At 48.0% G+C, this 1070907-nt stretch overlaps 26 protein-coding genes, 3 long non-coding RNA genes and 1 other non-coding gene across 115 annotated transcripts; 17 read left to right on the top strand and 13 right to left on the bottom strand.

The window, feature by feature from the left end:
* Positions 1 to 32101: 32101 nt before the first annotated feature.
* On the bottom strand, positions 32102 to 34224 carry HCAR2 (hydroxycarboxylic acid receptor 2). Its single transcript, XM_015063799.3, has one exon. It carries the CDS (start codon positions 34085 to 34087, stop codon positions 32996 to 32998), a length of 1092 nt encoding a protein of 363 aa, XP_014919285.1. The 5' UTR covers positions 34088 to 34224; the 3' UTR covers positions 32102 to 32995.
* A 9615-nt stretch (positions 34225 to 43839) lies between these two features.
* HCAR1 (hydroxycarboxylic acid receptor 1) lies at positions 43840 to 48928 on the bottom strand. Its single transcript, XM_015063800.3, has one exon. The coding sequence runs from the start codon at positions 48140 to 48142 to the stop codon at positions 47111 to 47113; it is 1032 nt and encodes a 343-aa protein (XP_014919286.1). The 5' UTR covers positions 48143 to 48928; the 3' UTR covers positions 43840 to 47110.
* Positions 48929 to 68645: 19717 nt separating this feature from the next.
* DENR (density regulated re-initiation and release factor) lies at positions 68646 to 80964 on the top strand. 3 transcript variants are annotated; one of them, XM_015063807.3, is made up of 8 exons: positions 68646 to 68795; positions 69625 to 69739; positions 74525 to 74544; positions 75251 to 75335; positions 77074 to 77157; positions 79407 to 79523; positions 80425 to 80564; positions 80672 to 80964. In XM_015063807.3, the coding sequence occupies exons 2-8, from the start codon at positions 69634 to 69636 to the stop codon at positions 80714 to 80716; spliced, it is 597 nt and encodes a 198-aa protein (XP_014919293.1). In that variant the 5' UTR covers positions 68646 to 68795; positions 69625 to 69633; the 3' UTR covers positions 80717 to 80964. The 3 variants fall into 3 exon arrangements, with proteins under 3 accessions (XP_014919293.1, XP_014919292.1, XP_014919294.1); XM_015063806.3 differs by having other exon boundaries at positions 68686 to 68839; XM_015063808.3 differs by lacking the exon at positions 68646 to 68795 and adding an exon at positions 73381 to 73442 and having other exon boundaries at positions 69659 to 69739.
* A 3588-nt stretch (positions 80965 to 84552) lies between these two features.
* On the top strand, positions 84553 to 130031 carry CCDC62 (coiled-coil domain containing 62). 10 transcript variants are annotated; one of them, XM_053206488.1, is made up of 14 exons: positions 84817 to 85138; positions 86839 to 87031; positions 89351 to 89515; positions 90683 to 90849; positions 92878 to 92979; positions 94686 to 94857; positions 97895 to 97996; positions 102188 to 102276; positions 102618 to 102733; positions 104840 to 105568; positions 108950 to 109106; positions 113321 to 113446; positions 128115 to 128208; positions 129204 to 130030. In XM_053206488.1, the coding sequence occupies exons 3-13, from the start codon at positions 89422 to 89424 to the stop codon at positions 128166 to 128168; spliced, it is 1908 nt and encodes a 635-aa protein (XP_053062463.1). In that variant the 5' UTR covers positions 84817 to 85138; positions 86839 to 87031; positions 89351 to 89421; the 3' UTR covers positions 128169 to 128208; positions 129204 to 130030. The 10 variants fall into 10 exon arrangements, with proteins under 10 accessions (XP_026899713.1, XP_026899708.1, XP_026899707.1 ...); XM_027043904.2 differs by lacking the exons at positions 84817 to 85138; positions 89351 to 89515 and adding an exon at positions 84555 to 84776 and having other exon boundaries at positions 86839 to 87097; XM_015063803.3 differs by lacking the exons at positions 84817 to 85138; positions 89351 to 89515 and adding an exon at positions 84556 to 84776 and having other exon boundaries at positions 129204 to 130029.
* Positions 130032 to 133688: 3657 nt separating this feature from the next.
* HIP1R (huntingtin interacting protein 1 related) lies at positions 133689 to 162154 on the top strand. Of its 2 annotated transcripts, XM_027044288.2 has the most exons (32): positions 133690 to 133894; positions 148536 to 148599; positions 149141 to 149283; positions 149516 to 149572; positions 150812 to 150892; positions 151293 to 151369; positions 151695 to 151756; positions 153502 to 153642; positions 154670 to 154727; positions 154825 to 154900; positions 155067 to 155207; positions 155308 to 155369; positions 155454 to 155526; positions 155621 to 155804; positions 155891 to 155979; positions 156067 to 156183; positions 156280 to 156381; positions 156655 to 156849; positions 158044 to 158191; positions 158308 to 158394; positions 158752 to 158859; positions 158994 to 159130; positions 159372 to 159482; positions 159693 to 159751; positions 159982 to 160012; positions 160096 to 160158; positions 160467 to 160567; positions 160690 to 160795; positions 160896 to 161019; positions 161095 to 161156; positions 161270 to 161476; positions 161685 to 162154. In XM_027044288.2, exons 1-32 carry the CDS (start codon positions 133802 to 133804, stop codon positions 161730 to 161732), a joined length of 3207 nt encoding a protein of 1068 aa, XP_026900089.2. In that variant the 5' UTR covers positions 133690 to 133801; the 3' UTR covers positions 161733 to 162154. The 2 variants fall into 2 exon arrangements, 1 of the variants encoding a protein (XP_026900089.2); XR_008291847.1 differs by lacking the exons at positions 161270 to 161476; positions 161685 to 162154 and having other exon boundaries at positions 133689 to 133894; positions 160467 to 160581; positions 161095 to 161110.
* Positions 162155 to 162165: 11 nt separating this feature from the next.
* Positions 162166 to 164712, top strand: LOC113595167 (uncharacterized). The gene is made up of 2 exons (XR_008291848.1): positions 162166 to 162968; positions 163470 to 164712. It is a non-coding gene; the product is annotated as an uncharacterized LOC113595167 (long non-coding RNA).
* VPS37B (VPS37B subunit of ESCRT-I) lies at positions 164705 to 192250 on the bottom strand. Of its 2 annotated transcripts, none has more exons than XM_027044289.2 (4): positions 192073 to 192250; positions 169632 to 169803; positions 167563 to 167645; positions 164705 to 166740 (listed from the first exon to the last, which is right to left on the bottom strand). In XM_027044289.2, the coding sequence occupies exons 1-4, from the start codon at positions 192181 to 192183 to the stop codon at positions 166243 to 166245; spliced, it is 864 nt and encodes a 287-aa protein (XP_026900090.1). In that variant the 5' UTR covers positions 192184 to 192250; the 3' UTR covers positions 164705 to 166242. The 2 variants fall into 2 exon arrangements, with proteins under 2 accessions (XP_026900090.1, XP_026900091.1); XM_027044290.2 differs by lacking the exon at positions 192073 to 192250 and adding an exon at positions 170614 to 170885.
* A 25574-nt stretch (positions 192251 to 217824) lies between these two features.
* ABCB9 (ATP binding cassette subfamily B member 9) lies at positions 217825 to 253699 on the bottom strand. 4 transcript variants are annotated; one of them, XM_027043868.2, is made up of 13 exons: positions 253286 to 253699; positions 249412 to 249493; positions 240425 to 241109; positions 235207 to 235321; positions 234603 to 234733; positions 233521 to 233726; positions 230955 to 231152; positions 229627 to 229755; positions 226667 to 226855; positions 226007 to 226180; positions 223985 to 224144; positions 222130 to 222266; positions 217825 to 219486 (listed from the first exon to the last, which is right to left on the bottom strand). In XM_027043868.2, the coding sequence occupies exons 3-13, from the start codon at positions 241023 to 241025 to the stop codon at positions 219223 to 219225; spliced, it is 2304 nt and encodes a 767-aa protein (XP_026899669.1). In that variant the 5' UTR covers positions 241026 to 241109; positions 249412 to 249493; positions 253286 to 253699; the 3' UTR covers positions 217825 to 219222. The 4 variants fall into 4 exon arrangements, with proteins under 4 accessions (XP_026899669.1, XP_026899667.1, XP_026899668.1 ...); XM_027043866.2 differs by lacking the exon at positions 249412 to 249493; XM_027043867.2 differs by lacking the exons at positions 249412 to 249493; positions 253286 to 253699 and adding an exon at positions 246646 to 246846.
* An 80-nt stretch (positions 253700 to 253779) lies between these two features.
* Positions 253780 to 259230, top strand: OGFOD2 (2-oxoglutarate and iron dependent oxygenase domain containing 2). The gene is made up of 7 exons (XM_027043869.2): positions 253780 to 254487; positions 254938 to 254994; positions 255710 to 255823; positions 255911 to 256010; positions 257479 to 257606; positions 257868 to 258125; positions 258200 to 259230. Exons 1-7 carry the CDS (start codon positions 254356 to 254358, stop codon positions 258461 to 258463), a joined length of 1053 nt encoding a protein of 350 aa, XP_026899670.1. The 5' UTR covers positions 253780 to 254355; the 3' UTR covers positions 258464 to 259230.
* Positions 259231 to 259841: 611 nt separating this feature from the next.
* Positions 259842 to 262280, top strand: ARL6IP4 (ADP ribosylation factor like GTPase 6 interacting protein 4). 6 transcript variants are annotated; one of them, XM_053206145.1, is made up of 6 exons: positions 259842 to 260130; positions 260345 to 260518; positions 260944 to 261258; positions 261342 to 261459; positions 261859 to 261928; positions 262008 to 262280. In XM_053206145.1, exons 2-6 carry the CDS (start codon positions 260356 to 260358, stop codon positions 262062 to 262064), a joined length of 723 nt encoding a protein of 240 aa, XP_053062120.1. In that variant the 5' UTR covers positions 259842 to 260130; positions 260345 to 260355; the 3' UTR covers positions 262065 to 262280. The 6 variants fall into 6 exon arrangements, with proteins under 6 accessions (XP_053062120.1, XP_026899672.1, XP_026899673.1 ...); XM_027043871.2 differs by having other exon boundaries at positions 259842 to 260163; XM_027043872.2 differs by having other exon boundaries at positions 259842 to 260183.
* A 628-nt stretch (positions 262281 to 262908) lies between these two features.
* PITPNM2 (phosphatidylinositol transfer protein membrane associated 2) lies at positions 262909 to 406311 on the bottom strand. Of its 12 annotated transcripts, none has more exons than XM_053206133.1 (28): positions 406173 to 406311; positions 372360 to 372466; positions 297793 to 297965; positions 288725 to 288939; positions 287540 to 287661; positions 284774 to 285001; positions 282205 to 282522; positions 281475 to 281534; positions 281110 to 281205; positions 278599 to 278703; positions 278312 to 278382; positions 275322 to 275569; positions 274732 to 274921; positions 274488 to 274607; positions 273681 to 273898; positions 273048 to 273226; positions 271784 to 271954; positions 271102 to 271251; positions 269882 to 270046; positions 269043 to 269204; positions 268079 to 268227; positions 267650 to 267766; positions 267219 to 267335; positions 266969 to 267117; positions 266726 to 266875; positions 266179 to 266362; positions 265955 to 266083; positions 262909 to 265863 (listed from the first exon to the last, which is right to left on the bottom strand). In XM_053206133.1, exons 3-28 carry the CDS (start codon positions 297868 to 297870, stop codon positions 265540 to 265542), a joined length of 4215 nt encoding a protein of 1404 aa, XP_053062108.1. In that variant the 5' UTR covers positions 297871 to 297965; positions 372360 to 372466; positions 406173 to 406311; the 3' UTR covers positions 262909 to 265539. The 12 variants fall into 12 exon arrangements, with proteins under 12 accessions (XP_053062108.1, XP_053062110.1, XP_053062109.1 ...); XM_053206135.1 differs by having other exon boundaries at positions 268079 to 268221; XM_053206134.1 differs by lacking the exon at positions 406173 to 406311 and adding an exon at positions 372797 to 373089.
* Positions 406312 to 411342: 5031 nt separating this feature from the next.
* On the bottom strand, positions 411343 to 467739 carry MPHOSPH9 (M-phase phosphoprotein 9). 10 transcript variants are annotated; one of them, XM_015063814.3, is made up of 24 exons: positions 467422 to 467561; positions 464477 to 464741; positions 461819 to 461972; positions 456045 to 456134; positions 455321 to 455841; positions 454545 to 454668; positions 452389 to 452479; positions 450490 to 450593; positions 446824 to 446949; positions 446203 to 446660; positions 445716 to 445871; positions 441527 to 441614; positions 438819 to 439034; positions 430059 to 430106; positions 429045 to 429109; positions 427501 to 427602; positions 420148 to 420282; positions 419095 to 419270; positions 418206 to 418352; positions 417306 to 417426; positions 416437 to 416540; positions 415450 to 415697; positions 415066 to 415134; positions 411343 to 411861 (listed from the first exon to the last, which is right to left on the bottom strand). In XM_015063814.3, the coding sequence occupies exons 2-24, from the start codon at positions 464581 to 464583 to the stop codon at positions 411760 to 411762; spliced, it is 3552 nt and encodes a 1183-aa protein (XP_014919300.1). In that variant the 5' UTR covers positions 464584 to 464741; positions 467422 to 467561; the 3' UTR covers positions 411343 to 411759. The 10 variants fall into 10 exon arrangements, with proteins under 10 accessions (XP_014919300.1, XP_026900132.1, XP_053061441.1 ...); XM_027044331.2 differs by having other exon boundaries at positions 461819 to 461928; XM_053205466.1 differs by lacking the exon at positions 467422 to 467561 and adding an exon at positions 466389 to 466627.
* On the top strand, positions 467513 to 481339 carry MTRFR (mitochondrial translation release factor in rescue). Of its 4 annotated transcripts, none has more exons than XM_027044333.2 (4): positions 467741 to 467878; positions 476550 to 476780; positions 478367 to 478677; positions 480375 to 481339. In XM_027044333.2, the coding sequence occupies exons 3-4, from the start codon at positions 478393 to 478395 to the stop codon at positions 480591 to 480593; spliced, it is 504 nt and encodes a 167-aa protein (XP_026900134.1). In that variant the 5' UTR covers positions 467741 to 467878; positions 476550 to 476780; positions 478367 to 478392; the 3' UTR covers positions 480594 to 481339. The 4 variants fall into 4 exon arrangements, with proteins under 4 accessions (XP_053061448.1, XP_014919304.3, XP_026900134.1 ...); XM_027044332.2 differs by lacking the exon at positions 467741 to 467878 and adding an exon at positions 475138 to 475585; XM_053205473.1 differs by lacking the exons at positions 467741 to 467878; positions 476550 to 476780 and adding an exon at positions 467513 to 467733.
* Positions 481340 to 483767: 2428 nt separating this feature from the next.
* On the bottom strand, positions 483768 to 494305 carry CDK2AP1 (cyclin dependent kinase 2 associated protein 1). Of its 3 annotated transcripts, none has more exons than XM_053205883.1 (4): positions 493950 to 494305; positions 489261 to 489358; positions 487622 to 487748; positions 483768 to 484532 (listed from the first exon to the last, which is right to left on the bottom strand). In XM_053205883.1, exons 1-4 carry the CDS (start codon positions 494002 to 494004, stop codon positions 484465 to 484467), a joined length of 348 nt encoding a protein of 115 aa, XP_053061858.1. In that variant the 5' UTR covers positions 494005 to 494305; the 3' UTR covers positions 483768 to 484464. The 3 variants fall into 3 exon arrangements, with proteins under 3 accessions (XP_053061858.1, XP_026899760.1, XP_053061857.1); XM_027043959.2 differs by lacking the exon at positions 493950 to 494305 and adding an exon at positions 489764 to 489899; XM_053205882.1 differs by lacking the exons at positions 489261 to 489358; positions 493950 to 494305 and adding an exon at positions 488317 to 488932.
* Positions 494306 to 506904: 12599 nt separating this feature from the next.
* SBNO1 (strawberry notch homolog 1) lies at positions 506905 to 564602 on the bottom strand. 5 transcript variants are annotated; one of them, XM_027044291.2, is made up of 32 exons: positions 564334 to 564602; positions 556079 to 556210; positions 555253 to 555357; positions 552984 to 553296; positions 549244 to 549344; positions 545050 to 545146; positions 542568 to 542728; positions 541459 to 541592; positions 541166 to 541256; positions 539548 to 539709; positions 538536 to 538671; positions 538350 to 538455; positions 538061 to 538214; positions 536901 to 537083; positions 536286 to 536383; positions 535037 to 535188; positions 532873 to 533070; positions 532293 to 532460; positions 532007 to 532182; positions 531407 to 531538; positions 529432 to 529567; positions 528447 to 528559; positions 528284 to 528355; positions 527686 to 527785; positions 523742 to 523816; positions 522688 to 522834; positions 522507 to 522601; positions 522317 to 522409; positions 516953 to 517090; positions 516265 to 516341; positions 514446 to 514639; positions 506905 to 513242 (listed from the first exon to the last, which is right to left on the bottom strand). In XM_027044291.2, exons 2-32 carry the CDS (start codon positions 556208 to 556210, stop codon positions 513100 to 513102), a joined length of 4182 nt encoding a protein of 1393 aa, XP_026900092.1. In that variant the 5' UTR covers positions 564334 to 564602; the 3' UTR covers positions 506905 to 513099. The 5 variants fall into 5 exon arrangements, with proteins under 5 accessions (XP_026900092.1, XP_026900094.1, XP_026900093.1 ...); XM_027044293.2 differs by having other exon boundaries at positions 552984 to 553293; XM_027044292.2 differs by having other exon boundaries at positions 545050 to 545143; positions 564334 to 564601.
* Positions 564603 to 575908: 11306 nt separating this feature from the next.
* On the top strand, positions 575909 to 595579 carry KMT5A (lysine methyltransferase 5A). Of its 4 annotated transcripts, none has more exons than XM_027043841.2 (8): positions 575909 to 576046; positions 581683 to 581804; positions 582971 to 583127; positions 586814 to 587033; positions 587380 to 587467; positions 591873 to 591932; positions 592706 to 592896; positions 593661 to 595579. In XM_027043841.2, exons 1-8 carry the CDS (start codon positions 576037 to 576039, stop codon positions 593869 to 593871), a joined length of 1059 nt encoding a protein of 352 aa, XP_026899642.1. In that variant the 5' UTR covers positions 575909 to 576036; the 3' UTR covers positions 593872 to 595579. The 4 variants fall into 4 exon arrangements, with proteins under 4 accessions (XP_026899642.1, XP_053062295.1, XP_053062296.1 ...); XM_053206322.1 differs by lacking the exon at positions 575909 to 576046 and adding an exon at positions 581270 to 581414; XM_053206320.1 differs by lacking the exons at positions 575909 to 576046; positions 581683 to 581804 and adding an exon at positions 581056 to 581414.
* A 3946-nt stretch (positions 595580 to 599525) lies between these two features.
* Positions 599526 to 634929, bottom strand: RILPL2 (Rab interacting lysosomal protein like 2). Of its 4 annotated transcripts, none has more exons than XM_027044375.2 (6): positions 634646 to 634929; positions 627364 to 627545; positions 615587 to 616775; positions 608253 to 608404; positions 602977 to 603090; positions 599526 to 600059 (listed from the first exon to the last, which is right to left on the bottom strand). In XM_027044375.2, the coding sequence occupies exons 3-6, from the start codon at positions 615926 to 615928 to the stop codon at positions 600035 to 600037; spliced, it is 633 nt and encodes a 210-aa protein (XP_026900176.1). In that variant the 5' UTR covers positions 615929 to 616775; positions 627364 to 627545; positions 634646 to 634929; the 3' UTR covers positions 599526 to 600034. The 4 variants fall into 4 exon arrangements, with proteins under 4 accessions (XP_026900176.1, XP_014919310.1, XP_026900177.1 ...); XM_015063824.3 differs by having other exon boundaries at positions 615587 to 616385; XM_027044376.2 differs by lacking the exons at positions 627364 to 627545; positions 634646 to 634929 and adding an exon at positions 617930 to 618072.
* Positions 634930 to 635351: 422 nt separating this feature from the next.
* SNRNP35 (small nuclear ribonucleoprotein U11/U12 subunit 35) lies at positions 635352 to 639608 on the top strand. Its single transcript, XM_015063825.3, has 2 exons — positions 635352 to 635594; positions 638752 to 639608. The coding sequence occupies exons 1-2, from the start codon at positions 635502 to 635504 to the stop codon at positions 639493 to 639495; spliced, it is 837 nt and encodes a 278-aa protein (XP_014919311.1). The 5' UTR covers positions 635352 to 635501; the 3' UTR covers positions 639496 to 639608.
* Positions 639609 to 642455: 2847 nt separating this feature from the next.
* On the bottom strand, positions 642456 to 681673 carry RILPL1 (Rab interacting lysosomal protein like 1). Of its 8 annotated transcripts, XR_003415632.2 has the most exons (9): positions 680762 to 681670; positions 673397 to 673547; positions 662366 to 662484; positions 661546 to 661767; positions 653276 to 653448; positions 651509 to 651601; positions 645137 to 645160; positions 644830 to 644952; positions 643173 to 643312 (listed from the first exon to the last, which is right to left on the bottom strand). XR_003415632.2 is itself a non-coding variant. In XM_027044267.2 (8 exons), exons 1-8 carry the CDS (start codon positions 681068 to 681070, stop codon positions 643168 to 643170), a joined length of 1236 nt encoding a protein of 411 aa, XP_026900068.2. In that variant the 5' UTR covers positions 681071 to 681669; the 3' UTR covers positions 642456 to 643167. The 8 variants fall into 8 exon arrangements, 6 of the variants coding, with proteins under 6 accessions (XP_026900068.2, XP_026900069.2, XP_026900070.2 ...); XM_027044267.2 differs by lacking the exon at positions 644830 to 644952 and having other exon boundaries at positions 642456 to 643312; positions 680762 to 681669; XR_003415633.2 differs by lacking the exon at positions 645137 to 645160 and having other exon boundaries at positions 680762 to 681669.
* A 12445-nt stretch (positions 681674 to 694118) lies between these two features.
* Positions 694119 to 716939, bottom strand: LOC106967582 (uncharacterized). The gene is made up of 5 exons (XR_008291852.1): positions 716800 to 716939; positions 705311 to 706510; positions 699106 to 703199; positions 698820 to 698937; positions 694119 to 696220 (listed from the first exon to the last, which is right to left on the bottom strand). It is a non-coding gene; the product is annotated as an uncharacterized LOC106967582 (long non-coding RNA).
* On the top strand, positions 705717 to 715071 carry TMED2 (transmembrane p24 trafficking protein 2). 2 transcript variants are annotated; one of them, XM_027044191.1, is made up of 5 exons: positions 705717 to 705896; positions 707363 to 707555; positions 707964 to 707984; positions 710574 to 710681; positions 713548 to 715071. In XM_027044191.1, the coding sequence occupies exons 1-5, from the start codon at positions 705717 to 705719 to the stop codon at positions 713670 to 713672; spliced, it is 627 nt and encodes a 208-aa protein (XP_026899992.1). In that variant the 3' UTR covers positions 713673 to 715071. The 2 variants fall into 2 exon arrangements, with proteins under 2 accessions (XP_026899992.1, XP_026899993.1); XM_027044192.2 differs by lacking the exon at positions 707964 to 707984.
* On the top strand, positions 716024 to 730916 carry DDX55 (DEAD-box helicase 55). 2 transcript variants are annotated; one of them, XM_027044184.2, is made up of 14 exons: positions 716384 to 717341; positions 720088 to 720138; positions 720233 to 720319; positions 721153 to 721244; positions 721324 to 721386; positions 723572 to 723721; positions 724245 to 724434; positions 726016 to 726098; positions 726835 to 726966; positions 727712 to 727804; positions 728427 to 728541; positions 729007 to 729175; positions 729984 to 730276; positions 730469 to 730916. In XM_027044184.2, the coding sequence occupies exons 1-14, from the start codon at positions 716703 to 716705 to the stop codon at positions 730643 to 730645; spliced, it is 2334 nt and encodes a 777-aa protein (XP_026899985.2). In that variant the 5' UTR covers positions 716384 to 716702; the 3' UTR covers positions 730646 to 730916. The 2 variants fall into 2 exon arrangements, with proteins under 2 accessions (XP_053062467.1, XP_026899985.2); XM_053206492.1 differs by lacking the exon at positions 730469 to 730916 and having other exon boundaries at positions 716024 to 717341; positions 730000 to 730165.
* EIF2B1 (eukaryotic translation initiation factor 2B subunit alpha) lies at positions 718377 to 741325 on the bottom strand. Of its 5 annotated transcripts, none has more exons than XM_053206497.1 (10): positions 741166 to 741325; positions 740025 to 740126; positions 738571 to 738707; positions 738353 to 738469; positions 736584 to 736700; positions 735766 to 735830; positions 734488 to 734563; positions 733092 to 733217; positions 732123 to 732333; positions 718377 to 718854 (listed from the first exon to the last, which is right to left on the bottom strand). In XM_053206497.1, the coding sequence occupies exons 1-9, from the start codon at positions 741176 to 741178 to the stop codon at positions 732169 to 732171; spliced, it is 918 nt and encodes a 305-aa protein (XP_053062472.1). In that variant the 5' UTR covers positions 741179 to 741325; the 3' UTR covers positions 718377 to 718854; positions 732123 to 732168. The 5 variants fall into 5 exon arrangements, with proteins under 5 accessions (XP_053062472.1, XP_053062471.1, XP_053062468.1 ...); XM_053206496.1 differs by lacking the exon at positions 718377 to 718854 and adding an exon at positions 725994 to 726262; XM_053206493.1 differs by lacking the exon at positions 718377 to 718854 and adding an exon at positions 731309 to 731828.
* Positions 741326 to 741336: 11 nt separating this feature from the next.
* Positions 741337 to 766160, top strand: GTF2H3 (general transcription factor IIH subunit 3). Of its 3 annotated transcripts, none has more exons than XM_015076023.3 (13): positions 741338 to 741469; positions 744619 to 744698; positions 751655 to 751761; positions 753436 to 753602; positions 756019 to 756081; positions 756969 to 756998; positions 757146 to 757174; positions 759467 to 759541; positions 760595 to 760648; positions 763754 to 763822; positions 764219 to 764354; positions 764468 to 764504; positions 764591 to 766160. In XM_015076023.3, exons 1-13 carry the CDS (start codon positions 741457 to 741459, stop codon positions 764658 to 764660), a joined length of 930 nt encoding a protein of 309 aa, XP_014931509.1. In that variant the 5' UTR covers positions 741338 to 741456; the 3' UTR covers positions 764661 to 766160. The 3 variants fall into 3 exon arrangements, with proteins under 3 accessions (XP_026899986.1, XP_014931509.1, XP_026899989.1); XM_027044188.2 differs by having other exon boundaries at positions 741428 to 741539; XM_027044185.2 differs by lacking the exon at positions 763754 to 763822 and having other exon boundaries at positions 741337 to 741469.
* A 4035-nt stretch (positions 766161 to 770195) lies between these two features.
* TCTN2 (tectonic family member 2) lies at positions 770196 to 798895 on the top strand. Of its 7 annotated transcripts, XM_027044247.2 has the most exons (18): positions 770197 to 770400; positions 770531 to 770638; positions 771114 to 771190; positions 772032 to 772227; positions 775509 to 775609; positions 780283 to 780479; positions 780912 to 781038; positions 782069 to 782210; positions 783715 to 783780; positions 785480 to 785614; positions 786099 to 786176; positions 790037 to 790117; positions 790663 to 790774; positions 794031 to 794137; positions 797013 to 797172; positions 797932 to 798057; positions 798207 to 798295; positions 798692 to 798895. In XM_027044247.2, exons 1-18 carry the CDS (start codon positions 770319 to 770321, stop codon positions 798793 to 798795), a joined length of 2088 nt encoding a protein of 695 aa, XP_026900048.1. In that variant the 5' UTR covers positions 770197 to 770318; the 3' UTR covers positions 798796 to 798895. The 7 variants fall into 7 exon arrangements, with proteins under 7 accessions (XP_053061957.1, XP_026900048.1, XP_053061955.1 ...); XM_053205982.1 differs by lacking the exon at positions 785480 to 785614 and having other exon boundaries at positions 770196 to 770400; XM_027044249.2 differs by lacking the exons at positions 770197 to 770400; positions 770531 to 770638; positions 771114 to 771190; positions 772032 to 772227 and adding exons at positions 772946 to 773370; positions 774273 to 774341 and having other exon boundaries at positions 780283 to 780524.
* A 2478-nt stretch (positions 798896 to 801373) lies between these two features.
* On the top strand, positions 801374 to 843878 carry ATP6V0A2 (ATPase H+ transporting V0 subunit a2). Of its 2 annotated transcripts, none has more exons than XM_027044240.2 (20): positions 801374 to 801724; positions 807346 to 807424; positions 810448 to 810545; positions 812523 to 812660; positions 813375 to 813463; positions 814244 to 814370; positions 820787 to 820869; positions 822611 to 822704; positions 823388 to 823600; positions 830252 to 830402; positions 830620 to 830756; positions 830999 to 831186; positions 831289 to 831379; positions 833595 to 833713; positions 834859 to 835069; positions 837391 to 837510; positions 838733 to 838852; positions 840609 to 840726; positions 841246 to 841315; positions 841839 to 843878. In XM_027044240.2, exons 1-20 carry the CDS (start codon positions 801608 to 801610, stop codon positions 841936 to 841938), a joined length of 2463 nt encoding a protein of 820 aa, XP_026900041.1. In that variant the 5' UTR covers positions 801374 to 801607; the 3' UTR covers positions 841939 to 843878. The 2 variants fall into 2 exon arrangements, with proteins under 2 accessions (XP_026900041.1, XP_014931503.1); XM_015076017.3 differs by having other exon boundaries at positions 801375 to 801724; positions 841144 to 841315.
* A 2009-nt stretch (positions 843879 to 845887) lies between these two features.
* On the top strand, positions 845888 to 987404 carry DNAH10 (dynein axonemal heavy chain 10). 5 transcript variants are annotated; one of them, XM_027044238.2, is made up of 79 exons: positions 845892 to 846241; positions 849013 to 849084; positions 852246 to 852346; positions 853446 to 853554; positions 856586 to 856701; positions 860079 to 860289; positions 863541 to 863698; positions 864441 to 864671; positions 866929 to 867119; positions 869092 to 869290; positions 878839 to 879033; positions 882412 to 882582; positions 885220 to 885396; positions 886137 to 886262; positions 887130 to 887302; positions 887738 to 887889; positions 892491 to 892655; positions 893292 to 893499; positions 895277 to 895433; positions 897456 to 897932; positions 898035 to 898193; positions 900089 to 900205; positions 900290 to 900392; positions 901065 to 901243; positions 905146 to 905357; positions 907847 to 908000; positions 909430 to 909663; positions 911931 to 912053; positions 913664 to 913897; positions 916615 to 916838; positions 919125 to 919394; positions 919493 to 919676; positions 920986 to 921120; positions 921753 to 921905; positions 923855 to 924043; positions 924523 to 924669; positions 925229 to 925420; positions 927003 to 927121; positions 929241 to 929399; positions 930259 to 930394; positions 931571 to 931693; positions 933206 to 933340; positions 933624 to 933840; positions 936537 to 936656; positions 937680 to 937825; positions 940772 to 940924; positions 942453 to 942713; positions 944472 to 944644; positions 945652 to 945745; positions 946051 to 946218; positions 946768 to 946956; positions 950377 to 950548; positions 955033 to 955236; positions 955884 to 955964; positions 958751 to 958948; positions 959469 to 959630; positions 961305 to 961479; positions 966848 to 967029; positions 968009 to 968145; positions 969294 to 969511; positions 970549 to 970770; positions 971021 to 971168; positions 972922 to 973201; positions 973871 to 974100; positions 975549 to 975822; positions 977150 to 977254; positions 977616 to 977770; positions 978250 to 978404; positions 979489 to 979672; positions 980212 to 980412; positions 981103 to 981312; positions 981495 to 981590; positions 982266 to 982437; positions 982909 to 983040; positions 983223 to 983434; positions 983525 to 983692; positions 985138 to 985318; positions 986316 to 986461; positions 987051 to 987404. In XM_027044238.2, the coding sequence occupies exons 1-79, from the start codon at positions 846028 to 846030 to the stop codon at positions 987195 to 987197; spliced, it is 13752 nt and encodes a 4583-aa protein (XP_026900039.2). In that variant the 5' UTR covers positions 845892 to 846027; the 3' UTR covers positions 987198 to 987404. The 5 variants fall into 5 exon arrangements, 4 of the variants coding, with proteins under 4 accessions (XP_053061952.1, XP_026900039.2, XP_053061951.1 ...); XR_008291630.1 differs by lacking the exons at positions 983223 to 983434; positions 986316 to 986461; positions 987051 to 987404 and having other exon boundaries at positions 845888 to 846241; positions 985138 to 985278; XM_053205977.1 differs by lacking the exons at positions 983223 to 983434; positions 985138 to 985318; positions 986316 to 986461; positions 987051 to 987404 and having other exon boundaries at positions 845888 to 846241; positions 983525 to 983711.
* Positions 987405 to 988147: 743 nt separating this feature from the next.
* CCDC92 (coiled-coil domain containing 92) lies at positions 988148 to 1017682 on the bottom strand. 3 transcript variants are annotated; one of them, XM_027044252.2, is made up of 4 exons: positions 1017461 to 1017682; positions 992866 to 993012; positions 992255 to 992296; positions 988148 to 989566 (listed from the first exon to the last, which is right to left on the bottom strand). In XM_027044252.2, exons 2-4 carry the CDS (start codon positions 992993 to 992995, stop codon positions 988791 to 988793), a joined length of 948 nt encoding a protein of 315 aa, XP_026900053.1. In that variant the 5' UTR covers positions 992996 to 993012; positions 1017461 to 1017682; the 3' UTR covers positions 988148 to 988790. The 3 variants fall into 3 exon arrangements, with proteins under 3 accessions (XP_026900053.1, XP_053061958.1, XP_026900054.1); XM_053205983.1 differs by lacking the exon at positions 1017461 to 1017682 and adding an exon at positions 1005880 to 1006433; XM_027044253.2 differs by lacking the exon at positions 1017461 to 1017682 and adding an exon at positions 1002455 to 1002629.
* LOC128312385 (uncharacterized) lies at positions 1004515 to 1005128 on the top strand. The gene is made up of 2 exons (XR_008291633.1): positions 1004515 to 1004642; positions 1004736 to 1005128. It is a non-coding gene; the product is annotated as an uncharacterized LOC128312385 (long non-coding RNA).
* A 430-nt stretch (positions 1017683 to 1018112) lies between the features above and the next one.
* On the top strand, positions 1018113 to 1059205 carry LOC106978341 (uncharacterized). 2 transcript variants are annotated; one of them, XR_008291632.1, is made up of 5 exons: positions 1018113 to 1018307; positions 1018921 to 1019060; positions 1019317 to 1019389; positions 1057879 to 1057944; positions 1058048 to 1059205. It is a non-coding gene; the product is annotated as an uncharacterized LOC106978341 (transcript). The 2 variants fall into 2 exon arrangements; XR_008291631.1 differs by lacking the exon at positions 1019317 to 1019389 and having other exon boundaries at positions 1018128 to 1018307.
* The last annotated feature ends 11702 nt before the right edge of the window (positions 1059206 to 1070907 follow it).

Genomic DNA, 1070907 nt, shown 5'->3' with positions numbered 1-1070907 from the left:
TCACTCTCTCTGTCTCTCTTTCTCTCTCAAAAATAAACATTAAAAATTTTTTAATGAGAAGAAAAAAATATTTTCTATACATTATAGTCAAGGTATCATAGATTAAAAACTTGGGTTTTGGGGTAAAAATAGTCTAGATTCGAATCCTGGCCCTGTCACATACTAGCTGTGTGATACTGGACAAGTTATAGAACTTCTCAAAGCCTTAGTTCCCTTATTTGTAAAACCTCCTAAGGAGGTGTAAATGGGCCTCTACTTACTCTATTCTGGACATTTAGACCACACCAGTATTTTTCATAAAACTTCTTCCATATTTGGAGTCATTTCCTTAAGATACATTCCCAGGAACAGATTGACCACATCAAAGGGAATGAAGAAGATCTTAAAAGCTCTAAATGTACGTTGCCAACCTGCATGCGTTTCAAAAGTTTTTGTTTTCTTTCCAAGATTTTATTTAAATTCAAGTTAGTTAACATATGGTGTGGTATTGGTTCCAGGAGTAGAATTTAGTGATTCATCACTTACATATAACACCCAGTGCTCATCCCAACAAGTGCCCTCCTTAATACCCTTCACCTGTTTAGCCCACCCCCCACCCACTTCCCCTCAAAAGATCTTTTTCACAAACTCCTGTCCCTACCAGCAAGAGGCATGTCTGCTTTACTTCTTCCCAACATGGACCAATCTGACTTTTAAAAACTTTTGGCTAATATGATAGGTGAAAATAATATCTCACTACTTACATCTGTATTTCTTTGATATTTATGTAATTGAACCTTAAGAAAACCCTCTGGCTGCACCTGAAAGCGGAACCTGGAATGGTCTTGAGCATAAATGTGCAAGGAATGGAAGGGGTCAAGTGGTGGCACCAGAAGGTAACAAATGGAAAATGACTCTGCATGCCTGATGGATTCACACTGAGCTGAAGGATTCTTTCCCAATCTCAACACTGGTTTCATTGTTCAGAATAAAGTCCTGACATGCAAAGGGTTAGCTTTAGGTATACCAGAGAAGTAATTTTTTAAAACATAAAATATATTTAAGTTTACTTTTTTAAGTTTATTTGAAGTTCAAATATACAGTTAGCCAGGATCCTTGTTACATTTATTATATTTTCATTAGCCTTGATTGTTTTCCACTCTTGTCTCCATACAGCCATTCTCCATACTGTTTATCCCTAAAACAAGCCAGATCTTGACTTTGCCCTGCCTCACACTTTTCACTGGCTTCCAGTTTCACTTTAGCACAAGACCCAAGTTGCCAACTGAGGCACACAGGCATCTTTGTTCAAATTAGAAACAGAATCCATTCTGGGAGAACAGATTATAAAGGGCTCTCCTTTTGGTAGATCGACTGCAAAAAGGCAGTCCCTGGAGACAGTCACATTTGTAGGAAGCACTGGATTGAAAGCTGGATTTCAGTTACAACTCCATGCTACCTGCCCATCCATATGGTGGCTTACAAGGTCCTACATGATTTAGTCCCCATCCACCTTTCCAGCCTCCGTACCTACCACTTTCTCTTTTTCACCAGCCTTCCCCGACAGCCCAACTCAAGTTGCCTCCCCGCTGACCCCCACCTCAGTCACTAGCTATTGCAAGCGCCTTCTCAATACAATCCAAAGCTGTCATGGCGTGTTTATTGAGTGTCTCACTACTCATGTTGTCCCCAAACCCTAGAACAGCATCTCATGTAATAGGCTCTTAAAAATTTATATATATAAAGGGGGGCACCTGGGTGACTCAGTTGGTTAAGCATCCAACTCTTGATTTCAGCTCAGGTCGTGATCTCATGGTTCATGAGTTTGAGCCCCACATTGGGCTCTGTGCTGACAATGCAGAGCCTACTTGGGATTCTCTCCCCCTCTTTCTCTCTGTCCCTCCCCTGCTCGCACTCTGTCAAACAAAAATTTTTTTTAAATATGTGTGAAATAAATTAGCCTTAGCTACCCATTTTCAGGGTAAAATTCCTTCTTTGAATGTGTCATGATCATGTGAACACATGACAGCACCTCATTACAAAGGGGGAAGTTAGCAACAACTGAGTAAAGGCCCTACTGTATTTAATTCTCATGACTCATGCCCATTCTTTCACCATCTCCTGCCTTGAATGAGGTGGCTTAATTTTCATTACTTTGACAACTTGGAGTAGAGAATTTTATTAGTGGATTGCTTTCCTTCCACTGCCTTCTTGATAGAAAACCTGGACTGACAAAACATAGAATATTCAGTCTTCCTTCTACTGTGTTTGCTGGGGCTCAGATTTGAAACCTGTTTGCAGTGTTTATGTTAATACATTGGATCCCTTGAAACAAGTCTAAATGTGAACTCAAAACAGCTAAGTCTTACCATAAACTCTACAAAAGATTAGAGAAGGATGATGTGGTGGTGGTGGTATTTTCTGGCACTCTACATATTTGAAAATAACCATAAAATAAGAGATGTGTTTCTAGACCAGCCGAAGCTGAATGTTTTCTAAATGGAAAAAAAATTTCAAGAGCAATTCATTTTGAATTCTTCCAACAGTCATTGGTCTCAAGAATGTGGCCTCTCAACTGACTTTCCCTTGGTAACTAGTATAGATTTTTTTTTTAATTAATTAAAAAAAATTTTTAATGTTTATTTTGGAGAGACAGAGACAGAGAGAAAGCACAAGCAGGGGAGGGGCAGAGAGAGAGGGAGACACAGAATCCAAAGCAGGCTCCAGGCTCTGAGCTGAGCTGTCAACACAGAACTGGATGCAGGGCTTGAACCCATGAACTGTGAGATCATAACCTGAGCCAAGGTCAGATGCTTAATTGACTGAGCCATCCAGGCTCCCATTCATATATATATGTGTGTGTGTGTGTGTGTGTGTGTGTGTGTGTGTGTGTGTGTGTGTGTGTATACACATATATATACATATATATACACATACACACATATATACACATATATATGTATATATACACTTTTTTTTTTTTTAAGTTTATTTTGAGAGAGAGGGAGTGAGCGAGAGTGGGGCAGAGAGCTTGGGAGAGAGAATCCCAAGCAGGCTCTGCACTGTCAGCACAGAGCCCAAATGGGGGCTCAAACCCACAAAGCCACGAGATGGTGACCTGAGCCAAAACCAAGAGCCAGACACTTAGCCGACTGAGCCACCCAGGCGCCCCTTAAATAAATATTTTTAAAATACAATAAAATTAAATTGAAGAGTCTTAACCAAGCATATTCTTCAACATTTAGTTCAATTGTTCATAAATGTGCTATATGGAAGTAAGAATTCTGCATAGTAATGGATTAGTGGGTCACCTTTTCTCAGGAAGTTACATGCTTTTGGTTTAATCTGGATTGCTGGTGAGGATTTTTCTATATTTTCATTTTCTGGGCTTGGAGGAGGAAAAGCAAAATTGACAGGATGAAAAAATGTAAGTGATGAGGGTCCTAAGGAAGATGAGATCTTTGGAGTGAAGGAAAAAAGACCCCGAAGGATGCAAGCCAGAAACCAAGCCATCCTCTTGCCAAGTTTTCTAATGTTCACCTCCTTTGTGAGGTCTCTTGAAAGGCGAGGTAAAAAAAAAACGTTTCTCCCCAGTTTGCCCCCAATGTCTCTTGCTTTCCAGGGCTGCTGTAACAAATTACCATTAACTGAGAGTCTTAAAATGACAGGAATTTGGGGCACCTGGCTGATTCAGTCCTAGAGCCTGTGACTCTTGATCTCGGGGTTGTGAGTTTCAGCTTTATGTTGGGCTAGGAGCCTACTTAAACCCAGGAAGGGGCGCCTGGGTGGTTCAGTTGGTTAAGTGTCTGACTTGGGCTCAGGGCATGATCTCGTGGTTGTGAATTTGAGCCCCATGTTGGGCTCTGTGCTGACAGCCCAGAGTCTGGAGTCTGCTTCAGATTCTGTGTCTCCCTCTCTCTGCCCCTACGCTGCTCACATGCTGTCTCTCAAAAATAAATAAACATTAAACAACAACAACAACAACCAGGAATTTATTCTCTCACAGTTCTGGAGGCCAAAAGTCTAAAATCAAGGCATCAGCAGGGCTGTCCTCCCTCCAAAGGCTCTAAGGGAAAATCCTTCCTTGTCTCTTCTGGCTTCTGGTGGCTCCAGATGTCCTTGGTTGGTGGCCATCTCACTCCAGCCTCTGCCTCCATCATCACATGGCTTTCTCCATGTGTCTCTGTATGTCCTTTTCTGTCTCTTACAAGGACACTTGTCATTGGATTTAGGACCCACCCTAACCCTGTGTGATCTCATCTTAATCTTTACCCTAATTATATATGCAGAGACACTATTCCAGATGGTCATGAATCTTGGAGTGGACACTGTTCAACCCACTACAAGCTTGTTCCTCAAAGTCGGCTTCTGCCTTTGGGTGAAGTATATTCTCCTTTAAATGACAGTGAGCTCTCTACCTAGCTATTGATCAGAAACAATCATCTTATAATAGTAAATTAACATACAGAAAAGTACAGAAATCATAATGGGATCTGCACAAAGTCTACATACCCATGTAAGAAGCCCCCAAATCAAGACTCCTATAGATTAGGAGCCATATCCTCTCCTTTTTTCCATAAAATTTAAGGAGAATTTTTAATTGTGGTAAATGCACATAACAAAATTTACCATCTTAACCATTTGTAAGTAAACAGTTTAGTGGCATTAAGTACATTTACATTGCAGAGTAACCACTGATGTGGAGAACGATGGCAAAAGAAATGTGCATAAAATCAAATCTAACAACCTGTAGCCCATTGACAAATACTTTTGGCAGGTAGAGTGTGACATTCCTCAAAGAACTCAGAACTGCCTTAAAGTTAATGCTTTGCTAGAGGCAAAAAGTAACCTTAGCCTGATGTTAGCTGGACATCCAGGATCTTGTAAGTCTTCTTTAACTATAAAAATCCCTTTGGAAACTTCCTTTATCTCTACCCTCCAAGATGTATGTTAGCAATCACCCATCAAACATATGGCCCACTGATATACATCTGAAGAGTCTCATTGATGTGGGGAACCGAGGGAGAGAGAAGGAAATGTAGATAAAATTAAATTTCCTTCTAACCTGCAGCCTATTGACAAATATTTGAGGCAGGCTGAGTGTCTTAATGTTAATGCTTTGCTAGAGGGAAAAACAACCTTAGTTTGACAATAGCTAGGCTTCTGGGATCTTGTGAGCCTCCTTCTTTAGCATGTGAAAGTCCTTCTGGAAACTTCCCTTTGTCTTTACCTCCCCCAACTCCAAAGTATGTAAAGGTCACTCCTCACAATACTGGGGCAGCTCTTCCTGTCTATGGGTCCGGTCCCCATGCTTTAATAAAATCTGCTTTTTGCACCAAAGACAGCTCAAGAATTCTTTCTTGGCCGTCGGCTCTGAACCGCACCACTTCAAACCACATCATGATGACTAAGGTTTTACTAGACAGTAGTAAATGACATTATCTTAACAGCAGCTAGCCCCTCAAGGTCCTGGAAAACTTGCTTCCAAATTCCTTAGAGACTTACACTCTCCCTAACCCCCACTAACTAAAAAGTATATGATCAGTCATCCCTCACAACCCTAGTGCAGCTTTGTCTGCCCTTGGTTCCTGTTCCCGTGCTTTAATAAAACCATCATTTTTGCACCAAAGATGTCTCGAGAATTCTTTCTTGACCGTTTGGTCCTAGACTCCAACATTTCACATCAGGAGCCACCACTTTACTTTTTCTGTTTCAGTCAATTTGACTACACGAGGGACTTCATATAAGTGCAGTCATACTCTACGTGTCCTTTTGTGACTGGCTTCTTTGACTCAGCACAATGTTCTCCAGGCTCATCCATGTTGGGGCAGGTGTCAGAATCTCCTTCCTTTTTAGGGCTGAACAATACAGGAACCATATTCTTTTGAAAGGTGGTCACAACCTCCTTTGGATTTCTATGACTAAATCTTTCCTTATTTTCACCCCTGATTCTAATTAATCAACAATGCATGTTTCTTTAGCCTTTTCCTCCTTGATTACAGATTTTGGGTTTTCATTTTATCCCACCAGGTCTACAGGAAAGCTAAGGAATCAACAGGTTTCAAAAGTGGGTAAGAGTAGCCAGAAGGGCAATTCTCAAAGAACAATTTATTTCTCTATCCTCTTTTCTCTGAAGCTGGCTCCCAGGCTAATCCCCCAGGACGTCAGCAATAGTTTAGATTTAACTCAAAGTCGTCAGGCTGGCAGCTCACTGGAAGTCAGCAAGATTTTGTGTTTTGTTTCCTTTTATTTTAGCATACTTACCCATTGTTTTGTAAATACCTTGCATTCCAGGCAATTCAAGACTTCTTGAATAAATAACTCACCTCTTTATAGACCAGACCCATTGACTATCTGAATTCCTAGCTGAATAAACAAAACAAAACACCACAATGTGGAAACAGGGAGGAATGTAATTCCATATCTGTATCAACTATTCTCAGAGGGATAACAATTCATTTTCATCGTGGCTAATTCCCTGCCACCTTTATATACAAATGTAGCACCATCATCGACACAGGCAAAGGACCTGTTTCCTTTAATCCATCAGCTGTGAAACAGGTTTTTATGGTCGGCAACTTAAGTCATTTATTTTCATAGTTTACACATTACACAATGACTTGGGACTGGGTGCCAAGAAATAGAGAAGAGCCGGATCAAATCCAACAACACTTCAAATATTAATCCCTAATATTAGCCCTTAAATGCCTTTAGAAGAACCTCCCCAGCTACATTATCCTTTTTCTGAAATCTTCCTATGTGTGGAATACAGCAGGAAGCATCTAAGGTAGCAATGCCAGGACTTTCCAAAACCATGGGAAAGTGGGGGAAAGGAGGTGGAGAAAAGACTACTTATCTCCCTCTCTGTGCTTTCCCATCACAGCCTGGTGATGCAGAAAAGTCAACTTGCCTTTGAAAAGGGATGCGCTCACCTTCACCGCATAGATTTGACGGAGAAAGCCTGAGTTTTCTGTGTTTGGTCACATTTCAGTGTTGGATGCTAAGCTCTCAAATCCCAAGAGAAGCCACACAAACTCTGTGGCTAGAGATTCCACCTCTCCTGTAGGACTCAGAGCTGACAGCTCCATAATTATTTCACGATCGCACCTGAAGCTAGTCCGCCCTGTTTTTGTAATACTAAAACAGGGAGGATGAGACCTGTGTTCATCTTGAGGAGTACACACACACACACACACACACACACACACACACTCAGTCTAACCCTGAGAATTAACTGTTCTCCAAAACTTGTCATCACTTTCTGTTTACCTACAAGCTGAAGAGGTGTGTTTCTTTCACCTCAGGGAGCAATGCATTATGTAGTCTCCGGTCTCCCATGCGACACACCTAAAGTGGGTGAAGGTGGCTACTGTTGGCTTTGTGATTCTTGCTCCCATTTGGATAAAATTAATGGCTTGGCCTTGTTTTTTCAGAACCTTGATGTCTATACTGGCTTTGGCTGCAAGTCATAGAAAACCCAGCTAGGGGTGGCTTTAAGCAAAGAGGGCATTTCTATCTTGCATAATCAGAAGTCTAGAGACCAAGTTCCCCCAACTTGCCGATGACATAATCAAGGACCCAGATTCTTTCCATCTTTCCACTTGGCCACCCTTTACTGTGCTGGCTTGTCCTTAGTTTGTCTCCTTACAATGCAAAAGGGCTCAGCAGCTCCAAGCATTACATTCCTAGATAAGAATTTCCAAAAGTCCTTAGTTTTATTTTTTACTTATTTACTTTTTAATTTTAGAGAGAGAGCACAAGCCAGGGAGAGGGGCAGAGAGGGAAAGAGAGAGAATCTTAAATTAAGCAGGCTCCACCATGTTCAGCACACAGTCCAAGGCAGGGCTCAGTCCCACGACCCTGGGATCATGACCTGAGCTAAAATCAATCGAGAGTCGGCCGCTCAACTGACTGAGACACCCAGGCGCCCCATCCTTTTTATGATATTCTATTGTATGGATTCAGCACACACACTTTATCGATGCAACAATCGATGGATGTTTGGGTTGTTTCTGCTTTTTGGCTCTTAGGAATAATGTTGTCACGAACATGCTTGTGCTTGTATTTGTTTGAGTAACTGGTTTTCAATTCTTTAGGGGCACATACCTAGCAATGACATTGCTGGGAAATTTTCTGAAAAGCGTCCCTAGAAGACTGCACCTCACATCGTACTAGTCAGAACTGTGTCCTAGCCCTGCGCCTACAGCAAGGTCTTGGCAAGGAGAGTAAGACCACCCACCACGATCGGCTTAAACTCACAAGATTCACACCCTGTGGCTGGTTTGAACCCCATCACCTCTGAAGGACACAGATACTCAGAGGAGAGCCATTTGCAGAAGGCAGTGACCGTGAGCACAAACACAGTGACGCAGGTAGGCAAATTCTCTGTCAACCACCCCTCTCAATATTAGAGCAATATGTAACCTGTTCAAGGGTGTGAGCTGCTCAGTTCCAGCTACCAACCAACCTTCCCTTTAGGGATTGTCTATTCTATAAACATGTGTCTTAATGAAGAAGTGTGTGTGTGGGTACCAGAGTCATAACAAACAGCATGCCAGAGGATCAAGGCCATATGAAGTAGAAGTCCTTAAAAAATAGTCCCTAGGGGCGCCTGGGTGGCGCAGTCGGTTAAGCGTCTGACTTCAGCCAGGTCACGATCTCGCGGTCCGGGAGTTCGAGCCCCGTGTCGGGCTCTGGGCTGATGGCTCAGAGTCTGGAGCCTGTTTCCGATTCTGTGTCTCCCTCTCTCTCTGCCCCTCCCCCGTTCATGCTCTGTCTCTCTCTGTCCCAAAAATAAATAAACGTTGAAAAAAAAATTAAAAAAAAATAGTCCCTAAAAAATAGTCCTTAAAAAATAGTCCTTAAAAAAAAGGTAGTAGAAGTCCTTAAAAAATAAAATCCACCTTGGTGGATCCTGGGGGTGCTCTCCCTCCAGCACTCTTACAGAGACCCTGGGAATGTGCTTCATTTATTTGTCTTCCAGATTTTGGTTTGCAGACCCAGATTTCCCTTTGTCTCTGCCACCAAGCGACGTGCAAGTCATTCTTTCATTTTTTCTACAAATATTTATTTTTTAATGTTTATTTATTTATTTATTTATTTTGAGAGAGAGAGAGAGAGCAGGGGAGGGGCGGAGAGAGAGGGAGACACAGAATCTGAAGCAGGCTCCAGGCTCTGAGCTGTCAGCACAGAGACCGACACGGGGCTTGAACCCATGAACAATGAGATCATGACCTGAGCCAAAGTTGGATGCTTAACTGACCGAGCCACGCAGGTGCCCCAGAAGTAATGAATTATTTAAAACCATTATTTATAGTAATTTTCTTCGGATGTGTGGGATTATAACTGTTTTGTTTTCTTTGTTTTGCTTGTTTTAATTTTATGGAATGAACATTTATTATTCTTTTTTTTTTTTAATGTTTATTTATTTTTGAGACAGAGACAGAGCATGAACAGGGGAGGGGCAGAGAGAGAGGGAGACACAGAATCAGAAGCAGGCTCCAGGCTCTGAGCTGTCAGCACAGAGCCCGACACGGGGCTTGATCCCATGAACCATGAGATCATGACCTGAGCAGAGATCAGGAGTTTTACCCTTAACCCGCTGAGCCACCCAGAGGCCCCTCCACAAGTACTTATTGTGAACCTGCTACGTATCAGCTATTGCGCCTGGGTGGCTCAGTCGGTTGAGCGTCCAACTTCGGCTCAGGTCATGATCTCACAGTCCGTGAGTTTGAGCCCTGTGTCAGGCTCTGTGCTGACAGCTCAGAGCCTGGAGCCTATTTCGGATTCTGTGTCTCCCTCTCTCTCTGACCCTCCCCTGTTCATGCTCTGTCTGTCTCTGTCTCAAAAATAAATAAACATTAAAAACAATTAAAAAACAAAAAAAACACATGTAATTGTGTCGATAATTATTTAATTCACATTGCGATAAACGCTGTGAAGAAGAAGCAGCCCAGTGAACTCTGAAAATGTAGAAGACAGGAAGGATTCTGATCAGACCCTCCCTGACAACAGCCGGGTTAGAGAGGTTACAAGTGATCCTCTAATGTGCAGGTTCTGGGAAAGTGGTTACAGCAAGGAAATGTCAAGGAACTCCCTCAATACACCAGCAAGGCCAAGGGCAGACTCCAAGGATACTACCTGGAGCATAATGGAGATCTATTTGTTTTCAACTTAATGTTCAAGAGAAAAATCAAACTAAGTTTGAAGACAAATTATTGTTTTATAAAGGCCAGAGCAGGGAAGTTTTTAAAAACTGAATTGCAGGGCACCTGGGTGACTCAGTTGGTTAAGCATCTGACGTCGGCTCGGGTCATGATCTCACATTTCATGGGTTCAAGCCCTGCGTGGAGCTCTGTGCTGACAGCTCGGAGCCTGGAGCCTGCTTCGGCTTCTGTCTCCCTGTCTCTCTGCCCCTCCCCCACTAGCACTCTGTCTCTCTCTTCCTCAAAATAAATAAACATTGAGAAAAACAAACAAAATAAAAAAAAAACCCACAAAAAACCTGAATTGCTGTCCCTCATATCACTCTCCCTGTGCTATGCTGGAAGAGAAGTCTATGGCTCAAACGCCATGTGATGCCACATTCTGGCTTCAACTGACTAAAACAGGTATTGGTGCTCATGGCCCAGGGATCACCCATAGGCTGACCGGCAGCTGGTATGTAAGTTTTGCTCAAAAAAGGACTCTATTCTGGCATATTCCTTTCCTAGGGCTACTGTAAAAAATTATTATGCACTTGGTGGCTTAGAACAACACAATTTATTCTCTCACAGTTCTAGAAGTCAGAAATCTGAAATCCAGGTGTTGGCGGGTCATACTCCTTCCAAAGACTTGAAGGAAAATTCCTTCCCTGCCTCTTCCAGCTTCTGGTGGCTTCCAGCGTTCCTTGGCTTCTGGCCGACTCACTCTAGTCTCCGCCTCTGTCTTCACATGACCCTTTCTCTGTCTCTCCTCTCTGTGTGTTTCCTAGAAGGACCCTGTGATTGGATTGAGGACCCATTCAGAGAATCCAGCACGATTTCGTGTTGGTATCCTAAATTTAATTACATCTGCAAAGACCCTCTTTCCAAATAGGTCACACTCATCAATAAAGTACCTGGGGTTAGGCTGGGAACATATCTTTTTGGGGGTCACCATTCAACCCACTGCAATTGGATAGTGACTATTAAACCCAACCACATCCTCTGCCCATTAGGGATGGTGCTGGACAGTGACAACAATCCAGTCAAGTCTTCCCTTTGTGGAAGTTTGAACACAAGACCAGTAAGATGTTGACACCTTCACGGGAGTCATGCAGAAGCAAAGAGATCCAGAAGGAGACAGTTGGCAGAGCTGACATGAGGTAGAAAGAAGAGCAACCAGAAGTCAGAGCCACAACTACGTGAAGCAGCCTCATGAGAATGGTGACATTCTAGAGCTTCTCTTTCCTGGCATACCATTGTCATCAAAGTAAGTGAAAATATATGTATTTCCCCGTGCCCCCACATTTTAGTATCCTGGAGTATGTCTAACAATAGATTAGCTATTGCTTCTAGTGAAGTAGTGGTATTGAAGTGATTGACATTGCCGACAATTGGGTGACCAGTTGAGACCAAGAGACACAGAATGGGTGTCAATGGTTGGAGAAGCCAGTGGTGTAATCATTTCACTCTTGAGAACCCAAAGGCTGGAGAGGCAGGGCAAGAATTGGACATGTTTAGCAACCTTCCCATAGAAGGAGTCAAAAGGAGGCTCCCTCACTGAGTTGGCATAAGAATTCAGTGCTTGTGGCTCTTAAGTCTTTCAAGAAAAGAGCACATGGCTCAGTCGGTTGAGTGTCCGACTTCGGCTCAGGTCGTGATCTTGCGGTTCGTGGGTTTGAGCCCTGCATCGGGCTCTATGCTGACAGCATAGAGCGTGGAGCCTGCTTCGAATTCTGTGTCTCCCTCTCTCTCTGCTCCTCCCCAGCTCATGCTCTGTCTCTCTCTCTCTCCTTCAAAAATAAATTAAAAAACATTTTAAAAAATTTAAAAAAAAAGGGCACAGAGGATGACAGTGGGTGAAAAACACAGATCGCGATGTGAGTGTGTTGAAAAGTAATGAAAAGAGTCAGATTCGAAACACAAAGACATCGTAGGATACCTTAATCAACTCATTTCAACTTACCTACTTTTTATATATGCACAAGAATGATACAGGAAATAAAAAATTAACACCTGAGACTAAAAGTATCAAATGAAGTGATAAGAAAGAAGGATGGCGTAACTTAACTGCACATCATTTCCCTTTGATCCTGGTCCATAAAATAAGCATACGCCTTCTAACAGATGGCATTTTGGACTGAAGACAGTATGTTCTAATTCTCCGTGAGGCTTGACAGCTTCCAGAGCGTTCTCACTTTGCTCAGATTGCTTACATACATTTTGTTACCTTAGGTAACCTGAGTGTGCACTTGATTTCTTACAGCCTAGAAGATCCCAAGAAGCACAGAGTCAGACACAAGTTGGACAGGAAACAGTGATTATACTCAAAGCTTTATGAGCTGTGAAAAAACACATCCCAAATCTTGGATTAGAAGAGAAAGGCGGGGGGGGGGGGGGGTGGCCTATTTCAGGAACCACCATGAACCCTCACTGTTTAAAAAGATTATTTAGGGATGTGAGGGTGACCTGGCTCTGACCTGTCACCCCATCCATCACTAGGGCTGATCTGACCGATCTGGCTGGATAAGCCAGTGTCCCCTTCCTCCCTTACAGCTCAGTGTGCGTCCCTCCCTAGGCTGTGTCCTCAGTTCAAGAGGACTACCTTCCCTGCGAGAGAAGGACCATTCTTGGGTCAAGAGTACAGGAGTAGCTGCTCTCCAGTGCTAGAATGTCTCATCGTCCTTCTGCAGGAAGCTTAGGGTAGTCGTTTCCAAGACTCCAGACACATCCAAATGAGGCACTGCATGTATGTGGTAGTCTGCCTTTCTTTAAAGAAAACAAAATTAAATAAAAATAATTTATAAAAATAAAATAAAATAAGGGGCACCTGGGTGACTCAGTCGGTTGAGCATCAGACTTCGGCTCAAGTCATGACCTCATGGTTCGTGAGTTCGAGCCCCGCATCAGGCTCTATGCTGACAGCTCAGAGCCTGGAGCCTGCTTTGGATTCTGTGTCTCCCTCTCTCTCTGCCCCTTCCCCGCTGTGTGCGCACGCTCTCTCTCTCTCTCTCTCTCAAAAATAAACATTAAAAATTGTAAAAATAATAAAAATTAAAAAACAAAATAAAACAAAAATAACTTAGGTATTTGCTTTAAGGGTGACAATTTGTAACACGCCGAGATGCAGGGGCACCTGCGTGGCTCAGTCAGTTAAGCTTCTGACTCTTGATCTCAGCTCAGGTCATGATCTCACGGTTCAGAAGTTCAAGCCCCACCTCAGGCTACATGCTGGCAGTGTGGAGCGTGCTTGGGATTCTCTCTCTCTCTCTCTCTCTCTCTCTCTCTCTCTCTCTCTCTCTCCTGTCTCTCTGCCTCTGCCCTGCTCGCTCTCTCTCTCTCTCAAAATAAATAAACTTAAAAAAAAGTCAAGATGCAGATTAGTCTTTATTCTGGTATGTCTCAACCCTTTTTTCCCATTATCCCTCCTTCCCAAGTTGCCTTTTAGGCATTTTCTTTCCTAATTGTCCCCCTCCATGAATTTTCTTATTGTAATAAAATACACATAACATAAAATCCACCACGTTTGCCATTTTTAAGTGGTATTAAGCACATTCACCATGGTGTGCAGCATTGCACCCTCTCCAGTTCCAGAACGTTTTTGTCATCCCCACAGAAACTCTCTACCCACTGAACAGTCACTCGCCTCGTGCCCTCCCCAAGCCTCTAGCGACCCCTAATCAGCTTTCTATCTATATGGCTTTGCCTGTTCCAAACATTTCCTATAAATGGAACCATATGAAATGTATCCTTTTGTGTCTGGGCTCTTTCATCCAGCATTGCGTTTTCCAGGTGCATCCACATTGTGGCAGGGGTCAGTGCCTCACTCCTTTTTATGGCTGAATTGTATCCCGTTGTGTGGACGGATCTCGGACATCTGTTTACCCATTCATCGTTTGACGGGTATTGGAGTTGTTTTCACCTTTTGGCTCTTGTGAATAGTAGTGGTGTGGATATTGTGTTCAAGTTTTTGTTTGAAAACCTGTTTTCAATTCTTTTGGATGTGTTCGTAGGAGTGGCACTGCTGGGGCGTATGGTTCCTTTATGTTGAGCCCGTTGAGGAATTCCCAAACCGTTTTCCACAGCGGCTGCACCATCGTTCATCCTGCTAGCAACACAGGAGAGCTCCAGTCTCTCCACATCCTTGCCAGCACTCCCCCACCATGAAATGCTAATACCACACGTACGCCGTGTATTTGTTTATGTACCGTGGCCTCACGCAGGGCAGGCTCTGTGTCTAATGGAAATATTTGCAGGGGGTCACAGACTCAGAAGCCTGCAGGAATTTATGAAAACACTGCTGGCCCACAGAGAACACATCTGCCAGTCCTTTGGGCCAGCGGGGTGCCACGTGGAAGACCCTGATTGATTTTATTAAAATGTGTATAGAATCAAAGTAGAGTAATTCTTGCAATAGATCCCCTTTTCCTTTAAAAGAAAAAAATGTTTTAATGTTTATGTATCTTTGAAACAGAGAGAGATCATGAACAGGGGTGGGCAGAGAGAGAGAGAGAGAGAGAGGGAGACACAGAATCTGAAACAGGCTCCAGGCTCCTCGCCGTCAGCACAGAGCCTGACGCAGGGATTGAACTCACAAACCATGAGATTGTGACCTGAGCCAAAGTCAGACGCTTAACCGACTGAGCCACTCAGGCGCACTGATCCCCTTTTCCTTTTGAATTTTTTTTTTTAACGATTATTCATTTTTGAGAGAGAGAGACAGAGTGTGAGTGGGGGAGGGGCAGAGAGAGAGGGAGACACAGAATCCGAAACAGGCTCCAGGCTCCGCGCTGTCAGCACAGAGCCCAATGTAGGGCTCGAACTCACAAACCATGAGATCATGACCTGAACCGAAGTCGGTCACTCAACCGAATGAGCCTCTCAGGCGCCGCCCCTTTTCCTTTTAATGGGGACTCACTTGGTGACAGGTTTTCTGCCACAAAAAATAATGCTCCAATAAACATCCTTGTCCTTAAGTATTAGTGGTTTTATTTCTTTGGGCCAGATTCCCAGGAGTGGAATTAATGGGTGAAAGGGTATGTTTAGTTTTAATTTTAACAGATGTTGCCGGAGAGCTTTCCCAAATGGCTGTAAGCTTCACATGTAGGACAGTGCCCTTTCCTCCACACTCCTGCCAGCGTTTGACAAGATCTCGCTTCTCGCTCTGCGTCATTCCGATGTCTTGTTGCCTCTTGAATTTTTATTTTTCTGACCACTGGTGAAGTTGAGGGTGTTTTTATACATTCCCTGGCCATTTGGTTTTGCTCTTCTGTAAAGTCTATTTATAATCTAAGTCTGTTTCTGTAATGGTTGCTTGTCATATTCAAGTCAGTTTGTAAAGCTCTTTATATAGCATCCATTTGGCCATTGTTCTCGGGGAGGGCTGCCAAGGGTCACATGTGAACTGGCCATGTGACCTCGGCAAGTTGTTCAACCTTGTTTTGCCTCAGTTTACTCATCAATAAAGTAGTGACCATCATTATCCTCATCATCCCTGCCTTATAGCATTGTTCTAGACACAGATGAGTCCACGCACGTAGAGTCAACAGAATGGTGCCAGGCACAAAATAAGTCAACACCAGTTTGGTGACAGTTATTTCTATTACAAATATTTTTCCAGCTCCATTTCTTGAACTGGCTGTATTTATGGTATCCTTTGTCATACAAAACATTTTAATGTTTGCAGAGTCAAATACATCCATCTTTTCTTTCCTTGCTTCTGTGTTCCCAGGCTGGGTTAAGATCTCCCTCTTTCTCTCGTGACGAATTTCCCTGCTCTGATAATCAGAGGCACATAACTAACCATTTCCTTGATCTATTTCCTCCCCTTCTCCCTCACCCAGGAGGATGAGACCTTTAGAACACTTTCATTTCTTCATCTTTCCTCCCCCTCATTCCCTGCTGAGACCCATGAAAATTTTATTCCCCACCCGGCTCTCTGAGGTCTGGCTGAGAGCATCTAGTATTTGTTACAAGTCCCTTAGGGGATGTCTGGTTCCAAGAGTCCTTCCCTCTTCTACAAGTCCCAGTCTGTGCTGTACCATTTAGATGTAAAATGTCACAGGCCTACCTTCTTAATGCTGTTTTCTCTCTCTTTCTTATTTCTCCCCCCTCAGTTTTCTTTGCAAGTTTCCTCGGGGTCTGTCTAGGCTTTCCTCAGCTGGTTTCCCCGGATGGAGCACTGGCGATTACATTCTCTGAATTCTTGGGTATCCTTCACTGTCTTCTTTTGCCTCAGTAGATGCAGATATTTGGGCAGCTGGAGAGAGTCTTGGGGTGCGATGTCAGCTGTCCTCTCTATAATACTACTCCACTGTCGTCCACCACCGTCCGTGAACAACCAGGTGCACTTTGGATATTCCATTTCTTTGTGGGTGTTTTCTGCTTTCCACTTGACACTTGTTAAGATTGTTACAGAATATGCTAACATAGAATCTTCTCTCGTGGGGCCTGCCTAGAATTTAGCCAGCCCTTGGAGCTGGAATCTTCGTGTTTGTTACTTTCAGGGAACTCTGCTTCTATTATTTGTTTCATTATCTGGTGCATCCTCTCATTTTGGAACTCCTCCTATGTGAGTGTTTATTCTTCAGGAGCTCTCTTCCACCTTTCTAGCTTTCCCCACAGATTTCCATTTCTGCATCATTTCGCTCTGGGCTTTGAGACGTTTCTTGCTTTTGATCTCCCGGACTACTAACTTGGATCCGGGGAGAGACCCTGCTCACTTTTAAATCATAACACGAGTTTCTTAATTGCAAAAATCATGTATTTCAGGGGTGCCTGGGTGGCTCAGTCGGTTAAGGATCTGACTCTTAATTTCAGCTCAGATTGTGATCTCAGGGTTTGTGAGTTCGAGCCCTGCATCGGGCTCTGCGATAAAAGCTCGGAGACTGGGATTCTCTAACTCTCTATTTGCCCCTCCCCTGCTCTCTCTCTCTCTCTCTTAGAATAAATAAATAACATTAAAAAATAAAATAATCTGTAAGATTATGGATGTTAAAGTATCTCATAAACTGTATGAATGTAGTCCAAATAGTAGGTGATTTGAATTTTCAAAAACTAATGTATGATACAGATATATTTATACATATATTATCCATGAGCAGCTTCATGAGAGATCGTTCCTTAAAGATAATGATTTCTTTTTTTTTTTTAATGTTTGTTTATTTTTGAGAAGGAGAGAGAGCAAGCAGGGGAGGGGCAGAGAGAGGGGAACAGAGGATCTGAAGTGGGCTCTGCACCGACAGCAGAGAGCCCGATGTGGGGCTTGAACTCACGGAGCGTGAGGTCTCGACCTGAGCCAAAGTCAGACACTCGACCCACTGAGCCACCCAGGTGCCCCAAAGATAATGATTTCTTGAACTTACAGACCACCAGATCACTTTCTAGTTTCATTAAAAGAGTTTGTTTGCATGGAAACATGTAGACAGTGAAGCCTATGGAAAAACTGGATACACAGTAAGGGTACGCAGGAGATGATATACCCACTAGTTGAAGCCCCTTGGGTTTTGGACCCTCCTCTCGGTAGCCTGGAGAGAGGAAAATGGCAACGAGGCTGTCTGCTCTGCAAGCACATATTGGTACCATTCTAGTGTGTCCGGAGAGAGATGAGCTCACTCACCTTCATCTCTGGGATGCCAGCAAGGCTCAGGATGCCCATCGGAAGCCAAAGGAACCTTCCTCCGGGAGAATCCACAGCCATGCAGGCTCTTCCCAGAACCCGCTGTTTTCTGCCTGCCATATGTATCTCTTGCTATGTGACAAATTACCCCCAAAACAAAAACAATTATTTATTGTTTGGAAACTCTGACAGTTTCCATGAGCCAGGGATTCAGATGCGGAATAGCTTGTCTGGATGGAAGGACCCAAAGGCTGGGGCTGCAGTCATCTGAAGGCTCCTTCTCACACGCGTCTGGCTGTTGGAGTGGTGTACATAATGTGCAGGCCCCAGTGCACAGTGAAAAGTCATTAAGGACCGACTGGGGTGGGGATGGAGTGTTGTGCAGGAGTGTGGTGATGGTCGCAGGCTTCTGTGAATACGCCAAAAACCATTGGAATGTACACTTTACATTTACATAGTTTTTATTTTATTCTATTTTACTTCTTTTAAGATTTAATTAAAAAACACTTTTTAAAATCTATTTATTTATTTTGAGAGAGAGCACGAGTGAGCAGGAGCAGGGGAAGGGGGAGAGAGAGAGGGAGAGAGAGAGTCCCAAGCAGCCTCTTAGCTGTCGGCTCAGAGTCCGAGGCAGGGCTCCATCCCAGAAACCGCGAGCTCTTGACCTGAGCTGAAATCAAGAGTCGGATGCTCAGGTGACTGAGCCACCCAGGAGCCCTAGACTGTACCCTTTAAATGGATGAATTTTCTATTATATAAATCACATCTCGATAAACTTTATTTATTTATTTGTTTGTTTATTTAGGTCCCCCACTTTTTTTTTTAAGAGAGAGAGAGTGTGTGAGCAGGAGACAGAGAGAGAGAGAGATTGAGAGAGAATCTCAGGGTGGCTCCACCCCCCATGGAGCCCAACACGGGGCTCAATGCTACAACCCTGGGATCATGACCTGAGTCAGAATTAAGAGTCAGACGTTCAACTGACTGAGCCACCCAGGCACCCCTCAATAAGCTGTTTTAAAAACTGTTAAGAATTTCAAGGTGCTTAGGCGCCTGGCTGGCTAAGTCGGTAGAATATGCCAACTCTTAATTTCGGCGTTGTGAGTTTAAGCCCCATGTAGGGAATAGAGATTACTTAAAGAAAAAAAAAAAGAATTTCAAGGTGCTGATGACAGAGCATTAAAATAAACCCTGGGTCCTTCTTACCATGAGACCCTGAACTAAGTGCCCAGGTCACATATTCATAAAGGTGGCCCTGCTGTGGATCCTGGCTGTCAGCTCAGGGTCTGGTTGGAAGCATCAGCCAGAGCAGTCCCACATGGCTTCTGCATGTGGCCTGCACTTCCTCCCAATATGGTGCACCAGACAGAGATAGAGAGAAAGAGAGAGTGAAAGAGAGAGAGAGAGAGAGGCAGAAGCTATATCCTTTGAATGCCTGGTTTTGGAAGTCACATAGCATCACTTTGACCACATTCTATTTATTAAAAGAAAGTCACTAAGTCTGACCCACACTCAAGCAGAGGAAGGTTAGGCCCCATCTTTTGAAAGGAGAGTGTCAAAGCATTTGTGGACATAGTTTAACCATCATCGTGATCTTTATACGTAAGCTGAGTGCCATTTTCTGGTCTCCTGACCAGCACATAGACAGGAGAGAAAGCCCCTCGTGGGTTTTGCTGCCAACACCCCAGCAGAACCCAAGGCCTCATTTCCACCTGTTGGACCCAACCCAGAAGAACAGGCACCTAAACCAGGATGGGAAGGGAAGTCTTGATTAAGGTATTTTCCCCTCTAAATCCTCCTCACCCGATTTTTCTAACCCTGTTATGGCATTTCTTCATTTTTTAAAAGGCAACCCTACAGTCAACATGGGGCTCAAACAACCCCAAGATCAAGAGTCATGCTCCACCGAATGAGCCAGCCAGGCTCCCTGGCATTTCTTCATTTTTAAAAATGTATCATAGCTGGGGGCACCTGGGTGGCTCTGTCAGTTAAGTGTCTGACTTTCACTCAGGTCATGATCTCGTGGTTTGTGAGTTCGAGCCCTGCATCAGGTTCTGTGCTGACAGCTCAGAGCCTGGAGCCTGTTTCGAATTGTGTCCCCCTACCCCCCACCCCTCCCCCGCTCATTCTCTCTCTCTCTCTCTTTCTCTCTCTCTCTCTCTCCCTCTCTCTCTCAAAAATAAATAATAAACATTAAAAAAATATGTCATCACCGGGGGTGCCTGGGTGGCTCAGTCGGTTGAGCATCCGACCTCCGTTCAGGTCATGATCTCATGGTTCACGAGTTCAAACCCTGCATCAGGCTTGCTGCTGGCAACGAGGAACCTGCATTAGATCTCTGCCCCGCCCCCTGCCCCTTCTCCGTTCATGCTCTCCTTCTCAAAAATAAAGAAAACATCAAAAAATACATATATCATGAGGTGCCTGGGTGACTCAGCATCCAACTCTGGCTCAGGTCATGATCTCATGGTTCGTGGGTTTGAGTCCTGAACTGGGCTCTGTGCTGACAGCTCGGAGCCCGGAACCTGCTTTGGATTCTGTGTCTCCCTTTTTCTGTCTGCCCTTCCACCACTCATGATCTGTCCCTCTCTGTCTTTCAAAAAAATAAATGTTAAAAAATTTTTAAATAAATTAAAATTAATAAAAAATTAAAAAAATATATATCATAATCATAAAAACAGAAGGTAGACTGGTGTTTGCCAGAGGCTGCAGGAACTCTACAGGACTGCTAATGGGCCCAGGGCTCCTTTCTGGGTGACAAAGAAGTTCTGGAATCAGAGGGAATAACCGCACAACACTGTGAATATACTAAAACTCACCAAATTGTACACTTTACAAGGGCAGATTTATCATTTCCCGGCTTTTTTGGCTAAGATCAAGTGCAAGGATGTATTCGGTAGGCGTCCTGGGCTGGAATGAGGTTGAGAACTTGATGCTGAGGCCCTTGGGAATTGCATACTGGTTTGCATGGCATACTGGTTTCTTGAAAAATGGCTCAGGTGGCTGGGAACCCAGCTGATGTCTGGAAGCCAGCCCGGACCAAGGACACCTGGCCACACGCCGGGGACTTGCCTATGGCTGCCAGAATCAGCAAGACTGTCTCTCTCAGGCTCTCCTCTGCCGGTTGGTTGGTTCTCCTCGATCCCATCTTTATTTCTCTCTATCAGTGATAAAGGATGGGCCACTGGGCTGTTGAGAAGTGCAGGAAAGCGGTGGCTGAACCCTCAGTGGGAAAGACAAGGACGGGCATAGATGTAAATTGAAATTTGTGTGCCCTGCCTGTCCTGACCCTCTCAGCCCTTCTAGGCACGCGTTGAATGTAAAAAAGTATCTGGCACGAGATAGCCAACAAAGTAAGTAGGCTTAAGGAAAACAGGATGAATTTTATAGGATGTGAACTGTATCTCAGTAAGAAATAAATCAGGAGCATCAAAAGCTGGAAAGATCCTAGACCTCTTTCATTCTCTTCTTCCCAGGCACCTGAGCGGTGGGTGGTAAAGCTGGAATTTTGTCCCAGGAACGTCTGATTCCAAAGGCCATTCTCTTTCACTTCCCCCCATACCAGGCTGGTTCCAGGTAGCCTGGCAGGGAAATGCCATCCATGCTGAGTTTTATTCCGTTGATAACTGAAGTTTCTGAAGTAGGACAAGAGATACATTGCAATTTTTGTTTTAGAAAAAATTACTATTAGGAGCTTTCTGTGAATATTCTTTATTAGACATAATAATAGTAGATAAGAATATTGAGGAAGATTTTTTTCATGGGTTGACTATAATACTTTTAGTAGGTTTTTTTTTTTTCATGTTTATTTATTTATTTTGAGAGAGAGAGGGAGAAAGTCAGGGAGGGGCAGAGAGAGAGGAGGAGAGAGGATCCCAAGGCAGTCTCCACGCTGTCAACGCAGAGCCAGATGCAGGGCTCAATCTCACAAGTGTGAGATCATGACTTGAGCTAAAATCAAGAGTCAGATGCTTAGCTGATCGAGCCGCCCAGGAGCCCCGTTTTGCTTTTTTTTTTTTTAAGTTTATTTATTTATTTTGAGAGAGAGAGAGCGCGTGTGCGTGCACAAGCAGGGGAGGGGCAGGGAGAGAGGGAGAGATTGAGAATCCCAAGCAGGTTCCATGCTGTCAGCACAGAGCCTGACTCGGGGCTGTCTTCTGAGAGCCCTGGGATCGTGACCTGAGCCGAAATCAAGAGTAGGATGCTTAACCAACTCAGCTCAGGTCATGATCTCACAGTTTGTGAGTTCAGCCTTTGTGTGGGGCTCTGCAGTGACAGCTCGGAGCCTGCCTGGGATTCTCTCTCTCCGTCCCTCCCCTGGTTATGCGCTCTCTCTCTCTCTCTCAAAATAAATACATAAAACATGTTTAAATAGATATAGATATAGATATATAGATATATATGGGTTTCTTTAAGATTTTATTTTTTTAAGTGTTTTCAAATTTTTATTTAAATTTCAGTTAGTTTACATACAGGAGAGATTTTGTTTTTCAGCGAACTCTACATCCAATGTAGGATTCAAACTTACAATCCAGAGATCAAGAGTTGTGTGATTTACTGACTGAGCCAGCTAGGTGGCCCCTATATTTTTTTCTTTTAATATAAGCTCTACTCCCACTGTGGAGTTTGAACTCACGACCCCATGCATGATCAAGAGTCACATACTTTACCGACTGAGCAGCCAGGCGCCCCCAAGATACATTTTTTTAAAATCATGAGTGACACAGTTTGTGGGTTCGAATCCTGTATCAGGCTCTCTGCTGTCAGTGCAGAGCCCACTTTGGGTCCTCTGTCCCCTTCTCTCTCTCTGCCCCTTCCCCTCTCGTTCTCTCTCAGAAGTAAATAAACCTAAAAAATAACAATAATAATAAAATAAAATCATGAGTGAAATGTCAGCCTCTACAGGAACTCTAGAGCGCTAACTAATTTTTATCCCTCATTCCATTTTTTAAAAATATGCACTTTAATACACTCTGAGATGGGTTTCCATCGTTGCACAAAAGGTAGATGAAGAGAGAGAAGAAGCAGTTGGGCAATGTTTGCCTATGAAAAGTCCACCTGTCCTTAGTGTTATTCTGCTTTTTCTGAAGTTGAATTTCTCTGCTGTGTAGCACAGCAGGACTTGTGTCAAATTCTCTTCACATTTATAGGTGATAAGTGGTTTCAAATAAACAGATAGGGCATTCCAGCTGAGCCCTGGAACCAGTGGCTGACGGAGGCACATAAGAAGAATGATCAGACCCTGTCAATTGGCTAGGGCCACCATGACAAAGGTCCACAGACTGGGGGCTTAAACAGCAGGAATTTATTTCTCACAGTTCTGGAGGCCAGAAGTCTAAGGTCACCGAGTCCGTGGGGTCATTTCTTCTGGGGCCTCTCTTCTTGGTTTGACAACAGCCATCTTCTCCCTGTGTCTTCACATAGACCTCCCTCTGTGTGTGTCTGTGTCCTAACCTCCTCCTCTTCTTTTTTTAAAAAGTTTATTTATGTTTGAGAGAGAGAGAGAGAGAGGGAGAGAGAGAATCCCAAGCAGGCTCTGTGCTGTCAGCACAGAGCCTGACGTGGGGTTCGATCTCACGAACTGTGAGATCATTACTTGAGCTGAAATCAAGAGTCAGACCATTAACCAGCTGACCCTTCCGGGTGCCCCCTAACCTCCTCTTCTTATAAGGACACCAGCTCTGTTGGATTCGGGCCATCCTAATGACCTCATTTTAACTTAATTACCTCTTTGAAGAACCTCTCTCCAAATACAGTTCCAGTCTAAAGTCCTGGGGGTTAGGACTTCAACAAAGGAATTCAGTCAAACAGACACTCTGGCTCCATGTCTGGCTCCAAGGAGTAAGGAAAACGTTTACATGAGAATTACCCAATTAATCGAGGGGTTACCAGCACCACAGCAGACACTGGCCGATAGTTAAAATGCCACCCAAACTCTACCTTCACCGGCCCTGGGGAAGAGAGAACTTGCCTGATGCGGGACAGGACTGGGGACAGAGGAAGAGTGTGGGGTAGGAAGGAGGATGAGCTGGAGACAGGGTCAGTTACTCTACAGATTCTGCTCACAAGTGGTTTTTGTTTGTTTTAATCAAGTGAAATTCACATAACATAAAATGAACCATTTTAAAGTGAACAATTTAGTGGCAATAATAACATTGTTATTATTTTTTTTTCAATGCTTATTTATTTTTGAGAGAGAGAGTAAGTGGGGGAGGGACAGAGAGAGAGGATCCGAAGCAGGTTCTTCAATGACAGTGGAGAACCCGATGAGGGTCTTGAACCCATGAACTGTGAGATCATGACCTGAGCCAAAATCAAAAGTCAGATGCTTAACTGACTGAGCCACCCAGGTGCCTCATACATTCACAATATTGTACAACCACCACTTCTATATTTATCACCCCAAAAGGAGACCCCATACCCATTAGCAGTCGCTCCCTATTCTCCCTCCCCAGTTCCTGGCAGCTACTAATTGACCTTCTGTCTCTCTGGATTTACCTGTTCTGGACAATTCCATATCAGTGGGATCATACAATGTGTGGCCTTTTGTGTCTGACCTCTTTCACTCAGCATGAAGTTTTCCATGGTCATTTTGTAAGAGTTTTTAATCTTAGTTTTTTATAAACATGCTTATTTGTAGTTACCTTTTATCTGTTTCCTACTCAACATGTCTCTGGAGGCAAGGGAAACAAAAGCAAAAATGAACTACTGGGACCTCATGAAAATAAAAAGCTTCTGCACAGCGAAGGAAACAATCAGCAAAACTAAAAGGCAAGCGACGGAATGGGAGAAGGTACTTGCAAATGACATATCAGATAAAGGGTTAGTATCCAAAATCTACAAAGAACTTATCAAACTCAACACCCAAAAAACAAATAATCCAGTGAAGAAATGGGCAAAAGACATGAACAGACACTTCTTCAAAGAAGACATCCAGATGGCCAACTGACACATGAAAAAATGCCCAACATCACTCATCATCAGGGAAAGACAAATCAAAACCACAATGAGATACCACCTTACGCCTGTCAGAATGGCTCACATTGACAACTCAGGCAACAACAGATGTTGGCGAGGATGCGGAGCGAGAGGATCTCTTTTGCATTGTTGGCGGGAACGCAAGCTGGTGCAGCCACTCTGGAAAACAGTATGGAGGTTCCTTAAAAAACTAAAAATAGAACTACCCTACGACCCAGCAATAGGCATTTATCCAAGGGATACAGGTGTGCTGTTTCGAAGGGACACATGCACCCCCATGTTGATAGCAGCACTATCAACAATAGCCAAAGTAGGGAAAGAGCCCAAATCCATCCATAGATGAATGGATAAAGAAAATGTGGTATATATATACAATGGAGTATTACTCGGCAATCAAAAGAATGAACTCTTGCCATTTGCAACTATGTGGATGGAACTGGAGGGTATTATGCTAAGTGAAATGAGTCAGTCAGAGAAAGACAAAAGTCATATGACTTCACTCATATGAGGACTTTAAGAGACAAAACAGATGAACATAAGGGAAGGGAAACAAAAATAATATAAAAACAGGGAGGGGGACAAAACAAAAGAGACTCATAAATATGGAAAACAAACTGAGGGTGGCTGGAGGGGTTGTGGGAGGGGGGATGGGCTAAATGGGGAAGGGGCATTAAGGAACCTACTGAAATCATTGCTTCACTATATACTAACTAATTTGGATGTAAAATTTTAAAAAATAAAAAATAAAGTTAAAAAAATATATAAAGGGCATCTGTTGGCATTTGGGTGGCGGGAAGGAAAAAGAAGGTGGAGGTTAAGCTGAATCAGACAAATGAGGCCTCATCAACAGAATGGGTGGTAATGTCAGCCCCAAAGTCCTTCCAGGTAACCCATGAACATGCATGTGTGTGTGGGGGGGGAGGGGGTGTACATACACCCTAAATTCTCATAAAGAATAAAAATTCATAAAACACTCAGATTCCTACTGCTGAGATTTAACAAATGTTAACAGTTGGTTATAGTTACTTCAGAACCTTTTTATTTTTTAACATTTTTTTTAAATTATAGACCCACAAATTTACAAAAATAGTACAATGAGGTCCCACCCTCCCATCACTCAGCTTCCCTCAACGATGACACCTTCCATAACTGTACTAGATTATCAACATCAGAAAATTGATATTTGCCCGGTAGAATTAACTAGTCTACAGACATCATTCGGATTTCACCAATTTTTCCACATATTCTTTCTTTTTCTTCCTCCTTTCCTTTCCCTTCCTTCCTCCCTTTCCCTCTGCTTCTTCTTTTACGTCTTTGTTGTAATTCTACGACATTTCATTATATACATAGACTCTGTATCTCCACCATCACAGTCAAGATACAAATGGTCCTCACTCGGGGCACCTGGGTGGCTTAGTCACTTAAGCATCCTACTCTTGATTTGGGCTCAGGTCGTGATCTCACCATTTGTGAGATCTAGCCCCGCATCAGGATTGCTTGGGATTCTCTCTCTCTCCTTCCCCCATGCTCTCTGTCTCTCAAAATAGGTAAACTTAAAAAAAAAAAATGGTTCTCACCCGAAACAAACATCCTCATGCTATATACCATGCCTGTCCCCCCCTTCCCTAACTCCTTGCAACCACTGATCTACATTCTTCTTTATAATATAATCATTTCAAGAAGGTCGCAGAAATGAGTTGTACAGTATGCAACTTTTTAAGATTGGCCCTTTTTTTTCCTCCTCAGCATAATGTCCTTGAGAGCCGTCCAAATTGATGCACCAATAGTCTGTTCTTTTTATTGCTAAGTAACATTCCACGGCATGGATGTACCACACTTTGTTTAACCATTTACTCACTGAGGGACATTTGCAGATCCTTTTTTTTTTTTTTTTTTTAGTTTATTTATTTATTTTGAGAGAGAGAGAGCACAAGCAGGGGAGGGGCAGAGAGAAGGAGAGACAGAATCCCAAGCAGGCTCTGCTCCATCAGCACAGAGCCCGATGCAGGGGTCCAACCAAGAACCTCAAGATCATGACCTGAGCTGAGATCAAGAGTTAGATGCTTAACAAACTGAACCACCCAGGCACCTCAGATCTTTTTTTTTTAAGTTTATGTATTTCTTTTTGAGAGAGAGAAAGAGAGAGAGAGAAGAGTGCATACAAGTGGGGGAGGGGCAGAGAGAGGGGGGAGACAGAGAATCCTAAGCAAGCTCCATGCTGTCAGCACAGAGCCTGACCCGGGGCTCAATCTCATGACCTGCGAGATCATGACCTGAGCCGAAGTTGGATGCTTAACTGACTCAGTCACCCAGGCGCCCCTGCGGATCTTTCTTTTAAAATGAAGTAAAAGCAGGGCACCTGGGTGGCACCAGTCTGTTAGGTGTCTGACTCTTGATCTCAGCTCAGGTCTTGGTCTCGGGGTCATGAGTTCAAGTCCCGCATTGGGCATAAAGTCTACTTTAAAAAAGAAATGAAGTAAAGCATTACAGATATAGTTGAGGCCTCCCTTCCATGCCATCTCCCTCCCTCCGCAAAGCGATCTCTATCCTGTAGTTACTGTGCTTCCTTCTCAGCTGCAATTTTTGTTTTATTATATAGTGATGCTTCCGAAAGCCATGTTATATTGTTTAGCATGTTTTAAACATTTACATAAATGTGATCCTATGGAATATATCTTTTGACAACTTGCTTTTTGCTCTAGATTTGGTCCTATTGACACAATTAGCTTTGGTTCCTTTTTTCACTGCTATATAGTGTTCCATTGGGAGCCTGTGTCACTATGTATCCATTCTGTTACTAGTGGACACGGTTGTCTCCTGTTTTTCACTCTTACAAAGAAAGACGAAAGGGGTCCATCACCAGTTAGCTTGGGAGGTGCCTGGGGGCCTAAATTGTTGGGCAGCCTGGAAAGTGCGGAGAACGTTGAGCCCAAATGGATCAAAGTATTCGCCTACCTTTTGCATTGAGGTTGCTCATCTCTCACTTTGCATTTTTTCAGAACTTTAAAGGCAAAGACTCTGGAGTCAGACTGCTTGCCTTTGATCCCCTGGTCCCTCCCTTTTTCATCAGTTTTTGGCCTCAGGAAAACTAATTACTCAAACTCTCTGGGCCTCATTTCTCTTATCTGTGAAATGGAAATAGCCCCTCCCCTATGAAGTTATTGAGAGGATAAGGTGAGATCGCCTGTATAAAACACTTAGCTCAGTGTCTGACAGGTAGCAGAGAGCAAATCTTAGCTATGATACTTGGTAGACATTAAATGATGATGATGAAGAAAGTAGTGTCTCTGATTGTGAGTCTGTCTCTGTCTCATGTTGCATATTTATGAAAACCAAAAGCAGGGGTGCCTGGCTGGCTCAGTCAGCAGACCATGAGACTTTTGATCTCAGGGTTGTGAGTTCGAGCCTCATGTTAGATGTAGAGGTTATATATTAAAAAAAAAAAATTTTTTTTTTTTCAACGTTTATTTATTTTTGGGACAGAGAGAGACAGAGCATGAACGGGGGAGGGGCAGAGAGAGAGGGAGACACAGAATCGGAAAGAGGCTCCAGGCTCTGAACCATCAGCCCAGAGCCTGACGCGGGGCTCGAACTCCCGGACCGCGAGATCGTGACCTGGCTGAAGTCGGACGCTTAAGCGACCAAGCCACCCAGGCGCCCCGAGGTTATATATTTTTTAAGACTCTTCTCTTTTTAATGTTTTCATTTATTTTTGAGAGACAGTGCCTGCGAGTGGGGGAGGCGGAGAGAGAGGGAGAGAGAGTATCTGAAGCAGGCTCTGTGCTGACAGCAAAGAGCCTGATGTGGGGCTCAAACTCACAAACGAGGAGATCATGACCTGAGCTGAAATCAAGAGTCAGGTGCTTAACCGACTGAGCCACCCAGGTTTCCTGGGTGTGGAGATTACTTTTAACTTAAAAAAAAAAAAAAGAAGAAGAAGAAGAAGCAGATCATTAATACCATTTTCCTACTGAACTATCATAATCAAGAGAAAGGATATTTTGTAAGCATTCTGGAGAGAAACCCAGTTTTTCAACCTGATGACATCAGTGGTTCGATTCATTTTCTCTCATTTTCGAAAGTCATGTACCCCGATTCCTGTTGATGGCCGTAAATCCCTCTGTGGGTGCGGCCCGAACACTGAGTTTATCAATATTTGCCAAGAGCCTAGAAGTGCTTGCTTTTCATTTGCCCGGGCCGTGGGATTGTGGACGATAGGTCAGCCCTGACGTTTGTGATGCCACACGCAAACCCCTTCTCTCTGAAGAGTCAAGGTGGCCAAATCTTAAATTTGAGCTCCAGGAGAATGACAACATTGCCGCAGAAGACACAGAACCTCGTGAACACAGCGTCATGGCCAGGTGTTCCCTGGCCAAAGAGTATTTCTAAGCCCCGAGTTTATGAAGCAAAACATAAAATAATGAAGAATTTAATTCTCCAGGAAGGTCTTCTGAGGGGCTCTAGAACTCGCATCTGGAGGTCCCCATCTGAATGGAGATGGGTGTGTGAATTGTGTTGCTTCCAAAGGTTGACTGATTGCTTCTCCATTCTCTGGGACCACCATCTTAAAACATGGCAGATATTTGGGCAGCAAGAGAATTGAGATCCACCTAAAGTCCAAATGCGCTATGTATGAGTGACATGGAAGGTGGATCTGGAATGTTATATGAGGAACACCTGGCAGAGAGCATGTCTTTACCCAAACAGTAATTTTAAAATACCCCTTGTGGGAGCATCTGGGTGGCTCAGTAGGTTAAGCGACCAACTCCTGATTTCAGCTCAAGTCATGATCTCACGGTTTGTGAGTTTGAGCCCCACATCAGGCTCTGCACTGACAGAGCCTGCTTGGGATTCTCTCTCTCTGCCCCTCCTCTGCTCATGCTCACTCTTGCTCTCTCGCTCTCTCTCAAAATAAATAAATAAACTTTAAAAAATAGATAAAATAAAATACCCTTTGCACAGCTGCTCTGTGACTTGTTTTCATGACTCTTTTATAGAGAATGGTTTGGGACCAGTCAAATTCTCTCATGTGAGAATCTGACTGGAGAGACAGAGGTATGGAAGGGTTGAGTCAAGTTCATGGTTAAGAGTTGGGGCGAAGGGCTGTGAGCTGGTCTCCTGGAGCTGCCCAACCCTGGTTTAACTCTCTCTCTCTCTCAGTTTCTGTGAGATATGCTAGCATCTTTCCTCTCTTTTTATTTTTCATTTTTTACTTAAGCTAATTTGAAGTGTGATTCAGTTACTTGCATTTATGAGGCCCCTGAGTTACACAATTATAATAAGGCATCATCCCACTACAATGAGGAAAAAAAAAGGAATTTCCTTCTCAGGAGCTTAGCCGGTAATACAAACAGCCCAGCCTCAACCGTCAAAGAATTTCATCAAAAGTTCAGTTCTAGGGATGGCTTGGTGGCTCAGTAGGTTAAGCGTCTGACTATTTTTTTTTTTTAATGTTTATTTCTTTTTTGAGAGAGAGAGAGAGAGAGAGCGAGCACATGTGTGAGCAGGGGAGGGGCAGAGAGAGAAGGGGACAGAGGATGCAAAGTGGGCTCTGCACTGACAGCAGAGATCCTGACACAGGGCTCGAACTCATGAACCTTGAGATCATGACCTGAGCCAAAACCAAGCGTTGGACACTTAACCAGCTAAGCCACCCAGGCGCCCCACATTTTTGTTGTTTTAAACTCCCAGATTGGTACTTTGCTATGGTGGCCCCAGGACACAAGTACATTCACACACACCAACTGAGTCTCACCTCGGGGCCTTTGTGGTTACCGTCACCGCTGGCTAGAGTGTCCTTCCCCCAGAGTTTTGCACATTTTGCCGATTTCTGCTCTGCCTTGTCATCTATGGCTCAGGTCAAGGTTGCTTCTTCATAGAGACCTTCCTGGTCATCCCAGACCCCTCCCTTTTAAGCCCGTCACCCTGCTTTGCTTTCATAATACTCCCAACTGTCCCCAATTCCTTTTCCAGTCACTGTTTCACTTTTCTGTTGTCTCCCCACCCCGAAGGTGAGTCCTGTGAGAGCAAGGTCTTGGGTACCTTGTCCCTTGTACTATTTCCACCAACCACCCAGCACCGCATTGGGCACATAGTTGGTGCTGATACCTGAGAGCTGATGGAGGGGTGCCTGGCTGGCTCAGGCAGTAAAGCAGGCAGCTCTTAATCTCAGGGTCGTGAGTTCAAGCCCCACACTGGGCGTGGAGCCTATTTAAAAAAAAAAAAAAAAAAAAAAAGCTGATGGAACTCATGAACAAATGAAATGAATGTGAATTGATTCTAAACAGGTCAGTTTCACAGCCGGGCTCCCTGCTGACTCATGCGTTTGAGGCCGGGGAACTACTCCTTCCCTCTGAGTTCATGTCTGCCAACACTTCTTCTTTATAAGAAGGTGATTTCTGCTTTAACTTTCTACTTCTAGGAATGGACTGGAGAACCGGGCAAGCAAAGTGTTCTCAAAACACCTCACCATGAGAACGTCTATGTCTATTCATTTACTGCCATTCAACTATGGCTAGGAGTCTGAGTATCCACCTTTCTTATCTGTTTCTGAGTCAGGATGTCAAAGCAAGCCTCATCTTGCTAAAGAATCAAGGAGTGACAAGCTGGGAATGAAAGCGTAACAGAAACTTGGACGGATCACACACAGGCTCAAACCAGTACGTCTCCTTTCCATCCAGAACTGGGAACCACAATAATTCCATAGGAAATTCTTTCTTCCCCCTCCTGTGCAAGCACCCCAGTCTGTCCCCATTCTTTTTTTTTTTTTTCCAACACATCATTTTGTTTAACCACCATGCTTTATTATTTATTTATTTTAAAGTTTATTTATGTATCTTGAGAGAGAGAGAGAGTACGTGAGAGCAGGGCAGGGGCAGAGACAGAGGGAGAGACAGAAAATCCCAAGCAGGCTCTGAGTCAGCACAGAGCCGACTGCGGGGCTCTATCTCGAACTGTGAAATGGTGACCGGAGCAGAAACCAAGTCAGACCCTTAACCAGCTGAGCCACCCAGGAGTCCCCGATTCCTTTTTTTAACACACAAATAGTAACATCAATATTCACCAAACTCTAAGTAAAATGTGCAGTGCTCTTGCAACCCTGTCTGCACCTCCCTTCCCAATTAAATGGTTTTTTATTTATTCCCAGCCCTTTCTCGTCCTTGTCCTAATGCAGGTGTAATTTTCACTTAACTGTCTCTTGGTGCAGTTCAGCGTCCACATCCTTTTCTTACTTTACAGTATTCAGTATTTTTCTACTAGGACACAGTTGACAGCCCATAAAAGTCTCTGCTTAAGTAAGAAGTCCGTTTCTGTGAACCATCATCCGGACACATGCAACACCAGACAGTGTGTCTCACATCCAAGTTTATTGACATGGTAGATTTCCCATAAGGATAGAAACACGAGCAAAGGAACCAGGAGGCACCTTCTCCCTCGGATTGCTGCACAGCATCTCCCTTTTAATGACAAAAGCAAACAGAGGTGGGAAGCGGCTATCTTCTCCAAAGTCTCTAACTGCTCAGCCTTCAAATTAGTGTCAACAAGAAAGGAACGGATTAGCCGAGGGTCGCAACACACACGCCTTTCCTTTTTCTTAGTAAGACTCTTTTGCTCCGTCCCTCCCTGGCTAATCCCTCTCTTCCCACTACTGGAAACTCAGATATTAACCAAAGCTGTGAGTCTCTTTGCCTAGTGCTTTTCTGCTAAAGCTTGGCTGAGAGATGAATCCATGGAATGTAAGTGACCTACTGGCTCGGTTAATGACGCCTGGCCTCCCTTCCGGGGCAATAACTTCCCTCCAGTCACTTAGCTCTGCTTGTCTCAGCTGGAGTCCACCAACAGGCTGGATACCCACTCCCTCCCCAGGACTGAGAACCATCCACATCTCAGGCAAGGGAGGGAAAGAGGTCAGTGAATCACAGGTGCTGATGGGCGTCTCTGTGGCTCCAACTCTACTCAGCAGAAGGTGAGGACAGTTTTGCCGTCTTCGGTCCTGTGAGTGTCAGAGATTGAGCAGAAGTTTCAGAGGCTTTACTCTCTGTTCCCCCCAAGATTCCTCTGCTGACGTTCTGCAACCAGGCAGCCCACTCTGCCACACCACTTCTCTAAGTCTGATTCTCTGAATCTGGAAGTTCCAGGAAACCACAGGCCGGGTCTAACGATGGTACTCTGTGCACCTAGCCAAACCGTTTCTCCAGAGACCTTGGTTCTTGGTAACAATCTCTCTTCTTGGCTCGATTATTTAGCGAGAAGCTGGGGCTGGATAAGATGGGTTCCACGGCTCACTGGGGTTGGCCATTAAAGTGTCTGGAACACTCCTGGTTGTACTCAGATCCCCCGTGAGCTCCATGCTTGTGCTCTGGTTGTTATCTGGCCCTTGTGGTGTCTTCTTCCGCAGGCAGCGGTTGATCAGGGTGGAGAAGAAGTTGGGAAAAGATGGGCTGGAGAAGTAGTACACCAAAGGGTCCAGCATGCTGTTCATGTAGGTGAAGCTGAGGGTGATGAAAAACGCCAGGTCAACCGAGCGATAGACATCACAGTTCTTCGTACCCGTGGTGTGCAAGAGCCAGAAAATGCGTATGCGCACAGCCACGCTGGGCAGGAAGCAGATGATGAAGACAATGGCCACCACCATGATGAAGTTGATGGCCCTCTTGATCTTGGCGTGTCTGTCCATTTGCCTCTGGCGCAGGCTGCAGATGATTCTGGCCGAGCAGAACAGGATGATGCCCAGGGGCAGGATGAACTCCAGGAGGAACATGGCATCGTGCCACCTGAAGGTATGGCAGATGCTAAAGCTGCTGCACAAATTCGCATCTCGATTCCTGATCAACATCTTTTTGTGCAGGAGGTGACCCGTCAGGCCGATGGTGACACCCCACAAGAGGCAGGAAATGATGGCCGCCGTCCGATTGGAGATCTTGTTCAGTGCGTGGTGGGGATGGACCACCCGGAAATACCTGTCCACGGCCACCACGGTGAGGAAGATGATGCTGCCCTGGCGGTTCATGGCCAGCATAAAGAGCATCAGCCTGCAAGGGATGTCCCCAAACTTCCAGTCCCACTTCCTCACGTAGTTGTCCGTCAAGAATGGCAGGCAGATGATCAGGAGAAAGTCGGCCACGGCCAAGTTGAACAGGAAAATCCGGCTGGATTTCCAGGACTTGAGGTGGAAGCAGAAAATCCACAGGGCAAGGCCATTGCCCAGGAGCCCGAACACAAACTCCAGCCCCAGCACTGGTGGCAGCACATTGGCAATGAAGTCATCCCGGAACACACAGCAGTTCTTCTTGTCTATTTCCAGAAAATGCTTCTGCTGCTGGTGCAGGTTCATGAGTGGAGCGAGTCAGTCCTAGGGAGCGCCTCACCTAGCGAATGCCCAAGGAAAGAGGTGTGTGTCTGAGTGGCGAATGTGAGGCTCAGCTCCCGCCTTTATGTCATGTCAGGGTGTTGAAATAGATGACTGAATGGTTACCAGGAAGCTACGAAATCGTTTAAAAAAAAAAAAAAAAAAAAAAGCCAGCAAGGCTCTTATGCAATCTGCTGTTTGCATAAACAAGTAATAAAAATCCCCTGGGCAGACAGGAACCCACAGCTTCCTAAATGTAAAGGATAAGTTTAGGCAAGCCAACTGCCATTTGTGAATTACTGAAACGTGGAAGGCATCCCTTTGGAAGGCTGTGTGCCTACATACTGAGTACTTAACATTAGAGAATTAAATCACTGGCAGCTTGTTGGCTTACATAATGAACAAAACAACAATGGCAATAATAATTTCCTGTGCTAAGCAGCATGGTTTTCCAGAAACGTTAAGAATGAGTACGGGGGTGCCTGGGTGGCTCAGTCGGTTGGGCGTCCAACTTTGGCTCAGGTGATGATCTCTCAGTTTGTGAGTTCGAGCCCTGTTTCAGGCTCTGTGCTGATAGCTCAGAGCCTGGAGCCTGCTTCCGATTCTGTGTTTCCCTCTCTCTCTGACTTGTGCTCTGTCTCTCTCTCTCTCAAAAATAAACATTAAAAAAAAGAATGAGTATGAAGCTTTAGCATGTATATGATTTAAGAAACAGTATCATGCTGGGGTGCCTGGGTGGCTCAGTCGGGTAAGGGTCCAACTCTTGATTTTGGTTCAGGTGATGATCTCATGACTCGTGGGTTCAAGCCCCACATCAGGCTCTGTGCTCAGAGCCTGCTTGGGATGCTCTCTCTGCCCCTCCCCTGCTCCCCTGCTCCATGTGTGTCTCTCTGTCTCTCAAAATAAATAAAGTAAAAAAGAAGAGAAAAGAAAAGAAAGGAAAGAGAAGAAAAGAAAAGAAAGGAAAGGAAAGGAAAGGAAAGGAAAGAAAAGAAAAGAAAAAGAAAAGAAAAAAGAAAAGAAAACAGTAGCATGCATATAATTTCTTTGGAAATACCAAGAAGACAGTAATTATCTATTTTACAAAGACCGATGTGTTGCTTTTCATGTTTCCCTGCCACCTTCTCTGCAGAAACACGGATTGCTTTTCCACACCAGAACTTTGCAATTAATCTCTAGTTGGGAAGTGAAGGGGGGCGGAGGGGAAAGATACTTGAGAACAGCATACAATTTCATAAGATGTTTGAAAACTTGAACCTAGTTTGGATTGCCAGCGATATGTTACAATAAAGCTGGGGTGTTTGTTTGTGTTGGATTTTGATAGGCTTCTGTGCTTGAATAAGTGATTTATTTTTAAGTACATGATTTTTAAAAATCAGTAAGTTATTTTTTAGAGTTTTGGATTCATAGCAAAATTGAGCAGAAGGTACAGAGAGTTCCTGTGTCTCTCTGTCCCTACACACTCACAGCCTCCCCCTACTAAGTGCATGATATTTGAAAAGCCTCCATTTTTGGAAAATTAAATGTACAGCAATGGGACCTACGAGGACTTTGAACCCTGCCTCATAGCGGGTCACTATTTCACACATCATTTCTTTGCTTTTTAGTCTAATTGAGTGAAGCCCCACAGAACATTTCTACCCTTTTTAAAAAAACTTTCTACCCTTTAATATTTTAGTTATGATTCTTGCTGTGCAAGAGGTTCCAAACTGTGCTCCTTCTACTTTGAGTTAAAAATAGGAAATACACGGGGCACCTGGGTGGCTCAGTCAGTTGAGTGTCCGACTTCAGCTCAAGTCATGATCTCGAGGTTCATGGGTTTGAACCTCGTGTTGGGCTCTGTGCTGACAGCTCAGAGCCTGGAGCCTGCTTCAGATTCTGCGTCTCCTTCTCTCTCTGCCCCTCCCCTGCTCATGATCTTTCTTTCTCTCTCAAAAAAATAAATAATCATTAAAAAATAGGAAATTCGCTTCCTTAGATGCATACCTAGTTTCAATAAAAGGGATCTGTGGACTCTTCACAGTAAATTGGAGTCAGGATGCTCTAATATTAGATTCCCATAGGAACCAGAGGACTTGATGATGATGATAATGATGAAGATGATGTTGGCTACACTAATAACGAACTATCCGAAAGAGAAATTAAGAAAACAATCTTATTTACAATCATACTCAAAAAGAATAAAATACCCTAGGATAAATTTAACCAAGAAGGTGAAATACCTATACACCAAAAACTAAGACGTTGATGAAAGACATCGACAAAGACTCAAATAAATGGAAAGATATATTGCATGTTCATGGATTGCAAGAATTAATATTGTTAAAATGTCTATACCCCCCAAGGAGATCTACCGATTTAATGCCATCCCTATCAAAATGCCAATAGCATTTTTTGCAAAAATAGAACAGATAATTCCAAAATGTGTATTGAACCACAAAAGGCCCCAAATAACCAAAACGATGTTTTTAAAAAAGTTTTTATTTATTTATTTTGAGAGAGACAAAGACAGTGCAAGTTCGGGGAGGGGCAGAGACAAAGAGAATCCCAAGTGGACTCTGCACTGCCAGCACAGGCAGAGCCTGATGCGAGGCTCAAACCCACGAAACCATGAGATCGTGACCTAAGGCGAAACCAAGAGTCGGATGCTTAACTGACTGAGCCATCCAGGCTCCTCAGCAATCTTTTCTTTTTTTTTAAGTTTATTTATTTATTTTGAGAGAGAGAGAGTGAGGAAGGGGCACAGAGGGAGAAGGAGAGAATCCCAAGCAGGTTCCACGCTGTGAGCACCGAGCCCAGTTCAGGGCTTGAACCCACAAACTGTGAAATAATGACCTGAGCTGAGATCAAAAGTCAGATGCTTGACTGACTAAGCCACCCAGGAGGCCCAAAACAATCTTGAGAAAAAGAACAAAGCTAGAGTGTTTTCACTCCTGATTTCAAACTATATAACAAAGCTAGAGTAATCAAAACTGTATGGTATTGGCATAAAAACAGACACATAAATCAGTGGAATAGAATAGAGAGCCCAGAAATAAACCCATGAAAATACGGTCAGTTTATTTATGACAAAGGAGCCAAGAATATATAATGGGGAAAGGACAACCTCTTCAATAAATGGTGTTGGGAAGACTGGACAGCCACATCAAAAGAATGAAACACACAAAAATTAACTTAAAACGGATTAAAGACTTGAATGTATGACCTGAAACCATAAAACTCCTGGGCACCTGGGTGCCTCAGTCAGTTGAGTGTTTGACCCTTGATTTTGGCTCAGATCATGATCTCACAGTTGTGGGATTGAGCCCCGAGTCCAGTTCTGCACTGAGCATGAAGCCTACCTGAGATTCTCTCTCTCTCTGTCTCTCTCTCTCTCTCTGCCCCTCCCCACTTACTCTCTAAATGAATAAATGAATGAATGAATGAATGAATAAATAGATGATAGAGGCTCTGAATAGACATTTTCCTAAAGAAGAACGACGAATGACAAACGGGTACATGAAAAGATGTTCAACATTACTAATTAGCAGGGAAATGTAAATCCATACCACGATGAGATATCACCTCACACCTGTTAGAATGGCTATTATCAAGAGAAGAAGACAAGAAATGCAGAGAAAAGGGACCCCTTGTGCACTGTTGGTGGGATGTAGGTTGGTGCAGCCACCATGGAAAACAGTATGGAAGTTTCACAAAAATTAGGAAAAGAAATACTATACAATCCGGCACTTCCACTTCTGGGTATTTATCCAAAGAAAACGAAAACACTAACTTGAAAAGATATCTGCATGCCCATATTCATTGTGGCGTTATTCACAATAGCCAACGTATGGAAAAAAAACCCTGAGTGTTCATAGACGGATGAATGGATAAAAAAAAAGCATGTGTGTAAAAATGGAATATTATTCACCCATAAAAGAGAAGGAAATCTTGGCGTTTGAGGCAACATAGATAGACTTGACAGTATTATGCTAAGGGAAATAAGACAGAAAAAGGCAAATACTGTATGATCTCTCTTGATGAGGAGTCGTTAAAAAAAAAAAGCTCATAGATACAGAGAATAGATTGGTGGTTGCCGGAGGTGGGGCAAAATGTGTGAAGGGAACCAAAAAGTACAACCTCCTGTTATAAAATAAATAAGTCCTGGGATTATAATGTACATTATGGCAACTGTAGCTGATAATACTGTATTGCGTAGTTGAGAGTTGCTTAGAGAGTAAATCTTTTTTTTTTAATTAAAAAAATTTTTAATGTTTATTTATTCTTGAGAGAGAAAGAGACAGAATGAGAGCAGGGAGGGGCAGAGAGATAGAGATAGAGGGAGACAAAATCCAAAGCAGGCTCCGGGCTCCAAGCTGTCAGCACAGAGCCCTACATGGAGTTTGAACTCACAAACCATGATATCATGACCTGAGCTGAAGTTGGACGCTTAACTGATTGAGCCACCCAAGCACCCCAGTAAATCAGTAAATCTTCAAAAAAAAATAATTTTTTTAAAATTTTATTTACTTTGAGAGAGAGAGAGAGAAAGAGCAAGTAAGAGTGAGTGGGGGAGGGGCAGAGAGAGAGGAAGAGAAAATTCCAAGCAGGCTTCGTGCTGACACAGCACAGAGCCCGACGCAGGGCTCAAACTTGTGAAGTATGAGATCATGACCCGAGCCAAAGTCAAGAGTTGGGCGCTTAACCAACTGAGCCACTCAGCCACCCCTAGATAGTAAATCTTAAAAGTCCTCATCACAAGAAAAAAATTCCATCACTACGTATGATGACAGGTTACTGGATTCCTCGTGGTGATCATTTTGCAATATACACAAATATTGAATGATTGATTATGTTGTATGCCTGAAGCCAATATAGGGTTTTATGTTATTTATTCCTCAATTAAAAAAGCAAGAACAAAAAAGGAAAGGTGATGATGTTGGTATCCATATTACAGAGAGCTTCCAATATATACCGGATCCCACGTGCAATGCTTCAAATACACGATGGTGTTTTCCCGTGACTGCAGTCCACAGAGTAGGGACCATTGCTGATTCTGATTTCCAAATGAGGACAGTGAAACTCACAGAGGTTGGAAATGTTTAAGGCTACCCCAGCTAATAAGAGCAGAGCTTTGGGTTTGAATCTGGCACTGGCTTCAAAGCCTGTGTCCCCAACCATGAAACTACACTGCCTCTTATTATATTATTGCCTCGTTTGTAAGGCTGCATTGGATTGAGGTCATATTACGTGGGTGTGTTAAGGCTCCAGTGAAATGGCTGGTATTTACTTCCTGTCCTTGCCGCCTGTGAGTCTCCTGCTTCCTTCTGGGATGAACGTAGATTTGTCGGTGATATTCATAAAGAACCTTGATTAACTTTCTTCACTAAAAGCCAGAAACACCAACTATTGACAATAGTTATCTATTTCTGGGAGCTGAAATTTACTAGGTACCTTCTCTTCCTAAGTTTTACAATTGTACAATATTTGTGGTTTTGGGGACGACTGGGTGGTTCAGTCAGTTGAGCTTCTGGTTCTTGGTTTTGGCTCAGGGCATTGATCTCACTGTCGTGGGATCCGGCCCCATGGCAGGCTTTATGCTGACAGTGTGCAGCCTGCTTGGAATTCTCTCTCTCTCTCTGCCCCTCCTCCCTCTTTCTCTCTCAACAATAAACATTAAAAAAATAATAGTTATGTTTAAAAAAACCAACAGTCATGGATAAAATTATGAGAGAGCAATAAATATTGTTAAGTTTGAAAGAAGAGAAAAGCTGGAGGCCTGGATGCTTGGTCTGGCGTTATCATCAACTACCATGAACCCTCTTACCCTCTGAGTTTCTTCATATATAAATTGAGGGATCAGACAATCTTCCAGCTCATTCTCTGATTGTAACACAAAGTTCACAACGACTCAGACTGAACATAAATTCCGGCCTCCCTGGATTCGGGTGGAATTTCCGGTCTTTCTGCTGTGCCGTGGGCATGTGTCGTCGTGTTTGTGTTCTTCTTTTATGTATTTCTGTTTTTTCTTACTAGCCCATGAGTTGTACAGAAACTTGCTATAATGAATCACTTCACCAGCTAAGGCAGTGATTCCACTGAGTTTTGTGGAAACTCCACTTAAAATCTATGGCTCTCAGAATTGAATCTTTATTCCTAGTTGTCTTATCACAGCTTGGATGAGGGCCGTTGAACTGGACTGAACTTTTTTTTTTTTTAAGTGAAAATGATAATAGCAAGGGGCTTGATCTTGGGCTTGTAAATTCAAGCCCCATGTTGGGTGTAGAGATCGCTTAAAAATAAAATCTTTAAAAAAAATTGCTATCGTTTATCAACTGCCTCCTCTGTGCCAGGCATAGTGCTGAGAGATTCGTGATCTCACTTAATCCTCATGAAAACCCTGTGAATGATGTGTTGTGATTGTCACCATCAGCTCCATATTACAGATTAGGAAACCAAGGCTTAGATTAAGTACCCCACTGTTTGTCTTCAGATTTAGCTGGCATTTCTGTTTTAGTTATCTACTGCTGTGTAGCAAACGACCACAAAATTCAGGGGCTTAAAGCAACCACTGTTGTATTATCTCTCCGGGTCCTGAGTTGACTGGACTCAGCTGGCTAGTTCTTGCGTGGGGGGCAGCTAGGCTCAAGCAGAGCCCTGGGACCCCTGGCCTTCCCTCCCTCTCCATCGAGTCTTGTATCTCCCTACATGGCATCTCCACATGGCCTCTTCGCGTGTTCTTTCCATGGGGTAGGCTGGACTTCTTACGACGCTACTCAAGGCTTCCAAAGAGCAGACGTGCAGACCTTTCTATTGCCTGGCTCGGAAATCTCAGAACATCACCAACCCCACATTTTGGGGGTTAAAGCGTGTCACGGGGGCCGGTCTATATTCCACTGGGAGGGGTCACATGCGGGTGGGACTACAGGAAGCATAGCTCATCGGGGACATTGTGGGAGATGTCCCCCCTCAGATGGTAAATAGCGCTGAGCTGGGACACTTGGCTGGTGGGAAACGAGAGACGCCTGGACCACTAAGGAAGATGAAGGCGAAATTGAGAAGTAGCAAAGAGATAGAGAGGAAGCTGGCCATACTGGCTGACAGAGACATATAAAAAGAAAAAAGAAGAATATTGCAGGGTTTTCAAACATGGTGTTCAATTTCATGTAAAAAAAAAAAAAAAAAAAACCTAAGGGCAAATCAGAATAATCAAATAATCTTGAAAAAGAAGACAAAAGTTGAACTCACACTTCCCAATTCAAATACTTTACAGTCATCAAGACAATGAGTGCTTCTGGCGTAAGAATAGACATGTAGATCAGTGGGGCATGATTGAGGGCCCAGAGATAAGCTTTTGCAATTATGGTCAGCTGATTTTCAACAAGAGTTCTACGATAAATCAGCGGGGAAATGAATAGCCTTTTCAAGAGGTTCTGCTGGGACAACTGAAGAGCCACATGCAGATGAATGAAGTCGGATCCCTTCTTTGCCCGGGACGCAAAAATTAACTCAAAATGGATGACAGACCGAAATGTAAGACAAAAACTCTTAGAAGAAAACCTAAGAGTGAGTCTTCATGATCTTGTCTTAGGCAAAGCCTTCCTCAGTGCAACACCAAACATACCAGCACCAACAACAACATTGATGATTAGACTTCATGGCTTTAAAATTTTTTTTTTTAACATTTATTTATTTTTGAGACAGAGAGACAGAGCATGAACGGGGGAGGGTCAGAGAGAGGGAGACACAGAATCTGAAACAGGCTCCAGGCCCTGAGCTGTCAGCACAGAGCCCGAAGCGGGGCTTGAACTCACAGACCGTGAGATCATGACCTGAGCCAAAGTCGGCCGCTTAACCGACTGAGCCACCCAGGCGCCCCTAGACTTCATGGCTTTAAAAGAGTAAGCCTTGGGGCACCTGGGTGGCTCAGTTGGGTGCCTGGGAGACTTGGGGCTCAGGTCACGATCTCACGGTTCATGAGCCCCACATCCGGCTCTCTGAGCAGAGCCTGCTTCAGAGCCTCTGTCCCCCCACCTCTGCCCCTGCCACACTCACACACTCTCTCTCTCTTAAAAACAAATAAATAAACTTAAAAAAAAAAAAAAACAACAAAAAACAAAGAATGACTGGCATGCTCAACATTTGAAAAAAAATAATAAATAAAAGAGTAAGCCTTGGGATACCTGGGTGGGTTAATCACTGCAGCTTGTGAGTCTTGATCTCTAGGTTGTGAGTTCAAGCTCCACACTGGGTATAGAGATTACTTAAAAATAATAACAGATAAAAATGAAAATAGTAAAAGATCGCTTGGGTGGCTCAGTCGGTTGAACATCTGACTTCAGCTCAGGTCATGATCCCAGGGCTCATGGGTTCGAGCCCCGCCCCCCCCTTGGGCTCTGTGTTGACAGCTGGGAGCCTGGAGCCTGTTTCAGATTCTGGGTCTCTCCCTCTCTCTCTGCCCCTCCCTCACTAGTGCTCTGTCTGTCTCTCAAAAATAAATAAACATTTAAAAACTTTTTTTTTAATAATAAAAGATCTTTAAAAAAAAAAGGCTTGGGGTACCCGGGTGGCTCAGTTGGTTAAGCGTTCGGCTTCGGCTCAGGTCATGATCTCATGGTTCATGGGTCCCAGCCCCGTGTTGGGCTCTGTGCTGACAGCTCAGAGCCTGGAGCCTGCTTCACATTCTGTCTCCCTCCCCTCCCCTGCTTGCACTCTGTCTCTGTCTCTCAAAAATAAACAAACATTAAAACATTTTAAAATAAATAAATAAATTTTTAAAAGGCTTACTCCCTCATCTTTTTCTTAAGATATTTTAATTTTTATTTTTAAGTAATCTCTGCATCCAACATGGGGCTGGAACTCACAACCCTGAGAAGAAGAGTCACATGCTAGGCGCCCCTGTTTGTGTTCCTTAGGAAACAAAAGGCTCTTTTTTTTTTTTTTTTTTTTTTTTAACAAGCAAAGATAAAAATGTTTATTAAACAAACAAAGGCCTGTTGGCAAGAATGTGGAGGAAGGCTTTGTCGGTGGGAATGCAATCTGGTTCAACTTTGTGTTGGGCAATCTGGTGATATCTATCAAGATTATAATGAAAACTCATATAAAAAGAGCTAATGCCAGATAATAGCCAAGAGCTAACGGACAGAGTGTTTGCTCTTCTGTCAGGCACTATTCTGCATGCATTATACATCAAACTCAGTATTCAAAACAACCCTACAGGGCAGGTACAACTCTTATCCCTATCTAATGGGCAAGGAAAGTAAAGCATTGAGACATTAAGTAACTTGTCCGAGGCCACACAGCTAGTAAGTGAAGGAGATAAGATCTGAACCCAGGTCGTCCAGCTCTAGGGTCTATGCTGTGAGCCACGATGTGCATTGTCTCACCCAGTATGCCTGTCCTTTGATCCAATACTTCCCCTGTCTCAGAATCTTCTTCCGAAAACTCTAGCACATGTGCCCAAAGATACATCATTCAGAATATTTACCATAGCATGGTGGCAATAGGGGAAAATTGGAAAGCACTTAAATGTCCATTAAAAGGCCATTGGTTAAATAATCCTTATGTGGTTTGTTTATACAATGAAATGGAGTTAAAAGTGAGATTGATCTCTGTTCTGATGTAGGAAGCTATTCATGACAAAAATAACTTGTAGATCTATTTGTGTATCATGCTTCAGCAAAACAAAACAAGATTTGTTATTTGTGGGCAAGTGTGTTTTTACCCCAAATATTAGTCATCACCTCTAGGAAACGAGATTAAGGGGGACAACAGAAGGAAGACTTTTATTTCTCACTTGATATATTTGTTTTGAATTTTGAACAAAAACATATGTACTTTCAATAATTACAGAGATTTTAATTCTTTTTTTTTTTTTTAAAAGAAAAGACTCTGAGAGGCTATTCAAGAATATTCCATCAGGAAAAGTTGTGAATGGGGGCTCCTGGGTGACTCCATTGGTTAAGCGTCCGACTCTTGGTTTCCACTCAGGTCATGATCTCTCGGTTCGTGTTAATGAATTCGAACTCCATGTGGGGCTTTTTGCTGTCATTGTGGAGTCTGCTTGGGATTCTCTCTCTCTCTCTCTCTCTCTCTCTCTCTCTCTCTCTCTCTCTCTCCCCCTCTCTCTCTCCCTGCCCTTCCCCGGCTCGTGCTCTCCCGTTCTTTCTCTCTCTCTCTCTCTCTTAGATGAATAAATAAACTTAAAAAAAAAAAAAAGCAGAGTTATGAACAGACCTTCTTTCTCTCTCTCCGCAGTGGATCTCATGGCTTGATCTCTCCCAAGGGGCTGCAGTCCCTCTCCCCACCCCCAGGACCTTTCATTCCGGTCCTGTGGACCTTTCCGAAGCTCCCTAACAAGCTGCTTCCTCACCATGCCCCTCTCGCTGGGATACCTTTTCCCACTGAGTCACCTGCCTGCCTCTTTTGCATCCTTCAGGGCTAAGTTCAGAGTGATTTTCTCTGAGAAGCCCTCTCCAACCCCCATGGCCAGGATGAAGGCCCCTGGGCTCTGCCGCAGGGCCTTGTGCTTACCACTTTCACACGGTTACCCCCAAATGGTTGTTTGATTCTTTCCCCTGGATTCTACAATAGAACCCACAGGGGCAGGGGCTATGTTTTCCATTCGTGTTTCTACTGTGCCTCGTCCGGAGCCAGTGCCTAAAAAATGTTCCTTGAAAGGGAATGAATGAGTGAGTGAGTGAATGAATGAGTGAATCTTTACAAGGGACAAAATATTAACTCCTTCCCACTCCTACCGTATCATCACTGGAAGGTGAGTATAGTTAGGTCCATGCGTGAGCCCAACTGTCTGTTCTACTCCATGTCAACCTGTGTATATGTTTATAAATGCATATATAAAATTTAGGGCCCCAGCTTCATGGATGAGCTCAAAAGGGTCCTGTGTTTACTCAAACAAAGCTATACTCCTCTTCCTCACAATTTCTGAAGAACACCTGATAAGATTTCTTTTTCATCACATTCTGTGAATTTAAAAAGGGCAGTAAAATCCGAGTCGAGACTGTGTTTGGGTTTTTTCATTTTCCTTTCTTTTTGTGTGTTATTGCTGCTTTTTTAGTGAAAACCTCTGCCTACCGTGAACTTCTGGATTGTTTAGGCTTTTTTCCTGGGAGGGTAAAGTCTTACGAGTCTTTTAACTAATATAGGCTCACACCCAGGATGCGGACTTTCTTTTGGAACCGTTTTTATGGAGAGGAAGCAACAAAGGGGCAGTCCAGGGAAGAATTCTAAGTAGGGTTAGAATGGAAAGCAGAAGTGTGGGCTTTCCCAGATTTCTTTCAGGAGGATGTAAGGTTCTCTGAAGATGGTAAGAATCCTGTTTTCACTCCCCCCCCCCACCCACCCTCTGCCAGGCAGCTGGGGAGGGCGGGGGCGGGAATTCAGGTAGTGACAATACAGCAACTTAGGAGTTCTGAACCCCGTGGGAAATTGCTTTTGCGCCTCAATATCTTGGTGCGTAAAATGTGTTAATGTCGTAAGTCACAATATTGAGTACTCCCTGCCAAACACTGTTTAATGCTTCACAGGCACTTATTCATTCAAATATTTATTAAGCACCTACTATGTGCAGCCAGTCTCCTGAGCACTGGGGATATAACAGCGAACAAAATCTAGTGAGTGGTTGAGCTAGGATTCCAATTTAAGGTTCATCTGACTTTCCAGAGCCCTTACTTTTCGGCACTGAGCTGTGCAGTGTCTCTGCAGAAGGAAATAATAAAGACAGCTGATAGGAGTGTTTCGAGGCCAGAGAACGAAAAGCTGGAAAGGTCATCTAGTGCAGAGAGCACCCTGAACATTTGAGAAAGTGTAAATAAAAGAGCCAAGAATGACTTTCACCACTTTGTGGCTTGAGAACAGAGTTAAGGTTGGCTTTGAATCTTTCCCCCTAATCCAGAGCAAGGACAGTCGGTCATTCCGCAGAACCATCTAGTTTTGAGGGCTCCAGGTACATATGTGGGAAATTCATGTACATAAGGGACATCACCCTTTCCACCCTTCAGTGTTTGTTCAGAATCCCGCAATAGGAGGAATACATTGATGTTTGCACAGAACAGGTCTAGAAACTATATTCAGTGAGAGGGTGAGGGTATTAACCTCTCTGTTTGCTCCCCACCCCCAACCCCACCAAAATACTTTGGTGTCACACAGGAATTGACTAATGACCCTCCAGGTAAAAGGGATAGTAGCACAGTGCCTTGCACAAAATATGAATTCAGTAAGTACTTGCAGAAGGAATGAATAAATGATTTCAACTCACAGTCACATAACAAGCAGTCAAAAGCGATCACATTGCACGCAGCCCATCCCAAAGGCCAACCGAGTTTTTTCACGCACTCAGCTCCCACTGGAAAGATCAGGGGAGGCAAACCTATCCCTCAGCATCTTCTTTGAAATGCAACGACTTGCGGAAACATGTGGAACTTCAAGAAGGTCAGAGCAGACTGTTTTGCTGTCCTTCTTCTTGGGCTACTGAGAAATCAGAAACATACCCAGGCACCCTGTGGAGATGAAAATCGTCAGGATCTGGACGTCCCCATAAAGATGTCACTCAGCCCGAAATAAAGGTATTGACTCACTCAGGTTTCTAGTTTCTAAAACGATGACTTAAGAGAGGATAGCAAATACTGCCAAGTCATGAAGTTCACGACCTCCCCCAGACAGGGAACGTGACTCCTTCAAACATCGGTGCCTGTTCACCCAGCCGATTAAAACTACACAGGGGTCGAGCTCTTCTTAATTAACGTCCCTCCTTTTTAACACACACGTGCCCTTCTCCACGCACATATTGTCCCGTCATTGCAATCGGGGCATAGAAAGGCAAGTGACTCACTTGTCAACCACAACCTTCCAAAAAGGCATAGTAACCTGAATTTCATTTCCAACAGAGTGAGGATCCAGTTAAGAAAGGGTGGCCTTTTCAATAGACTCTCACCCCTTAGCATGAAACATCCTAAGTCGCCGGTCTGTCTGTCCTCCTTGGCATTGTCTGTCTGTCTGTTTCACTGCCATTCAACACATTTGGAGATCCCACTGCACGTCGGATTGGCTCTGGAAACTGTTTGCCACACTGGCACAACTCTTGCGACACAGGTTGGAAACTGGCATCTCTTCTGACCTCCGGGTCTTGGAGCGTCCCGGATTCTTAGGTCTCAAACTGCGCATTTTGAGCTTGGTGTAGAATTTGGGGAACGAGGGACTCGAAAAATAATACACCAGCGGGTCCAGCATGCTGTTCATGTAGGTGAAGCTGAGGGTCACGTGCAGGGCTACGTGGACGGAGGGGTCACAGGCACTCGAGGGCACCGTCCAGAGGAAATACAGCCTGGCCGACACGCTGGGCAGATAGCACGTGACGAACACAACCGCCACCACCATGATGAACCGGATGGCCTTCTTCATCCGAGTCTGCCTGGCCAGCTGCTGCCTCTGCTTCAGGCTCCAAATAATCTTGCAGGAGCAAAACAGGATGACACCGAGGGGCAGGAAGAACTCCAGCTGGAACATGATGTCGTGCCAGCCGTTGGCCGACTCCATGATGAAGCTCTCGCAAGATATGGTGTCTTCGTGCACACACAGATGGTTCTCCATCAAAAGGTAGAGGGTCCCCAGGATGACAACGGTCCAAAGGGCAGACACGATGCCGGCGGCAGCCCGGTTGGAGATGGCGTTCACCAGGTGGTGGGGGTGGACCACCTTGAAGTACCTGTCCACCGCCACCACCGTGAGGAAGACGATGCTCCCGGCCCTGTTCATGGCCAGCATGAAGAGGGCCACCCGACAGGGAATGTCCTCAAAGGCCCACTGCCTCTGTCTCCAGTAGTAGTCCGTCCGGAAGGGCAGGCAGATCATGAGAAGGAAGTCGGCCACGGCCAGGTTGAAAAGGTAAATGGTGCTCGGCTTCCAGGTCTTCATGCAGAAGCAGAAACCGCACAGGGCGACGCCGTTGCCCAGGGCGCCAAGCACGAAGGCCACGATCAGCAGCGGGGGCATCACCTGAGCGATGGGGTCCCCCTCGATGAGGCAGCACGACCCGTTGTCCATGGTGGACGGAGGACAGGGGTTCTGCGTGCTGGGCGGCCCCGGGAGTCCCCACAAAGACAGGTGCCGATCGGAACGCTACCTCTCACCGGGCTGCTGGTTTTCTACCTTCTTCACCCCGGGATGCGGGCGGACGCGGACTGCAGGTGCGGGTGGATGCGGCCGCCGCCAGGAGGCCAGGAACGTCAGCCGGGAAAGGAGAGGCTCGGGGAGGTCCGTTCGTCTCTGGCTGTCCCAGGCCGGGAGAAGCGGGTGGCACCGCGAGGCTTTGAGGCGCAGGCGGTCACTTCTGGGAAGCGGTGGGCAGGTCCAGAAGGATTCATGCTGCGGCGCCGGCCCCGCGGTGAGTTTTCTCTGCAGCCTCACTCTGCTCTTCAGACTCCTGTGCTGGAGAGCATGCAGGGCCGCCCAGAAGGCACGAGAAAAGCTTGTTTGTCCTCCCTCCGGGTGGAGAAATACAAACATTTCCTGGAGCCGTTCTGGGCCCCTGCCTTTGCTTTCCTCCCCTAACCTTTGCCTGACTGCCCCGTCCGCCCCGCATCCCATGGGGCGCTCCCAGGCGGTGCCAGAGGGGGAGGCCTTGCTCCGCAGCTCCTCAGAGCCATTTCCTGTGCCCACACCCAAAAATAAGGCATGCAGAAGTCAGAAGCGTCAGGGGAGGAAAAAAGCTCTAAAACCAGCACTCACCGGCTGTCATTAGAAAAGCTCCGTGAAGCGTGACATCTTTCCTTCCCTCCGTTGGTACCTCCTGCCCTTTGCATCCTTCCCTGGACCCAAGTGACCTGTTGCACAATGAGCAGGACCACGCAATGGACGTGAAGCCACCTCTCATGTGCCTGTCCCCACGCAGCAGCCTCTCGGGGAGTCAGTTCCTCCCTCAGCCGTTTGCAAAAGAGGATTTGGCTCGGAGTTTCCCCGCTGGCCGAAAACCATGATAGATATGCTTTTAATTTTAACTCTCGGCTGCGCCCGTTGGTGGGGGGAGTGAGGGCCGGGCAGTTGGTCAGAGAGCCTATCTCTAAAATAATCACGGGTAAAATTAGACTGCACCCAAGACTGGAGTCTTTGCTAAAATTTCCTACCCTTCGGTTTTCTAGATGATCCACCTGCCCCTGTGCCTTTCAGCTCCCAGCTTAGGAAGGGGGTGCAGGGGAGGGAAACGCATTGAAAGGAGGCATATACGCCTTCTTCCAGATGCTGATTAAAGCGAAGCTCTTCCCACTGAATCCTGGATCCAGGTCAGTCCCACGACTTCCCCCCCAACCCCACCATGATCGCTGTCACCTCCCACCTGGGGGAAATATTGAGAGATTTTCCTGAGTGGTTTCCTTTCCTCTAACCTATTCCCTGTAATCCCCCCCCCCCCGCCCCGTACCACAGTGTGATTTTTCTAAAGCACAGATGTGATCACATCCTTTTTTTTTTTTTTTTTTAACTTAACCTTCATTTGCTCACTTCAAGCTGCCAAGGTGATTGCTATATGACTCGTGAGCTGTATCTGGTTCTAAAGCCAGTTGGATTCGGGCCACATGTTTGTTTCTTTGTTTTTTTAGATTTTTTTTTTTTTAATTTGAAAGCGAGAGAGCAAGCAGGGGAGAGGGACAGAGGAGAGAGAGAGAGAGAGAGAGAGAGAGAGAGAGAATCTTAAGCAGGCTTAATGCTCAGCTCCGACGGGCCATATGTTTTAAAGAGCTAGGACTGGGGCACCTGGGTGGCTCAGTCGGTTAAGCCTCTGACTTTGGCTCAGGTCATGATCTTGCAGTTTGGGAGTTCGAGCCCTGTACTGGGCTCTGTGCTGATAGCTCAGAGCCTGGAGCCTTTTTAGGATTTTGTGTCTCCCTCTATCTCTATCTCTCTGCCCCTCCCCTGCTCTCTCTCTCTCTCTCTCAAAAGTAAAATAAAAACATTTTTAAAAATTAAAAAAAAAAATTTTTTTTTTTAATTTTTTTTAAAAATCTAGGACTGCCCTATAAAACCCTGGATTTCCAGAGCGTCTCGGAAAACTGGAAGACCTGGCTGCTCTGGGCCAACAGTCCCACATCGTCACAATCAGCTGGAGCCAAGAGTAGCTGCTCCCCTGAGACAGAGTAAGACTTTCCCACTTTGCCCCAGTCCTTACCACTCCCTATTACCTGGGCAGCTTCACTCATTCACATGCCTGGTATCTGTGGGATTCTAAGTTTGCACCTCTGCTCTGGGCTAAAGGTCACATTCCTCAGATTGGTATACAAGGCCCTTCACGGATGGTTCTCCGACTACCTTTCCAATGTCCTTCTGCTACTTTTTCTCCTCATCCTCACTTGTCTCATAACTTCTAATAAATAAGTGTCCATCAAACATGCCTATTTAGCTGCCCCACTCATCCCAGAGGCCCTTGGAGACAAAATCCATGTTCTTGGTGAATACCTTAATGTGGTCGGGCTGGAATTTTCAACAAGTGGAAAATGGTCCTCATCTGTGTAAGCAGATGCTGTCAAGGTTCTTGTAAACACGAGTGCTTCCCTTTTCTCAAATGACAAACACCTACCTTTCTTTTTCACATTGTTTGTCTTGCCAAATCACCTTCTCTTTCTCTTTGACTGCGGAATTCACTGGAAGGGAGAGGGTTAGGAAGATGTAGGTTTCCATTTCTCTGAAAGTCTGCTGTTGGTAACAAGGGAGGCTGGGCCTACGTGGGGCTTGGGGTATATGGGAAGTCTCTGTACCTTCCCCTCAATTTTGCTGTGAATGTAAAACTGCTCTTAAAAAAAAGGGTCTTAAAGGAAACACATAACAAATTAATTGCTTTGAGAAGAAACAAACAGGGCAAAGAAAAAAATAAAAAAAATAAAAAATAAATTTAAATAAATTTTAAAAAGAGCCTTAAAAAGTTTAAACCAAATTTTATTGCTGACCGTATTTTCGCTCCTAGCTACTAATCACAGTGCCTGGTGCAAAGCAGAGGCTTTATTGATGTCAGAATGCTTAGTCAACGAACCTCTGAGGTGTTTTTACTAGATGCTTCCCCCAGATAAGAAAGGTATTATTCGCTGTCTGGAGCTGAATGTTTAGTAGGGGAAATGAGACAAGTCCATAAATAACAATTTAACAAAGCACATTGAATAAGCCTATTTTTCAAGTTGTAGTGGACACAGCACAGATCATCTGTGAGATTATTGTGGATGATACAGAGTCATATTCATTTGTATTTTGACTTTGTAGCTACGACTTTCATATGTGTTTGAAAAAAAATACAACTGGTCCATCGGAGTTTTGAGAATGAGGGGAGTGAAAGAGAGCTGTTAAAATTTCTCAGGGACAGAAACGGAAGGAACAGACATTCCAGACCAAACGAAGAGTGTGGAAGAAGTAAGGCTGGAGAGGCGTTTGAGGGGCTTGGAATCTGGAGTCTCCGTCACAGAACCGTGAGGATAAAACAGCCCACGCTGAGCGGGGCTGTCTTCCGTGGGCGTTTGGACTCAGTAGGGGCGGGGAGCCACTTTGGAGTGAGCAGCATGGCGAGGGATGGGGGGAATCGTTGAAAGAGAGAAAAGGGAAGCCACGGGCTTTTGTTGCCCACCCCCTTCTTTTGTCTGCTCTGGAGTCACAGAGCTTCCTGTTTTTTGCCCCCAGGTATCCTGCAGACTCCAACCCACATGTCCTTTCTAGTGTGTTCTGTGGTAAGCCACAGAGCAGGTATTATTGAGGAACGAGGGCCTCCAGACAACTGAAGCCCCTTCCCTTAAGTACTAACGCTGAAAAAAAAAAAAAAGTTTCTTTTCCTCTTCCTCAGATTCCACCTCAGACAAGGGGAACAGTCTGCACCATCCATTTAGCCACAAGCCATCAGCTTGGTTCCCTCTTCTCCACTCACCACAATCCCCAATCTGTCAACCACATGCCCCAAATGTCTCTCCACCCTATTGCTATCACTTTGACTAATCCAAGGTTCTGGAGGAACACAACCATCTCATCTCCTCCTGTCTTGTTCCTCCTTCAATCCATTTCCAAAACTCAAATCTGTTGACGTGATTCATCTGGATGAATGTTCCAGCAGCTTCCCTGTTGTCCTTAGCAGGGAGTTCAAGATGGCTGACAAGGCACCGTAGGAACTGACCTGGACACCTCCCATAGAAGCTTTACTCTGTCTAGTATCCAAAAGCTGTCTTTTTTTTTCAAATGTTTATTTATTTTGAGGGAGGGGGGAGGGACAGAGAGAGACAGAGAATCCCAAGCAGGTTCCACATCCAGCGCAGAGCCTGATCTCAGGACCCTGAGATCACTACCTGAGCTGAAAGCAAGAGTCAGATGCTTAACTGACTGAGTCCCCCAGGCACCCCCCAAAGGCTGTCTTCTAGGAACTGCTGGGGACATACTTCCTTCCCTCTTAGTCTTGGATAACTCCTCCTTTGTCAGCCTCAGCCTAGACTAGCATCTTCCAACAGAAGATACCACAACGATGGACATGCTCCGTGAGGTTCACGTAACTATGAAGGAATTGAAATGGGGCCAGTAGAACCTGAATTTTCAATATTATTTAATTAATTTGCCGTTGAAAAGCCACATGTGGTTTGCGGCGATCACACTTCCTACAACTGCCAGGCCTTCTGTGAACCTTGCTCTCCAGTCTGGGTTAGGCTGTCTTCCTTGTGCCGCTTCTGGCACACATACACTTACCACACATTCTTGTAATGGTTTACTCGTGTGTCCCCCGCAGCCTCTGTCCCGAGGAGGACAAACACTGGATCTGATTCAGCTTTGCAAGCCCAGAACATAACCCCATGCCTGACCCCACAGGGACACTTGGTAAGTCAGTCCTGAATAAATGAACTAATGAACACATGATCCCAGACTTCTGGAGTTTACTTCTTTTTTTTTTTTTTTAAAGTTTATTTATTTATTTGAGAGAGAGAGACAGCAGGGGAGAGGCAGAGAGAGAGAGAGAGAGAGAGAGGAAGAGAGAGAATCCCAAGCAGGCTCCACGCTGTCTGCACAGAGTCCGACACGGGGCTCGAACTCACAAACCGTGATATCGTGACCTGAGCCAAAATCAAGAGTCAGATGCTTAACCGACGTAGCCACCCCCCCAGCCAGCCACCACCCCCCTCCCCCCAGGTGCCTCTCTGCAGTTTATTCCCCTCCTGGCTGTGAGGAGACACCACCGAACAGGAAACATGGGTTAAAAAACTTGAGAATACACCTGCCAGACTGATTTGGAGCTCTTGGGCCCTGCGTGCCCCCTCCTCCAGTGTTTTCCAAGATGGCATTTCACTTTATGGACATTCCTGTGGGGCTGCCTAGCAAGTGTCAGGAGGAGGAACTGGGTGGTAGTGTATTCGAAAGACATACGCCCCGCCGTGCGTTCCTCCCTTACTCCCACACTCCGGCCACCTTCACTCTGCCAGACGTGTGCCATTTTGTTTCCACATCTAGCAAGGTTCTGTGTCACCAGCCGGGTGTCCTACGATTCAACTCAAGTGCAGACCCCACTGGTTAGAGGCTCACTGCCCCCCAGGGAGATGCCAATCACCAGTTGTAGGTTCCCAGGTTCCCCACAATTTTTGTCTGACTTGGTGACAACTTGAGGTTGCCATGACCCCTCTCTCCGGATTCTGTCATATACTGAAACAGCCACTGGAGCTCAGGAAACACACGTATGTGTGTTTACCAGTTTATTATGTAAGAAAGCACGTGGTAAAGGATATAGATGAGCAGCTAGATGAAGAGGTATATAGGGTGAGGTCTGGAAGGGTTCCAAGTGCAGGAACTCCTCATGGAGTTGGGCTGTGTCACCCTCCTGGTTCATGGAAGCTCACCAGCCCAGAAGCCCCCAAATCCCATTCAACTGGGATTTTTATGGAGGCTTCATCATATAGACAGGATAGATTATTAACTCCATTTCCAATCTCTCTCCCCTCTCTAGAGGAATCAGGGCGGGTAGGGTTGAAAATTCCAAGCTTTTAATCGTGGCTGGATCTTTTTGGTGACCAGCCTTCAACGAGGAGCTCAGGCGCTCCCCAAGAATCACCTCATTAGAGCAAAAGACACTCCAGGAAATTCCAAGCGACACAGGAGCTCAGTGTCAGATGCTCCTACCACTCAGGAAATCCCAAGAGATTGAGGAGCTTTGTGTCAGGAATGAGGGGCAGAGAAGCCATATATATATTTCTTATTATTTCACAGGTAGAAATCCAGGGCCCCCGCTTCCCCCACAAGCCAGGGCCCCCGCTTCCCCCACAAGCCCAGAGTATGTGGCTGTATTAGCTTCCTGGGACGGCTGCAATAAATTATCCTAAGCTGGGAGGCTTCAAACAACAGAAATGTATTCCCCTGCAGTTCTGGAGACTAGAAGGTGTCAGCAGGCTGTGCTCCTACCAAAGGCTCTAGGGGGTAGCTGGCTCCTTGCCTCTTCCAGATGATGGTGGCTATCTGTCTGCCCTCCTTGGCCTGTGGCCCCATGGTTCCACTCTCTGGCTCCAGGGTCATGTGGTCTTCTCTGTGTGCCTTTTTTTTTTTTAATATAAAATTTAGTGTCAAATTGGTTTCCATACAACACCCAGTGTTCGTCCCAACAGGTGTCCTCCTCAGTGCCCATCACCCACTTTCCCCTCCCTCCCACCCCGCATCAGCCCTCAGTTTATTCTCAGTTTTTAAGTGTCTCTTGTGGTTTGCCTCCTCCCTCTCTAACCTTTTTTTTCCCTTCCCCTCCCCCACGGTCTGCTGTTAAGTTTCTCAGGATCCACATAAGAGTGAAAACACACGGTATCTGTCTTTTTCTGTATGACTTATTTCACTTAGCCTCACACTCTCCAGTTCCGTCCACGTTGCTACAAAGGGCCATATTTCGTTCTTTCTCATTGCCACGTAGTACTCCATTGTGTATATAAACCACGATTTTTTAATCCATTCATCCGTTGATGGACATTTAGGCTCTTTCCATAATTTGGCTATTGTTGAGAGTGCTGCTATAAACACTGGGGTACAAGTGCCCCTATGCATCGTACTCCTGTATCCCTTGGGTAAATTCCTAGCAGTGCTACTGCTGGGTCACAGGGTAGGTCTATTTTTAATTTTTTGAGGAACCTCCACACTGTTTTCCAGCGCGGCTGCACCAGTTTGCATTCCCACCAACAGTGCAAGAGGGCTCCCGTTTCTCCACATCCTCGCCAGCATCTATAGTCTCCTGATTTGTTCATTTTGGCCACTCTGACTGGCGTGAGGTGATATCTCAGTGTGCTTTTGATTTGTATTTCCCTGATAAGGAGTGACGTTGAGCATCTTTTCATGTGCCTTTTGGCCATCTGGGTGCCTCTTATAAGGACACTTGTCATTGGATTTAGGGCCCAGATAATCCAGAATGATCTCATCTCAGGGTCATTTGCTTAATTACATCTGCAAAACTCCTTTTCCAAATAAAGTCATGTTCACAGTTTTCAGGGGTGAGGATGCAGACATATCTTTTGTGGGGGTGGAAACCATTCAACCCACAGCTACAACCCACTGCCCAACCCACCACAACCATTGACCTTTCCAGTGTAAATGTGTGCGTCCTTGAATTCCTGTCTCTATCCAACTATTTCAAAATGCCCTCTCTGGAAGGGAGAAGAAATTACTGACAGAATTTAAGGACTGACTGATTTACATTATGTTTTGTTTGTTGTGCTCTGTAGCCCTGCAGCCCAGGGGAAAACTGGGGGCCCAACAGTTAGGCAGAGGGGCAGTGTAATGGGGTTGGTGAGGGGTTTACCCTGACCTGACACAAGGTCTAACAGGAACTTCCTTGCCGTTTCAAAATGAGTCTTAAAAATTGTGAGCAATGAGTTTTTTTCCAACATACAAAGTGTAAGAGAAATTAAAGAGAGGAGAGGGGCGCCTGCGTGGCTCAGTCGGTTAAACATCCAACTTCGTCTCCGGTCATGATCTCGCGGTTTGTGGGTTCAAGCCCCGCGTCAGGCTCTGTGCTGACAGCTCAGAGCCTGGATCCTGCTTCGGATTCTGTGTCTCCCTCTCTCTCTGCCCTTCCTCTGCCTGTGCTCTGTGTTACTCTCTCTGTCTCTCAAAAATAAATAAACATTTAAAAATTTAAAAAGAGAGAGAGGGAGAAACTATAGATTCAAAGAGGTTTAAGAGATATATTAACCAAGTTTTTGGACTCTGGCTCAATTCCAAGGGTCAAAAAGTATGAGACAGTTGGGGAAATCTGAACACTGATTGGCTAATTCAAGAATGATTGCTAACTGTTGTCAGTATGATAATGGTATTTCAGTTGTGTTTAAAGAAATATTTCCTTATCTTTTAGAAATAATATGTGCAGATGAACTGATACGATATTTAGGATGTGCAGGAGAGGTGCAGAAATACAAAAGGAGAGGTTATGAGTTTTTCTATTGTTGTAGCTACATTGAGGAGGCATGGACATTCATTATCTATTCCCCCGCTTGTATATATTTTCCATAACAAAAGGTAAAAAAAGTTGAAAGCAACTTAAATCTTTATCAATATGGAATGGGATAGGGGCGCCTAGGTGGCGCAGTCGGTTAAGCGTCTGACTTTGGCTCAGGTCACGATCTCGTGGTCCGTGAGTTCGAGCCCCGCGTCGGGCTCTGGGCTGATGGCTCGGAGCCTGGAGCCTGTTTCCGCTTCTGTGTCTCCCTCTGTCTCTGCCCCTCCCCCGTTCATGCTCTGTCTCTCTCTGTCCCAAAAATAAATAAACGTTGAAAAAAAAATTTAATATGGAATGGGATAAATTATAGTGACTTCACTCAATATAGCACTGTGTACTTATTTAAAAAAAAAAAAAAAAAAGGTAGCATTCATTTGTATAACAATCCCTTGGGCCAGGCCCTGTTCTAAGCATCTCTGCTATCCATACGGAATGAGACTGAATTATAAGTACTGACCCAGAAAGATGCCCAAGATAGATTGTTAAGTGTAAAACAAAAACAAAACACACACAAAAATGCACCTGAATTTGTGTAGCATACTCCCATTTTTGGATGTTAAAAACATAATAGACCAGCCCTTAGATGCTCCTGAAGGGCATGGAAAATGGTTCAGCGGCTGTGAGAAACAATTTAGCGATTCCTCAAAAAATTAACCATAGAGTTGGCATATGACCCAGAAATTCCACTCCTAGGTATATACTCCAAAGAACTGAAAACAGGACTGAAAAACTACTTGTGCATGGATGCTCATGGCAGCACCAATCACAATAGCCAAAAGGTGGTGTGATAGTTTCTTTTATATGCCAACTTGGGTGTACCTGAATATTTGGCCAAATATTTTAGATGTTCCTGTGAAGGTGTCTTTTGGATGAGATTAACACTTATTTATTCCTTTATTTTAAAATGTTTTAAGTTTTTATTTATTTTAAGAGAAAGAGAGAGAGAGACACAGAGAGAGAGAGAGAGAGAGAGAGCACATTTGGAAGACCAGAGACAGAGGGAAAGAAAGAGAATCCCAAGTTGGCTCTGCATTGTCAGTGCAGAGCCCAATATGGGGCTTGAACTCACAAACTATGAGCTCATGACCTGAGTCAGAGACAACCGACTGGGCCACCCACATGCCTGGATGAGGTTAACATTTGAATTGGTGAACTTAAAAAAATTTTTTTTAATCTTGATTTATTTATTTTGAGGGGGAGGTGGGGCAGAGAGAGAGGGAGAGAGAATCCTAAGCCGTCTCCACACAGTCAGGGCAGAGCCCAATGTGGGGCTTGATGTGGGGCTCACTCCCACGAACCGTGAGAACATGACGTGAGCTAAAATCAAGAGTCGGATACTCAACCGACTAAGCCATCCAGATGCCCCTAAATTGGTGAACTTTTTAAAAAAGCAGACTGCTGTCTATAATGTGGGTGAGCCTCATCCAATCAGTTGAAGGGCTTACTAGAACAAAGACTGACCTTCCCAAGCAAAAAGGAATTCTGCCAGCAGATGGCCTTCTTTGCAGAGTTGACTGCAATGTCAGCTCTTCCCTGGGTATCCAAACTGCCAGCCTATCCTGCAGATTTTGAACTTGCCAGTCTCCATAACTCGCATAAGCCAATTCCTTAAAATAAACCTCTCCGAATATATACACATCCTATTTGTTCGGTGTCTCTGAAGAACAATGACTAATATAGGTGGAAACAATCCAAATGTTCATTAGCAGATGGGCAGATAAACAAATCGTGGTATATGCTTACAAAGGAATACATTCCACCATAAAAAGGAATAGAGTACTGATTCATGCTACAAAGTATGTGAACCTGGAAAACATTCTAAATGGAACAAGCCAGACACCAAAAGTAACATATGGGATGATTCCATTTATTTTACTTTTATTTTTTTTTAATGTTTATTTATTTTTGAAGGAGAGAGAGACAGAGTGTGAGTGGGGGAGGGGCAGAGAGAGAGGGAGACACAGAATCGGAAGCAGGCTCCGGGCTCTGAGCTGTCAGCACAGAGCCCGATGTGGGGCTCGAACCCACAAACCGCAAGATCATGACCTGAGCTGCAGTCGGACCCTCAACCGACTGAGCCACCCAGGCGCCCTGGGATGATTCCATTTAAACAGAACATTCAGATTGGGTAAATCCTAGAGTCAAAAAGTAGGTTAGTGTTTACCGGGGGCTGGGTATGGGGGAGAACGGGAAGTGACTGCTTCACGGGTACAGAGATTTTTTTTGGTGGGGGTGGGGGGGTGATGAAAATGCTTTGGGACTAGATAGAGGTGATGTTTGCACAACGTACTAAATGCTACTGAATTGTACACTTTAAGTGGTTAATTTTATTTGAACTGCAACTCAAAAAAATGTATCTACATTTTTAAAATCTGGAATAATACGTACTCTGAAGTTAGACTGGCTGGGTTTAAAGTTGATTCTCTCACTGTTTGGCTGTGACATCTTTAGGCAAGCTATTTCACTTTCTTTAAAGCTCAATTTCCTCCTTGTGTAAGATGGAAACAATGTTACCCACATCCTTCCCTCTCTCTCTTTTTTTTTTTTGCTCTTATTTATTTTATTAAAAAAATTTTTTTTAATGTTTCTTTATTTTTGAGAGAGAAAGAGGGAGATACAGAATCAGAAGTGGGTTCCAGGCTCTGAGATGTCAGCACAGAGCCTGACACGGGGCTCGAACCCACGAACTGTGAGGTCATGTCCTGAGCCGAAGTCGGATGCTTAACCAGCTGAGCCCAACCAGGCGCCCGTCTGTCTTTCTTTCTTTCTTTCTTTCTTTCTTTCTTTCTTTCTTTCTTTCTTCCTTTTTTCTTTCAAGAGAGAGCATGCAAGCGGGGAGGGGGACAGAGGGAGGTAGAAAATCTTTTTTTAATGTTTATTTTTATTTTTGAGGGGGGGAGGGTTAGAGAGAGAGAGAGAGAGAGAGGACAGAGGATCCTCTGTGCTGACAGCACAGAGCTGGGTGTGGAGCTTGAACCCAGGAGTCATGAGATCATGACATGAACAAAAGTGTGACTTGCAACCAACTGAGCCACTCAGGTGCCCTGAGAAATAGACAATCTTAAGCTGGCTCCATGCTTCGTGTGGAGCCGATGCCATCATGGGATCATGGGATTATGACCTGGGATGAAATCAAGAGTCAGACCCTCGGGGCGCCTGGGTGGCTCAGTCGGTTAAGCGTCTGAGTTCAGCTCAGGTCATGATCTCACAGTTTGTGAGTTTAAGCCCTGCGGAGGGCTCTGAGTTGACAGCTCGAATCCTGGAACTTGCTTCGGATTCTGTGTCTCCCTTTCTCTCTGCCCCTCCCCTACTCGTGCTCTGTCTGTCTCTAAATAAATAAATAAATAAATAAATGTCAGACACTCAACCAACTGAGCCACCTAGACCCCAACCCCCCATTGTTCTAATATGAAGGCAAAATGAGTTACTCTATGTAAAGTGCTTAGAACGGTGAACAACACAGTGTGTATGCTATTTATAGTTTAGCTAATATTCCTAGTATTTTTGTTAACTTAAAAACATTTTTTTAAATCTCTTTTTTTTAATTTTTATTTATTTTTGAGACAGAGAGAGACAGAGCATGAACGGGGGAGGGGCAGAGAGAGAGGGAGGCACAGAATCGGAAGCAGGCTCCAGGCTCTGAACCATCAGCCCAGAGCCGGACGCGGGGCTCGAACTCGCGGACCGCGAGATCGTGACCTGAGGTGAAGTCGGACGCTTAACCGACTGAGCCACCCAGGCGCCCCTTAAAAACATTTTTTTAATTAATTCATTTATTTTGAGAGAGACAGATACAGAGTGAGTAGGGGCGGGGCAAGAGAGAGAGAGGGAGAGAGAGAGAATTCCGAGCAGGCTCCACATTGCCAGAACAGAGCCCAATGCGGGGCTTGAACTCATGAAACCGTGAGATCATGACCTGAGCTGAAACTGAGAGTCAGATGCTTAATTGACTGAGTCACCCAGGCGCCCCTTGTTATTGTTATTATTATTATTATATGCACCAAACTATCAATAGCACCCCGGAGAGGGGGAAACTTTCATTTTCCACTGTACACACTTCTGTATTATTCAAATATTCTGTAGTATTTTTATAATCAAAGAGAGATATATGTACATGTATTGTAACACAACTCTCGGTAAGTCAGAGAGATTTGGGGCCCTTACACGAGGGAGGGGGCGTCTCCGGTTAGACTAAGCAAAGACGGGTTTCACCACAAGTGGAAAGTGCCGCCCGTGGTGATAAAAGTGTATCATCTTTGTAAACTAGCTTTCCTCTACGTTGAATATTTATGGATCTCTTGCGGCAGAACTGGTCGTGTTCCTTATCAGCCCTGCTTTGCAAGAAGAACAAATGAGCTTATGAAACGGCTGCTTTTTGGAGAAGCAGGACAAGTGGGTCTTCTTAACCTCTGTCATGCCTCCTCCTTGCCTATTATCCCAGTCCCCTGTCCCTCTCCCTTTGAGCAGGGCTTCTGGGATCAAGACCTCATATGATGGGGTTCTTGTATGCTGCTTTTGTCTTCCCAGTATCTGCTCTCTTTTGGCATTATTATCCTCGTTTCCTTTGGTGACCCATCCATCCCTGAGATTTGACCATTTCTGGTGAGGTTCTGGAAGATTTGGTTCCATCCTTTGGCTCAAGGAATGGGCATGTGCCCTGGCCTGGCGAATCAGATCATTTCATCCCGGTGGGCACAGGACTTGAAAGGTTAATGTTTCACTGTCTTAGTCCTTTCGGGTTGTTGTAGCAAAATACCATAGACTGTGGTTTATAAACAACAGAAATTTATTTCTCACAGCTCTGGAGGCTGGGAAGTCCAAGATCAGTGTGCCAGGAGAGTCACTTTCGGGGGAGGGTCTGCTTCCTGGTTCACTGATGGCTGTCTTCCCTCTCTGTCCTCACAGGGCAGAAGGGTGAAGGGAAACTCTCTCGGTCTCTTTGACAAAAGCACTAATCTCATCATAAAGGCTCCCAGCCCTCATGACCTAATCACCTCCCCAAAGGTCCTGCCTCCTATTACCATCACACTGGGGCTAGGATTTCAACATACGAATTTGAATTTTCAGAGGACACAAACATTCAGTCTCTGGCGGATACTAACTTGAGTTATTTACTAGAACTATTGGAGAAGATGATCTCTCTTCGGGGATTGATAAACGAGTAGAAACGAACCTAAGTATTTAGGGAACATGAAGAAAGCATAGGGAAGGAGCCAAGAGATGAAAAGAGACAGTTTCATTTTTAAAAACTTTTAAATTTGAAATAATTTGAAAGTTACAGAAAAGCTGCAAGCCTAGTACAAAGTAACTCCCGCACACATTTACCCAGAACTACCAAGCATAGGCACTTTACACATTTGCTTTTATTGTTCTCTGAGAGAAGAGAGATTCGTGAATATGTTCTTTTATCTCTAGGATCCAGCCATGCCTGAAATTGGAATCCATTCCTGGATTCTGAACCAGTTTGTGCCTCAAAGATCCAAGAGAAAGGCATCATCTTGCTCTTGAGAGAATAGTTCTTTTTTTTTTCTTCAATTTTTAAAAGTTTGTTTATTTTAAGAGAGGGAGAGAGTGAGCAGGGCCAGAGTAGAGACAGATAGTTTCAAGCAGGCTCCGCATTGTCAATGCAGAGTGCTACATGGGGCTTGAACTCCTGAACTGTGAGATCATGACCTGAGCTGAACCCAAGAGCTGGACAGTTAACCGACTGAGCCACCCAGGAGCCCCGAGAGAACAATTCTTTTTCTTTTTTTCTCTCTTTTTGAAAAAAATTTTAATATTTATTTTTGAGAGAGAGATAGAGAGAGGGAGAAAGAGACACAGTACGAGCAGGGGAGGGGCAGAGAGAGACACACAGAATCTGAAGCAGGCTCCAGGCTCTGAGCTGTCAGTCAGCACAGAGCCTGACACAGGGCTCAAACTCACAAGTCTCAAGATCATGACCTGAGCCAAAGTCAGATGCTTAACTGACTGAGCCACCCAGGCACCCCTATTTTTTCTGAGAGAACAATTCTGGAAAGATATCCAACCTTTAGGGTGAGAAAGATGACAAAAACTCTCTTTTCCATATGACTTCAGTCATAGGAGGACTTTAAGACACAGAACAGATGAACACAAGCGAAGAGAAGCAAAAATAATACAAAAACAGGGAGGGGAACAAAACAGAAGAGACTCTTAAATATGGAGAACAGAGGGTTACTGGAGGGGGTGTGGGAGGGGGGACAGGCTAAATGGGTAAGGGACACTAAGAAATCTACTCCTGAAATCATTGTTGTACTATATGCCGACTAATTTGGATGTAAATTAAAAAAATAAAATTAAAATTAAAAACAGGGGCACCTGGGTGGCTCAGTCGGTTGAGCGTCCGACTTTGGCTCAGGTCATGATCTCACGGTCCATGAGTTCAAGCCCTGTGTCAGGCTCTGTGCTGACAGCTCGGAGCCTGGAGCCTGCTTTGGATTCTGTGTCTCCCTCTCTCTCTGCCCCTCCCCTGCTCATGCTCTGTCTCTCTCTGTCTCAAAAATAAATAAAAATATTAAAAACAAAATTAAAAAAAATTAAAATTAAAAACAAAACAAAAACAAACAAAAAAACCCAAAAACTCTCTTTTCAGGAAAAAATGAATTTTTTTCAATTTAGATAGGGGCTAACAGGTGAAGAATTTATTAGTTTTGAAGGTAGCTCATATGGCTTGAGAATAAACTAAGCCTGATTCACTAAGCAGCTCTCATCCATGGTCATCTCTATCTACTGGGATGTTGGATTCAGATGTATGTATGGCATGTGTCTGCTAATTTATTGCTAACAGGTGTGAAAGTATTAGAGTTTGAAACTTTATTTATCTAAATGAATGAGCCAGATTGAAGGTTAAGTCTACAGTGTTTCTCTGTGGGCCAGCCCTTGCTCTAAGAACTCTAAAACACCTTCTTGAGTAGAAGAGAAAAAAATCAAGTGACAGCTCATTGAATCTGCCGTAGTTCATAGCATGTATCGTAAGTAATTGTGAAAGTTATAAATTATTTTATTTATTATTATTATTATAATGTTTATTTATTTTGAGAGAAAGAGAGAGAGTGCACATGCATGTGAGCGGGAGCTGGGAAGGGCAGAGAGAGAGGGAGAGAGAGAATCTTAAGCAGGCTCCGTGCTGTCAGCGCACAGAAATCAAGAGTCAGAGACTCAGGGTCACCTGGGTGGCTCAGTCGGTGAAGCATCCAACTTCAGCTCAGGTCATGATCTCATGGTTCGTGGGTTGGAGCCCCGCATTGGGCCCTGTGCTGACGGCTCAGAGCCTGGAGCCTGCTTCGGATTCTGTGTCTCCCTCTCTCTCTGACCTTCCCCCAAGCATGAGCTCTATCTCTCTCTTTCTCTCTCTCTCTCTAAAAAATAAATAAACTTAGAAAAAAAAAAGAGTCAGATACTCAACCAACTGAGCCACCCAGGCGACCCAGTTATAAATTATTTTAATGCTTTACATCTTTGCAGTTATTTAGGGCTTTCATCAAAACGTAGATTTTTTTTTTTTTTAACAAGATTATGCTCTACAAGGGCATAAAATCTATTGTGTGTGTCAGAGCGGGAAAAAATGTTGGGAAACATTAGGCTAGAACAAGTCTTAATAAACCCTGTAAGGGCTGCCCTAGCCCCAAACCTATGTGTTCATCAGAACTAATTTGAAAGTGACACTCCAATTCGAACTGGCCCAAGCAGAAATGGGAATTTGTTAGCTTTTACAACTGGCAGGTCCAGGTTTAGAGCTGACCTCAAATGTGACCGGAATCAGGGGCCAAACATTTTCCATCTCTCAGCTCTGCTCTCCTTCATATGGACTTCAATTCTCAGGCCACATAGTGGCAAGATGGCTGCCAGTAATTCTATTGTGCATCTTCTGAGACTCAGGTCCAGTGGGAAGGAGAGAGATTCTTTTCTAGAAGCTTCCTCAAAAAGGTGCTGGAATTCACTCCAATCAGTCCACCTTTGAATTATTTAATCATCGTTTCTAACAGGATACCACGTGCTGATTGCCTTAGACCTGGGTCACATGCTCCATCTCTGGATGGGGGGTTGTGAAGGTCTAATTGGACCACATGGGTATAGTATGCAGGATAGACAAACCCTTCCAAACTAAGGTGGGTCTATTACAGAGAGTGGATGCTAGAAAGACAATCAACAAATATCCACTCCACCCGAGGTGGAAAATGCCCAGAAGGAACCAAGTGGTAGTAAATGTCTGGCTAAGGGCCAAGCTAGCCCCAAGAAGGGAAAAATAGAACCCATGACTTCTTGAGAAAATTGGTGATCTCCTAAAAAGGTGTCACATATGGTAAGAAATCCCTCCTTCTTCAAGAAGCCCAGGGCAAACTCTTTCCTTTTCTTTGCTAGAGGAGTTCTCAGAAAGTTGCGTGTCAGAATGCCCCTCCGTCCATGGTTCCTCTGAATGACTGGTCTTGCAACAATATTATTTCCCCATCACCTTCAGTCAGGGCTCAGCTTTGTTCTTTTTTTCAGTCATGCTTTGCTTGACCACAGGTTTCCCTCTTGTGTTAAAGGAAGTATCTGGTCTTTCTTTCTTTCTTTCTTTCTTTCTTTCTTTCTCTCTCTCTTTCTTTCTTTCTTTCTTTCTTTCTTTCTTTCTTTCTTTCTTTCTTTCTTTCTTTCTTTCTTCATTCCTTCCCTTCTTTCCCTTCTTTATTTTCTGGGTTTCTGATAGTATAATTTAGGAATGCATTCTGCAATATAATAGAAAACCCTACTGCTTTGGTTTAAACAGATGGGGGGGTGGGGAGCAGGGAGTTTTCACAATAGAAAGCCCCAGAAGGGAGGCAGTCAAGGACTGATACCATGACTCAACAATGCTATCCGGAACATAGGCTTTTTATCTATTTCCAGTCCCAAATTCTTGATACAGTACCTTCGTTCTCAAGCTAGACCCTCATGGTTGCAAGATGGCTCATGTTTCATGTTCTCATGGTCTGAATGAAGAGAGGAAGGTCAAGGCTTTGTTTTCTTTCTTTAAACATGAGGTCTTGCTTTTTTACTTGAGAAGCATTAAATGATGAATTTCTAAAAGAATAAAAGCATGACTCTCATTTAATCATAAAATAAACATGTGCCAAATATTTTATTTCACTTGTTAACTAATAAGGAAATCAGTATAAGATGTTAAAACCAATTCAAAGGAGAATTCTTGAAAATATTCCCACGTCGGCAATCAGGAATGAAGCAGTGACTTTACAAATAGATGGAAAACTAGCCAACAGAGAAATAATCCACTGCAGCTCCTCCAGACACGACTCATTTGCATTTCTATGGACAAGAGCCAACTGTATTTCTATCAGTTTTCTACAACTTACAAAATTGTAAAATAGCTCAAAGATTGTGAAAGATGGTGATGACACCAAAGAGAATGCGATATTTCGGTCCATTTAGAAATCTTTCACAGAGTTTCCTGACAGAAGGGATGCCCCCCCTTACCAGCTGCTGTATCTCATTGACCGGAGCTGTGTCAGTGATAGATGGCCTCTTGGTTTTGGCTGAGGTCATGATATCAGGGTTTGAGGGATTGAGCCCAGCGTTGGGCTCTGTGCTGGCAGTGCAGAGTCTCCTTGGGATTTCTCTCTCTCTCTCTCTCTGCCCCTACCCCCCGCTATAAATAAACAAACAAACAAACAAACATTAACAAAAAAAGATTGCTGGGGCGCCTGGGTGGCTCAGTGGGTTAAACGTCCAAGTTCACTTCAGGTCGCGAACTCACAGTTTGCGAGTTCGAGCCCCTCGTTGGGCTCTGTGTTGACAGCTCAGAGCCTGGAGCCTGCTTCGGATTGTCTCTTTCTCTCTCTGCCCCTCCCCCACTTGTGCGAGCTCTCAATCTCTCTCTCTCTCTCTCTCTCTCAAAAATAAATGTAACACATTTTTTAAAAAGATTGCCTTTTCCTGTAATTTACTAAGACATTTGTAAACTGATGGCGACTCATGTCCTGAATGACTGTGATCTCTATCAGTTATTTGTTTTTCCCTTTCCTTTGTTCTTGGGCAGCCAGGAGTGCCTGAGGAATGTCACACATGTCCCACCTGGGGTTGGGGGTAGGTGTTAACTTGTGCTTTGTCCTCAGTTTGCCTTTGGCTCCCTCATCAATACGAGATATTAAAATGTGAAAAAATGTGCATCTTAAGATCAATGAAAGATTGCATTAGCTGTGTGATCTTACCTTTTTTTTTAAATTTTTTTAACGTTTATTTATTTTTGAGACAGGGAGAGACAGAGCATGAACAGGGGAGGGTCAGAGAGAGGGAGACAACAGAATCTGAAGCAGGCTCCAGGCTCTGAGCTGTCAGCACAGAGCCCGACGCGGGGCTCGAACTCCCGGACCATGAGATCGTGACCTGAGCCGAAGTCGGACGCTTAACCGACTGAGCCACCCAGGCGCCCCAGCTGTGTGATCTTAAACACATGTGAACTGAATTTATTTCCACGCTTGAGCTTTGATTTTACCATCTGGAAATTAAAGGTAATACCTACCTCACAGGGTTTTTGCAAGGATTAAGTCAGCTAACACTGTTAAGACTGCTAAATTTAGCAAGAGTAGGGACTTTGTCCCTTGTTCACTGTACCCCCACTTCCTAGCACAGTACTTGGTGCATAACAGAGAGGTGGTTTGAAATGGTGGGGTTCAGAGCCCACGGCTAAGAATTCTTGTGACATCTTTGGTGCAAAAGAGTGGTTTTATTAAAGCACAGGGACAGCACCGTGGGCAGAAAGAGCTGCACTGGGGCTGTGAGGTGTGACTGATGACACACTTTGAAGTTGGGGGTGGGGGTGGGATAAAGACAAAGGGAAGTTTCCAAAGGGACTTTCATATGCTAAAGAAGACTCCCAGGATCCTGGAGGCCATCTATTGTCAAGCTAAGGTGGTTTTAGCCTCTAGCAAAGTATTAACATTAAGACAGTAGGGAGTTCAATTGCTCGTCCTTATTATACTTGTCGATACTTATACAATTATTCTTGTCAAATATTATATTTGCCAATGGGCTGCAGGTTATAAGGAAATTTAATTTTATCTATATTTCCTTTCGCATTTGTTCTCCACATCAAGAAAATTTTGTGAAATGAATCCACCTGGACTCTGTATCCCCAAATGAGCAGGTTGTTGGCACATAGTAGAAGGTGGGTGTCAGTAAATGGAAGTTATTATGGGAATCGAATGCTATTGGGGCCTCTTATTTAGAAAATGATGTCAGAGTGGAGACCACAGCCTGGTGGAAAAGATTACGCCAGATGGCTTTGTGCACAAAGTAAATTGTAAGCAGAAAATTTAAGGGTGGTGGTGGCCAATGAAGTTGGCCGGGAAGGAGGGGAATGAGGCACAGGGCAGAACAAAATACGAAAGAGCAACCTCCACCAGCTACAAAGCACTTTTTGGTTATCGTTTTCCTAACCCTCATGACTCTACAAGCACCGTAGTATTATTACTCCCATTTCACAAACGGGGTTCAGGTGGAGTACGGTTAGGGATTTTCCCAAATGAGACAACTGTATGGAAGCAAAGCAAACACGCCCCATGTGTGGTTATGTCTACCAGGTTTCCGGCTGCTTGGGAGAGAGCCTGAGAGGGGAGAGATTAATTCCAACTTGCAGCACATATAAGGATAGGTAAACACGAGGAAGGTGATGAAAATCGTTGTTAGGATGGTGAGATTATGGGCGATGAGAACGATCTAAATAATGTTGATAACTATCTTTTCAAGAATAATTCAGCCAATGTAGGGAAAGGTGTTGAAACGAAATGCCTTTTCCAGCTGCCATTTCCCCGCGGAGGAGTGACTTATCCAACAGGCTGGGGGGGGTTAGTCAGGACTCCAGGATGCACCCCAGACGGGGGATAACATTCCCCAGCTCATTAACAAGGAGTCACTGATGACTTAGGCGCACGTTCCCGCTTTCCCATCAGCGTTCGCTTCCGCTCGCGGACCGCCCACCTCCAGTTCTCTCCCGCGGGTAGCGAGCACCGCCTACTGGCTGTCCGCCGCTTGGAGGCCTGGCCCCGCCCCCGAGCAAAACGCGCATGCTCTCCAATTCCTCTCCGCCTCCGCCTCCAGGCGTCTCGCGACAGCCGCCCAGCGGCGGCCTGAATCTCGCGATAAAGGCTTATTGTCTCGCGGGACCGCGGCTGGCAGACGGGCTTTCAGGCGGCCCTGGCCGGGGAAGAGGAGTTGCATGTGTCGCTTCAGCTGGCGGTAGTGGCGGGAGCGGAGGCGGCGGGGGTTGTGCGACCGCCTGGGTAACGATCCCTCGTGCCTCTCCCTCTTCCGAGAAGCTCGTAGAGAGCGTGGGGGGAAGCCGAGGTGCTGCCCGGCGGAAGGGGGCCGGGCCGAGCGTCTCCACACCCCCGCCCACATGGGCCCCTCTGGTGTCCCCGGGATTGCCCCTTCGCCTCACGTCTTCTCCTAACACCTGGCCGTCCTTGTCGCCTCAGTGCTCTTACATTCTGCCTCTTCCTGATTCTTCTGCCCCCATTTTCTCTCTTCAGATTCTGGTCTCCCCGCCCCCTCCCACTTCCAACCCCTTTCCCGATTCCTGTGTCCCTCCCTTGGCGTTTAGCTGCCCCCACACCCTGTATGGGGGGCACCTCCAGTCACCCGCCCCTTCTTCGTAGGCTCTTCCAGCCTCTTTTCGTCCAGCTGCTTTGTGGCCTTTATTGCTGCAGTTTGCATCCCTTCCAGAGCACCCCCAGACCTTTTGCCCCGTCACTACGGATCCTTCTCCCCATCCTGTTATCCCACTGTTTCCTCTTTCACTCGTGTCCCTTTCCCCCATCCTTCACAGTCCTCTAGCTCCGGTCACTTGCTTCCCTGTAGACCTGTGGAGCTGGTAATGGTGCACCCAGGATTGCTCATATTTTATGAATCCTAATGGAGCTTGTATCCTTCATTTGGGAACAGAACTGAAACAGATGTAGGGTTGAGGTATTTCTCGTGGGAGGAGGAGGTGAGACTACGTTTGAACACTGCTTCTCTGGGGTCTTGGTCCAAAAGAGTGAAAATGTGTTATTTTCCTTGCTTCCAGGTTTGTGAGATGGCTGCTGATATTTCTGAATCCGGTGGACACGATTGCAAAGGAGAGCCGAGGGGCAATACCAAGTTAGATGCAGACTACCCACTTCGAGTCCTCTACTGTGGAGGCAAGTGTTACAAAGCAGAAAGTGGCTTTTACTCTTTTGATTTTTATGCATTGTCATAGTAGTTTCTCATTGGATTCTAGTAATCCTTTTCTCATCTTTGCTATTTGGTAAATCCTTACCTGGGGGTGGGGAGGGTGGGTAATGGTGAAGAGGGGGCATGGTTTAATAGATTTTCCCAACCTGTGCGACTTGTGTCTTGCTACTTGGCCTGGAGAAGCTTACGGTCCAGTAGGACTAGAGACGTGCAAATAAATTATTTCAGCCTAATGTTACTTGCTCATTTGGCTATGAAAGGAGGACGTCTTGGAAGACATGGAGTCTTAAGAGATGACAAGGACTGGATGAGGACTCGGGGAAGGGCGTCCCAGATGAAGTGAACAGCTGTGCAAGAAAAGGCTTGATGCATGTCTCTGGAGAAATGAGCAGCTTTGTATTAGCACAGAGTATAGTATAGGGCGGGTGTCAGTAGGGAATGGAAGATGATGAGGTTGGGGTGATGGGTAGTAGGACAGTCTAAGGAAAGTGTTCTTGGTTTGACTAATAATCTACATGTTAGCTCAAACCAGGATTCTCCGAGTGCTTTTCCTCATTTTCAATATAGAACATCCATGAGTTCGAAATGCCCTAATTTTATTAGCATTTTAGAAGGTTTCAGAAAAATTTGAAGGTACAAGATAGCAAAAGGGCAGGTAAATATTAATTTTTTCAGGAAATATATTTTTTTAATGTCTGTTTTTGAGAGGGAGAGAGCGTATGTGTGCATGAGTGGGGGAGGGACAGAGAGAGAGAGAGAGAGCGCGCGAGACAGAGGATCCCAAGCAGGCTCTGTGCTGACAGTGCAGAGCCAGATGTGGGGCTCGAACTCACGAACCCGTGAGATCATGACCTGAGATGAAATCGGACACTTACTGAGCCACCCAGGCGCCCCAGGAAATGTTTTTGGCCATTTACTGTGTGCCTAGCAATGTTTTAGGTGCTGGGGACTGAGTAGTGAATAAGTAGTGAAAAGTTCCATGGTTTTGGAGTATAATAGAGTGATGTCACTCTAAAAGAGGTGATGTCACTGAGTTAAAATTTCATCAATTTGTTATTTAGTGTCAATGACATTTGACAATGACATTTAGTGTCAATAAATTGATAGAATTATTATTATTACTTTGATAGTAAAAATTATTGTAGAATACCTTAGTAAGAATATAGGAATTCAGTAAGTGTAAGGAATTCAGTAAGTGTAAGTTCTCCTGAACTTTTTGTAGGGTTGATTGAGTTTTGTTATGATACTGATCCTATTTGGTGATAACTGTTTGCCTTTGGAGTCACAGACCAAAGTTTGCATCCTGACTCCAGCATTACCAGCTATGTGACCTTGGGCAAGTTACCTAATTCAGTAAAGGATTGGAGGTCTGTTTCTTAAGGTCTGTACAATGAAAATGATGATTATATCCTAAGTCAAGTGATTTGTATAAAGGTCCTGGTATAGCAACTAACATGAGAATGTAGTACAATAAATGTTATTATTAGAGGAGTGTACTAGTTTAGTATGTTTTATTTATCTCGGTCAGATGTAGTTAAGAGCTGTTGTTCTTTGTACTCTTTCATCTAAGGCTCCATATTTTATAAGCTTCACCATTATTTTATGTTCCACCAGGAAGAAAAAAAAGCTGTCAGACTGACCTGTCATAATTATAAGTTGCATCCCTATAAAAATGAAAAAAAATTTAGAACTGATGAAATACAGTATACGAACACCATCCTGTTAAATTGTTTATGTCACTGCTAAGGTGACTTTTGAACAATTCCATTAAATATGCAAGCACCCAAGTAATAATTTGTGTTGACCAGAAGTTCCTAATGTTTTTAAGAGAGGTTTATTTTCATTTTCCTCCTTAGTTTGTATTGATATTCCTGGCACTAGGCTGGGGACAGGGTTACTTCTTCAATGAGTTTATGGTCCGCTTGTAGGAGAAGCACTTAAATACTAAATTCTAAATTAGAGGATACTGATAATAACTGAGTTAGGAGTTCAGGAAAAGGCGGGATCTTTGTTCAGAGGGAAATAGGGAACTTTCCAAGGAAATGGGAGGCCTTAGAGAATGGGTAGAATTCTAAGGAAAAGCGAAGGAATTCATAAGAACAGTATGGTGGTAAGATTTAATATGATTTCCTCAGGGGAGAGGAAAAGAGAGGGCTAATTGGAGAGGTGCTTGGGTGGCTTTGTTAAGCGCCTGACTCTTGATTTCAGCTCAGGTCATGACCTCATGGTTCTGTGGGATTGTTCTTGAGATCAAGCCCTGTGTTGGGCTCTGTGATGACCATGCAGAGCCTGCTTGGGATTCTTTTTCTCCCTCTCTCTCTGTGCCTCTCCCCCACGCATGCAGGCATGTTCTCTCTCTCTCTCAAAATAAATAAACATGATAAAAAGTTAAAAAAAAAAAAAAGAAAGAAAAGAAAGGGCTGATTGGAGTAGAGTGCTGGTTGGTGTAGAGTGAGGAACAAGGCTAGGTAGGATGAGGTCATTTCTCGGGAGACATTGTGTCTTCAGGGTTGTGACTTCAGTATCTGAAGTCCATCAGAGTTTGAATCCCAGCTCAGCCATTTACTCACTTGGTCAGTTCCCTTATCCATTAAAAAGCCTACTTCAGAGGGCTGTTGAGAAGAATGAATAATACTCCACAAGGCTCCACTTCCTAATACCATCACGTTGGATTTCAACGTACTGATTCTGAGGGGACACAAACATTCAGACCATACAGAAGGTCTCATGGATGATGATGCTTTGTTCTTCGTGTTTTTCAGTATTAGTGATGTGAAGTTTGATGGTAACTGCTAGCGCTTTGTGTTGAAAAGCTACAGTTTGCAAAAAGAGATACTGACTTTATTATTATTTTTTTGATGTTTACTTATTTTTGAGAGAGAGAGAGAGAGCCAGAGCATGAGTCGGGGAGGGGCTGAGAGAGAGATGGAGACACAGAATCCAAAACAGGCTCTAGGCTCTGAGCTGTCAGCACAGAGCCCGACACGGGGCCTGAACCCACAAGCTGTAAGATCGTGACCTGAGCCGAAGTCAGACGTTTAACCGACTGAGCCACCCAGGCGCCCCAAAATTGACTTTGAAAGCAAGTAACAGTGAACCCGGAAGACTTGTCCAAATTTTTACATTAGAATTTTGTTGAACTGAATAGTCTTTGAAATGGCGTACAAAGTTATATAGCTTTCATATTTGCTGTAATGGCATTTAACCTATAATTATATCCTGAACTGTGGCTGGATATCTGTACCTACTGGTATTTGAACTTTCAGATCTCTAGCTAATAACCAGGGAGTGCTTTGGTGGAAGGAACTCTACACTTGCAATAAAGAGGTGCTAGATTGCTGGTTTCTTCTGCCACATACCACCTTTGTCATTGGCTGAGCTATTTAACCTGTTTTGAGAGCTTCATCTATAAAATAGTGAGGTGAGGAGAAGGCATACCTCTGTCACGAGTCTGGCACACAGCTGCACTACCTGTGTGTGTCATGTAATCCGATTCAGTGCTTAAGAGCGTGAGCTTCAGAAACAGACCAGGGTTCAAATCCTGTTTTACTAACCAGATGCAGTGGGTTACTTACTTGAAGTCTCCTCTTTCTCTTCGGTAATACAGGTGTGATTACTCCAGGGTTGTGATGATGACACACAATAATGGACATAAAGATAATTGCTGTTGTGAGTAATGGCGCACCACCCCTCTTCTCCCTCACCGATCTCAAGATCTTGGACACACTGAACTACTCCATTCATCACCTTAGAAATAAAAACAAAATAAGCAATTGACCCAGTAACAGAATTATATTTAAAATTAGGAAACCTTTTGAGTTCTTCTAGTGCGTTAGCCTGTACAACAATGAGCTTGAACCAGCATTCCCTGTAGCTTTACAGTTGCATAATCTTGTGTAGCATAATATGAAAAAGAAAAAGAAATACTAACTGCAAAGAGGTGGTAGCAAAAGTGCTATTGAAGTCTATAAATGTGTTAGTATGAATGAAAACTAGTAGCTATTGTGGTAAAGCTATCAAAAGAAATAACAATTGTCAGGCGTGCCTGGGTGGTTCCGTTGGTTGACTCTTGATTTTGACTCAGGTTGTGATCCCAGGATCATGGGATCAAGCCCAATGTGGCTTTGTGCTGTGAGTAAAGCCTGTTTAAGATTCTCTGTCAAAAAATTAAAAAAAAAAAAAAAAATAACCAGTTTCATTCAAGCATTACTTGTTCTCAGCTTAGCTTCAGACCCATTGAAGCGTTTCTGGAAAACCTTAAGATATACAGGATAGTATAGTTTGATGCTCCATCAGCTGAGGGATAGAATCTTGTTTAGATAAAAAATAAAATTTGGTGCACCTGGGTAGCTCAGTTGGTTAAGCGTTCAACTCTTGATTTCAGCTCAGGTCATGATCTCACAGTGAGTGACTTTGAGCCCCGCCTTGGGCTCTGTGCTGACAGTGCTGAGCCTGCTTGGAATTCTGTCTCCCTCTGTCTCTGCCCCTCCCCTGCTCATGCCTGCGGGAGTGCTCTCTTTCTTTCAAATTAAAAAAAAAAAAAAATATCAAGATAATACTTTTATTAATCATGTGCCTTTTACCTCAAAAAAAAAAAAAAAAGCATGGGTGGTATTCAAAAAGTGGTTCAGAATTACAGGAAAAAGTAGAAATGAAGCATTTTGTCAAATTTAAAATAAAAGTTACGATGCGCCCTGTGTGTTTATATATATTTAAATTTTCTAATCTTTCTTTTCTCTGCATTTCCCCAGTCTGCTCATTACCAACAGAGGTAAGTTCTTTTAAAATTCTTTTGTTTCTTTAACTTCTGCATTTGAGGTTATTGACTTTAGAGCTAGCCTGAGAGCTTTTTTTAATTTTTCATTTTCTATCATTTAATTGTAGAGTTTCAGCTTTTTGTAGAGAACTGAATGATTTTATGGTCTTACAAATTGTTTTCTTTAGACTTTGAATCATATGTGTACATCCCTTGCACTTGACTAGACAGTTTGGACTTTTGCATGGAACTCATGAATCGTTAGCTAATAAAGCAAGGGTAGCCTTAAAGCCAGAATCTAATGTCTAAGCGGAGGAGAGCATAAATTAAATTATGTATAAGATTTTCTGTTAGTAAGTTTCTGAGTCAGGCTCTGTGGGCAAGTCACAGAAATAGTGAGACACCTGTGTGCCCAAAGCAAAAATAAGCATGCTTGTTTTTGTCTGTTTGCTCCTTTTTCTAATGGCCCTTCTGTTTGATGGAGAGAAAATAAAGTACCGCAGTGAGGAGGTGCCTAATCCTTTTTAAATTCTAATTTCTTACGGGGCATTTCCTGGTGGAACACCGAATTCCTGTGGATAAGATGTCAGGTGGGAGTAGTTAGTTTCATCCTTCTTAATATAGCAACTTTAGGAAATGACTTTTAATTAAAATGTACTGGTTGACTGAAAATGTTCTGTTGTGACTCAGTTTGTTCTCCTCCCCTCCCTGCCTCCCTCAGTACTGTGAATATATGCCTGATGTCGCTAAATGTCGACAGTGGTTAGAGAAGAATTTTCCAAATGAGTTTGCAAAACTTACTGTAGGTATGAGCATTTTTTTCTTTCATCAAAACTTCTGTACCTGAAACAAATGCACTTAAGGCATTATTATAAAGATATGAACGAGCTCCTTTAGTAGGAGATTACAAAATTGCATTTATAGCTATTGGCTTTAAAACCACTTTACATTCTTGGGTTAAAATTTCTTATATAGAATCACACACTGCTTCATGTGTCTTATCTCTCACAGATAGCTTAGAACAACTTTCTTATAACAAGAGTAATAGTTTAGGGGCATATGTATTTTCACTCCTTCATTTAACAAATTATTTCTTGTGAGCATACTATATACTACACATTGTCTAGATGCTGAGGATAAAGCAGTAAACAAAAGCTTTACTCTTTGGAAATGATATTCTAGAAGGGTAAAACAAGACAAAATAAGTATGTTAAATAGTGATAAGTAGGGAATGGGGAGATAAGAATTGTTGGGAAGGGAATCTGAAATTTTAGGTGGGGGCAGAGAAGATTTTGCTGAAAAGACGGCATTTGAACAAAGACCTAAAGGAAGGGAGGGAGTGAGTCATTTGGATATCCGGGAGAACATTCCAGGTGCAGTGCAAGTGCAAAGTCCCTAAGGCAAGAGCTTACCTGTCATATTCAGGAAACATCAAGGAGCTTATGTCTTGTCTGGAGCTTATGGAAGGAGGGGAAGGAGGGTCAGAGATGAAGTCAGAGAAGTAATGGAGGACCACACCTTCGACGCCAAGTCTTGGCTTTCATTGAGAATCAGATGAGCTATTGGAGAGATCTGAACGGAAGAGCAGTAAGGTCTAACTTTTGTTCAGCGTCGTCTCTTAGGCTGCTGTGCTAAAGAATAGACTGAAGAGGGCACAGGCAGGTAAGAGGCCGTGGCAATGATCAGGTCGGGAGACCATGACGACCTGACCAGAATGGTAGTGGTGGAGGTGGTGAAAAGTGGTCAGATTCTCGATATGTTTTGGAGGTAGAGCTGACAGGGTTTTTTGATGTGTTACATGTGGGATGTGAGAAAAGGAGGCATCCAGGGTTTTGGCAACTAGAAAAATGGGAGTTGCTGTTGCCAGAGGAAAGGAAGCCTGCAGAGGAACAGATTTCTTCATTTTGTTCAAATGTTGGCTTCTGTTACAGGATTGCTGGAAATGAAGGCAGTGGCAGGAAGAAGGGAAAGCCTGGGCTGGGAACAGGCCTATCAGATGTACTGACGTTATTCCATTGTTTGCTGTTTTGATTTTCCGATTGTTTCCAAGACGCACAATCCCTAAGGCCCTTTTGGATAGTAGCTACATAGTCATTGTCCGTGGTTGGAGAAGAACCCTAAAGTTGGTTGTTACAGTCAGTCTCCATGGTCATGGTCAGCCCTGGACATGAGCTGTGTAGGTCATGATATGACCTGAGGAGGGAGTCGTCTTACTCAGGATCAGACTTGCTGTTACCTAGATAGTATGTTTAGATGCTGAACACTCCTGCAGGGTCTGAGTGTTTTACGCTGCTTTCATGTGGCTAAAAGGATCCTAATCCTCTCACGTCCAAGACTTTATTTTGTCTTCTATCACCATACACTTTACCATAATGACCAGAGTTAGACTCGATAAGAAGTTAGCAGTATAATCATTTGCTTTATAAATGACATGCTCAGTTGTTGGCAAGATGCCTTAATTGTATAAGAAGTTGCTCAGAGTTGATGTTTTAAGGTTATTTTAAAGTGATTGTTAATCCTTTTGGATTTAATTGTTAAATCTAGAAAATTCGCCCAAACAAGAATCTGGAATTAGTGAGGGTCAAGGCACAGCAGGGGAAGAAGAAGAGAAGAAAAAGCAGAAGAGAGGTAAGGCCTAAATCTGTGGCGTGATTTATATAAACACACCTTTCCTCTACCAGAGGAAATACGAAATGAAGACAGTCCCAAAGGCAGCAATACCTACCTGCTATTTTAGTTCCATATGTATACCCTACAGAATGAGACAGAATCATATTCTCAAGATTACTGGATGTCATATGATTTGGGCTTTATCAGTAAATTGGACCTACGAAAACATGCTTTATTTGCTGCGTACATATGTAAAAAGCAATCAACCACTTTGTTTATGACTTGAAAACTTTGTTACCTTTGTATTCTATTTAGTTGGAGTGAGGATGTTTATAAAAGATTTTATTCTCTCATGTCAGCTCAGTTGAATTAAAAAAAATTCTTTTTAATGTTTATTTATCTTGAGAAAGAGAGACAGTGTGTGAGTGGGGGAGGGGCAGAGAGGGAGACACAGAATCTGAAGCAGGGTCCAGGCTCCTAACTGTCAGCACAGAGCCCTACACAGGGCTTGAACTCACAAACTGTGAGATCATGACCTGAGCCGAAGTCTGACGCTTAACTGACTGAACCACCTAGGCGCCCCTGAATTTTTTTTAAAACAACTGTTGCATATACTTATTTCTCCTCCTTGTAAAATGAATTCCTGTACTCTGGATCTTGTCCCTGCCTGTTTCTTCTTCCTTAATTATTCTCCCCTGTGACTAAAATTAGCTTATTAATAAGGACTTTGCATCTTTCAAGAAAAATTCCCTCAAAAGTCCATGCCTTTACCTTATTCCTTGCCCTGCCCTTCTTAGCCAGACTTCTTTAGTAAGACTGGACTCACATCCTTGCTCTTCTGTCCCTCATTGTTCATGCCTCATTCCATCCTAAGCTGACTGTCACGCTGCTGAAATTCCTCTAACAGGGGTCATCAGTGGCTCAGTAATTGCTAACCAAAAAGAGTGTTCGAGCACACACTTCTTGAAATGCTGTATGTACTGCCTTGGTTTTTGTGATAGACTTCCTTCTTCATTCTCCCTGTCACTCCTCTTTGGTCTTCTATACAGACTTCTTATCTGTCCCTAAAGAGCTGTATTTCCCGGGATCCTGTCCTCGGCCCTCATACCTTCTCATTCTGCAGCTTTCTCCCTGAGTGATTCTTTCACATCCCTCACTGCTGACACCACTCCCCACTTGAAATTCCTGTACCTCTGTCTCTAGACTGGCAATGTGCATGGTCCCACAGGCATCTCAAAAGCAGTATGCCAAAAAACCTTACTAAGTCCCAAATCTATGTGTTTTGGTTAATGACAGCATACTGTATCCAGTCATCCGAGCCAGAAACCTGAGACTCCTCTTGGGTCCTCTTGACTCCTTTTAGTCATTTCTAAATTCTGTTGTGTTTCTTCTTCTTACTCTTTATCCTGTGCCTAGTCACCATTGCTGTTATCACTACTTTGTTAGATTTTGATTAATTTTCATTTGAACTAATGTAGGAGCCTCTAGTGGCCTCCCTGTCAGCCTTACTCTTCAGACGCTCACGCTCCACACTGTAGATTGATCTCATAAAACCTAAATCTGGTAATTTGACTCCTCTATAGTTGTTCAGTGGCTTTTCTTCTGCTTCGATATAAAGTCTAGTAACAGCTTCTTGCACTAGTCCTTTAATGACCAGTAGGTTATCTTTTGCTTTTCTGGCTTTATCTGCAACACGTTCGTAAGCATCCTTCATCAGGACAATCGTAGTTCTCAAATATAATGCCTTCTCTTATCTTTGTACTTGCTCCTTTCTTCTGGGGTTCCTTTTTTACTGTGTCTCTCCAGCCCTTCTCCTTTCATCTGGACAGTTCTTATTCTATAAGAATTAAATGCCATTTCTTCTCAGAAACCATTTCTGTCCTCTGGAAGCATAGTAAGCCATTCCTCTGCAAAGCTACGGTAGTGCAGTATTCATGGATCCTATTATAGTATATATCAGGTTGCAGTACTTATTAAGCTTTTTTTGTCTCCCTTCACTAGACTGAGAGTCCCTGGAGGGCAGGGACTGTGTTTTCTTCTGTTCATCTTTGTGTTCTCAGCCCTTAATACAGTGCTTGGCTGGCACATATTAATTAGTTAGTATTTATTGGATGAATACTCATGCATGTATTTATTAGTTTTGTATTAGAAGAAGAAACTTTAGAAATTAATATTTGGTATCTTTTGAAAATTAACAAACTTAGAGACAGTATTCTGTATGTTAAACACGAAACAATTAATGCTGAGCTCTTTTTTAATAAATAAAGGTGGAAGGGGTCAAATAAAGCAAAAAAAGAAGACTGTACCACAAAAGGTTACGATAGCCAAAATTCCCAGAGCAAAGAAGAAATATGTAACAAGAGTATGTGGCCTTGCAACTTTTGGTGAGTTAAGTATGTTTAAGATGTGTGAACTATCTTCTCTCTTGCTCTCTGCCTCCTTCCCTCCCTCTCCCTGTCTTTATCTTGCTCTTTCTGTCTCTTTCTCTGTTACCATCCGACATCATGAAAATTTCACAGATCTATTTTTTGCTAAGAAGATACAAAATGAGATTTTGCATTTCTAACTATAGCTCCAAAATCAAATTTTGAAGAAATTTAAAAATCTTTTGCAGAGGGGACTAGTTTAACTTTTTCCTTCCCAGAATTCCTGCTTGGGCACATTTTATGTGGAATGAGAAGGGCTAGGTAGGATATCTTTTGAAGCCTATCAGTATTGCGCCTCTGTCCCTGCAGGCTTGGATGGCAAAGAGTAGCAAAATGGCTCGTGCCCTCTGGGAATGACAGTAGAGGGTGAGGGAAGGTGGATATTGGCCCAGTGTCCTGCTTCAGAGCTTCTTGTGGAGGCCTTGAATGAACAGCAAAATTGTAAACCAGAGTCCCTTCTTGCGACAGCGCAGGTTAAAAAACAATCATGAGATAGTAGGTTTGTTTCCCTGCTGTAAATTTTTGTCTTGTAAAAAGGGATAAACAAAGGAACTTTGTTGTACTTGGAAATGTACGTATAATGCTTGGAATCAATGTGTTCCTGGATTTATTTGGGTCTTACTATATGAGTTACGAAAAATGCTGTTTTTATGTACTGAAGCTTTATTTGACCTTGAAAATAATGAGTTGAGTTGTTAGGACCACTGCCTATGGTAGTTTGTAATTCTGAAAGGAATACAAAACCCATCAAGGTGATCTGTTTTATGAATTTAAGATGAAGATTAAATTTAAAAATGGAAAAATGTCTTTGATACGATTCCAATTATAGTCTTGCTATTTCTTTTTTTATAAATAACAGAAATTGATCTAAAAGAAGCACAAAGATTTTTTGCTCAAAAATTCTCCTGTGGTGCCTCAGTGACAGGAGAGGATGAAATCATCATTCAGGGAGACTTTACAGATGACATAATTGATGTCATTCAGGAAAAATGGCCAGAGGTGAGTAGGTAGAATGTGTGCATCTGTGGAAATAAGTTTTTAAAGCAAGATTCTTCCGTGTTATTTGATACCACAATTCACGAGATGTAATTATTTGTGTTTTATAGGTGGATGATGATAGCATCGAAGATCTTGGAGAAGTAAAGAAGTGATTTTGAAAATTTGTCTCTATTTAATGATTTGAACTGAGAGTTGATATGGCCAAAGGGAGAGAGGCCTTTTAAAAATATATATATTTATCCTACAGTAAAACTGTAGACTACCCTCACCCTTGGCATTTTCACTGTTCTGTATAAGGCTGCTTGTTTTTTTTATTGCCAAAGTCTAATAAACAGGGGAGACTGTCATGCTTATGCATGAAATAGAATTTAGTCAAATAAAAATTTTTGGTCATTTGGTACTGACTTTTCTCTTTCTCTTTTTAACTTTTTATTTTTGGAAAAACACTAGATTTTTTGTGCAAAGCTTTTGTTTCTTATCTTAAAATAATCATGATTTAATGAGTTAATTTTCTTAAAAATAGTCGTGATTTAATTAAATCATGATTTAAAGCCGCGTAATGTTTTAAAGAATTTGAATTTTGGCCTCATCACCATTAATGATTGTCTCCTTGCTTCTTTGGTGTGATAGTTTTGAGATGCTTGGGCATCAAATAGATTTGTGGTTGAATTTGCTTCATTGTTACCAATGTTACCAAGAGTTACCAAGTCCACTCTGTGGTCACATTAACTTAATGTTGGTAGGAGTTGTTCAGTTCTGGAGATTATTTGGTAAAGTATACTAAAGCCTTAAAACCATCTGCAGTCTGACCCAGTAAGCCACTTAGTTGACATTATCCTAAAGATAGAATCATTCTTGCTTAGAACTGTGGGTGAGGGTGTTCATTGCAATGTTACTCATAGAAAAATTGCAACTGATATAAATGAACAATTGGGAAATGGTTAGAGAATGAAGGTGCACCATATGGTAGAATTTTCATATATTTTTAAATATTTTCCAAGAATACTTCGGAAACATGTTTGGTGATGTTAAGTAGGGGGTCAGATCCCAAATCCATTTTATACATGATCACCATTGTTTGGAGTGAAAGACCATTCAGAGATGCTGCAAGTTCTTGTTCTAGCTATAAATTCTGAGAATAAAATTCTACCCAATTAAAAAGAATATACACCCATGCTCTCTCTATATATATACGTAGTCTGGGAAATAACAATTGAAATGAGTCTTTCTCAAGAGAAACAGTGACAACGAATTTTAATGAATGCACTAAATGAATTTAAACTTTGTTTTTATAAAGGTCTTAAGTCAGGTGCTACAAATTGAAAAGAAGACTCCTGGTATTTTAAATTGCTATGGACACCTTTAAGAAATTTAGAACCCATTGTTTATTGTCCTGCAAATTACAACTTTGAATGAATGAGTGGGTTTTTTTAAATAATTAAAATCTCAGAAAAAATATGTAATAAAGATGCAAATTAAGAAAATGAAATTCTGCATTAACTGTGAATTTTACTAAATATGAGTATCTGATGAAGCAAATTTATCCATCAAGACCATTTGGTATGTGTTGTGTATGCTGTTGGTGCTGGAAGACGTCTATGTGCCTGTATCAACCATGTGACTTCATGTAAAGATTCTCAATGTTCACAGTTCTTGGCAAATGCAGTTTTAATCCATATAAAGCCAGCAGTGGATGTTACTGCAGGATAATGGAGGATTAAAATTGTCCTTGTGTATAACATGTGTGAATCTTTTCCTTCAACCAGAAATTTAAAATGCAGCATTAGTTTACTCTCTGGTTAAAATATACTGAGTTCAAGGATTGACTTTGATTCATTCTCTTTATGTATTATGTAAATGTTTTCACTGTCTAGTATTTTTAGAAAAAAGAATACTAACCTTTAAACAGCCTTATGTTATAATTGTAAAAGACTTAAACCACAATTAAGCTGGCAGTTTAAATGCAAACCCAGCTTTGATATATAGTATTTTATTCATTAAAAAAAGCATAGATGCTGGCAATAAGTGATGTTTACATTGTTTTAGTTATCTCATAGAAGCCTCAGTAAATCAGCTGTTGCTTAAGATAAAATACATGGTAGCTTTCTCACTGATAGTTAAAAAGTTGATAAATTACTGTTTTAAAGATGAATTCTAGTTTTTAGATCTTGTTTCTTCTAAATTACTTAGGATATCTGGTAGGGAGACTGGAATGAGTCTGTTTAGTTCATCAGTTAGAATTAGACTGAGTATAAAATCAGATGCAGTGTAATTCTTGGAGCTTTCATAAAACGTCATTTTTTAAAAATTCTATCCTCAAAGGTCTTTTCTGTTTTAAAGAAAACCTATGGGAGTAAACTTAAAATATTGAGATTTTTGATGTGCAACTAGTCACCATACTCCTCTCACCACAATGAATTTATTTACTAATCTCAAGGTGAGCCTCATTTTTTTCTCCTTTATGTACATAACCTTTTTTTTTTTTTTTTTTTTTTTAAGATTTTATTTCTTTAGAGCACGTGAATGGGGAAGAGGGAGAGAATCTTGAGCAGGCTCTATGCTCAGTGGAACCCAATGCGGGGCTCAATCCCACAACCCTGGGATCATGACCTGAGCCAAAATCAAGAGTTAGACACTTAACTAATTGAGCCAACCAGGTGTCCCTTAAGATTTTATTTTTAAGTAATCTCTGCACCCAATGTGGGGCCCAAACTCACAACCCCAAGATCAAGAGTTGCATGCTCTTGTCAACTTAGCCAGGTGCCCCTGTACACATACTTTTACAGTGACGGTTAGGCATGTGGTTGCCTGGTAGAAAAACACATTTTAATAATAGTAAAATTTGGGAACCATGAATTGAAATCCTCAACTGAAAATTGACATTCAACCACATTCCTTTTTATCTTTCCTCATTCCACCAAGATTTAACTGTACAGTCATCTATTGATAGTATGTTTTTAACTAGTCAGAATTTGTTTTCCTGACTTTATTTTTAGTGTTTTGTTTATATTTGAGAGACAGAGTGAACAGGGGAGGGACAGAGAGAGAGGGAGACACAATCTGAAGCAGGCTCCAGGCTCTGAGCTGTCAGCACAGAACCCAATGCAGGGCTTGAACCCACGAACAGATCATGACCTGAGCCGAAGTCAGTCACTCAACCGACTGAGCCATCCGGGTGCCCCTGGTTTTCCCGACTTTAAATCTTAGACCTTGTCTTGCTGGTTCTCTTAAATGATCCTATGTATCCTAGGGAGGCAGGTGCCACCTAAATCAGTAGAGCTTCAAAGCAAGAATTTTAAATTTTTCCCATTTTCAGGTTGTCTTTTATGACAAGAACATGCTTTGCTCATTCATAGTCAATCAAAAAGTAAAGTTGAAATAGCGTAATACTGTATTTGGTAATTTTGCCACTCATGCCATGTTATGGGTTAAACAATAGGGGATGAGCGGCCAGGGGTTTAATATAATCCAGTTCCTGTGTAAAAAGAGTAAAAGGGAGAAGGATGGCTGAGATAACACGTGAAAAAACTTAAAAGTCGCCCCAGGATGGCAGATTTTGTCATGACCGACTGCCAAAGTTCTCATTGTTACTCAAGAGCTTCATCAAGAGTCAAAAAAACGTGTTTTGCTTTATTGTGTTTTCCTCTCAATCTGTCATTCTTAGTTTCCAACAGTCTACTAGGCTGGCCAAGCAGCTGCTAACCACCAAGGCTGGCGTCCGCCTCCATCCAGGCATTGGCGCCAACGGGCAGGGACCCTCCGCAGTGCCCCGTGTACACAACAGCTTTCAAAAACGGGTGACGGGGGCACAAGCAGCCTTTAATTTGCTTCCCCGTTCGCTGGGTAATCGTAAAGAACCGGTTGTCTACGAACCGTGGGGAGTGGACCTGACGTTCGCGGATAAACCTTCCTAGAGCCCGGAGGCCCCCGGGAGGCTCGAGAGCAGGAGCACAGCCGCCGAGGTCTCGCGAGAGCCGGGGTGGCCCTTAGGCGACGCCGTAGGCGGGGTCGGTGGGCGCGTTCCCCTGGGCGGGCGGTTTGGGTGCTCGCTTGGGCCGGCCGTGGGCGCGGGGCTCCGGGGTTCGGGGCTCGCCCCCGCTCCGGGCAGGCGTGCCTATGGCCTTTCTCAGGTGACGCTGCGCTCCCCGACTTTCTCCGGGGGCGGAGGAAACACCCATGAACCCTTCGGCGACCTTATTCGCCGGGCGTCAGGTGAGCGGCCGCCGCGGGCTCACCGTTTCCGCCGCTGCGTCCAGCTGCGAGTGGACAGCGAACCTCAGGGGACGGGGAGCACTCCGGCCCAGCTTGGGTGGTTTTTAAGGAACGTTTCTGCTTAAAATGTGAAACGATACACAGTACGAAGAGAAACGGAGTGTCGCATCTGTTTCCTTTCCTTCGTAAAAGCGATCTTGAGCCCAGGCGCGGAGCAGTAGGTGCTCACTTTTTAACGACAGCTGGGCGTTTGGAGAGCTGCCCTAGGCCACCTCGCTTCCTGTCCTTAATTTCCTTAGAAGTGTTGAAAGCGAGCTTTGCATTTATGAGTGTACGATGAAAAGTGAGCTTTGCATTCATAGGTACGATGAAATGAGCTTTTTTGCATGCTTGGCGTATTGCCTATTTTCCTACACCAGAATTTGTGCGCCTTGCCGGCGCGCTCAGCCACGTGACGTTCAGTAAATATTTGTTGAACGGATTAATGAATTAATGAATGGTTACCGACGACCCGAATTCGGATCTTGTGATTTGGAATCGCTTGATCCAAATTCCGTTTTCTGTGTTTAGTTACTAGTAAGTAACTAGAACTCGTTCGTCTTTATTTATTTATGAATCTTATTTTTCAGAAAGCAGTGATGGTACACGTGGGCCTCTGGTGATCTTTTATTTTATTTTTTAAAAAATTTTTTTTTAACGTTTATTTATTTTTGAGACAGAGAGAGACAAAGCATGAACGGGGGAGGGGCAGAGAGAGAGGGAGACACAGAATCGGAAACAGGCTCCGAGCCATCAGCCCAGACCCCGACGCGGGGCTCAAACTCACAGACCGCGAGATCCGTGACCTGGCTGAAGTCGGACGCTTAACCGACTGCGCCACCCAGGCGCCCCTCTGGTGACCTTTTAAAGTAACACTTTTAGTTCATAGGTAGCGGGCAGTACCATATTTCAAAAATGTGGTTTACCATCTTAATAATAGCTAATGTTTGGAAAAGCTACACTTCCCTTTCACATGTTGAAGTTGGTATCTAAAATTTTTCCTTGGGAAAAAAATGAGAAAGCTAATGTTTGCTGAATGCCTACCCTGTGCCCAGTAATGTGGAGTGCTTTGCAGTTTATCTTCCTTAATACACACAACTCTAAGAAGTTTAACTGTTATTACCATTTTACAGGTTCCTCAGGAAACCAAGGCTTAGGGAGGTTAAGTAACTTGTGCAAGGTTATAGAGCCACTAAAACGGTTCATTCTGGTTTCACACTCATGTCAGACCAACTTCATGCACCAGACTTAAAAATGACGTATGCTTAAAGGGTAGTGTAGATAATTTTGTTAGGTATGAAGTGGCATCGTGGTTATATAAAAAAAAAGTTTCATTTTTAGAGATGCATACCAAAATACGTAAGAATGAAATACATACACATATTTTATCAACAACAAAAAGAGAAAGGAATATTGCAACTTGATGATGGTAGGACGTAGGCACTGAGCATGAGAGAGTTTTTCGTACAGTTCCCTTGGTACCATATGCGTTTGAAATTTTTCCCTTACAAAATGTGTTTATAAACAGGCGTGTTGATTTTGGACCAATCACAACATTAAATTGTTCTTGGTAGATGGAGTATATGTGCTAGATGTTACGAGAATTATTTTCATTTAAACACTAATATTTCACGGTTTCCTTTACTTGATTGGCCCCGAATTGTTGGGCCAAAGTGTGGTATAATACTGTTAATTGATACAAGGAATAGGTTGACAGCAAAGACACAAAAATACCGAAATGAGTTTATTTGAGATTAGCTAACGAAGGTGGGACAAGTGGTCCCACTTTTTAAGAACAGTGTGTGTGGTGGTATGAGAAAATTATAGAGTTCATGCACAGTAGCATGAACTTATTTAAATATATGTAACGTTGATGCCATATAATAACCAGTGCATAAAAAATAATTTAACTGCCTTGAATTGGCAGCAAAAGAAGATACAGTTATTTGGAAAATATGCTTTGGCTGATTTATTTATTGATTAGTTTGTTTGTTTTTTATATAAAACTACTTTCTGTGTTTAGAACATCGGGTCGGAAGTTGAGATTTCCACTATCGAGAAACAGCGGAAGGAGCTGCAGCTGCTCATTGGAGAATTAAAAGATCGAGATAAAGAGCTCAATGATATGGTTGCAGTACATCAGAGACAACTTCTTTCATGGGAAGAGGATCGGCAGAAAGTGTTGACTTTGGAAGAACGTTGCAGCAAATTAGAGGGTCAGAAACACATTAGCAGTATCTCTTCCACACTTCTGTATGCCAGCATATTAAAAGGACTCACGGGTTAGACACAACCGCTATTTAAATGTTAAATACATTTCAAAAAAGGAGTGGAGGGGGGCGCCTGGGTGGCTCAGTTGGTTGGGCAACTGACTTCGGCTCAGGTCATGCTCTCACAGTTGGTGAGTTTGAGCCCCGCGTGGGGCTCTGTGCTGACAGCTCGGAGCCTGGAGCCTGCTTCGGATTCTGTGTCTCCCTCTCTCTCTGCCCCTCCCCTGCTCACGCTCTGTGTCTCTCTGTCTCTCAATGATAAATAAACATTAAAAAAAATGAAAAAAAAAAAAACCAACAAAAAAGGAGTGGAGGGTGGGTTCATGGGAAAGATAAGAGAAGGAATATCTCAACACAATACCTGCTGTCCTGGAGTTCAGTTTACTTGAAGATAGGAGGCCTTTATGAACACTCACAAGCGAACAGACACAATGTGAATTAAAGTAGGACAGACAACTTAAATGTAGAAAGGATGATGGATAGAGCTCCAATTTTTTTTTTTAAGGTTTATTTATTTTGAGAGAGAGAGCATGAGCAGGGGAGGGGCACAGGGAGGGAGGGAGAGAGGGTGAGAGAATCCCAAGCAGGCCCTGTACTGTCAGTGCCTGATATGGGGCTCGAACTCACAAACGGTGAGATCATGACCTGAGCCGAAATCAGGAGTCAGATGCTTAACCAACTCAGCAACTCAGGTGCCCCTGGATAGAGCTCCAATTAAAAAAAAAAATTTTTTTTAATGTTTATTTTTGAGGGAAAGAGAGAGAGACAGAAGGTGAGCAGGGGAGGGGCAGAGAGAGAGGGAGACACAGAATCCGAAGCAGGTTAGAGTTCCAATTTTTAAAAAAAAAATTTAATGTTTATTTATATTTGAGAGATACACAGAGAGCACGAGCAGGGGACAGGCAGAGAGACAGAGACAGAATCCAAAGCAGACTCCAGGGTTCTGAGCTGTGAGCTGTCAGCACAGAGCCTGATGTGGGGCTCCAACTCACAAGGAATGAGATCATGAACTGAGCCAAGGTCAGACGCTCAACTGACTGAGCCACCCAGGTAGCCCAGAATTCCAATTTTTAGGCTGCAGTGTTGAGAGTGAATCTGAGGGAAATTAGTTTTGAGCTAGAATATGAATATAGATTCTATCAGACCAGCCATTTCTGTTGAACTGAAAGATTTTATAAACTTTTGGTATTGAACTTAATCTGAAGTACCTAAAACAATCATCTTTTAAAATTTATTTTTATTTTTTTAGACTTTATTTTATTTTTTTAATGTTTATTTCTAAGAGAGAGAGACAGAGCACGAGCGGAGGAGGGGCAGAGAGAGAGGGAGACGCAGAATCTGAAGCAGGCTCCAGGCTGTCAGCACAGAGCCTGATGCGGGGCTGAACCCACGAACTCAGATCATGACCTGAGCCAAAGTCAGACGCTGAACTGAACGAGCCACCCAGGCGCCCCCAGTCATCTTTTTAACAATATAGCAGTCTCAAAAATGGCTTGGGAACAATGTTCTTTTGTACCATATTTTAATTCTGTCATCCTTTCGTGCTGCCCTAAAGTCTGAATGTTCTAGTGACACTACGTTAATGTTAGACGGTATTAGAAAGGAAAACACTAGATCTCCTTAATAGAAAGATAACCATATAGCACCTCCTTTTTTACTTCCCTTACACAAAGGATTCTGTAGACATGACCATCTAAATATGAGTAATTTTCCATTTCTTTGATGACCATTTGATTTTACTCTGACTATACCCATCCACACATGTATACACATAAACAGTGTTTCATTAGACGTAATATATCTTAAACAAATATGTTAAAGAATGAAGATAACAAGTAGCCATCAGTATCTGATTTTAAAATAAGAAATGTTAATTGGCATTTCATGGAAAACTGGTCAGTAAATATGTAAAAAAGACAATCATTCTCATTACTAATTAGGGAAATGCAAATTAAAACTGTAATGAGATAGATACCCTTTACATTTCTCAGACTGGTAGTAGTTATCAGGTGTTGGTAAAGGTGTGGAGTCAAAGGAAGACTCCTTCACTGCAGGTGGGAGCGTCGGTGCAACTACTTTGGAAAATCATTTAACAGTATCTAGTAAAGTTGAAGATAAACATGGCTCATGGCCCCAGCATTTCCACTTCTAGGAATATACCTACAGTTCGGAGGACACATGAATTACCTAAAGATCTTGTTAAAATGTAGATTCTGATACAATAGGTCTGGCACCTAAGAGTCTGCATTTCTAACAAATTCCCAGGTGATGTCAGCGCTGGTGGCTCAGGGACCCCATTTGAGTACTAGGATGGCTCCAGAGAAATTCGTGCAAAAATGCACCAAGATACATGTATAAGAATATTCAGAACAACCTTGTTCATAGTCCGCTGCAAAGTGGAAGCAACCCAAGTGACCACCAATAGAATGGGTAAATAAATTTTGGCATAATCATATAATGGGATATTATGTAGCAACAACAGTGCCCAAACACCAGTTAACCACAACAATGTGGATAGATCTTAGGATCATAATCTTAAGTGAAAAAAAACAAACAAGAACTCAGAGTATAATTCTAATTATATATGGTTCAAATCAAACCGTATTTTTAGGGATGTGGTCATAGGTGGTAAAACTATAATTAAAAAGCAAAGAAATGATTAAGTTAAGGATAATGTTTGGGAAAGTGGAAACTGGAGAGATTGTGCTTAGGAAGTGCTATCCAGGGGGCTTCTGGGTTGCCGACAGTGTTCTATTTCTTGAATATGGTATCGTGTGTTTCATAATAAACTTTTTATTTTTATTTTTAAAAAATTTTTTTAATGTTTATTTTTTAGGAGAGAGAGAGACAGTGCAAGCAGGGGAGGTGCAGAGAGAGCGGGAGACACAAAATCCAAAGGAGGCTCCAGGCTCTGAGCTGTTAGCACAGGGCCCGACATGGGGCTCAAACCCACAGACCATGATGTCATGACCTGAGCCGAAGTTGGACACTTAACCGACTGAGCCACCCAGGCGCCCCCATAATAAACTCTTTAAAAAGAGTTATCCTTTAAAAAATTCTTTAGCATGCTTACCTTTTATTTTTATTTAAAAAAATTTAAAGGTTATTTATTTTTGAGAGAGAGAGAGACAGAGTACGAACAGGGGAGGGGCAGAGAGAGAGAGGGAGACACAGAATCTGAAACAGGCTCCAGGCTCTGAGCTGTCAGCACAGAGCCCGACGGGCTTGAACCCACAAACCGTGAGATGATGACCTGGGCCGAAGTTGGACACAACTGACTGAGCCATCCAGGCACGCCTATTTTTTTTTTTAAGTTTATTTATTTTGAGAGAGAGAGTGTGCAAGCGGGGGGCGGGGGGGCAGAGAGAGAGAGAATCCCAAGTAGGCTCTGCACTGTCAGCACAGAGCCCAGTGTGGGGCTCGATCTCACCCACCAAAAGATTATGACCTGCGCCAAGACCAAGAGTCCGATGCTTAACCAACTGAGCCACTTATGCACCCCATAGCACACTTACCTTTTTAATTTTGTGTTTGAATATGATGCATTTTAAGCTTCAGTTCTGGTCACAAGTTAGTTATTGATGAAATTTCCCTCAGGTGAACTACACAAAAGAACTGAAATAATCCGGTCACTCACGAAGAAGGTAAAAACCCTTGAATCTAATCAAACTGAATACCAGGCAGCTCTTCAGAAGACTCAACTACAGCTTCAGGAAATGGCTCAAAAGGCAACCCATTCCTCTCTCCTTTCTGAAGACCTTGAGGTTGGTTTTATTTTGTGATGAGTTTCACTTGCCCAAATTCTGTTTGTGTTTCAGTTACTGAGAAATTGGATTTAAATGCTTCCATGAAAATGCATGCCTGTGTATGAAATCTGTCCTTCCCTCCACTGCCATGGTTTTGTGTCCACTGTGTGGCTTTGGTTGGCTGCACAGAGCTGTGCCGTCTTGGAGATGAACTTCATTACCACTTTTGCTCTCAGGCCATTGGGTCTAGGAGCATCTGTCATTTCATCAGTAACGGGTTATTTTAGAAGCCTTTCTCAGAGTCTGAGATGAGTAAGTTTTGGTTGGAAGTTTTGGTAGCTTCCAACTAGGCTTTCTCATGCCTTATATGATAATGATAAACAATGATAAACATGATAAACATGTTTTATCATGATAAACATGATAAAAATGATATAAACAATGATAAACATAACATCTATGTCATGTTAGTGGCCCATTGGGAATAAAATCGGTAAGACTGATTTTCCAGTTTTGAGCTCTGGTCATCAAGATATTTTTTGAACTCCTGTTTTATGAGAGGCATGGAGAGAGCACCATATTTTTGTTTCATAATAATCATGCCTTTTTTATTTTTTCAGATTATTCTGTAGTTTCTAGGTAGAAGATAAGTAAAAACTATTCTAGAATCCAGTGATATGTTGCATGAAAAAATGGAAATGTAGGGGTGCCTGACTGGCTCAGTTAGTGAAGCATGCAAATCTTGATCTTAGGGTCATGAGTTCAAGCCCCACATTGGGCATAGAGCTTACTTTAAAAAAAAAAAAAAAAAGGAAATACATGAGAGAGGGAACGAGCAAGATCTCTGGTGTCTTTTCTTATAAGGATACTAATCCCATTGTGAGGGCCCCACTCTCGTGACCTCTTTTATACCTGATTATCTCTCAAAGGAGCATCTCCAGATAACATCATATTGGAGGTTAGGACTTCAACATGCGTGTTTTGGGAGGGATGCAATGTAGTTTGTGGCATCAAGACTTTTTTTTTAATTAATAAGCTTTATTTTTTTAGAGCAATTTCATGTTAAAATCAAAATCAAGTGGAAGGTACAAAAATTTCTCCCATGCCCCCTGTTTCCACCACCAAACACAGTCTCCCCAGCTGTGGACATTCTGCACCCACCGTAGTACCTTGGTTATACTCAGTGAATCTACACTGACACATCATTATCCCCCAAAGTCCACGGTTTACATTAGGGTTCACTCGTGGTGGTGTGTGTGCTGTGGGTTTTGACAAATGTGTAATGACATGTACCCGCCACCGTAGTATTGTACAGAATAGTTTCACTGCCCTAAAAAGCCTGTGCTCCATTCCTGTCTCCGCTAACCCCTGGCAACTGCTGACCTTTTTTACTCTCTTCGTAGTTGTGTCTTTTCCAGAATGTCGTATAGTTGGAATATAATAAGTAGCTTTTTCAGATTGGCTTCTTTCACTTAGTAACATGCATTTAAGTTTCCTTCACGAAGATACTGTTTAAAAAGCCTCATTATTCTTTTTTTTCCCAACCAAATACATCATGTAGTTTGTATTTCCAAATATATCATGTAGTTCTGTGGTTCAGTTCTGTGGTTAAGGGGGAAAAAAAACCCTGATAAGTGGGAATACCCCAATATGAAGTGAAGTTCTTTCAACATAGAGTAAGAAATACAAATGCACAGAAGTTCACTAATGCTACTTGACTTCAGCGAAGGGAATCTCTTTACCAATCTGGTTTTCATTTGTTTATTTTCTTTTCTGCCAACCTAGAATTATACATGGAAGAGGTTGGGAAATAGACATTTATAAGCATAACCAGTATGATTCAGTAGGGCAAACATAAGTATTGGGAGGACGCTAGAGGTAATGGACAGATATTTGTATTCCTTTTTGATTGACTTGGCCTACTTTGTTACTAAATAAAAGGTACAGAAAAAACAAAACGGAACACTGAGCACAGATTGCGGCTAATGATAGTAATGAAAGCTTTTAAATGATTCAATTAGTATTTTATGTGTTGTTTTCTTGTAGGCTAGAAATGAAAACCTCAGCAACACTTTAGTGGAACTTTCTGCTCAGGTAGGACAATTACAAGCTCGAGAACAGGCTCTCACTACAATGATAAAGCTAAAGGTAATTCAAATAATAATACCTCCATCTGCCAGAGCACTTTGAACTTGATAAAGTGTCGTCACGTACATTATCTTACTTAAGTCCCATTGCAAATCGGATGGTAGAGCTACCTACCAATGTTGCTCTGTCTTTTAAAATTCTCATTTTAGGGGCATCTGGCTGGCTTAGTCAGTGGAGCATACAACTCTTGATCTCCAGGTTGTAGGTTCAAGCCTCAGGTTGTGTGTAGAGATTACTTATACATAAAAAAAATTAAAAAAAAATTCTCAGAAAAGAGGGAAACAAGTTTAAAATGGTGTCTCTAAGGAGGCACCTGGGTGGCTCAGTCGGTTGAGTGTCCGATTTTGGCTCAGGTTTGACGGTTTGTGAGTTCGAGCCCCACGTTGGCTCGCTGCAGTCAGCCTCAAGCACAGAGCCTGCTTCTGATCCTCTGTCCCCCTCTCTCTGCCCCTCCCCCGTTTGCACTCTCTCAAAAATAAATAAAAACAACAACAACAACAATGATGCCCCTAAGGCCTTGAGAGAGGAGGCAGGACTCCACTTTTGGTCTCTGTCTCCAAGGTTTGTTCCATGGTTTAGCATGTCTGGATTAACTTGTTTTCTTCTGAGGTATCCAATGTTATGTCTCATAAAGTCATTGCCAGTTAGATTGCTTGTTAAGTTTTTTTTAATGGAGAGAAAAACTATTAGCAATCAAGTAGTTGATAGAGCCACTAACATGCCATGATCAGTGATTGGCAGTCTCTTCTGCTGTCACATATGTTTGGCAGCTGGAGAATAAGAGAGTGATTTAGGTATAATGGGACGCTCCTGGTAATTCATGTGTGATTTCCCCCAGCAGTTTACTGTTTTAAAGTGGTCATGGGCAAGCTTTCTTAACAGGGCCACCTGGGTGGCTCAGTTGGTTAAGTGTCCGACTTCAGCTTAGGTGACAGTCTCAGAGTTCACGAGTTCAAGCCCCACATTGGGCTCTGTGCTGGCAGTGCTGAGCCTGCTTGGGATTCTCTCTGCCCCTCCCCTGATCATGCTCTGTCTCTCTCAAATTTTTTTCTAAAATTTTCTAAATTTTTCTAAATTTTAAAAAAATGTTTATTCATTTTTGAGAGAGAGAGAAAGAAAGAGAGTGCAAGCAGGGGAGGGGCAGAGAGAGAGAGGGAGACACAGAATCTGAAGCAGGCGCCAGGCTCCAAGCTGTCAGCACAGAGCCTGACATGGGGCTCGAACTCACAATCATGACCTGAGCTGAAGTCGTACGCGTAACCAACTGAGCCGCCCAGGCACCCCTGGAGTCTGCCATTTTAACAAGCTGAAAAGAAGGGAAGAGAGAGGCCCATGGGATTTATCTGTAGTGCAGAGAGTAAGGCCCGTTCCAGCGGCCAACAGCTCTCCTATTGCACGATCGCACTGTGGTTATAAACTTTCTGAGACCACAGGCTGTGGTGGTTCATGCATGGTTGCCGGGGCAGCTAACTAGGTGCAAATTGGAGCTCCATCTCTGACTAGTTGCGTAACCTTGGACTTTTTACCGTTGACTCCTCGTCTGTCACCAGCCGATAAAGGTAGTACCTACCTCAGAGAGCCCCTGTGGAGATTACGTGAGTTAGCAGTGAAGTGCCTAGAATGGAACCTGGCTCATAGCGAGATCTTATCCTGATTAGTTGGAACTTAAAAAATCTTACAGAACAGTCTTCACATTTGGTTTTTAGGACAAAGATATTATCGAGGCCGTCAATCACATTGCAGACTGCTCAGGAAAATTTAAATTGTTAGAGCATGCCTTGCGTGACGCTAAGATGGTGGAGACTTGTATTGTGAAGGAGAAACAAGATTACAAGCAGAAATTGAAGGCACTGAAAATTGAAGTCAGTAAACTAAAAGGTAAGGAAGAGATATCAACTCAAGCATTTTACCTCGGGCACATATTTCTTCATGTGGGTTCACTTCATCTTGTGATTGAGGGTAGGTCTGGCCTTAGGTCCTACCATGAAATGTTCATTGCACTTGTATATAATTATGCTACAGGGTTTTTTTTTTTTTTTTTAAACATTTCTTTATTATTAAGAGACAGAGAGAGACAGAGCATGAGCAGGGGAGGGGCAGAGAGAGGAGGAGACACAGAATCCGAAACAGGCTCCAGGCTCCGAGCTGTCAGCACAGAGCCCGACGCGGGGCTTGAACTCACAAACCGAGAGATCATGACCGTAGCCGAAGTCGGATGCTTAACCGACTGAGCCACCCAGGCGCCCCTATGCTACGGTTTTTGTGTTACAAAATAAATAACAGACTTGGGGGAAAGTGCATAATGCATTATATTTTCAAAATACTCTTGCCTTTGCTGGACCAGTTAGCTCTTGTTAATTTATGCTTTGTAACAACCAGTGACTATATCTCAGTGGCGTGCAACCGTAAGCATGTGATAAGTTCATGTATCAGCCTGATGGGAATTGGCTTATGTTGCTTGGGCCCAGCCGAGCTGCTCCTCTGGGGGCTTTATGAGTCTCACTTCTCCCTGCTGGTAGGCTGGCCTGGGCACTTTTCCCCACCCAGGGACGACTGGCTGGCTCAGTCAGGAGAGCATGTGGCTCTTGATCTCAGGGTCATGAGTTCAAGCCCCACGTTGGGCATAGAGCTTACTTTGTAAGTAAGGAAAGAGAGAAAGAGAGAAAGAAAGAAAGAAAGAAAGAAAGAGAAAGAAAGAAAGAGGGAGGGAGGGAGGGAGGGAGGAAGGAAAGAAGGAAGGAAAGACGAAGAAGCAGAGACACATGAGGACCCGACATACCCTCACTCTGTTGGCCAAAGCATCATGTGGCTAAACCCAAAGTCCAGCAGTGGAGAAAGATCTGTCCCTCCCCGGGAGGAGCACAGGGCGGGGCTGAGGAATTGCCACAACACACCTGCCAGAGCGGCTTTTTGGCGCATGTTTTATTTTTTGAAAATTCCTGTTGTGTTCTCATTTTCTATTTTTGTTCTCGGAGTAACTCATTCATTTCCTTCTGAGTAATATTACTTGAAGCTTTATAGCGAAATGGAGGCTAGGTGTACCAAATGGGTTAGTCCTATTTACGTGAGTGTGGATGTAGGTGATGGAGTAAAAGCTTACCTTTTCCTACAGAGAGCATGGAGGTAGGCCCACTTTTCTTTCCCTTTCTCTCTCTCTCTCTCTCTCTCTCTTTCTTTCTTTCTCTTTCTTTCTTTCTCTCTTTCTCTCTTTCTTTCTTTCTTTCTTTCTTTCTTTCTTTCTTTCTTTCTTTCCTTTTTAATGTTTCATTTATTTTTGAGAGAGTGCAAGTAGGGGAGGGGTGGAGAGGGGGACAGAGGATCTGAAGCAGGTTTTGTGCTGACAGGAGCCAGCCCCATATGGGGCTTGAACTCACCAACTGTGAGATCATGACCTGAGCTGAAGTCGGATGCTCAATCGACTGAGCCACCCAGGCGCCCCGGTAGGCCCACTTTTCTCTGGCCATTCCCCACCCTGGGGCAGAGTAAATGGTCATCGAGCTACACGTGAGCATAGGCTCTCACCATGGAACAAGCAACCTTAGAATAACAAAGCTGTATTTTGGTGGAAGTTACTCTGGCCTCTGTCCTTAGTGGAGTGCCTCGTTGTTAGAAGGTAGAGGAAAGTAAAGTATCTTCCAGACTGAGAAGGCACTTTGAGAGGGAAAGATGAAGCAAGCCATTCCATACCATTCACATGGAGTTTTAGTCAGGGTCGCTTAGTGACAGGGGGATCGGGTGGCCCATGATCCTGGTGCTACATGAGCTACTCTCCACGAAATCCCGACTTTAATCCATAGCCTTTGTGGAGTGAGGGGCATTGTGGTGAGGTCAAGGGTAGTTGTCTAAAGTGGTGCCATCTGTGCACCAGAGGGACGATCAGAATAAGCCGTTCTGAATTCCACGTAGGGCGTGCGGTAACCTCCAAGGGGCCTGGAGCACACAGGCCCGAGGTCATGGTGCTGACATGAACCAGACGGAGTCGGCATTTTCAGTTCTCCTGCACCCCTGAGCCAGTGAGTCGCTGTTGAAGCTGTGCAAGTTTCTTGTGGTCGATTTAACTTAAAAGACTCAGCCTTCTAACATCTTGTTCTGGTGATGCTTTGGCTTGGGCCAAATCATAGGCTTTGTCTCCATTTGTAGCTTCAGCTAAAACCATAATCACACTGTAAGCCCCTTGACAGCAGGCACGGACTCTGCCATCTCTTTAAAGGATGACAGGGCAATGGGCAGTGGACTAGAGAGCGAGGGCAACGAACTCAGTCCGGGTGGACTGGGAAGGCGGCTTTGAGGAGGACATCTGAGCAGAAGCTTGGATGGCGAGGAAAGAAGCCATGTGAGGATCTGGGCCCAGAGCCTTCCAGGCAGAAGGAACAGCAAATACAAAAGCCCTAGGCTGGGTTTTGAGCTTGGGCCACGTCCAAGGAACAGAACAAAGAATGGGGAGAGTGACAGCCAGGGCCATGCAAGGCTTAGGGTAGTGAGTTTAGATTTCATCCTAAGTGTGGTAGAGCTTTTAGCGGAGAAGTCACATGAAGAGTTTTACTTTTAAAAGATTACCCTGCGGGTCCTGGTTGGCTCAGTCAGGAGAGCATGTGATTCTTGATCTTGGGGTTGTGAGTCTGAGCCCCACATTGGGGGTAGAGTTTACTTAAAAAAAAAAAAAAAGAATAAGATTACCCTGGTTGTTCTTTGGATTCTAGGCTGTAAAAGAGAAGCCGGTCAGGGATATGGAAGCCTGACAAGGGTCACTGCCAGGGATGCAGTGAGATTCAAATACGAGGCATATTTTGGTTGTAGCTCCAACAGGATTTCACATGGATTGGAAAGGGTGCCGAGGGCATGAGGTATTCAGTGTATATAGCCTTCTAGGAACTAGTATTTATTTGAGGACTTTTGTTTTCTTCTATTTGTGAAGAGGATCTAAATGAAAAGACAACAGAAAATAACGAACAACGAGAAGAGATCATTCGCCTCAAGCAAGAGAAAAGTTGCCTGCATGATGAATTGGTTTTTACTGGTAAAAATAGAAATTAATTTAAGCGATTGAATAGTTATATATTTGTAACCTAAACTTTCTATGGTACGACCACAACAGACTGAAGGAATTACACCTCTCTCAAAATAGTAGTTTTTTGTGTTTTGGTTTTTTTAACAGCCTTTAAGGGACAGGGAAGGACCAGTCAGGGAATATTAAAGTCGTTAAAAAAAAAAAAAAAAAAAAAAAAGGGCGGGTGCCTGCGTGACTCAGTTGAGCGTCAGAGTTGGTTTTGGCTCAAGTCATGATCTCACGGTTCATGAGTTCGAGTCTCAGGTCGGGCTCTGGGCTGGCAGTGTGGAGCCTGCTTGGGATTCTTTCTCTCTCCTTCTCTGCCCCTCCCCTGCTCTCTTTCGCTCTCTCTCTCTCTCCCAAAAATAAATAAACAAATTTTATTTTATTTTTTTGAAATGTTTATTTTTGAATGGGGGGAAGGGCACAGAGAGAGAGAGAATCTCAAACGAGCTCCTTGCTGCCAGCACAGAGCCCAGTGTACAGGCTCAAACCCATGAACCATGAGATCATGACCTGAGCTGAAATCAAGAGTCAGACACCCAGCCGACTGAACCACCCAGACGCCCCCTAAATAAGGAAACTTAAAAAAAAAAAAAAAAAAGCAAATTTATCACTAGTTTAACTTAGGTCCCCTCAAGATAGATATAAATATTGCATTCCACCCACCCTCCACCACATTCTCCCACACTGCCCACTGTATATACCCCACTAGTTTCCACTAGTTCAGACCTCTCCCTCTCCACTTCCAGTCGAGAACCACTGATGTACAGATCTTCTCTCTGTCCTTGCCAGCCAAATTTTATTAGGCTTTCATTCTGGTAGTTTGTATGAGGAAAATCATAGAATTGGAGGTGAAGTTTCAAACAGAATTAATTAAATTGACATATTTGGGGTTTATTTATACACACCCTTAATGCCCTTCCTTCTAGGAGAATAAATTTCTTAAAGGGCAAAATGCATTATTAATATTTTTTCACATAAAATGAAATTCTTAATTTTAAGGTCATGTGATTAAAGATTGGGGAAAATGCAGTTTTCTACCAGTAGAGGTCACTGTTTTCATTATTTCTAGGATTGCTGTCTCAAAGTAGTCTATTAAAAATGTATGTGTAAATGAGATATACATGTATCCTAAAGTCATATATGTATATATATAGCTTTACAGTTGAATTCAAACAATCTTTGGGTCAGCTTTTGTGTGCCAGGCACTCTGCTAGTTGCTATGAAGCTCATAGGCCCACAGAAAATCTAGTACTATACAGATGTGAACACAATGCTGTGGGAGGTCGGAGGAAGGAAGATATTTACAGTATATTTTAACCGTCTCCCTTTGTTTTGATTTGGCAATTTTTACTCCTACATCCTATTGTGTATTACTAGGATGTATTACAGATTATGGAATTTGTTAGATAATACTATAATAAATCCATTTTGTGAATAATTTTATTATTTTTTATGTTGATTTATTTTTAAATGTTTATTTTGTGCGGGGCGGGGAGGGAGGACATGAGTGGGGGAGGGGCAGAGAGAGGAGGAGAGAGAGAATCCCAAGCAGGCTCCATGCTGTCAGTGCAAAGCCTGATATGGGGCTTGATCTCATGAACTGTGAGATCATGATCTGAGCCCAAATCAAGAGTCAGACACTTAATCAACAGAGCCACCCAGGCACCCCTCCTAAGCTTATCTCTTAAATACCTTTTCTTTCTTTTTTTTTTTTTGTTTATTTATTTATTTTTGAGAGAGAGAGAGAGAGAATGAGAGAGAACACAAGCAGGGGAGGGGCAGAGAGAGAGGGAGACAGAGAATCCCAAGCGGGCTCCATGTCACTGGCGCAGAGCCTGATGCGGGGCTGGAACTCACGAACTGTGAGATCATGACCTGAGCCAAAATCAAGAGTCAGATGCTCAACTGACTGAGCCACCCAGTTTCCCCTCTTAAACACCTTTTCTAGTCATACCACTGTCTCAAACAATTTTTGTGTGTTTAAATTATAAAAGTGAAGGAAGCCTAAAATAATTTTAAAAGGCTTAATATGGTAATATCCTGTCAAATGCTATAACTGAAAATGAACACATTTTATTTGAAGCTAGAAGATGTCTTAAGACATCTTAAGATGTCTGTTAAGTTCAAAACTTTTTTTTCTCTCGTTGAAGATGAAGTGCTTCACATAGATGATGTGTTTCTTTGTTTTGTACATAACTGCTTATAAGAAGTTTGCAAATAAAGTGATGATACTAGTTCATATTTCTGGGGTCCTGACTGTCCTGTAAACGAAGCCCCGTGGCATTGAGTGATTGATTGCCTAAGGTCTCCTGGTCAGTAAAAGGCAGAGCCTTGACCGGATGTGGTGGGTGCAGACTACCAGGGTCCTTTCCCCTCTGGTGTCTTTCTTAGGCTGCTCGCTCAGGCAGCTACCAGCAGAGTCCGACATCTCTTTGTTTTCTGTGACCACAGAAAGAGTGGTCCCACCGCTTTGATCTCTCAGCTAAACCCCGCCATGTAGAAAAGTATCTGACCGAGCGAAACACCGATATTTACAGTAGAGTTGCCTCTTATGCACTAGTAGATTATTCTAAAGTCCGAGATTAAGGCAAAGTTCACATATATTTAAAATTACCCGTGAACTCCAAATATGGCTTTTGGTCAGGGGCCGTACTGTATCCAGAGTATCTCGAGTATCTCAAAATACTAGGAATTACACCCGGCGTGTCACAGTGCTGCTAATAACGAGAGGCAAGCGGAACTGAGCCCAGCAGAGAGAGTCACAGATCCACTGTGGGCATTACTTCCAGTTAAACTAGCTGCCATTCCTTTTTTAGTTTTTTCTTTGTGCTTATAATTGAATTCACATAAACTGAATGCAACTCTGCATAAATAGTGCAGGCGCACTGCATTTATATGCTCTCATGATGGTGTTGACGCCTATAATGCAAAGAAATAAATTCAGAACGGAGTAGAAAAGACGTGATAGTTTCAAGCTGACAACGTGGCTTTCACTGAACTTCTCTTCACGTTTTCCATCTTGTGCACGCGGATTACCTTTCAAAGGTGAGATGATGCTGCAGACCCATGTTGGAAGGGCTGAGCATGAGCCACGCTGGGGAGACTGGGCGGCTGTGCACAGACCTGTCTGGCTCCTTCCTGCAGCTGGTGCCCTGACCCCCAGAGCGGCTGTCCAGTGGAGTTACAGTCCGCAGCAAAGCACGGGCCTGTGTCCTCACGTGGTCTTTGCGATGTCCAGATGGAAAGTGACGATAAAAACTTTTGTCCTTTTTCATGTAAAATGAAAACGTAGAAAAATGACATGTAGAAGGTGTTTTATGAAAGAACCATAGATAGAAGTTACACATTTTTATTGAGATTGTCTCCGATTTACTTCGAATTCAATTCATGTAGTTACAGGGTCATTTTATACATTTAGTTTGAACTTCTTATAAAGTTACTGATTTTTTCTGAAGTGAAGCATTTATTGTTGATTTCTGATTTCTGTGTGAGTCACTTTATTTCTCCTTTAGTGTAATATTAACGTGTTTTTTTTTTTTTTCTGGTACTAGTCTTTGTATAGCACTTCAGATTCTTTTCTTCCTATGGGTTCTCAATTTACCAAGTTCTGAAACCGTTTTATCTATTTATTCATTCATTCATCCATTCACTCATTCATTCTGTTGATAAAGGTAATATGTTGTTTGGGTTTTTGCAATGAAAATGCATTCATAAGTTAGTCATGTAATGTGAACAAATTTTTAAAAATTAAAGTAATACATATTTTATCATGCCCCCTCCCCCAAAAAAGAGAGAAAAATAATTGTTATTAGTCCTCCCATCCAAAAAAGCTTATTTTAATATTTAATGTACTTGTTCTCAGATTTTTTATCTTTGTGTCCGTGTATATAAACGCACAGTGTGATTTGATCATACAGTTGATACAATTCTGGATCTTTTCTTTGACTCAGCATTAATTACACTGTGAAAATTTTCAAGTTTGGTGAAAGATCTAGTCAGAATCACAGAAAAAGCTCTTCCCAGCCATGCATTTTGCAAATTTTAAGTTCAGGAACAGGAGGAAAATGTCACTGGAACATTAAATTTTTGGAAATGAAGAGGTTTGTGTTGATATGGCTGATGAAAAATATTTGAATAACATTTGTTGTTAAATAGCACAGAGAGAAAAAAGGAAAGATGAGTTACTTGATATTGCCAAGTCAAAGCAAGAACGTACAGACGCAGAACTACGTAATCTGAGACAGGTACGTCCCCGGTTCCCCTGCCCTTACTGTTAGGTGGGACACGTTTATAAACAAACATCAAATTAGGAAAAGCGTGTGTCTGCCGATTTTTGCTTATGGTGCTTTTAGTGTCCTAAGTACATTAAAGGTATGTCACCTTTAGCATAATCAGTAGGGTTTGGCTTATGGTAACGAAAGGTTAGGAAACCAGTTATACTAACAAATCTCAGTGCTAACATAGGAAAAATTAAAGCAAACATATTTAGCATATGTCTCTAGTCACCATCTGATGTGTTGTAACATTTGAATGTTGACTCAATACAGTTTTATTGTCACAACTTACTTATCAATATTTATGGCAGATTTATGTAAAACAACAGAGTGATCTGCAGTTTCTTAATTTTAATGTGGAAAATTCTCAGGAATTATTACAGATATATGACTCAAAGATGGAGGAATCAAAGGTTCTGGAATCCAGGTAACCTTAGTAAGATGCTGTTAGTATGATCTTGTATATTATTTTATCGTTCAGTGTGCTTATTAAGTACTTACTGTAGACCGGTATTGACCGTCATTCCCTAAGGGATAGGGAATAAATATATATGAGCTAGTAATTACCATTATAATCCTGTGTTGTAATGAGACCTGATCTGAGAATTTTAGGTACGATCCTGATTTAGCCACTTGATGAAAGAAATTCATTAGCATTATCTGTGTGTCTGTTGTGTACAGGGCTTTGAGCTCAAGTGGAAACCGCAGAGGTGAATCATGTCCTCTTTCAGGCGCACTTAGTGTGTAGTGTTTAGCACTCACGGGGCTGGGTGTGGGCAAAATAAAGACACCTAGGACATAGCACTTGCCTAAAAGAAATAACGCCAGCGAATGGTATACATAACTGGAGTAGGAGTTCAGCTAGCTGAGGGTGATCTCTGATTTTAGCTGGATTTTCCTGTTTTCCTTGTTAACAGAAGGAGACACCTTTTCATACCTCTAACAAGCAGTGTAGTGTATGAATTAAATCGGTCTCTGTAAGGTTAAAATACAAATATATGAGGTGTGGTTTAATTTAACAGGCATACAGCTGCCCCCACAGTTACATTTAGTCTACTTTTCCAAGCACCAGTGTTACGTGGGAGTCATGACCGGGCACAGGAATGAGGGCAGGTCCCCACCGCTGGGGGGGGGGGTGAGGGGGGGTGTAACCGCGCAGGTGTGGAGGCCGCCCTGCGCTCCCAGCAGCCCCTTTGCTGGTGGTTAGCAGTTGCAGCGGTGGACGTGGGGAGCGACTGTCCCTCCGGACAGTGTGACTGCTGTGCTTTACTTTTCTTTTGAGGCCTTCTGCTGGGGGGGCAGGGGGGTAGTTACATTTGGCTTTGTGTCCCAGCTGTTGCTGCTGCTGCTGCTGCTACTTACCACACCAGCCCAGAGTTCTCTTGCAGGCAAGAGCCCCCATCACACTGGCTTTTGCCTTGTTTGGACCTCATTGCCCGTGGGAGGCACTTGGGCGAGATGCATGAAGTTACTCTCTAAGAGCGTGAAATGGCCTGTGCCATTCTAGAAACGTGGGGGTTGAGTTGTCTGAGGGGTCAGAACTCTACAGATCAGAATACCTGAATACATGTGACATGAAGACAGTTTAGTTAATGGTGTATCCTGTTGTATAGCGTTCTTAATCTTCATTTTATGCACACATGCCTTTCTTACTTTAGACCAGCTTTCAGTATATCGCTGTGTAAATATCCAGCAGATAAATGGGTCGGTCATGAATGCAGTATGGTAAACACATTTGGCACTTTCCACTGTATCTCTGTCCCTTGAATCTCTGTCCCCTTTCAGTCCTGGCTTTACTTCTGTTTACTGTGACACTAATAGGAAGGGGAATAACAGACCAATGAACAGGCATTTACGGACTACCTAAAGTATGTCAAGGGCTGTCCTGAAGTGCCAGGAGGACTAAAGAGGCCTATACATTAAGAAATTTGCAAGTCGGGGCTCCTGGGTGGCTCAGTCCGTTAAGCGTCCGACTCCGGCCGGGGTCATGATCTCACAGTTCGTGGATTTAAGCCCTACATCCGGCTCTGTGCTGACAGCTCGGAGCCTGGAGCCTGCTTTGGATTCTGTGTCTCCCTCTCTCTCTGCCCCTCCCCACCCCTGCTCTGCTCGTGCTCTGTCTCTCAAAAATACGTAAACATTAAAAAAAAAAAAAAGAAAAAAACTTATGAGTCTACTGAAAAGACAAGATATATACATGAAAGTTGGTGAACAATATAGTTATAATAGGAAGTTTGCTGCATGATTAGAGAATACATACAGTAAAGCAGTAACCGCAGTATAGGCAGTAAGCACGGGGGAGTGGAAGGCAGGAAGGGAAAGTAAGCGTGTGGGCTTGCTGGTCAGAAAGACTTCCTTGAAGTCAGGTGGAAATCGGGCTCTGAAGAAAGAATACATATTCTACCTTACCTTTTCATTTCATACAAATGGGTCTTAATAGGATTTAGCTCAACTAATGGGGTTTGAGTGAAATATTTAGAATGACGGTATTAAGTGTATCTTATAACTTACGTTTTTTGTAATGCCACCATAGCAGAGACATGTGTTTGTCAGACCTTGAGAATAACCGCCCAAAAGTCGATATTAAGAGAGAGAAAAATCAGAAGTCACTGGTTAAAGACCCAAAATTTGAGACCACGTTGGTTCAGCAAAATAGGTCAGACAAGAGCCCTTGTGATGTATGCAAAGAGAAGAGACTACAGGTTAATACTTCATTTGGGGGGAAAAGTGTAATTGCTGTCTCATCTCTATTTACAAAAGACTTGCTGGAGAAGCAAAAGTCTTGGTCTCTGGGAGGAAAAATGCCGATGGAAGCCGAAAACAAAAGTACATTTTGCAAGATCCATGCAAAGTCACCAAAAGGGAACGGGATAGAGATTCAGAATGAAGAGAAACAACTCTTGGAAACATCAATGTCCTTATCTGATGAGAAACAGTGGCATGATGTTAACGTGTACCTGGGCCTGGCCAGCTGTTCTGGGGCAAAACAACCGGAAAAGCTGAATGTTGAACGTCAAGATGACATGGAAAGGTCTGGAGTCTCCTGTTGCCATAAAAATGAAGCCTGTTTGGGGGAAAGTGACATATGGGAATCCAAGTGCTGCCACCCGAGTAACTTCATAATCGAGGCACCAGGCCACATGTCTGACGTGGAATGGATGAGTATTTTCAAGCCTTCCAAAGTGCAAAGAATCGTTCGCCACAAATCCGTGTGTACTTGTGCAGAAAGTGCCAGCGGACGGAAATACAACTCCTCCACGAGGTTAGTGATGTTGGCATTGTTAACCCCCGGGGACCCCACATGCTGTGCTTGGAAATGGAAAGGGCATTAGCCACTCGGCGCTCACTGGGAAGCAGAGAGCAGTGTTTGCGAACAGAAATCACGTCTGGGGCCAAACGGTTACTCTCTTCATCACCACATAGTCGAGTTTCTGATTGTGCAAAGAGACTCTATTAGATTCCAGTGAAAAGTTTGTACCTAGGACTGCTTCTGAGGCAAAGGTTTTGTTTGAAAACAAAGCCAGTTGTCATGAGTTGGGCAAATTTTTTTTTTTTTTTTTTTTTAAAGCTAACAGGTCACTTTACGGAGCAGAATGCCGCTCTGGAGCATTCCTCACCCCGGATCCCGTGTGAATCGATAAGCTGTTTTTCTGCAGAGATTACATTCCCTAGACCACAGATAAGAATTTCGCCTCCACCTGCCCCCCCAACCCCCCAGTGACATATTTCCGTATCCAACTGCTTCTGCCCTTGTGTTCATTTTACATTTCCCAAACCTTCTCACCTTTTGAATTCATGCAAGAAAAATAATATTTGTACATAACAAGCTGAGAAAGGTTAATGTTTTTTTTAAGAGAAGAAAATGGATTAGCCATTAGCATATGCTGCATTATTCAGGCTCATCTTATCGTTAGACTTGCTGAATCTTGGGGCGCCTGGGTGGCTCAGTTGGTTAAGCATCCAACTTCGGCTCAGGTCATGATCTTGCGGTTCCTGGGTACAAGCCCTGCATCAGGCTCTGTGCTGGCAGCTAAGAGCCTGCTTTGGATTCTCTGTGCCACCCTCTATCTCTCTCTGTGCCCCTCCCCAGCTTGTGCTCTCTCCCTCAAAAACAGAGAAACATAAAAAAAAAACTTGCAGAATCTTGTGGCTGAGGGGCGCTATAATAATGTCTGAAATTTAAAAAAACTTTTTTGGGGGGAGGGGTAGGAGGGAGAGAGGGGGGAGAGAGAGAGAGAGAGAGAGAGGAGAGAGAGAGAATCCCAAGTAGACTCCATGCTCAGTATGGAGCCTGATGCAGGGCTTGATCCCGTGACCCTGAGATACGACCTGTGCTGAAGTTGAGAGGTGGACCCTCCATCGACTGAGCCACTCAGGTGCCCCAATGTGTGCAATTAAAAAAAATTTTCAGTGTTTATTTATTTTTGGGAGAGAGAGAGACAGAGCATGAGCAGGTGAAGGGCAGAGAGAGAGGGAGACACACAATCTGAAGCAGGCTCCAGGCTCTGAACTGTCAGCACAGAGCCCAAAGTGGGGCTTGAACCCATGAACCATGAGATCATGACCTGAGCTGAAGTCAGACACTCAACCAACTGAGCCACCCAGGCACCCCTGCAATTTTTAAATAAAACCTAGCTCTTTGTTCTTAAATTACAGAAAGAATGAAGTTTCTATATTGAGAGCCTTATTTCAGTCGTCACGCTGACTTTCATAGGACTTTATGATTAAAATTTCTTTCTGGTAATTTCATTATTTGGATTTTTCTTTGGCCCTTTTAGAAGCCTAAGTCATTTAAAAATCACACATGAGGTTCTGGGTGGCTCAGTTGGTTAAGCATATGGCTCTTGACTTCAGTTCAGGTCGTGATCTTATGGTTCATGGGTTCAAGCCCCATGTCGGGCTCTGCCCTGGCAGTGTGGAGCCTGCTTGGGATTCTCTCTCTCCCTCCCTCTCTCTATCCCTCTGTCTGTCCCTCTCCCTCTTGCGTGCTCTGTCTCTCTCTCTCTCTCTCTCTCTCAAAATAAATAAACTTAAAAAAAATCATACAGATAGTTATTGCCTGTTGTGAAATTTTAAAGTAAAATGGTGGTGCCACTCAAAGTTATCTATTTGTATTTGTTTTTAACAGATTTTCTTTAAATAATTGCAAGTTATCAGTAGAGCACAGCTGCGCATTTTCACTGCTGAGCGAAGAATACACATAGATTACGGGGAAAGTTTATGGTAGTTTTTTTTTAATGTTTGTTGAGTGCATGGTTTAACAACATTATTTAAAAAATTTTTTTTAAGTTTATTTATTTATTTTGGGTGGAGGGAGAGAGAGCATGTGTGTGCACACAAAAGGGGAGGGGCAGAGAGAGGGAGAGCCAGAATCCCAAGCAGGCTCCGCACTGTCAGCATAGAGCCTAGTGCGAGGCTCGAACCCACAAACTGTGGGATCATGACCTGAGCCAAATCAAGAGTCAGACACTTACCCCATCAAGCCACCCAGGTGCTCCTTCTTTTTTTTTTTTTTTTTTGAGAGAGAGAGCGTGAGCAGGGGAGAGTGGCAGAGGGAGAGAGAATCCTATTTAGGCTCTGTGCTCAGCCCCTATGTTAGGTTTAAGAGCGCAGTGGACATATATAAAATTTAACATAGGAAAGAAATTCAAATTTACATTCGGAGTTTTCTTTCAAGACCCTTTTGACCTCCCTGGTTTGAAATACTTGACAGGACTCGTGCTGCCAGCAGAGGGGCGGTGCCCACACGTCACCTGACAAATGCGTGGCTAAACACAGAAGATAATTATGTTCTCCCTTAGAGTATAAGCACTTACTGTGTACCTACTTTATTATCGGGCTGAATGCTCCCGTTTGTTCCACCATCCCATGCCAGCCAGACCACGGGGGGGTTACCTGTGGAGGGAGAAGCCACGGGCAGCCTGCTCCCCTTCAGTTACAGGGCACGTGGGAGGAAGGGGTGCCAGCTTTTGCCATTCATTCTGCTTTGAGCCCAAATATCCTACCCCGAAGCTTGGCTACACAGCTCTGTTCTCCGATACCGACGGCCTGCAGAAGAATGAAGAGCCACACGGTGCTGTCCGAATCTCACAAAAGGGTTGGACTTTTAAAAACCATTAACAAAAATCAACTTCACAAACCAAAAACCCAAAATTTTCACAAGTTTAACCTGTGTTAATTTTTCCCCTCCCTTTTGGATGATTTTCCTTCATTTTCTTTTCTTTTCTTTTCTTTTCTTTTCCTTTTCTTTTCTTTTCTTTTCTTTTCTTTTTTCTTTTCTCTTCTTTTCTTTTCTTTTCTTCTTTTTTCTTTTTTCTTTCCCTTCCCTTCCCTTCCCTTCCCTTCCCTTCCCTTCCCTTCCCTTCCCTTCTTTCTTTTTGGAAGGGGGATGGAAATTCCCTATTCTGTTGTTACCCTCTAAGAATTCTGTTTTAATTCTGACTGCAAAGGGTATGCATTAATTGATAATATTCTACTCAATTATTCTCTTCAAATCTCTAATGTTCTACTCAAACTTGAGCTTCTTCATTAAAAAGAAAAACAACATTTTTCCTGTTGAGATAGTTTGAAGTGTAAGAGTATTGGTGACGCATGTTTGCCAGCACTTTAAGATGTCTGTCCCGTTTGGTTTTATCGTTTGTAGTGAGCTGTTTGCCATCCAGCATTCCCACTGTTTGGGTGCTTCAAAATCTGCGGCACGAGAGGATGAGAGATTGATAGAGACAGGGCCCTCTCCTGATACAAAGAACTCACCTAAGATTTTGTTATTCAACAAAGAGGCACCATTGTCCAATGAGAAGGTTTGTATTTTGCTTAGAGATACCCAGCTCATTCAAGCGAGACTCCTCCCCAGCATGCTTTTAATTCTCCTGTAGTACTGTGGTTCGTGTGCTTAATTTTGATCATTCTTCAGGGTTGTTTTTTTTTTTTTTTCCCCTAAACTATGGGACTTTAATTATATCATTTAACTGAAGTCACAGTTACTCACCTTCTATTTCCTTTAAATATTAGTCTATAGGGATGCCTCTGTGGCTCAGTTGGTTAAGTGTATGACTCTTGGTTTTGGCTCAGGTCATGATCTCACCGTTCATGAGTTCAAGCCCCACAACAGACTCATGCTGACAGTGTGGAGCCTGCTTGGGATTTTCTCTCTCTCTCTGTCTCTCTGTCTCGTCTCTCTCTGCTCCTCCCACGCTCACACATGTGCTCTCTCTCTCTCTCTCAAAATAAATTTTAAAAAACATAAAAAATAAATGTTATTCTATAGAGTTAACTCCAGGCCAGATGTCCCTCAGGCCCTCCTGGTGACTGATAGATACATACATACTACATATATATGTGCATACACATATTTTAAATATAACAAAAAAGACTGTAACAAGCAATTGTGCACCTACATTCAGATTTAACATGTTTACCTTTGTCACATTTGTTTTATTTTTCTTGTTCAAGAAATGAAATACTCCAGATAAAGTGTGGGTCCCACGTGCCTTCTCCCCTCGCCCACTCCCCCCACCAGTTATCACTATCCTGAAGTTGCAGTCATGCTTTTTCTTATGCTTTTACTACTTAAAAACATATATTTAAACATTACATAATGTTTTGTGTGTATTTAAAATGTGCGTAAGTGGTAAAAGACTGTCTCTATCCTTTTGCGATTTTTCCAACTGTGTGAATATTTTGTGACATTTATCCATGCTGATACTTGAAGACTTAGTCCCTTCATTTTGACTGCTGATCAATATGTAGTCTATTGATTGAATAAATCAGTTTGTTCATGCCCCTCCTGATGGTCAGTGAGGTTGTTACTGCACTGTCACTGTCACACATGAGCCGGTGCCTTCACCATAAATGGGATCCGCATTACAGCTCTGTCAGAGTGAAAATAAAGTTGAAGTGAACTTAATTTTTTTTTTCAACTTTTTTTTTTTTTTTTTTTTTTGGGACAGAGAGAGACAGAGCATGAACGGGGAAGGGGCAGAGAGAGAGGGAGACACAGAATCGGAAACAGGCTCCAGGCTCTGAGCCATCAGCCCAGAGCCCGACACGGGGCTCGAACTCACGGACCGCGAGATCGTGACCTGGCTGAAGTCGGACGCTTAACCGACTGCGCCACCCAGGCGCCCCATGAAGTGAACTTAATTACTTCTGGCTTTACTTGGGGAAGATAACAGGCTATGAAACTGATCTGGGTTCACATCCTTGTTTTGCTTTGTCTTAGCTCAATGACCTCAGTAAAGTTATTTACTTTCTTTGAGCCTCAGTTTCTTCATTTGCAAATATGCAATAATAACATTACACTTGCTTGGTCTAAATGAGATACTTTAGGGCCTGGCCCCTAATGGGTATTTGATGGGTGTTCTCTTTGTTAAAACTTGACCATACTAAGTGTTGACTAGAATCTGGAGCAACTGGGACTTTCATTCACTGGTGGTGGGAAAAGAAAATTCACTTTGAAGAGCACTTGGGTAGTTTCTTAAAAAATTAAATATACATGTACCATATGACCCAGCTATTCCACTAGAGCAATGGAAACACGTCCATACAAAGACTTGCACGTGAATACTCAAGCAGCTTTATTTGTATTAACTGAAAAACTGGAAACAACCCAAATATACATCAGTAGGTGAATAGACAAAATGATGCCTGCATGCAGTGAGGTACTTCTCAGGAGTACAAAGGCATAAACTACTTACGATACACAGCACAGGTGAATCTCAAGATGATTATGCTGAATGAAAGATGCCACATAGACAAAAATATGAATGTGTTTATATAAAATTCCAGAAAAGGCAAACTAGTCTCTGGTGACAGAAGACAGATCAGTGTTGGCTGGGAATGGGTGGACGGACTCCAGCAGGAATTCCCAGGGGGCATAGGTTTGCTTCCCTGTCCGTTGTGGGTGTGGTGTCAGTCAGGGCTGTGTACATAGGTAAAACTCAGCATATTATGTAGCTTAATTGTATAGTTAAAAAAATTTTTTTTTTCAACGTTTATTTATTTTTGGGACAGAGAGAGACAGAGCATGAACGGGGGAGGGGCAGAGAGAGAGGGAGACACAGAATTGGAAACAGGCTCCAGGCTCTGAGCCATCAGCCCAGAGCCTGATGCGGGGCTCGAACTCACGGACCGCGAGATCGTGACCTGGCTGAAGTCGGACGCTTAACCGACTGCGCCACCCAGGCGCCCCAATATAGTTTTTTAAAACATTTATTTTTGAGACAGAGACAGAACGCGAGTGGGGGAGGGGCAGGGAGAAAGGGAGACCAAATCTGAAGCAGGCTTCAGGCTCTGAGCTGTCAGCACAGGCAGGGGCTTGAACTCACAAGCCACAAGATTATGACCTGTGCTGAAGTCGGACACCCAACCGACTGAACCACCTAGATACCCCAACTTAATTGTGTAGTTAATTATATGTTGATTATACCTCAAAGTTGTTAATTTTTAAACATTTGTTTAAATGTTTATTTTTGAGATAGAAACAGCACAAGTAGGGGAGAGGCAGAGAGAGACAGAGACACAGAATCCGAAGCAGGCTCCAGGCTCTGAGCTGTCAGCACAGAGCCCAATGCAGGGCTTCAACTCATGAGATCATGACCTGAGCTGAAGTCAGACACTTAACCGACTGAGGCCCCCAGGTGCCCCTCAGAGATGTTAATTTTTTTAAAGCTGTTAGTATGAGAGGAAATGTTAGTTACTACCTTTTCAGTTCTTGTGAGACCTTTTTTCAGGGTTGGTACCTATTTTTTGAGGCAGTATATATATTACATGCTTATGTTGTCCATATATATGTATATATTTGTGTGTGTGTGTGTGTATGTGTGTGCACACGCACGTGCTCACACACACAGATATATTCACTCAGCAGGTATTTATTAAATGTCTTCTAAATCCAGGTCAGTAGTGATCATCTTTGTTCCTGGAACATTAGACTTCACTTTTCTTAGCAAAAAATAGTCTAGGTACTTTCAAGAGTGGTTGTCATGCTAAAACTTTAGATCCCAAAGTTGAAAATTAAACAAGAACAAATTAAGGCACATATCCACATATTTTTATATTATTTGTTTAAAAATTTTTAATGTTTATTTATTTTTGAGAGAGAGAGAGAGAGACTGAGCACCAGCAGGGGAGGGGCAGACAGAGAGGGAGACACAGAATCTGAAGCAGCCTCCAGGCTCTGAGCTGTAAGCACAGATCCCGACTCGGGGCTCAAACTCACAAACAGTGAGATCATGACCTGAGCTCGTAAGCTTAACTGACTGAGCCACCCAGGTGCCCCTTAAAAGCTTACAAGCGTTTAATGTTAAAATTACATTTTGCAAGTATTTTGAAATACTAATTAGCATGATAATTATGACTTTGGAAAGTTAATTTAGGAGAGTTAATGCCTAGGATTTTTGTTTTTTTAAAGATTTTATCTTTAAGTAATCTCTACACCCAGTGTGGGGCTCGAACTTACAACCCCAAGATCAAGAGTTGCACGCTCTACCTACTGAGACGGCCAGGGGCCCCAGCCTAGGATTCTTTTTATTGCATGGATGTTACTTAATTAGTTGTAAGGTCTGTTGAAGTCAAATTATTTAGCAAAGTAGGTTCTTTTTTTTTTTTTTTTTCAACGTTTATTTATTTTTTGGGACAGAGAGAGACAGAGCATGAACGGGGGAGGGGCAGAGAGAGAGGGAGACACAGAATCGGAAAGAGGCTCCAGGCTCTGAGCCATCAGCCCAGAGCCTGACGCGGGGCTCGAACTCACGGACCGCGAGATCGTGACCTGGCTGAAGTCGGACGCTTAACCGACTGCGCCACCCAGGCGCCCCAGCAAAGTAGGTTCTAAGAAATAAATGAAATTTGGTTCTTCTAGTATTTCATGTCCAGCTTTGATATGTAATGCCTAAAGTCAAATAAACATTAGTGGGTGGTTAACATTTGTGTTTATCACACTGTGCTTGTAAACATAAACATTTCAAAAACGCTTCTTGATTTCTTGAATGCTTACGTTGTGTTGTCTTCCCAGGACGACTTTTCGCCCACAAGCAAGCTCCAGCGTTTGCTGGCAGAGTCTCGGCAGATGGTTACGGACCTGGAGTTGAGTACCCTGCTCCCCATCAGCTCTGAGAGTTTCAGCAGCAGTGCCAATAATGTATGTGTTTACTTTTCCTTTGACCCCCTCTGTGTATCCGAATACTCCACTGAGTACTCTCGCGCAGATGTCACTGGTCGGGCATCCCTTTCTGCTAGAAGGAAAGTTCCTGTATGTCTCTGAGACAGAGAGGTAGCACACTGGCTTCGAGGACGAGGGAAAAATCACACAAAAAAGTCACTGTGCCCCAACTTCCTCTTTCTAATTACCTGGGCGTATGAATATAAATTCTTGGGATATAAGATTACATATTTTACTATAGAAAACTTCAAATACAGAAGTAGGAAGAATATTAAAATCACAGACCTTCAACGTTCTGCCATTTTTGTTTTATCTTCCCCTATCCGTACATGTTTTCTTAGCATTTTGAAGCAAATCCTAGACATCATATCACTTCACTCATAAAAACTTCATTATGTGGGGTACCTGGGTGGCTCAGTCAGTTAAGCGTCTGACTTCGGCTCAGGTCATGATCACGGTTCATGAGTTCGAGCCCCGCATTGGGCTCTCTGCCGTCAGCGCAGAGCCTGCTTCGGATCCTTTGTCTACCTCTCTCTCTGCCCCTACCCTACTCGCACTCTCCCTCTATCTCAAAAGTAAATGAACATTAAAAACAACAACAACAAGAGAAAACAAACAAAAATAATAACTCAGGGACACCTGGGTGGCTCAGTAGGTTAGGCATCCAACTTCGGCTCAGGTCATGATCTCACAGTTTGTGGGTTCAAGTCCTGCATCAGGCTCTGTCCTGACAGCTCAGAGCCTGGAGCCTTCTTTGGATTCTGTGTCTCCCTCTTTCTCTGGCCCTCTCCCGCTGTATCTTTCTCTCTCTTTCAAAAATAAACATTAAAAAAATTTTTTAAAAACTTTATTATGTATCTTTCACAGATAAGCATTTAAAAAAATAGTTTTTTTTTTAATTTTTTTTTTCAACGTTTATTTATTTTTGGGACAGAGAGAGAGAGACAGAGCATGAACGGGGGAGGGGCAGAGAGAGAGGGAGACACAGAATCGGAAAGAGGCTCCAGGCTCTGAGCCATCAGCCCAGAGCCTGACGCGGGGCTCGAACTCACGGACCGCGAGATTGTGACCTGGCTGAAGTCGGACGCTTAACCGACTGCGCCACCCAGGCGCCCCTAAAAAAAATAGTTTTAACACTGTCATACCCAGCCAAGTTAACAATAACTTGTTAATATCAACCTAATGACTAGACCATGTTAAGTTTTCCCCATTAATCTAAAAAATGCCTTTTTACTCTTTATTTAAATCAACCAAGGTCCATACTTGGCATTTGGATATGTCCTTTAAAGTCTGTCTTGGGGGCGCCTGGGTGGCTCAGTCGGTTGAGCGTCCGACTTCGCTCAGGTCACGATCTCACGGTCCGTGAGTTCGAGCCCTGCATCGGGCTCTGTGCCGATGGCTCAGAGCCTGGAGCCTGCTTCAGATTCTGTGTCTCCCTCTCTCTCTGGCCCTCCCCCCATTCATGCTCTGTCTCTCTCTGTCTCAAAAATAAATAAATGTTAAAAAAAAATTTTTTTTTAAGTCTGTCTTGGGGCGCCTGGGTGGCTCAGTCAGTTAGGAGTCCGACTTCAGCCCAGGTCACGATCTCGCGGTCCATGAGTTCAAGCCCCGCATCGGGCTCTGGGCTGATGGCTCAGAACCTGGAGCCTGCTTCCGATTCTGTATCTCCCTCTCTCTCTGCCCCTCCCCCGTTCATGCTCTGTCTCAAAAATAAATAAACGTTAAAAAAAAAAAAAAGACTTAAAAAAAAAAAGTCTGTCTTAAGGGGCATCTGTCTGGTTCAGTCAAAAGAGCACACTACTCCTGATCTCAGGCTCATGAGTTCGAGCCCCACATTGGGTGTAGAGTTTACTAAATAAATAAATAAATAAATAAATAAATAAATAAATAAATAGAAATAAAGTCTCAATCACTGTCAGGTCCTTCACCGTCTTCCTTCCTCCTTTTTCTTCTTCCTCTTTCTTCTTCTTCTCCCTTTGTTTTTTGTTGTTTTTTTTTCTTTCTTGCCATTTAGTTGTGGAAGAAACACTGGGTGATTTGTCCTGTAGAATTTCCCACGTTCTGGATCTTGCTAATTGTCCTCATTGTTATTTAACACATTCCTGTGTCCTCCATGATTCCTAAGAACTGGTATTTAGATCTAGTGACTTGGTTAGACTTGGGATCAATTTGGCGTTTTCCTTTTGGCATCACTGCCTCACTGGCGATGCTGTCTCTGCCTATCCATCACATCAGGAGGACCCGGATCTCTCTCTGGTTGTGCCACCTGTGGATGTAAAGGTTCATTGGAAGTTCAAGAGTTGGTCAGCCTGAGCTTTTATATTTATAAAGTTCACTTAATGATTTTAGCATTCTTTGATTACTGTTACTTAGAGCTATTATTTCACTAGCAATTACAACATACTCATTCTAAATCTGTCATTCTTTTGGGGGAGTGTTTTACATGTTAATTTTAACTGCTTTTTCTGAGCCCAGTAACATTTCAGTAGCAATGATGTAAGTTGCTTTGTGGATTTTATAGCCTTCATATAAATAGTGAAAAGAGCATTGAACTTGAAATCGGGATACTGGGGTTCCAGTTTCCTAATCTCTAAAATAAGAGCTTAGAACTGAGGCTTTAGATTTAAGATTCCAGGTACATTACTTGGGTGTGCTGTGTGCATAAAGATATATGAAAGCCACAGAGTTAAACTTCTTTGTGTCCCTGACCAAAAAACTAAAATAAAAAAAGGTCTGTACGAACACTGAAATACTTCTTTTAAAATCGGCTTTGTACGAGGTAAAAGATCTATACGCTGAAAACCATAGAAAGATTATGAAAGAAACTGAAGAAGACACAAAGAAATGGAAAAACATTCCATGCTTATGGATTGGAAGAACAAAGATTGTTAAAATGTTGATACTACCCTAAGCATCTACACGTCCAACGCAATCCCTATCAAAATGATACCAGCATTCTTCACAGAGTTAGAACAAACAATCCTAAAATTTGTATGGCACCACAAATGACCCTGAATAGCTAAAGTAATGTTGGAAAAGAAAACCAAAGCTGGAGGCATCACAATTCTGGACTTCAAGATGTATTACAAAGCTGTACTCATCAAGACACTATGGTACTGGCACAAAAACAGACACGTAGATCAATGGAAAAGAATAGAGAACCCAGAAATGGACCCATAAATATATGGCCAACTAGGCTTCGACAAAGCAGGAAAGAGTATCTAATGGAAGAAAGACAGTCTCTTTAGCAAATGGTGCTGGGAGAACTGGACAGCAACATGCAGAAGAATGAAACTGGCACCAAGAACCATAAAATATCTAGGAATAAACCTAACCAAAGAGGCGAAAAATCTACACACTGAAAACCATAGAAAGCTTATGAAAGAAATTAAAGAAGACACACAAAAAATGGAAAAATATTCCATGCTCATGGATTGGAAGAACTTATATTGTTAAAATGTCAATACTGCCCAAAGCAATCTACATATTCAACGCAATCCCTATCAAAATAACATTGGCATTCTTCACAGAGCTAGAACAAACAATCCTAAAACTTGTATGGAACCAGAAAAGACTCCGAATAACCAAAGCAATCTTGAAAAAGATAACTGAAGCTGGAGGCATCACAATCCTGGACTTCAAGCTATACTACAAAGCTGTCATCATCAAGACAGTATGGTACTGGTGCAAAAACACTCAGATCAATGGAACAGAATAGAGAACCCAGAAATGGACCTACAAATGTATGGCCAACTAATCTTTGACAAAGCAGGAAAGACTATCCAACAGAATAAAGACAGTCTCTTTAGCAAGTGGTGCTGGGAAAACTGGGCAGCGACATGCAGAAGAATGAACCTGAACCACTTTCTTACACCATACACAAAAATAAACTCAAAATGGATGAAATACTTAAATGTAGACAGGAAACCATCAAAATCTTATAGGAGAAAATAGGCAGCAACCTCTTTGATTTAGGCCACAGCAACTTCTTACTTGACATGTCTCCAGAGGCAAGAGAAATAAAAACAAAAATGGCCTCACTTCTGCACAGCAAAGGAAACCATCAACAAAGCTAAAAGGCAACTGACAGAGGGGCGCCTGGGTGGCTCGGTTGGTTAAGTTTCTGACTTCCGCTCAGGTCATGATCTTGTGGTTTGTGAGTTTGACCCCTGCATCCGGCTCTTTGCTGTAAGCACAGAGCCTGCTTTGGATCCCTCCCCTGCCCTGTCCTTCTATTCTCTTTCAAAAATAAATAAACATTAAAAAAAAAATAGGCAACCAATGGAATGGGAGAAGATATTTGCAAATGACATAATGGATAAGGGTTAGTATCCAAAATCTATAAAGAACCCACCAAACTCAATACCCCAAAAACAAATAATCCAGTGAAGAAATGGGCAGAAGACATGAATAGACACTTTTCCAAAGAAGACATCCGGATGGCTAACAGACACATGAAAAGATGCTCAACATCACTCATCATCATGGAAATACAAATCAAAACTACAATGACATACATCCTCACACCTGTCAGAGTGGTTAAAATTAACAATTCAGGAAACAACAGATGTTGGTGAGGAACCTTTTGCACTGTTGGTGGGAATGCAAACTGGTGCAGCCACTCTGGAAAACAGTATGAAGTTTCCTCAGAAAATTAAAAATAGAACTACCATACAACTCAGCAACTGCACTACTAGGATTTTATCCAAAGTATACAAAAGTATATAAAAATGCTGATTTGAAGGGGCACATGCACCCCAATGTTTATAGCAGCGCTATCAACAATAGCCAAATTATTTATGGAAAGAGCCCAAATATCCATTGACTGATGAATGGGTAAAGAAGATGTGGTATGTATACACACACACACGCGTGCGCGCATGTGCACAAGCGCATGATGGAACATTACTTGGCAATGAAAAAGAATGAAATCCTGCCATTTACAACAATGTGGATGGAAATGGAGGGTATTATGCCAAGTGAAATAAGTCAGAAAAAGACATATCATATGATTTTGCTCATATGTAGAATTTGAGAAACTCAACAGATGAACATAGCAGAAGGGAACATAGCAGAAGGAAAGGAAAAATAAGATAAAACAGAGAGGGAGGCAAACCATAAGAGACTCCTAAATACAGAGGACAAACTGAGGGTTGCTGGAAGTTGTGGGGGGATGGGTTAAATGGGTGAGGGGCATGAAGGAGGGCACTTTTCGGGATGAGCACTGGGTATTACATGTAAGAGATGAATCACTGGATTCTACTCCTTAGCCAACTGAGCCACCCAGGCGCCCCTCACTGGATTCTACTCCTGAAGCCAAGACTACCCTGTATGTTAACTAACTTGAATTAAAAAAATGAAATAAAATAAGATCAACTTTGTAGACTTTAATGCCTAAGTACTTATTCCTTAATGAAAACCAACACAGATCGTTAGTTCAGTAAGTTTAGATAAATGTATATACACTCATTTAACCAATATCCCAGTCAAGATATAGAACATTTCCATCACCCCAGAAAGTTCCCTCATGTTCTTTGGCGTGGACTCCCCCTTTCCCCTACTCCAGGGAGCTACTGCTCTGATTTTGATCATGGAAGAATAGTTGGCCTATTCTAGAACTTCGTATAAATGCAGTCATATGATATGTACTCTTTGTCTAGGTTCTTTCAATAGAACTATTTTGAGATTTGTCCATGTTGTTGTGTATACTGGTACTTCACTCCTTTTTATTGCCGATCAGTATTCCATTGTATGACGAGACCACAGTTTGTTTATTCACCTGTTGATGGGACACGTGGGTTGTTTGCAGTTTGGGGCTATAATGAATAAAGCTGCTATGAACATTTTTTATATAAACCTTTTGTAAAATGGAAATATGTTTTTATTTCTCGAAGGAAAATACCTAAAAATAGAATCACTAGTTATAGGACAGGTGCATGCTTAACTTTTTAATAAACTGCCAAAGTGTTTTTCAGGGTGGTTTGTACCATTTGCATCCCTGCCAGCAGTGTATGAACATTCCAGGTGCTCCACATCCTCACCAGTGCTTGGTTTTGTCAGTTTGATTTGATTTGATTTGATTTTTTTTTTTAACGTTTATCTATTTTTGAGACAGAGAGAGACAGAGCGTGAATGGGGAGGGGCAGAGAGGGAGACACAGAATCGGAAGCAGGCTCCAGGCTCTGAGCCATCAGCCCAGAGCCCGACGCGGGGCTCAAACTCATGGACCGCGAGATCGTGACCTGAGCCGAAGTCGGACGCCCAGCCGACTGAGTCACCCAGGCACCCCTTGTCAGTTTGATTTTAGCCATCCTGATAAATGTGAAGTGGCATCTGGTTGCCATTTATTATTTTGTTGTTTTTTGACAGTGTGAGTGGGAGAGGGGCAGACAGAGGATCTGAAGCGGGCTCCCCGATGACAGCAGAGAGCCCAGTGTGGGGCAGGGGCCCCGGAACTCACAATGGACTGAGCCACCCAGGTGCCCTCATGTGGTTGCCATTTAATTTCCATTTTCCTGATAACCTAATGATGTGCATCTTTTTGTGTGCTTATTGGCTCTTTATATGCTTTTGTGAAGTGTCTGTTCAAGTCTTTTGCCCATTTTAAGTTTGAGTTGTTTCCTTTATTATATTCGGTTGTAAGGGTTCTTAATATACTCTGCACACAAGGCCTCTGTCTTTTGTCAGATATGTTGCAAATATTTTCTCCCACTTTGTGGTTTGCCTTTTTATTTTAAGTGTCTTTTGAAGAGCAGAAATATAAAATGTTGATGAAGTCCAGTTTATCAAATTTTTTTTTAAGTGGCAGTTTTTGTGTCCTGAGAAATCTGCCCCAAGGTTGTAAATATGGTCTCCTCCTGAAAGTTCTAAGGTTCTGTTTAGGTCTATGGTTTATCTCAATTTAATTTTTGCAGATGGTATGAAGTGAGGATCTGGTTCATTTTTCTTCACATAGGTATCCAGTTCCAGCACCATTTGGTGGCAAGACTGCCCTTCCCAATTGAATTACTTTTGGCAACTCTGTTGAAACTCAGTTGACCGTATATGCAAGGGTCTGTTTTTGGAGTCTCCAATTAGTTCTGTTGATCTGGTAGCTCCCCTTATGCCACGCTGTGTTGATTATATAACTGTGGAGGGTCTTGAAATCAGGTAGTATACATGCTCTGCTTCTTTTTTTGCAAAATTGCTTTGTCTACTCTAGATCTCTTGCAGGTCTGGGAGTTGTAGAGTCAACTTGTCAATTTTTACAAAGATACAGTTGGATATTGTGATTTCATTGAATTTATAGATCACTTGGGGAAGAATTGACATTTGTGAACAGAGTATATCTCCATATAGTTTGTTTGTTTGTTTGTTTATAGACCTAAATAAAAGGCCTTCTTTCATTTCTCTTATTTTGTAGTTTTCGTAGGCGTCTTGCTTTTGTTAAATGTATTGCTAATATTTTGTTTATTGCTGCTATTATACATGGCACTTTAAATTTCACTAATTGCTGATGGTATAAAGAACTGCAGTTGACTTTTTTTGTAAATTGCCCCTATCTAAATTCACCTATGCTGGTAGGTTTTCTATAGATGGTTAGGGATTTCTACATGGACAATCATGTCATTTGTGAACAAAGAATATCTTTTTCTGATCTGTATGCCCTATGTCTTTTTCTTACCTTATCGCTCTGGCTAAGACCTCCAGATCAGTGATGGACAGAAAAGTGAGGGCAGACGTCCTTGCCTTGTTCCATGAAATACTCTCTGGGGGCACTGCTTGCTTGGTTCCTCATCACATTGGTGTTTTGGTAGATTCAGAGTTCCATGGAGTGGTTTCCATGTGACACAGATGATCTGAAACTAAAACATTATCCATTTTATTTTATTGCTTTTTTTTAAGGATTTTATTTTTAAGTAATCTCTACACCCAATATGGGGCTCGAACTCACAACCCTGAAACCAAGTCTCACACTTCACTGACTGAGAGTACCAGGCACCCCAAGACCATTAACCATTTTAGAATCAACATGCTCATTGCCATGAGCTTCAACAGGTAGTCACAAAGATTGCCTGAAAGAATAATGGGCTCCAGGGCACCTGGGGGGCTCAGTCGGTTAAACGTCCAACTCTTGATTTCAGCTCAGGTTATGATCTCATAACCTTGAGTTCAAGCCCTGCCTCGGCTCTGTGCTCACAGCGCAGAGCCTGCTTGGGATATTCTCTCTCTCTCCTCTCTCTCTGTCCCTCTCCCGCTCATGCACGCTCTCTCTCTCAAAATAGATAAACAAACATTAAAAAAAAGAAGAATGGGCTCCAAAAAAAGTGATTTTTAAAAGAATATCTACCATGTATCCCACATAAGCTTTTCAAAGTAGACACCTTAATGGACTTTGTGGTGTTTTCTGGGAAGAAAGATTTTTTTTCTTGACAGATTCTTTGAAGCATTAGTGAAGGAATTTATTTTACATTGGGGCAGAAAGTATTTTTAAGTATTCGTAAGGGTTTTTTTAAACAACTTTACTGAGATATAATGTATATACCATCACGTTCTTCTATGTGAAGTGTACAATCCAGTGGTTTTAGTGTATTTTACAAAGTATGCGACTGTCACCATAATCTAACTTTGAACATTTTCATCATCCCCAAAGAAAGCCCGTACCCATTAGCAGTCCCTCCCCCTTCCCTCTCCCCTAGCCCCTGGCGGCTAATTATCGATCTCCCTTTTTTCTCTATGGATTTGTTAGGCAGAGATTTTTAACTAGAGTTTGTTGAATAGAATTCAGGGGATCCATAAACTTTGATGTGAATAAAAAACACACATAAGCTTATTTTAATTAACCTCTGATTGAAATTTAGCACTTCCTTCAATTCTGGATATAGGAAACAAGTCATAGGAGTACATAATACCTATGACTTTGTTCCTAGTAGAGATCACAGATGGTTTCAGATCACATTACAGTCATTACAGGTATCTTGAGATACCCTTTATACTCAGCACTGACTCAGAATTACAGAATATTAGGCCTGCTACTAGCTCGTATCATTTAATCCTTTACTATAGAAAAGGGGTGCCTGGATTCCTGATCTTGGGGTTGTGAGTTCAAGCCCCATATTGGGCCTAGAGCTTACTTCAAAAAAAAAAAAAAAAAAAAAGAGTCTTGGGGCACCTGGCTGGCTCATTTGGAAGAACCTGAGACTCTTGATCTTGGGTTGTGAGTTCGAGCCCTTCGTTGGGTATAGACATTATTTAAATGAAACTTAAAAAATAAAGAGTACATATATTTAAAAAAATTTTTAATGTTTATTTTAATTTTTGAGAGGGAGAGAGAGAGAGAGACAGAGCATGAGCAGGGGAGGGGCAGAGAGAGACAGAGACAGAATCTGAAGCAGGCTCCAGGCTCCGAGCTGTCAGCACAGAGCCCGATGTGGGGCTTGAACCCACAAACCACGAAATCATGACCTGAGCTGAAGTCAGACGCTTAACTGACTGAGCCACCCAGGCACCCCAGTAGGACAGTTTTTATACAGTTATATAACTGTATACAGTTATATACAGGACAGTTTTTATACAGTGTATACAGTTTTATACACCCCAGTAGGACAGTTTTTATACAAGTCATTAAGAAATAGATAAGTCCTGTAAGCAATATGGCACTTTATCTTGAGAAAGACCTGAAGTTTGCATGTGGAATTGGGTGTTGGGGAGGTGGCAGCTTATGATTCACTGGGATGAGGGAAGAAGGTAATTGGCTGGGAAGTTATAGCAGCAGATGTGGATGGGGTGGCTTTTAACACACACGGGGAAACTGGGGGAGGGCAGTGGATGTTTGAGGGGTGCAGGTGTGTGTCTGTATTCTGGCATGCCATGGCTCAGGCAACTGGGCACAATTTACCTAGCGTTTCTCGTGGACAAAATTGCAGGTAAATAAATGCAAACTTCACATTAGGCCCAAATTGCTCCCTAATATATCAGCTGTGTTGGAACAAATTCATGTTTTCAAAACAAGTGTTCGAGCAGAACTGTCTTTCAGTATAATCTACCTGGCCGACTCCTAGTCATTCTCATGGCCTCAGGCTCCTAACCTCTTCTGTAGGGTTGTTGTTGTTTTTTTTAAGTTTATTTATTTTGAGACAGAGAGAGAGAGTGAGTGAGCAGGCAAAGAGAGAAGGGGAGAGAGAGAGAGAGAAAGAGAGAGAGAGAATCCCAAGTAGGCCCCACACTGCCAGCATGGAGCCTGACGTGGGACTCGAACCCATGAACTGTGAGATCATGACCTGAGCCAAAACCAAGAGTCAGACGCTTAAGTAACTGAGCCACGCAGGTGCCCCTCTTCTGGAGGGTTTTATGTCAAATTCCTATCTAAGATATAATCGATAGCTCCCTCACTTTTGTCCTCATAGCAGGGCTTTGTATGTATGTGTCCATATATGTATCTCCATGAGAGCACAGGTCACAGTGCAGGATAGCAGATTACATACATGTCCTCCCCTCCTCTGTGAGCACCTTCAGGAGCCCCTCATACTCATTTGGGCATTCCTAGTTGTAGCACACACAGTACCTGCTACAGGACGCTCAGTAAATAAATACCTGGAACGGACATGATCAGAAAAAAGACAAAACAGGGGTACGTGGGTGGCTCAGTCGGTCAAGTGTCTGACTTCGGCTCAGGTCATGATCTCACAGCTCATGAGTTCGAGCCCTGTGTTGACAGCTCAGAGCCTGGAGCCTGCTTCAGATTCTGTGTCCCCCTCTCTCTCTCTGCTCCTTCCCCAGTTGTGCTGTCTCTCTCTCTCTCTCAAAAATAATAAATGTTAAAAAATTCAAAAAAAAGAAAAAGACAAAACAGTAACCTCAGCTAGAGAATTAAAAAAATGCTAAAGCCGCTTGAGGTTGGTGAAAACTTGGTTTAAGAGAATTTTGGAGCTAGAAAGACCTAGAAGAGGATGTAATCTCAACCTTTCATCTTACAGGTGAGGAAAAGTGATTAATTCTCTCACTTAACATTCCATAGCTAGAATCAGATAATCGTTTGGAATTAGTTGGAAAAAGTATTGCCCTCAGATGTAAAAAATTTTCTGGAAGATTATTAACTAATTCTGGAAACATTGAAAAAACAATGTAATTCACAGAAATATACTTGGCAACATGCTTTACAAATTCCGTCCCTCTGGTCCTTGGAACTGGATAGTTATAGAAAAAAGCAAATGATTTGTAAAAATTCTTTTTTTTTTAATTAATTTTAGAGAATGTGTGAGCGGGGGAGAGGGCAGAGGGACAGAGAAAGAGAATCTTTTAAGTTTATTGGTTTTGAGAGAGAGAGAGAGAGAGAGAGAGAGAGAGAGAGAGAGAGAGAGAGGCAGAGAGAGAATCCCAAGTGGGCTCCGAGCTGGCAGCTTGGAGCCCGACTCAGAGCTCAACCCCATGACCTGAGTGGAAATCAAGAGTCGGATGCCCAACTGACTGAGCCACCCAGGCTCCCCAATTTGTAAAAAGTCTTAATTTTTGCAATAAGGAAGCAGGGTAAAATTCTGAGCAGCCTGTCTGCGTCACCATTTTTGGGCATCTGTTGCAGAGAACAAGGGTCTTATTTCAAAGCCTTTTTCTCAAACACATTCTTAGACATTTCTGGGGGAGCACAGAGTGATTCAAACCTTGTGGCAGGGAACTTGGCACCATTTACTCAAAATTGCAGAACTGAGCCTTTGACACAGTAGTGTTGCTTTGGGAATCTCTCCTACCAGTATATCCACATGTGTATAAAGTGGCCTATGTACAAGTTTTACATTACAGCACTGCTTTTTTTTTTTTTTTTTTTAAGTTCATTTATCTTGGGGTGCCTGGGTGGCTCAGTCGGTTGAGTGTCCAACCTCGGCTCAGGTCATGATCTCACGGTCTGTGAGTTCGAGCCCCGCGTCAGGCTCTGTGCCGACAGCTCGGAGCCTGGAGCCTGCTTCGGATTCTGTGTCTCCCTCTCTCTCTGACCCTCCCCCGCTCATGCTCTGTCCCTCTCTGTCTCAAGAATAAATAAACATTAAAATAAAAAAAAATTTAAAGTTCATTTATCTTGAGAGAGAGAGAGTGCACACAAGCGGGAGAGGGGCAAGGAAAGAGGGAGAGAGAGAGAATTCCAAGCAGGCTCTGCACTGTTGGCACAGAGCCTGGCACGGAGCCCCCCTTGGGGCTTGAACCCGTGCAGCGTGAGATCATGACCTGAGCCAAAATCGAGAGTTGGACACTTAACCGACGGAGCCACCCAGACACCCCTGCAGCATTGCTTTGTAATAGCAAAAGTTTGGAAACAATCCCGAGTGTCCAGCAAAAAGGAACTCAGGGAGTAGCGATGGTGTGTCCACACTGGAATATTGCTTAGCCATAAAACAGAGTGAGGAAGAGCTCAGATGTGGACATACTTATGGGATATATTATTAAGTGAAAAGAAGCAAGATACTGAAAGGCTCATATGTTATTCTTCACATGTACCCAAAGGGATGGGGATAAGAATATATATTATTTTGGGGGCGCCTGGGTGGCTCAGTTGAGCATCCGACTCTTGGTTTGGCATAGGTCACGATCTCATGGTTCATGAGTTCGAGCCCTGGGGCAGGCTCTGGGCTGGCAGTATGGAACCTGCTTGGGATTCTCTCTCTGCCCCTCCCTTGCCCACGTGTGCGCTCTGTCTCTCCCTCTCTCTCCCTCTCTCAAAAATAAACATTAAAAAAAAAGAATATATATTCTTTTTATCGTATTTGAATGTGTATTAACTATTTTTTATTTTTATTTATTTATTTATTTATTTACTTACTTACTTACTTACTTATTTATTTATTTTTATTTATTTATTTTTGAGACAGAGAGAGACAGACCATGAACAGGGGAGGAGCAGAGAGAGAGAGGGAAACACAGAATCCAAAGCAGGCTCCAGGCTCTGAGCTGTCGGCACAGAGCCCGACGCGGGGCTCGAACTCACGGACCGTGAGATCGCGGCCTGAGCCGAAGTCGGATGCTCAACCGACTGAGCCACCCAGGGGCCCCTATTAACTATTTTTTAAAGCCCCAATGATTTAAAGAGAGAGAAAAGAAAGAGTAAAACACAGCATAGCTGACCACATCACCTTGCCCCACAGCCGGCTTCCTACTTAGTTGAGGGGTGGAAACAGGGAGGGACTCAGCCTGAAACTGAATTTGGACTTGTGCCGAGCACAGGGGACCCGACATCCTCATTGCTAGCTCGAGACTGTCGGTCCTGTCGGGGTTCTTGACCTGTTTTCGTGGCAGGCTGGGAAAGCTTACAGCTCCCTTGCAGAAGAATGTTTTTAAAGGAATGAAATAAAATACATCAGATGGTAGAATACATAGGAAGGCTGTTTGAGCAGAGAGGAAGTGGGATGATTAAAGCCCGGAGGTCTGGGAGCGCTGAGAAGAGCCTCAGCCTGGCTCAAATGTGGGCCCCCTGGGGAGGAGGAAGAGGCTGAGGAGGCAGGCTTTCCCTGCACCCTGAAGTCCACCAGCTGTGTCTACCGCTGTCTTTCCAGGTATCATCCTTCTCTTTCCTTCTTTTTCGCCTTTTTAAAAATTGATCTCCCAGGGGCGCCTGGGTGGCTCAGTCGATCAAGCATCCAACTCGATTTCAGTTCTGGTTCAGGAGATAGAGCCCCGCATCGGGCTCTGCACTGACGTGAAGCCTGCTTGGGATTCTCTTTCTCTTCTGTCTCTGCCCCTCTCCCACTCGTGTGCACATGCTCTCTTTCTCTCTCTCAAAATAAACAAGGGGCACCTGGATGGCTCAGTCAGTTAAGCATCTGACTTCGGCTCAGGTCAGGATCTCACAGTCCGTGAGTTCGAGCCCCGCGTCGGGCTCTGTGCTGACAGCTCGGAGCCTGGAGCCTGCTTCGGATCCTGTGTCTCCCTCTCTCTCTGCCCCTCCCCTGCTCATAGTCTGTCTCTCTCTCTCAGAAATGAATAAACATTAAAAATAAATACATAAAGGGGCGCCTGGGTGGCGCAGTCGGTTGAGCGTCCGACTTCAGCCAGGTCACGATCTCGCGGTCCGTGAGTTCGAGCCCCGCGTCAGGCTCTGGGCTGATGGCTCAGAGCCTGGAGCCTGTTTCCGATTCTGTGTCTCCCTTTCTCTCTGCCCCTCCCCCGTTCATGCTCTGTCTCTCTCTGTCCCAAAAATAAATAAAAACGTTGAAAAAATAAATAAATACATAAATAATAAACATTAAAAAAAAAATCTCCAGAACACCTAATAATGCTAACTAACCAAGCCCTCAGTAAGTACTTATAATTAACAGTGGCACTTACAATTGTCGATTCTTATTGATGACCCTTGTCATCATTAGGGGCTCATGACATAGTCCATATTAAGGCTGAGAAAGAGACAGTTATATCTGGGTATTAGCTGATTGCCAGAGTTTAAGGCATAACATACATGGTAAAGCAAACAGAGCCTTCCAACTAGGCAATTAGAGACGAAAGGGCCCCACACATGAATAGGACATCAGTACCTCTTTGCTGGATGGATGCTTGTTGTTTGAAATTACTTCATTGTATTTCATTAATTCCTTAGGTCTTTTAAAGGCATTTCTGCTATATTTGTGTATTGTCTTAAGTACTGTCCAGTTTTTCTCTCCTGGGTACTAATTTAGAAGTTGTTTTATAGAACTTAGAAGTCTCAGAAGAGTCAGCTCAAAAAAATACCCTCCTTACTAACTGAAGAAAACAAAAGTCAACTTCAGTATTCACTGTGGTCAGAGGTAAGTCACTTTTGTTTATCTCCCTTTATATCTCAATTGATATTTAATAAGTAACTTGGGAACGTTGATAATGTAGAGTCAAGGCCATGCATTTGTTTGACCTGTAATCCTTTCTCTTGTTTGACCTATTTGTACATACCTTCTAAATTTAATCAGTAAAATGTCAGTTATTTGTATGAGAAATGCAGATCAAAAAGTTCTTGTTCTCAATACCTAGAATTTTAAATATAAGGAAATGAATACAGATAGCTTTCAAAATCAGAATCTAAATTAACATTTCAGCCTTTCATCTGGATATCTGTCCGGAAAGAAATCTTTTCATAGGGTTTCAATTTTATAAAAACGTTCATTGACTGGAGCACCTAGCTGGCTCAGGCCATGGAGTGTACATTCGTGATCTCGGGGTTGTGAGTTCAAGCCGCATGTTGGTTGTAGAGACGACTTAAAAATAAAATCTTCAGGGGTGCCTGGGTGGCTCATCAGTTAAGTGTCCAACTCTTGGTTTCACGCAGGTCATGATCTTATGGTTCATGAGTCCCAGTGCCTCATCAGGGTGCAGAGTCTGCTTGGGATTGTCTGTCTCTCAAAATAAATAAATAAACAAAAAAATAAATAAAAAGAAAAAATCCTGGGAAAAAAGGCTAATTGGTGTAGTTTGCACTTTCTTGATTTGTTTCCTTCTGTTAAACCTACATTTCATAAGCAAAGTTTCTTCAGAATCCAGTCTGAGAAGTTAAAAGACATAATCATTTCAGATGCTTTCAGTGTAAGCAAGAACTCTGTGAAAGCAGTCAACGCAGGTAGCTATTCCCTGTCTCCTGTTCTCTTTCTCTCTCTTTGCTGAGAAGCTGTAAGACTTATGGTATTTTGCACGACCTTAGGTAGACAAAAATCAGCATGTATATAGTTAATTTTTTAGAGACTGTGAATTAGAACACACTGCCCACCGCTCTCCTTGACTTGATTTTATTCACTCTGTTGTTTCCTTCCTGCAGAAGCCGATTTTCCAACTTTGGAAGGCAGGAAGCAGACATCAATACCTAATGCTTAACCTTGAAAACAAAAAGAGGATTGTAATCCTTTGTAAGCAACACTTAATACCAAAGGGAAGCAGAAACTGAAAGTTAGTTTTTCAACATCTGTATTTTATTGCTTTTCAAGTTGACCGTTTTCATGTTGAAGAAATATTGTTTTATGTGTAAGCAATTAGACCTTATTGTGTATTGTCTGTATACACAATTATGTATATTATGCTCACAGAGAAAAAGACTTCTCTGTAAAGATGCAGACTAGAATTAAGTACTAGAGAAGCTCTTTAAAAGTGTGAACATCAAATCGAGAACCCCTGCATATAAAGTGCTATTTTCACTCTCTGATTTTTAAAAAACCTGTGCATGCATTTAAACTACAACCAACAGCTTATCAGAGACAGCTGTAAATATATGAGAAATAGTCTCCTCCTCTTTCGTGGCTTTTGCTCTGGACTTCGCTGTGTAAAATGGACATAAAATGATATGACAGAACATATTTTTAACTGGAAAGTATCTCATCAGTTACTGACAATCGAGGCCCGTCTGTCCCCGAGCTGAACAGAGCCCCATCGTGTCTGGGTCTGTAGTAAGTCCCATCTACTCATACAAACAAAGGCTCGCTGGAAGATCAAGTTTTATATGCGTTTTTTTTCTTTATCATTAAAGACTAAAAACACTTCCCTTTTAACTTGTAATTTAATTTTTTAAAGAATATACTAATGTGCATTTCTATCCCTTCTAAAGAAGAGAATCGATCAGCTTCAGCCAATAAAAAATATTTTTAATAAGAAAAATAACTCTCTTGGGTTTCTTTGTATTATACAGGAGTGGAATAAGGAAGGGTAGTCGCTTAAAACCCAGCCTGGCAAGTGAATTTCCTCGGGAGTGGGAATGTAGTTTTCTTAAGCATTGCAGTTATCAAGGTTCCGTTGTGCTGTATAAATGCCCCTTTGTTGAAAGGTTTCAGTGCTACTTCAGAGATGATTTTTGTGAGAGTGGAGGAGCCACCCCACGTAGCCTTTTTAATTAGGGTGCTGAAAAGAGAAATTGGGTGAGGTTCTGCCGAAGTTCTTTATAAATGCTTGCTTTCTCCTGCAGGCATGGCCGGCCGGTCTGTGCAGAGCGAGTCTGAGAAAGGTACAGTTGATTCTGAGCTGTTGGAAACCTAAAATGTCCCCGGGGAGGCTGATTTCCAGCCTGAGAAACAAAATATGAAAATTTCTCCTTCTCTTAGCGCTAGGTTCATGGCTACACGTCACTTGCCCAGTGAAAAGAGAAAGAGAACACTGGCGAGATGCTAGTAAGTAGGAAGATTTCAGGGAACTATAGAATTTGAAGAAAAAAAAAGTCAAAACTTATTCTGTGGCTAAATGTACTTGAGCTCCTAGGGTTATAATATCTACAGTTCCTATCTTACCCCACCACATTATTGTGAATTACAGCACGTATAACCCCAAAATGGGAAATCTTAATATTATCATCTACTTCTCTGTCTCAACCTAAGTTACTTAGATATGTGAGCAGTTTCTGTTAGGGAGACTCAGCCTCAGTATGTTTGAAAGAGTTGTGAGATCAAACCAGATTTGAGCATCCTGATTTTGTCATCAACATTCTATCATCTTAAGAGGAGGGAAATAAATGGTAATACAGTTTGCCTGCCAGAAGTTATCTCAGCCTTCTATCAGAAGAGACTGGTGTGGGGGCCCCTGGTGGCTAGTGGGTTAAGCATCCAGCTCTTGAATTTAAGTCATGATCTCACAGCTTGTGAGTTCGAGCCACACATTGGGGTGGGGGGGGGGGGTCCTGTGCTGACGGCGTGGAGCCTGCTTGGGATTCTCTTTCTCCCTCCCTCTCTGCCCCTCTGCCACTCGTGCTTGCTCTGGCTCTCTCTCAAAAATAAATAAAAATCTGAAAAAAGAAAAAGAGACTGGTGTAAGGGTACTTTTAGAATTTGTGGGCAGATCTAAACAAAAATAGAAATACCCCAAAAGAAAGTCTGATTCAAGATAATACGTAAACACTAATAACAGTTTTACCTAAAAAGTTGTAGTAGAAAAGCATGGAATTGAGAGGCTCCGTGGGGTAAGGTTGGTCCAGACTAAGAAACCAGACACATTAATCACAGCAGGCAAGGTAGGTTAAAAACCAGAGTGGTCTTTGAGAGGAGTTTATCAAATGAGGAGGGCACATTAATCAGTCCTGTAAAGGATGATTTCTGGGTTCTCAGCCAAATGCACACTTAGGACATCTAACAAAACAAAATAATTTGAGCACACAGTAAACACTGCTTTGCTGGCCGCTGGGGAGACAACAGTGAGCAAAGCAGACTGAATCCTTGTTTACAGTGGAGGAGACAGACCTTAATTAATCACAAATAGGTCATAAAAACTGGTAAGTGCTATAAAATAAAGCTTTGAGCTACTGTGACAGCATATATCAGGGACACATGTTAAGGGTGGAGGCTTCAGTTCTTACCTGAACTAAGAGCTGAAAGATAAGTAGATGCTAGCCAGCAAACAGGAAGAGGAAGAACATTCCTGACCATGGTAACAGCATGTGCAAAGGCCCTGAGGTGGAAAGGAGCGTGATGCATTTTCAGACCTGATGAACTAGGATGGTGCAAGACGAAGCTGGACCGAGAGGCTGGGGCCAGATCATACACACGTGTCATTGAGGCAGTGTGGGGATTACAGCCTCGTCATTTCAGTAAGCCCAATGATGTAATCTCTACTGTTCATCTTCCTGGGGCTTCCTTGAAATGAGGTCTCATACATATCCCAAATCCTTTGCCTTTGTAATAGCCTCCAGAAAGCATTACACAGCCCTGGAGACACAGCAAAATGGCACCCTCATGCCGATGACAAGGAGAATTTCAGCCAACCAGTGACAGGGGCCAGTACTAGAACCAGATCTGCTGCCTGAAGGTGTTACCCGAGATGCACTTCAACAAATTCAGAGTGGGGAAGCTTCTATCCTTGTGTCCCAGGCTGCTCGTTTTAGAAAATTAAGCCATATGTTGAAGCGTACCAAATTATGGGGGGTTATTCAAGTCACCTTTTCAGCCCTTGATTTCACACACATTTATTGGACATCGCTAATGTGCCAGGCACTCTGCTGAGGTTATCAAGTGGAGTCAGATGGGTGGTCCTTGCCCTCCAGGAGCTCAAAAGCTTCCATACAGGCAGACAAATTATAATTCATTAGAGATATTTTAGGAAAGTGCTCTTGGATCCCAGTAACAAACGATTCTTAAAGAGAGGTAGCTGGTTGCTGATGTTACGCAACTGTGGCAGATGTTTCCAGACCCAGGGGGGTTGCTGTCTGTTTGAAAGAAGATGCTGTGTTAAGTAGGAAGTTCACAGGATAACTTGATCTTGTTCAATGTGGAAAACGGAGTGTGAGAAACAGCTGGTCTGGAGCCAGCACGCCCCTTTGCTGTGGTCTTTATCAGACCACAGCTGTTGACTAGAGTGCTGGGGATTGAAAACGAAATAGTGCGTGTAAAGGATTTAGCTCAATGCCTGGCAAATAATAAGCATTCGATAAATATTAGCCGTTGTTATTTTGGTGAAGACGCTGTTCAGGGATTGGAATTGGGTAAAAGCACGGTTAATTCCTCTTTGGTGGAGTCAGAGGAGCCTTGTCACACACAGTTTTAAGTGCCCCGTATCAGCTGTGGGGCAGGCAGAGAGCCATCAGTGAAGTTCCAGAAAGGGAGACCACCTTCGGGGTTCTGTAGGCATCACTCTCCGGCTTCAAGGGGAGTCCTGTATCGGGTGACTTCACACCTACATTCTGAGAGCAAAACTGAGGACAGCAGAAACAAAATGACCATCTGATAAGCATACACTTGGGAGAACTGTGGGGTTTATGTTTTGTTTTTGTTTTTGTTTTTACTTCAGTCTTGTGATCGATCATTTAAAAAGCAAACAAATAACAACAGGGTTTTTTAAAGTCTCACACGACCTCGGGTGGCATGCCCTTTGATGGCCCCGCGCTGTGCGGTGTTCAGATCCGTCCGCAGGCTGTCCCAGCCCTGCCTGTCCTCTTCCCCTTGCAGTTCCTCGGCTCTGGCAAGGTGTCCGATGCGGAGCCTGCAATCTCCGAAGATTCGTCCCACAGCCCCGCGTTGAGACGCACAGAGCGGGGAGAGCTTACTTGTGTGCATTCTGACACATAAATTAATATAAGACTAAAAAGGGGGGGAAATGCCTAGTTGTGCTTCCGTTGGTCAGATTCGTTGAGGCCAAGTTTTCTCCAGTGAGCCAGATCCTGCTCCGGTGTAGACGGGACTTACTAAGTGCGGAGCGGAGGTTGCGGGGAAGGGACTGGACCCAGGGGGGGAGGCTGAGGTGTGGAGGGGCCGGGGGGGGGGGGGGGGGGGGGGGCTTGGCCTGGGCTCCGCCTGGCGAGGGGGCGGGGCCGGGGGCGGGGCGCAGGGGCGGGGCGGCCGGGCGCCGTGCGGCGGCCTCGCGGTGCCTAGGCTGGGGCGGGCGGCGGTGACGCGCTCAGTCGCGCGGAGCGGGAGCCGGGCCGGGAGCGCGGGCGGCGACGGCGGCAGGATGAACAGCATCAAGAGCGTGCCGGCGCGGGTGCTGAGCCGCAGGCCGGGCCACAGCCTGGAGGCCGAGCGCGAGCAGTTCGACAAGACCCAGGCGAGCGTCGGGGCCGCGGGCGGGGGTGGGGGTGGGGTGGGTGCCCTTTTCCCCGTCCCCTCGCGCGCGCCCCTCAAGGCCTGGCCGGGCTCGGGCTGCCCCCGCCACCTTGCGCCCCAGCCTCCGCCCCCCCCCCCCCCCCCCGAGCCGCCCTGCGCGCAGGTGAACCGGAAGCGCGCGCCGGCGCCGGGGCCGAGGGGACCGGGGCGCAAGAGGCCGCCTGGGGACTGAGGTGGCTCGGGGGGGGGGGGGGGGGCGGGAGCGCCGGGAGGCCCGGGAAGCGAGGTGGGGGGCGACCCGGGCGGAGGGGGGCCGGCGGACCCGGGGAGCAAGGTGGCGGGCGACCCAGGTGCGGGGCGGGGGAGGATGCGGCGGTGAGCCAGGTGGGGTCAGGTGTGCCCGGGCCTTGGTGTGCCTCCCGGCGGGGCCTGCCTGGATTTTGCGCCCTGGTCGTGCCGCCCCTCCCCAGCGGGCTCCTGCCACCCTCTTCCAGGCCGCGGGAAAAAGCCCCCAGCTCGGGGAGGCAGAGCATTTCCTTGAAGGAAACTCCCAGTTTCCTCCTCGCCCGAGCTGTTTTCCAGGGCCGCACAATATCTTATTATATGTCGGGCGAAAAGTTTCACGTATGTAGCCAGACTTGTTTGCCTGAGCGCTGGCCCACATATAAATAGGTTCACACCCCCTTATTAAATACCGGCGCCTGACAGACAGAAACTTCCTAGGGCTCCCTTCCTGCACTTCCCACGCGCCTATCCTGGGAAGGTTATTTTCAAAATTCAGCAATGGCGCGGGTGTGTGTTTGTACATGTGTTCCCGCTGAGAACACAAAACGCAGTCGCTGCTGTGCTTCTGGCTTTCTGTTCCTTTTTATTTTACAAATACTGAGGTGGTGTTCTGCCTGGGGGAGGGGAGAGCACACTTATTTGCCAGAATAAGTCAACCAAGACTGAAATAGCAGAGAAATTTTACTTTAGAAATAAAGGAAGCCGAAGAGACCCCTCCTGACCCTTTCTGAAGCGGTGTGGTGACATTTGTGGCTGCTGTAGCAAGTTCCTTCCCACCTGTCCCTGCCCATAGCAGTGACTTCCGCAGTTGCTTTCAAATCAAGTTTATCTACATGCAGTCTACAACAGCTTTCATTTTGAAATAAGGAAAACTCAGGGGGACCGTCCAACCTTTGTGCTTATGATTAACAATGAAAACGATAATAAAATTTGGGGACACCAAGGCTTTATGAAAGCTGTTCCATTAGCTGGAACCCGCCTGCCCCCAAATTATTAATTTATCCTTGTGATCATCATCATCATCTGGCCTCTTTTCATCGGGGGCAGCCCATCATAAAAACAGATGTGGCATTTAATTTAAAGTCATTAATACGTAATTAATTGTGTCAGGAGCATGTGCAAGGACGGAGAGGAAAATTTAATTGGCAGATAGAATCTGGGGTTTGTCAGAAGCTTTATTTACGCACTGATTTTTAGATTTTTCTCCCCATGCTTTTGAGGAGGTATAAGGAGGTCTGACTGCTTCATAGAGGAGATGGAATTTAAAGGGCCAGTTTCACTAATCTTACCCTTTAAGTTATAAATCAAGGGCAACTTAAAAAAAATTTTTTTTTAATGTTTATTTATTTTTGAGAGAGAGCATGAATGGGGGAGGGAGAGAGAGAGAGGGAGGCACAGAATCCGAAGCAGGCTCCAGGCTCCAGGCTCCGAGTTGTCAGCACAGAGCCCAATGCGGGGCTCGAATCCACAAACTGTGAGATCATGACCTGAGCCAAAGTCAGCCGCTTAACCGACTGAGCCACCCAGGCGTCCCAAGGGCAACCTTCTTTAATGTCAAAGAGAAAGAATCTCTGATACTGGTCCGTACATTTTAGTGGTTGGTTCGATAAACAAGAAAGTGTTTTGTTTTGTTTTCGCTAGTTGGGTTTTTCTTAGGAGCTGAGAGGGTTACTTAATAATAAATAAGTTTGTAATGGCCGAATCTGATAGGATTTACCCTTTCCTGATCTTTTTTTTCCTGGAATGATCGAGTTTGGGTTCAGCGTCTAAATCCCTTTCCTGATCTTTTTTTTCCTGGAAAGATCGAGTTTGGGTTCAGCGTCTAGGTTTGCTGGTCTTCAGAGTGACTTATTGAGGGATGTAGGATAAAGGTTTTTTGCATGGTTAATATTTAATTAGCTCGGTCCCAGAAATATCTCGTGAGCTGCCAGCCGGCCCCATTGGCGGAAAGGACCCAGAAAGCTGAGGTTGCTGCTTACATGTCTCCTTGTGGACAGAAAATAGCACATGCAGTTCACGGACTCACCTTCCCTTTGGAATACACTGCCTCTGTCTTCCTGTTGAGCACAGGGCCCTGTGTTCCGGGGGAGCACTTTAGCTTGCTTGGAATTTGTCGTTACCATCTGCCAGCCTCACCTTTGTTCTTGGACTCCTGGATCAGGAGTAGGAAAAATGCTTCCATATTAGTTTTCCTGACAGGCCACACCCTGTTTTGCACAACAGGGTCCCTTCCCTGCCCCAGTCAGGAGTGTTAGAGCAGTCGTGCTTCCTTTGTGTGGCTGGTGCTTGTGATCGTTGCCTGGTGTGTGTGTGAGTGTGTGTGTGTGTGTGTGTGTGTGTGTGTGTGTGTGTGTGTGTATGTATGAATGATCCCAGGGGAGCATCCAGAAAGCTGGTCGATTCTTCCCCACGACTTTAGCCCTCTTGGTGATAAAACCCCTTTTCAAAATGGAGACGACGCTGTAGTAATGGCTTTTCGTTGTTGTAACATTCTCAATACAGAGTACTGTATGCCTGCACTCCGAACCTGAAAATAGCCTGTGGCGTTACAAAGGTGGCATGTCATGGAAAGCACTGACAGACGGTATCCCTGGGCAAGCTGCTTAACTCTTGAATCTGTCTCCTCATCTGTATGGAGATAATTCCACCTGTCTCCTATGGCTGTGTTAAGGCATAGAGAAACACTGTGGTAGGCCGCCCCTCGAAGGTGGCCACATCCTAATTCCTGGAAGCCGTGAATCTGTTACAGTACTTGGTGAGAAAATGCTCATCAGCTGACCTTAAAATAGGCTCACTAGCCTGGGTTTAGCCAGGTGGGCCCAGAGCCTTTAAATGTGGGAGAGGGAGGCAGGAGAGGAGGTGGCAGGGAGGGTCTGCAGAGAGGAGTACTGGCTGGCTTTGAGATGGAAGAAGGGGCCCCTAGCCGAGGACGGTGGGTGTCTTGGAGAAGCTGGAGAAGGCGAGGAGTGGAGTCGCGTACAGAGCCTCCAGAAAGAAATACAGCACTGCTGGCACCTTGATCTTAGCTCCAGAAGACCTGTTTTGGGCTTCTGGCCTTCGGAACTGTAAGGTGATAAACATTTGTGTTGTTTGAAGGCACTGAGTTTGTGGCGATTTGTTACAGCGGTTAACAGGCTGCTAATACACCCAGAATGCAAAACGCATGGTGCAGTGCTCTGCAAATAGCCAGCTGTCTTCCTCCCTTCCCCACCCCCCCCCCAAAAAAAAGCTTTAACATTTGAGAACTAGTTCAGAACTTCCACTAGAGAGGAAACCTGTCTTTGAGGCGTATCATGGATGAGGACTCAGCAGATAGGAAATGCTAAACTTCAGATTTGCTTATTCCTTGTCTGTGAGTCCCTGTGCTGCTCTGTGGCTAAAGCCTCTGCAAGATCACTGAGGTCAGGACAGCGAGGGGCCACCCTGCTCAGTGAGCCAAGCCTGGTGGGGGAGTGTTAAGTGGGGGGCTAAGACTATCCCGGTGCTGGGGGTTTTCTAGTTGTGAGGGCAGTGTGTGGGGGGGACGGGAGTGGGGGGAAAGCAGGCAGAAAACAGTTCTTAGGGCCTGTCTTCCAGGTCAGTGACCCATCCCCTCAGCAGCTCCCAGGGGAATCAAAATCTTGTGAAGAGTAACGTTTTTGACCTTCAGGACTCGTGGGCCCTGGATCATGTTAGAGCAGCGGCGCCCAGTAGCAACAGAACACGAATCTCACATGTCTTGTTAGATTTCCTTTAGCCACGTTGGAAAGTAAACAGAAACAGGTGAAATTCATCTTAATCGTGTATTTTATTTAACCCGATGTATCCAAAATGGAACCATTTCACAGTGTAATCACTGTAAGACTTATGAATGGGATATTTTACATTCTTTTCCTCTTTTTTTTTTTTTTTTTAAATGTTTTACTATTTTTGAGACTTCGAGAGACAGCACAAGCAGGGGAGGGGCAGAGAGAGAGGGAGACACAGAGTCTGAAGCAGGTTCCAGGCTCTCAGCTGTCAGTACAGAGCCCGACGTGGGGCTGGAACTCACGAACTGCGAGATCATGACCTGAGCCAAAGTTGGATGCTTAACCGACTGAGCCACCCAGGCGCCCCTCCTTCTTTTTTTTTTTTAATTTAAAATTTATTTATATTTGAGACAGGGCAAGAGAGAGAGAGAGAGAGGCATGCACGACAGGGGAGGAGCAGAGAGAGAGAATCCCAAGCAAGGCTAGGAGCACCCAGCCCAGAGCCCAATGTGGGGCTTGAACTCATGAACTGTGAGATCGTGATCTGAGCCGAAATCATGAGTCAGATGCTCAACTGTGACTGAGCCACCCAGGCGCTCACCCCTCTTCTAAATCTTCCTTCTAAGTCTTCAAAATCTGTTGTGTGTTGGACACAGCACATCAGTTTGGGCTCACAACTTCAGGTGCTCAGTTAACCACACATGGCCAGAGACCACCTGTTAGGGCTGCCCAGTGTTAGAGTCACTTGGGGGTGTCTTTAAAATGTCAGTATGAAAGTGCTGGATAAGCCCCAGGCATTGGTCTTTTTCTTTTTCTTTTTTTAAAGTCCCCTAACCAGGAATTCTTTAGAGTCTCCTTCTTTTTTTTAATTAAAAAAAAATTTTTTTTAATGTTTATCCATTTTTGAGAGTGAGACAGAGTGTGAGTGGGGGAGGGGCAGAGAGAGACCAACAGAATCCGAAGCAGGCTCCAGGCTCTGGGTGGTCATCACAGAGCCTGATGTGGGGCTGGAACCCACGAACCATGAGATCATGACCTGAGCCGAAGTCGGATGCTTAACCCACTGAGCCACCCAGGCTCCCAGAATCTCCTTCTTTAGAATCTCCACTTGAGTTGGAGTTTGAGGGCCATTCCCAAATACGGAATATTGTTTCCGACTCCCATACTGCACAAGTTGGTCTCTCTGCCCTGACCTCCTGTCCTACGTGTGCCCATCACCCCCTCTGTGGAGTTTCCTCTGACTGGCAGGCAGTTAAGCACATACACTTTCGTGTCTTTTTTTATTCCTTATGAACGTTGTGGTGTTTAACATTTTTTTTTAATGTTTATTTATTTTTGAGAGAAAGAGTGCAAGTGGGGGAAGGGCAGAGAGTGTGGGAGACAGAATCCGAAGCAGGCTCCAGGCTCTGAGCTATCAGCGCAGAGCCTGATGTGGGGCTTGAACCCACAAGCTGGGAGATCATGACCTGAGCCTAAGTTGGGCACTTAACCGACCAAGCCACCCAGGTGCCCCTCTTTTTTTTTTTTTTTTTAAAGTTTATTTATTTATTTTTAGAGAGAGGGAGGGGCAGAGAGAGAGAATCCCAAGCAGGCTCCATACTGTCAGTGCAGAGCCTGTAGCGGGGCTTGAACTCACGAGCCAGGAGACCATGACCTGAGCCAAAACCAAGAGGCGGACACTTAACCGACTGAGCCACCCAGGCGCCCCTAAACACTGGTATTCTAACACTCTAAGTCACTAACCCCTTTTTGGGCCTCATTTAAATGTTTACCAAAAAAATGTCCCCTGGCCTGTGAATTTGGGAAGGAGTCTAAACCATGTGGGGGACAGCCAGGACTCTCCCATTTCGGTCCCCCCACCGTCGTGGGGGGCATGAGGTGCCCACATGTGGGCACAGGGCCTGGCATCTGGTGCAGACAGATCGAATGGCTGAAGAACGGAGGTGAGCCAAGGCATTCTGAAAAGGAGGGAAAGAGACAGGCACACAGCCCACCTAGGGTGCTGCCCCCTCACCAGAGTCCCGAGTCAGCTGGGGTGGGTCATGGGTGGTGAGCTATGCCCTTCCTGCCACGTGCACAGCTGTCTCACACCCACATGCCCTCCCCTTGGTGATGCTCAGGCAGGCAGCTGACTTCCTGACTCCCTGGACTGCCAGAATCCTCCAGAATCTCCCTGTGCTCTCGGGGTGTCATGTGACCTGTTGGTCCAAGCTGAGGTGGGGATGGGGCTGCTGGTCCTTCCCTTTCCCCTTCCTCTTGTGGACGGCCATTTGTCCCCGTGGCACGTCGGTGAGGACCATTGGCTGTGTGGCTTATGCCTGGTGCCTTGGGTGTGCCACAGGGAGGCAAAGGCCGCCTGTGTCCTCTCCTGGAGCTTTTGTCTCCGTGCAGGAGGTGGGAGAAGTGCGAGGAGGACGGGTGTGCTTTGGCGGAGCGGCTCAGAGCAGGACTTCCCTGCAGAATGGAGATAGAATCCTGCACACGTCCCAGAGCGGCGGGGGCACTTGGGACTTCACGGTGCAGGACTGCCTGGTGCAGAGGAAATGCCGTGTGGTAGCGGTTTTGCTGTAGACAAAAGCAGAAATAAAACCCAGTGTCCCTGTAGGGTCCTGTCCCTGGGCCCCTAGTGTAGCCATCTATAAAGGGAGAGCGAGGGCTGTTGGGAAGAGAGGCCGATCTGCTGCAGGGGTGGGCGGACACGGGAAGGTGGGGAACAGCCTCTTCCTGGGAGAATGAGCCTGCAAGTGCCCACACTCCAGAAGCACTTCCCCTTCTCCGGGAGGAGGCCCCGAGGTTGGGGGCAGCCAGCACCTTGCCCCCAGGCCAGCATCCCAGCCTGCCCCAGGCCGGACCCATTTGTGAATGAAACCCAACTGGGCACTGGTTTGCTCAGTCCCACGGCTGCGGTGGAAACTCGGGAGTCGGAGCCGGTTTGGCCGAGGGTCAGGGAAACCCAGTCTGTTAACCTGAGACGCTTGGCGCAAAGAGTGGGGATGCCTTTGCCAGCCGGGCTGCGCTGCTGGCCTTCCTCCTCCCTTGATCTCAGGGCGGACTCAAATATGCCCTCGTTGGTGAAGCCGTCAGCCGCTTAACCCCCCTGCACAAGCCTTGCTATGCTCCCCCGGTCCTCCTGACCTAAACGCCGTCTCCCTGTGTCCCTGTCCCCCTGTCCCCCTGTCCGTGGCTGCTGTGAGGGTGGGCGTGTGTTCCGGTCCACAGGAGCAGGGATCGCATTGCTTTCCCCTCTGAGCCCCTGAGTACTACCTGCTGAACCCCGAGATCCTCAGGCAGGACCTGTTGGCTCCTCCTCCGTCCTAGCGCTGAGGAGACACGCTTGCTGTGTGTGGCTGAACCGAGGCCACGGGGCCAGCAGGTCTCCCTTCTTTGATGCTGTCACTTGGTGAGACCTAAGCCACCCAAGGCACCCACCCCAGGGAAGGACTGAGCCCGTGGAGAAAAGTTGAGTCCAGGCAGGATTTTGTTTCCTCTGGTTGAAATAAACACACTCCTCAAACTGTAGTGGGTTCCCCTGCCAGGGGGTAGTGACTCAGCCCCCTGGCTTGTGGGACAGACAGGTCTGTGGACTGATATCACCAGGGCCCGAGGAAGGAAGCCGCCCAGGCTGGCTCCCTGTCCATTCAGAAGCAGCCTACGGAGGCGGGACTCGAAGCTGCGTCATCCTCCTCTTTGCCTGTCACCTGCAGGGCCCTGGGGAGAAGTGGCATTGGTCCAGCTGCCACTTGTTAGCTGCGTCCCAGTGACAGGGAAGCTCCCGCCGGCCGTCAGGAGGGGTAGGTGTCAACAGGGCCCTGCAGTTTCCTAAACTGGGTGATCGCAGGGCCAGGACTGAGCGGGGACTGGGGCATGTGAATGACGAGAGATGCCAGTTGAGCGGTTGAAGGAATCAGGGTAGGACAGTGTTGCGTCACTGACTTCCCATCTGCCAGAATTAGCAAGCTGCCGGGCGCCTCCCTGCTCTGCATGTGACCACATCCCAGCGCCGCCCCAGCTGCAGAAATCCTGTGTTTGCGTGCGGCAGTGGCCTTTGAGATGGCCTTTGAGAAGGCAAACGCTTTTGAATGAGGTCTCGAGGTCTTGCTGTCCTTCAAACAACTCTTCGGAGAGCAACCCACCTCTCTGCCTGTCCCCGTGCCTTGGCTCTTTGAAGGACGTTTTTGTGCCCCACTGAGTGCCTCTGTGAAGTGTCGTGATAACGGCACAAGGAGGCTTGAGTCTGATTCATTTCAGGACCGATTTTAAGAATAGAAATTGTTTTATAGTTGCTTTTACTACTTAACTAGAGGTTAAATTATTAGCTGGAGAAAGACACTCACTCGCTGCCTTGAATTTAACCAGAAAGTACATGTGAAGGAGCTTTTGTTCATTCAAGTGTTCACTCTGACTCATCCAATAAAGATTTATTGACCGCCAGGCACGGGTTTGGGGACTGGGGATACAGCAGGGAGCGGGACTCACAGAGTCCCTTGTGCCGTGGACATCTGTTTGGGGGTCAGAGGTAAAAGCTGAGACTAAGTGGTAAACAAGACGGTTTCGGGTAATAAATGTCCTCAGGGAAGTGAATGGGAGGCTGCTCTCCGGAGAGGATGGTTGGGGAATATCCTCCGGGAAGAAGCATTTTAGTGGAGAGCTGGGTGAGGGGAGATGCGCCTGGAGGCTGGGACCTGGTTGGCCCTGTGAGGAAGAAAAGGGGGAAGTGTGTGGCTGCGACAAAGCAAGGTGTTCGGACAGGCTTTGTGCATGTTTGCATCCTAGAAGACCCAGGGGTTTTCATTCCTGCTTCCCAGATGGGGAAGCCTCCATCTGGAAAGGGAAAGTTTCCGAAGCGAAGGCTCCCCAGTGAGATGGGATGATGTGAGTGTGTGTGCGGGCCGGGGTGCAGCAGCATCACCGGTGGGGCCGGTGAGAAGACCTGTCTTTGTCCCCTGGCGAAGGGGTCTTTAGGATGTCTGACCTCACAGAGGACAGCCAGGGCTGCGTCCTCTGCAGCCACTTAGCCCCTTGCTGAGTGAGGGCTGGGGGTTTGCAGAACAGGGTAACTGGGGGCGCCTGGGTGGCTCAGTCGGTTGAGTGTCCGACTTCGGCTCAGGTCACGATCTCACTGTTTGTGAGTTCCAGCCCTGCATCCGGCTCTGTGCTGACAGCTCGGAGCCTGGAGCCTGCTTCGGGTTCTGCGTCTCCCTACCTCTCTGCCCCTCCTCTGCTCATGCTGTCTCTCTCTCTCAAAAAATAAATAATAAAAAAAATTTTTAAAACAATCATAGTGTAACTGACGTTGGTGAATGTCGGGCTGAGGAGCTGTGGCTCTGTGAGCTGCCCACACTCTTGCTCTGTCCTCAGTGACTCTCCTCCCCACTACCCTCCTTGGCTGTGTGGCTCTCCCCAAACTTCCTGGGGTCCCCTTTGCTCTTTGTGAAGCCCCACAGCTGATGGGGCAGGGACTGGGTTGCTGTGAGCAGCTACTGAGTGGGGTTTCCAAGTTTGGTCCTCTCGCTTCACTGACCACATCCACGCCTCAAGGCCTTGCTTCCGTCTGGAGTCCACAGCAGGTACCGAGCCTCTCAGGTACCACCTGCTGTGGCTCCGGTCCTGGCCTGGCCACCTCGAGGGTTTCCTCCTTCCCGAACCAGCACCTGCTGGGATGTTTCCTGGTGAGTGTCCCTGCCAGTTGCTCATCCAGGGACGGGCGCCATTGGCCGCTCTCTCCGGCCTGGTCCTTGGATTGCGTCCCCAGGCTTCGCTTGTCCTGGCTGCAGGACAGAAGTTGCCCTGGGAGGGAGCCAGAGTAAGCGGAGATGAAGGTCAGAGCCCAGAGTCAGATGCCCTTGCTCACAGGAGTGGGGAGCCATGGGGGCCCGTGAGCTTCTCGGTGCCGCCCCGATGCTTGAACGAATCCCTGATGCAGAGTGTGTGTTCTGCCTTGGAGTCGGGCCAGGTCCTCCCTGAGCGGTAGTGGCCAGGGGGTGCAGGGTTCCTGTGGCGGGACAAAGAAGGACGTCTGTTGACGCACTGCTTCCTTGGCTCAGCCTCCCTCCTCCAGGACCCAGTGGTGGAGTGGTGGCCGAGAGGACAGTTTCCAGAGCCGGGCAGCCTGGGTCTAGTCCTGCAGATTCTCTCTCCGTGTGAATGGGGGAGGGAGGGCTGTGTGAGGGTCAAGTCAATATGCAAAGCACTTAGAACAGTGCCTGGTAGGGCAAAAGCACTTGGTCAACGTTTCATTATTGTGACCTTGGGCAAGTGATTACCTTCTTTAAGCCTCGATTTTCCTCATCTGCCTCCTCCTAGGTTACTTAGGAGATTAAATGAGGTAATACTGGTAAAGTGCTCAGCACGCAGCTTGGCCCATGGCCGAACTTGATAAAAATCATTTTATTATTAAGTTAGTCTAGTTTGCTGTCGTTGTGGCATGAAATACACCTTTTACCAGCTTCCCGGTGAAAGCGATTTTGCTTCTGTCTCCAGAGCATGCCGGAGCCTTCCCATCCCTTAGCCTGTACCCGCCTTGTACCCGCCTCTGCCCCTCGGAAGGTCCAGCCGCTCACCATCCAGACACTGGGTGGAGCAAGTGGAGGGTTGCAGGCGAGGTGGCTGCCCAGGGCCTCGAATGTGGACTTGTTGGCTTTTTCCAGCACAGAAAGGGCAGCAGTGGCCTGAATGCCCATAAAACCGTTCACTGTCTCCTGCTCCCCGGTCTAAGAAACCTGTCTCTGCAGACCGTCCAGCTCCCACCGAAGTCCCCCTGAGCATTTCTGGGGTCTCACGGCTGCCCCGGAATTCCCCACTATTGTTCTTGTCCTGATTTCCTGCAGTGGGAGAACCACTCCCTGGCCCCCCCATCCCAACCACTGAAAGGTCAAGGGAACTGTTCCCTCTTTTCCCCAGGAGTCAGATAAGCAGACAGATCCCCAGACAGTCACCACCTGTCCTCCCTCCCACCCCAGGACCCTTCTCTCCAGCTCTGGGTTTTCCACCCAGGCATCAGGGCCTCTGATCAATCCATTCCACTCCAAGCTGTTTCTCTCCATGGCAATTGATCCCGCCAGCCGTGAGGGATTAAATTTGCTGTTGTCAGAGCTGCCGGGGTAGTTCTGGCCTAGGTGGCTGTACCAGGGCCAGAAGAAGCCTATTTTTCAGGCCGGCAGGCTGGAGAGAACCCACATGGCAGTGCTGGGTTCCCCTCTGAATTTCCCCCCAGCCACCTGGCAGGCTATTGTGAGGATACCCCGCTGTGTGGAGCCGCCTTGAGACTGTAAACCCTAGAAGCTGAGCTGTGTCGCAGTCGCCCCGCGTAGATTCCGACGCTACGGAGAAGAACCCTGAAGCTCTTCCCACCCCTGCAGCCCACTCAGGACCGGCCAGGGAGGCAGACGGGGTCCCCGGAGCCTGACATCCCCTCCCGGGACGAGGCTTGGCTGCTGTGCCTGGTAGGAAAAGCGAGGCCCTGTGAAGTGTGCACAGACTCCCTCTGTGTGAACACTGTGCCTCCTTGTGAGGCTTCCCGACCCACACATCTGCTGCCCTGCACACAACGGGGCCGTGTTCCCACCCCGGGAGGGACCCTGCTCCTGCCGCCAGCACTGGGAGGGCGGGTGGGGGAGAGAGGAGGAGCCTGATGGCCAGATCCTGCCGTGTGCCCAAGACACCACATCTCACCGGGGCTCCCGCTTTGGGAGATCTTCCATGTGCCGGCCACCATCTAGGGGCTGGGGGTAGCCGGAGAGGCAGAAACACTTCCCTCATGGCGTTCACCTTCAGATAATAGACAAATAAGGAAGACATCCTTGTCAGGGGGTGCTGAGTAGCTGAGTACATGGAAAAGCATTAATCAGGGGAGACACATAGGGTGGCAGCAGGAATGGGACTGGTGAGCAGAGACCCAAAAGGGGTGGTGGTGGGGGTGGTCTTTCGAGGGGTCCAGTGCCCAGCAGTGAGCGGGTGCTCAGTATACATTTGGACCATCGGTGAAGTACAGGCTGTGTTGAGTGACCCGGGGGACGACTGGGAGGCGGGACTGCCTCACCCTGGCGCCCCACCTTGGCTCAGCCACGCACTGCTGGCTCCTGCTGCGTACGGCTTCCTCCCTGCCTCCTCCCTGCTCGGAGGAAAGGGCTGCCCGCCCCACCACTCCCCTCCCTTGCTGGGCCCTAGCCAGCCTGTCCCTTTAGGGTGCGTCTCTGCCTCTGCTCTCCAGCTGCAGACCCCAGGAGGAGAAAGCACTGGCCTTCAGGAGGGAGAGCAGTTACTGTGGGCGCCCCTTCAGCTTGCTCTGACTTGGGGTTGCGTCTCTGCATCCACAGCCTCCTCCTGGGCCTGTTCAGCATGTGTCGCTTCGGCTCTGCTTTTGCCCCGAATCTTCCGGATCAGGCTAGACCAGGTGGCAGTCGTCAGAAGAGCCAGCTCAGGTGTCAGGGCAGCTGGGGGATGGAGTTACACACCCCCAGAGACCGGACACTCCCGGCTTATGAGCTGGCAGCTGCGTGCTGCTGGGGGAGGTGTGGCCCTACGCCCTTGCCCTGTGCACGGCCACCCCTGCCTGCCCCTTCCCAGCTCTGTGCCCGTATGGGAGGGAGGAGCCTGGGACGCTGTATGGCAGAGTCGCTAAGGACACAACAGGCAGCCGGACCTGGCTTTGTCCTTAGTAGCTGTACAGAGAGGACACCTAACCTCTCTATACTTCAGTTTTCTCATCAGGAAGATGGGCTCATGCCCACTTCCTAAGGCTGTTGCTGGAGGTGTCGCCTGTTCCCTGAACAGTGTAATCACCCAGGAGACGGCAGTTGGTGATCATCAGTGTCGCCACCACTGTGGTGGACAGAGTTCTGCCTGGGTGGGGTGTGGTGGTTATGTGGGGCCGGGAGAAGTAGGGGCTGGGCTCGACTTCTCTCCCGGCGGCTGCTCAGTGATGCTTGTTGAACAAAGCCAGGCGCTGAGGCCTCAGGGAGGCTGTGCTGGCGGAGGTTGGGCACACAGATGGCCAAGGGAGCCTTCCAGGTCTGGCTCGCCGCAGCTTTGGGAATAAGAGAAGCCAGAGCCTGTCTGGGTTTCCGTTGGGACCCTGGGATGGGACACCAGGAGAGTGGCCCCTGAGAGGCCCAGTGTGGGGTCGGCACTCCTGCGTCCCGTGAGTGGGGTCACAGTGGGCTCTGGGGGGGGTGGGCGGGGGGGGGCGGGGGCTGGGCCGGTTTCAGCAGCTGCGTGCCTGATGGGAGAGGCCTGGCTCTGCTCCTGTGGGGTTGCTTTTCTTACCGACAGAGGAAATCTCACAGCCTTGCCAAGTAGGCCCAAAGTCGGTTCGTGGTGGACGTGTGCAGGGGTGAACCGCCTCCTGGCCAGGCTGGGCAGTTACGCTCTGAGGATGCTGGAGGTGGATGGCGTGGCGGCCTCTGGGCTAAGAGGAAAACAAGTGTCGGGGCTGCCCTGTGGGGCTCCCTCTGCCCTATCCCCTCCCCACTCCTGTCTGAGTCAGGCCACCACACAAACGTGTCCTATTGACAAGGCCTTGACCTACCGGCATGGGTCCCGGGCTGCAGGGTGAGGGCACATGGCAGCCCCAACCCTTGCTCAGCCATTGCAGATCCTGCATGGCCTGTGGGGCAGGCTGCCGTGAGGCCTGGGGAGGGACCAGTGGTGGACGGAAGGATCGCGTCTGTAGGTTTGCCGGGCACCTGCCTGTCGCTCCCACCAGGGGACATAGGCGGCTCTTCTCCAGCCACAAACATTGATGTCCCCAGCTCAGTGCTGGGCAGCTGGACAGAGGCCTGTAGAACCTGCCTGCAGGTAGAGGAATAAAACATCCCCTCGAGGAAAGCTGGGACCGGCGTTAAGTGCTGGGGCCCTTTGCTGAGGGAGCAGTCCCATCCAGGAGGCCTCGGGCTGTGGAGGCTCTGACCTAAGGGGGAGGAGACAGGACCCCAGCAGGTGGACATGGGTGAGGACCTCTGCCCACAAGTGACATGGCTGCTTGCTCAGTGCCCAAGTGGCAGCAGCAGGTATGCTGAGCGGATCCCCCCACTTCCCACTGCTCCCAGTAGGGGCCACGGTCACCATCTGCTTCAGTGAGGGTAGGCACCGAGTCAGGACTTGTCCCCATCCAGGAGGGAGGCGGCCTGCGTGGCAGACGGGCCACAGGACCTGGGTTTGTCCCGTGTTTCCGTGTAGTGGCCGTGTGGCCTTGCCCCACAGTAATGTGGGTGGGGGGTGACACACGTGTCTTCACGAGGGCTCAGGAGGGATAGGGCGGAGGATGCCACGTTGTTGCAAGTGGCCGCTCCCGCTGGGGCCCAGGGGGCCTCCCCTTCTGGGGTGAACTAAGCACACACAGGTGTCTGCCCAGAGGTGGGGTCCTGCAGCTACCAGCCAGCCTCTGTCCTTATATCCTAGCCCCTAGAAGGCTCCCAGGGGCTTTTTGGCATCGGGTATTAACTCATTTTGAGCTGTATGAGTCAAATAAAAGAAAAGTCTTCAGAGCTCTGGTTCGCTTAGGTTGAGAGAACTTCCTTTTCCTCTGCGTCTCTACACCTTCCTTTGGCTGACGGGAAGAATCCATCCTGTGTCTTCTGGAGAAGTCTGCCTGGTGAGTTTCTGAACTCTGCCTCCTCTCTTCCCTCCCAGGCCATCAGCATCAGCAAAGCCATCAACACCCAGGAGGCCCCCGTGAAGGAGAAGCATGCCCGGCGTATCCTTCCCTTCCCTGCTTCGGGCAGGCCGGACGCTGTCCCTCTTGGTCTCTGGGGGGAGGCAGGGAGAGTGAGAGGAGGGTGTGGGCCTGCCCTGCGTTATTATCTCTGACTGTGGACTTGGTGGGAAGTGAATTGGGGGGCGGGGAACAGTGCAGGTGGCTGGCCACCAGAGCTTTGTGAAGCGTGCCCTCGACAAGACAGAGGCCCGAGAAGGCGCATGCTCGTGTGGCCCCGGGCCAGCCGGGTCTCCTGCCTTGCTCTGCTGCTTTTACATTCTCAGTCCCATCTGGGCAACACCATCTGTAGTCTTGGGCTGTCGGTCCCGGTTAAATCTGTGAGGATTGACCTTGGCAGAAAACCATCGCTTTCGGTGAACTCCTGCAGACGTGGTGGGAGAGGGGTGTCGGGAGAAGGTGCTGGGTGGCTGTGGGTGAGGGGCCAGCCTTCTCCCTGCGTCACTCAGCTGCACTCGCTGAGCACCCCAGCCTTCCCTACACTTGAGTCTCTGCCTCTTGCACTTGGCCTTGACCCTGGTAGGCATCATTCTGGGCACTCACCATGAGAAGGGGGCCTTCACCTTCTGGTCCTACGCCATTGGTCTGCCCCTTCCCAGCAGCTCTATCCTCAGCTGGAAGTTCTGCCACGTGCTCCACAAGGTCCTCCGAGATGGGCACCCGAATGTGAGTCGCCACTCTCCACTGGTGCTGACAGGGGCGGGGCTCTCGGGCCCTCCACCTGCTGCTGCCTGAGCAGGCCAGCACCCCAGGGAGGCAGAGCAGTGTCCCTGTCCCCACCCCTCTCTGCCCTCGGTGTGCCAGCCAGCATGGGCGGTGCATACGCTGGGACCCCGCCCGCGTGAGTCCGGGTTCTTCATACCTCCCCTCCCCCCCCCCCCCCCTGCTGCCACTGCAGGTGCTACATGACTGCCAACGCCATCGGAGCAACATTCGGGAGATCGGAGATCTGTGGGTAAGTGCAGGGAGCAAGCATGGCGGCCTTAGAACCTTGCAGAGGGAATCGTCCAGAAAGCCCAGCCACGGTCCCGCTTGGCGTCCTGACCCCCAGCTCGTGGGGCCGAGTGAATGGGAGCTCCTTGCAGATGGGTGTCTTTTCCCTCCTTTCCCTCAGAGTAGAAGTCACAATGTTATCTGGGGAGACATTGGGGGCAGACGGACGTCAGTAAATGAAACCTCAACCTTGCTTTTAAGGTCTTGTCTGGGAAGCTCCAAATGCATAACTAACGGGCCCCCTAGCTCCAGAAACTCAGCAGCCCTGTGGTCCCTGTGAGCTGGGAAATGTGGCGACACCTCAGTCTGAGTGTCTGACTGGCGGTTACAGCCAATGTGAGGGGTACGGACTCCTTGCCCGCCACCACCCACCCCCCCCCCCCCTGACTGGGGCTGCTTTAGAATCTCAGGATTGGAAACTGGGTTCAAAAAACTTCCAGAAGATTCTTATCCATAATAAAGTTTGGAAGCCCCAAAAGCTTGTATTCTAGATCTACTCTAAGACCTCAGGGAATATGGGGGTGGGGACAGGACCTCTGGCCTTATTTGTCACCTGGGAGTACTGCTGGGACCTCATGGGGTAGGCCGGGGTCGGGGCAGGCCTCGGAGCTGGGCTGTAGAGGGAGGCCCTGCTGGCGTAGACACGAACTGCTGTGTCTCACAGATGTCCCTTGAAGTCAAGAAAATAGTGCCCGTGGTGGTGTTTGCGGACACAGGCCCAGTTGGCGTGCTTGCAGGGGCCACGGTGTTTGGAGGTGACCGGGGAGGCAGCTGGGAGGATGTGTACACGGACCCGGCAGAATGTGCCTCCTCGGCTGCCACCAGCATTTTAATGAAGCGTCCCAACTCTGAGCTGGCCTGTTGCCCTGGACAAAGAGCCTTCTTCTCGCAAGAGTTTCTTTGGCAAGAAGGACTAGGAGTAAAATTAAAAAAAAACAAACAAACAACAAAGAGCCGTAGACAAAGCGTAGGGCTGGCAGAGGCCCTTAGGAGGGATGTGTTGGCGGCCTCTGGAGGGCTGAGCGGTATTTGTACGTGAACGTCTGTCCGTGTGGCAGGTGGGGGAGGGACACTCAGCTGGCGTCCTGCACCTTCCCACCTCTGCTGTCTTGTTGGCCCCAAAGCGTGAACAGGTCCTGTAGGATTTGTGGGCATGTTCCTGGGGCGGGAGACCCTCATCCCAGCGCTCCTTTCTCCACAGGGACATTTGCATGACCGCTACGGACAGCTGGTGAATGTTTATACCAAACTCTTGCTGACCAAAATCTCCTTCCATCTCAAGGTAGTTTCCTTGGGCGTCATGGGGCTGGGGGTGGAGGACCTGGGCTTTTCTCTCTGTGATATCCTGGGAAGCCGGGTGGTGGCATCTACTGTGTCCCAACCTTGACCTGAGGGGAAACCAGAGGTGCCCAGGGTGCCTTGAGAGTCAGGGCAACTTGAGACGTTTTCCTCTAATGCCGGGGGGAGTGTCTGCTCTGCCCTTGGCTCCAGGCAGCCTCTTGCCCTGGTTGGACGTCCCCTCCTCCCTGTCCCCCATCTGTCCCGTCACCTGCAGCCCCCTCTGCCAGTGCCCGGGGCAGATAGAGGCATCCCCAGCATCTCTTCCTTTCCTCAGAAGCTAGAACCCGTTCTGGGCCGGGGCCAGCATGGGCCTCAGCTGAGTGGGGGTGTCCTCTCCACAGCACCCCCAGTTTCCTGCGGGCCTGGAAGTGACGGACGAAGTGTTGGAGAAAACTGCTGGGACCGACGTCAACAATATGTGAGTCCCTCAGGACAGTGTGGCTGCCTGGCGCCACCTCCTTTCTCCCTCAGTTTCCCCGGTGGCTCCCTCAGCGTTCCACACTCTGGGTCCATGAGGCCAGGTGCTCATCAGCGGCTGGCTGGGGCAGAGGGTCCCGTTCCCAGGAAATGAGGCTGAAGTTCAAGGGCTGGGGTTTATTTGGAATCTGGCCTCTTTGGCTGAAAGATGGCTGTCCGGCGCAGAGGCTCTTGGATGAACCGTGTTCCCTCTTCCCGCCTGGGGGGCGGGTCTCGTGCGGTGAGTCCCCTGCCCCTCTGCTCAGCCCTCCGCCTTCCCCTTGTAGCTTCCAGCTCACCGTGGAGATGTTTGATTACATGGACTGTGAGCTGAGGCTTTCTGAATCAGGTAAGCCAAGCAAGGAGGAGGCCCGGCCCCCTTGGGTTCTGCGTGGTTCCTCAGGGCCCAGAGCTGGATGAGAAGTTAGCCCCACCAGCTTATTCTGCCCCCGGTGTCCATGCCCCTGCTAGGAGGGGGTGAGGGGGCCTCCAGGTGCCCCCAGGACATGGGGAGAGGTGTCCACTGCTCCTGCAGGGCGCCAGGCCTCAGAGGTGTCCAGGCAGCGGCGCCCCCTCCTGACTCGGCTCCCCCTGCGTCGGGCATCTGCAGAGCCCTCCCAGGAGAGAGTTGGTTTGGGTCATCTTGCGTGTTTCCTGCTGTAAAAGGCCTGTGAGTCATGGACTTCACAGCCCAGGGACCCAGCAGCTGCTGGACAGGAAATCTCAGAGGGCTCGAGCTCTCGGGGCCGCAGAGGGGATTGTTCTGGGCGGCAGCTTCAGGATGTCTTGTTGGGTGACTCAGTGCTCTTTGTAGGAGAACGAATAGCAAATGCCTTTTTAAGGGAAAATCGGGATTTGAGTGAGGTGGGTCTGGGCAGCCTCCTGGCACTCCTGGATCTGGACTCTGAGCTGTACCCAGAGGAGCCCAGACCCCACTGGGGAGCGTGGCCGCCGGCCTGTGACTGGCAGGGACGAGACGTGCTTCTCACAGCGGCCCCCACGAGGGAAGATAGAGAAAACCCACAGTTGGGCGCCCCGCCCCTTGCAACACTCACCTCTTGATGAAGCACAAAGAAGGGGCAGCCTAGCGGTCCACAGGCCGGCGTCTCCCTGGAGAACCATCCTGAATGCCCCTCAGTGGAGAAATGGTTTTGCCTCGTATCAAACCCCAAATAGTATTTTATGTGTGTTTCAGTTTTTATAGGAAGATGTACTGGATGTGACATGTAATTGAATGTTAAGATTTAGAGGGTGAAGGACCATGTTTAGCTGCGTCTTGCTCCTCCTGGGCTTGGAGGTTTGCAAACGGTCCCACCCTAGGCCAGGTGAGGACAGGGCCCCAGGGCTTGTCCTGGCATCTGTGTCGTGCATGGGCCACCCTGGCATGCGGTCTGCCCGTTGTCCTTTCTCTCTGTGCCCTAGATAAGAGGCCGGCTATGGTGGGGGCAGCCTCGTGTTTGTCCCTGGCCCTCCTACTTGGCTGATCTCACGAAAGGCTTGATTGTCAGGGACAGGGGAGATTGACCCTGGGTGCAAGTGAGGTTTTGGGGTCACTTGGGGCTTTCAGAACCAGGTCCCGATCTGGCTGCCTTGTGGCTCTCATCACAGTTGTAAGATGAGGCACTTGGCTACACTGCTTTGAGCCTCCTTCTTCCCTCGAAGACTGAGGATGAGCTCAAGGCCCACGGGTACAGGACCTTCGAAGTCACCCTATCCCTCCAGCCCCTCATTCCGGGTGCACTGCGTGGTGGCTCTTGGAAACCCTTGCTGAGCTGACCTGTATTCTCTTTGCCCCGACCCTGCTGTTGCCCTAGTTTGTGAGGGCTCTCGGGTCCATCTGGGGCAGCCAAAGCACAGGGGCTCCTGTCCTAGCAGTTTGGAGCATGTTTGTGTCCAAGGACCTGGGACAGAGTTGTCCTGGCCTGGCTAGAACCAGCAAGGCAGGTCCCCAGGCCGCTGCCTCCCAGGGTTGCTCTGCCGATGCCCTGAGATGAGGGCGTGGGGCCCACCCTCTGCACTGTTCTCACGAGCCTGTCACCGAGGCCACATCCCAGCTTCCCATGCGCACGCTGTTCCCTCCACCTCTGTTTGCAGTTTTCCGGCAGCTCAACACAGCCATCGCTGTGTCCCAGATGTCCTCGGGCCAGTGCCGCCTGGCTCCCCTCATCCAGGTCATCCAGGACTGCAGCCACCTCTACCATTACACAGTCAAGCTCATGTTCAAGCTGCACGCCTGTAAGTCCCCCCGGCCCCCTGCTGCCCTGCCTCGGGCCCCCTGAGGTTCAGCCGGAGCCACAGAGGGCTGTGTTTAGGTGGCTTACGTTGACAGATATTGGCTGTATCAGAAATGAAGATCAAGACATTTAAAAAAGTTATTTTTTAAAAAATGTTTATTTTTGAGAGGTGGGGGGAGGGGGAGAGACAGAGAGAGAGAAAATCCCAAGCAGGCTCTGTCCACGCTGTCTGCACAGAGCCCGATGTGGGGCTCCAACCCATCAACCGCAAGATCATGACCTGAGCTGAAGACGGACGCTTAACCGACTGCGCCACCCAGGCGCCCCTAAAAACGACTTCTCAGTTAAATGTGACGTAGTACACTAGCCTTAACATAACCACCACAGTTGCGGTGGAAAAGCACTGCTCTCCAACACAAGGGTCTAGTGAGAAGAGGGGTGTGGTTTTACACGTTTGCAGTTCCCTGAAGTCCCTGGTCTTGAAGGAGGGATTGCCCTCTGAGGGCAGCCCACTGGGGCGCCTCGCATCCCGCAGGCTGGCGTGACACATCCAAAGAGGCGCACGTCACTTGCTCCCCGTTCACAGAGGGTTTGGCCCCGGTCGACCCTCTGAAGAGGTCTTGGTCCCTACGCCCCACCCTGAGAACCAGGAGCCTGGGGTGAATGAGCTGTTGCAATGCTATCAGCCCAAGCTGGAGTCCAGAAGCGATTTCACAGCGCCCCCTACAGGCATGCACCGATCAGGCTTGCTGTGGTCAAGATGCTGACTTTGGAGCGCCCACCCCCCCACCCCTTCTCAGAGTCGAGAGCCGCCACACCCCTGTAGGGGTCTCCCCTCACCTCACAACCCCTCACCTCACTCTCCCAGTTGGTGGGGGGCCTGGCCAGGCAGCAGGTGCTCTCTCCTCTACGATGGTTTCTAGAATGTGGTGGAGCAGAGTGGGAACGGGAGGGAGGGAAGGTTAAGTCTTTGCAGGTCACAGAGCAGGGGGCAGAGGGGAAGTCCTGTCCAACATCCCTGCCCTCAGGTCTCCCAGCTGACACCCTGCAAGGCCACAGGGACCGGTTCCACGAGCAGTTTCACAGGTATGGCCCGGGCAGGGAGGAGGCTCTGCGGCCTGGTGAGCTGGGCTTCCTGTCCAGGTCCGGCCCCTCTGTGACCTCCCCTCATCTGCCTCTGCAGCCTCAGGAATTTCTTCCGGAGAGCCTCTGACATGCTCTACTTTAAGCGGCTCATCCAGATCCCCCGGCTGCCTGAGGTACCTGTGATATTCCCCAGGCTGCCCCTGGGCTGCAGCCTTGTTCCTACTCTGGGCGCGTGGGGGACCCTGGGTGCCTGCTGGGGCCCCACTTGGGCGCTGGGGACGACTGAGAGGGTCTTCCCCCGGGGCCGTGAGCAGCTCCCACTCATTGCCCCTCCCCCAGGGACCTCCCAACTTCCTGCGGGCCTCAGCGCTGGCCGAGCACATCAAGCCTGTGGTGGTGATCCCCGAGGAGGCCCCTGAGGACGAGGAGCCCGAGAACCTCATTGAGATCAGCACAGGGCCCCCAGCTGGGGAACCAGCGGTGAGGTTCCCCCTTTTGGTGGGGTGTCCTTCTGCCCGCGCCCTGCCCTGGCCTGCAGGGCCCGGGGGCGTGGCCCTGGGTCACCGTGCTTGTGTGGCAGGTGGTGGCCGACCTCTTTGAGCAGACGTTCGGACCCCCCAATGGATCCTTGAAGGATGACAGGTGAGGCGAGGTGAGGGCCGGGGGCCGCCTGTGGCGGGGACTGTGCGGTGGTCAGGACTGACCTTGAAGGCCATCTGTCCCCAGGGACGTGCAGATCGAGACCCTGAAGAGAGAGGTGGAGACGCTCCGCGCAGAGCTGGAGAAGATCAGGCTGGAGGTGAGGGCGGGGTCGCGGGGCCGGGCTGTGTGGCGCACCCCCACCGGCGCACACGCGCACGGGGTCCCCATACCACCGTCCTCGGGCCGCACAGGCCCAGCGCTACGTCTCGCAGCTGAAGGGCCAGGTGAACGCGCTGGAGGCCGAGCTGGAGGAGCAGCGGAAGCAGAAGCAGAAGGCGCTGGTGGACAACGAGCAGCTGCGCCACGAGCTGACCCAGCTGCGGGCCGCCCAGCGGGAAGGCGAGCGGAACCAGGGCCTGCGCGAGGAGGCCGAGAGTGCGTGAGCGGCGCGGGGCCGGGGCGGGGGGCGGCCGGCGGGCGGGCGGGCAGCTGGGGACCACCGCCTCCCCTGCCCCCTGCAGAGAGGGCGAGCGCCACTGAGGCGCGCTACCAGAAGCTCAAGGAGAAGCACAGCGAGCTCATCAGCACACACGCCGAGCTGCTCAGGAAGGTAGGTGGAGGCACGGGCGTGACGGGCGGACGCTGAGTGGGGCCCCCTGGCGGTAGCGGAGCGTGAGCCTGTGCCTCACCTGCGCAGAACGCGGACACGGCCAAGCAGCTGACGGTGACCCAGCAGAGCCAGGAGGAGGTGGCGCGGGTGAAGGAGCAGCTGGCCTTCCAGATGGAGCAAGAGAGACGGGAGTCCGAGCTGAAGGTGCGTCCCGGGCATGCGTGGGCCCCCGTGGCCCCGACTCTGGTGTCCCTTCCCCCACCTCCACCCTGCCCGCCGTGACACGCTGTCCTGTCCCAGCTGGAGGAGCAGACTGACCTGCTGGAGAAGCTCAAGAGGGAGCTGGAGGCCAAGGCGGGAGAGCTGGTGCGCACGCGGGAGGCCCTGAGCCGCACGGAGCAGGTATGGCCGCTGCATGTGGGGTGGCCTCCGGGAGCCGGCCGGGCAGGAGTTAGGGTCCTCTTTCCCGTGAGCGGGGCCATGCCCGGATGCCAGTAGCTTGGTTCAGTCCTGGGGTGCAGCTCTGACCCAGGGGACACGGGAAGGGGGCCCTGGCCTTCGGGAAGTTCTCTAAGGGGAGATTAAGGAGAACGTGGCTCTCGGGGGTGGTCCGTGAACCTGGGTGGGGACGGGGTGCGGGCAAGGCCACCCTGCTCACGTGCCGGGTGTTTGCAGAGCGGCTCGGAGCTGAGCTCCAGGCTGGACGCACTGAGCGCAGAGAAGGCCGAGCTGAGCAGTGCGGTGCTGCGACAGGAGGCGGACCTGCTGGCGGCCCAGGGCCTGGTGCGGGAGAAGGAGGCGGCGTTGAGCCAGGAGCAGCAGCGCGGCTCTCGGGAGACGGCTGAGCTGCAGAGGCAGCTGGCGGACAAGGTGACGCCCCGGCTCCCCCCTCCCCCCCCACAGCAACAGCTGCGTCGAGACCCGGCCTGCTTCCCGATCGACCGAAGGGTTGCGCGTCCGCCCTGTACTTCCAGAATATTTTTACCACTCCAAAAAGAAACTCTTCACCCACGAAGGAGTTAATCCCCACGCCCCTCTGACAGCCCCAGCCCCTGGCAACCTCTCCCCTCTGGATCGACCTATTGCAGACATTGCAGGTGGACGGGACCTCACGATAGGACTGGTTTCTCTCACCGAGCAGTGTTGGCCGGGTTCATCCAAGTGTCGTGGCCCAGTAGTGTCCCACGGCCAGAATGCGTTGTGTGTACTTGTTCATCAGTTGGTGGGTGTTTTCACTTTGGCAGTTGGGGGTAACGCCATGAACCAGAGGGGCTGTGCCGTTTCTGTTCCCGCCAGGAACGTATGCAGTTGTCCATTTCTGGGGAACCTTTTTTTTTTTTTTTAAGTTTACTTTGAGAAAAAGCGAACCGGCCGGGGTGGAGGGGCAGAGAAACAGAGGACAGAGGGTCTGAGGCAGGCTCTGTGGGGCTCGAACTCACGAACTGTGAGATCACGGCCTGAGCCAAAGTCAGACAAACACTTAACCGCTGCCCCAATTTCCCTACAACCTTAACAGCACTTGTTACTGTCTGTGGTCGTTTTAGCCACCCTAGCGGGTGTGAGATGGTATCTCCTTGTGGTTTTTTTGTCTCGCATTTCCCTAAGGGTTTATGGTGTTGAATGTCTTTTGTGTGTGTTCATTGCCTTTTGTGTATTTGGGGAGAAATGTTTGTTCAGATATTTTGTCTGCTTTTTAACTTGGTTGTCTTTTGTTTTTTGGAGATAGGGTGGGGGAGGGGCAGAGGAGGGTGGACAGAGGATCCAAAGCAGGCTCTTTGCTGACAGCAGAGAGCCCAACGCAGAGCTCGAATTCACGAACTGTTGAGATGGTGACCTGAGCCAAAGTTGGACGCTCAACTGACTGAGCCGCCCAGGCGCCCCATCGGTTGTCGTTATTGCCGAGCTGCCCGCGGGCTCGTGATGGAGCAGTCCAAGCAGGGGGTCGGTGCGGGGCCTCTCCTCAGACCTCCCTCCCCAGCGAGGGTCCCAGCTGACCGCCTGCCTGGCTGCCACGGCGCTGACCCCCGGTTGGGATGTCCAAGCCGCCTCTCCCCTTCCCCCCAGGAGTCTCAGGAGCAAGAACTGAGGCGTAGGCTTGTGGACGAGCAGTTTGCAGTGCTCCAGGCCACTGCCACCGAGGCCCAGCGCATCCTGCAGGACGCCGTGGCCAAGCTGGATGACCCCCTGCACGTGCGCTGCACCAGCTCGCCGGGTAGGGCCTTTCCTTCCCTGCCCGGTGGGGTGCTCAGCCCGCCCTGAGAGGAGGGGCAGAAGGCGATGAGGCCTCAGGCAGGCTCCGCCCCTGACCGCCTCTCCCTGTGCCCACAGACTACTTGGTGAGCAGGGCCCAGGCAGCCCTGGACGCCGTGAGCGCCCTGGAGAAGGGCCATGCCCAGTACCTGGTGTCCGGGTCAGGTGAGCACGGCGGCGGGGTGCCCATTCCGCCGGCCATGGCTGCCTCCTGCCACTGGGGAGCTTCCCAGAGCTGTGCCCCCTGCACACGCCCACCGGGAGCCCATGCCTGCCTGCCAGGGAGCCTGGGATCACCCAGACCTAGCTTTGTTCCCGGCTTGGCTGCTGTCTAGCCGCTTGACATGGTGTAGGCTCTTCTTCCCCGTGACCTTCCTCTTCTCCGCCCCCCACCTCCCATCCCCCGAGCCTGCTTCTCCAGGCCCTGGTGCCCGTTAGGCTTGTGGGCAGAGGACGTGAGCAGCCTGCCCGGCCTCGCCCTGTGGCAGTGGCGTGAGGGTTCCGTTTCTCCTTCCCCCACAGACGCCTCTGTGCTGGTGGCAGCCCTGACCCACTTCTCCCACGTGGCCGCAGACACCATCGTCAACGGCGGTGCCACCTCCCACCTGGCACCCACCGACCCTGCCGACCGTAAGTGGGCCCCAGGCTTGACTCCCACCTGGGACCCGTGTGGACCCAGGGAAGGCGGGGGCCTACACACCTGGCGCGGGGGCATCTTCCGGGGCTCCCGGGTGACGGCCCCTGACGGACCTCTCCCCGCCCAGGCCTGATCGACACGTGCCGGGAGTGCGGGGCCCGGGCTCTGGAGCTCGTGGGGCAGCTGCAGCAGCAGCAGACCCTGCAGCAGGCCCAGCCCGGCCTGGTGCGGACCCCGCTGCGGGGCATCCTTCAGCTGGGCCAGGTGAGGTGTGCGGCCGCGGCGCCGGGTGGGGGTCCGCAGGGGTGAGGACGCTGGGGTGAGGCTCCGGGCCCCAACTTCCCCACACCCGCCTTTACTTCGGGCCGAACCGGTGCTCATTTGTGGCACTGGCAGCTGGAGGACACGGCGCAGGGACAGAGCGCCGCTCCAGCCTCTCCCAGGCTCCCCGGGGTTGCTGGGACTCCAGTCCGCCCCGCCTGACTCCTAGATGCCTCTTCCCCAGGAGCTGAAGCCCAAGAGCCTGGACGTGCGTCAGGAGGAGCTCGGGGCCGTGGTGGACAAGGAGATGGCGGCCACGTCCGCGGCCATCGAAGACGCCGTGCGGAGGATCGAGGTGAGGCCTGGGGTGCGGGGGCTCCTTCGGTTTCTGCCGGAGCCCCGGAGGCTGCGCTGGGCTGAGTGCAGGCTCTGCCCGCCTCTGCGCTCCCGTGCACGGGGCGGACGGCTCCGTGGCCGTTTGGGGGGCGGGGGGCTGGTCCGGCACCGCATCCCCCTTCCTCTCACACCGCCCTCTCAGCCCGCTGACCTCTGTCACTGGCTGTAGGACATGATGAACCAGGCCCGCCATGCCAGCTCCGGGGTGAAGCTAGAGGTGAACGAGAGGTGAGCCCCACTTCACCACTCCCGAGCCCCCCAGACCCCGGGGTGTTCTGTCCTGCCTGCCTAGCTCTCCACAAGGGACCGGGAACAAGTGCAGCCCGGCCTGCTGAACAGCCGTGTCGGGCCCCGTGGTGGTCCACGCGGAGGGCAGGCTCTCCAGGGTCATGCTGTAGATTCCTCTCTCTTTCTCTCTCTCTCCCGCCCCTGCCCCTGCACCTCCCTGCTTGCCTCAGGATCCTCAATTCGTGCACAGACCTGATGAAGGTGAGTGGCTGACTGCGACCCCAGGGTGGGCTGCGTGCCTGGGAAGACCACCCCAAGAGTGACATGTGTTTTGGTCTTGGCAGGCCATCCGGCTCTTGGTGACGACGTCCACCAGCCTGCAGAAGGAAATCGTGGAGGGCGGCAGGGTGAGCGGGCCCGATTCCCGAAGGGGGCGTGAGCTCAGAGCCCTCCGGATCACTCCACCCTGGGCTTCAGCTGACCTCAGGGCTCCTTCAGGCACGAGCTTCCCGGAGCGTGCAGTGATCCGACACCCTCCCCCCACCCAGTGATGCACACGGTGCGCCCGGGGTTCACGCCTGAATCCCGCCGCGGCCCAGGGACGTACCCTCGTGGCTGAGGTGAAGGCAGAGGGGCCCCATGTGGGGCTCCGTTTCCACCTGCACCGTCACTGACTGGTCCCCCCCGCCCTGCCTTGCCCTCCTGTTGTCGCTAGGGGGCAGCCACGCAGCAGGAATTTTATGCCAAGAACTCCAGGTGGACTGAAGGCCTCATCTCCGCTTCCAAGGCCGTGGGCTGGGGAGCCACGCAGCTGGTGTATGTCGCCCCAGGTGGGGGGCGGCAGGGTGTTCGGTGCTCAGGGTCTGGGGAGGGAGCGTGGAGGCGGCCCGGGGTCCAGAGGGTCGGAGACCCAGGCCCCAACCCGGCTCTGCCCGCAGGGAGTCGGCCGACAGGGTGGTGCTCCACACGGGCAAGTACGAAGAGCTCATCGTCTGTTCGCACGAGATCGCAGCCAGCACGGCCCAGCTGGTGGCGGCCTCCAAGGTGAGGCTTCACGCGCAGCGGCCTCTCAGGTCTGGGCTGTGGCAGACGGGCCCCACGTGCTAGGGGTGTGGCTGACCTGCCCCCGCGCCCCCCCCCCCAGGTGAAGGCAGACAAACACAGCCCGCACCTGAGCCGCCTGCAGGAGTGCTCCCGCACCGTCAACGAGATGGCCGCCAACGTGGTGGCCTCCACCAGATCAGGCCAGGAGCAGATCGAAGAAAGAGGTGAGCCCGGGCGCTGGCCGCAGCCGGGGTGGGGGCGGGCGCAGAGGCACTAACCTTGTCCCGTTCTGGCTACAGACACCATGGACTTCTCCGGCCTGTCCCTCATCAAGCTGAAGAAGCAGGAGATGGAGACCCAGGTGGGTGCCTGCGGCTGGCCTCCGTGCCTCCCGCTCCTCCTCGAGGGCCCAGCTCTGGGAGGGCGGGCAGGGTGGGCCACACGGCCGTGCTGAGCGGGCACGTGGGGCTGCAGGTTCGTGTCCTGGAGCTGGAGAAGACGCTGGAGGCGGAGCGTATGCGGCTGGGGGAGCTGCGGAAGCAGCACTACGTGCTGGCTGGCGGCGTGGGGACACTGAGCGAGGAGGAGCCCAGCCGACCCAGTGCTGCCCCCCGTGGTGGGACCTCCAGGAAGCCACCCCTAGCCCAGAAGCCCAGTGTGGCAGCCCAGCAGGACCAGCAGGTGCTGAGCGTCGGCACTGGGGCAGGGAGGGGCCCCGGGGGTGCCGTCCCTGTCTCTGCTCCCCAGTCTGCGGGACTCGGGGCAGAAATGCTGCTTCAGCAACACGGGGAGGATGGTGGGGGTGGGAAGGCTGCAGGGGGCCGAGGGGAGGTAGGGTGTGTGGGGGCCCAGCCATGTTCGCTGAGCCCCTCAACTTTGACTCCTGCAGCTGGACAAGAAGGGTGGCATCTACCCGGCTCAGCTCGTGAACTACTAGGCTCCCGAGGGGGCCAGCAGGCAGGCCTGGGCCTTGGGTGGCCGCCCCATCTCGGCTGCGGAGCCTCCACGGGGTGTGGTCCCCCACCCCACGGACCGGATCAGTGTCCCCGAGGTCCCCAGCCCTCGCTGAACCCAAAGGATCAGGGGCCGGTTCTCCGTCTGCAACAGGCACTCGTGAGCGCAGCCAGGATCTAGCAGGCCCGAGCCACAACGTCTTCAGGAAACACATGGAACATTTGTAATATTCTGAGTTCAAGCTTTCCTTTGTGAGTTTGTATTCACCCTGAGAAGCAGGGCCCCAGGAGCGGGACTTTGGGTAGGACCTCCCCTGCCTTTTGAACTCAAGGTCTGAGGTTAGCGATGAACGGTCAGTCCATGCTGGCTGTTGGGGACATAGGCAAGATGTGGTAGCTACTTGTAGCTTTCACCTACTTGTAGCTTTCGGGCACTGAGTCCATGGCGATGGGGCTGGGGTGGCCTCAAGCAAAGCAGACTGCTCCAGAGCGGCCTAGCATTGCCCTTTGTCCTTGGGCCTCGCTCCAAGGCATCGGGGACGGGAGTGCGGAGGTCAGGACCTTTGGGGAGATGCGGGCCCGGCGGGCACAGGTGCTGTGCGGTCACTCCAGGAGTTTGTTCCGCCGGAATCTATGGTGACCCTCCTGTGTCCTGTCCTTCATGACCCTGATCTGGCTGCTCCTGCCCTGGAGGCCCCGTTCTGCCTGTTCCCCTTTGCCGCCCCCACCTCCCCCCTGCCTCCTTCCCTCCCCTCCTCATGAGGTGATGGCCAGACCTCTCGAAGGCCTCCCCAGCTCAGCCACAAAAAGCCCAAGAACTAGGACGCCTGCCTGCCGTCCTCCAGATCAAGGGCACCTTTGTGCCCGGCAGCCTGGCCGCAGCCCCGCTCCACCGTGGGCCTGCCCTGCCCCCACTGGGAGGAGGATTTGCAAGAACGTGTGTTCCTTGGGCCCCCCGCCCCGGGAGTGCTTGGGAGGAAAGGACCGGCAGCTCCCCCCGCCCGCAGGGTGCTCCGGTACCAGCCACGGTCTGGACATGAGCACAAGGAACCAGCTCTTCTGCTTTGCCTTTAGTCTTTCCTTGTGTTGAAGAGTCAGACTGGCAATAAAATGCACTTGGACTGTCGTCACTGCCCTACCATGAGGGGCCGCGCCTGGGCTGTCATTTCTCCAGGGCCGGGACGTGCACCGCAGGGCAGGGACCCACTTAGTTGCTGCAGGTAACAGGGCACTTGGAACTACGGAAGAGCTTGCACAGCTGCTTCTGGTTCCGCCTGGCTCGTTTCCTGGGAAGTCTGTGACTTGCGGCCGTAGGACGGACACCTCCGTGGTGAGTCGCGGCTTGGGTCTTTCCTCCCTGGCCTCTACTGCCACCCCAAGTCCCCTGGGTTCTTGTCCACACACACCCCCTCCCCCTCCCCCAGCCCTGTCAGAAGCCACGCTTCTTTGGGAAGGGGGAGGAGTGACCACTGAGTCGCTGCAGTTAAGAACGGCCCACACCGGGGCTTGGCGGTGGGCACGCGGACTCCTATCTGGTCTGGACTGAACCGGCGTGGCTACACACAGCCTTGTATTAAGAGAGCCTAACAGGCCTCTGGGTTCCCAAGAGCACAGCTGGCTGTGCAGACACCCGCTTTCTGCGGGGGCGCCCCCGCCAAGGGCTCCCGGCCAGGCGGCCTTGCCTTGGCACGCTGCCCACAGCGCGCCCCCTTCCCCCGCAGGCCACCGGCATTGGTGGAACAAAGACCATGCAGGTCAGGGCAGAGAAAGATCAACTTGGGTGGCTTCCACCGCATGTGGCCTCAGAGGAGAGTCTCACTCCCTGTGCCCGGGGTTTCCCAGAGCATGAAGTGGGGCCCTGTCCCCCTCCGGACCAGTATGCGGTGTGGGTGGGGTGAAGTGCTTTGAAAACTTCATAAACAGGGCGATGGAACCGGGGCCTGGTTCTCGTTTCTAAGGGAAACCAGCTTCAGGAAAGACTTTCAAGCAGACGACTGGCTCCACCACATGCAACCAGTGAAAACTGGCACGAGTCCACTTACTCGAGACACAGAAAGGTTAGCTGGTTCTGAAAGCATGTCCTCAGTGAGCAAATCTTTTAACTGGAGACCCCAAACAAGAAGCCCCGCATCTGATCTCATCACGCCCCCTACCACCGGGCCTGCCTCCCTGACGACCTCACAAGCACGGGGGGCCCGGAGAAGGGAGCCAGTGTCCTCACCAAGTGTGGCTGTAAGCTCTCTGCCACAAATTCTCAAACGAGCACACGGATTTCTCCAGAAAGGCTTTCCTCCTCGTCCCGGGAAAGCCCCAGCGGTGCCTCGGGCGCATCCTCCCCGTGCAGTGATGTGCAGGGAATGGCATCCCGTAGGAGGGCTTCACGGGGCTGTTCTCCGTGCTCGCCTTCCGACCAGTGCAACGAGGAAGGTCCTTCCCAGATGCCCAGGCCCTGGCACACGGTCCAACCCAGGGGGTACAGAGGGAACCGGCAGGGTCTCTCCAGCCTCGAGAGGGGAGCAGCAAGTAAGTCTGGGGTGGTGGGAGGGGTCCTCTTCTCCAGGACGAAATGTCACCCACTCAGTTCGATCACTTATTTGCAACAAGCCAAGAATGTCCGTCACTTCCCTCGGCGATGCAGTCTGTGCCGGCGACCGTGCGGTCAGGGCCAGGGCGAGACCAAGGCCAGAGGGCAACCACGGCCGCAGTGTAGCCACACTGTGACACAGGAGCAGTGTACTACCTTTTCGTGAACACGAGTGAAGGGCAGGAGGTGGGAAACAAGAGAGCCTTTTATCCTGTCCGTGCCAGGGACCTTGGTCAAGGCAGACGCTTCAAGGATGGTGGGTGGCTTTTTAACTTCGACGCACAAGGCAGCTTCGCGGTCGGAATTCTGATCAGTGATACTCTAGAACCACACATATCATGAACATCCCGGGATAAATAAAGGACAGAACTCGTTGTTAATCCTGTTTATTAAAAAGGGTCCTACAGCTTTACAACCCCAGCTCAGGCCTGGCCCTGGAGTGAGGCCAGCCCTTCACCACATCGACACCAAGCTCACGCCCTTGGCTCCACCCCGTGTGGGCTTGTGGGTGTCCCCCCACCGACCTCGGGGTAGGCAGCAGAGGTACTGGGGAGGGGCGGGGCGGGCCCTGATCTCCAGATTCGCAAAACAGGGCAGGCACGCCCATCCCATTCGGCTGTGACAGTCCAGGAGAACCATATGCTAACTGAGACAACGGGTTGGTGGCCTCGCCTCTGGCCTGCTGTGACAGACGCCGTTTGAGCACTGCCTCCAGTCTGTCACTAGGGCAGGCGAGAACCCAGAGGGCCAGGAGGAGCCAGGGGTGTTCCCAGGGCGTCTGCCGATCCTGGTGCTGGCTTTCTCCAAAGCATGACGCCATGCTGCCGGACTCCCTCTGTCCCCCTCCCACCCTGAGGCCCAATCAGAGGCAGAGAATATTGGCTACGAGTATCCTGGCTCAAGACGGGACAGAATTCTTCCACCTGCAACACGACGACCTTGGACAAGCCCCTCTGGGAACACAGAGCCAGTAGTGAGAGCTACCCTTCGGCCTGCCCAGCCTGTGGGCCTGCAGGGGAGCCATGGACGGCCCCTCATTGGCACCAGGGGAAACTAAGGCACAGCACAGGCACCCACAGGTGTGACCATACACTGCTTGTAAGAAAGGAAATTGCATTCGCTTCTGCACCTCAATCTGTTCAAAACAAGATGTGCATTTTTATAAAGTTTCCCTGAATGGTCTTGTGTCAAAAAAGTTTTCTTTCCCAATATAAAACAGGAAAATTACAGACATAGTAAAAATACTGGGGGGAGTATTTCTTCGTAGAAACCGTCAGGGGCTGGCCCGAGGTGGGGGAGAGAGGAGGAGCCGAGGACGTGGTCTGCTGTGCAAAGTCCGGCTCGGACCAACCTTCCCCGGCCCGGCTGCAACGTGCCCAGCCTCCGGACCTGGCAGGGGGCCGAGTGCAAACCCTGCATGTGGCTTTGAAGCATCCAGGTTCGGGGGGAGGGACGATTGGCCACCCCAGCCCACCGATTCAGTAAGCACCTTCCAGGCAAGCCCACCTGACAGACCCTCACCAGGGACAGCGGCGGGCAGGGCCACACAGCACTGTCTTTTGTGCACAAAGCAGGAACGATGATGCAGCTTATTAAAGCTGCAACGGGAGGAACACGATTTTAAGTGAGAAGGGAGGGAGGCTTTCCCCCCCCGACTTAGGAGTCCATCAACACTATGAGACTTAGAAATCATACTGAGAACACAAACCGGTGCGGCCGCGGGGATGCCAGGCTGAGGCCCTGCACGCACAACCACCTGGGTGCAAAACCGGGGTCTACGTCTACTTACCACTGACCTACAGTTCTACAAACGGGGGCGCTGGCGCAGGGCCACAGCCCCCCGGTCCTCGCAGCCTGTGTGTGCCGAGCCCTGGCCAGCAGGTGCAGGCTCCCCGGAGGGACGGGGTCACTCACTGGAGGATGAAGCCCGGCTGGTGTGGAGGCAGCCGGGGCGGGGGTCTCTGGGGGAGAGCGGGCGGGTACGGAGACATGAACTGTGCGGAGAATCCTTGCTGGCTGGGGAGGCCCACGCGGGGGGGCAGGGGAGGACACTGCGATCCAGGGTACGGGAAGGCCTGTCCTGAGCCCATGGCAGCGGTGAACGGTGTGGCCAAGCGTCCTGCAGGCACCGGGGGAGGCGGCGGGGGGATGCGCCGAGGTAGCACAGAGGGGGGCCCGCTGGCTTCTGAGGTAGGGTAGGGCAGGGGGGCAGCGGGCACTGGCTCGGGCACCCTGGGTGGCAGCGGGGCGGGAACCGAGGCCTGTGGCAGTCTCTGTCCCTTCAGCACCAGCTCCTGGAGCTTCTCGATTTTCACTCTTCGTGTGTGGGCCAGTTTCCGCTTGCTCTGATAGACATCGATGAAGGAGTCCAGAGGAAGCTCTCCATCGAGAAACTTCTCTGCCATGTTCTGAAAGGAGGAGGAGAAACTCGTTAAAGGACGGTTCAGCCCTTGGGGAAGGAGCTCCCTTCACCACCACCCCCACCCAGCTTCCATCACCTGTACCCCTCCCCCTCGATCCCATCTGCCACGTGCTCCACGGGGCAGACCCTGGCTGACCTCCAAGGAGCCCCCCAAGCTCCCACAGAGAGAAGGGGACAGAGGTGGGCTGGCCCTGACCACCCGCCCCACCCCACAAGCTGGACGGCCTTAGGGAGAGCCAGCCTCAGATCAAGGGGGCCTCTCAGCAGCCCTGAGCTGTGGGTTCGCCTGGCGCGGAGGAAGCCACCATACCCACTTGCCCCCTTCCCACTAAGCCGGCCGGAGTCCCTTCCTTCCACTGGTTGCGCCCTGACAGACACACCCCCTACAGGGGCAGCAGGACAGAGACGTGCTCACGCCCACCCGGGCCCCCACCCAAGAAACCCAGGGGTTACTCCCGCCCCGCCCCCCCCGGGTGGCCTAACTTGGCAACCTGCCACCCGCCCCAGCTTGCTACTACACAGCACGACTTCTGACCCTGACTCATCACCTTATCACTTAGGGAGGCCCAGGCCTCCGGTGCTCGACTGGCTACATCTCCCAGGCTCTGCCCTGCCCCCCGATTCAAAGCCACCGGCGGCCGTGGCGCAGACTCCCCATAGGGTGTGCACCCCTGGCCTGAGAACCAGACTCTCCTGGCCATGGAGGTGTGGCACTCGCCGCCCCCTGGAAGAACTGGCCCCCCGGTCACCACGCCCCGGGGCACTGCCCCCCCCCCCCCCCATCCACCCGGCACCAGCTGGCTCTTACCTCCGTGTCTTCCTCAACCTTGGCTCCTTCTGCCTGAAGAAGCGCCAACAGGGTCTCCAAGGAAGCGCTGCTCGACTGTTTATCTGGAAGAAGCAAGAGGTGTGAGAGCAGGGACAGCCAGCCACTCACACCCCCCCAGACTCCTTGCCACCCGCCTGCCAAACAGCGAGCACTTTAACTGGAAAGGCACTGGGAGAGTCACACGCCGAGAACTCGCTTTCCAGGAAGCTCAAAGTCAAAGCCTTAAAATCCAAGAGGAGGAGCACACAGGACAAAAGCAGGGGGAAACTGGGGGCCACGCCATTCATCCTCCTCCGCACCCCGCGTGTCCCCATCCCGACCACAGGGGGCCCTGACCCAGCAACATGACGCACCACTTCGTCACCCCACGCAGATTTCCTTTGAGTGTTTGAGTGAGAACTTACACGGTATATGTAACTGAAGCGTGTGACCTGCGCTTTTACAAACGCATAAACCCCACCTACCACCCAGATCAGGACGTAGAACATCCACAAAGGCTCCAGGGGCCCAGTCCCAGAGCCTGCCCCGAGGCGGCCCCGCTGCGGAATCTCGGCCTGGCTGGGAGCCTCACGTACGCAGGTCACACGCGTGCCGGTCCCTCCCACTCCGCACCGTGTCTCTGACATCCACCGCCCGCCCCTTTCGGCGTCCACTGTGTGGACCTGACTTACTCTCCCTTCATTCTGGACACAGGAATTCAGATGGCTCCCAAATTCAGCTACTACAAATAAAGCCACACACAGACACTCTCGTCCCCGTGGACAGACACGTGGACAGACACGAAGGTCCGCCACTGCCGGGGCGGCCCCAGGGGCTGAGACAGGCTGTGTCCCAGAGTGAGCACGCATTGCGTTCAGGCAGGTTTTGCCCAACAACTCTCCCCCCAAGGTGGTTTTAACCCATCTACATTCCTCCCGGCAAGGGAAGGGCTCCCAGGCAGCGCTGGATGTCACCAGGACTGGCTCTGGAGGGTGAGCAGACTGTTGCTGCACTTGTGCAGACAGTGCGAGTCTCACCACCTCACAGAAGGGCTGCGTTTTTAACCTTTTCTTCATCTCCGCCCCCTCGAAAGCCACCTCAAGCCCTAGGACTTGACACTGAGTTCCTACCGCTCTTTGTAATGACTGTCGGTGTAAGCGCGACATTAAAATGAAATGTTCCGGGGCGTCTGGGCGGCTCAGTCGGTTGAGCGTCCGACTTTGGCTCAGGTCATGATCGCGCGGTCCGTGAGTTTGAGCCCCGCATTGGGCTCTGGGCTGACAGCTCAGAGCCTGGAGCCTGCTTCAGATTCTGTGTCTCGCTCTCTCTCTGACCCTCCCCTGCTCATGCTCTGTCTCGCTCTCAAAAATGAACACTAACAAAAAAAAATTTTTTTAATGAAATGTTCCTGGGGTGCCTGGGTGGCTCAGTTAAGTGTCTGACTTTGGCTCAGGTCATGATCTCACGGTTTCGTGGGTTCAAGCCCCACTCTCTGCCCCTCCCCCGGTCACCTTTTGATTCTCTCTTAAAAATAAACATTAAAAAAAAAAGTTCCCATGATGGATATTTGTCAACACTATCTTTGAGCACCTAACTCCACAGGATAAAACGTTTGTTGAATAAGAAAGTTACCCTTTTCTGCACTGTTTGGAGAAGGTGAAATTTTGTTTAAAAAGTGGTTACATCTCGGGGCACCTGGTGGCTCAGTTAAGCCTCCAAATTCAGCTCAGGTCATGATCTCACAGTGTATGAGTTGAAGCCCTGTGTCAGGCTCTCTGTGCTGACAGGTCAGAGCTTCGAGCCTGCTTCAGATTCTTCGTCTTCCTCTGCCCCTCCTCTAATCATACTCTCTCAAAAATAAACATTAAAAAAATGAATTTTTAAGTGGTTAAGTCTCTTTTCTAAATAGGTGAAATGATTCCATACATAAACTTTTTCTTTGTGGCATTAACCATGGTCTTAATCTGAAACTTTTCCATAATAATATTTCTTTCCTGGTAATCTAACGGCTTGAAAATGTGTCCTTCCCTCAACTCTTTATTCTTGGAGGATCACCCTGAAAAAGTTACCTAATTTGGTCTTCTTTATCTGATAGGCTTCAAAGAGAACCTGGAGTTCCTGGTATTTCTGGGTCAAACGTGCTTTCAGGGCGTCCAGCTGAGGCTGGTACAGAAGGTTTCCTTCTGCCAGGCTCCGGTTGCTGGCGAGCGTCATTTCTTTGTTAAGCTGAACATTCTGCGTCTGCAAGGAACACAGGATGGTGAGAAGCAAGTATTAGTTCCCGGACCAGTCCCCCGAGGTTCCTGTGCCCCACCCTCAGCAGCCACCACATCTGCTTCCGTCTGGCTGGTCACCAGGCTGGGACCACATGCGGGGCCGCTCCCAGCCCAGACTCCAGCCCCTCTGGGTTTCTAGTTTGGACACAGCTCCCTGTTCTTAAAGAGCAAAGCCACTTCCTTTCCAACGATTTGCAGACAGGCTTTGTCTTGTGACTTGTCAAGGCCTTTTGCTTCAATAGCCGTGCTGTGACTGGAATCCCTTACTGCCGCCATTGTGCTTCCAAGAATAAACAGCTGTAAAGATTTAGGGCTAGATTTGTTCAAAACCTGTTTCTGCTGCTCCAGCGGAAGTTAAAGAATCACTTTTAACAGAGGAGGACCAGCTGGCATGGGGTCAATTCAGGCTCAGTCGTCAGGCTTAGGGATCAAACACGAAAGCCCGACACCCCTGGGAAAGAATTCTGTTTGCCATGACCCTGTTCTCTCTCCCACGCCCACCTCCTGCTCCTCCTCGACTGAGGGGAAGGCCAGAGTCCTCCCAGCCCCCAGCTCCAGACCCAAAGCTGGGCCAAGGCGCCATTTGGGAGGTAGAGAAGCCCACGTGCCCAGACCCCAGGGCTGATGAGGAGATGGAAGGCCTGAGGATAAAGAGCTCCCAGGAAGACTTAGCAAAGCCACGTTATTTAAAGGAAACCCCCAAACCCACACCCATGGGGCACCACTGGGACTGGCAAGTGACACGCCTCGGCCGCCGCCACCTGCCCACAGCAACCTGCCTGGAGCTGGAGTTCCCGCAGGGCAGAGTCCTTCCCCATCGAGCCGCGTTTTTGTTTTCTCGCAGCTCTGCTGAGACACGACTCCACGTATCTCGTTTTCCCCTTGATATTTGCTGCTACCCCACCCAGGCTATTTTCGCCGCACTTCTGCACTTCCTTCCTGTTGAGAGTCTGGGTGCAGATTTCCCACTGGGCTGCCTCCGTCCTGGCCATGCCCAGCCAAGGCGCCAGTCCAGCTCAGCGAGGCACGTGCACCCCCCTCCGTGAAGGTGAAGGTGAAGGTGAAGGTGACAGGAGAGAACACAGCGGCAGCCCTGGACCCGGGCCGGGGGGCTCCCTACAGCAGACACAGAATCCGGATCTCCCGCACCCAGGAGCTGCGCCCAGGGGCCCTAAAGATTCCTCTCAGCTTAAGATGGAATTTAAATTAAGATAGAAAATTGAGCCTCTAGCTCAACACTGCAAAATCAGTGCAGCACCAATACTCTCATCTCTTGCTGCTGGAGAGTTTGGGGCCCTGGTGTAAACGGGGTTCCGGAAGGGCCGCCACCTCCCGCCACACAGCAGCTCCCTGCCCTGTGCAGTTGTATCCCGATCCTGTAGAAGAGTCTTTTCGATTGTTAAGCCACTGGAAAGAACACACACACACAAACCACTGTATGGCCACTCTGGAAAAGAGCTCAGCAATTTCTTTTAAAGCTAAACATGCAACGACGACACGACCCAGAAATTGTACTCCTGGGCATTCGCCCCGGGGAAATGAAAACATGTTCACACAAAGCCCGCACGTGAACGTTCAAAATGGCTTTATCTGGAACAGCCGAGGACACAAGGCAACGCAGCTGTCGCTCCGCGGTGGGTGGCTGCACAAAGTGCACAGCGTCCAGGCCACAGAACATTCAGCCTTAACAAGGACAAAGCCTGACACGCGTGGCAACTTGGATGAGGCTCCAGGGAATCACGCTGAGCCCAAAGGGTCGGACACTCTAGGATTCGGGGTACACGTCACTTCGAAACGCCAGAGTCACAGAGACGGAGACAGGTGAGTGGCTGGGGGATGGCCGTGGGAAGGGGGCTCATGGGGATGGGTGCTCCCACTGGGGGGAGTGGGTGAGGGACACAGAGGATCTCTGTTCCTTCTGACAACCGCTTGTGAATCTACAGTTACCTCAAGATTCAATGTTTAGTTGTAAGTCAACAAACTGCTGGGGAGTTTCTTTACACCCCACCCCCCAACCCATCTCATCTGCCAGCTGAGAACCGGCAGGTGTTCAAGGCCATGGTCAGGGACCTCTGGCTCCCTGCCCGCTGGCCATCATTCTGACTCAGTCTTAATTCTTTGTTCAATAAACATTTACTGAGCAACTATTATCTGCCGGGCCCAGAGTTAGGTCTGGAGAACGGAGACGAGAGGAGCACTTGTATCGTCACATAAACCCAGGTGACGTAAATGGAACAGAATGGAGCATGCCCTGACTACGGTGGGGGGCCTGGTCCCCCCACCTGTCTTCCCGGGCAGTTCCAAGAGCACCCCCAGCCCTTCCTTCCACCACCTCTGGAGCTCAGGTCTGCTTTTCCCACCGGCTCCTCACGGGGAGGCTGGGTCGGCGCTACGTCCTCAGTCGCAGCACCCATCTCTTCCCTGCTACAAGCTGCAGTCAGCAAGTATCGTTTCCCTGTCCACAGCCTCCCCCACTGGAATACTAACACAGAAGGGACCCTGTCGTCTCTAGCGTGCCAAGCACCTAGCACACGTGGGCCACCAGTCCAAGGCTGCTGACGGCACCAGAGATCCTTCCCACCCCCCAAAAGCCAGTCTCTTGAGGCCAGGCCCAGCAAATAAGATGGGTAACAAAATATGGAGGGGATTAAAAAAAAAAAAAAAGCTGTGTACATTAAGCAACAAATGCCCCACATCCTTTTTGGAGACAGGCTCCCTCGATGAAGTCCTTTGAGACAGCATCTGTGGGGGTCTCACGCCAGATCAGAGGCTTATGCCGAAGCAGGATTTCCGTCCTCACCCAAGGCACCGCTGTGGGCACAGGTCTGCAAAGGGACCCCTGGAAAGGCACTGGTGTCCAATGAGGCACGTAATTCTAGCGTGCCGTTGAAGGATCATGACTTCGGCCGGACCTGACAGTCCTGAGGGAGGGGGTGTCGATGTGTACAGTGCCCAGACCAATTCTGGACCAGCCGAACCCTCCAGGAGGGGCCCGGGCGTGTTTTCCCAAGCTCTCCGGGGGTTCCAGCATACAGCTAAGTGCCACCGTTTCCATCTCAGCGTAAAGCAGATCTAAAGAAATCTTACTCTCCTAGGGTCTAAATCAGGTAGAAATCACTTCTCCTGCATGTTAGAAAGTCCCAGAAGAGAGCAGCACAGGCTATAATCCAAAGGTGGCTTGCACGGGATGCATACGGGCAAAGTTTAAGCTACCAGCCACCGAAACAGCCAACTAAAGCTGGGACAGCGACTGACAGCCATCAAAAACGGCTTGTGATTTTGTATATCCTTTGGGGATTCAGCTGTTTTTACATCAGGAAGTACTGGTAAGTTCTAAGTGGCCACCCAGGGCACACCTACAGCACTCTCCAGTGGACAGTGGTGGTGGGGACAACGGCCTGGATTCCAACACTTCTGTGCCTCCCGGAACACACCTCTGATGCTGCATTAGATGCCGAAAAAGACGCTTTCCTCCTTAATATTCCTTTCCATGGCGCCAACTGAAAACGGGAGGGGAAACGGCCAGTCCTGTTCCATCATTTGCAAAGCAGAGGAGAACAGGGAGAGCTGGCCAGAATAGGCCCAGGGGCCCTCTCCATGGGGACGTGCACACCACGCTTAGCAGGCCCAAGTGGCAGTCACTCTGGACGACACATGGCCCAGCTCTCCAGGTCCCGTAAGACTGACTCCAGCCTCAGCGCCTGTGGCTGAATCTGAACCGGAACTCGGAGAATGCTCGCAGGGGCCTAGACACCTGAAACTGAAAACACTACTGCCGACCTCTTGATGGTTCTCACGATCCTTTTTCTTAACCATAGAGAGATCTTTTCAGGAAATAATCGGTCTGCGGTAAGGGAACATTTTTAAGTACGTACTCAGTGTTACTTCAGTTTCTTTTTCTGCTCATAATCCACGAGAGGTGAGATGCAGGATTGGAGCATTTAGAGCAGGACCCCATTTATACAGCTCTTTCTGCCCATCTGTCTACCCAAGAGCCGCCTGAAAGGATGTTCACCCTAAATTGACAACAGCAACTTGCGAATGTTTTTAACTTTCCTCTTTCTACTTGGACATAGTGCTTGATTTACTACAAGCATATATAAGTTTACAAAAAAGGGTTAATCTAATACAGGCTGTTAGATATTAGAACTGGAAGAGCAGAGGCTCTAGAAAATTAAGCTGTTTCAAGACTAGGAGAAGGGGATTAGGAGATACAAACTTCCAGTTGTAAAATAAGTCAGTCACAGAGATGAGAAATACAGCATAGGGAACAGAGTCAACAATATCGTAACAACGTGGTGTGGGGACAGACGGGGACTATGCTAATCGTATAGATTATTCACTGGCCATCACAAGTGTCAAATCACTACATGGCACACTGGAAACTAACATGACATGATGTGTCAGCTATACTTCAATAATAAAAAATTTTTAAAAAGGACCATCAACCCCACACACACACGCGCGCACACACACAAAGAAAACAAGGTATTTTATACATGCTTTGTTCAGGAAGAAATGTAAAGACCCCTTTATCTTTTTTTTTTTTTTAAAGGTTTTATTATTTTTTTTTTTAACGTTTATTTATTTTTGAGACAGAGACAGAGCATGAACGGGGGAGGGTCAGAGAGAGGGAGACACAGAATCTGAAACAGGCTCCAGGCTCTGAGCTGTCAGCACAGAGCCCGACGCGGGGCTCGAACTCACAGACCGTGAGATCATGACCTGAGCCGAAGTCAGACGCTTAACCGACTGAGCCACCCAGGCGCCCCAAGACCCCTTTATCTCTTGCGATGCTCACATAATACATGAAGTTCTCTTGTAGCACGCACGTGCTACCTCAAATGCATGCTATTATTATTTGGGGAGAGCGAAAGAGGGAGGGAGAGAGGGGGGAAGAGGGGAGAGGGGGGAAGAGGGGAGGGGGAGGGGGGAGAAGGGGGAGAGGGGGGAGAGGGGGGAGAGGGGGGAGAGGGGGGAGGGGGGAGGGGGAGGGGGAGAGGGGGGAGGGGGAGGGGGAGGGGGAGAGGGGGAGAGGGGGAGAGGGGAGAGGGGGAGAGGGGGAGAGGGGGAGAGGGGGAGAGGGGGAGAGGGGGAGAGGGGGAGAGGGGGAGAGGGGGAGAGGGGAGAGGGGGAGAGGGGGAGAGGGGGAGAGGGGGAGAGGGGGAGAGGGGGAGAGGGGGAGAGGGGGAGAGGGGGAGAGGGGGAGAGGGGGAGAGGGGGAGAGGGGGAGAGGGGGAGAGGGGGAGAGGGGGAGAGGGGGAGAGGGGGAGAGGGGGAGAGGGGGAGAGGATGAATCCCAAGCAGGCTCTGTGCTGAGCGCAGAGGTTCGATCCCACAAACCATGAGATCATCATGAGCTGAGCTGAAATCAGGAGTCAGATACTTAACCGACTGAGCCACCCAGGTGCCCCTGACCATTATTTCTTAATTTGGGTTGGTAAGTGTGGTAGAAAATAAAGTCGGTTTAGAAGAAAACAGATATAAACTCCCCTCTGGGTGACATACGCAATGGTCACGAACGAGAGGCACCGAACGAGGACAGGAGACTGCCAGTGCCCTGCCAGCCAGCGTTAGGTCAAAGTTTTGAGTTTTCAGTGGATGTTTTCCAAAGCAGGCACTTCTATAGGGTACAGTGGAAAACCTCAGATTGCTCTGAAGCAAAACCACCCCTCACTGCAGAGAGATACGCAACACACATGGAGACATGTTAGAGACAGACAGGCTTCACACAACTCCTTCCTCTTCAGCTGAGATTCAGCCCTCTTCCTCTTGGACAGCATGTCAGAATGTGAGGGGGGGCCCAGTGTCACGACAGGACAGCCCTGAAGCCACTAGAATTTACATGTCTATTTTTAAAAAACACTCAAACTTCAGTACCTCGAGTATAGCTCCTAACAGCCACAACGAAATGCTCCAACACGATGGCTGGTTGGTTGGTTGAGTGGTTCGTTCGTTCATTCATTCATTTGTTCATTCATTCATTCATTCAAGAAATACTCATGAAGCACCTCTATTGAGGGGTTCTGGGGAGACAGTAACCAGAACAGTCTGTCCCCATGACCCCAAGTGTAGGCAGGCCTTGTCAGTATCACACTGCCCAACTTCAGGGGGCGCCAGGCCCCTTGTACTGCAGCCCTGAACAGAGACCATAGTTGCTCTTCAAATAAGAAGGCTTAAGAGCGAAAAAGAAAAAAAAAAAAAAAAAAAAGAAAAAGAAAATATAAATCCCAATATAGGTGAACTTGAAGATACTGGTGATGTGAAACCACTCTGTCAGCACCCTGCATGTTTCAACAGTACTTACTAACATTTATGGAGCACTTACTGCACGCTTGGCATCATGCCACCTTCTCTCCATGCATTATCTCCATTTAATCCTCCAACTGGGGTGGGGGGGGGGATTTGCCCCCATTTTACTCGGGAAAGAAATACCATCTCGGGGAGGTTTAAGAGACCACCAGAGTCTTGAGAGGGTCAGTAACTGCAGAGCCATGAGGTTAAGGGTCAGGATATTCTGTCTCCCAAGTGTGTTTTCTACAGGATTATGCCCTGAATTATGCCATAGCATCTGTCCACTGCATAGAACTGGTCTATCATTTCTCCATTTTCAAGTACCAGGAGTCATCTAGATTTCTATTATTGTTTACCTTTTTACCGAGGATATTTTCAAACACAAAGGAAAAGGAGAGAGAGAATAAAGAATCCATGCACATTCTCCAGGGTTCAACAATTAGTGACATTTGTCAATCCTGCTTCGAGATATTCCTCACTTTTTTTTCCTGAAGTTTCTTCTTCCCCTGAAGTATTTTAAAGTAAATTTCAGGCATCCTACCATTTCACCCTTAAAAGCTTTAATATGTATCTTTAATGGGGAAGAACTTTACAACTTAACTACGATGCCATCATCACCCTTACTAAAATTAACAATATTCTAATTTAAGCACCCTTACTAAAATTAACAATATTCTAATTTCAACTTCTGCATGTGTTGGCTTGAATTCCTCTTATAATGAGCTTCTGCCTTTCTGGCTGAGTATCTGAAATCGTTTATAACTGTTTCCACCATCCCCCACCCCTGCTTTAAGCCCAACTTTGACAAGACTGAATTAATGCCCAAGCAACCTCTGAAAATGACTAAAAAGCTTTTTGGGGGAGCATGATCATTATGTAACAGATTTAGTTTTTTTTTAAGTTTGTTTATGGGGGGGGGCAGAGACAGAGAGAGAGCAGGGGAAGGGCAGAGAAGGAAGAGAGAATCCCAAGGAAGCGCCACAATGCCAGTGCAGAGCCCGACACACGGGGCTCAGATTCACGAACTGTGAGATCATGACCTAAGTTGAAATCAAGAGTCGGACGCCCACCCAAGATGCTCAACATCACTCATCATCATGGAAATACAAATCAAAACCACAAGGAGATACCACCTCACAACTACCAGAATGGCTAAAATAAACAACGCAGGAAACAACAAATATTGGCGAGGACATGGAGAAAACCTTTTGGCACTGCTGGTGGGAATGCAAACTGGTGCAGCCACTCTGGAAAACAGTATGAAAATTAAAAATAGAACTATCCTACAACCCAGCAATTTACACTAGAAATTTATCCAAATTCTTTTCCAAAAACTGCTGATTTGAAGGGGTACATGCACCCCAGTGTTTATGGCAGCACTATCAACAATAGCAAAAGTATGGAAAGAGCTTAAATGTCCATTGACAGATGAATGGATTAAGAAGATGTGGTGTATGGGGCGCCTGGGTGGCTCAGTCGGTTAGGCATCCGGCTTCGGCTCAGGTCATGATCTCGCGGTCCGTGAGTTCAAGCCCCGCGTCAGGCTCTGTGCTGACAGCTCAGAGCCTGGAGCCTGTTTCAGATTCTGTGTCTCCCTCTCTCTGACCCTCCCCCGTTCATGCTGTGTCTCTCCCTGTCTCAAAAATAAATAAACGTTAAAAAAAAATTAAAAATTAAAAAATAAATAAATAAATAAATAAAGAAGATGTGGTGTATATACACAATGGATTACTACTTGGCGATGAAAAAAATGAAATCTTGTCATTTACAACACCCTGGATGGAACTGGAGGGTATTATGCTAAACGAAATAAGTCAAAGACATATCGTATGATTTCACCTGTATGTGGAATTTGAGAAATGCAACAGATGAACATGGGGAAGGGAAGGAAAAACAAGATAAAAACAGAGAGACAGACAAACCCTAAGGGACTCTTTTTGTTTGTTTTTATTTATTTTTGAGAGAGAAAAGGACAGACAGAGCCCAAGTGGGAGAGAGGCAGAGAGAGAGGGAGACGCAGAATCCCAAGCAGGCTCCAGGCTCCAAGCTGTCAGCACAGAGCCCAACGCAAGGCTTGAACCCACAAACTGTGAGACCATGACCTGAGCCAAAGTCAGACACACAACCGACTGAGCCACCCAGGCACCCCAATAAGAGACTCTCAAGCACAGAGAACTAAGGGTTGTGGGGGGGGGTGGTAAATGGGTGACAGGCATTAAGGGATTAAGGCACTTTTCAGGATGAGCACTGGGTGTCATAGGTAAGAGATTAATCACTGGGTTCTACCCCTGAAACCAAGACTACACTGTATGTTAACTAGCTTGAATGTAAAAAAGAAAAGAATCAGACGCCGAACCCACTGAGCCACCCAGGCGCCCCCAGGATTTGTATTTTTTGTGTGTTTCAATCAACTGCAGTTTGTAATCTTCCTGATGATCAAAGTGTCCATGGCTGGTGGGAGACACTTCGGGCTGGGTCTCAAGCTGACATACCCCAGAGGACTGCCAGCCGCCCCCGCTCCCCCCGCCGCCCAGCCCTCCTGTAGAACAAGGGGTCCCAGACCCATCTGCACATTTGCTGCCCCTGATCTGGACCAGCCCTTCTTGAAGAAATGCTGGCTGCTTTTGGTGGGAAATTCATTTCGATTTTTATATTTTCCTCTCCAGATAAAATTAAATTGAAAGCTGTCCATAATATAAAGACGAAGAACAAAATAAATCTCAGCTCCTGTACCTTCCTACCAGTAGAAAACATTAGACTGCCTTCAGACTCTAAATACACAAGCTTATGGATCAGACGACCAAAAGGTTGGCACGTATTCAGCCAGGTTAATCTCTCCTTTTATTGAGTACAATATCTTGATCTAGCTCACCGATTAATTTTAGGACAAGTATCACCAAGGTCACATGCAATTTAAGCCTAGGGTTTAATATCAACAGCTATTAGAAAGCTCAAATTCATCTTCCATTCAGTGAAGACCTTGCCAGTGACAAATTCCTCTTTCTGCAGTCTTCCCACTAAATGCAGGCTTTCAGGGAAGCCTGCAATCCAAGCCCACAATATCCCAGAGGTGTGCTGCAGAGGTGGCTTAATTCAACCCCAAAATGAAAAAATAAAAAAACTTAACAGCTGCAGAGTTGGACTGCGTAACATGTTCACAAAATTAAAGATCTGAAAACTCAAAAATACAGTGAAAGAACTGTGGAGCATTATGAAACTGTTCTAAAATGTAACCACCTCGTGGGTTGTGTGTCTCCAAGGCGACAGCCCACACGGGAAAAGAAATTTACCAGATGCTTATCAAATGTTCCCCCAAAACAACCCACTCAACAGAGACAGCATATTAGATTAATAAAGACTGCTATTTTTGATTGAAGATCTCAAAATCCTTGTTGAGATGAATCTTGCTGCACTCAAAGTAGCACGCAATGGGATATAGACGAACGATTCCTTCCCACACCGAGCTGGCTTGCACCTTAGAAATCGGTATGACATTCACTTTAAGTGCAACTAACCACAGACGTGCAAAGAGCTACTACGTTTGAAAATAAATGGACTCGTCCCAGAGAAGAATTAAATGGTCTCAAAGAAACACAATTTGATAATCTTCTAGTTCTCGAGGTACCAGGGTGCTTTGTTTCCCCCTACCCCTTGGAGGAGTGCTTCCTAATATTTGCGGGGGCGGGGGGGACCTCCCACTTTGTGGATAATGATGTCAATAATAAAGAAATATAATAGGTGTGATGGGTTGTGACAACTCTCACGTGTTAGAAAATGTTACTTTCCTAGTATATCACTGACCTTACAATTCCTGAGGACTCCAGGGAGAGGAGGGAGGAACAGAAGGCAGGACAGGACCCCCAAACTGATGACAACATTAACTGCTTTTGTCCCTAGTCTCCTCAAAGGGCTTGTTACACTTGATCCTACGGAATCAGAGTCTCAGCAGGTGAGTCAGGGAAGCTATCGAGAAGCCCTCACTCCACATTATCAGAACCACTTAGCTGGTCAGCTGAGCAGTTCAGTTAAAGCAATAAATCACTAAACACACAAAAGTTTAAAGATATACATCCGTCCATTTCTTCATGTAAGGCAAAGGTCTTTTCTTAGACAAAGGGTCCACTAGCTCAAGTTCCAAAAGTTCTTTTTCATCCAGACCTCATCCTGTGATGGGGAGGGTTTCAAGACACTGGACAAGTGAGCTGAGAGCAGAATCCTGGAATTCTTCTGTTTTCCCCCAGCCTGAAACACACCTCACTGGCTAACAAGTCTGTTTCTAGCACACCACCTTCTATTAACTCTTTCCAAAGCAAGCAGCTCAGTTTTCCCTCCAGGTAGTTTCCCCTCACGGTCCTTTCGCTTACAGCTTTTGCCACAGTATTTTAATGAAATAAGTTAATTACTATAACAAAGAAACCAGAATGGCCAGGTCCTGGACTCAACCGCACTGGGAGCAGAAATGTCCAGAAACCTGATCACGAACATAGGGGTGGTGTCGTCAATCGCTGTATCCGATGGTGGGAATCGCCAATTACTGGAGCACTCTGCTCTGGTGAAGTGGAGGGAGGTCAATTAATAGCTTCTGCTGTGATTTTTAAATCCAGATCACTCCTCCCTTCCTCAAAAAGAAAGAGCCTTATGGAAGAGAGAAAATTTATAAACTCTGCTTTTCTTTTTTTTTTTTCTTTTTTTTTCTTTTTTTTTCAACGTTTATTTTTTTTGGGGGGGGGACAAAGAGAGACAGAGCATGAACGGGGGAGGGGCAGAGAGAGAGGGAGACACAGAATCGGAAACAGGTTCCAGGCTCCGAGCCATCAGCCCAGAGCCTGACCCGGGACTCGAACTCACGGACCACGAGATCGTGACCTGGCTGAAGTCGGACGCTTAACCGACTGCGCCACCCAGGCGCCCCTAAACTCTGCTTTTCTTATTAGCAGTTCCTGGCCAGGACAAACCACCAAAGCAATCGTTTGTTTAGTAAGAGCACAGGGTTTGGTTTTGTTTTTTCTTCTTCCTCTTTTCTATTTCCTTTTACCCCCAATTTACAAGTGCATGTATGAGAATTTTCTAGGACAGTCTTTACACAGATGCAAAATAAGAAAACGCCTAACCAGGTGGATCCTGAATTATGTGAAGACTACATTTTTGACAATTTTGCTTTTACATTTGAAATGCATCATGACATAAACTTTCCAACCCCTGACTCATGAATTCAGTTTAATAGATACAATTTACTGTCACATGATTTAAATTATTCATCTTCTTATGAGAAAATGCTATTCTAATAGTGGGATACTTTTAGTCTGTGGGTAGAGAAAGGGATTAGTCAAAGAATAATCAGTTACCCCTAAATTATTCTACTTATATTCATAACAAAAAATACCTGCAACTTTATCTGGTGTAGGGAATTTGATGTTCTAACTAAAATCAAAACAAAACAAAAAACCTGCCTAGATACTTAAGACTTAATCATTTTAAAATTTTTTGGGGGGCGCCTGGGTGGCTCAGTCGGTTAAGCGTCCGACTTCGGCTCCGGTCATGATCTCACGGTCCGTGAGTTCGAGCCCCGCGTCGGGCTCTGTGCTGACAGCTCAGAGCCTGGATCCTGTTTCAGATTCTGTGTCTCCCTCTCCCTGACCCTCCCCCCGTTCATGCTTTGTCTCTGTCTCAAAAATGAATAAACGTTAAAAAAAAAAAAAATTAAAAAAATAAAAATAAATTTTTTTTGATGTTTTAATAGATTTAAATTTAAAGATGTTAATTTCAATACAATTTATGATAGCAATGAAATATCCAATGAGGGAATGGTCACAAAAATGATATTTATCATAACTTATAAAAGATCATGCAGCCACTAAAAATACTGCCACATAAGAATATTCTTTTCTTTTTGTTTTATGTATGTATGTATGGATGTACTTATTTACTTATTTATTTAGAGAGAACACACACCTGAGCAGGAGAGAGAGGATCCCAAGCAGACTCTATGCTGCCAGCAGAGCCCGATGTAGGGCTCGAACTCATGAACGGTGAGATCATGACCTGAGCCGAAACCAAGAGTCAGAGGATTAACCAACTGAGCCACCCAGACGCCCCCATATAAGAATATTCTGATAGAAAATAAGAAAATCAGGGCACCTAGATGGCTCAGTTGGTAGAACATGAGACTCTCGATCTTAAAGTCATAAATTCAAGCCCCACACTGGGTGAAGAGATTACTTAAAAAGAAAAAATGACATAAAAATAAGAAAATGCCCAGAGCATAACTTTAGGTTAACACATACATACATACATACACACACACACACACACACACACACACACACACACACACACACCCTCTATATACAGAATGATCCCAGTGGGGGAAAAACATGGAAAAAAAAAAAACCCATAAAATGTTAATAAGGGTTTATGTCCGGGTGCTGGTATCACATGTGATTATGTTTTTCTTCATTTCTGAATTTTTCTCTAATAAACATGTAAAAATATTTTTAAAGATTAGTTGGAATCCGAAACTGAAATACCATATACTCAAAACAAATGAAATACTATATATTCCCCGTGTTCTTAAACGGAGTATGTGAATGCAGGGCAGCCTTTGATGACCAAGAACTGGCATCATGAATATCAAGTAACTACCATGCTGTCTGTGAAACACCAGTACCCGTGGGCTATGGAAGCAGATGGCACATTTATCCCCTGAATAAGCATTTGCCAAAGCATGCCCCAGGGAAGCTAGTCCCACGAGTTCTGGGACCAAGAACGGGACACGCTCAGTGTCCGCCCTCTGGAGCTTTAACCACACGCCCTGCCCTACCAGTAAGAACCAAACAAGGCAAAACAACAAAAATCCCTTTTAACCACTGGTTTCCCAAACTTATTTACCATGGAGATCCTTTTAATGTAATCACTGTTGACAGAAGCAGGGCCCCAGGACAACTAAGGGAAATGCAACCCTAAACCAAACAGCCCCGACCACTTTATTAAAACTGCCGTTATTTCCATTACTGCCAGTTATTTCCATTACTGCCACGGTGCCCTGTTCATCAGTTTACGATCATCACCTTGTTTAGCCTTCAGAACGACCTGTCAAGGCCATTGTTATAATATGACCATTTTAAAGATAAGGAAACTGATATTTAGAAAGGGTAATGGTGCCCAAGGTTTCCCAGGAACCCAAACCCCATTTTTTTTTTTTTTTTTTAAAGAAAGAGAGCGAGTGGGCTCGGATCCCAAGACCCTGGATTGTGACTTGGGTGAGCAGAAACCGAGAATCGGATGCTCAACTGACTGAGTCACCAGGTGTCCTCCAAATCCCACCTTTAACCACTATGCCTAAGAGCTGACCTTACATTTTTTGTGAAGCTTTTTATCACTTTTGCTTCCTCTTTCTCTATCATTTATTTCCGGACGGTGTTACTGGCTCTGTTCATCTTTCCCTACACCCTTTGAAAATCTGCCACGGACACACAAACCATATGACCTGGCGTGTCTCCATCTGAACGGTGTACGAGACAAGACTCAACAAGCCCTGCGAGGAGCCTGGTGTGAGCTTCCAAGTCAGCCATTTCGGCTGCCCAAAGATCTTTTTTTAATCAAGCATCTTTTCCAGGCTTCCGATGGATCTCCCTGCTTTCTGGTCTCATCTCCTCAAATCCATCCCCCAACCCCTGGGGCTGGCTGAACCCCCCATTTAAGTCACAACTGTGAACACAGCACTCCCAGGTGGCTCCCTCTGCCGAGAGATCAAGCCATCTGGTCTCTGCCTGCCTCTCAGGCCTCTTCCCCCACCAAGCCCCGCCCTCATCCCTCCGGCAAGGCTAGAATATCCCTTTGCACCTCTCTCTCTAGGCTTTTCCTGTGTAGGTTCCTGCTGTCCACCCCCATGGCTGGAAGCCCTTCTCCCTCGTTACCTGGTTAACTCCTCCTCCGAATCACAGCACATTAGTCATCTCCTCAAGGAAACATTCTCCGTGGATCTCCCCCAGCCCCGCAGAGGCTTGCTGCGTCCCCTCCCGCTAGGGCGTCCCCACCACCGCTGTTTCACACCTCCGACATCTGTAACTGACTTTTGTGTACCTGCGCAATCCTAGAAGATGAAAACTATGTGGTTTCATATCCCCAAAGTGCTCCATAAAAGTTGAGTAATGAATAACCTTGCTCGACCTCAGCTGTGTTCACGCTAATGAAAGCTGCTGTCTGATGGCAAACACTAATTAGCACTTCCTCTGTCCCTCTGCCAACCGGGGCACCAGGCAACGGATATGGACATAACCTCCAGGTGCCACTCCTCGTGGCTCCACCTCTGGTGATAATGAAAGATCTAATTTGGAAGAAACATTAACTATGACACTGCCTGTAACAGAACGAGCTACTCAAGTATCTGCTTTTGACAAGAACTCTTCGGCACAGTAGTGGACAATATTCCTCCTAATTCCATGAGAAACGATTTCAAAAGCTTTCTTTCTCTTGACATACTGCAACATAACCCATGACAACAAAGCTACATCTTCCTCTCCGCTTGCATTCTTCCCTAGGAAGAAATTCTGCAAAGGACTTTCCTTTGCCTTTCTACCACTGGGTAAGATAAGTTTTTCTTGAATAAGGTAGTTTTTGTGGAATCCAAAAACTCCATAGAGCAGAGGGAGGAAGTAAGCCAACCAGAATTCCTGTCTCGGCACGTTCTGAGAGCCAGCCATTACATACATCAACAGTGGCCGACACACGAGTCGTTACAGAAAACCCTGAACTGCACACCTACGGGGCTCATCCCCACAGCAAACATTCCGCTACAAATACGGTGATAAAAGCCAAATACAGATCTTCATTTACAATGGGGTTACGTCCCAAAAAACCATCATAAAGAGGTGCCTGGTTAAGCATCCAACTTTGTGATCTCATAGTTGGGGGGTTCGAGCCCCGCATCGGGCTCCGGGCAGACGGCTCGGATTTGGACGCTGCTTCGGATTCTGTGTCTCCCAATCTCTCTGCCCCTCCCCCGCTCATGCTCGGTCTCTCTCAAAAACGAAAACCTTAAAAAAAAATTTTTTTTAAATATCCCTAAGTCAAAAATGTATTTAGTACACCTAACCTAGCAAACATCATAGCTTAGCCTGGCCCACCTTAGACGCTCAGAACACGGACATAAGCCTCCAATTGGGCAAAATCCTCTACCACAGATTTTTTTTTCATTGTAACTAGGCTCCATGCCCAACATGGGGCTTGAACTCACAACCCTGAGATTAAGAGTCCCATGCTCTACTGCCTAAGCCAACCAGATGCCCCCACACCAAGCCCGTTTTATAACGAGGTGTTGACTATCTCATGTCATTGACTACTGTACTGAAAGTGACAAATGGAGCGGACACTGGTGCAGGTGGCTGTCCGCGTTCAGCTCTGTCAACCCTCCTGACCGCATGGCTGACCGCGGCCATGACCCAGCATCATCACGAGAGGATGGGACCGCCGATTGCTAACCTGGGACAAGACAAATCCAAAATTCCAAGCGCAGTTTCTACTGAATGTGTATCATTTTTGCGCTTTGCACCATCACGAAGTCAAACGGTCATAATCCGAACCATCAGAAGTCAGGACCTTCTATAAACAACAAAGTTGGCTTAGCTCAAGAGCACATCAGTTGTGGACAGGACAACATGATGCTCCAACAGTTCAGTCTAAATCCGGGTTCCTCTTTCGACCAGTCTGATACAGTACAAGCACTGTAACAGGATGTCCACTTGTCTGGAAAATACCAGACTCGTTTCTCCCTGTGCTTCGATGGTACCTCTTTCTTCCTCCCAACCCACGAATTACTCCTAGCCGCCTTTCAAACTTTTATTTTCTTCTTGAAGGAAGTTGGCCCCCAGACTTGTATCTCAGCTGACTGGTCCCCTGAGCTCCAGAACCGGGTTTCCACCTGCCTGCCTCCGCCCACCCGGTCCCTCACTCTTGGGCTGGCAGGCAGGGTCTGGGTGAGCCCTCTCCCCTCCCCCCCCGACTCTTACGCATCTCCACTTGAAGCCAGTGAACTGCACTCAGCAGTACCTACGTGCCAAGGACACAAAGACAAAAGTGACAAAATGGGGCCACAAGGAAATGAATGACTTACAAAATGTGTGACAAGTACCACAGAAGAGGTCCCAAAAGATACCGTGTGCCCGTGATGCAGGAGGCAGGGCGAGCATGTGGAAGGCAAAGCTGAGGAGGCTGGAGACCCCGCTCCCAGAAACCCAGCTGAAACCCCAGCTTCTCCTCACCTGGGTTTCCACTCCCACCCTGGCCGTTCCTGAACCTTCCCGCACCCACGCGGCCCCTACTCTGTGGCCAACTTAACCGTACTGAAGAGCACTTCTGATCATACTGTTCTTCCGCTCCAGAAAGTCACGGAAACTCACCGCTACCAAACTCACAGCCTTCCGCGCGCACACGGCACACCAGCCTCCCTCCCCATCACTGCCGTCACTTCCCTGCTCACGCGCAGATCCAATCCGGCTCAAGTAGCTGGTAACCCGCCAGTCAGAAAGCCTGTCCCATGCTTTCCTGCTCTGGGACTGCACCCTCGCTGTCACTTCTTCCTGACTGCCCATGCTTAGCTCTCAAAATCCTACTCAGAATAAATATCTAACTCAAGGCAGTGGCTGGGGGTGGAGTGGGTGTCGGGCCCAGGATGGAACACAAAGAGGGCTTTTCACTGGGTTGACAGTGTTTACTTCCGAAGCCGCGTGGCAGGTAGACACATGTTCCTTACGTTACTCTAAACCCTTTCAGAGGCATTATTGTATCTGATCCTTTACCTTCTTAACTCTTACCCACCTATCAAAGTCCATCTCTTGCACTAGGACCTAACTAATCTCGCCAGAGCCTCTCTTCATCTGACCTTCGATGTCATTTACAATTCACATGCAGCCTCCTTATTCTCTATTTTAAAAAATTGTGATAAAACATACATAAGAAGATGCCATTTTCAAGAGCCACGGTGAAGTACGTCCACACTGCTGCATAGCCAGCACCACCACCCATCCTCCACACGTCGCTCGTCTTCCCAAACTCGAACTCTCTACCTCTTACTCGCTCTTGGGCTGTAAAGGTCTGTGTGCGTGGTTTCTTCCCCAAATTATAATACGGGGTTTATGCCCTATTCGTGTTTCCATCCTTAAAACGTCTTGCACAGTTAGTGCTCCATAGCTGTGAAACTGAGATGGAATCTTCTTGAAACGGCAGCCAGGATATGATGCCTTTTAGTTTTAGCAATACTAGCCAATAATAACAATTTCCCGAGTGCTCACTGTGCTAGGTACCAGGGTAAGCATCCTATGTACTTATCACATTTAATCCACCCAAACCCTATGAAGTAGGTTACCGCTGTCACCCCCTTTGTTTTCAAGGAGGAAACTGCAACTGGGAAGACAAGAGTGCTTGCCAAAGGTCCGCGGGTTGTATCGAAAGGAGGTTCTGTACTACACCACACCCACCACACTTTTAATCAATGCAAGTAGAGAGCAAGTAATCAGATTTCACCTAGGCCAGCCAGTCTAACAATTCCGAAAATCTCTTACGAGAGGGGGCTAGCCTCTGTTGAAGCCCCCTCTGTGCCAAAGTACTGCCTGCCTTCACCTGCTATTCCACTGAGCCTCACAAGAACCCTCAAAGGCAGGTGTGGTGACCACCCTCACTTTACAGTGGAGGAACCAAAGCACAGAGAGTTTAAGTAACTGAAATAAGGTCACACAAGTCTCGGCTATGCTCCTTACATTATCAAAAAAAAAAAAAAAAAAAATTATCTATGTACGTAAGCTCTATGCCCAACGTGGGACTTGAATTCATGACCCCGACATCAAGAGTCACATGCTCTACTGACTTGGGCCAGCCAGGCACCCCTTTTCATGAATCTTAATGCCTCCTTAAAAAATAGAATCAGGGGCGCCTGGGTGGCTCAGTCAGTTAAGCGTCCAACTCTTGGTTTTGGCTCAGGTCATGATCTCTCAGTTCGTGGTTCGAGCCTTATGTCGGGCTCTGCACTGACAGCATGGAGCCTGCTTGGGATTCTGTATCCTTCTCTCTCTCTCTCTCAAACCAAATAAACAAACTTAAAAAAAAAATAAAATCAGATAAAACTGAATTTCAGGAAATATTCCCAGGCACAGTAAGTTTTTACTCAAGAGTTAAAACAGTAAGTCCACAGAAGAGAATACTGAAACCTATAAGTTTGAAGCCTCTGCATACACAATGACTGCACAATGTGAGCAGAAACAAACTCCAGTTAACAGACTCTCAAAGCGTTTAAACTTTAACTTCGAAAAACCAGTCCCACCAGCACTCAGCTGGTGTTGAGGAAACAGTCCCTGGGTTTAAAGCAAGGTCAGTACGTTTCAATGAGCCATTATGATTCACGCAGTAGCTCTGCAGCCCCAAACCAATCACACCAGAACACGCCTTAGGGAAACAGCGTCTCCCAGACCAGACTCTTTCCACAAAACAATCTGTTTTTCAGACCCTCGGTGTTTCTGCACGTGGGCACTCTCACTTGCCAAAGGAACAGAGATCCTGAATTTGAATCCTTAGTTGGGTGGAATTATCCGTTAGCAACAACCAACCAACCGACATTCCCTCCGGAAGCACACACGGGGAGACAGGACCCAAGACGTGCGGTTTAGCTGCCTAATCCCCTAAGCGACAGTTCCTTTTAAGGGAGTGCCCAGTAAGTCCACCGGGGTTACGTGGACGGATAGAAGAAGGCGCATTCCACTGCCATGTAAAAATAACTTTAAATAAAAATAAAATGTGTGCATATGAAACGTTAGCCCGCAGCGAAAGCAAAGAGCAAAGATCACCAGGGAGGGTACTGCATTTAGGGAACTGCACAGTGGACCGGACCAACAGGAAAAGAGAAACACGGGGGCACCGAAAAAAGAGAAGAGCTCCAGCTCCAGCACGATTTCAATGTCTTGAGCTGCACCAAAGCTCACACACCACAATTAAAACAATGTAAGTGAAGCAGAATACACGGCTGTATTTAAACCTAACAGTGAATGCCTTCAAAACCTAGCCACGCTTTCCAGCCGCCACAAAATATCCCCTCAGGCTTGAAGAAGTCTTACTCTACAATTTAAAACACTTCCTTCTGCCAATTTAAAAAAAAAACCTTTGGTTCAGATTAAGAGATTCTATGCTGGGAAAGGCCTGTTCCGTTTACAATCTCATCCTCGGACCTGCTGAGATACATACTCATTTGGACCACAGAAAGGTAAGATGTTTCTTAAGCTAATGGTAAATAAAAATTTACTTAACATTCTTGAAATAAGACGCTATGAACTTGTCAGGATGGCCTGGTATTGATGACTGGCAGTAAACTTCCTAAAAAGAACTAGGTGATTATTAGTAATTGCAATTACTCTTTATTGAGCACTAATTACACGCTGTGTTAACCCGCGCTATCTCACATAATCCCCGTATCAACTCTATGAAATAAACATGTTAGCCTTCTCTAACAGATGCTCAGAGAGGTGGATTAACTTCCTTGAAATCACACAGCTGCGAAATGGCCAAGTCCGGCCTGGAGTGTAGGCGTCCAAAGTCTGAAAGTTCCACCTGGTTCAGAGTGGACAGTTGACAGAATATTTTCTCCTGTGTCTCCCAACTGCCCCGAAATAAACCAATGCCTAACATTAACAGCTGAGTCAAAGGACCATGGCCACAATTTTAATTGTTCATGTTATACCCATTCCTACAGAAACATGCCACATGTGACTGGGGGAACAGGATTTGCTAAGTGACTACTGCTTGTTGAGGTGCCTGGCTAGGGTATTTTGGTCTTCTCATTCGGTTTCCTTGTTTTAACAGCACTACGCCCTGAAGTACTGCTGAGTAATTTAACTTGAATTATGTGGCCTAATCAATACGTCAGTCGTCAGCATTTGTATAGGGGACTCTGGTATGACGGTCACCTTCGCTAAAGAAAAAAAAAAAAAAAAAAAAACAGTTCTGCTAGATTTATCTGCCTTTCCCTTCATGTAATAATCTCCAGTTTCTTAGGTAGAGGAAACAAGCTGTCCCTAATAGCCTCAGACTTGAGAGAATCACCTCTTTCTACAATCTTCCCTCCACTAAAAAGCAGCTTATTTCTATTACTGTAGAATATAATCGGTATAACTACGCCAATATAAATACAGTATCCTGTTCTAACAAACAGAACAGTCGTACAGCAAAATAACTTGTAGGTGGGATCACACGTCAGGAAAAAATACCTGTCATTTTATCATTAAAGCACAAGGATGCCTGCCGACACACAACAAAAGGTCTCCCGGCAACTGAAAAGCAGAGAAACGAAGCAAAGATTTTATTTCTTTAGAGACATGAGACTCTTTCAGTCAAGAAAGATGGATTTTGTCACTTATTATTCTCGGAGATGGAAAGTGCCACATGGAGACCATAAATGAGGGAAACTGCATCTCGGAGCAACGTGCTATGTGCCAAGTTACAAAGCCCGTGAATACAAGGGGTGTATTAATGGAAAGACTGATACCATCTCACTACAGTGGCCTCTCTGTAGCTCAGGACAATAATCTGTTGAGGGTTTTCCAGTGATTTTGAATGTGCAACCTCCACACAAGCCCCCTTTTAAGGAAGCTGGCTCAGGGCTGAACAATCCCTCTTCGGAAAGAGAGCCAAGAGCCCCCACTCAGGCTTCTGGGGCAGAGGCTCAGCCCTGTAGGCGTGGGAAGGCTCAGACTTTGGAGACAAAGAGGCAGGAGTGGTAAACGGGCTGGGAAGAGCTGGGATCAGCGTGGGTCCACCTGCCTGGAGGAGACCCCAGGCCCAGAGGACGGGCGGCTCAGAGAAAAGAGCCCAAAAGGGTTGGGAAGAGAAGAGACAATTCACAGCACAAATGCAAGCGTGAAGTCAGTTACCGCAGAGAGCAAAGCAGGTCACAAGAGACGGAGTGACACAACCAGGAACACAGTGGGCATATGCCTCCCAGAGGCTGGGCAGGCCCTCAACTATGGAAGATGTGTGCGGACTGGCCACCAGTCCCCCCATCCCTGGCTTATCTTCTCCCCCAAAACAGCTCCAGGAATTCTCACTTTGCCCCACGGTGACGCAAAGCCACCGGATTCCCAGATTCCCTTCTTCCACAAAAGGGGGCAACTTTACGGGGAAAGGGATTCCTGCTCCCACCCCAAGACCAGGGAGAAGCCCCTAGGATGGCCCTACTAAGGCCTCTTCCAAATGAAGGCAGCCCCAACAGGGCCCCTCTAACCCTCGTGGGAACGCTCACATACACAGACCCCTCCAACCCTAACGTGGCCAAGTCCGGGGCCTCCTGCCCCTCAACCTCAGAGACCCTGCCCAAGGCTAAAGTCCATTTCAGTACGACCGCCCAGAGTCAGCTACAGACACCCAGGCCCCTACAAACTCACCCTGGAAATAGGAAACCCTAGGACTCTCGTCCAGCTCGTCCACCTAGCCCCTGAAAACCTATTCGAAGACTCCAGTTACTTCCTCAGTCCGCCTGTACCGCTCGACCCTCTCCTCAAGCCCCCCCCCACCCACCCCCCGCCCAACCCCTGGCTGACTCAGTCCGGTCTGTCACCCCCCAATTCTCCACTGCAATCCCCCCTACCTTCTCCACCCTAATCCCATCCCCCTATTCTCTCCTCGTCCCACCCGACCCAGCCCCAGCCCCCGAGGTCCCCAAATGCCCGTTCCAGGCTCTCGGATCCGGGCTTCATTCCCAGCCTCGGCGTCTCACAGCCTCGCCTCGAGCCCGCTCAGCCCCCGAGCCCGGTCTCAGGGGGCTTCCCCCCCGGCTCAGCCCCAGTCTCGGTCTCCCCAACCCCAGCTAGAGGCACCGCGATCGCCGGCGCCTCGGGCCACCTCCAGCCCGCCGAGGGCCCCCTCTCGAGGCCCCGCCGCCACCGCGCGCCCCCGCTCGGCCCACCTCCTCCATCTTCTGCACCATTTCCGTCAGCTGCCCCTCGTCCTCCAGCAGCTCGTTGAGCTGCACCAGCGACAGCCCGGCAAACCGGGCTTCGCTCCCGGCGCCCGCCATCCCCGCGTTTCAGCCACCGCCGCCGCTCTGCCCGCCAGGCTCCGCCGACCGGAAGCGCCGCCCTCAAAGCCCGCCCCCCGGAGTGGGGGGGCACGTGACGCCAGCCCTGGTGCATGACGTCATCGCCGCGCGGGCGGGCGGACGTGACGTAGCGGGGTGGGCCCGGGGGGCCAGACGCGTGGAGGCGCTGCCTCCGGGAAAGGTAGGGGCTGGTAGGGAAAAGGAAAGGTGCTGCGGATGGACTTGTGACGCGACAAGCAGCAGCAATGAGGTTACTGCGGCACCGGAGCATGTGTTGTGAGGTCATAACAGCCTTTTTCCTCAAGGAAAAGAAATGTGGAGATCCAAAGAAAGCAGGCAGTGAAGTTACTGCAGCCTAAGCCCAGCCTGGCCCGGGGAATTCCAAAGAAGGGTATTTACGGGGAAACAACTTTAGATGCCTTGGGCGCCTCGGAATTGTAGAGCTGCCAAGGCATTCGTTTAACAAATATTGAGACCTGCTTTGTGGACCAAACATTGGGCGTACAGTCCTGAACAAAACCAAAAGGACCCCCTAGCTAGGGGAGCTAACGGACTGACAGGGGGAGCAAACAAGAAACAAGTAAAAGGGCTACAACCTGGGAGAGCACAAAGAAGGAAATGGGTGCTGAAAGAAGAGACCACCTTTGGAAAGTGTAAAACACGGCCCCCTCAGAGAAGGGGAGAGGTAAAGAGATCCAAAGGACAAGAAAGGAGGAACCAACCACCATTCCTCTAGGAAGCCCAAGGCAGCCAAGCAAGCATGTGCAGAGTCCCGGAGTCAGGACTAGCTTGGGACACTCATGAAATGGGCAGAGCATTCCGCCAGGATGGCCAGAGCATCACGAGCAGAGACCATGCATAGGACCCCTTTGCACCAACTCCGGGGAAGTTACCTAGGCCTCCAGGTGAGCCACACTGTGCTCTTTCAGAAACATGATTTGGGGTGCAATTATTCAGTTGCCCCAGGTATCTAGAAGTCTCTCGAGATCCAGGAACCTGTGAACTCATCCTGCTTTGGAATCTGCAACAGTTCTAGTTAGATTTCTTCCAAGGGCTGAGGTTAACTACCACAGCCTAGTTTTACACATAAAGAAACTGAGGAGGAGACCTGGGAGGAGGAAATTTTGGTTTTTTCCCCCGCCAAATCGAGTGATTGGCAGGTCTCCTGGCTCCCAGTCTGGCATTCGGGAGGCTGGCATCATACCACATTGACCTTGTACATAACTCAGTACCGAACACAGTCGAGGCATTCACTGAATGCTTATTGGCCAACTGACGAGCTTTGTGTATGAAGATGATGCTTCTGCTCCAACATCCGTGGAACAGAAGGTCTGAATTGTCCACCCATACATTAGGCTGGGTTCCACTGACCCTGTTCTCACTCTCCTTCCAGCCCCTTGTGACTAAGGGCACACACCTGCAGAAAAGTTACAAGTATTTCATAATATCTGTAAGCAAAACATTTTATGGAGTTTGGAAGGAGCTCACAATAGTTTTCTTCTTTTAAACTTACTATACTTGGTCCCAAAAGGTGGCCTTGAGGAGGAAAGTCCACAATAAAGAGGAAGGGGATGTCAAAAGTCAAGTTGATGGTCAGAGTACTAGCTCAGTGTTTTTCTTTTCTCTCCAGGAAAAGAATAGACCTGCCAAATTAGGAATAGTCACTAGATTTCCAGGAAATTCTACTTACCCGTGAGGCTTAAGAGGTTATCCAGAAATTTCTCACAGTCCCCTTAATAAGGTTAGGGGTCAGAGCACTCCAGAATATAGAGGGATGAAGTGACTCAGTCAAGAACACGCCTGGTTCTGAAGGTTGCTCTGTATACTCTGACCACTAAAATGCTCAGCTGCAATGTTGACCTCTCAGCACCTTGCCTCACTCGTTATAGAGCTCTTCTCAACCCTGTTTTCGGTCACAGACCTGTTTGAGTCAAAAACCATTTCCTTTGCCAAAAGGGCAAACCAGACAAATATCTCCTTTTCTGCGGCTCTAAAAACTCCGTGCTGCTCTTAAAAGTGGTTGAAAGAAGACCAGGAACATCAGAAAATCCTTACATCGGGGTCAAACCTGTCAACTTAATGTGTGGGTGGACTTGCTCATTTTCCTCCTTTTGGTTGACTGATGTTTGGGTTTCTCGACCCACCTACGTCTGCCTGTGGGTTAACTAAGATTTTGCTCTGGCAGACCAAGGGCAGTGTATGCGTGTGCCAGGGCCGCGCTCTCAACGGGCTCATTGTTACCGCTGGAGAAGTAAATCTCCTGTTACACAACATCAGGAATCATTTGGACAACATACTTAGAACACCGACAGCCTGGTTGAACCTCAATATCTGCTAGCCTTGAGTTTAGACCTCTTTCTCTTCAACACAAGTCAGTAGAATTCTTCATACATATTTTTGGTTTGAAGAGCTGGGAGAAAATGTGTCGACCTAATGACGAGGTACCCATAGCATAGGCTACGCAGCTATGTGTGGGCAGGGGCGGAATTATTCCCCAAGGCAACAGGTGAAGTGGTCATGTTCCTCTCAGGCTGCACTGCCTGATGTCACCATCGTCTACTAATAACTAAATGCCTAACGTGACCTAAGCACCAGTCATCGAGAAGGAAAAAACTCTTAGACACAGCCTCTGCTACGGTGAGAGAAGATCTAAAGATATAGAGCAGTAGTGTTGAAATTACATTTAGGATGGTGGTTTTTGTGTGTTATAAAGGTAGGGAGGAAAGGAAGGCTGGTCGTTTTGATGGTTTGGCTCTTTTGGTATTCATTTTTTTAATTTTTTGCTCCCATGTGGAGTTGGGGCTTTTGTTTGTTTTTTGAGAAAGAGAGCACAAGCATAAGTGGAGGGGGGGCAGAGAGAGAGAATACTAAGCAGGCTCCACAGTCAGTGCAGAGCCCAATGTGGGGCTCGAGCCCATGAACCCGGAAATCATGACCTGAACGGAAATCACGAGTCACATGCTCAACTGACTGAGCCACCCAGGTGCCCCCCTGCCCCCCTGAGTTTAATAAACATTTAAGGCACCAAAATGAACACAAAGAGAAAAAGGGAGAGAGAATAAAACAAACATTCATAATGACCAGGTTAAGGAATAGACATCATGGACACAATTGAAACCCCTGTGTATCATTTCTCTTCAATCCCATTTACTTCCCCCCGCCCGCTCCAGAGGGTAGCTACTGTTTTATTATTTTACCTTATATATCCATGAACTTAATAAAAAATATGTTTACATACAGACATGCAGGTATCTTTCTGCTACTTGTTTTTAAGTCAGCATTAAGTTTGAGATGTAGCCTTGCTAGATTACATACTTTGAAACATTTTTTCACAACTGTATGGTGTCCTATTACATACATTTATGACAATTTTTGAAATCCTTCTGCATTTTTGGAGGGGTCATAAGGTATTCACACCTTCAATTTTACTAAATGTTGCCAGATTGTTCTCCAAAGTGGTTTTTTAAAAAGGTTCTTGGGGTGCCTGGGTGGCTCAGTCGGTTAAGCCTCCGACTTCGGCTCAGGTCATGATCTCACGGTCCGTGAGTTCAAGCCCCGCATCAGGCTCTGTGCTGACGGCTCAGAGCCTGGAGCCTGTTTCAGATTCTGTGTCTCCCTCTCTCTCTGCCCCTCCCCCGTTCATGTTCTGTCTCTCTCTGTCTCAAAAATAAATAACGGTTAAAAAAAAATTAAAAAAAAAAGTTCTTAATTGTGATAAAATACACATAATGTAAACTTTATCATTCTAACCATTTTTAACTGTGCAGTGTCATTAAGTACGTTTGTGCAATCATCACCACCATCCATCTCCAGGATTGAAGACACGAACTCATTAAGCGAGAACTCTCATTTCCCTCCCTTTCCAGCCCCCGGCAACCACTGTTCTACTTTCTAGCTCTGTGGACTTGACCACTCTGGGTACCTCACGTAACTTGAATTGTACGATAGTGGTCCTTTTGTGGCTGGTTTATTTCACTCCCCTTAAGGTCTTCAAGGTTCATCCAGGTCCTAGGAGTAAGATTCTGAGACCTGCTTTTTAAGGCTGAATAATATTCCATTGTATGTACGTACCATATTTTGTTTACCTGCTCATCTGTTGATGGACTGGGCGGTTTCCACCTTCTGGCTCTTGTGAGTAATGCTGCCGTGAACGTGGGTGTACAGGTATCTGAGTCACTGCTTTCAATTCTTTTGGGTATATACTCAGAAGTGGAATTGCTGGATTGTATGGTATTTAACTTTTCAAGGAACTGCCAGGCCTTTTCACAGTGATTGCATCCTTTTACGTTCCTCCCCGGAGACATGCGCAAGCGTTCCAGTTTTTTCATATCCACACCAAATTTGTTTTGTTTTTTTGATAATAGCCATCCTGGGTTTTTTTGGTTGATGTTTATTTTTGAGAGAGCATGAGTGGGGGGGGAGGGGTGGGGAGGGGCAGAGAGAGAGAGAGAGAGAGAGAGAGAGAGAGAGAGAGGCAGGCGGGGGACAGAATCCAAACAAGGCTCCAGATGCTATCAGCACAGAACCTGGCCTGGGGCTTGAACCCACAAACCACAAGGCCAGGTCCTGAGCTGAAGTTGGACCCTTAACTGACTGAGCCACCCAGGTGCCCATTTTTTTTTTTGTTTTTTGTTTTTAATGTTTATTCATTTTAGAGACAGAGAGAGACAGAGCATGAATGGGGGAAGGTCAGAGAGAGAGGGAGACACAGAATCTGAAACAGGCTCCAGGCTCTGAGCTTGTCAGCACAGAGCCCGATGCGGGGCTCGAACTCACAGACCGCGAGATCGTGATCCAAGCCAAAGTCGGTCGCCCAACGGACTGAGCCACCCAGGCACCCCTGTTTGTTTTTTAATTAGGGTTTCTTATGGCAAGAGAATAAGCTTTAAAAGATACACATCACTTCATTTCTGACTCTGTACAGGTCAGATGCAGGTCTGAAAAGTTCCAGAAACCAGTAATGACTAAGAGAACTTAGCTTTCTTTATGCCTAGAATCCAGGAAGATAGAGTTTGGGATGCACAGAGAAACAGATGTTTCTGTACATAAGGGATGTGACTAATTGTTCCTACAACAAAGGTCTTCTTAGCTTAAGACCCCAGAACATGGGGGTGGCTCAGTTGGTTGAACATGCAGTGCTTGATTTGGGCTCAGATCATGAGGTCATGGTTTTGAGATCAAGCCCCGCACGGATTGTGGAACCTGCTTAAGATTCTCTGTCTCTTCCTCTGCCCACCCCTCTGCACTCACACACGTGCTCACAGAATAAAAAATTTTAAGAAGACCCAGAATATGAAAGCAAAGGAAGAAAGGAATGGGAAGCAGATGGCCAGAAGGTCAGATAGGCACCTGTGGCAGCCAGGCTCCTGATACTCACATCCTCGAGTGGCCCTCTCTTAGATGGTCCTAGGGTTGGTCTGTGTGATCAACAGACTATGGCAGAAGGGAGGACATGTCACCTCTGAGAATAAGTTTCCAGTTTTCCCCTCATGCTCGCTCTAACGTGGCTAGCTCTGGGGAAGCTGGCTGTCCCACCATGCAGACGTTGAAGCAGCCTATGCAGAAGAGTGCATGAACTGGAGTACATCTCCGGTCGAGCTTAGCTGACCTCAGCCCTGGTCAACAGCTTGCCTGAAACCTCCCGAGAGGCCCCGAGCCAGAACCACCCAGCCAAGCTGCTCCCATATTCCTGACACCCAAAACTAGGGGAGATAACACAACTGCCAAGTTTGGGTGTAATTTGTTACACGGCAACAGGTAACTAATGCATCACCTATAGAGTGCTCATAGGAGGGAGGGATGAGTAAGTGACCATTATTAGGGTCATTTAAATGACTAACACCAAGGGAACGGTTAAGTAAATTGTGGTAAACCCAACCCATGGTATATTTTCCAGTCGTTAAAAGAAAAGACTTTGAAGCGACATGGAAAATCCAGTATGAATTAATACTGAGGTACCAAAGTAAAACATAGATGTGTGCATCTACTGTGATTACCACCGTGAACAAGCCAGGTTTGTCTAGGAACATAGAAACAAAGTCTTTAAGTTGTTGATGGACAGCAGAGAACAGAATTTTAAAAAGTTTGCAACAGAGAGGGGCCTCAATAGTTAAGATGTTCCATTTGCTTTTTGTAGCTCTCCTCAAAAATGGGTGTTTTGTACCATTATTTTCAGTAAGAGGCAAGAAGATGTGTGTGTGTTTTAACCTCTTTTGTTCTTCCCTGTGGGTTTGGTGGTGCATCTTTAAGACTACTTAACTTCTGCTTTGCTGAAGAGCCCTTCACAGGTCACTGCTGGAGAGGACCCAAAGGGTTTCAAATCCTGGAAGTTTGTTTTCCTCACCAAAATGGCCTTTAGAAAATGATCCTTCAGTATCTTGGCCTGTCTTGCCTTGGTGCGGCATTCCAGCCGCAGAGGCTGTTCTGTGCATACGTTGCAAGAAACTTGACTCCCTCGAGAATATAGGTTCATGCACCAAGAAATTCAGCTATCGATGTCACTTGCAGCCCTGACGAGATTTGAAGAACTTAACACGTAGGAAGTGGTTAGGACCCTCGAGTTGTTTTACACTTTAGGTAGGACTAGAGAGACAGGATTTCCAGGCACTGGGCTTTCAAACTCTCTAGGGAGAAACTGAAACTCTCTTAAGGTGGTATTTAAATGGGAACCTTTACAGGCCTGGGGGTTTTTTTGTTTCGTTTTTAGTCACAAGTATTTGCATCTTTCATTTCTTGGCTGGATCTTATCCTTGATCCCTTTTGGCCAATCTAGAGTATTTCACAAGAATACATACAAATTAACATTCAAATACTTAAATATTCGTTTGTTGTTAAAACTGTCCAAACATTAAAGACGTAAAGTAAAACGTTAAAGACAGAACGGGTCCAATTGACTTCCCATCCGAGGTAACCACAACAAACAAGTATGAGTTTCTCTTCCTAAAATTTTTCTAAGCCTAGAAAAACACACACATACAGAACTTTTCATTTAGCAGAAGTGGGGCCTTGCTACTCTACAACTGCAAGTCCATTTTAGCCAAACCCCCGTCTCTAACTGCTGGGGGGGGTGGGGGGCGGTATTCCAGAGTCCCCGTCTCGAGCATTTAGGGGCCTTCTTGTCACTCAGTACGATGCGATGAACACTTTTGTGGACACATCTTTGTGTACCTCTGTGAACATATACCTAGGAGAATTTCTTAGGAAGTGAATTGAACCACTTTTTAATCTTTTAGAATGGTTTTGGATTTACAGAAAAATCGAGTAGTTCGGAAAGGTGCATATGCCCCAATTAGCGAACCGATATTGAGACTTTAGTTGATAATCAAGTCCCAATTCTCAGGTTTCCTTGGTTTTTCCCTTAATGTCCTTTTTCAGCCCCCCCCCACCCAGGACACTGCATTTGCATTACATTTAGTTCTCATGTCTCCTTAGGCTCCTCCTCCGGGACTGTGGCAATTACTCAGGCTTTCCTGGGTTTTGAGGACCTGGACCATTCTGGGGGGTACAGGCAGGTTGTGCTCTATTGGAATCTGAGGTTTTCCTCATGATTCGAATGTGGGTTTGGGGGAGGAAGATGCAGAGGCAACAACATGATTGCTCACCATTGATGTTAACCTTGATCACCTGTGGGGGACTGTTTATCAGGTTTCTCCCCGTGAAGAGACTCTTGTCTCCCCTCCCCCACCCCTTGCTTTTCCATGCTGTGCTCTCTGGAAAGAAGTCACTCAACACAGCCCATGCCTAAGGAGTGGGGAGATATACTCCCCTCGCTTTACTTTCTAACTTTCACAAGTCACAAAATGGTATAAAATCAAATTCAAACGATAGATAAAGGGGTAGAACACACACCATTGTTAACAGCTTTGCGTTTCCTTCCAATTTTTTTCCATGCGTATTTAAGCCACTTTGTTCATCTCGACCCTGCCACCCATTCCCTTTAAGTGTTTTTAATGTTTATTTTTGAGAGAGAGAGAGAGAGCGCACCCAAGCAGAGGAGGGGCAGAGAGAGAGGGAGACAGAATCCCAAGCAGGCTCCGTGCTGTCAGCACAGAGCCTGATGCGGGGCTCGAACCCACAAACCGTGAGATCATGACCTGAGCTGAAACCAAGAGTCAGACGCTTAACGACTGAGCCACCCAGGTGCCCCACCTGTTTTTTTAAAGGGGAAGCACATTCAACTTCCATGGAATTGGCCATTAAATTTTTTTTTTTTAATATTTCCGAGAGAGTGATCAAGCAAGCCAGGGAGGGGCAGAGAGGGAGAATCTTAAACTGACAGCACAGAGCCCAACGTGGGGATTGATCCCACAAACCGTAGGATTGTGACCTGAGCCGAAATCAAGATACGGACACTTAACCGATTGAGTCACCAGGGGCCCCTGAAATCTGTCATTTTGAAGTCGTGTTGCTAAAAAAGGTGAACAAACGCGACCCCTGAATGTTATCGGACCCTCGGATAATTCCAAAAGCACATGAACTCCCTCAAGAGCTGCTGTTCAAGTTCCCATCGCCTCTGTTGGTACCGACACAGGCGGAGCGGTTTTATTCTTTTAATTCTGTGCATTTTTAAAGTGAGGATTCTTCTTGGCAGGAGGTGTTAATTCAGGCACTAAATCTGGACCTTTCTGAGCACTGTGAAATTTTGCAAGTCAGATCGTAGGCAGAAGAATGTGTGAAGATGCGAGTTTATTTCGAGAACACCTTTAGTTCCCCGGGCGGTTCTGACACGCTCATCCCATCGCCTGCCGACACCCCCCCCTTTCAGGCAGCTCTCAACGCCGTACCCCGCGTACCCGGCGGTTCCAGAAGCCCACCGAGTTCACAGTTCACTCCTCTTCAGAGGGGCTGCCTTTCCTACCTGATCCACCCCAAACCTGCTCTCTCCTCCTGGGTCTCTCGTCTTTTATCTGTAGGCTTCCCATCACGTTTAACTGCCCAAGGAACGTACCAACCCACCGGCATTAACAAACCACCACCAACTCAACACAAATTTATCCTCTTACAGTTCTGAAGCTCGGGAATCTGGAGTCAAGAAGTCCCAAAGCGAAGGTGTTGGCAGATAGGGTTCCTTCCGGAGGCGGAAGGGAGAAGCTGTTTCCCGGCCTTCCTCCTAGCTTCTAGAGGCCGCCTGCATTCCTTGGCCAGTGGCCGTCTTCGTCCTTCAAAGCACATCTCTGCTGCGAACTCTGCTTCTGCTCTCGCATAAATCCCCTGACACTGACCCTTCTGCCTCCTCCCGTATAAGCACCTGTGGTTCTGTCGGCCACCTGGATAACCCACCCCACCGTCTCTAGCTGAGCCACACCTGCCAAGCCCCTTTGCAACACTGACAGGTGCTGAGGATTAGGATGCGGATTTCCTGGGGGCGGAGGGGAGAGCGGTGCTCAGCCTGCCGTGCTATCCTCCTTTAAGAACAAATAAATTAAGACCTAAGAGCCCCTTTGACACCTAGCTCTAGTCAACAGCCTTTCCCGCGGGAGTGATGACTATTAACTCTACGGGGTGCGTTTTTCCATTTTTATGCTCTAATGTGTGTACGTACAAATACATAGCATATTTATTTAGTATTGGTTTGGGTGGATTTTTTTAAAGCTGATTTATTTATTTTGGGAGAGAGAGAGAGAGAGAGAGAAAACACATGGGGAAGGGGCAGAGAGAGAGAATCCCAAGCAGGCTCCACGCTGCCAGCATGGAGCCCGGTGAGGGACTTTAAACTCACGAACCATGAGATCGTGACCTGAGCCGAGTGGAGAGTCAGCTGCTTAACCGACTGAACCACCCAGGTGCCGGTGGATTTTTTTTGTAAACAAAAACAAAAAAAAAAAACCAAACCCAAATGGCGTCATATTATGTGGTATGCTTCTTTCTCTGATCTAGGAACCATCTCTAGTAACACAGAACAAATTCAGCTACCACTTTTTTTTTTTAACATTTATTTATTTTTGAGACAGAGAGCATGAACAGGGGAGGGTCAGAGAAAGAGGGAGACACAGAATCTGAAACAGGCTCCAGGCTCTGAGCTGTCAGCACAGAGCCCGACGCGGGGCTTGAACCCACGGACTGCGAGATCATGACCTGAGCCGAAGTCGGACGCTCAACCGACTGAGCCACCCAGGCGCCCCTCAGCTACCACTTTTTAAAAATGTTTGTGTATTGTGCAAAACGTACATAAGATAAAATTTACCATCAACCGTTTTTCAAACCCACCGTTCGGTGCCATTAAGCACATTCACATTCCTGTACAACCATCACCACTCTCTCTCTCCAGAGCTTTTTCGAACGGAGACTGTCCCCCCTCCTCCACTCTCTGGCAACTTCTGTTCCACTTTGTGTCTCTGTGAATTTGCCTGTTGTAGGTATTTCACGTAAGTGGGATCGTTCAGTATTTGTGCTCTCGTATCTAACTTCTTTAACTTCGCATAATTTTTCAGTTGCTCCACGCTGTGCCGTGTTATCAGGATTTCATTTGGCAACCTGCACGACTTCCATTTGCGCTCTATCGATCTGTACGTGTTTGCGTTCTCTCTTGTAAACAGACCGAAGCCTTTTCCACCTGCATTTGATCTGTCCTTGCCAATGAACTGATCCACTTTCCTAGGATCGGGGAAAGTGGACGGCTGTCCCCCACAGAGTCTGGCAGCCTGCCTTGGAATGACAAGAACTTGATTCATGGCGGTAGGTGACCATGTACAGTTTCAACGAGAAGAAGCAGTCTGGTCTGGCCGACCAGAGACACTGGGTTCTGGCAATTGAAAAGACGAGCAGATTACTTTGCTTCTTGGACCTCAGTTTCCCCTTCTGGAAAACAGGGCTAATTCCTGTCTCAGCTCCTTCAGCACAAAAACAAGGCGTTATATTTATAGAAAAGCAGGCAGGCATGGGGCCAGTTATGCTGCTTTAACAAATCGGCCCCCACCCCCGCAGCCCTGCCCAGGTGGCGTGCAATTCCCCGATGCCTGGTGGGGGCTCAACAGAGGGATCGAAAACTACCTGAACGTGTTCTCACCCTTCCCCCCCTTCCTCGTTCAGCTGGGAAGCTACCCTTCTCTGGGTTCCACATATTTCCCTTTGTTCCAGGAGAAAAAGACGGCTAAGCGGGTTTCAATGTTCCTCTTCCCCGAGGGGAAAGTTTAGAGAATCTCTGGGGTTGTCAGCTGGGCGACATTCCTCTCCCTGCCTGTCTGTCTTAACCCACACGGACAAGCAGGGAGGCGAGGCAAGACAACAAAGGCGGAACAGTGGGTGAAGGACATCTGGCACGAAAGGCTGGCAGGAGGCTGACAGACTTTCAATTACGTGGATCGGCTCCCACTGGGTGCAAAGTTTGGGGAACGAGTGCTGGGGCTTCCCACGCACTGCAGCTCCCACTGGAAGGGGAAGGAGGGGGCAGGGCATGCTCACCAAGGGATCTTTCGTTCACTTATTCACTCACTCAACAAATATTTGGCCTTTTCAGATCTGTAAGTTGACATGTTTTCATCCGTTCTGGATAATTCCCAGTCATTATCTCTTAAAAAGATTCCTTGCCCATCCTCTCTCGCCTGTCTCTGAAACTCCAAATGGATAACAAAACCTCTCACAGAATCTGCACATCCTCTCGTTTTCTCTCTTTGGTATTTCTTTTTTTTTGGGGGGGGGGTCCTCTGTTTTGCATTCTGGATCATTTCTTCTGATACCTCATTAATTCTGCTATGTCCTATCTTCTATCAAATACAATTGAATTTATTTTTTTTAAATATTTCTACTTCTTTAAAAAAATTTCTTAACGTTTATTTACTTTTAAGAGAGAGAGAGACAGAGAGCGAGTGGGGGAGGGGCGAGAGAGAGGGAGACACAGAATTGGAAGCAGGCTCCAGGCTCTGAGCCGTCAGCACAGAGCCCGACGCAGGGCTCGAACTCACGAACCGTGAGATCATGACCTGAACTGAAGTCGGAAGCTTGACCGACTGAGCCACCCAGGTGCCCCTCTAGTTCTGTTTTGTTTCCTACCATATCTACTGTGCCCCTTTCTGTAGGCTTCTGTTGCTTGTAAACATTCTCAGCTTGGTGATTGCTTCCTTCAACTGGGTAAGCAGCACTGTTTTTGAATCTGTGTTGGAGAATTCCAGTATCTGAGGTCTACGTGGATCTTGTTTCTGCCGCCTCTTGTTTCTGTCGGTTCTCACTCGTGGTGATTTGTTTCCTTGTGGGCCACATTCCCTTCACCCACATGTTGGTCAGTGCCCTTGGAAAATTATTTGCAGGGATTCTGCGAGGCCCAGAATGAATGAGCCGTGCTCTGAATCGTGCTTGTTTCTGCCACCCGCCCAGGCCACCACCGGGCAGGGTCATTTCCGCTCGGGCGCCCAGCCTCAGTGCCCTGTGCACCCAGCTGAGACGTATCTGTGGGTGAGCCATGACAGCTTCTCAGGAATTATTTTCTCTCCCTGTTCTTTTTTCTTCTTCCGGTTTGCTCAGCATCCAGACAAACTTCTCGACCATCCCCTGGGGTTGGGGTCAGTGAAGTCTGTCAGTGGTGGTGTCTGGGTAAATGTGTAGCAATCGGGGGAAAAAAAAGCCCTGATCTGTAGCACTGAATGCTTTCCATGATAAATACTCACACCATGGTCCATTTCAAGCAGCCGGTGTGAAGTCATGATCGTGAAGTGTGGGAGACACGACCCTAACAGACCCTCACAAGGCTACACGCTTGTAGAGCTCTCACACATTTCTTTTTTAATTTTTTAAAATATTTATTTTTGAGACAGAGCATATTTGGGGGAGGGGCAGAGAGCAAGAAGGAGACGCAGAATCCGAAGCAGCTCCAGGCTCTGAGCTGTCAGCACAGAGCCAGATGCAGGGGTCAAACTCACGAGCAGTGAGATCATGACCTGAGCCCAAGTCGGACGCTTAACCGACTGAGCCACCCAGGCGCCCCATCTCACACATTTCTAGTTTGGTTCCTGTTTGTCTTGGTGGCTCCCTCTACAAGGCCACTTGCACTGAAGTCTGAGTGCATGGGGTGGCCTAGGGCCTCGAGCAAGAAAGCCTTTTTTCTTAATGTTTATTTATTTGAGAGTGGGAGAGAGAGGGAGAGCACGGGAGCAGGAGTGAGCAGGAGCAGGGGAGAGGCAGTGAGAGAGGGAGACAGAAAATCCCAAGCAGGCGCTGCTGTCGGCGTAGAGCCCGATGTAGGGCTCGAACCCACGAACCATGAGATCATGACCTGAGCTGAAATCAAGCGTCAGACACTGAGCCACCCAGGCAGGTGAGCCCTGATAGGGCTCAGGGTTTCCCCCAGGATTTGCCTGGATCCCTCAGGGGGGGTGACATTTGAGCTGACAGAGGCCTGAATGAGGAGGGAGCCAGCCAGGAAGGGACTGGGGGGAAGGGGATGCCAACAGAGGGAAGGGCCTCACACAGGCCCAGAGGTGGGGACAAAGTTGGCACTTTGAGGAAAGAAAGGGGCCAGCGTGGCTGGAATGGAATGTGGAGTGGTGAGTACAGGTGGTGACAGAGATGAGGCTGGGGCAGGGCAGGGCCAGGCCACCCAGGGCGGAGCCGGGGGTGGGGGTGGGCTTTATTCCAAGAACAGGAGACCTCTTCCCAGGGTTTGAGCCCGAGGAGTAAGGACTAAGAGGCTAGATTGAGTTTTAATGATCTCGATGACTCCCATTCCTTAGTGTGGGCTGTGCTTAGCGACTTCCTTCCAAAGAACACAGTATGGGGACGCCTGGCTGGCTCAGTTTGTTGGTAAAGCGTGCAACTCTTGATCTCAGGGTTGTGGGTTCAAGCCCACACTGGGTGTAGAGATTACTCAAAAATAAAATCTTCAAAAAAACAAAACAGAGGGATGCCTGGGTGGCTCAGTTGGTTGAACGTCCGACTTCAGCTCAGGTCACGATCTCACAGTTCGTGAGTTCGAGCCCCACGTTGGGCTCTGTGCTGACAGCTCAGAGCCTGGAGCTGCTTCGGATTCTGTGTCTCCCTCGCCCTCTGACCCTCCCCCACTCCCCCCCCAAAATAAATAAACATTAAAAAAATTAAAAATAAATGAAAATAAAAAACAAAGAGCACGGTATGGAAAAGGGGGAAAAGAGTCCCTTCCCAGGCAGAGAAACCTGACAAACGCAATCTCTGCAGGTGATCAAGGTTAACATCAGTGGTGATCAGTCATGTTTGGCGGAGACTTGAGATCTGATGACAATGCCACGTTGCCCCTGTGTCTTCCTCTTCAAACCCATAATCACAGTCCAGCCATGGGAAGAACCTCAGACAAATCTCAAGAGAGGACAATCTACAAAGTCTGTGACAGGTCACCAAACACAAGGAAAGACTGAGAAACTGTCACAGCCCGGAAGAGCCTAAGGAGACGTGAGGACTGTATACACCATGGTGCCCTGCACAGGATCCGGGATGGAAGAAAGACATTTAAGAAAGCTAAAGAGGGGCGCCTGGGTGGCGCAGTCGGTTAAGTGTCCGACATCAGCCAGGTCACGATCTCGAGGTCTGTGAGTTCGAGTCCCGCGTCAGGCTCTGGGCTGATGGCTGGGAGCCTGGAGCCTGTTTCCGATTCTGTGTCTCCCTCTCTCTCTGCCCCTCCCCCGTTCATGCTCTGTCTCTCTCTGTCCCAAAAATAAATAAAAAACGTTGAAAAAAAATTAAAAAAAAAAAAAAAAAAGAAAGCTAAAGAAATTAGAGGGGCACCTGGGTGGCTCAGCTGGTTGAGCGTCTGATTTCAGCTCAGGTCATGATCTCATGGCTCGTGAGTTTGAGCCCCGAGTCGGGCTCTGTGCTGACAGCTCGGAGCCTGGAGCCTGCTTTGGATTTTGTGTCTCCCTCTCTGCCCCTCCCCTGCTCATACTCTGTCTCTGTCCTCTGTCTCAGTCTCTGTCTCTCTCTCTCTCTCTCTCTCTCAAAAATAAAGAACATTCAAATTAAAAAAATTAAAAAAAAAAATTAAACAAATCTAAATAAAGTATGGACTTCAGTTAGTAATAATGTATCAATATGGGTTCATTAACTGGGGCCAATGGACCATACTAATGTAAGATATTAATAATGGGAAACTGGTGAGCGGGTTATGGGAATTCTCCATACTACTGTTGCACTTTTTCTGTAAAACCTAAAACTGTTCTAAAAAAATAAAGTCTGTTTATAAAAAAGTTAGATCTGGCTGGTGACTGCGGGGAGAATGGGGTTGTAAGGGGTGAGGCAACGTGGGAGTCGGAAATGGATATTTTTGCAGCCCGCAGGTGAGATGTGGCTTGGGTGTCGGTGGGAGACAGAGGAGGAGAATTCGACTCAGGGGGCCGAGCTGACGGTCTGGCAGGCCTCCCCAAGAGCTGAATTGTAGGGGACAGAGAAAGGGAAGAGTCAGGTATGTGACGCCCAGAGTTTGAGCCAGTGGCAGAGGGCGTCATGAACTAAGATGGAGTTGACTGTGAGGAAAATGTGTTTGGGAGGAAAGCCTGAGGCTGCATTTCCACCATGATGAGTCTGAGGGGCCCCTGGGACATGGGAGAAGAGACATGAGTGGACGGGGAGATAGAAGAGTTCGTCCAGTGGTGAGGGTTAGAGCACCTACTGTGAGCAAGGAACACACCTACTGTGTGGGGGATCCAGGTGTGAAAGGGCTTTAAGAAGCTTCCAGTATGTTCAAAGAGCAAGCAAAATGCCAGGGAAGGCTTGACCGGCCGACTCAGTGAGAACGGAGGAGACCAGTTGGGGTGGTGGGCAACCAGGAGATGGCCCAAAGGTGGTAGGGAAAAACGGATGTCAGCCATCTTCCTGCTCTGGAAAAGCCCGTCCTTGACCGGAGTCAGCACACATCAGGCCTGGCTTCAGGCCCGTCTCCCTTTTGGAAAAAGCCTTCCCTTTCTCTAGGCCGATGTCCAGAATAGCCAGATAATTGAGGGTCAGAGGTCAGGGAACTCACATCTGGCAGCAGACCAGGCCTGTCAACTGCAGGGCTTACGTAGCTGCCAAGAGTCATGGGGGGCGGGGGGTGGGGGTGAGTCACAGAGTCTCTAATAGTCTCTGGGCGTATGCTGTATTGATCTGGGGCCAGGAAAGGTGAAGGGCGTCTATTGTGTATCCACCTAAAGCAGCCCCAGGGCCTTAGCTGACCACCAGCTTTGATTTTTGTGTTTGTCGTAGGTAGGGCAGAAAATTCTACACGGCCCTGGCCCCTTCGGTTATAAGTAATGGCAGGATGTCCTGAGTAAGGGTCATCTCCAAGGCGAGAGAGTGGGCTGAGCCCAGGCCTGGCTGCCCGGGGTGGGGAGGTGGGGTGCCTGCTGCCTCTCTTGGGCCCCATCCAGTCCAGTATGTTCTCCACACAGAGCCAGAAGGATCAGTCACGCCCTGATCAAAACCCTCCAGCACTCTCCGTCTTTGCAGAGTAGGTCAACCACCTCCCAGAAGCCTCAGGATCCAGCCCTGAGCTTCCTCCCTTTACCTTCTCCATGCTTCCCTCTCACTCCTCATTTCCTGCTCCCCCAGTTCTTCCTGCCTTGTGGTCTTTAAACTTGCCATTCCTGGGGTGCCTGGGTGACTCGGTCTGTTGAGCTTCGGAGCTCAGCTCGGGTCATGATCCCGCGGTTCAGGAGTTCGAGCCCACGTTGGGCTCTGTGCTCAGCGCCTAGAACCTGCTTTGGATTCTGGGTCTCCCTCTCCCTCTGCCCCTCCCCTGCTTGTGCTCTGTCTCTGTCTCTCTCTCAAGAATAAATAAACATTAAAAAAAATTTAAGCTTGCCATTCCTTATTCCTTTGCCCAGATCAATCTTTTCCTGCCCCTCCACCTTTTTTTTAGTAAGGTGAAATTCATATCACATGCAATTAATGCATGTACATTTTCAAGTGTGCAAGTTCATTGGTATTAGTGTATTCACAGTGCTATGCAACCACTGGGTCTCGGATGCTTCAAAACTTTCTCATCAACCAAGAAGGACACCTCATACCCAGTCACTCCCCATTGCCCCCACCTCTGTGCCCTGGTAACCTCTAACCTGCTTTCTGAACATAGATTTGCCTCTTCTGAATATGCCACACAGAAGGAATCCTACAGGGGTGCCTGGCTGGCTCAGTCGGTTAAACGTCCGGCTCTTGGTTTCGGCTCAGGTCATGATCTCATGGTTTGTGAGTTCGAGCCCCACGTCAGGCTCCTTGCTGACTGTGCGGAGCCTGCTTGACATTCTCTCTTTCCCTTGCTCTCAGTCCCTCCCCCACTCTCTCTCTCTCTTCCCTTCTCTCTCTCAAAAATAAATAAATAAACTTAAAAAGAAGCAGCAGAAGGAATCCTACACTAGGTGGCTTTTGTGACTGGCTGCTTTCATTGCATGATGTTTCAGAGGCTCATGTACTTTATAGCAGGTGTCATAAAAGGTGGTTCCCTTTTATGGTGGAATCATATTCCACCGTATGCATTTACCACCATTTGTTTACCCGTTCATTAGTTTACGCACAATCGGGCTGTTTCCACCTTTTGGCTTTTGTGAATAGAACTTTTATGTACAAGTTTCTGGGTGGACATGTCTCCATTTCTTATGGGTCTCCACCTAGGGGTGGAATTGCTGGGTCATAGGGTTACTCCACGTTCAACGTACTGAGGACTCACCGGACTGTTGTCGGCTCATTCTTTCCCCCAGATACCTGTGGCTGGCCCCTCGCCTCACTCAGCTCAGATGTCCCGTCCTCAGACGACCCTGACTCAAACAACAACACCCTCCCCCAAATCACCCTCTTGTCTTTTCACTCTTTGGGTTCGTGATCCATGAGAACGTAGGCGACCTCATACCTCTTAGGTTCTGAGGGGACCCACTGCCTAGCACAGTGACTGGTACACAGTAGGCACTTGATACATAATAATCATTGCTGAATGACTGGTCTCAGGTTGTCAAAGGTAAGGAACTGCAACACTGTGAGGCCTGTCTTTGTCATCAGAGGTTGCCGTTGGGCCCGCCCAGGAGTGACTCAGCTGTTTAAATGGACGACTTCCTCTTACCCTGAGGAAGGGACAAAAACCAGTGGAAGGAAATACTGGTTATGCTCTGTTTCTTCATCCTTCCCTGTTAGTGACTCAGCACAGACATCTCTCCAGCATTTCCCAGTCCTTGCGCTGGAACAAGTTACTCTTAGTGACTTATTGCAAAGGTTTAAAAAAAAAAAAAAAAAAGCCACAAAGATGGAAGAGAGTTTGGGTGGGGAATTGGCTACACGAACAAGGCTGTGGTCAGCCTGGTATGCTGGTTAAGGGCTCCAGCTTGGGGTTCAGGTGTTCAGGCTGCCTGGGTCAGGTCCCAGCTTTGTCACTTAGCTCTATGATTTGTTGTAGATTACTTAATCTCATTTTTCTTGTTTGGAAAAACACGGTTAATAGTACCAGATCCCTCAGAGGCTTGTTGTGAGGAGTAAAAGAATTAGCATCATACAAAGTGCTTGGTCCAGCATTGGTGTATTGAAATGTTACCAACCAGGGTGCCTGGGTGGCTCAGTTGGTCAAGCGTCCGACTTCTGCTCAGATCAGGATCTTGTGGTCCATGAGTTCGAGCCCCGTGTTGGGCTCCGTGCTGACAGCTCAGAGCCTGGAACCTGTTTCAGATTCTGTGTCTCCCTCTCTCTCTCTCTGCCCTTCCCCCACTCATGCTCTGTCTCTCAAAAATGAATAAACGCTAAAAAAAAAAAAAAATTAGAAAAAAAAAGGTATATGGGTATTTAAAAAAAAAAAAAAGCAACGTTATCTACTGGAATAGTCGCTGCCCTCCCAGGATCATCTGCCCCATCTTGGTGCTGATATCTACAGGCTGGCCATTCAGATGAAAGGAGATAATAGTGTTTTTAAAAAGTTATAGGAGGGGAGCCTGACTGGCTCAGTCGGAAGAGCATGGGACTCTTGATCTCGGGGGTTGTGGGTTTGAGCCCCACGTTGGGTGTAGAGAAGACTTAAAACCTTAAAAAAAAAGAAAGAAATGTGCATGGAACAATGTAACACACGTGACCAACACTCAGAACTGACCATTGTTAATGTTTTCTTCTATTTGCTTTGAATTTACTTTTATTCTTAACAAAAGGGCAAAGCACTGCATATATTGTTTTCCCTCTGTCTCTAATCACCAGAGACAAACTCTAACACGAATGCAGTGTAAAGGCTCTCAGCCTATTTATTTATTTATTTATTTATTTATTTTCATGTTTATTTGAGTGAATGAGGGAGGGGCCAAGAGAGAGGGAGACACAGAATCGGAAGCAGGCTCCAGGCTCCGAGCTGTCAGCACAGAGCCCGACGCAGGGCTCGAACCCACGAACCGTGAGATCATGATCTGAGCCGAAGTCGGCTGCTCAATCGATGAGCCGCCCAGGTGCCCCTATTTATTTATTTTTAAGATTTTATTTAAGTAATCTCTACACCCAATGTGGAGCTCAAACTTACAACCCCAAGATCAAGAGTCACAAGCTCCACCGACTGAGTCAGCCAGGCTCACTTCAGCCTATTTTTTTAAACTTTACACACATGGGGAGGGGTGGGGGGAGGGGGGTACAGGTGCTGGGGATTTAGGAGCTCTTGTCATGATGAGCACTGGGTGATGTATGGACTTGTTGAATCACTATATTATACACCTGAAACTAATGTAACACTATGTTAACTAATTGGAATTAAAATAAAACACTTAGTAAACTTTACACACATATTTATATATGCAAAAAATATCGTTGGTACTGCTTGTTGTGTATTAATTAACATAAATAAATTAACTATACCTAATATGTTATCCCGCAGTGTGCTTTGTGGCTTGTTTTTATGTTTTTGAGATCTATCCAAGTTAACATGCAGAGATCCAATTTATGCCTATTCCTCCCACATAATAGTCCACCATATGTCCTACAGCATACTTTTTTCAACCAAATTAAAGACATGGACGTTGTTTCTAGTATTTGCAAATGCAAACCAGGCTGCCGCAAGCATCCTTGGGCGGATTGCTCCAAAGCCGTGTTTTTCAATCTGCCGGAGGCATTAGTGGGTCACAAAATCCCTTTTTTCCCTTAAGTGACATAGGACAGAATAGTTTGTAATAAGTATTTCAATATCCTTTGGTGAAGCTTTTGTTTTGTGTTTGCATGTGTGTGTGTGTACTTGATAGGGAGGTAAAGTGTTTTTCTTACTGGGGATCGCGGTGAAAACAAGGTTTCAAAAACATTCCTCCCCCAGCAATTCTACCCAAGAGAATTGAAAATGTACGTCCAGGGACGCCTGGGTGGCTCAGTTGGTTGAGCATAGGACTCTTGATTTCTGCTCAGGTCGTGAGCTTGTGGTTCATGGGATCAAGCCCCGTGTCGGGCTCTGTGCTGACAGCTTGGAGTGTGCTTGGGATTCTCTCTCTCCCTCTCTGCCCCCTCCCCTGCCCGTGTGCTCTTTCTGTCTCAAAATAAATAAACTCAAAAAAAACAACAACAGAAAATGTATGTCCACGTGAAAACATGGCGTCCACAAGTGTTCACAGCAGCCAAAAGGTGGAAACAACCCACATGTTCAGCCACACATGAATGGATAACCAAAATGTGGTGCTTCCAGACAATCGAATATGACTCCACCACAACAAAGAAGGTACTGACTGATACACGTTCCAACGTAGAGGAGCCTTGAAAACACGATGAAGAGCGAAAAAGGCCAGACACCAAAGGCCACGTATTGTACGATCCCGTTTAAGTGCCGCAACAGGCAAATCCGTAGAGAAGGAAAGCAGATTAGTGGTTGCCAGGGGCTGGCGGAGAGGGGACGTGGGGAGAGCCTGCTTAATGGATATGGATTTCCTTTTGGAGTGATGAGAACGTTCTGGAACTAGATAGCGATGATAGTTTCACAACATTATGAATTTACAAAAAGCCACTGAATTCTATGCTTTAAAAAATGGCTTAAGGGGCACCTGGGTGGCTCGGTCGGTTAAGCGTCCAGCTCTTGACTTTGACTCAGGTCGTGATCTCATGATTTCGTGGGTTTGAGCCCTGCATGGGGCTCTGCACTGACAATGTGGAGTCTGCTTGGGATTCTCTCTCCCTCCCTCCCTCCCTCCCGCCTCTCTCTCTGCCCCTCCCCCACTCATGTGCTCTGTTTGTCTGTCTCTCTCAAAATAAACTTAAAAATAAAGGTTTCAATGATGAATTTTATGTTCTGTAAATTTTACCTCAATTAAAAGTGCTTAGGGGCGCCTGGGTGGCTCAGTGGGTTAAATGTCAACTTCAGCTCAGGTCACATCTCACGGTTCGTGGGTTCGAGTCCCACATCAAGCTCACTGCTGTCAGCTCAGAGCCAGCTTTGGATCCTCTGTCTCCCTCTCTCTCTCTCTCTCTGCCCCTCCCCTGCTCATGCTCTCTCTCTCTCAAAAATAAATAAACATTTAAAAAAAATGCTTAAAGCCACTCCTCTAAACTAAGGGCAGAATTGTGGGCTAGCACAGTTTGCTCATTTCACCTTTTTTACTACATGTGGGGAAATTGCCCTCCAAAGTTGTTGTCCTGAGCTGTAGTCAGTGAATGAGAACTTCTACCCGACACCCCCCCCACACACACACACACATACACACTTGGTACCCAAGAGAAAAATAGCCAAGAGAATAACTCAGGCATTAACTGGGTATAAACCAGAGGTGACAATCTAGAGTCCCAATGACTTGCTTTGTTTGGCCAGTTTGTATTTTTAAAGTTTGAAGCTGGTGCCCATAGCTAAAATCCGGGGATTACGGACTGTGACTCAGCCCCACACAGCACATATTTCCTTGTAGTGACCCTTAGCGGAGCTGAGCAGCCCGTGCCCCCTTCAAAGGAGTGGGCTCTCTCATTCACTGCGGCCTCCACATTACGTGACACCTTACAGCCGGTCCCCATACTCGCTTGTGTTCCCCCGTGGCCCAGGGACTCTGAGCGCACTCACACCTGGTATAAAGTTCAGAGCACTATATGGGTGTGAATGGGGCTCACTCTCACAGCTGAGCATCTTTGTGCAGGTCACAACCTGCACAACTGTTCCAGGCGGCCCTGGTGAAGAGGACAGATGGAATTCTGAGCCCCTTGGTTATGGAAGTTTGCTGAGATAGGGGAGGTCTCAGACGTGGGGAGAAAAGCAGATTTGGGAACTGAAGAGAAAAGTGGGGCCAGAGCCCTGGCATTGCCATTGGGCAACGTATAGAAGAACATACCGTCCCATCGTTCCTACTATCCAGGTGAGGCCGCTCAGCCCCGAAGAGCTCACCTTCGGCGTCCTCTCCAGCTGTAGCTGATGAACACCATCTTGAGGTGCTGGGTTTCTGTGTCTGGCACTTTCAGCTCTGACTGTGACCCCAAATCGGATTAACAGCCCCCTCCCGACACGTACGCTCTGGATCAGAGTCTGCCGAGACCAGCCATTTGGAAGAGCCCATCTGCCGCCTGCTGCACTAATTCGGCTTCAGGGACCAGCTTGGAAGAGAGAGGGGGCAGGAGGAGGGGAGGTGCGATCTGCGGCAGGGGCCTGAGAGGTGAGAAATACACGGCTTAATTAAAAAAAAAAAAAAAAAAAAGGCGCCCTCCGCCAGACGCCAGAGATGCAGCTGTGGAGAGAGGCTTCCCCGACTCCTGCCTCCAGCTGGGACCACTTCCCAAGACGAGCTGCAGAATCTGCAGGGGCTGGTGCAGAAGGAAAATGCAGGGCCGCCTGTTCCAAAATTTCAACACAGGATGCACGCCCATGTGAGGCCGGCCCTGCCTCTGTCTTCCTCCCGCCCCTGGGTCCTTACACCAGGATTAAACCTGCTCTGGGGCCCCACAGCCCCTGTGCCCGTGTCCCTTGAGTCCCATCCTTTATTTCCTCGCCTGCCTGTGTCCCCAGCAGACCGTGCATTCCCTGAGGGCCTGACCGCAATGATTTTCCCTGATGGCCCAGCACAGTCCCTGGGGCAGAAGAAAGCAGCCGTATTTGCTCAATCACAAAAGAGAAAAAGTCTACTTCAAAAACCATGGCTCTCCACTTTAGATCCACCAGCTTGACTGTAATTTAAAATGTAAATAAACGGGGGCACCTGGGTGATTCAGTCCGTTAAGCCTCCGACTTCGGCTCAGGTCGTGATCTTGCCGATTGTGGGTTTGAGCCCTGCGTCGGGCTCTGTGCTGACAGCTCGGAGCCTGGAACCTGCTTCAGACTCTGTGTCTCCCTCTCTCTCTGACCCTCCCCTGCTCACGCGCGCTCTCTCTCAAAAATAAATAAAACATTAAACATTTTTTAAAAAATAAAATGTAAATAAATAAAGGCAGAAAATAGCAAGTGTTGGTGAGGACGTGGACAAACTGGAACCCTAATACTTTGCTGGTAGGAAGGTACGATGGTGCAGCCACTGTGGAAGCAGTTTGGTAGGTGGTTCCTCAAGTTAAGCGGAGAGTGGCCATGTGACACAGCAATTCTGGTCCTAAGCATATACCCAAGAGATTATGTCCACACAAAAACATGAATGTTCACAGCAGCACTATCCAGCACAGCCCAAAGGCAGAGACAACCCAAGTGCCCATCAATGGATGAAGGGATTAGCAAAACGTGGTCCATCCACACACTGGAATAGGATTCAGCCGTAAAAAGGAATGAGATGCTGACACCTGCCACTCTATGGATGACCCTCGGAGACATGATGCTGAGTGATAGAAGACAGACACAAAAGGCCACATAAAGGTATGGTTCCACCGATATGAAATGTCCCAAAGAGGCAAATCTAGAGACAGAAAGCGGACTGGTGGGTGCCAGGGGCTGGGGGGAGGGGCGAACAGGGAGGGACTATGAATGGGATGGGTTTTTTTTGGAGGGAAAGGATGAAAATGTCCTGGAACTAGGAGATGCTGACGGTTGCACCAACATTGTGAAGGCACTAAATGTTATTAATGGTAAATTTTATGTTAGGTGTGTTTTACTACAATAAAAACAACTCAAAAACTATCTTTAAATGCAATGCGGTGCTCTGAATTGGATCCTGGAACAGAAAAAAAAAAAAAAAAAAACCCAAAAACCCACATGAGCAGAAAATTGGTGAAAAGGAAAAAAAAAAAAAGCTTGGAGTTTCACTGACAGTGATGCGTCAGTGCTGTTTTCTTAGGACAAGTTATCGCCACGATTGCACGAGACGATAATGTGAGAGGAAGCTGGCTGAGGGCTGTGCAAGGACTCCCTCTATTTCACTGCAACCTCCCTGAAATGCTAAAATTATCCCACAACAAAATATTTATTTAAAAAATCGTATCTGCCACGGCACCCGAGTGGCTTGGTTGGTTGAGTGCCCGACACTTGGTTTTGACCTAGGTCGTCATTTCACGGTTCGTGAGATCAAGCCCCACCCCTCGATCTGCTCTGACAGTGTGGAGCCTGCTTGGGATTCTCTCTCTGTCCCTCTCTCTTTACCCCTCCCCAGCTCGTTCTCTCTCTTTCTCAAAACAAATACACATTAAAAAATAAATAAATAAAAAATAATATATGCTTTCTAGAAAACAGCTAGCTTGGTCTCTGGAAGGTTCTTTTGTCTGCCTAGGGCCTGCTTTTGGGTTTAGGTTTGCCAACCAGGGAACCAGAGCATGGGAAAGCAGGAAGCATCTGGGGTTCCCAGCCTGGGGATTTTGAGGGGGGAGGTGAGGCAATGAGGCAAAGAGATGGGCGGCGGGGAGGGGGCTGGGCTGGGGGCCCCCCATGGCAGGGGAAATCTCCTTGATGGGGAAGCTCCAAGGACTTTGGAGAACAAGAATGTCCAGCAGAGAGGATGCAAACTGGTGACCCACAGGTTGAAGACTGACTCGAGATGTGTCTATTGGCCCTGGGTTTTGTAAAAACAATTTGAGCCAATCTATAAAAAGCCATCAATCCTACACTAAAACTGGAATCTCCAGCTTCTCTGAAAATATCTGCAGATCTGCTGACTCAAGGCCACCTTCCTGCATGGCCTCAAGAGGCCGAGGCCAAGTCCCAGCCATCGCCGTTAAATGAGATACAAAGCCTCGGTTGCCATTTATTCTCAGGCTTGCATCATATTCTATTTTTAATGGAACAGAAAGATTTCCCCGCGCCGTGTCAAAAGTGGAAAAGCAGAAAAGAAACCAAGAGCGTTGACTGATTTTTCTAACACCTGGCTGCTTTCACACACTTATGATACCTACCCGGTTCCTGGAGGCACTTATGTTTGAGAACCAACATTTGATCTGTAGCATTTGGTGCAATGTCAATATGCTCTCCAACCTGCGCCCTTAAATCTTTACTCTCACGGGCGTTCTGTGGTTGGGGTCAAACATACACACATACTTCTTGGGGGTGAATCCCAGCTCTACCCCTTACTAGCTGGTGGCCTTGAGCAAGTTGCTTAACCTCTCTGTATCTCAGTTTCCTTGAGCCCCTGAGGTGAAGCAGGAGACTCAGCTGGTCACGGCCTGGGTCAGCTTATTTGGCAAGAGAGTGGGTACATGGCTGACACAGAGCTGATACATGCAGCGTGACCGCCCCAGTAGTTACAATATCAAAATACTTTTCTACCAGTTTGGTAAATCGCCACTGCCCCAGCCCCCTCCCGGGAGCCCCAGACTCCCTTACAATCCTGCAAGTATGAATGACCCCCCCCGGACGTCTTCAGTCTCTTCTGACTGAGCTGTTAGGTAATATGTCTCAGCTCCGTGGGGCGGAGTGGGCGTGAGGTGCCCGGTCCCTGACGGGAAAGAACAGGTGGCATTTGCTGGGCCTCGGCTTTCCTGGGAGTCACAGAAGTCCCGCAGATTTAGAGGAGACGGGTCTCCGTTACCCTGCACAAGCCGCACGGAGATAGACAGACAGACATGAATGTTTGTGCTGGAGATCCTGGGGACATGAAGAGGACAGAAGGGAGGCTCCAAGATCCTGGGGGGAGGCCCTGTACCACCCAGAGTCTCTCCCACAACTACACCGGGCAGGGCTGGGAGGAGAGCTGAGTTTGATGGAAAAACCTAACCAGGTGATGGGGCAGAGGGCCCAGGAAGAGGTCAGAGGTCAGGGGTCAGAGGTAGTACACTTTATTGGCCGGGTTCTTCTAACATCCTGCAACGCCCCTCTCACCCCCCCCCCCCCCCCCCGCCGCAAAGCCAGAGCCTGAGCTTTGCCACTGTCCCATCCCCATCCACCAGACACGGAAGAGAATGCGTCTGCCAAACATCCAACATGCCAAAGGCCTCCGAAGAGCAGGGCAGCAGGGGCGGGTGTGGGGGAGAGGGCTGCAGGGGTGGGGGTGGGGGACAGGAGAAGGGGATGAGGCAGGGCCGAGGGGCTTGAGCTGGGTGCAGGGCTGGGGACACCCTGAGTCTCTGCCAGGCCTGGCCAGCCCCTCACTCCCCCAGTTAAGGTCAGTAGTAGTGGTTCACAGTGAGACTGGCTTCGATTTGGCAGGGCGGCAGGGACGATGGGCAGACAGGTGCCTTCCACTGCCCCTGCTGACCTTGGCCTGACTCATGAAGCTGGGAAGAGTGAGAGAGGAAGTCCCCTCCTCTGTGTCCCCCTTCTGGGACAGGGAAGTCCCTTCTCTCGAGGGGTGAAGGGGCAGAGGCCTGGTTCTCCCCTGACATCCCCCAGGCTATTAGGAAAGATCATTCACTCCTGGCTCAGAAGTTTCTAGAACATCTCAGCGACCTTGCCCATTGTTACTCCCAATGAAAAAACTGTTTTTGAAATCTAGGAGTTGACTGGGGCCCATCAAACCAAGCAGTAAAAAAAACCTGGGAAGATCTTGGTTTAAAAAGGTAGCTCTACCTTCGCTTAGAAGCCTTGGGAGGCCAGATGGAGAGATCAGACGTGTCTCCGCTGCCCCGACTGGAGGCGGTGGCTCGTGGCAGCAGGGGAGGGCTGGTGGTGGCCCAGGCGACGGGGCAGGAATCGGGGGCAAGATGCAGGAAGTGGTGACACGTGGGACATGGCAGGTGGCCCTCCGGTGCTGTGGGCCTGGGCTCAGAGGGCAGCGGGGGGCGGGGGGGGAGCCCCCACGGGTACATCTGCCAGGCGAGGCGCCAGGGCCTCCGCCCCACCGGTCAGGCCTTGTGACCGCCGCCGCTGCCCGGCGGCTCCTTGTGGCCGGCTGAGTAGTCGGAGGCGGGCTCGAGCCCCAGCATCTGCCGCTGTACCAGCTTGGCATAGAGGCCGCCCTGGGCCAGCAGCTGCTGGTGAGTACCCTGCTGCACCACGCGGCCCTTGTCCAGCACCACGATGAGGTGCGCACGCTCCACCGTGCTCAGCCGGTGCGCGATGATGAGCACCGTGTGCTTCTGCGGGTGGCCGTGGATGGCCTGCTGGATCTGGAGAGACAGTGGGGGGGGTGTGGGGGGTGGCTGCAAGTCCACCCGGGGCCTGGCTCGGCTCCCAGGTCCGCTGCGTCCCAGTCACCCTTAACCGCTCTGAGACTCGGTTCCTCGTTTGTAAAGCTGGGGCCTGCACGCAACCTGTTTTTGGTTCACGGAGGGCACAGCTCTGTGCCCGGCACCAGGGAGGTGCTTGGGTGGCGACAGGTGAACCCTAACCTGGTCTCCTCCGGTCTTCCTGCTCCTGCTCCCTCCTCTAACCTTCGCCCTGGTTAATGGTCTCACCTCAGCCCCAAAGCTCAAGCCAACGAGACCATCGTCCTCAATTCCTCATCCTTTGCTCACTGTCCAAATCCAGCTGCTGAGCGAACCCTGCAGGTGCTGTCTCCCCAGGTTATCTCACCCTTTCCTTCCTTCCACCACGATCTTCTCGCTGGAATGCCTGCAACCCCCCACCCCCGCCCCCCGGGATTTAATGTTTCCATCAGTTCCTGTTGAATTCCTGCTCCAAGCCCTTCAACAAAGAATAAAATCCAGACTCCACATTAGCATTCTGCACTTGTCAAGGTCAAGAGTGCACAACACGAAGGGGGACCCCTAATGTAAACTATGCACTTTAGTTAGCAATAACGCGTTAAAGCTGGTTCATCACTTGGAACGAATTCACTGCATCAAGATGTTAATAATAAGAGAAACTTACTATTAATAAGATATTAGTAATAAGAATGGGGTGAAAAGGACATATAAGGGAGCTCTCTGCACTTTTTTGCTCAACCTTCTTTAAACCTAAAACTTTTCTGTTAATTAAAAAAAAAAAAAAAAAATCTGAACTCTAGAACTAGGGCCTGAGTTGCCTGTGTCTCCTTAGAACTCTGTCCTCACCTTGTTGGACCCCCCCAGCCTGACACACTGACCTTCGGGCTTGTCTATGAACTTGCTCCAGGCCTCTGCATATGCTGCCCTCTCTTCCTCAGATGCTCTTACCTCACAACTGCCCTCCACTGGCTCCTTTCCTCTTGGGTCTCAGCTCAAATGGTACCCGGAGACCCTGCTTCTATCAGTGAGATGGCCACACTCCAGCAGGGCTTTGACAGTGTAAGGCCTTGTCCCTGGGATGACCCAGCCCCACTGAATGCTCAGCACTGCCACGAGAATCGACTGTTTTGGCCAATGCCTGACAGTAGACTCCTGACCTCCCTTTCTTCGAGCGTTTAATACAAAGGGCTTATAACCGGAGGGCCTGGGTGGCTTAGTCGGCTAAGTGTCCAACTTCAGCTCAGGTCACGATCTCACAGTTCATGAGTTCAAGCCCCACATCGAGCTCTGTGTTGACAGCTCAGAGCCCGGAGCCTGCTTCGGATTCTGTATCTCCCTCTCTCTCTGCCCCTCCCCTGCTCGCGCTATCTCTCAAAAATAAGTAAACATAACGGGCGCCTGGGTGGCTCAGTCGGTTAAGCATCCAAATTCGGCTCAGGTCATGATCTCACAGTTCATGAATTCAAGCCCTGTATCGGGCTCTGTGCCGACAGCTCAGAGTCTGGGGCCTGCTCAGATCCTATGTCTCCCTCTCTCTCTCTGTGTCTCCTCCACTTGTGCCCTCTCTCTCTCAAAATTAAATGAACATAAAAATTTTTGAATAAATAAATAAACATCAAAAAATTTTTAAAAAGGGCTTATAATTATAAACCCTTCCTCTGTCCCTTTGAGATATATATATATGAATCTCCTGTAAGTCAAGAGTGTCTTTCTCAGGGACCTAAAGGCCTTTCCTCTTCAATGGAATTGCTAGGAAGGACAGGGCCTCAGTCTCCCATTCTCCACGGGAGGACAGAATTCTGGCCGACAGTTGCCAGCCAGCAGACACGGCCGGCTAATCGCATCCACACTGCCCAGCCCTTCCTAGGCCTTCCCTGGAGCTCGCCTCCTTATGCCTTCATTCTCCTTTGAAACGCCTGTCACCACTCTCACCTCTGCACAAACCAGAGTGGAGCTCAGCTCTTTCCCCTACTGTCAGTAGTTACTGAATAAAATCTGGGTTTTTTTTCCAGCTTTAATGTCTGGCCGTGTTTCTCTTTGGCACTGGTGACCTCTCTCGATCTCTCTCTCTCAAATGACAGTTTCATTTTCTACGTGGCACGGCCACAGGTTGAACTCATGCTTGTTCTTCCCCTGGAATGGAAACATGGAAACACAGCAGGGACGGGGCCTTTGTCTGTCTGTTCAGCCAGCCCTTGCAACCTCAGAGTCTGGGACGGTGCCCAGTGGCCAGGAGGAGCTCAGTGAATGCCTGTGTAATTAACGATTCAACCCACGGAGAGGCCGAGGTAGCTAGTCAGTGACAAATACCCTGTTGGACCCTCTTTACCAATGATAGTGGGCCTCAGAGAGCGGAAGACACTGGCTCAAGTGATGAGCTGAGGGCGGGGCCTCAACTCCAAACTGAATCATATGATTTCACGTCTGCCAGGAGCCAGTTGGCTGGTCCAGCCCTGGGTCTCCTCTCCCCTGGTTCCCTACCCTCAGCCCTGAACACCCCAGTCCAGGAAACTGACGGCTGGGGAGGGCTCCATAGAGTCTCCAAACCCTTCCCAGCTCCTGGCTCCATTGTCTGGCATCACCCCGCCATCCCCTGCAACTCACCAGGTACTCGCTCTCTGCATCCAGGGCGCTGGTGGCTTCATCCAGGATGAGGACGGGTGGGTTCCGCACCAGAGCCCGAGCCATGGCCACCCGCTGCTTCTGGCCGCCCGACAGCTGGGCACCCTTCTCCCCAGTCTCTGTGTGACAAAGGGACAGGGGCGAGTGAGCAGAGGGTGAGGCCGGGGCAGCCCTGGGGAAGAGAGAAAAGTCCCCTCCTCTGTCTTTCCTGCCTTTCCCTGCTGCCATAGGAGCCGTGCTCTCCAGGAAAAGGTGTGGTTCAAAGGGCCACCGGCCGGGACAACCACCAGCTCCAAAACACGAAAGGATGCTCTCCCCCCCCCCCCCCCCCGTTCGTGCAAATCGTGACTACAGTCACCGGTCGTAGGGTACCAATTTTTACTTATTCATTTGGCAAAAATCCAAATGCTTGATAGTACACTGTGCTGTGGGGAACCAGGCACTCCCCCACCTTCCTGGGGCTGCACACACCTCTGTGTCTGTCATTTTGTACCGTGCAAGCCTGTGATCACAAGGACAAATGCACGACCCCTGCATGTCCGTCAGTAGGAAACTGAGCGGCTTATTTAAATAAATTATCATAAAGCCCATACACTGGTATACAATCCAACTGTTTAAAAAAGGAGCAAGGCAGGGGTGCCTGGGTGGCCCCGTCGGCTAGGCGTCCGACTTCGGCTCAGGTCACGATCTCACGGTTCGCGAGTTAGAGTCCCGCGTCGGGCTCTGTGCTGACAGCCCGGAGCCTGGAGCCTGCTTTGGATTCTGTGTCTCCCTCTCTCTCTGCCCCTCCCCAGCATGCTCTCTGTCTCTCTCTCAAAAAATAAATAAATAAAATAAAGATAAAATATACATCCACATTTGCATAAAGAAACTCCAAAAGTACACGTAAGAAGCTCATGAAAGAGGCTTTGTTGGGACAGGAGGAAAAAGGGGTAGAGACAGGGATAGAATAAAACTTTTCATTATGTATCATTATATGTATATATTTTTAGTTCTGAACCATGTGAATAGCCCCTTTACAAGGGTTAAAATTTTAAAGTATATTAAACACAATAAAATATATAATATAAATCAATATTGCTAAATCTGTTATATTAAAATATTAATTTATTAACATAAAATTAAGTTGTCATTAATATAATACATATATTATTTTAAATAATGCTTTACTTATTTATATTCTAATTTTTTTTTTGAGAGAGAGAGAGTGCAAGTGAGCAAGGGGCAGGGAGAGGGAGAGAGAGAGAGAGAGAGAGAGAGGGGCTCATTTGACGCAGGGCTTGTGTTTTACCCAAAGTGGAGCTCGGGCTCACCTGAGTTCAAGTGGGACTTGAATTCATGAACCATGACATCATGGCCTGAGCCAAAGTCAGATGCTTAATGACTGAGCCACCCAGGAGCCCCTATTTATTTTTAATTTGAGAGACAGAGAGAGAATGCGTGCATGTAGGGGACAAGGGCAGAGAGAGAGAGAGAGAGAGAGAGAGAGAGAGACAATCTTAAGCAAGCTCCATGCTGAGCATGGAGCCTGATGTGGGGCTTGATCCCTCAACCCGGGACCATGACCTGAGCTGAAATCAAGAGTTGGATGCTCAACCGACTGAGTCACACAGGCACCCCTAAAATAATAATCTTTTAAAACTCAACAGAGGTGACGGTTGTTGCCTGTTACTGTGAATGTCCTTAAACACCACTGAAGTGCTCACTTTCAAAGGGTTAAGTGAATTTCACCTGAAATAATAAAGAGCAGCTGGCAGAGGGCAATGCTCAACTCAGAGGGTCACATCCCTGAAGGTGGACCTTCAGGCACAGCGGAGGTGATGCTCCTGGGCTGTACCTGTGTTGTAGCCGTCCTGGAGCTCCATGATGAAGCCGTGGGCATTTGCCTTCTGTGCAGCCTCCACCACCATCTCGAAGGGCACGGTGGACAGGCCGTAGGAGATGTTGTCCGTGATAGAGCGGGCAAATAGCACTGGCTCCTGGCTCACCAGGGAGATCTGTGCAGGAGAAAGGATGGGGCATGAGAGGCCTGGAGCTCATCCGTCCAGCTGTCACCGGGAACCTTGCCAGCCCCAGGCCTGCCTGACGCCAGGGGTCTTGGGTCTGAAATCTGATCAGGGCCTGTGCCTGGCTGGTAACATCAGCTGCCTCTCTTCTTCCAAAACAACAGAGTCCACTTTCTGTACAAGCCCTCAGCTCCCCCGACCAAAAATCTGGGGCCTGCTAAGCTAGCTGCTTGGAGCTAAGCCGAGTTCCCTGACCTCCAAGACAGCTCGCTGGGAAAGAGTATAGAATGTAAGTCTGTTCACGTCAGAAGACAAGAGGCCACAGCAGGCCCCCGGGCCATAAAGACCTCCCCGGTACCCCGTCCCTCCAAAGAGAATAATTTAAAGAAGCTGTTGTCCCCCGATTCCAGTTTTAGGAATGTAGCCTACAAAAATGAGAGTATGGAGGGTATCACTGCAACACTGTAAATAGAGAAAAAAAATCAATTTCATAAATTGGGAATTGGCTAATAATCACAGTGTATCCATAAAATCAAATTTGTATATATATGTGTGTGTATCTGTATATACACATATACAGATACACATACCGAGTATGATTCTGTTTTTGTTAAAAAAAAACTTACATGTGTGCCTTTGTATATCAATATACTTACATAAAGATAGGAAACAGGTTAGAAAGGACATTTACTAAACTGCTAATAGCAGTCACCACCGTGGGGTGGAATTTTAAAAAGTGAGGCGGAGGGGAACTCTTATGTCTTAGTTACAAAATTCTCTGAATATATGGGAATGTGGTTAGATTGTTGAATTTTACTGTTTTGGGTTTACGAAAATTGGAAAAAAATTAATTTAAACTAAAGAGAAGGGATTCACAAAAGAGGAAATCCAAGTAGTGAACCATATGGAAAGGTACTTGATATGTTTAGTCATCAGTAAAATGCAAAAGACCGCAGTGAAACACCTCCACACGTGCACTCACCCGCTGGCCAAAAATCAGGACAATATTAACAGGCTAAGAACAGTATGTGTCTGAGCGTATCAGCTGTTGCAAAGCCTTGACAGCTCTGCCTAAGGGCCGCTTCCGGAACTCTGGTGGGCAGCAGCCTTGTCCTTATACACCTGAGACCACTGCTCAGCCATCTACCCCCTGGTTATAAGCAGATGGGCGGGCAAATAATCACAATTCACAATCTGTGGCTTCTGCCACCATCTAGAACTTGTCTGGGAGTTCTGGAATCCCTGTGCCAACCCTCAGGCTCTCCTATAATGTATGTGGATGATGCAATGGTGCCTTCTTCATAGTTGGTGTTTCTCGTATTGTATGCAACCCGAACAACCATCCAGGGCATCCCTGCTTTTATGCCAGCACAGGCCCAGGTGTTGAGGAACCTTCTCTGAAATGATTGCCAAAAACTGTAGGGTCAGGAACAGCCTCCTTTAAGTACTAGAGATGCCTTAGATTCAGCAATGAAAATGAATGAACTACAACCAGAGCCTCAACCTGGATGATTCACAGACAACTGCTGAGTGGAAGAAGCAAGATGCGATGAATGCATGCTTTAGGATTCCAGCCAGATCAAGTTCAAAAGTAGGCAAAACGCAGCTTTGCTGTTTGAGAGGCACAAAGAGATGGTAAGACTAAAGAAGGAGACGATCATAAAAGTCAGGGAGACGTGGCCTCCAGGGGGAAGAGAAGGGACACACGAGGTGCAGCACTCTCTTGACCGGGGTGGCGGTCTCTGAGCTGTACGTTTACCTACAACACTCTTCTCTGCATCTCTGTTGCGGCTCATGAGGGTGAAGCCAGAAAAAGAGAGCGCACAGAGGCAAACAAAGGCCCTTCCACCTACCACTCGGTGCAGGTACTTGTGGTCATAGGCGCTGACGGGCTTCCCGTCCAGCAGCACGCAGCCCCCCTCCAGAGGGTAGAAGTTCTCCAGGATGTTGACACAGGAACTCTTCCCACTGCCTGAGGGCCCCACGAGCGCGGTCACCTTTCCCGGGGACAGGCTGAAGGAGACATTCTGCAAGGACACGTAGCACATAGCAGGGTGTGGGGCCACGGGCTCTGAAGCTCCAGCCTCGGGCACAGGCAGGCACCCTTCCCCACCCGCTCACGCCCCTTTGGGCTGGACACTGCCAGCCCCCGGAATGCTCTCCTTTCTAGGATCTGGCAGTAACTTTATGCTCATTTCTACTCCCTGGGTGCCTCCTCTCCCTGTTCAGGATCCAGCCCAAATGTCCTCTCCTCCGAGAAGCCCTCCTTGACTGTTAACACCATCCCTGTAGACGGCCCCTGTCATACCACCCTGACTTGTTGCCTTCCTAGCACTTACTATTTGGACTCCTCTGTCAGTGATCTGCCTTCCTTGACTACAGCCCAAATTCCAGAACAAGGACTCTGCCTTGCGCAATCCCGGCTACACTGCCATGGCCTGGCTTCTAGGAGGCGCGCAAGACACGGGATGAAGGAGGGGGCGATCTGGGAGGGCCTCGAGCACCCTTCTCACCTGCAGGACTTGGGTGTGGGGCCGAGTGCGGTAGGTGAAGGTCACATTCTCAAAGTCCACCCGGCCCTCCAGGTGGTCAGGGGCCAAGCTGCCATCATGCGCCATGGTTGGCTGCCGGTCAATGAACTCGAACACCTTCTCGGCGGCCCCCACTCCCTGCATCAGGCCACTGTAGACAGAGCCCACGGACTGTGGGCGGAGGAGACACGTGTTCCTGTCCCGCTGACACCCCGATGCTGGGAGCCCTCCCCCCCGCCATGGTGCCAGAGAGATGAAGGGGGTGTGGGAGAGTGGGGACCACAGCAGCAGTTCTGGGGGGGTGCAGGATGCTGCTGGTGCCCCCCACTAGTCCAGCAGATAACGACAATAATGAAAACCAAGGGCAGTAACAAAAAATACCAATGCCTTTTGTCAGAACACATTGGAACCAGTGCCTTGGGGCCATTCTAGCTAAGCATCCTGCGCAGGGGCATTATCACCCCCCAGAGGAGGAAACGGAAGGGCAGGGAAGTTAACTGAACCAGCCAGATGTGGCAGGACAGGAATCAAACCTTCCCCTCTCGGCTGCCACAGCAGTTTTTTCAAATTTCGGTTTTAAAACCTTACTTTCTGCCATAGTTCTCCTCGCGTAAAAATATACAACGTATAAATGTGAGTAAGAATGATGACTCACTTCATCAAACACTTTGTATGTGTTACGAGGTAGCTTCTATCATTATTTCCCTTTTGCTGATGGGGAAACGGAGGCACAGAGAGTTCATGTAACTTCCTCCACGTCACACGGCTGGGAAGTGGCAGAGGTGGGACTTGAACCCAGGCACGGCTGGTTCCTGAGTTCAGGCCCTTCTGTGCTAGGACTGGGTGCCCTGGTTGGGGAAGCGGGAGTGACCTTAGTACCAGCATCATTGTTCCACGGAAACACTGTTCGGCACTTGGTAGGCCCTCAACACAGCGCAGCTGCAGGGGGGTGGGGGTGGGGGGCACCTGGGGCTCAGTCGGTTAAGTGTCCGACTCTTGGTTTTGGCTCAGGTGGTGACGATCTCAGCCACGCATCGGGCTCTGCGCTGTAGTGTGGAGCCTGCTTGGGACTGTCTCTCTCTCCATCTCCTCTCTCTCTCTCAAATAAACTTAAAAAATACAGCACAGCCGGGACCGTTACCACAAATATCAAGATATTATCATTCCTATTAAGATACAAGCGTTACATGGCCACGGTCCTCCACACCTCCTCCCACAGCCCTGGGTAGCCGCGTCCTATATCTTTCCAGTCCTTCCTCCGGGCGTTTCCAAACACACGCACATATATGCTAAATAATTCTGACATTTAAAAACTACGCCAGTGGGATCAGACCCTTCCTGTTGCTTTGGGATTCGCCTTTTCACTTCACGCTAGGTCTCGGGGTCCTTTCCATACTAATACACACAGAGGCACCCCATTTCTGTGGCTGTTGCCTAGTTTTTATAATGCAGGCATACTGCTTCTGGAACACAGACGGGCCCTATTGGCCCAATCCCTGACCGGTGGGCGTTGGAGGAGGCTTTAAGTTTTCGCTATTAGAAGCAATGCTTCCTTCACTCAGTGTCCACACACCTTTGGCCACTGGTGTGGGTGTTTCTGCAGCCCGGGTTCCCAGAGGCAGAATTGCTGTGTCAAGTGACATACAGGTATGACTGTCGCCAATGCAAAGTGTCATCTCCTGCAGAGGCTAACACCCTCTCCCCCGTGCACGCCCCCAGCTTTATCAGTGGAGGACACAAAGGCCCACCCTCGGTGCCAGGGGATTAACGCCCGTACTCCAAGCATCCTTCAGCAGTGACCAACGGGCGCTGGGACGTGAGCACCCCAGCTCCCTGTCTCAGGGTCTGCTCCTGGGGGAACCCAAATTAAGGGAATCTAAAACAACCCCTGTTTGTTCTGTGGTGCTACTCTTTTTTTTTTTTTTTTTAAGTTTATTTATTTTGAGGGGATTTGAGGGTCAGAGAGAAAGGGAGAGAGAGAATCCCAAGCAGGCTCTGCTGTTAGCACAGAGCCTGACGCGGGGCTCCAACTCATGAACCGTGAGCTCATGACCTGAGCCGAAATCAAGAGTCAGATGCCTAACCAGCTGAGCCACCCAGGCGCCCTGTGGTGCCTACTCTTTAAAGTGGGTTAACGGGTGCCTGGGTGGCTCAGTCGGTTAAGCGGCCGACTTCGGCTCAGGTCATGATCTCGAGGTCCATGAGTTCGAGCCCCGCGTCGGGCTCTGTGCTGACCGCTCAGAGCCTGGAGCCTGTTTCAGTTCTGCGTCTCCCTCTCCCTGACCCTCCCCCGTTCATGCTCTGTCTCTCTCTGTCTCAAAAATAAATAAACGTTAAAAAAAAAAAAATTAAAAAAAAAATAAAGTGGGTTAAAACAGGGGCGCCTGGGTGGCTCAGTTGATTGGGCATCCGAGTTGGCTCAGGTCACGATCTCACGGTTCGGGGGTTCGAGCCCCGCATCGGGCTCTGCGCTGACCGCTCAGAGCCTGCTTCATACTCTGTACCTCTCTCTCTGCCCCTCCCACACTTGTGCTCCTTCTCTCTCTCTCAAAAATAAATTAAAAAAAAATTACAAAGTGGGTTAAAATAAAGTCAGACCCATCTGGCTTTGAACCTGGTCCCCCCACAAACGCGGTGGGCAAGTCACTTAACCTGAGCCTTAGCTTCTTTTTCTGAGAACTGGGAAGTAGAATAGTACTAAGACCCCTCACGGTATTCTTAGGAGCCTTTCCTGAAGTGACCTTTGTCCCTGTCATTTTGCTCAACAAACACAGCTGCTGCCACTTGGTAGTATTATTGTCATGCTTGGTATTATGTTCTCTCCCCCACCTACTGAGAAATACCCCGTCTGTCCGTCACCTGGAGCATTCCCTCCCCCATTCAGACCCCTCTGCCGCATCCCTCCTGCTCCCCAGGACCCCCTCCCCGAGCCGGCCCCTCACCTCCATACAGTCTCCCAGGACAAACTCGTAGATGATGAAGGAGATGAGGTTGCCGCTGGTCATCTGCCCGGAGATGACGAGGTGGCCCCCGTAGTAGAGGATGCTGACCTGGACTACCAGAAGGGTGAGCTGCGGGCAGAGGGCAAGGGGGCCCGGGTCACAGGGGTCTCGGCTCAGACCCCCCCCCCACGCCCCCCATTCCCTCCCCCCTCCCCCCAGCCACAGACCGAGACTCCGGCCGGGCGGGGGTGTCCTCCCACACGCTGGTGGCCGGCTGTCACACGTGCCCTCCCGCTCCCGGGCCCCGGACTTCTTCCCTGCGAAGGCCCCCAGCTGGAGGGAGCCGCAGGCCTGGCAGAGAACAAGGCCTCCTTTGTAAGGCCCTGGCCCGCACACGCAGCCCAAGCGCCTCAGCCAGGCCAAGCGGGAGCTGTGTCTTCCTCCTCGCTGCAAAGAGCGTGGCTCAGGGAGGTTCGGTCCGCAGGCTAAGGTCGCACAGCAAGCCAGACGGAGGGGGACGATGGGAAGTGTCTCCTCGCCCCACCGGCTTCCCTGAAGGAGGGGCTGCATCCGGGACGCTCTTGTCTCCCTCCACCTCCAGCGCCTGGCAGGTGGGACAGGAGCGGAACCCGAACACCCATGACAGGCCAGGGTTGCTCGCTGCCTCTCCCCGCCCCGAACCCCCAGCTGGGTTAGAGCTAGGTCAGCACCTTTGTGCAGGGGGCAAAAGGCATCCTTGTCGGCGGGCAGATGGCTGGGCGGCTTGGCTAGCTGAGCTGGATTTCTGGGCCCCTTCTCCTCTCTGGCTGGGCAGCCTGCCCTGCGCCCTGGGATCACACTCCTTCTCCCCCCTAAACTCCAAACCCTCCTCATACCTACCCCCGCTGTGCCCACCTCCCTCCCAGATGTGGCCAACGGACAGCAACGGGCTCCAAGAGCTCCCCGTCCTCCAGGGAGGGGCCCTGACTCACCCCCAGGGAGTGAGCCAGACACTCCAGTGGGGGGCTGTGGGGTTGTGACCTAGGACCTGCCAGACGGCAGCCTCGGGGTGACTCCCTTCCTGGGCGAGGATGTTCCCTAGCAAGCCCATGCCCAGGTGAGAGGGAATGAGGAGATGCCCTGTGAAGACATCTACTGGGAGGCTGCATTCTTTTCCAGAAAGATCTGCCCCAGGGACCAGCAGAAAGAAAGGTGGGACAGAGCGAAGCCAAGGGCAACCAGCCCGACACGGAGACGCAGGGCCCCAGGCTCGCGCCCTGACGGAGGGATCTCCCCATCTTGGTGTCCCATCCCGCACCCCCACCGACAGTCGGACCTGCCCCACATACCCCACTGCCCCAGACGTAGTACGTGTAGGCTGCCGCCTCCTTCCTGTTCAGCTTGTACACCTGCTGCAGCTTCCTCGAGTACACCTCGGCCTCCTCCTCCTCGTTGGCAAAGCTCCGCACTGTCTTCATGGCGCTAATGGTCTCCTCGGCCGTGCTGCTGGCCCTCGCCAGGGCGTTCTGGACCTCTTTGGAGAGCCTCTATGGGCAGGAGTGGGGACAAGAAGGAGGAGACCCCCAAACAGACAGTCTTACCATCCAACAGCCTCTATGCCTCTCTGGGTTTTTCCTACCCTTAGTTGGTGCCAGGCCTATGCAGGGAGTTCCAGGGACAAGAGGATAAGACCGAGATCCCCACTGTCTCCCTTCTCCTTCTAGCTCAATTTGACAGACTCAGAGAATAGACTCCAGCTGGGTTCTTGGGATGAGGTCCTGAGGTTCCAGCTCCTGAGGGATGGGGAGCTGATTATTAAGTCATGTGCAGTACCAAATGGAGGTTATTCACCATCACAGGCTCAGTTTTTGGTAATCCTCTCAGAAAAGAAGCCTCAACACCTGATCCTGTGCTAGTGTAAGACAGGGATGCTCTGGATGGTTCTTCAGGTTGTACACTATCCAAGAAACACCAACTATGAAGGGGGTGCTGTTCATATTATCAACATACACTAAATTATGGTAGAGCCTGAGGGTTGGCACAGAGATTCCAGAACTCCTAGCTGAGTTCTAGATGGTGGCAGAAGGCTGTGAAATCCGCCTGCGTTGTGTACATGACTGGGTATGGATAGCTGAGAGGTAGTCCCAAGTGTAGGACTACCCGACTACCGCCCACCAGAGTTCTGGAAGCAGCCCCTGGGCAGAGCTGTTTAGGCCTTGTAGTAGGTAAGATGCTTATATCGTCAAGCCATAGAGGAAGGCTGCTGGAGAGGCCAGGCTAGGATCGTGCAGGGGCATGTCCCACGAGGCCGTTGGAAGCATGCAGTGTGTTGTGGCATCTTGGGTGGAGCCATGCCATGCCCTGAGTCATGTCTGGCTGTGGACAGTGCACATGTAGCTTGTGGCGATGACTCAGTGGCTAGATTCAACACTTTGAGGTACAAGTAGGAGACCTACGTTGAGCTTCCTTTAGCCCCACCCAACAGAACTTGCTGGTGGGGCCCGAGGTGTGCACGGGCAGATGGGGGGAGGCTCTGGGCTTCCTGCCCCGTCCCAGGGGCTGGCAGGGAGGCAGGAAGGGTGGGGCGGGAGCAGAGGAAGGGAAATGGCACCAGTTCCAACTCATATATTTACTTTCTCTACTCGGAGAGAGGAAAACAGAGACCCGTGATCCGGAACCATGGGGGAGAGGGCCCTCCCGGGCGGTCGACTCTGCCAGGAGGCGACGCAATGGTTGTGGGGAGTGGATGTATTTTGGGGCTGGCCTAAGGTCACGGGCACCAAAGGTTCTAATGAGCCTGGGACGCTGAGCCAATCACGTGTCAAAGCCTGTCGCTCCGGCCTGGGTCACTGGGGAAAGAGCCGCTCGCGCCTGTCTAACCCCGGCCTCAGTCCCTTCTGGCTCTGGAGCACCCCCCAGTGTGGGGAGCAGGAGGAGGGTGAGGTGGGGGGCTAGCTCACGGGCCAACCTGCCTGGCGGAGGCTGCCCCAAGGAGTGGCCAGAAGCAGCTGCAGCCACCCACAGCTGCGTGGTGGCTGAGGGCCGCCCTCGCGGGGCCCGAGCCTCCCCCACACGAACGAACGTACCCTCTGCGGAAAGCCAGGCCCGCTGTGCTCAGAGCATCAACCGAAGTTCTCACAAAGGCCCACAGCCCGACCCTCATCACCTCCCTTGCTCACGCCCTGGCATCACCCGCCTCCCTGAGGCTCCTCAGACATACGGGCACGTCCCACCGCAAGGCCTTTGCACCAGCTCTGAACACGCTTCCCCGAGCTGTCCACCTCTTTCCTCGGATGTCACCTCCTCAGGAAGACCAGTTAAACATGTTTTTTAACGTTTATTCATTTTTGAGAGAGGGAGAGACACAGAGTACGAGTGGGGGAGGGTCAGAGAGAGAGAGGGCGACACAGAATCCGAGGCGGGCTCCATCCAGGCTCTGAGCCGTCAGCACGGATCCTAACATGGGGCTTGAGCTCACGAACCGTGAGATCGTGACCTGAGCCCCAGTTGGACGCTTTGCCGACAGAGCCGCCCAGGCGCCCCAGAAAGATCGATTTAAAAGGGCAGCCCCCCCAGAGTTCCCCATCTCTCTCTCTCTCTCTCTCTTTCCTTTTCCTCCTTAGCACTCACCATCTTGCATCATATTACACATTGTTGCTATTATTATTGTTGCTATCGTCTGCGTCTTCCGCAAGAACATAAACCCCTTGAGGGCAGAAGCTTTTCTGTCTCACTGATGCATCCCGGGGCCTGTACTCCTTGAATGAGTGAACGCACAGTGAATGGATGTACGGAGCGCACCCGCTCGGGCTGAGTCCTTCGCCAGCCCCCGGTGGTGCCCCCGAGCCCCTCCTGGGGCGCCTCCCTCCCTCCGGAGCGGCTCACAGACCCCGGCGGGAAGCAGGCGGGACCTACCTTGTAGTACTTGCCATAAATGTCGGACACCATCATGATGATGGGGAAGCCCATGAAAGTGACCAAGGACAGCTGCCATGAGAGGCTGAACATGAAGACCACCACGCCTGTGACCTTGACCGTGTTCCGCAGGAAGATGTTGATGTTCTGGGAGACCAGGTCGCTGACCATGGTGGTGTCGGAGGTGAGGCGGGAGATGAGGTCCCCTGGAACACAGGCAGGCTCAGTCCCCACTGTGGCAACGGGCCCACTGCGGGTGGGGGCAGGAGACACTGGGGGGTTTCCAAGACAGGCACCAGGGAGCTCAGGCGTCCCCCACCTTCTGGGTGGGGACGGGAGGGAAGAGAAGACACCCCCCGGAGGGCTGCTCTGAGCCCAGCCCTCCTCGCGAGTATCTTGTGACGTCACATCCCACGGTACAGAGGAGGCAGCCGAGGCTCAGAAAGGGAAAGGGTCACTTGGTGCCACGTGGCTTGTCCCTGACTGAGCCAGAACCAAGCCCGTATCTCCTCCCTGTCACTGGCAGAGGGGACAGAAATAATAATCTGGGCTGGTGGGGAGGAGAAACTTTGAGTACTTGCCGGGCCAAGAGCTTCACAGCAAGCCCGTGGTAGCTCCTACCATTGTCCCCATTTTAGAGATGGGGAAACAGAGGCTCAGAGAGGTTAAGTTAGCGAGTGGTGGAACCAGGGCTTGCACCCAGGCTGTTCTATCTCAGAGCCTGGGATCTAGGCCGGATACTATTACTGCCTTGCCTGTTCTGTCCCGCACCCCAACCCTCTCGTCCCCTTGGAGCTGAGCCTCTCGGGCCACCGCCCTGGTGCTTCCCAGAGAACAGCGGAAGGCAAGGCCTTGGCTCCTGCAGGAGTGGCCTGGCCAGGGTCCCCCTGCAGTGGCCACAGCTCATACCAAAACCTCAGCCAGCAGGCCAGCTTCCCGGCCTCAGGCAGGGCCCCCGGGGGTGTTTCTATCCCGAACAGGATAGCAGGAAAAGTCATCCATTTAATCCTTCCACGGGAGGCCAGCCCACCCTGGCTGGGCCCCAGGCCGCCGAGGTTACCCCAGGCCACAGGAGGACCAACCTGTGCGATTCTCGTCAAAGAAGCTCATCTCCTGAGACACCAGCGAGCGGAACAGACGGTTTCGAAGGCGAATGTTCAGTCTGGCAAATATGAGTGTAAAAATGCCTCCCCGAATACCTGCGGCAAATGAGCTAATTGCAGATAAGAGATGTTATATATAGCACGACGTCCTTGCGACAACCAGCAACCATAACCCAGCTGCCCCCTCCCACTGCTGGCAGGCGGGGGCCACTCTGCAGGGGGGAGGCAGGGAGGGACCCAACCTTGAGCGAGCCCCTTTGCAGGGCTGCTGCCACCGCACGGTCTCCCCTGTTCCCTGCCTGGAGTCCCCCAAGGTGAGGGCTGTGAGGGGACTGTGTTCACTGGGCACAAGGATCCAGCTTTTCCAGAAGGACACTTGGAGAATAGCCAGGGAGGGTGAAAGGGGAACCCTCAGGGACCGAAGCCAATTTTAGGGACAAGAGGAGGTGGTTGGAAGCCAGTTTCGTTGTTGGTCACCACGGTGACCGGCCCACCAGGGCACAGCCCTCTCAGGCGCTGGCCTCTGACCTCCCTCCCCTGCTGCGGTCCTAGAGGGCAGGGCGTGGGGGTGAGAGCAGGCTACCTGCCGATAGCCAGCAGGCACATGACAATGACAGCCGTGCTGAACTGCTCCATGCTCTTCTGGATGACGATGCCGTCGATGGCCCGGCCGGTGTAGTAGGGAAGGAAGGTCTCTCCTGCGGGGAGACATGGTGGGCTCAGGGGGCATCTGCAGCCCGGGAAGCCTGTACCCTCCCCCACTGAGCCTCCAGAAGCCCGCACACCGCCTGTTCGGCTCACTCCACCGATGGATGGGGTGCTCTCTCTTGGCAAACTCCTGCTTCTCACCTTGGCGGGAGGCGGGGCAGGGGCCCGCACTGCTTAATGCCCCCCTCTTTTCAGGGAACAGGAACACAGGAAACACGGGTGACTCGGCCTATACAGACTGGGTCAGTACCGCTCATAATGGCTACGAGGCCCGAGCGCACGGTGTCATGGGACTCCTGGGCGCTGCTCGGTTCCCTCTGCACAAACTCTGTGGGTGGGCCTGCCACCATCCCCATTGGACAGGTGAGCAGGAGAGTGGAACCGAGAGATGAGACGACGCTCAGCAGGCCACACGGCCCAAGTTCACTTCCTTCTTCTCACTGGCGGAGGGCCCTGGAGTCCAAATTCCAGAAGCTCCCAGCCTCAGGAGATGTAGGTATTTGGTTCCAACGATGCTGGAAACGGCCACCCAGCCCCTCTCGGTGGCACACTTCACAGTTTGCCATGTCACTGTGCACCCACTTATTGTACCCACCTTCAGAACAACGCCGGGCAGGGTGGTGAGAGGGGGCTAGTGGGACGCCACCCCCATGTCATGGCACAGAGGTGAACGGGAGACTCAGGGGCTGAGTCATTTGCCTGAGGTCACACGGCACGGGGCAGTTAAGAGGCAGGGCCAGGACGCAAACCCAAACTGGCCTCCCATCTGGGGGCTCTTTGCTATCCCTTCCCTCCCAATAACCCGGAAGGCCCGCTCTCATCTTGTGCAGATGATGGACTCAGGACTGAAGGTGCTTGGACCAGGCTGTGTCCTCGCTGTCACTGCAGTGCTTTCGAAGGGCACAGCCTGGCATGGGCCTGGGCATACGGTAGGTACTTGGTAAAGTTCAGCGAACGAATCCTGGGCTGGGCTTGACACCCTTTCCCTGGCCAGCTCTGTGGGACCGGCTTGGCCCGGACAGTGAGGCCTTCTGTGGGGTTCTGCTGCCCTCTGCTGGTCTTGGCACAGGGACCACAAGGTGGCAACCTAGAGGGCCTCCCTCCCCACGGTCCTCCCCTCGGTGGGGTCTCCAGGCACCGCTGTGGAGTCCACCTAAACTGGAGGTCGGCCTCAGTTTACCCACAGGGAAGAAAAGGGCATCAGCGAGCTCCAAGAAACACCAATGATAATATTAAGCACAATGGACACTTACTGAGCCCTTACTGGGTACGAGGCACCGTGCTAAGCTAGGCGACTTGCTCTTGTCAAATCTGCACAGGAATCACACGAAACTCTCCAATCCACTGACGAATCCTATGCCTCCACCTTCAAAATACAGGTGACCCTTGGGGCGCCTGGGTGGCTCAGTCGGTTGAGTGACTGACTCTTGATCATGTGGCTCAGGTCATGATCTCACAGTCTGTGAGATCGAGCCCTGTGTCGGGCTCTGCGTTGATAGCACGGAGCCTGCTTGGGATGCTCTCTCTCCCTCTCTCTCTGCCCCTCCCCCGCTTGCATTCATTCTCTGTCTCTCTCTCTCTCTCAAAATAAATAAATAAATAACTTAAAAAAAAACCACGGGGGACCTTTGAACAACACGGGTCTGATCTGCTCAGGCTCACTTACACGCAGATTTTTCCCATAAATAACAGTACAAGACTGTAAACGTATTTTCCTTATGGTTTCTTAAGAAGGCTGTCTTTTCTGTAGCTTATTTCATCATAAGAATACACTACTTTGTTGCAATAATTGAATACACAAAATATGTGCTATTCAACTGTTTATATTATCAAGAAGGCTTCTGGTCCACAGGAGTCTCTTCATAAGTTAAGCTCTTGGGGAGTCAAAAGATATGCATGTGTTTCAACCAACTCTCGTGTTGTTCAAGAGTCAACATTTCTAGGGGCGCCTGGGTGGCTCAGTAGGTTAAGTGACTGATTTCAGCTCAGGTCATGAACTCGCGGTTCGTGGGTTTGAGCCCCGTGTCGGGCTCTGTGCTGACAGCTCGGAGCCTGGAGCCTGCTTCGGATTCTGTGTCTCCCTTGCTCTCTCCCCATCCCCAGCTCACACTCTCTCACTCTTTCTTAAAAATAAATATTAAAAAAAAAAAAAAAAAGAGTCAACATTTCTAGAATCCAGTCTCTTTCACTGTCCCCACCTGGGTCCAACCTCCCTTGGACTTTCGCAGACAACTCCTGGTCCTCCCAGCTGCCACCCTTGTCCCTGCCACTCTGTTCTCCACCCTGCACACAGTGGGGTCCTATGAAAGCCAAGTCAGACCTTATCCGCCTTCAGGCTTTCACCTCATTCTGGGTAAAAGTCAAAGTCCTTATAGCGGTCAATGGCGCCCTCCATGATCAGGCACCTGCCAGTGCCCTGGCTTCATCTTCTACTCTCCCGCCCCCAACCCCAACCCCACCTACAGCTCCAGCTACCCGGGCCTCTTTGCTTTTCCTTTCACAACCAGGCATGTTCCTGCCTCAGGACCTTTGCACGGGCCATTCCCTCTGCTTGGAGCATTGTCACACTGGATATCTGCTCTCCCATCTCTTTCAAGTCTCAAACGCCCCCCCGTAATCCCATAGGTGTGGTATTATCATTATTCCCATTTTACAGATGAGGAAACCAAGGTTCAGAGAGGCTAAGTCACTTGCCCAAGGTTTTCTTTGGGTTGGTGTGAAGTCCATATTAAAGAATTTCAGTTGGATAGGAGATGCTCCACCCTAAAATTCGCCGTTTTTCCCCACAATGGGCAGTTTTTCTTTCAGATTATAAGGTTTCAGAAAAAGCTGGCCCCTACTGGGCGCTTGTTGATCGAGAATAATTATCAGTAGCCCCTGTCCCTAACCTGTGTGAAGTACTTCCTTTTGCAAGCACCGTGCCCCAGCTCACCCAATTCTCACAAGCCCAACGAAACCCCACTTCCAGGATGAGAAACAGCCTTGGCCAAGTTCAATAACCTTGCCTCAAGTTACCAGGACAGGTGGGGGCCTGATCTCAAGTCTAAGCCCTTCACCTCGACACAACCCTGCAGGCTGGCAGAATCTGCTCAGCTGTATTTCAGGACATCTGTAGTCCCCGAGCGCAGGCAGCTGACCACAGGGCCCTGGCAGGAGGGGGAAACGAGGTCATGGGTGACAGCTGCCCACACGGGCACGCTGGTCGGTCATCTGTTCATTCATTCGGCGAGCCTGCTTCTGTGCCAGGATTTGGGGCGGGGTGGGGGGGACCCGGGGTGAGGCAGACCTGGCCCCTACCCCCCCAAGGGGCTCAAAACCTGGTCGGGGAGGCAGGACAGTGGATGTGTGATTTTCATGACACCATAGCTACAACTGAGGTGGAGATAAAGGTGGAGATCAAGTCACTGGAATTCGAGGAGGCTTCTCTGATAAGGGGACATTTGGACCTTGAAACATGAGCAGGAGACACTATCTGGTTAAATGGAAAGGGGTCATCCCAATACTCACAGCCACTACAATTTCTCGGCAGCCTTCTGTGTGGCAGGAGTTGTCTGCAGTGTCGTACTCATATTAACGTCCCGCACCTCCTCAGCCCTTGTTGCGATGGGTACTGTTATTATGCCCATTTTACAGATGAGGGGACTGAGACTCAGAGGCGTTAAGTGACTTGCATAAAGTTGCACAGCGGTCAAGGGGCTGGGACTGAGAGGGCAGAGGGTGGACCGTGAGAGGAAAGGGGTCAGCCCCGGGGCTTGCCTGTCCTCTTTGAGAACACTCTGGCTTTGTGCCCACTCCCAGACACTGTCTTAAACGTGTAACAACGCCTAACGGCTAACGTTCCTGAGAGCTTACCATATTGTACCAAGCTCCGTACTTGTCTTTCTCCTGTTTCTCCAAGCTTTACAACATCGTGAAACACGGAGAATGCCAACAATCCCCATTTCACAGAAGTGAGGTTCTGAAAGGTCCGCTAACTTGCCCACAGGCACACAGCCAGGCGAGGACCAGGCCTTACCGCACCCCGGAACCCACGGACTTTTGACCCTGAGATGTCACCTTCCTACCCACGTTGTTTGAGCAGTGCTTTCAAACTGTTTGGACCAGGGGCGCCCGGGTGGCTCAGCTGGTTAAGCGTCTAACTCTTTATTTCAGTTCGGGTCATGATCTCACAGTGCCTGAGTTCGAGCCCCCTGTCCGGGTCCATGCTGACAGCTCAGAGTCTGCTTGGGATTCTCTCTCCCCCACTAAAGCTCACGCTCTCTCTTTCTCTCAAGTAAATACATAAGCTTAAAAAAAAAATTTAAAAACAAACTGTTCAGACCAGAACCGCGGTAACAAATTCATTTTACATGACAAACCAGAACACGTTTACATATAGGCACACGTGACTAAGATAAATGTTTCCCCAAACGATACTTATTCTTATCACAGACAGCATATTCTGAGGCTCTCTCGTACATTCTGCTTCGTTACCAGAAAAATGCTTTGACCCAGTGATCCACTTCCGGGAAATGTAGCCTACAGATATACCCCCATTTATATGAAACGTGTATGAACAAGGTTATTTACTGTAAGAGAAAAGACTCAAAACAACTCGAGGGTCCGACCGCAAGACGCCAACTGTACAATCTCTGCTACGGCCACACAGCGGACTACTATTATGCAGCCAAATAAAAGGACGAGGTGCTGATTGGAAATTTCCAAAAATATATCGTTAAGTAAGAAGAGCAAGGCACGAAATAGCAAGGTAGCGTGTGAGAGGTGGTTAAGAGTACCATGGTTTTTTTTTTTTTTTTTTTTTTGCTTGTAGCTCTGTAAGGAAACACTGCAAGAACATACAAGAAACGAAAGAAAGTGGTTTCCCACCCACCTGGAAGCTTCTAGAACATTTTGCTGTAGTTAGCCCTAGGCAGGGAGATCAGGGTAGTCAGGCAGAATTAGGAATGAAACTCTCCGTGTTCACCTTCCCGTATCAAAATGCTGTTTGGACCACGTGAGAAAAATGTCAAACGTTTAAGAGGAAAGAACAGGCGGCTGTAACCCCCTCGAGTGCTTTGGCGGGTGCCTGCCAGGCCCCCCGGGGCCTCACTTACCCAGAGCTGCCACGATGAGGAAGAAGGAGGCCGCCACGAGGAAGGCCACGTCAGGCTTGGTGTAGGACAGCAGCTTTTGTAGCGTAGCCCCAGACGCCTGCTCACGCGGGGGCCGGTCCTCCCCAGGGAAGCCCTCGGCCTCGGCTTCGGCCCCCCGCTCGAGGGCCTTGGCGTCCGGCCGCACCGTGGACAGCAGCCACCAGAGGAGGAAGGAAGCGGCAAGCGAGACGTAAGTCCACACGAACAGGGCCCAGAACCACGGGTCCCGGACTGGCTTGCGCACCTCGGAGAAGAGCAACAGCTTCACCATGGCGTAAACGCCCACAAAGAGGCACACGAGGGCGATGACCGTCCAGGAGGCCCGAAGCCGCCGCGGCCCGAGGGCGCTGTTCTTGGCCACGCCAATGGTGGCTCCCAGCAGCAGGCAGCTGCGGTACAGGCAGGCCGCCCAGAGGTCCAGCACCGAGTCAAAGATGTTGAAATGGCGGATGTCCTCCAGCAGGCTGCGATCCAGGTGGCTGAGGATGTAGATGGCCGTGGTCATGCCGACGTCCATGCTCATGAAGGCCAGGGTCACCACCACCGCCTTCCACAGCTGCATCCTGCTGGCTGGCGAGGGGCAGGTGCCGAGGGGCGGGCTCTAGCTCACGGGGGCAAGGCCATTGTCCGTGGGGTGAGGCCAGACCTGTAGGGGCGACAGGGCAAGGAGGTCAGGTTTGCCGCTTGTTGGCTGTGTGACTTCGGGCAAGTCGCTTGACATCTCTACGCCTCGGTTCCCTCATCCGCAAGATGGCAGTGACAAGCATTCTGATTTCCCAGGAGTTTCGTGAAGATTCCATTCATTTAAGGAATGTTTACCGAACACCAAGGTTTATTGAGTGGGCCAGACTCTGTTCTTTGTGTTGGGATTTAACGACGAACAAAAACAAAGATCCCTGATTCTGTGGAGATGGTACACGCGGGTCAGAGACGGAGAAACACAATGAGGAAACGATACGGTTAAGAGATAGGGCTAGGGGGGAAAGAATGGGGTGTAGGGGATGGGGGGCAATGGGGACAGTTCTAAATAGGGGGGTCCAGGAAATGGTGAGGGCAATTTTTTTTTATCTGTTTACTTATTTATTTATTAAAGTTTATTTATTTTGAGTGAGAGAGAGTGCAAGTGGCGAGGGGGCAGAGAGAGGGAGAGACAGAATCCCCAGCAGAGACCGACGTGGGGCCTGAACTCACGAACCGTGAGGTCATGACCTGAGCCGAGGTCAAGAGTCAGACGTTTAACCGACTGGGCCACCCAGGTGCCCTGAGGGCAATTTGAAGCAGGGGGTCCAGGAAAGACCTCGCTAGGAAGGTAACACTTGAGCAAGATCGAGAAGAGGTGAGGGGGTCCACCATGCGGCTATCTAGGGGAAAAGCACTTTCTGCTGGAATAGTCAGCGCCACAGCCCCGAGGTAGGAGTGTGCCGATGTGCTTGAGGGAGGCAAGGACACTCCACGTGGCCTGGGGGGTGAGGGTGCAGGGGATCTGGAGGACTCTGCAGACAAAACTGAGATCAGCTTTAAAACAGCATGAGGTTCGATGCATGAGCATCAGTTCTGGCCACAGTGCCTAGCATGTAATAATTGCTGCTGATTGTTACCACTGTATACAGTGGGTGCTTAATAAATAAATGTTTGCTTAGTTCTCTCCTCGCCAAATCAGGCCTTTCGTCTCCCCAAATAAAACTTTACTTTCTTAGACCAAGAGTGGGTGACCGCAGGTCCTAGGAGCAACCCAGGGACTTCCACATCCGCCTGGAAGTTTCCAGAGTCTTTTCCTCCAGCCCAGGTTGCCCTTCACCTCCTGACTTGGGCCCTTTTGGCTTTCTGGAGCTTAATGTCTGCTTTGTCCAAAGCACCCCCATATTGGGTCCCCCGGGACTGAGCCAGTGCCTGGGAGAGCCCGGGACCTGCAGGGACACTGCAGGATGTGGGCCCGGTGGTGACTTTAGAAGTGGGGCTTGTCCAGGGCAGGACTGGGACTAGGCTGGGCATGTGCCTCTGAGTGCTGCCTCTTGACTTGGCTCCATCCCTTTTCATCCTGGGGACTTTATCGTCCCATCTGCAAAATGGACAAAGTTCTGGAGTCCCCAAGTGAAAAGGAGAGGCACGGAACACCGGGAGGGGTCACTCTGAGTGAGCAGTGACTGGAAAGGGGGCCACCTCAAGAGACCTCCTCCCCAACAGCTCTGGTGCACAAAGTCTCTTGGCTCATATTCTGGAGTGCTAGAAATTTACACAACCCCATGAGGCGGCTGCTTCCACACCCCATATATAGTTGGAGAAACTGAGGCACAGAGAGGCAAAGCATGTGCCCTGCATCACTCTGCAACAAAGGGCCAAGCCAGGACTTGAGCCAGTATGTGAAGGATCCCGGCACCTAACTCTGAACCTTTGTGCCTGGTGCACAGCAGCTGCCCAGTAAGTACAAGCAAATATGGGGTGCCTGGGGGGGCTCAGTTGGCGAAGCATCTGACTCTTGGTTTCAGCTCAGGTCATAATCTCACGGTTTGAGAGTTTGAGCCCCATGTCAAGCTCTGTGCTGATAGCGCAGAGCCTGCTTGGGATTCTCTCCCTCCCTCTCTCTCTCTGCCCTTCCCCTGCTCATGCTCACTCTCTCGCTCTCAAATAAACTTAAAAACATTTTTTTAAGTACAAGCAGTTATGTAAACACAACCCTTCCTGTGGGCCTGGCATTACATATACATATACATACACATATACATATACATATACATATACATATACATATACATATATACATATATATATATATTTTTATTTCTTAATAGGATTTTATTTTATTTTTCTTTTTAAGTAGGCTCCATGCCCAAAGTGGGGCTTGAACTCAGGACCCCAAGATCAAGAGCCTCACGCTCCACTGACTGAGCCAGCCAGGCACCTCAGGCCCAGCCTTTTATATAGGCCATGCACTTCATATGTGTTTGCTTATTTAATCCTCACAACTTGTGAGATTTGTACTTTCACCATCCCCTTTTAACAGATGGAGAAATTGAGGCCCAGAGAAGTTAAGAACTTGCACAAGATCACACAGCTGGTGAGTAGCAGAGCTGGGATTTGAACCCAGAGCTACCTGGCTCCAGAATCTGGGCTCTACACTGTTAAGCTAAAACACTTGTCAATATAACAAGTGCTAACAGGGAGTATTTGTCAAAGGAAAATAGAGTCTGCACAAGAGGGGGCTCAGCCAAGAGGCAGAGCCAATGGCACCTATGATGAGAACAGTGACAACGGTACCGACAGCTAATGCTGATTGACGTAAATGTGTGTCTGACACTGTTCTAAGTGCTTTAAATACATTAATCTTCACAAGAATCCTGTGAGGTAGGTTCTATTATTATCCCTATTTTATAGTCAAGAAAATCGAGGCACAGAGAGGTTAAGTGAGCTGTCCCAGATCACACAGCTAGGAAGTAAGTGGCTGAGCTGGAAGGTGAACCCAGGCCACGGAGTTCTAAAATCTGGGCTCTCAACTCCAAAGCCCTAATGCTCCAAAACAGCCTCTTCAGGGGGTAGGCAAGACCCCTAATGATGCTCAGGAGGGGTCTCAGATGCAGAAAGAACCCAGGGGTGTGACAGTCCCTGAGCCTGGGCCCCACGGAGAGTCCAGCACTTCTGACTAGACTCAGATCAGTCCCAGAGAAGGCTACCTTGTCAGCAGCTGTATCTCCTAAGGAAGGCAGGGCTGAATGGCACCAGGGGCAGGGGAGGGGGCAGGAGTAGGGATGGTGGGGACAGACACCCCCTGCCCAGTCCCTTGCTCCACCCCAAGTCCCAGCTGGGCTGCCGGCAAAGGCTCTCGTCTGCTGCAATGCAGAGGCCTCGGGGAGCCAGCAAGTGGGCGAGCGTGAGTCGGAGCCCGGGGAGGGACGCTCCTGGCCCGGTGCCGCGCCAGGCCTCCTGGCCAAGCCACCGCCGGCTACCCAGGCCCTGCCAGCCACCTTGGCTGTTGCTCACCTCTTGGTGGGCACAAGGAGTTCCTTGGCCCCGGAAAGCAGCTGGGGTTCAGAAGTGGGACAGGAGGCGTATCTGCCAGAGACCTGCCGAGGGACGTAGCCGGCTCTTCCTGCCCCCAACCCCAGTCACTGGGGGAGTTCCTTCCCAACACCCCTCCGCTTGGGGTTATGGCAACCCCGTTGGACAGCCACCCACACGGGGACCCCAGCTGTTCATCTGCACCGGGAAAAGCAAAGTTTCACACTCCAGCATCATGGACTATGTGAAGCACGTGAAGCACAGGAAACTGAGGCACAGAGAATAAGGGGTGAGGCCTGTCTAGGGTCACCCAGTGGCCTGGGGACAGAGCAGCTATAGCACCATGGTCCCATACTCCCAAGTGCTGAGTCCTTGTATCCAGGCCCTGATGGAGCAGAATCCAACTCGGGTCAGGTTACAGCCCTCGGTGGGGACAGGCTACTCTGTTATTTTTAAAGTTACTGAGTAGGAGGGTGAAGGGGACAAGACCACCAGCCAAGACTGTGAGGAGGGAAGAAGGGGGACCGTGGGGCTGCCTGGAGGCACATCCCTGCCCTCCAGCTGCCTGATCTGGAGGATACAGCTGAGCTCAGCCGGGTGGAGCTGGAGGGCAAGCTCTGGGCACATGGGTGCCGAGTGTGGCCCAAGGGACAAGGACAAGGTGGTGGCCAGAGGCCAGAGCAGGCACTGCCCAGGTTGTGATATGGCCCAAGAAGACAGGGGCAACTTGCCTTGCCCCCAAATGCCAAGGAACGGCACAGGCTTAGCAAGTGACCCCACGTCCACAGGGGGTCCTGCCAAACGGTGGATGGGGCATTTCCAGCCGTCAGCTGCACAAAAGGAAAGTCTGCAACAGCCAGGAGATCAGAAGCAATTATTACAATCACAACGGCTGCCGTGTGTGGAGGGCCACTACCTGCCAGACAATGACCTCCCAGTTCAGCTCATCCTCACTCCTCTCCTGGGAGGTCCTCATGCAATCATGCCCACTGTACAGACGGGGAAATGGAGGCCAGGGTAAGTTAAGTGGCACGCAGAGAACAGGCAAAGGCAGGACTGAAACTCAACACTTGCTTCTCTGGGTGGGACGTGCCCAGACTACTCAGGGACTCAGGGACCACGACAAAAGGGTCCTGAAGGACCTGGGTGGCCCAAGCAGCTCGGTCCACTCCTAACTTGGTGAACTTTTCACCCCAAAGTTGTCATGGCCCATTCACTGCTCAGCAAACACTGGCTAACGGAGGCTGGTGTTATCACAGGGTTTCCGGATGCAGGGCCAGGACTGGGCCAGGTCCACTTTCTTCCATCCTGAGTCCAGTCCTGCTGAACCCACCACATCTCATGCTGGGACTGGTCCTCTCGCAGAGACTTGGGAAAGTTGTTTCAGGTAACTCCTGGCCCTGGGCAAGGCAAACTGGGGAGCTGCTGTGGGCCTTCCTACAACCGTCCTCTTGTCACCTGTCACCTGCCCCTCTGAAGCAGGGGAATGGAGGCCAGTCTATCTCCAGGGGGTGGGGCAGAGGATGGTGAACCCTGTCAGACCAGCTTAAGGCTCTCTTAAACAACATTAGGTCTGGGGAGGAGGCACCTCGTTTTAACACAGACCCACAGACCCACAAACAAGGGAGGAGGCCCGGGGAACCCATAGGCCTAACTGCCAGGGTGGATGCGCTGGAAGGTCAGCCCATGGGCCAGCGGGGGATACTGAGGGAAAAGGTTTGCCAAGATCAGCAGGCCCAGGTCGCCCCCCCCCCCCCCTCCGCTCCCGGGCTTCTGCTACAGCCAGGGCGCTCAGGATCCGTGGGCAGGCACCGCTGTAGAACGTGGGGAGCCCTGGGAAGTCACGCCAGTCCGATCCTTGGGGGAGAACAGCCATCCCAAGATTCTCCCCAGAAGGCGCCCCCACCGTTTTCCAAGAGGCAGCAGCGCCAGAGGAGTTAAAAAAAAAAAAAGCAACATTCACCCTGCGGGCGTGGAAAGGATGCTGCCGCAGGGGTGGGGGGCTGGGCCAGCGGCCGCGGGCGCCTGGGGACAGGGGCGGGGGCCAGAAAGGCTCCCAAAAGGCTGCCACCTTCAACCGTGATGTCTACCTCTGGGGCAAGGGGACCCAGACGCCCCCAGCCTGTGTGGAGCTTGGCACCCCAGCCTGGGAAGGACCTGTTCGGGGGTCCTGGACGCCGCGCTCTTACCTGTTACCTTACCTGACACCAGGTGAGCCGTGGGGAGGGGGCGCAGAGGGCTCGGGTCTTCAGGGGCGCGGGTTCCGCAGCTCATTGGAGGCTGCGCCCGGCGCTGCGCTCGCTCCGCTCCTCCCGCTGATCCTCCCCGCCTCCCACCCCCGCGGCGCCGCGGCAAGGTCGGAGCAGAGCGGGGCGGGCGCCCAGGCCAGCTGACGAGTGGGGCGGGGCCTCCCCGGCGGGGCGGGGCCCGAGCTAGCCGCCCGCCCACCTGCGACGAGCCCCGCCCCCTCCCCCCAAGCCAGGCCCTCCAGCCCCGCACTTCTGGTCTGGAGGCTCCAGGGCCAATGTGGGCACACAGAGATGTCTTGACCTGGTGGGGGCGCCACCTCTTTCATGGGTCTTTTCCTCTGGAGGGACTGTCTGCCAGCCCCGGAGGGTGGGCGTTATGATCCTCTTTTTTTCCTTAGTTCCTTCCTCCTCCCTTCCCTTCCTTCCATCCTCTTTGTCTTTCTCCCTGTCTCTCCCTCTCTTTCTTTCAACAAATATTTGTCCAGCACCTACAATGTGCCTTACAAGCCCATTCTGGGCTTTTGAGATGCAACAGTGAAGAAAACAGGATCCTTGTCTGCTGGAGCTGACATGCTAGTGAGGGAGTCAGGCAATACATATAATAAATAAGTAAAGTATATCTGGTGGCAGGGAATACATTTTATGGAGAAAAATAGAGCAGGGTAGTAGGGATTGGGAGAGGGGAAACAGCAATACATACCGAGTGACTGCTAGGTGCTGGGTGCTAGGAATATGGCTGAGTGCGAAAAAAGGAAAACAACCATTTATTTTTGAGAGAGAGAGAGAGAGAGAGAGAGCGAGCGCAGGGGAGGGGCAGAGAGAGAGGGAGACACAGAATCCGACGCAGACTCCAGGCTCTGAGCTGTCAGCACAGAGCCCAACGCGGGGCTAGAACTCACCAACCTCGAGATTGTGACCTGAGCCGAAGTCGGACGCTTAACTGACTGAGTCACCCAGGCGCCCCAAAGGACTCTGAATTTAAAACAGCCTCTGCTACTACAAGGCACAGCCTCCTTCAAGGGGAAATTTGGCAAAGTTCAGAATGTAAAAAGCACTTTTTGGGGGCCCACTGGGAATTTCTTCTATAGAGAAGACTTGTGGAGGGGAGCAAAGATACCAGTTTTCAGATAGTAACTGTAGTACCAAAAATCTGGAAATAACCTAAATACCCTTCTATGGGGAATTGGTCAACTCATGGCTCACAGAACACTATGGCAGGGGAAAAATAATGTATGTATGTATCTATATACAAAAGTTCTATAAAGGTGTGGAATGACCTCCTGCATGTATTGAGTGAAAACAAGGGACATAGGGGCGCCTTGGTGGCTCAGGTGGTTGACGGTCTGACTCTTGATTTTGGCTCAGGTCATGATCTCACAGTTCATGCCCGCATCATGTCCCTCGCTGACAATGTGGAGCCTGCTTGGGATCCTCTCTCTCTGCCCCTCCTCTGCTTACATACTCTTTCTCAAAATAATAAATAAACCTCAAAAAAAAAAAAGGGGGGGGGAACAGAATAAAGTTGAAGTCTCTTAATGTTTGTGCAAAAACAAAAGCAAATATATGATTATACTTGAAGAAAGCATTCTGGATGGGCTATCCAAAAGTCAGAATGACTCAGAGTTGGGTCGAGATCCAGGCTCTGTCATTTCTGCTGTGTGAAAACATCCAACGCAGTACTGAAGGAGAAGAACAGAGTCGGAGGACTGACACTCCCCGACTTCAAGACTTACTATAAAGCTACCATAATAAGACAGTGTGGTTTGGATCAAAGAAGAGACACACAGATCAATGGAACAGTATAGAGAGTCCAGAAATAGACCCGTATAAATATAGTCAACTGATCTGTAACGAAGGAGCAAAGGTGGATAATGCAGCAAACATTGTCTTTTCAACAAATGGTATGGGGACGACTGGGCACCCACATGCCAAAAAAAAAAAAAAAAAATCTAGACTCAGACCTTACACTCTTCACGAAAATTAACTCAAAATGGACACAGACCTAAATGTAAAGTGCAAAACTATACAAGTCTTAGAAGATAACATAGGACAATATCTAGGTTCTCTTGGGTATGAAGATGCTTTTTGGATACACCATCAAAGGCATGATTCATGAAAGAATTGATAAGTGGAACTTCATTACAGTTAAAAACTTCTACTCTGCAAAAGATACTGTCAAGAGAGTGAGAAGACAAGGCACAGACTGGGAGGAAATACTTGCAAAAAATATATCTGATAAAGCCAAATGTCTTCTTATCCAAAACTATACATAAATCTCAACAACAACAACAACAAAACAACCACAAATAGCCCAATTTTAAAAAGAGGCAAAAGGGGCATCTGGGTGGCAGAGTCGGTGAAGCGGCCAACTCTTGATCACGGCTCAGCTCCTGATCTCACAGTTTGTGAGCTCAAGCCCCGCAAGGGCTCTGCGTTGATGGCGTGAAGGCTGCTTGGGATTCTGTCTCTCCTTCTCTCTGCCTCTCCCCCGCTTGTGCTTGCGCGCTCTCTGTCTCTCTCTCTCTCCCCCCAAATAAATAAATATATAAACTTAAAACAACAACCAAAAAAAATAGAGGCAAAAGACTTGAACAGACACCTCACCAAAGAAGATATACAGATGGCAAATAAACATATGAAATGACGCTCCAAATCATGTCATTAGGAAATTGCAAATTAAAACAACAATGCGATACCATTACCTACCTAACAGAATTGCTAAACTCCAAAACACTGACAACACCAAATGCTGGTGAAGATGTGGAGCCACAGGAACTTTCATTCATTGCTGGTGGGAATGCAAAACAGTAGTTACTTTTGAAGAGTTTGGTGGTTTCTTATAAAACTAAACATACGCTTACTGTATGATTCAGCAAACGTGCCCCTAGGTATTTACCCAAATGAATTGAAAACTCATGTCCACATAAAAGCCCGCAAATGGATGTTTATAGCAGCTTTATTCGTAATTGCCAAAGCTTGGAAGCAAGCAAAATGTCCTTCAGTAGGTGGATGGATGACCGTGGTACATCCAGATAATACAGTATCGTTCCGTTCTCAAGCTATGGAAAGACATGGAGGGAACATAAACGTCTATTACTAAGTGAAAGAAGCCAATCTGAAAAGGCATAACGTTCCGGAAAAGACAAAACGATGGAGACAGTAAAAGGATCAGTGGTTGCCAGGGGCTAGGGAGTGGGGAGGGCTGAACAGCAGAGCACAGAGGATTCTGAGGGTGGTGAAACTATTCTGTATGATACCATGATGGTAGATACGTGTTGTTATACATTGTCAATAGCCATAGATGTACAATTTCAAGAGTGAACCCTAACATAAACTATGGGCTTTGGGTAACAATACCGTGTCAGTGTGACTTAGTCTATTGTAACAAATGTACCACTCTGGTGAGGGGTGCTGACACTGGGGGATACGCTGGGGGGACATGGGGCACATGGCAAATCTCTGTACTTTCCACTCAATTTTGCTGTGATCCTAAAAGTGCTCTAAAAACTAAGGTCTACTAAAAGATGGTTAACATGGTAAATTTTATGTCATGTATATTTTACTGCAATGAAAAAATTTACAGTGTTCGTAGCGCCTTTATTCATGACATCTCCAAACTGGAAACAATACAAATGTCCCTCGACTGCAGAATGGCTCAATGGATGGAGGGGTCACCCTGTGGAATATTAAGGAGCCACAAAAAAGCATAAACTGTCTCCGGCTACACACAACACCCATGAATCTCAAGAACAGAATGCTGAGTGAGAGGGGCACCTGGGGGGTTCAGTCGGTTAAGTGTCTCACTCTCGATTTCAGCTCAGGTCATGATCTCATGGTTTGTGGGATTGAACCCCGCATCGGGGTTGGCACTAATAGCACAGAGCCTGCTTGGGATTCTCTCTGTCTCTCTCTCTCTCTCTCTCTCTCTCTTTCCCTCCCTCCCCTGTGCCTGTGCCCGTACTCTCTGTCTCAAAATAAACAAACTTTTAAAAATTAAAAAAAAAGAAGAATGCCAAGTGAGAGAAGCACTATACAAAATAATACATACTACATGATTTTATTTGTATCAAATTCAGCAACAGGCAAGACTAATCTTTTCTTAGGAGTCAGGGTGATGATTAGTCCGGACTGAGCAGGGATATGGTGGGAGCTTCTGCAGGCTGGAATGTTCTGTCGTTGGGTCTGGATGCTGGTTACCTGTGTGTGTCTAGTTTGTAAAAATTTACCAAATGGTACACTTAAGATGTGCCTTTTTTTTTATAGTATGCTCTCTATGAATTCAAAAGAACGTGCACAGACACATACATATATACATATGTGCAACATGCATATATACATGTGCATATACATATGTACACAACTCCACACACAAACACACTCTGGAATCAGAGGGAAGGATGGGTGCTGAAATTCTGCCGCTTACTAGGCTTACTAGGCTTACTAGGCTTATGATCCTAGACAGGCCCCTGTACTTCACTGAGCCTCATCGGTACGATACATGTCCCAATACCTCACACAGACATCAGTGCTGGTTGAAAGCACATGATCCAGTATTTACTATTAATATTCTTGCTGTTCCCTTTGGTGACTGAGCCCGGGCTGGGGCAGGGTGGGGGCAGGGACACTGCTTCCGAGGAGGAGGGGGGCCACTGGGAGGGCCAGTCTAAACCGATAAGCAAAAGATGCTCATCTTGCAAAATGTTGCAAAGGGAGGAATCTGAGCAGGTGCACTGGTGGGAAGATGCCTGTGCAGGGCCTGCCCTGGGCCTCTGGGAGAGGAAGGCAGTTAGGGGGGTTAATGAATGCAGAGCTGGGGAAATAGATCCTTTCCTGGAGAGCAGGGCCTTCCACTATTGCTGGGCAATCAAGACACCCGTGAAAGTTTAAATACCTTCTCAGGCCACACAGCTCTGGCCTGGGGAGCTTCATCCTTGAGGGGGAAGCAGACCCCCAGGGGGATTTCCCCCTTGGGGAAGCCTAGTACCTTCAGGAGGCTTGGGCTGGGTCCTCGGATCCTCGAGGCCCAGTGACCTAGATTTCATGCCTGAGGAGGGGAAAGGCAGACCTGGCCATACGTTTAGGAACAATCTGGCAGGATCAGACTCCTGTTCCATTCCAGACCCTACAACTGATGAACTGTGTCACCTTGAATGACCTTGGGTCATTTAACCTCTCTGACCTTCGTTTTCCACTTCTGTACAATGCGGATAATTTCTGCCTCATAAGGTTGGTTGCAAGGATTAAGCAGCTTCCCTTTGCGTGTAGAGTAAAATCCAAAGTGTTAACAGTGGTATCTTACGCCCAGTAATTTGGCCCGAATGCCACCCTGGCCTCATTCCGTATGACTTGCCCTCTTCTATGCCTTGCTGTTCTCCCAACATGGCAAGTTCATCTCACGGGAGGGGATTTACATTTTTAGCCCCCCTGCCTAGAACCCTTTCCTGCCAGATCTCGCTGCAGCAGTTGGGGCTCGGCTAAAATGTCACTCTTAGGGAGGTGTTCTCGGCCTCCCTGTGTAAAGCGGTCACCTCCAGGCGCTCTCCATCCCATCACCTAGCTTGTCTTCCTTGCACTTACGGCTGGATGAAAATACCTTGACCATGTATTTGTTTCTTTGCTTGCTCCTGTTCCTCCCCCCCCCCCCCCCTCCTTGACTGAGTTTCAGAAGGGCAGGGACCTTATCTGTCAGTCAAAACACACTTCCTGACACAGGCCAACCTCCCACACTTGGGGGGGTCCTGCCCGCCCCCGGCCCTGGCCAGCCAGTGTGAAAACCAATCAGGCTGTTGCCCTGAGAGCAGAAGCCTTCTCCCAGCCCCCCAAGGTGCTGGCTGGAGCCCTGGACCCCCGAACATGCTGCTGGACACGGCCGGGGAAGGCAGCCTGGCACCATACCACAGCACGTGAACTCCTCCCGTCTCCCTTGGTAGGAGCTTCGGTAGGAGCCACTGGCAGGCATCGGGGGTCGATTTGCCACAGAGCTGAGAGGAACCAGGGACTGTGCTGTCTGTGAGTGTGAGTGAGCGTGCCGGATGTGTGAGTGTGCGGCTGTGACCGTATGTGAGGTGTTTTGTGTGTGTGAGTGAGGGTGAGTGGATGTGTGAGCGTGTCACTGGTACAAGCGTATTTGTGACGGTGTGTGAATGTGTGTTAGCATATGTGAGCATGTAAGGGTGTGCCTGAGTGTGTACGTGTGTCACTGCCAGTGTGAGTGCGTGGGTGTAAACCCGACTCTACATCTGAAGGAAAGGAAAGCATCAAGAAAATAAATGATGGGGCACCTGGGCGGCTCAGGTCACGATCTCCCGAGTTGTGAGCTGGAGCCTGCTTCAGATCCTCTGTCCTTTTCTCTCTCTGTTCCTTCCCAGCTTGTGCGTGCACTCTCTTTCACAAATAAACATTTAAGATAAGAGAAAAGAAAAGAGAAAAGAAAGAAAAGAAATGCCAACAAGCACAAAGAGAAAATCGGAAATCCTTCAGAAACCAACCACTCGGAGGACTCCCATTGTGAACCCTGGGGCAGATCACCGCCCCTCTCTGAGCCTCAGTTTCCCCATCTGTAACAATGGTAAGACAGTACCTCGCTCAAAGGTTTGCCGTAGGGATGGAAGCAGGTAAGGTGGAGGCTCGGCCAACAGGAGTTATCGTTTGTGGTCATCTGCGTATCTGGGGTAAGGGCTGGAGTCTTGAGGCCCAGGCCTCCCCACACCACGCTGAGCCAGGGAGGGAACTCTAGGACAGGGGACGAGATCTGTTGCAGGGGACACGACTTCCTCCCCCAGTCACAGGGCTGCCATCCAAGCTTCTTCCCGGGGCTTTGCGGCTCTGGATTTGGGGGGTGAACCGAGGACCAAGATGGGGGTCCCCCATACAAGTACGTAGGAGCTACGATGGGTGTCCCCGAGGTAGGGGCGCACACTCCAAAAGAAAAACACACTCATCTCACACAGCAGCAGTGCACAGCACAACTGGGAGCCGGTCGTGCGGGGTGTGGCCGCCAGCCGACCACACCCCGTTCCCCGCCCACACCGGTATCCCTAGGAGGAGCCACCGGAAGTCACGCCGGACGGAGCGCTTTCGAGAAAACACATCCCGGGGCCGTCAGCAGCGAATCTGGAGACCGTGGCGGAGGCTCGAGGAGTGCCGGGTAGGGACCCGGGCAGAATGCTAAACCCGAGTTCAGACGCACAGAACTGGATAGTTGGGAGAGAACGAGACCGGACCCCAGAACTCCTGTCCTCCTGGCGTTGGCCGCCTCTTCAAAAGCTCCGAGCAGAAAAGGAAGGCAGCGTTGAAGCAAAACGTCTTGCGGTTCCAAGTCCCGACTTGTCCCCGGCCTGTGAAGGTGCGGCTCAGTTTGCCTATCTGTAAAGTGGGGTGATTAATCCCCACGTCGTGGATGGGGGAACTGTGAGGCGGAACGAGAAGACCACACGCTCTGTCCGCCGAGGCTGCTCGCCCCAGTCCGGCCCCGGAGCGTCTTTCCCCATTGCAGACCCGTTTTCTGGGGCGGAGTCTTCGTCCTCTTCTGCGCTTGCGAACTCAGAACGGACCCTTGCCTCCCGTTCCACGGCCGCGTTCCCACCCCCGTCGGGGGCGTGCCGGAAGTGCCCCTACGGAACCCTGCGGGGCGACGCTCGCCTCTTCACCATGGCGACGGGTGGGGTCCCGAGGCGCTTCTGCCGCTGCGCCTGCTTCTGCTCGGAGAACTTGTACGTGGCGCGCTACCGGCTCCACGTGCGCTTCCGGGGCGAGGAGCAGCTTCGCCGGGACTACGGCCCGGTGAGTGGCCCCCAGTGGCTCTGCGGAGAAATGGGCGGGGCGGGGTGATGGGGGAGGGGTGGCGGAGGAGGGACCTCTGTCCCCCAGGTCTTGTGCTTTGCCCGGGTGTTCAGATGTGACAACAAGAATGACTTAATCTCTGGGTGCCTCGCTTTCTTCACCTTAAAGGGGGATAACAGTGTCTCTTTAGTGAGGTTGTCGTAAGGAATGAATGAATGAATGAATGAATGAATGAATGAAACATACAGGTAAAGTGCTGAGGGCAGGGCCAGGCTCGGCGCGCTCTCGGTGTTGTCTGTTTTGCGTGCTTATCGAATTTCATCCTCACAATGATCCTGTGAGGTCCAGGCTCTCGTATGCATCTTAACCTGGGGAAACTGAGGCTCAGAGGCGTTAAGTGACTTACTCACAAGGTCACACAGTTGAGCTCCCTGGACCTTCTGCTCTCAGATCCTGCGCAGCCGAGGATGTGTCAGCCCCCAAGACTTCCAGCAGCTATTAGCAGAGGTAACACTCCCCACCCTCGCGGACCCCCTCCACACCCAGCCTAGCCCTTCCTCTTTAGGTTGTGTCAGCAGTTTGGGGGGGGGGGGTGTCCTTCCCGTGTCCACTCACCGCAGTATCTGTGTCCTGACACCAGAAAAGAGAAAGTGGCAAATGCCAGGTCGTCTACCCCACGCCCTCCCGAGACGAGACACTTTTGCTTAAAGAGGGAATTACTGGCTCGAAGTGTCACAGCAGGTGGAGTTGAGATCCCACCCGGGACCGCCCGGCTCTGGCTCCCAGCTCTTCGTCTGTCCACCCACCCCCTTTGGCTGGTGCCAGGGCTGCTCCATCTTCCACCTCCTCCTCCATCGGACGGTTAGTAACGGGAAACTTCCTAGGCGAGCCCTCCGCAGCCTCTGGAACACAGGACTGGCTGGGATTCCATTCCCCTCCCTCGGGGGCCCAGCTGGCTGAGGTATGGGGAGGGGCTCTCATCCTTGCCAGGCCCTGAGTGGTGCAACCCCGAGCGGCATGGGCCCCTACTAGAAGGAGTTGCGTTCAGCCAGCAGCTTGGCACCTGCAGTTTACCCTGATCGAGTCAGGCGTGTAGGGAGACTGGGCTGTCAGCCCAGGTCCTGCTCTGGCCTTCCTGAGCCTCAGTTTCCTCATCTGTACAATGACCTTGGGGGGTGATGGGCGGCCCCATCTGAATGACCAGGCCCTGTGCCATCCCCAGCTCGAGAAGGAGGTGGAACGGCGGCAGCGGCTGGGGCAGGAGGCGGCTGCCAGGAAAGCCCTCATCGCAAGCTCCTACCACCCGGTGCGGCCTCACATCTACAACACGCTGCAGGTACCTGGTCGGGGCAGGTTACTGGAAGGAGGTGGAGGCAGCCGGCACCGGAGGCCGTCTGCCCCACAGCCGGTGTTTTGCCCCCAGGATGAGGCCCTGGCCCCTGAGTTTTTGGCCGCAGCTGAGTACAGCACATCGCCGGGTGCAGACCTTGAAGGCCTTCTCCAGCGGCTGGAGACAGTGTCTGGTGAGACCTTGGCCCCATCACCCGGTAGGACTAGGACTAAGGGGTGGGGTCCCTCCACCTACCATGTCTGCCTCCAGAATCTAAGCCAGCAGGAGCTAGAAGGGCTGGTGGGACCCGCCGGGAGCAGGGCATCTGTATTCACTTACTCACTTGCCCACCTGCCTGTGTTAGGTATGAGCCAGCTGGCACACTCGAATGGGGGTGACTGAAGAACTTAACGAAGGGACAACTGACACAGGACCACCCCCCTCCCCCCTCTCCCTGGGGGTGAGGGGGGTGGGGAGCAGACAGTTCCTTATCCCTAGACCTGGAGAAGTGGGCAAGAGTGAGTGTCTTGAGCCCGCCACGACCTGGAGCTGTGGGAGAGGGGCGGGAAGCAGCTGCCAGGAAGCAGCTGTGGCCTCGAGCAGAAGCACAAAGCCATGCCAAACTCAGAAATGCCGCATCTCTCCGGCCTTTGAGTCTCCTGCTGGGATCTCCCATGGGCTAGCCGTAGCAGGAAGTCTGGCCCTTCCGAGTTCCTTAAGTCCTCTGCCTCAGTTTCATCATCTGTGAAACGGGAGCAATAGTAATACCCATCTGCTAAAGTGTGATTAAGTGAGGTGACATGCCTAAAGGGCTGGTTGCATAGCATCTAGAGGTTTCCTCAGTCTTACGGTTACGGTTATTCCTAGGCCTAGGGGATACTTTGGGGAGATAGGTGCAAGGTGTTGCTCCCCTTATCAAGCCCGTGCTCTGTTGTGAGGCACAGGGTGGAGTGTGAATGAAACATGCCCTCCCAGCCCGGGGGCATCCCTCCTCATTCCCATCCACTCCCCAACAGCGGAGATCGTGTAACGGTTGTCTGGGTGAAGGCTGTCGGCTGTGAGTTGGCCAAAAGTGTGGGGGCACACCAGCCGTGCACCCCAGGGTGTTGGTGCATCTGCCAAGAAATGTTTACATTTCCGTTCGCAGCCCGGCCTCTCCCTACCAGGACCCGGCAAGAAAGAGCAGCCCCCCTCAGCCTTCCTGTGTGGGGAACAGAGGCTCCCGTAGGCGCTTCAGTTGGGGTTCAAGTGTTGGTGGCTCATGGGGTGGGGTGCAGAGAAAGCTTGGCGCTGGCCCTGTGATCCCTGCTGGGCTCCATCACTGGCCTGCTGGGGGTCATTGGGCTAATCCCTTCCCACCTCTGGGTCTCAGCAGAACCCACATCTGAGTCTGGTGGCTAGGCTGTGGACACCTGCGGCAGCAGGAGGAGAGGCTCCAGGGACAAATAAGGGGACCCGAGAATAGGCCCCTCTGCTGCCCACACATTATGTCATTAATGGTCACAACAGCCCTGAGAAGTGAGTACCTGTGTTATCCCCGTTGTACAGATGAGGAAACTGAGGCTGAGGGAAGTGAAAAGACGTGCCCAGGCTCACAGCTCGCAAGGAGACTGAAACCCACACGGAAGCTCCCAGCCAACAGACTGTCCCTCCTTCCGCAGGGGAGCAGCGTATCTACCGGCTGCCGGTCTTTACAGCGCCATTCTGCCAGGCCCTGCTGGAGGAGCTGGAGCACTTCGAGCACTCGGACATGCCCAAGGGAAGACCCAACACCATGAACAACTATGGGGTAGGTGAGGCTCCCTCCGGGGGGCCTGAGGCAGCAGGGAGCCGGGGCTGGGGAGCCGTAGCTGCAGTGCGAGAGAAGAGCTGCTGGGTCCCATTGGTCTTGGTCTCCCAGTCTGTAAGATGAGGTCACGGTCGGGTTATTTTGAAGTGAAGCCCATCGATATCTGCAAAGCGCTGCTGTCCTTAGGAAGAGACTCCCCGCAGGGACCCAGGGTGAGGCCCCCACCAGTTTCCCTGCTGACTCCCAGGATCCCCCTCCCAGGTGTTGCTGCACGAGCTAGGCCTGGATGAGCCGCTGGTGACTCCGCTGCGGGAACGCTTCCTGCAGCCACTGATGGCCCTGCTGTACCCAGACTGCGGTGGGGGCTGGCTCGACAGCCACCGTGCCTTTGTGGTCAAATATGCACCGGGCCAGGACCGTGAGCTAGGCTGCCACTATGATAATGCCGAACTCACCCTCAACGTGGCCCTTGGCAAGGCCTTCACGGGGGGCGCCCTGTACTTCGGGGACCTCTTCCAGGTTAGTGTGTGTGACCCGGGGGGCAGGGCCTGGGGCAGCCAGGAGTGCCCAGGCCTGAGCTCCGCTGTCTGCAGGCACCTTCAGCCCTGGCCAGGCCCCTGGAGGTGGAACACGTGGTGGGCCAGGGCATCCTGCACCGGGGTGGCCAGCTGCACGGGGCCCGGCCCCTAGGCACTGGCGAGCGCTGGAACCTTGTCGTCTGGCTCCGGGCCTCTGCTGTGCGCAACCGCCTGTGCCCCATGTGCTGCCGGAAACCTGAGCTGGTGGACGACGATGGCTTTGGCGACGGCTTCACTCGCGAGGAGCCCACCATGGTGGATGTGTGCGCACTGACCTGAGTCTGGTTGGGGCCAGTGTCGGGGTGGCATGGCAGGGCTCTGCCACCTTGGGTTGGGCAGGGCAAGAATAAACTCCCTGCAGCCCTCAGGCACTTCTTGGTTCAAAAGGACACACAAGCCTCGGAGTCATTCTTTCAGCAGACAGGTTGGTTTAGGTCAGGTGTGTGTGTGTTAGAACCAGAGCCTGAGATGAGGATTCCTGTGCAGGTGGTTTGTTGAGGGAATACCTTCTGGAGAAGGGCGTGAGGGAAGGACAGGACAGGAAGGAGCTGGGCCAAGATGTGGTTTCAGAGGGCACCTAGCTTCAGCCCAATCCCTCCAAGTGCTCTAGAGCATGAATGTAGCAGTTTGCCCCCTGCATCGGTTATTGGCTCACAGGTGTGTCAAGGCCGGGCTGGCGGGGTGGGTGGGGAGGTGGTGGTTCCCAGTGGCCCAGGGAACCTTCCAGAGAAGAGTACAGGTATGAGTTAGGAGACACCACAGCCTGGGTGAGTGCATCTGTCTATGAAGGGGATCTGGGTGAGCCATCGATAGCAACTTCTAGTTGGTGTCGGGTGCTTTCCACAGAGGGGTTAAGAGCAGGGGCTCTGGAGCCAGACTGCCGGGGTTCAAATTCTGATTCTGCTGCTTCCAGCTGTGTGGCTGCAAGTAAGCCCCTTGACCTCTTTGTGCTTTAGTTTTCCTTATCTGGGAAGTACCTATCTCCGAAAGCTGTTGTGAGAGTGAAACGATTTAATGTATATAAAGTGCTTTATAACAGCCCTCTATGTTTGCTGTTGTTCTTGAAAAACTTGCAACTTGGCCGCCCCCAAGTTGGATGAAGAGTGCAGCTGTGATGGGTTTGGGCTGTACACCTGAAAACCCAGGGGTTCCCATATCGAAATCTTGAGTTCCGGCCTCGCGGGGAAGGTGGGAAGGTCTGGAACACCAGGCCCCAGCCCACACTGGAGACATCAGCTGGAGCAGAGCCTCCGCTGCTGCTCACGCTGGACAGGCTTGTGGCGCATTCCCTCACAGGGGTCCCTTCCTGGCTCACTGTCATGATCTCTCCGGCCCCTATGGCTATTTGTTCGCGACCTCTATTACCAGGTGGGGACGCTGGAATGACTAAGGTGTCCCCCGGCCTGCCAGGGTGGACAGGGCGGCAGGCATCTCAAGGAGGAAAGAGGCGCACGGTCGGGTCGCCTCCTTCCCTGGGTCTTCAGGGAGGCTGGAGAAGGGCGGTCTGAGAAGAGCGGGGAGCACGGCCGAAGCCTGGATCCCCTGCTTCCCTCTTCCGGAGGTGGGCGAGCCACACCGTTTCTCCCGCAGCCCTGGAAGCGGAACCTGGGGCTTCGGGACTAAAGGAGGCAGCGCCTCGCTTCCCAGCCGGACGGCCTCTGGGAGCACTGCCCAGGCCGGAAGTCGCCTCGCCGCCGCTTCCTCACGCGAAGGCGTGGCGCGGGTCGGGTGGTCCCGCCCGATGGGCGGTTGAGGAAGGAACGGAGCAGCTGCGGGGACCTTCCCCAAGGCTGCGAGGCGGCGGAGGCCGCGCGGGTGGAGGACAGGAGCGCGCGGGGAGGGATTCGGGACGCACCTGGCAGCCGGGGACCGCGGCCGCTCCTAGGGGCGCCAGAGCGCCGGTGCGCAGGCGTGGAGCGGCCGGGCGGGGGCGAGCCCTTAAAGGGGTAGAGGATCCGGGAGTCGGCGCAGGACCTGAGGTCCCCGGGGGTCGGGGTGGGTGAGGATCGTGCGGTGGCCGCGGACCCCCTCAAGTCCCTGCCCCGGGTGGTGATGGGTAGTGGGCCCTCGAGAGCCAGGCCCCGAGAAGAGTCGCCCGTGGAGCCCAGTCTGGGGATCGGCTCGGTGAGCCTCAGTTTGAGCGTGTCTCCCCGTCTCCAGCCCGCGGCGCTATGGCTCACGTCAGCTCTCGCAAGCGCTCGAGGAGTCGAAGCCGGTCCCGGGGGCGAGGGTCCGAAAAGAGAAGGAAGAAGAGCAGTAAGGATGTCCCGAAGAACTGCTCGGCTTCTAGATCCCAAGACCACAAGGCCAGCACCATCTCCTCTGGGGCGGAGGGTGAGGACCGGAGGGAATGGGAAAGGGGTGTGGGAACTTCAGGGAGGAAGCTGCGGGCAGGCCCGGGCAGGCGTCCCTGCATGGCTGTGAGCAGTGGTCAGAGGAGTGGAGAATGTAGGACCTCCGTATGCAGATCGAAAGACCTTCAGATTCTAGGGGCTGGGCCAGCCCGTTGTGTAAGGATTGAAGGGAGCACGTAATGGTGCTTTTTGAGCAGCAGGATTTGAGATAGGGGCCTGGCTGCCCTGCTCCTGGTCAGACAGTGACAGGGTGAAGCCCAGAAAGTGCCTCTCCAGGGAGTGCTGATCCCTGCTCTGGCTGGAAAGCCCGGCCTGGAGGGTCTCACCCCTCAGTAGTCCCCCTAAGCCTGCCACAGGCCAGAGCCAGGGGATCAAGGTTTGCCTCTTCCCCTCCTGGCCTTCCAGCCTCACCTTCTCCCTGCATCACAGAGAGAAGCAAGCACAAGGCCCGGAGGAGACCACGATCCAGCTCCTCCTCCTCTTCTTCCAGTTCTTCTAGCTCTTCTTCCTCTTCGTCCTCCTCCTCTTCCTCCAGTGGTGGCCGGAAGAAGCGGGGGAAGCACAAGGACAAGAAGAGGAAGAAGAAGAAGAAGAAGAAAAGGAAGAAGAAGCCGAAGAAGAGAGGCAAGGAGAAGACAAAGGTACAGCAGGGGGAGGCTCTGCCGGGACCCTCGCTGGACCAGTGGCACCGATCAGCCGAGGAGGAAGAGGACGGCCCAGGTGCGGTGCCTCCCGGTGTGCAGGAGGGGAAGGGCCCCCTCCCTGAGACCCAGCTGCCGACTCCCTGCCGACTCCCTTTGCAGTCCTGACGGATGAACAGAAGTCCCGCGTCCAGGCCATGAAGCCCATGACCAAGGAGGAGTGGGATGCTCGGCAGAGTGTCATCCGCAAGGTGGTGGACCCGGAGACAGGACGCACCAGGTGGGAGCGCTGGGCAGAGCTCAGCCCCACGCGCTCTGCACTCTCAGGAGGAGGAGCGCCGGCTGCTGCGCTAAAAAGCCAAAGACAGGAGAAGGGCAGTTAACTCGTTTCTGGGAGTTTTTAGGCTGTTCCTCCCTGCTGCCCAGAGCAAGCACTTACAGGGGCTGGAAGGGCCTTGAGGAATGTCTTCGAAGAGCCAGTTGGCCGGTCTGGTGGCAGACCCTACCCAGCTGCCTTTATCACTATCCCAAGGGTGGGAGAGAGGGAGAGGTGGGAGCATCTTACGTTCCACCCGCTCAGGGTAGCAGGGGCCTGCGCCCTGGCATCTCTTTGCCAGGTGGGTCTGGTTCTGTTGCTCTGGCATTAAGAGGCTCAACCTCCTCTCCCCTCCTCCCCCAGGCTCATTAAGGGAGATGGCGAGGTCTTAGAGGAAATCGTAACTAAGGAACGACACCGAGAGATCAACAAGGTTTGTGTCACCCCTTTGCCCGGGGTCCACGCCCAGCTCTGTTTCTGATGGGTCTCCTCCCATGCGCTTTCTTCTCCAGCAAGCTACCCGCGGGGATGGCCTGGCTTTCCAGATGCGAGCAGGGCTGTTGCCCTGAGGGCCCTGCTGGCTAAGTGCTGGTGGTGTGGCCTGGAGACTGGCTTCAGAGTGGGCAGCAGGAAGCCCAGTGGGTGCTGTTTGCCTTTCCTCCTGCGGACTGGCCTCTGGCCCAGCCTCCTCTCAGATGCAGGGGGTGAGGACGGGGTCACTGGCCTCATCAGCTCCTCCTGCAAGAGCATCACTTCCCAAATATTAAATGTTCCCTGGTTGGAAACTTTGTTAGGTCGGCTTTTTGTGCTGAAGGGAGGGAAGGTTGCTACCCAACTTCCAGAGGACAAAGGAGGCCTATAGGACTTTTGGGGGGAAGGTGGGGTGTACCCTGACGTTCGTGAAGACCAGCCACCTTTGCTCTGCTCATCCTCCGGTCTGCCTGCTTAGACCAGACCCTGACCCTGACCCTCAGCTGAATCCCAAACCCAGAGACGTGGCTTTTAAACCCCATCCCCTCAGATTTGGAGGGAGGCTGCTTCCTGCACTGTTTATTCTGCAGATGACAACCGCGCAGAGTCCTGGTGCTGGGTCCGGGCCGCCGGGGTGGGAATCCTGGCCCACGTTACTAGCTGTGACCTCTGTAGAGCAGAGAGGCTTTCAGCATCCACCTGGCTGGGCTGCTGTGAGGATGAACCGAGTTCATGCCCAGGAAGGGGCTGGGAGGAGGCCCGGTGCAGGGGAAGGCTGGCATAAGCGTACTGGTGTTACAGTCAGCATAGCAGGCACTGTTGATTGGGAAGGACATCCTCTCCCCACCACAGCTTTAGCTCTGGGACAGGCCGTGCCCCCACCCCAGATCCCCTCCCCACCCTGTGCTCTGTGGTTGCTGGTGCAGTAAAGAGACCCAGAAGGAAGCCTTCCTGCTTCTTTAATTGGTGTAACAGACAACGACACTGTATACAGAGCACACTCAGGCCCAAAGGTGCAGGGAAAGCAAGGGCGGATGGGGCGAGTCAGGACAAGGCTCACACATGGCCCAGACAGAGAGACAGGAGGGGCCGAGACGAGAAAACTAACGAGGTGGGGTGGGGGGGAGTGGGGTGGTGGGGGGGCAGCTCATAAAGAGCTGGGAAAGTTGGGGGTGGGGTCTCTGCTGAATCCGTCTTTAGAAATCAAAGAGAAGGCAGGCGGTTGGATCTGGGGTGGTGGGCGGAGGCTCAGTGTGGGGTTGGGAGTGGGACTAAGGCTTCTACTCTAACAGGCCTGGGGTGGGGGTGGCAGTCAGCAAGGCCTGCCTCACCCTTTGGTTGCGACTGGTCAGGCCTGAGCCCTGCAGCTCAGCACCCAACACTGTAAACATTTTTGGTATTTTTAAAGGACTCTGCCCTCCCTCTCTTAGTTTCTGAAAAACTGGTGCTTCCTTAAGAGGAGAATGTGCCAAAAGGAATCTTAAGGGAGGCAGGAAGCAGACCTGGATATAGAAGAGAGATGTCAACGGGGAGGGGGGGGCTGCCCATCTCACCATCTATGGCTAAGGGCCACTGGGAGAGGCCCAGGGGACTATTGCTGTTGTCCTTGGCATGGCTGGCGGCTGGGCAGGCAGGCGGGGAGTGCGGAGCCTGGGGGAGCTGCCCCCTGGGAGAGGCCGAGCCCACTGCCCACATGGCCTCCCCGGGCCAGGAGGCCTCCCAGCCTGTATTGCAGGTGGGCCCAAGGCTCTTCCAGGTGCTTCTCCAGATGGCTGGTCACCGAGGCAGTAGGCAAGATGGGGTGAGGTGGGACCGACAGAGAAGGAGGCACTGGCCACAGGGGCCCCTCGCTGGGGCTGTGATTGTCGGGCCAAGCGATTTCCCGCCGGGGAGCAGAGTGGGGGTCAGATATTGCACTTTCATTGCAACACTTACATTAAAACTTGGTCCATAAAATAATCGTTGCTTTATACAGAACGCCTGAAACAAAAACAAAAAGCTACATCTTAAATATGAACAAACCCTGAAGGTCCTATCCCTCCAGAAATTTTTCTCTGCGCAAAATAAATAGCTTTCACTCTGTATAGACCCACTTTTGCAGAACATTTACACAACCCTTTGGCTGTACATATCTACACACAGGAAAATGTGAACATCAATCTGCGTGCCTCCCCATCCCAGCCTATGAGGCCCTGAGGCCGTATCCAGGTTGGCAGCAGCTTCTCAGAGTGGGAGCCTGGCCAGGCAGGCTCCCCCGCCTTGTAGAAGAAGGTAGAGGAGCAGTCGAAGGGCCGCCCGGAGCCGAGCGCCATAGCTGAGATCGTGGTCGGTTCTGGGGAGGGAGGGCTGATGCTCAGACCCAGCGTGCAGGACATCATGGTCCTTGACAGGTGGGGAATGAAGTCGTGGCTGCCCGCCCTTAAGCTGACGAAGCAAATTGTGGCTTCTTAGATTCGGCATCAAAACGGAATTGGCATTAAAAAAACTTGTGTGTGCCCATTCACCCCAGAGTAGAAATTCAGTGGAATTAATGGGGGTCAGGTGAGGCAGGGACCCCACACCTCACTGCGTGGGCAGGGGGCAGGGCCCCGGGACCCAGAACCAGGCTGGACTCCATCACAGTGCTGGGTGTTTTCATGTGGAGGGGCTGCGCTTGGTACTGAAAGAGTTAAGAAAAGGAAGCAGCCAAGGATTGCTCATTTAAAAAAACCTCATAGAAATCAGATTGGATAAGTAGAAAGGTGTAGAAACGCAGGAGAGCCAAGGCACGTGGCCTTGACTGATGGCAGGCGAGGAGTGGAAGAGGAGGCCGGGCCTGGCCAGGCCCAGGAGCCCGAGGCGTGGCTTCTCGGGAGCCGGCTCTGGGCCTCACCAGCCTCACTGCCAGACTGGGTTCCAGGTGGGGCAGGTGGACAGATGGGTAGGGATCCGGGGCTGCCACAGCGTTGGCGGGCCAGGCGGAGCTGCAGAAATTAAGATATGGCCTTTCTCTTCCTGCTTGCACAAGGATTTGCCACCCTGGAGCCTTCTGTGTGGCAATAGGTCCCAGATGAGCAAACGTTGGATTTTCATGCATGTCCACGAGTCTGTAGCCACAGGAGACGGTAATGGATCTCCACTCTCAAAAATCAGTGCAAGACCAGTGAGGTTGAACAGTTGAGTAACTAGAGTTAACAAGAAGCAGGCTGTCCCCCCATCGGAGTTGCTACCAAGTGGGAGGGGACCTGGGGGTCAGGGTGAGCTAGTGGATGGGAGGTGGCAGGCGGGGCCTGGGCCCAGGATGCTGGGAGGTCAATGCAGGGCAAGTGTCTGGGAGTGCCTTTCGGGCCAGTCCACGTGGGGAGTCCTGGTCCCTCTGTCATCCTGGGACAGGTTTTCCTGCAAGCTGGAACCCCTCAGACCCTAGGACATGAGGCAGGGCTGGGAGGGCTGTGTGGCACGGCCTATGTCCTCCGCCAGGCCCTGGGACAAGCTTGTCTCCAGCTGACATTGTGTGCCCAGGCCAGGCCTCCTGGCGGGGCTGGCCGCCCTGGCCTAGCACCACGGAGACCACAAGGCCTCGCTAACGGTGTCCTACTTGGGCCCCGCGGCTGCCCCTGGCTCAAGCCGGCCGGCCATGGTGCGGCCCCAACAGCCGGCCGCTACGCTCATGCTGCGTTGTCCCCGCTGCTCGACGTCCGCCTGGTTCTGTGTCCGCTCCTGCCGGTGGCCGGGCCCGCTGGGCTGGGCCGAGATGGTGCGGAGCAGGTGGTTCCGGGAGCGCAGGAAGTCACCCTGGCCAGGCAGGCCAAAGCTGCCTTTTCGCAGTGCCATGCGGGTGGCCGCATTGCGGGCTGGCCGCGCCCGGTGGTTGTACTTGAGCTGGGCGAGGTGCGCCGCGTAGCCGTCCGTGATGAACTGCAGAGGAGGGCGGTGAGGAAGACGGCCGTCACGGGGTGGGCTGTCGGGGCCGCCCGCCCCCGCTGCCCACCACGACTTGCCCACCCACCTGGCACTGCTGCTGCAGCTTCTTGGTGGGCCGGCCGACGATATAGATCTGCATGGGGGACAGGCTGATGGAGCTGTAGACCGCCACGTCCTTGGCGGAGCCGTAGGCCGCGTGCACGCGCAGGTGCAGCTGTGGGCGAGACGTGTGGGCGTGGCCCGGCTCTCCCACCCAGCCCTGCCCCGCCCCGCCCCGCCCCCGCCCCGTCCCTGCCGCCTGGGACCTACCTCGGAGATGAGCAGCTTCAGGAAGTTGGCCTTGTGCCTCAGCGGGTCGTGCACCAGGCCGTCACAGAAGGACACCACGCCGTGGGGGAAGTTGTGCTGGGCCAGCCACGCCACCACCCGCTGCTTCTGCATGTCAGGCCGGCCAGTCACGTAGATGATGAGGTAGCCCAGGTCCTGCCAGTGCCTGGCGACGAGGGGCAGGACTGGGTGTCCCACGGCCGCCAGGTCTTCCCTCCCGGGCCACCCTGCCTCCTTGCCCAGCCGCAGGACACTGCATCTCTGGGCTCAGCAGAAATAGTAACAGCCACGAGGACGGTCACACAGGTCACACGGTCTGACGCCCTCTGTGGCAAGTACAACTGGTCTTGTCGGGAGCCCCACTTCTCAGGTGAGGAACTGAGACATCAACATTAAGAGGTCACCCAGCGAGCTGCTGGTGGTGCTGACTTCATGAGCCCCTGCTCTGGTGCCCAGAGCCCTCCCCAACTTGGCCTCCAGGAGCTTCCTGCCCCTGAGCCCACCCCCCGTGCCCTTGGGCGTCACTCACCGCACCACGTCCACGGCCCCGGCCCGCACTTTTGGGTCGCTGCCCATGATGGACACGCTGGCAGCAAAGGAGCCATCGATACTGAAGACCACGAACTCCGTGCCCTTGGGCAGCACGGTGATGTAGCTGTCGGCAAACGTGTGGTCTCCCCTGGGAGGGGGAGCTCATCAGAACCCACCGGACCCTCTTCTTCCTGCCCCAGAGGTGGCCGGCCTGGCCTGCTCGCCCCCCAGAGGCACGTACCTGACCACCATCTTGATGGGGTAGACACCCACACCCAGGCGGTGGGTCTCTGGGATGGTGTAGGAGACCCGCCCGCTGCTGTTGGTCACCAGCGTGTCTAGGTACAGCCACTCGCCCGAGGGCGGCTGCATCATGATGTGCACATCCACCTGGGGGCCGGGCAGGCTGGTCACGAAGGGGCTGGGCCCCTGGCCTCCCCAGCCAGAGGGAGGCAAGGGTAGGGGCTCCCGCAACCTCGCCACGTCCTTACCTTCTCCCCAGTCAGGGTGACCATGTCCAGGGGCCCATACATGAACCGGCCCGTCAGAACCTGCGGGCTGTCCTCGTTGGCGACTGCGTCATTGATCCGGTGGTTGGCGGTCACGTTCTGGGGACGGGAGGAGCGAGGCTGGGTCAGGGTAGGGGATGGAGGGGTGGCTGGGATCTCCTGGGCCTGGTGGGTGGGCACGGGCTTAAAGCAAGATGGCCCAGGTTCAAGTCCAGCTCAGCCACCTGCCCTACACGGCCTTGGCAACATCCCTGTCTATAAATGGGGCAACAGCTCCAACCTCATGGACTGAGGATTAAGTAACACAGCACGCTTCTCTGCGACTTGGTTTCCTCATCTGTGATATGGTGTCTTCTTTCGAGGATTTAACAGGACAACAGCCTCGGGGCCTGGACCCCCAGAGGCCTCCTCACCCGCAGCTTCACGTGGGTCCTCTTGCGCTGCCACTTTTCTCTCGGCTTGGAGGGGGTGAACACGGAAACCTCTTTGCCGTCCAGCTCCAAGATGCTGGAATTGTCATGCCTCATGACCTGGGAGGGAAGAAGCAGGCCATGGGGCAGACTCAGGAACCAGAAACGCAGGAGCCTGTGAGGGGCCAGGGGGGCACTATTCAACCCACTGCAGTCTGCCTCCTGGTCCTCCCCAGGTTCACATGTCTCATGAATGTGCAGTAACAGCCACCCCATCCCCGTGTCTGCGAGGGTTCCTCCATCCTGCTTGCTCTGGGGTCTGATGGGAGCACACCCCCCCCCCCCATCTATGAAATGGGGCCATGTCAGCGGTGGCGTCATCTGGTCCTACTTGCAAGGCCCTAGTGCTCCTAGCGGTGGGCCCCCGGATACCTGTCTCAGCAGGAAGGAGACTACATCCGTTGACTCCCAGTAGCTGGCGTGGAAGAGGTGGGGCAGGGCCACGGTGGGGAAGGCTGTCAGTGCGTCAGGGCAGTACAGGGCGTAGTCGATCCGCTTCTGGCCCCACCACTTGGCTGCAACTGCCAGGAGGGATCCTTGACCGGGCTGGACCTCAGGAGGTTCCCAGGCCCCGCAGGCTTGGCTCAGCCCGAAGACTAGACCCTCCTCTGACCAGGGAAAGGGGTGCAGCCACAGCGAACCTCCTCCCCCCTGGCTGGGTGACAGAGGGGAGCAGGGAAGGTGCAGGACTCCAGGACGGTGCACAAGCAGCCAGAAGGCCCTGGGTACGGGGGTGGGGGAGGAGCGTGTGGAATTAGGGGGCTGGGGACAATCCCAGTCTGGAGATAGTCTATCCCTGGCCCTGTTGCTGATCCTGTTGACGCCCTGCCCTGGGCCCTGCTGCTGTCCTCTCCAGGCTCTCCTGCCCCTCCCCGCCACATGTGCCCTGCAGGCCTCAGGCTGGTGACAGGCTTTGCAGAGGTGAACCCCGAGGCAAGGCCTGCCGTGAGCAGCAGGCTGAGCTTCACGGCCTGGGTGTGAGTCCTGGCCCCCATTCGGGGCTGGGAAACCCCCTAGCTCCAGAAAAGGGTAATCAGATGCCTTTCTGCTAGGTTCACACAGACGCTTGGTAAGTGGTGCCTGATGGGGGTCAGGGCTCTTGTGAGTTCTGCCTGTGGCCTGCCACATGGGACAGGCAGGCAGTCCCTTGGCCATCACCCCCCCAGTCAACCCCTCTACGTCCTCCCCAGACCTGAGTGCTCCCAGCCCAAGCCTCTAGCTCTCAGGTTAGGCCACAGAGCGTAGGACCTGGCGGTGAGATGTGCTTGGAAATGGTGAGTGACCCCAGTTAGAGGAGGCGAGCGTGTGTGGGCAGAGGCCATGTGACGCCCGGTACCTTCTCTGATGTCCAAGTCGGGGAGGTGGGGGGCCCACTCCAGGCTGGGGCTCCCCTGCTGGGCCTGTGGGTGGGGGCCCAGGGTAGAGGGGGGTGGGGGGGGCAGGGCGAGCAGAGACAGGCGCCTGACGCTGGGGGTATGGCTGAGCGACCCTGGGGCCTCTGAGAAGCAAGAACAACGAGGAAGGGGTCAGCCACGCTGGGCCCACCAGGAAGGACACTGGGAAGAGTGCCAGACTCCCTCCTCACAGAAGGACGCCCACGCCAGCCTCAGCTCAGGTGCCCCTGAGCAGGCAGGCAGGCAGGCAGGCAGTCACATAGTCGAGGAGGACAGAGTGGGCGGCTGGCCCTGGCGAGCTGAGAGGGGGTGACCTGGGCTCCACTTCCAGCTGCTGAGAAGCTTCTGAGATGGGCAGGAACAGCAAAGGAGCGGCCGCAGCGAGATCTCGCCTCTCCAGCTCCCCTCAGCTGCCCCTCTGGTTATCTGGTTCTGTTTGCTTGTCCAGAAACAGCCCACAGCTTCCTCCTCCGGGAGCACCGGGCCCTCTGGGGTTAGGACCCCTCTTCCCGGGCCCGTCGCCTCCCAGCTGCCTGGATGGTACCGCCCATCTCGTGCCGCCTGGACTTGGCCCCGCTGGGCTGCCCCGGCCATCCCCCCTCCCTTGAGTCCGCTACGGACATTTGGGATTGTTGTAGGCGTTTAGCGGCATCCCTGGCGACTGCCCGCCAGGCACTGCCCGCTATCTCGGGGTGGGGCCGGGGGCGGGAAGGGTGCAGACCCCTGCTATGACAGAGGGGAGGGCCCAGGGAGCGCAGGCCCTGGCTGCTGCTGCACTCACTCTGGGCAATGCTGGATGCTGTGTAGCTCTCGGCCATGCCCGACACCTGGCTGGCAATGCTGATCTCACTGGCTCGGCGGAAGCCGCGGGTGGCGGGGGCTGTGCCGGGCGAGGAGGGGGCTGCGTGCTCTTGAAAGACTGTGCTGTGGGTCTGGAGTGCGTCCGCTGTGGGTGGACAGGGGCCAGAGAGGCCAGTGGGTAAGACAGGCACTCCTCCTCCAGCTCAGCACCCCCACCCCCACCCCCGGCTCCCTGAGCAGTGGGAGGCAGGGCCCGGTGTGCCCTGGGCTGGGCGGGCAAGGCCGACCCCTCCCACTGCAGACGAACGGTGGCATCTGAGCACAACTGGCAGTGAGGGCAGGCCCAAGCATGCCGGGGCCTGACTGCTCGGGGCTGACAGGGCAGGGTATGGAGCCGGGGCAGGGACGGACAGACGGACTGACACAGACACAACAGGTAGGGAGGCAAGGCGGCCAGGCTCAAGCCCCCCCTGGCCACGCTTCTTACCCAATACACAGCTCCTGATCTCGTCCAGCCCTCCCAGCCTCCCGGGCTCTGCCCGGCCAGGTGTGACCCGCGGCCCCCTGCAGCTGGGTTTGAGGGGCACTTACAACAGGGGCCCGAGTGGTCTCCCAGGGGCACCCAATGCTGGGCACTGAGGATGAGGCAACACCCCTGCACGTCTCCCGCATGGGCCACACTGAGCCAGCCCTGCGTGTGTGTCCGGGAACAGAGGCAGGTGCTGAGGGCTCACCTGGGCCCTGGGCTGAGGGCAGGGCAGAGCAGGGAGAGCGGGGCTCAGCTAGAGAACTCACATGCAGATGGGGACTCCCTCAGGGAAGGTAAGGAGTGGGACCCTGAGAATCAAACCCTCCCAGGACCAAAGGTTTCTCCTGGGGAGCAGGTGGGATGAGGCTCAAGGTTCCACCCCATCTCCTAGCTGCCCCCACCAGCCTCACAAATGGGAGACAGAGCCCTTGGACTGACGCCCGTGCTAGGTGTCCCTGGGAGAGCCGGTCCCCTCTCTGGGCTCCGAGGCTCCCAGGAGCCTAGGGAGGAGGGGCCGGGACCTGATCCTTAAGACTTGTCCTGTCTGGTCTCTGTGGGATGCCACTAGGGTCCCACAGGTTCCAAGTGGCCAAGGAGGGCATGGGAAAGCCCCTGGGGACCAGCAGTCAGCCAGCGAAGCAGACGCGACCACGAATGGGGGTGTTACACACACTCAGCACAGTCCGGGCTCGGGCGGGGCCCGTCTTGGCAGGTGAGCGCGGGAACGGGGATACTGGTTTCCAGGAAGCCGTCTCCTGGGGGGAGAGGGGCCAGGGGCCCACCCTCTAGGACCAGCTCGGGGTTTCTCTGCACTGTCTCAACTGGAGGCAGACGGGAGAGAACAGACGGGACAACAACAGACACTCTCGTGGGCAGTCCAGACGTGCTCCTCCGACAGACACGTGGGGCTCCTTCAAGACCAGGACGTGACAGGACACACTCGAGGGTGGGGCGGGGGGATGGGGCCTTCTCGGGGAAGGTCGGGAGCGGGCGATGGGCTGCCTTCACACACGTTCCCTGCTCAGACCCACTCTGCAGCCCCTTCCCATCCTGTGCCCCCTCGCCAGCCACTGCCACGATGGGTTCTCGCACGGTCCCTCCAGGTCCCCAGCTCTGTCTTGGGCAACAGGGTGGGAATCTGCGTCCCAGTCTGCCTCCTGGCACCTGGGGTGAGGCCCTGACCTGTGAGGCCACGTCATTCCTCCCTGGCTGGGGTGTGTGGGGCTAATCCCCCCCGCCACCTGGTATACCGGGGACCCAGCTTCGGAGGAGTTCAGCGCAGGCTGTGACTTCCCACCCGGCAGGGGCCCCAGAAGCGCCCCGCCCAGGGCCCAGGCCCCCCGCGGGTCTCACCCAGCAGCGTGGAGCAGCCGTCCCCCAGCGGGTAGCGCTGGTAGCGGGGGATGCTGAAAGGCGGCAGGGCGTGGAACCTCCGCTCCAGCAGCGGCTCCAGGCGGGAGGCCGACGGGTCCGCGGGGTGGAAGAGGTTATAGACTTGCTGGCAGGCTGGCCGCAGCTGGAAAACTGGGGAGGGCAGGGGTGGGATCGCAGAGCCTTAAGGAGGCCAGGGTCCGCAGCACGAGGGGTGGGGGGTCCAGAAGCATCCAAAAGCATGTTTCTTGATTTGGGGTCTGACCGTTTATTAACCAGGTGTTCTTAAACTGAGCGGAGTGGATGCAGCCCTGGCTGTGAGGTGGGGCTGCTACTCCACGAGTAGATGTCTCACTTTAAACACACACACACACACACACACACACACACACACACACACACACAGAGTTACAGGTGCTGTATCGTCTTCAAGCTCCCCTCCACCCCCCATTTGACACAAAAATGTTGGCGTTCTTCATTCCAGCACTGCGAGTCCTACCTGACCCTTTAACGGCTGCAGCCCCCTCCATGGACAAACCATTACAATGGTTCTGGTTTTCCCGATTACAGATAACGCTGCCATAATGTCACTGTTCCTAAGTCTCTGTCCACTTACATATATATAAGCCAGTGCTTACTTGCTCTTGGGCAAGTGTCTACACCCTTCTGAGCCTCGGTTGACCCCTCTGTGACCTGGGGACGTAACGTAACGCGAGCCCTGCAAGTCTCCACTCCCGTAAGGATGTCAGGGCTCCCTGGCCACACTGGCTGACCCCTGGGGCATACAGTGCAGGGATCCTTGCTCTGATAGGCTGCTCGGCCAGTAAGTCACTCTTCCCTGTCCCTGCAGCCATGAGGAGGGGCTCTGGAGCAGTGTGCTTGCGGCCCTTCTGAAACTGGGAAGCCAGGCACCCAGGAGGATCTCTTCCTTAGGGGAAGATCTTGGGCCCCGGAGACTGGGTCCGTCCCTATCTGATCGCGGGGCAGCCCTTTCACTTCTGGACCTCAGCTCCCAGAGGTGCCTTGAAGATTAAACAGCAGGGGCCAGGGGCTGGAGGCTGGAGACTGAGCTGCTAGAGTAGGAGCAAAGGGGAGCAGCGAGCCTATGCTGGGGAGGGCAGAAATGAGGCAGGCTGATGCAGGAACGGGCCTGGGATGTGGCTACGGCCATGTGACAGGGCTCCACTGAGACCCTCAACCCAGCTCATACACCCCCTGCCCTGCCCTGCCCCTGCAGAGCTCTCACCATCCAGGGCAGGGATGACAGTCTTCCTCAAGGCCAGGACCAGCCCCAGCGGGCACCCGAACAGGAAGAGGTCTGCGATCTCAAAGTCAAACTTCCCCGCAGCCCCTGTGCCGTCCAGCATGGTGGAGCTGCTCGAGTGGCGGGAGCTGGGCTCGTTCCTCAGCACGCTGGCGTGGAGGCTGCAGACGGGGGGGTGGGGTGGGGGGGGTGGCTCGTGAGGCGGCACCACAGCTCTTCCTTTCTCAGCGTTGGCTTGCCCTCAGTCTCCCAAAGGAAGCCCCCCAGGGGTCATCAGGCCCAAACGAGCCTCGACCCCTGTGTTGTCCTGCAGATGTGGCCACCTCTGGTGACAGCTGGTCCCAACCTCCCTAGGGATGCCACTGCCTTTGGAACAGCTGTCCCTGATCAGTTTTGCCCCCTGACTGGGCTTCACCCCTGGACAAACTGTCCCCTTGGGCTCAAGATGGCCCTTGCTTGTACAAGACCCCAGAGGCACCCAACACTCACGTTGGCCAGCAGCCTGACCTGGTTGACAGCCTCAAACCTGAGGTGTCCCTCCCTCTTGGAGTCACCCCTCCTCACCAGGCCATGCGCCTCACGGTCTGACCCTTGGGTCCCACCGGCCCCACCCACCTGGACAGGAAGGCCTGGTGCTGCTGGATGGTGTCCAGCTCATAGGTGGACGAGTCACTCCTCTTTCGGGGCAACTGTCTTTTGGGGTCTTCGACACCATTGCTTCGGGGGATATCAATGTTGCTGCGGCTCAGGTGCCGGCTGCTCTCCAGGCCACCGCTGCCACTGCCGCCATGTGCCGCATTGACCAGGGTGCCCGGGGACAGCAGGTCAGTGTCCTGGAACAGCCCCATGCAGGCTCACTGCCCGGTGGCTGCTGGCCTGGGCCCTGCTTCAGTGTCCTCCCTCCTGACTCCGGGCCTACTGGCCACCGCCCAGCCAGCGTCTCACCCACGCTGGAGAGGAGAAAGCCCTGTCCCCTAGTTGTGCCACTGTCCCCCCAACCCACTGGCCAAGTCCCAACAGCCTTCATCCCTGCCTGAACTGGATCTTCATGATCTCCCACTGATCTCACCGCCTTGCCCGGCCCACCCAGGCCATTTGCTCCTGTGCCCCAGGGACGTCGGATCCTCTCCCCTGCTGGGAAGTTCAGAGGAGCCGCCTGCCACGCCTTCCAGGACCAGACCCCAGCTCCGCACAGTGCAGACCTTGCTTTACACCTGCCGGAGCCTCGTGTGCTCTAGGCTTGTTCCTGCTACAGCTGCTCACCTGCCCCGTGCACCCACCCCGCCACCTCTGGGCACCTGTACTGGAAACCTCTGCCCTTTCCTTGCCTTTACCGCAGCCCTGGGGGATGTCTGGGGCTAAAGGGTGACACAGTTTCTATCCCGGGGTTCCCCTGCTCTGGGGGCCATGAGAAGCTGATACCTGCATGCTGGCCACGCTGCCCCGGCGGCTGCTGCTCTGACTCTCAGACACTGGCTGATTGCTGTAGCATAAGGCATCGAAGGCCAGGATGCCCCCGACGCAGTCCCCAATCAGGCAGATCTACAGGGGGAGAGGCCCCAGAGGCCTGAGTGCCCGCCCTGTTTGCTGGGGTGCCGGCCAGGGAGAGCCACCACCTCTTGCCCTGCAGGGTTTCTGTCTTCCCTTCCTTCATCCCACGACTCACCTGCCCGTTGAAGGTCATGCCCTCCTGGGACTTGATGAAGTCCCCGTAGGCAAGGTTGGCCCGCTGAATCACCGTGGCAATCGCCTCCTGGTACTGGGGTGAGGAGGTGGCCAGCAGGGGCAGGGCGGCCAGGGGGATGTGGTCCTGGCTGCTGGACAGACAGCCTTCATCGTGGCTGTAGGGGCTAAGGCTGGGGGAGGGGGCCCGGTCAGAAGAGAGCAGGAAGCCTCAGCTCGGCCCAGTGGGCCCCTCTCCCCGGCCAGGGCAGCAGGGCTGGGGCTGCCTGCCACCTGAGGGCCTCCGCTGTGACTCGGCAAACCTCACGGGGTCACTTGTGGGCCAGGCCTTGGAAGTTTGAGGCACAGGGCGGGGGAGTAAGGCCCTCTGTCCCAGAGGCGGGTCAGCGTCTTCCACGTCACAGACAGGGCAAGTGCTAGTCTCCTCTGTAAGCTCAGCCATCTGTACAGGTTTTGCCACCTCCATACGGAAGGGGCTGGATGCCGAGTCTGGACATCTAGACGGGGGTCCTGACACTAGGGTTCGAGAAGCCTGACCCTCAGGGCCAGGTGGTCTGGGGCCTACGCACTCACTTGGAGACGAGGGCAAAGGCATCAGAGCAGATGGGCGGGCAGGGCACCAGGCGGATGGCGAGATGGCCCAGGGCGCTGGGGTAGTGCACACGCATGACGGTGTCGAACACGGTGGCGATGGTGTTGGCGTCGCCCTGCTTGGAGCTGGGGTCCCCGGCACCCGTGTCCAGGATGGTGCCTCCATGCAGCAGCAGGAGCAGCACGTGGATCTTGGAGGCTGGCGCAGCCAGGGGTGGGCTGACCTCGTCCTGTGCAGGTTGGGGTGGGGGTGGGGCGCGGGGAGAGGGGGGCGTGGCATCAACTCCCTGCGGACTCAACCCCTTGCCGGGTCCTTGTCACCCCAGGAGGAGGCCCATCTGGCCCACTGTTCCCTCTGAGAACCCCGATTTCAGTTCCTGAGCTATAGGGCCTGGTGTTAGCCACCTCGACCCCTTCCCTGGGGGAGGTGGCGATGGCCCCTTTCTTCCTCCCCAAGAGCGGCCCTGCTCCCATCAGCCAGTCTGAACAAAAGCACAGACTCCGCTTCCTGTCAGGGGGCCCAGGCAGCAGTTTCTGGCCTTGGCGAGGAGGCACAGGCGCATCCCATGGGGGGGCCTCTGGAGCCCGCCTGCCCTCCGTGTGTCTGTGCCCGGGAGGGCGGTGATCCTGGGCACTCAGCCTGCAGCTCCGAGCCCTCCCCCATCTACACAGGGCCTGTCCTCCGTCCCCTGTGCTGTCATTCTCAGACTCTCTCCAAACATCTTAGAGCAGGGAGGGGATGCAGATGTGTCTGTCTGAACCCACCTAATTTGGGAGGGGTAACGATCCCACGTCTGGCTGGCCAGGCCTGCACGTGAGGTCAAAGTGAGACCTGAGACTGGTACACATCTGCATGGGGTATGGAACGATTCCATTTAGAGAGGAGGTGGTGGTGGCGGCCCAGAGAGGTCAAGAGACATGTCTAATGTCATGGAGCGCATCATAAGCTGGACTGGAATCCAAAGCTTCTGCCCCCGGTTCAGTGTTTTCCCTCCAATCCAGGCTGTGGCCCCATCCCCAGGGACCTTTCCCCACCTTAACTTCTGATGTGCGACTGGAGGAGCCAGGGCCAGGGCCTAAGAGAGGCCACTGGGAGTACTTGCCATGCCCTTAGTATGCCTAGGTGTGTGGGGGACAAGGAGGAGGAAATGAAGAGAGAGGCCTATCCCTAAGGAACCTTGGAGACAGACCGAGGGCCTAAAGCCACCTGGAAGGCCCATATGGGGACAGCTGGCCCTGAAGTGGGCCACCGCGTGGCGTGTCGGGGGGCAGAGTAGGGCCCAAGTGCCAACAAGAGCCCAGGCGAGGCATGGGCAATACAGGCAGTGGACCCAGGGGCTGGTGAGGCTGCCAGAAAATGGCAGGGTATGGGCTGGCCCAGGAGCCATTGAGCAGCAGATGACCTTGAGTGAAGGAGGAAGGCAGGCCGGTGGGTGGTATGGGGTCTGGAGCCACAGCAACACTGGGCTGCCTCATCTCCAAGAGGAGGCTGGTCATCGGCCGGCGGTGGGCCCCGGGGCCTGGGCAGGAACACCTGCCCAGCAGAGTTTCGGAGCGATTCCTGTCCCCACGTGAGGATTGCTCACAAGTGGCCCACCTGGCAGGAGTGAATTCACAGCCAGGGCAAGGCGGGGCCACCAGCTGCCCAGACCAGCAGCCCCGAGGGCTTAACAACACTGCCCGGTGAGTGGCTCAAGGAAGGAATGTCTTGCGGGCAACCTCACCACCACCCAGTCAGGGAGGGGGAGTCCAATGGCCCTGAGAAACCCAGGCCAGGCGGGGGTGGGCAGTGAGAGGCCTAGAGAATGCCTCCTGTGCCTATCTTCTGGGATCCAGCACCGGAGGCTGGGACTGTTCGGGGCCAATTGGAGATACAGCTCTCCTCCCATTCATGTCTAATACTGGGGCACACCCCACCCCCACCAAGACTCGAACCCAGTAGGAACACAGCCCACGAGAGGGAGAGTGTGGAGGCAGGCCTGGGAGCCGTGGGGCCAGCTCTGGAGAGCCAGGGGGTCCCCGTCAGTGTCTCCATAAAGCCGTACCCCCTCCACAACGCTGGGAGTGGGGAGTGGAGGCTCCGGTTTGGGGGCCATTGGAAGCAGAGGGATCTGACTTTGGATGGCCATGCCCCAGAATCGGTGCTGGGTTCCAACAAGCATACTGCATCCTGTGGCAGATCTAGAGCCCAAGGTCCCTTCTGCCCCTCCCTAAGGGCCGTCAGACCTGTGCTAAGTGGGGAGGAGACTCTGCTTTATTTGCCATTAACCCCCAATTGGGAATCAACTCCCCTTGTCCCAGTTTGCCTTCTAGAAAAGCCCAAGTTGGGGAGGGCAGTGTGGACGCTGCTCCTTTTTCCCCCATGCACCCGGTCCAAACTCCCCAAGCGTCCCGAGTTCCCGGCTCTGTCTCTACCTTGGGCATCGTGGCTCCCGCGCCCCATGCAAACAGCTCTGACCGCCCACAGCTGGAAGAGGAGAAGGGGCCTGAGCTTCGTGCGAAGAACCCCCAAAGCGGACACAGGCACTCTACCAAGACAGCTTTATTGGACACTGGGAGCCCCACGTGCCCCCAGCAGGGCAGCGGCCACCAACCACATCACTTCTGCCTAGACAGCTTTTGCTTCCTTCCCTTCCATCTCATGTTCTTCAGCAAATGCAGAAAAGCTGGGCTCAAGGTGGGGATCTTATGTTTGGTCTGGAATTTACAAATTTCTCATTCCACTTTCCACAGGTGGAGCTGGGTCAAGGCCTTCCTTGAGGGCTGTCTGAAGGCCCTGTTGGTTCTCAGGGACGGCAGGGGAGGGAGGAAAGGAGGCCCCAGGCCTCTCTCTGATGGCCACCACTCTCCACTGGCCACCTACGCCAGTGTGGATGGGAAGCTATGGGTGCCAAGTTCTCACAGGACAGGTCCTACAAGCTCACCCCCCCTCCCCCTGCAGCCCTGGGGGCCCTTTGCCACCCGGCACCCACCTCGATGATGTTCAGCTGCTCCACACTGGAGGCCACCCTGAACTCGGGAGCACTCTGGCGGTACAGACCGTCTGCAACACAGAAGCAGTGGGTGCTGTGAGCGGAGGGGCAGCCGGGCAGCCCCAGGCCCACAGGACAGAGGCCGTGACCCTGACAAGCGGGGCCTTGGGTGTTCCCAACCCCCCCACCCCTCCATGCCCAGCACTGCTAAGGAGCTGGGGCAGAGAAGGGCTTGGCCCCTGCGGCCACCCTCCCCCAGGCCCTGTAGCCCCCCCAGACAAAGGTACCCTGTGTGTCCTCTGGCTCAGGGCTTTCAATTTTGTCCATGAGGTCATTGGAGTTCCATTTGGTGATGTCCTTGGGGAATATTTCCTCTGAATCGGACAGGTCCTCTGGGGAGGAGAGAGTGGGGCTTCAGCACCGACCCATTCGAAGGCAGGGACTGAGGGGCACCGGGAGGCCTGGCTGGGAGGTACAGGGGTAGGTGTGGCCACTGTGGGGGTTCCCATGCTCCTCTGGCCCGTACCCTCCATGCTGGCTTCTGCCCTCTCCCTCCTTAGCAGGATGAACACCTGAACAGCACCCGCAGGGCTTCTGCCTGACCTTTTCTCAAAATTGTGTAACGTTCACATAAGATAAAATTCACCATCTGAACCATTTTAAAGTAGCATTTAGTCCATTCACAATGCTGTGCAACTGCCACCTCTATCTGGTTCCAGAACATTTCCACCTCCCCGAATGGAAGCCTTGTAGCCATTAGCAGTCACACCCCGTGCCCTGGCCCCTGGTGACCACCTGTCTAGTTTCTGTCTCCATGGATTTGCCTGTTCTGGACATTTCACATAACGGAATCACACGGGATGCGGCCTTTTGTGTCTGGCTTCTCTCACTGAGCATCATACTATCAAACTCCATCTACATTGTAGCGGGCGTCAGAGTTTCGTTCTTTTTTAGGGCCCAGTCCTATTTCACAGTATAGACGGACCGCATCACGGTATATTGTTTCTCCACTCATCAGTTAATGTTCCTGTTTTCAACATCTGCACGAGTACAGCCCGGCGAGAGGCGCTGCTCTGAACACTTCCATCCATTTCTCTAGTTTCTGCTTTTCCGAGACCATCGGCCTGGGGACCACGGGGCTGGAGGCAGCTGTGCAGACGCTGGCTTGTACTGGTCACTCCTCTGGCCACACAGCGGGTCAGCAGGTGCTTCCCCGGCCACGGCCGCTCTGGCATCTCCTACTTTGCTGTCTCTTCTCCCTTCTGTTTTTGTTTTTTGATTTTTTTTTTAAAGTTCCTACATTAGGGGCGCCTGGGTGGCTCAGTCGGTTAAGCGTCTTCAGCTCAGGTCACGATCTCACGGTTTAGGAGTTCGAGCCCCACGTCAGGGTCTGTGCCGACAGCTCAGAGCCTGGATCCTGCTTCGGATTCTGTGTCTCCCTCTCTCTGCCTCTCCTAGCTTGTGCTCTATGTGTCTCTCTCTCAAAAATAAACAAACATTAAAAAAAAAAAAGTTCCTACATTAGATGTGTATTTTCCTCTTGTCAGGGACTCACAGCCAGGGGAGGGTGCACCTCTTAGCTTGGCTGGGGTGGGATGGGATGCCCCAGACACCTTTCTTCACCCCTGGGGAGGACCCAGGTACCGAGGGCGGCTCAGGAACCACCTGCCACCCTCTGCAGCTCCCCATCTTAGATCCCTCTTGCCTGGACACTGACACCCCCTCCCCCCCACCAAGTGTTCCCTCGAGACCAGCCAGTTAACTAAGATGCCATAACAGTCAGGTGGCTGCAGCGTGAGAGGGCTCTGGCCTGCCGCTGCCCTGCCTAGCGCCTGTGGGCAAGTTCCCCTCCCTTTCCGAGCCGGTGTCCCGCCTTGTAAATCACAAGCCGCAGAACTGTCTCCACAGACCCGTCTGCCAGTCGAGAGGAACGGCCAAGGTATGAAGCAAGTGAATGTTTAGCGCAGTTGACCCTTGAACAACACGGTGGGGGGAGAGGGGAGGGAGGGAGGGCTGGGACGCTGGCCCCCCGCAGAGTCAAAAATCCGTGTAAAACTTCTGACTCCTCAGAAACTTAACCACTAACAGCCTGCTGTTGACCGGAAGCCCGACGGGTGACATAAACAGTCGACTGACACACATTTTGTATGTCATATGTATTATATACCATATTCTTACAATAAACTAAGCTAGGTAGAAAAAAACCAATGTTGTTAAGAAAATCATAAGGCAGAGGAAATACATTTACGGTACGGTATTTATTGAGGGAAAAAGCACGTGTGAGTGGACCTGGAGAGTTCAAACTCGTGTCGTTTGAAGGTTAAGTGTACCCGCACCTTCCCAGCACAGGTGGGTGATTCGTCAGGCCGTGTGCTCACTGTGTTGATTTGGGGATTAGTGGGAAAATGGGCACCTCACATATTTCCGGCTCATCGCAGTTTCTAAAGTTTCTACATTCGGTGTACTTGCATTTAACCAAGGCAAAAAACAAGGTCATTGCAAAAATTTAGAAAACTGTAAGATGTCATGCTTTGGTAAAGCTGCTTGTGGAAATAAACTCACATATGGAAAAAAGCCCCCGTCTGACTGTATAAATCCATTCTGAGGGGGACGGTGCTCGAGAGAACAGTCCCTGCCTGCCAGGCCCGGCAGAGACATCCCGGCACGTGGCCAGGGTGAGACCCCAGACTCCCGGTGATTTCGTCTCATGCTCTGCCCCACTGCTGCTTCAGTCCACACCTCCTGCTCCAACCCTGCCCAGATCCTCCCCCTCTGCCCCGGGAGGAGCCACTGCCTACCATGAGCATCGAAGTACTCATCTTCCGAGCCTTCGTCCGAGTCCCGGGCGATGCTCTGCATCCTCCACTCGGAGATGCTGTGGCGGGAAGGGCTGGCTGGAAGGCAAAACCGCAGGCTGACCCACCACCCGGCTGGGTGAGGCCGGGCGGGCGGAAGGCAGGCGGAGGTGATGGGCCGGGAGGGCTCAGGAGAGAACGGAGGGAGAAATGAGGGGTGGGGTGACCCTGGCTCATTTTGGTGGAAGCTCCTGGAACTTTCAAGACGGCCCCGCCCAGCCCACCTGGCACAAAACAGGTGTGTCCCGGGGAGGACGAGGAAGGGGGAGGGTGTCAGGTATGAGGCCAGGACGCACAGTCGCACAGACCTGGGTCTGCTCCTGTGCCTTTGACCTGGGTCTTTCCGGGAGCGAGCCCCTTCAGTTCCCCTGCAGCAGAGCAGACAGATGGGGCTGCGGGGTGCTGTCGGCAAGTGAGCACATAAAAGGCATCGACACATATACATACACAGATGCCTTCAGCACACAGACGGCCAAGCCTGGTGTGGGGAAGCTGGACTCACAGAGGGGACTCCTGGCTCTACACAGGATAATCCTGGTTTCCCAAACAGCCACGGTGCTTTTGCAAAAATTCTCCCGAGAAAGGCCTCTCTCAGGATGTAAAGGCTTTCAGACTCCTTCAGCCTGGCTCCCACCACAGGAGCAGAGGCCCCTCCTGGCTGTGCTGACAGGTACCCACTAAGAACCCCCCCTCCTCCTGGGAAGCCCAGCTCCTCAGAGCTGCAGCCATCTGGGCCCCAGGAGAGGCTGAGAGCTGGGTTCCCACACGGCCAGCCTGTCTCACCTGGCCCTTGTAGGTGAGTCTGGGCCACCTGCTTTGTGTTGGGGGGAGGGGACAGACACCCTGGGCTCACTCTGAACTGTGGGGGGCGGTTACCGGCAGAATGGTTCTGACCCCCCTCAGGCGTGGCCCACAAGGTCTGGGGGCAAGAGTCCCCGGGAGGAGCCAGAATTCTCTGACGGTGGGTGGCAAGGGGCTGCCCGGAGCGGGGGTGACGGCTGTTGCCGGGGTGGTAAAAGGCGGAGCTACGGTGCTCACCTCCCCGCTTGGACGACCTCGAAGACTTGGAGGATGTGGACCACTGCTTTTTGAGACCCCGGCCCGCCAGGGGCTCCCCGCTGCTGCTGCTGCTGCTGCTGGGCTGGGCGGGCTCCCCAGCGACCTGGACCTGGATGGCTTCGTCCTTGGCCAGCTGCACAGCCTCCTCGTCATCCTCATTGAACCGGGCCATCTTGCGGGACAGCATGAGCTGTGCCTCTTTCTCCAGCTCCCGGATGTTCTCCATGTTGAGCCCGTACCATTCGTCCTGCCAGCACCAGGCCTGCCGGTGGGCCCTGACCATCACCTTCCGCAGGCCTGGTCCCGGGCAGCGGCAGGGGGAGGGGAGAGACAGGAGACACGGGCACGGTCAGCCCCCAGGGCCGGGCTCGGGGCTGGGAGGCAACCCAAGGTCATCCCCACCGTGTGGCCGTGGGCAAATCACTGCCCTCCCTACCCTGTGCCTCAGTTTCCCCATTTGCAAATGGCTCACAGATGACCTCACAAGCTCACGGTGGTTGTATAACTAGAGCAGGGGTGCCTCCTAAGGGAATGTGCCTGCTCAGAAGCCACATTGAATTTTGGGGGGATTCCTGCCCTAAGGGGAGACGGAGGGGGGATTCCTGCCAGTTTTCTGTCTCGGTTGGTATCTATACACTTTTCCTGTCCAATTTCCACATGGAAATCAAGTTCCAGTTCAAAGTGGGTTGGTCCTTTTTCTTATAAGTAGAACGTATATACACATAAAATAAGACAAAAGAAGATAAAGATACAGAAGAATATATCATGCGTGTAAAATAACGAAAGTAAGAGCTTTCAAGGTAGAAAGGATAATAAAAGAACTTTAGGGACAGAAGGCAGATGGGGGTTGCCTTGGGCTGGGGGTGGGAGTGGGGGTGACTGTGAACAGGAACGAAAGACTGAGGTGATGGAATGTTCTAGAACAGTGTGCACGACTCTGAATATACTGCCACTTATAGAACTGTCCTCTTGCAAGGGGTGAAGTGTATGGTGTGTAAAATTAGGCCTCAATAAAGCTCGTTAAGAAAACATTAAGAAGAAATAGAGCATCCTTACCCACACTACCCAGTGAGGGAGCAGACATGACCAGTAACAGGGAGCCCTTGGCTGGCCCTCCTGGACGCATTCTCCCCCTGCCCAGTCCAGCTTCAACTCTGTGTTTATTTGCTTTTCTTTCTGGTTGGAGCACACAGGTGTGTTTTTCTACACGACAGGTTGGGTTGGTTTGCAGGTTATTGACATTTTTACATGTATGTGTCAAGCTGCATGTATTTTCCTGCCGCCTGCTGTTTTGGGTGAGTTTCAGGTTCGTTGCTGCATGGTGTTTATTTGTTTGAAATACCACATTTCATTTATTCCTTCTTTTGCCATTGGGCCTTTGGCTCACTTTCATTGTTTGTCCACTTGGCTTTTACCAATCTGCTGCTCTGAACATTCTGGAATGTGTATAAGAGTTTCTCCAAGGGGCAAACCTGAGAGGGACATCACTGGGTCTCAAGGCATGCATCTTCCACTCTCCTAAAGAAAGTAGAGCGGCTTTCCAAGTGGTCAACCCATGTCATGTCCTCAGGCAGCTCTATGGTGACCATTCCTCCTGGCTCAGGCCGCTCTGCCTCCCCAGAAATACTTCCCAGATCCCTTCACCCTCTGCCCTCCTTCAGCCAAGACTATGTCCTCCAAGTCCTGGGCGATGGCCTCAGGCATACTATCCTTGGGTCCCACACTCAACAGACCATCTGATGAGAAGCCACGGCCCCACTGCTATGAGAATATCAGTTCAGATCCAGGGTAGCTAGGAAGGGAGATCTGGGGTCAGACCCAGCACTGGGTCTCTGCTTCCTCCTCTACAAACGGACAGGTGACTTGACTATCCTCACAGGTCATCGTGAGCTGTTACAGCACATGTGAAGCATATCATCAACAGTGTGGGACATCTGTTCCAAAGATTCACATCTGAACCAAAACCCTGGGCCTTGGAGTCAAAAGATGTCTGTCCAGGTGCTACTCCTGGCTCATGAGCTTGGGCTGGGCCAGGCCCTTGGCACTGATCTCATGCCATGACCTGGGTAGGGGCGGGGGGGGCAGGTAGGGAGCTGGGGGTGCTAGGGGAGGGAGGAGCCCGGGTCAGCTCTAGCTGGGCCAGGAACCCCAGGTTGGTCCTGCTGGTCCACCTGTTCCCTGGACACCTGCTCCAGGCCGGGCTCCACAGTGTGAGGGCACCACGGCATTCAAGGCCCTCTGTGCCTGGAACGTCCAGCCCATAGGGGAGGCAGAGCTGGGGCCTGGGGTAAGAGGTGCAGGTAAGAGCAGGGAGGCTGTCTCCTGGGGCTGCTCCTCCTCAGGGGGCTGGCACTATATGCTACAAACACAAGCCTGTCAAGAGTGTCTGGGGGCAGGGCCCGGGGACGCCGCTTGTCATCTATAGGTGCTCGGCAAGCAGCCAAGATAAACTGGGCAGGAAGCTGCGCATGGGCTCTGGGTCAGCTTCTGGGAGGAGGAGGGACCTGCCCCGGATGCGGAGGGAGGCGGCGGGCACTGGCGAGCTCACCCGTGTCGTGGATGAACCTCTCGATCTTGGACTGCATGCCCCAGTAGCGGAACTCGACCTTACAGAGCTTGTAGGCGCACATGATGGGGAAAACTTGCTGCTTGTACTCTTCGATCCAGTTGTCAGACAGCGGCCCCCGCTGTGTCTTGATCGAGTGGAATAGCTTGGGGTCCTCTTCTGTCTTATACTCACTGGGGGGTACGGGGTCCTTGACAATGTCGATGAAGTCTGTGGGGGAGAGCCCGCTGGTGGCCACTTCCGCCCAACCTCCAGCCCGCCCCTCCCTGTTCAGTCCCCTCCCCTGTGTCTCTGCCCTCCCCCTTCAAGTCCTCACAGGCCTCTGGGCCTCCTGTGCCATAGGCTGGACCTGGGATTGGGGATGCTGCTCTGGGCCACTCTGACTTTGGGCTCTCCTGACCTCAGGGCCTGTGTCCTCCCATGACTCTACCACTTGCCTAAGCAGACAAATTAGATGATGAGCTTAGGAGGCACAGGGAGATGAGTTTCCACAGAGGATGTGGAACAGGGTGGTGGCTGCCGGGGGGGCAGGGAAACAGAAGGGAAGGCCGGGAAGAGATTCCCAGAAAAGGTGGCATTTCAGCTACAGGAGCAAAGCAGCGAAGCCGAGAAGGTTCCAGCAGTAAGGGATGGGGAGAGTTTGGGGGGCCACTAGAGTGTCTGTATCGGGGGAGGGGATGGGGATGCGTCCTTCTCTCACCAGGCTGGGCACCCACACGGTACCCTGAGGGGAAATGGCGCTATATTCTCCTTATATATACACGTAGTGGCTTTAAGGCAGGCTGGCCGGGTAGGAGCCCCTCTTAGGTCAGAAGGGAGGAGATCGGCAGGAGGTGTTGGTCCTGAGAGCGGGTAGTGGATGCCACAGGGCTGGGTGCTGGGGAAACAGGACTGGGGGCGGTGGGACCTGGCTGGGTGTGGGGTATGGATCCAAGAGGAACAGCAGCAACTCGGGGCAGGGCCTGGGCCATGCCACCTCTTGTCCCAAGTCTCTCCCTGCTGTGCGGGCTCCCAAGGCATGCATGTGTTACAGAGGACTGGGTACACACTTGGGGTACATAAACCCCAGAAGAGAGTTTGTGGCTCAGAGAGGCCCTTTTCGGGACGCATGGGGATGATGGCACCCGGCGGGCTCTGCCCTGGCCACGCTCTGTCTCGTCTCCCCTGCTTGCTGGCCCACACTGAATCCACGTGGTGGTTTGCAGGCACAGACGTGGGCTCCACGGAAATCAGCAAGGGGTCAGGAGCTCCCCAGGGGCAGGGGCTTTCGGGGGAGGGACAGACATCCTTCGTGGAGCAGACCACATCCGCGCAAAGGCCAAGGGGCAGGCCGGGACATGGATGAGTCATATCACAGAGACTTAGGAATCACAGCAGGTGGCCTCCGGAGGCAGCCCATGGAGCTCAGGCCTTGTCTGAGGCTGGCTGCACCTGAGCTGGCAGAAGGCCTGTATCATGCGGGGTCCATCCCTCCTGTTGTGGGTCGAATGTGTCCCCTACAAATTCGTATGTTGGAGTCCTAACCCTCCAGTTCCTCAGAACGTGACCTTATTTGGAGATAAGGCCTTTAAAGAAGGAACCAAATTAAAATGAGGTCATTAGGGTAGGCTCTACTCCACTATGACTAATCTGCTTCTAAAAAGGGGAAATTTGGACACAGACAAGCACAGGGGGAGAGTGCCATGTGAGGATGAGGGAGAGATTAGGGTGATGTATTTATATGCCAAGGAATGCCAGAAACTGCCAGGAGCCACCAGAAGCTAGGGGAAGGGCATGCACAGATTCTCCCTCAGTGACTCCAGAAGGAGACAAGCCTGCTCACACTCTGACCTCAGACTTTAGCGAGACACTAAACTTCTGTGTTTAGCCCCCCAGCCTGTGGTACATTGCGGCAGCCTGTTCACACTGATAGAGCTCCCAAAGCCCCATGGGGCCTGAAAACTCCAGCAGGAGGGAGGGAGCTGGGTGAGGGGGTCCCAAGGAGAAGCCCTTCGTGCCCATCAGAGGCTGCCTGAGATTGGACCCTGTGGTGCTGGGAGCCATCTGTCTAACGCCGGCCATGCACCTGCCTCCATGGCGGCTCACCCCACACGGCCTGGAATGCAGCTCTCTAACCTGGCCACGCACCTGCCTGAAGCACCTCCGTGGTGGCTTGCCCCGCAGAGCCTGGAACCCACCAGTTGCAGACCAGTGGCTGCTGAGCTGCAGGTGGCCCACAGATGTGGTTGGCTTGGCCAGTTTACTAAGTTTATTTAGGAATTGGAAGATTTCACATGCAAATCCTGATTCTCAGGCCTCTCTTAAGTTAACAGACGGGCTGTTTCCTCATGTACAGTCAGCTGGAGAGGCCACTCACCGTCAAGGGGACACAGGCCCTGCAGTGTGCCAGAGCCCCCACAGGCTGCACCCACGCACAGCCGCCAGCCTGAGATGGCCCCCTGAGCACACACGTGCCCTCCAGGGGAGGAGGACAACTGGAAGGGATTGAGGGAAGGGGCTTGAGTGGGAAAGGCACTGAGCCTCAATGTGCACGTCAGGAAAATGGGGCCAAGGAGTCTGATCCTGCCATCCCTGTGCCCTCATGCTTGCTGGGACTATGACCTCCCTGCCCAGGACAGGAGCCAGTCTGGAGCCTTCCAGGCCTGGAGACAAGGGGCAGAGCCAAGGGACATGTAGGCAGGGACCCTGGAAAGTGGCCCTGCAGGGCTCCTGCCCTTCCCAGGCGGGGAGCGCTATAGTGGTGGTTACCGATTGTCAGCTGGCTCTTCTCCACAGGAGACAGGCTGAACACATTAGGGTTTTCTCCAGCATCGGTTTTATAAAAGGTTTCGATGTCGATGGAGAATTTCTCCACAAAGGGGCACGTGAACCTGTGGGGAGGAAAGCATACATCAGGACTAGTGCCTGCAGGGGTGGGTCAGGGCCTGTGGGACCCCACTGGGCAGGAGAGGGAGAAAGGGTGGGGGTGGTGGCTGAGACTTGCCTGTCTGTCCACCTCCTGGACCTCTCCTTGTCCAGGCCAAGGCCAGGCTGGGGGTGGGGAATGTGTCTGGGGAGAGGGGGTCAGAAACATCGGAGGAAGCTTCCAGAAGCCCTATGGCCATTGTTCATGTGTGTAAGGCATGGATGGCCGTAGACACACAGACATACCACAAGCATGGGGCATGAACCCAGTAGGCTGAATCTAAATTAGCACTCTGTGACACCTCCCCAACCCCTTACCCCCCAAGCCACCAGGTCTGACAACAAGGCCACACCCCTTTCTCTTGGCTGGACATGAGCTCAGAGGAGGATAGTACTTCTGGGAAGATGAATAACCTCGGTGGACCCTCTGATAAGCCCAGGTCCTCATTTAGTGGGGAGAATGAAGCCCCAGGAGACTCGTGGGGACTCCACTTGCACAGTAAGTGGGTGGCCAGCTGGGAGCAGCCCCTTATCTGTTACACTCAGCTACACTGGGTGGGTGGGAGCACGGAGTGAAGAGCCTCCCTTCTTGGGGAATCCAAAGGAAGCCCTGTTCAAAGTGGAAAATAAGAAAGCACTGCTGCAGGTGCTGAAGGTCTCAGGGTCAGAGAGAATCTCTGGGCCATCTGGTCTACCCTTGGTTCACGTTTCTTCCTAGCTGGTTGGTTAGTGCCCCGCATTCCCAGGTGATCATTAACATGAGTTTGTATTCCCTGAGCCTTCCTAGATGGCAAAGGGATCTCAGGTGGCCCTCACCTGACTCATGCTTTCCCGGCCTTCCTGGGAAGGTGCAGTAACAAGGGGGACACCCTCCCCTTTCCTGCCTGTTCTCTGAGGATGGAGACTCCTGGAATGGAGACTTAGCTCCCCAGGAGTCTGAGCCTCTTGGGAGGGTGAGCCTACTTAGAGGGCCACCCCCGGGGTTCCTTCCCCACCAGAGGGTGGTGCAGGGTGTGGGGAAAGGCTCACCTGGTTCGGGTGTAGGGGTAGGCATTCCAGGACTCCTCCACCACCCTCAGGGCCGCTTTGGGCAGGATGGAGCGGAACCAGCTGGGGATGTGCATGCCCACATGGTACACCTTGTGCGTGTACTGTCCAGAGCCGCCGGGGCCATCCGTGTATGGCCGGTTCTCCAAGATCTCCACTCCGCTACCTTGGCCATACGTCTCATTACGGCTCTTCTTCTACAGGGACAAAAGCATTCACCATGTGTTGGGGCCAGAGCACTCTGCAGAAGGGAAGGGGCCCAGGAGACCAGGCCCAGGGGTGCTGAGAGGAGGAGGGGCTTTGGCCAACCAGGATGGCTTCTTCTGTGTCGCTTCAGGACTCCCAGATCCAGGCCCAGACTCCACATGCCCCTGTACTCCTACAGGAGACTCAACAGGCCATGGTCTCCCTGTGAGCTCTAGCACTGCCTGTGCAAACTCCTCCCTTCTGGCTCCCGTCAGTCCCAGGACTAAAAGTGTTCCCAGCATCAGGAACAAGTTGAGGATGCCCGCTCTCTAGGTTCTATTCAACATTGTACTGGAAGTTCTAGCCCAAGACATTAGTCAAGAAAAAGAAACAATCAGAGGCACTCAAATTGGAAAGGAAGAAATAAAACCACCTCAATCTGCCAAGGACATAATCTTATATATGGAAAATCCTGAAGAATCCCCCCCACCTCCAAACCTGTTAGACAAAGTAAATGAATTCAGCAAAGTTGCAGGATACAAAATCAACACACAAAAATAAGCAATGCAAAAAGGAAATGAAGCAACCATTTCCATTGACAAGAACATACAAAAGAATAAAATATCTTGGATAAATGTAATGAAGGTGAAGCACTCAGATACTGAAACTATAATACATTGCCAAAAGAAAGTAAAAACCTAAGTAAATGGAAAGACATCTGTGTTCATGCATTGGAAGATTTAATATTGTTAAGAGGTCAATATTCCCCAAAGCATTCTACAGATCCAGTGCAATCCCTGTCAAAATCCCCAGTGGCCTTTCTGGTAGCTGTGGAAAAACTGATCATAAAATCAGGAAGGATCAGAGAAGGATCTCAAATAGCCAAAACAATCTCGAAAACAAAGCAAAGCAAAGCAAAGCAAAGTTGGAACATTTACATTTTCCTACACAAAATCTTTTTTTTTAAGTTATTTATTTTGAGAGACAGAGCGAGAGAGAGAGAGAGCGTGCGCACAAGTAGGGGAGGTGCAGAGAGAGGAGAGTGAGAATCCCAAGCAGGCTCCGCATTGTCAGTGCAGAGCCTGACACAGGGCTTGATCTCCCAAATCATGAGATCATGACCTGAGCCAAAATCAAGAACTGAACGCTTAACAGACTGAGCCACCCAGGCACCCTGCTACAAAAAATCTTGCCATAGGCGCGCCTGGGTGGCTCAGTTGGTTAAGCATCCAACTTTGGCTCAGGTCATGATCTCATGATTCATGGGTTTGAGCCCCACGTCGGGCTCTGTACTGACAGCTCAGAGCCTGGAGCCTGCTTCAGATTCTCTGTGTCCCTCTCTCTCTGCCCTCCCCTGTTCACCACACTCTTTCTCTCTCAAAAATAAATAAACATTACATTTTTTTCCAGAAAATCTTGCTATAAAATTACAGTAATCAAAACAATGTAGTACTGGCATAGGATAGATCTAAAGAATGGGGCTGAAAGTCTACAAATAAATCCATATATCTACATACTATATGTTTTGATTTTCAACCAGAGTGCTGAGATCATTCAATGAAGGAACGAAGTCTTTTCAACATGTCCCAGTATACTGGTGAGATAATTGGATATCCACATGTAAAACAATGAAGTTGGACCCCTACCTCACATCATATATAAAGATTAACTCAAAATGGATCAAAAACCTAAATGTAAGAGCTTAAACTACACAACTCTTAGAAGAAATCATAGGAGTAAATCTTCATGACCTCGGATTTGACAATGTTTTTTTTTAAATAGGGTACCCAAAGTACAAACAGCCAAAGAAAAAATAGATAAATTGGACTTCATATAAATTTTTAAACTTTTGTGCATCAAAGGATACTATGAAGATAATGAAAAGACAACCCACAGAGAAAGTTCTTGTAAATAATGTATCTGATAAGGGACTTGTATTTAAAATATATAAAGAACTACTGCAACTCAACAACAAAGATACAATCCAATTCAAAAATGGGCAAAGGACTTGAACAGGCATACCTCCAAAGAAGTACATCAATGGCCAACAAGCACATGAAAAGATACTCAACATCACTAGCCACTGGGGAGAGGCAGACCAAAACTACAAGTTACCACTTCAGACCCACTAGGATGGCTACAAAGACAGACCATAACAAGTGTTGTGAGGATGTGGAGAAACTGGAACCCTCACGCATTGCTGGTGGGAATATAAAACGGTACAGCAGCCGCGGAAAACAATTTGGCGGTTCTTCAAAAAGCTCAACATAGAATTGCCGTATGACCCAGCAATTCCACTGCTAGGTAAACATCCAGGAGAAGGAGAACATGTCCACACGAAACCTGTGCTCGAATGTTCACCGCAGCATTAGTCACAAGAGCCAAAAGGTGGAAACAACCCAATGTCCGTGATCTGAAAAATGGATAGACAAATTATACCCACACAATGGAGTAAGAGTCGGCCATAAAAAGGAATGAAGGGCCAAAACCTGTTACGACGTGGATGAACCCTGAGAACGATGCGTAAGAAGCCTGACACAAAAGTCCACATAGTGTACGATCCCATTGACACGAAATGTCCAGTACAGGCAAATCTGTACAGACAGAAGGCAGATTACTGGTTGCCTAGGGATGGGGGTGGGGGCGGGGGGCTGGAGAGTGACTTCTTGGGGTGATGACAATACTCTAAAATCGTGGTGATGGTTTGACAACCCTGTGAATATGCGAAAAATCCCTAAACTGTACCCTTCAAATGTGTGAACTGTGTGGTGTGGGACTCACACCTCAATAAAGCTGGTATAAAACAAAACAAACAAACAGAAACCAATCCTGTGTCTATACTCACTAAGATTTCAGAGAGATCAAACACGGGAAGTGGGAAGGGGCCTCAGTGGTGCTGCCTGAGAGAGAGGACTCCTGGGTCACCTCTAAATGTCTGTCTGCCCCAAATGTTCTTCCCAGTGTCCAAAAGCTCAGGTTTCTACTTATGCAGAAAGCCTCATTCATGGTCAAGGTCCTGGTGACTTTAAGCCCAGCATCTGTTTCCATGGTGACATGACGGCATCACCAAGGCCACCTTCGGTCAGCTTCCTGAATAGCAGGTGTGCACATGCGCGCGCGCGCACACACACACACACACACACACACACACACACACACACAGGCGCTCCCAAGAACACAGTCTCACCCCTGGGGTACAAAGACATGCCATATCTCCACGGCCCAGAGCAGCTGAGTCCCCTTCATAAAAAAAAAATAGAAAGGACCCTGGCGGAGGGCACAGATGGGGTCAGCAGGGATACGCCATCCTTTGCTCTTCAAAGGAGCCCACGGAATGCGGCCCAGATTCTGTAATGAAAGCAGCGACCATTTCCCAGACACTTTGTAAGCTCATGCTTCGTGGTGGCTTCACTCATTATGGTTGTGCTATGTGCTCTGCGTGCACGTCTCCCTTTAGGTAGTGCCACAACCCCTTGAGAAAGGCTGAGTGCTGCTACTGTTCCCAGTTTGCAGAAGGGAAGGTGGAGGCTAAGAGACGTGGAATGACTTGTTCAAGGTACACAGCTTCAAGTGGCAGAGCTCAACCTGTACTCGAGATCCTGTTGGACTCTGGGACCTGTGCAGCCCACAGCATGAAGACACCTTGGCATAAGGCAGGTACTCGGTACTTATTGAGCAAATAAATGGGTTCTAGTCCCAACTCTGTGACCAGTTCCCTCTCACCCTGGACAAGTCACTTCTCTCTGGTCTCAATTTCCAAAACTATAAGGGGAGATGGGGCTACCTATCTGTCTAAGGCCTGGTGTAGTGGGCTAAAGGGCCCCCCAAAATTCACATCCACCCAGAACCTTAGAATGTGGCTTTATGGTCGCCTGGGGTGGCTCAGTCGGTTAAGCGTCTGACTTTGTCTCAGATCGTGATCTCGCTGTTCATGAATTCGAGCCCTGCATTGGACTCACGGCTGTCAGCGCAGAGACCACGTTGGATCCTCTGTTACTCCCTCTCGCTCTGCTCAACCCTCTCTGAATCTCTCTCTCTCAAAATAAAGAAACTTAAAAAAAAAAAAAGAAAAGAAAACAAAGAAAGCAACTTAAAAAAAAAAGGAATGTGGTTTTATTTGGAAATAGCATCTTCGCAGATATAATTCGTTAAGATGAAGTCACACCGGATTAAGGTGGGTCCTAAATCCAAGGACCATGTCCTTAAAAGACAGACTAAAGGGATGTAGCCACTAGCCAATGAAGCTGGCCGCCACCAGAGGCTGGAGGGGAGCAAGGCAGAATCCTCAGAGGGAGAGAGGGCCTTCAAAGGGAGCAGGCCCTGCGGACACCTTGATTTCAGACTTCTGGCCTCCAGAAGCGAGAGAGAATACATTTCTCTTGTTTTAAGCCCCCCCCCCCCCCAGGAAACAAACACATCTAGGGTTTGTGGTGACTCAGTGTGAAGGGGACACACAGGTCACAGGAGCCAGGGCCACAAGCAGTCTCTGAAGGCTGAGGCGGGGCACCCAGCCTGCCAGGGAGCTGAGGGTGGAGAAGAGGCAGGGAGGGACAAGGAGCAGGGGTAGGGAAGGTCCCATCCGGCCTCAGTGGGTGACCTAGCCTGAGCTGTCCTCAAACTCCTAGCCAGGGAAAGCCACCATGTCCACTCCCAAGGCTCTAGGGGGGCTCCTTCTTGGCTTCCTCCAGACCCCAGGGCCCCAGGCGTTCCTGGTCTTGTGGCCGCATCACTCGGCTCTCTGCCTCCACCATCACATCACTGTGTCTCTTTCTGTCCTTTCCTCTTCATAATTATAGGGACAATAAGTCATTCAATTTAGGGCCCATTCTGTCTTGTCCTTAGATAAGGTCACAGTCTAACATCTGGATGGACATGAATTTGGGGGGACACTGGCCAACCAGCTGAACAAGCCGTTATGGTCACTCATGCAGGATGGATACCATGGGCCACTTGGGGGCACAAAGGCCACTGTTAGCAGTGGCAGAGCCCCAGGACCCAGACTGGCAGTGCTCTGTACTCCCTGAACAGCACTTTGTTGTCTCTGCACAGTAAAGATTAGCTGAATGAGGGCGCCTGGGTGACTCAGTCAGTTGAGTGCCCAACTCTTGATTTCAGCTCAGATCATGACCTCACAGTCCATGGGATCAAGCCCTGTGTCAGGCTCCATGCTGACAGTGTGGAGCCTGCTTGGGATTCTCCCTCCCTCTCTCTCTGCCCCACCTCTGCTCTCTCTCTCTCTCTCTCTCAAAATAAATAAACAAAAAAATTAGCTGAATGAGCAAAAATGGATTCTGCTCTCAACTATCGCCAGTTCCATCTGAGTCTGGGCACCCCCTCCCACTTTGAAGCTAACACCCCAAAGGGCTGAACCCCTGGTTCCCCTCTGACAATGGCATCTGAGGGGGTGCTCAGTCCCCTGGCACAGCTGAGGCTCTCGGTCATGCCACTTAGGAGAGCTCTTCTCGAAACGTGCTGACCTTCTCTGCTCGCACCGAAAGTCACCACCCCTATCCCTGCCAGTCGTCCCTGCCAGGCTCCCTGCACTGTGGAGCCTCCCAGGGAGACCGAGTTAGGGTGGCAGAGATAAGCCCAGCTCCCCAGGGGCATACACGTGCCCAGGGTGAGGCCTCACCCATGACCCCTACCCACCAGGCTGGGGCTGAGTTGGGGAACTTCACCTCCCTACCCCTCTCTATCTCTGGGGCCTGGGGGCTGCACAGGAGGGGCCTGGTGCAGAAAAAGCACAGACCCTACGAATGATAGGGGTGAAGGACCCAAGACCAAGAATGCTCCGGGACGCCCGTAAAAGTGGCAGCTCTCAGAGCTGTCCAGGGTCCTGGCCAAACCACCTCGGATTCCTCCCTCTGAGGCAAGCATCTGCTGAACACTTCTATGGATGACAGAAGGCTCTCTCCCAGCCAGCCCAACTTTTTTTCTTTTCTTCTTATTCTTCCTCCTCCTCTCCTCCTCTTCTCCTTCTCCCTCTTCCTTGCCTTGAACAACATGTATTTTGTTTGGACACTGGTCAGGCACATCACGAGGCAGCTCGACACGTGAGCTCATCCCATCTTGTTCATGACCCCATGGAGGAGGAGGCTGGCTAGTGAGTGCAGAAGGCAGGCCCGTTGCTAGCTGCCACTCTAGCTGGTAAGCAGGGTCTGGAGGAAATGAACTAAAGTCTTGCTCTTCTTTCCACAAAACCACAGCTGCCTTCCTTGAGGGCCTATCCATCCTCCTCAACTGGCCCAGCTCCCAGTGGACGCACTCTTGGAGCAGCGTCCCTAAGCCCACACGAACATCCGCTCCCTGTCTCCTGGCGTGTATTCAGTAAACTGCCTGTGTGCCCACCTCCCCAAAGGCGCTCCTGGAGAGGAGCAAGTACTTTTACATTCTCCTCTGGAACCCAGCCTTCGGCCCAGGCTGAGCACAGAAAAGTCTGTGCATTTCACTTAGTGTTTTAAGAGCTCTACTGAGATACGACTGGCATGCAACAAACGGTACATACATAAAAATACAGCTGGTGAGCTCTGACGCATGTTCGCAGCTGTGAAACCATCACACAACGGAGATAATATGCTTGTCCATCACCCCCCATGGTGGGTGGAGCCCCCAGAAGTGCTGGGGCCAGTGGCGGGTAAGAAAGTGTCAGGGCAGGAGCAGAGGAGGGCAGCCTTGAGAGACAGACAGGTGTTACAGTAGGGCTTGGATGAGTGAACGCACACAGGCGGCCCTGCGCCCATAGCAGGTATTGTGGAGGAGGCTATGGGATAGTTAACATTAACTGGAGGCATAAGGATGTTTTAAAAAGAACAAAATACCAGGTGCCTGGGTGGCTCAGTTGGTTAAGTGTCTGACTTCAGCTGAAGTCACGATCTCATGGTTCGTGGGTTTGAGCCCAGCATCGGGCTCTGTGCTGACAGCTCGGAGCCTGCAGCCTGCTTCGGATTCTGTGTCTCCCTCTCTCTCTGCCCCTCCCCTGCTCATGCTCATGCTCATGCTCTGTCTCTCAAAAATAAATAAACGTTAAAAAATTAAAAAAAAAAAAAAAGAACAAACTATCTCAATAAAGTGGGGTGGGGATGGCAGGTGCCTCTAAGGAGCCCAGTCGGAGGTGATCACATGCTCAAGAAAGCTTTGGGATGTCCTAGGAGCTAAAAGTCAGTCCCTGGATCCTGATGGGCCCTCCACCAGCTGACAGGCACATGGAGGGGCTGCCTGCCAGGGTCTGGGCTCCCCTGGCTGGGACGGGAATTGGGGAGCCGCAGGACAAATAGCATCCTTGAATAGGCTGAGCAATTTCCAGACAGCTCAGAGCTGGGGGGCTGAGTGAGCTAAGTCCCTTCTCTCCTTGATCTCTAGGAATAATTACGAGGTAAGTGGTTCAAGAGGGAATCGAGTGGCACTCCTGAAGCCGCATGGAGCCAACAGCCCCTGCCAGAGAGGCCAGTTCACCTTCCATTCTCTTCCTCATCAAGCTCCCCAAGCTGGGGGCACCTGGTCAAACTCTGGTAGCTACACAGAGCTCCTCTCAGAAGGGCCGGGGGGCCTGGGCTCCGCAGGGAGCTTGTTACTAACTCCCCAGACCCGGGTTGAAGGGTGAGCACCCACCAAGCAAAGCCAGGGGCAGAGGTGGAGCCCTGCCGGAAGGGGCCCATGTGACACTGTGTGACACCGTGGGACACCATGTGACACGATGATCCACGGGCTGCACCAAGGCATCCTGATGCCCGGAAGAGCAGAGCCAGGTGAGAGCTGGTTCGTAATCAGACTCCCAGCTGGGAGGAAAGCTGCCAGGTCAGGCAAAGGGCTGGGGCACTGAGGCTGAGCAAGACGCTGGCGGGGTAGCCGGGCGGGGGACCTCCACAGAGGAGCGGGAGCCCAGCAAGCAGGAGTTTGGTCACATCGAGGCCACGAGCAACCAGATCCTGGGTCTCCCCGTTCTGTGTTCCAGGTCAGCCAGGCTCTGAGGAGGGCTCCGGGTGTGTGGGAGTGGGAGGGGTGGGGCATGGCATTCTCTGGCTTGTCACAGGAATCTGTCACCCTGAAATTCGTCTGTGACTCTGTAAACCAGCCACATAGTAGATGCCACTGTCTTGCAGCCTAGAGTAGTGAGGAAAGTGTGGAGCCAAGAATGGGAAACCTGGCCAGGTGCTCCCAGGGAAGTCATTTAACTTCTTGGGACCTCACACCTTCCTGTCTGTCAAGTGGGTTGCTATGGACTGAATTTCTGTGCCCCCTCCAAATTCATACTGAAGCCCCTAACCTCCAATGCGATAGTACTAGGTCAGGCTTTGGGAGGTGACTAGGTCATGAGGACAGAGCCCTCCTAACGGGATTAGTGCCCTTACAGAAGAGACTCCAGAGGACTCCCTTGCCCCCTCACCCACCATCGAGGACACGGTGAGAAAGAAGGTGGCCACCTGTAAGCCAGGAGGAGGGCCCTTACCAGACACCAACTCTGTTAGCAACTTGACCTTGGGCTTCCAGCCTTCAGAACCGTGAGAAACAAATGTCTGTTGTTTAAGCCCCCTGGTCTGTGTTCTTTGTTAAAGTGGCCCACGCTGACTATACGCACGGATAACATCTGAATCAGAGAGAGGACGGGTATTAAGTGCAAACAGTGTCAGCACTGCCAGCGCCGTGAATACAGGGCTGGCGGGACAGGCCAATGCCACAAACACCCACGGCACTCCCTGTGTTCCTGGCATCGGGCTGGGAAGCCACAATGCCTGGGCAACTGAGACACTTACCAGGAGCCTACTGAGCAGACACTGCCGTGGAGACCACGGTGCCGCCCCACCCCACCCAAGGGTTCGAGAGCCATCTGCACGCCCGGCGTGGCCTACCCTGGCCCCAAGACCCACCTGTATCATGTATAGCTGGGCGATGCGGTACTCCTCCACGGTCATGGGCAGAGGAATCCGATATTCCTTTATAATCATCTTGGAGTCCAAGCCTTCCCGTCGATGGGGAACTGCGTGTTGGGACTTCTAGGCGAGGTTCCTTAAATAACCATGACAAAATTCACCAAGGACCCCTGGGAGAGAAAGAGAGAGCAGGAGAGTCACTTCCTGCAAGACTGGTGGGCACAGCAGCACAGAGGATGGGCCTGGTCTTGACTCCACCGTGAGCCTACGGTGTGACCTTGAACAAGTTCCCTCACCTCCCCAGCCTTCACTTCCCTTGTTTGCTAAGCAATCTTGTAGACGACGTGTGAACTCTTATCAGCTGTGGGGTAAATAAAAGACTGTCACCCCACTAGTGAGGGCCAGGCGGCGGGAGGGTGTCACACCCCCTAAGCGTGAAGAGCACTGTGCTCTCGTTTCACACGCTGTTCCGGCAAGAGCAGCCCCGTGCTCTGGAGTAGCTGCAGGCAGACACGGTGACGGCAGATGGCCACAGGAAAGAAGGGAGGGCACACAAAAGGATGAAAAACCCAGGTGAGAAATTTAAAAATCAGCAGTCTGCGGGGCGCCTGGGTGGCTCAGTCGGTTGAGCGTCAGACTTCGGCTCAGGTCACGATCTCGCGGTCCGTGAGTACGAGCCCCGCGTCGGGCTCCGTGCTGACAGCTCGGAGCCTGGAGCCTGTTTCGGATTCTGTGTCTGCCTCTCTCTCTGCCCCTCTCCTGCTCACACTCTATCTCTCTCTGCCTCTTAAAAAATGAATAAACGTTAAAAAAAATTAAAAATCAGCAGTCTGGGACCCTTCGGTGTTGGGGCCATCAGTTCATTCATGTCACCAGACACAGAGGGCACAGCTGCTTCCTGGCAGGAGATCTGGACTTATCCAAAAGAGGTGATCTCAGTGTGGTTTTAGCTCAATCCAGCAAGTATTTATTGGCATCTGTTCTGCTGCCGACCCAGCCTAGGTCTTGGAAGTAGAAGAGATAAGTGAGATGAGTAGGTGGACTGCATTGCATGTGAGTTCTAGCTCAGTAAGGCTACCTAAAAAATAAACAGTGTACCCATGGAAGCTTCTCTTTAAGATGACAAAGAATACTTTTGAGGGAGATGTGCACCGAGAGCAATCAAATGTAAAAACAAACAAACAAGGCTTGGAGGCATACTCTCAGTGACCTGGAAAATGGAATTACCCATCACAATCCTTCCCCTAGATGGTGGGGGCTTTGCTGTGGTTACCCCCAGAGAGGTTACACACTGCTAAATGGAAGGTGAGTGAAGGCTTCCAAGATGGACCGTGGCAGAATCAGGATAGCATTTCAGAGGGACCACGCCAGGGACAGCAGTCGGTGAAGATTCATGGTGACACTGGGTAAATGATAAGAGCGAGGGTCTGGCCAGGCAGGCAGCCTCCCTGGGGCACCATCTGTCCGAGGCCTGAGCGTCACCCAGGCACTAAGGGACTACTGGCTATGTAATGAGATTGGGGGAAAAGAATGTACCAGAACTCTTGGAACGATCAGCATGTAGGGTTGAAAGAAATTCTTTAATAAGCCACCTAGGGAGACAGACTGAGAGGTGGGGGGTGTTACATAAATAAGTCAGAGATGGCCACTGTATTATTAGCCTCAAATGACCCCTATGTTACTCACTTCTGCACAGCAGGTGGGATTGTTAGCCCAAAGCCCCAGCACAAGCTCTCACGCATCCAACTGCTTTAAATACAGTCCAAACAAACATCTTTTTAGCTAATTAGAGGTCATCTACTTTATATAACCCACGAAGCTGCACCCCACATTTGCTGGCCATAGAAAAGACAAAGCCTGGGGCAACAAAACACCGCAGACAGGGAGGCTCCCCATCACACTTCTGAGTGATGTCACCAGACACGTGAGCGCCCTGTCTGACTCTCCTTCCCCTCCTGGGTGGGGGTCGCACATCACTGCATTTGCAAGGCCTCATGCTGGGAGGGACTTTCTCTCTCAGGCAACCTGTCCAAATGCCACAGGATAACACTTGTTGTTACACACTTGTTGTTACAGCCCCCCTCCCCTCTCCGGGTCCTGTCCCCTCCCTCATCAACCCGAAGCCCTGAACTTACCACAGAGAGGAGGGGGATGAACTTTCCAGAGTTTACACTCAAGAGCATTGCTAACCTTCGTTCAAGGTAGATGGGTGCAGCCTGCAGCTGAGAGGGCCCGTGGGTTCGAGCCCAAGCTGACACTGTCCAGGACGAGAAAGCAGAGGCTGTGGGCTGCCCCCACGCAGCTCTGAGACCCACCTGCCCCGAGGCCCTCAGATCTCTGCTCAAGTCTGGCTAGAAGCTGAGGCCACTAGAGACAGAGGTGATGGCCCCAGAGCCCCTAAAGTGTCACCTCCTGCCACGAGAGACTGGGATCAGCCAGGTGGCAGCACACCCAAGCCGACACCTGGAGCAACTTTCAAGTGGCCGACAGGGTAGGACAGGCACTGGATATGGGGACCTTCCTGACACAAAGGAGAGAGACCCACATGCTTGGGAGAAGCTCGATGCGATGAGGCCTGGAGACAAGAAGAGGAAGGATGAGGTTCAATAAGGGCCGTGCTTCCAAGGCTTTTCCACGTGGTCTTCTTTCAAGCCCAGGATCACCTTGCTGGGAAGGTACTAGATGCCCGTCACAGAACAGCAACTTAGCCAGTTGCTAAGTGTCAAGCATCGTGCCCTGCACGACACGGTGGCATGCACACCGATGTCTATGGGGCCTCAGGGGGCCTTTTCTGCAACACAGGACAAATGCAATGACCCACAATGACTTTGGGTAAGTCCCACTGCATCACCTCAATAACAAAGAAGTCAGATGCAATCCCTAAGTGTTCTTGAGAAACTGTGGGAGTCTAAGCAATCTGACCTTTGGTGATCTTAAAGGCTCCACGGAAAGTGACCTGCCTGTGCTCGCCTGTGCACAAGTCAGACCAAGCGTCCATGCAAAGCTAGGGGCAAAGCCTGGGGCTGACCAGCGGTGCCGGCCCCATGACGGCCAGGAGATGGGCAGACCATGTGAACGCTCAGGATACAGCTCCATCTGCCACTGGGTGAGAGACCGTGTTTCTGCCTGTGCAACACCAGAACTCAGAGTGGGGTGCACAGACAGACAGAAGGAAAGAACAGAGTGCCGCACAGTTAGAGATCAGTGCACGGGGGCTAAGAACAGGTCAGAGGGATCAGACCTCTGCGAGACCTGGGACATCGCAGGTGGAGCCCCAGTCTGGGATCTGAGTTCAAAACCTGACAATGCCTTGATTGACCATGGTCCCCCAGGACGACTGACGGGGCCTGCTGAGACTCGGTGTCTCCATACAGCAAATGGGGATAACATCATCTGCCTTCCAGAGTTGCCAGTGTCCCCAAGATGACAAAAGTGGACCAGCCAGGGGTGGTGTTTGTCAGTGCAGAGGGGGGACTAGGGAAAGGCTTCAGGGAAGGTGGAGCTTTACAGTGACAGGAGCGGGGGCTTCCTGGGACCCGAGGTATCCCCAGCAGACATGGACGTGCTGCAGAACAAGCCGAGCAAAGGCCCTGAGGCATAAATGTGCCACACTATCACAGTGACCTCCCACTAGTGTGCCCCAGCACTGTCATGCCACATGCTGGGTTTGGGGCTGTGCGAATGCACGGAGGCCACCCCACAGTCACTGACCACAGGAAAGGGTGGCGTTCAAGGCTGAGATGAGGCCATGCCCTGCAGCCGAGTGCCCATGACGTTCAGTGGGACAGGAGCAGGGTGACAAGAGAACATCATGTGCTTCCAGGAGTGTTCTCCTTCTGAGGGACAAGAGACATACTCCTCAGACAAGGTCTGAGCATAAAGCATGAACTTCATAACTAGAATTTCCACAGGCAAGCAAATGTTATCCTTTGAAGCAGCCCCTGGTGCAGGTATGCGGTCCCCCGTGTCCGCCGGGGGTCCCCTCTGGAAGCCCTCAGAGCTCTGCACCCCTTCAGGAAGCTCCCAGTGAGAGGAGCCGAACTCAGGAGATGGCCACGGGCGATCTCTCAGTGCTGGCCACATTGGGTGTTGTCTTTCAAGCTGATCACTCTAAAGGGGTCTCGTCAAGGACCAGCATTTTATTTAGTTAAGAAAGAAAGTCAGGCCTGTTTCTTTACAGCTACACCCTCACCAGTGGGTTCGGGAATCCATCCTGACTTCCTGTTGAAGACGGTGGGGTAGGAGCATTTCTGTTCTACCGTCCTCCCTCGAAAACAACACAAACGAAAGAGATAGGGGAGTCCTCGTGGCTGATGAAATAAGGCAATCACTACTCCCCCAAACCACAGACACCATGAAGTCTGAACTGGAAGAAAGGAACATGCTGACAGCTTACACATGCCTCTTCCTTGGACCCCCAAGTAAATATCATTTCTTGAAAGTCATGGCCATGATCCTCCTGTTGGAATGAAGAAATAGGATTGTGGATGCCACCCAGGTGAGGGGAGGCATCTCCCTGTCTTGTTTTTCTAAAGAAAAAACTTCTTATAAGTTTATTTTGAGAGAGAGAGTGAGCACAAGCAGGGGAAGGGCAGAGAGAGAAGGAGAGAGAGAGAATCCCAACCAGGCTCTGCGCTCTCTGCGCTCACAGCCCAAGGTGGGGCTCAAACTCACGAACCATGAGATCACGGCCTGAGCCAACATCAAAAGTCGGATGCTAAACTGATTGAGCCACCCAGGCACCCCCAAAAGAAAAATGTTTTATTTTAAGTATTACATACATACAAAATATGCATGTATCATAAGTACAGATATATTTTCACAAACTGAACACAACTGTAGGACCAGCAAGGATCGAGAAACAGGAAGTTAACAACCCAGAAGTCCCCTATGGGTCTCCTTCTAGTCATAGCTCCTCAACTGTGGACAACCACTCTCCTGCCATTTGCTTCTTTTGTACTTTAATGAATTGCCAATATCCAGTTGTCTTTGGGTGATTTCATACAGAAGCATACTATATGTGTTTTTGATCCTGGCTTCTTTTGACCATGATGCTCATGTGATTCATCCAAATTTTTGCATGTGGCTGTAGATTGTTCTCATTGCTGTCTAGTATTTCATTGAGTGGATGTACTATAATCGACTTAACTATTCCATTGTTGATGGGAATTTGGTGATTTCCAATTTGAGGCTGATGGGACTAGTGCTGCTGTGAACAACTGAGCACATGTAGAGATGCGATTTTACATTGTGGGATGGAATTGGTGTCGGAATTGATGGGAAATCACACCAATGGGCCATTTCTATGACAGAACCTCATTTTCCAGCTAAAACAGATACTGGGAGTGAAGTGAGGCTGGGGAGAGAAAAGGGGCAGCAAGGGGTTGGTCATAACATGGACAGCCAGTGATGTAAAGAGCTTTGCTGACAACCATTATGACCGTGGACTCTGAAACACGAGAGAGACCAAATCCCTAGGCAGAAGATAAATAACAGCTCTGGCCAGAGAGCCTTCCAGACAGTAAGTAAGCCCATAGTGCATCTGCTCTGGACCACTCCCACATTTTCACATGCTGCTATTTGGAAGGTGGTTAAAGAATAATAATCACAAAGGAACTCACATGGGTCCTATGGCATTAAGGGTGGGGGAGCAAATGAAGAAGAACACACAGCATGAGGAATCATCCAGAAGAAATACAGAAAGACGTCAGAAAATCAGTTCACAGACCCAGAGAAACTACAGATATAACCTCTTAAGAACTGGTAGGGGCAGAGGCACTTGGTGGCTCAGTTGGTTAAGCATCTGGCTCAGGTCATGATCTCATGTTTCATGCGTTCAACCCCCATATTCCTGCTTAGGATTCTCTCTCCCTCCCTTTCTTCCCTTACCTTTCTCAAAATAAAGAAACTTAAAATTTTTAAATAAAAAAATAAAAAGAACTGATAGGGTCAGATGAGTGGAAAAAAATACACACAGAAATTTTAAAAAGAAATGATTTGAGGGGCACCTGGGTGGCTCAGTTGATTAAGCATCCAACTCTTCATTTCGGCTCAGGTCATGATCTCATGGTTCATGGGTTCGAGCCCCACATCGGGCTCTGTGCTGACAGCATGGAGTCTGCTTGGGATTCTGTCTCCCTCTTTCTCTGTCCCTCCCCTGCTCGCTCTATCTCTCTCTCTCTCAAAAACAAATAAATAAACATTAAAAAAAAGTTTTAAAAATTTAAAAGAATTTTAAAAATTTTAAAAATAAATGAAAAAATTAAAAAAAAAAGAAATTGTTTGATCACAGAAAGAGATGAAAACTGAAAAGTGAGTTAGTGGAGCTCAGGGGAAAATGAGAAAGAAAAATAAATACATCACATATTTTTTAAAAAACCCCATATAATAAGCAATGAATAAATGATGAAGCAGAGCATAAACAACTAGAGAGTTGTGATGAGTGGATTGCAAGAAATCACACAAAATTAAATGGAGAAGACTAATAAGACAAAAATGACAGATATAGGAGGCAAAAGAAAACCCAACATATACATTGGTGAAGAAAACAGAATAATAGAACAGGAGGAAAAGTATTCAAATATATAATGGAAAACCCCCTGAAAAACAAAACAAAAACAAAAACAAAACTTGGCTCTACAAATTAACTGCCATTCACTGGCCCAGGAAAACTCGATGGTGTAATTAACACCAAGGCATCTTTAAAAAGGTCCTGATCTTAAAGGATAAAGAAAGAACCATATAACTAAGGGGGCAGAAAGGTGAATTGAGAATTAGCATCCTCCATAGCAACCCAATTTCAGAAAACAGTGGAGCAATATCTACAGAGTTGTGAGAGAAAGAAATTATGAACCAGAATTTTATACCCAACAAAACTGTCCTTTGAGTATAAAGTTAATGGACATTCTGTAACATAAATTTAGAGGCTTAGGCATCCATAAGGTCTTAAAAAATTACTTCATGCTGAAATCCAGCCAACCAAAATAAGTTCATCAATGGAAGAATCCTGGTGAATACTGAATTAATATTTTTGAAATTGGAGCAATTATTGTTTTTGAATAGAATATAAAAACCTTGACAATGTACACAAATAATAACAAAAATTGAAAGTGGAAAAACAGAGGTGGATGGCATGAAAGTTGATTCATTATATAGATTTAAAACTTAATAAGGGATGAATAGTCAGAGCACAGGGGTTTTTAGGGCAGTGGAACTATTCTGTATGATACTATAAAGGTGGATACATATCATTATACATTCGTCAAAACTCAGAGAATATACAACACAATGCAAACCATGGACTTTGGGTGATAATGATGTCCTGATATAGGTTTATCAATTGTGACAAATGTGCCACTCTGGTGGGGGATGTTGATAGTGGGGGTGGCTGTGCATGTGGGGGGAGGGGAGTATATGGGAGTTCTCTGTACTATCCTCTCAGTTTTGCTGTGAACCTAAAACTGCTTTTAAAAATACAGTGTATTGATTTAAAAAAATGATTCTAACCTATTAAAAGTTTTCTCTCACGGACTTCAAGCTATATTACAAAGCTGTAATCATCAAGACAGTACGGTACTGGCCCAAAAACAGACACTCAGATCAATGGGACAGAATGCAGAACCCAGAAGTGGACCCACAAACATATGGCCAATTAATCTTTGACAAAGCAGGAAAGAATATCCAATGGAATCAACACAGCCTCTTCAGCAAGTGGTGCTGGGAAAACTGGACAGCGACTTGCAGAAAAATGAACCTGGACCACTTTCTTACACCATACACAAAAATGAACTCAAAATGGATGAAAGACCAAATGTAAGACAGGAAGCCAACAAAATCCTCAAAGAGAAAGCAGGCAAAACCTCTTTGATCTTGGCCGCAGCAACTTCTTACTCAACATGTCTCCAGAGGCAAGGGAAACAAAAGCAAAAATGAACTACTGTGACCTCATTAAAATAAAAAGCTTCTGCACAGCGAAGGAAACAATCAGCAAAACTAAAAGGCAACTGACAGAATGGGAGAAGATATTTGCAAATGACATATCAGATAAAGGGTTAGTATCCAAAATCTATAAAGAACTTATCAAACTCCACACCCAAAAAACAAATAATCCAGTGAAGAAATGGGCAAAAGACATGAACAGACACTTCTTCAAAGAAGACATCCAGATGGCTAACAGACACATGAAAAAATGCTCGACATCCGTCATCATCAGGGAAATACAAATCAAAACCACAATGAGATACCACCTCACACCTGTCAGAATGGCTAAAATGAACAACTCAGGCAACAACAGATGTTGGTGAGGATGTGGAGAAAGAGGATCTCTTTTGCACTGCTGGTGGGAAGGCAAGCTGGTGCAGCCACTCTGGAAAACAGTCTGGAGGTTCCTCAAAACTTTAAAAATAGAACTACCCTACGACCCAGCAATGACACTACTAGGTATTTATCCAAGGGATACAGGTATGCTGTTTCGAAGGGGCACATGAACCCCAATGTTTACAGCAGCACTATCAGCAATAACCAAAGTATGGAAAGAGCCAAAATGTCCATCGATGGATGAATGGGTAAAGAAGATGTGGTGTGTGTGTGTGTGTGTGTGTGTATGTATATACATATACATATACATATACATATACATATACATATACATATACACATATGTATATACATACACACACACATACATACATACATACCCCCCCACAATGGAGTATTACTCAGCAATCAAAAAGAATTAAATCTTGCCATTTGCAACTACGTGGATGGAACTAGAGGGTATTATGCTAAGCGAAATTAGTCAGAGAAAGACAAATATCATATGACTTCACTCATATGAGGACTTTAAGACACAGAACAGATGAACACAAGGGACGGGAAGCAAAAATAATATAAAAACAGGGAGGGGGACAAAACAGAAGAGACTCTTAAATATGGAGAACAGAGGGTTACTGGAGGGGGTGTGGGAGGGGGGACGGCCAAATGGGTAAGGGGCACTAAGGAATCTACTCCTGAAATCATTGTTGCACTCTACGCTAATTTGGATGTAAATTTTAAAAAATGAAATAAAATAATTAAACAAAAGTTTTCTCTCAGAAAGCTAACTAAAGTTTACCAGAGGCTGGGGAGGGGGGAAACTGGGGAGGCATTGTGTACTGGTTATAGGATTTCTATTTGGGGAATGAGAACATTTTGGAAATAGGAGAGGAGATGGTTCCACAATACTATAAATGTACTAATGCCACAGAACTGGACACTTAACATGTTTGAAAGGGCAAATTTTGTGTTATATAATGACTACAATTAAAAAAAATAAGAATGTAGTATAAAAAACCCCACTGAATCACACACTTTAAATCAATGAATTGTATGGTATATGAATTGTATCTCAATAAAGCTGTTTAAAAAGTTTTTCTCTTAAAAAAAGTTTTTCTCTTTTCCCCATTAACTTTAAGGAACTTTTAGGAACTACTTATTATCACTTAAGATTAAGAAATGTGTTTCTCAAAAATAAATAAACATTTGGGGCACCTGGGTGGCTCAGTGAGTTAAGAAATGTGTTTCTGAAGTTTAGCAATTTCTTTCCATTTCATTTCAAAGACATACAAATGGATTTGTCTTCAGTTAAATTTAAGAAAATTAAACTTGACTTTTTATTTTAAAACTGCACGCAGGGGCACCTGGGTGGCTCAGTCAGTTAAGTGTCTGACTCTTGGTTTCAGCTCAGGTCATGATCTCACAGTTCATGGGATTGAGCCCTGCATCAGGCTCTGCACTGACAGTATGGAGCCTGCTTGGGATTCTCTCTCTCCTTCCCTCTCTCTCTCTCTCTCTCTCTCTGCCCCTCCCATGCTCACGCTCTCTTCCTCTCAAAATAAATAAATACTAACAAAACAAAACAAAACAAAACTGCATGCAGACTAAGATCCATTTTTTTTTTTAAAGTTATTACTACTCTGTATGTGTGCGTTTGTATAAAGAGTCTGAAATAATGCTCACTGGATGCTGGTGAGGGTTATCTCAGATCGATGGAATTTGGGACAACTTTTACTTGTACTTTTCTTTGTTACTTGATGTTTTACAAGGCGCAGCAGCAGACGTTGAGTAGCATTTTGAGTACTAACCAGGGAAGGACAGTCAATGCAGTTGTTAAAACCGCGGACTTTGAGTCAGCCAGACCTTCCACCACCTCCCAGCTCTGACTGTGGGCAAACTGCTTAAACTCTTTGATCTTTCATTTCATCTTCCACAAAACAGCAAAATAGCAGGTGAGAACAGCACCTGCCCTGTTGGGCTGTCTTGTGGCTTAAATGACACGATGCACATAAAATGCTTAGCCCAGTTCCACCCGGTACTCAGCTAGCCATTAGGTGGTGTTAATGTGCTCGGCAGGGTCAGGCAGGCTGGGCCCTGGGCCTGGGCAGCTTTCTGGCTGTGCTGCTGACCTCAGGCACAGACACTAAGCCTACCACCATCAGGGAAAGACAGCCCAGCACCCAGGCACAGACATCTGAGGGACAAATGACCCCTTGGCAGGCCGGGTCTGCTTCACAGACAGAATGTGAACCTGCTAGGCATGACACAGGGTCCCCGTGCTTTCCTCCTGGTTGAGCCTGGAGCAAGAGGGTGCAGCTGGAGCCCAGGCCAACGAGAGAAGGCAGTGTGACTTGTGCGCCTGCCTGTGCCCTGAGTCCCCTTCAACCAGCAGCCGAACCCTCAGACAAGCTCTTCACACCCACTTGGGCTGCTCGCGAGACACCCATTTCATCTCTGTCCCCGCTGGAGTCGTGACGGGTTAGACAGGGTTATATTTTACTCCTTTCCACAGGGCAGCCCTCAGTGCCTGGCACAGTGAGACGGAAGAAAGGAAAACGGCTCCAGACGCCCTTCTTCGAGGGAAGACAGGTGAGGAGTCTGAGTGACCGCTGTGCCCCCAATGCACCCATATGCACATCCCCCCAGGCCCTCTCCAGGGAAGACAGGGACAAACCTTCCAATGGGCCTCATGCGTGGCACTTGGCCCCTGATCTGTAGAAAAGACTTGGCTTTCCAGAACCCCCATATTCATGATCCCAGGACCCATGTTAACCAGGGAGGAGACGGACAGGGCACCAGCAGGCATGGTAAGCAGGGAGGCAATGAGGGGAGAGCCCAGCCCTGGACAAGGCACAAGGTCCAGAGAGCTCCAGGCCAGGGCTCTGGCACAGGCAGACAGGGGGAAGGGCCGTCACCCCCTCCTCCTCAGGCAGCCTGTCCCATCTGAACCCATATGAGGAAGACAAAAAAAAAAGGAGGATGCAGATGACCAAAACACCTGGTTTTGCCTGAGGGGTCAAGGGCAGGACACATCTCAGGGCCTCCCAGGCTGGAAGCCCAAAGGTCTTCAGTCACCCCCCCCCCCCCCCCCGCGCCCCGGGCATGGTGGGGAAGGGCCTGGGGTGGCCAGGCTGAAGGGACTTTGGTGAAGCCTGGCGGGTTGCCGGGGCTGGGCTCAAGAGGGCAGGCGACACAGCAGGTAGGAAAGACCACTCTGAGCAAAGGCCGTGGCTGGGAGGGAAGCGAGAAAATTGAGTTTATGGAACTTAATCTGTTTTTCCACGATTAGCTGGGGTTTGACGTCATAGATGGAACTGAGGAGCGAGGCTGTGCGGAGACAAGGGGGATGGGATCTGTCCAAACACAATTCAGCTGCATTCTAGCCATTAGGTCTGGGAGCAACTCTGAGCCAGGCCGTCGGAGCCTGCCTAGACATTTGTGACCGTGTGGAGGACGGCTGGCAGCCTCAGAGCATCTGGAGCACCCCTTCTGGTTACCCTGGGTCTCTCCCCCACATCCTCCAGGAAAGCCCCCTTTCCTCTGCTCTCGGCTTCCCAAGTCTGCTGGCCCCTAATCAGGGGCAGAAGCAGGTAAGAGAACTTCATCTGCCCCCACGTGGGCAGCTCTCCCCCACCATCCACATCTAGGGAAGGCAGGCTCCAGATGAATAGGGGACAACCCCCTTGTGCCCCAGGGATGTGCCTGCCAGGCCAGGGGTGGGGTGGGGGAGCGTGTGCATGAAGTTAGCACCCATGGGCTGCCTCTCTGTCCCTGGGGGTAGTAGGCACATCCCCCAGGAAAGTCTGGGCTGGAAGGAGCTGGGGGAGGGGGGTCCAATCCCTGCCCCCAAGGGTGTTCCGTCTTTAGCTGTTAGACGTTGGACTTCCACCAAGATTTCTCTGGAGGAAAAGGTAAAGGACGTTCCCCCTCCCTCCACCACACCCCAGGTCAACGGTCACCTTATATATGAGAGTGAGACCTGGATTTCACAGGTGGGAAGAGCCAGAGGACACAGCCTCACCCCCTGCTCTGGCCTGAGCAATGGAACCAGGACCCACGGAGCCCCAAAGCCTTGGGCACCCCTGCGGTTACTGACATCCCAGGGAAGGCCATAAATCCCGTCACCGTGCACCCGGAGGGCCAAGCTGGGGACCTCTGCCAAGCCACTGCAGGGCTTGGCCATCAGAACCCAAGGGGCAGTGGCCGCTGGGGGCACTGCAGGGCAGGCGCTGCTCTGCGGGGCTAGGAGCCTGGGGTGGTAGGAGCGGGACCCTTAGGAAATGCTTGAGGGCTGCGTAGCTTTTCACCTGTAACACCGCAACCCGAATGGCAGCCAGGGGGTTCAGCGGGAGGGTTTCATGGCTGCGGTGCAGAAAGCAAGGCAGACCCAGAGAGGGTGGGTGCCCTGCCAAGGACTGCAAGCTAAGGGGTATCAGTGCCCCGATTTCCTGACTCCTACTCCCTTGACGAGCCCGCAAATTCCAACGTCACTTGTGGGGGAAAGGGGAGAGGAGATTTGCACGTGGGGAACTGAACACTGAGAGCCAGATCCTCTGGGCCAACATGAGGGGCTCGAGCCAGCACTCACCTCCTGCTCTGTACTCCTCGCCCTTGGGGGATCCTGCCGGCCACTGCTGCTCTGACCATCACCACGCGGGCCTCCAGGGGGTGCTCCCCACAGTGAGCACTCAGCACAGCTCCAACAAGCCTGAGCTGTTTTAAGAAGGCCACTGGACGAGGCCTTAAGAAGGACATGTGACGAAGGAAACACAAATCCAGAGGGACCTCGCCTACCAGCCTGGCGGCAGGCGGTGGCTCACACAGCCATCGGCTGGGGCGTGCTCAGGGCCTTCCACCCGGTGGTCGCCTTTCCCGGGCGCTGCACTTCAGCAGCAACATCCAGATCATTCCATGTCTGCCGTGCATGTGTCTGCTCACCGAAGGTCCTGCGTCTGGGCCTCCCAAGAGCGTGTTGGCCTTGGAGATGAGCACCGCTCTGGGGTAAGAATGCCCCCCAGCTACTGAGGCAGAAGAAGGGGGGACCCCTCAGATGTTTGAAAGTGGGGGGCACCTCTGGTTACACCGGTATCTGGCACAGAGCTCGGCCCAAAGCACCTTTGCTCATCAACTACCCCCCCCGGAAGAAGCAGCTTCGGGGCACCCGAGTTTGCTGAGAGGCAGAGCTGGGATTTCCCCCCAAACGGGTGATGGCCCCTTGTTACAACGGCAGTGTGACAGCGAGAGCCTAAGTAAGCGTCAGTGACAATCGCAGCAGACAGTGCCGAGTGCCCACTTCTCGGGCCAGCCTGGGCTCCGGGTTACGACTGGACACCCCGGGTGGGCCCAGCACCCAGCAAGCCTGCTACAGCGATCCAGCTCCCGCCACCATTGTGTACCTCTCTCCAATCCTCTTCTTTCTTTCCTCAAGTTCCCACCTTGGGTCAAGTCCCCTCACCCGCACCCGCTGCCCCGTGACAGGGGCTCCCACGGGGAGCTGACCTGCCGTCGGCCTGTGCCTTCCTACGGGAGTCTCCCCCGCCGCCAGCACGCACACATGCAAGGATCGGCCCCCGTGTTTACAACACGCAAACAAAACCCCCACGGCTCTCTTAACCCCACCCCATCTCTCTGCTCCCCCTTTATAGCAAAACTCCTCCTAAGACTTAGCTACGCTTGCAGTTTCCATGTTCCTAATCTCTTTCAACCCACTACTCCGCTACAAAGGCACCGGTCGGGGCCGCCAGCGACCCCGGTGCGGCTAAGCCGATTCTCGGTGCTCCATCACGTCTCCACCTCCGTTACTTCCTGTATTTAACACCCACTGATGGAGCACGTGCAGGTGGCAGGCAGGTAGCCCAGCCCTTGGACAGACCTGCACACCCACCGACAAACCTCTGCTCGGAGCCCAGAGGATGTGAGACTCCAGTTGGCTCCAAGCTGATCGGCCATAAGCTATAGATTATGCTTCGGTTTTTGTTCCAAAAAAACACAGCCGGGATCGTGCAGCTTCGGCAAGTGGCCCCGTGGGGCTGACCTCCGATCTAGAGGGGCACAGACTCCGTGGTGGGGTTTAGGAGCCGGGGTCCCTAGTCCTGCCTGCTTTAGGGCAAGCTCTCATGGCTTGACACCCAAGGCTCTTTCTGCAGACGCTACAGCCCAGGGGGGGGGGGGGCGGGTCCAGTGGAGTATTAAAGCCATTAGCTCTGAGAAACCGCCCACAGCTCCCCATAGTGCCTGACACCGTGGTTCCCAAACTTGCCGGGGCCCAGGAACCAGGTGGAGTGCTCTTTGAAGGTACAGATTCCAGAGAAACTGAGAGGTCAGAGCCTTAGCCACCTCCCTCCTACCCGCCCCCGGTGAGGAGGTTGGAGGAGGAAATGTCCAGTCTGTCCAACACTGACTCTCCTGGAGGCCCCACCAGGGTCTCATCTTATCCCACCTCCCAACACACGCAAAACCACACTTTCTTCTCGGTCCCTTGGCACATAAACCCCTTCACCCGCTTTACATAGTCAGAGTTACTTAATCCTCACAACTGCCTTGTGTTAAATACATGACCCCCAGTTATCTATTTGTTTAATTGAGATGCAATTCACATGCCATACAATTCATCCTTTTAAAGTGTGCACTTCAGTAGTTTTTAGTATATTTACAGAGCTGTGCAACCATCACCACTACCGGATTCCAGAACATTTCCTCACCCCAAAAGGAAACCCAGTACCCGTGAGCACTCACTCTCTGTCCCCACCCCCACCCTCACCCCCACCAACTCGCTGGCACTCATTCATCCGCGTTCTGTCCCTATGGGTTTGCACACCCTGGACATTTCACATAAATGGATTCGCACCATGTGTGGCCTTTTCTGTCTGGCTTCTCTAACTTAGCATCATGTCTTTGAGGTTCATCCGCGCGGCCTGGATCCGTACCCCCTTCCTTTTTATGGCAGAATAACATCCTGCTTCATGGCTATGACATCCGTTTTCATAGCTGCAGAAACTATGGCTCCATGTCTTTGAAGCCCCCTGTCCCCCGCCCATGACTCAGTAAGCACCGGAGTCAAGTTTATCTTTCTGTGCAGCCAAGAGAAACGGCTCAAGAACTGAACAATCGTAATCACATTTGCACCAATTTATATAAATATATACCCTTAGCATTATTAATAGCGCTTTATGGTTTATAAAAGGCTTTTGCTTTATACTCTTGCTTTTTGAGATCGATCCTCCAAGGTGGAAAAGACAAGTGTGCCCCATTTTTGGAAGGAACCAAGAATTTAAAGTGGTGTGTCCAAGACCTGAGACATTTATTGATGGATTTATGGTGGCTGCATCAGAATCCAGATATAACGTAAGCCAACAGGATAGCTTTAACACTTGTTTACAAAGATGCATGATTTAGAGAGGTGCTTTTATTTTCTCTTTTGGATTACTTTGTAGTGAATGCAAACCTTGCAGCCGAGGGAAAACCCAAATAAACTCCATCTGAGAGTGATTACTTGGTTTCAATTTAATGTTTCTGACCGATCCTGGAAATAAAGGTTGGTATTTCTTTCAAAATACAGACTCCCTGGTTCCAGCCCAAATCTTAACTGCATTGCTGAGGGAGGATAATTTGGATGATTTATTGAGGATAAAATCTCAACTTTATAACCTGGCAGATAAGTTCCTTAAATCCAAGTCTCAACAAGCCCCTCCAACCTCCCCCCTCAGCAAGAAGTCTTTTATTTTAATTTTTTAAACATTTTTATTCATTTTTGAGAGACAGAGACAGAGCACGAGTGGGAGAGGGGCAGAGAGAGGGACACACAGAAAACAAGCAGGCTCCAGGCTCTGAGCTGTCAGCACAGAGCCTGACGCGGGGTTCACATTCATGAACCACGAGATCACGACCTGAGCTGAAGTCAGATGCCTAACCAACTGAGCCACCCAGGCGCCCCAAGAAATCGTATGCTGGCTTCCTTCTGAACTTCACGTATCCAGGGTTATTTACTGAGCCAGATGTCAGGATCTGTACCAAGTGCTAAGGTTCCGGGGGACCACAACAGAGCCCACTGGGAGCCTCTAGGCCACATGAAAAGACAGACATTGCCTGAGTTATCAAAGACCTGCTGGGGAGTATTACTCACCCTTAAAAAGGAAGGAAGATGCTGACCCCCGGGCCGGGCCTGCCTGCCTCACCCTGCTCTAGCCACCCGGCATGCTTCCTTCTATTGGAATAACCCAGGTGAGTTCCTAACTCCAGCCTCTGCTGTGCCTGTTGAAGCCGGTACCTGAGACTCGGCACAGCTGGCTCCTTGCCGTGATACTGGCTCAACACCAGATGCCGTGCCCCTCCGGGGAGGACCCCACTGCTTACCACGTTCTTGAGCGATCTGATTTACGTGTACACAGCGCAGGCAATCCCACGCTGGGGGCCTCGCCTGCCTCATTCCCAGCCGGAAGAAATTACAGCAAATCTGCCCTATTTGCCTTTTCATTCCCTGCAGGTGCTGGGGAGCAGGGGCCTGGCACTTAGTAGGTACTCAAGAAGGTTTGCTTGGTGAATGTTCAGGCAGATAATGCCACTAAGCAGCCAAAGTGCTAATTACAAACTGCTCTGTTAGCTGTTCCTCAGAGCAACTGAAAGATTCTCCAAGAATAGCGCCTTGCCGTCCCTGGAATAACAAACCCAGTTTCTTGATAGCGTCTGTGACTCAGACTGTTCACGGAGCCAGACTTGCCTCCCCTCTTCCTCCCCCCCTCCCCCCCCCCGTTCCCCCTAGAGTATGCAGGGGCATAAACCTCAGACACACACAGGGCTGGATGCTGTTATCCATGGAGGGCATGGGGGGCATCCGGGGCCATCTCAACCCCTTTCCTACGGGGGTGTTTTGGGAAAGACAAGCGTGGCCTTGAGTGAGATCCAGAGATCCAGCAACACCCAGGGGCCCAAATATCTTACAGTGGCTGCCACCTGCTCTCAGATATGCTCAGTGCATTACAATTTATCACACCAGGCCGCCACATTCTCATTAGGAAGTCATTGTTTGGAAGTAGCCAGAGAAAGGTGGGAAGAGGAAAGCCGTGAGGGGCTGCGTCACTTGACGGGGCCACACAGCGAGTCAAGAGCAGGATGGAACCAGAATCCATATTTCCTGGCCTGTGATCCAGGCTTGACCTACTGTGCCCTTGGGTAAGCAAGGGTCCAAGCACCTCAGGCCACCAACAATTGGGTGCAAGTGCTCACTCAGTAGGGAGCAAGCAGGCCTGGTTCCCTCCTGAGCCAAAAGGAGCAGCCAGTGTCCCGAGGGGGAGCTGTGTGTGTATGCACATGAAAATCCATGTGTCTGTACAACTCTGCCCAGGCCTTGCTCTATCTCACTGAGAAGCGTGGCCTTTACAGCCAGGCGTCCCAGGGCTGCCGGAGAACACTGTATGCCTGGAAAATTTCCCAGCTCTTCTTTGCAGTGCTATTAGTTTCCCTTCATCGCCCCATAAAATCCTCCTGCCGATGATGGATGCCACCCCATCGTGGGAGGGAGGGAGGAAAGAAAACACAAAGGAAAAAAAAAACCCTCTGGTTAAACTTGGAAAACCCCATGGGCACATAACTTGGGAAAAGGCGGCATCAGAGGTAGTTGGGTTGCCCAGTTCAGCTGCACAGGCTGTGCACTGCCCAACTCCAAGAGATGACATTCTTGTGGACTATAAGATTGGCAGTCCCCTGAGTTGGGCAGTGCAGGGAAAGGGCCCTGCGTGATCTGGGGCAATGTTTTCAACAGTCTCAAGGTCCACTCCTCACTGAAACCTTGTCCTAGCATGAGGATCCTTCAATTCTCAGGAACCACCCTTTGGGTCAGAAGAACTGACCAAAATCGAAGAGGAATCAGGGTGAAGACTTTGGTATCTCTTGAGTCATTCTGGGGGCCAGGCTGGAATCTAGCCCCAAGCCTAGGACCTGACGGAAGAATTAGCTATCTTTTATGAGCTGAATCTCGCTTCTCCAGCACCGTCCTCTCTCTCCAAACCACTCTTATCTTTCACCAGTTCTGGAAAATTCTTAGCAATTCTCTCTCCAAACATGACTCGAGCTTATTTTTCTCTACTCTTTGTGGAATTCTAATCAGATGAAAGTCAGGTGTTTCCCTTCTCCATGTGTGTTATCTTTTCTATGGCTTCCTTCCCTTCCCTTTGCTGTTTTCTGGATGATTTCTTCACATGTGGCTTCCAGTCACTAACTCCTGCTTCAGCTATGCCTACTCTCCTACTGAAGTTCTATTTGGTTCTTTTTCAGATCTGCTTCATCATTTTTTACAGCTTCTCATTCCCTGCACGGTTTTCCAACCCTGCCTTCTATTTATTCAAATGCATCGAACACAGTTATTTTCTCTTCTCTGCCTAAATATTGCTGTAGCTGAGGTCCCGAGGGTCTGTTTCTGCTGTGAATGGTTCGTGCTGGCTCTGGCTCTGGCTCATGGTGTCTTCTCTCTTCTGATGCTTCGTTATTTTTGAGGACGAACTGCTCATTTTCTGTGGAAGTTACGCGGAGAAAATCCTTTGAGACTCAGGACGAGGGCCTGTGCTTTCTGAGATTTACATTTGCTTCAGCAAACGCCTGGGTTACTGCCTGTCTGAGACCACCCTCAACTCCCAGCTAGCAGTTGGTCTGAAGAATGGGTTGGGGGCGGGGGGGGGGGGGTTGAGCTCACCCTTGTCATCCTCCAGAACAGATAACAAGTATATTTATTTGCTGGGGCTGCTGTCACAAAGGACCACAAACTGGGTGGCTTTAAATAATACATTTATTCGCTGATGGTTCTGGAGGCCAGAAGTCTGAAATTAAGGTGTCCGTAAGATCGGTTCCCTCTTAGCTTCTGGGAGTTGCTGGCGATCCTGGATCCTGGGCATTTTTCGGCTCTGCTGCATCTGCTGTCACGGGCCATTCTCTTTGTGTCTCTGGGTTCCTGTGTCTTCACAGGGACCTTCTTATAAGGTCCTTGTTACAAGACCTTGTAAATCCTTCTTATAAGGACGCCAGTCAGTGGACTTAGGACCCACTCAACTCCAGTAGAACCTTAACCTGATTACATCTGCAAAGACCCTATTTCCAAATAAGGTCACATATGCAGGTGGGGGGTGGGGAAGAGGGTACAATTCAAAGCACACTCTCCGTCAGGGTGTAACCTCTCTCTCAGCAGCCTGGACCTTATAGTTTCTACAGTTTCTTCTCAGTGTCGCCTGGCGTGACACTTTTCACTCTATTCACTGCAGTACGCTGCCTTCCCTCTATCACCCCAATAAAGGGGACGTGGCCTCCTGCGGCCCCACCTGTTGAACACCCTCAGGGACAGTACACAGGAAAGGACAGTGTGACAAGGTTCTCCCTGGACTCCCTCAGCAGCAAGCAAATGGCAAAGGTTGGTCTATTGTACCATAAGAACCATCTTCATTTTGAACAACTACTTAGGGGGGAAAAAAAGCAAACAGTCAATACACTAAATTCGACGAAAAGTTCTAGTAACTAAATCTTCCTTCCACTCTTGGGATAAATCCTACTGGTCATTCTTATATTATTCTTTTAATGTTTGGCTGAATTAATTTTTTTTTTTCAGAAAGAATTCAGGTTTCTATTCAAAAGTGAGACTGGCCTGTGGTTTGGCTGAGTTATCCTCTGACTTTGATATGAGGGCTCCTTCATGTTTTCGTATGTTCCGAAATAGGCTATAACACGAGTATTATCTATTTCTTGAAAGGGAAAGATGCTTGAAATCTTTGGGAGATTTCAATTCTGTTTTCGGGGCAAATTTATTTTCTGGAGAAGCCAGTTTTGGTAGTTTTTATTTTCTCAGAAAGTCCTACGTTTCACTTAGATTTTCTAATTAATTGGCGTAAAGGTGCATATAACAGTCTTTTCTTTTTAAAATCTCTTCTGGAAAAAAAAATTTAAAAAACAGCAAAAAAGGGGCACCTGGGTGGCTCAGTCGGTTAAGCATCTGACTTTGGCTCAGGTCATGATCTCACAGTTTGTGAGTTTGAGCCCCACATCAGTCCATGCTGTCAGCACAGAGCCCGCATCAGATCCTCTGCCCCGCTTTCTCTGCCCCTCCCCTGTTTGTGTTCTCCCAAAAATGCATAAATATTTTTAAAAATCCCCTCTGTAGTTATATTCTCTTTCTCGCTTGTGCCTTCTGCTTTTTTTTTTTTACATCAGACTTACCAAAGTTGCGTTTCTTTTGTTAGTCTTTCCAAAGAACATGCTTTTAGAATTATTAATGAATTTTGTTTTCTGACTTCATGTGTAATGATATCTTTTTACCTTCTCTGAGTTTATTTTTCTAGCTTCTTGAATTGACAGCTGACTTCAATCATGTTTAGCCTTGCTTGCCTCTTAATAAATGAATTTAGGGCTACAGATTGTCCTTTGACTACCAATTTGCCTTCACTTCATAGGTTTTATATTCAGTGGCCTTACTGCTCTTCATTGAAAATACTGTCGTTTAAAATTTTTCACTTTGGGAGCATCTGGGTGGCTCAGTTGGTTAAGCGTCGGACTTGGCTCAGATCATGATCTCACAGCTTGTGGGTTCAAGCCACACATCAAGCTCTGTGCTACCAGCTCAGAGCCTAGAGCCTGCTTCGGATTCTGTGTCTCCCTCTCTCTCTCTCTCTCTGCCCCTTTCCTGCTTGTGTTCTCTCTCTCTCTCTCAAAAATGAATAAACAGTTTTTAAAAAATAATAAAATTTTCGCTTTGACTCTCATCTAACCTAAGAGTTACTCAGTTTTTTGTACCTAATGTGTATCTCTTGAAGATTTTTCTTGTCAATTCACATGCAGCCGTAAGGAATAATACAGAGAGATTGCTCGCACACTATCCAGTTTCTCCTAATGGTAACATTTTACAAGACTATAACAGCACAGGAAGGACACGACACTGATAAGATCTATAGATTTTTAATCACATTTCCCCAGTTTTCCTTGTACTTATTTGTGTGTGTGTGTGTGTGTGTGTGTGTGTGTGTGTGTGTGTGTATTAAGTTCTACACAACTTCATCATCTGGGTGCATCTATGTAGACGTCTTAGAGACTTTCAAAGCTCAACATTGTTACTTTATATGTGTCATTTTTTCACTCATAATAGCATCAGTTTTTATTTACTGTATTTGAAGCTACATTGTTAAGTACAGAAAGTCCACATCTTTTCACTTTAACTTCCGGTGGAATATTCTTTTTATCAGCTGAAGCAATTCCTCTATCCCTAAAATATTTTCATTTTACTTCTCTTTTTATCTGATATTAAATTGCTCATTTGCTTTCTTTGCTCTGTTTGTTAGGGATTTCTTTCCTCATCCTTTATTTTCTTCTTAAATGGTTTCTTTCTTTTTTCAGTCTCATTCAAAAAAAAATTTTAGCTTATTCTGAGAGACTGTCTCTGTTCACAATTATTGTGCTTAGTGATATTGTGCTTAGTGATATTGTGCTTAGTGCTTAGTGTGCTTAGTGATATTTGATGTGCTTAGTGACTAATTCTTGCCATTTTCTATTTATTATATTTATCTCCTTTCTTCTTTGCTCTTTATTGGATTCGTTTTGTTTTGTTAGATATATCTTTTTTTTCTCCTCTACTACACTAAGTTTTTTGTGTTGGTTTTCATTTTTCTAAAGCAGGGTCAGCAAACTTTTTCCATTTAAGGGCCATACAGTAATTATTTTAGGCTTTGTGGGCCAGATAGTCTATGCTGTAACTACTCAGCTCTGCCACTATAGCAGGAAAGCAACCACAGAAAATACACTAACAACTGGGTGTGGCTGTGTTCCAATAAAACTTTATTTACACAAACAGAGCGTGGGCCAGATCCCAGGGATACTCTTTAATATATATTTTTTAAATTTTCTTAATGTTTATTTACTTTTGAGAGAGAGAGAGAGAGAGAAAGAGAATGGGCATGAGCATAGGAGGGGGAGAGAGAGAGGGAGACACAGAATCTGAAGCCGACTCCAGGCTCTGAGCTGTCAGCACAGAGCCCAACGTGGGGCTCGAACCCACAAACTGTGAGATCATGACCTGAGCTGAAGTCAGAGGCTCAACCAACTGAGCCACCCAGGCGCCCCTAAATATTTAAAGTTAAACACGTGATTCTCTAGAGTGCCCAGATTTAATAAAGGTCCACCTTTCCTTCCCCAACAAGAGAGAAAACTTGACAGTTGTACTCATTCTACATCCGCATTTACCCACCAAACCGGGTAGGTCACCTGAGGACCCTTCCTGGTCCTCACATGTCACACATCTAGGCTTGGCACATACCTAGAAACCTCTCTACCTCCTGGGTACAATTTGACCATTGTTTCCTTTCTCAGCCTCATTCTGTTTTCACTCTATCCTTTGCTGACTCATCATGGTTTCTGATTCACTAAAGGCATCTCTTTGCCCACCTGGATATTTAATAATATTTGTTCCATCACACAGAGGATTTGGAGGAGGAAGAGAAGGCTGAAATGTTGCCCTCAATCTGCAAACTGTGATCTTGCCTCTGCTTAAAATGCAGGCATCCTGGGGCGCCTGGGTGGTTCAGTCAGTTGGGCTTCTGACTTTGGCTCAGGTCATGATCTCACTGCTCATGGATTCGAGCCCCGCTTCAGGCTCTGTGCTGACAGTTCACAGCTCAGAGCCTGAAGCCTGCTTTGGATTCTGTCTCCAGCTCTCTGCCCCTTCCCTGCTCATGCACATGTGTTCTCTCTCTCTCTCTCAAATAGAAATAAACATTAAAATTTTTTTAACGCCGGCACCTTTATTTAAGCCTGGGGTCAAAGAGAACAGGAGCTGGCCCTCCCCTGGTGGCAAAGGTGGGAAGGTGTCAACAGCCCCGTCCTCTCCATGCAGGAGCCAGTCTGGGACAACGGAGCTGGCACACAGGCCTTGGTGGAGCTGAGCACGAACACAAGTCCTGGCAGCCTCGGATCCACAACCCTGGCGGCTGCTGAGGCCGACTGCCCTGTCCTCTGCCCCGGTAACCCCCGCGCTGATGCGCGCATTCCCAGCAGGCCCCCCTTACGCCGGAGCTCGCTCGAACGGGACTTCTGTTATTCCCAACCAGGAAAGTCCTGACTAACAGCAGGATGGTGCATCCTCTTTTGACCTTCTGCAAGGTTATTCACCTGCTAAGTAAACCTTTCCTCCAAAAGGGCAGTAAGGTAAGTTTCACTCTACCCCAAGGTCAAAAATGATTGAGAATTCCAAATCAGCTAAGGCGTTTTTCTTTGTACAGCCATTCTGAAATCTCACAATCTACCTTCTGAGTCCGCGTAGGTCATGGGGAGGTGATCTGGTTGGGGGAAGGATGCAGCTGGCCGGGGTGGAGGGCAGACGTGGGGCAACACGAGGCCCCGTGTCCTGGACGTGCACTGACCTTTCCTCATGCAGAGACATTACCCGTGAGACACTTTCTGTGCATCTGGGGAGCTGCTCTGGGCTTTTAACAAATCTGGGCCCACCCGCGTGGGGCCTGGAACTACCTCAAAGGTTTCTCCCCTCCCGGAGGTGATAACACCACCAGGTCGGCCACCCAGCACGTACACGGCACCACACGGGCTTGGTGCTAAACACGTACAATAACTTGGTACTAAAATAAAACCCAGCTTGGTGACATCTTGACACAGCTTTGCAGGAACAGCAGGCTCCTGTGTACACAATGTCCCACTCTGCACGCCTGTTTGTAAATTAATCACACATCAGTAGCCTTTGCTCAGATTCACACGTTTCTGGACCACTCTGAGGGTAGCTCAGGCTGCCGGATCTTCTGACCCACTTAATAACCAGACCCAGCCCTTTGACAGATCCTAGATGGAGGGTCTCCTTCTTGCCAGACTTCTGAGCCTCCGGGATCTTGCTTCCCTCCCGTGCAGAAGCAGACAGGGCAGGGAGAACCAGGGCCAGGGGCTCCCCTGGAGCCCTGTCTACAAAAGTGTCCGGGTCCACTGATACGATGATTTTAAGACAGATACGAACACAAACGCTTGTGAGACGTCAGTGGAGGCAGTATGAAAGCAGGACCAAGAGAAATGGAGAGAAGCAAGTCCAAGAGGGGCAGCTTTTGTCATGTGCTCATGCCCCCACTGGCCACCATGCGGCCCTGGCCTCTCCCCGGGGCTCTTCCCTGCGGTGTTACCCTTACACCGCCTCTGCTCCGGGGGTCCTCTGGCTCCTAGAACACTGCCTGTTTTCAAGCCCCGTCAGGCTTGAGTCAGCCCTGAGGGTCCCTGAGGGCTGAGTCCCAGGCCCTGAGTCCTGACCCCTCAGGTCAGGAGCATCAGTGGAAAGAGCATCAGTGGAAAGAACATCAGGCTGGCCTCAGCCACTTGTATGCGCCACATAACCCCGGCCTGCGTTTACTTGTCTGGGAAGGACAGCGAAGACCGGAACTTTGTCAGGGCTCTTGGGCAGTGCTGGGTACCCGGGTGGAGGAGTGCAGGCTGACAGCTCATGTTCGCGTTGCTGGGGAGACAAACTCTCGATTTAGAGCTGCCCCAGGGTGTCCTGTGCCAGCTGCTCACCGTGATGGCTTCTCCTGAGCAGACAGAGGTAGGCCCCTTGCCCTGGGAGGTGCCCTCACGCCCATTCAGCTTCTCTAGGCCAGCAGCTCCCACCAGTGCCAGGAGGCCCAGGACGTGCTGCTTCCTCCTTCTGTCAGACTCCCAGCATGACAGAAGTGAGCTGACCTGCCCCCCTTTTCCTGCAAGTCCTCTGGGTCAGCAGAGAAAGGCTCAGAGTCTTTCCACCCTCTCCCAATCCTGTGGGGGCACTGGACCTTGTCCCAGCCCTCCTTGGCCTCGGGCCAGGGGTGGGGTAACCTCCCACCACCTAGGCCTTGAGATCTGGCTCCCTCCATATTCAGCCCAATTAGGGGGTCACATACACTTGGTTGCTTCCCCAGGATTTCATTAAGAACGAGGACAACGACCAGAGAGTGGCGCGCGTGTCAAAGCTTCCCCTGCTGGGCTCTGTCTCTCCGGACTTCACTGCTCACTGAGCGGACTGCCCTTGGCCTTGAGCGGATGCCAGGCAGGTGCAGACTGCCACCGCTGCTGGCCTTGGGTAAGTCAGGGCGCTCTGAAGCTTCAGACCCCAACGGCGGAAAGTATGTGTGTGAATCCTTGCCTCACGGGACATCAGGAAGACCAAAGGAAGGGATGCTCCTAGGAGCGAAAAGGGCACCGGTGGCCTCTCCAGTCTGCAACGGCTCAACAAGTGCCCTCAGCAGACCCCCTGTGAGGTCAGCGGTGGGCGGAAGGCAGGACCAGCAGTTTCGAAGGAGACTCTCCCCCTCCACGGGCTACGGGCCGACAGAGCTGGCGCCGGGGCACCCCAGGGCCCATTGAGGCCGTGGGCACTGGCAGCAAGAGCTCAGACAGACGCGCCCAGCTAATCGCAGCCAGCCTCCTAGGCTCCCCCCAGCCCACACCCACCCCGAGCTGAGGAACAAGCCGCGGGAGGCGATGCGAGAGCAGGAAGGAAAGGAAGCAGAGCTGTCTGCTTGTCCTGAGTTATTAACTGGGGGAGGACGGCTGGGCAACGCGGTGGGCCCAGGTGGGGAGCAGGCGTTGGGAAGGGACGCTACGACCCTGTGGCTGCACAGACCCGAGGGATCGAGAGTTGGCAGCAGCTGGGCCACGAGCCCAGGGGTTGTCCTGTCAGGGCAGCAAAACCTAACCCAGCCTCATTCACTGGCTTGCACTCTCCCAAGTGGTTAGGAACCAGAGCTTCTCGTTCCTTCCTTTTGGGCATTTTGCAAGAGTGAGGAAGCTGGAAGAGATCAGGCAGTTCAGCCAAAGTCCCACAGGTGCTAAGGACCAGGCCAGCATGCATACCAGGTCCCCAAGCGCCACCACGAGGAACTGGAGACTCTTATTTGCCCCACCTGTTGTCCCTATTCACCTCGGCCTTGGTTCAGGCCCTGTCAACTCTCCTTAGGGGCAGGACAGCTGCCCAACCGGCCTTCCAGTCTGGGTCCCCCCAAATCCTCCAAACTGACCACATGTGACAGCTCCCTCCAGGGTCAGAGGCCTTGGTCCCAGATCATCCCCCGAGGCCCTTGGGCTCTGCCCACGGCCTTTCAGGTCCTCCCTCTCACTGGCCACCCCAACTCTCCAGCTCCATCTGCCCTTCTCACTGTTCCCTCTTGCACCCCTGCTCTGAAGCCCTCAAGGGCAGTGCTCACATCTTCTACCCGGTCCCCAGCGTCTGGCGCACGGCGGGAGATCCCTCACTGTTGCGTAAAGCAAAGCGTTTGCTGAGATTCACACTTGCTGTTCCTTCTGTCGAAAAAGCCCTTCCCCACCTGGTCTACGTGGCAAAGCCCCAAAGTGTCCTGTAAGACTTTGCCTGGCCAGCTCACGCTCAGTGAGCCCTCCTAGACCACTCGGGGAGAAGCCGGGTGCCCAGGGTCCCCCATAGCACCTCACCTTCTGTTCTCACCCCATTCCCACCATCTGTGCCCAACGGCAAGGCTCAAGGGCAGTGCCCATGTCTGGTTCATTACCGTCTTCAGTGCTGAGCACACCACAAGGCACCCTGAAGAACTCTACAAAAACCTGGCAAGCGGGGGTCGGAGAGAAGGGTGGCCGGGCTGCATGGCAGGGCACGAAGAGCCCGGGTGTTTCCGAACAGTCAGACAGGGGGCGCTCAGAGGCTTTCGGTCATTTCTCCCTGGGATCTTCCAGGGAGTAGTCAGGTGGGGGGTGAGTCGATGAGCCACCTGCCCAGCGGTTCAGCTTTCACCTTCTTACGTGGGGGGCACCGAGCCACTTTAGAGGGTCTACAAGACTGAGTGGTGGGCACAGAGAAGGCCAGGAGGGAATCTGCCCGGGGTCTCTGACGTGACCTGCAGCTTCTGGAGCTCAGTCTGTGCTCTCTGTTGTTGGGGCTACTGTGCTAGCCTCACAGCCCTACACAGAACCAATGCCCCACAAGGACGGAAAAACTGCTTCTCCAGCAGGTCCAGCCTACAGCTGACTAATCTGCTCAGAGAATCTGTCTGAACCTCCCGCTTGGACCAGAGCCACAGCCAGGCTGGACACGGGACTGGCTTGCAGGCCACAGGGCACAAAGTACAGGGTGAGCTTAGGGATGGCGGGGGGGGGGGGGGCAAAGCGGAACTAAAGTCAGGCCAGAAGGGACGCCTGGGTGGCTCCATCGGTTGAGCTTCTGACTCTTGATTTAGGCTCAGATCATGATCTCACGGTTCATGAGTTTGAGCCCCACGTCGGGCTCTGTGCTGACAGCATGGAGCCTCCTTGGGATTTTCTCTCTCTCCTCTCTCTGTGCCCCTCCCCTGCTCGTGTGTGCTCTCTCTCAAAATAAGTAAACATTAAAAAAAAAAAAAAAAAAAAGCCGGGGCGCCTGGGTGGCTCCATCGGTTGAGTGTCCGACTTCAGCTCAGGTCGTGATCTCACTGTCCAGGGGTTCGAGCCTCGCGTCGGACTCTGTGCTGACAGCTCAGAGCCTGGAGCCTGTTTCAGATTCTGTGTCCCCCTCTCTCTCCGCCCCTCCCCCGTTCATGCTCTGTCTCTTTCTCAAAAATAAATAAACATTAAAAAAAAAAAAAAAGCCCCTGGCATTTGATGTATGTGTGATTCCAGTGATACGATAATGTTGAACCGGCAAATCTGTGGAGAAGGAAATCAGACCTGTGAATGCCAGGCACTGGGGGAGGGGAGATGGGGACTGCCTGCTGATGGTTTTGGGGTTTCCTTTTGGGGTGATGAGAATGTTCTGGAACTAGACAGATGTGGTGGGTGCACAACCACAATTTAATACATTGTGCATGTATTTAAATGCCACGGAACTGTTACCTTAACATGGCTAGTTTTATATCACGTGAATTATATCTCCAAAAAGATTTTTCTTTTTTTCAGAAAAAAAAAAAAAAAAGTCAGGCAAAACTCCAGCTAGTCAGTCTCCCTTCTTTGTCCCACAGGTCCTGGCAGCCGCCCCTTCTTCAGTGAGCCAGCATCCCAGCCCCGTACGTGAACCATCAGGCCTGGAGGGCTCAGTATACCACTCCTAGGTGAGTTTTCTGAGTCAGTCTTGTCTTTTCACCAAAGATCCCTCACGTACTGTAAGAAAGGGGGAAGTGACTGGATCGCTCTCCTGCTTAAAGACCTTCAAGAATTCACCTTTCTTCACCAAAGAACACCTCGGCTCCCTATCCCAGCATCCGGTCTCGCGCACAAGCTGAAGATGGGACAACCCTGTGCATCGGGTCCCAGGCCAGTCTCGGTGCCTGCACTTGGTGTCATCATCTGGGTCCCCATCCCCCCAGGGACACCCTGCCCAGCGAGCTGAGCCCCAGCAAGACCTGCCTTGTTGAGAAAGCCATCCCTGGCCCACGGCCTCCTAGGCCACAGCTGCCCTTCCCCCCGCCAAGCTCTCCACGCATGAAGCGGTGTGCTACCGTACAAAATGTTACACGCCTGTGCCGCTTTGAGACCTTGCTACCCCACAAACTATGCGTTCTTGGAGGAACGGGGGCCACGTGCCCTCGGCGGTGGACCTCAGGGCCTGCTGCCACTACAGGGCTGCCCAACTCCAGGGGGCGCTGTTCCCTTCCACAACAACACTGCCACCCACCGATCCCTCAGTGGCTCCTCGTCATAAACATACAAGCCTCCCCCAGACAAACAAACGGCTCTGTCAAAAACAAAGGCCAAAAAAAGCACAAGTACACCTCCAGGCAGATGTGTGGACACGGAGTGCAGACAGCACACGCACAGATAGAGGCTGGAGGCAGGGGTTGCAAGGCCAGCCCGGGGAACGTCTGGTGTGAGCTGAAAGCAGAGCCAAGAAAGGGTTCCAGAACAGGTACGGTGTTCTTTATAGGTGCCTGGCATGGGGCATGGGTCACAGACAGGATCACAGAACACAGAACCTGTAACCCATTCCTGTCATTGCACAGATGGGAAATTAAGGCCAGAGAAGGACAGGGAATTGATCTTTTCATCCATCCATCGAGGCATCTACCCATCCATCTACCCATGTATACATCCATGTGTGAAGGAGACCATGCATTCACTCATGCACGTATCCATCTATCCACACGTGCATCCATGTGCCCACCATGTACCCATGCATCCATCCGTCCTGCATCGCATACACATCCATCCCTCTCCTCCCTCTAGGGAGTGAGGGCAGAAACAGACCTGGAGCCCAGAGTCCTGGCCTCTCAACCCAAAGCTCTCTACAGCGTGCCACAGTTGCCTTAAGTCCCGGCAGCTCTGAGAAACTTTCCAACCCAATAAGGGTTGGCAAGAAGGAAGCACTTTCTGGTGGGACTCCACAAACCGTAGGGCTCCTGCCAAGGTACAGACTACCCCAGGCACCCGCCCTAAGGCCAGTTCAGACAGCTCTGTAGATGAGAAAGCTACAGCCATCACAGGGTTCCTCTGATCTCACTGCACCATGGCTCTGCAGGGTGGGTGTGCCTGAGGCGGGGGCGGGGGAAGCATTCTGGGGGGCAAGAGGCTGAGCAAAGGCTCTGAGGCAGGCCTGACTCCATGGCAGGTGCTGAGGGATCCTTGGGTTGACACAGGATGATTGATGGGGTATGCACAGGAAAGAGCTCGCACACTGGAAAGCGTGGACCCTTGGGGACTTCAGAGCCCGCCGAAGCTCCCAGATACAAGGGAGGCGCTGCAGGTTGTGGGGAGGTGCTCCCCGAGAACAGTGAGCAGATGGGGTTTAGGCAAAGTTCCACCATCTCTCTGAGCACCTGGGGCCTCGGTGAGTACTGACTGCAGAGAAGACCCAAGGGCAGGGGCAGATACGTGTGATCAGCTGCCAGCTGCTGGGAACAGACAAGGTGGGGGTGGGGCGGCACAGGTGCTCTTACAACAGGGACTCTCTGAGAAGCAGGAATGACAGCGTAGGTGGGCGGTGGGTCCCGAGGGAGGCCCTGCAGCAGCAGAGGGGCTCCTGCTCCCTCCCCTCCCCCCTGCCAATGGAGGGGCCTGACTCGCATCTGCCTGCTCCCCTCCACCTGCCGTGCACCTGGGGCCCACATGCTTCCTCCCTCCCCATTTCAACGGGCTTTGGCTGCAAATCCAGGGACACACATTGCCACGTCCCTAGACACCGTCCCTAGACGCCCTCCCAGACAGGCAGTGAGGTAGAAGGACAGGTTGGCTGGAGCCCCAGCGCTTGCCCTTCTCACCCCTCTGTCCTGGGACGGGATGCTTGAACCTGAGCCTCCGCTTACTGTAAAGGAGCGTGGTGACACATCCAGTGAGGGGACAGATGTAAGTGTGGACAGCACCCGGCACCGTGCCTGGCAGTACAGTAAAGATGTATTCCATCACCCATGGCAACACTGAAAATATCTTAAGTGCTGGGCACTGCCGGTGGCCCAGGCTGTGGGGCTGGGTGGGGGGGTCCTCCCTTCAGCTCCAGGAATCCCAGTGGGGCCGGGGGGCGGGGGGGACACTGTGGGCGCCTGGGAGCAAGAGGCTATTTGCAGAAGGCTCACAGCAGAGGTCTTACCCTTGGGGCCGGATGTATTTAAGAATTCAGAACTCCCCGCATTTAGATGGATGATATTGCATATTTCAGCAGCATCCAATAACCAAATAAGTTGACATTTCTGCAGTGAAATACGTGAACTTAGAATACATGAAGGCTATAAATAGCCTCACTTGCACTATAAATAGCCTCACCTCGGTTCAGGCGGGATTTTGCTGCCAAATGAGTTATGAAAAAGTGCTTGGTTTTCCGAGCTTGCTGGATTCTGGAATTGAGGCTAAGGAATTGTGGGTCTGCATTTCAATGTCTCACTGGGGAAAACGAGTGTGCGTCAGCCCTGGTTCATCCCACAGCTGGTGCAGCCTAGATGATTGGGCGGGGGGGCGGGGGGGGGGGCGGGGAGGGAGTCACACACACACCCTGCCCCCAAAACTCACCAAGCCCTCCCTGATCCTGTGCAAGATCAGTCACAAACCAAAAAACAACCTCACGCACACACATAAACACACACAGAAATGTGTATAAACATGGTCACACGAGCAAACAATGATGGAAGCCCTGCTCTGCAGATGGAACCCAGCCCTGGTGGAGCCTCCAGCGGCCACGGACACCTGCTTGGGCCAAGCCCTGAGACGTTGCTGAGCCACGCGTGTCTCTAGACCTGCACCCGGACGAGAGGAAGGAGGAACAGGGCGGGAGCCTGGTGGCCGTGGGCTTCCTGCTCTCCGGCTTCCAGAGGGGCAGCGAGAGCTCCAGTCACGCTGGGATGTAGTCCCAGCATCGCCACATAGGAGCCAGCGGCCTTAGACGAGTGGCCTGGCCTCCTCACTGAGCTGCATTTCACCTGGCAAGTCTAAATAATTGGGCTTCACCAGGTTTTGTCGAGGCGCATGGAAGTGCCCCGAAGGGCCTGGGACACTGGGCGCTTGCCTGCGAAATGCTTGCTGACTATTCTGTGAAGTTGCTTCAATGTACTGTGTAAAAAGAACAGGTTCAACGGAGCAGCTTTGCAGTTCCAGAAACGCAGCCATGTCCCAGGGCTCTCTTTTGAGGTAAGGCCTTTGTGGGTTTCTGTCCTACAGCAGGTTTTCCATGTGAACACAGACAGAACTTTCTGGCTGCTGTGGCTGCCAAGGGGATCCCCCAAGGGACTGGGCTCAGGGTCTGGAGAGAAAAGCCTAGAGCAGGGACAGGCTTACCCTGGAGGAGGGGGTAAGACATCAAAGAGCTTTGAAGCTCGCACAGCGTTCCTATCCCGGCTCCACCTTTCAGCTGGTCTTAGCAAGTTACTCGAAATCTCTGACCCTCAGTTCTTACGGTTATAAAACTAGCTCCAATGCCACGTACCTCCATAGGGTAGTCGAGGGGGATTAGACTCAGGGGCAGTGACAAGTGCCCAGCACGCAACACCCAAGGAACGGCCGCGGCTGTGATGCCACCCCCGCTGTGATGCGACACAGTATCGGAACAAGCCTGCTAATGGAGCGCTTCCCTTTGAACGGTATCCTCACATGCTCGAAACGGTAAGGGTTACAAGAAATCACTCATCAAGACTGTTCCTCCCAACCTTCCCACTGCCTGGCTGGGCCCCGGCCCCCACTCTCTCACTCACCCCATGATGACACCAGGCGGTTGTACAGGCCTTTCCCCCCTCCAAACGGAGACTGAACCCGAGGGTGTGCCGGAAATTTCGTCAAGGTCATTGAGCAAGTCGGTCACAGGGAGGAAATGAGAATCCCTAATTCCAGGCCCCAGGCTACCCCAAATCCATCCCGGCCTTGAGGCACTGGACAGGTGGGAGAAGAGCCACCTAAGGGGGCACGGCTGTGTGAAGCAGCATTCGGCAGCCTGGGCTGGGGGGAGGCACCGGGCAGGGGAGCCCAGGGGGAGGGCACAAAGAAGAGGGGGTGTCTGGGTGCGGGCAACGGAGTCATCCTCCCCTGGCCCAAGACCATCATCGCACACAACCCACCACTTCCCCACCAGGCTGACTAGGTCAAAAACAAAACCAACCCAGCAACAGCTCTGTGTCAACAGGGTGGGAAGTGAGGCTCTGAACAGCCCCAGAACTGAACAGCAGGAACAGGGGAGAGGGGGGGAGGCCGGGGGTAGTGGGGGCAAACACAGCCCTCCCACCCTGAGCAAAACAAAGGTGGCAGGAAACAAACAAAAACAAAACTAGTTGGAGGCAGCAGGATGCAGTGGGAGAGACTAGTTTTGGAACGAGATTGAAGTGAGTTCAAATTCAGGCCTTGTCTTCAAGGGTCAGGTGGGATCAAATGAGATAACACTGAGGCCCTGGGCACGCATGTGAAGGGTGATACCTGCCGGGGGCCCTGACTTGGCCAGTCATCCCTCGGGGTCACTTCAAGCCACCTCTGCCGGGCAGGCCCCTCTAGCCTCCCGTCCTGCCCAAGACAGGTGCTCAGCAAACACCTGTGCACAGAATATACCGGGGAACAGGGCTGGCAGTACAGACAGCAGGACCAAGGATGGGGACAGCCATTTGGGGGGCATTTCCAAGGAGACTGGCACCTCGTGAGTAGCTAACACAAGTCACCACGTGAGTCCCTTGTCTCAGATCACTGCCCTTCAGATGAGAGACAGGGGCTCAGAGAAGAGAAAAGACATGTCCAAAGTCAGCTGGCTGGTCAGAACTTTAGGAGGCCAGCAGCCTCCAGCAAGGGCTGTTCTCAGCATGCTGTGCCCTGGTCTTTCTGGAGAAAACATGGGGGCTGATGGGGAGCAAAGGCAGCATAGCTCGGAGAGGAAGGTACAAGTAGGGAGGGCATTCTGGAATGATCATGTCTCCACTGGGGCCTGGGCCCAAGGACCTGAGTTAATTACAGATGAAGGGGGACCAGTGCATGTACTGGAGATGTGACTAGCCCAGTTTGAGCCCTGGCCCTATACTTTTCTCACTAGACCCTCAAAAAGCCCCCGGTTGGGGCACCTGGGTGGCTCAGTCGGTTAAGCTTCTGATTCTTGATTTCGGCTCAGGTCATGATCTCAGTTCAAGCCCACACGGGGCTCTGAATTGACAGTGCAAAGCCTGATTAGGATTCTCTCTCTCTCTCTCTCTCTCTCTCTCTCTCTCTCTCCCCCTCTCTCTCTGCCCCTCCCATGCTCTCTCTCTGTCTCTCAAAAAAAAAAAAAAAAAAAAAAAAAAGCCCCAGAGTTGGAGTCACAATGGCCAAACCATGGAAGCAACCCCAGCATTCGTTGATCAATGAATGATGGACAAACCCATAAACAAATGTGCTCTATCCATACAATGGAATGTTATTCATCATTGAAAAGGAAGGAAATTCTGGGGCACCTGAGTGACTCAATTGGTTAAATGTCCAACGTCGGCTCAGGTCGTGATCTCGCATTTGGTGGGTTTGAGCCCCACGTCAGACTCTGTGCTGACAGCTCAGAGCCTGGAGCCTGCTTCCAATTCTGTGTCTCCCTCTCTGTCCCTCCCTGCTCATGCTCTGTCCATCTCTCTCTCTCTCTCTCTCTCTCAAGAAATGAATAAAACATTAAAATATATACATATTTTTAAAAATTTAAAAGTTTAAAAATAAAAGGAGGAGATTCTGACATCTGCTACAACACGGATGGACCCGGAGAACATTGTGCTGAGCCAAAGAAGCCAGTCAGGAAGGACAGATCCTGTATGATTCCACTCACACATACAAGGCACCCAGAAGAGTTGAATTCACAGGGACAGAAAGTAGGATGGGGTGCCAGGGGCTGGGGGAGTTAGTGTTCATGGGGACAGTGTGTCATTTGGAGAAAGAAAAGAGATCTGGAGATGGATGGTTTCAGTGCATCCAGTGTGAACGTGCTTAATGCCACCAAACTGGAGGCTAAAATGGTAAATTCTGTTACATGTATTTTATCACAATTTTAAAAAAGGAAAGAAAAGGAAAGGAAAGGAGAAAAAAAGCTCCAGAGTTGGGCATAGGGTCTCCTTTAAGGGTGATGAACATATTCTGGAACTAGACAGAAGGGATATTTGCACAACATTGTGAATGTACTAAATGCTACTGAATTGTTCACTTTAAAAGAATTAATTGTAAATGAATCTTACTTCAATTAAAAAAAAAACAACTTTGGGGCACCTGGGTGGCTCAGTCGGTTGAGCTTCCAACTTTGGCTCAGGTCATGATCTCATGGTCTGTGAGTTCGAGCCCCGCATCGGGCTCTTTGCTGACAGCTCAGAGCCTGGAGCCTGCTTCAGATTCCGTGTCTCCCTCTCTCTCTGACCCTCCCCCATTCATGCTCTCTCTCTGTCTCAAAAATAAGTAAACATTAAAAACAAAAACAAAAACCAAAAACTTTAAAGGCCCTGGGTGTGAGACAGGCAGCTTCTGTGGACAGTCACCCTGGGAGAGGCTTCTGGGACAAGGGGGTCAAGATCTGAACCCTAAGACAGAGAAAGGGGAGGGGAGACCCAGCTACAGAGGCCGAGGGCTCTGTGGGGGCAGAGAGAGGGGCCTGGGACTTCCAGAGGAGCTGATGGCCTGGATACTAGGGGCACCCCCCACCCCACCCCTGCCTTGCAAACCCACGAGCCAGCCTGGAGGGAGGGTCTAGGGTCTGGGGTCCCTGAGCTCGTACTGTGGCTGTTGGATGGGGCCGTCGATCCCTGAGACAAGTGCAGGCTCAGAGCTCTTGGGGACGGGATGGCTCTGCAATGCCCACCCTGGGGGGCTGCTAAGACCACCTCCCAGGAGGGGATGCTCACCACCTGCAAGGTACCTCCAGGAAGTTCTTATGCTGTGCAGTCTGCCTCCCGGGGACTCAACCTAGGGTCCTGGTTGGCTTTTCAGAGCCACGTTCTGCTTTTCTTCTCCAGGGTAGCTGCCCCCTCGGCCACCACCTCCTCTGCTCTGGGCTCTCTGATTCTATTAACAGAGGCAAAACTGCCCTGGCTGACAACAGAGCCTGAGGCTGCTAAAAGCCCCAGATCTGTTTGCTGGGACCAGCTGCCAGCCCACGGCTCCCCTGGCCGGCGCAGCAGACCTGCCCTTTACCTGGTGACATTCTGCCTGCTGAGTGAAAATTCATGTCCACCTGGGAACCTTGGAATGTGACCTTATATGGAAGCAGGGTCTTTGCAGATGTAATTAGCTAAGGACCTCAAGATGAGATCATCCTGGATTTAGGGTGGGCCCCAAATTCAATGACAAGGGTCCTTGGAGAAGAGAAGACACAGAGAGACACAGAGGGGCCAGCCACGGGCAGACAAAGGCAGAAATCAGAACGACACAGGGGCGCCTGGGTGGCCCTGTCGGTTGGGCATCCGACTCTTGGTTTCGGCTCAGGTCATGATGTCGTGATTTGTGAGTTCGAGCCCCACATTGCGCCGTGTGCTGTCATCGCAGAGCCCACTTTGGATCCTCTGCCCCCCCTCCCTCGCCCCTCCCCGACTCATGCTCTCTCTTTCTCTCTCAAAAATAAACATAAAAAAAAAAAGAAAAAGAAATCAGAGTGACACAGCCACCAGCCAAGAACAGGTGGGGCCTACAGAAGCAAGAAGGAGCAAGGGAGGATTCGCCCCGAGAGCCTTCTGAGGGACATACACGGCCTGCAGATAGCCTGACCTCCAGGACTATGAGACGTTCGTTTGCTCTAAGCCCCGTTTGCGGTCAGGTGTGATGGCAGCCCCGTGAAACAGTACTCTGGGTCTGTGGCATTGGCAAGCAGGACACAGCCCAAGCTGGCCACCCAGACTTAGCCAGTGTCCCCTTGCTCCGGGAGTCTGTGGGAGAAGAACCAATGGTGTCCTGGCCAGGAGACAACACCAGCACCCGCACAGGACTGGGCAAGCCTGTGACCAGGCCATCACCAGGGCTGCAGCCAATGAGCTCGGGGCACTTGAGGAGCCAGCGAGAAGTCCTCTTGCATTCGCTATAAACACACTCAAGTGGCAGTGGCTGCTGGGTGTGGAGCCACCCAGCCTCCCCACGCTGGCACCTGGACAGCCTTTTCTAGGCCCCCGTGTCCGGTCAGGCTAGTCTAGCTCTGCCAGAGCCCCCAGGCACGCCAGCCCTGAGCAAGCAGCTGGAAGCACTCCCTGGGTGAGGTCCTAATCCAGGCACCACAGGTTTCTCTGATGAGAAATACTCGGCCCCTACTCTGACCTTTGACTCGGCATCTCCTCCCCATCTGGATTTCTGGGGGAACCTCTCACCGGGGGCAGGGAGGTGGGAAGCTGGCCAAGGCCTCTGAAAGCTTCAGGACTTGGGACCTGGGCTCCTGCAAGGCACAGGAGCTCAGATGATTCAGCATCTACAAACCCCTGGCAGGTGACGGTCCCGGCTCCACGGATGCTACCATACCTGGGGGCAGGGTTAGGACCCTTGTAGCTCACAGGGCTCTGAGAAGCCAAGTCCAGCACTTCTCAAACTCAGGTACAGGGATGAGCCACTTTATAAATGTTCACTGAGCTTGTTCAAAACGCAGATGCCTGGTTGTCCCTCCCAGAATCAGAACCAAATCTGTATGACAGAACCTCTGCATGAGAGGGTCGGGACCCTGCATTTTACACACGTTCTCCGCTGATATTGGGAAGACCACCGAGGTGACAACAAGTGGCCTGGCTCAACCAGTTCGTGAAGGAGGAGGGAGCAGACGTGGAACAGGCCTTGCTTCAGGTTACACGGCAGAGCCAAGCCGGTTGGTGTCTCTCTGGGCCTGGGATCCGAGCCTCCTGTGCTCAAAGAGCTCTTCTCCCAGGTAAGGCTTCCCTGGGGGCTGGTCAGCTCCCCGGGGAACCCGGCGCTGACTTTCCTCTTGGCCCTTCTTACAAGGCAATGTCACCACCACAGGCTCGCCCTGGAGCTCAGGCCCTGTGGGTCACTCATGGTTGTCTCCCTAGGGCCTGGCCAGATCAGGTGCCTGGCAAATATCGGTTAGGTAAGTGATCTGGAGTCCAAACTCTGGTCCAGAGCAGCTGTCTGACCTTGGGCAGCTCCCTCAACCTCTCTGCCCCTCCGTGGAAAACAGTCTGGTCATCTGCCTTGACCATTTCACAAGGCCAATGTAAGATCCACCAACAAACCGGATGCAAAGCCAACCCAGGCATGAGCTCTGCACAGCAGTATTAACACAGCCAGCAAGCTTTTGCGGACTAGAGAGGAGCTGGAAGCCCAGGGCAGCCAGGCCAGCCAGGAGACGCTATTGGTGGACAGGGCAGCAAAGAGTGCCCGGGGGCAGGCACGTGCCCTGCAGTGAGACAGGCAGGCAGGTTCTAGAGGCTCTGCCACCCCCTCCTTAACACAGTCCACTGCTCTTGGGGGCATAAATCCTACCCTGGCCCCATGCCCTGTAGTGACTGGGCCCGGGTCCTGACAGCAACCGGGCTGCAGATGAGGTCACATTGAGTGGTGCTACCAAGGCCCTGGGGGCTGCAGGAGGACCCTGGCCCTCTGTGGGCCTGTTTCCCAGCCACAGTGAAGGCTTGAGCTAGACCACGTCCAATGGCCTGAGGGCCATGGGGGCAGTGGCTCTGTGCCTTTGGGGACCCGTCCCCCTCCCTCCCGCCTCCCACTGGCAGGTGCACACTGGTGCTCCTCCCTGAGCCCTCTCTTAGAGACAGGCTTCCTGGAGAGCCCAGGCAGGGCGGCTCAGAGGAATGTGACACTTGCCAGGCCAAGGCAGGAGCCCCTCCCCCTGGCCGCCACTCTTGGTCCCCATGACTGCCAAGCGGTCAGAGAGCACAGCTGCCCGTCAGACGGCACACTCTGCTCCACTGGGCAGCGCCTCTTCCTCCAGCTGTAGGCACGGCTTCCACTTGGAGCCCTGCCTTCCAGATGACTTCACAGTGACCAACCAGTCTTCAGCCTGGGCCACTTAGGGGGACACTCTCAAGGGCCCAGCACCCACCTGCCCCTTCATGCATCAGCCCAACCTGGGTTGACTGCGGGGCGAGAGCTGGGCCTGAGAAGGCTGTGACGCAGGCTAGCACTGCAAAGGAGGGGGCGTCACCAAGTCCCCAGCACGGGCCCCCCACAGCTACAAGTGGGGAGCAGTGGGGCAGAGGCCAGTGTCAGGGGGAGGAAGGTGGACTTTGTCCCGCCTCAGTCTCCCCATCTGCCTAGACTGACCTGGAATCCCAGCATGCCGCATGCTGCCTGGGAAGGCAGAGGGCTAGGTGGTGATTCAGGCATAAATTCTGGCCCTGGCTCTCTTTGTGGGTCCAGGGGAGACCCCTCCTTAGTGCCATGGCCACAAGCAGCTCCAGCTGGGTCACCCCCCTGTGCCTTGGTTTCCCCATCAGCAACTCTGCTGTGCCATGTGCGCTCAGGCAGCTTGCAGAGCACAGGCTTCCTCTTCCAGGCCATTGGCAGCGTAGTGACCACGCCTCCCGACAGCAGGTTCCCCCCGGCTGCGACACAGCACCGGCCTTCCAAACGTTTGGAAGCACGAAAGGCAGCAGCTGACCAGGCCCTGATCCTAAGAGGACGGGCTTTGATCCGGAGTGGTCCTTTGAGACCAATCCATTTGTAAGTCCTGCACTGGAGGAGAGCCCTGTAAAACGGTCACCCCGGCATCTCACTCCTGCGGGTGAGGCAAGCACAGTCTCATATTCTCACCCAGCACCTCTGTTCTGCACTCAGGGAAGCTAAGGCTCCCGGGATTAGCACCTTCTGTGGGTCACAGAGCCGGGACCCAGGCTCCTTACCCTTCCTGCCATCCCAGGTCAGCGCCTACCTCCCAGTCTCCCCATCCCAGGAGTCCAGAGGCTTAGGGAAGGCCTTCAGCCATGCAGTTAAGCAGGGGCCCAGCAGGCAAGTGACACCAGGTAGCAAGAGTGTTTTAAAATTAACTGTCCCCCCGGTTCCCCGTCTGCGCAGCCTGCCGCAGCCCTGACAAAGCCACAGGCTGTGATAATGGTGTGCCCACGCCTAGAAAGCTGTGAAGTGCTTCACAAGGGCACAGGGCAACGGGCCAAGGGAGGGCGCCCGCACGGAACAAAGTGCTCCCCTCACACCATCCCTTCTGTCCTTCCCAGGCTCCCGAGGGCACCTGCCATTAACCCTGTTGTACAGACGAGGGAGAAGCTCAGAGAGGCCAGGGGAATTCTCCAAGGTCTCACACCCAGGCTGATGGCAGAATAGGGGATTAGGACAAGGTCTTCTGACTTGCTTTCACCCTTTGACACAACCGCCCAGTGCCGGGTGTTCACCTAAGAGACAGGACAGAAATGGCCCAACTGCCCAACTCCCCAGCCCTCCTCCGGGCTGCCGCCTCTGTCCTTCCTGCTACCCTCTGGGCTGGGCTGCTTTCAGAGAGGTGATGGGGACCTGGTGAGGAAACCTCCTCTTGCTAGGGCAACAAGGTGGGGAAACCGAGGCACACACTGGGCAGCTGCTGCTAGGCTGGGCTGGACTGAACAGAGCACATCAGGCACCCGGTTCATCCACTCCCACTAAGCTGGGCTCTGGCAGGGAGACAGTGGAGGCGGCGTGGGGAGGTTGCATGGGGCGGGGGCGGGACTAGAGGTCTAGGACTCCCTCCCCACAAGGACGGGAGGGTGGCCATTTACTGCAGGGGGCTCTCAGGAGTCCAGGCGATGGCAGCCACAAGGCTGACATAGCTGGTGCATTTGCACCCCATCAAGAAACCATCAAAAAACACAAACAATTTTCTCCTGGCCTCAGGCAGTCAGCAGGCTGTGTCCTCTGGAAGAAGAGAAAGCATCCCAGCCTGGTGCCCCTTCAGGGAGCCCAGGGAGGGAGGTGGGGAGCAGCCTGACCTCACGGGCCCTTGTGCCCAGGGGAGTTGCCTCTGGAGAGTCTGCTGGTGGCCTAAAAGGTCTCACCCCCCTGGCTCCCTCTCCCCCGGCTGGCCAGCCATCCCCCGTGGCGGGGGGAGGCGGGGCGCTAACCCACGGTTTAACCATATGGCTTCCTGTGGGGTCCCAGAGGTACAAACCCTCCTCTGTTATGTCACCATTCCGTCCACCTTTGGGGAAAAGCCCTCAAACTGCCTAAGTTTTTTTTTTTCTTTCACATAATTTTTAACTCACAGAAAAGTTGCAAAAATAATGGAAGAACTTTCACGTACCCTCCACCCAACACCACCGTCGAAACCACGTGCTTTACCATTTGAGAGCTATCGGCACATCTGTATGCACACAATCTCTCGGTGTAACTGACGTGCATACGGTCTGTTCTGAAAGGTCAGAGAGTAAAGTGCCTGAAAGTCTAAGTGCACGACCACCATCCCACCCCTGTCCCGCATACCGATTCATGGGGTGCACGGCCAGGCACCCTCACACCTCCCTCCCTTGTGCTAAGGCGTGTGAAGGAGGAGGAAACGGAGGCTTGGTCTCCTGATATACAATATGCCCCTCCTACTACATCGACCCACCAACACCTAAGTTCTCAGCATAAAGCAGACAGACCCCGTTCTGCAGACTGTCCTCCCGACGACGTGACAATGCCAGAATAATTTTTGAAAGAAAGCAGAATTGGGCACCTGGCTGGCTCAGTCGGTTAAGTGTCTGACTCTTGATTTCAGCTCAGGTCATGATCTCATGGTTCGTGAGTTGAGCCCCATGTCAGGCTCTGTGCTGACAGTGCAGAGCCTGCTTGTGATTCTCTCTCTCCCTCTCTCTCTGCCCCTCCCCCTGCTCATGAGCGCGCGCGCTCTCTCTCTCTCTCTCTCTCTTTCTGTCTCAAAATAAATAAATGAACATTAAAAAAATTTTTAAAAAAAAGCAGAATAAAGAGGGGGTCTGGACCAGGCAATATGAAAGTTCTCGCAGTGCGGCATTAACTCTTGAGTTCTGGGCAGCAATGGGGGGCTGGGGAGGTGGGCAGTGAGGGCCTCACCACTCAGGCCCTGGCACATCGCCTCCTTCAGGGCCTGCTCTCTGCTTCTTTCCTTTTGCTTTAATGCCTCAGACAACTGGGATGGATGAACTCCTCCTCATCCCAGAGCCTGGTGGCCTGGGGCCCAATGAATGAATGAGTGAATGGATGGAATCTGAGCTCTGACTTCCCTGGGTGGGTTACTCAACCCCTCTGAGACTCAGTTTGCTCATATGTAAAATGGGACCACACCAAGCACTTCTCAAGTTAACTTAGATGGGATTTGTGAAGGTGCCTGCAGTCAGAGTCTGCTGAGATTGTGCCCTGAGACACAAACCGGAAAATGAGAAGCAAAGCTAAGGAAGCCTAACTATGAGCACTATAGACAGTGTATACACGTGTGCACACACAGCCTTGCTCAGCACATCTGAAGCTAAGCAGTCTCTGACGACTCCCCTTCCTTTTGGCTTGAGACACCCAGAGGCTCAGGATGGAAAGCTGGCAACCGGGGCTTTCCCTGCAGACACAAACGTGCCGGGCTCTGTAATACTTCTGACAACACAGCCCAGAGGGCATGGAAAAGAGGAGCGGTTGGGAAGGGTGGCAGCTCTTTCCAGGAGTGGCCAGGAATGGTCTGTCTCACACAGGTAAGACACAGAGCTAAAAAGCAATGCACCAAAGGGATAGCTGTACGATCGTATCAACACCAGGGGCCGTTCGTAGGAGATCACGTTACCGCAAGCACAGTGCCAACTGATACGCGCAGCCCCGATGGCAGACGGGAAAAACGTATCCGTGTGTGCGAGTGTGCACACGTGTGACTATGTGCATGGGTGTGTGTGCACGTGCGCTGCGTGTATTGTGCACACGGGGGGTGCGTGTGCACGTGTGCGTGTGAATGTATGGGGTGTGCACATGCGTGACTGCCTGTGTGTGCAGGCAGTGTGAGTGTGCATGTGCATGAGTGTGGGGTGTGCGTGTACCTATGCGTGGCTGCATGCACGTGTGTATGAGTGTCAGGGACATCACAAGACAGACCGGGATTGTCAACGTTCACGAGCTTTTCTCCTGTTCACTTCCTTAAACCATTTGTGCCCCGGAGATCAACAGCCACCACCAACGGATTTTCTCAAGTCCGGCGGGGGGGGGGGGGGGGGGGCGGGGATGGGGCGTCGGCTCAGCCTCCCAGGTGGACATGATTCCGAGTCCTAGAATCCCCGACGCTGAGCCAGTGCCGCCACCCCTGCCTGGCACAGCCCGGGTGCCGGATGCCAGCATTCAGGGCAAAATAAAACCAATCTCCGCTTCAGAGCTTCGTGAGATCTGTGCGAACCACCAGGTTCCCCACCGCACCCTTCCCCGAGTCCCAGTGCTCCCCAGGAATGAAGGAAGAGAGAGTCGCTCACCACCTGAAAGCCAGCCAACGGGTGATTGTTCCACTTTTCCTGGAACGAGCCTTCCACGCTTTCTCTGGCTGGAGCCCTCGGCAGCCGGGCTCCCACCTCTCCGACCTGCTCTCACACCCTCCGCCGCTCTTTACAAAGCTTTCAAGTAAGTCACTGCTACGTGCAATTACACTAAGAAAGGAGGCTGGCTCCTTGTGCCGGGGGACTGAGCGGGGAGGCTGGCACGAGGCACTCAGGATTCACTCGGGATGAAAGCAGGCGGGTTGGCGGAGGGGCGCTTCCCTCCTCCAACGCCAGCCCCGCTCTGCCATCCCTTCCGACTTTCAGGCTTGCTGACCGCGCACACACATGCGTATCACCAAAGCAGCCCCCACCCTGTGCACCCGGGAGACCCCAGGGCAGAGTCACCCCAGCTGCAGCATGCCGGGCCGGCCTCCGCGGGGAGGCTGAGTGAAGACAGAGCGGGTCGTTGCCCCTGGGGGGCAGACCTTTTCTGTGTCACATTGGATTTTCCATTCGCCGGCAAACCAAAAGCAAACCAGCACACTGCCTCCCCGCCCGTCTCACGACTCATAAACTTATCAGAATTTACAGCCGACCAACTAGAGAGTCCAGACGCAGGTAATGTCATTAAGAAGCCTGCACAGCGCCCAGATGCCAGGAGGGGCTCAGTGACAGACTCCAGGCTTCAAGCAAAGGGAGGGCAAGACAGCACGGGCATCTGCAGACTCGAGAGCATTCTCAGCCAGCCCAGCAGGAACCGACCTGATCATCAAAGGGGAGCCTCAAGAACTCAGCGTGCAGGGCAGCTTGGGAGGAACGTGGCTTTGAGAGCTATGCAAATGTAGGTTGAAGGGGTCCAGCCACAGAACCAGACCACAGAACCAGACGGGGAGCCCCGCCTCGGGCCAACATCATTAAGGCAATCTGTCAGAGAGGACACTGAAACAAAATACATAATCCAGCCAGACGCCCAGGAGCCTCACTCTAAGACACATACTTGCCGTTTTAGCCCCCACTGCCGGTGCCACCTTCAGAGTCTGGGGTTGTTTCCCTCGTACCTGCACCAAACTTTGAAGCGCCCCTGGGAGTCAGATGGGCCACCTGGCGTTCGCTTTCTATTTAAAGATCACACAGGGCTTCTTCTCAGGCACCATTTAACCCGTGGCTTCTAAGAACTGGGTGCTAAATCCGTTCCCTTTGGGCCTCACTTTCCATCAACATAAAGATGCTCCAGTTGATGGAAGGGAGGTCTGTCCGTCTGCTGCCCGGGAGGCAGATGTAGAGGGGAGGGGGCTGCCCGCCCTGGGGTGCAAACCTGGAGACTGCCTCGGGACCTCGGCAGTCCCCTCCAGGGGAGCCATTCAGAAGCCATCCTGAGCACCATGGCTGGAGATGGGGAACTGGGCAGCGGTCTTAAAACCCTGCCTGAACCAAACTCTGCGGAGGGACCGTCCCAAACAGACGGCCGTGCTGCCAGGAGCCAGCCAGCAGATGATTCTCGCTACACCATCCTCTCGGAAATTCTTGGTTACGAGGACAAAACATTCCCCCACTGAACTCCATTTTCAGGTGAGAGACAACTAGGCAGAGAACCAAACCCTCCGAGGGCCACTTGGGAGCTCTGCCCCATTTGGGGCGCACGCGCATGCCTCGAAACGTCCCTCCTCTGGTCAGACCAGGTCCGGGAAAGCAGACCGTCCATGCTGTGCAGCAATTACACGGGAAAATGGAAGTGCAACTCACAGCGGAGGCCCCAAGCACCAGGAAGCAGGAGCCAGGCTACTCACGGGTGCCCAGAAGGGGACCCCATGCCCCCAACTCTGCCATGCCCCTTCCCAGCGGCGAGGCGGCCCATGCCTCTCCCTCCCCGTCTCCCTCCATCCCAGCTACTCGGAGAAAACAAGCAGCCCACGTGACCAGACAGAGCCTTCCTTGCTAATAAACCCGTCCCAAGGCTGTGACAGTTTTCGCAGAACATTACCTTTCAGGAGGATAATGTAAGGAAGGGGGAGAGAGGGGACAGAGTGTGAGAGCTGGAGCCGCGCGCTGCAGGACCTGGGCCGACGCTCGGCCCGCAGCCCCCCATGTCTGCGGAGGCCGGCCCAGCTCCCCATGCTGCCTGCCGGGCCTCAGGGAGCCGCCCCCGGCTCGCAGCTCCGCCGGCGACCCATGCCCGTGGCAGGAGCGCACCCCAAGCGTGGAGGTCCCCAGACGGAGGGACAGACAGACGCGGGAGTCCAGGGCTGGCGGGGACGCAGGAGGAAGGGAGGCCAGGAGGAAGGGGTGGGGAGAGGAGAGGGAGGGAGGGAAGAGGGAGAATTGGTTCTCTCTCCTCCACTGGGACCACTGAGCGAAGTTGCCATGGAGAAGGGGGAGCCGCTGGCAGAGCCTGAGGCGGGCGGAGGAGCCATATGCCAGAGGGAAGGCGTCAGCGGAGAGCCAATCCCCACCTTCTCCGGGCGCAGCCTCCCCCCGCCCGAGCCTCGGGCCCACGGGCGGCCTAGTGGGGCAAGGAGCCCTGTGCACCGGCAGGAGAAGGGGGCTGGGGCAGGAGCCTGGGGCTTTCTCACCGGCTCCTTGCTCCATCACGCGCGGCCCGCGGAGAGCTGTGCCCTCATCTGAGGTCTCGCTGCCGGGCAGGCCACGGGGACGGAGACAGAGCCCCTCCGATGGCCTGGGCGACACCAGGGGCCCTGGCGTCTGGGGAGGCAGGGTGGACCTCCACCTGCCTCCCCATTTCTACAAATCAGAGTGGCCGAACCCCGAGTCTCGGGCCCCAGGAGCGTCAGCCACGTTGCCCACCCTGAGGAACAAGCGTGTCCCCTGCCGAGGGCCCTTTGGTCCAGGCCACCGATGCAGAGGTGGGTGGGGGGAGCTCAGCGGACACGTGCTCCCACCTGCCTGCTGTGGCCCTGCTGCTTCCGTGCAGAGCCGGACTCCAGGGCGGCTCCAGGGCGGGCCTTTGCCACTGGCTCACTCAGACTCTGGGCAGCAGAAATGGGGCTGGGGAGGGAGCCAGGAGGCCTGGCTTTGGGGCCTCTGGTCTCCATTCCTCGCAACAAGGATGATAACCCCACCACCCTCTCCCAATCTGCATTTCCAGGCGCCGGAACGCCCCAGCGGCTGGGGACAGTGAGGGGCATGGGCACTGGGAAACACCACCACCTGAGGAACCCTCTCTCCACGGCAGGCATATCCCCCAACACCCCACCTCTCCTTGCTCCCCAACATCGACCAGCAAAGCCTGAAGCCAGCACAGAGGGCTTGGCCTCACTGTCCTGACACAGAAAAGATCAAAGGGTAGCCCATGCTGGAGTCCAGCGTGAAAGCCACAGCCTTGCAAACACTTTCTTTTCACAGTCTTTTCATTTATCTTTAAGTTTATGTATTTATTATTTATTTTTAAGTAAGTAAGCTCTAGGCCCAGCGAGGGGCTCACACTCACATCCCCGGGATCAAGAGTCACACCTTCCACCGACAGAGCCGGCCAGGCGCCCCTCCCTTCAGTCCTTTCCCCTTGACCCTTTATTATGAAAATGTTCAGACACAGGGCAATGCTGTAACATATTATAGAGGACATCCCTACCCACACCACCTAGATTCTGCCATTCTGTGCCACTTCTTCAGGGTGGCAAAACGTACATAACCTAAAGTTTACCGTTTTAGCCGTTTTAAAGCACGCAGTTCAGTGGCATGTGGTACGGTCACAATGCTGTGCAACCATCTCCATCAAGTTCCAGAATATTCTCATCACCCCAAGACCTGATACCATTCGCTTCCCCTTCCCCTTCCCCCGGCCCCTGGCAACCACCAATCTATTCTCTGCCTCTATGGACTCCTCTATTCTGGACATTTCACATAAATGGAATCGTACAGTGTGTGGCCTTTTGTGTCTGGCTTCTTTCACTCAGGATCACGTTTTCAAGGTTCCTCCACATTGCAGCAGGTGTCCGTGCCTCATTCCTTTGCGTAGTCCGTTGGAAGGATACACCACATGCATTCATCCTTCGATGGACATGTGGGTTGTTTCCACCTTTTGGCTATTGCTTCCTCAATTTTTAAAGATGTTTATTTATTTATTTTGAGAGAGAGTGCACGCATGCGTGCGAGCAGGGGAGAGGCGGCGGGGTGGGGGGGAGAGGGAGAGAGAAAGAGAGAGAGAGAGAGAGAGAGAGAGAGAGAGAGAATCCCAAGCAGGGTTGGTTCTGTCAGTGCAGAGCCTGATGTGGGGCTTGATCCCACAAACTGTGAGATCATGACCTGAGCCGAAAGCAAGAATTGGACACTTTACCCACGGAGCCACCCACGTGCCCCAGCTCTCTCACTTTTAGAAAGAGTTTTCGGGGGGCACCTGGGTGGCTCTGTGGGTTAAACGTCCAACTTCGGCTCAGGTCATGATCTCACCATTTGAGAGTTTGGGCCCTTGCATCAGGCTCGCTGCTGTCTGCAGAGCTCGTTTCAGATTCTCTGTCTCCCTCGCTCTCTGCCCATCTCTCTCTCTCTCTCAAAAATAAATAAAATATTAAAATGTATATATTTTACGGGGCACCTGGGTGGCTCAGTCGGTTGAGCATCGGACTTCGGCTCGGGTCATGACCTCACGGTTCGTGAGTTCGAGCCCCGCGTCGGGCTCTGTGCTGACGGCTCAGAGTCTGGAGCCTGCTTCGGGTTCTGTGTCTCCCTCTCTCTCTGCCCCTCCCCTGCTTGTGCTCTGTCTCTTCCTCAAAAATGAATAAACATTTAAAAAAATAAATAAAATGTATATATTTTGAAAATAAAAATAAATGAATGAATAAAAAGAGTTTTTTGGAGACATCGCTGGAAGCCCCTCCTGAGGGATTTGGTCTCAAGGGTGCAGGCTGCGAGGCTCCTTTGCCTTTTCATTAAAGATCGCTCCCCACTAGGTAACAGAGCACAGGTGGCAGGGGTCCCAGTACACATCTGCCTGTGGCCAGCAGGTGGGCCTTTGGTCTCGTTGGTCCTGAGAAGCAGCTCTCTGGGCAACAGGACACATGAGCACAGCAACCCCACATCCGTGCTCTGCGACCTGATGGACCCAGGTTCTAGAACTCTCTGGCACCCACCGGCTCCATGACTAGCACGTCATTCTCTTCTCTGAGCCTCAGCTTTCTCATCTGTAAAATGGGGGCAACAATCGCCATCGTGGGGTTGCACCAGAAACAAGACGGGCACTACGCAGTAGAACTTTCCTCAAGGACGGACGTATTCTGCCTGTACTGTCCTGTACGGCTGTCACCAGCTCGTGCGGCTATTTACTACCTGACATGGGGCTCCCGTGACTGGGAACTGAAACTTTTCGTTTTACCTCACTTTAGTTTAAGATTAAAATTAAGTAGCCGTGTGGGGCTGGTGGGGACCACCCTAGACAGCCCTAAGGACTTGTTGAGAGGGGGCACCCAGCTCCACGGTCCTCCTCCTCCGTCCGTCTCTCTCCCTACTTACCCCACACAGTCCTGGCAGTGGAGCAGGCCTCTATCTGCAGCCTGGCCCCCGAGGCCCCCTCTAAACAGACAGAGGGCAGGTGGTTGGCCTCTCAGGGAACAAAAGAGGGGCTGGCTGGGCAGTGGGCTCGGTGGACTCCATAATGATGCAGATCCTTGAACCGCTGCCCCTCTCTTGCTGCCCCTACTGGCCCCAGACCCCTATTCTAGAACCCCATCTCCTGCCGTTTCCCCCAGCAACTCCTAAGGTCATTCCTGGAATGTCTGGGCTACAGCTACAGGATTCGAACAGACCCTCCCCCAACTCCTAAAAGTGGCAGCAGGGACCCCTGTGGGGACACGCAGAAGGTCCCCGGTCCCGGGCTGGGCACCCACGGAGACCTTCCCATATGCACACAGCAGCTCTGGCAGATGCCGTCCGCCATCACAGAGTCTGGACTGGAATCCGGACCAGACTCCCATCCGACCTTCTCGCTTTGCAGAAGCAGAAACTCAGACCCCGATGGACAAGAGCATGGGCAAGGCAGGAAGAGTCGGGGCTGAAGCCCAGCCCCCGGCCCTGCCCAGTCTGCACGGGCCTCCCCAGAAGCGACTCTGGAAGGGCAGGTCACACCAGGGCAGGTCAAGGGCCCAGGGGCAGCTGTGTGCTTCCAGGAGTCTGTGCAGCTTCAAACACCTGAACGGCAGAAACTGAAACCTAGCCAAGCCACCCCACTCCCGGCCCTGACCTACCCCAACCAGCCCACGCGGGGGAGGGAGAAGTGGCATCTGGGGAGTGGCAGGGAGGACTCAGAAAAAGTTGCCACAAAGAACCACAGCTCCTGGTGTGAGCCCATGAACAGGTGTGGGTCACCCAGACCTGGGAAATGCTACCGAGGACAAGGAGCCCCAGCCTGTCCGCACCCCCGGCCCCCAGCAAAGCCTTCTCTTCGCTTCCCGAAGTGCCCTCAGCCTCCCCCAACAGAAGGGCCACAGGCATCCGCCTCAAACCCGTGCCCCAAGTGGCCTGGTGTCACCCATTCAGGCCCCACCCTGCCGGCCTCCCCAGCATCAGCACCCTCCTGCCCTGCGCGCAGAGCCCCCTCCCCTCCTGCGGCCTCCGCTCTGGGCCCCTTCTGAACCCTAACCCCAACCCAGCACCGGCCTGACCTTCCTCACTTACTGCACAGCTTGTGCCTTATTGAAGATTCCACCTACTTTTCCTTCTCCTTCTGTTTTTATTTTTTAAACTATGGTGAAATACAGGGGCACCTGGGGGGCTCAGTCGGTTAAGCGTCCGACTTTGGCTCAGGTCGTGATCTCACGGCTTGTGAGTCTGAGCCCCGCGTCGGGCTCTCTGCTGTCAGCATGGAGCCCGCTTCAGATCCTCTGTCTCCCCCTCTCTCTATCCTTCCCCTGCTGGTTCTCTCTCTCTCTTAAAAATAAATTTTTAAAAACTGTGGTAAAATGCGTAACATCAAATTTGCCATCTTAACCATTTTTAAGTGTCCAGTTCAGCTGCATGAAGTACAGTCCCACTGTTGTGCAGCCGTCACCTCCACCCATTTCCAGGTCCCCTTCATCTTGCAAAACTGAGACTCTGTCCCCTTTTCACAGCAACTCCCCATTCCCGGTCCCCAGCCCCAAGCACCCACCCTTCTACTGTCTGTCCCTGTGAATCTGAGTCCTCTGGGTTTCTCATACAAGTGGAATCGTGCGGTATTTGCCCTTTTGTGTCTGGCTTCTTTCACTTAGCATGTCTTCAGATCCATCCATGGTGCAGCGTGTTCTTTTTTAAAAAACAAAAAAAAGCCGTTTTTCCCCTTGGAACGGAGGTTCGGGGGGGCGGGGGGCAGGCTGTGGGTTGGTTGTATTCACTGCTGTCCCCCCAGGGCCTATAAGAACACCTGGTACCCAGCAGACACTGAACGAATCTTTCGAATGAATGAACGAATGAACGAACGAATGAATGAATGCATGAATAAAAACTCTGCGGAGGTGAGCCCACCCCTCCCCCCACTGCGGACCGGCTCCCACTGATGGTGGCCCCTCCCCACTCCCACCCTGGAGTCTCGCCCACCATCCGGAGGGGTGACCACACTCAGCACCACAGGACTCCCCAACTTGATGGGCTTTCTCCCCAGAGGTGGCATGTCTACGGAAGGATTAACAGGAACAGACAGAGTCCCCCCCGCCACAGATGTGACAATGTGCTTTGAAGGCTCACAGTAGCTGGTTCTGAATGGGGAGGGAGGAGAGCGAGAGGTGAGTAAGGGCCTGGAGCATCCGATTCTGCCACTGGGGGTGGGGGGGAGGCGGGCACCCAGCAGGGCAGCTGTCTCTGGCGTGGATTTAGGGGACCTGGGGTCCTCTGAGAGTCTGAGCCTCGCACCCTTGGTGGTCCCGTGCCTTTCACCTTCTCCACATCCTGCCTGCCTATTGATAGCCTCCTACTCTCTGCAAACTCATTTACCTACGTTCTGGGCCAGACGACCTTGGAAAATGGGATTAGGCAGACCCCTCCGCATGCACAGCAAGCCTGAAGGGGTGACAGACAGTGCAAGGGGGTGCTCACCTCTTGCCAGATTTGGGGTGTCCCCAGGGCAGGAGATGTCTACCATAAGACAGGTGCCGGGAGCGTGTGGCTAGGCCTCCGTGCCCGGCTGAACCTCAGCCAGGTCACTGTGCTGGAAGACAGTGACCCCAGAAGTGCCCCAGACCAGGCCAGAGCCCCACCCCGCCCGGGGGGAAAACAAACAGATTGGGACAGTGGAAAAACAGCTGTACCTTTAAATTATTTGGCCCACAGATATGAAAAACATTTGCATGTTTTGAAGCTGTTTGCATGTTTGGTTATTTTTAGGGTGAACGCAGTTGCCTCTCCTTGGAACCGGATGGAGCCCAAGAGGCACGTAGTCCTTTTTCCCAGATGGGGGTCCTGGTCCCGTGTCCCTGGGAACGAGGGCTTGAGGAGGAGATCCCTGGGGCTCTTGGGCAACAGGGCTGCCACCAGGATGTGCCCCAGGGGCCAACGCAGGTCTGCTGGGACTTTTAAGATGTGTCACTGAGGACACGAGGACACGACGGCCACCCACCTGGGCCCAGAAAGAGCCCCCTGCCCCCACTCAGAGTATTTGAATGTGGGGAAGAAATCTCAGCGTTCTGCCTCCACCCATACCGGGCCCAGCTAATGGGAGTGTTTTGCTGACATACTTCTAGAACAAGCAGCAATTAGAGCAGATTTTCTCTTTCATTCCCCCTCCCCAAAACAGGAATAAGTCAGTTCTACCAATTTCCCAGCTAATGATTTCCTCCATTAAATTAAAAAGAAGAAGAAGAAAATGTTTTTTTAAATGGATTACCAGCCCTGTGCTTTCAGAGACCATGTGACCTGTCAGCCCCTCTTAAGTCCTGATACATCAAAGTCCCTTAATTAATTTTTAATAAATAAAAAAGTCATAGTCTGAGAAGCACTCCTCCCCCCCCCCCCCCCCCCCCCCGCCGCAGTCAGCCTGGCACACAGGGGTCAGGTCCAGTCTGGCTGTGGGAAGCCGGCTGAATCGGGTCAAAGGTGACCTGAGAGTCAGGGCCTGAGACCCATTTCACAGAAGGGAAAAATGAGCCTGAGTTGGGAAGTACATGAGCACGTAACCTGGGACCCACGGTGAGTGAATCTCCAGTGGTCATATGCTCCACGGAGGACGAAACGTGGGGTGGGAGCCTCGGTTTCAAGGTGTGCCCACCTAGAGAAGTGCAGACAGGTGAAGCCAGGGGCTGTGGAGCCCAAGCCTTCAGGGCGTAGGGACGAAGAAGTGAGTTACTTTATCCAGGACCTGCCCTGCTCTTCCCCCTTTGTTTCTTGGTAACTCCGGGGACAGGGGCAGGCATGCAGTGCTAACACCCCACTTGTTTCTAAAAAGTCCACCCCCAGCAGCATGGGCGAACCTTGAAAGCATTATGTTAAGTGACAGTGGGCAGACACAAAAGGACAAATTCTTTAGGATTCCACTTATAGGAGGTGCCTAGAATTGGCCGATTTGAGGAGACAGAAAGGAGAGGGGTGGTGATGGGGATAGGGGGAATTGAGGATTAGTGCTCAAAGGGGACACAATTTCTGTGTGGGAAAGAAAAGGTTTCTGGAGATGGATGGAAGAAGGAGGGCGGAGTGGAGGAAGGGAGGGAGGAAGGAAGGAAGGAAAGTGGGAAGGAAGGAAGGAAGGAAGGAAGGAAGGAAGGAGGAAGGGAGGTGGGAAGAAAGGAAGGGAAGGGAGGAAGGAAGGAAAGTGGGAGGGAGGGAAGGAAGGAAGGGAGGAGGTTGGGAGTGGTGGAGGGAGGCACAGAAAGGAGCCCCAAGCAAGCAGTGCTAGAACTCCCGCCAGCTTCCGCAGCTCTGACATCAGGACTACGTGAGTCCCTAGAAGCCAGCGGTAAAGTTCTCAGAGCAGATCCCCTGGGGAAGCCCACAGCAGGGCTATACTGGCCTGGTTTCTCCTGAAGGTCTCCCATGTCAAGCCCAAGATCCACGTAGTTAGTCCCATTCAGCCAGCCGCACTGGTCAGCACCGAGAGTGCATTAACTCCCTCAGAACGCGGCTGGGGTGCAGCAGGAGAGGAGTCATCTCCGTGCCCGGCTCGGACGTCCCAGGAGCTCAGAGACCCAGGGGACACCTGAAAGCCCACACCCGCCAAGGGAGACATGGGAGTCCCCGCACATAGCTAAAGGGCAAGCTGTTTTCACCTCCTTCGCAGAGGTGATTCACTCCCCTCTGTGCCACTTCCTAAAGGCTATCTGCAAACCTCTTCAGTAACCACTGTGCTATGAATTTCTATCTGGTCTCCCAGGGCGTTACCAGTCCAGGGCGGCCAAAGCGAGCACTTAAAAACGTACATAGGGTACGTCACTCCTCCATCTCAAACCCTCCAGCAACTCTCTTCACACTCAGAATCGAGACCAGAGTCTCTACCATGACCTCCAAGTCTTCCAAGACTGGGCCCCTGACTGTCTCCCAGCACCTCTTCTGTCTCCTTTGGCTCCAGCCACCCTGGCTTCCCCACTGTTCCTCAAACTTGCCAAGCACACTACTACCTCAGGGCCTTTGCACCTGTTGTTCCTTCTTTCCCACACATTATGTGACTTGTTTCCTAAGTCTATGTAGGTTTCTACAGAGAGGTCCTCTCTGACCATGCTATCTAAAACCCCCTACCACCCTATCCTCTCTCTCCACTCTATTCTCTTATTTTCCTTCCTGGCATTTTAGCATCGCCAAACAGTTTATCTTTTTCACTGCTCAATCTCCAGGATTCAGAACAATGTCTGGCATGCGAGTGCTGTTCAAAAACTGCTGATGGCTTTAGAAGGCAAGGTGGGGGGCATCTGGGTGGCTCAGTCGGTTAAGCATCCGACTTCCGCTTGGGTCATGATTTTGCAGTTTGTAAGTTCGAGCCCCACATCTGCTTCACTGCTGTCAGCACAGAGCCTGCTTCAGATCCTCTGTCTCCCTCTCTCTGTCTCTCCCCTGCTCATTCTCTCTCTGTAAATAACCTTAAAAAAAAAAAAAAAAAAAAGGAAGCCGGTTGGCAGACAAGTGGCGGGAGCTTCTGGGGACTAATGATGTCCTGTTAGTTGGTCTGGAGTCAGTCTACACAGAGTCATCAGCAATACACTTACTTAGTATTTGTACATTTTCTACATATTTGTTACAGCTCAATAAAAAGTGTTGCTTTTTTTTTTTTTTAAATAAGCTCTGTTGAGTGAATTAATTAGGGATAACTAGACAATGAAATACGTACAACAAAGCTTTTTAAAGGCACATACGGGGACGCCTGGGTGGTTCAGTCGATTAAGTGCCCGACTTCAGCTCAGGTCATGATCAGCACAGAGCCCTCTGTCCCCCGCTCTCTCTGCCCTTACCCCACTTACACACACACTCTCTCTCTCTCAAAAATAAATAAACATTTGGGGCTCTTGGGTGGCTCAGTTAAGTGTCTAACTCTTGGTTTTGGCTCAGGTCATGATCTCACGGTTTGTGGGTTCGAGCCCCACATCGGGCTCCATGCTGACCGTGTGGAGCCTGCTTGGGATTCTGATTCTCTCTGTCTCCCTCTCCTTCTGCCCCTCCCCTGCTTGCACACACTCTCTCTTTCAAAAAAAAAAAAATAATAAACTTTAAAAAAATAATAAACAGACATTAAAAAAAAAAGTTTAAAGGCACATAAAGTCAATAAGACAGAGCAGACCAAACCAAGTTGAACACAGCGGTCTCTCTCCTCATCCCACATGAAGTCATCTTACTTTTTCTGGAGACTGAGAAGGTAAGGGACAAGTCCTTCAGGACATGGCAGTCACCCGGACTTCGGCGAGGCATCTTACAGGGAATATCTAGGGCCCCTGTTGCAAACTTGGAGAAGCCTGAGGTTGTAAAACTGTCTCCACTCCCACCCGACCCCCAGGGCGCTCTCTTAAAACTGGCCAGCCAGGTCAGTTCGTTTGCATGTTTTGTGCCAGCAGCAGCTGCCCTCGGTCCTCCGACGGGCCCAGGCCTTGCTCTCTGCAGACCTACCCGGGAAAAAGGGAACCACTCCAGTCCCAAGTGGTCTGTAAAACTGTGCCAAGGGAAGAAAAAAACAAGGAATGTTGGGGAGAAAGACAGAAGACAAATTTTCCTCCCATCCTCAGACTGAAAAGTTCCAGAACATCCCTGCCTTGCCCTCAACAAAAGCACGCATGCAAACGAAACCAGAGAAACCGGTGGATCAGCCAGGGATCTGTGCACCAGGCTCCGTCCTCCTTTGCCTCCCTGTGCCCCCTCACCTCCCTGCCAGCCATCAAGCTCAGCCCAAGGACGGCAAGTTCTGTGTACTGGCAAAGCAGATGTCGTGACCTTTGTGTTCTGAATGTGACAAAGCACAGTGCTCTGTGTAAAGGCCTTCCTGCCAGCCAACAGACCTGCAATTATGAGGGAGAGCCGACCAACGGGCACCTTTGTGGCCACTGGAAAGACGACGAGATTTGCCCCACAAACAGGGAACGCTTAGAGAAACATCAGAAAGGAAAGAGCACGTATGGCACTCTGTGTTGGGTGTCTACGGCTGGGTAACAAATTACCCCAAAACTGAGTTGTTTAAAACAATAAACGTTTAGGGGCGCCTGGGTGGCTCAGTCGGTTAAGAGTCTGACTGTGGCTCAGGTCATGATCTCACCGTTCATGAGTTCGAGCCCCACACTGGGCTTTATACTGACAGCATGAAGCCTGCTTGGGATTCTCTTTCCCTCTCTCTCTGCCATGCGTGCATATGAGTGCACGCTATCTCCCAAAATAGATAAACTTTATAAAAAAATAATCATATGGGCCGCCTGGGTGGCTCAGTCGGTTAAGAGTCTGGCTGTTGCTCAGGTCATGATCTCACCGTTCGGGACTCTGAGCCCCACGTGGAGCCCTGCGCTGACAGCTCGGAGCCTGGAGCCTGCTTCGGATTCTGTGTCTCCCTCTCTCTCTGCCCCTCCCCTACTCATGCTCTGTCTCTCTCTGTCTCTCAAAAATAAATAAATGTTAAAAAAATTAAAAAAAAAACCAATAAACGTTAGTTTCATACTGTCTCTGTGCGTCAAGACCCTAAGAGCGGTTCGGCTGGGTGGTTGGGGCTCCAGATCTCTCGGGAGGTCACTGCCAAGATGCTGACCAGGGCTGCAGTGACATCAGAAGCCCTGACTGGGGCCAGAAGAGCCACTCGTGAGGGAACTGACTCATGGGACCAAGAAGTTAGTGCCGGTTGTGGGCAAGAGGCCTCAGTTCCTCACCACCTCTCCGGACCTCTCCAGAGAGCGGCTGGCCGGTCCTCATGACGTGGTGGCCGGCTTCCCAGAGCAAGAGATCCGCAGGAGAGGACGGCACACGCCACACTGTGCCTTGGCCGGCCATCACGCTCCATCCTTTCCCCAACATCCCTGGGCTACACAGGTCAGCGGGGCTGTGACGGGAGGGGGCCACCGTGGACACTGATAAGTCTAGTCCCAGCCCATGTCCTTTTATCCTCAGGGCAGAGCTGGGAGGCCGGCTTGTCCCTCTTCTTTCCACAGATGTAGAAACTGAAGCTCTGACAGGCACTGTGTCCTGCCCGGGGACCCCAGGGGCCCCCCGCTGGGCAGCGGGGCCTCCAAAAGGAGTCCAAAGCCAGGCTAGTGGGGCCCCGCCACGTCCCCTCATCTCTGTGTTCCCACATTCGCAAAATAAGGTTAATCACGGTGCGGACTTGGTGGGGTCGTTGGGAAGATGAGATGAGATCACATGAGAGAAGCGTCCAGCACGGGCCCCGGGGGCAGGGCAACACCCACTAAACATCAGCAGCTGCTCTAATGGCTCACGAGACTCGTGTCTGACTCGAGGCTCCCTGCGGGAACCTGCCGGGACTCTTCCGAGCGGGGAGGACAGGCTGACAGCTCGCTGCGGGGGTGTGTGGCTGTAGGCACCCAGGAGGAAGGTTCCCGAGAAGCAGCACAGGGGCAGGCGGCTCACACGGTCACCCCCTCGCTGATGGGGCCGGGCCGCCAGCCACCAGCGGCCTTGCAGAAACAGCAAGGAGCGCCTCCTCACTCGGTCCTGCTCCTCACCTGCTCTGAGGTGCCTGACTTCACGGCAGGATCACCTTCCGCAGCCACTTCATTAGGAGACAGGCTTCCAGAAGCACCCGAGTGATGCGTGACCCCGGGAACAGCCGCTCAGAGGCAGGACACAGGTGAAACACACGGCCTGAGAGCTGCCTTCTGTCTCTGAGAGAACAGAGGCTTCTCGGCTTTGCCCACTTTGTCCTCACCACCACAGAGGACAGGGAGGTTATCAAGTCCATAAATCTAACTTCTCCACACAGGGGTGGTGGTTCTCGATGCTGATTACCCTTCTCCCGCACAGGCCTGGGTGGGGGTGAGCGGGGGGCAGGGGGGACACAGAGGCCAGCGTCACCATCTGTTTAAGGCCCAAATGCAAGAAGTGCCTGCTGCCAAACAAACATAAGGGGCAGCCCTGCTGATGTATTTTATTTATTTATTTTTTAAGACTTTATTTTTAAGGAATCTCTACACCCAACGCGGGGTTTCAAACTCACAGCCCCAAGATCAAGAGCTGTGTGCTCCACCGACTGAGATGGCCGGGTGCCTCAATTTTAAAAGACGGTGACGTTACAACCCCCAGGCGGGGCCGCCACCCAGAGCCTTCGGCTGTCAGACCCAGGAAGCCTCGCCCCACATCTCCACCAGCCTGCAATTCCTATGAAGACCAGCCCTCCTCCCTGGGCCACCCACTGTGCACAGGGGACTCCGGCCTTGGAGAGTAACAGCTGCCCCGATCCACTCACAAGCCAGGAGAACGCCCTGCACAGAGAAGCCCTCAGCCATCGCCCCCGCCTTGCAGGGCTGATGCGAGAGTGAAACTTAAAAAGCGCACAAAGCGTCCAGCGGCGCCCGCCTCTGGGAGACGGTCCGGGAGCTGTTTCTCTGCGCCTCCTTGCCCTGCTGCTTAGTTTTGGACCCGGACGTGGCCCTACAGTAAAGCAGTTCGGGGGAGAATTCCTCCAGCCAGTGCTCTGCACTCACACTTGGGGGCGGGTGGAGCAGGCCCCACCTGCTACAGAATCTTCCCTGCGACCCCTGGACCCCTGGCTGTAACCTCCGGAACTCAGAACCAGCCACGGCTCAGGTGTGGCCTGCAAACAGCGGAGAGGTATGGTGCCTTTCAATCCAAGACTCTATTGTTCACGAAGCACAGCCTTAAACAGGAGGATTACTAGTCATCCTGTCTGAAAAGAGGAGACAATTAGAGCAAGATTCAACAACTGCTTAACTGCCCTCTCCTAATCCCTGGGTTGTGATCAATCAGGCAGGCTCTAATCTAGGCTCCTTCTAGATCTGCCCGCAAGGCTCCCTGAGGCAGTAGAGGCCACCTCAAAGCAAGGCCTCGGGACATACACGCTCCAGGGTGCCACCCGTGGGACCCAGGCCTCCTTCAGAGAGACCACCGTCTTGGCTGAGGCAGAGTATCTCCCTGTCTCACACGGAAACAGGAAAGAAAAGTCACCAGGAAACCTGAAACGGGCACTCTTGCTCCTGGTCTCCTAATTCTTCCCTCTCCCTCCCGGGCGGCTGCTCAGAGAAAGGACACCCTCCACCCTCGGGCGCCCCTCTTGGAAGCCACAGTTTGTGCTGTTCACATTCTCTACTCAGTGTTCCCCCGATCCCCTCGGCAGCTCAGAACTCTGCTTGAGATGGAAAATCACCCTTTAATAATGGCAAAAGGGGGGCGCCTGGATGGCTCAGTCAGTTGAGTGTCTGACTCTTGATTTTGGCTCAGGTCATGATTCCAGGGTCATGGGATCGAGTTCTCCACTGGCCATGGAGCCTGCTTAAGATCCTCTCTCTCCCTCTCTCTCAGAGTGCCTGAGGGGCTCAGTTAGTTAAACATCTAACTTGATTTCAGCTTGGGTCATGACCTCACAGCTTGTGAGTTCAAGCCCCTCGTCGGGCTCTGTGCTAACAGCTCAGAGCCTGGAACCTGTTTCCGATTCTGTGTCCCTCTCTCACTCTGTCCCCTCTCCTGTTTGTGCTGTCTCTCTCTCTCAAGAATAAATAAAACATTTTTTAAAAATTAAAAAAAAAGGATTCTCTCTCTCTCTCTCTCTCTCTCCCCCTCTCCCCCTCTGCCCGTATCCCTTGCTTGCTCTCTTACTCTCTCTCGAAAAATAAAAATCGGGCCGCCTGGGTGGCTCAGTTGGTTAAGCGTCCAACTCTGGCTCAGGTCATGATCTCATGGTCTGTGGGTTCAAGCCCAGCACCAGGCTCTGTGCTGACAGCTCGGAGCCCACAGCCTGCTTTGGATTCGGTGTCTCCCTCTCTCTCTGCCCCTCCCGCACTTGTAGTCTGTCTCTGTCTCTCAAAAATGAATAAAATTTTTTTAAAAATTAAAAATAAATAAAAACAAAAAATAAAAATGGAAAACCAAAATGTGGTCCATCCATACAATGGGTATTGTTCTGCCATAAAAAAGAATGAAACACTAACACATGCTACAACATGAATAAACTTGGAAATATGACACTCAGGGAAAGAAGCTGGTCACAAAAGGCCACATAGTGTATGATTCCATTATATGAGATGTCCGGAGCAGGCAAATCCATGGAGGCAGAAAACAGATGAATGGCTGCCAGGGGCTGGGGTTCAGGGAGCAACAGGGGGAGGTGTCTAGGAGTGATGAAAATGTCCTAAAACTCATCGCGGCAATGATTACAGACATCCGGGAATATACAGTTCCCCTTGAACAACACAGGGCTTATGGGGCTCCCCCCACCCCGAGTGATTGAGGATCTGTGTATAACTTTTGACTCTCCAGAAACGTAACTACTAACAGCCTACTGCTGACCACAAGACTGACCGATATCACAGTCCATTAACACGTATTTGGTATATGTTCTATCTATTAATAAATACTGTATTCTTACAATAAAGGAAGCCAGTGAAAAAACAAATTACTAAGACATTCAGAAGAGGAAATACATTTACAGACCTGTCCCAAATCTATTGAAAAAAAATCGACGTATAAGTGGACAGTTCAAACCTGTGATGTTCAAGGGTCAATTGTACTAAAAACCATTGAATTTGCACACTTTAAATGGGTGAATTGTAGGGGATGTGAATTGTATCTCCATAAAGCCGTTATTTAAAATATGCAAAAATGGGGCCCCTGGGTGGCTCAATCGGTTGAGCATCCAACTTCGGCTCAGGTCGTGATCTCATGGTTTGTGAGTTTGAGCCCCGCGGCCTGCTCTCTGCTGACAGCTCAGATCTGCTTTGGATCCTCTGTCCCCCTCTCTGCCCCTTCCCTGCTCGCTCTCTCTCTCAAAAATAAACATTAAAAAAATATTTAAGAAAGTAAATAAATAAAAATAAAGCATGCAAAAGTCAGACTAGTATTCATTAACAACTGATGGAAGAGACTCTTAAGTGGAGGCTCGCTCTGCCCCCTAGCCTTGCCCCCTGTCCATCACTCCGCAGCCCCCTCACCAGTGTGACCACAGCTCAGGGGATCATCAGTCCCTCCGGGGCCAGCACTGGGAGGGAAAACAAGGAGACACGGCTCTCCTCACCCACCCACCCCCAGGAACCGGAGAACAGGCAGTAGTGGTCCTGGCCCTGGGCTGCTCCCAGTTTTTCTTAAATGTTTATTTATTTTTGAGAGAGAGAGAGAGAGAGAGAGAGAGAGAATGAGCAGGGGAGGGAAAGAGAGAGGGAGACACAGAATCCGAAGCAGGCTCCAGGCTCTGAGCTGTCAGCGCAGAGCCTGACACGGGGCTCAAACTTGTGAACCGCAAGATCATGACCTGAGCCAAAGTCGGATGCTTAACCGACTGAGCCACCCAGGTGCCCCTGCTGCTCCCCATCTTTAAAGTCCCCAACCCTGAGACCAAAGGCAACAACACATCGACCTCCAGCTGGTTTGTGGGCGAACAGGGTCTGACTACAGGTGGCGGTGCCTCTCTCATCTCTGCTAAACCAACAGCAGCCACAGACAGCAGTGGTGACGCCTGATGCCAAGAGGAGTGAAAAGTGTGTATTATTCTGGGGCAGGGGCCAGGCACTCTGGACAAGCCCCCCCCCCCCCAACGCCCACCCACCAGCACCAGCTGGGGGACAGTGGCCAGAGAAGACTGGGGTCCACGGTGAGGAATCCGGAGTTCGCAGAGGCAGAGCTGAACCCCGTCGGCACCTGGTCATCTCAAGGACAAAGCCCGCGACCCCGGCCAGAGACTGGGGTCTGAGGCTGCAGCTGGCCCAGTGCAGACGGGGAGGACGTGAAAGCCTGGTCGGGGCGAGTACACCCCAAAACACTGTCAAACAGGCCAGGTTTCACCCCGCCACATGCAGCGGCTGCCTCTGCCCACATTACAAGCTTTCTGCGGAGCCAGGTGACTTCTTTCAGGAGCGCTTATCTCATTTCAGCCTTGCCAACCCAGGCCGACCCTACATCCCGAGGGGGCCATCTCAGCTCAGGTGACCCATCAGGGGAACGGAGCTGAGGAGGCACAGGGAAGCCGCTGAGGCCTCTCCGAGCACTTCCCTGGGCCTCGCTTCTGCGTCTGTGCCACTGCCATCTCCTTCAAAGGGCAGCCGAAAAGGGCAGGTAAGGCAACCAACGCGCATTAGTTAGCTCGTCTGCCTGGATGCGCTTTCTTCCACCCTCCCTCAAACTAGGAGGTGACATTCCCGTTTTGCAGAGTCTGACTGATAAGGCTCCCAGGGTGACAGCACCTGGCAGAATCCAAATCCAGGTTGTCTCTAAGGCTCAGGACCTCAGCACGGCGCTGGCCTGCCTTCCAGGCCACACGAGCCGGGCACAGACCACCTGCTCTGCTTGGCTCAGGAGGCCTAACAGGAAGCAGGTGGGTGAGGGAGCAGGGTTGAGCCAGGTCCACCAGCAAGGGCTGGATGGCCGCAGGGCAGGGGACAAGGCAAGACAGAGAGGGTCCAGGAGCACCTCTGGGGGTCCCCAAGGGCCAAGCAAGGGCCCTCAGCTTTCCATCTTCCTGGGCCTGCAAGGAAGTGCCTTCCACAGGTGCCAAGACAGACCCGAGAGGGCCCGGTGGGTCTGGGTGCCGCCCTGGGAAAGCCCAGGCTCTTGCTGCTGCGTCCCTTGGGTGTCCTTTCACCCAGCCTCCTCAGGGATCAGTTTCCCTATGATCTTGTGATATAATAAAAAATACATATTTGGTCTTTGCTTCCTTTTCTGGCCTCTGCAGAGCTCCTAAAACTCCTGTGATTTCCTGAATGACAAGTGTCTTCTGTATGCTAATGAGCTGGAGGCTGAGCTCCCCAGAGGAAGCCCCAGTGACCAGCCCCTACCCACCCCTTCCCCTACCCCCAGGAGGGGAGAAGGGGCTAGAGATTGAACTAACCACAGTGACAACGATGTAATCATCTGTGCATAAAAATCCTGAACAAGAGGTTCAGAGAGCCTCCAGGTTGACATCTGGAAGGGTGGCACTCTCCGAATCCACAGGGACAGAAGCTCCTGAGGTGGGGAGCCTTCCGGACCTCACCTTGCATGCCTCTTCATCTGGCTGTTCATCTGTGTCCTTTATCACACCCTTTATAATAAACCACCAAACATCAGCAAACGTTTCCCGAGTTCTGCGAACCATTCTAGCAAATGATCCAACCGGAGGCGGAGAGAGGGGTGTATGGGAAGCCCGCCTTTGTAGCCAGATTGGACAGAAGAGCCGGGAACCCAGGACCCGTCACTTGGGATTGAAAGGCATCTGAAATGGAAGGCAGTTGTGGGACCGAGCCCTTAACCCATGGGGTCTGTGCCAACTGGGGGGCGCTAGTGTAAGAATGGAACGGACACAGAGGACGCACAGCTGGTGTCCACGGAGAACCAGAGAACTGCTTGGCGTGAAGGACCCACACGTTTTGTGTCAGAGGCGTTGCTCAGGAGAGAAACGACTTCCTTCCGGCCCCATCAGAGACATGGAGGCCCGGCCTTGCGTGGCCTTTGGGAGCGTCCTGGCTCTGATCTTCTCGGTCCCTGCAGACAGACAGCAGGGCTCCAGAGCAGCGTGGGACCTCTGACTCACGTACTCAGAGTCAACATCACACCCTCTCCCCGAAGGCAGGGTCAGGGCCACACAAATCTCTCCTTTCTTCTATCAAAATACACCCGCAGAATCGTAAATACGTGAAAATATTTACATGACCAGATTAACTTCTGGGCCCTGTGGCTCGCTTAAGCAAACATGTTTATCTTTTTGTCAAACAACACTTGAGAGATACTTCTCTTTTGGGGTGCTAGACTCACTCAGCACTAGGGTAAGGAGGGGAGAGCAGTGGCAGAGGGGGAGAGGATGCTGAGAGCCACACGTTGACATCTCTCTATAGCCAGCTGACTCGGGGTTACAGGGAACCCCAGGTCAAGGGCTGAGACCCTTGGGGGTCAGTTATCTTGGCTCCAGACCCGGGTCACTGGCAGGGGGCCAAGGCTGCTGGACAAAGTCACCCCTCTGGTGACAAGGGGAGCCGACGGTGGCTTCACGCCGGGCGTCTGCGGACCACAGCTCAGCACTGCCATCTTGAGAAATCCCACTTTCTCGGGCGTGCACCCACACGCGTACGTCCCGGTTTTACAGGCTCAGTTAAAAACAAAAAAAAATCTTTCAGGTATGCACTCGACAAAGCAAGATATCGGGACGCTGCCATCAGCCTGCCCCCTCCTCCCCCCGCCTCCGACCTGTCATCCACATGAAGCCAGATGAAGCCCTTTTCTGATAGCCACATCAGAGCGTGACATTCCCGGGATAAAAGCCCCTCCACGCTCCCCTCAGCTCTCAAGAGGACATCCACGCTCCTTAAGCAGCACACGACCACCCACACACCTGGCTCCTTCCCTCCACCCTGCCTGGCCTCCCAGCACACCCCCTAACCAGACTCATAGTGGGACCCACCGTGCCTCCATGCCTTTGCGTAGGCTGTTCCTTCTGCAGGGAAGGCCCTCCCCGCTTATGCCGACCGCACCTCAGCTGTGGGGTGAACTTGGCATTGCATGGGGTGAATGCAAGTACCAGCACCCGAGACCTTCCTCCCTGGGCTCCCTGCCCCATCCCCACAGGCGTGTAGCACCATCACCACCATGGGCAGACCCTGTCCCGTCCAGTGTCCAATGAGCTCCTGAGAGTGGGGGTTCATCAGACAGTTCATCTCAGCTCCCTGCCCACACTCGGGGTTAAAGCCACCAGCTCTAGGATCTCTAGGATAACCGTGGGGCAGGGGCATAGCCTCTCCTCCTCTGCAGGCCTGGCCACACCCCCACGCAGCAGCTGCCCACTCCCCATGTGCAGGCAGCAAGCACGCGGGCAGGGTCTATGCAGGCAGTGTTACTAAGTGTGACTTCTTCCCCGCACCGGCTCTTCTCGCACACTGCAGCTCTCAGCCTTTGTTGGCCAAGGCCACAGGGGGCGAGCGGGCTCACGGGAAGACGCTTCCCTGGCTCGGTGATTGCACAGAAACAATATTTTATTCACGGGGAGCTCACAGGATTCTAGCCAGCTTACCGACTACTCTCCTCGTCCATGAGAAGTAGCTCTCGGGCACGCGTCCTGTTCCTCACTCTACGCCAGCCCCAGCTACCTGCTCCCGCCCAGGAGGAGGCAGTGGGGAAATGGGCAGGAAGGAAGACAAGAGAGAGGAAGGGAAAGGTCCAGGGAGCGACTGGACCCCTCCCCTGCAACGCCAGCCTAAACAAGGGTCACTCCCTCGACTGAGCGGTGAGGACAGGGGAAGCAGAAGATAAACAAAGCTGTGCTCTTGTCAGGAGGGTGGATCCAGGCAGGGAGGAAGCAGAAGAGGAGACAGGCATGAGGCTTGAGAAAGCCACGTTGCCGCCTGGGGTCCCAGAACCACCTAAGGCCCAGCCCTTGTCTGCGGGCAGCCCTGCAACAGGAGCCAGGCCGTGGGGAGACTGAGCTGAGGAGAGGAGCTGAACCAGACCACGGTTCTTAGCACAACATCCTGTCCCTCCGCGTAGCTGTCCCTAGGACTCCCGCGGGGGCCACTGGCCATTCCCCTTTGCAAGCTACTCTAAGGAGCGCTACGGGGGAGCGACTCCCAGCAACCAGCCCATCTGCACGAGGTCCCGACACACCTGCATCCTCCCCTCTCCCTCCTCTGCCCCCCGGGGCCCCCAGGCACACGTGGGCTTTGGGACGGAGTCGGCAAGGAAATCTGTCTTTCCACACACGGCTGGTGGCGGCATGGCTGGGGGGGTGTTCTAGCAGACTTATTTATAGCCAAGTACCCCGTCCGCACACTCTCCAGTACTGCCTGCCTGCTTGCCTGCCACTGGGGCTTTTCAATCCGTGTCTATATTTATCCCCCGAAGCCTTTGGGATAATGGTGAAGCCAGAAATAGCCTTGAAGACATTCACGTGAAGATGATGGGCAGGTCCCCAGCTCCCAGGCTGACCTCACCCTCCCCATCTGCTGCTTGGCAGTGGGTAACAGGGAACAGCTGGATGGGCCGGCAAGGCAGCTGAAGCCAGATGGGAACAACATAATCCCTCTTTCCCTGCCGGCCACGGCCCTCTGTAGTGGTGCGGTGGACGAGTACGGAACAATACATCTCAGCTGCGGGGCTACAGGGAGACCAAAAGTGACGTGATCTCCTGATGGACGTCAGCGTGTTAATCAGCTCAGAGACAGAACGGAGACTCAAAGGGAGCGGGCAGGAGGGCTCTGCAGGTTCCCGGACACGCGCTCACAAAAAAGCAGGTCACCCATGCACCAAGGTTGCAGGGACACGCCCTCCCGCCTCGCCCCCTCCCACCTGGACACAGGCGCTCAGCTCACAGTGGAAGTATGTGCACGGTCTCCAGCTTACCCAGCCACTTTCCACCTCCTGGTAGGGAGGACAGTTCGGAGACAGCCTGGCTGGGCAGGGAAGAAGAGCAGGCACCTTAGGGGAACCGGTGGGCTTTTCCTGGTCCTTAGTTTCAGCATCCTGGAATAAGTCACCTTCTGGGATAGGGGACAGGCACTCATTTGAGCACCTGATGTATTAATAGAGGAAGGAACAGAGTGCAGCTGGAATAGAGAGAAGGCACCAGCTGATAGCCTGATGGGGAAGATTTCATAGAAGAGGGGGCATTTTGGTTGGGCTTTGAAGGATGCATAGGAGTTCACCAGGAGAGAAGGGGGAAAGGCACAGGGAGTATCATGAGCCAATGATTTAGTACTCAAAGTGCATGGTCTGACTGGGGAATGGCAGTGGTAGGAGGGCAGGGTCAAGGGTGGTGAGATGGAGTCAGACTAAGAAGGGCTGGGCCCCATCACAGATCTCAGGAGCAGAGCCTTTGAGCAAATGGGATTGAGGAGACTCACTCAGCATCCTTGTGGCTGTATCTGTGGCCTGGGTGGGGCGTTCTCTGACAGGGCCTCTGGGCTGGTCCCTGACACCTCCACCCAGTATGGATCTTTAGCCCCTGGGAGACCTACCCTCTCCCTCCTTCCCAGTAGGAGCCCTCACCCATTCTGGCCCAACTCTCCATGTCTGTCAGTATTTTTTTAAATGTGGGGGTGGGGCCTGGGTGGCTCAGTCAGTTAAGTGTCCAACTTCGGCTCAGGTCTTGATCTCGAGGTGGGGGAGTTCGAGCCCCGCGTCGGGCTCTGTGCTGACAGCTCAGTGCCTGGAGCCTGCTTGGATTCTGTGTCTCCCTCTCTGCCCCTCCCCCACTTGTTCTCGTTCTCTCTCTCTCTCTCTCAAAAATAAACGTTAAGAAAGGTTTTTTTTAATGTGCACTGTAAAATGGGACAGCTGCTTTGGAAAAGCCTGCAGCTCCTCAAAATGTTAAAGATTGAGTTAGCATATGACCCAGCAATTCCGCTCCCCAGTACGTATTCAGGAGGAATGAAACAGAAGTCCACACAAACGCTTGTACATGAATGTTCACAGCAGCGTTATTTGTAACAGCCAAAAATAGAAGCGAAGCACGGATAAATCCTGAAAGATGATGCTGAGTGAAAGAAGCCGGTCACTCAAGGCCAAACAGTGTACGATCCCATTACACGAAATGTCCCGAACAGGCAAATCCATAGGGACAGAAAGCAGATTAGTGGCTGCCAGGGGGTGGGGGAAGGGGAGTGACAGCAAAGGAGTACGGGTTTCTTTTCGGAGTGATAACAATGTTCCAAAAACCTCTGATGGTTGCGTAAGTCTGCGAATACATGAAATACCATTGAAGTGTACACTTTAAATGGGGGAACTGTGTGCTCCATAAATTATATTTCGGTCCAGCTGCTTGCTAAAAAATCACCAAGCAGTACAAAACCAGAAGCGTACAAGCCCAGCATGCTCGGGGAGACAGAGCAGGGGGAGTCCCTCCTGCCTAGGGCGGGGGCAGGCTGGGCAGGCTTGGTGGCCACACTGTGGCATTCCGCTGGCTGTTCACGTCTCCAGCCAGGCCTGTCCCCAGCTTCCTGTGTCATACACAGAGCTTAGGAGCTGGCACAGCATGGGCCATTCTTGTGTAAAAGAGGGGACTCAGGCCGTCTCATCTGGGGCAGGTGCATCCTTAAACACCCTCCTTCACACTCTGCCTCCACAGCTCCAAGGGTCCCCAGCCCCAGGAGCCTTTCCTGACCTCACAGACAGAAGGAGCCATTCGCTCATGTGCTCCGAGCCCCACACAGATCTGGATCAGAGAGCGCTGCCAACTAGGGGCACAGCCACCGGTCCCTAGGCAGCTGTAAGCCCTGGGATCTATAGTCAACTCTGCTTGTTTGTGTTAGGCAAGGAACTTGTGTGTATTAAGCACCTACTAAGTGCCGGGCACCATGTGAGATGCTCTACACTGGCTTTCTCATTTGCTTTCTTTCCTCCCGTCAGTCCTTTCAAACCTAGGCCATCTTTGTGAGGTGCTTTAGTGGTCGAAGAAAACGCGTCCCTGACCTCAGATATCCCCTTGTGGCAGGAGTACAGCACGGGTCATGGGATGGGCTGGCCCTGGGGCAACTCATGCTGTAAGAGATGTCCCTCCTGCTGAGATGCCGTCTTATCTCATCCTCGCCCACTTGGTTCCACTTAATAAATTCATTCACAGCAAAGCACCAGGGAGTGAGTGCACCATATTTCCCAAGAGTATCTGTAACTTGAAAAGGGGGCATTTTGGTTGGGCTTTGAAGGATGCACAGGAGTTTACCAGACGGAGAAGGGGGAAAGGCACAGGAAACAGCACGAGTTGATGGCTTTAGTACTCAAAGTGCATGGCCTAGAAGGGCAAAGTTCATCTAGAGGGAAGAGGAGAGGCATGGTTCTCCCCCGTCAAAGCACAACTTGGATTTATTTTTACCTCTGGCACATAGCACAGCTCAGGCACACAGAAGGTATTTAATACACGTGAGATAAATGACGGCCCAACCTAAGGCCATGCCTCCCATCTGGGAACCCACCTCCCAGAACGCTGCTCGATGAGAACAAGCCGACAAATCCCCTTTTCTCAGGGAGACTGGGCCCAGAGGGGAGGCGTGAATCCTGAAACCCACTACCGATCTGTGGGCACAGCACCCAACTCAGTTGTCCTAGACAAGGGGTCTACACGTGAGAAGCACCGCAGGAATGAAATCCCCTGTCAAGCCATGTCAGCCCAGGGCAGACAGGCCCAGAGACAGGCGGCAGCCCACAGTAGGGAAGGAAGGGACTCAACAGCTTGTGCCTGGTTTCCTTGCTGTCCTCGCACCTCCTCTGGCCTCTGAGGATGACGCCAACAGAAGGACAGAGACTGGCTGGACACCCAGCCCACTGGGGCTCACGCCTCTCTTCAGCACGTGGCCGGATCTCCCACTTCCAGGCACCACACTCTTGTTACCCGTGGTCACAGGGCACTAACCAGAGCACTGGGCAATGAGAACCGTTTCTGGAGACAGCTGAAAATCAATCAATGGAAGCAATTTCCAAGCTGTCATTCCTCGATGGTACATTTATTGTGATGGGGACAGGTCAAGTTAAAAGGCCGAAAGAAAAATCAAACTGGGTTTCCCTCCTTTGGCCTATAGTTTCAACTTCACCAAAGAGAGCCAAAGCAAAATCTGTCTTTACCTTCATGCTGGGGAGTCTAAAGACAACGCCCAGACCCCCCTGTGCAGAGCCAGGAACTTCACAGGCCTTGTTCTGCATCGCGAAGGTCACAAGTGACTTAGAGTTCATCATTAGAGCAGGCTCGCAAGCTAAAAATAAGTCACCAGCCCTATTCACAGAGAGGCACACAGGAAGTCCCAGCGATGAAATTCAAGGTTGCCTCCCAGGGAGTATAATCAAGTTCAGGGTGCCACTGGGTCGTCACAGTTTAAGTGAAACCTGTTCTAGGTGACACAGCTGTAGGGCATTGAGATCCCAGCCCCCACCGACCCTCGTTGCCCCCTCTGTTACAAGAGATGGACTGTGGATTTAGCCTGACCCCCTTGGTGTACCGACGGCCTCTGGCTTGTGTTCTCTGGGGTGTCTGGAGATTGAAGAATCTGCTCAGTGCCCGGCCTGACCGTGGATAGAAATCCCCCCAGTGTGGACAGCTTGCCACTGTCCCAGGAGCATGTGGGTTCACCTGTCTGTCTCCCCTGAACTGTTGGCTCCTCGAGAGCAAGCACATCTTATCTCTGGCCTGGCACTTGGAAGAAGCTCAATAAAGTGTTAATAAAATGCACGGGAGCACCAACTGATCTGCCCCAGAGCTCAGACATGGCCAACCAACTCAGACCTCTGTCCGACCGAGTCAAAACACCATCCCAGAGAGAGCTGTTCAAGGCCCAGAGCACCCAGAACTCTCAGCTTTCAGAGCCCTGAATTCCTGCCCGCCGGTGCAGTCTGCCAGGACCCCACACTCAGCAGCAGGGTTCGCAGCCAGTCCTTCCCTGAGCCCTCAAACCCCTGCACGTCCCCCGCCCAGAGCTGTCCATCAGTTCAGCTACAAAAACACTGGGCTTGGGGCTGGAAGCCTGAGTCTTGGCTCTGCCACTAACCAGCTTGCATTGTGACTTTGGGCAGTGACTTCCTTCACCGGTCCTCAGTTTCCCCAGAGGTTAAGCAAAAAAAGCTGACCTCCTGAGTCCTTCCAAGTCTGTGAGAACCTGTTTTCTGAAAGTCCACACCACAGGGCTTGCCTGGTTCCCTCAGAGATTCCTTGAGGCCCTACCTTTAAGACCTGCCTGGAGCCCAAGTCCCTCACTACCTCCATCGCAGCCCCTCTGGTCCAGGGCCTGCCACCTCGGGCCCTTGTAACAGTCTCCCCGTTGGCCTCCCCTCTTCCTCCCTCCACCCCATCCAGTCCATTCCCAGCGCAATAGCCAGAAACCATCCTTTTAAAGCTCAGTGGGAGCCTGGCCCTCCTGGGCACAAACTCCTCAGCAGCACCATATCTAGCTCAAAGTCAAAGTCTCAATAAGACCTCCAAAGACCTGCTGCATGTGGGCTTTCATTTCTTCTCCAGCCCCTTCCCCTCCCTCCTTCTCTCCAGTTTCAAGAACATCCCGGACAAGCTCCTGCCTCAGGGCCTTTGGACAGGCTGTCTCCTCTGCCTGGATGCTCCTCCTCCAGATAACCTCTTGGCTTTTTCTCCTTCGCCGCCTTCAGGCCTTTGCTTAACTGTCCTGAGAAGCCTTGTCATTCATTTAGCATTAATTTAGCATCGATCCCCATCTGTCAGTCTTACATAGTTTACTGCGTTATTTGTTTACTGTATGTATACCCACACTAGACTATAAGCCCAGGAGGGCCAGCATTTTAAATGTTTTATTATTCCTTTATACCCAGCTCTCAGAATCGTGGGTACTCACTAAATACTGAATGAACATATGACTACAATGCATTGGATGAATACATTTTGATCATCTGCAGGTTCCATCGTGCTGTTAAAATGAACAGTCTGGGGCCACACAACCTCCAGCTTGAATGGCATCATCTCAGGAGTCCCTCTGAGAATCCCAAGCTCTGGACACTGTCTCCAGGAATCAAAGTGATTGTTCCAGGCAGGTCTGCGGCTCAGGAAACGTGGGGAGGAACAAAGCACGGAAATGACCCAGAGAACACTGACTGGACCTGGTCCCGGTGGGTCTGAGGGTCAGTTCATACGCAAGTGCTCCCAGATGCCTCCTTATAAACATGGCGTCTGTCAGTGCACGACCACGTGGGGAAGAGCAAGAAACTCAAGCAGTGGGCCCATCCTCAAAACCGAGTGAAGTCAGAGATGGGGAAAGAGGGAACAGAAGGCAGCCAGAAGGGGGGTGCCGCCAGTGCCGAGAGCCCGCGGGCAGAACTCCGGGGGAGCCCCGGCCGGGAGCACGGAGGCTGAGACAGGGCCACAGCCTGGCCTCACGCGGCCTGAGGGAGGCTGAGCCGGCTTCTCACCCTGGCTCTGCCGACCCTGGAGTGTGAGAGCCGAGTGCACTGCAGCCTGGCTCTCTGAGAGCCACGGTGCCCCTGTGCAAACCTCCCCAGGTGACCAGCAGCAGGGACCCGATACGCAGCCGGAGGAACGCATTTCTGCCACCTGGATGAAAACAAAGTATGCTCTCGGGAAGACGCGCACCACCTAGTCAGCGGGCAAAGCCAGGGAATGGCTTCCCAGAGGCCCCTGAGCTGAGGAAGAGCAGAGAGGCCGTAGGTGGGCAGGGAGGCTCCTGCGATCTCTCTGCTGAAAGCCCCTCCACGTTCCGGCCCAGGTCCCGGGCAGGGCTGGCTGCGTGTCAAGGGACCACAAAAGAAAAAGAAATATGGCGGAGGGAAGTCAGGAGGGGACAGGAGGGGGACTCAGATCTCACCCAGTTCTCTCCCAAGCACTGTGGGGGGACAGCAAAGGAACACGGGAAGCGGGAAGCATCCTTGCTCTAGGACACAACACGGCGTCCCACGGCCCTGCCTCCTGACCTCGAGCTCCTGCCTCTCTGTGCCCAGGTGAGCTGGCTGCAGCCACGGATCGTCACCGACCTCAACCCTGAGGGGACAGCCGCTAGGGTGGCTCCGGGCAGGGTTAAGCTTCTGCAGGTGAAGGAGAAGAGCCCCTACCCTGCCTGCGGTCTGTGTCCTGGGCTACAGGGAGGCTGGGAGGCCAGCACGGGTGGCAGGGACACAACATGTGTGTCAGTGCTGCTGTGGGCTGAGGTCCTGCTGGTGACATCCGCTCTCTTCCTCCTCAGGAGACAGTGACCTTGCTGAGGCCTCACAGAGACAATGGCAGGAAGCGCCCCTCCCTGCGAGTGTGGGGAGTCAGGAAGGAAGTGAGGACCCTGAACCTGTGCCTGCGGACCCTCCCCCACCCCAGGCCCCCACCCGAGGAGGTTAAGGTCAAATGCTAGAAGCTCTGCCCACGGGCTCAGCTCATGGCAAACGTCTTCAGCTTTGCCCCGGGTTGGGTGGGTGCCTGAGGGCAGATGCTGTCCCCCAGCTGGGACACCCCCCTCCCCCTGCCTCTTTCAGGCAAACCCTCTCTGCGGACGGCCCTGCATCCAAGTCAAGCAGATGAAGAACACAGGCAGGCTGAGCGGAGAAAACAACTCCAGCAGCCCCCTGCCCTGCACCCACCCCACCCCCACCTTCTGGAAGGAAGGGCTCCTGTTCCTTTGGAGCAAGAGCTCCTCTAAAAATAGACCCTGTTCCTTAAGCCCTTTCCTTCCTCACCCCACTGTGGGGATGAGGAGGGGATTTCACATTCTCAGCCACTGGGGAAGGGCTGCCTGCCGATACCCATCACCCCCCCCCACACACACTCCTGCCAGCCAGGGCCCAGGGGTCCTGACGCCTGTCAGGGCCACAAACTCCCAGGGGGAGTTCAGAGGTGGGTAGGGGCAACCATGATCTTCCCCTGTGCAAAGAGCAGAGGTGAGACCGTAGGGCAGGGAGTGTTCCTGAAGCACAAGAGCCTAACTCCACGCGGGCAGGACTCCCATCTCTCTGTTCACGGCTGTGCGCCCAATACCTAGAACAGCACCTGGTCTATGTGGATGAAGGACGCAATGACTATTCACGGGATAAACGAGTGAAGCACAGGAATCCTTGAGAACTCTTGGGGTTAAGTGGGTCTCCCCTCCCAGATCAGGTGGCCACAAGGCCACCATCTCTAAAACCACGTACGTGGGGAATGCAGTTGTAAGGAAGGAAAAAGACCTGCCTTCTGGTAGAAAAGGAAACAGGAAGCAAAGAAGCTGTCGTCAGAGCTCAGGCCTCACAGGCAGAGAAGGGCTCGCCAGGGTCCCGCAGGCCAGCAGGACACAGCAGGATGATGAGCGACCTCGGGGAGGCTCAGGGTCAGGCCTGCGTTCCCCTGCCAGCCCTCCCCCAAACCCACCCTGGCAGCTGAGATTCCAAGACTCTCACACAGTGAATTAACACAAGACAACAAAACAAAAATACAACAGAGCACTCTCCCTTCTTAGCACTTGGAGGACTTTTTACAGCAACTGGAAAGAATGAGCAGTTACCGAGAAAACAGCCTGCGGTGCCAACATGGAAACCCAGGAGTGAGGGGGACACAGCTGAGGCCTTGTCTGCCCTGCCCTGTTCCGCCGCAAGGAGCAGAGGCCCAGGGGAGGCAAGGGACTGACGTGGAGCCAGACCGCAAGGAAGGGCACAGTCTGAACCCCATCTTTTGGGGAAGTCATGCCGTATTTGGAAAACCATGTCATGTGCTTCAGGGTCTAGACTTGGGGTCCAATCCCAAGCCCACCACTGACTTGCTAGGTGACCTTGAGCCAGACACTTGCCATCTCTGAGCCTCAGCTTCCTCGTGGAAAACGGGGTCATAATGGACCCTGTGTGCTTAGCAGGGCCAGTGTGTTCACAGCGTGTTTGGCTGAATAGTGTCCAGCGAGAAGTGTTTGTTGGAGTTTAGAACAAGAAAAGGCAACACCACTTTACCTGCTCTACCCACCGAAGGCCTTGGCAGGACAAAAAGGGGACGGACAGAGGCCTGTGCCAGAGACCCGGGGACAGGAAATGGAATTGGATGGACAAGAAGCCCAGGAGGATCCAGGGCAGAAGGAGAGAAAGAACTAAGCACAGGGAGACTCCACCCCTAGTCCTGGGGCTACCGCTGACTCCAGAGAGGACCTCAGACACGCCACAGCCCCTGCTCGGTTTCTCATCTAGGCAAATGTCTACGTGAAAACACACACAAGGTTTTTCCCATGTCGCCAATCACAGCTTATGGGAAACGCCGAGAGGCAGTGCCCAGCCCCTGCCCTCTGCCAAGGCCGAGGAATCCTGAAACTCCTGTCCCGCCGTATTTCCTGGGGGTGGGGAGCCCAGGCTGGGCCAGGGGGGTCCAAGAGAAGAGAAGAGAAGTCCCTCAGGGTGCCCTGTACAGTGGAGAGTCACAAGGGCCACCAGAGGGGGGTTGTATCATATCTGGCAACTAGAGGAACCACAGACAGAACATCAGTCCTACCTACTTAGTGAGCAATCAATATTTGCAAGAAGCAGGATCGATTAATACAATCTACCCCATTAATCAGATAAAGTCAGATGTTTAAGAAAGAGGAAATAGCAAGCGAGCCCCAGCTCCCCCAAACTCCAAAGCCAGTGGGCGGTCCTTACCTGTGGGTCTGCGTCAGAAGGCTCCCTCGACGTCCTGCTGCAGGAGGAGGGACGATTCACTAGGCACACGGAAGGGTGTCGGGGACCAGGAAGCACGAGTCAGCATCCTGCAGGGAGAAGCCCAGTCGGGGAGGAGGTGAGGCGCCTGGGAAACTCACCAGGAAACCCACAGGGCCTGGCCTCATCCTGAGCAACGCCAAAGACCAGAAATTTAGCTGTGCCTAGGGGACAGGACAGGGGACGCTGGGCTGAAGGAGTCTTCTCTCGACAAAGGGGCCCAGTCCTTTCAGTCACGGAGGCTGATGCACCCAGCACTGCCCAGAGCTCCCTCTGCTTAGGGAGACAATCAGAACCCCACACCCCCCTGCACACACTCGAGCTTTCTTATCTCAGAAGCCCAGCTCAGAGCTCTCGGCATCAAACCTGAGATTCCTCACCTATCAAATTTTGGGACTGCAGGACCCCAGGCTGCAGAGGGGAGGCAAGTGGAAGAAAGGGGGGAACGGCAGCCTGGGCTTCTTGGCCACCAGCCTCGAGCATCCTGGTGCCCGGGGCGGGGTCACGAGCAGCGTCATGGGGTGATGCAGATAATCCTCTCCTTCCCGTCAAGTCCCTGCAGTTGGGCGGTGTGTAACTGGAGACCCACCTCTGCCAGATATCCAAAGGCCAGAGATGAGCACTGACAACAAAACGGAAAAGGTGGAGAAATGGATTTCGGGGGAGTCCCGGGTACAATCAGACTACGAGACGTCAGAAAATCCACAGGCACTGCTAAAGCCGCCACCCAACCCGGGGCTCCCGCCGTGGCCCCACACCTGCAGCTCCACCTCAACATATCCTTGTTTGTCTGACACGCCTGCCAGACCCCATACTGAGCCCAGGAAGTGGGCAGCGGCCGGGAGGCCTTCCCCTGACCATGACTGGAAGGCAGCCTCCCCACCCCACCCCCCGCGTGGGCCGTAGAAGCCATGGTTCTTCAGGAACCAATCCCCCCAGGTCCGGAATAACCTCACGCCAAGGGCTGAGGCCAGGCGCTGGCGGCTCTGGGGCCACCAGCCTGTGCCCGCAAGGAGCTAGTATCCTCGGCAAAGGTAAAGGTAAAGTAAGGGGCATTTTGTGGTGGCTCGGGACAGCAGAAGCGATAAACTGCCGAATGAGGGCACGGGCAGTAAGAGTTCAGAGGAGGGAGAGAATCTAACTGGGGACAGCACAGCAGTGGGAGGTGTGGCTGCAAGCAGCGGAGACCAGCTTTTCACACGCCCACCCGAAGCGGTGCGGGCCCACACTCCCGGAGGAGGCTCGGCCAACTCTGAAAAGTCCTCTTTGGGCTGGGCCTGCAGGGGTGAGCCTCCATCTTGGCCCTGCACCTGCCGCTCCTGTCCATGGCCGCACATACACCCCCATATGCACGCCGGATCCCGAACGAACAACACATCCCAGGGTTCCCAGGTTCCAGGCCCTCCAGCTTCTCTCCTCTCCATTGCACCAAATTCCACAGCTCACCGCACACACGCCCTGCCTCCATGTGGTCTCTCCGTTCTGTTTCTTAGCGGCCATCACAAAACCTCCGAACTCACCCCGTGTGAGGTCAGCCGTGAGCCTCAGAGGTAAGGAAGCCCACTGAGAGGCAGAAGTTTGCCATAGCAACACAACAGTCAATGGCAAGCCAGATTTTGGAGGCTGGCCCCCCTCCACACCACCGTGACGCCTCTTGTGGGTGAGAAGGTCAGCTGTGACTCACAGCCGGCAGAATGAGACCGGCAGGGGCTGCGAGAGAGAAGCACAGGCTCCTTACAGAGAGGTGCACCGCGGGGAGATCATTTTTCTGACTCAAAAAAAGAGAAAGCATTTGAAGTCCAAAAAGTGAATGCGGCATCAGCCTAAGGAGCCGGTCAGCTCCTTGGGGGAACCTCTAGGGGTGGGTGGCGGGAGGCAGGAAAACATCACGGGGATTAAATAGAAGATGCTGCTAGGTGACTCAGGTCTCCTCCCATGACCCCTCGCACAAAAGGCAAAAAGCAAATCAGCCCACTCCCTTTGGGAAGATGAGAAGTCAAAGTAAAACACAAGCCTCGTGGCTGAGAGCTGTCGCGTGCATGGTCCGTGCACACCTGTGGCTGTGGTCCCAGGGAGGCGGGGTTCCGGAACCCATTAATATGCTGGTGGTGAGTTGCTGATTATCAGGAAGAAAAAGAAAACGTTCTGTGCCTTTGAAGTTTTTCTCCCCGGGTTTACTGAGATACAACTGACAAAACGGTGATATATTTAAAGTGAACGAGGATGGGCGCCTGGGTGGCTCAGTCGGTTAAACGTCTGACTTCAGCTCAGGTCATGATCTCACGGTTCGTGGGTTCGAGCCCCGCCTCAGGCTCTGTGCTGACAGCTCAGAGCCTGGAGCCTGCTTCCGATTCTGTGTCTCCCTCTCTCTCTGCTCCTCCCCTGCTTATGCTGTCTCTGTCGCTCTTTCTCTCTCTCTCAATAAATAAACATTAAAAAAATTTTTTTAAGTGTACGAGGTGATGTTTGACATACTGCAGAGGATTCCTCCCCATGGAGTTAATTCACACATCCATCCCCTCCCACAGCAACCCTTTTTGGGGGCGGGTGTGGGGAGAACATTCTATCCTCTTAGCAAACTTCAATCATACGATACAGTATAATCAACTACACTCATCACCTTACAGACTAGATCTTCTCCTTCACAGAGCAAATCTAAATCTTCAGGGAGCACCTGGGTGGCTCAGTGGGTTAAGCATCCGACTCTTGATTTCAGCTCAGGTCATGATCTCACTGTTTGTGGGTTCAAGCCCCGTGTCAGGCTCTGAGCTGACAGTGCAGAGCCCACTAGGGATTCTCCCTCCCTCTCTCTCTCTCCCTCTCTCTCTCTCTCTCTTCTTCCCTCTGCCCCTCGTCCACTTGCTCTCTGTCTCTCTCAAAATAAATAAATAAAGGTAAAAAACAAGATTTAAATCTTCAATATACCTCCTGAGTAATTTGAAAAACGGCAAGGGAAAAAAAAAAATAATAAAACCCACCTTTTGGAGGAGTCAGAACCGCTTTCCTGAAAATTTTTCAGATCCCTGCCTGATTTTGGTCAGTGGACGTGAATTAGTAAGTGAATCTGTTTCTCTACCCAACTTCTATTAATAGGCTATCAGCCTCTCCTCATCCCACTAAATAAATGTCAAACAAACACTTAAAGAATACCGGTTTGCTGGGGTGCCAAATTACGAGCTTGCCCAGACGTCTGCGTGTCTCAGGCTGGCCCTGGCTGAAAGCATAAGTTCCAAACGAGTGGGTGGTAGAACTGAAGTTAAACACTGTGGTTTCCATCCCCCGTTGACATGGAGACCGTGAAGCAGGCGGCGAAAAACGTGCAGACGCGGACAGATGCAAATGGCAGTGGGGCCGCGGCACGCCGCACAGGTCGCTGGCACACGCTGGGGCGTCTGACTCCACCCTGAGACACGGCTTCTGATTTTTTGTTTTACTGAGATATAATTTGCATGCCATACATTCACCCTCCCGAAGCGCACGATTCGGCGGCATTGAGCACATTCACAAAGCTGCGCGGCCCTGAGCGCTACCCACTTCCAGAACGTTTCCTTCGACCCCAAAGAGAGACCCACACCCGTTACCACCGGTCACTCTCCGTTCCCCCTCCCCCAGTCCCCGGTAAATGCCGCCCTTCTTCTGTCTCTACGGATTTGCCCGTTCTGGGCGTTTCATAGAAGCGGGCGCGTCCTACGTGGCCTTGTGCGTCTGGCTTCTCTCGCTTGGCATCACGTTTGCAGGGTTCATCCGTGTAGTAGTGGGTGTCAGCGCCTCATTCCTTTTTGTGGCCGAATAATATTCCTCTGTATGAACACACCGCGTTTGGGGCTACTGTGACTAGAACTGCTGCCGTGAGCGAGCACATGCAAGCTTTTGTGCGCAGGTGTGTTTAATTCTTTGGGGTCTCTACCCAGGAGTTCCTAACTTGTTGATGAAATAATTTAAAACAAGCATTACATCTATATTTTTGAAAACATAAAAAGGGTGCGAGGTGAGCCTGAGTTTCAGCCTTGTCCCTGTTTCCCAGAACAGGGTTCCCCTGCTCAAGAAGCCAATCCCGGTCCAGGTAGATTCTCCCAGAAGCAGCCTGTACGTGTACACACACACACACACCCGTACTTAAAGATTGCTTACAGGAAACCTGGAGACCAGGTGAGGCTGGAGTCAGCCTCACAGGCTTTGGGAAGAGCCCAGGGCCCAGTGCGAGTCCCATCTGAGGCCGCTGAGCAATGAAGAGGTGACACGGCTGGCTGGTCTGAGGGCAGGTCTGGGGTGGCCTCTCAGCTGTGGCCTCGCCTCAAGCAACTTAAGCAGTGTGCTTAATCTCCCTGGGACTCAGCTTCCTTGTCTGTAAGAGAGCCCTGACACGGGCCCCTACTTCACAGACCTCTGCCAAGAGCCGGTGAGCTACAGGATGCGAGTGTAGGTGCCATGCCTGGCACACAGCAAAGTGCTCACCCTCTGATCCGATCCTCAGTTTTCCCATCTGGAAAATGGAGGCTTGCACAGTTACGTGTGGACCGCACAAGACCCCTGGGTAAGGGCCCAGCATGCTACCATTTCTGAGTGGCGGGTGCTCAGGGAAGTCAGAGCTCCGGAGCCCTTCCCCAAGGAGATGCCAGATCTCCCAGCTCCACACACCCCCCACCCCCACCCCCCGCAGCCCTGACTTCTCCCAGTGGTGACCGAACAGGTGAGTCTCTCCCACAGGCACAAAGGAATCGCCTGCATCTTGGACCCCACACCTTGGACAAGTCACTGGATTTCTTACTTCTTGTCCCTTTCCACCACCACCGCCCCCACCCCCACCCTCCCTTCCGGACCCTTCTCTCTGCTTTCTCAACAGACACTCTCTACTCTGCAGCTGAGCTTCCTTCTCTGAATCCCAGACTGTCGGAATCAGCAGGGAAACCCTCAGAGACCTTCAAAGTGGAGAGCCCTCGAGTAAGGAAGGAAGCATTAGCAGGGCCATCAGAAAGCTGTTAGGAGCAATCTTCCTCCCAGCTGGCAAAAGGCAAAGCAGAGCCTGAGAAGAAACCCAGGGCCTGGGAAGGCAGAACAGGGAAGGGAAACTGAAGAATGTTTCCTTGGGCGTGCAAAAGTTCATGGGGGAGAAAACCAGCACGCGCACACACACACGCGCGCACACACATGCACACTCACAACACAAAGGAGAAATTCTTAGCCTGCAGCAGTTGGTAGCATTATGTAAAATTCCAAGCCCACAAAAATATCATTTGGATGATAAAAAGTTAAATTTAGCTAAGTACAGAGTGACTAATACTATGAGGGACAGGCAGCACCCCCAGTTGCCTGGAGCTGATACAGCTGGCTTCTAGAAACTTTTGACAAGTAACCAGGGCCTGGTGCGGCACAGAATAACAGATTATATAATAAGAGGCACAGCCATTAGCGATACAAAACAGACAGCGAGCGCTGCAGCCCCCCCAAGGGAGGGGACAGCAGGGCTCTGGCTTGAGCTTTGCCGACGACGGAAACTCGCCTCTGGAAGCCGGGGCCACAGGCATCTGGGCATTCAGAGGCATCCAAGAGGGGAATCGGGCCTTGGATGGGGTGTGTGCGAGCGGGTCCACCTGCCTCTCCTGCAAAGATCTTTCCCCAGAGGGGTCGTGGCAGATGGTTTCTGTGGAGGACCCAATGAGCTACAGCCTTGTGGAGTCCCGGTCCTTAGAATCTAGTCTGACCCCAAGACCTGTTTTGGGGTCCAACAGAACGTGCTGGAAGTAACTCTGCACCAGGTTCAGACCCAGGCCTTCAGGAATGCCTGGCTAAGAACTGAAGGCAGAGACGCAAACAGATATTCACAGACCTATGTTCACGGCAGCACCATCCACAATAGAAAAGGGTGGACACAACCCAGGTGTCCATCCACGAACGAATGGATCAGCAAAATGTGTGGTCTCTCCATACAATGAACTATTACTCAGTCTTCAAAAGGAAAGCCATTCTGGATGAACCTGGAGGCCACTGTGCTGAATGAAATAAGCTGGTCACCGGCCAACAAATACTGCATGGTTCCACCTATCTGAGATGTCCAGAGGAGTCACGTTCACAGGGACAGGAAGTAGGAGGGTGGGTGCCAGGGGCTGGGGGAGGGGAAGGGGGAACTTGTCGTTGAACAGGGACAGAGTCTCAGTATGGGAAGAAGAAAAGAATCTGGGTATGGGCATGGATGATGGAAACGGTGGCACAACAGTGTGAAGATACCTAATGCCACTGAACTGGACACTGAAACACGGCTAAAGTGGGAAATTTTATGTTACGCGTATTTTACTACGGTGCCTGGAGAAGTGATGTGCAGAGAACCAGTGTCCCAGCCAAGAGCCCCAGCAGACAGAGGCGAGTGCCAGCCCCGGGAGTGAGGCCATCTTGGAGAGGGATCCTCCACCCCCAGTCAAGCTGTCCCAGCTGACACCAGTGGAGCAGAGATGAGGTGTCCCCACCAAGCCCTGCCCCAACTGCCATGCTGTGAGCAAATAAATAAAACGGTTGATGTTTTAAGCCACTAAGTTTGGGAGTACTTCGCTGCAGCGATGAATGATGAACACGGTGGTCGGGCGCTCTAATGGCTTTGGGGGAGATTTCTATTTCTAATGTGGGACCAATGAAGCTCTTTGGTGCTCTCACAGGTGAGTCACGAAGACAAGGCAGTGCCGAAATAAGTGTCAGGGAGAGACTCCTTTTCCACTCCCCAAGCCCCAACGGAACACATGCTGAAATCAAACAGCTGCTGTGGAGGCCGGGGGTTTCTCCAGTGATCCGTCGCAGAAGCCGGACCTTCTGCTGGCTGGCTCAGCCGTACTGTCCAGTATGCTGTGAGCAGAGATGCTCCCTGGGAGTCCCAGGGAATGCCCCCAGATGTGGTGCTGAGACCAGCATTCTCACTGGCTGACTCCAGGTGGACCAGTTCCCTTCTCCGGGACCCACTCCTCCATGTGCACAGTGAGGAGGCTGGCCTCTAAAGGGCCTCTCCGCTCAGCTCCAACATTCTGCGACCTCCTAGTCTGGGCAGAAGGGAACACGGAAACAGAATCCAAAGCACTGAACAAAGGCCAAACGACTGTGGCACCTAGATTTACAAGGTAGGCACACAGTCTCCTCACCTCTGCCCCCTGAGGATCCCCGCCCTCACCTCCGTGCCCTTCACACGTTTGTTCGTTCCACAACACTCGCCATGCCACTCCGGCTTGGTCCAGTTTCCTCTTCCTAAATTACATCTGGCCAGGTAACCCCCAGGTTCAAGATGCGTGAGGAGTTCTGGGAGCAGCGGCACGTACACCCCTTCCAGGCCTGGCCCCTAAAATGCCCACGTGATCCTCAATGCCCTCTCTCTCTTCGTTCACCAGGCAGCTGACTGCCCAGGTCCAGTGGAGGACCCCAAGGGAGCCCCAGGGGATAACAGAAATACCACAGGAAAGGATGTGGGATCCCTGAATCACCACACAGAGGCCACCCCCAGCCCATCCAATTCAACTGCAAGAGTGAGAACAGCCTTTGTTGGGATAAGCCACTGAGACTGTAACAACGGTTTGTTATAGCAGCCAGCAAACCTATCCTAACTGATACATTCACCAAACCGTTACTGCGCATCAGATGTGTGAAGGATGCACAGGAGAATCAGGCCTAGGCATCACCAGTGTAGTTAACAGTTCAGGGAGATCAGGTACAGCCCAGTTCTGCACCCGCCAATCACAGGCTAAGCACGTGATGAGAGCTCCTGCATGTATGTGAGCTCCACTCATACTACCTGCTTCTCAAAACCTTACTATGCAGGTTTACCTCCCCCAAAACACTAGATGAGTAAAGAACGAAAGAAACCAAAATGGACGAGAAAAGCTATCCTGAGACTCCCAAGGACAATCCACAAGCAAATGAGTTACAATCATCATCATCATCATCTTAGCTGTGTGCTTCCTGGTAGGCAAAGCAAAAAGGGAAATATTCTGGGTCACAGAGCTTTCACCAACGGTGAAAAACATACTGGTTCAAGATGAGAAACAAACTCTGTCCTTGCTAAGAGCCCTAAGGGAATGCTCCCTGGGGTCTCCATGTGAAGGATCCGGTGTCTGGGCAGGAGGCAGCAAGAGGAGGTCAAGCTCGCCCCCAAAGCTATCCTTGCCTGTGGCCCAACTGGCTCTTGACTGCAGCAAGCTCCTGAGTAATTCTTCATCCTTGTTAACGTGAACACGGCAGCACCATGATAATGACGGAAAATATTTACATACCGTACCACTGACGAGTTGTTTAGACCATCTGGCTACTAGACGCAGTAACTATTGTCACACACGTGCCCGTCCACAAACGCTGTGCCTCGGTACCGATGATTCAGGCAGCGACCGTCTGCCCCATCCCCATCACGCTCCCAACCCCAGGGACCCGAGAGAGGGGTGGGTCTGCAGCCCAAGTCTCAGCCGGCCTGTGCCCCGCTGGCCTCGGCCAGTGCAGGCGGGGAGCAGAGCTCTCAAACTCCCACCCTCTGCTCTGTCTGGGCTGAGCACCGATAATAAGTCTCCCTTCCATTTATCAAGGACTCCTTCAGGGCTCGAGTGCTCTAAACGAGGCTTCACTCAACATGACCGCTCGATGCTGCAGCCACCTGGGGGGTTTCTCCAGTGATCCCATGGGGGCTGTGGCAGATTTGCAGGCAAATCCGGCCCTGTTGGCTCGTGTTGGAGGCCCCTTCTACTGAAGCTTTGTCACGCTCGGGCGTGGGGGCGGGGACGACGATCCGGTGTCACGGCTCCAGGAGGATGGAGGACGGCGGCCTCAGCCATCCTTCTGTCCCCGTGGCTCTGCCGGGTTCCGATACCACGCTGGATTTCTGGGTTGACATCAAATGTTTTTTTCCTTTTTTAAGAAATTTGGGGTGTCGGGTGGGTTGTTTTATTATTATTGTCTTAATTTCAGCAAAAGCAAAAAAGTCTATTCGGAGCCTGTTCAAAAGTAGCGATTTTCTTAATGGGAAGCATATGCTTCTGCCCACATGAGGAGCTGTGTCAGCTCAGCGATCACAGAGGCCTGGGGCTATGGTACGTCGTGTCACCTTCTTGACAGATGTGAGTCAAATGGAAACTCGTCACAGGTGCCTGCACAGCCTCCGGCGGTGGCTTCGCGCTCTGACACCGGTTTTTCAGATGGGGCGCACCGTAGGAAAGGTGGGGCTGTGTTTCCGTCAACCGTGAACCCACAGTGTTCGGGTCTTTTCACGATTACCCTCTAAGACGCAAAATGCCCCAGATGGAGTGCTGGGGGCCAGGGCAGCACCCGGACTGGGCTCCAGCTTTCTGTGGCCACCTCGCCTCCTGGAATCTGAGTTTGGCAACAGAAGGCGGGGTGAGACTGTGTGACTTGGAGCAATCACGAGCTGGTCGTCCAGTCACAGGGTGGTGGGGATGTACTAGCCGGGTCAGGGGCTCTTTGTGGTCTTGCAACCAACCCAGGATCCTGGTCTTTCTTGGGTCTGGTGCTTCTCTCTCTGCAAGTGAGGTGAAGGCCACAGACTCACCCAATGGAGACAGGGCCCTAAAGCAAGTCATAACCCACGGCCAGACAAAGCAGGAGGCCCATTCTCCGCAGGAGCAACCTTGCCTGAGCGAGAGTCTGCTCGCGCACACATCCACACCCTCTAAAATCAGGGACTTCACAGCTCGGGTTTCCCGACGATCGTTACAGTGTGGGGTGACGACTGCACCGGTAACACACGCAGCACCTCAAGGAGGCTGGTGGCCGCTGTGCAGAAGTCCAAGCGACCTCTGTGGGGAGACTTTCCTTCTGGCCAGATCCCTGGAGCCCCCGCACCTGCTCTGAGCCTCTGCGCACTTCCAGGCAGACACCCGCTCTGCTTCCCAGCTTCTAGGCAGGACCAGGCAAGTGCTCTTTTTGCAAAAGTTATCTGAGCCACTGGGGACACAGAAAATCGTGACAAAGCTCGCACCCAGTTACTGCTTGCCAGCTTCACTCATACCAGGCCCAGAAAACACCCAGCAGCAGGCCTGGGACAAGCACCCTGTTTAAACACAGAGCGATGACACAGGTGAAGGTGAGTCCAGCACCTCAGGGTGGAGAGTAGGTCAGCCACGGGCCTCCCGGGTCACACACGGGGTCTTCTCGGGGACCACGGAGCCCCCGCAGGCCCAGCCAAGCGCCTGCCCCAGGGAGCTCTCTCTTTCCAGTCCTCAGCGTCTCCTGACCACTCTCACACCCGGGGAGCGGTCCGCGCCAGGCGCCGCCACGCTCTCAGCAGCGCAAGGTGACCCGCAAACATGGCTAACGGGGCAAGCTGTCAAAAAGCTCCATCCATTCCTCTTTTCATTCTTGGGTTAGATTGTTCCTATTTTTCCGTGTCCTCTGCTCACGGGAGGATGACTGGTGCTTCTCTGTGTGTGTGGTCGATTACACGGAACATAACATGCGCCACCCTAACCGTCTGAAGTGCACAGTTCGGCGGCATCAGGCGCACTCACGCTGCTCACAGCCCCCACCGCCCATCTCCAGACATTTTTCCGCCTCCCAAGCGGAAACTCTGTACCCCTTAAACACATGCTTCCCGTTGTCCCTCCTCCGGCCCCTGGTAACGTCTGTGAATTGCACAGCTCTTTAAAAATAACGTTCTTAGTCTTGCAGTCCACGGGTTCAAGCCCCGTATCGGGCCCCGTGCTGACAACTCAGAGCCTGGAGCCTGCTTCGGATTCTGTGTCTCCCGCTCTCTCTGCCCCTCCCCTGCTCGTGCTCTGTCTCTCTCTCTCAAAAATGAATAAACATCAAAAAAACAATAACAATAAATAAATAAAATAAAAATAATGCCCTCAGGGGCGCTTGGGTGGCTCAGCTGGTTGAGGGTCCAACTTCAGCGCAGGTCATGGTCTCGAGGTTCATGAGTTCGAGCCCCGTGTCAGGCTCTGTGCTGACAGCTCAGAGCCTGGAGCCTGCTTCGGATTCTGTGTCTCTGTCTCTCTCTGCCCCTTCGCTGCTCACATTCTCTCTCTCCTTCTCAACAATAACAAATAAAAATAGTGTCCTTACCTTGGCAAAATTATTTTGTAATTTTACACGTCCTGGTGTCATCTTTAAAGCATCTGGTGCTCCTCAATACTTGGTGATGGACAAGCTGACAGAGGAGGCCCAAACCCCTCCAGGAAGGGACCACCCAGGCCACAACGTGCCTGGTGGAATCAAGGGCCCCCCCCCCCCGCCACGTGCGAGGAGGCACCTAATGGGAACCAGCGTCCTTAGCCGGCTGTGCCAGGAACTTTGCTAGAGCCGCCCTTTGCGGTAGCAAAGGCTCTCACGGTTTTCTCCAGATTTTCATTTTACTTAAAAGCTCTTCCTTGCCTGGGGTTTTGAGGTTAAAAACCACTACCTCACACTCACACGTTGTAAGTGGGAGTGTAAATTGGTGCTACCTTCACGGAGAGCAATTCGGCGACAGCTATCGAAAATAAAAGGAAAACACCCCTTGACCTAGCGCTTCTGCTTCGGGCAATTTATTCCGCAGGTAGGAGAGTACATGCGCACGAGCACCTCTGTACCAGGGCACTCGCTGCGGCCCTGTTTGCTGCCAGGCTTCTGCCATGAACAATATAGAGCTTCGTGAGTCGGGAGTCGGTTCACCTAACGATGGTGCGTCATCCATCAGCCGAACACGAAGCCCATCGCTAAAAAGACCCAGACAATCTAAGTGAACCCACAGAGCACCACCTCCAGGATCCGCCAACTGTTACGTCAAAACAGCAGGGGCACAATGGTAGGCAGCCGTCTGTGGTTTCGGTTTTCTGGGTTTTTTTCCTAAGTCATATATATTCATATATGCAGAGAATCTTCCCAAAAGAGTATGCACACGCACAAAACTTAGCGACAGTAGTTGCCTCTGGGGAGGAAAATAGGGAGCCCACAGACCAGGGTAAGTCAGCTTGGTAACCAAATGTAAGATTATACGTACCCAAAGTGTTTTTCACATCAAGTATAGCTTTATCGTCTATTTTATTTATTTATTTATTTATTTATTTATTTATTTAAGATTTTACTTGTAAGTAATCTCTCTACCCAATGTGGGGCTTGAACTCAAGATCCCGAGATCAAGAGTTGCCTCCACCAGCTGAGCCAGCCAGGCGCCCCATCCTCTGTTTTATTATTTTATCGTAACCTATGGGTTTTAAGTTCCATAAATCAAGCAACGTATCTTATTTATTTTTAAAACCTCGCCAATGTCTGGCATAACATCATGTACATTTTGTGTGTGTGTGTGTGTGTTTTGTCATTTTTTTAATGTTTATTTATTTTTGAGAGAAAGAGACAGAGCGTGAGTGGGGGAGGGGCAGAGAGAGGGGGAGACACAGCATCTGAAGCTGGCTCCTGGCCCTGAGCTGTCAGCACAGAGCCCGACGCGGGGCTCGAACCCACAAACCGCAAGATCATGACCTGAGTCGAAGTCGGACGCTTAACCGACTGAGCCACCCAGGCGCCCCTACTCTTTCTTTTTTTTCAACGTTTATTTATTTTTGAGAGAGAGACAGAGATAGAGACAGAACGTGAGCAGGGGAGAGGCAGAGAGAGAGGGAGACACAGAATCTGAAGCAGGATCCAGGCTCTGAGCTGTCAGCACAGAGCCTGACGCAGGGCTTGAACTCACGAGCCATGACATCATGACCTGAGCCGAAGTCAGACGCTTAACCAACTGAGTCACCCAGGCGCCCCTGTCATTTTTTTAAATAAATGAAAGCATACGTGAATGAAGAGTGAAGAAAAGTGTTTGAAAAATTATGAACGTTCTTTGAATACTAGAAAACAGTGAGTCTTAAGTTGTTAGAGAAGGAAGAGGCAGACTGGAAGCAGACACTGGTTGATAACTGATCATCTCAGCAGAAAAAGTAGATTCCGTAAAGGAAGAGATACACCACTGACCGTACGGTTAAGTTGACGTCAGGAGTTTACGGAACAAGGGAGCACCTGGCTGGCTCAGTCACAGCATGTAACTCTGGATCTCAGGGCCTTGAGTTCAAGCCCCACGTCGGGTGTAGAGATTACTTAAGTAAATAAATACATTTTTAAAAAAGAAAAGACAGGTTACTGAACAAGAGTTTTAAATTTTTAATTTTAATAACTATGCTTTTAAAAGCCAGCATTTAACTGCTGGTGGGAATGCTGGTGGGAATGTGCAGTCCCTCTGGAAAACAGTATGGAGGTTCCTCAAAAAACTAAAAATACAACTACCCTACAACCCAGCAATTGCACTACTAGGTATTTACACAAGGAATACAGGTGTGCTATTTCAAAGGGGCACATGCACCCCAATATTTATAGCAGCTCTATAGACAATAACTCAAGTATAGAAAGAGCCCAAATGTCCATCGACGGATGAATAAAGATGTGATGTATATGTATAATGGAGTATTACTCGGTGATCAAAAAGAATGAAATCTTGCCATTTGCAGCAATGTGGATGGAACTAGAGTTTATTATGCTAAGCAAAATTAGTCAGAGAAAGATAACTATCATATGCCTTCACTCATATGTAGAACTTAAGATACAAAACAGATGAACATAAGGGAAGGGAAGCAAAAATAATACAAAAACAGGGAGGGGGACAAAACACAAGAAACTCTTAAATATAGAGAACTGAGGATTGCTGGAGGGGTTGTGGGTAGAGGGATGGGGGATGGGCTATATGGGTAAGGGCCATTAAGGAGAACACTTGTTGGGATGAGCATGGGGTGTTATACGTAGGTGATGGATCACTGGAATCTACTCCTGAAATCATTATGGTACTATATGCTAACTAACTTGGATGTAAATTAAGAAACTAAGATAAATAATAAAAAAAATAAAATAAAAGCCAGTATTTAATGTTTCTTTGGATATAGCAGAATGCAAAGAAAATAAGGAATGGTCCAAACGATAAAACAAAAATTTGTTTTTTTGTTTTGTTTTGTTTTTGAAAGAGAGCACACACGAGTAGGGAAAGGGCAGAGGGAGACAGAGGGAGGGAGAGAAACTCTTAGGCAGGCTCCACACTCAGTGAGGAGCCCGACGCAGGGCTTGGGCCCACGACCCTGGGATCGTGACCAGTGGAAATCAAGAGTCAGATGCTCAACTGACTGAGCCACTCAGGCACCGCTTAACATATTTTTTAAATTTTTTAAAAGTTTGTTTGTTTGTTTAGAAAGAGGGGCAAGGAGGGGCAGAGAGAGGGAGACAGAATCCCAAGCAGGCTCCACACTGCCAGCACAGAGCTCGATGTGGGGCTCAAACTCACAAACCATGAGAAGATGACCCAAGCCAAAATCAAAAGTCGGATGCTCAACCAAACTGAGCTACACAGGTGCCCCTTAATATATTTTTTTTAACCACATTACAGCCCACCTTTTAAGTCCATGAACCACATATTCCTAAAGAATCAGGAAGTAGATCAAAAAGCCATCACTCCCCAGTGAGGTGATTACAGTTTTTAAAAGCTCTCCAGAGATGGGTGCAAACCCAGCTTGGGAACTCTTGCCTATTAACCCCTAACTCTTGCCCTATTAACCTCCATGACCCCGCCGGCCAGCTGGCAGCAACCTTAACCCTTTAGAAGTGGGCCAAGCAACACTGCCAGGCTTCCAGGAAAAAGCTGTCATAAAGCCCAAGAACTTCAGTCCTTAGAAAGTTGCACTGGGGGCGCCTGGGTGGCTCAGTCGGTTAGGTGTCCAACTCCAGCTCAGGTCATCATCTCGCGGTCGGTGAGCTTGAGCCCCGCGTTGGGCTCTGTGCTGACAGCTCAGAGTCTGCAGCCTGCTTTGCATTCTGTGTCTCCCCCTCTCTCTCAAAAATAAATAAACATTTAAAACAATTAAAAAACAAACAAAAAAAAAAAGAAAGTTCCACCGGCCCCCGCGAGTGGTTGTAAAACAATCATGGTTAAACTAAGGCAAAAAATTAACAGCAGCAAAACCATACCAAGGAGAGCAAAGGAAAAGCAACAGGAAGGAGGGAAGGCCACCTAAAAAGGAATTAGTGGGAGCCCACAGGTTCGGCCTGAGGGGCAGACATGCCCCCATCGCAGGCCTCTGCGCACAGCACTGCTCCCGACGGCCAACCTCCATCTGTGTCTCCGCGGTGCCGGCCGGCTGGGCGATTCGGTGATGCCCAAAGAGTCCCAAAGAGACTGAATTCTCTACCTAATGTTCACCGTTTACTGAAGAGAGGCCAGAAACACCTTCGAGAAAGAGCAGGAGCATTACTGGGGCCGTGTGAAGTCCTCCCGAGTCCGAGGCTAATGAGGTGACCTCGTACAAGGACGATGATGTGGCCTGGTCTGTGCTCTGGCTTCTCACAGGGATTCACGAGTTACTTCCTACACCCAGATTCTCCTCAAGGGCTGCCTTGGGATGCCCCGGCAGGGACGTGTGACAAGGTGGAGGGGAACCCTGACAGCCAGTCTCGGACAGCGCGCTGGGGTCCTCTCTCCGTGGGTCCCGGGTTGGTGCTGAGCCTGAGACCACGGACTCCAGCCGCTGTAATAGCGGCTCACTGATGCACAGAGGTGCTCAAGTCATTCTCGGAGATTCCTCAGATGTTGTGGCCCCTCTTTCACAGAAGATGGAATTCCGGTTCAGGTGAAGTAGTCCAGCCTAAGCCCCACAGGCAGAAAGTGGTATCACCAGACTCCGGACCCGGGGCTCACACCTCCGTAACTGGAACACCGGGCAGGGAGCTTGGCCCCACGAAACAGCTCCCGCCTGACCCCAGGAGAGAGGGCCAGGAGAGATCTGGAATGCTCCACGTTGTGTCACTCCCCCACATTTCCCTGGGATTCTGGGCTCCAGGGAGGCGGAGGAGATGCTGGCAGCTGAGACCGCCTGGGTGTCACTCTTATTCCTAACCAGGAAAGAAGGCCCCTGGTTTGTCGACACCCGAGCAGGATGCCAGAGGCGCTCTTCCCATCACAGCTGCCAGCCAGTTACCTCTGACACCCAGGAAAGCAGTGATGGGCGTGTGGCAACTTGGCCACCATGCTGTCTTGCTACTTCTCCTTTTTTCTTTTAATGTTCATTTATTTTTTTTTTTAAAGAAGTATACCTTTTTTTTTTTAATTTTTTTTTTCAATGTTTATTTATTTTTGGGACAGAGAGAGACAGAGCATGAACGGGAGAGGGGCAGAGAGAGAGGGAGACACAATCGGAAACAGGCTCCAGGCTCTGAGCCAGCAGCCCAGAGCCAGACGCGGGGCTCGAACTCACGGACCGCGAGATCATGACCTGAGCTGAAGTCGGACGCTTAACCGACTGCGCCACCCAGGCGCCCCTGTTCATTTATTTTTGAGAGAGAAAGAGCACAAGTGGAGGAGGAGCAGTGAGAGAGAGGGAGACACACAGTCCAAAGCAGGCTCCAGGCTCCAAGCTGTCAGCACAGAGCCCGACGCGGGGCTCGACCCCATGGACCGTGAGATCATGACCTCAGTGGAAGCCGGGCGCTTCACCGACCCGGAGCCACCCAGGCGCCCCATCTTACTGCTTCTAATTGCTTGTCAGTTATGTCCGCTTTCCTGAGATGAACACTGTATCCATCTCAAAACATTAATTCTGCAACCTCCTTTCCCCGGCCCACTGGCCTGGCTTCCTTCCATCTACAGAGATGTTTAATACTAATGGCAGAGGGTGAACGTGTCTCAGAGGGATGCCTCTCACAGCAAGGGGTTTCCAGATACTGGCTGGCCCTGAAACCCTTTTGCGGCACAACCTGCAACAGCGTTCCGTGCCCCTCAAACAACTTTGGAAGGTGCTGCCACAGTGCTTCGCCACGAAGGAGTGAGCCGCCACCGAGTGGAAATGCTCTCTAGGACGGTGCGATCTGTGTCTATCGCTCAGTCTCTACGTTATTAAGAGTAATGGATGTTGCAGTTTATCAAATGCTTTCCTGGCATCTATTGAAAGCATCTAAGCGGTTTTTCTCCCCCTCTTTTTTCTTTTAGCAGATCTCCTAGTAAATAATCGCCTGCTTATGTTTCTGAGACTGGTCCACAACCCAGTGCAGTGAACCCTCTGCCCGGTGCCTTTCTGGTGGCACACAGAGAGAGACCCCAAGCAAATAGCTCCTGCCTACAGAAGAAAGGAGGGAAGGGAACATGAAGAAGAGAGTGTGCGTGTGCACACGCGCGCACACAAACACAACGGCACACATCTGAAGAGCAGGCTAGGATTTGTGAATTCATGTGTCACGCACGGGGCACAGTGAGGACTGGAGGAACCACACATGAATGGGGTCAATCACAGAGGGCTTCCTGCAGGAGGTGGCAGGGCAGACTCAGGAACCTCTGGACTTGAGTCCTGCCCCCTATGGAGCCCAAGGGCATGCTTTCCTAGCCCATAATCTTTTTGGCAGTGAAACAAATAATCATGGAACAGAAAAGCCCTTCAGAGGCACCCAGCTCAGCTTCCTTCATCTGCAGACGGAAACTGAGGTTCAAAGAGGGAAGCTGATTTGCCCAAGGCCACGGGCCACCCCCACAGTCTTCCTTGGCTCCAAGGGGAGGGGAGAGAAACAAAGAGAGCTTTGAGAGCTCGGGCAGAAAGGAAGCAGAGAACCCCCGCTGTGTCATGACTTTCCCTGTAATAAATGTTGCTGTTGCTACCTGGAAGGGGGCTGAGTCAGGAGGCAGCGGGAGTGCTCACTCAGGGGATAGAAGGTAGCGGTCCAGGGCCTGGTCGAGGGCCTGGTCGAGGGCCTGCCGGGAGAAGGGGGAGATCCTGGAGCCGCCCTCTCACACACCCAGGCCGACGGGGAGGCCCCTACCTTCTTCACCAACACAGACACACTTGGACGGCTTTTCAGAGTGACTCCCCTCGCTCGCTCATCCAACAACTATGGAGATGATACGGGGCTGAAGGGGGTGCCCCCAAAATCCACGTCCTTCTTGGAACCTCAAAATGTGACCTTATCTGGAAATAGGATCTTTACAGATATATTAGTTAAGGTGAGGTCACACTAGACTAGGGGGGCCCTGATCCAATATGACTGGTGTCCTCACAGGAAGAGACCCAGGGACACACACACACACACACACACACACACACAGAAAACAACCACATGGAGACAGAGGCAGAGACGGGAGTCCAGTGTCAAGGAACACCACCGGCAGCCGGGAGGGAGGCCTGGAACAGATTCTCCCTCGGAGCCCCCGGAAGGAACCAACGTTACCCAAAGCCTAAATGCAGACTTTGTGTCTCCTGAACTAGGAGAGAGCACGTTTCTGTGTTTTGAGCCCCGTGGTGTGCAGTGATTTGTTACCCGGCCCCAGAACTCGAATGTGTTTGCCCACAGAGCAGGGGGCTCCGTGAGGCACAGGGGGAGTTCGGTGTGGCCCAGAATCCCTCAAATCACATGGCCCCTTCCTCCCTGCCCCAGTCAACAGGCCTCACCCTCCCAAACGGCTACACCTCCAGAACCCTCCCAAGGCTGCGGCCTCTTCCTAGAAGACACCAAGGACCCCAGCACCTCTGCGGGGCCAGAACAAGAAGCTCGGTGAGGCCCCAGGCACTGTGTTGGGCACACACAATCTCCTGGAAACCTCACGACCAGCCGAGAGGCAGGTGAGCCAACAGAAGCTTGGTGAGAGCCCGTGCCCCGCTTGGTCCCCACAGCAGGTGGGTGGCAGAGCCTCGCTCTACGCCCTGGCTGTCTGCACGGGGCCCCGGCCACCCGTGGGGTTGACTCCTCCGCGCACCCCCCCCCCCCCCCCGCCTGGCTCCCCCCGGGGCTGCAGCACCTGCCCCTCGGCGGAGCCGGCTCCCACTCGCTTCGCAGCTGTGGATGCCAGGGACCCCGGGCAGATGGCATCTGCTCTTTGAAAAGGTATTTGTCTTTCCACTCGCGGAGAGCAAGCAGAGCCATAAAAGGACATGCCCGACGTCAGGCGCACAAATGTTCCGCAGAGACAGATGCCGTTCGCACGCAGGGACCGAGCGTGGCCGTTAGCCGCAGGGAGTGCACGAGGACCAGCCAGGCCTCTCCCAATTCCCTAGGGGGGCGAGGGGAAGCTAGGGGCTCCATAAAGTAAAAGGAAGGTGGGATCCAGCCTACAAGTCTCACTTGGGATTCCAAGACAAGCCTGGGTTTGGTTTTTTTGGTTTTTTGGGGGGTTTTTTTCATTGTAATCATTTTTAGGTGCACCATTCACAGACTATTCACAATGGTATGCAACCACCACCACTATTTCAGAACATTTTCATCACCCCAAACAGAAGCTCCATACCCATTAAACACTAACTCCCCACCTCTCCTCCCCCAGACCCTGGTAGCCACCACTCTACTTTTTGTCTCTGTGAATTCGCCCATTCTGGACACCTCAGATAAGTAGGATCATATGACATTGTCCTTCTGTGACTGGCTTCTTTTACCCCACTTGATGTTTCATCCATGCTGGAGAAGGTGTCAGTCTCCCTCCTTTTTATGGCTGAATGACATTCCACTGGACAAACGTCCATGTTCACTCATCCATCAGCTGATGGACACTTGGGGGTCTTTCCACCTTCCGGCTAGTGTACGAACATCTGTTCAAGTCCCTGCTCTCAATGCTTTTGAGCATAGTGACCTATGGGTGCAACCGCCGGGTCATAGGGCAACTCTGTATTTAACCATTTAAGGAACCGCCAGACTGTCTTCCAGAGCAGCCGCCGCATTTTACGTTCCCCCTAGCAGGGCACCAGGGTCCCCATTTCTCCACATCCTCACCAACACCCGTTATTTCCTGTGTTTGGATGACAGCCACACCTGAGATTTTAAAAGGAGAATTTTAAAGAGTAGCATCTGTTTGCTTTATGCCTGCCGTTCTGTATGGAGCCGCAGAGACCGTGCTGGTCGTAGAGTCAGGGGAAACTCAGTTCTAGTTCCAGCTCTGGTGCTCACCGCTGGGCAACTCCGGACAAGCGCTTCAGTCGCTGCGCGCCTCAGTCACGTCCACTGTAGGAACAGAGCTAACGGGCCAAGTGTCACTTCCCTCTGGAGGCAGATGTTTGCCACGGGAATGGAAGACAGAGTACCTTCATAAACTCTACGGGATGGCACACAGGTAGTGGGGAAGGGGGGTCGGTACCCACGTCGTCCCTTGATTTATCTTTTACGACAATGTATGCAAAGGACTAAATCCTCTTCCCTCCGACCTCTTCTTTCTCTGCCTTCGAACAGAGGAGGCAAATCACAGGGACTAGTAGCAAGATGAAGGAGCAGGAAAAATTCTAGAAGATCTGCTGAGAGTGACCTTGGCGTCACAATAATTACTGGACATGCTCACACACTTGCGCACACACACCTCATTATAGACTCGAAGTTTGCCCCCCAAAAATCATGTCACCAGATCCAGAGAAGGACATAGGGCAGGAATTTTCATCCCAACTTGTCAGGTGAGGAAATGAAGATCCAGGGAGAGGAAGGAATCCTGCCCAAGGCCGCACAGCACAGCTTAAACAGAGCCTCTGGTCTCCCGGCACAGTCCAGCCACAGCACAAGACGGCCGTGGCCAGTGGTCCCCACACAGGGCCTGGTCCCAGAGCTACTTCGTTCTCATCATGAGCAGTGGCAGTGGCATCTGTCTCTCTCTCTCTCTCTCTCTCTCTCTTTCTCTCTCTCTCTCTCTCTCTCTCTCTCTCTCTCTCACACACACACACACACACACACACACACACACACAAACACACACTCACACAGAGACTGAGGTCTCAACTGAGAAGCCCAGGCTGTCCAGGGAACCAAGTTCCAGGAAGGAAACAGGACCCTCTTTCCTCTATGTCAGGGGAAGCATGGAGCCTCGTGGGCCCCCAGCCTGGTATCTCCATAGTGACAGAATCACAGAGGCTGCAGGGCTAAAAATAAAACCTCTACCTCCTGAACCCCCCCCCCCCCCGCCGTCTGTGCAGCTCCAGCTGCATGGGGGCTTGTGACAGCTCGGTGACACTTGGTGACCAACACCTAAGCAGCAAAGAAAGACCCCTGAGCTGTGAAAACAGGTGACAGCACACTCAGGTCACTGGTAACATAAATCGCCACCTGTGACACTCCCCTGGAGGAGTCTGCGAAGACTCTCACCCACAGGGTCCTGGACAAACGGACTCCACGTGGGTAAGGGCCAGCAAGCGAACAGTACCCTGCCCTCTGGGCACAAACCCTCAGGCACAAACAAGTGCTCTCTTCATGGCAGGCCTCACGAGGCCCACTTTAGCCTTGGAAGTAAGAAGTGTTTCTTCTCCAACTGCACCGTGGGACAAGCTTGTCCACTTAAAAAAAAGTTCACATAATGTGTAGATGCCTAGGTGGGCTCTCAAAATGGGAGAGCCAGAATGCTGGATTGGAGTCCACTGGCTCTGTGTTCTCAGGGAAGTCGCTTTTCCCTCGTGGGCCTCAGGTTTCTCATCCGTACGATGGGGTTACGTGCAGAGGGCTGTGGAAGACCTGGCACAGAAGAGGCGCCCCAAGAACTCAGTCACTTGGCCGCCTGCTGGGTGGTATTTTTGTCGGTAGGCTAGCCTGAGAACCTGCCACTGAACTCCCCACATTAGCTGTTAGCTGGCAGTTCACACACACTGAGCCCCCCCCCCCCCACCTCACTCTCAATCTGTGTGAACTTCCACTAATCACACACACACAGCCTCGGTTTACAATCCAAGCAATCTGCAACATGGATCACAGCTTATGATGCCTAGTACGATCTTGACTCTATTATGGCTAATTTTAAAAGGCCTTCAAATGCTCAAATAAAGCACAACGTATGCGGCTCCTCATTAGCCACCCAGCCTTAGGTTAATAATTAAGCATCCTTAATTGGCAGATATGGAAATGTACGGCACAGCTTCCTAGGCACCGCTGCACACGAAGCTGGCCCCAGCCTGGTCATGGATTTCCTAAAGCAGCTCATAAAGCTAATTCACATCAAAAGTTAATTAGCCTAATGAAGGCAAGTGTGACTTAGTGAATTCCAGACTGACTTTCTGCTCTGACTCAGCCACCCCAGGAGGCTGCCTGCCGATGTCATCCTCCTGGCTTTGATTTCCTGAAGCAATGAAGGAGCGGCCCCGGGGATGGGGATGATGCTTCAGGAGGCCGTGCGACTGGCACTGCTATCAGCGAGGCATCAGCGAATGCTCTGAAAGCCACCAAGAGGCAGGACCCACAGCCACCCCCTTCTGGAGCTGGCTCTCTGGAACCTCTGCCAGGGAGAGAGACTTCCGGCAAGTGGAAGTCACAGGTGAGCCCAGATGGGTGGAAGGCCAGGCACCACCGGGCCTCATGCCCCTCACTGGGAAGACAGTGGCATGACAGTCCCCCATGCCACACACAGCTGCATCCACGTAGCACCCCCAGAAGGGAGCATCTCTACCCATCGGATGGATACAGAAACCAAGGCACAGAAAGGTCCAATTGTCCAAGGCCAGAGCCCTCGGAAAGAGTACAACTCCTGCCTCCGGACCCCCGGGCCCTCCTAGTTCAGCTGTCTTTCACTGTTCCCATCCAGAGTCAACACCTCACTGGCCCGGAATCACAACGCAAGTGTCTCCTTCACCAGATGTATGGATAAACCCATACAGTGGAATATGACTCAGCCATTTAAAAAAAAAAAAAAATGCAGTTCTGTCTCAATCTACAACATGGGTCAACTGTCAGGGCACTGTCTTAAGTGAAGTAGGCTGGTCACAAAGGGACAGATCCTGTATGATTCTACTTACGTGAGGCACCCAGAGGAGTCGCGTTCCTAGAGACAGAAAGTAGGATGGTGGGCACCAAGGGCTGGGGGAGGGGACTGGGGAGTCAGTGTTTCATGGGCACAAGTCTCTGATTGGGGAAGGTGAAAGCCATCTGGAGATGGATGGTGGTGGCAGCTGCAGTGTGAAGGCACTTACTGCCACAGAACCGTTCACTTAAACACGGTTAAGACGGTGAACTTGATATTATATGTATGTTACACACACAAAACAAGGAACAAAGTTCTGACTTTTGTTTCAACGTGAAGGAACATCGAAAACATTATGTTTCTGTGAAAGAAGTCAGACGTGAAAAAGGTCACACACAGGGGCGCCTTGATGGCTCAGTTGATTGAGCATCCAACTCTGGCTCAGGTCATGTTCTCACAGTTCTTGTCAGGCTCTGTGCTGACAGCTCAGAGCCTGGAGCCTGCTTCAGATTCTGTGTCTCCCTCTCTGCCCTTCCCCCTCTCCCTCTCCCTCTCTCTCTCTCTCTCAAAAGTAAATAAACATTAAAAAAAAAAAAAAAAGAAAAAAAGGAAAGAAAAGAAAAAAAGAAAAGGTCACGCATTGTAGGACTCCTTCTATATGGGACGCCCAGAATAGAAAATCCATAGAGACAGAAAGTAGATTAGTTGTGGTGGGGGAAGGGGTGGGGTGTTTCCTTCTCGGGTAATAAGAAGGTTCTGGAACCAGACAGAGGTGCTGATTGCACAGCCTTCTAAATGTACTATCTGATACTGAATTGTACACTTCAGAAATGGTTAATTATATGTTCTGTGAATTTCACTTCAATTTACAGAAAGGAAAGGGAAGGAAAGGATATCCTGCGGCCCTTCCTGCCTGCTCCCATGTGCCACACAGGCTGGAATCTCCATTTTCCTTCAGGATCCAAGCCTGAGCATAGCCAGAGGCTTGAAATCCTTCTGGGTTATTCCAAGCACCAGAAAGGATTTCAGTGGAAGCAAGAAAACTCAGGCAAGCAGGTGGGCCAGGCCACCTTCCCCATGTTTCATTCAGAGATTCTGTGAACCCCTTTTCCAAGTTCAGCACGAGGTGAGGCACTCCAAGGAAAGCCAAAACGAGATAACTCGGCCCCTGCCCTGAGCCGCATGGGTGGCTAGGACACCTGGGCCCAAGAATTACCGCAAGGGGGGGACAAGCTCCAGGGGTGTATCTCCATCCGGAGCAAGGACCCAAATCTGCCACTCTGGACATACACCTCTAGGCCTTCTGGGAAAAGCAAACCTTCATACCTCTAGGTGAAGGGTCCCTGATCTGAGCCAGAGGCTCCTTCCTGCGTGGACCCACCTCCAGCAGCCGCGCTCCTTCCGGCCCAGGGGCCATGGGCCCTTCCGCTCTCCCCACTCTCAGGAGCCCGGACACACTAAGGAAGGCAGGTGATGGTGGTGCAGGGAGGAGACACAAAGCCTATGCACCTCCCCTCCTCCTCCTCTACCTGGCTTCCTGCTGCACTCCTAACATGGCCACTCTGGTCCCTTCTCTTTCCCTAATGAGCCACAGAGTGAGGAAAAGGGCAGCAGCAGAGCAGGAAGAGGGGACAGACACAGTCCAAGCTGACCCGGCCTCCGGTGAGAACCCAGGCTGGATGGTTAACGGGTCCTCCCCCTTCCCAACAAGCTCACTCTGAACTGTGCCCTTTTTAAAAAAACTGCCTGCCCCACCCCTGATGAGGGAGCATAAGACAGGCGGAGGGCAAAACACAAGCTAACAACACCCCCCCCCCCCACCAGGTGGCATATGTGTGAAATTCCTTGGACACTCCTGGCTGCCCAAGAACAAAAGAAAGGGGAAAACCAATGGTTAACTGACAGAGATCACAGTCATACAGGACATGAGTCTCCATCGGGTTTACAAACATCTTAGTAAATTACAAGAAAAGGCAATCCTATCAGTAGCCTAATCTCTAGAAACCGGTAGACTCAGTTTCCCGGAGCCCCAGTATCAACCTCCCCTCCATAGTGATGTGGGAACAAAGACAAGAAGGAAATGGCAGGTAAAATTAAATTTCTTTATAACCTGCAGCCCCATTGACAAACACTTGAAGCAAATCCAGAGTGTAACATTTCTCCAGGAACCCCCTACTGTCCTAATGTTAATGCCTCACTAGAGGGAAAACCACCGTAGCCTGACAATAGCAAGGCCTCTGGTAACTCAGGAGTTGTTAGCATATCAAAGTCCTTCTGGAGGCCTCCCTTTTGACTTTATTCCCCAACTTCACAGTATATGAAGCCCCAGCAGGGCTCTTCCTGCCCACGGGTCCTGTCCCTGTGCTTTTAATAAAATCGCCTGTTTGCACCAAAGACATCTTCAAGAATTCTTTCTTGGCTGTCAGCTCCAGACCACCTCACCATCACCCCAAAACTTCATCACCCCCACACACAGGGGTTGACCAGCCATCACTCTCCTAGGAATGCTGTTCTCATTTGAGGAGGGAAACAAAGCACGAGACATACCCAGTGGCCCAAGGCCCTGCTTCGGGGTCTCTGATCGGGAGCCTCCCAAGTGCACAGCTGGAGACATCAGGGCCCGAATCTGTAAACAGCCATGACCTCAGAGCATGCTGTCTCAGGGAATCCGCCTAAGTTTGTGGAGCTCTGTGGCCTCTTTGAAAAGCAAAAGCTACGTAACAAACAGAAAAGGAATTCTGTTTTTCCCCTTTGGAAAAAAAAAAAAAAAAGAAGGAAGGAAGGAAGAAAAGAAAAAAGGCGAGAAAATCACATACGGACCCAAAATGAGAAGCCCTCTGCACTGTTCAGACTGAATCAGATCAGGAATACTGATGGGACATAACACCACAGCAAGGGCATGTAACAGACGTGACTGAACATGAACACGGCTGTGAGGAATCCGGACCTGGCGAGGTCAACAGTGAGCTTCCTCTGCAGTTGGCCCAAATCACAACCTCTCTGAGTTATGGTGTCCCCATGTGTGAAACAGGGCAGGTGGAAGCTCAGGGTGCCAATTCATGACCCCTCTGAGCCTCAGTTTCCTCACCTGTCAAACGGGCACAGCGGCACTTACGTGGGTCAAATGAGGCACGGTGGGTAAAAGCACCGTGTGTACCGCAGGGTATTATAAAAAGGTGGATAAACAAGAAAGGCCCCTTCACCTCTGGACCCTACAGTCACTGCCTCTCCCAACATGGTCATGAGGCCCTGCGTCACGACCAGCCACTGTGCCAGGCACTAGGTTCAAAGACAAACAAGCCAAGTCCCTCAGCCTGCGGAACAGCTGGGCCAGACCAGGGGTTCCCACGGCGGCTTCGAGAGGGAAGAGCCTTCTCCTGGAGCGGTAATCTCGGTATCTGGAAAAGTCCATAATTAAAGGTCGACCTAACTGGGTACGAGACACGTGCCATTATTAGCCTAAACCCTCCAAACACCAGTCCTGCAGCTACCAGGCCACCAGGACAAACTTGAGTGAACTGGTTGGCCCAGAATTTATGAGCCGGCCTCCAGTTCACTACTGTGTCCTTGAGTCTCAATTCTGCTCCACGTCCAGCCCTAGGCTCTTAAGGTTTCAGGGAAACGGAAAGTCATTCCTCCACGCGGAAAGGTCAAACCCTTGGACTTGGTTTTTTCCAATGCTCCTTCCGGTTCATCCAGTCGTAAGATTCTGAATTCCTTTCTTCCCCCCTGCTGGAAAGTCAGACAGAACATTCCTCTGGAAAGAGACTTTCTAGCCAGGGGAAATAACAGAGGTAAAAAGAAAAATGGGTGTAATTGAGTGCTGTAAGCCTTGGTACCCAGGGAGCGCGGGACGGACCGGGCTGGTCAGCAGTCATTACCGTGAACTCACGATGCTACCGTGAGTCACCGGAGGCTGGGAACCGAAATAAAACCAGCGTTCTCTAGCACAGCACAGGACGGGAGCTCAGCTGCATACTAATGCAGGGATCTGTTAACCACCTCCCTTGCTACTTCCCTGCAGCAAAGGCACAGGCTTCGGGCCTCGCTGCATCCAACTCCAAATTAATGAGTTCCTTTCCGCACGGGGTTAATACAGACCGTGCTCTGGACCAATTAAACAAGCCACTTCAGAACTTTGCTTCACTGTATTGGAAAATGTCACACATGCAGAGGAAAAATTAGGTCTTGGATTATCCATGTCCCTGGCTAAACCAGGGAGCGAGCTTTCAGAACTCTCCAGGCTTTTGTTATTAATGGTGTTTCAGCGTCGGGTTCTCCAACACATCAAACAAATTTCCTTTAAACTAGTAGTTACCGACTGCCACGAGGGAAGGGCTGCGGGCCTCCCACCTCCCAGATGGTTCAACCATAATAAACGTTTGGCCTGTCAGATGCACAACACTGGCGAACTAATTGAAATATGCTGCAAACCCAAAATAAATGTGAAATGATTGTTTCCCTACACGGTAGCCGCCGAATTGCCTTCGTGTCTGGCCCTGACGAATGCTCCCCACCCGGCTCGGTGAGCCTCGCTGATGTGTGGTTTCCAAAGGACTTAAATGCTTTTTTCCATTGTGATTACCCAAGAGGGAAAAACTGTAATTGCAGAAAATGTTTGGGTTTTTTCCCCCCTCTCATGAAAATGCAAGTGAAAAGTCAACTCTTACAAAGTGCCAAGAAAAGCAATTAATGGGCCCTCCAGTAGGACGGAGGAGGGGTGTGGACGTGCTATCATGAAACCAGCCTTAGCAGAGCTTCCGGACCTCAGGGAAGCCCTGCCCCTCGGCCAACCTGTGCCCGAGTATTCTCCACTGAAAATGAGAATGGTCACCTTATTTCTACCCCACACACTCCCTCCCCCTCACCCGCCTCGAGATGGCCTCGAAAAGGGCTGCACAGGGACAGCAGGGGACAGCTGGCTGCACCTGCTGAGCTGGCCCTCCCTCTACCCGCCTCACTCAGGACCCTGGCGCTTGGTAAGCCCCCAGCGGGGGGCTGGATTCTTTTGTGGAATGAGGCCAGGTGAGCCCAGCAGGCTGCAGAGCCTGACTCAGTCCTGGCAGGGCAGCAGTGGGGAAAGAGCTGGCACCCTGCTCCACAGCACAGCCGATGAGTCAGCCAGGCCCTACAGAGGCCGCGGGGGGGAAGCCCCCCCCCCCCCCCCGCCAGCTGCCCAAAGAGAAAAGGCCGTCCATCCCCAGGAACCACCTCTGCAAAGGGAAACAGCCTCAGAGAGAAGAACGAGCAATCATCTGTATTACCTGCGTTCCAGCTCTTAACAGGGCACACGGGGCAAAACGTTTCTGGAAAGGTTCCCAGGAGGAACAAGGCCAGGATTTGAAGCCATAGGAAGCCCCATGTTGGCCTGAAACACCTCCCTAAGAGGGTCATTCCTTTGGGTGAAGGACTACCCTCAGCTCCTCTCAGCAGAGAGCAGTTAGAGGGACCTACGTAGGCTTGCTGACCCTCCCTTGTTGGGGGCAGGGTGCCCACAAGCACCTCCGGACAGCAGGCTTGTGGACAGGAGAGGTGGGTGCACCTTCTGAAAGAGGGCACAGGGGAGCCAAAGGAGGGGACCTATGCCCGAGAACTCATCCTTTTCAATGGCACCTGAAATAGCAAACACCAGAATCTGCAGCCTTAGCTTCCATTCCCCACGTACGTACTGAGCACCAATGAGGTGCCCTGTGCTAGATGCTGGAGACACCCCAGTGGGGGGGGTGCGGACACGATGGCATGAATGGCAGACCAGGTCCCTGCACTGGGGGAGACACGAGGAGAAAAGAATCCCACCGCGTGTGTGCCAGACGTGAGGAGGAAGAGCCACGCGGGAGCCGACCAGGGGTGGGTGCAAATCTTGGCCCCGCCCAGCTGCTTCTGCGAGCGCAAGCAGGTTACTATACCTCTCTGAGCCCGTTTCCTCTTTCTGTAAAGTTTGGGTAACAGTCCGTCCTTATCTCTGAGGAATGCTGTGGCACTCAAGTTGAAAGAAGCCACTGTGGAAGCGCTCTGTATACACAGGTCGTCCTCATTATTCACGGATTCCGTATTTACGAATTCCTTACTAACGTTACCATGTCGTGGTGCTTACGTGGACATTTGCAAACATGCGCAGGGCAGGGAAGGATTTTGAGTCATCCAGTGTGTGTGATCCCAGCTGAGGCTGAACAAGGTAACACGCTGCCTTTTGTTTCCGCTCTAGGACTGTAAACGAGTGTCCTTTTTGCTTTCTATTTAGTGCCACGTTTTCTCACATTTTGGTGCTTTTCGTTGTGATTCCACCATGTGAAGTGGCCACGGGCCCAGTGTTGAATCACCAGCCCCCTGTTTCCGAGCAGTGATGGGCCTCACAGAGGAAATACCCATGTTAGATAAGCTTCATTCAGGTGTGAGTGTAACTGCTGTTGGCTGTGTTGTGTTAATGAATAACAGTATCTACTATATTAGGCATCTTTAAACAGAAGCATACATAAAACAAGGTGATGTACTGATCGGTGAACCAACGTGTGACCAGAGGCTCACAGGAACCTAGCCTGCCCTTCCCCTAGGGCAGCGGTTCTATGCTCCCTGATGTAGTGTTCGTGACACCTTATAGACGGAATGGCCGGGATTCAGGAGACTGGACTGTGTGCACAAGCGATGTATGATACATTATGAGTGGAAGTCTTTTGCTCTGCAGGGCTCTCATTCCCGCAGCCGCAGGTGGGCAGGTCCATACCCCGCCTGTTACATGGCTCTGAGACAGGATCTGCCTCCCGGTCCCCCGAGTCCTGCTGCTGTTTTGGAGACTTTCTGCTCTTGCCCTGCACCCCGACTCCTGACCCCATTCCCACAACAGAAAAGCTTTGCGAAGGATGAGGGCCTTCAGCCAGGAGAGGATGTGAAACTGCTTTTTCCATGCTCTCCTCCAAGGCCGTTGCTTCGGGTTTTGATTTGTCTGTTACCGGAACCCTGCCTGTTGGTTAATTTTCTTCCCGTCCTCTGGCAAGGGCAGTTGTTAATATGAGTAATGAAAGCAAATGCCAGCTCTCCTCTCCAACAGCGCTCTCTGTGTCTCTGGCCATAAAGCTTGAGCCTGGGTTTGTCATGGTGTTTGCTGGGCTGGGTGTGAGGGAGTCGGCACCGCTTTACCCATTTTACAGGAAGAAAGGGCCAACGTGTGAGGCTGCCGCTGTCATCAGCCTTGCTAGTATAAAGAGCGAGCACTGAACTGGCAATCAGAGACCTGGGGCCCAGGCTGAAAGAGGGGTGTTGGGCAAGTCACTTCTCTTCTGCTGGCCTCAACTTCTAGTCTTTAACGGGGTGCAACTCTCCCAACTCCAGTGTTCTCAGGCACTCTGTCCAGGGCTAGAGACAGTGTGAAAAGGCATCACCCAGCACCCCCCCCCCCCCACCCTGCTTTACCCTCTAGACCAGTCCTCTCCCTTCACACCCACACTTTTCTGGTGTGGCCTTTGTAATTAGACCCTAAATCCCACACACCTTCACAGGTGCTGTGGCCATGAAAACTCCACCTATTTGTCAAGGCCTTGTTCAAATCCTACCTCTTCCAGGAAGTCAGCCCTGATTGCCTGACCCAGAAAGGGCGTCTCCTCCTCTGTGCCTGCCATTTAAATATCTTTTCTTTTTCTAAGATTTTTATTTTTAAGTAATCTCTACACCCAACTTGGGGCTTGAACCTACCACCGTGAGATCAAGAGTCGCATGCTGTACCAACAGAGCCAGCCAGGTGCCCCTGTGCCTGCCATTTAAGCAACAGTTAACACACACAACCTGTGTGACTTGTGGGGTACATCTCCCTAACCACTCGGTGAGCCAGCCTAAGTTTTAGGTGCAATGTTACTTATTGTATTTAACTCACTTTACCTGTCCTATTTTCCAGAAACCTTTTGTGACTTACAAAGAATACAGATAGGTTTACACATAAACATACACACAGACACAAAGGAAAGGAGGAATAAATATGCTGACCACGAGGGTAAGTGAATACAATTGCTAGATGGAATAATGCATTGTACACCAAGCATCCTGGAAGCCAAGGAGAAAAGGTAACTGTAAATCAATTGAAAAGACTGCGTGGGCGGAACGGGGAGGGTCAGGTAGAACTGGGTACAAATCCAGAGAGCCTTTGGGCAAATCAGTTAATCTCCCTGTGTTTCCATTTCTTTCTCTGAGAAAATGGGGGAAGAACACTACTTACTAACCCCCAGGACTAACGAGGAAGCCCGTCACACAGTACGCACACACGGCATGTCTTTCCCCACCTTCCTTCTCGTTGTCAAAGGACGTGGCAACCTAGTTTCTTGCCGGAGGCAAAGTCTGCCTGGCCCTAGATTCTAAAACAAAGTTTTCATACAAGACTACGTAGGAAGCCTTGAGCAGAGAGGGGGTCAATGCCCCCGTTCCAGGTTTTGGAGCAAACCAGACTGGGATTTGTCATGGCTCTATTTAACAACATCCCCAGGTACCCAGTAGAAGGTTAATAAACATCAACAGAATGAAGCAAAGACCACTTGGCCACATCCATGTCCCCCTGCATGGGATCCTGGTAAGCTGGTTTCAGAACGGCCGTCTGCCAAGGGGCTGACCTCACATAAGCAGGGCTGAGAAGAGGCGTGCGAGCACATGACTGCTGGCTCTGACCACCTTCCCTGCCCAGCGCTAAGGCCTCACGAGTGAGATCCTTAGGACCCCTCCATTGCAGGGCACATGGCCCGTGGCATCTTTTTCAAAAGCAGCAAGGCAATGATCTTGAAGGACCAGCAGTTTCCTCTTCTAATCTCTACAAACGCTGCACATTCTCCATGAATAGCTCTTCTCAGAGGCCAAGTCGGAAAGACTTAACCGGATGGGATGGTTAGAAGCATCCGCTTGGTTTTAAAACTGGCCTCTAGATAGAGAGGGAGGAAAGGTGGATCCCCTGAGAATCTACAAGAAGTCAACTTGGGACGAAAAGGGCTCCTGGCAGCATCCGAGCCAACTCCTCGACATTCACCCAACATTTTCCTGAGAGCAGACCATGAGCCAGGCACTGGGGGTACAGAGAAAAGCACTCAGCACCACTCCCCCAGGAGCTCAGTCTAAGTGGGGAGGTTGGGGGAGGGGGCGCCTATAAACATAACTGCTGTTCCACGCCGTGAGTCATAGTGGGGTAGCACAAAGGTGGGGGTGATCCCCTTTACCCAGGGAAGGCCTGTAAAGACAAGCCTGGGTCCTGATAAGAGAAATTTGATAAGAGAGAAGGGAAGAGGCAGGGCCCAGATCCTGAGGGGCCTGTACTTGCAGAGGAATTTTCTTTCAGATTCCACAAGGACCAACCAAGACCAAGAGAAACCAAGTGTCTTAGTTAAGCTCGCACAGACACTGTGGGACAGACAGGCCTGGAACCTTGACCCGTGGAGTCCAATTCTCTGCCCCACTGCCTCCCGCCCACAGTGAGCTGTGGGAGGCCAGAGAGAAGGACCATCCCACGCTCACCACCCAGACAACAGCAGAGCTCGTACTGTCCTAGTCATCTGGCGACTCACTCCCTACAAGAAAGCAGGCCTACCTAACTCATGGTGTTTCTTTTGCAAAGGGAGAGGGCAGGGCATCTCTTCCGATCAGGGCGTACAGATTCTTAGCAGATGCAAAATAATTTCACTGCAACAGCCCAGGCGTTAGATAGCCTGCCCCCCACCCCCACCCCAGGCAAGCTGGGGTGGGGGCTTCTACTCCATCTAGAAGCTCACTGTGCCCAGGGTGCCAAGCCAGGCCGGAGGAACTGGGAATGAATCAAACTCCACTCCCATCCTCCAGGAGCTCACAAGCCAGCAAGGGGAGATAAGCCAGGCACAAAAAGTAACTGTAAAATAAGGCAGAGCGCGATAAGAGCCACACAAGAGACATAAAATGCAATGACACTTCAGAACAGAGACAGTCCCGCCGGGCGCTTCGGTGCTAGTCCAGGTCCAGATGAAGGAGAGGGGTCTACCCTATCAGCTCCAGGGACTCCCAGGTGGGCGCTGGGGTGAGAGCTGCTAATGGACCAAGAAAGATGCTCAAATGAGGTCTCCTTTGAAGAATCCCGATTCTGCAGAGGGCGAAGCATGCAGGCCTGAGACTTCGCAGAAGTGCCCCAGCCCCTATGGAGGCAGGGAGAGGAGTGTAGGGTGAGGAATCTAGAATTTCGATATGGGGGCGGCAGGTCCAGTGAAAGGAGACCGGGCTAGAGGGAAAGCCTTGAAATGACTTTGCGGAGCAAGCACATTGTTTACTTAGAATGTGGATTTGGGGTTTCTTGTGGGGGGTGGATTTACACATTATGGGGGAGGCGGGAAGTGTCCCCCTCTCCCCCAAACAGCCATGAGCCCCAGACGAGAAAGGCTGGAAGGGGAATCTGCCTGCTCTAACACAGCCGGCACGCCAGGTTACAACAGGAAAGGGAGACTCTCAGGATGCAGATGGGCCAGATTTTCCTCCAGCCTAAGGGGGAGCACCTTCTTCTAAGTTCTGGCCCCTCTCCGAGGGCCACGCCCCGTGCTTAGGCCCCACACAACCCACCGGGCCACAGCCGGCGCTGGAGGGCTGTCCGGCTGGAGGCGGGAAACCGCACAAGGCTGGACAGAGCGCTGTGCCCACCACTTCCTCCCGGCCCCTTCCTGGCCCTTTCCTCAAGAGCGCGGGCCGGCCCGGACAGGCCCGGTGCTGCACACACACCTGCCCCCCGACCGCGGTGACACTTGTCACTGGGGGAGGGGAGTCCTCCGCGCCCCGGCCGCAACCGACGGAAATTCGGCAATTAGCATTTGGGGCCCGACTCCGGAGGGCCGGCGAGTCCCCGGGGGGCGGGCTCCGGGGCGACTTCCTGAGGCAGGGGTCCCCGCGCGCGCCACACCCTCCTCCCCGCGCGGGGCGGCCGGGCCCGGGTCTCCCACTTTTCCCCCCCTCCCTCCCCTCCCTCCCCTCCCTCCTTCCTTCCTTCCCTCCCCGGCGGGCGGGCGAGCGGGCAGCCGGGGCCTCCGGGGTCGCCGCCCCGCGCCCGGCTCTCCGGGGGCCCGCCGCCGGCCCGAGGAGGGTCCCCGGGCCGCGCCGCCTTCCGGCCGGGCCGCGGCGACACTCACCCCGCTCGGCGCGGCCGCGGCTCCGTCCTCTTCGGCCCGCGCTGGGCCGCCGCCGCCCGCCTCACGCCGCCGGGGAGGCGCGGGCCCCGCGGCCCCGGCCCGGCCGGCTGCGCCCCGCGGCTCCGCACGCCGCCGCCGCCGCCGCCGCCAGCTGGCCCCGGGCGAGCGGCCGGGCCCCCGCGGGCATGCTCCCGGGCCGTCGGCGCGGGCGGCAGGCGGGCGGGCGGGCGCGCACGTGCTGGCCCCGCGGGTCGCGGCGGACGACGAGGCGGCGGCCGGCGGGGCGCGGGGCCGGGCGCGCCCGCGGACGGGGCTGGACAGCTCTACGCCGCGGCGCCGCCGTGCCCCGCGCGCCCCAGCGGCCGCTGCTGCCCGTGCGCGCCGGGCCCGCCTCGCATTCCCCCACTCGGCGGCGGGCCTGCGCCTCCGTCAGGCCGCGCGGGGAGCGGCGGCGAGTCCCGGCGAGGGGCCGCCCCCGCCCGCCCCGAGGGCTGGGCTCCGCCGGAAGAAACCCGGCAAACTTCGGGGCCGACTCGCGGTCTCCCCGCTGCGGCCTGGGCTCGCCCCCCTCCCCTCTCCGGGGCGTGGGGGTCGGGGGAGGGGGGGGCCTCGTGGCTCCTGCAACCCCGTCGGCCTTGCCCGTCAGACTTGTAACTGTGCTAGAGGAGCCAAGTGCATTTGCGGAAGGGCACGAGCGGGCTTGCGGCAATCGGCACCCTTCAGTAGCTTTTTCTTTTTTTTTTTTTTTAAACAATCAAGTTCTTGAGGAGTAAGAGGACAGTCTAGGGGAACAAAGCGCGTGCGACGTCGTGAAGCACTTGGAATGTTGTGGCCAAACCGGAGGTAGTTAACTGAGGCCCAAACCTAGATGCTGGGTACTCCTGTCGGTTTAGAGACCCGGTTTGCAGCGCACAGGCAGCCAGTTCTTTTCCACGACACCGAATACTTTCGCTCTGGGCTAAAAAGATGAAAACGCCCCTTGGTCGTCAGAAAAGGTGGGAGTAGTAACAGCCAGAGGGTACGCCCGCAGCTCCAGCCCACCGACCTCAAAAGAAACTGGAAGAGGGTCAGAAATAGCTTCATCTTGATGTTCCCTCCGGGTTGGACTCTCCAGTCGTAAACGAAGAGACCAAGAGGGTAGTGGGTGCAATTTAAAAGAAATCGTGAAGTGTGTATTTAGACTGAGCAAGAATGGACTTGCTTGCCGAGATCTGAAGTCATAGAATTAAATGGGCACACCTAAAACCCTGCTTCCCTATCACCAAGTGTATCACCTTCTGCAGTTGAAAGGAGTGCTTTCCTCTGAAAGGGCAAGTGCTAAAATTAAAGCAGTCCAAGACTCCGTTGAGACAAAGGGCAAAACCACCAAAGGCTGCTCATCCCCTTGGTCACTGTCAGGATTGGGGACTAGGCCAGGAAAGCCATCATTACAGAACTCTCCTTAAAATACCCATTTTATGACCTTATGACAATCCCTCTGAGACAAGAGAAGGTGGCCCATCGAACACCAAACTCTCACCTTCCCTCCACCACGATGTGCCTTTGAGACCCGCTGAGGAAGATTTTAGGGGCACACGCAGATCTCCAGTGAGGCCCTTTGCCCATCAGCCACTCAGAACTGAGCACCTGCATACCATTGTGACCTTGCCATGATTACAGCCAAACCCATAAACTCAGAGGCCTTACTACCATCAAAAAGCAGACCCCATGGTTACCCGGCAGAAGTAAACACACTAACATCGCAAGACAGTTCATGTCCACAACTATTTATTGAGTGCCCATATGCAAGAATGAAGACAGGATGGCCGCCGGCTCTCCCGGAGCGTACAATTCCACCACTCCAGTACTTGCCTGGCTTTAAAACCAGCGGCAAGAAGCACTTGTCTTTGCCCAACCATCAGCAGCACTGGAGGAAGCAAGTGTTTCACATTATATTGGTCACTGTTACAGTGCAATTGTGGATAAATATCTTTGAAGGTTGTAGTCACAGCAATGACATGGTGTATCATGTCCAGCAAATGCAAATTTATGGCTTGATTCCCCCTGTTTGAGAGGCATCTATTGAAATAAAACACACATAAGAAGGAGAAAGCTTCATAACACAGGTCCTAAGAATACTGGTGTAGTTTATTATCAAACTGCCACAGAACTCTTGGCAACAATAATTTCCTGCAAAGTTTGTGCAATATAACTGGTTGAATCAGACCTGTAAACCTCATGACCATAGGCCACACACGCTCACTCATGGCTGGTAAGTAGGATTTACCTGTATGATTCTTAAAGGGCTCTAGGTACACACTTAGTTTTTAAAGCTTCTTAAAGACTCGCAGCACAAGTGGCACTTTAAAATTTAGTGAAAACCGCTTTTGAGATAAAAATTAAAATGACAAAAATGTCTAATTTTACTACAGATGTTAAGTGCAGGATTCAAATTTAAATAGCATTCGGCAAAGCACCTGGCTTTTTAGAGTTAAAAAGGGGAACATGTTTCGGTCGTTTATCGAACTCTAAAATCGTAACCTTCATGTGGATCTTCTAGTGGCAGGCACTTCTTCATGCTTCACAGGCCATCACCTAATTTACATGTCTAATTACAGAACATTCCAAGGAGCAATTATTTTGGTTACATTGCCAACACTTTTTTTTTTAAGAAAAATCGCCTATATCAGATAACCCCCAAGTCACCTATTTAAGATGCTTCTGAACTTATACTCAATAGGTTACCAGCTTTGTCACTTAAAAACAAACAAAAAAAAAGAACCTTATACCAGAAGATCAAATTCCAAGTTTTTTTTTTTTTTTTCCCCCAAAAAGGTGGAGAGAACACCTTAGACCACCTAACAAATATCAACCAACCCAAGGTAATTTTTAAGTCAACTGCTGGGGACACAAACTACTTTTCTATTTAAAAAGTGCTAAATCACTACTTCAAATTGAAAGACCTTTTAAACTAGGAATGAATCTGAAATGTACTTTTACTGAAAACTGACTAAGCACCAGGTACTTTACCTAATCTTCTTTAAATTGTTAGGAAGTTTCTTATCACTTCATCTTATCTTCCGCTGCCGCTGGGCAGGCAGGCCTGAGCCTGGTGGTGACCCAGGTCTACCTGGCTCTCCTGTCCCTTCCGTCCCAGCACGGTGCCCTCCCAGCACGGCCACAGCCACGTTAGCTACCTCTGTTGAGTCAGCTGAATACCTAATGTGCCTCGGGGCTCTGGAAAGGAAAGGTAGGGGGCAGACCCAAGTGAAAGAGAGAACTCTGTATGCGTCTAAAAAGGCACTCCCACTCGGGTTCTTACTACACTGCAGCTTAGCCCCTGCAGGAACAAAGTGGCTCACCTCCCAGGAACAACAGCTGCTTTCTAAGATTGCCATCTTTGGGGTTCAATTGTTTTTGAGTGTTCCTGTGGGTAAAAAAAAGGGAAAGATGGCTGAAAGGATTTTCCTTGGTTCTCTTCACAGCTATGAAGAAGAAAAAGATTTTTTTTAATTTTTAAATAAGTGACTGATACTTCCAATCTATTATACATTTCAAGAATAAAAGCGTACAGGTTCTGAGAGTGAGCACAGAAGAGATTTTGAAGGTATTTCATATCTTTCTTGGAATAAGCCAACAGAGACTAAGATAACTCCTTCACAAGATAAAACCGTAATCTCTTCTGAAATGGCAATTTCCTATTCTTAAAAAGGTAGTAGACTTTACTTATGATAAAAGTAGGGAACAATGAATATCCTAATTTTCAAGTTAGTTTTTAATATCACGTATAGAACACAAAGGGAATACCATCAGTAAAGTCAATCCCTTAACTGGATTTTGACACAGCTGTACTGGAGCTTGATTAAAATTAACTTTTTCTTTACTACAACTAGGAAACTTAAAAAAAAAAAAAAAAGGCTAGAAAAAAAATACCACAAATAAAGGCACTTATTCCGTTGATGAATAATTGTGACTAGTTCGAGGTGTTCAACTGGTGGCAGGAGCTGGGATCTAAGGTTCGATTCACGGATAGGAGTAAGAGGGGCATCGATCAGCCGGCCCCTCCCTGCGGAGACCCCCTCGCTCCCTGCGGAGACGCCCTCCAAGCTGAGAAGGGTGCTCGGCTGGGGCATCAGGCCTGGAGCTCAGCCAGGTAAGCTTTGGTGAAGGGTGCTCAAAGACAGTTTGAGAACCCAGCTCAAAGGCATACGTAGATCCTGGTGGAGTAATGGTTGGCTTGGCTCATAACTATAATATCTATAAGCTTTGTTAAGAGGTTACATAAGAAGAAAAGACTCAAAAGAACACCAAACTTTAAAACCTGAGCATTGTTAATGGGAATCAATTTGGACAGTTTAGAATGAATCTATTTATCAACACATACACAATATGTGGGCACTGGATTCTGACTGGCCACCCAAACCAGACCAGCAGTCAGAACACACACTCACTAGTGCCGATCAGAGCACAGCCTCCTGCCCACGTGCCACCGCCAAGAGCCAAGAGGGACTGCCAAGGCGGTGAGCTGGAGTCCTCCAGCAAGGCCAGAAGAAAGGTCCAAGGCTCCAGCTACACACGTTCCCCATCCATGAATTAGGAGGGTGGGCTGCCCTGATCTAAACCTGGCGCCCTTACAGCACCTACTATGGGAGTAATTTGTGGCTGGAGTCGGGCGGGGCGGGGGGGGGGGGGGGGGAGGGGGAGACGGGTTAAAAATGTCTGTGTGAGGGCTCTGACAACTGAAGCCATGTGCACTGAGAAGCACGGCCGCTCTGACGATCCAGTGGGGCGGCGGCCTGTATTTCATCAAAGTTTTATCCATCGATTTATTGTCACAAGTGGGTCACAGATTCAGAATCATGGGCAGAAAGCTACAGCTCTCCAGTTGTTTAACGTTTTCTGAAAAGCACTACATATATGACTAAAGAATTAGAGTATTACAGCTCTCATTTTTCTTTCCTTACAAATAATAAAGTTCAAGGGAAACAAAATGAGTTGTTCATAGTTTTCAAAGCTTTCCGATATTCCATCATTTCCAGTATTTCCACTATTACTATTCTAACATTCACTCTAAGACATGTTCCTAATAGGAATTGCATTAGCAATTTTTTTTTTTTTTTAATCTCAACACAACTAAAATCCAGGGAATGCTGCATTTTTCTTTTGCTTTTTGCATTCAGCATGTCTATCATTATGGAAGCTGTTCTTAAGCATTTATTAAAAAAAAAAAAAGAATCATATTCACAATGTAGAACAAGTATATAAAATTAGTGTGCAAAGTTCATTGTAAAAGGATAACACTATTTGTTTAGAAACAAGCTGCCTCCACTGTTTACATTTCCTTACTATTGATATAAACTGGAGACTTACACTATTTAAAAATAAGACTTTTTAAATAGTAAAATATACAAGAGATTCCTGAGCATAACAAAAATATCTTGAAAATATGTGGCCATTTGAAGTATAAAATAGCAAGTGTAAAGAATAGCATGATTGTAAAACTACTATTTGAAGGCTTATAAACAGTACAAAATAGTTCGCCTTTTCTGAGTGCATAATTATACATTAGTGCAAACAAAAATGTCTCAAAATTTAATGGCTACAAATCTCAGAGATTTGCAGAGGTGCGCAAAACATGAAATTTCTTTAATGTCATTCGAACTGAACCCAGTTCTCGATTAATCCTTTCCAAACGATCTTCCAAGGCTTCCTAAGGGAAAATAACAGGAAACGTTTAATTAGAATTCTACATCAAGTTCACTGGTTCTATAATTACCACCAAATTGACCTTTCTTTTCACAAAAGAACTAGTGTAAACATTAAATTTACAGAATTATTATATTTTTTATGCACATCATCTGATTTCTTTAAACTAACAACATGAATCAACGTTTCAACCACTCAAAACAACTGCTGCACCTTAACATATCCTCAGTACATGTGCCGCTTTGAGTACGTGGAAACCCCAGCAAGGGCAGTGCGGCTCACTGGAAAGAGGCAATTCCCTGACTCCAGAGCTGCGAACAGAACAAGAGGAACCGAGGAGGTTCTTCATACATTTCACCAGAAGAAATGGACACGTTGAACTGGTGCCTTATCTCACGTATACATATATCGAACAACTGTTTTCTGACAAGAATTTCTAAGGTAAAAAGGAAGGAAAATGATGGAGGAGTTTGCTTCCCAAGAAGCAAGAGCTCTCACAACGAAGCAATGTAACAACTTCTTTCTTTTCTCTTCTCTCTCTCTTTCTTGAGAGAGAGAGAGAGAGAGAATGACCACAAGTGGGGGAGAAGAGCAGAAGGAGAGAGGCAGGCTCCATGCCTAGCGCAGAGCCTGACATGAGGCTCGATCCCACAACCCTGGAATCATGACCTGAGCCAAAATCAAAAGTTGGACGCTCAACCAACTGAGCCACCCAGGTGCCTCACAACTGCTATTTTTAAATAAGCAGTACCAGTGTTAAGTAAATAGTGCCTGGAATATATATTTATCATTTTAGATACTTTATTCAGTATTAACTCCAATGGTATCTGTAATAAAACTTAAAAATTCCTCTTTAACAACTTTAATTATTGAAAGATCACACATTCATGATAAAGTATTTAGAAGACAGATGAGTAAAAATAACCATTGTTCCTCTTTCCTTTTTTTTCCCTGCAGATATGCACATCATTTTTAAGAAGAAAAACAAAAACAAATTCTCTACTTAAAAACATTTTTCGGGGCGCCTGGGTGGCTCAGTCGGTTAAGCGTCCGACTTCAGCTCAGGTCACGATCTTGCAGTCCGTGAGTTCGAGCCCCACGTCGGGCTCTGGGCTGATGGCTCAGAGCCTGGAGCCTGCTTCCGATTCTGTGTCTCCCTCTCTCTCTGCCCCTCCCCCGTTCATGCTCTGTCTCTGTCTCAAAAATAAATAAACTTAAAAAAAAAAAAAAAAGCTGCTGAGGATTCAACTCAGTTTAAAAAAAAACACATTTTTCAATTGAACTTGTTATGAAATATCTTTCTATGATATCCTTTTAAATCAATGTGCAATATTCCATTAGATTTAACCAAGAATCTTTTAGTAGAAATTCAGGTTGCTTCTAATTTTGGATATCATAAATAATGCTGCAATAAATATTCTTTTTTTTTTAAATATTTGGAGGGGTTTTTTTAGGGGGGAAGCAGAGAGAGAGAAGGAGTCAGAGGATCCGAAACAGGTTCTGTGTTACTGACAGCAGACAGCCCAATGCATGGGTTGAACTCACAAACTGCAAGATCATGACCTGATCCAAAGTCGGACACCACCGACTGAGCCACCCAGGCACTCCTGCAATAAATACTCTTAAAAAAATACTTCTTTACAAACACCTGGAAGTATTGCCTTCTTTACAAACACCTGGAAGTATTCCCAGAAATAAAAATGCTATGTCCAAAGAAATCCAAAATTCTAAAGCTTTGGACCTAGGTAAAATTGTACTCCAGAAAGTTTGTGATAATTTCTACTTCCACCTGCCGTGTATGAGAATATGATTTTCCCCATCCTGGGTACTGGGCTTTATTTTTTCCCCCATTTTTCTTTAAACACCTGTCAATGTAATCGTTTTTTTTAAAAAATAATGCTTTGGGGGCACTTGGGTGGCTCAGTCGATTGAATGTCCAACCTCGGCTCAGGTCATGATCTAATGGTTTGTGGGTTTGAGTGCTGCTTCAGGCTCGCTGATGTCAATGCGGAGCCCACGTAAGATCCTCTGTCCCACCCCCTTCGGCCCCTCCTCCCCCTCACCCCCCGCCATCTCTCTCAAAAGTAAATAAAACACTTTTTAAAAATAATGCTTTTGTTCAAATGTGTACTGTTTTTTACTCATTGGTCAGGCTGAATATTTTTCATCTTTTTTCTGCCCAATTTTACCTTTTCCACTTATGAATCCTATATAAGCATGCTCAGCCCCTTTTTGCTGTCACTGGTCTCCTTACTGGACAGAAACAGCTTTGACATGTATGAACAGAAACTACTGCCTTTTAAGTTATTTTAAGAGCTTATGTTCATTACATAAAAATATGTTAAACAAATGTTTTAGATAAATTTAGCATCAGAGTACCTGTAAGTTTTCCTTCTTCCTTCCCAAAGAGGAGGAAGGGTTTCCTGTGTTGAGTCTTATCAATTATTGAGTAAAGAAAGACTTTCAGAACAACAAAAATAATAAAAAAGACTCAAAGTCTTAAAGAGAAGTTAGGGAAATAGGTCCTAGAAAAAGACCTCTGTTGTTTTCTTAGCGTTTTGTTCCTTCTGGTATCACAGATCAACCTGAAAATGAACTTCTCCTAAAGTTAAAGCACTGAAAAGCCAAAACATGCAGCTATGTAAGAGACCTATCCCTATCGTTATGGTTAAAACATTACAAACAGAGCCGATTTTAAATGTCCCGTGGTTTCGTGCATTTTAATTTTCTCTGAAAAGCAATGAAAAGAAACGCACACGAGTTGCTTCGCCTGCACCCTCCTGCCCGATGGTGGGATCACATCTCTCTAACCTCCACCGCTCATCCAGCTGCAAAGTGCAACTGGTTTTTACGTGTTTACTAAACGGAAAGGGGTTCAGAAATAAATTAGATTGGGGAGGAAGAAACAAACACCAAAAGGGACATTTAATGTGAGAGTATTAACTTAATGCACCATCTTTTAAAAGACAAACTGCAGAGTGGCATGAAGGCATGAACATCTTTTTCATGAAGTACAAAGGTAAAATCACTTTTTATTCCCGAAAGCTGGCCTGCAGTTCTAAAATGCACTATAATCACCACTTTTCTAAGAGGCTAAAAGTTTTTCCTCCCCGTTGCTTCCGGATGCCTAAAACATCATCTTGGATAAATGGAGCGCTAACCGGCATCACGCTTCTAAAGCAAATTCAAGCTAAGGAAGATATTTCACCTGATTTAATCTTGTCTGCAAAGTGATTCGTCCTCCAGTAGAAGGCATTCGACTTAGCGCTGCCTCGATCTGTTAACACACACAAAAACAAATTAAGTAAAAACAGAAGAATTCTATCTAGTTCATGGCTGGGGAGTTTATAACAGAATGGACAAGACAGACTTCAGCCTAGTATTTTCTCGTCCGTCTCGCCTTCACGTAAGTCCCTCCGCCCTAATCCGCAAGGACAGCTTAGCTCCAATGCACTCCTAGCACAGCGCTGGCGTGCAGCCACAGTAACTTCCTGGGATGGTCTGACTCAAGTAACTCCCTTCTGACCATCCCTCGGACATAAGCATTTGAGTTCAGAGAAAGATTTTGTTTTTAAGTTTTGTTTGTTTTTACCTGGTCTTTTTCTTTTGTAAGTTCATCAAAAAACCGTTCCGTTTCAGCTAGGGTCCTAATTTTTGCTGTATACTCAAAATCATTACCATGTGGTGCTACTGACGTGGGCTTACACTGTTCATAGCTAACTGATTTATTCTTCTCCCAGGCTGATCTCACAGACGCTTTCTTCACTCCGTTTGGCAACAGTTCGGGAGAAGAGCTATGATTAACATGGATGTCGGTGGCTGTTTCTGAATATTTTTTTTCTGTCAGAGAGAAAAGAAATTTATTTCTTATCAATTTTCTTAATAGATCCGTTGCATAACTATATATGTCATCCAACTTCACTTTCTGAAAATGGCTGCCACAAACCAAAAAACATGAAAAGAGACACAATAATCAATCATATTTACTCAGTGCTTTTTCTCCAAAGAATTCTAAAAGTCTTACCCTCGATTTGGCACCCTGCACAACTTCCCTAAGTCAAGGTAGGTAAACTTTCTGTAAAGTTAAATGAACTTTAAACTTAAAGCCAAAACAAAAAACAAACAAAAAAAAACTTAAATACTAACTACACATTTAGTGGATACACAGCCACACCAACGGTGAAGAGCGAGAGTCTCATGGGCCTGCCCCAGTGACCCACATGCATTATCTTAGAACTTTATTCCAAACTTAGAAGATAAATGAGAAAAAAGGAAAAAAAAATCACCGAATACCTAAGCTGCATAGAAATTACAGAATATAAATATTCAGAAAAACTGAACAGTATGGCCCTGGTAAGGAAGCATTAACAATCCCTGTACCTCAGTTTCCCAACTTTTAAATGAGGATCACAACATTGACACACAATATGAACATCACGCATGCTTATTTTTAAAGGCCCTTGCGTGGAAAAATTATTTAAGTGCAGGACATTAGAACATTTAGAACCTTGAAAAGATACCAGAAATTCACAAAATGAAGGACTAAAACCATAACTAATAATTTTTTAGGAAAAGATACCTTCCGAGTCATCTAGAGGAAGAAACTGGAGTTGTTTTCTTGGATTGGTACGTTGTAACGCAGACACAGGAACAGTATCTAAATCATCCAAAAGTATATCAAATCTATTGAATGAAGCAAGTTACTTGTGAGAAAAAAATGTTAACTGATTTTCCCTATCTCCACTAGAAAGACGAACTGGCATCCAGTTAACTCACATATTTTTTAAAAAGAAAGCTGGTCATATGATTTTCTAAAACTGAAATTTGTATTTCTAACACAAAATTATATATTAGACACGTAAAGCATTTATCCATATGTTATCTCCTTTGATCTTTATAACAACCTTACAAAATAAACGGAGCAGGTATTATTATCCTCGTTTTACAGAAAAGGAAACTGAGGTTCAATGTGCTTAAGTAATTTCTCCAAGAGCCTGATAGAGAGCTAGGTCACCAGCTCTTACATCTGAGGAGTCAGGCTTCCCCCGGCCGCACACACTGCCGAGTACACTTCAGAAGACAATTTTTCAGGCGCCCAGGGAAACTTACCAGGACAGCCCACCTTCTTGTACAAATGGCTCAAAAATTTCCCTCTATCATAAACCTTTTCAGGAAAACAAAGAATTATCATTCTATATCCAAAAGCTGGAAGGGATTCTGAGGCGGTATTTAAATTTACTAGTAGCTAGTTTATATGGTTAAAAACTGTTTTCATGTTTTGTAGTACTTTTTTTAGTATGACATTCATTTAAGTGATTTAAAACCACAGAGTTCCCACTGATGAATGAAAAGTGAGTGATAGCTATAGGCATAAGCTGACACTTGTAAAAAAAAAAAAAAAAAAATCGAGAATATATATATTTTAATCTACTATTTTAGAGAACTTACCGAGCTGGACTGCTTTCATTTTTGCTAAGTAGATGACTGAATCCCGGGGACAAATTTTCTTTAGGGGATCGCTTTGGACTATAAGCCACAGTCACTGGTGTTAACATAATCTCTCTTTTTGCTGCAGAAGAAAATGAAGAGGAAATATTCTTTTTCTTCTATATAATACATATATCGGCAAAACAAGCTTTCTTTTTCAGGACGTTTTCTAACTTTAAATGGAATACAATTTCATTGTAAAACCTTCCAAAAGATAAATAAAAGCATACACAATAAAAATAACTCACAATCCTATATCATCTAGAGGGAACCACTGCCAACACTTTAGTACATCAGACTGTAGTTTCAGCACCCTGACTCAAAACTGGTTTTTCAGGATTTTAGAAGTCGACTGGAAATAAGATGGAAACACCAGTACACCAGTGAACATTCCTATTACACAGTTATATACAGATATCTTCAGCTGTTCTCAAAATGGAAAATTGAGAAAACAGAAATCCAATGTTTAACCTTTAAAACCACATCCATAACTGGCTAAAGAAACCTGAGGCAAATAGATGCAAAGAAGCATCTTTTTTAAGCTAGCTTAATTTGTTTGAACTAATGTTTTCATTAGACAACTGTCAACGATCTGAAAAACTGTGAAGTGGGTATTAGTTGTAAAAAAAATTTGCTGGACACACAAAATATTTTAATATACTGTGATTTCTTCAGCTCGAGTTGTAGTATCTGTGCAATCAGGCAATGTTGTTATTGAACAAGATTCTATTTTGGGATCCTGCGTTCAAAGTACTCTACTAGGTGCCAGGGAGAGCAGAAGGCAAACAGAAAACATCAGGCATGTGTGCACGGCTTGGATGCCACTCTGGAGTCCAGGAGATATATACATCTAATTCTTACTTGGAGTACTTGATTTACGAGTCGAAGGTGGTAAAGACGAGGATCTCTGCGAAGCAGAGTTAAACCTCTTCTGTCTTTGTTGGGCACATTTCTCTGGGGACCGACTTGCACTGACAGACGTTTCGGTTTGCCGAGGATTCACTAATTCTGTAACAGACAAAGGTCAAAAAATAAACAAACAAAACAAACCTAGCTTCAGTTACCTCCCTTTAACAGATGATTACACCAAGCAAGCAACTGTCATCATTTAGGTTAGAATGATTATTTGCAAATGCACGTTATAAGGATAAAAAAAATGCTGGATGAAGAAAAATGTGGGAGTTTATAACGAATTCATTCTGGCTCCGTTTACAAGTGCCATTCAAGGTGATTTTTCAAGAGAGATTATTTTTAGAAACCAGGTCACTAATTTATTTACTAGGAGATAGTGCTTTGGAGATGCAATGCTGAAGATGTTAACCGTGTGATCAGCAGGCCCGACCAAGTGAGCACTGGAGTAAGTAGGAGGAGACGCAAGTACCGTTGACCTGCACTTGCGAGAAAAACAGGCCTCCCATACTTCTCGTCCTGCTGAGAGATGCTCATTAACCAAGAAAGGGAGAGAAGAAAACGTTACATCTCACTTTATGAATACCAACGGTCTGTCTTAACGTTCTGACGTGAGACAAACCGATGTAGAAATTTCTCAAATATCTTTAAGAATGCCGCATAAATCTTTACTAATCAGAACGTAACACGTAGTCTGCTTTGTATAAAAGGTGCCTATTATGCCATGATTGTGATAAGTTATGAACCAGGGGATTTAAAGAAGGTGGTGTAACTGGGGGGCGAAGGGGAAGGTATCTATAATCTATTACCTATCTATATCAAACAAGGAAAAAATGCTTACTATTTGAGGTGTCCTCTTTCTCTGTCTGTGTGCCCCAACTTTTCAATATTTTTCCTTCATCAAGTTCTTTTAAAGCTTTCATGATTGGTGTATCTGAAATCTCTCTCTGTTTCTTTATCAATACGCTTCTTGGTGAACTTCCAAATGAAGAATCCTTTTCCGGAGGAGAATGGTACCTTAAATAATAATTACAAGACATGCAATGCTATGGACTGAATATTTGTGTCCCCTCCCCCTAAAATTCGTATGCTGAAGCCCCAATCCTCAGTGGATGGTGGGAGGAGGTGAGGCCTTGGGGAGGTGATCAGCTTTAGACGAAATCATGAGAGTGGGACCCCCCTGATGGAATCCGTGCCCTTATAAAAAGAAGCGATACAACATCTCTCTGTCTGGACACAGTCACCAAAGAAAGACCATGTAACTAGGAAGAGGAGCCTCACCAAGAACCCAACTACGCTGGCAGCACCCCAACGTCGAACTCTCAGCTTCCAGAACCGCAAGAGTTAAGTGTTTCTTGTTTTAAGCTGCCGAGTCTGCGGTGATTGGATACAGCAGCCTGAGCTAAGACAGAGCTTGTGGCGTTGTCAGGGGAATAACACGAGAGCTGACAATTACGCTCCACAATGAAAATGTATGCTTTACAATATAAATACATTACGATCGAACCTGCATGTAATAGTCCAGTGCTTCCCAATCATTTTCCCAGCCTCGCACAGGCAGGAATATCGTATTTATATGGTGCTCTGGAGTAATACGGTTGTTCGAGCTATTCAGAGCCTGAGAGGATCGACACCTTACCCAAACCGAGAGCCCATGCACAGCGCACCACTGTGTCGGGAGCACAGAGTGGGGGATGTTCTGCACAGCCTTTGATGGTCAAGAATCCTAAAAGCATTTGTTTTTCAAAGTAAACTAAAAATCAGGTCCTCAAAATTAAGGCACTGAAGCCACAAAGAGAAGGCTCTTTATATCTTCCTGAACATTTAAAAGCAATTAAAATCTCTATGAAACCGTAACAGTTCCTAAATATGACCCTTGAGAAAACTACCTTACCCGGGAACACAGGTTTCCACCAGCTGGTTATTCACTCTATTATCCTGGGTGTCCAAAGGCTGGCCAGTAAAGATGGAATACTCCGCGCCTGGTATCAGCCACTTGCGTCTGCTGACGTCGGAGGTGGCCAGCGTGCTAGGACAATGAGAAATGATCTGAGGCGTTACAGGCTCGTGCTTCAGTTCAGACTGAACACATACAGAAAACAACCTGCTTTGAAACGTCATCTACGCATTTGTACAGGAATTTAAAGACCGCATAAAGCAACCTTACGTTAGATGCGTGAACTCTGTTTCATCGTTTTCAGATCCAACTGAACTGTTATTTTAGGTTTTCTGTTACTTTGGAGTATTTCTGCATTTCAGGCAAGATTCAGGTACTCCCCTCTCTACGCAGCTCTGAACACCCCAACCGACCTCCCACCACACTTCCTATGCTTCGTACACACCCCGTAGCTCAGGCCACGGCCACGCCAGCCAGACTACCCTTCTTGTTCCTGCCAGACCGGCATAGAAACATCCTCCATCCCACAGTCCCATGCAGTAGCCACTAGTCACATACTGCTATCGAACACTTGAATTGTGGCTAGTGAGGTGAAGAACCAATTTTTAAATGCTACTTAATTTTAATGAATTTTAAAACTTTTTTTAATATTTACTTTTGAGAGAGACAGAGTACAAGCAGGGGAGGGGCAGAGAGAGGGGGAGACACAGAATCCGAAGCAGGCTCCAGGCTCCGAGCTAAGAGCAGAGAGCCCGACGCGGGGCTCGAACTCACGAACTGTGAGGTAATTTTAATTAATTTAAATTTCATAGCCACACGTGGGGACTGGCAGTAATGTACTGAGTAGTGCAGTTCTAGGCTAGTACCTGCCCCATCTTATGAAAACCCTGCCCAGCTGAGGCTCACACATCATGCATTACCTGGCCCTTCGCTAGACTCCAGAACTGGTCTCATCTTCTCCACACCTGCTTCTGACCCCGCTCTGGGCAACGTCAGTGTCCATGCAGAGGAGTGGTCCAGGACCTCTCCTAGTGACTGGACTCTGCTCCTGCTCACTCACCTCCCTCAGCACACACTCAATGGACTTTGTCATCAACAGCGAACACCCCCCACTTAAGAAATCACAACTCAAAGATTCTTCTGGCTCACACACTCAAGTATCACCAAGGCACTGTGTCCCCAAGGCCTGTGATCCTTGGCCTCACCATTTCTATGTATCACCCCTCCAGTTCCTCTCTACCTACTCTGGGACGCACACCCCCGATAACAGTTACTCACTGCCTTGCCCCCTTCCCCACTCACCTCCCATCACACCCAACTGGCAGCAGAGACCTAACCCTGGAGGACCACAGTGGCCTCACTTCTGAGCGTCTACAGTCCTACACTTGGGCTTTGCTGGAAAAAAGCCACCCATCCGTGCAGACTGGGCTATCATTACAGAATCACTATCACCATCTCAACAGACACCCGACACCGGCTGGCAACATACCTTTCTGTAATCAACGAGCTCCAATTCTCCAACAGGACTACCTTTCAGCTTCTCCACTCTCCTCAAACCTCTTACCCAACCCTGATGGTCAGGTGATAACCTCGCATCACACTTTGGCGAAGAAGAGAAACCTAGAGAAGAGAGCCGTCTTCCTCCTTCTGCTCCCTTTCACAAATTTCTTACGACTTGCCTCTATTTTCATTTCAACTCCCAGTCACTCCCTTGCTTTGGTCCTCAATTTTTAAATTAAGAAACATTCCAAACATTTTTAGAAAATTACATGGGGCACTTGGGTGGCTCAGTTGCTTAAGCATCCAACTTCAGCTCAGGTCATGATCTCACAGTCTGTGAGTTTGAGCCCAGCGTCAGGCTCTGTGCAGACAGCTCAGAGCTTGGAGTCTGCTTCAGATTCTGTGTCTCCCTCACTCTCTGCCCTTCCCCCACTCCTGCTCCATCTCTGTCTCTCAAAAATAAACATTAAAAAAAATTTTTTATTAAAAAAAAAAAATGACAAAGACCACTATGAGCACCTGTACTTGGTTTTAACAAATGTTAACATCTTACCATACGTGTTTTCAATGGAAAGACAAAATTCTATATATGTGGTTGTTTGTATTTTTTTTAATAATGTCCACTTAATGTACACATCCTTCTAATGCTGCTGCTTCTACTCAACATGTTTCAGATACCCCATGTTAACACAGACAGGTGTGTCATTTTAATCATTTGCCTGCAGAATGACTATACTGCCCATTATTGATTCTTCGTCCTGTTGTGGATGTTGAGTTTCCAACACATCACCTTTCTTTTTTTTTAATTTTTTTTTTTTAACGTTTATTTATTTTTGAGACAGAGAGAGACAGAGCATGAACGGGGGAGGGGCAGAGAGAGAGGGAGACACAGAATCCGAAACAGGCTCCAGGCTCTGAGCCGTCAGCACAGAGCCCGACGCGGGGCTTGAACTCACGAACCGCAAGATCATGACCTGAGCGAAGTCGGATGCTTAACCGACTGAGCCACCCAGGCGCCCCCGAACACATCACCTTTCAACAGTGCTACGATTAACACATGTAGGAATTCCTCTAAGGTAAATATCTAAAACCAGAAGTGTGCGATTTGGGGTGCACATATTTTCAGTCTTAGTGGATATTGCCAAATCACGCTCCAGTCAAGCTTAATGATTTTCAGTCCAACCATTACTTTGAGAGTACCTCTTTCTTCACATCTTTGCCAAACTTTGCATTGATTAGAGTTAAAGTGTGGCCTGGCTGACGGTGTGAGTGGTGTCCCATGCTTGTTTTAATTTACATTTTTTGATTACTAGTAAAATGAACATCTTTTCATTTTATCAGCCATTTATATGTCTTTTTCTACGAATCATTTGTTCATGTTCTTTTATCATTTTTCTGTTGAGGAGACTTTTTCTTTCATAGTTCTTTATATTGTGGATACGAATCCTTTATTGGTTCATGTTCACTTCAGCATGCATAGACACACAGATCATACTCATGCACCAACCGTCTGCTTATACAATCTTGATTATTTGCAATATTTCTGTTAGATTTTTAAACAGGGAAACACCACAGGGGCGCCTGGGTGGCTCAGTTGGTTGAGCGTCCGACTTCGTCTCAGGTCATGATCTCACGGTTTGCAGGTTCAAGCCCCGCGTCGGGCTTTGGGCTGACAGCTCAGAGCCTGGAGCCTGCTTCACATTCTGTGTCTCCCTCTCTCTGCCCCTCCCCCGCTCGTATGCGCACTCTCTCTCAAAAATAAATAAACATTTCAAAAAAATTTACACAGAGAAATACCACAGATACAACTCAAGTCCCCTGTATACCTCTCCAATATCATTCCTCCCCAAAGCAACCACTTACACTAAATTTGTAATGTGTAATTACATTATACTTTTACTACTTCTGTATGAACCTGTAAGAATATGTACAACTGTTCTACATGCTGAAGTCAATATAAATAGTATCCTACTTCTTCTGCAACTGGTTTTCGTTGTTCCAAATTATGTTCCTAAGATTAAATCATATTAATGATCAACTTCAGTGGTTGGCAAATTTTTCCTGTAGTCAAATAATAAATAAGTTTTTTGTGTTATTTGTTTTTTATTATTTTTCTTAATGTTTAGTTTTTGAGAGAAAGAGACAAAGTGTGAGCTGGGGAGGGGCACAGACAGAAGGATACACAGAATTAGAAGCAGGCTCTAGGCTCTGAGCTGTCAGCACAGCGCCCTACACGGGGCTCGAACCTACGAACCACAAGATCACGACCTGAGCAGAAGTCGGACACCTAACCGACTGAGCCGCCCAGGCACCCCTATTTTGTTTTAATAAATAGGTTTTATGGGCCAGATGGAAGAGGTTTCTGTTGCAACTACTCAACTTAGCCATTGTAATGCAAAGCAGCCACAGACAATAGGTAAATGAATAAATGTTATTTATGGACACTGAAATTTCAATTTCATGTAATTTTTACATGTATGAAATATTATGCTTTTTTTCCCATTTAAAAACAAAACACCTTTCTTTGCTCATGGGCTTTCCAAAAACGGGCAGCAGGCTGGATTTGGGCTGGGGGCTGTGCTTGCCAATTCCTGATCTAGCAAGTGCACTCTCACACATACAGCACCATGCACAAATATATCACAATATATTACTATTCCAGTTGTTAGACACACAGGTCGCCTTCACTTATTCTACACAACATTCTCAACCAACGTTCACATCTGTCCCTCTGTGCAAACTGCTCTCCAGGCCACCAACCCCTGGCTGGCGCACCCAGGGATCCCCAGTCCCCCTCACTCGCTCTCTCAGCTGCAGCCACAACACTGGCCACTTGGGGGTTCCTCCCAGCGTGCTGGCAGCTCTTTCTCAGCTTCTTGTGCCAACTCCCACCCCAACATCGGGACCTCAGGGCTCTTCAGAGCTGCGTCCTACACCACCTATCCCGTGGTCAAGCACTACAGAATGATAATTCTACAATTTGTAACTCCAGCCTGAGACCTTATTTCTGAGCTCCAAATGCAAATGTATAATCACCTGCTGGATTCCCATTTGGAATCTGTAGGAATCTCAAACTAAACTATTTGGAATAGAAATTCTGATCCTTGGGGCGCCTGAGTGGCTCAGTCAGCTAAGCGTCCGACTTCAGCTCAGGTCACAATCTCGCGGTCTGTGAGTTTGAGCCCCGCGTCGGGCTCTGTGCTGACGGCTCAGAGCCTGGAGCCTGTTTCGGATTCTGTGTCTCCCTCTTTCTCTGACCCTCCCCCGTTCATGCTCTGTCTCTCTCTCTGTCTCAAAAATAAATAAACGTTAAAAAAAAAAAAAATTTTTTTAAAAAGAAATTCTGATCCTTACCCCATGGCCTGCTCTTCCCATTCCTTCCCTAGTTCAATATACGGAACCCTGAGTCGCTCCAGACAGAAACCAAGACATTATTGGACACTTCCCTTTCTTATCTTGTTACCTCATTCTTAGCTATGTTCTGTGGATTCCACCTCCAGAACCCTCCCACCTTTCTCTTCTGTCCATTTCTACGGACATCTCCCAGCGAACACCACCTCTCCCAGCACTATGATAGCCTAATTAGTGTGTCTGTTTCTACTCTTTTCCTCTCCGTCTTCTCCTCATGGCAGGTGCATTAAAAAAATAGAAATCAGGGGCGCTTGGGTGGCTCGGTCGGTTAAGCGTCCGACTTCGGCTCAGGTCATGATCTCACGGTCCGTGAGTTTGAGCCCCGCGTCAGGCTCTGTGCTGACTGCTCAGAGCCTGGAGCCTGTTTCGGATTCTGTGTCTCCCTCTCTCTCTCTGCCCCTCCCCTGTTCATGCTCTGTCTCTCTCTGTCTCAAAAATAAATGAACATTAAAAAAAAAAAAATAGAAATCAGATGACCTAATTTTACCATATACAACCTTTCAGAGGCTTCCCAACGCACTTAAGAGTAAAAGCCAAACTCTCGACCATGTATGGCTTAGAAGGCGATGGATGATAGTCTACGATTTCATCTGGACCTACTTGACCTCTTGCTGGCAATATTTGGGCCACAGAGGCTTCCTCCAGGTTCTTTAAACATGTAAGCTCTTTCCTACCTCAGGACATAATGAGGCTAATTTCTCTGCCTGGAACATCCCCTGCCCTCACGTCCCCACCCCAACCACTCAGCACAGGGCTTACACCTCCCTGCTTACAAGTCACCTCCACAGAAAGGCCTTTCCTGACCCCAATCCCACCCCACTCTTGTTCTCCCACAAACGTTCAATTTCAGTTACTTACAATTTTTTTTTTCTTTAAATAATTCACTATGTTCTAACTTAAGATTAATTAACAAAGATCTAGAGGGGTGCCTGGTGGCTCAGTTGGTTGAGCGTCCAACTTCGGCTCAGGTAATGATCTCGCAGTTTGTGAGTTCGAGCCCTGGGTCAAGCTCTGTGCTGACAGCTCAGAGCCTAGAGCCTGCTTCAGATTCTGTGTCTCCCTCTCTCTCTCTGCCCCTTCCCTGCTTGCTCTCTGTCTCTCTGTCTTTGTCTCAAAAATAATAAACATTAAAAAAAAAAGATCTAGGGGCACCTGGGTGGCTCAGTCAGTTAAGCATCCGACCTCGGATTAGGACATGATCTCATGGTTTGTGGGCTCGAGCCCCACATCGGGCTCTGTGCTGACCCCTCAGAGCCTGTGGCCTACTTCAGATTCTGTGTCTGTGGCCTACTTCAGATTCTGTGTCTCCCTCTCTCTCTGCCCCTCCCCGCCCCTCAGGCTCTGTCTCTCTCTCTCTCAAAATAAATAAACAATTAAAAAAATCTTTTTTAATAATAAATAAATAAAAAGATCTAAAGAAAGTTTCTCATTTGACAATTACAACCTAGGTTAAAGTTTACAATTTAACAATCTTTCCGATACACATCAATTTATGACCTTATGATCTACTCATTTAATATTCTTTATAAAATCATAATAAAAACCAATTCTAATACGAAAAAAAACAGCTCTAGGGGCACCTGGGTGGCTCAATTGGTTAAGTGTCTGACTTTGACTCAGGTCAAGATCTTGCAGTTTGTGAGTTCGAGCCCCGTGTCAGGCTCTGTGTTGACAGCTCAGAGCTTGGAGCCTGCTTCGAATTCTGTGTCTCCCTCTATGTCTCTGCCCCTCCCCTGCTCACTCGCCTTCTCTCTCTCTCTCTCTCTCTCTCTCTCTCTCTCTCTCTCTCAAAAATAAACATTAAAAAAAAATAAAAAGGAAAAAGAAAAAAATAGCTCTATAAAAGTATCATCAAGATAATGCTCTGAGATTACAACAAAGCTAATTCTGAATAACTAAAAAAACTAAAAAGAAAAATCCTTACAACCTAATAAAATCCACTATCTTTGTAGATATGTCCATTAATATAGGGATACAATTTCTGGAATTTTAGGGCTAAAAGACCTTTTGAGGTGCTCTAGCCCAATGTCCTGGTTTTTACAGATAATAAAATTGAGCTCCAAAAAAACCTCAAATTAAGTGATTTGCCTAAGGTCACACAGCTGGGCAAAATCAATGAATAAAAAACATTCTAGGTCTCTTTACACCCCATCAGATTCTATTCCCTTCTTTTGGCAAATGCCTCTGCATAAGACCTTTTATAATATCTAATAATTAGATGGTTTGGGTTTTGTTTTTTAAGTAACCTCTACACCCAACATAGGGCTCTAACTCATGACTGAGCCAGCCAGGCGCCCCATAATTAGATGTTTTTACACATCTAAGTTCTATAATGACACTTAACCCTGACTTTCTCATGATTTAGACAGATGAGTTTCTCAGTTCACTAAAAGGGTGCACCTATTTCTAGCTTTACTGAGATTAAACAAAATCACTTACTTGGCACGTGAGGGTCTCACAGGAGTTCTAGAATTATGACGAAGACTTAACATATTTTCATGCTCTACTTGCTTGACCTGAGCTTCAAGTTTTGAAATTGTTCTAATTCAAAAGCAATAAGATAAATTAAGTACACGATAGATTTTAAATATAGCTCAACTACAAATTACTTATTTAACAGACCCTTCTAGAAACTGCTGGTCCATACACCTGTTTTCACAGTAAAATGCCACCAGTAAGCTTAAAAAAGCCGAACAAAATTGGAAAGTAAACTGAAAGACAAATACATTAAACTCTACACAGAAGCATTTCACATACTACAACTGAAGGAAAAGACAACAAATGGCTTTTATATAGCCAAGGAAAAAAGAAAAATTATAAATTTGACTGCAGATCAAAACACATGGTATAAATTTTAAAAATAAAATAAAACCAAGTACTCAAATAAAATGCAGTTCTAGTATGTTTCATTCTGAACATATATATTCATGCATACGAAATCTAGATAGGTAATGCTTTCACAAAAGAGGAAGCAATTTTAATATAACATCCAATAAAAGAGCTAATAAGAACTTCCTAATTTTTAAAAGACACAAAGGCTAAACTATCCTGAACAACTCTCTACCTACAGGCAACTCACCTCATTTGTGCCATGTTCAGAATAAAAGCCTATTTTCAAATTCACCAACAGGGGTAAGTACTCTGGTACTTCTGTTTTGAAGCTACCTTGGCACTCCTCCTGTTCTCTTAAACTCTGCATGTGTGTTCATCTCCTTCTAACCTCAAATTCTTGTCTGCCCCGCTGCGAGGAGGGTTTGAGGAAGAACAACAGCTCTAGCAGGGCCGACGCTTCGTGCCAATTTGACAAGGGAGCTATTGGCAGAACTGAATGTATCCGAGCAAAGACCTAAGCAAATGAGCAGGCCAGGCAGCATTCACGTTCTCTCCAACCTGAAGTCCTTAGGAGCGCAGTAAAATCTCCAAAGAAGGGACGTATCTCCAAATACAAACACAAAAGCACCCTCCAAAGCCAATTAAAAATAATTAATCATTTGCCATAGAGACCATTTATGCCTCTGTTTGTATCTAATTAAGCAAATGAGATCACAAACGTAGTCCCCAAACCAGGTTTTTAAGAAAGTAGATCGTCATAAAGTTGGTGTGAATGCTGTTTTCTTTTGGGAGCACAATACCATTTGGTGAACTAGACTGCCTCTTAAAATTCTCTTCTTCTTTTTTAAGGATAGATTAAATTTCCTTTCAAAGGTTTAGTACCATTTAGATTTTGCTTCACTGACCAAATAAATGTTTCAGGAGTGCACACTTCTCAAGCACAACTACCAATCTACTCTAATCATTTAAAAATCTTTGGCTAAAATCAAATGTATTTCCAGGTCAGGGGAAGATCAGGATAAAACCTGACCTCAAAGTGCCTAAAAATCCTCAAGAAAAACTTCCTTTTCATCGCTTTCGGTACAGACACATATTTATATGCTAAAAGAATAGAGGCATAATTATCTTATTAGAAAGATAACACATTTTACCTTTTCAAATCAGAAATCTGAGTATGTGCATCAAGCAATTTGTTCTCGGTTGTATTTAATGTATCCTATGAAAATAAAGGAAAAATTCAGATAACTGGAATATTCAGGTTTATACTCCTTTTATTTTAAAATACATAATATAAAACAAATCTAAGGTCACACCAGAGAGCGACAAAGAAAATTATGCAGATACTCAGCAAATACAGCATTGACCACAGAGCCAATATGCACAATTCAGGGGAAAAAATGAGACAGCAAAATGCTGGTTGATACAAGTAGCTGTATGTACATGACCTGTGTAATAGGTATAGCCTATGATGCTTTCCTTAATTCTGCACAATCCAGTGTCAAAATGGACATATTCTAACTACAACTTGCCTAAAACCTCAGTAGTAAACACACAGGTATTTGTTTTGCCACTTAGTAAGATTTCACATGTGATAACTGGCTCCTGACCCCCCAGAATTCCCTCCTGCCTAGCTGTGCAGGCCTTTTCACCAACCATGAATGATCACAACCCTGTATTTTATGCAACACAAGTACTTTGGACCCCACTTACAGCATTATTGTGGGGTTTTGCGGAATTCAAACATATAGTTCCCAAACAGAGCTTTCATTAAGAATTCAAGCATTATCAATAAACTCAAACAATCCCACAAAAAGCTACTGCTTTAAAAAACAAAACTTTGTATTTAAATATTATTAAATAATTATTTTCATCTGTATGGTTCTTATATTCTTCTAAAAATTTCATCTCAACTCATCTCAAATACAACAGCCATTCAACATTTCTGAAGATTTCAAAGAAATCCAACAAATCTGCGACATAAGCGGGCAAATATTTGCCTATAAGGATGCTGACAAAGATGAGGTGATGGAAAGACAGTCTAATTAAGGCGGCTAGATGGAGGTAGAAGAGGGAGAGAAAGGGAGAAGAAAGGGTCACCCCATTCATTTCCAACCCAGTGTTTCTGCCCCTACATGATGTTCAGAACATGAATCATCAACCATTACCTTTACTCTTTCGTGTTCTTTTCCAAGGGACTCATACTCTCCTAAGAGCTATAAGGAAAAAAAAAAAATTGCACCACAAAGTTAAACATTATAATAGCAACTCAGAGATGGTCTATACAATAGCTGCCCTTACTCTTCAAAAATGCAAATGTCATGAAACAGAATGGTTAACACTGTGTTCCAGATTGAAGGCGACTAAAGAGATAACAGAAGTGAATGTAAGGCATGATGCTGGGTTGGATCCTGGACTAGAAAAAAAAGTGTCATAAAATAATAATTTGGATGTAAATTGCATATTAGACTTCTTTACTTTGATTCATTCTGTGGCTATGTACCGAAGGCCCTTGTTCTTAGGAAATACACACCAAAAGATAAGGGTAAAGGGCCAGGTCTGCAACTTACTCTCAAATTGTTCAAGAAAAAAAAATATATGTGTGAACACATACATATGGGAGATGATAAAGCCAATATGGCAAATGCTAACAACTGTGATCCTAGGTAAAAGGAATATAATCGTTCTCACAAGTTTTCTCTAAGTTTGAATTTACTTCAAAATAAAAAGTAAAACAAAAACAATTTAGTAGCAGTCCAGACCCCTTGAGCAGTTTGTTTGTTTACTTATTTACTTATTTATTTAGCTTCACGCCCAGTGTGGGGCTTGAACTCACGGCCTGGAGATCAAGCCCTGAGCCAAGATCAAGAGCTGGATGCCCAACCCACTGAGCCACCCAGGTGCCTCAAGAAAGCAATATTTTAAAAGATTAAAATTTGTGGGGCACCTAGGTGACTCAATCAGTTAAGCGGCCAACTTTGGCTCAGGTCATGATCTCATAGTTCGTGGGTTCAAGCCCCATGTCAGGCTCTGAGTGAACAGCTCAGAGCCTGAAGACTGCTTCGGATTCTGTCTCCCTCTCTCTCTGCCCCTCCTCCACTCACTCTCTCTCTGTCTCTGTCTCTCAAAAATAAATAAAACATTTAAAAAATTACCACAAAAAAAGCATAATCCCAAGTCTAATATAGATTACTTATTGTGGCTCCTGAGTTCAAGCCCTGCGTCGGGCACTGTGCTGACAGCTCAGAGCCTGGTGCCTGCTTCGGATTCTGTGTCTCCCTCTCTTCTGCCCACCCCTCCCCTGCTCATACTCTGTCTCACTCTCCTTCAAAAATAAACATTACAAAATTATAAATAAATAAATAAATAAATAAATAAATAAATAAATAAAAGTTGAGTGGTTAGAGCCCAGGACCTTTCCCCATCCTATACAGCAGCAGACTGACCAGCCAGGCAACAGGACTCAGTGAAGGTGAATGAGACACAAATTCAGCTTTGGAAACCCAAGTGCAACAGGTGGAGGAAGTAAAGGGATAAGGAGAAGATGGAAAAGTTTTCAAAAAAACAAAACACAAAACACAAAACAAAACCCACCTTGGCTCCCCATCCCTCACTGCCACCAGATCCTGGATGAAAGGTCCCAGACAAGAGACTGGGGAGACTCTTCCTTGGGAAAACCAAACAATCCCAGAAAGAAGACCTCTACATAATTACCCCATGATTGCTGGTAAGTAAAGGCTACCAGGAAGTAAGTCACATCTGTACACATACGGTCTCCAAATGGCTTTTGATTGCCTCCCCCTTAAATGTGAGTCTAGTAAAAGAACCAACATTAAAAAAAAAAAAAGGCAAAAACATTCAATATGAAGCTGATTTCAAAAGGAAAGGTTAACTTGGAAGAAATAATAAATCAAAACTAAAGAAGTATTACAAGAAAGCTATTACTAATATCCTCAGAGAAGTAACTGCTATATACATAAAGCAAGACCAGAAAGCAATGAAAAACTAGCAATGAAAGGACAGAAACAGCTCTTAGAAACTAAAAATGAGAGAGAAAATAAGTTTAATACTAAAACCAGAAGATAGAGAACGAAGAGGCTATGATGGAAAGTAAAGCATAAATAAGTCTCAGAAAATCAACCCAGGGGCACCTGGGTGGCTCAGTCGGTTGAGCGTCTGACTTTGGCTCAGGTCATGATCTCATGGTTCGTGGTTTCAAGCCCAAGCTGGGCTCTGTGCTGACAGCTTGGAGCCTGGAGCCCGCTTCAGATTCTGTGTCTCCCTCTCTCTCTCTCTGCCCCTCCACCATTTGTGTTTTCTCTCTTTCACAAAAATAAATAAACTTTAAAAAAATCTGATAAGAAAATATACCCTAGAATTCTATACTCTTAGCCAAATGACATGCGAAAGACCTAAATCTTCATCCACAATAATTATGGATATTGTTAAAAATTCAAGAAATCGGGGCATCTGGCTGGCTCAATTGGTGGAGCATGCAACTCCTGATCTTGGGGTCGTGAGTTCAAGCCCCACTTTAGGTGTAGAGCTTACTTTAAAAAAAAAATTGGGGGTTGGGGCACCTGGGTGGCTCAGTCAGTTGAGAGTCTGACTTCGGCTCAGGTCATGATCTCACGGCTTGTGAATTTGGGCCCCGTGTCAGGCTCTGTGTTGACAGCTCGGAGCCTGGAGCCTGCTTCAGATTCTATGTCTCCCTCGCTCTCTGTCCCTCCCCTGCTCGAACTCTGTCTCTCTCTGTATCAAAAATAAATAAACATTAAAAAAAAAAATTGGGGGCACCTGGGTGGCTCAGTCGGTTAAGCATATGACTCTGGGTTTCGGCTCAGGTCATGATCTCACCGTCCATGAAACATGGTTCTCTGTGTTAGGCTCTGAGAGGATAGCGCAGAGCCTGCTTGGGATTCTTACTCTCTCTCTCCTTCCCTCCCTCTCTCTCTCTCTCTCTCTCTGCCCCCCTGCATGCACTCTCCCTCTCTCTCAAAATAAATAAACATTTTTAAAAAGTTTAAGACAAAAATAAAAAATAAATAAAAATTCAAGAAATAACATAAGCACATTATTTAGAAATACATAAATATTAAAATAGGGTATCTAAGGAGAAAAACCTAACAAAGGATATGAAAGGGCTTAATGAAGAAAACTACAACACTTTGTTAAGAGACTTTTTAAAAAAAGATTTAAATAGAGGTATAAACCGCATTCATATATGGGATGACTCAATATTATAAGTCTCAACTATCTCCAAATTAATCTATAAATTTAGTGAAATTCCAAACAAAAGCAGAATTTTTGCTTTGTTTTCTTTTGAAGTCATCTCTACACCCAATGTGGGGCTTGAATTCATGACCCCAAGATTAAGAGTCACATTTTCCACCAACTGAGCAAGTCAGGAGCCCCAAAAGCAGTTTTTTTGTTTTTGCGTTTACAAAATAGGATAAGCTGACAGTAATATTGACATGAAAAGATACTCTATTTGAAAATGGCTCAGTCAGAAGAGTATGTGGCTCCTGATCTTTGGGTCATAAGTTCGAGCCCCACCTTGGGTGTAGGGATTGCTTAAATCAACTTTTTAAAAAATGGTGCTGTGACCATCGGTTAACCATTTGAAACAACAATCAAGTTCAGTTCACATCTCACACCATACATACGAGGTAATCTGGGGTAGCTTAAAGGCCTAAATGTATAAAGCAAAACTTTATAATTTTAGAAGGCAATATATAGGAGATTAATTTTCTGATCCTTGAGTAGGAAAAGACTGTGTAAACAAGACATAAAAGAGGCCTAAACCGTAAATGAAAAGACTGTATTTTGAATATTACAATCTAAAACCTGTACCCCATAAAAGAGAACGCCAAGTTAAATGCAAACCACAAGCCAAGAGAGCTGCAATACAGATTAATCACTGCACATCAATCAAACCAGCAAAAAATTAAGACGTCTGACAATACAAAGCATTGGAAATACTCTAGAAAATAAGAACACTCATCGATTACTGGTGGGAAAATGAACTGGTACAACTATTTCAGAGGGCAATTTAGCAATATTAGCAGCATCTAATGAGGATGACAGCGTTCACATTCTATGTCCCAGCCACTGCATACAGAACACAGGCTCTTGTGGCAGATACTGTGTACCCCAAAGAGGCAGCGGCAATATTTCTGTTCACAAAAGGTCTTCCAGAACCTCGAGACACCCCATCAAGAGGTGGTACCTACTTCTTCTTTCCTTGAACCTGGAAGACCTTCGAGAGAGACTGTGTAACAAATGTGTTCATTCCATCAGTCACTCCTAAGAAGGCAGGGGTGATCAGAAATGGGTGCATGGGGGGAATTCAATTGTATCTGTGGTATTTTAAATCCGAAGATGAGTGCTTGGTCCACATGTGCTTTTTCTTTTTATATACCTGAAATATTTAAAAGCTGTTTAAATAAAAACGAGTAAAAGCTGCATGTATCAGCATGGTAAATCTCAGAAGCAATGCTGCAAAAAAACAGGTTGTAGGAGGGGTGCCTGGCTGGCTCGGTCAGTAGAATATGCAAATCTTGACCTCAGAGTCATGAGTTCAAGCCCCACGCTAGGCGTGGAGGCCGCTTAAAAATAAAAAAACAAAACAGGCTGCTGAAAGATATAGGTAGTACAATTCATACGTAGTTCATAAACATTACTATATATTGTTTATAGACACGTGGGTTTGGAGCAAAAGTAGAAAGAAATGCATGGGGAAACCAAGAGTGTATTCAGCATAGCAGGTAGGAGAGAAAGGAATAGGAGAGGGTGTTTCAACTGGATTTGCAGACAGCTGGTATGTGGATGTTCTACCTATTACTCTCTGTACATCTCCCTAGGCTTGTTTGCATTTGCTATGCAAACAAACAGTGCCATCACTGGCAACATTAATATAATCTCAATTCAAAACAACATTCCAATGATCCAATGAACAATGAACACACCTAGTACTAGATCTCCGTTTCTACATATTTTCCACTTAAAGGAACCAGGGCTCGTTGGAGTCATGAGTGATTTAGAGCTATGGGAAAGTACAAGCTGAGCCTGGAATATCTTGCTGTGCCAGGAAGCGTGGATGTGCTCAGGGAATGACAGGAACACGTCAAAAGGACACAGGAGCCAGCCAGCCTAACACTTACCCCACTGGCCAAAACTAGGACAAAGCAAGCGTCAAAATAATAACCATAACAGCGACAGCAAAAAGAACTATATAACCCACTGAATAAAATAAGAATCCATGAGTCCACGCTGACATAAATAAACAAAGGAGAGCAGAGAGGTCCTCCTTTCAGAAAAATGTAGGAGGGGTAATAGGAAAAGCATCATTTGGCAACCACCATAGTAATTACCTGTTTCAGGAAAGACTCCTCATGCTAAAGCTAGTGGGTAAAGTCTGATGAGAAGAAGGTGATTTACAAAGTCTTAAAATATCCCCTAATACTTATAAATTCCAAACTGGGAGTTACAACTTTACAGTGCAGACACCAGGCAAACAGCACCTTAACCAAGAGATCAGGGTTAACACCACAAAGTGAACATGGGCCTCCTGATAGGATGTGCTAAGAAGGCTCAGCTTCCTTCCACTCTTGGGCATTACAACAACCTGAATCTGACTGCAAAATACAAACCCGAACTGAAGAACATTCTGCAACAGTGCTGTCCAACAGAACTTTCTGCAGCACTGGAGGTGTTCTCTTATCTGTGCTGCCTAATGGGGCAGCCACAGCCTCATGCGGCCGCTGACAGACTGATAAAGCAAATAGAGTCAAATGTTAAGATTTAGAATCAAGGTGAAAGGTATTTGCAAAGTTTTTATACAATTTTTGCTACTTTATGTATGTCTGATATTATGGCAAAGTAAAATGTGCAACAAGTTTTAAAAACCAGGATCTCATCATGTACTCGCACACAAAATTATACTGTTAATACACATGAATAAGAACAGTAATAACCAGGGGCTCTTGGGTGTCTCGGTTGGTTAAGTGTCCGACCCTTGACTTCTGCTCAAGTCACGATCTCATGGTTCATGAGTTTGTGGGTTCAAGCCCTGCATCGAGCTCCGTGGCTGACAACGTGGAGCCTGCTTGGAATTCTCTTGCCCCCTTGCTCTCTCTCTGCCCCTCCCCTGCTTGCATTCTCTCTCAAAATAAATGAATGAATGAATGAATGAATGAACGAACATTAAAAAAAAAAGAGTAATAATCAAAACCATGTGAAGTTGTAATCAAATATGACATAGTGAACAGAGTGTTTATATCCACTCTCTCCTGAAACTTGACTATCAGAGAATAAAATACATAGGGTTTATTGATAAGATATGCTGAAATGGCACTTTCCCTCTGTGGTTTTCCTCCCAATATTCCATAACTACAGTCTAATCATAAGAGAAACATCCCAAGGGACACCCAACAAAACCCCTGACCAATCCTCCTCAAAACCGTCCAGGTCATCAAAAACACGGAAAGTCTGAGAAACTGTCATAGGCAAAAGGACCCTAAGGAGGCGTCATGGTACCTAAATGTACTACAGAATCCTGGGACAGAGAAAGAACATTAGGTAAAAACAAAGGAAATCTGAATAAGCTATGGAATTCACTTAATAATAATGAGTCGACATTGGTTCATTAATTGCCGCAAAATACCATACTAATGTGAGACGTTAATAACAGGGGAACCATGCAGGACATACAGGAACACGACACTATCTTCTCAATTTCTCTGTAAATCTAAAACTGTTGTAAAAAATAAAAGCATTTTTTAAAAAGTGTGACTGCAAGGGCACCTGGGTGGCTCAGTCGGTTGAGCCTCTGACTTTGGCTCAGGTCATGATCTTGCGGTTCATGAGTTCAAGCCCCACATCGGGCTCTATGCTGACAGCTCAGAGCCTGGAGCCTGCTTCAGATTCTGTGTCTCCCTCTCCCTCTGCCCCTCCCCTGCCCGCGCTCTCTCTGTCAAAAATAAACAAATATTAAAAAAAAATTTTTTTTTTAAGTGTGACTGCAAACCATAAATGTTTTCAGACATGGAAGGCTTCAGAATTTTTCTCCCAAGTACTCTTTTTCTCAAGAGATACACTCTGGCAAAACAGAGAATTCAACTAAGAAAGAAGTACAGGATACACACAAAACAAGAGACCTAATACAAGAAAGAAGCAAAGACCATTCCCAGGATGATGGCAAAGGTAAGTCCCAGACATCTGTGTATCCGACCTCAAGAGCAAGCAGCTCATAACAAAGCAGAAGTATTTGGAGGCGGGAGCAAGTACTAAATACAGGCTACTAATCAAGTAAAAAAAAAAACAAAACAAAGTAATTATTAATTCTAGGGAAAATAAGAGAAAGGAAATGTAATTACTGAACACTGCAGCCTGGCTCTCAATATTTACACAGACAGTAAGAAATACTGAATACTGATCTGTCAATGATAATACATCTCATTTCAAATCTAAAACACCATTCACCAGAAATCATACCGTTATCTACTACTATTTTCTACTAAAAGAGAAAATAAAATGCGGCCAATTAAACTATGACACCATGGTGTAAAGATGTATACCAATTCTTCAAGTTGTTAAAATGTAAAAGAACAGCATCTTAGAATCGAGTTAACGTATTAATCACACTGAAAAGACAGAGAGGGGGCGCTTGGGTGGCTCAGTCGGTTAACCGTCTGACTTCAGCTCAGGTCATGATCTCATGGTTCGTGAGTTCAAGCTCCATGTCAGGCTCTGTGTTAACAGCTCAGAGCCTGGAGCCTGCTTCACATTCTGTGTCTCCCTCTCTCTCTGCCCCTCCCCTGCTAGCACTCTGTCTCTCTCTCTGTCTCTCTATCTCTCTCTCAAAAATAAATAAACTTAAAAACAAAAAAGAAAAAGAAAGGAGAGAAGTGTTTGTATTGGGAGCAAATGGTGTAAGAAGGCTACACTGTGGCTTTCCTTGCACAGAAGTCGATATGTAATGTCTGAAACTGATGAGGAAAAAAAGAGAAAGAGAAATATAAGTTTGTTACATAGAAACATGGAGAAAAATGCTACGAGAAACCACTAGAAGAGCTGAGAGTGATGACTTCTAAGGTAGGGGACACCTAGGAAGGGAGAGGTGGGGAAGACCACCGTTTTCCCTTAACATCTGAATATTTAAACCATTTACATGGGGGCACCTGGATGGCTCAGTCGGGTTAAGCATCCGACTTCAGCTCAGGTCATGATCTCATGGTTTGTGGGTTTGAGCCCTACATCGGGCTCTGTGCTGACAGCTCAGAGCCTGGAGCCTGCTTCGGATTCTATGTCTCCCTCTCTCTCTGCCCCTCCCCCCCTTGTGCTCTGTCTCTCTCTCAGAAATAAATAAAAAATTTTAAAAAAATGTACATGTATTATCTTCATGAAAATAAATATTTAAAAAATCAAAGTAATAACAATCTAATGCTCTCAGGGAGAAAACTGCAACAGCCGAAATGCTTTCTGATTTCTTTATGCACCATGACAAAGAATATTAAGCAAAATCTAAGAAAAAAAAAATACACAACCCGAAACCTAATGCAGTTTCAATGTTCTACAAATCCAAATTTTAAGTGACATTATAGCAAAATGAAAAAATTCAATCAAACCTATTCTAAATCTCGTTCATTTTACCCATCCAGCCACACAGATGCTTATTTAAGATAGCTCAAAAGGTGACTCGATAGAGACAAAAAGCATGGGGGAAACACCACAGTTCTGAACGCTCTGACTTCCTGCTTCAAGATAAGACCTAACAGACTCAATCGGGAGAATCTATATTTGCAGCCACAGCAAAGTTATGTCAAACAAAAATAAACTTGGAAAAAGTCATAATAGCCTGTAAGAGTACAACATCTAAAATAACTTTTAGCCAACCCTGTCTTAAGTTTCCATTTTTTGTCACTTACATCTTGAAACATTTTGTTTTCTTGTTTCAGTCTTGCTTCTTTATCATCTGAGAGTTTGTAAGCATTCTCAAACGCTTCTTCTAAATCCTGCAGTCGAGATTTTAGTCGAATGATGGTATTGTCTTTTTCTTTGTTACTTGTTCTCATTTCCTCAATCCGTTCCTGCAAAATTTTGGAAGCACTACTGGCTGCATTGAAGCGTTCTCTAAAATCACTCTACAAAATAAAAACAAGGATAATAAATTGTTTTTAATTAAAAAAAATAGATGTTTCAGTAGCAGCTAATAAATTGTGGGCATTAAACTATGAAAGAAAAGTAATAAAATAAAACCTACAAATTGGAATTAACAATTTTAATATTTTGTTATGTCCTGGGATGGAGACTAAAAAGGATCACTCTACTAAAGTAACAGCTTCAGGGGTACCTAGCTGGTTCAGTCAGTGGAGCATGTGACTCTTGCTCACAGGGTTTTAAGTTCAAGCCCCACACTGGGTGTTGAGATTACTCAAAAATAAAATCTTTAGGGGTGCCTGGGTGGTTCAGTTGGTTAAGCATCCGACTTCAGCTCTAGTCATGATTTCATTGTTTGTGACTTCAAGCCCCACGTTGGGCTCTGTGCTGACAGCTCAGAACCTGGAGCCTGCTTTCGATTCTGTGTCTCCCTCTCTCTCTGCCCCTCCCTGCTTGCGCTGTCTGTCTCTCTCTCTCTCTCTCTCTCTCAAAAATAAACATTTAAAAAAATAATTAATTAAAAAATTAAAAGATAAAAGGGCACCTAGGTGGCTCAGTCAGTTGAGCATCCGACTGCTGGTTTCAGCTCAAGTCATGATGTTATGGTTGATGGGTTCAAGCCCTATATCTGGTTCTGTACTAGCAGCTTAAAGCCTGCTTGGGATTCTCTCTCTCTCTCTCTCTCTCTCTCTCTCTCTCTCTGCCCCTCCCCTGCTTGTGCTATCTTTGTCTGTCTCAAAATAAATAAATAAAACTTAAAAATTTTTCTAAAAAAAATCAATCAATAACAGCTTCATGAGATTGTCATGAAGTACAGACAGAAAACCATTTCTGGCATTGAACTGGTGGACCCACCTGTAGGTCACTTTAATGAAAAAAATAACCATGGCTATTAGGGAAATGATTCTGAAAGGGCAGCTGGAGTCTGTTGCCCCACATTAATATTTAGGGAGAATCAAGCATTTCTTACCCTATTCTCTTACTATGAAAATAAAAGAGAAAATTCAAAATGCATCTGCTATATTAATATTCATTCAACAATCGTTTCTTGAATATCCACTAGGTGCCAGGCACTAGGGTGCAAAAAATATAAGATTAGCAAGAAAGACAAGTCCCTGACTTTGAGAAGTTTACAGTTCAGGAGAAAGACAACTTAAAAAATATATATCAAAGACAGACAAAGAATGCACAGAACGTAAGTGGCATTTTGCATCAAAATGTTACTAACAAGGTTACACATAGAAGAATAAAATTTGGTAACGCATGAAAAAATATTTTAAAATATTAAAATATTAAGCGTCTGACCTCGGCTCAGGTCATGATCTTGCCGTTCCCAAGTTCAAGCCCCGCATAGGGCTCTGTGCTGACAGCTCAGAGCCTGGAGCCTGTTTTAGATTGTATGTCTCCCATTCTCTCTCTGTCCCTCTCCTGTTCACATCTGTCTCTCTCTCTCTCAAAAATAAACATTAAAAATATTTTTTTTAATTTTAAGTTTATGCATTCCTAGTTATACATCAAGAAAATTTAAAACCTAACTCCACATAAAATGTTGTATACAAATATTCATAGCACTGTCATTCATAACAGCCAAAAAATCAAAACAACCCAAACATCTATCACCTAATGAATACATACAGAATAGTATTCAACCTTAAAAAATAATGAAATACTGATTCATGCTACAACATGGATAACCCTTGAAAATAATCATGCTAAGTGGAAGAAGTCTGACACAAACGGTCATATATATAAGATTCCATTTATACCAATGTCCAGAATGGGCAAATCCAAAGAACAGAAAGTAGGGTAGTGCTTGCTCAGGGCTGGGAACAAGGGGGTTTGGGGTTAGGAGGGAAAGGCTAATGGTTAAGGGTTTCAGGGTTTCTTTTTATTTTATTTTTTTTATTTTTTTACATGTTCATTTATTTATTTTTGAGAGAGAGAGAGAGAGAGAGAGAGAGAGAGAAGGAGAGAGCGGGGAGGGGCAGAGAGCGGGAGAATACCAAGCAGGCACTACACTGCCGGCACCACAGCCTGATGTGGAGCTCGATCTCATGAACCTCAAGATCATGACCTGAGCCAAAATAAAGAATCAGACACTCAACTGACTGAGATACCCAGATGCCTCTGGGGTTTCTCTCTGAGTGAGAAAATATTCTAAAATTGACTGTAGTGATGCTTGCACAAGTTTGTAAATGTACTAAAGACCACAGAATTCTATACTTTCAGACAGTGAGTTTTATGATACGCAAATTATACCTCAATAAAAAAATAAAAAATTTAAAGGGTAAAAGTTTATCCTATCCTATGAAGCCAGCAGCATTCAAAATATAAGCTTACTTAATAAGACAACCTAAGAAGATTAAAAACACATAGCCAATATTTTCATAAAACTATTAATTTGTCTCTAAAGTTCAGTTAATAAAAAGGCTTAAATTCTTAACATTGAGCCACTAAACAACAGAAGAATACTTACAACTTCTATTTCCAGCAAGTTATTCTTATTTTCAAGTGTTCTCACACGACTAGTTGCTTCATTTAGAGCACTATCTAATTGGCCACATCTAAAAACCATAAATTGGAAAGAAAAAATTAGAAGATAAAGTCCTTTCCCTTAGAAGTATTCTGTAAATCTGATTTGCCAATATATAAAACAAATTCTCCATTTACTGAACACAGAGGATGCCATTTTAATAAAATACATCCCAATAAACCTCATATCATCTTCCAGAGAAAATTACAATATGAAAAGATCCCTAATAGATAAGTGAAAAAGGCAAAATATGAAAGACATTTGTATACCTATGTTCACAGCAATGTGCACACTAGCCAAAAAGGGAAGCTAGCCAAGTGTCCATGAGGGCTGAATGGATGAACAAAATGTGGTCTATCCATGCAGTGGAATATGACTCAGCCTCAAAAAGGATGACCGTCCAAAGCCTGCTACGACATGGATGAACCTTGAGGGCATTATGCTCAGCGAAATGAGCCAGACACAAAAGTATGCTTCCACTTATACATGGCACCCAAATTCATCTGAGGTGTTAATTTCATAGACAGAAAGTAGGATGGTGGGTGCTAGAGGGTGGGGGTGGTGGGAGTGCAGACTTGTTGTTTAATGGGTCCAGGGGGTCGGGTTAGCAAGATGAAAAAGTTCTGGAGATGGATGGTGGCGATGGTTGCCCAACAATGTGAATGTACTTCATGCCAGCGAGATGATCGCTTAAAAATGGTTAACATGGTAAAAAAAAAAAAAAAAAAAAATGGTTAAGATGGCAAATTTTGTTATTTATATTTTACATTAAAAATAAATTTTAAATTAAAAAATATAAGATATAAAAGAATGCATTAAACAGCTTGATCTTTGTTATGAAAGAAAACCTATATGTAAATATGTGTATTGTGATTTGTAGGATACAAAACTTAAGTCTGGAAACTTAGAGGCTGGGTAGGGAGACTTTTCTTATTATATCCCCCTGTAGTTTTCCAAATGAGCATGAATGTATTCTTCTTAGAATTAAAGACCTTCTTCATAAAGTAAATCATCACAGAACCTTAAAATAACAAAATACACGGAAGAATTCGGTTATCATTTTGACTCCGTGTTCATGAATTGGGAGTACAAGCCAATATCTATTTGGCACTGATTATATGCCAAGTCCACGTTAAGCACTTACATTCATCCTCACAATCCTATGAGTTAGGACTATTATCATTAGCATTTTACAGATAAGAAAACAATATGAAGCTTAATTCCTCCTGGGTTGTAAGCCATCAAACTGGGATTCTAAACCCAGCAGTCTGGCTCCAGAGTTCACGCTCCTCACCACTGTGCATTGATGCCACGTGGCAATGAAATCCTGATAAAACCGTTCTAGAAAGAAAGAGCACCAAATAGTCAAATGTAGGTATGTTAACTGTATTTCTCTGTTTTAATTCCCACACTGACTCCGGCATGAGGCTGTGTCACATAATGTGATATCGCAGCTGGCCTACGAGAGAAGTGTCCATGGCCCCATCGGCAGTTCCAGGGGGATTCTCCCAATTGCAATTTTAAGTCTGAAAAACCCTGATGTGTATGCTGACAACTTAAACTTGGTTTTCGTCTTTGGCGAATCATTTCTCCAGTCCTGGCTGACTGCAACTACTGCCACTCATTTGCACACTGTCCTTGCGCCCACCCCAGCGCCCTGACTGCTGCCACCACCATTAGGACACAGCCACTTAGTCAAATCCTGACTTCCAATCTGTCCTACCTACACTGCCTCACCGCTCCATGGCTCTAGCAGCTTCTAGACAGAAAAGTGCGTTAATCAGCTATCATTTCCTAGGTGTCTTTTCTGGTGGCCTATCTTTAACCCAACAAGGTCTACGAGCTTCTTTCATACTCGTTTTCCACAGGAAGGACCTACAGTCATCTTTGACTTTTTTTTTTTTTTTCCATCTTTGACTTCTTGAAAACAAACAAGAACCAACTTCCCGTAGCCTGACATCTACTCTTTTCCTTTTATCCTAGAAAACCTATTTCTGGCTCTTTTCAAATTACTGCTCTCTACCATGGCACCCCCAGTTCCACACCCAACCCCACCTCCAGCCCCACTCCCAGCAGCAAAACCGAAGCTGCAGTAACACTCAGGTAGTTAACAGCATGTTAACTACCACAGCAACCTCAAACTAGTATAAAGGCTAGTTTTCCTACAATTCTCCAAGCTAAACTACTAACTGGACCAGAAGATTTCAGTTCCCTCATCTTTTTTTCAAGGGGCTTTGTCTTTTCTTGCCTTAAAAAAGAATACTTTAGGGGCGCCTGGGTGGCTCAGTCAGTTAAGTGTCCAACTTCGGCTCAGGTCATGATCTCATGGTTCATGAGTTCAGGCCCCGCGTCAGGCTCTGTGCTGACAGCTCAGAGCCTGGAGCCCGCCTTGGATTCTGTGTCTCCCTCTCTCTCTCTTCCCTGCCGTGCTCACGCTTTCTCTCTCAAAAATAAATAAACATTAACAAATTTAAAACAACAACAAAAACAAAAAAAAAAGAATACTTTGCTGCTATACTGACCTGAGTTTTTTTTTTTTATATTTATTTATTTTTGAGAGAGAGAGAGAGAGAGAGAGAGAGCAAACAGGGGTGGGGCAGAGAGAGAGAGAGAGAGAAGGAAAGAGAGAATTTCAAGCAGTCTCTGCACTGTCAGCGCAGAGTCCAACGTGGGGCTCAATCTCACAAACTGTGAGATCATGACCTGAGCTAAAATCAAGAGTTGGACACTTGGAGCGCCTGGTCAACTCAGTTAAGTGCACTGACAGCACAGAGCTTGCATGGGATTCTGTCTCCCTCTCTCTCTTCTCCTCCCCTGCTCCTTCTCTCTCTCTCTCTCAAAATAAATTTTAAAAAAAATTTTTTTTAATTTTTTTTAATGTTTATTTATTTCTGAGACAGAGTGAGACACAGCATGAGCAGGGGAGGGGCAGAGAGAGAGCGAGACACAGAATCTGAAGCAGGCTCCAGGCTCTGAGCTGTCGGCACAGAGCCCAAGCGGGGCTCGAACTCACAAACCATGAGATCATGACCTGAGCCGAAGTCAGTCGCTCAACCAACTGAGCCACCCAGGCACCCCAAATTAAGAAAAAAAAATTTTTTTTTTTTTTAGATTTTTTTTTTTTCAACGTTTATTTTTTTTTGGGACAGAGAGAGACAGAGCATGAACGGGGGAGGGGCAGAGAGAGAGGGAGACACAGAATCGGAAACAGGCTCCAGGCTCTGAGCCATCAGCCCAGAGCCTGACGCGGGGCTCGAACTCCCGGACCGCGAGATCGTGACCTGGCTGAAGTCGGACGCTTAACCGACTGCGCCACCCAGGCGCCCCAAGAAAAATTTTTAAAGGTGGCTCAGTTGGTTAAGCGTCTGGTCATGATCTCACGGTTTGGGAGTTCAAGCTCTGCATCGGGCTCTCTGCTCAGAGCCCACTTTGGGTCCTCTGTTCCCCTCTCTCTGCCCCTCTGCTCTACTCCCCTCTCTCTCAAAAACAAATAAACATTTAAAAAACAAAAAAAAGAATCACTTAATAGACTGAGTCACCCAGGTCCTCCCCCCCCAGCTTTCAATCTGTTTAAATCCCATTTAAATGTAAAGTATGTTCCAAGTATGCTGTTATTAATACTAGCGAAAGCATCAAATTTTGTTACTGATTCTCTCCCTAAAACAGCTATACAGGTATCCTTAACATAACTGCCCCTGTGTTTCCATGTTGGTTACTTGTTTGTACAGGATAATTGCTTACACAGGCTCAGGAGTGTCTGGATTTAAGTTACATGTCTCTGAGTTTCAAAGCAGGTTGACAACTGCTAGATGACGTCAGAGACTTCTGAGAAAATCTGTACACAATACTAATCCACTCATAAATGACGTTCCTTTACATACAGGGTATCTGCTCAACTGTTCCAGTATTCTGTCCGTGTGAAACAAATGTTCTCACTTCAGCCATTAGTGTGCTACACGAGGTTGGTTTCGATCTGTGAAAATAATTCCTTAGGCAAATAGGTCTCTGTTAAAAATTTCAAATCTGAAGCACATCTTTGCAAAATGTTTTATCACAATTAAATATACTTAGGAAAAAATAACATTTCTAAGTTGGAGAAACTCTAACTTTAGAGTTGAATTATAAGCTTTACCTGTCTACAAGAATTTGATTGGTTTTCTTCCAATCTTCAACTGCAGAAATCTCCTTTGCCTCCAGTTTCTGTTTCAAACTATTTATTTCTGACTCATAATAAGCTCGAAGATCGGCTACGTGTCGAGCGTGCTTCTCCTTCAGGTTCTGCCGAATCCTGTTGGTGAGGGCAAAACAACTTGTTAGGAAAGGATTTCCTCACTCTACCCCACAAGAGAAACTAAGAATACAATCTTTCTCAAAAGCAAAACTACAGCCTTCTTCCTCTGCACACTCACACAAAACGTAACAGATCGATACACAAGTTAACAACTAATTAAGTAAAAAAAACAAAGATGCGGATACTTAGATGCCCTACTTTAAAAGCGCCGCGTCTCTTTTTTTAAGATTTTATACATTAGTGAAGGTCAATAAAAATCATTTTCATAATTCAAGCAGACATCAAACAAAAGCTATTAACATTACAAGCCATGCGCTGAAACACATACTTTGACAGTATTACAGGATCTTCCAGAGGAGTCAGCGAAATGCATTCTGGGACACTGTTGGCTGTCCCTGGAAGCTGGGACTGACTGGCTGAGGCTGAAGTTACCACAACCGTGTTTTCTTCATCTACAGTGTTGACCGAGATGTCATTACTAGCAGTAGTAGCCACCGAAGGAAACGTGGACCTGCTCCTACTTTCGTTTGGGAAGCCATGATTTTGCCAAGAGTCCACTGGTGAAGCTTTTGTGTTTGAAGGATACTTGGGGAATCCAGATGACTGAGAAGCGATATTACTTGCTTGTGAAAATGAGTCTATGTCAGAGTGACTAGACATACTGGGGTCTAGAACAGAGTCTGGTGAAAAGGACATTCTATCATCAAGGGCATTCAAAAAGCCTTGCGGCTGAATTCCTGAAATCTGATTTGGCTTCATGTGTAACGTTGGATCCAGAGTCAGTACCTAGAAATCAAGACAGACAACAGTAAGATTTTGCCCTCCGCACTCAGTGTTTGTTTTTAAGGGAGCAGGCTTTAGATCTCCTACGGAAAATAAAGCTTGAGATAAAAGTTAAGAGTCATGAAGCATCTTTCATTTTCATTCAGCAGGGTGTTGCCAACTTTACCTCTGGTGGATGATTTGGGTTGGAAGCAGAAGTGAGATTCCTCTCAGGTAACTGCTTGTTTTCCCTTTGTTTTTTATGATAAATATCCTTCAGTGATGGTAGCTTCATCTCATTACTAGTATTAGACTTAAAGATATGAAACAAAATTATTTAAGTGGTATTATCAATGATGGAAAAAATTCACTGACACAAGATCAGCACCACAAAAAGATTTCTGAAAGAATTTAAATGAACTGAGACTCTGGACTGTCAGACTTATAAAACAAGTTTAGATGTCATTACCCGTTACTTATGAGTCTCCCTCAGAATGAAAAAAAAAATGATATCCCCTAATAATAAATATTAAGGTGATAATCTGAACCTAAGTTATTTAGTAGCCTCAGAATACTTCCAAAGAATAAAAAACCTTGGTAGTCCCCCGTACTCAAGATAAAAACCAAGTTTTGAGGTATGAAAAGACTTCATGATGAAAAGAGTGAAGCAGGATTAAGAAGACTTTTGGCTAGATTAACATCATGTGACTCAGGGAGACAGGTATACAGAGATGAAATTCCTTATCTGTGTAGTTATTTTCCTACTTTTTTAAGAGTTCACAGACCAAGAAAAAGTGTTAAGAAAGAAGTTACCCAATAGAAACAAGCCCCTTTTTAAATTAATAAGATAAGAAGATACGACCCTAATTCCTATAGCTTGAAAGCAGGGCTTTGTCACGCTGGAAATGTTGCAAAGAGGTCTAATGCTCCAAATTTAAAACCTCAGCCTCAAATTATTTCAAAGTGGGACCTACTGTAGGGCATGCTGGGGTATCATTTAACTTGGGTCTCAAATTTAAACTGTTTTAAATGAGATTATAGATTCAGCAAGAGATATATTGAAAGTACTCAAAGAATATATTCACATATAGCTTTAAATATGTGTCCCATTTCCAGACCCTACACAGGCTGCAGATTGCCATGCATTAACATGTTTTAACAAACCCTGTAACTAGCTTGTGAATAGGACAATCGAACTTTTTACGTGTGCATTAAAAACATTAATTTTCTGAATGTGAGCCCTTAAAATTTACCACAATTTCTGTAATTGGAATTTTACTTTTAATTGAAATTTTTTTAATGTTTACTTATTTTTGAGAGAGAGACAGAGAGAGAGAGAGAGAGAGCAGGAGAGGGGCAGAGAGAGAGGGAGACATAGAATCCAAAGCAGGCTCCAGGCTCCAAGCTGTCAGCACAGAGCCCCAATGCAGGGCTCGAACTTATGAACTGGGAGATCATGACCTGAGCCAAAGCCGGACGGCCAACTGACTGAGCCACCCAGGAGCCCCTGGAATTTTACTTTTTATACACCAACAACCTAAAAGACCCTTTCAAGCTGAAAGTTTGTAACAAGCAGAGCACTCAGGAAATGGCCTCGAGCCTGAGGAATCCCTGCCTGGTGATGCCCCAAACCTGGTGGAGCACCCCCAGGCAGAGCTGCTGGAATTACTCTATTTAGAGGTCGTGGTAGCGTAACGAACCATTCTTCACCATTTTCCACTTCTACGATCACTATATTTTAACATCTCAGAAGTGAGGATGCCTCTTGTAATTAACGGCATCTTAACATTGCTTTTGGTCAAGTAGCAATTGTGATATAATTGTCATTGTCTGCTCACAAGCACACATAGAAGACATCCAAATTGGCCAAACAAGTGTCAGCAGTTTGGAAAAAAATCCTAGAGCCTACACCAGACGCCCTGAGAACCAGTATTTAAGGGACAGTGAATCATAGATGGTTAGCAGCATTCCCTATCTGGGTGCCAAAAGTAGGCCAGATGTACAGAACTACTAGGCCAGGTAAAAACTCAGCACAAGGCCTCTCATCTTTGCCAATCCCCAAAGCTCTTGATGGCTCCAGAAAAACAGTATGCGGAAAAACACAGAAAGGAACACTGAGTTGAAAAGAGAGCACAAGCCTCTGTAGGTGAAGAGGTTTTAACAAATCTATTTCACTTATATCACCCTTTTTAAGTATGTATAAGAGTTATATGACAAAAATCAAGGTTCAGTTACAAGATCTTTCATTAATAATAAAATATAAATTCTTGGGGCGCCTGGGTGGCGCAGTCGGTTAAGCGTCCGGCTTCAGCCAGGTCACGATCTCGCGGTCCGTGAGTTCGAGCCCCGCATCAGGCTCTGGGCTGATGGCTCAGAGCCTGGAGCCTGTTTCCAATTCTGTGTCTCCCTCTCTCTCTGCCCCTCCCCCGTTCATGCTCTGTCTCTCTCTGTCCCAAAAATAAATAAAAAAACGTTGAAAAAAAAAAAAGTATTAAAATATAAATTCTAAGTGGTAAGAAAGCACTGATATACACTGCTTTTTATTTTTGTTAGAATGATTTTTTAAGTTTATTTACTTATTTTTGAGGGGGGCGGGAGAGCGAGCAAGCGGGCAAGGGAAGGATAGAGGGATAGAGGGAGGGAGGGAGGGAGGGAGGGAGGGAGGGAGAGAGAGAGAGAGAGAGAGAGAATCCCAAGCAGGCTCTGAGCTGTGAGCAAAGAGCCCGAAGTGGGGCTCCAGCTCACGAACAACGAGATCACAACCCGAGCCAAAACCAAGAGTCAGAGGCCCAACAAACTGAGCTACCCAGGCGCCCCTAGAATCATTTTGTTAGACTATGAAATAGGAAGTTTTAAAATTGACAGTATCTTAGAATCACCAAAATACAGTATTCACTCACTGATGGTGCTGATCACGTCACACACAGTGAGCTCTGTAATCACAAAGCCCACCGAGGCTTCCAGCCCCTCACAATCTCACTCCCCAGCCTTCCTTTCCCTGCATTTATCTGTCTCTCTCTTTTGCTCCCTTCCTGAAGGATGGGATGCTGGTTTGTACCCCTCTTTGGGACTCTGCTGTCTATACATATGCTGTATCCCCACTGCCCCTACCGATGCCTATTACTCATGCTTATAGCTCTCCTGGTTACCTTCGTTGTAATCACTCCTTTTCCCCAACCTTTCTCATCACCTGAATGTACACATGCTGGGTAGTTTCATTTCAGCGTGCTGAAGTAAAGAAAATATTTACATTTCATGCTCAAAGAAAATGATGACAGCAAATTAAAATGCTCAGCATTATTGGTACAAATGGATTAGCAGGAGGGCGGAATAAGACAGAGAATCAAAACCAGGTGTAGGAACAGCGGAAGCTGTTATCTGCAGTCCTACTACGTTTAGCACAGTAGGCGCAAAATCATCTCATTTAATTTTACAACACATTAGCTGGGCATTTTAAATTCCATTTTTAAGTAACCTTCCTATGATCACATAGGCAATGAATGAGAGATTACATTTGAAAGCAAGTACAATTTAAAGCCCACGCTTCTTTTGGGGAGCCTGGGTGGCTCGGTTGGTTAGTGTCTGACTTCGGCTCAGGTCAAGATCTCGCGGCTTGTGAGTTCGAGCACCGCGATGGACTCTGTGCTGACAGCTCGGAGCCTGGAGCCTGCTTCGGATTCTGTGTCCCTCTTTTGCTCTTTCCCTCCCCTGCTGACGCTCTGTCTCTCCCTCTCTCAAGGATAAATAAAACATTAAACGAATAATTGGAAAAATACAACGTTTATAATGAAACGAAGCTCTGAACTATAATTGTGTGACACAAACACATACACACAATGTGTTTTTAAATCACCTGGCCTGGTGACCTATCTCCAGAGGACGGTGCAAATGCCTTCTCTAAAGTCTCAGGCAAAGAGTGATACATGTCCTTCTCCTCCAGCTTCCAGTAAGTCAGGCCTGTTGTGCACAAATACACAGAAGAGAAGACTAAGAAAAGAGAAAAGTGCTTTCTAGAATAACTTACTTCTACCTACAGAAAATTAAATACGAGAAGTAACTAGTTTTTGGCTATCTGGATACAGGAAATTGAATTTTAATGGAACAAGAATCTCTTAAATGCCTTCCCATTTAAGAGATTCCCATTAGAAGAGTTCTAATTTGATGATCAAAATATTTAAAAATGAAGTATATTATTAAAAGTCAAGATGTGGGGTGCCTGCTGGCTCAGTTGGAGAAGAGTGCAACTCTTGATCTCGGGGTCGTGAGTTCAAACCCCATGCTGGGTGTAGAGACTATTTTTAAAAATGTTTTCAAAGTCAAGATAAACTACTACAATCTAAAATGTATTTCTTAAAAAAGAAAAAAATTCTTTATGAGTAGCACAGACTTAGATAGAAACAATATAAAGAATTCAATGGTTCAGGGGCACCTGGGTGGCTGAGTCGGTTAAGAGTCTAACTCTTGATCTCTGCTCAGGTCATGATCTCCCGATTCGTGAGCTCAAGCCCCACGTTGGGCTCTGCACTGACAGCACAGAGCCAGCTTGGGATTCTGTCTCCCTCTCTCTCTGCCCATCCTCCACTTGTGCACACGCTCACGTGCTCTCTCAAAATAAACAAACTTTAAAAATTAATAAGAATAATAATTCCGTGGTTCAAATACATACTGAGTGTTTACCATGCCAGGCTGGGGAGCAGAAAATGTGAGAAATGAACAGTAAATAAATCACAACATATACACAGGAGGTTAGAAGGCAGTAAACACCAAATGGTAAGACTTAAAAATCAGGTAAAAGGGAATATATGTAGCGTGTGTGGAAGGGTGCTCAGGGTTGGCTCGCTGCAAGATAATGTTAGCCATTTTAGCCACATTATATGTGGCCATTTTAGCCACATTATATTATATGTGGCCATTTTAGCCACATATGAGGGAGATCCCCTATATAACGGGTGGAGAGAACATTTCAAATATAGGAAGCAGCAAAGCAAAAGCCCTAAAATGAGAACCTATCTGGCACATTTAAGCAAACAGCCTCTCTGCTGAAGCAGAGAAAGGGAGCAGCAGAAAATGAGGTCAAACAGAACAAGGCTAGATCTTGCTGAGCCTACGGGCACCTATACAACTCTGGCTGTTACTCTGAGGGAAACAGCATAGAAGGGTTTTGAGCAGAGGAGTCACATGATCTGACCCATCTTAGAGAAGGACTGTTTAGGCTACTGTGTGGAGAACGGATGGAAGGGTGCAAGGGTGAGGGCACGGATGCTGGGCAGGAAGTTGCAGGAACTCGGGTGACAGGTGATGGGGACTCTGTTAGGGTGACAGGATGACAGTGGTTGAATTCTGGCAATTTTCATCAGGCAAAGCTAATTTATCCTGACAAACTGGATGTGGGATTGTGGGGGGTAGGATAGGGAATCAGTATGTTCAGTCATTAAAACTAGAATAAGCTTACCATGGAGAGTAAAGAATGACTCATAAAGGGTTTGAATGTCTTAATTCATTCTGGAGCATCTGAAAAATGCTGAGATGGCTTTTGCAGCTGTTTGAAACAACTGCAAAAGTATTTTTCCCATCTATCTTTACAGAATCTGTAACACTAATGCAAGTAAGGAAGTTACAGTTAACAGAGGCACAACAGAACACATTTACAGAAAGCACACTAATACACTGGATAGAATTAACATCCCGTGAGAAATGCAGACAAGTTGTTATCAAAACAAAACGAAACAAAACAAAACAACAGGTCTCATACCTGTTCCTGAATCAGACATCCAAGAATTTGGACTCTCATCTGGTTTATTGAGGTAAAAAGCATGAGGGTGCTTAGCAGCAGTGAAATTAGGCTGCAATGCAAGAAAGAAAACCATTAGTCGATGGATAAAAGTCACTTGGCACAAACTACTGACCCAAAGAAAGAGAGCCAGGTATCAAACCAAGGCACAGAGAAAGCCTCAGAGGGTTCAGGAAGAACTACGAAAGTCCAGTTTTCCCTGTGATTACAAGAATACAAAATGATAGGAATTAACCGTGAAGGATTTTCTTTTCCTGTGTGTTTACACAAGTTTATTTTGGTTCTGTGGAGCTGGAAGAACACTGGGAGCTGGTGTTACTTAATGAGTTCAGAATGAAAATGTATTTATAGGGCCACCTGGGTGGCTCAGTTGGTTAAGTGTCCGACTTCAGCTCAGGTCATGATCTCACACTCCGTGAGTTCGAGCCCCGCATTGGGCTCTGTGCTGACAGCTCAGAGCCTGAAGCCTACTTCAGATTCTGTGTCTCTGCCCCTCCCTGCTCATGCTCTGTCTCTCTCTGTCTCAAAAATAAATAAAAACATTAAAAAAAAAGAAAGAAAGAAAAGAAAACTACTGTATCCACCGAGGTATATACCAAAGACCCAAAGTTTATCAGTGGTGAGAAAGTCTCCAAAAGACTAGTCTTTCTGTTCGTTTTTTGTTTTTTGCTAGCCTCCCCAAGACTGAGTTTTACTTAATGTAAAAACAGAAGAGAAACTAGCATATATGAAAACATTTTTTCTGCCAACCTATTCCAATGCAAAAAGCAACTTTCACCCCGTCTCTAAATACTCTTATGCGCTCACACCAAAGATGTACCATCCCAATGGCACGCAAGTTCAAAAGAACAGACCCACAGATACAGTACTACAGGGCGCCTGCAGGTGAGGCCAGTGGTCCCTGGAGCTTTATCACCCTCACTTCCCTCCTGAACACAAATCTGAATAGGTTCTGGAACAGTGATCTTGAGAAGCCTAAATAGCACAGGCTGAAGAAAACTTATGGCAAGAAAAGAGAATAGTGCTTTATAAAGGTTAAACGACTGTCTTCTTAGGACTTCTATTTAATCTTTTTCACAGGATGATAGAAAGACCATGTTTACAGCAATCAAGACCAGGGGCGCCTGGGTGGCTCAGTCCATTAAGCATCTGACTTTTAATTTTGGCTCAGGTCATGATCTCACGGTTCATAAGTTCAAGTCCTGCATCTAGCTCTACGCTCAGCACAGAAAATGCTTGGGATTCTCTCTCTCTGCCCCTCCCCTGCCAGTGCACGTACTCTCTCTCTCTCTAAAAAAATAAACATTAAAAACAGTGGCCAATTTCTAAAGGTATCAAGTTTGCAGAGAGACGTGATTTTGCAATTTCAATTCAGTATCATAGAATAAACAACATTACTCTATGACGATTTAAGCCAAAAGGACTTCAAAGATGTTTAAAACCTACTCAATATCTACACCTCTTTAATGAAAGCAGCTGCTAGATTAGTAAAAGGGCCACACAGAATTTAAACATTTAACCTCTTACAATTTGGATTGTAAATTCATTACTACTTCTTACAACTTAATAGTAATATAAATTATGTGAGAGTTTTTTTAATTTTTAATGTTTATTTATTTTTGAGAGAGAGACAGAGCACAAGTAGGGGTTGGGGCAGAGAGAGAGGGAGACACAGAATCCGAAGCAGGCTCCAGGCTCTGAGTTGTCAGCACAGAGCCCAACGTGGGGCTCGAACTCATGAACCATGAGATCATGACCTGAGCCAAGTCAGACGCTCAAAGGACTGAGCCACCCAGGCGCCCCTATTTGAGAGTTTAAAAAAAAGTTAAATGGATTATTCTCTGGCTAAATGTAAACAGTTGCGGCACAAAGAGAATTAGGACCTTTACAAAACGGTTTTCATTTTCTATTGTACTTTATTCCTCATTATTTTTGATTTCCAGACTACTAAAAAAGCAATACCCAGAGCAAATCATTGTTTCCAATCCTCTGGGACACCCAGAGAAAGATAGGTCAATGGAACAAATTAACAATACAAAAGAAAGGGCAAAAAACTTATGTTGATGAGCGTGTAGTAAACTCCACCATAATTAGCAATAAAGTGACTCATCACCTACTTTCTCAACTGGTGATTTCTTGGCTTGCTCATTTCCTTGCATAGATTTTGAACACCCCTCCTCTGTAAGTGCTCTCTTTGGTTGGTTCTGCTTCAGCTTTTGTGCCCATGATGTTACAGACTTACTATTCAGAAAGAGAAAACAAAATTATTCTCTTTAGATGCTGTCCTTTGCACATAAAACTAAACACTAATAAATATTGTGTCCATGGGAAATGCTTTGAGTTCTTTTTCTAACCGCAGAGAAAGAATGGATTTTTATCCATTCACCTACATTTCTTTTTACAATTTCTTATTACCAAAGGCAAAGCGAACACAAAGACTAACGGTGATTAATAAAGGCTTTAGCCTGTAGCCATGGAATAGAACAAAACCACCACAGTGGCCTGTTCACATACTCAATGTAGCTCTACAGCAAAAGCTTATTTGTTTACAAGGACTAGTGACTGTACTTACAGGTATACAAGATCTGTGTTCTATAGCTAAACACGTATTTTAGAGAACAAATTTCAGAGATATAAAACTCAACATTTAGGGTAAATGACAAATTTTAAATGATTGTTTGCTTTACAAACATTCAGCCACACTTATCATCAAACTTAGAAAATTTCCTCTTCTATATAAAAAGCATAAAATTGAGTATGCTTGTGTATAATTTTTGGTTGCAAATTACATGCACATGTATACATTTAGACTCTAAAAGGAGCTTGATTTACTAGATTCTAAATGTAATAAACAAGTAAACCTCCCTTCAAATGTTGGAGAAATTCTACTTACCTATTCGTTTTTCCACTGTATACTTCTGAAACCTTATTTTCACCAAGAAAATTGTGTTCAAATTCACCAGGAAAAATGGAAATATCTTCTTTTAAAGATGCACAAAACTCTTCAGTGGTATGTATACGAAAATTCTTGTTTTTTACACCCTCTGCAAGTGACTCCATCTGCCCCAAAGATGCTCCAAACTGTCCCTCAGAAATCTCTGTGTGCTCCATGAACTCCCGAGGGTCCTTAGATTTGTAGGCATTTAATTCGGAGACACAAAAGGTACCATACCCACTGCTCACTGAGCTACTGTCCACATTGCAGTCTGGTTGTGATGTGGATGTTTCTTGCTGCATTTCTGGTTCTTCAGACTTAGGATAACTGATAATAGGTTCATTTCTCTCACTGTTTTCAGAAAAAAAACCCATTTGACTTCCCGAAGATAACTGTTTACTTAAAGAAGTATCATAGGAAGCCCAGGAAGCATTACTGGTCTGTAACTTGACTAAATTTTTTATCTCCTCCTGTATACGCTGAAAACAAAGTTACAGATTTGGTAAGTATACTAAACATTGCATTTTTTAATAAATACTATGAAAATATTGCTTAAAAATAAGAGCTATTACTCTAAAGACGATATGTTTCTAGTTCATCAACAAAACTGATATAAAGTATTAACGGGTTCTTCTTGCAAATCTTACAGTATAAAAAAGAATCAATACAAATAACAACTTACTTGAATTTGGTTGTGGAACTGCTCCTGCTGAGCGGCTATTTGCTCTTGGCATTGTTTTTCCACCAAACTGAATAGTTGTAACCACCTGGTCTATTAAGTTATAAAATGTTTTAGTTAAAAATAATTTTCAATGTAATATTTCACAGAAAAATTCCTCCAGTGGAAAAGGACCTTTTTAAAATGTATTTTAATTTAAATTTATAAGCTGAATTAAGTAGTTATAAAACTGTATTTAATGTAAAAATACAGGCACAGGCTTGGTCACCCCTTTCATATGTAACCTGTAGTTTGGGTAAATTTGAAGGTCTGGGTAAATCTTATTTTTCAAATGGCATGTCATCTGCTATCGTTTCTGATTCATCAACTGGCAGCCATACGTCGTATTTGTCTTAAGTTCTCTTCCTTTCTTTGTAACAGCTAGTGATTTTCTTAAACAATGACTTGTACCTAGGAAAAAGAATCCCACGTCTTAAAACAAGAGATAGTTTGGTATTATGGAAATTTAACCCCTAATTTACATGGGATTTAAGTGGGAAAAAAAAAACAAAACTTTTTCAAGTCAGGTGAAGTGTTTTACAGCGCCACAGCTGAAAAAGGAATTTAAAAAATCAGTCTGAAAACCTGTGGAACTGGCCTAGGACTCCCTTCATTCTGAGGTTCTGATCCATGCTGACTCAAGAGTATAGTAAGTGTTCTTATAATCAGACTACAAAACAAGCCAGAAAAGGGTTCGGGGAAATCTCCAGAAGCTAAATTCAGTCTCAAGGCTGGTTTACAGTAAGAGACACTACACAACAATATGCAATATCAGTAAGTAGCTACCGTGAAAAGAGCTTCCCTGTTTAAAACCATTCACCATCTTTACGCTCCTGTACTCCTCACAGGCCCCGGAGTGACCCGGCCCATGCACACCTCCCAACTTCATCTCATCCCTATCTATTCCGTGCTCAAAGCACACCAGCCACACTGGCCTCTACCTTTTCCCTGAACATGCCAAAAAGGTCTTCCACCTTGAAAGCTTTGTCTTCACTGTACCCGCTACCTGGAAAGCTCTCTCTCCAGTTCTTATGGCTTCCTTCTCCCCACCCCCCCCACCCCCGCCCCCGCCCCCGCCCCCGCCCCTTGCAATTTCAGCTTAACGACAACCTTCTCAAAGACAGTTTTCCCAAACCATCCTGCAGTTGCTCTCTTTCTCAATGTCATCCTGTTTTTGCCTTCAGAGCATTTACCACAATAAGAGGGCATCTCATTTATTCGCTTTGTTAACCTGTTTGCCTCCAGTACCTAGGACACAATACCAAGGAAAGAGTGTCTAAATGAGGGTATAAAAATGTGAATTTCAGGGGCACCTGGCTGGCTCAGGCGGTAAAACATGCAACTCTTGAGCTCAGGGACAAGGGTTTGAGTCTTACACTGGGTGTGGTTTACTCAAAAAAAAAAAAAAAAGGTCAAGTTCAAGATGAATTTTTTTTCTTGGTATTACAGACTACACAATTCAGAGGTCCTTCAGATTAATACTGAAAACCGTTTCTATAATTATAATAGAGCAGAATTAAGTTGAAGACTATATAACTGTATTAAAACAAAGGAAGCAAAAAACCCCAGGATTGAAATAAAACAGTGCTGGGGCGCCTGGCAGGCTCAGTCGGTTAAACGTCCAACTTCAACTCAGGTCATGATCTCACAGTCCGAGAATTCAAGCCTGAATCGGGCTCCATGCTGACAGCTCAGAGCCTGGAACCTGCTTCGGATCCTGTGTCTCCCTCTCTCTCTGCCCCTCCCCTGCTCGTGCTCTGTCTCTGTCAAAAATAAACATTTTTAAAAACAAATAAATAAAACAGTGCTGGTCGCCTGAGTGGCTCAGTTAAGCATCCAGCTCTTGATTTCTGTTCAGGTCCATGCTCTCACCGTTGTGAGAGCGAGCCCCACACTGAGCCCCATTTTGGGCTCCACACTGGGTGGATGCTCCCTTTTTCTCTCTCAAAAAATAAAAATAAAAAAAATAAAAATAAAGAAAATAGAATAGTGCTAATAGAAAGTATTAATTCTAAATCAACTAACTTGATAAGGATAAGGTAGGCTACATCAAATTCAGTTCCTTATCTTCTCAACTTACCTATAATATGAAGTATCTTAATCAAAACAAAAAATAAATCAGGGAACAGTTTTCTTATTGAGTTATACTAACTTAAGCACTACTTTAGGGGTTATTTTAATCTGACAAAGTTACTAGTCACAAAAAACTAAATTACAATAATGACGGAATTACATAACAACAAAAAAACCAAAAAATGGCCTTATATTTATGTGACACGCAACATTAACCACATCCTTACTATCATTTTCTTTTTTAGGATACAAATGAATAGAGCTTCCTCTGGATATAAATTGGTAGAGAAGGTTTTGTTCTCCCTAGTCTAATTTTATAAATAATACTTTAATTTTCAATAAGCATATTTAAGAACATTATAAAAGCAGCAAATAACATTTTTCACATAATTATTAAGAACTATTATTCATTTCTAACCAACATTATTTATATGATCTGCATTGTACATACTGTTGGAGGACTTAGGCATCTAATTAAAGCTTTCCCCTGTACAGTTTTTGATGCTATTAGCCTGAATGGGGTTTCTATCGTATGCTTAGTAAATATTCCATTGGCTTTGAAATCCTAGGCCTGACTCCCTGCTCTCCACTAACAACCTGTATGGTCCTCAACAAGTATATTTCATTTATGCTCTTTATTGATTTATAAATTGGGGGGAGGGGGGGCAGTATAAAATCGGAAGAGGAACACCTCCCAGGTGGCTGGGAGGATAAATTTTAAATTCCAATATGATGGATGTGAAAACAGTGATCTCAAGGGGGGGAACTAGATTTTGAAAATCTGTGAGGTCATGGATGTCACAAAGCTAGGGAGAGCACTACCAGCACTTTGTGGGCAGTCCAGGGATGCAAATCACAGGATGGTCCCCGACAACGAAAAACTGTCCTGTGTCCACTTTATATTATAAAAATAACATGTATTTTGCACAGCTTTCAAATCACCAAATTGTCCAGGAATCCAACTACAAAGATGTTATGTTTGCTTCAGAACTTGATCAGAAATTGGTCACCGTTTCAGAAAATCATGTCACCAAATGCAGTTCTGGATTGTCAATACAGAAGAGCTGTATCGGTCCATGTCTGTAGCCACTGCCTTCGCAATGAGTCTACGTATAAACACCAGGCTATGCTTCACTAGGTCTTGTAATGTGGATGTGCCTGAGCACGTGTATACTGAAATGCCTGTTATCATGCTATAAGTAACTGTCATTCCTCCTTTATATCACAGTTAAGAGGATGATTGTTTTTAAAGTGGATACAGGCAAGATATATCTGTGAACTTCATTTCAGGACAATATAAGTTGGTGTTATTTTTGAAATTGTAAAATTTATTTGTAAATTAGTAATTTAATTGTAATATTACAAATTGAGGGCTTTGGGTCTAATAAGGTTGAGTGCCACTGACGAAAAAACTGTCCAGTATATTGCCTGGCAAATCGACACACAATAAACAGTACACATAATAACAACAATCATTGTACACCCATTACTCTTAAATATGTAATCAGTAGCACTAAATAGTTAAAATGCTAAAATAATGAATTAGGACAAATTAGCTAATAATGTGTTTTAAAAATTTACCATCACAGAAATATTAGCAATAGCAAGTCTTTAAGAATATATTGAAGTATTTCTATGTAAATGTGTTAAAAAATTATTTCCCATGAATCAAAATACATAACCTTCTCAAGTTTAAGCAGTGATAAACTTAAGAATTCCAGGAAAGATGGGGGCCTCTGGGTGGCTCAGTCGGTTAAGTATCCAACTCCGGCTCAGGTCACGATCTCAAGGTTTGTGACTTCGAGACCTGCATAGTGCTTTCTGCCATTAGCGCGGAGTCTGCTTCAAATCCTCTGTCTCTCTCTCTCTCTCTGCCCCTCCCCAACTCTCTCTCTCAAAAATGAAATAACAAACATTAAAAAAAAAAGAATTCCAGGAAAGAGGTTTTAGAAAGAAATTCTAAAGAAATCAGATCTCCAGAGCTCTGAGCTCTGTGGAAGGTTTATATTTTAATAACACTACAAGTGGTAGAAATCAGACAAATGTTACAATTCCAGAAGAGGGTGAAAACATGAAATTCAGGGGAAATAGTCAGGAATAAGGCCTGCACGATCCTTACCCCTCCCGTTCTTCCTACAATACTACACTAAAACATCATATTTTGGTTTTGTTTGCCACAAAACACACTAATAAATTGGAGAAATTTTACTGAAATGACCAGGAGATTTCATATTCTGTCAAAGAACTATCTTAAGAAACTATTCACTGAATAATCAATTACACATCTACATTACAAAAATTAGTTATTATTAAACATAATAAAAATAATAATATTATATCCCAGGTGAAGAAGAAAGGGTGTAAAGAAACAGGCTCAAATGTTAAGGTGTTAGTGGCTAGTCGGTATGCTGGCTTATAAAAACCTGTATCTTAGATTCACAAACAAATACTGATTCAAAGATGCTGATTTCGAAGTATTAAAAGCAACAATTTCTAGCTAAACATGAATTTGCCAGAAAAGCAATGCCTTATTTTTTTAAAAGCATACTAATTCAGGTTCATAAGCTAATGAGTAAGTATATTAGGGGAAATACTTCACAAAAGATTTCACTTTTAATTGCATCATTTTACCAGTCTCTTGCATTATCACGGACTGATTATTACATGGAAAAAACATAAAAACTGTAAACACTTGAAACTCAGTTTTCTTAAAGTTTGCATTAATACTCATTCTTTCTTTCTTTTTTTTTTTTTTAATGTTTATTTATTTTTGAAAGAGAGAAAGGGAGGCAGAGGATCCAAAGCGGGCTCTGTACTGAGACCGACGTTGGACCTTAACCGACTTAGCCACCCAGGTGCCCCAATACTCAGTAGTCTTATAACTTCAGTGATTATGGATAATGAATACAAATAATTACAATTAGGGGTGGCTGCTACTGAATTCTTAAACCAGGTATTCATCCGTTCCATTGTAACATTTTGACAATTACACAAACAATGGTTTTAAAAGTATGATAAACATTTAAAATAAAATCTACTGTCCCCTAAATAAACAATTTAATAATAATAATGTTTTATACATTTCTATAAAGCATTACCAAATCTAGCCTTGGAAAAATCTAACTTGGGCATTATTCTGTGAATCAAAATTTACATATTATGTATTCTTTTATCTGCTACGTTTTTATATCACAATTTAACCTGTAGACCAAAGAAAGAACCACTGACCTGAAAAATCAATATAACTCAATGTATCACAACTAAATGGGATAAAACATTACTAAGCAAAAGCCTTAATTTATAAAATAGTTCAAAGAGGATTTAGGTTTTTCAAAATGGTAACACTTCTGTATGTGTTACTTAAAACATTAGAATTAGTAATAGTATTAGTAAATTTGGACTTCTCCCTTCTCTGAACAAAGCTAATATTTTAGTTGACACTTAAAATATAAATTAATGTGTCTAATGACTGATATTTGTCAAAACATGCTTTTGATCGTCTTTTTCGTATTCGTTCAGTGCTGTTCCCCAATTACTACTTTTGACCACTTTAGCAGTAAGTATCATGCTCTTTAGAAGATAAATCTCTAATAATTTAGAGTTTAGTAGAGGCACATGTACAATTATATTTTTTAAGACTCCACAAATAAAACAAAACTAGATACCTCACAGTTTTTCCAAAGTTCCGAATCAGTCCTTCCACTGTTTTGTAGCTCTTGCATTAAAGAGGTTAGGACTTCAACTGTACCTTGAATTACAGATGGTCTGGTCTTCCCTGAGAAAGAGGATACCCCATTTGTACTAAGGTGGGGACTACTTCTGTTGAAACATAAATAATTCAAATGGTTTTCTTCATTCTACCAAGTGTTGAATAATTCAGCAGTTCAAGTTTAGCAGAGCAGTACAAAACCACTGACATTTAATCCTTCTTAATGGCACCTCGTTTGTTGAAAATCTGATCACGTTTGTCCACAAAAGGAAAATAGCAGTAAAAAGACAACACTTATTTAAGAACCCAACAGAAAGACTTTCTCCAAAAGCGCGAGAACACTCCAAAGTACCAACAGAAAGTAAGTTTCTGCCATACGATAAGAAAAAGGTCTAGCTTCTCCAATCTACATTATTCCAGAGGATTATTGCACTCTACTGTAAGAAGAGCCTTTTTTATTGTAGCAGAGATTCTTTTTCCACTGCCCAGAACTTCAGTCAAGTGTTGTTAATCGCATCCCCCTCATTTGGTGTGATAAACTGATGCTTATCTTTTTTGCACTGTCTTTGAATAAAAGTTGTGCCAAGTAAATTAGCAGCAAATATTCAGGACTTATTTAGCCTGTTCATTGTGTAAAATAGCACTCATTCTTTCCAGGAGGACTGCTTTCCCAAACTTGAGAGGAAGTTATTTCAGATTTGTTTTATAAAAACACAAAGCATAATTAAGGAAAATAAAATCTGTTTAAATTCCAGTCTAAGAGATCATTTTTCATTTATTTATTGATAACCTATATTGTTTCACAAAGAGTTCATTTAAAAAAAACAATACTAATTAAAATAACAGAAAAATAGTGACAAGTAGGATCAGAGAAAGATTAATAAAAACCCAAGGGAAAGGAGAATATACATGTTGCCCGTAACGGATTTACACAGTTGTGTAATTATCAAGTCTAAATTTGGCTGATTTAACCACCAGTCACAATGAAAAGGGAGACAAGTTCAGTTACATAATTTTCATTGGAAGGGCATATTTAGGGGTCACCTGGCTGGCTCAGTTGGTGGAGCACACAACTCTTGATCTCGGGTTGGTGACTTCAAGCCCCATGTTGGGGGTAGAGATTTAAAAAAAAATTTTTAATTAAATCTTAAAAAAAAAAAAAAAAAGGACATATTTAGGTTCCCCTAGGAAAATTGTGTTCTAAAAGGGATTTCTTCAGGGGCGCCTGGGTGACTTAGTTGGTTAAGTGTCTGACTCTTGGTTTTGGCCCAGGTCAAGATCTCAGAGTTCATAAGTTCGAGCCCCACATTGGGCTCTGCACTGACAGTGGGGAGCCTGCTTGGGATCTCTCTCTCTCTCTCTCTCTCTCTCTCCCTCTCTCTCCCTCTCTCTCTCTCTCTCTCTCAAAATAATAAACATAAAAAAATTTTTAAAGGGAGTTCTTCATAGGGACCACCAGGTGATACAGGAAACAAACTTTCAGTACGTGGGTATAGATTACAAAGACAGACATCTCTCCTGGACCATTTGCCACACACTTTCCCACCCTTTCACCTTGCTTTTTCATTTTATATATTCTTGTAAGCTGCCTTATATTCCTCCTGAGAAGAGCAGAGAATGAACAAACTTTTTAAGGAATTAATGAATTTATTAATTTCATCAAGATCTATTGTGTTCGAAAATACCTGACCCTTTACCAGTAGGGCCCAGACTGGTAAGTTTTTGCTCCCTTGTACCTGCTTGGTATATAGGTGGTCTCCTCTCTGATGGACTCTACCCCTTTGCTGTTTTTAAGCTACTAGAAATTTAGAAATCAAATAACCCAAGTTTGTCAGATTATGTACAAAATGAAAGCAAACAGGTTCTGATTACAAACAAACCAAAGGGGTGCATGGGTGGCTCAGTCGGTTAAACGTCCCAAAACCTGATTTTGGCTCAGGTCATGATCTCACGGTTCATGGGTTCAAGCCCTGCATCAGGCTCTGTGCTGACAGTCTGTAGCCTGCTTGGAATTCTCTGTCTCCCCCCTCCCTCTCTCTCTGCCCCTCGTTCTCTCTCTCTCTGTCTCAAAAATAAATAAACTTAAAAAAAAAAAAGGTGCAAACACGGGATAGCTTAAAAAGAAAATGCATAAAATGCATTGTTGGATAGCATCTATTTTTGTCTACTCAGGGTCTGTTTTTCTGCTTACTTCCTAGTATTCAACTTTAATTGTTACTTCCCAGGTTGGTGAGGTAGTTCTGAAATACTAAACGTTATTTGTATGTAGAAACAGTATTTAGTCAATTAAATTCTAAAGGCATGTTCGTAATCTATGAGGAAGTTTTAAAAGTGTACAGAGAACCATAACTAGGAAAACAAGTTCTTTTCCACAATGTTCCCCATGCAAAAGTGTATTATCTCTGGGAGAAACAAAAAACAGGAAGAGAATGAAACTATTCTGGACTTAAAACAACTATCCCTGAACAGTTCCTGCTCAGGGGCTGTTGTTAGTTAAATGCGAACCAATAACTGTGATGCTATTTGGGTCAACTGGGCAAATAAACTTGTTTTGATTTGTTGTTACATAAAAAAAAAAAAAAAAAAAAAAAAAATCTATCTATCCCATTCTTACCTATTAATATTTAAGTTCAGTCCAAAAGAATGGGGAGAATTTTTTATATCAGATTCTACAGAAGATGAAGTTTTCCGTAAGGGTTTCACCAAATCAAAATCTTCCATAGTGTATAGAAATCGTTACACTCTCTTATTTGAAAATGTAGGTTCTTTCAACGTTTGAAGAAACTGAATCCGAGTCATCTTCAGATGCTTCATCGTCTACAGGCATTTTCAGTGGCTAACATTCAGAACTGGGAAATATCCTAAGCTCCCAAGAGAGTCTGAAAATGAATGGAGGAAAAAATACTATAAAAAGCCACTAAATCTAGCAACTGCTTTTCATTACTTTGGAAACCTTGATCCTTTTATATAAATTGGCATTAAGAATAGCAACATCATTTACAATAGTTAAAATGCAGAAACAACTAAGGTGTCCATCAATTGATGAATAAACTAATGTTGTATATACATATAATGGAATATTTCTCAGCCATAAGAAGAAATGAAATACTGATACAATACTACAATGTGGACAAACGCCGAAATATTATAATCAAGTAAAGGAAGCTCAGTAAAAGATCACATAATGTATGATTTCATTTATGTGAGGAATCTAGACTAGGCAAATCTTTTGAGACAGAAAGTAGATTTATGGTTGCCAGAGCTGGGGCATGAAGTGACCAAAAATGGGTATGGAGGGGCACCCGGGTGGCTCAGTCGGTTGAGCATCCGACTTCGGCTCAGGTCACGATCTCACGGTTGGTGAGTTCGAGCCCCGCGTCAGGCTCTGGGCTGATGGCTCAGAGCCTGGAGCCTGCTTCGGATTCTGTGTCTCCCTCTCTCTCTGCCCCTCCCCCACACATGCTCCGTCTCTGTCTCAGAAATAAATAAACATAAAAGAAAAAAACGGGTATGGAGTGTCTTTTTAGGGTGATGAGAAATTCCAGAATTAAATGGTGGTGATGGTTACACAACCCATCTGCGAATATACTAAAAACCAATGAATTGTACACTTTAAAGGGATGCATTTTACGATACATGAATTGGATCTCAAAAAATCTACAATAAGGGTGATTTGCAAAAGTAGCTTCATCTTTTCCAGGTATTATTTCAGAATTTTATGTGTTTAACTATCAAGGTTCTAGACACTACTCTACTGCGTAACAACTGGATACGTACATGCCTTGTTCATTTAAGAAGCTCTACCAAGTATCCATGCTTTTGCTGATTTACACGGCAGATAAACTGGAACTACTTAGTATTTAATTTGATATTAAAAACAGCCAATTAAGGGGCGCCTGGGTGGCTCGGTGGGTTAAGCGTCTGACTTCGGCTCAGGTCATGATCTCACCGACCGTGAGTTCGAGCCCCGCGTCGGGCTCTGTGCTGACAGCTCAGAGCCTGGAGCCTGTTTCAGATTCTGTGTCTCCCTCTCTCTCTGCCCCTCCCCTGTTCACGCTCTGTCTCTCTCTGTCTCAAAAAGAAACGTTAAAAAAAATTAAAAAAAAAAAAAAAACCCCAGCCAATTCAATGGTTAACAACAGTTGTTTGTCCATTGGCTGGAATGCATTTTGCACTACATAGCCTTTATTACACTATGCACGTATCACTTCTTTAAAGACTATTCGCCAGGTCAACTAAAAATAACTAACTGATGCAGGTTAACTGATGCCAGGTGTACAGAGGCAAGTTGGCCATAACAAATCAAACACCATGCTTCCTACTTAGAGAATTCATGTGTTTTTGAAAAAGTGAAAGAGCAAGAGAAAAAAAAAAACAACCATTTATGCTGCTTACAAGATTCCACTAGGTTCCCACTTCTAGGGCCTGGTTTTACAAAGCACAACCTTAAAAAACATCAGCTCATAAAGGAACCACTTCCTTGGCGGGAGGTAGGTTTTGTGAAAGCCAAGGGTAACTGGACCTACCTAAATGGACTTCTCCCCAGTGGCTCAGCCCATCACCAGCCACAAATGGGGTACTGAAAAGGTCTGGGGCTGCACCTTCCACCTGGCAACGAAAATATCTGGATTCAAATCACTCTGCTCTTCTAGCAGGAAAGCACAAGGCTCTCCAGGGACTTGGATCTGCGACCCCATCTATTATTTCGCCCGCTCAAGTAATCCGGATGCAGAAGATGGAGATGGAAAACCACTCGAAACGCAAAGATGCTTCTCCAGTGGGGGAGGGAGGGAGTGGAAGGGGAAATGAAAGGGGGGGGGGAGGGACCCGACATAAATGAAAAATTAAAACAAAAACACTTGATGGACAACGGTTATAAGCACAGAGCCATTTTTATATTTCCCAGTAACGAAATGTGACGCTCTTGGTCCCCAAAACCCTTAGCCAAAGAGAAGGTCGCTGGGAGGATGGGGGATGGTATGGTACAAATTGGGGCCTGATACTCGGAAAGTTAACCAGGTGTTTCGCTTTGCTAGGAGCCCGAGGGGGGTATGGAAGACAGGGTTCCAGAGGTTTTGAGGCCAGATCCTGACCCCCTTGCCTTCACAGCCAGACCTCAATTGCTGATGGGGTGGCTCTCGGGTCAAAGTGGGACGGCGAGCAAGAACAAAATGCGGTCGCCTGAACTGTGGGCAGCGGGGAGGCGGAAGAAAAAGCCGCTGCTCCCACAATTACAACCGCGATTCCCAAAGTCAACCAGGGAAGACCAAAAAAAGGAGACAGATCCCACAAGCCCCCCGCCACTCGGGATGAGGCGCTCTGCGATTGGGCCGCGCGGGTGTCACTCAAGGGCACTGAGTCTAGAAAAGGCACCCGGCCGCAGGCAAAGCCCCCACATATCCGAGGACTGTGGTGGGGGTTGTGTCGTGTGGCCGTCGTCCCCCCACCCCCGCCCTGAGCCCATCAGCACACTTAGGGTTCTGCTAAGTCCATGTCTTCCGAGCCTTGTCCCCTTGCCCCCCGCGACTGACGGCTCCCCGCAGGCCGGCGACCACTCACCTGGCCGGGGCTCCCACAGTGGATGTCAGCGTCAGGCGAGCGGCCTCTCGCGACCGTTAAACTCGAGGGAGCGTGCGCGCGCCCGTCGTCCTGCCTGTGATTGGCTGCACGAAAGGGGGCGGAGACGGTCGCACCGCGGAGCGTCTGTCCTTCTCCCCTTTCTCTTCCCGCCCCTTTCTCCAAAGGGGGAGGTCCTACGCTTGGGAACTCGGAGGGGGCGGAGCTTCTGCGAAGCCCTCCCGTCTGATTGGCTCTCTGGGAACGTACAGCTGCCACGCTAAAAATAGCTTCCGCTCTCCGCATGCGCAGTTGGTAAGAATGAGCCCAGGGCAAGTGAGGGAAACGACGGCGGGAGTACTGCGCGTGCGCAAACCCAGGAGTGTGCTTTCGATGCACCTTCTACAGTGGTTCCTGTTACCCCAGAAAGTGGCGGGTGGGAGACCACGTCTGCAGCCAGGTAAGCGTCCGTGGAGCAGCCAGCCGCCTGTACGGTTGCCTGCGATTGTCAAGGACTCTGAAGAGAGGACTGGGAGCTAGGACGCCTGACTTTCCCAGCTTGCGGTCCTGATTCGTGCAACCAATTGACCTGAGACACCGCTGGCGGTGAGGTGCAACTTGTCCAGACACTGAGCTAAGTTTTCTCTGAACCTGGTTTACCCTAAGCTGCTGGGGGTCTTTCCCGGGGCTCTTCAAGGACTGGTGTGGGGAGGGGAGGACAGCTCACCGCCTTGGAGAAAACGGGTCCACCGAGGCCCGAGAAGAAATGGAAAGAGCTTCATTTACTTGTCCAACAGAGCTCTATAGAGCTCTTAGCACGCAGCAGGTGCTGTTCCAAGCTGGCACATAGTAGGTGTCAGCATGGCTCTTGCCAGGCCTTTCAAGGACGACAGAGAATCTGTGCCCCTTCCTGGAGGCCCCACCATTTCATTCTCTCTGTTCAGTTCACTTTTTTTTTTAATATTTATTTATTTTTGAGGGAGCATGAGCAGGGGAAGGGCAGAGAGAGAGGGAGAGAGAGGATCCGAAGCTGGCTCCGAGAGCCGTTAGCAGAGAGCTGTGAGATCAGGACCTGAACCGAGGTCAAATCCTTAAGCGACTGAGCCACCCAGGCACCCCTGTTGAGTTCACATTCTTAAGACTAGTTAACCTTTAAGGCCAGCTCTTAGATTTCCCTCCAGGGTTCCTGGGTCCAAAGTGAAAGAACTTTGCTAGCCCTATCATGTAGCTATGGCTGAAAAGCCAGGATGCACCGTGAAATGTTATTGGCAGGAATGACAGATCTTCGAGGCATTCCATGTCATCTGAGCTTCCTAACAATTCTGTCTCAAAGAGTAAAAATTCAATCTGTGTCCAAAACCCCACCTGTATATGATAGATTTCAAGCTTAAATAAACTTAATCCACACCCGCCCCATTGTGTTAATCCATCTGTGCTCATGTAATACCTCACTAAAATCAAAATCAAACTAATTCTAAGCACATGGCTCTGACTTCAGTGATATTTCAAGCCCACCAAAAAAAAAAGTTTTATCACTAATTTCAGTTGGTCATAATTGAACATAATTTCAGTTGTCTGTTATTTGAGACACTGTAGAATCTTTTTTAACGTTTATTTATTTTTGAGAGACACAGAGAGACAGAGAATGAGCAGGGGAGGAACAGAGAGAGAGGGAGACACAGAATCCGAAGCAGGCTCCAGGCTCTGAGCTGTCAGCACAGAGCCCGACGTGGGGCTCGAACCCACAAACCGCAAGATCATGACCTGAGCCGAAGTCAGTTGCTTAACTGACTGAGCCACCCAGGTGTCCCAAGACATTGTAGAATCTTTTACACTCAGAAGAACTGAGAAGTGTGAATTACTGAGACATCTCCAGGCAGACCGAGTTGTATTTCCTTACAAGAAAAAATATTAACCCCAAAATTGAGTACTGGTGATTAGTTCCTAACCATGCAAGAGGCAGGAGAGGATCACTTATGGCTGCAAAATCCAATGGGTTCTGTTCAGTTTGAGGATGTAGGTTTTTGGGTTTTTTTTGTTTTGGGCTGTGTGGTTTTAGGTAACTTTTTATCTATTAATGTCCTAATAAGCCAGTGTATTCAGGAGCTACTATTCTGGTTAACCAAGTTTTCTTGTTTTTGTTTTTGTTTTTGTTTTTTTGTCGTTTTTTTTGGTTGTTGTTGTTTTAATATTTATTTTTGAGAGAGATAGACAGAGTGTGAGCAGGGGAGGGGCAGAGAGAGAAGGAAATACAGAATCCGAAGCAGGCTCCAGGCTCTGAGCTGTCAGCACAGAGCCTGACCGAGGGCTCAAACTCAGGAGTGACGAGATCATGACCTAAGCTGAAGACAGATGCCTAACTGAGCCACTCAGGCCCCTGTTTTTGTTTTTTTAATGTTTATTTATTTTTGAGAGAGAGAGAGAGAGACAGAGTGTGATCAGGGAGGGACAGAGAGAGAGGGAGACAGAATCTGAAGCAGGCTCCAGACTCTGAGCTATCAGTACAGAGCCGAATGCGGGGCTCAAACTCACGAACCATGAGACCATGACCTGAGCCGAAGTCAGACGCTTAAGCAACTGAGCCACTCAGGCGGCCCTAAAAAAGTAGTTTTTAAAACCCATAGACATTATTTCTGAATGTAGAAAACAGAAGTAGAGGCTTCAGAAATTCCAGTAAATGTATAATAACTTCATGTAATCTAAACCTACCACCCATCCTGGAGATTTTGCACTATTTGTGTGCAAGCTGACACCACTATTTTATGCCCTTTATGATGGTATGATTACTATAGGACTTTATCATAACAAATTGCTCAAGTATCTCTTTGACCTTGAAGGCTTCACACTGACAGCTTTTGAGCGGAGATCTTTTTTTTTTTTTTTTTTTGAGCAGAGACCTTTCACGTTGGTGTGGATAAGACCAGGCTGTGCAGTCATAATGGCTGATAATAGCTTACAGCATTTGGTTTCTGTTAACCCTAGGGTTGCTACTCTTTATTATGTCCAAACTGTTTGTCATTTGCGGGGGGGGGGGGGGGGGGGGCAGTTCTCTACAGCAAAAAATATATATATATGAGGAACATTAAAACTTTATAGTTTAATTATTAAACATGAAATCGTCGGATATATATTTAAGTTTTTTCAGGGCACCCGGGTAGCCCTAGTGGTAGATCGTGAGCATCCGACTCTTGATTTCAGCTAGGGTCATGATCCCAGGGTTGTGGGATTGAGCCCCACATCGGGCTCCGCACTGAGTACGGAGACAGCTTGGGATTCTCTCCCTCTGCCCCTTTCCCCTGCTCGCATGCTCTCTCTCTCTCAAATTAAAAAAAAAATTTTTTTAATATAAATTTTTTCATCTTTCTTGTCCTTCACGGTTTTTCTTCCTATATGAGATAATCCCTAACGATCTTCATGTTTAAACCAGGACTTGCTTGGATGCAGGTGGTTTATCTTTCAATGTGAGCCTGCTGGGAAGTCACACTGTATTCGTGGCATCATAATTATCTCCTGGCACCTGATTTCATAGACCACAATTATGACCTCACCAAATAGCATGTCTTTGGTAACCTCATGGTTTTCAAGTACTTCTTAAATTGGACCGTACCAACTGAAATAATTTGCAGGTCACTGTTCTAGATGCCTTTTCACTCTGAGCCTGGCTGGCTCAGTTGGAAGAGCACGTCACTCTTGGGATCTTGGGGTCATGAGTTCGAGCCCCATGTTGCGGGTAGAGATGACTTAATTTAAAAAAAAAAAATTTTTTTTTTAAAGCCTACGAAACAATCAGTTTGCAGGTTAGGTTTGTGGGATAAGACCATAATTTATATGGTGTGTTAGTCAGAGGCTCTTTAGCTTTATAGTTTAGGGATCTGAAGTACTCCTAAGTGCTCAATGTTTGTGGAGATTTGTACTTTTTTTTTTTTTTCTCATTGTAGGTGGTATCACTTCCACTTTACAGATGATGAAATATGACCAAAGTTGCACAGTGAGCAAATCATGAAGCCAAGACAGTGACTATAGGCAGTGTGGCCTTTCAGGGACAAAAAAATTAAAGGAAGAGTCAAGAAGAGAAAGTTGAGGAAAATGAGCTAACACTTTTAAGGAGCTGGAGAAAGAACATCTAGAGATGTTATGAAAGGTGAAGGGAAAAGGGATAAAAAGAAAGCTGTCGAAATGATAAGTTTAGTTTAAAAATGGAATACCTGGGGCTCCTGGGTAACTCAGTCAGTTGAGCGTCTGACTTCAGCTCAGGTCATGATCTCACGGTTCATGAGTTCGAGCCCCGCGTCGGGCTTGCTGCTGTCGGCAGGGAGCCTGCTTCAGATCCTCTGTCCCCCTCTCTCTACCTCTCCCCCACTTGCACTCTTTCAAAAATAAAGGAAACATTAAAAATAATTAATAATAATAATAATAATGGGATACCTAATGTTCTTCCAAGATAAGTCTTCCTGAATTAATCCCTTTTTTTCTTTATTTGTGTCAAATATGATAATATACTTGAAAGTACCTTGAAAGCATCTAAGTCCTAAACGAATACAAGGTATCAATCATGATAATGGAGGCGTTGAGAATTTAAGAACATGTAGAGTGTTATTACTGCTGCTTTTTTATGTGTTTCTGCCTTATTTTAACAGTTGGGGGCACCTGGGTGGCTCAGTCGGTTAAGCATCCGTCTCTTATTTTCGGCTCAGGTCACGATCTCACAGGTTTGTGAATTCGAGTCCCACAATGAGTCCCACATCAAGCCTGCTTGGGATTCCGTCTCTCCCCCTCTCTGTCTGCTCCTCCCCTGCTCATTCTCTCTCCCTCTCAAAATAAATAAACTTAAAAAATTATAATTAAACCGCAGGTGATAAAATTATAAAGTTCCTGTTAGATGCCATAAATAGAGGAAAAATCACAGCACCGCACACAAATAGGACAGGTGTCATTCTCTGTGGATTCAGAGTTTTCTGTTAAAAAAAAAACAGAATGGGATGTTAGTGTCATGTGAATTGAAAGCTTTTCTCTTTATCTCCTTCATGAGTTGTCTCTTGAGCTCTGTTACGTGGAGACCAGACCTGGCGCAGTCCCCAGCTGGGCATTTCCTGCTCAATCTATTATGCTTGTCTTATTTGAGAAATAATCCTCTGCCAGCACTTCCTGTTGAGTGAAAGGCGCCTTATCTTCAGGGCAAACCCCCAAGCCCAGGAAAGGACTTGGTCTGTTTCAGGCCTGAGCCGCGGCCCCGTCGTTCCTTTCCAGGAGGTGCTCTAGCCCCTGCAAGGACTTCAGACACGCAGAACAGAGGGACAAGTTAGTTGGAGCCCATGGGAAACGGCTGCTTTTTTTTAACTCCCATTTTCCAGGGCGCACTGAAACATACTAGGCAACATGGATTATGATTAAGCATTTCTCAGAAAGTTATTCTCTCACTTAGCTTCTGGTGCCATCAGCTGGCCATTTTGTCCTTTTCAAGCTTCACCACCACACATCCGCCTGTTCCAGCAGTCACCGTTTCTGGTCCCTCAGGATCAATCAGGTCGTTGTTTCGCGACTTGTCACTTTCAGTCCTGTTACGGAGAGGGAAACAGACCGTGACCAAGAAGGTTGTCGGCACTCCAGAATTCTGGCCTCAACTTCTTAAATATTACAAACATGAGAAACACCAGTTTCTAGAAGCATCTGTCCCAACAGATGAAAGCACTTGCTCGTTCCTGTGTCCTAGTACAGTGCTTCTCAGACTTTGGGAGTGTGACTCTGAATCACCTGTGGATCTTCATAAAATGCAGGTTCTCAACTCGGAAGTCTGGGGTAGGGCGTGAGAGTCTCCATTGCTAACAAGCTCCCAAGTGGTTATGTTGCTACCGCTCTGCGGACCATAATGAGGAGAAAGATTCTGGAGCTACGCTGATAGGGTAGATTTTGAAGACTTCATATAAATAATAAGGTGTGCATAATTTTTATATTGATTACATGTTGAAATGATATTTTGGCCATACCAGGTTAATATAGTAAGTAAAGTATATTAAATGTGTATCTTTCAAATATGTCAACATTCATTTCATCAGTTTCTTATTACTGTTTTGAGTTTATTTTTATTACTTTTTTATAAATGTTTTTAAATATTTATTTTTGAGAGAGAGCATGAGTGGGGAAGGGGCAGAGAGAGGGAGACACAGAATCCAAAGCAGGCTCCAGACTCAGCTTTTGGCACAGAGCCTGACGCAAGGCTCGAACCCACGAACCGCGATATCATGACCTGAGCCTAAGTCGGACGCTCAACCGACTGAGCTACCCAGGCACCCCAGTTTTGTTTTGTTTTGTTTCATTAAGATTTTATTTTTAAGTGCTCTCTGCACCCAATTTGGGGCTTAAACTTCCAACCCCAAGATCAAGAGTGACATTTTGCACCGACTGAGCCAGCCAGGTGCCCCTTTTTACTGTTTTTGAGGTGATTACTAGAAAATTTAGAATTTCACACGTGGCCTACATTATGTTCAGGTCGGACAACGCTGTTCTAGAACACATTATTGGCGTTCTTTTTTCGGATGACCCCATTTCTCAGTCCCCTGGTTACCATTTCACATTCCCTATTAGCTCAAATCCATATGCATTCAGTTCTTTCTGTGAGTGTTTTCTGTTCCCACCATTACTGTCCTTCACACCTTCCTCATCACCATCTTTTCCATCGTCGTCCCAGGACCCCATCCAGTATTTAGACGCTCCCAAGAGCCACCACCCAGGCAGCACCTTTGCTCAGAGCTTTTGGCCATGACTCTCGCAGTGGGGTTCCTGGAGGCAAGAGCCTCACCAGGGAGCTGGTTAGGAATACAGAGTCTCAGACGCCATCCCAGGCCTAATGAAGCAGGATCCTGGTTTGCAGGATTCCCGGGGATTTGTCTCTCTCAAGAGCTTTACCGGTTGCCTTTCCTAAAGCACCCTGTTCCCATTGAGCTCCACATCTGTTCTTTCATTTGGCTTTGATGAAGTCTCTCTGAGGTTGAGACAATATGAAAGTTGTGGCTAAGAGAAAATAGTTTCTCTCTCTGTCTCTCAGAAGAATAAACAGTGAATTTGGGGCAAATGGCATCCGGAAGGGGAGTCCAGAGATTGAAATCCTATGACTTCCTGCAAATGGATTCAGATACCCTTATCTGTCTCGGAGGCACAACGGGAAAGGCATCAGCGTCCCCTTTGCCCGTCTCAGGAGCATTAATGCTGCCGGCGAAGCGAGCCTCGCCTTGCTGCGTCTGCTTTACGTCTGACTGTTGGCCGCAGTCACGGGCCACATCCCAGAGCGGACCACACCACCCCTGCAGCTAGACGTCTTCCTGGGTTTGGGCTGGCCACGGAGGCCTGAGGCGGGAATGTGTGGCGGCTGGGTCCAGGTTAGGAAAGGAGGCACCTAACAGAATGCAGATTCCAAGTCCCAGTAATGAGCACGCCAAGGGACTCGGGCACAGTGACCAAGAACCACCGCTCTCTGTGGCATCTCTTCTCCATTCCGGGCTACAGCACGTGTCAGATTTCGGGGCATCTTAATTTCTCATTTATGCAACAGGCCCCCTGGGCTCCCTGAGACCCATGCCCGGCACATAGGAGGTGTTGGAAACATTCATTGAACAAATGAACGTTCCCTTTTGTAAAGTCCTAACTCCCGTTATCTCTGACCTGACCAAGTGGGAAGGGACTGGCACAGCGAGAGAGGCTTTAAGCCCAACTGCATCAGCCGGGGTGGAGAGCCAGCCCTGAATGGAGGCGCACGCTCACAGAAAGGAACTGGGGCAAGCTGTCATGACTCCTGGTTTCCCTCTGCCAGCACTTGTTACCATTTGTCCTTTTCTCTTTTTTAATGTCACAATGAGCTCTAATTGAAGATGCTTGTATTGTTCCCCCAAAGACTTTGGGTTGCTCTGCAGGTATCACAAAAACTGAAACCCAATCCGTATTCTTCTCTGGGCTTTGGGGAAGCGGAACCACGGGTGAGTCTGTCATTTTGAGCAGTCGTTGGCGTAAAGCCAAAGCTCCAGGAGATACTAAAAGTATTTAAAATCGTCCGATTGGCTGTTGGAATTAGCTGTTAAACAAAGCAGCCAGTAACTGAACACCGGGGGCCTTCGTGAACTCCAGTTGGGTGGGAGACCTTCTAGCGTGTGTGTCGGCTCTGAACTAGGACAGAAAGGTAGAGATTGGAAACACAGCAGGCCGGGGACAGAGCAGCTGATAAACGCACTCTCCTCTCCACCCTTTGTCTGGGAGTTTTGCCTTGTCTCCGACTCTCTTCCTTTCTTTGTCCCTGCACTCAATTCCAAGGCTGCCCTGGCCGGTCAGATTTACCAACCAGCGGAAGAGAAACCCCAAGGGAGGCCCTGGGCTTGAGTTCCACAACAAATCTGATCCAGGGACTAGATGCTGTCTGGTACACAAAGGGATCTTGTTCTGTGGATTGAAAGCAGAAATAAGGTAAAGGGGAATTTTGGGCATCGACTCAGTCTCATTCACTTCACTCGGTTACAGGGGAGCGGATTCTTTGTTGCAGCGATTTCAGAAAAGCACCTGAGTTTATGGGTTTATCGTTTCTCTGCTCCTGAGCGGACTTTGGAGAGACCTGACACACGATAAACAAACCCGGTTGTTGTTTTTAAGTGGCACCGGCACACTCTGTTTCAAAATCTAGCCCCTCGCAGCCACAGAGCATCTTGCCAATGCCACGCTAATCCTCGCCCCCAGGGACTGACCTACACGCTGAATGGCGTAGTTTTCAGAAAGAAGTTACGAGTTTAGGGGTGCCTGGGTGGCCCGCTCAGTTAAGCATCCAGTTTCAGCTCAGGTCATGATCTCCCGGTTTGTGGGTCTGAGCCCCACGCCGGGCGCCATGCTGACAGCTCAGAGCCTGGAGCCTGCTTCGGATTCTCTCTCTCTCTCTCTCTCTCTCTCTCTCTCTCTCTCTCTGTCTCTGTCTCTCTACCCCTCCTCCACTCGTGCTGTCTGTCTCTCTCTCTCTCAAAAATAAAACACTTGTTTAAAGAAAAGAAAGGAAGGAAGGAAGAAGTTACGAGTTTAGACTACAATGTCAGTCATAGAATTGAAAATTAGCATTGTCATAAGGCTTGAAAAGCAGATTTCATTGTTTTTATTTTCCATAGAGGGAGAGAGATGAACACCTTACTGTCACTCTAGAGATGGCCAGTGTCATCTCAGGGCCGGCTGAGAGGACTACTCAGATAGATACACGTAAAATGACAGAAGTGCACGTAGTTACAAGGCAGCAATAACCAGCAGCATGTGTCTGCATTGAGCTTCCACAAAGCTAGTTGGAGACCAGCGTGGGCTCAGTGGAAGTCAGCAGCCAGACCTGACATCCCACGACAACAAAGGTGAGCCAAGAGCAAACCTGCGGGAAGTATTTGGTGCAGGTTAAGCTACTTGTGGCTTAGGCACACGCCACTTCCTACCTATGTTGGAGACCGGGGGCCATCAGGTGGAATTTACAGGGTCTCAAACGGTAAAAGCAGCTATTTAGAGTCTGAAAGGAAGCAGCAGTTGTTAAAAAGGGCCGCACATCCCTTTTTAGCGCCCGCGCCCTCTCGGATCAAGAAGCGTCAAGCAAGGGAGCAGCACACTCATAGTTCCCATAATCCACCTGAGTGACAGGAGTTTTGCTACAAATTGGTCTCAAAACATCTTTCCGGGATATATATTTTTTTCTCTGATCTTTATGCTTGTGCAGGATGGGTGGAGAAGGGCTTATTCACCCATTTTCCAGATAAGACGGGCCCCCGTTGTGACTTGTCCCTGTCCGCATGGCGAGGTTACCGATCTTTGAAAGGAGCTAACACCTTTCAGCTCGCTCTGCCCACCTCCCCTGGAAGCAAAGGCCCGCGGGACCACCATGTTCTGGGAGCTCCTGTCCATACTGTTACCTGTCAGCTGAGACACTTCAGCGTTCTGCTATGTCGGGAGCAGCTATTTAAATCCAGTGGTTCGATACTGCTTACTTGGAGTGCCTGGGTGTCTCAGTTGAGCGTCCGACTTCGGCCCAGGTCGTGATCTCACGGTTTGTGGGTTCGAGCCCCGCGTCGGGCTCTGTGCTGACGGCTCAGAGCCTGGAGCCTGTTTCAGACTGTGTCTCCCTCTCTCTCTCTGCCCCTCCCCTGCTCCCACTCTCTGTCTCTCTCTCAAAAATAAATAAGCGTTAAAAAAAAATTGTCTAAATAAATACTGCTTTCTTTTTTTAGCATCTTCTGACTAGACTCCAAGCTCCATGAAGACAGAGGCTCGCTCTTTTCCGCCTCGCACCACTCACTACACCCCGTGTGGCATTTTGAACCTAACAGGCACCTTACTAAAAATCCGCTGATTTGATGGTTCCAGTAAGGAGCGCCACTTGGATCACATTATTGGCAGTGCGTCTGAGGGAACAGATGTTCCTATTCAAATCCATGAAACTGGAAACATTAAAAAACAACAATCATGACATTGATTGATAGTGATATTTACCGTGTCAGACTGCGTAAGCTCAGCTATAAAATAGACTCGCGTACTGTCGTTCTTTACATTTTCATTTCAAAGATTCTCAAACGTTGAAATAACGTCGCTTGACTCAGATCCTAATTCCCGCTTGATGCCCTGTATAATATTTCCTTAGCGAAATACGGCCCTCTTCTGTTGTGTGTCGCACACTCAAAACCTCTCCTCCCTGAGAAAACGGCACCTCCGGGTGCTTCGAAGACATTTTCAGTCCATCGTAAGAAAACGTATCCGCTGGCAGGGAGCGTGCTGCTAGGGCCACGGGAGATCAACGCAAGGCTCCACGCTCTGTCTTTGCCAGTTTCCTAAACCTTGGTGACGGGTGGGGGGCCGTCGTCTGAACTGGTTTCTAAAAGGTCGTCCTAGATCCCGAAGTGTCCCCTTGGGAGCAAACGCGTCTTCCCGAAAGGCTGTCTTTCTTCCTCCAACTCAGGTCCTCAACAAGCAGAGCTCCTCTCCATGAGTACCTCGGGCTTCTTTCGTTGGCCCGCACCGCTGGCCAGAATGTGCACGGCGCCGTGGGGACTCGGGCTTCGGGGGACGCCAGCGCTGTTAGCCCCGGGAGCGGCAGTCACCGCGGTCCAGATGGCAGGCAGGAGGGACCACCCCGCTCTGCTGCCTCCCCTGGATGAGCGTGACCTTGAAGAGCAGTTTGTGAAAGGGCACGGTCCGGGGGGCCAGGCAACCAACAAAACCAGCAACTGTGTGGTGCTGAAGCACATCCCCTCGGGCATCGTCGTCAAGGTAGAGGAGGAAGCCCGCTGGGGGTCCCTGGGTTTCGGGGGGGGTGGGGGGCTTGAGTGACGGCGGTGGTCGGCTGAGGTGCGTTCTCCTCGCGGCCTGGTTCGGTTGGCGCTGCAGATCCCGCCTCCGGCCCTGAGGCAGAGCCTCAGAAGCTTCCTTCCGGGGGCCCGTGGCGCGAGGGGACACCTGCGGGCCTGGCATCCGGCAGGCAGCGCGGTTCTCGCAGAGCCGTGGGGTGTTCGCAGTTCGGCAGAAGCCGCGGGCTCCGGTCCCAAGCAGCACGCTGGCCTGGGGTGTCTGCCCACCGTCCCGGCCCTCAGCGACCTGGCCGTGTCCCTCCGTCCCCTCTTGGGTAAATGTCAGTGACACCCGCCCTTCTGAGCGTGAGGTAACAGGGGCGAAGCCTCTCTAGCCCTCGGAGTAAACACGCGACGGCTGGCTGCCTGGAGGAGTCTTCCCTTTTTGTATCAAAACCAATCTCCGATCAGAGCATCACCAGCTCTCAGCACGGTTCGAAGCCCCCGGAAATGCGGAAATGCTTTCTCCCCGTTTTCCTGGCTTGTAAGTAGTGGCCCCGCTGCCTCAGTGGAACTGGCAGTCCCTTCTGAGTGGCCCGAGGGCCCGAGGGGCGGCCCGGGCAGAGGAACAGAGGAGATGGCGAAGCCGCTGTTCCGTGTGCCGGCGGTACTAACCGCAGCGACGTCCGTCACGTCCACACGTGGTAGGCGCCGTGCAATGAGGCCCACAGTCTTTGTCCTCATGAGCCCTCCTGCCTTACCTTTTCCACAGTACAAGTGCGGAATCAGGCACAGAGAGGTTAAGTAACTTGCCCAAGATCCCACAGCCGCAGGCAGCAACCGAGAGCAAGCCCACAGTCTGGCTCCGAACAACTGTTTTTACACTGCCAAGTTTTTGAGCCAAGAGCCTATCAACTAAAAACCTCACTCGCTTTTCTTTTTTTCTCAATCGCTTTTTTCCTCCTTGAGAAACGGTGTCATTCATGAGCAACAAATAAAATTCCGAAACCTGACACGGTTTTTGTTTAACTATTTTATAACCTCACTGCAGATTCGCCTTTAGTAGTATGCTTTGACTCTGATTTCACAGGCTTTATCAGATAGCTTTGCAAGGCGCTCACCCTTCCTAACTCAGGTATGACATAATCACTGTTACGGTTGACTAATAATAAAGATGCTATCTCCCTCCTTGAGACAGAAGTTTACATTTATAAATTTTTCTAAGTTAGTTTATTTTGAGAGAGAGAGAGAACACGAGGAAAGAGAGGGAGAGAGAGAATCCCAGATTCCACACATCAGTGCAGAGCTCAACGCGGGGCTCAAATTCACAAACCACAAGATCATGACCTGAGCTGAAGTCAGACGTTTAACTGACTGAGCTGCCCGGGCGCCCCCAGAATTTTACATTTATAAATGGTGCAGAGTGTTTGTTCCCTGACCACAAGCTAGACATAGCAATTGATATTTTCAAAACTATTTGGGGACGTTATGTTACTGCTGTCATTGCTTCCGAACAAAGCAACGCTCTTAATTACAAATAATCACAGAAAAAGCCACATCATACGTATGCTGGAGGGTGGGGCAGGGCGAGGGCGGAGCAGAGCAGAGGCAGGAGGGCAATATGGTCTTTGTTGTGTCCAGAATGAACTTTTTCACGGTGTGAATTACTGTCTTTTGCAGTGCCATCAGACAAGATCAGTCGATCAGAACAGAAAGCTAGCCCGGATAATCCTACAAGAGAAAGTGGATATTTTCTACAACGGCGAAAACAGTCTTGTCTACAAAGAAAAACGGGAGGCAGAGAAGAAAAAGCAAGAGAGGAAAAAAAGAGCAAAGGAAACTCTAGAAAAAAAGAAACTCCTGAAAGAACTGTGGGAATCAAGTAAAAACGTCCACTGAGAAAGAATTAGAAATGCTTTTTTGTTTGTCTGTTTTGTTTTGAAGTAATCTCTACACCCAATGTGGGGCTTGAACTCGACCCTGAGATCAAGAGTCGCACGCTCCACTGACTGAGCCGGCCAGGCACCCCTGAAAGAACAGCAGATTCTGACTAAAGAACCTGCCAGATGCTTCCAGGGAATAATGGTGGGAAGTTCTATTCCACCTCAAGCATTACTATAGTGTTTCTGTATTTTTAACTGACTTCAAATTTTAAATCAAAAATTTTTTAATGGCGGACTAAACTGGTGGATCGAGATACACTTTTTTTTTAAGTTTTATTATTTTGAGAGAGAGAGCAGGGGAGGGGCAGAGAGAGAAGGGGAGAATCCTAAGCAAGGCTCCACACTTACCACAGAGTCCAATGCGGGCCTTGAACTCACAAAGCATGAAATCATGACTTGAACTGAAATGGAGAGTCCAACGCTCAACCAAAGGAGCCACCTAGATGCCCCTAAATGCATTTTTTGGTGTGTTTTTTTTTTAAGTGTAGGGGCGCTTGGGTGACTCGGTTGGTTAAGCATCCAACTTCAGCTCAGGTCGTGATCTCGCGGTTTGTGGATTTGAGCCCTGCGTCAGGCTCTGTACTGACAGCTCGGAGCCTGGAGCTGCTTCGGATTCTGTGTCTCCCTCTCTCTCTGCTCCTACCCCACTCACGCTCTGACTGTCTCTCTCTCTCAAAAATAAACAAATATTAAAAAAAAAAAGTTTATTCATTTGGGGTACCTGAGTGGCTAAGTCGGTTGAGCATCTGACTCTTGGTTTCAGCTCAGGTCATGATCTCACAGTTCGTGGGTTTGAGCCCCACGTCAGGTTCTGTGCTGACAGTGCGGAGCCTGCTTTGGGACTCTCTCTCTCCCTCTCTCTCTGCCCCTCCCCCCCACTCTCTTTCAAAGTAAATAAACTTTAAAAAATACTATTATTAAAAAATAAAAGTGTATTCATTTATTTAGAGAGAGGGCACGTGTGCAAGTAGGGGAGGGGGAGAGAGAGAATCCCAAGTAGGCTTTTTGCTGTCAACGAGGCGCCCAACACGGGGCTCAAATTCTTGAAATGCAAGATCATGACCTAAGCCAAAGTCAGACGCTCAACTGGCTGAGCCACCCAGGCGCCCTAGAGAGGCACAGTTTGAGAATAAATCTATAAAGAGACACACAGAAGTCATTACTATAAAAGGACAGCAGCTACTTTTTGTGGGGAGGAAGGGGGTCGCCACGAGGTGACACTCAGAGGGGTGTCGGATGGCTGGCGGTAGTTAGAAGGATGTCACCATATCTTTTTAAGCTACACATTTGTGTATCTTGTTTTATTATCAAAAAAGAAAACATTAATAAGGAAGGTCCATTTTTGGGGCAGGGGGGAACTGTGGAATTGAGCCAAACATTAATGGCATTTAGTGCCACCGTTCATCCACTGGGAGGTCATGGCTAGGTGATACTTGACATCCCTTAGCTTAACGTCAGGCTAAGAGAATGAGAGAAAACCACGTGGAGAAAGATGTACACGTCAGTAAGTTACTTGCCCGTTTACCCCATTAACTTAATAGACTGTATGTTGCCAAATATCCTCTCTGATGTCAAAATACACACAATGGGGGCACCTGGCTGGCTCAGTCAGTAGAGCATGCAACGCTTGATCTACAGGGTTGTGAGTTCGAGCTCCACGTGGGGTTTAGAGCTTACTTAAAAAGAAAAAAAAAAAAAAAAATACACCCGACATTCCCTAGGAGTTGACTTATAAGTAGATTTATGAAATGAAGGCCCAGAACCTGATTTGTTTGCAAATTTGTGCAACACCGATCACTCAAGCTGCATTTGACCCTACAACTGTTTGGGGTTTTTAGGCATGAGTAGTAGCTTGGCTTGTCAGAGCACATCTGGAGTTCACGTGTAACACAAGTAGGGGGAAGAAGCCATGAGGCGAGAAGGCCCATGTCGCGGTCTGCAGTCAAAACCAGCCCATTCCACAGGCACAGACGGCACGCCTAGGGCACGGATCCAAATAAATTTACCTTTAAGGCAGCCAGGTGGGGCTCTTCTCACCTTGGAGTGACCTGGTTTGGAAGTTCAAGCGGCATCCAGGGCCCTTCCCCGTTCAGAAGGCGGCCAGGTACCTGCAATGGCACACGACAAGCCGGTAATGGTGGGAAGGGAAATGGGGAGCCGTAGACAGGAGAGACAGAGGCTTCAGTCTGTCTCCTTTCTTGTACCTTCCAGGACTTGCCGTCACGTGCACAAGAGAGGTAGATAAGCCCGCTCCCTAGAACCTGTTCTTGGCGGCCTTTAGAACAGACATGGCTGGGACCTTGCCTTATGCCTGCAAAACTGCCCCCGTCCCTCTTTTGTCTGTCTCCCCCTCACCCCAGTGAATCCTCATTACATGGGATTAGTGCCTACGGAACGTAGTAAAAATTACCGCAAAATTCCTTCGGAAGGCACTGCTGGAGACCGCCAGATCCTCAACACATCCGGTGCGACCTGGTTTTCCCCAGCACAGAGCAGGCCATTCTTCGGCGAGCGCCAGAGCGAGCTAGCTTGCGTTTAGCGGCTGCATTATATGAAAACCAGATTCCTTTTTTTTTTTTTTTAAGGTTTTATTTTTTTGAGAGAGACAGGGTGTGAGCAAGGGAGGGGCAGAGAGACAGGGAGACACAGAATGCGAAGCAGGCTCCTCCAGGCTCTGAGCTGTCAGCACAGAGCCCGACGTGGGGCTCAAACTCAGAGATCATGACCTGAGCTGAAGCTGGATGCTCAACCGACTGAGCCACCCAGGAAACAGAAAACAGATTCCTTTATTTAGCACCCCGGAAATGCTCACAGGATCATCAGAGAATGGCCTCATCACGAGCGAGGCAGTGGGCAGAGTCAGTAACACCGGTTCCACTGATGTCTTGTGTTCATCCCCGGCATGCGTTTAACTCAGCTGCAGTGAAGATGCGCTATGATGCTACTTTTGACCCCTACCTTCTGACTTAAGCAAACACATTCCTTCCTCGGCCCGTGGTGTTAACAGCATCGTCACACAAAATGTTTCTGGGCCAAGTGGAAAAACACCGTGACAGGTATCTGCCACTCTCACTGAGATGTTTTTTAAGATAGCACGTAAGAATTCAAGGAACCCACACCTTCACACAAATTGTTAATGAAAATAAGCTTTATTACATCAAGTAATAAATACATACAAAGATGCAAACAGTTTTAATCATTTTCTTCCAGATGTTTGGATCAACTTACACGAAAGGCAGAACTGAAATCCACACACAGTCTTAGTAGGAATATTTTCGGGGGTTCTTGTTAGGTTTGGTAGGTTGCTCTTTCTTCTGTATTTATAACTTGTGCATTTTTAAATTTGACCTCAAAGCACTAATAGTCATGCAGGCAAATGCTTAAGCACAAAAGAAGTTACATTAAGCAGAATCCACACCATGTGGCAAACGTATGCACTAGAAACAAAACCCTGGAGTTGTTGTATTAGCTTATGAAAAGGAACGAAGAACAATCTGGGTAACATAACGGTATTCAAAAGGGAAGATAAAAGGGAGACACTGGTATCTTTGCTGTGAGATAGGTATCTTTTCCGTGCATCTTCTAAATCAATGCTTAAAAAAAAAAGAAAAAAAAAACCTGGGTAATTCCTAACTATTTAAAATGTAAATCCTAATCAACGGCAAAATATTTCTCAATCTTAGAGCCTCATGAACCATGGCAGGGACACGGGAAGGAGAAACTGAACTGTTACCATTTTGAAAACAAGAGTTTCATCTGCACGTGGGAGTTGAGCTATAACTTCTCTTCTTGGAAGAAGACGGAAAACCTTCCACGCAAACAGGCAGCTAGGATCTGGCATTCCGCTCCGTTTCAGCCAAGCACTCTCGAACCAGTCCTCTGGCATGAATGATGCCTGGGAGAGAAGCAGAGGCTGAGAATCATGCGGCAGGACCCATTCCAGAAGAGAGGGCCCTTCACAACCCAGCTGAAACACCCTCACCCTGGAAGGGAACTGGAGCCCTGCATCCAAGCCCCCCCAGGATTCCCGCGGTTTGGAAAGGCGCTAGCATCCCATCCCCCCCTGGAAGGCCTTCTCTCCTGGCCAAACTCCTCTTCCTGGCTCCCTGACAATCCCTTCCTGCACACAAGGGGGCAACCAGCAAGCTCTCTTCATGTCATACCGTCAGATGACTGGAGTAAACAAACGTGTCCCCCGCTTTCACTAAACCTGACCCACTTTGGAGAGTCTGTGACTTCAAATCCTTATTTTTCTCTGGCTTCTTCACATTCTAAACTCTAGAAGGGACTTGTCCAATGTCCAGCCTGCACAATTAGAACACAAGACTGCTCATTTTTGTTCAACCTTGGTCCACCGTGACGTCCGCCCACCGGGGTGCCTAGTGCGCATCTTCTGCCCTATTACGCCCCTGTGCATCTCTTCTCTCTCTGCTCTGGTGGTTATGGTTTGGTTGTTGGGGTTTGTTCGGTTGAGCCTTTACTGAACTCCATGAGATACTGATCTCATTTTAATAGACGCCAAGAATCTATTCCTCCTGAGAGACGACTGCCGGAGGGCGCTGTGAATGACGTCCCCCAAGTCACGTAGGCGTCCCACGTGTCACAAATCTTATCTCTGAGCTTCAGAAGACCTTCTCTTGGAAAGGGCCAGACGGTAAATATCTCCCGACTTTGCAGGCCACACGGTCTCTGTCACAACTACTCAACTCTGCCACTGTATCGATAGAGAAAGCAGCCATTATACAAGCAATGAGTGTGGCCATATTCCAATAAACCTTTATTTATGGACGCCGAAGTGTGAATTTCAGATACTTTTCACGTGTCACAAAATCATTTTTCACCATTAGAAACTAAAAACCATTCTTGGCCTATTGGCTACAGTTTGCTGACCGATCACCAGTGCTCCTGACTCCCTTGCACCTTTTATGACCCTTCTTCAACCTCGTTATGACATAAACTTGGCTAGCCAATGGTGCTCACACGTGCTCACGCAAGACATGCCCTGGAGGGGTCACCAGGCTTATCTGTATGTTGACTTGAACCAACAGGTTTTTTGGGTGACTGCAGATCGCCTGTTCGACTCTGGCGTCCAGCATCTTCCCAGGGATTTCCACTCAGGGAACCAGCACGCCGGGTGCCAGGACTGTTTTGCTTCTCCTGACTCCAAATAGCAGCCCAGATGCAGAGCGATGCCCACCTCACCCCCAGCTTAGGTCAGGTCAATCCCACCACTGCCCAAGTCCTCTCCAGGTCCAGCCTCTTACCGCCAGCTCCCCTTCCGCACGCTGGTGCCTGTTCACCACCCAGTCGGCCGGTCCCTCCACAAAGGCTTCATCAAGGGCGGTGAAGCCCACCGCTGTGGGCAGGCGCCCGTCCTCAGCCGGCCGTGCCCATCGCTGCCGAGTCACCGCCCCCACGGCAGCCCCTCCTCGTGCCCCACACTTATAACCGCAGAACGTTCCTCTCATTTCTCTCCGAACTTGCCTCTCCAACCTTCTTCAGAAACCCCACATCCCTTCTGAAATTAAATCCGCACCTAGGCCACTGCTGCTCTGAACTGCCACCTTCTAAAACAGAAATCCTCTTCTCCCCTCCGCCCGACTCACGTAGCGAGGGGACAACCTATCTCACCTGCTCGGGCAGTCACATCTTCACGGGAGTCACTTGTTTTCTGTGACCTCATGCTCCCGCCTTCCCTCCCTCCCTCTTCAGTCACAGAAGAATTTCGCAGTGTTGTCGCTCTCGTCTGCCCAGACCAGGACGGACCCATGCGCCCCACTGGGCTCTGCTCCAAAGATCTGACAGCAGAGGGCAGCACAGGACCCAGGACCTCATGACTCCTGGTCACCAGCTCCCCCAGAGGAGGGAGACCCGTGTGTCTGACCTCCTACAGCTCCCGGGACCGGTGTCAGCCAACATTAGACAAAGCTGCAGGATCTGGGCTATAAAGATTCCTTGTTTAGGGGTGCCTGGGATTAGGATTATGTACAGATTTTCTAACAAGAAGTCTCTGACGTCATCTAGCAGTTGTCAACCTGCTTTGAAACTCAGAGACATGTAACTTAAATCCAGACACTCCTGAGCCTGTGTAAGCAATTATCCTGTACAAACAAGTAACCAACATGGAAACACAGGGGCAGTTATGTTAAGGATACCTGTATAGCTGTTTTAGGGAGAGAATCAGTAACAAAATTTGATGCCTTCGCTAGTATTAATAACAGCATACTTGGAACATACTTTACATTTAAATGGGATTTAAACAGATTGAAAGCTGGGGGTGGGAGGACCTGGGTGACTCAGTCTATTAAGTGATTCTTTTTTTTTTTTAAATGTTTGTTTGTTTTTGAGAGAGAGGGGAGTAGAGCAGAGGGGCAGAGAGAGAGGGGAACAGAGGACCCAAAGTGGGCTCTGAGCAGAGAGCCCAATGCAGAGCTTGAACTCCCAAACCGTGAGATCATGACCAGACGCTTAACCAACTGAGCCACCTTTAAAAAATTTTTTTAATTTGGGGCGCCTGGGTGGCTCAGTTGGTTGAGCGACCGACTTCGGCTCAGGTCATGATCTCACGGTTTGGGAGTTCGAGCCCCGCTCGGGCTCTGTGCTGACAGCTCAGAGCCTGGAGCCTGCTTCGGATTCTGTGTCTCCCTCTCTCTCTGTTCCTCCCCCACTCACCCTCTGTCTCTCAAAAATAAATAAACATTCAAAAAAAAAAAAAACAAAATTAAAAAAAAAAAAAAAGATTCCTTGTTTAAAGCACGAGGACCCTCCCCCGAGGCGCGCCAGGCCTTCCCATCAGATCCCAAGGATGGTCAACATCCCACACACCCGCCCCCCCCACTGCCCCTGCCTGCTGTCAACATATCAGATTAACAAACTGGGAGCCCAGGGAGCCCCTGGGGCGTAGGGGACTCTCCTCCCAGAAAATCTTTCACAGCAGTTAGCACCCAGCAGGGAGGTCCAGGGAGTCGGGGACCCACGACTTACCTCGTTTTAGTCTCTCCATGGCGCTCTTACTCCCCGCATAGGTGGGTCTGATCTCTTTCCCCAGCTCCTCGATGATGGCCAGCAGCTCAGCATATTTGCTTTGGGGCACCTGGCTGTTCCCAGTTCCCTGAAATGAGAAGGAGAAGTTTAGCTGGACCGAACCCTAACCTGACCCCAAGGCCACGGTCAGGACCCCACCACAGGCCAGCCGCAGCGAGAGCAGGGCAGGGAGAGGCCGACCCAGAGGGTCCAGCCTGAGGGACGACCACAGACCAGACTGCCGGGCCTCTCCGCTGTCGTCCTACACTCGAGGAAACCACTAGCGGCCTCCAGAAAACTTTTATCATCTCAAATGAGGAAAAAGAGAACTGGTTTTCTCGGCAAGAAAGGGTCTACCGGGAATTTCCCGGGACCCAGGTGGACACGCCAGAACATCCTAGGGGATGACAGTCCAGAGCAAGTGCATGAGACGGGGGCCACACCTCGGGGTCAGCAGGGCTACACAGAACTACCAAAGACCATTTGGACAGAATCCAGAATGTGTTTCAGTTCACCTATCCTCTGCCACCCCCCCCGCCCCCGTCAGGGCCCACCCCACAAAACCCTTTTCTCCAGATCCCACCCGCCGCCCCAGCAAGCACCGCAAGGAGTGAGGAGGGGGTCCCCACGAGTCTCCCCCGCCACAAGGCCCTCGCCTGCTCCTCCCTCCTCCTCTGCTGCCTCTGCCTCCTGGCCTCCAGGGCCTTCCTCCTGTCCTTGCCCAGCTCCTCGGCGCCCTCCACACGCTGCCACCACTTCTTCCCGCGGTGGCGCCACACCCGCTTCTGCTCCTGGGACAGCACGGCCTGGTGGGGCATGACCGGCCACGAGCCCGTCCCAGGGGCGGCCTCCACGGCGACCTCAGAACGCAGACACGTTCCGGCAGAGAACCCTACCGCGGCCACGGCCTGGCCACGTCCCTCCACGAGCAACAACAGGCAGTGAGGCCAGTGCCAGCATCGACCCCACTCAATGGCGAGGAACCGCATCTCCGCGAGGTCACCAAGCAGGGGTCAGTCTCGGAAGTGGCAGAATCAGGTGGAAACCCAAATGGCCTGGCTCAGGGGCCACCAGCCCCCGCTGAAGTGCACTGGGCTCCAGGAGGATATCGGCCCTGTCCTCTATCTTTGCTGGGGCCGTGACCTTGTGGGGAGTGAGGGGCCCCAGGGTCTCCTCTCCCTCTGTCCAGGCTCGGATCCAGAGCCCAGGTCAGGCTTACTTACTTCCCCAAGAACCGGGATCAGAGACCCCCGCCCAGGGATACACATGGGTGGTGGCACCAATGGAACAGCGGCGCTCAGGGCTTCCAGCCTTTCCTTGGGCTCCCCCATCCCCCATCTCTCGGTGCCCCCATGAACCGCCCCGCCGCCCCCCATCTCTCGGTGCCCCGTGAACCGCCCCACCCCGCCGCTCCTCCGCTGACACATCCAGCCAGGAAGCTCAGACGACTGCTCCCTTACATCATTTTTACTCCTTCATCTGTCCCACCAGCTCCCCCGCCCTGGACGGTGGGAAGCATGTCCCCTCAGTGGCCAGACCCTGAGGCCACTCAGTGGCCAGGCCAGAAGCCCTCCTGCCAGGCGTCCCCCCACTGCCATACCTGAGTGTAGCCTAAAGACGGTGGCCCGTAGTCGCTCAGCAGCTGGCGGTACTGCGAGGACGTCGCCATACTGGTGGAGGGCGGGTGCACGCTCCCAGCTGTGGGGGGAGGAGAGGAGAGTTCGGGAATCGTGGAGTCATACCCAAAGCAAAGACTCTGGGTCTTGCAACAGTCCCCCTCCCCAGGACCCAGGCCACCAACAGTGGTCTTTTGTCTTCGTAGGACGGGCCAGAGACCCCGCTCCCGTCCTCTGGTTTGGCGATGGCCAACACAGCCCAGATGAATGGCGGAAGGCAGCTAACAGCTCACTGCTCCTCGTACTCGCCACCAGGGCAGAAGTCGCTCATCGACCGCAGAACAACCTCCCATCCGTGCAGTCAGGCTCAGTGGCCAAGATGAAACCCGCTGCCATTCTCAGCCTAATCCTCGCTAGTCCCTTTTCCCTGGGTCCTGCTCCCCAGAGGTCGATGACCTAGAGCCACATCACTGCCGCAAGAGCGCACCTGCTCCTGAGGCTGGTCCACATCGGGCTAAAGCTTCCCGCGTGCCCAAATCTCCGCTGGACGCATAGTAAGGAAGACAGAGGGAGGGTTTAGAGGATCTGAGACGCAACCCTGGCTGGGGCCGGGTTCGACGGACACCGAGTCAGGAATCCGGAGTTTATCACAGCCTCTCTGTGTGTCCTCAGAAGCCTCTCGCTCTCGCTGAGCCCCCGTGGCTCCCTCCCCAAAGTGGGGACAGGACTCTTGACAGTCTGATTCTACGCCCCGGATGGCTCACATCCAAAGAGGGGAGGGAGAGGGCCCCACTTATGGACTGCAACACTCGGAGACACCGTCCCTCATCTGTGAGGGACCACGTGGGGACAGGACCCAGCTAAGAATGGAGTCTCCTGGATGGGGGGTGGGGAGTCATCAGCAGGGAATTTTCCGGCTCCGGCTCAGTAACTGGCAGCATGCAGACCCATAATGGCGTCCAAGTGGCCATTAGCGGGTAGAGGATGTCCTGCAGAATTACAAACAGCGGTAACCATGGAGAATTTACCTAGCCCTCCTCGGCAGCCGCCCGCCTGCCTCCACGCCCAGTCGAGGAGCAGCTCCCCCTCTGCCTGCCGCCCCCAGAGCCGAACGGTCTCTCGCGCACACGGCGGACTACGCAGACTTGGCCCCGGGGATGGACAGCTGGTGCCAGGCTGGCCAAACCGACCAGCTGCTCATCTGGTGTGAGCAGGGGAGGGAAGGGGAGGAAGGAAGCTCAGGGGCGCAGGCTGATGGAGTGGAAGGGGCCCGAGGGGGGCCCTGGAGCCCCTCAGGGTAGAGAGACAAATGGTCCAGAGAGGGGAGGTGTTCCCTTGAGCCACACGGCACAGAGGAGGCTAGCCCCCTGACACCCGTCCCTCCCTCTCGGAGCCGGGGACAGCTCTGGACCCAAGATGTCTTTCTCGCTCTCAGGCCTGCCCTGGATTTCACCACCTCCTCACACCCCGGGACCCAGGTTTAGGCTCAAATGTGGGAAGCCCAGCCGGGAAACACGGATTCTGCCACCTCTAAGCTGCTAAGTGGGCACATCACTGGGCCACTCCTAGCCTCAGTCGCCATGCCTCTGGAGTGGGGATGATGATACACCTGTGCTACAGGCATGCAGTGCTCAGGACAGGGGTGCACCACCAGCACGTCCGTGACCTCCATCCAAGGCAACCGCAATGTGCAGGGGCCAGAGCACAGGAAATGGGGCCGGGTGGGTGCCCCCCAAGCACCCTCACCACGTCAGCCAAACCCCAACTTCCTGAACCCTCTGACGTGGGCAGTGAGTGTGGTCTTTGCAGCCCCGGACCCGGGTTCCAGTCCTCACCACTACAAGACATCGCCCCTCTCTGGAAGGCCAGAGTGCTAAATGCCAGGGCCCACGGGGTTATGTATCACCACACAGCACCTCAAGTGTCTAGAAGATTCCATTCCCTGGCAGGAGGTGAGGGGACTCAGGTGTGCACCCTCTGCACCACCCTTTGCCCTCACCTCTTGTTGCTCCTCTCTCCCTCCCTGGCCCATCCTCTCTCCTGCTGACAAGGGCCCGGACCAGGAACCGGTCTGGCTGTGCCACTCCTGGCTGCGTGACCTTGGACTAGGGCCTTCGCTCTCTGGGCCTCAGTTTCTCCATCTGTTTGAGGCAATGGTTCCCAATAGAATGTCTAAAGGCTCTAGATCCCACTCTTCCACAGGGCTAGGGTTAAGTCTCGGGGGGCTAAGGGAGAAGGAGGAGAAATCGCCCAGTTGGGGCTGGGGGGTGGGAAGGTCGGACAACTGCTCTGGGCTTGCCTCTCCCATCGTCAGGTGACGCGGTACATGACCCCGATTCTGTGCCAATGCCAGTCCCTTACTCGGTGTTGAAGGCGGGGGGCGGCGGGGGGGGGGGGGCCTTCTGTGGTCCTGGAGAGAGTTGGCAGAAGGGCCCTGAGTTCGACTCCTGCAGAGGCAGGGAGGGCCGGTGCATTGGGCTGCAGGAGGCCAGGGAGAAAACCAGACTGGGCGTGAGCACGGCTGTCTCTGAGCATCACAGACAATGCGCGCAGTGTGCGGGGACCAGGGAGGGCCCGGAGCCGAGGGAGGGACTGGCAGAGGCCAGCAGCTCCTGGGGCCAGGCGCAGCTCCCCGCCCCCACGCCAGACAAAGAGCAGCCTGGGCCTGGGGAGCTGGCCGCCTTCCCGCCACTTGGGGCGCCTGGGGAGGGGGGGGGGTGTGCTCTCCGGCGGGGAGGCGGGGGCTTTGTCTAACTCCGCCACTGCCACCACCGGCCAGGCCGCGGCTTGGCAACCCGCGAGGAGGCAGGGCTGGAGGGCGTGAGGGATGATGACAAGGAAGCCGGAGGAGCGGCGGCGGAGAGTCCATCTTGGATGCAAATGGCAGGGGGAGACTGGGGCTTTCTAAAGGGTCCATGGGGAAGGGCGCAGCCCGCCCCGAAAACACCAGATTATCTGGGGACCTCAGCAGTCCTCCTGGAATTCACCATAGAAGAAAACCTGTGCACAGGTGCCGGCCAGCCCAGAACAGGGCTTCAGGGGTCCTGAGTGGGTGCCCCTGTCACTTGACCCCAACCCCCAAAAGTCCCCGTTTAAGGCACCTGCCTCAACTATACTAGGGCAGGCCTGAGTTTTCCAGCGTGTCCAGGCTGGCAGCAAGACCTTCCAGGCAGCCCACCCCAGAGACAGACGCGGGAGTCCGGGAAAAATCCTACCTGGGCCACAAAGCCTGTCTTTGTAAGGTCTGCAGACCCCAACAGTGGTGAGAACATTTGGGAAAATAGTGGCTGTTTGCTCTTGGGACTCAGTAACCAAACGTAATCAATTCAACTATGCCCCCAACCGAACCCTGAAATCTTAACCCTTTCCAACCCCCCAATCAGTGTCCCGTAAGTTAAAATACATATACATATATATATATATATATGGCTTTCCTGGGTTCCTCTTCAGATTTTTGGAGTGATGGAGTCATCGTTTGGAGACAAGGCCCAAAACTTGCAGCCAACTGCCAACGTGGCATTTCTGACCAGCAAGGCCAATCCCCTCCCCCACAAGGCCTCTGCCCCCTCCCCCCTCCAGCGCGCCTGCTTTTTTGGAAGTCTATTTCCAACCAAGCGTCTAAAGGAGAAAGACCCAGGCACCGGAAAAAAGCCGGTCACACCCTAACTCACAATTTTCTTCCCTCCCACCCCGGGTCTCCCTTGATCCCTGGGGCAAGCCCCTGGGCACAGCCTAAAGCTCCTGACAACTTCTGGAGGAGTTTCCTGGGATCACCCAGGTCCAGCCCCCGAGGAAGAGAGAGGACGCCCCCAGCCCATTCCCTGGCTTCCGCAGAAGGGGCCTTCCAAGCCCAGACTTGGGGGCTCCGAGCTGCGGGGTCTGCGCTGAAACGCCGCTCCCACCCACCGCCCGCAGGCACTCGGGAACCCCCAGTCTCCCAACTTCTGTCACTCCGCGCACGCCTGAGACGACCTCCGGCGTGCCGCGTTCCGGGTACCCCTGCTCCGGCGCGCCCGGCCGAGCCCCCCTCCGCCCCCTGACGATCGAGTCCCCTGCACCGCCGGTGACCCCAGCGGCCCCGCGCCCTAAGGGGCGCCTGCACCTGGCACGCGGGTCGCCCCCGCCCGGCCCACGCGTGGCTGGGCCTTGCCCTCGTGCACCCCTGCAGCCCGGGCCCCCGGACCCCCAGCCCGGGCCCGCGCCCCCGCTCCGCAAGGGCGGCCCGGGCCCCGGGCCCCGCGCCCCGCGCCCCGCGCCCCGCTCCCGGCGTGGCCCGGCCGCTCCCGACTCCCGCCGGCAGGGGCCCTCGCCGAGCCGCCCAAAAGCCGGAGGAAAAAGGAGCAGAGAAAAGCCTCCCCCGCCCTCGCCTGCCGCGCTCCCCGCGATCCCTCGGCCGCCGGCGTGGGGGGGACCGCGGCGGCCGCCCGCGCCCGCGCCCCCGGCCCCGACCCGGCCGATTCCCGCCGCGGCGCGGGGCGCCCCCGCGAACTTTGGCGGCTCGGGCGCCGGAATCATGGCGGCGGCGGCCGCGCTGCCCCGGGCCGGGACCCGGTGCCCGGCGCCCCCGGCCACCGCGGGCCCCCGGGAGCCGGGGCCGGGGCCGGGCGCGCCGGCCCCCAACTTGGCGGCACTTGGGGCGCGGCGCGCGCGGCCCGCGGGGCGCACTCACTCACCGGCGTTGAGGGAGGCGGCGGGCATGTGCGCGGCCAAGTTCGGTTTGTAAGACATCCCCCCGAGCGGCGGGGCGCGCCGGGGCGCCGCGGGGCCAGGCCCGCGAGGGCGGCGGCGGCGGCGGCGGCGGCGGCGAGGCCGGGCGGCGGCGAGGCGGGCCCGGCGTCCGAGCGCCCGTCCGTGCGCCCGCCGAGCTCCCGCGCACTTTTTGTTGTTGACGGCTCGGGCCGCACCGGCAAATATGGCCGTCCCTCACCCTGACACCCGCTGCAGTATATCACCCATACATCGGGCGGGCGGGCGCAGGGGCGGCCGCAAACTTTGAGCGGAGCCAGCGGGGCCGGCCCGGGCCGGGAGGGGGCGGCCCGGCGCGCCGCGGCCCGGCGTCAGGGGGCGGCTCCGCCCGCGGCCGCGCCCCGCGCCTCTGGCCGCGCTCGCCGCCCGCAACTTGGCAAAGTTTGGGGGGCTGGGTCCCGGCGGCGCCCGAGGCCCGCGTGGGTCCCTTTCTTCTTCGAGGCTCTCCTTGTGCCTGGATATTCGCTATTTTACTGCTTCATTTCTTTCTTTCTTCCTTTCTTTCTTTCTTTTTTTTTTTTTTTTTAAATAGCGAGGTAGGATTTCAGAATTACTTTTTCCCCCTTGACTGTGGGGGCAGGGATGGAAAATTACCTGGAGAAAATGGTGGCGAGTGGTATTTTTAAGCACGTAGATCATTCCAGACGCCGAGGTCTGGCCATTCCCCAGAATAAGAACAACCAATTCTTGACATTGATTTCAAATAAATTTCATGTCCCTGTCTGTATTAAGTGGTTTTTAACTCCTTGGGGGCCTGCGAGTCTCCTTGGATTCTGAGGAAAGCCAAAGGCCTCTTTTCTGGAAAATTCACTCTTTAATTCACGTAACTGTACATCTTACCTCAGTCAGGTATTCGAGAAGCGCCTACTGTGTGCCTGGCACCTGTCCAGGCGCCAAGGAGGATGAATTTGACGTTTCTACTCTTCTGGAGTTTGCATTACAACTTTTGGTTCTCCTTCAACGCCGACCCCTCCAGCCCATCCTCAGGTCTGGCTGAAACATATCAAATATATATCTTGGATTAGATGACTAAGCTTTTGAAGGTACTGCTTCTTGGGGTTCAGCTTAAATGGTAAAGTTCGTCAAAATACACAAGATGCCCACCCTTTTCTGCCATTTTCAATCGCCATGCCTTGCAGATTTTTTCATTAGTCACAGACCTTCAGGCACATCTGGATCTAGTGAGGAACGCATCAAACTCTCTGCCTAGAGGGAAGGGATACCACACATGCCTTCCTTCCTTCCCTTTAGGATTAAAAGTGCAGGTGAGAGGCACCTGGCTGGCTCAGTCCGCAGAGTATTGACTCTTGATCTCAGCGTCATGAGTTCAAACTCCAGGCTGGGCGTGGAGCCTACTTAAAAAGAATAATTTTTTTTAATGTTTATTTATATATATTTTTTAGTTTATGTATTTATTATTAGAGAGAGCACATGCTGGGGAGAGGCAGAGAGAGAGGGAGACCCAGAATCCGAAGCCGGCTCCAGGCCCTGACCTGTCAGCACAGAGCCCGACGCGGGGCTCAAACCCATAGACCCACAGACTGTGAAATCATGACCTGAGTCCAAGTTGGACACTTAACCAACTGAACCGCCCAGGCGCCCCAACATTTTTTTTAAAGTGAAGGTGATACCCCCTCTCCAGCTTAAGCAGTGCCCCCGGTGATCAGCTTTAAGCTAGTTCAGCCAAGGGTGCTCAGTGAAATTTTACTTAGTGAATGAATTGATGTCACCCTCTCCTTTGCTGCCCCAGGGTCCCACAGGGTAGTACTGTTCAATAGAAATACAAATGCGAGCCACAAACATCATTTTCAATTTTTTAGTGGTCACAGTTTAGAAAGTAAAAGACACTGGCAAAATTGATCATACACTTAACCCAATATGTCTTGAGCAGAATGATTTGATTATATCATGAACATAAATTAAGGTACTTTATATTCTTTTCATCTTACAGCCTTCAAAACCTAGCGTGTATTGTACACTCATAGGACATCTTAATTCAAACTAGCCACATTTCTTTTTTTTTTTGTTATTAAAAAAAATTTTTTTAATGTTTATTTTAGAGAGAGAGAGACAGAGCGTGAGCAGGGGAGGGAGGGGCAGAGAGAGAGGGAGATACAGAATCTGAAGCAAGCTCCAGGCTCTGCGCTGTGAGGACAGAGCCCGGCACAGGGCTTGAACCCATGAACCACAAGATTATGACCTGAGCCGAAGTCGGATGCTTAAGTGACTGAGCCACCCAGGCGCCCCCCTGGACTAGCCACAGTTCAAGTGTGCAATAGCCACGAGAGTTAGCGGGTTTCCTATTGGACAGTGCAGGGCTAGAAGCTGCAAGCACAGAGCTCACAAAGCACACACACCTGGGTACTAAATCTGGCTCCACCCGTTAACTGTTTGTGTCTTCCTTGGCACAAGAATCTGATTCTCAGCGACCTGCCCCATCCCTCCGACAAATGGTCTGGGCTATTCTCTTTCGATGTTAATTTTTGTTAACGTTCATCTGTTTTCGAAAGTCAGAGCGAGACAGATCTTGAGCGAGGGAGGGGCAGAAAGAGAGGGAGACACAGAATCTGAAGCAGGCTCCAGGCTCTGAGCTGTCAGCACAGAGGCCGAGGCGGGGCTCGAACCCACAGGCTGTGAGATCATGACCTGTATCAAAATCAGACGCTTAACTGACCGAGCCACCAAGGTGCCCCTCCTTTTGTTTTTAATTGACGTATAATTTCCTTAGCACAAAATTTCCCCTTTAAAATATACAATTTACTGGTTTTGGGTATGCTCACCGTTGTGCAGCCATCACCAGTACCTAATTCTAGGACATTTTTGTCACCCCCAAAAGACACCCAATGGCTGTCACTCCTCATTTCTCACTACCTCTGGCTTTAGGCAACCAGTAACCTAAATTCTGTCTCTACGACGTTACGTATGCCCGACACTTCATATCAATGGGATTATAGAGGGGCGCCTGGGTGGCTCAGCCAGTTGAGTGTCCGCCTCTTGATTTCAGCTCCGGTCATGATCTCACCGTAAGAGTCCGAGCCCCAACCCCGGGCTGTGCACTGACAACGCGGAGCCTACATGGGAGTCTCTGTCTCCCTCTCTTTCTGCCCCTCCCCTGCTCACTCTCTCTCAAAATAAATAAACATTAACTAACTAAATAAATAAATAAAAATGGAATTATACAATACATGACCTTTTGTCCCTGGCTTCTTTCACTTGGCATGGTGTTCTTAAGGTTCATCCATGTTGTAACACATACCAGTACTCTGTTCCTTTTTATGGCTGACTAATATTCCACTGTATAGATAAACTACATTTTGTTTACCTCCTTACCCGTTGAGGTACATCTGGATTCTTTCCACTTTCTGGCTCTTGTGAATAGGGCGGCTGTAAACATGGGTGTGCAAGTGTCTGTGTGAACACGTTTCCAGTCCTTTGGGATCTATACCCAGGAATGGAATCCCTAGGCCATGTGGTAACTCCGTTTCATTTTTTGAGACACTATCAGACTGCTTTCCACAGTGTCTGTGCTATTTCCCCCTCCCACCAGTGATGTGTTAAGTGGCCCAGTATCTCCACGTCTTCACCAACATTTTTATTTTCTGCCTTTTTTTTTTTAAGGCTTCCTAGTGAGTACAGACTGGTATCTCATGACTGATTTACATCTCTCCCTAACAAATAGTGATGTCGAACATCTTTTCCTGTGCTCCCCAGCCATTTGTATATCTTCTTTGGAAAAATGTCTATTCTGATCCTTTGCCCGTTTTTTATGTTTTTTTTTTTAACATTTATTTATTTTTGAGAGAGAGAAGAGAGAGCGTGAGCAGAGGAGGGGCAGAGAGAGAGGGAGACACAAAATCCCAAGCAGGCTCCAGGCTCTGAGCTGTCAGCACAGAGCCCAAAGCAGGGCTCAAACTCATGAACAGTGAGGTCATGACCTGAGCCAAAGTTGGACGCTTAACCAACTGAGCCACCCAGGCACCCCTTTGATGCTTTTTTTTTTTTTTAAGATTTTATTTTTAAGTACTCTCTACACCCAATGTGGGGCTCAAACTTAAAGAATTCTTTTATGTATTCTGGAAACCAGTTTCTTCTCAGATATATAAATTGTAAATAGTTTCTTCCATTCTGTGGGTTGTCTTTTCATTTTCTTTCTTTCTTTTTTTTTTAGTTTATTTATTTGAGAGACAGAGAGTGTGCCCATGAGCGGGGAAGGGGCAGCGAGAGAGAGGGAGAGAGAGAGAGAGAGAGAGAGAGAGAGAGAGAGAATTCCAAAGCAGGCTCTGCACTGACAGCACAGGGCTCGAACCTATGAACCTCCAGATCATGGCCTGAGCCAAAATCAAGAGTTGGACACTGAACTGACCGAGCTACCCAGGCGTCCCTGTTTTTTCATTATTATTTTTTTTTTTTAACGTTTATTTATTTTTGAGACAGAGAGAGACAGAGCATGAACGGGGGAGGGTCAGAGAGAGAGGGAGACACAGAATCCGAAACAGGCTCTAGGCTCCTAGCTGTCAGCACAGAGCCCGACGCGGGGCTCGAACTCACGGACCACGAGATCGTGACCTGAGCTGAAGTCGGCCGCTTAACCGACTGAGCCACCCAGGCGCCCCTGTTTTTTCATTATCTTGATACTGTCCTTGGACACACACAGATTCTTAATTTGATTGAGGTCTGATTTATCTATTTTTCCCCCTTTGGTTTGCTTGTACTTTTGGTGTCCTATCAATTCCAAGGTCACGGAGATTTTCACCTACACTTCCTTCAACGAGTTTTATAGGTTTTGTTCTTACGTTTAGGTGTTTAACCCATCTTTAAATTATTTTTGTGTGTATGGTGTGAGGGGGGGTCCAAGTTCATCCTTTGTATGTGTATCTAGTTGGTCCAGTACCATTTATTGAAAAGACTATTTTTCCCCATTGAATGGTCTTGACAGCCTTGTTGAAAATCAATAGATGATAAATGTGAGGGTTTATTTCTGGACTCTCAGTTCTGTTCCATTGACCTATATATATATATATATTTTTTTAATCAAAAAAATTTTTTTAAATTTATGTTTATTTTTGAGAGAGAGACAGAGTGTGAGCAAGGGAGGGGCAGAGAGAGAGGCAGACACAGAATCCGAAGCAGGCTCCAGGCTCTGAGCTGTCAGCACAGAGTCCGACACGGGGCTCAAACTCATGGACCTCGAGATCATGACCTGAGCTGAAGTCAGAAACCCAACTGATTGAGCCACCCAGACACCACATCCACCTATATTTCTATCCTTAAACCAAAATGGCACTGCTTCGATCACCCTGGCCTTGGGTAGGGTGAAGTCAGCTTTGAATTTAGGAAGGGTGAGCACTCCAACTTTCTCTTTTTCAAGCTTGTTTTGACTATTCTGGGTTCCTTGTAATTCCATACAAGTTTTAGAATCGGCTTGTCCATTTTTGCAATCAATCAATAACAACTGGAATTCCGATAGGGTTCATATTAAATCTGTGTATGAAAGTCGGGAGTATTGCTACCTCTTTTTTAGTGTTTGTTTATTTTGAGAGAGCGTGAGCACAAGCAGAAGAGGGACAGAGAGAGAGGATCCCAAGCAGGTTCCATGCAGTCAGGACAGAGCCCGACCCACGAACCTTGAGATGTGACCTGAGCCAAAATCAAGAGTCAGACGCTGACCCGACTGAGTCCCCCAGGCGCCCCAGGACATATTGTCATCTTAATCGCAACATATGTCCTCCAGCCCACGAACGCAGGAAGTCTTTACGCTTAGGTTTTTTTCCCTTTGATTTCAGCAATGTTTTACAGTCCACAGTGTTCAAGTCTTATAATTCTTTGGTTAAAATTATTCCTGAGTATTTCACTATTTTTGATGCTGTTGAAAATGGAATTGTCTTCTTGATTTTGGATTGTGCACTGCTAGTGTATACAAATACAACTGATTTTTCTGTGTTGTCGTGTATCCTGCAACTTCCCTGAACTTACTCTTTGGCTCTTACGCTCACTCTTTGGAACTTACTCTTTGAACTGACTTGCTTGTGTCTATACGGTTTCTCTAGGATTTTCTGTATATAAGATCATGTCATCTGTAAAGAGTTTTACTTCTTCCTTTCCAAGTGGGATGTCTTTCATTTTTCCCTTTCTTGCCTAATTGCCTTAACTAGAATCTCAAGAACAATTTGGGCATAGGTGATGAGAACAGACATCCTTGTCTTGTTTCCGATTTAGGGGGAAAGATTTCAGTGTTTCACCAGTAAGTATGATGTTCACTGTGGGCTTTTCATAGATGCCCTTTATCAGGTGGAGGAATTTCTCTTCTATCACTAGTCTGTTGAGTGTTTTTATCATCAGAGTTGGATTTTGTCAAGGGCGTTTTTCTGCGTCTCTTGAGAAGATCATGTGGGATTTCTTTTGCCTTTATTCAACAAATATTTGAGAGTCTCCTGAGTGCCAGACGCTATTCTAGGGGGCACCAAAGGAAGACAAGCCCCATGCTGTCATGAGACTTCCTGTTCTAGGCACAGCAGCCACACTTAGCTCTCCCCCTTCCCCCCACCACATGGGAGTCATTACCTCACCCCTCACCTCCCACTGTTTCTTATTCTTCTTCAGGCCAGACTGGGTGATGAGTCTGGTTCTTGTTCATCCTCACACCTAAGCCTTCATGAAACTTGCCCCTATGTTTCAGCACGCAAACTTCTGCTCGTCTATCAAAGCCCGGCTCAACTCTCCCACCTCTGAAAAGTCTCCCCTGGCTGGCTGCCCTCTACTGGTGTCTGCTCTTGTGTTTAATCTGGCCCGCCTCCTCGAGTCTTGAGCTTCCTGAAAGAAAAGAGTTGCATCCTTGCGTGTTCTAGTCAGGCACATACAACATTTCATAAATGGCCTCCTTACGGTCCTAGAAAGGAGATGAGTTCTCCTCTGGAGGAAGGTCTGCAGTTCCTCTCTCTTTTCCTGCTCACAGCTCACGTCCCGTAACCGACGCCTTTGTCTCCTTGCGCTGCCATAACAAATTACCCGGAACTTGGCTTGAAACAAAGGAAGTGTGTTCTCTCACGCTTCTGGGGGTCAGAAGCCTGAAGTCAAGGTGTTCCCTCCAAGACTCCAGGGAAGAATCCTCTGCTCTCCCAGCGGCTGGTGGCTCCAGGTGTCCCTTGGCTTGTGGCCACATCATTCCAAGCCAGTCTTCACACGGCCTTCCTCTCTCCTTGTCTTCTCCCCTCATATGAACACTTGTCATTGGATTTAGGGACCACCCGAATCTAGGATGATCTCATGTCGAGATCCTTTTTTTTTATTACTTTTTAAATGTTTATTTTGAGAGAGAGAGAGAGAGAGAGAGAATCCCAAGCAGGCTCTGCGCTTCAGCACCCAGAGCCTGATGTGGTGCTCAAACCCACAAACCGTGATGACCTGGGCCGAAACCGAGAGCTGGCCACTCAACCGACTAAGCCACCCAGGCGCCCCTCATCTTGAGATCCTTAATTACACCTGCAGAGATATCTGCCCCCCCCCCCAAAGGTCACATTCCAGGTGGACACATCTTTTAGGAGGCAACCATTCAACCCACTACAACAGGCTTCAAAAACGACTTGGATTTCCCCCCCTTTCTTCTGTTCCTTCTGTCTCTGAGTTAAAACCCCTCAAAGGAGAAGAAAACAGACCTAGTGGCTCCATTCAAAACGTGTCTGTGATGACACTCAAAGAACCTTTTAATGAGTGGTTTTAGAATGATCTAGAATGGTTCCTCATTAGTTTAATGGGCATTTCGCAGATTGGCTTGCCAGGAGCAGAGCAGATGAAGGAGACCGGAAGCCTGGTGAAAGAGCTTGACGTAAATCAGAACAACATTATTAAAATAATGCTCTGGATCCATATACTTCTCCTTAGCCCTCAGCTTATTTAACCTCCCTGGGCTTTAGTTTCAACTGTAAGTTTGGGGATTTGATGGGACAGAGCTCTAAGAATTCTGGGAACTCCAACATCTTAAGAAAGCAGGGAGACAATGCACAGCACAGACCATTTTCTCTAATGATCTCTAAAGCATCAGCCCAGAAAGGCCTTTGCATCATCACGTTGGAGCCATTTCCATCACTGGACAACATTCTGGAGCAATCTGCTCAAAGTGGGCCGCACTTGGTAAGAAGGGGGAGTCATAGGACTGGGGGAATATAGAAATTCTATTTAAGTGGGCTTTACTGTGTACCTATTAGCACAGCAGCATACACAGAACTTACAAATAACCTAATCAACAGTAGTAAAGGTATTCTCAGAAAAAAAAAACTTAAAAAAAATTTTTTTAACGTTTATTCATCTTTGAGAGACAGAGAGAGACAGAGCATGAGCAGGGAAAGGGCAGAGAGAGGGAGACACGGAATCCGAAGCAGTCTCCAGGCTCTGAGCCGTCAGCCCAGAGCCCGACGTGGGGCTTGAACTCATGAACTGCGAGATCATGACCTGAGCCGAAGTCAGACGCTCAACCGACTGAGCCACCCAGGCGCCCCGGAAAAAAACCTTTTTGAATATATGACCAAAAAATTTGGAGACCAGTGACCTAAGAAACTAGTTAGGTAGGCAGTTTGACTGCCAGACAAGTTGTGGGTTGCAGTATCATGGTTAGCTTATCACAATCAGTGACTCCAATGTGGCATTATGCCCTCAGGACAGTAAAACTAGACTTGATTTTATATCAAGTCAGGTTTTGATCAGAGATCCATTCCCAAATGTATTAATTTTCGGTTCGGTTTCTGCCATTACTCCCGTTTGTAGGCCAGGAGCCAGCAAGCTTCTCCTGCAAGGGGTCAGATAACCAACTTTTAGGCTTTGCCATATAGTTTGGCCATACAGCCTCTCCCATTGTAGCACTGAAGCAGCCTTACACAATACATAGAAGGAAAGGCATGACTGCGTGCCAATAAAACTTTGTTTACAACACTGAAATTTGGATGGCATGTGACTTTCGCGTGTTATAAAACAATCCTTTTATTGTTTTCAACCATTTAAGAATGTAAAAACTATTCCGAGCTTGCAGGGTCATTCGAAAACAGGTGATGCACTGGTTTTGACCCGTGGACTGTAGTTTGCCAATCCCTGTTTTAGACTACAAAATTTGTTTCTCAAGCTTGATTCCCTGTGGGTAGAACACCAAAAAACAGGGCACGTAAACCTTCGAGGGCAGAATGAACTTAGTTTCAGATCGATACCTCTGAACAAGAAACACACTCAAAAAATAAACTGTGGGAACACAAAGTTAAACAAAAACCCAGGATTCACGCGGGAACTGAGAGAAATGCGTACTTTATCTTGATCTTAGGCTCGAGACGAAAATGGGGGATGTTTTGGAGTCTTCCTGTTCTAACCAGCGGGCACCTTCACGAAACACTCACCTTCCTACCATGGGTTCACGCTGTTACGTTTCCTACCATCCTAATTTATTCTAGTTTGGATTTCTCTAGTAATTAAGGGCTCGCACATCAATCTTTGTTGAAAGCTTATCTCACCTGGAACCAAAGGTGAGCATTTTGGCGTTTGTGTTGCTAGAAGAGGTCCCCTCCAGAGTTCCCCCAGGAAGGGATACTGAAGAAACGGGCGGGCGAGACGGGCTACCTTGAGGGGTGGAACGGCCCCCGAGGGGCTGCGGGGGCGAGCGGTAGGAGGGGAAGCAGGTTTCGCTGTGTGTTCTCGTCTGCCGATCGGCTTCGCTCCCGTGGTATTATTTAAGCGAACGACTAACCCGAAACGTTAAGTCTCCCAGACTGATGTAGCAGCCACGTAGTCCTCCTGCCCTTGCCTGATACTCTGTGGTAATTCTTAAATGAGTAGGGTTTGGTGATTTGGAACCAACCGCAAGGCACTTGCCTCTCCTAACCCAATAGTGCACTTGATGCCCGGCGTGGGTAGCTTTCGGGAGACGAAGCCAACGTGCCGAGAATCGGACTCTAAAAATAAGCATCTTGCACATTTCTTTTAGCCTCTTTTCTCTCCATAAAGGCCTCCACAGATGGCTTCTTTACATCATGCTCTCAAATGACTAGCTGTTAAATATTCATACTTATGGAAATGGTACTGTACATGCTCCAACCCCCCAGCCAGTTAACATTTGTATTTTCCGTATCTCAAGGCCCTTGTTCTTGGGCCTTGTCCTCTGTAGAACACAAACTCGTGCACACACACACACACACACACACCCATCGTAGACACCAACTTTTTGCCTCTTTATGACTAATTTGCCTAGAATAGTTCTTTTATTGTTAAAGTTTGTTTTATTTATCTTGAGAAGGGGGTGGGACAGAGAGAGAGAACCCCAAGTAGCGTCCACGCCATCAGCGTAGAGCTCAACTCCGGGCTTGAACTCATAAAACCGTGAGATCACGACCTGAGCCTAAGTCAAGAGTCGGATGCTTAACCGAATGAGCCCCCCCCCGCGTGCCCCTCGGGCAGTAGTTCTTGACCAAGGGGAGATCCTGCCCCTCAGAGGACATTTGGCCACGTCTGGAGACACCTGGAGCTGTCGCAACCGGGAGGACAGCAGCGCGTACCACTGGCATCTCATGCGTTAGGACCAGGGATGCTGCTGCACTTCCCACGACAACAAACGGGACAGCACCTCACGAAGAATGGCCCGGCCCAAATGTCAATAGCGTGAAGGCCCAGGGTCCCACGGTGAGGCTGAAAGCAGACTTGAAAACACCGACGGGGAACAAAGTCCAAGCAAACTGGAACTAAAAACTCGGGGATGGTGGAGGCGTCCAATGAAGGTCAGGTCTCTTAATTTCTTATTCAGGTTAATACTAAGGTTATACCTTTAAGGGGCGCCTGGGTGGCTCAGTCAGTTAAGCGCTTGACTTCGGCTCAGGTCATGATCTCATGGTTCCTGAGTTCGAGCCCCGAGCGGGGCTCTGTGCCAGCAGCTCAGAGCCTGGAGCACGCTTTGGATTTTGTCTCCCTCTAGTCTCTGCCCCTCTCTCACTCACACTCTGTGTTTCTCAAATAAATAAATAAATACATGTAAAAAAATTTTTTTAAAGTCCTGTTTCAGTCTTTAAGCTCAGCTTACAAATATTTTATCTTGTATTTTTAAAAGATTTTTATTTTTTAATTTTTTTTTCAACGTTTTTATTTATTTTTTGGGGGGACAGAGAGAGACAGAGCATGAACGGGGTAGGGGCAGAGAGAGAGGGAGACACAGAATCGGAAACAGCCTCCAGGCTCCGAGCCATCAGTCCAGAGCGTGACGCGGGGCTCAAACTCACGGACCGCGAGATCGTGACCTGGCTGAAGTCGGACGCTCAACCGACTGCGCCACCCAGGCGCCCCAAAAGATTTTTACTTTTTAAGTAATCTCTATGCCCAATGTGGGGCTCAGACCCACAACCCTGAGATCAAGAGTCGCATGCTCTACTGACTGAGCCGGCCAGGTGCCCCCTCAACTTACACGTATTTTAATAAAATTTTAGTTAAAATGTAGAACACTCCCTTTCACTCATTCCATTAATACTCAATTATCTCACATATTTGACAGATTAAATCCCCCTAAACATTAACACCATTTACAAACTTGATTCAATTCCCTCAAGGATTTCAAGCTACAAATTGAGATGGTCCTCTTAAGCATTTCAAACCCCACAAAGACTCACAAATAAGCTGTATTCCAAACATTAAAAAAAAAAAAAAAAGTCCATCCACGCGTTCTCACCCTGCCTCCCGCTGCCTTTCTCCAGGACAACAGTGCTGGCTCCTGGCCCAGGCCACCTAGGCTGGACGGGAGCCCACCCCGCGCCGGCTCCCAGATCTGCGCTGGTCTCATCTGTAAAGAGGGAGGGACTCCAGCCTCCCAGGGAAGGTGGCTCGTCTTTCCGTGGTGTCCTCTCATCTGTCCATTCCCTGTTCTCTGGCTTCCCAAGGCCAGCGCAAGACTGGGCCTCCTGGCCGATCCTTCTCAACGAGCTCCAGAGCTCAGCGGGAGCACAACACTGCGGCGCACCGGCCTCCACCCGTCCCAGCTTCTCCGGTCACTCGCCTCCCGGGCCTCCCCTGCTCGGGCACACGTGAGCATTCCTGCTGTTTTCCTAACTGCCAGGTCCGCAGGAATCTCCCGTGCTCGTTCGTCTGCTGTCTCGACAGTAGAGGAAGTACCCGCGAGGAACCACCCGTGGGGACAGCATGTGACCCGATGCCAGACACACGCTTCTTCTTAAACTCTTACTAAATACAGGCACCAACCCCCCCCAAATTGGAAACTGAACACCTTTCACAGCTCACGAGCCAAGTAACTTCACCTGAGAACGAGGGAGGGCCTGAAGACCAGGGAAATGAAGACAGAGAACACCCCACAGCCACCGGCATACACTAGGCACTCCGTATTCCCGGACAGTTTTCTACATCAAACATTTTCAGTTTTTTCAGAAGCAGAGCTCGGATCGTGGACTGGGTGGCTCAACGCCAGGAATGAATGATTTTAAACGAGAGCCTCGTGCCTGCCTCCACGTCCTCCGATGCTGGCGGCCACCCTTCTGTTCCGTGGCATCGCTCAGGGAAGACACTCGAGAGGGGAGGCCTCAGGAGCCGCGGGAGGCCGGAGGACCCCAGCCCGGGCCCTACCGCACTGTCCGCGGGTGCGGCGGTGTGCACGCTTCTCGCCCCAAAGAGTGCCGGCTTCTGGGGCGCCTGGGTGGGTGTCGGTTAAGTGACCGACTCTTGATTTTGGCTCAGGTCATGATCTCACGGTTCGTGGATCGAGCCCCATGCCAGGCTCTGGGCTGACCCGCTTGGGGCTGACTCCCAAGCAGGCTCCACTTGGGAGTCTCTGCCCCACCCCCACTCTCTCCCTCTCAAAATAAACAAACTTAAGAGGTGCTCGGCACCCAGATAAAGAACACACAGAGTGGGAAAAAGTGTATTAGCCAGTTTAATTTATTTAAGAATCTTACAAAAAAAGAAAACAAAACAAAAACCACAACAACAAAAAACTAAATACAGAATTGGTTATGCTTCATGGTTGATCGTTTTTTACTTGCGAGGGTAAACCTCGCTAAATGCAGCCGACACATTTTTATTGCATGAGACCCAATTTTTAAAGTTACACATCAAAATGGTTGGAACAGTCATTTCTGGACACTCGGTACTGTTTTCATCACGGAAGGCTGAACGGAGCAGTGCAGTATCATCAGAACAGTGCGTACCCTTCGTACACTGACAGACATTCAAGACAGAGTAGCAATATAAAAAGGGAGATTTAAAAAAAGAGAACCAAATAAAAACAACCAAGAGTTTACATCCACCTCTGTTTTCAAATTGTCTTTGGATTCCATCAGACGTTGTCTCAAGATGCACCAAGTCAGATCAGTAAAGGAGGAAGATCTATGCCTACGTATAAAAGTATCCTTTGCTCAGCGGAGGTAGAACCTGGCAAAAGTTTTATTGCAGAGATACAGCGGCGTACCTCTTCCCACCTCTCATGGTTGATGGTAGATACAAGTGGTTATTGAAAAATAATATCAGTAGTTTGCAAATTCAGTATAAACCGTGAACAGGATGAGTTTTTTCTAATGGCGGTGAGACTGCAGATGTGCTACGTAGAAAAAAAGCTCTCTGCCCCCTAAAGGGGAAGTCAGAAAGGAGGCTCAAGCTTCTATCCTCTTCAGTGCCACAAATACTGTCATAGCAAGAAAGGCCCTTGGGGCGGTGGTGGGGAGGGGAGGCGGAAGGACGAATGGGGTGTCCTCACCGAGGGGCCTGTGGACTGACCCTCGGGCCCGGAGGCGGCCCGAACTGCCAGTGGCAAAGAGAACGGGGCTGGCGCCGCCCCTCGGCACTGCTGCGCACAAGCTGAACCACTCCTCGGGCGCCGGAGGAAGGGGGAGGACGGGGCGGGTTTGGGCCGGGATTCCCACTGGAGCTCATCTCTGACAAGGCCTGACTCAGGACACGCTAGGTTCCCAAGACTTACCTACCTAAATGCAAACAACTTCTCAGTTTTCAGCAAGTGTACCAAGTTCAGTAGTGGTGAGTGGAACATGTATGTGAGGAAAAGGCCCAAGAAATGCCCACGGCAATCCTTCCTCAAAGTTACAGGGGAACATTTCCTTAAAGGTGCAAAATCTTTACATAAAAACCCAATGGTTGCCTCCCGGCTGATGATTGCCACCACTTTCACGAGCCAGCCCAGGGTCTTCCCTATTGGCAACGCTAACTGTCAAGAGGGCCTTATTCTGGCTCGGCACTGGATCTGTGGCCGATCCAGTCAAGGTCAATGCCCCAGTAGCAGTCCACTGGTGGTGCGAGCAGCTCAGGGGATCCTGCTGGCCAGTCCAGCCACAGTTGACTGCCTGCTTTACCCTCAGCGCAGAATCCACCTACGGGCTGAAGGCTCGCGTGAAGCCCCCACAGCAGCTGTGTTGCCCTCTCTGGGAGGACAACGGTTCCTGACAGAACATTCTTCAGCGTTACCTGTCCAAACAGAGACCCACATGTACCGGGCCGGTCTCCCCGTCTGCTCTTTAATATCCCTAACAGGTGAGAGCAGAGGCAGATTACCTGTGCTCCCTGCAAAATAACTGCCTGATTATTTTTTGCAGGTTAATGGTAGAGGCCTGACTTGTTTAATTCAAGAAACAAAAACAAAAACACAGAAACTCTGTGGCAGCAGGCCACAAACCAAGGTTCAGATCTGCAAGATTTTCTTCACAGCTGGAAAGCCACACAGATGAAGGATTTGGTACGGGCCTGAAGAATGGAAAGGGTAGGAGCAAGTCAGGTTACTGAAGAGCTACGTTTGATCCCAAATGCACTGAAGAAGTTAGAGGAGCTTAAAGAAGTCTTGGGAAGAAATGTTTTTTATGTGAAAACATCAGGCTCACTACAGCTTCCAAAGAGCAACATAAATGAGCATAACTAGTCATATAATGACAGTATCAGAAATTGCACTCAAGTACATTCCCCCCAATACAATGCATTGCACACAGTAAAAATTTGTAATAAAAATGCAAAACACAATCAGGCATGTTGAAAAATATTAACACAAAACAGACATAGGAATTCTATAGTCAAGATGCAAAACTGAATCCTAAAATATATGAACAAATTCAACTAAGAAGTTTTTCATACTTTTATATATATATATATAAAAAAATTATAAGATGCCCCGTATGGGAAGTCAAGAAAAGAATAAATAGGATCGAAGGGAGGGGGGAAAGAGAAAGAAAGAGTGGGTAGGGTCCCAATTTACAAGAAATATTTACATTCAGAATTCAAAAGAACTCAGCATTTCTATATATACACATTTATGTACATATATATAAGTACAGCATAAAATCAGAAGGTGGGTTTTGGGATTTCACCTCAAGTACTCAGAAAGAAATTACTAGCTAGCTTGAGTTGCAGGTATCTATTTAGTTGAGTTTCCTTCACTTACATGCCCCTTAAAAGACACCGCATTTGTATCGGATAATTGGCATCCCATGAGGAATTTTCACAAATGGGTTCTGCTCGCGGCTATCGCCACAACGGGGACTGCTTGCCTCATTCCAGCAGCAAAGTGTGCACGGCCCTGCGCGTGGGTTTTGTGGTTAGCCAGGGAGACCCCGGACACAGGAGGGGGAATCAACAAATGCCCATCGTCACAGCGGTTGCCTTTGCCACTGGGATGCCTGAACTAACCAGACATCTGGCTAACTGGATCCCGGCCTAACGGCGACTCTTACGTAGCACCATTCTTAGAAGCTATCAAATATCACCCAGGTAACGTTTTTAAAATGAGTATTTAGATAGGGACCTTCCTCTTAACATCTTACCAAGAACAGGACTGAAAGGGAAAATACTTTTCGTCTCTCTTGCGTGAATTGCGATGCACCAATCATTTGTAATCTGTAGCTTTTTGCCCTCATGCTAACTGGGAAGTAGAAGGGGTAGGGGCAAGGGTTCCCGTTATACAACTGTTAAGTGCTGTGCTGGTCATGCCTGTTAGAAGTTCTAATAGCATCACACGGAGGCTAGCAGAAGAATGCCCCAGAGACTACAGGCACAAAATCGCGCCTCTAAAATGTTATATTCCCCTGGAACTTGGTAATCTAGAACTTTTATCTTCACAGATAAAGCACACTAAAATGAAAAGGGTTATTGTCGCAGCTCAAAAAAATGTCTCAAGTGCTAATTGGACTGGAACAAATATATGTACACAAACACACACTACTACATTGCTTTGGATGCAAGTTCTTGCTAACTTATATACAGATGTAAAGAAAAGGTATTGAAGACTGTATCTGCAACGTAGCAGCAAAAAGGGAAAACTGCTTAGGATATTTACTTTTTGATCAAGTTGTGTTTAAAGACATACTTTGTTAATACTTGTAGGACTTTACACATCATTGATCCCTATCTGGGTAATCTCACTAAACTGCAGATAAAGACCTTGTGGTGTGGAGGTTGCTAGATTAGGGGAACACTAATTCCCCCCAAGATACCATCTGAGCGGCTCTGGACTCAGGAAGCGAGTGGTTTTCAGCACAATCGACACTGTAAACTCTGAAAACGCTAACATGATTTACAATCAAATCTTTGTGCTCAGAGCCATATTGCTAAAAAGGGAGGGAGGAAAGGCATTGCAGGGGCCAAATGGACTCGCATCAGGTTCAGCAAGGCCCTGGGGTCAGACGTGGCATTCAGATCCTGAAACACACGGAGCCGTTTTATAGAAGTCAGCTGTTGTTAAGACTTGGGTTTTTAACAGAGGGGACCCTGAATGCCGGCCAACCTGAACGTGCTGGCTTAGATGAGGATGAGGGCACAGTGTGAAGGTCGTACGTTCAACCTCAAGAGAGGGGGTGAGCAGCGGACTCATGGTGTCCTGATGGGAGGAGCACAGGCGTGTGGCACCTCAGCGCCCACCCCCCCTTACACCAGTTGCCTTTCTGAGGTCTCCTTTCAGACTTTTCAGAGGCCTTATTTCTGGACCTTATTTTTAAAAGCGAAACAATGCTGCTCCTCCAAGAACAGAACACGCCTATGCCCTTTGGTATCAAGACAGCTATTCAAAGAGCCAACACCACATCAGGAATCGTGGGGGTCAACTGACCACATTCGTCTCCCCGGAGGGAGCAGGCTTATCAGGGTTCGGTCCCCGTCCCCAACTCTACTTCACGTTAGTGCGCGGATGGATGCCGAGCGGGCTACCGGATTAAAACAGAGGAACTAACTGGGAAGTTCTGCTGCAGGTGGGACGGTCTGCCCTTGGCTGCCAGCTGGGTCCAGCGGCCCTGACAAAGAACACTGGTTGATATTCACACGGATCACTGCCTGAGATAGAAAGCCTAGACTGAGGATAAAAGTTGCATCCACTTGGCAACACATGCCAAAGAACAGAAATGATTCTCGATGTGTTCTTTCACGTATCAAGCATAAATAAATCCAAAGGAAACGTACGGTAAACTTGACGTAAGCAAACTCGGCCTTAAAGAAACACAGGAAGATGAAAGCCCTAGCCATCACCGAACAGACATCTTGCCTGATTCTGCAAGAAGTTTCAAAAGTGACAAAGGAGAACAATTCAACTTGAGAAACATTCAAAACGACTATCGCTACACCCCTTTCTCGACACCATCTCAGTTTTGAGGGGTAGGTTTTAAGCCCAAAAAGGCTGCCTGGAGTGCCGCGTAACACGCCAGTTCTGCAGAATCCCCGTCACAGACTCTGCCTCTGAAGGTGGTGAGGGCCTAAGCAAGAGTCCACTTCTGGTTAGTAGAACAACTTTTTATTTGACATCTACAAGACTGTGGTATCTTGCAGCTTTTGACCAGGTTTATACAATCTCAATTTTTCAATAGTGCAACCTGTGCAGGCAAAACAAAGGGAAAGGAAAACAAAAGGAAACAAAAAAACCCAATTGTCCCCTCACTTGTTTCATAAACATCTATTATAGGCGAAACAAAACTTACCCATATTATAGATAAGTGTCTATTCACATTTGTACATTACCATTTTTAACAGCTTGAGATAAACTCTACAATGTCTTACAACACATTAAACGATATTCAAGTTACTGGGTAACAACAATAACAACAAGAAATAAACATACAGCAGAAGCCTCAAGTGTTTCCTCATTGTCTAGTTTACAGCTCAAGTACGGTTTCCTTTTTTATGAGTGACAAATTAAGATAATGGAGTAAAAAAAGATTGTTTGCAAGATGGAAGCCGATTTGTACTTCTTTCTAAAACGATCTTTAAGTTAAGGAAAATGTAGTTTTAAGAAAAGCAGGCTTGTAGCCATTTTTGCAGCACACATTAGGAATACTATTAATACATTAAAATTAACTTTCAGAGTTTTACCACCAAAAAAATGTATATACTCATTACCTTGACAAGAAACCTGGGGCAGGGAGAAGAGGGTGAGGGGAATCCGCGGGGTGAGAAGCAATACCCAGGTATAAACACTATAAAAATGCAATAACCAATGCTGTACATCTACAAATGTTTCTCTCCGTTACTTGACTTGTTTTCATCTTGTTTACGCATGCTTTCAAAGACATGCACTGTCAGAACAAAAACTAAAAAAGAACCCGAATGCATGATATGCAACCTTTCATTTCATGCTTTAATAAACCTATTGTTTAATAAGTTGGAAAAAGAAACCAATATATATTTTCTATATTTATAGACTCAAAACACATGCATCTGGGGATAAGTCCCACAGCAATTGCATGGATGTACTGCGTTAACCCTGAGCACTGTGTAACATAAAAGTAAAGCCAGTTTGGGAAGTTCCAAGCATTTTTAAACCAATTGTGGTTTGTAGCCTTTAACAAACTCACAAACAAACAGACACACGCACGCATACATACCCCTCTGCTCACCCAAAGTAAAAGCATATGGGAAGTACCATGGGAAAAGCAAAAGGAAAGACATATGTACCACCATCGGCACTGCTGATTTTCAGTTTTGCTATCTATTCCAGGTTTGTCCTTATTCCCAAAAAAATTAACTAGAGAGAGCACAACTGAAAAAAATTATAATTCTTTGGAAACTGTCCCTGATTTTTATGCAAATGATATGCTTCAACAGCATTTCAGATACATCCATGTTGAAACCTGTCTGTTCTTAAGCGTTGCTCAAGTTGGCGATGCTCTGCGGGTGACGCTGCTGCCAGAGCTGTTTCTGTTGGACCGCAAGCTGTTGAGACTGGTCTGAAGTTGACAGGAGATTTACAAGAGGAGACACACAATTTGCAGGAATGATCAAACCTGCAATTAGAAACAAGAACTTATCAAGGCTATATCCAAGAGAAATCATACTGTGTTTTACAGCTGCACAGCACATTCCAAATGAAGCATAACATTAAGTGTAACAAATAAGACTCCACCCAAACACTAAACGAATACTTGAGAACTGAAACTGCCCCCTCAGAAGTAACCCAATTCCTCAGCAGCATTACTCGCAGAGACCTAAGCATATGCAAAGTCTACAGCAACACTGACTTCTCGGTGGAGGATTGGAAAATGGACTACAGTGTCTCTCTATCTACTGTCTTTGCAGCTCCACAAATGCAGGCGAACACGACCTTCTTTGGGCAGGTATTAATGGACCAACAAGGCTACAGAATAGTGGATGTGAATTCAACTGCTTAGTGAAGCAGGTAATTTCCAAGTGGGCACGCTACAGGCGTTAGCAAACTGTGGAAAGTATACGCCCTCGGTAAAGGAACTTTAACTCCTCCCATGTGGGAACAGGGGCTAGATGTTCCACATAAACTGTGTTGTGCGCGTGCATGCATGTGGTTTTTGAGAAAACAAAACCCAGGCTTTTGATTTTTAAATGTTGGCCAACTAATTCAAATGCAGACTCGCAAAAACTAAAAATATCAAGAGGGTCAAAAAAAAAAAAAAAGGTCATGGACTGACTCTGGCCCATGGGCTGCCAACCTGCAGCCCACAATAAAAAGGAAGGTCGTCGGAAATGCAACAAACACGAAACCACAGGCCAGAGTGCAGTAACGATGAATTCCTGCGAGGCCTGCCATTTAGAGGATGGTGGGAACAGCTGCCCGGTCTGCCCGTGCTCTCTGCTAAAACTCCAGTCCCTCCTCTGTGCAGTGACTGTAGCTCCAGTCTCAATTTGGCTCAATGACTGGAAACGGGTAGACTTCAGAGGATCCTGGGCAAGAGGCTGGGCTCGGTCTTTATACCACAGCCTGCACAGACAGCGACAGTGAGGAAGGGGAGCAAGAACAGCTGAGAGCGGCCTAAAATAAATGACATTGTAACTTCAGCTAGAATCAACAATGCCCATTCAAAGGTTTAACTTCCGTTCAACCTTTTAAGAGCATATAAAACAAGCTCTCCCCCATTACTGGAAGAGATACTGATTCTAAAACGTTAGAAGCAAAATAAAAAAAGAATAGGATCTGATTTTTCCGGATAGCTCAACCCCCCCAAAATTAGACTCACCTACAATCCGTTGTCCATCCTCTGTTCTCAGTCGAACAATCTGCATTTTCACATTTGTGCCACTGACAGATGCTAGAACACCCTCAACCTTTGTCCAGACACTCAGTACGGAGCCACATAATACGTAGTATGTGCGGCAACGAAGACCTATTTCACAAACTAATCCCAAGCTTGCCTTTTTACAGTTGCCACGCCTAGGAAAAATAGGGGAAAACATATACGTATACACATACACGCATGTGAACAGCTAGCAAAGTCTACCTAGGTTTCAAATGGAAGATGTCCTAGTCCAATTTGCCTTTCTTTATTGACAGTTTCTTTGATTACGCTCTTATTGACATATTGGATTATCCTGTCCAGTGTAAGGTGTCATTACTGGTTTGTTAAGTTTCTAAAATTTGTTTTAGAAAATAAGATTTCTGGGGCCTGACTCCCAGTTAAAAGGGTTTATTTACTGGGTTTGATATCCATTTAAACATTTGTCTTTTGAAAAATTTTTTTCATTTACATCCAAGTTAGTGAGCATATACCGCAATAATAATTTCAGGAGATTCCAGTATTCATCCCCTATGTGTAACATCCAGTGCTCATCCTAACAAGTGTCTTCCTTAATGGCCCTTGCCCATTTAGCCCATCCCCCCACCCACAACCCCTCCAGTAAACATTTGTCACTTTAACATCTGTTAGTTTACTATATTGACGCTAGCTTATAAAATAATTCTGCCAGTTACTTCTAAAGTATTGAACAACCAATATATCATAAATCATGTCACTGAGAAAGGCCTCAGCAAACCAAAAGAATGGAACTACTAAATTTTTTTTAAACTGTAAGAAAAAGAAGACATGGTTTATAAAATTATACAATTTATAAAATTTTTAAACTTATAAATTTATATAATTCCTCAATAAAATTATATTTTTAATAGTAATTCAAGAGGATACACAGTAGTATTGGGCACTTGTCTTGCTAATGCTCAAAGCAAATGTTTTAGAGAGGACTACTGTAAGTTAACTTTAAAAATACTTTATCTTGAAAGATTTTCCTAATTTCCAAAACACTAATTTGCTCTCAAAATGAAAACAAAAAACATTGCTCATATCAAATTTATCTTCCTACATGTCTTAAAAGAAAAATAAACTAGCTAAAATTCATCCATGTCCTGTATTCCTTTTCATAAAATGGGCCAGATACCCCATTGTCTACTTAATGGGTGAGGAAACAGTGGGTAAGGAAATAGGGGAACCATAATGTGCAGGGTATTACGTGCCCTCCACACCTACGGCCTCAGCTGAAGTGGACACTGTAAGTTAGGGGATGACACAGTGACTTGAAAGAACACACCTCCAGCCAGCCTAGTGGCACAGTAGGACCACTTCCAGGGCTCAACAACAGTCTTCTGGTGCTGTCAGCAACTCTAATTTCCTAGAAGTTTCCTAGCCTTAAAAATGAAAAGTGATTTGGGATGCCAGTACCCTTTTTTTTTTTTTTTAAAGAGAGAAATAAATAAACAAACAAATAAATGAAGGGAAGGAAGGAGAGGAGAGGGAGAAAAAGTCAGCTTTAACAAGGAGGATAGACAAGTCCATACTGCCAGACTGCAGCTGGCCGGAAGTAACAAAGCACTGGTGAAGAACACAGGGGACACCTGAACAGCGTGTGGTCCACAGACATACAAGCAATTCTAACTGAAGAATGACACCTAACATCAGGTAATCTGTTCACGGACTTCGAGAGACAGACAACTAAAGAGCAAACGTGTGTTTCAATTAAGTCTTGATTACATTTTGGAAAATACGGTGAGAAACATGAAATACTAACCAATAAGCATGAGTACAAGTGTCTGCAGATGAATTATACTGATCTAACCAGTGGATCAGGGCATCATCTGAGACTACCTGTGAAAATAAGACAAAAATTCCATTGAAACAGGATTGTTTTAAACAAGCTGGTTGCCTTCCTATGTTCTCTAAAGCCAATTTACAATCCTCTCTATACAGAAAATCTGGCCCGTTACTAGCTGCATTTGAGCGCCCTTCATAAAATCCTGCCATTAGGCTCTTCCTATGTAACAAATGTTTCCAATAGCTAGTTTAATGTTAATTGTTGAAACTGGCTAGGAAGAATAGTAATACAAGGTAATACTAAGAATAAATAATAGTAATGCTAGAAAAAAAGTAGTCATTCACCGCTTTTCTACAAATCGTTGTAAAACAAATATTTTTAACGGTTCTATTTTTTTGAGTTGACGCTGGAAGTTTCTTTTTCTACAACACAAGCTCTTTCAAATAATCATCTTACAAGTTTCTTAAATGGTTGATAACATTAAGACTGGTATGTTAATGTAACAAAATGTGACAAAATGTTTCCTAAAAATAATTTCCCTGTAATCAAATAGGGAAAATTCACAACATAATTTTATATATAGACATAAAGCACTCCTAAACAGTTTCAATATATTATTATAAAACAAGTATTCATAGATAGTATAATACAAATGAAAAAATACCTTCTTATATTTCTTTTTTAGATCAGCATAAATTTCTAATTTGAGCTGTTTTCCAGTATTTGGTCTATAAACTAAGAACAGCTTCTTTTTTGGGTTCACTTCTTTAACCAAGATGGCAGTTTTCTTGTTGTTCCTTATCTATTTAAAAAAAAGTGAGAAAGTATAAAGATCTGTACTGCATACCTTAAGATACACTTTTTTGTACCATCACATTAGCAAGTGCAATCCTTTGAAAGACTGTAACGCCAAATAGGCACATGAACCTGTAACTGTGGAAAAGGACAGCAGCTGCTCATCTACCTGAGTTTTTACAAGGTCTCACCAGAATGAAGACTGAACCTGAATTCTTAGGTACACTCAAAACATAGGTTGAGGGCCAAGACACTCCTTAGGAGATTGTTTAGAATAAGTTTTAAAGCATAAATGTCCAGTGGAGACAATTTCGCTTGTTCTAGGCCATGTTCTTGCCTCAGAGATCCAGGAGATAGGAGATTAGGGAGGGGGTAGAAAGGGTCTTCAGAGGAAAATCTTTTTACCTCTACTCTATTGTTCTTTAAGTGTTTATTATTTTTGAGAGAGCAAGTGTGAATGGGGGAGGGGTAGAGCGAGAGGGACAGCAGAGAGCCTGGTGCAGGGCTCAAACTCATAAAGGGTGAGATCATGATCTGAGTCGAAACTGGACACTTAACCAACTGGGCCACCCATGCACCTCCCATTTCTTCTATCATTTATTTTGAGAGAGAGAGGGAGAAAGGGAGACCGTGTGCAGGGAAGAACAGAGAAGGGGCAGGGCAGGGAGAATCCCAAACAGGCTCCAGGTTGTCAGCACAAGAGCACAACGCAGGACTCCAACTCACAAACTGTGAGATCATGATGTGAACTGAAATCAAGAGTCAGACATTCAACTGACCGACCCACCTAGGCGCCTTACCTCTCTATTCTATGTTTAGAAATTTTCATAATAAAATGTGTAAAAAAAACAAACAAACAAGTTACTCTCCTTGAAGTTACAATGAACCATAACCTCTAAGATAATGATTTTGATCACCCACAGTTCCCTGCACCCATCTATAATCCATCCATCAGGGCTGTCTATCCCTACGGTTGCTGTAGGGTGAAGTTAAGACATCACATGATCTGTAAACAGTAAAGCTACGATATAAAAAAGCCAAAATGTTGAGCAAATAATAAATATATATAGGTAAAAAGGGAAGACGTGGATGTATCAGACAAATGATGGAACTTACACATATTTTTAATTTTTTTAAAAAAGTTGGGAGTTATGGCAGAAATACTAAGAGGAAGGAAAAAGCCCATTAAACTCAAGGAAAATTAAGACTGGAAAATTAACATCTCCTTTAAAGAATGGTGAACAATTTGTAAGCAATAATCTCTGGAGCAAAACTGAAGGAAAAAAAGAAGTTTCAAAGTAAAGATACTTTCTCAGCCCCTCTACAAAACAAACTGTTCTCTGAGCTACTAACTTTACATTAATTCTTACACTGATAAAAGAAAAACACTTAATATTTTACTTATCTCTCATAGATATTAAAGATCATTTGTATGATCTTGAAACATTGTTTATACATTTACAAAGTCTATAAAACAATAGCTAAGGTAAAAATTACATTTTCTGATGTTTTATCAGTTGATGTGAAACTCCATATAATAATTATGCTTGGAGGACAGTGTTTAAAGCATTTAACAGTGTAATCTATCTTTACAGTGTCAAATTAGTTCATTACAATTACAAAATAAATCATCACGTTACAGTGGAAATAAAAGCGATTTTGACATGGTTTTCCTAATGTTAGCACACATTAAACACTGTAAAGCACACCTGCTTGTTTCTGTAGAGTGTCAAAGACAAACAACACCTGCACCTTCCTGGAAGGATTGCCCCTTCTAAGGCTGCGTCTCCTCACATCCAATGGCCCGCTGCCGTGCAGGAAGTAACAAAGGACCAGTGTTACCACGCCCTTCCACTCAAAGGGAGACGAGGATCAGCACGTTCCTCAAAACCGACCAGCGTGTAAATTCTGGCCATAGTTTGGAACAAATAAAGAATAGCCAATACCCTAGCCCGCATCAATAAAAATCCCATCTAAGGGAGAATAATAAAATCTGTTGAATTCGATCAGTAATTGTGATGTAATACTGGTTTTGATATTATGATGCTGTAGTTTTATCAAATGTTACTGTTGGTGAAAACTGGTGTACAATTTCTCTGTATCATTTCTCATAACCTCATGTGGATCGACAAGTATCTCAGTAAGATTTTCAAAAAACAAATTAACTAGGAGCCAGATTCAGTTTGAGAGCTTTGCTCTTGGATCAAGGGCCAGTAAATCAGGACTGTGACCAAATCAGGCCTGAGGCTCCTAAGCTTAAGAACACTTTAAGGAAAGCGATGCCTGCATGGCTCAGTCAGTTAAGTGTCCGACTTCAGCTCAGATCATGATCTCACAGCTCGTTGAGTTTGAGCCCCACATCGGGCTCTGCTGACAGCTCAAAGCCTGGAGCCTGCTTCAGATTCTGTGTCTCCCTCTCTCTCTGTCCCTCCCCTGCTCGTGCTCTGTCTCAAAAATAAACATACAAGAAATCAAAACAAAACAAGAAGAGTTTAATAGGAAAGAAGGAAGGAAGAAAGGAAGGGAAAAACAAAAACAAAAACAAAAAAGAATAGTCAGTGGAAACCATCTATGGCCTACAAAACCTGAAATATTTAGTATCTGATCCATTGTAGAAGTTATTTAAGGATACCTGTTCTACATAGCTTATTTATGACAGCATCATATATGGCCTCTTTTATGCAGTTACATCTTCAACCTGGTCTTCATTTACAGTTGGCCTCTCCACAAATTTTGCAAATCAAAACTAAAATGTGGCACATACATACAAAGGAACATTATTCAGTCACAAAAAGGAATGAAGCACGGACACATGCTACAACATGAATGAACCCCGAAGGCTTTTATGCCGGGTGAAAGCCAGACACAAAAGGAGAAGTATTCTATGCCTGCACTTACATATACGAGGCACGTAGATATGCATATTCATAAACAGAGGGGAGATTAGAGATTATTAGAGGTTAAGAGAAGGGGGAATGGAGAGTGTTTAACGGTTGTAGTTTTTGTGGGATGATAAAAAAGTTTTGAAAATAGAGAGTGGTGATGGTTGCACAATACTGAACATAATGCCACTGAATTATACACTTTAAAGGAGTTAAAGCGGTAGATTTCGTTATATATTTTACCACAACTTTAAAAGTTAACAATGTACACTGAACTATACACTGAAGTGAATTGGATGGTATATGAATCCCATCTCAATAAAGCTGTTTAAAAAAAAAGAAATGAAGGAATAGATTAAAAACAACTCACGACAAAAAAAATAAAAGGTGAAAATCTAATCAAGTTTTTAATGTTTGTTTTTGAGAGAGAGAGAGAGAGAGAGAGAGAGAGAGAGAGAGAGAGACAGCGTGAGAGTGTGGGAGGGGCAGAGAGAGAGAGGGAGACAGAATCTCAAACAGACTCCAGGCTCTGAGCCATAAGAGAGCCCAATACAGGGCTTGAACTCAGGAACCACAAGATCATGACCTGAGCCAAAGTTGGACTGAGCCACCCAAGCACCCCTCTAATACTTAGATAAGAAATCTTGATAAAAGAGAAATTCAAGGAAACCATACTAAAGTCTTTGCAAATAAAAATAACTTAGAAAATCTTCTGAAATAAAAAGATTTGAAAAAGAAAAAAAAAAGATTTTAAACTTCCTATATTGAAAGAGCGTATCACATACCTGAAAATACTAAGAATAACTAATACCAATATACGTTCACAAAATTATCAAACTCTGAAGGGAATCCTTTGAGTATGTAGATGAAAACAAAACAACCAAATTAAAAAGGGGAAAATTCTGGGCACCTGGGTGGCTCAGTCGGCTAAGCGGCCGACCCTTAATTTCGCCTTAGGAGGTCATGATCTCATAGTTTGTGGGTTCAAGCTCCACCTCGGGCTCTGAGCTGACAGTGCAGATCCTGCTTGGGATTCTTCCTCTCACTATGCCCCTCCCCTGCTGTGTTCTCTAAATAAATAACATTTTAAAAACGAGGGGGGGGGAGGGGAAGATTCACTGAACTGCATAAGATTTATGTTATGTATGCTATACCTTAATAAAAACATATAAAACAAGAGCTCAGAAAAAACAATCTTTTTTTAAGCAATTTTTTAATCTTTATTTTTGAAAGAGAGACAGAGTGTGAGTGGTGTACAGAGAGAGGAAGACACAGAATCCAAAGCAGGCTCCAGGCTGTCAGCACAGAGCCTGACATGGGGCTCGAACTCACAAGCTGTGAAATCATGACTTGAGCCAAAGTCAGATGCTCAACTGACTGAGCCACCCAGGCACCCCTGGTAAAGTGGTTTTTAAGTACAAAGGCACAAACTTTAACCATTTAAGAACTCAGGGAGTAATGCTCCCAAGCCCTTCTTGAGGATTCTACTACAGAACAGGCTTCAAACAAGATGATTAGTGATAGTAACCTCAGGACTAGTGAGAGGTGAGCATTAAATTTAAGAGCTAAGGTTAAGTATTAAAAGAAAAGCATACTATGTAAGTGCCATATGCTAACAATGCAGAAAAACACAGCTATGTTTTAAAATGGGAGAATGAGGGGAAGGAGAAGCCCCCCCCTCCCCCCAAAAAAACCTCTCATGCTTTTTTTTCCAAATTATTTTCAGGAATACTTAGGTATAGTATCGTTATTATTTTATCATCCTGTGCGCGATGGAGAATAAAGATTATTACTGCAGAAGAAAAGAACACACAGATACCAGAGAAGAGAGGACATAAAAATTCCACAGTCTTTAAGAGGAAAGTTCAAGATATTAGGCCCTATGTGATTTCACATAGACACGCATGCATGCATTTGTGGATGGAGGGATGTGTGTCTAGACGTACACACACATACATATACCCACCTCCCTCCCTCCTCAGCTCTGACAAATATTAAAGAATTATTTACACTAATAGCTAAAAATGAATCAATGTTTAAGATACAAAGCTTAATATAAGACTACAAAACTATGCAGTCCTTTATATTGGCAAAAGAAGGTCACTATCCCATGCAAAACAGTCCAATTAACTAATATGTAACAATCCAAAACTTGTACCTAATATCCTTCATAATCCACTAAATGAAAGTGTCTATAAAAGGACAAACCCAGTTACAGAGATAAATGATCAAAACAGAAAAAGCTGAATACAGCTGGAAAACTGGCACAAAGCAAGTAGATACTTCGAATTCTGGCAATGGTGATACATTATCTATCTTCACAATTAGCACTGCAAGGAAACAAGTCTTACTTGCAGTGACAAGTAAAAGCCATCATCTGGTCCTGTCAGCTCAGCCCAAATCTTGGTAGCTTCCTCCCAAGACATTCCTCTCTCTACACTAATCTGTAAAAGAAATAATAGAACTTAAATTACACTCATTTCTGTGAGTGCCTGTCACAAAAGGAAATTACATTTAAATGTGCACATTCTCCAAACTTACAGTGTATAACTCTACATGACCAGAGGTTGAATATCCTGGAGTCAAAAACTTCTTAACATCACTTTTCCTCACTTTTTCATCTCCAGAACCAAGATCTTAAAAAAGAAAAAGCAACACAGAAGTGAAAAAAAGAACATTTTATTAGGAACACACAGGACATTTTCCAAGTTTCTCCACTTACCTAAAATTCCCATATCATATCTTCCATTTTTTTTGGCATTCTGAACAACGGCTGTAAGTGTGTCTGCAAAATACTGAAAGAGCGCATTCTGCTGGTGCACCTCCATGCCGAGAATTCTGTTTAAGAATTTTCCTATGTTATTATAATCTGCAAGGACAAGATTATATCAAAGATTTAATACATTCAAATGGCAATTAAAATCTACTCGCCCCTGGAATTAACAACAACAACAAAAAAAGATGGGGCGCCTGGGTGGCTCAGGTTATGACTCAGTTCAGGTCGTGATCTCGCAGTTCGGGAGTTCAAGCCCCACAACAGGCTCTGTGCTGACAGTTCAGAGCCTGGAGCCTGCTTCAGATTCTGAGTCTTCCTCTCCGGCCCTCCCCGACTCGTGCTCGGTCTCTCTCTCCCAAAAATAAACATCAAAAAAAAGAAAGAAAGGAAAAAGAAAAAACTCATTCATCTAGGCCTAGGCCAAGTCTCCTTTCTCCCCCATGCTCTTCCCTCACAGCCTTGACATCCCCCTGCTCCCAGAACAGAGCTGTAACCTGACCATGTCTACCTCTAACAATTAGTATGGCCACATACATGCTCCAAAAGATAATGATCCTATTGAATTTCTGCATCTTCAACTCCACTTACTGAAAGTATGAACACAATTTAGCACATGAGAATGCTTGTTCTCCAACATGAAATCTTGATTTATAAAGTTCTAGGTGCTATACGTCTGTGAAGCTCAACTTTGGCTACAACGTTTGGAACTGTGGGAAATAGCAATGTCTAAGCCCCAGCCCTGGCTTCAGCATTTTCTAAAAGCTTGACAGTTGATCATACATGCAACCTGGGTTGAAAACTGCCGCTATATGGACACAGTAAAGGTTTAATCTCTTTTGAACAACCACATTAGCAAAAACCAGCCAGAGTGGTTTAGGAGGAGCGCTGAGGAGGGATTGAGAACTACAAACTTGAAACTTCAAACTGACAAAAGTATAAACAAAAGGGGCTGTAATGATACAGCAACAGTTATGTCTATGTACAAAACTCATACTCTTACCTTTATCTAGAGTCAGAATTCCTGAGCGATCTTCTACATTTATCAGGCCAACGCCTATCAGTCCCTGTCGAACATCTGTCAAGAAATTGATGAAAAACCTTATAGCCCAAATGACTCAATGAGCTGTGAGATGACCAAACTACATCAAGTTCTAGCATTAAAACACAGCCTAAAGCATTTTTCACAGTTCCTATTAGCTGAATTAAATGGCCATCCCCACAAGTCTTCAGGCACTCCAAAATCCTACAGTATTCAAACTTCACACTATATTACTTCATTAAAATATCTCATCTTCCCAATAGAAGTCACTGGAAGTGGAGATGTTTGGTTATGCAGCTGTCACCCACAGGCCATAAACAATTTTGGACACGTAAAGAAGACTAGCTGATTAAATAATTGTGTAAACAAGCTATTAATCTTGCTTCCCTCTCAAATGTTACCCATCAGCATTGACAAGGTGGTACAAAAGCAAAATGTGTAACAGTTAGTTAACATGTTCTGAATTATGTTACTAAGAAGGCAGTTTATGGGGCCTTTTTTTTTTTTAAGTTTATTTATTGGGACACCTGGGTGGTTTAGTCTGTTAAGCATTGGACTTCGGCTCAGGTCATGATCTCACAGTTCGTGAGTTCAAGCCCCATGTCAGGCTCTGTGCTGACAGCTCAGAGCCTGGAGCCTGCTTTGGATTCTGCGTCTCCCTCTTCTCTGCCTCTCCCCCATTCACACCCTCTCTCGTTCTCAAAAAATTAATAGAATCATTAAAAATAAAGTTTATTTATATATTTATTTACTTATTTAAAGAGAGAGTGAGCGAGCATGCCCAAGCAGGGAAGGAACAGAGAGAGAGAGAATCCTAAGCAGGCTACACACTGCTACCATAAGGCCCAGTGTGAACCTGGAACCCATGAACCACAAGATCATGACCAGAGCCGAAAGCAAGAGTCGGACGATGAACCCACCCATGCATCCTAGTTTATGGGGCTTTTTATTACTGACGTCCAGGGTCCAAACCAGACTTACAGAATGAGGGTCTAAGAGAACAGAGTCAATAGGAAAGCATGATTGCATCCTATTTACACATTTAATGAATCAATCAGTACTCTGCTACACACACAAAACTGTTTAAATTCTGTAGGTGACAACTCTGCAGCCAGAGATCTCTGCTGCCAAAAATCCTCCTTTTTGGAAACCAGTCTTGTGGAAGAAAATCTGTACAGAAGGATAACTGTATAATTTCATCACTGTTTATGATGGCAAAAAAATGAAAACCACCTGAATACCAATGAGGGAATGATTAAAAAACTGTTGTATAAGCTAGCTGTAGAGTATCATCCAAATGTTAAAAATACATCAGTGCTGGGACGCCTGGGTGGGTCGGTTGGTTGAGCGTCCAGTTCTTGATTTTGGCTTAGGTCATGATCTCGTGGTTCTTGAGTTCGTGCCCTACACTGGGCTCTGCGCTAGCAGTGCAGAGCCTGCTTGGGATTCTCTCTTTCTGCCCCTCCCCTACTCATGCTATCTCTGTCTCTCTCAAAACAAATAAATAAAATTTAACAGAAAGAAAAAATTAAAAAAAAAAAAAATGTTAGGGGCGCCTGGATGGCTCAGTCAGTTAAGCGGCCGACTTCGGCTCGGGTCATGATCTCGCCGTCTGAGTTCGAGCCCCGCGTCGGGTTCTGTGCTGACAGCTCAGAGCCTGGAGCCTGTTTCAGATTCTGTGTCTCCCTCTCTCTGACCCTCCCCTGTTCACGCTCTGTCTCTCCCTGTCTCAAAAATAAATAAATGTTAAAAAAATGTTAGTGCTATAGCTACTGAGTTTTAAGAGGGGTCTATGTTATTAAATGAGAAAAGTACACTGTACGTGGTATCAACAACATTAAAAAAAAAAAAAAGCCCTGTGTTTAGACAAACAAGGAGAAAAGATGTAGAAGGCGGTCCTTGTTCAGACTGTCAACACTTGTGACCTCAGCAGATGAGAAAGGGGGGGATTAAGGAGAGAGTACTGGTTCTTCATTATATACTTTGACTTTTTTCATTGCTTGTGAGTAACATGTAATTTACTTATTTTTTTTAAGATTTTATTTTTAAGTAATCACACCCAGCGTGGGACTTGAACACACAACCCGGTGATCAGGAGTTGCATACTTTATCAACTGAGCCATCCAGGTGTCCCAAGTAACATGTAATGAAAAAAAAAATAGAAACAAATGAGGGAGTCATTTTAAACACAACAACAAAGAACAAACAACAAAAAAACAGGAAGAAAAAAGAGAAAGAGGAAAAGAATTAATTGGTTCTTTGCTTTGGGTTTTTTTTTTCCTTTTTTTGAGAGAGAGGCAGCACGAGATGGAGAAAGGCAAAAAGGAGAGACAGAATCTTAAATAGGCTCCACACCCAGCGAGGAGCCTGATGCAGGGCTCGATCCCACAACTCTGGGACCATGATCTGAACTAAAATCAAGAGACGGAGGCTCAATCAACTGAGCCACCCAGGTGCCCCTGTAGTTTTTGCTTTGTTAAATGCCACCAGTGATTATAAGCATCCTTGCCAGTACGTCAATATAGCTTGTTACCAATACTAAATAATGAACCAATACTGGTTCAACTGGAAAGGACTTTCTAGTGAAAAATTCTAACTCTACAATAATGTTTCAAATACCCTACATCTACATATTTGCCAAAATATTTTCTTTTCTCTTAAGATTTATTTATTTTGAGGGGTGCCTGGGTGGCTCAGTTGGTTAAACATCTGACTTCGGCTCAGGTCATGATCTCATGGCTCATGGGTTCGAGCCCTGCATCAGGCTTTGTACTGACAGCTCAGAGCCTGGAGCCTGCTTCAGATTCTGTGTCTCCCGCTCTTTCTTTCCCTCCCCCATTTGCACACACTCTCTCTCTCTCCCTCAAAAATAAACGTTTAAAAAAAAGGCTTATTTATTTTGAGAGAGAGAAAAGAGCGTGTACACTAGCAGGGGAGGGGCAGAGAGAAGGAGAGAGAATTCCGAGCAGGCTCCACACCATCAGCACAGAGTCCAATGTGGAGCTCAAACTCACAAACCATGAGATCATGACTTGAGCCAAGATCAAGAGTCGTACGCTTAACCGACTGTGCCATCGAGGCACCCCCTCCAAAGTATTTTCATAACTTTCTGAATTATAAAATAAATCATCAAAAATCAAAATCATCTAGACTACTTACATTCATGGGGAAAATGTATTCTACAGATTTGCAAGACAGGTCAAAAGAATTTCTATAGCACTACCTGGGGCTTTTTTTTAATATGCAAATTTCAAACGTATAGAAATATAAAAAGAATTACTCTATGAACCAGATACACATAACCCATCATCCAGTTTTAACAACTATTAATACATGGTTAATTTTGTTTTATGTACATCCTGTACCAACTTCCACAGATTATTTACTTAGGCACTTTCTAAAATGAAAATTTAAAAGCTACCTGGCATAGTCATTTTAAATTAACGTAACAAATCCACTTTCCTCTATTAATCTAGTATTAACATGCAATAAACTGCCAATGGCAAAAAATACCTCATATAAATGAAATTTAATAATCTGATTGTAAGAAGTCAACTTAGGTGTCTGTTAACCTTTAATTTCTAAATTTTATACAATTTACATCCAAAGAAAATGTAAAACAACAGCACATGTCAGAATGAGTTTTAGTGCCTACCTTGTACTTGTTTTCCTCTATTGTGATTATTTTTATTTTTTAAAGTTTATTTGAGTGGGAGAAAGTGTGAATGGGGGAGGGGAAGACAGCGAGGGGAGAGCAAGACTGCCAAGCAGGCTCTGCATTTCCAGCATGGAGCCTCATGTGGGGCTTCAACTCATCAACTGTGAGATCATGTGCTGAGCCAAAGTTGGACGCTTAGCTGACTAAGTCATCCAGGCACCCCTGAGTAATTATTTTTAAAAGTTACCTTTAAAGAATTCTCCAGGATAGTCCGGAGGTGGTGATACCATAGGAGAATCCAGGTTGACAATAGATTTCATGACAATTTCTAAAGCGTTTCTTCCATACTGCAATAAAAAACAAAAGTCAACCAATTCCAGCACTTGCTACACTTCAATCACATGACCAGCTGAATGCTATAAAAACTATTATGTATGGTACCAAAGATTCAAAAATGACAGGACTTTATATATATGTATATACATATATATGTGTGCGTGTGTGTGTGTATATATATATGTATATACATATATATATGCTAGTTCACACAATAGCAGAAAGCAGATGTCCAATAAATAACTTCCTTTAAATTCACATTTGATTCATTCACAAGTATTTATTATATTCCTATTTCCTAATAAGGATGAAAATACGATTATACTGCAGAGTTGATCACCAAAGGTCTGATATGGGAAAATCTGTGTCTTACAGGATGCTATCATTTTACAGCAAAAACATAAGAGGAGGCGGTTTTAAGTTTTAAACAGTAACCACTTCCCCTTTTTGTTCACCAGAGAACTAGACACTACCACAAATTTTCAGAGATACTGAAAGCTGAAATGTACCTTATTATCAAAATTGAACCTGCTCAGATCTCTAGATTCTGTTGCTCTTCTGTCACCATGTGTAAGCGCTCCCTATCAAAACAGAAAGTTTCCAATCAAGGCACAGAAGACAGGTTAACATTCACCATCTCTTACACACAGCTATACAACTTCAAAAACTTACCAAACTCTCAAGTCTTTTAGCAACAATAGAAGCAAATCTTTGCTCTCCTGCCAATTCAGAAATCAGAAACACATATTCGGGAGCAGTGACTTGGTTTGATCTATGAGTCCGTCCTGTAAAGACATTAAAAATACTGATGTGTATTAAGAGAAAACTGAAGAATGTAACATTTGGGGCACCTCAGTGGCTCAGTCGTTTAAGCTTCCAACTCAGGTCACGATCTCACGATTCATGAGATTGAGCCCCATGTCGGGCTCAGCACTGATACTGTAGAACCTTCCTGGAATTCTCACTCCCTCCCTCTCTGTCCCTCTCCCACTCATACAGTCTCTTTCTCAAAATAAGTAAATATTAAAAAAAAAAAAGTAACAATTACTGTGACTCTCCAAAAGGCACAAAACAGAAAACACTCGCTTGAACAACATCCATATTCAGAGCACTACTCCCCCCTTACAAAAGGACAGAAACTGCCACAGAACTGTCCAATGATAAACATATTATTACTGCTGCCCCACTTGGGGTTAACCACAATGTTTCTGAAGCAAAGTCACTCTGGGTTCTTCCAAAATTTTTATTTTTTAAATCATCAAGTCACAGGGACATGCATGTGTAGGGCAAGGGAGGAGTAATATGCCTTCAGTAAAGCCACTGAGGGCTGGAAAGGACATGAGGTGGCAGGTGCTCTGACAGAGACCACATACATCCTGAAGATCTATAATGAAGATATTCCCAAGGAACCTTATTCTTAGATATAATGCCAGAAACCCCCAAGAAATCCAACACAGTTCTTTTACATTTCTCACAACAGGTAAGAAATGAATTCACGTATTCTAGATTTTTAGGTATATGCAATACAAAATCCACTCCAAAATTACACATACGTCATGCTTTAAGATATCTGACATTAAATATAGGTTTTGATATGTACACATTTCCCCAATGATCCCTAGCTATCTATTAAGTGATATTCAATGTAGGAACTTACCAAACTGCTGAATTGCTCTATCAGCACTCCAGGGTAATTCCAAAGTCATGTGAACCCGTCGCCTTTGATTTTTAGCTCTCCGATCTGCTTGTAATGAAATACCCGAGCTGGCAGCTTCTGAGATGATAGCAATATTCTGTATTAAATGTAAGGGGGGAAAAAATAATCACCTTTGCACAAAGACAAGTAGGCCAGTACCCTAAGTAAATTTCCTAGAGTACTCGTGGTCCACCAATACCTATCCTCCCCTCCTTCTTCAATTATGGAACCCCAAATTAGGCAGGTACACGGCTGCCCAGAATCAAGATTGTATTTCTCACTTTGCAGTGCAGCTAATTGTGGGCATACTCCAGTAGGCTGTAGGTGATACGAACATCTAAGTAATGTCCTTCAAAGTCGAGAACGTGCCCTTTTTTCTCCTCTCTGCTAGATGAAATGTAAAGGTATTAAGACTGAATCTAAAATAGGTAACTTGAAAATGGAGGCCCACATATTAAAGGAATATGACAGAAGAGGCATAGTCTTCAAGGAGCTTTAATGGCCCTGGTCTACATACTCAAACTTGTACATGGGAGAAATTACCTTCTACCTTGTTTAAATCAGTATGATTTTGGATTTTCTGTCATTTAACAGCTAAAACTAATTCCAACTAATACAACTCCCAATGCACATGGGTAAAAATTCATGAAACAAAGTACACAGCACAACTGGTAATACCTCTTCCTACAATCTTTAAAATACGTAGCATGAGCTTTTAAATATACTTATAAAGGGGCACCTGGGTGGCTCAGTCAGTTCAGTTAGTTAAGCATCCGACTCTTGATATTGGTTCAGGTCATGATCTCATGGTTGTGAGACTGAGCCCCACGAAGGGCTCCATGCTGACAGGAGACAGCCTGCTTACGAGTCTCCTTCTCCGGCTCTCTTCCCCTCCCCTGTTCATGCGTGCTCTCCCTCAAAATAAATAAATTTTTAAAATACATAAATGTATTTCCAGAAGACTTTGATAACGGTAACTATCCTCAATTATTTCATTTGCAAAGGCAGAAAAACTCACTGAAATATAAAGAAAAATGTGAGTAAAGATTTAAGATTTTATTCTACTTTTTAAATTAAGGAATTAAGTTTAAGTGCCACTCCTATTTTTTAGCAATCTCATCAGCAAATGCTTATGGTTAATTCCAACTAAATGGGGAAGAACTAGTCTGAGAATCTCAAAATTGACTGATGGTTACTTAACAGTAAGAGGCTATACAAAGAGCCTCTGGAGGCAACCAAGGTCTGTCTCCACAACGGTGAGGTATGCAAGCCAATCTAAACGTCATTCAGAAGAATCACCCTAATATGACACGACACAGCAGTAAGAATCAGCAAAACCAAAGACCATCAGGAATCTGTGTGTGCTTAAATGTATTTTTAGACTCAAAATTAGACTGACACTGGAGAGTAGCATTAGATGTGAAGTCATTAAGATGACCTGTGAGAACTCAGTATTTTCATATTCTGATTAAAAATGTAGAAAGTCTCCAAAGTTATTAAGATCCACATTTAATTTTGTGCACAATAGAAAATACTTACTACATCCAATTTGTGAGAAAATAATGAAAATGTAAAATGTGCAGTATGTGCAATTACTAAAAAATACAGAATAATAACAACATGCAACGCAATTTCTTTTATTTATTTTTAAAGTTTATTTATTTTGAGAGAGAGAAGTGGAGGGAGGGGGCAAAGAGAGAGGGAGAGAGAGAATCCCAAGAAAGTTCATCCTGGCAGCCCAACACGGGGCTCAATCCCACAACCCTCTGACGATGACCTGAGCTGACATTAAGAGTCAGAAGCTTAACCAACTGAACCACCCCCCCACATGTAGTTTCTTTTAAAAGAAAAAACAAAACCAAACAAAAACCCTAAACATTAATTTTAACATATGGGCATTGTTCTTTTCATTGAAAAGCATCCCAGAAAAACATACCTTATCTCCATCCATAAATCTTTGTTTTTCTGTAATATTTAGTATTTCCACAGGGACATCAAGTTCAGATCTTGACTCATAAGATATGCTTCCATCATCATTGCTTACAACCCTCCCTTTGCGGCCAGTCATCTGAAAAACCAAAGTGTCCTTACAATTAAGTTACCTGATTAAGACGCAGGACACCCAGGACTCCTTCATTAGAGAAACGTGGTGGGGGACAGAAGGGGATGATGAAGCCAGTATGTACTGTGCAGCCTGGGCCGCACAGGCACCCTGGGGGAGAGAACACTGAAATACAATCTCTGGTTTGGAGAAGTTCAGATTCCAGCAGAGAAAGCAGATGTGGGGCAATGATCACAAAGGCTGCATGACAGGTGCAGTAACAGATCAGTGTTGGGTAAACACCAGATACTAAGGATAAGAATTCACTGACTCTAGGAAGACAAATACAGAACAAGGTTCTAAGATCTAAGAGAAAATTAGACACATTATTACGAGATCCAAAATAGCACTCATTCCTCAGCATTTTGGAAGTGGCCAAAAGGAACACAAAAAAAAGACCAAGGAGAGACACAGCCCTGATCGAGTCATATTTACCTCAGCAACATTCTCAGGGCCACCAAGTTCATCAATAAGTTCATCCAGGGTATTAGGAGGGAGGTCTTCAGCTAATTTTTCTAGTTTATCAAGTAGGTCTTTCTTCATCTGCTGGGCTCTTTCCACAGCATCCTGACTTGTTATAAGGCTACTGTTACTGTTGGTGTTACTGTTGGCTAGATAAGGCACATTTGGTAAGAACAAAAAAAAAAATCAGTACAAAGTTTAAATATGTTTTGTTTAAAAAGTACATTTCAAGGACAAAGCCAGCTTCCTCTTAAGATACCTGGTGCACTGTTAGGAGCAGGCAAAATTACTGGCGTAGATGAAAAACTAGGTCGTTTTGATCCAAGACCTGATGCTAATAAGGCACTTTGAATAGAATCTGGATCTATACTTTTCTTTTTTTTTTTATCTTTGTTTTTCTTGTGATCTTTCCTGATTAACCAGGGATCTGAAAGTTAAGAAGAGATGTGTCAAATCATTTGTGAACGAAGCAGAATCTTCAAAGGCAGTAACACTTGAATTTTCTGTATTAACTGGTAACTTATAATTGTCACCAGCTACACTGGTCCAGTAATACATCCAACACACCATAAGGTACAATGCCAGAGTTTGAGGTTAAAAAGCACTACACAAAACGGAGGCCACCATCTCCCATAAATGAGATAAACTACCAAAAGACAAACAAGCTTGGGAGTTGTCCACCAAGCAAAGATGAGAATCCGTGCGATGATTTGTACTGCACAGGGGGGGAAAGGAAAAGAAAAAAAAAAAGAAAAAGAAAAAAAATATATATATATATATCTCCCATTTCAGACACAGAGATAAGTATCCTTTAGTTTATATTTAACCGACACACTTACCGTCTTCGTCATCCTCACTAGACTCATCTCTGAACGGGTTGAAGTCATCATCGTCTCCGGAACTCATGTTTTTTGAGCTCTCATAGTCACTTTCTTCATGGTCAGACGCGTCAGATTCACTCCCACTGTCATCAGAACTGCTACCAGTAAGGCCACCTACTTTTCGTGCTTTTTTGGCTTCTCGGGTTATTTCTTCACCTACCCTCAAACCCCCAAACAAGACAGTCAGCCCAAACACACTATTCTAAATATCCAAAAAATTACATTTAACTCATGAGTTATTCAAATGAGAAACACAGAGGGGACGCCTAGGTGGCTCAGTCGGGTAAGCATCCAACTTCGGCTCAGGTCATGATCTCATGGTTCGTGAGCTCAAGCCCCACGTCAGACTCTATGCTGACAGCTCAGAGCCTGGAAACTGCTTCAGATTCTGTATCTCTCTCTGTGTGTGCCCCTCCCTCACTCACTCGTGCTCTGTCTCTCAAAAATGAATAAACATTAGAAAAAAAGTTTTTAAATCACAGGAGAAAACAGAGGAAAAACATTTCCTTAAGTACATAAAACTCACAAGTGTTAACCTTTTAGACTCCCATAAGAAATCAGGTTAAGTTTAGTTATTAAGAAGAAATGAAACATGTCAATACATATCCAAGACTGCCTTTAAATATATGTTTCAAAACAAATTCAGGACAACAGACACAAAACAGAATCTCTGGCATTTTCACACAATCCAACTGCATATCAGGTTGAGAGAACAGACCTAATAATTATAGGTTTATAGAGTACTTAAAAAATAAAATACCTTAAAAAAATAACTTATGGAATACTTAAAAAAAAATCTATAACACACCATTTTAGAAATCAAACAAGGTGCTGATTTGAATTATTTTACTGAATATTCAGAAAAGAGATCTGGAACAAACCATTAAAAGTTCACATATTAATGATATATATGGTAAGAACATAACTCAGCAAAGGGAAACGACCACGCGACCATTTAAGAGGCCACTGATTCTAAAACACAGCATTACTTTTTGTGCCACTACCATAAAAAAATGTTCTCAATTATAATAACCAACCCACTTTCAAGCATGTTAAAAATGTAGGGGCACTTGGGTGGCTCAGTCAGTTAAGTGTCTGACTCTTGATTTTGGCTCAGGTCATGATCCTAGAGTCGTGGGTTTGAGCCCTGCTTGGGATTCTCTCTCCACCCTCCCTGCCCTTCCCCAGCTCGCGTGCTTTCTCTTTCAAAATAAACTTAAAAAATGTGAAAAACATGTACTTACAACAGATAAAAAAAATTAAGGCTCAAGTATCAGCCACTGTGTTTAGAATACACAGCATCACAGACATTCCAATGGAAGTTATCACTGTCCTAGAGAAAGCCTGTGAAGTTAACTTTTGTTTCTTAATGTTTATTTTTGAGAGAGAGAGAAAGAGAGACAGAGCATGAGCAGGGGAGGGGCAGACAGAGGGAGACACAGAATCCAAAGCAGGCTCCAGGCTCTGAGCTGTCAGCACAGAGCCCAATGCGGGGCTCGAATTCACAAATGGTAACATCATGACCTGAGCTGAAGTCAGATACTTAACCGACTAAGCCCCCCAGGTGCCCGAGAAGTTAACTTCTGAAAGCCAAACATCTTACTAAGCATCTAAACACAAGCTGAAGTTTGCATATTATAAAATGTCTAGTAAGCACGGAGTGTATTCTTAAAAATAATAAATTAACAAATGACTCTTTAAAGACTGTAAAAACACCATATGTATGTATGCATATGCAGCTATAACAATAGCAAGGCCCAGATTTTGCTGTGTATTGCCCACTAGCTATGTGAACCTGGGAAGATTCCTTAACCTCTTAATCTTTCTGTGCCTTAGTGTCCTCTGTCTAGAAAACAAAAAGCAAGACCTATTTTCATATGGATCCCTTGTGGGTTAAATGAAACAATGTATGGCCAGTGCTTAATATAGTGCCTAGCACCAAATTGTTCAAGTCCTAATTTAAAACAGGGAGTTACTTGTGTGTTCAAAACCACATAGGCAAGAGTGAAAATATACAACTACATGCCAATTTAAGGAAAGCAGCTCAATCCCAAAATATAGCTGCTTCAAAATGCTCAAATTTACACTACTGTCAACATCATTTAAAGAAAAAAAAACCCACCTTTCCGCTTCTTCACTTTATTTTCTTTACAAGGACTATCTCTTGGTGAACTATTGTTACTTGGAGCTGTCAAATCAATTCCTAACAAACTATACAGTTTTTTTCGATCTGGAGCAGGGAAGTGTTTTTCAATTAGTGACTGCAACACTCCTCTGTTTATAGGAGAAAAAAAGTGACAATTAGTGGTTCAGTTTGCCAAATAGTTTATTATATATAAAGTCTTATTGAATGTATTTTTAAAATACATTTCCTAAAAAGTAAATACTGTATACTTTGTTCAGTTTTACAAAACAGTGATAATCCAGCTGAAATAACTTTAATACTGTAGGTCAACGCTAACTGAAATAAAGTTCAGGCCAAGCCAAATACGCAATTTTTACATTTTCTAGTAACTACATTAAAAAGTAAAAGAAAACTAGACAAACGTTTTTTAATAATACATTTCAGGACATATTCTACTATTATATATCAATGTATCATTTCAAAATGCAATCAGTGAGATGTAAAACATATACTTTAAGTCTCTGAATGAAATCTCCTGTGTTTACATTCACAGCGTATCTCAATTTGGACTAGCCATTGATAGGCACCCGTGACTAGCTCCTACCATTTTAAACAACATAGTAATAGGCACATAAGTACAAAAGACAACAGATTAGTAGGTGCATGTTTTGTTTTTAGAAGCAGTTTTGGATTATATCCACCTTAAAAGGAACCACTTGAATATATCGCCTGAGGCAAAAGATAGGTGGGGCAAAGGTTATTTTGCTAATTTTACTACCACAGTTAACATGGCTAGGGTAGGCAAATAAACTGAGAAATGATGTCTAAAAACTTCTTTTTAAAACTCTTTTTGAATATCCCATGATTGCGTGCAATTTTTATACACAGATTACTAAACTGGGGCAAACTCTACTTATTGTTCGTGTGGATAATGGTAATTTCAAACACACAAAGCTGAAACTAAAACAGAAACTAATCCAAGCTGTCACACATTTCCAAGATCTACAAGACAAAAATCATACCCTTCCATTAGTTCAAATACTGGGCACAATATTGTCAAAATGCTTAACAACTGAGCATTCGTATGTTGTTTTCCAAAGGATATACTGTCATGGATCGCACAGAACTGCAAAAACTAAGATCAGAAAAACTTTAATGATGTTAAGGATGAATCAAAACTTTTGCCTCCAGGAAATGCGAACACTTAAAACTAATCTAAATAAAAACTTAAAACCAAAAACATTACTTGGCAGTTGAAACGAAATCATTCAATTCTCCTCCACCCTCCTCCAAGGCTTCTAATGTTCTAGCTTCTCCTGTCGACTGCAGACCAATTACGACACACTGGAGAGAAAAACAGAATTATAAATAATACCACGCATGTGGTTTCTTAAGATGTATTTTACATATTTAGTTAAGAAAAAGGATTTCAAACAAGAATGACCCATTATTGTACATACGTGCTCATTTATTTATTCTGTATATATCTGAGGCATGCTACTATGTGTAAAAAACTTAGCTAGGAAATAGGATTACAGCAGTGGACATAATTAAAGCCCCTGCCTCAGTTCTTTGGACTTCAAGTATATCTATATTTTGCTGAAAAGAAAAAACTGTATGGCAATAAATACCCACATGTCATCAGTAGTTATATCTATGAATGGCCAAATTATAGTGGTTTATTTCTTTATACTCTTTTCAGCTATCTAAATTCTTTAAAGAAATGTGTATTTTAAAGTCTGACTACATTAATACTTTTACAACTCTCAGAAAGAGCAGGCTTTCCAAGCAGAAAGCCTGAACACACAAGACTAGAAAACATAACCAACGAATCAATCTATTAATGTGTTCTTCAACTTACTTTTCCATTCTTGATTTCTTCTCGAGCTAGTTGCACAACCCTTTTAACTTTGGATGCTATACACAAGTATTTGAAAAATCTCTGGTGAGCAGACCAGAACTGACCCCACATGGATTTCTTCATGCGTTGCTCAGCATCAATCAGATCTGCAGCTTGCTGAAATCGCTCTCTGGCAATGACCCACTGAAGATACACAATCAACATTTTAGATATTTCATCTGTAAGTGTGAATTATTTAAAAATCACTGATTCGGGGCACCTGGGTGCCTCATTCAGTTAAGCGTCCGACTCCTGATTTTGGCTCGGGTCATGATCTCACCGTTTCTGAGTTCGAGCTCCGCATCAGGCTCTACGTGCACAGCATGGAGCCTGCTTGGGATTCTCTCTGTCTCCCTTTCTGCCTCCCCCCCACCCCACCCCCGCTCGTGTACTTTGTCTCTCTCTCAAAAATAAACATTTTTTAAAAATGACCGATTCAAGCAAAATAATGTCAGGTGCAAGACTACTTAACATTAATTTAATAAACCAACTTCAGTAGCTTGGGAAGCTCTAAACAAATGTTTTTCAGGATGTTCACAGTTGCCTCGAAACTCTCCTTAGCAACTACAGTCATTTTAGGGAATAGTTACACTGTAATTTTAAAACTATGCGACTTAAATAAATGGCTTTTTAAAAAGTTTATGCATTTAAGTGATCTCTACACTAAATGTGGCTCGAACTCATAACCCTGAAGATCAAGTCACATGCTCTTTGACTGAGCCAGCCAGACACCCCATTGTAAATAGCTTTTTTATGTTGTTTTATTTATTTATATTTACTTGAAAGAGAGAAAGCGCACATGCACAAGCGGTGAAGAGAGGCAGAGGGGGAGAGAAAGAATCTTAAGCAGGCTCCACACCCAGCATAGACCCTGATGCGGGGCTCGATCTCATGACCCTGGAATCATGACCTGAGCCGAAATCAAGAGTCAGACACTCAATCGACTGAACTACCCAGGCTCCCCAATAGCTTTTTTCTCCTAATAAATTACTTTAACAAAGAGAAAGCTTAGAAAATAGGAAAGTAAGGATCTGGTGATTTATCTGTTGTTTTACAGCAAAATATACTCTTGTGGGCTGACAGACATTAAAAATACTAGGAATTAAGAAATAACTTCTCACCAGCTTGACTGCTTTGTTATACATTTTCACATAGCTCTGAGAAAGAAGAACTTCCTCAATTTTGAAGGTCACTCCAGTAAAGCTCAGCTGTCGAGCAATGTACATTCCTCTAAGTTTCATATCCATAGCAACTATTTCCATGGCACCAACACCTCTGAATAAAATTAAAACACACAGTAACTATCATTAAATATAGTAGGGCTTTAATATAAGCGGAAAAGGTTTTAGCAGTAACACCTCTTTTAAACTGCAACTGAGAACAAATAGCGTATACCGTAAACTACCTTACCTCCGTTCTACTGCTTGGATAAAATCACTGAATTCTCTAAATGGAGTTCCCTCACCCCATATTCCAAGACGGTTCATATAGGCCATGTTTCGTGGTTCAGAAGCACCTGAAAAATCCCAAAACAAAACATGTTATAGCTGAATAAATAACTCACACATGTATCTTTCAAATAAAATAACAACTCACCAGTGGCACTAGCATAAACAACTCTGGCCTTTGGCAATTTGTTCTGAAGCTCTAAAACTGCCAAGCCTGTCTTGGTTGGCTTCGAAGAACCAACAGGACATAAGTTTTTTGCTTTATGGCATTCGTCAAAGACTATCTGTACAGAGTGAATTAAGGAACATATCACAGTAGCAGGTATTTCTAATCTTTAAAGAAGACTTAACTTTTATTTCCTTAAGGTCTTGGGGAACATCCCAAATTTCTGTGGTAGAGGAGTGGGCCAAGTTCAAGATAATCAGGAAGGGAGAGCTGCCACGGATAATAAGCCCCTGAGCATTAACTTTTTAAAATAATACCAACATACCCATCATACAGCTTTGTAAAACCTATAACATTTTACCTTACTGGCCTCAGATTCTTTTTAAGATCACAAACATAAATGAAGCCCTCTACATGCCTCTCTTTGACGTAACCCCTCCCTTTCAAGTCTCAGAAGCAACCTCTGATTTGGGTATTTCTATTAACCTGATATTTAATTCTTGATTAGAATGGAGGAAAGGATCCACCCTGGCAAGAAAGGTCCACCACACAATTTTGGCAAATTCTCTAAGTAGAAGTACAATTGGTAACTAACTTAATGAGCATTTTAAAAACTGGCATTCCTCATGCAGGACAGCAAAAGGTTTGCCATGGGTAAACAGGCTTGAACATCACTAAGTTCAGTTTTTTCCCCTTAGTCGTCTCAGGTGCTTTACTATATCAATATGCACCGTGAATCCCCAAAAAGAGGAATATAGCATTCATCACATCCCACACCTCTTAACATTTCCCTAAACCAGGAGCTTACATACTGGCCTCCTATATGGCAACTACAAAACAGAATCAACTTTCTGACCCCTTGGATGCTGAGCTATCCTAAAAGCTCTCATCCCAGCAATTGCAGTTAACCTCAGGATGTAGTTTTCCAAAGGTTTATTCTCACATGCACTTTTGTGTCATTAAAAAACATAAAAACATTTATTGAAAAGGATACCACTCCATCGAAGTCATCACCACACCAATGCAGAAGTTGTTTTAATCTAGTTTTGTATTTACCACCAGACTGACTTTCACCAATAAGGGAAGAATAGGTAGCAAAAATAACACCCTTTTTCACGCTCCCGTTATGTTTGGAAGAAATTTTTCCATATTTAAACTAAAAAAGAAAAAAAGTTATAAATATACTTTTTTCTCTGAAACATTTATCTTACCTAAGCTTCTATAGCAGGAAACTGGTGAGTCTATCATGGGTTTTAGGGAAGTCAAAGGACCCCTAAGACCATACACAAAATTTCTTCTACATACGTATACACACACACGTACCATTGTATGTATGTACGTACACACACACATAACTTCATGACATAAGGATCCAGTTTTCATTAAAGTCTCAAAAACCTTTTTTTTTTTTGAGAGAGTGCTGGCAGGGGAGGGGCAGAGGGAGAAGAAAAGACTCCCCTAAGCAGGCTCCACACCCAGCAGGGAGCCACCCAGGCCCTCCTCAAAAAACTTCTATCAACAACAACAAAAGATTACAGGGGCTCCTGGGTGGCTAAGTCAGTTAAACATCCTACTCTGGATTTCAATTCATGTCATGATTTCGCCACCATGGGATCAAGCCCCGCATGGGGCTCTGTGCTGGATGTAGAGCCTGCCTAAGATTCTCTCCTCTCTCCCTGTCCCTCCCCTACTCCCTCTCTCAAAAACAAAACAAAAAGCCGAAAGGTTATAAACCAAGCTCCCCTCTAAGAAAGAAGTCACGATATTCATTTTACAAATATTTATTGTGCACTTGCTATATGCCAAGTCACTGTCAGTCCTGTGTCATATATAACGAGCTATGCCAGTCAGTTTTTTAGTTTGAGCTGTCGGTTATCAATTCAAGAACCAGCACCACCAATCCACTCAGTCATACCCCCCCAAAGAGCCGATGATGAGCAAGGCAACACTGAACCAACTTAGGGCCACATGGAATGCTTGTCCTTACTTATTTTCAAAAGGCTAACAGGGAGGCACCTGCAGGAACCAGGTCTGTCTATTCCACCCTGGTAACTCCAGCAGTTGGTGCACAGGAGGAGGTCAGTAAGGGTTTGCTAAACGAACATGAAGATTCTTATCACATTAAACTGCTTTAGATACCTACCCACATTTTCTTCCACTTGACAGTATTGTTCTTACATAAACGCAGGTACAGATACACAAATCTACCAGACAAATCTCCAAATCAGTCTCCAAAAGTCAACAATTCCCTATGTGCTGTGATGGGCACACTACCTGTCCACACAGCTTTACTACAGTGCACCCTTCTACACACAGCTGTGAGCTTCAGCATATAAAGTCACCTCAGAAACAAAGACCAACACTGAAGACTGAGAATAAACTCCGTAACGACAGAGACAAGGCCTATTTTGTTTGTCACCACCCAACCGTACCTGGCACAGTAGCTGACATACAGTAATCCACAACCCAATGAGAATGGCTAGCCCTCAACTAATGCTTTCTGTAAAATAACTCACTTGATCTTTGTAACTCTACAAAGTAGAACCTGTTATTATTCCAATCTCACAGATGAATCAATATTTACTGAATGACTGAATAGAAAACTTTCATACCTTATTTAATGAATGAACCAAAATGTTTTTTGCTCCAATATCCCTCAAATCTCTTTCAGCATCATACTTCAAGTCATTTGAAACACTGAACCTGCCACATAAAAAAGAAAAGAAAAAAAACACACACACACACACAAATTAAATGCAAATTCCATGAATCTAGCAGTACTCAGGATAAATAAAACCAGGCCTCGACACTTAAAAAATACACCTACTCAGTAATAAAACCCATCTCACATGCGTAAGTAATTATTCACAAAAGAAAGCTTACACAGTCTTTGGCACTTACTTACCATAATGCTCTTTTTCTACTCAACAAATAATTTTCATAGATGATTCCTGCTATCGTCCTTCCTTTTCCTACACCAGCACCATCACCTATTAAGAAGCCAGCACGATCTCCATTAGGTAGGAATGTTTCATGTTGCTAAAAAAGAGAAAGTTGATAATTAATCTACTCCTTCAAATACCTTAGCCATCAGTCTTTTAAACAGGAAAATATTAATGTGATTTATGCGTATACAAATGACATACACTTTGGCTTAGTATGAATACTTTCTTTATATTTACTAAGTATTGTTTCTTGCCACACTCACATGCACCAGGTAACTGAAGTCAACAAACTGGTGAGCATTCTCCCATACCTGTTTCAATGCTTGCAGAGTCAAATACAAACTTTTAATCACACATAAACATGGGGGATGGTTAGCTGTTTGGCCATTACTTATTTTACAGAAATGGAGTACGACAGAAGCCCTCTCAAGATAACTAGCATAACTCTAATTCATGGTTTTAAAAGACAGTACCATACCCATACACTAATACCACAGTTTACTCAAACACCCACAAGGGTATGGGCTTTTAAGTCTTTTCCAGCATTCTACCACCAAAGTTAAAAAAGCTGCAACAGTCATCCACCAAAAACAAAAACAAAGTCAACCACCCATCTATCCATCTCCTTAACATATATGTTCTCAATCTAATAGTTCTGTCGAATAGACTTCCAATAATACACTTGTCAGGTCAAAGGACATATGTTATTTTTTCAAGCAAGCTCTGCGCCCAACGTGGGGCTTGAACTCGTGACCCCGAGATCAAGAGTTGCATGACTCCAAGATCAAAAGTTGCATGACTGAGCCAGCCAGGCGCCTTAAGATATATGTATTTTTAATTTTAATACACATTCCAAAAAGGCTGTAACATTTGTCATTTCTAGTAGAAACGCGCACCTCCTGAATCCATGCTACCTCTTTAATTATCAGACACGTGAAACTTCTATAAAAATCACATTCACAAGTTTTTCATGCAAGGAAAACGTAACCTTTGCATTAAAACAACTGTATTATATGGACCAGGATTCAAAGATAAATATTGTATGTAGCTACGAAATATTATTGCTTACCTGCGCTGCATAAGTAATTGCCTCAAGCTGTAACGCTGATAACCAGCCATTATCAATGGTTTCTTCAGAAATGGATGTTTTGTACCAAACATCAGGAGGAGTAACACTGGATAAAGAACTAGTTTCCACTACAGCATCTGGATGACGTAGGCCAATTTTTACTGAACGAAAAATTTAAAAAACTTCGTTTTAATTTTTCTAGGTAATAACACTTCCAGTTTTATTATATGATATTGCCATATTTTTCCTATCATAGAAAAAGTAAAAGTAAATAAGTAACTATACACTTCAGGATTCTATAAAGGCATTGATGGGTGGTAAATTACTATTTAAATTTGACTAAAAGGACCTATTTATCAAATACTCATGCTTTAAATAAAGACCCGCTGATTAAAAAAGTCTAGAAAAATATGGACTTGGTTCATACCACCAGGTTCTCCAACAGCAACAAACACAATCCTAGATTTGGGAATTTATTTGAATGAATCATTCCCTTGCATCAGTGAAACAAAAGTTTGGAATGTAATTTTATTTTGAAAGGGATTTTAATGGAAATCTTGGCCATAAAATTAAACAGCAACTAATTCCCCAAAATGCATTATGTGAATAGCTTTAAACAGAGGTCAGCAAACCTTTTCTATATATAGTCAGACAATAAATATTTCCAGCTTTGCAGAGTATCTGGTGTTACTGAACATCGGAATTGTAGCAATGTAAAAGCAGCCATAGCCAATAAATAAATAAACTCACGCGCATGGTTATGTTCCAATAAAACTTTATAAAAACAAGCAAAAGTCCAAATTTAGTTTGCTGACTTTGGTTTCAAGGGCCATGGATAAACTCTCAATCCTTTTATGAACTATTATGGGTGGGAGGGGGAAACTACCCATTTCGGATACCACAACCTCAAGTTCGTAGATTAAAAATGTATGCAGGTATGTAAGTATATGTGTATGTATTATTTTTAAGTAGCTTCCACATCCACGTGGGGCTTGAACTTACAACTCTGAAATCAAAAGCTACATGTTCTACCAGCTGAGCAAGCCAAGTGCTCTTTAAAGTTCGTCAAAAAACAATTATTTTTACTGTATGTTCACTAACTTGGATTTAAATTAAAAAATAAAATTTAATTAAAAAAATTGTTTTTCTTTTACTTCTAAAGTTCATTTTAGGGGCACCTGGGGACTCAGTCAATTAGGTGTCTGACTCTTGGGTTTCAGCTCAGGTTTCAGTTCTCGCAGTTTATGACATTAAGTCCCGAGTCGGGTTCTGTACTAACACCATGGACCTGCTTGGGGGTTCCCTCTCTCCCTGTCCTTCCCTGGCTCGCTCTCTCAAAATACATAAATAAACTTAAATAAATAAATAGTGACACCTGGGTGGCTCAGTAGGTTGAGCGTCCAATGTTGGCTCAGGTCATGATTTCATGGTTCATGGGTTCAAGGCCCCACACATCCAGCACTCTGCTGTCAGTGTGGAGCCCGCTTTAGATTCTCTATTCCTCTCTCTTTCTGCACCTTCTCCTCTCCCACTCACATGCATGCACGCTCTCTCTCAAAAATAAACATTAAAAATAAATAATTTCTTTTTAAATGGCCAGAAAATTATGGGAGCTTGAAGTCCATACACAGTTGGTAAACAGATTTTTTAGTTCAAGTGGTAATATTAGTGGCTTTTTATAGAAACTCAGAGTACATAAAAGATTCTAGCCATGTGTATGTTTTTTCCATCTTATCACCACCATATAACGAGAGTGAACATTTGGTTTTTTTTGAGAGGGAGGGAGTACATGCTCGAGGCAGGAGGGAGGTGGGGAGAGGGAGAATCTCAAGCAAGCTCCATGCCGAACTGAAGCCCCACTGGGCTCAAATGCACAATCATGAGATCGTGACCTGAGTGAGCCTAAATCAAGAGTCGGGCACTTAACCAACTGAGCCACCCAAAGTGAACATTTTTCTACTAAAGTTAAAAACTATTAATTTTCAGTTTGACATAGTATAGTGGTCACTAAAAAAATAAAACATGGTTGTTACGGCAAAAAGGGAGAAATGTTAATGTACACTATTGAAATAAATAGCACATTGTATTTTCAAGATTCCCGTGCTTTTGTTTGCATAAAGTATATAAAGCTAAGGTACAGACTTACGCCTCTATAATTCACTATGATTTTATACCTGCTGCTGACATGAGCAAAATTAACTTGAAACAAAATAAAGCCCAAGCTTTTTTACTCTTAGTTTTAAAGGACTTCAACCCAAAACAGTTTTAACTTTCTGTAGGAAAAAATACACCAGTAAAATTTTCACCTAGATATTTTAAAACCTGTAATAGTTTAAAACAGATTATAAGGCTCACACTTGTCAAATTCCAAGGTACCCAATATTGATAGATCCTAATAGGTAATAACATGTGTGGGAAAGTTACTTAAGTTCAAGAGGAACCCAAAAGTCTTTCATCATTTTGACAAATCCCAAAGACATACATTTTATTGGCATATATTCTGCGTAGGTTTCTGCATGACCCATTTCTTCTTCATCTTCCTCCTCTGGTTCATCTTCCTCTTTCACAACAGGGACCTTCTGTAACATAGAGCATGATCAGAGACTGGAGGTCCAGCCAACACACAGGAAAACTCCTCTGTAGGAATACTAGCAATCTTCAGTCTTGGAAACATGACATTCCTCTTCTATGTTCCCTCAAAGCTGGATCATACTTTGGTTCTTCCGTGCTTCTCTGATGAGCAAAGATAATCCATGCCCTACTCTCAGCTCTAACACACTGCTGGGTCACCTTAGGGCTCCACCTTCCTTCCAGTCACTACCTCTCAAACTACTTTCCCCTTTGCCTACCACCCTCCCTGATGCCCAGAACTCTTTCTAACCTCAGTCCTTGTCAGTTCCAGGAAGAGAAGGACCAAAAGGCTTAGGAAGGAAGGTGGATGAGCCCCAGCAGCTCATCCTACAACATCAATGGCAGAAACCACTGAAGCCACACATCCCACCCTCATTTTAGTGAACCTTCACGTCACCTGTCTTCTCTCCCTCGGACATTGAAACTAAAACCCCAGAAAACTCTGGATTTAAAGGTTCTTCTGAAGGACGGAGCATTTACTTCAGACATCTGTGTCTCCACAAACACAACAATCACATACAAGAAAGCCATATCACTTACTCTCTAATCCTTGGCACACGTGAAAATGAAATGGGGAGCTATTAGTTAAGTACACCAGGAAAACTAGAATAAAGCCAGCCTGTCCTAGACAACTTGTGCGAATGGTTACCAATCACATGTTCCTTTTTTTCTTCACAGAATCTTAAAGGAGGAGCGGTAGGGAGAAATAGGGGAATAGAAAGCCCCTGAACAAGCCTCTTTTCACTACAAGTAAACCAACACCAAAGATATTTATTAATGTGCTTGTTCAAGAAAGACTATAGAGAAAAATCTGTGAAATCCAGTATATCCAGAAAAGGAGGGGGAAAAAAAAAAGAGAGAGAGAGAAGCCAGTCAGGGCCTACAGGCAACGCCAAGGATAACAAAACTTTGAAAGGTAAGGGCAGGCTCTTCGATTTCTTTTTATTTTGTCTAGAGTTATGATGGCAAACAGATGCTCAATAAAAGTGGGAAGGAAGAGGGAGATGGTACATAAACATCCAATCAACATCAATCCATGGAATCCTTAGGAAAAAAATCCAAAAAAGTTCCGAATGTTCTTAGAAAGTATGCCAAAATAAAACTCAATTTGAGAAACCGGAGACAAAGTGGGGTTGGCAAGGAAACACATACAAATCCTCATTCTGCTGTTAATTTGTGTGGCCTTGCTTAAATCACTTAAATTCTGTGTCTTCCCCATCCCACCTTCAGCCCTTTCCCCACGTTATCAAATAAGACTAGGGGACCTGGGGAGCTCAGTGGGTTGGGCTTCCGACTGCAGGTCATGATCTCCCAGTTCATGAGTTCAAGCCCCATATCGGGCTCTCTGCTGTCAGTGCAGAGCCCGCTTCAGATCCTGTCCTCCTCTCTCAGCTCCTCCCCCACTCATGCTCTCTCTCTCAAAAATAAATAAAACACAAAACATTGAAAAAAAAAAAAAAAGAATGCATACTATGCTAAATGACCAGCCTCCTTCCCTCTCCCTCTATCTTATCTTCCCTTACCTGAATTTAAAAAAAAAAAAAAAAAAAAAAAAATCACCGAGAGTGTTAACTGGAAGATAAGCTGGTCTACTGTCTGGTCACAAAATCCAGGGACACACAGGTAAATTTCAAAACCAATAAAAAGGCAACTGAGGGTCCCCAAGCTTCAGGTCAAGGAGATAAATGAGGGGGAGTGGGGAGACTGTGGTACCTGCGGAACGCCCACCCAACACACAAAGTCCACGTTCCTACTCAGCCAGAAGCCTGTTCAGGTGGGAATGTGGGCCCACGGTCGTCAGGTACTCCTGTTTTTCAGGAGAACCTGGAAATCAGAGGATTTTTATGTGGTAGCAACAAATTCAAATTTTTTCAAAATACTGTGGAGTCCCACCCAACAAAACACATTTGTCAACTGGCTTTGGTCCACAGTCTACCAGTTTGTGATCTCTGCTAGAGATACAGATTTTTTTTTTTAAAGTAAGCTCTATGCCCAACGTGGGGCCAGAACTCAAGACCTCAAGATCAAGAGTCACATGCTCCACTGACTGAGCCAGTCAGGCGCCCGTTAGATGTTTCTTTCTTTTTTTTTTTTTTTTAAAGTTTATTGGTTTTGAGGGAGAGAGAGAAGGAGGGACGGAGGGAGGGAGAGAATGAGTAGGATAGGGGCAGACAGAGAGACACAGAGAGAGAGAGAGAGAGAGAGAGAGAGAGAGAGAGAGAGAGAGAGAGAATTCCAAGCAAGCTCCACGCTGTCAGCACAGAGCCCGACGTGGAGCTTGAACCCACAAACTGTGGGATCATGACCTGAGCCAAAGCTGGATGCTCAACCAACTGAGCCACCCAGGTGCCCCTCTTTTTTTTTTTAATATTTATTTTTGAGAGAGAGAGAAAAACCACGAGCGGGGGAGGGGCAGAGAGAGAAGGAGACAGAGTATCTGAAGCGTGCTCTGTGCAGAGAGCCCCATGCAGGGCTTGAACTCACGAATCGAGAGATCATGACCTGAGCTGAAGCCACCCAGGCACTCCCTGTAGAGGTTTCTTAACTGCAAGGACAACAAAGAACTTCTGGCATATTATGGGCAAACATAAGCTGAACTGGGAACCTGAGTACTACATACATTTTTTAAAGAAAAATGCAATCTCAGGGTACCTAGGTGGCTCAGTTGGTTAAGTGTCAGACTTGGGTTGTCATGATCTCATGGTTCATGAGTTCGAGCCATTCACGGGGCTGTCTGCTGTCAGAACAGAGCCCGCCTGGGATCTTCTGTCCCCCATTCTCTGCCCCTCCCTGGCTGGTTCTCTCTCTCTCAAAAATAAACTTTAAAAAAATTAAAAAAAGAAAAACGCAATTGTATTTTCTAAAAATCAACTTCCATGTAAGTTGCTGGCACACAACTATTAAGTAAACTGGGTCCGGCCAGCATTCACTCTCCTAGTCCCTGTTCAAAACCTCAGGCACAGACGGCTGTGCTGTGTCTCCAGTTCCTTATTCTGTCCCCAAGTCTTAACAATCCTCTGGGATTGTTACATGTTTTCCTTTTTTTCTTCCCTCTCACCTTGTTCCAATCACTCTCTTTGTAGTCCCCCAAGTTTAATTTCTAATACTTCCTTCTGGAGTACTTAACCAAAGGGTCTTCCCCCCACCAACCCATCCTGAGTCACTAACAGGATCCTCCACTTCTAGTGGCCCCGACTGGTGCTGCACCAAGTCCAAATCTTTCAAACTCAACTCAGAACCCTCCAAAGTGCCAAATCCAACTATTTGAACTTCCTCATGGCTTACGGTCACCTAAACATATAGCCGTCTCCTCTGTGCCAATGCATTAGCTCCCTTCCTAAAATGCCCTCCTACAGTCTCTCCAAACTCAACACCCAATCTCCATTATATCTCTGCCACAAAATGAAATCTTCTCAGGCCATGTGAGTCCAGGGAGACCTCCTCTTCCTCCAAAGTCATAACCCTAATTGTGACTGTCCCAATGTACTTTTTGCTGTACCTTCTATTACTACTTACACCATGTGCTTGTCAAATTGTGTGATTATGGAAGGGGGAACCATGTAGTATACCTCTTGTACAAACCCACCAAACACATGCAGTGTTATACACAGCAATGAAATAAATGTACAGAATTAATTAGCCCAAAACATACAACATTTCCAAACTATAAGGAAAAAGATTACTTGTAACTACAACATTATATGATCTGACAGCTCAGAACTAGCTATACATGCAAGTTCAATCCTAAAATGGACAGTTATCAAACACTTTTGGTTAACTCACATTATCTTTGTCTACCAGATGAGATCCACACAAAAAGGATCTGAGTACCGCGTGTAATACTACACCCTATCAAATATGCAAGTTATTATCACCTTGGTCAGTATGTTAGTTTACTTCAGTGAGATTTAATGCTTACTCATTAGTTTATGCAGTTGAGTAGCCCCCCTTCACCCCAAAAAAGTTTTCTGAGGGTTGTTTTAGAGTACTTTTAGCCAAGTGTACTTCCATGGAACACAATACAGATACAGCTTTTAAAACTCACCATGGTTGGGGAAAAACTCCTCATTTTCATGTCGTTTATCCATATTCTCGCTACTTCTTTATTAGAAGACTCCTTCTTTACGGTACCATTGCTTACATCAGCTGAGGGGGAAGAGTCATTACATTTTAGAACGATTTCTGAATTTCTTTTCCAACAGTTTTTTAAAAACTCAGTAGTTTACCCACTTCACAAATGAAAAAATACCGATCTGCTTATCACTACCTTAAATTAAGCATAAGGATAAAAACATGCAAGGCAATGTGTTATCGTGGAGGTAAGAATTAACCTTAGAAAACAAGTTACCTTAAACGGATAAGCGTGTACAGGAAACTTGAAAACTATCAAAAAGACACCTTAATCAGAATATTTGATAGTTTCTTTCAACACAAACACCAAAAGCTAGCATTACTTTGGGACACTTCACTTGGTTCATCAAAAAACCCCACAAAACTTGGTATTATCACCAAGACAGAATCAATCTCACCTGAGTTGATACTTGCTTTCAAGGCAAAATAATTCTTTCTTGGAAGGAAAAAAGAAAAAAATTTGGAAATTCTACATTCCTCCTCTCCTCAAAGATCCGAACAATGAATTTTTTCTTCTTCTATACCAGTGGTTTGCAAACTCTTTTTTACATACAGCAAGAGAACTGAATCCTTCAATGTCAGTACTAGGCCAAGGAGAACTTCTTGACTGAGGAGTCTAGAGCCCCGTAACCAGCCTACATCCCTGAAGTGCTCGCTTCAGGTACCTGGGATCCTTGAGACCACAGTGTGACAATCACACCAGGAGCACTGACCGGATCTGATCTATTCTACCAAAAGATAGGGAGTGTTTGGAGGCCTGTCACTTGGGACTCCAAAATAACAAAGTGTTAACAAAATAAGGAGGTCAGAACAGAGATAACGGATTTATCTGTTTAACGCAACTGTGGGAGAGCCAGTGAACAGTTCACAGAGTTACAGAAACGGACTCAGAACCCAGAGACCCAAAGAGCTCATGGCTCCAAAAGGCGCAACACCCATAGCTAAGTGAGGGAGGAACATGCAAAATCTTGCTCTTTGCAGTTTCATACTTTTATTGTTCTTCCCCTTTAGTAAAAAGATGATCCTCTGCTACAACACAAAAGTATGCTTATCTTCGGCATTCACTTACATGTTTCTTTTTCAGCCCTGGTCTAGTCTGACGGTTTCTCAGGCTTCCACACAAAGATGGCCTTGATTTGTACTCTTCTGTCTTTTTAAAATTACTCCACTGGATGTGGTAGATGTTACTGTACTTACTAAGTATTACTGGATCAGCTCCAAACCTATCCTGTTTTGTTTTGCTTTCTGAACTTCCCTCACAATAACACAGTCTTCTTTACATTATGAGGACATGTGCTCTGAGGGGTAGAATGCTCAGAAAGCCACTCAAAAAAGCAGCAGTATTTCCTCAAACCCAAAAACTTTTAATGAAAGTTGCTTCCAAAACTGATCACCCCACCCCACCCCTAAGTCTCCCAAGAGCCATCCCAGATGCTGCCCTGCACCCCAGCCAGGTCAGGGCCACGGTCCTGCTCTCCATGGCAGAAAATAAAAATCTGTCCTAAGGCAGCTAAAATTATTTTTCAGTTGGCATCTAGCTGCCAGGCTGCAGTTAGTTCAGGACAATGACCTTGAGTAAACTATAACCATAAAGCCACAATGGTATGGATTCAAAGAAAAGATTAAATAATTTGATATTTTTAATACATCTCTCACTGGAGACAAAGTTAGTTCTACATCGCGCTACAAACACTTTTTGACCACTGCTTCCGAACGCCCCAGCCTTCTTCTTTATAAACATAAGCACAACTTCCAAGCAGTCAATTCTGTCCCTAAATTACATATTGGTCTATATCAGGTATTAGAACTTATTTATTTCCCACAATTAGAAATACAAATACCTTTTTCCTTTGGAAAAAGGAACTGTACAATACCTATCACCTCATTCCAAAACCCTAATAAAATGCTATTGATGTGCCAGTATAAATCATCAGGAACCTCCATTCTATCTCCTTAATCCAAACATACAATAATCCCAAAGAAATCTACTTTAAAAAAAGGCACCAATTCTTATGCTAAAACTATACAATAGTGGTCAGCTCAGACTATGACTGAGGTCAGTTACCGTTTCCAACAGTGCCTGCCATGGTACTGTTACATAAAAGGCACTCAAATAGGGGCGCCTGGGTGGCTCAGTCGGTTAAGCGGCCGACTTCGGCTCAGGTCATGATCTTGTAGTTCGTGAGTTCGAGCCCCGCGTCGGGCTCTGTGCTGACAGCTCAGAGCCTGGAGCCTGTTTCAGATTCTGTGTTTCCCTCTCTCTGACCCTCCCCCGTTCATGCTCTGTCTCTCTCTGTCTCAAAACTAAATAAACGTTAAAAAAAAAAAAAAAATTAAAAAAATAAATAAATAAATAAGGCACTCAAATATATTTCAGCAGAATGTAGAGGGAAGGAAAGAATATCCCTCTTAAGAGTTCACATTTTTCAGTTTCTAAAACTATACTACTAAAATATGACATTGCTAAAATTTTTAAAAACACCAATTAATTCTATTTTACCCTTAAAAATTACCTCAATACACTAAACACGAAGCTTCCTCTGAACGTTCCACTTAAAACTGTAACCTCTTCCTGCCCTGTACCCCATTTTCTACTTCTTTCCACAGAGCTTGTCCATATCAGACGTACTGTATAACTTATTTTGTTTATTGTCTGCATCTCTCCACTAGGATGCAAGCTCCTTGAGAGCAGAGATTCCAACAGTTTTTCTCCCAGCCATAGCCTCAAAACCCCAGAACAGTACTTGCCATATAGAAGGCACTCAATAAATATTTGTTGAATAAATGAGCGACAACAAACTCCAAAGAAAAACTACAAAATCTATATTCTTTATGCATAAACGAACTCTTTAAAAATGCAATCAAACCACTGTGGAACTTTTTCCCGTTAAACCCTATCCTTAAGGTATTATGGATTAGCTAGTAGTGATGGTTTAACAACTGTGAATATACTATAATCTACTCAACCGTATACTTTAAAAAGGTAAAATTTATCGTATGCACGTTATATTTCAATAAAGCTGTTTTTTTAGAAAGTTATTATATGGGTGCTCATTCTTCAAAAAAGATGCAGTAAATTATTTTATAATGAAAACATGTGTATTTTAAAAGGGAATTTTTACTAAATACACGACTATCCACAAGCAATGAAGCCAGTGACAGGCAAAATCATAAAGCTGTAAAAGTCACAGTAAAGCAGTAAAGTATCAGTTTAAAGCCAGTTACCTCACACATGGTCCAAGGACCACCAGCAATAACACCTCCAAAAAGCTTGTTAGAAAAATGCAGAATCTTGGGCCCCACCCAGACCTACTGAATCTGATTCTGGCTGTGAACAAGATCACATAAAGTTTGAGAAGCACAGATTTAAAGGACCAAGAAAGTGTTAACCAGTTATTCCCAGTATATAAAACCAGTATCTCATGGTGTTAATGATTGTAGCCACCTGGAAATTTCGTATTTTACTTCAAGGTAAATGCTAAGGCTTCTAAATTTCTTCTTCCTTTGTACTGTATAAATACTGTAATTGTACAGAGTCATGCAGACATCTCCTTCCTGCCCAGTTCTTTTAAGACCCAAGCAAACCCTTAAAAACACACTGACCTATCTTACCTCAGGGAGACAGATGACACCATAGAAAATAGAAAGACTTACTAGCTGCTGTTGCAACTGGCTGAGCAATATTAGCTGGTGGCTTCAGTTTCATGAGTTCGTTCAGACTATTATTTTTTAGTAGATCCTTCAGCTGAACCTGGTCTTTTGAGGGTGCAGAGGTCATGGCATTTCGTACTGCTGGTGCTGAGACTGAAGGGCGTGTGTTTGCAGTAGTCTGGATAAACTTTGTTAATGTGATGGTCTGCCTATTCGTTGTTACAGGCGGTGTTTTAGTCATTACAATTGTAGATCCCAAGGTCGGAAGCTGATTTATTTGATTCAGCACAAATGTTGTAGTAGATGGAGGCTGCTGCTATAAAAGAAAACCATAACACATCAGACCACTGAGAAGTACTTTACTCTCTAACACAGCCTAGATCCACACACATGGAAGGCCATTTAAAAATCTAAAACTAGGGGCTCAGTCAGCTGAGTGTCTGACTCTTGATTTCGGCTCAGGTCATGATCCCAGAGTCATGGGATCGAGCCTGGTGTCTGCATGGAAACTGCTTGAGATTCTCTTTCTCCCTCTGCCCCCTCCCCTTGCTCACTCCCTCTCTAAAATTTAAAAAAAAAAAAAAAAAAAAAAATGGGGGGGCACCTGAGTGGCTCACTCAGTTAAGCATCCAACACTTGGTTTGGTTCAGGTCATGATCTCATGGTTTGTGGATTCAAGCCGCGCACTGGGCTCTGTGAACGTGCTTGGGATTCTCGCTCTGTGTCCCTTCCCTGCTCCCATGCGTGCACATGTATGGGCTCTCTCACTCTCTCAAAATAAATAAACATTTAAAAGTTAATAATAAAAAAATAAAATTTAAAACTGACTTTCTTACCAAACTACTGGTGCTGTATTTTTAATTAAATATGCCTAACTATAAACTACCAAGTTAAAACACACCATTTTGAGGGGGGAAAAAAAGGTATAGTAGTAGTGTGACATTTTCTGTAACTGTCAGGGGCAGCAAGCATAAAATAGGACTATCCCAAGCAAGTTGTGATGTATTGCAACCCTATATAATACAAGGGCTAGGAAGAGAAAGTATTTCTAATCCCAGCACTGCCTCAACTAGGTCAATAACCTTAAGCAAATCACTTCACCCCTGGAGGCCCAGGCTCTCTGAAGTCCATTTTCCATTTCTAACATTCTGTGATTCTTATACAATGTTTTGTTTGCTATCATACAGACTATACCAACATTTAGAACTTTAAAGAGAAAACTACCAAGCAGCATTTTTTTTTTTGAAGATTTTACTTTTAAGTAATCTCTGCACCCAATGTGTGACTTGATCTCATGACCCCGAGATCAAGAGTCCTATGCTCTATTGACTGAGCCAGCCAGGCAACCCCAAGCAACATTTTAAATACCTATCTTGCATGAATGATCCAGGGAATCCACCAATATCATCAATATCAAACATTGGTGATAATACAGGTACTACCTTTGAGCCTAAGAAAAACCATATAGCATTTTGTTTTTTATAGTTGGGGGGTGGGGAGGGGACATTAGAAGCTGGACAAAAATGCAGGAAAAAAAAGTCAAAGATTTGAGAATGATAAAATATCTGTGATCTTAAACGACTGAAGTACAACTGAGTATTTTTATAAATTTCAGTCTATTTCTACTTCCTTCCCTCTTCAAAGTATTTGGTATTTTTCCATGACTCCTATAATAAGAATTTTGTAGGCTGCCACTTATCCCCCCTTTTTTAAAGCAGGGAACTCTTTTAAAGATTTAAGTAATCTCTACACACAATATGGGGATCAAACTCACAACCCTCACATGCTCTTCCAACTGAGCCAACCAGGCGTCCCACCACTTACCACTTTCAAATAAAACCCTCAACAATAATTTATCATAATTATCAAATTTTTAACTAGGATGTCCTTTACACCACTAGGCTTAAGTTCATAAATGCTATGTTTAAGGTAAACTCTGTATTTAAAGCACAATTATGATCACATAATGGACAAAAGCTGAAATAAACAAGGAAAAATTAAGTGCAGTGGGTTAATGTGTAGTTCACAAATTTTATATCATTTACAATGAGTAAATTCAAAAAATTTTCTGTTTTGTCCTAATTGTCTTTTGATCAACATAGCTACCAGAAGAATGAAAGCATTATTTTAGCAAGTAGGATGTGAGAGTAGCATATTGGAAAGCAGCAAAAAGCAGAACTAGTAAGATAAAAATGACTTCATGTTATAGGTTATTTTCTGACTATGATCCTAAACCATTTTAGTAACAATGTCAAATGTAAATCGTTCTTACCCTAACATTTAACAGTGCTGGAGTAGGTACTGTCTCTTGTTCTGGTTTAACAGGAACTGCTGCTTCAGTCTCCAAACCCAATTCTAACGCACTAAGTGGCACTGACTGGAGAGAAAATAACATCAGAGAAAGAAATAAAATATGATGGGAGTGAGCTGTTTTAAGACCCAAAGATGTATTCATTTTATTAAAACAACAAAAACGAAAAAGTTTTACCCTCAAAAAAATATGATACCAAGTATAAAGTAATAATCTTTCCAAGTACAACATCTTCACAAAATTATGCTAACACCAGAACCTTATTTTAACTTTCAGAGAAAGTATACAGTGAAACCTCAGAAGGTCCCCAAGAAGTACAAAGACAACTAGTAAGGAAATTAACAACCCTCCCACAAGAGCTCTAAATAATACGTCTCTCTTATATAAATATGTATGTATATCAGAGCAGAAAATGTCTTAATTTTTCACTGCAAAAATGTCCCTCTCATGAATGAAGACCAATAACATAAAAATAACATGCACATGCATATTTAAAATTATGTCTTGGGGCGCCTGGGTGTCTCAGTCAGTTGAGTGTCCGACTTGGGCTCAGGTTATGATCTCATGGCTCAGTTAGCGGGTTTGATCCCTGCATCAGGCTCCCAGAACCCACTTAGGATCCTCCGTCTCCCTCTCTCTCTGCCCCTCCCTAACCCACTTACACACGTGCACTCTCTCAAAAATAAACATTAAAAAAAATTTTTTAATGTATCTTAATACCTATTTCTGTAAGGAGAAATGAAATTTAAGCAATCTACTTTTTACAGAGGCTTTGGAAAACTCTTACCTGCTGAACTGGAGGAGTAGGTGTTGGAGTTGCAAGCCCTGCATCTCCACCATCAATATCAAAGAGGTCATTCGGACTAATTCCACTCTCACTCAAAGCAGCAAGCAGTAAATCTTGCCCTGGCTCCACCATCTTTAGAACAAAAGATTTAACGTTAACATAAAAAACTTAAAATGACAATTAACTCTCTTCTAAATATAAACGAACATTTTCTACTAGATCCATTCACTTGATATTTATGAAGAACCTGTTACATATCAAGTAAGAACGACTAATGAGAAATAGTCTCTGATTCCAAAAAATTCACAAGATGGAAAGGACAGAGAAATATGTAAAACACAGCAAGAGTATTTGTGTACAAAATGCGGTGGGAACAGAAAAGGAATGTTAAACTTGGCCTGGGGAGAGAGCGGACAAAGATGACCGGGAACTACTGAGTCTCAAGGAAGAAATCACCAGGTGGGGAAGCATCTTCTGCACGGTGCATTAAAATTTATGGAGGCATGAAAGACATTAGTACTTTAAGAACAACGTTTATGAGTAATTTACCATTGGTACGGAAGCTCAGAACAGAAATCCAAGGCTCAGATAGGTGATGACGAGAGATGAGGAAAATGTCACCCACAACCTTCTATACAATGCTAGAGAGTTCACTTAATCCCGTGGGTGGTGGGGGGTCACTGAAGAGTTATCAGATAGAAAACTGCAGAACACAGTCAGATTTGTGACAGGTTACTCCACAGAAGTATGGAAGCAAACTGAGAATGGGTAGAATAAGACCAGAAGCAGAGAGACATTTTAGGAAACCACTACACACACCAAGAGAGAGATGATGTGCTATAATAACAGAGTGTGGAAAGAAGGGGGGATGGATTCCAAGATATTTAGGAAGGACAATCCATAAGGTTAAGTTTATACAGAAGCTCTTAAGATCAAAGAAAATGTGAAATACACAAAAAGCATGAATTGATGGACGATTAGAGATAAGCCAACACAAAGTGAAAAAACAAGCATTGAGCCCAGGAGACCCAAAAAGGAGTTATATGGTTTAGTAGGGGAAAATGAAGCAAGCAAATACATTTCAGGTTTGGGTTTTCCAACTGTACTCTAAGGAACCAATGTACTTTGATCCAATGTATCAAAGTAATTTAGCACCAAAACAGATTTTTATCCATTTTGTAGAGGGAAAAAAACAACTTTCTCAATTTTTAACTTTTGTCATTATCTGAAATAACCAATTTACATACATAAACACGGAAAAAAAATGACTGTACTTATTTTTCTCAAAACACTAATTTCATGTTACATAAATATACTAATTTTCAGCTAGTTCATTTGTTCTCAGGCTGTGTGACAGAATTAAATGCCAGTGTTTTCATTATGTCCTACTAAAAGAAAGGTGTTAGTCACCATGACCATGACTTCCAATGTGCAGAAATACTGTTTCAAATGAAAGCAAGATACTTAACAGAAATATCCTCTACTAGGTAGGCCTATGTCACAGGAGCCTAAGTATCAATTAGAAAGAAGTTCTAACAGAAACATGAATGAGTTTAAGATAGAAACCACAGATACCCAGAAATGAAACTAAGGGCAGACTGTTTAAAGAGGGTCTTAAACAGCCCCAAGGAAGAAGAGATAAGCCGAATGAGATTCCCCCAAAATTTTTCAGAAAAAGGAAAAGAAGTCTTTGGAATACATTTTGAGCAGGAAGAAGGACAGAAAGGAAATTGACAACTAAGTATCTTTTACAAAGCTCACAGTGTTAGGCTCTTCATGTACACTATGAGCCCACAACAACCCCGAAAAAAGTAGGTATTATAATTCCAGAGATGAAACTGAGGCGCAGAAAGCTTATATTACCTACACCTACCCAGATCTAGACTGTTCAAACTCCCAAAGCCCATGCATTCTCTTTCCAATGAACAGATCAAGAAGTCAATGTTGCTAACCTAAGAAGTTTCAATACTTAACTTTGGAATAAATGGCAGTTTGAGATTAAAATCAGAAGGAAGACAGATTATTGCACAGCAAGATGGAAACGGTATGAAGGGAATGAACAGAGGAGACAAATAGGAGAAATGTCCCAATGAAGATGTAAAATAAATAGCTGACCATATTTTACAAACTAATCCTAGTAATGTAGTACAAATAGGTACTGAGAGCTAAGCCAATGCTTTAGAAACATTTTCAGGGGCGCTCGTGTGGCTCAGCCAGTTAAGTATCTGACTCTTGGTTTCGACTGAGGTCATGATCTCACGGTTCGTGGGTTCAAGCCCCACATCCAGCTCTATGCTGACGACACAGAACCTACTTGAGATTCTCTTTCCTTCACTCTGTACCTACCCTGCTCACTCGAAGTAAACAAACACTTAAAAATAAAAAGTAAATAAAAACATTTTCAATCCACAAAATACTTCACTAAGACCAGTGACCTGGGGGAATGTGTGGTGGTCCTGGTCTGCTTGCTATGACTAATCCTGACCTAGATTGATTGATGAAACTCCAGAAACTATCAAAATGTCATCTTTTTAAAGTCAATATTAGAAATAATGATTTACTTACATTTGAAATAAAAATACACTGTTTTGGGGCGCCTGGGTGGCTCAGTCGGTTAAGCCGCCGACTTCAGCTCAGGTCACGATCTCGTGGTCCGTGAGTTGGAGCCCCGTGTCAGGCTCTGGGCTGACAGCTCAGAGCCTGGAGCCTGCTTCAGATTCTGTGTCTCCCTCTCTCTCTGCCCCTCCCCCGTTCATGCTCTGTCTCTCTCTGTCTCAAAAATAAATAAAACGTTAAAAAAAAAACAAAAAAAACATTGTTTTGAACCAGTGACACCTAAACTACAGACCAAAGAACGCTTGGGAGGCCAAGGGATCCATTAATCCACTAGAGGCACGCCAAGCCCTACCTAATTATACTAAAAAGTATAAAAACATCATTAATGAAAAAAATCATTGAAAAGCATTACTAAATTCATGAGAGGTTTTTGAAACATATTTTCTGAACAGTGAGAATTGAAAGTACAAAAATATTATCAGGGAAGGGAAAAATTTGGGAAAAACTTGGTATTTTTACAAGAAATAACAGCACAGTTATAAATAACACTCAATGACCTACTGCAAATTCATTCACAGGAATAACAATTCGAGACCTCTAACCTCAGTAGTGACTTAGTAACGACAATGACTTTTACAAGCTGTTAATGAAGGAGATTTTAGATTTATATACATCTTACACACAAAATCTAGGGATCTTTTTTTTTTTTTTTTTTTAATGTGTATTTTTGAAAGAGAGACAGAGCATGATGGGGAAGCAGCACTCAGAATCCGAAGACACAGATACCGAAGCAGGCTCCAGGCTCTGAGCTGTCAGCACAGAGCCTGATGTGGGGCTCGAACCCACAAGCCATGAGATCATGACCTGAGCCCAAGTAGGACACCCAACTGACTGAGCCACCCAGGACCCCCTAGGGATCCTTTCTTAGTCAACTGGGCACAAATTCTTTACTTGCACTTTTTTGCAGTGAAAAAGGGGGAAAGGGATATGGAGGAACATCTAATACCACTAGGCAATACTCTTAATATTTAATTTTCCTATTCTGAAACTATTACAGACTCACAGAATTTCAGTGTTCAGGCGAAGAGAGCTCTTAAAAAGGTTATATTATTCAATCTTCTCCTCACCTTACGAGTAAGATTTATTGAGAGGAAAAACAACAATTTTACTTTGAACCCTTTAAATACAATATAAATGCAAATACTGTTAGGTAGATATAAAAGAACTGTGTTACAGTGTATCTAACAAAGGATTTCGTAGCCCTTAGGTGAAGTTTAACATGTAGCAATGTTTAAACAAACCCCAAAATTGCTAACCTCAGAGTGACTCTATCTGAAACAACCAACAAAAGGTTCCATTTCTATCATAAATAAACACATTCAAAAATACCACCTATTTCAAAATAGTACACCTATGAAAGCATGTACGATAAATAAGAAACAAGGACACAGTAGTAGAAATGAAGAGCCATCCTTGGCAAGAAGAGAATCCTGAGAAACAAGAGCCAATCAGAAGAATGCAAGGGTACAGTTCCCACTGAGAATACCAACACTGAAACCTATCAACCAGGACAAGATTGCTCTTGTTGAGACCTAAAGCAGATCTTTATAGCTCTGGGCAGATACAAGGGGTCTATCTGTAGCAGTGGCAAGTGTGCAGACAATGGGGTCAAACAATATCTGGGTTCAAATCCTGGCCACATCATCCACTAGTAGTATAATACAGTCAAATAATAACTTATGTGATCAAGTAATAACTTGTTTCCTCAAATGGGAATAAAAACAGAACCTATTTTACAGGATTGCTGTTGCATAAATGTTACATTACTAGCTATTAAATATCATTTGGATAAATATTAGTATCACGTCAAAAATACAGGTTTTCTTCCACATCACTGATCCAACGCTTTATTCCCTAAAATACAACTTTACTTGTGGGCAATCTATTCAATAACTTCCACATTAGTTCTATAAAATACGAGTTCCTTTTTACCTATAAGTGTCAGATATTCAATTTGTCCAGCTAATCAGTTAGGTTGCCTAGAGGAGACTGGTAGACCTCTTTATGTAAAGCAAGTATCTTTCTTTGCCTGAACCAATAACAAACAGGACTTTTTCTCCTTAACAACAGCTAATCAGTTAGGTTGCCTAGAGGAGACTGGTAGACCTCTTTATGTAAAGCAAGTATCTTTCTTTGCCTGAACCAATAACAAACAGGACTTTTTCTCTTTAACAACGCTAAGTATGTCTGCCTTTTAACTCCGCTTCAACTTTGCTTTTACAAAGCCCACACGTAACGAATGACATTGAGTTTAAGAAGTTGAAGGATAATGATCCACTCAGAATTTAGCTAATATAATCTATGAACAAGGTATTTATTCAGTGTCTACTGAATGCAATTCCTTAATTAAGAACATCAGGAGAGGGGCGCCTGGGTGGCTCCGTTGGTTAAGTGTCCAACTCTTGGTTTCAGCTCAGGTCATGATCTCACGTTTTGTGAGTTCAAAGCCCCACATCAGGCTCTGCGCTGACAGTGGGGAGACTTGCTTGGGATTCTCTCTCCCTCTCTCTCTCTATCCCTTTCATGCATGCATACTCTCTCGCTCTCTCTTCCTCTCTCAAAATAAATAAATGAAACCAACAACAACAAAAAAAGAACATCACGAGATATAAAAGATAATATAAAAAATTCATTAACAAGGATTTTCATTACCTTGAGGAATATAATTTGTATTTTTAAATAGCTATTTTTCAAGGGAGCAATTGCTCACGGAAGTTTGCCTCTTCCTGCTCTCACTACAAAACTTATAGGAAGAATGGATTCACAAAGGAATGTGCAGATAACAAAATTTCAAATATGCTTTACAAAAAAACACATGAAAGAATGGAGGGGGTGGGACAACTTTCTTGATTACCACCATCAAATCCAGATGGTTAGACACCTTGAGATTTACTACAGTGTTGATTTCTTTTCTCTTTTAACCCTCCAGATAACCCATGAATAAATATTACCTGTTATCCCTTTGTCACAGATAAAAACTGAGCCTTAGAGAGATGAACTGTAACAAGGTAACAACAAAGCAAGCATGGAGCAGAATTAGAAACCTAGGAGCTCTGACCCCACATCCCCCCAAGATACTGTACTCTTAACCCTAGAACATATTTTTCAATCTACTGGTCACACCACAGTGAGTTGTCAAGTCAATTCAGTGTATCATGATCAGCATTCTTAAATATTTCAATACAGAACAGAAAACTAGCGCAGAGTGCGTAGAGAGGATAAACATTTCACGACGTGACTTTTTCAGTTCCGTGTGTGCGTATACACTAGATCACAACGTAAAACATGTCATTATGTTTACACAACGTAAAAATACCACGGGATGCAGTAAAAAGGTTTCAAAATCACTACTCTGTACTATACACTGCCTCCCCAGAATTAAATACGCAAGTTAACTTGATGGGTTTTGTACTGTACTCATAAAACCAGAGTTCCTGCTCTTCAAGAGCCTATCTTTCCATCTACACAAAATTTCAGTGGTATCCCAAGACTGTCCTAATAAGTTCAACGACATCAAAGTCAATCTTCAGCATTAAAAAAAAAAAAAGACAACTGCAAAAACTTCAGGATCCTATCATTTTGGTAACTACTTAGCTATTTCATGTGAAAGCAGTTCTTCTCAGAAAGTATCTTTACACTAATTTTAGGCAGACAAAGCACGGGAACTGAGAGACTCAGGAAGTCAGGGTACCTGCAAGACCAGATCTCAGATCCAAGCGTTCAGGACCTTCACAGGAGGCAAGTCTCAAATCAAAGCTCAATTTAGAAACTAAGAAACGCAGAAATGTATCTGCAGCCAGAGTCTTTGAGATGAATCATTTTAAAAAGCATGAAAGAATCTCCACACTGTCCGTTTTTAAGCAGAACGTAATTTCAGCAAAGCCCTTAAGTAAAACTGCCAGACACTTAACAGCATTCAATGAATGAATGAATGGGACTGTCAGCCACCAACTAAACCTCCCCTTCCAATACTTACCCACAAGCTAGAGTAAAATTCACTTAAAATTCTATAGACAACTGTGTGTAATTAAGTTAGCCTGGGGGACAAAAGAGCAGAAGCCAAAAGAATATAGATGTTTTTGCAGATAAAGGAAATTTTGGAAGCAGCTTCTTTAGACACGAAAATGAAACGTTCCCTTGCTCTCAAAATCACGGTCCCATGCAAGGCACCATTCCAAACTCTGCATTTTGTCCTAGAAATTCTATACAAACTGTCTTTGGGGCAATGATCCTGGCTTTCCCCGCAGCTTACGGAAAAAAAAATCACTTAATTGCCGTAAATATAGTGGGGGAAAGGAATCCCTTCGCACTGTTAGCTGGTTCGTGTCTCTGAGTCTATCTGCTCTAGGGCAACTCCGGATTTGACAGCTTTCTAGACCCTCCTGGCCGACTCTGTACAAGCCCTACTTCGTCCCTAACCATGGCTGTCTAGAAAAAAAAATACAAACCAACAACCATTTAACCCAACATCAACTGCTAATAATCAACTCTCAAAGGTCAAAGGGGACCCAGCTTTTAACCTTCCCTCAGCAACACGTGTTTAGTACAAACTTCCGGGTGCGGTTACAATTGGCTGCGCAATTCGATGGATAAAAACGTTGCTTTATTTGACTCTCATGTTCTTGGCCCTTCTTTCCCCACGTTTCTCAACCAGCGACTCCCCAAAACAAAAGCTTCCTACAGTAAACGGAGCCCGCACATAAAAAAGGGCTTCTCTGTGCGAGGATCAAGTTAGTGGTCCGCAAACATTAACCAAACAGCAGCACAAAGCCGGGGTGGAAAGGGGAGGAGCTGGATGCCAGGATCAGGAAAGAAACAATCACAAGGGTTCGGGCACATCCAAATCTCCTCAGCGGTTAAACCGATCCCAAACCACTTCAGGGAAACCACCAGCGAGCACTGGTTTGGGGAACTTTAGATGCTCGTTACGCCAAGCACTCTTAGAGCAAGCAAATCCGCAACCGCCTTTCTCTGCATAGATGCTTAGGGTCTGGGAGGCGAGCGAGCTGGAGACAAAATTAACCTGATCGCTCGGTGAGGCTTGAAGGTGGCCCCCACGTGTCCCACGTACCGCTTCGACACCCTGAGAGCGAGGTAATCAGAAAACTGCAGGTGTGGGGTCCAGATTTGGGGCGCTCCCATCGCCTCCCGCACTCGTCGTAAGCCGGGGGCAATCCTCCGACAGGAGGACTTTTGAAGGATTGCGGAGCTCACTTTCCTGCGGGTCCGGGACCTCGCAGTCCTCGAGTGGAGCGGGGAAAGCAAGGGGGGCGACCCAAGTAGAGTCGGAGCCGGAGTCCGCAGACCTTGCCTCCCCGCCCAAACTGGGTGCCTCCGGCCCGGGACAGCGGGGCCCCCGGGGCCCGAGAGCCCCACGCGCAGCGACCGCAGGGCCCGGCGCTGACGGGCGGAGGAAGCGAGTGCGGCGGGGCGGCTGCTGCTGGGACCGTGCCCCCGAGAACCCTGGGGCGCGCAGCTGAGGGGGCGAAGAGGGGCGAGGGAGGCCCCAAGCCGGGGTGAGGTGGCTGCCCCCCCCCCCAGCCCGGCCCCACACGGCCCCCTGAGGAGGGTGGGAGTGGGAGGCTGGCTGTCCGGGAGGGGGAGTGTGGAAGCAGAAGAGAGCTAAGGAAAGGACTTACTTTCCCCGCGGGATCCGACACCGGAACAGCTTCTCCCGGGTGGCGAGAGCTTGAAGAACTAGAGGCGACTGGAGCGGAGGCGGCGGTGGCGGCGGCAGCAGCGGCGTCCGGCTCTGCCTACCTCCCCGCCGCCATCTTGACGCCCCTCCCCCCGGCCCCCCCGCCCCGCCGGAGGGGAGGGGGTGGGGCGACGGATGAGGCGCCGCGCGCACGCAGCGCGCGCCGCGCGCCCCACGTGACTTCCTCCCTTTCCCCCCCCCCCACCCGCTCCCCAGCGCCCCCCTCCGCCCGCCTCCCTCCTAGGTGAAGGAAGATGATTTCCCCCCCCCATCTTGACCGCCCCCTGCCTTCGCTGCCAAGCACGGACTCCGCCGGCCCCAGCCGACCCGGTACCAGTGGTTGGATCCAAGAGAATTCCGGAACCCAAACGGTCCTTTACCGCGTCTCCGGGGTGGGCGAGGGGTGAGGGGGCCGGGTTTCCGAGAAGGGGGAGGGGGGAAGGCGAAGGCCTCTTGGAAGAGTCACGTGTCTACTGCTTCCGCCGGCGCTCAAACACCTCGCGAGAATTCCGTTCCCCCTCCCTTTCTGCCCCGCGGGCCGTCGGGAGGAAGGTCCGCACTCTGGTTTTGCCACGAGGAGGTCAGCCGGTGGGCCGGGCGCATGCGTCCCACACCTGCTTTCAAAAGTCGGGCTAGGAGGGGCCCGAAGCTATTTTCAAAACCTTTTGGTGTGTGGCTTCGGCCCAGGAAGTTACCTAGTGGCGTCTCTATCACTTTGGAAAGCTCTTCATTACCCAGTCAATCCGAGAAAAAAATATTCGCTTATTCTTTGCTTGTTAGGCTCGCTCAAAGCACTTTATTCAATATGAAACCGCAGTATAACTCGGAGACCTTCGGCTGGTCCACTGTCATTATCATACCCTAAGGAGTGTGAGCAGAGTCAGCCCCATTTCTTTTTTCTGAACTATTGCTCTTGATTAATGATTGCTGCAGAAAAGGTTTGTCGCCACCACCTCTCGCTTCCTTATTTTCTTCTCCTTCCCCTTATTCTTACCACTACTACTATTATTATTGTTCTTATTAAATGACCTGACAGAATAAACAAATTAACTTCTTGGTAACCCTTTTGTAAAGTCATTCTGAATGCTGTTTGACTCCGTTGCTTAGTAATAGGCACGCCTGGGTGAGTCTTGCCCCCTACTGGCGGCGCATCCCGCTCGCCTTGCGTTGAAAACCAAGTCCCCAAAACACTTGGAGGTTAAGGTGTGAGCTCCTCAGGAGAAAGTAGAGGGAAAGTGGGGAGAAAAAAAAGTAGTCATGGCAAGATGATTATGAATCTTCCAACTGGGCGTTTATATACATAAGTATGTGTCGTATATATATATATATATATATTCATATAAGTGAACATTTTAAATTGCTGACTAATTACTTTGCTTTCATTATTTCATTTCATCCTTACACACAAAGAAACCTGGTAAAGTAAAAATGATAAAACTAGTCCCATAAGAACAAAGCCCTCATGTGTCCTGTTCACTGCTGGCCACTAGACTAGCCCTAGTTTATGGTCTAGTGTAGATGACACCAAACAAGCCATTACAAATCTGTCAAATTATGAAAAGACAAGGAAATGAAAGGAGAAAGGATGCAGAAAAAAAAATCTAAAACACTGTATTTAATGAATCAGTGTCTTCTGAGCATGGCTGGTACAATTTGGTTTCCAAGTGGCCCTCAAACTCTAGCTGCAGGCTAGGACTAGGTAAATACTAGATTCCAAAAAGTGCAGGTCTGACCTAGAAACCCCCACCTTTAGAGATACTTTCTGAGCATCCAAGCCAGGTCCTTGCTGCCAGATCTGCATAATCTCCTTCTCTGGGACCAAAGTAAAAGATGGTATTTCAGGAGATATTGCAATATAACTGTGTATTTGCACACAATGTCACACACAAGGTTATTCACTGCAGCATTATTTGTAGAATCTAAAGATGGGAAACAAACTAAATGTCTTTAAGGAAAGGACTGGTTAACTGAACTGTGGTACTTTCCTACAGTGAAAAACAGTTGTTCAAGAGAATGAAGCACCTCTATCTATGAGTATGTATAATAATATATTTTGCTTGCGTGTACGCATAGAGCATCTCAGAATGACAATGCAAGTAGCAGTTGTATCGGGATGGGAGTCAAGCTACTGAGGACCAGAAGCAGGAGGAAGACTTATTGGGTCCACCCAGAACAGAGATGCTATTGGAAGCAGCTAATTCAGAAACAAAACAAAACCCTGTTGAGGCATGGTATTGACTTCTCCATGGCTGTTAAAACTGCACTTCTCACTCCATTCAACAAGTATTTATTGAGCCCTTACTATGGGCCAGGTACATTGTTAGAAATTACGGGCACAAATGTAAGAAAACCAAATGAAGATAGAGACAGGGATGGTTCCTACCCATAGATTAATGTCCTTACAGTGTTGGGGCACCTGGGTGGCTCAGTCGTTTAAGCGTCCAACTTTGGCTCAGGTCATGATCTCATGGTCTGTGGGTTCGAGCCCTGTGTTGGGCTCTGTGCTGATAGCTCAGGACCTGGAGCCTGCTTCAGATCCTGTGTCTCCCTCTCTCTGTTCTTCCCCCGCTGGTACTCTGTCTCTCTTAAAAAATAAATAATCATTAAAAAATTGTTTAATATCCCTACATTGTAGTGGGTGTTAATCCAAAAATTACACAAAATGTAAACTTGTAATTGTGACATTGTTACAAAGAAGCTAACAGCCTATTACAGAGGGATTTGACCTCACCAGAGGACTCAAAGGCTGCTTCCTTGAGGAAGTGGGAAAAGTAGGTATTAAGTGGGCAAAGAGAAGAGGGAACTGCATTTCAAGAAGAGGAAACAGCACATGCAAATGTCCTGAAACAGGTAGGAGCAAAGCAAGGAGACGCGACAGTAACAAGGCAAGCGCACGGGTCATTAAGACAGACGTCTCTCAGCTCCAAGCCCAGGCTTCTCTAGTCTGTATCGTGATGCGCAAAACCACATTTCTGCTCTGCCAGCTGTTTCAGTGTTTGTTTCTGCAACAGGGAGTGCCAGAGGGAGACGACAAAGCTGGAGGAGGAGAAAGTTTCCTGTGAACGTCATCCCAACAACACTTCTTCACCTAGCAGCTGCCTCTCCTCAGTGTCCCCCAGGCCTGCGGGATAGTCCCACCAAACCCTCCTCCCAGGGGGCGGGACCAGCAGGACCCTCCACTGGGCCACCCTGTAAGGTCTGAGATGCTGGCACCAGCTGAGCAGAGCCCCCTCCTTGGAGTTTAGGTCTGAGCAAAACTCGTCCCTCTTTTGTGTTTCTAAGTTTAATGACACCAGCCCCTTCCCTGCGTCCCCATAGCCCAAGTGGTGGGAGCTGCTTCCTGCAGCTGGAGAGGTGATGTCTTAAAGTTCTCTTTTCACCCTTTCAGGTCACCTAGTTAACCAGCTTAGACCCAGTTAACAGTTCTTTACATTAATGGATCTCTATTCAAAACCCGGTGTAGTTTAGGCCTCCTGTCTGAACCTTGATTGACATAGCAAGTAACAGGGAATTATCAGTAGGATTATAAAAATAGATGAAGGTCATTCTCCAAGAGCATTTTGTAACTGAGTTTGGACTTTATTCTGTAGGCTACAGGGAGCTCAGAAGCCTGTTATGCAGAGAGCTGCCACGGTTGGCTAGACATTCTAGAATATCACTCTGGGAGCAGTGTAGCAGAGGGATCTAAGAACTGGGCTGCAGATATGAGGACTAGATAGATCGAGAGAAGATAAGAACAGAAGGCGATATGGAGCAAAATTCTGTTGAGCAAAAGAAGAGGTCCAGGTTCAAGAGATATTTAGGAGATAAAGCCAACGACACACAGTGGCTAGTTGAATAGGGGTTGTGAGGAGGGAGGAGTCTATAATGAAGCCTCAGTTTCTCTCTTCGGAACCTAGGTAGATAATAGTGCCACAGATGAAACTATGACCTCAGGAAGACCAACATGTGAAGAGGAAGACAATGAATTTGGCTTTAGATAATGGGGAAAGTTTTGCTTATCTATTACTATGTAACAAACACCCCCAAACCTAATGACTTAACCACCATTTTGGTTTTTTCTCACGCTGCAAGCTGGGCTGGGCTCAGCCAGGATGCTGGAATAGCTGTATTTCTCTCTCTCCATGTGGTCTCTCCAGTTGCCTCATGGTTCTTACATGGTGGCTCTGGGCTCCCAAAAACACAAAAGCAGAAGCTTACAGCCTCTCTTGAATTTTAGGCTTGCAACTGACCAAGTGATGTTTCCATCACATTCTGTCAATTAACAAGGCTGCACAAGATTCAATCAAGGAAAGACAACACAAGGGTATGAAGGGGTGGGAAGGGCTGACTGGCTCAGTTGGTAGAGCATGCAACTCTTGATCTTGGGTTGTGAGTTCAACCCCACATTGGGTGTAGAGATTACTTGAAAATACAATAATCTTTTTTTTTTTAAATGTTTATTTTGAGAGACAGAGAGCACGCAAGTCGAGGAGAGGCAGAGAGAGAGAGAGAGAGAGAGAGAGAGAGAGAGAGAATTCCAAGCAGGCTCCATGCTCAGTGCAGAGCCCAATGCGGGGCTCAATCCCACGACTGTGAGATCATGACCTGAGCCAAAATCAAGAGTCAGACACTTAACCAACTGAGCCACCCAGGCGTCCCTAAAATAATCTTTAAAAAAAATATGAACAGTAGGAGGTATTGTTCATTGGAGGCCATGAAAGTAAGTCTATCATGAGGAATTTTGAGGGGCCAATGGGACATCCAAATGGAGAGGTCTAGCAAGCAGTTGGGAGTCTACAGCTTGAGGATCTAGATGGGGATTAAAACATGAAAAAGGATACAATTGTGCTAGAAAGAATGCAGAGAGGAAAGCAGGGGGCCAAAGGCAGAACCCTCAGGGTGTGTATCTAAGAGGTGAGCACTCAGTGAGCCTGAGTAAAGTCAGGCAGAGAGGTAAAGCAGAACCAGGGAGAGATTATATCACGGATGCCATGGAAGTGGCGTTTCAAGGGATGAGTGGTGAGCAACCTAATACAGCATCAGAATGTGACTAAAGCATCTACTGGATTTTTCACAATGGCAGACATCATGTGGACAGAGGCTTTTGGTGGGTTGTGTTTTGAAGGCCTTTTTTTTTTATACTATATTCACAGCAAATTTGAGGGGAAAGTACAGAGACTTCCCATGTACCCCCACCCCCACCCATGCACAGGCTCCCCAGTTAATCAATGTCCCCTACTAGAACAATACATTTGTTACAGTTGTGCTAACCCCACCTTGATACATCACTATCACCCAAAGTCCGTAGTTCACCTTAAAGTTTGCTCTTGGTGGTATACGTTGTACGGGTTTGGACAAACGCATAATGACATCTATCTATCGTTACAGTTATCAGAGTATTTTCACTGCCTTAAAAGTCTTCTGTGCTCTGGAACAGGTTGTTTTTTGACTCCCCCCCCCCCCAATCCATCTCTGTCTCTTTTTTTTAATCTTTATTTTTGAGACAGAGACAGTGTATGTGTGAGCAGGGAAGGAACAGAGAGAGAGAGAGAGAGAGAGAGAGAGAGACACCGAATCCAAAGCAGGCTCTGGGCTCCAAGCTGTCAGCACAGAGCCCGACCCAGGGCTTGAACTCATGAACCGCGAGACCATGACCTGAGTCGAAGTCGGACGCTTAACCGACTGAGCCACCCAGGTGCCCCACCTGTCTTTCTTCAGATAGTGGCACTTTAATTTTTATCTCTCTGTCTCAAAGTCCATGTGGTTTGGAGAATAGTAATCATCTCCCATACACATTACTCCAGAGTTGAGCATGTAATTCAGTTCTGGCAAATTGAAGTGTTGGGTGCACTTCCGGGCCACACCCATAGATTCAGTGCCGAGGCAACGAGTTTCAGTCTCAGAACTTTATGTCGAAAGTAGTAGGAAAAAGAGGCGCCTGGCTGACTCAGGTCAGCATGCAACTCTTTATCTCGGGGTTGTGAGTTCAAGCCCCATGTTGGACCTAGAACTTAAAAAAAAAAAAAAAATCATTATAAAACCAAGCCATGAACTGAAAGCAGTTGGAAAAAGACAGTTCCTTGCCACTGACGTTGCTAAGATAGCAACAGGAAGTGGGGGCAGAGGCCACGTAGAATGGGAGACCAGTCTGTGAGGCCGACCTAATAGCAGTAGGGCAAAGAGGTGGACAGGGAGGGAGAAGGAGACACTACATGAACATGACACTCTTTGACTCCCTGGATCCTGTCCTGCCTGAAGTTACTTCTACCCTTGAACTTTTCTGTTATGAGCGATAATCCACATCCTCATTTCCTTGAGCCCGCTCGAGCTGGGCTTCTTTCAATGGCAGTCCAAAACCAATCTTGATTAATACAGACACTAATTAAAGTGAAAAGTTGAAAGGTTTAAACATATATTTAAACTAATTTTTAAAAGTCTTCCCTGGCCTGAGAACCAACTTTTTGGAGTACAGATATGGACTCAAACTGTCCCAAGAAAGTATGGACATTTTTAATCCCTGTGGAGTATCTCTTTAGGAAAGGGAAAACGAAATGGAAGAAAGACAAGAAAAAATGAAGGCCCGGGTAACAAGAGTTGAGTTTCTTGTGGGGCTCCATGCCATGACCCTGGATTGTGATCTGAGCTGAAATCAAGAGTCGGATGCTCAACCAAATGACTGAGCCACACAGGCGGCCCTATTACCTGTTTCTTAATACAGATTTTCAGAATGTTCTGACGACTCTTCACACACAAAGTGTTGATCGTCATTATTGGTTTGGATCATTGCCATAACCTGTCTTTACCTTCTCCAACGTAGTATAGTAGCATATGCATAGAATGGTTCTGGAGCTGGGAGAATGAGATTAAGGAGGAGAAGGGTTTCTGTTTAAAGTTTTCACCCTATGTGTGTATTAACTTAAAATAATACTTTACTTTTTTAATGTTTTTATAATGGATGCCCTGCTATTCGTTTTTGTAAATTTCCCCTAAAAGCATCACATTTAAATTAGACATAAGACACATCACATTAAACATAAGATGTCTAAATTATTAAACTCAGACACACTATTGTCCCATACTGAATTGTGTCTCCCATGAATTCATATATTGGAGTTCTGACCCCCAGTACCTCGGAATGTGACCTTGGAGATAGGGTCTTTACAAATCAAATCAAGGTCATTAAACGAGGTCAAACGAGGTCATTAGTGTGATCCCTAATCCAGCATGGGTGTGTCCTTACAAAAGGGAAATTTGGAGGCACATGCAGACAGGCAGAAGGCCACATGAAAATAAAGGCAGAGGTCAGGGTGATGCTTCTACAAACCAAGGAATGCCAAAGATTGTCAACATGCCACCAGAAGGCAGGGGACAGTCATGGAACAGACCCCTCCTCAGAGCCCTCCAAGGGAACCAGCCCTGCCGATACTTTAGGTTGTTTTTTTAAATTTTTTTAATGTTTATTTATTTTTGAGAGTGGGGAGGGGCAGAGAGAGAGGCAGACACAGAATCCGAAGCAGGCTCCAAGCTCCTAGCTGTCAACACAGAGCCCGACACGGGACTCGAACCCACGAGAGCATGACCTGAGCTGAAGTCAGATGCTTAACCAACGGACCACCCAGGTGCAGGCAAGATGGTTTTATTGTTTCAACCACTCAGTTCGTAGTGCTCTGTTACAGCAGTCCCAGCAAACTGATCCAGCTATTAAGTACATCTCTCAGAAAGAAAATGATGTTTATTCACCCCCTTCAAACTCACAAATTAAAGAGCTATCCAAAAACTAAAAGCCCATGCATAAAAGAAATTTAAAAATCACATTCTAGGGGTGCCTGGGTGGCTCGGGCGGTTAAGTGTCTGACTCTTGATTTAGGCTCAGGTCATGATCTCACAGTTTGTGGGTTTGAGCCCTGCCTTGAGCCCTGTGCTGACAGCGTGGAGCCTGTTTGGGATTTTCTCTCTCCCTCTCTCTCTCTGTCCCTCCCCAATCTATCTCTCTCCCTCTCAAAAAAAAAGTTTTAATCACATTCTAAATTAAACAGTTTGACCTGTGCTGTTAAACCATCTTTAAGCTTGACTTTTCAAACAAACACCCTTACTGATCGATACATACATTCCCCATTTACTTTTTCAATACACTAATAATGTTAAACCCTTAAGGAATTCTAGTCAACTAAAGAACTAGTTTATAATACTGTTTCTTAAAAAGAGATGTTAAGATGGAAGGAAGATACACCCATTTTAAAGGATGAGGAAAAAGACTGAAGCATAGAAGCTATTGGTTCTATATCACCTGATACCAAATTTTATGCTATAGACATCCTTTTCGCATATTCTCTCCATATTCAATAACAAGGAGCCTGACCACAGAGTCCTCTCTTGAAATGCTACTCAACAGACAAGTTTTGGCTTCCCTCTGAGGACACCAAGAAAAGAATGGAGAAGGAGAGGAAACTGTTAACAACCCAAATTATAGCAATTCACTAAGATGCAATTTTGTAACTTTATTTTAGTCACTGCTAAATGGCTACCATTTCCAACTCCTACATCCCCATATGCTTTATATTCAGTCTCCCATTTGAGCCTAACAATAAGCCTATGAGGTAAAGAGTATTGTTTTACTGTCACTTGTTTGCATTCCAAATATGTACATATATTGTATACATATTACACATATTAATGTATTACGTGTATATACATATCGAGAGGGGAAGTTTTATATATTTGTATGTGTGTATCCATGTATCCTTACATATATATATATATATAAATATATATATATATACACACACACACATATACATAATAGAAAATATATATATACATATATATATGTGTGTGTGTGTGTGTCTATATATGTATTCACAGAGAATGGGACGCAGTTAGTAGATCACAGTGGCCACCAGCCATGACACTTTAGGGTGCACATTCCCCATTTGATAGAACCTTACAAGAACTGATGCTGATATGAAATATTTAACAATAGCAAAAGCCTGGAGCAAATATGAAAGCAAAAATAACACTAGAGTAAGGAAAGTAATCATAGCATTGGTGTGATTTCACCCACATGATGTAACCATCTTAGGAAAGTGGGGATCATTAAGCAAACAGTCCAAAAACATGTCACATTATTCCACGATTCCAAACCTCAAAATAGATTATTGTAATTTATGTAACTATTTGCAGTGAGTAACTATTCAGATTCACCCATCTATCTATCCTTGGCTTGAAACCATTTAGTGGCTTCCCATTAGACATGGAATAAAAGTCGGAGTCCTTGCTATGACCTTTGTCTGGGTCTCGTTAGGAATGGAATCTAAAATAGGAAATTCAGGGGCGCCTGGGTGGCCCAGTCGGTTAAGCGTCCAACTTTGGCTCAGGCCATAATCTCCCAGTTTGTGGGTTTGACCCCCGCATCGAGCTCTGAGTTGACAGCTTGGAGCCTGGAACCTCCTTTAGATTCTGTGTCTCCCTCTCTCTCTGCCCCTCCCCTGCTCATAGTCTGTCTCTCTCTCTCTCTCTCAAAAATAAACATTAAAAAAATTTTAAATGAAATAGGAAATTCACTAAAGAGGTAGTGGGACCACTAAGGTAACTTAACTGCAGGAAGTAGCTCCCATCTTGAGGGCTGGAGAACAAATTGGGGAGGTTAGAGCTAGAAGAATCAGAGGGGGAGCCTGTAAGAACATGGACGCTGAACCAAATGCCACCGTGAGAAGCAAAATGTCATTACTTAGGTGACCATGATGGGAACTGCAAGCAAACAGGCATTAGCAAGTCCCCTCTCCCTCCCCCTGATTTCCAGATTCCCTGTTTCCTCTCCTGTTGACAGAACCTAATGCTAGCTGACAAAGGACCAATGTGGCTTGTAGCCCCAATATTGCAGAACAGGGTCGAGAAAACTAGATTTGGAGCCGAGAGGCCAGCACAGCCTTCAAGGGCCTATGTGATCTTGCGCCTGCCTACCTCTCCAGCCTGATTCCCTCCATTCTCCCCAGCACGTGCTCAATTCCAATGACATTGGGTGTCTTCTTTTTTCCCAAGCACACTAAGCTCATTCTTGCCTCCAGACATTCACACACGTTATTCCCTCTACCAGAAGTACCTTTTCCCTTGCGCCCTATTTATTTAGGGTATAACTTAAAGTTACTATTCAAAGATGATATATCTCGCTTCATCAAATCTATAGAAGCAACCCTCTCCCCACTCACGTGGTAAAATTCTCCCTTTTCTTTCTACTCATAGCATTCATCACTATTTATCTTTTTAAAAAGTGGTTACTGGTTTGTTTTTTCCCTAAAAAAAATATGGTGACGGATCTGTGGCTTATTCATCACTGTATCTTTAAGGGTACCAGATGGCACCAGGTATATACAATTTACCAAGTGTTGAATTAATGCATCTTAGAGAAAGGAAAAGCCTGTGTACATTTGTGGAAGCTGGGAGAACCTTGAAGAGAACAGTCCTAGTCCATCATTTGACAACTGGGGAAGTTGAGTTCAGAGAGATGAAATGATGTATCAAAGCCATACAGTGAATTCGTGACAGAAGTGTCACTTTGTACTTTTCCCAATGTTTTCACATATATCATACATCACCTGATCACCTTAGTTTTCCTTTTTTTGTGTGTATGTGCAATGGTAGGGTCCTTGGGCGGTGGCATGGACTCCAAAACCTTCTTGGGGACCAAAGAGAGACAATGGATGAGTGACCTCTGCCTACATCTCCAGGAGGGGCCCCCCCGGAAGACAGCTGTAATTGGACACCTTCCCTGTGTTCAAAGACTATCCAAGACATATTGTGTTTCTCTGGGAACGCATGACCAAGGGTCCCCTGGTGGGGCACAAGGCAGGGTTGTTTCCCTGGGATTAAGGTAGTGGACTACCTAGTGGACTCAAAGTCACAAAACTCATCCAGGCCCTGCAATCATACTGCTGGGTGATCTTGAGCAGCAAGTAAGTTACCTGGTCGTTCTGGTCGTCTCTCTTTCTCCGTCTGTAAAATGAGTAGGTAGGTTGGGCTAGGATCTCTGAGGTTCTGGCCCATTTAGTGCCAGCTAGTTTTGAATACTGAAGACTCCCTAAGCCTTTCAAACTCAGGAATGAATGAATGAAACTGCTGGGGTGGGTCAAGGTGCTGGAGGCGCCAAACTGCTGGGAGAACTAGGCTTTGCAGGTCATGACGGGAGGCCGAGGGGTCAGAGGTCGGGTTCCGGTCAAACCCAAGAAGAACCGGAAGTCCCAAATCCGGTCCTCCCTGGGCCCGGGCCTCCAGCCGCGTGACTGAACCTCCGGAGGCGGAGCTTCAGAGCCGGGAGCGGGCGGAGCTTGGGGCCTCCCAATGGCAGCGCGGGTGTCCTCCCACTGCAGCCAATCAGCGCAGGACGACGGTAAAATTTAAACCCCCTCCCACCTCCTCCGCCGGGACCTGTCCCTAAAGCGCTCGTAGAAAGTGCGGCCGCTTGCCCCGCCCCAGCCGGGGAGGCGGGAAGAAGGGCGGGCTTTTCCTCCTGCATTCGCCTATCGCGGCGGACAGCCTGGGGAGAGGCGGGCGGCGGCGCCAATCAGGGCAGCAGCCGTAGCTCCGCGGAGCAGTTGGCTACAGTTGTTGCAACTTTTTTCGAAAGCTGCGTTTCCCGGGAGATCCCAGGCGGTGACAGAGCCGGGCCATGGCTAGAGGTATTTGCCCAGGTGGCCAGTGCCGGGGCGGTTCGGGCCGGGGAGGGTCATGTTGTGAGTGGGGGACCAGGGCGTCGGGAGCGGCAGCGGGGAAGCGCCCTGCTGAGGGCTGCTCGGACTGAGCGCGTAGACGGGGCCGGGGGTGGGGGGGGTGGGGGGGGGTTGCTGCGGAACCTTCCCCAGCCAACCCCCCCAAGCCTCCAGAAGTCCCTCCCACTTCCGTGCCTAGGTTTCCCCTTTCTAAAGTATGGGCACCCGCTGGCCTTCCTCTCCAGCGACAACAGACCCATATGTCAAAGCTCTTTGGAATCTAAAGCACAGGGCACCTCCAGGGAATGGTTGTTATTGATACGAAGAAGGGGGAGGGCGAAGTTTCACCCGCCTAGGGTCTCTCTCTTGTTGGGAAAGGAGGGGACTTCCAGGCCAGGGCGCAGATGGGTAACCTCCATGGTGGGGAGCGCATCGGAGTGGACACCGCAGCAGGCGCCTTCCCTCCGCACGCCCTGAGTCAGCTCTGCGCCGCAGGGGCGAGGACTGGGCCCCGCCGGCCCACTTTGGGGTCAGATGAGTCTCACCACACCACCCGGGGCGGCCCTTCATCCTGTGGCTGGTCAGGACTCTTGCCCTCGGGAGACGGTTTGGGTGGGATTGTCCATCGCGGGAGGCTACGTCCCAGCCTTAAGAGCTTTGCACACTTAGTTTGGTGTCAGGACAGGAAGTCCCACGTTATGCGTCAAAGTGATCTCTAGCCACTGGTCATTTCCAGCCGCTGTGTCTCCTTCAGTGCAAAAACTTGGAGCGTGAAGGTTGAGTAGAATTATTATTTTAGAAAAATAAGTTGCGGTTTGACATTTTTCTCAAAATTCCAAGGGACTACGTTAGTAGGAATTTGCCTTAATGCGTTACGCTCCCTATAGCAGTAATAATGAATAAAATAAAGATTCATTTGGTAAATATTTATTGGGCACCTTTGTTTTCAGGCCCTGAACCCAGTTGCATCTTTTATTATACCAGCATCTGCTTAGGGTCTTTTGGGACAAACCAGATTCTGATTCAGAAATGAGGCAGAGTGAACTTCCAAGTTAAAGAGCTTTGTAACCCAATCCGCAGAGAAAGCGAAGACGAATATTTTTTCCTCGGAAAAGTGTTAAGCATCTAAAAGTATATTTAATAGTATCTGACAAGTCTTAATAAATCGATGCTTCCCTGGTTCATTTTTCCCATTAGAACAAAAATCATTTAAGCTAACTGCTTCAACAGTATTGCCTTTTTTAAAAACAAAATAACAACATGGCTTGCTTTAATTGATCTATAGGGAAAACAAAACTAAGCACTTTGCCATTGAAGTATTTAAAGACTTAATAGCGGCAAATAATAATTACCAGTGAGGGCCAGGCAACAATAACAAGTTGTTATTCCCATTTTTCAGAGGTGGAAGCCAAAGTCCACAGTCAGAGTCTAGACACTGGCCAGTCTGTGGCTTTCCTTGTTCCACTCTCCCTCCCTTAGCCAAAGTGAGCACAAGGGTTCCTAGCTCCTACCACAGCAGGCTTACAAATCACCTTTGTAATTTATTGGTTAGAGATTCTCAGTATCTCACCTGACCCCCAAATTAGTAGTTACTTCTTTCTTTTTTTAGAATTTATTTGTTAAAAAAAATTTTTTTTAATCTTTATTTTTGAGAGAGAGACAGAGTGTGAGCAGGGGAGGAGCAGAGAGAGAGGGAGACACAGAATCCAAAACAGGCTCCAGGCCCTGAGCTGCCAGCGCAGAGCCCGACCCAGGGCTCGAACCCACAAACCATGAGATCATAACCTGAGCCGAAGTCGGACACTCAACCGACTGAACCACCCAGGCGCCCCTTTTTCTTCTTTTTTTAAATGTTTATTTATTTTTGAGAGAGCGTGAGAGAGCATGAGTGGGGCAGGGGCAGAGAGAGAGGGAAACACAGAATCCAAAGCAGGCTCCAGGCTCCCAGCTGTCAGCACAGAGCCTGATGCAGGGCTCAAACTCATGACCTGAGCCGGAGTCTGACGCTTAACCGACTGAGCCACCCAAGCACCCCGTTAGTTACTTATTTCTTAGCCTTTATTTCTCTTGTAGATTACTAAATTGGGCATTTGGTAGTGTAAATATCAAATCATTTATAGTACTTCAAATGAAGGGTCAGTCTTTTTCTTCTAGAAAAGCGGTCTTTGTTGCAAACAAAGAGAATCTTGCTAGGTCACATGAGCGAAATGTTCAGATACCAGGCAATTCCTCTCTGGTTTTGAAGTTTTACAATCATGTAGATATTTTCAACCTTAAATATATTAGTTTGAGAAGGATCTGTCCATCTGCTTTTCTCCATTTCTGCTGCCACAGCCAGATGGCCTCCTATTTGGTCTCCCTCTTTCCATTTTTACCATTTCCAATTTATTATCCCCCTAGCAGCTAGAGTGATCCCCAAGAACACAGATTTTTACCACGTGACCTTCACTCCTCTTCCCTCCCCCACTGCTCTTAGGATCAAATCCACAATCCTCACAGTGGCCTGTGAGGGGGTCCTGCCTACCCCTCTGGCCTCAACTTGCCCTGTCTGTCTCTACCTTTACTGTTGTGTCCTTAGCAAGGGCCTGGAACAAAGTAGGTATTCAATAAATGTTTGTGGAGTCAATGAATTGCTGTTTTTGCGTTTAACTTCAAGGGAAGTGATATACATTCTTTTTCTTTTTTATGTTGAATTTATTTATTTTGAGAGAGAGAGAGAGAGAGCACGTGAGCAGGGGAGGGGCAGAAAGAGAGGGAGAGAGAGAATCCTAAGCAGGCTCTGCGCTATCAGCACAGAGCCCTGAGATCATGACCTGAGCTGAAATCAAGAGTCAGACACTTAACTGACTGAACCACCCAGGCACTCCAGCCATATGCATTCTTTATGATAAAGTACCCTCATATAGCAGCACTGGGGTCAGATCTCAGCTCTATTATCACTTCAGTCGTGTAATCCTTGGTCAAGTGATTTATCTTCCCTGAGCTTCAATTTCCACATCTCTGAAATAGGAATAGTACTTTCTCATAAAGGGTTGGGAAGGTTAAGTTAACGCATGATTACAGGGCCTAACACATAGTAAACATTGAATAAATGTTAGCTATTGGTATCATTTTTGTTGAATTCTATTTCTGTGTGACCCTGGGCAACATTAAGAGTTTTTATTTCTGCTGATGGGTATATTTGTTATATGCACCTGGACACCTCATGTACAGAGAAAGGAAAACCTGTTTTGAAGCTTACCCTGAATGAGTTGTATTATATCTTCTAGTACTGGAGCTGCAGAGTTGAGGAATGGGTGCTAGACTTGGACCTTAACGTATGCGCCCCTGCATTTGAGGGCTGCAATCGAGAAGGCTGCGGCCATGAGCATGTGTGTGTATTTGAGGGTGGGGGGGTCGGGGGATGTTGAAACCGTATGTAGACGAGATAATCTGAGAGGCTGCTTCCTGTTCGCAAACCACGATTCCCATGATAGTTTGACGACAAACTGCAAACCTCTGCCCTGGAGATGTAGCACACAGTTTCAAATGGCTTGGCCTGGGTGTCAGAGTGTTATTTTAGAATCCTCTTTCACTGTCTGCATAGTGTCTTGGGTATTCACATGGTCAGAGGACCCTACCCGACTGGAGTTAGGGTTGGGGTGGGGACTGAGATCCGGTGGGGAGGAGGGTGCTCCCCAGCCCTGCCCAGGATGCTACAGCATGAGCTGATTTGGGAGACATTTGTCCTGAGTCTGTTCCTGCCATTTAATCCTACTTAGTCTTATCCCTTCTAAGGGGAGGCAGCTACTTAAAGTGACAGCCATTTGTTTATCTGTAGATGTTGAAAGGTGCCCTGGGTGCGTTAAGAAATTTAAATTTCTTGGTTTTTATTGATGAGGACACTGAAGTCTAGTCCAGGGAAGTGGCTTGCTGGTCATGGTCACAAAGCACCTCTGGGGCAGATGCAGGGGGGGAAACCCAATCCTTGCCTCCCAGGCCATGACCCAAGCAGTAGGAGCTGGATGTCCTGAGGTGTCTTGTTTGCATCTATGACTTTGCACAAATACAGTGACTCTTGGCTGTGGGCCCTCAAACCCTAATGGCCTCAGCACAGTGGTGCAGGGCAGTGAGCTATGCCAACACGGACACCTGAGTGCCTGGAACCCCTGCCTCCCTAGGATGTTTTCTCATGGGGTGGCCAGGAGAGTCGGGTGACCTGCTAAAGACTTCTGCAGCAGCATTTGGCTCTCCCATCTTGAATTTCCTCATCTGTGTCTGGGAGTTCAGCCTCCGGGGTCAGTTGGCCTGGAAATCCATTTCTAGTTCTGAGAATTTGGCCAAAGCTCCTCACTTCTCTGAGCCTCAGTTTCAACATCTGTGGAAAGGAGATAAGGGTGTGTCCCTTCGCAGGCCTGTTGTGAGGTTTGGATGAGATCGTGAATGCACGGGAAGCACCCCACCAACTTAACCATAATAACCACTGATTCTATCTCCCCAGGGCCCGAACGGGTCAGGTGCAGACCACCTGGGTTTGACACTTGACCCCCCCCCCCCCAGCTTTCTAGTTCTGTGGCCCCATCCAAGCCCCTGCACCTCCCTTGAGCCTCAGTACGCTCATTTTTAAGGGGTTTGCCACAGGACCTGCCTCCCCCTCCTCCCCTCCCCGTCCCCTGGGGCGGGGGGACTTGCGTGGAGAATTAAATGTCCCTATAATGCTCAGGGAGCCCAGGCTCGGGCACACAGGAAGACTCTCGTCTGTCGCGCTCACCGCTGCTGACTGCGCCTGGCACCGACGGGCCTCCCAAAATATCCGCGGAGCCAGCGAGAGAAGGAGCCCGGCCGGCGAGAGCCGGGGCTGTCATTATCATGTTTCCCACCCCTTCCTCCCCGAGTGGCTGAGGACGCGCGAGAGGGGGCGCGCCCGAGTCGGGATTCGTCGCGGCCGCGCGGCCCGCCCTGCCTCCCTCCCTCCCGAGGAGCCTCTCAGCGCCGCCCCTGCCAGCCCCCCTCCCCGGGCCGGGAGCCGGACGGTGGGCGGCGGCGGCGGGCGAGCGGGCGGGACGCGGAGGACGCGCCGCCAGCGCCTCCCTCCCTGCGTCCTCGGTCCCGGGCCGGCCCGGGCTGCCGCGGCGCGCGGGTGCCGGGCCCTGCCTCGCAGGCCATGGGGGAAGGGGGCGCCGTGGGGCGCCGCCGGCCCTTCCCCGGGGCGCCGCGGCGGCGCTGGTGGCGGCGGCAGCAACAGCAGCAGCGGCAGCGGCAGCGGTGGTGGCCGGGCCGCGGCGGCGGCGGCGGCGGCGGCGGCGGCGGCGAGGGCGAGGGCGCGGGGCGCGCCGCCATGGGCCTGGCCGGGCTGCAGGTGGGTGTGGCGGGCCCGGCCGCGCGGGGGGCGGGCGGCGCGCGGGGCCCGGCCGGGCCGGGCGGCGGGAGGGCGACGCGGGCCCCGGCCCGGCCCGGCCGGCCGGCCCCTGCCTCCCGGCGGCGCGGGCGGCCCACCACCGCCAGGCCCTCGGAACATGGCTGCGGCGGGAGGCGCCGCCGCGGCGCCCGGCCCGGGCGGCCCCGCTCCCCGCCCCGCCGCGCCCTGAGCGCCCCCTCCCCCGCTTCCCCCGGGTCCCCCTCTCCAGGCAGGAAGATGTCCAAGCCCCGCGCGGTGGAGGCGGCGGCGGCGGCGGCGGCGGTGGCAGCGACGGCCCCGGGCCCGGAGATGGTGGAGCGGAGGGGCCCGGGGAGGCCCCGCACCAACGGGGTAAGCAGGCACCCTCCCCGCACTCACTCAGCGTGCCCCGAGGGGCCGCGCGGCAGGCCGCCCCCGCCGGCCCAGCGCGGCGAGCACGTGCGCGCGCCCCTGGACCCCCCCCCCCCCCGCCCGCGGCCCTGGGCCCGGGGGCGGGGGTGCGGGGGTGCGGGCGGGGCGCCCGGCTCGGGTAGCTTCCTTTTCTGCTGCCTGCCTGGGAGTGGCGTCCACCCTGGCTCCGCCATGACCCTGGCAATATTTGACCTCGGAAAAGTTTGTGTCTTTATGGCATTTCCGCACCCCGAGACCCAGCTAGCCCCGCGGTGGCTGCCTTCCCAGGGTGTGCGGGGCCTGCCCGGGGGCCCTCAGAGAGCTCACGGGTCTCGCTGACTTGGTGTTGAAAGGTTCACCCAGCAGAAAGGCCCTAGCAGTGTTTCTGGGGAAGTCCTCCTCCATTCCGTGCTTACTCAGAGGGGGAGGCCCCACGCCCAGAGACGCCGGCAGTGACCTGTACCGCCCCACCCGTCTGCCCACCCTCCTACTATTGATGCCAAGATGCCGTCTGCAATAGAGTGACCGCCCTAAATGAGCTGGCTATAGGCTCTGCTTTTATTAAGCTCTCCACCCTCCACCCCACCCTTCAATTACCACTGCAGTCCGGTCCGCAGTCCTGGGAGGCTGCTGGGCTGCGTTGATTCGAAAGGGGCCAGGCTTGGGGACACAGACGGCTCAGGCAGTAATAAGTCCTATCGGCTGACTTCGGGACCAAGAAGTAGTTAATCAGATTCCCTGAGGCCTGTTTCCGTGCTAGAGTTCCTGCAGCTCCTGCACAGAGGCCAGCCCTTCAAATTCCGCATTTGTTTAGTCTGGGTCATTCTGACCTCTCTGCTACTGGTAGGTTGTCTGCTTATGTACACCTTGGTGCACAGCTGGCTTCCTGCTGGCCAGATGTGCCCTGAGTGACCAGAATTAGAGACCACACGAGTTCAGGAAATGTCTAACTCGGACCTGGGAGATCCTAAACCTCCCACTGATCTCCTGGGGCTGGCAACCCTGGGTTGGCTCGGCTTTTGAGAGATGGTGTCTGTTTCTGGTTTTCGTATTCTGATTGCCCTTCTCCGCCATTTGCCACGGGATCTTCTTCAAGCCTCTTTCAGAGCATGCATTTGTCGTTTTAGGAGAATGTATTTACCGGGCAATCAAAGATCTATTCCTACATGAGCCCCAACAAATGCTCTGGAATGCGTTCCCCCCTTCAGGAAGAGAACTCAGTTGCACATCACGAAGTCAAATGCCAGGGGAAGCCATTAGCCGGACTCTACAGGAAACGAGAAGGTAAGGTTCTGAAGTGGCCCCGTTCTGACCGCAGCTGGTTGGGTTGCAGAAAGCCCCTCTCTGCCATTAATTGTGCATATATATTAAATGATTATCCAGCCTTTTCAAACCTAAGTTCAGAAGGTTGGATCCATGTTCTGTCTTGCTGCTAAGAAACAGACACAGGGGGGAAGAGTGCCCTGTCCCAGGGTGTGTTCCCTGTTGGTCTAACCGGTTTTCCCTGCTTTCACGAGAGTTAGCACGTCCTTCAAGCTCTCGATTGTGTCTTGTGTCGCCAAGTTGCAAGAATAATACACCTGGCCTGTATTTAAAGAGGCTCACAAGTGCCCAAAGTATAGAAATTCTGAGTCTGGGTTGTACAGGCCAGGTGCTTGTAGTCCTGATTGTGTTGTGTGAACATAGGGAACCGACTTCCTTCCCTCTTTTGAGCTGGCCTTGACCTCATTTCTGAGTTTCTTTCTTCTCAAGTGTTCGGTGCTGCTCTCTGAAGCAGCATACTCTGTGATGAGATTTGGAGTTAAAATACTGAACAAGAAAATATAAAGTTCCGGAAAATTCTGTTTGGCCCAGCAAAACAAGCTGAAACCTCATAGAAATCTTGCTCTATTCCGAATATTTCCTTTTAAAGCTGCAGTGGGGAATATGAGCTTTCCCAAATTCACCAAGCTCCTTTCTAATTAAAACTTGTCTTAAAGATGTAGCACTCTGGCTGCCAGCAGCTTCATACAAGGCAGCCTTGTAATTCATTTATGAAAAGTGCCATAAGTGATGCTTAGGCCAACGTCTGGGACCAGATCTGAGAACCGAGGGTCAGGACACACAGAACTAGGGGCAGGAGCCAGCCCTCTGCTTGATTCTCCTCCCCGGTGCAGTGGCTGATACTGTTGCAGTCAGTCTTCAAATGGCTTGGGTTCGAATCCTAGCTCTTCTACTTACGAGAGGCTTGAGCAGCTTACTCCTATTTTCTGAGTCTCAGTTCTTCCGTCTTTGAAGTGGGAGAGAGGATTCCTACCTCGTAAAGCTATCCTGAAGATTGGTTAAAGCATGGATGCAAAGGGCTTTGCACAGTGCCCCACACCGGCGGCCCTTTCCCCTGCTCCTCCCTGGATCGCCAGCACTTAGGATAGCACCCACCATGCAGGCACTGGGGAAAGGGCCCTCTCTGAATGACGGGCAGCCAGTCTCCCATCCCTTCTGGAATGGGGTGGGATGTAAATTATCCTAAATGGTGACACGGTGCACAAGCTAGCTTATTTGGGTGTAGTGTTACTAAATGGCAACGATTAGAATTTGGGGCCAGATACACTCTGGAGGAGAGCCCAGGGGCCACGCTTTTTGTCCTTGACTCTCAGCCTTTTTTCTGCCTTGATGCAGACTGATGTGATAGTTGACATTCACGGGCATCACATACTCCTTGGGTTTCTGCATGGTGTCCCAGACTTAACTCCCTCTGGTTCCACTTGACACGTGTAAGGGAGTGAGAATGGTCTGGATGGATTTTGATGTATTTATTTTTCTCTTTAGCTGATTGAGATATAAGTCACGTAGCCTAGTGTTCACCATTTTAAAGTGTACAATTCAGTGGTTTTAGTCTATTCACAGATAGGTGCAACCATCACCAACTGTCTAATACCAGCACGTTTCCTCGCCCCAAAGAAGAAACCTTGTACCCATTAGCTGCCATTCCCCATTCCCCCACTCCCCCCGGCCCCTGGCCACCACTAATTTACTTTCTGTCTCTGTGGATTTGCCTGTATTAGACATATCATGTGAACGGAACCATACATTATATGTGCCCTTTTGTACCTGGCTTCTCTCACTTAGCACCGTGTTGTCAAGGGCCATCCATGTTGCAGCAGGTGTCCGGGCCTCCTTCCTTGCTGTGACTGAACAATACTCCATCGTGTGCAGAGACCACGTTTTATTTACCCCTTCATCAGTTGACGGGCATTTGGGTTGTTTCCACTCTTTGGCTATTGTGAATAATGCTGCCACAAACTTTCCCATACAGGTCTTTGTGTGGACATATGTTTTTAATTCTCCTAATAGCCGCCTAGGCGTGGAATTGCTGGGTCATATGGTAACTCCATGTTGAACTTTTTGAACCGCTGCCAGCTATACTCTTTGCGAAAGTGACTGCGCCATTTTATGTTCCTACCAGCTGTGTGTTATTTGCTTATTGTTTAAAGTAAATCATTTATTTATTTACTTACTTAATTTCTTAACGTTTATTTTTGAGAGAAAGAGACAGAGCATGAGGGGGAGAGGGACAGAGAGAGAGGGAGACACAGAACTGAAAGCAGGCGCCAGGCTCCGGGCTGTCAGCATAAAGCCCGACGCGGGGCTCGAACTCACGAACCGTGAGATCATGAGCGGAGCTGAAGTCGGATGCTCAACCAACTGAGCCAGGCGCCCCTAGTAAATCATCTTTTTAAAAAAGTGAATCGTTCACCCACGCTGGTATTTCGCAACTATTTTTCGTAACAAATCATTTTTGACGTCCTTTACTGTGACACACTGACCGGTATTGGTCACCATACTGGGAACCACTGTGAACATAGGGCCTGGACCGCTTTAGAAGAGGAAACTTCTTTTCTTAAGTTTATTTATTTAGTTTGAGAGAGGGGGAGAAAGAGAGAGAAAAAACGTGAGTGGGGGAGGGGCAAAGAGAGAGGAAGAGAGAAAAAATACCAAACAGGCCCTGCACTGTCAGCACAGAGCCTGCTGAAGGGCTTGGACTCATGAACTTCAAGATCACGACCTGAGCCAAAATCAAGAGACGCTTAACCCACCAAGCCAGCCACCCAGGCACCTCAGACTTTCTTTTTCTTCTTCTTCTTCTTCTTTTTTTTTTTTTAAAGAGTCTGAAATGAAGTGTGCCAGGCTTGGGGAAGAGGTCTTTGCTAGGGAAGAAGTTCTGCTTTATTACCTTATTCCTGTCCGTCATCGCTGGCCCACTCTTTAGGAGTTTAGCTTTTTCTCCGGGGTGTGCATCCCAGTTCCTGAAAGCTACGGATTGAGCACTTAGGCTGCTCTTGCTGTCTGCGGTGCTTCTGCAAGGGCTCTCCCCCGCCACGATGCAGAAGACCAGAAGTGTTCATGAACTAGATGGGAGGAGGGATCCTTCCACAACGTGTATCAGATTATCACGAAGTACACTGTCAATATCTTACGATTTTGTCAGCTATACCTTAATAAAACTGAAAAAAGAAAGAAAAAAAAAAAAAAGACACAGACTGGAAGCTCTGCCCAGTGCCTGGGTCAAAAAGTAAAGCCAGTGCTTCCCCCATGGAAGCCATTAGTAGACACCGAGCTTAACAGGCGGAGGGCAATGCTGCCCGACACACCCAGGATCCTGTCTCCTGTAAAAGTGTGTCTTAGGGGCACATGGGTGGCTCAGTCGGTTGAGCATCCGACTTCGGCTCAGGTCGTGGTCTCACAGCTTGTGGGTTCGAGCCCCGCATCAGGCTCTGTGCTGACAGCTGGGAGCCTGGAGCCTGCTTCAGATTCTCTCTCTCTCTCTTTCAAAATAAATAAACATTAAAAAAACCCTTAAAAACGTAAAAAATAAATAAGTAAATAAGTAAGTAAATAAAAGCCTGTCTTAGAATGCAGCTGATGGTCTAGAAATGGAGAGACAGAGAGTCCAGACTAAATTTCTCTCTTCCTCCTCCCTCTGCCTGCAGAGAAAAGGAACAGTGGGAACGCAATCCGAAGCACCATGAAGTCCGAGGAACAGAAGATCAAAGACGCCGGGAGAGGTCCCCTGGCACCTTTTCCAAACCAAAAATCTGAAGCAGCAGAACCTCCAAAAACTCCGACCTCGTCTTGTGACCCTCCTGTCGCAGCCGTCGCCAAGCAGGCCCTGAAAAAGCCCGTCAAGGGCAAACAGGCCCCTCGGAAGAAGTGAGTGCCCTCTGGAGCCCTTCCCCTAACTAACGCAGGGCAGTCTGGTTGTTGTGACCCCAGCATACCCTGCTCAGGTGCTAGCTGGGGGGTAGGGAAGCGGGTAGCAGTGCCCCTGCTCGGCCTGGCTCTCATCGAGGCTCAGCGTCCCTGAGAGTAGGCAGTGTATCTTTGACCCCCGGAGGCCCCCCCTTGGGCACGTGAGCCTACGCGGGCCCCCGTGGACAAAGGTGTTTACGTGACATCATTTCTGAGGAGCCACCTCCCAAGGAGCCGGGGGCCTCCCGGGTGTGAGTGTGGTTTCGGTGCTAACACTTGGTTTTCTCCTCTTCCCTTCCCATCCAAGAGCTCAAGGAAAAACACAACAGAATCGCAAACTCACGGATTTCTACCCCGTGCGAAGGAGCTCCAGGAAGAGCAAAGCTGAGCTGCAGGTAGAGTCACGTGGCTTTAATTCTGGTTCTTGGAGGGGCAGGGCGGCTCCGTGGGCAGTGCTTGGCAGGCAGGGCTTGAGCTTTCTCTCCGTCATCCCGGGGTAGGTCTGCTTCTGTGGCCTTGGTACTCTCCTTGGTCTAGTTCTAACGTTTGGGGTCACTCCGAGGCTTGGTTAAGATGCTTCTGTGAAGGAGCCTTGTAACCTGTAGCACATGGTGTGGAAAGTCCTGCGTTCCCATGAAGGCGTCTTTTCCAGGACTTGTTGGCAGGACGGTCAGAGCCTGGGACCTTGGGGGGAGGCTGTGTGTGCTTTCAGAGGCTTGTCTGTCCGCCATCCACAAGTTCCCGTGTTGTGTCTCAAGGTGGTAAAGAGCAGTGGCTTGGAAGCCACTTACTGGTTGTGTGACCGAGGGCCAGTTACTTGACTGCTCTGAGCCTCAGTTTTCCTATCTGTAAAATGGGATGATAATGTGGCATCTTCTGGGAATGTCGGGATATTAAATGGATTAATGTACACCGCACACTTGGAACCATGCCTGGCACCCAGTTAAGCACTAGCTGACTCTTATTATCGTCACCATGGCTTCCCCATTGTTGTCACTTCCTGAGGCCCCCTCTCTCCTCTTTCCCTCCCAGCTGTGGTCCTAGGAACACCTGAAAAAACAGGCAGGAAGGCCAGCCAGACTGTGCAAGCCTCCGCCCACTGTGTTTACAGAGTGCTGAGCTGCTCAGCAGTCAATCAATATTTGATGCAGTGACGTGTGGTTATTGCCTTTCTGTTAAGGAAACCCAGGGCGTGGTCCGGGTGGCCCCGCAGCCCGCCGCCCTCCCGCTCCAGGCCGGGCCAGTCCCTCTCTCGCCCACACCCTCAAGGCAACCTCAAGGTGGGGGGGGCGGTGCTCAGGATGGCGGCCCCCACCCACCCCGCCTGGAGGCCTTGTCGGCCTGAACCTAAGACGCCTTCAGCGTGTTTTACGTTCAATCTGTAGACGCAGATACGTAGATGCGGTGATGTAGCATTCTCTTCCTCTGCTTATCTGAGTCGATGAGGCTTCGCTTAAAATAAAAGAGAAAAGGGGTCCATTTTCCCCTCAGAGAGAAGCTTGGGCTTTCCTTTCCGTAGAAAGGCGGCGTCTTGCAGCCAATGACAAGCTGTTATGAAGTGTCTGCCTGCAGTGGGAGGCTGTGCTAGGTCACTCTTCGAGACAGCACTGCAGAGGGCGGGGTGGCGCCGGGCCCCAGAACCCGGGGCACCTCCCAGCCCTGGTCGGGGCTGCTGGGGGCTGCAGAGTGGGCGCAGCTCAGTTTGCCTTTTTAATTTAAAAAAAAAAAAAAAAAGGAAAAGAAAAGAAGAAGGGCTTTCTGGCTGGAGGAGGGAAGGCTGCCACAGGACGTGGTGCAGGTCTGCTCCGTCTTGCAGCAGAGGAGCAGAAGGGAGTGGATCCTTCCTCCCCGCAGCTTGGTCTGCAGCATGGTGCGGCTCGCTCTGTCCCCGGACAGAGGGCGGGTCGCGAGGGAGCGCCACGCTGTGCTCTCACTGTTTGTGTTGGCTCTGCCGAGCGAACACCACGGCCAGTTGGTTGCTGGCCCGGCAGGAGGCCGTGGCTGGCCAGGGTGCTGTATTCTCCTGACCGCACAGGTAAAGCTTGAGGCTGGGGCAGCCGCGCCTCCCTCACCTGAGCGGTGAGGTAGGTCCTGACCTGTCTGTCCTTCGGGGCCGCGGAAACCAGGGCCCAGGCCCATGGGGCCCAAGAGAGGGATGGGGGTGAGGCAGGAGAGGAACTAAAATCAGAAGCTTTGCAGGCACTTGACTGAGTTGGAAGACCGAGCGGGCAGGGCCTGGTGTTGGGTCCAGGGCAGGAGGGTGGGCATGGGGCCTTGGAGAGATGCCCTGAACCCCTGTCGTTTGGCCGCGGGGATCCCTTTGCCAGTTGGCCTGCTTGCGGGTGCCCCGCACTGGGGCGAGGACTGCACCTGTGGGCCGTTCCCTGGCCTCTTCAGCCCGGCCCGGCCTCAGGCCTGATGTGCAGAGCAGCCTCGACCCAATTTAGGCCTTGCTTACCTCCCACTCAGTCTGCCTCTAGCCCCCCTCCCACGCCCATAGGCTGCTGCCTGAATTCTCTTTTGGAAGCCTGGAGCTGGTTGACGCATGCCCCTAAGCACCGAGGCCGCAGGATGAAACTCAGACTCTGTGCCTCTGCCTTCAGGACATTCAGCCTGTCCCAGCCCGGTCCCAGCCCTCCCCAGCTCAGCTCCTCCCGGCATAGTCAGTCACGGCAGGAAAGTCTGCAGGTGCCTGGCTCACTCCGCTCCCACTTCCAGAGCTTCCTGTACTTCTCGCTGGTCTCCACACACTTGTAATTAGTTATTTAGCAGGGTGGTTGTGTGTGCACTGCGTGTGTTAATGCTGCTGTTGCTTTGAGGGCTTACTATGTGCCAGGCACTGTCCTAGGCCAGGAGATTCCATGGTAAACACGATCAGGCCCCTGTACTCAGGGAGGTTATACTCAAGTGATTACCCATTAAAAGACAAGCATAGAACAAGATAATTTCTGATAGTCCTTTGACATTAACTTAGTAAGACGGTAGTTTGAAGGCATGGTGAGGCTTAGGGCTACTTTAGCTACGGTAGTCGGGGAAATTTCCCTGAGGAGGTGCCTTTTGAGCAGAGCTTGGAAGGAAGGGAGGACACAAGCCAGGTGAATGGACTGGGGAAAGGGGATTCTAGGCGGGGGCAGTACCAAGTGCAAAGGCCCTGAGGCGGGAACGAGCCTGGTCCTGTAAGAGAGTCCACCAGTGTGGCCAGAATGTGAGAGCAAGGGTGAAGACAGCAAACGAGGCTAGAGATGTGGGGCCGGGATCCTGCAGAGACTCACAGGCCATCAGAAAAGTAGATTTTATTCTCGGTAGGAGTGGGGAGGTAAGGAAAAGCTTTTGCTTCTCTTTAAACAAACCCTTGGAATAATTTTAGATTTACAGGGGAGTTGCGAAGGTAGTACAGAGTATTCCCGTAGACCCTTTACCCAGTTTCCCTCATCATTAGCATCGTATACTATCCTGGTACATTTGTCACACTAAGGAGCCGACGTTGGCACGTCACTATTCAGTGAACTTCCTGGAAGGCCTTAAGCAGGGAAATGACATGATCTTACGTACATTTTTTTAAATGTTTATTTTTGAGAGGGAGAGAGAGAGAACACGAGAGGAGGAGGGGCAGAGAGAGAGGGAGACAGAGAGTTCCAAGCAGGCTCCGCACCGACAGTGCAGACCCTGATGTGGGGCTTGAACCCACAGACCACGAGATCATGACCTGAGCCGAAGTCGGATGCTCAACCGACTGAGCCACCCAGGTGCCCCTTTATGTACATTTTTAAAAGACCCCTGTGACTACTGTGTGGGGAACAGAGTGAAGTGGGTGGTCGGAACGGAAGCCAGGAGACCAGTGAGGTGGCCATGATGTGGCTGGAAGAGGGCAGGAGAAAAGCAGGGATGTGGGCTGGGCCTGGGAGTGACAGCCTAGTCAGTCTGGACCTGCAGAGACCTGGGCTTTGCCCGTCACACCGCGGGCGCGTGGTACTTCTGTGTGGAGAGGGACTGGGGAAGTAAGTGCGCGTGGGCCGCAGACGGCGTCCTGAGGCCTCTGCGGGCAGGGTCCGTGCTCAGCTGTGGGTGGAGGGCTCTGCCGTGGGCGTGGCCACCGCGTGTGCCAGCCAGCGCAGGGCCTGGGCTCCTGCTGGGTCCCTCAGCGGCTCTCTGTGCCTCCCTGCGGTCCTGTGCACGTACGGAGCGTGGGATCTGGGTCCGGGAGGGAGGTGGTGGCAGGAGGGGTGTCCCTGAGGGGCAGGTGAGACCAGGAATGTCCACTCCTGTCTAACTTCCCTATTCAGGGTGGTATTATATTACCTCTTTGGGGTGGGAGGCCCTCTTCTCATCCGTGGCAGTGGCTTCCAAAAGACCCACCTCCAAGAGTTGCTAAACCAAGGCACCCGTAGGGGCCATCAGACAGGAGGAACATAGTGTGCACATGCCCCTTCGAGAGGCTGTGCTCTGATCTGCCCTGGCCGATGTCAGATGAGGTCAGAGTCTCGATTTGCAGATGTCGGCAATGTAGATCTTTTTAAAAACAGCGCATGTGCCAAATGGAACGTAGCCCCTCAACCCAGTTCTGCCCTTGGGCTACAACTGTATCCCTCCTGGTCCGTTTGAACCCCAGGTGCCAAACTGTCCACAACGGGTGGGCAGTGAGAAAAGGACAAGGGGTGTGGGGGCTTGGGCGTCCTTGGGGAGCCGTGTCATGGAGGCCAACTGGGAGTAGCCCTGTGGGTGGCCCAGGCTGCCGGACTGCCCTGAACGGCCCAGGAGAGAAAGCTCAGGTGCTTTTTGTTTTTCTCCCTCTCCACACAGTCTGAAGAGAGGAAAAGAATAGATGAGTTGATTGAAAGCGGGAAGGAAGAAGGAATGAAGGTAAGGGGCAGTGGGGCCCAGCGCATGGAGGCAGAGCCTGGAGGGTACCTAGAGAAACTAACAAATTTTTCCTAAACGGTTTTCCTGGGAAATGACAGGACCCGAGAAATTTGCTTTTCTTTTCACATATTGCAAACACACTGGGTGGATGAGAAGGGCAGGGCTCTACAGTGGCGGCCACGTGGGTCTGGGCTGGGACTCCAGAGTCCTAAAAAAAGCTCCCGTTTCACGTACCATCTAGAAGGATCCGAACTTAAGTCTGGGCCCCTCGAGCAGTCAGCCTGCAACCCCATTTATAATGAGTGAGCAGAAGCACAGGAGGGTAAATTACAGAAAAAGGAGAGACCTGGGACACGGGGTCTCTCCCCCTCTGCCCCCACCTCGCCCCGGAAGGGGCCACGGATGCGGCTGCCAGCCGGACTTTACCACTTCCCAGCCATGTGGCCTTGGACGTGGCTCTGCCTCTCTGAGCCTCCGTTTTCTCATCTGCAAAATGGGGCACCATCCACCCAGCAGATCCCTCAGGAGGATGAGGCGTAACAGTGCTTTGCGAAGGGCACAAGGGAACTTTCTGGGGTGACGGATCGTGGCAATAGTTGCGCGGCTGTGTACATTCATACCGGTTGTGCTGGGCACGTAAGGAGAGGGAGATCTAGGGCACACCTCAGGAAAGCCGATGGAGGAAGGGGTTGGGGGGGGGGGCAACCCCAGGCGCCCAGGAAGCCGCCACGCGTGGTGTTAGGAAGCAACGCTCTCTCCTCGCCTCCCAACAGATTGACCTCATCGATGGCAAGGGCAGGGGCGTGATCGCCACCAAGCAGTTCTCCCGGGGCGAGTTCGTGGTAGAATACCACGGGGACCTCATCGAGATCACCGATGCCAAGAAGCGGGAGGCTTTGTACGCACAGGACCCCTCCACGGGCTGCTACATGTACTATTTCCAGTATCTCAGCAAAACCTACTGGTAAGTCCGCTGGCGCTTCGAGTGGCTTTTCCGCGCCCTGGCGGAGGCGACAGGCCCGAGGGCCAGAGAGCCACGACAGCCTGCTGATTCTTTCTGTTGCTCCTGCTTCTGGGTTAGCTCTCGCTGCCCTTTTCCAAAGCCGTGAAGCGGCTCTCCCCCCACTGGCCACTTCAGCCTTTGGGCCTGGAGCTGCTGGGGCTGCCATCTGACCGGGCGAGAAGCAGAGGCGGACCAGTCCATGCAGACCCGCTCCGAGGCTCCGCAGGCCGCTCCCGCTCCTGCTCCTGGCGTTCGGCCAGAGCGGCTCTAGAAACCAGCGACTGCTCCTGTCCCCATATGGCCAGTGCGCTCGATTCGGTGTTTTGTTGTGTTGGTGGTGGTGCTGGTGGTGTTTGACATCAGGCTTTATTTTTCCGACCAGTTTTGGGTTCCCAGCAAAACCGAGCCGAAGGTACGGAGAGTTCCGATACTCCTGCCCCCTCACAGCTTCCCCCACTATCCGCAGTTGATCTTTATTCATTTATTTCTTATGCACTTGCCTCACGGGCCTCCACAAAGAGCCTCTTGCATTCCTGTCTCCTCCCACCCCCCACTCTCTCGCCCAGCGCCTCCCTCGGCTCTTAAAAGATGTTGTTTTGACTTGAATTGCTTTCCCCAAAAACGTGGCTATAAATCGACATCCCACCCGAGTTGAGAGCTGGCTGTGACTGGGATCAAAAGCCTCTTTATCAATTTAAACCCTCTGTTGCCCTCCCTCCCGCCAGCGTGGATGCAACTAGAGAGACAAATCGCCTGGGAAGACTGATCAATCACAGTAAATGTGGGAACTGCCAAACCAAACTGCACGACATTGACGGCGTGCCTCACCTCATCCTCATCGCCTCCCGCGACATCAAGGCCGGGGAGGAGCTCCTGTATGACTATGGGGACCGCAGCCGGGCTTCCATCGAAGCCTATCCCTGGCTGAAGCATTAACCACCCCGCCCTCCCCGCCCCCCTCCCTTCTTCCATGGACAAAGTGCCCTCAAAGGGAATTGATTTTTTTTTTTACACACTTAAATCTTAGCAGATTACTTCAGATGTTTTTAAAAAGTATATTAAGATGCCTTTTCACTGTAGTATTTAAATATCTGTTACAGGTTTCCAAGGTGGACTTGAACAGATGGCCTTATATTACCAAAACTTTTATATTCTAGTTGTTTTTGTATCTTTTTTGCATACAAGTCAAACGTTTGTGCTTCCCGTGCATGCAGTCAAAGACGCAGCACAGGCTTTAGAGGAAAGAGTGGACATGAATTAGGAAGCTGGGCGACCCTCCTGCCTCCAGCCGCAGAGCCAGGACCCTCTTCCCCACGCCCCCGACGGCCGGCGGCCGAGCGCAGGCGAGTCCCGGAAGACGCTGCCTCCCGAGGCCCGGACGGGGTGTTCCCAAGCTCTTGTTTTCCTGACGTCTGGACAGGCGCACAAGGAAGTGTATGAATATTTTTTAAAAAGGTTTCGCAGTAAGCTAGTCTTCCCCTCTGCTTTCTCGAAAGCTTACTGACCCAGTGGCCCGTGAGCGTGGTTCACTCTTCCGCAGGCCGCCGCTTCTCTGGGCGCCTCCGCGCGTCAGGGCGGGCGGTCAGAGTCGACGTGGGCAGGGAAAAGCGTTGCTTGCCTAGCCCTGCCGGGGCAGGGTTTCCCAAAACTGGGTTGATTCTTTATAGAAATGTGAACACTGAGTTTATTTTAAAAACCAATAATAAAAATTTAAAAATTTAAAAAGACAAAAAAAAAAAAAACCACAGAAAACAACTTACATGTATATAGGTCTTGAAGTGAGTGAAGTGGCTGCATTTTTTTTCTTCTTTCTCTTTCTCCTTTTTTTTTTTTTTTTGGTTTTTGTGTTTGTAGAAGAGATTTGAGATGGTACTCTATTCTAATCAAAAATAAAAGTTTTGTAGTGGGACCAGAAATTACTTACCCAATATTCCGCCGCACCCCTCCCCCCCCCCCCCCCCCAACCCTGACCCAATTCCAATGGGTTGAAAGTTCCAGACCTGCTGTCAGGCTTTCTGTCTGTCAGACCACCTGGTATCCTTCCTGCAAAACTGAAGATGCAGCCATGAACCGAAGGGGGAGCCTGCTGGCCCTGAAATGCGTGGCCCCCACCCCAGCTGCTGATGTGCAGGGGAATGGGCAGGCCCAGCAGCCCAGGGATCAAGGCTAAGGGTAAAGTTTTCACCTTGACTGTGATGCAGGAGGAGTAGGTAGCTTCCTCCTCCCTCCCGAAGGGAGACCTATTCTGTTAACCTGCAGTCCAGGGGGCCGTGGCTCTGAAGCCATGACCTGGGGTTTCCCGGCCTCCCCTGGTGCCGGGTAAATGTGAATGGAGACAGGTATGAAAGCCTGTCCTCAACCTTGATGCTCCCCTGGCCCCCACCCCGGCCTCACCACGGTGCTACCTATGAAAGTCTTCCCGCCCCTGCGCCCCCACCCCACCCCCCACACTTGCCTGGTCAGTGGTCAGAGAATTGGAGGAGGATCCGACAGAGTGTGTAAATGTGAGATAAAATGTCTTGGTTGTACCTGTTTGTGGTTTAGCTTTGTATTTAAAAAAAAAAAAAAAAGGAAATAACTTGAAAATTATTTGTCATCATAAAAATGAAACAAAAATTAAAATATTTATTGCCAGGCGAGGCCACCTGTGTGTCTTTCTGTTTGGGTTTTTGTTTGTTTTTTACAAAGCGGAGACAGGAAAATGGTTACACAGCAGGGGCGCCTGGCCAGCCTTCGTCGGTAAAGCACACAACTCTCGATCTCAGGGTTGTGGGTTCAAGCCCCATGTTGGGTGCAGAGGTTACTTGAAAATACTCTTTTAAAAGAGGTTAGACAGCAGTATGTGTGTGTTTTGGTGAATGTCCTAGGGGATAGTTTATTTGTATAATGGGGGTCACAGGTGCTAGATAAGATTAAAAGCTAATGCATGTCGAGTCCTCCCTTAGGGACGGCACCTGGCACTTACTTAAGCATAGGTCTTTAGCTGCTTGTCATTATTACTGTTTCTAATGTAGGAGATTCGGTTCTCAGGAGGAGTCTGTCATCAACGGTGCCCGTCTTGTGCTGGAAGTTGCTCCCACCAGATCTCTGTCCCCACCACGCACTCCACCAGCTGCCCTTTGTCAGCTGTTGGTTCCCTTCCTCTCCGGGCACTAGGGGCGGATGGCGACAGTGGATAGAGTCCTTGGGTTTTTTTTGTTTTTGTTTTTTTAATTTGTATTCATTTATTTTTTAAATATTTTTTATTTGTATTCACTTATTTTAAAAATATCTATCTTGTTTTTTCTTTGTATTTATTTTTAAAATATTTATTTTTTATTTGTATTCATTTATTTTTAAAATATTTGTCGTTTTTTTATTTGTATTCATTTATTTTTAAAATATTTACTTTTTTATTTGTATTCATTTATTTTTTTAAATATTTATTTTTTTAAATTAATTTTTGTTTAGAGTCCTTGGTTTACGAGCCAGAGGTTTGGTGCCAGCACCAGCTTTAAGTGTTTGTCAGCCTGTCCCCCTGCACAAATCCCTTTCCTTCTCTGAAGCTTGCCCGTCATGTGAGAACAGCCTCTGCCCCCCTGACACGCAGGGGGGTCCTGAGGATTCAGCCGCCGTGGATTATTATGTCTTCGCCTCAGAGGGGACAGAATGGTCTGGTGGCCGAGCGCACTCAGCCCTGGAACGGGCTGTTTCCAACCACTTCGCAGCTGTGTGTCCTCGGGCAGGTGACAGCTTTGCGCGCCCACTTTCGTCCTCAGCGGCACAGGGCGGTGCTGGTGTGTGTGTGTGTGTGTGATTGAGAGGGTTGAGTTCGTGCAGGAAACGCTGTCGAGCACCGCCCGTCATTGATGTTTGCTGTTCGGATTAAAACTTGGCGTTGTTTCTACCATTTGCTGTTCACGAGCGCCCAGAACTGATGGTGAAGAGCCTCCACTCTCTGATAGTTGCTGTATTGATTTGTTTTTTAAAAAGATTTTTTAAGTTTATTGAGAGAGCACAGGTGGAGGAGGGGGAGCAGAGAGAGAGAATCCTAAACAGGCTCCATGCTGTCAGCACAGAACCCGATGCAGGGCTCAAATTCACACACTGAGATCATGACCTTAGCCGAAATCGAGAGTCAGATGCTCAACCGACTGAGCCACCCAGTGCCCCTCTGGTCATATTTCTTTTTTAAAGATGACTGCTACAGCGACCGCTTCTTGTGCCTTGTGAAACCCCAACCTTTCAGCCTGTTCCTCCCTGTGCTGGGTTTGATGAAGAAAGCCTGCAGTGTGGGAGCAACTGTAGCTGTTTCCTGTGGTCGCACCAGGCCCCAGCTCCAAGAGAAATGCTCCCAGGACTTACCTTCTGGAACTCCCACACCCCAGTGTCTGATTTCACCAAGAGCTGGTAATATCTGAGCACTCTTTTAACTGTCACCTTTTTTTTTTTAATGTTTATTTTTGAGAGAGCGCTTTAGCAGGGGATGAGGGGAGAGAGAGGGGAACAGAGGATCCAAAGCGGACTCTGCACTGACAGCACAGAGCCCAATGTGGGGCTCGAACTCACAAACCACAAGATCACGTGAAGTCAGATGCTTAACTGACTGAGCCACCCAGGCTCCCCGAAGACTGTCTTAACTTGACATTCCTTTTTTTCTTTCTTTTTTTAAATGTTCGTTTATTGGAGGGGGGGGGGGCAGAGAGAGAGGGAGACAGGATCCGAAGAGGGCTCTGCGCTGACAGCAGCGTGTCCAACCCAGGGCTTGAACTCAGAAACCATGAGATTGTGACCTGAGCCGAAGTTGGATGCTTAACTGAGCCACTCAGGCTCTCCGACATTTCTTTCTGAGTGGGTTTTCTTGCCTCATCTATCCCCGAGAGGGAGAAAGGGGCAGCTAAGCATTGATACAGGGGGACCCCCAAGTCTGAAAATGCAGGTGATCCGTTTAAGTAGGCTTACTGACAGCAGCACACAATGATCTGTCTGCTTCTAGACTTTATGGTCATCCTGCAGCCGGGAGATTGGGAAACCAAGGCAGGAATGAGTCAGGTGTAGGGGACTTGGCTGCCATTGCTGGGACTCAGGATGTAAGGCTGGTGCCTCGGAGGATGGACTTTAAATGTCATTCCCAGGAGCGGAGCCTGCTCCACAGTCCTGCAAAAGACACAGCACTGCCCCCTCCCCCCCCACCCCCCACCCCCCACCCCGCCACACACACACACTCTGCTTTGTGACCTCACCGCCCCTGGGTGTGGTCTCCGCACAGCCTCTGCCTGGGGTTCAGACGGCAGGATGCATATTTGTTTCCCCAGCTGGTTCTCCCCTCCAAGGTGCAGAAACCTTTCCCCTCCCTCCCTCCATTAAGACAACAGCACCCAGTGAGGACTGCAGCAAAACTGGGGGTAGCAATCAGGAGCCCCTGATGGGAGGAAGGCTCTGCCGAGATAGCATTCTGGACGGGACTCAGCGTGGCCAGCGTTTCTCAGGAGGCAGAGTGGGCGGAGTCTGGGTTGTGGAGTTTGTATCTGGGTTCAGGTCCAACTTCCACCACTTGTGAGCTGGGGCCCCGGACGAGTCCCTCAGCCCTAGGGTGCTGTAACCTTGGGTGTCCCACGGGAATGACAATACCCATCCCACAGGGGTGCGGTGAGGCAGTACGCATAAGGTCCTCAAAACGGTGCAGGCGAGATGCGCATTCATTCGCATTAGTGCTGCTTGGAGAGGCAGGGTACGTTTCACTTTGCAGATAGGAACCTAGGCCTTAGAATCAGGCCTTCACCTGCATCTGGGGCAGCCACCTCCTAGCGACGTGGCCTCGCGGAAGGTACTTTCACCTTTTGGAGTTTCACTTTCCAAATCTGTAAACCGGGGGGGTTAGTGCTGGTCCCCACCTCCCCGGGTCGTTACAGGAGTAAACGAGGTAATCCATTCAGCAGGCAAAACATTCACCAAGGCAGGGTTCTTTACCAGGACGCCAGGCTCACAGGGGACGTCCAGCAGGCTCATTAGCTTCCCTGTTCTCTGGACTGTATTTCACCGGATCCTACGTGCATTTTCCCCTCACGTTTTAACATCTTTGAAATCAGGATGAGCCTTGAAATCAATAGCATCTTAATGTTACGATTTGTTCAGTTTTTCCCAGCAGCATTTGTTGAAGAGACTGTCTTTTCCCACTGTATATTCTTGCCTCCTTTGTCACAGATCAGTTGATCAGAGATCAATATAAGTGTGGGCTTATTTCTGGGCTATTCCATTCTATTGATCTGTGCGTCTGTTTTTTTTGTGCCGGCACCATACTGTTTTGACTACTGCAGCTTGGTGGTATATCTTGAAATCTGGGATGGTGATACCTCCAGCTTTGTTCTTCTTTCTCGAGATGCTTTGGTTGTCTTGGGAACTTTTGTCAAAAAATAATAATTTGCGGCATTCTTTTTCTCTCATAGCGACACACAAAATGCTGGTGTGTCAGAGTCACTGCAATATATCTGCACCGTATATATACCACCATCTGCAATATGCATACGTACATACATACAATTTACAGATTTGGCACGCGAGGGTCTGAACGGTTAAAGCCCCTTACATAAGACCACTCTAAAACACTCCAAGAAAGTATAAAAGTCGTTTTACTTTGATACAAAATCATGTAAAGTCACGTGAAGCAAAATCGAATATTCACTACATATCCATGAAATCACTGGAATGTCATTACCATTTTTTCCTGCGTTCTCTCCTCCCCTCTCCCTGTGGGCTCATGCATTTTTACTGCTGCCACACGGTAGAGACGAGGGTCACCTGCGGGACCAGACAAGTGGAAGGCGCATGCGCACGCTGGAGGCCCCCCCACAGCGAGGCGGAATGGAGCAGGAATTGGGTCTTGTTTTGCTTTCCTTCTCCTGCCTTGCCCAGGCCAAGCGCCCAGGGGTGTCCAGTTCTGCAGCCTGGCAGACAGTGAGCATGAGAGCGCCTCCCTCCTTCCTCCTTGGTGGCTTTCAGGGGAAACAAATGAGCGATGACGGTGCATATATGTGGCACCGAGAGATGTGTCTGGGAGTCTTGGCGCGTTGCCTTGTTGAGTCCGAGACCCTCTGCCTTAGTCGTGGCCTTAGAGCTGTGTCTACTTCCCTGATCGGAAAAAGAACCTGTGTGAAGAGAGGGAGGGGTCAAGGGCACACAGAGAATGAGACGAGGGGTGCAGAACCCCGAAGGATCTGTAAGAGGCTCTTGCGGGCCACGGACTCACTAGGGGCAGACACTGTCTAGGGCTTTCCTTCCGTCAGCTCACTTCACACTCAAAACAGCTTGATGAGCTACGTACCATCAATGTCCCCATTTTATAGATTAGCACACCGAGGCCCTGCAAGGTTCAGCAACAGGCCCAAGGTCACACAGTAAGTTGCGGAACCAGGAGTTGGAGGACCCAGAGCCCACTCAACCCCTGTGCTGTGCCGAAAGATGGTGTCTGACACCTTTTTCAATTTCAGGAGGTTTATCGTGGAGGAAGCATGCGCGCGACCTCCAATTATAAGACAGATCTTTGCAATGAATAAAGATCGGCATGTAAATTCTCAGATGAAACACAGAGATACCCCCGAGACACGAATACCAAGCGTTCAGTGTCTCCCCCCTCATATGCAAAGCTTTGAAAAGGAAGCCTGCTGTCTGGGGGTTGAGTGCAACGCTCAGTCTCAGCGCTTGCTAGGCTCAGCTATGAGAGAGACCCAGAGCTGGCTGGTGGGTTGGAAAGGCAGTGACAGGAATGCGGCCTCGTGCTTCTTGTCAAAGATAAACCCCTTGAGGACCGTGAGCTGCTCTGCTAGCGATGGCCGGGGCAGGCCCTGAACGCGTGTTCGGATACAGGCGTTAGGGCTCAGCCACTCTCCCCTGAACCTGGACGCACTGCCCACCCCCACCGGTACCCAGTCTCAGGAAGTGACACCATCCCCCGCCTCGTCATTCACGCCCGGGAACCTGGGAGTTGTTCTCAGCTCCTCCCCCCCATCTGCTACATGTTAGTCACCATGCCCCAAATATGTTCCTAATCCCAACACTTCTCAGCTCCTCCACTGTCACCCCCCAGTCCAACAGCCTTCCCGCCACCCCCTAGAACACACTCACGCGGCAGCCAGAGTGACCGTGTCACTATACAGAGCTAAGTCATTCTGCAGCTGAAACCTTTCCATGGCTCCCCATTGTTCTCAGGATAAAGACAAACGTCCTTCTTAGCACGACCTACTTCCTCAGAAAGTCATTCATTCATTCGTTTGTTCATTCAATGAGCTGGTCTGACCACGAAATTGTGGCCTCATGCTCATTAGACATATGACCTCAGGCTGGCTTTGCCCCCCCCCCCCCCCCCCCCCAGTATCAGGCTCAAACTCTCTAAGGGGCCCAAAGAACTCTCCTAGAAGAGGCACAAAGAAACCAGCAGTTTATGCCTCCTGGAAGCCTTATCTACATGGGCTGTCCAGACAATAAAAGTGCTAAAAGAACACCTTCAGAAATGACACCTAGTGTGGAATGGAGGTGCTCTTTCATTTTACTACTTTGCCTCAGGAGAGGCTTCCTTGGGAAAGAAACACGCCCCTAGGCCCTGCTTTGACTCTGCCCCCACACCTCCTCCATAAGGCAGCCAGATGAGCTTTTACAGGTAAATGTGGTCCTGTTGTCTCCCTGCTTAAAACCCTCCACGTCTTAGCGAAGTTCTCAGAGTGAAATTCAAACTGCTTAGTGGGACCCTCGCCATCCCCCCACCCCCACCCCCGCCACTACCACCACTAATCTCCAGCCTCCCCTCCATTCACCTCCTGCCTTGCCTTTATGCACGCTGTTCCCTCTGCCAAGAATGCTTTTCTCTCAGTCTTCATGGTCTTTCAGGGCCCAGTTTGAATGTCACCTCCTCACGAAAGCCTTCCAGGACTCCCCAAAGTGTAACCCCGCTCATGTCTGTAAGATGTCCCTTCTTTAAATCTTTTCAGTCATCCCTTTAATGTGTGCAATTTGTTTCTTGCCAGGACTCTGGCAAATGTCCCCCCCCCCCCCCCATCACTCATCAACATTAAGTGCCTGGCCCCCATAGGCATTTGAGTTTGAGATCCCTGACTGAGGCTGTTTCTCAGTTTCTGTCCAAGAGATCGGGGGCAGGTAACTGTCTCCAGGCCAGACATTCCCAGGACAGCCAAGGCAAACGGGCTGTTTGCTTCATGGGAGAAAGCCATGCCTCGTTGTACCGGCACCTGGTGACCGAGAAGGCACCTCTCGAGGTGTGGTCCAAGGGTTCTCCACATCAGAGCTGCCTAGGGGATTTATCAGAAATCCAGACTTCTGGGCTTCATCCTAGACTTGACTTCTGAGAATCTGAATTTTAAACAAGTACCACACACACTATGGTTTGAGGCTTAGCACCCGGAGAAATGACGGATTAACACGGGAGCATAAACATGAGGGGAGTATTCAAAGGAAACTACATTATGTGGCCCAATGCTGGGAGACACAGGGTCCTCCAAAGTTGGAAGTAAGAGAAGTAACGAATCAGGCCACCCTCCTTTTTTTAAGTAAACTCTGCACTCAACGTGGGGCTTGAACTCACATCCCCAAGATCAAGAGTTGCATGCTCTATCAACTAAGCCATCCAGGCACCCCGTGAGTCCCCCTTACACCCTAATAAGTATTATTTGTAGTATTATTATATCATAGGGAGGCAGCAGTGTAGAATCTGAACTTCCTTGGGTTCAAATCCTGACTTCGCTGTTTACTCTCTGTGTGACTTCAGGCAAATTACCTTCTCTCTCTGTATCTATTTTACCACGTGCAGAATGGGGATAATGACAGTTCCTACCTCCTAAGGTCACTGTGAAAAGTCAATGAATTAATGTATGTTAAGTGCTTAGACTGCTGTCTAACAGATATTGTAATACTTCTCTGAATTTTCCTATCAGCTGCAGTACCACCAACAGGACAGCAGGACCTCTCCACCCTGGGTAGCTGGCCAGCCTCCTCGGGCCCCCACTCCTTCCTTTGGCAATTATTCGGTGGCAATGGGGCAGCAGGGTAACTTACAACTTCCTTATGATGGTCTTCTCCTCCTTGTTACTTCTGGCATTGCTGGGCCTGGTGACAAGGGTATCTTTTTCTCTTTGTCCTCCTGAGCCTTCTCTTGGTGGAATCAGACCACTGGGGAAAAGGGGCCAAATAAATGGGTTGTTTTATGGCAGACCTTCTGTCTGTGCAGCTCTGAAAGTGAAGGGTCTTAATAATAATTATTACATTAGTAATAACTGAAAGCTAGAGTCAGAGAGATTCTGTTTCCAATCATGAGACTCTTCCTCCCATGTTTCCAATGCCGATCCCTCTTCTTTCTTTCTCTTGTCCAACTGCATTGGCTAGTACTTCAACCTTCTCCAGTCTCTAGGAATATGACCACATATCAATTCTGTAACTGAAGCCTTGATTTTCTAATCAATAAAGTGAGAATAATAAGAGTAACTGCCATCTAGGATTGAGTGATTAAGTGAGATGTTACACAGCACCTGACAGTCACTCAACAAATATTTATTAAGCCACATCCTGTGCCAAAGCACTGTAGCAGTGAACAAAACAGACAAAATTATCTCCTATCATGCAATTCATGTTTTTCCACTGGGGAAGGAAGGAGTCAATAAATAAATAAATAAATAAATAGTAAGTCAAATGGTAACAAGAGCTAAATTGATATTGACTGATAAGATATTGAGGTCGGTTGACTCAAAGAGGACCAGAGTATTTCCCTGGACCTGATGTACAGAAGCTGGAAGAAAGCTCTTCTCTCTCACTTGGTCAACTGGGGTCGCCAGCAGCCATGTTTCCTAAGATTCCTAGCAGGTGTGTCTACAACACAAGATAATGAGGCCAACAAACAAAGAGAAGCAAGGAGGAGAGAAAGAGGCACCAAGTCCCTGGCTCCAACCCTGAGGCCTTAACTGCAGTTTTTTCTTTATTTCTGAAGGCAATCCCAAGATCGTTTCCAACTCTGTGGGTCAGTAAATTCTCTTTTGTACTTAAGCTAGTTTGAATTGGATTTCTGTCACTTGCAACAAAAAGAAACCTGACCACAATGCAATATTTCAAAAAATTTTTAGTTTTAATTTTTTTAAGTTTATTTGTTTATTTTGAGAGAGAGAAAGGAGGGAGGGGGGAAGAGAGAGAGGAGAGGGAGAGAGAGAGACAGAAAGAGAGAGAGAGAGAGAGAGAGAGAGAGAGAGAGAGAATCCCAAGCAGGTTCCTCGCTGTCAGCACGGAGCCAGACACAGGGCTCAATCTCATGAACTGTGAGATTATGACTTGTGCCAAAGTCAAGAGTAAGAAGCTTAACTGACTGAGCCACCCAGACACCTCCCAAATTTTTAACTTTTTTTATGTTAGAGAGAGAGAGGGCACGTGTGTACATGCAAGCAGAGGAGGGGCAGAGGGAGGGAGACAGAATCTCAAGCAGACTCCAGCCAAATGCAGGGCTTGATCCCACAACCCTGGGATCATGACCTGAGCTAAAATCAAGAGACAGACACTCAACTGACTGAGCCACCCAGGCACCCCACAATGCAATATTTCAATGGCATAGCTCGTTGTATCCACCTAGGTATTTTGCTGTGGCACCTGCTGGCAAATTTAAGCGCGTGGTGTTTCCTCCTCCCTACAGATTGAATTGTGTCCCCCAGAATTCATATGGAAGCCCTAAGCCCCAGTGTAATGGTATTTGGAGATGAGGCCTTTGGGAGACAACCAGGTTTAGATGAGGTCATGGAGGGGGGACATGGTTGGATCAGAGCCCTTGTAAGAGGAGACATCTGAGGGCTTGCTCTCTCTGCCATGGGCAAGAAGTCAGGAAGAGTCAGAACTGACCATACTGGCACCCTGATCTTGACTTCTACCCACCAGAATTAGGAGAAGAATATTCCTACTGTTTAAACCACCCGACCTATGGTATTTTGTTATGGCGACCCAGCTGACTAAGACACCTCTTGAGGTATGAATGTCAGAGCAGGATTCATCCTTCTCTGTCCTTTGCAAAGAGTGTGCTCTTATTACTTGACATTATTACTTATATATTTACTTTAGTATTAATATTAATACATTATTGATTTATTATTAATAAAATCCCCCCTTCCATCATCTCTTGTTGCATAACACCCTAAAACACAGTGATTGGAAACAAGGAAGATTTATGATTTCTTACGATGACTCCATTTTTATGGTTGGCTTGATGGGTCATCCAGACACAGCTGGGGCACCTCACTTCTCCTTTGTGTGACCTCTCCGTGGGACTACCTTGAGCTTCCTCACAGAACTATGGTCTCAAGCATTCCACAAGGATAAGAATGGAAGCTGCGAGGTCTCCCGACACCCTCACCGCAGAAGCCACACAGCATCACTTCCACTACATTCCATTGGTCAAGGCAAGTCACTGGGCTGCCCAGACTGAAGGAAAGGGGAAACAGACTCTACCTCTAGAGGCTGGAAAAGTCTCATTGCCAAAGGCATGCAGGATGGGAAAAATCGTGGCCATCTTTGGAAGCCTCCCACCACTGCCTCAATTCAAAACTATCATTAGGGGCGCCTGGCTGGCTCAGTGGGTCAAGCGCCCGACTCTCGACCTCAGCTCAGGTCTTGATCTCACGGTCATGAGTTCGAGCCCCGCATTGGGCTCCGCATTGGGTGTGAAGCCTAGTTAAAAATAAAACAAAACAAACAAACAAAACCACTAGAGCCTGGACCTCCAAACTGATGCGGTTGCTAGAACACCTCAGCTGGCATGCTAGTTTCTCCAGAATGTAGGACCCACGTGGGTAAGCAGAGTCCTGCTGTCTACTGGCCTATACCAGACGGGACGTGCACAGCTACCGTTCTCTGGGAATTCGGAACTGGAAATAAGGTGTGTCTCTTTATTCGCTAACAAGCTGCTGCAGCACCAGCCGTTCAGCCATTCCCACACATCACTACCTGTGTCTGAAGGACTTCTAAAATGAGATGAAGACAGGTCTTTCCATTAACACGGTTCCAACCTCAGCAGAAGGAAGGAAATTAAGTTCCTGTTGCCAGAACTCGGGCCTTCTGGATGTGGCTCACTACAGCTTTTTTTTTTTTTTTTTTACTGTACCGCTGACCTCTTAATGATTCTACCTTAAGCAAATTTAAACGTAATGTCATGAGGCGGGGGGTAAAGAAAAAGAGTGGTATCACTTGGACTTTGCTTTGTTTTGAATCAGCCTATGTTCTTACTTGTAAACGTGGCCAAGAATTAAAAGCACGGGCTCTGATAATCACACTGTCTGAGGTCATGTCTTACTGTGGCCACCACGAGCCGTGGGACTTCGGCAGGTATTGACCTCCCTGGACCTTAGAACACCTTGCGGGTAACATTACCGTAACTCACCTTGCTGTGAGCACTAATGGACCTGATGCTTCGAATACGCCTAGCAGAGTCCTGGCACGTATAATATTTATACACTGATAAATATTAGCTGGTGCTGAGTTTTTCATTCTCTTTGTCTTTCCCTCTTCTGCCTTTAAGAGAACCTGCGTTGTTTAACTCAACGGTTTCTCAGAGTTATTCGACCACAGAGCCCCCTTTTCTAGAAGTGACGGCATGAAAGAAAATATTTTGGGAAACAGGATGCAGATGGATATAGCAAAGTCCAAACCCGGCATGTTAACAGCTTCTTCTTGCCTCTCTTGCTTGTCCTACAATCTTTTCCCTACATGTGTTATTGTGATCTTTTTTTTTTTTTTAGATTTTATTTTTAAGTAATCTCCATATCCAACATGGGACCTGAACTCACAACCTGAGATCAAGAGTCACACATTCTACCCACTGAGCCAGCCAGGTGCCCCTATTGTGATCTTTCATAACTTTTAATTTTTATATAATTTCAAACTTACAGAAAAATTGTAAAATTAGTATGGAGATTTCCTATATGCCCTTTATCCAAATCCCCCAATTGTTCATCTATGTCTCTGTCTACCTACCTGCCTGTCCATCCATCCATCCCCATCCACCCACCCATCTACCCATCCATCCACGTATCTGTCTTCTTTCTGAACCACTTGAGAGGAAGCTGGAGACACCTTACCCCCTTATTCCTAAATACAATACTTCGGTGTGTATTTCTGAGGAACGAGGACATTTCTGACATAAACAAGTAGTTCAGCTACCAAGTTACCACATTGATATTTTATTCTACACTTTTTAAAAACTGTAAGCTCTGTACGCAACATGGGGTTTGAACTCATGACCTCGAGATCAAGACTTGCATGCTTTACCGACTGAGCCAGCCAGGTGCCCCTCGTGTTGATCTTTTAAAACAGTAAATTGGATCTTGCCATTTCCTTGATTAAAACTTTCCAATGACTTCTCGCTACACTTAACAATAAAATTAGAGCTCCTTCCTGTGGCCCACAGGTGTGGCACACCTCCACCTCCGTTACAACTTCCACCATGGTGGGTCTCTTATTGGTCAAGCTGGTCCCACATCAGGGTCTTAGCACTTCTGCTCCACTTTTGCCCTACCAGTCCTTACATGGTTGGCTGCTTCTTGGCATTGACCTCAGAGGGGTCTGAGCTGACCACGCCATGTAAAACAGGATCCCTCCATTCCCTAGCACTTTGCTTTGCTGTCATATGTCACCTTGTTTGCTTGGTTTTGTTTTTTTCATGTTTACTCATTTTTGAGAGACAGAATCTGAGTGGGGGAGGGGTAGAGAGGGAGGGAGACACAGACTCCGAAGCAGGCTCCAGGCTCCGAGCCGTCAGCACAGAGCCCGACGCGGGGCTCGAACCCACAAACTGGAAGATCATGACCTGAGCCGAAGTCGGATGCGTAACTTACTGAGCCACCCAGGCGCCCCTCACCTTGTTTTGAAAGATGTTTTGTTCATTTATTGATTTTGAGAGAGAGCGAGGAAGCAGGAGAGGGGCAGAGAGAGAATCCTAAGCAGCCTCTGCGCTGTGAGCAGAGTGGGGCTCTAGCTCACTAACTGTGAGATCATGACCTGAGCCGAAATCAAGAGTCAGATGCTTAACCAACTGAGCCACCCAGGCGCCCCATGTCACCTTGTTTTACATTTTTTAGACCACTTGTCGCCATTATCCTGCGTGTTCATTTCAGATTTCCTTGTTGATTGCTTGTCTTCCCCTAGACTAGCATGGACTTTCTCTGTTTTGTTCACTGCTATTCCCCAGGAATACTAGGTCTTTGAGAAACTGGCTGAGTGAACACAAGAACGAATACATAGCACATCACGGAATTCCAGACGGGGTCTGATCCTTCAGTGCAGGGGTCCCCACGGCATCAGAGCCCCACCTCTTATAGCACTGCAGCTCTTCCTGCACCAGCAGCAGCTGGGACTTGAGTTTGTTGCGCTCCTGGAGCACATCCCTTAGCTCCTGTAGAGTGAAGCGTGGCCGGTTGGGGTCTGTCAGGTCAACCACCATTTTGTCTGGTCCCAGGTTTACCTGTAAGAAAAGATATCGGGTTGCTTATACAGTTTCCCTCATGCACTTGGACTGTTGGAGTCCCTGGGTGGCTCAGTCGGTTAAGCGTCCGACTTCAGCTCAGGTCATGATCTCGTGGTCCGTGGGTTCGAGCCCCACGTCGGGCTCTGTGCTGACAGGAGCCAGCTTCAGATTCTGTCTCCCTCTCTGCTCCGCCCCTGCTCGCACTCTCTCTCTCAAAAAAATAAACATTAAAAACATTTTCTTAAAAAAAAGTAAAAAGATGGACTGTCCACCCCAGAAAGGAAAATTCTGTTTTGTTACTCCCAGGCACCCTATCGGATGAGACGCTGCCTGTTGGAAGTGTTTGGTTGATGGTAAAGAAGCAAAAGTTCTAAGTACCATTCTCCAAGTAAACAACCAAGGCTCCTTGGAGAATGGCTGATTTCAGGGTTGGAACAGGAAAACTATAAGATGAGCCTGGAACGTTTCCTTGCGGAAGGGAACAAAATGTCAAAATGACAGTTTGAAGGAGTTCCCCCTGGCCAGACTGAGAACAATTTGAGTATCAAAACGAGTAATAACAGGAATGGACAGTAACAGTTCACATAAAAAGAGAATTCAGGAGTTCATACTTAAAATTTAAATCAATTAACTAATTAATGGGGATGTGATGGCTAATTTTATGTGTCTAATTTTACTTGTCTGGGCTAAGGGATGCCCAGAAAGCTGGTTAAACATTTCTGGGTGTGTCTGTGAAGGTGTTTCTGGAAGATATTAGCATTTGGTTTGGTGAGCTGAGTAAAGCAGCTGGGGGGGCGGGGCGGGCATCATCCAATCCACTGAGGGCCTGAGGGCCCACATGGAAGGAAAGGGGGAAAGAGGGTGAATTTGAGCTCCGTCAGTTGATACAGGACATCTCTTCTTCTCTTGTCCTCAGACATTGACACTCCTGGTTCTTGGGGTTTGGGATCCAGACCAGGATTTCCACCATCAGCCCCCCACCCCCAGTTCACAGGACTCACTGGTTCTCCAGCTTGCAACTTGCGGACTTTAAGTAAGATTTCTCAGCCTCCATAACTGCATGAGCCAATTCCTCAAATAACTATCCTCTTTATATTGAGAGCTATTTCTCCTATTGGTTCTGTGTCTCTGGAGAGATCTGATGAGTACAGGAGAGGAGGAGGGGAATTTGTATCTTACAGCAGAAGGCCAAGTAATAAGTGCAGAAGATGACAGAGTTAAAAAAAAAATTATCCATTTGCAACCAACTTAGTAATAATTGATTCAGGCAAGACTAAGGAATGGATCTAAAACTTTAGGGTGAAAATCTGTTGGGGAATAGAATATTTTGCACAGTTTCAAAGCATCTTCCTACAACTTATGAATTACAAAGGGAATAAAGGCACCTTTACAGTGCAGAAATCTCGCAGACACCACATTAACCAAGTGATGCAAGTTAACATCACCAATAATCACAAACTGAAGCAGGTGCCTCCTGATACATCGCACTGAGAAGGACACAGCATCTCTTCAGTGGTATTCCTGCTAAACTGCGTATCTTGAATCTAACGATGACGATGGCACATCAAAACAAACCTAAATTGAAGGACGTTCTACAGACAAACTGATATATAATCTTCAAAGATGTCAAGGTTGTAAAACACAAGGAAAAGCTGAGGAACTCCTTAAGATTAAAGAAATGTGTCAACTAAAGGTACTATGTAACCCTGGACTAGATTCTGCACCAGAAAGAAGATGCTGTAAAGGGCATTATCATGAATTTTGAATAGGGATAGTATATGAGATCTTAGTATTCTATGACCTTTTTCCCCTGAATTTAATCATTTACTGTCACGATGCAATAGTGCGTCTTGTGAGATTTTAGGGTAAAGGGTCCTAATCTTCTACTAATCCTGCAACTAACATAATGTCTGCTCAAATAGTTGAGAAAAACTGTGAGTGAATAAATAATATATATAAATATTACTTTTGTATATGCATATATACATATACGTATATGTGTTTTGTGTGTGTATATAAATACTTTGATGTATATTTTCTTCTTCTGTTGTTGTTGTTGTTGTTGTTGTTTTTTGAGAGAGAGTGTGAGCCAGGGAGAGGGGCAGAGCTGAAGAGAGAGAGAATCCTAAGTAGGCTCCACACTCAGCACAGAGCCTGAAGCGGGGCTCAATCCCACAACCCTGGGATCATGCCCTGAGCTGAAATCAAGAGCTGGACACTCAACCAACTGAGTCACCCAGGCGCCCTATATCTACTTCTTTATCAAATAAGGTGATCTAGGGGCACCTGGGTGACTCAGTCAGTTAAGCATTGACTCTTGATTTTTGGCTCAGGTCATGATCTCATGGTTCGTGAGTTCAAGCCCCATGTCAGGCTCTGTGGTGACAGACAGTGTGGAGAATGCTTGGGATTCTGTCCCTCTCTCTCTGTCCCTCCCCCACTTGCTCCTGAGATCTCTCTCAAAATAAATAAACTTAAAAAAAAAAAATAAGGTGATCTAGAGGCAGGTCTAGTAAAATACTGAACAAAAACAAAGCTTTAAGATGGGAACTATATTGTTACAGGACTTGAAAATATCTGCTGTTTCCACTGGTGACTGCCACAGGTACTGCTATTATTACTGTGGTTTGTCGTCTATATTTGCAACTGAGGAAAATGACACATTTCACGTGGAGGTTAATGAAAATGAAAATATAATTTTTTCCCATGCCAGGGCATGGACCTCTTGGATTAGAATCACGATTCCCTTGGGCATCTAAGAACTTCGAGTTAAGAACCCTCAGGCTGAATAATTGATATTGTACAATGGAAGTTTTCAAAGCCATTAAAAGATGAAGAAGCTCTTCATCCTGATTTAACTCAACTTTCATGCTATGTTAAGTGAAAATACACAAAAGGCAGAGCTGGGTATATATTATAATACCATTTGTATAAAAAAGAAAAAAAATATTTTCACATCTGCTTTTGTTTGCGTAAAGTACCTCTGGAAGGACACACAAGAAACTGATCATTTTAATTTTTTCCAGGGAGGGTAAGTGGTTGGCTGGGGGTGGAGAGAATTGGGGAGGAAAAGTTTTCAAGGTGAACACTTTTGTTACCTTTTGAACTTTGAACTTCCATTTATTTTATTTATTTATTTTGAGAAAGAGAGAGAGAACAGGGGAGGGGCAGAGAGAGAGGGAGAGAGAGCGAACTCTAAGCAGGTTCCGTGCTGTCAGCACATGACAGCATGTAGCCTGAAGCGGGGTTTGAGCCCCTGAACTGTGAGATCATGACCTGAGCCAAAACCAAGAGCTGGACGCTTAACTGACTGAGCCGCCCAGACACCCCTAAACTTAAAGTTTTAAAAGGGAAAGGAAAAAACTACCTCGCACCCATTAGGGTGGCTATTGTAAACAAACAAAACAGAAAAGAACAAGTATTGAAAGGAGATGGAATTCTTGTGTACTGCTGTTGGGAATGTAAAATGGTACAGTCACTATGGAAAACCATATGGCAGATCCTTAAAAAATTAAAAACAGAATTATCCCATGATCCAGCAATTACACTTCTTTTTAAAAAATTTTTTAATGTTTATTTATTTTTGAGAGAGACAGAGACAGAGAGACAGAGTGTGAGTGGGGGAAGGCAGAGAGAGAAGGAGGCACAGAATCTGAAGCAGGCTCCAGGCTCCAAGCTGTCAGCACAGAACCCAACGTGGGGCTCGAACTCATAAACCGTGAGATCATGACCTGAGCCTAAGTCAGACACAACAGAATGAGCCACCCAGGTACCCACATACTTTTTTTTTTTTAATGTTTATATATTTGCTTTTGAGAGAGAGAGGGAACGAGAGAGCAAGAGACCTCAAGCACAGGAGCGGGGGAGGGGCAGAGAGAGAGGGAGGCGGAATCCGAAGCAGGCTCCAGGCTCTGAGCCGTCTGCACAGAGCCTGACGCGGGGCTCAAACTCATGAACCGTGAGATCATGACCTGAGCCGAAGTCGGACGCTCAACCGACTGAGCCGGGTCCCCCCAGCAATTCCACTTCTAATTGTATACCCAAAGCAGTGAAAGCAGGGGCCCGAAGAGATATTTATACATCCACGTTCATAGCAGCATTATTCACACTAGCCAAAAAGTAGAAGCAAACCAGGCATCCACCAACAGATGCACGGACAAACAAAATATGGTATCTCCACACAACAGACGATTACTCAGCTGTTAAAAGGTGGGGAGTTCTGACACCTGCTATGCCATGGATGACCCTTGAAGACACTGTGCTCAGTGAAATAAGCCAGTGACAAAAGGAAACACATATTATTCTCTTATATGTAGTAGCTGGAATAGGCAAATTCACAGAGATAGAAAATAGACACGGGGAGGGGGGAATAAGGAGCTGGTGTTTCACAGAGACAGAGTTTGTTTTGTGAGATGAAAAGAATTCTGCAAGGACAGTGGTGATGGTTACACAACAGCGTGAATATACTTCAATGCCACTTCACTGTGCACTTAGAAATGGTTAGGATGGCAAATTTCATGTGTACTTTACCATAGTTAAAAGAAAAAGAGGAAGAAGATGTATTTTTATGAACTGCCTAGTGGCGCTAAACATTCATTCTCTCTGCCCCTTTCCCCACTTCTGGGCTTAGGGTTTAAGGTTTGGGAGGAACATGCCATCTCATCTGCTGCCTGATAAAGCTTGTCCGCTGTGCCCACTACAGAAAATCACCCGGCCCCTGGGCAGAGCACGCTGTACATGGTCCGTGTGGGGCTCCCTCCATATCCTCGTTCCTGGAATCGGAGGTGACGGGAATGAGCTCAGAATGTGAGCTGAGCCATCCTGAGCAAGACGTTTAACTTCTCTCGAGTCTTCAAAGCCAGGCTATGAATGGTACTCATGATACTCAGCCACCTTATATGACGGACACTAAAGCAGAAATGTATCCACAAACACTGTTGTCACTCTGACACGTGAGTAGGTGAAATAAAAGTTTGCCAGAGAAGTGACCAGAAACTTTCACTCTTTTTTCCCCCCGCGAATGTCAGCGCCCTGTTCCTGTTGTCCTTTCCCGGCACACTTCTTGGTTTGTGATTCGGGAGGTGTGGGTGTCTTAGCTCTCCCACTCGATGTGAGCTCTGGGAGGGAAGGCTCCTGTCTAATTTACCTCTGCAGCCCCAGGATCCAGCTCTATGAAGTTGCTCATCAAATGTCATTCCAGCAAATGAGGTCAAATGTCTGCATTTAGTGTGCACAGGTTGAGACTAGCATCTCTGAGCTCAAACCCTGTCTTCATCTCTTACTCCGAGAAAGTCACCTGGCAAATCACTTAACTATTCTATGCCTCCATTTCTATAAAATGGATATGCTGATAGTAAGAGGATTAAGTGAGATGTCCACTTAGAACAGTTTTGTTTTTTTTCAGTTGTGGCTGGAGACCACTAATAATTCATGGTCTTAATTCAATCAATTGCAACAAGAATTTTAAAACTCATAAAAATAGGGGCACCTGGGTGGCTCAGTTGGTTGAGCGACCAACTCTTGATTTGGGCTCAGGTCATAATCTCAGGGTCATGGGAGCAAGCCCTTCATCAGGCTCCAATACTGAGCATGGAGCCTGCTGAAGATTCTCTCTCTTTCATGGGGCACCAGCGTGGCTCAGTCTGTTAAGGGTCCAACCTACCCTTGACTTCGGCTCAGGTCATGATCTCGTGGTTATTGAGTTTGAGCCCTGTGTTGGGCTCTGTGCTGACAGTGCAGAGCCTATTTGCGATTCTCTCTCTCTCCCTCTCTCTCTCCCTCCCCTGCTCTCTCTCTCCCTCAAAATAAATAAATAAACATTTTTAAAAAAAAGATTCTTTCTATCTCTGTCCCCTCCCCTGCTCATGCTCTCTCTCACTGTAAAATAAAAAAATACTCCGGGGCACCTGGGTAGCTCAGTTGGTCGAGCGTCTGACTTTGGCTCAGGTCACGATCTCATGCTTTGTGAGTTCGAGCCCCTGATTGGGCTCTGTGCTGACAGCTCAGAGCCTGGAGCCTGCTTCAGATTCTGTGTCTTCCTCTCTCTCTGTCCCTTCCCCGCTCTTGCTCTTTCTCTCTCTCAAAAATAAATAAGGATTAAAGAAAAAAATTTTTAAATAATAGTTTAAAAAACTCATAAAAATAGAACAGGCAAGTGTGATTGTGCATCATGTTTAATAAGGGTGAGTTAGGGTAAATTGTTTCTTGAAACTTCTGTTTCATCAATATTGGATAGTGATATAATAGGTAATTCTGTAAAATAGAGGTATAACACACATGCACTAATCTTGAGTTTATAGCTGGATGATTTTTTTAAAAAACTTATTTATTTTAAGTAATCTCTACCCCCAAGTGGGGCTTGAACTCATGACCTCTGAGAACAAGAGTCACACGCTCCTCTGACAGCTAGCCAGGTGCCCCTAGCTCGATAATTATTAACATAGGTATACACCCATGTGACCACACCCAGATGAGCTCCCCATGAACCTTCCCCCTGCTCTCCCCTCCCTGGGGTTACCACCAATCTGTCTTCTATAAAAACAGGTTATTTTGCCTGTGCTGCAGTTTCACGTAAATACACAGTAGATTCTCTTTTGGGACAGTCTCCTGTCTCCCTGTGTAACACCACTGAGAGTCATGCCCACAGCTGCTCTTTTCCCCTGCTGTGTAGTATTCCACAGCGACTATACCACAATTTAAAAATCCATTCTTCTGTAGCATTTGCTCCAGCTCGGCACACTTCTGAAGAAAAGTGCTCTGAACATTCTTGTAGGTGTCTTTTGGTGGCCTCGGCACTGATTTCTCTCCCTTAGAATTTATTTCTTACTAGAGGTCGAGATTCTCAAAATGTGATGGAACCTGTTAGAAATGCAGATTTCCAGGCCCCCTTTGGAATCTAAAACTCTGGGGCTAGGGCCCAGTGATGTGTGTTTTAATGGAACACCCCAGACGATTCCGCGGCACGCTAAAGCAGGAGAGCCACCGCTCTAGGTCACGTCAAAAATGCTGGGAGGCCCTGATGCAGAACAAACTCGGCACAGGGCCCAGCACCTAGTAAGTGCTCAATAAATGTAGCTATCACAATGCTTCTAATCTGAGGATTGGACAGGCGCTGTGGTTGTTTTCAGGGGCTCGGGGACCCTGGGTACTCTCCTCCCACGCCCTGCAGCCCGCACTCACCTCCCTGCCGGCCGCTGAGCCCTCTGTCCGCAGCCCCTCCACCTCCTTCTTGAGGCTGTCCCTCTCCATTCTCAGCTCCTCCACGGTCAGGTTGCTCTCATTCACCAGCGTCTCCAGCATCTCCAGGACGCGGACGATCTTGAACTGCAGCTGTGTCACCCGGGGGTCGCTGCCCAGGGCCATCAGCTCGCGGCCCATCACATAGGAGATATCATACACGTCTTCGGCGGTCAACTGGAAGGGGCTCTTGCCCAAAGCCCCCGCGGGCCCAGCCTCGTCTCCTTCTTCCTCCTCTTCTTCCCCCTCCTCCTCTTCCTCCTCTCGCAAAGGGGGCTCCTCCATGGCCGCCCAGAACCCTGCAGCCACGAGAGCTGCTTTCTCACAATCTCCAAAAGTCTAACTTCCTCCCGGCGCAGAAAACTTTCCGCAGGCTGAGACCCTGCCTGCCCGGGGACCGAGGGTGGCCCAGGAGCGGCCAATCAGCGCGGCCGAGGGGTGGGCCCGGGACAGAGAGGCCGAGCGCTACGGCTCCCGGGCCCGGACGCCTGGTGCACCGGCCCCGCTGAGGACCGTGCAGGAGGGCGGCCTCCAGGATGTGGTTTGGGGCACGAAAAGACAACAGAAAGGGAGGGCAGCCGAGAAGAGGAACGCAGAGGTTAAGGGTGACCGCGATTTCTCCTGGCTGGGAGGGGTTGCAAACCGGGGAGGGGGAAGGGCCTCCGCCTGAGCCCCGCCCCCGGTGACGGCCGCCACCGCCGCCGGGTTTCTATGGAGACGCAGCGGAGTTTCCACAGCGAGTCTGGAAAAGAAAGGTGAAAAGCCCACAACTTTTTCTGCTGTGCTCACGCTTTCCAGCCATAGAATTTGCATTGTACGTGGAGGAATATCCGGGTCTCTGTGGGGTTGGGGGGTGGGGGGTGGGGATACTTTCGGAAGCCCACGGCAAAACAGAGGACTGCTGTTGGTGGCTGCGCGCGGGAGTCGGGAGGCCCGGGTCGCGCACAACTCCCGGGTCGGTTGTCACCAGGACCTGTGTGTGGCATCTGACTCTCAATAAAATGGAGAATCCCTGCGCTGTGCACTTGGCCGATTCCTGGGCTCCTCCCCTTAGGCAGCGTTGCAGGCTTGGCAGATGACTTAACCCTCAGCTTCCTGCTCGGGGAGTAAGAGCACTTACGTGGTGAGGTTGCTGCAGGAACATACGAGGTGAGGTCATGAGATACTGCATGTGACAAAAGTACTTCGGAAGCACGCAGAAAGTGTTCTCCAACAAACCCCAGTTGTGTGAGAGACACGTGGCACGTGGGCTGGGGTGTTAGGAGTAATAAACAAGACAAAAATCACTACTTTGAAAATTAGAAAGCATTCTACAGATAGGGTATTAGTAAGAATATTAGCAGTGTGGATTACAAAACGAGTTCTTTTAGGTTTGATTAGAAATTTGTAATAGTCATAGGCAGAAAACTCTGCAATGGTGCTGGTCTTTCCCGGGAATATATTGCTACCTTTCTTTGGGGGTAGATGTACCTGATTTTCTCCACACTGAGGTTCTACCATCACAATGGTGAGTGGCCACGGATAAAACAAGCAAAGAGCAAAGCAGGCAAACAGAAAAGACACTATTTTCAGAGTACAGTGTTCTAAAGATTGGAGCCAGGCCCCCGGGCAAGGACTCAGTAATCCATAAATCACAGACGTGACAACGCCCAGTGATTAAATGAGATAAAACGTTAGACTTGCCATAAATAAAATATGGTATATCCAAACAATGGAATATTACTCCACCATAAAAAGGAATGAAGGATTAGAACAGAGTGCCCAGAAATAAACCCTAGCAAATATGGTCCAATAATTTTCAACAAGGGTGCTAAGACCATTCTTGGGCGGGGGGTGGGGTGGGGGCGGAGGACAGTCTTTTCAACAAATGTTGTTGGAAAAATTGGATACCTACATGCAAAAGTATAAAGGTGGACCCTTGCCTTACACCATATATAAAAATTAACTCAAAATAGATACAAAAGACAAAGCTATAAACCTCTTAGAAGAAAACATAGGGGAAAAGCTTTATGTCACTGGATTTAGCAACGATTTCTTCAAAAGCACAGGCAAAGAAAGAATAAATACATAAACAGGACTACATCAACACTTAAAACTTGTGCATTCAGGGTGCCTAGGTGGTTCAGTAGGTTGAACATCTGACCTCAGGTCAGGTCACGATCTCAGGGTTCGTGGGTTCGAGCCCCGCATCGAGCCCAATTCTGATCCTCTGTCTCCCCCTCTCTCTCTGCCCCTCCCCTGCTCACACTCTGTCTTTGAAAGTTAAAAGAAAAAAAACAGGGGCACCTGGGTGGCTCAGTCAGTTAAGCTTCCAACTTCGGCTCAGGTCACGATCCCACGGTCCATGAGTTTGAGCCCCACGACAGGCTAATAGTTCAGAGCCTGTAGCTGCTTCAGATTCTGTGTCTCCCTCTCTCTTTCCCCCTCCCCTGCTCGCTCTCTCTTCCTCTCTCTCAAAAATAAAAACCAAATAAATTAAAAAAAACATTAAAAAAACATCTTGTGCATCCAAAAATATATAAAAATAAGAAAATAAAACTTGTGAAACTTGTGTCCAAGACCACAATTAACAGTGTAAAAGCAGCCTACAGAATGCGTGAATATATCTGCAAGTCAAATCCGATAAGGGGTTATTAGGGGTTATTATCCAGATTATACAAAGAACTCCTACTATGCAATAATAAAAAAACCTAGGGGCACTTGGGTGGCTCAGTCGGTTAAATGTCGCACTCTTGATTTAGGCTCAGGTCATGGAGCCTACTTTTTTTTTAGTTTATTTATTTATTTTGAGAGAGAGAGAGAGAGACAGAGAGAGAGAGCACGTCAGTGTGAGTGGGGGAAGGGCAGAGAGAAAGGAAAGAGAGAATCCCAGGTAGGCTCCATGCTGTCAGCGTAGAGCCCAATGAGGGACTGGATCTCACAAACCGAACTGTGAGGTCATGACCTGAGTTGAAACCAAGAGTTGGACACTTAACCGACTGAGCCACCCAGGCACCCCTGGAGCCTACTTAAAAACAAACAAAAAACAAAAAAAATCTAGATAAAACATGGGTAAAGTAAAAATAGATGTAAAATATTTAGCACGATATTAGCAAACAGAATTCAGCACTACATAAAAATTATTATACACCATGATTAAGCAGGGTTTATTCCAGGGATTCAAGGCTGGTTCAGAAAAGATAACCTATGTCATCCACCATAGTAACAGGCTAAAGATTACACACACACACACACACACACAACTATTAGAGCTAATAAACAGCTCAAGGTTCCAAGATACAAGATCCATATACAAAAACCAATTGCATTTCTATATACTTGCAAGGAATAATCTGAAAATAAAATTTAGAAAACAATTCCACTTAACAGTGGCATCAAAAAGAATAAAATATTTAAAAATAAATTTAACAAATGAAGAAGACGACCTGCACACTGAAAACTACAAAATCTCATTGACAGGAATTAAGATGTAAATAAATGGAAAGACATCACGTGTTATAAATTATAACACGATGGTTAAGATGGCAATATTCTCCATCTTACATTTCCAACTGATCTCCAGAATCAGCATAATCCCTATCGAAATTTGTGCGAAAACAGTTAACATAGCAGGCCCGGGAATGCTCTCATTGGAAAATCCTGCTTTCAAGCTTGGCCTTAGCTAGGATCTGGGAACTTGTGTTTGGGGAGGGTTCCCACCACCCCATCTGAAAAGAGTAGCTCAGTGTTCCTTAATTATTCATGCAAACAGCATAGTTCACTGGCTTCCTCCTGGGAGTCTGGAATTTTGGTATGTGCTAGGCAGAAGGTACCTGCATGACGAGCCCCCTTAAGAACTTCTGGCACAGTCTCTAAATGAGCTTCTCTCACAGACAACATTTCACATATGTCATAACTCATTACTGGGAAGTTACACCAAGTCAAGCCAGTCACAAAAGACCTCCTATTGTATGATTCCGTTTGTGTGAAATGTCAAGAGGCAAATCCAGAGAGACAGAGCACCTACTACGTGCAAAGTCTATAGTGTCGTGGTCAACTGGGCTCTGGAGTTGAGCAGTATGACTTGAACATCACAATTGCCACTTGCTGGTACGTAAGTTTGATCAAGTTCCCCAATCTCTCCAAATCCACATGTCTTCACTGGAAACTGGAAAAAATAAAAGTATTCCCCAAGACTGGCATGAAGGTTTGATGACATAATGCATGAGAAGTGCCTAGTCCAGGGTCTAGCACATCATAAGCATCAATGGATGTTGGCTATTATTGGCTATTATTATAAAGCGTTAATGATCTCAACTCTTAGATCCCTCATAGAATTCGACAGTCTCAACCCTTCTCTCTCCACTGGGAAATTATGAAAACAGTTATGAGTTACAACAGCGGTTCTTAAAGTGTTCTCCCCAGACCACCAGCAATGGGGTGCATGGAAACTTCTCAGCAATGCAAATTCTTGACCCACTGAATCAGAAACTTGGGGAATAGGCCCTAGCAATCTGTGTTTCCACAGCCCTCTAGATAATTCTAATGCATGCTCAAGTTTGAAAAACAATAAATGATAGCACAGTGTTCAAAAGGGTGGGTTCTAGACCAGACCACAAGTATTCAGATATTGAACACTTGAATCTGCCACTGGCAAGCTGTGTGATGTTAGGTAAGTAAATCATGCCTCTACTCTGGGGCTTAGTTTTGCCATCTGTAATATGGGGATAAGGATAAAATCTAGTTTGTGGGGCTCCTGGGTGGCTCTGTCTGGGTGGCAGCCTGGAGCCTACTTTGGATTCTGTGTCTCCCTCTCTCTCTCTGTCCCTCCCATGCTCGTGCGTGCTCTCTCTCTCTCTCTCTCTTTCATAAATAAATAAATAAACAAACATTAAAAAAATCTAGTTCATAAGACTGTTGTGAAGTGCTTTAGAACAGTGACTGGCACATAGTAAGTGCTCAGTAGATGTCAGCTATTATCATAAGCTAGTTACCACTCAAATATGAAACATAAGAAATTTCCCAAGTTCATATAATTATTGGGGAACGAGATATGGAAAGTTGGATTAGTAACACATGTAGAACATGTTTACAACAAAGTTTTTTAAAGTCACAAGGATAGGGGTGCCTGGGTGGCTCAGTCGGTTAATCCTCTGACTCAACTTGGGCTCAGGTCATGAGCTCACAGTTTGTGAGTTTGAGCCCCACGTCAGGCTCTGTGCTGACAGCATGGAGCCTGCTTAGGATTCTCTCTCTCTCTTTCTCTCTCTCTCTGCCTCTCCCCTGTTCTCTCTCTTTCTGTCTCTCAAATAAATAAACTTAAAAAAAGTCACAAGGATATATCATTATACAAAGTTTAAAAACATTTTTTTAAACATGTATTTATTTTTGAGACAGAGAGAGACAGAGCATGAACGGGGGAGGGTCAGAGAGAGAGGGAGACACAGAATCTGAAACAGGCTCCAGGCTGTCAGCACAGAGCCCGATGCAGGGCTCGAACTCACGGACCTCAAGATCATGACCTTAGCGGAAGTCGGCCACTCAACCGACTGAGCCACCCAGGTGCCCCGTACAAAGTTTTAAAAAGAATTGAAGAAACACTCTTCCCCTGAGATTTAAGACAGTATATATAGGGGTGCCTGGGTGGCTCAGTTGGTTAAGCGTTCGACTTCAGCTTAGGTCATGATCTCACAGTTCATGAGTTCAAGCCCTGTGTAGGGCTCTGTGCTGACAGCTCAAAGCTTGGAGCCCTGACAGCTCAGAGTTTGGAGTCCGCTTTGGATTCTGTGTCTCCCCCTCTCTCTGTCTCTCCCTCTCCTTAAAAATAAATAAACATAAAAAAAAGTGTATATAGCTGCACTAGCCCCCCACTACCCCCACTCCACCCTCTGTGTTTGAGTAGAAACCAAAGTGCAAAAGGGATCCTAGAGTAAAGTCATGCCTTATGGTTAAACAAAGGAAAAAGTGACATGGAAAACAAAAGTTGTGGGTGGGTCACACTTAAAAAAACCAAAAATGTTTGCAGGCTAATGCCCACCAGCAGTTAAGTTCCATTAGCAAACATCTGGTGGTCCTATCTTGGTACGTTAAGTAGACTTAAGTCTTACGCTCCTGTGAATACCTATGGCACCACTTATTTCCTGGGTGGTACATCAATATGGCTTTCTTCACGTTCTTTAAATTATTTCCAGGTCTTCTTACCCATAAATCATGCACGGAAACAGCAAAGATTTTGGAGACTTCCCAGTTTGGCTTAAATGCCTGCAATCCCGGGTCAGTGACTTCATCTCTAGGAGTTGAAGGGCTTTAGAAAAGAATCTGGTTGTAGGAAGGGCAGTGCCCAGGGCACTAGTTTTTAATCTGTTTGCACAAGAGCATACTTTTTTTTTTTTTTAACTTAGGTGAAATGTTTATTTAGGGTGCCGAGTGGGTGGGGAAGCATTAAAGGAAATTTTGGCAGAAGGGAATCAAATTCTCCTCCCCACTCTCCAGCCCAGCTCTTGATCCACCCTGGAATGTAAAAATCTGTTCCTCAAATAGTCGTTGAGAGAAACGAATGATCCCGGCCCAGTGCTGGCAGATCTGCATAAGATGCTATCCGTGTGCACAAATGTCAACTAGGGTGGTCCACGCTGCCCTCCAGGTCTTCTGCTGGCTTTGTAGAATATTGTGTTATTAATTTCTAATCACCCTTGAACCTGTTGACCCTTGAACAACATGACGGGTAGGGGCTCCGACCCCACACGCAGTCAGAAATCCACGTATAACTTTTGATTCTCCCAAAACTTAACTACTAATAGCCTATTGTTGGCTGGAAGCCTTGCCAATAATGTAGTCAATCAACACATATTTTGTATGTTATGCGTATCATACACTGTATTCTCACAATAAAGTAAGCTAGAGAAAATAAAGGTTATTGAAGAACATAAGGAAATTATATTTATAGGATTGTACTTATCAGAACAACCCACATGGACCCGCATAGTTTTTTTTTTAAGATTTTCTTTTTAAGTAATCTCTACACACAATGTGGGGCTCGAACTCACAACCCCGAGACCAAGAGTCACACGCTCCACAGCTCCACTGACTGAACCAGCCAAGTTTAAAACTATGTTATTCAAGAGTCGGCTGTCGCTAGACATGGCAGTCACAGAGATGCCTTTCAGATGACCCTTCAAGAGGCCAAGAAGCACGTGAAAAGATAGTCAACATCGCTAATTGGAGAAATGCCAGTCAAGCCACAAGGGGAGAATATCTTGCCCAGCCATTAGGATGGCGATTCTTCAAACAAAAACAAAACCCAGAAACTAAGAAGCCTTGCAGAGGATGCGGACAATCGGAACCCTCGTGCTTTGCTGGTAGGAATGTAAAACGGTGCAGCTCATGTGAAAAACAGTATGGTGTTGCTCAAAAAATTAAAAATACTGGGGCGCCTGGGTGGCTTAGTCGGTTAAGCGTTCGACTTTGGCTCAGGTCATGATCTCGCGGTTTGTGGGTTCGAGCCCCGCGTCGAGCTCTGTGCTGACAGCTCGGGGCCTGGAGCCTGCTTCGTATTCTGTGTCTCCCTCTCTCTCTGCCCCTCCCCTGCTCATACTCTGTTTCTCTCTGTCTCAAAAATAAATAAAACATTAAAAAAAAAAATACAATAGCCACATGATCCCACAATTCCACTTTCGGGCATATAGCCGAAAGAAAGCAGGATCTGGAAGAGATCTTTGTATACCCATGTTCATAGCAGCATTATTTACTCTAGCCAAAAGGTGGAAGCAACCCAAATGTTCATCCACAGATGAATGGATAAGCAGAATGTAGCCTAGCCCTACGGCGGAATGAATTTCTGACAGTTGCTACAACATGCATGAATCTGAGAACGTGATGCTAAGCGAAAGAAGCCAATCATAAAAAGGCAAGTGCTCAGGGCGCCCGGGTGGCTCAGTCGGTTGAGCGTCTGACTTTGGCCCAGGTCATGATCTCACAGTTCGTGAGTTCGAGCCCCGCCTCGGGTTCTGTTCTGACAGCTCAGAGCCTGCTTCAGATTCTGTGTCTCCCTCTCTCTCTGCCTCCTCCCCACTCATGCTCTGTCTCTCTCTGTCTTAAAAACAAATAAAACGTTAAAAAAAAACAAGGCAAGCGTTCTATGGTTCTGCTTACACGAGGTGCCTGGAATAGTGAAATCCATAGAGGCAGAAAGCAGAACAGTGGTTACCAGGAGCAGGGGGCTGGGCTGGGGGAGTTTTTATTTAATGGAGACAGAGTTTTAATTTTGCAAGATAAAAAAAAAAGTTCTGGTGGTTGGTTGCACAACAATGTAAATACACTTAACACTATGGAGCTGTATGCTTAGAAATTAAACGGCAATCAGAATTTAAATGGTAAATTTTATGTTTCCTCTGACCACAATGAACAATTAAAAAAAAAAAAAAAAAAAGGAAAGCACTGGCCGGTCAGTGCGAGGGTTGTGGTTCGCTGACTGCCCCTAGCTTCAGCACCTTTGGATTCCGCACAGCATTCTTGCCAGGGCACACTTCCCAGGGGCTCTCAGCTGATGACTGAGCACAGCAGGGAGACGAGGACCACGCCATTTGCGTCCCCCACGGGACAGCTCTAAGGGGCAAGCTGCTCTGGGTCCTCCCCTCCTCCGTGGTCAAGTGCACACTGTAGTCTGAGGCTCTCACTTCCTGTTTCTTTCCTTTCCTTTCTGACATGTCAAATCTGCATCCTGGTCTGAAGGCGAGTTTCTCTGCCCAGCGTTGCTTCCTCCTTCTCTGTGACTCACCGGTGTATCTCCACTAACCCCCTTTGCGCTCCTAAGTTGGTCTGACCCTTTGCTCACCAGAGGACCTAACTAACACAAGACACCTGTAAATATATGCTCACTGTGAAAAATTGTAAATGTTCCTTGAGTAGGTATAAGAGGTGAGAGATCCTCCCCCTGCAGTCCCGCCATTACCCCAGAAACAGCTAATGCTGGCAGCTTGATGTAACCTACCTACACCCGCACTCATCTAGTAGCCACCAGCACGCGAGTGCTTGAAATGTGGCTAGTCCTAACCAAATTATAAGTGCACACTGGAATTCAAAAATGAGAATATAAGCTGTCTCTCTAACGATACTTCTACTGATTACCTGTTAAAATGATGTTTAGAATGTGCTGGGTTCATTCTATTTAGAATAAATGATTAAAATTAGCTTCGCTGGTTTCTTTTTACTTTTTTAATGTGGTTACTATAAAACTTAAGATGACACATGTGGCTGACATCCTCTTTTTATGGAACATCACTGCTCTAGATCAGTGTGGTCTGACAGAACTTTCTACAGTGATGGAAATGTTCTGTATCCACACTGTCGGATATGCGAGCCACTAGCTACCACATCTATGGAGCACTTGAAATGCGGCTGATCCGACTGGGAAACCGAGTTTTTAAATTCTAAAAATTGGAATGAATTAAGTTGACCTTTATACAGCCAGCCGCAAAGGACCAGAGGCCACCATGCTGGCAGCCACGGTGCCTCCTGGATGTTCACGTATGTACACACTTCCACGCACATATTTACATTTGACCGAGGTATAAACATGTTATACCTTCTATGTTAAGGTGCACAGATCTCTGTTGTACACCTTGATGGATTTTCATAAACGTGTAACTCTATAACCACCATCAAGATAAAGATATAAGACATTCCCAGCACTCCAGGAGACTCCCTCATGCCCTATCCCAATCAGTAATAACTTCCCCCATAAGAAAGCTCTATTTTGACCCTTATCATTGTCACAGGTCAATGCTGCTTGTCCTAGAATTTCCCATAAATTAAAATGTGTAGACTGTACTCTTTGAGTCCGGTTTCTTTGCTCATCATCATATCTGAGAGATTCAACCACATTGTTAAATATGGTAGTAGGTTTCTTCTTTTTTCTTTCTAAACACACGCATATGTATTTTAATTTTTTTAATGTTTATTATTTTTGAGAGAGAGAGACAGTGTGCAAGCAGGGGAGGGGCAGAATGAGAGGGAGACACAGAATCCGAAGCAGCTCCAGGCTCTGAGCTGTCAGCACAGAGCCCGATGTGGGGCTCGAACTCATGAACCGTGAGATCATTTCCCGAGCCGAAGTTGGACGCTTAACTGACTGAGCCACCCAGGTGCCCCTACACACAGATGCATTTTATAAACTTTTAATTTAAGAACAACTTCAGATTTGGGGCACCTGGGAGAACACTACTTTATCTGCTTTGGCCACTGGGGAGCCTTTAGGTGGCTCCAGTGTCCCTGTGACATCATCATCATTGTTTTTTGTTTTGCTTTGTTTTTAACCCTTCCTTACTTTCTGGCACTACAAGTCGCTCCAAGCTCACCTTGTGTATTTCTTGCCCCAGTGCTAGAACTGCCATTTCTGCAAGGAGCACTGGTTTTTTTTTGTTTTTTTTTTTAATGTTTATTTTTGAGAGAGTACAAACGGGGGAGGGGCACAGAGAGAGGGGGACAGAGGATCTGAAGCCAGCTCTGCGCTGACAGCAGAGAGCCTCATGTGGACTCAAACTCACGAACCATGAGATCATGACCTGTGCTGAAATCGGACGCTTAACTGACTGAGCCACCCGGGTGCCCTGGCACTGGTTACTTTCATTAGAGGATGATACCAGAAAACAAGATCTGGGTGCTAGGTTGTGCTGGTTGCTACTGAGGTGCACATGAATATTTAACAAAACTTTTCCTAACGTGGTAAACACATATCCATATTTACGATTTCAACTCTTCTTAGGTGTGCAGTGCAGTGGCATTAGGTGCATTCACAATGTTGTGGAACCATCACCCTCCTTCTCCAGAACTTGTTCATCCTCCTGAACCGAACCTCTGCATCCATGAAACACTAACAGTACACCCCCAACATTCTACTTTCTGTCTCTGTGAACTTGACTATTCTAGGTCCCTCATGTAAATAAATGGAATCATACAATATTTGTTCTTTTGGGCCAGCTTACTTCACTTAGCACAATGTCTCCTAGGTTAATCCGCGTTATTGCAATGATCAGAATTTCCTTCCTTTTTTTTAATTTTTATTTTTTTAATTTTAAGTAGGCTTCATGCCCAGCATGGAACCCAATGTGGGGCTTGAACTCGCAATCCTGAGATCAAGACATGAGCTGAAATCAAGAGTCAGACACTTAACCGACTGCGCAACCCAGGTGCCCCATTAATACTTTTTTAAGAGAGAAAGAGAGAGCACACACAAGTTGGGGAGGCGCAGAGAGAGGGAGAGAGAGCATCTCAAGCAGGCTCCACCCTGTCAGAGCAGAGCCCGATGTGGGGCTCAATCCCAACTTTGGGATCATGACCTGAGCCGAAATCAAGAGTTGGTTGCTCAACCGACTGAGTCACCCAGGTGCTCCATACATTTTTATTAATAATATATTTTTAGAAAACATACTATGAAGAAAGCTGTAGATATTTAGAAACTATGTTCACCTACCAAATAAAGATTCAATAAAGGGGCACGCCGGATGGCTCAGTCAGTTAAGCATCCAACTCTTGATTTCAGCTCAGGTCATGATCTCATGGTTCACGGGATCGAGCCCCAGGTCGGGTTCCTCTCTCACTCCTTGGGATTCTCTCTCTCCCTCTCTCTTTGCCCCATCCCAGCTCACACACTCTCTGCTTCTCAAAATAAATACATAAAACCTTAAATTTAATGAAGACTAGATAACAGTAATACCGTTCTTAGTAATTAGAGATAAACTTACCTTCTAAGGATAAGATTACATTGAAGATACCAGTTGCAAAAATCATCCACTTGTAAGGATTAATCAGAAAATGAGTGGCTTAAGAAAACCACCAGACACCCACCATCAAATTTAAGCACAACTGTATCGAAGAATTTCAAGGTGTAACACAATCAAGTTGTAATCTACTGGAATATAAGCACCTATGAAAAAAGAAACATACCATAATCAGAATGCATACATCTGTTCTACAAATATTTATTGACCACCTGGTTCTCTCTTCCCTCCTACACCCAAGTTTTAAATCTGGGCTTCTTAACCATGACTCTAACGGGCAGGAGTCTTTTAGTATGCTTCAAGAATCATTTGGGGACTTGCAAAAGATGCAAATTTCCAGAGATTCTGAGCTCTCAGATCCCAGCGAGGCCCAGAAAATGGCATTTTAACAAGTTCCCACATGATTCTAAAGTCAAAGGCCCCAAGCTCAATTTAAAAAGCAATTTTGCTTGTGTCGAAAGTGAATTTATTAAATTTAGGGGTTGGGAAAATGTACAAAATTTCATGTTGTTAAAGAAAAATTTCAGGAATGAGCCTATGAGCAAGGACAAATCTTTATTTAGGTTTGCAAACAATCCAAATCAGTTGGTGTGCCTGTCCAAAGAGGACAAGGAGACGTGGTATTTTTAAGACTTATTTTATTTTTAAGGCTTAAAACTACAGCGAGGGAGAAATTTCAGTTGGTATGGGTCACTCAGCGACTGGCTGACTGCTTTTGCTCAGTATTGTGAGACAGGTGGAACTTTCCAGGTATCTAAACACCAAGACGTTTATCATGCTTCCAGGAAGTGGCTGCTCTCTGGAAAACTCCATAAAATGGTGGCTGTTGCAAGATGGAGTCAGGGTTGTCAACTCTTCCCTGGCCCCTTCTCTGCTTCATTTCCCATTGATCAGTTATGGTGGGGGAAATTCATTACAGTGGAGTCCTTCCTTGCCCAAGTCCTTCCTTCCTCTGCTCATACTCTTGTCTCTCTCTCAAAATAAATATTTATTAAAAAATTTTTTTAAATATTTTTAAGAGAGGAGAGAGAGAGAGAGAGAGAGAGAGAGAGAGAGAGAGAGAGAGAGAGAGAGAGAATGCAAGCAGGGGAGGGACAAAGAGAGGAAGATGCAGAATTAAAAGCAGGTTCCAGGCTCTGGGCTGTCAGCATAGAGCCCGACACGGGGCTTGAACTCATGAACCCATGAGATTATGACTTGAGCCAAAGTGGAATGCCACCCAGGTGCTCCAAATAATATAAAAAAAAAAAAAAAGAGTTGCATGCTCTTCTGACTGGGTCAGCCAGGCACCTGCCTTTTTATCTTTAAAAAACAGTTGTAGTTTGATAAGATTATAGCAACCAGCTAATGCAAAGATGAGATTTACATCTGTAGAGACCACACTAGGTCCCAGGTGGACATATCTTACAGAGGAAGTGAAATTAGGGATAGGAATAATGTCAAAACAGGGAAAGGAGGCTGAAACCAATGGAGTTAGGATGCCTCTGGGGTGGAGGAGCGATGGTTAGAGGCACTGCACATGATCCTAATCTATGGGGCATTTTTACTGAACGAAGAAGAGTTAAAAGGGAGCATTTAGTATTTGGTTGGGATGTCTGCTGAGTGGGTTATGATGACACGCAACAATTCTTCAGCGGGGGTGGGGGAGAATCCCCCGGGCTATGGTTGGGACAGCTTAATAATGGAGTTAGTATTCCAATCAGAGGCAGTTCTCTGTTTGATGGAACTTAGTAGTAACAATATTGTTAACTGGTTTTTCATCTTGAATTTGTATAGGAGTTGAGAACAAAGGGTAGAGACTATAGGGTGTTAAGTCTTACTATTATTTTTAAAATTGTTTTTTTAAGTAATCCCTATCCCCAACATGAGGTTTGAATTCACAACCCCAAGATCAAGAGTCGCATACTGTACCGACTGAGCCAGCCAGGTGCCACAGTGTCAAGTCTTATTAAAACCTAAGAGTTAATAAGGAAGTCTTCAGTTAAGAACTCGAACCAACGGAGCAGGCAGAAGTCATGAATGACTTCAGGCCTATCTTGGGTGGTGGAAACAAAAGGAAAAAAATGAGAATTCAAGTAAAAGGAGGGTTCTGGCTTGGTCCTAAATTTTGGGTATCAGCTTTTGGGATCAGACATTGTCTCCTTCAGTTCTGGGTTTCTGAAAGTTGTTTTCAGAATCTGGAGCCCTTTTTAAATGAGAAACATGAATCTATACATGAGTCAGCCCCTTGTAGCTTTGCTGCACACAAGGAGGTTAACAATACCCGATAAAGTTCTTTCCATCTCAGCTGTAAAGAATCTCTAAGTTGATGTGTCCTCCAATATATTAGATCTCCAGGCTTAAGGTTGTGAGTATTCTGTCTCTCAGGAGCACTCTTTAAAATGAATCTTGAACAAATCTGGCCTTCCATATATATTCTGTACTGAAGAATTTCTCCTTATAACAAAGTAGAGGGCAAGGGATCCTCAACTATGTTCATAGGGCACTCGGCGATGATTTTGAATGGAGACAAGTGAGCCCTTCCATTAGGGGTAGATCTTAGATTTAAAAGGACAAGAGGCAAAGCTGTGGGCTGCGGTAGACCAAAGGCAGAGGTTGGTTTGGCCGACTGAGTTTTGATTATGCCATTAGAGTGTTCAACTAATCCTCTGAATATCGAGGATGGTAGGTGCAATGAAAGTGTTGAGAGATGGCCAGATTTTGCAGACCTCTCAGACAGTATGACCAGAAAAAAATGTGTTCCTCAATCACCGTGTAGCTGTCCAGGAATACCCCAATCGTGAATGATTTTTTTCTAATAGGTTTCTGGCCACTGCTTTTGCTGTTGCTTGAGTGCAAGGAAATGCCTTGGTCTGGTGAGAAACACACAGATCATTACCATTGAGGAAGCTGGATGAAATCAATTTGCCAGATGTCAAAAGGCCCACTGGGAAGAGGAACTTGACCTAATGCAGTGTGATATGGTTTCCCAAGATTGTGCAAGGGGCTAAATTGTACATTTTGAAATATTTGTTGGGCAATAGTTGGAGATGGCTTCCAACAGTATTGTGCCCATAGGACCATTTTATTTGTGCCCCATATGTCATACAGATGGACATTTGTGAATCAGAAGTTAAGTGTCACATCTTTGGTGGCTGGGTCAGCATAATGATTGACCTTGGCTTCAGGGGTATCTTGTTTGAAACGGGCTTGAACTTTTAATAGATAAGCTGGAGAGAACTTTTAATAGATAAGCTGGAGGGAAGGAGAATGGTGTCAAGTAGTTTTAATATGTAAGTTTTTAAAAACATTTTTATTTTATTTTTAAGCTTTATTTAATTTGAGAGAGAGAGGAGAGCACACACAAGCAAATGAGGGAGGAGCAGAGAGAAGGAGAGAGAGAATCCCAAAATCTGTATTTGGGAATTTCATGAAGGTCTAATCAAGGGGTAAGTAATGAGTCAGTTACGAGGATGCCGTCACAGGATGTGTTCAGTTGAGTTTTGGAGGGGTAAGGGACATAAGGTAGAAGGACTGAGAGGGGGACAATGAGAGACTAAAATGTTCGGAGAGCAAAGAAACCAGAGTTCCAATTTTCTAAGTCAACTGGCAGACAGGTGTGTGTGGTGGGAGTCTAACAGAGTTCTAACTGTATGTAGGCCTAATACCTATGGGGGAGAATCTAGTGTTCGTTTTTTGGTGGCAGTAATGAGTATAGAGTATACTCATATAATGAGTATACAGGTGGGTTGTCAGGGCACGGAGGCAGGGAGGTGAACCTTTGGCACAGGGTCTAATTGAAGACTGCCATACCCTTGGGGGCATTGTAGGCCTCCATGCCTTTGGGAAAGGATGTTCAAATGGACAAAAACAAAGAAAGGCAGTTGGTAATTAGGGTGTCCTGGAGCTGCAGAAGAGGTGAGGTTTTTTTTGTTTGGTTGGTTTTAAATTTATTTATTTATTTTTGAGAGAGAGAGAGAGAGAGAGAGAGAGAGAGACAGACAGAGAGAGAAGGAGAGGCAGAGAGAATCCCAAGCAGGCTCTGCACTGACAGTGCAGAGCCAATGTGGGACTTGAACCCACGAACAGTGAGATCATGACCTGAGCCAAAGTCAGACGCTTAACCGACTGAGCCACCTAGGCACCCCTGTTTTTTAAAGATATAAAGGCAGGCACCTCGCTGACTCAATTGGAAGAGCATACAACTCTTTTTTTTTCTTTTTTCTTTTTTTAATATTTATTTATTTCGAGAGAGAGACAGAGTACGAGCAGGGGAGGGGCAGAGAGAGAGGAAACACAGAATCCAAAGCAGGCTCGAGGCTCGGAGCTGTCAGCAGAGCCCGATGCAGGGCTTAAACTCACAGACTGCGAGATCATGACCTGAGCCACCCAGGTGCCCCAAGAGCATGCAATTCTTGATCTCAAGTAGAGTTTGAGCCCCACGTTGGGTATAGAGATTATTTAAATAAACAAATAAACTTAAAAAAAAAATAACAAAGGAGCTTCTTAAGACCATGGGATCAGGTTTGGAGTGGTAGTAGTATGGAAGGCTTAGTATAAGGGTTGAGCTATGAGGAAATATTTGGGAATCCAAGGGCGACAGTATCTAGCAAGACCCAGGAAACCGTGTAATTGTCTTTTACTCTTGGGGTTGAGGGAACTGGGTGAAGGTAGTAATTCTGTCTGGTTCTATTTTTAGCCCATCTGGCAGAAAGGTGGCCTAGGAATTTGACTGAGGCAGAACAGAATTGTCATTTATCTTTAGATACTTTGTGTCCTTTGTTGGCTAATTGCTTCAGAAGGCATTTAGTGTCAGTGCCACAGGCCTTTAGGGTAGGAGAACATAATAATAAATCATCTATATATTGCAAAGTGTAGATATCCCAGGGAAATCAAGATCTTGTAGGTCAGCATGGAAGGTTTGAGAGAAACAGGTAAGGCTTTCAGTATATCCCTGGGGTAGGATTCTCCAAATGTGTTGTTGATTGTTCCACGTAAAAGTAGAAAGATGCTGACTTTGGGGGTCGACAAGGATGCTGAAAAAGGCACTGCATAAGGGAACAACAGAAAAAGCAGTAGTTGCAGCTGGTGTATTAGAAAGGAGGGTGTGGGAGTCAGGAGCAACAGAGTGACAGGGTATGACCGTACTGGTAATTGCCCTAAGGTCTTGAACAAGATACCTTCCTCTATTACGGAGCTCTTTAACTGGAAAAATGGGGGTAATACAAGGACTAGTAATGGGGATGATCAATCCTTTGTTGATAACAGGAGTTATTCTTATAATGGCCATAAGTACTGCTTAATATTGGGTGAGGCCTTTATTGAAAAAAAAAAGATCTTTTTAACGTTTATTTAGTTTTGAGACAGAGAGAGATAGAGCATGAATGGGAGAGGGTCAGAGAGAGAGGGAGACACAGAATCTCAAACAGGCTTCCAGGCTCTGAGCGGTCAGCATAGAGCCCGACGCGGGGCTCGAACCCACGGACTGCGAGATCATGCCCTGAGCCAAAGTCGGACACTTAACCGACTGAGCCACCCAGGCGCCCCTGGGTGAGGCCTTTAATGATCAATTTGAATAGTTACTGGGGAACCAAGGTTATGTGTCATATATCGGTGGAAGAGGTGGCCCATAATTGATCAGGGAGTGCATTTAGGAATAGGGGGCAGTGGACTGACTGGGGGGCAGTCCTGAACAGATCAGTAGAATTAGGAATTCTGAAGATTGAGAAGGCAGATCTAATAGCATTTCATTTTTTTGGTCAAAGGAAATATGGGTCCAGTGAGCCTGCAAAAAATTTCTTCCTAAGAAAAGTGTTTGGGAAAGGGGGGTGGTGCACCTCGCTGGTTCAGCCTATAGAGCATGTGACTCTTGATCTCAGGGTCTGGAGTTCAAGCCCCAAGTTGGACATGGAGCCAACTTAAAAAAAAAAAGTGCTGGGGATGAGGGCACCCATAAAAAGGAATGGTTGCCTTGTTAAGTGCCAAGAATAAATCTAGGGGTTGAGATAATGGGATAGTTGGTGGCTGATTAAGCACCCTGATCATGGTCAGATGCATTCGTATTCTTGAGGTAGGGGACTGGAAAATAAATTGCGGCTGAGGACTGAATAAGGTCCCCTAATGTCTATAAGAATAAAACCATCTTCATTCTGAATTGTTATAAGTGTTTGCTAGGAGAAAGGGAAAAATCCCCTTTTTGTCCTCAAATCTGATAAAGGAATGGTTTTTGAGATTTTTGTTCTTTTGGAACCATCGTTTATATTTCAAGTATTCCTTTTTGGAAGGTTCAGGATTTATTTATTTATTTTGTGCTGCCTTCTAATTTATTTTGAGGTCCCCACATATGGGGAATCATTTTGACTAAATTTGCAACTATATCAGTAGTTTTTTCTAGGGCCTCATTATGAGGAAATTTTAAATCCTGTAGGGGGTCTTCCCTTCCAGCTTTATTTATCCATTCTTGGGCCTATATTGGTCCAACAAGCATGCGTACTAGTTGGTAAAGGTCAGAAGGGCCTGGATTATAGGCACTGATAGTCCAAATTAGTTGTCAGGTAAACTCTTCTGGATTTTCTTTAGGGTTAGGAAAGTGTTGCAAGATTTAGAAGTTCTGTTTAGGACCAGAGGGTCAGAGGACCAGATTACTGGGATTAGGGCTAGTGCCTTTGACTTTGAAAGGGGCTATGATGTTAGTTTTGGGAGTGTGGATGGTGGCAAGGCTGGGGAGGGAGAAATTTCAAAGAATAAGAAGGTTGGAAAGACCTGCATACACTGGAGGAAATAGAAGGCGTGCAGTGGTGGGGGAGGGAATTGGATGGAAGAGGAGTGGGTCATTTTTGATTCAGTATTGAGTTGTTCTAATCCTTTCCATCTTTCTTTGGTTATTGAGTTTTTTTTCCTTTTGCGGAGGCCAGAGCTGAGTCTGTTCTTTTGGAGGCTACTTCCAAACGTACCAATTGAAATAGGTTTCCACTGATTTGGGGAAGTATGATAGTTTCACCTTTCCAATTGTGCTCTTAAATACACCAATTTAGGGATACCAAAGGTGCGCCCAACGGGACCAGGGAGGTTTTAAATGATCTTTAGTGCCTTGAGCCCAGGTTGAGGAAACTTACAGCTCCCCGGGCCCCAGATGGCTGGTGAGTAAGAGCTCTTTCTGAGAGATTGGTACCCATTCTGCGTTGGAAGAATCCTTCCCTGAATTGCTAGCAGAAAAGTCTCCTGAATTCTACCAAGGTGGGTGATCGCGGATGTGAGAGGACCATACCTGTCATCCCCCACTCCCAGCCCGGGATTATAGGAGCCGCCGGAAGAGAAGCAACCCCGGGCTTTGGTGCTCGCTTCTGCAGGTCCAGAGATCCGCAGGAGGTGTCTAGGTCGCTTCATATCCCAAACTCGGCTCCAAACTGTTAAGCAAAAACCTCAGGAGCGAGCCTATAAACGAGTGAAAAGGAGTCAAAGCTTTCTTTGGGTTTGCAAACTGGGAAGGGCAGTCCAAGTTAGCTGGTGTGCCCGTCCGCAGAGTTGTTTTTAAAGCTTAAAGCCCCAACGAGGGAGAAATTTCAGTTGGAAATTCAGTTGGTTGCCGAGGAATCGGTTGACCTCTTTTGCCTCACTATTATGAGACGGGGGAACTTCCCGGGTGTTCAAACCTCAGGATGTTTATCATGATTTCAACAGGTGGCGGCTCGTCGGGGAACCCCACAAAATGGTGGCCGCCGCAAGATGGAGTCAGGGTTGTCAACCCTTCCCTGATCCCTTTTCTCCTTTGGTGTGAACCAGCACACGCATCCTTTGAAGACACTACTACACCACCCGATTTCCAAACTGCGTCTGAGAACTGACACTCTCGCTGCGCGGCCAGATCCCTTCGCTGCGGAGGGCGATTCGGCCACTCCCAGACCACTAACTGCACTTTCGGTCCTGGTTCAACTTAACTGTTCCATTTAGCAGTTTCTGTCTTCGTGCAAAAAGACAGAAAAATGGAAAATTCATTCTCTCCGGGGATGCTGTACCGTCGACGCTCAACGCACGTGGATTAAATTTCTTAAAACAAAAGCAAAAACGGAAAAGGGAAAAAAAAAACCACCAAAACACTGCCCGTGGCGAATCTGCTTCTCCCAATGCAAAGCTCCGCTCAGGCGGGCAAGAGGGATCTACCGGCGTTTGGAGTCTGGTGCTGGCTTCCGTGGGAAGGGATCCCGAGCCTTTCTGAGGTGAGTGGGAGCGGCTTGGCGGCAGCAGGGCTCACTCCGGCGGGAAGGACGAGAGAATTCGGCCCGGATAGTGCGCGCGCTCCTGTCAGGGCCGCCATGTTGAAGCCTGGCAAACGGGAAGCCCTTTTAGGGTTGTGTTGCGGGAAGCGAGGGCGGGAGCTGGGGTGGAAGAAGGACCCCTTCTCCCCTTCGCCCACTGAAAAGGCGAGGGGTCGGGGAGGGCCAGCCTCGAGGGCCGGTGGTCAAGGCGGGAGCACTGCGGGGCTACTGGGGTGTAGGCTTCCCGCCCCCCCCCCGACTTCCGCCTTCGCGGCCACCGCGCCACTGCGCATGCTCGGGAGAGTTCCGTCGGTCCGACTTCAGTTCTGTTTCCTACCCGGAAGCGAAGCGCGGGAATATCCGAACTCCGCGGAGTCAGTAAGGAGAGGCACGCTTTGTTCGGTGGTTTCTTAATTAACTGACCTGTATCGTAATGTATAATTATAAAGCACCTTCGCGGACACTGCTGTTTCTGATCTTCACAAAAACCTAGTCGAGTGGCATGTAGCTACATTTTACAGATGATTTAAATTTTTCCCACGATAGGACTGGGTCTTAAACCTGGTCTTCTGTCTCCGGATCCAGCGTTCTTTTTCACTTTCCACACTTCTGTCTTTAACGATTAATTGCCCCTTCCGCCTCCATCCCCCACCACTCATCTCTCACATCTCATCCCCGTTTTATGAAATAATGACATGAATCTAAAAATCCAAACAAACTGTAGGAAACCTCAACATAATGCGGCAAGGGAGGGAATACTCCCAGAAAGACGAATGGGAAGCCGTGAAGCCTGCTGCTCTCTTGGCATTTACTGCTTTAAAATTAATTATTAATTAATTAATTAATTGTTTAGAGAGAGCGTGCACAAACATGGGAGGGGCAGAGAGAGAGGGAGAGAGAGAGGGTCTGAAGCGGGCTCTGTGCGGACAGCAGAGAAAACAGACTGAGTCACTCAGATGCCCCATATTTTAATAAATAAATATCATGGGAAGATGTTATGAATGAGGATTACTATATAAATTTGACAGAGTCCCAGTTTTATAATTTTTAAATTTTTATTATTACAAAATTTTTTTTAAGTGTTTATTTATTTTTGAAAGAAAGAGCGTGAGCGGGGGAGGGTCAGAGAGAGAGGGAGACACAGAATCTGAAGCAGGCTCCAGGCTCTGAGCTGTCAGCACAGAGCCCGACGTGGGCTCGAACTCACGAACCATGAGATTGTGACCTGAGCCGAGGTTGGACACTCAACCGACTGAGTGACCCAGGCACCCCTACATTTTTCTTATCTTTATTATTTTTGTATTAAAAAAATTTTTAAATGTTTATTTATTTTGGGGGAGAGAGAGAGACAGAGCGTGAGTGGTGGAGGGGGCAGAGAGAGAGGGAGACACAGAATCCAAAGCAGGTTCCGGGCTCTGAGCTGTCAGCATAGAGCCTGATGCAGGGCTCGAACTCACGAACCGTGAGACCGTGACCTGAGCTGAAGTCAGACGTCGGACCCACTGAGCCACCCAGGTGCCCAAATCCTTATTATTTGTAAAAGTAAGCTCTACAGCATGGGGTTGAACTCACAACCCCTAGGTCAAGAGTCACCTTCTCTACTGACTGAGCCAGACAGGTTCCTGGAGTCCTGGTTTTTGTTTTTATAAGTTTATTCATTTATTATTTCTGAGAGAGAGAGAGCGGGGGCTGGGGGGAGCGAGGTCAGAGAGAGAGGGAGACACAGAATCCGAAGCAGGCCACAGGGTCTGAGCTGTCAGCACGGAGCTCGACACGGGGCTTGAACTCACAAACCGTGAGATCATGACGTGAGCCAAAGCTGGATGCTTAACCGACTGAGCCCCCCAGGCGCCCCTGGAGTCCTAGTTTTAAGGTAACATATTTCAGTATTGGCTCTAAAGTTTTACGGAGGTGGTCATGTGAGCAGTAGCAGTGTCTTGAAATGTTGGCAAGTATTATTCCAGCAGATTCACCAGAATGTGAATCAATTACCATGTATCAGCCTCTCCTCTGAACTTAAACTTTCCACCCTCTTTCAAAAAAATTATCATGTATCAGATAATTGGAGTATGCTTGCAGGCTAAAATTACCATTGCAATCAATTCCCATGCCTAGAGGCATAAACAGATTATCAGCCAGGGAATTGGGAAGAAATCCCATATTCCTTTTTGAACCTGAGAGCCTGCTGTTGCTGAGTCACTGTAGTTTTAGCTTTGCTACCTGTTGCAAAATACTACATTAAAAGCGCCATTTTCCCTTGTACTTTTCTTTTTAAGTCCTTATCTTTCTATTCTTTTAATGATGCGTACCAAAACATTTGCAGATGAGCGATGTAATATCTAGAATTTCCTTTCGAGTAATCTAGGGATGGGGATGTGAGTTGCCGCACAGATGAAACCAGGCTAGGCACGTGTTGGTCAGAGTCAGGTGATGAGTTTGTGGAGGGTTATGACATTCTCTACGTTGGTACAGGTTCGAAATTCTTGGTAGTAAAGTTTCCAAAAACACCGTTTTCCGTTAGCAGTTTCCAGGCTGGTTTTCCTATGACCTTTTTTTTTTTTTTTTTAATGTTTGTTTATGTTGGCGGGGGGAAGGGCAGAGAGAGAGGGAGACAGAGGACCCAAAGCCGGCTCTGCGCTGACAGCAGAGAGCCCCATGTGGGGCTCAAACTCATGAACCGAACCATGAGATCATGACCTGAGCTGAAGTCGGACACTCAACCGACTGAGCCACCCAGGCGCCCCTTAGGGCCATTTTAGAGTCTGAAAGGCAAGCCTGGATGTTGATCCGTGTTGCCACGTTATAATATAATTGGTAAGTGCCCTGAGATGATAACCTGGTTGATACACAGATGGACCACACTCAAGCACAATGCCCTCTGCTTCTTCCCGGGAGGGACGGAGGAGCAGCGGGTGAGAGCATCCTCGAGCCCCGCTGTCTGGCTTTGATCCCCATTCTGCCCACTTTCTAGCTGGGAGGCCTCAGGCCCTGGGAATCGTGCTTCCTTCCCTGTTGAAGGAAGGGGTGAATGGTAGTATCTGCTTCGTGGGGCTGTTGTGAGGATTAAATGGGTAGCTTGTAGTGGGTGCTCCCTAAAGGTTGCTGTGATCCCTCCTAGAACATGAACGATTGGATGCCCATCGCCAAGGAGTATGACCCGCTTAAAGCTGGCAGCATTGACGGCACCGATGAAGACCCACACGATCGCGCTATCTGGAGGGCAATGTTGGCACGATACACCCCCAACAAAGGCGTCACGGGAGACCCCCTCCTCACCCTGTTCGTGGCGAGACTAAACCTGCAGACCAAAGAGGAGAAGTTAAAGGAAGTATTTTCTCGCTACGGGGACATCCGGCGGCTTCGGCTGGTGAGGGACTTGGTCACGGGCTTTTCGAAAGGCTATGCCTTCATCGAATACAAAGAGGAGCGTTCTCTGATCAAAGCTTACCGAGATGCAGACGGCCTGGTTATTGACCAGCATGAGATATTCGTGGACTACGAGCTGGAAAGGACCCTCAAAGGGTGGATCCCTCGGCGCCTTGGAGGAGGTCTGGGGGGGAAAAAGGAATCCGGGCAGCTGAGATTTGGGGGGCGTGATCGACCTTTTCGGAAACCCATTAATTTGCCAGTTGTTAAAAACGACCAGTACAGAGAAGTAAAAAGGGAAAAGCGGGAGCGATCTCGGTCGCGAGAGAGACACTGGGACTCTCGGACGAGGGACCGAGACCATGACCGAGGCAGGGAGAAGAGATGGCAGGAGAGAGAGCCAACCAGGGTGTGGCCAGAAAGTGACTGGGAGAGAGAGAGGGACTTCAGAGATGACAGAGCCAAGGGGAGGGAGAAGAGGGACCGAAGTAAGTAGAGGCTCACCAGCACCACCAGAGCCCAAACAAAGACACCGCGGAGGCACAGAGAGATGCGTGGCTTTTATACAAAGTGTACGTCCAGTGCTTGAATAAAACTTGCTGGTGGTGATGGGGTCTGGAGTTGAGTTTTCTTTCCAGTCTAGAACCCAGGTTTAAGCTGAACACGCTGATAATTACGGGGTTTCTCCTCTTCACCTTGTAGTTCTAAGGACTCATTACATTTATTGCAGTCGTGTCCTCACCGGCAGCCATACAGAAGGGCATGTGTACGGAGCCACCACTCTGGTTTAGTTTGGCAGTAGAGAACTTGTTTTGTGATTCTCCTTTTCTCCTGTCTACTGGAATTGACCGTTTTGAGGGGCTGGCAAGAAAGAAGTGACGACCGAAAATCCTTTGCATCGCTCTGACTCCCGGGAACCCGAATCTGGCTAGATTGTTGGGGAAGCGGTATCTTTCCCATCTGTATATGTATAGCGTACAGGCCTGCCGAACTGAAATAAAAATGGGATAGAAAAGTGAATTCAGGGAGAACATCCAGACCTTCGTACCAAAGCCAGTGTGAGCAGTGGTCTAGGTCAGCAATCAGCTACCCTTGAACAAATAGAACTCCATTCTTGAGCCAAATGCTGACTGCCTTTTTTCCTGTTTTTTGGCAGGGAGGCTGGTATTTAAAGTGAAAAACCAAAGTTGCAGGGCTATGGGGTTCTGGTTTATGGCAGCCTTCCAGCCCTTTGAAAAGATGAAGCTCCAAAGAGAGTGAAATGAAAATGAGAAAAAGCCAGTGAAAGGTTTCTGTCTGGTTCTGATGGACTGATTTGTCTTCTCCCTCTTGGACACCTGGCCTCCCATTTGTAGGGCTGCATAGATCATATCGACTATAACTTCTGAGGGCTTTGAGTACCAAGCTGTTCACGTGGTTTTAAAAAAAGTGACACTTAATGTTTCTGTTTTAGCAATGGCTGTATCTTTGCAAGGTCAGGGTCTTAAAACTCAGCATGTTTCATGCAAAGCAAACAATTTAGTATCGAGACTCAACACGTTCACGACTAGGTTTTTGCATTACGAGTATGAATCTCTTTGTTATGTAGGGAACCTGCCCTATCTTAAAACTGCTGTTAGCTGTTAGAACAGTTTTATTTTTTTTTTTTAAAGTTTTTTTTTTTTTTTTTTTTTAATGTATGTTTATTCTTGAGACAGAGACAGAACGTGAACAGGGGAGGGACAGAGAGAGAGGGAGACAGAATCCAAAACCGGCTCCAGGCTCTGAGCTGTCAGCACAGAGCCCGATGTGGGGCTCGAACTCACGAACTCTGAGATCATGACCTGAGCCGAAGTCGGACGTTTAGCCGACTGAGCCACCCAGGTGCCCCAAGAACAGTTTTAGAAAAATAGGCTCTTTCCTTTGTAAATTTCCAGTGCAGAATCTTACCACGTCCCCCACGTCTCAGAAAACAGCCGTTCAGGAACACCCTTCTGATTTCACACAGGTTGTACAAAGGGCTCCCTATTACAGCACCAAAAGTGCATTATGGGCTTGAGCTGGTAGGTATTTCAGCTAAAGGAGCACTCCGCCCTGGGGATGTGTCGTGAGACAGCACTGGAAGAAAGAGATCCAGTCGTGGTGCTTACATTGTCCAAGCCAGCGGCTGTCAACCCTGGGTCCCAGAACATGGATGGATTAGACCCCTCAGACCGCATCCTTGACATTGAGGCTTCATCTTGTATGGGCCCTGGTAACTAAACAAAACAAAAAAATTGGTAGAGCCCCCACAGCAGAGACCTTAGCAGTAGCCACACAACAAAGGCATACATCTTCTCACCTAGCAATTTTTCTAGTTTATTCTGCAGACTGACGCATGGGTGTGAAAGTGTGCAGTGCTAAAGGAAGCTCCCTGTCCATCCGTGGGGTCTGGACAAACATGAAAAATGACACATCGACGTGGCAGATGGGTCCTCCATTTCGCACTATTACATCTGGTGCTGAAAGAGTCTTTGTTGTGGGGCACTGTCCTGGGCATTGCAGGATGTTGAGCACCATCCCTGGAACCTACCCACTGGATGCCAGTAGTAGTTGTGACAACCAAAACACCAAAATGTCTCCAGACGTTGCCAAACGTCGCTGGGGGGCGTTGAAACCCACTATCTTACGTACTGATGTGGAATCATTTCCAGGGTATTCTAAGAAAAGGAAGGTACAGCATAGCACATATATAGTATGCTGCCATTTATGTAAAAAAAAAAAAAAGAAAAAATATATTTTGTTACATAACTGCATGTATATTTATAAACCCTTTCAGGAAAGACACCCAAGAAACCGGCAACACTGGTTGCTCCTGGGGAAAGGGCAACCAAAGGTGGCCAGGGGAAGGGAGATTCCTCAATACACTTGCTTTTATACTCTGAGAATAAACTAGCGTCAGTTTTGAGAACCACTGCGCAAAAGCAACGTTATCTTGTCTGATCATTATTTTCAGCATTGTGGAAACATTGTCCCCGTGAACTCTGCAAACCAACTGATGGTTTCTCAGCAAACCAGGGGAGAAGGTGTAGAACGTGGACCCGTCAGATGTACTTGAGCGCTCTGTTAGCACACGCTGCCTCTCTCAATCTGTCAGCACCCAGCCTGTGCCCTGGGTCCTCCGTGGGTAGAGAGAAAGTGCTATTTGGGCAAAACCCCAACTCAGCAGATGCAGGCTTCTGGCTCTCCGTCTGCCACCACAGCCCCATGAGTCAGCCAGACGTGTAGTCCCCAAACCACCTCTCCACCCACTGCCCTCACCCTGGCACTGGCAGGTCTACTCCCCACCCCCATCCTGCACCCCCTAGGCTCCCCAACCCCATTCCACATCTGCTCTGGGACACTTGTCTTCTTTATAGGGGACTGTGTTTAATGGATTGAAGGCTAAAAGAAAAAAAGGGGGGGGGGAACAAACGAGAAATGAGAAAGGCTGCAATGTCTCATCCTTAGCAACTTTGTTTGGTTAGCACTGCATAACTCACAGCCGATTCCAAGGCACTCGCTACATGCTCTAGGCAGTATCCGTAACAAGGTGCAAAAGAGAACCACCAGCTCTTGCAAAGTTGTGTCCAGTTTCTGGGTGGGAGGACGGTGGTCCTTAGCTTCTGTTGCTTTGCATCTAAGTGGGGCCAGCCCGTCTGGTGACTTTGGGAGCCCGGTTTATCTAATGGATGCATCCTACGTATTATGCTACCACCGCTGACAATTCCATGAATGAGCTAATGAATACCACTTCCCTGCCTCCCACTTAAGTATGACAAACAGGTGAACAAAACCTCTACACACAGAATTTCATACAAAGCAAGTCAAACAGCAATTATAGTGGCATGTGATGTATTTGGCTTAAAGAAGCTTGTGTTACTGAAGTTAATGCAAAAGTCTGGCCTCTGCTCATGGTTATTATTAAATATATATCCTAAGAGATCGGTCATCTATTATAAACGGTGATAGCCCTGGGTATAAATAAACATTTCTTTAGAGTTTGGCATCAGTTTTTCAGTGTGCTGCCTCAAAGGAGACAGTCTGTTTGAGAGATCAGTCTTGAGGGTGCATCTGAACCGAGAGGTGTGCAAGGTAGTGACCCCTGCCAGGTTCCACTGCAGGTGCTGACGGTGGACAGTTCAGGTCCAAAGGCAGAGGTGGGCTGCGGTCACAGGTGCTGCAGGGCTTCCTGTCCTTGCTCCGTGTAACCGTCATCACGGTGGGAGTTGACCCACTGGCCGAAGGACTCCTGGATGTGCACGTTTCTCTGTGTGTTGGCCAGACGCTTCTTATCTCGGGAGAAGAAGCTAAACCTTTCGAAAGAGAAAGAGAGAAATGAGAGCCCGCCTTCGCTGTGCACTGTAGCGTTTTTGCAATGCCAGGACACACAGCAGCAGACGTGGAAGGAAGCAGATCAATCCAAGGTGTGAAAGGAGAGGTAGGGGTGCGGGTCAAAGTTATGTGAGAAAGCAGCAGGGGATTCTGCATGTCATTGTCACTGCACCTTGGAGGTGACACAGTGTGAATGGGGCATATGCAACTACTGATGTGTGATGTATCTCATCTCTTACTTAAGCACTGCTGAGGGTCTGTTCTCATTATCAGCGGACATAAAAAAAAAAAAAAAAAAAAAAAACGACTAGAAACACACGTCTGGAGTCTCTTTACCCTAACGATGCAGAGAAAGTAATGACTGAGAGCCACCTAGAATTTAAGATGATTCCGACATAAAGAGACAAATGTTTTTCCTTTAGGTAGTTATGTAACGTGAATCGGGAAACTACAAAAGCAGCACATCAGGGCTCAGATTTCCTGGATATTACTGCTAGAGAGGAGTCGGGAGTAGTTATTTTAGAAGAATGAGACAACCAAAAACAAGTAACGGTGCACACAGTTCTGTGATTAAACGCTGTGAAAACCGTCTGCAAATGAGACTGGGGAAAACGTCGGTTTACAGTGTTGGAAACTGACTTAACGGCGAAAGCCTTTAGACCTTCGCACAGTGACTTGCTGACTGGCAGTGGCCGATGTAGACCAAGGGGTCTTTTTAAAACAGCTGTGACTGCTGATCACTGATCAGAGTGAACCATCTGATGCCTAAAAGACGAAGGCAGAAATTACAGGCAAAAAGCTTATACACTGGCCCGTTGATTTTTTAAAATTTTATTTCAAGTAGGCTCCACACCCAACATGGGGCTCGCTCTCATGACCCTGAGATTAAGAGTCGCACGCTCCACAGACTGAGCCAGCCAGGCGCCCTGGAACTGGCCCATTTAAAAGGAGGTCTGCCTTACTTCCACCTCCACAAAGACCAGGACCCTCAAGTAAACCTGAGGTGGCCCACCTTGAATTTCTCCCAAAAACCTTGGCTAACTTGCCCTTCGATACTCGTACTTTCTAATGAGATTCATTCTTCTCTCACCAAGTCCTGCTACTCTTCAATTTTGGTTCCTGAACTTGGTGAGAGAGATAATAGCTATGTTACGTTTCCCGGGGGCAGGAATAGGAATGCACCGCTGAGAAACTGAAGCTTCAAATCAACTATTTTTAGTTCCTCTGTTCACCTATTAGCTCCCCACCCCCCCCCCCCCCCCCCGGCTTGTAAGTGCTGTGGCCTATGGAGTTCAGTTTTAATCACATCTGGGCAAATGTGATTTTATTATTCTGTGATTACTGGACCCTACGGTCACCTCCTACCGGGAATAAAGTGGTCTTTCACTGTAAAGCTGGGGCAAGCCAAGTGTATCCGCAGAAATTCTCCCTATCAGCTAAAGGCTCTTTTCTCTACAACAGACATGCGTCCTGACACACAAAGGCACAATTTTCATACCGGGTTATTTGCGAGCTCTCTCCATAGTGTGATCAGGGCAACCAGCTGGCCAAAAATACAGCAACACATCACTGCCACATGTCACCTCTACCTGACTCAAGCAGGAAAGCCACATGCCGCTTCCTGTCCAAGGGGACCCAGAGAGACACAAAGCGTTGGTCCCCTCCTCACGGGATCAAATGGCTTTCTGACGATGGCTCGGCGAAACAAAGCGGTTTAGAAAGCTAGGGCGTGAAGGTCGAACACGGCATTAGTGTCACTCGGGGGTTGGGGGGGGTGGTGGTCACAGTGGGCGTTGATTACTGACCCGTCACTTAAAGGACCTTCTTTACTGGATCACGGACAAGGTGATTTTTAGAACGGAAACGAGAAAAGACAAAAAGAATTATCGGTGACAGAGCCGAGAATTCCGCAGCTGCCCTCGTGCAGGTCGAGACTCACGGGCACGGGTCTGAAATCACATTCCACACACGCGTGCGGGTGGGGGCCATGCAGCTGGAGTGGCCAAGGAAGACAGGCCGGCCTTGGCAGAGCCTCAGCACACATTCCAAAGGCACAGCTCAGAACGCAAGCAGAAACACACACAGTGCCTACAAGGGAAACGAGTCGTCGGACGGGTTGCAGGGTGGGGTCACCTATTATCAGTCCCGCTGCTACCATGGGCATTATGGCTGTAAAGATCCTGGTTAGGAAAGTACAGATAGACACAGAGAAGATAAAAACAGAGGAGGCGTGAAAAACAAACACATCCCACGCACAGACCGGCTGAAGGGTTTGCTTACAGTAGGCGTTATGGATGGAACTGTGTCCCCCCCCCCCCCCCAAAACTCATGGTGAAGTGCTCCCCTGACCTCGGAAAGCGACCTTATTTGGAGGAGGCAACAAGAGAAAGTTCTACTAGAGAAGAGTGGATCTTTTTTTCCTTTTTTTTTTTTTAATGTTTATTTTTGAGAGACAGCACGCGCAGGGGAGGGAGACGCAGAATCTGAAGCGGCTCCAGGGTCCGAGCTGGCGGCACAGAGCCCAACGCGGGGCTCAGACTCAAGAACCGAGGGATCATGACCCGAGCCGAAGTCGGACGCTCAACCACCTGAGCCACCCAGGCGCCCCGAGAAGAGCAGATCTTTATAAAAGGGGGAAATCTGGAGACACACACACACACACACACACACACACACACAGGGGGGCCGTTCTGTGAAGATGAAGGCAGAGATCCAGGTGATGCCTCCACGTGCCAGCAAAGGCCGAAGATCGCCAGCAAACCCCTGAAGCTAGGAGAGGCACGGAACATTCTCTTTCGGTCCTCCGGGGGAACGGGCCCTGGCCACCCCTGGCTCCGGGACTCCCAGCCTCCAGGAGGGGAGACAAAGCATTTCTGTCGCTGAAGGCTCCCAGTTGGCGGCTCTTTAAGGCAGCCCTAGCAAAGTCACGCAGCACCGAGGGAAGACAGGGTCGGCCTCGGGGCTGAAAAGCAGGCCTGGGTTTGGGAAAGGAGTCAAAACCCGCTGTAGCTTAGTGGGGACACCCTCGGTGTCTTCCAACAAATCTCCCCCACTACCATGCACCGCAGGCCCGGTGCCCCGAAGAAGGCAGCCGGCGCGGGGCGGGGGGGGGGGGGGGTCCAGGAGAGAAGCCGAGTGGGCGGGGCAAGAAGACCGAGGCAGAGCACCTGCACGGGCCACCCCCGCTGCTAAGTCAGAGCTGACACCGCGTTCTCGTCCGTCCCTGGTCTTGGCAAGGAAAACGAAGAAGAAACGACACTCAAGTCACAATCAGAGCTTATTCTGAACAATTTTGATTTTTTTTTTTAGATGCGGGCGGGGAAAAGATAGAATGTGAGTGTCTAGTGAGGTTTGGGATTATCTGTGTTTGGATTCACCTCTGATACACTTCAAAAGGCAGCTGGGAGTTGGCATCCTGGCAGAACCACGTGGATGCCTTCTCACGGCGATGAGAAAAGGGGGCACCTTTTGTCATCTGAACGTGCCCAATCCCCAGAGGCTGGGCTGCCCGGCACTGTTGGCTTTCCAGGGGCTGGACCTCTGCCAGGACCCCTCGTGGCGTAACAGGGAGCCCCCAAAGACACAGTCACTGTGGAGGATGGCCCCAGATGCAGGGTGAGATGTATGCCCGCCTGGAAATGCTGGGCTTCATTTGGGGTCCCATCAGGGATCAGACTGGTGCACAGGGGACTTGGGACACCTGGAAGGTTCCAGTCAAGTAACTATATGCTTCACTGAATGGACAGCCCCCTTCCTTCCCAGAAGCCTCCCTGTCCTCTGGAGGGACAGCCACTTCCTGGGAAAAGACTGGCTTGGGCATCTGGGTGGCTCAGTAAGTTAAGTGTCTGACTTACGCTCAGGTCATGATCTCATGGTTCGTGGGTTCGAGCCCCGCGTCGGGCTCTGTGCTGACCGCCTGGAGCCTGGAGCCTGCTTCGGATTCTGTGTCTCCCGCTCTCTCTGCCCCTCCCCTGCTTGTGCTCTGTCTCTCTCTCTCTCAAAAATAAATAAGCATTAAAAAAAAAAAAAAAAAGAGAAGACTGGCTTTTTTTGGTCAAAAGTTTATGTCTGAATATGGTGTGGCTGGCTTTACCTTCTCCCTCCCCACTGATTATTTCTGGAAGATGCAAACCAAATGCAGTTCTAACAGTGGCGTTTCAGGCAGTGCAATGGGCGGCTGTGAGGAAGCTATTTCTGGGCTGAAGCAAGGAGGGCGGTGGGTAGGAGGACAGGGACTAGTGTCTGATACTTGGGTGGCTGCCTCCTCTGAGGCCAACCTCTCGGGCGCATAAGAACCGTTGCCTGCGCCCTGCCTCCCTGGCCGGCCCCTCCGCCCCTGCTCGGCAGACAGCTGGGTGCTGTGTGTACCTCTGTAACGGAGAGACCGAGGCCACACAAAGGGGGCGCTGGTGCCTGGTGGCCGCTGGGGACAAGACTGGAGTCACTCAGAGCTCCCTCGTGACCTTCCCAGGCAGTGCCAACCTGGACTCTCCGGCCGGCAGCTGCTCAGTCACAAGCTTTTCTTGGACCGTCTTCTGGGCACAGTTTTAACTGGTGACAGGAGTTTCTGGTTCCCTTCGCCGGTTCAGCCCAGAAACATAGATGCTGACGTCCCTGGCTTGTGGTGCACTTGGGACAGAAGGGACTGGGCAGTCGGCCCACAGCTGGTGACTCAGGAATGGGGCAAGGAAACGGGCGGTGGGAGGTACACAGAAGGCACGGTTCAAACCCCACCTCTGACCCTTCCCAATGGTACGATCTAAATGAAGTCAGTGGGCTTCTCTGGGCCCGATATTCACCTGAGAAGTGGGGCTAAGTCTCCCAGCTCTGAGTCTCTGACCAGGGGGAAGATACCTCAGTGTAGGTGCTGTAAGCTGATGGAGCCCCTCCAGACCTCCAGGGTAGGTACTGCTCACTCACTGGTGGGTGGAAAAAACCGGTCAAAGGCATGAGGTTGAGCTAGGAAGCAGCCAGGTCCTGTACTAAAGAGGCTGTGTGATTCGTATTCCACAAAAGCAAGGACCGAGGGACAAGTGGACCCCGATGGGTGCCAGAGGTGTGAGGGATGGGAAGGGAGGCGGGCGTGAAACCATGTTAAGAGCCCCATTCCCTGCCCCAGCCCCAGGAAAGATTACGTCCCGGCCCCTGGCTCTGGGCTCACAGGCCACACTGACAGTTCTCAGTCAGCAGCCGAGGTGGACAAAGGCGACCAGTGTCCTGCCTGGGCTGGTCAAAAGCCTTTTGTGCCAGTCTGATCTTCTAGTCATCCCCTAGAAGGCCGGGGTGGCCATGGGACTGGCCACCTGCACCCTGTGGACGGGGGGATTCTGATTTCTCTCTCCCCCTCTGTGTGTTTCTCGCTCTCTGGCTCCCCAATTCCAGCGGCTTCTCTTCCCAGTCTCGGAGCCCCAGGTCTTGCTGAGCAGACAGAGGCCACAGTGAAGGGGAGAAGGGCCCAGAGTCCTTTGTAGAACAGTCTGGAAAAAAGGATTAGACACCACAGCCTATTCAGGTGTGGGTAGAGGGACCAGTGGGAAGAAGACTGTTGGCTAATTCTGATAACTCGTCTCTGCATTTTATCCAGTTTGGGATTTGCAAAAGCCCCTCTTAATTGTCTGCTTGCGAGTAAAGGGGGGCTGGAGCAGAAAACTCTAAAACCGAGGACAGCCCCGCTTGGAGGGCAGGCTTACAGCTGCGTACATCCTAGGGTTACGGCGCTAGAGGCGTTAAAAGATTTGTTTTTAGTTTATTTTGAGAGAGAGACAGAGAGAGTGAGTAGGGGAGGGGCAGAGAGAGAGAGGGGGAGAGAGAATCCCAAGCAGGCTCCGCACCGTCAGCACGGGCTCGAACTCACGAACCATGAGATCATGACCTGAGCTGAAACCAAGAGTCAGACGTGTAACCAACTGAGCCACCCAGGCGCCCCTAAGAGGGTCTGATTTTTAAAGACCTGGCAATGAATCGCTGAAGGAAGCACAGGCCTGGTCTCTTGGTCCTGCCCCTCCTCAGCCCAGGGGCGGATTATGTGGGCTCATGAACTTTGTCTCAGCTTCCCCAGGTCTTAACCCAAAGTTGTAGCTACTGAAGCACAAGGTCAATGATGCTCATTCCTACGCGTGTGTGTGGGGCTGGCAGATGGCTCAGAGTTCAAAAGTCAATCCCATTCCTTAGCGCTGGATGAGAAACACTAACCGAGGGTGAGAGTCTCCCTGGGTACTGAGTACATCATAAGACTTCAGACTGGAGGACCCTCACCCCCATGATGAGGCCACAACGGACACCCAATCCTTCTGTCCGCCCAGCCCCGTGAGCCCCGTGGGACCCATCCTCCCCCCTACTTCCGGTCCATCTGAACCAGACCAAGTTTGAGCCATCCCAGCCTCAGGCCTGTGGAGGAGACCCAACCCGGCTGATGGATATACTGTCCTGTGATTGGCTTAGAGGCCATGTGAGCCAGTCTGAGCCAATGAGACTTGATTCCGTGACTCCTGTGGAAGATTCTCTTCCCACTGGAGTCTCAGACAGAAGAAAGCAGAAGGCTGAGCTGATGTCTGCCATGTTGCCACCCTGAGGGACAGTGTGTTCAGGAAAACAGCCAGAGGTGGAGGGAATGAGGCAAAGCCCTGATGACAAGGCCTGGATCCAGCTGAGCCTGAAGCCAGTCTGACCTGGGAATTTTTGGTCCCTTAGCTCCCAGTCTTTCTTCAGTTACTTTGAGTTGAGTTTCAATTGCCAATGTTATTACTAATTAATACATGGCCAAACAGTGCTGGGACTCAGAGGAAGCCTTTCTGGTTACAAGTTCCACCCTTCAGTAAGTATTTACGGCTAACCAGAACTGGGGACTGCACACAGGGATTGAGGGCCAAGCAAATAAGCAACGTGAGGCTGGCGAGAGGGGCTTGGGAAGGAGCCACGCGTTCACGCACATGCTCCAGAGGGCGGCCGGCCTTTTCCAAGAGCAGTCGCAAGGCTGCACGTGTCCTGTTTTCCCCTCCCGGCCACCAATGCTGAGCGTTCAGTCACTTCACAGGGTGAGGGCTAGCCGAGGATTTCCTAACGTAACTGGCTTTGTAAAGGGTGAGGTCCCCGAGTGACACCCCAGTGCCCCTCCTCACACGCTCCCGGTGGCTCTTCCGACTCTTGCCACCTCCTTTCACAAAGCTTCTGCCAGAGTTTGGGAGAAAGAGAGGAAGAGGGTAGAGCCAGAAGGCCCGGAGGGAGGAAGACCCTCTCGGGAGAGACATCAAGGCTACAAGACAACAGTGTGAGCACGCACACCCTGCAAATAGTTCGAAACGTGGGCTCTGGGGCCAGGCTGCCCAGGTTTGAACCCTGGCTCTGCGTCTTAACAACTGAACGTCCTTAGGCAGCTGCCTTAGCTTCTTTAACTGTAAAACGGGAATGACAGTGTCTCTACCTCCCAGGGGTACGGTGGGGACTGGATGAGATCATCTATCTGCAGGAAAAGAACCTGGCACGTAGTAGGCCCTTAGCAGACATTAGCCAACGAGACCAGAAGTTTTAACCCTCGACCTAAAGGGCTGCAGGTGTCAATGAACCTGAAACTGTATGTGTGGTTTTCCTCTGCCCTCAGAGAAAAGGGTCTACAAACTCTCGGAATCTCAAAGGAGTCTTTTGATGTAAAGACGCACCGAAGTAGTTTAAAGTCTGGTTGAGGGGCAAGGCTGAGTTTCTTTCTTGTGTGCTCCCCACAGCAAACAGGGCCTGACTGCCTGCATGTATTATGCAGCAGTGAATACTTAGTGGAGAGACGGGGGTGCTGTGGGGGTCAGCATGGGAACGCACTGACCGAGCGGACCAGGGCCCCACCCTTCAGATGCTCCAATCTCCCCCACCAGTCTTATTTGCTGCCCAGTGACAGGCCCCTGCCGAAGCCCCGAGCCTTGGCTACAGGCCCCGCCCCCTTTCGGCCCTCTCAGCCTTACCCAAACCTCTCTGCCCAGGGAGCCCCTGAAGGAACTCAGCGTTCAGGTGCAGAGATGAACTCAGAGTCGAGGGCCAGGCCCGATGTGCTCCGGGGTTAGGCCTGTCTCAGCAGGAGATGGTTAGTGACAAGCCTGGCCCTGGAGCAGGGGCCCAGAAGTGAGAGGCTGTGTGAACCACCAGGTCAGCCGTGAGCGAGCAGCCCCACACTCAGGAAGCACATCACTTACAGTCGCTTGATCCCAGACTCCGGCTGGGGGGACATTCTCGGGTGGGCGACCGGTGGAGGTTGGGGTATTCGATTTTCCTCTTCTATTTCTTCACTGGAAGGAGTGGAGAGGTGTGAGATAAGACAGTCAAAAATTCTGTAAGAGCTGGAATATTCTAGAAGGGTATTGTCTGATGGTCTGGGAGGGCTTGTACTAGGAAGAGGGGGACCTAGGAAGATGGCCATAGTGGCCTGTGCCCCAACAGTCTCTTTGCCTCGGGGGGCTGGCCTCTTAGCAGTGGGCGTGGCCAGTGGAGAGAGAGGTCAGCCCTGGAGGCAATGCCTATGGTCTCTTTGGCCCAGCTGGTCAAATATGAAGAATTTCAGGAAAGGAACCCACATCTCAGAAACGCAATCTTCAGTTTCCTCTGAAGAATCTTGCCACACAGAACCTGTCCTTGCCAAATGCTATCTTCATACCTTTGTGGCTTCTTCCATCTCAACATCTCCCATACCTGACTAGTACCCTATCCTTTAGGGAAGGGCCCAGTTCAAATGCCACCTCTGCCATGAAGTCTTCCTGGTTTCTACCCCATCCCTGAGAAGTAAACTCTCCCTTTGAACAGCCAGTGCACACAGCATCAGTAAAACTTTCTTATGTGCCAGGCTTACAGTGGGTTTTCAATAAAAATACATGGCACTGTGTCTTCTGTGCCTCTCGTTTTCCCTACTGGAGCAGGGACCACATCTGGTGCATCTGTCTTTCCTTCTGGCTCTCCACTCAAGAAGTATTTGTTGCATACCGACTCTGTGCTAAGCTCTATCCTAAGTCTTGGGAACTTAGCCATGAACAAGACGAATGTGGTTTCTGGTCTCACGTTGTTATAGTCTGGTACGGAAACATACAATAAAACAAACACATTAACGAACAGGATTTCAAAAAGACGGTGAAGGACTGTGAACTGAGTAAAGTGACAGTGACTGGGACAGGGCACTCCTTTGAAAGGGAGATAATGTGGAAGGAAGGCCTCTCTGAGGAGGTGACCTCTGACCTGAATCCTGAGTGACCAGCAGTCAACCATGGGAAGAGTCAAAGAGAATGTTTTCCCAGCTACAGGACCAGCATGTGCAAAGGTCCTGGGGTAGAAACAAATGTAGTACGTTTTGAGAAACCAATAGAGGGGTAGTGTGTATAAAGCTGAACCAGTATGTACAATCGAGGGACTGGATTTTAAATGTTATTTTAGTTTAACTCATTTAAACTTAAATAGCCACTCAGCTAGTGGCTTTCGTAGGAGACAGTGCAGCCCTAATATATGCAAGGAGGTCACTGGCCAAGAACCGAATGAACAAATACTTAGGCTGCACAGCTCTGCCATCTCTTATCTGCAAAATTCTAACATCCAAAAAGCTCTAAAAACAAAAATTCATTTTTTGGTCATTCATTTGGTGGCAACACCTGAAAAACTCTCATGAGGCCGATGACAGTGTTCATCCCATGTCATATGAATATTCACATCTTGGCCACAAAAATATTAGCGTGTTTGATTTGGGGGGGCCGCCGCAGGGCTCGCTGGTGGTGTGCGTTATGTATTCCTTTCTAACAGCTGGGAAGTGCTGAATCAGAAAACGCACCTGGGCCCAAGAGTTTCAGAAAGGGATCGTGAACTTGTGCGTTAAGTGCTTCCAGACAGGGTCCCCGGAACGGAGACAGATGCAGTTCTTGTCCTTCCCAAACTCCGCGCAACCCCAGCAAGGAGCCAGCCCTGGAGCTCCCGGGGACGCTCACCTCTTATAGTACGCCAGCTCCTCCTGCAACAAAAACACCTTGGACTTGAGTTCGTTCCTCTCGTGCAGCACGTCCCGCAGCTCCTGCAGGGTGAAGCGGGGGCGGTTGGGGTCCTTGAGATCCATGGCCATCTTCTCCGCCTCCGAGACACACGCCTCTCCGCCCGGCTCCGTCTGGAGGAGGCAGAGATGCTGCTAATGAATTCCTGGCGGCCGCCAGCACCAGCACCCACCCCGCATCCTGCCGGAGCCCGAATCTCACCCTCCCGGGGCCTCGCAGCTTGCCAAGGGCGCTATTTTAAGAACTCGCAGGCGGCCTCTGCTCACGTTCTGTGCAGTCAGCATCGCGGTGGAGACGAAAGCCAGCGGCCGCCTGTTCGTTGTTCTCCTTCTCAGCAGCCAGCCCTGCCGTCCTGGTGCCTCCCCACCTGACTCAGGGGTTTATTACCAACACCACTAAAAGGTGTCCAAGGGGAAGAAACAGCACACCCCATGGATCTGCTTTCCTTGTCCCATATTCTCTCCTTGTATTCTTACTAAGACCGTTGCTAAGAAGACCTTTGCTAATTTGGCCAAAGTTGTTAAAATCAGAGCTTATGCCCAGTTTTCTCTTCCCTTTTCATTTAACATTGAGTCGTACAGGTTTTCCCATTTGTTCCTGGACTTCTGGTCAAGCCCCGTCATCTCCGGTGGCTGAGGGATTGGAGGGAGCCCGGGGGAAGAGGCAGGTGACATCACAGCAGGTGTGCACGGGCGGGGCATTTCTCTTTCCACGCAGGTCCCTCAGATGGACCGGAGCGTGCTAAGTCACCTGCTTCAGGCCAGACCCTAGCCCCATCCTCCCTCCCATTCTCACAGCAAGAAGGTTTTTAAAACAAAACAAAACAAAACACAACACAACACAACTGGTAAGAGACACTTAATATAAAACCGACCATTAAAAATACACTTCGGTGGCACTTAGTACATTCACGGTGTTGTGCAGTCAGCAGCTCTGTCTAGTTCCACAACATGTTCATCACCCCAAAGGAAACTCCATACCCACTAGCCGTCACTTCCCAGCCCTCCTCCCCCCAGACCCTGGCGACCACTGTCTGCTTTCTGTGTCCGTGGATTTGCCCTTTCTGGACATTTCGAATAAATGGAATCAAACAGTATGTTTCCTTTTGTGTCTGGCTTCTTTCAGGTAGCGTCGTGTTTTCCAGGGTCATCCATGCTGTAGCAGGTCAGTGCTTCGTGCCTTTTCATGGCTGAATACTATTCCGCGTATGGATACGCCATGTTTTGTTTATCCTATTACCCACTGAAGGGCATTTCGGTTGTTTCTACCTTTAGGCTATTGTGAACAGTGCTGCCACGAACATCTGTGTACGAGGATTTGTCTGAACCCGTTTTCAATTCCTCCGGGGGGATACCTAGGGGAGGAGCTGCTGGGTCACACGGTCTCTCTCTGTTTAACTGTTTCCTACAGCAGCTGCCCCACTTTACGTTCCGTCAGCAGCGTAGGAGGGTTCCACAGTCTCCACATCCTCTCTAACAAGTGTGTTTTTCTCCTTTTTTTTTGATAGCAAGGAAGGTTTTGCAAACTGCCTCCGAGTCAGCTGGCCAAATCTGCAGGGGTTTCTGACACCCTTGAACCGCCAATATCCCATCATCAACTAGAAGGAGTGGACAAAAGTTCAGGACCACAGCAGGGAAGCTCTGGAACAGGGGAAAGTGGGGTTGAAACAGAGACACCACCCCCCTGCCCAAAATAAATCCCACAGCAGCATAGGAGGAAATGCATGCCGACCCAGACGATGACAGAAGGCCAGCAGGTTGAAGGACCCCAGGAGGCAGAGCTGAGATGCCTCCATCCTGGGACAGTCAGCACAGGCTGTTCTGGGAAAGGACACTTGAAAGGAGACACCACTCAGCAGGGCAGATCAAGTGACAGAGAGTCACCCAGCAGGCACAGGTGGGGGAAGTGGGTCTGACCAGGAGTCAGCACGGAGCAGGGGAGGCACCTGGCTCCAGCAGAAGATGGAAATATGCCATCCCCAAGCCCTCTGGGCAATGGAGCGGGGCCTCTTCCCACCCAACAAGTATGGACGACTTCACGTCCCAAGAAGGTTCTCTAGGTATCTGCTGATGCCACACCTTCAGGTGGGCTGTGTCCTCAGGGGACATCTTCAGCGTCTGCCTCCTACAAAGCCACACAGTTGGACAGTGTCCTCCACCCAAGACCATGCATGGCAAGTGCCTTGTATGCAGTAGGCACTCACTAATGCCGATCCCCTTCTCCTGCCCAGGTTAACCACGGAGCATCTTTGGATGTCTATAATAAACACTGAATAAATAATTGGGATCTCGATAAATACTGGATGTCTCAATAAACATTTCAGCATTTATTGAGCATCACCTGTGTGCCTGCTGGGCACTGAGCTAGTGAGATGAGTCAGCTGGGGTTGGAGGGAAGATACACATAGACAGAAACTTACAAAGTCCTATAATAAGAGGTGCAAGGACATCAAACTCTAACTGGGAAGGATCATGGAAGACGTTACTGCAGAGGTAGTCTCTGTGCATGGGGTCTTGACGAATGTGTAGGAGTTTACCAGGAAGTCTGGGTGTCCCCCCAGTGCCCCCCCCCCCCCAACATTTTGTGTGGCCTTCACTGTGTTCTAAAACTCTTTGGAATTAGTTCCCAACAGTTTTTTTTGTTTGTTTTTTATTTAAAAATTTTTTTTAATGTTTATTTTTGAGAGAGAGAGAGAGCAAGCGAGTGTGAGTGGGGGAGGGGCAAGAGAGAGGGAGACACAGAATTGGAAGCAGGCTCTAGGCTCTGAGCTGTCAGCACAGAGCCTGATGCAGGGCTCAAACTCACGGACCGTGAGATCATGACCTGAGCCGAAGCTGGATGCTCAACCGACTGAGCCACCCAGGCGCCCCTCCCAACCGTTTTATATCAGGAGATTTCACACTATTTGGGTCTTGAGCTTCGTTTTGGAAGAAATATTGGAAGACTGGGTTACGCTGGGTCCACACGGCAACACTGGGCTGGTGCTGCATAGCAGCTATTGCCTTTTATGTGTTCTTTCCGTGTCTGCTCCCGCCCCCCCACCCCCCCACCCCCCGTTCTTCTGTGCCTGGACCCCATAGGCATGGGCAGCCCCTGCCGTGGACCCAAATTTCAGGCTCACACACTCCCTCCAGCCTCTCCCTTCCCAGATAACTCAGGCCCTGCCATTCACTGGGGCAAGTCTGTGCCTCTCTGTGTCTCTGAGAGGGGCCGTCTGGCAGGGATCCACACCTCCTGGGGAAGGTGAAAAGCCCTTCACGAGGGTTCCCAAATCCGCACTTCCCAAGAGGCCTTTGGGCAAGCTGCCTGATCCCCTCTGGACCTTCATTTCCCCATCTAGCCCTTGATAATCCGGTAATATCTCTAAGCTCTGTTTCCGCCCAGGCACTGGAGACCGGAGATTCCCCAGAACACATGCTCTCCGGACCCAGCAGGTTCCACCCACCCCCGTGGGCTGTAAGCACCCAAGAAACGGAAAGGCTTCCTCAGACCTGAGTTCTTTTTCTCTGGGGAAGGGATGCTTCTTTAATCAGAGCAGCAACCTCATGCCCTAGAGCTCAGGGGATTCCCAGACAGGTTTGCAAAAAAGTCCCGACTTCTGGGACCACTGCCTGAAGTGCAGAAGAGGGAGTGTGGGGCTCCAGCTCTTCCGGAGGCCCTGCAGGTGCCAATGTAGCGCCTCGAGCAGCCCAGGACTGGCCTGTCCTGAGAGAGACCGCGAAGGCTCTTCCCACCGTGGAAATCAGGCCCATCGCCGATGGGTCTTCTAAGTTTACTCCACGAGGGACCGCAGAGGTGGCTGGGGTTATCGAGGATTGTCCACTAGTCCCCGGAGGCACTCTGGGCACAGCTTGAAGGAGATGCCCTGAGGCCCCAGCTGTCCCCAGGGAGGCCCCAGAAGCCAGCTGACAAGCAGTGGGGCCAGACTGGCTTAAGGAAGGCCACATCCTCCACCAGGGCCCTGCGTCCTGAGGCCCAGCCCCCTGGCCCCTCTCCCCCGACCTGGGCACATCAAGGCCACTGTGCTCCCTCAGCTCCTGGCCCAGCAACGGGGGGTGACTCTGCCCTGGTCACCTTCAGTAACTCCAGGCCCACCATGCATGCATTCAGCCAGAAAACCCAGCTTCACACACCAGCCATCAGGCCCCTGGTCTGCTTTCCCTGAGCACTTAAATAAACAAACATTTATTAAGATAACAGAATTTGTAAGGCAGAGACATCAAGTAGGTAACTACTAGCTTCACAGTTTTGTTATGATTTTACATGAAATCCTTTAGATAGGGAGCCCACCAAATCATTTTCTAGAGGGTTCTATGTCTACCTATCAAAGGTAGAAAAGCCTCCAGTGAAAACATGAGAAACCGGACAAGCTAGAAAACATGCTGAGTGAGGGAGCCAGTCAGGACCACGTGTTACGTGATTCCACGTCCCTGAAATGTCCGCACACAGGCAGATCCAGAGACAGAAAACAGATTCACTGTGGCCAGGGGCTGGGGGAGGCAGAGATGGGGAGTGGCTACTAATGGGTACGGGGTTTCTTTAGGGAGTGATGGAAATGTTCTAGATGGTGGAGATGGTCGTACAATAGAGTGAACATACTAAAACCTGTTGAACTGTATACTTTAAGTGGCTGAATTGTATGTGAATATCTCAATAACTATGTTACAAAAACATATAAGGAGGCTTATTTACCGGTGGTCACAGTGAAAGACTGATGTAGCTCAGAAAGGATCGCATGAATCGAGGGGGAGAACCGGAGTAACCCAGGCATCGATGAGAACCGATTCCTCCCCACCTCTGGATCCCTCTGTAGCTCCCATCTCCTCTCACCGATCCTATGCCAGGACCAGCCCACCACCCCAGCTGCACCTGTTCCTTCTCGTCTGGCTCGTGTTCTTTCTCCTGCCTGGAGTGCCCTGCCCCACGTTCCTCCCTAGGCATCATCCTAGCTATCCCATAAGACTTGTCTCAATGACTTGAAAACCTGCACTGTGCTTGCTTCTCCACTGAGGATCCACCGTGCCCTCCTCCGGCCCCACGGCCCTCTATCCCTGCCACGCTAGCTAGCTGGTCTACTGAACCACCTCAAGCTCATTCCCCTCATTTTTCAGATAGGAAACTGAGCCCCAAAGAGATGGATGGGCCCCAGATCCCGCGGCAGCAGGTGGAAAGCCACCACAACCCGCAGCTTCCCTGTGTGAGTGACAAGTATCTTGAACCCTACTCAGCTCCGAGGGAGGGAGTCAAACTCAGCAAGGACGCCCCAAGTTTGCGAACAGACTCCGCAAAGCAGCCCAGCGGCTTAGTCATAACTGCCACCTGATTTTACTCCACTTCCGTCCCACCCGCTTGGTGCCAGCAGGGGAAGCTGACACGGACAGGCAGTTGGGCCAAGGAGACGTGGCATGTCCCTGTCCTGTCGCTAAACAGATGCGGAGCAGGGCTCGGCGTCTCGTGGCTGGGGTGGTGTCCCCGGGACCTGGGTTTGCGGCAAGCCCCGCCTTCCCAGGAGGAGCCGGGCCTGACTTCTCATGGGGCACAGGGGGCTGGAAGAGGGACACCAGGGGAGGAGGGGGGGGTGACTGCCCTCAGCCGTGCCTAGTGGTTATTTCTGGCATCTGTCTCCTCCTCACCCATCCCACTGCCATAGATTGGGCACAGACCTCGCCTTTCTTGTCTGGACTACTGCAAAGGGCTCCCAACAGCCATGTCTGCCTTCAGCTCCTTCCCCTCCCAAGAGCCCTCCGTAGACTCCGAGCTGATCCCACTCCTCCCCTGCTGAACCCTGTGGGGGGCGCCACAGTCCCCACTGCTCAGAGTCTTGTGTGTGGCCTTCTGGGCTCCGACTTCCCGGTGCTGTAGACGACGGCTGCCGTCTCTGTCTGCCCTGCCACCGTTTCCATACTTGTCTGGGCTGGGTCCTTGCCGCTGTCCTCTGGAGAAACTCCCCCTGCCCACCTCCGGTGCGTGCGGCATGGATGGGCACCGCGTGGCGTAGCCATGTGACTCAGGAACAGACACCCCATGCATATTCCGGACCTCAGGCCACAATGACTGGTTCAGCGATGGGCCGAGGAGAGGGTTTCCTGAGACTGGCTGGGAATTTGGGAAAGAGGCAATTTCTTTTCACTGGGGTTGGTATACTGGTAGAGTACCAGGGGCCACTATATGGCAAGAGCCGACTTGAGAACGACACCGACACAGAGGAAAGCAAAGCTGAGAGATCTGATAGCATCATTTGGGCCCCTGGAACCAGCTATACCTGAAGCCATCATTAACTCAAAGCTTTTAGCTATACAACCCAAAATTCCTCTTTTTGTTTTTTTCTTCCTTAAACCACTTTAATTTAGGCTTCTGTCACTTTTAGCCAAAAAGCAAGCCCTAACCTCTCCCTTTTAAGGCCTCTTTCCCTAACCTCCCTAACTGTATCCCAGGTACCTGTGCTTCGGAGAATCTAGAACTGTCTGGCCTGAACTCACGAGATATCTAACGACCGTGCTGGCATTTGAGCCAACCTGATTGTGGGCTCATCTGTCTTCCCTCCCTTACCTGTAACCCAGGAAACCAGCACAGTGTCTGCAAACCTGAAACAGTCAGTAAATATTTGCTGGAAGAAAGAGTAAGCCCCGAGCCCTTCCCGAACAGTCCACTGTTTTTCTGAAGCAGCACGTCCACCTTCCACAACTACCTATCAAAATCTTAGCACTGTCAACACTGACATCCAGCTGAAGGGACACCTCCTCCATGAAACTGTGCGCCACCCCCGTCAGGATTAACTGCCCCATCTCTGTGTTCCTGGTACACCCCCCGGCGGCACCTCTCTGGGGCAGACCCCTCTGGTGCCCCGTGTCCAGATTTTAGGTGTAGCTGTGGTGTAGTTCCAGCCGTGGAAAAAGCCCCCCTGCCCCCCCAACCCCAGGCACACATCGCACATCTTTCCATTTCTGCCCTGAGATCTGCTCTGTAAGTTCTGCCCGGGATTGTCGGGGACATAACACCCCCAGAGGCCACCAGCTCACTGGGGGCGGGTGCATGTGGATGAACGTTCCAAGCCTTTCTCCTCCAGAAAGACACTTCTGTGTGTTTCTCAGAGGTCCCAGCAGGACTGAGCTCCCACTGCAGTAACACCCCTGAATCCACTTTTCCTTCTTCCCCGTCTCATGCCCCTGATCTCTGGGGTCACCTCCCAGGTAAACCTCCTGCCCATCTTCCTTTTCTCAAGCTCTGCCTCAAGGGAACCCAGAAGACAATCTCTTACCACGAAGATAATCCCCTCCCACCTTAAGTGGCTGTGGGTGTCCAAGTCTGTCTCCTGCACTGGACAGTAAGCTCTTTGAACCTCCACAGTACTCAGCACAGTGCTTCCAGGTAGAAGACCAAACCCCACCCTGTGGCCTCCCTGGCCTGCAGCACCAGCCCGTGCCCATCTCTCTGACCTCACTCAGACCTTCTGCCTCCCCCTCACACTGCATAGCAGCCACCCTTGTCTTCTTAGGCTCCCCCGATTGCACTGCAATTTCTCCTGCCACAGGGCCTTTGCGTGTGCCACTCCCCTGCCTGGAACTCACTCCCCCTTCACTGTTTACTCTCTCCTTCTTTTGATAACGTCTTTTTAGAAAATGCTTACTTATTTTGAGAGAGAAAGAGAGAACGAGTGGGGGAGGGGGAGAGAGAGAGGGAGAAAGAGAATCCCAAGCAGGCTCCGAGATGTCAGCACAGAGGCCAACTCGGGGCTCAATCTCACAAACTGTGAGATCATGACCTGAGCCGAAATCAAGAGTCGGACACTTAACTGACTGAGCCACCCAGGCGTCCCTTGATCACCTCCTCAGAAAAAGCCTTTTTGACTCCTCCAGACCATCACGGTAATCAATAACAACAGCCAACACTGTAAGTGAACTAACTCACTTAATTGTCACGATGACCTGGGGCTAGACTGTTATTGTTCCCATTTTAGACATGAGGAAACTGAGGCACGGAAAGTCTAAGTAATTTATCCAAGGTCAGGGAGGTAGTAACAGGCTAGATTCGGAGCGAGTCGGACCAGCTCTAGAGTCCGTGTAGTTAGCCAGCTACACGCTATAGCTCCCCCCTCAGGCTCCTCCCAGTTCCCCTAAGTGTAATGGGAAAAACCAGGCAGCCTTGCCCACCTCCAGCCGGCTCACAGACCTACCTTCCCACTTGGCTTCGGTGGCTGGCTTCCCACTTACCTCGGGCTCCTCCTCTCCATTCTGGCTGAGTTCACCCTGCAGCCTCTCTCGCAGCTTCCCAAGCTCTGCCCGCAGGCTGCCCATCTCCTGTTCCTTGGTTTGCAGATCTGCCTCTAGTTCCACCTTCTGTTCGATCAGGGCCTTCCCCTGGGCCTCCACCACTGTGACGCGGTGCCGGAGGTCGTGGTTGATCTTCATCAGCCGTGTCTGCTGCTGCTGCAGCTGGAGAAAGAGGAAGGCCGTTTATGGGGCCGCCACATGCAGTAGCTCGTGTGGTGCACTGCACAAGGGCAAATCGCCTACAGGCGTGCCATTCGCACCGGAGACATCTTGCTTTGTTTGAAGTCTGCTCATATTCTTAGAACTGCTGAGGCCAGAAACGCTAGGATAATCTGATGACAGTTGGAAGAGAAGTGTTTCGTCAGTGTATTACCACGACTTCCGAACGGACAGAAGTAGCATGCCTTGAGAATGGGGCATCTTTTTCTAATTCCGGCGCAGACGCCGTCCGGGCTTCTAGAGCAGCCTGGACCGTGCTGGCCTGCTCCCAGAGGGGCACGACGAGGCGGGGCTGACATAAGCGAGCGTCGGGGCCAGAACAAAGCCTGACTGGGCCTCGGCACCTCCCCGGGGCGTGGGAGTAGCAAGGTCACGGGGCAGGCAGCGCCACGTTCCCTCGTGGGGCAGCGCACACTCGGCCGAGGGTCGGCCCCGCGGCCGCCGCTTCCGGACCCCGCCGCCCAGAGCCCACGGAAGGACAGAAGGGGGCAAGGGGACCGCTGGCCAGGAGGGCGGGCACGGGGCGGGGGCTGCCACTCACGGCCTCCACGTCTTCGTTCTTCAGACCCAGCTCCCTGTCCCTGGCGCGAATCTCGTCCCGCTGCTTGTCCACCACCTCCTTCAGCTTCTTCATCACCTGCCGCTCGCGCTCCGACATGCCTGCGGCGGGGTGGGCGAGGGCAGCGGGTGAGCCCCGCGTCCCCCCTCCCCGGTCCCCTCCGAGCTCATCCCGCCTCAGGGCCCCGGCCGCTGCTTTGGGCTAGCCTCTCTGTGCCTCAGTTTCCACATCCATAAAATGGGAAACATAGTACCTACCCCACACGGCCGCTGTGAGGACTGATTCAGCGAATACACAGGAAGCGTGGGAGACAAAGCCAAGGGGTGCTGTCTGTTCCCGCCGCCCCCGGCCCCCGGCCCCCCGAAGTATACAGTCGGCCCCCGGGAGGCAGGGCCTTGCCTGCCCTGTTCACTGCGTATTCCCTCGGCTAGCATGGTGCCCGGCACACAGCAGGTGCTCACTAAGTGATCTAGGGCGTTCATAAACCGTGGGGACGGGTGGCCGCTGCAACACGGGTGACAAAATCGGACAGCCTGAAACATCAGAAATTTATTTTCTCATAGTTCTAGAAGGCAGAAGTTTAAAATCAGTCCAAAGTCAAGATGTCGCCAGGGCTGTGCTCCCTCCGGAGGCTCTAGGGGAGAATGAGTCCCTTCCCTCTTCTAGCTTCTGGTGGCTCCCAGTGTCCCTGGGCTTGTGGCCACATCACTCTGGTTTCTGCCTCCGTGGTCACAGGGCCTCCTCCTCTTCTGTCTGTGTCAGACCTCTCTCTGCCCCGCTCTTATAATAAGGACACTTTGATCGCATTTAGGGCCCACCTGAATAATTCAGGATAACCTCCCCTCTCAAGATCTTTTTTTAATTTTTTTTAATGTTTAGTTATTTTTGAGAGAGAGAGAGAGAGAGACAGATCATGAACAGGGGAGGAGCAGAGAGAGAGGGAGACACAGAATCCGAAGCAGGCTCCAGGCTCCGAGCTGTTAGCACAGAGCCCGCCATGGGGCTTGAACTCACAAACCACAAGATCCTGACCTGAGCTAAAGTCGGACGCTTAACGGACTGAGCCACCCAGGCACCCCTCCCCCTCTCAGGATCTTAAACAAAATCGCATCTGTAAAGATTTTTCTTAAGCTTATTTATTTTTGAGAGAGAGAATGAGCAGAGCAGGTGCAGAGAGGGGAGGGACAGAGGATCTGAAGCGGGGTCCACACTGACAGCAGAGAGCTGGATATGAGGCTCGAGCTCACAAACTGAGATCACCACCTGGGCGGAAGGCAAGCTGCTTAACCGACTGAGCCACCCAGGCGTCCCACAACTGTAAACATTTTACCCTACGAGGTAACATCCACAGATTCCAGGGATCAGGACCTGATATTTTGGGGACCATTATTCAGCCTCCTACAAGCACTGGGGTTGACAGCTAATCCTTGCTTCCCAGGAGCAGTGGTGGTCAGCCTCAACAACAGACTAACAAGAGAGAAACATTCTCCCTTTCTCTCCCTACATGATTCCCTCCCCCAACCTGCTCCATTCCATCTGAGTCTTTCCCGCTGAGAATCTCCCCGCTCCTGTCCTGGATATGCCCAAGCAGGTGGTCGACACCATGAACAGGCATTTGTGCAATGTTGCAGGGGCCACAAACCCAGGTAAGACCTGGGCCTTGCTCCTGAAGAACGTGAGACTTTCTATAACAGTCACAATGCAGACATCCTGGAGGGCAGCCATCCTGCCTCAACTGTCTCTGTATTCTAGGGCTTCCCACGGGGTAGACGCTCCAGGCTGATGCGGTCAGGACCCATCCCCCGCTGCCCCCCTCATTGCCAAAGCACGACTCACTCCCACCAAGCCCACTAAGGAAAAAACGCTTTATATCCTTAACCGATTTCAGTGTTATTTCCAGAAGTGGGTATTATTATCACTGTTGTTGTTTTTAACATCAGTCCCATCTTACACATATGGAAAACTGAGTCCCAGAGACAGACTTGTTCAATGTCGCACAGCCAAGCCCTGGCAGAGCCAGGGCTCCAACCCCGGTTTTCTGACTCCGAGTCCCATGTCCTCTCCAAGATGCCACGCTGCCTTCCTAGAGCCTGCTTTGGATCCCATGTCTCCCTCTCTCCTGTCCCTCCCTGCTCACACTCTCTGTCTCTCTCTCTCAAAAATAATAAATTAACAATAAAGATTTACAAAGGGGGGGGGGCACCTGGGTAGCTCAGTTGGTTAAGTGTCTGACTTCAGTTCAGGTCATGATCTTGCATATTGTCAGTTCAAGCCCTGCGTCGGGCTCTGTGCTGACAGCTCAGAGCCTGGAACCTGCTTCGGATTCCGTGTCTCCTTCTCTCTCTGTCCCTCCCCCGCTCATGCTCAGCCTCTCTCTTTCTCTCTCAAAAATAAATGAATACTTAAACAATAAATAAATAAAATCATCTGCACAGGAATTCTCATCTCAGAGTCTCCTGGAAAAACCTGATCGAAACTGTACTTAGAGCTCATTTCATCCTCGGAAAACCTTACGAAGTAGAATTCCTGTTCTCCTCGTTGTTACGGCAGAAGAAGCCTGAGGTACACGATAGCTACTTAACTTATGCAGGGCCACACAGCTAGTTGGTGGCACCCAGTTAGTGGCACCTGGTTGACACAGTCAGGCGATCGTGGGGGCAGAGCCCACGCTGCCATCCTGCCGGCCTCCCGTGGCCCAAGCTCCTGACGTTATCGGCAAGTGTATGGGCTAGAAGAGCACCCCCCCCACCAACCTCTGTCCAGCCGGAACCTCAGAATGTGATCTTCCGTGAAGAGTCTCTACAGATGCAACTGATGAAGACGAGGTCACGCCACACGAGGGGGGCCCTAAATCCTAGCACCGGAACCCTTAGAAGGGAAAGGAGACGGGGCTTCTGACACAGACACACAGACCACATGACAGTGGAGAGGCTGGAGGGACATGGCCACAAGCCAAGGCACGCTGGTGGCCTCCAGCAGCGGAACGAGGCTCCCACACCTTGACTTTGGACTCCTGGTCTCCAGATCTGTGAGAGGACGCATTTCCATTGTTTTAAGCGCCCCAGTTCATGGTGCTTTGCTACAGTAACCCCAGGAAACTCAACCGCTCTGGCAAGCTTATGCAGAAAGGCCCAGAGAGGGTGCACGGCTGAGTCTTTACTGAGCTAAAATTCATACCAGTCACTCTCAGCTTCCACGTAAGGCTCGGCTGGTAGGACCAAATCAACCTAATCGCCCTCAGGGACATCTTTTACTGGGCAGCTCCAAGTCTGATGCTCCATACACTTTGTTCTCACCAATCCTAGGAGCCGGGAGCTGCTGTTCCCATTTCACAGGTAAGGAATCTGAGGATGGGAACGGTAGGTTAGGTGCCCTTCCCCGGTGACCCGGTTGGTAAGGGTGGGGCTGGGATCTGAACTCCACCCGGCAGTCTCTGAGAACACGATGCCTTATATTATGGGGGGGGGGGGGGGGGGCACTGCTGTTCTAGGCTGCTCTTCAGAAAATGGCTCTGTGGTCGGTTTTCCTCCTCTCCTGGTTACGGGGTTGTTTGGCCAGAGCCCAAGAATTTTTTCCAGACCCTTGAGCACATCCCTACCCCCGCCCCCCACATCTCCCTAGTCCAATGGCTTTGAGACCTGCAATTCATTTCCGCATACGCTAACAAGTAGTTTTTCTTTAAAAAAAGTTGTTTTAATGTTTATTTATTTTTTAGAGACAGAAAGACAGAGTGTGGGCGGGGGAGGGGCCGAGAGGGAGAGAGAGAGGGAGACACAGACTCCGATGTAGGCTCCAGGCTCTGAGCTGTCAGCACAGAGCGCAACATGTGGTTCGAACTCACGAACCGGGAGATCACGACCTGAGCCGAAGTCGGACGCTCAACCGAATGAGCCCCCCAGGCGCCCCTAACAAGCAGTTTTTCTCGTTGCCCTCCAGCCGACAAAAAGGATTTCCAAAAACAAGGGGCAGGGACGTGCTCTTTAATCTGGAGACTTCCAGGGAGCAGGAGACAGCAGACAGTGCCCTGTGCCCCATGTTAGTCTAATAAGCACTGTTGCATATGCAGGGTGAGCTCATCTACACAGGCTCTCCTGGCCCACTCGCCCCACACCTCACAGCGGCGCCCTCAAATCCTCACTCAGCCCCTGGGCCTTGCCCCACATCTCAAGGAGCGCCTGGCACACAGGTCGAACGTCACGGGCTCCACCTCCCCGCAGGGACCCCTCTGCCCAACGTCTGTTCCTCTCACAGGTGGCAGAAATGCTTTTGTCCGTGCTGTGTTCCCATGGTTTCCCGTGCAACATAAAAATAACCGTGAAAGGCATGCCTGGCATCTGCCCGGTCTCTCCACTCGGGTGGGGGTTGTGCTGAGTGGAAAGCCCAAGCCTCCCCGAGCTAACCCTTTGGGAGTCGGACCCACGCTAGATGCCAGTGAAGGGCGTCTCAGATGGTGCCCATGGGGGCTAAGCCCACAGGGGTCTGGAAAGAGAGCTGAGGCAAAGCTCTCCCACTCAGAGCGGACAGATGTGATGATGTGCACAGGAGCAGCCGCCCCGGGCGTTCACGGCCATGGCCTGAGGCCCCAGATGCCTCTGTAGCATCACTGGGGCAGGCAAGGGAGCTCCCGGGTCACCCCCAGAGGTCCCAGGCAGAAAGGCAGCTGGGGGCTCTTCAATAACCTCAGCGTAGTTACCCACACAGCCCACAATTCCACTCCCAGGCATACACCCCAAAGCACTGAAAACACACGTCTGCACGAAAACTTGTGCTGGAATGTCCACAGCAGCACTATTCACACCAGCCCAAAGCTGGAAACAACCCAAGTGTCCGTCGACAGATGAACGGATAAGCAGAAAACGCGGCCTATCCGTACAGTGGGGTATCGCTCAGCCATCAAAAGGAGCGAGGCACGGACAGCCGCTACATGTGGACGAGCCCTGAGGTCACCATGCCGAGTGAAAGAAGCCAGACACAAGGGATCACCCATTAATCGATCCCATCTACACGAAGCGTCCAGAAAAGGCAAATCTACGGAGGCAGAAGGCAGATCAGTGGTTGCTTGCGGCTGGGGGTGGGATGGCAGCGGGAAGAATCGGGTAACGGTGGTAAAGGGCGTTGGTGTTTCTTCTAAGGTGATGAAAACGTCCTAAGCTGTAGTGATGACTGCACAATTCTGAGTAGGCTAAGAGCCACTGGCCTGTACATTCTAAATGGGCAAATCGATACCTCAATAATGCAGTTATAAAACGAATCACAGCAAATGTTTACCTGGTGCTTACTACGTGCCAAGCCTTTTACATGCAGCAACTCATTTAATCCTTATGATAATATTCACGTTTTACAAATGAGGAAGTCGAATTACGTAAAGGTAGATAACGTGGCCACAGGTGAGATCCGGTGGAGCTCAGATTTGGACTCGGGCAGTCTGGCTTCCGAGTTCATGGCCTTAACTCCTCCGCTCTACTGCCTTGCCGTTCTTAAAAAACAAAGAAGCAGATCTGCATGGATATGGAAATTCTGCAAGATATAGTAAGTGAAAAATCAAGGTACACTATATCCGGTACGGCATCCTGGACCGGATGCTGGAGCAAGAAAAGGACATTAATCTAAAACCTGGTGAAATCCAGATAAAGCCTGTGGGACAGTTCATAGTAACATGCCAATGTGGGTTTCTTCGTTGTCACCAATGACCGTGGTGACATAAGATGTCACTCTTAGGGGGATACTATAAGTGGCATTATGGGAACTCTCTGTACTATGCAACTTTTCTGTAAATCTAAAACTATTCCAAAATAAAAAGGCAAAACGAAAACCAAAAACCCAACAACCAAGGCGCCAAACATATAGAAATAGTTACCATTTGTGAGGGGGTGAAAGGGGATGTTTTCCTTCTGCATTTGTGTCAATATGGACATTTGAACACGCACAGAAAATCTGCAGAAAGACTGTAAAGGGTTTTTCCAGGGCTTCCTCCAGGCAGACTGCTTGGGAACAGGAATTAGCAGTGGAAGGGAGATCGAGTTTTCACCACAGTTTTGCACCGTTTGATTAAAAAAATAATAATAACATGCATGCATTTTATTTTTGCTTCGAAAAGTTGTTTTTCATTTTGTTTTCTCCTGAAAGTAAAACATTGGGAAAAACTCCATCAATGTCCTCAAGTCTTGAGGCTGGACGTGGGGGCCTCAGCTGTGGAACTGCTCAGGCTCAGGTCTCCTTTGACAGAAAATGTTAACTGAGACGCCCAAGCAGATTTCCTGCCTTCAGCTCTCGGGCTGTAGGCAATTTTTTGAGGGAAGAAAGTCAAACTTTGGCCCCACCTGAGTCCAGTCCTCGGCCGTTTACGTCCACAGGCTGCAGCAGGTTCGTACCTCCGATGCTCTGTCTGCTTTGCATCTCACGGGGCTCAGCGGGCAGGGCTGGGGCTGGTCTCCCCTCCCTCACACACGGACATGGCTTTACTAATCCACTGATCATATCCTAAAACTTTACTGTTTTGTTTTTGAGACAGAGAGAGAGCAGGCACACGCGTGAGAAGGGGAGAGGGAGAGAGAGAGAGAATCCCAAGCAGGCTCCATGCTCAGCGCACAGCCCAACACAGGGCTTGATCCCACGACCCTGGGATCATGACCTGAACTGAAATCAAGATTCAGACCCTCAACTGACTGAGCCATCCAGGTGTCCCTACTGTTTTGGTTTTGGTTTTCTGCTTACTCTGTCTGTTAAGAGAGGCATGTTAAAATCTCCCACGATGATTGTGGATGTATTTTTTCTTAATTTCTGTCCACTTTGGGGGTGGGTGGCTCAGTCAGTAAGCATCTGATTTCAACTCAGGTCATGATCGCACAGTTCACGGGTTCGAGCCCCGTGCAGGGCTCTGTGCTGACAGCTTGGAGCCTGGAGCCTGCTTCAGATTCTGTGTCTCCCTCTCTCTGCGCCTCTTCCCTGCTAGAACTCTGTGTCTCTCTGAAAAATAGATAAACATTAAAATTTTTTAAAATAAATTTGTCCACTTTTTAAATTATTATATTTAAAGTGTAGAATTTGGTGGCTTTTAGTATGTTCACAAAGCTGTGCAATCATTACCACTATGTTTTTATCACTCCTCTAAAGAAACCTCATTCCCCTTAGCAGTCACCCCCCACCCCCCCCCCCGCCCTTTCCTGACCTCCCTGCAGCCCTTGGCAACCGCTAGTCTGCTTTGTGTCTATAGATTTGCCTCTTCTGGACATATTTCTGTTCATTTTTGATTTCTTTTTAAGTTTATTTATTTACTTATTTTGAGAGAGAGAGGGAGAGAGCACAAGTGGGGAAGGGGCAGAGAGGGAGGGAGACAGAGAATCCCAAGCAGGCTCAACACCACCAGTGCAGAGCCCGATGTGGGGCTCGAACCCTGTGAGATCATCACCTGAACTGAAGTCTGACACTTAACCGGCTGAGCTGCCCAGGAGCCCCTCACTTTTGCTTTATAAACTTTGAGGCTAAATTACCAGGTATGCACAAATTGAAAATCACATTTTCTTGGTGAACTGAACTTTTTATCATCAGAGTGATCTCTGCCTTGAAGTCTATTTTATCTTACATCCGTATAACCACACCACCTTTCTTTTGGTTAGTGTTTGCACAGTACATCTTTTCTCAGCCTTTTACTTTCAACCTTTACGAGAGAGGTCTCTTAGAAACAACATACAGTTGAACTTTTAAAGTCCTTTTTGACAGGGGCACCTGGGTGGCTCAGTCAGTTGGGTGTCCAACTTCGACTCAGGTCATGATCTCGCAGTTAGTGAGTTCGAGCCCTGCATCAGGCTCTGTGCTGTCAGCTTGGAGCCTGAAGCCCGCTTCAGATTCTGTGTCTCACTCTCTCTGCCCTTTCCCTACTCATTCTCTGTCTCTCTCAAAAATAAACATGAAAAAAAAATTTTTAAATCCTTTTTGACAATCTTTATCTGGAACTTTTAGTCCGTTTACATTTAATGTAACTTCCAGTATTACTGGTTTAACTCTCCTATCCTATAATCTCCTGCTTTGTGTATTACACTTGCTGGATTTATTTTTCATTCAAGGGACTGAGTGTGTATTATCATGCCACTGTGATATTGCAATATAATAAGAAAAATATATTTACGCATATAATATATAATTATATATACATAATATACATTTTATGTATGTGAATATGAATATAAGTGCTAAGCACTTTACACACACACATATAATATGTATATATATATATATATATATATACACCCACATATACACATATATGTATGATATATACGTATCATATATACATTTGGTCTTTGGCCCCAGTTCTTGGCACAGAATTCCTAAAACTTGTCATTTCCTGAAGAGGGGAGAGGAGTATCTTCTATTGTCATAAGCTCCTTTCTGCTATTTTTGAGTTTATGATAATGAGGTGACTCTTGGTGGCCCCCTTAGATGGTTTCAGGATGGGGTTCTGGTTGCCAGAGGAACCAACTATATGATTGGTGATTAGGGGGGAGAAGGGGCTGGTGATTGACCTAATCACAAAGCAAATCACCAATGGCCAGTGATTTAATCGTGCATCCCTACAGAATGGCACTTCCATCGGTCTCTGGGGTTCAGAGAGCCTCCAGGCTGATGAATATATCCATGTGCACAAACGGTGGCACACCCCAACTTCACTGGGACAGAAATCTCTGAGCTTGGACCCCTTTCGGACCTCACCCTATGTACCCTTCTTCATCTGGTTATTCATCTGAGTCCTTTATAATATCCTTTGTATCCTTTATAAACCAGTAATAGCGTGTCTCTGAGTTCTGTAAGCTGTTCCAGAAAAGTACTGAGCTTGTGGGAGGTGGTTGTGGGAACCTGTGACTTTGCAGCCAAGGTGGATAGAAATGTGTGTATCCTGGGGACCCATCGCCTGCAAAGGACACCTGAAGTGGGGGCGGTCTCGTGGGACTGATCCTTCAACTTGTGGAGTCTGATGCTAACTCTGGGGTAGACAGTGTCACAACTGAATTAAATTCTAGGACACACAGCTGGTGCCTGGAAAATTGGTTGGTGTGGGGAAAAAATACCCCACACATCTGGGTCAGAGTGTTGTAAGTAGAATAATAGTTTTCCTTCGGCCACACTCTTCCATCCCTGCCCCCTCTGGCATTGTGGACGGGAGATTCGGGCCCTAGGAGGTGCCTCTTGGCCTCCAACATGGCAATCCAGCCAGAGCACCAGGCAGAGAGCAGGCACTTCAGTGATAAACGAGTTTACAAAGGGTCAATGAATAAACAGTGTTCTGTCCAGAACTGTCAGCACCTGGGCACTAAAATATCACAGTGGCCCAATCTCTGGGGCTGGGCACGATTCCCATTTGGTGGCCTGAGATCAAGAGGTCCCAGAGAGGTACAAGCCTTCTTTGGGGGGTGGGGTGGGGGGGGAGGGGGCTGCTTTGGCAGACTCAAGCTCCAGTCCTGACTTCACCACTAACTTGCTGTATGACCTTGGGCACCTCACTGCCCCTCTCTCAGCCTCAATTTTTCTCATTTGTTCAATAAGGAAGTTGGACTAGGTAACAGAAATTCAGTAATAACAGCTCTGACACTTGCTGTGTGTACGTACCAGGTACTATTCTAAGCAAACTACAGATATTAATTCATCGAATTGTCACAACAACCTTAAGAGTGACACACAGTGTTTCTGCCATTTTTCACGTGGAGAGCAACTTAGGCACACAAAGATCAAGTGACTTGGTCAAAGTCACTTAGGAGGTAAGTCTTGGGTTAGGATTCACACCTGGGCAGTCTGGCTCTGGAGCCAATCCTTCTAACCACTAAGACTTTTGCTTTCATTGCACGATATGCATGTCAACACAGGAAACCCAAAGAAAACAGAATTGCAGCACCTACAGTCCGTATCAGTGTGCTGCTACTTTAATCTCACAGAGGCGTAACTATGGTTCTGAACTTCAGCCCCCATGCAAGCCCATCTCTCACCCCATCGAGCAGGGGGAGGTGGGAGGGCTTGTGTGGGTCCCCAGGGAGTTTCTTCAAGAGGAAGAGAGAGGTCTGACATTCCTGGGACAACAGGCAGCCTCTGATTAGGAAGGAGGCTCCAGGGGAGAACAGAGCTGACACAGGCCCACGGGGGCTCAGAGCATATCCCATGTCTGTCTTTGCATCCCCCAAAGCAGCAGAGGGCCTGGAGTGAAGGGTCTAGATAACTGCTTGCAGGGTGAATGACAGTTTAGGGGCTCCAGTGCCATTCAGATCTGGTTTACCACCCTCAGTCATTCATTGTTCAACGTGTGCCCATGGCAAGAGTCCAGTCGCTTTCCTGCACACTTGGAATAAAATCCAAACCTTCGTCTCTCAGGGGCTATGTGATCCGACCCTGCTGACCCCTCTGACCTCATCTTTAACCACCTTTGTCCTCGATCATCTTCTCCTGTTACACTGGCCCTCCTGGTTTTACAGAACGCATGCCCCAGGGCCTTTGAACTTGCTTCTCTCCCAAGATATTTGCATTGCTCACTCCATCACTTCACTAGGGCTCCAGTGTCACCTTGTCAGAGAGGCCTTCCTTGATCACTTCATCTAAAGAAGCCCCCCACCAAATCACCTCTATCACACCCCCAGGTCGGGTTCTTCCAGAGGCCTGGTCACCATCTGGAACCATGCCATCTACTGGTTTACACGGTTATCATCTAGCCCCTCCCCAGCCCTAGAACACAAGCTTCACGAGGGCAAGGGCTTCGTCTTGTCCACTGTGTGTCCCCCGTGCCTAGAACGGAGCCTCGAAAGGGAGGAACCCATGACAATCCGCTGAACGAACCTGTTTCACCTTCTGTAAAGCAGGGCTACACGTTCTCTCCCAGGCAGAGTGACAGGAACCACACGAGACAAAAGGCTCTGGGACCCAGCACACGCCCTCCCTTACTCGGGGACCGTGACCATGACTGCTACCGAGGAGGTGGGCGATCACGGTGGGAGCAGCCTTCCCCTGACCTCCCGGGCTGGCCCCTCCTCCTACCTTCGTGCTTCTGGAACTCCTCCTCCGAGAAGCTGGCGTCTTTGTGCGAGAGGTTGGTCAGGAGCTGCTTGTTTTCCTCCTGCAGCTGGGCAATCTGAGAGAGGAGGTCCTGCGCCTCCCCCCGCCACACGTCCTCCACCAGCTCCAGCTCCTGCGAAAGCGACGGGCCGGCTGTGGGGTCACAGCCTGCCCGGGCGGTGGCCTCACCCCCCTCCCTCGGGAGCAGCCCGGGCCTGCCTGGGCCTTGGGGCACCGAGAACAAGGCCACCACTAGTCTATGTGCAAGAGACAGAAGGTGACCTTCCTCTGGGCAAGGCCCTCATTCGTGCTGCCAGGACCCGACTGGGCTACAACCATACCTCCTAACTATCTAGACAGACCGAGAGCGCGGATGAGCGGCCCCGGGCCACAGGGGCCCTAACACCCCCAACCTCTCTGGGCAGGTCGCGGCCCTGATCTGTGGGTAGTCCCTGAGTGAGGACAGACCTCTCTCCAAGGGAGAAAGAAGTTGCAAAGACTCCCGGGGATGCCCCTGGGCCCCAGCACTCCTTGTGTCTCTGACACAGGCGTCTCTTGAAGCGGTCCTGGGCAACCAACTCGCTTCACCCCTCCGAGCCTCAGTTTCCCTTAGTGGGGGAGCCATCATCTAGACTTGCAGGGTTGACGTGAAGATAACTAAGATCAGTCTACTGAAATTTGTTGGGAGGGGCTGTAATCAAGGAAAGAGATGATCAGTGTTGACAAGGATGAGAGAAAGCTGGAGCCCTCAAGCCTTGCTGGTGAGCACACGGACTGGTGCAGCCACTGTGGGGAACTGGCACTCTGGCAGCCCCTTAGTAACAGAAACAGGTACCATGTGACCAGCAATTCCAATCCAAGGATCTGCCCAAGAGAAATGAAAACCAGGGGCGCCCAGGTGGCTCAGTCGGTTAAGCGTCCGACGTCGGCTCAGGTCGAGATCTCACAGTTCGTGAGTTTGAGCCCCGCGTCAGGCCCTGTGCTGACAGCTCAGAGCCTGGAGCTGCTTCGGATTCTGGTCTCCCTCTCTCTCCGCCCCTCGCCTGCTTGCTCTCTGTCTCTGTCTCTCTTGAAAATAAATAAACATTCAAAAAAAAAGAGAGAAATGAAAACCCATGTCCACACAAAGACCTGTATGCGAATGTTCACAGCAGCATTCTTCACAAGGGCCAAGAGCAAGAAACAACCCAAATGTCCATCAGTTGAAGAACAACATGCATGGACCTTGAAAACATGCTGCTAAGTGAAGGCAGTCAGGCCACACAGTGTATGATTCCACTGATGGGAAGTATCCAGAACAGGTAAATCCAGAGACACAAAGCAGACTGGCACTCGTCTAGGGTTGGAGGGTTGGTGGGGAAATGAGAAGTGAATGACCGCTCATGGGTATGGGTTTTCTTTTCAAAGTAATGAAAATATCCTAAAATTGATTCTACTGGAAGTTACACAGCTCTGTGAATAGACCCAAGACCACTGAATTATATACTTTATTTTTTTTAATTAAAAAAGTTTTTTTTTACATTTATTTATTTTTGAGAGACAGAGAGAGACAGTGTGAGCAGGGGAGGGGCAGAGAGAGAGGGAGACACAGAATCAGAAGCAGGCTCCAGGCTCCGAGCTGTCAGCACAGAGCCCGACGCGGGGCTCGAACCCACGAACCGTGAGATCATGACCTGAGCCGACATCGGACGCTCAACCGACTGAGCCACGCAGGCGCCCTCAGTTCACCCATTTAAAGCGTTTAATTCTGGGGCACCTGGGTGGCTCAGTCGGTTAAGCGTCCGAGGTCGGCTCAGGTCATGATCTCGCGGTTCGTGGGTTCGAGCCCCGCGTCGGGCTCTGTGCTGACAGCTCGGAGCCTGGAGCCTGCTTCTGATTCTGTGTCTCCCTCTCTGTCCCTCGCCCACTCACGCTCTGTCTCTGTCTCTCAAAAATAAATAAACGTTAAAAAAAAAAGTCTGCTGTAAAACCAGAAACTAAACAGAGCACGGTCGCTGTTGCGGGACATAATGCCAGTTGAAAGCATAGATACCGAAGCCTGTTGGCCTGTTTGAATCTTGTTTCTGCCCCTTACTAGCTGATGCTCGAGAAGTTATTGAATCTTTGGGTGTCTTGGAAATGTGGAAAATAGTGTCATATCTACCTCTGAGGGCTGTCATGAGGATTATGTCAATGGTTGGAATGGTGCCCAGGTCCCAGAAAATGCTAAAGATGTGTTTGCCGGTTTCTGTTCCTCCTACAGCCTGTCACAAGCCGGCCCAAGGCCGGGTAAACACGGCCTCCGTTCATCTTTTAAATACATTCCTAAATCCCCATCTCCTTTGTCAGGAAGTCTGCTGCACTGGGGGAATGAGAGGTAATAACTAAGTATTCGCACAGCTGTTCAAGGTCACCAAGGGAGGTGAAGGGTAGGGCCAGAGGGCGGAAGCGGTGGTGGAATGATGGAGCGGGCATGCGGCCTTCCCACGCGCAGGTGTGGGCCGGAGGCAGAGACAGGCTCTTCTAGCTGGTTCTTCCCTGCTCGCATCTGGCACAGGCTGAGCACAGAGGGTCCCAGTGGGCAACAGTCAAGTGTAACTGACTGCGGTAGGCAGAACAGCGGCCCCCAAAGACGTGCACATCCCAGTCCCTGGAACCCGAGACTATGTGACCTCACGCAGCAATTTGGCAGGTGTTAAGTTAAGGACCCTGAGATGGGGAGTCTCCTGGGTTATCCAGCGGACCCAACGTAATCAAAGGGTCCTCACAGGCGAAAGAGGGAGACAGGAGGATCAGAGTCAGAGACGATGTGGCGACAGAAGTCAGAGCTAGAGATTTGAAAACAGTACCCTGTTGGCTGTGAGGGTGGAGGAAGGAGCCAAAAGCGAAGAAACGCGGTGGCCTCCAAAAGCTGGAAAAGGCAAGGAAGTGGATTCTCCCTGAAAGTTGTCAGAAGAAATGAATTTTCTGACACCTTGGTTTTAACGCAGCGAAACCCTTTTCTGATTTTTGAGCTCCAGAGTTTTATCCAGCATTATCCGTATTGATGTGACCCATAAATAGCATAGTCTGCATTATCCTAACAAAACTGTGTTACCTCGAGCCAGTAAGTTTGTGGTAATTTGTTACAGCAGCAATAGATGAATACAGACTTTAACCCTCAGGGTGGTTTTTTTCCTTCCCTCAAAGGGGGCACAGGGCAGCATGTGGCTCTTGCCTCTGAGCTGACCGCAGCAAATGTAATCTTGCCTCCACACCAGCTAAAAGGCTCTCCCAGGAAGTCACCCCTGATTGATCGCCTCCTTTGCCTTCTCAGGACTAATAGTCTTCAAACTCCTTATGTGGGCCTACTAAGTCCAGTATAATCAGACCCATCCACCTCCCTGACCTCATCCCCCACCCATATTCCTTACTCACTCTGTTCTAACCATACTGGCCTTCTTTGTGTTCCTTGAACACACCAAGCCCGTTCCTACCACAGGGCCTTTGCACTTGTGGTATCTGCCTAGGACGCCCCTCCCCCAGCTCTCTCTGTGGAGGGTACCCACACTTCATTCCGATCTCAGCCCAGATGTCACCTCCTCAGGGAAGCCTTCCTGACTGTCCCATCCTAGTCAGTCTCTTTCGTATCAGTCTTTTATTTTTTTCATGACACTTATCACAAGCCGAAAATTTTAAAACTTTAAAAAATACCTATCTCCTTACACTAGAATTGCACCATCCAATAGAGTAGCCACAAGCCACATGTGGCTGCTGAGCACTTGAACTGTGGCTGGTCTGAACTAGCACGTGCAACAGGGTTAAACACACATCAGATTTCAAAGACATAGGGAAAAAATGCAAAATACCTATTTAATAATTATTTGAGTAACTATGTGAGGTGATGGATGGTAAATGTCACAATACACATAAATATCAAATCATTATGCTGCACACCTAGGGGCGCCTGGGTGGCTCAGTTGGTTGGACGTCCAACTCTTTGATTTCGGCTCAGCTCGTGATCTTGCAGTAGATGGGATCGAGCCCTGCATCAGGCTCTGCTTTTGCATTAAGGAGTCTGCTCTGGATTCTCTCTTTCTCCCTCTCTCTAGGCCCCACCCCTGCTCTCTTTCTTTCTCAAAATAAACATTTTTAAAAAATTATGCGGGGCACCTGGGTGGCTCAGTCAGTTGAGCATCTGACTGGCTCAGGTCATGATCTCACAGTTCGTGGGTTTGAGCCCCGCATCGGGCTCTGTGCTGACAGCTCGGAGCCTGGAGCCTGTTTCAGATTCTGTGTCTTCCTCTCTCTCTGCCCCTCCCCCACTCGCGCTCGGTCTCCCTCTGTCTCAAAAATAAATAAACGTTAAAAAAAATTACATTTAAAAAAAAATTATGCTGTAACCTAAAACTAATACAATGTTATATGTCAATTATGTCTCAATAAAAAATAATTTTTATGTTGATTACATGCAGAAATAATATTTTGCAAAGACTTGGTTTGATAAGATATCAAAAATTTTTTTAACCTCATCTGTGTCTTTTTATTAACGTGACAAGTCACATAATATTATTTTTTAAGTTTATTTATTTATTTTGAGAGAGAGAGTGAGTGTGTGTGCACGAGTCGGGGAGGGGCAGAGAGAGAGGGAGACAAGAGAATCCCAAGCGGACTCCACACTGTCAGTTCATAGCCCAATATGGGGCTCGATCTCATGAACCATGACCTGAGCTGAAATCAGGAGTCAGTCATTTAACCAACTGAGCCACCCCGGGCATCCCCCACCCCCCACCACATAATATTTCTATGGACAGCCCTGCACTAGAAAGTCAGGTCCAAGAAAGTCAGGTCCAAAGACCTCATCTACTGTGGTCACTGCTGTCTCCCCAGTGCCCAGAACAGTGCCCAGTTCATAGCAGGTGCTGAATAAATACATCTGTTGAATGAGCAAATGAACAACATATCCTGTTAACAATATAGACAACTGTATCCGCACAGCCACTGCTTTCTAAGCCTGTTGGTATTTTTCCTGTCTTCCCAGTTACCCACCCACTGCTTGAGATGAGGATCCAGCTTTCCTAGTCTCTGCACTGCCCATGTCACTTAGGAGGGCACTTTGCATGCTGTGGCCCATCAACGGGGTTGCAGACTGAGTAACCAGATAGACAGAACATGTCAAGACTGTGGCCTGAGTCTGTGTGATGAGCAGAACTGACTAAATCTGGGGGCGGGGGGGTATGCTCAGGGGAGGAGTTGGCGGAAGACAGGATGCATGCGTTGTGCTGAGAGAGAGAGAGAGGGAGGGGGGTGAGGCAGAAAAAAGAGGGAAGAATGAACAAACTGATAAGACCAAGGACATGTTAAGAAGATTTTTGTGGAAATAACACCTTGAAGAGCCTTTGAGACCACAAGGAAAAAAACAACCCAGAGAAGTCTCTCTTGATCCCAAGAATACAAAGAAAAGTAAACAAGGGGCTGGGATGGGAAGAGGGTTTTGCCCTCTGATTTAGGAGAGATCATCCTCAGTGTTTACAAACAAGCCTCAGCTCTGAGCATGCTGGGGTTTACTTCCTGGCTGACGGCGGTCCAGACCCTGGCGGTCCAGAAGTGACAAGTGCAGCTGGCTGGGAATGCCATCTGACTCCAAGCCTAGCGGCCTCCGATGGCTCCCAAGGATGTCCCCCAGCCCAGCTGCTGCAGAATTCCAACGTCAAGGGTGGGAACAGAGGCGCTGGGACTTCTGTGTGACCCGGGCTAAGCCCCTTGGCAGCCACACGAGGGGATTTCAAAGATCCTTTCCCCTGACTCTCTAAAAGAGATTGGGAGTGGGGTCCCCAGTATCAGACCACGAACACCTCACTGAAAGCCTATCCAGGCCTAAAGACAACAGCTAACACTTGTAAGGCCCTCACAATGGGCCAGGCCTTGTCCCAAACACTTTATGGAAGTTAACCAACCCTTCAATTCTCACCACAACCCTATGAGATGAGTACTATTATCCCCATTTTACAGCTGAGGAAACTGAGGCACAGAGAGGTGAGCTGACTTGCCTAAGATCACACAGTGGCAGGGTGTGAAGCCAGGCTGTCTGGCTCCAAAGTCCCTGGGAACTTGACATGAATTACAGGGCTGGGGCATTTTCAAGCTCCGAGTATGATCTTGGAAATGTTGCCTAACACTTGGGAGCTTGAGTTTCCTTCCTGACCTCAGGGCACAGGGACCTATGAGGACAAACACTGTCAAACCTCCCAAACACTAGTGCTCTTAACCACTGGCAGTTCTGCCCCCAGGTTAAGACTACATACACAGCCTGGGTTATTTTCCTTGAAACACAATAGGTTATGGCCTGCCAGAGAGGTTCAGAGAGGCCAAGTACATTTCCTGAGGCCACACAGCAAGCCAGAGCCCCCTCAGGCACCCTGATTGCTCCTAGGAAAGGCGTTTCCTCCTATTCTCTGTCCAAAGGGTCTGACAGAAGCTTCCCTGGCCTGAGGTTGGGGCAGGAAACCACACATCTCCCACTTCCTTTTCCCCAGGCACCTTGTCTAGACTCCCAGTCCAGTAGAGAGGCCCTGATTCATGCACTCCGAGGAATTCTTGTTCACAGGGCAGAGGCTTAGCTTAAAGCTGCCCCAAATCGTGTCCTATCCCCTGGGTGGGGAAGAGGCACCAGAGTTACCTCCACTGCCCTGGGATTCTCTCAGCACTAATTTGGGGCAAATCCCCCCTCCCCTAATTTTCTTCATTTGTAAAACGAAGATAATTCCTGCCTCTGAGAGTTCTGTGAAGATTAAAGATAAAATCAAGGAGGGGAAAGCACTTCAGTTTCATAAATTAGAAGGAATTCTGGGAACAATTCGCAAATAGAAACCCAGAGTCTGGGGGTTGATGAGCTGGGTGGCTGGAGGTCACATCCCCTTTGCTACGAGGGGTTTGGGGATGAGAAGAAGAAAGGGGCCTGACTGAAGGGCAGAGGGCTTATTTCATTTCTGGAAAATAATATCATCTATGCGCTTTAGATACATCACACTTCATTCTTAATGAGGTGGGTCTTATTACTATCACCATTTGACATGCGAGGAAATAAAGCACAGAGAGGTTAAGTAACTTACCCAAGGTCACACAGCTATTAGACGGTAAAGGTGGGACTGGAACTCAGGTCTGACTCCAAAGGACTGCCCTAATCTCTGAGGTGGTATATGCCAGGTGGCGCTGGCTGGACAAAAGAGGGCCAGGGGCCTCCCTCCCTCCCTCTCTCATCCAGTCGGGTCTCTCCTCGTCTAGTCTCTGCATACACAAACGTGTGCGCCTACAGCTGCGGGATGCTGAAAGGCCCTTGGATCCCAGCGGCCCCATTCCCCGGATGGGCATACTGGGGTCGCTGCCCACCTTCTGGTGCTTGCGCTCCTTCTCGATGCGGTCCATCCTCTCCAGGCGCAGACGGTCCAGCTCCAGGCGCAGCTCGTCCAGCTCAGGCGCGACGTGGTGGCGGCTGACCAGCACCTCCAGGATCTCCAGGACACGCACGACCTTGGGCATGAGGCGCGCGATGGCCTCGCAGCCGTGCTGGTCGATGACCCGCTCGAACTCGTGGCCCACGAGCGACGCGATGTCGTACACGTCCATGACGGTCAGCTCCGCCACGTTCTTCTCCAGCGCCGACTCGGCCGCCAGCGACGACCCCCGGTCCTCCTCCATGGCCCCCCGCCCGGCCTCTCCCCCACCCCGCAAACTAGTGCAACTCCCAAACTTGCCGCTGTCGAGGGCAGCGCCGGGCCGGGCCCACCTCGCGCCGCCGCGGGCGGTCCGCGCTCAGCTGGCCCTCGGGCGAGGGCGCACCGGGCGGCGGGCGGGCGTCCGCATGGGCGGGGGCGGCGGACCGCGAGCCGGAGGGCGGCGCGCGGGGGGCGAGTCTCGGCGCGCGGCTCGGCCCGGAGCCTGCTCCCCCGCGGGAGGAGGCGGCGGCGGCGGCGAGGAAGGCGCGCGTGCGCAGGCCCGCGGCGCCTCCCAAGTTGGGAATCCGAGTTGGGCGCAATGGAGGCGCGGGGTCTAGCCGGAGACGGGGCCCGGTCGCCCTCGGAAACAGTTCTCGCCCGGGGGTCGCCCCCACGCCCGGGGCCGGGGAAGGAAGGGCGGCCGCGGCTCCTCCGGGAAACTTTGGTGGCGGCGAGACCCGGTGACCGGCTCCCCCCGCGGGGATGCCGCGCGCCCCGCCCCGATCCCGGCCTGGCGAGGGGCGCGCCCGGCTTCCGCCGCCCGAGGGCGCCCGGGTCCCCGCGGGCCCCGTTCCGCGACCCGCCGACTAGGCGGCCCCCTCCCCCCGCTCGCCGGCCCCCGTGCCACACACCCTCCCCCCGGCCCCGCGGGACCTTCCTCCTCCGCGCCCCCCGAGCGTCCGGGCGCGCCGCCCCCTCCTCCGGCCCGGTCCTGGCTCCTCCTCTCCCACTGCCGCCGGGGAGGGGTCGAGGCTAGCCCGGAGGAGAGGGGGAGGGGGACGGGGCGGTGGGGGAGGCTCGTCTGGGGACGATTCGCCGCGCCGGGCGGCGGCCCCGGCGGTGGAGCGGAATGGAGGGGTCGAGAGGTGGACTCCGGGATGGGGCCCATCCTGGGGAGAGAGCGAGGACCACCCCCAGCCCCCCCAGCTCCCCAGCCCGTAGACCCAGCTACGGGCGGAGCTGGCGGCGCCGGGCCCTGCGCTCCAGCCCAGGCGCCCGAGAGGGGCCGAAGGAAGGGTGGAGGGGTCCCCTGCCCCCGAAGCAGCCGGCCGGCCCCGCCCGCAGAGCCACGTCCATTTAGCAGTTCCTCGTGACATAAACACCGCTTCACAGAGGAGGTGAGGCCGGGGTTTGGATCTCAGCACCGCGAGTTTTCTTGTCCAAGACCCCTCTCCTTTTTGACCTAAGTCCCCTGGTCCATCGGACACCCCGCCCCCAGAAGAGCCTTTCCTGAAGCCACCGGCCCTCCCATTCTTCCCGCCGCCACGCATGGCTTATGGACCCTCCTCTGCGTTCCCACAACCCGCTGTCTTCTATAGAATTGCTCCTTACACAGAGTTTTAACGGTGTGGTTACACATACGCCTCCCCCATGAGACTGAGCTCTTTGGAGGCATGAAAGAAAGAGAGAAAGAAAGAGAAAGGAAGGAAGGAAGGAAGGAAGGAAGGAAGGAAGGAAGGAAGGAAGGAAAGAAAGAGAAAAGAAAGAGAAAAAGAACTTTAACATTATCCTAAAACCCACACCAACCTGGCACATTATCGATTAAAAATATTTTTTAAGTTGCAAATGTATTGGACATCAGCTTTAAATTCTAAGTGCTTTACAACTAAATATTATATTGCCCCATTTAATCCATACCCGGTGGGTTCTCAGAGTGTGGCCTAATGGCCACTGGGGTTCTCCCGTACCCAGAGGGTCTCTGTGAGGTTGTCCCTTTTGCTAGTTTTGTATCAATGTGCGGCAAGATGTTCTTAGTATATGTAACACAAAACAGCCTATCACAATCCACTGAACATGCAGAAGCAGATGTGAGGATCCAGCTCTCTTATAATGAGCTAGACATTAAAGAGATTTGCAAAAATACGAAACAATGCCACCGTTGCCAGTATTTTGTTTTGGAGCAGAGTTATTTTTTAAAAAAAATATGCATGTTAAGGGGCATCTGGGTGGCCCAGTCGGTTAAGCATCCCACTTTGGCTCAGGTCATGATCTCACAGTTTGTGAGTTCCAGCCCCGTGTGGGGGACTCTGTGCTGACAGCTCAGAGCTTGGAGCCTGGATTGGATTCTGTGTCTCCGCTCTCTGCCCCTCCCCTGCTTGCGCTCTCTCTGTCTCTTTTTCTCAAAAATAAATAGACATTGAAAAAAATATATGCATGTTAAAATATCATGTAACTGCTTTTGAGTTAACCAGTATTTTTAAAAACATTAGTTTAAATTTCCAATTACAGTAGATATTCATAGATATAACCCACGTAATGAAATCTCTTTAGGGTCTTCAGTAGTTTTTAAGAGTGCCCTTGGAAAAGGGTCTCTGAGACCAGAGAGTTTGAGAACTGCTTCCTCACAGCATCCTAGGAAGTATTATCCTTGTTTTACAAATGAGGAAAGGGGGGAGGCACAGAGAGGTCAAATAACTCGCCCAGGGCCCAGCAGCTGGTAAGAGGTCAGATCTGTGCACAGCAAGCCAGTGAGGTGGACATGTGATTATCCCCATCCAAAATCAAGGACAGTGAGAAACAGGGAGGGGCATTAGCTTCCTGCAGCTGATGTAACAAATTGCCACAACCTTGGAGACTTAAAACAATAGAAACTTATTCTCTGACCGTTCTGGAGGCCAGATATCTGAAATCAAGGTGTTGGCAGGATCAGGCTCTCCGGAGGATCCTCTCTTGTCTCTTCCAGCCTCTGGGATGCTTAGTCTGTAGCCACATCCCTCCAGTCTCTGCCTCTGTTTTCACATGGTCCTTCCATGCATGTCTGTCTTCTCTTTGTGTCTCTTATAAGAACACCTGTCATTGGATTTAGAGCCCATCTGCACAATCCAGGATGATCTAATCTCAAGGTCCTTAACTTAATTCACTTGCAAAGATTATTTTTTCAAAATAAGGTCTCCACTTTCAGGATCAGGACACGGAAGTATCTTTTGGGGCAGGGTGGCACCATTCAGCCCACTTGCCGGGAGGGATGCAGCCAACCCAGTGGGTGCCCGTGTTGAATGAAGGAATAAATAATGAATGCCCAGATTGGGGTAGTTTTTCCCTAAAGGCAGCAAAGATGTGCTGAGAGTCAGCTGGGAGGGGAACAGGATTGAAGAACTAGAATACCAGCCTGCAGCCTGAACTTAAGATGGGGGCAGGAAAGGAGTGGGGGAGGGGGAGGGAGGCAGAAGTCTGAGATGACCCCAGATGGTGAGCTCAGGAGAATGGCTACAGTTTTAAGCAGTCAAGCCTGGTGGTTAAGCTTCCAGAACCTCTCTGCGGTCTAATCCTGGCGTAGTCACTGACCAGGTGTTTGGCCTCTCGGGGCCTCAGCTTCCCACTCTATAAAATGGGATCACAGAGGGTAATTGTGATCATTAAACAAATCCGCGTATGTGCCGGCCTCCCCCAGTGCTTCTAAGGTTCTATCATCCTCACCATCATCGTTAGAGATACCTGGAGGAGGTACCTGGTCTGGGTGTAGATGTAGACGTCTAGGTGACAGCTGGAAATGTGGACCTGAAACTCAGGACCAGAGCAATGATAAGAGCTATGTTGACATTCATTTATTCAATAGGTATTTAGCTCTTAATGTATGCCAGGGACTCTGCTAACCCTGTGGGATGCGGCAATATGAGAGAGACAGGATTGCTGCTCTTGTGGGAAACAGAGAGGAAACAGGAGAAACCAAAAATAAACTAATTTCAGATGGAGCAAGAGAGGGTTGACAAAGGGGAGGAGAATCAAGAAATCAGTGTGTCCCAGAAACCAGGCGTGTTAGCACAATTCAATTGGAAAAAGAGTCCCACACACTGTATTTCTCGACTATGAATATTTTATAACACTCTTTTTTTTAATTTTTAATATTTATTTATTTTTGAGACAGGAGAGACAGAGCATGAACGGGGGAGGGTCAGAGAGAGGGAGACACAGAATCCGAAGCAGGGTACAGGCTCCGAGCCGTCAGCACAGAGCCCGACGCGGGGCTCAAACTCACGAACTGTGAGACCATGACCTGAGTCAAAGGCGGACGCTTAACTGACTGAGCCACCCAGGCGCCCTGAAATTTATTTCTTGATGAAATGGGATTGTTTGTCTTAGAGAGATGCTGTCTGGATGTTGCTAATTTCACCACTGTAACGTCCTTTAATATGTCTGTTCCTGGTATTTTCTTTAGACTGGTAGTTGTATCAACAGGTTTGATCTGATTTAGGTTCAATTTATTTGGCGGTGGTGTGTTGGACATTTCTTTTTGCTTCTTTGTGGAAGGGGCAAGACTCATTTTTAAATATTTCTCTAGATGTAAATTACGTGCAATAATGTTCACCTTTTTAATGTGTACAATTCAGTGGTTCTTCGTATATTTGCAAGTTCTGTACCCATCACCCATCCCCACCCTCTAACTTCAGAACATTTTCAACAACCTCCCCCCAAAGCCTTGTACCCATTAGCAGTGACTTTCCATCCTCTCCTGCCCCCAGCCCCTGGCAACCACTCTTCTGCTTTCTGGGTCCATAGATGTGTCTATTCTGAACATTTCATATACCGGGTGGCCTTTTGTGCCCGGCTTCTTTCACTCAGCATAATGTTTTTAAGGTTTATCCATGCCGTGGGACCACATAATTCCTTTTCATAGCCTAATAATCTCCCATTGTATGGCCGGGCCACATTCTGTTTATCCATCCATCCACGGGCTTTGGGGATGTTTCTACCTTCCCTGCTGGTTTGCCCGTGTTAAGACAGTAATTTCCTTCTGGAAGCTCAGATCACTTAGTAGAAATGTTTCCTCCTCCCAGAACTCCTTCTTTCTAGGCTCCAGAAGAGGGTGGGAAGGAAAAGGGAAAAGGACTTTATCCAGCCGGAAGCTCACAGCCGTTGGTACTTTCTGAACGGGTGAGGCAAACAACCCCGTAAGCCCCAGCCTGCTTTCTGTCCGTGGATTTACTTATTCTGTCCATTTCAGATACGTGGAATTAATATGCTATGTGAAGGAAGAGGAGACAGCCACAGACCATGTGTGTGAGGCCCAGGGGAAGAATGGGCTCCGTTCGTGTGTGAGTCAGCAGACTGACCAGCGGACTTGTTGGGGCAGGTTGGGGAACAGCGTGAAATGAAGTTGAAAAGGGTGGCAGAGATTGACTGCGGGGTCAAGTTCGTATCTGACGTAGTAGGGAGGATGTGATGTGACATCTGGCAAGTCATCGGATCTTTGTTTTACTTTTTTCATCTGTAAAATGGGAGTAATCTCAGCGGAGATTAAACGAGTTAAAATACGTAAAATGTTTAGAACAGAAGATGGCACACAGTAAGAGCTACATTAATGTTAGCTGTTGCTATGCTTGCTGTGTGGGTGGTTTGACTATTACATGTGCTGTGATTGTCACCACTGAAGCGTCTCATTTGGAGCAACGACATCATGAAACCAGCACTGATGTCTGACTGTGATGTGAGGGGCTATTAGAAGAATTAGGAATCAGGGCAACCCCTCAATTCTGCCTCCAAAATCTCTCCCAAGATTTTCCACTTTGCTCCAGCTCCCTACTTCCACCCTGGCCCCACTTACTGTAACTTTCCCTTCTGGAAGAAGCCAATGGTGGGCTTCTAACTGATTTCTTCTTTGTCTCTTCTTCCCACTAACCTGTTTTCTGCACAGCCAGCACTTTTGATAAAGCACATGCATTTCACCCCGCCAGGTGTTGATGCCAGGTTACAATAAAATCCAGAGCCCTTACCGTGTCTGACACAGACTTGCATAGTCTGATCTGTGTCGACTTCACTGTCTTTGGCCCACATCTAAGCACCAGTCACCTGCTATTTCTCTGGGTCTCTTGTGTGCCATGGTGCATCTCCAAACTCCAGTCCCTAGTGTCAGCGTCTACATGAAGGATCTGGTGTTACAGCCCGTGCCCTGCAATCCGGGAAAGCAAGAATTTAAGCTTTTTCAGCTACCACAGAAGCAACAGAATTCTACTTTCACTCGGAGTCACACAGAGACAGATTGCCCCGCCAGAGCTGAATGGCTGGGAAACCCGGGGGGGCGGGGGTGGTTTGCAGGTCATTCGAGGGTCCTTTCCTCTGTCCACCTGCTCAGTACCCAGATCCCCTCTCAATAACTCGGAATTTAAAGACTGTGGGCTTGTTGTACCGTCTATGAATAAAATGATACAACGTTGGGCGCCTGGGTGGCTCAGTCCGTTGAGTGTCCGACTTGATTTCGGCTCAGGTCGTGATCTCACGGTTTGTGAGTTTGAGTCCCCCATCAGGCTCTGCACTGTGTGGAGCTTGCTTGGGATTCTCTCTCTCCCTCTTTCTCTGCCCCTCCCGTGCTTGCTCTCTCTCTCTCTGTCTCTCAAAAATTAATTAATTAATTAATTACAAAAAAGAAATCCTACCCCCCAAGGTGATGGTATGAGGAGGTATTATTAGTGCCCTTGTAAAAGAGGCCTCCGCGCTCTGTTGCCTTGTGAGGACTCAGTAAGAAGGCGGCATCCAGGGGCGCCTGGGTGGCTCAGATGGTTAAGCGGCCAACTTTGGCTCAGGTCACAATCTCGCGGTCCGTGAGTTCGAGCCCCGCGTCGGGCTCTGTGCTGACAGCTCAGAGCCTGGAGCCTGCTTCAGGTTCTGTGTCTCCCTCTCTCTGACCCTCCCCCGTTCATGCTCTGTCTCTCTGTCTCAAAAATAAATAAACGTTAAAAAAAATTAAAAAAAAAAAAAGGTGGCATCCATGAACCGGGAAAGGGGGTTCTCGCCTGTCACCACATCTGCCAGTGTCTTAATCTTGGACCCAAACTTCAGAACTGTGAGAGATGCATCTCTGTTGTGTATAAAGAACCCAGTCTGCGGTATTTTTGTCATAGCAACCCAAGCTGACTAAGACAGGCTACTATTTTCTGAGCATTCCTATGTTTCAGGAGTCTGAGTGGTCTCCCACACAACGCTGCCTTCGCCCTGTGCCTTGAGCTCCATCCCAAAGGGCTGACAACCCGAAATAGACTCGCACCCCCTCTTCCACCCACACCACCCTCCTGACTTCCCGTGGTTGCTCTTCCGGCTTGTCAGCCGTCCCTCTTCTCCTCCTCCTCCTTCTTCTTTGACAGACTTAAGAGGATCATGGACAATTCTGATGTCACCATCGCATCTAAACACTAGCAATGTCACATGAAACTCGTGGTCTGTTCTGCGTGGATTCTGCTTGATAGGCGACCTCCCTTCAAGGGCATTGTATAGGAGATTCCACTCAGGCTCCCCAAACCCATCTCGGAAAACAGGATGATCAAACCCTAGCAACCAGATTCTTTAAAGTGCATTGAGCACATGTTCTCTGAATGTCAATGCCTGTTTCCACCTCAAAGGAGGTTACCTGGAAATGTTAGATTTTCCCTCATGTTGCATTGGCCTGGTAGAGCTTCTCTGTTTTAAGAGTCTCATGCACACCAATGCTTGGGCTCTTAATTAAAGACCATGTTTAATGAAAAAAATATTAGCAAAGTAGAAAAACACCCACTTGTCCTTGTACGGGTTCCTTAGAAATGGGGCTTGAGACAAATTTTATGAGCTAATGCTTTATTGGAGGGTACAGTACCAGGAATTCAAGAGTGAGGGAAGAGAAGAAAGGCAGAAAAGGGAGAGCAGATTCAAAATAGAATATTACCAAGGTTGGCCCAGCTTTGCAAGAACACTCCACTGCTTGCTCAGTTTTCTGGAATGTCCCCGGGGAGAGGCTGTGTGCACCCACCGAACCTCAGATTCCGTCCATCACACAGAGCGTGGTACTGGGTGAGTGGGGTTGGGGATATGTGGGGGAAGGTGAGCAATTTATCTGCCCACTCCTGTGAGTCTCTCTTGAGTTTTTCCCATGGGGCGTTAACCTCTCCCCATTTCCAGGTGGACTCCCTATAGTCAGGTGGGTCCGGGTGCTGAGGCGACTGCAGCCTTTGCCTCTGTGGGCACCTGAGGCCATCAGAAGTGTTGGGAGATAAGGGGACTGTGGCTCTGCAACCACAGGCACGGTGTGAGCAGTGGCTGATGCCGTTCATGCTGGGAAGCAAGTGTCCCAGGTGGGACGAACAGGTCTGGGTCGGCCAAACCCAGAGTTCCACCACTGACACAATTATGTATTTAGTAGAATTCCCCCCAGTTCCATTCTACTCCCAGGTAACTATGGTTGACACTTTGCTCGACGTTCTTCCTGATTTTTTTCCCCTGAGAATATGCACATTCTATTTTTCTAAACACACATTTATTAGTTTTACTTCCCAACACGCATTTACTTTTAAAATGGAAGCATGATGGGCCACCTGAGTGGCTCAGTCGGTTAAGTGTCTGACTCTTAATTTCGGCTCAGGTCATGATCTCACCGGTCATGAGTTCAAGCCCTGTGTCGGGCTCTGTGCTGACAGTGAGAACCCTGCTTGGGATTCTCTCTCTCCCTCTCTCTCTCTCTCTGCCTCTCCCCAGCTTGTGCATGCGCTCTGTCTCTCTCAAAGTAAATAAATAAACTTTAAAAAAATAAAATGGAAGCATGACATACATATTAGTATGCAATTTGTTTTTTCACATCGTAATACCCTAGAATTATTTTTCCAGCTCAGCATATATAGACCTACTTTATTCTTTTTTTTTTTTTACAGATAAGTTTGCATACTTTACTTCTCCTGAATCCTAATAGGTTTTAACTCCTAACATACACATTTTGGTAGCATAAGTTCTAATATTTTTATTTTGTTTTAATTTTAATTCCAGTACAGTTAACATACAGTTATGTTAGTTTCGGGTGTGCAATATAGTGATTCAGCAATTGTATACATTACTCAGTGCTCATCATACAAGTGCATTCCCTAATCCCTATGTTCCCTAATCCCTAGTTCATCCATCCCCCAACTCCTCCCCTCTGGTAACCATCAGTTTGTTCTCTATAGTTGAGAGTCTGTTTTTTTTTTGGTTTGTCTTTTTTCTCCTTTGTTCATTCGTTTTGTTATTTAAATTCCACAGGTGAATCAAACTATATAGGATTTGTCTTTATTTATTTTGAGAGAGAGGGAGAGAGAGCGGAGGGGAGGGGCAGAGAGAGAGGGTGAATCCCAAGCAGGCTCCATGCTGACAGTGCCCCAATGTGGGGCGCAAACTCACAAACTGTGAAATCATGACCTGAGCTGAAATCAAGAGTCAGACACTTAACGGACTGAGCCACCCAGGCACCCACGGGATTTGTTTTTCTTTGATTTATTTCACTTAGCATGACACCTGTAGCTCCCTCCGTGTTGTTGCAAGTGACAAGATTTCATTCTTTTTAACGGCCGAGTAATGTTCCATTGTATACATATAGCACATTTCTTTATCCAGTCATCTGTGGATGGACACTTGGGTTGCTTCCTCCCCTTGGCTGTTGCAAATAATGCTGCAATAAACGTAGGGAGGCAGATATCTTTTTGAATTAGTGTTTTGTATTCTTTGCGTAAATACTCAGGAATGTAATTGCTGGATCATAAGGAAGCTCTGTTTTTAACTTTTGGAGGCACCTCCATACGGTTTTCCACAGTGGCTGCACCCGTTTGCATTCCCACCAACGGTGCACAAGGGCTCCTTTTTCTCCACGTCCTCGCCAACACCTCGATTTTAGCCATTCCTCAGTCTTTTTTTTAGTAGATGATACCTCCTTCATTCTTTACATTAAAAAAAATGTTTATTTATTTATTTTTGAGAGAGAGAGAGACAGAGCATGAGCCAGGGAGGGGCAGAGAGAGAGAAAGGAAGACACAGAATCCGAAGCAAGCTCCAGGCTCTGAGCCGTCAGCACAGGGCCTGACGCGGGGCTTGAACTCACAAACCGCGAGATCATGACCTGAGCCAAAGTCGGATGCTTAACCGACTGAGCCACCCAGGCGCCCCTTCTTCATTTTTTTAAGTGATGGTATAGCTTTTTGGTTTATGGATATACTGCAATTTACCTGATCATTTCTCCCTTGATAGACACTGGCAGGATTTTATGGTTTGTGCTTTTTTTTTTAATTAATTAATTAATTAATTATTTGAGAGAGAGAGAGGGAGAGAGAGAGAGTGTACGAGCAGGGGAGAGAGGCAGAGGGAGAGGGAGAGAATCTTAAGACATGTGATTCTGTCCCATGATTCTGGGATCATGACCTGAACCACAAGCAGGAGTGGGATGCTCAACAGACTGAGGCTCCCCCGCCCCCAGACTGTGCTCTTTTAAACAACGTTGCTGTGCAGATGGACACAATTTGTGGGGTTTTTTTTCAACTGTGTGAGAAGTGAGTGAGTTGCATTGTTCTTTGGGGGCTGGGGCAGGGGTGTCTAGCCCTTCTTTATTCCCCACATTTCAAGGACACTAGTCCTTTTCCATTTTTTAGGCTTGGCAAGGTCAAAACCCTCAGACAACGCTGTCAGGAGTGTTTGGCGAAATCCCTCTGACAAAGAGTCCGTGTCTGCTAAATGTGAACGTACATCTGCCCTGTGACCCAGCAATTCCACGTCTAGGTTTATGCACAATAGGAGTGAACACAGAATGTCCGTATCTGTTACTCAGAATCACCCATCACAGCAGGGAGCTGAATGCACTTTTTTCGGGTCCAGCTTCTTTCCTTAGCATAATGGTTTGAAGATTCATTCAAACTGTGGTGTGTCTAAATAGCTCATTCTTTTTTTTTTTTTTAATTATTTAATGTTTTTATTTGTTTTTGAGTCAGAGAGAGACAGAGCATGAGCGGGGGAGGGGCAGAGAGAGAGGGGGAGACACAGAATCTGAAGCGGGCTCTAGGCTCTGAGCTGTCAGCACAGAGCCTGATGCGGGGCTTGAACTCACGGAGTGTGAGATCATGACCTGAGCTGAAGTCGGACGCTCAACCGACTGAGCCACCCAGGTGCCCCATCATTCTTTTTATTGCTGACCGGTATTCCACTGTATGGCCAACACCACATTTGCTCATCCATTCGCCTGTTGTTGGGCGTTTCGGTCATTTCCGGTTTTTGCCTCGTTCCAACACTGTGACTGTTCGTGTGCAAGTCTTTCTGGACGTGTGGGTTCCTTTCTTTTTGGGTAAACACCTAGAAGTGTGCCGTCTGGGCTGCAGGATAAGCATACGTTTAACTTCTCAAGAAACGTGCTTGGGGCGCCTGGGGGGCTCAGTCGGTGAAGCGTCCGACTCCGGCTCAGGCCACGATCTTGCGGTTCGTGGGTTCGAGCCCCGTGTTGGGCTCTGTGCTGACAGTTCGGAGCCTGGAGCCTGCTTCAGATTCTGCCCCCCTCTCTCTCTGCCCCTCCCCTGCTCATGCTCTGTTTCTGTCTCAAAAATAAATAAACTTAAAAAAAAACCCAACACATCACCTTTTCCCAAATGGTTGTGCCGTTTTACATTCCCTCCATCAGTGATGAAACAGAACAGGCTGAGCCTTTGTAATGTTACCAATATCCCTGGGGGATTCTGCGGCTCACCTGAGCTCGGAACCACTGGCTTAGAGGATGATGGATTGAGGGGGGTGCTCTTTTCCTTCAGGAGGGGACAGGAAGCGCGGAGCCTCTGAATCAGAAGTGTGCCTGGTGCAGGGGAGATAGAGGGCCGGCAAGCGGGTTGGTGGGCTTGACTGGCTCTGCGAGGGGAAATGCCTCCATAGAGACCAGAGCGGAGGGGCGGGGGCAGGGAAGGATACGCTGTATGGACTCAATTCTGAATGATGTTGGGAGCCACTGTCGGGTTTTTGAGCAGAAGCATGACATGATTTTGTAGCTTAGGAAACTGAAGCTCAGAGAGGTGAATGAACTGGCCACAGGGTCACACAGTAAGTGGCTGAGCTGAGATTCAAGCCTGGTCTGTCCACAGCCAGAGTGCGTGTGATTGACCTCTGTAGTCCCTTTGAGCTGTCTTTGGTATCAAATACACACATAAAAAGATGTTTGGAAGCCGTCGATGTCCTGCCAAAGACCACCAGGAACACACTAGAAGTTGAGACAATTGGATTTATTACTCATTACAGCGCGGGAGACCGGACGCCCTGCGCAACTGTGGGGGTGTCTCAGTAAGAGAACTCAGGGTGTTAGAAAGAACTGATTATAGGACTCGGGCTTTGGTTGGGTGATTCTGGGGAGAGTTAAGGATCTAGGAGTTTTGCCCTGGAGCGGTGCTGTTAGGAAGCAGGGATAATTCTAGGACTGGGGCTCTTAAATCTTATGTATGTATGTATGTATGTATGTATGTATGTATGAGAGAGAGAGCACACAAGCGGGTGGGAGGGGCAGACGGAGAGAATCAGTTCGACTCCACGACCCTGGGATCACGACCTGAGCCCATACCAAGAGTCGACCCACTCGACCCACTGAGCTACGCAGGTGCCCGGGGCTCTCAAATCTTATCCAGAGGACAGTAGAGCCAGGCTGAGGCTGTAACTGGTAAAGCAGCAGCCATTACTGCTAGTAGCCAAGAAGGGGAGATGTTTGGTATTTCGTGGCCTGGACCATGTTCGTGTTCTGTCTTGTTTTATGGTGGTTCCGAGGTGGCCTTGTCTGATGTTGATGTTCTGTGAAATTGTTATTTCAACGGGAGTACACGGAGGCCAGCTGACAGGGCCAGGCCAGCTCCTGGATGTCCGGCACGCTCTCCTCTCTCTCAAAGGCTCGACAGTTGTTTGATATTCATGGTGGAAATCGCGCTAGGGGAAAACTAGCTTTGGAACATGATCCTATCCTGAAGGCACAGCTTCTGGCTGCCTTTTTTGCCATCTCACCCAGCTGTGCCAGCCCAGCTGTTTCTGTACCATACCCTGGCGGATTGAAAACTTCCCTGTGTGTGCTTGTTTATTTTTTTTTAAGTTTATTTATTTATTTTGAGAGAGACAGAGAGTGTACGTGAGAGAGAGAGAGAGAGAGAGAGCACGCGAGCCGGGCAAGGGCAAAGAGAGAGGGAGAGAAAGAATCCCAAGCAGGCTCTGAGATGTCAGCAAGGAGCCTGACGTGGGGCTCGATCCCGCAAACTGTGAGATCATGACCTGAGCCGAAATCAAGAGTGGGACCCTTAACCAACGGAGCCACCCAGGCACCCCTGTTTGTTTTAAACAACTTTATTGAAATATAGTTCACATGTCTTCAAATCCACACATTTAAAGGTACAATTCAGTGATCTTCAGTGTATTTACATGCAACCATCACCCCATCTCATTCCAGAACATTTTCATTGTTTTAAACAGAAACCATATCAGCAGTGACTCCCCGTTTCCTCCCTACTCCGCATCACAGCCCGAGGTAACCACTAATCTACTCTCTGTCTCTATGGATTTACCTATTGTGAATATTTCACGTAACTGGAATCGTATAATACCTGGTCTTTTGTGACCGGCTTCTTTCACTGAGCATAATGTCTTCAAGTTCATCTGCTTTATAGTGTGGGCCACTGCATTATTCCTTTTCATGGCTGAATCATATTCCATTGTGTGGATAGACCACCTTTTGCTTATCCATTCATTAACTGAGGAACTTCAGAGGTATTTCTGCCTTCTTGTTGTGCCTGGGGTAAAAACAGTACTTTCCTCTGAAAGCCCAGATCACTCTGTAGGAATCTTTATCTCTTCACAGAACTTCTTGTTTCTGGAAGATGAACCAGACTCCAGGAGAGAGTGGGACAGAAGAGGGAAAAGGGAAAGGGGATTTATCCAGTCGGGAAGCTCGCAGCCATTGGCTAGCTTTGTCACCCAGCAGGGGCTCTGAGAGTGCAAAGATAACTTAGGGCAGAAGTCCCTGCCTTCGAGGAGCTCACAGGCCAGTGACTGGAGGGGGCACATGTATTGTTTCTCCTCCTAGGATCCACCCCATTTTTCTGGTCTTCTTCAGGGGCACCCCCCCCCCCCCGCCCCGACCTGGTTCCTGGGAAGGAGAAACCCAGGCCTGACCAGCCCGCATTAGCCAACCCGTGGGCCTAGTGGTTGCCTCAGGAATGGGCAGGGACTGACTTCAGACAGTCCAGTGACATTCCATCACACTTTTCCTGGACCTCTTTGCTTTTTCCTTTTTTTTTTAATGTTTATTTTTGAGAGAGAGACAGAACATGAGTGGGGAGGGGCAGAGGGAGAGAGGGAGACACAAAATCCGAAGCAGGCTCCGGGCTGTCAGCCCAGAGCCCGACGCGGGGCTCGAACCCACGAACCGCGAGATCATGACCCGAGCCGAAGTCGGACGCTTAACCGACTGAGCCACCCAGGTGTTCCTCCTGGACCTCTGAGAAAAGGTAATTTTTCATTTGGTTCATTGTTCTTCCCATGTGGTTGATGCAAAACTCGGCTGGAAGCCTGAGGCTGCTGGTGGCCATCTCGCGGTGGTTTGGGGACAGCCTGCCTGAGCAAAAAGGTGACAGAAGGAAAGCAGGGCTCAGACACAGGAGACCAAACCGCATCCTGGTGATGTAACCTGAGCAACTGGACCACACTGTGCCTGATTTTTTTGCTACCTTTATGCTTTTCAGCTGCACGAACTCTTAATCTTTAAGAATTAGAAAAATAACGGGGGCGCCTGGGTGGCTCAGTCGGTGAAGCGTCTGATTGTCGATTTCGGCTCGGGTCATGATCTTGCGGTCATGAGATCAAGCCCTGTGGCAGACCCTGTGTTGCCAGCGCTGCCTGCTTGGGATTCTCTGTCTCCTTCTCTCTGCCCCTCCCCTGCTGTGCACACTCGAGCTCTCTCTCTCTCTCTCTCAAAATAAATAAATACACATTAGAAAAAAGAATTAAAAATTCATCATGATAATGGTTGCACAGCTCTGTGAATATAACTAAAACCATTGAACTGTATACTTTAAATGGGTAAGTTGTGTGGCATATAAACTATACTCGAATAATAAAAAATAACACCAGATAAGGATGATGATAGAGCCACTTGAGAATGTTATGGAAACCCAGAAAAAGAGCAGCTCACTTTGTCTGCAAAGCAGACGACAAACAGCCTTCCTGAGTAGATGTTACTCTATGTTACCGGTGAGGAAGCAAAGACACTCCCAGAAAGGAGCTGAGTATGTACCTTTTAATGAGCGACAGGGCTAAGAATTACATTTCTAGGAGCGCCTGGCTGGCTCAGTCCGTAGAGCACGTGAGTCTTGATCTTGGGGTTGTAAGTTGGAGCCCCACCATGTTGGGTGTAGAGATTACTTAAAAAAAAAACCTAAAAGAAAAAAAAATATTTCTAGCCCATAAGCTGGTCTTTGAAAACACAGTCTTTCCTTAGGCACTGTCAAAATCTAAACCATGGTGCTAATTAATTGACCTAAATTATTTTAAAGCATTTATAGCATCGAGCCTGCTTATCATGAGCATCTCCAAATACACACGGGGAAAATCCCTGTAGTTCTAACGCCTTTTATTTTGGATTTCCAGAGTTTGACAAAAACTTTTTCACGTTTCAAAGTGACTTATGTGAAAAAGTTATGTAAATAAGAAGTCCAGGATGTGAACTTCAGGCATAGCTGGATCCAGGGGCTTTCTGATGGCAATAGCATCTGGTATCTATTCTCTGCTCCTCAGCTTGGGATTTGCATGATGTTGATGTCACTTTCACGCAGGCTATCCACACATGGTGGCAAAGGTGGTCTCCAGGACCTCTAGGGTTAAATCTTACCAATAGCTTCAGAAAATTCAATGCATTTTCATTGCATATCATTGGCTCAGCTTGGGACACATACCTATCCCTGGACCAATCCCTGTACTTATGCTGATTGGTCAAGCTTAGAGTCAGAGGGTAGGGATAGTCTACCTGAGTGGTGCTGGATAAGATAGGAGGGAAAGGAATCCCCAGTGGACAAATGAGGTACTCTTACGGAGGGGAGAATGGATGTTGAGCACACATAAATAAACAAACAAACAAGAAAACAAACAAATACATTGATGTTTAGTTTGGGACCAGGAAGTCAGTAGTACTCCCTCACACTGTAGAAATATAGTCATCTAATAAAGTTGATATTAAAAATGTTCTCTTTTGGGACACCCGGGTGGCTCAGTCGGTTGAGCGTCCGACTTCGGCTCAGGTCATTATCTCACAGCTCGTGAGTTCAAGCCCTGTGTCGGGCTCTGTGCTGACAGCTCAGAGCCTGGAACCTGCTTCAGATTCTGTGTCTCCCTCTTTCTCTGCCCCCACCCCTGTCAGAAATAAATAAACATTAAAAAAAATAAAATGTTCTCTTTTTAATACTTCAGTTTCATTTTCATGATCTGGACTATCCTTTTCTTTTCACTTAATTTCCCAAATCTTTAAATATTGTTCTTCCTCACCCCTGGATTCTACCATCAAGAATGCCCCTCTTCTGTTTTCCTGTAGCATTTTCTATTTGGATTACCCCCTTTAGTCTCTAATTAATTACTTCCAGGTATTGTTCCCCGTGTGCAAGCAGGGCCTACCACAGGGGCCCAGGGTCATGTGACCAGGCCTTCAAATTCACTAGCAGACTCCCATTTAGACATTTCCTTTTTTTCCTCTTTTTTCTTTCTTTGTTTCTTTCTTCCTTTCTCTTTCTTTTCTTTCTTCCTCCCCGTCTCTCTCCCTCCTTCCCTCCCTCACCCCCCCATCTATTTATCTATCTATCTATCTCTATGCCCAACATGGGGCTCCAACTTACAACCCCAAGATCAAGAGTCACATGCTCTACTGACTGAGCCAGCCAGGCGCCTCTAGACTTTTCTTTTCTTTTTTTAAATTTTTTTTTTAACGTTTATTTATTTTTGATACAGAGAGAGACAGAGCACGAACGGGGGAGGGGCAGAGAGAGAGGGAGACACAGAATCGGAAGCAGTCTCCAGGCTCTGAGCCGTCAGCCCAGAGCCCGACGCGGGGCTCGAACTCATGGACCGCGAGATCGTGACCTGAGCTGAAGTCGGACACTTAACCGACTGAGCCACCCAGGCGCCCCTAGACTTTTCATTTTTACAGATGTTAATTTTACATTTGGTTTATAATTCAGGACAGGAATTTGTATCAGTCAGAAAACAGAATCCATTCTAGGCCTTTCCAATAGAAAGTTTTGTTTTTTTTTGTAAGATTTTATTTTTAAGTACTCTCTACACCAAATGTGGGGGTCGAACTCACACCCCAAGATCAAGAGTTGCATGCTCTACCGACTGGGCTAGCCAGGGGCCTCTCCAATGGAAAGGTTTTAATGCTGGAAATTGGTTAGACATATGCATTAGTTATCTACTGCTGTGCAACAAGGCACCCCAAAACTTTGTGGCTTAGAACAACAATCACTATTATCTTTTGTAGTTTCTGCAGGTCTGGAAGTTGAGAGCAGCTTGGCTGAGCAGTTCTGATGCAGGGTCTCTCATGAGTTGTAGTCAAAATACTGGCGAGAGCTGCTCTCCGAGGGCTTAACTGGGGCCAGAGCTGCCACTTCCAGGATGGTGTGCTTGATGGCTGTTGGGGCGAGGCATTAGTTTTTCCCCATGTAGGTCTTTCCCAGAGCAGCTCCAGTGTCCTTATGACATGATGGCTGGCTTCCTCAGAGGAAGTGAGTCAAGAGAACAAGGTAGGGAGCGCCTGGGTGGCTCAGTCGTTTGAGCTCTTGGTTTCAGCTCAGGTTATGATCCCAGGGTCGTGGGATCAAGCCCTGCGTCAGGCTCTGTGCTCAGCGCGGAGCCTGTTTAATAGTCTCTCTCTCTCCATCTGCCCCTCTGCCCATCTCCCCCTCTGCCCCCTCCCCAGCTCGTGTGTGCACTCTCTCTCTCTCAAAAAACAAACAAACAAACAAAAAAAACCAAGATAGAAACTACGATACCTTTTATGACTTAGCATCAGAAGTCACACATTGTCACATTTGCCACATTCTCCTAGACAGAGGTGAGTCACAAAGCCAGTTCTGCCTCCTGGTCCAGGAGAGGGGAATTAGGCTGCACCTTTTGAAGGGAGGGGAACCAAAGGGTTCGTAGATATGTTTTGAAATCGTCACAACAGGTGATGATAGGAGCCAAGCAAGGGATGGTGAGACGAGCCACAGATTAGCAACAGCAGAAAGCCGCTATTCCAGTTAGGACTGGAGGGGATGAAAGGAAGTGTGCAATTACCAGAGTCCAGGATCCAGGACCACCCAGCGAAAACGGGAACTTCCGAGGGGCTGGATACAGCGGAGATGCTTCCCAAAGCGGAGGGAGACAGATGCTGCGGCCTCTTCCTTTCTCCACTTTCTGACCTTCTGTCAGGGTCTGCAACTGGCCCAACCTACCAGGAAGCGGAGTGCAAGGGAGCCTGGGAGATGTAGTTCCCCGTGATTCGGGGGTGGGCGGAGAGGGCTGCCTGGGTCTGAGATCAAATGGGCAGAAGCCTAACACGGAGCCCCCTCCCCCGCCCTCCCGCAAGGACTGATCTGATTAAGTGGTGATATCGTGGTTATGTTTATCTTCACTTCTGATCACTCTATGAAAATTGTTCCCAACAAAGTGACATTTTAAAACTGAAAATGAAAAAAAAAAATACTGATGAAAGAAAATCCCTTAGTCTCCTTTACTCTTCCCTAATTATAAAACAGACTTCCGTGGGACCAGAAGGGAAAGGGAGTGTTCATACCCAGACAGCAGAAAGCTGAGCTAGCCTTTCTGTGGAAACAGCCTTTTGTTATTCTGTTTAGAACTTGCCAGCTTTTGAGAACTGATGGGCGCAACTGTTCAATTTCTAATCTGGTTTCCTAGTCCCTCGCTCAACAAGCTTCTGATTCCAAGCAGAAAGGATTTATTTTGTCTGTTCTAGGTATATACCCCAGAGAATTGAAAACGTATGTCCATACACAAATGCGTGTGTGAACATTCATAGCAGCATTATTCCCAATAGTCAAAAAGTGGAAACTCAAAAATGTCCATCAAATGGCAAACAACGTGTGGTCCGTCTACACAGTGCAGTATTATTCAGCCACAGAAAGGAATGAAGTACCACATGGAAGAAACTCGAAAACATGGTGCTAAGTAAGAGAAGCTGGCCACAAAAGGCCATGGATTGTACGATTTCATCTCACATCCATAGAGACAGAAAATAGATGAGTGGTTGCCAGGAGGGCTGGGGGAAATGGGAAATGGGGAGTGACAGCTAATGGGTACAAGGTTTCTTTTAGGGGTGATGAAATGTTTTGGAATTGGACAGAGGTGATAAGTGAACGACTCTGAATACGCTAACAACCACTGGACCGTACACATTAAAAGGGTGATTTCACGGGGCACCTGGGTGGTTCAGTTGGTTGAGCGTCCGACTTTGGCTCAGGTCATGTTCCCACGGTTCGTGAGTTCGAGCCCCGTGTGGGGTTCTGTGCTGACAGCTCAGAGCCTGGAGCCTGCTTCGGATTCTGTGTCTCCCTCTCTCTGTCCCTCCCCCATTCGCACTCTGTCTCTGTCTCTCTCAAAAATAAATAAACATTAAAAAAAAAAAAAAAAAGGTGATTTTGCTCTTTTTCCCCCCTGGCTGCTTGGAGCTCAGCCACCACCGTGAACGACACAATAACTATCCGGACCGGAAAGTTCATGACTGACTGACTACTTTATGGAAACAAATGGTCATCGATGTTCTACACCCTGGAAAGCAACAGTATCTAAGAAATTCAAGAAAAACTAGCCAAAATGTACAAGACCACAACAGCTGTCATCTTCGTATTTGGATTCAGAACGAATTTTGGTAGTGTTGTTGCAGGATCATTGAGAGAGGCAGTCAAGAGAGAATTATTGAGATGTGTTCCGGGGCAACTTAGTAAGTTTATTTAAGCAGCACAGCGACAGGACCCTTGGGCAGAGAAATCTGCACTCTGGCTGTATGAAGCTGGTGGTTATATGCTTAGTGCTGAAGGGGGAGGGGACGTGCAGGGAGTAGTAGGTCACAAATGTCTTCTTTGAACGTCTACTCGTAAAACTACTTTTGTAAGATTTCTCTGGTGCTTATCATTCAGCTCGGTATGAACTATCAATGAGATGCACAGGCAGTCATGAGACCCTTTAAGTATGTAGCAAGCAGCTCTTACCTGATGCTTATCAAAACCGTGCAGGCTATATAGGTCACCCTTCTGGGCTAAAGGTGAACATTTTTCTGCTCCTGTCCCTCATCAGTGGCAAGACAACTGGCTTTGGCATGATTTATGATTCCTTAGGGTGTGTAAAGATACATGAACCCAAACATAGACTTGCAAGACCTGGCCTGTTGGAGAACAAAAAGACTTCAAGAAAACGGCGAAAAGAATGCAAGAACGGAATGAAGAAAGTCAGGGGCGCTGCAAAAGCTAATGCTGGTGCTGGTGAACAGCGGGCTGGAGATTGGACAACAGAAGGAGTAAAGATTACGGGACACCTGGGTGGCTCAGTCGGTTGAGCGTCTGACTTCCGCACAGGTCGTGATCGCTTGGTTCATGGCTCATGGGTTCGATCCCCATGTCAGGCTCTGTGCTGACAGCTTGGAGCCTGGAGCCTGCTTCGGATTCTGGGTTTCTATCTCTCTCTCTGCTCCTCCCCCGATCATGCTCACTCGCTTGCTCTTTCTCAAAAATACACATTAAAAAATTAAAAAAAAAAAGGAGTAAAGATTCTGCATTGATTTTGTCTGTGGTGATTGTGCAGATTTTTCATGTGAGGGTTAATAAACTAAGAGCTTCTATGTGGAAAAAAAGAGAGTGATTTCATGGCATGAATTATATTTCTATTCCTTAGTAAAGCTGGAAAGAAGGGGGGAAGGAGGAAGGAAGGAAGGAAGGAAGGAAGGAAGGAAGGAAGGAAGGGAGGGAGGGAGGACAGGACCCATTTTTTGTTGCACCTCACTGATTACTGATAACCCCCTGGTAGGTTCTGGGCCAGACCTGAGTTGAGAGATTCATTCGTCATTCATCATATATTACTAAGTGCCGGCTATGAGCCATCTGTTTGTTGTGTTGAATGCGTTCACATACACCATGGCACGCGAGCACCTGCCAGTCTGTGCTGAGGACCATAAAAGTGTACATTTACAGTGGGTGGGTCTGGCAAGTCCTGAGAGCCTGTCTTCAGATCCTGAAGTAATGTCAAAAGACACTTGATGACTAATTTATGGCTATGCCACTGAAAAGAAAACCCTCTATAAAGAAGGAACTATGCCAAGTAGTTGATAAGTGATTAGTTTATGGTACTGTGTTTGGAGTTACTTTTGTCTCTTTTCTGATTTTTAGATAGCACAGTTAATTACATTTCTAATATAAAAAAATAAATTCACAGATGACTTCTGGCTGCATTTTTGGTTTGGCCACCACTGTGTCTTCAAACACTGGAGCCAAGTGTATTTAGGTACAGCATCTATGCTCCAATTTGCCACACTCCTCCCTACTCCCTATTGCCTTAAGCTGGGGTGCCTTCACTCATTCATATAAACTGCCTGATCCCTGAAGGCATTTGAATTTGGGTCCCCTGATTTACTTTATAAAATCCAACAATATATAATTCAGGGTGGTCCACCAAGATGATAAATGTCCACATTTTAAGTCCCTGGTAAGTGGAATTAGAATATTTCATCAGTTTGCAAGTGAAAATTAATGTATTTAATTTCTAGATAAAAACAGAATTGTTCTTGGCACTTTTCTATACAGTTCGGTTGCTTGGGAAGTCAAAAAACCTGTTTCAGTTTAATTCATTAAAAAAATTTTAATGTTCATTTTTTTTGGAGAGAGAGATACAGTGTGGGGGGTGGAGGGGCAGAGAGAGAGGGAGACGCAGAATCTGAAACGGGCTCTAGGCTCTGAGCTGTCAGCACAGAGCCTGACACGGGGCTCGAACTCAGGAACAGAGAGATCATGGCCTGAGTCGAAGTCGGTTGCTTAACCGACTGAGACACCCAGGCGCCCCAGTTTAATTCATTTTAATAGGAAGCTACTGTAGGTATTATAAGCAGGAAGAACTTCAATACAGAGAAAGAGAGGCATATAAGTGGGTTAATGAGGCTGGAGGGAACAGGCTCTGGGCTCCCAGAATAACACAACAGAACTGACCTGCCAGCACAAGCAGGGCCTTTGACACAGTCCGGAGAGCGGGGAGTCAGGGGACATCACTAGAGCTCTTGAGTTCAGTCAAGGAAGCCCTGCACCTGTTTTTTGACACCTGAAGCGGGGAAACTGGATATTGGGCCACTACTGCCCCCTATTGCCTGATGGTCTTTCAAGAAATAATCCCTAAAAAGAAAAAGAAAAAGAAAAAAAATCCCTCAAATTTGCACAGCACCTTCACATACGGGATGCCATCTGATCCTCTTAATAACTTCACTAGATGAGCAAGGCGCGTGGTGGACGTGGTGTCCTCCCCCTTTTACAAGCGAGGAAACTGAAGCTCAAAGCTGATGGGACATAATGAAGGTCACACAGCTATGTGCAAAACTGGAGTAAGCAGCCAGGTCTCCCCAGCGCCAGGTCAGGTCAGCACACTCCACCTAGTGTCATGAATGGGGTCTTTGGTGGCCCCGGGATAGGCTCTGCGAGCACAGCATACACGTGCCAAGACTGTGCCACAGGAGTGCCACAGACTGGCAAATAACCGTAGCCCGGTTGCACAAATCTGCATCACCAACACAGAAGACAGGGCTGCTATGTGGCAGAGGTTACGTCTAGGGACATTCGAGAGAAGAAAAAAGGTGACATTTGGGTTGGGTTTTGAGGGATGATCTGGCAGCAAAGTGCAGAAAATTGTCCTAGCAGCTTGCAAGAGCTGAGGGGGCGTGATGTGGCAGAGCGCTTTGGGAAACTGACAGAATTCCAATTTTGGAGGATTTGAACCAGGGAAAAAATATTTTTGTAGTTGAAGTATGATATGCATACAGTAAAATAAGGTGCAGTCGTCTTTTTTATTATTATTATTTTTTTAACATTTATTTTTGAAAGACAACATGAGTGGGGGGAGGGGCAGAGAGAGAGGGAGACACAGAATCTGGAGCAGGTTCCAGGCTCTGAGCTGTCAGCATAGAGCCCAACACGGGGCTCGAACTCAGGAACCGTGAGATCATGACATGAGCTGAAGTTGGACGCTCAACTGACTGAGCCACCCAGGCATCCCTATTATTATTATTTTTAATGTTTATTTACCTTTGAGAGAGAGAGAGAGAGACAGACAGACAGAACACGAGCAGGGGAGGGGCAGAGAGAGGGAGACACAATCTCAAGCAGGCTCCAAGATCTGAGCTGTCAGCACAGAACCTGAGGCAGGGCTCGAACTCATGAACTGTGAGATCATGGCCTGAGCCAAAGTCAGATGCTTAATCAACTGAGCCACTCAGGCGCCCCAAGGTGTATTAGTCTTAAGTATAAAAATACTATGTGAACATATAAAAACTTTCCCAAATCCCAGGAAGTTCCCTTGTGCCCTTTCCCAGTCTACTCCCATCTCCATCCTTTCTGGTAGGTGTCTGTGGGATTAGGGTGTTTCCCAAGCGGTAAGTGCTTTCCCTGCTTAATTCCGTTGGCTAAGTACCAGACGGTATTTGATGGCAGGCAGGTAATTCATTCATTGGCCAGAGAACGGAGAAGGGGAGCTCGTGCTCTGAAGGCACCTTCTCGCAATTAGGACTCAAGGCAAGGGTTTCTGGGGTTAGGGTAGAAGGGGCTGGTATGCAAGCCGACGTGGGGTTTTTTTTTTGGGGGGGGGGGAAAGGGGGAGGAGGCTTCTTCGAATCAGAGAGTATCATTTCTTCCCTTAAATGGGAGCGGTCGCACGTGTCAGTGCGATGGTCGGTGTGTTTTTTGTTTTAACAATTAGGTGGTAGGGCACCTGGCTGGTTCAGTCCAAAGAACGTGCCACTCTTGATCTCTGGGTTGTGAGTTCAAGCCCCATGTTGGGTGCATAGTTTACCTAAAAAAATAAAATCTGGGGCACCTGGGTGGCTCAGTCGGTTAAGCATGGGACTTCGGCTCACGTCATGATCTCGCGGTCGTGAGGTTGAGCCCCACATTGGGCTCTGTGCTGACAGCTTAGAGCCTGGAGCCTGCTTGGGATGCTGTGCCTCCCTCCACCCCGCCCCCCCCCCGCCCCTTCCCTGCCCATGCTGTCTCTCTCAAAAACAAAAAATAAACATTAAAAAAAGTTAAAAAAAATAAAATCTTAAACAACAGCAAAACAATTAGATGGAAATGATCCCGACGTCATCTAGGGGGTTAACAGTCATCTGAACTGGATCAAACTGGTGGAAAACTGGGGACTCGTTTGGAGTTTGTTGGCGAGTCCCTGGTGGCAAGGGGAAGGCAACAGAGAATCTCGAAGCCCTTGGCGTCAGCCCCCATCTCCCTTTACTTCTTACTTCTGTTGCTGCCTCCAAAGTTTTCGCCATCTCTTTAGACAATCTTAGGGCGTCGCACCGGGCGCGGGAGGTTTCCTGATACTGTCGCTTTCTGGTGTGGTCCACGTGAAACTTAGCCTGCGCGCGAAAGGGATGATGGTGGGGACAACGATGTTTGGCCTTTCAGAGCCACCATCCAGGCTCGGGGTGCGCGGAGCCGCCTTGTCCCTTCGCGGCCGCCGTGCGTCCGTTACGTGGCAGCTGCCGGCGCCCGCCAATCCACGGCGCCCGCATCAGCCCCCTCGGGTGGCGCAGCCGGAAGGGGCGGAGCAGAGGCGGCGGCGGCTGAGGAGGCAGCGGTGGCGGCGGCGGCGGCGGCGGCTCTGGAGGCCGCGGTCCCGGTCCTGGCTTCGGCCCCAGCCCCACCATGGTGACGCTCGCCGAGCTGCTGGTGCTCCTGGCCGCTCTTCTGGCCACGGCTTCGGGCTACTTCGTCAGCATCGACGCGCATGCCGAGGAGTGCTTCTTCGAGCGGGTCACCTCGGGCACCAAGATGGGCCTCATCTTCGAGGTGGCCGAGGGCGGCTTCCTGGACATCGACGTGGAGGTGCGGGCGCGCTGCCCGCGGCCGAGGCGGGGTCGCGCGGCGGTTCGGGGTTTGGAGGCGCTGGGGCCCGCGCTGGGTCTGCGGGGGCGCGGGGCGTGGAGGCCGCTGTCCGAGCGCTGGGAGGGGCCCGGGCCGCTGTCTGGCCTCCGCCCGGGCGACCCCCTAACGGCCCTTTCCCCCGCGGCCCGCCGGGATTCCGTGCCCCGGGATGCCCCGCGGATACGGAGCCGTCGCTTAGTTGCTTTGCGTTCTCAGTTTGGACGGCGGGTTCCCCGTGGAACCTGTCGCTGAGCTTCGTCGACCAGGCGCCGCGTGTCAGCTCCGGGCCCAGGAGACGCTTAATCTGTCGCGGCTAGCCGAGGGCCGGTCTCATTGGGTCTGCAGCTGCATTCCGTCGTGTTACGGATTAGTGTTGGAAAAAGTAAAGCGAATGCCCCTGACGGAGGCTAGGCAGACGTTTGCGTTGTGCATTTCTTTATTTTTCATAGAAACAGCTTCAGTGTTTAACCTGTTTTCATGTCAAGACTTCCAAATACCTCCTTTTGCCGTCTCTGGCTAGGGGAAAGCTGGAGTTGGGTCATTCATTTTAGGCGTGATGATTACAGATAAAGTATCTGGAGAAAACAGGAAATTATTTTAGGAAACTAGCGGTCCCCGAATTTCCTCCTGTACCCCCCCTTTTTTTTAAACCAAAAGAGTGTTTCGCGTTTTATTTATTTATTTATTTAGGAAACCAGATGTAAGTAATACTTAAGTTCACTGTTAGCATGATTAATTGGGTTCTAGGATTTTCCATCTGGCAGTGAACAGCAGAGTTGGGCACAAACGACACAGTAAGAGTGAAGTCCAAAAATAAGGGGATAGTGGAAGGAGTGACTGATAAAATTAGTTAAGACGTTAAAGGTCAGTTATTCCAGTCTCCAGATTTTGCACACTTTCTAAGAGGAACTAGGGTGACCGAAGCCTAACCGCTGATGTGTAGCAGATGGATGAGAACATGGGTCCCTTAATTTCCAGTCTAGTCGTTTTCTTAAGCCTTCTGGCATCTCAGATAAAGCAGATTCCTACACTGGTTTGCAGCAATCATTTAGGGAAACCTAGAAATGTAGCTTGCTCAGATTTTTTAGTTTTAAAGATATTTTTTCATGTTTTGGTGTTAGTAGTTGAGTTTGCATGTGTGTTGGTGATACAGGCCAGTTGGAGACAACGTGTAAGGTGCTATTCTGTTTCTGAGGAGTTGATGTTTAGGTTGGACAGATGAAACGTACATACTCAGAATTGAAAGGTGCTTTGGAGAGCCATCGAGTCCAGCTTTGTTTCATAAGTGCGAGACCGCAGCCCAAAGACGTTACTGTCACTAAGCGAAAGTTAAATTTTCTTAGCAAATATCCTACTGCCAACGACACCACTTACGGAGAAGTATGGTTTTAAATCTTTTGTGATGTGCATTTCTTTCCTGCCTCCAGATTACAGGGCCTGATAATAAAGGAATTTATAAAGGAGACCGAGAGTCCAGTGGGAAATACACATTTGCTGCTCACATGGATGGAACATACAAGTTTTGTTTCAGCAATAGGATGTCTACTATGACTCCAAAAATAGTGATGTTCACCATTGATATTGGGGAGGCCCCCAAAGGACAAGACATGGAGACAGAAGGTGAGCTGAACATTCAGAAGACTTCTATCACGTTCTAAGAATTAACATTGTGTACGTTTTTATTCATCTGAACGGAGTGTTTATTTTGATTTCTTATTCTAGGCTCATTCACCGTCTTTAAAACCAAAAGCTTTTGTGATACATACTTTTTATTTCTCCAGGACTCCTACTTAACAAAAATAATTTTCTGGAATTTTATATTTCAGTTCTTCACAACGGTCTCTCGCAACTTTTCTTAGTCATTCTGTGCTTTTGTAAGCATGTAGGTTGTGTGTGCTTTAGGTGGTTGTGTGGATTTGCTAATCCTGGTATATACATTGTTGTTTATTGTTCATTTATACATGACCAGTTTGGTTAAATTTTGTTGTTTTATTTTTGTGTGTGTTTATATTTTACACTTTTCTTTAGGTGGTGGAGATACCTGGGATGGTAGGTAGATTGTCTTTTGGCAGCATCCTGTCTTTTTGCGCATTTTTGTTTGCTGCTAATTTCTGCTTTCCTTCATTCTAACCTGTTTGTTCGCATGAGAGTGTTTTTTCTCTTAATTACAAAACCCCTACAACTAATTAGAGTTTTAGACTGATTGTTTTCTGTGGTTTTTTACTTGGATGATGGGAGGTACAGGTTAGGTCATTTTAAATTAATGGCATTGGAAATATAGGGATTGACATTTTAGTAGTAACATCATACTTTGTTTGTTTTAGATGAATGTTGAGGGTGAAAAGATTCAATTGTAACTGGAGGAGTAAAAGTCTTAATTAAACATAGCTAATGGCAAATGGTGCTGTTGACTTTTAGGGAGCACTTTGTTGGCTTGTTTTTACCATTATTATAGTTTTCTAACTTGAAATTTGGTTGGACGTGAATTCCAGTTCTAGAAGCTGTGTCTAGATATGGTGAGAAAGGCTCTTTCAGCCATATGTTGCAGTTAGATTGATTTATATTTCTCTACTGACCAGCAACAAACCCTGAATTGAGTCTTTTGGAGGAATTGGTTACCAAGAACCAGCACATTTGGATTTTTGGAGGGGAGGGGGCACGATGTACATCAGGATTTGTGGAAACTAGCAGTGCAACACATTTCATAGTGTTAATGTGATAATATTTGTTTTAGATATTAAGCAGTTTGTAGGGTACTTACATCATAAAGAAGTTATTTGTTGGGGTGCCTGGGTGGCTCAGTTAAGTGTCCAACTTCAGGTCAGGTCATGATCTCACGGTTTGTGAGTTCGAGCCCCATGTCAGGTTCTGTGCTGACAGCTCAGAGCCTGGAGCCTGCTTCAGATTCTCCCTCTCCCTCTCTCCCTCTCTCCCCCTCCCTCCCTCCCCCCCTTATGCTCATGCTCGCTCTCTCCCTCTCTCCCCCTCCCTCCCTCCCCCCCTTATGCTCATGCTCGCTCTCTCTCTCTCTTTCTCCCTCCCTCTCCCTCTCTCCCTCTTATGCTCATGCTCTCTCTCTCTCAAAAATAAATAAACATTAAAAAAATAAAGTATTTGTTAGGTTTTGAAATCTGTAGAATTTAGAGAATCCTACTACTTAGTAATTCTTGTGTTTGCTTTTCGGGGCCACTTACGGCATAGAACTTGGCTAACCCAAGGAGAATTAGGAGTTTTGAAGGGGTCTGTGCTTGTTCATTTTCTGGAAATTGGTCCTTTCTAAATTTAGAAAATATTGGTTGAGGAATGTGAGTGTTAAATTATTTTTAAATAATCCTTTAACATAATATTTAAAATCCTTGCTTTTGTTAATGTTGACGAATGGAAGCTGTGAAATCAGACCTTACTCTAAAGGAGTGGTCCTCAGGCAAGGGACAGTTTTTGCCCCCCAAGGGAACATTTGGCAATATCTGGAGACTTTTTTTTTTTTTTTTTTTAAGTAGGCTCCATGCCCAGCGTGGGGCTTGAATTCCCTACTCTGAGACCAAGAATCGCATGCTCTACCAACTGAGCCAGCCAGGTGTCCCTATCTGGAGGCATTTTTGATTCTCATGGCTGGATGGAAGATCCTGCAGTGCCCTGGACAGGCCGCCCACAACAAAGAATTTTCTGCACCAAAATGTCAGCAGTGCCATTCATGAGAAGCCCTGCTCCTAAGGTCACATCATGCCTGGGGCTTTCAAAGTGAAGCTAGAGAGGGATGATTGGAGATTCCAACCTAACTACCTTAATATGGGAGGGGCCCTCCAGTGGGAATTTTCTCTTGTGGTATATACTTTTTTCCTAACTGTTTTGTTCATTGTCACACCGTAGCACTATCTAGAAGCATACACTTATTCTTCAGAACTGTCCGTTCACCTTGTATTCATTTTTGGCTAAAAAGAATACCTGATTTTAAACCTTGTGCAGTTGTGAGCTTGTTTTTTCACTTACAATGCCTGGCATTCCCCACTGTAGTGAAATTACTGCTTTGAGTTTCGTAGAAGAATGTTTGAGTTTTGGTGTGAATTTTTTCAAGAATGTTTTCAGGTTTTTCTACACTCAGCTTTATTGAGATTAAAAGTCTGTTTTGATGCTGCTTTTAAATTAACATTAGAGTTATATGATTCTAATGCTATTGCTCTTAACATTAGAGTTATATGATTCTAAGGCATAGATTTTTATTTTAGTTTAAATATTGTTATTTATAGGATTATTAGGAATTTTGTTTGTTTTATATTTTGTTCTCCCCCCCGCCCCGTCTTTTTTTTTTTTTTTTCCCTTCAGTTAGCAGTCAGTATAGTGAACTTAGCAACAATTCATTAGAGGAGATTTCTTAGGGTTAACTGTTCTCCCTTAGTTAGTAAGTATTACATAGTATGTTTCCCACCCTGAAAGAGGTTTCTGTACTGGGAATGAACTTTAAAAAATGCTTTGAGAATTAAATTGTCATCAGTAGTCCAAAGTGATGTCTGAGCCATTTCTAAACACCTTCTTTTACATGGCTTCTCTAAGGAATATTTTGAGGACTATTGCTTTAAAAGTATTTTTCAAAAGGAGATTGCCAAATATGTGCCAATCTGTTTTCAAATTTTTCTGTAGCTCACCAGAACAAGCTAGAAGAAATGATTAATGAGCTGGCAGTGGCAATGACAGCTGTGAAACACGAACAGGAGTACATGGAAGTCCGGGAGAGGATACACAGAGCGAGTAAGTTAATGCCGTCACTTTGCAGCAGTGTTTGGTGGCCATGAAATTGTGAAGGTGTATTTCTCAACAGCTTGTTTATATTTTCCTCATGTGAATGTTTTACAAACATTATCTTACTAAAGCCTTGACTTAAAAAAAAGCACTTATGCAAAGGTATCTTTTGAGTACATGTTTGTAGAGCTTCGTATTGGACTAGTTTATTATTGGAACACTAAATCTAAAGTGAAAAATGCTGCGAAGATTTAGCACGAGCTTGTAAGAGTTTAAAAATATCTATGGTCAGCTAAGGAATATTCAGTGATAGTTTTCCTAAAGCAGAAAAGAAAACTGTGAAATGGTTGGTTTTTAATCACATATTTTGAAATCTCTGTGCCAATATTATTATTATATGCTGAGAGTTAGCTTTTTCCCTAACATGGAACATTTAATTTAGATAAAATAGCACTAAAATGTGAATCTAGGCAGCCGCCACCAGGTGAAGCTCAGCTAGGGTTCTTAAATTTGTAAACTGGGGACGGGGAGTATATTTGTCTGTGGAAGCAGTGATGGCTGGAAGGAACCCCATGTTTAGTCGCAAAAGCCCATGGTGTAGCCTTAAGCACTATGCTGTGCTTTTGCATGTAAAATTAAGAGGTACCATATTGACACAGACCAGATACCATATCGTAGATCCAGGTCCACATCTATGGTTCGGTGTTTTTTTATCCTCCAAATAGTTCTTGGGGGCAGATTGCACGGGAGCAAGCTTGTCTGTGAATGCAGAGTGCTTTATGTCAGGATTCTGTTCGAGGTTGGGGTAGGGAGTGGAGAGAAGAGTGACTCTAAGGGATAGTGGGCACAGGCTGAACCTCTTGAAGGTGTGGTTTGTGTTCCCCCTTCCCTCTTACATCTCTCCTTGCCACATATGGAAATGAGCCTTCAGGACCTAGAGCACACACTTTGCCCTTGTATGAGAGAGTAATGAAAAACCACAACAGGCTGGAAAAGTGAGAGCCCCTGTTCTCGCTGATATGGAGCCCCTGTTTTCACTGATATGGATTGGGGCGTGAGGTGGGCCAAGGCTTGTGTACATGCACCCCTGCCTCTTCCACCATGATTCCTTCTCTTTGACTCCACTCATAATCTGTTCCTCTGGGATCACCACCTTTTCGCCCTCACCAGGCAGGGACCTATTTGTTGAGTACCTTGCTGACCACCAGGGGCCAGCCCGTTCTGGGATGAGAAGGACACTGAGCAGAGTCTGAGGTCCAAGAGCTTTCATTGCTTTTTGTTTTAACCAGTTCAGACCTGATGGCTTCAAGGTTATGGGAAGTTCTTGGGAACCCGGCAGCCAGAGGGAGCACCTGTCTTCTGGTCTGTAGAAGACATCCAGTCTTATTCTTTCACACCTTATTTGCGCGGAGATGCTCCTGTGTTTGTTTGACAAATATAATTTTAGGCATTCTGTTTATTTTTGCAAATCAAATAGTTCCCATGATGTTGTTTGGTTTTTGTACATCTCCCTGTAGCACTTGCTCCTTAGAAATGAATGTAATGAAACTTTTTTTTTTTTTCCCCCTACTGCAGTGTTGTGATAATAACAGATCTTCTAGGTCTGGCAGATGTGTGAGTAGTGTGAGGACAGTGTCTTACATACACACTTTCCTAAGCAAAGTGAAGGGAGAGAGAAATACTTTTTACATGATTGGTTAATATTTTGAAGTGTTGACTCAGCCATTCCCCTTTCAGACACAAATCTTGAAAAGCTAGTCATTCACAGGTATGCTAGATATTGGTTACTAAGTCTTCAGCAGAAGTAAACTTCATGCCATGGTTAGTACTAAAATTTTAGCTTGGGTGATTTTTTAGAGTTCTAGTTAATAATGTTTTTGGGTGTGTGTCTTTTCTTACTCTGGGGGAAAAAAGCCACACTTTTTAGTAGCTAAGTTATCTTTTTGGGAACTTGTCCATTGCTTTTCACTTCTTTTTGAGGGATTGTCAGTCCACTAGCTATTTTAATTTTAGTCAGTGTTTTACAAATGATACACACATATCTAAAAACATGCACTCACTCAGCTGATTTATACCGTTACTGTCTTGCTAATTATAATTGTTTTTAGTATTGGCCATTTGTAGAAAAATCAGAAACTGCCTAGTAATTAAAAACAATTAGGGCTGTAGAATTTGATGGAAAATGTGAAAGAATATGACATAGATTGAGCTTCAGAATAAATGAATGAAGAGTGGTCATGGCTGTTACTTTAAGGATGAGATCCTTAGCTTAAGAGTGGGGTAAATCATGAAACTGGTTCCAGGTTGGTAGTAAGCGCTAGTAGTGGTCCATGAGACTGAGAAACCTCCTGCATCTGGAACAGCTGCCAAGTGCATCATTGATGCACAATATTTGTTAAATACGTGTTTAAGGAAAAAGTCACTTTGACACATTTTGACTTGGTAGGTAGTGCTTTTTGGGTAACTGTATGATCTTGAAATAATCTCTTAGTTTTTTTTAAGTCTGTTTTCTGATTCAGCAAAAAGGATTATAATGTAGGAATATTTTAATGGGAGGGAGAAAGAAGGTTGTATTGGGTTTTAACCCTAGAGGTTAAAGTCACTTGGGCAAGTCACTTTTCCCCTCTGTTCCCCATAGATAAGCAGAACAGGCTTGACCATACCCCATGAATCCTTAAGGTCCCATTTAAATCTAAAATTTTCTGCTTCTAAGTTTGTTGAGTTGCTTGGGGACAAAAGACAAAAATATTTAGAGTACTCTGAATGGTGTGCAAAATATTCCTTCCCTAAAGACTAGGATGATTTATGATGCTTATGCCTTTTTTTTTTTTTTTTTTTTTGGTGTTAAATTTTGTTTGTTTGTTTGTCCTCACAGTCAACGACAACACAAACAGCAGAGTGGTCCTTTGGTCCTTCTTTGAAGCTCTTGTTCTAGTTGCCATGACATTGGGACAGATCTACTACCTGAAGAGATTTTTTGAAGTCCGGAGGGTTGTTTAAAAAGCCTTTTCCTGATGATCTCAAAATCATAATTCACTGTTTACCAAACATCTTGGTCATAATAATGTCATTAGTTTCTACATTTTTATTTTCAGAACTGTACATTCACAGCTTATGTTTCTTTGTGATTAATAGATATTGGGGGAAAACACCTTTTTAGGAAAGTTATAGTGAAAATTTGGCACTTGATTGGCATAATTTCTTATTTGAATTCTGCCTCCATTATATAGGCCTTTCAGAACTCAAACACTGTAAGTGAAATACAGGCATATAGTCCCTGTTATATCTATTTTCCTTTTGTTTTCATGATAAAATGCAGTTTGTTCAGACAAGTACTTTACGGATAGTACTTCACTAAAATGACTTTGGATCCCTTACCTGCAGTTCAAGTCATTAAAGATTCATTTTGTTGAGTCCTTAGGAGAAACAAGTCTGAATCTTGACATTTTCCACTCAGCCTGTTGGCAGCGCTCTGACTGGGGTGTCACCAGGTTGTTACTTTTATACCTGTCTGTCTTGTTTCTGCTTTGAAGATAAGACTTCCCCAACACCGTGTTCCCCGCCTAAATTTGTATTTTGAACCTAGGACTCAATCACCTCCAATTAGGTTGATGACGCAAGCAGCTAATAACCATTTTTGGTTTCTGCCTAACTTTGTAAGAAGTCTCTCCTAAAGCCAGTTCTCTGGGTGTTGCAGCAAATGGTAGCTCTTTTCTTTCTGTGCTGGCACACCCACTTTCTCCACTCTTGGCATGTAGGAAGTGTGCATTCATGCAATTGGAAAAATCTGGATTTTTGATGCCAAAGGGTTAAAGCCTCTTGGATTTCATTGCAGTGATATACAGCCACTATTTTATTTTTGATCAGTGGCATTTTGGCCACTGTTTAATTAGGGTACTGAACATCACTGTCAGTACTAGGATTTTGTTTTTGTTTTTCTTGGGTCTCTATTTTTTGGCACATGTGAATTTTGTTTTGTATAAAATGACATGACTTTCTCTTGGTCTCTGATGATGGGTTTAAAATTAAAGGCGCATCTGGTTGTGGTGTGGGGGTGATCCAGGATTATGTTGTGACTGATGTATGTTAGTTACTTGTACATTTTTTTTGGATCTTTGCAAGGGGAAAACTACAAGTAACGAGTTTTATATAATTAATTTAAATTTGTTACAGGTTTTCATGTTCAGGATAAACAATTTTTCAACCTTGGGTGAAAATACTGCAACATTTTTAGGGTGACTGTATTTTACCTTAAGACAGCTGTTGCAACTCCAGTTTTTTTTTTTTTTTGGGTGTGTGTGAAAACACTTCAAAATTGAATTAAAAGATGTACATTTAAAATTGGTTGTGTATCTAATCTGCCCCAGGTTCAGTAAATAAACAATTCTTTTTAAAAACAGTCTTAGTATTCTGTTTCATATTAATGCTTAAATAACATTTGTTAAAGTACCAGCTTTCTATTCATATTTCAAATGACGCACGTTCATGTTTTGAGTTATCATGCCTGATAAATGTCTGTCACTTTTTTTTAATGTTTGTTTATTTAATTTGAGAGAGCCCTAGTGATTACACAAGTGAATGGGGGAGGGACAGAGAGAGAGCGGGGGGAGAGAGAATCCTAAGCAGGCTCCACGCTGTCAGCGACAACCCGATGTGGGGCTTGAACTCATGAACAACCATGTGAGATCATGACCTGAGTCAAAATCAAGAGCTGGATGCTTAACCGACTGAGCCACCCAGGCACCCCACATTGTCACTTCTTAGGTTTATTAACTTGAGGATCATAAGTAGGAACCCAATATTAGCTTTCTTTGTGTGGTTTCTTTGATGATTCATTGTAAACATCTTAAGTATTTTTTCATTTGGAGAAAATTGAGTTTTTTTTTCACTCAAGTATGTGGTTTATGCATGTGGGAAATAAATTTAGGAAGAATTAAGTGATTTGTGCAAGGCCCTCGTTGGTGGAATCAAAAACTAGATCACTGCTTTTAGAAACTGTTCCTCTTCCTCTATTACACTAAGGGCCTGCTAAATAATAAAAGAAACTACCATTTGTTGAACACTGGCACTCTCCTAAGCCCTGTATGTGGTCTATCTCATCTATTCTCAAAACAGCCCTTAACTTTTGGTGTTATCCTAATCCTCATTTTGGAAATACGGAAACAGGCTTGGAAAGCATCCAAGGATCTGAAAATTAGTAAGTGGAGCCCCAAATGCAAATGCAAGAAGGCCTTTTCCCTCAGGGTTGGTTTTCAGAACTGTGCAAGTCCCATTTTATGTATTTATTATTATTATTATTATTATTATTATTATTATTATTATTATTACTTTAATGTTTATTTTTGAAAGAGAGGGAGACAGAGGATCTGAAGCAGGCTCTGTGCTGACAGCAGAGAGTCCGACCGGGGGCTCGAACTCACGAACTGTTAGATCATGACCTGAGTCAAAGTTGGACGCTTTAACCAACTAAGCCACCCAGGTGCCCCTGGAAATCCTGTTTTATAAAACAGTTGTCAAAGGTATTTTGTTTGTGATGTGATCCTATTTCAGTGGAGACGTTGCCTCTAGCTTTTTTATCTTTCATTTCATTTAGTTTGAGATAACTGGAGTCTGTAGGAATACTGCATATTCCCATTTATCCATCCCCAAAATATTTGAGTGACTGCTTTGCGCTATCATTTGTAGCCACTGGTTAAACAAATTAAAAATTCCCACTGTCGTGGGGTTTACCTTTCAGTGGAGGAGACGAACCTCATATGTAAATTAATCGGCGTATGAAAGGCAAGTGCCATGGAGGAAACATAAAGCGGGGTGAGAGGTTTTAGTGATTAGGAAAGAGAGGCATCACTGAGATGACATCTGTAAAGACCTGCTGGATGTAAGGGAGCAAGCCATGCACGGAGCAGGGACAGCTATGTGTTGACAGGGCCCCCAGCATGTAACAGGTGGTTGGTAAAAGCTTGCCAAATGAATGTGTGCGTGGACGAATGAGTGGCCGCAGCCAATGGTGAACCCGGGAATGGGAAGATAATGTTCTCCTTTGGGGCTTTCACTTTCTCGGAAGTAAACCAACGTTTATTATACCAGGCATCGGGTCCCCACCATCAACCCTATCTATCTTGCATACCTTTTAACCTGGGTCTCCGGGGCTGGGGTGCATTTCCGTCCAGTCCCTCCAGACCCACTTGTCCTTTGGCCAGGACGCGGTGTTGTGCTGCCACCGGCCTCCGACGGGCGCAGAAAGTGAGCGAACCGGAGCAGAATCCCTCCCGCCAAAAAGCCGCCGCAGAAACGCCTGCTCGCGGTGGGGAGGCGCCCGAGCCCAGGTGGCTACGCGGGACGGACAGTACAATTCGGGACCTGGTCCCGCTTCCACTCTCCGGCGGTCAGCTTTCCAGCCTCCTGCCGCGAGGGCGCTTTCCCCACCCTGCGGAACTTTGCTGCCGGAGTTCGGTTCCCGGCGGTCCCGAGGGCTTCCGGAAGCGGAAGTGCTCGCTGGCGGCGCCCAGGCGGCATCCCGGCGGCGGCGGCGGCGGCGGCGGCGGCGGCCGGGCGCGCGCTATGGAGCACGTGACGGAGGGCTCCTGGGAGTCGCTGCCGATGCGGCTGCACCCGCGGGTGCTGGGTGCGCTGCGGGAGCTGGGCTTCCCGTACATGACGCCGGTGCAGGTACCCGGTGCTGCCGGGCGGAGAAGGCTCCTCCGTGTGCCGGGGGCAGACGGGGAAAGGGAGGCTCTGAGCGGGCCAGGCCCCCCGGTAGTCGGACGCGGTCGGTGGGTGTGAGCTTTAGGTCTCGCGTCTTGGACCCGTCGCCCTTGCGGCGACAGGCGGTACACACTCGGGGGCTGCCGAGCTGGTTAATGACCCTGGCAGGCAGGGGCGGCAGCGCACCTGTGCCAGGGCCCTACCCTCCTCCGTCCTTCGAGTGCCGGGGCCCAAGTGCCTGCTGCATCCCGGTCCCGCCCCCTCTAGCTGTGAGATCCGGGGCAGGTGACCTAATCTCTCTATGCTTTTGTGCTTTTTTCCTTCTCTGTAAAACGAGGCAAGTAATTACCTGTCTCATACGGTCGTTGTGGGACTTAACACAGGACGGTGTCGGGCACATTATGGGAGCTCAGTAAATATTACCTGCTGTTGTTATTTTGTGGACTAAGTGAAGGGTCCTGGCCCAATTTATTTATTTACTCAAATATTTATTGAGGACGTACCATGTATCAGGTACTTTTCTAGGCTCTGGGGATTTTGCTGTGTTGTTCTCCTGTCATGGGCCTTATTTTCTTACGCAGGGGAGGGGAAAGGAGTAGAAGAATAAAGGGATTTGAGTTGGTGGAAAGTGTTACTAAGGGACGAAAACACACTGATGTAACAGTGACAATAAAGTACAGGATAGGAGGAAAGGTGGAGTGTGAGAGAGGGCCTCTCTGAAGGTGTCACTGAGCAGATACCTGAATAATTGAGAAGGAGCTGGCTGTGGGGTGATTGGGGGCAGCAAGAGATGCAAATGCCCTGGGGCTAGACTTGGCCTGGGAGGTACAGAAAGAAGGCATTTGGCTGGGGCATCGGAAGTGCTGCAAGAGATGAGCAAAGCAGGGTCTACGTTGTGCAGGGTCTTGGAAGAGTCTGTATTACGTCTAAGTGCATAGGAAGCCATCCTAATGGGAAGCTAGGTAGGAAGGGAAGGGAGGTGACTGATGTGCAGGGAGTGGACCAAAGAGCAAAGAGGCCAGGGGGCCAGTGTCATGTGAGAGAGGATGGTGGCTCGGAGTAGAGAGGAAGCCGTGAATGTCGAGAAGTGAAATTTGGGATAGCTTTGGGTTTGTTGGACCAGATGTAGGGACGACAAAAGACAGGAATCTAGAAGGTGTCTGAGGGTTTTGTCTTCAGTAGCTCGGTGGATGGTGGTACCGTTTATTGAGATGAGGAGGGTTGGGAGAGGTAGCCCGTTTCTGAAGGAAATTGACGAGTTTTGTTTTGAAATACTGAGTTGAGCTGTCCATAAGATCCCCGGGAAAGATGTCAAGAAAGCTGGAGATAAAGCTTGGGAGTGCTGTGCACCCAGCCTTGGGAATGTAGACTCTGTCTCTGCCATCAGTGGTGATGATCAGGGTCTGTGCTAGTCAGTGGACGCATGTGGCTGTTGAACACTCGAAATACGGTGAGTCCAAACTGAGAGGTGCTCCAGCTGTAAAAAGTACAACGGATTTTGAAGACTTGGCATGAAAAACGAATGGAACGTATCTCATTAATTAATTTTTGAAATACTCATTACAGGGGTGCCTGGGTGCCTCACTCGGTTAAGTGTCTGACTCTTGATATCTGCTCAGGTCATGATCCCAGGGTTGGGGGATTGAGCCCCAGGTCTGGCTCTATGCTAGGTGTGGAGCCTGCTTGGGATTCTTTCTCCCCACCTCCGTCTTTCTGCCCCTCCCTTGCTCGTGCTCTCTCTCTCTCTCAAGATAAATTAAAAAAAAAGGTAAAGTATTCATTACATGTTGAAGTGATACTAGTTTGGATCTATTGGGTTACATAAAATATATTAGTAAAATTCATTTTACGTATTTCGTTTTCGTTTTGTGCCTACCAGAAAGTTAAAAACCGTGTATGTGGGTCGCATCATGTTTCTTCTGGACGTCAGTAGTCTAGAGCAGTTTCTCAGTCTCGGCACCACTGATATTTAGACTGGCTAATTCTTTGTTGTGGGGAACCGTCGTGGGGCTTGTCGGCTGTTTAACAGCCTCCCTGGCCTCTGCCTACTAGATGCCAGTAGCGCGCCCTCCTCTCTCTGGGTTTTGACAACCAGAAATGTCTCCAGGCATTGCCAAATGTTCCCCGAGGGCATAGGAATCATCTGGGTCGAGAACCCCTTTCACAGAGGTCATTAGAAAAGTCCTGCGTGTGCTGTGATGGGTAAGCTCAGGCCCTGGGGACCAGGAGTGGAGTCGTGGAGGGGATGACCTCAAAGATGAGGCCGGGGCGGGCTTCGGGTTTGGCCACTGGTTGCTGAAACCACAGGACGAGGTTTCTCACAAAACCTAGAGGTTCTCTGTGGTGTTTCACATGAGAGGGTTTATTTGAACCGTTGTTGGTTTTTTGACCTGAGAGCCGGAAGCGACCCTGAAACTCAGTGTCTTCAAACCCTTCCTGGTCCAGAGAGGAAAGGAGGTGAGGCAGGGCTAGAATCCAGGACTCCCGAATCCCAGCTCCGCTTGCTGTCCCCTCCACGCTGTCTGTGTAGACGCCGCTGCTGTGTTGCCTCTGAGCCAGCCCCGCTGGGGTGCCTGTGGGGACTCTGCTGAGAGCCTGCATCGTGGTGGGGTCCAGTGTGACACCGGCCACCTGCTGGGTTCCTAGGGCTTTTGGCCACCTCCGTGGAGGCTGGCATTCTCTAACCGGTGCTTTGCATCTCTTTCTCCAGTCTGCAACCATCCCTCTGTTCATGAAAAATAAAGATGTCGCTGCAGAGGCGGTAAGTACCTCGTGCAAATGCAGCCCACCCTCCCGTTTTCCCTCCAGAATGAACCGTGAGGAAAAGCCAACCGAATTTCCTCCCTCTTTGGCAGGTCACGGGTAGTGGCAAAACACTCGCTTTTGTCATTCCCGTCCTGGAGATTCTTCTGAGAAGGGAAGAGAAGTTAAAAAAGCATCAGGTGAGGATAGCCGTGTGGCTGGTTTTTCACTTGGTCATCGTAGAGTTCACGGTTGCGAGAAGCTGGCCAGAAGGTTGAAGAGAAAGGAGATCCGTCTTCTTTATTTGCAGATTCTGGATTTGTGAATTTGCCTGCCTGTTAAGATTTATTTGTGGCTGCCCAAATCAGTACTTCACTGTTTTCTTGCTCATTCATGAATTTGTGCAGAGCAGCAAAAAATCTGCATCACGTGATGTGCAGGTTCCCAGCTGAGTCTGAGCGGGGCAACGCTCTGCCGCCTTGTTTCAGCTCTCAGACTATACAGAGATGTCTTTCTCCCAGTCTGTTTACTGCTGTGATTTTTGCATTTTTGCTGGTGATTTGAATGTTTAAGACGGCCTCAGGTGTGGCGCTGAAGCACTGTCGAGTGTTCCTGGGCACATGAAGGCTGGGATGGCCCTTCTGGAGAAAGTACCTGTGTTAGAGCAGCTTCCTTCAGGCACGAGTTCCAGTGCTGCTGGCTGTGAATTCAGTGTTGGTAAACCAACTATATCTTATTTGAGGTGTCTTTAAACAGAAACATGCATACAACCAGCTTATGTACTGATTGACAAAACACGACCATATAACCGTGCCTTTCCCCCAGGAGCAGCGTCTCAGTGTTTGCTAAGTCCGTGCTGTGAATGTTGCGAACTGACTGTAATTCAGAGCAGTAATTGACCCGATGCTGAAGAAGCCTGGGAAGTGCTGTTCCTCTGGGGACCCTGCTCTGTGAAGTGGAGGGTCCTGGCGTGTGTGTTCAGCTGTGTGACCCTGGGCACTGCTGATTGTGTCCTTTCCCCCCACCTGGGCAGGTGGGAGCCTTAATCATCACACCGACGCGAGAGCTGGCTATTCAGATAGACGAGGTCCTAGCGCATTTCACGAAGCCCTTCCCACAGTTCAGGTAAGTTGGATGCAGCGTCCCCGTCCGCCATGGGTGGTTATCTTGCCTGACCTGCTCAAAGACCTGTTTCTTGTTTTAGCCAGATTCTCTGGATCGGAGGCAGGAATCCTGGAGAAGATGTTGAAAGGTTTAAGGAGCAAGGGTAAGTTTGCTTGCTTCTGCTCCTTTTCTTGCTCGTTTTTGGCATTGAACCCAAGAGGAAGCCATGCATGGTCTGGGCCTAACTGGGAGCACTTCCGTCAGCAGCTCCCTCTCCCCCAAAAGTTTCATTCTTTGGGCCAACCTCCCAGTTTGCCTGCTGGCTCCTTCCCATAAGGCCCGGATGAGCCTTTCCCTTTCAGTGAGTCTTACTCCTGCAGAGGCGAAGCGAGGTCAGGGTATGGCCCCTACTCTCCCCAGGCCGGCTCTATGGGACGTCGGGCCCTCGTCCTTCTCACTGTGGGCTCTCTAAGTGGTGTCATCCCACTCTTGGTCGTCACTGACCTTGCCCCGAGCCCAGACCTGCAGCCTCTTCTCTGCCTGGCGTCTCCTGGGCATCTCCCAGCTGTTGCAAACGTGTCTGAAATGGGTACTTTTTATCCCCAAACCTGCACCTCACCTGGAGTTTCCCGGTCACCTGTCCCCCCTGCGCTTCTCCCACGGTCATCTGTCCCCCCACCCCCCATGCTTCTCTGAAGGTCTGGGAGTTGGCCTTGCTGCCTCACTGTCCCCTCCATCACCTCCCCACCCGATAACCATCACCGGATCCTTTGCATTTTCTCTCCAGAGCACACATCTCTAACCCTTTGCTTTTCTCGCTCGCCACGTCTCCCGCTCTGATCTAAACCACCTGGTCTCCTGGGCTCTTGCAGTGTGTTTCTGCTCTGTGTTTCTACTCTTGCCTTCTTATAATCCACTCTCCACAGAGCAACCGAAGTGGCCTTTTCAGAATGCCTGTCTGATCATGTGACTCACTGAAAACTCTTTAATGGCTTCTGGCCCTTAGGAAGGATTCTAATGTTTGTAAGGGGCTTGCGAGGCCACCATTCTCCACTGCCACCGCCTTCCCATGCGCTTGCTGCTGCACAGACCCGGCTTTCTTCTAGGCCACTGCATGGGCCAGGCTCCCTGAGTCCCCAGGCAGGCTCTGGAGGTCAGCATTGCATCTGACAGTGCTGAGCACACACAGGTGTTTAATGAACAGATGAGTGTCTGAGTACGTGGTGGCCATCAGCCCTTTGAATTTTTTTCAGTCCCACCATGAATAAGGTTTATAATGAGCAGTGGTAGGTTTTGTGGCCAATTTGTTCGAGAATCTTAATGACGAGGAACTGCTTCTGTCGAGCTATACCACAAGATGGTTTTCAATAGGGGTCACAAAGTCAAGTTCCTGCAGGGGTCAGAGGATAATATCAGTGTGTGAAAGGGTTGGGGTGGGGATTGGTAGGAACTGCCCAGTACACGCTTGAGTACTCATCTCTAGCTGATAGTTGCCTTGCAGGAATCTGGGCTCAGTATTACCAGATTTTGAATTAAAAAAACACAACAATGTGGAATTCCAGATTCTTACGTGTTGGCTCCAGACTTTGTTAACCAATGGCATGTAATTCACATTAAAAACAACAACAAACTTCTTTGGGTGCCTGGCTGGCTTAGTTGGTGGGGCCTGCAACTCTTGATCTTAGGGTTGTGGGTTCGAGCTCCCATGTTGGGTGTAGATATTACTTAAAAATAAAATCTTAAAAAAAAACACACAAAAAAACCAAAAAGACTTCGTGCAGGTCAGAAAGGTTGGGGCTGCATTTGGCCTTTCGTCTGAGGTTGTGATCTTTACGTAAAATTCTAATTCTGTTAACATTCTCATTTTATAGATGAGTTAGCTGAGGCTGAAAGTGGTTGAATAACTTGTTTTAGGTAAAGGGTCAGCAGACCTTTTATGTAAAGGAACAGAGGGTAAATATTTTAGGTTTGTGGACCACAGGGTTTGTCACAAATATTCAGCTCCACTCTTGTAGCGTGAAAGCCACCAGAGACAATACGTGAAGGGATAGGCATGGCTGTGTGCCAGTGAGGCGTCACAAAAACAGGTACAGGCCCGATGTGGCCGATGGGCTGGCCTCTGCTGACCCTGCCCTGGGTCTTGGCTCTGAACCTGATATGCCTCCCTCACTGCCTCCCTCACGGCCCCAAGCTTTGCTGCTCTGAGCCCTGTCCTTCCTCTCAGGGCCTCACCTCCCTTCCCTGGAACTTCCACGACTTCTGACGGGGGGTATATAATGCTTGGGATTTGGGATCACAGATATTCCCAAGATCCAGAGAGTGTGGTAAACATTACTGTGTTTTCAAAGTGGGAACATCATTGTGGCCACTCCAGGCCGTTTGGAGGACATGTTCCGGAGGAAGGCAGAGGGCTTGGATTTGGCCAGCTGTGTGAGGTCCCTCGACGTCCTGGTGTTGGATGAGGCAGACAGACTTCTGGACATGGGGTTTGAGGCAAGGTACCGGACTGTGGGCTTCTTTGGCTTCGGGAGATACTGGGCGAAAAGGAGAGCAAATTGGAATTCCTTTACCACCCTGTGACTGCCTTTATCGGCCTCCTCTGAATTTCAGATTATTAGGTGGTTTGATCCTTCAGAGTCTACCACACAGCTGAAATTCCAGTTCTACTTAAGATGCATTTTCCTTCATGATTTCTTGCATGTCTTTTAAACAGCATTTTTGGGATATAATTCATCTGTTATACAATTCACCTATTTCAGATGTACGATTTAATGGTTTTTAGTCTCAAAAGTTTTGTCTTTGTTCTCTCCTTTTAACTGCTCCACTTGATAGCAGTATAATTATGTGTTCGTATTGGAGAAAACTTGAAAAAAGTGAGAGTATAGTCTCATCCCCTGGTAATGTCTACTGTGAACACTGTAATGCTTTCTCTTCATGTCTTAAAATATGTTTAGTGTTATAAAGTGGTATTTGTTAATTATGCTGATAAATGAGGGGTTGAGTTTGAGCCCTCTTTTTTAGCATAAATACCATCCTGGAGTTTTTGCCAAAGCAGAGGAGAACAGGCCTTTTCTCCGCCACTCAGACACAGGAGGTGGAGAGCCTGGTGAGAGCGGGGCTCCGGAACCCCGTGCGGATCTCGGTGAAGGAGAAGGGCGTGGCGGCCAGCAGCACCCAGAAAACTCCTTCCCGCCTGAAGAACTACTACATGGTGCGCACTGGGTGTTCTCCTTACTGATTCCTGCAGTTCAGTCCTAATGCTGCCTGGGGGCTAAGGTACATCGTGGCACTGCCTCTAGGGCAACTGCCTGGAAGGTGGGGTTGAAATCAGGCAGGCTCACCAGGTGGGGGGGTGATCCTCACTGCTGACGTTTCTGGGCCGGGCTGGTAAAGTCAGGAGGCCGGCCTTTCCCAGGCAGAGGGCGTGGTCTGTAGGTTCTGTGGCGTGCGGTCAGGATGGGTGCCAGGGCAAGGCCGTCCAGTTGCACATCTTGGCTTTGCCCTCACGCACGAAACTAGATGCACTTACCGTACCGAGGAGGCTACAGCGCTACCCACGTCACAGGTTGTGTTTATTATTAGTACAGATGAAGGTTATTCGGCCAGTGATTAGTACAAGTACCTATCAATAAACGGTAGCTTTGGGCACCCACTGTGGCTGGCGCTGCATTCTGCTAGCTCATATTCACTTCCGTGGCTGCATGTAGAGGTACCTGAGTGTGTGAGGAGAAACGCCAAACTGAGGATTTGGTTTTCATAAAAATGGGGGGGGATGCATACAGATGGGTTTAAATGTCTCTAATTTAGGGGCCTGAATGGAGCGCTCGATTATGTTAAGAGGGACTGGAGTCTGTCTCCATGGTGGTCTTTCCAGTTTTGTACATTCCTTCTGGAAACCTCTGTTCATCTTAGAGCCGTGATTTCTGAATGCGGGGATATATCAGAATCTCTTGGGGGCTCTTAAATAATAGGGATTCTTACGTCCAGTCCTAGACCCACTGAATCTGTATGCTGTGCCCAAGAATCTGCACTAACAAAAATCTACCCTGAGGGCACTTGAGTGGCTCAGTCAGTTAAGCGTCTGACTCTTGATTTTGGCTCAGGTCATAATCGCACGGGGTCCTTGCGGCGGGCAACGCGCTGAAAGCACAGAACCTGCTTGGGATTCTCTTTCTTCCTGTCTTTCTGCCCCTCCCCCGCTCACACTCACCGTGTCTGTCTGTCTCTCTCAAAATAAGTAAACACTAAAAAAACACTGTACCCTAAAGGGGTACCTGGCTGGCTCAGTTGGTAGAGCGTGCAGCTCTTGATCTTGGGGTTATGAGTTAAAGCCACATTGTTGGGCGTAGAGCTTACTTAAAAAAAAAAAATCTTCTCTGGAGATGGTCTTATAGCTGGTGTGATCCCTGTCTGTATGCTGGGATTTGGGGACAATTGCATTAAAGATTTTTTTAAGTAATGCCTACACCCAACGTGGGGCTTCAGCTCACAACCCTGAGATCAAGAGTCGCATGCTGTACCCACTGAGCCAGCCAGGTGCCCCTGGGGATGACTGCGTTAGATGACTGACTGTGTCTCTCAGTTACATGGCTTTGTGACTTATATGTGTCAGCACATACTGATATCTATTCTGAGCTCGGTAGGCTGATTAATATACTGATAGAAGTGTGTTCTATTCATGGAGGAAATCAAGAGTCCTTAACATTTAAGGCTGAAACTGGAAATAGCTATGGAGGTTATTATTGTCAATGAATTTGTTTTTATTTTATTGGTTTTCCTTCTTATTTTGCAGGTATGTAAGGCAGATGAGAAATTTAACCAGCTGGTACATTTTCTTCGAAATCATAAGCAGGAAAAGCACCTGATTTTCTTCAGGTAATCCTTCTGGATGCTGTGGTGGGAGAATCTGGGGCTCAGTCACATCCAGAATATTTAGGTACATGTAGCTCTAAGGTTTGGAATTCTCTCAGGAATGTTTTTGGCCGCAAATAGCTGAAAACCCAACTTTTGTGGCTCGAACAGGAGGCATTATTTTTCTCCTGTAGAAAGAAGTCCAGAGGTTAGGCAGGTCCCGACACTGGGTTAGATCTCTGGAGTGTCGAGGTCAGTGTTTCTGCAACTGTCCTGGCCTTTTGTTCTGTCTGTCCGTCACTGTCCTGTCCGCTGTCCTGTGTGCACTGAAAGCGGATAGAGGAGGAAAGGCAGAGGAAGGTGGAAGGGTATCCTTCACATCCAAGCTTTCTTAGAATCCCCTCCTCCCTAGCTGACTCGGGCTTTCATTTTACGGGCCGAAGGTGGGCCCCTCGGCAGCCGCTCACCTCGAGAGGCAGGGGAACTGAGTGTGCAGCTGTCCCAGCCTCGTCGTAGAGGGCGGGGAGGGAGGAGGTGGCTGCTGGGACTGGCGTTGGAGCGGCCAGCTCAGGGTCTGCCACGGTGGGGTTTGTTTCGGTGTCAGAACTCCAGAGGGTTTCGGATTTAGAGCTCAATGTGGATGATGCTGGTAGCCATTCTCCCAAAAGGGATTGGGTCATCGCCGCCGCGTCTGGTGCTTGCCGCCTCCCTGCCGGCCCCGGGTGGTCGACGACGCTGAGCCCGGTCTCCCCTCTCGCAGCACCTGCGCCTGTGTGGAATACTATGGAAAGGCCCTGGAATCCCTGGTGAAGGGTGTGAAGATTATGTGCATTCACGGGAAGATGAAACATAAGCGCAACAAGATCTTCATGGAGTTCCGCAAATTGCAAAGGTGGGTTAGCTGCCGCGGAGGTCACCCTCGGCTGGGGCTGTTCTCTTGGCCTGGGATCCTCTTTTCTGCCCTGTGTAGCCCAGGGCCCCTGTCCTCGTCCTGACCCGTCATGCTGTGCTGCACTGACCTCCTTAGGTATCACGAGCTTGCCCGTGAGGTGTCTTAAGCTCTGTAAGAACAGGGACCTGAGTGTTGTGTGCCCTCCTGGATTCCCCGGTATATGGCCCGGCACCCGGCCATGGGGTTTTCATAACTTGTGCGGGTGGAGAGTGGATGGGAGCTATTCACTGAAGCCTCGTGGGTTGTCCTTGGGTGACTGCATGGGGGACACTCGCATCTCTTGGTGACCGTAATTGACTCTGTGTGTATAAGTAACATTTTGCTGCTTTTCTTAACCATTGAGCCTCCTGGCTGGTTTTTGTTTTTTTCCCGGTTGTGTTAACAGCACTCTTCTAGGCAGAGAAAGAGAACGGACTGTTGCACTTCAGGATTACACTCAGCAGGTTTTTCTTTTCAAATAAAAGTATGCTAATCAAAAATCCTTTCACTGTCTCCTCCCTCCCTCCCTCCCTCCCTCCTGTTTTGGTTGGGAATTTGTGAATTCCTAGATATTCTTAGGAGGAAGAAAAAGTCAAAATGTTGTTACCAAATGCTTCTGTGAGAGATTCGGGACCCTGTCATCATCAAGGCCAGTACAGACTGATGGTGATCTCCTTACTCAGAACAGTGTTTTCTCATTTTCTAGTGGGATTTTAGTGTGCACAGATGTCATGGCCCGAGGAATAGATATTCCTGAAGTAAACTGGGTTTTGCAGTACGACCCTCCCAGCAGCGCAAGGTACAGTGTGACAGAATGTTACCCTCTCTGGGGAATCGGGCCCCACGAATCCCGAGGAAGATACACATAATGATGTTCATCAGAATGTTGTTTTAAATAGCAAAAATGGGCGAACAGGTGAACCGTCACTGGCATGTCAAATAGTGATGCCATATTATGCAGCATTTCAGGTTATTTTCACGTACTTTTTAAAGTTCTTGCATGAATGGATGTGATAGAATGTTTAAAGGAAATACTTAACACTGCATGTGAAAGTTTCAGTTTTTCTCCCAAACATAGAAAAATGCGGGTGAACAGAACTCCTGAACCATAATAGTTGTTACTTCTTGGTGGAGGGCTTACATAAGGCCTCTGTTCTCTTCTCTACTTTTGCCTCCCAGTTTTCTACTAGGACTGTATCATCAGCTGGGCATAAGTGCAACAGTTTTCTAGTTCACAGAAATCCTGTCCTTACAGGATCCTTACAGAATCCTGTCTGGTTTGTAGTCTGTTTAACTGCCAGCTCTGGTATTTCTGACACTGGCGAGGGGTAGGGTTGGGACTGAGCCGTGGGGTCTGGCGGCCCTGTGCCTGCACCCTGCTGTTCTCACTTGGTGATCACGTTCCCATCCTGTGTTCACAGTGCCTTTGTGCATCGCTGTGGCCGCACAGCCCGCATCGGCCACGGTGGCAGTGCGCTCGTGTTCCTCCTTCCCATGGAAGAGTCATACGTCAGTTTCCTTGAAATTAACCAAAAAGTAAGGGGTCTTTTCCCATATACAATGCCCAGTGACAGTGACGGGATGGATACCTAGTAAACTTCTTTTTGGGCATGTGGTCTGGAACTTAGCTTAGGGGTTGCATACTCACAGGGGCAAGCCTGGTGACGTGAGTGCAGGGACCTGGCTGGCTTAAAGGCTGTGGGGCGGCACCAGCCCCCGTTAGGATGGCAGACACTGCCCGGCTCCAGCTGAGTGTCAGTACTTGGGAACACAGACCTCGTGTTGGATGCTTTCCACCAGAAATCAGGATTGTTATGTAAAATCGATTTTAAAATTTTCTTTACAAAATTTCAGACCAAATAAAACACTTGGGAATCTGGGCTTCTAGTCCTCTGATTAAGGATTACCATGAATTGTTTTGCCTCTGGCTTTATTGGCACTGGCTCTGATGGGGGTGAGGGGATCCCAGCCAGAGGAGGTGAGCATGTTGTCTGTGTGCAGTGCCCCCTGCAGGAGATGCAACTCCAGAAAAACACAGGAGACCTCCTTCCAAAGCTCAAGTCCATGGCCCTGGCTGACAGAGCTGTGTTTGAAAAGGGCATGAAAGCCTTTGTGTCATACGTCCAGGCATACGCCAAGCACGAATGCGGCCTCATCTTCAGATTAAAGGGTAAGTGGACTGCACTTAATTGTGTCTCCTTCAGCATTATTACAGATGTGATGGTCTCACAAGTATTACAAATGTGAAGTTGCTTTGTTTTACACAAACCTTTAGGCATATACAGGGTTAATATTTTCTAAACATTTAAAAGGAAGTTTTCTGGGGCGCCTGGGTGGCTCAGTCGGTGAAACATCCGACTTTGGCTCAGGTCACGATCTTGCAGGTTTTGAGTTTGAGCCCGGCGTTGGGCTCTGTGCTGACAGCTCAGAGCCTGGAGCCTGCTTCAGATTCTGTGTTCCCTCTGTCTCTGCCCCTCCCCCACTCGTGCTCTGTCTCTCAAAAATAAACATTGAAAAAAGTTAAAAAGAAACAAAAGGAAGTCTTCCTAGGGTTTGCTAGACAGAATAAACTGGCTGCTGAGTATTCCTTTCCGCTAAAACTGTAACTTTAATCCTAATTAAAATGGACCCCTTAGGTCATTTGGATAGAAAACAGTTACATTGGGGGTGCCTGGGTGGCTCAGTTGGTTAAGCGTTTGACTTCAGCTCAGGTCATGATCTTGTGGTGCACGAGTTCAAGCCCCATGTTGGGCTCTGTGCTAACAGCTCAGAGCCTGGAACCTGCTTCAGATTCTGTGTCTCCCTCTCTCTGCCCCTCCCCTGCTTGTGCTCTGCCTCTCTCTTTCAAAAATAAATAAAAACATTAAAAAAACCCCCAAAAAACTAAACCAGTTGCATTGTTAGGCATCTTCCTTGGGTTGATGCTTATAATCAATCCTATTTTGGGTGTGCTAACTCTGATATTTTGGTTTAATTAGATCTTGATTTTGCTAGTCTTGCTCGAGGGTTTGCCCTGCTGAGGATGCCCAAGATGCCAGAACTGAGAGGAAAGCAGTTTCCAGATTTTGTGCCTGCAGATGTTAATACAGACACCATTCCATTCAAAGATAAAATCAGAGAGAAGCAAAGGCAGAAGCTACTAGAGCAACAGAGAAAAGAGAAAAGAGAAAATGAAGGGAGAAAAAAATTCATAAAAAATAAAGCTTGGTCAAAGCAGAAGGCCAAAAAGGAGAAGAAGAAGAAAATGAATGAAAAAAGGAAGAGGGAAGAGGTACGGTGTGTTTTCTTTCTCAAACACCCAGCTGAGAATTCTGAATGAATCTTATCAAAATAATGTCTTTTAGTAGGAATTGTGTGCGGCTCCCCTGTCCTTCTGTCCTGTTGTGAGTTGGGTGAGAGTGTGTTGTTGCTGGTGGGAACACGTTCCTGAGGAATTTGGTGGTTTGTTGGTCTCTATACTTAGGGTTCTGATATCGAAGACGAGGACATGGAGGAACTTCTTAATGACACGAGGCTCTTGAGAAAGTTTAAGAAAGGCAAGATTACTGAAGAAGAGTTTGAGAAGGGGTTGTTGGCGAGCGGCAAGAGAACAGTCACCACAGCAGACGTGGGGATCCCCGCCTGGGAACCTGACTGCTGACACCGGCTTTGGGGAGCGTGGGAGAGTGCGGGGAATGCGGCCAGCCGGCCCGGCACGGCTCACATCTGCTTTCGCTACGTGTCGGAACTTCACATCCAAGAAAGCTGTTCAGACTTGGGGGGCGGGGGGTGTTACACTCGTGGATGTTGTATTAAAATCACACCGGCCCTTAGGTGTAATGGAAGAGCGTAACTGTCGGAGTGTAAATAACAGATGTCAATATTTATTTTGATGGGTCACCTATAAATTAAAGCTCATTTTTCTGTGGCTATTTTATACTTAACTTTCTAACAAAGATACTGAGGTAGACTTGATTTTTGGCTTTTTAAGGTTCCTTAGTGTTTTCAGGCATCTGAGCTTCCTGGGTGTCCTTTCCCCTGGACTTTCGTTATCTCTTTCAGGGGCTGTACAAAACACCGGCATGGGGTTGCTGATGTTGCTGGGGTTCTTTTCAAAGAATAGTCCTCACCGCTGTTTTATGGGGGAGTATCTGAAAAACTGAAGAAGCAAATCCTAATCTGGGAAAAAAATATGCCTCGTGTTGAATAAATTATTTCCTTCCATCTGACTGTCTTGGGTGTGTGACTGAAGCTGCAGAGGCCTCACCAAGATGGCCAGGACTTTTGGGCCTCGGGTAGCTCTCAGTACTGATGCAACACCGTCTCAAAACCCTTCATAGAATTTATTTGAAAAGATGCTCGATTTGTCCCCAAGTACAATTTTAAAAAGCTGTTCAGGCACAAACAACATCTAAAGGAGATTCACATCTTTCACAGATGCAGAATTTCAGGTTATAAACGTTCCGGAAGGTCTTCATACGTGATGAGCCATATAGGATGCTCCTGCTAAATGCCGTTTCTGCCTTCCTCGGGTTCTCTTGCTCGTTTCCATTCTGTCTGCCCCCAGACCGATGAGGGGATGGCAGTCCCTGGCTCGTGTTCACCGCTGGAAGCCTGATGAGAACTGAACATGGTTTCTAGCCTTTCTCACGAGGCGCCGTACGTAATGTGTGTCCCAGGCAGCTATTAGTTCCTGAAGGGGCGCCTGGCTGCACAGGAAGGCCTGCATCTCTTTGATGCTTGTAGCAAATCAGTCTGGAGTGCAGGGAAGAAGGGAGGTGGGCTTGGGCAGGTCTTTCACTGGATAAGTAGCCAGTAATCTAATTTGTGTTTCTGGAAAGTGCCTGGAAACCATGAGCGCAATTCAGGTTGGGTTTTACGGGAACTATGAACACATTTTAGATGGGGCTGAAATGAATAAACAATTCTTGAAATTTTAGGTCTTGTCTAAGTCTTCACTAAAAAAAAAAAAAAAATCAGTTTTAGGGGTGCCTGGCAGGCTCAGTTGGTGGGGCACACCACTCCTGGTCTTGGAGTTGTGAGTTCGAGCCCCACATTGGGTGTAGAGATTACTTAAACATAAAATCTTAAAAGCTTAGTTTCTGCCCGACTCACCAAGGGGTCAAGAGGCTACTCACCCCACCCTAAGTGCCTCAGCTGCACCAGCAGGGAAGGGTCCAGCGGTTACAGATACAACTTGATGAGCTCGTCGCTGACCGCTGAGGGTGTCAACACCCCCAGGTCTGTAAAGAGCAGCGTTATCAAGGAAGGAGACGTGTAGTCCACCCACGGGTGCTCCTCTTTGAGATCCTGTTCGGTCTGCACAGACTTCAGGGTATCTGCCTTATACTGAGGAGAGAGAAAGCGTGCGTTGGTTTCCCCCACGAGGGGCTCAGAACCGGTGTGGGCGTGGCCGAGCAGCCAGTGCGCTACCGTCTGAAGGAGCGCCCCGAAAACACGAGAAGCCGGCTGCGCAGCGCCCTGGTGAGGAGGGCAGAGTTGCAGGGGTGAGCCAGAGGGGGCGGCCTACTGGCCACCGGCCTCATCTAACGAAAACCCAAACCGTGTCTGCCCTCACTGGGGTGTTGGCTTCATTTCTCGAAACCTCGAGATAACAACTCACGCCGTTTACAGACCTTACTTTGTGCCCAGCACGTGCTGAGCTTTTCTCCTGGGTCACCTCCCAACTGTCGTAATGCTGCCAGATGGCACTTGCACCTCGTTTCACAGGTAATTGAAGTTCAGGGCGGAAAACGAGAGCATGTGCCCCAGGTCACGTGGTTGTAAGTGGTGGAGACAGGAGCCGAGCCTGGACTCAACCATCCGCTCTCCCTGCCTCCTTACAGCCCCTTCACGTGTGTGAGAGAGACCAAGAGACAGAAATTCTGGGGACAAACGGATCTCTCTGACTCTGAGTTCAACCAACAACTGATCTTTGCATCCGAGGTATTGGAGAATGTGACGGGAGGACAGTAGCTTACAGAAACACTCTTACGGTGCTTTTTCCCCAAAGGTTTCAGCTTAGACTCAGATACCCCTTCAAATAGGTAAAAACAACAACAACAATAACAACAACAACAACAACAACAGCAACAACAAACTCTTGCCTTAAACTTATCTGGGACATCTTGCTGGTTTAGTGGGAAGAGCCGTACAAACTTGAAACTTTCTGCAACCACATAAAAAGGCTTGTTCTGTGCTTTGGCGCACACGGCCATCTGGTTGGTTCCAATCTGGAGAGTCAGAGAAAACGTAGAAGGATGAGATCTTATGGCACATTTGGAGGTGTGTGATATGTTACATAATGCATGTAATTCTGGCTTTGGAATTAAAGATCTTTTAAACAAAGATGACAGCATAGGGGCCCGTGAGTGGCTCCGTCGGCCGAGTGTCTGACTTTGGCACAGGTCACGATCTCATGCTTTGTGGGTTCGAGCCCCGTGTAGGGCTCTCTGCTGTCAGTGCAGAGCCTGCCTCAGATCCTCTGTCGCCCTCTCTCTATCCCCCTCCCCGACTCGTGCACGCTCTCTCTCAAAAATAAATGTTAAAAGAAAAAAAAGACGACAACATAGGTCTCCAAAGATGCACAAAGAGTCAGACGCACACCCCAAAGATGCTCAAGGTCTTCAGTCCTTAGGCAAACACAAGTCAAAACCACCATGAGATGCTACTTCACGCCCACTGGGGCGGCTAGAATAAAAAAACAAAACACAAGTGTTGGCAAGGACGGAGAGAAGCTGGAATCCTTGCACGTTGCTGAGAAGGCGAAATGGCGCGGCTGCCGTGAAGAGTCTGGTGGGTCCTCGAGAAGCTGAACGTAGAATTACCGTATGACCCAGAAATTCCATCGTAGGTATGTACTGGAGGGGACTGAAAACAGGAACTCAAACGGATGACTGTGCACCCGCGTTCGTAGTGACATTATTCCCAAGAGCTGAAACGTAGAGACAACTCAAGTGGATGTGAACAGGCGGATAAGCAAACGTGGTCTGCGCACGCGACGGGACGTTACGCAGCCGTGAAGGACGACGAAGCGCTGACACCTGCTACAACACAGACGCTTGGAAAACATCACGCCAAGTGAGGCCACGCCTCCAAGCCGTACGCGTGAAACCTTTATGTCCCATATGTTTCACTACACAGCACGTGGAACAAATTATGAAATCCTTCCATGGTAAGCAACGGATAGAGAAATGTTACCACCACACTACACCGATGTCCAATATGCCCAATTAGAAAACAAGCAGCCAAACCCAATTCCAATTAAAACATGTTCTGAGAAAAGATGAACTGCATTCTCATGGTTTACAAAGATCAAAGACAGGTGACCAAACTCCGGCCGCTCCAGTGGCCCCGGGGGACAGGGACACTGTCTGATGCAGTGGTCGTCTGCAGGCTACACAGGATTGGATGAGGGAACAGTAACACCCGGTGCTGCCAGCAGGTAGGTTGGCGACCTCTCCAAGCCCGGAGCAAGGAACCGTGGAGAAGCGATGTTCTCACCTTGTTAATGATGCCCCCGTTTTCAACAACCCCTTCAGCGCCAACTATGACAAGATCCGCTTTCTCCATGATGTAGCTGAAGAAATTAAAAAAAAAAAAACTGCTCTATTTTCTTGGCTGCTGTTAGCATCACCACCTACCGACATTAATATTCCATTTTCAGCTCACTAAACCCCTCTCAAAACAACTTTCTTCAGAAGAGCACCTCGCCCGAGACACACCCTTGGCACTCTTACTAGTTCTGCCACCACGGGGCGTGGAAACCCGCCATGATCACACCCCCACAGTAAAATGTGCACAGCATGCTGCCACCCAGCGCCCATACACGTATGGGTGCGGTAACTGACCCAGGACTGATTCTCACTATGTGTGCACCACTCGATTTTCTGATCTAATCCAATACGAACAAAACCACAATTTTAAAATCTGTGGTGGTCTGAAATTGGAAGAAAAGGCTATGTAATTCAAGAATCTTTCTGGGGCGCCTGGGTGGCTCGCTCGGTTAAGCCTCAGTCTTCAGCTCAGGTCATGATCTCACGGCTCGGGAGTTCGAGCCCCACGTCGGGGACAGCGCGGAGCCTGGAGCCTGCTTCCGATTCTGGGTCTCCCTCTCTCTCTCTGCCCCTCCCCTGCCTGCATTCTCTCTCTCAAAAAGAAAGAAACGTTAAAAAAAAATGTTTTTTAAATGAAAAAAAAAATTTATAAAAAAAAAACCTTTCAGGTAGGGTGAAGGTCAATTTATCTTTGACGATGAACAATTATGTACAGTTCTTCAAAATGCTTACTTTGAACACATTCTTCATTGCCTTAACCATCTGCCTTGTGTGTTTTCTTTCCGAGAGATTATCAGTCCTGTTTTCTTTTGTGAGGTACCCTGTCAGTTCTCGGAATGTGTCCTTAGTTTTAAAAGTGAAGTTGCACGGGTAAGTCAAAGAAGCCCCGAGGGCCACTGAGGACAGCCTAAGCCTGCTGAAGAGGGAGCACTGATTACCTGTGCTGGCCTTAACCCAACCTTTGCACCTTGTTCTTAAGGTGTGCCCTAAGACTACATAAGCGACTCCCACTCTCCACAACTTTCTACAGCTCTGTCTTCTGCATGTACTATCAAGACTTTATCACGGGCTTGCTGGTCTCATGCAGCCATCAATTCAGAAGCGGCACATTGCCCAATGCAGTTTTATGAATGGGACGCAAACCTTCAATCAGGAAACGCTGCTCCAAGCCAACCCTGAGGGTGGGTGAGGAAAAGTAACTGTGGTCAGGAAGACAGGAACTTACCCAACAGCAGCATCTAGGACCACAGTGACAGGGACGTTGAGGTGGCAGAGAGCTTTGGCCATTTTCTTACTGGAAAATGACATTTTGAGAACATTAGAGAGTCCAAGAAAGTCCCATAGTGCGTATGATGAATCACTTAATTTGGACGACATATCACATTGGCTTGAGACGCTGCTCATATTCACGAATTAAGGGGCATATCCCAAGATTCTGGACTAAGGAAACAAGAATTTGGGTTCTTTAGAAGAAAGTATGTTTTAGGAAAACTACATTCTTGGGGACTCTGAGTAGGAGATACAAATGCAGAAAAAAGGACTAAGTTTTTCCTTTAATTATCTTCTGGAGAGAGATGTGAATCATCTACTCCTTGACACAAATCTTTCCGCAGATGTATTCGGTTGCTGTTCCTTTGATCTGACTACTAAATAAAAACCCTGGATCCCGTACCGTGGCCGACCGCAATTACACAGGATTTTTCCTCAGGGACAGGAACAGGCACAGCCGAAGGCAATGCTGACTATCTGGCAAATGGGGGGGCGTGTTCTGGGTCTTCCCACACGGGTGCGAATCCTCAGTTTGCTCTTTAAAGTGACTGCTAGGGGCCCATCGGTGGCTCAGTTGTTAAACATCCAACTCTTGACTTCGGCTCAGGTCACGATCTCACAGTTCATGAGTTTGAGCCCTCTGTCGGGCTTTGTGCTCAAGGTGTGGAGCCTGCTTGGGATTTTCTCTCTCTCCCTCCCTCCCTTCTCTCTCAAAATAAATGAACACTAAAAAAAAAAAAAGACTGCTCGGCACATAACCAAGTGGAATGATACTTGCCCTGATAAATCAGGCTGTGACTCTGTAATGTACACCTTGAAACGCTTCTTAGCCACCACTGCTGCCTCCAAAACTCTCAGGACCACTCTGGAGTAGGCGTGAGTTAATATTCGCTGTGGACCGAGAAAGCTGTGTCAAAAGGGCAAGCTTTGCAGTGATCACCCACGCTCTCTGCCCCTCTAATGCACGTTCCAGGCACCCCGAGGCTTCCCTGTACCCTTTCCCACAAGTCAACTGTAGGTGGAGAGATCTTTGATGGCACATGTATCGTGGGCCCTCTCTTCCCACAGCAAGTGCGGGAGGGTGGAGCCTCCGTGTGGTGTGGCTCACAAGACACAAGTCTTTCTATCTGAATGCTCTGTTAGGTTCCTTTGGGCTGGTTTTCCCATTTCTAAGACTCGGTTTGCACACTCAGGCCTGCAGGCACCAGGCAGGTCGCATGAAGACATGCTCGGGTGGGGCCAGCGGCAAAGAGGAGAGACCAAGCTCCAATGGGGTCACAATGGGCCTCCTGTTGCCAGATCATCGATTTTTCTTGAGAATCCAAGACTTAAGCGTTGGCTAATTTTTTTTAGTTTATAGATACTACTTGGGGTAAACACAACTCATTTGTGGACCGGATACAACGTACAGACGCTCGCTTAACTGTGTTCTAGGCAACAGACTACGCGGTTCTGTATATGCGAAAGGGATGGATATAGCGCCGTAGCTCTTTTCCGGGCCTCCTGAGAGCCTGTAAGAAATACAGCTTCTCAGCCCCCCAAGATCTACTGAATCGGAATCTGCATTAAGATCCCCAGGTGGTTCATCCACAAGGTGAAATGTGGGCAGCTCTGCTCTGAATTTAGTCTAAATCAGCACGGATGCAGGTGGGTATCACACCTTCCAACACACCAGAGCAAACGAAACCTGCCGAATACTGAGCGCGGGGGGCAGTCTGGCGGGAGGAGAAGGCTTCAGCGAGAGGCAGTCGTAATCTTGCCTCCACTCGAGCAAAAGTGGCTTTGTTTGCAACCGGCGTTTGTACAAGCTCTACTCGCTGCTATTAAATCGTTTACTGAATAACACACTTCAAAGGTTGGGAAGGGGATAATAAAACCGAGGACAAGATTTCAGAGTCAAAATGCAAGTAAATGATTTTATGGTCCGTGGAGGCTTGGCTGGCAGAAGAGGGACGCCGTGGGAGAGACGTCATCAAAGTTTTACTGCCCCTTTGCCGGGGACTGGCTTAACCTGCAGCTCCTGTCCTCGCTCAACCTATACTTGGCAGCTCTGTGTCTCTGAAACAGCACTGGAAACGAACTCACGGACGTTATCGCAAGCTAGTGCTAACCTTCACTTTCACATAAGGATGACCCAGTGCCAAGAGCTGTTATGTGCGGACTGAATTTTGATTTAGTACACATCCAGTAATGAAAATGCTTCTTTGGTGAGACATCCTATTAAAATCAAAGAATCATCCGTGCTCTCCCAGAGTTTTTCTCCACCTGTTTAACAGGACAGCCTCTGTAACCACATTTACACATTTGTGTAGTGCTTGCTGTGTGCCAGGCATAGTACAGAGTCCTTAGATCATCTCAGTACCTCCTCCCACAACAGCCTGATGAGGTAGGTGCTTTATTTAACATGAGAAAACTGCAGCACAGAGAGGTTAAGTAACTTGTCCAAGGTGAGACAGCAAGTAAGTGGCACGGAGGGATGTTACCCCAGGACTCTAACTCCAAGATCCTTGCTCCCAATTACCACACCCCGGAAATCTACTCACCGCCCCATCTTTGATGAAAGTATGGCACAGATCTGCAATTTTATTTCTCGATAGGGATATTCTCCTGAGAAAAAGTTCTCCCCGCTCAATCATGATCTTTTTACATTTAGAGTAATCCTAGGAAAAAAGGAGCAGAATGAGGGGAAGGGCAAGATCCAGGAGAGTATTTGCAGCCAAACAAAGAAGGAGAAAGGTAACCCAAGGAGGGCAGTGCTTACCGAGTATTCCAAGGAGGTGAGGCTAATAAAGCGTAGGAAGAGCTCCCCGCCTGAGGACACGGCCACAGAGGAGTCCACGCCACACAGGGTTTCTATGGCACTGGTGAGGTTTGCTCTCAGGCCCTGGATGGTCTCCCCTGGATTGATCACACGAGGAAGGCGACGTTCGTTTAAGTATCACAGCCCCTTGGTGTGTCTGTGATTCATTCACTTATTCAACCAGTGTTTCCCGAACGCATCCCGTATGCTAGAGACACATCAGTGAGCAGATGGACAGGGTCCCTGCTCTGATGGGACTCCCTCTCTAGTGGAAGAGGCAGACGGTAAACAAACACACAAAGAAACACACAAGTTACAGACCCAACAAGGACAGAGAAAAGCAGAATGATGAGAAAGGTGGGGCTACTTTGGAAAGAGCTAAAAGGGATGGCCCCTGGAATGGAGGCCATTGAAACTGAGACCCGAGTAAGAAAAGATCCAGCCACATAAAGAGCCAGTAGGAAAAGGTTACAGGTACAGACTCTAACCACAAAGACCCTGAGATGGGGACAAACTTGACAGGACAGAGAGAGGCCGCCAGGGCCGAAGCACAGTCTAGTGAGGGATGGCCTGGAAGGAAAGTAAGCAGAAGTGGCAGATGAGGTGTGCGAGGCGGTTCAGGCAGGGCTTAGGTGTTTGCGTGTTACTGCAGGTACAACGGGAAGACTCCAGAGGTCATCTTAGACACACGTCTCTAGGCCAGCCCTTCACACGCGAGAAGGCACTTTACTGTTGTTGTTACTTTGCTTATACAAGATATCATGCTATACCAAGAAACTTACATGTAGGATGCCTGAATTAGGTGATCACAGTGAGTGACACTCATACTAAAATTTATTCTGTAGCATTCTTTGTAGCAACTGCACAAATTCTGGCACATGACAGAAACTCAATAAACACTTATAAAGCTGAGCTATTGCTATAATTTAAGCTTCATGGTTGACTTGCTACAACATGGTCACTCTTGGAGAGCCTGGGTGGTTCAGTGAAGCGTCTAATTTCGGCTTATGTCATGATCTCAGAGTTCGTGGGTTCAAGCCCGGCATTGGGCTCCACGCTGGTGGTGTAGCATCTGCTTGGGCTTTTCTCTCCTCCCTCTGCTCCCACCCCCTTTCAAAATAAATAAGTATATTAGAAACAAACAAACAAAAAACATGGTCACTCTTGATTCAAAGTTCATCTCACTTCTGAAAGGGGACCCATTTAATGATGACTGGGGGGCTCTCTCCAGGTTAAAAGGAAGACTGAGGGGAGCCTGGGTGGCTCAGTCAGTTAAGTGTCCGACTTTGGCTCAGGTCATGATCTCAAGCCTCATGAGTTTGAGCCCCGCATCAGGCATTTTCACTTTCTACCCCTCTAACAGTCATTAGAAGACTTTCCCAACACCCAAAGTGTTCGAATCCGACCCTCTTCACCTTTATCTCTCTTCAAGAATTCCAGCAAAGTCCGGATGGCGGCTACTGCTGAGGCCATGTCAGGATCTTCCTTCATCTGGGACTTAAAATATTCAATTAGCTCTGGGAAGGGACAAAAAAAGCAATTCATCAAACTCATTTACCAGGATGTAAGAGCAGAGAGGTTTTCACTTAGAAGCAAACTAATTTTAAAAATACTTTCTTTTCAGGATGTTTGGCTTCAGGGGCATTATAAATGTTGACGGGAATACACTTTAGTATTTACAAGCTCTCTTTCTCGTTTTGAGAAAGCTATCCGTTCATAATGGTATAAAATTGAAGCACCACCAAATGATAGTGGAAGGTCATCCTCCCTCTTAACCTGGACTCCACATCGTGGGAGAATCCCAGAGTCAACCTCTCCAGACAGTCTATGCTAATTCAAGCCTGTTCACCTGCTTACATATATACATGTACGTGCAGAGGTCCATCCCCCTCTTATTTTCTTAAATGATAAGTATCATACATGTTAGTTTCCTCTTGTACCCCACTTAGTAAAACACCTTGATAACCACTAGACCTGCACATCAAATATGCCTTTCAAAAAAATTCCAGGGGCGCCTGGTGGCTCAGTGGGTGAAGCGTGGGACTTCCGCTCTGGTCATGATCTCACTGTGAGTTCCAGCCCTGCACCCGGCTCTGTGCTGACGGCTCAGAGCCTGGAGCCTGCTTCGGATTCTGTGTGTCCCTCTCTCTCTGCCCCTCCCCTGCTCAAGCTCTGTCTCTCTCTCAAGAAAATAAATAAACATTAAAAAAAATTCCAGTACTAGATCCAATAAAGCAGGGAATCTTACTCATATTTTACATATGAAGAAATCAAGACTGGGGAGACCTGCACCCCTGGCCCAAGTGTCCCTTTTTCGGAGGAGGGCACTGGAAACTGTTGGAAGAGGAAGGCCTGGGATACCCTGGGGACCCAGCCCGTGGATACAGGGGCAGCGAGAGAGATTTAGTTGCCACTGGAAGCAGCGCCTCCAGACGAGCAGCCTAAGCTTGGAAAGGGACTTCTCGCAGAGCGCAGCCTGGGCGTGCGAGGTGGAGGGACCCCGGCGTGGCTCCGCTTTAAGCCCAGCAGGCCCCGGCCCTGCCCGTCCCGACTTACCCTTGTCGTCCATGGTGCCCTCCGGACCGCGGAGCCCGAGTGGACCAGGGCCGCCCGCGCTGCGGGGAAACGTCCCCCGACCGGTGCGGTTCGCAGCCGCAGACACGGTCAGCACGCAGCCCGAGTCCACACTCCACTTCCGGCGCTTTGGGGGGCGGGGCCGTGGGTACGGCGCGAGGCCTGGGCGGAGCCGCCTTTGCGTCACGCTGCGGCGCCGGAAGTCGGGGTGCCCAGGAGCCGGGAGGAGTACTTGACTGCTTGCTGCCGGGGCGTGGGGGGATCCTGGCTGCCATGGTGTCAGACGGTGAGGGCCGTGCTGGGAGGGACCCCCGACCCCGGGACTGGGCGGGCTCGGCCTGGCCAGGACCACCCAGGTGGAGCATTATGTCGGGGGCCGGGTGCAACCTGTTTGGTCTTTAGGGGAGTAGCAAAAGAATTCATTTATTCAGTAAATATTTCTGAACGGCGTCCTGTGTGCCAGGCGTTATTTCATGCGCTGCGCAATACGGCTGAGAACATGACAGACAAGGGCCCTCGGGGAGGGTACAGTCTAGTGGGCGAGGCAGACAGTAGGCAAGTAAATAAGAATAGCTTCGAAGGGTGACAAGAGGTGTGAAGACGATATACTGGATGGTCGAGGCGCATCTACTTCAGATAAGAGCTCAGGTACTGAAACGGAGTCTTGAATGACTGTGCGAAGGCGCCGTGGCAAGTTGAGCCACTGCATTCAGTGAGATAGAAATGGGGAACTTGAGGGATAGAAAGGAGAGACTTTCATCCATACGTTAAACTATCAGTTGTAGAGCCTAATGTCTTAAGAAAAAAAAAGAGACCAGCGTGGTGGAAGCGAAATGAGCTAGAAGGATGAGATCAGAGAACTAGGCAGATGCATGGCCCTTGTGGGCCAAGGTAAAGAGGTTGAGCTTTGTTTTTAAGTGTAATATGAAGCCATTGTAGGGTCTCAAGCAAAGAGTTGGTACAATCCGATTTATAATTCAAAGACTTTTAAAAAATATTTATTTACTTTTGAGAGAGAGAGACAGAGCATGAGTGGGGGAGGAGCAGAGAGAGAGGGAGACACAGAATCCGAAGCAGGCTCCAGACTCCAAGCTGTCCGCACAGAGCCCGACATGGGGCTCGAACCTACGAACCGTGACCTGAGCTGAAGTCGGACGCTTAACCGACTGAGCCACCCAAGCGTCCCTGATTTATAATTTTAAAAGGTCACTTTACTGTGTGGAGAAGGGACTGTGGCAGCAAGAGTGGAAATAGATCATTTCAGAGGCTGTAACAACTGCCCATGGTTCCCTTATCTGTTTTTTAAGATACCACAGGGCTGTGAGAGAGGCAGGCCTGGCGTGGCCCAAAGAAGGAAAAATCACAGGGCAGTGCCGTGTGTATGGATACCCGTCTCTCCTGAAAGGCGGCACTTTGTCTTTGTCTCAGGCTTCGGGTGTGGCAAGGAGTGACCTTGAGAATTGTGGGATGGGGCCTCATGGGGAATGAGGCCAAAGGAGTGTGGGCTTACCGGTGGAGGCGTGTCTTTTACAGGAAGTCCTGTGAAAGACAGTTACTAAGTGCTGCTTCTGTGCTAGGCGTCTTTGTGTGTGTGGTTTGCATGTGTTATTTCACCCTAGGGTTAGCAAAAATCCTCATTCTGTAAGGAGTCCGGTCTGGTGGGCTAGATTTAGCAGAGCTGGCAACAGAGATCAGAAACACAACTAGCTGTAAAATGAGGCAGTGAGTTCTGAGTGTCGTTAAAAGAGGGTCAAAGCGGACAGTGAGGCATTGAAAAGCTAGTCTTTAGAGTCCAGCAGACCTGTCTTCATAGCAGGGTGTTTTGCTACTTGCCAGCGGGCCATGTGACTTCGCGCAAGTTACTTTCATTTGCAGAGCAGGAATGCCATACTTCAGGTCCTCTAAGACGCTCCTGATGATGAGATGCGTTTTTATTTAGGATACCACTAAGAGAAATGTTATAAGATACCGTCCTGCTTTTAGCAACTGTTAAATGTTAAAAGAAAAAAAAAAAAAGGAGGTGCACCTAGGTGGCTCAGTTGGTTAAGTGCCCGACTCCTGATCGCGGCTCTGGTCACGATCTCACGCTTCGTATGTTCGAGCCCCCCATCGGGCTCTGCGCCGACCGCTTGGAGCCTGCTTGGGATTCTTTGTCTCCCTCTCTCTGCCCCTCCCTGCCCCTAAAAAATACGTAAGTAAACATTTAAAAAAGAGAGAGAGGGTACGTGTTATAATTGATGAAAGATATTTCCCTCAGTATGTTGTCAGCACAGAATGCCATTCTAGTATTACATGTGCCAGTGGCTGATGCAGAGGACTCCTGTCCTCAGCTGGGGGAGACAGGACCTGTTGGAAGACCTGAGGAGTGTTCTTGGAGGAAAGAGGTAGCACTGGCTTAGGGCTTTGAAGGGTAAATAGGATTTGGATATGTGAGCGGAAATCTCCGAAGGAGTGAGGATTATCCCTATACAGGACGTGGAACTGCAGGAAGAAGGTATGGGGGGCAGGAAAGGCGTTACTGCTTTCTGCTATTAAATGAGCATGCTGGGTTTTTCATAACGGCAAGGACTTATGGGTTTGTGTGTCTCTCACCTCGGTTAGAATTTAGACTCCTTGAGGGCTTGAACCCAGTATCCCCAGCACCTGACACTGGTATTTAGTGTCAGTGTTTGTTGAATGAATTCATGGTGTTGTTAGCCTGTCTAGTTGTGCCTAACTTTGGAGAGTAGCCTATTCACAGTGAAGTCTTTACATAGCGATTGCTTTTCCCTCTTTGGTTTTCACCTTTTAAAAATTGGTTCCTGCGGTGCCTGGGTGGCTCAGTGGGTTAAGTGTCTGACCCTCGATCTCAGATCAGGTCTTGATCTCAGCGTTGTGAGTTCAAGCCCAGTGTTGGGCTCTGCCCTGGGCGTGGAGGCTAGTTAAAAAAAATTTCGGTTCCAAATCACAGTTGGCCTTGCTGCTAGTATATTTGATAGACTTGAGGCCAAAGTGAGTCCAGTGTCTCCCTTCAACCCCTCCGTGCCTGAAATTCTATCACTATTGCATATTAACTGGTTAATCGGTGCATTCTGCCCTTGACCAGGCATTTAGAATGAATATTTGGGCTTCGTTTATTAGGTCTTTATTGGGCGTCTACCACATGTTAGGCAGTTGTGCTACAAGCAGAGGAGGAAGAGTCCCCCCCTTACGGAGCTTCCGTTCTAGTGCATCAAAGATGTAGTGGTGCAGAGAGCAGGCAAGAGCCTGCTCAGGGCCCACAGAGCTTTAGATTATTAAAAGAACATGGCCTTTTGTTAATTTCATGATTGTAGGTTGATACACATGTAAAGGCAAGTGGTGGTGCCTGTTGTGGGTTTAATTTACAAATTGGGAATGTTAGCTTTGCTATGCTTCCATGAGGCTAACGTTTTTATTTTTTGTTAATATTTTCAGAAGATGAATTGAATCTTCTGGTAATCATAGTTGATACCAACCCAATTTGGTGGGGGAAACAAGGATTAAAGGAATCTCAGGTAAGATTGCTTGAGGAGGCCTTTGGATAATTCTGGTTTAATTGAGTGTGTGTTTATATTGCTTTTTTTTTTAAAAAAAAATCAGCTATAGTAAAGTCCTTTACATACCATAAAATTCATCCATTCTGATGTACAATTCGATGCTTTTTTAGTAAAAGTCACAATAAAATAGTGTAACCACCACTTTCATTTCATTTCATCTTAGGCTATTTGTATCACCCCCAAAAAGTTCCCTCATGCCTGTTCACAGTCAATGCTTCTACCCCCTAGTTGCAGGCAACCAGTGATCTGCTCTCTGTCTCTATGTTGCCTTCTCTGGACATTTCGCGTATTCCATGCAATATATAGGCCTTTAAAAAAAATCTATTTTGAAGTATTTTATTTTGAAATAATTACGGACTCATAAGAAATTGTTTAAAAAAATGGTGCAGAGAGGCCCCGTGCACACTTGCTCCGGCTTCCTCCAGTGGTAACACCTCCTGTATCTCAAGTACAGGAGTGAAGCCAGGAAACTGACACCAGTATGCTCTTCAGACCTTATTCAGATCACAACAGATTCCCATCCATGCGTGTGTACGTGCGGTGCTATGCTTTCCCTGTTGCATGTATAGATTTGTGGAACTACCACCACAGTCAGGACAAGAGCTGTTTCATCACAGTGCTCCTTTTTTTTTTATTTTTACTTTTTTTGAACGTTTATTTATTTTTGAAAGAGAGAGACAGTGTGAGCAGGGGAGAGGCAGAGAGAGAGGGAGATACAGAATCGGAAGCAGGTTCCAGTCTCTGAGCTGTTAGCATGGAGCCTGATGTGGGGCTCGAACTTGTGAACTGTGATATCATGACCTGATCTGAAGTAGGATGCTTAACCCACTGAGCCATCCGGGCGCCCTGTCACTTGTGTTCCTTTTATAGTTGCTACACCTGGGGCATCTGGGTCGTTCAGTTGGTTGAGTGTCCAACTCTTGCTTTCGGTTCAGGTCATGATCCCAGGGTCGTGGGATGGAGCCCCGTGTTGGGCTCCACACTGGGAGTGGAGCCTGCTTGAGATTCTCTCTCTCTCTCTCTCTCTCTCTCTCTCTTTCTCTCTCTCTCCCCCTCCCTCCACTCATCTCCCCCAGTCATGCATTCTCTCTCTCTCTCTCAAATTAAAAAAAATAGCAATAATAATATAGTTGCTACACTTTAGACAGTCCCTGGTCCCTAAACCCTAATAAATGCTGATCTAATCGGTTTTCCAGTGCTATAGTTCTGTTATGTAAATAGGTCATAAAGTGTGTAGCCTTTGAGGTTGGCTTTTTTCACTCAACTGAATGCTCTTGGGGTGCCTGGCTGGCTGAGTTGGATAAGCGCCCGATGTCGGCTCAGGTCACGATCTTGGAGTTCATGAGTTTGAACCCTGCTGACAGCGCACAGCCCACTTTGGATCCTTTATCCGCTCCATCCCCCACCCCCCCGTCTCTGCCCTACCCCACGCTCCACGCATGCGTGCTCTTTCTCTCAAAAATAAAATTAAACATTTAAAAACAAAACAGAATGCCCTTGATCCATCCAGGTTGTTCCATGTATCAAAGTTTGCCCTTTTTATTGCTGAGCGGTGTTCCGCGGAATGATATGCCACAGCTCGTTTCCTCACTCACCTGGTAAAGCTTTGACGTTTGGGTGGTTTTCTTCAGGTTTTGGTTACTACATAAGAAGCTGCTCTGAAAATTTGAATGGAGGTTTTTGGGTGGATGTCAGTTTTCATTTCTGTGGGATGAATGTCCAGGATCGCAGCTGCATGGTGATCGCACGTTTGGTTGGATGAGAAACTGCTGTACTGTTTTCTAGAATGGCTGTACGCTCCCACCAGCAAGCGTGAGAGATCCCGTTTGTCCCTCTCCTCACCGGCGTTTGATGTGGTCGCTGTTTTTTATATTAGCCGTTGTAATGAGCGTGGAATGCCACCTTATTGTGGTCTTAATCGCATTTCCTTAATAGCTAGACATGTTGCACATCCTCTCGTAGGCTTATTTGCCATACAGATCGGCCTCCTGACGTGTCTTTTCATGTTGTTTGTCCATTTTCTCATTGGGGTGTTAGGGTTATTTTTAATTATTGAATTTCGAGATTTGAAAAACGTGTCCTAGATACAAGCCCTTTGTCAGATATCTTGTTGGCAAGTATTTTCTCCCAAGCTTTAGCTTGTCTTTTTATCCTCTTCTGGTGGCCTCTCACGGAGCAGAAAATTTTTAATTTTGATCAAGTCCAGTTTCTCGATATTTGAAAAATACAGCTTGTGCTTCTGGTGCTATAAGAATTCTCAGCCTTGCTCTAGGTCTTAAAGATTTTCTGCAGCGTTTTCTGTGAAACGTTCTACGTGTAAATGCATAATCCAGGAGGGCCGGCTCAGTCCACAGAGCATGCAGCTCATGATCTCTGGGTCGAGAGTTCGAGCCTCACGTTGGCGGGGGGGGGGGGGGGGGGGGGAGTAGAGATTACTTAAAAATGAAATCCTAGAGAAAATGACCAAATAAATCCACAATCCACTTTGAATTATTTTTTTTGAACAAGCTGTGAAATTTAAGTTGAGCTTTCATTTTTTGCCTCTGTGTAATCCAGTTGCTCCGGCGCCAGATTTGAAAAGATTACCTTTTCCCAACTGAATGGCTTTTGCAGCCTCGTCAGAAATCACTTGGGTACTTGTGTGGGTTTATTTCTGGGTGCTCTTTCTGTTCCTTTGCGCTCTCTGTCTCTCCCTCCACCGGTACCACAGAGTGTTGATTACAATAGCTAGATAGTAAGTCTTGGGCTCCAGCTGGCTAGTTCCTCCCGCTTTCTTCTTCTTTTTCAAAATTATTTTTTTTAACTATTCTAGTTCCTTTGCCTTTCCATATAAATTAAAAGAAATTAATGTTTATATTATTTTTGACGGGGGGTGGGGAGTGCAGAGAGAGAGACAGAGACAGAGAGACAGAGAATCGAAGCAGGCTCCAGGCTCCAAGGTGTCAGCACAGAGCCCGACATGGGGCTCGAGCCCATGAACCACGAGATCATGACCTGAGCCAAAGTCAGACGCTCAACCGACTGAGCTGCCCAGGCGCCCGACCTTTGGCTGGTTTTGACACAAGGGTGATACTGGCTTCGTAAGATGAATTGGGAAGTCTTCTTTTCTGTTTTCTGGAGCAGATTATTTTGAATTTGGTATCAATTCTTTATTTTTTTATTTTATTTTTTTTAATTAAAAAAGATTTTTTTAATGTTTATTTTTATTTATTAAAAAAATTTTTTTTAATGTTTATTTATTTTTGACAGAGAGAGACAGATCATGAGCAGGGGAGGGTCAGAGAGAGAGCAGGAGACACAGAATCAAGCAGGCTCCAGGCTCTGAGCTGTCAGCACAGAGCCTGATGCGGGGCTCGAACCCACGAACCGCAAGATCATGACCTGAGCTGAAGTTGGACGTTCAACCGACTGAGCCACCCAGGCACCCCCAAAAATGTTTATTTTTGAGAGCAAGAGAGACAGAGTGCAAGCAGGGGAGGGGCAGAGAGAGAGAGGGAGACATAGAATCTGAAACAGGCTCCAGGCTCTGAGCTGTCAGCACAGAGCCTGACGCAGGCTCAGACTCGAGAAGAGAGGGATCATGACCTGAGCCAAAGTCAGACACTTAACTGACTGAGCCACCCAGGCACGCCAGGTGTCCATTCTTGAAATGCCAATGAAATCATCTGGGCCTGGAGTTTGCTTTTGGGGGAGGTTTTAAACTATGAATTAAATTTTTAATCGTTATTAAAGTTTTGAATGATCTTTTTCCTATTGGGTGAGTTTTGGTTATATGCACTATTTTGATTTTGTTTTCCACTTAATATAATATTTTTGAGGTTCATCCATGTCGTAGTACGTATTGCTGGTTCCTTTTTATTACTGAATAGTATTTTATTGTGTGGCTATACCTCTTGTTCATCTGTTCACGAACGTTTGGATTGTTTCCACTTTTTGATTCTTAGGAATAATGCTCAAATAATTCTCAAACAAGTCTTTGTGTGGACGTATGTTTGCATTTCTCTTGAGTAGCTAGATGCCTATGAGTTGAGTTGCTGGGTCATGTGGTAAGTTTAGTTTTAACTTTTTAAGATGTTGCCAGACTTAAAGAGTGGAGTGGGTACGCCGTTTTTGATTCCTTTGAGAGGTGTGTACGAGTTCTAGTTTCTTCACATCCTTGCCAACACATGTCTTTTTTTAAATAATCATTCTAGTAAGTAAGTAGTGGTATCTCATTGGGGTTTTAATTTGCATTTCCTTCATGACTGTTATATATACATATATAATGTATGTGTATTATGTATAATAGTATATGCTTATTAGGCATCATATTTTCTTTTTTTTTTTAAGTTTATTTATTTATTTTGAGAGAGAAAGAGAGACTGTGAGAGGGGGAAGGGCAGAGAGAGGGGCAGATAGAGAATCCCAAGCAGGCTCCATGGTGTCGGTGCAGAGCCTGACATGGGGCTCGATCTCACATACCATGAGATCATGACCTGAGCCGAGATCAAGAGTCAGATAATTGACAGACTGAGCCACCCTGGCGCCCCGTCATATTTTTTTAGTTGAAATGCATATTCAGTTATTACGCCCAATTTTAAAATTGGGCTGTTTGTTTTCTTATTACTGAATTGTAAGAATTCTTCATATATTCTGGATATAAGTCTTTTTCCAAGTATATGATTCATAAATATTTTCTCCGGATCTATGACTTTGTGACCTGTCTCTTCATTTTCTTAATGGTGTCTTTTTTTTTTTTTTTTTTAACGTTTATTTATTTTTGAGACAGAGACAGAGCATGAACGGGGGAGGGGCAGAGAGAGAGGGAGACACAGAATCGGAAGCAGGCTGCAGGCTCCGAGCCGTCAGCCCAGAGCCCGACGCGGGGCTTGAACTCACGGACTGCGAGATCGTGACCTGAGTGAAGTCGGCCGCTTAACCGACTGAGCCACCCAGGCGCCCCAATGGTGTCTTTTTTAAAGTCAGCTTTATCCGGGGGCATCTGGCTGGCTTAGTTGGTAGAGCATGCAACTTGTGATCTTGGGGTCTTGAGTTCAAGCCCCACATTGGGCGTAGAGCATACTTAAAAAAAGTAAATAAAAAGAAAAATCAAAGTTAAAATCAGCTGTATTGAGATATAACTGACATGCAATGGATAGCATATATTTAAAGTGTTCAGTTTGATATGTTTTTGTATATGTATACATTCATGAAATTATCATCACAATCAAAATAATGAACATATAAATCTGTGACCCCCCCCCCCCCCGCCGAAGTTTCATCATGTTCCTTTATCCTGCCTACTTCTCTCTGCTGGTCTCTGCCCCTGGGCAACCAGTCATCTGTTTTGTCATTATAGATTAGTTTGCATTTTCTGGATTTTTATATAAATGGAATCAAACAATATGTAGTGGGATTTCTTTTGGTCTCGTTTCTTTACTCAGCATAATTATTTTGAGATCTGTCCAAGTTGTTACAGTAATGCATTCCTTTTTATTGTTGTTGAATAGTTTTCCATCATATAGACCAGCACATCACTGCATATTACCCTATTACGCCTCAAAAAACTTTTATTTTGAACTCTCATCAGTGGTATATGAGAATTCTTTTTTTTTTGTACCCAAATAAGATGTTCTCTTGCCTTGTTTTTGTTTTGTTTTGTTTTTAAATTTTTAAGCTTATTTATTTTGAGAGAGAGAGAGAGAGAGAGCACAAGCAGGGGAGGGGCAGAGAGAGGGAGAGAGAGAATCCCAAGCAGACTCTGCACTGTCCGTGTGGAGCCAGACGCGGGGCTCAAACTCACAAACTGTGAGATCATGACCTTAGCCGAAACGAAGAGTCAGATGCTTAACCAACTGAGCCACCCAGGTGCCCCCCTTTTCTTTCTTAAGTTTATTTATTTATTTTTGAGAGACAGGGCTTGACAGAGAGAGAGAGAGAGAGAGAGAGAGAGGGAGGAAATCCCAAGCAGACTCTGTGCTGTCAGCACGGAGCTCAACGCAGGACTTGATCTCACAAAAGGTGAGATCACGACCAGGGCTGAAATCAAGAGGCAGACGCTTGACTGACTGAGTCACCCTGGCATTTCTCTCTTTCCTTGTCTTATCTTTTGCCCATAGGATGTACCATAAAAGTTATCTCAGTTTGCTTTTAGTATATTTGATGGCCCATTCTCTCTTGGGGCATTGCACATTTTCCTCTCTGGGTATTATTTTTTTTTAATGATTTGTGGATACTCTTTATATTAGAAAGTTCACCTTTTGCTTGTCATATATTGCGGTTTTTTTTTCCAGTTTGTAATTGGCCTTTCATTTTTGTTTATAGTCACCTTTCTTGCCATATAGAAATTTTAATAGGTTTGTTGTACTTTTTTTAAATAAAGTGGAATTTATCAGTGTTTTATTTGCTGCCTGAAGTATTTTTTCCTTTAAGAGAAACATGCTTTATTCCAGGATTATAAATATATGCACCTACGTGTTTTAGTAATATTAGTGCTTAAGAAAATGTAAGCTCAATGAAAGAAGGGATCTTTGCCTGGCATATAACAGGTGCTTAGCATACTTAGTGACTGAATGAATGGAAAACTTGTACAAATCACCAATTTAATCGGTATGTATATTAATCATCTGTTCTGCGTGGTGGTAGTTTTCTAGTAATTTTATCATAGAATGTGTAACATGTTTGCTTTCCTTAAATGTCGTACAGAAAATATTTGTGGAATAATGCACTGATGTAGAAATCATTTCAGATAAATAAAATTAGAAAACTAATTTTCAAGTGTTTTGGTTTATGGCTTTGGAGGAGGGGGTTCCTGAGTGAGTTTTCAGCAGTGAATAATTGTCTAAAATTTAAATGAAGTCTTTATCATTTCAAGACCTAACCTAGTTATTTGGGTAGCTGCTTTATCTTTTCTTATGGTTTCTATTTTTCAACAGTTTACTTTATCAAAATGCATAGATGCTGTGATGGTGCTGGGAAATTCTCATTTATTCATGAATCGTTCTAACAAACTTGCCGTGATAGCAAGTCACATTCAAGAAAGGTATGACTGTCGTGAGTACCTGTTCAGTGCTTCACACTTGTGAGATTTTGATGCCAGTCGGCATGTACTGTTCCTTTCCTGTAGTGCAAAAAAAATATTTTTCTATAGCGTTGAACAATACTAACAGTGTCAAAAATCAGTACGTGTACCTTTGAAAGGAATGAATGTCGGAAACCTCATTAGCTGACATCTAATAGAGTTGCATCATGTGCACAGGTAACTTACATGGAGTCAGCCATACTCTGTAGGCAAAGAACAGGGAGAATTATCAAGTGGGACAGGTAGCTCCTATCCTTGTTGTCCTTGTGGGTCTGCTCCAGAGGGCAGGTGTGATTCCGCTTTCTCTCAGCCAGTCTTGACTCCTGCATACTTCTCAGAGTGTAATATTTTACTGCTCCGGGTGTGATTCTGGTGTTTACAGATGAGGGTTTTTCTTGTTATGTAGGCTTTTAACCGAGGCCAACTGTCCCATCTGGTGCTCAGCAGAAGAAACAGTTAACTTTTCTTTTCTTTTCTTTTCTTTTCTTTTCTTTTCTTTTCTTTTCTTTTCTTTTCTTTTCTTTTCTTTCTCTTTCTATCTTTCTGTCTTTTTTAATGTTTATTTAATTTCGAGAGAGGGAGGGCACAGGTAGGGGAGGGGCAGAGACAGGGGGAGACACCGAATCCGAAGCAGGCTCCGGGCTCCGAGCTGTTGGCACTGAGCCCGATGTGGGGCTCGAACCCACAAACTATGAGATCATGACCTGAGCCAAAGTCAGATACTCAACTAACTGAGCCATCCAGGCGCCCCAACAGTGACCTTTTCTAACACGAGTGTAGAACCTGGCTGCACGTGAGTCACGTCGGGACGGGTGTGTAGGTGTGCAGCTTCCCTGCAGACATGACCACGTACACGGTACATATTTTCACTGTTAATTTTGACCATATTTACTTTGCGCGCATACACTGACCATAGAATCTGATTCTCTGGGCAAGACACGGTTCTTGTGTGTCTTAACTGGATGTCAGCCACATCGTGGGAGAAGTGACTCTCGTGTACCAGCCTGTTTCATATGAGGTGGGTGGTCCTCCGTCCTCGTTTCTCGGGGCTGCTCTCTCGGCTGTGTCGAAAGAGCCCGTGAGCCACCAAGTAAGTGCCCTCGCTCCCATGATCACCATGCAGTTTTCTCAAAATTGGATGTAAAAGACCTCACTGATTTGGTTAAGATATCGAAAGAAAACCTACAAAAGGCACAGTGGTCAGTTGTTAGAAAAATCAAAGCTGTGTTTTACAGGATTACTATAAAAATCATGAAGCACTGGGAGGATCTTTTCAGGGGCCCTTGGACCAGATTTGTATTACGGGGGGTAGGTGAATACCCCTCAAATAATAACCCAGCCCTGAGATAGAATTTGGTATGACTCTCCTCCCGACTGGCATCTGAGAAAGTAGGATGAGAACCACCTCGAAGCATGTCGAGAGACTGGAACCGGCTTTATTTCCTCTCACTTTTGAGAAAACAGAGGGATCATTGAAACACTCTCTGGTGGTAGACTTGCGTTTGCCAATTATTATAGAATCTTGCGAGGCAGAATTGGCGTGGTTTTTGTTTGTTTTCTGTGCTGAATTTCATCTGGGTGTTTAGTGAGGACAGAGTCCTGGTGTAACTCGTGTTTTTCCCCCCTCTGTTTCAGTCGATTCTTATATCCTGGGAAGAATGGCAGACTTGGAGACTTCTTTGGAGACCCCGGCAACCCTCCTTCTGAATTCAGCCCCTCAGGGAGCAAAGACGGCAAATACGAGTTGTTCACAGCAGCGAATGAAGTCATTGCTGAAGAAATTAAAGATCTCATGACCAAGAGTAATGGATTTCTTTGCCCATTATATTTTTGTACAATAGACAGTTGAATCTGGAGGTCCTTGAGGCTCGAAGTCGAGAGATTTGGGGTTCCTGGGACTGTTTACTTGCGTTCTCTCTCTTTTCTTTTGTAAAATCATTTTCATCCAAGCCTGAGCCCCGGTTGCTTGACCTCGCCAGCCTCTCCCACTGTCCACCAGCCTCTACTTCTTGAAACACACTCTTAGCGTCTAAGGATATCCTTTTGTCCTGTTTCTCCTCTTTTTAGGACCATTCTTCCATCTCTGACTTTTCCTTCATCTTGTCCCATAAAAAAATAGGTTTTTCAATTCTGCACATTATATTCTTCTTTTTTCTTCCTCTGTATGTTTTCATCCGCTCTTATCTTTAATTGTCATTTCTATGTGAACACTTCCCAGTCTTTATCTTTTTTTTTTTTTAACGTTTATTTTTGAGACAGAGAGGGACAGAGCATGAACGGGGGAGGGTCAGAGAGAGAGGGAGACACAGAATCTGAAACGGGCTCCAGGCTCTGAGCTGTCAGCACAGAGCCCGACGCGGGGCTCGAACTCACGGAGCGCGAGATCATGACCTGAGCCGAAGTCGGCCGCCCAACCGACTGAGCCACCCAGGCGCCCCGCCAGTCTTTATCTTTAATGTAGCCTTTCTTCCAGCAAATGTCTCCACAGAGGGGTCCACAGTCTGGCTGACACACCCCAGAGTAGGTTCATTATCTTTCCCTCCCAGTCACACCGCCATTTCCACCCCCAGTTTCTGCCACACCCCTCCACCTACGTTTCCAAACTCAAAGTGTTCATTTTTGACTCTTTTCTGCTCACATTCACCATCTAGTCAGCTATGATATCCCATTAGTTTAGCCTTAGAAGTACCTCCAAAATTTGCCTCCAAATTCTCTGTCATCTGGCTCAACCCCAGCACCGTTGGCATTTTGGGATGGATAATTCTCTGTTGTGGGAACTGCCCTGTGCTTTGGAGGATATTTAGCAGCATCCCTGGCCTAGACCCATTAGATGCCATAACATCCCCCAGTTGTGATAACCAAATGTCTCAGACTTTGCCAGATATCCCCTATAGGGCACAGTTGCTCAGGTTGAGCACTGCTCCTCTGGATCATTGTAGTGGCCTCTGTTCACTGACTTCTGTCTGTCCCCATTCAGGTCTTTCCACTCATAGTTATCTTTCTGAAAATCAGAGCTGCTATTTCCTGGCTTAAAGGCTGTTACTGGTTCCCTATTGCCCGTAGGCTGTGTTTTTTAAACCGTAGCCTGTGTCAGAATCACCTGGAAGGGAAAGGGAACTCTTTAGAGACAGGAAGTAGGTTCGTGGTTTCCTGGGGCCGGGGCAGCACCATGCCATTGGGACCGGCCCAAGGGATCTTTTGGGGTAAAAGGAAATGTTCTGAAATTGGGTTGTGGTAATTGTGTACAACTCTCTAAATTTACTAAAAACCACTGAATTGTTTTCTTAAAAGGAGTGAATTTTATGATCTGTCAGTTATACCCCAGTAAAGCTGGTAAAAGTCACCTGGGGGCTTGTTAAAACAAAATGCTGGGTCCCACCCTGCAGTTTGTGATTCTGTGGGTCGAGGGTGGTCCCAAGAATTTGTGTGTCTATTAAGTTCCTGGGTGATGCTCCTATACCTGGTTCCAGAATCACACTTCAAGAACCACTGGTCTCCAGGGTAAAGTCTCAACTTTTCAGTATGGTGTTCAAGACCTTTCCTGGTCTGACCTCCCCCACGGGTGGGGGTATCAGTGCTCCAGGACCAGCTGCAGGCCAGATGTCTGTCTGGGATCTCCACCCTCTTGAGCTGCTTAACTCTTTTCACTCAAGGTGTCAAATAAGTTGCCAGCATCGTCCCTGCTTGCCACAGCTAGAGGGCTTGCTCGACCCGCTGTCCACAAGCCAGGCAGCTCTCCAGGGGCAGGAGGCAGAGGGGTGATGGGATGGAGGAGAGAGAGACTCAGATCAGGTGCTGTACATGACCTTTCGTACCTTTTAGGTCATAACAAACCTGAACCTTTCCAGATAACCCCAGGGTGTTTTCTATTATTTTTTATTGTGGTAGAATACACATAACATAAAATTTACTTTTTAGCCATTTAAAAATGTACGGTGCGGTGACATTAAGTACATTTACATGGTCTACAAACATCACCACTGTCCATTCCCAGAACTTATCCCAAACTGAGACTTTGTATCCCCTCAGAATATTTTAAATTGAGAAAATGTTAAAAATTGCTTATTTAAGCAATACTGAGAACAGATCTCTCTCTGTGTTTTTAAACCTGATTTGGACATGTCTGGTTTTATTCAGGATGAATGCTTTGGTTTGAAAATTATTTCAGTCCAAGAAAATGCCCAGTAATTGACTTTTTAACTTTATTATTATTTGCAGGTGACATAAAGGGTCAACATACGGAAACTCTGCTGGCGGGATCCCTCGCCAAAGCTCTTTGCTGTATCCTTGGCATTTTAGTCGTTCAGAAGGTGTCTTGTGCGTGAAACATACCTTTCTTGTGATAATTTTGAGAACCTTGGGTGTCCATATTAGTGAAAGGCTTGAGTATTCTAAAGTGGTGGGTAATCAAAAAATAGTTTATCTTGGCTTTAGAACATTTTCAAAATAAGCTGTAAAAACTTGAAATGTAAAAAAAAGGAAAACTCTTATTTTCTCTGCTCCCAGCAGATTCTTAGGGGTGCTTGTATCTTGCAGCCTGGGGTGGGTGTGTTTGTTTCTTCTGCCTTCTGTAAATTAGTAACAGTGTGTTTGATTATAGGAGCCATTTACTGATCCTGAGGCTTAATTCGTGAGCGGTTTTTCCACAGGCCCACAGGTTATTTGAACTTAGCGTAGAGTGAACACCTTCCTGAGCGTTTTGATGTTGTCTGTGTTTGTGTGATGTTCTCCCGGTCTTGTGTAAGTTGATTTCTTTGTTTGGGAGAGTATTGAGAGATTCCTGTGTCCTGGGCTTTGGGGGTGCCTCTCATCTGTGTGTGGTTTTCACATTCCTTACCTTATCTGGCTTATTGACTTACTGGTGGTCCCAGTATATTCACATGTAGGATGTGGTGGACAATCACAGAAGGATCATATCCTGGTAATTTTAATATTCTGGGACAAAGATCATGTTTTGGTCAGGTTACAAAGCCCAGTTAATTGCGGTTGGTAATTGGAAACCCCCAATCACTCTTACTCTTGTGTGTTTATCGTGGGAAGTGGAGCATTTTTTTTTTCAGCTAAGTGGATGCTGGATTGATTTAAAATTCGAGGTTATTTTTCTGTTTGCTATAAATATCTATGAAATCAAATAATATTTTAAAATTCCTTAATGCTAAAAAAATAAGATATTCATAGAATGAACAAGGAGGTTAAAGGTAGGAGTCTATGGTTTTTTGTGAGGCCTGTAATCCTTGTCTTACTGCTATAATTTTGGTGGACTGTTTAAAAAAATTGGTTGGAAAACCTTATAATACGTTTAATAAGATTCAGTTAAATTGTAATCTGTTTTTATCTTTTTGTAGATAATCAAGAAATGAAATCAAGGATTTTGGTAAGATTAAGAAAAAATCAGTACTGTGTTTATGTACCAATGGCAGCCTATTAGAAAGCATAATGGGAAGTAAGAGCCATTTATCTATTTTTTTTTTAGTTTTCTTATTTTGAGAGAGAGAGCAAAGGAGGGGCAGAGAAAGAGGAAGAGAGAGAATCCCAAGCAGGCTCCACGCTATTAGTGCTGAGCCCTACCCATGACTGTGAGATCATGACCTGAGCCGAAATCAAGAGCTAGACAGACATTTAACCAACTGAGCCAGCCAGGTGCCCCAAGACCCATTTATAATAAATATTGAATATCCAGAATAAATCAACAATCAATGTGTAAAACTGATTATGATGAAAAACTAAAACTCTGAGAGACGTGAGAGAATTGAATGGAGAGCCAAATTTTACTCTTGGATGTCAATTTTTCCAAAGTTAAACTATAAATTTAATGCATTCTCAGAATATTAATGAGGTTTTTTTATTTTTCATGGCAGAGTGGGGGGAATTAAATTCAAGAGTAAGGGGTCCCTGGCTGGCTCAGTTGGTACAGTGTGTGACTCTTGATCTTGGCTTGTCAGTTTGAGCCCCACATTGAATGTAGAGATTACTTAAAAATAAAACCTTAAAAAAAAAAAAAAAGAAAGAAATTCAACAGTTTATCTGGAAAAATAAATCAGTGAGAACAGACAAATGCTTTCTGAAAGAGAATGATAAGCAGGAACTTGCCCTGTCAGGCATTAAAGCACATGGCAAACCTGTGGTAACACTGTGATTCTGGCACAGTAGTAGACACAGGGTAAATGGAAAAGACTAGAATCCAGGGAAAAACCAGGTCAATGGAGTTCTTTGACTTGTGGAAAGGAAGCCCTTAAGTTTGTGGCAAGAAAATGAATTATTCAGTTGAAGGTAATGGGCCAATTGGTTGGCCATTTGGGGGGAATCTCATGCCCACATCTAAATCTAGTAAATCAAATCAAATAAATCTAGTAAATCAAACATTTCACTGTAAAAATTCAAGTCATAAAAGCACTGGAAGAAAATACCTGTTTATATGCATCTTGGATAGGGAAGGACCTTGCTGAGCATGATGTGAAACTTTAAAGAAAACCTGAAGACCTCAAAAAAAAAAAAAAAACCCCAAAACAAGAAGGAAAGGAAAACTATTAGGAAAAGTATTTTCAGCATAGCCGCCTAAGAGAGGATTAATGTCATGGTTCTAAAAATGAAAAAGGGCTCTAAACTAAGTTTTAGAAGTTAAGGTTTACTGTAAAGAAACGGGTAGACGATATGAGCAATCTTCAGAAGAAGGAATGTGGATGGCCAGTTAGCGCTTGAGAAGTCGTGCAGCCTTCCTAGTAAGTGCAGAAGTATAAACGTCCAGTAAGACGTCAAGATTTAATGTGCATGTACTTTAGCAATCTCCCTGATTACTTTAGGAGCTAGTCGGGGTCACGTAAAGCATGTATGTGGGTGCTCATGAGAGCACTGTTTAAAACTCAGGATTGGAAACTGCTTCAGTGTCCTCTGTAGATAATTGGTTAGAGAGCAGAAATCTATGAAGTCAGCACGAAGGAGGATGTACATCCAAATTCATTGATACGAGATTTCCTCCCCGGGTACTGTGGAATCAAAATGCAGATTGCAGGGGGTGCCTGCATGGTAGAGCATGTGACTCTTTTTTTTTTTAAACATTTATTTATTTTTGAGAGAGAGAGACAATGTGAGCAGGCGAGGGTCAGAGAGAGAGAGGGAGACACAGAATCGGAAGCAGGCTCCAGGCTCTGAGTTGTCAGCACAGAGCCCGACGCGGGGCTCGAACCCACGAGCTGTGAGATCATGACCCGAGCCGAAGTTGGACACTTAACTGACTGAGCCACCCAGGGGCCCCGAGCACGTAACTCTTGATCTTGGGGTCGTGGGTTTGAGCCCCACATTGGGTATAGAGTTTGTTTTTTTAAAAAAGAGCAGTTTCCTGAACACTAGGTGATCATCCTGGGGTGTGTGTGTGTGTGTGTGTGTGTGTGTGTGTGTGTGTGTGTGTGTATTTTTGGTGTGAGTGTATATATGTGCCCCAACAGGTACTCTCTAGAAACTGTTAAACAAGGATCCTCTCTTGAGCGGTAGGGTCTGGGGGAAATTGCTGCAGTCATCTTTATGCTATAGATAGTATGTAATAATGGTAACGAGGCAGATGAATTCTAATTCAACCAGCTGCACTGGTTGTGTCTGCAGTACATTGTGTTGACGTGTGGGTGAGAACTCGGCTGTGCCCGCAAGGTATTCACGTGGATATGATTTCCAGGTGATTAAGGCTGCGGAAGACAGCGCACTGCAGTACATGAACTTCATGAATGTCATTTTCGCAGCACAGAAGCAGGTGAATTGGGAGTATTTTTTCTTTTCAATTTTTATTTAAATTCCAGTTAGTTACCATACAGTGTAATACTAGTTTCGGGGGTACAGTCTAGGGATTCAGCACTCACATGACACCCTGTGCTCATCACTTGTTTCCCCCCCCTCCTCCCTCCCGCCCCCCCCCCCCCCCCCTGTAACCATTAGTTCTCTGTAGTTAAGAGTCTGTTTCTTAGTTTGCCTGCCTTTCTCTCTCTCTTTCCCCCTCCCCCCGCTAGGGAGAGCATTCTTTTTAAAGAATGTTTGTTTCCTTATGAAGGAATTAATTTTATTTTTTGAATGACCTACATAGAAAGGTAGTCTGACTAACTGGCCTTATCAGCGGATTAGGAATCTGGAATTCATATTTTGTACTAGTTGTTTCTTTGTTTTGTTTTGGGTCCTGGAGCCCATGAGAATCTGAGGGGTCCCCAGAAAAAGGTACTCTGAAACCCAGTTTTGCATTTAGTTTCATGGAATTCATGGAACCCTTGTCTAGCCCATCCTTGGACCCATCTTTGGGCCTCAGGCTAAGAATCCCTAGTTTGCAATTCACACCATACCTTGCCTCAGTTTCTCTATCTGTTTGCGTGGGGAGGTCTTAGAAAGATTTGATATTTTTACCTTGCAAATATTTGAGTTAATTTTCACTAATTCAAATGAATTATCACTAAGATATTTTCTTCTTTGACATGTTAAGAAAAACTTTCTTAAAACTTCAGTTTTAAGCCCCAAATGCTCCCATGTCCATGCCTGATATTCTCCATGTTGGAGCAGCCGCATGCTGTAGTGAAAGACCGTGGGCTTTGGGGACAGGCAGACTGGAGGGGGCGGGTGACAGCACTGCCTTCTACCGGCTCTGTGACCGCAGCCTGGCCAAGGCCTGGGTGCTTCAGCTGCAGATGCGCAGTATCTACCTTGTAGAGTTATCCTGTGTATCACATAAGGTATTTTGAGAGGAGTGTAGCACACAGTAGTTACCCGATGTAAGCTAGTCATTCTTATTACTCTTATAATGTTTCCGGAATGTTCGTTTCAGAATATTTTGATCGATGCCTGTGTTTTAGACTCGGATTCAGGACTCCTCCAACAGGTACGTGTTCAAGGAAAGCGCGGTGGTGGTGGTCCAGGGAGCATGGTGTGCTCTCTTGATTTCTTGTGAATGCTTCTCACCGGCCTGCACCCGGTTGTAGGGTTAGCCTGTGTACTGCTGCAGCTTGGAGCACTCGCATCTCCTGGTCCTTGTTTTAGTTTATTTTTCTCACTGAAGTATAGTTGACACGCAGCGTCACAGCAGTTTCAGGTGAACGGCTCTCTGGTTCCTTTAAAATGTTTATTTATGCTCCACACAGTGACTTTGATTGGTTCTGTGAAAGTGACTCACACATTGAAATGAAGTCCAACGACACAGGAAAGTATTTTTTAAAGGGGAAAAAAAAATCCCTTCAAATCCTGTCGTCTTCAAATTACCGTTGTTAGTCTTAGGCGAACAGCGTGACAGATCTCTCTCTACACAAGGTATAGGTGGAAGAATGATCACCAAGTAGAGCATTTTATAAAGACTGGATCATAACTCCACATCTGTGCTGTCCTACGTGATAGTTACATGGCTGTTGAGCTCTTGAAATGAGTCTGGTCTGAACCGAGATGTGCTGTTAAGTGCAAGATACACAGTGAATTTCAAAGACGTAGTATGAAGAACAGAATGTAAAGATTTCTGTATTGATTACATGTTAAAACGATAATACTCTGAATATACTGAATTAAATAAAATGTTATTAAAATTAATTTTATCTGTTTTTTTCCCCTTTTTTATGCGGCTAGAAAATGTTAAATTTCACATTATTGCCCACGTTATATTCCTGTTGGATGGCACTGTTGGATGTTGCTTTTTAATCAAACGTGTGGAAAAGAGGTTTAATTAAATCAAAAAGGGGGGGAAGAAGACTAAAGATACTGCTGAACTTCGGATAAATGTTTTTTGACCACAAGAAATATTATTTCCTAAAAGATCAGTGAAAAGCACAAAACTGGAAAACGCGGAGTTTAGGTTACTACTGAGGTTGCGGAGTAGGAGATACAGTTGGAAAGTACACTAGAGTCAGAGGTTCTGGAACGGTCTTATTTCTTAAACTTGGCGGTAGGTACATGGTGTTCGTTGTATCAAAACCATACTTCCATGTTATGTATGTATAGTGTTGTGCGTATGGTTATATCTCAGAATTAAAAAACCAAAAAGGTTGAGTACGTGTTTTAACTGCACATTTCAGCCTACACAGCGTCTGCTAACTCCTAGAAGATCTTGCCTGTGCCATGAATTTAGATACCCGCTCTGCGGGACGCCTGGGGGGCTCAGTCAGTTAAATGTCCGACTTCAGCTCAGGTCACGATCTGGAGGTTTGTGGGTTCGAGTCCCGCGTCGGCTCTGTGCTGACAGCTCGGGGCCTGGAGCCTGTTTCGGATTGTGTGTCTCCCCCTCTCTCTCTACCCCTCCTCTGCTCACGCTCTGTTTCTTTCTCTCTCTCTCTCTCCCTCCCTCCCTCCCTCTCCCTCCCTCTCAAAAATAAATAAACATTAAAAAAATAAATAAACATTAAAAAAATAAAAGGAAAAAAATCCCAGCTCTGCCTCCCTGGCCCTCACATTTATATGCGTGGGTCAGACACAGGCTCTGTGAGTTCCAGACTTGAGTATTCAGCTCTATATGCGGCATCTCCCCTTGGACCACCAGCAGCATGTCAGGTTTCACGTGTCAAAATCAGAACTTGAGGTTTTCATGCTGCCTCCCAGGCATCCCCATCTCAGCAACTGGCAGCTCAGACCGTCAGCCCCTCAGGCCAAAATTCTGACTCTAACTTGTTTCTTCTCTTCTTCTCCTTTCCTACCCTTGCAAATCTTGTCGGTTTGATCTTTGAAATAGTCTCTGAATCCCACCGTATGTCTTCCGCTTCACTACTACCACTCAAGCGGAAGCTTGTAAGATCTGTTGACTGGCCTCTGTTTCCTTGCTGACGCCCACCCAAGTCGGTTCTCAGCACAGCGGTCAGAGCGAAGCTTTCAAATCAGATCTTGTCACCCACCTGCTCAAAACCCTCCCGTGGCATCCCAGCGGGATGGACTAAAACCCAGAGTCTTCCCGTGGCCATCTGTGCTCCCTACGCGATACAGTTTTCGGGTATCTTTTTGTCCGCGTGGCGTCTCCCACTTCGCTCCAGCCACACCGGGCTCCTTGCTGTTGCTTTCAAACCACGGCCCGCTGCAGCCTGAGGCTGTCTGCACTTGCTGTTTCCTCTGCCTCTGAGGTTTTTCCTCAGTTGAGTCACCTCCTCAGAGAAGCCTTCCCTGACTGTCCAGGGTCACTCCCCGTCCCCTTACCCAGCTTCATTTTTCTTCATAGAAATGATAACTTGTGACGTTATTTCTGCGTTTACTTACCTGGTTGACTCTTCTGTCTTCCCCCGTTTGAACCCAAGCGTCCGTCAACAGATGAATGGGGTTAAGCAAATTGTGGTATAACCATACAATAGAATAGCACTTGGTCATGGAAAGGAACGAAGTGCTGATAACGTGCCACAATGCGGATGAACCTTGAAAACACGATGCTAAGGAAAGGACCCATGTTGCCTAAGTCCGTTGATCCGAAGTGTCCAGAATAGGCAGATCCATAGAGCTAGAGAGTGGACTAGTGGTAGCCCAGGACTAGAGGAAGGGGGTGGGAGTGACTGCTAACAGGTATGGGGTTTCTTTTTGGAGTGAGGAAATGTTCTGGATCTAGATAGTGGTGACAGTTGCGTAACGCTGAATACAGTGAAAAGTAGTGAATTACCCACTTTAAAAGGCTGAATTTTATGGCCTATGAAGTATCTCAAAGCTGTTGCTAAAAAGTATAATGAAAACGAGTAAACATGGCAGGAATAATGATTGTATCAGTAGCCAACACAGGAGAAAGGGCATATACTGTGCTACACTGAGGTCTCCAAAGGGCGAAAGAGTGGGGTGCCTGGGCGGGGGATAAGATAGCTGGAAACCTGGAGAGGTAGCGGGAAGCCTGTGGTCCTCCCTCGCCCTGGGAGACCATTCCCTTTTGATTTGCTCAGTCATATCCTCCTTTGGAGACCTGACCTGGTGAGAATTCCATCCCTCTAGAAAAGCTTAAGCACGTGCCAGTTCGGCAGAGAGCCCTCTGTATGTCTTGCAGGCCTGTGACATCACGGGGGGACTGTACTTGAAGGTGCCTCAGATGCCCTCCCTCCTGCAGTATTTACTGGTAAGGAGCCTGACACCTGGAGTCCGAGGGACAGACCCCGTTTCCCGGGGAATGAATGGGAGCAAGGCGGCTGAGGCCAGTAATTGGAAGAAGAAGGAGCAAATGGTGGCCCCGGGGGTTTGGAACCTACAAGGGTGCCCGCACTTCAGGTGGTTTCTGGAGGCGGCTGTGTGTAGAAAGTTGTAGGACTGTTCACAGAACGGTGCCTGCGTGTGGATGTGCTGGGTCGCTGGGAGATGGATAAAATTGCATTTCTTGATAGACTTTTAAGGAAGATCCTAATTTATTCTCCTTAGTGTTCACTGGCGAATATTTGATATTTATATCCTGACTTCTGGTTACTTTTCCCCCATGTTCTAAATAAAATTATCTTCCTTGCCTTTTTTCCCCCCCCAGTGGGTTTTTCTTCCCGATCAAGATCAAAGATCTCAGTTAATCCTCCCACCCCCGATTCACGTGGACTACCGGGCTGCTTGCTTCTGTCATCGAAATCTTATTGAAATTGGCTATGTCTGCTCTGTGTGCTTGTCAAGTAAGTTCAAGCACAGGGTTGTCCTTTTGTGTGTTGTGCGGGGGTGGGGGATGGTCAGAAAATAACTGTGGTTTTTTCCAACATCCTGTTTATTTTGTCTGTTCAATTTACAGTATTCTGCAATTTCAGTCCTATCTGCACCACCTGCGAGTAAGTATCCCCCGCCAGGCTGTGTGGCTGGCTCACACTGGAAAAGTCTAGAGCACTGAAGAGTGTGGTCCTCTGTGTCATTTCAGGACAGCCTTTAAGATTTCGCTGCCTCCGGTGCTGAAGGCCAAGAAAAAGAAACTGAAAGCATCAGCATGATCCTAAGATCCACCCGCCCCCACACTCTGCCCATCTTTTCAAGCCTATGAATAGAAATTGTATGGCAGAGTCTGTGTTGGGAAGGCCCTGAAAAAATACAGCATGTGTAGGATAATTGTTACTGAAATTTCTTACAGGAAAGATTTCTAAACCATTATCCTCGTCCTGTGCTTTTGGGAGACTGCTTTTTTTGAGGGAGTCATTCTATGCAATGTACCCCAAATCATTTCTGACTGGTTTTTGGCCACAAAGGGAGAAGAGAAGAAAGCACAAATTAGTTAGTGACCTTTTTTTTTTTTTTTTTTTTTTAAATGAGGTGCTCATTTGTCAGTCAGCCCGTCCTGACTGATCACAGGCTTTGGACTCTGTTACCCGTGACTAGGTTCTTACTGTGAATGCACGACCCGTGAAATTTGAGTGCAGTTTTGGAGAAAGCAACCGTGCGGTGCTGGCATTATTCAACATAGACCATCTTCCTTGATTCCACAGCTGACTTTTACAGTAGTCCTGTAAATAAACTCCCGATTGTCGAGATTCAGATTAGCTTCAGATACAGATATTTTTTCTTTTCTCTGACATCACGTGTCTGGACACAGTCATCCAAATAATAACAGTTTGTCACCGAATTAAGTGCAAAGTCCGATCTTGAGTGAGTGAGGAGAGTGGGTGCAGGACTCTGGCGGCAACTTTTTCTTCAGAGATAGTTGTGTGAGAGCTGATTTGTGAAAGCCGGTGTCTGGGTTCAGAGGGGGACTCTCTTGGGGAGAATGGATTTTTTACGGTTCAGTGTTGTCCCCCAGATAGAATTCTTTCCTTTTGTAATGAGGGGAAAAAAAAAAAAGCAATAATGTTGGAGAACTGTTCTCTAGAAGCTTTGGGTTTACTACTGACAAATGCTAAAGGTTCAGAAGAAAAATTATTTGTAATTTCAGTGAGAAAAAAAACCCTATTTTTTTATGTGAGCTTGAAGTTGTTAGAAGTCCTTTCAAATTCCAGTACAATGTAAGAAGGGCTTTCAGGAATGGTGGCTGGTTTGATTTGTTTTTAAAAGTATATTGACAAAAACAAACAGGTGTATACTGACAAAAACCTGAAGATTCTAATTTTCTCTTTATGCCGTCTCAGAAGCTGAGTCTCGTTTAAGTAGTTTGGTACTTGGTTAGATGATTTCGGGTAGATTTTGTATTCTGGATTTATAACTTTGTTAATTACACACAGATTTTGGTGGTCACCTGGAAAGTATTTGTGAATCCTTAAGTTTGAAAATCTGGTTTGTCTTTTAAACATACTATTTAATATTTCATAGCCTAAGAGTAATGGAAATCGCTGTTTTAGGTCTAGGAGTCATCAGATACCTAAAAGACGAGTAATTTCAAAGAAGCTGATCAGGTTTTTGTTTGAAATGTTTTGTGTACTGGCTTAATTCTGTTTAGGCTTTGTTTTTAACTGTTGTTTTTATGGTTTATATAAATTTTTATAATAAAATAATTTAAATTTTCATATTTGCCTAAGTCATTTTCGCTTATTGTTTGTTTCATGCTAATCTTAAAGTTTGTACTTTAACTGGATTTGGTCAAATGTCAGTCAAGTTTGTACTTTAACTGGATTTGGTCAAATGTCAGTCAAGTTTTTATTCAACTCTGAAGAACTTTTACTTATTTTTTTTTAATGTGTTAAAAAAATAGTTTTTAATGTTTATTTATTTTTGAGAGAGAGGGAGAGACAAGAGCCTGAGTAGAGGAGGGACACAGGGAGAGGGAGACACAGACTCCAAAGGAGGCTCCAGGCTCTGAGCTGTCAGCACAGAGCCCGACATGGGACCCGAACTCATAAACTGTGAGATCATGACCTGAGCCAAAGTCAGATGCTTAACTGACTGAGCCACCCAGGCACCCCTATTTTATTTTATTTTATTTTATTTTATTTTATTTTATTTTATTTTATTAAAAAAAAATTTTTTTTAACGTTTATTTATTTTGAGACAGAGAGAGACAGAGCATGAACAGGGGAGGGGCATAGAGAGAGGGAGACATAGAATCTGAAACAGGCTCTGGGCTCCGGGCTCTGAGCTGTCAGCACAGAGCCCGATGCGGGGCTTGAACTCACGGACTGTGAGATCATGACCTGAGCTGAAGTCGGACACTCAACCGACCGAGCCACCCAGGCGCCCCCCTATTTTATTTTTTTTAAGTAAGCTCTATGCCCAATGTGGGGTTTGAACTCATAACCACAAGGTCAAGAGTTGCATGCTCTACCAAGTGACCTAACAAGGAGGCTCTGAAGAACTTTAATTTCAAATCTGGCTAAAACTGTATATGAAAATATTGTTAGAAATACTGCATAATAATAGATTGGTGTGAAGTATTTAATGCAAAGTTTCTAAGTCTGAAACTATTAGAAGGAAGATTGGATGTTTGCTTGTAATTTTATTTTGTGAGCAAGATTAGCAAAATTTTAATTATTTGGTATTTTCATTGGATAAAGCAAGCTGGTGTAATGTATGTTTTCATGTCATAGAAGTAGGACCTTTATTATCCCATAATAGTTAATTGTAAAACCATGAAATTATTCCCTTATTGAGTAGATAGTTAAATATTATAACTATTATCCAATCCTCAATTCTAAGGTAGTCTCTTGGACTTTATCTACAAAAAGATTCCTGCTCCCATGTTTTAAAAACCGTTATTTTGTTTATTTCAAGTCACCCAAAGATGATTTGTAAGACCGTTAGTGATTCCCGGAAGAGTGCATGGAACGTTTCCAGCAGTGATGGAGAAGAGAGTAAATATGATGTGAAAATGTTGGGGTTCAGAGAAAATGGGCAAAAAAGAATTCTTCAGTGCAAAAAGGGTGGTTTTATTAAAGCATAGGGACAGGACCTGTGGGCAGAAAGCTGCACCTGGGGCTGTGAGGAGTGACTGGTTGTATACTTTCAAGTTGGGAGGGGATTAGGGAGAGTGGAAGTCTCTAAGGAATTTAGAAGCAAACTTTCCAGGACCTGGGGCTCCCTGCTGTTAGGAAAAGGTCATATACTAGCGTCTAGTAAAACCTCAGTCATGAGACCCTTCAAATGTAGATCGGTGGGCCCCAAGCTTGGAGGATGATTGCTAACATACATCTTGGGTGGAGGGGAGAGGTAAAGGAGGTTCCAGGGGAATTTTTATATGGTAAAGGAGACTTACAGGATCCTGGAGGTCAGGCCATTGTTAAGCTTAAGTATTAACATTGAGGGGTGCCTGGTGGCTCAGTGGGTTAAGCATCTGATTTAGGCTCAGGTCATGATCTCATGGTTCCTGAGTTCGAGCCCCGCGTCGGGCTCTGTGCTGACAGCTCGGAGCCTGGAACCTGCTTCGGATTCTGTGTCTCCCTCTCTCTCTGCCCCTCCCCCACTCATGCTCTCTGTCTCAGAAATAAACAAACATTAAAAAACATTAAAAAAATAAAAATAAACATTAAATTAAAATACTAACATCGAAGCAGAATTCCTAGAGGAAGGTCACACTGCCTGTCTTTTTTTTTAAAGTTTGTTTTTATTTATTTTCAAGAGAGAGAGCATGAGCAAGGAAGGGGCAGAGAGAGAGAGAGGTAGAGAGAATCCCAAGCAGGCTCTGTGCTGACAGGGGGGCTTGATCTCGCAAACTGTGAGATTATGAGCTGAAATCAAAAGTTGGCCACCCAGGTGCCCCCATCAATGACATTTTTATATAAGAAGTACAGTATTTAAAAATCAGGGCTTTTCATTAATAGTTGAAACTTTATGCCTACAATTTATATTAATAGAACAGATTACAAATAATTTTAAGAAAAGTTTCCTATTTAATTTTAATAATATTGTACCTCACAAATGACAGTTTTTAAAAAAACTTTTGAAGCTTTTTTTTTTTTTATTGTAAATCCTAGAATCCATAGTTCATTTCACTACTGGCTAATAGCTTACTGCAACCAAAAGCAGAAAATAAAAACATACTTTTAGTACATACTGTTTATTCTGATCAGAACAAAAACATGATAACATGCTTTTATTATTATTTTTTATTTTTTATTTTTTTGTTTTTATTTTTCAATATATGAAGTTTATTGTCAAATTGGTTTCCATATAACACCCAGTGCTCATCCCAAAATATTATTTTTTAACGTTTAATTTATTTTTGAGACAGAGACAGAGCATGAACGGGGGAGGGTCAGAGAGAGAGGGAGACACAGAATCAGAAGCAGGCTCCAGGCTCTGTGCACTCAGCCCAGAGCCCGAGGCGGGGCTCGAACTCACGGACCGTGAGATGATGGCCTGAGCCAAGGTCGGACGCTCAACGGAATGAGCCACCCAGGCACCCGTAACATGCTCTTAAATACTAAAATGTTTTTATTTTGAGTGTCTGACAAGTGACACACGCCAATACAGGTAACTATGGTACTATGTCTGCGTAGAACATATGACAGCATGGCAGCAAAGTTAAGGTCTAGCAAAGTAGAACTCAGTGAAAATAAAGATTTGTAGTACATTGAAAACACCCTCAGGAACAGTGTTTGCCTAAATTACTTTCTTACGTTTCCCCTAAAGTGAAAGCATTTTGACCCAGGGATTTAAAGTCATTCAACACAAAATTTTTCCTCAGTGAAAATGCTTTTACTCTCTTGTTCAGGAATGATGAGTAAATAGCAGCAATAGGTTAAGTGATGACCCCCCTGTTGGCAACGTTCTAGGCTTTATTCCCAGATATACCGGGAGATGTAAACACTTTGCGATCCCCCAAGAGGAGCTGATGTGCGGGCTGGTGGTGGGGATATCATGCCGATTACACCTGCAACAATCCACGATTTGGCAAGAGCGTAAGAACAAGGTGGAACTCAGTGCCGGGCACTTGTAGAGAACCTCAGCTCTCAGATTGGTTTCAGAATGTTAGGTTTGCCGATCCTCACACTGTCCTATCAGGGAGAGACCATTATCTGCCTTCTATAGAGGAGGTAACTCAAGTTTAGAGAGGTCAGGTGACTTGCCCCCGGTCCCGTAGCGACCTCAGCGTCTGCACGCCTTCACTGAACTATAATAATGTCTGAGATGCTTTGAGGCTAGTGACGTAAGAATTGGGATACTTTTGTGTCTGCCCCAATGCTGGGCAAAACGTTTAGTGTTCTTCGAGCAGATCTACTCTCGAGTGCTGACAGCTCTGTGCGGTAAATACAAACAGCAAAACACTCTTCAAAACGCTGGGAGAATCATAATAAAAACAATTCAACAGCCCTGCAGCCTCATCCCCTTTTTGTCCTTCTCCCAAAGTCCCCATAAAAATGACGTTTATTAAGGAGCTTGTTTAGAAGCCAGTGTCTGTAGGTAGGCTAGCTTTTGCGTGCGTGACTGAACTAACCCTCTTAAACCGGACGCAGACTCCAACTTTTTCGGGATCGAGATTTAAAGGCGCAGGGCCCGTGGGCGGGGCCGGGATGCTGCGGCCTCGGGTTGGGGGCGGGCTCTCTGCTGCATTCCACCCAATCACCGCCAGTCTCTCCTCCAGGCCCGCGGCCGATTGGTGGTTGCCATAGCTCCGGTTGGTTTGACAAGATGGCGGCGGCGGGGCGGCGCGGGCCCAGTCATCGCGTACAGAGCTTCCCAGCTTCTAGCGCGGGAGCGGGTTTGTGAAGCGGGCCGCGCGAGCCCCAGGCATGGGCTTGCCGCCGCCGGCCCCTCTGCTCTTGGGGCTTCTCCTTCTGCTGGACGTCCTGAGGCCGCTGTGGGGGGACCTGGGTGTGTACGGCAGGGCAGGGGCCCGAAGGGCGGGTGGGTTGGGGACGAGGCGTTTAACGGGCCAGATTTGGGACTCCTTCGGGTGCCCTTGCAACTAGTAACTCCGCCCTTCCCCTTCTTTCCCGCCCAGTTTTCATCCCTGCTTTCATCCGTATGACCGGCCCTGCGGTCAGCGCTTCCCTGGTCGGAGGCACCGAGGATGTGACCGTGTCCCTGGCCTTGCTGCAGGACAAGGAGGGTAAGGAGTCTGGCCCTCCCTGTGGGGAGGGTGGGGGTTGGGCCAGGGCCACGCCGCCCAAGGAGGTGGCATCCCAGGAGGTGGCATCCCCTGGGACCCCGGCCGCTGTCCACTGCAAAGTCGGCGTGGGAGCAGGAATGGGGGGCTGCTGTGGACCAAAGAGGACCGACGGACAGGCTTGGTGAAAGAAAGCCTGGAACAGTAATGGCTCACGTTCACTGAGCTGCCTGTCTCCTGTGGTTTACATGCATCACTGCATTTCCCCAGTAAGAACAGTAATACACTTTCATGTCGTGTAACACATGAAGACACGAGAGTTCGCAGAGGCTGTTACTTGTCCAAAGTCGCACAGCTCGTGAAGGGCCCAATCCCAGGCTTGGAAAAGGATTCCCTCCCAGGGAGCCTGACTCCAGCATGCACACCCTTAGCTGCTGGGCAACACTGCCTCCTTGCATCCTGATCTTCTCCCCCATAGGCTTATTGCCAACTCCAGCTTGTGGAGCGCTGACCAATGAGACGGGAGACTGGAGCTTGACTGTGACCCCCAGTGTGGTAAGGCCAGAGGTAAAACTTTTCCCGGGGCGTCTGCGGAGACCCACATTTAGTGTTTCTGCAGTGCTGTTTTGGTTGGACAAGGTATGGTTTTGTCTGTGCTTGGAACCACTGTGAAACTACGGGTTACCAGATCGAGGAGACGCCCCTCCAGCCCAGAGGTGCTTACGGTAGGGCTAGCGGTCCTTGGACGGGTTTCAAGAAGTTTGTGAACTCACCGAAATTGTGTGTAACATTATGTGTGTGTGCATTTTCCTCATGAGATGGTTGCCAGCTTCCATCAGATTTTCAAATGGATCTGTGACTCAGAAATCTTGACCTCAGCTCAGGTCTTGATTTCACGGTTCGTGAGTTCAAGCCCTGCGCTGGGCTCCATGCTGGGCATGGAGACTACTTAAAAAAAAACAGCAACTCTCATTTAATAAATGTTTTATTGAATGCCTAGTGTGTGCAAGACATCGGCGATGGAAATATGGACGAGAAAGCGACTGCGTGCACCCCAGGAACTGGGGACTCTTTCCATTGACTTTTTAATGTGTGTATTTAGTCTTCTGCTGATATGCTGATAGGATGATAAAAAAGAAAAACTAAAAAGATGCTGGACAAACTGAGTTAATTTATCAGACTTGCTTGCTTTTCTGCTAAATTGAGGATTAGGAATCAGGGCTTACGAATCGCCAGAGGTTTACCAGCTGAATGATGGCAGCTTTGCGTACGGTTTTCGTTTCGTAAAGTGAACCGAGGCAGCTGTGTGATTTTACTGTGTTTTCCATTGTGTGTTCTTATAATTATCCATGCTGTGTTGAGTCACCTTAAAAAGTGCAGCGACTTTTCCTTTCAGAGCGCGTTGGATGTGACAGTGAGGCTGAAGAGGGGTCTGCAGGGGTGTTCCGCTAACGAGACAGATCCCTTCTCAGAGCCCCCGTGTATTGTCCAAACTCTTCTGGTTTCGGCATCTCACAATTCATCCTGTTTAGCACATCTGCTCATTCGAGTAGAGATTTACGCCAACTCTTCTTTGGCCCGGAATGCATCAGGCAAGTCAAGTCCAAACATTCACGCCGAACGTTGTCTGTCGGGTTCTGAGTGCATGCCGTGCCCTTTGTACGCTATGCTCTGGAGTCAGTGTTGCCTTCTTCAGCCTACTTTCCTTTTGTTTAATTTTCTTATTTTAGAAGTTTCTACTTTGTATTATTGCACTTAATTAGGATCTATGTTATTCCGCTGTGCCGTTTGTATCTTTGTAGACTGCCTGAAAGGGAGAAAGTGAGGTTTGTTTCTGTGTCTTGATTCTTATGACTCCATCTTAAAACCAAAACCAAAAAAAAAAAGTCAAGGGAAAGATTAATGAAGGCGTTTACAAAAAACAAAACAAACAAAGAAACCAAAAAACCAACCAACCAAACAAAAAACCAGTAGATTTTCAGTGAAAGCTTTGGACCTCCAGCTCCCTTTCTAGTGTCAGCCTATTAATTTATGCTTATGGAAGCATGTGGTATTCTCTTGTTTCAAAAACAATACATACACACACTAATAACACACAGTTCACTATTCTATGCCTTTTAGAAATCAATTCCATATAGGGGCACCTGGGTGGCTCTGTTGGTTGAATGTCCGAATCTGGCTCAGGTCATGATCTCACGGTTCGTGGGTTCGAGTCCCGCGTCGGGCTCTGTGCTGACAGCTTGGAGCCTGGAGCCTGTTTCAGATTCTGTGTCTCCCTCTCTCTGACCCTCCCCCATTTGCACTCTGTCTCTCCCTCTCTCAAAAATAAGTAAACATTAAAAAAATGGGTAAAAAAGTAAATAAGTTCCATATAAACGCATGTAGGTTCACCTCATTCTTTTTAATAGCTGCATAATATCCCATCGCATGCAGATACCGTTGTGTATTTGACTAGTCTCTTACTGATGGAATCTGAGTCACTTCCAGCGTGCGGTGTGTAGCTAGAGCAAATATCACCGCGCACGTCTGCTTTTGGACACGAAAATGGCCTCGTGTTCTTCTCCCGTTCACACGGCAGGTTTTCTAAGAATGACAGAATGTAGCCGTGCCAGTGTTGAAGGTCCACTTTGATAGGTGCCACCACCATGTTCCCTGTCTCCTGCAGTCAACGTAGCAACTCTTGCCTTTGCATTCCCCCGGGATGAAGGGAGAAGCATTCGTCCTCAGTAGCGAAGGTCTGTCACTTGTCATTTTGAGACTCCCACACTGTCGCTTCCCTTATCACATCCCCTCACTGTGATCCCCCTTGTGATTTTGGAAGTTGAGGAGGGTTAGATATGTTCAGACGGTGCCATCCATTGGGCCACCCTGCCTTCAGTGTGCTTACGCGGAAACATCTCCAAGATCTATTACCAAGTGCAAAAAGCAGCTGCATACGGGTGCTTATAGCATGGAATGAGACTATATATTTGCATACGAAAGTTCTGGAAGGCTATCTGAGAAGCTAACCATGTAGGGCCATTTGCGCAAGTGGTGTGGGAACAGGAAGGGCTGGCTGGGAGGACTGCACTGTGTACCTTTTTTTAGATCCTCTTGAGGTTTTTTTGTTAAATTTTTTTTTAAAGTTTAATTTTGAGACAGAACACAAGCTGGGGAGGGTCAGACACACACACACACACACACACACACAGAATCCGAAGCAGGCTCCAGGCTCCGAGTTGTCAGCACAGAGCCCGATGCGGGGCTCAAACCCATGAACCATGAGATCATGACCTGAGCCAAAGTCAGATGCTTAACTGACAAAGCCACCCAGGTGCCTCCTCTTGAGTTTTTTGAACATGTGAATCTGTGACCAATTTAAAGGTCTAAAGTTTTGTTTTTAGGAGAAAAAAACAAAAAACGTTCTCTAATGCTTAAAATTTAAAGCCAAAAAATAATATTCAGGGGGTGCTGAAAAAAATCTACAGGAAGGATTAGTAGCTGTACCATTCGACGTGGTGACTTTTCTTCTTTTTAAAAAATATGCTTGACTGCATTTAGGTAATAGATCAGAACGTCTTTGTATAAATAGCCAAACTTAGGAAAATTAGACTCTGTGTATTGGTAGTTATGAGATGTTCGCTCTGACCCCATGAAGGTATGAAAAATTTTGCACCCATTCAGACAGAGATCAGAACGAGAACAAGGACGGAAGGACAGATGGGAGGTACGTGGTATGCCTAGGAACAATCAAGGTAGCAAATGGCGTAGGTGACATATAGGTAGATGCACAGATACCTACCTATATATCGCATAGTAAAACCCTATTCTAAAATGCCCTGTTTTTATTCCACTGGTTTGATTATACTGATGGCCAGACCCTTGCCTGAGTAATAGACTATGTTACTCAGACCTTCTCCTTATTCCTGAGACCATTGACATGCTGGGGTTCTACTATATTCTAGCATAGAATTCTGCATAATTAGCTGTTTTTGAGATGCTTCAACTGTCATGTCATTGAAATTAACTGTTATAAGTGATTGCTACGTAGTTTTTCTTTTCTTTTTTTTAAAACTACTATATCGGTATTTATTTATTTATTTATTTATTTATTTATTTATTTATTTAATATATGAAATTTATTGTCACATTGGTTTCCATACAACACCCAGTGCTACGTAGTTTTTCAACATGTACCCAATCTTAGGACAAAAGTAAAGTTTCAAAGTAAAATTTATCTGATAAATTGCCGCAGGGGAACTGGAAACATTACTGTCTGGATTCTGAATTAGGAGATTGAAATGTAATGTGACATATTCCTTTTCCAATTCATGTAAAAATTATTAATTTCCCCCACACTTCCACACTTGAGCTAGACTCAGGATATAAAGAGTTGGGTCTGCAGTGCGATAGGACATGAGGTTGAGCAGGTAGCATGATTAGACACAATCTTGCGGCCAAATGGGCCCCCAGATAATGTCTCTGAAATGTCCTCATGGCTTCGGTTTTATCTGCTGGAAGAGGTAATGCATTTGAAGGGGTCAACGGGTAATGTCAGTCTGTGTTACGAAAAGGATTGTTCAGTGTATTGAAAAATAAAGTCAGTGCGTTACCTTTATCCTAACTTGTAAATTTTAGTCATGATTATCTTTAAGATCAAGCGTGACTTCATTTTGTTATAACTAGCGTATTTTCCTATATTTGGGTTTTTGTTGGAGTAGTAGATACAGGCCCAGATAGGGTTTATGCATAACTCAGGGATTCCTTAATGTGTAATATTTGGTCCTGCTGATTTGTAAAACAATGATTCAGCTTTCTTTCGAGTATCAAAAATGTGGCAATGCTTTGTCAGAGTGTTTCATGGCTGGACTTCTCTGTCCTTTGTACTTTTCAGAGAATGTGACTGTTATTCCCAACCAGGTGTATCAACCCCTGGGTCCTTGTCCTTGTAATTTGACCGCTGGGGCCTGTGATGTTCGCTGCTGCTGTGACCAGGTAAGCTCTTTTCGATTACGGGTACAAAGGTTACTATACCCAATAGCATGTAAAGGATACAGTTCCCCATACAGCTTTTTCATAGATGGGCTTTGAAAAGTAAGATTGTGTTTTGTGTTGTAGATTTTTTTTTTTTAACTCTTTTTTTTAAAGTTTATTCATTTATTTCGAGAGAGAGAGAGACAGAGCACAAGCAGGGTAGGGGCAGACAGAGAATCCCAAGCAAGCTCTGTGCCGTCAGCGTGGAGCCCAATGTGGGTCTTGAACCCACAAAATATGAGATGGTGACCTGAGCTGAAATCAGGAGTTGGACGGTTAACTGGCTGAGTCACCCAGATGCCCCGCAGGTTGTTTTCAAATTGAGTATTTTCTTATCTAGCCCAGTCAGTCTTGTTTATGGAAGAAAAAATGTATCTCTTTGGAGAAGGTCATGATTGAGATGATTATACTGAGGATGGTTTTACTACGTTATTGAGAAGTCTTCACGAAAAGATAAAAAGGAAGGAAAATACATTATTTCAGTGATTTTTTTTTTTTTTTTTTTTTGGGCAAATGTGTAGAGGTGCACGACCCTCATGGCAATCCAATTTGAGAACATTTCCATCACCCCAACTGGAAACCTTGTGGCCTTCTGCGATCTCTCCCGTTCCCTGGCCTCAGCTCATCCCCAGGCCCCTCTTCACCTGCTGTCAGGCTCTGTGGACTGGCCTGTTCCGGACACGGCACATAAGCAGATTCCTCTTGTATGTGGCCTTCTGTGTCTAGCTTCTTTCACCCAGCATCTTGTGTCCAAGGGTCACCCGCGTTGTGGCCGGTGTCTGTTTTTGTCCCTTTTTATGGCCGAGTCACATTCCGTCGCATGGACAGACTGTATGTTGCCAATCCATTCATTCATCAGCCGATGGACGCTTGGATTGCTTTCGCTTTTTGGCTGTTAACGAATGAAGCTTCCGTGAACATTTGTGTGCAAGTTTTGGTTTGGACGTGTGTTTTCGTTTCTCTTGGATATATTACCTAGGGGTGGAGTTGCTCTGTCCTATAGGAACTGTGTGTTTAACCTTTTGAGGAACCGTTTTCCAAAGTGGCTGCATGGTTTTTACGTTTGCATCAGCAGTGTAGAAGGGTTGCAGTTTTTTCCATGTCCTCATCTACGTTTGTTACAGTCTTTTTGATGATAGCCATCCCAGTGGGTGTGAAGTGGTATTTCATTGTGATTTTGATTTGTATTTCCGTAGTGGCAAATGATGTTGAACATCTTTTGATGTGCTTGTTGGCCATTTTTCTCTCTTTGAAAAAATGTCGCTTTAGATCCTTTGCCCATTTTTTAAAATTAACTAATTTATTTTTTAATTTACATCCAAATTAGTTAGCATATAGTACAACAATGATTTCGGGAGTAGATTCCTTAGTGCCCCTTCCCCATTCAGCCCATCCCCCGTCCCACACCCCCTCCAACAACCCTCTGTTTGTTCTCTATATTTAAGAGTCTTTTACGTTTTGTCCCCCTCCCTGTTTTTATATTATTTTTGCTTCCCTTTCCTTACGTTCATCTGTTTTGTATCTTAAATTCCTTGTATGAGCGAAGTCATAGGATATTTGTCTTTCTCTGTCTGGCTAATTTCACTTAGCATAATACCCTCTAGTTCCATCCATGTTGTTGCAAATGGCAAGATTTCATTCTTTTTGTTCGCCGAGTAATACTCTGTTGTATATATTTACCACATCTTCTTTGTCCATTTATCTGTCAGTGGACATTTGGGCTCTTTCCATACTTTGGCTACGATAGTGCTGCTATAAACATTGGGGTGCATGTGCCCATTTGAAACAGCACACCTGTAGCCCTTGCATAGGTACCTAGTAGTGCCATTGCTGAGTCGTACGGCAAAGAGGTTTTTATCTGCTTTCTTCTCTAGGATTTTGATGGCTTCCTGTCTTACATTTGGTCTTTCATCCATTTGGAGTTTATTTTTGTGTTTGGTGTAAGAAAGTGGTCTAGGTTCATTTTTCTGCATGTCTCTGTCCAGTTTTCCCAGCATCACTTGCTGAAGAGTCTGTCTTTATTCCATTGGATATTCTTTCCTGCTTCGTCAAAGATTAGTTGGCCATTCGTTTGTGGGTCCATTTCTGGGTTCTCTATTCTGTTCCATTGATCTGAGTGTCTGTTCTTGTGCCAGTACCATGCTGTCTTGATGATGACAGCTTTGTAATTCATCTTGAGGTCTGGAATTGTGATGCCTTCAGCTTTGGTTTTCTTTTTCAACATTACTTTGGCCATTCGGGGCCTTTTCTGGTTCCATACAGATTTTAGGATTGTTTGTGCTAGCTCTTGTGAAGAATGCCGGTCTTATTTTCATAGGGATTGCATTGAATATGTAGATTGCTTTGGGTAGTATTGACATTTTAACAATATTTGCTCTTCCTATCCAGGAGCATGGAATATTTTTCCATTTTTTTGTGTGGGTTCTTCAATTTCTTTCGTAAGCTTCCTATATAGTTTTCAGTGTATAGATTTTTCACCTCTTTGGTGAGGTTTATTCCTAGGTATTTTATGGTTTTTGGTGCAATTGTAAATGGGGTCGATTCCTTGATGTCTCTTTCTGTCGCTTCATTATTGATGTATAGTAATGCAACCAATTTCTGTGCGTTGATTTTATATCCTGTGACTCTGCTGAATTCATGGATCAGTTCTAGCAGTATTTTGGTGGACTCTTGGGTTTTCCATATACAGTATATGTCATCTGCAAAGAGTGAAAGTTTGACCTCCTCCTGGCTGATTTGGATGTCTTTTATTCCTTTGTGTTGTCTGACTGCAGAGGCTAGGACTTCCAGTACTATGTTGAATAACAGTGGTGAGAGTGGACATCTCTCTTGTGTTCCTGACCTTAGGGGGAAAGCTCTCATTTCTTTCCCTCCTTTGCCCATTTTTCAATCAGGTTGTCTTTTTGTTGTTAAACTATAAGAATTCATTATACCTTCTGGATACTAGTCCCAAATCAGGTATATGATTTGCGACAAACATCTCCCATTGTGTAGGTGTCTGCTTTCTTGTTGGTGTCCTTTGAAGCCCAAAAGTTTTTTTAAATTTGTTGAAATTCGATTAATCAAGTTTTTCTTTTGTTGCTTGTGCTTTTAGTGTCACATCTAGAAAAAGTTGCCTGATCCAGGTCAAATACATATATATATATTTTTTTAAGTTTATTTATTTATTTATTTTGAGAGAGAGGGAGAGAGGGAAAGGCATAGAGAGAATCCCAAGCAGGCTCCGTGCTGTCAGTGCAGAGCCGAACGTGGGGCTCAAACTCACAAACCATGAGATTATGACCTGAGTCGATATCAAGAGTCAGATACTTAACCGACTGAGCCACCAAGGTGCCCCTCCTCAAATACACATTTTTAATCCTTATTTGAGATTTAAGAGGAATGAGAGTTGCAAAAGAGGCACATTTACTGTGGCCCCAGTCACTCCTGTTTTTGGATGAGTGCAATTGTATCGTGGTTGGTTTTACAAAACAGAAAAGGAAAGTTTAGGACCTTTATTTATATTGTAACTCTCATACCAACAATTGCACTTATAATAACAATTATATTTAATTTAAGAATAGAGCATATCATCTGTCAATATCAATAGAAACATATGGTGTTCTCTTCCTCTTTCTTCCAGACTGCAGTGCTGTGCCCTGTTTCTAACCTCTTTCGTGTTTGTCGTATATGGTATCGATATACACAGCACCAGCCCCTGGCAGTGTTTAGTATCTGGGTCAGTGATGTCTTTGGACAGCTGCAACTTATCACTTCAGACATGATCAATTTTTCAATTTGAATTGTTCTTGTTTAAAGGTTATTTTCCGGGGCGCCTGGGTGGCTTAGTCAGTTAAGCGTCCGACTTGGGCTCAGGTCATGATCTCATGGCCTGTGGGTTCGAACCCGGCATCGGGCTCTGTGCTGACAGCTCAGAGCCTGGAGCCTGCTTCGGATTCTGGGTCTCCCTCTCTCTCTGCCCCTCCCCCACTCATGCTCTGTGTCTGTCTCTCAAAAATGAATAAACATTGAAAAAAAATTAAAAAAAAAGTTATTTTCCTACTGTCAGGGAACAAAGGATTCGGGACATTTTTAACTTTTAGTTCTCTGAGTCCTCTGTGAAATGGGGGAAGAAAATGGATGAAGAACCGAATGCAGGAATGAAGTCACTTCTTGGTGACATTAATTGGGTCGTGTTATAATACAGCGATGGTCTTAAGGTTTCTTAGGGAATACGGACTGTTTGCCCTAACTCGAGATGTCTTTAGGTTTCTCTGGGCTAGGGGTTTGGATGGTGATGACAATTAAAAAGGGAAGTTTACTCTGTTTTATTCCCCACTTGGAGTGTCTTCCATATTTTCTTCTCTTCATACTTTTGCTCGTTTGTTTGTTTTTGTTTTTTTGTGGGCACATCTATGTCCCCAGTAAGGATGTGGTTCCCTTGAAGGCCTGAAATTACTGACTTGGAGGCTCGTAGGGAGCTGAGGAGAGAAATTCTAGCAGGATTTTACTTTCTGTGAGCACATAGCACTGGCAGCCTGGATGGGGATTGTGTTGTTTCATCTTCCTCGGTGGTGTCCTCTTCCCCTGAGAGCTGGTGGCGGGCACCCCAGAAGCTTCTGTCTGCTCACCGCTCCTTCACGTTTCCTTCCAAGGAATGCTCGTCGGATCTCACGGGACTGTTCAGAGAGGCCTGTTTCACCGGCGTTTTTGGAGGCGATGTCAACCCTCTGTTTGACCAGCTGTGCTCCGCGCAGGGGGCGCCGGAGGCCCCTGGCTGGTTCCCGTTCCTGTGTGTGCAGTCGCCGCTGGCCAACTCGCCCTTCCTGGGCTACTTCTACCACGGCTCCGTGTGCGTGTTGGGGCCTCCACAGGCCCCCCAGGTCCTCAACATGAGGTTCAGTCTTCCATGTCCGTTAGCGACTTTGTTTTGTGTTAAGCCTTTGAGAGAATTGGGCCTCACCCAAAGGAAATTGGTCAGTTACCACCAATGGTGAATAGTGATTATCTGGGTTTGGGAAACCGGTGGTGGGCTCACGGGGACCTCAGTTTCTTTCTGGTACCTTTCTGTCATGTTGAAATTTTACAACTTTATTATTATTATCATTGAAGTAAAATTCACAGAGCATAAAATTAACCACTAACCACTTTCCAGTGTACAGCTTTTTGGCTTTTAGTACAAATATTTTTGTAATTAAAAAAGTAAAAACAAGAAAATGCAAGAAGAATTGTTTTTAGCAGATACTGGCCAGAAGGAGTAGTGATAATCCTCATCGATTTACAGTTCCTCTAGGCCACAGGCTTCCGCCGAAGTGTATCTGCATACTGATCTGAGAGACTTCTCAGACTTCGGTTACAAACAAGGAGATCCAATCATGACTGTGGACAAGGCATATTTTACCATTCCGCAGGTAATAATTTCAATTTTAACATGCTAGGGCCTTTTACAAATTTTCCCCTCCTGTCGTTAATTTGACTTACACTGCTGTTAAAAATCTCATCCTAAGTTATTTCTCCTGTGGACTTTCCAGGTACTCAACTCTTTATGGCCTGTGGATTTTATTTTTAATAGTCTCTCTTAAATTAACCACTGTTGTTGCTAAATCTCAGAGTGAACTTACCAACCAAAACAAATTCTATAAATTTCCCCGGAAATAACTACCATTCTGCACTTCTGTTAGTTTCACAGCCAATGTCTTGTAAGCTATAAGTATATAATCTAATGTAATATTCCAGAGATTTTGAAAAATATCTCAAGGCTATATAGAGCTTTGTGTGAAATCTTTATTTTTTTATTTATTTTTAAAAATATTTTATTTAGTTTGGAGAGAGAGAGAGACAGTACGAGCAGGGGAGGGGCAAAGAGAGAGAGGGAGACACAGAATCTAAAGCAGGCTCCAGGCTCTGAGCTGTCAGCACAGAGCCCGATGCAGGACTCGAACCCACGAACTGTGAAATCATGACCTGAGCGGAAGTCGGATGCTCGACCAACTGAACCACCCAGGTGCCCCAAAATATTTTTTTTAAGTCCAAAATCACGAGGAAAAAAGCATTTGTGGAAAGAAAACATGGGAGTCCAAATCGTCTCTCTTCACTGTTTAAGGAATCCATTTTTTACAGTTTTAACAAAAGTATGGTTGTCATGAGGGAGAGAAAATGAAGTTGAACATAATCATGTTTCTGCAAAGTCAATGGAGCAGAGCAGGGAATTTTCTTTGTTTTCGTTAAATAATACTTAATGTGACAAAGCTTCCAGACTTTGTGTAGCAAATTAACTAGATCAGTTTCTTTGTTGGTCATCTAGCGAGTGAACTAGTCGTTATTGAAACTAAGCCACCGGTAGGAGCAGGCCGCAGAAAGAGCGCTTGCGTGAGATGTTGGTCTGTATTTTATGATTTGAAGAGAAGTCACAGCCCTGTTGGGATTCTCCCTCACCCTCAGGTGTCCCTGGCTGGGCAGTGCCTACAGAACGCACCGGTGGCTTTCCTTCAGAATTTCGATGTGCAGTGCACCACTAGTTTGGAAGTATCCCAGGAACAAGATGGAATTATCAATGCGAAGATCAAGAATGGCGTGCTGGGAGGTACGTTGCGTTGGTTTGCAAAAAGAACACAGACCCAAGTGTCGACAGAAACCGGGATCTCGTGAGAGTATAAATCACTTCTCCTGGATCAATTTAAAATATTTCAGCTGTCCGTTGAAGAACGTGTTTTCTTCAGAAAAAGTCCCGTTCCATAGGATAGCACATTGCATATTAGTTCTTCTTTAAAAATTGAGGGACGCCTGGGTGGCTCAGTCGGTTATGCGTCTGATTCTTGGTTTCGGCTCAGGTCACGATCTCGCAATCTGTGATTTCAAGCTCCACATTGGGCTTTGTGCTGACAGCTCAGAGCCTGGAACCTGCCTCCAATTCTGTGTCTCCCTCTCTCTCTGCCCCTCTCCTGTGCTCACTCTGTTTCTCTCTCGCAAAAATAAATAAACACTAAAAAAATAAATAAATAAAAATTGAGGCAAAATTCACATAACATAAAATCAACCATTTTAAATGTTTATTTTTATATATATTATGTTGAGAGAGAGAGAGGAAGAGAGAGAATCCCAAGCGGTCTCTGCACTGTGCAGAGCCTAACGTGGGGCTCGATCTCATGAACCGCTGTGAGATCATGACCCGAGCTGAAATCAAGAGTCAGATGCTTAACCAACTGAGCCACCCAGGTGCCCCTAAAGTCAACCATTTTGAAGTGTACAATTCAGTGGCATTTAGTACATACACAATGCTGTGCCACCATCACCTCTGTCTAGTTCTAAAACATTTCCTCCCCCTAAAGGACACCCCCCCCTCCCGTACCCACCAACAGCCTCTTCTTCCTCCCCGTGCCCTGACCCCTAGGGACCATTAATGACTCTCCTTTCCATCTCTATGGATTTGCTTGTTCTGGAATTCCCGTAACAAAGGAATCCTACACTACGTGGTCTTTTATGTCTGGCTTCTTTCACTTAGCATCACATTTTCAAGGGGTAGCCGCTGTGGCACGGACCAGAACGTCACCCTTGTTTATGGCTGGTCAATATTCCATCGCATGGATATCTGTGCCACGTGTGTTATCCGTTCGTCCTTTGCTAGGCATTTGGGTTTCCAGCTTTTGGCGACCGCGGGAGTGCTGCTCTGAACACTCGTGTGCAGATGTCTGTGTGAGCACAGGCTTGCGTTTCTCCTGGACCTGTACCTACCAATGGCATTGCTGAGTCACGTGGTGATTTAACTTTCTGAGGAAGCCCCAAACCGCTTGTTAAGCGAGCGCTCCGTGTTACATTCTGCCTGGTCGTGGACTGCCTCTTTGTTCCTATAGGAGAGTGGCTCTCAGGATTATTATCACTGACTTTGGATCCTCCTCCTCCGTTGTTATCAGATGCCAAGAACAGTGGGATTCCTATGTGGTGGCGTCTGGGGAGCGGGAGAGTTTTGTAGCAGGCACACGGGTCAGGCGCAGTTATCGTATTTGCTTGATTAGCTTTCACTTTCAATAAGTAAATGTGATCATGTTGGGCCATGTAGTCCTATGAAGTTAATTTCTGTATCTTTTCAGGCATCGTTACACCAAGAGTAATCTATGAGGAAGCAACCGACCCAGACAAGTTCATCACCAGGACAGGTAATTTAACGTCACGCTTTTACATCACTTCTACAGAAATATGTGTGTCATTTCTTGTAAGTAGTATAGAGTCTTAGAGTAAATATGTTTTTATTAAGAATTTAAGGAGGTTCACAGCAATTAGAACTTTGTCTGTTCCACATTCTGTTTGTTCCCTGTTCCATCTTGCTTTGCTGAGGAGCGATATCTGTGCCCTGGAGCCAGTTGCCTAGTCCCGAGCTATGGGGGCTCCAGTGTCCCTGCCAGTTTTCAGGCTCTGTGAACCTTTTCGAAAATATTTTCCAGGGAACCAACATTTATGTTTCTTGTTCTCTTTTCCTTTTTATTTTTAAGGTTATTTGTTTATTTATTTAGAGAGAGAAACAGAGTGAGCGCAAGTCGGGGAGGGGCAGAGAGAGAGGGAGAGAGAGTCCCCAGTAGGCTCTGTGCTCCTTGCTGAGCCTGACGTGGGACTTGATTTCATGCTTGGAAGATCATGACCTGAGCCGAAATCAAGAGTCAGATGCTTAACCAACTGAGCCACCCAGGTGCCCCTTCTTTATTTTTTTTATTTTTTATTTTTTTAACATTTATTTATTTTTGAGACAGAGAAGGACAGAGCATGAGCTGAGGAGGGTAGAGAGAGAGAGGGAGACACAGAATCCGAAGCAGGCTCCAGGCTCCGAGCTGTCAGCACAGAGCTCGACACACGGCTCAAACTCAGGAGCTGTGAGATCATGACCTGAGCTGAAGTCGGACACCCAACTGACTGAGCCACCCAGGCGCCCCAGGTGCCCCTTCTTTAAAAAAAAATTTTTTTTAAGACTTTTTTATTTTAAATAATTTCCACATCCAAGATGGGGCTTGAACTCATAACCCTGAGCTCAAGAGTGACACGATCTACTGACTGAGGCAGCCGGGTGCCCCTCTTTCCTTTCTTTCTTTTTTTTCTCGCCTTAGCCTTTCTCTTACTCGTTTCTTTCTTCTTCTTTTTTAAAAATATAATTTATTGGCAAGGTAGCAAACATACAGAGTATACAGTGTGCTCTTGGCTTCCGGAGTAGATTCCCGTGATTCATCGCTTACATATAAAACCCAATGCTCGTCGCAACAAATGCCCTCCTCAGTGCCCATCACCCGTTTTCCCCTCCCCATCCCCCGCCCTCCCTCCATCAACCCTTAGTTTGTGCTCTGTATTTGAGAGTCTCTTATGGTTTGTCTCCCTCTCAGTTTGTAACTGTTTTTTTTTTTTTTCCCCTTCCCTTCCCCCATGGTCTTCTGTTAAGTTTCATCTTTTTTTCTTTTTGATAATTAAACTTTGCAGTTTTAATGCAGCCAAACAAATGATTCAGAGTTTGGCTAATGTCATCAGGATTTTTGTTAAGGATATTTGTATTTCTCTGCAGTATGTTGTAATTCTCAAATTTATTCATTCATCGAATCTTAGCAAATACCTACAATATAGTAGTGAACTAGACGGCAGGCCTCTGTTTCTAAGGAGCCGACCTTCTGTTAGCCTTTCATTTTTGACAAACATTCTACTGAGCACATCTCTGTATCGAACTATGAGCCACATTCCGGGGGTACAGAAATGGAAGGGAAAGGATACATATTGTGATGCTGGGGGGAGGTGGTGGCCAGTGCTGACTCGGTGGGACCAATAATAGACCTGAGCTCAAGGTTGTTAATTTATGACAGAATTTTTTTTTTTTTTTTGCAGAAACACTTTTAAGTAATGGATCGGCCCCCAGAAATGTGAATGTGGAAGAACATTATATTTTCAGATGGAATAATAATACAATCAGTGAAATAAATGTCAAAATTATTAGGGTAGCAATTAATGCTCACCAGAAAGGTAAATCTGTTGAGAGCAGTGAATGTTTTCAGTTGAAAACTTTTTTTTTAAGATTCTCATAATTATTGGGGCGCCTGGGTGGCGCAGTCGGTTAAGCGTCCGACTTCAGCCAGGTCACGATCTCGCGGTCCGTGAGTTCGAGCCCCGCGTCAGGCTCTGGGCTGATGGCTCAGAGCCTGGAGCCTGTTTCCGATTCTGTGTCTCCCTCTCTCTCTGCCCCTCCCCCGTTCATGCTCTGTCTCTCTCTGTCCCAAAAATAAATAAATGTTGAAAAAAAAAATTAAAAAAAAAAAAGATTCTCATAATTATTATGTGTAAAACTAAGTCAGACTTTTTTCTTATTTGTAATTGTGATTTAATAAAAAAGGCTTTTTTTTGCATGTCAAAATGTAATTATAAGATAAAGAAAATGACACTATGGGGGATAATTTCTTTCCCTAGGAAAATGGTACACACTATATTTTGTATTGTGTTTTATTTCTAGGGATCATGACACAGAGATTTACAGTAAAATTTTTAAGCTATAATAGTGGTGATGAAAAGGAATTTTCTGGAAATCCAGGTAAGATAGTGTATGTCAATCACTGATCCTACAAACATATTTTAATTGAATACTCCTGTACCACAGTGATTATTATAAGTAACTCTCTCCAATTTTAGTTTGTGATTCTAGCCTGTCTCTTTCTCTTTTGTGACACTGTATTCTTTTTCTGATAACAGCTTGGTTTTTTGTTGTTGTTGTTGTTTGTATAATGCCTTTGAAGTGTTGGTAAAATTAGCTTTTTAAGAAATAAGAAGCTATAGATGGAGACGCGATGGAGTCCATGGAGAGACTTCATGGGGACTGTGAAGTTCCAGGCATGTGCATTTTGTCATTATGTGCAAATATGGCATCACTTGGTTCGTTATATATTTGTTTGCTTCTTTAATTCGCTGTTGCCTCCTTAGCGCTTAAAAACAGTAAGGAGAGGGGCACCCAGATGGCTCAGTCGCTTAAGCGTCCGACGTTAACTCAGGTCATGATCTCCCGGTTCGTGGGTTCGAGCCCCGCATCGGGCTCTGTGCTGACAGCTCGGAGCCTGGAACCTGCTTCGGATTCTGTGTCTCTCTCTCTCTCTGCCCCTCCCCTGCTCATGCTCTGTCTCTCTCTGCCTCTCTCAAAAATAAATAAACATAAAAAACTTAAAACAGTAAGGACAACTGCAGGTCCAATGTATCAGCTGTTAGTCACGCCCACCTGCTAGGCACTTGCAATGTGGCCAGCGGCATATGTGGACATGATAATATTTGGATATATTGAGTTGAATAAAATACATTCTTCAAATTAATTTCATCCCCTTTTTCTCTCTTTTTTTTAATGGGGCTACTAGAAAAAAATTTTTAATGTCTAAAAAATTCTAAAAATATGTCATATTTAAAAATCACATATGTGGCTTGCATTGCACTTTTATTGAACGGCACTGATAGTAGGTGTTCAGTAAATATATGTTGGATGGATAAACTAGCATTGTTTTTAAAAAAATTGTCCCTCCTTTTACTATTCTTAATCAGGCAGTAAGTAACCATGAAGGAACAACTTTTTTTACTTTTATTTATTGGTTATTTTTATGTATGTATGTATGTATGTTTATTTTTGAGATCAGGGGTGGGGCAGAGAGAGGGGGACAGAGGATCTGAAGCAGACTCTGTGCTGACAGCAGAGAGCCTGACGTGGGGATCGAACTCTTGAATTGTGAGATGATGACCTGAGCCGAAGTTGGACACTTAAGCGACTCGCAGACTCCCCTATTTATTTTCAAAACTTTTTTACTTTTAAATAACTTTTTAGTTTGCATGATTTTCAATATTTGTACATATTGATTTAATAATAATGCATGATCTATTTTACATATATATTTTTAAAAATTTATTTATTTATTTTGAGGGAAAGAGAAAGCATGTGAGAGTGGAGGTGGAGGGCAGAGAAAGAGAGAGAATCCCAAGCAGGCTCTGTGCTGTCAGTGTGGAGCCTGATGTGCGGGTTGATCTCAGAAACTGTGAGATCATGACCTGAGCTGAAATCAGGAGTCCAAAGCTTAACCGACTGAGCCACCCAAGCATCCCTATGTGTATGTGTGTATATATGTATATATATATATATTTTTTTTTTCTTTTAAATGAGATTTTAGTGTACTTGTTAATGTGGAGTTTTGGATTTTATTGTCGGGTTTTGGGGCACCTTGGTGGCTTGGTCGGTTGAATGTCCGACTTCGGCTCAGGTTGTGATCTCGAAGTTTGTGGGTTCGAGCCCTACATCGGGCTTTGTGCTGACAGTGTGAGCCTGCTTTGAATTCTCTCTTCCTCTCTCTCTGCCCCTCCCTCTCTCCCTCTCTCAGAAATAAACAAACATTAAAAATAAATTAATATTGTTGGGTTTCCTAGCAGGCTGCTGGAATTTGAGGGTTTTCATTCCATGATTCAATTTCACATGATTTCTGAGAAGCACCGTCAGAACATGTGAAAAATGTTGAAGCTCTTGTCAAAAAAGAATAAACTGATTATGAGCCAGAACTGATCAGTCTGTGAAATAGCTTGTGTATATACAGCACTTTCTGAGGCAAGAGGGGTTTTAGGAAGACTACACGACATGGGCCCTCTCCTCAAAGAATTCACTCTCTCACTTGGAAAGACAGCCTGGGGTCATGGAAACAACAGAGAACAATATAAGAAAATGAATAAAGGAGCACTGGGCTTACGCACAGGTACTCCAGAGCTTCAGGGAAGTAGAATGTTGACCAAGCCCCTAAACTCTCCATTGTTAAGGAACCGTGTTAAGTATCTAGTAGGAGCAGGTTCTGATCTCAGTGTGGGAAGAGAAGCAGAGCGAGTCAGAGTTCTGCCTGCAGCGTGTTTCTGTTGTGGGCTGTGCGGAGGAGATTGTACCTTGGAAAGCAGCCAGTGCGGGCTGAGAGCAGGGCTAGCCCCGGGGAGGCCAATGGGGCAGAAGTGAGCATGGGGGGTAGTGCACGCGGGCAGGGTCGAACAGCGGCCGGAGGGGAGGCTGCTTGTTCCCGAGTGGTGAGAGGTGACGTTGGAAGCACAAACACCACGCGTGAACCCCAGTTGCATCCCGGTTTGTAGAAACAGCCCTGAAACGTGTTTTGGGGGACATCGGGGGAAATAGCAGTATGAACTGGATAGGATTTGATTCTAAGGAATTATTAATTTTCTCAGGAGAAATATTGGTATCATGGTTCTGTAGAAGAATATCCTTTATTTCAGGAGATGTATGTCAGAGCTTTTCGAGGTGAAGTGTCAAGTACGCAGCTTATTTTCAAAAGGCCTTTTGCAAAAATTAAATATGTATGCGTAAGCTTGCGTAATATAGACACGACACATACAGCTCAATATTGAGGGTCGTTGATTTTGGGTGGCGGCTACATCGGAGTCCGTGGTGTTCCTTCTGACTTTTGCGTACATATGGACGTTTTCCTAATGACAAGGTGGGAGCCGTAAGGTGGGTTAATAGGACACGAGTGGAAATAGGACCTGGACCAGACCAGGGGGTGGAACTGATTTACTGGAGACCCTTCTGTCGAAAGATTACCTTGGTGTCAGTCCCCTTTCAAAGCACCTGTGACAAAAGTGGTCCTGATCACTCACGAGTATTCATTACCTGGCCTGCTTGGCAGTGGATTCCTCAGTGCAAGGGGCCGGGGCTGACTCCTGCCTGCTTGTTACTTTCCAGGGTTTATTTAAAAAGTCGCACAAATATCTTTGTGAAAAAAACCCAGACAAAATGGGAGCGCCTGGCTGGCTCAGTTGGTTAAGCGTCTGATTCTTGATTTGGGCTCCAGTCATGAACTCATGGGTTCGTGGGTTTGAGCCCCACATTGGGCTCTGTGCTGACAGCATGGACCCTGCTTGGGATTCTCTCTCTCCCTGTCTCTCTGTTCCTCTTCCACTTGTGCTGTCCTCTCTCTGTCTCAAAATGAATAAAAACAAACTTAAAAAAAAAGTAAAAACAAAACAGAGGAAAGGAACGAAGATGGTATCTCTTTTCAAGTGTATTTTTTTTTTTTAATTAAAAGAAAAAAAATTTTTTTTTTTGAGAGAGAGAGAGGCAGAGCGGGGGAGGGGGGGCGGGGGGATGGTGGTGGAAGGGCGAGAGAGAGGGAGACACAGAATCCGAAGCAGGCTCCAGGCTCCGAGCTGTCAGCACAGAGCCCGATGCGGGGCTCGAACTAATGAACCGTGGGATCGTGACCTGAGCCGAAGTCGGACACGTAACCGACTGAGCCACCCAGGCGCTGCTCAACTGTATTCTGACATAGCTTTTTCCCTGTGTTTCTTTGTGTTGTGTATTCCTCTTTCATACTGTTTGACAAGGTCACGCTTGCTGTATCAGATTAACTTTAGCTACTTATTATTGTGTTTGTCTAGGTTACCAACTTGGCAAGCCTCTTCGAGCTCTAAATGCCAACAGGGTGAATAACATGACGACTCTGCACCTTTGGCAATCGGGTAATCTGGTTTGGTAATACGATTAGCCCTTCGGTAAGCTAGAACTGGAAATATTGCCATATTCTGCATCTAATCATGTAATCACCTCAAACTCCTGTTGGTTTATTTAGCGGGGGTGGGGTGGGGGTAGGGATGGGGGAGATCATGCTTCTCCGTTTTCTCAAAATTGAACACTGTTTGCACCTGAAGAGCTAGTCATTTGTAAGAGAGACTTAAATACGGGGTTGGCTGGAGAGTCCCTTGTCGTGGTTGCCTGGAGACACAACTATAGATTTGTTCTGAACCATGGGAAACCTGTGCCTTGGTGGCACTTACCTGCTTCTGCCAGAAGGCGTTAACTCACATGTTTAGAATAAACCACTGATCCCAGTCAAGGTACAGAAAGGCTCCTTTGTTCAGCTTTGAAAGGAGTAGAGTGACAATGACCTCGGTTCTCAAAAACTGGAAACTTTATTTCTACATACTGTTTTCCAAGAAAAACTTTGAAGTAACTCTTTACTTTGGTTTAGCAAAAATAGTAAGAGGACAATCTTCTTATTTTCTAGCTGGAAGGGGTTTGTGTACATCAGCAACTTTCAAACCCATTTTATTTGGAGAAAATGCACTATCTGGATGTCTTTTAGAAGTTGGGACCAGTGAAAACTGTACTCAGCTCAGGTGAGTGTATCATTGGCCAATTTTCCTGCGTTTTGAGTGGTTTGCTTACAACGAATTCACCGCATGAACAGTAAAGACAACATGACTGTGAAAAATTACAGTATGAATAAAAAGCTTTTGGAAAATTGGTAGTGGACAGTGAATAAGTACAGTTTATTCACAATTGGTTCAAATATTGATAGAGGGGGAAATCGAGTTCTTCCCTGGGACCGAAGCCCTTTCATCCATATTTATGCAGTTGCTCTGCTCAAGTCTGTTCATCATTGGAACCCAATACTCCTAGAAGTACAAAAAGGGCAGGAGGCAAATATAATTGGGGTGGTTAACATTCAAAGAATACTTGTTACGTGGTGTATAAAGAACCTTGCACTTGTCTGGGTGGCATTTGGGAAGTGTGTTAATGGATATGCAAATGCATTCTTTTTTTTTTTATTGAGGTGAATATAATACAATTAATATAAAAAAAAATTTTTTTAACGTTTATTTATTTTTGAGACAGAGACAGAGCATGAACAGGGCAGGGGCAGAGAGAGAGGGAGACACAGACTCAGAAGCAGGCTCCAGGCTCTGAGCCATCAGCCCAGAGCCCGAGGTGGGGCTCGAACTCACGGACCGCGAGATCGTGACCTGAGCTGAAGTCGGACGCTTAACCGACTGAGCCACCCAGGCACCCCCAATTAATATTTTATAGTAAATAATTCAGTGACATTTGATGCATTTATGATGTTGTGTAATCACCACCCCTATTTAGTTCCCGGACATTTTCATCTCTGCAAAAGGAAGTCCGTGCCCACTAACCGTCGTTCCCCCTCCCCCTTCCTCCAGCCACTGGCAACCACCAATCTCTAGGGAGTTACCTCTTTTGGACATTTCATATCAATGGAATTGTACGATAGGTGACTTTTTGTGTCGGGCTTCTTTCACTCAGCTTAGTATTTTTGAGGCTCATTCGTGTTGTAGCAGGTGTCAGTGCTGGGCTCCCTTCTGTGGCTGAGTCATACTCCATTGTACGGCTGCACTACATTTGTTTATCTGTTCATCTGTGAATGGACATTTGACTTCTTTCTACCTTCTGGCTGTTGTGAATAGTGCTGCTATGAACGTTCACATACCCATTTTTGTTTGACTCCCTGGTTTCAGTTATTTTGGGCATGTAGCCAGGAGTGGAATTGCTGGGTCACAGAGTAATTCTATGCTTAAATTTTTTGAGGAACCACTGTATTATTTTCAGTGGCTGTGCCATTTTATATTTCTACCAGCAATGTAAGAGGGTTCCAATTTGTCCACATCCTCCCAACACTTACTATTTTCTGTTTTTTAAATAATTTTTTTAATGTTTATTTTTGAGAGAGAAGGAGAGAGAGAGAGAGAGGAGAGAACGAGCGTGCGTGCATGAGTGTGTGAGGGGCAGATAGAGAGGGAGACGCAGAATCTGAAGCAGGCTCCAGGCTCCTAGCTGTCAGTGTAGAGCCCGACGCGGGGCTCAAACTCAAAAACTTCGAGATCATGACCTGAGCTGAAGTTGGATGCTTAACCTACGAGCCACCCAGGTGCTCCCCGATTTTCTGTTTTTTTGATAGGTGTCATCTCAGTAGGTGTGAAGAAATATCTCGTTGTTGGTTTAACATTTTTTTTTAATGTTTATTTATTTTTGAGAGAGAGAGAGAGAGAGTACTAGCGCATGTGCAGGGGAGGGGCAGAGAGAGAGGGAGACAGAGGGTCTGAAATGGGCTCTGCATTGACAACACAGAGCCCGATAGAGGCCTCAAACTCACGAACAATGAGATCATGACCTGAACCAAAGTCTGATGCTTAACTGACTGAGCCAGCCAGGTGCCCCTCATTGTGGTTTTTATCGCATGTATCCTTATACCCATTTTGTCTGTAATACATCCCAAGTAGTGTAGTTCTTTGGGAACTACATGGGAAAAGATGGGGGAGGCCCTAGACAGGAAGTAGACTACAGGTATCACTTACCAGCAGAGGCTCTTGATTGTGGGATAGAAGGCTCTCTCCTGCAGTGTATAAGGTTTTTACCTGTCAATGACATTGTCAGAAAGGAAGGATGCTAAGTTCCAATTCTTTTTTTTAAAGAAGTGGTTTTATTTTATTTTATTTTATTTTATTTTATTTTATTTTATTTCGTTTTGTTTTATTTTATGTATGTATGTATTTATTTTTTTTTAATTTTTTTATAAATTTTTTTTAACGTTTTATTTATTTTTGAGACAGAGAGAGACAGAGCATGAACGGGGGAGGGGCAGAGAGAGAGGGAGACACAGAATCGGAAGCAGGCTCCAGGCTCTGAGCCATCAGCTCAGAGCCCGACGCGGGGCTCGAACTCACGGACTGCGAGATTGTGACCTGAGCCGAAGTCGGACGCTCAACCGACTGCGCCACCCAGGCGCCCTGATTTTTTGAGAGAGAGAGGGCACAAGTGAGCAAGGGACAGAGAGAGAGAGAGGGAGAGAGAGAGAAGCGGGGCTCACCTGTGATGGGGCTCATGTTCACCCAAAATGGGGGCTCGAGCTCACCTGAAGCAAGACTCGAACTCATGTACCTGAGACCATGACCTGAGCCAAAGTCAGTTGCTTAACCGACAGCCACCCAGGCATCCTCTAATTCTTCATCTTCACTTAATCTTGTGGCTCAAAAATCTAGCTAGATACTTAAAAGGTTCTTTTTGCTATCGGATCACTATGGCCCATAAATTTATCCTGGTAACTTGATATGTGATCTACCCACCTCCCAACTTTTGTGACCACCCAATGGAGTCTATAAACTACATGATACCAACATAAGTTACTAACATTTGAAGTCCAAAGTGAAAGATTGCTTCTGTATGTCCTCCTCCCCAAGTGGCTTAGGTCCACCAAAGAGAACAAAGACACGAGGTGCCCGGGTGGCTCAGTCAGTTAAGTGTCTGGCTTTGGCTCGGGTCATGAGCTCGCAGTTCATGAGTTCGAGCCCAGAGTCCGGCTCTGTGCTGACAGCTCGGAGCCTGGAGCCTACTTCAGATTCTGTGTCTCCCTCTCTCTCTGTCTCTTTCCTGCTTGCTCTCTTGTCTCTCTCAGAAATAAACATTAAAAAAAGAGAGAGAGAGAGAGAACAAAGACACCCAGCCAGCTTTTAATGCCAGTTCCTTGGGCAGCTTTTGATTTAGGCACCCAGCAAGCACAACCCAGATACTCCCTGGAAAGGACTTCAGGATGAGACCCACCGGTCATGTGCCAAGAAATGTCTTACTCTTTTGCAGGGAGAATGCTGTTGAACTACTTGATTCATTAATACAAGCAACTCATGTTGCAATGAGAGGCAACTCCAACTACAACGATCCTAGCGATGGCTGGGTCGAAATAATACGTAAGTCAAAGCTGCATAGATGTGCAGCATGTAACTTGTTGCTATGACTACATAGTGCTAGCCCTGCGTGTGTGGGAGCCCCACAAGGCAGCTCTTCCTTTGCTGTGGCTCAAATGATGTTTGTTTTTAGAGGTTAATTCTCCAGCCAGCAGGCTCTTCACATCTTTTACCTCTTATTAACAATGCCCCCCCCCCTTTTTTTTAAAGTTTATGTATTTATTTTGAGAGAGACAGAGAGAGAGAGAGCGCGTGAGCGAGCATGTGTGCTGGTGGGGGGAGGGGCAGAGAGAGAGGAAGAGAGAGAATCCCAAGCAGGCTTTGTGTTCAATGCAGAGCCTGACATGGGGCTCGAACCCACAAACTGTGAGATCATGACTTGAACTGAAATCAAGAGTCAGATGCCCAACGAACTGAGCCACCCAGGCGCCCCACCATTTTTGTTTAAGAGAAAATCCACATGAAGTTCAAACTGCCCAGTTGTTTTATGAGCTAAGTCTTTGTAAAAGGAAGTCTAAATGAGTGCTGAAGCTTTTCAGTGCATTTCAGTTTGCATTGCTGTTTTTGACCGCCAGGGATGTAGGCAGATGAGAACGGACTTTTTAATTTATCAAAGCAATGTTGTTAACCTAAAAGAAAATAAGGTGATGGAGAACGTGATGCTGAGTGAAAGAAGCCAGACACAAACGAACACGAACTGTCTGATGCCACGTGTATGAAATGCCCAGAATGGGCAGATCTGTAGAGACAGAAAACACACTGGTGGTCGCCAGGGGCGGGGGCGGTTGGGAGGAAACGAGGAGTGACTGCTAATGGGCACAAAGTTTCTTTTGGGGGCATTACAAATGGAATTTGGCGATGGCTGTACAACTCTGTGCGTGTACTGAAAACCACTGAATTGTACACTTTAAATGGGCGAGTTGCGTGGCATATGAATTGTGTCCCAACAGAGCCGTTAGAAAAGAAAGAAGTTAATGTGCAGCAGGTCAGAAGAGCAGGGACCACCCAGGCCGGGTAGGAAGACTCGGGCCGGGGCGTCTGCAGCGAAGGGCTAGCAGGGGATCGATCGGCCAAGGAGGTGAGGTGCGTGGCATGGGCAGCAGCGGTGAGCCACGCTAGCTTGCCACGGCACACCCGAGTTCAGCTGTGAATCCAATACGTGTGTCTGGCCACTGAGCTCCAGCTCGCTCTGCTTGTCAGTGCAGAAGCTCGAGGCCACGGTTTGTGGTGGCAGAACTGGAACCAAAAGCCGGGGTTCCAGCCTCTTTGCTGTCTCCGCAGCCGGCAAGTCAGGCGGCAAGTCTTTCTGATGTCGTGGGGGGGTCTTAAGTGTGTAAATATGCTGAACAGAAAGAAAGCTTCTTCTGTTGCTCTCATTAACGGGTTGCCTTTTGGGGCCAGAGAGAGCTAACCGGCTCTGCAGTACCCGCTTTCCTAAGTCCCCTCCTGTCGCTGCGGGTGCGGCTGCGCCCCTCCCCTCTGCCTGGCTGGTGTAAGCAGCTCTCTGCGTCCTGCACGCCTTACCTTACCACCTTCGGTCGCTTCGGCTCAGCGGGCTGGAATTCGCACAAAGAACCATCCAGACACTTGCCTGTGCTCTTCTCACCCATTGTGATTCAGTCTGGATCATTATGATCCCTGACCCCCTCCCCTCTGTGGGCGTTGAGGGATCACGTCATGTCTGTGGGCTCGACGTGCCCATATCACTCTCTGACTTTGGGAGGGGTCCTGGGGGCCATGGGGCCATGCCCCATGCTCCAGCCACTAGACCCCGGGTTGGATCCTCATTTGGAAACAGAATCTTGTCAACTCCTGGGCTTTGCCACCTAGGCTGGCTGGATGGGCTGTGGACTGCCCAGGGGATGGAGGGAGGGGGTCAGGAAAGCACCTGAGAAGCAGAACGTGTGGCAGGTTTCAAGACCGAGAACCCAAGGTGGTTAGGTAAGAAAGCGGAGGTGATGGCATTTTGCTGCCTTCAAGGTGGAAGCAGTTAGCTTCTCTGTCACATGTAAGCCCAAATCAACCCTGGTCCTGGTTGATAAGCAGAAGAGAAGTGACGTTGAATGCGCGCATCGAGGAGGAGGAAATTGGATGTCATAAAAACACGGTGTCACCACCCGCCACCCCTCCTGTAATCCACCTTGCCGCTTTTCCCCTGAGGGCTGGTTTTCAAGATGAATGAAAGTTAATTTCCTCTTTAGTTCTATTCTCTTCCATGTGTGTTACTCTATGGCAACACATTAGGAAATTGCTTCCGAACTACTTAATCCCTACTAACTAAAGTTGTTAGCTGCATTTCAAATGTCGTACACAGCTTTTACGAGAGCAGTGACAGCATGCCCTTTGTCTTGTGGCATTTTACTGCAATTGTGTGGTATTTCTGCTAAAACTCTGGGGGAGCTTGGAGCTTGGGAACTGAATCAGGATTTATGGCTTTATTACGTGGGTCAAGGATTTTATTATTAAGTTGAGTTTTTTTCACTAAAAAATTATTTATTTGAGAGAGAGAGACAGACAGACAGAGAAAGAGGGAAAGAGAGAATCTCAAGCAAGCTCTGCACTGTCGGCACAGGGCCCGACGTTGGGGCTCAACCTCACAAACTGTGAGATCGTGACCTTGAGCCGAAATCAAGAGTCAGACACCTAACCAACTGAGCCACCCAGGCGCCCCCGTGGGTCCGGGACTTTAAGGTTCCAGTGATTGACTTTACAAGGAAAAGTTTTGAACTCAATGGATAACAGTTATTAGAGGTGAAAGATGCAGTAATGTGATTGCTATCTAATAACGTTTCCTGTTTTCTCCCCCTGCATCATGACATTGTAGGAAAACTGTTACTAAATTATTCTTTCCAAAATGCACTGCTTGACATCTCTGTAGGCGCAGATGCCCCCGACACAGACACAGGGGCAGACCCATCGGTTAGTGTGAATGGCATCTGCACGGATATTCCTGCCCGGCTCAACGTCCGCATCCTCAGCTCAGATGCTGGTGCAGTGGAAGGGATTACTCAGCAGGAGATACTTGGCATAGAGACAAGGTTTGATTGCATCTTGGATAAGTGTCGTTTGGAGAGAGTCAGTAAAGTTGAGAGCGCTCCGAAGAATAGAGAAATGCCGATTTACAGTCTGATCGTGTATTTACAAATTGCAAATATTAGCCACGGGAGTATATGTATAAATGGAATATCCACTGTGTGTGTAATGGTAACTTGTTCTCACAAGTATTTGTGAAGCTGTGTGTGAGGGATTCTGCGGGGTCTCTTGGGGGGACAGAGATGAGCAAGGGGTGCTTTGTGCTGAGCACGGTTGAAATCCGTGAAAGTAATAATCCACTGGGGTACATGATGGGGAGGGCGTCTCCCAAAGGGGAGTTGGGTGCGGGTGCTGGAACAAGAGCAAAGGGGGGATGCTGGATAGGCAGCAACGGCAGACGTTAACCACCAGACACACCCAGTAGTGCTCTGCTAAGAATGACGCGGTGCGTGTGCACGTGACACGTGACACGTATAAAGGCGCCTTCGTACTGCGCCTTGCACTTGGAAAATCCTCCCAAATGGTTAGCTGTTGTTCTTATTCTCATATTGTTTATTACTGTAGCTGGGTGATCGGCCTATGAGGTGCTCCTCTCTCTCTGTGCTATTAGAAATTTTACATCATCCAAAGAGGGGGACAAATTACTAGAATTTGAACGTTTTTAAAGAGAATCCCAATTTATATTGTTGCTGTCAGTTACCTGATGCTCTTAACAGATTAGAAACGATTGGTGGATGTGTTACCTGCAAATCTTTTCCTCCCAGGCTCTCCCTAGTGAACTGGCAGTTCCAGTGTGGGCTTACTTGTGAAGATAAGGCCGACCTTTTCCCTGTCAGTGCGTCCGTCCAGTTTATTAAGATACCTGCACAGTTACCCCGTCCACCAACAAGGTAAACCGGTTGGCAACCTAAGTTGATGTTATTAGGAAGCAGAAAAATATATACTGGAAAATAAGTTTATTTCTTTCATCAGGTTTTGATGCGTCTCATCAAAAGCATGCTTTGTTGTACCTACTGTAATCTTCTAAAATGTTTTGTAGATTCCAGATCAATTTTACAGAGTATGACTGTAACAGAAATGAAGTGTGTTGGCCACAACTTCTATATCCTGTGACCCGGTATTATCAAGGTAGGGTAAAGCAGATTTCTGGAATGGTTATCATTATGTAATGTGGGGGAGGGGAAGAGAGAGAGGGAGAGAGAGAGAGAATCCTGAGCCGGCTCTACGCTGTCGGTGCGCAGAGCCCGATTCGGGGCTTGACCTCACGAACTGTGAGATCATGACCTGAGCTGAAATCAAGGGTCAGATGCTTAACCAACTGGGCCACCCAGGTGCCCCCATAATATTAAAAAAAAATGTGTCACAGAAAACTTAAAACACATAGAAAAAAGTTAAAAAAAAATTACCAGTAAGGTTACCACTCAGAAATTATCACTATTATTGTTTTGGTTTACTTCTACCTAAATAATTACCAAAAAAGTTAAAAAGTAAGAATTTTGCTTCATTTCATTCATTTTTTTGCAGGGGAGCCTTATTCTCAGTGCATGGCCAAGGGCTTACTATTGGTATCGTTTTTCATGTTAGCTGTGTTCCTCAGTAGCCCCTGGGCCAAAACATGCCAAGTGTGAAATTTCAGCTACCATCTGACTTCTTGCAGACCACAGACTTCAGTGATTTGTTGTACTTCTGTGTACCTCTCTGTAAAATTATAATAAATGCGGTTCTTTATTTTCATAGCAAATTTTTCTTAAGTGCACTGCGAACTTAATCCACACCTGTAACTATCCAGATGTGCAGAGCAATGCAGGAGAGGCGTGCATTCTCACCGCCGGACCAGGCTGAGCAAAATGCATGAGAGGGTCAGCTGGGTAAATAAATATTAGAAGGTTTAGTGTATCACAGGTTTCTAAAGTCAGAGGAATTTTGGTCCAAATAGATTAGTCTTACCTTAGAAAGTTAGTATTTTCTCTAAATTTTTATTTCTGTTGAATTGATTAATTTCCTCTATTCTAAAGAAAGAATTAAAAATCCATAAAGCCTTAAAATGTATATATTATAAAATCTATTATTTTGTGTAAAGACACAAAATAAATTGATGAGGGAGGGGCTGAGGGAAGGAAAGTAATATCGAGAGGAGAGTAAAACAAAATCAGGAGTAAAGGTAAACCTGTGAAAATACACACCAAAGACCTTGCATATAGCTAAGGTAGACCCCTTATTTAGTCTTTAGTTTACAAAAAACCAAGTATGATTAGCTACAGGAATCATAGATGCATGGATTTAAAATAAGCTGGTTTTCAATGAAGGACAGTTTTTCCTAGTTGAGCCTTGACAGAAATTCCTCCTGTGGCTCCTTCCAGGGGGACAAATGGCATGATGCAGGGGTCACTGGGGGAAATGGATGTCTTCAACCACAGCCCTATCGTGGCCACACAGCAAATCTCAGGAGTTTTCTTTGTGGGCCAGATAAATGTAGTCATGTTTCATATGGACTTTGTATACTGTCCGTAAACCTAATTTTGAAAAGTGATTGTCTTCCCTTTTACACGCTGATCGAATTCCTCGTGCCTCCTGACTTCCCAGACACGTTGAATGTGTTGTTGCATTTTCCAATATAAACCTGTGAATCTAGTTCTATTTTTTACTAATTCATATTAAACATGTAACTAATGACATAAAAAATTTCTCCCCCAACACCACTCACTATTTATATTTCATTGAGAAATACTGGATTCCCTTCTGCCGCTCTTTTTCTTTGATTTGGATCTCTGTGGTTGAAGTGATTACATCCTATAGAAGGTGTAAAAAAAATTGTCTTTTGTCAAATAAAAGGAAATGCCCACTGATTAATTAATTGTAGTGATTCAGAAAGTCTTTCTCCGGCAGTTAGTGAATTAGCTCTGGAAAATTAATGACAAATTTCCAAATGACAGATACTTGAGCCTGATTTTGTGGGCTTTGTTACAGTGACTTTTGTAGTTAAGAGGGGAAAAGCACACTTTGGCAGAAAAATGGCATCTGAGGGACCTACTATGTGTTTTTAACTTTTACGTTTATACATTCACATATGCAGTTGAGAAATACTTACTGAGTGGCCACTACATGCTGGACGCTGGAGATACCAAGGCAATGTCCCTTGTCTGGTGGAGCTCACATTCTAGTGGGGGAAAACTGGCAGTAAATACAGACAAGACAATTGCAGACAGTGGTAGGTGTGATGAAGAAAATAAAACAGGATGGGGTGGAGTGGGGTGGGAGATTACCTTAACTAGGCGTCGGGGACAGCCTCAGAAGTTGGAACATTTGAGCTTAGACCCGGAGGAGCCAGCTTTGAGAGGGTGTAGGAGAGGGATGTTCTAGGAAGAGGGAGGAATCAGCAAGTTCAAGCGCACCTACCTGGGATGATAGCGGAAGGCAGGGGCGGCGGAGCAAAGGGAGACCAGGGCTAGGCGATGGAGATGAGCGCTTGAGGGAATAGAGGGGTCAGATCCTGTGGGATCCTGCCGGCCATGCTAAGAAATTTGGATTTTATTTGGAAAGCAGTGGCAAAAGCCAGAGAATTTAAACTGGGCCGCACCAGATTTTCGTCCTGTGTCAGAGATCACTGTAGCTGCCGTGGGGAGGATCCGCAGAGCCGGTGCGGGGGTGGGGAGGCGACAGTGCCGGCGTGCGACCCCGCTTTCTGATCTGCACGGGTGGCGGGACCCGAGAGAACGGCCCGGCGGCAGGAGCCAGCCGCGAACCCAGCAGGAGCCAGCCGCGAACCCACGATGCGGCGTAGTTCCGTTGGTATGAAATGTCCCGAGAGGGCAGATCTGAGATTAGGCTTTCGCGATTGCCGGGAGCTGGGGAGGGAAGGAGTGGGAACTGACTGCGCGGAGCAGGTGGAATCCTTTTCGGGTTGATGGAAATGTTTTAAAAGTGGATCGTGATGACGGCTGCACAACCACTCTGTAACCTTACTAAAAATCACAGAATTGGATACTTCAAATGGGTGAGCTTTACGGCACAAACTCAATGAAACTCATTTTCCAAAGCTCTAAAGAGCTGAGCGAAGGGCCGTTTTCTGCCGGGAGCCTCCGCAGGCGTCCGTCGGCCGCAGGATTTGTGCGGGTTGGCCCAGCCGCGGTCGCCGGCGGCCGTAACTCCGGGCGTCCATTGGTCGGCCGGCGGGGGGCGGGCGCACGCGGGAGGGCGGAACCGGAACCGGCTGTAGCCGGGGGGCGGGGCCTTGCGCGCGCTGTGGCGGCGGCTGCTGGAGCGGGGCCGCGGTGGCAGGACCGGGGGCGGCAGCTGCAGCTCGGAGCCCCATGGTGCGAGGCGGCGGCCAGGCCGCAGGAGGAACCCGAGGCCCCGGTCGCCCCGGCTGACCGCACGGACCCGAGCGGCCCGGAGCCGTCGCCGCCCGTCGGGCCCCGCCGGGGCGCGGGCTGGCCAGCCATGGGGTCCCTGTTCCGGAGCGAGACCATGTGCCTGGCGCAGCTCTTCCTGCAGTCCGGCACGGCCTACGAGTGCCTCAGCGCCCTGGGCGAGAAGGGCCTGGTCCAGTTCCGAGACGTGAGTGTCGCCCGGGAGACGCGGGCCGCACCTGCCCGCCCGGCTCCGCATCCCGCCTTTCTTTCGCTCAGGCCTCCCTTCCGCGGGCTCCTGGGCAGGGGCGCGTCGCTATCTCCGTTTCGCGGGCGGGGAAGCTGGGGCCCGGCTGACCGGCCCGAGCTTCCGCAGAGCGGAGCCCGATCCCAGGGTCCGGGCGTCTGGTCCGCGGCGGCTTTGGCCGGGTTGGTTAGGAACGCTCTGTGTAGGCTTCATCCACTTCGGGTAGTGCCATCAGATGCTCCGGAGCGCCGACTCCGTGCCAGGCACAGCGCTAGACGGGAGGGCAAAATCTGTGAGGCCTTTTGGAGTCCTTCTGGAACTTACGGGGGTGGCGGGGACAAATATTAAGCAAATACGTGAACAAAATGTTTGCTGTGAAGGTAACTACAGTCGGGTGGTCAAGGAAGGCCTCTTTGAGGAGGTGACGTTTAAGCCAGGATGAAGTCTGAATGGGAAAGAGCTGGTCCTGGAAGATCTGGGGGAACAGGGTCCCAGACGGAGGGAACCGAAGGAGCCCAGACCCCGGATTGGGAATGAGCTTGGTGTGAGCACGTGGAGGGGAGGGGGTTTCTGTCGGTTTTGTTCACTGGTGTATGATGTGCATACGGCTGCCTGATAAGGAGTGGGAGTTGTCTTCCCAGCAGGTAGGGATAGACACTTGTTTATGTACGTTTACTTGTTTATTATTTGTTTACACCATGGATTGTCAACCCCCAGGGCCGGGGGCCTCTTCTGACTTGTTCACTCCTGATTCCCCAAGACTTAGCACAGCCCCTGCCATTTGTGGACATTAATAGGCATTTGTTGAATGAAGGAACAAGCCTTTACTGAGCGTTTGCTCTGTTCCAGATAGTGTTTTTCGTGCTAGCAACTCAGTGGTGAGCAAGGTGGACAAGGTCCTTGTGTTCTTGTTGTGCATAGCCTCGGAGGAGACAGATAAACACACTCCGTGGACAGGGATTGTGAAAAGAACAAGGCGTGGAAGGGGAGTATTAAGCAGGATCTAATACTTAGCGATTGAACTGGAAGTCCTTTCAGGGGAGCATTTTATTTCCCGGGCCACAACTTTCGTCTTCTGGTTGTTTCCCTTCATCTCTCTGAGGGGCCCTTCATTTCAAAAGGGAACACCCCTACCCGAGATCTGATATCAGTGACCCTTGGGTCGGTTCCAGAGGAATTACAAGGTCAGGAAGAAAGTCTTGAATGACAGCCGAGGCTGCAGGGAAGGCCCAGATCTCTTCCTGTTTCCTGGAGCCACTTGGGCTTCAGTTCATGGTACCCACTTACCTGGTAGGGGCTGTGATCAGCTGTGAGTAGCACCGGAAGGATTCAGGAAACAGGAGCAAAACTGGCTCCCTTCTGTATAACTGGTAGATTTGTTCCTTCCTGTTAGTGCTCAAGTTGAGAGAGACTGATATTATCAAGCTTAAATCTTAGAGGTTTGAACAAAGGCCCTAATTACAAAGATTCAAGTTTCACTGAGCGCCATTACATTAGGTAGTAGGGTATATTGGGATCCTTATCTGAAAATCAGAGAAAAAAAAAGTGCATATGAAGAGCTCAGCTGTGTGTGTTTGGGTTGACTGTCAAACAGCATGGGTGCCTAGAGTAAAAGCTCCGTAACATCTGACACATTTCTTGCCCCTTTCTGGAATTCCTCACTGACTTTGCCTTCACTCGCTGGGATAACTAACATCAGTCTTTTCTGGCTTGCATAGGCTCTATGATTTTCCCCTTTCGGTACTCCTGAGGGCAAGGAGGCAGGCGCAGGGTTGCTGTAGTGACAGCCCATGAGAAGACTTGGAAAAGAAGGTTATTCCCCTAGCCCAGGGGTCTCAGTGAAGGGCAAGTTCATCTCCCTCTTCTGACGGTCTGCAGTCTAAGAACAATTTTCCCCAGTAGTCCTTGAGCTGCTGGAGTAGGAAGATGACTAGTGTGCGTATCAGGGAAACCTGCACCGGGTAGCCTCTGCTGGTTTTTCTGGGTTGAAGGTTGTTAGCCTCAGGGAGCCTGGGTGGCTCAGTCCGTTGAGCTTCTGACTTGGGCTCGGGTCACGATCTCACGGTTAATGAGTTCGAGCCCCACATCGGGCTCTGCGCCATCAGCGCGGAGCCTGCTTTGGATCCTCTGTCCCCTCTCTCTGCCCCCTACCCTGCTTGCTCTCTCTCAAAAATAAACATTTAAAATAAATAAGTAAATAATTAAAAAAAATTATAGGTTGAAGGTTAGTCTTGAAATGAGTCTACATTAAAATACACTATAGTTCCCCCCATCTGTGGAGATGCGTTCCAAGACCCCCAGTAGGTGGGTTGCTATCCGAAACCGCGGAACCGCGGATCGTACTGAATGTTGTCCATATTGTATCTCTTCCTGTGCATACGTACTGTGGCCCACTGTAATTCATAGCTCAGGCACTGTCAGAGATTGACAGCAATAGAACGATTATGAAATGTACCGTAAGAACAATTATGTGAATGTGTTTGCGAGGATATATGTGAGTTACATCTCTTGTCAGTTTATCTTCTTGTCCTGTACTCACCCCTCTTCTTTCGATGATGTGAGACGATAAAACGTCCATGTGACAAGAGGAAGCGAGGCGAATGATGTAGGCACTGGGCCGTGATGTGGCACTGCTATTGACCTGGGGAAGTGCCAGAAGGGGGATTGTCTGCTTCGCCACCAGGGTTGACCGCGGGCGTCTGAGACCCTGGAAAGGCTAAACTGTGGACAAGGGGCACTACTGTGCTTCCTGTCATTGGCCTAGACGTAGGGTGACATTGCCTCCCTAAAAAGAAAACAGAAACGAGATTCTGTAAAAGAAACCGCGCGGCAGAAAAAGCCAGGTGACATCTGTGAGACGGTGGGGGTGGTGTGTGTCACACCCAAATACGTTTGTATTGTTGCCGCAGAAATTGGCCTCCTCATAAAGAGTCTACTGTTTGTGGAACCACCATGTCCACGTGGAGTTCGCCAGTGTTTGATGTTGAAGAAAAAAAGCCCTGAAATGGGGCAGTGCTGTCGTCTGTAGACCGCTTGGGATGCATCGCTTCCTTTTCATTCTGGGCTCTGCGGATTGTGCCTGAGTCATGACGAACTTGAAAGCGGTTACTTGAGATTAGTGTGATCCCAGAAATGAGTGTGAATGTGACAAGCAGAAGTGAAATGGGAATTTTTGTCTTCTGGTTAATCCTTTTAAAAAAATTAGAAAAACTGAACGAGAACTGAGCCTTTGGGGTCGACTCTTCCCGGTTTGGGCAGTTTCATGGCAAGCTCTTGTCTAATTGTGGTTTCTGAGAGTGCCCAACATAAGTGATGGGGTGCAGGAAAGATAAAATTCTTTCCTTCAATGCCTTCCAACACGAGTGATCACTGTAACCTTTTTTTGTTATAAAATAATAAATGTCCATTGTGGGAAATTTAGAAAACCTAAGAATAAGATACTAATCTCTATGATCCTATTATCTAGAAATAAACACTCCAACTTTTTCGTTAATATTGGTTTAACATTATTTTTCTAATAATGTTTTAAAGTGTACGTATATACGTATTTTCATATAATTGGAACCACACTGAACATATCTTTAATTTTTTCCAGACACAAATCAGAACTGATTTCCTCATTACATTTTCTTTCACTATATATATATATATATATATGTATATATATATATATGTGTATGTATATATACATGTGTGTGTATTTTATTGTTTTAAGCTTTGTATTAGAAGTTAAGTAGAGGGAAGAGTGGGAACAGTGAGTTCCTGTGGACCTGTAACATAAATTCATGGCCCCTCATTGCAGCCTTCCACCTCCAGACAAAATCTGTCCCTCCCCTCTCAGACCACATTATTCTGAAGCAAATCTCGTGTGTATAATTTCTTTCATAAATATCTCCATAATTATCTCTAAAAAGTAAGGACAGTTAAAAATCATAACTACAGGGACTCCTGGGTGGCTCATTTGGTTAGGCGTCTGACTTTAGTTAGGCTTGGTTAGGCTTAGGTCATGCTCTCACAGATTGTGAGTTCGAGCCCCATATTGGGCTCAGTGCTGACAGATCTGAGCTTGGAACCTGCTTCGGATTCTGTGTCTCCCTCTCTCTCTGCCCCTCCCCCACTTACAGTCTGTCTCTTTCTGTCTCAAAAGTAAATGGTAAAAAGAATAAAATCATAACCACAATATCATTATTATACTTAAATTTTTATGTAATAATTTCCATTTTTTAAATGTTTATTTTTGAGAGAAAGAGACAGAGTGTAAGTGGGGGAGGAGCAGAGAGAGAGGGAGACACAGAATCTGAAGCAGGCTCTAGGCTCTGAGCTGTCAGCACAGAGGCCAGTGCGGCATTCGAACATGGGACCAGTGAGATCATGACCTAGGCCAAAGTCGGATGCTCACTGACTGAGCCACCCAGGCGCCCCTATAGTTTCTATTTTTTTTTAAGTTTTAAGTAACCGCTGCACCCAACATGGGGCTCGAACTCACGACCCCGAGGTCGAGTCATACGCTCTTCCGACTGAGCCAGCCAGGTGTCCCAATAATGATTTCTTAATAGAATCCAATACCTCAGTCATTTAAGACATAATTAAGAAAAACTTTTTTTAACGTTTATTTAACATTTATTAATGTTGAGAGATACAGAGTGCGAGTGGGGAAGGGGCAGAGAGAGAGGGAGACACAGAATCCGAAGCAGGCTCAGGGCTCTGAGCTGTCAGCACACAGCCCGACGCGGGGCTCAAACTCACGAACTGTGAGATCTCGACCTGAGCTGACGTCGGACGCTTAACCGACTGAGCCACCCGGGCGCCCCTAAAACGTAAGTTTTAATAAGGGCATAATAATCAGTTATACGAACCATAATTTTTATACCCCTTTATTGATCTGTATCATAGAATTCACCCATTTCAAGTGTACATTTCATTGTTTTTTTAGGAAATTGACTTAGGCGTCCATCAGCACGATCCAGCGTTAGTAGAACATTATATCCCCCAGTAAGGTCGCTTGTGCTTACATACAGTTAATCCCCAGACCTGCCTCCAGCCCCAGGCAGTCACTGGTCTACTTTCCACCTCTAGATTTGCCTTTTCGGGACATTTCATGGAAAGGGAATTGCGCCGTATGTGGCCTTTAGTGCCTTCTTGAAAGACACACTCGCATTGTTTCTGAGAGTCATCGCGGTGTTTGGTGCGTCAGTGGGGTGTTCCTCTTGATCGCCGAGCAGTGTGCTAAGGTTTGCGTGTGGACCATAAGCTCTTTGACCAATTTTGTATTGTTAATAATTTTTTCTTCTATCCCTGAGGTTGACGTTCTTCTTGGTAAGTTTTTGTAGGTATCCATAGGTTTTTGCTTAGGTTAATTTTCTTCATGGGATGTTTCTGGGCCAAAGGGTATTTTTCAGGCTTTTTTTGGTAACAGTTGCCAAGCCGCTTTCCAGAAAAGCTGTGTTGGTTCCCACTCCCATCCAGTTAGTGTGTGAGGATGTACTTTTCCCTAAAGCCTTGCCCATCATATTTTATTCTTAAAATCACATTTACCTGTACATTTCAGAAATTTCAGAGCAAATTTTTCATCCTTTTCTCAGCTCAACCAGAATGTAAGTTCCTTCCAAAGAAAATTTGTTGGTGAGGTGAAGAGGTGTGAAGAACTAGAACGAATATTAGGTAAGTTTTATTTTATTTTATTTTGTTATTTTGGGGGGTTAAGTTTATTTTACTAACTTAATTATTTGTATATAAGCAAGCCTTGTTCACTTTAGAAAAATTAGAAAATATAGGCCAGCAAAAAGGAAAAAAGAATTCACCATCCTGTACTTTTTACTCTTTACCTATAAAAGTAAGGATTCACATATATAACTATCAGGCTGTTTTGTTGTCAGCTGTTTCTCAGGAAGTCCTGTAACAACTTTTCGTATCAATAAACAGATGGACCCCTCATCATCTTTTTTTTTTTTAAGTTTATTTATTTATTTTGAGAGAGAGAGAGACGTGGGAGGGGCAGAGAGAGAGGAAGAGAGAGAATCCCAAGCAGGCTCTGTATCAGCAGTGGAGAGGGACCATGACCTGAGCTGAAACCAACAGTAGGTCACTTAACTGAGCCACCCAGGCACCCTAGACGCAGCATCATTTTTAATGGCTGCCTAGTATTTCATGAGATTAATATGTTATAATTTATAATGTGTAGCCAATCCCTTGTAGTTTATCATAATTGAAGACATTGTATACATGTTACTTAAAATTGTACCAAAGATCAAGGGAGGCATGAAATGACAGATTGGCTTTGTTTGCAAAGGTGTTAGATCAGTGGTCCCTTGATGGTTAAGCTTCACAGCTCAGTAGCTCAAGGCCACTTACTTTATCTGTAAAATCTTTACCATCTTAGCCTAAGATAGTCATCACTATCAATTCCAGTGTGAAGTTCTGACCGAAATGGGGGGAGGGAGAGGATGATTGCATACCACCTACTGAAGTACAAAACTTTTTTTTTTTTAGGAGGATGAAAGAGGGGTGCCTGGGTGGCTGAGTCAGTTAAGCGTCTGACGTGGGCTCAGTTCATGATCTAAGAGTTAGTGAGTTCGAGTCCTGCTGCGCTGACAGCTGAGAGCCTGCAGCCTGCTTCGGATTCTGTGTCTCCCTCACTCTGCCCCTCCCCTGCTTGCACTCTTTCTCTCTCTCAAAAATAAATAAACATTAAGAAAAAAAAAAGAAGGATGAACAGAAAAACATGGGGATGAGTGAGCCAAGGAAGGGACAGAATATGACTTTCGAAGTAACTTTTTAAAAAAATTTTATTTACATACATATATATATATGTGTGTGTGTATATATATATATACACATACATATATATGCATGTATATGTACATATATATGTATGTGCGTATATGTACATATATATACGTACGTGTATGTGTATATGTACATACATATGTACATGTGTATATGTACATATATGTACATATATGTATGTGTGTATATGTACATATATGTGTATGTATGTGTGTATATATACATACACACATATATACACATATATATACATACATATACATACATACATACATATATATATACATACATATATATATATATATGTATTTATTTATTTAGAGAGGGAGAGAGAATCCCAAGCAGGCTCCCTGCTGTTATCACAGAGCTGAACACAGGGCTCAGTCTCACAAACTGTGAGATCATGATCTGAGCTGAAGTTGGATGCTTAACCACCTGAGCCACCCAGGTGCCCCTGGAATGATTCCTAATAGCTAATATTTATTGTGGATCTTTATCTTTTTGAAATTTATTTTATTTTTTTTTATTTGAGAGAGAGGGAGGGGGAGGAGCAGAGTGAGAATGAGAGACAGAGAGAGAGACAGAGAGACAGAGAGAGAGACAGAGAGAGAGAGAGAGAGAGAGATTGAATCCCAAGCAGGCTCCATGCCCAGTGCAGAGCCCAATACGGGGCTTAATCCCACAACCCTCAGATCATGACCTGAGCCGAAATCAAGAGTCAGATACTCAACCAAGTGAGCCATGCAGGCACCCTGGATTTTATGGTTTAATTGGAGATTTTTAAGGCCAAAACACTTTTAATGATCTGAAATCTATTCCTTGCATATTGTTTGAAGTCCTAGTTCCTTGTGTGGATCGTGTACGATAGAGTGACATCATATTCCTTTCTTTGCAATATAGTGAGTCCTTGGGCAGGTCGTGGATTAGGAATGAGGTTTTTAAAGGCAGTGACAGCACATTAGGCACGTATAGGGCTTTTTATAGCTTAAACTGTTTCAAAAAGCATATAGACTTCAAAAAGGAAAACAGATTTCCCAAGTAAATTAGGTTTAATTGGTGAAACGATTTGTATCCCATTTCCGGAAACCTCTTAAGCCCCGTGCTTCCTTTGCTATCCTGTTAGGGAGACATCCTCACCTTTCTGTTTCTTTCTCTCTCAATAAAATAACTAGTAACCCTTCTCCAAGATATTCTGTCCGGTTATGAGTTTACCAGGCGTTGTGACTTGCATCCTAAGAACAAGGATGCTTCATGGCATTGAAAATGTAAACTGAAGAAATTCAGTTAATTTTGCCTGGATCACTGCGAGTTTTATGAATCTGGCTGTTGACATAAGTAGGGAAGCAGCACGGATTGTTGTGAGTCCGAACAGCCTGGCCAGCGCGGAGCTCTCCGGAGAGCCTGGCTCTCTGCCCTGTGCCCTCAGGGCTCCGAGCACTGCTAGAGGCTGTGCTTCTGGGGGATACTTACTTCCTCCTGACGGCACCTGCCAGGGAGTCCCGCTGCTGTCTCCGGTGGGGACGATTCTAGGTCTATCCCTGGCTTATCCTGCACTTCCGAGTGTGTCTCATCTGCAGGTACAGAAACAGCTGCGACTCCAGAGTTCTTTAACTAGGGTCTCAGACATAAAGGAGACTTGGGGGATTTCAGGGAATGTTTGTCAGGTTATTGTCGATCTTGTCACTGCGTGCTCACCTCTGTAGGTGGTATTATTTTGTAGATCTTTGGAAGCGAGGTTGTAAAAGGCTTTTTATAAGTCAGTTGGAGTAAGCAAGACTTCTGTGCATTCAGACATTAATTTTGAGGCGACCCAGGAATGGTTGGGATGGAAAATGTTCTGACTGAAATGTCTTAGAGTGGGTTTTTGAGTCTAATTTGTTTACCTTTTATTCCCACAGCATATTTGGTACAGGAAATTAATAGAGCTGATATTCCCCTGCCTGAGGGAGAGACCAGTCCTCCAGCACCCCCTCTGAAACAAGTCCTAGAAATGCAGGTAATGTGTTTCTGAATAAGCTGTTTTAGGTCGCTGATCGCAGACACTGCTTGTCTACTGAGTTTATATCGTCCAGGGCTTGTCGGGTTTTCTTCTCAAAACCATGGAATGAAAACTAAAGAACAATGCTATGGTTAGCCCTCCAAGTTTTGTTTTTTCTGTGTTTTTTGTTTTGAGAGAGGGGAGGGGCACAAGTGAATGAGGGGCAGAGAAAGAATTCCAGGAGGGGTAGAAGGAGAGAGAGAAAGAGAGACAGAGATAGAGAGAGAGAGACAGAGAAGTGGGGCTTGAACTCAACTGAAGCGGGATTCGAGCTCACCTGATGTAGGACTCGAATTCACGAGCTATGAGATCATGACCTACCGAAGTTAGATGCTTAGCAACTGAGCCACCCAAGTGCCCAGCCCTCCAAATTTTAAGTGTAATTTAGTTTTCTTGTAAAATGTAAGATGCACGCTCCCTTTCCAGCTGGTGTTGAGCTGAAGCTAATGAAAATTGAGTTGTGAAATGGGGTGCTTAGTCAGGTAATGTTTCTGAAAGTACGTTCCGGGCTTATCCGGGCTTTAGCATGCCTCTCCTGGCGTGAGTAAGGGAATCTTCAGTCCTGGACCCTTTGCCTTCTGCCAGACTCACGGACCTCCCCTCTGATGCTCAGAAGCTAGTATGAAGGTGATAGGTTATTCCAGGTCAGCAGCAAACAATACCTTGTCCCTGAGTTCAGTGTCTCAGGGATACAGCGTTCCCCCCAAGAACCCTGCCTTGTCTTGTTAGCGCCCCTGTGACTTATCCCCCGAGGTTTGTGTTGATCATCTGATAGTTCATCGCACTGGGAACTAGACTAGAGCCCCTTAGAGCTCTTCTGAAACAATCAGTATTGTGTAGCCAGGACCATTCCATGGCTGGCCGCTCTGTTTATCTGGGAGGAAGTCATTTAACATTTGTTATATGAGTGGACTTGAGAGAGAATTGTACAATCAGATGAGTTGAAAGCGGTCATCTGGTTTGGCCTGTTTGATGGGTTGTTTGTGATATAATGACAATTTCGGTGATTGCTGAGTATTTATAGTTTTCGTAAAAGGCAGAGCACAAATAATGGAGGTAGTATGTCAAGGGATTTGTTTGCATACAAGTTTTCAGTGAGTCAGGGATTTGGTCTACAGATCTCTGCCTCTGTTGTTCAAATACTTAAGTATTGTTAAAGAAAGATGCCTGCGGTGTAATTGATTATGAAAGAAGATTCGATCTCAGGGCATCCTTCAGCCCAATTAATCGTATAAGCACAACTTAAACATGTAGACTCTTTTTTTTTTTTAACTTTTAATTTTTTTTTTTTTTTTTACTGTTTATTTTTGAAAGAGAGAGAAGGAGAGTATGAGCGGGGGAGGGGCAGAGAGAGAGGGAGACACAGAATCCGAAGCAGGCTCCAGGCTCTGAGCTGTCAGCACAGAGCCCGACACGGGGCTCGAACTCATGAACTGCAAGATCATGACCCAAGCCGAAGTCGGATGCTTAGCCGACTCAGCCACCCAGGCGCCCCTATACATGCAGCCTCGTAACTAGAGGCTGGGAATATTTATGCTCCGAAAAGGTGACCTCAGTTTTTTTCTGTGTTGCAAATAAACGGAAATGTAGACTTGAAAGAAGGAGACTGTTTGATGTGTGACAGTGGGTAAGCAGATGAAGGAAAATCCACACAAGTGGTGGGGGCTGAGATCAGGCCAGACCAGCCCAGGGTACCGTGAGTCATCACCTGCGACACCACCATCGTGTGTGGTGTCAGCTTCTTAGGAGTTCCCTGAATCAGTACGAAACCATAAATGATGGACCTTTAAAATCTCTGCATGCTTCCGTATCCCTGTCCGACTATCGGATTCTGGCTTGTTAAGCCCTGTCCTGGCTCTAGTGAGTGTGTGAAAAAATGACGAAACTACACTTGGAACGGACCTGTCCTCTTAAGTAACTGCCCTTTTGTTTTAGGAGCAGCTGCAGAAGCTCGAGGTTGAGCTGAGAGAAGTCACCAAGAACAAGGAGAAACTGAGGAAGAACCTGCTTGAACTGATTGAGTACACTCACATGCTCAGAGTGACAAAAACCTTCGTTAAACGAAACGTGGAGGTACTGACCACACACGTGAGGAAGTGCATTTCTTTTGTAAAACTCTCGTTCCCGTAAGGTTTCTCTTTCAGCTATTAGTTATTAAACAGGTTCATTTTGATCTTAGCTTTATTTTTCAGTCGGATTATACGACATGAAAAAAAAAAGTGTTTACCCGTGTTGGTTGATTTAGCGATAACGATACTTCCTATTTGTAAAATCTTTAGTTTTTAGTTGAAAAAAATCTTTTTATGTTCATGAGGGAAAAAAATGGGAAAGTAGAGTTTGAGCTCTAAAATTTAGGTATTTTTTTTCTTTTTCTTCACCAAATTACTAAGAGTAAAAGAATTAACAAAAAAGTCTTTGTAAGAGTAGAAACAGTCTACATAATAGTCTGTCCTCAGCTGAGTAGGGAGGGGAGTCTGTTCTGTCAGGGCCGTTTCGTTTGGCGTGGTGACATCTGACTGAGCACTCTGTCTCCAAGCGAGGCAGCGACATAAATTGTAACTATATCTCTAGTGAACGACTTCAAGTAGCTGATAAAAAAAGGGACGGGGCAATGATCGTTTTTATTTACCAGAGCTGTGTTCCACGTCTAAGTCTAAGTTGTCTTGGGGTGTCGGTGTCCAGATCTGGCACCCAGTTAGGATGCCCTATAAACTTGTTTGGAAACATGACTTGGGAAATAAAGTGTCACTTTTAATAAGGCACACTTGGTTTCATATTTCTTTGTAGTTTGAACCTACTTATGAAGAATTCCCTCCCTTAGAGAATGATTCCTTGTTGGACTACAGCTGTATGCAGAGGCTGGGAGCAAAACTGGGGTAGGTGACAACCACTGGGGCGGGGTGGGGGGGGCAGCGAGCATCACTGTCCTTGTCGTCAGTGGAGGGATGAGAGCTACCATTTGAAGGCCTGTGATGGAGTGAAAGAAAGTGCATGTCTGTTTAAGAAAACACTGTACTCCTGTATTTGCTGAGTTGGATTATTCAGCTGTATTGACTTTTTAGCTAAATACCATGGGGATTTCTTCTTTCAGTATAATGAGCTGGAAAGAAGGAACGTTTATGCCATTCAGTGTTATATCAATAAGCCTACAATAATAGGTCAGTGACGCATCAAGTCCTGTTTTGTTTGGTGGAAACATAGGGGCTAAACTGAGTTGGTTAATTAATTGATTTTTTAATTTTTTTAAAACGTTTATTTATTTTTGAGAGAAAGAGAGAGAGACACACACAGAGCGTGAGTCGGGGGGGAGGGCAGAGAGAGATGGAACACAGAATCCGAAGCAGGCTCCAGGGTCTGAGCTGTCAGCACAGAGCCCAGCGAGAGGCTCGAACTCCAGAACCGTGAGATATGACCCGAGCCAAAATCAAGAGTTGGACACTTAACCAACTGAGCCACCCAGGCGCCCCAGCTATACATTTTAAAGGATGTTTCAAAAATTTTTGACCCAGCATTTTAGATATTTTGCATTTGGAGGGCTTTGCAGATACCCTTTTCACCATTTTTCCAGAAATGAAAGTCTTCATTTCTCCTTTTAATGCAATTTGAGGATTCAATTGCTTTTCAATTGACTACCGGTTGCTTTTATTGTCTCATAGGTTTGTATCTGGCCTAATTAACCAAGGGAAAGTTGAAGCATTTGAGAAAATGCTGTGGAGGGTCTGCAAAGGGTATACCATCGTGACCTATGCAGAACTGGATGAGCCCCTCGAGGACCCTGAAACTGTGAGTCGATATCCCGATCACCTTTTAACCATGACAGACTGGCAGCAGAGTTGGGGGCGCAGTGCACAGGGAGCCGCTTGAGAGTGGGGTGTTCACCTGATGGCTTATCATCCTCGAGTACCTTCAGGTGTAGTTCTAAAGTCTAGGACTTTCTCCTCGATGGCAGCTGGGAAATTACCGCAGACACGTTGCTACTGTCCGAGCCTCAGACCCCATTGAGGTTTCCCCCGTCGTACCACAGTCCCTTTTATAGCAGACAGTCTAGTTTTGAATCACAGTTTGGATCTAATTGTCACGTCTCTTTGGTCTCCTTCATCCTGGGACAGTTTCTCAGTCTTTTCTTGACTTCCACGACCTTGACATTTGAAAATGATTATAGATCAGTTGTTATTGTTTTGTAGAATGTCTCTGCATTTGGGTTTGTCTGCTGTTTTCCCAGGATTAGATTCAGGTCGTGCGTCTTTTGCAGGAGTGATGCTATGTTCTCCTCCCTGCATCCTCGTGGGCTCACGATTTAGTTTGTCCCATTGCTGGTAACGTCGCTTTGATCACTTGGCCGAGGTGGTGACTCCTCGACTTCACTGTGAAGTCACTCCTTTTCCTTATAATTAATAAGTGTTTTAGGGGAAGTGCTTTGAAACTCTGTACCTATCCCATTCCTTACCAGATTTTCAGTTCTTTGTTTCCCATTTGATTCAATGAATTATACTCTTACTGTAATTATTTATTTTGATATTAAAATTCTCTAGATTTGGCCACTCGGGGCCCATTCAGGCTGGCTGTTATGTCCTTTTTTCTGTGCTGCCATCATTTTTGGAGCACTTGTGCTTTTGAGCACAACAAGCTGTCCAGATTCATTTTGTAATCCCCTCACACAGCCGTGGAATCGGCCATTTCTCTGCGAGCCTGGTACTCTTTAGTGGAGAATGGTATTTAGAAGCCAAGGTGTAGTCTCTGGATATGCCCGTTGTTAATTGAGGAGTTGTGTTCCCCAGTCTGTCACTGGACAGCTCTAGGGTGCGCGCGCACGCACACACACACACACACACACACACACACACACAACTTTATTTCTGGGCCTGTGCGTACATACTGAAAACTGTGAGTTCGCATCCAATTCCAATCCAACACCACAGAATTCAGTCTCAGTTCCTCCATTTCTGTTTTTGTAACGTTTTCCTTTGATGGTGAGAAACTCGGCTCCTGTTGTTGTGGTATTTTTACTTATTTTCAGTCCTCTCGCCTGTAACCGACCTTCCCGTCAGTGTCTCATTTTTGCCACCCCCACATCCCCCTGTGCGGAGCCCTGAGTTCCCCATGCCAGGTGGGCCCCTGGTGTGGGTGCCCTCCTCACCCTGCCTGGGCCGCTCCCCTACGTAGATGCTCTGCCCACCTTGCTTCAGCTCTGGATTTGCCCAGGCCATTTTTGGTCTTCGCCTCCTTCTGGGTCCATCCCTGCACATGCACTTAAGGCTTTAGGACTGAATTATTCAGGAAGGGAAGCAGAGGGGCAGGAGAGAGAAAGAGCCATCATCACTTTTTAAAATCTCTATGATTTTTTTTTTTTTTTTTAGATTTTACAATAAAAATAACTATTTGCTCTAAATGAGGATGAACTGATCTATTAAAGGTAGAAGAGGAACTTTAGCTTCTTAATTTTGAGGAAAGGGTTTGTGGGTTGTTTTTGTTTTTTTGTTTTTTTTTTCTAAATTTGCCTCAGGAATTTTGGCTGTAAGATTACTGTATGTCCCATAGTAGTTGTGACACATAAAGAGGAATTTGGCTGTGAAATGGATTTTCATAAACTTTAGCCTGAAAAAACCACGCATGTTTAACCTAATGTGTGAAAATCTAATCAGTCAAGTTGTTGATTAACCGTCCACCTGTGATCCTTTCTACTCTTTTGTGGCTCCTGTAGCTGCCACTAGCAATCTGTTTCTTTGTCCTTCAACCGTGACCTTTATGACCTCTGTATGTAAAATTGAAGAGAGAAACCATTCTGCAGTGGCATTACCTATTCTTTTGAGCTTTTTCTTTTCCTTTATTTTATAATTATTTTTTTTAATTATTATTTTTTTTAATGTTTATTTATTTTTGAGACAGAGACAGAGCATGAACAGGGGAGGGGCAGAGAGAGAGGGAGACACAGAATCAGAAGCAGGCTCCAGGCTCTGAGCCATCAGCCCAGAGCCCGAGGTGGGGCTCGAACTCACGGACCGCGAGATCGTGACCTGAGCTGAAGTCGGACGCGCAACCGACTGAACCACCCAGGCGCCTCTATTATTTTTTTTTAAAGAGAGAGAGGGAGAGGGGCAGAAGAAAGAGAGATTGAGAGAGGAAGAATGCAGATGAATCTTAATCAGGCTCTGTGCTCAGCTCACCTGGGAGCCTGATGATGGGCTTGACCCCACAACCATGAGATCATGACCTTAGCCAAAATCAAGAGTCAGATGCTCAACTGACTGAGCCACCCAGGCGCCATTGAGCTTTTTCTTTATTAAGAGGACCTATCAGTCATTCTCATGCAGAACTTTCATTCATATTACAATTTTTTTCTATATATTTCTAAGCTCTTTTATGGCAGGCTTTTACCAGCTATGTGAAAAGGCATTAAGTACCTGTGAAGAAAGAGAAGTGGATTAGAGAGATGTATATCCTGAAAATACAGCAATTTCTCCATAATTACAAAAGAGATGCATGCTGGTTGTAGAAAATTGGGAACAGTACCGAAAACGTGAAGGGGAAAATCTATCCCCTGTGGTCCTGTTCAGAAAGAGCCACTGCTGACATTTCAGTCTGTTATTCTTTTAGTGCTTGTTCTGGGTGTTCGGTTTGGCAACTTCTTCTCCGGTTCTAGGATTTGTGTGTTCTGATCCCTTAGTGTCATTACCGACCCCAGAGCTTATTTCTGGCCATTTTCCCCTTGTTGGTCTGGTTTCTAGATGCAATGCTGGACTCCGGCGATTTCACTGGGTTTTATGATTTGTATTTCGTGTTGTGAACTGTCCCTGTACCTTCTTACGCCCGAGGTGGTTGACATGGTACTCTTGTTAAAATTGTTATGGAATCTTCGAGGTCAGGTATACTATAAATGCCGTTTCTTTCTTCCCCTTGTTTTGTTTCTTCAATTACTTATTTTGAAATAATTTCACTTTACAGAAAAGTTGCCAGAAGAGAACAGAGACTTGTCATATCCCTTCACCCACATTTCCCTGTCGTTAACAGGTTCCCACATTTGCTCTGTCACCCGTGTGCTCTCTCTGTGAGTCTCCCCGTTTTCTCTAGGCTCTTTGCACACTTTCTACAAGGAAGCCATAGACTCTGTCACCCCCGGGGTCACTCCAGTGCGGGTACCCCCAAGCAAGGACACTCTTCCACAACCACGGGGGGCCCCTCCGAAAGAGGGAAAGAGCACGGGTGTAGCTCTTTTGAACACTCCGAACTTGCCGTGCCCACCTCCCAGCAGTTTGCCTTTCTTCCTTCCTGATCCAGCACCTTCCCCGGGTCTGTAGTCGCGTCTGGAACAGGCTGACCCCATCCCTCTGGGCCACTTGATGTTTTCATCACCACCAGACTCAGGCCATATGTTCTTGGCAGAGACACCTTGGAAGTGACGCTCTGGCCATCTCAGCGCATCTCGTCAGGTGCGGGCCTGTAACGTCGACCTGGTCACGTGGCCGTCTGCCGGGTTCCTCCGCTTTCATGGCATTGTGTTGCCTTTTGTGATTGATTAGTAGCTTGGAGGGAGGTATTCCAAGTGGTGCTAGTGTCCTGATCACCAGCCTGCCCACCACCTGTAGCGACCATTGACGGCCCTCGAATCTGCCACCTCCGTCATGGTTGCCATGTGGTAACCATGTGGGTTCTCGATTTCCATCATTCCTTCTGTACTTACTAGCGATTCCACGGAAGGTAGCGCTTCCCCCCTCTCGCATCCATGGACTCATGGCTTCCCATTGTATTTAATGACTTGTAATCTGTCACACTCAGTGTTTATTTGGATGCCCAAATTGTCCCTGATTCAGCTACAGAAGGTCCCTTCACACATGTTCCTGTGTCGTTTGGCCTGTCGGTAGCGTTCACTGAGCATTCCCTTACTTTCTGGCAGCACAACACATTCCAGCTTCATCTTGGGCTTTCGGTGCCTGGCCTGGACCCAGCCATTTCTCCAAGGACCCCTGGTTCCTTTTAGTGGACGGTGTTTACAAAGGTCTGGGTGCTTGAGTGCTCACCGCGTACGGGAGTGTCGTTGTTTCTGGGCCCTTCCAGCGGTAGCATGTGTGTGTGCACACACGCACACGCACGCACACCCGCACATGTCCACACGCACAGCTGTAACCACCTCTGTGGCTCCCTGTGCTTATATTTTATAAAGCTGTGTGTTCCAACTATAACTTAAAATTCTGATCAGTTCTTTCTAGACTTAACCTTTTTCCAGCTCTTTTCTGACAAGTGAGAAATCTGGCTCCCCTTATCCTCAACGTATTTCATGAATCGCTCAGTTTACTTATTTATTCAGTGTAACCGGTCTCCTAACCACATCAACCATCTCCTGCAACCCCCTGGCCACCCTTTGTCCTTGCTTTGGGACCCACCTGCCTGGGCTTCTCTGAGGCTCCCCAGCCTGTTCCCCCGCCTCCTGTGGCCCAGGGCTCGATTCTTAGACTGCTTCTCTCCTCTCTCTGCCCCTAAGGATCCTGTATAATTTCACAGCTTTAAATACTGCCTCCCAAATGTATATCTAGAACTTGGACCTCTCTTCTCAAAAACAGACTTTTCTGTATAACTGGCTACTCTGTGTCTCTTTTAAAAATCTGAAAGACATTTCCACCGGGTGCCTAAAACTGGACCTCCCGATCTTTTCTCTCCTACCTGCCCTGCCAGGCATGCCCATCTCGGTAGGGGGCTACTCAGTCCTTCCGACTGCTCAGGCCCAGAGCCTTGGGGGTCGTCCTGACTCTTCTCTTTTTCCTCACACCTCATGATTAATCCTGTAGCGGAGTGATTGGCCATGTCTTTTGAATAGGAAGAGACTCTGGCCTTTCTCGTCACCTCCACCCTGCTCCGCACCTCAGGTACATCCATTCTGCAGGAGCCTCTGTCCTGAGCTCCCGCCCCGGCCACTGCCCTGCTGTGCTCCCTCCTCCCAGCATCCAGAACAATCCCTGTAAGATCACGTCACTCCTCTACTTAAAACCTTCCAGTGGCTTCCTGTCTCACTTGGCAAAACACCCAGAGCCTTGCAGTGTCACCTCTTGTGGCCTCGTCACATGTCTGACCTGTCCACGCCCCTTCTGTGTATGGCCTTGCCTTCCCTGCTCCTGCTTCTCTATGAGCTCTTCTGGGCCTCGGGACGTCCTTCCCTCAGTGGCCGCACGGCTCCCTCCCTTCCTTCACGCCTTTAAGCTCCAATGCTCTTCTCAGGGAGGCCTTCCCTGGTCACCCTATTTAAAATCACCACCCCAGCCTCCCCTCCCTTTCTCCTCTTCCAGCTCTGTTTTCTTTACAGCACTTAACGACCATTTGGTATGCTGTGTTTTTCTTTGTGTCCCTCGCTGCCAACTTGACTACGAGCCCAGCCCTCCCAGGTCAGGGATTTTTGTCTCTTTTGTTCAGTTCTATATTCCTAGCACCTAGAACAGTGCCTGGGAAATAGGCCAAAAACCTATCCAGTTTTACGTCTAGAATATTTGTAAATATAGTCAATTCTCAGTATTTATGGTAGCTCTGTAGGGTCTCCACGAACACATGAATGAATGACACTGAACCACCGTCCTAGCAGAAATGCAGCCTTAGGTTTCTGTGAGCCTCTGGTCACATTTTGTCCACCAGCCAATAATAACCTTGTTTTATGTGTGTTTCTATTTAGTGTGTATTATTGATTCATTGAACACTGAACTCTGCTAACAGCACTATGAGTTACGCCTGAAGGAACCTTATCTAACCCACGCATTTTCTGTCTTCACTGCCTTCTTGGGCTCAGGAACGCTAGCTAGCACGTCAGCATTCTGCCTGAGGACCGTTTTAGATAGTGAAACCTGCAACAAAGAGCACAAATCTGAAAGACATGATCCTAACCAAACCATGAAAAGGACCCTTGTGTACAGGATGAGAGGGAACAAGAAGGCAGAGAACTGCCCTGTTTGACCTCAGCTGGAGTACGCACATCGAGTGGCTCCAACTTCGGGCTGCTCTGCGGTGTCTATAAATGGCCAAAGCCATGGCCGGTACTGCTCTCAGGGTCATGAATACAGCGTGGCCAGTTTGGGTGAAGTGTAGTGACGGAGTCTGCAGAGGCCAGGATGGCTGCATCTGCTACAGGAATGAACCAGTGCACTTTTTAACAGAGTTTTTGCTGCCAGGGTTTTCAGAGATCTGGACACAGGAGTAACAATGATCCCGGTTTATTCTTTTAGGGAGAAGTCATAAAGTGGTATGTGTTTTTAATATCCTTTTGGGGAGAGCAGATTGGCCACAAGGTTAAGAAGATATGTGATTGGTAAGAACACGAAACATTTCATTTGATGTGTTTCTTTGTATTCAGTAGTCTCTAGTTTTCCTTAAAAAACCCCTCCGTGTTTGAAGGGAAATACGGTGAGTGCAAAGCCTGTTGCGTTCTGTTATGTATCTTTGCTGTAATACCATGTTTGTTTGTTTATTTATTTTGAGAGAGAGAGAGCACGTGCTCATGAGCAGGAGGAGGGGTAGAGAGAGGAGAGAATCCCAAGCAGCCTCCATGCTGTCCACACAGAGCCCGACGTGGGGCTTGATCTCACAAACTGTGAGATCCATGACCTGAGCCGAAATCAGGAGTCAAGACGCTCAACTGATGGAGCCACCCAAGTGCCCCTGTGATACCATGTTTTTAAACATTCAATTCGTCACCTCTTGTCAGCGTTACACTTAAAATAATTGAGAAGTAGAGATCATGTTTAATAACATTCTTAGATTTTATTTTCTCTTTGGGAATCAGGGCTTAAGGATAATCCGAGAAGGAGTCACGTTTTAGTATTTTGTGCCTTCCTGTGGCTTTGAGCTCCGCAGAGGCCCGTGTGTCATCACTGAGCGTACGGTTCCTCTTTTGCTCAGTGTTTGACAGGTTTCTCTGCACTGTGGGGGAGGAGGCCTGGTGAGTGGTGAGGACTGAGTGGCTTCACCGCCCACGCCCAGGGCGGGCTGGGTAAGTCACCACGTCCAGGCTCCCTCCCTGTAGGAGGGAGCGGCACTTTCCTCCCTCCCTGGGCTTCGGGACTGAGGCCACACAGGCAAGACACTCCCGTGCGGTGTCGGCCGCCGCCACGCGCTAAGGAGTGTCACAACGGAAATCTCTCTGTGACTTGTTCTCATCAACAGTGGAAAAATAGGAAAAGCCAAACAAAAAAGTCAAAAGAATGCCCTTTGTTTTTAGATGGCTTATTTCCCGTGGGGGTGAGGCTGGGGCTTGGTATTTCCTTTATAAAGTGTTTCCCAGAGTCGGATACTCCGTCACCGGTGATACGGAAAGTAATTTTAAGTGTTACATGGACAAACCTGTTGTTAATTTCATAGATGTTTATTCAGTGTACATTAGAAAAACTGTCACCAGCACACAAGCCCATGATTTCACACACAGTGTTGCTTAGGATAAGGCTAGAGTGAGTATTTAATTTTAATAGTCAGAACTTACAATGTTAAGTGTGGCAGGAAGGTGTCAAGGCAGAAGGGAGAGTGCAGTAGGGAGGCACACCTCGTGTGTTTTGGGTGCCACGCAGCCCCCCAAGAAGACGGGCCCTGGGAGGTGAGGGAGGGGCTCCCTGCACCCACCACGTGTCCAAAGCAGTTGCTAGGACACCGGAGCTTTTTTTTTTTTCTCCCCCTCCCTTTATTTTCTCTTTCTTTTAAAAGTAATGACCGTTGTGTGTTCAAACCTGTTTAATGAATTCCCAGCCCAAGGATTGGGGTGGATTTCAGAAAGTTGGAATGGGGAGCAAGCTCCGGGAACGATCGGGGCAGGGAGGGAACACGGAACCAAGAGAGAGCGTGCTAAATGTGTTGAAGCCCGTAGACATTGGTCGAATGTTTCCGTGTACAAGGCCTCAGCGCGGGCAGGTGCCTGTGTCTGACCTTTCTCTCCCAGAAGGCTGCTTTTGTTCCTTTCTGGGGGGAGATGTGCCCACGTGGTGCACTGAATTCGGTTCTAGTGTTTGCTGTCGCCTCTCCTGGTCCTGACGGGCGTGAGACTGTTGCATTCTGTCTTGTAGTTACCACTGCCACGTTTACCCCTACCCGAATACAGCTGAGGAGCGGAAGGAGATTCAGGAGGGGCTCAATACCCGGATTCAGGATCTCTACACTGTGAGTAAACCGTTGCCTCCTTACCTGAGGTGTGTAAAACATTTACAGGTCCATTTACCTTGTTTTTCAATGTGGAAACTTTTGGTTGTGGACAAATCAAGATGTTCTTGGGAGATTGGAAAGTGACTCACCTCACTCCTCTTCGTGGAAGTTTTATTTTAGCCACCTGTGAGAAATCTAGGTGGTGATGGTGGGACTTTAGAGAAGATCCTCTGGTCATCGCAGGAGACAGGCGACCCGTTTAAAGTGGTGGCTGTCATTTTTTTGCCTTCACTACTTCAATGACCGTTCCTCCTTGTATCAGCGAGGGCTCTGGGCGGCAAGAAATGGGCTCCCACCCACCTAAGCAAAAGGGGGTTTCAGGCCCGAATGTGACACGGTGGAGTTGGTGGCTCTCGGGGCTGACCGGGCACTGAGCCGAGACTGGGAATGAATGGGTAGGATGGGAGCTCCGTGGGCCCAGCCAGGCCGCCGTGCTGGCACCCAAATGGTAACACCCAGCCACCTCCTGTGCCCTGGGGGCTGTGTCCTGGAGGGGCAGCTCCCGAGAGAGCATCCGATCGGCTGGGCTGCTTTCCGCCCGCTGCCTGGTGGTCCTAGCGTCCAGGAAGACATGGAATGAGCCCAGGAGGGGCCGGTGCCGGGGACAAAAGCTGGGAAAGCCTGTGTTTGTTCCCACGCAGGTGCTCCACAAAACCGAGGATTATTTAAGGCAAGTGCTGTGTAAAGCCGCCGAATCCGTCTACAGCCACGTCATCCAGGTGAAGAAGATGAAAGCCATTTACCACATGCTGAACATGTGCAGCTTCGACGTGACCAACAAGTGCCTCATCGCCGAAGTCTGGTGTCCTGAGGCTGATCTGCACGAGCTGCGCCGGGCGCTTGAGGAGGGGTCGGTAAGGCGGCCGGGACCAGATGGAGGGACCGGGGCTGCTCTGGGGACGCCTGAGAACCCGGGAGACGCCAAGGAGCGTGGGAGTGTCTGGGAGCGGGAAGAGGGCTGTGCTGACTCCTGTCCTGGACCGATGCCCCGGAGAGCGTGTCATCCGAGGGCGTGCATGCGCACGCGGCTTTCATTGGCTCTTCTGGTCGTGTGGTTAGAGAAGTAAAACACATAACAGAAGAGACGCAGTGAAGTGGCTTCCTCCTACCCTGTCACCTCAGAGACAAGGGCTGTTTTCTGCTGGGTCTTTGGGTTTCTTAACTGAAGGGTAAGCACGTACGAATGGATATCTTCTTGCTTTCACGGAAGGTTGCTGGTTATTCATTCTGTTCTTTTCACTTAATAGAACTTCCCTACTTTTTATACTATTTAATACTTTGCTCTACGGATGTGCCATGGCCTGGGGACCTGGCTGCCTACTCATTTAGGCGGTGTGGTGCCTGATGTGACCAGTACCACCGTGGCAACCGCCACTTGGCTGTGGCGGTTCACACACACAGATCTGTCAGAGGAGAGGCCCAGATATGGAATTGCTGGGTCAGTTTTGATGGATGGTATCAGCTACTGCGTTTCTCTTACTTTGAATGAGGTTAAAAGTTTTTTATCAGGGGCTCCTGGGTGGCTCGGTCGGTTAAGCGTCCGACTTCGGCTCAGGTCAGGACCTCATAGTCTGTGAGTTCAAGCCCCGCATCGGGCTCTGTGCTGACAGCTCAGAGCCTGGAGCCTGCTTCGGATTCTGTGTTTCCCTCTCTGCCTCTCCTCTGCTTGTGCTCTGTCTCTCTCTTAAAAACAAATGAACATTAAAAAAAATTGCCACAACCCAAAACCTCTGGGACGCAGCAAAGGCGGTCATAAGAGGAAAGTATATAGCAATCCAGGCCTTCCTAAAGAAGGAAGAAAGATCTCAGATACACAACCTAACCTTACGCCTTAAGGAGCTGGAAGAAGAACAGCAAATAAAACCCCAAACCAGCAGAAGACAGGAAATAATAAATATTAGAGCAGAAATTAATGCTATTGAAACCAAAAAAAAACAGTAGAACAGATCAATGAAAACAGAAGCTTGTTCTTTGAAAGAATTAACAAAATTGATAGACCACTAGCCAGTTTGATCAAAAAGAAAAAGGAAAGGACCCAAATAAATAAAATCAAGAATGAAAGAGGAGAGATCACAACCAACACAACAGAAGTAAAAACAATAATAAGAGAATATTATGAGCAATTATATGCCAATAAAATGGGTAATCTGGAAGAAACGGACAAATTCCTAGAAACATATACACTACCAAAACTGAAACAGGAAGAAATAGAAACTTTGAACAGACCCATAACCAGTAAAGAAATCAAATTAGTAATCAAAAATCTGCCAAAAAATGAGTCCAGGGCCAGATGGCTTTCCAGGGGAATTCTACCAAACATTTAAGGAAGCGTTAACACCTATTCTCTTGAAACTGTTCCAAAAAATAGAAATGGAAGGAAAACTTCCAAACTCTTTCTATGAAGCCAGCATTACCTTGATTCCAAAGCCAGGCAGAGACCCCACTAAAAAGGAGAACTAGAGACCAATTTTCCTGATGAACATGGGTGCAGAAATCCTCAACAAGATAATAGCCAACTGGATCCAACAATACATTAAAAAAATTCTTTGCCATGACCAAGCGGGATTTATACCTGGGATTCAGGGCTGTTTAAATTTCCGCAAAACAATTAATGTGATTCAACACATCAATAAAAGAAAGGACAAGAACCATAATGATCCTCTTAATAGATGCAGAGAAAGCATTTGACAAAATATAGCATCATTTCTCGATAAAAAACCCTCAAGAAAGTAGGGATAGAAGGAGCATACCTCGAGATCATAAAAGCCATATATGAACGACCCAATGCTAATATCCTCCTCAATGGGGAAAAACTGAGAGCTTTCCCCTAAGGTCAGGAATGAGCCAGGGATGTCCACTCTCGCCACTGTTATTCAACATAGTATTGGAAGTCTTAGCCTCTGCAATCAGACAACACAAAGAAATAAAAGGCATCCAGATTGTCCAGGAGGAGGTCAAACTTTCACTCTTTGCAGATGACATGATACTCTACATGGAAAACCCAAAAGATTCCACAAAAAACTGCTTGAGTTGATTCATGAATTCAGCAAAGTTGCAGGATATAAAATCAACGCACAGAAATCGGTTGCATTCCTACACCAACAATGAAGCGACAGAAAGAGAAATCAAGGAATGGATCCCATTTACAGTTGCACAAAAAGCCATAAAATACCTAGGAATAAATCTAACCGAAGAGGTGAAAAATCTGTACACTGAAAACTATAGAAAGCTTCTGAAAGAAATTGAAGAAGACACACACAAAAAAGGAAAAATATTCCATGCTCCCGGATAGGAAGAACAAATATTGCTAAAATGTCGATACTACCCAAAGCAATCTACATATTCAATGCAATCCCTATCAAAGTAACACCAGCATTCTTCACAGAGCTAGAACAAATAATTCTAAAATTTGTATGGAATCAGAAAAGACCCCGAATAGCCAAAACAATCTGAAAAAGAAAACCAAAGCAGGAGGCATCACAATCCCAGACTTCAAGCTATACTCCAAAGCTGTAATCATCAAGACAGCGTGGTACTGGCACAAGAACAGACACTCAGATCAATGGAACAGAATAGAGAACCCAGAAATGGGCCCACAAACGTATGGCCAACTAATCTTTGACAAAGCAAATCTTCGACTAATCTTTGACGAACAATACCCAATGGAATAAAGACAGTCTCTTCAGCAAGTGGTGCTGGGAAAACTGGACAGCGACATGCAGAAGAATGAACCTGGACCACTTTCTTACACCAGACACAAAAATAAACTCAAAATGGATGAAAGACCTAAATATAAGACAGGAAGCCATCAAAATCCTCGAGGAGAAAGCAGGCAAAAACCTCTTTGATCTTGGCCGCAACACTTCTTACTCAACACGTCTCTGGAGGCAAGGGAAACAAAAGCAAAAATGAACTACTAGGACCTCATCAAAATAAAAAGCTTCTGCACGGCGAAGGAAACAGTCAGCAAAACTAAAAGGCAACCGACAGGATGGGAGAAGATATTTGCAAATGACATCTCTGATAAAGGGTTAGTATCCAAAATCTATAAAGAACTTATCAAACTCCACACCCAAAAAACAAATAATCCAGTGAAGAACTGGGCAAAAGACATGAATAGACACTTCTCCAAAGAAGACATCTAGATGGCCAACCGACACATGAAAAAATGCTCAACGTCACTCATCATGTGGGAAATACAAATCAAAACCACAATGAGATACCACCTCACACCTGCCAGAATGGCTAACATTAACAACTCAGGCAACAACAGATGTTGGCGCAGATGCGGAGAAAGAGGATCTCTTTTGCATTGTTGGTGGGAATGCAAGCTGGTGCAGCCACTCTGGAAAACAGTATGGAGGTTCCTCAAAAAAATAAAAGTAGAACTACCCTAGGACCCAGCAATTGAACTACTAGGCATTTATCCAAGGGATACAGGTGTGCTGTTTCGAAGGGGCGCACGCACCCCAATGTTTATAGCAGCGCTATCGACAATAGCCAAAGTAGGGAAAGAGCCCCAATGTCCATTGATGGATGAATGGATAAAGAAGATGTGGTATACACACACACACACAATGGAGTATTACTCAGCAATCAAAAAGAATGAAATCTTTTTGCCATTTGCAACTACGTGGATGGAACTGGAGGGTATTATGCTAAGTGAAATGAGTCAGAGAAAGATAAAAATCATATGACTTCATTCATATGAGGACTTTTAAGAGACAAAACAGATGAACATAAGGGAAGAGAAACGAAAATAATATAAAAACAGGGAGGGGGACAAAACAAGAGACTCATAAATATGGAGAACAAACTGAGGGTTACTGGAGGGGTTGTGGGAGGGGGGATGGGCTAAATGGGTAAGGGGCACTAAGGAATCTACTCCTGAAATCATTGTTGCACTATATGCTAACTAATTTGGATGTACATTTAAAAAAAAAATTAAAAGAAAATCTTTAAGAGCCATTTGAATTTTCTTTTTTTAATGAGCTCTGTTTTTCTGCTTTGCCCATTTTCTTTTTATTTTTTTTATTATTTTTTAACGTTTATTTATTTTTGAGACAGAGACAGAGCATAAACGGGGGAGGGTCAGAGAGAGAGGGAGACACAGAATCTGAAACAGGCTCCCGGCTCTGAGCTGTCAGCGCAGAGCCTGACGTGGGGCTCGAACTCACAGACCGCGAGATCATGACCTCAGCCAAAGTCAGACGCCCAACGGACTAAGCCACCCAAGCGCCCCCCCCCCCCTTTTTTAATTATTATTATTTTTTGCTTTGCCCATTTTCTACTGGTTTGTTGGTTTTTTTCTTACTAATTTCTGTTGGCTCTTTGTGACATGAGAAAAAATATTGTCCTCAATTTGCCACTCGTCTTCTGATGTTTCTGTTTGTTGGCTTGCTTTGGTCATGCAGTAGTTTTTTGTTAAATATAGTTGAACTTATCAATTCGCTTGTATGGCTTCCGAACTTTGAAGAGTAGGCTCCAGCGCCTGACTCCCGGGCCATGGTGTCAGTCTGCCATGTTCCTGTGAGTTTTTTTTTTCCTGCATCAAAACCCAGTTCTTCATTAGAAATAGTAGGTTTACATGTTTCAAGTGACAGCTAAGGAAGCAAGTTTTCATATGAGGTTTTTTTGGTTAGTCACGTTTTGTCACATAATTCTTTGACGGCACAAATGGACTTTTACTTTTTTTTTTGGAAGAGGGCTGGCTTGCGTAGACATGACCAGCCAATTACCACATTTCCTCGTTGCTGAAAACCAGACAGTCACCCTGCATCACATGTACCTGTGGGTTGGCTGATGTCTAGACCATGCCTTTTGCTGCCACTGGGAGGGAGTTTGCTGGGGACATCAGCAGTTCTGGTGCTTCCATTGTCTCTGGGTGCTGTAGCCGCTCTGGCTGTCTGAAGTGTGTTCTCCGAGTCCTGAGCAGGGGCTCGTGGGAACGGTGCTCCCTGAGTTCTCCCGTGTTCGTAGTAGTGTATGCCTCCTGCCTTTATAATCGGAAGTTTGTTGTTTGGAAATAAAATCCTGGGCTCGTGTTTTAAAATTTTTGTTGTTGTTTTCCATGGGTGTCTTAAACATGTGATTCCATTTTGTTCTGGCATGGCGTTGCTAACAAAAAAGCCTGATATTAATAGAATTTTCCTTATAAGTCTTGGTACTTTCTTTTTTTTTGCCCACACGCTTAAGGATTTTTTTCAGTGATTTTACTAGACTGTGTGTTGATTCTGTTATTCCGGGTTGGTATTTTCAGATATACGGTGTGTTCTCTCAATATGTAGTTTTAAAAAAAGTTTCAGAAAAATTCTCAACTATATAGTTTTTAGTATTTGTTCTGTTCTCTTGCTCTGGTTTTCTCCTTCGGGACCTGCTGTTATGTTTAAGTTAAACCTTCTTATCTTCAGTGTTTGTCACTTTTCCTTGAATCCTTTTTGTCTTTCTTTACCTTTTGATTTTTAAAAATTTCCATTCTTTTGTCTATTTCTCTTGCAGCATTATTACTAGGAAGGTGTCTTCACCTTGGAGTTTTTTCTAGTTTTGTCTCGTTTCTGCATATTTTTTCTTTTTCTTCTAATACTTTTCTGAGTTCTGTCACCTCATTTCAGACTCTTATTCTGCTTTGTGGGTTTTTTTTTTTTCATATCAGGTATTATTTTTGTAATGTTTCTGCTCACTTTGATATAGTAAGTTAAATTGTCATCTCTTCTGTGAGTATGTCTTTCTGGCATGCTTTCATTGTTCAGAGGGATGTTCTGCTCAGTTTTTTTTTTTGTTTTTTTTTTTAACTACAACTTCATATAAAAGTCTGACCTGCATTCTGATTTTGATTTTAAATGAAATTAGTTTTCTGAAACGTGTTTAAATATTCAAGGAAATTCTGTGTTAGACATAACGTATGTTCATACATAAGAATATACGTTTGAGATACTAAAGGGAACTCTATGTTACATATAATGTAAATACATCGTCTGTTTGTATATTAGTTCTGCAGAACCTGTTTAAGATACTCAAGGGGGGCGCCTGGGCGGCTCAGTCGGTTAAGCGTCCGAATCTTCATCTCAGCTCAGGTCATGATCTCCCGGTTCCCGGGATCAAGCCCTCATTGGGATTGACGATTATTCTTGTCTATTTTTCGGTTTTATTAGATACTGTAGTTGTCTCCAGATTCCTCTTGAATGTTTTTATGAGGCATAATATTAAATTTCAGTTTTATGTTCGTGATTCTGAGACCACGTCATCCACCTGTCCTTGTCATCCCTAGCCCCTCCGTCCGCTTTCCCGTCCTTGCAGCCTGGCCACCATACTCTTCTGCAGGACTTCAGCCCCCCGGCGCCACCCCCCCGACTCCTGCTGTCACCCCCTCTGCCCGTGAGCCTCCGAGGGTGGTTGGCACTTGTCCGCGTGGCCACGCAGAGCCTCGCCGTAGCAGGGAGCCCGTGGTCGTGGAACGGGATTTTGGGTACTAATTTTTCCTTTCTTTCTTTCTTTTTATGTGAAAGAGAGAGAGTGGTGCTACAATCCCCTCATTTATGAACACCATCCCAACAAAAGAAACCCCCCCGACTCTAATCCGCACCAACAAATTCACCGAGGGCTTTCAGAACATTGTGGACGCCTATGGAGTCGGGAGCTACAGAGAAGTGAACCCAGGTGGGCGGTGTGACCTCGTCCATCCTCCTGCCTCGTGCGCCACTGCCGCTGCCTCTCCCCACGACGCTGTGACAGGCGTTGGGGAAACAGGCTCGCTGCTGCTGTTGTGTCGTTGTCCTGAGTGTAAAATGCTCCCTTGAACCTGTCTGTTGAGAAGGTCGGGTGTTGGAATTAACTAGAATTTTCCGGTGAGTCAAGCGTCTTGCTCTCCCCGCAGCTCTCTTCACCATCATCACTTTCCCCTTTCTGTTCGCCGTGATGTTCGGAGACTTCGGACATGGCTTCGTGATGTTCTTGTTTGCCCTCCTGCTGGTGTTAAATGAAAACCACCCCAGACTAAATCAGTCACAAGAGGTGAGACTACAAACACCGCAGCTCCTTACGTCTGGTTGGGTAGTTAGCAGGGATGATCTTAAATGTCAGTTTTTGGCAGTAAGCGTCACTGTAGGACGGAGCCGTAAGGGGTGCGGGCCTGTGGTCTCTGTGTGACGGCGACGCCCCCCACGCCAGCCCTCTGAGAAGTCCCAGGCCCACGTGGGTCCCGCTCCTGCGATTTCGCACGGTCCCCCTCTGCTCACCTGCCCTGCTTTTCACAGATCATGCGCATGTTTTTCAATGGCCGATACATCCTCCTGCTGATGGGGCTGTTCTCCGTGTACACGGGCCTCATCTACAACGACTGCTTTTCAAAGTCGGTCAACCTGTTCGGCTCTGGGTGGAGCGTGTCAGCCATGTACAGTTCCAGCCACACCCCTGCGGAGCAGAAGAAGATGGGGCTCTGGAAGTAAGTGTGTGTTACCCAGCGGTGTTTTAGGTCGGAAAGCGCTTCTCGGAGGTTCCTCCGGCCTCCGCTGGGTCAGTCTGCTCACTCTGCTTTCTGTTACAGTGACAGCATCGTCAGGCACAACAGGGTTTTGCAGTTGGACCCGAGCATTCCTGGAGTGTTCCAAGGCCCTTACCCTCTTGGTATTGATCCCGTGAGTGCACCTGTTCCTCGCCATGATCTCCGCTCCCTCTGTGGTGCACCTGGTTTTAATTGTCCGAGTGCTTCCTCAGAAGGTTCCCCGGGTTGCAGGCGGTGGGGAAGGTACCCTGGGGGGTTTCTGCCTGGGCGGCCGTGGCCCATGTGCATCCCCGGTCAAGTTGGTTTAGAGATGAAGCTGAGCTGTCCGTGTGGGAGCCCGGGTCAGTGCCCAGTGGGAGGAGTCCGTCCAGAGAGGTGGGGCCGCACGCCGTCGGGGTTCCTGACCTCGAGGGAGAAATGGCATTTCAGGAGCCTTTAAGTGGAGGCAGCTTCCTAAATTTCTTTTTTCTTTGTGGAAATTTTTGTTTTTTTACCCTGTGATCTAGAAAGAAATAATAGGAATTTTAGAGCTGAAAGGGAGCTTAAGGTTCTCAGGGTGCTTATTGAGGTAGTTGTTTGAAATGGGAAGTGTTTGGACAAGGAAAAGAAAGACGCAGCTGCAGGGGACCGGGACTGCCGCCCCCACCCCATGCCCCACAGGGCTCAGCAGGCACGCCTCACCGGGCTCCCGCCAGTCTCCCTCCAGGGCCCCCCCAGGCCCATGCCAGGCCGCCACCAGGCTCCTCCCAGGCTCCCACCCGGTGCCCAGGCCCCCAGCAGGCTACCTTCAGAGTGAAGGACCATTTTTCTGGACTGTTGGCCGTCTTCTGGGAGAACCTCACCCTAGAAAGGGGAGCTTAGAAACCAACTCAAAATCGGTCTGGGGGCGTGAGCTATGATCGTGTGCAGAATTGAAAAAACTGAAGAGAAAGGTCCGGCACCTTCATCGGAGCTTTCCAAGCCAGTGCCCTCCTAACCGGTCTGTTCATTCTCGCCTCTAAATGTAATTTGTGTAATTCAGCCTTGTTGCCTTGCATCTTCATATAACTGGAAACTTGAAAAAACTTTCATAACAATTTCTTTAAGGTACAGCATTTTGGAGCCAGATTCCTAATAATGTGTGGCCTTGCTTTAAGGAGAGAAACATTTCTGAATATAGGCTCCAAGGAAGAAAGTTTAGGAGGGCGTTTTGTGGGGGGAGGAAGAGACTAGGGCACGGTACTGCCTCGTTTTGCTTTGATTTAATTTTAAAAATTGGCACCACGCTCATATGGTTAAAAAATAGATCCATGTGCGTAGGCAAGGTCCAGCTCTTGCGAAGGTCTCCTCTGTCCAGTCCTTATTTCCTGAATTTCCCGACCCGGGAACGGCTGGAGGTAGTTTTAGCGTCTCCTGCCAAGTTTCTTTATGAACTTTTAAATCTATCTTCTTATTCTCCCCTGTTTTTGCCTAAAAGTTGTTCTGTACCCAGTAGCTTTAGGCTTAGTGATGAAAGATAGACTTACATGTCGCTGGAGAGGTGTCGCGTTGTTGCCGGCTTTCCTCCTCTCCCGCCCCTGCTTCCCCCGAGGAGGGCGCCGTCAGTGCGCTTTTTCCCGTGGGTCCAGGCAGTCAAGCTGAAGTCAGCCTAAATACCTCTTTCTAGAACCTTCTTCTCACTTAAAAAGAACTAATAGGCCCTGTTTCCCTTTTCCTAATCCCCCGAGTGAGGGACTATAGGAATTAATTTTTCAGAGAGAGAAGAGAGAAGAGAGGTAATCAGCGGCGGGGGCCTGGAGGGGCTGGTCAGGGAGCCCCGGGGGGTTGAGCCTGGGTGCCCTGGGTCTTATCAGCAGTTTGGCCACTTGCTGCACTGACGCTTCCTCCCTCCCTTCCTGTTAAACTTTATTATAGAACGCACACGCACAAGGATGTATAAAACCTGTCTGTGAAGTCCTAACACACATAGTTGTACGGCCCCCCACCCCCACCCCCCAGGGTAAGTGACCCCGGGACCTGGAACGCGCCCCTGGCCGCACCGGCCCTCCCCAGAGGGAACTTGCCGCCCCGCTGACTCCGTGTGACTCTTCCCCTGCTCTTCCTCTCGGTCTCGCCTCACAAGCCACTTCCCTAAACACAGTGTGGTTTCGTTTGGCATCCTTTGCATTTTATATTAAAGATGGGATTGTTGGTAACAGTCTGGTCCTGGTTTCAGGAAATCAGTGGTTCTCAGATCACAGGCGTCAAGGAGGAAGTCTGAACGTTGCTTTCCTTTTAAATCTGTAGCTGCCTTCCTATGTCCGGTGTCACCTGTGTGTCCTGAAGCAGTTGAAGGAAGTTAAAGATGTCTTGTTTTGTTTTGTCTTCAGATTTGGAACTTGGCCACAAATCGCCTCACTTTCCTAAACTCTTTCAAAATGAAAATGTCTGTGATCTTAGGAATTATTCACATGACTTTTGGAGTCATTCTGGGAATATTTAACCACTTGTAAGTACAGATTTTTTAAAAGTTTTTTTAATGTTTATTTATTTTTGACAGAGAGAGAGAGGGAGAGAGAGAGGGAGAGAGAGACAGAGTATGAGCGAGGAAGGGACAGATAGGGAGACAGAATCTGAAGCAGGCTCCAGGCTTTGAGCTGTTCGCACAGAGCCCGACGCAGTGCTTGAACCCATGAACGGCAAGGCCATGACCTGAGCTGAGGTCGGATGCCCAACCGACTGAGCCACCCAGGTGCCCCCAGATTTTTTTTTTTAAAGCAGTATTTATAAGCCAAGTTTGGTATTCTTAAACTTTGCCTCTTGAGGGTGGACTGTATGGGCCTGCCCTTAAAGGCAGCCAGTGTACTGGAATGCTGTGCATTTGATTGTGTTGTGATCATACGGGGTTTTGACCGTTTCAGTGATTCATTTATTTAGCAGCTATTTATTGATTGTAGAGGATATGCCAGGCGCTGTTTTAGGCTTCAGGGACTGAGTAGTGCTGAAGACAGAAGACAGGTTTTGCCCACATGGAGTTTTCCATTCAAGGGAGGGAGGCATGCGGCATGTACATTCAGATTTGTTTCCAGAAGTAATTTTTGTCATACTCTTATTTCATTATAAGTTGGAAAGTTTTTTGTTTGTTTGCTAGAGCTAGCGTGTCAAGAGGAAGACGTTGCATCTTTTTCCTCTAACTGGACCTGTTAGTGAAACACTAGCCTTTCCACTGTGCTCACATCTGTTTTCTTCGTGGATGTATCTGAATCAGTAGTATGAGTTATAAGACAGGATGTTCTGGTGGGAGAGGCCTCGTCACAAAGAATTTAAGAGCAATTTTGTCTTCATTTTTTTTTTAAGTCTTTTTTTTTTTTTTTTTTAATGTTTACTTACTTTTGTGTGAGAGAGAGAGAGAGACAGAGTGTGAGCGGGGGAGGGGCAGAGAGAGAGGGAGACAAAGAATCCGAAGCAGGTTCCAGGCTCCGAGCTGTCAGTACAGAGCCCAATGCGGGGCTAGAACTTGTGAATTGTGAGATTGTGACCTGAGCCGAAATCAGACACTTAACTGACTGAGCCACCCAGGTGCCCCTCTTCATTCTTTATCTCAGTCCAAACTTGCTCATGGTTTGATCGATTCCATTTTGGTTTTTTTTCTAGGCATTTCCGGAAGAAGTTCAATATTTATTTGGTTTCTGTCCCGGAACTTCTCTTTATGCTGTGCATCTTTGGATACCTTATATTTATGATCGTCTATAAGTGGCTGGTTTATTCGGCAGAAACCTCCAGAGTCGCTCCCAGCATTCTGATTGAATTTATTAACATGTTTTTATTCCCGGCTAGTGAAACGAATGGTCTTTACTCAGGGCAGGTAGGTAACGTTCTTTTCCACCCCCGTGAGCTTACAGGAAGTCCTGATGGTAGCCTTTTTGTTTTAAACAGTAGATGATTGAAGGGGCTTTCTGCAGGCCTCCCAGGAATGTAGGGGCTTTCCTGTTTCTTTGTATGTTGTTGCAAGAGCTCGTCACCCTGCTCTGAACACTGTGCTGGGGGCTCTGGGAAACACTCAGTAGCCGTCAAAACTGTGGGAAGAAAATGTATGGACTGGAGGGTTTCTGAGGACTGGCAAATCCCACCCACCCCGCCCCCTCCATTTTTCTAGTTGCTTTAAAATCAATCTCTGACTAAGCCAGGGCATCCCAGAACCGGCGTCTGGAACCCCACAGCACACTGACTCTCTCGCAAACTGGCTTTTCTAGAGTGGTATGTTTGGGTAACGCCCACCACATCCACGGTGGCGGGGTGAGGGCTCGGGGGTGACCGCCCTGCTTGCTGCAATCCTAGCTCTGTCACTTCTTTGACGGGGAACTTTGAACACATACCTTGACTCCTCTGTGCCTCAGTTTCCTCACCTGTAAAATGGGAATAAAAATAGGACCCAATTTGTAGTCCAGAGTTAATCTGATCAAATACTTAGAAGTACCTGGCACCTACCAGTGCTCAATAAACGTGAGCTTGCGTTGTGATTACGGTGAGGGTCTCTGTGCTGTGTCGAGTGCCACAGTGTCACTCCTGAAGGACGCTGCTGTGGACCTTGTGTGTCGTGTTCCCAGTGTCTGTGAGATACTGGAGAAATCTTCTCAGTGCTGTCCTCACGTGTGTTCTCCTAAGCTGTAGGTGTTTTGTTCTTGTTTTTTTAATTTTGGTGACCCTGCAAATGGAGCGTTTAGTTTTGTTTTCCGCCTTCCACGGACAGCTCGGTTCACTGTAAGCCCAGTTGGAAGCTCAGCTCGTGGAACCGTGGGCTTCGCTGTGAGCTGTGCACACGTGTCCTTCTTGAACTGTTTGAGCTTCACCTCTTACCTATGGTTCTCCTGTTTGTGATTTTTCTATTAGATTTCGTTGTTATTTTGTTGAACCTTTTTGTAGGATGACGTAGATTGTGGGAGAAAGGCACAACGGGAGTTTGGCGGCGCTCAGGTGCCATGGCCGGGAAGATCACTGAAGGGCACTACCTTATTTAACGTCTCCGGTGTGCCTGAAAAGTGCTCTCCGTGATTATTCTTCTTAACGCACACTAGCCCTCGAGGTCGGTGGTGTCATCCCGGTGGCTCAGGGCAGGCCTGGTCACAACAGCTGTCGGCGGAGCCCAGATTTTAGCCCGGTCTGCTTGACCACACAGCTCACGATTTCTGATAGGACTCTGCCCGTGGCCGCCACGTTTCTCCGCATTTCGGGGCACATTCATGTCGGTGGTGCGGTACGAGATGCTAACGCATACCTGCCACTAGGTCGTACCACGTGGTGCACGCGGCTCTGGGAATCTGTGCGTCACATGGGGGCGGCCGTGGAGGAAGGCTAGGCGGGGGACCGTGTGATGCCCGATCGTTTGTTTTCATTGCCGCCTCCAGGCCCTATAAAGCCACACAGACTGCAGTGGCTGTAGAAGCACGAATGTGCTTTGCTCTCGATTTCTTTTTAGGTGACGGTAAATATCTGTACTTTAAAAAAACGTGTTTACTTATTAATTTTAGAGAGAGAGAGAGAGCACGAACAGGGGAGGAGCAGACAGAGAGAAAGATAGAGAATCACCAACACAGAGCCTGACGCAGGGCTTGAACTCCCAAATTATGAGAGCATGACCTGAGCGGAGATCAAGAGTTAGCGGCTCAACCCACCGAGCCACCCAGGCGCCCTTAAATATGCCGACTTTTGAAGAAAAGGCTTGTAGTTTTGTTCTGAATGCTCTTTTAGTATTTTTCTTGTGTAGAAGTGAATCCACTTACTATTATTTAGGTTCCTCAAGTAATCTTTACAATGATAATAATAATAAAAACAAGAATATAAAAAAATGTCTAGCTTGTGTTTGTATTCGTCCTCTTTCAGTGTTTTTAGGAAATGACGAGCTGGGGTTTGCCTCTGGTTTAGAATGTTCTTATTTATCCCTCACTGATCTGAACAAAGTGTTATTTTACCGCTCTGTCAGTGGTGTTACTCATCAGTTCTAGAATTCAGCTATGAGTTTGGGAAAAGACCTGCTGGCGAATACAATTCGGCTTTTGCGTTTACCTTCTGTTCCTTGTTATTGTAAATAAGGAGACATTCTCCTGGATTTTCACTCATAAAACGCACCAGTGACCCGGCCAGCACGTCCTTTCATTTTAATGGGCTTCCTCCCCTTCTGCGCGACAGGAGCACGTCCAGAGACTGCTGCTGGCCGTCACGGCGCTGTCCGTTCCCGTTCTCTTCTTGGGAAAACCACTCTTCTTGTTGTGGCTCCACAACGGGCGCAGCTGCTTTGGCGTGAGCCGGGTAAGTGTGAGTCCGGACGCGTGTTCGGAGGTGCCTGGTTGTAGGTATAGAAAGAGACGTAAAGAAACACCTTTCAGAGGGTCTCAGGCTCTTGATGTAAAGCCGGCGCTCCCTTTATCCGGAAGCTCGGTGTCGCCTGTTCCGCAGAAGCTCGCTGCGGAGCCCGCTGTGCGGGCCTGTGGGCGCGGGCCGTGCGGGGATGAACCAGGCCGGCGGGGGGTGTGAACCAGGTCCTCCAGCACTGTTGTCATCGGCAAAGCGCTTTTTGTTCCTCCTCCTGGCTTCTTGACTTTTTTCTTTAAAGTGTTGTTTAATTTAAATAACCTCCCTCAATTATAGGAAACGTGGAACGCACAGGAAAGAGCGCCCTATCCTATCATGCGCTTATAACCAGGGTTACCATTTTGTTAAATTTCTTCCTAGACTGTTTTCCTGGGTGTCCACTTTCTCATTTGATTTCTTTAAAAATAATTGTGATAGACTATACTGTCACCTCCGTCCACGTCCAGAACTTTCTCATCCTCCCAAATGGAGACTCTGTCCCCATGAAACACTGACTCCCCATCTCTCCTCCCCCAGCCTCTCAAAACCACCATCTACTTTTGTTGTTAGGAGTTTCACTCCTCTAGGCACCTCGTATTCATGGACTCATGCAGTATTTGTCCTTTTGTGACTGGCTTATTTCACTGAGCATAATGTCCTCAAGGTTCGTCTGGATTGTAACAGAATCTCTTCCTTTTTAAGGCTCAGTAATATTCCGTTGCACGGATAGATCAGATTTTGCTTATCAGTTCATCCATCGACGGGTACTTGGGTTGTTTCTACCTTTCAGTTATCGTGAATAATGCTACTTTCAGCACGGTGTATAAAAATCTTTCCGAGCCCTTTCAGATTTTTGGATATGTGCCCAGAAATGGAGTTGTTCGATCACATCCTATGATTATTTTGAGGAACCACCGCACTGTTCTCCACAGTGGCTGCACCATTTTACATTCCTACCAACAGTACACAAAGGGTTCCAGTTCCTCTAATCAATACTTATTATTGTCATTTTTTAGATAGTAGCTATCCTAACAGATATGATATGCTTGCGTTCTCATAAACAACTTTCTAATCTCGAAGAGCCGCATCCTTAGGAGAAATGAAGGGGCTCTGACTTTGGATTTGTCACGTCCTTGTGATTTTAAAGGCAATGACTCTGTATTCTTTTGGTTGTTGTTAGAGTGGTTACACACTCGTAAGGAAAGACAGCGAGGAAGAAGTTTCTCTACTGGGAAGCCAAGACATAGAAGAGGGAAATAACCAAATAGAAGATGGATATAGAGAAATGATGTGTGAAGAGGTAATCTTCTCTGTTACTGTCCATAACATTAGACAAGAAGCCAAGCTCTCGGGGTACCTGGCTGGGTCAGTCGGTGGAGTGTGTGGCTCTTAATCTTCAGGTCATGAGTTCAGGCCTCACGTTGGGCATAGAGTTTACTTAAAACACAAAAAACAAAAAAAAACCCCTCAAAACCCAAAACACCTGTTACAAAAGCTTCCCCAAATACTGTTTTGATTGTTGGCCATAAGGGTTTTGGCTTATCATTTTGTTGTTTCAGTTTTACAGTGGGATTTCTACTGTTAACATTACATGCTGTCATATTAAGTGACTTAAGGTGCCATGAGCATTGCTTTCCAGAGATTCTTGTCTCAGTCAGAACTTTGTAGTTGTAAGAGGGAGACCTGATTACATTGGCTTCACAGGGAATCTTCTGGCTCATGTCAGGACAGGAGCAGAGTTGGCCTCAGGATGATTGGTTTCCGGGCATCCAATTCCGAGAAGTCTGGGTTGGTTTTCCTTTGCAAGTTTGCTTCATATTCTGAAGCCAGTTGGCCCCACGATTTTGGAACCTTGGCCACAGCCAGCCCTGAGCTTATTTTCTCCAGTCTTTCAGTCAGAGAGAAGAGTGCTCTCGGCTGATTGTTAGATTAGGAAGCATCCCAAGGAAGAACTGTGATTGCCTGGCTGCAGTCCCTCGTCATCCCTGTTCCAACAACCGCTCCTGTCATCTGCACGGATGGCCATAACCACGGACGGGGTCTTCAGCAAGAGAAGTTTACTGCTAGAAGCCCAAGTTCAAGACGTTGGCAGGGCTGGTTTCTCCCCTGGCCTCCTTCTTGGCTTGTGGGGGCTGCCTTGTTCAACGTGTCATCACAGGGCCTTGCCCTCCGTGGGCATGCGTCTCTTCTTCTAAGGACACCCACACTCGTGACCTCTTTTAACGTTAATTACCCCTTAAAAGGCCCTGTCTCCAAGCACAGTCACGTTGGGGTTAGGCCTTCAATATGTGAATTTGGAGGGGGTCACGGTTCAGCCCGTAACGGCTGTGGCTGGGGGTGTGGGGTGAATGGCGGAAGAAGCAGTTTCCCCCAAAGAAGGGCGGCACAGCCCTGGGCAGACAGAATAGAGCCGATTCCGCTACTCTGGCCGGCTTTATTTGCTTGGAAACTTTATTTGGCCATCCAGTAAGGGCCAAACAAAATTTCTGACGGTCAACATTTTGTAATTGTTACGTAATGTAGTGTTTTAATTTGGGATGATGGATAATTTATAGGATCATAAGAGAACCAAAAAGCAGAACAGGGAGGAGCGTTAGAGTCCTCTTTCCCAGTGTTTTACAGCCTTTTCACTGCCGGGGCCCTTTTCACAGTCTCCCCTTGTTGGGCCTGCATTTATGCAGCAGACACGCACCTGTCTTCTGAAGACTTCAGAGTCTTCCAGGCTCGGGGTCGGTCAGCGTCTCTGGTTTCAGTAGGTGTTCCGTGGTCGCTGAGACCGGCCCCAGAGTCGCACTGGGCTGCCCGAGGGCTGTGACACGGGTGCCGCACGGGAAACTGAGGCCGGGGGAGCCGGGGCGGCGCGCTGTCTGTGACGGGGCAGTGAGTCGAGCTCAGGCCTTTGACTCGCTGCTCCTCACGCTCCTGCGCCGTCTCCCCAGCCTCCCAGAGGCCGGTCTTTCCACTGAGCGAGGGACGGAAAGCGGCCAGGCGTGGCAGTGGGTGGTCGCATGCGGGCAGTTTGGCGACTCTGACGCGTGTTGTGTGATCTCCCTCAGTTTAATTTTGGAGAGATACTGATGACCCAGGTGATTCATTCCATCGAGTACTGTCTGGGGTGCATCTCCAACACCGCTTCATACCTGAGGCTCTGGGCTCTCAGCCTGGCCCACGCACGTAAGTTTTTGCCGAGACCTGCGGTCCCACACTCTGTGCCGAGACGCCCCACCGTGCCGCGGTGAACCCGGGGGGGCTCTGTGCGACATTTCACAATTCCGAGGGAAGCCTAGTGCCGTCCTTCGGGTACCGCGTGAGCCAGTATTGTGCGGGGACAGCCTCGCCCGTTTGTGTCAGCCCTCTCTCTCACGGGGAGGCAGGCCTCTGGGTTTTCCGGCGTGCCGTATCTTCCTCCGTGTTTGACGTGATCGGGAGCTGGCTGACTTTTACATGAGTTACGTGTAGATTATGTAGGTGTGTGGGTTATTTGTGGGTACTAATTCAGAATTGTCAGAAGGAGACCCAGTCCCCCTGGCTAAGTGCAGCGACGCCGTGGACGTAAACAGAAGTTAACCCTGCCGAATGACTCCCCCGCAGAGCTGTCTGACGTCCTGTGGACCATGCTGGTGCGCGTGGGCCTCCGGGTAGACACCACTTACGGAGTCTTGCTGCTGCTACCAGTAATCGCTCTCTTTGCAGTGTTGACAATTTTCATCCTTTTGATCATGGAAGGCCTTTCTGCATTTCTCCACGCCATACGCCTCCACTGGTGAGTATGCAAGTTAGCTTTGGAACTGCTATTTAAAAAATATTGGACCCCTCTCCCCACGTGTATAAATAACCCCACAAAATGCTGGCACTTAATAACCGTGTATGTTTAATACTTTGAATTTATCTGGGGCCTGACAGGTTACCTCATTGTAAAACAAAATAAAATTCTTCCGTATTTCGTGATGGTTTACAGCGTATGTCGGATTGCTTGTCTGTGTATGAAGGTACCCGGGTGGGGAGAGAGGTTCTGAATACTCGTGTGTACGCGTGTAGCGTGTGAGGGGTCATGACGGGTTCGCGTTTCCGTTACACGTCGAGGAGGGCGACACGGGCAGGCTGTGTGTGTGTCTGTGTGTATCTTATTTAAGTAATAACACGTGTGCCAAGAGAGCACGTACAGAACGAAGCAGCTTCAGCACAGGAGCTGTTTGGGGTTTTTTCTTAACTTATAAATGTTGCAAGAAATGTAGGAAATGTTACTCACAGTCTTTCGTTAATACACGGAAATTTTTTTGTTTTAGGGTAGAATTTCAGAACAAGTTCTACGTTGGTGCAGGCACCAAGTTTGTTCCTTTCTCATTCAGACTACTTTCGTCGAAGTTCAGTGACGACGTGGCATGATCATATTGCCATATCCAAACAAGCTTTCGGATTTATGGAGAATTATCATGTTACAGAATTTCACTTCCGTCAAACTTACGATAGGAAAAATTCCGTCTTCATTGATTGCCTTATGATATAGCCAAATAATTCTGTAAGATATACCTCTTCCTCATGTTAAATATTTTGTAACGTTTATCAGTTTCAGATATGTAAATTTCTTTCAGTTTTTATGGTGAGCAAACTTAAGTTAATGCCAAAAGTTATGTTAAAGTTATTTTTAAAAATAGAGGCTTGGGGGGGAGAAGTGGTTTTGAATGGCTAGTTGAAAATGGTCTTAGCTACTCGAGTCCTTTTCACCTCATTAAAAAAAAAATTACAGCGTTATTCTGTCACTTGAAGTTGTCAGATAATATTTTCCAACAGCTGAAGTTAAGTATAGTTTTTTAAAAAATTTAATGACGGATAATCAAAAGATTCGCATTTATTCTGCTTGATTAAAAGTATGTAAACATTTTGTATCGTATGCTGTCTAGAACTGCAAGTAGGGGATTGTTTCTACAATTTTGTCTTGTTTTAATGATTGGAGAAAACGGGATAAAATAACATACGACAGATGGTTATCCCACTTGTATATTTTTAAAGATATTCTTACCCTCTTATCCTTATATAAAACCAATTATGATAATTGTACGTTGGAAAGATAAACTGTATACTGAGCCTTAAAACCCAGTGTGACCGTAAAAGATAAAATATGGATGTGATTTGAACTTAGGGACCAACTTGTATGATGTTACTGATGTTACCGAACCTTTTAGGGGTTTATACTGAGTGAAGTGAAGGTGAAAAGTAGTATTTTGTATATTTTTATAACAAAATATAAATTAAGATATTTTTACCATGAAGAGATTGCACCTGTCCTTGAGAACAGTATAATTATAATTTTTTTTTTTTTTTACTTTCAGACTGATTGTAAATAAAGGTCTGGTAAAGGTATTTAGAGTTAATTTAAGCTTTCAAACACCATTTGGATCAGTTGAAAATTCTCTTTAATTTAAATTCATCTATTCACTTGACATTTAGCTTTGAAGGATTTTGAGTCCTGTTGAATGCTTTAATCTACGGAGACAGTCCCCACCTTACCAGTGGTTCCACTTAATGAATTTTGAATTAATGATGTTGTGAAAGCAATACACATTCCGTAGAAACCATACTTGCAGGGTTGAATCTGGATCCTGTCCGGGCCAGCGATCTGCGGCCCCATCCTCTCCCGCCATGCTGGGCAGAGGCCGCAGCTCCCAGACAGCCACGCGGTCGGGAGAGTCAACAGGTGGTACATGGACAGCCACCTGCGCCCACACGGCCGTTCAGTTTGGCACTTTCAGTACAGGATTCAGCCCATTACAGGAGATAGTCAATACTCCCTTATAAAATAGGCTTTGTGGTGGATGATTGTGCCCAACCGGAGGCTCCTGTCTGTGTTTGGAGCACGTCTAAGGCGGGCCAGGCTAGGCTGCGGTGTTCCCTAGGGTAGGTGTGTTAAATGCACGTTCAACTTGGGATGAGACCCCATCGTAAGTTGAGGACGATCTGTAGTTTTGTAAATTATGTTCATTTTTCGTATTTTACTGTAATTGATGTTAGGTAATTATTTTCAAAAAGAAATCGGCAGTGTTTCACTTAACGTTTTGAGGCAGGTGCATGAAAAGGCCTGTTTGTCACCATACACCTTCACCCTGCCTAGTGGGGGAGTTTGGAATTTTCATTTCAAGCTTGGATTCTGGTAGCCCTGGATCTAAGCGTGTCTTTTCAGGTCAAGTTGAGACCTGTTTGCCGAGAGGCATGAACTGAACACGCTGACGTAATCGTGACGCTAACGTTAGACCTTAATTGTGTGGTAAGCCTTCCATGCTGCTCTTTCACGAATTGGGAGTTACTGGCCTTTGTCCCTCGTATTACAATATCAAGCTTCAAACCACGCGGATAAATCCTTGGGAAGTGATTCTGCTGTCAGAGTGCAGTTTCTCCGGAAAGGTCTAACGTTGGACACTCCTGTTGGGTGAATACAGACTGTGAACAGTGCTGTCCCTCACCACTGGCCATCTTCATTACTTTACGCCAAGGATCTGTTGTAATAAAATGGTAATTCATCCTTAGGAAACTCATGATTTCGGGGCACTGTTAGCCGATGAGTAAACAGGAGGCCTGTAGTGTCTGCTGGAATTTTTTAGTGCCCCCACTGGTAACTGTTATGGGCTGTTACAGAATTTTTCATTTTAAGTAACATCTCTCACCAGGGTATAGAACAGAGAGGAAAGAGTCCGTTTTTAATTGAGACCTATGTAGTGGTTATGTATTCTACATAATTGTATAAAAAATGAATTAGTAGTCCCAACTTTGGTGAAAGGCCTCTCTAGAAATAGAGCTTGATCGTGTCTTGTAGGCACTAGGGGAAATTTAATTTTTTTTCTAAAGCTGTAGGTTCCAGTGGCTGCTTTATGTTTAAACTTTATGCTTTGCTTTATGTTTAAGCTGTCTGGTGGAACTATTATGTATATCATTTTTGAGACAGACTTTGTTCCCTTAATAGCAAATATCTGGAGGAAGAATGGTCAATTGTCAGGATGAAGCTATGTATCTGTTTATTTTCCTCAAGAGAACACGTCATGATAAATGTCATGACAGCCATGTTTTCCAGTGTTCATTCAGGTGTTCATTCTGTGTGTTAATGGAGTCCTAAAATAAAAATCCAAGGCATTTCTTCAGGAAAACAACTTGATTTCATCCTGCAAGGGTAAAGAACGTCCTTGTGGTGACGTAATTATGATCGGTTAAAGAACTCAGGTGTTCTGATGGGGATCATGGTGAGCCCTGTGGACTGTCCATTCCTTGTGGGTAGGACTTTGAAAAGACACCCCTTTCACAGAATGCCATTCTGTCCTCATTTCGGGAATGGGTACTTTATAACAACATTCTGTTCTCAGTTTCCAGTCTGCTGTAGCTTCAAAAGGCCTAGAGTATAGCATAGGTCGCTCTTAAGATGTTTATGAATTCAATATTCAGGCATTTTAGGGTCTGACTCATTTTGGAAAACAAAAACAGAACTGCTACAACTGTTCTGCATTTGAAAACAGTAAATCTCTTCATTTAAAATTTTAAAGCCAAGTTTGCGTGCATGCCATCTGGTGTAATCTCCAGTAAGGTTATTAGGAAATCTTAATTCAAGATGATGAAAATCAGGCAGTTCCAAATAATAGTTTTCCAACAGCAAGGTCATTGACGCCGGGCTTTGGTTTAGAATTGTAAGAAATACTTCAGAACATTCCACGTGTTCCTTGATGGGAAAATCCAACAAGAAGGCTAGGTTCTTGGAGCAGTCACTAAGTTAAAGCTCCACAAATGCACGAAAGGACAACTTTGCATCTTCCTATCAGTATTGAACTTCTTTTTACTAATGAAAAATAAATATATTTTTAAAACATGGGTGTTTTGCTTTATTATGCCTTCACGTGTCTAGAAAGCTAAAGCCAGAGGTCGCCTGTCCCTTCTTGGGACTCCCTCTTCCCTGATCCGTGTGCCAGAGAGAACCCGCCCATTTCTGGAACTCTTCAAGGTACTTGCTTTCTGAGGCCCTTTGATCCACACTGGCGGGGGGGGGGGGGGGGGGGGGGGGCTCCGACTATCAGTCCTGCCTCACCTCCTACTCTGCCTGGGCCATCTCTGAGGCAGTGCAACCTTGACCGGTCGCCTCGCTGGCCTCCTTCGGGGCAGAAGGGCGGGATGGTAGCCCGGGGTGATGAGGATCCTAGGAGGGGCTCCCTGGAGCCCGCAGTGGGGTGTCCCGGGCAACAGCGGCGGGCGGCTCCGGGCTGGACTCGTCGGTCCCCCCGAGTCGCGGGAGCATGCGTGCTGCCCGCTGCTCCGCTCGGCTCTCCGGCCGGCCGGGCCAGCGCCGCAGTGAGCGCGGGGGCCGGGGCGGGCGCGTCCCGGGACGCTGCCGACCCGCGCCTGCGGCGGCCGTTGCCGAGGCTCCCGTTGCCAGGGGCGCCGAAGCCGCGGACGCCGCCCGTCGCTGGGCTCCCCGGGCGCCGTCTGGCCCTTCGCGGCGCCATGGACGACCTGCGGGTGCTGTGGATGCGCGACCGCGTGTACACGGCCTTCGGCCTCACAGACCCCCACCTCTTCGAGGAGCTGCTGAACCGCGACGGTGGCGAGGTCGAGGGCCTCATCCTGCACTTCCTCAACCAGACCAAGGACGAGGAGGGCGCCTTGACGCTGTTCTTCTACCGCAAGGTGGTGCCCGAGGAGGTGGAGGTGGAGATCGGTGAGCGCCCCGACTAGGCTTGGACTTTCTGCAGTTCCGCGGCTGCTTTCTGAGCCGCGTCCCCTGATACAGGCCTTAGCCCAGTGTCCCTCCCCGCCGCCGTCCCCACCGCCCCCCCCCCCCCCCCCGGCTGGATGTCCCCGTTCTATGTGGAAGCAGAGCTCAGCCTCACTTAAAAGGGTCTCCTGGTTAATTCCTGGACCCCCGGAAGAGTGCTTGGAAATCTCCCTTGGACTGTGACCTGTTTCTGGACTTGCTTCCCCCTTCTTTCCCTCCTCTTCTGGCTCTTCTCCACCGTCACTGCATCATGAGAATGCCAGTATATCCTCTGCTGAGCATGCTGTTCCTTGGAGACTCAAAGCTGCCGAGACTGGAGGCACCAGAATGGTGTCGGGTTCTGGGCAGAGGCGGGGGGAGAGGCCTCCTCCCCAGCTCTGTGTCTCACATGGTCACTCACTCTCTGCCTATTAAGACCCTTGGGCAGCTTTATTGGATCCTTTGTGGGGCCGTGGTCATCCAAAGGCCCTGGAGGGGGACCAGGGCATGCCTCTTCATCCCGCTTTTCTATTTCTGTCCCTGCCCCCGGTCAAGTCTTCTCTCTGCTCCCAGCTGAAAATTATATGAACGCAGACAACTAGATGCTGGTGAGGGTGGTGATAGGAAGGAGGGTGGTGGCCAGCTAGCCCAAGATGCTCTTCTAATAGTTAAATCTGTATTTCTTGAAATAACAAAATGGAATCAGGCTGTATATATATCATGGGATGACTCACTTAAATTAAAAAAAAAAATGACACAGGTAGTACTGGAGGGCATTCCCTTAAAAATTCACATGACATGGGCGCCTGGGTGGCTCAGTTGGTTAAGGTCCGACTTTGGCTCAGGTTGGCCTCATGGTTGGTGGGTTCGAGCCCCACGTCGGGCTCTGTGCTGACAGCTCGGAGCCTGGAGCCCGCTTCTGATTCTGTGTCTGCTTCACTCTCTGCCTCTCCCCTCCTCGTGCTCTGTCTCTCTCTCTCTCTCAAAAATAAATAAACATGAAAACAAAAAAAAATTCACATGACATAGAATTATGTACAGTAAAACATGCAAAAGCAACCCTTCACTAACCCTGAAGTCCTACTGCCATTCCTAGTAGGTAGTCTGGTGTGTATCCTGCCAGATCTTGCCCTGAATCAATCTATCATCTATCCATCATCTATCATCTATATCTTTCTATAATGTTAATATATAGATGTCTAGAGTTTCTAAAGTCAATCATACCATGTATATTAAGTTGTGACTTGTCTCTCCCTCAAACATATGTTGAGAATTTTTCATGTCAATACTGATAGATCTACCTAACTTTACAGGTTTTTTTTTTTTTAATTTTTTTTTTTTAACGTTTATTTATTTTTGAGACAGAGAGAGACAGAGCATGAACAGGGGAGGGTCAGAGAGAGGGAGACACAGAATCTGAAACAGGCTCCAGGCTCCGAGCTGTCAGCACAGAGCCCGACGCGGGGCTCGAACTCACGGACCATGAGATCATGACCTGAGCCGAAGTCGGCCGCCCAACCGACTGAGCCACCCAGGCGCCCCTAACTTTACAGGTTTTAAGCACATTGATGTACCGCGCTTACCCATTCCCTAATTAAAGACCATTTACCCTTCTATAGTATTTTATTTCACAAACAAGGCAACAGTGCCCACCCATCTCTGCACACTTTGTGTAATTCTTTGCGACGGGTTCACAAAATCACAATGGCTGGTTTCCTGGGTGTGTGCATCTACACCGGCTGCCCAAACTGCTCTCCAGAAAGGCCCTGCCAGTCCACACCCAACGGTGGTGAGGTGCCTGTCTTTTTAACGTTTGCCAATCCCATAGACGAAAGAGGGATGCGCTTGCTTAGTCTATACTACGTGTTTAATAATATTTAGTGGAGTTGAGCCTCTCTCTCTCTTTTTTTTAGAAGTGAAGGCTTTTTTGAGGATTAACTTAAAATTTTTATTTTGCTAGTATTTTTAAAATGTTTATTTTTGAGGGACAGAGAGCCCGAGTGGGGGAGGGGCCGAGCGAGAGAGGGAGACCCAGCGCCCAGCAGGCTGCAAGCTGTGGGCGCAGAGCCCGATGCCTGGCTCCATCCCAGGAACTGCGAAATCAAGACCCGCGCCAAAGTCGGAGGCTCAACCTGCTGAGCCACCCAGGCGCCCCAGGGTTGAGCCTCTTTTTTATGCTTGTTGATCACTGAGATGAACCGGTGGAACCGCTTGACCATGCTGCGTCCTTCATCTCCTGGGGAGTCTGCACAGGGTTTCCTTTCGGGCCACTTGAAGCTGTCTCTGCTAACCGGAACATTTCTGTACGACTGTGTTGGTTCATAAATTGGCGCTGGTCCAGGAGGGCAGGGGGAGACGAGCAGGGAGGCAGAAGGCTCCAGACCGGCAGGTGGCAGGTGTAACGAGCCCGGGGAACTCGCGCCCGAGGCCCGGTTTTAACGCGAGAGGATCAGGTGCCTGCCTCCCCTCCCCCCACGCCCGCCAGCGTCTTCGGGTTCGTGGAGGGGCCGCTGGCGGTCACTGCACCGGCCGAGCCCCACCCAAGGGCAGGAGGCGGGGAGGGGCTCCCGCGTCCTCGCGGTGACCTTTCCCCCCACCGCTTCCCCGGGACTGTCGCAGGTGCAGGCCATTTCCCCGCGGCGCTCGGTGGGGTGGGGGAGCAGGGCATCAGGTGTCTGGTGTGGTGGGGCAGACACGTGTTACTACTTTTTTCCTCCGTGCTGGCGGCGGTCAAGACGGCGAGACGCCCGAGGCGGAGGAGGAAGGCGAGGAGGAAGAGGCGGAGGCTCAGCCAGCGGAGTTGGAGGGTGAGTCGCGTGGGGGCGGCTCCCCGCGAGGAGGGAGGCTGGGGCCCGGTATGGGGGACAGAGGTGGGTGCTGGCCGTTCGGGGCGCATTACCCGTGCCCCGGGGGGCCCGCAGCCAGCGACCACAGACTGGGGGGCCGGCAGCTGCAGGGGGGCGGCCTCCCCGAGCTCTGGGGCCGCCGAGCTCGCAGCTGTGAGCAGGGCCGCCCCTCCCACGGCTCCGGGGAGCACCTGCCTGGCCCCTCTGGCCTGGGCCTCGCTTGCCTTGCGACCGCTTCCCTCCCCACTCTGCCTCTGTGGGTCTGAATCCTCCTGTCCGTCCCCTGGTAAAGGCGACAGTCACGGGATCCAGGGTCTGCCCTCTCCAGTAGGACCTCCTCTTTTATATCTGCAAAGACCCTGTTTCCGAATACAGTCACCTTGTGAATTCCACCCAGTATAGTACATGTCCCCTGGCGCCTCGTCCCTGTGCAAGCGGCGTCCGTGACAGCTCAACACCGGTGCGCTCTGTTGTGTAGCCCAGGCTTCCTTCCCCTCGTGCAAACCACACGCCCCGTTTCTCCTGGCCAGTCCGAGGCAGTAGTGGAGGATTTTACTGCTGATAGAAATGTGTGAGCTGGAGAAGTTGCTGGAAACACACCTGAACGTGCGAGACGCCTGATTCTCTGCAGGCTCCGCTTTTCCTGTAGTGATGCGATGGCTTTAGATTCATGCTAAGGCTGGGTTCTCCTGCGGGTGGCTCTTTTTTCCTTTCCTTTTTTACATTAAAAAATTTTTTTCGTGTTTTTGTAGTTGAGTGGTTTCATTTTATTCCTAGTGTATTTCTACCGTTTATCTAATTCAGTTTTCTACTTGTCCTCATTCCTGAAACGATTTATTTTGTCCTTTTTCTGGGCAGCTGCATGTATCTTATTAAATTTTATGAAGTTTTTCAAATTTTAATGTCAGTAGAGTTAACGTACAGTGTTATCCTAGTTTCAGGTGTATAATATGGTGATGATCAGCCTTCCATACCCCTCACCTAGTTCACCCATCCCCCCTCCCCCTCCCCCACCCCCATAACCATCAGTGTGTTCTGTGTAGTTAAGAGTCTGTTTCTTGGTTTCTGTCTCTTTTCCTTTTGTTCATCTGTTATGTTTCTTAAATTCCACAGACGAGTGAAATCCTATAGTATTTGTATTTCTCTGACTGACTTATTTCCCTTAGCATGGTACCCTCTAGTTTCACCCATGTCGTTGCAAGTGGCCAGATTTCATTTTTTCTTATGGCAGAGTCATCCATTGTATCTATATATACACCACATCTTCTTTATCCATTCATCTACAGATGGACACTTGGGCTGCTTCTGTATCTTGGCTATTATAAATACTGCTGCCATAAACCTAGGGATGCATGTATCCCTTTATATTAGCGTCTTTGTCTTTTTTGGATAAATACCCAGTAGTGCCATTGCCGGATCGTAGGATAGTTCTATTAAAATTTTTAACCTTTAAAAAAATTTTTTTTAATGTTTATTTATTTTTGACAGAGAGACACAGAGCATGAGCGGGGGGGGGGGGGGGGCGGCGGGCAGAGAGAGAGGGAGACACAGAATCTGAAACAGGCTCCAGGCTCTGAGCTGTCAGCACAGAGCCCGACGCGGGGCTTGAACCCACGAACCGTGAGATCATGACCTGAGCCGAAGTCGGATGCTCAACCGACCGAGCCACCCAGGCGCCCCTCCAGACACATTCATTTTAGGCAAAATGTCATTCCTTCTGTAGTACAGATTGAGGGGAGAGGATTACAGGGTTAGAAAATACCATGAGTCCTCAGGGAGGACTAAGTTGGATTTTGACAAGACAGACGGTGGCTATGAGGGCCACAGCCCTATTTACTGCGGGGCTCTAATCTTGTTGAGAGACACATCCATTTCAGCACCAGTCAGTCTCTGAACAGGAAGGACATCTGTGGAAGGACGCTGCTTGGACACAAAGGCCAGGGAGGTCTTTTCAACAAAGCAAATTAATATTACTTCCAAATCAATAATTAAATGTATTTTTTCTTTTTGTGGTAAAATATACATAAAACCATTTAAAAATTTTTGTTTATTTTTCAAATTTATTTATTTTGAGAGAAAGAAGGAAGAAGAGACGGCGGGGGGGGGGGCACGTAACAGCGGGGGGGAGAGGTGCAGAGAGAGAGAGGGAGACCGAGAATCCCAAGCAGGCTCTGTGCTGACAGCGGGGCTTGGTCTCACGAACTGTGAGATCATGACCAGAGCTGAGATCAAGAGTCAGATGCTTAACTCATCGAGCCCCAAAACTTACCATTTTAACCACTTCTAGGTATACAGCTTAGTGGCACTGCATTTATTTGGTGCATTTGTTAGTGTGTTTTTGGCTACAGGCCAACAGTAACACTGTTACTGGTGCTCTAATCCCGTTGGTGCTGCTGGCTTTATACCATTTCCTCTGCTGGTGGGTGTGCCGGGCACTTAACCACACCATAATCGGATCCTCGAGTCTGACCAGTAGCTGTTATCATTCCCATTTTACAGATGAGAACATCAATAGTAGACCAGTAGACCCCACACGTTGATTTGATTCGAAAGCCACAATGGCTCCGCACGGTGCCTTTTGCAGTAAGAGCCAACCCGTTTGGAAAAAGCTCTCCCTTCCCTGTAATTACTGGGTTTCTCAGAAACTCTCAGGGCTGTGACGCGTTCTGAGAGTTCCAGATCTGCACTGATAACAGACTTGAGAGAGATATATTCGTTTTACTTAGATTACCTTTCTTTTCATCCCCCACAAGTTTCGAGTTTCAGAGTGAAGGAGTATGTGCTAGTATGTTAGCTATAATTCTCATCCTAATAATAAAACTCCCCTTTAAGTGAAAACCTCAGAGAAATCACTCACTGGACACTGTCGCTGGAACATGCACACACACACATGCATACACGTGAAATTTCCGACCGAGAACCCACCCAGCAAAAATACAAACGGCTTTCGTCGTTATAACGTACGTCGAGGCTGCGATTCGTTTGTCCAAAATGTACACAGAGCTTTTAGATACCATGACTATTGAATGAAATGCTGCTGCCGTACAAGATGCAGGTCTGGCCTCGATGGTAGGAAACCTATTCTGATTATTTCATTTTGCACCCTGAACGATATTTTGCAGCCAAGAATTTGCAACTGAGAAACGATTCCACAGATCAGCTTGTATTAGGCATCGGGGATGAAGAAGTCGACAAAGAGAGTTTAGAAGACCTGCCCGTCAAGGTATGCGTGGCTCCTTCCCCTCCTTGCTGGGGTAACGGGAATGCCATACCCTGTGATGGGTCTGGGTAAGTGACAGTTCATGCGAGGAACATATTTGGAATGGAGACGATAGAATCCTGTGTTGGGAGTCCCCACAACTACCCTCAGGTTGGATGGTTCGCTAGAATGACTCCCAGGACCCAGAAAAACGTTTATACTCAAGGCTATAGTTTATTTCAGTGAGAGGAGGCCGCGTAGAATCAACAAAGAGAAAGGTACGTGGAGCAGAGTCCAGGAGAGAAGGGACCCGAGCCTCCTTCAGGGTGGCGTGGGGGTGCTGCTGCTCCCAGCACGTAGGAGAGCACACGGGAAGTTTTGCCGGTCAGGGAAGCTCACTCAAGCCTCGGCGTCCAGCGTTTCAATTGGGGGGGGGGGTGGTCTGTCGCGTGGGCATGAAGGGCCAGTCTCTAGGTTGCGGGAAGTCAGACCAATGTAGTGTGTCCAGGGCCCCAGGCCAACAAAACCAGGCATTCACCACCAATCACGTTGCTAGTCTAAACTATCTTTGTACCCCAGGTGTGTAGACAAAGTCTGAACTATCTTTGTACCCCAGGTGTCCATCAGGTGGGACATTCCAAGAACAGAGGTTATCACCTGGGAACCGGCAAAGGGCCAGCCTGAAAACCTTTGGGATCTGCAGAGTTTGGACAACCCAGGCCTGCGGCCGAGTTAACCTTTTCCCAAATCCCAGAGATGGAGCTTAAAAGCTGGGATGTGAGCATTTAGCCCGGCCTGTGCTAAGTGAAATGACTAACTGCTCCATGAATATACCCTACCCCCCAAACCAAATGGAAGCCGGCTTGTTGCAATTTACAAGCTAGGAAAGGGCTCAGTCTGGACATTTCCTGGGTCGGTTTATTCCCGTGTGGCTGCGCTGGCCAATTAACAGCAGAGTCAGACTGAGTGTTCAAGCCTGAGTCCTTCATGGTGCATGGTCCCCCCGTGTCGGCCGGGGGGGACCAGAACGCACTGAGAGGAGTGCTCGGGGCACCCGAACGTTAGGTTGTCTGGGTGAGCAGATGTATCTCAGCCCGTTGATGTTTGGTTCCCCATGTTCCAGAGAACCGTTAAGCACATCGTGGAAAAGACATATCTCCATGTGCTTTGTACTCCTGTTCCTGAGGAGTTCCTGGACCAGAATGTGGTGTATTTTCTCCGAAATACAAAAGGTATAGTTCTAGTGTGTGTGTGAGTGTGGGTGTGTATGCACGTGGGGGTGTCTCTGTGAGATTCTTTATTTTTACGCTTTCTTGAGAATACAACTCTTTTTTTTTTTTTTTTTTTTTAGTACGGTCGATCCTCAGTATTCACGGATTCCATATCTGCAAATTTACCTACTCGCATTTTTTTCGTAACCCCCAAATCAGTACCTGCAGTCGCTTTGAGGTCATTTGGGGCCAGGCACAGGATGGGGAAACTTCTGAGTCCCCCCGTGTGCCTGTTCCCAGCTGAGGGCGAACGCGGTGACGTTTTAACTCTTATAAACAACTGTTCTTACTGTGATCTCTTTGGTGCCACGGTTTTCACATTCTTTTGTGCTTCTTGTTGGCGATTTCACTGTTTAAAATGGCCTCAAGTGTAGTAGTGAAGCACCGTATTCCTGAGTGCAAGAAGGCTGTGACGGGGCCCCAGACGACACAGGTGTATTAGGTACACTTCGATCAGCTGTCAGTTATAGTGTCGGCTAAGGTCCATGCTAGTGAATCAACAGCGTATGTTGAATAAGGTGTCTGTTTCTTTTTTAAGTTTATTCATTTATTTTGAGGGGGGGGGGAAGAGAGAGAGAGAGGGAGGGAGGGAGAGAACATGAGCAGAGGAGGGGCAGAGAGAGAGAATCCCAAGCAGGCTCTGCACCGTCAGCACGGAGCCTGATGCAGGGCTTGGACTCATGAACCACAAAATCCTGATCTGGGCTGAAACCAAGCGTTGGACCCTTAACCGACTGAGCCAGCCAGGTACCCCTAAATAAGGTATCTTTACACAGAAACGCACATAAAGCAAGGTTACGTGTTGATGGCTGATAAAGATGTGACTGGAAGAGTGCCTGGGTGTTTTGGTCGGTTGAGTGTCTGACTCTTGATTTCGGCTCAGGTCATGATCCTGGGGTCCTGGGATCAAGCCCTGTGCCTGCTTGGGATTGTCTCTCTCCCCCAATTGCATGGGCTCTCTCTCTCTCTCTCTCTCTCTCTCTCAATCTTTCAAGAAAGAAAGGAGGAAAGAAGAAAGAAAGGGAAGGGGTGAGGAAGACAGGGAGGGAGGAAAGAGACATGACCAGAGGGACACCTGGGTGGCTCAGTCGGTTAAGCGTCCCAACTTTGTTTCAGGTCATGATCTCACAGTTCATGAGTTCGAGCCCTGCATCAGGCTCTGTGCTGACAGTGCAGAGCCTGCTTAGGATCCTCTCTCTCTCTTCCTCTCTCTCTTCCCCTCCCCCACTTGCATTTTTCTCTCTCTCAAAATAAGTAAATCACCTTAAAAAAATGTGACCAGAGGCTGCAGAAACCTGACCTCATATGTCCTGTAGGAGCAGTGGTTCAGTATTCGCTAATTCCTTGTTGGAGGTGACCTCACAGAACAGAACTCCCACAAATGAGAGTTGACTGTATAAATACATTCTTAGTTCTTTTGTAACAATTAAAGGGAGATGCAAACTGTTGTGGCCCTGAGTTATAAGAAGAGCTTTGGGGCTTTGTCCACGTGGGCTGTGTGATTTAAAGCCGAGGGGCCGCTTGGAGGCCACGTTCATCCCGCAGGGTGACTTCCGGGCGGGATGTTCCCTCTGTGCATTCCTGCTGCCCTCGTCCATCCTGGGTGCCACCTGGGTGCTTCTGGTGACACCCCCGTCCCCCCAGTGGTTGTCACTCTCGTGTCTCTTCTGACCCCTGGCTCTTCCTCTTGCCTCATTCGATTCGGGCTGACTGCCCACGCTTCCTGCCTGCACGTTCCCCCATTTCTTCCGCCTTCGCCTCCACGGAGGCTGCGCATACGTAGCTACGTTTTCACGACTCCCCGTAAATCCTAGAACAAGCATTATGTTGCGTTCTTTTTCTCTCTTCTGAACTTTGATGGCGTTTTGGGTCAGGGCCTCCCTGCCGGGTGACTCTGCCCACGTAGGCGGGAACCAGAAGTAGGGAAGACAGCTTGTAGAGGCTCGTGCCCCCTCATCCCTGCTCAGTGCTCTCCTCCAGGACAGCACCTGCTACGGCGCACAGGCCGCCAGCCGGGCAGCAGCCGCGTCTCCTAGGATTTCATCACTGGGCCTTCTCGTCGTCTTTGTGTCTCGCCGTTTCTCTTCCGTCGAGATCAGCCTCTCTTTCTCCTCTGCTCTGGGTTCTTAGGTTCTTTCCCCTTAAAATAAATTTACTTAAGTAAAGAAGAGTTTGCTGTAAAGAAGCGTATTAAGGAGAGAATGTCTACACAGCTGTGGGACCAAAGCCAGTGAGGTAACTGCCTTGGTTGGTATATCTGCTGCGTTTCCCGGTTAGATTGAGGGATGGGCCCAAGTGACCTTCAAAATGTGTACCGTGCGGGTGGAGTAAAGACATGTAAAATAAAACGCGGTTGGAGAATAGGCTGTTACCAAATCTGTCTTTAAAAATACCTGTGACTCTGGGGCGCCTGGGAGGCTCAGTCGGTTAAGCGTCCGACTTCGGCTCAGGTCACGATCTCACAGTTCGTGGGTTCGAGCCCCGCGTCGGGCTCTGTGCTGACAGCTCAGAGCCTGGAGCCTGCTTCGGATTCTGTGTCTCCCTCTCTCTCTGCCCCTCCCCAGCTTGCTTTCTCTCTGTCTCTCAAAAAATAAATGAACATTAAATAAATACCCATGACTCAAAAAGGACTCTGGTGATGAACTGGGGAGGCATCGCTGGGAGTGGGGACCCAGGGAGAGCAAGGAACCCAGCAAATATTTCCAGAAAATGCTACTGTTTCTATTCTTGTCTGACTTCAGACAACTCCAGCCAGATCCTCCAGTCTGTGCAGCTCTGTGAACCACAATGTGTAGGGTTTCTTTTGATGTGTCAGCGGCCGAGGGAGTCGTTTGCACAGACATTAGCATCATGTTGAGCCTGTGCCTGGAACATTCGTTGGTAGCTCCTCGGGAAGAAGGAGCAGATTCCTTGGAAAGTCCAGATACACTTGGAAGGTTCACTGCCTGCCACTTCCCCACGCGTCTCACCCTCTGAATCTGTTCCCACACAGAGATGATCTCTGAAGCTACCAACATGAAGGAAGCCATGGAGATCATGCCCGAGACCCTGGAGTATGGAATTATCAACGCTAACGTGCTTCATCTTCTGAAGAATATCATATGTCAGGTAACTGTGGACAAAGGGAAGGGACCTCAGCATTTTGTAAGACTAAGGTCATTTGATTCATTTACTCCGCAAGTAATGAATATCCAGCAGGTGCCTCCGTGGGCCCTGGTGGCAGAGCGGCGAGGAGCACGGACTAGGTCTCTGTGCTCCAGGAGCTTATTCTGGGGAAGGACACGAAACACAGATTCATAAACTGGAAAGTATCAGAGATTGACAAGTGGCATGAGTGAAATGAACCCTAAGTAATGTGATAGAAATGGACTGTGTGTGTGTGCAGGGAGTGGTGGTAAGGGATGGCCTCACTGAGGAGGCGATGTCTGATAGGCAAACAATAAAAAAAGAATCTCACGAGCAGGCTATTCTAATAACAAGTTGTTACGGAAGTGTCATTAGGGAAGTGTGATAGGGTGGGGTTGAGGTGGTCAGGAAAGGCCCCTTTGAGGGCATGGCATTGAATTGAGGGCTGAATCAGGTGAAGGGGTCAGACCTGTGAAGATCTGGGGGGAAGAGCATCCTGGGCAGGGAAGATAGCTTGTGCAAAGGTCCTGAGGCAGGAGCAGACATAGCCTGGTCCAGGAACAGAGGGAGGGCCTGTGCAGCTAGAGAGTAGTGAGGAAAGTTGGAAAGGAGGGTACGTTTTCAGCAGGGGAATAACATGATCTGGTTGGCATCGTTCCTCTGGCTGTTGTGTGGAAATCGTACTGTGGGAGTGAGGGTGAGGGCCGAAGGCAAGCGTGGACCAGTTGGAGTCCGTGGAAGTGTCTGTGGAGGGGGATGGTTGTCTAGACTGGAGTTGAATCGGGGGGGGGAGTGGGAGGCAGGCCGTGTCAAGAATCTGTTTTGCTGGGGAGAGGGCCAATGGGGCTTGCTGGTGACTTGGGTATGGAGGTTTTGGAAAATGGAGAGTCATGAGGGACTCCCTAGGGTTCGGTTGGGGGTGAGCAGCCGGGCAGGTCACTAGGGAGATGGGTGAGGATAGAAACCAATCTGGAGGGAAAGCCAAGAACTCTCCGGACATTTGAGCTGAGGTGTGAGGGGCTCAGGGAGAACTCAGGGCATTCCTCCGGAAAATATTTATTGAGCACCTACCGTATTCCACTGAGCGAACAACTCGGCCGAGATCTGCCTCACGGAGTGCTCGTTCTAGTCAGGAAGGCTTACATTAAACAGGATCTGTGAGAGAATCTGTTCGGTTGAGTCTTGAACAGCATGATTTGAACCACACGGGTCCACTTCTATGTGGATTTTTTCCAATAAATACGGTATAGTGTTGTAAATGTATTTTCCTTCTCAATAACAGTTTTTCCTCGAGCTTTAAAATTTTTTAACATTTATTTTGGACAGAGACAGAGACAGAGACGGGGCATGAGCGGGGGAGAGGCAGAGAGAGAGGGAGACACAGAATCAGAAGCAGGCTCCAGGCTCCGAGCCGTCAGCACAGAGCCCGACGCGGGGCTTGAACTCACGGACCGTGAGATCATGACCTGAGTTGAAGTCGGAAGCTCAACCGACTCAGCCACCCAGGCGCCCCTCTTCTAGCTTGCTTTATTGTTAAGCATACCGTATATAACACATGGAACATACTGATAAGTGTTAATCGACAGGTGATGTTATCGGCAAGGCTTCCGTCAACAGGCTGCTCTTAGTAGTTAAGATTTAGAGAGTCAAACGTCATACGTGGATTTTCTTTTTTTTATTTTTATTTTTATTAAAAAAAAATTTTTTTTTAACGTTTTATTTATTTTTGAGACAGAGAGAGACAGAGCATGAACAGGGGAGGGGCAGAGAGAGAGAGGGAGACACAGAATCAGAAGCAGGCTCCAGGCTCTGAGCCATCAGCCCAGAGTCCGACGCAGGGCTTGAACTCACGGACCGCGAGATCGTGACCTGAGCCGAAGTCGGACGCTTAACCGACTGAGCCACCCAGGCGCCCCAATACGTGGATTTTCAACTGCACGGAGGGGGCGTTGGCATCCTCACCCTTGCGTTGTTCAAAGGTGAAAGGTAGCGTGCTCAATAGTGATGGGAGTTAAGAAAGACGAGGTTGGGAAGGGGGTAAGAAATACTGGCAGGTGGTAAAGGTAAGGGTTTTGAAGTTTTAGGCCGGGTGGCCAGGAACACCTCAATAGCATTTTTTACCGAGACCATTGCACTTGGCTCCTGATAGACCCCGGCTGCTGCCCTCACCCCTACGTTACTTTATCCACGTGCCAGCCAGAGTGTGGCGATGGTGCGAGGCCAAGGGGCTGGATAGAAGCAACCAAGGGAGAGGCCGCCGGAGGAGGGGATGGGGGGAGGGGGAGTGCTAGGGACAGGGTGACACAGCACCCGTTTACCATTTTGAAAATTGGGCAAATAAAGCGTCCAGGTGTTTATTCTGCCTCTTCTACGTGAAATGCACTGGGTAATTAAGTAGTAGATGAGAGAAGCGTCTCTTTATAAAAGCATTTCAGCTATAAAATAAAGAAGTGTTAGGATGAGACTATTTCTTTCGGTTGTGTGGCTCCCAGAGGTTCGTGGATCTTTTCATCGAACAAGCGGACGCTACCATCCGAAAGGAGAGAAAACCAGACATTGTCTCCTGAGCACTGCCGTTAGTCTTGGTAGAGGGATTCTGACGGAGTGTCTGGACCCAGTGGGAGATATGGAGCGCACGGGGACACAGTGAGTGTCACTGGGAGTGTGCAGTCAGCAGAACCCAGACTGGGAATCCGCAGGTCAAACATCCTGGGTTCTTCAGTAAATCGGAAGTGCATGTACATCGTCCTCAACAATGGACCAAAGTTTAAGAAGAAAAGGCAAAGCTACAAGCCCAAACCAAAACTCAACCAACCAACCATCCAACTGACCCACAGGCATTTAAATGGATGAGGGAGGGCACAAGTGAGCGAGGGGCAGAGAGACAGGGAGAGAGAATCCCACAAGGGGCAGAGAGAAAGAGAGAATAGTGGGGCTCATGTTCACCCGAAGCGGGACTCGAACTAACCAACAGTGAGATCATGACCTGAGCTGAAGTCCGATCCTCAACCAGCTGAGCCACCCAGGCGCCCCCTCCCCCTCCCTATTTTAACCTCCACATGAACTAGCTTGGCCCTGAGCTGACTGACTCTTCAGCTGTTTGTGTGGCCGGTGACCTAAAGAAATACAGTATGCTGATCTGGACAGTCACCTCGCGCTTGGGTCACGTTCTCCTCCTGGGGTCGTGTTAGGTCAAACAACATTTCTCTGTCTTTAGGTCTGTGCTCTGGGCTCGAGTTCTCTCCACTTTGTTGCCATTATCTGTGCCGCCTCTCACAGAACATTCGAAGCCGGGGGCCGCGGAAGTGCATGAGTTATTGGACATGACATTGATTCGTTTCATAAACTTGACGTTTCAGGTTTTCATGCCAGCTCTGTCCTTCAATCAGCACAAGGATGCGGCCACGGGATTTGCGTCCGAGAAAATCTCGGACTCTTCCGAGTATGAAGCGGGGCTCCCTAGTGTGCCCGGGGAAACGTATCACAGCATGCAGTTAATACGGGATGAATTTTTAATGAACATCCAGAAATTTGCAAATAATATTCAAAGGACAATGCAGCAACTGGAAGGTAAGCTTCATGTTTTTTTTTGTTTCGTTACGTGTGGGAATGTCCTTTAGGAAGGCGACGTAAGAGTCCAGGAGTATTGTTTTCATTTGTAATCATTCTTTTTTCTCCGCCCACCATCTGAGCGACCCCGAGCTGGAAGGAAGATGCACAGAGAAACAACAAATCCTTGTCCTCAAGGGTCTTCTCGTCTGGTGCACAAGGAACTGTGGCAGATGAGAGCTTGGGAAAGCTATTAGGACTTTTAGGGTTTGGAGGAGGGAGACCTTGTGGCGGAAGCAGGAGGAAATCACAGGAGACTTCCTGAAGGAGGTGGCATTTGACCTCCTCTGAATGGACAGCAGAGCATTAGTAGGTGGCGTTGGGGAGCAAGGGCATTTCGGGCAGGGAGAGAGGGCTGAATGAGAGAAGGGAGTTTGAAAGAATGGGGTTTCCGTGAACGAGGAAGGGTGGATGGCTGGTCCTGGCTTAGTTAGTGTCCAAGCCCAGGGCCCTACACGTGGTGGGGCTGCAGCAGCTACTGCGGGCCTGTACCTCACGACGTGGGGGAGGATGGCATGGTGAGAGTGCCAGAGCCTGGGAGCACGTGTGTCATGGAGAACAGCAAGGTCGAGAGGCTGGCGTAGTGGGGAAGGTGAGTCCCATTTGGGGTTACGCTTTGGAGAGCCCTATCCTGTGAAAGCCGACAGGCGATTTCTTGGCAAGGGCTATTATGGTCTGTGAGATGGCATTGCTTTCGAGGAAGAGAAATCCCACCCCTGCCCCGAAAGTAAAATTTGACACACCCCACTTAGTAGCAGTTTCTCTAAGACTAGAAACACCCGCAGAGATCCAATTTTTTTTTTTAACACTTATTTATTTTTGAGAGAGAGAGTGAGCGAGCACAAGCGGTGGAGGGACAGAGAGAAAGGGGAGCGGAGGATCCAAAGCAGGCTCTGTACTGACAGCAGAGAGCCCAGTGTGGGGCTCGAACTCACAAACTGCAAGGTCATGATCCGAGCCGAAGTCAGACGTTTAACCGACTGAGCCACCCAGGCGCCCTGAGAGCCAAACTTTTGATAACACGCTATGGACATGTGTTTTTCATTCATTCATTCACTCATTCATTCATTCACTCACTCACTCACTGTGAGCAAGTGAGCAGAGGAGGGGCAGAGAGAGGGGAGAGAGAGAATCCCAAGTAGGCTTCACACTGTCGGCATGGAGCCCACGTGTGGGGCTCAGTCCCACGAACCATGAGATCGTGACCTGAGCTGAAATCAAGAGTTGGATGCTCAACCGCTTGAGCTACTCAGGAGCCCCCAGACTTTTGGTTTAAATTTCTTTTTTAATGTTTATTTATTTTTGAGAGAGATTGAGACCGAGTGCAAGCGAGGGAGGGGCAGACAGAGAGGGAGACACAGAATCTGAAGCAGGCTCCAGGCTCTGAGCTGTCAGCACAGAGCCCGACGCGGGGCTTGAACCATGAACTGTGAGATCATGAGCTGAGCCGAAGTCAGACGCTCAACCGACTGAGTCACCCAGGCGCCCTGGCACAGAATTTCAAATACAGTTTTCTTCATTGTTCTGTAGTATCCAGCGTTCCTTATGAGAAATTGGATTTTTCTTTTTCTTTCTTTTGTCTTCTTTTCTCCTTCCTCCCTCCCTCCCTCCCTCCCTCCCTCCCTCCCTCCCTCCCTCCCTTCCTTCCTTCCTTCCTTCCTGTTTTTTTCCTCTCCCCTTTATGTGAACTTTTAGGAGTGTGTCTTTATCTTCATGCCTTAAAATGCTGGGATGATGGACCTTTTTGTGTGGTCCTTTCTCCATTCGTTTTGCTGAGCGCTGTGTGAATATTTTCAGCCTGAAGACCTAGTTTTGTAGTCTGAAAACTCCTTTTGGTAATTTCTTCCACTATTCGTCTCTGTTCTTTCTTGCTAACATTGGGGGACGCTGCTGATTCTGTTGCTCATCTTTTCTCTTGTCTTTCCCACCTCTTTGTCTTTATATTCAGCTTTTCTGAAGAGTTCCTCAACTTTTATCTTCCCCAACCTTTGACTCAACTTTTTCACATCAGCTATCACATTTTTTTGTAAGCCCAGGGAGGGGCTTCATCTTATGACCGTAAGATCAAGACCTGAGCTGAGATCAAGAGTCAGATGCTTAGGGGCACCAGGGTGGCTCAGTTGGTTGAGCATCCGATTTCGGCTCAGGTCATGATCTCATGGTTCGTGAGTTCGAGCCCCGCGTCGGGCTCACTGCTGTCAGCACAAAGCCCGCTTCAGATCCTCTGTCCCCCTCTCTCTACCCCTCCCCGGCTTGCACTCTCCCTCCTACCCCACCACCCGAAAAAGAGTCAGGTGCTTAACTGACTCAGCCACCCAGGTGCCTCTGAGCTATCATATTTTTAATTTTTAAGACCTCTTATTCTGTGATTATCCCTTTTCCAAAGCCTTCTGTTCTTGTTTCGTGGGTGCCATATTGTCTCACATCTCTGAGACTGATAATTGGGATTAAAAAAATATTCTCCTTTACATTGTCTTAATCTCCTCTGAGGTCATTGTTTCTGATTTATCTGGGCCTATTCCCTGCTGGAGGTTTTCTCAAATATCTGGTTGTTAGTTTAATTTTTTTTATTATTATTTATATTTTTTTAAGATTTTATTTTTTCCTAAATCTTTTTAATGTTTATATATTTTCGAGTGTGAGAGAGAGTGAGAGACAGAGCACATATGGGGGAGGGGCAGAGAGAGAGGGAGACACAATGCGAAGCAAGCTCCAGGCTCTGAGCTGTCAGCACGGAGCCCGACGCAGGACTCGAACCCACAAACCGCGAGATCATGACCTGAGCTGATGTCAGATGCCATCCAGGCGCCCCTGAAGATTTTATTTTTTTAAGTAATCTCTACACCCAAGGCAGGGCTCAAGCTCCCGACCCCGAGATCAAGAGTCACACGCTCTTCTAACGGAGCCAGCCAGGCACCCCTTGTTTAATTTTTAAATTGAAGTTACTAGGTTGTAAATTCAGCAACATCTTAAATAACTAGATCATTCTGACCAAGCTTAACACTGTTAAAATTATCTATAATGCTTAGTTACATTCTGATGGAAGAGAATGAAAGTCTAGACGGATTAGGATGGGGTGGGGGGTAGAGGGGACGAATCGGATCTCACTGTACTGATGTCTGGAGAGAAGAGCCATCTGACTCACTTGAACGTTACTGTCTGTAATCATTTCCCCCGAACTGGTGGCTAACTGACCATTGTTATCCTACCAGGGGAGATTAAGTTGGAAATGCCAAGCATCAGTGTGGACAGAGAGGTGTCTGACCTGGCAGCTGACCCAGAAGCCGTTGAAACCTTAGAGCAGTGTGTGATAAACTGGCTGAATCTGATATCCGCAGCTGTGGAGGGCCAGCTGAAGAAGACCCCTCAGGTAACTCAGGCCGCACTTTTGAAGATTCCCTGACCGTTCACGTGGCCACCGGAGGAAGAGCCAGGAGTCTGGGGATCTGTCTGACCCAGCCTCTTTTCTTACTCTCTTGTCGCCTCCTTGAAAGTTCAAAGCAAAAAAATAAATTAAAAAAACAAACAAAAAAAAAGGGGCGCCCGGGTGGCTCAGTCGGTTGAGCGTCCGACTTCGGCTCAGGTCACGATCTCACGGTTTGTGAGTTCGAGCCCCGCGTCGGGCTCTGTGCTGACAGCTCAGAGCCTGGAGCCCGCTTCGGATTCTGGGTCTCCCTCTCTCCCTGCCCCTCCCTCACTCATGCTCTGTCTCTGTCTCAGAAATAAAGAAACATTAAAAAAAATTTAATAAAAAGTTCAAAATCCCCACACCATCGTTCCTGGGCTTTCTGCTGTTAGCGTGCAGCCACATTACCCCGTGGGCTGACAGAGGTCATACTGTGTGTCAGGATGCTCGTCTGGAGGCTTCCTCCTCAGGCTGGTTTCCTTCGTGGCGTGCTGCATTGCCCCATCAGTTTTCCAGAGAAAGAGAGTGGCTTGGCTTTCTTAGCCAGAGTCCTGACATTCACTCTGACTGGACCATCTGAGGTCAAGTGCAGGGCTCGGTTCCCGTTTGGAGCAGCTGGGAAGAGAGGGAGGGGTTCTGTAGAAACCACCACAAGTGTGCCTTCCGCACGAGCGATGACGGTTTGTGTGTTCACGTCACCTTGCAGGGGAACGGTCCTCTGGCCGAAATTGAATTCTGGCGGGAAAGAAATGCAACCCTAAGTGCACTCCATGAGCAAACAAAGCTTCCAATAGTCAGGAAGGTCTTGGATGTGATCAAGGAATCAGATTCTATGCTTGTGGCCAACCTGCAGCCAGTCTTAACTGAATTATTCAAGCTCCACATGGAGGCCTCAGACAACGTGCGGTTTCTGTCCACTGTGGAACGTCATTTCAAGGTAGGCCGGGCGTGCTGCGCTTTGGAAAGTCGGGTCTGTAAATTAGCTCTCACGCGGATTTAGTTTCCTTGTTTGTTTATTTAAAAAATTTTTTTAAATTTACGTGTGTTTAGTTTTGAGAAATAGAGTGAGACAAAGCGTGAGCGGGGGAGGGGCAGAGAGAGAAGGAGACACAGAGTCTGAAGCAGGCTCCGGGCTCTGAGCAGGCGTCAGCACAGAGCCTGATGCGGGGCTCGAACCCACGAACCGTGAGATCATGACCTGAGCCGAAGTTGGACGCTCAACCGACTGAGCCACCCAGGCACCACTAGTTTCCTTGTTTAATTCAGCACTTAAAAAATTGTGGTCACAAACATATAACATTCATTATTTTAACTACTTGCAAGTATATAGTTCAGTGGCATTAAGTACATACACGAGGGGCGCCTGCGTGGCTCAGTTAAGCGTCTGACTTCGGCTCAAATCATGATCTCGCGGTTTGTGAGTTTGAGCTCCGTGTCGGGCTCTGCTGACAGCTCAGAGCCTAGAGCCTGCTTCAGATTCTGTGTCTCCCTGTCTCTGCCCTTCCCTGCTCACATGCTCTGTCTCTCAAAAATAAATAAACATTAAAAAAAAAAAAACATACACGGTGCTGGGTGCCCATCCTCATTATCCATAAGCAAACCATTATCCATAAGCAAATCATCCCCGACATAAACTTGGACCCCTTGAGCACTGATTCCCTCCTCCCTGCCCCTCTGGTAACCTCTATCCCACTTTCTGTCTATGAATTTGCCCGTTCTTGGTATTTTATACACATGGCATCGTACATCTTTTGTGCTGTCTCACCACGACTTTGGTTTACATTCCCTAGTGACGACTGATGAGGTTGAACACCTTTCACTCTGCTTCTTAGGCCGTTCGCGTATCTTTGGTGAAACATCTGTTGTAATCTTTTCCCCATTTTTAATTTGCCTCATTATTGATTTATGAGTTAAACATTTTTGAATACAAGTTCCTTATCAGATACATGCTTAGCAATATTCCAATCTGTGTGCATTTTCACTTTCTTAATGACAGTTTTGTTCTTTGTCTTCCCATTTTGTGGGTCAGAAGTTTGGGGAAAGCTTAGCTGGGTGGTTCCTCTTGGCTCATGTACAACAGCTGGGGTGGCTGGGCTGCGGGACCCCTTCCACGTGGCTTCTTTGCCCACACATCTGGTGTCTGGGTGCTCCTGGGCCTTTTTTCTACATGTGGTATCTAAGTCCCTAGTATTTCTCTACGTGGTTTGGATGTCTCAAAGCCTGGTGGCTTCAGGGTAATAGGGTGGCCACGCTTGCTTTTTTAAAAAATGTTTAAAGAGTTTGTTTATTTTTGAGAGAGCGAGAGAGAGATTGAGGGAGAGAGGGAGAGGGAGAGAATCAGCAGGGGAGGGGCAGAGAGAGGGGGGACAGAGGCTCCGTGCTGGCAGCAGAGAGCCTGATGCAGGGCTCGAACTCAGGAACCGTGAGATCATGAACTGAGCCAAAGTCTGACGCTTAACCGACTGAGCCACCCAGGCGCCCCTAATGCTTCTTTATTTTGAGAGAGAGAGAGGGAGGGAGGGAGGGAGAGAGAGAATCCCAAGCAGGCTCCACGCTCAGTGTGAAGCCTGACTCGGAGCTCAGTCTCACAACTGCGAGATCGTGACTTGAACTGAAGTACGTGTTCTGATGCTTAAATGACTGAGCCACCCAGTCCCCGGGATGGTCATACTGTTTACATGGTGGCTGGCTTCCAAGAGACCAGAAGCAACATTACGGCCGCCATATTCTACTGACTAAAGAAGTAACAGCCTGTGCAGACTCGAGGGGGTGGAGATGACTCGGTCTCTTAATGGCGAGGGGGACACAGTCAAGATGTTGTGGCTGCGTTTGGAAAATACAATCTGCCACACGGAATATGTACTGGGTGTGTGTGTGTGTACTCAATAGCTATACAGATATATATTCTTTTTCTCTATATTTACTTTTCTCACTCTCTACGTATCTATTTATGTGTATACACACTCCTACTTTATACACTGCTTCAAATGGCTTTATTTACTTTAATTGTAAATCTTATCTGCCTTTCCGTGTCAGTGTGCACAGACCTATTTCAGACTCCTTTCGGTGGTGAAATGCTTCCTCCCGCACTAAGTACACTTTTTGAATTAGGAAGAGTGAAACTTCCCGCGCACGCGCCGCTTTATCAAACTACTTGGACCCCAAGGCTAAGGTTGCTTGCTCTCTCCGATTAGAACATCACGCATGGATCTAGCTTTCACGTCGTCCTGGAGACCATCCCGTCCATGATGAGTGCCCTGAGGATGGTGTGGATCATCTCCCGACACTACAACAAAGATGAAAGGATGATCCCGCTCATGGAGCGGATCGCCTGGGAAATCGCCGAAAGAGTCTGCAGAGTGGTCAACCTGCGGACTTTGTTCAAGTGAGAAGTAGCGATGCTATGTTTTTCCGAAGATCTTAAACAGCTTTTTTTTTAAAGTTTATTTATTTATTTTGAGAGAGAAAGAGAATGTGAGTGGGGGAGGGGGGAGGCGGGGAGAGGAGAGAGAGAGAGAGAGAGAGAGAGAGAATGAGAATCCTAAACCGGCTCTATGCCGTAAGCACAGAGCCCGACTCGGGGCTTGAACTCACGAACCTTGAGATCATGACCTGAGCTGAAATCAAGAGTCGGATGCTTAACCTACTGAGCCACCCGGGTGCCCCTTAAACAGCTTTATTGAAACATGATGCACACACCGTACGATTCACCAGAATGTACAAGCCAACGGCTCTTCGTGTATTTGGAGTTGTGTATCTGTGGCCATAATCGATTGTGGAATATTTTCTCTAATCCAAAAAGAAACCCCAAACCCTTTAGCTGTCACATCCGGCCTCCCCAGCCCACCTAGACTTGGGCAACCACAGATCTACTTTCTGTCTCTCTTGATTTGCCTTTTCTGAACATTCGTACAAATGGAGTCATACACGTGGTGGCTTTTACGACAGACTCCTGCTCAGCACCATGGTTTTTTTCTTTTTCTTTTTTTAAATATGAAATTTATTGTCAAATTGGTTTCCATACAACACCCAGTGCTCATCCCAACAGGTGCCCTCCTCGATGCCCATCACCCACTTTCCTCTCCCTCCCACCCCCCATCAACCCTCAGTTTATTCTCAGTTTTTTTTAAAAAATTTTTTTTAATGTTTATTTATTTTTGAGACAGAGAGAGACAGAGCATGAATGGGGGAGGGAGAGAGAGAGAGGGAGACACAGAATCCGAAGCAGGCTCCAGGCTCTGAGCTGTCAGCACAGAGCCCGACGTGGGGCTTGAACTCACGGACCGTGAGATCATGACCTGAGCCGAAGTCGGACGCTTAACTGACTGAGCCACCTAGGCGCCCCTATTCTCAGTTTTTAAGAGTCTCTTCTGGTTTGGCTCTCTCCTTCTCTAACTTTTTTTTCCCCTTCCCCTCCCCCATGGTCTTCTGTTAAGTTTCTCAGGATCCACGTAAGAGTGAAAACATATGGTATCTGTCTTTCTCTGTATGGCTTATTTCACTTAGCATCACACTCTCCAGTTCCATCCATGTTGCTACAAAGGGCCAGGTTTCATTCTTTCTCATTGCCACGTAGTACTCCATTGTATATATAAACCACAATTTCTTTATCCATTCGTCAGTTGATGGACATTTAGGCTCTTTCCATCATTTGGCCATTGTTGAAAGTGCTGCTATAAACGTTGGGGTACAAGTGCCCCTCTGCGTCAGCACTCCTGTGTCCCTTGGGTATCAGCACCATGGTTTCAAGGTTCACCCGTGTGGGAGCCGGTGTCAGGGCCTCATTCCCCTTTAGGGCCAACTAATAGCCCGTCGTGTGGACACGTAGGTTATTTTATTTTAATCAGGATTGTCTTCCTTAGTTATCCTGGGAGACACCAATTCCCAGGGCCCCTAAGGCCGGAGGGCCTCTGGAATCAATGTAGAAGGAGGTGCAGATGTTCACTTTCCTAAAAAAAAAAAAAACCAAACAAAAAAACCTCTGCAGGTGAAAGAGGCACAGCAATCTTGGCTTTGTCATTTCCCTGTGGTGCTGCAGCCTTCACTGTTGACTTGTGGCCCGGCCCGAGGCTACCGGTCCCCTTCTGGCTGGAACAGAGAGCTCCCCAGGGGAGCTGCAGCTCTGCCGGTTGGGTGGGCGGCCGGGGCCGGGTGCCGTTCAGCCCCGGGGGTGGCCTACAGATCTGTAAGGGGGTCGCACCCTCGTAGGCCGGTGCAGGGGACTGTGGGATGGGGAGGCCCTGCTCCTCGGGGACGGCACTCCCCTCGGAAACCTGCTCCCCTTGGGCTGTGTGGCTCGGACCCGCCACCGAGGCTCAGCCTTACCCCCCGCCTCGCTGCATCTCTTTGCTTCACAGAGAAAATCGAGCCAGCGCCCAGCACAAAACCTCAGAGGCCAGGAACGCCCTGCACACGTGGAAAAAGGCCTATTTCGACACCAGGGCCAAGATCGAGGCTTCGGGGAGAGAAGCTCGGTGGGAGTTTGATCGAAAGCGGCTGTTTGAGAGAACGGATTACATGGCTGCCATCTGCCAGGATCTCTGCGACATCCTGCAGGTGGGGAGGCTGGAGCAGGTGTTCTCCGATGCCCCGAAAGGTGGCTGGGGTTCAGACGTGGCTGGACGGAAAGTGGTTTGGCTTTTTGATGGCACGCTGTCCGTATCCAGCGGAAACCAGGAGACGGACAGGGGCTGGCGGGGGAGGGAGGGAAACCCTTGAGGGACCACGCAGAATGTTCCGGAAGGTACCAAAGCGGGCCAGACCGCTCGCACTTCCCCTTGTCTCCTGTCACCCTGCTCTCAGCTGTCCTTTGACCTCCGGCCACGCCTGCCTTGTAGCTTTTGCAGAATCCTCCCCCTCCTGTCTTTCCGTTAAATGTCGGAATTTCTCAAAGTCTAGTCCAAGACTTATTCTCTCCTGACGCCACATCATCCTGCCCGTTGTTTCGGCTGCTACCCATCCTTCAGGGACTCCTTGTTTATCTGGTCCCTCTCTCTTTTGAATAAACGGTCAAAGGGTCCAGTGGCTGGTTGGATGAATTATCCACTGTTCTTTGTCTCACGAAGGTCCATCCGTCCGTTCATTCTTAGTATTTATGGAGCGCTCACTTGTGCCAGGCACCTGTGCTTGCTACTAGGGCCGGCTACGTCACCTGCCGTGCCCAGTGCAACAGATGTGGGACCCCTTGTTCAAAAAGTAGGAAAAAATGCTATTAAAAGCATTAAAATCTAAAGCTTTTCCCTTTCTTCTGACATCTCTTACCTCGGTAGGCTTTATTTTTTGTTTGCCCGCGACTGTGGCAAAGTAAAGAAGGTGAAGGGAAATTGAACATTTAAATTATTCCATGATTTAGGGCACCTGGGTGGCTCTTTTTTTTTTTTTTTTTTAATTTAATGTTTGTTTATTTTTGAGAGAGAGAGAGCGCGCAAGCAGGAGAGGGGCAGAGAGAGAGGGAGACAGAGAATCCGAAGTGGGCTCCACACTGACAGTGGAGAGCCCTCTGTAGGGCTCGAACCCATGAGCTGGGATCATGACCTGAGCGGAAGTTGGACGTTTAACCGACTGAGCCACCCAGACGCCCCGAGCATCTGACTCTTAATTTCAGCTCAGGTCCCGATCTCACGTTTGCAAGTTCCAGCCCCAGTGCACTTGGGCTCTGCACTGACAGGGTGGAGCCTGCTTGGGATTCTCTCCCTCTCCCTCTCTCTGCCCCTCCCCTGCTAGCACTTTCTCTCTCTCTCTCTCAAATTAATATTTAAATTATTCCATGAGTTTTACCATTCATATTTACATTGCGCAGTGTTCGCTTAAAGGGCAGATACAAGGCCATTTGACTCGTATGCGGAATCACTGAAAAGACATGATTTGTACTTTGTCACTCGAATGTGCAGATGTACGTCATTGCCAGAACGATGCGACAGCGCGGCACACAGCTGACTTGGTTGGTTTTCTCCCACTTCTTTTAATTTTTTTAATTCAGAAATTTTTTTAAGTTTTTAAAATTTGAATTCCAGTTACTTAACATACAGTGCGATATCAGTTTCAGGCGTACGATATAGAGACTCAATACTTCCATACCACGCCCTGCGCTCATCGCAACAAATGCCCTCCTTCGTCCCCATCACCTGGTTCACTCACCTCCCCACACCCTCCCCTCTGGTAGCCATTGGCGTGTTCTCTGGAGCTAAGAGTCTGTTTCTTCGTTTTCCTTTCTTTCTTTCCCCCCATGATCCTTTGTTTTGTTTTGTTTCTTAAATTCTATGTATGTGTGAAATCATGGTATTTGTCTTTCTCCGACTTACTTCACTAAGTAGAATACTCTCCAGTTCCATCCGTATCCCTGCAAATGGCAAGATTTTGTTCTTTTGATGGCTGGATGATATCCCATTGCATATATAAAATATCACCTCTTCTTTATCCATTCATCAGTCGAAAGACATCTGGGCTCTTTCCATAATTTGGCTACCGTTGATAGCACTGCCATAAACATTGTCCCCTTTTAAATCAGTATTTTCTTTTTTTTATGCTTTGGATAAATACCTAGTAGTACAATTGCTGGGCTGTAGGATAGTTCTACTTTTAACTTTTTGAGGAACTTCCATACTGTTTTCCAGTGCGGCTGCACCAGTTTGCCCTCCCACCAGAAGTGCTAAGGGTTCCCTTTTCTCTACATCCTCGCCAATACCTGTTGTTTCTTGTGTTGTTCATTTTAGACATTCTGAGAGGTGTGAGGTGGTATCTCATTGTGGTTTTGACTTGTATTTTCCTGATGATGAGTGATGTTGAGCATTTTTTCACGTGTCTGTCAGTCATCTGGATGTCTTCTTTGGAGAAGTGTCTGTTCATGTCTTCTGCCCATTTCTTCATTGGATTATCTATTCTTTTGGGTGTTGAGTTTGAGAAGTTCTTTATAGATTTTGGATAGTAACCCTTTATCAGAGATGTCATTTGCAAATATCTTTTCCCATTCTGTCAGTTGCCTTTTAGTTTTGTCGATTGTTTCCTTCATGGTGCAGAAGCTTTTTATCTTGAGGAAATCCCAGTAGTTCATTTTTGCTTTTGTTTCCCTTGCCTCTGAAGACGCGTCTAGTTAGAACTTGCTACGGCCAAGGTCAAAGAGATGTTCTCCTCTAGGATTTTGATGGTTTCCTGTCTCACACTGAGGTCTTTCATCCATTTTGAATTTATTTTTGTGTATGGTGTAAGAAAGCGGTCCAGTTCTTTTGTATGTTGCTGTCCAGTTTTCCTAACACCATTTGTTGAAGAGCCTTGTTTCCATTGGATAGTCATTCCTGCTTTGTTGGAAATTAGTTCACCCTATAGTTGTGGGTCCATTTCTGGGTTCTCTATTCTGTTCCATTGATCTATGTGTCTGTTTTTGTGCCAGTACCATACCGTCCTGATGATTACAGCTTTGTAATACAGCTAGAAGTCCGGAATTGTAAGGCCTCCAGCTTCGCTTCTCTTTTTCAACGTTACTTTGGCTATTTGAGGTCTTTTCTGGTTTCATATAAATTTTTGAATTCCAAGTTCCAGTTCTGTGAAAAATGCTGGTGTTATTTTGACAGGTGTTATTTATACGGCATTGAATGTATAAATTGCTTTGGGTAGTATAGACATTTGAACAATATTGTTCTTCCAATCCATGAGCATGGAATGTTTTTCCATTTCTTTGCGTCTTCAGTTTCTTTTATAAGTATTCTATAGTTTTCAGAGTACAGATCTTTTACTTCTTTGGTTAGGTTTATCCCTAGGTATGTTATGGTTTTTGGTGTGATGGTAGTGGGATCGATTCTTTGATTTCTCTTTTCAGCTACTTTATTACTGGTGTATAGAAATGTAACAGGGGCACCTGGGTGACTCAGTCAGTTGGTTGAACATCCGACTTCGGCTCAGGTCATGATCTCGTGGTTCGTGAGTTCAAGCCTCACATTGGGCTTGCTGTCATCAACCTGTCTGTGCAAAGCCCACTTCAGATCCTCTGTCCCCCTCTCCCTGCCCCTTCCCTGCTTGTGCTCTCCCCAAAACAAATAAATATTAAAAAAAAGAAGAACTGCAACGAACTTCTGTATGTTGATTTTTTATCCTGTGACTTTGCTAAATTCTCGTATCAATGAGTCTAGAAAATTCTCTGGTGGAGTCTTTTGGGTTTTCTATGTGGAGTATCATGTCCTCTGTGAAGAGTGAAAGCTTGACTTTTTTTCTTGTTGATTTGGATGCCTTTTATTTCTTTTTGTTGTCTGATTGCTGAGGCTAGGACTTCCAGGGCTATGTTAAACAACAGTGGTGCGAGCGGACATTTCTGTCATGTTCCTGACTTTAGGGAGAAAGCTCTCCGTTTTTCCCCATTGAGGATGATATTAGCTGTGGGTCTTTCTGATGTTGAGGTATGTTCCCTCTATCCCTACTTTTTAGAGGGTTTTTATCAAGAATTGATGCTATATTTTGTCAAATGCTTTTTCTGCCTCTATTGAGAATTTCATATGGTTCGTATCCTTTCTTCTATTAATGTGGTGTATCGCATTGTTTGATTTGTGGATATTGAACCACCTCTGTAGCCCAGGAATAAATCCCACTTGATCATGGAAAATAATTCTTTCAATGTACTGTTGGATTCAATTTTCTAGTATCTTATTGAGAATTTTTGCATCCATGTTCATCAAGGATATTGGCCTGTAGTTCTTTTTTTCAGTGGAGTCTTTGTCTGGTTTTGGAATCAAGGTAATGCTAGCTTCATAGAATGAGTTTGAAAGTTTTCCTTCAATTTCTGCTTTTTGGAACAGTTTCAGAAGAATAGGTATTAATTCTTTTTTCTTTATTTTTTAAAGTTTATTTATTTATTTTGAGAGAGAGAGTGCAAGTATGAGTGGTGGAGGAGGAGAGAGAGAAGGAGAGAAAGAATCCCAAGCAGGCTCTTACGCAGAACCCCATGTGGGGCTTGAACTCATGAACCTTGAGATCATGACCTGAGCTGAAATCAAGAGTCAGACACTTAACTGACTGAGCCACCCAGTTCTTCTTTAAATGTTTGGTAGAATTTCCCTTGGAAGCCATCTGTCCCTGGACTCTTGTTTATTGGGAGATTTTTGACTACTGATTCAATTTCTCTTTCTTTCTCTCTCTCTTTTCCTTTTCTTTTGAGAGACAAAGGATCCCATGGGGGGTAGAGGGAGGGAGGGAGGGACAGAGAGAGAGAAGTGGGGCTCAACTGGGGCTTGTGATTTTTACCCAAAGCAGGGTTGGGGCTCACCCGATGCAGGACACGAGCTCACCTGAAACAGGGCATGAGCTCACCCGATATAGGGCTTGAACTCATCTACTGTGAGATCATGACTTGAGTCGAAGTCAGATGCTTAACTACTGAGCCACCCAGGTGCCCCCTGATTCAATTTCTTTGCTGGTTATGGGTCTGTTCAAATTTTCCATTTCTTCCTGTTTCAATTTTGGTAGTTTGTATGCTTTTAGGAACTTATCCCTTTCTTCCAGATCTCCCAGTTTGTTGGCATATAATTACTCATAATATTCTGTCGTATAATTGTCTGTATTTCTGTGGTGTCAGTTGTGACCTCTCCTCTTTCATTTACGATTTGATTTTATTTTTTGGTCTTTTCTCTTTTTGATAAGTCTGGCTAGGAGTTTATCAATTTTGTTAATTCTTTTCAAAGAACCAGCTCCTAGTTTTGTTGGTCCTGTTTTGTTTTTGTTTTTTTTTTAATTTATGTGTTGTTTATTTCTGCTCTAATCTGTATTTCTTTTCTTCTGCTGGTTTTAGGCTTTATTTGCTGTTCTTTTTCCAGCTCCTTTAGGTGTTGGGTTGTGTACTTGAGACTTTTCTTGCTTCTTGAGTAAGGCCTGTATTGCTATATACTTCCCTCTTATGACTGCCTTTGTTGCATCCCAAAGGTTTTGGACTGTAATGTTTTCATTTTCATTTTTTCATTTGCTTACATGTATTTTTAAATTTCTTCTTTAATTTCCTGGTTGACACATTCATTCTTTAGTAGGATTTTCTTTAACCTTCATGTATTTGTGGTCTTTCCAATTTTTTTTCTTGTGGTTGACTTCACGTTTCATAGTGTTGTGGTCTGAAAATATGCATGGTATTGTTGCATCCACACAACTCCTGAAACAGAATGCTATGGGCACCAGTGACAGTCACAACAAAGTTTATTACAATGAGAGGCAAGGCCGACCGATCCGGACCAACACTCTTGATAAGAGTGTGGCCCCGAACAGCCGGGGTACAGAGTTTTTATGGCCGACCACATCGTTTTATCATCACCTGGGAACAGAACAGAGAAGCAGTTCCCAGATGAGTTAGAAACAGTTTCTGGATGAAGTGATTATTTTAGACTTTTTGCCGCTAAGTTGCAACCAGTGGATCTCCTTGACCTTGCCTCTGATGCTCTTCTCTTTGAGCTTTTGTTTCCTTCATTGGTGAAGCCTGATTTATAAGAGTATGAAGCATAATTTACAAGAGTGAAGCAAGGCTGTTATCTCTTGACCTTCAGTGTCAGAACAAAGCTGTTATTTTTCAAGCTACACGTTAGCCTTACACTACAATTTAACCCTTACAGTGTGATCTCAGTCTTTTTGTATTTGTCGAGGGCTGATTTGTGACCCAGTATGTAATCTGTTCTGGAGAATGTTCCATGTGCTCTCGAAAAGAATGTGTATTCTGCTTTAGGATGAAATGTTTCGAATATATCCATCAGTCCATCTGGTCCAGTGTGTCATTTAAAGCCATTGTTTTCATTTACAATTGTTAGGTCTTCTTGGTAGATAGACCTCTTTATTATGACATAGTGCCCTTCTTCACCTCTTGTTACAGTCTTTGGTTTAAAATCTAGTTTGTCTGATATAAGTATGGCTACTCCGACTTTCTTTTGATGTCATTAGGATGGTAGATGGTTCTCCACCCCCCTCACTTTCAATCTGGGTGTCTTTGGGTCTCACACGAGTCTCTTATAAGTGGCATATCGATGGGTCTTTTAACCCACTCTGAAACCTTCGATCTTCTACGTCACCTGTTCTCTCCTCTGCTTCTTCGATCCTGTTGGGACTCTATCCAGTCAGTTTTGCTTCTCAGTTACAGCATTTTATTTTTCCAGTCTGACCAGTTTTTGGGTCTTTGATCTCCGTAGCAAGGGTTTCTCTGGAGTCTTCTGTGCTTTTTTTCAAGGCCAGCTAGTATTCTTATGACTGGTGTTCTAAATTCTTGTTCAGATATATTGCTTCTATCTGTTGTGAGCAAATCCCTGGCTGTGGTTTCTTCTTGATCTTCCTTTGGGGGGGGGATTCTCTGCCTTGTCATTTTGTCTAGGTTTTTGTCTTTTGCGTATTGTGAGAGCTTGTTATGTTTCTTGCTCTTGAGAATACTGCTGTATTGAGGGGTCATACCTGGACCAGGGGGTCCAGGCCTGGTGCTTCGGGAAGGGTCTCTGGCGATGGGGCACTGTGCTGCTGTGCTTTGGTTGCTCTTTCCCCCAGGTCAGTCCTCTGCAGAGCTCCTCCTTGCTTGCAGTGAGGAGTGTTTGGACTTTTAACTATGTGCGCTTTGATTTGTTTGTTAAAGGAAGCTCAATCCAAAAAAAGAGAAAAGGAAAAGGAACCAAAGCCCCAAACGGACAAACAACTATAAGCCTGATTCCACGAGAGAAAAAAAGAGAGAAAGAACGAGACTGATTCAAAAAATGAGACAAGGGGGGCACCTGGGTGGCTCAGTGGGTTGAATGTTCAACTCTTGATGTCGGCTCAGGTCATGATCCCAGGGTTGTGGGATCGAGCCCTGCGTCAGGCTCTGTGGTGAGTGTGGAGCCTGCTTGGGATTCTCTCCTTCTCTCTCTGTCCCTCCCCTACTCACATGTGCACTCTCTCTCTCTCAAATAATAAATAAACTTCAAAAAAGAAATTAAAAAAAAAAACCCAAAAAGCCCCACAAAAAGTGAGAGAAGGAAATGAAAATACAAACAAATGAACAAAAAACTCTGATTCCAAAGGAAAACAACAAAAAAAGAAAGTCTGGTCCTATTTCCAGCTTCAGAACTGAAGCTGACGCTTTGGAGCCCTCTATGATCAGTAGGTGGGGTGCGTGTGGGGGGGGTCTGTGCTCCTCCTCTGGGGGAGAGGCCCCCTGCACCGGCTGGCGCCCAGTCAGACGGCTCAGCAGGGCGCAGGGGGCGCGGTCTGATGTAAGCGGCTCGAGCCTCCACTGGGGGCGCTGTGTTGGTTGCTGAAGTCCCAGGTGCTGGTGGTCGGGGAAGGTGGCGTCACCCTGCTCTCCGGTCCCCAGGGAGGGGAGCTCAGGCCTCCCAGGCGAGCCAACGGTTTCCCCTCCTGTGTCCCAGGCTTCCGTCAGATCCCTGCCAACAGGCCGACTGTGCCCAGGCTGGTGGGGCTGGGATTCGAAACTCCCAATCTTGGGGCGCCTGGGTGGCTCAGCGGGTTGAGCGTCTGACTCTCGGTTTCCGATTGGGACACGATCTCACACTTCGTGTGACTGAGCCTCACATTGGGCTCTGCACCGACAGCATAGATCCTGCTTGGGATTCTCTCTCTCTCTCTGTCTCTGTCTCTGTCTCAAAATAAATATTTAAAATAAAAAAGAAAAACTTCAAATCTTAAAGAACCTGCTCCTCCCTCTGGAGGAGCCCCTTGCGGTGCTGCTCCTGGCTCTGTTCGGTCCCAGAAAAGCAGTTGTGTGGCCCCGTAGGCGCCTGGAGTTTATGGTGACGCACAGTGACAAGCTGCGGCCACGTTGTCTGCCCTCCGCGCACGCCTCTGTCCCCTGCTGTGGATCGGCTGCTCAGGTGTGCCCCCAAGTCTTTTGTTCTGGGAGAGGCCATCTGCCCTCTTCCAGATGTACTCTGAGAAGGAAGGTTCTCTCCAAGCGCACCCCCGGGGATCCCCACCCGACACGCTGTTGCCGGTCTCCGCCCCCCGCCGTCTGCCCGGCTCGACTTCCGGGAATGGTGCAAACTTCCAGACCCTCAGAATGTGAACTCCTCTGTTTGCAAAAACTTGTGACAGTCCGTTTCTCTCGATGCCCCGGTCGGTGGTTTTGGGGGGTGTTTTTCTTGCACGACCCGAACCCCCTCTCTCCCCCGCTCTCTCTGTCTTCTCTCCGCGAAAAGGGCTCCCTCCCCTCCAAGGCACTGTGGCTCTTCTCTCCCCCAGTTCACGTCTCTGTGCCTCCTGGTACCTGCCACGGTCTCTCCCTCTAATTGTGCAGATTGTTCTCTTAATCCTCAGGCTGATTTCCTAGGTGCTCAGAATGATACGATGTTGACCGAGCTGGGTTCCAGGGACCAGGCAGGTCCAGGGTCCCCCTACCCCTCTGCCATCTTAACCCCTTCTCTCTCTCACTTCTTGGTGCGAGCACATTCTGCCAGGATTCTCTACCTCCAGCTTACCAACGGGTAAGGAAGGGCTGGGTGGGTTGCCTGCTCTTTGTCCTATGTCATCGCTCAGGGGGAGTAGTTGGCCAACACGGGGAAGTAACAGGAAGTTACAGAACCGATATGGTAGGTTTCCTGATCAGGTGTGTTTCCTAGCCCACTGTTCTGGAAGCAAACTCCGGCTTGAAGGGAGAAGGTGGTCTCTCATCGCAGCCTGTGTCCTCGTGTACTTGTCTTTGACGTGACACATTTCCCTGTGCTGGCTGTGAATGTCCCCCCAACCCCCTGAACTGCCGTACGTGGGCCCACTAGAATTCTGTGCTTGTGGGGCGTCCCATGCTGTATGTGACAAAGTGGAAGCAGACAAGTAGATCCCACGTATCTGCTCCCATGTGTGCACGGCCGCCCTATCAGATTTCATTTACAAAACACACGTTCAAAGATAAAATTACTGGGGTGTCTGGGTGGCTCAGTCGGTTGAACATCCGACTTCGGCTCAGGTCATGATCTCGCAGTCTGGGAGTTCCGGCCCCATGTCGGGCTCTGTGCCGACCGCTCAGAGCCTGGAGCCTGCTTCGGAGTCTGTGTCTCCCTCCCTCTCTGACCCTCCCCTGCTCGACACTGTCTCTCACTCAAGAGTAAATAAACGTTAAACACACTCATGGAAAACCGAAAGGCAGCCTCCCTGTGTTTTGTTTGTTTGGACAGGTTATGGAGGAATTTTACAATATATTTGGTCCAGAACTAAAGGCAGTGACGGGGGATCCCAAGCGCATTGACGATGTCCTGTGCAGGGTGGACAGCCTGCTCACCCCCATGGAAAACCTGACCTTTGACCCCTTCAGCATCAAGTCTTCCCAGTACTGGAAATATGTGATGGATGAATTCAAGATTGAAGTTCTGGCAAGTAACTCATCTATAGATTTGATCTTGGAAGTGGGTACCATGGTTCCCCCATGTTAAATTTGTTTTGTTATGCTTAGGATTTTTTTTTTTTAATCACAAAAAGTAATACCTGCTTACTTGTAAAAAACAGAAGCAATACCATAAGAGAGTCTTAAATACAGACTGGACTGAGGATTGCTGCAGGGGAGGTAGGTGGGGGGATGGGCTAAATGGATGGTGGGCATTAAGGAGGGCACTTGTTGGGATGAGCACGGGGCGTCATATATGAGGGATGAATCACTGGGTTCTACTTCTGAAACCAATGCTACACATGTATGTCAACTAACTTGAATTTAAATAAATAAATAAAAACAAATGATACCGAGGAATATAAGATAAAAATGAACATTCCTTAATCTTTTTTGTCCCCATTCCTATCTCTAGGCAGAATAAGGTTAAGTCAAGCTACACACAGTAGCATCTCTACAAAGTGGGTTTGCTGTATCATTGGGGAGGACATAGGAGGCTGCAGAATGGGACTTGATTTAGTAGGCAGTAGGGAGCCACTGAGGTTATAGAGTGAGGTAATCAGAATTATGGTTGAGGAAGGTTCTTCTGGTCACAGCATAGGCTGATTTAGGCTGGGGAATGAGAGGAGGTGGGGAGATGATATAGGAGGTTGTGGCCTGGGGTACGGGGGAGGCAGAACCTGTCAAAGAGAGGCTGTAGCTGAGAATATGGTTTCACACCACACAGCGTGATAGGATGGTGTATGGTCCATCGTGGTTACTCTTTCAGCTTCATGTGGGAGGCACATCAGCAGCGTCCCCATTTTAGGTCTTGAGTAATTGTTTTTATAACCAGAGCATCTTTTTATATGGGCAACACCAGACTGTTCTTGGGTTATCTAAACATTTCCATTTTAATTACATCCGGTATATTCTCAGCTTCTATTTTGTTTTAAGTGTTATTTTTATTTATTTTTTAATTTAATATTTACTTATTTTTAGAAAGAGAGAGAGAGAGAGAGAAAGAAACAGAGCATGAATGGGGGAGGAACAGAGAGAGAGGGAGACACAGAATCCCAAGCAGGCTCCAGGCTCTGAGCTGTCAGCACAGGGCCCGATGCAAGGCTTGAAGTCATGGACCACGAGATCATGACCTGAGCTGAAGTCAGTCACTCAACTGACTGAGCCACCCAGACGCCCCTATTAATTTTTATTTTTAAAAATGTTTATTTAGTTAGAGGGAGGGACGGAGTGCACAAGTGTGGGAGGGGCAGAGAGAGAGAGAGGGAGACACAGAATCTGAAGCAGGCTTCAGGCTCTGAGCTGTCAGCTCAGAGTCTGACGTGGGGCTCAAACCCACAAACCGTGAGGTCGTGACCTGAGCTGAAGTCAGACGGTAACTGACTGAGCCACCCAGGTGCCCCTAAGTGTTACTAATTTTTAAATTGAATTTTTCATTGAAGTCACTTTGTCAAGGAATACTAAAAGGCAAATAATAAGAAAAAACAGCCCCATGCTTAACCTTCTCCATTCCCATTCTTGATGTCATTTTTCACAATTCTAGATGTTTCTTTTGTTGTTCACCTTCCTATTTCCTAAAGAACCTGCCAATGTGGTTATTTCCTGATGTATCTAATATAATCAGTTTTAGACAACTGTTAACTTTTCAGAGTAGATATGGACTTTACTGTCCTACTCCTTCCCCATACCCACTTGCCCCCTGTCATCTAACAGAGATTTATCATAACTTTTGGCTAAATTAATGGTTAGTGTTTACTCCTTGTGTCTGTGCAAACAGTGTTCACTGCTGAGCCAAGAAGCACATCATAAGCACACTGCCTTTCTTGTTCAACCCTTCATTTTTCCTGAAGTTAATCATTGCTTTTATTTTTATTTGCCTGGTTATTTACATACCTGTTATTTTTTTCCCCAACTGCTCTAACATCTCTGCCACGTATTTATCAATAATGGGTTCTGTCTGCTTAAAAATATGAGTGTTACTATTTTCCTAGAGGCCTTTGTCCCAGAGCTCTCTGTCCTTCTGTCCCAGTCTATATTGTTTGCTCTTTAGATTTATTGCAAAGTAGTCACCCTAGGACTTCTCATCTTTTCTCCTCTGTATTGGATCCTGTTTTCTAGATTTCACATCTTCCTCTTTTCTTGTTTAGGCCTTTGTTTTGCTGAAGCACATTTTTTAGTATCTTCCTAAGAAAGGTTTCATGGGACATCTCTCTTTTATGTCTTGTGTGAATTCTGGAATAAAGTTGGGTACAGAATTTAAGATTGAAGTAACTTTTCTTTGGGGGGGGCGTCTGGATGGCTAAGTCGGTTGGGTGCCTGACCCTTGATTTCGGCTCTGGTCATGATCTCACATGACCAGAGTTCAAGCCCTGCATTGGGCTCTGTGCTGATAGCATGGATCCTGCTTGGGATTCTTCCTGTCTCTCTGCCCCTCCCCTGCTTGTGCTCTCTCAGTCTTTCAAATTAAGACTTAAACAAACAAACAAAAAAGAAATAACTTTTCTTCAGATATTGAGGGTATAGTGTTCATTGATTTCTAGCTTCTAGCATTATCACAACTCTGCTGTCCTTCTGATTTAATTTTTCTAGAACTAACCTTACACTCTTCATAGACTGGGGCGGGATGAGGGTATAGAGGATACATGGTGGCCTGGCTGTGCAGGGCGGAGAAGGGATCCTGTGTTTGCCCCTCACCTTCCTGGTGCCTTGTGTCTCCAAACGTTCATGGAGGTTTCGTGGGGAGTAAACAGGTACCTGCCTGTTCCCCTGTTGCCAACATTTCGTTGTAATCCTCTGCCTTCTGTAGAGTTACTTTCCATCTGCCTAAGACTCCTGAACTATCTTCTCTCCTGTTGTGTCGTCTTCTGCTTTGTTTGTAGGAGTTAACACTTAAAAAAAAATTTCCTTCCTACCATTTTGAGTGGAACGAGGGGAGGGGAACAGAAAACCAATGTGGCCAATCTACTGTTTTTTTTTTCTTTTAATTTTTTTTTCTTAACGTTTTATTTATTTTTGAGACAGAGAGAGACAGAGCATGAACAGGGCAGGGGCAGAGAGAGAGGGAGACACAGAATCAGAAGCAGGCTCCAGGCTCTGAGCCATCAGCCCAGAGCCCGGCGCGGGGCTCGAACTCACGGACCGCGAGATCGTGACCTGAGCTGAAGTCGGACGCTTAACCGACTGAGCCACCCAGGCGCCCGCCAGTCTACTGTTTTTAACTGGGTGCCAGCTTCCACTAAAGCACAAGGGAAATCTATCGCAAGTCACAAATTTGTTTTTTGCTTATTTCTTGCCACTTTGTTTTTGCAGGATAATTACGGGGACATGAGGGCTGTGTTTCTGACTTTTGCTTTTTTTTTTTTGGCAGGTTATTGAAAAAGAAGCAAAAAATTTTATTGATGAATCTTTTAAGACACTTCGATCAGCTGAAGCAGCGTTTGACATGCTTCTAAAATTTAAGCATATTCGTTCACGGGACGCTATTAATCGGCAAATGATGATGAAATTTAATGATATCCTGGCACAGTATTGTAAAGAGGTAATTGAAAGATCGACAGGTGCCAGAGCAGTGGAAGGACACTGGGCAAAATGTGGAGAACTGAATGGGGCCATTATCTGTCTCTCCTATTCAAATTCAGAGAGACCGTGGAATTTTCCCCAGTGGAAAATTTCCCCTGTGACATGCCACAGATAACCAAAACAAAGTGGGTTTGTTTGTTTAGTGAGGAAATTCAGTAAGAATTTATCAAGTATAATATATACCTTACATTGTGATGGGCTCTGTACGAGTTTGTAGTTGTAATAATCACATTAATAACAGCAGAAGTCCTAGCTAATCGTGTGCCGAGATCATGTATGTATCTGCATATTAATTCAGAATAATGTATCCGGTGCTCACATATTTCCGGGTATGGTGTTAGGCACAGAGATAGATAAATGAAACACAGATTTTTCCTTCAAGTACCGAGTGGGAGAAAGAGACAAAAAAAACCCAAAAAAACCCAACTTATCATCTTATTCAGAGGATGAAATGAGAATATGTGAAATAATTTGGTCAACGTCAGTTAGCAAAATACAAAGGGACAAACTGGTCTCCAAATATGTGGTTTCCTCTTGATGCGGTACCAAGAGACTACGAACTTTGTAGTAAAAACCTTTACTTTGTAGTAAAGGTTTGTTATTTTACGTGAAGCTTTGAAGGTCAGAAGTCTACAGTGGTTGCATTGGGTTGAAAACAAGGAGTCAACAGGGCTGTAGCCTTTCTGGAGTCTCTAGGGAGATTCGATCTCCTGGTTTTTTTTCCCCCCAGCTTTTAGGGATTCATGGCCCCCTTCCATCTCCAAAGCCAGCGATGGCTAGTCCCACTTCCGCCTGGGGAAAGACTCTGACCCTCTCTTCTGCCTCCTTCTTCCTTTTGTAAGGGCCCTTGTGATTACCTTGGGCCCACTCAGATAATCCGGGGTCATCGTCCTATTATAAGGTCAGCTGATTGTCAACCTCAATTCCCCTTTGTCATGTAATGTAGTAAATGTACAGATTCTGGGCATCGGGACCAGGGGATGCCTGGGGGATGGGGGGAGGGATGTTATTCTGTCTCCCACATCTAATTACCCACGTGAGAGTGTGGAGATGCTTCTTTTAAAATGCAGGTCCAGGGGCACCTGGGGGGCTCAGTCGTTTAAGTGTCTGACTTCAGCTCAGCTCATGATCTCGAAACTCGTGAGTTCAAGCCCAGCATCAGGCTCTGTGCTGACAGCTCAGAGCCAGGAGCCTCCTTCGGATTCTGTGTCTCTCTCTCTCTCTCCTTCTCTCTCTCTGCCCCTCCCCGGTTCGTGCTCTGTTTCTCTCCTCTCTCTCTCTCTCTCAAAAATTAACTTAAAAAATAATAAAATACAGGTCCAGACCATGTGGTCCACCAAGTTCACTTCTGGGTGTATACCCTAAAAAATTGAAAAGTATGCTTTTTTTAAATGTTTATTTATTTTGAGGGAGCGAGAGAGAGAGCAAGCGGGGGAGGGAAGAGGGAAGGGAGAGAGAGAATCCAACCAGGCCCCATGTTGTCAGGGCACACCCCGACACGGGGCCTGAACTCATGAACTGTGATAGATGGATGGATACATAAAATGTGGTCTGTCCATACAATGGAATATTCCCAGCCTTAGAAAGGAAGGATATTCTTTTTCTTTTTAAAATTTTTATTTATGTATTAAAAAATTTTTTAATGTTTATTTTTTGTTATTTTTTTTAATGTTTACTTATTATCGAGAGAGCATGAGCATGGGAGGGGCAGAGAGACGGGGAGACACAGAATCCAAAGCAGGCTCCGGGCTCCGAGCTGTCAGCACAGAGTCTGACATGGGGCTCGAACCCACTAACTGTGAAATCATGACCTGAGCTGAAGTCGGACACTTAACCGACTGAGCCACCCAGGTGCCCCTTAATGTTTATTTTTGAGAGAGACAGAGCATGAGCATGAGCAGGGGAGGGTCAGAGAGAGGGAGACACAGAATCTGAAACAGGCTCCAGGCTCTGAGCTGTCAGCACAGAGCCCAACCTGGGGCCCGAACCCACGAACTGTGAGATCAGGACCTGAGCTGAAGTCCGACGCCCAACCGACAGAGCCCCCCGGGCGCCCCAAGAAAAGACATTGTGACACATGCTCCAACATGGATGAATCTGAAGACATTATGTTAAGTGAGATAAGCCAGTCAAAAAAACCCCAATTATTGTATGATTCCACTTACATGAGGTGTTTAGAGGAGTCAGATTCCCGGAGGCAGGAAGTAGAGAGCACCAGCGACCAGGGGAGGAGGAGGGGGAGTTAGTATTTCCTGGGAGGTGGATGCAGGTGGTGGTTGTGTGACAGTGTGAATGTGCTTAATGCCACTGAAATGCATTTAAACATGGTAAACTTTGAGGCGCCTGGGTGGCTCAGTCAGTTGGGCATCCGACTCTCGGTTTTGGCTCAGGTCATGATCGCACAGTTCATGAGTTCGAGTCCCGCATCGGGCTCTGTGCTGACGGCTGCTTGGGATTCTCTCTCCCCTCTCTCTCTGCCCTGCCCCCCCCCCCCCAATACATAAATATTAAAAATGTAAAGACCTACATCTCAAGTTAAATCTTTCTTGGCGAACATGGTGATGCATATCACAGACCACTTTTGATTGCTTTTCAGATCGACATAGTTAATAAACTCTTTGTTCAGAACCTGGACAACCCGCCACTGTGTAAGAACCACCCTCCGGTAGCAGGTGCAATCTACTGGGAACGGTCCCTGTTCTTTCGGATCAAGCACACCATCCTCCGATTTCAGGAAGTGGAGGAGATATTGGAGAGTGACCGAGGAAGAGAGGTATGTTGCTTCCCCAGAACTGTCGCCGGCCGTATCTCATGGGCGACCTAGAGCCGCCAGTGTGAGAAGCAAATCCTGGCCTGCGACTTAGAAGGCCTTTCCTGTGGTCCCTGATTTCAGGCTCATACATATGATCGTACATATGATATCTTCCAGGTAACAGGCACGTGGGCTTCTCCCTGAACTTGATTTTCAGCTTCTCTGGAGGGTGACCATCTTTCTGATAATACTGTTCCTCCCCCACCCATGGGGTTTTGAATGTTATATAGAAGGGGTTGACAAATCTTTTCTTGAAAGGTCCAGAGAGTAGGAGCGCCTGGGTGGCTCAGTCGGTTAAGCGTCCTACAGCTCAGGTCACGATTTCGCGGTTCGTGAGTTCGAGTCCCACGTTGGGCTCTGCGCTGACAACTCAGAGCCTGGAGCCTGCTTCGGATTCTGTGTGTGTCTCTCTCTCCCCCTCCCCTTCTTGTGCACGCTCTCTCTCTCAAAAACAAATAAACGTTAAACATAAATTTGAAAAGGTAAAAGCCGTTCTTAGCTCTTGGGCTGAGGTCTGCTGATCTCTGCTCGTCGGCCTGGATTTCAAGCCATACCTTCTCATACATACCCTGCAAAATTCTTGGAAATCTGTATACTTATTTTTGCAAAATGCACTAACATTTTTTTTTTAATAGAGTGAGAGAGAGGAAAAGGTGTTAGATTTCTGAGGACAAACTGACAATTGCTGAGTTCTTTGACAGGTGAGACAGAAGTACTTGGAGGTGGGTTGGACAATGAAAGACTATGAAGACAGAAAGTATGAGCTGTGGAAAGAGGTAACGGAACAGGCCCTGCCAAATCTTATGAAGAAGAGTCTGCTTACTAAGGTACGTACTTCCAGACCCTTGTCCAGATCGTGGCGGTCAGGTTAGGTGATGGCGTCTGCGATTTTCTGGAGGTCTGGTTTGTCGGCACGGTTTGCCGTTGATAGGTATTTCCAAGTGGAAGACGGAGAAGGGCCAAGGTTGTCCGGGGAGGAGAGGACAGGGGCAGAGAGGGAGAGGCAGAGGCAGCATAAGGTCACGGTTAGGAAATGCACCCGAATCCGGCAGCCCTGCTGACTCTGTGGGCGAGCGGCTTCACACCGAGCCTCAGTTTCCCCATTTGTAAAATGAGCTGCATCAGATGACATCAACACACAAAGTATTAGCTGAACCGGGTGTGAAATGGCTGACAGTTGAGCTACGGAAAAAACACCATTTTGCACAATTCACCCTTATGTACAGTGCTTTAGCTGGAGCCTGCTGCCCAGCAGACGCTCCGTAAAGAAATACTAGCCGTGAGGGAGGAGAGACCTGCGCACAGCATCTCTAGGTGTGTGGCCTCTGAAACCCTGAAGTAGGTTCTGAAATGAGTGCAGAGGGCCAGACTGGAGACGGCTTGGGTCCCATCAAAAGGGGCAGCTCCTGCTCAATCCCCGTCTCTGCTTGTCAGCGTTCCTGGTTTTTCCAGGGAAGCCAGAATTCCGGATTTGCATGCGATTGACCACTTTTTGGACGTGGGTGGCTAAGTCGAATTCTTTAAACCTTGTTTACTGAACAAAATATGTGTTCTAGCTAGCTCCAGCCAGCCTCCCGGTCTATCAGGGCATCAAGGGCCCTACGCTGATCGTCTGCAAATTTACGTTGAACTTGGGTCGTCTGGACCACTTCTTGGACCGTCCTTGCCATGCTTGTGAAATGTCTCTTCCACAGACTTCTGCCGCTGCTGATGAGGCTGCGAACTCCGAGAAGGGGGCTGTGTTTGTAATAAATTTTTCACCTGCTCTCAGGGAGATTATTAATGAAGCAAAGTACTTGGAACAGTTAGGATTCCCTGTCCCCGAGTTAGCAAGAAATGTTGCTCTCCAGGAGGACAAATTTCTTAGGTAAAAAGATTTGTCTCTTAAATCAACAGGGAACTTTTTGATCTCAGGACCCCGTTCTATTCCATTCCGTTACAAATTATTGAGAACCCCACCCCCTCCTGCTTTCATTTGTCTGCATTTTATAGCTACCGGTATTTACCATGCTGGAAATTAAAACGAAGCAATGTGTGAACTGTGTATCTATCCATTCACCTGAAAGTAACAATAACAAACCTGTTATGTGTTAAAAAAAAACAAACACTTCCTAATGAGAAGTATACCGATATTTTCCAGAAAAGGAAGTTAGTGGGAAGGTTGGCATTGTTTTAAATTTCTGCAAATCTTTCGATCAAAGTTTTAGGCTGGTGAAAGGTCTTTGGTAACCTAGATAGAGGGTAAGCTGTTTACGAGCTCTGTTGTGTGTCCTCATGTCAATGACTTTCCTGTAACGCACAGGTACACAGACGGAATACAGCGTATGCTGGATCATTATCACATGCTCATAGGAAAGTTAAATGAGGCAGAGGCTCTGCTTCTCGACGATCATTCCCAGGAGTTGATAAGAGTGTTTAGGTCTGGATATAAGAGGTTGAACTGGAACTCACTAGGTAACCTAATTCATCCTCCTATTCATTGCCTTTTAGACTTTGGAATGCAAAAAATATATGCTTGTAGGTTATTTTAGTTGAATTATAATCTTTGCATGTCTATAGACACGGTCAACACCCAGGTTTTGAATATTAATCATTTATATTTGGTGGAACTTTGAATTCATCTCAAGGCTTTTGTGGGGACTGAAGACAAGATTTGGACACCCTGCTGACCCAGTGCTTTCTCCTCCAAAAATAAAGCAGCCTTTACTGTTTTTCCTAATATTTTTCTATTTTCTAATATTAAAAATTTTAATTTTGAGATAATTTATAGATTCACACCCAGTTGTGAGAATTAATACAGAGAGGTCCTGTTTACCCTTTGCCCAGTGCCCTGGCAGTAACTTCTTGCAAAACTATAGTACAACTCACAACTCAGATGCGTTGACAGTTGAGGCACAGAGCATTTCCATGCCGCAGCGATAACTCATGTTGCCCTTTTATTTATATTTATTTTAAAAAAATTAAGAAAAAAATTTTTAATGTTTATTTTTGAGAGAGGGAGAGAGACAGAGTGTGAGCAGGGAGCGGGGGTGCAGAGAGAGAGGGAGACACAGAATCGGAAGCAGGCTCCAGGCTCTGAGCTGTCAGCACAGAGCCTGACGCGGGGCTCGAACCCATGAGCTGTGAGATCATGACCTGAGCCAAAGTCAGACGCTTCACGGACTGAGCCACCCAGGCGCCCCTATTTTAAAAAAATTTTTAATGTTTATTTATTTTTGAGAGAGAGAAAGAGGCAGGCAGAGAGAGAGGGAGACACAGAATCTGAAGCAGGTTCCGGGCTCTGAGCTGTCGGCACAGAGGCCGATGTGAGGCTGGAATTCACAAACTGTGAGATCATGACATGAGCCAAAGTCGGACGCTCAACCAACTGAGCCACCCAGGCGCTCTACATGTTGCCCTTTTAAAAAAAAATTTTTTTTTTAATGTTTATTTATTTTGACAGAGAGAGAGAGAGAGAGAGAGAGAGAGACAGAGCATAAGTGGGGGAGGGGCAGAGAGAGAGGGAGACACAGAATTCGAAGCAGGCTCCAGGCACCGAGCTGTCAGCACAGAGCCCGACGCGGGGCTCGAACTCACGGAGCGCGAGATCATGACCCAAGCTGAAGTCGGACGCTCAACTGACTGAGCCACCCAGGGACCCCACATGTTGCCCTTTTAAAGTCCTACCCACCTCACTCCCATTCCTAGCCTCAACCCATGCAATCGCGAATCCATTCTCCATTTCTATAATTTCGTCATTTCAAGAGCACTCTATAAAGGAAATCATATATGCCCTTTTGGGTTGACTTTGCCACCTTAGCCTGATTCTCTGGAGGGTCGTCCAAGACGTTGCACGTATCGGTAGTGTGTTCCTCTGGTGACTGAAATCTCATGGTTTCAATGTGCGCAGTTAGGTTAGCCATTCACCTGTTGAAGGATATCTGGGTTGCTTCCAGGTTTGGCTATGATGAGTAGATGTTTGTGCCATAAAGCCATTTGTGTGTGGGGTTTTATGTGAACGTGAGTTTCATTTCACTGGGATAAGTGCTCAGGAGTGCAGTTTCTGGGTCCCATACTACTCGCATATTTAGTCTTTTTTTTTTTTTTTAAATTAATTGCCGTGGAGCTGGCTGTGCCATCTTATATTTCCACCTGCAGTGTATGTTCCACTTTTTCTGGATGTTGGCCAGTATTTTGGTATTATCACTATTTTTAAAAAATTGTAGCCATCATGTAGCTCTGTGATGATCTCGTTGTGGCTTTGATTTGCATTTCTATATTGGGGAATGATGCCGAGAATCGTTTCGTGTGCTTCTTTGCCATCTGTATGTCTTTTTTGGTGAGATGTCTGTGTTTTTGCCCATCTTCTAATTATATTGTTTGCTTTTTTACTTTGAGAGTTCTTTATATGGTTTAGATACTAGCCTTTTGTGGGATACGTGGTTTGCAGATATTGTCTCCCAGTCTGTAGCTTGTGTTTTCATTCTCCTAACAGCATCTTTTGCAGAGCAAAAGTTTAAAATTTTGAGAACCCCAATTTATCAAGTTTTCCTTTTACGGATCATGCTTTTGGTGTCAAGTCTAAGGACTCTTTTTGCCTAGACTGACATCCCAAAGATTTTCTCCTTTTTTTTCCCCAAGTATGTTATAATTTTATATTTTAAAGGTAAGTCTGTGATCAATCTTGATTTTTTTTTTTTTTGTACAAAGTGTGACGCTTAAGATGAGGCTAATTTCTCCTCCTCCTCCTTGACCATGGCTATCCAGTTGCTTCAGCATCATTTGTTGAAAAGGGTGACTTTTTCCCGTTAAGTTGCATTTGCACCTTTGTAAAACACCAGTTGGTCATATTTGTATGGGTCTGTTTCTGGGTTTTGTGTTCTGGTGATCTATGTGTCTGTAGCTATATGCTAAGTCTTGAAATTGGGTAGGTAGCCCGATTCTACCCATTTTTTCTCTTAAGCAAATTGTTTTGGCTGTCCCAGTTTCTTTGTTTTTCCATATCAATTTTAGAATAATCTTGTCTGTATCTGCCAAAAAATGCTTGCTGGGATTTTGATGGGAATTGTGTTAACTCGGTATATCAGTTTGGGGAAAATTGATATCTGTACTGGGTTGAGCTTTGTGATCCATGAACATGGTATATCTTTCCATTTATTTAGATCTTTGATTTCTTTTTTTTAATTTTAAAACATGTTTTTAATGTTTATTTACTTTTGAGAGAGAGAGAGAGAATATGCAAGCAGGGGAGGGGCAGAGAGAAAGGGAGACAGAATCTGAAGAAGGCTCCAGGCTCCAAGATGTCAGCACAGAGCCCAATGTGGGGCTCGAACCCAGGAACCATGAGATCATGACCTGAACTGAGGTTGGACGCTCAACTGACTGAGCCACCCAGATGCCCCTGATTTCTTTCATTAGCACTGTGTCATTTTCAACATACAAGTTTCGTACGTGTTTTGTTAGATTTATGCTGAAGTATTTAATTTTTTGTGGAATGGTTGTAAATGATACTGTGTTTTTAATTTTGGTGTCCATATGTTTGCCACTAGTCTATAGAAATACAATTAATTTTTTAATGTAATTCCGTCTGCCTCCATGGCCTTCTCTGATGCGATCATGACAGGCATGAGGGGTAGAGACATTGTGGTGCCTCATCACAGTTTTATGAAGGTGGAAATCTAGGCTCTTCAGCTGGCTCTTACTGGAATGAGTTTGAGTGAGGTCATGGTTTTGTCTATGGAGTTTGGAGTAGAGCAGTGACTGTAAAATTTTCTGTCTTGCCAGGATGTCCCTTTCCTGGTCCTGTGGCTAAAGAGAGCAGGCTTCTTTTTGGACTTTGGCATTTATGGTTGCCAGCTTCTTCAGCTACGCATCTGAGATATAGAAGGAAAAAGAACCCAGGAAATTCATCACTGTGAACCCTTGGGTCCCAGAGTGGGGACCCAAGGTCCGTAGCCAGTTGGCTTCTCTCCACTTTTTAGAGTCTTATGTTTGTTTGATAGATAATGTGCAGGGTTCTTAACTGTGATTAGCAGGAGGAATAAGGAAAAGCACATCTCCTCCCTCTTCCTGGAAGTAGAAGTTCCCTTTAGTTTTTTAAAAAGGCATTTTTGCTCTTCTTTTTCCCCCTTCTTCCCCTTTCCCTTATTTTCAAATCTTCTCCCTTCTTTTCCTTGTCATTTCCTTCTCTTCTTCCTATCTCCTTTGTGTGGAAAACATGTATGTTTGGACTTGGGCTCCGGAGCTAAACCCCTGGGTTAAAAGTCCAGCTCCGCCCACGTGACTCAACCTTGTGGAGACTCAATATCCTCATCTTTAAGTTCAGCATAATATTAGTACCCAATTCACAGGACTGTTGTAAACAATTGATGACAGAATAATATGCTTAGACCGCTATGTGACCGATCACATGTGTTTAATCCAGGTTTACTATTCATATTATTCCTGGTTATTTTTCTTTCTTTAAAAAAATTTTTTTTAACGTTTATTGATTTTTTGAGAGAGAGCACGAGCACAAGCAGGGGAGGGGCAGAGAGAGAGGGAGACACAGAATCCGAAGCAGGTTCTGGGCTCTAGGCTCTGAGCTGTCAGCACAGAGCCTGACGCAGGACTCGAACTCACAAACCATGAGATCATGACCTGAGCCGAAGTCGGAAGCTTAGCCGACTGAGCCCCCCCATGCGCCCCTGCTGGTTACTTGTCTAAGCAGCAGGCCAAAGGCGATGTACGTGGATCAGGGTAGAGTGTAGGTTCAGGTTGCCATGCCAGTGAGAAGACAACAGAGCTGGACCTTCTGTTTCTCCTCACAGTGCTTTAGATGATGATTTGCTAAAATCTGAGCAGGAGAAATGTATCGTTCAGTTGACTCTGAGAACAGGGCTCCTTGTCCTAGTCCCTAAGGGTGCTATGTGGATGTTTGCTACCACGAATACCCAAGGGGATGGAATGAACATGGTCTCTCCTGGGAGGGGATGCCAATATTAACATTCTGGATGTCGGTCGGCAGGGTATGGACAGAAAGAGCTGAAAGCCAAGTATCTTTTTCTTTTCTCTCTCTCTCTTTTCTCCTTCCGAAGGTATTGCTGACTACATAACTCGGTGCAAACAGGCCATTGGGAAATTCGAGTCCCTTGTCCACCAGATTCATAAGAATTCAGACGACATTTCTTCCAGGCTGACATTAATAGAGTCTGTAAATCTCTTTAAATATCCAGCAGCTAAAAGTGAGGAAGAACTCCCAGGTAGATATGATTTCTTATTTCTCTGATTACAGAAGAAATTAAATGAAAGAACCCATTGGTCATGGCTGCGTGCGCACAGGCGTGCACCTCGCCACCCCTCCCGCACGTTTGTTTAGGAATAAGACCATTCCTAAAGGTCTTAGTCATTTACTGGAAAGGATCATGAGTAATTCTTGCTTTTTGCCCTGTTTTACGTCTTGCTTAGTTTCACGGATCCCTGACTCTGTGGGGACCAGTAGTACTTTGGCAATAACTTCATAACAGTAACACAGATTGTGTTTTTATGGGCTCACGTTTACTTGTTCAAGCAACATCTTTTAAGCGGTCTTAGATGAGTCTAAAAGCAATTCAAGAAAAGCAAAATCGCCCAGAGAAAATAAAAGCTGCCTTTTGCACGTGGTGTGCTTTGGCGCACGTGGTGTGCTTTGGCACACGTAATGCACATCCCTGTGTTGTCATTTATTCTTTTACTTAGGGCGTGTTGTGAACTTTTGGTGTTGACGTATTTTCTGCTTGCGGTCTAGGTTAGAGGCTGCTTTTGTATTTTTAAGATCTGCAGTTAGCGTTTGGATGGCTCTGCGAGTAACATCCCTCCCCGTGTTCACGAAGGACTGTAACCGGTGTCTTCCTCTTCAGGTGTGAAGGAATTCTTTGAGCACATTGAGCGAGAAAGGGCCAAAGATGCGGACCACATGGTCAGGTGGTATCTTGCCATTGGGCCTCTGCTGACCAAAGTCGAGGGTCTGGTCATCCACACCAACACAGGCAAGGCTCCCAAACTGGCCTTCTATTACGAATACTGGGAACATAAAATTTATGACGTCTTGACAAAGCTCATCCTGAAGTAAGTCCACCTCGTTTCCTGTCGTGAAGGCAGTGTGCATAGATTAAAGGAGTTTACGCACGGGAGTAGTTAAAGGAAGTGTAAAGTAGTTACATACACTTTATGTATTCATAAAGTGCAGAATAGAAATGATTTGGACGGTAAGTCTGCTTTCTGGTCAAAGAGGCTTCCTGCTCACAGGAGGGAAGGATGGCTTTCTAATTTGGCTCACCTTCTTGTCAGGCCCCTCAATGTTCGGAAAAGGAAATTATCCCTTACGGGATCATTCTGGGAAGCTGCCCTAGGACATTCAATGTTGTCTTCTATGTGAAGGACCCCCGAAGAAATTTCTCTAGTGTCCCTTTTGAGCTTAGCCTCCTGAGAAAGTATTATTTTTCTTTTTGTCTTTTGTTTTTTTGTTGTTTTGTTTTTAAACGGTGTGGATACTATAGATTGTTGACTTGAAAGAGTTCCCTTTTCTCCTTGACTGCTAGGAAACTTAGAACTGAATTTGTAGCCTAAATGCAGCAAATGTAGAAGTATTTACGATTGCATTGTCAGTTACGTTCTCTTGACTCTAGACTCTATACATACCCTCTGCATATATGTATGCATTTGAATCTAACATGTATGAGAGCTTACTCTGAAGGCTCGTGCTATACTCCTTTTACAATCTCACCCTCGTTTTCCGGACACAGTGTGTTGGAAGATTAAGCGACTTTCTTAGCCTTGGTCACACACACACCTTGTAAGAAGAATGGCTAGGATGTGAACCTGGTCCAGCATCACTTTGCTAAACATCTGTGATACGTGTCTCTTTATTTTATCCCACTTTGAGTTTAGGGTCTCTTACTGCAGTCAAAGCATTCTTGTGAGCTGCTAAAGTCCACTTGGGAACAAGACGTTAATAAATAAAATAAATACCTTTGGTCGTCTTGCTTCCTGGACCCAGTTTGACAAATTTCACTAAGTTGATCCTTTACAAAAATCTGTTTTCTACACGTTTCATTTATCTTCTTTTTTGTTGTTGTTGTTTTTCATTATTGCTTCTTAGATTTCTGCAGCAGCTTCTTACACAGGGCACCTCCTATAGTGTTTCCTTTTTTAATATGCTATGCTTTCCCTTGATCCGTCTGTCGATCCGTCCATCCATCCATCTATCCATCCACTCATTCACTCATTCATTCACTCACAGGTTTCTTAGATCCTGCGTGTGTCAGGCACCAGGCCAGACAGGGCCCCTCTCCTTCTGGATCTTTTCCATCCTCATAGGAGAGACACAAAACACCAGGAACCCAGACATAACCAAGATGATTTCTGTGAAAGAAATAAAGCAGCACAGTGTTTTGGGACAGGAAACAGAGTGGCCGTTGTAAGGGGGTGCTCAAGAAAGCCACCCTGAGGCCGCGTTTTAGCTGAATCCTGAGGACCAGGAGTGAGCCACAAGAGGGGGGCCCTTTCTGGGAGAAGACAAAGCCAGTTTTATGACCATCTTTCCCGAACCATGTGGAACAGCTTTTGGAAGTCATCACTGTTACTCAGGTGTCTTTCAACTAATAGATATTCACTTCCCAAAAGTGGAAATGAACTACATATAAGTATAGGCCAAAACGGGGGCACATAATAAAACTCAGTGCGCATTGCCCGCTATGACGCCGGAACGTCTTACTCCACACAGAGGGTTTTCACGTGTGACTTTTGTGACACCAGCTGTTTCCATCAAGTGTTGGATATACTCCACTCCAGTGAGTCCTGGGTCTGTCTGTCTTTTTTTTTTTTTTTTATTAACCCCTCTTAGGAATTTGCAGTCTTTTAATTCTTTAATCCTGGGAAACGTCCCTCTGTTCCAAACGGACACCATCCTGACGGCGCCCGAGATCATCCTCCACCCCAACGCGAATGAGATCGACAAAATGTGCGTCCGTTGTGTCCGAAATTGCGTGGAGATCACCAAGGTAAGGGCGGAGGGGTCTGTGGATCCACAGCGGGGCTTGTGGCTACCGGCCGCCAGGCCCGCCGGCTTTGGGGAGCATGTCGCGGAGGCCGCGGAGAGCACGGGCTCCGCTCTGCTTCTTGTCCAGACTCTTGCCCTCCTCTGGGCTCCTCTTGCAGCCCTCGAGAGCCTGGGTGTCCCAAGGCTCGATCCAGGCTCCCTTTTCTCCTCTCCGTGTGATCCTGACCCGTCTCGTGCCTTTTAATGCCATCTTCGCCCAGACCTCTCTACTACCCGCCCCGCTCTTCAAGTCTCTTGCCTCCTCGATGTGTCCCCTCCGACCCTGGTGTTGGCAGGTCCAAGGTGGAATTCTTGACTTCCCGTCTTGCACCCTGCCCCTGCCCCCGGTTTCCCTACTGCAGGAAGCGGCGCCCGCAGCAGCCCAGAGGCCCAGGAGCCGGCCCCGATTCTAGGGTTTCCTCTTGTCCACCTCTGTCCCGCCCATCGGAGGTCTGGTTGACTCCCGGCATCCCTCCCCTAGACAATTGCATGTTTCCACACCCCCACCTCCACCACGGGGCGGGGGGGGGGGGGTGGTGGGGTCAGAATTCTCTTTTTAAAATACGAATCACTTCACGTCAGATCTCTTGTGCAAACCCCCCGACGACTTTACGTTGCATTCGGACATAAGCCGAACTCCTCACTGTGCTCGCAGTCTGGCACCTGCCTGCCTTCCTGAGCTCACTTGCTACATCTCGTGCTCCCCCGCGCTCAGCCCCACCGGCCTCCGGCAGCAGCACTTGCTCCTCCTTGAAATGGTTACGTGAACTCTTCCCTCTGCCTGGAAATTTCTGCCCCCAGACTTTTCCCTGATGGCTCCTCCTCGTTGTTCTCTATCCTATCACCCGTTCCATCTTCTTCCCATCACCTACCGCTACCTGACCTTTTCTTATTTCCTTGCTCATCTATCCATGACTCTCTTGTGCCACTAGAATGCAAGGTGCATGGGAACATGGACCTTGTGTGTCTGTCCACCTTTGAATCCCCAGCACCTCCAACAGCATCTGGCACATAGCTGGCTCTCAACTATGCAAATGGGGTCAAAGGAGTGTCTGTTGGCCAATAACCTGTAGTTTGTGTCTCACCAACAATGGGAAAATGGGGCCATTTTTATGGATAAGGGATGTCACATCCCCTCAAGACACTAACATTTTCTTAGTTGGTTTGTTCAGAAAGTCAAATATGGTTCAGGCATTTTTTAAAGCATAAAAATGAGTATAGATATAGATAGGGAAGTTAATTTAACTGTACTTGGAAATTAATAAATTGCATATATTTTATAATCTGTGCAAGTAAAGTTGTTTATTAAACCTCAGTTATGTAAATTCTCTTACGTTATAGCTTTATATAACTGCGTCTTTGAAGAGGGAAACAAACAATTTCCAAGGAGTAAATAAATAGGAAGGACTCTCTGTGAAACATTCTGGGTATTTTTAAATTTTATTTCATTAAAAAAATTTTTTTAATGTTTGTTTATTTTTGAGAGAGAGACAGAGCACGACCGGGGGAGGGGCAGAGAGAGAGGGAGACACAGAATCCGAAGCAGGCTTCAGGCACCGAGCTGTCAGCACAGAGCCCGATGTGGGGCTCGAACTCACCGTGGGGGGCTCGATGTGGGGACCGTGAGATCATGACCTGAGACTAAGTCGGACGGTTAACCGACTGAGCCACCTGGGCGACCCAACATTCTGGGTATTATTCACAACATTTTATACCAATTTAACACCCCCCTCACTGGATGGATTTGAGGCTCCTGGTGAAGCCTGCATTGTTTTATGTTCATAAATGCTTTCTTTCAAATAAAAAATAATTTTTACCTGTCCTTTCATAAAATGTCAGAAATGTACTTCCTTAACAAAAATCAGCTTCTTTGGACGAGGTTCTGTTACTGGCGAGACGTTCTCCCGAAGTCACGTGACTTTATGCATAGGAAGCAGAATAAATGCTGAAGTGCTGTCCTTTTCCCTGGTCCTTCTTTCACCAGCATTTTGTCCGATGGATGAATGGCAGCTGTATAGAATGCCCTCCTCAGAAGGGGGAGGAAGAAGAACTCGTTGTAATAAGCTTTTACGATGATATCTCCCTGAGCCCTCAGATAATTGAACAAGCTGTCGTGATCCCCCAAAACGTCCACAGGATTCTGAGCAGTCTTATGAAGTACCTCCAGAAATGGAAGAGGTACCGACCTCTCTGGAAGCTGGACAAAGCCATCGTGATGGGGAAGTTCGCCTCCACGAAACCTCCTTGTGTGTCCTATGATGAAAAGTTGCAGTTCTATTCCAAGATTGCCCAAGAAGTCATGCGCCACCCCTCAGTTAAGGACGAGCATTGCATCAGGCTGCAGCTGGGGCCTCTGGCGAACGCGGTGCAGGAAAACGCCAGGTCCTGGGTGACCTCGCTCGGAAAGCTTCTCAATGAGTCCGCCAGGGAGGAACTCTATCACCTCCATGAAGAGATGGAGGTATCGCTGGGTTTAATTACACTACTTCTCGTGAAAATCGCGTCTCCGTTGGGGACTGTGTTTTCTAGGTCTATTTGGTGTCCTTTGACCTCTCTTTTGCAGAGCCTGGCCAAAAACCTGAAGAAGAGCCCCAGTACCCTTGAAGACCTCAAGTTTGTCCTTGCAACGATTGCAGAAATTAGAAGTAAATCTTTGGTCATGGAACTGAGATACAGGGATGTCCAGGAGCGATACCGCACCATGGCAATGTATAACCTCTTTGTGAGTGAACAGTTTCCTTTCTTTAAAAGGATTTTTTTCATGTGTATTTATCTGAGAGAGAGAGAGAGAGAGAAAGAGAGAGAGAGAACATGCATGAGAGGGGCAGAGAGAGAGGATTGGAAGCGGGTTCCGTGCTGAAAGCAGAGAGCCTGACGCTGGGCCCGAACCCACAAGTGGTGAGATCATGACCTGAGCCGAAGTCAGACGCTTAACTGACTGAGCCACCCAGGCGCCCCGTGGATTTTCTTAAGCATTCTTACAGTTGGGTTGAATTCTAAGACCCTTTTCAGAAATACTTCTCAACGATGACTTTAAGTAATAAAATTTAAATGTAGAGCAACCCCACAGTTATTCAGAATAATGAAAACAGATTATTTCTTGATCTGGTATGGCTCAGGCGGTATTTTTCTTTGGAGATCATGTCAACTCTCCCCCTCCCTCCCCCTGTTTCTGGTGTTAATTTCCTTTAATAAAGGGCTTTTACAAAATAAGCGGGAGGGAGGAGAGTCAGAGAGGATTAAGATGATAAAAGAGATGGGTAGCGGTAATAATTCAGTTGCCTTTATTACAGTTGTTCAGGGTGGCTCAAAGGAACTTTAGAAGTCCCTGGAGGAGTTTGAGGGGGCCTGGCCTCTCCCTGAAACTGTATACAAAATTTTGCATACTGTGCCTCACATTCACGCCGAAAGAATCAGCTGGAGAAACAAACTAGAAGAAGCAAATAGCTGTCGTAAGTCTGCACTTGCATCAGACTTGTATTGCAGCCTTTATGTTCCTTGACTGCTCTGAACACCTTCACTGAGCAGTCACCCTGAAAGCTAGAGATCCTCTCGTCATAAGATTGCACAGTATGCAAAATGTACACTTTTAGAGTTAAAATAAAAGTTCCCAATTTTGTCTGTTTCCTTTAGTTTACTTTTTTATTAAAAAATTGTTTTTAAATGTTTTTATTTATTTTTGAGACAGAGACAGGGCATGAGCGAGGGAGGGGCAGAGAGAGAGGGAGACACAGAATCCGAAGCGGGCTCCAGACCGAGCTGTTGGCACAGAGCCTGACGCGGGGCTCAAACTCGCCAGCCGTGAGATCATGACCTGGGCCGAAGTCGGTCGCTTAACCGACTGAGCCACCCAGGCGCCCCTTTTGTTTCCTTCATTAAGTAAAATTATTTGAAACTCTATTAGGGTCTGCTTATATTGTCTGTGTATCTCTTGGTTTCCTTCGAGTCATTTTGATCCTTACCTATCTGTTATTTCTGATTGAGTTCTGGACATTGTACTATGACAAATTTGTAGAGAGAGTTGGAGGCTCCAGATGTTATATTTCATCAGGGGAGATTTCTTTTTGCTTCTGATAGACAGCACAGCTAGATGCATCAGCAAGCTAAGATAACCTTATTTTAATTAGGGATTAAGTTGAGCTGAAACTGGGTCCTAGTTTATGAAGGGCTTATCTGTCTACGGTATCTCTCTATCTGTGTTACCTGCTTATTTTTAAAAATGATTTTATCCTGATTTTGTTTTCATCATAAATATATAGTTTTTCTTTCTTTTAAAAAATATTTATTTTTGGGAGAGCACAAGCGAGGGAGGGGCAGAGAGAGGTGGACAGAGGACCTGAAGCGGGCTCTGCGCTGACAGGCTGACAGCAGCGAGCCCGACGCGGGGCTTGAACTCACGAACCGTGAGATCATGACCTGAGCTGAAGTCGGGTGCTCAACCGACTGAGCCACCCAGGTGCCTCAAATATATAATCTTTCTAATTCAAGTAGTTTTTTTGTGGATTCAAATGACGGAGTCTGCTGTTGTCACAAGTGGAAATCCCCAGGTAGTAGCTTTGACCGGAATTTCAATTCCAAATTTCTGGCCATTTATTGTTTGTCCTGTTTCTTTGTCAGCCTCCTGATGCAGAGAAAGAACTGGTTGACAATATTAAAAGCATGTGGTCAAATCTGTTCAATGAGTCCGTGAATGTGGATCATTCTCTTGGGGGCATAAAGAGAACGTTCACAGAGGTACCTTTTACATTTTTTACTTTCTGAGTAAAGATATGGACAAATGCCCGTCGGGATAAATTAATGCAACCGTGCCCTTTGCAGATTACTCGAGGTGAAATATTAAACTACAAACAGCAGATAGAGGAATTTGCAAAGCGTTTTTATCGTGAAGGCCCTGGTTCTATTGGTGATGATCTTGATAAAGGTAAGAACATTCACGCTGGGCTTCCTGAGGTAGTGGAGTATGTTTTGCTTAAGGATGTTATGGGACTATGGAATGGAGCAGTGGTTCTTAACCTTGCCTGTACACTGGGTTCACCTGAGGATCCTGACAAACCCGGTGACTCCTGGCATCCAGATCCAAATAGTCTAATTCTCTTGTTCTGGGGGGGGGGGGGGTGTGTGTGATCCAGTGCCAAGACTTTTAAAACTCTCATGGGAATCTAATGTGCAGCCCAAGTTGAGCCACTTAGAGGGATAACGTGAAGGAGGCAAAATTTTCTCTTAAAAAAATTTGTTTTTAATGTTTATTTATTTTTGAGAAAGAGAGAGACAGAAAGAGAGAGGGAGAGAGCGTGCGTGGGCGAGGGGCGGAGAGAAAGGGAGACACAGAATCCCAAGCAGGCTCCAGGGTCTGAGCCGTCAGCACAGAGCCCGATGTGGGGTGCAAATGCATGGACTGTGAGATCATGACCTGAGCCGAAGTCGGACGCTCAACCGACGGAACCACCCAGGCGCCCCAGGAGACCGAATTTTCTAACTGGAGAGTTTTGCATATGGACCTGGCCGTCTGGTTTCCGTTAGAAAGAGAGATAAAGCTGTGGTAATTCTAAATGTGTCTTCCTGGATGGCTTCTGTTTATTTACTTATTTGCCAGGAGTAGAACTTTTAGCCATTTTTGAAAAGGAGCTCACGAGACAGGAAAAGACCCGCCAGGAGTTGGCTGACGCTGAGAAACTTTTCGATCTTCCGATTACAATGTGCCCGGAGCTGCTCAAAGTGCAGAAGGAGATGAACAACCTGAGGACCATTTATGACCTCTACGAAGCGCTGAAGGTGAGCGTCTGCCCACAGACCCCGCCTCCCTGAAGGCAGTGTGAGAGTTGACTCGGCCAAGCGGGTTTTGGTGCCGCCGTAATTAAGAGCCCGGGGCGGATTTCATGGAAGCTCTCACTCTGGCTCTTGGGAAGTAGTAACTGCCAATGGATCCGGGGTCTCCGTGTGGGGTGATGGGAAAGTTCTGGAGCTAGATGGGGGTGATGGCTGCACAGCATGGTGAATACACTCGATACCGCCGAATCGTACATTTAAAAGTGGTTAAAATGGTACATGCTGCGTTATGTGTATTTTTCCACAATAACAAGAAAGAAAATTGTCTTTGCTGGTTGGGGCTTGGTTGAGGAGTGGGGTGAACCATTTAAGAAATTAAAAGTAGCAAATAGCATGACATTTGGATGCCTCTCTTTAACATATGTTCCCGGTGCGAGTTCGTACCATTCCTTTATTAGTCCCTCCGTCTCTTCACTCTGTTCTATACAGCCCAGTGCTGTGCTGGTTGGGAGTAGGGTCCAGAAAGGAGGTGCGTCTCCTCATCCCACTCCTGCCCTTCTTGAACCCCCAGGAGAGGCTGACTGTGTTAGTCTGGGTTCTTCCAAGAAACAGAACCAATGGGCACCAAACAGATTTATTATAAGGAATCGGCTTATATAGGAATGGACACCGGAAGTCCCAAGGTCTGGGGTCAGCAGGCTGGAGACCCAGGACAGCTGATGGGGTATCTCCAGCTCAGGTCTGAGCTTGAAGGCAGAAGACTGATGTCCCAGCTGGAAGACAGGCAGAGAGAGAGAGGATTCTCTCTCACTCAAGTTTTCTCTCTAGCCCTTCAGTGGATTGGATGAGACCCACCCACAGAGGGGAGGGAAATTACCTTTACTCAGGCCACTGTTTCAAATGTTAATTTTACCCAGAAACACCCTGGAAAACATTGTCCAGAATAATGTTTAACCAAATATCTGGGCACCTGTGGCCCAGTCAAGTTCACACATAAAATTAACCATCACACTGACCCACGAGTGAATCGCCATACTGCTCTGATATGTGACAGGAATACAGTAGACAGAGCGCCATGGGGCCCAGAGGGGGAAGGAGGTGGCCCAGGGAGGTGGCCTTTGAGCAGGACTCTGAATCAGTCTTTTCCCCGGCGCGGCCATCAGATTTGGGGCCCATCCTACCCCAGCATGACCTCATCTTAAATCTGCAAAGGCCTGACTTCCAAATACGATCACATTCTGAGGTCCCAGGGGGACATGAATTCTAGGTGGCGGGGGGGGGGGGGGCAAGCTTCAGCCCCCGTACACCCGGGAGTGGGATACACGGAGAAGAAGAGGGGCCGAACCTGGAGCACTCCAGCATCACATACCACGGGAAGATGCCCGAAAAGGGAGGGAGGACAGGGAGCGGCCTGGGAGGTAGGACAGGGGGACAGACTGACAAGTGTGATGTCTCAGAAGCCGAGTGACGAAAGCGTTTCAGGGGGCGGGACTGTCAACCTGCCGTGCATCTGATCAAGTGGGAGGGCGATTAGCAGTGACCACCGCGTCTCACGTCATGGAAACCACTGTGACCTTGGAAAGAAACGTCTCGATGGAGCGGTGGTCATGGACGTCTGATTAGAGTGAGTCCGAGGGATTTGCCCACAAGAAAAGGAAGCACGGGTCCCCGCAAAGACGTTTACATGAATGTCCACGGCAGCTTTATTTGCAATAGCCCAGGACCAGGAAAAACCCAATACCCCCCTGGTGGATGGCTAAAGAAACTGGTACATCCATCGCGTGGAATGCTACTCAGTAGCAGAAAGGATTGGACTGCTGATGCACCGGGGCGACAACATGGACGGGTCTCAAAATCTTCTTGCTGAGATATAAGATCGTACATCCTGGATGATTCCATTTACCTAAAATTCTAGAACGGGCCAACGAAGTTATCACGGCAGAAAGCAGGGCAGCATTTGTCCGGGGATGGGAGGGGGGTTACAGAGAGGCGGGAGGAGACCTCCGAGAGCTACAAAGGAGTTCACGATCTCGACTGTGGTGACGGTCCCGTGCGTGTGCACACAGGCCAGAGTTTGCGACATTGTGCACCTGGACACATCCAGCTGTGTCCGCACACCAGCCGATCCTCAACAAAGCTTGAGGAAGAGAGAATGGGAAGAGAGGAGTCAGAAACCTCGGATCTGGACAGCTTTTCCAATGTGTTTTGTTGCAAAGGGAAGCAGAGAACTGAGGAGCTGTGTGTGGAAGGGAGGTGGGGTCAGGGTAGTTTTTTTTAAGACGGGAGAAATTAGAGGGGGGGTTTGCATAGTCATCCAGTAAGGAGGAAACGTGGGTGAGAGGAGACAGAAGGGAGACTTCCTCGAACGATGTCTGGTGTCCATGAGTTGGTGGGAAAGGGTGGGGTTGGGACGTGGCCTCAGGTAGGAGGCGGGTGTGGTCATACGGGGAAGGCAGAGCGTGTGCATAGAGATGCTTCTCGTGGGAGATGTTGAGCGTTCGGTTATGATTGTGTCGGTTTCCCTGGGGACGTGCACAGCAAGATCATCAGCAGAGATGAGGGCAGGGGGGTGGCTGGTTGAGGCTAACAAGGCAGGGGTGAGGTGGTGGTCTGGAAGAATAGGCCCCAAGGGAAAGCCGCATTAGGGCCCTGGATTTAGACAGTGAGAGAGGCTGAGTGTCCTCAGCCATCATGGTTGGCTGCCCTGGTGTAGGTGTTGAGCACTGAGGAACGTTGAGTGTCGAGGAGCGGATTTAACCACAGTTGTGGTTTTCCAAATGTACGTGGTGAAAGAAGGGACGAGAAAGAGTGGAGGGAAAAAGGCCTTGTAATGATTGCCAGGCTGTAGGTTCAGGCGTAGAAACTCCAAGAAGTACTTTGGTTTCCTTATGATTTCATTCTAATTTGTCACTTACTGAATTTTTGCAAAAAAGAGGTAATACATTTGTGGGTGTCATCTCAAAATAATTCAGAAAGTGGGGCACCTGGGTGGCTCAGTCAATTAAGCATCCACCTCTTTGATCTTGGCTCAGGTCGTGATCTCACAGTTTGTGAGTTCAAGCCCCGCATCAGGCTCTGTGCTGATAGCTCTGAGCCTGCTGGGGATTCTTTCTTTCCCTCTCTCTCTCTGCCCCTCCCCTGCTTGTTCTCTCGCTCTCTCACAATAAATAAATAAACTTAAATAAATAATCCAGAAAGCTGTTTGAGCTTTTAAGATCTTTTTAGAAGACCAAGAGGTGAAAAATAGTAAATGCATCTTCAGGTCCTTTATACCTCAGTCAAAAAAAATTACCACGTGTATATTTCATCAATTAACACGGTTTTCTGTGAAATACATTTATTTTGTGACTCGAAGCAAATCCGTCAAGCCTGGATGTCACCGGTTGCAAATGCAAATGATTCGAGATGGTAAATTTCACGCAAGACAGCACTTCTTCTGTTAAATCTCAGGAAAATACATCATGGAAGATCTTTTGGGTGTGATAATCAGGAAGGATTACCTAAATTATAAGCGTTTTGTAACCTTAGCTGCTTTTTTTGGGAAAGAGAAGCACGTTATGATCACACCTGAGTGAAATACTGGCTTTAAGGTGTCAGCAGCTCCGTGATTTCAGAGATGCCTGTTTCTGATTTTATACTTCTCATTTTCCTCCCTTGGAAAGGAAGACATATTTTTGGATTCCACACATCCTTTGAGACAGCATTATTTTGGCGGGGCCTTGACAAAGTTGGAATTCTTTTGTTTGTATTTTGGAGCCTTTAACCAACCATTCTTTTGTGAGTCTGAGGTTTTTGTGGCCAGATGGGTGATGATATCTGAAAAGGAGGGAGCATGACCACGTGTTGAGTAGCGGCTGTTCCGGTCAAAGGCAGTTTTGTTACTGGGACTATTTCTTGTCCGTTTCTAGGTTGCAAAAGAAGAATGGTCTCAGACGCTCTGGATCAACCTGAATGTTCAGTTCCTCCAGGAGGGAATTGACAGTTTTCTCAGGTCCCTCAGAAGGCTCCCCCGGCAGGTCCGAAACCTATCCGTGGCCTATCATTTGGAAGCGAAAATGAAGGATTTCAAAGACTCAGTTCCTTTACTACTTGACTTGAAGCACGAAGCGCTAAGAGACAGGTTTGTTTTGTCCTGTTGGCCGTTGTGGAAGGGGGGGGGGAGGAGTTTTAGTTTAAAATCTATCCTTGCTTAGGTCTGATGACAAAGTACAAGGTTTCAACAGCAATGCAGAACGCTGAAATATGCAGGTAAGAGTTTTATGGTATTGTTTCCATGTGAAGTTTCTATTCAATTATCAGCTGTAAGGATTCTCTAATTTTTTAAACTTGTTTTTTTAAATCTTTTTTTACAGTTTATTTCATTCATTTATTTATTTATTTAGAACGTGCACGTGCACGCCAGCGTGGGAGAGGCAGAGAGTGAGGGGGAGAGAGAGAGAATCCCAAGCAGGCTCTGCACTGTCAGCTCAGACAGAGCCTGATGTGGCTCTTAAACCCACGAACCATGAGATCATGACCCGAGCTGAAGTCAAGGGATGGACACTCGACAGACTGAGCCACCCAGGTGCCCCTCTCCTATTTTATTTTATTTTTTTAAAACAAACACTGCCAGATATAAACTCGCATTCGTGGATGCTTCATTCTAACGGTTTAGAAGAAATAGCAAGGGGTCTAGATCAGCGCCATCCAGCAGAAACACGTGACCCAGACATGTCATTTAAAATTTTTCCAGCAGCTGCACCAAAGAAGTAGAAGAAAACAGGTAAAAATAATTTTAGTAATATATTTTAACTAGCCCAGTATATACAAAGCATTATCATTTCAACCTGTAGTCAATATGAAACATTACTCACAAGATATTTTATGCTCTTCTCCAAAAAATATGTTGCAACCTGGCATGTATTTTACGCCTACAGAATCTTTCAGTTTGGACCCCCCACAGCTCAGATGCTCAATAGCGACACGTGACTTGTGGCTGCCATACTGGACAGAGCAGGTGTCGCTGGTTTTTCAACGGAATAACCAGTCCTGAGGGTGCGATGGAGGAGATTCGCTCCTCATTTGTCCGTGATGGTCCAGACGTGGCCCCACGCGGACAGGGATTAGTAGGAGCTTTGTGAGTCACGTTTTCTCTGCCGTGATCCTCTCTTCCTCCATCGTGTTTCCCAGCATGTGGGTAGAGAGTCACGGAATGGCATCTAATGGCGTCATTCTGCTCAGCAAGAAAGCCATGCCAGACAATTCCCTTCCAATCCTCGTGATGACGCCAGTGAGTAAGCCTCTCTTCGGTGCCAGGTGTGTCTCTGACATCTCTCTACACCCGTGGATCTCCCTTCAGCAGGTGCAGGTGGCCCTCAGGCCCGGGGCGACATGGGTTCTAAGCCCGTCTTTGTCACTGTTCTACAGGGCCACTTGGGTGCTCCCTTTGATCTATGCATTCCTCAGTTTTCCCAACTAGATAGAAGAAGTATCTTCTAGCTAAAGTTCCCTGTTCTTTTGACGCCACAACCCAGTACTTCCTAGACTTAGATCATTTCTTAACCATTTTTGTCCCATCTCCGCCAATATCACGTATACTGTCACTACTCTGTTTGTTTCCCATCAGCTTATTTTTTTTTACTCGAGTGTGTTCTAAGAAGAAAGTTACACCACCATTATAAATGGGAAACCAAAAGCTTTTGCCATGAATAGAAAGTAATTATAAAAATAAAAAACATTTAGGGCCTCCTGGGTGGCTCAATCGGTTAAGCGTCCGACTTCGGCTCAGGTCATGATCTCACCATCCGTGAGTTCGAGCCCCGCGTCGGGCTCTGTGCTGACAGCTCGGAGCCTGGAGCCTGCTTCGGATTCTGTGTCTCCCTCTCTCTCTGCCCCTCCCTGACTCATGCTCTCCCTCCGTCTCAGAAATAAACAAACATTAAAAAAATTAAAAAAAAAAAGGCAAATCCACAGGCCAAATGCAAACCTTAAAAGAAGACCAGATCGGGTGGAGCGCTTTGTGCTCAATGCTTCCGCGTGCACAGATCCTCCTGCCTATAGGGGATCCCTTCTTACTGTCTCCATCACTTGGTGGTTTTTCGCATAGCTCTCAAAGCAATTTGTGATTATTTAATGCACAGATTTGTGTTAGCGTGTGCTGGCCGTGTCCCCGAGGACGTGGTAGCGTTCCCGTGGGCAGGAGCTTTGCCCTTTGTCACGGGCACCTCTGACGGCTAGCTCACTGCCTGGCGCAGATCTAAGAGTGAGATAAAAACTGACCAAATGCACGGCAGCTCACGGCTTTCACCAGGGTCTCAAACAGGCTGAGTGAGCCGACAGAGGTCAAGATCACTAGTCTATATATAGACTCTGTGACGGAAGCAGGTTCCAAAAAGTTAAAAGCTGCCTATTTTCTTAGATGGTTGGGAAGACTAGCCATGCAAGAGTGTTTCTTGATAGAGGTTGTTTCCTGGGTTCGATTCTGGAAGCCAGGGGGATTTTGGAAAACTTTGGAGATGCAATTCCAATGATGTCCTCAATAAATGGGGTTTGTCCTGTGATTTAAGTGGGAATAATGAAATCCATCACTGAATCCAGGAAGCACAAAGGTTTTAATGCGGATGCTTTCAGGCATTGGAAAGAACTTATGGAAAAAACAGGCGTAACGTTTGAAATGACAGAGACGTTCACCTTGGAGAACATGTTTGCCATGGAACTTCACAAACACACAGATGTTCTCAGTGAGATCGTAACGGCTGCCATCAAGGAGATTGCCATTGAGAAAGTAAGGCTGTTATAAAACAACGTAGAAAAGAAAACTATTTTTATCTTAATTTATTTGAATTCCAGTATAGTTAACATACAATGTTATTAGTTTCAGAGAATTTTTTTTTTAACGCCAAGAGAAAATGTGTTTGTTCTAGTACTTGTATTTGAGTAATAAAGAATTATTTGCTCTAGAGGAGTCTGGGTGGCTCAGTCAGTTAAGCATCTGGCTCTCTCTCTCTCTCACATTTATTTATTTTGGAGAGACAGTGAGAGAGAGCGAGCACAAACAGAAGAGGACCAGAGAGACAGGGAAACACAGAATCTGAAGCAGGCTCCAGGCTCTGAGCTATCAGCACAGAGCCCGATACAGGGCTTGAACCCACAAACTGCGGGATCATGACCTGAGCTGACGTCAGATGCCTAACCGATTGAGCCATCCAGGTACCTCTTGTCTCTTAATTTCAGCTCATGTCATGATCTCACAGTCCTAAGATTGAGCCCCAAGTCGAGCTCTATGCTGAGTGTGGAGCCTGCTTAGGATTCTCTCTCACTGCCCCTCTCTCCTGCTAGTACTCTTTCTTTCTCAAAAATAACAAAGTAATAAAAAAAAAGTGAAAACAATTATTTGCCTAAGAAATAGGACTTCTGCCTTGGTTAAATTTTTGTTGTTCTAAATTATCATTTCACCTCCAATGTATTTATTAAAGAAAGAATGGATGTTGATGGTACAAAACTGACAAATCACAATTCTGCTGCCTGAAGATAATTATTTCAGTGTATATGTAAAAACGCAGGGGAGACACATGCAACCACATGCATATACACACATGTGCACACTATACAAATAGTCACACAAACCTGTCAACGTACCTGCACATAGTGTATATACCCATATACATACATGCACATGCATGCACGTGTACATAAATGCACATACCACATAGACATAGGTACATGACACCACGTATACATGTGCACATACACATCGTACACACATACATGTAAATAGCGATGCAGCTGGTTTTTGAAAATATAATCATAAATAGGCATATTACTCTGTAATTTGATTTTCTTGCTTAACAGTAAACACAGGAGCAGGACCTCCCAGGTATGCAAGAGGCAGACTAGGAGACTTAGACCCTGGTTCTAGAGCCAAGTGAACTGGCTGAGCTGCTCTTTGAGCACCCAGTTCCCATCGCTCTAAAACATGGGTAATAGCCCTTACTTCACTAGGGTGCTTTGAGCACCGAAGGTGATCACATATGCAAGTGCTTGGTAAGTAATGACCAGGGTCACCGTGACAGGCTCTCCACTTACCTGGGAAACTGACACAGACTCTGGCTTGAGCAGTTGACCAAAGGCAAGCTCAGGAAGTTGCTGTGGGGTTTGGAGTTCTGTTTTTCCAACGTATGTGCCCGAACCACTCTTTTCATATTCCTGACCAGGCTGTGAAGGAAATCTTGGACACGTGGGAAAGCATGAAGTTCACCGTGGTCAAGTATTACAAAGGCACACAGGAGCGAGGCTACATCTTGGGATCGGTGGATGAAATCATCCAGTGCCTTGACGACAACATGGTCAATCTCCAAAGCATCTCAGGAAGCAGATTTGTGGGGCCTTTTCTGCAAACTGTTCACAAATGGGAAAAAACACTTTCTCTAATAGGGGAAGTCATTGAGGTGAGAGAAAACCAGGAAAGCGCTTTTGTATGAGAAGATTTTCTGCTCAGACACTGATGACTCTCTGACATACTTTTTCTGGGTTGATGTATTCTGGGGTGTGTGTGGGCACGATTACAGGAGTCCATCTGGGTTTTTATTTCAACAAATGCATTTTTAACTTCCACAATTCTTCTTTTTCATATGTCCCTATTCTTTTTTTTTTTTTATAAAGTTTATTTTGTTTTTGAGAGAGATGGAGAAGTACAAGTGGGGGAGGGGGCAGAGAGAGAGGGAGACAGAGAATCCTAAGCAGACTCTGAGCTGTCATGCAGAGCCTGACGAGGGGCTTGAACCCACTCATTTGTCCCTTTTCTTGTTTGATTCTGTCCTGTTCTTGTTGCCAGGATATACTTTTACCTCCTTTATCACACTGAAGAATTCAAACATATTTAAAGCCCTTTTCAGATTTCTCCATATTTATTCTTTTCTCAAGCCAGGATTTTCCTCTTTTTTGTGTGTGTACGTGACCATCTTTCATGGTAGTGGGTTTTTCTCTTTGTGATTTATTTATTTTTAAAGTTCATCTCACATAACAGGTTTTTACCTGTGCTTGCCTCACTTTGTCACGTGTTTTTGCAGTTTCTCCAGGTTGGCACTGGACAAGGTGGCTTGGGGCTTTCTTCTTTTGTGGGAGATACTAGTTCAGACCTCTGTGAGCAACCCAGGTTCATCTCACCATTTTTTTAAATGTTTGTTTATTTTTGAGAGAGAGAGAGAGAGAAAGACACAGAGCACGAGCAGGGGAGGGGCAGAGAGAGAGGGAGACACAGAATCCAAAGCAGGTTCCAGGCTCCGAGCTGTCAGCACAGAGCCTGACACAGGGCCGGAACCCACAAATTGTGAGCTCATGACCCGAGCTGACGTTGGATGCTTAACCGGCTGAGCCACCGGGCGCCCCTCATCTCACCATTTTTGCATGGCTGTCTCTTTCCCCCTCCCCAGACTACGGGCAAGTGCCTGTTCCATGGGACTGGCTAGGGGGTGTGGTCCAGGCCCTCACCCCTCTCACACATGTGCTTCCTTCCTTTGCTTGCTTTTTTATTTTTTAATCTATGGCTTTTCATTAGGTAGGACATAGTACTGTTTTTTTTCCTTTATTAAATGTTTTTTAAAAAATGGAAGTGAAATTTACATAACATGAAATTAATCACTTTAAAGTGCACAATTTCATGGCATTTAGTACATTCACAATGTTGTGCAACCATACCCCTGACTAGTTCCAGAACATTTTCATCATCTCAGAAGAAAATCTCATACCCATTAGAAGCAGTCACTTACGTTTCTCTGTCCCTCTAGCCCCTGGCCACCACTGATCTGTTTCCTGTGTGAATTAATCTGTTTCACACAAATGGAATCACGTAACGTGTGGCCTTCTGTGTCTGGCTTCTTTCACTTAGCATCCTATTTTCTTTTTTAATTTTTTTAAAGTTTATTAATTTTGAGGGAGAGACAGAGTGAGTGAGCAGGGGCGGGGCAGAGAGAGAGGGAGAGAGAGAATGCCAAGCAGGCTCTGTGCCATCAGATGGAGCCCAGTACAGGGCTTGAACTCACAAACTGCAAGTTCATGATCTGAGCCCAAACCAAGAGTCAGACGCTTAATGGACTGAGCCACCCAGGGGCTCCATAGTGTCCTGTTTTCAAGGTTCATGCACATTGTAGCGGATATCAGTGCCTCATTCTTTTTATGGCTGACTCATAAGTCCACTGTGTGGAGAGACCACATTTTGGGTGTTCGTTCTTCCGCTGGCAGCCATTGGGTTATTTCTACCTCTTGGCTGATGAGCAGAGTTCTGCCGTGAGCATTCATGTACAACTATTTTTTGAGTCCCCGTTTTCGGTTCTGTTGGGTCTATGCCTTGTGGGTGCAGTCGTGGGTCACATAGCGTTTGGCTCAGTTTTTGCGCGGGCTTCTTTATGATCTGCCCTTTATTCCTCTCCTTAATGAGGCTCTCCAACCCCTGCTCACAAGTAGAAGCTTCCTCCCTGTCTTGGGCTGCTGAAGACTTTTCTTTTGCTTTTGAGTGTGGCCGTGTACCTTAAAATACATAGCTCCACTTTCTGCATCATTCTTGTGTATTTGGAAAGGAGGGTATGCACTCGCTCTGCCACCTTGCCTGGGAACACTTTTGACCTGAGTCGATGTGGATCTGTCCCACGTTAGGGTGGGATTTTGCCATATGTACCTCGAGGTACCCATTGCTGACGTTGACGTTGTGCATTTCCAGATTTGGATGCTGGTTCAGAGGAAATGGATGTATCTTGAAAGCATTTTTATCGGTGGAGACATCAGGTCGCAACTTCCAGATGAGGCGAAGAAGTTTGACAACATCGACAGAGTATTTAAAAGGGCAAGTGACTGGCTTCTATTTTAGTCATGAAAGGACACGGATGAGAGATACTTTTAGTTATGTTTCTGCATGTAGTGTTTTGTCTATTAAGTAGCTTCTGAATTTCTTAAATCATTATATATGACCTTAATCCATTCAGTAAAAATTTCTCTTGGGTATCAAGCCACTGGCATATGGCACTGGAACTTTTTTATATTTATTTTTCATTATAAAAGTAACACTTAAAAAGCCTGGAAAATCCGGAAAGGTAGAAAAAAATGTATCTTCCAGAGTTCCGTCACATTGACATGACCACTGCAGTATGCCATATGCTTTTTTTTCCCCCTGTGTACATGAATTTAAAAACACGACGATAACGGCATTTTATATAATTTTCTCATAATTTTCTTTTGATGTTATAAGAAATGCACTTCATATGATGAAACTGAGAAGGGATTTGAATGCCTTTATATACCGTTCCATTGAGTGGCTTGACATTAGATGATTGTCGTCTAGTAACGAGACATCTTATTCAAAGGGGAATTCATTGCATTCATAAATAATTCGTAGGCTTGTGCCTCGTGCCTTTTGCACGTTTAGGATGAATATCTTACGAGGGGTTGTTGGAAGGTAAATTGCCCATGAAGGCGTATTGCTCATTGCAGAGTCCTTCCAGGAAAGGGTTGTGTCCGTCATCACTGCCCCTAGTAATTAGGGGTGGGGGTTTTAACCCAGAGCCTCGGGGCTTTGCTGCTCAGCGGTCTGCAGTGCTCTCCAGTTAGGAGGGGCTGGTTCACATTTGGGTCTCCTTTATCCATTAGAGTTTATAACATTTTCTTATTCATTTGCATAAGCTTTTTTTTAAACTTAAGAAAAAATCACACAATGGATACCTATTTATTATAGAAGGATTTAGATACTATAAAAAAAAGTAAAAGAAAAAAAGGCAAAAAATATCTACAATCTCATACCCAAGATTACCATGTTGACAGTTTAACAAGTATCTTTCCAGAATTTGTTTATTCCTATGTTAACACATACATAAATATTATAAATATTCCACAAAATAACATCATTCTTACCCATGTGATCATTTAAAATTTTTTTTAAACATCTTTGACATATCTGTCAATAGGTGAACATCTAAATGATCACTTACAGCCAGTGACTGACCTAAGTTCCTATTCCTGGACGTTTAGGATAGTTCCCTTCCCCCTCCCCCCTTTGCCATTCTGAAAGGTGCTAGTGAACATTCCGGAACATACGCACTGCCCAGAGCAGACGTGCCGCTTTCATCCATCCAGCCCACGTTCCCGGAGGCTCTTCTGTGCGCAGGCGCTGGTGCTGGCACGTGGGGCCTGTCCGTGAGCAAAAGAGCTTAAAAATCTCTACCCCAGACCGCTGGCCTTCTAGTGGGAAGGTGGACAAAATGAGCACCGGAAATAAGTAAACGGCACGTAGTTCGCTGGGAGGTGCTCGGGGGATGCTTATTTAAACGTGCGACGTTTCTGCCGCGTTGGCCCCCGGAGGGCTGCGGTCCGGGTGTCTGTTGGTTCTGTCGTCTGCCGAGCCGGCGCCGAGCGGCGATCCCGCTTGCCCGGCCCGACGGCTCCCCTCTCGCCCTCGTGCAGATCATGGGCGAGACCTTAAAGGACCCCGTGATCAAGAGATGCTGCGAGGCCCAGAACCGGCTGGGCGACCTGCAGAACATCAGCGAGGGCCTGGAGAAGTGCCAGAAGAGCTTAAACGACTACCTGGACTCCAAGAGAAACGCTTTCCCGAGGTTCTTCTTCATTTCTGACGATGAGCTGCTCAGCATCCTCGGGAGCAGCGACCCGCTGTGCGTCCAGGAGCACATGATCAAGGTGCGCCGCCCCGCCGGAAGCCGCCGCGGAAGCTCGGCAGCTGCGGTTTGCTCCGTCCCAGATCCCCGAACCTGCTGCGGGCGCGGGGGGCGGGCGCTCAGTCCGTTAAGCAACCGGCTCTTGGTCTCGGCTCAGGTCATGATTTCATGGTTTGTGGGCTCGAGCCCCACATCAGGCTCTGTGCTGAGTGTGGACTCCGCTTGTGATTCTCTCTCTCTCTCTCTCTCTCTCTCTCTCTCTCTCTCTGTTTCTATCCCTCCCCCGCTCACTCTCAATCTCGCAAATAAATTTAGAAAATAGTTTAAAAAAATTAAAAAAAGACAAATGGTGCTGGGCTTTCATCTGAAACATAAATCTGATGAAATCCACTATAGCCTGAAATTACAAAAAAATCCCACTGTTGTTTGTTGCTCTTTTTCTATAGCCCCAAAACACTTTTCTTTTTTTTGGAGAAACTAAAAAGAATATAGCAATGCACAAAGGCTAATATAATAAGCAGAGAGGTGGTACAGGACAGTGCTTCGGCATGTGGACTCTGGACTCAGATTGCCTGGGTTCAAATCCCAGGTCTACACAGATTTGCTGTGTGACTTTTGGCAAGTTACTGAACCCCTCTGGGCATCAGTTTCCTGTCTGCAAATGGGGAAAACCCAATAGTTACCTGCTTCAGTGGAGTCGTTCTTAAGATGAAATGAGTTCGTATGTGTAAAGCACTCGGTGACCGTCTCATAATGTCGGCCGACATGACCTTATCCACCACCCAGAATTGACTGGTAACTAACTTGTTACCAGTGAGTCATATTTGCTTCTCTGCACCCTCTTTGTGAGACAAAGCTGTAGAGAGAAAGTGGCCATCCTCTTTGCCCCCATCACAATCCTTACTCCCCCTTCAAGAGGCAGCCACTGTCATGACTTCCCAGTGATTCGTTCCAGCCCCTGTTTTCATACTTGTACACGAACGCATGTGTATCTGTGAACAATACCGACTGGCAGGAAATGCAACAGATAAAACTGTCTCTGGTGATAGATGGCCAGAGCATGGCCAGAACGAATCTTGATCAGCTGGTCAAAGCTGTATATTTAGTATCAGCCCTCGGGTAGGGCTTCCCAGCTGTGGCAGTGTTGGTCAATGGGCCAGAGAATTCTTTGCTCTGTGTGTGTGCGTGTGTGTGTCGGGAATTGGGGGCTGTCCTGTATGCTGTGGGACGCTCGGCAGCATCCCTGGCCTCTACCCACCAGACGCCAGGAGCATCGCTCTCCGGTTATGACAACCAAAAATGTCTCCTGATGTTGCCCAGTGTCCCCTGGGGGCAGAATCATTTGTGGCTTTGAATCAGTGTGGTGGAATAATTCCTTTATTCCAGATAAACAAAGCGTTTGGGATCAAGTACATAACTCCATACTTTCCCTTTAGTTAATGCGGATTTCCTTCCTAAACCAAAATTTGTGTCTTTGATTTTTGTCTTTTTTTCTTAAAGGGGAGATGTGTGTGTGTGTGTGTGTGTGTGTGTGTGTAATTTTTTTATTAAAAAAATTTTAATCTTTATTTTTGAGAGAGAGAGAGAGAGAGAGAGTGCGCATGAGTGGGGGAGGGGCAGAGAGAGAAGGAGGCACAGAATCCGAAGTAGGCTCCAGGCTCCCAGCTGTCAGCACAGAACCCGACACGGGGCTTGAACTCACGGACCATGAGATCATGACCTGAGCCGAAGTCAGATGCTTAACCGACTGAGCTATCTGGTGCCCATATATATGTATATAATGTTTGTTTATTTTTGAGAGAGAGAGAGAGAGAGAGAACAAGCGGGGGAGGGGCAGAGAGGGAGAGAGAGGATCTCAAGCAGGCTCCAGCCTAGATCAGAGCCAGATGCAGGGCTTGATCCCACGAACCATGAGATCACGACCTGAGCTGAAATCAAGAGTTGGAGGCTTAATCGACTGAGCCCCCCCCCCCCCCCGCCCCCCGGGCATCCCGGAAGAGGTTTATATTTTGTTACCACTTTCAAAAAAAGATATTTTACTGTTTTAGAAAAGTGTATATCGTAGTACTTCATTTACCAGTGGCCCCTTTTGCAGACCCTCTGGCTTTATTGTTTAAAGCCTGTTGCCTTTTCCTTCTCCTCTCTGACACACGGAGTGCCTAGTCTTATACCCTGGGTCCTAAAAGACTCATCTTCCCCCCGAGTATCATTCTGGATCAAGAACAGTGCTGACAGGCAACAAATGGCCAGTGTTGAATGTGCTGGAGGCATATCTTGCACGGTGTTTGAGGTGACCCTTCTGACCTCATCTTGTAAGTGCCATGATTACGTCTCTTCCTGGCTGAGAGAGAAGCAACTTGTCCAAAGTCACCCAGCTGGGCCGTGGGGGAGGGATTCAGGCACGTCTCTGACTCCTCAGCCCTGGGCCATTTTGTCACCGGGCCTCTTCTGTCCAGATACCTCTCTGTACCCGCATGTACTCTAGAATCTCGTGTGTGGGAGGGAGTGTGTCTTCTTTTCCTTTCTTTCCTTTTTAGCCCCAAACAGACCTTTGCACAGTGCGGGATAGACGCGCGCACCCAAAGCGTGCTGCTGGAATGAGCAGCTGGGCGAGCGGACGCCTATTTGGTGCTGGCGTCCCGGGGGCTCCCGTGCGTGGTGGGGGGCTGGCTGCGGGCCATTCTTGGGCTCCACCGTCCAGCACACGGATCGCAGAGTGGACTCTCCCCTGTGTTGCAGATGTATGACAACATAGCACTGCTGAGGTTTAATGACGGGGACGGTGGAGAAAAGCTGGCGTCTGCCATGATCTCAGCAGAGGGCGAAGTCATGGAGTTCCGGAAGATCATACGGGCCGAGGGGCGCGTGGAGGACTGGATGACAGCAGTTTTGAACGAAATGCGGAGGACCAACCGGCTAATTACCAAAGAGGCTATTTTTAGATACTGTGAAGACAGAAGCAGGTAGGGTCGTAAATGTGAACGTGTGTCACTTTATTATATTAGCAGTCATAATGGATTAATATTAAAGGCTTGGGGTAGATTGAGTGACATTCCAAATGAAGTTTTCTTTTCTTGGAATAGCTAAGTTAGCCCGCGCCTTGTCTGTCTTTCAAGGATCGCCTAATTCAGGACTTCTCAAAGTGCGGTAGCATTGGACCGACAGTAGCAGGGCCCCTGGGAGCTTGTGACAAATGCAAATTCCTGGGACAGACTCCACCTCAGCCCCACGGGGCCATCTGTGTATCTTATAAGCTCCTCCCCAGGGATTCTGAGCACGCTCAGGCGTGAGAACCACTGGCCTGGTGACCCAACAGAAACCGGGTGTTCAGTAGGGTTCATCCGTGTAAAGTCGTTTCTAAGATATTTAACCGATGTCAATCACGCCTTGATTTTTCTGGCCTGAGAAGCTTCCGGGCACCAAGCTGAGCCACGCCTGCTTCTCATCGAGCAAAGGGCTGGCTTTAATGCGTGGTACATACGACATCTTTGGATGACTTGTGCCATTAGATTTAGGCGGGGCTCCCAGGAATATATTTGGCAGGGCCTTGATGGCAGACATAAAATCTCCATTATTATTTTAGGAGTGCTGTCCCTTTGATTTTAGACACTGAAAAACATCTAGTTAAATGAGCAGAGAATAGCCTTACAGTTGGATCATTATGATCCTATTTTTTAGGTGGTATAAAAATTGGTTTATGTCTTTATGTCCATCAAGTATACGTAGATATCTTCGGTAGTGTGCTGGTCATCAAGCTGGTTTTCTGAAGCAAACAAACAAAAAACCTTTGATTTAGAGAGTTTGTCAATTTACATGGTGTAGATACTCCCACCATGGCTGATTTCAAAGCTAGTGGAATAAGATAAGTGGTTTGAACATCAGCCTGCAAAATTCCCGAGTATTTGGCGGTAAACTCTCGTGAACTGGTAGGAGGCAGCTCCTGTACGTTATCAGCCATGTTCATTAATTGAACTACTATTTAATCGGATTCCTGCTCTGAGCTGATCACTGTGCCAGATGCTCATACAAAACTGAACGAGACAGAAATCACCGGCCCCCAGGAGAGGTGATCACGGAGCATTCTGCAGTCTCCTTAATGCCCCCAGATCAGAAGAATTTTACACCAGCGTTAGTTTTCTCGACATCATAACTGCCACGTTGCCAGGGTGCTGCTGTGTGTCACAGCGTGTGGTTGGTGGGAGACAGGGAAGGGAACCCGATGTGTCTGTATTACTCCTTTCCTCCCCAAACCCCCTCTGCTCGGGCACTGTTGTTTCTAACGACAAGGGTGAGTAGTTGAAATGAGTACATTGGTTTATTTGAGCAGACGTGTTTTGGCTTCACTGAGAAGACAGGCCCAGGGATACACAGCCCCAGAAAGCGCCCCTGTCCTGGTATTTGCCAGACGCCATCATGGTCACCTTAGCTGTGCCCTGAGTCACGTTATTTTTTCTGCTCAGCTTGCTTCTACCTCTCCTGATTTCCAGCTTCCTAGGTTCCCCATCACCTTTATCTAGTGTGTAGGGGTCATAATTATAGAGACTATTTAGGTTTTCGAGGTGCCATACAACTTTAAAGCAAGGTGGTAAAGCCTGATCTTTTTTTTGTTTTAAATACACTTTTAAATTTATTTTGCCATTAATTGTATGTCATCAGGATAATGACGTGGTAATTCACGGTCACTTTTCCTGGATTGGAACTTATAGCTCTGGGTCTGTTACTTTTTTTTTTTTTTTTTTTTTAATTTTTAACGTTTATTTTTGAGGGAGAGAGAGAGAGAGAGAGACAGAGAATGAGCAGGGGAGAGGCAGAGAGAGAGACAGAGACACAGAATCCGAAGCAGGCTCCAGGCTCTGAGCTGTCAGCACAGAGCCTGAGGCGGGGCTCAAACGCATGAACTCTGAGATCATGACCTGAGCTGAAGTCAGACGCTTCACTGACTGAGCCACCCAGGCGTCCCCAAAATGTAAACATTCTCATAATGTTCCCATAACATTAAGTCATTCTGAAAGGTCTATTAAGGCGTCTTTTCAAAGCGATCTAGCAGCTCCCTACACGGTCAGCTGTCACGGTCTCACGTGCGCATGTGGTCGGCTCGGGCTTTTCCTGTCTATCCGGAAGACTTCTTGCCATTTGCTTGCCTAGAGCCCTTCCTTTGCCTTTCCCCATTCTGCATCAAAGAACTAAATTCTTCCAGGGGCTGTTGTCTGGTACCAGTCCCTCAAGCAGGTGCGCCGTTTCCCCTTTAGAGTCGACTGGATGCTCCTGTACCAGGGGATGGTGGTGCTGGCCGCCAGCCAGGTGTGGTGGACATGGGAAGTGGAGGATGTCTTCCGCAAAGTGCAGAAAGGAGAGAAGCAGGCCATGAAGGACTATGGCAAGAAGATGCACGAGCAGATCGATGAGCTGGTCACTCGGATCACCATGTCCTTAAGCAGGAACGACAGGAAGAAATACAACACGGTCCTCATCATCGACGTCCACGCCAGAGATATAGTCGACTCCTTCATAAGAAGCAGGTGAGGCCCTTCTGGGGCGCCGGTGTCTCACAGTGTGTCCGGCCCTGCGCTTCGTCTCGCCGCCTCTCTGACCGCGTCTCCCGCTTGTCCCCTTCCAGCATCCTCGACGCCCGGGAGTTTGAATGGGAAAGTCAGCTGCGGTTTTACTGGGACCGGGGGCCGGATGAGCTGAACATCCGCCAGTGCACCGGCACCTTCGGCTACGGATACGAGTACATGGGTTTGAATGGGAGGCTGGTCATTACGCCGCTCACAGACCGAATTTACCTGACCCTTACTCAGGTGACTGGCCTCCTGGACCTTGTGGTTATCAGCTGCCTGTGGGTTTCTCGCTGAGCAGGATTAGGGTGATCAGAGACACTGTACCGGGTTGACCTGTGCCCCCTCCCCCCTCCAACAGCTCGATTTCAGACTTCCAGCCCTAGGTTCTGTGAACGAATACACTTCTGTTGTTTTAAGCCCCCTACTTGGTGGTAATTTGTTAGGGCAGCCCCAGGAAATTAATGCCGATAGTGAGGGGCATTGTTGTTTAAACCCCATAAATGAGTTTCAGATTGGAACGTGACTGGCTTGCCGCCTTTTGGGATTGGGCTGTTGCAGGTTCAGGTGGCGCCTGAAACCCCCGTCAGGTTTAATAATTTGCTAAAAGGATTCCCAGAACTCAGAAAAACCATTACAGTCACAGTTGTGGTTTATTATAGCAAGAGGACGCAGATTAAAATCGGCAGTAGGAAGGCTTAGGACAGGGTCCGGGCGAGACCAGGCGCGAAGCTTCAGCTTCCTCTCACGGTGTGGTTGTGCAGATGGCATTATTTCTTACAGCGGTGACACGTGGCAGCATGCATGAAGTATTGTCACCCAGGGAAGCTCCTCAGAGCCTTGGTGTCTAGGGATTCAGTTGGGGACTGGTCATGTAGCGATGGCTGATCACCCCGATGGCCGACGTTAGTCTCCAGCCCCTCTAGAAGTCAAGCTGATACCATGTGGCCCAAGGTCACTGTTCTCAGGACATTCCAGGGGCTTAGAGGTCAACTCCTAGAATCTGGAGACAAAGGGCCAAACCTTTCTTTGGGGAGGACTAATCCTTTACTGCACAGATGAACGTGTGTCCGTGAGCCCCAACTCTGGGACCTACCGGGACCTTGTCCTTAGTGTAGGCACAGATTCTCGCATGTTGCTTCATCCTGGGTGTACTGGTTCCTATATCATGCGGTGGGGGGTGGTCGGTAGCGGTCAGTGGAAAAACACAGAAAAGAAACATTAAGAATGGTGACTATCAGAAAAGGTGAGTGTGTCGGATGCCTGGATGGCTCGGTCGGTTGAGTGTCTGACTCTTGATTTTGGCTCAGGTCACGATCCCACCATTGTGGGATCGAGCCCCTCATTGGGCTCCATGCTGAGCATGAAGCCTGCTTAAGATTTTCTCTCTCTCTCCCTCTCTCTCTCAAGTAAATAATAAGAAAGGTGAGTGTGAACTTGTCCATTGCCACATGTATATATTCCACATAGATTATCACAGTGCTTTGGGAAATGACACCCGTTTCCTTGTGAGAATCAGACCAAGGTATGTTTTGCATTTCACTCATAACAGGCACTGTCCATGTATCTGGGAGGGGCCCCTGCTGGCCCAGCAGGTACTGGCAAAACCGAGACCACCAAGGATCTAGCCAAAGCCCTGGGCCTGCTCTGTGTTGTAACCAACTGCGGTGAAGGCATGGATTATAAGGTAAGGCCTTGTCGTCACTCCCGGTGCTGTGTTACTGGGCAGAGAGCTAAAAGCGGGGAATGGTAGGAAGGCTTTTCACCTCATTCTCTTCCGTGAAAACACATGGAGGCGGCTGGAAGAGTAGAGCTGAGAATCTTTCGCCCCCGGTCCCAGAACGTACATGTGTCGGCTTTGTTAGCAGCTTGTAGAGCAAGTGTCGCAAACAGAGATGCCACCAGAGCCACATAGATAACGAGGAAAGCAGCAGATAGAGACAATAGGGAGTGGTGAAGACTGTGGCCAAGTAGAAGGCAGTGCTTCGGCTGCGGGGGGAGCCACTGTTTAGCTGCGGTTGTTACCACTTGGGAAAGCGGACCGGTGTTGCTATAGTTTCCAGTATTTCAAGAGAGGCCAGAGATCTGGAGTTTTCCATGCAAATCCTTAACTTGTAAAATCCTGTGAATGGGAGCTGGCCCATGAGAGGGTCCCGGAAGTGTTACCAGAAAGATCCATTCGTGGGGTGGTTGGCCAGCTGCCTCTCTGCCAACCTGATGTTCACTGTCTGCTTTAATTTAGGCGATGTCTCCGCAAACGTATCGCTTGCAGTTTGAAAGATAAAAATTGCCCTTGTCCTGACATTTCTTTCATTCTAGGCCATTGGGAAGATTTTCTCTGGCCTCGCCCAGTGTGGGGCCTGGGGCTGCTTTGACGAGTTTAATCGAATCGACGCCTCTGTGCTGTCGGTCATCTCGTCCCAGATTCAGACGATCCGAAACGCTCTGATCCATCAGGTGACCACGTTCCAGGTGAGGCTGAGCGCGGGGCCTGCCTGGACCACATGCTCCAGGGCTGAAACCTCACCAGGTGGTGGGTAGTCGCCCTTCCGGACCAGGCTGCTGACAGATGATTTGACAGACTTCTGCTTTCAAATTGGGATGGTTGGGTTTTCCAAAATAATCAGCATCTTTGCCAATTAAGGACTGGGGTATTCTAAGAACTTTGAACTAATTGCAGACATATGCAAAGTTGCTATCGGTGGGCAAGGCAGTGTTCTCAAATAAGTGATGTACAGAACCCCCTTTAAAGGAGAAAAACATTCGTGGTCACTTCCCAAGTTTGAGAAAAAAGGCAGCCTTAAAGATTAATGTCCCATGGGGCGCCTTGGGTGGCTCGGTCGGTTAAGTATCCAACCTCGGCTTAGGTCATGATCTCACAGTTTGTGAGTTCGAGCCCCGCGTCGGGTTCTGTGCTGACAGCTCAGAGGCTGGAGCCTGCTTCAGATTCTGTGTCTCCCTCTCTGTCTTCCCCTCCCCTGCTCACTCACACATTCTCTCAACACAACAAACAAACAAACAAACAAATAAATAAATACAATCCATTCCATCTGATGAAGCTGGATGAGAATTTGGAGAAGCACGATCTAACTATATAATTCGCACACTCCAGAAGTGGGTTCTGTAACGAAAGGGACCAGAGTGGCCGGACCAGTCCCCTGCACCAGGGCCTCTCTGATCCCAGTGTACTTTGCTGCCCCTCCTGCCCCTGTGTCCCCGTGTGCCCTGCACTCTTGTCACCTCATGACACTCGCCCTGTAGGCGCACCATGTCTTGTCACACCGTATGTGTCCCTGTCTGCCTGGAATCGTCCGTCCTTCCTTTGTGCCTGAAATCTCCTATATATTCTCTGAGGCCCTACAGAGCCTCAGAAGTTCGGGACCCAAATGTGGCTCAGGCTGGTGCGGATTCGCTTGGGGGTACCTCCCTGGCCCTAGCCACCTGCCTGCTTTCCTCCCGGACCTCAGTGTGGCTCATTGTCGAGAGGTTATGTAAACTAGGTACTGGTAAACATTTTCGGGATTCCCAGAAAGGCTTTGGGTGGATTTCGTTTTAATTCGTTCTTCTGAAATCGTCCAGGGCTGGGCTTACTGCTTGTGAGGGAGGGAAATTGAACCTGCAATGCGTTCAGGTTGAATAATAAATAACCCGTCCGTCATCTCCGGGGGGCGGTCTGGGCCTCCTGTGGATATTGGGACATGGGTGGGAGTGGTCTCAGTGCAGCCTGGGGGGACGAGACAGGGGGAGCATCAGCTACCTGCTGGGCTGCCCCCCTTGTCACCGAGGCCACCTGTGCCTCATAAAAATAGAATTTCCTATTTTTTGTCTCTATGGTGGACCAGCGAAAGAAATAAAATAGTAAGCTCTTAGCAAAAAAAAGTTGAGGCAGGTGAAACTCAACTGTAGGCTAAAGAAATTCAAAATGTTGAGATTCCTGCAGTTTGTTGGTCCCCGAGGCACCCAGAGGATGAAGAGGTGGGAAGGGTTGATGTCCAGGTGCCTGGGGGGCGGAGTTGAGGCTGGATTCGGGGAGTCACAGGTAACCTGAATGAAAATCCACTTTGCGTGGGGCGCCAGACTGTGTGCTCGAGCACGGATCGCCAGACTGTGTGCTCGAGCACGGATCGCCTCGCTCAATCGCCACAACCTTGCGGAAAGGGAAACCGACTCAGAAGTTAGGTAACCTATTGGGGCTCACACAGCACCTCGGACCATCCCCAGGCTGCACTCCTTCCCCCCAGCTGCCACTTCTCAAGTGTGCAGACCCTTGATTTGGATCAGAGTTTGGGGAGGGCAAGGCTTGCCCCCTAGAACACTCAGGCCATAAGCACGAGGGCTCTACGTTTAACACCCGGAAACGGAAGGGAGCTGAAGGTGATGTCTGCCGGCCGTAACCTCCTTCCTTTCCTGTCACCCTCCAGTTTGAAGGGCAGGAGATCTCCCTGGACTCGAGAATGGGCATCTTCATCACCATGAATCCCGGCTACGCTGGCCGCACGGAGCTGCCCGAGTCAGTGAAGGCCCTCTTCAGGCCCGTGGTGGTGATCGTGCCCGACCTGCAGCAGATCTGTGAGATCATGCTCTTCTCGGAGGGCTTCCTCTGGGCCAAGGTGAGGCCTTGTGGTTGCCCGGCCTAGGCTCCGCCCTGGCTCTGCTTTCGGACTGGGGGCTTGGCAAGTTTGCATTCTGTGTGGCTTGCTTGCTGTCTGTCTGTCTGTCTGTCTGTCTGTCTCTCTCTCTCCCCCTCTCTCCCCTTCTCCTGCCCCTTTTTAAAATTGTGAGTTTTATTTTCAAATAATTTGACTCCCAAGAAGTGACAAGCAAAGCGCAGGGAGTTCTGTGTGCCCCTCCCCCAGCTTCCCCAGGGATGACACCTGACACCCCCAAGGCTGGTTGTCAGAACCGGGAAAGTGATGCGGGCGCTGTGCTTTCAGCTCAGCTACAGACTTTATCTGGATTCCGTCGGGTTTGCTTGTTCATAGAGCAGTTCCGTCTGAGCACCCGTACGTCCGTTTTCTTTGTAGAATCATGTCCCTTTGCTCTCGGGTCATTTTCTTTCTTTCTTTGTCATTATCTTTGATCACAAAAGACGCTGGCCAAAAAGATGACTGTCCTGTACAAGCTGGCCCGGGAACAGCTCTCCAAGCAACACCACTATGATTTTGGACTGAGAGCCCTGAAATCGGTGTTGGTAATGGCTGGAGAGCTGAAGAGAGGCTCTTCGGAACTTAGAGAGGTAGGGACCACGTGTACTCACGTCCTCTGGGTCTTCGGTTCCCACGCACCTGACAACCGCCAGGATGGGTGACGGGCTACTATATGGTACTCATGGGAAAGGTTTAGCCTTAGCTGTCACTTCACTGGGTTGCTGGCCTCAGTTGGGTCTCTTAGCCATTATATGGTTTGTTTTGTTTTGTTTCTAATTTGATTTATTACCGTAGGTCAATTTCAGTGTCTCCACGGCACCACAGTTTCTGATGCCTCTGATCAATCCATAATTGCAGGATGGTGGGGTGGAGGGATGGGGATAAACCCAGGCCTCAAGAAAGCACGAGTACGAATTTTGTGTCTTTTTCCGCTTTGCAATGAAAGCACAGGACCTACTCTGAAGCAGACTTCAGTCAGTGCTGCTCTGTGGGCAACAGGTTCACGTTTTTCTCTGGAGACTGTGCTGACAATGCTTCGTGTCTTATAATTTATAGAAAATTGCATTTTATATTTCATAAGAGGATCCCTAGACCAGTCTCCAGGTCTTTCAGAAATATCTTTGAAGGTGTCCGTTTCATTCCATCCAGGATGTGGTGCTGATGAGGGCCCTTCGAGACATGAATCTGCCCAAGTTTGTATTTGAGGACATCCCTCTTTTCCTCGGTTTGATTTCCGATCTGTTTCCTGGACTGGACTGCCCGCGTGTTCGCTACCCCGATTTTAATGACGCCGTAGAGCAGGTGCAGCAGGAGCACGGCTACATTGTCTTACCTGTCCAGGTAAGGCAGCGTGAAATGACTTCACGGGCTTCTTCTGGGTCCTTTGCATTGTTTGTGTTTGTTTTTTTTCATTAAAATATAAATAATATAACATTTACTGTCTTAACCATTTTTCCCTGCCTTTTTTTTTTTTTTTTTTTTTTTTAGTGTGGTAAGGTACACATACCATAAAAATTTCCATCTTACCCAGTTTTAGTCCAGGGTAGTAGTGTTAAGTATATTCGTATCGTGAAACAGATCTTCAGAACTTTTCCATTGTGTGAAACTGAGACTCTGTCCCCGTTAACCAGCGACTCCCCCCTCCTCTCCGCTTCCCCAGCCCCTGGCACCTACCTGGCACCCAGCCTTCTGCGTCTATGAATCTGACTCCTTTGGGGACTTCACGTAAGTGGAATCCTGAGGTATTTGTCCTTTTGTGACTGGCTTCTTTCACTTTGCATGTTTTCACGGCTCATCCGTGTAATAGCATGTGTCGGAATCACCTTCCTTTTTAAGGCAGAATAGTTTCCCACTGTATGTACATATCACCCACCCATTGTTTTTGGCATAATATGATAACTGAAGTATTTTGCTTTGGGGTCCAACCATTTAATGTTCTCTCCCCACCCCATCTTTTTTTTTTTCTCGAGTCACACATGCAAGGAAAACTAAATTAAATGTTACCGATAAGATTTTGATCATCTCAAGTCTGTAAGGTTGTATATGTCATCATTAAGCCATGAACTGCCAGAGTGTTCTGCTGAGGGTCTAAATGCCTAAAGCTTCAGGACCAGGGTGGCCACCTCTGGTCGGGCTATCTCGGGGCATCAGGCTACCCAGAGGCCTCGGGCTGGGGCAGCAGGTACTGGCCACAGATGAGAGAGCTCTTGGCACCTTTCCTGGCCCTGAGGTTTTCCTCTGGATGTGGTTGTTTAAAACAATGGGTTTTCTGGTGGGAATGTAAAATGGTGTAGCGGCTATTAGAAAAACAGCCCAGCGGTTCCCCAAGAAGTTACACACAGACTTAACCATATGACCTGTGTATCTCCCCAAGAGAAATGACATGTGTCCACACAAAAACTTGTACACAAATGTTTGTAGCAGCATTACCTGTAAGAAGGGAAAAATGAAAACGTGCAAATGTCCACCCATAGATGAATAAGCAAAATGTGATCTATCCGTGCAATGGGATTTTACTCAGCCACGAAGGAGAATCAAGTCCTGACCCACGATATAATGTGCATAAACCCTGGAAACGTGCTGAAAGTAGCCAGACACAAAGGCCCACATATACCGTGTGATTCCATTTATGTCATTCCATTTATTTATGGAGAGCGGGCAGATCCATGGGAACAGACAGCACATGAACAGCGCCAGCAGCTGGGGGCAGGGCTTAGAAGGGTTGACTACGGGTGCAGAGTTTTGGGGGTGGGGGAACGTGTGATGAAAACCCTCTAAGATTGAATGTCGTGATTGTGCCCGTACTAAAACCCACCGAATCGCACACTTGAAATGGGTGAACTGCATGGTAAGTGAATTATAGCTCAATAAAGCTGTTTTGAAAAAAGCTGTGTTACCCTAGCTACCAACGTTTGCCCCACAGGTGGATAAAGTGGTTCAGATGTTCGAGACCATGTTGACCCGCCACACGACCATGGTGGTGGGGCCCACGGGAGGGGGCAAGTCCGTCGTCATTAACACCCTGTGTCAGGCCCAGACCAAGTGAGTATGACCCCGAGGAGGGGGCCTCGTTGCCCGGTTGTGGTGGTATCACCTAGTTACACTTTGCTTTCTCGATTCCTGGGAGGTTAGGTTTGTCTTAAAACACTGCCTTTTTTAAATCATGAAAGTAAAAAGTTCATTCGTGTTTGAAACTACATTCAGCTACCACGGGGAAGACGTTTTCAAGCCAGGGTGTAATCCAGTCAGAAAGGAATGTGAAACATTTTTAATACCTTAGCTTCATGGCCACCAATTATTTTCATGACCCAGTCAGCTTCAGAATCGCATGCAATACAGAGTGAAACATACAGTCCTCAAAACTGAAATCTGAACACGTCAGTGTCCTAAACACCACTTTAGACTCGAAGTGGCTCGATTTGTTTCATTGCTGAGTTAGTCCACCTATTTTTATTTATTTTTGTTTTTATTTTTTTAAGAGAGAGAGTGAGCTTTCCTTTTTTTTTTTTTTTAATGTTTATTTATTTTTGAGAGAGACAGAGACAGAATGCAAGTGGGTTAGGGGCAGAGAGAGAGGGAGACACAGAATCCGAAGCGGGCTCCAGGCTCTGAGCGGTCAGCACAGAGCCCGACGTGGGGCTCGAACCCACGAACCGTGAGATCATGACCGGAGCCGAAGTCAGACGCTTAACTGACTGAGCCACTCGGGCGCCCCTAGTTCACCTATTTTAGAAGGCAAAACAGTGACCCTTGTGTGCATCACCCTGTGACCGGGATCATCTGTGAGGGAAGTATTTCACAAACAACCTTATAAAGATATTTTGAAAATTAACTGGTTAAGTTGTATTTTCTTGGTGTTCAGGTTGCTCCTTCAAAGTAAGGCAGGATGCTCACCATTATGCAACCCTTGTTATGGTATCAGAGTGGCCAAAAACAGAGTGTCCCCTCCCCAGATGAGTTAACCATTGCCAGCCCAGTGGGAGTTAGGAAAGGGATCTCACACTCCTGATACAGAATATTCTAAAGACCTGGAGTTGTCGTGCCCATCCTTGTACTGAAAACAGGTTTTCTCACCTCTCGTTCTCCTCCTAAGTAATAACTAGGTCCCAGAAAGACTTCGCTGCATGCAAATATTCCAGCAAAAATCTAAATCAAGACTTACGATCTTTGTGACGTGAACATTTCTAGATAGTCTATATAAGATCAGTGAGTAAGTGACTGCCATTTTTCCTTAATTCTTCTTATGTTTCTTATGAGAAGGCCAGTGGACAGTGGCTCCCTGGTTTCAAGTGGGTTGTGCCATAGCCCTCCTGCCTTTTGTTCTTTAATTAATTCATTGTTAGGTAGTTGATAGAACTGTCACATACGTGTGTGTATTTGCACGCCACCGTTATTTTTAGGTAGTTAATTATGAACTGTTTGTGCGAGGTGTGGTTTTCTGTAGATGAATCCATCCCATCGTGTTGCAGGAATTTGCAGGCATTATGGTGGCAAATGCCCCATTCACACGACGTACAAAGTCAGCAGCACAGAGCAGACATCCCGTAGATACGAGAGATTGAGCGTTAGTGGTCCAAGGGTGTGTTACGTAGTCCTGAACGACTGTTGTCTCTTGTATGCGAATTATGAAAACTTTACGTAAATCGTCACAGGCACGACTACGTAACTTAGCTTCTCATTGCCCTGAAAAGGCAAGGCTCTGCCTTCAGTTCAGATCTCGCTTGTGCTGGGGCCATATTTTTGGTGAAACATGGTTCCCTTGCATTAAAGAAATTTTTTTTTAAGTTTACTTATTTTTGAGAGACAGAGTGTGAGTGGGGGAGGGGCAGAGAGAGAGGGAGACACAGAATGTGAAGCAGGCTCCAGGCTCCGAGCTGTCGGCACAGAAGCTGATGCAGGGCTCGAACCCACGGATCGTGAGATCATGACCTGAGCCAAAGTCGGACGCTTAACTGACTGAGCCACGCAGGCGACCCTGTTCCCTTGCATTTAGTGAAAGCCATTGACGGTAATGGAGAAGCCCAGGGGAGAGTTTGTGTGGGTTGCATTTGAAATTTTGGACTGGATGCCAAACATCTAACCCCCACCTAGGCAGCCCAGACTGTTTTCCTAATGTGTAGTCCACCTGGACCACAGCTGCAGCCTCTCTCCTTGGGTTTAGGCTCGGGCTGATGACAAAGTTGTACATCCTAAACCCCAAAGCCGTGAGTGTCACAGAGCTCTATGGCATCCTGGACCCCACCACCCGAGACTGGACAGACGGGGTGCTGTCGAACATCTTCCGGGAGATCAACAGGCCGACGGATAAGAAGGAGCGAAAGTGAGTACCTTTGTAAATGGGAGAGAGCCTGGGTTAGCCTCATATTAATTATCTAAATGTTATAGGTAAAGAAAAAAAAAGACAACGTATAGTATTGTAGTTTCATGCATGGACGCCCACAGACTTAGAGTCAGATGTCGAAGGCCCTGCTCACAAAGTGCCAGATGCCATGTCCGTTCTCTGTGTGTTATCTCTGTCTCCTCAACTGCTAGGATACTCTGCTCTCTATAAGGATACTTGTCCTTGGATAAGGGCCCACCTGGGTAATCCAAGATGCTGTCATCTTGAGATCCTTAACACCTGCAAAAATCTTTTCTTCCCCCCAAATAAGGTCACAGTCACAGGTTCTGGATGGACGTATCTTTTGGGAGCCACCATTCAACCCATTATACACGGATAGGGTATATGAAATACTTTCCTTTGCTCTTAACCTTACCATAAGAAAAGTTGGTGTCAAAACCAGTGACCAATAGCAATTGATATTCTCAGTTTTAAGAAAAGACTGAGACTGTGATCCTATCCGTCTACACACACAGCTGGTGCTCAGCTCCAGCAGATTGTTCCCAGGCAGGAGCGCAGGTCTGTGTTTTCAGCCTTCCGGGTTGCAAGAGAAGCAAGAAATTCAGATTTTTGTGTGAAGTTGCATTATTCTTCAGTGGCAGTGACTGACTCACACAGATATTATGGTTTGTTTGTTTTTTTTTCCTTTTGATTTTATGGGTCAAACCTCTGGACCAAGTTGGGTGCTCTGTGTCAGGTCCTGGCTACAGAACCCTGGGAAAAAGACATTCGTCATGAATGGGGAAGGGACACCAAGTTCCATAAGAAAGCCTGGCTTACTTTTCTTGGGTTGCCATAGGTATATTTTATTTGATGGTGATGTGGATGCTCTGTGGGTGGAAAACATGAATTCTGTGATGGACGACAACAGGCTGTTGACATTGGCCAATGGTGAGCGCATTCGGCTTCAAGCGCACTGTGCTCTGCTCTTTGAGGCAAGTAGTGATGAAAAATAATTTTTAATATGTCTTGCAGTTAAGAATTTAAATGTTTATTAAATTGGTAATAAATATAGATGACCAAAGAAAACCCAAACAGTGCAAGAAGAGTTGTTATGATGAGGACAACTCAATACTTCCCTTACTCTTCTTACTCCTCTTTACTGTATCCCAGAGGTAACTGCTTTTCACTCTTGGGTTGTTTCTGCTGATCATTATCCTGTTGTCTGTACATGACACACTTAGCATGCTGTTTCTTCCTGTATCAAGTTTACACAGTATCTACGCTATGACTGCTATGAAAGCGAGAGTTCATCTCTCACAACACTAGCTCACTCCCCTCCTCAGAATACTAAACTAAACTGATTGCTACATCAGTTAAATCAGTAAAAAGTATTTGCATTATTATGAATATGGAAATATTTACAGTAGAGCCAACTAGTATACTGCTATTATGTTTACTTTCTTTTTGAGCCTTTTTTTTTGGTCTTAGTTTGTAGTTGCCTTCTTTTTTTCTCTTACACTATTTGCCTTTAATTTTCTTTTCATTTGTTTTTGCAAACTTTCTATCATAGCCTCTGAACCTGTTTCGTAGCTGTGGCCCTGAGACTTGTTTTCACTTCAGCTTAATGTCAAAGTTGTTCCTAAGTTGGCCTGCAAAATTCACTGATGCATACGTATTTCCTTACCTTATTGGCTGACTGAACGGTGTCTTTTTTTTTTTCTCATGAAGAGATAGGTGTGTTAATATTGCTGGTGTAGATGGGTATGTATTAAGTTTTATACTACCCAATCTCAACTATGTTTTAAAAAATGAAGAAAAAAATACTGAAAGGAAAACAGTCCAAAACAATGTTTATTTCTTGGTGTTGGTATTTTGGGTAACTTATTTTCTTCTCTATAGTTTTCTATTTTTGTTAGAAATTCTACAGCATATTAATTTTCATATTAATTTATAGTAAAAGAAAAGTTAAAAAGGTGCTACATCAGAAATGTATAACCTTCCCATGATAAACCTAAGTGTTCAGTTGGAAGCCTCATGAAAGCTATGTTAATCTGGGCATGACTTGGGTTTTATGCAGTTGTGAAAACTTTGCCCAAAGCAAAGGCCTTTAAACATGCCGTTCAGCTGTTCATAGCTTTAGACGTGACTGATTTCCTTTATTTCTCTAGGTTGGAGATTTACAGTATGCCTCTCCTGCAACTGTGTCTCGATGTGGAATGGTTTATGTGGATCCTAAAAACTTGAAATATCAACCGTACTGGAAAAGATGGGTTAATCAAATACAAAACAAGGTGAAAATTATTTCTAAGATGAACTTAAAAGTTATTAGTATTCGTGCCTAGCTGAATAAACATAATCCAGGGGGATGTTTGTAGTGAAAGCCATGACCTTGACCTTGACCTGCCTGTGATCTTAAGCAGTGTCAGAGCATCAATAAATTGGATGAAATCTGGAAGACACACTTACTAGATTTCCAGATAATTCCATAGCTGGTGGGATAGGTAATCTTTTTTGGTTTTTTTTTTTCATTTCTTAAGCTTATTTATTTATTTTGAGAGGGAGGGAGGGAGGGAGGGAGGGAAGAGACAAGCTGGGGAGGGGCAGAGAGAAAGGTGGACAGAGGATCGGAAGCAGGCTCTATGCTGATAGCACAGAGCCTGATGCGAGGCTCAAACTCACAAACTGTGAGATCGTGACCTGAAGTCGGACGCTTAACCAACTGAGCCACCTAAGCGCCCCAGGGCTATGTGATGATTTCAGTAGTCTAGATCAAGGGTTGACATTTTTTTTTTCCTGTAAAAGGATTGATTGAAAGTAATATTTTAAACTTTGTGGGCCGGCTGGTTTCTTTTGCAACTACTCAACTATACCATCGTGGTATGAAAGCGGCTAAAGTACATGAATGGTCGTGTCTATGTACCAATGAAATTTTATTTACACCAAGAAGTGGCAGGCCAGGTTTGGCTTGTGGGTTGTAGTTGGCAACTCCTGCTGCAGCCGAGCCCAGCTGTTGAGAGACTTCTCTCTAGAGGGGCCCAGCTTTTGCTGAATTGGATGAATGCAATGTGAAGGACCTAGCTTGTCATGTAATTGAGTTCTGACTGTTTTAGTTGGCCTCAAACCGTGTCATGTGTCACATGGCTGCTAAAATGTGTATGGTGACAAAAGGCTTCATTGAAAAGCATAGGGATAGGTGTGGCAGTCATGTGAAGGTGGTGCCTTGACCACACACCCAGGACACCATGACTGCGTTCTCAAAGGACACAGGTGGTTCGGGTGGGTCGCTGGAAGGGCTGCTAGGCTGATGGTGAATTGGAAACCAGGACGTAATTATCCCAGAGAAGAGAAGACGAGGGAAGCATGATAGCGCCATTGGAGGCACCGTCGTAAGGGACAGAGAGCTGTGTCAGGGCCCCTGCGATCCCTGGTGGTCCTCAGCGCCTTGATAGGGAGAGGGGCTTCCACTGCTTTGCACTCGTTGCAAGATGACTGTGGCCGCCCCACTTGAACTTGAAGATAAGCAGCCCCATTTCTGTCAAATGGGACCCGTTATCCTCCCTCCGTCCCAGGTGGCGGGGTAGGTGCTATGGCAGCGAAACGAAGTGCTTTGCGATGAAAGTGCGCCGTGAAGGACAAATCTCTCCACAAACGGAAGGCGCTGTTATCGGGGTTTACTCACCTGCCAAATCTACCCTTCATCAGAAGACCTTTCTCATCCCTCTTTCGCCAAGATCAGCTTTCCACTAACTTCCCCTTAAATAAAGGAGCCCTCGAAAATGCATTGCAATTCTGCTCTTTTCTAGGCAGAGCAAAGCAATTTAGAGAGTCTCTTTGAGAAGTATGTGCCCTACCTCATCGATGTGATTGTGGAAGGGACAGTGGATGGAAGACGAGGCGAGAAGCTGAAGACCGTCGTTCCGCAGACAGACCTAAATATGGTGAGAAAATATCCCTGTCAGCAAAGAGAGATGCTTCCCTAAAGGTGGACCCACAGGCCAAGGGAAGCAGAGATGCCAGAGGGGTAAACTGTAACGTCCCAGGTTGCTTTCTTTGGCGACCCTGTGCAGGACAAGGTGCCAGGCTCCATCTGACGGAACCGATAGGGTGGGTCATAGGTTCCCACCGCGCTGGCACCTGGGATCCCGAGGTTTATGACCAGAACTGACCCTGGGGTGGGGGAGTGGAATGAATGGGCTGATCCGGGATTTGCCTGGGCACTAGGTAACCCAGTTAACCAAGATGTTGGATGCACTACTCGAGGGAGAAATAGAGGAACCAGACCTTCTGGAGTGCTATTTCTTAGAGGCTCTGTACTGTTCTCTGGGAGCTGCTCTGCTCGAGGATGGAAGGATTAAATTTGACGAGTGCATTAAACGCCTTGCTTCTTTGCCTTCCGTTGATACGGAAGGGGAATGGGCCGGCCCCGGGGAGCTGCCAGGTAAGATCTGGGCGTAGCCTGTTTTCCTACTCACAGCGCTTTGGGGGGACGGTTTTGGAGGAGGTGACCTTGCTTTTCCATACGTATGCCCGTACGGGTTTCCCAGCTCGTTGGCTTCTGTAGACACACGTGCAATGGTCAGACCCCCCCGGGGTACCCTCGGGAGTCCCAGCGTGTGAGCTGCTAGAGCAGAAGCCGCACTGGCTTGTCTTGTTGAGTCTAAACTCCTCCCCACCCCAGCACTCCCACCCTTGCACCCTGGGTTTAGTTAGGCGCTCGCTTCCTTTGCTGTTTAAGTTTTTGGAAATTTTCACACTTTGCGTGACTTCGAGTTTCTTCTCCTTTGAATTTCTCTGTTTTTTTAAGACCACCTCTCTAATTTTCATCTGCTGTATTCCCGAGTATTTTCACAGGAGGTGATCAAGGGTGGATCCGTAGGCCCTTCTTAGGAGATCTTCGTATTAAGGTTTTTAGGTTGCGGGCGAAGAAGGTGCATCCTCCAAGAGCGACGTGTGATGAAAACCTGCCTTTTTCAGGAACTCTGTGTAACGCTACGGTCCATCTTTGTCTAGTTCTTCAAAAAAATTTTTTTTAGCGTTTATTTATTTTTGAGAGAGAGAGAGAGAGAGACAGAAGACAGACTGTGAGTGGGGGAGGGGCAGAGCGAGAGGGGGGGACACAGAAACCGAAGCGGGCTCCAGGCTCTGAGCTTTCAACAGAGTCCAACACGGGGCTCGAACCCACCAACCGGGAGATCATGACCTGAGCCAAAGTTGGACGCTCAGCCAACGGAGCCACCGGCATCTCATCTTTGTCCAGTTCTTCATGATATTTGAACATGACTTGGTCACCATCTTTCTAAGCTGTACCCTATCATCATTACCTGGGGCGTTCTTTGTAAACGGCAAAGTAAAGTGGTCCCAGGGCTTCCTAATGGGGAGCCCTGTGCTCTCCACCCTCCTGCTCAGGTGCCGGCTTCCTTGCTGGGCCCCTCCTGAGCCGTCCCTTCTGTTTCCCTCCTACCAACTCCCTCCCAGCTGCTCTTGGACCTGCTCAGGGGAAACCTTCTACGCCCTTCTAGAGATGTCTCTCCACCTCTTTCCTGTGAAAGCCACGAGTCCTCGAAAGGTTGGCTTCGAGCTCCGTCTTCTCATCCCACTTGCGTCTCGGCCAACAGCCACCCGCCCCCCTTTCAAATCCCGGCTCCCCTGGAAGTGCTTCCGGTGAGCGTGTCTGCTGCTGTCTCCACCGGAGCCCACGGGCCTTGGCGTCCTCGTCATCCCGACCTTGCCTGGCGTCCGACGTGGCTGACCACTTCCTGCCCTCTTGAAATGTCCCTCCTCTTCCCTGCCGGCCGCTCGTCCGTCTCCTTCCTCTCCTCGGGGTTTGGTCTTCCAGCCTCCTTTCGTGCTGCAAGTCCTCACGGAGCGCTGGCCGCGCGCTCCCAGCTTCGGCCTGCCAGTCTCCTTCCCTCCTGAGCCTTCTCCTCGTTCCCTCGCTCTGTCCTACTGAAATCGGTCTGTGGGTTGTCTATCATTCATCTATCTACTCACGTATCTGTTGGCTATCTACCTTCCATCTGTCTGTCTATCATCTATATCTATCGTCTACCCACCTATTATCTCTCTATCACCTGTCTGTCCACCTTGCACATCGGCGACCCTGACACTTTCTTCCCCCCACCCCAGCCCGTCACTTCAGCCTGTCGATCTCCACCCCCACATCTCTTGGGAGCTCTCTTGTCGGCTCTGCCCTCGGTAAGGTGGGGGCCTCACTGACAGATCTCCCAGTCTCCACTCACCTCCTCCAGATCCATTTTCCACTACAGTCGTACTGATCTCTGCAGAGGCAGACCCGATCACGGGTCGCACTGGAGACTAATGTCACACGCCCAGGACCGACAGGGTGGAGAACAGGCCCCTGAAATGGCCTGCCAGGCTCTTCACGCAACAGCCCCGCAGCCCTTGTAGCATTGCCTCATCTGCCCGCCGTGTGCACTCCTCACTTACTCCTTTCTGTTCCTGCGGCCACCCCGCCGTGCTCTCTTCTCCCTGACAGCCTCCCAGTGGCCCCCAGTTCTCTTGGCTCAGGACTCATGCTTCAGGTCTCAGACCGGATGGCATCTCCTTTGGGACGGCTTCCTCCCCGTGCTGGCTGCAAAATTTGGTATTGCTGCGGCCTCCGGCTGGCAGTCTCTCTGGGAGCAGGTGCACGAGGAACCTTTCTTAGAGCTGAATTTGCGTAGCACCCCTGATGTTCAGGTACAGAGGAGTGTGGGCTGCGGGGCGCCTCGAGGTGCCCCGCGTGCCCTGTGGCACCTGGTGCTTCTCCGACCTCTTCCCTGCCCCTCCTGGTCAGACGTCCTCCCGGGCGCCCGCTGCACCCGCGCTTGCCCTGTCGCGGAACGTAGCGCTCCGCGTTGACATTGCCTGTTGACTTGCCTCCATTCCGCCCCCCACCCGGCCGCCAACAACTGTACGCCTAGGTTCCAGGGTTGTCCGCCACCGAGCTCTCTCGTCCCCAGGGAGGGGGCTCAGCGTGTACCTGCCCAGTGGACGGGAGCGTTAAGTTCGAAGTACTCAGTTAAGTTGCTGTCCAGGGGGCGGGTGGCATCAGTTCGTCTTATGCGTGTCCCGGAGCTGACTCTGTATTTCCGTGTCTACGACTGAAGCGAAATGGACCATTATGTACCACAGGTCACCTCCCAACCATGTATGACTTTCATTTCGATTCTGCGCAGAAGAAATGGATACCGTGGAATAAATTAGTTCCTGAATACGTTCACGTCCGCGAGAGGAAATTTATCGACATCCTGGGTGAGTGAGAACCAAACCCCTGTTCTCAGTGTATGGCTCTTGTCCTGTGAGGAAGTGAAAAAGATCCGGGGGCCTCCGTGGCCCCCTGAGTCCCACCCAGAGCGTCGGTTCGGAGAAACTGAAAAGATTGAGCCGTGGGTCTCACCAAGAGGGTGGCGTTTCTGATTCTGTTTATGTGCGGCTGGCTCTGAGCGTCTTCAGACGTCTGTGGTTCTCAGCTGTCACCTGACCGGTGGGGTGGGGATAGGACAGTCCGCTCTGCCCCCCCACCTCAAGTCTCCACGGGCCCCCTGCAGCCTGGAGAGCTGGCCGGCTGTGCGAAGGAATGAAGGAAGAAAGCGAGAGGAATGAGCAGGGCAGTGTGTGGTGAAAAGGGCTGCCTCGCGAGGTCGTCCACCACGGACGTTTAATGGGTTGTGGCGTATTTTTTAACGCACCCCTCTGGCTATTTAGAGAACGTGGTGGCAGGATGACTTCCCGAAACAAAGGTCTGGGTTTGGTTCCGATGGAATGAGACCTACCCATTTCCCCAGGAACCAGTCAGGACTAAAAGCAACCAGTGCAGGAGCAAGCCAGACCTGGTTTCGTGGTTTCGTTCTGTCTTTGGAGGAAGTTGTTGGTCAGGAAACCAAACCCTGCAGATGTGTGACTGATGTAAGCCATGGAGAAACTGAGTTTTTAACATCCTGAGTATACGTCGGAGTCGGACACGAAGAACGGTTTGGGGCTTCTGCATCTGGACCGTAGCAGTGACCGCACAGCTGTAGAAATGTAGCAAATGCACCAAAACATCCTTAAAATGGGTGAATTTTATGGTGTTTAAGCGATGCCTCCGTAGAGCTATTAAAAATAACGATTGGGGCAGTGAGATTCCAGACGGTACCCGTGTACTCACTTTCAAGGTCACGTCTTGGGGTTTTGCCGACGCTTTTTATGGGACGTTCGGAATTCCGTGAAACTCCAGGTTGCCGCATGCTCCCCTTTGACGTTTCTGTGATGCCCCCCTCCTATCGTGTTCCCCAGTTCATACAGTGGATACAACCCGCACCACCTGGATGCTGGAACAGATGGTCAAGATCAAGCAGCCGGTTCTTTTGGTTGGGGAATCTGGCACCTCTAAGACAGCCACTACCCAGAACTTCCTCAAAAATCTGAACGTGGAGATGAACGTAAGTCGTGGTTGGTATCCTGCTGGGTAACAAATCGCCCCCGCACGTAGCAGCCCAGGGCAACAGACGCTTACTGTCGCACCATTTCTGCGCGTCAGGGATCTGGGCATGGCTTAGCTGGGCGGTTCTCGCTCACGCTCTGTCCTGAGACTGCTGTCCAGCGGTTGGCCGGGGCTGGAGGCCGGATGGGGGGGCTGGAGGGCCCTCTTCCAAGATGGTGGGCCTCAGTTCCCCACTGTGTGGACCTCTCCGGGGGCTGCCGAGTGACCTCTTGATATCGCAGCCCGCTTCTGCCAGAGTGCACGTCCGTGACGGAGCAAATCGGATGCCACGCTGCTTTTGGTGACCTAGGAAATCACCTTCCCTCGCTTCGGCCATGGTCTGTGGGTGACACAGAGACCACCGTGAATCACCTTGGCCTGTGGGAGGGGGCTATGCGGGTGAATGAGTACCTGGAGGGTGAGGGTGGACGGGGGTCATCTTGGAGGCCGGCCGTCTCTTTATCCATCACCTTGCTGTGGTTTTGAAAACCTCAAGGTTTTCCTTTCTTTCCTCCAGGCCTGTGTTAAATGTGGGAGGGTCCGACATGTGGGGGACACTGAGCTAGCTGGGTGCCACAGGGACAGACAAGAGCGAACTTGCAGTCAGTTCTGGAGGGACTCACAGTTGGGTGGGGGGGAGACAAATTCGGAAACGAACCCTGTGAAACATGACACTGCAGAACGTGCCAGGGTCCTAAGACATTAGGAAGGGGGGTGCCAGGGGCGCCTGGGGGCTCAGTCAGTTAAGCATCCAGCTCTTGATTTCAGCTCAGGTCCTGATGTCACGGTTCATGGGTTCGAGCCCCTCCTTGGGTTCTGCGCTCACAGTGTGGAGCCTGCTTGGGATTTTCTCTCTGTCTCTGTCCCTCCCTTGCTCACACTCTCACGCTCTCTCTCTCTCTCTCTCTCTCTCTCAAAATAAATACACTTAAAAAAAAATAAAGAGGGGCGCCTGGGTGGCTCAGTCGGTTGAGCTTCCGACTTCGGCTCAGGTCAAGATCTCACGGTTCGTGAGTTCGAGCCCCGCGTCGGGCTCTGTGCTGACCGCTCGGAGCCTGGAGCCTGTTTCAGATTCTGTGTCTGCCTCTCTCTCTGACCCTCCCCTGCTCGCACTCTGTCTCCCTCTGTCTCAAAAATAAATAAACACTAAAAAAAAAAAAAAAAAGGAAGGAGGCTGTCAATCCTCCTTTCTATACCCAGAGTTGCCTTACATGGGCCACCTGCTCATCATTCCAACTGTCCTGGCTTCAAACAATTTTTATTTAACGGTTTTTTTTTTTTTTTTTTTTTTTAATAACCAAGGCAAGATTCTGTCTCCTCCAAGAAGCTGCCTGTGCTTTTCAGGATATCCAGCTGATACATACTTGTCCCAAATCCACTCACTGACTCACTTCTCTGTTTTAGTTAATACCTGCTCATCATTTAATTTTCCAATTCCTGTTTTGGCCTTCTGGAACCTCAGAGGGGAGAAGAGTTTCCTGTGGCTCTTCTTTCTGACTCCCTTACTTAGGCTTGTTCCCCGGGAAGCCCTGTGACCCTCTAGGCCAGGGAGTGGTCAGCCAGGCTTCGCGATGGGCATCACATGAAGGATGTGGGCAAGACAGGGCCAGACTGCCTGCGAATGGTCGAGCCCAGTCACAGGTGCACGGAAACAGGGTTTATTCGGCTTGAAGGATGTCATTGTGGAGGCACAGAAGGGACGTTTATAGCCAGAGGGACCTAAGAGTTTGTGGGGTCAGGCAAACAGCATCCACATTCAGAATGCCCCCCACGACGCAGCAGCTGGTGCTCATCGGCCCGGCAGTCACATCGGTGCACATTCGTTATGAGGAGACGCACGTTGACCTTCATCGCACGCGGCTCCCGTGCACCTGTCGGCACCTCTGAGGACAGTGCCGTCTGCAGCAGTGGTTCTCAAAGTGTGGTCCCTAGGCCAGCAGCATTGCCTGAAAACTCGCATACACGACCCTAGACCTTTTGAATCAGAAACTCTGAGGATGGGGCCCTTTGAGCCGTTTGGCACAGGCCCTCCAGGTGATTTGGGTGCATATTAAGAGCGAGAACCATTGACCCATGAACTCTCACCAAGTGCTCTAAGAAGCACAGTGAGGGGTCCTGTGTGTGCCCCGTGCATGGGGGAGGCTCTCCACACAGGGGCCCGGGGCCCCCCTCGCCTTTCTCTCAGCAATTAATTCCAAAGGTGCTCTCTCTGACCTGTTTATTAAGACATAGCAGGCATGATAGTAACTTCTGGTTGAATATTACTTTGTCACGTGGAAAACGCCTTTGGGGATTTCATCTCCTGTGATAAAATTACCCTATGAAGTAGTCCAAGCAGATGCTATTAAAACTGTCTTACAGATGAGAAAAACGAGGTTCTAAAAGGTTGAACCTCTTTGGGGCGCTTGGGTGGCTCGGTCGGTCGGGCGTCCATCTGACTTTGGCTCAGGTCATGATCTCGTAGTTTGTAGGTTCAAACCCCACATCGGGCTCTGTGCTCTCAGCTCAGAGCCTGGAGCCTGCTTCAGATTCTGTGTCTCCCTCTCTCTCTCTCTGCCCCTCCCCTGCTTGCCCTCTCTCTCTCAAAAATAAATAAGCATTTAAATAAATAAATATTAAAAAATTGTTTAAAGGTTAAACCTCTTTTTGGAGGTCACTTAGCCAGACTCTGCAGAGCTAAGACCCCATAGTTGACATTGTGCCAGAGGCCCACGTGTGGTGACTGGTCATGCTTGGCCTCACACAACCTGCTGAAGGGGAAGAATGCTGTACCGGCACACACTGGGTTATGGGAAAGTTCAGATGCCGGTGAATTTGCAAAATGGACGGCAGCGCACGGTCCAGCATTTCCCGCTGGTACTGAGAAGAGATGACCACCTTCTGGAATGATCTCTCTCTCTTCCAGATTGTGTTGATAGTCAACTTCTCCTCCCGCACCACATCTCTGGATATCCAAAGAAACTTGGAAGCAAACGTTGAGAAGCGAACCAAAGACACATACGGCCCGCCCATGGGAAAGCGCCTCCTGGTGTTCATGGACGACGTGAATATGCCAAAGGTGGCGTAAGGTTAAGGAGCAGGGAGCGGTGGGGCCGGGCCGCGTGCTGCGCTCGCGTCGCTGTGTGTGCGCGTGGAGTCCGTGAGTGTGCGAGCGCGTGCCTTCGTTCTGCATGATGCGCGCAGGGTGCTGGCGATGGGAGCCAGCTCTGGAGACAGTGTTACTGGAAAGTTCTACTGACACAGCGGGACTCTTCCTTACTGATTGCTTTCCTAGAGGAGTTAGGCAGCAGGCAGCCTCCAGGCTTTTTACAGCATGTATTCGAGTAAGTGGTTTCTCGATGAGCTAGAGCTCAGACGATAGTGTTGTTCTCAGTCCCAGGTACATGGAAAGCATAAGGTCAGACGCCTCCCAAGGATTCCTCTGGATTTACCAAGGAAGGGAAACTTTAGCATGCAGGAGTGTGTTTCTGGGGCCGGAGCCTGAGAGTTGTGAAGTTTTCTTAGTACTAAAATTTAAATTTATGCAATTTCTGCAGAACCATTTTTTTCGTCTGAAAATCTATCCTCTAGATGGACTGTGTGCAAAGCCAGGATTCATCCACCCATCCATCCATCCATTCACCCACCCACCCACCTAGTCTTCCTTCCTTCCTTCCTTCCTTCCTTCCTTCCTTCCTTCCTTCCTTCCTTCCTTCCTTCTGCCCTTCCTTCCTCCTTCTGCCCTTCCTTCCATCTATCCATCCATCCACCTACCTTTCTTCCACCCATCCACCCACCCATCCATCTGTCCGTCCATCCATCTTCCTTCCATCCTTCCATCTGCCCATCCGTCCATCTATCCATCCATCCACCCACCCACTGACCCACCCATCCGTCTGTCCATCTATCCATCCATCCACCCACCCACTGACCCACCCATCCATCTGTCCATCCATCCACCCATTCATCCACCTTCCTTCCTTCCACCCACTCACCCATCCATATGTCCATCCTTCCATCTTCCTTCCATCCTTCCATCCACCAGTCCGTCCATCTATCCATCCACCCACCCACCCACCCACTGACCCACCCATCCATCTGTCCATCCATCTATCCATCCACCCACCCACCCACCCACTGACCCACCCATCCATCTGTCCGTCCATCTATCCATCCACCCACCCACCCACCCACTGACCCACCCATCCATCTGTCCATCCACCCATTCATCCACCTTCCTTCCTTCCACCCATCCACCCATCCATGCACACACCCACATACCCTTTCAGCCATCTGTGCATCCATCCAATTAACGTGTATTTATTGAGCGCCTCCTATGGGTCTGGTGCTGTGCAGTGACGAACAGAACATAAGTAGTCCCTGCCCTCATGGAGTTTACAGTTGAGTGAGGCAGACAGATAAAAAAAAATAATAATTACAAATGAATATGTAGTTGCAAACCTCGAGAAGCCCCATGAAACTAAAACCAGAGCGCTCTGAGAGAGTAAGAGGAGAGATGAGAATTAGTTTAGATGGTTAGCAGAGGCATCCCTGAGTTCTGCTTTACGATACTACTGTTATCTCCTTTCTTTAAACACTAAATCAAGGTGGATGAATATGGCACACAGCAGCCGATTGCCTTGCTGAAACTGCTGTTGGAAAAAGGCTACCTGTATGACCGTGGGAAGGAGCTAAACTGCAAAAGCATTCGGGACCTTGGCTTTATTTCTGCGATGGGAAAAGCTGGAGGAGGCCGCAATGAAGTTGATCCGAGATTTATTTCGCTGTTCAATGTCTTCAATGTACCGTTTCCTTCAGAGGAGTCTTTGCATTTAATTTATTCCTCCATTCTGAAAGGCCATACCTCGGTAACTTGATTTTAATTAGCAGTCTAGGGGCGCTTGGGTGGCTCAGTTGGTTAAACGTCTGACTTCGGCTCAGGTCATGATCTCACGGTTCATGGGTTCGAGCCCCGTGTCGGGCTCTATGCTGACAGCTCGGAGCCTGGAGCCTGCTTCGGATTCTGTGCCTCCCTCTCTCTCTCTGCCCCTTCCCTGCCATCACTCTGTCTCTTTCTCTAAAAAATAAATAAGCATTAAAAAAATTTAATTAGTCTGCACTAGAGGGCCTTCTGTTGGGTAGAGTGTTTGCATGGTCCTCTTGGGCATTAGACACAGCAGGCACAAGGCCCACGGTACTTTTAGGGGCACACAAAAATGTTTCCTTTCAAAACTGGAAGAAAAAATATCCAGTCTGGATTATATGCATCTTTATATCAGTGCAGTCATAAAAGATAAAGTAACATATTTTTATGGAGGAAGGGGCCCAGAAGGCAAAAGTGCCTTGGGTCCATGGAGGTCATGATGTGGCCCTGAGTTACATGGGTCACATTGAGCCGCAGCAGTGAATTAACTAGGGGACCAGGACCCGGAGTCAGGCCCCATGCTGCTCCTTGGGCAAGTTCGTTGAGCTCTCCTGGACCCAGTTCTCATCTGGAATGGGGATGACGGTGGCAGCCACCTCACCGAGAATGCACCTAAAATGTGCGGTACGGCGTCTAGAACATAGCAGATGCTCATTAGATACTAGTTACCGCTCTTCTTATGTCGATTTAACTTGGCCATCCCACAAATGGAACCCATGCATTTAAATGATGACCTTCTGCTCCCGGCATTTCCCTCCTAAAGTGAGGTTTGCACACAGTCTTCAGGGGCAGGAAAGGTAAAGGTGTGGAGTGGCCAGGTGTGATCACCAGGGACTGTGAGCACCTGGTGTTTCGTGCCTTACCTTAAGCCATTCGCTTCCAAAACCGTGAGGTCTGCCCTAGTCCAGTCAGACTCCAACGGAGGGCTGGTGTGGGCTTTGGTTTCACATCATGTCGACTTGTCAGTTAATGAGAAAATCTAGGGAAACAGAGCAAATCAGATGGTGAGTTTCTCTGGCTTTTTCAGTTTTTTTCTTATCTCCTCTTTTTTTTTTAATTTTTTTTAACGTTTATTCATTTTTGAGACAGAGACAGAGCATGAATGGGGGAAGGTCAGAGAGAGCGAGACACAGAATCTGAAACAGGCTCCGGGCTCTGAGCTGTCAGCACAGAGCCCAACGCGGGGCTTGAACTCACAGACCGCGAGATCATGACCTGAGCCGAAGTTGGCCGCCCAACCGACTGAGCCACCCAGGCGCCCCTCTTAATCTCCTCTTTAAAAATTATGATAAAATTCACATAGTGTAGGACTCGTTGTTTTAACCACTTTAAAGTACAGTTTACTGGCATTGAGTACATTCACAATGTTGTACCATCATTACCACCACCTTATTCCAGAATATTTTCATCACCCAAAGGTAGTCCCACTATCCCATCCTTCAGCCCCTGGCAATTGCTAATATGCCTTCTGTCTCTCTGGATTTGCCTCTTTCGTATAAAGGGACTCGTACACCATGTGGTCTTTTGTGACTGGAGGCTTTCATCTGGCATCATGTTGTCAAGGTGCATCCGTGTGGTGGCACATATCAGTGCTTCACTCCTCGATGTGGCCAAATGACGTGCCATTCGTGGTATGGATAGACCACATTGGCTTATCCATTCATCCATCGATAGACACTTGGGGTGTTTTTTCAATTTTTAGGTGTTTCATGAAAGCATCATGGCTGTGAGTGACAAGCTGACCTTTTGCATGTTGGCGCTTTACAAAACCATTGTGCAGGACCTGCCTCCCACACCATCCAAGTTCCATTACATCTTTAATCTTCGGGACCTCTCAAGAATTTTTAATGGTCTTCTCCTCACTGATCCGGGGCGGTGAGTTTGTCTTCTCTCCATACCCATGTGGCCCATGGGTATGATGGTGGATTTTCGTTTAAGGCAGAGGACTTGTCAATGAAATGGATGAATCAATGTATCAGTTAATCCCCCAGTGTCTTTTTGTTTGTTAAATGAAGAAAAGGGTTAAGGGCTTGGTTAAGGCCAGATGACTTGTAAGCCCTTGACTTGAAGACAGGGGAGCCGTGAAAGACAGATGCGTAGACACGTGATATTTAAGCCCTTGGTGGCAATGCTCGACTGACTGTGTATTCTTTCTAGAGTTGCCTTTTGCTAATGCACCTGAATTGTTTGCAGTTGCTACTTACATTTTGTGAAAGACCCACAAAATGGAGAAGTAAGTACAAGGGACGGAAAGGATTAAATCTGGGTATAAAACTTTTCTCATCAAAGCTAGACTTCTGTCTTTACGTTAACGTGTGCTTTATGTAGGTCTGCAAGCAGAGTCCACTTTTGTGGATTCACGTTGAGTCCACAAAAAATTGAAAAGTGAGTTAGTTGAGGACTTTCCACATACCCAAACGTGTTCTCAGGTACCCTTGAGGAAGACCAGGGGAAGGCAGCTTCAGGGATTGAAGGGGGGAGTAAGGGCTCTTTGCCAGCAACCAGAGAAAGTTCTCGAACTGGGGCCGGATGGAGCTGGTTCTTAAAATACGAAGCTGCCAGTGGCCTTGATGCTGATTTTAAATTCTTATATTCCAGCAAGTAGAAGCCGTGTCAGGTAGTCATTTTATGTCACTTATGTCATTTACGGATAGCGTTCTTTTTCTTCCCTACGGGAGGATAAATTATAGATGATGATTTTATGGTCTTTACACTTAATTTGTTAGCTTCCATTAAAATTTCATTAACGTGAGACCAGGGGGGGAGAAAGGACTATAGAAATGTTGTCCTTTTCCACACCCTGTGTATCCATCTGAAAATAGCATTTAGCCCCTCTCTCTCTAGATGGCTTCACGACTGATTTTGCTCCTTCCATCATGTAGGTTCCAGACGGTGACCCAGATGGTGAGAGTCTGGAGAAACGAGTGTCTGAGGATCTTCCACGACCGATTAATCAATGAAACAGACAAGCAGCTGGTCAGTACATCAAACTATACCAGCAAATTCAAAACTCTAACTACAAAATTCTTCTCTGAGTGAAGTAAACAAGCATACCCACCCCCCCCCCAAGTAGTTTTTTAAATATAGTTCACCAATTGGAGAAAAATACACTAACAACAGAAGTTGATGGATAGAGGAGGGTGGATTATGGAGTACCTTGAACAGAGAAAAGAATCGAATGCAAAGTACTTCAGAGAATCTTAGCATATGTTCTTTTTCTGACAAGTTTTAGCACATATATGTTGTCGAGTTTGAGTCCTTAAGCGGTCTTCTGTCAAAAGGTACAAGACCACATAGGCAACCTGGTTATGGAACATTTTAACGATGATATGGAGGTGGTGATGAGGGATCCCATCCTGTTTGGAGACTTCCGGACGGCCCTGCAGGAAGAGGAAACACGCATTTATGAAGATATCCAGGATTACGAGGCAGCCAAGGCTTTGTTTCAGGTGTGGATGGGGCTTACCTTCTCCACAGGCTCACTTTTCCTGGGAGTGCTTCTCAGCGGAGCCCAGCACTGGGAAGAATACCCATGCCTGTGTCTCGGGGTTCAGAATGAGAGCTTGTGTCTTATCCGGTGATTGCCATGTCCAATGGTACGTGGGGATGACCTGAGGAATGTGTTAAATACACAGACCCCAGGGTTCACCCCTCTGGGTTTCCATTCATCCAGCCCAGGGAGGGTCCCAGGGTTCCAGTGCACAGCCAGGTTTGGGAACCACTCAGCTCTCTGCTATCCATTTTCGTTTTAATTCATGAACTGAGCCTTGTAATCAGCTTTGGCTCACTGCTGGCCGATCACAAACCAGCCCATAGAAGCCTTAATTGCCAATACCAGATTTAGTCCCATAAACCCAAACAATTTAATTATTTCAACCACTATAGATTATTGGGGGGGGGGGGTGGAAAGAATCTCTCCTCCGTTTCTTAATTTCTCCCGGACAAAAGGAAAGTCTCTCTCTCAGAATCCAGTGATCCTTTTTTTTTTTTTAATTCAGGAAATTCTTGAGGAGTATAACGAAAGCAACACCAAGATGAACCTGGTTCTCTTTGACGATGCCCTGGAACACCTAACCCGCGTGCACCGCATCATCCGAATGGACCGCGGCCACACCCTGCTTGTGGGGGTCGGAGGCTCAGGGAAGCAGTCTCTCTCCAGGCTGGCCGCCTTCACAGCCGGCTACGAGGTGAGTCGACCTCCCCTCCCAGAAATGGTTTATTAAAGCAATTTCGCCCGTTGGTAGTTCCTGCAAACATTGGAAGAATCGAAAACAGATCAGATCATAGCATGATGTTTTCATAGAGTGTAGAATTGGGTTTTTTCCTTGTTACTATTTTAACCGAATGTCCGAAGAATCTAAGTTTTGTATTGTTTTCGAATGTTTTTTTAAATTTAGTTTTGAGAGAGAGACAGAGACAGAGCGTGAGCAGGGGAGGGGCAGAGAGAGAGGGAGACACAGAATGTAAGCAGGCTCCAGGCTCTGAGCTGTCAGCACAGAGTCTGACGCGGGGCTTGACCCCACCAACCGTGAGATCATGACCTGAGCCGAAGTCAGATGCTTAACCAGCTGAGCCACCCAGGGGCCCCTTGTATTGTTTTTAGAATGGACACTATGTCAAATCGAATTTGAAAGTCAAACTTGAGCCAATTTTGTGGTTTGTGGTGTGCACTCCTACGGAGGAGGGATCGGCCCAAACCTCCACAGACCCAGCATTCAGGTCAGCAAGTTGCTGGCTGCTGTGTCAGCACAACCAGCCCACACGGTTCTGGGCCATTCTTAGAATCTCTTTCAAAAAACAAATCCCCAAACAACAGCTTTATCGAGATATAATTCATAGACTGTACAATTCACCCATGTACAATTCGGTGCTTTTTGGTAGTCACAGATACGTACAACCATCAACACAGTCTATTTGAGGACATTTTCGTCACCCTCAGAAGACATCCTCTGCCCCTTAGCTATTACCCCTCTATATTTCTGCCCCTCATTCAGCCCTTAAAAAAAAAATCACTAACGTACTTCCGGTCTCTATAGACATCCCTATCCTGGACTCTCATATAAATAGAATCATAGAGCACGTGGTCTTTTGTGACAGCTTCTTACACTTAACCGCCTGTTTTCAAGCTTCAGCCGCATAACACTGCCCGGTTCCTTTTTATGGCCAAATCGTGTTCTGTTGTATAGATTGACCACACCCTGTTTATCCATTCACCCGTTAATGGACAGGTGCCTGGTTTCCACCTTTTGGCCGCTGTGAACGGTGCTGCTGTGAACATTCACGTACAAGTTTCTGTGTCTACATGTCCACCTAGGTGTGGAATTGCTGGGTCGTGTGGCAGTTCTGTGTTTGATCATTTGGGAAACTGCCAGATTGTTTCCCAAAGCAACTGCACCATCGTACGGTCCCACCGGCACTGCGTGGGGGTTTCTGTGTCTCCACACCATTCTTAGAAACTTACCTTGAGCTCCTGCCATACCCACTGGCAGTGCCCTTACAGGAGCCTCTCAAAGCGGAGACGTGCAGCATGCAGTGGGGCTTAATTTGGAACAAGAGTCATCTCCACGATTCACTTGTTTATTTTTGATTTCGTGGCTTGCACTTGAGGTGTCCTATCCAGAAAGTCATTGCCAAGATCCATGCATGACTGTGTGTGTGTGTGTGTGTGTGTGTGTTTTAGAGAGTCTGTGAGTCAGGGAGGGGCAAGGGGGAGAGACAGAGAGAGAATAAGCTGGGCAGGGGCAGAGAGAGAGGGGGACAGAGGATCCTAAGCGGGCTCTGTGCTGACAGCAGAGAGCCTGGTGCAGGGCTCAAACTCATGAACCTGAGCTGAATCTAAGGGTCAGATGCTTAACCTACTGAGCCACCCACGCGCCTCTGTGAGAACTCTTTGTACAGAAGAGCAGTCATGATTAGTTCAATGGATCTAGCTTGCAGTATATACTTTTGTTTAAAGTATTTCTAAAAAAAAAATAAATTTGGTTGATTTACCTTCCAGATCTGATAAAATATGTGATCCAGATGTAACCGTTTTTATAGTTTTTGTACATTTTCCTAGACAAGTTGATTTCTTCCGTTGATCGGTCCTGGTAAATCTGATGTACTGTCCTCTGAGGTAGTGTCGTGCATCCTGGCCTGGCCTGGCCTCGAGGAACGGCAGAGAGGATGTCTGAGGGACAGAGGAGAAGGGTGAACGTGTGCTGGGCTGTTACTGTGCCCTTGGAATTGGGGGGGGGGGGAGGTGGGGAGTGGGGTCATAGCGAGCTGTTCATGCCCAAGTGGTGTTAGGAACTGTTGAGGGTGGGGCGCCTGGGTGGCTCATTTGTTGACCTCTGACTCTTGATTTCGGCTCAGGTCATGATCTCATGGTTCGTGAGTTCGAGCCTCTCGTCAGGCTCTGCACTGACAGCACGGAGCCTGCTTTGGATTCTCTGTCTCCTTCTCTCTTTGTCCCTTTCCCACTCTCTCTCTCTCTCTCTCTCTCACAATAAATAAACTTAAAAAAATAAAGGAACTGTTGAGGGCAAGGGGGAAGCTAACTCAGGGAGGATCACTGGGGTCTGCACGTATCAGACGGAACCGGAGACCACACGTGTTTGGCTGAAAGTCATCCATGTTGCCGTGTGTGTGTGTGTGTGCACCCAGTGCCCTGCGTGAATGTGCCTTTGCAGGCCCGCGTGAGTGGGCAGAGCGTGCACGTGACCCCATGTGCGTGCGTATATCAGGGCTGAGGGGTGGCAGCGCATGAGGGATGTTCTAGTCGCTGTAAATCCCCTGAGCTCTTTCAGAACCGACAGTTGGCTGTTTGCAGTTCAACTTCCCGGCCTCTGAGCCGATGGAAACGAACGGAGAAGGTGTGTCCTCATTTACATTTGTGTCCATTTCGAAAACATGTAATAGGATTTTAAAATTTTAGGGATCGAAACTGGCTTCCTACTTAGTTTCTCTACACATCTTCCCACAATCTAATTTTCGATGAACTCGCAGCCGGGCCTGTATCCACACGTGATGGTTGTGCTTGTGTGGGTTCTGTTTTCCTTTCTCCCCGCTCTGTGACTCCAATGACTCGTGTGTTTTTTTTTAACATTTTTAAAATTTATTTTGAGAGAGAGAGAGAGAGAGAAAGTACAAGCACGAGCTGGGGAGGGGCACACAGGGAGAGAGAGAATCCCAAACAGGCTCCAAGCTGTCAGCACAGAGCCCGATGCCAGGCTCGAACTCACGAACCATGAGATCATGACCCGAACTGAAGTCGGATGCTTAACCGACAGAGCCACCCAGGTGCCCCTCCAATGACTCATTTAGCGAATGAAGGTGTCCTTTTCCTCTGCCATACTCACGTGGTCCCCTCTGCACAGACCTGTGTTCCCTGCACACTCTGTCACGCACTACACGTGTGCGCGCTCGTTTGCACAAAGGACTGTCAGAGTTTTCTTCGTCCCGCGTTTCTCACTCAGCAGTGTTTGTGAAAATGACCCGGGGCGTCTGGCTCTGCTGTCACTCGTCCCCCGCAGATGGCTGCACGGCCTGAGCCTCTCCCCCTGCCTTTGGCCTGTGACCCTCACGCGGGCCTGTCATCTCACGGATGCTGTGCTCCGTGTCGGCAGGTGTTTGAGATCCTCCTGAGCCGAGGCTACTCGGAGAACAATTTCCGGGAAGATCTGAAGAACCTTTATCTCAAACTTGGGACCGAGAACAAAAGGATGATCTTCCTGTTCACGGACGCCCACGTGGCCGAGGAGGGCTTCCTGGAGCTCATCAACAACATGCTGACGTCAGGTACGTGGGCTGTGCTGGCCGGATACCCGGCCAGGAGGAGGGGCCGCTCGGCGCGGGCCTGGTGGGGCCCTCAGAGATCAGAGGTCGTCCTTGGGCAATGATGAGGTCTAGGCTTGTTCCCAAAGGTCCCTCTGGCTGCCCTGAGGGTCTAGACAACAGGAAGGTGAGAGCGGGAGAGGGTGGCTGGTTTGGAGCTGCCGCTGGGGTGTGCAGGCGACAGATGACCTGGGTCTGGACGGGGCCGGGGGGTGGGGATGGCGGTGCTGTGGGAATGGAGGGAAGCGGGAGGATTCACGAGGTACGGATCGGATGAGGGCGAGTGAGGGCGAGTGCACCCAGGGTGGCTCCCCCTTTCAGGCTGGAGCCTGTGGTGAGTGGTTCCATTGCTAGGAGGGGGAGGACCGGCCGCTAGGGGTGCGTGGAGATGGCTACACTTACAAAAAACCCAAACTGGATGTCGGATAGAGTTTGCTAGAGAGAGTCTGCTAGAGCCTTGGTAACAAAGTACCACAAAATGGGTGGTTGGAAACCACAAACATTTGGGGCGCCTGGCTAGCTCAGAAGAGTGGGTGACTCTTGATCTCAGGGTCACTTGAGCCCCCACATTGAGGGCTGAGTCCCACGTTGGGTGTAGAGATGACTTAAAAAAATTGGGGGCACCTGGGTGGCTCCGTTGGTTAAGCATCCGACTCTTGATTTTGGCTCAGATCATGATCTCCTAGTTCGTGGGTTCGAGCCCCACAAACCGGGCTCTGCGCTGGGAAGTTCAGAGCCTGCTTGGGATTCTCTCTCCCTCCCTCTCTCCCTCCCTCTCCCCTACTTGCTCTCTCTCTCAAAATAAGTAAATAAGTAAACTTAAAAAAAATCCAAAATCACAAACATTTAGTGTCTCACAGTGTGGAGGTCCTCCCTCAGGGCACCTGCTGGGGTGGTTCCTTCTGGGGCTCTGAGGGAGAATCTGTTCCAGGCCCGTCTCCGGCTTCTGCTGGTTTGCCGCTAATTCCCGGGCTCGTGGGCGCGTCTCCCCGGCTCCGCTTTCCCACTCACATGGTGTTCTCCGTGCGTGCGTGTGTCTGTCTCTGATCCAAACTTCCCCTTTTTATAAGGACACCAGTTGTACTGGGTTAAGACCTACCTTATGGACCTTGTTTTGTTTTATTTTATTTTTATTTTATTATCAGGTTAGTTAACATACAGTGGAGTCTTGGTTTCAGGAGTAGAACCCACTGATTCATCACTTCCGTACAACACCCAGTGCTCATCCCAGCAGGTGCCCTCCTCAGTGCCCATCACCCATTTCACCCATCCACCCCCCCACCTCCTTTCCAGCCACTCTGTTTGGTCTCTATTTAAGAGTCTTTTATGGTTTGTCTCCCTGTTTTTATCTTACTTTTCCTTCCCTTCCGCTATGTTCGTCTGTTTTGCTTCTCAAATTCCACATAGGAGTAAAATCATATGATATTTGTCCTTCTCTGGTTGACTTATTTCACTGAACATAATACCCTCTAGTTCCATCCACGTTGTTACAAATGGCAAGATTTCATTCTTTCTGATCGCTGAGTAACATTCCATTGTATATACTATCCGTTCATCGGTCGATGGACATTTGGGCTCTTTCTATAATTTGGCTATTGTTGATAGCACTGCTATAAATATTGGGGCGCATCTGCCCCTTTGAATCAGCATTTTTTTTGTAGCTTTTGGGCAAATACCTAGTAGTGTAATTGCTGGGTCATGGGATAATTCTATTTTTAATTTTTTGAGGAACCTCCGTACCCTTTTCCAGAATGGCTGTGCCAGTTTGCATTTTAATGACCTCATTTTAACTTCATGACTTCTATAAAGACCCTGTTTCCAAGTAAGGTCACATTCTGAGGTCCCGGGGGCTTCAACGTATCTTGTGTGGAGGAGCACCATTCGATCTGTAGCAGATCGGCAGTTGGATGTAGGGGTCTGGCTCTCAGATGTGGCTCCTAAAGCTTTGGAAATGGATGACACCATCTGCGGGGAGAGTGTGAGAAATCAGGGGAGCCCGGGGCTGAGTTCAGGGAGAAGAGGAGTGAGCCGGAGGCTGAGGTTGTAGGAGGCAAACCGGAGGCGAATTCCTCTTTATCTCTCGCAGTATACGTAGCTGTGACTTAATCACAGCCGGAGGACACAAAGCAGCATCAGCAGAGGGGGAGAGGCGCATGGGACGAAGTCTGGGGAGTCAGGCAAGGCTTCCAGAGCCCTCTCCCAGGGCGGTCACATAGGATACGTTTAACGCCTCCAGCATCTGATTGTGACGACACACATGAAGTGTCATCTCCCAGGGAAGCCGTTCGGGACTCAGCGCCGAGGGTGTTTACTGGGGGCTGGACACGTAGGCACCTGCTGCCTGGCACCTACTGAAAATTCTAGACTTCCAGGGGGAAAGCAGGTGGTCAGCATGAGCCACACTGTTTGCACAGACAGTTCAGGCCTGATGAGCTACTCTGATCCCTGAATGGTAGTGGGAACCCTCCCACAGTCCGTGTTCCCAGACACGGGCCAGGGGCCAACCCTGTAAGCAAGCCTTAGTGAGGAGAGCAGCCCCAGGCCTGCCACGTCATCTTTCTTCCATATGGGAACCCAACAGATAGTTCATAAAAATGTAGGATACTGATTCGAAATGGTATCGATACAGTTGGAAAAAGTCCGACTTGCCAGAGTCTGGCTGCTTTCCTGCCCCGGGAGGGCTGTCTCTGCATCTCCCCATTGATTTAGTTAGTCCAGAATCCCCGTCAGGCCGAAACCCTGGAGTGCATCAGACGCCTGACCCCTCCCACATTTTGTCCTGCTTTGTTTTTTGTCCCTGGAGCCCGTCCCTTACCTTGCGCTCCCTTTACCGGCCACCAGAGCCAGACCCTCATCGTGTCCGACTGTGACTCTTCACACGTATCTCTGTATCGATCTTCCTGCTTCCTAACGCACCACCTTCTGTGCACGTCACCAGCTCGGGGTCTCCGCGGACTGACTTCTGTTTCCGCCGGCTGAGTTCCTCTCCCTCCTTATTTTCCATCTTGCCTCTGCATCTTGCTCAGGCCCTTCTTCCCGCCTGCTGCACTCTCTTTCTCCCTTTCTTTATCAGCCTCCATGGTTGCAAGTGATGGAAACTCAACTCCAGTTGGCTTATGTGAAATTAGAGGGAGATGAAGTCAGTATTGATTCACAAAACTGAAAAAGTCCGGGGCACATTTGGATTCAAGTGCTCAAGAGAGAGCATTCCGAATGGGTCTCCCCCACCCACCACCCACCCCTGTCTTGGCTTTACCGTTTTTCTCTTTTATTTGCATTTTTGGATTTTCCCAAAGTAATTAAACAAACAGCACCAGATGCCTGAGGCTCACATCCTCCTTGGCTTAGCCCGGGCCAATGAGATTCTTTCCCAGATGTTTGTGGTCCAAGGGCTCGGCAGGGCTGTCATTGGCTGGCTCAGATCACGTGCCCCATCCCTGAGCCAATCACTTTGGCCGGTTGACACAGGGCTCTGATTGGGCAGGTCACCCAAACCGCTCGCAGGCGTAGAATGATTGTGAAGTGATTCTCCCAAGGAAAAGAGAGACCTTTGGCCAGGAAGTGGGGACGGGCGGGGACAGAGGGACTCCACTTTCCAGTCTAAAGTGTCGGGTGCCAAACTTCCTCCAAATTCTAGCTCCAGGGCCGCGCAGGGTCTCCCTCCCCTAAGAAGCCTCCTTCACTGGTGGCAGCTTCGTACCTCCTGAATACCTGGGGCACCTACAGTCCCCGCTACTCACATGGCATTTAGCACATGCTTCCTTGGGTCGGCATCAGACTTTCCACACATGGGTGGCAGACTCGTGAGAATGGGTATAAGCGCCAGCCTTGTCCTTTGCTGTATCTGTAAACCCCACTGCAGGGCTGGGGTGTATTTTCTGTGAAGACCGAGAGGGCTCCTGTGGGTCTCATTTAATAGCACCCCAAATGGGCAAGGCTACTTATTTTCCGAAGCCCTTACACTTTGCAGCAGAGTTTTTCATCCTGGGCCCTAATGACATCAGGGGCAGGGTAGTTTTTAGTTGTGGGGCTGTCCTGGGCATTACAGGCTGGTTGGCTGTGTCCCTGGCTTGTACCTACTAGATGCCATCAGCACCCCAGCCCCACACACACATAAGCCGGGGCGACCAAAGACGTCTCCAGACATTGCCAGATGTCTCTTGGGGGCACAGTTGTCCCTGGTTGAGTACGCTCATGATAACCCTCCCAGGTAAGGAGGAGACGTTTGTTCCTTCCACTTCAATGAGGAGACTGAGGCTCAGAGGGGTTTATACACGGGATGTGAGTCTTGGGCCTCAGAATCAGGACACAAGCCCTGCTCCTTGAGCTTGGCATCTACGACTCTTCCAGGGATGCTGTGCTCCTTTCATTTAAGTGCCTAGAGGGATGATACCACCCCTTCCCCGCCCCTCCGAGGCTGAAAAACTCATTGTGTCTTTGTTCTCTAGGGATCGTACCCGCGCTTTTCCCAGAAGAGGAAAAGGAGTCTATCCTCAGTCAGATTGGACAAGAAGCTCTGAAGCAAGGGACGAGCCCAGCCAAGGAATCCGTGTGGCAGTACTTTGTGAACAAGAGCGCAAATAACCTGCACATTGTCCTGGGCATGTCGCCGGTGGGGGACACCCTGAGGACGCGGTGCAGAAATTTCCCAGGTGCCCCTGAGTTGAGCCTGCAAATCGGTTTTTCCCCTTCGGCAGGGCGTTCCCAGCAAAGTGAAACAGGAGATGGTCACTGGGCGGAAATTCGGGCCCTGCAGCGTAGGGTGAGACCCGCTCTGCCCCTCACGATCGCCGGCGGGCTCTTGTGCTGCCCACGGTGGACAGTGTCCTCCAACAACGAGGAGATGCTCACAGGCCCAGATGCACGGCCCGAAGCGAGCTCCCTGCTCTCTTCCGTTTGAACCGTTCTGCCAGCCTCGTGGAAGGTGCAATACCTGGACCTCTAGAGCAGAGGTTCTGAGTTGGGGGGTGATTTCCGGCCCCATCCTGGGGCCATTTGTCAATGCCTGGAGACAGTTTTGGTTGTCACATCGGGTGGGCGGGGGAGTGTACTACTGACATCTAGTTGACAGAGGCCAGGGTTTTGCCCAACTTTCTATGCTGCACAGACAGCCCCGCGATAGAGGGTCGTCCAGCCCCAATGTCAGCCGTGCTGCGGTTGAGAAACTCTGCTTTGGGTGAATTATTCTCGGGTGCGTCCAGCTCCTTCTCCGGCGTGCCGGGTGCTGAAGACCGTGTCAGCGTCCGTGATCACCTCAAGGTTGCAGGCTGACCATCTCTTTTCGTCTCTTCTTTTCAAGGTCTTGTAAATAACACCGGTATCGACTGGTTCATGCCCTGGCCCCCTCAAGCCCTGCATGCAGTCGCAAAGTCATTTCTAGGTACGTGACAGCTGCTGTGGGGCCCCGTTAATGATGTAACAAAATAACGTAATGCTTTTCTGACTTTGAATTTTGGTCCGGTAGCTCCCTTCATCGTTAACCCCCCTGGCCATGAATGGTTTTTAAGTTTGTCAGTGTGTTTTTGGTTTATATTGTGTTTTAATCTAAAGAGATTGCAGGGGACTTACAAGGATAACTTAGGGGACAATTGATCAGGTATCATCCAAAGCAGGCGTTGGTACACCATGGCCTTTGGGCCAAATGTGGTCGGTGGCTCGTTTTGGTAGATAAAGTGTGATTGGGACACTGACTCATTGGTCAATGACCATGGTGTCTATGGCTGTTTTTAGGCCGCAACTGCAAGGTTGAATAATTACAGGAGAGACCATACGGCCCCTGAAGCCTGAATATTTACTGTTCAGCTCTTTACAGAAAAAGTATACCGTTTCCTGACCCAAAAGATACCTGAAGGACCTTTTAGAGGACTGATTATCAATCCATGCTGAATTTGCTGTATAGTTTCAAGCACCTAAGCCCTTGATTATTAATTTTAATCTTCAACATAAGAAAGCAAGTCAGTTCGTCTTCAGGGAAAAATCTTTTTATCTGGACCTAACTTGAGCGGATTTGACCCCGTAAATAGCTTCCACCTTATAAATACGTATTCAGTAAATAAGTAACTTGTCCCTTTATGCAGGGAGAGCTCATGTTTTTAATCAAGATGTACTTTCATGGGTAAAGGGGCTAAGAGAATGGCTCTGTCCTGCTGATGTGGCTCAGGGATCAGCAAGCTTTTTCTGGAAAGGACCACATGGTAAATATTTTCAGCTTTGTGGGTCATACAGTCTCTATTGCAGCTACTCAGCTCTGCCGTCGTATCACGAAAGCAGTCTTCGACACTATGTAAGTGAACGGGTGTAGCTGTGTTCCAATAAAACTTTGTTTACAAAAACAGGTGGTGGGCCGGCTTTGTCCCGCGTGGTTTGCCAACCCCCATATCCACGCGTCTTAGCTTCCAAAGATGTGCTAGCCACCTCTCTGTGTTAGCGCTTAGTTGTGCTCTCAGCCTTCAGTGCTTCCGCGTCATAACACCGCGTGGAATTTGCTGAGAATTTTTTTCTTGGAATAGATTCCCCGGCGTTGGGATAACTGTGCCCCAAAGTATGGATATGGGTGAGGCAGTTTTTCACGCATGCTGGAAATAGGCCTGTGGGCTGTGGTTTGCTGCCCCCCCCCCCCCCGCCCCGGTATGATTTAAGATCACATCTGCTGCATCTGGCTGAATGGTTACTTTGGGTCAATCTTGTCTTCCTCCATCTTAATTGAAGACACATTCTGCTTTGAGGGGAGTGTGTTTCGCCATCTGTTAGATAAACCAAGATAAACCAAGATAAACCAAGATCTGCACCGGAAGAGAGGATTGACTGTTTCAACAGACTTAAAGGAAGACCCTCCTTGTGGCCACTCTGTGCTGGGCGCAAGGGATAGAGCCAGAGACACTGGATGCATTTCCTTCCTGAAATTCCAAGCCCCTCCCCGGACAGTGTCATAGCCATCCAAGGGACAGAGCTCCCTACCCACAGGGAAAGAGAAACTGCCACAGCACAGATTGGTCCTGTGGTCCAGAAAAGCCACCAACCAAGTGATAGCTCCTCTTTCGCTTTCCTTTTCTATTAAACATTTTTATATCAGGGCACTAGGGTGGCTCAGTCAGTTTAGCATCTGACTCTTGATTTCGGCTCAGGTCGTGATCTCACAGTTCGGGAGATCGAGCCCCGAGTCGGGCTCCGCGCTGACAGTGTAGAGTCTGCTTGGGATTTTCTCTCTCTCTCTCTCTCTCTCTCTCTCTCTCTGTGTCCCTCCCCTCTGCCATCCCTCAAAATAAATAAATGAACTTAAAAAAAACATTTAAAAATGTATTTTTATCTCATTTTTTTCAGTAAAACATCTATAACATAAAATTTGCCATTTTAACCATTTTTTTTAAGAAAGATTTTAATGTTTATTTATTTCAGAGAGAGGGAGAGATAGAGTGTGAGCAGGGATCAGGCAGAAAGAGAGGGAGACACAGAATCTGAAGCAGGCTCCAGGCTCTGAGCTGTCAGCACAGAGCCCGACGTGGGGCTTGAGCTCACGAACTATGAGATCATGACCTGAGCCGAAATCGGACACTTAACCGACTGAGCCACCCAGGTGCCCCGCCATTTTAACCATTTTTAGGAGTAGAGTCAGTGGCCTGAAGAACACTCACACTGTTGTGCAGCCGTCATCATCCATCTCCAGATCTCTTTTCATCTTGTAAAACTGAAACTGTCCCCATAAAACACGAACTTCCTGTTCCCCCAGCCCCTGGTAACCCCCGTTCTACTTTCTGTCTCTGAATCTGGCTGTTCTTGACACTTCGTATGAAGTCGAATCACAGAACATTTGTCCTTTTGTGTCTGGCTTCTTGTACTCAGCATGTGTTTGAGGCTCATCCACGTTGTATTGTGTGTCGGGATTTCCTTTCTTTTTACGACTGGGTAATCTTCCGTCGTGTGGATGGACCATATTCTGTTTATCCATTTGTCTGTTGATGGACATGTGGGTCGCTTCCACGTTTGGCTGTTGTGAATAGTGTGGCTGTGAACATTGGCCTACATGAATCTCCTTGGGTCCATTTTTCAGGTCTTTCTGGGCACATGCCTCAGAGCGGAATTGCTGAGTCAGGGAATTCTATGTTGAGCTGCGGGAAACTCCTCTTTTCCGTGTGTAAGAGGCATTTTTTTCTGTTCCTTTCTCTTCAGGGACTAATCCGATGATCCCAGTGGAAAACATAGATGGTGTGGTAGAGCATGTTGTCTTGGTCCACGAGTCTGTGGGTGAATTCAGCAAACGATTTCTACAGAAACTGAGGCGTAGCAACTATGTAACTCCCAAAAATTACCTTGATTTTATTAACACGTATTCAAAGTTACTGGACGAGAAAACTCAGTGTAACATAGGTGAGACTTGGGAACGGGGCGGTGAACATGTAAGGATCCAACTGATGACCTTTTCTTTAAGCAGGCGTTTCTTAGCAAGACGGGGAATAATCAGGATTGAGGTGAAGTGTAGCATGCTCCGGATCTTTCATCTCCGAGTGATTCTTCTGGGTGGGCAGGGGGCTGTCACGCTCTTACTTTTACTCATCCGTGTTGGGTCATGCGTTTTGTAGCTCTACATTTTCCCTGCTTAGAGATACGGTCTGATGGCAGCAACGTGCTCTGTTGCAAAGTGCTCTTGAAAATGCTGCGGCTCTAGCTGTTGGCCAGATGAAGCGCTGTTTTCAGGAATACATTCGTTTTGGCCGATGCTGTCTCAGCATGGCAGTGGAGGTGATGTTGGCATCTCCTGGAGATTTTTTTTTTTTTTCTCGGTTGAGCCCAAGTTGGACGAATCACAGTGAGGCCGCTGGCACGCTTCCCCGGGCGTACTGGCAATGGTGCTCACCTTGGTGATGGGTACGGGTCCCTCTTTCCTCAGCCCAGTGCAAGCGTCTGGAGGGGGGGCTGGACAAGCTGAAGGAGGCCACCATCCAGCTGGATGAGCTGAACCAGAAGCTGGCTGAGCAGAAGGTCGTACTGGCGGAGAAGTCGGCCGCCTGCGAGGCCCTGTTGGAGGAGATTGCCACCAACACGGCCATAGGTGAGTGTGCGGCCAGCTCTGGGGGCAGGGACCCCCCCAGATGGGGCGGGGCTCCACTGGGGGACATTCCTGAGAAGCCACTTGGAAGGCCGCTGTTTTTCTCCTGAGCACGATGCGCATTCCCGCATGTGGACCTCGCAGGCCGTTCCCGCTGGTTGCCTGCCACACCGAGCTCGCCTGCGGTTATTCCAGCCCCTTCCCACGCGGCCCAGCCCCGTCCCATCTCCCCTGAGACCCTTCCCCTGTCGACCCCTCTTCTTGGCCCCCTGACTGTTGTGATGGTTCCCGCTCTGCTTTTCGGTTCTGACGGTGTCACAGTTGTGACCTTGCTCCCTTCTTCCCACGCACTTGTCTTCCTGCTGCTCCAGCAAGAAACTCTCTCTCGGGGCCGGGATCCTTCACAGCGTCAGGGCCCATACGCGCTTTGTGCTCTGTAGACACTCGGCCCACGCTTGCTTCTTGACCGTGAAGACGAATCCCGAGAGAACGCCTCATTGGAAAATATTAGGGCATCATTGAACACCCACCGTATCGGCTCCCTAGGGCCATCTGGTGAAGCAAAGTCAGCATAAATTTTCGCAGGGCCCCAGGGCACACAGGATTGCGACACACCAAGGTGGTGACGAGCATGGCTGTGATGCTCAGGTCCTTGTGCTCCGGTCCCAGCTGGGTGCTGTCAGACAGGTGACAGTGTATTTGTTTCCTAGAGCTGCCCTAACGAATGGCCACACCTGGGGGGGGGGGGAGGGGGGCTTCCAACAACACTTGACTCTCTTACGGTTTTGGAGGCCAGATTTGGAGATCGGCAGGACCAGCCTCCTTCCTCCTTGCTTCTACTAGCTTCCGGTGGTTTGCTGCCAGTCCTTGGCTTTTAGGTTTATCTCCGTGTCTACCACCACTGGCACGTTATCTCCTTCCCTCTGTGTTTCTGAGTCTTCCCATGGTCTTCCTCTAAGGATACAAGCCATTGGATTTAGGGACCACCCTAACCCAGTATAACCTCATGTGAACTAGGATCTACAAAGACCCTCTTTCCCAATAAGGTCACATTTTGAGGTTCCCAGGTGGACGTGGACAGTGGGGAGACACTCTTCAACCCAGCACACCTACTATGAACCAAAGCCTGTTCTAAACATTAGGGTTACAGACCTTGGGGAGATGCTCACATTCTAGTGAGTGGAACCAGACAATCAATGAGCCAATAATTAGATCAACTTCCAGATTTTGATCAATGTCATGAGGCAAATAAACAGATGAGGGCTAGGGTGACAGAGGGGGCAGGGCACCTTAGGAGGGGTGGTTCTGAGCTGGGCCTGAATAAATATAAGAAAAGGTGACGAGAAGCAGGGAGATCTCAGTGAGCCGGAAAGAGGGAGGGTGGCCCTAGTGTCCTTGGCTAACACTGGCCACACAGGGTTGGGGGACTGTCCTGTGGGATGGAGTGGTGGGACATGGGTGGGCCAGTCAGAGCAGCTGTCCTGCTGTTGGAGACCCCGTGCCCGGTAAGGTTTCTGTTCTAGCAGGAACACCCGAGGCCGCCATCTTGGACAAAGCTCGTTAGATCCCCTGACAGCCCAGCACCAACCTTGGAGGGCTGCGGGCTGCTTTGTGTCAGTGGTAAGGTCCCCCACCTCCGTGCCCAGTAGTTTCACTAACCTCCCCTTCCTCCTGTAGCTGAGGAGAAGAAGAAGCTTGCAGAGGAAAAAGCCATGGAGATAGAAGAACAAAACAAGATCATTGCGGTGGAGAAGGCTGAGGCGGAGACAGCCCTCGCCGAGGTCATGCCCGTGTTGGAGGCTGCCAAGCTGGAACTGCAGAAGCTGGACAAATCCGATGTGACTGAGATTAGGTAACTGGTGGCGGTTTCCAAGTGTGCTTGGCCGCCCGTATCAGTCCTGACAGCAACTACAGTAATCATGGCGGTCAGGCATTTGTGGAGCCCCGTCGCGCGCCGGCCACTGTGCTAAGCACTTTCCGTGGTGGGTACCGTTAGTGCCGTTCTTATCCTCGTTTGCAGAAGAGGAAAGTGGGGCGCAGGACGGTAAGATGGCTCGCCCCAGGTCCCCCAGCCGGGAGGTAGCGGAGCCTGTTGACTTTGGACCCAGGCTGACTCACAGGAGGGGACTGAGTTCCAGAGCGGGGTGTGTGGGAGGAGGTGGGGTTTGTCAGCTGATGCTTTTTTCGGGAAACACGACACGAACGTCTGTCTGGGGCGCTTGACGCAGGGGGCCGGAGCCCTGCTGAAAATAGCTTGACAAAGATGTGCCACAAGCTGAGAGTCGACTGGGGAGGCTCTGATCCAGCTCTAGCCAAATGGGCTTGTGAGGGGGGGGGGGGAGAGGGGCTCTTTATTGTGGCTCCCAGACCTTTGGCGAGTCAATTTGTAAGATGCCTGTCCCCCCTGCAGCCCCAGGGGACTTCCAGGGAAAGGGGCCTGGTGTGGGGCTGGTGGGTGAGCTTTCTCCCGCGTTGTGTGGGGCTCCTTAGGGCACCGTGAATGGATCTCGCTCATCAACTCGGCACGAGACTGAAGGCAGGAAGGAACACTCCCCCATCTGCCTGCCCCTCTGCTTATGTCGCCTGGCCCCACACACGTCTCCCCCTGGTCCGGGACCCTCAGCTCTCTCCTCTCTCCCCATCACCTCCTTGCTTTCAGAAAGGGTTGGGGTCTTCTGGCCCCACAGTCAGGTCTCCTGTGAGAGACACTCCTGTTTCCAAGCCCGTGGTTGACTCTCCGTCTTAGGCTCCCGGCAGAACGATGCTTGTTCTCTGTGCTCGTCTCTCTTCCTTCCTTGTCAAAGGCTGGGCCCTTGGCATTTGTTTATTAGTGAGACATGTGGACTTGAAACCGAACGTCCAGCTCATTCAGGGCAGGGGACTTAAGCAGCTCTCGGGAGGCCACCTGCGGATACTGCTGTTGGCAGAGGTCATTATTTCGGCTTTGCAAAGCGTGGTTGAATGAAGGCGTAAGGATGGACGTGTTAAGATTGCGATCGTACGTGTCAGAAGTTCGGACGGGGGTGCAGAACAAAGCAGAAACGCATACGAAGCTGAGTTGTAGGACAGACCATCAGCATACACATTTTCAAGGGAAACCGCCAACGTCGGTTATGCAAATGTTGGGCACCACTCCCAGGTCAGTGGCATAAAAACACCGTGAGAGCAGAGAGCCGGGAAGGAGTTTTGAAGGGGATTTGTTTGGAGAGAAGGGGCTGTGAGTCCCCGGCTTGACCCAAGGGCGAGGGGGAGACGGGGCTCCTACAGGACCAAATGGAGAGCTTGCTATGTGTCCCCGGCAGCTGGCGGGGGATGCCCGTATCTCGCCTGAGACAGGTGCGAGATGGTGCTCGAGTCATTTCTGAGAAAGCGCGAGTGGCCTATGACCTGAAGGGACTAGTTTCTGGAAATGTAATTATGGGAGTCGGTAATGTGTTCGTGTATGGCTCTGCCTCTTACGGGGGGGGGGGGGGGTGTGACCTCAGGTAAGTCACCTAACCTCTCTGTGCTGCAGTGTCCTCATCTGTAAGACGAGGCTGATAATAATTGTCCCCATGGCCTCAGGGCTGTTGTGAACTATTGTATGAAGAGCTCTCTGGACCTCACAGTGGGCGTCAAGTAAGCATTAGCTAGGATGGTCCCAACATCTCAGTGACATCATGTGAAAGCCCCCTCCCGACCGCCCCATCAGCTTAGTCCCCCTCCTTTCCCCCCCACCTGCCCCCCAACACAGCAGGTACCCATTGCCTTTTGGTTCTCACATGTCATCCAGAGGGTTTTTGTACGTGGTCACGGCAACCGGGCGTACAAGTGTCTCTTCAGTTCCTGACTGTAGATTCTAAAGGTTAGTGGAACAGGGGATACCTGTGTATTTGCTTCCTTCTCTTTTTGGTGTGCAAACGGTCACATACCGTATGCATTTTTCTACATCTTGGCTTTTCCACCGAACAGTGCATTTTGGAGATGTTTTGCGTGTCAGTATATGATGAACTTGCCCAATATCTAAAAAGAGTCCATCACATTCCTTTGTATGGTGGCTGTGTTATCATCTATTTAACTGGCCCCAGTTTCCGAATCTTTAGCTTGTTGCCAGCCTTTTGCCTTTACAAACCGCATGGCAAAGAATAGCGCCGACTGCACTTCATTGCGCAGCCGGGCAAGTCCGCCGCAGGGATACTTTTCCAGAAGCGGAATTGCCGAGTCCAAGGGTGTGTGTGTTTATGATGTCTACAGCTGTTGTTTAGTGCTCTCCCTGGGGTGGAACCAATTTACACTCCACTGACAGTCCATGGGAGTGCCTGCTTTTCCAGAGCCTCACCAACAGAGAGCATCGTGGCACGTTTGAATTTTTGCTTGTTATGTAGATGAAAAATTGTATTTGTGTAGTTTTAATGTGCATCCCCCTTATTGTGAGTGAGGCTGGCCTTTTTTCATATGTGAAAGACGTGCGTTAGGCTTGTGTGTATTTCGTTTTCTGTGAACTGTTTATACACTTTGCCCACTTATCTGTTGGACTGTTGTTATTGTTACTTTTTTTCTTGTCCGTTTCCAGTGGATTTTTATGTAATAGGGAGGTGAGCTTTTTATCCACGATGTGAGTTGCAGATACCTTCCCCTGTGGTTCATTGGCCATTTGACTTTGCTTGTGAGTTTTGTGTGTGTGTTTGTGTTTGCTGTGCATAAGATTTTTATGTGGCAGATTTTAGCAATGTTTTAGTTTGTGTCATCCTTAAAAGGCCTTAAAAATGAAAGATTGTAAGACAATGTCCCCATGATTTCTTCCTGTGCATTTACAGTTTAATTCTTTATGGTTCAATAGTTGATCTTTTGGGGATTTTTCCTGGGGTTCAGTGCGAACCCAGTGGATCCAATTTTATTTTTATCCAAATTTATTTTTTCCAGATGACTATAATCTGGCTCTCTTTAGGTCATTTGGATGTCAAGTGTGGTGAGCCAGCACTTACATCTTGACAATTTCATAATCCTTTGATTCTTTAAATAGCACTTTCTTTCTACGAGGCTCAATCCCCTTTGTAGAAATCATCAGATGTTAAGCCAGGAAGATTAGGAGTCATGAAGATTAGAAGTGGACGTTCCTCTGTAGTATAAAAGGCTCCCTTTGTTACCGGCTTGTGGTTTCACTTTTCTTCGTTCCATTTGTTCGGTAGTCTTTGGGTGCCCACCACCCGCCCACCGACCCTGTGCCGGCACTGGGGCTGAGCAAGGTCTTTACTGCATTCAGCTGACACTCCCGGGGAGGCACGGGTGTTTGTGCAGGAATCCCACGTGGACAGTAAGATCACCCAGGAGAAGGTTAGGACGGGGAGATCTTTGCTGCTACGACCATGGATAACGGGGGAACCTGCCCTGGTCGGGGCGGGGGGTAGTCAGGGAAAGTATTCCCCAGGAAGTGACATACAAACCGAGACGTGGCTAGAGAATATGTGTTCACCGGCTGTAGGATAGAGGCTAGAGGCGGCCGTCTCTGAGACTGGAAGGAGCTTGGCCTGAGGGCAAAACAGAGACAGAGTGTCTGAGTTAGAGTGAGGGAAGGTGGGGAGTCGGGTGTGTGAGGATTCTTTCCCTCCGGGGAGCGGGCATATCATCACCATCTTTCTCTCACCTGTTTCTTTTGTGATAGGAGAAAAGAATCAAATGAAACAGGAATGTTTCTATTTCCCAGACTGACCACCTCAGGATCACTAACACCTCAGTTATCCTGTGTTACGACGACGACGCGTTCTGTATACACGAGGTTCCTGGGACCCGTTTGTAAGCCGACAGCAGAGGGCTTCGCTTTCATAGACTCACAGGGTTTCCGAGTGGGAAGGTCTGGCTCTGTTTCCCCATTTTGCAGATGGGAAAATTGAGAACGCTGGATAGTTTATAACTTGCCCAAGGTCTCAGGATCCTCCACTGAGGCCGGGGCTCTTCCCGTCTTCTATCTGAAAGCCTCTCGCTGCTTCTGTCCTCTTCTGATTATTCAAAGATCAGTGGCCTGGGCCTGGCCTTCATCAACCCTGAAGGAAACCTTTCAGAAACAGCTGACAGCGTTGCCTGCTTTCGAAAGACCTAGTGGCGGCCTCATTGAACCTTCCCCTGGTGACTCAGGACCATTACTTTAATCATCTGTCTTTGTGCCGGAGTCATTGCCCTGGCTTGTCCTTACTCCGCGTGGCTCCTTCTCTCTGCTCTCGTCTGCAGGCGAGCGGGTGGGGGTCCTGGGGCTGGGATGGGTGGGGCGTTTGCCCAGTATAGAAAGTCTCCATAGTGCTGTGCTGGCCGCGTTGTTCTCGCTCTCTTGCTCCCTCCCGCCCTCCTTCTCGCCTCTGGGTCACCCTGGCCTCCTGCTGGAATGGCTGGGCTCCTGCCTCACCTCCCCCCAGGCTGCCCTCTGCCCTTCTGGGGCCTCTGTCATCTCTGCTCTTCTCTCTTTCTTTTCCTTCCCTCCATCACTTTCCTTACGCTTCTGTCTCTCTTCACGGTTTTGGTGTCTGCACAGCTCATCTGGGTCGTAGGTACTTTGCCCAGCAGCAGGCAGCCAAGCGGTCCCCCTGGGTCCAGTGAACGTGCCACCTGTTCCTTCCCAGGTCTTTGTGCTGCTGTGCCATCCCCTGCTTCTTTGGGTCTCGGTTCCCTGAGGGTTGAGGGCGCTGGACGTCTGAGCGTTGGATCAGCAGAGTGGCGGTCTGGTCTCATCAAAGACAAAGGCAACAGGGGTGACATAGACCGGAAGGAGCCCGGGATGTGGGGACCCCGGACCCCACGGGCTGTGTGAACATAGGCAGGCTGTGTGAAACGCTGAGCCCTGTCTCTTCATCTAGTAAATGGATGGCAGTAATGAGAGTGGTTACGCTGTAGAGTCTAAGGAGCCACCCCAGGTGTAATTAGAAGCACAGCTTCTCAGGCTCCACCCTGACCTACTGACTCAGATGCTTGGGGTGGCCCGGGTTTGCATTTTAAATGACACCCGCCCCCGCGATTCTGATGCCGTCAGGTTCCGGGAGCCTGATCTGGCGCCTGATGGAGACCAGTCCCTGACTTGGAGAAGCTCACCCGAGGAGCCCAAGTTGGTGTCGGGATATGGCTTCCTTGGCTTCCACGCAGTGTCACCTCCAAGAGATGACTCTCGGTTGAGCCACGTTTTCTGGAACTCTCATTTAGGCTAGGTCCCGGCCGCATCCTGGGTCTGATTCACATATGTCTTTGTTTCTCACCAGGTCCTTTGCTAAGCCCCCCAAACAGGTGCAGACGGTGTGTGAGTGCATCCTCATCATGAAAGGGTATAAGGAGCTCAACTGGAAAACTGCCAAAGGCATGATGTCTGACCCCAATTTCCTGAGGTCTCTGATGGAGATTGATTTTGATTCAATTACCCAGAGCCAAGTTAAAAATATTAGAGGTGAGCAGAGACGAATGTAGGAATAGCCAGGCTTGATCCCAGTTTGGCATCTCAGTCTTGGGAGTAGGGATGGAGAGCAAGGAGGGAATGGGCCGGGTGACTGTTGCCAGAGGAAGATGGGCAGCACTGGGGGTGACATGGGAAGGCTGGGTGCCGGATGGGCAGTGGCAGCCGATGCCTGCTGCACGTTTGACGGCAGTCACTCTGGCGTTCCCGTTAGGAAACGGCGCCTTCTTAGGGAACCCAGCCTGGCCTTGTCTTCCGGCATCTTGTCCACCAGGCATGGTGGTACAAGAGGCGGTCTGACCTTGATCTCTTCCTTGTGCTTTTTGCCAGCGTACAGTCTCCTGTAGATCCCTGGGAGATGGGCGGGGAGGGACCGGCACCACCCGCAGCCAGCCTCTCTGTCCTCAGTTACCGAATGCCCACGTTCCCTTTGAGCCTGGCTCCTGAACTGCCTAGATGTTTAGCCAGTGGGAACGAGGCTAGTCTTTGCAAAAGGCCACTCAAGTTCATAGTGCCACTGTTTACCTTCATGGTTTGTTCAGAACGTTATTGTCAAGTGCTTTTTCTCAGCAGCTCAGACACAAAACTAAATGAAACACAAAGGATAACAACAAGTGCAAAAACCCAAGGACCTCTCTTTACCTGAATATTGGCTTGGGTGGGTTTCCATTCATGTGAAATTACTCCTGGGGTGAGAGTATAGGTAGAGGGGACGGTGACTCATCACGGCCTACGATTCCCAGCCAGCTGCCTGCTCTGAGCCACTTTGACGCACAGTCGGGGGTCCCCACGGACACCCCGGGTCCTGATGTCACATGGAAGTGCCTGGGTCATAGGATGTCCTGGGTGGCAGTAACATGTGCCCCTCCCTCACACCTTAATCATCCCCTACACAAAACTCATTTATTTCCCATCTTACTTTCCCAAGATGAGTCTTGTCACTCGTCGAAATCATTGCATCTTTGACCGTTAGGCCTCTTGAAGACTCTCAACACCACAACTGAAGAAATGGAAGCTGTGAGCAAAGCAGGCTTGGGGATGCTGAAGTTTGTGGAAGCTGTAATGGGCTACTGTGACGTTTTCAGAGAAATCAAGCCCAGAAGAGAGAAGGTATTGTCCACACGTAAGACCTAAACATTGCTGCCAAGGGAGCAATCTGGAGTCGCATTTAATATGTCCATAGCTTTGCCGGAAGCATTCTGACAGGGTTCTGATTTTATATCGCATGAACATTCCCCTGCCCGCCCCCAGCACTACTAAATGATAACCCTGAATTATAGCTCTCATCCAGATGGCGTGAACTGGCAGAACCAAAGTCTGGAAGATTTTCAAATTTTGCGTGAAAAGAGTAGGATAAATGGGTAAAAACTGTCCTCTATGGCTAAAGCAGGATTCTCAGCCTCGGAGCTCTTGACGTTCGGGGCCGGACGGTTCTCCGTGGTGGGGGCCGTCCTGTGCACCGTACGATGCTTAGCAGCATCCCTGACCTCCACCCACTGGGCGCCATTGTCCCTACCCCTAAGTTTTGACAACTAAAAACGTCTCCCGACCTTGCCATATGTCCTCTGAGGGGCAAAACCACTGGGTCAGAACGCACAATACAAAGGGAGTTATAAGGTTGATTTGATCATTTTGAGACCTGTTTTCTTAAAAATTTTTAAGTGTTTATTTTTGGGGGAGAGAGAGAGAGAGAGAGAGACCGAGTGCGAGTGTGGGAGGGGCAGAGAGAGAGGGAGACACAGAGTCCGAAGCAGGCTCCAGGCTCTGAGCTGTCAGCACAGAGCCCGACGTGGGGCTTGAACTCACAAACCGTGAGATCATGACCTGAGCCGAAGTTGGATGCTCAACTGACTGAGCCACCGGGCACCCAGAGACCTATTTTGACGTTGCTTTATAACTCAGAATTTTATTGCTTAGAAAACTTAGAACTGGGCATAAGATCAGTATTGTTTTCACGCGTTCTTTTGAGTTTTTGACTTAGAACCAGTGTCATTTTACTGTGATCTCAGTACACTGGGAAATTAAGCCATCTGCTAACTTGGATGAAGACCTGTTTTTCCAATGGTATTAGAGCTTTTGCAGCAAAGTGTCGAAGAGGTGACTAAGAAGCCAGGTACCTCAGCAGGACGTATGACGGCCCCAGAGAGTATGAACGGCATTAGAAACACGGTGTGGACGTAAGCCCAGGGGTGAGACTCCTTCGTCCCTGCCTCACTCCGGTCCCTTTCCCCACCGTTCTGTGAACCGTCTTCCCACAGGTGGCCAGGCTGGAGCGGAACTTTTACCTCACTAAACGTGAACTAGAAAAGATCCAGAATGAGTTGGCAGCGATCCAGAGAGAACTGGAGGCTCTGGGGGCCAAATACGAGGCAGCCATTCTGGAAAAGCAAAAGCTGCAGGAAGAAGCCGAGATCATGGAGAGACGGCTGATCGCTGCTGACAAGCTCATCTCGGGGCTGGGGTCTGAGAACATCAGGTCAGCGGCCGACGCGCTGTGCGCTAAGAGCTCTGAGACTCTGTGGTCCGTGAGCGAACGTCGCCGACGGACCGTCTCGCCATGTAGTCTTCACCCCGCGCTGCGTTTTTATCTGAACACTGCGTGGGAAAGTTCCGATGTTACTGTTACCGTGTTTAGGGTGGCTGATGCCATTTTGCGCATTCTGTGGTTTATTAAATAATTATGAAGGGTTAAGGAGGCAGCGCAGCTGTGGAGACAGGGAGGCACCAGTGGCCTCTGGCAAGGCGCCCTCTGTCCTAGAAACGTTTACTTCTTAGTGACCTTTAACTAAGGCACCTAGTGAGCGCCTCCTGGGTGGGTCTGGACGAGGAGTCCGCCTCTGTTGCCGGACAAATCTCTTCTAAGGGCTCTTGTGTCTGGCTCAGTCCTGAGCTTCAGTTTTAAGCAGGTGGGACTGTTTGATGCCTAGGGGCAAGGCCATGTGGCCATAGCTGGTCCGCTGGTAGTTTCCATTCCAACACCATAAAAGGGGTATGGAAAACACTAGAAAATACTGTCTGCTTGTAGGAAACAAACCATTTTCAGTATTTCTAAAACCTCGAAGACTTTGGCCATTTACCAGAAGAGGCCAGGTGAAACATGTACTTCCTTTTATCTCGGGTAGAATTTTGTCACCAAGCAGGACCAGAGCTCATGAGTTCTGCTGGGTGTGTCTGTAAGTTATTGATCAAAGCGTTCGGAAACAACGTGATTACTACTTAATAAATAGCTTGGAGACTAGATGCATCCCGCAAATACTTGTCCAGCCCCCCAATTAGATGCTGGGTTCTGCTGAACCCTGCAATTAAACAAAGTCTTCCAAAACGCTGGGCTCACCAGGGTGGGGTGTGGCAAAATGACCTGGCAGTCTTTGTTTCTAAAAGGAGAGAATATCTCCAACGACGTTTCCTTCTGGCTAGCCCCATTAGCGGCGGCTCAAGGCGGTTCTTCTAGAATGTTCCTTCTGATTGTGCCGGAAGATAACAGCTTACCGCAGCCCCCGTCTCCTGTGCCAGGTGGCTGAATGACCTGGACCAGCTGATGCACCGGCGGGTGAAGCTGCTGGGGGACTGCCTGCTTTGCTCGGCTTTCCTGAGCTACGAGGGCGCGTTCACGTGGGAGTTCCGTGACCAGATGGTCAACCAAGTTTGGCAGAATGACATCCTGGAGCGGGAGATTCCCCTGAGCCAGCCCTTCCGGTTAGAAAACCTGCTCACGGATGATGTTGAGATCAGCAGGTGTGTGTGACCCGGAGCCCGGAGGACGAGGGTGCCTTGGGGTGGGGGTCCACGTGGGTGTCACCCCGGCAGGACACAGCAAGGGGTGCAGCTGACTTGACTGCACAGAAGATCCGGCTTCCTGGACCCTGAGGAGCGTTGAGCAGCCTGTGGGTTGGTAGATTGTCCTGGAAGGCCAGTCCTACCACCGTCAGCACTTGGTTACAACTTGCACAAGAAAAATACATTTCCCTGTCACTGTTCCTTCCAGGTGGGGCTCCCAGGGACTGCCCCCCGATGAGCTCTCGGTTCAGAATGGCATCCTTACCACCCGGGCCAGCCGGTTCCCCCTCTGCATCGACCCCCAGCAGCAGGCCCTCAACTGGATAAAGAGAAAAGAGGAGAAAAATAACCTGCGGGTACGGCCGGCCCCTCCCTGGGTGACCCCTGCCCTCCCTGCCTGTTCTCTCCCGCCATCTCTACCGTGACAGCCCCGGGGCCCCCAGCAATGCTGAGTTGAGGCGTCACCATCCTGAAGCCCTAGCCGAGCCAGCCGCCTCCCTGCCCGCCCACCCCGTCCCGTTTCTGAGGGCTGCACGACTGCCTGGGGCTCTGCTCGCTTACCTGGGCATGTCTTTCAGCTGCCAGGAGCTTGAAGGTGCACCCTACCCATCCAGGGCTTAGATGCTCATTTTTTTTTTTTTTTTTTAATTCTGGAAGGGAGGAACGATATCTCAGTATCTTTTGATTGAGATATAATTCACATACTGTAAAATTCACCCTTTGAAGCATACAGTTCGGTGGTTTTTTTGTATATTACCTGCAGAGTTCTACAACAAACACCAGAATCTGTTTTTACCACTACCCCCCAAAAGCAATGTTGCATGCTATAGCCACCTACCCACACGCTCCCTCGCCCCCCACCCCCTGGCCACCACGGATATCTTTTATAGATTTGCCTCTTGTAGACATTTCATATCAATGGGATCATATATGTGGACTTTTGTGTCTGGTTTCTTTCCCTCAGTATCATGTTTTCAAGCAGGTGTCCGTGCTTCCTTAGTTTTTATTGATGGATAATACTCCATTGCATGGACAGACCACGTCTGACCATCCATTTAATCCATAGATGGACATCTGGATTGTTTCTGCTTTTTGACTAGCATGAATAATGCTGCTGTGAACATTTGTGTGCAAGTTTTCTTTTTCTTTTTTTTTTTGGTGGGCATATGTGTTCAGTTGCCCTGGGTGAAATTGCTGATATTGAAATTACTTTTTCCTTATTTTTTTTCCCCTGGTCCTTGCTCCCAAGTATGTACAGGCTGTTGGGGGGAAGGTCTGCCTCTAAGATACACACATAGCTATGGTGAGACTATTATTATTATTGTTATTACTTTAATGTTTATTTTTGAGAGAGAGAGACAGAGTGTGAGCTGGGCAGGGGCAGAGAGAGAGACACACACACAGAATCTGAAGCAGGCTCCAGACTCTGAGCTGTCAGCACAGAGCTTGATGTGGGGCTCGAACCCACGAATCTGACCTGAGCTTGAAAATGACCTGAGCCGAAGTTGGATGCTTAACCGACTGAGCCACCCAGGTGCCCCCGAGACAAATATTAATGAGGAGATGCTTCTTGACTTTCCTCTTCCTCCCTCAGCCTGCCGGGGTCCTGAGCCAGCCCCACGTAGCCCCCAGCCCCACCCCTGCCACCATGCTCCCACTTAAAGGGGGGGGGGTGATTCCAGCTTAGGGGACAGGGGGAGGCCAAGTTAGTGAACATAAAGCAGGTGAAGGGAAAAGGAGAGGGAGGCCCCGGGGGCTAGAAGAGAGGAGGAGTTTTCCCAGACGTTTTGAGGAAAGAGCTAGCAAAGCCGTCATGAGGTTGGAGGGAGGTGAAGCAAAGAGGCGAGTGAAAGAAAGATTTCTGCCGACTCTTCTTCTGTGAGACGGAAGGAGAATCTCTCGCGATCCCTTTGGGCTGCTCAGAGCCTGAACCTAAGGGGTTTCTGGCTTCTGCGGGTCTCACGCTTTGCTTCTCTCCCGTTCTTTCTCCCCTCTGGTTCCCTCCGCCCCCCAGGCACCGGCATGTCCCCTCCCCCCTCCGAAGGCCAAGGCGCTCTCCCTGCACAGTTGCCAAGGGCACAACTCTCAGTGCCTACCTCCGTCTCGCAGGTTGCTTCCTTCAATGACCCCGACTTCCTCAAGCAGCTGGAGATGGCCATAAAGTATGGGACCCCTTTCCTGTTCCACGACGTGGATGAGTACATCGATCCGGTGATCGATAACGTCTTAGAAAAGAATATCAAAGTCTCCCAAGGACGGCAGTTTATCATCCTGGGGGATAAGGAGGTGGATTACGACTCAAATTTCAGACTGTACCTAAACACCAAGCTGGCCAATCCCAGATACAGCCCGTCTGTGTTTGGGAAAGCCATGGTCATCAACTACACCGGTAAGGATGTACAGAACCTCAGTGGCGAATTAGGGTGGTTACCACGGAGACCACAACTGGGGACCAGAGCTTTCAGGGGACGCTGTTTCGTTAGGTGACCCCAGGTCATTCGCTCCTAGCCCGATCGCAACTGGTCGGTTCTTGGTGATGAAGGTTTGGGCGCCCCTAGGAAGGCAGCAGGGTACGTGTCTTGGGGCGTGCTGAGTCTGGACCACGGGCCCAGGTACCCACACCCGGAGTGGGGCGAGACCCTGTTGTGCTGGGGCCGGAAGTTACTCCGTGTGGTGCACTGAAGTACGCGGCATGATTTTGGATTTCTGCCCTTCCTCTTGGCTGAGTTCTGTCAGGGACCCAGTGCCGTTTCTCCCGTTTTCTCGGGTTGGCCTGCACCTGCGTAAATCGGTTAATTACGTTGGGTGTGCTTTCCACTCTGGCCCCCCAGTATTTATTTTGGGACCCCCCCCCCCCCACACTCGTCCCCCACAGGGTGGGCAGCGTCTCCGTGTTGTTCTGACGGTTTTGACCTGTGGCTTTAGGGTGACGGCAGGGCCGAGTCCTCGAGTTCCCAAAGGGCTGGCTCAGACGCAGCCCCAGCCTGTCCCGGGCGCAAGCGCGCAGCAGGCGAGGAGACGGGGTGCCCCGCAGTGACGGCCCCCCTTCACTCCCCAGTCACACTGAAGGGGCTCGAGGACCAGCTGCTGAGCGTGCTGGTGGCTTATGAGAGGCGCGAGCTGGAGGAGCAACGGGAGCACCTCATCCAGGAGACGAGTGAGAACAAGAACCTGCTGAAGGATCTGGAAGACTCCCTCCTTCGGGAACTGGCGACCTCCACGGGGAACATGCTGGACAACGTGGAGCTGGTGCAGACCCTGGAGGAGACGAAATCCAAAGCCATGGAGGTGCGAACTGCATGGCAAATGCACTGAGCCGGGGCCGGTGGGGGCGGGTGTGGTCCCGGACGCGCCTTTGGGAGCGCCAAAGGAGAGAGAAGAAAAGGAAAAATGTCTCCAAAGGAGAAAATTGGATTCCATGATCTCAGGGCCTCATTCCCGGGTCTTAGAAGCTGAGGCGTTGGGGGAGGGTGGGGGAGGGGGGGTCTCCACCTGTGCTGTCGTCAGATTTGGGCTCCTAGTCACCTGAGGATTTGCGTGATGAGAACAGGCCACCTCTGCTGGGGTGTGCAATGGGGAGGGGAGCCCTAGACGTGTTCCCAGGGACCCTTGTGCATCAGGCCAGCCTCTTTCAGTTGACAGGGATAGAAAACCCAGCCCTACTTGGCCTAAGTCAAAAGGGAATTTATTAGCTTAGAAAACAAAGCCCAGGGATGGCTTCAGGCAGGCCTGGATCCAGGACTCCAAACATATCATTAGGACTCAGTTTCTTTCCATTTCTGGGCTGGGCCTTTTGTTGGGTTGGCTTCATTCTCTGCCTCCCCATGGGCCAAGCCCCCCTCATGGTTACAAGGTGGGTGTGGCCTCATGCCCCCTCAGGTTCGGGTCCAAAGGGAAGAGTGGGAATCTTTACCTGTCCCTATCATGAAGGTTCCCCAGAGCCATTTAAGTCACGTCCCCACCCCAAACCGGTCCCACAGCCTGGTTTGTGGTGTGTGGACTGCTTGGGTCTGGGTTATATGCTCCTCTCCTGGCGTTGAGGTGGACGCCACGTTTGGAATGAAAGGGGGACGTTGGAGTCTCCAAGTTCAAGTCAGTACTGTTATTAGAAGAACAGGGCACGGGGCGCCTGGGCGGCTCAGTCGGTTGAGCGTCCGACTTCGGCTCAGGTCATGATCTTGTGGTTCGTGAGTTCGAGCCCCGTGTCAGGCTCTCTGCTGACAGCTCAGAGCCTGCTTCAGATCCCCTGCCCCTGCCTCTCTCTGCCCCTCCCCCACTTGTCTCTCTCTCAAAAATTTAAAAACAAAAAGAAGAGGAAGAGGGCACAGGTGCGGGGGCATCCAGCCACAGACGTCCAGGCAGGTGCTTTTCAAACCCCTGTGGGTGCTGTGTGGCTTTTCTTGCTGCACCCCCCCACCCTGCTCTCGGCATCCCTTACGCTTTTCTTAAGTTTGATTTATTTATTTTGAGAGAGAGAGAGCAGGGGAGGGGCAGAGAGAGAGGGGGAGAGAGAAGATCCCAAGCAGGCTCTGCATTGTCAGTGCAGAGACCAATGCAGGGCTCGAACTCACTAACTGTGAGATCATGGCCTGAGCCGAAATCAGGAGTTGGACACTCAACCGATGGAGGCACCCAGGCGCCCCGTGCATCCCTTACTTTCTTGCCCATTTCATAAGTCATCCTGGTTGTGGGTGTCCGTCTCCCTGTTTCCATGGCGACGCACATCTTTTCTTTAGGTGTCGGAGAAGCTCAAGCTGGCAGAGAAGACAGCCTTGGACATCGACAGGCTGCGGGACGGCTACCGGCCGGCCGCCAGGAGGGGGGCCATCCTGTTCTTCGTGCTGTCCGAGATGGCCCTCGTGAACGCCATGTACCAGTACTCCCTCATCGCCTTCCTGGACGTTTTTGGCTTGTCACTTAAGAAGTCGCTGCCCGATTCCATTCTCATGAAGCGACTAAAGAACATTATGGACACACTGACCTTCAACATCTATAACTACGGTTGCACAGGTGAGCACCTCTGCACTGATTAGGACAAATGCGCTCTGTGCGTGTGCACCTCTGGCGTCTGTGTGTGTGTCCAGATCCCTTCTGCTGAGGACGTGAGGCAGGTTGGATGGGACCCCATCCTCACGGCCTCCACTTAACTGCACCTCTTTATTTTTTTTTAATTTTTATGTTTTTTTTTTTTTTAAATTTCATTTTTGAGAGAGAGAGAGAACACGAACGGGGGAGGGGGAGAGAGAGAGGGAGACACAGAATCCGAAGCAGGGTCCAGGCTCTGAGCTGTCAGCACAGAGCCTGATGTGGGGCTTGAACTCATGGACTGTGAGATCATGACCTGAGCTGAAGTCCGATGCTCAACGGCTTGAGCCACCCAGGCGCCCCTGACTGCACCTCTTTAAAGGCTCCATCTCCAAATATGGTCACATTCCAAGGCACTGGGGTTAGAACTTCAACATGTGGATTTGGCGGGGGGGGGGGGGGGGGGGTGGGGGGGTGATGCACAATTCAGCCCATAGCAGCTGGGCAGGAAAAAGGTTGAGGACTGTCGTTCCTCCAGGGCTTGTTTAAGTGGCCAACACCTGCAGCACACAGAAGAGTAGAATTCAAGTCCCTTCCCCAAGAACACATTTCTTCTGTTTTTACAAAGAAGAAGAACTTTAATATTTAGCATCCCCCTACCAATAGTAAAGAATCTGTGGATGGAATGTGCTTGCTCTGCAGCGGAGGGCTGGCAAACCGTGACCAGCAGGCCAGATCTGGCTCACTGCCCGCTTTTGTGAATAATGTGCTGTTGGAACACGGCTGTGCCCACTTACGCCTATACGGTCTGGGACCCCTTTCCTGCTGTAATGGCAGACGAATCGTTACTACACAGACTGTCTAGCCTGAAAAGTCAAAAATACTTCCTACCTAGCCTTTTGTAGGAAGCTTGCTAACACCGCTTCTAGACTGTAACAGACAAGAACTTGCACTTAGAGTTAGGCGAACGGCCAGTTTTCCGTCGAGAAGGTGGCTCTGGACTTCTATCACACGGTTCCCCCGTTGCCCTGCGCTTCCCGGGCTGGTGTGGCAGGTGCCGCCGTAGATAGGGCCGTTGCGCACGCGCAGGAGCAAGCGCCATCGCAGCTGGCCCTTGGGCACCACCTGTGAGCTGGGCCTGTAGCGTCTACACTCGCACAGCGGTGGATACACAGAGCAGAGAGGGCCAGATGCAGGTGCGCTGCTCCCTTGTTTCATTTCATCTCTCTTACATTCGAGGCTGGTGTGCATAACAAACTCCTTTTTTTAAAGCAAATTGACTTTATCCGTACCCTCTGATGTTTCCCTCCAGGGCTGTTTGAGAGGCACAAGTTACTCTTTTCTTTCAATATGACGATCAAGATAGAGCAAGCGGAAGGCAGAGTCCCACAGGAAGAATTAGACTTCTTCTTAAAAGGTGACAAATGTGTCCCCTTTTTCATTCTTCCCAACTCCCTTGGCCCACATTGCCCACGCACACATCTAAGTTCATTAACACAAACCACAATAATAACAAAAACTCTCCTTGGAACTTGGCTTCCAACGGCCCCGCTTTCCTAAATATTCCAGCCTCAGAAGGCTGCCTTGAGGCCGGCAGTCACGCTGAGCTGCCCGGCTGGGGTCCCGGGCCGAGGGGAGGCAGGCCAAGCACACCTCCTGCCTCGTCCAGTCCCCGCTGGAGACGAGGATTTTTCCCTGGAGCGGGAGGAGTGAAAGCTGCTCACTCTTCCCGGCATGTTACTGCCAGCCGCTTACTTCTCTTCTTCTGTCGTGATCAGGAAACATTTCCCTGGAGAAAAGCCACCGGAAAAAGCCCTGTGCTTGGTTGTCTGACCAGGGATGGGAAGATATCATGCTTTTATCAGAAATGTTCTCGGGCTCCTTTGGGAATCTTCCCGATGATGTTGAGAAACATCCCGCTGTCTGGCAGGAGGTGAGATCACGTTCTGTCTCTCCTCCTTCCCTTCCCTGCGAATCAGTCGTCTTGAGACCCAGACCATAGCCTCTTTGTGAGCAACAAGGGACTGCTTTGTGGGGCTCACTCAGAGTGTCGTTCTCACCCTCCATGGCGCTTGATGGAATTCTCCTTTATCTAGTTCAGCTAGCGTGGCGGGAGAACCATCCAACTGTCCTTCTGTCCGTCCACCCATCCGAGAAATAGGCACCTACCGTGGAGCACAGTCCTTGACGGGCACTAAGGACTCAACAGCGAAAACGATTCAGTCCCTCCCTTCCTGAAGTTCTTCGTTTTGGAGCAGGAGGTAGAAAATGACAGAGCTGTCTAGAAGTGACCGGAGGTGCATGCTTCTAAAGATTTCATTCCTTTACAGTGGCTTCTGGGGGCTTCACAGAAAAATGGAGGCTCTGGCGCTTCTGCGTTGACCCACCGCCCGTGTCTTTTGCTTTCCCCAGTGGTACGACCTGGACTCCCTCGAGCAGTTTCCATTCCCCTTGGGTTACGATAGCAGCATCACCCCTTTCCAGAAGTTGCTTATTTTGCGCTGCTTCCGCGTGGATCGGGTGTACCGGGCGGTGACCGACTATGTGATTCTAACCATGGGAGAGAAGTAAGTGCGTTGTTGTGCTTGCTCGGCCCTTCTGTGGGGTCCTCCCCCGCGCCCCTCCCCCCAGCCTGAGCCCACAGACAGCAGCGATGGGCCGGCTTCCGAGGGGACTGCCACCGCCCTGTCATTGAGCGCTCTTCTGTGGTCACCCTCGTATCGCTCCGTTCAGGAGAAACACCAGGTGAGGCACACGCGTGAAGTTTTCTAGGAGCCGCACTCAAAAAGGAACAGATAAAGGTAATTTTAATACCATTTTATTTGACCTGATGTGTTAAAATATTATCATTTTGACATGTAATTAATACGAATATTATCAAGATATTCTACATGATTTTTTTTTTTTTTTTGGTTTGTTTTTGGTATTAAGTCTTCAAAATCTTGTGTGAATTTACGCTTACAGCACCTCTCAGTTTGGACCGGCCACACTTGAAGTGCCCAGTAGCCACATGTGCCTACCAGCTTCCATACTGGACGGCACAGCTCCAGAACCGAAGTCAGGCATATCATTTGGGGCTGCAAACCCAAACGTGCCTTCATGGCCGGCAGGTGATGGAAATGAGTGTGCCAGGCTGGGTGGGGACCGTGGCAGCTCGGACAGGTCAAGTCCTGGTTCACAGGGGCAGCTGCCCCTTAGCTGGACCAGCACCAGCTGACAAGGGGGGCCCAGAGTGGCTGGATCCTCTGACTCTTTGAAAGAAGCTAGAAATTTGGATTCCTACACGAAGTCTCCCAGGCCTGATGTGTTGGTAACTAATTTTCAAATCTTGAGAAGCGGGCCACTCAGGACATGCCTGTGGCGTTGTCGGTGTGGACGGAGCCTTTGGGTCCTGTGCCGAGGGGACGTCCGCCTGGAAGGCCCCCCCCCCCCGTCAGGTGGCGCCCCCATGGATGTGCCTGGCTGTGCTAGGGGGACACAGCAGGGCCCGCGTTGCCCAGGGGTTCACCCTCTTGTGTGACATGTGCGTCAACATGGACTGTAACCCGGTGGGAGCTGTACCCGAAGAACAACCAGAAGGTTCTGGAGGTGGCGAGGCGAGCACGCCGTGGCTGTCCTCTGCGAGAGTCCCCGCTTTGTTCCCTCTGCCAGGTACGTGCAGCCCCCGATGATCAGCTTCGAGGCCATCTTTGAGCAGAGCACTCCGACCTCGCCCATCGTGTTTATCCTCAGTCCCGGCTCTGACCCTGCCGGTGACCTTATGAAATTAGCCGAGCGCAGCGGTTTTGGAGGAAACCGCCTCAAATTCCTCGCCATGGGTCAAGGTCAAGAAAAGGTAATTAGTTGTTGGAAGGAATAAGCTCTAAGTTTGGGCGAGGTCCCCGGGGTGAGTGAGCTGGGCGCAGTTCCCGTCCCCCGAGCGGCAGGCGGGCATGCTGTCACCGCCCGGCCTTGCTGGTCGCCGTGCTGCTCTGTTGCTTCCAGAGTCCCTTCACACGTAGTCGTCCTCTATTCCAGTCTCCGGACATCCCTGTTTTGGGTCAGGGTGCTCACTGCCCCCGCGGCATGGCCGCAGAGGCGGTCAGGGTGCCGGCCTCCGAGAACCTGGAGCTCTCGGGGCTGAGGGGGGCCGGCGGGTGCAATGTGCTGGCTCATCTTCCAGGTCGGGACCGGCCGTGTGGCTCAGGCGGCCCTGAGGGATCCTCAGAGATGGGTTCTTTGAGGGCAGCCCCCGTAGCTCCTGGGTCACTGGCTTCTTTGTGGCCTCTCTTGGAGTGGGCCCTCCTGGGGGCTCGGAGCAGGTTTCTGGGAGAGCACGGGCTCAGTGTGGCTTTGGGACACCAACTCCTCCCCTCTCTCTCTCTGTCGGTGCAGCTGGCCCTACAGCTGCTGGAGACGGCGGTGGCCCGCGGGCAGTGGCTGATGCTGCAGAACTGTCATCTCCTGGTCCGCTGGCTGAAAGATCTGGAGAAGTCCCTGGAGAGGATCAGCAAACCCCACCCAGACTTCCGCCTGTGGCTCACCACAGACCCCACCAGGGGCTTCCCCATTGGGATGCTGCAGAAGTCTTTGAAGGTTTGGTTCAGGACAAACACCCGTCCCCACAGCCCTGCTCCTCAGACCGCTACCATTCTGCCGTCCGTGTGTGCGAGCGAGTGCGTGCGTGCTTGGAAGTAAACCTACAACGCAGCCAGACCTTCACGGCCACCCTTTCCAGTTCCGTCTTCCCCTCTCTCTTCAGAGACAAGCACTGTCCCGTGCCGCGTGACAGTTACGACTCTCAGGCCTGTCTTTACCACTTCCCTCCGCATGTATCCAAAATAATACCTAGGTTCGTTTTCCCGGACTTCACATTTATGAAACCTTCTTTTTCTCTTCGATGACAGGCCTGCCCTCAGCTGCACTCCTCTAGTGGTTTACACGCCCCATCTAACTTACTCCCCAGACAAGTTTTGTGTGGCAAGATTTTGCCATCTGTCGCCTGGGGCAGATAGAGGGAAAACTTGGTGACGTCCGTTTTGCATCTGAAGCTCCCACGGGCTTCTTTCACTTCTCTGGGTCATCCGATGAGCGGGAGTCAGAACCACACCTAGTCCCTTATCTTCTTTGCCCGGGTCCTTATAAGAGGCTTTTGCTGCCTGGGGAGCAGGAGAGATGGCCACGCAGGGATGGAGGGAAAGCCCAGGTGTCTACATTTTGCGCCCTCTTCAAAGCTGGACTCGTGGGTCTGCGGTTTCCGTCACGATTTGTCTTCTCTTCTGACAGGTTGTTACGGAGCCACCCAACGGGCTGAAACTCAACATGAGAGCAACTTACTTCAAGATCTCTCCTGACATGCTGGAGCAGTGTCCGCACCCTGCTTTCAAGTCCCTGGTCTACGTGCTGGCGTTCTTCCACGCGGTGGTGCTGGAGAGGAGAAAGTTCGGGAAGATCGGGTGGAACGTGTACTATGACTTCAATGAGTCTGACTTCCAGGTTAGGACGCAGTGGCTGCTGCTTCTCCCAAGAAACTTCCTCCTCGGCCGGCCTGTGTCACCCCCACCCCTTCTCTGAGTTGTGAACAGCCGCGGTGCTCCTGCCCACGCTTGAGGACAGGGCGAGAACGTGAGCGACTCTGTGGGCTGGAGCACAACCATGCCTGTCCCTCGTCTTTTAAGGTCTGCATGGAGATTCTGAACACATACTTAACAAAAGCCTTCCAGCAACATGACCCTAGGATCCCGTGGGGCAGCCTCAAGTACCTGATTGGAGAGGTAGGAGTGTCTTGGGGGACCCATCGTGGACTGCCTCCCAGGGCTGGAGCTGGGCTGTGGCCTGGTGCCCTTATGAGTGACCTCTGAGACCTCGGTGACTCCCCTGTTGCTTCTGCTGCGTGTCAGCTGCAAGGTCTCTGTGGAATTCTGCTGGCTCATCACCCGATCGTCTTTCTCCTAAGTGGGCTCCGTCCACATGGAGGTTCTGGATTCATCATCCTGGGGGCGGCCGTGTTCTCTGGGGGGTTGGCAGTTTCCCTCCTCGCCATGCCTTAGGCATGTCGTCATAGCCTCGCTCCCGGTCGGTGGGCCTGGAGGGCTACCCTGGAGACCATGACTTTAGACAGGCCGTGTGGGAATGCCTCCCCCGTGGCCTGCGTGTGCTCGTGCAGGGGCACCACCAATTCCCAAGGCCAAAGTGGTGGCTGGCTTCTTTGTTGTTTTGTTGTCTCTTCACTATGTTTTGGGGATTTTGCAAATGGCACACTGGCTTCCAGGACCCCACAAAGTTGCACAAGCCTCTTGTGCACAGTGGGCCAAAGGCATGTGATCAACATGGTTTGAGCTGCACAGCAACCCGGCCAGCAGGAGTCCCCCCCCCCCCCCCCCCCGAGGGCACATCAGGTCTCAGGTGGGTCCTGGGTTCCCGGCCAGCTCTTGCTCTCGGTCACTCAGGTCATGTATGGAGGACGGGCCATCGACAGCTTTGATCGGCGCATCCTGACCATCTACATGGACGAGTACCTGGGAGACTTCATTTTTGACACTTTCCAGCCATTCCACTTCTTCCGGAATAAGGAGGTGGACTATAAAATCCCCGCCGGTGATGAGAAGGAAAAATTTGTTGGTGAGATTTCTCAGGCATCAAAATATATGTTAGAAGTTTTTTCTAAGGGAGACCGACCGTACATCTCAGCTGTTCTGTTTTCTGTGGTTGGCTTGATGGCTCTTCTGACCCCTCTCCTGGGGGGGATCCTTGGCTGGTGGGCGTGCTCCGTTATGTTTTGTAGGGGGCCCAGCAAGTTCTTTGTAGCCTCAGCGCTGATGGAGTTAGTTTAGATTTCCCCGTCCTGGGGTGATGACAAATACGCCACATTCCACCCGAAGGGCAGAGTGGGCCCCAGGAAGCTCACGGAGCCATTTTTGTCATAAGAAATAAACACGGAGCCGGATGGGGCGTGGTAGTATGGAATTTGTATTTAAAAACACGCCACCTACTACGCAGTGGAAATTAGTTTTGCGTATCTGGGGATGTTGAGGCCACGCAGCCGCAGAAATTGAGGGTTGTGTGACGGTGTCCTCTCCGTCCCGATTATAGAAGCCATTGAGGCCCTCCCGCTGACCAACACGCCTGAAGCGTTTGGTCTTCATTCCAATGCCGAGATTGGATATTATACTCAGGCGGCTCGAGACATGTGGACTCACCTGCTGGAGCTGCAGCCTCAGACAGGTAAAGTCGGCCGCGGGGACTGAACTAGCGTGGTTACGGTGGAAGGGCGTTGTTGGCCCAGAGGGCTATTGGTCCTTGTGGTTTCTGTAGCGTCGATGCCTTTCCTAGAACCAGAAGGCTCAGGACGCCCCCGTCCTAACCCTCAGATGCCTTGCTCTCCCTAAAACATGTCCTGGTTTTAGGGGAATCCAGCAGCGGCATCAGCCGAGATGATTACATTGGCCACGTTGCCAAGGACATAGAGAACAAGATGCCCCAAATCTTTGACTTGGACCAGGTCAGGAAGCACCTCGGGGTGGGACTCTCCCCCACCTCGGTGGTGCTTCTGCAGGAGCTGGAGCGCTTCAACAAGCTCGTCACACGGATGTCCAGGTCTCTGGCTGAACTTCAGAGGGTGAGCACGCCCCTCGTGTGCAGACTTCTGCCTACACGCAGTACCCGGTTTTCCCACAGTCTTGCCTGACCGTCTTGATTCTGCGAACAGGCCTTGGCCGGAGAAGTTGGAATGAGCAACGAGTTAGATGACGTAGCCAGATCTCTCTTCCTTGGGCAAATCCCTAGTATCTGGAGAAAGCTGGCCCCTGACACATTAAAGTCCCTTGGAAACTGGATGCCCTACTTCCTGCGGCGGTTCAGCCAGTACACATCGTGGGTAAGTGAGAGACCACAGTCTGTGCGTCAGTTCGAGGCTCAGCCTGGACCACCCCCCTCCCCAACCATCTCCAACCCCTCTCTGGCGCCCCGGAGGTACCTTCTATTAGCGGTGATTGGGTGCTCGAGAAATGGCTCCTGACTCTACAAGCGTACCCGTATCTTTTTTTTTTTTTCCTTTTCTTTTTGTTTTTAAGACTTTGAAGCCTATTATGCACAACTTGATTTGTTCGTCTCAGAGTCCATCTTGGCCACTGTCCATCTAAGTGCATTTAGGTCGACCTTATTCTTTTAAGGGGACTCCATTTTACAGATATTCCATGTCCTTTCACCTGCTGGACATTTGGGTGGTTCCCTTTGGGGTTTTCCACCCCCCCTATTTTGCCAATACAACATTCTGGCGCACGTACCTTTGGATGCACATGAGTATATTTCACAGGTAGGTCCCTACAGCGGAAGTGTTGCGTCTCAGTGTGTGCGTTTTGCATTCTTTTTAATTTTTTTAATGTTTATTTTTGAGAGAGAGAGAGAGCGCGCGCGCGCGCGCGCACATGAGTGGGGGAGGGGCAGAGAGAGAGGGAGACACAGAATCCGAAGCAGGCTCCAGGCTCTGAGCTGTCAGCACAGAGCCGGATGCGGGGCTCGAACTCACGAACCTTGAGATCATGACCTGAGCCGAAGTCAGATGTTTAATTGACTGAGCCGCCCAGGCACCCCAATGTGCATTTTACATTCTAACAGCTCTTGTCACATCGTCTTCTAGAGAAGTGGAAACCACAGCGAGTGAACACGATTACTTCCTCCCCTTGCTGCACCATGTGTGTTCTTAATATTTTGGATCTTTTTTTCCTGATAGGTAAATGCTCATATATTTAGGTGTGCGTTTCTTGAGTTATGGTGAGGCTGAGCATATCTTACACACATATAGCTGTTTCATGTTTTTTCTGTGAATTGTCTTTTCATGTCTTGATTGCATTTTTATCAAGTTCTCTATCTTCTTAAACTGATGTTTGAGAGCTCTTTGTGTATCCAGGAGATGGGCCCTTGGTCTGCTGGTGTTGCAAGTGTTTCCCCCCAGCTTGTCAGCATCTTTTGATTTTTGCCTATGGCCCTTCTTCCAGAAGAAAGTTTTACATTTTTATTTGGTCAGATGTCTCGGTCTGTTCTTTCATGGCCTCTGGGTTTTGCATTTCCAACTCAAGATCATGACAGTGTTCACTGGAGAGCCGACCTGGTACTCTCGTGGTTTTATTCTTTAAGTCTCTGCTCCTTCTGGAACCGGGTGGTTCAGCTTGTTCTCCCAGACAGGCTGCCGTTGTTCCGACACCGTCTTTTTGCTGCGAAGGTGAACTGTGTCTTTTATCCTGACCCGATCTTCTGGTCAGCTCTGGCCCTGGCATTTGGTGGTGGCCCCGGTCTCCCGCCGCCTTGCCCCCTGCCTTCCAGGTCACTGAAAGTGAGCCCGGCGTGATGTGGCTCTCGGGGCTGCACATCCCGGAATCCTACCTCACGGCCCTGGTGCAGGCCACCTGCCGGAGGAACGGCTGGCCGCTGGACCGCTCCACCCTGTTCACGCAAGTGACCAAGTTCCAAGATGCAGATGAAGTGAACGAGCGGGCAGGACAAGGTACGGTCAGCTCCCTATCAGGTCTTCCTCCCCGAGCCCTCCCCCACTCAGAGGAACAAGCATGGTGTGGGCGGAAATGGGCCAGGCCGGGTTTGAAAGGAAGGCTGCTGCGAATATTGGCTGTATGTGTGCACGGTCTGTGTCTCGATCTCTCTGGGGGTCGATACGTGCGTTTCTCTTCCAGTTCCAACACCGAGACCTGGGGTTGATGTCAGGAGGGACCTGAACCACGTTTGCCCTGCTCGTTTGCGGAAGTGGCTCCTGGGTCAGAATTAGATCGTTCAGAGAAAGGAGGGCCCGAGGGCTTCCCTGGAAACTTTGAGGGGCTGGGGGCATGGGAGCCAGAGGGCAGGTTGGACTAGGTTCGACCCATGAAATTACAATGTCAGTCCCTGTGACATTGGTGACTGACGCTGCCTTTCCCCAGGGCAGTGCTGCCGCCATAGTCGGAAGACATTTACGCGTGAGCCACAAAAGCCCTGTTGAGTGAGCTTAGAGATGGGGTTCACGGTGGAGATTCAGGGATGCTCACTGAAGCCTCGGAGGAACTCTCTGGGCAAGTGACTGTCCTCTCCTCTGCCACTGTGTGTGTCTGCCGTGTTCTCCCCAGACACCATTTTCTCGGTGAGGCTTTGACTTCCTCTCCGCACTCCCTCTTGGCCCACCACCAAGCTGTGGTGCTTCTGTCTTTATAACCTGGGGGCCCAAGCAGTCTAGGTCTGTGTGCCCTGAAGCCTGACTGGTGGGGGAGGCAACTCTCCCTCGTCTCCTTTGCCAAAGCCGTAGGGAGGGCAGGCTCACGGCGTCTACGGTGTCCTTCTGAAAAGGGAAGAAATGACGGCCACGTCTTTTGGACAAAGGCCTGGGCTATGTCTGGGGGAGGAGAGCGAGGGAGTTGCCTCTGTGTGTGCACTGTGGACATACCTAGGGCCACTGTGTGCACAGCAGAGTGGCCGGTGCCTCCACATAAACCCTGGGCTGTTCCCGGGATATCCAGGATGCTTCGTCTCAGGACTGTATCTCGAAGGCGCTGATTGGGATGTGGAAAGAGGATGTCTTATCAAGAGCAAACCAAAGGTGCTGGTGGTCGACCTGCCCATTCTGAAGATCATCCCCATCGAAGCCCATCGCCTCAAACTACAGGTAGAAGGCTGACGCCTGTTCCTGGCTCCGTCCTCCCCTCCCCGCCCCCCACCGGGGGCACGGTTGGGGGGGACCGGGGGGGGGGGATTGCAGTTCAGTCTTACCCTTTAAGCACCCTTACAGGTTCTTAGCCTTTTGTGGGAAGGGGGGAAGCCCCAAGACAGGACAACAGCGTGGAGCCACCTTCCAGGAAGACACACGCATGCAAACGTGTGTAAGCAGAGACTCCCCCCGGTGGGGGGGGGGGCACGGCTTCAAGTTCGGAGCTGTGGTCCAGATTAACTTCAGGAAGAGACTCCTCCATTCCCTTGACCTTCTGCGGGCACTACCTAAATCATAAAATACTTACGTCTGATGTGGACAGCAGGCGCCCCCTGCCTCGCCTGGCCCGGAGGCCCGTCTGATGAGCGTAGCTACACGAAGCCCCATCCGCAGTCAGCGGAGGGCGGCCCCGCAAAGCCCCTTGAAGCCTCGGCCAGGCCTAGCAGGAGGCGCCCGCACTCTCAGCACCTAGACTGGGCTTCCTGCTTCCCGGGCTTGAGCTCCTCCGCCGCCCGTGGGGGATGCCTCACGTGCCTCTCCTTTGCAGAACACCTTCCGGACGCCGGTCTACACCACCTCCATGAGAAGGAATGCCATGGGAGTTGGCCTGGTGTTTGAAGCCGATCTCTTCACCACAAAGCACGTATCTCACTGGGTGCTGCAGGGGGTGTGCCTCACCCTGAACTCCGATTAACCTTTTGGGCGAAGGAACCCGCACTTGTGCGCTCCGTCCCGTTGGCTCCGTGGGGCCTCGAGAGGCTGGAGCTGGGCTGATGCTGAGACTCCTTTCATTCGAAACCAGCCGTTTTAATCTCTTTCCATATAAATTGAGCTGACAGTTTTGTTTTTTGAAGCGATTTTTAAGGATTCTGCGTATTTGAAAAGTAAACACTGGAGAGCATTTTGAAATGTGTTTTCTTTCCCTTCTCAGAGGAAATGTGTGATTAGGCAGAAGTGCCCCACACGCCACTGGCACGAGTGAGAATTCTAATGGAAAATGTCAAGAGTGGGCTATTGACAATCCAGGTCTGTCTCAGTAGACGCCTCTCTTTGGCAGGAGCGGCCTGCTGGGTGTGGGGTCCGGGCTGACAATGCCAGCCTAGAGCAGAGATGGCCACAGTTGCCCACCGCCACCCCTCCCCCTTCCCGAACTCTCTGGCCTGCTAGGTGGGGGTGGGGGCGAGGGCCCTGAGCTCAGTGTTGAATTCCTGCATGAGCTCCTACCCGCGACCTGGCCAGATCTGCGTGGGGTTGGGTGGGTGCAGACCTAGAACAGCCGGAACCGGCCCCCGGGGGTCCCTTCGTTCTGCGCACCCTGGGGCGAGCCCGGAGCCCCGGCCAGGCCCGCCGGAGGTGCCGAGTAGCTTTACTTCGCCAGGGAGGAGCAGGGTGGAGCACCGGCAGGGCAGGGGGCGGGGGCCGGTCATGGGCAGAACGTTCCCAGGGGCAGCCCTGGGCAGGGCTGGGTGACAGGGACTCCTCCTCCCGGAAGCAGAGCTGCCCCGCCCCTGGGGCCGGAGCCCTGGGAAAAAAACACGGGGGGAGAACACGGTAATTACTGGGGGGCCTGCTGTGTCTCCTCCCCCAGCCTCCCCCCAGCTCCTCCCTCAGGTAGTTTAATAAAAGACACAAACCAGAAAGAGGCAGGTTTAGAAAATAAAGTTTGTTGGGATCTTGAACATTTTGGATAAAACTAACCAAAAAATATGAACACACATTCAGGTTGTGGTGACACGAGGAGTAACATCATCTTATTTCGTTCCCGCGATAGACACATACAGCTGCTCGGCTATCGGGGCCGCCCCGGGGGAGGCTTGGTGGGAGGTTACGGGGTCTCCGGGAGGGAGCAGGGGCTGCTCTGGACGGGCCGCCCTAGGAACTGGAGCGAGAGGGTCGAGGCCGGTCGGCACGTGTTGCTCCGGCTGTATAGTTAGGCGGGTTGACTATCTGATTTCATTAACGTCGAGTAGTGATGCAGCCTGTGGCCTGTGCTTTGTCCACGAGCGCATTGAAGTTACACGGAGTGGGATTAGAAGCGAGCGATTCGGCACACAGGTGTTTGGCCACGGCAATCGGTTAATAGGTATTCTGCAGCAGGGACATGATCGTATTCTGGTGTCAGTACCAGGGCAAAAGGAGCAGGAGAATAAGAATGTTGACGTGTCTGAAAAAAAATTTGGCATGCAGGGGAATTGGAGGAAAAAAAAAAAAAAAGGCGTGGATGAGTTTTCCTAGTAGTGATCACAGTGCATCGACAGCCAGGGGGGAAGGGTCGCCCGGGCAGGCTTCACACAGTTCTGTCCGTCCCTGAGTGCTTCCTCGCGGCCTTTCCTCCGTTCACCTGGTCGACCGCCAGCGTCTCCACCTCGGGTGGGGCCTGCGGCGGGGCGGCGTGGTGGATGCGGTGGGCCACCCCCACGTGAGCCTTGTGCTGCTTCTCGCGGGCCGGGCTGTGCGGCTCGCTCGAGCCGCGGTCGGAGGCGATGGGGGGGATGACCAGGGGCCTCTCCTTGACGAGGTGGACCTCGGCCGATTCCCGGGCCAGCAGGAACGGGGTGGGGTCGGGCATGGCGTCCACCGGCTCCCGCAAGAGTAGTTTCCGGCTCTCGGCCCCGAATCTGTAAACCTCTTCGAATTCCGGGTGCAGGGGGGCCGAGAGGCTCTTTTTCATTCGGCGGCGGGGCGTTTCGGGCAGCTTGTCCTTGGGGGGGGCCGGCTTGTAGCTGGCCAGCACGGGGCTCCCGGACGGGCTGCCGTCCGAGGTCCCGCCGGAGCTCATGAGCTTCCTCTTGGCGGCGTGCAGCTGCGAGGTCAGGTAGGCGATGGTCCCGGCGCGCTGCTCGAGCTCGCTCGACAGCATGTTCAGCTTGTGGCTCTTCAGCTTCAGCTCCTCCAGGTACTTCCTCTCGCGCTCCCTGACGGTGCTCTCCAGCACCAGGATCATGGCGTCCTTCTGCTCCAGCTCCCGGAGCAGCTCGCTGTTCTCGTCCTCCTTGAGCTTCAGCTGGGCTTCCAGCTCCTCGCATCTTCTCTTTAGTTCGCTGCTTCGGGAAGATCCATCTCCTAGAGGAATGAGCCGAGGGACAGGATTGAGCGCCAACCCCTCCCGGAGCAGAGGCACGGAGACTGTCTAGGCTGGCCTCACCTCCCAGGGCGGCCGCGTGGAAGGCGGGGCTGGGGTGGGGGCACATTGCTCCCACGCTCCATCCTGCCCCATCTCCGTGCCCTCCCCGCCACCCCCCTCCACCCCCACCCCATGTGGGGATCACGTGGCCTCTGAGCTCCCTCGCGCTCTCGGTTCTCTGGCTCCTTGCACAAAAGCGTGCCTCCAGAGCTCAAAAATGCCCAAGTCACAACGGGCAATTCTCCGGGTTTCGGACCCCGGCACGTACCCAGGAATAAACTGTGAGCAGATCCAGCTGTCTGCTTGGGTGGCATTTATCGAACACCCGCTCCATTCGGCGTGCCATTGTGAGACCCAAACGTAGACTCTCTCCGTGTCCAAGCACAGAGCTCTGAGGCTGCCTCTTCCTGCCACATGGGTCCCCTCCCTCATCGTGTCTCAGAGGGCAGGTGTCCCTGTGCCTGCGCTCGGCTCTCCTCGGCCCCCCCGGCCCCTCACCGTGCGCCCACAACCAGCCGCTCAGGGACACCCCGGGGCCGGTGCAGGGTGGGAGCTGGCATCTGCGGGCACCTCTCACGTGAGGAGGCGGATCCGGGGCTGCGGACTGATGTTGGGTGGCCCCAACTTTTTGGGCGCTCCTTCGAATGCCTGCCTCTGCCTCCCTGAGACCCCAGACAGCTGCTCCTCGGTGACCTCTGTTCCCAGGGAGCAGCACCTCCCGTCCTGACCATTTCCACTCTCCCACGGGAAGCTCTGCCCCACCACGTCCTCCACACACACGTCCCGTCTTTCTTTCCCCGTGGAAGCTGCGCCTGTCCTGTTCATCGCCTGCAGCAGAATCTCCCCAGCTGCCTGAGTGCTCAGTCACCGCGGCACTTGTGTTTTTGCATTTTTTCTTTTTTTAATTTTTGAGTAAGCTCTACACCCAGCGTGGGGCTCGAACTCAACCCTGAAGTCAAGAGTCACCTGTGCTACCGACTGAGCCAGCCAAGTGCCCCTCACTGTGGCATTTTTAAAACAGGTTCTCAGGTCCCCTCCCTGACCCTCGGAATTAGAACCTCCAGTGGAGGAGCCCGTGTCTGCACCCCGTGTCCCCAGATTGAGCAAGTTCTGCATCCACTAAGGTAAAGAAGGGATTTCCAGCCCTGGGGAGGGGAGATGCCCCAACCAGGACCAGCTGAGAGCTGTCACACCGCCTCCACAAGGAGGCATCCCTGGGCCAATTGTCATCTTGAGCCCAGGCTGCTGATGAGGCTGCGTGGGTGGCTTTGGGACTTAGGCCCGAGAGCCTTGAGGAGCTCTCTAGGGGCCAGGGGAGGAGGGACTGGGCATAGGAGCTCCCTCCTCCTGGAAGCAGAGAGGGTTCAGGGCAAGAATTGTGTTTCTTCAGGTTAGCCTGGCCAGGAGGTGGCAGGAAGCGAGGACACTGATTTCTGTGACGTGGATGGCAGGGGCGCAGGACATCCTATTCTCCGGAATCCTCAGAGGCCCAGATCCTGGTCCAGGGCTTCAGGGGGTGAGGAGCGTCCTGCCTCTGCAGTGAGGCCCAAAGGGTGGGCTCCGGTCCCCAGGCCCCTCCTCTCATCGACAAAAGGACATGTTGGTCCCTGAGAGGCGTGCTTAGGAGACTGTAACCTGAGTGTCATGAATGGAAAAGTCAATCCTTGGTGATGCACTGAGATCCACGGAAAGGCCTGCATCTGTTTCAAGGGCTTGGGCGTGCTCATGAATAATAACTGCCATCGTGAAGGCTAGAGAAAGGCATCTTGGGGCACCTGGGTGGCTCAGTCCCTTGAGGGTCTGACCAGAGTGTCTGACTGTTGATTTTGGCTCAGGTCATGATCCCAGGGTCGTGGGATCGAGCCCCACTCTGCACTGAGTGTGGCAATTTTCTCTCTCTTTCTCTCCTTCTGCCCCACTCCCACACTCATGCTCTCTCTCTCAAAAAAAAAAAAAAAAAAAAAGGTGTCTTGACTCAAGTGTGGATTCTGCACACTTCCCCACTCTGTTCTGGGGAGCGAGCGTTTGTCATTGGCCACAGAGGCCCCAGTTCTATCTTCTCTGCCCCAGCTGCCATCAGACTGATCTCTTTGGGGGTCCTGGAGGATTCTGGTTAAGGGGAAGCATTCTGGGGACTGCAGTCTAGAGAAAGACATTTACGATCCTCTGGGGACCATCCAGTAATTTGGTTGCTCGTTCAAGCAGTTTTTAGGGAGCACCTGCTCTGTGCCAGGTCCCGTATGAGGCCCGAGGGACAGAAGAGGTGGGACCCTGCTCCTTCTCCTCTGTCTCTCTTTAAATTACATGTATTTCTTGATGATAGAAGGAACACATATTCACTGGAGAAAAATCAGAAAATCAAGAAAAGCTTATAACAGGCATTCCAAATATCGAAAGAAAATGAAGAAAATAAAACTGCTCCCCCTTCTCACTGCGCTGACAGCCCCTTGTAACATCTCAGGGTCCAAACTTCCTTCCGTCTTTTCTAGAAAGCTCTGGTCACTTGTGCAACTCTTCCTAGCAAGTGTATTTTCTTCTCCGCATGTAGGTAGTGCAAACAAATGGCACCAACATGTGCCACAACGGGAAGTGACACCGTCATTAACTTTCAGGGAGGACGTCCTTACCTGTCTGGTCCGCACTTTTGAGTGTCAGCTCATATGTTAAATCTAAAAAGGAAAGCACATGCGTTAATTGCGTATGGTTACAGTAGCTCTCAAAGCCTTCATCGGCTCTGAAAATGCAGAACCGACCTCCACGATCACCCGGCGCGTCCTGCCCAGACAGAGCAGGGCTCGGCAGCATCGGGGCAGGCGTGAGAAGGCAGAAACTGTCCTTCCTCGCACTCGGAGGAAACCCGCCTTCCCGAAAACACACGCCAGCGGCCACAAGGAGCAAGCAGCCTGCTCTGTACGCGACGCTTCGGGGATCGGTTCCAAACTGCACTGTCCGTTCCAACCACCGCATCTGAATCTTCTAAGCCCTCAGTATGCCGAGAGATGGCTTTGCAGCTTTACGCCGGGTGCCTGTCCATTAGGCAGAGAGGGTGAGCTAATAAGGCACCGGAGTGCGCTCCGGCGACGGCAGGCTCGCCCACGACGGAGGGGAGCGGAGCCCCCTCCTCACCCTGCCCCCGAGTGGGCCTGGCACAGCTTCCGAGCCGGCTGCCGTCTGAGACGGGACGGATCACAGGTCCCCGCTCTGCCCTGCCACGGAGGGGGTGCGGGGCCCCCGGTACCTGTGCAGTGTTGCTGCAGCCGCCTGATCTCGGCGTGCAGCCCCTTGAGGGTGCCGGCATGCTCCCGCTGGAGGAACAGGAGGTTCTTCTGGGCGCTGTGCAGCTGGTTCTCCAGGTTTGTGGCTGCCATGCTGACATCCGGGTGACCTGTGGGAGACACAGACACCGGCGGCCCTCCCTGACGCTGAGGGTTGCAGGGAGTAGGCCGGAAGAGGACGCTGCCCGCTGACCGCCCCCCTTGGCACCGGGGGCTCACAGGCAGCATGAGGCCCAGCTCTAGAAGGGGGGCATCAAACCCCGGGCCCCCTGATTCCAAATCCTGGTCTTTCCACACGCCACCCATACTCCCACAGACTGTGACCAGGACAGCCAGATCGGCAAAGATTTCCCTGATGAGCTAGGCACCCACAGCTGCCTCATGGGAAACGGGGCGCCTGGGCACCGGGGGCAACATTTCCTCAAGATGGCATCGAGCGCTGGCCAAAGCAAGCGGGGGGTGGGAGGAAGAGGCAGGGGGAATTCCAGCGGAAGCCTCTGGATTTCACAGAGCTGAGAGGAACCCCGGGTCTTTCTTTGGGAAAAGGGCCACGTGGCGGCTGTGGGAATCTGGAGTCTGTCCCCAAACCCTGCCTCCCTGCCCGCGGTGGCTTTTCAGTCCTCAATCGTCAGCTGCTCACACAGGGCCTCAGATTCTTGGCCTTTGTCGTAACTCAAGAAATGCGGTGAAGTCTATCGGTCTTTCTGGAAAAGCTACCAAAGAAATTCAAGATGCCTTGCATGACACTGAAAAACGCAAAGGACAAAAGGTGGGTAATTAACTTATAAATTGTTCTGGTAAATACACAGCCTCAGAGCGCAGTTTCCTCATCTGCTTTGCCAAAGTTCCTCCCAGAGGAGACGCCACTTCTCAGATGGCTTCCAGTTTGTGGACAGACGGCTCTGGAGAAGACCACACACCCAGGCGCTGTCGCCACGTTGGGTGACACCAATCGCTGTGCCTTGTAAGGTCAGTGACATATTCACACCCCAGCTCTGGAGCTAAGAAAAGCTCATGACTGGAACTCAAGACCCATGTCCTCACCGCACGGAAAAGCTTCCCTCCATCCCCCCGGCGACCGGCTTCGCTCCAGAGGAAAGGTAAGAAGGAAATCGTGTGGCAGGCGAGCCCGAGAAAGGGAAGGTAAAGGAGGAAGGGTGAAGGGAGCCAGGTACAGAGCAACAAAAGGACACTCCGGGCAGGACAGGGGCACAGTGCAGCGCCCGGCCGCAGGGTCAGCTGTGGACGTGGGAGATGCTGGTGGCGACTGAAAAACGCCGAACCCGCATTTTCGGGGCTTGCCGATGAAGACAAAGAGCGACTTAAAGCTGATCCAGAACTCGCGGGCCTAGGCTCGAGGCACAGTCTTGCCGCTCAGCAGGGCTCTTGCCCTCCGGCACCTGCCGTGAAATCTGAGTCCATCCAGAGTGCACGGAGCCTGGCGCAGGGGCACCCCACGTGCCACGCCTTCGAGTAGGGGTGTGGCACCAGGGGAGCCTTCAGGCTGAGCAGCCTTTGATTCCAGGGGCTTCCCGCTTAGATGCTTGACTTCACAGGCACGTCTTGCTCAAAGAAAATGGGAAACATGAAAATTTCAAAAACGGATTTGTCCAGCATCGAAATGTGCCCGTTCACAGTCTCATCGCCTCGTGAATCAGCAGCTTTGAGTTGTACTTACTGATCTGTAATTCATTAGTTCACCGTGGCAAGCGCAGGAATGAGAAGGTGCCCTTGAAGCTCCCATTGCCGTGGGCAGACAGTCTCGGGAGGAAGACACACCAGGCGAACAGGAAGATGTGAGTATGTAACTTGCGGAGCCGGCAAGGGAGCTGTGGCCGCTCCGTCCGGGGCCCCGACAGCGGGGGGACAGGGTCATCGACCCCACGGCACCTCACCCGACGGGCGCTCTCCCCTTCTCCGTTGCTGGATACACACCAACAGTGTGGGCCCCCTCAGGCCCGAGGCGGCGAGTCGCGTCTCCAAATGGTATCCAAGCTACTAAATTATTTTCTATCGGCTCAAAAGGATAACAACATCACTGACTTCCGGAGGACAAAGAGTCGCTGTAGCTTAAACAAAAAGCGATGCTTTAACTTTCTCATCCTTAGCTCTTGTGACATGTGATCACGGTCGTGACCTAATCCTTCCAGTAAACGGGCAAGAATGAAGCTACAGAAGCATCCCGGTTAGGCCATGGAGACACAGCTGAGAGACGTGGCTAATCTGGAAGAAGAAAAGAAGGTGGTCCCGCGAGGCTTAGTTCAGAATCTCTAAGACACTCTGGGGTCAGAGACACGAAGGAGCGTTCGTGACTCCCCCCTGGAGGGGTCGGCATGATGGCTGACGGGAAAGCTGCAGGGCGTCTGTGCCCATGAATAATGCATCCTGCCTGAGTAAAGGCATTCACCCCGTCTTGATGATGTGTCAACCAGTAACGGAGGGTGACATTCAGAGAGCACGGCTTGCACAACACTGCACTTTGTGTGTCAAAAGGGCACACGCTGTAAAGTGTGGGCTCTCCGTACCGCAGCTTTTTGTCTTGAGGCAAAATCCCATTTTGTTTCTAAGCGTCGCTGGGAGCGGTCAGCAGTTTCGCAGTTATTGGCTCGGCCGAAGGCGGGGTGGCCTGGACGCTGCCCTCCGAGATGGGGTGCCAAGGGACCGGCACTCGAGGGCCTGGCCGCAGTGGCGGCCGCAGGGCAAGGCCCACGCTGGTGGTGTGCATGGCTCCGCCAGAGGAACTCCAGAAGTGGTGGGAACAGGCGCTGAAGGCAGAAGGTCTGCCAAATAGGCTGCTTTGACCGTGATCTGGAGGTTAAGCCACACGCGCATTTTTTTTCCCCCGGTAAAGTCATTAGGCACTAAATGTCTGTTAATGTGCTATTCCCTCTATCGGTTTGGAAAATTAATGCTTGACAAAGCCTTGCTTTTCCAAACTCTGGAGAGATGGGTTCTGGAGACCCGGCCAAGACCGCCTCCCACAGCGGGGAGGGATGCTAACACCATCTCCTGGTGAGAACGTGCTTTTAATGAAGGTCCTTGGAGAGACGTGGGCCCCGACCTCACCGAGGCTGCTCTGTGGCAGCAGGAGGACAAATGGCCTGTCAGTAGCTCGTGTCCAATTCTCATCCTAATTCAAGAGTGATGTTCTTTCTTCTCTTTCAGGGCATTAAGGCTTAAATGGTGGCACGATCATTTTGTTTACAGGCCATCTCCAGTTGTACCAGCACCAAGTGCTCTCCTGTCACTTATCGTCGTTTGTTCTCGCCACGCCCCCTGAGGAAAAACGCGAATATCGCACCAACAAGGGAAAACATAAACCAGGAAAGGCCGCATCGGAGCCTCGCAGCCTCTCTGGGCCCTCAGGCTCCGTGGGCCAGAATCCCGAAGGCTGCGGTGGGTCTCAATTCCACGCATACGTGGAATGCCCACGCCACACCCGGTGCTCTGACACGGAGGGCACAGGCGCGGTGCCTCGCGGTGGCCTCTGCACGGGGGGTGTGCACCAGACGCGGGCGCACCACTGCTCCCCGGGGCAGGGTCCACAGGCTCTCCGTGCTCCAGGTGAGACGGACAACGGCTGGAGGGCGCTGCTGCCCTTCCAGTCCGGCAGAAAAGACTCAGCGGCAAAGCTTCCAGGAAGCTGGCTGAGGGCAGGGCACCGTGGGCCTAGCCAGAGCCGCTGTGAAGCAGCTAAGCTGGTCTGAGGAGAAAGAACAAGGTACCCGTGGCGTCACGTGTGTCCCGGTCCTGGGGGTCCAGGCAGGTGCCCACTCTGAGAGCCAGGGCCACGCTCCCTCTCTGCCTCTGGGCTGACTCCGCAACGAGGCCGGGGTGGTCAGAAAGCCACGCCTCAGGTGTTACGGTGGGGAGGGACCACAGCCAGACTTGCTTTCGCCCCCTTTTAAACACATACACTTTCCGTACCGTCCCTCCTAAGTGCACACACAGATCTTGCCCACATTTGCATCCACAAACAGAGCTCTGACCGCCTGGCATCCTTGCAATGCTCCTGGGATCCAGCCCCCCCCCCCCCGCCCCCCCCCTCCCCCCGCTCCCAGAGGCCCTGCCTGCTCGGCCTGCCCCTTCCCGGGCTCGCCCCACACCGGTCACCTCGGGGCTCCATCAACACCGCTGTCTTCTCTGGAGCCCCATCTGCCGCACCCCTCCCCCAACACAGGGCCTTCCCGCACCTGGCTCCCTCCTGGCTCCCTCCGTCTGGAATGCTCTTGGCAAACCACCTCCCATCCTCTTGCCTAATGAACTTCCACTTTTCCTTCACATCTGAACTCCTGCATCACAGACGGGCTTTGGATAATTTTACACTGCTTCCTAATGTTGCTGAGTGGAGATCTCGACAAGAATTGCATTGCATGGATCAAAAAGCACTGCGGCAGTATTGATTTGAACATGACCTCATCCCATAATTTCTTGACATGCCAGAAGCAGTATTTTAAAGTGTCCCTGTACCACATTTCTTAGACTAAAGCAATGGAGTATCTTTGATAGGAAAGGGCCCCACCATTTAAAAATGGGAAATTTCTTTGTTCCTGGCAATCGCAGACTTATCTTTTCACAAAGCCTGTGGAAATAGGGTAATAATTTTAGAACCCGAAAAAATAGCACACTAGCACTCACGTGGTAGCTGTGAATTAGTTATAAGAAGCTATTTTAGACTCTAGTCATGAATAAGTTATAACCCATTCACGTTAGGTCCTCTCACACTGCCAGCGATGAGAACAGCTCCAGTCTATCCTGATGCCGTCTCTGCGTGCCTCTGGCGTGGCCTGTGGCCTGTGACTCAACAGGAGCCGCCCAGCCCTGAGCAGACCGCAGTACCCCAGTGTTCTGTGACAAGGACCTATGTGGCCTTCTCCTGGGGACTTCATGTGCCCCCCTCCTGCGTGTCCTACAGCACAGGCACTGCCATAGAGAAAACGGAGGTTGGCCAGGGGCAAAGGCAGCAAGTGTAGACATCAAATGTAAGAGGAGAGGAAATGATTTCTAACAGGGAGGTGGTTTTCCAAGCAGATTCATGGACTCAAAATGTTGAGGGTGGAAAAAACCTTCAAAATCAGCTAGCTATTCCAACTCCTCTTTATTTCAAGATTAAGAAACTGAGGCCCAAAGAAGATTTGCATAACACAGTGGAATAAACAAGACCAGAACCGACAAGCTCCTGAGGGGTGTTTGGGTTTAAATCTAAACCCTATCTTGTCACCTAAATCACCACAATATCTAACTCATAGGGTTGTTTTAAGAGCAAAATGCCATCATTGGGGCGCCTGGGTGACTCAGTCGGTTAAGCATCCGACTTCGGCCCAGGTCATGATTTCACAGTCTGTGAGTTCGAGCCCCGTGTCGGCCTCTGTGCTGACAGCTCAGAGCCTGGAGCCTGCTTCGTATTCTGTGTCTCCTCCTCTCTCTGCCCCTCCCCTGCTCATGCTCTCTCTCTTAATAATAAATAAACGTTAAAAAAAATTAAAAAAACTGGGGTGCCTGGGTGGCTCAGTCAGTTGAGCGTCTGATTTTGGCTCAGGTCATGATCTTGTGGTCCATGAGTTCGAGCCCCGCGTCGGGCTCTGTGCTGACAGCTCGGAGCCTGGAGCCTGCTTCAGATTCTGTGTCTCCCTTTCTCTGATCCTCCCCTGTTCATGCTCTGTCTCTGTCTCAAAAATAAATAAACATTAAAAAAAAATTAACAGCAAAATGCCATCACTTACAGTGTGCGGGTACAGTAAGTGCTCAATAGATGTTAGGTATATTTATATAGTATGTAAATGCTATATATTATGTAAATACTGGCTGATAATTACATAAACATACTTCCAAACTGTTTACTGAGTCCTACCTGTGAGGTATTTCCAGAACATCATCTAAGTATGGAAATGAGCTAGCAAAGAAATTCTAGTTACTTCCAAAGAGAGAAGCATAAAAGCAAACAGAAACATTTTCTGGCCTTTATCTTCCATATGCACTGGAGAGAAGCATTCAGGGCAGCGAATAAAGAGTTAGGCAGAGCAAGGCACCCTCGGGGACGTAAAGCCTACTTCTTACTTTGAAACAATCTAAAGTGCTCTAGGAAAAGCTAAAAAAAGGTCCAAGCCTAATTAGGCCATCAACTCTCAATCCAAAATACCTGCTTTTAGGAAAGGAAACTTACCATCTCTGAAAATGAACACTGACATTATTATCAATTCACAACAGTCCAGAATTAAAAAAAAACGTTTTAAGTTGTAGGGCCTATTTCTACTTGTGCATGTATTTAAGAAATTCAACTAGTAAATTATTTGAGAATCCCCAAGAATTAGGGCACCGAGAAAAAGGACATCATCGAGGGTGTGTAAGCATTCAACAACCACCCCAGAAACATTCTGGGAAAGAGAATGAACACCATTACAAAGTGGAAGCAAAAAAATATGTTGAAAGCAAAAGGTGCAATTATTTTAAGTGACAGAAAATCTTTATTAATCATTCTTAAAGAACTGCATATGTGTGTGTGTGTGTGTGTGTGTGTGGCTAATAAAACAGGTGTGGTTAGGAGCTAAGCACAGGGGTCAGAATCTTGGGTTCCAATTCTGGCTTGGCCACAGCCTGGTTGCTGTCCTCCTATGACATGGAGAGAGCAGTAGCACCTACAGGGCACAGGGATTGGGAGGAGAACATGAGGCAGTTCAGATAAAACACTGAGCAACAGGTGTGCTATACTGTGGTAAAGCAGTAATGGAACTAATTTTGGACTCATCCAAATGTGCAAACTGTGGGTGGAGATGGTGTTTTTGGGTCCTGTCTCTAGCTGGGTAGGTAGAACATCTTTTTAAAATGAGTACGTCTCTAAAAGTTAAAAGAGGAAAACTCCTGTAGAAACAAACAAAGCATCTTTTTTTTGGTAAGATAACCACCTCACAAAGTAATCTGAGTATCTGCTGATAAGAGGTTAGTATGGTATAGGTAAACTATACAATTATCAGAAATGGTAGTTTAGATAATATTTATTGACAAGGAAATATTCTAGGAGAGGTTAGGTCAAAAAATATATTAGAAGTTATATATATATTTTTGGACATATAACTAAGGACAAAATCCACAAGAGATATACAACAAAATGTTAAAAGCGTTTCTCTCTAAAGAGTGGATTATGGATAATCTTTAAAAATTCTATTGCGATACTCCCTAAAGCTTCTTTAATAATGAACATATACTGGTTTGTTGTCGGAAAAAAATCATAAAGAGATCTCTCTTAAAGAAGGTAATCTCTGACTACCCACTGACAAAGCCGTATCGCATGTTTCAGTTATTTTGTTCCAGGGCAGTCTTGAGTTGCTGGAATTGTGGTTCATTTACCAGAACCAAGAATAATTAATGGGAAGGTAGTTTTTCCAAAAACAACAACTCAGTGTCCCCAGGACAGGCAGAAAATGATCATGATGAGCACTTGAGGACCTCCCCACCCCCATGCATTATACATTCCTGTGCTTCTCTGACATTATCCATCACAAAACACAAGGCCCATCAACAATTCTTGAGACACTGACAGCCATTTCCTCCTGAAAGCATATGCAGTCCAACATTAAAGTTGTAATAGATGTGATTAGAGAGATCGGCAATTAGACACGGGAATGTGATACGCGGCTGTCTGGGAAGTCTGCAGTCACTAGGGGCCTACATGATGGATTTATTAACCAAGTTTCTCTGCAGTCTGATTAGCTCCTACTTTAAGAGTTTCTGTTTGGTTTCTATTTAAAAACCACACCGGGTGTCTGTATACTGGTAGGGGCTCGGCCCTTCCATTTGAAAACATCTCAGGAAGAAGTGCGTCCATGTTGCAGATTGTCACAGTGTCTCTAAGCGGGCAGTGCAGGCCAAACTGGGCAAATGCATGAGTTCCACGGTCTGAAATGGCATGGCCCCGGAGCGCTTGCGGGATGCCCAGGGCGCTCCCAGAACACTGGGCAACTTAATAGCCACAATGCCCACACCCTGTGGCAGACCCTACCCCAGGAGGCGGGCACACCAGTACCTTCATCTGCTGGCTGGGAGGGGTCACCGTCTGGGCAGAATGCCAGTACAGACTCAACTCAGCACTTTCTACTTCAAAGAGAAAGGTCTTAGAAGTTGCCTCTAGGGAAGAGATGGCCAAGTGACTGATGGGTCTGTCAGCTCAGCCCTTCCTGCGCTCCCTATGTCCTCCTCCTGTCCCTGCACAGCATCGAGGATGACTGCCCTCTGGGGACCACCCGATAGCCTCACTTCATAACCTACAGTTGTGAAAACGTTCACAACTCCGTAGCGATGCCACTTGCGAACTTCTAAGAAGTTGTCATCTGCAAAGATGGTCCTGGGTCAACAATTTAGGGAAATAAAATCTCACAGCTTCCCACACACGCAGTTCTACTCAGCTTTCCTTTAAAGAGAAGGGAAATAAACAGATCATTTCTGATGGTGGTGCTTCCATTTCTACGCTGACTACAGATTTTAATGGTTTACTGATAGATAACCCAAAAGATGTAGTGACCCAAATGCCGAACTGTCTTTTCACAATAATGAAACGGGAGACGCTCCTAAAATGTTAGTACTTGATGATCACGATCTAAATTGTATTTCCAAGGCTGAGAAGAGGTGTTCACTTGCTTTAAAAATATCTCTCCATATGGTTTGCCAAACAGATGAACCATTTCAACTGATTTAACTGATGGGGCTTCCTCTATCCATCTTGCGAACCTGCCTAATTATAGTGTAGGTCCCAGGGAAAGAAAGGTATTATTAACTGAAGCTCTATACACTTTAATTTAGCCAAGCTTTTCCTTTATTGCTTACAAAAGGTAAAAGTCAATTGTTTCATTAGTGCTAATAGAACATATTTAGCCGAACCCTTATGAGGCATCTGGGAAGATTATCACTTACAAAAAAAGAGATCTTATCCTCATGATACAGGTGGAAGAACTCTGCCCAGTCCCAGTGACGTCATCTCTGACAGCTTCACAATTTAGTGTTGCAACCAAGCAAAAATGAATCACCTCCTCTGACTTGCCCTTCTACAAAATGGGCCCACACTAATTATTTCAGAAGAGTGTAAACAGGGAAAACATTAAGGATCTTTGGAATTATTAAAATAGTCTATCAATAATCAATTCAGTAACTAAAGTCACCACGGCTGGGCATTTAATTTTAGTGATTACATATCCTCTGATGAACACTAATAAAATATTTGTTTTTATCGGACACTTATGTCTATGGAATAACATAGCAAGAGTGCCAATAATGTTATTTATTTATTTACTTATTTAATGTTTATCTATTGAAAGAGAGAGAGAGAGAGAGAGAGAGAGAGAGAAGGAGGGAATGAGTGGGGGAGGGGCAGAGAGAAAGAGGGAAAGACTGAATCTCAAGCAAGCTCCTCACTGTCAGCACAGAGCCCTATGCGGGGCTCAACCTCATGAACCACAAGATCATGACCTGAGCCAATGTCGGTGGCTTAACCGACTGAGGCACACGGGTGCCCTCCAATAATCTTAAAAGAAGATAAATTTAGTCTTTTAAGAAGGCATTTACCTAGATCTTCATTTCTGACAACCTTTTTTGGATGGCTTCAGCATGTCCACCTATGGCTGCACCACCCTTTGATTCTCCATCCTGTGATCTGACAGTCCTGACGTAAGATCATTCAGTTCTTTAAAAGTCTCCTTTCCGTGAGCTTTCTGTGCTGTGCAGAATAAATGAGGCATGTCTACTGGTGGCATTTCAGGCTGACTCCCATAAAGTTCTTCCTGCTCACAATGAGCCTTTATTATGTCAGGGCATGAGACAATTTCCAGAATCCCATACTCCACTTCTTTAGTACACTGTGCATTAGGTTCCGGAGAGGAGGAAAATTCCTCGCACAGCATCGCTCCCTTAAGAAGGTGTGTCACTTAAACGAACAGTGCTGAGATCCAGATGAAGCTGGGAGGGTGGAGGGCACTGCCCGGCGCGCAGGTGCTGTGCGAGCCATTTTAGGGCTCATCTTTGCAACCAAATTTGGATCATACTGGATAGACAGGCCGTCAGTTCGTTAACCCAGTGGGAATAAAGGAGAACAAATCAAAGTACAATAAGAGGTAGGGCAACTGTCTTTCAGAGATTAGCTATCAGCGGCGGGAGGAGAGCAGAAGAAACTGGGACAGTAAACATTACTGTGTCTTCTAAGGATTTTTCCAAGAATGGGACGCAGTTCAGTATTTTCTTGTTCTTACTGACCTTTACCTTTTAAAGGTCACGATACTTCATCTGTACCTCTGTCACTGTTTCCATTTACACAACTGTCTTTTGCTGTTCTTTTCCTCTTGTGCTTGACCCCTTGCTCCCACAATGGGGTTAACTCAATCCTTGGTTCATGACACGCTCTTTCAGGGCCCACTTTTATTTAGATACTTTTAATAATCAGCACCCGATGTGGGATGTGGCCACATCCTTGGGAATGAGCGGTTCACAATACCCAGATTTTCCATCCGATGCCCCAAATTCTTAGAGTGGGTGTTTTGGCATCTTCTGGTTGCTCGGATTCTGGTCAAGTCTGTTGGCCAGTTGGGAGCCTGAGTCGTTTTTCCTTCTGCTTTGCATCGCGGGCAGGACGGCTGCCTCCAGGCATGCAGGCAGCCGCTTTTCTTGCTGGCCCGGGGGTGGGGTGTGAAGCAGCTTCCGTGTCAGTGAGACAGCAGCTACACGCGGGCCCCACGATGCTCTTCAGTGGGCTCTGCCCTGTTGTTCCAGGGTTTGGCCATGGCGGTACACGGTGTGCTGATGGTGACGGTGTCGGATGATCACCTGTTCTGCCTCTGCCCTGACACAGCCTCTGGGTCAGTCCAAGCCATCTGGGCAAGAAAATACTCCAAGACGTTTTTTCGTCATGAGAAGCTGAAAATCATCCATAAAAGTGGTAATTATGGCTATGGTATACATTGTGTCGATGCACCAGGCTCACAGATAATCATTTCATTATTGAAACTATCGCACAAGGTAGGTATGATCGTGACCATTTTTTAAGGAACTAAAGCTCAGAGGAGTGAGACACTTGCTTAAATTTGCAAGCATTCAGTGCATCAGCTAAATGCCCATTTATTTCCAAGGGGCTTTGGGCCTTCCTGTTCTCCCCCAATACCAGCGTGTGGCGTTCAGAACTAGGAGGTCTCGTGGCAGTTCTGGGAGAAGGTATGAGTCCCGGCTGTTCGCCGTGCGCTATGGAGCACGCCATCCAAGTGGCCGTTACAGAACGGAGCAGGGACGGGGGTGGTGATGACAGCTGCTGCCCTGCTAATGCGCCAGGCGCTGGGCACCTGTGACGAGGCCAGCTGTGCTGAGTGCCATCCATGCCTCGCCTCCTCAAACCCCCACGAGAGCTCTGCGGGGTGGGCACTTCCCATCTTCCCACTCTGTGTGCGTGGAAACAGGCGCAGACAGCTCAGATGGTCTGCTCTATGGAGATCACACCAGCCTGGTATCTTCCTGCTGCTTTGTAGCTCCCTCTTTCCTCTCCAAGGAAGGAGAAGCTGTGCTAATATAGGGCTACATTTTTAGACAGAAAAGACCTAGCCGTTGGCTCAGAATTTCTTTTAGCTGAATCTAATAGCGTTCAGCGACAAGATATTACCACGGCGTAACCTGCTCTACTGACCAGGGGACAGACGAGCCCCAGTCATCTATGAGCCCCAGCGACACAGCGGGGTGGAGATTAACCCCCAGGCGCCGGATCCAGGTGGCCGCGGTATGAATCCTAGTCCCGTTATGCATTAACTACGCAACTTTAGACAAGTTACGTATGGCTCCCTGTGCCTCACTCTCCTTATTTGCAAAACAGGAAAGCAGTACCTGCTCTGTCAGGGTTGCCATGAAAACAGTCCCTCCGGTGAGGTGCTATCCAACAGAACTTACTGCAATAACGGAAGCAGTCCATTCGCTGCTGTCCAGTAGTCACTGGCCACACTGAGCACTTGGAGGGTAGTTGGTGTGTCTGGGAAACGTAACTTTTCCCTTTTATTTTTTTAGTTTGAATTTAATTCAAATTTCAGGGCACCTGGGTGGCTCAGTTGGCTGAGCATCCGCCTTCAGCTCAGGTCACGATCTCATGGTTTGTGGGTTCGAGCCTTGCGTCGGGCTCTGTGCTGACAGCTCAGAGCCTGGAGCCTGCTTTGGATTCTGTGTCTCCCTCTGTTTCTGCCCCTCCCCCGCTCATGCTGTCTCTCTCTCTCTCTCTCAAAAATAAATAAACATTAAAAAAATTTTTGAATTAATTCAAATTTAAATAGCCACATAATGGCCGGGGTGACCCTACTGGTCAGCAGAGACATAAAGCAATTAGAACCACACCTAGAACTGGGTGCTTGTTCCCACTCTTACTACAATACTCAGAATCACCCAGACAGGTGTCCTGGGCTCCCACACGCACCATTATGGGGTCTGTGGGGCCTATTCTCGCTTTGCACTGCAAGAATGACCTAAGAGTTTAATCCCAACTGCTATTAGCATCACACCGTCCCATTTTATGTCTTCCTAGCATTTATCTTTCTTATATTACCAGAATGCAAACCGCACAGACACAAGCGCCGGTCTGTTCCATGCTATATCAGGAGCACCTCCAATAAAGAGCGCCTCCCTCTAATCATCCGAGCTGGCCCTTTGAGAAAGGGTTCTCTACAGTGGGAATTAGTGGTGCTCCCACCCAATCTCTGGTCTGACACCCTCCCGTTAGGGTAGCGTGTTTTGTACTGGTGAGGTGAGAGGGTGTGGAAGTATTTCTCCGACTGGCATGGGAATAAGGCAAAGGAAGGAAGGCTGGCTAGTTCATGCATGCCTTTGGGGAGTCTCTCTAATAAAAGACCAAAAACACGATCAAGCCACATAAAAATGAAATAAACTTTAATTTCAGTGGCAGGGGCAGTGTGGGCTTGTTCAGGATATTCCATGGAGTCTGTGACCTACGGGATCTTGTCGGGGCAGCTGACCTACACGTGGAAACGTCATTTCTGTTACCGGCCAGCCACGGCAATCTCTGGTGCCGACGCCAGCACAGCATCGAACTCAGATGTGGCTGTGCTGCGCACAAACCAAGGGCTCGGTCCACACCCGAGGCGCTTTCCAGTCAAGTCCGAAACTTAGAGATCAGGAAACGCTCACGCCACGTTTGGACGAGGCTCTTCCTGGTCCGCGACGAAACGAGGAAAACGTGGACAATGCAGCAGGTTTTCTGTAAAGCTGACTTTACTTCGTGCACGGGACAATTCTTCATTCTCCTTGTCCCATTTCCCAATTCGAAAGTGCACTGTTACATGATTCTAAAAGCCTGAGAACGACTCGAGTCACCAAGAGGTCCCAGTGAGCGCCAGGAGCTGACCCGTCATCATCGTTTTGTTTTTTAATTTATCTTTGGAAGCTGACAACACCTATCAGAACGGGCCGAGCAACCCGTCCTCCTTTCAACTACGTGCCTGATGGTCCTACATCAAGCCAGCGTGTGCTCTAAGGGCCCGCTGTGCCCTCCGTCTCAGGCCTGCCGCTGTCGGGGTGTGAGACTCAGCCGCTAAGGCACAAAGAAAACAAAGTCTGCAGGACTCCTCACAAGGTATATGCTGGGTACAGCAAGTACGACGACCAGGGGAAGGGTAACCCAGGGAGGTGCACCTGCCGCGGCGTCCGGAGCTCTTTTTTTACCCGCCTGTCTCCCACGCGAGGCTGTACCAACCCCGGGGAGGCCGGGTCCCGGTCACCCGAGCACTCCGGGTGCTGTCCACGCTGCCAGGCACGCGGAGGCGCCCGGTGAGCGCTGAGTGCAGAAGGGCTGCAGGCGCAGAGAAAGTGTGGCTTTGAGGGGCAGCCACGAGGGCTGAGCCTTAAAGAGGGGCTGGGTTCACGCAGAAGGGGCATTTCTGGTGACGTGAGTATGGAGCTTTAGTTAGGAGTGACAGTGACGCCACGTCAGACATGGAAGGAACGTTCTGGGGAGTGGTGGAAAATAAGGTTAGGTGGAAAAGCCAGGGCCAGATTTTAGTTGCTTATCAAAGCCTCTCAGAAAATTGGAAATTAAAGAGAAAGAAAATGGGGGTGGGGGGACACTGAGATTTTAGCCAATAGAGGCAAAACCTGTACTAAAGAGCGTTTAGTCCAGTGGGGCTGTTGCAGGATCGTGAAGGCAAGAGCCCTGACAGCACACCCTCCCGCTCTGGGGGAACGGCATCACACAGAAGCACCTGCACGGTGCGTCCGGGCCTCGCTATGCCCTTTATACACACTCTCAGAAGTAGACACGATTATCCTCATCTTCCACACTAACAAGCTTCGACGAGTTCAAGAAGTTTCTTACAGTCATAGCTAGCCAGCGGCAGGGCTGGGCTTCACCCCCAGCCCGGCCGACTCCGAGGCCACTCCCTGAGCCGTGGACGCCGCGGCTCTGCCCAGACGAAGGCAGGGATGCACGAAGGCTTCAAAGCGCATGCCCTGCAGACGCACATCACTTGCCCTGTTAGTTCACTTGTCCATTTGTTCAAAGTCCTGTTCTGCCCTGTTCTTTCCCCATATTTAAAGTTTTAAGCTTCTCAGGTCTATTCTTTTTTTTTGGGGGGGGGGGTGGTGCTCACTAGAACTCCAGTGCTTACTCTTGAGGATGCTGCTCATGAAAAAAAAAATCCCAGAAGAAGAGAAAATGTTTTTCATAATAAATGTTCTTCCTAAAGCTGCACTTCCTAAAGCAGACACTTCTCAGTGCCTCGGTTAAGAAGCTAGCTGGGTTAAAGGACCACAACCTTATTCCGCCCTTCTATCTGGAAATGCGTCCTTCTGTTTCACTACCAAGCAAGTATTTTAAGACAACTGGACTTCAGAGAATGTTGCTAATTCGCTTGAAATGTAACTTTTCATTTCTAAAAGTTTGCTTTTCTAATTGGTTACCTTACTGATAATTTATTGTTCTAGTAATACAATTTAAAGTGACATTTCTCTGTTTTTCGGGGGGGGAGGGGCAGCAGGAGAGGGAGAGAGAGGATCTTAAGCAGGCTCCATGCTCAATGCAGAGCCTGACTCAGGCCTTGATCTCACAATGAGATCACGACCTGAGCTGAAACTGAGTCGGACACTTGACCGACTGAGCCGCGCGGGTGCCCCTGAAGTGACATTTCTTTTGTGAAGATCTGGAAACCTTTAAGGTCTTGGTTAGTTAGAGAGGGGCCTGGGATTTCCCTCTTCCTACAGAAGAGATGTAGACCTGACAAATTCCTTATTTGGGGTTTTGCGTGTGCCCATCCAAATCCACCATCGGTGCCACACCCAGAGGGCTGCACAGAATGGGGAGTAGAGAGAGGAAGGTGCCTCCTTGACGAGGTGAGTGGAGCCCGGCAGAGGCTGGGAGAAGTGGTGCCCCTTTGGGTCTTGGCGAAGAGCTGGCCTGCTTCTGCAACCTGACTCTAACCTGCTCTCCAGAAGCGCTTCTTCGCTCTCAGAGAGTCTACACAGCACGTCGTGTACGTATGCCTACAGCATTCAGACTTAAAGGGAGAACTCGGGGATTCTATCCTCTTGATGAACTCCATATGAGAGTGTGACCCAGTTAGAGCAGTGGTTCTCATCCGGGTACTCGTGCCCTCAGGGTGGACATCTGGGGTCGTCACAGTGTGGCAAGGGGCACGTCTGGCATCCAGTGGACAGAGGACAGGGACGCTGTGAAACAGCCTGCAGCGGCTGGGACGGCCCTCACACCAGAAACAGCAGCACTGCAGCTACAAACCCTGGGCTCCAGTCCTTCTAATTGGAGGCAGGCCTTTTTCCTTTGGACTTGAGGTTTCCTCTGCTCTCCTCCGGTTTCCCGGATTGCCAGCAAACGACGGCGCGTGGATGGAGCTCGCGGGACAGACAAGCCCCAGCCACGGGAGGCGTTCTCCCTGTAACAATCTGCCGACCCTGGAGGGAAAGGCAGCTGCGGCGCAAGCCTACCAGGGCACCTGTGAGAGCCTCTCCCTCGCTTCCGGAGCCCCCGGGGGAGGCGGGTGTGCGCAGAGGCGCTGCTTACCCAGCTCACCATGCTGGTCAGAATATGCGCGCGTCCTTTCTTTTGCTTGGAAGGGAAAGGCCGCGTGTAAACTCCGATTTGTTTAAGAACATAAGTTCTTCTCTTTAAGTGTAAGATGCTGTTTTGCCCCTGTGGATGCTTAAGTGAACCGAGAAGTGAAGGGGGTGAATGTGAGAAAATTCTGGAACCCCACGTAGGGACCCCAGGATCACGGTTATAAAAGTGAGGTTTCTAGAGACGTTAAATGGATGGATTAAGGTTGACCCAACATGCACTTTCCGTGGGAGTACTTTCATCTAGAACAGCTCGTGAATCTCTAGGAAATTTTGATGATTACAGGCTTTAACGTTTCTTGAATGCAACGGAATTCCTGTTTTTAAGGAGACCACTAAATACTTATATAAAGACTGCCAAGAAATTTACAAAATCATGCCAAAACTCCTTATATTTTATGTGTACTAGCACTTTAAGAAAAGCTTTCCAGGCTGGGAAAAATGAAAGAACAGGCTCCACATCACCAGGAAACACTGTTTATAAAAAGAGCCATAATTTAAACTTTGTTATTTGCACAAACGTATTGGAGAAATTACATAAATTAGTATTGAACTGGTAAATCTTAAAATGGCTTTCTACTTGGAAAAGGTCTCTTCCAAAGTAAAAACAATTCTGTTAAAAAAAATCCAACGTTAGAAATAAAATTTAAAGATACAAGTACAAATCAAAAAGCCACCCCTTTTAAAAAAAAGTGTTCCAACATAACATGGAAGACATAAAAGAAATAAGTTATTTAAGTGCCCTCAGGACAACTGAGGCAAATCCTCCGATGGTTTTGTGAACTTGGGGGTGTAAAGGAAGGGCCTATCTCCCTCGGTGGGGGGCGGGGGGCACACAAAGCATCACACTTCATTTTCTCAACAAAGCAAGGGGAGACACCTGGAATACTCCAATGAATACAACATTACACATCCTGCTATCGCGGAACTGACCTGTGGGAGTGGGGAGGCACAGACAACCCTACACACATTAATTCATACCAAAAAGTAGGATATTTGCACAAAGTCCAAATTAAACTGTCCTTCATAAATCCCTTACAGTTGCCTTGCAAATCAGCTCATGGTCACCAAACCATCATTTAAGAGTAGGTAAATCTAAACATGAGCATACACTGACAAGTGAACTACGTCTTGAGAAACTAGTATAATTTGCTTTTTAAAAATCTTAGACAATATTACATATAGGATAAGATTATTCAACTTCCATTAGCTAAGTAATGTTTTAAGATGCCATATTTCTTCTGACAAATTCTTAGTCAACAACTGCATTATTCTTTAATGTAAATTATATTTTCTAAAATCCGTACTTCCCTTTGGACTAGAAGACTGCTGAGATAATTACTTAATACTCTACATTTACAGAAAGATGTATGGAAAAACTACAATTCAAACAGGAAAAAACCAGACCTTATCACCTCACAATCCCCATGGGTCATCTGCTAGGTACTTCTGAGCACTTATTCTTAAAGCTCAAATTAAGATGGTAAAACCAACTGATGTATCGTGGACATCTGGTATATTTGATAACATTTACAAACCACGATTTTAAATCTCTACTATACTATCATTTAAATAAACTGTTTGGAATGACTCTGTGTGTCCGATATATTAAAGCAGATCAATAAACACTTGCATACAATTGGGGGGACAAGAAAGTTAGTCTCTGGATGCAATCTGTTTTCAGCAAAGAAGAATCTTCATTCATCTCTGCCTCTGCACACTCTGTCCAGAAGACAAAATGTACTGTCCTCACTGGAATATGCAATCCCGCTTGTCTTGCTCACTCTTTTTTTTCTGACTCTCCTTCTGACTATGGACAATTGTGAAAATAGTGAGGCCTTCTCGCTTGGGGAGGAACTCATTTCTAATGGTGCTTGTGTTACCCTCCACTGGGGGCTGTCTTAGAACCATCTTTCTTTTGGGGAATAATGTGATCCCAGCTACCTGTTGCCAGTCATCTGTTTCAGACTGAGCAGTTTCTTCTGGAAGCGCTTCCCCATGCTGTCCCTGTCCCAGACCAGGCTCCCACAGTAAAAGGGCCTCTGGAGTCTGGCAGGGAGGCCTTGCAACCACACCATCCCCCAGAGAGCTCCTTGACAGCTCCAGAGGACTTAGTTTTCTCATCTTGCTCCTGTGCCCCATAGCCTGGTACATACACGGAAGAGGATGCCAGGGATAATTAGACATGAACGGTATGCTCCAAATTTTCCACTGTAGCTCAAGAGTATTTTATGAGCCGTCCTATTTGTCAGGCTCACATTGTGGGGGTGGGAGACAAGAACCATAAATGCAAAGAGGGTGGCTTCTCTATCCCTTTGGGGTGGATGGCATTTGTAAGCATATATTCAAATTCGTTTTGTTCAAATGAAAATGGTTTTAATGTAAACATTTTAGCAATTTCACCAGATGTAGAAGATACCCACATACAAAGGCTGTCACAATGACTGCCAAAAGGACTTCTGAAATAGTCTATGTCCAGAAACTTGGCACATTAAGTGTGTCTGTTAACAGGAGACCACAATTCACAGGTCAGAGTATAAAAAAAAGTTCTATCACGCCCTACACACTCATTCATTCACGATGAAACTGAGAAAAATAATCTGGCAAGATTTTGCAGAAACTGGATGGAAGTGGCTAGATAGATGTCCTACGTATGGATAATGAATATGAGACTTTTAACACACAAAAATCCAGGGCCTTCGCCTAAAAAATGGAGTGGGCTCATAAGACTTTGGGTTACCGCCCGAAGGCATCACATTAGCGTGCTAGATGACGCAGGGTCCTACTGGCGGGCAGCGTGGATGAAGGGTGCCCACGTGCTTCAGTTGCAGGTGCAGGAAGCCTAGATGACCAGGTTCACTTATATCAGGGTTCATCAGTCCATGATATCACTTTGGCTTTCCTGCAGAGACTTGGAAGTTCTGCAGGTTACTGATACCAACCAGGGACGCACAGCAACTCAGCTAGGAAGACAGTGGCTCCACTGTCTAACGCTTTCTAACTGCACTCAATGTTCCTTCAAGGCCAGGGATGGGTAATCCGCTTCCTGGTTGAACTTCAGACATGTGGTGATAACCTGCACAGGAAGGTCTTGGTAGCGTCCCGAACTTCCTTTGAAAGGCACTCTAACCACAGCCCGCTGGTGGGCAGAATTCAGTGCGTTGTTCTAGAATTAGCCAACGATTGCCCCAAACTGTTCTGAGTTCGAACCTACAACCATGGATGAGACCTGAGAACACCTCCACACAGATAGCATTCAACCCACTTGTCTCCAAAAAGGTCTCATCTCTGGCTTTACTTGTTCCAACTTAGATTTTTATTTTATTTCTTCCTAAAAAAAAAATAACCTTTGCCTTCAACAAGGTTTGGCTTTGTCTCCGAACCAGGTACTAATACCGTAGCATCGCTAATACCGATAAAACTCCTTCTGTCAAAAACTGACTTGACCGCTTTCTTGACGGGAACGAATTCTACAACTTGAAACCCGACGCAGCACGGAGGCCGAGGAGGATTACATTTCGTTTCTCCCTATCAAACAAGACCGTGTTCGTCTCTCCCCTGGTGCAGTGCAATAGGGCATATCAGTGAGCAAGCACCTCACTGCCTCAACTTTCTGGTCTGGTCACCGGGACGGAACAGAAAGATAAAGACGATTCACTGCTGAAGACAAAGACTGACCCTCCTGGAGAAGAACAGGCCATACCTAACAGCCCCTGCTATACACTTGTCGGCGGGAACACAAAAGTGAAAAACCAAACAACCTCTCTCCATCTTTCTTACCAATGTGCAAAACAAAGTATTTCCAAAAACTGGATCGGCTCCCACATGCCACAAGCCACTGGAGAGGAAGTAACACAGTGCCTTTCACCTGGGTTGACAGGTGTGATGGCCGGGAGAGAGAAGAGTTAAAAGAGCCCTCTTCACTGTCCAGGGTGTGGCCTGAGCCTAACCGCCTCTACTTGCTCATGCTGAGAACACCAGAATAGGAGTGAAGAGAAAAATACAGTGACCTCGGGTTATTGTGTTGCCCAGTGGTGGAACTGTAACCTGGGGAACTAGTGTTTTTATGAATACTCTCTGCATTGCACTAAATAAGTAGCCCTTACAGGGTATAAAGCCACTCACTGCCAGGTGAAATGTGCAATTTCAATAAAAACAGAATCGTACAGCAATACTTAGGCAACGTTCCATAAGAAATTGGGCTTAAAAGGACATTTCATAAAGCCTCTTACCTGTATAGTAAATGGAAATGGCACAGGGTGAATTTAAAACAGGTTGGGAAGGAAACCTGAAGAGAAGTAGTGGATCTTATGCAGGTCTAAATTTCGTATCTCAAGTGTCGCCAAGGAGGCAACAAAGAGAACAATTATAGCGGCAGAGTCCTATATGCCTCAAATTCCATTACGAGTGCTCGTCTGTCTTTTTTCTCTCCCTTATTGGCGGCTTTAAGCATCTCAGGCTTGCTCTTTTGTTTGGTCCTAACCAAAGGAGTTCCACTGCTCAGTGTTGAGAATTGGGCTTGTGGAAGGAATCTCGATAGAAGGGGAAAACATATTCCTACTTCCTTTACAGCTACAGAAGAGCAGACACTTCTTCCTTCAGAAAGTGATTTCTGATAAAGTGGTCAACTGGGAAGAATCACAAAGATGTGTATCTTACTCTGCTCTCCAAGTGTGGAGACCTGCATGAAATATACAAACTCCCCTGTTTTCTAAGTTCTTAGACAGCTGTGTGATGGCTTCAGCGACTGTGGTGAGGAGCTCTAAAATGCAACCTTTGACCTCTAAAAAGGCTGTTTTCTAACTGGCTGCCTTACTTGATAATTTGCTGTCTTAGTTGTAACATTTAAAGTGGCATCTGTGATTTTTTTTTTCAAAAGTAGAAAGTACACATAAGGCTTTCTTTATTTTTTGGTTGGCCAGAGAACTTGATATGCTTCTCTTTTCCCTTCACGCATGCTTTCATGCATAAAGCATAGATAAATAATGTATTTCATGTTCAAAGTTCGAGTCTTTGTCTTATTTAAATCATACCCAAATTCAGCTAGTGGATAAACAGGCACAAAAAGCATGAGACAAACTCATCTACTAAGGAAGGAAACTATTTTTAAAAGTTTTTTTTTTTTTTTTGAAAGGTTAAGCACATGCATACATTAATTCAGAATTGTTTTTCCCTCTAACTTCTTCCTCAACCAGAGAGGTCAGACGCCGGTTTAACTCAATCGGCCTCGTGACCATTACGCTCCACCTAAATCCTGGCGCAGAGAACGTTCGCTCGGGTACGCTGGTATTCACAGGAAGCCCTGCTCTGCTCCTTGGCCACAGACAGAGTCCTGGCCCCACCAACCCACTTAATACATGGATCGTTATTGACAACCAATAGCCTCTTCTTGATTATGGGTAGATCATCATCCAGATTGTTGATAGATCATCATTCCCAGGATTGGCTTAGCACAAATAGGACACATCTTTTTCTTTTTCAAACACAAAGCTCAAATTCACCTAATCTTTTCAGTACATTCTAATTCTATTTCTCCTCGGCTGTGTTTTACCTTCAGCTGCCAACATATATTTAAAAAACAACACAGACATACTGGAAGAATGTTCAGTGCAACTTCCTGTAGGTGGATATGACTGGATTTTTTTTGCTGTGAAATTTGAGTCATGTTTGAGTAATAAACATGAACTAAAATGCAGAGCAAGCACAAGAATCAGCCCTTAATCAGTATCTTTTAAAAAAATAATTTCAGCTCAGAAGAAAATCTATTCACCTTCACAACCTGCTGACTCTGACAAGAATGACTGACATCATCCCATTTTTTAGAAAGAGCTTTAAAGGGAAAAAAAAAACCTCTTCTGCTTGTCTTTAGAGAAATGGGTAATTTTCCCTTAATTAAATGTTTGTTACAGAAAATAAAAGCCGAAGGAAGAAATACAAATCACGTATAATTAAAAAGAGCCTTTTAAAAGTCTTTTGACTGTGAGAGCGTCTTATTACCTGTAAAGCCCATACACAGGCTAAGGAGGACCACAATCACCTCTGATACCAGATTGGCCTCCACCCCAGTACAAACCTTCCAAAGGCTCAGGGATGTTCTGGGGAGTCGTTATGCCCACAGCTGCAGAAGCCAGCATAAAAACACGAAAAATGAGCCACAGAGCCCTTCAATCCACTGCCTCTGGAATCCCCAGACCCCCCGCCCCCGCCAGGCGGCCTCTCCCACACCCGGTTGGGGAACCAGCTTATGTGGAAACTCTGCGGGGAAGGAGAAGCCCCTTCTTTCCACAGCTGGAGGTTCTAACCATAAGCAACGTTGGCTTTTATGTCCAGGTGAAATCTGTCTTCCTATAAGTACTCCTCAGTCGCTTCTGTACTTGGGAATTACTCTAAATAGAACATACAATCCCTTTGCTGCACGACAGACCTTAAATATCTGAAGACAATTAGGGCACATTCACTTGTCTGCCCAAACCTTTCTGCAGGTTTAAACATCAAAGGTGGAGATGTGAAAATTGATGTCATTAAGGTAGCGCCTACCTAACCGGTCTGGAATGTCAATCTGAGTACAACATTTATTGCAGCTTCGGCATGTGAAGCCCATAAAGGCACCTAGGCGATGACCTTTAAGGGTGTCCAATTCAGTACATATAATTAGTCTTAGTTAAAAAAATGTGTGCCCACTGTGTTATCAGGAACTTTTTGACTGACCTTGTTCCGGGCAGAAGAAAAAGGCCTGTATCTTTTCTTGTTAGAAATACGAGAAAACGCTTTATCAGCATTTCTTAAAAGCATCAACGTTGTTAACATCAGTATTGTTGCGAATGCCCTCTGCCGCTTAAGTAATGACATTAAAATGAATTTATCCAATGAATCGCAGATGAAAGAGTTAAGAACCCAAATGATCTTCCGCCGCAAGTAAAAGGATTCATTTGTTTGTTTTTTTATATAAGAATTAACAATATTTTCCAAGAGACCTGTTAGATTGATGTGTTTACATGTACTACAATAAAAATTGGACACACACAAATAACTGTTTTATACTTTGGACTGTAAACGTAAACTAAACTTACTGAGTAATTATAACATGATGCAGAGGAACAAAACTATTTCATTTTAAGGTGTTTCAGTAGTGTGTGTATATATATGTAGACCCACATATATACACTTGTATAGATCTCACAAGTCTTAAAACCTTTTCCAAAAAATATTTCGTGTAAGATGAACATTTAGCCAAAAGAAATACATAAATTCAAAGCATCTTTGGGGATAAAAGTCACTTTAAACGTGAGCATCTTTTTCCTTACAATTCAACAGCAAGAAAAATGCAGACAAATTCTTGGCGATGTAAAAAAAAAAAAAAGCCCCCATTTAATAAAACAATAACAATGCTCTTTATAGAAGTCTCAAAGCTAAAAATCTTAAAAAAGAACCCAGCAATTCTAGCTTTAACACTCTTACAGGTAGGTTTCTGGAAATGCGTAATATAATAAAGTACCACGGTCGCGGAGCTTGTGTTTTGCAATGAGACCTATTACTGCAACCTAAATTACGGAGCACGATTATATCTCCTCTTAGGTCACCCCGTTTTCGTTACTGGAATAGATCATACTGCTAACTATCAAAGCTTGAAATTAAATAACACAGGTCAGCAGGAACACGTAAGTCAGATCAACTAGAGTCACTCACTGTAGCCGACAGCAGCTCTGTAGTCAAGCCTGGAGCTCTACTGCATATTAGCATTACGCTCAATTTCAGGAATTACAAGCAAATCGTTATTTGGGGTAATCTCCAGCCCACATCAAAGCTCCAGAAAAGGGCTGTAAGGTAGATACTTACGTAAAGGGTTATCAAAAAGAGAGACAATATAACTTATCGGGGAGGGTCTCTAACGTCCACAGTGTGTTAAAACGCATTAAAAAGGCGATGTGGATTCAGACGGCCTCCTCCCCACAGCCTCCCAGACAAAGCAGGGCCAGGCCCTCGGGCGCTCCTGGTGCACCTGCAATGCGGATCCCTCACCCCACAATCCCACCCCGAGGCTGGCAGGAGCAGCCCCTGGGCCGGCCGCTCCTGCCCCATCGCATTGGCTTGGGTGCGCGGTGCAGACGGTCCGCAGCCTGGACTGGAGCCCTGGCAAAGGCATCCCCCTCCCCATAACGGGCTGCAAGACGCCGCAGGCAGCCGGCGCGGGGGTCGCTGCGCTTCATTTCTGCCCTCTTCTCCGCCTTTTCGTGTCTCCCGCACGTCCCCCGACCCCCCGAGGTGTTTCCGCAAGGGGACACCCTTCCCCGTCGGCGAGCCCTGGGGGTGAGACGGGAGGACCCCCTCCCCCTGCAGCGAGGGCTTTTAAAACAGTCTAAATAAATTCCTGTCCGGACAGGTGCCCCCGCCCCCCGCCGGCGCCCGCAGAGCCTCCCCAGAGGTACCGCCAGGTGAGCGGGGCTGCACTCGGTCACACCTCGGGCCCCGCCTCACCTGCGGGCGCGGCCGTCGCGGTCCTTCAGGCGGCTCCCCCCCTCGGCGCGGTCCTCCCGGCGGGCGGCTGCGGGGGCTGGCGGCCCATGGGCGGGGCGGCGGGCGGGGCTGGCTCCCGGCTTCGGCCCTGCCCCGGCCGGGCGGCCGAGGGAGGTCAGTGGGCGCCGCCCGCCGAACGCATCTCGCCGGCTCCCACCCGAGCGCTCGCCGCGGTGCACGCCGGGAGCGGGGGCCGGGGCGGCGAGGCCAGGCCGCGCTGACCGGGCGGACGGCTGAGGCGCCGGCGCGGCGGCGGGTCTGTCTGCGGGGCAGGGCGGGGGCGGCCGCTCGATAGTCACTTCGCGGGGAGGGGACGATGCCCCACTCCCCCGGCTGTGGTGGGGCAGGGGACGGGACCGAGGGGCAGGGAGGGTCTGGCCGGTGGGACGCAGGCGCAGAGCTCAGGTGCGGCCGCACTGCGGTTGCCCAGGGTAACGCGGGCCCGGGTGGGGCGGGGAAGGAGGAGCGAGCGGGCGAGCGGGAGCGCGCGCGCAGGGCCGGGGTTGCGGGGGTGGGTACCCGGGACCAGCCTGGGATTGGGGGGGGGAGGGCGCGCGCGGGCGGCCGACGGGGGCGGAGGCGAGGGGGGTTGCCGGGGCGAGGGCCGGACGGCGCGCATGCGTGCGGCCCCCGCTCCCCCGGGGCTCGTCGGCCCCGTGCGTGCGCACGCGCGCTGTCCCCCGGAGGCGTCTGGGTGTGCGGAGCGCGCGCGCGCGGCTCGGAGGCGCACCTGTGAGGTGTCCCTTGAGGAGAGGGAGGGTGGGTGCGCGGAGCCCGCGGCCTGGGGCGCTTCAACCCCTCACTTGGAGTGAGTTGTCGGGCGGCCGGGCTGCAGTCTATTTCTTTTCGGGAACGAGGCGGGGGCGGGGGGCGAAAGGGGAGCGGGCTCCGGCTTGGAGGGAGGATGAGTGGGTTAAAGAAAAGAAAAACAACCCATCACTTAGGATGGGCCTCGGGCCGGGGCCGGCCCCTGGGCGTCGGTAGGAAAGGTCAGAGCGCCCCCCCCCCACCCCCCACCCCCCACCCCCCGCAGCCGGGCGGCGCGGCGGCCACCGGGCAGGCCCCGCGGAGGGCGGCCTGGCCGCGGGGCCTCGGCGGGCCGGCGCGGGCCCCGCGGCGCCGGCAGCGGGGAGCGGGGGTCACAGATGGCGGCCGGGGTGCGCGGCGAGGGCTGGGCAGCGGCAGGGGCGAGGCCGGGCGGAGGCCCCGCGGGAGCCGGACTCCCGAGCCGGGCTCCATTGTTGTCGGAGCCGAGGGAAGGGGGAGCGAGACCGCTTACGAAGCCCGTGGAGCCGCGCCTTGGAGCCTTTCCAGGCGGGTCCCCGGAGAGGCGGTAATGGCCGCGCCGAGGGCTCGGGGAGCCGGGCTGCGTGGTGTGATGCTGTGTGTGTGTGTGTGTGTGTGCGTGTGTGTGTTTTTAGAGCGCCCTGCGTCCCAGCAGAGCCGGCCGAGCCCCCTGCCCAGGTGATGAGGAAGCCTTCGCGCCCCCAGCGCAGATCGCCGCTGCCGCTGGACGCCTCCTCCATTGTTTGACCACAACAAGGGCCGGATTCTCACCCAGGTAAACCGGATGGCCGCGCAGCCGAGCTCCCTCTCAGCTCCCACCTCCAAAGGAATCCTCTCCTCTTTCAGGACTTGACTTCCGTGTGCTCACTGTCCCCTGCTCCTGATTAACTCCGTATCTCCACCTCCCAGACATTTTCCCATCCGGATTAATCTGCCCGCATCTCTCTGCCAAGTCACCTCTCATTTCCCTCAAAACTCAGCTCCTTTGTGAGCCCTTCCTTGCCGAACTCTAACGACTCCAATCTCTCTAGGAGGAGCCCGCTCTGTACTCTTTCCAGTTGCTAGTTTGTTTGTTGGTTGTCTTGCTGCAACAAAGGAGACCAGGTACTAAAAAAAAAAAAAAAAAACAATAATAATAATAATTTTAAGTTACTGCTTTTTTTTAAAACGAGCGTTCTGTGACGTTTAGACAGTTTCTTCTTTGAACAGCATGGGACCGTTTTTTTCGTTTATATTATTTGGTCTTCTCTTTTAGAGAGGCCCCTACTTCCTTTATGGAGGCATAGCTTTTAGAGCAGAAGACTGACCTTTCTGTTTAGCCCACAGGTTAATTTAAATTAAAAAAATTTTTTTTTTTAAATAAGTAAAGCAATGCATTTTCTTTGTAAAAATGGAAATAACACAGACATGGTCACTACCGGTCCCTGTCTCCAGAGATGATAACTATTTTATGGTCGGTGTGTATCCTTCTAGATCTTTTCAAATGTGTTTCCGCGTGTGTACTTGTATTATCTTTGTTTTAGCGAGGACTGGTGCACTCTTATCTTCCGGTTTCAGCATCGGGCGTGTTAACTCGTTTGTAAGAGCTGCTGCATCATGTTCCGTAGTTTGGGTACACCATAGTTTATTTGGCTGTTTCCCAGATTGATGGCCATTTAAATTTTAACTTTATTTAAAACAGCTCTTCTGGCGGTGGTTCTCTGGTGAAATGAAATTTTAGTGAAGGGAGCACAGAGCTACACTAATTACAGAGAGGAGGCCTTTAGGATGGGGGTTCTCTTTGGTTAAGAAATTTACATGTGGGACCTCTGCCCCTCCCCCAGTATAATCATGACTCTACTACTTTCAAGTCTTGTGACCTTGAGGAGGACAGTCACTCTAAGTCTCCGGTTCCTTTTCTATAAATGCTAATACCTGCTGGGTCTGCTCCTCACAGTTCAGTGACGTGATGCGTGTGAAAGTCCTTTGCAGGATGTAAACTGGTATGTAAAATGCTGATTTTATTAGCTTTTGTGATCCAAAAGGATTTTTTCATTTGCAGCGTGGTGTACGTCTTTTTTGACCGGCTGTGTCTGTTACAGAGATCACCAACTCTGAGTGCTCTTTAGTTTGTGATTTTGCTGTAATTTTCTTATCAAGTACCGTTAACCTGTTAGACTTCGTGAAGAGTATTTGACAGCATATTTTTCCTAGTGTTGTACATGCTCTAAGAGATAAGACATATACGTTAGTTGACTGTGAATAAAGTATCAGCAAACAACACTACGCAAAACAGAACTGACTTCCTACTGATACAAATTTGTGTATGTATTTTCCTGCGGCGGCATCAGATTCAGGTTAGCTTTTATGTCCTTGGGGTAAATGTATTCTAACTGAATTTGCAGGCAGTATCAGAGTTTTAACCGTTTAAATATCGATTCAATGACGTGGTGGGTATTTTAAGATGCAAGAAATACAGTGAGGGGTTTTGTAGGTATTTTTATTTCATTCAGATACATATGAATGCTTGCAGTGTGGCCAGCAAAATCAATTTGTTCCTGTTCTCTTGGAGGTTATAATCTATGGGGGTGGAGGGAACCAGAGAGTAAACAACCACACAACTGCACGTACAATCACAAATGGTGGTATCTGTTAGGAAAGTTAGGGAGTACCGGTTACGAGAGAGTGTATATAAAAAGGGGAACAAATTTTGGAGGGTGGAAAGAAGGCCCGGGAAAGACTTTTTTGCAGAAATAAGATTTGAGCTGAGATCTGAAGGGTGAGTAGGTGTTAGTGTAGAGTGAAGTGGGGGATAATTTTCCAGGCAGGGGAATGGCATGTGGGAAGGCCCTGAAGGGGGAGAGAGCTTTGCCCATTCCAGGAACTGAAAGAATGGCTTGTGGATGGATTCTGGTGGGTGAGGGGGAAGCGTGGCTAGGCAGGGGGCCAGATCATGTAGGGCCTTGTAGGACAGGTTAAGGATGTTTTATTTTATTCTGAGTGAAATGGGAAACCATTGCAAGGGTTGGGTTTGAAGCAGGGGAATGACATAATCAGATCTGCATTTTTAAACAACCACTCCAGCTGCTACATGCAGAATGTGGAGGTGGTGGGCAGAGTGGAAGTCAGGGAGATGAGGTTGGCCGTTTTAGAAGTCTGTCTGGAAGAGAGGTGATCTTTCCCTTGGAGTTCACAGTGAATTCAAACGGCCACTAAACTATGGGCAGATAGATAGTTTGATTTAAAAAATCCTTATTTCTTATTTTCAAGAAGTAGGCACTTTTTCATGCTAAAGTATACATAGAAATGAAACCAGTTATCCACATTGTACTTAATAGAAAGGTATTAGAGTCAAATTAAAAATTAGGATATTATTTAACAGCTGTTTATAAGTTTTATCAAAGCAGTAATGCATGGAATAAGAGTGAGGGAAGGATCCAAATGAAAAGAAGTATTTGTAGATGCTATCAGCTGCAAAAATGAGAATGACAAAAAACTATCAGACAAAAATTGAGGAAGTGACTGGGTACACAGTGCATATATAAAATCTATAGCTTTCTGAATACCAAAAATAACCGGGCAGAAACTAAAATGGAAAAGAAAAAAACAACAACAAAAAACCCCAAACAGGCTCTGATCACAGTGCAACGAAATAACGTAAAACATGTAAGTACAGCCTTATAAAGATAAGTGCAGTCTACACAGAGGAGACCATAAATATCCTGAAAGATATGAGAGAATGTCTTAAATGGAAAAATAGGCTGTATTCTTGGATGTGATGTTTAAACATTATAGAACTATCCATTTTGGGATAAACTGGACAGAATAATTATGAGTAATGAGGTGGGACAAGTTCTCTCTGATATTAAATGTGTTATAGAGCCACATTCTAAACGGTGTCATGCTGGCTTTATAATATCTGTACAGGTCACTGGAATCTATCCAGCACCCCCCAAATACACATGGGAGTGTATAGTAAATGATAAATCATCACGAATGCCCCCTAAATCATAAAGAAAATGTGAGAGTAGATATTAAACATCTGGAAAAGAGGGTTCTGTATGCTGAGGTGGGCAAAGACTTTGTAATCAATCAAACAGACTTGAACTAGAATCTTTTTTTTTTTTTGAAGACTCAAGGATTTTTTTAATGTTTACTTTTGAGAGAGAGATAGCGAGCAGGGGAGGGGCAGAGAGGGGGCGGGGACAGAGGATCCGAAGCTGGTTGTGTGCCTACAGCAGCTCTCATGATCATGACCTGCCTGAGCTGAAGTTGAACACTTAACCGCGTAACCGACTGAGCCACCCAGGCGCCCCTGAACTAGAATCTTCTAAGTGAAGAAAATATCTGCCGTGCAGGTGTTGTGACGGAAAGAGGTCTAGATCCTGGTAACTCTGGGGCACTCAGATCTGTTAGTAGTTAAAGATAAGTGGATTAGACTACAAAAAATTTAAAACTTACATAAGAAGAGAAGGAAAACAAAACCCTAGGATTAGAAGCCAAACCACAAAGTAGGAAAATATTTGTGACAAACATAAGTGAAGACTTAATACCTTCAGCATGTAAAGAACTCACATGGATCAATGAGGAAAATAATATAAGTCCACACACAAGTGGTTACAGGATGTGGACAGACAGTTCACTGGATAATTTGTTAAAGATGTGGAAAGATGAGTACTGTCACTAACAATCAAATAGTTTGTCATTAGTCATACGGAAAAGTTAGATTTTATTCTCAAGAGCAACAAAACCAGAAGATGCTTAAAAATAAATGCACAAAAACTTTACGAAGAAAAATCTTTACCTAAACAACTGAAAAGCTAACCTAAATAAACGGACAAACATTCCATGTTATTGGAGGGGAAAGCATCATTGTAAACACTGAAATATTCTAGAAGTTACACTGTAATTTTAACGTAGTGTCACGTGAAATTCCAGTGAGAATTACTTCTGGACACTTGATAAGTTGCTTCTAAAATTCATCTGGAGGAGTAAATGTTCTAGAATGGCCAAGAAATGTTTTAAATGGAAAAATAATGATCGAGGATTTGCCATACCAGATATCAAAACATGCTGTAATGCTGCAGTAATATAAATGCTGAGTGCAGGAATAGGCAGGTTGCTACATAGATCAAAGTAGAATCCAGTAATAGGACCTATTTCTATATAGGAATTTAGAGTAGAATAAAGTTGGTATTTTGACATAGTTGGGAAATTATTGTTCATTATATTGTGTAAGGATAAGTGACTATTTGGGAAGAAAGATTTTACTTCCCCATATTCAAAATGAGTCTTATGTAGATTAAAGAACTAATTCAAGGGGAGCTTGGGTGGCTCAGTCAGTTGAGCATCCCAACTCTTGATTTCAGCTCAGGTTGTGATCCCAGGGTTGTGGAATCAAATCCTGCATTGGGCTCCGTGCTGACTGTGGAGCCTGCTTAGGATTCTCTCCCCATCTCTGCTTCTCTCCCCTACTTGAGTATGTGCATATATGCACTCTCTCTAAAACAAACAAACAAAAAAAAACCCTCAAGAACAAAAGAAAAACTGTAAAGTTTTTAGAAGAAAATAAAGGGAATTATGTTGGAGGATGTATTCTGGAAGATATGAGTTGTTTTTTGTAGACATTTAGGCAAGACCAAGACCCAAAATCGTAAGGAAAAGATTAATAAATTTAATCATTATCAAAGTTGATATTTTTGTGTGACAAAAGACATTTACAAGGTGATAGCCTGGGGAAAAGCTTGTAATGTGTACAGAGAGGTAAAGAGTAACAGAATGAAAAATTAAATGATTGGAGCATAGAATAGTTCTCAGAGAAAGGATTTCAGCATCACTTGTGATTAGGGAAATGAAAATTAAAACAACTAGATTGGGGTGCCTGGGTGGCTTTGTTAAGCATCCGACTTTGGCTCAGGTCATGATCTCAGCTGCTCCTGAGTTCAAGGTCCACGTCGGGCTCTGTGCTGACGGCTCAGAGCCTGGAGCCTGCTTGTTTTCTGTATATCCCTCTCTTTGCCCCTCACCCGTTCACACACTGTCTCTCTGTGTCTCTCAAAAATAAATAAATGTTAAAAAACAAAATGAAACAATTAAATTTTTTTTCACTGGGGGCTAATCTGCAAAAATTAAAAAAGATATTTGAAGGTGTGGAGAAAAAGGTACCTAATACTTTGTTGGGAATGCAAAATTGGATCTACCTTTTTAAAAAAACAATTTGACAGAAGCTATAAAAATTTTAAAAAACATGCTTTGATCTAGCAGATACACCTCAAGGGATCTGTAATATTTTCGTAAGAGAACACAGGTTAATATGAACGAAGTCAATTGCAGCGTCATTTATAATAAAAAATGGAAATTTTGGTGCCTCTATACTATGGAACGTTCTGTAACTTTTAAAAAGAGAGGTAGGTTTGTATGCATTGACATAGCCTGGATGGATGCCTAGGATATATTATTGAGCCAAAAAGGCAAATTGAATTCCATTTTTTGGTAAGGTAACACGATATATTCATACGTGTGTGTGTTCTAAATAAAAATAGAAAAGGGTCTAGAAGGATACATGGAAAATATATTTAACTGTGACTACTTTTGAGGGAAAAGCAGAGGAGAGACTTTTTTATTTCACATGTATTTGCATTGTTTGAATTTTTTTATAACGAGTATTTACTTTTGTAATTAGGATGTTACAATTTCTCACTTACAATTTAACGAAGGCCTAAATTTAGACTAAGAAATTACAATACCTAGTACTTAGGATGCGGTGAAAATGTCCTATTATGTTACAATGGCTCTATGTATCAAGAGCCTTCAGAGTATTCATATTCCTTGATATAAGAACCATCAAGGGCATATTTTTAGATAGAGAACAAAAGATGTGTATCATAGAATTATTATTTAGGGTGCATTTGCAGAATGATTAAGTTGTGGTACATCCAGTGGACAGTGTATGCCTATTAAAATGCCTGTGACAGTGTTAAGTGGTAGAAAAGCAGGATACAAAATTGCATACATGACATGATTCGTACTCTTAATAAAAAATCCCAATGACCCTCCTCAAAAACCTATGATAGAAAGATGTCGAAAAGAAATTAGATGAAAATCTTAAAAATTATGGACTTTAGGTGGTAGGATGTTGGGTGATTTAACATTTTTTACTTATATTTTCCAAGTTTATATTTATTATATTTATAATGGAATATTTACTTTTTGAAAGTACATTATATACAGGACATATGTTAGTTGTATGGTTAATAGGTATGTGCATTTTTAGAAATAGGTAAGCCCTATCCTCTATTAAAGCATACTCTAAAATGTACTCTAAAAACTAATATCTGAACATTTTTGAGTGATGCATTTGGAATAAATTTGAATGAATTTTGTTGCTTTCGGCATTTGGAGGAAAATTGCTTCTAGCAATATAATTTGCACAATAAAAATAGATCTCATTTCTAATTTTATATCTGTAGAATAAATGCGGAAACTTAAACATGGGCCACGGGATTTCTTTTCATGTTAACTCGCTGTGTTTCGAACACACAGATCTGGTCACAGAGCAAGTTGCATTTAATGGAGTCTTTCAGGATGAGGAGGTCCAGCCAGCTGGACCATAGGCAGAAGCACCAAGAGCATGGCTATCGTGCAGGGCCTGTGAACGGGTCAACAGAGTGGAGCCCTGGGTACTGGCGTGGGGAGGGAGGGGGATGCGTTACATGTGAGGCTGCAGAGGTTGCCATCAAGGCACATGGATTCATCCCCTTATCAAGTGTAATTGTGGCCCTGCAGTGGGTAGTGTGGACGTGGAGTAACATGTGCTTTAGTGGACAAATTCAAGTGTGGTAAGAGGAGATAGATTACAGGACATGGAAGGGCTCTGGGAGCACATGGGAAGACATCGCACATAATCCAGTCTTCCTAGGAAAAGTGATGTCTAAGGTGAGCTCGAAGGTAAATGAAGGGAACAGCTAGTGTTACGGCCTGGAGGTAAAAAGTGTGGGGAGAAGAGGGTAGTAGTCAAGGCATAGTAGCAAACAAGGTCTGAGGAGTTTGAAGAGACTTGGTGTGGGGGGAACTAGAATTGGAGTGGGCAGCGGTGAGAGACGAACCAAGAGGTAAGTAGGAGCTGACGTTGTTCAAAGTTTAAAAACCTTACGAATAAATTTGGAAATTACACTGAAAGTTACTGGGGCCCTTTGAAGAACTTTAAGCAGGGTACTAGCAACCCATTTTACACATTTTATTTTATCTTTTCTTTTCTTTTTGAGAGAGGCAGTGTGTACACGCACATGTGAGCAGGGGAGGGGCAGAGGGAGAGAGAAGGAATCCTAAGCAGGCCTCACGTCCAGCATGGAGCCCGATGTGGGGTTTGATCTTAGGACTGTGAGATGCTGACCCGAGCCAGAATCAAGTCAGACGCTCAACTGACTGAGCCACCAGGCAGCACCCCCACCCCCAATTTTACATCTTAGAAAGATTACCTTGTGGTGGACAATGGATTAGAAGGAGGCAAGACTGGAGGCTTTTTGTAGGGGAAGATGACTGTGGCACAAATACAGCCGAGATGGCATAGGTAGAATGGGGAATATATTCAGGAGGTAGAGAGGAGATCGAGTGGACAGGACTTCATGAGAGGAAGGAGGGTGGCTGATAACCAGGTTTCTGGCTCGGGCAGCTGAGGGGCTGGTGGGCCCATTTCCTGTAGTTGAGAATGTAGTTGCTTTGGTGAGGAGATGACAGATTGAGTTTTGGACGTGCTGAGTGTAAAATGCTTACAGGACAGACATGTAGTTCTTCTGAAGATGCTTTTATGATGCAGGTGTACTCTTTGTTATAGGAGTGAGTGGGCACCGTGCACAGGTCTGTTGCTAAAATCAGTGTTTACGTGGTAGGTTTTTCTTGGAGTATAATTCTACATTTATAAGTTGTTTATGATTAGGGAATGGCTGTCTAGCTTAAGACTGGATGGTTGACGCCTTTTACATGGAGTTATTTAAGATTGCATGACCCTAACTTTGGATAATATTGTAGTTGTCTTTTGGACTAGACTCTGCCTCTCTGAGCCGGTGGTGGTTTCTCTGAAGAGTGTTGGTGCTCCTGTTGGTACTCCTGACTACTTGGAGTGATTTTCTGTTGATGTTGACAAACTGGTCCCTTCCTCATAGGGACAGGCCAGGACTTGGGCAGGGTAGTGCCCTGTGTCTGCATCCGTCTGGCAGTGCCCACCTCACCATTAGGAGTTGTTGCAGTCCATTGGGGCTCCTATAACAACTACCATAGATTGGGTGGATAAAACAGTAGACGTTTCTTTCAGTTCTGGAAGTGGAAGTCCAAGATCAAGGTCTGGCAGATTCGGTGTCTGCTGAGGCCCGCTTCCTCATTCATAGGTGGTCATCTTTTCCCTGTGTCCTTGCACGGCAGAGGGGGTAAGGGAGCTTTCTGAGGTCTCTTTTATAAAAGGGGAGTAATCTCATGAGGGCTCCACCCTCATGACCCATTCACCTTCCAGAGGCCTCACCCCTAATACTATCACGTTGGGTATTGAGTTTCAAGATACGAATTTGGTGGGGGGGGGGGGGGGTGGGGGGGGCACAAACATTTAGTCTACAGCAGAAGTGTAGAAAGAGATCTGAGAATCACTCACGGTGTGCTTGCCATGTGGCTGGTATGGAAGCCACTGGATGGGTGAGAACACGTGGGGCAGAATGAGAAGCTCAAAGCAGAGCTGCAGCATGGGCACATTAAAGGAAAAGGTAAGGGAGAATGTGCCTGCAAAAGAATTTATTGGAGAGGAAGGAGGATGTCTTAGAGACCATTTGGTGGTTGAAAGAAATCAACCCAATAAACCCATTGAAATGGCTTAATTGAAGGCGGATTTCTGAGGAGGCCTCCATGGGATCCAAGGTGGTTTCTTCAGCTGGGCCCACCAGTGTTTGGAAAGTCGACAGGAGTCAGCGCGGCTACTGTCTCTGCCTTTGTCCTGAGTCTGTAACCCCTGCCAGTTGGCTTCATAGACCCTGCCTTTCCGCCTCCCAATTCTAAATGCTCAGGGAAGAGATTCCAGGGCTTCATTGCACCGTTGCGGGCCCAGGGGAGATCTGCCTAGCTGCGTGCCTGAGCCTAGGGGTCTGGTTGGGCAGCGGGTGCGGGGGTGCTCGTGAGACAGCAGAGTCCTGGCAGCTGAGGAGGAAGTTCCAGGAATGTGTGAGAGCGGTCGTTGTACGTGGCTCCAAGGTGTTATGAAGGGGAAAGGAGTGAAACTGGGTTTGGCAAATTGAAGTCATATAGCCGAGGTTTAAAGAATTACCACAGCTAGTCCTGGAAGAATACTTACAAGATGGATAACCAGTGGCTGTGGTCAGTGATCATTTGTACAGAAATTGGAGGAAGAGAGAGTCTTAAAAAATGACATTTAACTTTGGAGTTGTATCAGCAACATTGAAAGCTTATTTTAAAAAGCACTAATTTGTGTTGCTTTTCTAACGCTAAAGCATTTCTATACCTTTATTCTAACTCTGGATTTTGCAGTGTCTCTTGTGTCAGCTGATACGTTATAAGAAATTCAGTAAAGCTATTCTAGAGCTCATTTATTTTTCATATCCCACAAGTTCATAAAATAATCATAGCTTATTTCCACATCTTATTTTGCAGTGCCTTCCATGGTATTGTGACGGATCTTTTGGCCCTTGCAGGCAGAGCAAACCTCTCTCCCAAAAATTATAAATTCTGCCTCTTAGGTAAATGATAAAACTATTCATAGAAATAATCTGAACCTTTTTTTTTTCTGTGAGTAAACTCCATTATGTCCCTCTGGCTTTCAAAATTATTTTTAGGTGTCCATTTCAAACACGTGGGATTAAGCTCGATAGGATTTAAGAATATGTCACGGATTCATAGTACTTGGCATCGGCTAGCAAACGTGTCGGGTTTCCCTGTTAACCGGCTATGTTATGATAGGATTAGGACCTTGTGATAAGCCCCCAGACTCACAATTAGAATCAGGAAACTTGCAGGTTGTACAAATCTATATGATGCTTGGCATCTAGTTAGGTAGCAATTTACTGTGAAATTCACTTCAGGTTCTAATACCTTAGTGTAAGTATCCATGAAGGTTTCTGAGCAGGTGTTTGAGTGCCCTCTTGAGGCATTATGGACAGTTAAAACATAGACTCCTAAAAAGGTTTTTTGTTTTTCAAACTACCCCAGTCAAGAACCAGTGGTCTAGATGGTTGAACTGGGGTGGATGTAAATCGGGAGCAGAGGAGAGCTGAGGTGGAATACAGGGGAATACTAGTACTTATGGAGGAACAGAGGCTTTCCAGGCAGACTGAGAATGAGGGTTACGTGGCGAGAGTAGAAGACAGAGAATGTGGTTGGTGGTGTTTGGGAAGATAAAGAATTACAGATGCCCTTGGGTTTGGCCAAGAGGAACTTGAGTGGTGTGGTGGTGGTTGGGGAATGAATGGGAAGTAAAGCCGTAGAAATCAGGAAAATAAGTTTTTAAGAGCCTCTATAGGGAAATGGAGGAGAGAGAGAGAAGGTATGGCAGCTAAAGAAGGGATAGGATTAAATACTGGTTTTCCTTATGATAGAAGAAACTTGCATTGCATTTAAATGCTGAAGGAAAAACAAGCGGAGGGAAGACAGAGTTGAAAGGTGGGGATTGGGAGGAGGAGAAGAGAGCTGGCTTTAGAGTGACTAGTCTGGGATGTTGTTGAGGGAGAATGTTGTCTTTTACAGGGACTTGGAAGATGGCGAATGATTTTCAGTTCATTGTGGGAAGATAGGGAAATACTCCTGTAGGCAGCGGGAAATAAAAGAAAGAAGATGAGACTGGTTACAAGAGAAGGTGGAATTGTCACAAAGATGGTTCTCATTGAAGCCAAGCCAGTGGTTGAGCTAAAGAATAGTCCGGACACACCTTTGGAGGATACTTGTGTTTAGCCCCAGCACTGAAAGAACTGGTCTGTGCCCTCAGCAGGGCTGCGGGGAGGTGAACAAGTGCCAGAATTGACCACGAAGACTTGTAGGAGCCAGGAATCCGTGAACTGTGAGGAATGGCCTGGTGGCCTTACAAGGAGACCGCCACTTTGAGAGCGGTCTTGCAGAAGTGGTGTAGTCCGAGGGTGTGGGTGGAGAGGGAGAGGGTGCATGGGGGTAGAGACAGAGGTGTGGGGGTGTGGGGAGGTGGGGCACCGAAAGTGACAAGAGCCAGTTGGTCACAGTGAGGCGGGCTGAGGCGCTCCAGAGGGCAGACGGGGGCTTGTCTGTGTGTGGCCGGTTACAGCCATGGGCACAATGCCTGTAGAAGTCTCACATTGGCTTCTTTGCTTTCATAAGATTTAAATTTTGTGTAACTTCTGTGCCACCTCCTATTAGAAAAATAGATTTGAGAACAAATTGAGAATCTGACTAAATGGAAGAGAATGTTTAGGTCTCTTCGTGACATTTGAGGGGGCTCTTGCACAGGGAAAGCAGAGTAAACGTGACTAAGTTTTTATTTATTATTCCGAAAAGTGTCAGCAGTTAAATCCTTTAAATGTGCAGGACCATTTGCAGTCAGGAATAACGTTTTTTCCTTCATTTTGGAAAAACCAGTAGGATGGCTAATGGAGGTTGTTTGGCTTCAGTTTTGTGAAATACATCATTAAGAAAAGATAATAGACTCTTACTACCAGCAGTGCTGAACTAATAGTATGTTTACATTTGGGAGGTAGGGGTCGATTTCTAACTTAGAGTGCTCAGTTTTGAGTGGTAAGGCATGATACTTCGCATCAGCGTATCCAAGGGGTCGGTTGGGCAGGTGCCAGCTTCAGCCCAGACGTGTCTACTGCTGGGGGACTGGCTTGTAGACCTTGGAAGGCCTCCCTGCACTTCTTTCCAGCGGCCTTTACCATGTCATGGAGCTGACATTAAAAGTGTACCCACGTCCCACATGAAATTAGCATAGACAAAACTGTGTGTTAAGCTTCGTTTGACTAGTAGTGGATGGGCATTAAACATTGATTGACTCTGATGTTATGATTTTTTTTCATATTTTGCATGCAATAAATGTTTTTCTCAGGTCTTGGCATTTTCATAGGCCCTTGAGATGCTCATAGGCCCTGGGGACTGTGCTGAGGGTGCCTAAGGGCTGAGCCACCCCTGTTCTGCTGGGATGTCTGGGCACGTCTGACAGGGTGGACCTGCCAGGAATCTGTTGGAGGCACCAAACTGCCTCCTGGGCAAACGCCATCCTCAGGGGAGCTGAAGTAACTGTGTCAGGTTAGCTGTTTTTTGTTGCAAGGAGCAGAGAGCTACTCAGACCATTTTGCAAAATGTGGTGCAAGGATGCACCGGGACCAGAGACACCTCAGGAGCTCAGGCAGCTGGAGATGAGCCACAGTCTTTCCATGGACAGTAGGGTCTCGCAGGGCGGCTCTCTTTGCTTTTGTGTCTTTTTCCTCTTGCTGCCTCTGGCTTATTCTTTTTCCCTTCCGCATCTGTCTTTTCTCTGCCTTAGAGAGATTCTGTTTCCTCCTGACTTTGGTTTGCTGTGATCCTCATAGCTTCTCTAGGTCCTTTGTACATCGTAACCTTTCACATGTATCTCTCCCGGCTAATCACCTCATTCTCAGTAGTTAGCTTCCTGAGAAAGAGAGAGGTTGGAATCAGACTTTGTTGTTGCTTTTGTTGTTATAAGCCACATCAGAGGTCACTGTTAAGCTCTTGGGTCAGGTTTAGAAGCCGTGGTGAGGTGAAAAGGAGTTGTCTTGTGGTCCATGGCAGCCTGGGCCTTCCCTTAAAGCTGAGGCCCTTTCCATTGGCAGAATTTGTAGGCTCGTAGGCCCCATGATTGGCATGTGTAGTTCAGTAAGGAAGAAAAACCTGGCCTAATCCCAAAACGATTTGAAATTCTCCCAAATGTATTCCTGCCCTTCAAAGCCCTGTTAACAGCCTTTGTTCTAAGTCACCCTTTGTTCCCATAGAAAAACTAAAATCCCTAAATATATTGAAAGCATTTTCACTTTCCCATTTTCTTCCTCTTTTTTTCAGTCTTTGACATTACAGGGTCACTCAGGGTCATCTGCAGGATTTTGTTTCTCCTGTTAGTGATTTCTGCTGAAATTGATACAGCTACTTCAGATAGCTGTTAGCAGAGTTGGTAATTCTAATCTCATGTCATTCACATATTTCCTTTCCCCCAAGGATCTGGGGAACTATGGAGACATAGAGTAATTTAGCACCATCCCCACATGCATGAGATTTAGAACTGACTGTTGCATCTGAATGTCAACATGGCAGCAGTTTGATACCTAAGTGCCTTAATACGTCATCAGAGTTCCGAAGCAAAAGTGATGTTCCCCACACTGAAGTCTACACCCAGACTGCTCTCAGCAGTTATAGAGTCTTGGGGGTGGGCAGTAGGTGGGACAAATAAAATAACAATAGTAACAGTTGATCTTTGGTGGGCCCTTAAAAATTTCCAGGTACTTTTCTCCGTACTTATGTGTTAACATATTTAATTCTTAAACTACCTCATAAGATTACCTTACAAGGTCAGCTGCCTTTATTGTCTCTACTGATTGCATTCTTTACCTCTTAGGTGAAGGTCCCACAGCTAGCGTGTGGTAAAGCCAGGGCACCAGCCTGCTCAACCTGGCTCCAGTCTGTGCCCCTTCAGTGCTCCTGTCTCTGCAGAACGGTGAAAAGCCGGTGCTGATTTTAGACCCACTAAGGTTCCAGCCCTTCCAGTCACTCACATCCAGTCTCCAGTATCTGTGAACCTAAAATTCAGTTTGGATAAATTCCTGTCAGGAGGCTAACTATAGCATCTTGGAGTGAACTTGTACAGACTGTCTGGATTTTCCTTTCTAGGGTTTCTCAGGTTTTCTCAGCTTCTCTTTGATCCTATATGCCTCGAATCCCGTGTATATAAATTCCATACATAAAATGGGGAACTCTATACTTTGAGCCAGTTCTTAAAAAAACTTTGTGATCCTAAATTTTCCATAATATGGACCTTCTACTTTTCTTTTGCCTTTCTCCAGCCCAGCAGGATCCTAAGGCTTTGGTGGCTCTTGAGCCATCCACTGTGGGCCCTCCACTGTCTCCTCTTCTGGAGTGTCTTGGGGTTTTTACTCTTGTCACTGTGGCACGTTTTCCCCTTGTTTCACCATTTTTCCTAGCTGGAAAATCCCCCTCAAGCTTTTCCAAACCAAAGCTGTCTCTGGAGTTTTTTCGAAGCATGTGCCCTTTGGGCTCAGTGAGGAGGAAGATCTGCCAGCCATCTTGGTTTTCACTAAACTCTTGCCTCTCTGTCTGGCTTTGCGTTCCCTAGACCTTGAACACCTTCCTTAGTTCTAAAGACAGTAGAAACACCTTTGACCCGTCCGAGTTCTTTGCCCCTCTGGGGTCTGACTTCTTTTCATGTGAACCATCGGTTAGTAAAATCTCACTCTGCCGTGCCACTCTCCCCCATTCTCTTGGGAGGCCTCTGCACCAGAAATCTGACGCCATCTTGTTTTTCTCCCCCACTGCTCTTGCCTTCACTGAGGAGGTACTACCTGTTTTTAAGTGGAGTTTGTTACTTCGTAAGTTTCTGGCGTTCTCCCCAAAGCCTGAACAACAACACCCTTCTCCTGAAATATGATTTTCTGAAAGCCTTCTCACCCTGGGATTATGGTTTTATATCCGTGTCTGTGCAACTTGATGCTGAGAGCCATTGTGTTTCCAGCTAAGCATTTTTTCCTTTGTTTTATTTTTTTTCCTTCGCTTCTGTGATAATTTTTTTTAATGATCGCTCCCCTCCCCTGCCCCCGACCCCCACTTCAGCTCAAGATGAGGATAGGTATTTGTTCATCTTTATTTGGTCACTGCTGAAAGCCAGAATAGTCCAGTGGAACATGCAGTCTGGATCTCTGTGGTTCACATACGTAGTAAACTTTTTCGTTGCTTCCACACACAGCTGGGAAGCAAGAGAAGGGAGAACCCTTGTCGATAGCCGTTGGCCTCAGGGCACCGAGGGTGAGGCAGTAAGGTTGCTTGTCTTCTGCTGCGGCTTGAGGCTGGCTTCTCAGCTTCTGGGCTTCTCCCACCTGTGGCCTTATTTCTCTACCACAGGAAGAGAATCGACTTGATTAGGTAAGGGCACTTCAGTGGTCTCTATCCCAGTGGGCCTAGTGATTGTGCCCAGTTAGAAGGTTAAGCCCATAGGTAACAGGTGGTATTTTTCTTTCCTGACCTAACTTGTCCTGAGTGGTAAGGCTGGGGCCGCTCCTGCCTGGAAGGGCCCACCCACCTCTCCCTCTTCTCTTTCCCCACGTGCTCAGTTGACTTTGAGGCAACTGCCCTGTGTGGAAGCCTGGTAGAGTGGTTGATGTTCTTTCTCTCGGCTCGGTGTTCCTGTGCTGCCTGGGGTACCCCCGGCCAGCCTTCTTTATTACAGGTGGTAAGACCCAAGATACGGGTCTAGTATCTTAATAGTTTCCCCTACATGCCAGTACTTACTTTGGTCTGAAGTTGAGGGTTACCCCTAATCTAGGGAGAAGGAGCCCTCCTTGGGATCTAGCCTGTGGAGTGCTGCAGCAGGAAGGAGGGTCACAGGCCTAGCTGATGACCAAGTGTTGATGTGTTTGGTGTTTCTAGTTCAGTCCTGTGCATGTTTCTCTGGAGAACCCAAAGGTGTGTTTGCTTGAGGCCACTGGCTAAATTTGGTGTTCATCTTTAATGGCACTCGTTTGCAGAAATAACGCTGACTGCCCACCAGGGCCAGTCCCACCAAGTAAAAAAGCCTCAACACCATGAAGTTCTGCTTTGTTTGTTGTAACCATTCCCTGGCCCTGTTTGGGATTTCTGTCCATGCTAATCCGAATTCTGATTGCCAGATCTTATCCCGTTTTAGGGTTCTTGTTATTTTTGTATGATTCTTTAGCTGTAAGAAGTCGGCTGCGCTTGTGCTTTATGCTTCCTCAGTGAGCCTGCTTTATAAATCTGATTTCCCCCGATGTGGTTACTTTGGCTTGCCAGATAATACAAGTTATGGGTTGTGACTCAGGTCTGAAAATAGCCGGAATCTGAGATTTCTACAGCGGTCCGGTTCGGAGAGATGGAAAGTAGACTGGTGGTTGCTTAGGTATGTGAGACGGGAGAGGATTGCTTTTCGGGGGGTGGGGAACAAGGCTCCAGTTTGTAATGTCCCGAGACCTGATTTACAATCATGTGAATATACTTAATGCTACTTAGCTGTTCACTTGGAAGTGGTTAAGGTGGTAAATTTTGTTGTGTGTTTTTTGCCACGATAAAAAAATGCACTTAAAAAAATAGCTAGAATCCCAAATCCCTAACTCTGCCAAGCTACGGTGACACTCCCACTCCCGGTGTCACCAGGGACAGTCCTGCCGAAACCCACGTTTTATTCCTTTTGCAGCCTCTCAGGCCCCATCTGTCCTTGTCCTTCCTTTGGTTGCCTCGGCTGGGCCCCCTGCAGCCTGCAGGCATTTCCTTGTCTCTGCCCGAGGGTGGCTTGAGCTTCCCGGTCTGTGTTCCTTTTTCTCCAGGGCCTGAATGTGGATTTGGTCCCTTTGGGTCTTACTACTCCAATAGGGCAGGGGGGAAGCAAGTTAAATAAAGGGACTCATCCTCACTGAGCATTCGAGCTCATCCCACGCGAGCCTTCTGAGCCTTCTGTGCCTACTTTCCTGCCTGGCAGCTGCTGCTTGCCCTCAGGGCTGGCATCATTCCTGGCTGGCTGTGAAGGACTGGACCCTTGAGGAAGACCGATCCAACAGAAGCAGCCAAAGGAGAGGGGCAGGGAGGGGCAGAGGAGTCTGGTGGGAGTACCTGTGCTTACCTTCTGCGGGACTTAGAGTAGGCGTTCTCATCGTGTCCTGGAAAGAAAGCACTTTGCTTAGGTGCCCCTGTTAGTGCCCTCCTCCCTGAGAATAGCGTGTAACCCCCACCATTTGATGGTGAAGAGGGAGCATCCATCCACATGGCTAACACTTCACTGATGAGTCTACTGAAGCCTGTGAGGCCAGAGGACCTATGGTCACACTGTTGGTTAGTGTCCAATTAAGAACTGGAACTTCGGACTTACCTGCAAGTCCAGTGTTCTACCCACCAAACCATATGATCTTAATGCACGTATATGTTACACATTGACTAGGTGGATAAGATAAACTTATGCTATGTACGTGGTATTCCATAGGGGCCATCGTGGAAGCAAATCACATTCTGTCCCATTACTCTGGCGTTTCTGTGTGCAGAGTCGGAGAACGGGAAGAATGCGTCCACACTGCGAAAATGTCACTAAAGTCAGATGTGTCTTAAAACAGTCTTATGAGTCGAGGGCCAAGAGAGAAGAGCTGCTGGGAGGAAACAGGGAGGTGCAGGAGGCAGACACGGAGGTAAGAGAGCAGTGCTGGACTGTGAACACAGGAGGAATCCTAATTACAGGGAGGTGGGCCCTCTAGTCTCAGGAAGCCTCTGTGAAATGATGTTCTTGGCAAGGGAACGAATGTGTCATGCACTAATTAAAAATAGGGGAAATAAGGAAACTCATATTTATTTAGCCTCAGCAGTGCTGTGGGCACTTTGATAAGTACTTTCACATTTATTATCTTCTTTAATTATCACAGCCAAGTGTTGTAGACATTATTATTCGTATTTTTTACAGATCAGTCTGAGATCGGACATGATCACATAGCAAGGGGCAGAGCCAGGGCCTCCACCCAGCCGTGTCATTCCATAGGTCATTTTTGTGGGGGGACGTGGCTGAAGGGGAGCTGGGAATGTGCACCTGTGTCATCCTTTATCGCCTTAATGACATACGTAACTCTCCTCCTCAGAAGCAGACCCGGCATCATTTCCTCCGTAGTTCTTGTTGCCCTTCTTTGGACCTAATTTCATAGTCCCTGTGGTACTTTTCCGGTTAAAGAAAAGTCACACATGGCTTCTTTTGTCTTTTATCTTCTCTCCGCCAGGAGTCATTAGACCAGGTCCTGCAAAAAGCAGTTGTCCTGGGGACCGAGTAAAAACAGTTCTCTTCCCTGTATCTCATTAAAACAGAGAGCCCAAATCATTAGCTGCTGAACTTTGTGAGGGGAGGGGTCAGGGAACCTGGGACTTCTGGGGTGTGGGGCTTACAGAAGGGTAGGCAGGAATAAGGGGCTAGGAGAGAAGAGGAGAGAAGGAACCGAGGAGCTGACATTCTCGGGACCGCAAGTAAGGAAAGTGGTCAAGGGGACAGGGTGGCCTCCCCAGGAGATCCCGGATGAGTAGCTGAAAGGATCATAGTCAAGGGGCTCCCTTAGTACCCAGCAGCCACACTGGATTGGAGTCTTGTCTAGCCAACTGGTAGCAGGGAAGTGGAGAGGAAGGCATCGAAAGTGACATAAATTCTGCCACCGTCTGTAAGACTTTCTGTAATAAAGTCTGACCTGGTTCCGGAAAGGAGAAGCATAGACCCCGGCTGACATAAGTTTGGTTGGCAAATCCTGCCCGGAACCAGAACTGCCTTTGACCAACTCAAAAAGTTGACCGCAGTGTCCTTGGGGGGGAATTATCCTGTAAATTATTGAGGTAAATGATTATCAGTAGCATATTGAGGAAATGCTACCTGCTACTTGAGCACCAGGTAAAGGGGTATTTGAATAGTGGCCAGGCTGTTACTAAGATGTTACACAATGGCAGCCAGTGGCCAAAGGCCGATGAACTATTTGAGGAGCCTTGTTTTGAGGTCATTCCAGTTTTCAGAAGTGCATGGTGCTCTAGTGACTAGGTGCTGTGCCTAAGTATCTCAGCAGGCCTTTGGGTGAATAGAAGTCTGGAATGCGTTCTGAGGCTGGCTGGGCATTCTGATGTGGAGGGGTTTGGCCACAAGAGATTTAGACCCAGGAGTTAGAGGTGTGCGCTTGCACCACTGTGAGTGAAATTCCCCTCTCGGCTTTGGCCACCTACAACTTCCGGTTACTGAAGTTGGCCTAGGAAGTCGAGGGAGCCTGTGTTCACTTTTGGCAGTGAGAAGCACATCTCGGAGACGTGACCTGGCAGTTGGGCCTTCTGGGGTGTTATCGGCCTGGGCAGATGAAGAAGTGTGAGAAGTAGAGCAGCCAGAGGCCTTAGCGGCCGCTTCAGAATTCAGGGAGCCAGGTGGATCCTTCTTCAGAGGCTTTCTGAGCGCCAACCGCTCAGGTGAGAGGGTTAACACCTTACAAGGTGGGGTTTTACTGTGATCGGTTACCGCTGAGGTGGCCCAGGGCCCATGTGGAAGGACTCTAATGAGGAAAAGCAGCTCTGGTATCTGGAAGAGTGGGGTACTCGTAAATGTGGGATATGTGAGGGGCCCATTTGGGACCATGAGCCTGCCCTGGGCAGCCAGAATGGTATCTTCCAAGCCCCTCGTATCTTCTTTTCCAGCGCTGATGGTGATGGTAAAGCAGAATAGAATGGGATTGGCATTCCACAGTCTTAATCGATGAGTTCTAAGTGCCTGCTATAGCTAAGTTATTCTAAGACAGATAGCTAAGGAAGGGAAGTCAACCGGTGAGTATCTAAGTCTTCCTATACCCCATTAGTGTATTTTACACTGGAATTTCTAGAAGGTATAATAGAGTAGTGAGGAGGTAGATGCCGCTTCTGTTGTGTGCCCAGAGTCCCTGGCCTTGAACAGAACAAATAATCTCTTAGCCCTGTTACTTGGCAGCATAAAGGCACCAGGGACCTAAATGGCCTTTTCGTTTATGTTTTGTGCGCCAAAGCCTGTAGAAAAAGGTTAAGCAGAGCTCTCTCTTCCCTTGGAGTTGTTCCACTGCCAAATTAATATCTGATTGAGTTGATTTCTGGTACTTCCTGATAATTTGTGAGGAAGAGGAGTTCCTAACCAAGCTAGAGACAGGTTTCATGTTCTCTCTCCGTGAACAGAGGCATCCATTATGTCCAGGGGGAACAGTATGATAGAATTGTATGGCCTTGGCCCTGGAAATCAAGGTCTTACAAGAACACATTAGTGGATTGCTGCCTAAAGGGATAATTTCCGAATCCTTTATAGAACACCTCTCTGGGTAGACAGTTATTTCCTGTGATGTTCATCTTTCATTTCTCTTGTATAAAACTTTGGAATTATTGTGGAGGAATGGGGGGGAGCGTTTTTCTTCAATAATAGTAATGGCTGATGACAAATTACTAACCACAAGTAAGTGTTCATCTTACCGTTTGTTCACATACTTCTAAACTTTAAGTGTTTAACATGGAATCTCAACTGCATTTTGGTCTCTGCGTCCTTTTAATGCTTTAAAAAGTGTTATTAAGGACCCCAAAGAGCTTTCTGTTTATGTGGGTTATATGCATTGACATTTAGCATAAATAGAAATTGAAACCAAAATTTTACAAAAATATGTAACTAATTTATTTAAAAATAAGGATAAACCCATTTTGTGTTAACACAAATGACATTTTTATGAAAAACAGCTATTTTCCAAAAAACATTTAGTAGGAAGAATGGCAGTGTTTACATTTTCATAAATGTCCTTAAATGTATGAGGCTTAAACAAAAGACATCTTCTATGTTCAGTCTCTGAGTTTGTTGTTTTGGTTGAAGTAGATGAAGACATCCGGCCTCACACAGATGATATAGTTGGAAAAGGGATTTTTTTTTTTTTTTTTGGTAGCCTTTTCAGTTAACTGTGAGTTCATTTGTGATATAGCAGTAAAACTTGACAAGTGGTAAGCTCGTAAAAACTAGCTGCAGTGTGAATCTGAAACCGAATCAGTGAACTTTTTGTATTTTAGTGTAGCAAAACCCATTGGTCTCTCTTGTACTTTGAACAGATCTTTTACCCGTGATGATTTTATTAACTCACACGTTGGTCATTTGGAAAATACTGTTTCACCGAGTTATGTGGATCTTGCAAATGTTCACACGTTTCATTGTATGTAATTAAAAAAAATCATGTTTATAAAGGATCACTGTCAGTCTCACCGGAAAAGCCTTCAAATATTGGAAAGCTGTAGAGCTCATGGGGGCAGGCACCACTTTCCTAAAGTCCCAGTTTTCACCTGAAAGTTTGAGTTTGACCATTGGCAACACATACCGTCAGGTATTTCCTGTTCAGTGAGGTGTCTGCCCAGCACCCAGGTCTGCATCACCAGTTTGTCATTCTTTCAAGTGAAAAATGATGTTGTGTCGAGAAAGGGGCTAGTTGGGCTTGCAACTCAGTCGTGCAAGTGCTTTTCCTCGAGGCAGCTGTTGCACTGTGCTAAGCAAGCTGGTATACTTCCCATTTTAAACGTGGAATATGAAAAATAGAGAATTTAGAAATATATTTGTATATATTTAATGCAGGTGTAATAAAGCTAATAATATATTTAAGTATAATCAATGGGTCTAGATTTAATAAAATAATTTTTACTGCTTTTTCAAAGGTATTCTTAAGTGAAAAAAAAATTCATAACTCTTGGTGCATGAAGGTGAAGAATGCAATTGACTACTGGCCCTGTTTGGTGTCTCTGCCTTAGGATTTCATAGGAGGTGCCTAAGGAATCCACAGTTTTACCAGCGAGTGCTTTTGATCCTCAGTGCAAATCTCAACACAGTGAAAAAAGCAAACAGTGTCTTCGTGTTATTCTGAAAATCATTTTGATCTTGTTTTGTACGGGTTTTGGAACCCCCAAGAGTCTTCAGATCATATTTTAAGTTAAGAACTGTTTGAAGACAGTAACTGTAAAGAACTGAAATTACTTTTTCTAAGAGTTTGGACAAATTGTTCAGGATCTCCTCACAAGTTAGGTTTTTTGCTTTTTGTTTTTGCCAGGGACTTGTGGCTGTTGGACTTATTTCAGCCTGTCAATGTCTAATTTGTAGGAATGGAATACCTTTCGGGGAGAGTAGCCAGGAAGGGCCCACTAGGCCCTGATGTCTCAAACCGGACAACTGCCCACTTTTATATTACCTGCCTGACCCTTGAAGATGTTTGACTTCATGCCCCTTGCTAGAGGACAGTTTTGTTTAAGATGAACCAGGCCAGATGTTAGGCACTTAGCACGTTGTGTGGGGAGCCTCGCACCTGGTGTGAGTAAGGAAGCCATGTGAAGGACGTGTGTGGTTAAACAGAATGTAGAGCATACTTTGAAAATTTCTGTGGGTGGGAGGAAGGGGAGCACGGATAGGGAAAAAAGAAAAAAGAAGGAAAGAGGTGGATACCACAGCACATCCAGCTTATTCTGAGCTAGGAAATTAGGGAAAAGAGGAGTCTTTAGAGAAAAGGATTTCTTTCTCATTCTATGGCCAATATTTATTCTGAGCATTTTCCCCAACGCAAGAAATGGTCTGAATAAAACCTGAAACCTTTTAATAGGCCATCCATCTGGATTATTTATTCTTCAACCGACATTTGGCTGTGTCCTGTGAGACTAGCATAATGCTATATGCTAGTCACTTGGTGAGCAAAATGGACCCGGTTCCTGCCTTCATGGAGCTCCTGTCTACATGGACATTAATCAACAGATGATAATTACAAATTGTGAGAAGCGTGTTGGGAGCAAGGATCTAAATCAGAGGGTGCTGAGCTCTTGTGATTAGGAACTATTTCACTTGGGAGCATTACCAGGGAAATGAAGAGTATCCGGTGATCCAGAGAGGTGGGTAGTACAGACCCATTTTACAGACAGGTAGCTGGTGCTCAGGTAGATTAGGAAATGGTCTGAGGCCACACTGGTAGTGATAGGAATAGGATTTGAGCAGCGACCTGTGGGCCCACCCTGTGTTTAACTACCGTGTAATACTGCCGAGCCCCAGCCTGTGTTGGGGAGAGTTAGAAGTCAAGTAGAGTGTTTTGGGTTGTTTTTTTTTTTTTATAGTTTATAGAGAATGTTTACATGTTAAGGATGAGACCTTGGTCAGGCATTTGTGAAGAACCACATTTATCCTCTGGATTGGTGCTTCACAAGGTTTACTGCATGTTAGGGTCTCTTGCTAAAATGCAGTTTCTGACTAAGTAGGTCTGGGGTTGGGCCTGAGATTCTGCATTTCTGGTCAGCTCCCAGGTGAGGCTGACAATGCTGGTCTGTGGATCCCTTTTTGAAATCGGGCTTCTAGAGCCAATTTTCCTTTTCCACATACCCTGACTGCACGTGGATCCCAGTCACTTCAAGCTTTGGAGAGGGAGAACGAGGCGAGGGCAGATGGTTGTTGGTGGCTATGTGAAACGCGTTGTCAGTTGGGGTTGCTTGCTAACCGGCAGCAGAGAAGGGCTGTGGCTCATATAAGGTAAGAAGGGATTACAGAATTGAAGGCCAGGTGGAGGAGCCCGGTGGCCCTAGAGGGTCACGAGGGTGGAAGCTACTTGAACATCTGTTCCGGGCACCGTCAGCGGGCCATGTGGAAGACCTCCACTCATTACTCCTCAGAGCCCTGGGAGAGAAAGTCTTGGGCGAGCTCAGGCCTGCTCCTTGCCCGTGACTACTGAATAGCGATGGGGAGTCCCTGGGGACCGGGCTTTCACACTGGAAGGATGCAGCACCCGGCTTTAGTGCCACTTAGGAGGGAGAGGCGGCAATGGTGCAGTCTGGAAAGGGAGCAGCAGCTGGGAGGTGATGAAGTTACCGCTGTTGCCCGCAAGTTCCTGGAGCTGCTCCCAGTTAGCGGTGTAAACCCTGCGCGTTCAGCAGGCGGGCAGATTGAGGAAAGAGAAAAGATGTTGAGCCCTGGCTCGTGCATCGTCTTGTTTCATTTTCGTAACAACCCTAAGAGATAGAAGTATAAGTGTACGTGTCATTTCTCTTTCACATTTGAGGAAATGGAGTCTGAGGCTTAGATACCTTGCTTACAGTCCGACAGTAGAAAAGCTGCAAAGTGTGTATTTTGCAATATAACACAAGTTGGCAGAAGCTACTGCTTCTTGGGGTAAGAGGTGGCTTTACGTGGGCCGAGCATTGTAAGGATTGGTGGAAGTTGGGGAGGATGCGTGTGGACGCAGGGAGCTGAGGTGCTTGGTGATTCGAGACCTCGGAGGTAGAATGCCCGCAGAACAAATTGCTGTGTTGATGGTAGGTTTTTACGGGTTTTGATGTATGTAGAGGAAGAGTGGAATCTTTTTTCCTTTTAGAATATTTTCTGGTGATCAGGCCTTCAGGGCTAGACCGAAGCTCTTTCATGCTCTCGGCCCCCTAGAGGCCACATGGTATTAAGGCTTGTCTACTGGGTGATTCCTTGACAGGGTTCATGTTGATTTAGGGACATGTCGAGATTGTAGTTGCGGTGGGAAGGGAAGCGGCGTGGCCAAGTGGACGGAGTCTTGTGTGCACTTAATGTGTGGCACCCCAGACTATTCCACTCCGTGGCACGCGGACAGGCAGGCTTTGTCTTGGTTGTGCAGGAATGAGCCTTGTTCTCTCACTGGCCAGGCACTGAGGAGAGGTTCCTGCGACCCGTTGGCCAGGGCAGAAGCTATGCTTCAAATATAAAGTCTTTCATGACTAAATTTTATCTTATTTCCAGATGGAGCATTCTTTTCCATCCCTGCCCACTTCCCTTTGATTTTGAGCCTTAAAATTTTATTCTGAGAAGTATTCTTTGCTATCATACACAAAACTGTAATTTGGTAGAGCTAAGAAAGGCTTAAAGCTCTTCTTGAGGCCACAAAGCTCACAATAGATACAGGCTAAATTTAAACTCTGGTTGGTCTACCATGTAACCTGTGCTCACTCTCCTTCACCACCGCTCCCACCAGGGTGTGTGTGTGTGTGTGTGTGTGTGTGTGTGTGTGTGTGTGTGTATGCGTGCGTTGCGAGAGAGCGAGAGGGAATGGGAGTGGGAGTGTGTGTGGGTTTGTGTGAGGGACTTTTGGTGGGAGGTGAAGACTGTATATACCATTTATGGATTTATTTCCTTTGGAAGTTGAAGCAAAGAGGGAACTGTTGGGAAGGAAAGGAAAAATTAAGATCTTTCTATGAAATATAATCTCTTGAGTAAAAGAATGTAAATGAGATATGCAACTTTTATTCTTAAGTGAGCAAAAGTGAAATGGCTCAGGTTTTTACAGAGTGGAAAGGGCTTGGATCCGTGTGAAATAAGCATGTCCCATTCAGCATCCCAAAAGAATAAATAAATGTCTATTGTGTGTATTGTAGGTGGGGCCCGAAGAGATCAGTAGAGGGGGCCATGTTACTGAAAGCATTCTGTGTCCTTCTCTTGTTAGTTGCCAGAGCTAGTAGTTTCCTAGGCTGCAGCTTCCTGTGGCTGTGACAGTGTGCCACAAACGGGGTGGCTTAAACAACAGAAATTTATTCTATTGTGGAAGCCAGAAGTCTGAAATCAAGGTGTCAGCAGGGTCGTACTCCCTCTGAAAGCTCTAGGGAAGAATCTCTTGTGTCTTCTAGCTTCTGGTGATTGCCAGCCGTCTTTGGCATTGCTTGGCTTGTGGACACATCTCTCTAATCTCTGCCCCCATCTCCACACTACTTTCTAGCCCTGTGTGCATGTGTCTGTCTGAATTTCCCTTTCCTTTCTATTATAAAGACACCAGTCATTGGACTCAGGGCCCACCGTGATCCAGTGTGACCTCATCTCAAGTAATTACATCTGCAAAGGCCATATTTCCAAATAAGGTCACGCCCTGAGTTTGCAAGTGGACAAGGATTTTTGGGAGACAGTATTCAGCCTAGTACACTTTCTCCTGCAAAGCTCTGGCTGTCCCAAGCTGACATTGATGAGTTCATGCTGGAATGAATGTTGGCACTTGGTGCTGCAATTAGAAGATGGGAATTTAGCTGTTGAGTTTTGATTGGGTTGCAGTGGAAGGGAGATTCTGACAGTGTGGGCTTCTGAGGCAGAAGATGTGTTGAGTGCAGTGAAGACTTGAAGTGAATCTTTACATGATTGTTGGAACCCACGTTGGAAGACAGTGTTCCCTGTTCCAGAAACTGAACAGCGTTTCCAGGAGGAGTGCTGAGGCCAGATTCACTTCCTACTAGAAATGCAGCTGCACAGCAGCCCACTTAGGCACTGATGTCCTCGTGGAACTTGGTGTTTCAACCCCCACTGGGGTCTTTACCATACTTCACCTCCTGTCTGTGCACAGACCCCATCCTTCTTTCACTCTTAGGAACTTTGGTGGTCTCCTGCCTCCCTGTTTTTCTTAAGATCGAGTTCTAGCTTTCTGGGAAGACCACTGCTGCACAGGTGTCTTGCCACTGTGAAGGTTATGTTTTCTGAAGAATCAGTCCTAAAAAAAAAAAGTCCTTAGCACTTAAAGTGTTCCTGTGGCTTGCAAGACCCTGTTGATGCATGACTCCTGCTTTTGCCCTGTCTTCTCCTACGTGCTGAACTTCCCCTTCTTCTTAAGGTTTGTCATCCTGAATATCTCTAGACACCAGCTGTTCCCTAGGCTGGGACCCTCTGCCCTCCTGCTCTTTGTGGCTAACTCAGTTTGTCCTTTGGATTTCCGTTTAGAAGGAGAGTCTCCTGGAGTCTTCCTGGTCATGCTGAGACTAGTTAGGAGGCCCCTTGTTCAGGCAGCTGTGTCCGCAGGTGTGAGCCTCTGTGACAGCCCTGGTCATGCAACACTGGACCTGTCCCCTTCCCCTCCTAGACTGTAAACCGCACGAATGCAGAAACCATGGCTATTCTGTTCATCATAGGATCCTCTAGCGCTTAGCCCAGTGCCCGACAAATACCGGGGACAAGATAAATGTTTGTAGAGCGTATGCCTGTGCACATGTACGCTCTGAGCCTATGTCTAGAGGTTCAGCATCCAGGATGGCTGCGTCAGCACTCGTCTTCTAGGCCTGCTTCTGGGTGGCGGGGCAGTCATCTACACAGAAGATACTAAACATGGAATGAGCCAGAACGTAATAGGGAGCTGGGAACGTGAGGTTCTTCTTATAAAATACTTCCCAGTAATTAAGGGACCTAGAAGTTGCTTTGGATTTCACACTTACTAGTCTAGCGCATCATCATCTGAGCTCGTGCTCATCTTTGTTGAGTCTTCTCCAGACCTCCCGGACACAGTTGTCTACTCTGTAGACATGTGAGGAAGATTAATCACGTGGCTACTTCAACCCATTGCAGTTAGTGGTGGTTATTTTTGGGTGAGTGTGGAGCATAGACATACCTTCTTGCCCATTCTTGTTTTTATCCTTCCCAGAAAGTGTGCCCTTGTCCCTTGGAGTGAAAAAACTATAACCCACATGTTCTGACAGATCCGGTTCTAGATAGGAAGTTAGGTTGGTCTCTGCTGAAATAGATTTAACTGACAAATTAGAGTCAGCTACCAGAAAGTAGGATTATTTATATTTAATGCTTTGTAGGAAGTCTTGCAGCCATAAAACTGTAGAATAGAAAGACCTGTAGTACTTTCTGTATTTCTATGTAGTTTGGGTGATTCTATTTTCTCAAAAACCAGAAAAGAGGTAATTTTCACTTGACTTTATGACAGAGTAATTATGGAGTTATTTTTAAATGACTAGATTTCCTGAGCCAGCAGTCTGAATTTCAGAGAATACATTCAAGATGAAAAAACAAAAAAGGGCGTCCAGAGAGCAACAGTAGCGATGGGCCGTGAGCGGGCCCCGCTGGGACAGGGGACGGACGAGCCAGAAGTGTGCAGTGTGGGTGTGAGGTGTGCTGGCAGGAGAGGACGGAGTGCTCCGACTCAAGGCTCTCTGTTGCCTTGAGAAACGGGGGCTCGGGAGCCTGTGCTGGAGGTGAGGGCGAGGGGGGCCAGAGGCCATGGGTTGCCAGGTACTCCGGCAGCCTTCAGGGCTCAGTCGAAGTTGTTGACACGGGAACGTGGGTCACGATCTTCCCTGTCAACGCACAAAGGCCGAAGTTTGTATTGGGAGAGGTGACGGTCTCTTCCAGGTGGACAGCCACTTTGCCCTCTGACTGTCTCCGTCTGGCAAAACCCCAGTCCCGCGGACACTCGCCTGTTGGCCTTCACGCCGCGCCCGAGCGACGGACCCCTCCCGTGTTCCCTCTGCTCGCTCCACACAGCCGTTTCAGACCGTCTTGTGCAACCCCAAGCCCTCCAGCCCTCCCCTTCTCTGCACATGACCTTGCTTCCTGCCGGCTGGGACCTGGCAGCTTCCCACCCTCTCCTACGTCTTGCTGCCTCCCTCTGCTACAGTGGGGGCTGGCCTCCCCCTCTCAGGCTGCCTTTCTGGGTCTCCGTGGGCCTTTCCAGGATGTCTTTTCTCCCATATTTTGCCTATCCCTTTGAGTGGAATTCTTCCCATTTCTGTTTCTTTCCTGAACTTTTCCTGGAAGCATCACTACAGACAGCCCCCAACTGTAGGGGACAGCTTGATGAGTGTTCACAGCCCTGACATAAACACACCTGGGTAAACCAGAGACCGGCCTAGGCAGCCGTGTGGCCGGGACCCCCGAGCCCCTGTGCTCCTTTCCACGTGGAGCTCCTGTGCCCTCTCTGTTCCTGACGGCATAGATTAACTTTGCCTGCGTTGAACTCTGTGTGAATGGAGACATGCAGGATGTCATCTTAATGTTGGCAGGCACTCCACTTCTCCCCAGGTGACCTCATTCCAGCCCCTGCTTCGGTGTTCCTAGTTCACAAATTTGTATCTGATCAAGTGCTGCCGCCTTCTCTGAGTGCCAGTTTCTTTCATTCAGCTACTGTCCCCAACATCTACTTTTCGATATTTGACAAATATCCTGTTCTTCATCTCCAAACCTAGGTTTCTTAGAGTTTCCTGTCTTAATGAACGGCTCCACCTCCACCTGGTTGTTTACACAGAAAACGGAGCGGTCGTCCTGGGCATCTCTTCTTCCCTCACGCATTTGTTCCGTCCACCAAGCCGCCTGATTTTTCTATCCTAAGTATGTCTTAAAAATACCCACTTTTATCTCCACCGCTGCTTTGGTGCAGGTTACCATTCTTTGTAACCCAGCCTCCCAAGGTGACCTCTGACATGTTGGCCCCCCGGGTTCTCCTGCTCTCCTGCTTTCCTCTCACCTGTTGACTCTACTTTAGTCACAGTGGTCTATTTAAAAATGCAAGTGATGGGGGCGCCTGGGTGGCTCAGTCGGTTAAGCATCTGACTTGGGCTCGGGTCATGGTCTCACGGTTCATGGGTTCGAGCCCCGTGTTGGGCTCTGTGCTGACAGTTCGGAGCCTGGAGCCTGCTTGGGATTCCGTGTCTCCTTCTCTCTCTACCCCTCCCCTGCTCGCACTCTGTCTCTCAAAAATAAATAAATGTAAAAAAAAAAAAAAGTTTTTTTTAAACTGCAAGCGATGTTCCCACTTTAAAATATACAAAAACTAACTACCACTTCAGTGGCTTTCCGTTGCCCTCAGAGTAGAGATCAAGCCCCACGACTTCAGTGCCATCTCCCCTTTCTCACCATGCACAGTGTCCCCTCTGGGCCCCTTTTCTCTCCTAGATGCCTTGCTCCCTCCCATGGTCTGTTGCGGATGCTGTGCCTTCAGGTTGAGTGTCTCCTGTAGATCTGAGCTCCAACTCTTGCTTCTTCAGGGCAGTCTTCCCCGACCCTCCTGACCAGGTCCGCCCCACTGCCCTTGGAGTCATGGGCTCCCCGAGCACCACCCAGGGCTGCTTCGTAGCACTTAGCATAGTTTGCGTTTTACGTTTCTTGTGGACATCTTTGATGATGTCTGTTTCCCCATTAGATGGTCATTTCCGCACAGGGAGAGACTAGGTGTGTTTGTGTTGAGGGCACACACGCTCAGTAAACATCTGTTGCTTGGTGACCTGTGGAAGACAGAGACGAAGGAGTCTTAGATGTCCTCTAAATTCACTGGTTCTCTGCTGTTCTTGCTGGTTGGAGCTGGCATTTAAGAGGCAGGGAGGGGAAGACCGCAAACAAGGAAATGCATCCCTACATACACAGACTAACTCGGGCGGTTGTCCATGAGGGAAAGTGAGAAAACCCAGCAGAATGATGTGCTGCAGGGTAGGAGGCGAATCAGTCTAAATTGGTTAATGGAGCCGCCCTCTGAGAAGGCCCCGCCAACGCTCTCACTGCTGAGAAGATGCCAGCTCGCGGGGGATCAGGGAGACGCGTGGGCAGGGGAGTGTTTGAGGTGCTGAGGGGGATCAGGCTTGGTGAGTTTGAAGACTGGAAAGGGGACGAGTGAGGTGGTGTGTGGTGTGCAAGAGGATGTGGTGGTGAGACTGGGTGTCCCCCGTGTGCCCCGGTGAAAGGAGCATGCATTTTAAAGAGCAGTGGAGGGTTAAGGTCGAAGCAGGGGTGTGGCACGATCTTATTTACGTTTTTAAAAGGTTGGGTTGACGCCTTGTGGGGGCACAAGAGTGAAGCCGAGAGGTGGCGGATTGAGTGGCTAGGGGCTTCATCTGAGCTTGGCCCGGGTGGTTGTCGTGGCTGCGGAGACAGGCTGGGCAGGTAGACAGAAGTCATGGAGGGAGGCAGGTTTGGCAAAGAGGAAGTCAGGTGGGCTCCCTGCGTGGATGCTTCTTGGACGGAAGAGTCAGGAGGGAGCAGGCTGAGGGCTTGGGTTTGGGGACACTTTCTGTGATGTAGTCCTGGGCTGGAGGTGAGACTTGGGAGTTGACATCAAGATGGTATCTTAGGCCGTGTGACTGGGTGAGATTACTTGGAGAGAGGTTATAGATCTGGAAAAGAAGGGGGGCCCCTGTTGGAGCCCCGAGGCACCCCAACATTTAGGTGTCCAGCAAAGGAAACACGGAGTGGCTCATGAGGGAGCAGGGTGGCTGACAAGGAGGGGACATTAGTGCAGGCCACAGACAGGTGTGTTGTATGGTCCCGTCTGGTGGACGAGGACAGTGCCCGTTGAAGGTCACAACAGCCTGGATAAGAGTGGTTTTCAGTGAGGGTAGAGACAGACGCCTGGCGGAGAGAATGTGACGCACGAAGCTCTCGGGGAGTTTTGCTGTGCAGGAGAGCAGGTATTTGGGCAGACAGGTGGGGTGGGGCTGTGGGATCCAAAGAAGTCTGTTTGAGGAAGGAGGGGCAGAGAACATGTTTGTATGGGACGGACCAGCAAGTGGGACAGAACTGTTGACGACACGGAGAGTCATTGCAGGATTTGATTTTGAGGAGGCCTCGGAAGTGCTGATGGGGCACACGGGGCAGGACTGGCCCGTGAGGAGCAGGAAGGAGGAGGAAGGAGGCAGAGCGCACAGGTGTAGATGCGGCCTGTGGGAGAGTGAGGACACTGTCGTCAGCGTCGTTCCTGTTTTCTCAATACGTTACCTTGGCAGGTTACCGGCCCCGAGAGAGGGAGGTGGAGGGGATCCAGGAGATTCGAGGAGAAAGGAGGACACTGGGGACGTTGCTGTCGTGACTGCAGAGCGGCAACTGAAAATCCTGGAAAGCGTGTACCGAAGGCTTTCAGAAGAATTTGTGGAGGCCTGGTGCCCACCCGGGGTTTGTCATCGTGATCTCGGGAAAGCCTGGCGTCATTCGGCTGCTTTGGGTGCCCGTATGGATAGGTGGAGAATTGGATTTAAGTAAGGTCGGGGTGTTATTAACATGGTGTGACAGGGAGAAGGTGGCAAGAGAGTTAACGGTGAGCGGGGAAGAGGCGTTCTCCTGATGGACGGAAGCAGAGTGAGCGGGTGACAGGAGAAGAGGAAAGGTTGTTGCTTGTGAGTCTGCGGGCGAAAGACTGCTGGAGTCGGAGCCGGCAGGGGACGAAGCACCAGGCGGCCAGGGGGTGGCTTGCTGCTGAACAGACTTCGGAGACGGCGCAGTTACTGGTGATGACAGAAACGGGGTATGGCCTCGGAACCGTGATGGAGGAGGAGGGTGGCCGGTGAGGGGGTGGGGCTGCAGAGTCTGCGCCAGGAAGGGAAGTGGGAGAAGAAGGCAGACAGGGTCTCGTTAGCGGGACAGAAAACGATTAAAAGCAGACTGGAGGTCCTGTGGGAACAAAGGAAAGGTTCCGTCAGATTAGCAGAGTCAGAAAGCTGGAAGGGCAGGGTGTTGTGGTCACATGATAGGGTTTCACTGAAGACACATCGGCTGCTGTCACCGCATTTGTGTCCTAGGTCCCCATCCGTGTAGTGATGTGCCCGAGTTTGCCTGGCTCCATGATGCCTGTGCGGGCAAAGTTTCTTTAGCTCTGTGATTCAGAGTGCTGGTTGCCGGTGTGTGTCTTTCTCCTGAATCTCTTTCCACCTTCACTACAGGGATCTCCTGGGCAGAGGCTTACCGCTTTTCTTTCTGTTACGGAAAATTTCAGATAAACTCAAAAGTAGAGGAAGTAACAAAATGTACTTCTGTGTACCCTTCATCCAGGTTCAAAACCTATCATCATACGTCGCTATTCTTGCTTTATGTACTCCTTTGCGTCTTTGTTCGCATGAGAAGCCAGTTTATCCACTGCAGGCGACTCCAGGTTCACGTGAGTATCGGCATCTTACTGAGCACTTGCGCAGCCTGCATTTCAGAAAGGAAGAAAGTACGTCCTACAGATGTGTGTCCTTGAGTCTCCAAAGCATGCTCTTTTACATCATGGCTGACTGAGAACATACAAAATGTCTTTTTGTGATAGGCCAGTACACCTACATCATCCTGATTATTTTCAAAGGAAATAGATGCAAAATCACGTTAGGTGACTTACTCGCCTGGTGTTCTAAGACTAAGTGGAAACACACTTCTAAATCCCTTTCATTCCTTTGGTGGGACTTTGTTCACACAGCATCTGCCCTGCATCTTCTATCCCCGGTCTTTTGAAAGGCATTACTGTCCTGTCCCTACACCAAACCTTCTTCTCCCTCAGCAGCCCCCACCTCTCGTCTCTCGTCGGTGCCAGCAAGACATGGTCCCCGGTCTCCCTGGGTGTGGTCTTGTGTCCAATGGCATGCCCTTCCGCAAGCCTGTTTCTTCACAGGTCTGGCTGGGAGGATTCAGTGGCTCTGCAGTGGTTTTCTCTTCTCTGTCAGTGGTGCCAGGCCTGGGACGGGTGCCTTTGTACTTCCTGTATCACAGTCCATCTCCGTCAGAATCGCGCCGCGAAGCGTTTCGCAGCATCTGGCTTCACGCCTGTGCGCTAAGTCTGATGTCGAGGCGTTTGGCTTCTTATTCCTGTAGGAGTATAACTGGATTTTTCTCCCCTGCTGAATCAGGGTGATTAGTCTTGATCTTATGTCGAGATTATACTGAGTGTGATCCAGCTTTCTGGAACATCGGTCACAGTTTCCCGACCTCCCCCTCCGTGGTTGGCATTCTTCTGATACCTCCGTCGTCCCAGCACAGCGGGCCCCCGTGGGAGGCCGTCTCTCCACGTGTTGTACTCCTCGGCATCTCTGTTCTCCAGCACCTGCCCTGTGAAGACAGGGTCCTTCTGCTCTGAGTTCCTGGTTTGCAACTGTAGAATCATTTAAACAAGAAATTCATGAAAAACTAGTGTACTTTTTTCCCAGGCAAAATCGTATTTTTTGGTTGGCCGTGTAAAAGGGCAATATATGTAAAAAGTACGTGCAAAAGTGTGTTTAGTCAGGTTTTCAAAATCCACATCCACGCCTCCTAGCACAGCATCCTGAGCACCTTCTAGGGTCGAGAGGCTCTTATGTGTACGTTCTGCATCAGACTCTGGCTCAAGTTTTAGAGGGAAATCGGTGTCCTTGCTCTGTTCGGACTCTTGATGTTTGCACCCTGCAGGTGTGACCAGAGGGGGCCCCTTCCCCAACGAGCGTGTCTGCCTGCAAGGAAAATGAAGGCCAGAGCGGGGGCCCAGTGTGTCTTCCACAACTTCCAGACTGTGGTGGAGTTTTAGCATTGCCTCTTGGTCTGGGATGGAGAGTGCTTGTCCTGAGCAGCCCTCAGAGGGGCCATAGCCCTGATCTCCTAGCTGTGAATCCCGCGCCTCCACCTCCAGGTGGCCCTTCCCGGGCCAGCACCCAGAGACTCCTTTTTAACCTCTGGCGTCTCAAGCATCGGGTGTTGGCTTGCCGATCCTCATTTTTAGCGGTACTGAGAGGTCAGTGCTGATTTGGGTGTTGCTTGGTGTCACAATGTTTAGATGAGGCAGAGATTTCAGTGGATAGAGGGAGGGCCCTTTTTCACAGAAGGTGGGGGTTGGGGGCACATGGGCTAAATTTAAGCAGTTTTTCTCTCAGTTCTCAGCTGAACTCTAACTTCCTGTTTGAGCAGTTCTTGCCCACTGTAGGTTGAACCCCCAGACTGCTGGGGGCACTCCTGAGGTCTCATGTGGAGAGACTGAACGTTGCCCTGGGCAGTGTCAGGTGACCTCAGGGCAAGGTTCCTTCCTCCTGGGGTCGGAAAGGTGGTCCCGCAGTCCTGTCGGCTGTCCCCTTCAGCGCTCTTACGGGACGGGACGTTGGATATGAGACGTGTCTTAAGTGAGAGAATCTTGGGAGCATGTGATTTGGGATCTGTAGGATTTTTTTAGCTCGTATTTGCTATCTTGCTTTCTAGTCTCCTTTGTATGTACAGATGCAGTGGGGCAGGTGGTGGTTAGGAAAGTTTATGGCGGGGAGGCTTTTTGTGTTGTTTGTCCTTCTGTTCATTGGTTCGTCACATGGAAGATTGGCTGGAGTTCTTCTTGCTTTATCTTTTTTTCTCTTTTTCCTGAAGAATGTAGCTAGCCCTGCCCCCGCCCCACGTGGTAAGACTTGCAGGTATGTCTAAGCATTTCTGCCTGGAGAGAGGGGTGCCTGATTCCTCCTCGAGGGAAACTGGTGGAGTTCAGGCAGGAATTTCATGTGCCTGAGCTTTGGTGTGGAGATTCCGCCTTCTGAGCAGTTAGTTCCGATGGGCGTCCCGACCCTCACTACTTCTCTTTCCAAGTGAGGAGAGCCACACGGTGTCCAGGCCAGCCGGTGAGGGACAGAGGGCAGGGTGTGACAGTGTGCCTTTGTCTTCCTGCCCTGAAGCCACGGACGCCTCTCTCTCGGGGTACATGCGGTACTACGCACATTTTCTCACGCTCAGGGTTGGTTGGGGAAGTCAGCTATTCGGGGGAATCATATTTGTTTAGTTGTTTCTGGTTCTGGGATTGGTTTGTTGCTGCAGCAGGAGCAGGAAAAGAATGTCTTCTCTGCATTAACTGATGTTTTTGTCATAAAAATTTTCAAATACACGGGTATAACATTGTACTTATCATTTATCCATCATCATGTATCCATTACCTAGATTCAACAGTTACAGTGATTTTGCCACGTATGCCTTATCTGTCCTTTTTTTTTTTTTTTTTTAACATTTTTATTTTTGAGAGACAGAGCGTGAGCAGGGGAGGGGCAGAGAGAAAGGGAGACACAGAATCCGAAGCAGGCTCCAGGCTTCGGAGCTGTCAGCACAGAGCCCGGCGCGGGGCTCTACCTCACGAACTGTGAGATCATGACGTGAGTCGAAGGCGGACGCTTAACCCACTCAGCCACCCAGACGCCCCAATTATCTGTCCTTTTTTACTGTTTTTTTTTTGTTTGTTTGTTTGCTGAAGCATTTGAAGACTCCTCTCCGACATCATGTCACTACATTCCTGCAAGCTCCACTGTACGTCTTTGAAAACACTGCCATTTGTACCACTATAGGGGCAGTAAGACACCTAACACAGTTGGCCGTGTTCCTTGTATAATCTGATACCCCATCCCTCATCATGTTTCCTTCGTTGTCTCCTTTCAGCAGCTGGTTCATTTGAATCAGATTCCAAAGAAGGTCCTCATATTACATCGCATTGTTAGGCCTTGTGTCTGTTTAGGCCTGCGTCCCGAGCAGCTCCCCCCACCGCTCCCCATTTCCAGGGCATGTACTTGTTGGAACAGTGGGCAGCCGTCCCGTGGACTGGCTCCTATTTTGGTATTTTTCTGCTTCCTTTCTGCCATTTCTTCTCGTACCTTTATATAAAAATGATGTTTAAAGTCTGGGTTACGTACCAGTTCAATCTTTCAGCAAGAATGTTTCAAAGTGATGCTGTGTGTTTCCTGTGTTTCCTGTCAGTCACATGCAGGGCTACACACAGGTCTGCTTGCTCCTCTTTGAGTGGTGCTAAGATTGATGAGCGGGTTTAGGTGATGACAGCCCGATCCTCGCAATGTCGAGTTTCTGGTCATGGTCAGGTATTTCATTAGGGTTATGCATTTCCTAGCTGGGTTGTCACATGACCTCAAAAGATAGTTCACAGAGGGAAGATAGGATGGACGCACAGCTCTTTCCTTTTAATTGCCAGTTTTTAGGGTAAAAAGTTGGTGCCCTAGTTACTTCCAGTTTTGCTCAGTGCCTTGAATCTCTGTCTCTCTGCCTCTGTCTGTCCCTGTCTTTGTCTCTCTGCTCCCCGCCACCCCCATTCCCCACCCCTGAAATCAGTGTAAACTTGTGAACTTTTGTATATTTAGTTTGTTTCAGTAGATTGCATTCACTATTCCTTTTTGGATGCTCAGTTGTCCCATTTTTGGCCAGTGGGAGTCTCTTCATCAATTGGCATTGCTGTTCCTTTGGCATGAGTCTCTTGCTTTCTGGCATAACAGGATGTCCCAGCCTCATTTTGTAAAATGCTCTGGCCTTGAAATCAGCTGTTCCTCCAGGGATCCCTGTGCCTTTTGGTGGAGAAGGGTGTTTTGCTGTTGATTGTCACTGCTTCTAGGTCTTTCTGGTGGATAAAGCTAGAAAAGACATGAATTCAAACTGATAAATTTTATGTTGTACAATTTTTTCCTTAACTTTGGTTTTATGTTTGTATCTGGTTTATCTTAACATTGAATCTTGGTTCCTCACAGCGATCGCAAAATTACTTACTTGCATGATCCTAATTTATACACCAGTGTAAACGACACACCAGTGTTGTTATAACTAACAAGCTACTGAAAGAAGTTTGATTTCTTTGCGGCTTCGTTTGTTGACAGAGCGTGTCCCTCTGAGTACAGCACACTAAGTGTGGATGTTACCGACTTGAAAAGTCATTCTTTTTGTTTTAAAATTTTAGGGATTGTTTTCCTTTTTTTGGACTTAGTTTATTTTTGGAATATATATAAACATGTTTCCAAAGCTGAAACGACATGATAAGGTACGTTTGGAAACGTTTGACTTCGTCTTTGTCTCCTTCGTCTCCACAGATAACTGCTTACCTTCGGTTTTGTGTTATCTTCCCTGTTAATTTGTGTACATGATGTAAACAAACACACATCCGCATTTGCATCCTTGCTTGGCACAAAAGTCAGCGTATTATATATACCCTTCTGTGTCTTGCTTTGTTCGTGAAACAGCATGACCGGGGTCTGCTCTCTCTCAGTGCATAGTGTTCTTCCTTGTTCCTCTTTTTGAACAGCCAAGCAGCATTTTATTGTGAGGATTAACTAGAGTTCGTTGGACCGGTGGGCTGTGCATAGGCCGTGGGTTGTCTGCAGTTTTGCTGTGTCAGGTACTGCCTCACTGAGTAACCTGGGACATCAGTCACTTCCTGCTTTTACCAATATATCTGGGGATGGAAGTATGTGTTACAGAACAGAGGGTAGATGCATATCTAATTTGTCCAGCCGTTGGCTATATTTTTGCTGAAATTAGTTCAACTTCAAAATCCTAACACTTCCACTTAAAAGCAGTCCAATTTATTTTGCCATTTTATTGTTAAAGACATCTCTTCGTTTGCCCGTCGCCCTGTCTTTGTATGGAGCATATTATTGAAAGTGTTCAGGAAGATCTGTTGATTTCATTTAATGAATTAATTGAAGTGTCACTTACTGACTATAGATTACAGGGGGTGCAAAGATTGGTAAAACATGGTCCTACACCTCACAGGAGTTCAGAGTTCAGATAGAATATTTTGGGATCTGTTTTCTTTGTTTCCTGATCATTCTGTTTGTTGTATATTTTGTCCCATGTTGGTCATCAAAAGACTGGTAATAAGGCACTGGGAAATGTGCCTTTATCTGCTGTACCAGAATGAGGCAAGATATGCCTGTTGGGGGACGAGAGGGTGTTGGGAAATATTCCATAGATGCATATGCAGCACGTATGAATTGAACACCTCCCCTTCACCAGAACGTAACAGTGAGTAGCACACACAGTTCCTCGCTCATGGCATTTACATCTTAGTACAGGAGATCTATCAAAAACCAAGGAACAGTGAGAAAATTACAAGTTATATGTGCTTTGAAGGAATCAAAACAAGAGGTAAAAAGAGAGTCTCAGCAAGGGGCCTTCTTTAGGTAAGGGAGGGGCAGCTGACACAGCAAGGCCCACACAAGGTCGGGCAGAAAGCATTTCAGGCACTAGCTTGGGGTGTTGCGAACTGAAATAGAAAGCACAGCGAGGTGTGGGGGAGAGTTGGAGGTAAGGTCATGCAGGGCCTTGGGTATTCACTTAAAGGTTTGGATTTTAATTACATCAGGAAACCAGTGAGGACAATTAAACAAGGGAATGGCATTCAATACCACTTTGTCATATATTTATTCTTCCTGTAGGCCAGAAGGCTACTCAAATCTGATGTTTTAGGTCTAAAGCAGCACTGTCCTTTTCTGAAGTTCAAAGCGGAGATAGTTTTCCTTCTTGCTCCTTTATGCAAGACAGCTGCTTCTCACATTCAGGTCTTCTGAGGATTTCTTTTCTTTTTCAATAATATTCTCTTGACGATGTTTAGATAATTACAATAAGTGGTTGTAAGTGGATTATATATACTTGGGCTATGAACAGGAGCATGATATCTACAAATTCTCTTCTTCAGACCTGCAAATCTAAGAGATACATCTCTCTGGAAGATAAGAGAGCTTCTTCCTCGAGATCAAAAAAGGTCTGTATTACTGTGTCACATTTATATGAAATTAATTATGGAACCAATAGCATTTGCCGGAAAAGAGGCATTTTCAATATATTTGCTTATGTTTTCGTTACAGGAGACTGGAGTGATACCCATGTAGGGAATCCCCGGAAGGAAGGATTGGCACACGTGGAACCCAAGGAGCTTGCTTCCTGGGAAGGCTTCTGTCTGATGTGTAGGAGGCAGAACGTCATACTGACTCTTCAAGGGGAGGCTACAGGGGATCGAGATCGACACGCAGTATCTCACCCTCCACCACAGGGGACACTGTGCGGTCCTTTTTCTAGAAGTGGGAAGTACGAGATTGTTCTACAAGAAGAAGATTCCGGGGGCTTAAAAACGCAGAGGTTTGCACCTTGGGAGCCCCTTGGAATGTTGACAACTCAGGATCTGAAGGAAAGTTCTGTGTTCATGAGTTACAGAATTCATGTGGGAGTAAATGTCACTTTATGATCAGTAATAATACTGAGTGAGGAGCACTATGCAGGAAGAAACCTTCCATAGAAAGACGGGCAGGGAGAAGCTCAGGCCAACCATAGCCCTACCGAATAGAGCAGGCCTGAGATAAACTGCCAGGATGGCCAAATAAGAGACTCTATGAAATAGCAGTCCTTCAACTAAAGTAGTCGTAAGGAAATTTCCTCCTCTAAATCACGATACCAAATAGGAAAAATGATCTACAAGTGCCCCATGTGTAGGGAATTTTTCTCTGAGAGAGCAGATCTTTTTATGCATCAGAAAATCCACACTGCTGAGAAGCCCCATAAATGTGATAAGTGTGATAAGGGTTTCTTTCATATATCGGAACTTCATATTCATTGGAGAGACCACACAGGAGAGAAGGTCTATAAATGTGATGATTGCGGTAAGGATTTTAGTACTACAACAAAACTTAACAGACATAAGAAAATCCACACAGTGGAGAAGCCCTATAAATGCTATGAGTGTGGCAAAGCCTTCAATTGGAGCTCACATCTTCAAATTCACATGAGAGTTCATACAGGTGAGAAGCCCTATGTCTGTAGTGAGTGTGGAAGGGGCTTTAGTAATAGTTCAAATCTTTGCATGCATCAGAGAGTCCACACGGGCGAGAAACCCTTTAAATGTGAAGAGTGTGGGAAGGCCTTCAGGCATACTTCTAGCCTCTGCATGCATCAGAGAGTTCACACAGGAGAGAAACCCTATAAATGTTATGAGTGCGGGAAGGCCTTCAGCCAGAGTTCGAGCCTCTGCATCCATCAGAGGGTGCACACTGGGGAGAAACCCTATAGATGTTGTGGGTGTGGGAAGGCCTTCAGCCAGAGCTCAAGCCTCTGCATCCACCAGAGAGTGCACACTGGGGAGAAACCTTTTAAATGTGATGAGTGTGGGAAAGCCTTTAGTCAGAGCACCAGCCTCTGCATTCACCAGAGAGTACACACAAAGGAGAGAAACCATCTCAAAATATCAGTTATATAGAGTGTTTTGCTAACAGTTAAAATTCTTAAAACCCATAAGTGCCACTAGGAAGGAAACCCTGTAAATACCTACATTGACCCAAGAAATTTTTACAGCAAGCCCCAGCAGGACATTCTTTTTGAAGAGGCATATGTGAGGTTGGTTTTTCTGGTTGGTTTTTGTTTGTTTGTTTGTTTTGTTTTTTGGATTCATGCCAAGTATGTTCCACGACTTGACTTTGAATCTGGAATCCCTCTGAGTGTCTGCCCCAGACGGGCTGTGAGGTCCCAGTCATGGGTGTGTGTTTCCTGGGATTTGGGCATGATGCCTCAGTACTTGGAAATACTACACAGGAAACCGTGATCATTGCCCAGCCTCCTGAGTCACCCTCTGTCTATGCTTTACTTAAAAGTTATCCCGGTGATTCCCCCTTCGGGAGCTCATGCCCTTCCTTCTCTTGATTCAAACATACTGGTTAATGAATGCATTTGAAGATGGACAGCTCCCACTGAGATAGTGTTCTGGTATTTCTGAGGTTCTCACTCGATTCAGCCCCTACATATCTTTCCATATATCCCATTATTTCTGAACCCACTTTACCAGTGTGTCCTCAAAACACCCATAAATATCCACCCCTTCCTAGATGGCATTAAATTTCATTTTAGATTTTAGGTGACTCATAATTTCCATTCACTGGCCTGTCAGAGAACTCATTGGCAGACATACATGCCCTTGAACTTTTCTTGAACTTTTCAAAAAAATTCTCGTGGATTCTGCTAATCACTGTGTCTCTATGTTAGACCTAATTTTCTAGTGGTTTCATCACATATTTTTAACTTGAATTTTTTTTTTTTTTTTTTTTTGGAAATAGCTGAATGTAAATAGGAAGAAGCAAGCAAGCGAAGTTAGAACTTTTCTCCATCCAGAATTGCCCTTTCGGGCTCCTCTTGTAACACATGGAGCTCCTTACTAGCTAGGGGAGACCATAGGAGAAGTGGATGGTTGGAAGGAGTCACGAATAATGTTTAGTCTCTGTAATTTTGGGCAATAATGTGTAGGAGTCCTCAGTACCTTCACTGAGGATTATGTATCCATTCATTTTTAGGCATGAATGTCTATGTTACTCTCTCCTTTCCTTTCTTCGTTCATTCAACAAGTATTTATTGAACACCTCCTATGTGCCAGGCACTGTGCTAGGTGCTGGGAATACCACTGAGTAAGACAGACAAGGGCCCTACTCTCATGGAGTTTACTTCTGGTGGAGGAGACGATACGCAAGTAAGCAAATACATAATGTAGTTTGAGATAGTGATTAAGTGCTATGAAGAAAATAAACTAGGGTGATGATTTAGAGTGGGGGTGGGTGGGGGTGGGGCATCATTAGACGGCAGTCAGGGAAGGCCTTTCTGAGGGTGGCATCGGAGTGAGCGTGCAAGGCTGGAGGCACTGGCCGGCCAGCCCCGCCACCGCGCCTGCGTCTGTGGAGTGGAAGGCGGCTGGGCGCTGGAGCGGAGCGAGCAGTGGGGAGGGGGGAGATGCTGAGTTGCTCAGTATTCTGACGTTTATAGGCCCTTTTTTCTTTTCTCCTTCTTGTTCTTGCTCTTTTTTTTTTTTTTTTTTTTTGTGTGTGGCTAGATTGATATTAAAAACTCATGTGGAAGGACTCAAGGAATGTTTAGAAGACCAAAAGTCCCCAATGACGAGAACAAAAAGCACCTAATTTTTAACTTTGTTTCTCTTCTCATTCCTGTTTCCATTGATTTCCCACATGTAGTTCTTATGCTCAGGAAGTCTTTGGGGGAAGTTAAGGGTCTTTGAAGCTCTGAAATGGGTGAGCAGGTTCACAGTGTCTGTCAACTGTCTTAAGAGGTTGGGAAATGAACTACCCAAAACAGTCGTCAAAATACTGAAACAAAGCTTGATTTTCTCTTCATATTTGAATTAAGTTTTTCTGTTTGACTGGAAGGGGTTTTTGTGTAACTAAAACCTCAAGGCATAAAGGAGATTTAAAAGGAGCACATAACTTAGTGGGTGGGCCATGAAACTAGAGATGGGGTTCGGGGGTAAATGTATCCCTGTTTGGATTTTCATCCAGATAGCTCTGTTCACAGCCTTTGGGAAGTCCCTCCTCCTGTGCGTCCTCCTTTCCCAGGAGAGGGCCAGCCGAGTCACTGGGGGAAGCCTCTTCCAGGCCTGACGCCCTCGACTACGATTTACTGTAGTGTCTTACCCTTGTCCATGTCGCGGTAGGCTGCGGTGTTAGAGAGCCGCCTAGACTTTTAGTTGGTAGAGAGACAGCTGAAATATCATCGGTAGGATTTTAGTTTTAGGAAAAATCAGTTTGATTTCTAGCTTTATTACTATTAGGTGTGTGAGCTTGGGCAAATCGCCTAATCGTGGAGTCTGGTTTTCTCACGAAATGAGGACATTAGGCTAAATGATTTCCGAGTTTCCAGCTAGTCCTAGAGTTCTATATTTCTACATAGTTGAATTATTTTATCATGCTGTTGCTGGGGGATATGACTAACACTTTTGAAGCTACTAATTTTATGTCGAGCTTTAAAGTCCATAATTGTTATCTTCGGAAAATATTATTTGACCTACAGTATGTCCAAATCAATTTAATAAAATCACTTTATAACAGGGTTCTGTGCTTGACATGTGGTTGTGTGAATTCAGTGGTCGTGTGTTTTGTGTGTGTGAGGGGGAGGGGGAGAGAGAGCGCGCGCAATTGGGGATGGCTTGTGTATTACTGGGTATTATGCCTAGGGTGACCATATGATTTACTGCCCAAACTGGGCACTTAAGAGTATAGGGGGTGCTGTTAATGAGGACCACAGGCCTGAACTGGGACTGTCCCAGCAAATCAAGTTGTGAGGACACCATGGCCCAAGCAAGTAACAAATGACTGAATTGCATCTGGAGTAATTCAGAGAGGAGGTGCAAGGTCTGTGGCAAACTGGAAAAAGCATGCCTTTCTGAAGGGATGGCCCCTGCTTGCCTGTAGCTGTTTATTTCCATGCTAGAATATAGGCCAAAGGTTCCCACATGCTCTGCTCTTTTAAGAGAAAACCAGCAAGCTAAATTTTTAGATAAAATTTAATGTTTTAAAATGTTTTAGATAAAACATGAGTTTTGAATGTCGGGAACAAATTCCTGGTCCCTGTGTGACCCGTGTTGGTCATTTGTATCACCTGCCTAGTGCCCACAGGCTTTTGTTTAACTTTGTGAAGCCCTGCTCTGGTCCCTGAAGGCTGCGGCCGACTCCTGCTGTGGTGGGACAGAAGTCCCAGGGGAAGCCATGCTGGCCCGTGCTCCGTGCCACAGGCTTTGGACGGTGCTTCTGGCGTCTGCTGGCTTTGAGGGGACAGTCTGCGTCCCACTCCGACTGTCAGAGGGAAAGCCGCCCAAACTGGCCTTTTGACGTGAGAGGGTTTGGGAAGAGAGGTCACACGTGGGCTCAAGTGTCGCTCGCGGAGTCACTTTTGGCTCCTAAGATTTCGGGTGTGAGAAAGAAGTCATGGCCGACTTCACAGCCCACTGACTTGGGGACCCCTGAATAAGTGGCAAGTTGCTCCTTTAAGAACTGTATCGAGTCGGAGATCCCCAGACATCCAGATGGTCTGCTTTAGAAGACACGGGTGCCCGGCTACCTCGAGGAAGTTGTCGGATTCTTTTGGGTTGTGTGAGCTTGAGCATGATGCTTTCTGAGGGATTTCCCAACACTTGGCTCTGTTATCCTAAAGAATGTTGAATCGTGAAACAGTTTTTCTGTCCAACTCGCTGTTCTCAGGAATTTGAAAAACCAGGTGAGTGGGAAGCAGATATCAGAAGCACTTGGAAAACGTACTCAGTGGTGAGATCAAACCCCGAGGGGAGAGATGAGGAAGAGGCGGGCACCACCACAGGCAGGAGCCAAACATAAATATCGTCGCTGAGTTAAGATCGAGACCGCAAGAGATAGGAAAACAGCGTGGCAGCGCTCTTCCTCCGTGACCTTATGTAGCTCAATGTCTCCGAACCTCCGGTTTCTCACTGTAAGATGGTTTTGAAAATACCGAAATCCCGAAATAGTTGGGAGGACTAAATAAGCATGTATAAAGTGCCTAGCATTTCGTAATATGGCAGGAGAAAAGTAATCCCACTCGTCTGTTCGGGAAGATGAGTCATGTTCTTGGGGCTCCTCTGTTCCGCTGAGGCCCACTGTGATGGGTTTGGGCATCTAAATGTGGGATAGGACCTGGAGAAGGTAGGCGGGACAACTGGCCTCTCCCAGGATAGCCCAGGACAAGAAAGTTAAGAGTAGAACTGGAAAGGTAGTGGGAGAGGGACCCAGGTGAGCAGGGTGGTGGAGGGTTGCGCGCCTTCATGGGTGAACCCTTACGACCACAGACTCCTTCCTTGAAGTCTGGGGATGCTTGGTCCACGTGGAACTCCTCGTGGAAACCGTGGAAGGACTGTGTGCTGGGTCCCGGCTGGAATGGGACGGACCGTCTGTACGATGGTAAAATACGTGTTTCAGCCAGAAGAGGGCAGCTGTGAGACCGTGAGCTCCAAGCTTCCACAGGCCCCATTTCCCCAAACCCCTAAGGGGCAGGGAGGCCTGTGGGTGTCTTTGTGACCACTCCTAGTGTACGGAGTTAGAGCACTTTTCAGATCGTAAGTAAATGAAAACCTTCTTTAAATCATCCCATGTTAGGCACATGAGCACATCCAAAGATCCCAGGGCCTCGGGCTTTGTTTACACACGTCAGCGGGAGCTTGGCATAGATCTCAAAGGAAGGTGACTCTCATACCAAAGCGCTTTTATTGTTCAGATTTAGGCGTGTGCAAATGAAATAAACATTTTTAGAGTAAAATAATGGCATATAAAAGTCGCTTTTCTTGGTTTTCAGGTGTATTTATGCATTTTTTAGACTCCCAACTCGTGGGTACCTTGCCAGCTATATTTACTAAGCAATATTTCTGAAAATGGGTTCACTCAGAGACTTCCCCTCCTCCTCTGTGCTGGCCCGGACCCGGGCCTTCCCTGCCTCATGAATTACAGTGGGAGTGTTGTGTCTGGAGAGCGACATTAAGCCTGATATCTGTGGATGGGTTTCAGAGAAGTCGAGAACCTTCTTAAATTGTATGCAGAATTTTGTGTATCTGCAGGTATGTGCGTTTTTCTAGGAAGAAGGGCTTTCATTAAATGTGACTCTGATAAAAAAAAAAAAAAGCCAATTGAGGGAAATTATCTGATTTAACCACATGGTTATTCACTATGCAGGGGGTGCCTAAGAGTCCAGAACAGAGGCGGGTCACTGGAAGGAATAGAAAATGTTGGGTGTAATAAACGGAAGGAAAAAAATAACACTGTGCTGTGCCGCGGAGAGAAGGCCTTTGGCATAAAATAAGATACATATGCGCATGTTTATACCCTGGTCGTCACGGATGAGCTGTGTTACGGTGTCATGGCTTAATGTAATGTGCTTAAGAGAAGCTCTGTGAGCCGTGCAGGAAGGCCTGCGGAGGTGAGAACAGCCAGGTGTTTCCGAGGGGCTGGCTGGGGAGTGGAGGGAACTGGCTCTGAACGGCCGCGCTGAAGCTACAACACCGTTTGCCTCTCGGTTGCAAAGAAGGCAATTCTTGCTGTAACGTTGGAGTGAGGTTCCCAGTGCTGGTGTGGCTCGTGTTCAGCTTCTCAAATAAACCTATTACACCACTCGGCGTTGTGTCCTTCCGTGTTTAATTTCTGTGCCCCACTTCGCTTGCCTGGAGCACAAAGTTAAGGTGTTATCTCCTTATTAGCATTTAAGTCCGTCACCTTGAGCCTTCATCCCGTCTCCAGAATGTGCTTCTCGGCCCTGGTACTCCTTTATCCCTCTGTGCCCCCCTCCTCCCTTTCTGAGGTGAGCTGGAGACCCGCAGGGTTGGAGTCCAGAGGGGAAGTCCCGCCTACATCCAGGGGAGACTGAGCAGGAGGCTGGGCCTGGGGGGGGGGGGGCGGGGTGCCGGAGGCTGTGTTTCTGTAGCTGTTGCCGCCACACCGCGACTGCCGGTGCCAGCGTTTGGACAGAACTGCATTCCCTGTGTGCTTCACACTGAGGTCACTTGATCCAGGAAATATCAGGGAAAGAAATTTTAAAAAGCTCAGTGTAAAACAAGATGGTGGCGGGGTGAAGTGAAACATAACGTGAATCACAGAAAAGGTGCACGGGTTAAATTCTGCCATTTACAGACATTGTCCGGTCGAATTACAAGCTTCGCCACAAATACGTGTATAGGTCGACGACGAGAGACCATTCGAAATAACCCGAAAGGTTGAAAATAAAGGAGTGGGGAGACCTCAGCAAGTGCTCACGGAGAGTGAGCAAGTAGTGGTAGCCTTGTCCATCAGAGTAGAATTAGCGAGGTAAACGGCATCGACTTAGGAACTTTGTCAAGAAGATCGCTGTGTGCTTTTATTTGGCCAACATAGCTTTGGAAGATAGGCAGTTTGTGTTTTCAGAAACGCAGTGAGATATCTGGTAATCCCTAACCACAGCACGTTCTTTTCACCCACATCTCCTTAATCTTCCAATCCTCTAAGAAAGATCTGACTACTCAACTAGCTTCATTAACAAACGACGCGTCAGTTGCCTCTGAACTGTGTGCCGACAGACCCACTTGGAACATTCATGATAATTGACCATGTTTTATGCTGGAGAGAAAATCTCACCAAATTCCAGGATGTGGAAAATCCCACAGATCCCATTCTCTGACTATAACGCAATAAATATTGACGTTGCCGAGAAAGGGCCAAAAATCCTTCCCCCCCTTGGAAATAAAACACAACGGGACGTCCTCCTCCCTCTCCAAGTTGGCAGCTAAGAAGGCAATACAAACAAGTACACGTCATTTGGAAATGGAGCACCATGATGGTGTCACATAACGCACCTTGTTGGATGGGACCAAGATGAGTTAAGGGTTTTATGGCCTTAAATTCATTTGTTAGGTAAATATTAAAAATAAAGCAACCTGTCAAACTAATAAGGATTCTCACCTGTTGCTGTTCCTCTCAACCTGTTCCTGTATTGAGTCATTTTGAAAAATAAAGATAACACCTTTTTTTAGTTATCTAATTCTTTAAAAAATGTTTTAAAATTTAATTTTAGAGAGCATGAGCGGGAAAGAGGCAGAGAGAGAGTGAGTGAGTCTCAAGCAGGCTCCACACTCTGCAACCCTGGGATCCTGGCCTGAGGCGAAATCAAGAGTCAGCCGCTCAACCGACAGAGCCACCCAGGTGGTCCCGGTCGTCCAGTTTTTGAAAATTTACCCGGTTAATATACTATTAAGAGGTTATGGTTTCTTACTTAAGAAAGGATTGTATGGGCGTAGCCTGACTTTTTCTGGAAAAATGAGCAAATTCTGTACGTGTGCTGTGCTGTGATTGATTTGCACTTAGCACACATCTTCGTGGCTGTTCGATATCAGCACATTCACATGTATACCTTCTAATGTTTTAATGGTTCCATCTGCTTTAATGGACATTTCCAACTGTCCTCTGTTCATGGAAACTTCTCCCATGTTTTCTCTTACTACTTCTATGATTTTTTTTTTGAAATCTTTGATTTAAATTTTAAATCTTTGGTTTTTGTAAGGCAGGTGGTAAAGACTCAAGTGAACGTTTTCTCCAATGGCTGCTTATCCTATGACTATTTATTGAGTCTTTTCTGCACAGACTTGAAATGCCAACTGTATTATAAGCCAACTTCTCATATATGTATTTGGGTCTATTTCTATTCCATTCAGTATTTTTAATTACCGTATCTTTATTATAGCTTTAATATTTGCAAGGCCAGGGACGCCTGGGTGGCTCAGTTGGTTGAGTGTCCAACTCTTGATTTCGGCTCAGGTCATGATCCCAGGGTTGTGGGATCAGGCCCCGTGTCAGGCCCTGTGCTGACCATGGAGCTTGCTTGAGATTCTCTCTCTCTCTCTCTCTCTCTCTCTCTCTCTCTCTCTCTCTCTTTCTGTCTCTGTGTCTCTCTTTTTCTCTTTCTCTCTCCCTCTGCTCCCCTCCCCCTGCTCACTTTCTAAAATAAATTAATCAAGTAAATAAAATTAAAAAAATATTTATAAGGCCATTTCCCAGTTCATCACTCTTGTCTAGATTTTGCCCATCTCTTCTGGAATGTTTGATCAGCGACCTGGAAACCTGTGTCATTTTGTGTTAGCCATGTGCCTTGCAAACAACTTATAAGATCATCGTTTTCAGATTGGATGCTCATTTTTCTTTCAGTGAATACACAACGCATGTTCTGGTTTTTTTTTTTCTTTTGCAGTATATGCTAACTTGCTGGTGAGTGATGCTATTGCCAGTTGAAAAGAAAACACAAAAAATATGGTCGGATTTTATTATTTGGCAAGTTCATTGTCCTTTCCTTTATAATTTAAGTAAACAAGCTTGAAACTCCATAGTCCTCATTGGATGGGAAATCCCATGATTTTGGAGTGCGAGATGGAGTGCATACATTTCTTTTCTTCTTCCCCTCCTCCTCCTCCTCCTCCTCCTCCTCCTCCTCCTCCTCCTCCTCCTTCTTCTTCTTCTTCTTCTTCTTTTATTGTGGTGCATGTATGGTTTCTTATGTTCACTGCTGGTGCCGCTGATTTGAGCTTTCCCAACTCTGCAGTTTGACTTTTATGGACTCCGCTGCCCTGTGTTTTATTTCTGAACCCCACAGGCTCATGCTGTGTGCGTTCAATCTATGTGCGCCAATCTGTTACAATACATCTCTTTCTTTATATCTATATATATCCTATTGGTTCTGTTTCTCTGGAGAACCCTGACTAATGCAGCCTCTAATGTGTTTGGGGCTTGGGCGAGAGTACAAGTAGAGACCCACGTCTGTTGAAGTGGAAACCCACACCCATAGTGAATCAAACTGCTAGCTTGATTTATGAGCGTAAGAGTTATAAATCAAGCTAACAAAGCGTCCCCTAAAATAAATATGTTCTAGTCTCCTAGCGAAAGGCTGCCCAACTTCAGAGCGCTGTGACTTCTGCAAATTCCATGTTGGTCGTGACGGCCCTGGAGGGTGGACTGGCCGGGCATTAGCGAGTCAGTATTTTCAGGTCTTTTTCTGGTTCCCCCAGTGTTTTGGCTTCACATTGGCCAAGTTGTTTGTCCTTCCCCATGGCGAGTGGCAGGCAGGAGGATGCGTGAATAGCTCTTTTCTGCGTAAGTGTTGCTGTCTCAGTGTAAGTGCTAATCAAGATCCTCAAGAGGTCCTTGGGCTGCGGGATGCCTGGGAGACATAGATTGTTGTCGACCTCACGTGCTCAATGCCGGAAATTCTTGAGAGGCCACTCAGGGACCACCGCGGCTTGTACTTCTCAGCAACATTTTAGCCCCAGCCAGCGTCTCTTCTCTGCTCTTTTTCTCACGCTCTCAAAGAAAATGCACAGAATAGCTTACAAGTTCCCCAAGGTCCTCTGCTCCCTCTGATAATTGCTTCTGCATAGTGACACAATTTTAATATTCAGTTTTAATATGCAGACAATTCTAACACGGAGTAAAGCAGTGGCTTGAATAATCCCCACGAGTGTGGAATAACAAGATAGATATGTTGCTTTGGAATTAATTATATTTTATTTGCCTTCATGATTTAGTTTTGAAGAATATAATTAAATTAGCTCACATTCCTTGAGCAAAGAGGCAAGTTACATGGGTGTTTGGGAGAGGGCCAGTAATTTTGGGAAAACCCATCTGGGGTTCATTTTTTTTTTTCCTTTGTAAAGAACAGTAATCTAGAAGTTGCTGATTCACTCGTGGAGAGTTGACTATTAATCATATACGAAAGCGTTTATGTTCTCTGTGTAGACCGTAAAATAGTGAGAGATGTTTTTCTTTTGTAAAACAAAACAAAAACCCCAAGATGGATGGAAGAACAATTTACTTTGTTATTCAGTTTCTACTGGAAAGAGTGTTGCTGTCACCTTTATTAGAGTTGATACGTTTAATAACAAAACTAAATATAACAGACCCCTCCCCACCAGGTACACTTTATTAGTGAGGCAGAGTTAAATGCCAGAGTTATTTTACATCAGTAAACAAGAGACACTGAACAGAAAAAACCTGACAGTTCTATGTCACGTGGCCAAACAGGCTGAAAATTAATTCTTGGTTATTTTGGGGCCAGCAGTGGTGTGGCCTGAGAGGAGCCATTTGCCCCCTCTAGTGGTCAACGGGGGTGGGCGGTGGGGGAGGGGCTCTCCCACAGCTTCCCTGCGATAATTCATCCCGGTCCCCAAACTCCTTATAACTTTCTAAACATTTTCCCCCTTACGAAGATTCGAAAACTGTTCACTTGCTCTCCGACTTGCTTTTAAAAGACATTTCTCCTTGCCTGTAGAACATTTTTCGGACGCACCACAAATGCTGTGAAAGCCACCACCGTGGGCGTCCCAAGTTTTCACCTGTTCTCTCTCTACTTTATGCCTTTCGTACCTAATTTCAGTGTTGAATCTCATGCTCCAAATGCAGTTTACTTTGTCTCATGTTTTCAGATTCTTTGTTAGTTCTAAGTTCTATTAACTATATCGAGGCTTTAATCGATCACTCATTTGAAAGATAAAAAAGATATAATTAGTTAATCGATTACTCATTCAAAAGATAGAATTAATTTTTTTTGTAAGGGTTAGTATTATACCAAAAAAGCCTGACGTGGGGCGCCTGGGTGGCTCAGTCGGTTAAGCGTCTGACTCTTGATTTCGGCTCAGTTCTTGATCTCATGGTTTTGAGCACACATGGTTTTGAGCACCCCTTTTCTTGTTCCTGTTGGGGTCATCAAAGACCATTAGCTGACCAAAGAGAGTTCTGCTAAGTACAAGAACGCTAGAGAGGCTGGGGCGCCTGGGTGGCTCAGTCGGTTAAGTGTCTGACTTCAGATCAGGTCATGATCTCGCGGTTCATGAGTGCTAGCCCCGCATGGGGCTCTGTGCTAACAGTTCAGAGCCTGGAGCCTGCTTTGGATTCTGTGTCTCCCTCTCTCTCTGCCCCTGCTCTGCTTGTGCTCTGTCTCTCTTTCTCTCAAAAATAAGTAAACATTAAAAAAAAAAAAAAAAAAGAATGCTGGAAAGGAATGGCGGTTAGCAGCATGGGGGTGCAGATCGTAGCCTACGGACCAGACATACTTACGAGCTTATGAGTGGCTGAAAAGTCCCTTCTGCTGCCTCCTTTTCTCCGCCTTGAGGCAACTGTAGGTGGAACTTATAAACTACCCTTATATTTTAGAATCTGAGATCTCTATCTTAACATACTTATTGAAATGGTCGTAGCAATTCAGAGGGAACAAGATACTCTACCTCTGTTTTATGCACAAGGTGCCGAAAAGAGCGTTCAGTGAAATGCAGAGGTGAGGGGGCAAGGCTAACCCAAAACCCAGGTGTCCTCAAGTTACTAGATGATCCAGCAGTCCGAGTATATGCCCGAAAGAATCGAAAGCAGGGACTCTAACAGATATCGGATACCCTGTT

Source organism: Acinonyx jubatus, chromosome D3 (genome assembly GCF_027475565.1).
Source record: "Acinonyx jubatus isolate Ajub_Pintada_27869175 chromosome D3, VMU_Ajub_asm_v1.0, whole genome shotgun sequence".
NCBI classification, from domain to species: domain Eukaryota; kingdom Metazoa; phylum Chordata; class Mammalia; order Carnivora; family Felidae; genus Acinonyx; species Acinonyx jubatus.
This window is presented reverse-complemented; position numbering and strand designations above follow the sequence as displayed.

Coding starts and splice junctions, on each gene's coding strand:
- DNAH10 (XM_027044238.2), top strand. CDS start 846,028: ATGGACGACCTGCGGGTGCTGTGGATGCGCGACCGCGTGTACACGGCC. Junction 937,826..940,771: donor ATCTGAACGTGGAGATGAAC/GTAAGTCGTGGT, acceptor TCTCTCTTCCAG/ATTGTGTTGATAGTCAACTT. Junction 982,438..982,908: donor TGAGAAGGAAAAATTTGTTG/GTGAGATTTCTC, acceptor TCCCGATTATAG/AAGCCATTGAGGCCCTCCCG.
- ABCB9 (XM_027043868.2), bottom strand. CDS start 241,025: ATGCAGCTGTGGAAGGCGGTGGTGGTGACCCTGGCCTTCATGAGCATG. Junction 233,727..234,602: donor CTTTGACGAGAATCGCACAG/GTTGGTCCTCCT, acceptor CCTGTGTTCCAG/GGGACCTCATCTCCCGCCTC. Junction 226,181..226,666: donor CCCACACCCAAGTCCTGCAG/GTGAGAAGGGTG, acceptor GTGTCCTTGCAG/AATGTCTCCTTCAGCCTGTC.
- ARL6IP4 (XM_053206145.1), top strand. CDS start 260,356: ATGGCTCACGTCAGCTCTCGCAAGCGCTCGAGGAGTCGAAGCCGGTCC. Junction 260,519..260,943: donor CATCTCCTCTGGGGCGGAGG/GTGAGGACCGGA, acceptor CTGGCCTTCCAG/CCTCACCTTCTCCCTGCATC. Junction 261,460..261,858: donor CCGGAGACAGGACGCACCAG/GTGGGAGCGCTG, acceptor CTCCTCCCCCAG/GCTCATTAAGGGAGATGGCG.
- GTF2H3 (XM_015076023.3), top strand. Junction 744,699..751,654: donor AAGGATTAAAGGAATCTCAG/GTAAGATTGCTT, acceptor ATTTTTCAACAG/TTTACTTTATCAAAATGCAT. Junction 757,175..759,466: donor AAATGAAATCAAGGATTTTG/GTAAGATTAAGA, acceptor TATGATTTCCAG/GTGATTAAGGCTGCGGAAGA.
- TMED2 (XM_027044191.1), top strand. CDS start 705,717: ATGGTGACGCTCGCCGAGCTGCTGGTGCTCCTGGCCGCTCTTCTGGCC. Junction 705,897..707,362: donor TCCTGGACATCGACGTGGAG/GTGCGGGCGCGC, acceptor TCCTGCCTCCAG/ATTACAGGGCCTGATAATAA. Junction 707,985..710,573: donor TGGTGGAGATACCTGGGATG/GTAGGTAGATTG, acceptor ATTTTTCTGTAG/CTCACCAGAACAAGCTAGAA.
- SNRNP35 (XM_015063825.3), top strand. CDS start 635,502: ATGCAAAGCTCCGCTCAGGCGGGCAAGAGGGATCTACCGGCGTTTGGA. Junction 635,595..638,751: donor GGATCCCGAGCCTTTCTGAG/GTGAGTGGGAGC, acceptor GATCCCTCCTAG/AACATGAACGATTGGATGCC.
- VPS37B (XM_027044289.2), bottom strand. CDS start 192,183: ATGGCGGGCGCCGGGAGCGAAGCCCGGTTTGCCGGGCTGTCGCTGGTG. Junction 169,804..192,072: donor TGGTGCAGAAGATGGAGGAG/GTGGGCCGAGCG, acceptor TGTTCCTTGCAG/ACGCAGAATGTTCAGCTTAA. Junction 166,741..167,562: donor AGGTTGAGGAAGACACGGAG/GTAAGAGCCAGC, acceptor TCCTCCTTTCAG/AACATGGCAGAGAAGTTTCT.
- SBNO1 (XM_027044291.2), bottom strand. CDS start 556,210: ATGGTGGAGCCAGGGCAAGATTTACTGCTTGCTGCTTTGAGTGAGAGT. Junction 538,672..539,547: donor GTGATGACTTCGATGGAGTG/GTATCCTTTTCA, acceptor CACTCTGTACAG/ATAGTCTTTGACGAATGCCA. Junction 522,410..522,506: donor GTCATGTAGAGTTATACACT/GTAAGTTTGGAG, acceptor TTTCTTTTACAG/ATTAGTGTAGAGAGAGGAAT.
- PITPNM2 (XM_053206133.1), bottom strand. CDS start 297,870: ATGATTATAAAGGAATATCGGATTCCTCTGCCCATGACCGTGGAGGAG. Junction 269,205..269,881: donor AGCATCCAGCATTGCCCAGA/GTGAGTGCAGCA, acceptor CTTGCTTCTCAG/AGGCCCCAGGGTCGCTCAGC. Junction 267,118..267,218: donor TCACCCTGACTGGGGAGAAG/GTAAGGACGTGG, acceptor CCCGGCCCCCAG/GTGGATGTGCACATCATGAT.
- RILPL2 (XM_027044375.2), bottom strand. CDS start 615,928: ATGGAGGAGCCCCCTTTGCGAGAGGAGGAAGAGGAGGAGGGGGAAGAA. Junction 603,091..608,252: donor GAGCTGCAGTGCTATAAGAG/GTGGGGCTCTGA, acceptor CCTTTTCCCCAG/TGGTCTGATTCCACCAAGAG. Junction 600,060..602,976: donor AAGACCATCATAAGGAAGTT/GTAAGTTACCCT, acceptor CTCTTCACACAG/GTTCTTTTTCCGATCAGGGA.
- EIF2B1 (XM_053206497.1), bottom strand. Junction 738,708..740,024: donor ATTCTTGAAGAGAGATAAAG/GTGAAGAGGGTC, acceptor TGATCAATCCAG/GGGAGACCATCCAGGGCCTG. Junction 732,334..733,091: donor ATGTCCCAGATAAGTTTAAG/GCAAGAGTTTGT, acceptor CTCTCTCCTCAG/TATAAGGCAGATACCCTGAA.
- OGFOD2 (XM_027043869.2), top strand. CDS start 254,356: ATGGCGACGGGTGGGGTCCCGAGGCGCTTCTGCCGCTGCGCCTGCTTC. Junction 255,824..255,910: donor ACATCTACAACACGCTGCAG/GTACCTGGTCGG, acceptor TTTTGCCCCCAG/GATGAGGCCCTGGCCCCTGA. Junction 258,126..258,199: donor ACTTCGGGGACCTCTTCCAG/GTTAGTGTGTGT, acceptor CGCTGTCTGCAG/GCACCTTCAGCCCTGGCCAG.
- HCAR2 (XM_015063799.3), bottom strand. CDS start 34,087: ATGAACCTGCACCAGCAGCAGAAGCATTTTCTGGAAATAGACAAGAAG.
- HCAR1 (XM_015063800.3), bottom strand. CDS start 48,142: ATGGACAACGGGTCGTGCTGCCTCATCGAGGGGGACCCCATCGCTCAG.
- MPHOSPH9 (XM_027044330.2), bottom strand. CDS start 467,724: ATGCGGAGAGCGGAAGCTATTTTTAGCGTGGCAGCTGTACGTTCCCAG. Junction 456,135..467,421: donor ACTGTGGGAGCCCCGGCCAG/GTGAGTGGTCGC, acceptor ATAACTTAATAG/ACCAGGTGGTTACAACTATT. Junction 439,035..441,526: donor ACTTGCTGGAAATAGAAGTT/GTAAGTATTCTT, acceptor TTTATTTTGTAG/AGTGATTTTAGAGAACGCTT.
- MTRFR (XM_015063818.3), top strand. CDS start 467,740: ATGAGCCCAGGGCAAGTGAGGGAAACGACGGCGGGAGTACTGCGCGTG. Junction 467,879..478,366: donor GAGACCACGTCTGCAGCCAG/GTAAGCGTCCGT, acceptor CCTCCAACTCAG/GTCCTCAACAAGCAGAGCTC. Junction 478,678..480,374: donor CCTCGGGCATCGTCGTCAAG/GTAGAGGAGGAA, acceptor TGTCTTTTGCAG/TGCCATCAGACAAGATCAGT.
- TCTN2 (XM_027044247.2), top strand. CDS start 770,319: ATGGGCTTGCCGCCGCCGGCCCCTCTGCTCTTGGGGCTTCTCCTTCTG. Junction 775,610..780,282: donor TTCGCTGCTGCTGTGACCAG/GTAAGCTCTTTT, acceptor TTTCCTTCCAAG/GAATGCTCGTCGGATCTCAC. Junction 786,177..790,036: donor GGAATTTTCTGGAAATCCAG/GTAAGATAGTGT, acceptor GTGTTTGTCTAG/GTTACCAACTTGGCAAGCCT.
- DENR (XM_015063807.3), top strand. CDS start 69,634: ATGGCTGCTGATATTTCTGAATCCGGTGGACACGATTGCAAAGGAGAG. Junction 74,545..75,250: donor TCTGCTCATTACCAACAGAG/GTAAGTTCTTTT, acceptor TGCCTCCCTCAG/TACTGTGAATATATGCCTGA. Junction 77,158..79,406: donor GAAGAAAAAGCAGAAGAGAG/GTAAGGCCTAAA, acceptor TAATAAATAAAG/GTGGAAGGGGTCAAATAAAG.
- KMT5A (XM_053206320.1), top strand. CDS start 581,220: ATGGGGGAAGGGGGCGCCGTGGGGCGCCGCCGGCCCTTCCCCGGGGCG. Junction 581,415..582,970: donor TGGGCCTGGCCGGGCTGCAG/GTGGGTGTGGCG, acceptor TTGTCGTTTTAG/GAGAATGTATTTACCGGGCA. Junction 592,897..593,660: donor TATCTCAGCAAAACCTACTG/GTAAGTCCGCTG, acceptor CCCTCCCGCCAG/CGTGGATGCAACTAGAGAGA.
- CCDC92 (XM_053205983.1), bottom strand. Junction 992,297..992,865: donor GCTGCAGCAACACTGCACAG/GTACCGGGGGCC, acceptor TTTCCTTTTTAG/ATTTAACATATGAGCTGACA. Junction 989,567..992,254: donor CAAAAGTGCGGACCAGACAG/GTAAGGACGTCC, acceptor TCATTCCTCTAG/GAGATGGATCTTCCCGAAGC.
- CCDC62 (XM_027043904.2), top strand. CDS start 84,741: ATGAACCCTTCGGCGACCTTATTCGCCGGGCGTCAG. Junction 102,277..102,617: donor AACTACGTAATCTGAGACAG/GTACGTCCCCGG, acceptor TATTTATGGCAG/ATTTATGTAAAACAACAGAG. Junction 109,107..113,320: donor CACCATTGTCCAATGAGAAG/GTTTGTATTTTG, acceptor TTGTCTTCCCAG/GACGACTTTTCGCCCACAAG.
- ATP6V0A2 (XM_015076017.3), top strand. CDS start 801,608: ATGGGGTCCCTGTTCCGGAGCGAGACCATGTGCCTGGCGCAGCTCTTC. Junction 807,425..810,447: donor AGAACTAGAACGAATATTAG/GTAAGTTTTATT, acceptor TTATTCCCACAG/CATATTTGGTACAGGAAATT. Junction 841,316..841,838: donor CACGCCATACGCCTCCACTG/GTGAGTATGCAA, acceptor TTTTTGTTTTAG/GGTAGAATTTCAGAACAAGT.
- HIP1R (XM_027044288.2), top strand. CDS start 133,802: ATGAACAGCATCAAGAGCGTGCCGGCGCGGGTGCTGAGCCGCAGGCCG. Junction 151,370..151,694: donor GGGACCGACGTCAACAATAT/GTGAGTCCCTCA, acceptor TTCCCCTTGTAG/CTTCCAGCTCACCGTGGAGA. Junction 159,752..159,981: donor AAGCTAGAGGTGAACGAGAG/GTGAGCCCCACT, acceptor TGCTTGCCTCAG/GATCCTCAATTCGTGCACAG.
- RILPL1 (XM_053206318.1), bottom strand. CDS start 681,070: ATGGAGGAGGACCGGGGGTCGTCGCTGGCGGCCGAGTCGGCGCTGGAG. Junction 653,449..661,545: donor ATGGAGAGGAGGAGCCCGAG/GTAAGTGGGAAG, acceptor TGCCTCCTCCAG/ACGGAGCCGGGCGGAGAGGC. Junction 648,809..651,508: donor GAGTCTGGGATCAAGCGACT/GTAAGTGATGTG, acceptor CCTTTTTTCCAG/ACTGTTCTACAAAGGACTCT.
- DDX55 (XM_027044184.2), top strand. CDS start 716,703: ATGTTCTCCTTTGGGGCTTTCACTTTCTCGGAAGTAAACCAACGTTTA. Junction 720,320..721,152: donor AGAAGTTAAAAAAGCATCAG/GTGAGGATAGCC, acceptor CCACCTGGGCAG/GTGGGAGCCTTAATCATCAC. Junction 730,277..730,468: donor AAAAAAGGAAGAGGGAAGAG/GTACGGTGTGTT, acceptor CTCTATACTTAG/GGTTCTGATATCGAAGACGA.
- CDK2AP1 (XM_053205882.1), bottom strand. CDS start 488,649: ATGCGGTTCCTCGCCATTGAGTGGGGTCGATGCTGGCACTGGCCTCAC. Junction 487,749..488,316: donor AGAGGAGGAGGGAGGAGCAG/GCGAGGGCCTTG, acceptor TTCTCATTTCAG/GGAACTGGGAACAGCCAGGT. Junction 484,533..487,621: donor CATGGAGAGACTAAAACGAG/GTAAGTCGTGGG, acceptor CTTCTCTCCCAG/GCATCATTCATGCCAGAGGA.